General features: G+C 38.0%; 5 protein-coding genes and 1 long non-coding RNA gene across 9 annotated transcripts; 4 read left to right on the top strand and 2 right to left on the bottom strand.

Annotated features, from left to right (window-relative positions):
• Positions 1–113,041: 113,041 nt before the first annotated feature.
• On the bottom strand, positions 113,042–253,914 carry TRDN (triadin). Its single transcript, XM_030447551.1, has 16 exons — positions 253,451–253,914; positions 224,415–224,624; positions 218,200–218,241; positions 211,305–211,442; positions 209,377–209,403; positions 194,775–194,825; positions 180,224–180,283; positions 178,701–178,892; positions 173,891–173,950; positions 157,281–157,352; positions 146,778–146,837; positions 145,890–145,952; positions 128,204–128,239; positions 125,286–125,339; positions 114,441–114,512; positions 113,042–113,163 (listed from the first exon to the last, which is right to left on the bottom strand). The coding sequence occupies exons 1-16, from the start codon at positions 253,470–253,472 to the stop codon at positions 113,042–113,044; spliced, it is 1,281 nt and encodes a 426-aa protein (XP_030303411.1). The 5' UTR covers positions 253,473–253,914.
• A 63,803-nt stretch (positions 253,915–317,717) lies between these two features.
• On the top strand, positions 317,718–848,793 carry NKAIN2 (sodium/potassium transporting ATPase interacting 2). The gene is made up of 7 exons (XM_030447427.1): positions 317,718–317,804; positions 561,682–561,819; positions 605,870–605,950; positions 772,869–773,069; positions 824,837–824,897; positions 842,133–842,214; positions 848,686–848,793. Exons 1-7 carry the CDS (start codon positions 317,751–317,753, stop codon positions 848,693–848,695), a joined length of 627 nt encoding a protein of 208 aa, XP_030303287.1. The 5' UTR covers positions 317,718–317,750; the 3' UTR covers positions 848,696–848,793.
• A 2,881-nt stretch (positions 848,794–851,674) lies between these two features.
• Positions 851,675–857,229, top strand: LOC115598109. The gene is made up of 3 exons (XR_003987389.1): positions 851,675–851,686; positions 854,984–854,985; positions 857,123–857,229. It is a non-coding gene; the product is annotated as an uncharacterized LOC115598109 (long non-coding RNA).
• A 46,396-nt stretch (positions 857,230–903,625) lies between these two features.
• Positions 903,626–959,570, top strand: RNF217 (ring finger protein 217). Its single transcript, XM_030447550.1, has 6 exons — positions 903,626–904,294; positions 934,118–934,351; positions 941,934–942,098; positions 949,952–950,153; positions 956,668–956,739; positions 959,008–959,570. Exons 1-6 carry the CDS (start codon positions 903,626–903,628, stop codon positions 959,079–959,081), a joined length of 1,416 nt encoding a protein of 471 aa, XP_030303410.1. The 3' UTR covers positions 959,082–959,570.
• A 50,527-nt stretch (positions 959,571–1,010,097) lies between these two features.
• TPD52L1 (TPD52 like 1) lies at positions 1,010,098–1,045,386 on the top strand. 4 transcript variants are annotated; one of them, XM_008497325.1, is made up of 7 exons: positions 1,010,098–1,010,207; positions 1,016,784–1,016,932; positions 1,028,833–1,028,934; positions 1,035,371–1,035,385; positions 1,037,556–1,037,594; positions 1,041,008–1,041,068; positions 1,045,255–1,045,386. In XM_008497325.1, the coding sequence occupies exons 1-7, from the start codon at positions 1,010,160–1,010,162 to the stop codon at positions 1,045,384–1,045,386; spliced, it is 546 nt and encodes a 181-aa protein (XP_008495547.1). In that variant the 5' UTR covers positions 1,010,098–1,010,159. The 4 variants fall into 4 exon arrangements, with proteins under 4 accessions (XP_008495547.1, XP_008495549.1, XP_030303723.1 ...); XM_008497327.2 differs by lacking the exon at positions 1,035,371–1,035,385; XM_030447863.1 differs by lacking the exons at positions 1,035,371–1,035,385; positions 1,037,556–1,037,594.
• A 4,262-nt stretch (positions 1,045,387–1,049,648) lies between these two features.
• Positions 1,049,649–1,059,069, bottom strand: HDDC2 (HD domain containing 2). Its single transcript, XM_030447602.1, has 6 exons — positions 1,058,641–1,059,069; positions 1,057,983–1,058,104; positions 1,056,964–1,057,066; positions 1,054,727–1,054,795; positions 1,051,006–1,051,144; positions 1,049,649–1,049,799 (listed from the first exon to the last, which is right to left on the bottom strand). The coding sequence occupies exons 1-6, from the start codon at positions 1,058,698–1,058,700 to the stop codon at positions 1,049,705–1,049,707; spliced, it is 588 nt and encodes a 195-aa protein (XP_030303462.1). The 5' UTR covers positions 1,058,701–1,059,069; the 3' UTR covers positions 1,049,649–1,049,704.
• Positions 1,059,070–1,113,610: the final 54,541 nt, after the last annotated feature.

The following is a 1,113,610-nucleotide window of genomic DNA, read 5'->3' as shown; positions in this document are numbered from 1 at the left end:
GAGGGAGCAAGCTGGGTAGGTAGGATCCCACATCCTGTATTGCTTTGTAACCTTGAATGATCCCACGTCAAGAGTGCATTTGGCACATTAGCTTGGACATACCCTTCAACCTGCATTTCAGCTTTCAGTTGTGTGGGAATTTTTGTCTATCAGCTTTTGGGATCTTAATCTGTTCCCTTTATATAAGTCTGTTGCCACAAAATGACGTTGACCCCTGTCAGTTTGCAGGCTGATTTTGTTGTTAAAAAACAATGACTTGTGGTCTGCTGGGCAGTGGTGAAGTTGAAACATAGGTCACAAGCTCCCATTACTTTCTGCAGTGTTTTGTGCATGTAAATGGCTTTACTTGGTAACAGATATGTCAAACTTCCATGATATGAGTTTAAAAAGAGAGGAAAAAAAAAGAGAGAGACATTTCTGTAGTGAGTTTAAAATCTGAGATGATGGTGTTGCTGTAGAATCCAAATGGAGGGGAAGCATTGCACACAGACAAAATAGAGAAGTCTCCAAGGAAAATTGCTGATGCTTCCTGTTGACACATATATTTGTTAAAACACGTCTGGAGTATTTTGTCTGTGGGCACCCTGGTCAGCCAGCTCTGTTGTTTCTGAATCAGTTACTTACAGCAATCCTCTCTAATATAAGTGTGACAAAGCTTCTTTCTGCTGTTAGCAGTGAGTTTACTTCCAAAGCATTGGCATATCTACAAATTTGCAGTAGACAAATGGCAGGGGTTGATTAGGATTTGTATTTGATGTGGAAATGCTGCTGTGATTCCTTAAAGAGGCTGTCACATCATTGGCAGCACACAGCAGTGCCTACAGGCAAGTGTCACATCAGGTCCCTTGCTTAATAAAAATTGGAGGGGAGAAAAAAGCAAGGGATAAGATAATAGAAGATAATAAAACACAATAGTTAAAATTAAAAACAGGAGCAAACCTGCAGGGGGGAAGCCATACGAATGGCCAAAGTTATGTGAGTTAACGTGTATGAACACTTCTCAAAAGTGAATCAATAGCCTGTCTTGTGTCCTCCAACACCTTTATAAGCAGAATTCCCATTTTTCACATGGTCTGCCTTGCATGGCCATGGTAGGTTTTCCTAAATCTTTGGAAAACCCTCGAGTTACTATGTGAAATTGTAGGCACAGTAGCTGAGCTTGTGAACATGGTTTAATAGATCAGTGCATGACGCCAGATCATCAACTGGAGATGGGCCCTGGTCTGACTCTGACCTAGCTACCCAAAGGAATATATGAAATGCTCATGTCCTGCCTGGCTGAAAAAGTCATGCAGGGAGAGAAGGAAAGGAGCTGCATACCATAAGGAAAGGTAGGAGGCCTATGGAAGAAACAAGATCAGGGAGTTAGAGTGAACTGATCAATCATTTTAATGTAACGCTGAAGGAGGCTTTCATTTGCTCTGTAATATGAGAGGACTTATAAACCCCACCACATATGTGTCATCAGAAAGGAGGCAGAACATCTTTCTCTCTTTTGAACACAAACTTTGTTTCAGTATAAAGAAATCTGAAGTATATGCTAAGCCTGAGCTGCCTCTGCTGATGCTGTTTCCACAGTGGCTCTTGGGTTTTTGGCTATCATGTACTATGCAGGAGCTGGAAAGCTGACGTTCACCAACCTGACCATAGGAAGAGAAGGAAGGGGTGTATTCTGCAAGTCCCTGCTGCAGAAATAATTTGGCAGGAGAATTCAGCACTTGCTCAGATGAAATTCTGTCCTGCTCTGACATCAGTATCAGTGACTGCTCTGTGTAGGTGGCCATGAGTGTAAGTGCTGTGGGAATCTCCTGGGCACACCTTGGTGTCTTGTGCTAATTCTTCAGCCTTTGAGCTGTAGCTGGTGGTCTTTGTCCTCTGTATTTAAACAGTCTGCTGATGTTAATCATAGCCATTAGTCAGAGTGGAGATGATTTAAAGGAAAATGACAACTTTAAGCATTATACTTAATGTCTAAAAATAATAAATTGTTGGTTGTTGCAAGTAATGCCTAAGATTATGATAATTTTAAGTGTTTCAGGGTTTGGTTGCATTGTATTCTTCATGGGACTTACTGTATAATCACTTCCCCTTATATACAATTTTCCCTGAGGTTTATGTGTATCTTTCACACATCAGTGACAAAAGAAATTAAATGGTAGAAAATGTGATTCTAAAGGTACTGATTATATTCAAAGGGCCACATATGTATAGAGTATCTGCCACTAAAAAAAAAAATCGTTTTGCAGTTAACAAGTGTTCAACTTGGCAATAATGTTTCTTTAAAATTATTTTATTCTCTAGCTCTTTCACCCTGTGGACTGTTTTGTGAAATGTGTCATACAAACTTCTCCCAGGTCTGCATCCTTTCTTCTCCTGCCCCCTTGCACTTAACTGCATCCTGTCTTCTGTACATGCTTTATGCTGTGAATAACATGAGAAAACTAAAAAAAAATCAGCACCCTGATAATCTGCAGACAAGAGCTTGAGGACCACTTTTCAAAGTATTTCCCATATACAAACCTCCAGTAACAGGGTGAAATGGAAGATGAGAACAGCAGCTGACCTCATCATAGAGGAATAAAAAAAAAAAGGCTCTGGCTAGAAGTCCACACAGGTGTACACAGACAGACATCTGAGACAGCTCTTGTGGTTTAAGGTGTTACTTTCCCCTTCCTGTTAGTTATCACTTGTCAGTTAGAGACTGCAGCAATGTTTAAGCAGCAGCAGATTATGGAAGTACTCCTGTCCCAATGAGGGTTGTGCACAACTCATGCTAACTGTTGATTCTGCACTCATGCAAATGTAAAAACACTCACATATTCTATTACAACTCCGTTATGAGAATAATGATTAACAACTACTCATGGTGACATCAAAAATTGCTAGATTGGCTAGCCTTAAGGCTCTTGTGATCTATAGTTCTTGCATAACAGTAACCACCAAATAAATTTATTTCACATGCAACCATCTACTATGGAGCCTTATGAAAAATTCTATAGCACCATATCAAAAAATTTAAAAATTAAACTACAGGAGTAATTTGCAAACAGTGCTTGTATCCTCAGGATAAAATTTGTTTGTTTCTCAGTTTAGTACTGTTAGGACTCAGGGGGTCTGAGATTTGTAAAGCCAGGACAAGTCTATCAATCATGTTCTCTCTGTGTGCAGGTTCAATAACTATTCTCTTTTCACAACTTGTTGTCAGTTTGAAATTTATTACTAGACCTAGTAAAATGGTTACTTTTGGTCTGTTGCATTCCAACCTAAAATCTGAAGATTAAGCAACTCTGTGAAACATATCACTCTTTATATTGTATATTTATATATCATCAGTTCTCTGTGATCAATGGGCTGCTTTGGAGAGTATGACTACTTTAAAACATTGTTGGTTACTGAAGAAGAATGACATTCTGTTAAATAAAATATGACCAAATGAAAATTAAAATACATATATATTTTTGTGTTTGTACATGGGAGTGTTTGTCTGGCTTGCTTGTGCTAAAATATGTGTGGAGGACATATTCTAATTGAATGAATTCTACTTGATTTTTATCAAGGTTTTGAAAGAAAAATAACAAATAACTGAGTGGCATATCAGCATGTAAGTTTTGTTCTGGTAACACAGCACATCTCCTTCTGCACAAAAGTAAGTTTTAGAGAGCTAACATATTCCACATTTACTATACTGTTGCGAGCTGTCATTTCTGGGAAGTCTGCAGGTAGTGAATGTCCTGACAGATGAAGATCATGCAGACATGCAGCACAAGAAAAGCTCATGTTCCCCTCAGAGATCTTTCCTACTCTTCTCCCTCTTATTCTGTACTGTGTTTCCTGCCATAATTGAACATTCATTGACTGTTCTTTCGATGCCATGTCAGGAAGAAGTGTACTAGCTCCTCACAGAACTGCTGCTTTCTCCAGGGAAATGTTGCTTTTCTCAGGAGACAGTGACCAGACTAGGACATAACAGGTTATGGGATGTGGAAGCAGTGCCCTCAGAATGACCATGTTTCATTGTAGATTTTATTTTTCCTGAGAGGGAGAGACCAAGTAAGTGATACTCATGTATTTATGTGCTTCTCCAATATCCTTTCTATAGTATTCCTTACTTTAGAGAAAAAGACACTTACTCATATTTTCCACAATTTAGGTTTACACAGATAAAAAACTCAAATAGGCTGCAGAAACTTTCAGTTTCACACATAATCTCAGTGGTATATTCAGGTACATTCCTTATGCCAGTTCTGCAAGGTTAACTTCCCAAGAAGTACTCATTTCCCAGTTGCCATGTTGAAAAAGTAACAGTGGTTTCTCATCTATGTTGGGAAGTGGTACTTCATCTCCTAGGCTCTGCATTGTTGTACACAGTGTATAAGACATTGCTGCACAGAGGTTCATGTCATCATTACTGCTATTAACAGGACTGATGCCAATACAGGTCTCTGCTCTCTTTGGAACCTCTCATTCACATCCCTCTTGCTGAGCAGAATTAAAATCCCTGTAAGCCAGTGTGGTTTGCTGTAATACCTCACTACAGGGCTTTGACAACACATACACTACAACACAATACACAACAATACAGCCACTACACATTTGTATGTTGCTAGGCTGCTTTCCCTGGAAACCCTGTGATCCCTGTGTGTGTGCATGTATGTGTACGGGCCTGCTTCTCTCCCATCACCTGCCATTTTTGAGTCCTTTTACCAATGTCACGTTATCTTTAGGAAAAAGACAGAGGCCTCAAAGCTTGCCTCTGTGTTGAGATGTGACATCATGGTGTGATGTACACAAGTTGCCCGGCCAGGAGCCAGCAGGAGCATCCTGCATCTTGTGTGGATCTCCAGCACCTTCATTTCCCACCAGAGGAGACCTGACCATGGGCTGGAGAACCAGCCTTGTGTTCTACCTGAGGCAGACCTACACTAGAACTACACCCAGAGTGTAGACATGTAGTACCATAAAAGTAGGTACGTGGGCAGAGGAGAACAGTGTTTTTTGCTCCCTGACAGCCAGCAGAGCAAGCACCTTCTCTCAGGCACTGGTGTTTCTGTCAGGGCACAAGGTCATAAATGACCTCCAGATGAAAGGAGAGTCAGTGTAACCCTCACTGGTGTGGAGGCATGGTCAGCACAGTGTGCAGTAGTATGGGAGACTTCAGGGAATTAATTGCCTATCATGCTGCCACAACCTTGGTGCAGCCTACGCTAGCAGTGTAATGGTGTGGGATGCAGGTATGGGTAGTGAACTTGGGGGCAGTAATATTAATTGCAATAGTACCGTGGCTACACAGCCCTGTGTCTATTTAGCATAATATACCCATAGTAACTAGTTATTCACCAAGCTCAAAGCAGAAAATAGTCTTTTATCTTATTACCTGAATGCATCTTGACAGATGGATCTTTTCATTCACATTAACTGAGTATTGGGGAAAAATAGTGCTTAGCCTTTTAGACATGAAAGGGTGGCTGGCTGGTCAAAAGCCCACTCATACCTGAACCCTGACTAACAGTGTTCCTTCCCCTCTAGACAGATTTCCAGGATGTCAAGCAATTTTTCTTCCCTTCATCCATCATCTTAAATGTTGAAAAATCTAGAGATTAGCAGCTGAGAAAGTGCATATGTAGAAAAAATATGTCACACTGATCAAAATCAAGATTTTTTGTCTTTACGCTATTGTTCCCTATTCAGAAATGCAACTTTTTAACCTTTATGTGGGAAATTTAACACCTTGCCTCTTCCCAAATTTACAAAAAAAGAAAAAAAAATTGAAAAAGAATTAATGAAATTGTTTAGATTTATCTTCAGTGGTAGTAATGCTAGAGGAAATAGTTATTCATATTATATGATAGCAATATTTTTCATTTTAGTCTCTGGAAATAAATATTTTTTTATAGTGTGCATGTAATTTCTTCCTCACAAAGCAATGAAGTGAAAGTCAGGCTGATCTTAATGAATCCAGTCCCTAAAATCACAGCATAAAGGCAAATCCCAATGAAGAAGCTGCCAAAATTATGATCTCAATGAGAAAAAAATTTAATGATTTTTCTTATAGTTTATTGTAGAAGCTGAAAATTTATAAAATTTAATTATGAATAATGAACCTCTGAATTAGTTTCTAAATTAACACAGTGGTGGAAAACGAAAACATATTCAAAAGCTTTACAATCCTTTCTCTTTTTTAAATCAGCACAAAATTTTACAGTTCAGATCAAGCTTCCAAAAACCAATAAGAAAATACTCTGAAATCTAAAAGAGCACATAATAGAATTGAGTTTCAACTGTGCATCACACTATCAACAGAATTCTTTTTGTTATTAAGGTTTTACATTATTATTATTATTACTATTATTAGATCCTATTAATGCTCATATAACAAGGATAAAGCATCTTATTTGCAGAAACAAACAAAAATCAGAAAAGAAAGAACCAGCATGCCACAGTTTATACAAAGCTTTCATGATTTAATTCCTCACATTTATGACTTTAGTCTTTAAAAAACCAGTAGCCATGGACCTCAGCTCATGTGGTGCATCAAGGTGATGCACCCCTGTACAAGTGTGCCAAACTGTAATAGCTTCTTACATTATTATAGTGTCATTAAAAACACCTGACATATGGTGTGGTATTTAAAAAGTTGTTGACTAAGCTTGATCATAAAATAAAGGTGCAGCACTGCAGAAAGTGAAAAAGCCCTTGAAATGGTACCTATCATGCACAGTCTTCTGTGGGACTGTGGTGTGCAGTCCCTTTAGGGTATGATGGTCTTCAAGATACAGAATTAAAGAAAGGGAAGAATGAATATATCTGCAATACATGTAAATCAGATGAATTAATGAGAGGCCATGCTATGGACTGGTGAATTTAGCCTACTGTTAATTTCTCACTATGAGAAGACTGCCTCATTACAAGGCTTAGTGAAATGCAGGGGTGACTGCAGTGCAGTGTGGATTAATTAAAATTCAGCCATTAACTGAGGCTGACCTCAAGTCATAATTCCTGTGATTTAACATCCTCTGCCACTTGTTATTTTTGAGGAGGATCTTACAGAGGTATTCAGGGAAAGTGGGGACATCCCTTCCTTAAGTTCTCTCCTGTTCATTGTCTTTAAATTTCCCTGGTCTTGTCCCTGCATTATGAAAGGAAACAGAATGATCTACTATATAGGAATTTCTTTAATGTAAATTTGTTTCCAGTTCCTTGTCTTCTAATTTTCCTCTTTTTTTTTTGATGCTGAGGTGGTTTTTTTATTAGGGATTTTCTGGGCAAGGGGTAGATGAGACTTTTTTCCTTTCAAAGATAATTCTTCAAATAATGTTTTCATAACCCTGCAGCTGAACACAATTTACTTTTTACCTTTTGTCCTTCTCCTGCTCTGCCCCCCCCCCCCCCCCCCCAGTTTATTATTTAAAAATTAGCTGTTTATAATTATTAAATATAAGCATTTCAGAAATGCATAATGATGCCAATTTTCTGCCTAGTTTCCCTTTTCTAGAAACACCTTATCAGTGCAATATAAAGCCCAAGATGACAGCAATTTACGCCTCTGCAGAGACAATAAAATGCAAATAAAGTGGTTTAGCATGAGTATTTTCTCTGGAAATAATTAGTTTAAACAGCTCATTATTTTCCTTCTGCAAAAAAAAAAATGTACTAATAAGATGAGTACTGTTTTGGGGGAGTAGATATATATTTTTTTTAGCTCAAATAAGAATGGATCTATAAAAAAATCCTTCTCAGGCAAAACTGTGTATTTGCTGGATGCCACTTAATTAAGAGATGCCTCCAGCATTTTACCACTGCTTGTTTGCAGAGTGACATTTGTGGGTTTCAGATAGAAGAGAGCTTGACCCACAGGCTGGTCACTAAATCACAAGAGGCTGTTGAGGAGGGATATGGCACAGCTTTTGGTTGAGATACACAAAACTCTTCTTTATAAATTGTATATTTAGATGGGTTTCAGTTGCTGTGGGATTTTTGCCACATAGCCTCACTAAACACAACCATGCACCAAAGGGAAAACTCTCGGTGCCATCAGAGAAATAATTTTGGGAAGGCAGAGAATAAAACTTTCAGGTTTTCTGAGACGAAAGAGTTTCCCAAAGGGACTTTTTATTTTGTGAGGAAAACTACCAGAGGCTTGTAACATTACTGGTATTGATTTTAGTGTTCCGGTTTCCACTCTTTATTTTCAAGAGCATTTTGAATAAAATTATTTGTCTTTGATTTTCCTTCTCAAAATGGACTGACTTTAAAATTGATTTTATAACAGTTTATAGCATAAATTAAAATTAAAATTGATTTTATAATAGTTTGTAACATATAGCTAAAACAGTTTAAGTAATTTCATTTTTTTAAAAAAATCTAAATCACTATTCTGATTGTTAAAGTGTTATTATGAGTCTGAATTAGTAACATAATATTTTTTTAAGGAAGTCTCAGGTCACGATTTGCTCTCTCATGTTTGGTTCAGTGTCAGCATAAATTCACATGCCAAACTACACCTAAGAGGAATTGTTAGACTGAAGTCACTCTGTTGCTTGACTTCTGTGAAAATAACATAGACAGAAAATGTGTATCCATTCCTTTCACCAATTCACTCCTATAATGTTAAAGAGAATAAGAGGACACTAGAAGTCACTTAGTTGCTGATTTACTGAACTAGAAAAATAATCAGATAATTAACTCCCACCTTAAAATGTAGGACTAGTCTTCTGAAAAGTTTAGTTTATGCTTGCACCTGGTCTATAAATTTAAGAAACTCGCCCCTCAGCTTTATTACCTCCCTGGCATCCACAGGTAGTGAGTTCCATAATTCCAAAGTACAGATGATTAATGCCACCCTGTTTGGATTGCCTTCTGTAGCCCATCATCAGAAATTGCCTACACCTGTGAGATGAGGCTGGGAGGGAACTGTTTAAAGCTGTAAATTTTTTCCATCAGGAAGCTTTGCTTTCCCCATTCCCTGAATGAGAATGGTCAATATTTGTCCAAGAAACTCATAATAAAGATTTTAGATATAGCAAAGTTGAAATTATGAAACATTTCAATCTCATCTAAATTTACAAATTTACAAGGTAAATTTTAAAAAGCATTTAAATACATTTATTTTTATTTAATTTTTTCTTTTGATGGTATGATAGTTAAAACAATAAAAATATTTCAGCTTCAACTTGGCAATTTTATTTTGTTAAAAATGTTGGAATTTTTTTGTGTTTCATCAGTTCTCAAGTTCCTATCTTCATCCACACTCACCTGAGGATAGCAAAGAGATCATCTTCTGGGGTGTATATTAAATAAACAGGTAAGTGGCTTTGCATCTTTCCTTTCAAAACCCTACAATGATAAGATATCTTATGTCAGAAATACTTTATAATGTATAGACCATGTGTGAAAACACTTTTCTTGACAGGCAAGGAACTCATGTATATCAAGGAAACAAAAATAATCACACCAGAGAGAATGGGAGTGGATAAGAGAAAGAAAAAGCAGAGATGCAGACCTGACAGTAATGGCAAGGAATTAAAGCATTAGGATAAATACTGTTGTATTCAAAGTGCTCTTCCAGCATGTAGGGGTTCCCTTTTCTTTCTTATCAGCTCTCAGCTGAAGACCAATTTTACTTTAGCAGAAAGCAAACCATGTTATTATGTATTTATAAAAAAACACCTATCCCCTCTGCAGTATTGTTGACTGCCATTAGCAGCCAATGTAGAAAGAAGAGTTCTAAGCTCACTTGAGAGAGACACTAAAACTGAAAATTAGAGATAACACAGATGATGTAACAGTATCTGCACATGGCAAGTAAATATGCTAGGACAGTTCAACCCTGCAAATAGCTAGTGGGGCTGTTTTGAGGCATGATGAAAGCCTACAAACTCATGAGTGGCTTAGAGAAACCAAATAGCTTTCTTTTGCTTCCCACAAGAGCAAAAAGTCACCACACAAGATCAGACTACACATTCAGGACTCACAAGAGGAGATGACTCTTCATGTAACCTCTGACTGAAATATTTACATCATTGTCACAGGGCATTGTAGATACTGAAAGTATATGTATATATGACTTCCAAAAACATTTTCATAAAGAATTATTTCTCTAGGGTCATTAATGCAAAAAGAATAGGGCCACTAGCTCAGGGAGATCTTGAGATCCAAGTATTCTGACAGCTTCCCCAGGGACCGTCAATTCCTACTTGCAGAGTGCTCATATCCTTCCCGGGCATCAGCTGCAGGCCACTGTCACACAGGACTAGGTGGGCTCAGCATAGCTTTTCCTTCTTTCACTAAAATATTTCACGTGCTACAGATTTATGTAGAAGCCAATACTGCAAAGGATCTGAGATTTGCTTGTTACAAGAGCTACTGTATTTCATGATTCTTCAAAGGCTGTTATGATCCAGGGACATATGTGGGGCTATAGGGACAGATGTAGGGAATTAATCTTACTCACCTTTAGAAATATATATCTTACATCACCTAGATTCCTGGTCTGATCAGTGAAGAAGAAAATTCATGGTTAGGGTCATCTCACCGAGGAGATGAGCTGTGAGCTTATGGAACCTATCACTTTCCATAATAGGAGAGATGTAACAAACTCCCATGTAGACACCTACAGCACATTTATAAAAATTTAGACACGTGAATCCCACTGTGCCTGGATCTAGGTAATAGTCTAGGAAAACTGAACATTTTTTCTCTGGTTTTGAAATCAAGATATTCAATAAGCAGGGACATTGCCCTTGACTGGTGTCCCCATAGAAGACAATGTGAGGGATAAGGAGAGGAAGTAAGTAGAGAGCTGTATAGTGGTTCTGCTTCCTCCCTTGTGGAGTAATTGCATAAGATGGATGAATTTTGGCATTTTTTACAAAGAGAAGTTGGGATATTTTCTAAAACAGGCACAAGGTACAGCTATGCAATACTCACATGAAGGAGGATGTACAATCAAACCAGCTCACAATCATTATTTGAATCAAACTGGGTGGGATTCATTTGACTGTCAGCTACATATGAGCTGTCTCTATACACTATAGTCAATAAAGGGTCCCTTCTAAGGTATTACTCATCATATTGTAAAGCAGAAATCTTAGGGGAAACTGCAGGAATGACTTCCAAGGGAGGCAAAATAGGAGCCTGAAGCAGCATACATGCTGCTCATAGGCAGTACAAAGGAGAGGAGAAAGTTTCACAGACAAATCATTAAAGAGCAGGAGGAAGGCCTTTTATAACTTTCATTTGTCATGAAAAGTTAGGTCTCCTAAGGAAAATGTTTGCTTAATAAAAGACATACAATTAGGGCCTTCATTTTCAGAGAGGCACAGTTGCACTCACGTTTGCCTCTCTCCTTCACACCAGACATGTTGGCTGACGCTCTAAGTACTGAAATGTGCTTAGGCTACTCTTTCCAGAGGCAAGGCAAAAGGAATAAGTTGCTTTATGGTGTAAAAACCTTTGATCTTTATTATGGTAGATATTCAAGTGCTCAGAAGCGTGAGGACTGTTAGCTCAAGCTTCCAGAAAAAATTGATCTGTATGTTGATGGATTAATAAAAGTCTGCAGTGGATTGTAACAAGAAGTGCTTTTTACTATATTCAGCATGTACTGAGCATTAAGCTAACTTTTGGGATGGAGTTTTTCTTCTCAACAAAAAAAAAAACAACCCAGCAAAAAAATCATAGGGTCCTGTGCCAGATCTAAGGACTCATTGCCTATAGATATGGAGATCAGTTCTGCAGTTAACCAGATCTGTTCCTTAAAGAACCATTTAAACAGTGGTGAAGGCTCAGAGCCTTCCTCCTGCAGGCTAAGGACAATGGGTCCCTTTTTACTATGGGGCTATCACAACCCAGAGAACCAAAGCTATTTTAAGTAGTGCAGTTGGAACCTTTTATTAAAACACATTCTTAAGTTCTGAACGAGTCATTATTTTTCATGAAGTGCTGGAAATCTTGCAGGAAATCTTGGGATTATGGTTACTATAATTTGGTTGGGTGACATAAGTAACTCCGTCCTTTACTCTGAGCAATGACTTTATGAGTTTGTGCACTGGCTGAACATTGACTCATATGCAGAGAGGTAACAAAGTCACAGCTCTCATTGCTGGCCCACCATTCTGCAGAGGAAGGATTATTATTTGCTGCTTGCACCCGTAAGCAGAAAATTATTTTGGTATTCACTTATTCTGTAATTTAAGAGAACAACTATCATTCTACATTCAGGCTTTAGAAAGAGCAAAAGGGAAGTGAGAAAAGAGATGACAGCAAAACATTTAAAGTATTACAATACCTATCTCAGTGTGTGAGTTGGAGCTTTATCTACTGCTGGAACCTGCTGTCTTTTAACATATCTGCAAGCACATGTGCACCCTTTGCCATGGGGTGCTGAAGGCAAGCAGAGCCATTGCTAGCTCTGCAGTCCAACACAGGAACCCACAGGAACCTGGAGGTGGACCAAGGTGTGTCTGTGGCTCTCCTTCAGAAAAGATAGCCAGCACATCCAGAGCCAGAGTCCGTGTATTGCTGGCATATCTTCCTTTGGCTATGTGGAAAGACTGGGAGTAACATCCAAAGATTTGAGAGCCTGAAATCCAAGTGTGGCCAGACAGTATATATTTCATTAGGAATCAGGACCTTCTGAGGTCTGAGTTTATTTCAGAATGGCAGCTTCCTCCTCTTAGTAACTTAAAAACCTCTTCTCTATGTCTTTACATGAACCATCCTGAGCTTGTAATGCACCAAACACCTGTTATCCTCCTGTACATTGGTATACTGCCTTCTGGCTCCAGCCATACAACTGTGTGTACTTCTGAGTACATGTTGTACCTTTATCTCCTGTCACATTTCTGTGAAGGAGTAGATGGTAACAATGATTGCTACACAGGTTTGAACAACATTTTCCTTATTTGTTATGAGAATTTTGTAGTAGGGCTGCCTAAGGCTAATGAAAAAAAAATAAATGGTGTCAGTAGTGGTTAAAAGGTAATTTAAAGAATTCGCAGCAGGAAAAGAAAATGCTGTACACAAAGTAGTTTATAAATTTCAGACCTTTTTCTTAAATAGAAGCAGGTGGTAGCTTCCCTATTGTGAATCCAATGTTTTTTTATTGGAAATCAATCATTCCTTCCATAGGAAGCTGTCAGAAACTGTTAATCATAGCAATCTGTTGCACCTCAGTGATGGATTTTGCAGCAGTCTGATCTCCTCGACTTCTATTTACCAATGATTTAGGATGGCTGGCATCTCTAAAAGACATTAATTAGCTGTACTCCTACTGTGCTTACATTCTTGCATAAAGATGTTGTATATTAATCAGTTTTCCTCTGGGATTGCAGGGAGCAAAGTTGATATGTTTAGGAGCGAGCTTGATTTCATGCTAGAGGGCTGAATACATTATTTGTAAATAAAAATGAAACTGTGAATATAAGGGGAGGAAGAATTTATAATAACAGAAGAGCTTCAGATAATGTGGTTTCAGACTGGAGCTTGAGGCTCTCCTTTGAGAGAGTCTGCATGATGTTCTCCATCCTCCATACCATTAAAGACATTCTTTTCAGCCCATGGCCTCCTGTGCTGTCTCTCCAAAGAAGGACTTAGGAGAAGAATGGTCTATGGATTGAGTCTCCAGCTTGAATGGCATGGAGCTCCTCGAAGAACTGGGAGGCCATACAGGACAACTCAAAACACTTGTTTTAAAAAACCAATAGGCATTCTGTGTCACAATACATCTTTGGTTTTTACTGTGATCATACCCTGCATGCAGTCTTTTTCCTTGGATGTGAAGGCAGGGCCTCCTTCCAGCTGTGCAGAGAAGGTCCATCTCTTCTGTCTGTTTTAAGAGGAGAAAAAGCCTGAGTGTGTGCTCAGTATAGAGGGGTGTGTCTGTCTGCTCTCAGATACAGGCTGTTAAGGAGTCAGATCTTTTTCTGATATGGGGATGACTTGAAATCTTCCTGTTAGACACAGATATCTAAGGATGATATTAGTACTGACCACGTTTGTACCATTAGTACTTGACCATATTTGTCAAAATATGATATTATAATATTAATATATTTATTAAGATTCTTTTAAACAATATGCTATCAGGCAGAAAGCAGGTATGCTTTTGGTTGAGTACATAAAAAGAAATCTTCAGGACAGGGTCTGAACCTCAGGTGTATGGGAGAATTAAGTTTATATTTTAATTTAGTGTGAGAAAGGGACATGTTTCCTATTAGTAAAGTAATAAGGCTAATTTGTCTTTTGATGTATAAGCAGTCTAAAATAGTTATTTAGGAAGTTTTAACATAAAAAACTCATATGTCATTCCTGTGTTTTCTAAGAAGCTTGTAAGATTAACCTTAAGCAAGGTTGTGACTCCAGTAACTTTAAAGAGTAGATGTATATTTAATAACTTATATTCTTATTAAACAATAATTTATGTATGCTTATTTCAGCTATGTAATGTGAAGAAAATACGTTGAGGGAAAGGAGCTTTCTAGCATAAATCTGTAACATGTCATTTATCTTGTTTATAATACTCAAAGAGAAACCTTTTGGTTATAACTTTTTCATTGCTAGAGAGCTTGTTTGAAGATTTATAATAAACTTGTACTTTAATCTATTAATATGTAAACAAAAATATTTCTTTCAAGAATGTCAACAATGTGGTGTGTTTGAAAAAAAATTATCTTACTGAAAAGGTCTATATTTAACAGATTTATGTCTATCCAAAAGTCTAGAAACATGCAGTCATACATCAGACCCTGTTGGTGAGGTAGATGCTTGCATGTAGGGTGATCAGAACAAAGAATCTTTTTCTAGTTGCCATGTAATTGGCAAGTCAAGTTCTGGACAGAAGACAGGGTGTTTGTGGCCTCACTGTACAGCCAGGGAAGGGTTAGGAGGCTGAGTCCATCTCCTGGGGAGGGCTATTAAATAATTTTTTCACTTCACCTACTCAGGATCCACAGTCTGTCTGCTGACAGGAATGATCTGCACCCTTCTTTCAAAAAACTAAGAAGGTCCTAGTCCTTGTAAACACACACACAATAGGTTTCCCAGCCTCCTCTTTGTGTAACAAGGTATTTGCAACAACAGCTCCTAACAAGGAGGAGGCTAATGTCTGGCCTGAGGGGACGCACATTTCCCATCTCTGTTTTGTGCACTAGATCATGATAGGAGGTGAGGGTCACAGGGGCACCCACTGACCTGGGGTTAGGGCACTGAGCTGCAGAGATACCCAACACGAAGGAGCAGGGGCAGAAGGAAAAGGGGCTGAAAACATGGTAATGCTGTGCTTCCCACTGGTTATGGCACTCCCCTGCTCATGGTACAACTCATAGGTGTTATCTGATGGATGTGGCACAAAGGCAAACCAGAAATGGACACTATGAGCATTATGCAGTGAGCAAGTGTTGTTTGTGTGTGAAGGTAGTAGCGACAATTTTTGGAAGTTTCTCCACTAGTATTCAGGCTCTTGCCTCACTAGTGCCACATAAAGAAGTAAACTCTCCTTCCCTGCCTCTGGTCCACTAAACGTATATACAATGACTTGAGTTGTCCCCTTTCCCCCCATTATGACCCTGGAAGCTCATGTTCAGCTGCTTATCCTGTGGGGTTCTCACTGAGCCCCTGTTCCATATGCAGTAATTAATTTCAAAAGGATGGTCCAGATGCTTTGGTCTAGAGATATTTGGCATTTAAAAAGATCATTTGTTTGCATAGAACCAGACTGACAAGTTGAACATCTTCATTATCATTATCTGATATTCTGGCAATCTACATGCCAGCCACACATTTTACCAGAAGTGATATTGTGTATTATTCGAGAGCATTAGTAAAACATTACTGAATTAATCCCTGTAAAGGGATCATCCTATTAGAATATTCATTGCTTCAGTATGACTTTCCATTGACAGTGGCATTTGGGTATCTGTCAATTAGAGATTTCTTAATCCATTTGTTTTTTCTACTGGTTTATAAGAGACTAACTTCATAATAAGCCACATGTGGTTCTAAATGAAAAGGTAAAAGTTACCAGTTACTTTTGTCAAACAAGTTAGAAATCTCATAAAAGAAAACTACAGATACAGTCATCTTGGGGACTTGAGTTGAAGAATATGATTCAAAACATCTCCTGAAAAGTACTTAAATATTTATTTAGGGCTAATTACACTGATGAAATAAGGAACTGGGAGTCTGAACTGTAACCCCAGTACAGCCTAATTGCAGATATGTTCCTCAAAGGTGAATTAATATCAAGGGCCAGTGTAAAGGAATGAAGATTCCTCTCTGGCTGGCACTTTCATCCTTGAATAGCTTACTTCTCAAATTATTTATAACAAGTTGTGAGAGAGGTCTTATTTCACTGTTCTATTGGACAAAAGGAGGTGGGGAGTGCATGTCCTCTGCTCCAAACTCATTTTTTTTAAAAGCACTGTCTCTTCCTTCTAAAAGAAAGGCAGTTTCAGGTGAAGACACCTTGCCTAATGGGAAGAGCTGCAATGCAGGAGAAAGTGCAAGATCTTTCCTCTTCTCCTTCCATCTCTGTCTCTCTGTGATTAGTTTAGATGTCTCCCAGCTCAAGCCTTATGCAACCCATTTTAAGATACCTGAAAGGATATCTGACAAGACTGTTTTCTGCTAATATGCATGCTCTCTGTCTCTTTCTAAGCCTGGTAGGTCTCCATGGGTCAAGATGCCATTTTATCATGGCACTCTGCTAGAGTCAACCTACTTTTCAGAGAGAGCAATATTCTGTTGTGTTTTGCCCTCCTGTCCTAGTGCCAGAAATGAAAATAATAAACCTCAGAGTCTTGAGCTGAAAGCTGCTTTCAGAACATCCACGCTTTTGCCACTCAGATTATTGCCTTCTATTGGTAATAGAAGGAAAAATCTTCCTTAGAAGTATAATATGAAATAATTCAAAAAATTATCATATTAAACTTTTTTTGTCTGACTTCAATAGGTACTTGAAAACTGGAAAGAGTAGTTGCACCGATCTTGTAAACAATAATAGGTCAGACACATCTAGGATGTTCCATACTAATAGTAAAATTATACAAAATAACAGCATGCGAGGAAAATGTACATGTAGACTTTTAGGAACCATAATATTCTGGCTTTCCAGATCTACCCAGACATCTATATCTTAATTTTAAAATGCTGTAATTTCCTTATATATAGAATCAGGCAGTTTTATGAGCTTTAGGGTAATTTAACTGTGCAGGTGTTGAAAGATTTAGAGTTACTGTCATCAGCCATTCCTTCAGGTAATCATTGTTACTAGAGAAGATAGGAAGAAATGGATTTAAATGTAATGATCTTGACAAATTGAAGAAATGGTCTGAAAATAATGGGTTTCAGTTCAATAAGAAAAAGAACACTTAGACGAAAATAACAGCAGCACGCTAGACCAGAAAAAGGAAACTAGGTACAAGTTCCCAAGAAAAGGATCAAGAATTGTATTATAAATATAAATATAGCCATATGGGGTAAGGTCAAAGACCAGCATCTGTTTCTGATCATGAACAACTTTTCCTGCTTAGGAAAAGACTACAAGAAACTGGAAAAGCAGGATGCCACATCTTCTGCTGCACCCTTTTATCTTCTGGCACTCTGGATTAGAAGTTTACTGAGGCAGAGTTACATCTCCAACACCTCATTTTAGAATACCCTAGTGGGTGTCCCATGATTTATTAAAAAAAAAATCTCTGAACCTATTTATATTTGTGCTATCCAAATAATCCTGTGGCAAGAGGTTCCACAATTTAGTTGTGTACCACATAAAACTTTATTATTTGTCATGAAAAATAATATTTCATTGTACCCTATTTACGTTTTCTGTGACACTTTTTTCTAAATTTAAAGAATAATTTTACAAAGGTTCACTGTACCTTTCTAAATTATATGAAGGCTCAGATTTTATGTAACTTGTAGTTTTGCTAAATTGAAATCTTAGCAAGGTTGTAATCTTTGAAAGAACCTTTTTGCTAAGTTCTGCTATTTGTAATCCGTTGCTTTGAAAGTACCATCATTTCTAATTCTGCTCATTGTAAACTGACATGCTTTGTAATCTTACTCATTTCAAGTAAAACTGTGTTTTGTACAAACCTCCTGGGTAGCTTAGAGTACCACACAGAGACCTTACCAAATGTGTTATTAAAAGAGATTACTTGAGGAGAATTGTGCCCAGCCACACATAGGATCCTCTCTGAAGGAGTTTAGAAAGCAAGAGGGTCCAGTCCAAATCTCCCTGGGTTGACCCCTTATCTGGGGAACTCTACCCATGTCCACTCTGTTGGACATAACTCTGGACCCACTCTGTGGGATGTGATATTTGGTTCGGGCCCCCACGTCTGGCGAGCTGTGCTCACTTTGTGAGACGTGACAGGGGGTCACATCTTATGGGTTGTGACACACAGCAACTCAGAATATTAAGTATGTTTATGTGCAGATGCCTGATTTCTGATGACTCATATGACATTTATGCACATAAATTTGGTATCCACAAATATCTGTGGTTGTCTGTAAGAGCAAGTTTGGTCCTCAGTGAATTAAATGCCACTCAAGTTAAAAATATGGATTCATGCTACACAGACACAATGTATATATATTTCTATGAATCTCAGGACTAAGAGAAAAGTCAGACATTACCCTCTGCATGTTGGTGCTATCAGGCTTAAATATTTTTGTTGAATTCTTTTCAAAAGTTCAATAGATTGCTGTAGAATGGAGTCTGTAAACTCATTCATGATAACACCAACCTTGACCTGGTGGGATCTTGTATAGTTTTCAGAAAAGGCTGAACTGGGGAAAAAGTTCAGCCTTAAAGGAAAGCTTATAGGTAGTGTTTCTGTGTATGTTATTTGTAGATGAATGTGATTTCTCTTTGTTCAGTTTTATAACTATGAAGTACTAATTATAGAGCCTTCACCCAAAATGTTGAAGCTAAGCAGAAAACTAAGAAAATAATTTTCAAAATGAGGTGTGCCCAATTAGGTGTGAGTTAGCTGAGCACTTGATTGTACACCCAATTGGCACGTTAAATTTGTCATGGTTTCATATTCAGTTGGGGTGACTGGGCATGAAAATGAACCAGTAGTTATTTAAGATATGATTTTCATAATTAATTGGCATATTTGCATGCATAATTACTTTCTTCGTAACTGAAACTCAGATTTTTACCACCTTAAGGTTTGTCAAGAGCATGAGCTTCGGTCTTTTCCTTGAATTAGTGCAGTGGCGTTTTGGGAGCGAGGGGACCACAAGCATGGCTCCTGTAAGAAGCTGCTGGAAGCTCCCAGGGTTTTAATCTCTGCCCCACCTCTGCCCAAGACAGAGCAGATATGGGAAGCTGGATGTATGTCTGAGAGTAACATAGTAATATATTCAAGAAAAGGGAAATGAAACTGCAAAAATATAAAAAAGGAGACCTGCAGAGCAGAGGAGAGGAGGAGGTGAGAAAGCAATGCCAGAGAAAAGACACCATGGTCAGTGAAGGAGGGGGAAAGGTGCCTGCCCAGAGATTTCCCTGCAGCCCATGGTGAGATGGTAACTGTGCCCCTGCAGCCATGGAGCAGCACAGTGGAGCAGTCCCTGAAGGAGTAAATGTGGATTGGTAGCCCCTGAAGTGTCACAGGTGGGCAGATATGAAGCCTGTGCAGGATCATGGAGAGTGTCAGATGTGGATCTGCAGCCACATAGGACCCCGTGCCAGAGGAGGTGACTCCTCCCGCAGCAGCTGTGGCTCTGTGTACAGCCCAGGCGGGAGCAGTCTGTGCCTGAGGGACTGCACCTGTGGGAGGGACTCATGAACATGAGGAGCAGCAGAAACAGTGTGTGGAGAACTGACCCTGAACATCCCCCTCCCCTGTCCTGTGCCACGAGGTGAGGCGAGGCGAGAGGCGAGGGGAGAGGGGAGGCGAGGCGAGAGGTAAGAGGCAAGGGGTGAAGCAAGAGGTGAGGTGAGGTGAGGTGAGGTGAGGTGAGGTGAGGTGAGGTGAGGTGAGGTGAGGTGAGAGGCAAGGCGAGAGGTGAGAGGCATGAGGCGAGGGGCAAGGCAAGGCGAGGTGAGGAGAGGTGAGGTGAGGTGAGGTGAGGTGAGAGGCAAGGCGAGAGGTGAGAGGCATGAGGCGAGGGGCAAGGCAAGGCGAGGTGAGGAGAGGTGAGGTGAGACGAGAAACGAGGCGAAGTGAGGAGCAAGGCGAGAGGCAAGGTGAGAGGCAAGGTGAGAGGCGAGAGGCAAGACGAGAGGTGAGATGAGAGGCGAGAGGCGAGGTGAGAGGCGAGAGGTGAGGTGAGAGGCGAGATGTAAGAAGAGAGGCGAGAGGAGAGAGGCGAAGTGAGGGGCGAGGCGAGGGGTGAGGCGAGAGGCGAGATGTGAGAGGAGAGGCGAGAGGAGAGAGGCAAAGTGAGGGGCAAGGCGAGAGGTGAGGCAAGGTGAGGGGCAAGGCGAGGCAAAAGGTGAGGCAAGGAGAGGTGAGGCGAGAGGTGAGGTGAGAGGCGAGGAGAGAGGCGAAGAGAGAGGCGAGAGGCAAAGTGAGGGGTGACGTGAGAGGTGAGAGGCAAGGCAAGAGGCAAGGTGAGAGGCGAGAGGCGAGGCGAGGCAAGAGGTGAAGTGAGAGGCGAGGCGAGAAGCGAGGTGAGAGGTGAGGCAAGGCAAGGCGAGAAGAGGCCATCTAGAAAAGATGTCCTATGGGGAAATACTGAAAAAACTGGACCTGGGTAAGATACAGAAAAGGAAATGGTTAGGATAAAGTAAGAGATTTCAGTTGTGTGGAAGTCTGCTTCAAAGAGTGAGAGGATAAACTATTTTGCAAATCTCTGGTAGATAAAGAAATGGTTGTAGTCTTAGTTTTTGGCAAGAAAAGATCATTAGATGTTAGAAAACTCTTCCTACTTATACAGGAAAGTGACAGCGCTAGTAAAAAATATAGCTTTTGCTCTGCATCAGCAGACATATGTGGAGGTTGTAAAATCTTAATTGCTAGAGATATTAAAAACAGTTTAACCATATGTCTTTTATGAACGACACAAGGATAATTGATCCTACCAGAGTTGGGTTAACTGATATTCTCAGGGCTGCTCCCACCTGTTCTTTATATAATTATTTTATTTTATGTTTGTATTTTAAATTATGTACTTTTAATAATTGCACAGGCTTTTACAAAACCCAAATTGAAAAATTTTAATAACCCAGCAGAATATAGTTCCACAGCTACCTACAGTTCCCTTTCTTCCTCTGAGCTCTTCATATGGTGCCTATTTCCATAAAAACCGGTTCCTTTGAGGCTTAATGTACTTATCCCTTTGGAGGGACACTGAGGAGAGGCTGAAGGTAATTTTAGTGTCCAAGAGAGAAACAATCATGAAGACTTTATTAGTTTGAAAGTTGGCTAATTCAAGCAGTCATGGCTGTTGGGTTTATGCTCAAGGTTTCTCAAGAACAAAATGAATCTGACTTTCAGTCTGTTTTTCATCATTTCTTACCCTGCACTCACACTCCCAGTATTTCTGGAAGGTAACTGTTGAAATGGTGCAAAACTCCCAGACTCATATGCTGTGCTTTTGAATTGATGCCCTTTTGACTCTTTGATCCAGAGACCTGAAAGCTGGTCAGGTACTGAGGCAGGAACGCAAACAGTTGCCCATACGGGCAGAGTATTCCATCTTTACTAAATTTTTTATCCATAAAAGGCATGTATGGTCTCAAGCAAAAAGCTTAAAGGACATCAAAACCTCATTTTCTAACAAAATAGATATGATGGATTTTAAATCAAGATTACTTGGTTTAATTATTTTTTTATAATTTTGGTTATTTTTATAAAGATTTAATAAAGACAGTAATGATACATAGTCAAATTTTATAGACCTGAAAACATCTGGCAATACACACTAGAGAGCATAACTTTCCAGCGGGAATCAAGAGACCATTATCACCTTCTTCATTCTTTCCCCAGCAGAAGTGACTGGGATAGGTGGGTTCTGCTGTTGCACTGCTTAGATATTGTCTGTGTCTGCTCCTGATTAGCTTAGGTGGGATGGAATAGTGGGAGGAATGTAAAGCACAATGGTATCACAAATTATGAATCATTCACATGACCCTGAATTGAAGCTAGAGGCCAGTCTTATTTAGAGAAAAGTGAGAAATCCTCCAGAACTTGGGGGGCTTATTGACCAAGCCACTATTTCATGGAAGAGGAACAAGAGTTTCTCAGGTTCCCTTCAATGGAATTGTTCAAGGCCAGGCTGGATGGGGCTTTGACCAGCCTGGCCTCTTGGAAATTATTCCTGCCCATGGCAGGGGGGTTGGAACTAGATGATCCTTAACATCCCTTCCAGCCCAAACCATTCTATGATTCTATGATTTTGTGACATATGCCACAAGGACTTCTATTAAAGACCCAGTCTTAAAAGTCAGGAAGTCCCTTACTTTTAAGAATAATAATATATATCGACTGTATTTGCCGTCTTGTAGGTATAATTCTGAATTCTGATAAATAAGTCTCTGCTTTATCTTACGGCAAAGCCTGTGTACTACTGGGGAGTGAAATGAATCTGAGTGAAAGCAGCAGACTGAGGGGTGTCAGCTCTAACAGAGGCAGTCAGTGAGCAGGGATTGAGGTGTGCAGGAAGCTTGGAGGCATCCACCTCCTGCAGACTTACTCAGTGGGGTTGGCACCCAGGGGCTGGGGTGGCAGGCATGGCAGGGAGTGTTGAGGGAAGGTTATGTTAGCAACAGGAGGTTTTTCTAGAAGTCACAGAAGAGCTCTGTCTGCAGGTAACAGGCAGTAGTAGATACCTGTCAAGCTGGGATCTCACCTGGGCTTCCAGAGCCTCAGCTTACTGGCTGCTGCACTGCATGGAACATACTGTGAGGAGCTACTTCTGAGAAGGACAGGATTCAGTGAAAACTAATGGTGCTATCACAGAATCAGAGAATGTCATAGGCTAGAACAGACCTCTATGATCATCCAGTCCAACCTTTGACCAACACCATAATCTAACTACTAAACCATGTCCTTAAGGACCAGGTCCAAATGCCTTCTAAATGCCTCCAGGGATGGTGACTCCACCACTGTCAAATGCAGAAGTTTGCCTTCCTAAAGGCTGTTGTACAGTCAGATCAAGCAGGCCTTAGAGGCACTGCTGGTCTCCAAGAGATTGCTGTGCAGCAGTGCCTGGCACAAGCTGGGTTCCTCTACCCACAGCTCAACTGGGGCTGCAGCTTCCTTTGTGAGAGGGGAAGGGAGGACAAACACATTTGCCATTTATATTGATTATAAATAAAAAAGATCACTGATCTTTATAATTTCAGAATCAAAGTTATAGCCATAATATCCCAGCTGCTTTTTAAAACTCTAAGGATCTTTGCACTATTAAATAATCAGGCATACATTCGAACAAGCAGTTTCTTTTACATATGAAATAAAACATACTGATGCTGAAAACTCAGTTGCATAATGTCTGTGAGAGAGCCCATTTTATCTGGTGTGTGTGAATGCTGCTGTAAGACCCATTTACAGCTGTCAGGATTTTTCCTTATGGGCTAAAGTAATTACATTTAAATGATAGCTTTGCTTTCAAAGTACTGCACAAGGACAAATATTCAGACCTCAGAGCATTCACAGTGAAATGGTGTTGCAGCAAATGCATTTCAGTTCCACTTGCAGCAGTCTTGATTATTTAAGGACTATCTACCAGAGAACATTTTTTTGTGTCTTGATTAATATGAATTACTGCCCAAAAATGACTCTTGGAGACTGGAGGACAGATAACATGATCACTGATGTCTCAGTGTAGATAAAAATCATACAATTTTAAAGGTAATAAAGTTTTTGGAAACCTGGCTCATGGCTTTGGAACTGCTGGAATAGTCAGGCCCCCAAAATGTGCTTTATAGTAAGTAACTCTACAATCTAGTGTCTTGCAAGCACTTTCACCAGCTGCTTTAAATAAGGGTCTTTCATTGCCAGGAACATAACTCCATTCTTTAATTTTAACTTCAACAATGAGGAGCTGTTCTGATAAAGTAATACATTTTTATCTGGAACTAAAAATAAGACTGATTCCAAGTCACATAAAATAAATTATTTCAGAACTGATAAAAAGATGTCCTGCAGGTCTGATTAAGAATTTAATCACTGGAGAGCTGCATGTGCTGTTATCAAGAGCTGTTTTGGAAAAATATTCATACATGTTTACACCACCTGCTCTCAGGAAAGGACAAAACAAATCAATGCTGGTTCTTCTTTGAATTACTTTGTCTTGTCAGTGGATAGAGAGGTCTTACAAAATAAATTTAGATTACTTTTTCATTGCATGGCGATCATAAGATCCAAAGGTCACCTTTGGAATCTCATGATGTGACTGTAGTTCATTAAGTGTAATCAGTTTTAAAATATTTCATGTGTATCATTTTGGTTTGATAACTAAACATACAATATACTGTATTAGCCTGAAGCACATACATGAAATACCCATTTCCAGCATGAGCTAAATAAACATTTTTAAAATTATGACTTTAAAGACTTAGCAATAATACTTGGAAAAGTACTTGAAGGTAATATTGCTGCAGGACACTGATTCAAATACCTTTTAAATTTCCCTGCCATGTTTTAATATGACAGGGAAGAAACCTCAAAGACAGTAAAGCACTAGGAGTTTATGACTTTGTTGTGTTAATCTAACCTAATTCAGTTAGAAGACCAGGTCTAGAAATCATCGCCCTAAGACTTAAAATTGGAGCATTTTTATACATTTGCTAGTGATCTATTGTTCTTTTCTAGTTGCTGGTATAAAATAGGAAATGGGCATGAAACAGACCTATTACTAAAGGCCAGCCTACAAATCATGTTTGAAGACTAAGTGTACTAGTTCTCAATGCTGTACTTTATTTTACAGTTCCAAAGCAGTAAATGATTGTGGCTTTAACTTCTGTACACTTGTCCCTGATCTTATGTTGACTTTATACTCTCGGTAGGTTTTGGTTGTCCTCAGGTCAGAAAAAGTTAACATTCTTATTCATATCAAAGTTGAGTTTTACTGTGATCACATTGTGTCTTATCCTTTTGCCCTGGAGATGCAGAATGAGTTCTTTTAAGAAGTATTTGATATTGAAGCTTTGAATTTCATAGACTATTGCATGGCAAGTTGGAGTGTGATATAAAATTGCTGCATGTTCATCAAAAGCAGCTGCGAGAAAGAAATTTCTCTTTCCTCTGGAAATTATGTCTACCCCCTTTGATATTTGAACATTACATTTGAATTAAAAATTTATTTGCTAAAGGAGCATGTGGATAAATATTGTATAGTCTACTTATTCAAATAAGCATGCTCTTTAATGGTTTTTATCTTTTCTTCATAGTTACTTATTCCCACCACGGTCATATCTTGTGATAGAAGAATACTGTTGTACACCACACCTTAGAAGTTTGGTGATATGGAAAGAGAAGGTCAGCTGTTTCTTTGAATTGCCTACTTTTAGTCTTAAAGCAGTTGAAAACATATTTTTCCTCAGGGGGAAATACTCACACTGCTCAAGAAGGCTGTGCTGGCTCCATTTGGTGTTTCCATCCCTGAGGGGGCATAGCCCTGAGTATCCCAGTCTGACCTCAGTGCTGAGCCTGATGCAACAGAGGCCAGACAAGGGACCTCCTGATCCCCCATCCTGCCTGAGCTGACCTGTGACTTACTTACTGCAGTATTTCCACATTTTCTATGATTTCTAACCCCACCCCTCTAGGTAAAGATGAATTTAGGAACAAGACCATATTTGTGCTGCCAGAATTGTATGTATTAAGTAAGAAAAATCAATCTGAAACATGTAGAGAAAATAAATCCAGTAGTTCTGTGACTGTCCTCTATGCATGATAAGTAGAATATCTGTGCTGTCTGGAATGGTCAAATAAAGATCTTGTTATTGAAGGACAGACAGGATCTGTTTCTCTGCATCAAAAGATAGTCACTGCCACGAGGAAAAATTCACTCATGGTTTTTTAACTCCAAATATTTCTTTGGTAATCAGATGACATTTGGGTACTTCACTCAGGCGGACATGCCTGTGCGAGGTTGTCTATGTAGACAGCAGCACACAGACTTTTCCAGTGGACTGTGAAGAAACTGATTCTGAAAAGGTGATGGAAGTCTTTGCTTTGTGTATTCAGATGCTTTCTTGTCTCTAAATGCTAGGCCTTTCTATGACTTCTCCTTTCCACTGTGGGCTACTACTCATGCAGCCACCTGGTAAGTCTTTACCAGCAGTGACTTTGCCTTAAATTTCAAGAAATAGGCCTTTCTCATATGGGGGAAAAAAAAAGAAAAAAAGAAAAAGAAAAAGAAGAAAAAAAAAAAGGCATTAGGTTGCTAGCAATTGCTGAACTCTACCTCATCTAGATTTGACCAACTATGTGAGCTATAGGAAATATACCACTAACATCAGTTTCCTCAGCCATTGAACTGCAGCAAAAATACACCATACTCAGAAAAAGCTCATTCATATAGAAAACCTTCAATTACAGTTTATACCAGAATCACTTTTGTTCCAGCACTATCACTAATGGAAGTGGTGTCATGGACAAGGACAAAGGGAAGGGGTATGCCTGAGCTAATCAATGCAGACTTGCTCAGCAGGCAACGGAGAAAACTACATCTGTTCTCTTTTAGACTCTTGTTTTATAAATTATACCCGTTCTCTTTGACAATGCAGACAAGTTCTCCATTGATGAGAAAGGGATCCTGCTGTGACTTTCAGCAAAGATATCCATTTAGTCAGGTGACTCCCTTCTTCCAGCCTCTTAATGTGGCAGGTTTGTAGGTGGCTCTGCAAACTCAAATTCACTAGCAAAGACCACAAGTTCTCTTTAAACCCTGTTACTTCAGGTCAGGAAGATGTTCTTTGAAATATGTTAGCATGCCCTGCCAACAGTGAATTTCTCCACTATAGAAAAGCTTGTGTGGATTAAGAAAGTTTCTTTTGTGAAGAGCTAAAGAAATTCCTGGCATTTTATTCATCCTTTTGTAAGGAAATGGGTCAAATAAAAATCATATACTCGACAAATACCTGTTTTTTGAGGGATATCTTGCACATATTGTTCTTTGTGTGCAGTACTTTACATAAGAACTGACAGGGGGAAGTGAAATGACAGGCATGGCTAACTTGGACTCAATGCAGAATTGTTAAAAGCAACAATGCTCTCTTCGATCTTATTTCTTTCTGCAGCTATAAAATTATGAGCAATTCTTAACAATTTTTGATGTGGGCCTTCTGATTGTTCTTCAATACATCAGTGTATCAAATAGGAATTGTACAACTATGTGAAACTTTTAAAGAACATGATTCATTATAGAAGAAGATCATTATATAGATATGTTTTGTTTATTTTTAAAATCATGGTAATATAAGACTGCTGTCAGATCAAAACACTCGCTCATATCTTGTAGTCTACCTCTTCCCTTAGCTAGTATCTGATAGCTTAAAAAAAAAACAAGGAAAAGATCCTATAGTGAAGCTGGACTATTGGGCAGTACTCTGGATCTGAGTTAGGTAAGTTTTAGATAAGTTTTCTGTCTGGCCTGTATTTCAGGGCATGTTTCTATAGCTAAGATTTTGTTATCTGTTACTTCAGATGCATCATTGCAATAGTAATACATTTAAACCTTTTCTTAAAATAACCATGTAATATTTGATGTAATGTAAGGGGCTTATAAAAATATCTACAAATCAGTACGAACATATAAAAAATTTAATTAAGCACTAATGGGGCAGACCAGAAGTGTAGAGAAATACCAAAATGGAAAACAATTATTATTATATTACTCCTTTCTTTCAAGAACATCCCATCATTTTTATCTTTGGGTCTTTACTGCTTGGTCAGGGCCTTTTGTGTACAGCTAACACCACAGTGGTTTGCTGAATAGAAATAACAGGTATCTGCTGAAGGGCACAGGAAAGCACTTATGCTGCTGACCTTCTGTCAGGAACATAAATGCATACTCAAAGGCAAAGAGGAATTGGGTATTATATCAGGGTTTCTTTTGTAATGTTTTCAGTTTACTTTACATTTTCAATCAGTATTGTGTCCGTGCAAAAAAATTTGGTGTGCAGATGGAAGGCATCACTTGAACAGACCTGTTTCTGTAGAAACTGTAGCTAACATACTGTGAATGGATAGCTGATTAATCAGTGAGCTTGCTGGAAGCCTGTGTTTAGTCCAGTTTCCAAATCTCCCATAGACTTGCACGACCTTGAGTAAATCACCCTTGCTAAATCCTTGAAGGAACATCTGTCATTTTATACATTTCACAATCCCTGTGCAATTAGTAGAAAGCCATATAGCCCAGTTTTGTGTGATGTTCTTGATGATTTACTGTAGTAGGAACTGTCCCTGCATTGCTTAGTTTTCTGTATTCTTAGTCTCATTGTTCTAACCTAGAATTTCTCTCACTGATTACATGACAGTGAAAACATACAAGGAAAAATAATCTTTTTTTTTTAATTCTTCTTTATTGCTATAAGGAAGATTGGTTTTAGTGTTTGAATATGCTATCAAGAAGAAGCTGTTCTGGACAACGTCTACAGCACAAATATTGCCTTTTTATTGCAGGGAGAGAGGAATACTGGGTGAGGCTGACTGGGGAATAATTACCTCCCACCGCAGTTGGAGCCAGGGGACACTTCCAAGGACAGACTATGACTAATCCAGCTGAGAGGATGACAGAGCAGTGCTGAGCATCTGCACTTTGGGGACTCTGGATATGAATGTTTTGGCATGTCCTAAATGCAACAGGATAAATATTGCACAGGCTAACAGTGGGTGCCAAAGAATAATTGTCCCTTCCATCTCATCCACTGTTCACTTGCTGCCATCCCTCCTTGTGGGTCAGTTATCATTCTGTGCAGTTCAGTGTTTGTGCATTACACTCCCAGAAGGATGGCACTACCAGGAGACAGTACATTCAGTTTCCCTGAAGCAGGAATTTTGAAAACATATACACGCAGGTCATTAAATTGAGTTCTATTAATCATATTCCTTTGACTCCTGCTGGTATTTACCTCGTTTTCTCTGGAGCCACATAGGTATTGCAGTCATGATTAATATTATCGATTAAATCAATTAATGTTATTGATCACGTTTTCAGTGCTATTCCTACTATATATTTAATTCAACAAGAGTTCTGACCTCAAGAATAACTCAAATTTAAGAGCAACAGCCTATTCGTTCTAAATGAAAACTAAAGATTTGCTGTAAACAAGTAATTTCAACACTATATGTACATTTTTTTCCTTATATTTCTATTCCTTCATAATGGAGAAAGAATTTTTTTAGAGAGTGCAATGAATTTTTTTTCCTTTGTGAAGGAAAGAACTCTAAATCATGTTAGGAGAGGGAAGCAGAGCATGTGAAGGAACCTGAAGGAAGAGAGAAAAAGAGGCAGCCATTAAGTAATTAGAATAACCTCTCTTTGGCCTTTTTCAGCTGACTGAGATTAATTTTGATAGCATGCTGTTTGTTTTCTTGCAGGTTTATGCACAATGTAGAAGCCTTTCTCAAGGGCTGAAAAACAAATGGAAGCATGCATCTCAGTAAAATTCTCTGACAGGATATTAAAATAATACATCTTTCAGTAACTTGGAATATGGAGAATAGTTGTCCCAGTAGTCATAACCTGAATATTACAGAAATGGAGAAACTGTCTTATACATAACTTCTCTCTGAACTGCAGCTGCAAAGACAGCTTGGGGAGAAAATGAGGAAGAAAGCTTCTTTCATTTTACTTAAAAACGGATTTACTGAAGAGAAAAATATCTATTCTAAATTAGAATAAAGAATAAAAATCTAAGGCTTTGCAAAATAGAAGTCCAAAATTTCTTTGATACCAATAAAATGTTTTACACTAATTAAAAAAAAATCAGAGATCTTAAAAATTGATTATAATTAAATTTTCTATATTTAGCCTAATAGAAAAAAAAGCTATTTCAGAGTAGAAAAATGTACATTTTTTGTTAGAAAAGATCAAAACTCTTAATTTTGATAATTTTGAAAGTTGAAAACCCCAGGTATTTTTTTCTAATATTTTAAACCATTGTACAGATACCTAATTGAAAAATACTCTAATAAACCTACATGTTTTGTAGCAGCTGTAGGAAGTACTTATTTTGCTCAGAGCCTCCATCTTAATTTCTCTAGTCTGAATAGTTGGCTTGAGGAGAACTTCAGAAGGACACAATGCATTTTCCATTTCCAAGGTGTATGGGGGTTTCCTTTGTCTTCTCTGAACGTTGGTTTGATGTGAGAGTGGTCTAGCAGGTGACCTTCAGCTGTAGCCATCCAAAACATCCAACCCAGCCATAGAAAGTGCATCTTTTATTGAGATGAGGATGGGTTTGGGGCCAACTGGTGATGGGAAACAGATGGCAAGACATTACTACTTTTGACTCAGAAGAGGCAAGTAGGAATGAAGTTCATTTTCTGCTGATATTAAAAAAATCAGAAAGCTACCGTGGAGGAAGGGATCTAGTTTCCCTCCTTGTCCTTCACTGTGATTTAATTATATAGTTGGGCTCATTTCTTTAAGTCATGAGTTTAGTAGCTATTACTTTCAGCTCAGACTTGAACTGTAATAATTCAATGAACTGGAGTGTACTAAAGGGTATACTTTACAACCATCTGGATATTGAATGTGTATCAGAAACAGTTTCTGCTCATTACAAGCAAATCTTTCTGGAGTGCACACACCAATATTTCTGTGTTTTTACCATCTACAAAGGATGGGGCTAAATAGGATTCTGCTTAATTTGTTGGCCTGGGACCAGCTTTGCTAAAACATCTCCTCTCTCCTCAGGCCAATCTGTTAATGTTGTGGTTGGAAGGAGACACATTCATTCCACCCCTTGCCTCTGAATAGATCAATTGCCCAGAGAGGACAGTGAAGCCAGCAGCCTGCCTGGAAGGGTCCTGCCTTTCAGGGACAAGCAGGGTGATGGACAGGTTAAATGAAGCACAGTGTCTCTTCCATGCTGAATTGCTACCTGGTGCACTCTCACACTTCTCTCCAAACTCCTGAAGGATACAGGAGTTACAGCCTCAGAAGTCTCGAGATAATGTCAGGTCAAAAAGCTTGCCCAAGTACTTTGTCTAAGCATTGGGAGTGTCAGAATGCACATAAAACTGTGAAGGAAAGTCACAGTCACAATTGTAATTATTGTCCTGATATCATGGGGATAACAATGCTTTAAAATCCTTTCCACAAACATATCAAGCTTCACCTTAAAACTAGTTAGGATTTTTTTTCACTTCTTCAAGCATGACTTGTGTAGGAAAGGCTGTTTCAGGTACATCCTAACAATGTTTAAGGTTACAGACAGTGCCTTCTTTCCATTTTATTTACTTATGGACTGGACAGTTGTTAAGCAGTTTCCTCCTCAAGATTTCAGTGTTTTCAGAAGTTTTAATGTTTAACTCTGAAAGACATTTTGTTCATTGCTGCTTCTTTACACCTTTTACAATGCTACCCTCTTCATTGAGAAAATATCCGTTTCACCACAAAATGGTTTGGGTCAAACTTGTGTATTTTGCTTAGGTAAAACATTTCTGCTTGAGTTGATTGGGATGGGATTTCCATGAGAAGTTCTAATTTTGGGTCCAAAAGATTATAAAATATCTAGAGTTTTGTGCCTCCTTTGTGACCTCACACATTAACTGAGAAAAGTTAACAAAATTTTATAGTATTTTTAAACTCTGCATCTCTTCTGACACTGTATCACCTGAAAATGTTACACACTCTGGTTTTATAATGAAGATCCAGTGATGGACTAACTGCAGAGTCTTCAACAAACACAGAGCACAAACTGATCTTTACAAAAAACTACAATAAAAAGCCAAGTTTAATGCCTACAACAAATTCCCCTCAATTATTTTTTAGCATTTCAGCTCAAAAGAGACCAGAGACTAACAATGTCATTAAAATGTCAGAAAGGTTTCAAATAGCACAGTTTCAGAAAATAAGGTTTCCATATTGTCAAATCACTGATAAGCCTGAAGGAAGTTGTAAGGACTTGTGTGATCTCTTTTTTTTTGTTAGAAATAGTGAAGCAAGAACTCAGCTTAAACTGTAAAAAGTATTCTTCATCCTTGTGATTAGGTACAAAACAAAATCAGGTATAACAACCAATATGTATAAAGACATAAACTAAACAGCCTTTCTTCTATTGTCCTTATGCTTTGCAGTGAAGTACTCTGACATAAGGACCACAATAGAGAGATCTGTCCCTCAAGTGATTTTTTGCCCTGGGCCTGATGCACTAGGGAGTGAAAATGTGGATTTTTAGATAAATGTGAGCAAACAGGATTCTTGGAATTTTACCTTTGACCCTTTGCCCGGAAGGACCTTAGGAGTATGTTCTCCGTACAATTTTCACCCAGCAGAACCAAGAACTGGAGGTTCTCCTTTAGAGCCCCGTGAATCCCATATAGCCCGTATGCCAATGCTGACATTCACTCTCACTCTTCATCCTCTTTCATGTTTTGGGCTGGAGAAGGAATCACTGATCATGAAGAGAGTGAACTGGTCACTTGGCTGAAATCAAGCATCGTTCTCTTTTGCACTCTTGTGCCTTCTTTTTTCTTTCAGAATACTGCTACTGACATTCACTATGCTTCTCTTGAGCTAACGATACCTCATTCCCCATCTAAATACCAAGTAGAGTTATATGCAGTATATATGCTGTCCTGAGCCACAGCATTAGAGGTAATGGGTGATTTCACTTGCTTTAGCCACTGGTGTGAATGAAGTTACAAAAAAAAAACAAAAAACAAAACAACCAACAAAAAAACACTCCACAAGAAGCTAAGGAGCTGGAAGTTGTGAGTTGATAGTCTGATGCCAGGAAGAAGCAGCACAGTCGCAGGAAGCAGAATGTTGAATGATTTATAGAGAATTTATAAGCTTTCATTATGAGGTTTTTTTTTCAGGTAATGTTATATGTATAATGCAATTTTTGAGAGAATAAAAGAGAGTAAGAACCTTAATAAAATCCTGGAAGGATCTCACTGGATTAAATTTGCTTGGTTTTTTACTTCTCTTGTTGAATTTTTTATTTTTCAACAGAGACAAAAAAGACACCGTGACCCCAGTTTTCACCTTTGAAAGGCTCTTCACAAATAACTACTTTGAAGACCAGTGCAGCACATAGGTGAGATGCCCTAGGTATGGTTAATTATTTAAGTTAGCTTTCACCTTATTTTCTCAGTGGACTTAGCATTTTTAATGGGCACATTGAAGGAACATTGTGAAAAATGTAGTGTCTTTTTTTTCTCTGAGTAAGGTACAGTTTTCCCTCATTTTGAAAATATTTTCTCTAGTTTCAGATAATGGAAAAGGACAGGTTCATATCTTAGAGAAATCAGATTGGATATTGATTTCACTATAGCTAATGGCTGAATAATATATGTTAGGAAAGATGTTCTAAAAATCGACTAAGGGGAAATTGACTTGAAAGATGAGACCAGGGTGAAAGAAATGCTTTTCTAGCAATTTATTTCAATGATCAAATTGACCTGCCCCTCAGAACTGAAACTCTAATCACACAGATTTGGGTTGCTTTCCAGCAAACAATAGCTAAGTTTTAAAAGAGCAGGTGATGTATTCTGGGACAAGCATTATTTACTGTTATAATTTTAAATCTAAAGCAAAGATGTACACCAGGCAGGTTACTTAATATTTGAGATAAACAACATAGGCTGATATTAGGAGAAACAATGCCTCCAGAATATGAATCCAGAAGCTGAAGCCTTTTCTTTCCTATAGGGTGGAGAGTATTACAAAAGCAAAACCCCCAAAACAAATTAATTGTAATTTGCTCTGTCATCTTCAGGGAGATGCATCATTATTTTTACTTTCTTCCATTTTTTAGTATGTTCCCATAGCTGCATCATGTGGATTTGAATACTGTAGCCCTAGTTCTTTTGTATTTAATGATGTTCTTTGGTAATTAAATTAACTTTGCTGAAAGAACTTTCTCCAGAGCCATCATTTCTCTAAATGTCCTCCTCAGCCTGCGACACTGATTTCAAGTGGGTTACAAAAGTGAACCTTTTCCCACATGGAAGACATTTGTAGTTGCTTTTTAGGTTCCATGAAAGTCCTTACTACTAGTGTAGGAAAACTTGTAAGAAAAAAATTCAAGTCTCCTTAACACCAAAGAGATGAGGCATAAAATCAAGTGTCTTTTCTGTTTGGGCTGCCGATTTAAATATATCACATGTTGAGACAATGACATGATCCTAGGAAAATGTTAGCATTCAATGACTCATATGTAGAACCTGAAATTGAAATTAACTCTAATATTTTATAACTTGCTAAGCAGCAATAATATGGTGCCTCTACAGCAGCAGGAAATTTGAGAAATCCTATAAGGCAGCCTGCTGCATAAAAATTTCTCTATTGTATATGAAATAGTACATGCTATATAAGACCTTTTTACAAATTAGCAATGATATAGTACTGATAGGAATCATTTCACTTCATAAAAACTTTAAAAAGTAGAATTCTGAATTCACAGATTTTATGCTTTAGCCCTGCTTTGTGAGATTTATCTTGGGGACAGTTAGAAAATTCCATTTGATCCCTTTTGGACTGCAAAAAGGTTTTTTGGCTTCAGGAAATATAGATAGCTGGGACTCCCATTCCGAGTGAAATAGCTGGAAAATTAATTAAAGAAGAAACTGAAGATCTAGATGAGTTTAACTGGTAGGGAAAAGCCAACCAAAATATGAAAAAAGAGAATCATAGTCTTTTAATATGTAAGAATCTATTTAGAAAAATCATCTATAATTCTAACATCAGTTACAAAAATTGTCCTTTAAATTAATTATTTTTCAATATATTTCATATGGGTTATTGAATTGCTCTTGAGAAAGGATTGCTATAGTAGTTGTGGGTTGTTGTTTTTTTAATCCAAAGAAACTATCTTGTTATTTACCTAGCATTACATTGCAGTTGTTGACAAAATATTCTAATCCAAAGAGAACTGTGCAGAGAAAATAGACAATGTGCAAGCAATGAAATGACAGTCATATTTTATGTTAGCAATAATTTAAAGTTTGGTACAGACACCACTGAATCACAGGACTGCAATTTTAATAGACAGAACTTAGCTGTGAGAAAGTCTTCCATGAAACAGTGTTGTGTGAGCACGTTTTTGATAACAGTTTCTTAAGGAAATAATCGGATCAGACTTTATGTCTGTACGTGCCTGTTTTCTTTATTCGATTGTGAATTGTTAGACAAATTTGGCTGAGAAGTTAGAACTTAAATTGACTTTCTTCCAGCAGCTGTCACATGAAGTGGTGCCTCATTAGAGGAGAGGTGCCCGAATTGATGCTTCTTTTTGTGGAAAATCACATGGAAGTGGAAACAGTGGAAACTCATGCAAATGGTGGTGGATAACAGCACATATTTAATAGGTGGTGTCTTGACCTGCCTCTTACTTTGCTGAATAAATGAACAGTGACCCATGCATCCAGGTGACAAGGGGAGAGCAATGACACTGTTGGAGTAGGCCATGAGAGTTTGTCAGGACAATCTGAGAGAGGGTAAGTTACAAGAGTGTGGAAGGGAACTACCAGCATGAAGTGACATGGGTGATTAATTAATTCAACTGCCCTAGAACAAGTCTTGTTTTCATGTCTTTTATTTACTTTTTCCCTGTGAAATTATTAATGCTACTCTCCTTTAGGATCTCTAACAAAAATCTTTACATTTCTCTTCCTTGATTACTCATATGTGCAATGCTATTGGTTTTCTTTCGATATCTTGGAAATGAACACATTTTTTTTTTTAATGATTTTGTTATTAATCTTCTGAGAAACATGAGTCCAGGTAAGTCTAATTAAAATAATTAGACAGTTGTGTAACATCAGTTTTGGCAAGGATGTGTCATGAAAATTTTATTTGGAGAGAATTTATTCAGTTAATGTGTTGCTGGACTAGTGATGTGTGATGATAAAAGTGTTCTGGAAAGAATCTTGGCAACAGTGGAGTGTGATAAAACTTTCATGTTTGGAGAAATAATGTGCTGCCTGCTAGATTTAAGAATATAGAAATGTACCATCAGTACTAGAATGAGTGAATAAATTGCACAGGGTATACTAGACATCAAATGTTAATTTGAAACAGGAAGTTCCCAAACACATGCAAATCACACACTGATGAATCATTACTAATACTTTTTGAAAGGACTGGCTTAGGTTTGCCTAGCACTTTTTTGACTGTGATCCTTCATTTGTCTAGTTCTGTCTTCTAAATAAAAACTCGGGTACACAGTATGAACAGGAAGCATGTGTGTTTCAGACACTTTTTTTGCAGTTGATCATTCCTTGGGGATAATTCAGGAACTTAATGTAGGTAGCTAAGTTAGCTAAGTAGACTGCTCGGGCTACCTCTCTAGTCTGTGGAGAGTGATGAACACTTCTAGAAGGTGATCCAGAGCAGTCAGAACCAGCATCTATCTTACCTGGCTATATTAACAGTTAATATATTAATGGAGTGGATATACCCCAATCTGAATACATGACTTAAAGGCTTCCTGCTAGAAGCTTGGGATTTGGCCATGCATAAAAGATTTGTAAATAATATTAGTACATGTGAGAGTCTTACTAGTGATAATCAGCATAATTATAACATAGTTACATGCCATGAGGACTTTCTTTTTGTGGTGCAACTGGCTGGTTTTGGTTTAGACTTAATCACTTTCTGAGAAACAGGATTTTAAAAAGAAAAGAGATAAAGAAAAAAAAGAAAAAAGTCAGCGAAGGCAGGAAAAGGAAGGGGAGAATGGGACGTGGTCCTGGGCAACCAACTTGGTGTGGCTCTGATTGAGAACGGGTGGTGAATCAGATGACTTCCAGAGGTGCCCTCCAACCTTAACCATTCTGTGACCTTGTGAATAATCACTTTTTACTTGTTTAACTTGTATTTTAGCTTATGCTGAAATACGTCTCCTGCACAAAAACCCCATGCGTAAGCTCATGTTACCACAGGAAACAAAGGAAAAACCTGAATTATATGCATGATTAGTTGAGCTTGTCAGAAATAAATTATATTTCATTAATGTAATTTTTACATAATTTTTTTTTTCTGGAAGTATTTCAACAAAAGTTTATAACTTTTTTCTGTGTTTTCAGTGGGGAAGACAAGAATGTAAACCATCCTATCCACTATGTTAGAAAAGAAATGCTTCCTCTCCTAAGGGCAAGAAAGAGAAGGGGAATGAAAATGTAAGAAGGAAAGTAAAGCATTTCTTCAATTCTTAAAACACCTGAAGGACTGTGGGAATATGTTGAACACTAGAATCATACCATATGCTGATGACACATAGGTGAAAACCAGAAATCCCCTCTACCATTTTAGACTTCACAGATATTATTAAAAAATAAAAAAGGAAGCCATAGAATGCAAGATTTCTATTGCTGCTGGAAGAATGATGGAACCCCTTGAAGAACTCTGAATTCTCTGATATATTAAATACTGCTTTTCCAATCAGCAGTATCTTTGTATGTGGTGTAAGTGTGTTCTTGGAGACATATTTCATTGTTTTTTTTTAATGATTGAATTGATTTTTGTGATTGAATTGGCTGATTTTCAAACTCTACTATTAATCCAATAATATTAACTATGAATTCAGTGTTATTTAACCTGGGAAATTCAGTCTTAGGTGTACAGTCACGTTATGAAGGTGCTCTTGTCAGTGATGGGTGGAAGTCAGAGGTGTCTGCGTATGCCACTGAGCTGATGCAGAACAGGAATTGTTTGATGTTGCAAAGTTCTGCTGTTGGCTCACCAGAGCCAGTTTTTCATTTACTGAAAGAATAGAGGCAATCTTACTGCACAGGGAGATTGAAACTCTAGAAACTACTGATGAATGGGCCAAGGATGGCCAGAAGTGGAACTGGCTTCTGTAATGTGGGATTCTTTTCTTCTGGAAGTGAACTAGGAAAATAATTATTCTCACAGCTGGCTGAGCTGTCATGTGGAAATAATGATCAGGCAGAAGCAGCCAGGTCTGGCTTGAAATCAGCTTTCAGTATTGAGCCTTGGTGTCCCACTCACTGCCTCGCCCCTGACCTCTACAGGTGTTTGGCTATAAAATTTAGTTCAATGAACAACAAGATGTTCTCTGAGCACTATAGTGTGGAAAATGAATAGTTACATTTTCAACAGTTGCTTGATGACAGGTTATTTTTTGCAGGAGATGAATTGTTTTAATGGGTGATTCTGTTCTGCTGTGTTCTTAAGCCTCATATCTCATCACTCCAACCAGTATGTTTATTCTCACAGACATAAACTAGGTAAGCTGAAGTACAGATGTCAATTGTAGTCAATCATTTTATGAATTATTACCTTTTGTGACTGATATTACTGAATCTGTTAGTTCTTGGGGTCCTCCATTTTAGTAGAGGGTTGTACCTTTCCACTGGAATACAGCTATGTGCTAGCTATCTGTTTGATGGCAGTATTTCAGCCCTCCCTGAATGCTTCTATGCCTGACAAGCAATGAGGCTGCTGTAGCCCAACTTAATGACCTTATTAGAACTTTCCTGCTGGAGCACAACCAAATTTTTGCAAAGAAGATGCTGTCTCTATGTCAAGACCTCCTACAAGAGAACCAGATGTTTCATTGAGAATTATTCCAACACACAACCTATTCTTAAGTTTTACTGATAAGGAACAGTAACAAAATAGGTGATTTTTAATGAAGGGCTAAGCAGCATTGCACATCCAGCACCACTCACTGTACTGGAATTTAAACAATCCTCAGTACTTTAACCATACATACTAAAAAACTAATGTAAAGTTCCCCAAAGGTTTATTAAAAAGCCACTACCAAAGAGTTCTGCATTTTTCTTCAGAACTCAGATGCCAGTGTTCAAGCAAACACCTGAACAAGACAACTCTCACAGGAAATCTGTATTTTAGATTGTTTATGTAAGCATCAGTGGAATGTAACACATGGATTTCCTGGCAAATTTCTGTAGATAAAGAAAAATTTATTAGCAGAAGATGTACTAGTTTGGTAGCATTTTTGCTTTAATTCTTACTTCAATAAAATAGTGCATATAAACACATTCCCTTTTCAACATTACTTCACTGTTCAATGACAACTGCCATGGCTTAATGCTGGGCCAGCAACTAACCGAGTGACAGATGCTGTCTTTAATCCCCCTCCCTGATAAAGAAAGGAGAGAGAATAAGGGAGAGAGACGTATGGGCTGGAAACTACACAGTTTTAATGAAACAGTAATGATAAAAAAGGAAAAAAAAAAAATCTATCTAAGACAATACCATGTTCCTTCCTTCTGCCCCTCAGTAATGCTCACGTCACCACCAAGGCTCTGGAAAAGTCCCAGGCTGGGCTCCAAGGGTAAGAAGCAATGGAGAGCTGGAGGCAGGAACACAGATTCAGGAGGGTAGAGAACATGACCACAGGATCATGAGCACAAATGGATGAAATACTGCCAGGATGCCAGCCATGGATGAAGAAGGAGAAGAAGGAAGAGGATTGAGCCTGATGATCCCTCAAATTTATACGGAGAGTGACATGTATGGGATAGAATATTCTTGTTTGGTTAATTTTGCTCATCTATCTTTTCCTGTCCCCCCCAAAGGAAGCTTGAAGGTGTGACCCCTTTACTCCCTTTCTCTTTCTGGTGTGTAAGACGTTTCTCAGAACTGAGCAGTGGCCTTGGTTCTGCACACCATTCTTTAGCAGTAACTATAAACATCAAACATTATCAATCCTAGAAACAAACACTGACCAAGAAACTTACTGCTAATTTCAGCTGTTTGGAAGAGACTCATCTGAAATCAAAATTACAAGAAAATTAGTTATATCCTGACCTGAACCAGGACAACAAAGTAGACCTGAGGTCTTCATGTTGAAAAAAAAAATTGATTTGGGATATAAAAGAAGAATATGATATCAGGAGTGTGATAAAAGGCATAATAGGAAATTGCTGTGAACTGTCTCCTAATACTCAAATGGAGACCAATTAGATGAAGCCAGCAAGTGACAGGTGGAAACAAACTAAAGTCTATGATTCTTCACACAGTATGTCTAATAGCAGTGGAGCCCATTCACTCCAAAATATTTTGGATGCTGATGTTTTACAGAGTTTAAAAACTGCTTAAACTCACAAAAGAAGAATTTGTTTAAGGTTACTAACTAGTAAGACAACAGCACAAAGGCAGAAGTATTAAGGCTGTGGCTGTGGATTGCAAGAAAATGTATCAGATAATAAGATTGAACTGTTTTGTATTCTGTCATGAGTGACTGCCAGAAGCAAGCAATGGAACAAATGTTTCATGGAGTTTTGTGAAAGGCTGGGGCAGGAGCTGTGGGAAGAGAAACAGTTTTACTTGTGTGATATGAAACTCTGCACATCTCTTCCAACAGCTTAGATAGAAGCTATTTCATTGTTTTATGGGGTATTAGAGATTTTTTTTCTCTTTAACAAAATAGAATTGTTACATAATATTTGTTCCAATGGGAAAAAATGAGTTAAACATCTGAAGATGCCTTTGGACATATTAAAGGAGAAGAAAAGAGCAAAATTAATTAATTTTTGCATGAGCAGCTGGTTTTCTGTCAAGCACAGTGATGAGATATGGGGCTTGCTGTTTTCCTTTTTTGTACCTGTGAGAGTATAATAGAAATTATTGCCCATTGAAATTGGACAAGGGAATAGAACACAGTACACTTTTTGCGTAATACCACACATTTTTAATTTTTAAATTAGACTAGCTTGGCTGTCAGTTTTGCTTTTGTCAGCTTTCAGCTTAAGACAAGTATTTACACAGTAATAAACATCAGTCTTATGATAGGTAAAGACCGGATGATGTTTTTTCTGAATTGCCATTATCATAGCATATAAATATTAACATATATTATTAGGATGTTAATGTTCACATTGTGTTCCAAGTCATAAGCAAATATATGGCAAATGATAATTCTAAATAATGACAATTGACAGAGCATCTAGTCTAGAAGAGTTCAAGAACACTGACTTGGTTCTTTGTTTGGCATGAGCAGGAGGTAACTACCCTGGCTCTGACAAATCCATGAAGCAAATGACTCTCAGTCTTCCCACACATGATGAGTTTCATCTTCATAAATACTTCTGAGACTGTGTCTGGTGGGTGAATTAATTACCTGTCTGTGAGGTGACAGCAGTTTGGTCCCTGGGAAGAGTCTAGGTTTTCAATGTATCATAGAAGAAAACCTTCACTGCCTGGTAATTATTCAGCACACTATCATCACTTTTACAAAAGCACTGGGATCACACTGTAAAGAGGCAGTCTCTATTTCCCTAGAAGAATTAACAGTCACTGTGGTTTGGAGTGATGTTTATCCATCAGCAGAAGTTAATACAGAGAGCTGAGTGTATCTGGAGTCTCTCCAGACACAGAGAGAGAAGAGAAAATGATTATTTTTTTAGAGGGTCAGCAGCTTCAGCTGCATAGCTGCAGATTTATGCAGGCAATGGCCAATTGATTTGAGCAGGGAAAAATATCCATCAAAGCTATTATCAAAAAATAATTAAACAAAAGCAGACACAGCCTGCTTGCAGTATGCCGGGAAATGGATTGAATTCCCTGTTCATAAAGCTGATCCTGAGGACTGTGCATCCAAATACTTGCAAAATTGAATTGCTGCTGTCCCAGGAAAGAAAATGCTCAAGGGTACCAAAATTTTAATTCTACAGTAGTGACCTTATGGTTTCTTTACTTCCATAACTTCCAGATGTCACAGGGGCTCAATGTCCCTCAAGTCTGGAGAAAGCTCTCATCTGCTTTTCCTCTCTTCCTGCTTCTCATTTCTTCCTGAGGTGGACAACTCCTTGTAGGTCTGATCTCTCCTCTCAGCTGGAGAGGGAAGGAATGGAAGAAGGTCTTCCTCAGCAAGGAAAAATCACACTAGCTCAGTTGCCCTCAACCTCTGCCTCTCATATGTGTGATTTTCCACTCAATAGTTTGTCTCCCAGTTTTTTTCTCATAAATCTAAAATTGGTTTCATAAAGCGGCCACTAGTTGGATACTTTGTGCCTAAGCTACAAACCCCAAATGGATTTAGCTAACCCCAAATGGATTTTAAACAGTTATGTTTTATTACAGCCAGATATTACAATTTTTTATAAATTGTAATATCTATGAATTATATATAATATAATATTTATTAAAAAAATATAAAAACTGAAGTCCACAGGATGAAATGTACCTGCTTATTTTGGCTTTAAATCTTATGAGTTTACAAATATGTGTTGAGAGAGTGCTTACCTCTCCTTAGGAGTACAAGTGTCTTGTTGGAACCACACATTCAGATACATTTCATCTTGTCAGTCCCTGTATATTATTTTTGCAGTGCCTTTGAAAACTATGTGCTCTTGCAGACATGATGTAGGTCCACTTAATTTACTTTTGAAGTGATTGGTATCTGAGCCATCAACAGGTAAGAAGTAATCCACAGCATTTAAAGCATTCATTGCTGATGTCTCAGAAAACATGATCTATGTCATGCAATGCTGGATTTAGTTGTCAATTGCTATTTTTTAAAAATAATAATTAAAAAATGTATGAAAGCAGTGGACATCTTCCCTACTATTACTCAGTGATCTTAGGAAAAGTATTAAGTGGCCTCCCAGTTTAATTTAAATAATTTTTTTCACTTAAAATTTTACTTAAGACCTTCATATGGCAATAATAAATACCAAACCAAACCAACCAACCACAGCAACAAAAAAAACCCCCAAACCCCACAAGATAAGAGAATAGATAGACTTAAGAAAGGAATACAAAACTTGCTTATATTGCTAGTTCTATTTGAAGCCTAAAATACTCATCTCATCTTAGTCAGTGTCTTTTACAGAACATTAACGTTGTTCAAACAACAAGAACAGATATTAGGGAATGATTTTTAAATTCTGCAAATATGAGCATATCTAAACAAAAGCAGAGAATGGTACATTCATGGAAGCAAAATACTGACAATAATTGATTGTGAGAGAACCCCCTCATAGTAAGAGCCTCAGCATGAAGGGTTAAAGCTGACAAATGGGGTCATACTCAAACCTTATTTACTACTCTATTGCTGCAGTACTTTTCAGATAATTTATGTTGCCAACTCAGTGGCAGAAACCCTTTTTATTGCAGTGACCCAATAACTACTGTCCATGATATAGCTGCCCACAAGCAGATGCATCTGTAAAATACCTCTATGAAAAATGTTAATTGGTGTCCTGTACCTGGATTAATTATAGATAAATAGGTTATATATCTATATAGTTATAGATATATATAGTTATATATAGATATAGATATATAGATACCTATATATATCTATAATTATCTATATATAACTATATATATCTATATAGATATAGATATATATAGGTATCTATATATCTATATCTATATATAACTATATATCTATCTATATCTATATCTATATATCTATATCTATATCTATATCTAGATATATCTATCTATATATCTATCTATATCTATATATCTATATCTATATCTATATCTATATCTATATATAGATATATCTATCTATCTATATATCTATATCTATATATAACTATATCTATATCTATATCTATATCTATATATAACTATACATATCTATATAGATATAGATATAGATATATAACCATATAATTTGGTTATATGGACCTTTCATTCTCACTAATTGTAAACCACTGAAACTATAGGACAACAGTAGTGTTGTAAACTGAAACACTTGGCTATTCTTTCCTAAATCATTAGGTTTCAGGTGAATTAGAGGCATCCTGTTGGTTTTATTTCCTGGAAGCTGAAGCACCCTGATGTTTCATATTAATGGCATTTAACATCTAATTACCTTACTGTCATTGATACTAATTCTCCAAGTTCTTTCTCTGGTTTTATTTTGAAAATTACTATGTGAAAAAATGCCCTAGTACTTGCTTCAATTTTCTCTTCTACTATTTGGGGAAGCTTCCAAAATTATTAGCTAAATCCTCAATCAGTTAAAGAAGTGGATTCAGGGATAAAATAAAGTGTCCTTAAATTCAACAGAATTCTATTAGCTTTTATTGCTTGTGCCCAGTGATGATAAGTTAAGTTGGCAAGGCTTTCATGGAAAAAGCACTCTGGACAATTAACTGAAAAGGAAGATTTACATGATTAAAATGGCTAGGGTCTTAAAATATTCTTAGAAACTCAGATATTTTGATTAGTTTTTATCTACTATTTTTAACCTTTTTCCCGATTTTTTGGTGACTTTTAAAAGAACAGCTAATGTTCCTTGACTCACTGCTCCAATTTTCTTGTTCTAGTTTACTAACTCTGTATCAGAGAATATTGTCATTGCACATGAAATATCAGTTGTAGGTGTGCAAGTGTAGTAGAGTATGATAGCAGAACATTTTAATGGCTCCTGCACTCTGAAAAGTCACCAAGTAGTAGTGATTTCTGCAGATTTTCTCAAGCCAGACTTACAACCACTCATATCAAGGTCAAGGAGAGAACAAAGAGACTTAGTTGTGTTGAGAAAGGGTGATCACATTGCTTTGACAGGAAGATGCAATATTTAGAGGCATAACAGAAGGTTCTCATCAAGCTGTCTTTATGTTGCCTTTTCGTCCTTGAAATGCTACAGCTAAGCTCTAATTCAAAAGCATGGTACTCAGGACTCCTTTGCATTGTTCTTCTGAAAGAAAAAAACCACAGAAGTGGGTTGCACAATAAATGCGCATTTGTATCATTGTCATTCAGATGGAAAGTGTATTGGACTATTAATGTGATTATCTTTATTTTCCTATTTCTTTGACAGGTCCCAAACTGAGAAGATGTTAATTTTGTAATTCCCATTCACAGAAAAAAAATAAGCATCTGATTAAAGTGTTCCTGTTAAAAATTTTCATTTTGGAGATAAAACAGAATCTTTTCTCCTGTACATTATAAAAGTGTGATCTGTAAAGTGCATTTTTTGCAATACCAAAAGGAAGCATCACTGAGTGAATGAATTTGCTGGGATTTTGGACCAGGCAAAATAAAATGGTGTTGTAAATATTCTACTCATTTCTATCACAACGAAAGATAAGACTGGAAACTGAAAAAAACTTCTGAGAAATATTTACAGCAACAGCTAATACAGTTCTTGAGATGGAAGTACTGCAGAACATAATTTAGAGAATACCAAGCAACAAATATGCACAGAAATCCATAAGCCAAAAGAAAAAAAAAACCCAGAAAATATCACATTATTTAATTTTTTAATTGAAAGGCTAAGATTTCTGCATTGAGACTCCATATAAGGAGGCTTTACCCACAGGTTAATAATTTGGCTCCTTAACTGTTTGGCTAATTGGGCATTTCTGGAGAGCTTCACCCAGGATAAATGCATGGCATGGAATCTAGATACCAGTGACCTTTTCAGGTGTATAAATTATACATTGTTCGCATTTTCATATGTCTTTGTTTTTCTTTGTTCTGGGGAACTGAAAGGTGGCAGAAACATAACTTTTCTAAGCTGAATCTTTAGCTAATTATTCTTCTTTCATCAACACTCCCTATCTTGGAGACCTCATTTGATGCTTCTTACTATTTTGTCATTTTGCCAGACACCCAAACCTTCACTTTCTTTCTTCCATTACTATATGTCTTTTCAGCAAGTTTACTGATGACAAAAAGTTGGGAGGACTGGCTGACACCCCAGAAGGCTGTGCTTCCATTCAGAGGGACCTAGACAGGCTGGAGAGTAGGGCATGGAGAAATTTAATTAATTACAAAAAGGGCAAGTGTAGAATCTTATGTTTATGCTTGCACCTGACCTTTGACAATTGGACTTTTCTCCTGGATCCAAACCAAAATAAATTTTAATGTTACACTGGACCGTGACACTCAAGTAAAAAGCATCTTAAGCAACTACTATCCTAGAGGGAGTACAACTTTCCCTCATATCTCACTATACTGTGTGGATTATACAGTGGGATGCTGGCGTAGAAGTAAAGCATTAAGTAAGACAGGGAAGGGAATACTCTTTCAGCTGCTCTCCTGGGTGCCTATGTCCTGGCTGACAAAGTCATCCCTCTGCAGCCATGCTTGCTGCACTTCTTTTATTATGTTGGAATAAATTAAAGAGTCATAGAGCTTTTCTGCAGGGAACTTGGCATCTAAACTGGACTTCAGTAAGTAGCAAATGGCTATGTATAAAAAAACTTGCAGTGTAGTTCTAGAGTTGGGGATTAACAGGATAAATATTTGTGGCAATATACAAGTTATGTATATTCTGTCTTGTTCTAAGTAGACACCCCAAATGCGAGATAATTAGAAATTCCTTGACATTTAGTAGGAGGTGTATGGGAGCTGTGTTACATCCAGGTGTTATGGGTTAGCCTTAGCTAACAGCAAAACTCCCCACCCAGCCACTCTCCCACTTGCCCCCTCTAGGGGAGAAAGTAGGAAAACGAAAGCTCATGGGTTGAGGCAAAGATAGGTAGGTTGATTACTAATCACTGCTGTGAACAAAGCAAACTCAGGGGAAATTAACTCATAAAATTGTAATTGCTCATTTGACTAGTAGGAAACAGAAAAACAAACAACAAAACCATACCTTTCCTAGTCCCTTTCTCAAATTCATCTTCACTCCTTCACTCCAGACTCCAGCAGTTATGACTGGTACATGGTGGTTCCTCTCCACTGTTCTCTCCTGACACTTTTTGCCTGCTCCAGGATGGGTCCTCTACAGGCTGCAGGACCATCTCTGCCCAGCTGTGGACCACCACCTCTTCAATCAGCTCTTCTGACCTTGCTGCTCCCTCTGCTGCTTCCCACTCTTTTTATTCCCTCCTTCTCTTTTTCCTGTCACATTACCTGTTCTTCCTTACACACACTGTCCCTGAGAAACTGCCACTTTGTTTGCAGGATTCAGCTGTGCCCTGGAGTTGGCTGGTTGGACCTGGCTGGAACCAGCTGTGTCCAGCACAGGGCAGCCCTGACTTCTCCTCACAGAGGCCACCCTGCAATCCTCTGCCTGAAACCTCAGTGCCTGCATCCAGTACACAGGTAACCATCAAAATATCTTATGCAGACTTGTCAACTTTTCTCAAGAAATTTTTCCTGTGCCTGGAGCAATAGGGATGAGCCATTGAGACAGGATCTCCCTAACTGGCAAGTTTTAAATTAGACAAAATTGGACTCCAGCTCTGACGTGAGTAGAAGTGTGAAACACTGAATGAGGACTGAGGTCTGTGAACAGGGTCTGGGGACTGTGCTAGGGAGAGCAGGCAGCTCTGGGAGGGGGGACTTACTTTTGGCTGAGCAGTGCAAAATTGACCTCGTTAGGTTTGCTCAAATATGGGTTTTCAGAGGTGCTGGAAATTTACCATTCCTGTTGACTTCAGTAGGGTTTCAGCATGTCAGAGAAAGGTGCATATTTTTGAGAAAAAGCCAAATGACAAGCCTCCCATGTGGGGAGGTTCACCAACCTCCATGGGGCAGAGGACTCCTGAACCCCAATGCAGAGCTGTGCAGGTGCAGCTGTGCAGTCTTCAGGCAATAGTCTGGTTTCTGCACCACCTCACCTGTTTTAGACTTTGCTGATATAGGCAAGCCATAGTTTCCTATGGAAAATCTCAACATTTCTACTTCCACAGTTTCTTGGCTGTCATTTTCCCAGTTGTCTAGGCTATAAATTAATCAATTGGATATTACATGTTGGTCTGCATTGGTTATGAAGTTGCCTTTAAACAACCACTTTGAACATATGTGATTTTGATACAGACAAAGTCCTACTGTGAATGGCTGCAGCAATCATTTAACTTTTCATATGCCAGTGTAAAAACACTAAGACAAGTATTGCTAAACGCTCATGAGGAGCAGCTGCAATGCCTAATGATTGATATTTTCAGTCTATTTGTAAGAAATGCTGTGTCTTTATATGCAGATGGTTTGTATATACTTAGAAGAAATTTTATATACATATACACCTTTGTCCTCCACAGGAAAATGTATCACAACCACTGGTACAAGGTTTATATTCTTTATTTTCCAAAATTGATAACAATCAGCATAGGATTTTGCAATATTTTAGATTAATTTGAGTAAAACCATGCAACTCAAGTAATTTTTTTAAAGTTTCTAGGTGAATTTAAAAGGAATAAATTCTTGCTACTTTGCGAGTGGACCTGTTTCTCCTGTTCTTTGAGTCAGTGATGGAGATTTAGAAGCAACAACAAATCTCTGGGTTTATATCAGTTATTTGGGGTTATTAATTGTTTATAATTCCAAAGTTCAAGATATCTAATTGAAACATGATGTAAATGAGATCTGGAACATTTCTTGTCAGTTCCCAACTCAAATCTCAAGAAAGGATTAAGACTAACTATCATTAAAATAAATAGATTGAGAAAAGATCCTAAAGAAAGTAACAGCCTATGGTATATTAAAATTTTGTCCTGATTATGAGAATTAGATAAAGTATTGAACTAAATTAACTGATTTTCAGAAAGATAATTTCATTTTAAGACAGCTGTCACAGTAAAAACCTAGGGCGATAACAACCATAGTAATATATACAAAATCACAAATTGGGAAGGGAAAAAGTCACTGGGAATATAAAAAGGACCACTGAAAAACAGCTAAATATTGTCATTATACCATGAAATATTCTCTGTTGTCAGCTCTGTCCCCAGAGCAGATTTCGCAGGTGACTGTGGAGACATTCACCATCAGTGTTTTAACTGCAGCGTGCTCCTATATGGGAAGAGTTACCCCTGTATCAGAACCCGTTTCTGCCTCTTTCCAAAACCCCCTGTCTAGACTGCTTGTTGCAATGACTCTTGGTGAGGCACAGGACCTGTGCAATATGAGAGCACATTAAGACTAAGGATCCAGTTCTCATAAGGCCATGACCTGTAATGGGACAGAACCAACCTGACCCAGCAGCTTAACAGCAAAGCTTTCTGAATTGTACTAGCATGCCAAAGACTCAGTTGTCCAAAACTCAAGTGAGTAAATTATTTGGGTAAGGTGAGTCGGCAGGGAGAGGGGATGGGGAAGGGGCTGATGTTATCTTGAATTATGTTAGAAATTAAAAAAGCAGTGTATAGTTACTGGTGTGATCGTGCTCCACAAGTAGCCGGGTTACACAAAAACCACCAGGTTGCTTCACCAGCTACCTATGCAAATAAGATCACCACTGCACATTTCACAGATTAAATTCAAAAATATAGTAAGGAAATGCAAACAAATAGCAGCTTGCAAAAATGCATAATTATTTACATTGCCAGACATAGAGACAACTGAGAGGTCAGATTTCAGTTACATGCCTTCACATGGATCAAATACCCTCCCATTTCTTTCTTAAGGCAACAAAAGCATTATTTCTACAGAAATGCACAAAAGAAGGTTGAGGGTTGGTTTACCTACTTCCAGTACTCATCAAAAAGTTACAAAGAGTAGTGTGCTTTGAGGAAGTTCTTTCATTTCATCTAGTAAAATCATTTACCTAGATTGTTTAATTTTGTTTTGTTTTATTTTGTTTTGTTTAGTTCATGGGTCTGAGGTTGTATTCATATTGGCATGTTTGGAAATTTGTTGCTGCTTTGGTTTTTTGAGTGTTACCCCATATCATAACCTTTCATCTGACATGCTAAAAGCAAGTGGTTGGCTAGTATATTCTCTGTTTACATGTTCTTCTCTGCAAGTCAATTTGATTTACCCAGAGAAGAAAAGTCAAACTACCAAGCTTCTTTCATTTGTATCTTGGGACCTTTATGTTGGTAAAACATTGGTTTTCATCACCTTTGCTCTGCTGTTTCACTTCCTGTGCTCACTTTGGGCTTTAGAGAGTGAGGAGTTTGCCCCACCAGCAGGCAGGGCAATCTGATGGTGTTTTTACTGCTTCAGTGAAACAGAAATATTCATAATTTACATGACTTGCAGAGACAACTTACTGATAGTATATTGAGGTGCTCCAGGTACGTGCCAGCTTCAGGATACACTGGTCAATGAGAAATAAAAATAGCACCAGTCACAGCGAATTTTCATGACTTAGTGAGGCTTTTTCTTGTCAGCAATTTGATTGAACATTAAGAAGAAATGATTTAGGGTTGTAGGTAGTCTTGTAATATTGCTGATATAAGAGTAACATTCAACCTTTCACTCCTCAGATAATATTAAATGGAAAACAGACTCACTTCAATGCTGAGCAGGTAGGCAAAGAAAAACAAGAGCAAAAAATGCAGGAAAACACACACATGCTCTCACTCACACAGTCAGGTCAATGTTTTGTTAGCATTGCAGCCTTTCTATGAGAAATGGAGCACTTTTACATTTCTGCCTTTGTCAAACACAGTTCATTACTGTTTGTTTTGCCTCTGCCCCATGGAAACCTTTTCCAGGTGCATGTGTCCAGGTGGATTGCATTCCTGCAATGGCAAGTACCACTGTAACCACTGTGGACCTCAGCAGAAAAACTAAAGTGCAAAATGTGAGAGATCACAGGACTCAGTCTCCCTACTGCCCTGGTTTCCTTGTCTTTCTCTTGGAAGTCTTCGGGTGAGTCGTTTCTTCTTTGTTTGAAGGAGGACTAGTGGGAAATTGCAGCTCAAATCCATTAGGTCCATTTAGGAAGACACATTGAAAATAGCGGACAGAAGCTAGGAAAACAAAGAAGAGGTGGTTAATGGTTGTGACTTCCGAATGGGATTATGAGTGCATTCCATGTTCTTTGAGAAAATATCTGTATAATTTAATTCCCATTAAGTGAATTATAAGAACACAAATCTCAAGTGTGATCACAAACCAGGTTCCACATATCGACAGGATTTTAACTAAAAGGCTCAATGATATACCTTTGTAGCACAAGATGACATACTGATAATTTCATGTGTAAATCCATTATTCCTACCAGTGTTATAATCCTACTTTTCCCAAAGTATCTGTGTATTGGAAAAGCTGAATGGAAACACCTGAAATTCAAACAAATACTTTCTGATTGTATATTTCACTGCCACTTTCAGATACATTGAGAAAGTTCAGAAGAACTCACATCTAACAGTGATAATGAAATATTTTAATAGGCTTCAAATGAATAATCTTTTATTCTGAATAAAGGAATCATAAATTGCAGTACCTTTTCACAGTCTTACAGGGAGGTTTTCTCTCTTTTGATTTTTGAGCACTAACCAGTGTAGTCACACTTCTTTCCATTGTGTTTGAAAAGCTTTCAAGCACATACACTTTAGTACAGATGAAATTGATCTTATTAGTTCCAAAAGCTGATTTTTTGAGCTCTGAGATTACAGTCAGTTATGAGTTTGGGAAAATGATTGGAGAAGGAACGTTGACTTCTGAAACAAGTTAGTTTTCATGCAGTTAATTTTCTGGTGACTTTTTCGTTCCACTGTTGTTCATGCAATATTAAAAATCCTAGCTGTTCCCTGTGACAGCTTTAAATTGAGATCGACTCCAGGGCTCCTTCTGTTTTAAACTGAGGTGTGGGCTTTATTTATTGACAGCCAAGTCACAGTAAATGATGAAACAGAGAGCAGTGTGTCAGAAATACCAGTATATTCAATCCAGTTATATTAGCCTCTCTGGTCTTCTTGCCCGACTCATGCAAAGGTTAAGACTTTGTAATCTAAAAGGCACACTGGAAAAATGGGGCTGGAAATCAAATCCATCTGCAAATGACTTGCTGCTTTTCCCCTAAATCTAAGAGTGGAAACTATTTTTTCCCCCCAAATTTTCAGTAGTTCTGGTGTTCCTCTGACAGTGAAAGCTGAGATTTCGTCAGAAAATAGAGACACAATGCTTAATGGATTTATCCTGAAATCAAGGCAATGATTACACAGGAGTAAATTAAGTAAACATACTTGCTAAAATGTTGAACTGTTTTATAATACATTTAATATACATTGTACAGGATGTGATATCTGGTGTTTACTATTATCACAGTACAAAATCTAGCATACAAGGTGTTATGCCTCCAAATGTAGGGACAGAAAGAGGGCATTTTCAGGTTTTGGAAGATACTCAAACTGTTAAAAACAGGCCTTTTTTTCCCCCATCCTGTCTTTGTAAATTTCTTCATATTAATAATTTTAGTAAAAATATACTCATTTGTAAAAGAAAATTTCATCTGCATGCTCTGCTGGGATGATTTTTTATATTTTACATTTTTAAGCAATTTTTTAAGATCTTTGAAGTAGATATTTTGCAAAAGTCTTGTTGTATTCTATTATTTAATTTATTTTACTCATATTTCCTGGTAAGTGTCTGACATATTGTCTTTATAGCTGATGAGATTCACACTTTTTGAAAACTGAATGATCTATAGCATAATCTATATTGTTAAATAAAACAAAACACCTAGTAAGTGTATGCAGGAGTAGATGGTTTCAGAATAAGCTTTACGCTATGTGATTTTTCACTATTTCCCTTTCATGCTGCTGTTCTAAGGCTGCTTTATTTAACACAACTCAGCTGCAAAACATGCTGATAAGAACTTCATTAAAAATATCTTTTTTTTCAGTTATCATTCAAAAAGTAATCTTTATTTACTAAAGTTTTTTTGAGCGGATGTGTGTAGTATTATGTGTACACATTTATGTTCCTCAATGACAACTTTTCTACTGGCAGCAGGAGCACTTCTTGAAGACAGTAATAACTTGGGAAAGAGACAGGGCTTGAACAATGCTACTCACAAACCCTGATAGACCCAAATTCACCCTGCTTAACATCAGACACTGTAGGCACTGCCTTCTGGATTTAGCTCTAGTGAGATGATGCTATGCTGGGAGGCAATTCAGATATCAAAGGGATGAGTAACCCCTTGCATAAGTTCCTCTCTCATTGACCATAGATCTTTTGCAAATAACACTGTTACTTAAGAGTTTATGATTAGAAGGATGGAATCTGTGCCTATGTGCTACTTGCAATGAAAAATGAAGCTAAATTAGAATGACTTCCTCACCCTGAACTTGCATAGTTATAGGAAGAAGGAAAAAACATAAAGAAGGTGTAGGAGTTCAATAGTCTGGCTTCTTCAAAACATTTCAGCGTCTGCTGCCATGTGTGGTGTCATGGGTTAAGAATTGCATCACTTGATTATTATGTGTACACTGCACTAATGATAATGTGGAAACATGAACTCAGTCCAGTATCAGAATGCCTGTTTTTCAACTGAAAAATACTGAAAACCAAAATCCATGTTGGTAAAAAAATAAGACAGTTAGTCTAAGCAATGTCCCCATTAGAAGAGAAGGAATCTGACATTGGAGGAATGACTTCTCTAAAGCTCAAAAGGCATTTGGAGAAATTGCCATATATCTGGAGCAAAGATAACTAATCCATGACTCAGCAAACTGTTGAAGAATTACAGTTTCTATGGAACTTTTTTCTATTTGATACGACATGGAAATACATAATATTTACATTTTTCTTGCAGTGTGATTTAAGAAGCTGTGCTAGTCAAGCTAAAGGGCAAAACCAATTTAGCAACGAGAAGCATTAAGATCCTAGTTATTGATATTTTACTAATGGCAAAATAATCCAGAGACTTATATTGAGACATATACACATTTTTTTTCTCGTTTGAGTTGGCACAAATTTAGTATATATTTATAAATGCTTGGAGACACATAGTTTAATTTCAGTGAAGAGTTTTGACCCAGTTAAGGCGAAGGCAATGAAGTTGTTGTCCAACAGGCATAAGTAATATCACTAATTGGATTCATTTTGCAAAGTTACACAAATGAGTTTCTCATTACTGGATCTAAACTATCATGCTAAAAAGTAATAGTTTTTTATCCATAGACTTTTTTTCTATAGACTGTGATTCTCATATATTGTTTAGTTGGACTAATTTATCTCTATATTTATAGTAAATATAGGTGTGTCTCTAATATTTTGTTAGGCAAATAATTTTCAGACTTAGCAGGGGAACTAATTAACAAATTGAAAAAAAAAAAATTCCAATTACATTGCTTGTTGTCGACTTCTGCTCATTCTCCAACTCACTTTTTCACCGAAGATCCCTCTTTATTTTGAGAATCTCTCCCCTGGCTCTTTATTTTTCCCTTAGTCCCTTGTTCTAGATTTCTGTTTTGAGCTAGGACACGAACTCTTGTCTCCTCAACATTATTGTTTCAGATTCTTTGGTCTAGTTGCCCTGAAAGGGTCAGCTTCAGTAGGAGGAGTTTATGCAGCTTAAGTTCTAGAAAAAACTGCTGACAGAATAACAGAGATATGCAGACAGGGTGTCAAGGAGAGCAGAAAATATACTATCTGCAGTTCATCATCTGTCTATAGATGAGAGGTATCTGTCCTGCATTTATGAAGTTCTTGCCTTATCTTTTGAATATTATGCATTATTTTTAAAGTACTTCAGTGCTTTTTGTTTTATGAAAGAGGGCAAGTATAGCTGTGCTTAATGAAATTGACAAAACTCACAACTTCATAATAAAGAAAAAGATCATATGTTCAAAACCATGGGGAAAAGGGGAAAAATATCTCATTCTCTTTCAAAATAATAATCCACAGAAAAAGTCTTACACATTGGACTACTGACAAGACTGTTTCTTCAGCAGTGGGGAAACATCCTTAATGGTCTCTCAGATGGCTCTCATATAAAACATAATATTAAACAGAACTTTCGGGTTTTGCAGATTTGGAAACAGTCTTTCCGTAGGAAAATATATTACATGAACACAGATTGTGCAAAGCACCAAAACAACATTACAGTAATAAGCCAATCACCATGTTCTAACACAGACATAAAATGAATTAATCCACTGGAGTTGCTGTGATTTTCCTGTGCTGATTGCTATGTGCCATTGAGTATCTTTTGCTGATAGGATGATGAAATGTTTCCTCTTTATGCTAGAAAACACTTGAGAAACTGTATAACTCTCTATCACTGCAGAACCAGAAGCTAAATTCAGCTGAGAAATGTTAGGGATTTTTTTTGTTTTGTTTTGTTTTTTCATAAAATTGTTAGCATACTATGTTCATATGAACATTGTTCCAATTCTGTTTAGTGATAATTTTAGTCTTCCCAGAGGTACAGTGTCTTTGAATAGACATTACATACAGTTCTCAGGTACAAGAAAATCTTAGACATCTAATAATAATAATGTATAAGAATAGATACATGAAGTAAATAAGTCTGTTTATGATGTGTGTATATTTGTGGAACTTAGCATGGCTATTTCAATGTCTCTTGACCTTGAAAATAATACATGCATTTCTCTAATTTAACAAAGACATCTATATGAGTATAAATCCCAATATTTTTCATTTTTCTTGATCTTCAAACATAGTCTCTCTATTTCTGCCACATCTGTGGGCTTAGATAACAGTGCAGTACAAACATCAACCGTTTCAACTATCTGTGTAACAAATGCAACACAAAAAAATATTTCCTGAGTTTTCAGTCATGGAGACAGTTACAATGTAATTGCAGTAAACATAATCAACTTTTCATTAATTTAGATTTTCATACTCTGTTGTAAGCTTTGAAATAAACCAAGGCTTATACAAAAGTGTATGTTTGTTCATATAAAAAACATTGAAGATAACCCTCAAAGACTCCACAAAGTTAAATTGTACACTCCTCGAATTTTACTCCAAGAGTTGAAAATCTGATTGTCTGCTTATGGTTACATATGTTATAAAGTAGAAGAACAACCCAAGAGTTCCAAGAATTCAGTTTTTTGTGTGGGGATCAGTTTTAGTCTGGGTACAAGTGTCAATTTTTGGCATAGGACACAGGCAAGAAGGAGAAAGATTTTTAAGTAACTTGCAGCTCTCCGGGGGATTGAAATGCAGTGTTTACTGAACATATCACCATTGCTTTCTGAAAGATACTGTACTGGTTAAGATTCTGTTTAAATGTGGGGCATTCTAAAATTGAAGATGTGTACAGATTTTTAAATTGCTTTTTTGTCTTTATCTGATTGCTTTTTAATACCAGGAAAAGGCTGAATAACTCTGATCAAAATCTAAGAATATGTGAATCTACTCCATTCAGCTTTTGAAAGATGAAAGAAGATCTATTATTTAAATTTTTTGTTTAGCTCAGGATGTATAAACCCTTTTCTAGTTCCATTTATCATCAAAAAGTATTAGCATTCAGTACACTGGGGAAAATGCACTGGCTTCATCTGCAAATAACACAGGAAAAAGAAAGAGTTTCAAATGAAATGAATGTGACCTAGGATTTGGTCTCAACCTTTAAATTCCCAGTTTTAGCAAATACCAAAGAAAAACATCCACAAGGAGAAATCACTTTGAAGTTCTTTGGGAAGCCTTTCATCCATTCTCTGAAAACTAGCTTACTCTTTTTAGTGTACAAAGGATATATTGAAAATACTTACACAATAAGTAGGTGCTGCTTGCAAAGATAGTTAAAAAGAACTGTTTGCACAGAGCTGCTTATGGCCTGGGAAATATCCAGTCAAGAATAACTGCACAATGCACAATTATGCAATATTTACAATTAAAATAACCAGTTACAAAAATTACTGTTAACAAAAGCCACAGTAACAATTTTTAAATGATGTAAACTTTACAGGCCTGTGATGTGCATGAGGAGGTCCATTGGAAGACGATTTTTAATACATTCCTGGTTTGCACTGTTTGGAATTTTGCTCCATAATTCTTCTTCTCTTATGGCAAAATCTTTGGTTTAAGTTAATGGTTATTTATTATGATTAGCACTGCTTAAGCTAGATGAATTGTATATTAATAAAAATGCTAGCACAGATATTACTTTCTATATCTGTCCATAAACAGCAACATAATTAGAAGGAATCAGACTATCTATCTGACTTTAAAACTCTGTATTCTTGACTTTAATAAGAAAGGTGGGAAAAAAGGTAGGTGATGGTAGCTGGCCTTGCACAACAGAGTCTTTTGAACATTGTGTACAATTATTTTCATGCATGCTAAAATCTGGTTCCTTGATCCTAGCATTTTATTTCCATTTTCTTTTCTTTGATGTCAGATTTCTCTGTACTTATTTTATACTTAGCTACTGTTTTTATTAATGTGTGACAAAATAAATTTAGAATGTTTCTCCATATGTGGTTTTGTTATGGAACAAATTTCTATGAGGAGCATATGTTTGTTTTAAATAATGCACTACCAAATTAATTACAGACCACTGGTTTATAAAGTAATTAGCTAAATATATGCTTAACAGTTCAGGAAGGTGGTAAAGCAATACCATTTGAGCAAATTGTTCTCCACATGAAGAATATGGATTTGATTTACCTGCTTGCCTTATGTCTTATTGCTTAGACTTGAATGACAAATGTGGAAAGATTACAAAAGTGATGTCTGAAAAAAATAACCCCACAAACAAAAAGGAAACTTTTGAAAAGGAAAAAGTAGTTCCTTCACAATAAAGGAAAATAAAGTACCTGATGTCAGATTGTGATGTCGTGGAGCTTCTTTTACTGGAGGGACTCCTAAAGAGTAAAACCGAGATGTTAAATTAATCCTTAGTTACAGGTGAAAATATTTATACAAATTTCATTAAGAAACATACCAGTTTATTGGACTCTCTATGAACCAGATACATTTTTCAAATATGACTTTCCTAGTAAATTACTTAAACATAGGAATTTTATGTCTAGTAAAACCATAGAAGCATATTCCTTCCAGGTACTAATTTAGCAAACTTGCTAATTGTTATCTTTTGAGCTTTCAGGACTTCAGTGTAGAAAGTATATACTCAAGTCACTATATTTAACTAATGTAGAGAAGACATTTGTGTCTTACACCACTAAATTAATAAGTTAGTGCAACTTATTATCATTAATTATCTTCAGGGATATAGAAGAAACTATTTCTCTGTGTGCATATAACTTTAAAGGAGACAATCAAGGCAGTGCTGTATTTACCAAGTGTTTTTACACATTTAATGTGTAAAAAGCACTTATAATTATCTGTGTAGCTATTCTACGGTGTGAAGCTGGTGATCTAATGCAGCACACAAGCAGCTGACATGAACTTGACACCACCTCACTTGGGAACAACGGGAGACAAAGTGGGGACTACTAAACCCTTTTCTGTGGATACAGTGCTGGAGGAGACTGCAGACAGACTGATGGATGCTGTGCCAGCCAGGGAGGGTCACAGACAGGGCACCACTGCAGCCACATTGCATGCACTGATGTAGCCCTTGATTCTCATGTGCAAAGGAGTATAATTACTGTGAATTTCTGCACCATTTCATCATTTGGCTCACTTGCTCATATTTAGAAAGACTAACAAAGCTCCTTTTTCTAGTCCAGTGAAAAAACCCCAAAACAACAAACAAACTAATGTTTGCATTTTGATTGCTGTTTTCAGAGATTTTAATCCTTTTTTACCTTTGCTTTTTTCATTTTTCAGGTGTTTCTTCTCGATTGTTTTTTCTAGCAAGGAAAAAATAACACGGTTCAAGGTTGGTTAACCGACTGAATTCTGAAAAGTTCATGACTGAGAGTTTTCAAATGAAATTATTTGAACATGAACACAGATCTTTTAGGGTTGATTCAAATAGCAATAAGTGCAAAAGTGTAATGTTATACTTTTTGTATTGTGATCTTTTACATATGCATGCAAACACAGACTAGACTCCTACCTTCTTTTTCCTTAGATGGTTTTGGCTTTTTCGTAGCTAGAAAAATTTGCAAGGAAACAACATTAAGTGAAAGGCATCAGAAATATGGGGCTCTTACCATAAGTACATTCCACAACACTGATCACCCTAGTAATTTCCCTGGAATAATAACTGTAGTGAATGTGTCTCATGACATAAATGCCATTATCTAATATCACAACAGTGGCTGCTTCCCTTAGTGGGTAGAGCAGCTCTGGGATTTCTGAACAGTCATTGGAAACTGGTTATTACTTGTTCCAGAGAATTTTGGGAACTTTTCACAAAGACTTTAGGCATTAGAATTCTGTAATTCCCTAACTACTGCCAGAATTCCCTAATGACTTGTGGATAAATTGCATCAAGGAAGGATCCCTTTGCCTATTGTATGTATCTTAACCTCTTTTCTGGAGCAACCTCAATCATCTGAGACTAATAAACAAAAAAACCCCCACCTAGGATATGGAGCTAGATGGACCTTAAACCCACCAAATGTGACCATTATGAAGTTTTGCAGCAGTAGATTCTGGTTTATTTTATTGATTTTTCTCTTAATTGTACATTCACCTAGAACATGTACTTTTTTTTCTATTTGGCATCTTTTTTCCCTAGCCTCCAAAATGCAGACATTTGGTCTGTGACTTTCTACAAGGCATTCTAAGATTGAGTAAGGTGTTTTGCTTCAGGCGTCTGAGCCCATTTCAGTATTCCCTGTTGACTACAGCAGAAAACTGGCAGGCTGCCTTTGAATTGTTCATTTTCACTTCATAGTGTCCAACCAGTTGTAATAACACTTTTGTTCAAAGTCTTCTGATGCATGCGTTATCTGATTAACACTTGGTTGCTCAGTGCTGATTGCCCATGTCTAGCTCACAAAAATATTTTGCAGAAGATGAACAATGAAAATAACATAATCAAATGATCAGAACAGTCTTTGGTAGAGCACTGCATTGCTGTAGTGCTGTCAGTTTACCAATGCTTCTTTGCATTAGCATTGTTCATTGTTGGTGAACAATATGTATTAATCAACAATGGTATATTCTTGGATTCTTTCCATAAGACATACCAGAGAAATGTGATATTTACCTGCTGTTGAGATTTCATATGCTGGCTCTCCAGAAAAAATAATCAGAAATGAAGAGGAACAGGGAAGGAAAAGAATATGAGGTTCAGTACCTTGTTTTTTCAAGGAAACTAAGCAATTAAATAGATCACTTTCATCTGCAGCTTTTCTGCAGGATATTAGTTTGCAGAGAGATGTGCCTCAACAATAGGCATATACAGAGATTTTAACTGAAAGCTGAATCCTACTCTTTGAAGTACTCTAATCCATCATGCAATGGTTTTGCAAATGCAAACACTGTGCCAGAGCTTTCTGGCAAGCAAATATTTAAACAGAGTTCTTTTAAATGTACATTCAAGGTTATAGCTGACAATGCTCTTTTCCAAAAAAAGTGTTAAATTTAATTGTTATTTCTCTTTTCTTGTCATCCACACATCCCAACAAAAGACTGACATTGACCTTGAATAGCTGGTGCTCACTCCTGTATGACTGTTTCTTCCACATTATCAGATTGTCATGTCTTTTACAAGGAAAAGCTCTTGAGAGCTGAAAAAATTTTGACTACATCTTTGCACAAGCACCTAGCACAAAAGAAGTGTATATTCCCATCCTATCATAATATGCATAACAATTAATGAAAATTGATCAGTGCAATGGGACAGAAATTCCCTTGTGTAAGCCGTCATTACTCTTTTTAAATCAAAGGAATTAATTAAATTGTGATTTGGAATCCAGGCAGTTTTTACACATCAGTACTTCATTAGTCCCAGTTGTATTTAGGAATCCAGTTTTAAGGAAAGAATAACCCCACCAGACAGGTAAAGCCTTTATTCTTTGAACCTAGAACTGGATTAAAAAAAACAATGTTCACAAAACACTACAAGGTCTCCTTTGATTGAATTATCTCTGTATTTGCACCATTACAAGTTTTGGCTTAGACGAACCTGAGCCTACGGCCCACACCAAGGTTCAAATGTTCCAGTCAAGGCTTTTTCAACAGGAAGACTGAGAAATTAAGCATAGCTTTCACTAACACAACCCAGGAAACTTCCATTCATGTCTTGGTTCATAAGGAGCCTGATAAAAGTCAGTACCCAATACTTAGGCATTACAGATGTTCAGCAAAGTCTTGTTTTATTGCTGTTTAACACTAGCATGCTTCAGTCCTTTAATGTTTACATTTCTGCTTATGAACATGCTCATAGTTGCTGAAAGCTGATACATTACTGCATTGTGGTACAGGGCTTAATACATATTCTACATTTCACAAGAAAAATAAAAAGGTTTGTTTGAGGCACCAAATCTAGGAAAAGGGTTCACACCCTTGCTCCTTTACTGAAGAGTTCTTCCTCATGATGGCAAACCAAGGTTTGGTATTGCTTCCTGCATGAATTAAAAAAACCACCAATTTTCATAAAATCATAGAATCAGAGAATGGTTTGGGTTGGAAGGGACCTTTAAGATCATCAAGATTCGACCCCCCCTGCATGGGCAGGGACACCTCCCACTAGACCACATTACACAAGACTCATCCAACCTGGTCTTGAACATATCCAGGGAGGGGGCACCAACAACCTCCCCAGGCAATCTATTCCAGTATCTTACTACCCTCCTGGTAGTAGTTTTTTCTAAATTACATTTATTCCCTAATATCTAGCCTAAAGCTACCCTCTTTCAGTTAAAAACCCTTTCCCTTTGTCCTGTCACTACCCTCTCTGGTGAAAAGCCCAACCCCAGCTTTCCTGTAGGTCCCCTTCATGTCTTGGAAGGCCACTATAAGGCCTTCTCTTCTCCAGGTTGAGCAGCCTCACCTCTCTCAGACTGTCTTTGAGGTTTACAGAGTTTTGTACTCTGTTCAAGCAAATATGCCACAATTTTAGTCTGTAGTCAGTATGCAATTCTGAGTTCTATTACATGAAAATTTGATATAGGATCAAATATTCCCAAAGGCCCTCCTGTGTGCCAACACAAAAATTGTGAACAATAAGATAGCTTAATAATTGCTTTTGTAATTGCATGATAATCCACTTAGCAGGTGACTATAAAAATGTCTTTGCTGTTAATCTGGGGACTTTTCAAACTCAACCTTATATTTCTGTAATTTGTCATTCATTAATGGTACAATCTCTCTACCAATTTAAACCCCGTTTACTGTTACAATAAGACTGCACAGGGTGCAATGTGGAAATTTGGCTCAGGAAAAGTGTATGGATTAATTTTACATTGCTACTGAACTCTAAAATCAGTGAGGATTTTGTGTCCATGGCTAAATTTAACTCTGAATTACTTGATAGCTATGTTCATGCTAAGGCAATCATATTGTACACCTGGCTGAAAAATATATGAAGCAAAGCTATATAGACCTCAAATAAAGGCATCAGTGATCAAACCAAGTGTTCTACTTTCAGTGGAAAAAGGCAATTTAAAGAAGATAGCGCTGATGCTTAAAATTTTGAATTACATATATTCAAGGATGGTTAGCTCAAAATAGGCAGTGGCAGTGTAAACAGAATTACTTTTTGTATTTCTTTTCCTTTTTTTAAAGGCACTGTTAACCTTTAAAGTGATTCTGAACACCAGGATATAAGCTTAAGAATGTGGTACAAATATCCCTCTGCAAAGGTCAAGAAAAAATATCATGGCTCTTCCTTAAATTCACAATATGCCAGCATAATATATCTCCTGACAAAAAAACATTGTAGACTGATTTTGAGTTAAAATTATCCTTATTGTAGAAAATATGAGGAATTAGTCACTTAAGTCTCTGATAATTCTCTTAATAGAAGAGATATAATTCTCATAATAGAAGAGACATAAAATGTCAGTGAATAGATCCACTTGAAATAGACCCACTACAATTCAGTATTACAGGGGGTCCTGCAAATGTGGTGGCACACTTCAGATGCTTTATGTTCCCCCTTTCCCTTTTGAGCTGAGGTTCAGAATATCAAATTTTCTTCTGAGAGGTATTTAAAAACAAGTATTCATCTTGTCCAAGTTTAGACATCTAACATAGGAGATTATTTTAGGAAGATGAAATGAGTCAGTTTGCCTTGTCTTGTTGTCTGCTTGTGAACCAAAGCAGAAAGAAGTCTGTGTCTCAGAGAACTTGGCCTTGGTTTTAGGTACTCTGTAGATTAGTTGGCATCAGAATAACACACAGTTTGGTTGCAATGTGCCAAGCTCAGTACAAAAGGTAAAAGACAGGTTCTTTGTTAAAGAGTCTACAGCTAATTCATCTGTGAAGGCCTATATTTCAAAATCTTCAAAATTCAAGAAATGTAGTGTAAACACTGTCCTGATTGTTGTTTGATCATGATTTGCAGTATGTAACAAGCAGTGATTTGCCACAATATACATGGATCCAAGTCTTTATCTATTCAGAAATCTTATTGACCTTAACATTCTTAAGACTCTTCTAAAATGGAAGCATTCCTTTCTCTTCTTTAATTAAATTTAGTTCTTAATTAAAGAAGGGAAAAAACCCGCATGTTGAAACAAGACAAATAATGTGTTTAGTGAATTAATGAAATAAGTAATTTCCAAACGGTGAGAGTAGTAAAGAAAAAGTTGTCTAATTCAGTTATGCTACATGCCATTTTGTTATTTTTAATAAACAACATATTTGCATAAAGATAAATCATGTAGCTACACTCATCTAAAATTACCAGAGCATTAATGATGCCACTAGCATAATTTATTTTGTTTTATGTATGCTATTGTACTTTAAAAAGTAAAAATTGCAAACAGAGTTTGAGCATTGCAACTTCAAAATATTAGTTTATAAGTGTATTTAGTTTTGGTGTCTTCAGCCTCTACTAAGCAGACTGAATACAAGAGTATCTGCAATATAAGCAAGAAAATAGTATTATCGGACATAATAGCAAAAATGCAAACTGAGACAACATGCATCTGAAAAGAAGGATTGTATTGCATACAAAACAAGATATGACACGTACTTGAAGCATTTTTCAGTTTGACTGAAAAGTAAAAAGAGGAAAGAAAAATTAGAAGGACAGTCAGGTACTGCCTAATAGTATTGTGGAGGAGAATGTTTGTTCTGTGTGTTTACTGAATATCAAAACACTGTTTTTAGTAATCTCACAGAATGAATGAATGCTAGAGGTTGGAAGGTCTAGCTTCACCTAGAGTAGGTTGCACATGGTGGCGTCCAGGTGGGTTTTGAATGTTTCCAGAGGTGGAGGCTCCACAACCTCCCTGGGCAGCCTGTGCCAGTGCTCTGTTGTCCATACAATAAAGATTTCCCTTATGTTTAGGTTGAACCTCTTCTAATCCAGTTTGTGACCACTGTTCATCATTCTGTCACTGGACAAATGGTAATTGTGTATAACAGTAGTAGATGTATAACATCATCTACACATGATAATTGCTATTTTAGAGTTAGAGTTTCCCAGAGAAACATGGAGAAGACTTGTTTTAAAACCCATGGTGATTGTTTCACAGTGAAACTAAGCAGTGCTGCTTCCTATACCTGCAGTAATTTTACTGTGTGTTTTACAAGTGAGGTTGCATAGAACCTACATAGAGACATTTTTCATAGATGATGAATAGTACCAGGTCATGCTCCCAGTAGATATCTTATGATATCATTTGTATATCATACCATAAAGTATGATAGCTGCTATGAGGGAAAATTAAACTCTGCTGGTCCTGAGATGTTGACTCATACAGAAAGGCTGTGAAGTCCAAATAATTGGCAGATACCCACAAATAATTAGCAAAATGAAGCCATTTAAAGAGAGTACTTTAAGAAATCGGTTCAAATAATTTTCTGGAATAATATCCTTGACATTGATTGATTACAGAGGCTGATATTTGACCACTATAAATCTTCAGAAAATGACAACTGGCACTGCAGATATGTATTGTGCTACCTTAGCTATGGTATGACATGTCAAGGCCATTATATACAGCAAAATAGATAACAGGGCCGTGATTTTGACATTGCCATCTGCAATTGTATTCTGCAGATTCTTTGAATGACAGTTTCAAAAATAATGAATAAAATGCAGGAATGTTTACCTGATTTTGTGTGTGGAACTTCTTTTTCATGTTTGACTGCTTCATGCTCTAGAGAAAAGAAACATAATAATAAAATCGTCATAATATTTTTCAGTTATGCTTTGTGTGCCTTTATTTTTTAACTAAGAAGGGTTGCATAAATATTTTTCAGGAACACAAATTCCTTTTATCGAGCTTCATGCTGTTATTTTGGATAAAAGCCACATGGCTAGTAACAGATTATCCACTGAAGGATCTGCCTCAAAATAGCAGGTTCACAAGTACTGCACATAGCTGCACACATATAGCTGCTATTAATGTTGTTAAAATTATGCATGTGTCAAGGAAGAAGTCACTTAATGGGGGCTCCCCTTGGTTTATGAAGTGTAATTTGTATCCGTTCTCTATTCTTGTTAATTGAAAAGAGACTACAAAAAAAACTCAGCAACCATTTACTTGACCTTGATGTTGTTGAGTCAGACATACTTGAGCTGAATTCCCAAAGTCTCGAACACATCCTTTTCCATATGAATAAATTATATCTTGCTGTGGAAAAATTGGAGAACTAGCACAGGCAGTGCTTTTTTTTTTTTTTTTTTCCCTGCTCTCCCCTTTCTGTTTTTTTAATTATTACTGGAAAAAAATGTTAAGGTGATGGAAATAGAGAAAATGAAGAAGCTTTGATTTAAAAACAAGGTCTTGCACTACTTAATTTAAACAAGAGCCACACCTGCTTAAAAGGAATTGAAAAAACCCACACCACAGATTTCATTGCATACTAGCAACTATGCCAAATGAATGCAAATAGGGGCTACAATACATTTTAGTACATCATGGACAGCTCTGTTGGCCTTGTTTCCTACAGCTAAAAATCTGTGCATCAGTTTCTTTTTGAGCAACAAGGACAAAAAGGTGGGCTATAAAGTGGAAAATGTTGAAACTGGGAATAGACCGTGAAAAAAGAGCGCTATACCTTGGCCCTTCTGCTACTCAGTTGAATAAAATTAATAAGCAGGAGGACCTATCCAACCCAACTAATTGTTAACAGTGATTATTACTCCTGGGTTTGGAGGTTTCTTTTGAGCCTTGTGATACGGGAAGCATAGAATGAGTTCTGTACTGAAGCAATTGGTTATGCCAAATAGACTTTTAAATAGCAAGGACAAGACAATGTTACATCAGTGAGCATAAAGACACTATAATTCTAAGCAAAACTAGAAATTGCTAAGGGACATTTTCCATATGGTAAAGTCAAAAAAGCCACACAAATCCATCTATTTTACAGGAATTTTTTTGATCAAGGTAGGTACCACGTACTTGCCGGCTTTGCCTGGACTACAGAAGACAAAAGAAGGTAAATTGCAATATTAAGATATATACATTAAAAAAGATTCTACACCTTTTTTTCTTTTTCTTTTTTCTTTTAAATATTCATTCTGACTGGCATTCAGTTCTCTGTTGTTCTTAACCTTCCCCCACTCATACCTTCAGGCCCATAAATTGCAGATAAGCTCTAAAATGTTTTGACTTTTGCAATTCTCACTATCTATCAGCTACTGCTGAAATAAATAATGCAGTATTTAGCACAGTAACATCTTTATGTTTTCTAGGACCTCTTCTCCTGTGTAACAGTGTAAATCAGAAGTAGCTCTAGACCAGTAAACAGATGACTGGAAATTTTAGGTGGTATTCAACTGTTCTGTAACATCAGGAACACATTGGTCTACACTTTCAGTCAGGTGAGCACTAGTCATCTCCAGAGGATAATTCATATCTATATAAAATGTTTTTTAAAGAAAGTTAAGTTAGCAAGCCTGAAATGCTCCATTTTTAGTGTGTTTCTCACAAGCAGGAAAAAGGCAGCAAGAACATGATTCTAACAAAATTTACAAAAAGCAGTCAATCAATGATATTTTTGAAACTTTTGTTTCCAACCAAAGCCTTCTGATTTTGCTTACAAACTAAGAGTGAAACTTCTCTGTGGATTAAAAAAATAACATGATTTAGGCATGAAAATCCTGCAAATTCAAAGATTAAACTTCTTCCTTCTCCAGCCTTGTTTGCCTATCAATAATTGCTAACTTATTAAATGTTCACGTTTGAAATATACTGAAGTATTTTGCAGTAATTTCTCTAATTCAGTTATCAGAACCATAGTTTATGTGGTTTTGAACAAGTTACAGCAGTTTATTAACAGATAGAAACTGTAATTTTAGCGGGCAAAAAGAGTGCTGTAAAACATCACTTCATTGTAAAAGGACAGATTATCATGAGAGATCCTGATACAAAGCAATATAAACCCACAAATGATGCAAGGGTTCAAAATCAGAGACATAACCACACTATTCTGTGCAACATCTATTCTGCTGATGCAGAGAAGACATGAAATAAAAATAGAAATTAGGAGGTAACCAGCACCATGCAGCTTAAAAACGATCAATATTCTATTTTATTGAAAATATTAATCCTCATAATTACCATCATTATGATAGCAAATGAAAATCTTTTGTTGGCAACATTGTCCAAGATTTGGCAATCTTTCATTTTATATTTGGATCAAGGCTACTCCAAGTAGAAATTAAGAGGCTGAGTTGTAGCAAAATCCTCTAGAACAGGATTTAAAACAGAAAAGTTTTGGCAGTAGAATGCCAATGATGACAAGAATGTTCTAATTCCTTGGGTGACCCTCCATGGCTTCTATAATAGTCAATAGTACTTGACTTTTTTAGTCAACATTATTATTACAAATCCAACAAGGTCTAAATCATAGAAAAGTGTAGTGAAATGAGGCAACCAGGTGCCACTAATTGCCAGGGAGTGAGCATGAGCTTGTGTTAAGCCCACCTGTGCCTGACTAGGGCGGGCCCCCACTGTGCATGAGCAGGACCAGGGGGCCCGCCCTAATCAGGCACAGGTGGGCTTAACACAAGCTCATGCCCACTCCCTGGCAGTTAGTGGCTCCTGGTTGCCTCATTTCACTACAGAAAAGACCCAAAGACTTAGAGATTGATTTTCCATGAGAAAGCCAGTTTAAGAACCATCCAAATTCCTCATCCAGCTGGTGATTCATCCTTCTGCATCACTCTGTACTTGGGCACTTGACTCTGTGTTGTAAATTCAGTCAGTTAAAAGGTCTGAGTTTGAAAGAAATAAACATCAATGCTTTACAAGGATGTTTGGGATCATTTCAGAGATCTTATTTAGGACTACACCCCATTTCATCAGCCCAGCTCTGGCAGAGAGGCTGAACAAAGCCCAAGAGCTGAAATGTCATGACTAGGCTTTGCATTTGAAAGACTGTTGTTAGGCTGGTATCTGCAATTGCCACTGTGCTGGATTTGGTCTAAGAAAATTTTATCAGTTACACACTTCAAATCACTAAAAAATTATTACAATGCAAACAGACTACATTAGATGAGTACTGAATAATGTTTAACACCCCCTCCCAGTGACCCATAAATCAGAAAAGAAGGATTTGTTCTTACCTGACTTTTCAGTGGGAGCAGCCTTCTTTTGCTTAATTTTCTCCTCTGTATTGTGAAATCAATGTTAAGTTCACACTGTGTTAGCATAGGTGCATATAACTGGAAAAATATTTCTATACATGACATTATTTATGTGATTCATGCTGACAAAATAGATTTATGTCTTTAGCATCACTATCCTATTGTATTCACTCTAAAACAGCATGTATGCATTATGAGTTCTGACTGCCAGGTGAGGTCATGCTCCATGGGAACTGTAAATTAATGGGCCTAATCTCTTAGCCACCTGAAAACAAGCACATACCTGGTACTGTCTTTTGGGCAGGGAAAATGTATTCTAATAATAAAACTATTATAACTCTGTGAACATCACTTTCCCAAGTCTTTAAGTTCAACAGTTTTATGTTATGCAGTGCTGAAAACTTCTGCTCAGATACTGCCTAACCACAAATATGTATGTATGTATCCATATCTGTCTATACTCTGAAGATGAAAAAGATGTGGAAGCCCTCAATTACATGCTAACACAGGGGGGCACATCCACATGGGACAGTGCCAGTCTGAATGCCAGTTCATACCACTTCCTTCTGGACGAGCTCACCTAGACCCAGTTAGATGTCTGTCAAAAAACCTTAGAGAAGCCCTGAGCTTCTGCTAACCTCATGAGAAAAGCTGCCTGAGTTCACATGCTCTTGAGCTGCCTGGGTCTTAGCTCAGAACAGTTCTCCGATGGCATGAACCTATGTCAACATCAGCCACCAGACCTGAGATGCTTCTCCTCCAGTCTTCAAGGAGAGACAAAAACAGGACACACTTTCTGATCCAGTAGGATTTGTCTTAACTACCCAAAGGCCCAGTCAGGTGGGAACTGGGATATTTTCTTCCTGAGCCTTTCACAACTTCTGTTTTCTCTCTTTCCATATGTGAATTCTAACCTCTCTCCTAGACCCTTCCTTTCAACATTGACATAGATCATTACTTTTCTTTTAAAATATGTTTAAGACACATTTAGAATATATTTCCCCTCCCTCTTGTTGATGAAAGCTGCTTGCAGCCACATGCCTCTGTCCTTTTCCTTTTACTTCAGACCTCTGCGAGGCATCAGAAAAAAGCTGACAATGGCTGGTTGGAGGTCAGATTGTGCAGGGATGTTTTTTCCTCTGAAGCCATTCAACTCACCTGAGTACTGGTTGGCTAGAAACCCTCCCAACTACTCTGTCTGTGCATGCACAAAGTTGCTTGGCTCTGGAATATAAGCAAAATTGCCAGCTTGCTAGTCAAATGTGGTCTTAAACAAGAAAGTGGAGGGAGGTGCTGGGAAGGGGATGAGTGCCTCAAACCACCTGTGATTTATCAGATCCCTGGTTTAACCATCACTGTATCTATGCACCCTCAAACAGTCAGTGTCAAGAACTGCTGTTTTTTTTCCTGGGGGCTCTTTCTCTGGAACTAAATGTCCAAGTTTGGATGCTAAAGCTGCACTCTGACTAAATCTGCAGGTAGTACAGTATTTAGAAGAGCAGACTGTTGAGTGGTCTCAATATAAGTGACATTTCCTTTGAATTTAGCATAACTTAGAAAGTTTTTTTTTCCCTCAGGGCAGAGAGCAGATTTATCTTCTCTGTGCTGATTTCATTTTAACTTAGCTCTCAGAGATTCCCAGAGGTATACACTTGCATAAGAGGCCTAGAAAGACATTTATCATATGTCAATAGGTGGAGAAACAGCCTCACTGCTGTACAGTCCCTATTTCTTATTCATAACACAACAGAATCCAGCAAAGCTAAAGTACGGACATGAAACATACAGCAATTGTGGCATGGGTTTTGTTTGGTTGCTTTGAGGCTTTTGGTTTTTATTTATTTATTTTTATTTATTTTTTTTACAAAAGGAAATCAGTACTAATGGGGGAAACTACAGGGAGGGTTAAAGCTCCATGGTTACTGATCTGTTCTATTCTCTACAAATATATAGCCCTGCATTGCTATACTTTTAAGTTGTTATCTAGTAGGTGGCAATTTAATTTCTTTTCACTTGTATTAGGTTTAGGGATTTTTTTCTCCCTTACTTGGCTATTGTTACTGTAACCTTCTTATGAAAGCAGTGAATTAAAAACTCCTATCCCCCTTTTGTGGCTCTCTGTAAAGCTAGAAATGACTTTATAGCACAACCAGCAGCTCGAAGATGCAATTTGTGGAAATGAAGTATCATCTTTCTCCTCTTAGATGAGCTTTAGTGTATAAAAGTGAATTTCACTAATTTAGATTGGGGTGTTATGTTTTCTATGTACTAGTACACAAAAAAATGCAACATGCTGACTCTAAACATAGGCCCTGTACCATCCACCTGATTACTGACAAGTAAAGCTCAAAAGGATAGGAGCTTTTCTTTCTTTGGATATTGTTCCTGCTTTTTGAACACTAAAGAGGATATTTTTGCTTTTTCAGATCCTAATGAGAATTTATGCAATGTTTGCTCTGTAACACTAGAAGTCAATCAAATAAGCCTGAAAGTGGATGGCATGTCTTATGCTTATAAAAGCGTGTGAGGAATTTTATTTCCAAACTTAATTCATTCCTGAAATCAGAGTGCCTTAAATGAACCTGTAGACTTGCATTCATTTGGGAATAAATACAAGAAGTCTTTGCAATTCCTTCACCTTCCTATGCCACCTAACCATGCATCAACTACTGGTCTGATGATTCCACTGGAGAACACCCTGACTTGGTGCCTGGCAGCCCTCCAGGAGGTGACTGAATGGCTTTTTTTCTCTGACTTTCTAGACATTGGTTTTAATCAGAGGGAAAACTGAAGGAGCAGATTATAAAAACTGAGAGAGCACACTCTCTATCAGGGAACACACTTCAAGACATCAGGAAGCTTCACAAATTTCTGTTTACCAGAAGCCAGTAGGAAGAAAAGCAGAGAAAAACCATGATGAGGATGATGCATAGCTTTTTGGCAAGAATAGAAGAAATATTTCCATGACCTCGTAAAGCTACAAAATATTTTTTTGTGATTATTTCATAAACATTTTGGATTTGTTCTGATTTTGAATAATCTCCAAGTTTAAAGTTCTGAAATCTTTCATCAGGCGGAATTTCTTTTCTCTGTAAAGCTCTAGTTTTGAAGCACTACAAGAATTAATATTATATTTTTCCCTGATGGACCTAATTTAAATTGAAAAAAATAAAACTGAAAACATTTCTCCATGTATTGCAGGCAGTTTCAGAAGAATTACAACAGGAATTAATTCCCTTGCTTTACTTGCAGAACACTCTTTAACTTAAATTTTTCCTTACAGGATCAATAAATACTCCGAAATAATAAAATAAATAAATACTCCGAAATTCTCAAGTCTCTCTGTCATATGATACTTCTAGGTTGCTGGTGGGAAGCATAGGGATAATAGTTTGAATCTGCTGTGAATCACTGGGAAAAAAGAGGCCACTGCTTTGTACAGAATGAGGCTTTTAAAATCCAGCCTGCTAACTCAACAGCACTCATTGGCACACAGCAGGAAGAAGCACAAAATTACCACCAGTGCTTGCAGGTTAATACTTCCAGTCATCAAATGAAACTCAAAACAGCCACTGCTCTCCAAAGCAACCACTAATCACTTGAGAAGAGAGCTTTATGTTAAAGGAAATTTAGGAAGTGTTTGTTTGTTTGTTTGTTTTTTTCTTGTTTTGGTTTGGCTTGGTTAAGTTTCTTGCTTGGTTTTTTGTTTTAAAGCATTTAAATTTCAAGGGCTTTGTTCTGGAATATGCAGTACTATACCAGAGTAACTTCCTAGTTAGTACAGTTTGTGACAATGGTTTGTGACATGATTCTCTTGATGTTTTCAAATGCCTCACCCAGGAAATTATTTTTTTGGTTGAGATTTTGGCTGATTGTTCGTTTTTCAGGAAGGGTGAGTGGTCATGCCACCCAGTGTTTGACCACCACTGACTCCTCTCAGGATTCACAGAGCTGGGTAGCGTGGCTTCCTTCCTAGGATGTTGCTGCCTTGGCTGAGCCCACCCATACCCACCTACTGCCTGAAGCACTCTGCTAGCTATTATTACACAAAAGGTGGTCAATGAGAGGAAAAAGAAAAGAAACAAAAAACTTAACCTCTGTTTCTTGAAGGCTAGAGAGACAAACATTGCTTTCTTCTCCTGTTGACTCAAAGCTAGCAATACAACTGAACTAATTGAGCTACTCAAGGCTTGTAGAAAACCTCAAAATGGAAATATTTGCAAGTAGAATATTGTTTTGTAAGAACAAATGAATAAAACAGTAGATGCAGAGGAGATACTGTTTTCTTTAGGAAAAAATAAAATCCAGTGAAACTCAGGAAAAAAAGCATTATTGTGGAACACTTTTTAAGTGGTTTAGCCAAACACCTATTCATGAGCACTTCATTTTTATGTGAAGTTCAACAGCAGCACTGCTAGCAAAGGTCAATGGGATGCTAATAAAGGCTTTTCAGTGCCCACTGTGTATGGCAAGACCATTCAAGAGTGATGTAAATGGACCAATAGATGAATTTTCTATGAGGTTATCATCTTAGTCTTGTTTCTTTATTACCAGACCCAACTGCAGATCCTGAGGTACTTCCTCTTCAAAAGTATGATGAGGCACAAAGCCCTGGTTTGAAAGGAGGACCCCTGTCCTGCTCACCCCAGCCAGTTGTTGCTGGTTATTTCTTACAGGTTACCTGAGAGCATAGCTAGTCCAAGATTTAGTTTTTTTATTTATATTGTTTCACTTCTGTTCTTCTGAGACTCAGAAACTGGAGTTTGCTTTGGTGCAAGCTATCATCTACCCAGTGAGTCCTTATTTTTTAGTACAAGACTTCATGTGACAACTGGTTTACAGAAAAGGCTGCGATGGTACAGCTCCCAATATGCCTATTTGATGTGCTGAAATGCAGCAGAAAACTCCATTGGCAGACTCTGGAAAATGGGTTTTGCTAATACTTTATAAGCCATGCTGCAAAAATGAAAGTCACCGAAACTATGAAAAACAGTGAAAGCTGAATCCTTTTATCTAAATTTCATCCTCATTTTTGTCCCTCTGCCAAACTCTGAAAAAGCCAGTGACACAAAGCAAAAACCAATGCCTGGCTCAACAAAGTCTCTGAGTTTTGTAAATCGCATAAATCCTTGTGGAATGGAGCCTGGAGTAACTGGGAATTAAATTACCAAACCAACCTGGCTTAGTCTGGGAGGCAACTTTTTCATTTTTAACACGTTCATGCTCTGCAAATAAGAAGAACCCTACATTAGAAAGCTTATTCATTTTTAGAAGATTTTAAACATAAAAGATTCTCATTATATTTTTAAAAGTTTATTTTGCATTACATAGGCACTCTAGATTTGAGAAGAACTTTTTATAAGCTCCTTCCTTGAGAAAAGATATTTAAATAATTTTCCCCTAAAAAATTCCAAATAATATATTTCAGTTCATAATGTTGTTTAAGAAATCACAATACTCCATTCTATGTTTTTCAGAAATATCATAGAATTTCTAAAATTGTGAAATGTTTCTATTACTAAATCTGATTGCTATCACCTATCTCCTATGTAGAAAATTCTACAAGTATTTTATTACAATGGATGTGGACGTGTGTTTCATATAGAGCATTAAATTAAATTAAAGTTCAGTATACTGCAAAAATTAAAAAGAGCTTTCCATATTTCTCTGTTAACTTGTATTGTGAAGCAGTAACAATAAGTATTTTATTGTATTAAAATATTAGCTCTATGCTATTTTATGCAATTTAAAACCAGCATGGTATCTAAAAAACAACATGGTGAGACTGGAAAAAGCAAGCTGTGGCATTCCAGAGGAATGCTAAAAATATGTTTCGTTCTGATTTATAGCAGCTATGTCTAAATAATGTAGCAGTTGAGGGCTGCAGCATACCAAAAGACAAATCTCTCTATTACCTGGATCCTGGCCCTTCCTTATCTCTGTCTTCCTTGTTTTTATCCAGCGAGCCATAGAGGGAGAGGGCACAGGTGGGTCTTACCTCAGCCTGAAATGGAAAACTGTTTCCACACTGGGACTTGTGAAACACACCTGGTCCTGCATTGCAGGGTCATTGAAAACCACTTTGGTAAGTCAAAATTGCCTGTGAACTTGTGTTAATGGATCGCATCTTAAGCTGCTAAAACTTTGGCAATGTGAATACCCTCTTCCTAAAAGCTGAAGTAAAAATATGCTTTACCAGGTTGATACTTACTGTGTTCGTGAGGTTTCTCTGAGGTAGCTAGAAGCAAACAAAAGAAGAGGCGTATTTTAATATTTTTGTGACTGTAATGAAAGATTGAATGCATTACTTAGTGACATTGGTATACAAGTAAAAAAAAAAAAAAACAAACCTTCAGTGAAATCTCTATTAAAATGTGCAACAGTTACAATTGTCTTACTTATGCTGTCCACCCCAAACACTTGACTGAGATACTTAGGTTAGGAACAGAGATATCCTAAATTTGTCATTTAGCCAATATTCGATACAAACACCTTTGGAAGGCTCTCTTTTTCCTCAGTGGGTTGAGGCCCCCTCACTAAATGGTATCTATATATCAAACCTAGAGCAACTACTTTGCTAAGTGAGATGCTTGATTCAGTGTCTGCCACCAGGGAAAGCTCAGGCCATGAGGTTGTTCAACACTGGACAAAGGCAGACAAATAATTTGAGGTGGAGTGAGGAAGTGACATCCAGGGTAGTCTAAATTGGGCCTTGTAAGAGTCCCTGACAACTGCACATGCTCTGGTGAGGTCAGTAAATTTCAAATGGATTCAGTGGTATTCTGTGGAGTAGAAAAACATGCTTGAAAATATTGTAGTTAAGCCACATCTAAACAAAAGGACTTTGTATTTCAGTGCTGCAGCTCCAAAATATTTTGTGTCGTTTAATTTTCCTTTTTTTTTTTTTTTTTTAATTTAGTTTGGTTTTTTTTATTTCTATAGAGCAAACCAGAAAAGGTAAAATTAAAAACTGAGCTAATACTTTCCATGGACCTTAAAAGAACATTTCTCAGGCAAAGCAAGAGCTCAGGGAGCTGTACCCAGTGCCATTATTAATGGTCAAGAACTACCAAGGTTAAGGTCACCAGAGGGATTTTTCTTCTTGAGTTTCCAGCTGTCGTTTTCAAGAGAATAAAGGCACTACCACCTGAGTGTAGCATTCCACTTCGTGGGAGTGTGATCCCACAGAGAGATGCAGCAGTGCAGGGGATGAGCTGCCTTTGTCAGCCCAGCACTACAAGCAATAGCTCTGCCCATCTGAGCTCCTGGGCTGTGACTCACTGAGCACCCAAGTTCCCACTCAGGGCAAAAAGTAACTACTGTGCAAGGAGGGTTTTGTTTTGACTGGTTTTCCTGAAGTAAAAAACAGCTCATCTTTTATTACCAGTCTCTATTTAATCCAAGCTGTTGCAGTGCATTTCACGATACAGCAACTGGGCATGGTATGCAGGACAAAGCAGAAATAATGGAACATTTTTGTGGGTAATAGAGACTAAAAATACAAATTAAGTGTAAACATGTGCTCCTAAGTGAGGAATAAGAAGTAAGAGCAGAAAGATAGGTATCCTATGACAAAGCCACAATTGTTATCTGGATGTTCATACGAAAAGTTCAATTTACGCTCAATTTGTACATTTGCTCTCAATTGCTTTGCTTAAACACCCCAAAACCCAAAAAAAGTTTTCCCTAAACATCATAAACTTCCCAAAATTGTAGTGTAATCCATGAAATATGTCTGAAATTTGTAGGGAAAATTAATTTTTTTATTATGTCAAAAGACAGTGATATGTTTACCATATATGAATTTCAGTTTCTATAAAGAAATTAATGGCAAACATTTTTAAAAATTCAGAAATTTAAGGGCTGGTATAATGCTTTACATAACTATCCCAGCATATTTTGTGAAGTAGCATTTTCAGTAGCCACCAATGGGCTATATATGACTCTTTACTGACGCTGCTTAATGCATTTTGCATGCAAACTTTTGTTACAATATCTTTATCTAAGATTTTTAAATCACTTAAGCCAAACCAAACCAGTTATGCCTTAACTTTCTACTGAAGCCAGTCCAGTTATTTCCATTTTTCTGCTGGTGAATATGAATCATGGAAAATGTTTAGAGCAATAGGAATGCAGCCCAGGTCTAGTTGCTCCATCTTAGAAAGGTGTCTGCCCTTGACTGTATTTTCTGTGATGGTATTAATTAGGCAAATCCGCATAGTGTCAGCATACACTGACAAGCAAAAAGCCAAAAAATGAAATCTCCAGACTCTTATTTTCATTTTTACAGTACCACAATTGTCTATAAAACAGATACACTGATTTTTAGTGTACTTAGTGAGAATGGGAATAAGATAAAATCTAAATGTCAATGACCTATTCAGACTTTCCAGAATATTTGACAATACCTAATATGGTGTTTAACCTAAAGGGTGAGAAATAGAAGGCTGTGTTCTGCTTCTCTCATTCATTTCATGCAGTGTCTTGCACTGAAAGTAGAGCATCTATATTCAAATTTTGTGTTTAAATACTATTTATTTCTACAAATGCCTAAATAATCTGTAAAGCTCCAAGCTACAAAATGTACCAATGTTGAAAACCTTCACAATTTCAAAAACTGACTGGACATGCTACAGAAAAAATCTACCAAGTGCTCTTAAATATGGAGACACAGTTTCTGTCTTAGGAGCTGAGGTGAGCTGAGATGAGAGGTCACAAGGTAATTTCTTTGTGGTTTTATTTCTGTACTATTCTTCAGACATTTGCTGGTAAGGCCATTGGTAGAGAGAATGTGTGGGCTTAGATGATCTCTTGGTTTCACTTCAAACATCTGATGTTATTAACTAGCAGGAATACCTGTTGGGTAAATAGATGCTTGTTCTTCATAATGTTAGAAAATTCAGTCATAAGTAAGTATTTTATCTTAATTTGTTCAAGACTTAAACTAGATTGAAATAGTAAAAGGGTCAGATACAGATCTAATGAAAACAGATGTGTCTCTGTCAAAATACTTGAAGCTGCATAAGATCTGAACCAAGCTGCATAGATTAATGAAATTATCTAATTTCATTCTCAGAAGAAGTGATTTTAAAATTTATGTTGTGTCATTCTAAATTAATCTTGGTAACCAGGCTTCATAGTTATCTCGCTGCTTTTCACATTCACTTCAAATTTTCTTTGACTCTTGCCTGTTATTCTGAATGACAGAAGGGTATTAATTATATACGGCATATTTTTGTAGACTAGCTCCTCATATGGGTTCAGAAAAGAAATTGTCTGTGTTATTGAACCATAAACTGGTGAGGCTAAAAGCAGAATCTGCTTTTTGATTATAACATGTCTATTTTCCATCTGGATAACAGTTGTTTGCTGCTCAGACAGCAAGTATATTTGTGAGTGTGCACGCTCTGTTAGAAAAGAATATGTTGTAAAGGAAATGGAAACAGCATTAGAACTATTTGTTTTAGTGGATAATAACAAAATAAAAAAAGATGATGTAGCTGAGAGAATTATTTCTTATTGGATAGTTACACATGTATTAAAAATAAACAAGTTACTCTCCATTAGGGTAAGTAAGAGCCTGATTCTTCTCTCTTTAAAGAGAGTACAAAGACTATTTAATAGAATTTGGATGGGGCATTAGATGAACACACTTTTGGTGTTCATTTGTAAAAACATTATAGGTCAAAAGAGGAATCAATACCAACAGGAGTCTTAAAAAGGAATTATCAAGATTTGCACCTTAACCTTCCAGTTTATAAACCATGTCAAAGGATATATATTTGTTTTTCTTACACAACTTAACTAAATCCATTCATCCTGAAAATGCACACTGGGCAAGCTCACAAATGGGCTCTTAGACAAACTAATGGACATTCTTCCTTCAAAATTGAGTGGGAATACTGTAGTCTGCAAGAATTTAAGATACCCCATCATTCTGTCTAGTCATCAATGCACTGTTAATTGCATTAACTGGATAAACCACTTGTATTCTAGTCAAGGTTTTTTCAGGTGATGGAGCAACAGTGTTACCAAAAAGTCATTTTGGGTCATTTCAGGATATCTCAGGTAACAATAACTGCAGAAAAAATAGATTATCAGGATTTATCAATCTGTTGAAAAGCAGCTCTGTGCTTTTGTGAAGTTATTGTCTGTACTCTTTATCATTCAAAGGAGAAGTCAAATGTTCCCACAAGTTTTCTAGATCAGCAAACCTGATCCTCCATATCTGCTTATTTCCTCCTAAAGCCTTGCTGGCTGGCTGAGCTGATGGCAGACTGTGCAGAAAAAAACATTCTAATGAACATACATCTAAAAAAAAATAATTACTCTTCACAAAACATAATCTGCAATAAAACACCTATAAAGAGATGGGTTGTGCTTGCCCTGAGCCCTGCTCTCCATCACAGAAGTGCCTTGACAGTGCATGGGAAATAGCTACCCTATGGATGTGTGACAGTAAAGAAGGCAAATACACTGTGCTGATGTATGGTTATTTTAACATGCATGCTGTGCAAGGCTTACAGAAGCTCTTAATTCCCTACAAGGTCCATTTTATGTTTCTGCTTTACTTTAAAAATATCCAAGATATTACACCTTTTCCAAGATATATGTCCAGGTTTCTACATATAAAAGTAAACTATCCCACAGTAACACGACAAGTACAAAATACCAAGTAATTTTTTTTTAATGCTATCTGGAAGCTTTGGAGGGAAGCAGAGAACTTGAACTTCCAGCCAGTGCTCTTGCTTGTATTTATTAGCAGGGAGTTTTTGTCTGGGCCTGTGCAGTACCACAGACTTGTACAACTGTTTCAGCATGACTCTTGTGATTGATGATGACAATAAAGTAAATGGTTAAGACAAAGCTCCTAAAATGCGATGGTTTGCCATTATAATTAATAATTAAACACTGATATTAGAGCCAGTAGTGTATTCACTTGGAACAGACTGATCTTTCTACTGCCCTTTTCCAGAAGAAAAAAATCTGTCTGTCTGCTCTCTGAGTTCCTTCTGTTTTATTACTGTTAACAGAGCAGCCTGGTCAAATGTATCTGGCTTCATCCAGTTAGCACATTTGTGTCCTTGCTGTTTGATTTGCCTTATACCTTGGGGCTGCACAGTGAAGAGTGAGCTGACTCTTGGCTTTGGGGGATTTTGTTGCTGTTGTCTAGAACAACTTGTTATTTTTAACCGACAGTTCAAAAGTACTTTATATAACTGGGAAAAACAAAACAGAGTTCAAAAAGAGCAGGGAAGGGAGCAACTTTAGCATAGGGTAAAAGGTAGAAGTAGCAAAGAAGTACAGACATTTCCAACATTTTAAAATTATTTTTAATGAGAGGAATTGCTTCAACTTGATTCTGAGGTGCATGCCTGTAGGGAGCATCAGTAATGACGTTTCCCAGTTTGTCAGTTAAACAACAGAAATGCACTGGGATATGTAAGTCTTGTTGAAACAGCAATCTGGTATGGTAGCACTGGAAGTTAATGTCCTTCAAGTACTATAAGTCTTAAAATTCCAGGAGGACAATTCTTCCATCGACGGAGCTGGAAAGAATAAAATTTCAGTCAAGTGTAGATGAGGTGCATGTGCTGTATTAATGCAATTCATCTTAAGGCACGTGTTGCGAAAGGCCTGAAGAGCATCCTCTCAATATCATCCTCAGCTTCTGACGTTTTCATGTGCTCTTCCCTGAAATTATGGGATGGGAACATACAGATGAGGGAGAATATGCTTAACAAGCTTTTACTTTTAGTAATATCAGTTTTACATTTGCTAGGCAAAATATAGGTAAGCTCAGGCCATGCTTTATCGCAGCACAGATTATTGATTTATAATGGGTAACTGAATGAAATCCAGCAGATTGAAGTATGTAGGATATTAGTGATATTTTTTCTGCATGTTGGCTTTGGTTTATGCAAAAATAGTCTTGTTTGTTCATTATTCTATACAAACAATGAGGGCCAAAAGAACAGCTTTTTGCAGATGCTAATATTCATTAACATTTGAACCTTCAGTTTATTTACTAATACCTATTCTCTGTGAAAGGTGCCAAATTAACTCCCTTGGTCAAAATTACATGCAAATACTTTGAACATGAAATTCTTTGTTGAGCTCCTTCTTACTTATGATTGGATTTGTTATAAAATTATTGAGGTTGAATATGTATTTATATGTGTTATTAAATAAATGTAAAATGATCATCATTAAGATGAAAATAAGATCATCTAATGAAAACATAGAAAAGATGAATTTTGGAGCAGAGACTAGAAGTGGGGAACAATAAAAAATAACTAGCTATTAAAAAGATGGACTTTTCCTAGTGTTTTAGCAAACTAATACAGTGATTAAATCAGAGCACTAATGACTGTCTTCTAGAGGAAGAACATCCTGAACCATCTTTCCTCATGAAATTCTGCTGGTGACTGTCTTTGCTTTAATTAAAGCCTTGTAACAGTTGCTGAAAATTATGTCTGCACAGATAAAAAAGGAAATTAAATTTACCACTAGAAGAACTGTTAATTCTAGAACTGCATCTGAGTACAATACCTCTGCAGATGCTTATTTCTTTCCATTAACTCTTACGTGAGACTAGGGTGATTAGCTTCACTGTGTGTGACTAAATTTAGGCATTTAATTTTATATGAGTTAAAGTTTCTTGATTATTAAGTTCATCTAAAGAGCTTAAAAGATCTTTATCAATTCATTGAAAAGTCTTGATCCCACCGCACTCACCTTTCCACATTCACTGAACCATAATCAGTGGGTTCTCTGAATGGTGTTTTCTGGTTCTGTTTAATCCTAACTGAACTATCTGCAACATGGAAAGTGCATGAACCTGGTGCCTTGAGATCTGGCCATCACTTACTTAACAGAGATTTTACAGAGCTTTAAGTCTGCTGCAAACTGGACATTATTTATACTGACCAAGACAGCTGAGATGCAGTAAACACAGGTCAAGCAAATTTCAGCTAACTGATGAATACTTTTCAAAACATTTTCTATATTTAATGTAAATTATTCATCCATCAGAATCCCTTGAAAATTATGGTTTTTTGTTGCTTTAGCATGGGAAGTCAAAGTTCACCTATGTAGCCAGTGACCTATCAAATAAAAAATATCATTTTGTAGGAGTCAATTTACATTGAAGAATGCCATGTCTGTGGTTTATGAGTCCCATAACTTGTTCTTTGGTAAACTGCTCTTTTTCGTTCTTTCAGAACGACATTCAGAACGTTCTCATTCAGACAATTTTAACTACTGTCTCAAAGGTCCTTTGGGCTCCATCTTGTGGTTAATTCAAGGACAACCTATTGACAGAGTTTCTTGGCTCCAACTGCAGTCAAAATAGCACTGCTATTTTAAACAGCGTAGTAGCATGGGGCTGTTTATTATTTTCTCACACTGAGACAATTTCTGACAATATTTGAAGAAAATACTTTTAAAAGCATTTAATTTTTTTCCTTCTCTGTTTAGGAATATACGTTCTGTTAGGGAGATGTGTATTACACTTGGCAATTATAGAATTAGGCAATATACTTTTTTCTCCTTTGAAGTATTTTAGAAAACAACCTAACGAAGGTGTGGTTCATATTGCACCAGTGGCATTTGCACCTGAGCAGAAATCCCATGCTGCTGTGACCATCTGCTTTATGAATAAGAAGGCTGCCTTCCAGTTTTTCTGGTCAACTCCAAAGCTAAGCTGTTCTGAAATGCACTACTGCCCACTTCTTTTTTCAGTCTGGAAAACATCTTGATTGTTATATGCACAGAAAAGGGACACTGCTGTGCCTTTGCCAGTTTGTACCACACTCTGTATGCAGAGCAACAGTTTCCAAGTGATGGATATGGTATTATTACCAGGAATAATTGAAAGAAATTCTCCTTTACTGGATTGGCAAAAATATATAGTTTAGAGCTGGGATGGGAAAATGGGAGCCTCACCCATTTCCCACATGTTTGATATTAGCTGCATTCAGACTCTATGCAGTTTTTTACACCATGACGTATTTATTGGGAAAAGATCAAAATGTGATACTCCAGACACTCCTGTCAAATTATTTTTCTTGAAACTTGTCAGATTAATATGTTTTTTTGGCTTTCTAAGAGCAAGATGACAGAGCAATAACACTGAAAATCAGAATGGGAGTGATGTTATTGACAGCTAACTAGCTTCTGCTAGCTTGGAAGCCCTCATTAACATCTAACTGTAGACAGTCTAAATAGGAAATGAGATGCCCAGAAGACCACTACCCTGAATTGGATGTGTACTCTGACATGCTCTCAGGGGTAAGACAGAGCTCTCGCTGTCTCCTTCATTAGCTGTAGGGAGCCCTGAGAAACCAGCTTTCTGGCAACAAAGGTTAATGCTTTGCACTAAAAAATCATATGGTTCTAAGACATGTGCATGTGGTTGTGTAACCCACAGGGATTACGAGATGGTTAAATCCTGTTTGTGTTCACTAGAATCGCAGGAGTAACAAATCTTCAGGAGAGCTTTCCAAAGACTGACTGGGGGGGAGAACTTACTAATCTTGTTAATGTTGCTTGCTTGACATCCCAATATCAGCCCATGCACTCTTTAGTCAGAAACGAATAAGGTATGAGAGCTACAGGCTGAAATGAGAAATCTCATTTTATGCAAAACAAGGAAACCTTGAAATTGGCTTTAATCAGTCATCTCACATAAAGAACTCTTAATGAGTTAAGAGTTCTCACATAATTAACTCTCACATAATTAACTCTTTCTAATTATGAGACAATTATCAAAATATAAAGATACTATTTTGGTTTAATATATTAACATTTCTTTCCCTTGAAAAAGGCACTTGCAACTGAAAAAAATGCTAGAATACTTTGTTATTTTGTTTACTATTTCTGGAGGTGGGCTGAAGCTTATGGGCTTTATCTCACATGCTATATATCTGAGTCTGTTGTAATTCACTTGAACTGCTGGTTGCAGTGCTTAAATTATAAGCAAGAGTTAAAACTTCTTGTTTGCTGGTAGCCAGGTTTGTCCTTGGAAGTGAATCCCTCATGCAAAGGGCTGCTCCCTATTGCCCTTTAGAAAATGACAAGTGTTCACATGTTTCTATGACTGCTCTTGTATCTCACACACATCGAAAGAAGGCATAACATAATGCTGGAAGCTGAAGCTGACTTTTTTCTAGGACTTCAGCCACAAAATCTTAGAATTCTAACCTTTCAAACAGATGTGGTTAATGCGAAAATTGCATGCATAAATTGTGCCTAATGACTCTACTCTGATCACTCACATTTGGAGAATTCAGTGAAATATGTAAGCTTTCTCTATCTTAACTTTGTTTTTTTCTGTCTCTTTCAAACACCTTCATGTCTGATTCATGCTAAGCATGGCATGTACTGCTGATAGACAGTGTCATTCTGTCTTCTTCTCTTTTTATGATGGCTTGTCTCTCCATATTGCTCATTATTCTTGTTTTTCTTCATGAGGGGTATATATTTGAATGAGACAGCATAATTGGAGAAAGCTTCATATATAGCACAGTGCCTGTGTACTGCATGATTCACATGAGAAATGGTAAAGTGGTATTTGAACTGTGCATGTAATGACCACAATATATTTTAGCCAGTCACTTTACAGCCCTGCCTGGCTATTTCTATTATTTTTGCAGGTGCACAATAAATCCTGTGTCCTTAAGAAAACCAGTAAATGTTTCCCCTTTTCAATGCCAGTCAGATGAATGCACATGCAGCTGGAGCAATTTTTTATGGTAACAGAATAAGTAGAAATAAACAAAACCTGATCATATTAGGAGTTAGCTAGCAACATGCAGTACTTGCCATATGAGGCCTGCAGACAGTGTGAAAATAGATGAGAAAGCTAAAGCATGGTATGTTTGGTTTTTTTGGAAGAAGCCTTGTTACTTCTCTTCAGTTGTCCAGTTTAGTGCATATCTACAAAGGGTGGGAACATTTTTGAACCATTTTTTCTTAGTTATTGGAAAAATTCATTGCATTTCACTAGAATCACTACCTTTGCTGACGATTTTGGTTGTGATCTCAGAAAACTAGAGGGAGGCTTAGCCCCCCCCCAAAAAAAATGATACCAGAAAAATTATCAAATCTGACTTTCAGTTTGCACCTCCATGTTTCTATGGAGTAGGCTGGTGATGACCAACCTACAGGAATCATGTACATCCTACCCTGAGCCAGGCTCTTCAAAGTGTCCTATCTATACTTGCTGGTAAAATCATTTCACTAAATTAAGAAATCAGAGAAAATTATTTTTTAGCAGAAAATATAAAAATAAGAAAAAGAAATTGAAAAACTGATCCAGCTTCAAAGAAGTTAGTTAAAAATACATTTTAATCAGCTGTTTTTTTAAAGATTATGATTAAAGAGGAAAAAACATCCTAAGCCATGAGAAACATACCAGGGACAAACAAATTCCCTCAGTATTCTTCTGTAAATGAATGGACCCATAACCTCTGGTAAGGCTGACAGAAATAGCACCCTTAGCAATTACCTCAGTTCTTTCTTTCCATTAAGGATATAACAGTCCATGTGATGAATTCAAGGCTTTGAGCACAGCAGGCATTTTGATATCTGAAAACCAATGATTCTAAATGTAGCTGCCAGTTTTCTGATTCTCCTCATTTTGTGTTACCTTCCATGCCTCAGTTGTTGCAAATTAATCTTTGGACAAAATATCCTGCTTGATACCTATTAAGCACGGTTGTTTTTGATAACAAAAATGAATTTTATTATCCTGTTAAACACGAGGTGAAATGTTGCCTCCATTGGAGTGAATGGGTATTTTGCCACTAACATCAACATAGCCAAGATTCCACTCATGAGCTATTAAAACAGTTGAGACTATCATTTTTCTTTCCAGTTCAGATAACATATAGGCATAATAGGAAAAACTACATTAGCAGACTGAAAATGTCTTCATGTATAGACAGCAAAAGTTGTCTCCTTTGTTGGTTCACACTGTATGTGAATCACAGACTTTCCAACCTTTTTGAAATTACAAAAGCCACCTGAAAACTATTCCCTCCCAGTAAACTTCAGAAATAAAGAGCCAAATTTTGCCCAATCTACTCAGTACTAAATCCCAAATAATCGTCTGAAATGTATGGAAAATCTTTGGAAATGTTCCCAGTTTAGTGGGCAAGATATGGCTCATAAACCAAATAATCAATGGAGATTAATAGATTAAAGAAAAATATCATCTCACTGCTAATATACTTTTTCAGTTGAAATAAAATAAACACATTAGAAAAACTCAACTTTACAAATCTTATTCTGAAAGACAGCACTATAAGTAGATATTTAGGGTCTGATAAATACACTGTATTTATTTTAGACATATTAATAGATGGTTTAGCTTCTGATTCAGGGCAAATTCTTCTACTAATCTGTTAAAATATCAAAGAACAACTCCAGCAAAGCTCACAGTCATGCTACCTAAATGTCTGAAAAGAAGAAATCAGGTGTCCCTCGGAAAACGCCTTCTGCAAAGAACAAACAGCCAGGTCAGCATGCACAGTGCACGGCAAGTTTTGTTCTCTTTGGCAAATCCTAACATGGTAACAAAAGGCTTTCATTTTCTCTCTAATCAGAATGATGAAGTGTCTGATCCTGGGCTGTGTTGGCCTGTGGTAAAAAGGAGCTAACAATGCTGGAAATGACAACTGTATTGTCATGGTAGAAGCAGATAAAGCCGGGTAGTGGTAGCACATGGAGTGGTGTTTGTCATCACATGTGCATTGCTGAGGGACAGAAATGTTTCTTGCAGTGCTCACAGCCTGAAAGACACTTCAGTCAAGGGAAAATAATTGATTTACCTTTCTTCTCCCCCTCCTTTTTCACCACAGCTGAAATGGAAACAAAAAATACATGTTTTCACAACTCAAGTTAACAACATACAATATATGTAAAAATAATTCAAACACCTATATATGAACACTTTTTATAAAGATATCAAACTATATGTGTATTATGCAATATGGGAATATATTTTTCTTTTCAGATGAAGAAACTGTTATCAGAAAGATAAAATACTTCCTAACAAGCTCTGATACTGATGAGAGCAAATTCCAGCTTTCTTGGTTCTCACACCTAAGTCACAAAGTCACTGTTCCTCCTGACACTCGCAGATAGAGGCACAGAGTTAGTATCTCAAAACCAACAATGAAGAAGGAGGTTAGACAGGAACAGGAAGGGATCAAAAGGTAAGGAAAGTGTAGAGGAAGGTTATGAGGCATCATCTGTTTAGGAGAAAATATATGTACATTTTTTTTTCTTTTTTTTTTTTTTTTTTTTTTTTTTTTTTTTTTTCCTTTTTTTGTTTATTTTTGATTTTGTTTTTGTTTTGCTATTAACGCGTTTAGTGGTAGACAAATGCATGAAATCAGAAGTAAAAAAAAAACAAACTGAAGTCATGTTTGGGTTTCTAAGACTCTGCCTAACACAAGGTATGAGAAGATATCATCATACAATAATCCCAGAGCATGAGTTTTGTGGGAAGGAAGACTGGAAAGAGACTGGAAGGGAACTGCTGCTTTAAAATTTAAACTCGGTTTTAAGAACCTGGAGTTGGTTCCCCAGAGCAAGCTGTGCTGTGTGACCAGCATCCAGACTCTGGAGACAGAATAAAAGTCCCCCAAGAGCTCAGCCTGGGATTCCAATAATCCCAGTAGTAAGACTATGCCTTAGGCTAGCAGTTGCAGGGAAAAGAAGAGAGAGGAATTAAAATTCAGAGCTCTTACTCCCTAGAAAAGAGCTTCCAGGATGAACATCTGTGATGTGGCACTGGAACTGGAAACAAGGAGAAGCAGAGCTCTACCCTTCCTTTGTAGAAAATGTCCTGGTGCAGGACAGAAACCAAGAGGTCGTGAGACCTTGGGTGGGTGTAGGTACAGTCTCAGATGTTTGCATTGTGAGGGTGGATGAGGATCTCAGTGCTCTTAAAATGAAAAGTCATTTTGTTTTATACTACAAGTACCTTTGGATAAAATGGATCAAAAAAGGAAAATGTTAAGCCTGAAATTACCAAAACACTATCATGGCCTGCAGCACAAAAAAATTTCTGATTTCAACAGTTTTTCAAAGTTTCTATCACTTTTGTTTAAGAATTAAATAAATTTTTAGTATCTTAAGGATGTGCCCAGCATTGGAAAAAAAAAAGTTTCATGCCTAGAATTAGTGAAAAGTAAGCACGAGGTTTCCAAGATCTGGCCATGTATAATCACTTTGTTTTCCTAGGTATCATGCACATCAAAACTGAGATGTGCCTTTCACCAAATTTTAATTACAGAAATTTTACTATATTTTCTCCAGAATCTTCTATAGAAGCCTCAGTGGCTTTTGAAAGGCACACTTACTTGCCAATCAAAGTGTATTGGAGGGACTCTCAAATCAGGAGAAACCCCAAATATCCATAGCCTGGCCAGGGGTTGTAAGGGTTTACAACATGCAGTGCACCTCTGGGCTTCTCCTGACTTCTGTCCTGCCATTTTATGAGATGTAGCTCCTGCTTCTGGTGCCAAGAGCAAGGTCCTTCTGTGTCTGCCACTACACTTCAGACTACCTAATTTCTATTACTATGCTGTTATATCCTGTTCTAACATCTGTTTGGGTTTTCACCTTGGCCATAGTTTTTCTGATGGAATGCACTGTAAATACTCAACAAATCTGAAGAGACAGAGGAGACCTCATTCTGACTACTGTTGCCAATAGCATTACTCTGATAACTCCTGCTACTCAGATTCAGAATGACAAGGAATAAATGAGAAAGAGCACAAACACCATCATTTACATTGCTCTTTCAGAAGCTGAGAAATGCATTTGTATCTGAAATGCAGCAAAAAGATTAATAGATTAGCCAAAAAATTGGGTGTGCAGCTGATGAAAAGCTAGATTACCTACTGAGAATGACTGTGAGCTATGTTTTGTAGCTGGGCAGGGAAGGACATGAAATAAAGTAGAATGATGTTCTAGAAAATGTGGTGTTGAGATGAAGTATAAGAGGTGCTCTTCCTTCTGTTCTTTTTTTCCCTGATTATTTGGAAATAAATTTTTAAGCCAATCTTTTTTGCACTGTGTTGATAAGGGGTACCATCTAGTTCTTGAATTAGGTATTTTTACCTACACACCTGTTTGAAGAGGACTATATTAACAGCCTTAAATCATAATAACTCCAGTTAGCCACCTGTTTTCTTTTCCTACACCTATAAAAATTGAATAATAACTTTTCAGTTAATATAGATTTCAGAGAAAATTAAGTCAGATTGACCACTCCTCCATAATACAGACCTGGGCACCATCATATTTTACCATAAAATCACAGAACGTTAGGGGTTGGGAGGGATCTTGAAAGATCATTGAGTCCAACCCCCCTGCCAGATCACCTACAGGAGATCATGTAGGAACATGTCCAGGTGGGTTTTGAATGTCTCCAGGAAAGGAGACTCCACAACCTCCCTGAGCAGCCAGTGCTACTGCTTTGTCACCCTCACAGTAGAAGAAATTCTCCTTGTGTTTATATAGAACCTCCTATGCTCAAGCTTATGTCCATTGCCTCTAGTCCTATCATCGGGCATAGCTGAGAAGAGACTGGCACCATCCTCCTGGCTCTATCTCTTTACATATTTATAAACATTGATGAGGTCACCCCTCATTCTCCTCTTCTCCAAGCTGAAGAGACCCAGCTCCCTCAGCTTTTCCTCATAGGGGGGATGTTCCACTCCCTTCATCATCTTGGTTTCTCTGCACTAAACTCTCTCAAGCAGTTCCCGGTCCTTCTGGAACTGAGAGGCCCAGAACTGGGCACAATATTCCTGATATGGCCTCATCAGGGCAGAGTAGAGAGGGAGGAGAAACTCTCTCAACCTACTGACCACCCCCCTTCTAATGCACCCCAGGATGCCATTGGCCTTCTTGGCCACAAGGACACATTGCTGGCTCATGATCATCCTTCCATCCACCAGCACCCCCAGGTCCCTTTCCCCTTCACTGCTCTTCAAGAACTCAGTCCCCAACCTACATTGGTACCTGGGGTTGCTCTTTTCCAGATGCAAGATTCTACACTTGCCCTTGTTGTAATTCGTTAAATTTCTCCCTGCCCAACTCTCCAGCCTGTTTAGGTCCCTCTGAATGGTAGTGCAGCCTTCTGTCAGACTGAAAAAATATTTATGAATAAGATCCATGGCACTTTTTGAACTTGCTCAAAAATTTTATAGTGGGGTGGAAAAAGTACAGAAAAGTGTGTCAACAGAGTAAATATTTTAATAGGGGAAAAAGTTCAGGCTCAGGATGGTTGCATTGTTCCTAACATATCAGAAACCTTAAACTAGAATACCAGTAGACCTATTACTCATGAATGGTGATTCTCAGGGGCTTTTTTCTGTGCTGTTCAGAAAACGGGAACATTCCTGAAATCTTGAAAATGTCTTGAAAACTTAAGAAACTTGAAAACACTATTTCCTACTCAAAAATAGTACAAGACATGTAGATTCATGATCCAGGAATAGGCAAGAACAGCTATTCAGTCTGAATACTAAGAAAGAAATTGTCTTTTACAAATTCTCCTCTTATTTTCTTACAAGAAGCAGTTGGTTTCCATCCTGAGACATGAAATGTTACTTCCTGTCTAAATTTACAATAATTATTTATGAAAAGTTGGTCTATGAAAACTTCATTTCCATATTGAAATTCAGTTTTTTTGTGGTGCTTTTGAAGAGCCCTTGACTGAGGTATATGATTTCCTGTCTTGTCATGATTACATTCATTAATGTCAAAAGTAATCTGAATATTTTCTATTTCTCTTTCTACGTGACTCATATTGCACTTTCCTTGCCCATTCCAGTACTACATTATAGTGTAAGAGTTCCATACACAACACTTCAGACGATGCAGCTTTGTTTTACACAGTTGCCTTAGAATACCACATGCATTTATCCTAATGCATCTGCATTTGGATGAGACATTAACTAACTTATTGACTTCTCTGCAGTAATACTTAGGTCCTTTCCTGAGTTTACATAGATAATTAGAGGTAAACTATTCTTTAATGGGTATTTATATATTGCATCCTATTTATTTGCACTAAATTTTCCTTGTCTTGATGCTGTCCTTTCATCTGGTGAATTCAGTGTTTCGCAGCCCCTTCTGATCCTGAATTCTTTAACATTATGTCATCTGAAAATCATTGTATTGCTGTTTCTATATTTTCCTGCTAAATTATGTATACAATATGAGTCCAGACATGGAATTACAAGCAAGTATTCTGCAAATGAGCTGTAAGATGAAAATTAGTAAGTTACTCTCAATTTAGTTTCTGCAGTAATTCCTTCATTGGATTTTTCCAAAGGCATATTCAAACTGACCCATAAAGGCTGTGCTTATTAGTTCATTCAGGTGTTTAAAACTCTTATTATTGACACAATTTCCTTCTGCAGAAATCATGCAGACTGCATTTCTGTTGCATGATTTTCCAGGTATTTGGGGATTTTATGATTTTAATTATTATTTCGCTCATTTCTGACCTTTCCAAATCTATAAATAATGCTGGAGTAATTTATATCTAACCATTACACTTTGAGACAGTCACTGATCTAGCTGAAGTTAATGGTTTTTAACTAAGTTCTTACATTTACTTTGGTTGTAGTTGTGGAAGTTACGGTAAAACAAGACCAAATACAGATTCATCCCCTGGGTCAGGCACTCTGATAGCTGCTCACATGTGCTGAAGTGAAAACCACCTCATGTAGGCAGCTACAGGAGAGCAGCTGGGATTCACTGAGCTGGTAGTGTCTTTTCCCATCTCACCATAAATTGTCCATCTGTTCATAGCTTGAGAAGGTATTACAGTTTTAAAATATTTGAGAACTGTATAAAATGATCTGTGCCTTGCAGGCAAATATAAAAAATAGTTATTTTATCTCTCTTTTCCAGTTTTTCTGAGTTCAGAATTTCTCTTACACATATCAAGGGAAATTGTAAAAATTTTAAAAAACCACAATTAAAAGAACCAGTATTGTGAGCAACAGAGCCTTTGAACTTGTTGAGAATTGTTCTCATTCAGTAGCAAGAAGCACCTTCCCTTCTCTGGTCCAGGTTTTAATGAACAGGTTTGAAGAAATAGCTCCTTATCCAATTATCTTCATGTATTTTATTGTTAACAGGCAAGGAAGAGTTAGAAGTTGAACTCCCCTGCATAACCTGACTGTCCCTTTTGTCCTAATTTCTCAGACATAGCTGTCTGACCTACTAAGAAAAATTTAATTAACTAGAATACCCCCCTCAAAAAATTGCAATGTTTTTCTCTTTATTAGTAGCGATGCTTTAATGAGAGTATACAAGCACGTTGTCTATAATTAAAGCAACACAAGTGTGCAAGTTCTGCTTCAGACTATCAAGATTCAGACTATATTGATTATCAGTCTCCTTGTACAGTCACAAGGTTGAGGAAGCAAGAAAGTGTCACATTCATGAGCGAGTCCCCTTGTAGTGTCTGGTCCAGGCTCTCACCAACAGCTAAGGAGTGGGAAGTTCTGACTACAAGCAGAAGCTGGACTTCTTCCATCCCTGTCTTAGTCCCTAAACCTGGTACCCAACATGTATGAGGAATCACTCAAGGACTCTCCCAAAGATAGGCATAAATATGTTTGAAAACATCACAAAAAGCCAAGGAGATGGGCAGTGCTGCACAGGGATCTGATCTATCTGCTGCATCAAAGAGCTCAAATCTCTCTCTTCCAACATCACCTTTTTAAATAAAATTTAAATCCCCAAAAGCATTTTATCTCCTTCCCTTTATAAAATGCTGTTAATTCATATAATGTATGCTATTTCTAGTTTTTCCTCTTATATTCTAAAGAATAGTGAAGATTTATTAAAGAGAAATGCTGACTCACAATGGGAATTTTGTATCTCCCACTACAACTCAATATTGGTATCAATACAGCTGTCATTATCTTAGTGTATGATTTTAAAGCTCTGATGTTTTATGGAAGTATTTCTTACTGAAAATGTTCATCAATAAAGTTCTGTAATGGATGGACCATTTGAACAGGCTGATACTGTAATTTTTATACACCTTATAAGTCTACCTTACATTTAGGTTCTCTATTAGTCATGATTTTCTGTTGCAATTCTATATCCAGTTTGTTTTAAATGGACTTTCACATTTCAAAAATGTATTTATCTTAACAAAGTCATTACATTCTGGCCACTTCTGTTCTGCATTTTACACTGGATTTGAGAGATCTCTGTAATGTGTCAAGTGCTGCTCAAAACACTGATGCATCTTAGGGCTTTTTTTTGGTGCCTGAAGAAGCTCCTTGTGTACTCTCAGCTGGCTAAAAAATAAAAGTGACCTCCTGTTTGCACTTATTTACAGGACAATGGCCACAAAAATTCTGGAAGTTTTCCCTACAGATGCTTTTCTCAAACTGTCTGCCTGATTGATATATGTTATTTATTGCTGTTATGAAAGAGGTTCAGTGAGGCACAGCATCCCACATGGATGCTTGAAGCCACTTTGCACATTGGGGTTATGCTCTTCTGACAAAATGTCAATGTCTTGTCATATATATTCAGTGTCACTGAGTTAGTTGTATTTGTTTTTGGAAGTGCTGCATTCATATGAATCCCAGCAGCTAAGAAATGGCTTATGAAGATCTGTAACATGCAACAGAAAAGGCTGAAGCTACTTTAAGAACCTGCAGCCACTGAGGTAAACTGCCTTCAAAGTGAGCTTATATAATATTTGCTGTGTCATGAACTGCAGTGGCTGAAGGATGGAATCCTGTTATAGACACTCAGGTGGCATCACTCTACACATGTATATAACCTGAGATCTTCCCACTCAAGAGACACTTAGCTGCTGCAGTCTTACTCCATAGGCCTTGAAGGATCTGTAATCCTTTGCAGATGTAATTCAGATATACAAGACTTAAAAAGAAGGCAGTTGGTCTGATCATGTTTCTGACAGGCTATAATAAAAGCATTTTAAGTTCTTATAGAGTCAGCTAGAGTAAAAGAGAAATGTTCTCACTGCTGTGAGAGATCAGATGCTCTCAGAGAGATTTGCAAGGCACCACGTACATCTACAGGTGTCATGCATGGATGCATGCAAGCCACTAGGAAAAACTGATGCCTCTACCATCTTCCCATCTCACTTGGGAAGACAGAAAAGGCTGTTTGGAGTCGGCAGTGTCAGTTCCCACTGTTCCTGCAAATATCCTACTGTTACTATAAAACCCAATCAATACTGGTTCAGACTTCATCCAGGCCATTGTTCATTATCAGAATGATCCCAATTATCTCTATTGTGACCTTTGTGCTGCAGAGGAGTTAAACTCAGAGTATTTTGCACTGAGCATTCTGGTCTTAGTTCTTGGGTCTGGATAAGCAGGAAACTATAAGACTGGAAGATGAGATAGCAACACATAATCTTTCATGCCTCTCACAGTGTTCTAATCTAGAGATAAAGAAATTAGCCCATAGGAAAAGTTCCATGTGATATAAAAACTGGTTAAGAAGATACTTCATATTTTCTACTGCTGTAGTATCACGAACATCTTGCATATGTCCTACCAACTACTATAGGAAAAAGAATTTTATATATATATATGTATATATATATACACATATATATATATAAAAGATAAACATCATAAACCACTTTGTGTGCAAAGTCAAAATTTACAGTTTTTAATTAAACGTGTCCTTTCTTGAAGTAATTCAGTTTGGGAACTTGAAAAGAGCTGTTATTCACTGGTAATTCCACTGGTTGATCAAACTGAGTTAATTGAGTCTTTTAAAAATACTTATTTTTCTGCATAGTTCAGTGGGTGTCTGACATTTCACTGAACCTAATTTATTAGCAGTGCAGCTAAAAAACTCTCACAGGCTTCTTTATAATATTTGATCTTTTAAAATAAATAATATTTTACTTTTATTATCACTTAAATTTAAATAAACCAGTCTTCAAATGAGAAATTTATGGAAAGATGAAAACTAAAATTAGATAGGAAACTCAGTGAGAAGCTCAATAGTAAAATACTTAAGTACCTAATCAGTGTTCAGCTCCTCAATAGCCCACCTACCTATATTTCACAGACACGTTTGCAAGAACCTAGAAGGAAGTCCATAGGAAGGCCTTGCTTGCCTGAAGCTCAAATTACAAAAGGCAAGTTGTATTAAGCCAATAATGAATTGACAAAAGCCATCCTGCATCTAAATATTCGCCATTGAATAGAATAAAATACAAGAAATGGTACAACAGTGCATCACTATTTTTCTAATGTTCTTGACCTTGGAATAACAGTCCAGACCATTTAAGCTCTAGCTCCTTTACTAGCACTTTACTTTGCTTCATAGTGATATAACTGCAAAGTGGTAGCTTCTTTCTGCTATTCTGCTATACACTAGCTATACACTATGATAAATAGTTGCATTTAAAAACTTCAAATGTTGTCTTTCCTAACTTTGTCAGAGAAAATATTGCCTCATTATTCCTACTGATCCTTAAGGAAAATTTCAAGAAAGGGATTAATATAATCCAGTTATCTGAAATAGTTTTCAAAACTGACTATATGTTTTTTAAGATTGACCTCTGTATTCCCATGGCTACAATGACTTACTTTATAGCAATTTATTACATATTCTTAACCATGTTAAATTATTTACACATTTAATTTGAGGGATCACTTTTTAATGAGCAAGTGGTATTTAATCTGTATGCAAATAGTGTCTAAGTAAAACTGGGTTTTGTTTGAATTTAGTAGATATGAACAAATAAACAAACCTGAAATAAATTGCTTAATTAAAATTGCAGTTATGTGACCATCTAAAATGCCTGGTATAAAAGAGGTCATGTGCTATAAATTGTGATTGACCTTTATTTGATGGCTGGTGGATATTTCAGTGTATGAAGAGAGTGAAGTACAATCAAAGAATATGTTATAGAAGAAAAGTAAAATATTACCTGAAAAAACAGTTAATGAGACAAAATCAAGAAAGGAGATAACAAGTCCTCATTATTTTGTGGTCTATAAAGCACTACTGCTACAACTTACTTCTATCTCTCATTTATTGCTCAGATAAAAAGCAGCAAAGGACGCCAGTCAAGGTTATTTATGGATGGCTAAGTAAAGAAAGGAGGATTTCTTTTGGGAATACTAGCACAACTGATTTATCTTCTCTATGGAATCTCATGCTAAGGCTCAGCTCAACTTGAGATTGTTACCTTTTTCCTTAGTTGTAGCTAAAGCCTTCACTTCTTTTCCTTTTGAAGTGTCTGGAAAACATATCAAATGCAAAAATGGAAGGAGACAGTTAGTAATGTAAGAATACACTGTATTCATCAGCACTATAACAAATGTGCATAACACCAGATCAAGCAAAATGTGCCAAAGAGATAAGTGTTAAGATTTAGATTTTCTGTTTACTTCAACAAAAGGCACAACTTCATCCTTTGCAGCCTGTCATTTCAGTCTGCCATGTGAATTCAGTAAGAGCTCTGTTACTAATTCATTCAGAATAGACCTTCATTCCTGCTGCAGTTTTGGCTGTGCAGGCAGTATTTAAGAACACCAGAATAAGGGTTATGCTTTTATTATTTCTGAATTGTCCGACACTGCTCCTTTCAACATACCAGATTTATTAAGTAAGAAGAAGATAGGCTTAGTTCCTTTTCATCAAAAGCCCTTAATTCAAAATATATCAAAGTTGCTCTGAGGTAACAGCAGACCCTTTCATGAAGATGACTCATTATTTTCCAAGCACATTATGATAAGACATTACCCTTTTCCTTTAAGGATGCTGGAAGCTTCACATCTTTTCTTTTACCAGTCTCTAGAAAGAAACATATGACATCATAAGTAAGGTTAGAGAAATAAGATGATTTCTTGGAAAGAAAGCAAGTCAAACAATTTGATGTGTAGAGAGAAAAAAAAAAAAGCAATAATTAAATGTATTTAATACCATGGAAATAAAGAAGAGGATAAAACAACAAGGTCATTCATTCATCGTTTTAGACCTAGCTATCCAAAACAATAAACCTTCAATAGTTCCTTCACATTTTGAGGAAACTGTTAAGCTGCATCTCAAGTAGCCAGTGAAGAAAAATAACTTACAAAGAGGAAAGCAGTTCTACAGAACAGTTGGCATCAATGGATTTTTCTTTTGTTGAACTCAAATAAAAAATAATAAATATTGATAAAATAAACTATTGGTCTTTAAAGCCTTAAGCTCGTGGTAAGTGGGAGTTTTCTTTATGCTGGTGTGACAAAAGGGTCAGTTACTCATTCAGGACTCCACTAGTCTTTTAACATCAAAGAGGCCATATTGGTATTGCCTGTAAACAGGATTCCACTTTCTGCATATACATGCAGCCTTTCAAAACTGTGGAATCATGGTAAAAGAAGAGCAGTGCTCATCCTTCAAAGGTACATTCATGTGGTTTATGTCACAATGAACAGTGCAAGAACATAATTATATCTTTATTTTTTCTGCTGCATAAAAGTATTAAAGAAGATGGGAAAAAACACTGAAATTCTACTTCTCACTTTCTTGTACCTGTCACAGCAGAAGCCAAGAACAAAAGAAAATCTGAAAGCTGACTAAACACAAAAGAAAACTCTGATCTTGTTGTGGTGCATGTGGACTGACAACAGTGACAAAGAAGAAAATACTGAGCCCCAAGTGGTGGCTCATTCCCTAGGGTTTTTGCGAGGAACAATACACTCCTCAAACCAGCACATCAATTTGCTGTATGTCTATTCAGTACTCTGCACCATGCAAGGTGTGATCTGAACTGCACCAATGTCTCTAGCACCAAAGAAATGGGACTTCATCACAGTTTGGACCAAAAATGTACCTTTTTAGCTCAGGAACCATGCACAGTTCTACTAGTCTTTGCTGCTTCCCTGAATTTTTGAGCCATTTCAGTACTTTCCAGAAGTTAACAATGTCCAGGAATCTTATGATTCTTGGTATTAGTGTTCAAGACATATCACATTGCAACAAACAGGGTTTTCAACAGACAAATAGATAATATCAAACTGTGACCTCTGTGTGCATGGCTAGCAGACCAACCTCCTCTAGCTGAAAAGATAAATATGTATGGGTCTGTGTTGCCAACAAATTGGGAAAAAACCCTGATTGATATCAATCACACTCAAACACTTGGATCTGTCAGTAGCCTCAGCCAGTGTCAAGCTTTCTGCAATAATGTCCCCACTATGGGCTTTAGACAAGTTAGTTTTGATAGACCAGGATCCAAAAGTGGTATAAAATACATTTTAGTATCTCTTCCAGGATGCAAATTCAAATAAATGCATTTAAAAGAAGCCCAGATAGTTACTAGGGATCCCCTTACTGAGGATCTATACAGAACAAATCTTAAAATGAATGCTATGGATAAAATCATTTAAGCATGAAGCAGATTTGGTTTGGCTTTCCATCCTCATATGTTGTGTAGGTATTCTGATATTCAGTTCTAAATTTCTTGATTCCTTCCCTTACCGTTTTCTTTTGACCCCTCTGGATTCTTGGGATTTTTTCCTTTCAAGGGATCTGTAGGGAGATAATTAAGTTTTTGAGACTTAGAAGATAAGACTGCCCCTCTACATTTAAAAGAAAATACAACAAACAACTAAAAATTAAGAATAAAACTATGAACACAAATCAATGCAACCTTGATTTGTGTTCACATTCTTTCTAATAACCAACTTATAATTTTTAAGGTGCAATAATACTAGTAGCAAATACTAATGCCACTAAAGTATTTATTGCAGTTCATTCTGTCTTCAGAGACCTCCCAGAAGGGAGAAACCAACAAGAAGGGGTAATGCAGGTCATAACACAGGATTAGAAATTCTCAGGGCCTTATCCAAAATTTACTGAAGGCAGAAAGGATTATTCTGTTTTGTCTGATGGACTGAAGATGAATTTTTTGCCTCAGTCCTTCAGGGAGCATGCATTCACTGTCAGCAAGCACAGAGGTATGCATTATGTTGCATAAACAGCTACTATTTGATATTTTTTTCCAAGCACTAGCCTCCTGACATCTGAAGTCTATGTATCAGAGAATATTAGGAATTAACAGGTTCTTCCAAAGTGCAAAAGTAATTTCACAGGCTTATGAGTGTCACTTGATATTTTGCAGCTTGCAGGATGTTGAGTGGACCCAGTTGTAATCTATGTGACAGGATATATTTCCTAATCATCTAGAAAAAAACGTGTCATTTATTCCAAATGAGAGTTGACCAAATCTGCAGTAAAACATAATAAGCTAGAAGATCCTTCTCATAATAGGTTGAACTTTGATCATCCTGGCTACTGAGGTATCAGGAAGAGATCCGACTAATCCATCTAGTCTTGGGTTACAGAGAGTTTACTTCCAGAGTGGCTGGAGCCATTGAGAAAATCACACCATTAAGGAATAGTCATCGAAGTTAAGAGCCTGGCCTTCCCAGCAGCAGATGGATTCCTTCAGGGGGCTGAGAGAAACCTTCTGGTGAGAAGACTGAGCCTCGATGCTAACAATATAGTAAGCATTCAGACAACAGCTACTCAACTCGATAATTTTACTCTATGTACACATTTGTGATTTCCAAGATCAGCAGCCACAGTTAATACCACTGGCATAAACCATTCCTTTCCACTTGGGGGTTTGGCGGCATGTCATCCATGTAGCAAATTTTTCTGAGATTTCCTACAATTTTTAGATCTTAATTGAAATTCAGCACTTTTTACTCTTACAACTTTTGGATGCAGCTCTCAGTGCAGGAGTTCCATGATGCACTGATATCCACACCTTCTGAGCCAAGGTTACTGAGCCAACGTTACTGAAACCACAATTTCTGCTTCTCTTCCAGGGATCAAGTTTTCATATTCGGGGTTGAAATTCAATGCAGACTTTTCAAACTTCCTGTCATGACTTTTAGCACTTTTCTGCTGGTCCCAAAGTGGAAAAAAATAAAGTTGGTTTAAAGCCAAAATTCACCATGCTGTTTTTCTCCTATCTTACTCCAGTGGTGAAGTGGGTCAGGTCAGGAAAATGGTATAGCAGCATGCAGCAGAAGCAGTATAAAGATTCAGTTCTCATGCAAATAACTCAGCATAGTGTAATTCTAGTGAATTTCTTAGAAAAATTCAGAGAGGATTATATATGATCTAGCACGAGCTTTTAGTGTCATTACTAGAGACTGAATGAATGAGCTTTTATGCTGTTTAGCTGGGTAAGATAATCTACCGAAAACACATGGCAATTTATACCTTAGATTTTCATTGGCCTCACATTATTTGAATATGCTTATATTAACAGAAAATCAGCTTTCAGATTCATTATTGTAAGTGGGATCAGAAAAAAGCTAAAAAACTAGTTATAAATGTGGAAGGAGACTTAAGATATCATTTATCACAAGACAATGGTAAATATATTCTTCCTAATTACTACCAATAAAATTGGACTAATAAAAGACTTCAATAAAATTGAAGTAATTTTATTCACCTCATAAAAATAGCTAAGGTAATATTGTGAGAATGTGATCTGTAGTCTATACTAGTGACTGCAAACTCAAGGATTTATTTTTCCTGTCTCTGCTTTAAATAAAACCAGTATGCATCAGTCTATGAATAGCCTGTTTTTGGTAAGGTTTTCGGTCTGGAAATCATCCTCATTCATAAACCCAACCTTTCCTTTAAATGGAATGAGGTATGAGGATACCTCAGGCAAACATTAATCATCACAACTATTTAACACTTTTATTTAGTTTATCATGAGTAATAAGAAACTCCTAAGATACATAATTATCATGTGTATGCAGGCTTAAAAATCCTTACTTTCCTGTGTTCTTCAATATATGTTTATTTGACAGAAACATCCACTTATAGAAACAGATTGTAAGACTCGAGTTGCAATGAGTTCAAAGAACGTCCCAATAATTCGGTCAACCTTTATAGAGACCCACTGAAAAGGCTTAGGAGGATAATCAGTGGCATGCAAGTAAGCCTTTACTTAACTTATGAGCTCCATTTTGGGCAAACACAGAGGCTGAAATGGGGGATTTGTAGTGCTAAATATATGTTTATGTATCAGAGGAAGGCAGAATGCAACAGGGAAAAGCACATAGCCCAGAAAAGCACCAAGATTTCTAAGGGTTTCTCCCACACAGCTTTAGAATTTCTTTGTGTAGAGTCTTTGCTACCAATATATTTTGTATTTAGCCCTACTGACAGCTCACTAGTCAGAATCCATGTATTTTTTTTAGACAGAGATACTGAACTGTGCAAGTTGGATGCCTATTAGAAGAAACACTGATGTCTCCATCAGCAAGTGCTCTCAGGAGCTGAGGAGCCAGGACTGATTTGGCTCAAGAGCCTACTGTGCCAGCTGTATTAAGTATCAAGTAGTAGGTCAAGATTTTATTAATTAATTGATCAATAAATTAATTTTATTAATTATCAAGATTTTGCTGTTAGAAGGAGTAATTCATAGGACATATATGACTGCATTACATGGGGTAAATAGAGAGGTGTGAAGCTCTGGTTGACAACACTTTTTGACTAATATCTTGGAATTTTTACAGAGTTTTTTTGGTCTTGATTTCCTAAAATATAGGAAATATAACATGAACATTCAGCAAAGAACATGCTACAGGAGCTTGTTTGGGGCCTTTCCATTGGTTCTAAAGAAACTCTTACTGAAGAAGAAAAATGCTTTGTCTCTCTTCTGTAGTTCTTTTTTGCCCCCCACCCCAGTAATCCTTTGATAGGAGCAGCAGGCTGAGCATACCTGCTCCAAGAAGAGGAGGAGGGGACAGAGCTGTCACTCAAGTGCCTCTTCTAATATTTCAACACAACTACATCAGGGAGCAACAGATTATAGGCAGTCTGTGGAGAGGGCTGCAGAAGCCCACAGGAGTTTGGATACACAGTGCTGGTTCAGAAAACTGAGTTCATGTACATGGGATGTGTGTGCATTGGGAGTGTATACACATACATGAACCACGGGATTTGCAGATTGTTATGATTTATTTTGTGTATAAAGAAATGATTAATTAGTAAATGCCTAATTTAACAAGTGAGTGAATTAACACAGCTTCCAGGATTTTGAAAATATGTCTAGCAATAAGATTACTCCTCCTTTAGTTTAGATTGGTCTTCATCTTTCCAAAGGGCTTGAACCAAACTCTTCATTCAGTTCTGTTTGAAATAGCATAGAGTGACTATAATTTAGAATAAATATTAATATCTTTACATGGTAGATTTTTTTATCCTGAAGAACCTAAAGGACATTTCAAATTACACTAATCCATAAATCACTTCTCCTTACAAATACAGGTATCACTCAAGAGGAAGAAGCCAACTATATGGTTAAGAGGCACCCAGCAAAATAATGGATGACATGAAATTCAGAAGAGCTAACCATGTGCTCTGTCAAAATTAAAAAAAAAAAATATATATATATATATATATATAAAATGGGGGCTGTTTGGTAAAAGAATAAAGAATAAAAAATAAAAGAAAGATTCAGAGACATTTTCATGTTGCAGGTGGTGGACTGGATGAAGCTGTGGGATTTTAACTATAACTTTTACAGTGTTTGGAAAGTACATTACTTAATTACATGGTCATAAACTTTATTCCTATTATAGCCATAGACTTACTCAAGCATTCGTTTCAGAGTTTGTTAACTGGCTCCTATTAAACACTGTGTTGTTCAAAAGAACAAGCTCTTAAGAAAGCTCTTAGCTATTACTCACAGTGGTTTGGTGAGTTATTTAATAATTTTTTAGGCTTCTGAACATTAATTGGCTTATTATATTTTATTTCTGTCCTCCTTTCCCACTTTTTTATACTATAAATTTTGTAGAATATTTTAACTAATTCTTACTAATGGGAAAGATTTATAATGATTATTTAAACATTAATATCTTTATTTATAATGACTATTTAAACATTAATATCTTTATTTTACTTTGTGAAGCTTTCAATAAGTTTTATATTCTATTGTATACTCTTACCTTTATCTTTTGAAGATGTAGGATTCTTTCCTTCCTTTTCTTTAGCATGTCCTGTAAAAATAATGTATTAATCTTCAAGCTAGAGTGGTAAGAGGTTAACATCTAATGCCTGTGGAATAATGATTGATCGAATAATTGGAAGTTTCTAGCTGAGTGATGATACCAGCTACATGTCTACTACAAAACAGTTTTGACATGCTCACAAAGTGAAACCATGAACTTTTCTTAATTGTGATGAAAGAAAAGAGATCACTTAAAACTTATTTCACTTTGCAGCTCATAACAAAAAAAGTTAACAAGTGGATCTAAATTCTGCGTTGGACTTTGAAGTTGTCATACAGATGCTTCATGTTAGCAAGGCTCTATTTGCACTTTGATCCAGTTAATGCTAATTAAGTTTTATCATAAATTTACTGAATAGTAGTAGCCTTATGAATTCCTAAATAACTATACCATAAAAGCAAAATAGACAATGCATTGCAAGATTATTTTCTTGACATACACAGATATTAGTATTTTATACAATTTGGTCATGCCATGTTACCTTTATCTTTTGTAGCAGCTGGAGATTTAGATTCTTTCTCTTTTCCTGGATCTGTAAAAGTATTTACAATGATTAGGTGGCAGTCAGAGGCTATAACTAAGTGAAGCCATGAAATTTATTCATTAGGGAATAAAGCATCTAGATCATATACTGTAAAAGTATATTGAAAGAAATATATAAAAATGGAGTGATCGAAAGATTTGTATGAAATTACCTGTTTCTGTACAGAGAGTTCTGTCCACAAAATGTGTTTTATTGATTTAACTATGAAACCTATAAAATTTGTGAACTTCAGCTTCATAAGACATAAGGATAGCTTTTCAACTTGATTTGCCAGAAAGAACACTTTTTGACTCATTAGAACTGGCTGTGGCCTCCTTCCCCATCTGGGAATGTCCATTCTTGCTGAGCAGGATTTCATTTTGTCAAAGAAGGATGTACAGTATTGGAATGAAAGTTCTTTGGCTTAAACAGACTAGAATTTCTCAGTGTATCCATTATTATTATTATCAGCTTTGTTGTATCAGTTGTAGTCTGTCTAATCAACTATAATCATAGAATCATAGCATCATAAAATCTTAGAATCATAGAATGGTTGGGGTTGAAAGGGATGTTAGGGATCATCCAGTTCCAACCCCCTGCCATGGGCAGGGACCCCTTCCATTAGACCAGGTTGATCAAAGCCTCATCTAACCTGGCCTTGAACACTTCCAAGGAGAGGGCAGCCACAGCTTCCCTGGGCAACCTGTTCCAGAATTTCTTCCTCCCATCTAAGCTAAATCTCCCCTCCTCCAGTTTTAAAGCATTCCCCCTTGTCCTCTCACCACACAGCCATGTGAGAAGCTCTACCCCAGAATTCTTGTAGGCCCCCTTCAGATACTGTGTGGTTACTATAAGATCTGCAATTCTTATTAACAACAGGAGATTTAATACTTTTTTTTTCATTAAAGGTCTGATATTACTTTATCAGGTATAAGGAGAAGCAATATGCAAAATTATAGCTTACTTCCTTGTTTTGTCTTCGGTTTATCTGCGGAAAGAGAAAAGAAAGGAAGCAAAAGTGAAAAGAGAAAAGAAAAAGGAAATATTAGAATACATGTTCACGTAGGAAATTATTTTTAATACAATCAACTAATGAAAATATATTTAAATATATGTTGTCCCTAAGTGCTCAGGTATATCTGGAAAGTTATTTCCACCCCATTGTTGCTCTATAGTGTATGTCAAAAAAGTTTATGCTTGCCACCGAGTACCTTGCAGATGTGCAACAAGAACATTAAAAAAATGAGTCTCATATTACATGCTTTAGCTGGTGGCAATTAACTCCTTTCTTAGTACTATTGGATAATACAAGAAAAAATCTTTGCCCTTTAGTAACTTCTTTTAAGTATTCTTAATTGCCTTAAAAACAATCATTAACTTGCTAGCAACCATCTGACACTTGGTCACATCACTTTTCAAATGACTAAGGCAAAAAGTTAAAGCCCTGCCTTTTTCTAGACACTTCTGGCAGTTCTCTGCCTTCTTGCTCTCCCTTTAACAGTTAAAAATGTCATAGACAACTTTGTTCTGCTGCAAATCAAAGATCATTGCACTGGAATATTGCTCTAACCTTTTAGCCCATTTCCAGACCCTAGGGATTTGAAGTCAAAGTACTTTCATTTGATCATGAAAAATTTTAGGTTTGAAACAACATAGGTGTGTCCTGATTGATAAACAAATAGAATCTCCAACACTCCAGATTTTTCCTGCAAGTCTCCATACATTTACTGTTTTTCTTAAACTGCAAATCCTGATTTTCACTAAGTCTGAATCCCTGTAGCTTTTGACATGTATCCTGTCATGCAATAGCTAGAAGAGCAAATAAGTTCACTTCTCAGTCTAAAAGGCTCAGAAATCCCTTTCAGTTTGAAAGCTATTTCCTTGTTCATTCATAGTTTCCTGATTAACTGAGTCCTCACCTTTCCTCAGATCTTCCAGACACATGAAAACAGTGAATTAAGGCACAGATTTCTCTTGACTTATAACTCTGCCAACTTATATTTACTCTTCCATGAGAAATACAAGTACATGCTAATAATTAAAAAATTCTCAAGTTTTTTTGGCTCATTGTCTTTGAATGATCAGAGAGTTGGCAGTAGCTCCATACATGTAGAGTGCAGAAATGAGAAGCAGAGGCAACTATCTGAAAATGTTCTATGTTCACTCTTATACAGGAGAGAAACTGAATTGCTGTCAGTGGTTGGAAGTAGCTGCAGAAATACTTGGGATAGACATGACATGTTGTTTTTATTCCTTTGACTTGCAGAATCTAGATGGCTGCTGGCATGGGGAGATAGTGCTTCTGGTGCTAACTGCTGTCATGGGAAATGGTTTGTTCTCTTTTTGAGCTCCCTGGGTATCACAAATGATGCTTTAGAAATCTCTGCTCAATGCCAGCCGTGCTTAACTATGGTTTGTACTGCTCTGTCTGTGCTCTTCACTTTGCAGATGAAATCCCATCTAATGGTGGCACATTGTAGAAGGGACAAATCTTGCAGCAAACACCACCTCATTGCTGCATGATAGCCAGACAGAGAGGAAGCAAAGCAGATGGCTGGAGATGTAGTTGTATGGCAATGGAAAATTGTGTGGAGATACCCAGATTAACAGTAACTGAAATCTAGGCCGAGGCCCACCTAATTATAACATTTTCCATGACAACTAACAAGCAGCTGACAGATGCTTCAGGGTGCCTACTCTGACTTGAGTAGTGCTGGATAAAGATAAATCTGAGGAACTGGAGAAAAGAAAGGGATGGCAGCTCAGCTGACTAGAGCTACATTAATACATTCATATTGTACCTTATTCCACAGGTTACTGGCAAGCTTGGAAAAATCCAGTATTGCTGAGACTGAAAACACCAAACTGATCATCAGGGGTCTAGTTACCAGTATGACCATGAATAAATTACCTTGGTAGACAGTTAAAAAAGTTTAGAATTTGTAGCTTATGAGGGAAAACAGATCTGATAGTTTTTGTGTCCTAAAACCAGTGTTTTATTCTCTTTCTCCTTACCATACAAACCTAAAAAATGGTATGGATTGCCTTTAACTAGCGTATTAGAAGCAGGTATGCTGTATATAGTGCTGAAACAATAACAAATATAAGTGTACATATTGGGAAAAGGTACATCTTTGTCTAGATAGCTTAAGGCTCTAATGCTTTTCTTTTTGTGTTCACCATCATCATTCAGAGGCTTGAGTTTTGTTTTAGTTTGGGTGTAGTCTCTTGGTGTTGCAGCTCTGGTTGACTTGAGAAATTGAATGTATGTATGACCTGCAGAACTATGTGCCATCTCCACATGCAGTTCTTGTATCTTTTCCTCATTCCCATTCATGCCTCATCCATACTAATCCTAAGATTTTTGCTAAAACAGCTACAAGTTGGGCTCTCAAAACCTTTTGAGTTTCTCTGCAGTGGACCTTCATGGTTCTGGTGTAAGAAAGGCAGTTCATCTGACTTTAGGGGACCTCTGCCCCTTTACTTCATTGCAAGTCACTTTATGAGACTGAATAGTGGACTGGTCCCTGCCCAGGCTACAGGGAGCCTCTCGCTGGATCTGTGGGACACAGAATCCCAGCACAGGATCTTTTAGCTGAAGCTGGCAGTCTGTTCACCTGAAGCTTTTTGTGGAGATTTACAGTTTTGTGGAAGTGGGACAAAGCTGGTTTCCTGGTGGAAATTCCCAATGGCTCTGATAAACACAGCAGAGCTCTGGCAAATGCAAGCAGAGCAATGGATTTAAAGGTTACTGTCATCCAGAATTCAGAGGTTTTTGTTTCTGAGACATCATCTTTTAAGAGAGATAATACTAACATGCTGTTTTCTTTTTACCTTGTTCTGCTGCCTTCCTTGCTTTTTCTTCCTTCTTTTCAGGTATTACTGCAAAATAAAGACATGGTTTAAGTAAGATTTCTGGTCAGAAGAGTTGCTCCAACAGACAAAGCTTTTCTTAAATGCATTCAGATTACTGTGAGGCAAATGATTTCAGAGATTTGCAATCATGAGGTAGTTTTTTCTACCTGATATATAACTATGTATTAAATATTTTTTTACCTATCTTAAAACAGAAAAAGCAAACAGAGATTTTTTTTTTCTTTTAGAAAATAAATAGCAGCATTGCCTTTTTTATCAAGGTGAACAGGCTAAACTTCAGTGAACAGAGGAGAGATCAAAGCATGTTCTCTACCTTGCCCAGATATGTAAGGGTTCCCCAAAGGAGTGTGGTTTCTCTTTGCACCAGCAGAAACCTCCATTCTTCATCCATACATTCTTACTTTTAACTGTGTGGTTGGCATCACTGAGGACAGTAGGCCACAGTCAGGCTGTATTTTACAGGTACTTAACTTGGTCTTTGTGAATATCATGATTTCCACGTGCAAGGGAAAAGTGAATGAGACCACTTGTGCAGCAGGGCAGCTGGACCTGCACTGATGCCAAGGGAAGCAGTGGTAACAGCTCAGGTCAGGGTGTCTGGACATATCCAAGTGTTTATTTGCAAGTTTTAGCTTGCACAGTTCATAAATTTATTTTCACAACTTGAAAGACAAGGAACAGAGATTATTTGCTCATGGCTCCACATTAATGATTAAAAAATCTGAGATGAGGAAGTTCAGGATGGAATCCCTTTTGACTTTGCTCTCTTAGGTCACTTACAGAAATAGGAGTATCTTTTATAGTACCTGACAATTTATGTGTCATGTTTGGTAATGTACAAGATTTCTTGCAGATCACTGAATGTTTTTAGGACAACATATCCCATCAAATTGAATTATTTTGGGTTAAGCCTTGCAAATATGTAAACATATTTGTTTAGATGTAAACGGCACTGCCAAAAATCTCCTTTTGTAAAATCAAGCTTTTTAAGCCACAATTTATGCCTACAATGTTGTGTAAGAAGCATTGCTTTATTTTAAAAAGGTATCATCTGACTGTGTTTGAGACAAAAAATGTGGCGTTAAAGAAATAATCTTCACTGTCATTGTCTTGTTTAAAAGTGCAAAGAAAAACAACCAGCATACATGGAAGGATATAAGTGGATGGTGAAACTTAATTTACACCAAAAGACTGGTAAGTATAGAAGTATCTTTGCAGCTACAGAGTTATCAGCACATAACATCCCCACAGAATGTTATTTCAACCTGTCAAGAACAGACGTTTTCAACACAATGTTTTATTACAGAAATTCACAGCTGCAAATTAGGAGCTTGGCTTTTAGAGCCAGGGTGAATACTGAGGTTAATGTTCTGTTATCTTTATGTATGTTGAAAAATTCACAGAATTCAAAGGACCTACGAAGTCCCTTCAGGGGTGCTTGCTGCTCTTGGGGTGATATCCTGGTGATCCTGCTGGGACCAGGCTTGCAGGCAGCAGGGCAGCCTTTTAAAATCTGATGGCTCAAAGAGACCAGGTCATTTAGTAAGCTATGGACTGTCTGCAATGTCTGCAAGTGGACAGGAGGCCAAAAGAGGGATCTCTTGCTCCCAGCAGGAAACTTTTCCTGAGATTCAGTGAAATGCCAGGTATGGACAGATGAACTGCTTCCCATTGAGTGGGATGGACTAACTAACATACACCAACCACTTGCTCTTCTTTATGCCAGGATGCTGTGAGTGAGCAGGTGCTTGTGAGTAAGCTTCATAAAACCAAAGAAATATTGCACCTATATACTTCAGTTATCTCAGGTAACTTATTTTATTAAAAATATTCTTCAGTTTCCCCAAAATTAAATCTAGGATGAAAGAATGACTGCCTGGATCCAGACAAAGGAACTGAGGGCTCCATTTCTATCCAAAACCCTTAATTTGTGTTGGTATTAGTGGACACGGAGAAAGCCAAAAAGGAACAAATTCCCATAGATCTATTTTAGATCTCTGCTATTAACAACCATATTACTTAGTCCCAGGTAAGTAGAGCTACTTAAATCAGCTATAAACTACACACCTACATGCCTAGTTGAATCTGGGCATTGAGCCCTGCCACTCAGCAAACCAGTATAGCAGTGCTTCTAAAAATCTTGTTGAAGTGCTGAACATCTTGAAGAATAGATTTATTTTAATATAGAAAAAAAGGGTATGAAAGGAGCACCAGAAACCTGTTCCCATTAGCATTCCAAAAATCTATTTTTGACACCTAAAGCTGCAGAGCACCTATGATAAGAGTAAAATTAATTATTGAGAACTGTCATTTTCTCCAAAGTATATTTACTTTTTTTGGAGCTGCACCTAATAAGTTTTCATTTGTTCAATTTCTGAAAACTAGGATACTGATGGAATAAAAATTGAAAATATTTCTTGAATACTGAGCTGCAAACTAGAAGAGCAATACAGCCTGCTGAGAACATCAGGTACTTCGAGTCATCAAATTCATGTGGTGGGGATAGGCCATGAGTGCAATTATGATGGAAGAACCATCCATCACTGAAAAACACTGAGGCTGCCATCTAAAAAGAGCAACTAGTACTGTTAATGGTAATCTGTCAGTCAGTGTGTTCAGTAACACTGCAATCTTTCTGTGCATGAGTTTTGGTGAAGATTTTGCTGAGGCAGGTCAGAGCTTTAGTAACATTTGGGAACTGCCAAGTGGCATCCTATGGACTTGGCATAGTATTAGCTGGAAGGATAAAACAGGAGATTTTATCATTCCTTTTGCTTTTTGAGAAGGGAGATGTGAGCTGCTTTGGTAATGCTGAGAGGTCTTTTTCTATCAAAATAATAGGTGCCACTTCAACAGTCTGTATGAACAGAAATCCTGAACACATAGTGTCAGTATTTGGAATACCATTCAAATAAAAATTTGTTTTATTTCTATTAGAATAGGGACATATTTTCCATGTAGCTCAAAATTTCATCTCTTCAACTGAGCATTTTCAAAGTTTTTCAACACTTCTGACTGGTAGACTAAAAGATGATCTCTTTGTATGGAATGTTTCCACTGCAGAAGAAGTGATCTTTAACCATATGACTTAAGCAGCACGGATCTTTTATAATGTAATAGAATTGCCTACTCAGCAGAAAAACAACACATGTTAAAAAAAAAAACAACAAACAAAAGCTAATCCCCTTCCCCTGAAAAACAAATGAAAACCACTGAAATAATAAAGATGAATGCACAAAAAAGTAGGCATAGAAATTTGTCAGAGATCCGTATTTTCACAGGAAGTGATAGTAGAAAAAAATAGTTGAAGTAAGTGGAGCCTGGACTCCCATTTATGTTTTGTAATTTTTTCAGCAAAGTTCCTATATAGTGGACATAATGTAGATAAAATGGATGATTTCTAAGGTAATTGTTTCTGTGATTCCATTATAAGCTCTTCGGAATAAAATGTGAGAGCGCTCAGCAGTCACTGTTTTGTGCTGAAAGTGGCCAGGAGAGAAATTCATCAGTCAAATATTTCTGAAGTCTCAATAGTTGTCAGCCGAAATCAAATTTGACTGAAAAGATGTATCCCGAAAGAGCCAGGTTGCATAACTAGCATCCACATCAGCAGTTTGCATTCCAAAATGTCACTGATTTTACAGCTATTTTGAGCTGTCTACTCAGTGTGAAGCAAAAATAGAAGAAATCACTCTGACTGGAAGCAATAAACACTTCACTCATTGAACTCTGAGGTCAGAGGTAGGAGATCCTCATCATCACATCACTGATATCAACAAATAATGTACCTAAGAAGTATTAAGTATAATTTAGGAACTGCTATTTACATGAAGAAATCAAACAATTTCCTGCCATACCTGGGATATAGAACCTTTAGTGAGAAAATGCAACAAAATTTCATATGACTGTGGTAGTTCATCAAAAGTACAAGCTAGTGAAGTGGCTCAGACCTTCAATGCCAGCAGATTAATTTTTTTAATTATTAAAAGCAAAGAGAACTTAATCAAAAGCAAAAGCCTCAGCCACCTACTAAATATTGGAAATCATGTAACACCCAAAGATCTGCTAAATAAATAAGTAAGGGAAATAGGTAACTAAAGACCAGCAATAAAAAAGAAATACATTGAAAAGTAATGGTTTTGTTCAGATTTAGTAAAAGGCAGAGCTATTAAAGTCTACCAGAATTTGTCCATCATTGTAAAATATTACATTTAAAAAAAAAATAGCAGCATTCCTTCATGATTCTTACCAAGACACAAAAGGAACTACTATAACATTTTAATATAAATATATTTTTCTGATGCAGTACAGGCTATGTTTCCATTTCAAAATTAACAACATAAAGTTAATTTTGGATTGGTTGTTAAAAAGTACTTTTTCAGAAATTAACAATTACTCAGAACTGACATCAGCTATTGCTGTTTAATGGGGAATGGTGACTAAACAAATTTGTTATTTATTTAAATTCTGGAAAATAATTTTGGGTTCAATAAAAAATTGTTGGTAACACTAAGATGGCTGAGACCAACACTTTCAGTTGTGAGACTGCTCTTTTAACAACAGAAATAACAGAATGATTCCTGTTTTATATCATAGAAATCTACAATTTCTGTTTGTCCTTAATGAACTACAAACTTCCTATAATTTTTTTTCAAGTGCCCCTTAATTCTTTAACACATAAGGGCTTGCTTCCATCCTGCGAAATGCTGGAGACACAATGAAGACCTATTACATATCCAAAATTGTTGCTTTTTATCTAAGTAAATATGAAATTTGGTATTCACTTAAAAAAGATTTGAGGTTAATCACAACAATAAAGCATAGAGGTAAAAAGCTCTGTTTTTTCAACCCTCCTTCTAATTCTGCTTGTAACCTTTACAAGTGACCTACAGAAAATTACTTTTAATAAAAGAGTAAATTTAATCAGCATGATTAAGAATTTCAAAGGTGTATGACATTTCCCAGTAGAGGCCAAAGAAAACCTCAAATATGCAGAAAGAGACTTAATTCTACAAGAAACAACTGCTGAACTTCTTTCCAGAGTCTGATGGACAAAAGCTTGGCAGATATGGGTTCACAGATGTTGAGATGTTGACTTGATGGGCATAATTAAGCATTGCAGAAGAAATATCAATGTATCAAAAAGATTTGCTTAGTGGCTTCAAGCAATAGAGGAAAGCTGTATTCAGTCATCCATAGCAAAAAGGCTGCTTTTACTTTCAGCTGTAGCTGTCTAAAATCTGCTAAAAATGCAAAAGCTCAACTCAACATACTTTCTCCACCCCCCTTTAGTTTCTGTGTTTTGTCTGGTGGGATTATAGAGAACAAGTGCCTAAATTACTCTGGTTTCTGTTTTGCTCAATACAATTAGCTGCAGAGCAATGACAGCATTACGAATTTAGCCCATAAACCAAGGAACTTTAAAACATCCAATAAAGGGAATAACATCTCAGCTTTGATTTCCTTACATTAATCTACACAGGTGCAATTCTGCCATTCTTCCTCTTGCTCCAGAAGAGCACTAGGCTGCCTTGCAATTCATCCTGACAGCCTGTGCCAGAATTCACATGTGAATGAGGCTTCAGAGATTAACTCTAAAATAAGGTTCTTGATAGATAGCAGGATGTTAAAACCAAGAAATTCTCATTTCCCTGCCTTTGATTTGTAGTGAAAATCTTGGAGACCACAATCCACGAGTCTGGGCAGTTGATACATGCAGTCATTTGGTTTGAAAGGGAATGTTTATAAAGCCAGGTGAGTGAACAACCACTGGGAGTGAGTTACAGTTTGTAACTTACCATTCCATTTTCCATTTGTGTCTAGGATACAACTGACATCTCTCAAGATCTTGAATGCAACTAGCAGACAGTGTCTTGCATTGTATACATGAAAAAACTGACACTGACACAAACAACGAAATATTTGCTTTGCTCAAACTTAAGCCCTTGCGTTTTCTCACCAGTCCCAGATCCCTACACCTTCTGGAAAGGAGCAACTTTGGAGCAACACCACTGCTCCCACATCTCCCATCAGCAGTTCTTGTGTGAAAGGAAGGCAAAACCTCGTTCACTGAATCTCCCTGTTACTTCATCTTTCTGTCTTTCTCAAAAAACTTTGAGATAGTGTCACAGACAGAATTCAATATATCTGGAGAATTACCATTAGTCTAGGGACAGCATGAGGGAAACACCTGTTCTCTAGAAGTGCTTTGAGGTGCTGCATGGACAAAGCCAATATAATTTGGAGATCCATTTTGTTTTACCCACCACTTGTTTTAAGTCACACCTATTCAGTTTTGTCACAAGAAGCTTTTTCTTTAACGGTCAAGTTAACAGAAGGATTTTTCCCTTTCAGTTGTAAAAACAAACAAAATGACCCACCTTTTGACTTCGGAGCTTCCAAAGATGCTATAAAATGACAAGAAAAACATTTTACAAGTATAGAAAGAAATTAAGACCTTTTATCTTCTTCAACATGCTACCTATCTATGCAGATCAGGCACTCATGTTTTTTTATGCACAGAAACACTGACACACACATGTGTTATGAGTTTGGACAGTATCATGGCAAATAACCAATCAACCTGCAGATTAAAAGCAATGGAGAACCAGGACAATAGGTAAATTAGGTATGAAACGTCAATATGTCCTCTATTTTCAAGTAAAGAGGATGAGGGAAGGACTGAAACCGGGTTTAAGAACAGGCATATATCAAGCATAGTCAGAGGGCATGCAATGGCAGTTTTCTTTTGACAATTCAGTACTGGGGCAAAATGAAGGATTTTTTTTTTTTTTTGTTTATCAAAACTAAAAGCACAGAATTCTTCTAGTATCGATACAGAGCAAAATACAATTTCAAAAGTTTTCTTTTCTGTTTAATTTGTTTATTATTCTTCATAATTACAGTAACTAAATCAAAGTTACTTGAGCATTTCTCCTTTATTATTCACACCTTCAGTCTGAAGCACTAGGACAAGTTTTTGTGCTGTAGAAGCAGATAAATTAATTTTTTTATAAACTGTCAGCTGTAGGTATTTTTTGCTCAGAATTTATATCTGAGAAAATAAGAGTCATCTGATGAATGAGTCACCAAGCAAGACTATAAAAGGAGATGAAAATCTTAATGTTCTCTCAAATCTGGATAAACTGGGGAAGCACATTCCAGTAAGAAATATGAAGGGCACCTGGTAACAACAATAAAACACAGGGACATATGTGCTTGGAATAAAAAAAACCAAAACCCTACATTTTCCCTCCTCTCCACACTCTGAAGCTTGTATTTTGTGTTTTGTCCTCCATCCATTTACTGTAATCTCCAAGCAGACCCCTTTCCTCCTTGAAAAGATAAACCTTTTAAAAGCTGAAATAAAAAATTCTCACCCTTGTTCTTAGCAATATTTGATCAGATCTCAGTTCCAGAAGACCAAATTGCTACATGCCACAGCCATTCATTTTGCTCAAGTATCTTTGATTAAACCAGCAAATCTTTATCTTAGACTTCATCTTTTTGTCTCTTAACTTAATCCTGTCTCAACCTAAAATCAAACCATATAAATGGGGCTCTAAAACCTACAGTCTTTTACAGGTCTTACCATGTACTTTTACTTCTTTCTTTGCTGATTTAGCTGTAAAAACAAAGAGAAATTAAATATTGCCTTCTGACATTAATTAATTTAAAACATTACGAAGGTTGAAAAGTAAGGTAAATAAGGGAGAATATTCACCAGTTTCCATATTTTTTTCTTTCTTGTGTGGCTCTGAAAAAGAAAAAAATCAAGTACAGTTTTCTTCTCTTGCATTATTTTGTTTAATTGCCCTGGACAACTATTTTTATGTCATTAATGACTGTGGGAGGTGGCATAAAATCATTTCACATGAGAAAAAGATAAAGAAACAACTACATAGAATTTTACATGAAGTATTTCTGATGAAATCTGATTTGGTAGGAAATTTTACCTGATTCTTGGTCTGACATTTTGGTTGATTTAACTGAGATGTTCCATCATATGAGCCATAAACTCCAGGAAAGTTCAGACCTAGATCTTTCCTTTTTGCTGCAGGTTATCCTTGCTTTATTTTGATGTCTTTTTTTATTATTATTATTATTTGTTTTGTTACTAATGAGCAGTTAGTAGCACACATTAAAGGATATTGCCAACTGTAGACACACTAGGGATTTGCTATTATGTTTGTAATTCTTTTATCTTTAAACATCTTTTTATGTATATGACATTATAAAAATTTATTTTATTCAGGAAAAGTTTGCTGATAATATATAATTTTTGTACTATGCACAGAACTGAGACCTGATTTTTTTGACATTTCACCATCTGGATAAGCTCTGACACTTTGAATAAATGGCCTTTCTTTTTTTGTGAGAATCAGCAAAGTTACATATAACATGCCCATAATACTATATAAATGTGGGGTTTATTTCATTACTAGTGCCATACCCCTGGAGCAGATGGGAGACACAGGAGAACCTAAACCTGCCTCTGCAGCATTAAGAAACACACTTCCCTAAATTCAAACAGTGCTGAGCAGAGCTGGCACTCTCACAGTGGTGCACTTTCATCTTTACTACCAGGATGGGTAGTCACAAACTGTGACCCTCTGCCATATGCCAAGAGGGAATTATTGATAACCCATCCTAATTTGCATATATAACCATGCACACAGGTGCTATCCCCTAATTCAGAGAAAGCTTTTGTGTTCAAGAAGTGTTTAGATTAAAAATAAGAATTGCATATGGAATCACATGGATTCAGAAAAAGTTTTAAAGAACTGGCATTTCGATTGGATTTACTGTCCTGTGGTATGCACCACATGATAAATAATCAGTATTCTGTTTATACTCAGAAACTGCATAGAAACTTTTTTCTGTCATTGTTTAATTTTTGACAAAGGTATTTGAATGAAACTAGTTTTATATTAATTAAAGCCTACTGTTATCATATTGCATGCAGTGTTTGGAGTACTTAAATCCTTAGAGAGTAGAAAGCGTGAACTTACAATCATATAATCCTGGTTTTATAGGCTATATACCTGTCATTTCCTTTCTCAGATCTTCATATTAAGTTGGTTAATTAAAACTAAAAAAGACAGGCTGGTAAAGCTCTCCAAGATACCCTCTTATTAAGAATATTATGAACATAAGAAGCTAGTTATAAAAAAGGTCCCTTTAGTCCCTTCTGTTGAAGATGAAAGTCACATTATTAGACCTGAGATAATGCACATGAGAAAGTTTTGTGTCAAATTGAACTTTTTAATTCTCCTGATCCCAAGAAGTACTTGTTCTGCTATATCTGATTTTCTACTAACTGGATCAATGTAGGAAAACATGCTGCTACCATGCACTTTGATTTGTGAAGATAATGTACAGAACAAATATATTTCTTTCTGCAGTAAGAATACACCAAGGAAACCCCTTACATATACCTACTCCTCTAGGAGTACCTGTTCCTCTATAAATTTACCTCTTTTGTAGGGTAACACACAGGGTTTTTTGTGAATTTTTGTGAAGAAAAGGAAAGCAGAAGACAGCTTTTTGTATCAATATCCTTGTTCCTGAAATCTACTACTCTGCTGGGAAATATTTGGGAAAAACATTGTGCAATGAAAAGGGAAAAAAAAAGGCCTGAAAGATGCTCAAGTGCTTTCAGTCTAATCTATTGGTTCTGAAAGCAATGGCATCAAAACTGAGGATCAAAACTTCTCACAATCCCTGAATAAGGTAGAATCTACCAAAGATTTAAAGATTTACTGCAGAGCACTATGCTTTTGTTCAAGCATTTCTTACTGAATGGTTATACTTAAGCTGTTTTGCTTAAAAAAAGAAAAAAAAAAAAAAAAAAAAAAGGGAGGCAGGAAACAGAGGTTCATAGAGATACTGTCACTAATCCAGACATTTTCCTTTATTATTTGCCCTATCCTCCTTTTCATATAGCACATTTCTTGGATATATGACCGAAGCTGGCAGTAGGATAGACATCATCAAACTGACAGAAGTCAGATTTTGGGTGAATGTGGTCAGTGTGATTGTCTGTGTTGATACTGAAGTAAGTATGAGGAAGAGGATGAACTGGTCATGCCTTGGTAAACCCCTCTTTGTCTTTTAAAGGAGTCATTGGGCTCTGCCTTTTCCCCAGGAGGTATATATAACCAATAAAGCCCACCCTGAAGTTGGATAACTGTAACAGTACATGGTCTTCTGTATTATGTGGACATATTTCATTACATATTGCTAGAAAACTTCATTCAAGATTCAAGTCTAGTAAATGTTTTCTTAGATCTCTGATGCTTTTTTAAAGCTGATGGGATCTAACTGCCCATATTTGAATTGGCATAAAGTCTATCTTCTCTTTTTTTTTTTTTTAAACATCAAGTTGCACTAACACAGTGGGAAAGCAAACACTTTCTTTCCAAAAGACTCCAGTATAATTATTCCGAGACATAGATACATATGTTTATATATATATATATATACACACATATAAAGACAAATTTTCTTGTCAGGAAACATACAGGTACTTTTTCCTCACCAGAGTCTGAAATACTCTCTTATTTTCTGCAAAAGTTGTGATAATAAAGAAAAAAGGAACCATCATAAAAAGGAAATTGAAAAGATGCAGATTTCTCATGTCTCTCATACCAGCCTAGCAAAGCACCTCTCTTCTAGATGAAAAACATTCCTCAAGGACTCAAATCATAGGCAAAGCAGTTTCTCAAGTCAACACTCTTGAAGCACATACTTATGCAAATTTAGAGTACATTTGATCAGTCCTAGGAAAAAACCCAAACTTTCATCACTTTTGCCATGTGAAAAGCGGAAGGTGTGGGTCTCATGGTTCCCATCAGAAGGCACTGAACCAATTCACTGTGGATATAGTCATACCCCACAGATGCCTAATTAACCACTGAAATATAAATAATTTTTTATTTAGAATCCTTAAAGAGAAAATTAGGTTAATCCTACAGTTCTGACTAGGGAACTGCCTGTGTTCAAAATGAGTGTACCACCTGTGAACATCATTCCCTGAAATCCTTGGATGTTATTAACAGAGCCCTTGTGAAAAGATCAGTTCTTAATGCCTGTTTTAGCAGTAGTTTGTTTAAGAATAAATTAACTTCATTAGCCTCAGGATTTCTGGCACCATGACTCAGGTCTTATAGGGGTCATCTGGAAAAAAAGGAAAAAAAAAATGATCCTGAAAAATATTGTGATTCTTTAATGCAGAGAGCCAGTGTTTCCCAGTAGATCTTTAGCTGTGACTGTGAAACAATATTTAAACTATATTTCTTTTAAATTAGATTCTGAGGAGTACTTCCAGTCTTTTGAGGACTAAGATGAATAAGCTACTCAGATGCAGAGTATTTCTAGTCAATGTCCAAGGACACTACAAGAAAAATCCTGTGTTGACTCACAACTTTTTGAAGCAGAACCTCTAGGGAGTTATGTCTTGGAGTTATTGATCCAAGTGGGACTTCTCAAAGGAGGGAAACAAGCAACATGACAAATCATTGAGCATGAGATCAGGTGCGGCCGTTGTGTGCATGCAAGGTTAAGGTAATTAAGTTTTCTTAATAGCCTCTTATTGTGAGGAAAAATGAGTCATATAATTTTTTAGGTGAGTTATGATATGAGCACACCCACTGAGGGTGGTCATATCTTGGATGGTATTCAGCCATTCCTACTTGCTCCTCATGTTCATAATTCACATCACTTCAAGGGAAGGACTTTTGCTTCAAGCTCTGTAACCCATTGAAAGTATGAGCCTGGAACAGACATTTTGGAAGAGAACAGAAACTCTGAAGACATACTACTGCTAGGATTTTCTTGTCACTTGACAAACATGATGTGCAGACTAACAAGACAGCAGCCCCTAAAAATTAATGCAGTGAGATCCTAAAGGAATAAACTGAATTTGAAGTAATTAACTTAATACAGGAGCTCTAACTGTAGCTCCTGGCTTAGAGCTTCGTACAGATGTTAGTCCAAAGGATTATGGTAGGATGAGGCAGTGAGCAAAAACTTTGGTGCATTTTCTCTCACAGCACAAGTGAATGGGTGAACATGCTATTGAATATTTTGAAAGGCTTCCTTGAGTGCATTAAACAGGACAAATAGCTTCTCCAGGGGGTATTTGCAGAGGCAACATCAAGAAGGATATTGTCAGAAGGCACCAAGAAAAGTGTGCAGGTCAGAGAGTCCACAAAACGCTGGGATACCGTGCTGTATGAAATGCATGATGCTGTATGCATGAAATAAATCCAGCAACCACTGTTTCTGAAATATAGAAAATGCCAAATTTGGGCACTCTATGAAGCTGTTAAAGAAAAAAACCAAATCAGATTGTATGTGACACTGCAGACTGAAGTGGTATTGTAAATGGGTAAGGACGTGCTTCATATGTATGATACTGGACTGCAACACCAGCACCTTAATACAGAAACTTTCAAATCTGTAGTTGATTTAGACCTCTATGATGATGTGATAAAATCATTAGTGTTTAAGAAACATCAGTGAAGTATATTGTTTTCACTTGCCATATTCAAAACCATCAAAATTTGTAATATATACATATATATAGTATATATACTATATATATATATATATGTATATAATCATATATAGATAAAAAATTCTAGTTCACACCACCGGTCCCCTAAAAATCAAGTCTTACTTCATTATAGTCTCAATGATCAATATGAGGCCCATTTCTTCCCTTTCTAGCAAAGCAAAAGTGGTATTCACTTGCAGAAGACCAGGAAGGTAATCAAGTTCATAGTATATGTGATAGTCTGGATTCAAGAAAGTTTACACATTTACATGCTTTGCTGACTCAAGACAGAGTTGAAGATATTTTTAATGCTTTGCTGAAATTGTACCCAATTCTTGCCAAAAGTGCACTTAAATCATGAAGCAACTTGAGGGCTATGAAAGATTGCCACCCTCACAACAAAGCACTTGAAAATGTATTTTCCGTAAAAAGCAGACACTAACATAATCCTTTTGGCTCTGATTTGTATTTAAACAGCATTTAATTTTGACCCTCTTTTATTATTCTTATAGGTACTTTCATGTATCAGATAATTTTCTTTTTGTAGTTTACTTGCTCCCCCTGCCTTGCTCTTAAAGTAATGCCATTTTTCTGCTAGTAATACAACAGTACGTTGCTGCATTGCATAAACTAGACTGCAGCATTTAATAATACCTGGAAATAACAAAAGAAACAAGGTTCTATTTTTAGTGCAAGAGTCTTCGCTATGACATGAAAAGATGTACAAGAAATTATTTTAACTCTGTATGATCCTGAAACAGAGGATACTCTAAGAAACATAAAAATACAACAGCAGTATGCCAGGCTGTGAGAGTGAGCATTTCAACATCCTAGCAAAGGTAGTTAAAAAAATCCTGAATTCTAGGCCATTTATACAAAAAGGTTTTAAAAATTTGTGAATAAAACCTGGATTTCATTTTAGAAAGCTTAGTGTAAAATAAGCTATTTCATGCTCCATTTAAATAAATCCACTATTTAAAGCATTCGAGGTTGTAAAGCCTTCTAATGTTGGAAAATTCTTCCCCTTTGAGGGCATATATTTTGACATGTCAGAAACTGATTTTTTCTTTCCCATTCAGAGTAAGATAATGATCCAGAGTACATAAATCTGTAGATGACTTAAGACCTCCTGGTCTGCAATAGTTTGTCCCACTTGAGCTGGGATGAAAATGTCAGTGGGTTGGAATGACTTGGGGAAATTGTCTCCATCCACATAATAGATTCCTGGAGATACTAAAAAGCAGCTAAGTGATGGACAGCTGCAATAGCAGCAAGATTTTAACTGCTGAGGGTATAGTGCATTCCTGGCAGACCAGGAGTGGAGTCAGCTGGGAGGCTTCCCTTAGCCTAATGGAAGCTCTCTGGGACAAACACGTGAGGATCAAGACCCAATTTCTCCTCTTGCTCTACAGGTTGCTAAAGACTGAGATCAGATACTTTCCACCCGCCCTGAAAAGACAGCCAAGCCTTTATCTCTGCCTTTGAAACCAGAAAGAAACTGAGTAAGTCAGAGAAGATAGGGTATTTAACTACCCAAAGAGTTCAGGTGAGAGAGAGGAAGAATTATGCTAACCTTAACCAAAAGGAAAGCCTCTGTGATCCAAAAGGACCATAGAATGATCCTGAACTTATACCAAAGGATCCTGAGCAACAGGATTAATGCAGGTAAGGTTTCATTATTTTGTGAACCCCTGCTTATTCATATGGTACCTGAAAGAAGATTTATTTTGTCCAGCAATAAATGGCAAAGCCTATCCTTTTGCATGCAATCAGTACCTCTTTCAATGGTCCCTGAAGAGTTAAACCATAGAATCAGAAAGTGGCTGTGCTTACATATAACAAATGGAGAAGGTACTAGAAAGCTGTGCAGTGTATGCCAGCTATAAGAAGACTTTGCTGAGTAACACCTGTACCATAGACACACATGCAGAGGGGCAAACCAGAGAAATTCACTGCTTATAAAAAGAAATTTTAGGGCACGTGGAGGCAGTCAGACGTAAGAACCTGAAGAGAGTGCAGGATGGGAATTTCTATGAAGGACATGTTCACTTATGGTGAGAGAGAAAGAGGAATGCTTTTCCTCTCCTTTCTTCTTTCCAAATGCACATACATGGAGGTGTGCAACAGAGAATTTACTCTGGGTTTGATGTATCTTCTCTTGGGTGATATATCTGCACAAGATTAGAATATGTAGGTGGACAGATGATGAAGGGGATGTGGTGGTTTGAATAAAATACATCCTTGACTTGAGAGTTTCCTTACTGAGAAATTAGAAACAAAATCCATGATAATTTTGCCTCTTCTATTGTGTTGGTAAAGAATTCAATACACAGTCTGAATTTTATTATTCTGTTGTAATGTGCATATTTTCAGCACTCTTTCTACATAGTTCTGTCCTATATGGGATCATTTAAAGACAACCAAAGGGCTCAGTTCCTTAACTTAATTTTCCTTAATTTTCTCACCTTTAAAGCATACCTGGTGTCCTGAGTTTGTAAGTTTCAGTTAAGCTATTCTACTTAAAAAGAAAAAAATAAATTATATCATATGGCAAGTACAAAGAATCTCCCCTACTGCCATTTCAGTTGCTGTTCACCTTGAACCAAGAATTAAAATAGCTTGTCTGTTAAGTGAGTATTTCCCATCACCAATTGAACTGTTATTCCTGCATCAGGCAGTGATCTGAACCTCTTAAACCAGTCCCTAAAACCTGAAAAAGTTTTTTCACTATAGTCCATGTTCCCTCATTTTCTACTTCTAACCATCAATAGAAAAATCAGAGGTTAATAAAATAGTAGGAATTCCAGCACAACTGGCAGAGTCAGTTTGAGAATACATCTGACACTGGAACACCTAAAACTGGCTATTTATCTGTTATACCTATTTTATTCTTTCTGGGTTCAAACTAAATTTCACTGGTTTTCAAAGGGGAAATGATGCTCAAAAAAGAGTTTCTATTATGAACCCAAGGAGCGTAATGAATAAGATTTTTTTCTTTTTCATGTATGTGGAGAGGAAGATGGAAAAAATTAGGAATTAAAAATCAATAATTAGGAAGTTAAGTAACAGTACGACACATGTTAAATACACTGTAAAATTAAATTAAAATTGCAATACTGTTCCAGGGAAATCCTAAACTGCAATTAGGATTTAATTTTAACAAGGTTGCAAAGAATTAGATCTGATATTTAGATTAGTCATATCATCAGGGGAAAGGGCTACCACTGCAGGAGCGTTGCCTATAATATGAGGCTATCCCATGAGAGGGGCTCAAAGCTGAGCTCCTGCCTTCCCTCACCCTACTTCACAAGGTGTGCAGGGTTCAGTGACACTGAGGCTCTTGCTGTCTGCTGGGGAACCCAGGCACCCTTCTGATAATTTGTCTGCCAATGTTGCCTCTGTGGTTTGAGCCTTTGCTCCCTTTCCCTGCCTGGCTCTGCCACGCACTTGGTTTCCTCCCAGTGCCAAAACAGACCCAGCAAGCTTACCAAGCTGAGGTGTGATGTGTCTGTGGTTGGTTCCCATCCCAGACCGAACAGAGGTCAACAGGTGCTTGGCACCTACATCCTTGAGAAACCCTCTGAGAATACGCTGGGCCTGGCACACATGGGGTGCCTGAGGAAACCCTGTGAAAGAAAACTGTGCCCATCCTCGGGGAAAAATGATAGAGAACTAATTTATAAGGCAGGTCACTCTCAGACCTGTCCTGCTGGCACAACTGAAGAGGTGATGCACTGTGGTGGAAGAAGAGGAAACGGTGGCTGGGTTTGAGGTGGGGACATCAAAGACAATGTAATTGAAGAAGTGAGTATTGAAATACATTCAACTCTGATTTCTCCCTTCAGGACAGTACCATTTGTATAAATATAAATGAAACTATTCTGTTTTAAAGCCCAATGATACGCTTTCCAGGCCAGATTCATCTGGATGCTAGAGAGGTTTTTTTCCAGTGGGAGAAAACACTACACTAAATAATATCCACTTTGAAAATCAAGAAAAAGATTGAAGCTGATTTCCTAGAGCAGCCATCAGTTTCTTGATAGACTTCCAAATTTCACACTCAGTTTCTTTGCTTTCTCCAAAAAAAAAAAAAAAAAAAAATATATATATATATATGGACCTAAAAATAGTACACAGTGTGTTAATCAGGGTTTTCTTCACCAGTGACATTAGGACCATGAACATATGTGATGTAGAAGCAGTGGAAGATGACCAGCTGTGCCCTCAGTCTGTTCACTCTGTCAATAGGTCTAAATCTTCAGCTTTTGGCATTCTGGGGTACAGGTTGCGATGTAATGATGTAATAAGATATATGGAAGAAAATGAAATACTAAATTGGATAATGTATTTAATTTACTGCACTAATAGGCAGAACTCTAGTTCTCATGTTGCCAAACAAGCATATTTAATATTTTGCTATGGTGAATTATTCTGGGGGTAAATTAATTTTCAGAGAACGGTGCCATTTGGGGAGGGGAAACAAAAATGTAGGAGTCAAAGCCTATTGCTCTTTATCACTTTTAAGACATGCTAGTTATTTAGAAATGTGTGAGAACAAACTAATTTTATTTTTTCACCATAATCAATGCCAATTTCCCCCCTTCTCTTTATCTTGAGCAGATTACTGTCACCACCATTCTTGCCAACAAGCAGATTCATTGGAATAATTTTCAAAAACTAACACAAATATTGGATGCAAGCAGGTGGAATGAATTAATTATAAGCATATGGTTCTAACATAACGATTTCTGCAGTGTACTGTTGAGACCTCTAAAGGTCTAGCTATCCAACACACTTTGAATCATTTCAGTAATACTGGCTCCACAAACATTTATATCCCTGTAACTGGTAATTTCTTAAAGCAGCTCTCTTGCCAGGCTGAGCACACACACATATTTCTAAGACAGTTTTTAGCGCTAAGTCGTGGCAATGGTGTGGTTGACTCTGTGCTGGTGCAATTGAACATAGCTTCAAATACATACAGCAGTCAAGGACTGGGAGCACTGGTGGAGAAATCCTGCCTCTTAGGCCAGCTTCACGCAGCACAGCTGCACCATATGCCCCAGGATAGCCTACAGAGACTGCAGTTACAGGCTACACGTTTTGTGGTAGAGGGAACCAAAGATGTTCCTGGCTTGTACTGATCCTTGACCAACACCCGGTCTCCCCTGTTGATGTAAATTATTATTCCTGCATTCAGTGGAATCTCTGAGATGAAAGACCACTGGAAAGGTCTGGATTAGAGATAGGCATCCAGAAAACATTCCTAAAGAGGAAGATGCTTGTGTGTCCATACAGCCACACACAGTGGGATCAGCTGGAATGGGAAAGCAGCAGAGGCAGTGGGCTGACCACCCCTGCAATGCCAGCACCAGGCACGTGGACTGCCTTACTGGAGAGTAGAATAATATTACACTTCCATATTGATTGCAATTTCAGATGGGAGTTAATGAGGTTTTTTTTAGTTTATCTAAATTTTTTTTTAAAAAATTAAATGTTATAAACCTAAAAATATCTTGAATATTTTGTTTGTTATTCATTATATAGATATAATATCTCGCCTACTGTGAGATAACCACTTTGAAAAATCAGAATCCCTTCTCGAAGGACTCAAATACATTTTAACATGCAAATGAATTTTTGTAAGTACTGCTTTTTAAATCATCTGTCTTTACATTCAGATTCAACTTGTGATCTCAAGCCCCGTAGAATAGCCCAATATGGCACATCATAGATGCTATGAGAGGGAAAAAAACCAACCATAAAGTTAGAGATCGATACAAAATGCTTTTGTTCTTAACCTGTGTGCAAAATCTTTGCTATAATTTCGACCAAATAGTAAAAAAATCCCGAAACAACAGACCAACAAACAGAACAGTGGCTTTGTTTGTAATCCAGCAGATGGTGCTATGATGCAATATACTGGTTCAAGGAAACATTACACTGCAAGCGAACATTTTACTCCTTTACCTGGTGCTGCTGCTCTTTTGGTGTCTGATTTGGCTGTAGGAGGTTTTGCTGGGTCTTAAAAAAGAAAACAAACAAAAATTAAACTAATTACTATAGAGTATTGTATCAAAAAACCCCAAACAAACAAGAACAAAAACCAACCAAACAAACAAAAAAACACCCTCAGAAACCTGAAGAAAATCTTCCAGTGATGTACAGGATTTCTTCAATGAAGAGTTAGACAGAGATTACCCTGTCTGAGGGTAAGAGAGCTGAGCTGCCTTCCATATATTCAAATGCATCAACACAGCTGAAGGCTTAGTAGTTTCTTATTGGAAGGCAATGTATCATTTCTCAGAGCTCTTTCTGTCTAGTATTTCAATATCCATTGGCAGAAAAAGGTTTGTAGGGGATCAGGCTGCAGCTGTGGGCTGGGAGCCCCCACTTTGGATGATGTAGCTGTGATAGCAGAAGGTCCTAGGGCAGCCTCTTGAGTTGTCCCACAACTGTGCAAGGTGCCATGCTTTGCTCTAACCTAAATATCTCCCTGCTGCAAAAAGGTAAAATCAGGCAACTTCTGCAAAGCACATTCACAAGCTCTGTACCAGCAATCTCTTCCCATCCTGAAGAATGGAGGAGTATTAGAACAACTTCATGTTGGATCCTGCACTTGAGAGAGCAACTGCTGGGTTCTCCTAGCAGAGAGAGCAGGCCCCTCAGGCTGCTTAATTCTTGTTTTTGTGATTAAACATCTGCACTATTCTCTTTGCTGAAGCACAACATTTCCTTGCAAAATGAAGGTCAAAATCATGAGGGGTATTTCTCCAAGCAGACTTGGAGAAACTCAGCCCTGGATGGAAGAACCAAACTAGCTTATCACGTTTATTTACTCTCTTCTAGTGTTTAGTTAATCATTTTTATCCTCAGGAACTACTAAGCCAGATTGTACTTAAACTATGATAATTTAACAAATATCCATAAATTCCTCCAAGTTTCATAATGGATTTTTATATCAAATAGAAGATCCTCTAGCTTAAAATTCACATTTCCGCACTGTGAGAGGAAATAATTAATCATTTTAATCATGTTCTGAATTACAGAATGCCAAAAAAATGCTAGTTAATCCTTCACATCTGTCACAGTGTTATTACAAAGAAAAAATATGGCTATATCAGGAATGTAATTTTGAGTTCTTCCCCTCCAGTCTTTTGAGAAGTTCATAAAAGATGCATCAAATTGTCTTGTCAAGCAGAATGAAAACAAAATATAGTTTGCATGTGTGGGATTGTTTGGTTTCCATCCATCTAAAAATCTGCAGCAGATAATTATATTCTAACTTAATTATTATCACAGCATTGTAATTACTTGGGGCGATCACCCCTCCTTCACGGAAATATGCAGAAGACCTTGAGGAAGAGTTTATTTAGTATTAATTTCCTGAGTCCCTGTTGTAGAAGCAGCAGAAGATACAACATGCATATTCTACAAGTGGCAAGATGGACTTAATAGAAAGCTATAGAACTCCTGCATTTATTCCCTTTATTCCCTAGCACTTGCTAGCCAGCAATATTTTTTTTTTGCTTTTTTTTCATAACTGAAAAAAAAATTAAGCTATAATGCTTTTTTCTACCAAGGTTTTATTATTATTTGCAATGTTTAGTTTCTGAGCAACTAAAATTATTTCTATTAAGGAAAAAAATTAAAATTAAGGATATTTTCGCCAAAAAGCTTCTGTAAATTAGTCATTTGTTTAAATTTTCAGTAACATTGAAACAAGAGTGCCAAATGTTTTAAACATGCTTTTGGAAGCATATGCTTTTTAGCTCATCATTCACATATCATTTCAGTGCTAATGGCTCTGCATCTTTATATGAACACATTTCAGTTGAAAATTTCACCCTGCAAATTTCACTCATGTGATGGAGCTGGGAATTTTTGCCACGACAGCTGCTGGTGAGTTCCTTTGTGAGAGTAATCATGTGCCCAAACCAATACATTCCTTAAGATGTGCTTGTAAGAGGCAGCTATTTCCCAGCAGAACATTACTTGTAGAGTTAGTCCACTGAATTTTTTGTTCCATGTTTCCTCAAAATTTGAGTAGGAAACCAATGCATAACCTTTTCTTTATTACTGAAAGAAACCTTTAACTAAATTCCTGTGAAACTGAGAATGGTGGGGGATTCTTCTGCCTTATAGGTCTGGAAAGATTGTATATGGAGATGGGATTCTTAATCTCAATGCATTCTTAATAATGAATTTAAGGGTTCAAAGCCCCATAGCTTTCCTAATGCTTATATAAAGATCATACTTTCAGAACAGAGCTATGAGCAGGTCTTGCTGGTGAAACTGCCCTCTTTTCCTTACTGTGTTGAGGCACTGATGCTTGCAGATTTGTAGAAAAAGAAGTGGTAAGAATTCCTTTGCTAAAAATACAATATTCTCAGAGCATTTTGCTGTTATTTATGCAGAAGGGCTCAGCCCTCAGCTTTCTTCGGCTTTAGAAATCTATTTCTGAATCTGAGGTAACCAATTAGACAAGGTTCTTGTATTCAATTTGTGGCAATAAATTTGATGATCCTCAGTCTTCTCAGCCTATTTACCAAAAGAGCTTCCAGAGAGAGCATGTTCATCAGAGAACTCATGTAACATTTCCTTCCCCAAGAAACCTTTGTTTTTGAAGACAGTGATACAAAAGAGAAGGCAAAACTGTCAGTCACAAAGGGGAGCTTAGAATTAGAATCAGGAAAAGAATGGATTTAGAAAGTAGGAGCCAGCAGAAGTCAAAACATGTAATTTTTCAACTATAAATTATGTAGCCACTCCTTCGTATTTTCAAGTAAGTATTTTCAATAAGTATTATTTTGGGTTAATGAAACATGCTGTTTAAAAGTTGTTGACATATAAAAGTAATCATAACCTATGGCACAGTAATTTCTTACTTTTGAGTTCTTTGGACACAGCAGCTTCTTTTTTATCTGCAAGATAAAAAACATGCATTAAAACATAGGAAACGTATAGGCAGAAAGAAAACTGCAGTGTGTGCTTTAGAAGTGAAATAAACATATTTGCTACAAAGCATATTTGCATGATGATGTCAATCAGTTCACCTCTGTTTCATGGTACAGTTTCTCTAAGTGTAAATGCAGCAAAACCTGTGTGAAAATGAACATTTTTTGTGAATTTTGAAATTGTAATACGCAGAAGTCAGTGTGTGATTTAGTTACTGTGGTTGACACTGACTAGCTGAGCCATTATTGTTCTATTAATATATGGTGTGCCTAGAATGTAGGAAGGATAATGTTTATGTTCATAACACCGACGACAGTTAAATTAATAGTGGTCTTAAACACTACTACGAGAAATACTTCAGGACAGACTCTGCAAAAAGTAGCTTACAAAACCAAGACTATCCCTCTACTCGTAATAATAAAAAGTTGCTTCAGTTTCTTTCGCTCTTTAAATCACTGTGAAGAAATTGATATGAGATAAGCTAAAGCAAATGACTGCCAAGCAGTCTAATAAAAATTCTTGAAAAATTCAGGGAAAAGTGCATTTCTGTTTGGGTGATATGTTGCTCTGAACTGTTTCTAGGTTAATCTTCTGCTTCCCCTAACTCTCTGTGAAAAGTATGTTTTGCAGGCATTACTTCAAAGCATGATAATTACTACATTTAGATGAAATTAATCATGAGGCAGCTTTCAGCCATGTTATCTAGCTAAGGAGCCTATTGAAGCCTTGAAGAAGTGCCTCTTAGTTGCCAGATATGGAAATTTAAAAAGGTATATATAGCAGCAATATGAATCATTTATTAAAATAAAATTCTATTGCTGGAGGTTATAAAAAGATAAATAAATTGGCAGCATCATTTACAACAACTGACTGGTTAAAGCCCTCAAGTTCTTTCTTTCTTTTTTCATATAAGGCATCATTTATTAGGACGACATATTTTAATATATTTTAGAGTAACAATTTATGTTAAAAAAATCAACATGTTTTTCCAGTATCTGAAACACAAAACATGTCAAGTCTGAGTAAACATCTGGACAACTTCTCCAGTATGAAAATCTTATGTTATGAGGGTTTTTTTAGAATTTTTTTTTTTAAGCCATACTGTTTGAGCCCTGAGCTATAGAGGTTCTTTTGAAGGTATGGAGCCTTAACATCTAGACATGTCACACTTGAATGAAATAAATTACCTAAGTTTATCTCACAGAGGGAAGGAAAAATATATTGGGTCTTCTGATGTCCCTCAATTGAGTTATCTGTTAAACGGCAAAAATAGCAAGTAACTAAACAACTTAAAGGAAAATAATATAGAAATAATTGAATAATGAGTTGTATTAGTGTAATGAAAGTCAACGAGCATTTTGCTTCAATTTGCTTTGGTTTTTTTTTATATGTCTAGGGTATGACTTTTAACTATGTGAGTGTGGGGGTTTCGTAGTCAAGGTTTTGTAGTCATTATGTCTTTTTCTTAAATATAGCAGCAGCAAGGTGTCTGGCCTCAATAGGTCTGGGGTTTTTTTGGTTATATAAGAAGAGGAACGTACAGAAGAAATTAGCTTTTTTTTTCAAACACTTGTGTTAGGCAACATATACTCTTAACACATCTTTGCTGATCAGCCTAGGCTGTATAATCTCCAGGTTTAGGCCATTTTCTCTTTAAAACTTTATATCTGAAGTCTGGTACCCAGAAAGGCAATTGTATGACATGTGAATGGCACCCACACTTCCTGTAAGCCACTTTACTTCAATAACACCCATATAATACATGAACATCAGTCTGGGCACCCTAGCAGCCTTGACCATATTCCAAAGCACTGTGACTGTCCTTGGTATTTGTGATAGAATAAGTTGATATCCAGCAGTAAGAAATGTGTTTTATTTTCAAGCCCATTTCAACAACAATGTAAAGAAATATAGAAATAAAACCTCTAATGGACTTACTATAGAAGACTGGATTTCAAAATCTGATGCTTCTGGTAATTACATGACCAATCTGCAGCAGTCAGTTTTTCAGAGGTTGCTGAGGAAATTTTTGATATTCAGGTCTTCTTAAAGAGCTTATGCAGATCACCCAAATACTGAGCAATCCAAATTTTTTGGATAACTCTCAAAACCCTAGGCATAGGCTTTCTCAGAAGCATCTGTAACGGGCTTTAAAAAGCTAGGAAATAAATCATCCTCTGTGAAGGAGTCTGAACTAGCCTTTTCTTTTTACAGTTATTCTCAGGAGATATTTGAAGACATTTGCATTCTGCTCAAAAAGCAAGCATGGCTGTACAAGCTCCACCCTCTTCCAGGGTCAGTGAAGATGTTCTTCTTTTACTGGCTCTTGAAAAAGATTGCAGTACAGTAAAACTTTTTCCTTAATATTTTGTGAAAAAACACCAAATATTTGAACTAAAATGGTCTGACTTTGTTCTTATCTGTTCTTATCTTATAATTTCTGAATTCAAACTAGGAACTGAACATCTGGCAGCCAACACAGATGTATCTCAGTGAAACAGCAAAGCAGTACTTTATTCTTTCACCTCTTTTTAGCACATAGCTCGATCTTTTCTTCAGGCCTCAATCAGCATTCCTTTGAAGTAAATTAGCAGTACACAGTAGCTGCAAATGACATCTAAACTACTCATAGGGCAAGGAAAAAACTCCCTCTAAGCTTATATAGGGCCATTCATGCCAGTGTGTCCCTAGGAGGTTAGTAATGAGCCATTAGACAAGGATACCCCAGTGCTCTAGTACAGAGTGTGGTTGTTTTGAGTTTAAACAAACTTCCAAAATAAATTTCAAAATGGATTATTTCAACCACTTTTATAAAGTGAATACTATATCTGGGGTTCACAAAACTTCTGAACCTTTTTTTTTTTTTTTTTTTTTAAGCAATAGATTTATAATAACTGTGCACTCTACATTTCAGAGCAGTAGTTCTATACAACCTATGATTATATATATAAAAAGAAGTCCTCGGAAATAAATTGTAGTCTCTTGAAAGAATTCTCTGTCCTTTTTATTCCTTGAAACCTCTCACTCAAATACATATAAGCATATAGAAAAACCTTTTTTTCAGATATCGATAGCTTTGCCAACAGTGCACGACTTAAAAGAGCTGCCTAAAACACTTTAGCTATTGGAAGCAGTATTTTATATGTTGTATTTAAACCAATATTGCTCTTTGGAAACTTACCAAACACCATGACAGCAATATCAAATGAATAAACAGAAACTGAAGCTTCAGTTGACAACCACAGTGTCCAAACAGTACGGTATCTAATATCCTAATCAAACATTGTACAGCCTTTGCTAAGTTAAAGATACTAAGGATGCCAAGATTCCTCTGCACTGGCTGGTCTGGACTAATCACCAAGAATCAAGGGGATTACTTGATGGCTCTGAATGCCATGATTCAATGAATCAAAAACTTAAGAGAAATTTAATATATACAGTACTTATTAAAGGAGGAATTGTCACACTAAGCCTCAGTTAACATTGACCATTTTCCTTCTCTGTCTTATAGCTCATGATTGCTTGGTAGAATGGATTTAATCACACCCCACTGATTGGGTAATGATTTACAAAGACCCACAGAAAATAAGTTGCATGATGAAAATGCCCCACACAGCATGACCATAGCTCTACAACTCACTCAAATAGGACTCTTTCTACTGTGACTTACAGATATGTTGTCTCATTGCCCAACTCTTACCATTTATTTTGATGTAGGTATTAAAGGTATTACATTTGGTTTGTTATTAAAAGTAGAAGGAGAAAAGGAGAAGAGGCAGAAATATTATTTTCCAGTATCCTGAAGTAAAAATTGTGCTGGTTCCCCAGGAAAAAAAAAAAAAAAAGAAAAAAAGAAAAAAAAGAAAAAAACCCACAAAACCCAAACCCAAACCAAATCCAACAAACAAACAAAAAAGGGGTTCAGCCTGTTAGTGTTGACCAAAGCACAACTGAGAGCACACTTTGGGAGCTTGGTTCTGGTTTTGCAAATGCAACACAACAGAACAGCTTTTAAGACAATACACATTACAAGTACAGCAGCTCCTGTTCCCTTTACTGCCCTAAGCAAGAGTTCACATGAGTGGAAATAAAAATGATAGCAGGTGGCATCTGGTGGTTGAGAATTTCCATCATGTGAATGAAAAACATAATTAAAGCCGCCTAGAGACAAGTCTCAGTACAGTCTGCTCCCAAGCTAGCAGATGTACCAGAATTTAAAAACAATTTATTAAGTAGCAAGATTTGAAGCTAATGTGATTTACAGTCATAAAAGAGCAGATAGGTGATCAATTTGAAAAATTACCAGAGATTGAACATATACTAATTAAACAAGCATTTTCAAACCTCCTAATAAAAATACTGGGGCTTAGCATCTCTTAAAAAATATTTCCACAAAATAACATGGAAAGTAACTAATATTCTCACATTCAGAAAAATGCTCAATTCTAAACTGTCTTTAAGGATTTGTTAGTCAGTTGCTTTTGTATTTATACTACTTTGGTAATTGTATGGCATGAATTATCATCTTAATTATCAGAACAACATCTCAAAACTTTTGAGAGTAATTTTTATTTTTATTTCAGTCACTTCTGAAATGTCACATGCCCACATATAGGGACATTTGATCAGAATGCCTACACTTTTATTCTAATATATCTATTTTACAATTAAGGTTTTTAAAACTTTATATTACAGGAAATTAAAACAATATTGTTTTGTCTTCTCAGTGGGCCTAAAATCTAGGAAGCCTCTCTCAAAACTAGTCACAGAAATGTAAGATCCAATTTTTAACATACTTTTCCAAAACTCTAAAATTTGGCAGTGGCATAGAAAGAACTGTTCAAAAATGCCAACATTTCTCTCACATGGAAAATTCTGTGTTTGGACCAACACTCAATTTTGTTCTGTCTTAATCACTGAGCATGATATTGCCATATGCTCTGTGACAACTACTGACAAAAACTCCTCTTGCCTTTCCAAAATATCATTTCTTGGTGATAAGGAAAGCATCTCACTGTACCAGTGAGACTGAAGATGTGCATGAGGAAGAGCAAGGTCCTGCACCACTGCTGCTTCAGAGCTCTTCTCTGACCCACTTGGTGACAGCAGCCAACTCCCCTGCCAGAGTCTAACTAGCTTTCTTGGAGAAAATCTTGAGAATAACAGAGAAATTTATTGTCAGTGGCCAGTAAGCCTTCAACTGCAGATGGGAGAGTTTGCATTTCAAACTCTCTGGGCTCCATGACACAAAATGAGGGGAAACTGCAGATAATGTTTCTGTTGCTGGATAAAAATGGGAGGAAGTGGAGCATTTGAAAGATAAAATAAGATTTCCTCAAGTAGCACCAGACTGGACTATAAGGAAAATTGTGGGATACAAAGAGGTTTGGTGAGTCCAGGACTGTGAAAAATGAGCTAACTGACTAACTAGCTAACATTTTTCTGTTGTTTATTACAATAGAAAATTGCTTGATAGTTCTCTAAAATTTTGACAGATCATTTTCCACTGAAGCAAGAAAAATTTTCAGGCCTAGCCTTCTGCTCTTCCCTTACCATCATCTCTACTTTTTCTCCATTCAGAATAGCAGGTTTTTTGATAATTTCTTAATTTCTTTGGTGTCTCCAAGTCCCTTCTGCTCAACAGCCCTTGCATGTCTTTCTTCCCTATTGCGCTGTCTCCTCCCACCACCATATCCTTCACCTTTGAAAGCATCTCTGTCTTCTGCTCAGCCACCAAATGCCTGCAAGCCCCAGGGCATCCTCAGAGACAGTTAGTAGCCCAGTCCACAGAGCTTTCTAGAAAGTTATGTGGTAATGTGCATAGCTGGAATACTAAATGCTACCTCAAATGCATTTTCCAAGATAATTTTAAAAGTTCACTCTACAGAATGAAAAACAGAAAACAAAACCCAAACCTTTCCCCCTCAAAAAAAAAAAAAACAAAACAAAAACCCAACAAAAACCCAACAATACACAAACAAAAAAACCCAACCCAACCAACCAAAAAAACACAAAAAACACAAGTAGAGGTTAATGTGAGTAAAGAAGTGATTCAGATGTGCTTGTCGTAAGAAACAGCCTGCACTTTAGGAATGGCAAACTTCAACTGTACCAGTGATTCATGTTTCCACTAATTGCTCTTTTTCCTCTATTTTGTAATCGCTGAAGTGGATTTAGTCTCCCCCACTGCAGAGCAGGTGGAAACATGTTCCTTTGCCTTCTACAGTAATCAGAAATGGTTTAAAATAGCAAAACTGGAACACGATGTGAGATCAGTCATCTACACACAGGAAGCTCTAAATTCAATTAATTACACAAGCTGCAGTCATTGAGGGAAAAGGTAGTGCCTTTTTGTGTAAGAAATGTAGGTAATGACATTGATTCATAAAATTTAAGACTCAGATCTTTTTCTGGAATAAGCTGTCATTTCAATCAGTGTAAATATTGTAACTGCTGAAAACTTCCTCCAGCACTTTTTTACCTTTTCATGAAAGAGCATGGGAGATATATCTCTCTACAGTTTTCTCAGGAAAGCTCAGAGCCAATAATTCTTGAGTCATTCACAAAAGGATATTTTCTTTTTTACAGTTAGAATAGACCTTGATAACTGTATATGTGCTATGTGTCCTTGTGATATCTCTTTCTGTACTTCCTAAATATTTAAATCTCTTTCTTCCTTTTGCATAGATGGATGTAGATATGGTATCTGTAGACATTATGACTATGATGAAAGTAATTTTTGTTCTTCTGAACACAGAAGCAGTCAGCATTCTCACTTTATGAAAAGGGAGCTCTTGAAGTATGTAATGTCCATCTGTTCATCTGTATAGGCTCTAAATACGCTTTTGTAACTGAAGCAAAATCTATGAGAACACAACTCCATGCAGAATCAAGCTAAAAATCAATATAATATGATGCTAGAGCACTTATAAGTGCAGCTATGGATGGTCCTTCTGTTTAACAGTATCTTCCCATTCTATTACCCTAATCCTTCCGTAACACTTTATCTGACTTAGTCTCTCAGAGTTACATACGGAAAAGCCACAAAATTGGCTCCGCTTCTTGAAAAACAGATCAAGAGAACAAGCATGGCCATTGGGAACATTTACTAAAAGGTTACACAATTGTAACTAAGAGTAAAGAATGTCCCATTTTAAGTCAAGAATACCTCTGTAAGCCTTTACAGGGGAAAGGCATCGAAAAGACTGAATGATACTTTGAAACAAGTTACATGAAAGCCTTCACCTTTTTGTGTTCAGTAAAAGCTCTTTAAGCTTCATTTCAAGGTCAACAAAAAGAAAAGCTAGTCTTTAAGTGCAAAGCTAAATGAAAAAAAAAAAAATCAGCTTGGTCCAAATATATGAAGATTCCTGAGTTTATTTAGCTGTGGGTCAAGCCTTCAACTTGTCAGCTGAATGACAGAAGAAAATATGTAGTGCTGCATTGGCACATCATTGAAACCTGCCTGATGTGTTGGTGCATGGATGTTTCACATATTATAATTGTCCTAAATATCAGGCCTGCTTACTCAGATGTGCATCTTATTTTGAGGGCACAGAACTGTTTTCCTTCATTAAAAAGATTAACTTTCTGTTGTTTGAGTCATAGGCCTATTCTAATCCTGTTATTTCTGGATGTGACTGGAAAAATAAACATTACATTAATCCCCAGACCAATATAAAGAGGGTTGATGCAATAAATGCATTCTTTAATTAAAGCTATGCCACCCAGCTGCTTGCACAGCATGTGTATTTCATTCTAAATATCTGGAAATCCAAAGGCAAACTGATTATTTGGTTACCTGTGTGGTCTTTAGATTTAATATGTATCACCTTCAAGATCCATTATTTCTATGACTGCTTTTCCACAACAGTTTCTTTAGAAGACTGACAATGCACCATCAGAAGAGATTGGCTGTCAGACACTAAAATGACTCTTCTGCTTTGCTGAAGGAGGATTCTCTTCCCAGCTCATGAAAACGTGAATTTGTAGCACAAGCCAAAGCCTCCTCCTTTTTCTCTGTATTTATTAAAGGCTTGATATTTTTTTATTATTTCTCAAATAGATCTTACTGCTATTATTCACCATTTGCCTTTCTTGCATCACTTGCTGCCAGAAACAAACCAACACAAAGAAACAGCTCTGGGCTGACCAGTACTCAGCATAGCCTTGAAAGCTCTCAACTCACGATACTTAGTAGAGGATACACTGAAAGGTGCTTAAAGCTTCTTCATCTGCTGTTAACATTTCATCAACAGAGCAGACACCACAGTAAGCAAATATTCACCACCACCTATTCTAGAGGTTTTCTTTGAAATCTGGGTGTCAATCACTGCTGACGACAGAATAGAATTCAAAGTCCACTGGGTACTTTGAAACTTGCAATGAAGGACAGACTTGAGCTGCCTCTTGTTTCAGGAGCAGACTCCCTTAACAGCCAGTCACATGGAGACCATGAAAATTGCTTTTGTGCTGTGTTTGCATCCCTGCTCTGCTGGATGTTTTTCCTTATCCCTCACTGTGAACCCAGGATTTATTCTCCTGTTTCTACCTGTTTGGGGAGATGCAATCTGATTTTTTTCTAAACAGCTATATCTATCTCTGGCTGATTTCTGGGAATATCAATGAGAAAAGCAGTTTTCCACAGAAAGATGAATATTTAGAGGATGACTACAAGTCAAGTGTTCTGCATAAAAAGGCTTATAAAAATAATATAGAAAGGAATTTCAGTTCTTCCAAAGAACCTGCAAGACAGTTGTCTTTAGCTGTATTTCCTGAACTGACTTCCCATTGAGTTGTCTTTTAACTTATCATGTGTGTCTTTGAGGATATTACCTCCACAATGTTCAAGGCTAGAACACACCACCAGGTTATCTAGTCTGACACTTTGATGTCAGACTCCTATATTTCAATTAGCCATCTTTTCAGCTGATGTGTATCTTCCATTAGGTAAACAATAATCTTCTGCAGACATCAAGGAAAGCAATATCAACCCAACGCTGTGGTAGTTTATCACACTTAGTGTTAAGAACATGTACCTCATTTTCAGCCTGAAGTCAGTTAGCTTTAGCTCCCAGTGATTCATTCTTGTTGAACTCTTCCTACTAGATTAAAGACAGCCACAGTAGCCAGAATATTTTCTTTTCCTATGAAGGTAATTAGTATCTACAGTAACAAGGTTACCTCTTTCCAAATACTTCATTTCTCTCTGTGAAGAATATCCTTAATTTGTAAATAACTAGAGTGATATTTTTTCTGTTCTTTCTCCAATTAGGACACCTAATGGACATGCAAGTTCCAGACTCTCCTGTGCATTGTACACAGGTGATGTGTGGCTTATGATCTGTGTTCCACATTGCAAGGTTTTATGTTCCGTGTTGCTCCCAGTGTGTGAACCTCAACTTGCCATTTCTCTTATCAGTTTTAAAGCTACTTTCTGAATGTAAATTTAAGTGGCAATATAACACATGAGACAGTAGAGAATTGGGCCCTGAGGTTAGAAAGACTATATTTGGGTGTCACAAGAGAATGTAACTCTGAGTAATGGGATAAAATTAAGCAAGGGAAAATTTAGGCAGACTGGAATGAAGCACTTCTTAACTGTGAGATCTATTAGGTTGTAGAATAATCTTCTGTGGGAATTGACGGAGGCCTAGTTACTACAGACATTTAAAACTAAACTGGATAAAGCACTTAAAGATATTCTATAAGGAATTATTCTGCATTGCCAGAGGGAAGAATTAGATGACCTAGTAGGTCATTTCCATCTCCCCTTTCTGTGAAAGAAGAGTGAATATCATCACCTGCTGGTAACTGTGTAGGAATCCTAATCCAGCCTTCCTGTAAGTCAGTAAATACAAGTGGTACAGAGGACTGGGTGCATAGCTGGTCTGAAAGCAGAAGCCTCTGCAAATTCAAAAATCTCAGGAACAGCAGGTGAGTTAGGAGAGGAGGAGGAGGAGAGGAGAAAATCACGATGGAGCTGACCCACATGATAGTGTCATGAGCAAGTTATTAGTCAGAAATGAATCACCCTGCAGTAAAGGAGATGAAACTTGAAGCTCCAGTCAGCCAGCTGGGAAAACTAGATGTTTTTTTTATAAGCTTGGTGTATGGGCATTGATTCATATAATGGTGTTACCAACTGAAGTCATAGTTAGGATGAGACCAGAGTCTTTGCTAAAAGTTGTGCAAACACATAGCAAGCCAAGCCATGGCCCCTGCAGAAAAGTAAAAGGGGATAAAGAGTCTAGCAGAAAAAGCTGTCAAGATAATGTTGGTAAGTAGTATCTTAGAAAAGGATCACACAGTTAGAACTACAGGTCTATAACTTCATCTTCCTTTTTTTGTATATCTATTATTTAACAGAATTTGTTTCTATATTTGCTCTCAAGTCATAACACACCATGCTCCCTTGGTTACTGATTTTATACAACCATTCTGTCTGCATGAGGAATATCTAAGCAACTCATTGCTTATTATTTCTGTTACTTAATTTTACATTTATCTCTGCTCTTAATCTCTCTAAACCCTAGCTGGGATGGAGTTAATTTTCTTCATGGCAGCCTGGATGGTGCTGTGTTTGTGGTTCAAGCATTGTTAACATACTAATGTCTTGGATATTGTTGAGCAGGGGTTGCAAATCATCCAGGTTTCCTCTTTCTCCCACTCTGTCCGTCCCACTAAGCTGTGAAGAGGTTAGGAGGGGACACAGCTGGGACAGCTGACCCAAATTCTCCAAAGAGATACTCCCTACTATATAATATGCTCAACAATTAAAAACTGAGAATAGAGGAAGAATAAGGGGAAGGGTGGCTGTTGCTCAGGTTGGCTGGGTGTTGGTCTGCTTGTGGGAAGTGGTGAAAAATTATCATTGCATTGCTTGCTTTTTTTTTTCTCTTTTCCTTCCCTTATTAAATACACTCCACAAATTTTCTCACTTTTGCTCTTCCTATACTCTCCCTCAGCCCACAGGTGGGTGGGGAGTCAGCAAGTGGCTGTGTAGGTATTTAACTGCTGGACAGGATCAACAGACTTTAATGTCTTTTTTGTATTAAAAAAACCCTAAAACCAAAGAAATATTCATACAGAAATCTACTTTTAAAACTCTTGCCTTCTAGGTATTATAGAATATAGTATTCTAATATATTAATAATATAGAATATATTATACATTATACATTTCATTATCATAGAATCATAGAATTGGCTGGGTTGGAAGGGAACTTAGAGATCATCAACTCCAACCCTTGATCCACTACTGCTGCAGTTACCAGACCATGGCACTGAGTGCCACATCCAGGCTCTTTTGAAATATCTCCAGGGATGGAAAATCCACTACTTCCCTGGGCAGCCCATTCCAACGCCTGATCACCCTCTCAGTAAAGAAATTCTTTCTAATGTCCAACCTAAACCTCCCCCAGTACAACTTGAGACTGTGTCCTCTTGTCTTGCTGAGAGTTGCCTGGGAGAAGAGACCAACCCCCCCCCTGGCTACACCCTCCTTTCAGGGAGTTGTAGAGAGTGATGAGGTCTCCTCTGAGCCGCCTCTTCTTCAGGCTGAACAGCCCCAGCTCCCTCAGCCTCTCCTCATAGGATCTGTGCTCGAGTCCCTTCACCAGCCTGGTTGCCCTCCTTTGGACCTGTTCCAGGACCTTAACATCCTTCCTAAACTGAGGGGAAAGGCCTGCACAATCAAAATTCAAAATAATATGTATACATGCACCCCAGTTCCTTCCCACTGCGGTTTTTACCTTTCTCTCAAACTTTGTGTAGTAAGTCACAAGAAAAATTGTGAATAAGTGTATTTTGTTTTCTCTGTGTGACCAACCAGTTTCAAAGTACCTTGGTCTCACTTGGTCTGGCCTCACAACTCCATCTTGCCTTTGTAAGCAGCCGAAATTGAGACAGCCTCTACACCTCACTAGCCCTTGCTGATCTGACATCTAGGATCTTGTGAGAGCAGCCACTAGCCTCCCATTTGGTGACATCTGTCTTGTGTCATCTGTCACATTAGGGAACACGAGACACAGGGCAGTGCCCAAGATGGGCTGCTGAAAGCTGTCAGTATGTCAGTTATTTTCTAGCTGGAAATATACTCCTGGGAGAGGACAGAGAAGAGTGAAGAGTTGCAAACGCTGCTCCTGGGAGTCAACAGAGATGTCTTCTTATGAATGTTTACAAGCACAATCCATTTGCTTATCAGAAAAAATCTGAGATCAATGTTTAAACCCCCGAAGAAAGTGTTGAATGCATTGCAGATGGATCCATCCAAATGTTTTCAGGCAGTGTCATGTGCATCTACTCCTCTAGATCAGTGGATATTCCAAGCACGTTTTTTTTTTTCCTAAGTATAAATGTATATCATCAGGTATATTTTAATAATTTTTATTTTTCTGCTAGTGCTAAAAGTATCATCCTTCCAAATTTTTCATCTGAGAATGGTGTCACATTTGGATCACACTGTAACATCTGTCTAGCCGTGAAAGCAACAGAATGGATAAGGAGTGTGGGGAAATTATTAAGTTTGTAATTTCATCAGAAAACTCTTTAAATAGCCACATTTGAAAGCAAACAACCCACCCCACCCCCCCTTCGCCTCAACCCCAGGCCTCCACAATGAAAAAGAAATATAATTGGCCACCAGGTGTCAGTAGTTGTTCTCGTATTGTAGTGGAAGCACTAGCACCAAAACTGCAAGAGTAACGTTGAGCCCGGGAAGTCACAAAATTAAATTAATTTTTTGTTGTTGTTCAGATCAGGAACTCAAAACTAGCAGAGGAATTTTTCTTCTGTTTATATGGAGCACAATAAAAAGGAACTGTTGATGTACAAAATAGTCTTTTCCCTCCATCTCCTATTAAATATTTTTTGCATATTACAAAGATTGGTCTTTAAAGCAAAGAGAGTAGAGTGATGAAAAATGCAGCTGTGGTCCCCCTGTACTCAGCACTGGCTGTATCTTGAGTACTGTGTTCAGCTCTCTCTATACCTCTCACTACAAGAAAGACATTGAAGTGCTGGAGTATGTCAAAAAAAAGGGTGATGAAGCTCTTGAAAAGTCTGGAGAACAAAGCTTATGAGGAATGTTTGAGGGAACTGGGGTTTTTTAGCCTGGAGGAAAGGAGGCTGAGGAAGATATAATTGCTCTCTACAAACAGATGAAAGGAGGCTGTAACAAAGTGGGTGGTGGTCTCTTCTCCCACGTAACAAGCAATAGAACAAGAGGAAATGGATTGAAGTTGTGCCAGGGAAGGTTTAGATTGGATATTAGGAAAAATATCTTCACCAAAAGCTTTGTCAGGGACTGGAACAGGCTGCCCAAGGAAGTGGTTGAGTCACGGTTCCTGTAGGTATTTAAAAGACCTGTGGATGTGGTGCTCTGGAGCATGGTTTAGTGGAACTTGACAGTGTTATGGTCTTAAAGGTCCTTTCCAATTTAAATGATTCTATTATTGTATGGTAGATACATCCACAACACCAGATGTGCAACCACTACCACCTGATTTAGGTAGGAGCTGCAATGGTCCTTCGTAAGCTCTTGAATGCTCTGTTCAGAGCATTCATGTACAAACACAGCAAAATACAGTTTTTTGACTTTTTAGTGAAATATACAGCAAAAATTCAGATCATGCTCCCTCGTCTGGTGTGAGTGGATAGGCACACCAATCCCCTGACTTGTTTTATCTCTGCTAAGCAGAGATGCTCAGGGATGCTCCTGGGTTAGATACCCTTAAAATGTTTGCAACTGAGGATCAGAGCCTAGGGGTTCTTGAACACTTGTCCAGCTAATCAGGCCTTAAGTTTTTAAGTAAAAATATTTTCTTCCTAAACACCATTTGCATTCATTGGTTTTCCTTTTTTTTTGTGAGTGAAATAATGAAAGGGTCTAAAATCTTGGGATCATCAATCCAGCTAGCATTGGTTTGGCATTCAGAATATACATACTATAAGCCCCATGGAAAGCTGTCGTAGGTGACATTTCTATACCTGAATTTCCCAATGTGGAAAGTGGAGAAAAAAAAATCACTGACTATAATTCTAAAGTCGTTGTAAGATTTAATATCAAAAAACGCTGCAAAAACCTGGGTGTTTTTATTACCATTATTATTTGAAATTATGCAGCTGTAACAGGAAGGCAAGATCATCAATGGCAAATGAGCAGAGTTTGAGTTAGGAAATGGTGTAATGATCAAGGATGACATTTTCATTGCTTTATAAGCTCATTTATTACCTGTGTTATTTGTTGTGAGAACAAAAAAAAAAGTATAGTAAGAAAGGAGTTTGCAGCAGTCAAACTTAAAGACAAAGCTGCATGCCAAACATTATAAATCTTTAGGAAAGCTCATACATGAGGGATCAGAGAAGCTCTGGTATGTTGAGATTCTGAGAAAGGGAATAGCAGGTAACACTCCTCAAGCAAACTCTGAGTACTTGAAAACACCACTCTCTTCATACTTATTTGGATGTCGAGCTGGGCACCAAAGCTTTAACAGAGAGGGTCCCTTCTCTCAGTCAGATGGCAGGCTCCAAGCCTAGGAGTCCCAGCCACCATGAATTTGAGAAAGCAGGGCAAAGGCTTGTTTCTGCCAAGGCTAAGCAGTCCCTTTATGGAAATGAGGAAATGCAGCTCCTTCTTTATCCACAGTAGTGCTAGATAGATTTTTGTAAAATGTTTTGAAGTGTGACTGTATAAGACCCTTGTGTCAGTCAATTATGTTTGTTTAAGCAAGACCTCTAAGTTGGTAACAATGTAATTATCTATTTTTCAGGACAATTAGCACAATGTTTTTGTACAAGCCGAAGGTCAGAAGATTAATGTGGCTTTATCTACAATGCATTTTTAAAAGCTAATTAAGAATCATTCAGTTCACTGTATTAAAGACGGAGAACATTTCACATTAGTTGACTCTTGCTCCTCTGCAACAGCAGAAGGAGAGTGGGGGAGACAGAGGAACTGAGAAAGAGAGGAGTAGAGAAAGAGTGAGCTGGCATACAAATAAATAAATACATCACAGGGATGCAGTTAACAAAGAGCAGTAAAAAAACTTTCTTCTGGTAAGACTAGAGATAAAATTGTCTCCTGGACAAAAGGGCTAATCTAAAATATTAATCAGCAAAATATATTCACTATTTGCAATCACAAGCATGCCTTGTTAGAGGAAGACAGAGGGAGAGGAATATAGGGAAGTGCCACTCAGAGCATTATTTTAGAGATGTTTTTATCACCTAGTGCTTGTGGAGCATCTCCTCCTCTCTCTGTTGCCCTTGACAGACTGTATACACCATCATTTCTCTAGATGGGAGGAAAGCCTGGTTTTTCCCACAGAGCCAAAACCTGTCAGAGCTGAGCCTTCAGTGAGGAGGCACAATGAGGGAGAGGAGCAAAAAGTGGGAGGGGGGTACCAGGCAGTCAGCTTCTGGGAAAAGGAGTTTCCTGCTAGCACAAGGATGGGAGCAGGTGGCCATGAGGAGGCAGCACGCCCCACAGGCACGTCAGCTTCAGAGTTCTCAAGGATGGGGTAAACAAAATGAGACAAAAGCAGAGGCATCCAGAAGAAATGCAGGGATTTGAAAGCCAGGGCAAGGAGTTTATTTTTAATGCAGTGGTCTCTGCCTAGCCTTCTAATGGGAAAATGTAAGAATGTTGGAAGCTATTCCTATACTCTTGCTTTTGGATGCTTATCTAAGATGCTGATTCAAGCACCCTGAGGTTCATTTGCTTTGTCTGCCCAAATGAGGTACATCCCATCAGTTACTGAGTTGCCTCATTTCAAACCTGAGCTATGCACTACAATTTTGTTGATCAAGCATGGCAATTATTTAAGACTTAAAACCTTTTAGGGATAACAATAGGTGTTGTCAACATAAGCTAGAAAGTACACATGCATTCAAAGAGCAAGTGAATGAGGAATAACAGCAACATGTGTGGTGAGAATATACTATGGATTTCCATCCTCTTGCACAAAGACTGGTAAACTCTTCAAAATGCAGCAACCTACAGAGCTAATAAAAAGGACAGAAATGTGCGGATATCTCCGTTTTTCTAATTTGTGTCTTTCTGGCATTGGTGGGATGACTCACTGGATCTAGCAACAGCTTGTGAAGATGAACATATTAATAACTTTATGCTGCAGATCTGCCATAAAATGTAATCTTTTACTATTCTGTATTCTCAAGTGAAATACAAGCTTAGAATCAGAATAAAATTAGGAAAGATATTTGAATTGTCAGCTTATTTTCTTTTTAAATCTGTGCTCATACGTTTAAATATGCAACTTGGAAATGAGTATTTCCTTTCATCCTCATCCCTTCCCTAGTGTGCCACTCTCTCCTATACAAGACTTAAGCTTATTTAAATACTGGGCTACAAGGATAGTAGTACTCCAAGGCTGTCTGTGTCATCCTGTGTATTTCTATAAAGTATCTGACATAAATTAACCTTTTTCTTTCCATCCATAAACACTTCAGTAGGAAAGCTTATAAAGGACCATGTATGATTCAATGACTAAGAAGCCATTTGTGTATTGAAATTTGCATATGTAATCCACAATATTAGTAAACCATGACACATATATTCTTTCGTCTTTTGATAAAATTCATCAGATATGAATAATTAGATAACAGAGAGCAAGGGTTGTTTTAAGGACATAGTAACTATAGCCTGTGTCTTTCAATTGTATCTTAAACATTTCTCCATGGTTTTAGGCATTACTCTAGTCTACAGAAAGGTACATCTGAGTGACGTACTTGATGACTAGTGGATAGAAAGCTTCTGACAAAGCAGAAGGCAGAACAAGTGCTCCTATGTATTAAGATTATTACTAAACTGTTAGGCTGATCCTTTTGTTTCTCCTTAATTTTAATGGAACTTGATTTTAATGAGACAGTTTCTCTGACTGTGTGATATGTGTGCATTTGTGCATAAAACCTACTTGCAGATTTACTGAAATGATGGCAAAGAAAAGTTACAACAATTTTAGTGTAGAAAAGACCCAAATGTAATTTTCTAATCTTACTGGAAAAAAATCTTTTTATGTTAAATAGTGTGAAACACATTAGATCAAGTTCAGGACATTCACTAACATTAACTTTAAAAAAAAATAAAAATCTGGGAATAGCTAAAGCTTCAGAAAGATAACTATTCATTTTCTACCACATTAAGTGGTTTGATATGTTGATTTGTCTATTTATTACTTAAAGTGATCAGAATTTAATGCATAATTTGGACAAAATTCTATGCACTCCATTCGGTCTTTTCATCCCAGGCATCCTTTGAAATGACTTATGCTCGCAATTTAGTCTATTAATGAGAGCAGTGTTTCCAGTGTTTCTGTAAAAACCCCAGCCTCACAGAACTGAAAATTGCTATTTTATATATGTATGCACATATATATCATGCATAAAATACTCTATATAAAGCATACAATGTTAACACATTATCTAAATAAACACATGCATTGATCTCTCTCTCTCTCTCTGTCTCTCTCTCTCCAGCTTGGACTCTTAAGTGATAATGAATTACATACACCCCTGTCTCAAATGCTTGAAACCTGGAAGTGTTTACACTAAATACTCAGATATATACTGCAGAGAAAGACAGACTTCAATTTCTTACCTGACTTTTTAACTTCAGGGACAGCTGTCTTCTCATGAACTTTCTCCTTTTTCACTTCGTTTCCTAAAATTTAATTAAAGAAAGTAATTTCACATTCTGAAAATAGGAATCATACACTCAAATATGCAGTCAGCCAAGTCCTGTTGGGCATATGTTGAAAATAATTTTGACTTATTTGTGACTTTAGTTCAGATATTCCCTTATAGCACTTGCACGCAACGTGCCCCAGAGCAATCAACTGAGAAAGAAATTAATCAGTATGCATCAACTGGGGATGATTTTGACCCTTAATAATTCACTAAAGGCTAGGCAAAAATCATCAGTGCATGACTGCTGTACCTTTTAGCTTAAGCTCCAGTAGCAATGAAATAATAAATAATGAATTGCACAAATATTTTCCCACAAAAGCAAAGCCTCAGTGGATTTCAGATGTTTCTTGGGAATGAATGATCCTGAATGCTATTCAGATGGATATCAAGGTTTTGCACTTTGGTCATGACAATTTTTGGTTATAATTCTATAAAAACAACCTTGAAGAAAAAACCCACTTACAAAAGTGGCATACCATGAAGATGGTGCTATAAGTTTTGTGTATGGCAGTATCACCATGTCCTGCTATGGACAATATAGAGAGACTGTCTAACAAGTCCACAGATGGCCACAAACAGGACTGTTTGTCAGGAAAAGGGTGTAGAAAATGTCAGACACTGAACACATCTGGCATCAGATACTGAAAAAGTGGTTACATACAAATAGTGACTAAGCAGCTAAATAAAGGATGATACAGAGCCAGCAGCATAGAATTAACCCAACAAAAAGGGATGGAACTTTACCCAGGAGTGGGAGTAAAGTTTAATGAGGCCAAAAGGAAACATTTCTGAACCATACCTTTTGTCTTAGTTTCAGTCTTGGTCCTCTTTACATCAGTCTTTTTCTTCCCTTTTCCATCTACAAAAGGAAATAGAAGCTCATCTGACTATTTTTCGTTTTATATATATATATATATTTGATATGGGAGTCTTTGCTAACATTAATAGGTTCTAGAATTCATAAACTGGTCATTTATTTAGGACTTTACTACCAATAGCTCAGGAATATAGCATAATGCTCAAAGAGTGGATGGGTAGCTAAGGATAGAACTGGAACTAGAATGTACACCATATAATTACTCAAGAATTAATTCAAGAGATTCTGCCCATTAACCTGGTAGAGGTTTATTGTGGTGATTCAGGAGCTGTGTACGTGTTCTGCTTGTTTTATAAAATCTGACTGAATGTCAGCAAAAATTGCAAGTGGTACTTGGGAGTAAGTGCAGAATACCACAAGAAGCCTACAGATACATCTTTATAACACTTTTTATGAATTGGACCTTTGAAACTCTCATTACAGGACTTATTCATGGAGAATAGCAGTTAAAGTATCATCTGTAAAAGGACATGATTCACCCTTTTAAAAGCATTTGCATCTATTCTGTCAATTAATTGGACAACAGTAAAAAGAAGAATAATATTTTTTCTTTTTTTTTATTAAAAGCTATGGCAATTTACTTATTTCATGAAAGTTATTAACTAGAAAATTGAGAGTTCAGCAGAGGAAATGAGGAAGCATTAATTCTTATTTTTCCTTTGGGAAATGAACCTTCATTTTGATGGGTAAGAATACAAGAGTACAAGAATAGCTAATCTAAAAGCTTTTTTAAAGTACTTATCCATAAAAAAACCAAATTTGTTACCTTCAGTTTGTACTGCATGGTTTTAGGTGTTGATGTAGTCAGTGGAACTATATTTTCCTTTTTTTGTGTGTATTGTTATAGTGCAATGAATGCAGATAAAACCCCAAGTTTTATTACCATACAAAATGGCAGAAATATAGGACCACAAGCCTTTAAACAAGAGTTTTTTCTTTACTTGAAAATATTTAAGGTATAGGAGGTCCAAGAAGCAAAAATATTGATATCCCTTGCATGAATTAACATGAAGATAAAAAAGATGAATCTTTTTAGTTCTCTAGCTACCACAACAAAACTTTCCTCTACATGAAAATATATATAAAAGAGAGAATTAAAAAAAAAATTAAATATTTCACAGCATGTTTCTTAAACCAAAATGAAAACACATGTAAGTTTGATAGATAAAATTGCTATTATCATAGAGGATATGAATTCTACAGTCTGTTCCTGATGGTTTCATAAAGTTATCTTGCCTGTGGTGGAGGCAATGTGTTTATTGGTATTCAGGGTCTCCCCAAAAATCATACTTCTAATGATTTTTTGACAATAATATTTAATATTAAATATCTTATTGATGTGTTCCAGTTCTTTCTATTTTTTTAAAACTAATTTCTTCAATGCATTTCCCTTGTCCTTGTCTCAACAAAATGAAGCAGAAAATCCTTGCATATGTTTTATGGGATGTTTTTCCCTGTGTTTTGTGAGCTTAATTCTCCCTATTGTACTGGACTTTTAACTACAAATTCCATTGTGTTATGAGCATACTTTAGGATACTCAGGTTCCTTATGAACATTTAGAGAGAGCATCTGAGTAGTGCTCATCCTCCACACGCTTGTTTGGAGCTTCATTTTTTTGTCTATTTTAATATTCTTATCACTGTCTATTAATCCATCTCAGGACAATGTTATTGTCTCTCTGTGGAGTTTCTCTCCACACTTTGACACTCTCTCACTTTAACAGTGTTCTGGAGGCTCATCCCAGGAAACATGACTGCAGCCTCAAAATAAAAGACTCTTTATTCTCAGATTACACAGAAGCTGTTCCACATCTCCACTTTCCCGTGCAAGTCGTGACTTTCCACACATAACAGACAACTCTTTAAATTTCAAAAATGTAGTTTTAGTGTTTTCTTAATCTCCCTGATTTAACCAAAACTGTTAAACAGATCCAGTCTATCAGTCACTGTCAGAAAAAAACTTCCTACTAACTTTCTTCCTTCCACTATCCTTTACTCCTAGCAACTGAAGACTGGAGGGCTGGTGGTATTTCTGTGATTTCCACTTTCTCCTGAGTGTGTCACAGTTCTGTTGGAGCTGTTAGCAGATCTACTCTTCCAGTTAGTTTAATTTTTTTTTTCCTTATACTTCTGGTGCTAGGTGGTGCACAGGAATAACTTGTACACCAAAAGTCCTTGCAACCACCAAGCTTCTCTTCAATCAGCTGAGACAAGGAACTTTAGGAAGTGGAGCCATGTATGGAGGATGTATAGGAGGCAGTAGGAATTTTTACTGCAAGTCACCTAAAGCACAAGGAGACACATTCTTGACTAAAGAGTTTTCATTCCTAAATCATTCCACAAATTAACACCACTGAAATATTTTTCTTCCATCAGGCTCTCATTCAGAGTGTCCAGGCAGCCTAGAGACATCTCTATTTGTTAAGCATTTTCTAGAGGATGATGATATAGAGGTATAAAAGGACTATGGCCCCTATTTCCTATTAGCATTGTCCAGTGCAAGATACCGAGATTTTTTTATGATTTAGGGTTGACTACAGCATGGAATTCAAGTGAAGTTGAGTATTGAAAAATATATTGTTGTTGTTACTGCTTTTTGATATTGTAATTCATGCTATTTTTTCACCAGGAGTGCTAGTCCTGAACCAAATCTTTGCATTCAGGGTGTAAGAGATGCATACAATAAAAAAGATGCATACATTGTACCTTCAAAAGCCAGCAAACTTGGAGTTTAGTTTTTTTCTGTAGACTATATGCAGGAGTGTACCTCTCTGTAGTACAAAGATGAAACCAGTGAGCAGGAAAAGTGTGAATTAAAGCAGTGATGTGCTACTGATTGTGAAATTCAGGTAAAAAATTTCTCCTGGGTGAAAAATAGGAAGCAACATCGTGTACTTGAGAGGTGACTGGAGCAAAGAGAACAGCCCTAAAGCAAAGAAACATCTGAGACAGAATTACTTAGTAAGAGTTGAGAGACTGAAGAAACCGGTGGAAATCCAAGTAAGATTCAACAGAGACCAAGCAAGCTGTGTTTTGATCTGAATTGCCTTTACCAGATTTGACAACATCTTTCTGTTATTCTCATGGGGCATCAACTAATTCTTGAATAACACGGGGAGGGGAGATAACAGAAACATGCTAACAATGCAGCACTTGAAAACAGATCTGGTAAGACCAGCTTGCTGTTGTGCCAGCACTGAGTGGGAGCTAAATTTAGGGATGCATGAGAGTTACTGGGAATAATGTCATGGGAATCCTGTTCAGGAACTGGAGGAGAGAGTGCTCTAAGAATTTTTTCTCTGTGTTGCTCCAGGTGCTCCATGTGCTGAAGGTGACACTGACTCTGGAAGGACTTGTTAGCTCATCCCACCTGAGAACCTGAGGTAAGGAGGGCAGCAAAATCAAGCCACCAGTACTTCTTGTGGAGAGAACTAACACTAACTAGTGGGGCTGAATGCCAGAACTTTGGAGATGTTTTGGTTCAGAATATTCTCTTTAAGTCTTCTAGAGTCCAGATACTATACAAGGCTTATAAGCATTTATATAAAACCCTGTTGTGAGGAATTATCTGGAGAAAAACTCTTAGGGACTTTGGATATTGCCTGGCTTTGTGAAATGCAACAACTTTCCATGTCTAGCAATTCTGGTCCTGGAAGAAATGAGGAACAAGAGATAAATGTATAATAACTTAGAAACCAAACAGAACTAAACAGACTTTAATTTAGATTTTTCTGTGAAATTTTAATTCAGACTGAATGAAATAACTTTATTCCAGTTAGAACTTTGTGCCATACTTCTGCAAGTACCTCCATACACCTTAAGCTGTCATCAGCATCATTTTAAAAGGCTTTTTAAAAAAAACCAACACCACAACACAGGTTATATGTTTAGATTTATATTTCCCTATTAATTTTGAAGGGATTACTTTATTCTTCCTTTGTTTTAATTAGTGACTAAAATCCTTTCCCACTGAACATAATGGGAATTTTGCTGTTAATTTCAGTGGGACCTGGATATCCTATTAAATATGAAAACAACTCATTACCTTTTAATTTTTGTTATATTTTCCCCCCTTTGCATATTGCCTATACTTGAGCTTGACAGTGACTGGTAAGTTGCACTTTTGATTCTAGACAACTTCTCACATATTCACACAATAAAGCCCCTTTAGGGTTAGAAACACTTTGGAGGAAATAAAAGAATGCAAGGAAATATTCTTGCTTCATTTAGGATGTCATAGGAACTCCCACTTTTAAAAATTCACCTCAGCTTCCTCTTTAAGAAAAATCCCTTTCTGAGATAAAAGTTTCCTTGATACACTTATTTTCTCTTTAAGAATCCTATCTTGTCTCAGCCAAACTGAGAAGTCAAGATCAAAGTAGCCCTAAATAGATTTAATCCAAAGTTTTTAGAATTGCTTCTTTTCACATATAAAGACACATAGGTGTCCACACACACATTAATGGACTCTCTCTAACTTCCAGGTGGGTGCTTAGGCCAAAATTAAGTAAATTTTTTGCAAACCTCAGTTTAAACTGCACCATTTCATTTCAGCTGAGAAATGCACTACAATTTCTTCTCATAGTGAGCAAGTGAAGGACTAATGGGACACACTGGTCCTGAAGTCCTCGGCAATCTCTCCACTTCACTGTTTTCAAATCCCAATCTGAAACACTATTTGGCAGCTTTGAAGATTGCTTATGGAGATATTTTTGAAGTCTGCAGAAAGTGTGGAATGGTAATATCATGCTTCAAATTGCTACTGCTTTCATGTGACCCACATAAGGTTCCTCATTTCTTCCTGGGGTGATTATAGGCTTCTTTTTCATGGCTCTGTTGAATTAAGCACCAAAACTGTTTGTTAATAGCATGGGGCCATATGTTGCTCCAAATAAATAGCTCAGTGGGGAGCAAAGGAGGACAAATACTGGAGTAATGAAGCCAGAATATCCATGCCAAGGGAAAAAAGAGAGGGCATGCCAACTTCCACGATAAGACTGGCAATATCCATTAGTCAGTGGTCAATGGCTCATATTATACAAGTATGATTCTGACAAAGAATTAAATTCCCAGGGGAACACTGACTTCTTATGGTATGACCTTCTCTAGCAGGAGCCAAACCAACACAGCTAAGGGAACAGTGTTAGACTTCCCCCTCCTTGTGACTGGCATTTCAGCTGGGCATCAGGAATCAAGAGCAGCACCAATTCTGTTACCAGTACTGGGAAAGGCTTTGATAATACTTTTTATGGGTGTCCTGGTTTTGAGCAAGAATGTCTGAGATTTAGGAAAACAGGATGACCAGGCTATGCAGGACCTCTTCTAAAAAGTTTCCCATTTTTTTCCAAAGAAACATGGAATTTCTGCCTTAAAAAAGGTAGAGAATCTTAATCCAAGTAAGTATTTTTCATTCGCAGGTGCTACATATGCAAAAGAATGTTGCTTACTGGTCTGAGTTAAAAAAAAAAAAAAAAGTTAAAAAAGGTTAAAATAATGTTAATATTCAGAGTTCTTTAGTTTTGTTCTGCTGGGTTGATTTACTGAATATTTATGTCAAACGCTTAATCTAATCTTGCAGTTTGGATTAGTAGTATTAATAATGAGAAACCATAGTAATATGTCTATTCAAAATACACATATCCTCGTACATAGTTTTTGTACATTCTAGTAAGTTTTTTCCCTATGTCTGGTAACTTTTTTCTGTCTTATGCTAGGACAGTACAGAAGAGCCTCATGTCATTATGTAAAATGTCAAGGGCTTCCTGAAACAGAAGAAGATTTAGGTTTTTTCATTGTAGATAAATCATTGGAGTTTACTGCTCAAATGCCTAATCCAAGTCATTAAATAAATCACTTTGAAACCTTGTGCATATTATTTCAAAGGTTTTACTGTCCTCAGTACAGACTCACGGAGAGGTAGGGACCATATTTCTCAAAAGAACTTGGTTTTACGCTGTATATACAGTATTCTGCTAAAGATACCTGAACTGTTTCTTCTTAGTTTAAAACTAAACACATTGAATTATGACATTCTTGACAGAAACATGTGTCGTGCTTCTTTTTATTTTTCATTTGATTAAAATTTATCATAAGCTAGTTTTTCATCCACAAATCACGTCAGTATTATTAAAATGTTCTAAATTGTGAAAAAATATATCAAAATTCTTAATTTTTGAAAGGTTTATATTGTATCTTGAATAACTGTCTTTCACTAGATGAATTTTTTTAAGAGTAATTGATTTTATAGTGCGAAAGAAAAAAAATTTTATAGAACAATCTGTATACAGAAAAGAAGAAGGCCATTGACAGACTGCACAGAGGCAGATTGATTTGTACAAGATTTACACACTTTTATACATCAAGGGAGCTTTGTCAAAATTTGTATTGACTTTAGTAATTTATATACTTGTGGTTATATCCCCTAATGTTATATTCATGAACTGAGGTACAGACTAGAAATTCTTCTTAAGATAGTCAGCTACTGTACCTTGTATACACCAAAAAAGACAGATGCAATTTTTATTTCAATGTCAATTTAGCCTCCTCAAGAGGCTCGGAGGAAGTTAAAGGTATTTCACAGCAACTCTCTCCTGCATTCTGCAGAATCTGTAATCAGAAGTTTCAAACAATGACAGAAGAAAAATATATTTTTCCTCAATGAACCTCCAAAGACTTTACAGAGATTTTAAATTTGTCTTTTTTTTACCTTGTTTAATTTCACAAATGCAAGCAGGATGGCAAAGAACAGCCAGTATACTTCATTCAACAGAAGGGAATATTTCAGAGCCCATTTTGATCCATCAGCAGATCAGAATGGCAAAGTTGATGACTTTTCCTTGAGGAATTCTCTCCCAATAAAAGATACAAACATAGATTTCTAGGATCATATAACATGGAAAAATCATACATAGATAAAATACTGTGCAAAGTTATTTTGCAATATAATGCTTTTCAAAGTAGTATAAAGCATAGGGGTTTTTTGGATTGGTTTTTTTTTGAGATCATATGTAATATGCATTAAGATGCCTTCCACCGAGACTAGGATTTTGATACAAGGTTCTCACAAAGGTGCTGTGATCTTAAGAGAAAGAAAAGATATGCTATTCTATAGCAATTTATTTGAAGCCTCAATAACATCTAACTAAGCCTCTGAGCTTAGTTTTGACATTTCTTGTTTAATTGCAGCATCTTCTTGAGAGATTATCCTGCCATGTCAGAGGGCGTAACATGAGAGGACTATTAGAAAGAAGAGTCCTTCTCAGGTGCATGGGGAAAGAAAGGAAGCTAAAAGCTGTGTGAGCTGAGCAAAAAAAAAAAGTCATGACCTGAGAGAGAGATTCACAGAGAATCAATGTACACTGCAGAGGAGTTTTAGGATGTCAGTGGATAAAAAAATAGAAGAAATCTAAAGTTCAAAGAGTTGGAGAAGACTACAGTCAAGGAAGAAGCATATTAAAATCAAAGTTCAGATAGCCATGGAGAACAGATCTGTTCAAATTATGGCCAGCACCAGTGTCCTCCCTGGCAGCATCAGAATGTCAGCCAAGTTGAGAGCACTGCTACCAAGTCCTTGTTAAAACTCCAGAAAAAGAAAAGATAAAGCATGAGTTATTTTACTTCACAGTTTGCCAAACAATGTTTCCAAGCTTGTAGAAGTTATCAAGTTCCAAGTTTCCAAGAAGTTTCCAAGTAGAAGTTATCATCTTTTGTTTCACAAACCTCCTTTCCCTCTGTTATTGATTGTAACAGAAGCTTTTGATTTAGTTTGTTGGGGGGTTTTGTTATTCTTTTCTGTTGGTGAAATTTGAGTAAAACATCTCAAGAAAGCAGTGATTTTTGGAAAGAGTTAAACCATGACATAGGAAACCAATGATCACATCTTTTCCATTCTGTCCAGATGAGTTTAAAGCATTTTTTTTTCTGACCAGGAGATATCTGAAGAGTTCAATTCACATGCACACACTTCAATCCCATTTAATTCATACTGCTAGAATATAGGGTAGAAATTTGGATTGTCTTACATAATCACCCCTTTTCTAGAAGGTTTATTGTAAAGGTGAGGAAAGAGAAACTGGCAATAAGAAGAGAAAGGTTGAGCTTTTAATATGTTGTTTTTTCTAAGACCTCAAGAATTCAGCAGAGCATAGTTTTAACTTGGCACTGGATACTTATCCATTTTTTTTTTTTTTAATTTTAAATAATCTAGAAATGTCAGAGATACCTGACACATATATTGCCATGTTTTTCACTTGTCAGAAATAAAGGGTGGTCCAATAGTGCCAATACCTCAGTCTAGAAAAAGTAAAATCTTTTTGCCTTTACCAGCTGTGTAATTCTGTATCTAATGTAATAGCACTGAATTGGAAAGCCTAGAGTTTAAATAGATTGGTTTAATAAATTTTCTCTGTGACAACCTTTCTGCTACTTCCTACAATTTCACCATTTTTTTTCACAGTTGGTTGCTTCTGTCAAAGGCTGGGCCACTCCTTTCGTTTTGCAATTAACAAATGATTGTGCTAATTCCCTATTCCAAAAGCTATAGTATACTACATGAACTATATATACAATAAAAAAAATATTTTACTTCAGCCTGTCCCTACAGCTGATCAGTGATGTTTACTGATGTACCAGTCACAAAGGTATCCAAGCATTAAGAAGTCACAGACCAATGTCTCTGCAACTATTTCAGAGATTTAAATTTCTCAATCTATTTCTCTTTTTCTCTTCTGATACTGTGCCAAACATTCCTATAAATTACTTATTTTTCCACAGGGCTGAAATAAAGCTTCAGGGCTTAGGGTTTCTAAAGGTACTGTGGTGTATTTTCTTATATATGGGAACCACACAGTTGTGCAATGTAACAGCTTTCATAGCAGCATTTTGCAAGAAATTCATCCTTCTTCATTTCCTCCAGAGCTCTTGCCCAAACAGTATTGTATACTAGTGATTGGCCTTGAGCCTTAAAGGTTATTTACTTGTATGATTGTGAGCAGATAATCTGTCCCCCAGTTTTTTTGCCAAATGGGTGTCTAATTAACATTGGCAATTACCTCAACTGCATGCATAAATGAGCCAATGAAATACCAAATGTGTAGCTGGTCACAAATAGTCATTTCCATGTGCAATTGGAGTAATTGCATGCTCCTCAAGATTTGGAAAATCAAGAACTTAATTTGATGCTAGTTCATGTTGTATAACAGTTATATTTAAAGATTATCACTCAGCAAATGCAGCAGCCTTTTTCTATTTGTATTTTTTCCATTATGGTTAATCAGTGGATAACAGTGTTTAACATTGCAGGGACCGCTTTGCTGATAAGCAGGGTTCAAACACTTCCCCAAAATAAGCAGGACTGCAAATCTATTTATACACTGTATTGTGTCACAATAACCACAGTTTTACATACTTTAAACAGCATGTTTATAAAGAAATATTCTCTACTTGAGGTACAGTTTTTCAGGAAAGAGGAAATAAATCCTTTTAATATTTTTTATCCAAATGTTCTTATTCACAATAATAACATTACAGGAATATCTAAATAATTTAACTCTCTGTTTTATTCATAGGTGCTGCCAAAATCTCTCATTTTGTGTTTCTGAATGCAGGGAAATCTTAAACCTCTTGTTATTTTTTCTGCTTCCATCCCATCTGTTTTCTTCCTAGATTGCAATTACTTTCTGAATAACACAGAACTAAGACCTATATGAAAGAGATTAGCCAGTACATTGGTGTGACTGAATGACTGAAGTACTGAAGTATAGTATAGTATTCTGCTATATAACTGCATGAAAAGACTCACATATTTTGTACTACTAAAGTGCATGTTGTAGAGATCAAGACTGTATATTACAGTAGTAGTTTTAAGTGATCAGATATAGTCCATTTTAAAATTAAAAAAGTGTATTTCAACCATTTCACTGATATGATTGGATTGTAAACAATATAATTCAATTGTGTTTTAATCTCCTGAAGTTAAGATCTGCCTTTGTATTTCTCTTCCAGTGGTTCTAACCATAAGAATAGAGCTGATAAATGGAGAGCCAAAAAATATTATGTTCCTTATTGCAGATAATATACAGAAACATTACGGAATAACAGCAGCTGAAAAAGTAATCCAAAGCATATTAAGAGGATAATGTTGATTATGTTCACAGTTAGATGGCAACTTACAGCTGGACATCATCCAAAGCATTTTACAGATTGGACCTCAATCCTGTAATCTGTTTCACTCAGGAAATCCCCTAAACCATCTGTGGCACTACAATAAGGAATATGTAGGTCTTGTCATGCAAATATGATTGTACCATCCGTGTCCCAGGCCTAATAGTTTTGCTAGTTTTGTAATATATTATTAACAAAAATGCATTAAAACAGAGTCAAGTTAATGAATAAAAGCCAGAAAAGGAAGAAAACACTCAGACTTACCTTCAATAGCTCCTGGTTTCTTTCCTTGACTATGTTCAAGAAGGAGACGAGGTGGCACAAAATCCTTATGTCCTGAATGAGTGTACAGGTTAAAGAACAAAAGTTATGTTCATTAGTAGGCTGAGCAGATTCACTAAGAGCCTGAGTTTCCTTTTTAAACATTGCTCATGTTTAAAATATTCTGTGCATAAAAGCTATAAACTCTCAGATATTGTAGAAAAGAAATATATTTAAGAAAAAATATTCTTTTTAAGAGCTAAGTTTTAAATCAGTGAAGTCCAAGTGAACTAAGCATATGCTGAAATGCTTACAGTTCTACTTTTCTTCACTGGACTTAAAAAGTCTAAAGAATAACACTGTGATAATAAGGTTACATATTCATGATGCCTCTCCTAAAGTAAAAGCTTATTTTATTCTGTCAAACAAATGATCTTCAGTTGTTCCCCCAAGTCCACTTATTACGGACTTCTGGAAACACTAATAAAATATATTATGTTTCTCATCCTTAGTGATTATTCTTAATTATAAACTAGGTCATGCACTGTAAAAGCTGATGAGGTTCTTATTCCAGCTGCTGACTGAAAACCCCCTGTTCTTTGAGTGTTGAACTATACGCTCTCATAGTATTGAACAGGGACTTCCTGTAGCCTCTCAGCCCATGTGCAGACACCGTGCTTTATCCGAAATATTCTTCACTTCTCCAAAAATTCACATACAATTCCATTGCACTCATATTAACTATGCATGTTTTCTTGTTTGTAATCACCTCTTTGTAGTATCTTTTGGGTTTTTTTGTCTGACATTTATGCTCGCTAGCTATCACGTCATTGCCATTTGGAAAGCACAATTTGCATGTGAAATAAAATTACTTAGTTAAAAATAATACAAATATACTTCTATGTAGCAGCCTACATTCATTACACCAGAGTCAACATGCAAGCAGGCTGTTATCTCAGCTCCATGTCAGAAACTCAAAGTCATGCCTCATGCTTGGTGATAGACACAGAAGAGAAATTCTTGACGAACCTTTGAAACTGCAGTATTGTACTTACCCCTCTTATTTTACAAAGGTATGTATACTCATGGGGAATGTGCAAGAGAAATACCATCTTGAGGAAAGCAGTGAGATTTGAACACCCTGGTTTTAATGTTATTGCATCTCAACAGTATTGTTGCCAGCAAATAATTTGCAAGTATATAGTTTAGCTCATCCTGTAATTTGTATAAAGGATCACACAGGGAGCTGCTCAAACTTGACTTTTCTGTCTAAGCCACTGAAAAAATGTCAACACATTGAAAAAATCATTGCACTGAAGGTACTGTGGAACAAATGGTAAAAAACTTAGGGTTCACATGTATTTCCTATTTTGGCAATAATCACAACTGAATTTTTACAATTCCCATCACAGAATGACTGCGGCTTTGATTGAATGGTGGACAAACTTCAGGAATCCAGGTGTTTAGCCATGATTTTCCAAAAAAATTATGTCTTTTAAAAAATCACCTTGAAATTAAAATTAGGAGCTAATGAGTTGCTGGATACCACTTGTTTCCAGCCAGAACAGAGTTACACTCATTACCTCAGTTAACATATGGAATCTTCATTAACATAATTCCCAACTCAGAATGAAAACAAAAGCAAAATAAATATGGTTGGGTACATAATCTTATTTTTCCTCCTAGTTTTTATTGAAGTCCTAACTAGACCTAAGTTAAGTGCTTATGCTTTTCTTTATTTTTAACTAAACCAGATCACCTATCAGTCCAATTTTACAATTTGGATGAATTTCTTTGTGTGAAAGATGATGAAGGGCAGTGGCACAGAATGTTGAGTCAGTCAGTAATGAAGAAGGAGAGTCAATATTTTGGACTGCAGTGTGGTATCTACTCTGTGAAGCAATGATGTAACACCTCTAGGTCAAAGTATAGGCTGGCTCCATTATCTTCCTCTCCTTTGCTGTAGTAGCAGTTTTCTAATGATTACACCAGTGTAAGTTAGGATAACTCAATAATAACTTAATACCAGTGCGATACCACTTACAGCTAATGACTTGTCAAGTTCTATTTTACAGTTTTACAAGTTTTAAGCAAATCATTTCTTTCATGAAAATTGACCACATGATCTAATATGAGAGCATTTTAAGCACCAAAAGATTAAGCTTCACAGATCAAAACCTTTCCCTTAGGCCAGAATGTTCGTTCTAAGCAGGTTCCCATCCACATTGATAAAAAGCTTCTTTAATGTTTCCATGTGGTATTAAATGTCCGACTTTTCACTTTGATGGGAATGCAAAGCACGTTAGCTAAATAAATATTTTATCAATTCTTTTGATTAAATATATTAAAGGGGATGCCCTAAGTGAAATTTCTTTTCTCTCCCTCTTTCTTTCTTTGTACGTTATAAAGAACAAATGATTTTCTGCAGTACAGAGAACTCAAATAAAAACAAGGAATTGCCCTCAGCAGATCTGACCATTAGGATTAATGGTGTCTACTATCTTGAATCCAGCAGTGGCCAGTTGGACACATACCCATGATGTAAATGAGATGAAGGCAGGGTATTTTAATGGTCCCAGTGAACAATCAGATTAGTCCACGGATCATGAGAAGTCATTACCCAGATTATGACTGTTATTACTGGAGCCACAGAAGAGTACTGGAATTTAGAGTATGCCTATTTATTTGCTTCTCATTTCAATTGTAGACTTTATTTTTCTACTATAAGATGAAATGTTTCATTTGATTTCATTTTTTCATTAAGATTTCACTGCTCCAAAAGACATAATTGCTACCACAAAAATATGCATATATTTCTATGTCTAATCTGCCCATGCAGTTGTGCTACCTATGCCTCCTTCATACTTGTCCTATCTGAAAATAAACTGAAGCCAATGGGATTCAAAATAACAAATTGTTTTAACTTTAAGATAATGGGAACATGTGCACCAGGAAAAAAACAGTGTCATGTTCAGACATGAGTAGATTCCTCCACTGCCAGAAAGGAAATAAATATTCTGCAGAGATGAGTAGAAGCTTTAAGACACAAGATGGTGACATGAATACTTCATTGAAAATAGGCTACAGCCCTCAAGCTCTGTGATATTTCTGTCATTGTTGTTTATTAAATCACTTGAGGTGACATGACAAAATATATTCTGACTTGGTTTATGAATATTTTAGATTATATATTACATGATAAGGAATACAAGACCAATTTTAATTACCATACTGCTCTCAATCTAGGCAGTGTCTTTCTACATGTATCAAAAGTGTCATGTCCAAGAATTGAGGATAAATTGATTTCTTATGATAACAGCAAATCATGTTGGTTTTCTTTCTTCCCTGATCTGCCCAGTTCAATTTTTCTTCAGTGACCTTAATGGACATGGAGAAAGTCTCAAAGTCAAAAGATGGAATGCAATAAAAGAAAGCACTTCTCAAATATTATTATTCTAAAACAACTAAAGGCATTCTAGAATGTTCCAGTTGTATGTGGGGATAAATAATGCTATCAGAGAAAGTTCCAATGACTGCACTTCCTTGTGTCCATACACTTGTTATCTGAACCAAGAGAATCCTGCAAGCCAAGAGCACCAACACTTTGTTACAATGTCACTCATATTTTGGGCAGAAAAATGTCTTTATCAGTTAAATCTCATTTTGGTCATATGTGACATCCTTTCCTAATGATGGTAGAAATAACTGAAATAAAGAAAGTGGGCTTTTTGCTGAGTCTTTTATTTATGAAAATTAAAGTCAAATCAAATGTTTCATGAAGCCTGGAGCAAGACATGGATCAGCATAGTGAGGTAAGGCTAGTAAATGTTTTTAGAGGACTGAAATCATAATGGAGTCCCAGGCTTCCAGGGTTGACATGCAATTTGTTTGAAGTTAAAGATGAGCCTCTCCCTTGTTATTAGTTGTTACTATTCAGATATTAGAAGCCTGTCAATACTCTGAGGGTTTCTCTTTTAAGTAGATGTGCATGAAAAACTGAGGAAACTGTTTTGCACTAAGAAAAATCAGCTGAAGATCAAGAGATGAAGTTGTCAGCTGTTCTGAGCAATGAAAATGCTCATGCTGGGGAAGGAATGAATTGGCCCAAACAGGCAGTCTTTCTAAAGAACACACCATAATGTTCTGGATTTATGGACGCTAGTAAATTAAATGGTACCTGTGAATGTTGAATGTCTCAAACCTGCTCTTCATCTACAGTGTGGGGATTTTCTCTTTCCAGTCCCTGCCTTTGGCTTCCATAACATAGAAGCTGTGACCAGAGTCCTTGCCAGTGAAGGGTGAGGCAAAGTAGTCATTGAGTATCTTGGCCTTCTCAACATCTTGGGTGACCAGCTCTCCTGTTTTCTTCTGCAGTGGACACATTTTCCCTAGTCTTCCTCTTATCATTGATGTACCTATGTATGAATGTACCTGTGATGTACCTATTAAGAGCAACTTTTCTTGTTACTCTTAAGCTCCCTTGCCAGATCCAATTCTCTCTGTGCTGTTGATTTCCCGACCTGATCTCTTCTTTCTCTGACTACTTCTCTGTACTTCTCCCAGGGTGTCTGTCCTTACTTCCATGCTCTGTAACTTTGTTTTAACCCCTAAGTGTGTCCAGGAGTTCCTTGCACATCCACACTGGCCTCCTGGCACTCTTGCCTTCCTTCCTCTTCATTGGGACATGCAGGTCCTGGGAAAAACATGCAGGAAGTGATCCTTGAAAATGGACCTGCTTTTCTTTGCTCCTTTCCCATCTAGGGTTTTCTCCAATTCTACCCTACCAAGCAGATCTTTAAAGAGGCAAAAGTCTGCCCTTTTAAAATAAAGTGCCATCAGCTTACTTCATACTTTTCTCACTCCCTTAAGGATCTTGAATTCTACAATATCAGTAATCTAAATGCTCTTTTGAATGGAAAAGGGGGAAGAATTAAATTTGTCTTTTCAAGGCACCAAGTAAAAAGTTGCAACAAGTTGATAAGCTTCTGTTTTAGTACATAAAGATTTGAGTTAATCCTTTCTTTTTGATTAATTGTTCTTATATATATTTGTATATAATTATATCTATATAATACATGTGTGCACACATGAGAATGCATTTATACACGCATGGCCATGTACCCACAGATACAAATAGCTATTTATGCAGTGATGTTTTCGAACAGAAAATATTTTTTCTATTTCTGCCTGATTTGGTCACTGAACAGATGTGAGATCTCATTGGTGCAGATTCCTGAAGGTTGTGTGAACATCACTCAGCCACCAAACCCAATTAAAGTCACAGCTGGGAATTTGTTTGATACTTTTCTCTTTTCCTGTGACTTTGCGTCTCACACATTGCAAGTGTGCATAGCAAGTGTACAAATTAGGCAGCCAGGAGAGCCATGGGTAGAGTTATAAGTGGTTTGGTTGGGTCTTTTTCTGTTTAACCTATTGGACCCAACCATAACAATGTATGTTAGCTGCATGACAGTGTTGCACAGGTAAAAAAAAAAATTTACAACAATATAGTTAATGAGAATTCTTTTTCAGAGATTTTTACCATATTGAAGCTCCAAAATCCCTCTTTATCTCAATCCTTATCTTGAAGGGTGGCCTAATTTTTCAGTTCAGAAGACTGAAATCATTAAGAAGTTAAAGTTTTAATAATTTTCTAATTGCAAATTAAGTAAGAAGTCACATAGCCTTTCCTGATAGTAAAAGAAAATTGAATTTAAAAAAAGAAAGGGAAACTGAATTGTCTCCACTTCCTCACATTATTTATCATGTTTATATAACAAGTAAAAATAATCCCACATATTATGTCTAGAAATCTTGAAAAGACTGATCTCAGAGAATTAAGTCAAGAACAATGAAAATGGTGGTTTATTGTGTGGAAATTATGGATTATCGTTATTCCTACATATTTGTATGCAAAAAAGACAGTAAGAGCAGATTATAAAATGAAAAGACAGTCTTCCTCTCTGTCCCCAGATTACCTTTAATAAATTGGTGAATAAATATAGATATATACACATTATGAAGTATCCACAGGAAAAATAATTAGAACAAAGAAAAGAAAATAATGCAATTAAATACTTGCTGTTAACAATTAAACAGACTGGAGAGGCCTGATAAGCTGTTAAGATGAAAGGCAATAGACACTTACTATGTCATGGGAACACTGCTCAGTTATTTATGAATTATTTGTGTTTGGTTTATCTGCACATTTCATCATTTGAACTGTCATTGGTCCACAACTCAGAAACAGTTGGTACTTAAGTTAGAAAAGCTATTTAGACATTACTTCAAGAATGCCAAAACTTCATGTTGCCTTGAAAAAAGCTTGGAAATTCCTGGTTTTGAAAAATGAAAATAGCATAGGATTGTTAAATCTCTTGTATATTCTCTTAACATTAGAGATATTTGTAAATAATTACTGTGTTTCATATAGGAATAATTGGAAGTCGAACTGAACTCAAATATGTGTTGACCACAAGCCAGTAAGTTTTTCAAATCTCTGAATTGTTTTGCCAAACTGAGAGAAACAAAAAGTTAATGGCTGTGTTACCTGTCTTGTCTATACTTGGTAACCATGTATGAGTGTGAGTCTATAACTATTTTTCTAAAGTTAGAACTTCAATAATCCAATTTAAAGTTAGAGGGAAAAGAACTGAAAGATTTTATTTGATGGAATATCAGGAATAGCACCCAAATAGCTCCTCCCAAATAGATGAATAGTTCCCCTTCATCACTCCCACTGAAATAAATGAGAGCTAAGTATTAGGTAAGACATTAAGTACCTGATATATCTTTGAAGTTTAGTCAGTGAACTTCTTCTTCTGAAAAAAAACTTTGGGAATTATGAAGCTAAAATTTACACCTTTTAAAATATATGTTAGGTTTGATACCGTACTCCTCAGCAGCTGTGGTTTCTACATCAAGACAGAATACATGGCCTGAATTGTTTTGGGCTAAGACAATTTCAACTAGAGCTGCTAGTTTTGTGTAAAGGGTAGGTAGAACTAAGACTAATAATGAAACCAAAAAACATATCTATAGCATCAGAGATAATGATTACTTTAAAGCAGCTGTATGTTGGTAACTTCTGATTCTTTTTCCTCTTTCTGTCTAGCAGGGAAGATCCTCTTATAAATATGTTATTTTTAGGACAAAGAATTCTGGGTTTCACTATGGTGAGTTCTGACCCTTGTGCTCAACGCCTCCTTTATGACTTTTTGGAAACTGACTGCCTTTCTCTTCCACCTGTAAATGGATATAACAGAAATTTTCTAAAAAAAAAATAAAAATAAACAATGTTTCAAGCATAGAGCAACTAAAAAATACAAAGCTTTAATTCTGTGAAAGCTATAGCTGTAAAGTTGGGGGCTTTGTTATAAAATTATTCAAATTTCTATTCTTTCATGCATTTGCACAGGGGATACCATCCCTATTTAGTCAAGAAAATACTTCCTTCTACATTTCAACTTTCCCCCCTGTCTCACTCCCAAAATGCTCTAGTAGTGCTATTATTGCTGCTCATACTTTTAAGAGTGACACTGCTGATTTCTTGTTTGAACCAACATCTGCTCCTGATAATACTGCTTGAAATTGTAAAGAAAGATTGTAATTTGAAGTCTTCATTTGAGCAAAATCCTTGCTTAAACATTTTCAGCATATGTCTTGAATGTATGTAGGCCCTTTCTCAATCAGGCATTTAAAACTTAACTTTTAGACAGTTAAATCTTGGGAAATCACCCAAAGGATCCATTTATGGTCAATGGGGAGAAACTGGTACCTTCAATTCATCTTTTCTATCTTAGGCATCTTTTTTCCATTTGTTTGTTTAGGATGAAATTGCCCTCTGGAGGCCTCCATTTCATACCACTAGTTATAAAGACAACTAAAGGTTAAATTTTAGCAATTAGCTTTAGGGTATCTAAGTGAGGTGCAATGAATTGCAAACATCCCCTTTTGCAGTTCCACATAAAGATGACACTGCATGCCATCAAAATATTCTGGGACTAAAATCAAGAGCAGTGCATGATTTTTCACACTGAAACTGCTGCCTAGTAACACAGTGCTCCCCAAGCCCCAGCCAATCATCCCAATGAATATCACATAGAGAGAAAGGATTTTGTAAACTAAAAATAAAAGAAAACAGCATTGTTTAGGATTAATGTGTGTGGGCATTGGATGCCTTTTGAACTGTGTGTGCTATCTACCCTGCGAGATAACATTGAGCATATTGAAGGACAAAGTGAAAAAAAAGCAAGGAAAGTAAAGTACCAGAGGGAAAAAAATTGTTTCCCGATCAGGAAAATACAAATGAATCTTGACTCATTCTAGGTATATGTTGGCAAATTGCACATCTTTTTTGACAAAGCAGATCCATGTAGAAAGAAAGTGGACAGCAAAAGAAAGGAGGGCCTGACCAGAGATTGGTGAAAATATTGGGCCTGCCACAGCTGCCTGTCACAGTGGCTGCAGAGAAGATGCAGAGCGAATTAGACTTAAGCAGGGCAGGGAAAGCTGCCTGGGCCACAGCTGATCACTCCTCTCCTCTCTGCATTGCATGTTCTCATAGCAGAAGAGCTGAGGAATTGTTGCTAAGCTGGAAATGCTTTGTGAGGGAATGTATCTGGTCAAAGCATTTGTAGACCTTTCAATACTTTTTTTATCTGTGTGATATAGTGATTCGGTGCTGTTTCTGTTGTTAAAACTGAGCTCCATAATTCCCCAGCAGAGGCAACAGAGAAGATTTGGATGAGGACAGGAACTTTTCTCAGTCCCACAATGGAGCTATAGGCTTTGCCTTGTTAATGAAAAATTCTGAAGCTCTTCAGTATACATTTTTCCTTCTTCCTTATTCAGTGTCAGAAGGTGTTTAAAGAAACATTTGCACAGATCTCAGCTATTTTCCTTCCTGTTACAGTTGAGAGAGGCTCTTTGTGAGTGGTTAACTTCCCCTAAAACAGCTTCAGGAATATATTCTAAAGGTTAAGGATTCATTAGCTCACTTATATTTTTAGAAATATATGTTTTAGAGATATATAACCTGGGCTTATACAGCTGACTGAAGAAGAAGATTCTAGGTTGTCATGTCTTGTCAAAGACAGATGTTCACTTGCAACTCATGTAAGGTTCCTAGTTTGCTGAAATGGTTGACATTTAAGATATAGCTGTCTGCTTTGGCTGGCTTAAGAAACTCCATGATGACCTTTATGGTTTCTCAGGCTTCATGTAAAGACATTAAGCAGCTGGTTAAGGTCTGAGACTTTTAGCTTGATAAGTATTTAATATATAAATTCTGTAGTTTTCAGGAAATGACAGAACCAAGAGGTCCAAATACATGGATCCATGTAGATAACCCTAAACTCTATTTGACCGTACCATTTTCTTACAGGGTATTGCTAAACAGATGTTCCAATCTGTGAAACATCTTTACTGGAAGGATAATTTACCATGGCAAGTTTTGAACCCTCACAGCTGAAGTTTAGCAGAGCTATATGTAGCTGAGTTCAATGATAGTATTTACCAACACTACTTATTATATTATCTCAGTTCTATCAATAATTCTATTCCTCTAAATTAATTCAATGTGTGTTCCAAATGGAAATACTGGCAGCAAAATCTGCAATATACATAGTAATTGTCTGGGTTAATTTTCAGTATGCTGATTTTAAAAAGCTAGTAAGTATTGGCTTGAAAAAGAAACCTCTTTCTTTTGGAATCTGTGTTTTTCCCCATACCTGAAATCATCCAAGCTCTAAAAAAGAAGCATATGCCTTTATAGGCTGACATTTAGAACTTAAGGTTTTTAGGTTTCTGAATTGTTTCCTTGCCAACCATGGCTCAAAAATATGGATAAAACTTTTAGACTTAAATAATATTCTACAAATATTTTTTCATATTGAGTTCACTTCTAACAAATCTATCAAGTACTGAATACATTTTTCAACTTACTTGAAATATCATCAGTAATTTTTGTAATAATTCTAAATGAAAATAAATTATGACAGTCTCTGAATGCAATAGCTATTTTACAGGTTCAGTATTTGAAATAATTTTTACTTTTTAAAATGAAATGCAAAATTTTTGATTTTTTTTTTTTTTGCTTTTAGCTTTTGCCTTCGCTTTCTAGAAAGCTTACTTTTCAAAGATAACGTGGTTGAGGCTTTTGATGATGCTCCCTAACACAACTAGCTTTTTTCAGACATTGCTAATGAATCATTTGAGATGAACCCTGATTTTGAAACTTGATTACTGACCTATATGATGTGCTTAAAATACAAAATAGTAGTAATAAAATATGATACAAGGGTGAGAACATGAGGACACCTTTTTTTTTTTTTTTTTTAAGTCTAGACTCTCTGCCTTCACAGATTGATTGATTTATTTCCAGTAAAATCAAGGATTTAGACTCATTCACAACAGGAAAACTTTTGGCTATCTTTTGTATCACAGAAGTCTAGTTCTTCAGAGTGGCTTGCAGTGAACCATCAAAGAAAGAGATTAGTTCCTCTCTGCAGAAGCAGAATACCACTCATTTCCTGGTTAGCTGCTTCTCAGACAGTGAAAGCTGAAAAATTTTTGGCAGCACTACAAAAAAGTGCCACAGGAGCACTGAGAGATGCAGCTTTTTTGTGCCAGCATCTGTGTCTAATTCACAGTGGGATGATATAAACAGGGAATAATGAAAAGCAGTTTTGCCTCCATGGGATCATGTCAGGATTGTGTGATGATCACGTCACCATTAAGAGGCCAGTGCAGTACCAGAGTTTGACCAAAGAAATGCAGCTTTTGGGGTAAAAGAGGTGTCATAGCCAAGAACTTCATTAAAATTACATCAGTGGATGTCTCCTCAAAGTATTACATAACTGAACAGAAATGAAAAGAAGCAATGTTTGGACTCCAAATGACAGCTAAAAGTATTGCAAGAAATGCACATTAATAAATAAGTTAGAATTTTTTCAATAATTAAAACTTAATTTCCAGTTTCTCATACATGTATTTAAAACTACTCTTAAGTACATCTTTCCTTCCAGACAATTTGAAAACTGTTCAGCATTCTCCCAGGAGATTACTAGAGGAATAAATGTTTCTGTCATTCAATCATCTCATTTTATGTCATAAGCAGAAATAAATGTGTTGACAAGTGTTTCATCATATGAATGACTTTTTAATAAACTTATGGACAATTAACTTGTCAACTCTCAAGATGAATCCACAGGAGCCTCTGCAAATTTTGGGGTACAGCACTGCTCTCAGAGGGAGACAATATGTTATCTCTTAAGTACCTTTCCTTTTTAAAAAGTAAAACTGTAAAAGTTGCACAGCTACCAAACTCTCCCTTTATAATTTCACTAAAAATAATATCTGATTTTCTTGTTTTCCACTGTAGGGAGGAGAGCTATTGAATATGTGGCATTAGAAAGCATCTCTCCATAGGAAAAAAAAAATAAAATAATATTCTCCAGCATTCTCTCTCAAATGTGAAGACCTGTAACTTCCACAGATTTTCATGATAATTTCTCTAAAAGATAAGCAAATAACATTTGACTTTCTTATTTATTATGACTGATTTTTTTGTTGCACTGCATGAGTTATATTCCTGGAGAAACTACTCTGGTGTCAAAGCTGTCCCCATGCAAATGTCATGTAACAAGGTGAAAAGTTGCACTCTGTCATGTGAATATCCACAGCACATTCTAGTTTTGAATCAAGTAGGAGTGACACTTAAAAATAGTTCAAGAGCCTAAAGTGTTTTGCTATCTGAACAGCATAGTGCAAGTATCTAACTCCAGTGTTTCAGCCCACACACAGCAAATACAGGCCTTTTTACTTTCAAAATTAGACACTTAATGGTCTCAGGTTTTTTACAGTAATATATTTCATCATCTTGCAATATTCATGTACTTTTATAATAGTATCTCCATAAATCTTTTTGGATATTAAATGGTAAGTATCATAATGACAATGCCTTGGAATTGTCTTACCACATTCTATTAAAAACTCATCCCTGATTATGACTGAATGCTTATTGACAGTGGAAGAGACCAGCCTTGGAAGAACATTGTAGACATGAAGAACATTCAGTCTGCCACTTCTTTCTGGTATCAAGCAGACTGTAGGGTTTTCTATGGACTCTCGAAACAGCTTGCCTGAATTTCTTAACTGTATAGGTTTGTCAATTTTTCTTTTTTTTTCTCATGAGCAGATGTACAAAGGGTGAGGCTTTGATGATTTTTTAATAAGAAAGTGGAATGATTTACCCTATAGGATACACTCTTCCCATGTAAATATGCCAGAAATCCTGATTAATTTCTCCAAGACAAATATTTTTTCAACACTGTAAGATGATATACATCACTTTGGATTTTAGACCCTGGCACGGAAATATGCAATAAACATATTCTCGGTGAACTGATGAAAGGAAATGGTATGGCCACATTCCTTTGCAGTCTAGCAATTATTGGAAAGAGTCACATTGTGGTAAAAGCTTCATTGCAAAGATTTCAGATAAGTTAGATTGTCAACAGTATCACACTGTGCTCCCACTGTCTTTGTTGTCAATCAGGTAACATTCAAGATCATCCATTGGTGAGTCTAGTGAGTACTGTGAGATGCAAGTTTCTTAACAAAAACTAGAACACAGTAAATATATGCAAGTAAAAAAAAAAACCACAAATTTCCAAGTCACTAAAACAAAAACAAAACCTGACCATAAATATACAGTACACCTGTGGGAAACAAGAGTGCCACATTACAAACAAATACCAGAGAGATGCTTATCACTCTTATTTCAGCCGTATGCAGCATGCACAACCACATGCTGGGGTGAGCATGCAAAAAGACAGATAGACAATAATCCACTTCAGGTAGCTGCAAAATAAAAAAAAAGCATTTCATTGGAACAGTTCCTTGATCTGCCAGAGTAGTTCAGGAAATATAAACATACAGCAAGCTGGCAAACATTGCAGGAAAAGTAGGGGACAAGTGGCAAAACAGGAATATGGGGCATAAAATAGAGCAGATCCTGTTAACTTACACAGCGAGTGTTACATGCTAGAGGAGTGACAAACTAATGTCCTTGAAATCCATCCCCATGGGTAAGGATTTCAAACTCTCTAAGGGCAAAAGAATAGTCATGAAAGTCAGTGTAAGGTTTCTCCTAAAATAGAACATTTTCTCCTACCAATATAAATATAACGTATAAAACATTAATATGAACACTGGAAATATTACTCAGAACAAAATTCAGGAATATCAACTCAATAATTAAATAAATCAACAAATACATGGAACTAGGTAAAAATAAAAGCAGGAGAGCTTCTGTATCAGAAAGTCTATCTTGGACCTCAGAAAGAACAGTGCCAGTAGAAGAACAGAGGTGCCAGTCCAAACCAATGTGTCTCAGCATCTCTTAAAAAAACCCAAATCAAACAAAAACAAACAAACACCCCGAAAACAAACAAAAACCCTTTTATCTTCAGGTTTTAAAGTTTTAGAAGTAAAACTTGGAAAAGTAGCTCTGTAAGAAAAGCATATTAATTCTTCATTTATAGGCAGCCAAAAGGAGTACCGAGAAATTTGGTCAGGGCAATTTGGTCAGTACTGCTGAAACAGTACTGCCAGTACTTGTCTGAGAAACTGTAGTCCAGGGATAAATAAGATCAGAAAATCTATCCTTTGGAGGAAAGGTAGTTCAGCAGTCTCAAGCTCTGTACCTCATCAGAGAAAACCAGTAAAAGATTTTTTTTTTTACTGCCTCCAGGAGGGCTCAAGAGGGATATCTATAAATATCTCAGTAGAATCCATGGCAGGTCACTGTTCCAGTCATGACATTCATGAGACAGACATGTGGTTTAGGAAAACCCATTTAAGTTCATGGCTAAAACTACACTGATAATTATTGTAAAGGGCTGAGAACCTCAAATACTTTTCTTCTATTTGAAGTGAAACAGAAATCTCAGAACTTAAATAATGTCAATATAATTATTGTGATTTAAAGGAGCATCTGCATGAAACTAGTCCGCATCAGGGAGAAATGCTGGCCAGAGGAACAAGAAAACCATCTAATGCTTCATGAAGCAGTTTAGCAAGAATTCTCTCTTCTATGATTCAAATGAATTCACTTGGCGCAGTTTACATACATTTCTTCCATTTTTTTTAAAGCTAAGACTGCAGTAACATGAGAAAACATTGCATAAATGAGCAATATTTCAGCCTCATTTCTTAAAATCAGCACAAGACCAGTAGCTGACCATCAAAAGATTGAAGGCAACTGTCAAAATTTATGAATTGATATATTTAAAAATGTGTACCTAAATAATTAAACCCAAGGACCTGAGTTCTAGTTGTTTGATCACTATAAAATGCCATCTTACATGGTCTACTTTGCTATAAGTTCTGTAGCAAGACGAACCTCTTTTAGGTAACGGCACTCCAAGGTCCAAACAGGTGTTCCAGCAGAGACTCACAAATACTGCTCTGAGCCTATAGCCCTCAGGACTGGTTAGCCTGGCTCAGTGCTACTGCTCCAGATTCCACTGACCTCTCTGCTGGCTTGCTCAAGACTGAGCTGAGCCTGTGCTTCAAGCCTCACCTTTTATTGGCCCCCTAATCCTGCTCATGCGCAGTGGGGGCCTGCCCTAATCAGGCACAGGTGGGCTTAACACAAGGTCATGCCCACTGCCTGGTAATTAGTGGCACCTGGTTGCCTCATTCCACTACAAGGTTCTTGCATGAAAAATATAAACCTGAACTACTCTCATGTTGCCAGTAATGAATATGAGATGTCAGTGCTACAAATATTACAAAAATACTGTAAAAAACACCTAAATGACATTGTTACTGCTAACATATATTGTGCCTAAGTAATCTAATGAGTGACACTCTGCTCTTATAAACTCAAAAAGGCAGAAGTTTATATTTTGTGTAAACAATCCTACAGAAAACCAATATACTGTGAAGGAATTTCCTATGGCAAAAAAATGTGTTTTTTCTTCTTCACAAATGGCAACGTCGGGACAGGAAATGATTCCTATTTTGAAAGTACTGCACCATCAGTGTGACTGTAATTAAATTCCTTAGATGAATTGCACTCAGATCTCTTTGTTTAGATAATGTGATTTACCATAAAATATATAAACCAGATATACCATAAAATATGTAAAGGATCAAATAATACAGATTTTGAAGCTAACTGGATATTAGGGCTATTAAAGGAACTTAGAGCTCTGGTGCTTTCCCTACATTTATCTCTTCAAGAAAATGAATTACACTAACATTCCAGTTCACAAATGCCAGTGTGAAATGAGCAGGTTGCCTGAGAAAGGCAGCAATGAACACCAACCAGGCAGTGTTTGGTGGAACTCTCTTCAAAGACTTTAATAAAGAGCACAGAGCTGGGCATACCTGACATTTACCTTGTTTCTCAGAGTCTGGATATTTCATCATTTCCTTTCATATCCTGAGGGTTGACTAAAGCTTGTTTTGAAGGCAATGCTTTGTTTTACCTCCCACAAAAAATGTATCAGGATCCATCACAAAAATCATTCACAGCATTTAACTTCAGATGTTGATAAATGACTCAGCAGGTCAAAAGGCAACTGTCTTACAGATGGAGCCATTGATGGACTTTTTGGGGACCCTAAGTCAAGGGGGTGTCCCTTTTCTTTTCACCTACAAATCAGATGATTTAAGCTGCTTTGTGAATTGTGTCCTCAAGCTGGCACCAGAATTCCAATCTTGTTCATTCTTCTTCTCAAGCATGTGTCCTCCCCCATTTTTAGTCTCTGTCAGCTATCTCCATCTCAGATTGGACCTGAGAATGTCAAGAGAGGACCTAAGCCACAAGGCAGAGATAGGAGAACATATCCACCTTAGAGAGGTACCAGTGGAGAGCTTCTTGACCAAAAAACTCACTACACGAAGCTTGTATGGCTAAGTAAGACTCAAATATTCTATCCTTGACTCTTTTCACAAATATCGTTGCTTAACACGCCTAAGATTTCAACCTCTCCATAAGATGTCCTGTTGCACTGGATTTCAGAAGAGCATCCATTAAATATGGTCACTATAGGTGCACTTAATATTGTGACATGATGGTCACTTGTCATCAATTGGTCAAACTTTGTTTTTTTTTTTTTTGGCTAAGTATGAAATAAATGTGTTAGAACAAACAACCAATGAGAAAAATAAATGAGAAAATAAAGCACAGAGGGATGGATCAGCTAAGGTAGCAACAAGGCAGTTCTATTTTTGAAGCATTTTGGGGTTATGGTTTGCTATTTGAGGGGGAAAAACCCAATAAGCTATTAACAATAAGCTCCTTCCTCTTGCATCTCAGCCCAAAAAAAGCACAGAAACCTTCAGCAATTTCTACAGCCTTCCATTGACTCTACTTTTAATATAATCTGAATTTTAATTCATGCATTGCAGATAGAAAATTAAAAGCTTTAATAATAAAGCCATTAGCTCATATGCTTTATTAAAATTATTTGCACACTCTATGTTGCACTTGTGAGACCTTTCAACAATACAAAACACACTTTTAATACATAAAGGAGCAAAAACTCTTGGGAAAACAGAAGAATATTAGAACAGAGTTCAACGATGTAGGAAAGTACCTGGATAAAAATCCCCTTGCGCAAACATGTCAATCACATAGCGACAGAATGCATATTGATCTAACAGAGCAGAAAGGGAAAAAAAGTAAAGAAGAAAGTAAATTTTAAATGTTCTTGGTATTTAACAGTGAAGATAAAACCTGTCAGTGCAAAGACACATTTCAGGGATAGCCTTACTTATATTTTGAGGGTTTTTCCCGGCTTTCAAATAATTCACATGTTCAGAAAGACAATTTTTTGGCCAGATCTAATTCAAGACTCCTGGCCAAGAATATCTGAGCTACCAGTGCCCCAGAGCTACCAGATCTTCCTCAGGACTGGCAGGGCCCAGCACATGCCCCAGATCAGCACTGCACAGCCTTGGTTTTGCTGCAGGACCCTCTGCACGTGTACTGTGCAAACTACTGCCTGGCCACAGGTCCCAAAGACTTTTCCTTGTCCTTGAGGATCCGATTCAAACAGTAGCAACCAGATGATACAAGAAAGTTGAATTAATTTTTGAATCACAATACTTTTTAATATTATTTTTAAAGTATAATCAATATGTACATTGAGTGAATGGGAATATAAGGAGAACTCTGTGTACTTACACTCTTGTAGCAATGAGATTTAACACAGAATTTTATTGTTTTACCACAAAACTATTTTCCAAACACTGATCTTTACAACTATATATATATATAAATGTGTATATATTGAATCTGGCTATGTATATATTGAATCTGGATATATATATTAAAATTATGCTATTCAAAATTACGGCTTCTGTTTCTAAATGAAACACTGATTTCAGAAATGTTGATTATCTGTTGATTTCTCCTATACATAAACAGAGCTGAAGAGCTTAACAAAATTTTCTAACATAAAGAATTGTGAAGAAAAGTTACCAGTTGTGACTGCGTGCAAAATAATTGCAATATTATTCCTGGACTCTCCAGGTGAACAGAAAAAAAACACATTGCACCACTACACTCTAAGGGACATTAGCTTTGAAAGTTAATGTTGAAGACTAAACTGTATGTCTGGTTAGCTAAGTTAGCTCCCAAATGTGCTTGAGTTGATAATTTTCATCCATCTGTCCTTAACTGTTCTAGCACAATTCGTGTTCTACAGAAGTAACATTTTCTCCTCTCTCCACCTCCTGTTCTTTCCTACTCACCAACAAAACCACTTACTCTTTGCCAACCTCAAAACAAAATTATGCAGACTGAAATGCTTTCAATTTTTAAAATGGTGTAAATGTTTTATATAAATGCAAAATGGGGGGCACTAGTACATAACACTCACAGTATTTACCTTTTTACATAGTTCTCTGAGCATCGGTACTAATTGATGCTGAGGCATTTAGTGATTGCCCTTGGGGGAAGGATTGCAACTTTCAAGTCCCAGTTTCCCATGCATTTATAGAAATTAGGAAAGTGTTTGCAAGACCATCTAATATCTAATTGTTTCTATTGGTCACTAGGAGTCTATGCTCTGTTACTGAGATGGAGTGGGCAATACTAGTCACTATTGTAGAATCTGGGGCAGGCATTTCAGGATGGACATGATTCTGTGGCTACAAACAGTTGCTTTTAAAACCTTTAATGACTATTCATAATAGTTTCTACTTTTCTATTTAGGAATTCAAATTTATCATTCTGGCTGGCTCCAGTTTTGGATTCCATCCTTAGAGAATCTGAAGAATTTGGCTGCAGTACCTGCCCTAAATCTACGTGCTAATTTTCTGAAAAAAAGCAGCAGCACACGTGTGAGAAAAGAAGTATGCACAAATGTACACTCTCATCTAAAGCCACTGAAGTCATCAAAGTGTTTGCACTAACATCAAGACACTTGAAAACAGGACCTCAGTGAGTCATTCTGTATTAATAATCCAAGTGGACCAATGCCAAATCTTTGCCCCAGAAAGCAGACAGCAGGGCACAGCTCTTGCCCACAAAGCTGAGTTCTCCTTATCAATACTTTGCCCAAAAAAGCTGCTTTCATTCCTGCTGCTCATTGGGAATAACCCCTGAATAGTTTTGGAGGATTGTATGGAAGACTTCTATATGGCATGGGACAAAACTGTGTCAGGGAACACGTATAGACAGTTGCAGGACAGAGCACAATACCCTGATGGTTCTGTTTTTGTTATGATATAGATATAGCCTGAGGGCCCCATGGCTCACACCATTTCACTGATATTAAAATAATCCATTTTACAAACACAGAAATATAGACCAGGAATAAAATAAATTGAGTGTCTGAGCTGGTTTAGTTTCTGTTTAGTTTCGTTTGTGGGGTTGTATTTTTTTGGTTTCTTTTTTTTGATTATTTTTTGAAATATAAATTGAATAAATATTAAAAAAAACAACCCAAAACTTTATTCTTTGTTTCACATGAGAAGAAAGATTTTATACTAATCTTCTCATAGTATCTTTTAGTAACTCAACCCCTGAAAACTGGGATTAATAAAAAAAAATTATGGCAGAATGTTTAATTCTGAATTACAAAAATAGAATTCCTACTGTATATGAAATAATAAGGTGCACAGTAATATCTAGTAGAAGCTCATGGGATTTAATCCATCAGCAAAGACTGAAACCTAAGGAATTTTAAGTGAATACAATTTTCCAAACACCTCTTCATGGCTAAAAATTCATGTTAATTTAAAATCTCCTGCTTAAAAGAAAATTTCACTCTCCCTAATTGTCACCTTATAACTCTGTAACAGTGGCACAGATTTTCAGTTGAGTACTAATAAATCTTGTCAAAGTTTGTGACTAGATTCTTGTTGATTAAAACAGTCACAGATATTTTGTAATTGGATCTCATATGATTTAGCCTAGAAGACAACCTATCTTTTTAAATGTTAATTTGAGTAAGGAATGATGCAGCAGCAGGGACATCATAACAACCCTTCTGTGATTACAGTTATATTTTTTACATTCTTACAGAAATGCTGGCAGAATTAATCCCCTGAGCAAGAAAAAGTAAGGACTGAAGGATCAGGAAATTTCGGCAAAACCATATTGACTTCAAAATTATATTCATCTTGGGTCACAGTGGGACTGAAATACAGAACTGAATTTTCTGTGATCATGCAGCTGGGAAGGATGAAAGTAGAAAAGGCAGGTTTTACTGAGTATGTGTAGCCCTGTGTCCAGAGATAAGAGCAGTTTTAGAAACTCTTTCCTTCCTTCCTCCATTCTAGAGGCTCATTCCCACTTTCACCTGCCACAGTTTAGTGCACAACCTCTGGGATCACGTTATAAAACAGACTTACAAAGTAGTCTGTAAATGTTTGATATTAAGATGGGTCATTTTACTGATATTTATCTGATAAAGGAAGGGAGAAAAAAAACAAACCACAGCGAAACAAATAAAAACCCCACCACTCTCTACTGCTCTCTGTAATCTTTGACCTCTACTTACTTAAAATATTTTGCTGTCAGAGAGTAAAGTGCCTCATCTGCACACCATTGCTTTTTTGAGAGCCTTATCCTGACAGTATGGAATGGATCACACTGTGCACTGAAGCTCTGTCACAGCAAATAGAAACTGAGAGAGATTTGCACCTCCCCAGAGGAGATCAGCAATTTGCTGAATTTTCCACTTGGTCACTGCAATCAGCATGAAAGATGCTACCTTGATTTTATGCCTCATGAGTGGAGCTCACGAGCAGAGCTCAAAGGCTCCACTCTTTCAAGCAAAACCCAAAATAATCTAGAAATGAAATAAATGTTAAAAAACACTGATCCATCACGCTGTGCATGTCAAAAAGGAGGTTATGTCTCAAAATCTCTCAGTTTTCTAGAAAAGTTTTAGGCAAGTCTTAATAGGTCTAAAGCTGATGGCTCTGAAATTCAGTGAAAATCTACCCAGCCACATATCCAGGAGAGGCTGCTTTGATCTTCAGGCATAATGATTTATCTTTGGTTACCAGATGAAAGGATCAGATTAGGTGTGCCATGCAATGCTGAGATGCTTCTACTAATGTCAGAATAATCCTCTGCCTGCAGTGTGGCACTTCATACAGAGAGGCAAGTTCTGCCACCTTCACTCATACAAAATTGTACCTAACACCATGGAATAGCCATGGGGAAATCATTGAACCAGTCAGTGGACATTGGAAGTGGAACAATCAACGCTGGCTCTGACAAAGAGGAGCATGCATTTAACATCTCCTATTTGCGTTGATGTATGTTGATTCTTTGCTTTATCATTTAATTTTTTTCCTTTCAGCAAGGTAATATTACTTTCCTTTAAAGGAGAAGCTTTGGAAGCTGTTCACATCAAATTAGGTCAGACAGGCATGTCATTAAATCATACAATACATTGACACAGAAAATGACACATATAATCTGATGTAATAAAAATTATTAAATTCCCTTTACTCTGCTGCTAATTTCCTTATTGTTGCTGAGTACATATGCAGATATACAGAGAAAACATGATTCTCAAGAAATCACTGGACAGTCTGCATTCCCCCAAATAATTTTACTAGCAAGGCACTGCATAATACACTAATGAGCAAATTCATGAAGACTCCAGCCTATAAAAAGAGAAATTGGTCCTTGTTAAAGAAGGATTTCAACTAAAATGAATATTTAGCCATGACAGAGTTAGAACATTCTGTTTATCTAGTTTAATTTTATTTTATTCTCAATAGTCTCCTCCTAGCAGTCTGAGATTAATCTGGAATTTACTTTTACTGCATTTTTATTTTCATGGGTGGACTTCTGTCCTTGCCAGCTTTAACTTCATTCTCTCTGCTTCTTCCCTAGTACCTTTTTAAGGTCTTCATCTGTTTCCTCCTGGTTTTGTTTACCTTTCTTTTCCGATTTAGTTATAGTCTGAAGAGCTTTCTCCTCCTTAACTTTCGTTTTGGCCTTTATTAGCCCAACTTCTGTTGTTTTAGTCTCTGCTTGCTTGGCCTTCTCAGTCTTTGCTTCTTCTTTTCCATCCTTCACTTCCTTTTTAGCTTTTGCTTCCACTTTCGTGCTCTTTACTTTCTTCTCCTCTGCAGGAAATACAGAATAAACTCTCAGTGAAATTCTTTCCCTCGGTACCTTTTTTTAAATCTTGTGCTATTATTGATGATTTTTTCTTCATGATTAACACCTTGCTGGGGTCTGATGAAAGGTATAATAACCCCAAGCCAGACACACAGACAGAAACATGAGATGCAAACACTTCTTGTCTTCAGACATGTACCAAATCTTTCATTGATACTGTAGTAGGCTATGGTGAACAATATTCAGATTTTCTAAACATGCTATACTAGCTTTTATGATATACACTATGGTGAAAAATGTTGATCATGAAGCAAACAAATATGGAAGGTACTCTCAGACTAAATCTGAGGGCTAAACTCTGCTGTAAGCTGTAAAAATAGTAGATTTAAAGTGTGGCTATTGGTAAGGGTCACTTTTGTGCACTGATTCTATGTGCCTGCCCAAGAAGTTTTGGTTTCAGTCTCTCTCTACATCAGTTCCACAAGCTGAAAGACTGGTGTCAAGCAGGCCAATTCATAATTGGATCAGTGCATCAGTGAGAAGGTTTCCAAGGAGAATTACTGAATTGCAGATACCAGTGGCTGAAGGTACACAGAGGTTGGTGAGACCAGGGCTACTTCCTCTGCTCATATGTATCAGCAGACTTCTCTTACCTGAGACATGGGTGCTGGCAATATGTGTGTTTCTCATCTGCTTTAGTGGAAAATCCAACAGCAGTTCAAAATGCTGTTGAATATGGTTTAAACAAATCTGTTTACTGTAATTTTGACACTTTTGGTTTGGGGTTTTTTCATAGCTCTGAAGGTCTCCATCTTTGAGGAAAAACTTGAATGCTACAAAATCCATGTCTCCTGTAAGGCCCTGTACTTCTTTTTCTGATAAGCCACTGGGCTGACTTCACTGATTTTATCAATAAAAAAACCTCAATAGTTCTACCTATTCTAAACCAGAATATGGATATTTATATAAGTGCAATTGTAATTTACAAACAAAGCCATATGACAAAATATTTCTGGGTAATGAATAAAGAATTTCCTTAATTAGTTGCAGTGGAAATGTATATATATGTCAGACCACCTAAAGGCAGGCCTCCGTTTTTTAGGGAAAGGTGGTTCATAAATTTAATTCTCATTTTTAAACCAGTTTTCAAACAGACCACGCACAGAAAAATACCCTGTGTGTTCTCGAGACATTTAATTCAAATTATATTTGAATTTCATTGAAGGATCATGTAGCTGATTTTTCATATGCATTATGTTTTCTTCTCTAATACAATAAAGTTTATGAAATTTAATGTAAATTCTGGTATGAAAATGTAGTGTAAATAAATAAATACCTTTGGGAGAAGGCTTCTTTTCAGTTTTGTCATGTTTTTCAGGTTTGTCTTTTTGGATTACTAGAAAGAAGTACAATTGTACGTTAGGGAAAAAAAAAACAAAACCTCACAAAGAACAAGAAAATATTGCTAAAACACAACAACATCCAAATAAGTTTTACATTTTTTCATGATGCCTGCTTCTTTTTCCCAGGTTCATATACTGGGTTAAAAAGCTTCAAATTATCTGTAGGGACTCAGCAAGCTTAAGAAGATAAGGCAGTCACCCCGGTCTGAAGCTTTGAAGGGAATGTTTATCCTGCATGTTTCAGATGACTCAAACTCGCTCTCCTCAAGCTCCAAGCTCCAGAGCTGGTTTGCTCTTCTTGTGCTCCGGCCAAGGAGCAGCTGTGTGGCTTCATTTGTCTTACAGAAAGAGGATTTCTTAGCTTGGGCTCACAGTCACACAGACATAGCCACAAGGCTGGTGCTCACTTCAGAGCCCAGCTCGACTTGAGTTCATGTCTGTGCAGGATACACTATGTAAACACAGACTCTGCTTCGTCCCAGAAAAGCTGTCAAAATTTTATGCAGAGACTTCTATCTTTCCTCTCTTGGTTGCCATCCAGACACAGTGCCGTGACAAAACAGCCTTGAGAATTAATTACGCTTCTTTCAAGTGATAACTACATAATAGCAACATCCTCTCTAACTGAATTACAGTCTGAAATTGCTGCCTATATGAGCCATGATTGATATTTAGACTTGTTCTTCCTTTTTTTTTCATATAGCTGTTTCAAAGATGATGTGTTTAAACAGCATTTATATCACTGAGGCTTTCTGGAGCCTCTAACAGGAGCTGAAAAAAATACCCCTAAGTCTTTTCATTGAATGTAGAGAAAAATCTATTTGTAAGGGTCACTTTTATGCACTGATTCTATGTGCCTGCCCAAGAAGTTTTGATTTCAGTTTCTCTCTACACCACTTCCACAAGCTGAAAGACTGGTGTCAGGCAGGCCAGTTCATAATTGGATCAGTGAGAAGGTTTCCAAGCAGAACTACTGAATTGCAGATACCAGTGGCTGAGGGAAGTCAGCACCTGAAATTTCAGTAAACCTGCCCCCTGACATTGGCCTGGACCAATCATCCTCACTTTCTAGGGTCTGCAAGTGCTTGCAATGGCCTCCTAGAACTGCTGGCAGCTGATGCAGTTTCTTGCAGGATTTAGGCAAAAGGGAGGTGAGCCTCACAACTGATATCTCAGCAAGCTGCTGGCAGAAATGTACCTTAAGGAGCAGCAAAGGCAACGAGTGCCTTAGTGCACCCTGTCCTGCCATGGCATGGCCTGGGAACTACTCAAGAGAGGGCAGCATGTCTATATGTCAGCCTGCAGGAGAAAATCTCCCCAGCTACAAGGTGGCCAAATTATTCATAAAAGTTTCCAGCCAGTGACTGAAGTCATGGCTGCCGATAAACACATTAAAGCTCTTAGTGATTATTTGGTTAGCTGACAGAAGATAAATGGGTAAACAGCCTGGCTGCTCATTAGGAATATCTCAGTGACTGTTGGAAGTTATTTGCTTTTCAAATATACACACCATGAGCATTTACTTTCTCTGAATTTCTTCATTGTAATTTCACTTTATAAAAAAAAGCCTCCATTTTCAAGTTATACATTCCAAGAAAAAATGACCAAATATCCCTTTTAAAGAGCAGCAGAACAATGACTATCTATCTAAGACTTTAAGGCTTTATGTCTACATTCCACTTTTTCATTTTCTTTACTCCCAGTTTTTGCTTTCACATTTCTCCTTAGAGTACAGTTGAATCCAATAAACACTGGTTTGTGTATATATTTCTATGAACAGATCCAAACTAAACCTATTTGACTTGTGCCTCATCATCATCAAGTTGATCTGAATGCAATAACAGACTAATTTTAAGCTACATCGCATAGTATTTTTTAAAGAGTTAATTAAGTAAAAGTGGGAAGAGATAAAAATTGAAACCTAACATCATTATATAAATATCTGGTTTCCAAAAAGGAAAAAAACTAGCAATGCTAAGCAATAATAAATATCAGGGCAAGAAAACTGGATGTTTAAATCCCCCTGTCCAAGTCTCTGCTAAAGATGGAATTATCAGTCAAAATAATACTGAAATAACTTTTCATCTATGATATTGCTTCAGAATATATTATACCATGATGAATAGATATGTAAATTTAAACCAAAGCCACTTCTGTCATGGAAGACAATAGAAATCATTTACTGAAATGACAATGTTATTGCAAAAAAGATAAAGGCAATTTTATATTTATATGTTGGAAGACTCAGACAGAGTTCTTGCATTAGGTCTGCACTAGATAGAGAACTGATACACAAGAGGAGGGCTTCTTTGCAGACAAATTTACTCAATCCCATGTGGAGGATAAGACATCAAGGAATGCAAATATAATACTCATAGGATTGTTCCTTTAGATGCAGAAGAATGATTCATAATTAACCCCATGCATCAAAACAAGAAAATTGAGCAAGAAATATGTGTTGAGTAAGACTTCATTCAGTGGCCAATGAAGTCCTACTCAAGAAACAGTGGTAACACCCAAAAATGCTAGAGGAGTCTAAAAGATTTTTATACTTTAAATATTCATCTCCACACTCTGTCAAACTATCTAAGCACTAAAAATCTGCAGTTGTACAGTATCTAATAATAATCTGCATTACCTTTAGCAGGTGCTTTCTTTTCACGTTTTTCTGACTTTTCAGGTTTCTCTTTGTGAATATCTGGAAATAATTAACAAGATAGTAGGTATTTAAAAAAAGAGAAATGTTGCATTCAAAAGAGAAAATGGAGAAAAAATAATCAAAAAACACAAGTAGGCACCATAGCTCTCCAGGCAAAGAACCAGAAAGGTCAATTCAGCTGTTGCTGTTTGCTGCTGATGCCAAAACAAATATGAACTTTTGAAAACTTGCCTACCATCCCTGAGGTCTCTGCCATCAGCTGGGGGAGGAATGGCCTTTCTAGCAGAACTGTAATCCCATGAAAGAAGGTAGCCAAGAAGAGTCATGTTTATTTCTGTTGTTTATGCTTTATTTTGTTTTGTTTACATTGCTATTAGCTTATTTTGGTTTATTATTGAGCTATCTTGTTTATTACTTTGATTAATTTTTGAAGGATTTTCTGAACTTCACATAACAAACAACAGTCTTTCCAACTATGAATGATTAAACACTATAATTAATTACAAATCTAATCACAATGGCATTATAACTAATGCTTTTTGGGGCTTTTTGTTTGCTTTTAATTTCCACTTCACAAATTGAAATAAAGTACACTTCAGAGACTAGATTTCTGGATCTGGTTTCATAACAGACCTGAGCTGGGCCATAGTCACTGAGTGGTCTGGAATATTCTTCTTTGTGGGTTCTGATTTGCTAATTTTTGTGTTTTATGTTCATACAGCAACTTCTCCAGACATGTAGAACTGATACTTGTATGTGGTCATAGCTTCTTAGGTACCCTGCAGGCACCAGGCTTCTGAAAACACCCAGCTGCCTGTTTGACTCCAGAATGTGAATGTACATTTAGAACTTAAAAATGCATGCATGAGCATTGTTATGTACTCTCCAGCTTTATGTTGGTGTTTCAAAAGAATTGTGGAAGATATAGCAGTAGATACCTACTTATTGCAGGTAGCTACTGTAAAGAATTAGTCCTGCCTTATTCAATGCATGTGCAACAGCCCTACATATTGTATAAAAAAAATGTATTTGAAACGTTTTTTTCCACATGGTCTGCCTCATTACTTCTGTTTACAGGCTATCAGGTGATTTTCCTGGATGATCATATTCTCTTAGCAACCATACTTGCTGTGAGTGTTGGAAATACTCAGAGATCACTGGGATCCAGAGCATAAAATATCTCACTTCCTTAAACATCCAACAAGCATGCAAAAGGAATATAAAATGCTACTCAGTCTATATGTCTGCAAAACTTTATATAAACCCATGACTTTTGTCAATAGATTTTTATAGTATTTTTTCTCCCCCCCTAAAAAAAAGGGGATTCATAAATAGAAATTTAGGAGACAGTTAGTTCTAGGGTACTTCAAAATGCTCTGCTGTTAAATAATTACCTGCATGCCTTTCCTTTTTTTCAGGCTTTTCTTGACTTTCCAGTTTTTCCTTCTGAGACACTAGGAAGGAAGAAATACGTTCATATGTGTTAAAGGAGATAGAGAGGGAAAAAAAAAAAAAAAAAAAAGAGCTAAACACACCAAGAACCGTGGAAAAGCCTAAGAATCAAAAATACTTCTTCTAAAGTATTTAGAAGACAAAAGGAGACAAAACAGCATTTTCACTAGGAGTAACACCATTGCTTGCAAGTGTCTATCCATTCCTGAGGCAAGATTTTCAGAAAACTGTCAGGGACTAAGGCACAGTAGATGCTGCTGCCTGCACTAGAAGGAGGACATCACCTGGGCAACCCCATCACCCTGGAATCAGGTAGAGACCTGTGAAAACCCTGGGATCAGTCCTGCAGCATAAGAGTATCACATGCACAAATGACACATCTGTCACTTGCCAGCTGGCTTGAAATGGATAACCAGTAATGGATGTGGATAACTAGCAATGGACACAGATAGCTAATAATGGACACTGGCTGGGATCAGTCCCTGGCAATGACAGTCTCAGAGCCATAATTAGATGTCCACTGTGCACAAAATAAAAACTAATACAGTGGAAAATGTATTATGCTATTGACATATTCACATAACATTTTCTCCTCTCTTTTCTAAGATTTGGCACATAAGTTTTCCAAACAGTGGGAAATAAGCATGTAGAGTTTAGAGCACTTCCAAAAAATCAGCTTTAAAGCTGCTAGCTAGCTTTAACTCAAACTCCTGTGGAGATCTCACCCCAGTTTAGTAAATTTCCCTTTTTTTCAAACATAAGAAAATAAAGAAGTTATTTTATTGTACTGTGATTTCCTTATCCAAGTGTAAGCATAAGAAAGGTTGAGAATATTCAAGCTCTCACATTTTTAGCAATATAGTGATGAAATACATGAGAATGAGTTCCTGACATAGCTGACCGAGTCTATTCTAAGCAACTGAGACACATCTAATTATTCTCTCTGTCATTAGATAACTTTCCTAAACTTCATAACAGAAGTTGATTAGAAATCAGAACAAGTTATTTACTCTCTCTGTTATCTAAACCTTAAAAAAGGAAGGGATTTAAGGTAGAAAATCAGCAGCTAAAATGCAGGGATGCAGTGAAACTTCGGAGTCTCCCAGACACACTACAATGAAGGACAGGTAACCATACCTGTATAGTTTTAAATATAATGTGCATTTTGAAAGTGCTGTTTCTTATTACTGAATACAGAGAATCTCTATACTCAACAGTGTTTTAGTTGCAACTGTAGCAATAGTTCACTAAGCAAACCTAAGTAATGCATTCACTTTCAGATAAAATCCAGTTAGGTAGATAGAGTTTTAGTAGGTGTAATTGTTACTTCAGGCAGTATAAAAATTCTTCTTCTTCTTTGCCTCTATGAGCTTGGCTGGGATAATTTTTCCTGTTCTAAGAAACTTCAAAAAGCATTAAATATTGTTCTCTTGTGATTGAATTGAAGAATTTCCCTAGTTTTCCACAAAATAATAGGAGAAGTCTTAATGAGACATTGATGTTTTTAATATGGAACAGTATAGTCTTTGCTCTGTCATTTTTCAAAATCTCAGAATAAAATTTCTCTTGCTACCACCATTTCATTTTCAAGTAATAAATATTAATCCTGTCAGAAGCCTGAACTTATGTGCCTGCCATTAATCTCTAGAGTTAGTCTTGCTAACTCCTTGTATTTTGAATTATTTATATAAAATGGAAAAGCTCCAATCAGAGACCAGTAGAAAGGCCCAGTCAAGCTCGGGTTTCAGGAAGGTACACATTTACTTGTGTTGTGAGACTCATGTTCTTGGTCTGCAGTTAATGACTCACGCCTGGATAGAGAGTCATCTCTTCTTTGAGTGATTTATTATGAACATAGGACTATTTGTTCTTCCAGAAGGAGTCTTTTCCTCCAGCCTGAGACTTCATTAGTTGTATTTTTAGGTAAAGGACATGTTCTCAGAAGGCTTAAGGTGTTTTGACAAGTAAGACTGTTCCAAGAAAATTCCATTTTGCCAAAAAGTCCCTCACAAGAGGCAAACTAGATGGTTGTTCATGGAGCTCAAGGGTAACTCATGAGCCATGGGAGAAGAGGCATCCTGATACTGACTCCTACAACCAGTAGATCTGTAATTTGCTGTTGGGATGAACCACCAGCAAATTAGTAAACCCTCTCTAACATGCTCTCCCAAACATCTCTGACATGGATCTGGGGAAAATTTTTTTCAGACGCACACATCGGAAGCAGAATGTCTCCAGGGATTGTGCCCTCTACGTTATAATCTGCTCATTATGTTTTGATCAGAAGTATCCCCAAATATTATACAACAAATACTATGCAGCAAATATTATGCTTGTATTTAGTAAAGAAGAATTAAAAAAAAAGGCACCTATTATGCTCTGGGCATCTTTTACATAAGTTATGCATAGTAACTTATGTTTTTATATATAGTATTTTAAATATCTTTTTACATACAGTAAAAAATTATTCATTAGTATCTGAATATAATTTTAGCCTTTTTGAACAGTTATAAATTCAAAGTGCTTCATCCTCATTTTCCTTCCAGATAGCTTTCATAACACCTTCTCCAGCCTTAAACATAATTGGGATTAACAAGAAGGGTCTCAGAGTTAATTGATTAGATTGTTTTGAATCACTGGTAGAAAGACACAGAACATCAAATACTGATACATACCCCTTTCAGGTTCCTTCTTCTCAACTTTTTCTTGTTTTTCAGGTTTGTCTTTATGAATTACTAGAAATAATAATAAAAAAAAACACAATACAATAGGTCTGTAATGAAGAGGTATTATGTAGACTTATTTCACAAAAGTGGTCAAGGGAAAATATTTTTTAAATCATATAATGGATTTTATTTCTGAGTCTCAGGCATTAGATGATGTCTAGACCTTCTCAATGTCAATATTTAATTCCAAGTCCAAGAGGAATATTTTTCCTTGAATAAGCTTTCAGATGTTAGACCATATTCCTGCAGAATAAGTCATTATTCAGTAACCTCAACCTAATCTGTGAGATCTCTTTTTATCCTATTACACAAGCACCTTAACTCTAAGATTTCTGAGAGAGGAAATTATTTTCAGCCCTTGACAGCATTGGTTTCTATTATTAACAAAACCCATCTTCCATATTGCTTTCCATGCTCTTTTTTCTTTATTTTTAGCCATTACTTCAGCCACAGGATGGATTAACAAGAAAACGCCTCTTTTAATCAGAGTGTAACTTCAGGAAGAGCAGCTGTTCAGAACATAACCAATTACACAGCTTGCTAAAAGCAGGCAAACATGAGTCCTTACAGAATCTATTGCCCACCCAAATTTCAGATTATGTTTTTGGACTTGGCTATATTCCACATCCTAATGATTTAGATAGACAAAAATGTTCCTTCTACTAGTTAAAGACTGGTGTTTTGTAAATTCAGGGAAAAAAATATTTTCTTTTCAATACACAAGTTTCTGTCAATAGTTAAACCACAGAAAATACAAGTCTGATTAGAAGACAACTGTAAGCTTTATACACAAGCACAGTAATGTGCATACATCATCTTTACAGTCAATGTCATTTCACAAAGGCGTAAGCGATTTTTTGTTGGTTAAATATTTTCTCATTAAAAAAAAGTCAATGTCTTTAAGAAAAAATAATTCCAAACACTCAGTAATTTCATGATGGCTTGCCTCATTTGCATTATCCAAATACATTTCCAGTCATGGCAGGTAAATTATTTTTGATTACAATTAGCAGTGCAATGCAAAGTGACTGAAGGGAGATTTTTCACATCTGTAAACAATGTGGACAGAAACCAAGCTGCAAAGCACTCAGCAGTACCAGCAAGATATTACTGAATGAATTATAGATAGTAAGTCATTCAATTACTTTAGGACATCTAGAAACATTCCAAGTAAAAGCAGGTTCCCCCTATACTGTATAGAATTTAGACTGAATATTTTTTGCAGAAACTCTTAGCATGCTCTAACACCTCACATTTGTGTAAGATGGGGGATAGTTTTGTACAAAAACTTTGAGCCAGTGTGTTATCAGGGGCAGTAATACAGTTTTGCAAACAATAGCTCTGTGATGATCAATGGCAGGGAGCATGAGCTTCTCCACATCAGGCAAAAGGCCTTGTAGTCTGTACACCAAAAAATATAGCTGAGCTATGCAAAACAGACTGGCAATCAGAAAGCTCGTTTTCAGATAAAGAATATATTACCTGTGTAAGGAAGACTTTTGTTTTGTTTTTTAATATTCTAATTTCTTCATACCATTTTCCTATTAAATGGTTTGGAAAAAAAAGAAACCAACAGTAAAATGGGCCTTGAATGATACTAACTGAATAGAGTGTCAGCAGACCTAAAAGTGGACAGAAAATTCTAATTTTAGATTCCTTCGCGTGATACAATTGTATAAAGTGCTAAAAGAAAGGAAATATTAATATTTGTTTGGACTCCAAGCTAGAAACTTGGAAAAGGGATCAGATGGCTCCTTCTTGAGAAATAAAAGTAACCTGGTGTATCTGGGCAGCGAGCCTGGAATGCGGATAAGCGGAGACCAGGCTGGCATAAGCAGAAGCTATTTTTCTCTTTCCAGTGATAGGCTGAAGGTGATCTCTGGTTAGTCCAAGAACCCTATCCTGTGTGTTGATATCCCCAAAGCCCCAGAACTTGCTAATCTCAGATTGTAATGTCTACCATTACCACTTATGGACACTGTCAGAGCCATGGCTTTTGGGCAGAACCTTTTTTGGGCAGGGCAGGTGCTGTCAAAAATGAAAGGGTTCATGTTTCAGGGTTGTGATGACTGGCCATTTTTGACTCTTCTGTCACAGCTCATCAGGGACACCAAAGTCCATGAAAGCTTTTGATCCGACAGGTTTAAATCTAATTTTGCTTTTGCATATTAACTCTTCCCTCATACCACCGCCTCCCTCAAAATATTTTCATGTTCAGCTTCTTATGTAGTCCTCAAAGCTCTGTCATAGAAAATACTTCGCTGTCTACAGATCTTTTCTGGATTTAGTCACTTGGATCTATTTCTTTGTAAAGAGCTTAATACATGCTGCTTTTCAAGCTCATAGTTGCAAGTATTACATTTTAGAAATAAACCAGGCTGGCCGAGATACTATGTGTCTGTGAAACTAACAAGAGTTAATTTTTTTTTTCTTTTCTTCTTTTTATATGAAAAACAAAGAAAAAGCACAATATATTTTTAAGGCTGTAAAGTCAAACACTCTTCAGCTGGAAAACACTGAAACTAAAACTTCTCATTCAACTTTAATTCAGCCATTTCATTTGCTTTATGACACACATTGTAATTAAAAGATCACATCCTTCCTTTTTTAATAAGATTCTTCATTCATCCAGAAAAAAATGAGGATAACAACTTAGTTTCATGACAATTGTATAAGGTAGAATTTTGTCACAACTTAAAGAAATTTCTTGGATTTCCTCACAAATACTAAAAAAAGAATAAACTCAGAATGACCTTTTATTAACATTGAAAAGAATGAAACACCCCAACCTAATTTTCACTAACCTAGATTCTGGAAATTGCTGAAACATTTTTATATGACTTTGACTGAAAATTCAGCCTGAGGCAAAGGGATAAGCAAGAAAATTTTTATTCAATGACTTCAGTGTGGTAAATTTATAAGTATTGGAAAAAAGGATCTTATAATGGGAATTTTTTTGGTAATTTTATAATGTATTCCAAACTCAATAAGAATATTTCTGTCTCCTTCATATAAAATTGAAACAAAAAAGCATATCACATATGTGAGAGATTTTTCCAAATTTCAGTCATGTAATAGTATATTTGATTTGCATCAAGTGGAAGTTATAGCAAAGGAGGATATAATTTCATTTTTACATTATTAAAATGTTTGGGGTAGAGACATTCCCCATCATAAAAATGCAAGTGCAAAAGAATAAATGCACTAATTCCATACCTAAGGGAAGTAAAAATGGTTTCCAGCTGTGTCAGTCCGATGTCTGCTGCCTGCTCAGTATAAAACAAGGTTATGAGTGCAATAAGCATAAAGCAGGGATTGCTTGCTCCAGCTAACTGACTAAGTGGTTGTCTACAGAGCAACACTCAGGAAAGTTAAGATTAATGAACTAATACAATCAAGTTAGACTGCATTAGTCAGAGAGCATTAAATCTTTGTGTAGATGCTTTTATTCAGGAACAAAGTAACCTTAGGTGGCTATAACTTAATTCTTCTTGAAGGAACACTGAAAATAAAATGCAGAGTTCAGTCTGGAGAGAGGCACAGGCACACACTTAGATTATTGCTTAGAACCTAATAATCAAAGGAAATTCTATCAATTAATGAACTATGGAGGCACCTGCCCTCATTACAAACCAGTTCAGTTACCTATGAAGAGGCAAAAAGTTTATCTTCTGAGCTTGGCCAGGTCTTCCCCAACTGGCATCAGACATGGACACAGGGCACACTGTCATGCCTTATCCTGTGCTGGATTTAGCCCTTCAGCACCCAACATAAGTGAGTATTTAAGAGCAAGAGTGTTTCATGAGTTACTTGTGTGTACAACTTAAATTGGATTTGATTGCATCAGTCACAGTGTTACATCCATCTGAACTGATTTAGATTTGACAGCTACTGGTGGTAACCAAACTGCCCACAGCATTGGCTTCACCTGAGGCTGCTGTAAGCACATCCAGCTAAATAAATACATGACAGGCTGTGCCTGAGCCACTGCAGCTACTTTGCTATCCCTATCATGTTACTTTCTTTAAAGTTAACTTAGGTATATCTGTAGCTATTTCTCCAGAAATCAGGGTAGAGAGCTCCAGTGTCAAACGTAAACATGCCATTTAACTTGCTAATTTTGTCAATAAATTTGGGTCTCTAGTATACTCTGGATTTGTATGGTCCAGCTCTGTTATCCTGCTTATTTATCTCTTGCAATTGTCTTAACTTTCTGCTGCAGTAAATTAAATTATGGGGATACATATTAATATATGTCTTTATAATCTCATAATTTATCCATATGCTAAAACACAGATTCACTCCATGGTGTTTAATATTTTCATTATAATTATGGCCCTATTAAAAAAGATGATAGGGGTAGAAAGGACAGATATGTGCTATGCATAGTAAATGAAACAGTTTTGAAGGGCTTGGATTTGATTTGTCAAATCAGTCTGGAATCAGAGATTCTTCCTGCAAAAAAAAAGGAGGCTAGTGCTAATTAAGAGGCACACAAGTATTTGTCCTAAAAGTACTGTGGTTTAATTTATGTCTCTCAGAGGCAGCATTGCGTTTAATCTTCACATTGCCTTCTTCCATCCCTCATTCCAACAGCAATGTGTTGTGGAAGTGTATTTGGGAGAAGGCACATGTAGATCTATTGCTTCTCAGAGCCTGTCTTAGTAAGAGATCTCCCAGAAATGCAGATCAAATAATTTCATTTGTAATATCAGTTTTCCATAAAAATCAGAAACTATCACTTAATCAGGATTATAATTGGACTTTCCATTAGAGAGAATTTATACACTTATGTATACTTTTAACTCAGTTCATTTTATTATTACTCTTGTTTACAAAGTAAGTGATCTATGTTTCATGCAATCATAGAAACATTTGGGTCGGAAGGGACCTTAAAGATCATCTTGTTCCAAGCTCCCGCACGTTGGAAACCAAACTCCCAGTTGAACAGGTTGCTCCAAGTCCCATCCAACCTGGCCTTGAACTCTTGCAGGGATGGGGCAGCCACAACTTCCCTGGGCAGCCTGCTCTAGGGTCTCACCAATGTCACACTAAAGAATTTCTTCCTAATGTCTATTATTAATCCTAATATTAATAATTTGAAACTATTCCCCTTTGTCCTGTCACTACATGTTCTGGTGCAAGGTCCCTCCCCAGCTTTCCTGTAGGCCCCTTCAGGTACTAGAAGACTGCTATAAGGTCTCCCCAGAGCCTCTGCTTCACCAGGCTGAACAACTTCAAACCTCTGAGCTTGTCTTCACAGGAGAGGTGCTCCAGCTCTCTGATCACCTTTGTGCCCCTCCTCTAGACTCACTCCAACAGCTCCATGCCCTTCTTACAGTGGGAACTCCAGAACTGGACACAGTACTCCAGGTGGGGTCTCACAGAAGTGGGGTACAGGGGGATTCAGTGATAATATTAAGAATTATGACTCCAAGTTCTCAAAGAGCCTTCAGCAGTAGCTCAGAATCTTGCAGAGTCTGTGTGTGTCACAAAATAGCAGACTCACAGGACAACTGGCTCTGACTGTGCAAGCCCCATCTCTCATCCTCTCCCCTCCAGGCAACAGCTGGACTCACTCAGCCCCACAGTGAACTCACACCAGATTATTGATGTCTTTCCTGGACTAGGAGGCCCAGAACTGGAAATATGTGGATCTGGTCTCATGAGAGATGAGTACAGGGACATAATTAACCCTTTAGCTCCACTGAATTGCTGAGCTCCTATTAATAGAGTCTGGGGTGCTATTGGCCCTCATGAAAGTAGTAATACAACAAATACCAAATCAGAAAGACCCTATATTGTAGTGAGCATGTGCTTATGTATACATGTAATCATAAAATAATTTCATTTCTGTGCTCGTAAGCATGAGGAAATGCTTTGTTGAATCACTTCTCAGAGATTTCTTGTTTCAGCATTAAATTGACTGAGCTGAACTGCTGAAATGGGCTTAATTACTAGTAGTTTATAAGAAAAAATATTAAAAGCAAATTGTAGGACATGAATTTCCTTGGCTCTTAGGAATCTTATAATTTCAGCCCTTCCAAGTGGGATTTTAATTCATTGTATCTCTTCCTCATATTTCAGAATAATCTTTTCAAAATGAGGCGTATGGATGAATTCCCTTGTAAAACTTGTGACTTGGATTCAGTGGGTTCTAGTGTTCAAAAATATACTTTAAATTACTTTTAAAGCTCTAGGGTTCTTACATTTTTGGGTGAAGAACTGATATTTGCCTGGGGTGCTAGCTGCTATTAAAACCATTCATTTTACTTCTTGATTTTTTCTATTAAAACCAACAAAAGACTGTATTTGCACGTGCTTTCTGGAAGGATTTTAGAAGGTAACAGTTAAAAAGATTCATGCCTTTATCATGCTCTAGCTTGGGGCTAGAATGCTTTCTCATGATCGTTCCTCTTATGTCCATGATGTATTATGGGGACTGAAGATGCAAATGAAAAAATAGAAAACAAATATTTATCCTTTGATTCTGTAAGTGATTGTATTTAATTATACAATACATTATCAGCCATATGCATAAAGGGACTTAACTAATGACACCTGAATGCTTTTCTCCTAGAAACTGATAACTTAGTAATAATTTCTGCAACATCAGTGTCACTCTGTGAAGCAATGTACTTCTGCATAGGCAAAACAGTACACAAAAGGCTGTTTTGGTCAAGGCTACACCTGCATTTGAGCTATTAGAATAGCTGTTTGAAAAGACCTTAACTGGGATCTAATGATCTAAGCTAATGATCTGAGTTCATTATTGCCTGGCTAGCCCACTGATAACCTTAAAATATTCATTTTCATACAACATGATTTACTAAGCAGTTGGGAAGCAATTCTGTGTACTCCAGGTGGCCCTGAGTAGTACAGAACTGGAAAGCTAAAGTGGACATATAAATTACTTTAAAATCATACACAGAATACATACAGAAATGAACTTAATTATGTGAGGGAGGGTGCACATGTATACACAATACTTCTAATAAACTTTCTTCTTGATTTTTTCTGCCATTATTAAGCAAAGTACTGGTGAATCAAAGAGATGCTCAACAAGTTTTATGTAGCCTAAACTTTACAGACATTTTCTTAGGCAAATCATCTGCACATATCCCAGGAAATTTCTGTCTTTACATGACCTCTGAAAACCCGTCCAAATCAGTTCCTTTGTGGATTTTTGGAAAATGCCAATTAGAAAAGATTAAAAAGTCTAAAAAAGAGTAGGTTCTTAATACTAAGGCTTTTCTTATCTCCAATACGCACCTGGATCATGGTTAACTATGACTTCCTAACTTGGATGGCACCTACTGGCCTATAACTTTGCTTTCTTCCCTGCCCAACACCCATCATGCTTTTTGCACCATAGGAATTTCATCAGAACTATATTTTCTTGCACCTTTGCCACAAAAAACCCACAAATACCCTGGGTAAATTTGAGCTGGAGAATCTTATTGTGAATGTGAATTTACAATATAGCCACACAAACATAAAATGACACTATTTTTAAGGCTTAGGTATACATGAATTTTTGATCATTTACCATCTGCACCAACTGATTTTGACTACTTCTGTGGTACAACAGTGCTCAGTTATGTTGATATATACAGATATGTAGTTAGATAGAAAAAATAAAGTTACCCTTTGACGGTGCTCGTTTTTCATGTTTATCCGGTTTCTCTTTATGAATTTCTGAAAAAAAAAGCAGCATAGAGTTATCAATACAGAATTATAATTATTTAAATAATTTTAACATTCAAAAATGTCGGAAGCATTCTCATAATTAAAAAATGACTAAGTGCTTCAAATACTACAGCAGAGCCATGGTTTTCTGATCTGCATGTTCGGAATTATATACAATAAAGTTCAATTTTTACCTATATATGCAGAGAATATACACGGACAGAAATTGTAACACTGAGTTTAATAATTTTTCTCCTTTTAATACAGCCACTTTTAAAGTCAAGAATAGGTTTTGCTGATCTTTAACAGCTATTACATGACATTTGTCATGAATCAGAGAAAAAATGCTTTTACTAATTTTTTTTTCTGTATGTATCTTGAATTGCTCACCGGGATATATTACGTTTCCCAAATTACTTACGGAAGGAAAAAATGCTCTTTTCAGTGCATTTTCTAAATTTTTTAAAGCTCAAATGCTCAACTGGTAGCTCCAACACACAATAAGAGGAAGACTCAATGCTGTACACATATTGCAGAGATAAAAGTTCCCAGGTTAGGAATCATTGTCTCAGAAAATAATTCATTTTAATCATGATGTATACCAGCACACTAAGAACTGCACTGTTAGAAGAGGAAGTGGTACAGTATTTTCCTCCCCTTGCTATGCCATCTTTTTTGAACAGAATTCCTTAACTGTGACATGGATATTAAATTATTGCTATATACCTCTATAAATAATTTTTTCGTACTGTCCTTATTGTCAAGAAAATGCTGAATTTGAGAAAAAGGAAACAAGTTAAATCAAGCTTGCATAGCACTGTTTGCATACAGGGGTAGTATGTTAAGGACCATTTATTATAGGTGCACTATGAAGTCCTGCAGACTATACAGTGTCTGGTTTATGGTACTGTACTTATATTTTCTTCAGCAGGAAACTGGTATTAATTACTGGATCAAATTCATCTTTGACAAAAGCACTCACCAGACTATATAAGTCTATTTTTTCGATTTTGGGTTATTTGGATATATTTGGGTTAGATTCTTTATGTGCGATCTAAATAACAAGAACACTACCCTCAAAAATAATCCAAAAGGGAAAAAGTTATGCACATCACATCTGAACTTAATGGAGCTACTTTAATGCCTAGTGAAGACAGCTGATGTTAGTTTTTGTTCTGTAAGTTAACCAAAAATATTTTCCAGACAGCAGCACTGAGAATCTCGCCTAACTTTCTGCTACAATTAGGATACCACATATCACAAAAACCCTTACACAAATTCCTTGAAGTGAAATACATCTTCATAACACGTAAATTTGTGTACATATGGTTTATATATTGCAAAATGTGCCATCATTATGATATCATCCCAAGCTCCCCTTTACAGTCTGAATAATCATAAAGGATTGCAGCCTGGAACACATAAATTCTGATACATTAGAACCTAAATTTTCCCAGCATGAATAAATCTAGGCTCAATTTATGCTGATCTTGATCAGTTTACAAGACAAAAAATAGTGACTCTTTGCTAAGTCTAAAATGTATTAAATTATTAGAGATTTTCTTTCTGCTTTTAGATTTTTGATGCTCTGCCTCATCCTTTATGACAAATAGCTTTAATTTTCTAGTAATCACATCATATCTTATTGCTGATTTGACAAAGAGGCTGTAATATCACAGAAGACTTATATGGCCAGTTTAAAGTATGTAATTTATCTCTATCAGTGTGACACATTGTTGATAAATCCTAAATATTATGAATTCATGTATAGAAAAATGACAGAATCAAGCAGCAGCAAGGATAATCTTTGTCACCACGGCAACCATCCTGATTCTTTATGAGATGACAACATGGTTTATTAAATTATTGTAAAGGAATATGTGGTTTAAAAGATGTATTTCATTGCTTGTTTTCTTCAGTTATCAAGCAGACATGAAAAATTATCTTTTTCTTCTATTTCCTTGGCTTTGAACGGGTAAATATTTTACTTCCTTAAATATGGATACTGCTTGACACTGACTTCTTCAGACCTCATGTCCTGTGCACACACATAGAATATGCAGGGTTATTGTTTTAGCTACAAGAGAGGAAGCTAGTAGTATTCTCACTGAATATTTTGAGATGCTGTACTGTTAGCAGGCCGATGTATCTGAAAAAGATGCCCTCATCATCAGCTGAGAATCAATATTGCAGGTGGCTTTACTGACAATCACTGCTGAATATACAGTTTGGGAGTTAGCTTCCCCTACCCCCAACCAGATAATTTTCTTTAACAACAGTTCACAATGTCTAACGATAGCCTGGCACTGGACATGTACTACAAAGTCCCAGTACTGGAAAACTGAAGTAGAAGAAATAAAAAATGTGCACTCCCCTGAATCCCTGTGAGGTAGTGGTGCAACATGGTGCAACATGATTTCCATCAGAGAATACAGCCCCTGATGGCAAAGCATGAGGAGATTCTGCTGGTTCCTGACACAGAGTTCCCTCCATAGAGCTTGCATCTTCATCTGCTCTCATGTTTCTGGGACTGACTTTTGTTATCTCCTTGTTCAATGTAGTAAAATGTGTATCACTATTCTAAGCATTTTTAATTGTACTGTGATAGCACCTATGGGCCTCAGCCCCCATGAATTGCTTTAGGTACCACAGAGTTATAACATGATGTAATATCCATTTGCTGTAACACAGGGGTTCAAACTTTGAGAATGCTACACTTTTTCTCTTAGTGGGAAAGCACAGCCTTACATCATTCCTCTTTTGAGGATGAACTGGTGGGTAGCAATATGGCACTGTTAAAACAGCTCCTAGACCTCACCCTCTGCTGAGTTTCCATCTTGCAGATGAAATATGCAAGACATGGTGACGTGGACAGTGAAACCAAATGCACTCTCAGCAAACTTGCTCACAGCAACAAACTGACAAAGTCAAAACACTAGAGGTAAGGGATGCCATCCAGAGGGACCTTGACAGTCTTGAGAAGTGGACTTGTATAAACTTCATGAAGTTCAACAAGGCCAAATGCAACATTCAGCGCCTGTGTCAAGGCAATACCCTGCACAAATAGAGCTTGAGAGCAGAAAGGATTGTGAACAACCCTGAGGAGAAGGACTTCTGGATGATGGTGGACCTGAAGCTCAACATGAGCCATCTCTGTGCACTTGAAGCTCAGAAATCCAACAGGTTCCTGGGCTGCATCAAATGAAGCATTGACAGTCAGTCAAGGGAGATGATTCTCCCCCTCTGCTCCACTCTTGTGAGGCCCCAGTTGGAGTACTGTGTCCAGTTCTGGAGTCCCAAACATAAGAAGGACACAGTGCTCCTAGATTGTGTCCAGAAAAGACACTAAAATGATCAAAGGTCTGGAGCACCTCCCCTACAAAGACAGGCTGAGGGAGCTGGAGTGGTTCAGCCTGGAGAAGAGGAGGCTCTGAAGTGACCTTATAGCAACCTTCCAACATCTGAAGGGGGGCCACAACAAAGCTGGGTAGGGCTTTTCACATAAGTGCGTAGTGAGAAGACAAGGGGAAACGGTTTCAAACTTGAAAAGGGGTGACTTAGGAAGAAAAAGGAAGAAATTCTTTAATTTGAGCATGGTGGGACACTGGAACAGGGTTCCCAAGGAAGTTGTGGTTGGAAGTGTTCAAGGCCAGGTTGAATGGGGCCTTGAGCAACCTGGTCTAGTGGAAGATGTCCCTGTCCATGCATGGGGGTTGAAACTAGATGATATTTAGGGTCTCTTCCAGCCCCAGCCATTCTATGATTCTATAAAATATACCTTAAAAAAATGCAAACAACCAACTGAATAAAAAATGCCAATTATATGAGAGGCAAGGTAAAAAAACCCAGGGATTACTGTGTTCATCTGAAACACAAGAATGCATAGCTGAAGTAACCCGATGTAGCAAGACGAACCTCTCTTAAGGCACGGCACTCTGAGGTCCAACCAGGTGTTCCAGCAGAGACTCACAAATAGTGCTCTGAGCCTATAGCCCTCAGGACTGGTTAGCCTGGCTCAGAGCTACTGCTCCAGATTCAACTGACCTCTCTGCTGCCTTGCTCAGGACTGAGCTGAGCCTGTGCTTCAAGCCTCACCTTTTATTGGCTCCCTAATCCTGCTCATGCGCAGTTGGGGCCCACCCTAATCAGGCACAGGTGGGCTTAACACAAGGTCATGGCCACTGCCTGGTAATTAGTGGCACCTGGTTGCCTCATTTCACTACAGCCCAGGAAGTAAGAACTGGAAATTTAGCTCTGATCCCTGAGATGAAATATATCCCCCTCATATTTAGAGCAATCCTACTGAAGTGAGGATGAAAAATCAGTTTAACATATCTACCATTTTAAAGATATAATTGAATAGATAGAATTTCACTTGAAATGATAATGCACTCTTTTTCTAAGCAAATGTTACCAGGTGGTCATCTTTTTCAGAATCCCTTACCAGTAATGCTACGATATACAGTTTCAGTGTTTTAACATTTTTTCTTTTATAAATATCTAAGTGTGAAAAATGAAAAGTTCCATTACGCATCCTGGCAAAACAGAGGTTAATAATTTACTTTTGAACAGTCAAAACCTTTACAGCTATTACCAGCAATTTAATGGGGCTATATCCTTGTTAGTTTATCAAGACTAATTGGGAGCGGGCAGCTGATTATCCTGAAGAGTTGGTGGAAATAGATACTGAGGGCAAGGCAAGAGCGAGAGGTGTTAGGAGCTTTAGAAGATGAGAAGGATGTCATTTCTAATGTGTTTCTAGACATTGTCTGTTTAAGAATTGTAGTCAACTCTCCTGCTGCTGGTATCCTCAGGAGAAATTTGCAGTTGTGCAGCTGATGTCTATTTTTAATCTCGATAGTACCAGCTGGTGAGGGATGGAAGTTACCCTTGTGGGTCTAGGAGGAGAATAAAGAACTTTGTGCATTGGAGCAACTTCCAGCTAACCAGAAGTACATCAAGTAGATGTACTCTAGAGGAAAAAGAAAAAAAACAAACAAACCCAACAAATTTAGCAAGAAGAAAAAAAACGTGAGAAAAAAACCAAAACAAGCCACCAGGAAATTAAATTGGGAAATTAAATTCTTGTATTATGTCTCTGTCTAGGAACCAAAGACAGTGTAACATAAGGTTTTAAGTACCAAGGTTCAGTGTTGGAAAGTCTGAATGACACATATAACTGATTTAGGTGACTTCCCTTCTAGTTTGATAGTCGTGCAGTCATATCTCCAGTTATTTTTTAGGTCCTGCCCTGTTTTGTGGATTCACAGCAACTTCAGGCTGCTGTGCAGAACAACTTTTCCTGAAGTCTTGGAGATATGACAAGAGATGAATTGCCTCTTACCAGTGGAAATGCTGAATGTTTTGTGTGCTCCATCACTGTGTGAGATACCAGGACACATTGTCTCTTATGTATGGTTTCAAAATTGTTTATCCATATCTTTGGAAATCACAGCTACAATTTAGATTAAGAATGAAGGTTCCCTATTTTATGATTTTTTTCTTTTTTTTTTCCTTTCAGATTTTTATTTTTCATATTTTTCATCTCTGTAAGACTGCTTTTGGCAGAGATCACAGAAGACCAGTTCTCAATCTTTTCTGTGAAAACTCTCTTCTCTGGTGTATATTTATACAAAACATGTTCTAAACTGTACACATTGCTGCTGCAGGAATTTAACATAGCCTTCCAGATACGTGTTAAAACTACTCTATAATGCTGGAGCAAGACAAAAATAAATACATTAGACTTTAGTTCAAGAGACAGCCCAGTTTTTCTACACTACTGTAGTTTCACTGGCCTATAAGAGTTGCTGGCCTGCCAGCAACTTCATCTTCTTGTTGAGGGGTGATTGCAGGATGACTGTTTATCTTATTTTTATTTTTTACAAGATTATACAATGGAGAAGCTACATTGCAAGGAAGGCATTTTCAGGAAGGCAAGTAATTTTCATAAGAAAGATTTTATTGTAAGCCATTCTTTTGTAATCTACAATTTTCTAAACTGAACTTATTCCACTCCTCTTTTTCTCATTATGTTAAAAAAAATTAAACGTATATACATTTTCCCATATTTCTATGTTTGAAATACCATTCCTTTAGCTATAGAATCAAATAGCTTCGTATACTTATTTAAATAGTTTTATTACAAAATCAACTATCAATGTTGTTGACCTTGCCCTTTTGTTTTTGTATGTTTGGATACTTTTATATATCTACCAGATCTTCTTAAAATCTAATTCTTCAAATTTTTCAATATGAAATTGTCTTTCAGCAAATTAGGAAAATATTTTTCATGCAAAACTTAGATGAGAGGGAAAATGAGGTAAAAGTCCCCAAGGCTGAAGAATTAGCTGCAAACATGGGAGCCCTTTCATATTTCCCTTAAGGTTTGTTTCTTTGAGATAAATTCAGAATTTTTACTACATACTCCACTAAAAGAAAATGGCTGTGCTTAATTTCAGCTTGAAAGCCTCAGTTTACCAGGCAAACGGAAGCTGACATAGTGTGGTACAATTTATTTCTTTTCTTTCTAAAGATTTTTTTGGGTTTCCACATGCAGCAGAAAAACATCTTATCAGCAAGGTATTTACAGGGAAGAGGATGCTTGGAATTATCTTTGAGTAACTAAACTCTAAGTAAGTTTTCATTCTGGAAAACCGTATGCTGGCTATTTATATGGACAAATTGTTATGACTGGACTTTTAGAAGAATTAAAAGTGGAAGATACTTAAAGATCTTAAACTCTAACATTTTTTAAGATAAAAGTAATTTTAATTCCAAATATATAAGTATGTTAAGACTTGTTTTTCATTCAGTTCTGTAGCTGAGTTCTGAAATGTAAAAGGAAACCTAATTAAACTTTGATTAAGGAAGCAAAAAAAGTAACCACAAAATGAATCCACCTAGATGAATCATAGAGAGCGCCATGTGATCAAAACTATGTCTTTCTTTTCTTTATGTGGAAAGTAAAATTTTCCTATCATGTTTTTCTTTATGGATGCTAGCCTGCACGGATTTTATTGGACCATTTTTAAAAGCTGTTTTTCACAGTCAGTTTTATCAGTCTGCATTTAATTGAATGTAATTTTATGTAGACAAAATGCAGACAAAAATTGTAGAACTCCAAGTACGGCAAAATGATGTATGCAGTAATACATAACATCTCTAATCTTGATTAACATCAAATAAATCTTTTCCCATGTAAATCTATTCAATAGGTTTTGTTGGGGGCTTTTTTGTGAAAGGAGGAAAAAAACAGAATAAAGAAATCACAAGACTAACCACAGCTCCTCTGCTCAGCTTTTAAAAATGTCAACTCTGCAGAGCCCACATACTGTATTAGTTTGCAAATATATATTCCTAAAAATTGAATCACTTCTAGATCCAACTGATATTTTTTTTTAGGGGCTTGGCTTGCATAAGAGAGATGCTGATTCTGTGAGTCATGAGCATGGGACTCATTTTATCCTCTCCTTGGCACAAGAGTAGGTGTGAGAGGTTTAGAGTTCTCTCAGAGACATGCAGTCCCCCCAAGTGTGGGTGCTGTGGGTTTGAGTTTTGGATGACCCTCTCACCAGTTCAATTCAGGCGTTTGCTGTGTCCCAGGCACAGTGGGCTCCTAGCCAGGGGGCATCCTCCTAATGCTCCTCTCTTCTCTTTGAGTGTGAACCTCCCCAGTGCTCCACCACTGGGGCAGATATGAAAAATTTCACTGAGATAATATAAATAGTGTCTCTTCAGGTTTTCCTTGAGCTCAGAGGATAGCTTAAACAGCTGCAGACCTCTGTGGTGCTACACTTCTGTCCAAGATTCCTACTAGCCTTGTGGTTCAAATTTCCCTGTGTATCTTTTAAAAAATGATAGCTGGCAAATTCAGATTAAAATGTTTCAAATTAAGTACAAATCCAGTCACTATTCTTCTGTAGGCAAAAAGAACTATAATTGAACATCTCTATTCCCTAGCAGTATGTAGTTTTGTTTCATCTGGATGATATTTATATTATAAAATGCTATTTTATACTGGATAAGTTATTACTGTATTGATCACAGTAAGTAAAACCAAGATCAGATTAATAACAGAAATGAATGCCACAGAAATGCAGACTGCAAAAAATACATATCTGGAAAAGCAGCTTAACATCTATGAATTAAATCAATCAACAATTTTAATCTTTTAACACAGGGTGTACTTTACACAAAACTATGCAAAAGGCTTTGTGGTAAAGTGTAGCCTAGGGAGACAGTGTAAGTCTTTTAGAGAGATCTATAATAGCAACTCATGCAGAAAAGTGAACATTACTGCATGGTAGCATAAAAGAAACTGAATTCAGAAGACACTCCCAGTACCAATAGACATATGCTTTAAGGATGAAGGAATGGCATAATTGATTTCTAAGAAACACATATAGCAGCCACACTGGCAACTCAGTTTCCATTTTGCATCTATGGTACTCTGAGTTTATTTTCTCCAGTCCACTTGCTATTATTTTGGTTGGAAATTGTTTTCTGAGCATGAATATTACCTTTGGAAAACCTGTTGTCCTTTATTTTTCCAGACTTGTTACTGTAAAACAAAACAACTTTTAAATTATAAAAGATTATTTTTTTGTTGTGTTCTAACTTCAGTATTCTGGACAGAAATGTAGTTGCTATGTTAGCCAACAATCTTAATTTTTCCAGAGATTGTCATGTTAAAACCTTCAGTAATAGCATATTACTATTTATATATAATTTGTATTTTAAACTTTAGAAAAACCTTTTGGTAAATAATTTTAAATTTAAGAACTTCAACTGGCACCTGATGGCATTTTGAACACACTAAGGTACTCTGCTATTCTCCATCTCCCTTATACAGGTGCACTTCTCCCATCCTGTGCCATTTCTACCAGTGCTGTGCTAGATATGTGTGGTTTCTAAAAGTGCACTTGCCAGCTATATTTATTCACCTGAATCCTGCCCAGTGCCTTTCCACTGTGGGAAAAGGTGGTTATTTGATGTTACTAAGTTAAAAGTGAAAAAGAAATGAACTTTCTAATGTATACCAGAATTCTTTAAGACACAAGATGTCTGAATGGGACTAATTACTAACCATGTGGGAACTGGGCAAAGAAAAATGTCATGTTCAAAATCATTTTATGACACCCAACTTGTTCAAACGGTTTACTGCCATGATGGATTTGCTCACTAACTTTAAAACATATGCTGTCTGTAGCCTTGGGAAATGGAAAATGGCAGATGGATTACAGCCATGTACAAACTGTGTCCCTGTTGAGTTCAGTAACACCACGGTTCATGGAGTCTCTGACTGAGGCAAATGTGTGGAGTACAGAGAACTGTTTTGGAAAATTATAGCCATGTTTTAAACAATTCTTATACCCTTCCTGAGGCATTTGCATTGGTCACTCCTGGGCCATCTGTCTGGGTCTGTCCCATCCTTTGTATGAGCTGGACTTTTGCTGTGACCATATATCATCATTCTTATGTACTTAAGGGATAAAAACAATCTGACACATTATAAATGGCAGGACTAAAACCTTGAATATTTTTCAGTATGATTTTCCCTACTCTGTTTGAATATCCACTGCAGTTCTTCTTAAGCTTATACAGTCCATAATATTGAAACTGTTTTACTGTTTTCAAATCCAAATTAGAAATTTCCCTAAGTCTTCTCTAAACAGTTTATTCCTCCCTCTCCCCTTCCCCAGGCACAGCTGTCATAGATGTTTGCTTTATCACCCTCAAAAGGAGATGAAGGAAGTTTTTCAGTGTAAGAGCAGAAGCACTTTGTATGTTGTTAGCACATATTAATACCCAGATCTGAACAATGAAATTGTTTGCACTGAATAAATTCTAATTGTGTTAACTTTGGGGGGGTTAATGGGAATGAGTGTCTGGAGTCAGGTCTGGAGAAACTGAATCTTGGCCAGAGCTGCTGAGGGTAAGTCACTGTAACCAGCTGTACCCTTAGAAGTTGCCAAGTTTTTTAAGAGCATGGCATGTATGTCTGCAGCATATTAATAACCAGCCTTATTCTCAGGCAACCATATTTGCATTTGAACTGAAGATAGAAGGATAAGGTGGTTTGCTGAAAAGTGTGTTTGTAATCAACAAAATTCCTTGCAAGCTGTAATAGAGATTTCTCTTTTTTGTGGCTTCTTCTTTTTAATATGATTTTTTAACTGCATTTTCCTTAAAAAATATTTACGGACACAGAAGGATAATAGGATTATTTTGTATAACTATTTTATACATCTTTCCACCTCATACAAAAGTTAACCCACAGAAATTTAAAGATCCATCTCTATTTTAAGGAAATAAATCTTCTTTTGATTGTTAGTATAAAATAGCCTTATGCCCATAAAAACCTATTTGGTAATACAGAGGTGGTAAAAGTGGCATGATAATACTCTATTCCTTATTCTGCTTTCATTGGATTTACTGAAACAAAAATTACTTGCATAGTGACTTACACACGTGTGTGTGAAAGAGTTCAATAGAGAGCAAAAAAACCAGGTAGACTAAAGTGACAAAGAGATTTAATCTGAGCCCAAATATTAAATTAAGGAAGGATATTTTATAAAAATAATTTACTAAGCTCCAAAGTAAAATATATGTATGTATATATTTACATATAAATACTTCTGACTTTCAAATCATTCTCAAAGCTTTCTAACAGCTTATTCATGTACCAGATTTAGGTTTCCCAGACAGAATGCATCATCTGTTTTGAAGTAGAAGATGCTACTTTAACGAGCAAAACCCACTTCTTACATGTACACAGCTTGTCAAGTGTACCCTGGCTAACTAAAATGAGGTATCCATTTTTGTACCCATATGTAAATGGGAATGAAGTTCCAGACAGTTTAATCATGAGAATTTTGGCCATGGATAACAATGCTGAAATGTCTACATTTCCTTATATTTTAGAGATCATTATGTCCAGTTTTTTATGCCAGGTTTCTCAGCTTTTCTTTCTCGAAACTCACAAATGATGTCATTAACTTCCAGCAAAAAAAAAGTACATCTCTTTTTCTATAGCAATAATTTCTCCTAAAAAGGACTAAAATATGAAAAAATACAGCTGTAAAATAATTGCATTTGTCTCTAAAGGTTAAACTAAACCTGAAAAAATGAACAAGATTGTCAGTCATAACTATTGTTCTAGAAATAAATTAAGCCAAAATCACATTAAGCCTGGAAGAATCTGGCTTCTCAATATCTTTTGTGAAAATGCTCTGTAGTTTTAGCATGCTGAGAATATGTATTATTAAAGACTGCAAAGTCCTCTACAGAATAATCTTTCACTAAATTCACCGAAGAACACTTTTTTTTTTTTTTTCTGGACATTATAAAATCTTCATTCTTTTCTAATTATTAAAGATAAATAATAGTGATAAGACTTGGACTGGCAAAAATAATTGCAATAAAAAAGGTACTCAAGAAGCATTTTCATCCTTTGTAAGGGTTTCTGAAACTGATATTAGTCTTGTTGCATATTCAAATGAATTGTCTGTATTGTACTTTTATTATCTTTGCTTTCAATTTACATCTCTAGGAAGGTGATCTTTGCTTTCTTTGGGTTTGTAATTTACATTACACCTTTCTCTGTTTCCTTCATCACTTCACAATATCCTTTCTACTCCCCTTGAATTTTTTTCAATATGAAACTGTATTCTGGTACTAGCAATTTTTTTTTTTTTTTAGCTACTGGATTTCATTATAAAGTAAATGTTGTGATAAAATGTTTACATTCATAAAATCTACTAGTCAACAAAACAGAAGATTGAAGACTTGTTCACACACCAAAAATAGGTTCATGAACACCACAGTAACTGTGGGTCAGGCCTAACCCAAATACTTAAAAATCTGACTCAGCAGCAGCAATGCATATATTTAGGGTGAAACTTGAGAGAGGTTTCCTGTAAACATGTTCAAAAAGTAAATCTTCACCTTCTGGAGATGGTAGTAGTGCACTGCACAATTTCACTGAGAGTGTGGATCTTCCAACACCACAAGCATAAGAAGAGCCCCTAAAGAAGGATACAATGCTATGTATAATGAATCCGTGTAGAGTGGAAGGTACCTTCATGCAGAAATTGTCCTTTAAATGAAAACAAAGAATATCCTATAACCTAAAAATCTGGTTACGATTTTTTGATGTAATTGCCAACATTTTGATATCCCAAAGGTCTCCAGCTTTGTATATCTTGTCCTTCTTTGAGTTCAGCCCTAACAGAAGTCACACGGATCATGGATGCAATGCTGTTTTGTTTTAGAAAACTTTTCCTCTGGAATTGTTATTTCTGAACCATAGACACAACAGCACTCATTAGTTAGCAAAAGCTTCTCAAAGAGATGTGCAGCTTGTGCTCAGAGGAACAGATTGTGCTGTCTGTGAGTGTTACCTGCACGACCTCATCTGAGCCCTTGCCTCACCTCCCAGGGCTTTGCCTTCTGTGCTCATGAGCCGTAGCCTAGGCTGTGAATTTCAGTATTCAGTTAATTTCAGAAAAAAAGCTGTTGACTCTAGACTTTATCACAGAGCTCCCCAAAAAAGTAAGCTTACTCCTGGACAATTTGGCTCCTTAAACAATTTTAAAAGAAGTCTCTGAAGAGAGACAGCAATAGCTCTGAGGAGCTCAGAGCCACCTCCCACTAAGCTGGCATGCCCAATGCTCTGCTCTGGCCTTTTTAAAGGACTGGTGGCTTCAGGTCACACATATTGTATTTCTGTAGGCCAGAAAAATAGGTGACAAAATCAAGTATCCTAGCTGTCAGGATGAAACGGAGACTTCCAGTCATCTGGAGATGCTAACAAGCTATTTGAGGATCTTGCTATATAAAAGCTTACAACTATACTCAGAAAGGGTCTTTATCAATCCTAGTCAAGAAACAGCTTGTTTTGAGGATGGGACTCTTTGTCATTTAAAAGACAAAGAGAAAGATCTTAAGCACACACCCAGGAAGTGGAAAACTGTACACAAAAACTTCTTTAAAGCTCAGAAAGATGAAGCATGTTTGAAATTGGTCCTTTCACATCTGTGTGTATGATTTATCTTGTGAGATACCTGGTCTGGAGGAATTACTGCCTGCTTGTCCATTTCCTTCACCCCAAAGACAGAACACTTTCTCAAACAGTTTTTTCCAGGGCAGGGTTTTGTTCTTTTAATACCGAGAAAAATATTTCAAGCTGGCTGTTGGATACTCATCTCCTTGAATGAAGGACTTTTAGGTCCAATCAATTATCTCATCCCTTCCAGTTGACTAATTTAAGCAGCTTCCACTTTATTTTGAAGGCTTCTCTGAATTTTATTACTATAACCTGGAGTTCCAATGAAAGTGCAAGGCATGAGTATGTCACTGATTTCCAAAGAAGAAGGCATTTCAATGATGAGCATGATGTTGTCCATAATGTTTTAATGGATCAAGCTTTCCCAGCAGTGAAGTATGTCCACCGTATTCCCAGCGTGGTCAGTTATGCCAGCCCATGGTGGACAGGTACCTTTAACCCATATACCTGCTGTCCCAGCCAGCAATGTGCTACACCTTCAGATTCTTTTCACCCACTGTAAACCTAACAACGCATTTCTCTCTTTGGGAGAAGAGAAAAGACAGCGCTAAGCTCTTTTGAGATTCTTGCCAATGGACTAAAGAGATGGAATGTTTTCCTACAATGTCTGTGAATTTTCTTCAGTCCTAACATGAAAGATCATCCATAGAAAGATGAACAGTCCTGATCTTGAAGCCTATTCATTCCTTGGATGTCCTATTGAGACTGAAAAAATGTGTCATTAAATAGAAGCCTTATCCAGTTCCAATAAACTTCAGAGGAAACTGGACTGTAAACTCATCACCAACAGGGGTGATAGATTCTTCAATATGAGCATTTACCTATTGAGAATTTGATGGGTAGTAAATTCAGATCACACAGGGTTGGTTACACTTCTTGTTATTATCAAGCTGTGCTCAATTTGCACACTCTAGTTTTAGGAAGTTTTACATCCTATCACCAATACCTCAAGACATCTAATACATTTTCATTTTGATTTAATAGAAGTTAAACTTAAATTTTATGTTTCAGCGTAACAATTTCCATGTCTGAAAAGATTTATATATCCTACTTGCTTTACTTGTCTGCTCCAAAAATCTGATAGCTAAGTAATTTTTTTTCAGAAGATTCAGAAATACTCTTTATTTTAGGGTACTGCGTTGGCACAAGGTAAAATGCTTTTACAACACTTCACCATTATTTTTCACTAAATATTCTGTCTATGCTATTCTTTCTAATTATCTTTTAAATCCAGACATACATGTAACTCATACTGGCTTTACTGGGAGCCCCAGATAAAGGGCAAAGGCACAGATAATATTATTTATTTAATGCTAATAATTTTTAATGAACATTTTTCAGATACTCTGCATAATAATGAAACAGTCGAGAATTCTCACAGCAAACAGTACAGCAAGAAGTATTACTTGGGTTATAGACAAATACACTAGTTAATTCCTAAAATGGTTGCAAAGTGTTTGCTCCCTATAGTAAGGCAACCTTTTGACCAACCTTTTGTCAGGGAAGAGTCCACTTCACCTAAACCAAGAGAAAAGAACAAATATCAGAGAAGAGATACAGTGGTAATAATAACAGCAGCAACAAGAATGTGTCTTGCCACACTGGCATATATCAATTAAAAAAAAAAAGAAAATCTGTTCTTTACATGTTAAATGACAAGCACTCTATTCTGAGATTTTGGATTTTTCATAACATATCTCTCTTACCATAGAGGATTTCCTGGGTCTGGGTAGATAAATTCGTTGTGCAGTAGTAACCAAGGAAACGTCCAAATCTGTGTTTGTGGTTCTGAATGTTAACTTGTGACTACAATTTAAAATTTCCTAGACTTTATGCATGTTGCAGTGTCTTAAGTAAAAGCCTAGTGCTTCCATTTTAGCTCCAAATAATAAAAGTCATATTTAGGCTAACAAGACTGTAAACCTAGCAACACTTCCTGTGAAATCCGAGGCAAAAAATACTCAGCTTCAGTGGAACTAGGAACATTTGATTGCTGCTATATGTCATTCCACCTCCACATGGGATGAGGAATTTAAAGGATTGATCCTGGACAGCTGTTGTGAGTGTGTAGGCTCAGCTGCACTGGCTGCAGCACCCACGAGGGCAGGGAGTTCACATGCAAGCACTTTTTATCATGTAATGCAGCAAGTTGCCTATTGCCTTTTCACACTCCTGGTAGGTATTGATGAAATTCCACTTGGAATTTATACTTGGGTGTAAGGCTGCGACTGAGATTTTCAAAAACTTCTTAGTGAGTATTCAGATCTTGAATTTTTATATGTCAAGTATTTTATGACCTTTCCTACTTGCCTTAACATTTAACCACTTGAGTATTTGAAAGTTTGCAGGTACTTTTGGAGCTATGAAATGGGAAAATGAACACTTCAAATTTTAGCAAACTCTCCATATTTCACTGTATTTCATGTTCTGTTTCTCAGCCATATAAGAGATTTGCTTTCTACTAGTTGTAAACCATCTCAGAATAGGATGCCCTGTTCACAGACCCGCATGTAGCAATCTATCTAGTAGTATTCATATATGGTGCTAATATAAAAAAGCTCATGCACACTATTAAAAGGCAGAGATTTGATAGTATCTCAAGCTTATGAACAAACAGGTGGAAGTCCATTTCATTAAATGTTGCTTTTTAGTTATATTCTGGTATAGCCAATAGAATGTAAAATAAACTACTATGAAATTAAGATTTCACTCCTACACTCTGCTTGTCAAAATGACCAATACGATGTGGCATGATGATCCACTACTGCTCTGCTCGAACCAGGGAACTATTCTCTTTATAATGGAAGGATAGTTACTTCCAAACTTGAAATGTTAGCAATATTCTTTCATTTGTCAGATTGTGTCAGGTGAGGGATGTTGCTATAATGGCAGAACCATAATTTCTAGTAAACAGAATTATTTGTAGTATGCCATCTAGAATCCCCTTTGTTCAGTCAAAGCACTGTTTTTTCCTTTTTTTTTTCCCCCCAATATATTTTCCTGTCATTAACATATCAAATATAAAAGTTTTAAGTTTCTTGGTCTATCTTGTATACTTATTTGGATTCTTGTTGCTTAAAAGAAAATAGCTATTACCATTCTCTGAAGCAATATCCTCATGCATATTTTAGTTGTGGCTTTGAAGTCTTGTATAAATTAGCACTCTTTACTTCAAGATGTACTAATGCTAATATTTAATTCTGACAGCTTTTCTGTAATGGTACATTAAACAAAAGATGAAAGCTAACAAAGAGACCAATTTACTGATTGGAATAGCCAGTAGATGCTTTATTAGCAATAACATTCACTTTTCATTTTGCTTGATCTTCTTGTCTGTGAGGTTAAAAGCTGAGTAAGCCAACATAATGCATGTAAAACAGGAGTTAGAGCAGTTACAGAAGTCTCCACGTTACAAATACCTTCATCACTGTCATCATCGTCACTCCATATGATGTCAGACAGAAAAGAAAGAAAGCCATAAAGCCAATCAGTGGTTTCTTCCAGTGTTTCATGAATGATTCTCAGGGGTTCTGTGCTGAGCTTGTTAACAGACCTTCCTAAGTGTAGAGTTCAGAAAACAGAAGCGATTTGAAAAAAAAGATACTCTTTCAGTGATAAAAATTAGTCTTCATTTTCTTCAGGACTAATCAGACTACCTTCTTTAACAAAGAATGTGAATGTTAATTGTCATTATTCAAGGTTTTGAGGACAGCTCTCCTTCCTGTGCAAGACTGGTAAAAACTGAATCTTACTGTACTTGCTCTTTGCAGAGTGATTAAGGACACAGTGGATAATTTGGTTTGATACTGCACTCCAAGTTCTGGCTATTCTGCACCTTGGTTAGATAAAGGATAAATATAGATTTGATTCTACCTAATCTCCATCATTTTAGATAACTTCTCCCTTTCAGACCATTTTTTCTTTTTCTGGACCAGGTCCTCTGCCTGTTGGTGCCAGTTCAGGATTCATTGCCATCTGTCCACTCCTCGGAGCACATCTCTCCTTGAACCCCCTCCTTTATACAAATCCTGGCTGAGGAAATTGCTGATCCCTGGTTTTACCTGGTTTAGTGACAAACATAAGGTATAATAACCACTGAATCCATGTAAAGAAGAAAACTCCACTTATTTGGGCGAAAATAAACCTGACTCCAGAATGAAGGGGAACGCTAAGCCCAAATTGTGTTGCAGACAGCTACTTTCAAACACGTACCCCTGGTTCCTTTCTTACAAGTTTGCTAGAGTTTCTTTCACATATTCTTGGGCACATCTGCTTACTTAAGTAGTTCTTATTTTACTGCTCTGGTAGAATTAGGCTGGCAAGAAGGAAGCTGTGCGATTTAATGTCCTTCCTTGGACCTTAAATGGAAGTGAGATCCCTGATCCCCACTGTAAACACAGTCAGGGAGAGCAGCCATCAGTGGGTAATACAGTTATACCCTTCATGGCTTTTCCTGTTGTAGTTTCACCAGATTTCTCCCTAGCCGACCTTGACAGAGTATTTCTTCTCATCTTTCTGTCCAGAAAACTTCTATTTTCTTGAAATCTCCACCAGACTCCTTAGGAAAAGGGACAACTCTCATTCAGTCTATGTTACTGTTCACTGTATTTGAAAAGGCAGACTGTAATGATTACCCTCCTTGATTGGAGGTTTTCCCCAAATGCAGACAATTGAAGGTATATAAAAAATAAATATGTTTTGGGTTGTTGGCCTAACCTCATTCCTAAGAGTTTCAATACAAGTATACACATTGAATTTAGCTATATTAAGATAGGAATCATATCTCTGTTTACCACTATCTGTCTGTATGCAAATATTTAAGTCAGAAGTTAAACATAAGTCTCTTCAGAACTACTTCTGATTGCAGCGTTGGGACTCACAAGCCAAGTCTTAGCACTAACCAATAGTCTTACATGGACTTGCAGTTTACAAACACAGGCAAAGTGCAGATGTGAAGCAACTTCTTTGGTGGCAGCAGTATGAACATTTATTTTCTGAAAGTACTGTAATGAAATATACAAGTATGTACTTAATTGAAATAGAAATGTAGCACTAAATAAATTATTTTCTTTCTAATGAAACAATCTGAAACAGAAAAGACCAGCCTGACTTTCTATTATTTTACATCTGCTCATAAATAATGTAGACCAAAGAACTATTTTAGTTAACTTTTCTTTGAAGACTGTAATTTATAGATATGTGCTACCAAACAGTCAGGGACATCATAGAAATTAATCACGTGGCACAATGAAATTATATAATTGCAAAGAAATATGCATCATCTCTTCACTTAGTGTATTATTGTGTGCTCTGTTGTTTTCAAAAAGATTGAGTAGTATAACAGGGAATATTAAGTTTGCTTATCATAAGGCATTTATATATTTGCATTGGCCTCATGCACTGAGATGTAGATAGCTTGGGTTTTTTAACTGATTTGCCACAAATGTTCTCATATGTTTATTAGGAGAATGAATGCCTATATTTAGGCTAATAAAGAGTAAATCTGCAACCCATTCCCTGATGTCATTTACACTTTATTCCAAGCTGACTAATAGAATAGACATGGCCAGAGGGATTCTACCATAACTGAGGTTTTGATTCACAAGCAGGGATGGTTTAACTTTGGACAGATGCCTTGATTTCCAGTCTGGCTGTCCAGTCCACCTACCCTTTACCCACTGGTTGCTTAGGGATGGTTCAGTTGGCTTTACAGCCACAGGTTTTCACAGCTGTGGAGACTACAGCTGTAAACTAAGTAATAATTGGTGACTTTATTTTTCTTTTTCTTTTTTTTTTTTTCCCTCTTTTTTTTTTTTTTTTTTTTTTTTTAATATGCTGGTCTATCAACCAGCAATTCAAGAACTGCTTCACAGGTAGCAGAGCTGTCCCCCCAGGCAGGCAAGGGAAATGCTCAGAGAAGAGCAAGATCAAGTGCAAAGGAAATTATTCCAACCACCCCAAGGCAAGCCATCTTTGCTGATGAATCAGAGCCCTCAATGTCATATCCTGGTCTTTAATTCACAACATCTCAACAGTAGACTATGAAAACGGATTAGAAATTGTAACTCTCCAGAGGCAAAATCTTCCAGTCACACCTAAACCAACAGGCCCAAGTTGCAAATCCTGTTTAACATTAAAAGCTTAGAAAAAAACAGTTTGGGTCCGTGTAGAGGACACTTTAGTGGTATTATCAAAATTAAATTTTGCATACAAAGAGATATCATGAGATACAATGCAGATGACATGGGCCTGGAAAGTTGTCTCCTTGTGCATACCTGTGATCAACTTCTCTTGTATTTCCTACGTTTTAAAAAAGTAGTGCTAACTAATGATTTTTCCTAAAATGCTTAAGAACACCACACTAGGTAACAGAAGCAAAACAAATCCACAATCAAATACATAAGAAATCAAATTTCAAAAACAGGGACAGGCAAAGAAGGGGAAGCAGGAAAAAATCAAATTTCACAACAAGTGAAATCAAATCCACAATTTCGGCTCTCCCCACAACTTTAACAACAACAGGTTCTTCTCCGAGTAGAACAAAACACACAAAACCCAAAGGAAATAAAGAAATTTAGGGGGGAAAAAATAGAGAGAAAGGTGTCATTTCCCTCTCACACACATGCAAAGAAAGATAATAATTTCCAGAGGATTTGCATATTCTTGCTTCAGAACTGAAGTTGGGAGAATGCAGATTTCCATAACAAAGTTTGAGCTTATTATTTTATTTTTTTTTTTCATAATTTAAGAGTACAATATGATGACTAATTTTTAAACCAGTCATGTATTCAACATATTCAGACTGGATTAGCTGTCCTCTGTCTTACACAGTATATTTTAAAACCAATCTTATAATGTAGATCTCTTGATAGCATATATAATATACTATGTAATATGTAATTTGTAACTAATATATAACTATAAAATATAATTAATATATAATGTCATATATATTGCTCCGGGAATAGGAGAGGTAGGATCTTGATTTAAACTGTAAAGAGCCTTTATGAGTGCAGAGTATTTCTCAGATTGATACAGATTGTGAAGTTTTACCTTATGTTGAACTTGTAAATAAAGACTGAGCCAATTGCTCTTAGATAACATAGTAGAAACAAAATATTTTTCAAAGCAGGTAGAAGGAAAGAGGTGAAGGGAAGTGAATGGTTACTCAGCAGGTTAAGCTAATGGATGAAACATGCAATTAATATTGAAGAATTTTGTTGACAGTATGTAATTTCATTTAATCACAGCTTAAATTCAGATTATCCTAGCTAGTCAAATGTAACTGAAAGACAGGAGCTGAATCCCTGGTGGTTTTTAGACTCCCCAGAAGGCAATACAGAAAGACATACTGTGACTATTGAAAGGCAAGTTTCTCACTTTCCTTTGACATCTTTTTTAGGGTTCTATGAATTAATTACCAAACATGCCCATCCCTTCCCGTAGACTAAGAAGGAAAGGAAGCCTGAAAATTTAGCGTGAACATGACACCTTATTTTCATACAGTTGAAGTATGTGAAATGGATCGTATTAGTGGTGTTTTTTCATATTTAAATCCTTCTTACCATTATCCACTTTGGCTAAGCACTTAGATTTGTAGCTTTAAATTCATAATTAATTCAGGTAGTTAAGACTATTCAGCTTGATAAATGACTTGCATTCCAAAACAGCACTGGTACCACCAGCAATGGTTTGCTGTTTTTTTATTACTTGGCACAGCATAGGAGATGTTTTTCAGTTCAATAAAATAAATTTTAGTTCTACTGTACTCATGCTTTTTTTCTTTTTTTAGAGTGAGACCTTCAGAATTTCAATTCCACAACTTTCTGCCAAGTGCTGAAATCACAGTCAAATTGAAGAACTTTATGTACTACCTTTTTTTGAAGAAACATAACAACATAATTGCAGGAAAAATCAACTAAATTTAGTTGGAGAATGTCTGTTACCTACTGAAGATATCTTCAAGACAGTTTGGAATCTTGCTTGGATTTCCTTTACTAAACATATGCTAATTTGGTTGAAATATTTCTTTAGAAAACAATCTTAGGTGTGTTTTAGGTATTAAATACTTTTGAAAACTTCATATGTCTACCTCGCTTTCATGATTGTTATATTAAAATTAAACTACTACAATTCTATGTAGCTCTCTGGGATCATTGATTCAGAAATAGAAATTTGATTCAAAATGTGAAAACAAGAATTATGGCCAATTAATTTCTTCAGTTTTGAACTCTGCTTAGCTCACAATTTTGACTCCAATTCATTCAAAAATAGAAAGCAGACTTTCAAAGGTAATTATTAACTCTCATTTAGCACACTTCTTTGTAATCCACTACTGGCAGATTTCCAAATTCCTTCAATCAGAATTAGGAACATTCTTTGGACAGATAATTTTCATAAAAAAATTAAGAAGTCACTTCAACTTCATTAAAACTGTGGCATTTTGTGAAGAGAAGAAACTTTCTTTTTTCATGAGGACTGATAACAGGTGCTTTAACAGTGGCTTTTGGAAATAAGTATTGATTAATGTCAAGGTATGATTTGTTGTATCTCCTCAAGAAAATCTGGTTATGTTTCATGGTCTGTGTTGTTAATTCCTGTGAAGCACAAAACAGAAAGTGTCTAATTGATTCATCTCTGCTAATCACTTCAGTCATTATTCCAATCTTAATAACTGACAGGGTGTAGTCTCCTATCAATCTTTTTGGTTTGTCAAATAGTTAAATTTATACTCTGAGTTCAATCTATTTTAAACTACTGTGGGTTATTTTTTTTTTCTCTGTTTGGTTTGTTGTTTGAGGTTTGGTTTCTTTTTTTTTTTTTTTTTTTTTTGGGGGGGGGCTTTTTTTGGGGGGGGTTGTTTTTTTTTTTATTAATTGCTGCAAATTACTTAATAACTGTTGAATTTTCATATATTACATATTTGGACTCCAGTGAATTGGAAGCAATTAAATTAAAAATTATGATAATTATCTGGTGTAAAGATTGATCTATGAGATATAATGTAATTCATTGATACTGACAAGTTGATTAAGACAGATAATTTCTGTCATGTTTGATAAAATACATAAATATAAAATAGGCTTTTGATAAAAGCCTAACACAAGCTTGTGATAATAAAACATATCCTTGTTTTAATAAAATAGCATCTTATAAATCTAGAGATACTTGTATTTTAATATGAAAGTTTGTAAATTTTTAGGATTTGTTATTCATATCAGTAATTTGTTTCTACTCTTCAGTCTTCTGAAGAGTAGTATCAAACACATCAAACTCAATGCACACATAAAGTCTTCCATTAATAATATTCCAGTTTATCAGCATAGGTGTCTTTATCTCTGTATCTTGCTTTTTCATACACTAACATTTTTTCTTAAGCTTACAGCACTAAGCCTCAGAACAAACTCTGGTGGGTACCAATGAATTAGAAACATAAAAATAACAATTTAGTTTTGAATGATAAATGTATTGAATTATATATATTAAAAAAATAATAAAGAAAACTTAGTATTATCACTGGAAATTTCCATTTTACAGGTATGCACATTTTAAATATGAAGACTATAATCTGTAATATAAATCCTCTTTTTTATCAGCCTTAGATAACTATGCTAAGGTCAAACCCATAGAGAAAACCTCACCTTAAAGTGGACGAAGCCCTTTTTACCCAAAATGAGAACCAAGAATCTGTAACTAGAATCTACTTACTAACATTAGGAAGAAATTCACAAAGTGCTACAAAGTATAAACTAATTTGAGGGTCTTTTGATACAGCCATAGACGTGGAAAAGAATGTAGGTTTAGGGTGGGCTTTATCTGTAATTTACATGATTTGATTTGACATCAGCTGAAAGACTTTGAGTTTGATGGATCAGACCTTAATTAGGCAGCGTTTTGCTGAGCAGCCAAACTTTTTTACCTAAGATAATTTGAAGCTTTATTTTTTTCTCATTCTAAGGATTCAGTTTTCTGACTAAGGACAGAGATCTTCAGGCTAAAACAGCAACGTAAAAGAATTTTATGACATTTTAAAAAGGCATTTACAAGGTTATAATGACTATCCCTCAGCTAGCTACTACTTCCTAGGAATCCCCTGACTGAGAATGCCTCTTAGCTGACAAACCAATTTCAAGCATGATGTGCAAAGGAGGGAGAAGGCAATTGCCATGAACCTTGCAGTCCAAGCCAGCCAAGTTGGGGTTAGCAGAGAAGCGGTGCTGCCGTGTCCTGGCACTCTGCTGGTGCTCATGCTTTGTGATCGCAGACCCCAGGCACACACAGGGATTAAGAGCACTGCAGGCAGAGCATCTTTACCAGGTGGTAAACAGGGATCATCACAATGTTGTGAATAGGTGGCTATAGAGGATGGCAACAGGATGAACCCCAGAGAAGCCAATAAAAAAAAAAAAAAAAAAAAAAAGGAAGAAAGACTGTTAGAGCAGAAATTAACATCCTAGGTGTCTCTGGCCTAAAGGAAGCAGTTAAGGAGCTAAGTGAGGAGTTATTTCATATCTGTGGTGCTGCTGCTATGAAGCAGAAATTGCATTTCATTAAAGACAAAAACAATACACTGCAAGTGTGAGATAATACTATATGACTCAGAGCAATGAAAAAAATGTGGTTAAATAAGGCACGGGTATTTTCACAAGTTACAAACATCTTCTATTACTGAAAAGAATATATTACATGTAGTTGATTTTAATTGAATTATTTTTATTTCTTCAGTAGCAAATAACCAAATAATTACATCACGGCAACTGTTATTTAAATTAATTATTGATTTCCTTTGCATGCTTAAAATTAGAAATTTTATTGATATCATAATGGGATAGAAATTTGGGTTGTGTCCCATGAGGCACTTTTAAGCATGCAAGACATTTCTCTTCTTAGACCCCTCCTTATACCCAGCTTCTGAAATTTCACATTTTCACTTTCATGACCTCATGAAGTTTAATCTAACACAATTTATCATCTTGTATATGCTAGACCTTTTGGGATGAATGTAACACTTGTATCACTGAAGTACTTCATGGACTGTCATTCTTCTCAATATAAACGGATTTTCTAGGAGTTTATACTGCAGAGTGAAACACAGGAAATAAGATGTCACCTGGGCAGAACTTCTTTGAAATGGAATTGGGTTTAAATCTCTGTAGCTGTTTTAACATTACTGAAGAGAATGAAAAAAAAAAAATTGTAGGGTTTGGGTATATTAGTAGAATTACCATATAATTCAATTAAGTATTTCTTCAACCACTTTAAAATGTCTAAGCTGTTTATTCATGCTCTGGATTGACACATGTAAGTAAGTAAAAATTGTCTTTCAAAAGACTATAGCACTGTTCTGATAAGTTCCAAGGTGAGTAGAGTGAGACCCAACACCTTTTTTTACTTCTCAATCATTTTTGTGGGGAAGATTTATCTTGCGTTTTGCATGTGTGGAAAAGCTTTTACCAATTATTTGAATTTGGTGAAGCTATTAAAAGTTGCTTTCACCAAGAAAAAAAATGGTCTGTTCCATTAAGCTTGCTGGTGCTTTAAAATAAACCTTTTTTCTGAATAAGGTTAAAGGTGTTATCACTTTCAATACTGGGGAATATACTGTCATAACACACAAGATATACTTTTCTTTTTGAAGTCCTTAAAAGTTTCCAGTTAACTCAAGCCAAATTGACTGATTACAGCGTGATGACAATCCAGGAGAAAAAAAATGATGTGTACGTATTTAATAACGGTAATCTCAAAAAAAAAACCAAAACAACCCAAACAAAAAAACCAAAACAAACAAAAAAAACCCAAACCAAAATAAAACCAAAAAAACAAAAGTCCTGGTAACGATGATACAAACTCTCTGCACCTAACAGCTTTTGCACCTTACAGTTTTTACATGCAGGAGACTGAGGGAAGCAATACATGTCTTTTTTCTCCAGAAATACAGATGTTCATGTGAATACATGGCTCCTAATTTTCATTTTTTTAATTTTCCTCTACTGGAGAATATTACTGGAGGATATTAATATGTATATCATCCTGACTAACCAGGGTCAGCAAAAAGCTTTCTGTCACTACATGACAGCAAAGACCATAAGATAAGGAAGGTAAACAGTAAACAGTGACTTCAGGCCGTGTTAATCAGAAGCTGATGCCATAGGCCGCACAAAAATTTTTCCAGATGTTCTGACATTAAATTAAAAAGGGGGGGAAAGGGTTAAAACAGAGCATCTGACTGGACCCTTCTGCTCCATTAAGAGGTGGGAGCTCCATGCCTCTCTGTTCTGTTAGCTCCCCATTCCTGTCCTTGACAGACATTACCTCCACAAAAATCCTCCTTTGCTGCAGGTCTCTAAAAAAACCTTTTACGGTTGAGCAAAACTGAATTATCCACCACAAGGCTACTCTTTTTCCACTTATGAGAGCAGCCATAGTAAAATGGCAGGCTCACTGTGCTCTGTGTGTATTCTGTATTTTCACTTAAGATTATTTTGTGAACAGTCTTTGGATTTCATAGATTTGGTGAGGTTTCATTAGGTTTGATTGAGTCTGGCCTTTAGGTGACTCACTAAATCTCAATTAATTTACTCTGAATATTGAACACTCCAGATCTGAAATTAGGGTAGTGTTAATTAGCTGTACTTGGTCACAGGGGTGGGAAGGAATTCTAAATTCATTATTAGCACATTAACAAATGTGAGTTCTTGGGCAATCAATCCTTAGGACTGAAATAATCTTGAATTATTTAGTTACATTTACCCATTAAAATACATAATCCAGTTATGTGTACAAGAAATGCATGAAAAGCATTAATGAATTATGAAGCCGATTAACGATTAACAAGGTGTGTCTTCTAACACAAAGTATGGCAGTAATAACAAACTGTTGCAAAGCACACATAAAACTAAAATGAATTTTTTTCTACGTTTCTGAGAATCCTGAGAACATATACAAGGTAGTATGGTCTTCTTTTTGCATATTTATACATGGTACATTCTGAATGAGTTTCATAGTTTCTTATCTCAGGCTTTTGTAATGCATGTCACCTTCATACCGCATTACAAATATTTTTTTCAGTCATGCTTATAGTTGTACAATACAGTATGATAGGAATGTAAGCCTACATTTCTTTCCTCAGTGGAATGAATAAAACACACTAAGGAAAAACACTGCAAAATTTAATTTCCAGCTTCTGGGTATGAGTCAATCTTTCAGCACTGATCCAATTCTAGTCTTTGGCTGTACTTAAAACCCACTGCCAAAGGTGAATTGCAGATCCCACCTCTGTTCTAAACTCTGAACAAGCTGACACATAACCACCATGGAGGCACGGCCTTACACAAGCAACCTGTAACACAGGGCCCCCCTGCAATATTTTTTATCATAACCAGTACCTCCTGAACACTACACATTTTACTACTGAATTTACAGTAATCATGTTCTGGGTGTGTAAAATTGCACAAAATATATCTTTTTATGAATGGAGTTTAAATTAATGTAATCTAGCTACAGCTACAGAAAACTTGTTATCCTCCCTTAGCTTCCCTCAGTTCTAAAAGCTTTTTTTCAAATACTGAATAGGGAGGGTGCCCCCGTTTATTGTAGTTCTGAAACTAAACACCTCATTTTCATATAGTTATTTCTGGGACAAATTTTATCTTATAGAAATTGTCAACATTCTCAAACTTGATCCTTTATTTCCTAAAGAATATGAAACCATAGTTATCAAGAAGCAGAATCTATGTGTTGGCCCTCTAATCACAGAGGGATTCAGAGTGGAAATATGAAGTTTATAGTGATAAATTTTATGCTGATAAAAAGAATACATAAGAGCTAAAACACATATACTGATACTTCATGTCTTTTTGGAATTATTTGTTTTCAAGATAATTAGTTGTTGAATAAGAAAACAATGCTTGTGTTAAATCTAAAATACTTCCTTTTCTGCTGAGCTGGTGTGTTTCTACTAAGCTCCATGAGTCTCTGAGTATCTAGGCAACTCATAACAAATAAAGCTTCCTTTACTGCCCAAAGGCTAGCAGCTCTGTAGTGCAACCAGAAGGGACTAATCTCTGTATGTTCCTCAGCCACGCAGTTCCCAGCTTGATTTCCTATGTCATCCCAGTCCTGTTTTCTGCTGCAGGCAGTCCTGCCAGTGCCTCTGCTGCAGATCCCATCATTTCTGGCACAGAAACATAGTGGGAGTGTCTGGTGGGAGCTCAGAGTTCAGAGCCAGCCCCTGCATGGAGGTGTTTGGCATTTGACCCAGGTCTCCCAGAGCTCTCCCAGCTCAGGTCCTTGTTACCCATAATTGTGGCAAAGGGCTGGCACTGCAGATGTGAGCAGGGTGTGTTTAGGTCGTCCCACTGGGAACTCCTGCACAAAAATTATTAACTACATGAATGAGTAAACTTCCGATTTCAGATTTCAGATGGCATTACCTCCACTGGAGGCCAAGAGTCAAACTGTCAGAGGGTAAAAATCATTCTGCTATCAATACCATAAGGTAGGTGATCCTAAGTGAAATTTTCAGCTTTTTTCATGGAATTTTTATAAAACAGGTCTAACCTGGAAAAATCAGACTGAGTAGGAATTCAGGGGTTAAAATCCAAGGGTCATGATAAGAGCTATGTAGCCATTGCTATACTTAGTAAGAGTCTATTAAATCTTTGTTGGAAGGAGCAATTCCTTCTTTTAACATTCCACCCTTGAGACTCAGTTTAGATATTGGCTTAATTAATGGCTTAGGAACAAAACTGTCTTTTTGGAAGGAAAAGAAATCAACTCATGAATTCAAAATACTGGAGTATCTTCTCTCAGAGATCTCCACAAAATACAAACTCACCCTGCTGTTTCAATTTTACTATTTTATTTATACAGCCTGGTCTGAAAATGTCAGTTTCCATCAATGCCTGTGGGACTTGAGATCATTTAACCAATACAACATGAACATCAGATTTCCATCTGCTTAGAAAGTTTCCTTCAGCTTCCAGTATGAATACAGATTCTCATTTCTTAGCATCACTCTGAGCATGTGTGAGCTGACAGCCAGTTCAGGAGTTGCTTAATTTAAGAGTTTATTCTGAGTTATACTCTGGATCTTGACTACTCATTGAGAACATATTAAGAACATATTAAGAAAATCAAAAGCAGAATATGGTGGTTTTTCTCTCTTGGTTTAATATTATGTTGTAGCAGAGAGTATGTGGTGTTAAAATCTGATGCCTGTTTTGAGAGGATGAGTCAAAAGTATTTTATGTTTTGCTGAGACTCAAGTGACTTCCTTCTCAAAATAAAGACAGATAAGTAAAAAAAAAAAATGGAGATTTGTGATATGTTTTCTCCACATTTCAAGCTCCTTTGTCATCCATTGATCTGGAACTGGTCAGTTTCTTTCAAGATCTATTTGTGTCTCAGAAACTTTTTGATTAAGTCAGGAGGTCAATATTGATATTTAGCAGAACAAAAAAACTATGGATTTATCAGTAAACTAATAAAGTCCAGAAAAGTAACTTTGAAACCTCCAGTCAATTTGTTTTGAATTAAAAGACTGCAGTCTTAATTTAAGTTCCTAGTTAATTATTGTGACAGATGTGATCACTTCAGAGATGGAGTCTTATTTAAGAAAGAAAAGGACCCTAATACTTTTTTTCTGTTTCACATGCACATTTCCCACTAGATACTGGATATTTACCTCACAAAAGTTTTACAGTTGAAGTGGCTTGCTGAAAGCTAAGCACCCAACACAAATATAAGTGGTTAATTTATTTGATCTTTTGTTATATATCATTGCTAGCTACAGGATAGAAAAATCAAGAAGCAGTGAGATAAGATCCATTTCCCATTGCTTTCTTCATGTTCCTCAACCAAAATCACATTCCCAGTACCACCCACTTCTTTTTCATCCTTGACCTCAGTAACCTGTGTGTACCCCAAAACCTGAGCTTGTTCATTGTTTACCAAATCTTGAACTAGGCTAGAATTACTGCCTTATTGAAGACAGGGGTGAGACTTAGTCAATATTAAGGTGTTTATGGTTTTTGAAGAGGAACTTAGTATGTTTAGAAATTCTCTCTTGCATTTTTCTTGTCATTGAACTGTATGAGCAAGTGTCAGAATACTCAAGGCAACTATTAAAGTTACAAATGTTTAAATTAAACTTATTAAATTTAAATTAAACTTAATATATTTAATAACATATAAGCTAATTAATTTTGTTTTCTATAAATAATTTTATATAGAAACCAGAAATCTAACTATACATGCTCATACACTTATTGTGTTACTGTCAACAGACACATTTTCCAGGAGTAGAATGGGCTGCAGAATGGAGAGATTTAAATCATAAAGATGTATGAAGTGCAAATTAATATATTCTGACATTTCTCATAACATCTCCTCTCTCTTGATAAACTCAGCAGAGACACTGTGCTGTCTCCAAGAAGAGTAGAGACATGTATATTTACATAATACCCACTCCTTAATAAATTTTAAAATGTTGCTATACAAGACATCAAACAGAATATGCTGAATTTTACCTGCAAGGTTTTTGTAATCCACCAAGTCAAACACTACAATAGCTACTGCTGACCAGGTAACAATCAGAGCAACAACCAGTATCCATGCTGCTGGTGAGCTGAACGTTGTCACAAGGTCTTCTGTAAGTGATTTCTTGCCCACTTTCATGGATGATGAGGGAACGGATCCGTTCTTACCATCTATTATTGTCGTAGTTGTAGACATATGTCCTAGGCAAATAGTCAAGGAAGAGGAAATAGAATTTTAGCACCTTGGAACATAAAAACCAAGTATATAAGTGTTGTTCTGAAATCAGTCTGTAATCAGAATATGCAAAATAAATTAAAATGTTGCATTATTAAATACAATTAGCTTTCTAGGAGTTGCTCCGGAACAGTGGCCACTTTTAGTAGGTTTATTTGGGAGCAAACATGGTGAAATAGCCACAATCCGCCTTTGCGATTATAATGACATTTTTTAGTCTGCCATGATTAGCTACAGACATAGGGAAGTGATTGATGAAAGCATAAAATATTATTACTCTCCAAAGGACTGTCTTGTTACGGGCTGTAGGCCAGATTCTCAGGTGATATGATTAAGTGTACCACCAATGCCTGGAATGGAGCTAATGTGTCTATGCCACTCAAAGTTTGGCTAAAATTCTACTGTCAAGGACACATATCAGTGGCAATGAGAATGTATATACTCCATTTCATCAAAGAGAAACACAAATTATTTACATGTTCAGTATCCAAAAATTTGCAAAGAGGTTTGTAGCTAATTTTAAAATACCTTTGTTTGTAGTATTTTTCACTTAATGAAATAATCTCCCAATAAACAAGACTTATAGTGACAAAGCATATTTAATTGCAGAAAGCAGAGGTTTAGTATCAGAAAGCTGGTAGAAGGGTGAGCGTGTATCTTAGCTAAAAAAAAGCCTGACACATTAACCATTTGGTGGTAATGACACATGACCACATTTGAAAGTTCTCAAATTACTCTGCTTCATGGAAGACAGTGGTGATCTACACAATCTTGAATGGTATTTTTCAATATATGCAATAATAACAATATTCATAACTCCACAGTCAAAACCAGCAGAAGAGCGTAGTACCCCCCCCCCCTTTGTTTAGTATACAATATCTGCTCGTATGCTACTGTTAAAATATTCAAAGATGTGTTATATATAAATATATATATATATATATATATTTCCTGGTCTGGTTGATCTATCGTATACAAATATGTCATTAGAAGGCTTCTAATCCTTATGTAATGAATATTGGTTTTGTTCTTTTTTCTGTAGAAAGTGAGAAGCATGTTCTGAAGTGATACTGAAATGACCTTTATATATTTCACACACATAAATTTCTTTTGTTTGTTATGTGTGCACTTGCCTTAGCTCTACCTTTCCAGCTTGCTTCTGCACAAGCATCCTTGCAATCATCACTCCCTTCCTTCAGGTCCCAGAAAGTGGCTCTGCTACACAACAATATTGCATAAGCAGAGCAATACTGGCATATGACAAGCTTTTGTTACTTATTTTAAATTTAGTCTTATGTATAGAATGTTTATTCTGTTTATGAATAATGTCTATCTACTAGCACGGGATTCATACACTTAAAAAAATTTTGTAAACCCATCACTGCTTCCATTTATCCAAAAATAAATTTTAAACCAAGTATTTCACAGTAGGAGGAAAAATCTACTAAGGAAAAACTAGCAATAGAGACCATATTTCTAAAGCAAAATTCAAAATCAATAGCATTTTGTTATCCTACTGCACACAAAATGTAAGTTATCTGTGCATGCAACAAGTCATAAATGACACATTATGCATTTTTTCCCTAGGGGATATCAGTCAGAGTATATGTGCAAGAGAGAATGGAAAAGTATTATCTTGACAAATCTGATTAGCACCAGAGCATATCTCCAAGGAGATACTAATGATAGATATTTGCACAATTGTAAGTAATTAAAACTTCATATGTGTATATATAGATACAGACTTAAAATAATAATTCAGAGGATCATTCCTCTAGGTTTGTTCTATGTAAAAATAGTTAGTTCCTATTAAGCAGATCTAACTTTTTTCAGATTCAGATTGCTATATGCCTTCTTTGAAGAAAATAGTTTCCCAGAATTTATCAATCTGAACAATGCTTCTGAGCCAAAGCTCAGTATGCTATAATGTTATCTGTTGCATGCTTCTGGCTGCTGATGTAGGCACCTCAAATTTCCCCCTAAAAACTCAGGATGTTATACAATAAAATCACCATCTCTGCATTCATTGAAGTGGGAACGTACAGATATTGGCTCAAATTTGACTGGAAGGTTAAGAAAAATGTTGTTATATTGCTAGAGTTTCACAATGCAGGTGGTTGCCTTATGATTCAGGTGCCTAAGAAAGGTCTCCAGTGTTGCTATGGATACTTTACGATACCAGAGACATCTGCATAGGATTGGCAGGCGTCATCTACAGGACAGTAACTTCTGAACAGCCTGGAAGAACACAAACAAGATATCCTAAAACACTGAAAAGAGAAATTTGATTTTTATGTCCCTAGATACTAATATGAAGAAAATTGACGAGAGCAGTGGCTCTGAGGACTCCTGAGGTAGATGTTGTTTGCTACTCTAGAATCGCATGTGGGGGGGGATTGCAAATAGATGACATCAAAATTTGATAACACCAAGATTGTTGCCTACAACCATTTTGTTATTCTAGTACTTGTGGTGTTAACCTGATGCTTTTCTCTGCCTGTTCCTTGCTTTTCAGTGCCCAGGTGCTGTGCACATTTTGTCCAGCTCCTACCAGTGCTAACCCCCTCCCCAAACCTGCAGTCTTGCCATTTACACCTCTAGATCAGTAGAGAAAGAGAGAACCTGTACATGGGCAATGTTTCCCAGTTCATCCAGCAGCATTTCTCCATTTTCTTAAAAAAGTTAAAGTTAAGCTGCACTCCATCCCAAGAGGTCAGTGGGGTTTTGGGTGCTCAGGGAGGAATGTGAAAGACAGGAATTTCTATTGCTTTGAAATCACCTGACAGGGACTACTGAGTTTTACTTCTACAGATGACAGAGGTCTTACAGCAACAGGTTAGCATCAGATTCCTGAACATCTCCTGACATCCCTTCCATCCATATAATACACATTTTCTTTCCCAAGACAAATAATACACTTTTTCTCTCCCAAGATAAATTGCATTGTCTGTACTACCGGCCAACCAGGATCGAAGTCAGCTTATTTTAGATGGACACTGCAGTGGGCCAGGAGATTCATGAGCAGATCAGTTGTCTCCACTTTGGGAAAAGCAACATCCATCACAGGAGTGGAGGGTGCAGCTGAAGGCTGTTACAATTTCAGCCATGCAATTTTAATCCACCAACACATGCCTAAGAGCCTCCTGGCACTTCAGGTTGTGATTGCTATTGATTTTCAATGAGGATAACCTTAAAAAGTTATACATATATTTCTATAAAAAAGATTATTCCAAGGATATATACCTCTGAATTCACATCACAATTTCTCATGCACACAGAAGTGCTCCATCAGGTCACAAATGTCACCCTTACATCAACAGATTGATTTGCTAAATTCCTAACAGCTAAAACTCTGAAATACGTGATATTTCTCTAGTTTCAGAGTTGTCACTTAGGATACAACCTGAAGACCCATAAGGTCTTGTAAGTATAAATAAATCTTGACAATTGGTGACAACTTTGAGGAGAACTCTGTGTGACTTTCAGAGTCCTGAGTGAGCTTTTAGTTCTGGCAACTTAGCTAAAATATGGTTTATATTTGTAAGTTGAACTCTGCTTAAGGCATACTGAGCATAGGAGTCCATGGTTAAGGGTGGACACTTGATTTTTACAGCTCAGCAGCTATACCTTCCACTATCACAGGGAAAAAAAAAAGCTAAAAAAAAATCACAAACCAAACCATGAAATATCTATATTCCATTCAGACTCATTCAAATGTAAAATAGTAATTTTCTGTATTTATATTATTTCAGAGTTAATTTATGTAGAAGTCATCTTTCTGCCAATAGCTCAAATAATAACAATAAAGGAAAATATTTCATGTGCATGTACTTTTAAGGCTGGGCATATTAAAAGCAGAGGGCTAGTCATACTACTAAAGGAAAATGAGGTTGTTCCCTTTTAAATAATAATATTGTTGCTAAGGTAATTCAGTTGGGATGTGAGAAGCCTCAGTGCAGTCTGCTCTAAATGAGAGAGCTGTTAGATTTTGCCTTGCCTGTTCCACTCCCCTGATGAGCACTCCAATAAACAGGCTATGGAGTATTCTGGATTCAGGTCACTAATGGCTCCTGTTCGACCTATTCCACTTCACTTGGAATATTTAAATATTAATTAAGGGATCAGAAAAGAGAAAGAACTACTGTATAAATCCACACTGTATATTAAGCACTGGCTCAAGCCTTGGGCTTTAACCTGGCGACCTTCTCAATCTACCACTGTTGCATTCAGGCAGGCAGGAGTCTCAGTTTACAGTAAGGAGGGTACCACAGGGAGAAGAAGACAAGGGATTAGAACCCTTCAGTGAAGGACTGGCCAATGAATATATGATAATCTGCTGCATTTTTATAGGCCTGGCATGTCACATTTAGTGAGTCCACAGCTCTCTCAGTGATCACTCTTTCCCCATGCAGGGAAAATGCTTTCTACCACAAGACTATACCTGTGCCTGTTGTTCAGATGGTGTTTATGCCTGACTTTGGCATCCTCCTCTTGTTGTCTCCCTGCTATGGTTTCTACACCCTTGGCTAACATAAGTTGAAAGAAAAAGACAGAATTTATGCTGTGGTTAATAGCAGCTTGCAATGAAATATCAACAGCTATATTCTTTTCTAAAGTATTCTTAATGACTTTTATCCAAAATACCTTTACCTCATCATAAGCATGTAGCAAATTTCCCAGCACTTCCACAGGCACAAGGACCAGTGGGTTTTGCCTCCTTCATGCTTTTTTAATGGAACAAAATGCTGAGCAGGGAGAAAAGAGACCCTTAGAACCTGAAGCAAAGAGCCTCCACCATTTTACCCAACCAGCACCAAAGGTTGAGATTCAAAAATTGGATGATGAGTAAGAGATTGCAGAACAGCTCAGAGAAGAGCAAGAGGAGTCCAGCTGGGCAAAACCTTTCACTTTCCTCTTAATGCTGCTAAATGATGAGGTTACAGTGCATTTAAAAACACTTCCTATGGAGGATCTGTATTCCTTGTAACCTTCAACAGGTTAGGAAACCAGGCTGATCCAACATAAATCATGTTGGTAATATAAAGTCAAGAATCTTCCTAACATTGATAGGGAAGCAGATGGAAAGACAATTTAATTAGGCAAAGTCATCTTATCTTTGAAAGCTCCTCTCACCATAATCTGCAACAAATTCTGTGATTAGGGCAGTGATCTACGATTCAGAGCAGAAATGGATGTGGGGAAGTTAGTGTAGGTGTTCTGAGTATGAAGGAAGTTCTACAAGCTGTTTAACAGAAAAGATAATTTATTTAGAGTTGCAGCATAAATCTCCTTTTGAGATGGCTGACAATCAGCTAATTATTTTCTTTTTCATCATACTACATCCTCCTACACACAAGTGAAGGAATGCAAGAGAAATCATAAAAGGGAATAATATATAAAAGAAGTTCCACAGCTGATACCAGAACTTATATTCTTCTAAATTCATTGTACAGGGTGTTGAAGTATTGCTCTACAGCTTATATAAACAAAGTGCAGAATGAAAAACCTCTTAACGTATATATTGACAAACTTTACAAAATAAAAAGGTGGTCTTTCTGCAGACCAAAAGCTTAGAAAGCTGTGACTGGAACTGCCTGTGAGGAACATTTGCAAATCTATTGGTGACTGATAGTTATAAAAATGTAATATTCTTTATGAAATGTTAAAAAAAGAGTTTGAAATTATGCTGCAACCAATTCTACATAACAATAGAAGTAGAATAGAGATTATGGACTATGGAGAAGATGGTGCATGAAAATTAACTGAATGATTGAATTCAGAAAAGGCAATTATAGTTATATATGGCTGTGTGTACTTTTTAATTTCCTTTTCAGTTATTATAACTGTATTGGTCTTATATTTGATCAATAGAGAACATCTGATAATTTAAAGAAGTAAATTGTATTAATCTTTTCTATTCATGTTCCAAGAAATTATGTATAGCAATCTTTTGATCTCTTTGATTTCAATAAGAAGTTTGTAGAATAAAAGACACAGCCTATGAAGCCATTTTGTTATCTAATTCAAAGAAAATGTGTACTTCATACAATATTCAGTAACTAACACTAATAGAAGCACTGCTATTACTATATACTATGAGGTGAATACTCTCTTCTGAATGCTGAATTGTAAAGTGTAACATATATTATGGATTTTTTGAAATAGTGATTTTTTAGGGTACAGTACGCTACAATGTGCTATCTGTTTAAAAAAATGCCCAACCAAGCAAGCATACAGAGAAACACCCCCAAAATAACAAAAAGACATAAAACTGCCACCCAAAACCACAACAAAGTAAAGAATCTCTGATGAAAAGAGTTTAAGTAATACCAATTAGAAAAACTCCATAACTCCATGAACAGAAACTTACATTCCTATGATTTAAGGCCAGATGATGATAGGAACTGGAAATGAAAGGAAAAGGGACTTTTGAATACAAAGATATAATCTCTGCCTCAGGAATTTCCTTTATTTTATATGCCTAAATATAAGTATTCTGATTGGGCAGGGCTTAAGCATTTTATGCTTCAGTTTATACTTTTTCCTCAGCCAGTGACTGCGATGAAGACAAGATAATATGCCAGTGGAACCAACCATCTAACATGTAGGTTGTTCTCATGTACTTGCTGACCTTATTTTCATCAAATAATACAAAGAAAGTATAAAAATCAAAGAAAAAGCCATTTTAAAAAAATATTTTTTCAGTTATTTCTTTTCCATTGATCTTTATTTGCAATGCTAGATTTATGGAAACATGATAGTGTCACTTTAAGAACCTGCTGCTTATATTCTGCTTGCAGTCATATTTCTTCCATTGTGATATTACAAACATTTTCATTTCAAACTATTGTGAGGATTATGATGATTCTAAAAGGGAGAGAGCAATAAGAGAAAAGGAACTTCTAAGAAACGGATCTATCATATTTGTGCAAATGCCCTATATAATAAAAAGACAATATAAAATACGGGAGGATTTTTTTGCGGTGGAACAATTTTTCAAAACTTGCTGTGAACTGCTAGTGACTCTAAACAAAAGAAATATGGAAAACTTAGAAACTAAGATCCAATGTTTTTAAAGAAGTTTCTTACTCTTTTGCTCTTATATAATGCATCATATACATTTTATAAATAACTTTTTTGAAATAATTAATCACCTAAGAACAGCAGTTCTTCATCATAATGTGAGAATACCAAATAAAAATACTTTCATATATCAAATTTGCCATCTAACTACAATTATTTGAATGCATGTATATGATTTTGTTTCTTCTGAGGACAGCAGCCAACATTAAAGACTTTTTTGTTCATAAAAAAAAGGGGTTGGTTGTATCTCATGTAACATCAACAAGTTGGCATATGTGGCTAACTCCTTGCCATGCAGATTCAAACGATGGATTTGAACAATTGCTCTACAGTAAGGCATAAGAATCCCCTAAGGGCAACCTGGACTTCATGCCTACAAGAGCCTTGGTCATCGAGAGGGAAGAGCCAAGTAATAACAAGGATGGCTTGTCTAGAAAAACTCAGACTATGAGTTTTGGAAAGGGAAGTCTTCTACAGCCAGGAAATTCAATTTTCTCCAAGTGTAACTGAGAATAAAAGGTCTTCTGAAGATTTTGAAAAGGTGTAAGTATATATAACTGACAAAATGTGCCTTTACTCCAGGCAAATTTCCCTTACAGAGAAAAGGGGGAATAAAAATCTTACCAAACCCCTCCTCCACTCCATCCTCACCCACCCACCCTGAAAAAAACCCAACACCCTTGATGGTTGCAAACCTAATAGACAACATCTGTATTTTGGGTAATTGGATGGATTGGATCCTGCTGAAGAAATACTTGGACTAGCAATTATTTGTTCTGGAATAGGACAAGGTATGAACTGTAGCATTAGATAAATTACATGTAAATAAGAGGAATTCTAGTTATATGTATAGATGTCTTGAAGCAATCCGAGAACTTCAAGGAGAGGAAGTAGAAAACAGTTTCCGTCAGACCCTCATTGCATTGTATTTTAAAATAGGATCAGCAGTAAAATGTTAACTCCCTCTCAGCTGACATACTTCTAACCTTTGAATTCAGAGATGTCTGCAGAATTTAGGAGCCCACATCCAATGGAAAATTGCCACTAGACGAGTTCTAAATCACTTGGAGAGCTGAACTCCAGTGAATTGGAGTTGAATTTCTATCTTTCCTTGCATGCTTGAACTTTATAGTCCAGTAGAGCATCAGTCAATATTTCAAATTAGGAGGAAAATTTGTCTCATATACCTTTGCAAGGAAGTGTAAAAAATGCTTTCACTTCATTCCCGAATTGCTTATAAAGAAGATTATGCCAATACAACCTTTTATCTTCTGTCTCTGTGTGGTTTTTTTCCTGTGTGCATATGTATTTCAAAGAGATTTTACATTAGTGTGATTATTCTAGTATGGACACAGAGAGGATTAGTTTTTAGTTAATTGTTTAAAGATCTTCTGTGTCATTGAGCCTGCTAAATATATGACAAATTGTTTTGTGAACCTCTGTGCAATAATTCATACCTGAAATTACTTTAGAAAGAAAAGTAAGGAAAGCCCTGAGGACCAGATTTAAAAGATAGCAGGTCATATTGGGAAATTTTGTAGATCATTTTACTCACAGCTATATCACTTTCTGTAGCAATTTCTTGACAATTTAGCAGACTACAGGGGTTAACAATAATCAAAACATAATAAATGACTTCTGTACAATCAAGAGTACAGGAAATATAGCTGATAAGAACAAGAAAATGCCATTTGCTGCAGTTTAAACCAGCAGCCAAGCATCACAAAGGGACATTGAACAGCTCCCTTTCCAAAAAAGCAGTAGACTTTGCTTCTTCATGATTTTGAAATTGGATTTTTTTTTTTCTTTGAACTGACTCTCCAGTTTGATGTGTTTTTACATTTTCTTGTGGAAATGTTGAGATTTGTTCAAAAATCAAATGCTTCATTTCCAGCTTCTCAGTACATAAATAAATAACTGAATTCTGAAGGGGCTAACTTCTCAAGAGGAATTTAGGAATATAGTCAGATCATGTAGAAAGAAAATCAGAGAGACAAAAGCACAACATGAACTGAATCTTGCTACTTCTGTGAAGGACAATAAGAAATGCTTCTACAGATATATCAATAGCAAAAGAAGAGGCAAGGAAAACATTCATTCTGTACTGGACATGGGTGGGAATATAGTTATCAAAGATGAGGAAAAGGCTGAGGTATTTAACACCTTCTTTACCTCAGTTTTCAACAGAAAGACAGGTTATCCTGTTGACAGCAGGCTTCTGGAGCCTATAGAAGGTGATAAAAATCTAAACAGCCCCCCTGTAATATTGAAGGACACAGTCAGTGACCTCTTGAGCTGCTTGGACCCCCACAAGTCTATGGGACCGTATGGGATCCACCCAAGAGTGATGAGGGAGCTGGCAGAAGAGCTCGCCAAGCCTCTCTCTATCATCTACCAACAGTCCTGGCTCACGGGGGACATCCCAGACGATTGGAAGTTGGCGAATGTCACACCAATCCACAAAAAGGGACAGAAGGAGGACCCAGGAAACTACAGGCCCGTCAGCCTGACCTCAGTGCCTGGCAGGGTTATGGAACAGATCATCCTCAGTGCAATCACACAGCACCTGCAGGATGGGCAAGGGATCAGACTCAGCCAGCACGGGTTTAGGAAGGGCAGGTCCTGCCTGACCAACCTGATCTCCTTTTATGATCAGGTGACCCGTCTGGTGGATGAGGGGAAGGCTGTGGATGTGGTTTACCTGGATTTCAGCAAAGCCTTTGACACCGTCCCCCATAGCATTCTCCTGAAAAAGCTGTCAGCCCGTGGCTTGGACAGGAGCACTCTGTGCTGGGTTAGGAACTGGCTGGAGGGCCGGGCCCAGAGAGTGGTGGTGAACGGGGCTGCATCCAGTTGGCGGCCGGTCACTAGTGGTGTCCCCCAGGGATCAGTATTGGGCCCAGTTCTGTTTAATATCTTTATCGATGACTTAGACGAAGGGATTGAGTCCATCATCAGCAAATTCGCAGATGACACCAAGCTGGGAGGAAGTGTGGACCAACTCGAAGGCAGGAGGGCTCTTCAGAGGGACCTGGACAGACTAGAAAGCTGGGCCGATTCCAACGGGATGAGGTTCAACAAGGCCAAGTGCCGGGTCCTGCACTTTGGCCACAACAACCCCATGCAGCGCTACAGGCTGGGGACAGAGTGGCTGGAGAGCAGCCAGGCGGAAAGGGACCTGGGAGTCTGCATCAACAAGAAACTGAACATGAGCCAGCAGTGTGCCCAGGTGGCCAAGAAGGCCAATGGCATCCTGGCCTGTATCAAAAACAGCGTCACCAGCAGGTCCAAGGAAGTGATTCTGCCCCTGTACTCAGCACTGGTTAGGCCACACCTCGAGTACTGTGTCCAGTTCTGGGCCCCTCAGTTTAAGAAGGATGTAGAGGTCCTGGAACAGGTCCAAAGGAGGGCAACCAGGCTGGTGAAGGGACTCGAGCACAGGCCCTATGAGGAGAGGCTGAGAGAGCTGGGGCTGTTCAGCCTGAAGAAGAGGAGGCTCAGGGGAGACCTCATTGCTGTCTACAACTACCTGAAAGGAGGCTGTAGCAAGGTGGGAACTGGACTCTTTTCACAGACGACCTTCAACAAGACAAGAGGACACAGTCTTAAGTTGTGCCAGGGGAGGTTTAGGTTAGATATTAGAAAGAATTTCTTCACGGAGAGGGTGATTAGGCTATGGAATGGACTGCCCGGTGAGGTGGTAGATTCTCCGTCCCTGGAGACATTTAAAAAAAGACTGGATGTGGCACTCAGTGCCATGGTTTAGCAACTGCTCCAGTGGGTCAAGGATTGGACTAGATGATCTCTGAGGTCCCTTCCAACCCGGCTAATTCTGTGATTCTGTGATTCTGAACACTCAATCCTAAATTATCAGCACCTTGCAAAATCCATTCTTTATTTAGTTCTCCACCTGAAGTTTTTATTGCTACATATTCCCCTCTTTGGAAACAAATTGATGTTCTAAAACAGTAAAAAGAAGTTTTACTTTCCTGTTCATCTTAGAGATATGACATTTCAGAAAGAGATGCCAAAGAGATATTTAGACGTACTTGTGAACTGATATAAGCTGAGAGGTACATCTTATCTTTTAAAATGTCAAAATGAAGGTTGGAGGAAAATGGTTGCCATTTATCTTTAATAGCATGAAAACTTCTGAAGCAAGACCACTGTATGCATTCTCCTTGTCATTTGTTTTTGGGAAACTCTACACATCCCTGAAACCTTCCGAGGGGATTAGAGGAAAGTATTTACTTTTTTTTGTTCGTTTTCCTTTTTTTGGTTTTGTTACAGAAAGAAAATAAATCTGTTCTAATCCCAAAAATAATTATAGTAATAATAAATATTGAAAGTCATGAGGGACAAATAGTAGGTTACAAATACCTCTATCTTCACTGAGGATAAGTGTACCAGTACAGAAAAAACTGTGAAGACAATTCCAGATCTGTGCTTCCTCTGGTGGAACTATTATTATCTCTCAAATAACTGTACCTAAAATGATTAGTAAGATGATTTGCTTGATTTCATTAATTTCAAGCTAACCTGAAAGTGGAGGGAGGACCAATTTTATACGTCTTAATGGACTGATATCTACAAATTCTGAACAGGAATCTAGTTCTAGCAGTAATTCAATATACTCTCCACAGCTTATTGTGTCTCACATCATAAGCCTGCCAAGTCTTCCATATGGGGCTATCAAGTCCTTACTACCCCAATAACCCAATATGAAGATGACTGCATGTATAGTTTGAACGTATATAGGCATGTCATATTGAAGAGACTTGGTTCCAGCTGTTTTACCAGATCCAGAAGAAAAAGGCATTTTTTTGACAAATGAGGACACAGAACATGACACACCTATACTAGGTGTGACACAGTATATATATTATATTTAAAAGACTTTGCTAAAAATGGAGAGACAAAATTCCTCATCTGAAAAAAGAGGAAAACTAAAAGTTGTGCTTGTGGCAAGTCGGTCACCTATGTCACTGACACATCTCTTTTGTAAATTACAGTTTACTATAAAACTGTATTAAAGGTTGTACTGTCTGGGAAAGAGAAAACTGAAAGAGATCTACTGAAGAAAACTGTAATGTAGCTTTCCAAATAGTGCAACTAATTTAATGACCGTAGTTAACTATAATCAACAGGAACAGATTAATTAAGGTCTATCTTTTGTCAGGGAGTTAGGTTCTAATAAATAGTAAAGTGCTCCATCCACACACGTACAGAGTAGCCAGAAGCAAGTCCACTACACAGGCACCTAAAATACTACAGAAACAAGGTCTTCTGAGGTTTGCTTTGAAACTTACAGGGCTATGAAAATGCTTTATGATATGCTATTTGTATTCAGTGTGTGTTCCCATAAGAAAAGAATTTTAGAGAGCAGTGGCAGTCATGATAGAAATGGTTCCTCTGAAGGTTTTTGTTCGTTTTTCTTCCTATATTCTTTTTTTTTTTTTTTTTTGACCTGAAAGAATCCTTTGGAAAATATTCCTTCAGTTTTAGGGCATGAAAAGGCTCTTGAACTGACACTAAGGAACAGAATTCAGTGTTTAGGTAAAATTTATGGGTGTTGTTTTTTCATTTTCTTTTTGCAACACTGATTCAAAAAATGTTGATATGAAATTGATGTTTAACCTTGATAGACTAAATTAATATTATCATTTATCTCTGCTCTTTATTTGGAAATAGGTGTGATCTCTATGGACAACTGAGACACATAGGATACACTGTCACAGTGGGAACAGTATCTTTTTTAAGGATACATACTGAAAATACATCTGCCATCTAAAATACGTTCTGAGATTCTCAGGATCTGTCAAATCTTTACACTATTTTACATAGGTTTCTTTAGTAGAAGCTCACATCAGATATATCTTGAAAGAAAATTTCAAATGAGTATTAAGTAATCTGGAAAAATGGGATGTTTTTTGAGACTACTGAGACATTCTAAGTAAGAAAATCTTTGAGCAAGTAGGCAAAAGTCACTGAGCCCCCCCTTACTCACAGTTGTTCCTGAACCAGCAGCTAGCATCACTTACTCATGACTTAATCCATTTTATTCAAGATCATACCCTGGCCAACGTTCGGAATATGTGAAAAATTTGCCAGGTCAAGTTTTATCAGAAGACTGCTACATAGTGTTCATGTTCAGTCACAGTCTTAGTTATCTTGTTTTCTTCTCTCTTTTATTACCTGTGCAGATATTTTTATGGCACCTCATCTACATACTGAAAAGATGGAAAAGCAAGAAGATTTAGGATTCCTTGAGGGTTAGCTTAGGAAAAACCAAAATCACTTCAGTAATCATATCCATTCTCTGCATCCTTTCTCCTTCAATCCCAAATCAATCAACACCTGCCAGAATAAGCTAATGCTCTGATTTTTGAAATCGTTAATGATACTTGATTTTTCTCCACAAGTAAATGAACTACAAGTTAGACTACTAATGACTCTGTCTTGTACCCACACTTAAGGCTGGAAGACTTATAATATCACTAATTTTCACACTACCACATTCTGAACAAAGAAACCCAGAAGAATTGCTCAACAGCACAATTAATAACCTACAGACTTCTTTAGGGACTCTTGCTTCTATAACCTGGAAACCAGCCCCCAAAGCCTGCTCATCTATTATAAGGGACTGGAGATCGACCTAGACTTTAAAACTTCCTATCACACCTCTTCAGATCTCTGCAGAACAGAGGCCATAAAATAATAAAGGCCTTAGCCAACTACACAGATATTTTTACAATGTGAAGTTCATAGACTCTCTCAATTCCTGTCTCTTAATTAAAACATTAGGCACTGAGACAAAATAAAGTTACACCTTATGTGGTCATGGAAGACTAATTAACATCTAAACAGGCTTCATCAGAGCAGTCCTCAAATCTCAATGATACATCTTAGAACAGAGGAAAATCTTTCCACTTTTTAATCACATTTAGCCAAAAAAAGCGTTTATAATGTTGATGTGCAGTTTAAAGATTTCATTCTGAGGTGAAAAAAGCTTACATTTCAGGACAGTTCCTCTATGTTGTTGTTGCTAACTAGAACACAAAGTGAGTTACATCAGGGAAAATATTTTGACCTGGCTGGAATGATTGTGTCCTTATTTCCTCCATGGATTCTAAATCAAAGAATCTTCAGTATCTGCTGTAAACAGACACAAAGTCATCACAAAAACATTCAGCTCTCGCTCATAAGCTGTAACACCTTCCCACATTCTCTGTAATCACAGATCAATGCAGTATGAGCTCACTATTCCTTGCCCACAGTAACAGCTGGTGCCTCAAAATCTTCCACCTAACTCAAGTGCCCTGTATGCATTCCAGACACTTGCAGAAACTCTGTCATGTTCCTGGAATCTTGCTCAAACCTTAATTAATTAAATCATAGGAACATAGAATAATTTGGGTTAGAAGGGGCCCTAAAGATCATCTAGTTCCAACCCCCCAACCATGGGCAGGGACAGCTCCCAGTAGACCAGGCTGCTTGAAGCCCCATCTAGATTGGCCTTGAACACTTCCAGGGTTGGGACAGCCACAACTTCTATGCACAGCCTGTTCCGGGGTCTCACCACGCACTCAGTGAAGAATTTCTTCCTAATATCTCATCTAAACCTACCATCTTCCAGTTTAAAGCTATTACTCCCTGACCTATCCCTATAAATCCTTGCAAAAAATGCCTCCTCAGCTTTTCTGTAGGCCTTTCAGGTACTGGAAGGCTGCTATAAGGTCTTCCCAGAGCTTTCTCTTGTCCAGTTTGAACAACTCCAACACTCTTTTTTGGTTTTCACCCCCTAACTATCATGGTGATAGGAAAAGAGAAGAACAAAATTGCCTGTGCCTGAAGTCCCATCATGATGGCTGAAAAGAATATTAATGTGCAGCCATCCTGATTTCTTCCCACTCTTTTTCATCCAACAGAAAATCCCTTTTTTTCCCCACACTAATTAAAACAGATATAGCAGCTGAAAGGGCACTTTTTAGCCTGATATTGCTTTCCAAACTTCATGTGCTGTATTCACAAGTCTCCTAGTGGTGCTCAAACATGTCCACATGAACATGTTTCTCAATTTACTAAACCTCCACGTAGTCTTAAGTCATATTCAAATCGTATAGATCTTCAAATGTGGATTTATTTGCCCCTAGTCTTCTAACATTTATCTTCCCTTCAGTTCACACTCTGAGATAAGGCCATACTGTTTACATTCAAAAGAAAGGAAGCTATGAAACAATTAAGTGATGAGTGAAAGCTACACTGGAAGTCTGGCAGAAGGCAGAGCTGAATCCAGTCTCCTGCTTCTAGCTCCTGGCTTATTGGTACTCTACACTGTGTAATGTTTATGTTAAATATATTACAGGCTTAATCTGAGTGTAGTTGTTTGATGTCTTTGCCCATCTTTTCAAGGCATTTGTACACATTCAGCATGTGTATAAAGTTTCTTGAAACCTTTCAATTTTGGATTTTAAGAATACCAAAGCCACTGCTACTTCCCTGCCTAAGAAAGATTTCAAGCACTTCTCTGAAGTTTCTTTAATATTAATACAGCAGTCTCAACTAATAAATTTGGCAGTATAACAAAAGGAGATATAGATGTCCTCTGCAGATTTAGAAGTGAATAGTCCTTTCTAAATTTTTAAGAAATCTTTTGTGAAATACTTAGTTATTCTGTATACGTTTTTGCAAGACTTTGCTGGCTGTTATATTTTGGTCGAAGCCTATTCATCATCTAAATGTTTTTTATTAATTTTCTTTTCCGTTACATCAATAGAGTTCAGCTTTTGCTGTAATTCGATAAGTGCTTATAAATAAAAAATACATACTTTCTCATTTATTGAAAATGGACATTTACATTACAGTCAATATTTCAGCCTGACATCTTACATTGACTCTATTCTTATGGTCACGTAACTGATAATCTTTCACTCACTAACACAATTCATCCCCCTAAGAGTACAAGATATTTAGAATGCTATTAAAAATATTATGGTTGAAGATAAGAATAGACTCAAAGTGTATCTAAAATAATTGTGGGACTGATAATGAAAAACAATCACAGTATGAAATAGAAATAAGCTGTGAGACATTGTACTACACTTGCTTTTTATTTAAGGTACCACTTTATTTAAAACTTAGGTCAGATGTCATATAGGAAGTGTAAAAAAAATTCTACAGAACAATTTTCTTAAAGAACTCTTACCCAAACACTGCACAGCATCCCGAGCACTCCCCAGGATCTGCATGGGGAGTCTACTTTTGACAGGTAAGTGGGGAAAAACTTAAGTGTCTTAGGGTTCTTTCACCACTGAGAACTGTGACAAAAGGTTTCCATCACCTAGCAAGACAAATAAGACTTAAACAAGGCATCAGTCCTATTTATAGCTGAGCCTGTTTCCAAGTCCAGATCAACAGTTCATTCCTGCTCCTCCTGCTGAGCAGGACAGGAGTGGTTTTGTTAGCTTTTAAGGGACATTCATAAGGTACCTGTTGTGGGAGACAGCTAGAACTATTCCAGAAACACTCTTCTACAACCTGACAGAATCCTTGAGTATTCATCTCTCAAAGGGTGCTCTTCCCTAGCAAACCTCTATACAAAGTCTTGAAAAACTATTAAACAGGGGCTTTTTAAAGTCACCATTCTTAAGATCAAGTGCTGAAAATATTGATAACAAGTCTGCAAGCACAAGAAGGTGTAAGATCTACTTGACATTGATAAATATTGTATTATGTGCAGTGTAGTTCTGGTCCAGGTGATACTTCATTTCACATCACCATTAGCCAGGAGCTATTTTTCTGCAGAAAGAATACTGATTAAAAAAAGAGTTCTAGTGCTGAAGAACTTGCAGCCTCATTTAGTTGAAGTCTGGGCTGTAACTTTTATACTGAATAAATTCAGATAATACCTTTAGAAGATCACAAGCCATGAAAACAGTATTTTTACAAGAGATCCACATGAAACACTAGTTATAAAATCAGTGAAGAGCAAAATAAGTTATTATTTCCTTATCTTGCCACTTCATTGCCCTAGCATCTAAGCAAGTTGGAAACATAAAGCAAATGCTTCTGCAACCTAAATTAATTCATCAACCCTCTAACTGATAATTAAGGACTAAAACTTTCACATAGAACAAGTGCACTTTTTCAGATGAGACAATACTGCAGTTCTAGTTTTACTCAAGACTATTGAAATTATTGTCTCTAATCACTGTGAGAATAAAAGGTAATATTTCTGTATTTAAGGTAGAAAGAAAGCTTTAGTCACCCAGTTAAAAAAAAAAGAAAGGCATTAAAGAAGAAGATTGAAAGCAAGCATAGATATTAAGTCCTGTAGCTGAAAAGAGAATGTTTTCCAAGACCAAATTTGGAAATTTAGCAAACTTTATGTAGGCAATTTTCATTAAAAACCTTTTGGAGCCTTGAGTTTTTGAAGACTTATTCACTTAGACAAAATGAAATAACTCTCAATAAAAACTGAAAGATAACAAGAAACAACCCTTATCAATAGTAATAGCAACAATAGTGATTTCAAAGACTGACATATTCACTGAGTCCATAAATTTAAAAAAGTTTGCAGTAAAAACAGAAAGCAGAATTAAAAATAGGACTAAGACAGAATGATATCTTCAAGAATATGAGTGTAAAGAACATATTCTGCAAAAGCATGAACAAGCTAGCTGAAATAATGAATCCGTTTAAAGGTTGTTTTCACTTGTAAATTCCTTAGGAAGACCTTAAAAATTTTCTTTTAGTGAGGAAACCACTGAGAAACCTATTATAAACCACTGAGATAACTATTATAATAAAAATCCTTTCAAAAGTATTCTAAAGTTTCTGAAGTTTACAACGTGATTCCAGAATTTAGGTCAGGATGCTGTTCTTCAGGAAGTGTACTAAGCCTCAAGAGTTTAATACCTCTATTTTTCTGTCTGGAGAATACTCAGACTATTCTGTTTTAAAGTGCATTGAGGTTGTGTCTCATGTTTAATTTATATTTACTTATATAAAGCACACTCAAAAAGAGAACATACATGCCTTTGGTATTACACTCAAACATGAGAAATGAGAGGAGAAAGAGAACATGGTGTACAACCAGGACTTCACTGGATTTTGTAAACAATATTGTTTTAGCACACTATGCACCTTTTTATTTGTTATGCTACCTACTCTTGTGCACAAACCAAAAATATCACAACCTGTTCATCATGTTTCTGGGAAAATGAGGGAAAAATAGACAGAAGTGGAATTTGATGAAAATGAGATTGCTGGGCTGGAAAACAGACACATAATAGCATTATAAAGTGCTTTCTGTTGCTAGTTAAATAATTTCACCTGGAAAACAGCTGCGTCCTCCAGTGGGATACAGTTGACACTGGAATAGCTCCAATGCAACCAGTGAACATTTATTTTCAAGAGAAGATGCAATCCATATCTGTCTACATGGGCATTTTCAGGGAAAGAAGGAACATCTGGAAGTTATAATTGTGTTCACATTTGAGAAATGCCAAGAAAAAGTAAGCAGCTTGATGGAAGAATAAAGAGGAAAGTGCCTGAGTCTGCAGATACAGGGAATTGAGGTTACAACTTGATGATGTTTGTAAATAAACTTTAAGATGTGTTTAACATCTCTCACAGGGGCTCAGAAACATAGACAGAAGAATGGCAGTGGATTAGTTGAAATTTTACATGATGTTTGAAATATCTAGGGAAAGATCACATTATGAAAGAAATCTTGGGCCTTAGGCCTGCAAAGATACATGCCTGGTTTTAAAATTAGGCATCTAAATTCCAGGGTCAGAAATCTTATTGTTAAAAACTCATGAAAAACAAACATTTATTTAAAGACTAATTTCTACTACGGTGAAAAAATCTTTTGAACATGAAGAATATTGAAACTTGAGAATAGTCTCAAAATCACAGTAAGTATGAGAAGCAAGAAGTACTTTTGCTGACTGTCCTGCTTTAAGTAACAGTGATTTTAACACCAGAACAAAGAGTTTAATAGACAGGATGACATAGGGGAGGACCAAAGATGGGGAAAGGCAGGAATGAAATTTGTTTGGAGAGCTGTTTTCCAATGGGGAGCACAGGCTCAGCTGCTTTCCTCCCTGCACCTGGGTTATGTTGGACCACTACAGCCATCCTGCCTTGGGAGGAGAGGTAGTGAGGAAGTTCATAGGTCCTGAAGCCCAGCAGATCTGGGTATCTCCAGCAGAGTGGAGACTGGAGTATTTCTATTTTTCTTGTTTGAGTTGCTCATGTGAAAAAAAAAAAAAACAGTCAGCAAAAAGAAAATATAGCACATTATTTATATACCTAAATAGCATGCATAGGGACTAAAAATATTGTTAAGAATTTCTATGTCAACTTTTGGAGAGTTTTATAATTTTCTTTGCTAGAAAATTCAAGTTTAAAATTATTACCAAGAGGACTTTATTATTTAAAATACTAAGGATATCAAAGAACCTTTAAAAGTTAAAATTACTGCTGTTAGATTCTAGTGTTTCTTGCTACGTGATTAGTCCAACATAGTCCTGACCTTTAGGCAATACCACAAGTAAAGAAATAAATAAAAGATAGAGCAGCACTTTATAGTTCTGGCAGCCTCTGGAGAAGTGGTATTATTTCTGGTTTTCTATGCTTAGCATGACACACAGAAGATTGGATAGCAACCGTGTTGTAAAACTAGCTTAGTTGTTTGTATCTCTTTTGTGAACCTGCCTTAAGCACTTCACAGCATGAGGTTCATTAGCCTATAGTGGGCAACAAATGAAATGATGGCAAATATATTCTTAAAAGAAACTTCCTGCTAATTAGTTTTTAAGATAAAAACCTTGGGCAAAATTACACTTTACCACCCCACCCCACTTACTAATATCTGCGTACGCACATTTAATGAATATTTAAATTTAATTTTAACTTGAATTTAAATGTGTGCTGAAGCCCCATAAATATTTGTAGCTAACCTTGCAAAGCAAAAAGGCTTTCCTGAAACTACATTCTCCCATGTTTGTAGCTTTTTTCTCCATACTTTCCAAATTTACTAAGTTCCATTTTATCCAGAAAAACAGGCACCTAGAGAAGTTTTCCTTATGATTTTTCTTTACATGCACTCTGTATAAATCACTAAAAGAAAGTAACAGATCACAGGAAACATCTCATTCAATAGCAACTCGAAGGCAAAATATAATGAAGTTGCATTACAAAATCTATGGGATTTCTAGCTTGTGATAAATGAAGAGGGGAGGCATGGAGGTTGCCTCTGGGCAGAGAGCCCTGCTCCACTTGTTTCTGAAAGGGGAAGGAAAAGAGAGAGTAGGTTCAGAAAGAAGAAGTTTGGCAGTTACTGATCTGGAAATTTGTCACTTCAGCTGGTTTCCTAACAGCAGAATCAAACATTACATTCTCCTGAGCATTTCAAGTGGCTTTTACGTAATCAATAAAAAATTACAATGTCTAGAACAAGAGATGCATTTTAGGATAAATGTACCTCACATGGATTAATTCTGCTTGGGTGTCTAATAACAAAGCTATTCTTGCTCTGAAAAAAAAATGCTTGCATTTAGTTTTGCATTGGTGTACCTCCTACTGAACTGATAATTTTATCAAATATATTTACAGATTAAAACCAAATCAAACACTTTTTTGAGCTTTTTTTTTTTTTACCACCTTGAATGCTCACAGTTCAGTCTCTAGTACCAACATAGCGTCTTCATTGACTTTACAGGTTGTGACAAAAATTAAGAGTGGAGTATGTGGTGAATGTGCTCCAAGTTATAGTCAGGCCAAGGATGAAGTCAGCCATCCAGTCACATAGCATCCCAGGCAGACAGGATTCACATTCAACCTCTGTCATGGACTTTTTGCTATAATTAGTATTTTAGTAATACTCCTGGTAAAAAAAAACTAAGCCATTAGTAAATATTTAAGGTAGTTAGTTTAGATTTGGATAAGTGAAATGCTCATATTTATTACCCTATCCAAAATGGCAATGTAGCAAAATCTCTATGAAGACAAGGGTTTGAAGTTTTCCCTTCAGAAAAGCAATAGAAATTATACAGAAATAATATTATTACAGTTTAAATATTTGGATTATAAAACTATGATATGTATATAGCCTGAAATGTATCTTATACCTGTGATACTGCCTCTTTGGGATATTAAATTATATCCTGCATCATATATGCTCATGTAGTAGGAGTAGACCTGAAGCCAAAATGAAGATCCTGTTATAGGAAGAAAAGGTCAAAGCAAAATGAGGATCTTAACATTTGGATGGATGAATTAAATTATGTCTCTAAAAACAGTAAAAGAGTTACCGGAAAACTATATTTATGGTAATTATGTCAACTGTGAATAACCTCTTAGAGAAGACTGAAAGAAGATTTAGCCTTCCTGACATGCATAGAGAACCACAACTTAAGTCTACATAATGGAATATAGAAAAAAAATTGAGCTGATTTACATACCAAAGGAGGCTACAAAGGCTTAGATTCATTGTGTCTTTGACAATTTGACTCCAGGCAAAGGTACAGAGATACTTTTGAAGTTGTGAGAACATAAGCATGTACAGGGAGTAGGAGATCTTTAGTCATTACATATTTGTAAAAGATTCTTTAAAATTATCTTTGAAGATAGAAAGAGAAGACTTCTCTAGTGAGAAAGTTTTTCTGAATCTGGCATTTTATATTTTCCTTTCTTATGGTAAAAGCCTTCACATGGCACTAAGCAGAACTTTTAGGACAGAAATAAATTCGTACACTGCTGTAGGACTGATTCTGAAAAAAGCCCAAATCATCCACAGACCTCAAGTGAGGCTTATTCAGAACTTAGAGCTACAGCTTTTCCATTCTGATTTCTTAGGGCAAAAACCAGCACTGACCATGGCATGAGCTCATGAGATGGTTTGGGATGAAAAACAAAAAAATCAGTATCTTCCACATTTTTTTTGTTTAGCCTTCTGTACATTACGTGATCTGTTTTGTTAGCTGAACTCTTTCCCTCAAAATCTAATGAGCCTGAAGAATAATGTGCCTGCTTACCGGATGCTCTATCATTTTCTTTTGACTATGTTTTGCATTTAGAAATGGGAACAGAGTTACATCTCCTGAGTGTTACCTGCAGTATTATCTACCAGGTTTCGGAAGAGGGAAGAGGAGAAGAGAAAGATGAAAAGTATTACAGAGCAAAAATGTATCAGAGGCTGTGAAGGACAGAATGAGGGACAGGACAAATTGTGTTGGCAGTCTCATCCAGTAGCTCTGTTGCTACCTATTGGTGTTGCTACCTCTACCCTTAGTCAAATATTTGGTAGCCATGTACTTGCTTCTTAATTCCTGCAATACACTTACTTAAATAAATTAACTGTGCTGTAGGCATATATAAGGAGTAAACTAGAAGATAAATCTTGCTGGTCCATTTTGAGCCTGTACTACTTAAATACATTCCTACTCAGGAATACAAAGTCTGAATGACCATGCTTCAGCATTCAAATATAATTGTTGGTTTTTAAATTAGATAACGAAGATTTTTTTTTTAATTTAGAAATACAGCTTTAAAAATTAAATATAGAGTTAATAAAACCTGTGCTAAGGACTCCATGTTTACATTCCCATAAGTTTTACATGACTCACCATAGAAATCTCTGTCATTAAACCAAAAAGAAATGATCAAGCCATTATAGATTTGAAGAAAATTAAAGAAACCAATGAGCTGCTGGAAATAACTGGCTAAGCAGATGGAGATAAATAAAGCTGGCCTTTTTTCAAGAGTACATCTTGTTTGCAAATGCAAATAATATATTCTTAATTTCAATTAATTTTACTATTTGAACTAATATATTAATTTATTTTATGTATAGAAGTAACTAGAATTTGTTTTAATAAAGTAAAAAATATGTTTCCTTCCTCTAACCTTTGAATAAACATCAACTGAAAGGAATGAGCTTTATCAGCTATATACCCTTGTAGGATGCAGTGGCCCAAAACTAAATTACAGATAGCATTGTGGTGGTTTAATAAATCATTGAGCTTATCAAAACAGTTTCTCTTTAAAATTGTCTTTTTTGTATATATCCAGTACATTTATAATACGCAAATAAACACTTTTTAAATGCTGGGTTTGTACCATTTTTAGTGAATTTCAATTTCCATCCTAATGAAGCTTGACAGAAATCACACATAAAAATGGAATCATTATCTAGTAAAAAAGCAATGCATCATTTAACATTTTCTATAATTTAAAAAAAAAAAACAACAACCTAAACATGGAAGGACTAAGAATCTGGATAAATGGCTCCTTAACTATATAATTGTTTAATAGACAGATATCTAGTTTATCATTCTAAGACTAAAAGGCACAAATTTACCAAGAAACGCTGCATTCAGTCACTATACTAGTAATCAGCCATCAGGAATCAGTGTTTTCCATTCTTTTGGGAAAATAAATGATAGAAGACACATGCAAAAAATACTAAAATTGCTGTTTTGAAATCCAGGCTCTTTTTGCTGATTTAAGTAATTATTAAAATTGATGATGAAAAAGGTTTTTCAATCATTTTGAGTCAATCAATCCACCCTCTACTACTTTAAATATGGTTATGGATGGTAAAATGAGCATTTTGCACTATTTCAGTCTCCTTAATCAGAGCACAAAGAAGGGAATATCAGCATCAGAAAGAAAATGAATTAATCTCAAATTTTGTAAGCAGCTGACCTACCTCAAAGAGGGCAGCTCTGGTTTCTCTGTCTTCAGTTTGTCCAAACTGAAGCCAGACCTACATTATGAAACATATTTTTAACTATACTGGGTCCTGCTTTCCATAGCAGAGCAGTAAAGCAGCATGAATTCACCTCTTATTCAGTAGTTACACTGTAGGCAATAGGTAAAAATACTCAAAATATCTGTATACATCTTTTTTTCAAGGATTATGTACCTGAAGTTGTAGACTGGGACTTGAGAATCTAGGTAGTTGAACAGATTCAATTTTTAAACCTGTCGGAAGTGATCACCCCCATAACTTGAAAAAGCCACTATGCTTTTAAATGTATTTCTCATTATAGAAATAACTTGGAAATATTTTCCAAATACTCCTGGGCTCAAATTTCTTTTTTAAAAAAATTGAATAAATGCTCAGGCCTACAGTCCAGCTGTTTACACAAATGTGAAGATGAATTAATGGATTTTTAGCCCATCATGGTCTAGCAACACAACACACAAGCTTAAATCTTTGGTGGGTTTTAAATTTTTCTGCAGTCAGTAGGTGGTTGACTTTCTAAGGAACTATGTAAGTTAACAATATGTTAGAGTTTCTCTATATCAACTGAACTTGTAAAGATGCTGTAGCAGCTTTGAGTAACACTACACAGACATTCTGAAACCTAGAACTCCAGCTAACAAAGTCCTCTTTCTTGCTTGGCTCAATAGTCTAGGTGAAAGAAGCAGGATGAAGCCAAACTAACCAGCTCAGTTGACCAAGTCCACAGGCACAGAGGAATCCAAGTTTTCAGGAACTTCACTGAGAATTTGGACCCCAAAGACTTACTAGTTTACAGGCAATTCTGTTTTTTTCTGACTTTTCTTCTCTCCCATTAATTATGCTTTATACTGTACCTGGAATTTGTAAAGAAAAACAGACTGATTCCTTCAAAAAATCATTGCCAAAATTGTATTTTCCTAAACCACTGCAAAAGGCATACTATCTGCTTCCTTGTCAACAATGAAAGCCAGAAAAAGAAAACAACTTTTTATTTTGCAAATTCCCTTGTTGCAAATAAATTTTACAGAAACTTCCTAACTCAGTGCTTAAACAGCAATTTAACTGAGGGCTAGGAAACACCTCACATGCTTTTAGCCATCAAAATGTATCACCTAATCTAATTTATTCATCTAGGCCCCTTTTTCAGTCAACACAACTAGCACCTCTAGCAGCAATTCATGAATTACCATGAGAAGCAGCTATCTCCCTCTTGCCTGTAGTGTGACTTTGCAAAAGTTTTCACCAACTGGAGGCTGCTGTTAGCTTCTGGCCATCAAATCTGCTAAGCCATTATGATTTTACCCTCTGGCTGTTGTGGGTTATTTCTCATACACCATCAGTTTCACATATATTAATCTTCAAGTACATAGATCCTGTTAAATCTACCTTTTGAAATGGCTTACATCTTAAAAACCTCTTGTAGTTATCAAATAGCCTGAGAAAAGGACTGAAATCCAGAAGCTAATTTTGATTTTATCACTGACAAGCTGTGTGTGGCCTTGGGGCTTAGCCTGTCTCCTTGCAGCCTGCTCCAAGACAGAGGAAATGTGTAGTTGCACAGCTTTCAGCAGCAAAATGAGGACCAAACTATGACTCATTGTCTCATTTCTCTTTGACTCCCGCTTCTCTCTTGCTCCATGGGGGAAATAAGTTGTGGCAGACAAACAGCTGGAATAGAAAACTTGTCTTTCTCCTCTCCTCACTTCCTCAGCTTAGATCAGTGCACTCTCCAGTGTATTGCAGCAGGCAGAGCTGAATATCTGTTCATTCTTCCCAGCATGGGATCACAAAGTGCCAGGGGACAGCCACCAACCCTGCATGGTGACCGGCAGTAGCTTGGACTAGAAAGGACCAACTACAGGGCTGCTGCTGGAGCTATTGTGCAAATGCAGATTAAGCTGTACATTGGTAGAAGTAATTTCTCAGAGGTGCCAAGATTTTTTGTTTTCCTGTTTCAGTGGGGGCATCTCTAATTACATCTGCAACTGAGTCCACTCCAGTGCCCATGTTCAAAACCACAGTAGAGTAGCACAGTTAGATCCCCACGACGTTCTAAGCAAGCACTTCAGTGGATCACAGCAAGGTCCCTGATTATTACAGAATACTCAATTACAGCTGAAATGTTAAAGTAATAGTAGTAGTAGCAGTAAGAGTAATAATAATACAATAATAAAATGAGAATTATTATGATTAATAATAATAATAATATGTTGACTGTTGCAAAGACAGAGTACCTAGCATCTGTACTGAGATATTTTATTATACAGTTTTAAGGACTTCCACATATTAATAGTATAGTTCTGTGGTTGCAGCTACATGTAATATGAGGATGTTGAAGATAATCCTTTGGAATCTTCTCCAAAATATTTGCCAGCAGTAGATCTAGGTTCTGCCAACTTTCTAAGGACATTAATAAACTTCTGTCTTCAGAGTTCTGCTTTTGTCTTTCAGTGAATATGCTTCACGAATATTTCCACAATTAATGATTTGTAGCTTTGGAAACTAATAGGCAGTGTATGCAGGTAGCAATGAAAGCAGACAGGACAGGGTCACTGCTTGGTCATTACACTTTTAAGCTGCTCAGTCTCATTGTTATTCTTGTGATGTTGACTTGAAAGAGCACTCCATTGGCCCTCTGCTTCTATCTCTGCATATATCCACATATTGACATAGGATGTCATAAAAAGATACCTTGGGATGTGATACCAACAGTATCACTCTGGACCACCTCTGTAAACCAGCAGCTACACTGGCCATGGCAGTGTTGAAACCTGCATTGTTGTAGTGCCATGGTCTCTGATGTGTCAGAGTGGTACCCCAAAAGGCAAGGACCTCAGCAAGCTAGCTGATTTATGGCTGACAATGTAAAATAGAGTTAAGAATGCCCACCACAAGGAGAGACTTCTCTAATCCTTATAACATCACAAAGACCCCAGCAAATCATGGGCTGAGATGTAGTATGAAACAAAATAAAATCAAAAAGGAATTGTGTGAAGCAAGAGGTACTTCATTTTTTTTTTTTTAATTTGTACAAAATATTTTGTTGAAGCTTAGATTTGAACTTTCAGACTGTCTTGTGACTGTCAGCAGTAACCCCAGAGGAAAAAACCTTTCACTAAACCATTAGCCCCAGGCAAAATTCTTAGTTTTCTGTCATAAGTAAAATTTTCCTCTCATGGATCCAAAGTTCAGCTGATCAACATAAGTCCACTCCAGATATAAGAAAACAAAACTAAACTAAAATAAATGAAACTAAACTAATTATTTGGCTTATATACAAGTCATGCTGAAGGACAGGTTACTGTGGAGCTGATGGCCCTTATCACCCCAAGTCTGTTACTTTGCACAGAAAGAAACAGAGAAGACATATACACAATATTACAGCCAAGGAACACCTGTAAAAACAATATACAGTGCTATGCAAACAATTCAGACTCTTAGCTTTACTTCTATTTTATTTCGAGAGGTTTTATTATCTTTCCCTAAAAAGCTAAGTGACTAAAACGTTACTTCCAAACTGACTGAAAAGCTCCTATGTTTGGTACTAATTTTGGATTAAAACTGTTGCTAATTTGGATTTTGGTTTTGCTTGGAGAACTTTGCAAGAAGTACTTCCACACTGCCTCTCTGACACTGACATTATTAACGTAAGCATTTTGGAAGACAATAATTTCAGAGATTTCCCTGGTAGCAGCTACAAAAGGACCAATGTTTCCAACAAGCCTGGTTAGCACTATCCAAATAAACTAGTGCTAGCATATGGGTTAGAGCTGTCAGGCTGAGCCACCTGTTTTGGCAGTACTTGTTGCCAGAAGTGAATTATAGATCCATGCCAACTGGTGATTAAAAAATCATACACACATCGTCTCCTTGCCTTGGTTAACCAGACATCAGGAAAGGACTGCACAATTTGAAATAGTCCTAAAATCAGTCCTTTAGAAGACAATGGGCTCACTCTAATAGTGCTTAATGCAGATCCTCTTACAAATATTAACTGTGAAAAATGAAAGATGAAAAGTACAACTTTCATACACTGAAATGTCAAATAGCCTTGACAAGCATGATAAAAATAATTTTCAGGAGACTGTTCAAAGGGTTTTTTCTTTGTAGTGTCATCATTAAATTCAGATACACAGTGGAGTAATCTATACTATAAAAAAAAAAGGCTGGAATGAAATTCAACTAAAATATTCAGTATTAAAGAAGGTTGCATTTTAAATATATCCCATGTCTCAGTGGGGTTGATAAAAAAACTTTATGAACCTAAAATATTATTTGAATATGAATGGTCAGGAAATATTAAAGTACATGAAATATTCATATTTTAGAATATATATTTATTGTGTAATACAATTGCTTTGCTTTTCATTCTTGCAGGCCTAGCTTTGACATACTTATTTCAGCACAGATTTTACTGACTCCTTTAGAATTTTACCTCAAAAAGGGCTGCAGAGTTGATAGATTTTAACCTACAGTAACTTCATGTACTGTTCAGAATACCTTATGCCCCTGATGGAAAAATCAGGGCCAACAAGCTAAGCTATTCTGACTCTGGCAAATCTCCAGCTAGGAAGGCTCTACCCGTACAAAGCTGTACCTGAGCAAAGGTTGAGGGTGGGACCACATGACATTCAAATGTTCCCCATCTTTTAAAACACTATAACATAGCCAGCTAAAGCAGTGTTGTTCTACAAATGAGACTAAGTCTATTTTTAGAGGTGTACTTAGATCTAGCTTAAGTAACTGGTATAAAATCAGGCAACAGGAGTTAGATAAAGAAGGAAATAAAAATGAAAAAAATGGAAAGCAATTCAACAAACAAAATGAAATTATCCTGAAGTGAAGGTGTTATTTGGTAAGAGCAATAAATCATATTGACATACTAGCTCAATTACACTGTCGAAGTATATATAATTTTTAGTTAATTATATTTGAAAATAGTTACCATACCTTCTGTTGTAACCTCGGCCATGATGATGATGGTAAGAGATACTCTGTCAAAAGGTCAAGATCTACTGTGGCAGCTTAGATAATACTTCTGGGTGTCTGGCTCTCCCAGGAGCTGCAGAATGAGGAGGGAGGTCCTCTGCTTTTCCTAATTCTGCTTCGTCTTCTTTTGTGGCCCTCAAACTTTCCGTTTCCTCACCAGTCTCACGCTCTCCCAGAGCAACCTAAGGCCTTCCAGAGGCAACACTTCAAGCTCAGTCTAAAGTATCACCTTCTAACAAAAATAGCCATGCCTTACAGTCAATCTTCAGCATGTTTTTTTGAATACCCTGAGAATCATGCACACTACATATAAAAAGTAAAAAGGCCCAGCTCTAAACAGGACAGGAATGCATGGAAAGGCAGCAAAAAGCAGAAGTGGGAAAGAACTGTTTAATGTTCCTGCAGCCTTGAGAGCATAATGGCTGTTCTTTGGAGGGTATGTCAGGAAACATAAAATATAGAGTTCAAAGTAACCTTATCCATCCTGGCTCAACTTTATTCTTAGCACACTCAGTGGTTAGCACATTCTTCCTGGCCTTATTTGGTTCAGGGAGGGTCCTGTGAAGCTTACCACTGACTAAGGGGGAGGGTAAATTAGGTGATTTTCTCCACTTGGATTCTTTGACGCAGTTCAGAGCCAATTAATACACCACCTGAAGCCCATGAAACTGGTAACTTCTTCAGTTTGTACTTTTTTTGGTAATCCTCTGATTTGCTGCAGTTATCACACTGAAGTGAATGAAGTGAATCTACAGTTCACCCAAGGATTACTGAGCACTGAAAAATTTAAATAGTAACAGCTGATATAGTAAATAGTGGATAGTTCTAGTCTAAATGAATGAGGTAATGCAAAAGGTAATACAAAAAAATATAAAGCAGATCAGATTTTGTGTAGGTGTGGTTGATGAAAACAACAAAACAACTCAAAAAATCTGTGATTTTAAACAAGATTATACAAACCTGAGAATAAGCAGATACCAAAGAATTTAGAGGAAGAAAAATATTAACAATTTAAACAAGAAAAATGATTTAAAAGCTTTAGCAATCTTTTCATTGCATTGGTTGTAATTTCACGGTTTAGAATTATGTGGGCAAAAAATGAAATCAGTAAAAAGGTGGCCTTAGGTCAGCACACATCTACATTAATGTCATCATCACATCATCACATGAAATCAGAAACCATTTTAAACAGTTCATAGCAGGAAACCTGTAGTCATCTTGGCCTGGCATTTGCAAGTCTCATCTTCCCCTCAGGAGATATATGCACCTGGATCTGTGGCAAAGTATAAGGAAATTAATCCATTTATCTATCACGCAAGATGGAGAAGCAAACTGCTACTGAACAGTTTACAGTCAATTTTTCCCTCCCCTTAACTATAACACAACTCAAAACTGCTGCAAGCCTGAAAATGTTAGCTTTTTCTAGTCAAAGAAATAAAAAAATATACAGTACTGCTCTATATGCTTTCTTCAACTCTGCTAACAAGATCTTTTGCACTGACAAGTTTTGGTTATTTGATACTCGTTAGTCAATGCTTTTCTGATAATCCTCCTAGCTCCCCTAATTACTTCTTTAGCCTGTCCTTCAGAAGGTTCTCCTCACTAAGGCATTAAACAAAAATTTTTATTCCTTAAAAAAATCTCTTTCAAAAATACCAAAATATTCTGTGGAATCACACTCACATTAAGAAAAAATTATCTCCAGAATAGTTTGATGATTAGAAAAGATGGATGTGTGATACTAAGGCAAAGTCTTTGTCCTTCCAAATGACTTCTTTCTCTTCTGCTGGAGCAGTTGCATTTAACATGAACAGTTAAATATTTTGAGTCATCTGCATTTTGACAGCTATGTTCCTTGCTTGAGATGTGAGAGATCATCTCAGCTGAATACCCATAGCACAGAGCTAATCACTGTTGCAAAGTCAGAATTGCTTTCACATGTATTATTATTCAAAAAGTAATAAAATAATGAAGGTTCAGTTAGGATATATAAGAAGTGAAAACTGGAGAAAATATTCTTGTCTGAATTTTGTCTTGTATCATACACAAAGACTTATCTGTTTGTAAAATTCTATGTGTACTGTTGCCTGTACCTCACTGTTTCCATCTCATCTCCTACCACCTGCCCTCTCGCCTTCATTTCTTGCTTCCTTTGCTGCTATATATGTTCACTCTCAATCATGGGCTGCTATTCTGAAAACAAAATATAAGAGCAGAAGAACTGAGATAATCCAACTGGAAATCAATTTTCCACAACATCAGCCCACTGTCCAAGAAGGAGACTGTTGGGTAGTCTCTGCATCCCTTGTATATGAAAAACATTCCTTCTGGGAAGTATGTTAAAACTGTCATATGCACAAATATCTTGCAACAAGTATAGCTCTAGAGAAATCTACACAGTTGTTGCTATGTTTAAGGGAGGTGAAGTCTAGGGAGCTGGGTGTCATAAATATCAGAGATAACCACAGCTTTTGCAAAAATAAACACTACTAAAGTAAGTCAAGTTCTGTCTCTGTGTATGTGCATGTACACTTATTTTGAAAAAACAAAAAAATATCTTTTGGCTTTTTGTTTATTTTGGATTTGGGGTTTTTTTGTTTGGTTGGTTTTGGGTTTTGGGGGGTTTTTTTTGGTTTTTTTAGGAGACTAAGAAAGGGAAATTTTCAAAATTTCATGTAGGGCTAGTTAGAAGTTTTGTTAAAATTGGAAGTTTGGCTCAAGTTGAGAAGTTTCTTCTATAGTAATCTGTGAAATTCACATCATGCAGAAAGCCAGCACAAGTCTACACAGCCTTTCATCCAACAAAGTAAACACTAACTCTCTGACTTACCTTATCTATTGGACCTGACCCAGAATGGGCTTTGGAGGCAGCCTTCTCTGGCTAATCTGATGGGAAATACTCATCTGTAAAATGTTCTTTCTTTCTCCTTGTTCATATTTCAAGCAATAACAAAACTGAAAAAGATTAAAACTTCTTTAGCTCTTTTAAGCAATATCCAAATCTGAACATACACATTTTCTCCTCATTTTCTACCCATCGTGTCTCAGGCACAATGTGAAAATCCTCTTGGCCCAAGTTAGCAATGGGTGCTTCCTTCCACTCACAGGGATTACATGGTAAATGAACTGTCCTGGCATCAGATCTCACATTCAGTGGTGATGGAGCACCTGATGCCTGGAGCAGCAGGCTGGCTCTCACACCAGATTACTGAGATATGCAAGTCTGTGTTAAAGAAAATAAAGTGAAGGTTCTCTGTTCTCTATAGCTGTTTGGATAGGGAAAAAGGGAGAAGGAAGTACTACATAATGCTACAGACACTTATGTGTAGCCATGTGCCTTGATCTCAGATAATACGTATTTCAGTGAGAATCCTAGCTGATTAATCAAAGAAAAGCAATTATTTCAATATTTTGCTTTAGGAAAATATCTAAGGTTTCCTATTTTACAGGCTCCAATATGAACTGTTTTTAGATTAAAAGTTTTGCTGTTCACGTAATCAAAGCAGAAGTAAACAAATACTTTATCAGCTGATTTCAGGCTTGCCTTGATGATATTATAAAAAGGGAATAGAGAAAGACAACACACCATGTTGAATTACTAGGTTATAAGAGGAGAGACTTTCATACTTATACAAGAAAGCATTTGAGCATCTGAGTAAAACTGTCAAACAAGAAAATGCAGAACAATATTTGATCTTGCCTGCTAACACTACTGAGGAATTCTGAGAGTTCAGTGCTACAAAATCAAATTAATCAAGAGAAAAGGTCTTTCTATCTCAGTTCATGCTCACAAGCACGGCAGAGTCAAGGACAAGAAACTTAACTGATATATCTGATGAATTCTGGGAGTAAATTGTTATCAGAAACAGTCAGTAATCCACTGATAAGAACTAAAGATAGGTTGGAAGTAGAATGCTAGGGAGATGGTGGATGGTACTGAATCCAGTGAATTGTAGACACATGCAGAAGCAACTATAAGATTAGAGTGATGTCTGTTCTGAGCTTTGATATGCATATGAAGAAAAACACTGAAAATATTTGAGGCACCAGCTGGTTCCCACTGGAACAGACATTCCTACTCCTTTTTTTAATTTTGATTTTTGTTGAGGAATTCTGTTACTTGTAGATGAGATTTTCATTCAGACCCAGTGGTAGTACCCTGTGTTTTTCAATATGAACGGGAGCACACATTTCTATTCTGATGCCCTTGAATTCCTAACCAGTTAGAGAAGTAATTGTGATCTTCTATTGACCATCACACAACTCTGAAGTAATTTTTTTCCATTTATGATTGATATTTCCACAATAACAATTGAAAGATTTTTTGAATCTACATGTCCAAAGTCTACTTATTTTGAATATCCTGAAGTACACCCAAAGTGTGTAACTATACAAGATGTAGATACTATAGTGGATGCAGGCTAGAGCTTGGTATTTGTTTAAACTCTTTCATAAATCAGTTTGCATCATTTGTCAATTAGACTTGCATACATAGTGGCTTTAAACAATTTCTTCTTTAGTATGTAAGAGAGAGTAGAACTCCATAGTAGATCTCTCCTACGTTTAACATGAAGAACTGGCAGACTGCTAAGAAGCTCTGTCTCTGTATGCAGACTGGTTTGAATGAAAACCAGCCTCTGCCTGAGGACAGCTAACAAGGACACTGGGATCACACCATCTTGGCACTCTGAGCTCATTAAGGGGCACGTGATAGGTTAGATTTCACAAAAAGAAATTACTCCAAAGCTATATGATAGAAATTCAACAGTTGCAGAAGAAAATACTTTAGATACAGACTATTCCACTTTACCATAATAGGACTTCCAATTGGACATCATACTCCAAACTGCTGATGTAACCTCAGTCTGGGTGTGTGACTGGATAATGAACCATTTCTAACACCCATTCAAGCATCCGCTGGTTAGAAAACTATTTTCAGGAAATAAGGTTGATTATATCCTACTTGGCTGCCTGGCAAGCTGAATGAGTAGATAGTCAATGGAGGGAAATCAGGCTAAAGAAATTCCCTTGTTTAAGAGAGGGGAATTTTTTTCCATGTTCTTTGCTTACCAAGTACTACTATGGCTGGGTTCAGAGATGGCTACTATTGCAGTATGTCAAGGTGGACTTCATTTAGATGAGCTTTACCAGTTTCATATTACACATTTTTTCTTTTCAGTTGATCTACTTTATTCTTGACATTCTTAAGGTGTATTCTTTTATAAGCACCCTTGTGGTTTTACTTTGACATCTAGGAAATTTCTCTGAAGCTGACTCACAGATAAAATAAATGATAGTGAAAAAGGGATATTTGGAACTGGCCATTTTTCAAGAAGCCATTGCAAAAAGTCCGCTCTAATTGTCCTCTTTTTCAAAATAAGCTGCATCGACAGTTGGTGGTGTATAGAACATGAAGAACAGCCAACCAATTAGTAGACATGGGCGCTGACTGACATAACATGAATTACACAATGTCAAAAATAATGATGGAGAACTGTCCTAATTCCCTAATGAACTTGATGTGCAGACTGGTTCAAAAATGTTCTTTCAAAGCAAGATGACTTCACTTCTGATGTTTTTTTCCTTGAGAATAGGAATTCTCTTTTAAAAAATAACTGCTTTTCCAAGATTTCATTTTAAACCAAGTTTCCATGCTAAAAGAACAAGACTCAGAAATATATCACACAAATACATATAGTGAATGAACTAAATCACTCCTGAACTAAACTTCTGATCTTCAACTTCCAGACCCAGCTCCAAATTTCCACATTTCAAGTTTTTCTTCAGACCTTACTGTTAAAAAAAAGTTCAATAGAAATCAACATGGATTTTTTTTTTCAGATATGGTCAGAGTTGAGCACACTGACAAAAACAGATTAAAAGGGACATATCTGGATAAAAGTCTGATGTTTAAAAGACAAATATATGTTCTCATGCCAAGAATTTGGGGAAAAAATATGGCTTAAAACTCAAATACTCAAGTATCTTCATTAATGTGCATCTTTTTGGGGATTTTCCAAACTACCTTGTCAGCCTGATCTTTAAACTGAAGGGGAAATTTCACCTTCTTGTCCATCTAGCAGCTTATTCTTCTACTTCATATATTACATTATGTACCATGTGTTCTCAGACAGTCAGTCTTGACTGGAGGCCCAGCTGGATTTTGGCTCTTTCCTAGCTTTTCTGAGACCAGACACTGAGAGGATCTAGACACAGTGAAATAAAAGCCACTTCCAAACTAAGCACCATTTGCTTGGAAAGACAACAGCAGTGAGGAAGCATGACTGAAACATAGGAAGTTAGGCATACCAGGTTTTTTTGCAATTTCAAACAGGGTTTTTTGTTCTGGACACCCCTGCTTGTGTGATAGAGTTGCATCTCTAAGAGTGGTCCCACAGGCAATGTGTGTCTCCTGTGGGGTTGTTGTTTTTTAACAGCAGGTTTTTCTGTTATGCTCAGGTTCCTGTTTGCTCTGGGACACTAGGACCTGGTTGAGTTATGTATTTCCACAGATGGGAAAGAGATGAGCTCCTGGCAGTGGATAAATCACTCTTTGACTCCTGAAATGCAAAAGTCTGCAACTGGAAATAACCCTTTGTGTTATCCACTCAGCATTACACAAACATATGATACAAAATAATTAAGAAAATCTGGCATCTGTTATTTGTCTCAAGTATAGAGAGAATGAGATACAGAAGAAACAAGAAAATATATAAAGCAGACAAAATATTTTGTCAGTTATCAGCTATAACAAAGAAATTACATGGCAGAAACCAGCTTTATAAAAAATGTTTCTTTCAACAACAGCTATAATTTTTCTTTGTGTTTCTTCTCACTTTCCCCCTCATTCCACATACAGTCATAGGCAGATCAAAGAATTGCAGATAAAGAACTAAATTTACTATTAGTAGTATAACTAATTAAAAAGCAAATATAAACAGGGAGCTTTTTTCAATAGGCAGTTAAGCATTTTTAGAGAGTGCAAGTGGAAGATATGAATTAGTAAATCCAACCTTGTCCATGCTGACAGCTGCAACTGCAATGGGAAAAGTATGTCTAAAAAATAATCTTTTAAAGGCAGAAATAAGTCTGAGCAATAATACTTTTGCCACTCACCATAGAAGATATATACTAATTTTCCTTGTCACCATTTGTCACTGTCATTCACATTAGACTCCTGCCCAAGCTCCAACATATGTCCAAAGTGAACTTCTTAATGCAAACTACAAAGAATATTTGTCCGCAAAGCTTTTACTGAAAAGAATTGCTATGTCTTCCTTTCTGCTCCCCCTGTCTCTCTGAAAGAGCAGAACACAGAACAAGTGCAGAAGAATTCACTGTTCCTTAAGGGACAGTTAAACCATTTCTTTTTCCAAAGTCACAGTTTAAATGGAAATAAAAGTATTACCCCGGAGACACAGAGCAGAAGATCCTCAGGCTGAGTCCCCAGAGGTCAGAAAGCAAGGCAAGGACACTGGGGACTTTTGGAAGCTCCCAGCTGCATTCCCAGGGCCTGATGAAACTCTGCAGCCCTGGAGCCACGGGCACAAAGTGCAGCTGCCAAGGAGCTGTTGGCACTTGTCCCCTGTGGGGTGAAGGGTCCCTGCAGCCAGACTCAGTAGTGCAGTACGTCAAGAGGTTGTGCCACTGTAAAACAATCCAGGCTGTGACAGAAGTATTTTCTGTGTCAGGGGTCTTTGGCTTGCAGTATAAAGGTTTGTGTCTGAGATCAGTTTTGTGGGCCTTGGAAATCATTATGGCTGTACTTGTATATTTTAAATTCATAGACACTTTCCAAAGGGGGTGCTTGGCTATGAGATCCCTTTAAAGTTTTCCTCTCCCAAACTACGTGAAGAGCTCAGAATTTTGCTCAAATTCATGCCTGGCAAAAGGTTTTGTGAAGCAAATGTAACCTGGATATTTGGATTCCACTTCACTTGACAATGCTGCTTTATGATGAGCAAGGAAAAGCCATGTTTCTTATTATTTAGGTGACAGAAGATTGAGAGAGGAGGGTTATTTTCCTGTTTGAGAAAGGGAAGGTATATAAGGCTTTACTTATCTCTGTGGAAAGCAGATATAACAACACTCCCATTCCTCAGATTTCAGACTAACTATAAAAATGTTATCTGTTATAAGAATATGAAAAATAAGAAAGAAAACATGACAGCTGGGTAAAGCAACCCACTGGTTCAGCTGCAATAATAACAAAGGCCAGAGAGATTGAAACTGCACAAACACAGGACTGGAAATACAACCAACCAGAACATTTGCTTTTCTCACATCACCAAATCTGAGCTAATATTCATGATCGTGTTTATGTCCCATATCCTGCAAAGAGGTGCCTAACAGAAATTTGGGCACTGCACAGTCTTGGAGGATGTTATGCACAGAAGCAGAAGATTGCAAACAGTGAGCTTATAGTTCCAGTCCCTCTCCTTTGCTTACCTGACTTGACAGATCTGCTCTGAAAATTACACCCTCCTGCTTCCTTTACAGCATTACAGGTCCTTCTTACCCCACCCTCCCCATCAGTACATTTCTTAGATAAAAAACAATTCTTTGTCACAGTAGTGCCTTGACAGCGACCAGCAAATGCTACTGGCAGACTAAATCCTAATCATCTTTTTCAGCCACTCAGTAACTACCAGTTCTGCCACTCCATACTAACACAAGTGGTCTGTGAAATAAATTTCATCCTGTTCTTTTCCTCCTAAAAGACTGCCTTCAACACATATTAGGAAGAAAACAAAGCTCTTTTCCCTTGCCTGGCCATGCAAGATCTATCAGTCCTTTAATTGGAGTCAAAAGGAGTGGAGAAGCAGGCACTTAAAGGTGGTCATTCTGAAGTAAATTTATGCCTTGAACAGTCTGGAGGTTTTTTTGAGAGGTTAATTTAAACACACCTGTCACTCTTAAGCACAAGGCAGTTGGGGGATATTAATATTCTCTTGAATTATTTAAAAGATATGACTAATGCTTCATGTACCATAAGATGGTTATCTGCAAAAATAACAGCTGTGTCAGTCATCACTGGGCAGTTAGGATTTTGTCTCTAGAATTTACCAGTATTTCTCATTCCTGAGTGATTCTGCCAGGTTACCAGCTCTGCTTTATCTTCAGATATAAAACCCAGCCTCTAGATTCACATTGTTGCTTTTGATGAGGGGTGAATCAGACAAAGGTATTCTTCTTGCTGAGCAGAATCTCAGATAAAAAGATCAGAAATATTGCAGATAAATTATTTTTTTTTTTAACCACCGAAGGTTGCTAGTCTGGTGTGATATAAATCTACTTTCAAAAAAGTAGAAATGGATCCTACAAAAATTTTGTTTGAGGCATGAAGAGCTGTAGTATCTAATACAATAACTCATGGAACTGCACTGAATACAATCTACTAACTAAAAAAAGTTCTCAAGGCTTATGCTAAAAAATCCTTCCTGTGGCAGTGGTAATGTGGCCAGGTATGTATAAAACACAGTCTTCAGTTGCACACCAGCAATGAATCATCACTGAGAGGAAATCTGAAGGGACATTAAAAGTATGAAAAGCAAATTTTATTTCCTTTATTTATGGCACAGTGTACCTGTCTCCAATGATACGCGTCTTCTAAATGGAAAATCACCTGCACAGCAAACCATGCACCCCTTTAAAAGTGTATCTGCCTTCGTGGTTCATCAGACAGAAGTCATATGTGACTACAAAATTTTCTAGTTCAAGCAGGGGACCAGATGTACAGGTATATGTAGCCCCAGCTTGAACGGGAGCAGTATGGCTCCTGGGTCCAGGTGTGCTTAAAAGCACAGGGGCTGCTGCTACGGCAGAGCTGGAGGATGCAGAGGATACAGAGCTGGCCACCTCACTTTCTAGATTTGTGCCAGAGGAGGCACCTGAAGTAAATATACCTTTTGGACAATCAAAGATATAGATGTGTCAATTTACAAACAGAAAGTTCTGATCTTGGTTCAAATGTTGTGGTCTTGAGAACTGTTTTTTAACCATAGTTTTAGGTAAGAGAGCAATTTTTGTCCACAGCTCTAAAGAAATGCTTCATTTGAGAGCATCTCAGATGAGATCCTTTTTACATTTCCACTGGGTTGGTTTCAGTTGTGCCACAGGCACCTAAAATGAAGCAATAAATTGTGAAATCTAAATTATCATTTTACAACTTTTGCAAGAATTTGGAACCCAATGTAAAAAGTTTACACATGTAATCACCTGTCTGTTGCTCAACTCCAAAATAAGACAGGGAGTATTCGTCTGTCACTATTAAAATGAAATATAACAGAACTATCAAAATGTAAGCTCACCATGAGAATTTTAAGTACTTTGACACATTAAAAAAAAAAAACAAACACAACACTTAGGAGATTTTTTTCAGGTGATTAACATTGATTAATTCACCACTAAAAAGATTATTTGCATAATTTTTAAGATACATAATTAACACAGTGATTTGTATAAACACTTTAGTCTTGAAAGAGCTTTTAAGGGTTGTCCTTTCAAGTCAAGCTACTGTTTTTACATTCTCAACCAGCAGAGTAAAATTAAATATATATGCTTTGCTCTTTATACTGCTCATATGTTACAAAGAGAATAAAAGTCCATATTTTGAGGCTGCTCAGAAGGAGCCTCTAACCCTGGAAACACCGTGCCTGAGCTTTCTGACAGCCACACAATATAGTGTCATTAAGGTGGAGGAAATCCAATGGCAATAGTAATTTTCCTGGTTCTTACAGCAGATGACTGCTGCTCACATCTAATCACTGCTGAAAGAAAGCCCAGCATTTTATACCTGTTAAATTGAGACTCAGAGAACCAGACTTGTTTGTATGAGAAAGTATGTTTAGAAAGCATGAATGCCAAAATGCAACACCAAAAGGATGTATATACTAGTATATGGGAGTTAAAGATGGCACACTTAATTTTATCCTAGCCTTTCTGACTTGAAGAAAAGATAAAGAAAATGCAGAATTTGAATTTTTCTATTCACCCATCCCTTTTGAGATAATTCTGCATTAGAGCCCCTGTGATCCTAATAGGCCAAGACAAAATGGAGACAGAAAAAACACACCTACTTTGCATATTGAATCTTTGGCTTATGTGAAGCTCATACAAAAATTTTCCAGAGAACAATCACAGGAATACCCTAGGAAACTCTGTAGTAAATCTACCCATGATTTCGGCATGGCATAGAAACAAATTGTCTGGTCATATCCACCAAGGACATACTAAAAAAAATGGCAGAAAAAAGGATATTTGATATGAGCAGACTGGTGGTTTTCTGTTGCTGCTAGAAAATTCCGTAGTAAAAATGCCAGTTCATTGGTAAGATTATATCAATATACCCCTGCTATTTCACACATATATATCTAGTCTGTATTTTTTTTCTTGGCAAATTTAAAACCTTCACCAGATTTTGGAGGGACAGAAAGTCTGCTATCATTACACTTGATGACTTGTCAACAAAGGGTTTGCCTTTTAATTGCAAGAAGAGTTACACACATACTTGATTGGAAAGATTTCCTTTAAAAGGTATTTATAAAATGACAGCCACTTTTCTCTTCCATTTCCCCCTGGAAAACCCAGCATTCATAAATTTGATCTTTTGTCTTCTAGATTTTCAAACACCTCCTGAATCTTTATAATGTTAGATTGATTCTGTCACTGAGTTTGAGAGGACGTTAGTCTCTTTTTTGATATCCCTATTTCAGAGTTCTATCTAAAAATCTTTATTAAAAATCCCCTCAACTAATAATTTATTCCTTTAGCTTTAGAAATCATCTGACACAAAAAGGCTATTTCTCCAGTATTTCGCATGCAGCTACTCCTGTCCACCTATGGCAATTTAAGCATGCAGCAAGGATGTATATACCAGAAGAGGCTGGCATCCATTCTGCCTGGTCCTGCTTCATCTGGTCTCAGTGGGTTTTGCCCAGTACTGGCAGCAATTGGTACCTGTGAAGACAATCAGACTGCTGACGTTTTGAGCCTCATAGCTCCAGTGAAAGTTCCCCACTACCTGAACAAATCCATTCCTTAGCTGTGTGGAAATGAGGTGGATTTCCATACACACAGGCTGATCAGTAGCAATGGATTCTTTTGCCTTGCAAGGGCCATCAGAAATAAGCTTTTACAAGTATACTTGGCATGACTGCTTAGGCAAAAGATGCTCAGCACAACACAAAATATCTCCAAGTACATCAATAGTTACACTCAGCTAATTTTTCCTTGGTGGCAGAAAAAATTAATTTCATACACTACATTCAGCCTCTATAAGCAAACTCCTGCTACGGTTACCATATATTTGCAACACTAGCTGCAGTCCTTATCTCCCTGAGTCTCAAAGTATTGTTTCTGACGACACAGACCCTCTGTCACCTGGGGCAAGTTTTTTGTTTTTTGTTTTTTTGTTACTTGGCTACACTGTATCAGGGAATAAAAACAGCTTCTCTCTGGGTGACCAAAGCATCAGGAAGGGAGCTGGTAGCTCCACTGCTTCAGAGTTCTCATAAAGAAACCACAATTACTTTAGTGACTGCTAAATTTCCAGTAATAGTTGGAGATGGAAGGCTGAATATAAGCAACAACCAAAATCAGAGGCCACAAAATACCATTTCCCCCACTTTCCAGTTTGTTTCATTTTGAAAAAGAAAATTATGGGGCTAGCAATGCCATCCATCCTTTGAGACCTTCACTATGTTCTTGCACATAGCTGTTTTGACAGCTTTCTGATTTATGAGACAGTTGTATCAGTGCTTCTACTCTTCCCATTTAAGAAATTCAATGCATTCCTCAATACTCCCTGTCAAATCTCCTTAAGGATTAAAACTCAGAATGCAAGGCATGGACTCTATAGAAAGTTTAAATTTGAACCTAAAGTGGAGACCAAAAACTAAATAAAAGAGAAAGTAAAAAAAAAAATAAATAAAAAATACATAAGAAGGAAAAATTTATCATTCTGAACCAAGTGTCAGAGTACTGATGGTCAGTGGTGGTCATTGGGAAAAAATACCATGGAAAAGTTTTTTTTATAACACCACTGGCTGGCTGGCTACACAAAGCTATGGTGATCTTTCATTGCAAAGACTTTTTAGTCTAGTAAGAAAATGTATACCACTATAGGACCAAAGGGACCTATAAACCTACTCCTCTAACTGAAATGTACCATTTTAACTTTAATGTGGATGTAGTGCTATTAATGTGTCCATGTCAGACTTCAGTGCAGTCTAACACCTGCTTAGAGAAAGGAAAAAATCTTTCATGAGAATTGTCATAAACTGAAATATTCTTTTCAAAAACAGTCCTGTGGCTTTGTCCTTTGTTTAAGCTTTCTCTCAGGACTCCAGGTTCTCACGTGCAGTTTACACCTTGCTCAAGTTATCCTTATGAATCAGCATATTGAAGGTGATAAGGTTCCTTTTTTAATTTTTATTCATTATGCTAGTAGTTATCCAATTGCTAAAATCACTGAAGATTTCAATTTCACATTCATTTTTTTTGCACCAAGATAGAATGAAGTCATGAATCAATTTACTCCTGATGTATTTTTTCCTAAAGTATGTAAGCTGTCTCTCTCTCTGCTTTAAATATGAACAGACTACTTGGTTGAAATTGCCTTGGGATATCTGAGAACAGAACATAAATAATTTTATTAATTTTCACTGACTAAAAACTATCCACCATCCACATTATTCTTTGGTGGTTAGAAACTGACTGAACTTATAGATAATATATCATCTTATTTTTTCATTGCAACTATTAGTGCAACTAAAAAGGAACTAAAATTTACATGGAGTGAAAATTAAAGTGTGAAGGCAAACAAATAATTTTTTGCAGTCTCCTGTCAGGTCACTGTTAAGTACTTCAAACCTTAACACCCCAAAGGAATTTAGGGTTTTGTTACCTTTGTGTCACTCCAAATCTAAATCCAAGTCAGTGCTTATTATTTCAGTGAAAAGGTGGTTTTCATCACCCTGTAACAGAGCCCCCTGACTTCTCAGAGAACATGAGAGAAATCAACAGACACCAGAAGCTCCCATCCCCGGCAAACAAGAAAATGGAAAAAACATATGTTTGCAAAATCAAATGTAACTTTAAGATGCATTCATTGGAGCAATCTCCAGGGCTAAAATGTTATTTTAGGGCTGAATTTCTAAACTTGCCTATGGAAAAGGCAGGTGTAAGAAAAGTAGGCTGAGAAATTCGAGCAAGGAGGTATTGCAAGGTATTAGGCTTGTGTTAAACACTGTCCTCCTTATACATGCCCACATTTTTTTGAAGTCTGGTATTCCTGCATTGGGAGGCCAGTTTTTGTAATCATTCACTAGTGAAAGAAAACATATTTGTGATCTTATTTAAATGGATTTCCAGAAACTGTGAATCCCAACTGTTTCGCCCTAGAAAAGGGTGATTTGGCTGAACAACTGCTGGATAATTAATTTTAAATGGCACACACGATTTGTCCTAAATAGGACTGTCCTAAACAGCTCTTTACCCTAATAGGAGTTAATTACAGATCAAGAGGAATAGACTTTCTCTGGCCTCATTAAAGTTTAGAGTTGTAGAGCATATTGTCAAGCTGTACTCCACAACTGGACTTCCATGAGTTTTAAGAAAGACTTCACTAGAAATCATTTATTTTAATGTATCATGACTGGCATCATAATTTCTAATCATTAGAGAAAGTAAAGCAGCAGCACCATCCCATGAACTTCATGGTATTTATTGTTGGAAAAAGCCTCAAGAGAGGAGCAAGTGAATACAATTTCTTAAAAGTTATTAAGGTCAGATTATAGTGAAGTGCAATTTTAGAAAACAGTGGGAGATATCAACAGGAAATTTTATAACAGGGAGCAATGGGAATTAATTTTGGAGGTAAGCTGCTCTATTCTCCATCTGCACTGTGATTAGAGAAAATTAAAAGATTTTACTACAGGCACCCTATGCACATATATGCAGTGAACAGTGGCTAGGAAAGATGAGTTAGAACTTGTTAGGACTGATAAAGTGTAGGGTTTACAGGCCTGAAATACAGTAAAAGGGTCGAAATGTCATTTTTAAATTCAAGTCTTTCGCATACTGAATTAGACTTTTTTCCATTGGGAATTCTTTGTGATTTTTTAGTTTTTCTAGTAACAAAAGATAACAGCTGGAGTAATAAGCAATTACTTTCTCATGTGTTAGTGACAACCAGATGTTCAGTTCTAGGCAGCTAGAAGAAAGAAAAGCAATGGCAGACATGAAAAAAACCCACCTCCTTAGAACTTTGAACACTCCTATTTCTCTTGTTCTGCATGAGTGTCACTATTCCATATAGAGAGTTTTCTGATATATTACTTAGGTAGCAAAGAATAGGAAATGCCTTATGTCACAGTCACTAAAAAATCAGAAGTGTATTTGAGACTAGCAACTTTGCTGTGAGTGCTTTTTGAGTACATAGGCACAACAGATATAAATAAAAATTTTTTTTCTATCTTTTCCCTCCAAATATTAAATGATACCAAAACTCAATTCTTTCACTATTTCCTGTACAGATAATATTCTATCTATGATTTTTCTTTAACAACTATAGCTTCAGGTCTATAAGAGCTTTTTCCTTATATCCCCAAAGGAACAGAACTGGTCTTAAAAAAAGGTAAAACATGAAAGGAGATGAATATTTTGCTATGAATGAGAAAAATAGCTCTACTAGGTCTTTTCAGTGCTCCAAACTCTGAGACTATTTCAGTACTAAACATTTCTTCCATGTTAGATCAAAGTTGTACATATTTTCCATTTGCTGCTCAAGACTATAATATTGAAGATACGTTAGCCTTAGGTAAGTGACAGTATTTATTCACTCTACACTAACAGATTGTATCACTCACTATTTCTTCTCCCTGCCAACTCATTTCACAGCATGATGGTACAAAGAGTTTGTTGGTGGAGATGGAGTTTCGCCAAAGTGGTCATTACTGGCCACCAGCATCTGCTCACTGTCCTGCACACAAGGCAGACAAAACAAGGCAGGGATTTCCAAGTCCCTGTCACAGATACAAAGCACAGTTTGCAACTAAGCCCTTCACAAAAGGTCAGCCTGTATTAGACATTAAAAGATGCTTGGTGAATGGGAGATCTAGGGGGACACAGACATAGTTCATTTTATTTCTTTGTTTTAAGCCAAGGGTGAGACAAAGTGTAATTTGGAGTGGTAATCATCAAGTAAGAGGGTCAGTACTATGGAACCATGGTAAGTAGCTTGGTACTTAGTGGTCCTTGTCAGCCCCATAACAGAAGGAACTGACCTAATTTAAAAATCAGTGTCCCCACACTTCCTGGTTAGAACAAGGATTAGGATCCAAGGAGTGCTACAGGAGCCTGAGAAGCTCCTCAGATCTCTCCCTAGATCTCTCTATGTGACTGTATTATGCACTATAAAAGAACAGCACTAACATATATGTCGTGAAAATCTTCCCTAAGACTATTACAAATAGTAGGGAATTAATGACCGAAGAAGACTGAAATTCTTTATAGAGATGCATGGCAATTCTATTTCCAGTTACATTCTGATTTAGGGGATTGATAATGGGTAATAATAAGCTCCTGAATGCCCTTAAACACTTCCAGAAGTTAGCCAAAATTTTTGCCTGCCCACCTCCAGTGATCCCCACTGAGTAGTGGGATGGCCTAGATCAGTCTCATGCTTCCAATACTCTACCTGCCTCTGTCCCCAGCATACCTCAAGACTGCTGTAAAGTTTGTAAAATAACCCCAGCTTCTTCTTTTTACTTAGTTTCTGAGTCATAAGAATTGTCCTCAGCCTGGACTTGTAATTTTCATAGCCCATATACATCACTACCCTCAGTCTTGACCTTGAAATTGTAAAATAAACTGGGAGTAAGCTCATGCCGAATAACCAAGATTTAGTTTTGACTTTTGCTGTCTCATGTTTTTCTTGCTTTTATATGTTTTTAATGAATACAAAGGAAATAATATTCACAGACTGAAATATGCTGCTTTGCCATCATTAATTATGTTAGATTAACAGTCTCATGTTATTTCTTATGTATTCATATGTTAATCATTCTCATGATCAATTAAGATCAATTGATCTCATGATCAATTAAAGAAAATCAAACCAAGTGATATGCAAGGTAATATAGATATAAACCTCAAAAAGTATAGAAAGACATCTCAATAAGAATGTAAAATAAAATGAAAAAATATACCTAGGAACCTTCCTTATACTCAAATATCAAAGAAAAAAATAATTAATCAATGACACAAAACAGGGAGTTTGATTATCCCATGATAATAACTCCCGCAGGCCTTCCCAGCAGTTTTCAATCCAAGATATAAATAACATCACAGTAGATACTAACTGCTGAGTTTCACATTTATTTTCCATGTTATCACTGTGCAGATCTTAAGGGATGCATTCCTGACTATGTCCCTCATACCCTTCTGCAAAATGAGTAGATTTTCAGGTGGGAATCTGAACAATAGGTTTTAGAGAGAAAAATATTCAGATATTTTTTTAACAAAACTTGAAACTGAAGGAGTTGCTATTATGGAAAATCTCATACCTTCTTTCATATGTAAAGTGTAAAAATGAATTTTTACCTCCAAGTCATATTTATGAGAAGACCAGAACTCTAATTATAATAATCATATTTCCATACGTATTTATATTTTATACTCAGGTTACAAAAGAACAGTGTCACACCTGGAAAGAATAGAGATGAAAAATGTGCTAAACAGTAACTCACCAGGCTGTTGGGAATTCTTAAGAAAAATTAGTGAATTTTCAATCACTTTACAAAAAAATTTAGGAGGAGGAAGAGGTTTATAATAGCTGGAAGGAATATGAAACATTTGCCATTACATAAGCAGATTTCAGGGAGGATTTTGTGTACAAACTGTGTTTTAGCAGTTTTCATCACTGTATACTTTCACTCTCCAAGTCAGTGCTGTCAATATAAATAGCAAGGTAAATACATGAATACCTGCTGGGAATGCATCATGACAAACTGGAACTCCTTAGAGGCACATCTAACCATGTGTGATCAAACTAATCCTAATAATTATACAGTCTCAGTAGCTTTCAGAGACAATGTTTCACAGGGGCCAGGGGTCCTGTTACCAATCTTCAACTTGCATCCCATGCATGGAGATATGAGAGGTATCCCCATTTACTTGAAGTTTCTTCTTTCTGCAAAGATATCAGAAGCGACTACTTCATCCTACCCTAAAATAACAACTTGGTACCAGAACAGAAGCCCAGCCAGAAAAAATGCTCCCATATAGCTGTATATAGCTTATGGAGACACTTTTGCTACCCTCAGCCAACATGTAACACTGAACTTTCATGATTAACAAAAAATAAAGTGTAGAAAATATGCAAACATTGACCATAATTTGCATTTCTTACAGGTTGTTTTTCATTGGTTTTTCTCAAAGTTCTGTATCACGAGATAGCATCCCTGACTGCCATTTCCAAACATGAGAAAAAAAAAAAAAGTTACTACTTACTAAACAACAAAATTTTGAGTACAAACCAAGTGTCTTAAGTCTCAAGTGATCACACTGTTTCTAGTTATTTCTTTGATCACCTTTATATTTGTCTAAAAACATTCAACAGAAGTACTGAATCCTCTGTGGTTCAGATTGTCCAGTAAGAACTAGGTGAACTTGATATTTCATTGCAGTGCTGAGCTTCCCCTAGGATCAAATCCATTTACAAATTGTTTCCATTTTTGTTTTTCCTCAAAATACATGCTTATTTTCCTTTGTAAGTTTCAAAGAAAAACAAGTCAAAAATTACTCAGAAAATAAATTTAAATAATCACAGGAGGAACATAATTTCCTGTTGCAAAGACACCCACTTACCCTCCATTCTTTTTCTATTCTTATAACATGCCAGATGTTAATTTGGCTCACAACCCCTTGCATACAGCCCTATTGCAACTTTAATCAAGTGATTAAGAGAGCTGTTATTTCATTAGTGCATCCTTTCACTGATCATTGTGACACATTAGTCATAGATAAAATGGGTACCAGAGGCTTCCTTCAGAAACTGCTCATTGTGGTTTCAACTGCAACAACACTTTTGTTGCCTTTCAAGTGGCAAAAATGTTATTCTTCTAAACAATCTTGTCTAGTAACTGTTCCATCTCTGTATAAAAGGTCTTTCATTCTAGAGCAATAATCATTACTTTTTTTTCATATTGAAAGAAAGACAAAAGATAAAGCAATGCAAATAGGTATTTTTTGCTGCTTGCAAAGACCTCCTGACATGAGGGGAAGACTTTTTAATAATAATCAGACAGATACTTCATCACTTACTCGTGGTAAAATTGACTTAACTACTTAAAAAGCCCAATGCTACAGTTTTCAATTTCCTGCATTTGCTGGCCTGTGCATGCAAATCACTCAGGGGAATGGAAATGAGGGGATGAGTATTTTTTGTAATGGATTCTTATAAGAAATGGACTCCACAGTGTAATCAAAAATTTGGGGGACAAAAGCAATACTATTAATAGTCAGAATTAAGGCATTTGTATAACCAACCACCCATTTTTGAGATATGTGTGAAAAATATCAAAAGGTTCCACACAGATAACACAAAGACAAAAAAATCTCTTCCTTGCCCAGGGTGGACACTCAGCTTCTCCACTGCCTTTGTCTACAGAAATCATATTCAGCATGACAGTGAATGGGTCATTGAAGAATTCCTTCATATTAATCTTTAAAAGATGTGTTTGAGGAAGAGTTACAGTAGCTGAAAATAATAGCTTTTTTCTTTCTGTATGATCAGCTACATATCTCAGAGACCAATGGAAAAAGTAACCAAGGTTTTTTGTCCAAAACTGGAATATATTCTAAGGAATATGTCAGGTTGCTTTACCAGAGAAAAAAGCCTTTTAATTTTGAGCCAGAAGGAGGGCCTAATTGAGCAGGCCAGTCTTTCTCCTCGGTTTCAACAAGAATTTGTAAGATAAACAGATTTGTAAATAGTCATTCATTGCACCAAGAAAAGATGGCTTTCAGAATTGCTATTAAAGAAGCATTTGACATCCTATTATTACAGTCTAATTGCTGCACACATTCAGAATGCCATAAAATTGTGAAAGGGTATGCTGTTACTTTTTCCTGGCAAGTGTATTGTGATGTAAAATGTTAGGAAGCATAGGGTATGAAAGAGCTATAGTGAAATTCAATTACTGCAGCATACGTATAGGCTTCGAGAAAAATGTAACAGGAACATGCAGCTCTGAGTTACTGACAGATAATCAAAGTACTAGCTGTTTTTCACAAGTGTTGTAAGAAGGGATTTGCTATTCATATTAGTTTATTGGTTTTTTGGGGTTTTTTTTCTAAGGTAGAATACATACTACATGTTTAAAGACTGTACAAACAACAAAATAAAAGCCAGAAGAATGAAATGCATTAAGAAAAAAGTACATTCACCCTCCTATAAGCCATCTTGCCTCCAAAACTGAATGCACAATAGCCCTGCATTTTATTATAGGTTTCATCATTAGATTCAGATCCAGATCTAGAGCTGTGATTAGGTCCTGAAAATCTTAGGCTGAAACTGAAAGATGTACTTCAGCTGCAAATATACAGCAATTATCACAAAATGAAGTTCATTCCACATTTTAGCTAATCACCATGGAAACCTATATTCATTGGCTCCTAATTGGAAATGTTCCAGACCTGGAAAACATTGTAGGCTTAAGACTGCATAATTTCTTATTTAAGCAATTGTACTTTTCTTCTGTGTTTGTGACAGTATGTCATGGCAATTTTGGCAATAACCCTAGAGAAAATACATTTTTCTGAGAAGCCTGCCTTTGCAAGTATTTCTTGATGTCTGGTGGGACTTCTGCCTGTGTAAGATAGCTTCATGAAGCCACTTCTACTGTTAGTGACATACCCAGACACAAGTATTGTAGAAGGCTGCTATTCCAGCAACTGCAAGTTAAAAATTAATATTTGAGTATTGTTAAAACAAAAAAAGCTTTAAAAAGCCTTAGTATAAACTTGTACTGAGCTTTTCTAATAGATTTAAAGCTAAATTTTAAAAATTTAGTGTCATGTTTACTATTTTAAATGCAATTTTTATAAAAATGTTTGAATTGACTTAAATAGAGATAGCAGATATATCTCCATTCATTCCTGATCCTGTTTTCCAGATTTGGAAGCTTTCTAATAATTAAAAGTGATGAATACACATGTCTTTCATTAATATTACTAGTATCCATGCAGACCTCTAAAAATCAGATTACTCAGTTCATTTATTTTCCATCTTCCCTGTAGATTTACTCTCATGAATATTTTGAACAGAAACATAAATCACCATCATATATCCATATTTTCATGTATGTGTGTTGCAAGACAAACCTCTCTTAGGACACGGCGCTCTGAGGTCCAACAGGTGTTCCAGCAGAAGAGCACAAACAGTGCTCTGAGTCTGTTGCCCTCAGGACTGGTTAGCCTGGCTCAGTGCTACTGCTCCAAATTCAAATGACCTCTCTGCTGCCTTGCTCAGGACTGAGCTGAGCCTCTGCTTCAAGCCTCACCTTTTATTGGCCCCCTAATCCTGCTCATGTGCAGTTGGGGCCCTGCCCTAATCAGGCACAGGTGGGCTTAACACAAGCTCATGCCCGCTGCCTGGTAATTAGTGGCACCTGGTTGCCTCATTACCTCATTTCACTACATATGTGTGTATGTATGACCTCAGTGACATCATTTTCATTGAAGATAGCTGTAAATTCCAGTTGCAGGGATCATTTCAGAAAGGAGACTCTTAATGACAAGTTCCTAGATTATTGCTTTCTCTTTTGAACTATGCAATTACAAATTTTCCTGTGTTTCAAAAAAAGAAGGGTTCAGACATTTCTATTTGGGCATGAATTTCTATTTTAGCTTGCTTCCAAATCTGGGAAACGGGATTAGGAGTGAATTAATGGAAATCTGTCTGAAATCTTTTTCATTCCCAGAAATACACATGTAACATCTCGCACATTTCTTCTCCATTCCATCTGTACTCTTTCTGGCTGAGATAGAGTTAACTTTTGCAGCTGCTGGGGAGCTAAGTTTTGGGCAGTGCTGATAACACAGGGACAGATGTTTTAGCTGTTCCTTAGTAGCACTTGCACAGTCAAGGCCTTTTCTGCTTCTCACACTGCCCTGACAGTCAGTGGGCTGGAGGTGCACAAGAAGCTTGGAACACAGCCAGGGACAGCTGACCCCAGGTGACCAAAGGGATATTCCACACCATATGTCATGCTTGGCATATAAAAATAGGGGAAGAAGAAGGAAGGGAAGATGTTGAAAGCAATAGCATTTGTCTTCCCAAGTAACCATTACATGTGCTGGAGCCCTGCTGCCCTGGGGATTGCTGAACACCTGCCGGACCATAGGAAGCAGTGGATGAATTCCTTGGTTTGCTTTGCTTATGTGTGGCTTTTGTTTCACCTGTTAAACTTCCTTTTTCTCAACACATTAGTTTTCTCACTTTTACCACTCTGAATCCCATAGGGCAGGAGTGAGCAAGCTGCTGGTTTGGACTGAGCTGCGTACCGGGGTTAACCCACAAAAATAATGAATATTGTATCTTTCTCTTTGAGAGAAAACTGAAGGCATTAGGAAAACTCATACAAAAACATTTATAATGTAACACAGGGCACCATTAGAAAGGAAGGAGTTGGCACAGGCTGGAAAAAAAACAACCCTGTGTAAAATAACTTTTAATTTAGAGTCATGTGGTTAGATCAAACTCAAGAGTATTGCTCCATCACATCATGGGTGTTAGAACTATTTGTTTTAAATCAGTTCATCTGCAACCACGCTGTAAGGTTACAATGTAAATGCTTCCCAAACTGTATCAAAATCACTCTAGGGATGTGTTTCTTTTATCCATTGCTATCTTCAAGAAGTAAAAATGAATCTTTGTTAAGCAGTTACAAAAAGGGCACAAAATACTTCAAATTACTCGAAATTGCTCTGGCTTCTTTTTGCTTTCTGTGACTAGAAAGATTTAGCATTCTTGTTCCCCTTCCTCCCTGAAATTCACACAAAATCCACAAAGAGCAACAGAATATCTGGATACTTACACACTTATATGCATATATATGGTTTTCATTAAAGAGAACATTTACAGTAAATTCTATGGAATCTCTTATAACCTTAGGTGCCATTAGTCAGTACAAATTGATAGCATTAATTTCTTGGCATAGCATTTATTCATACAATTTTTTCTCACTGGAGTGCTATTTCTTTTTAATTTCTGTTTTCTGCTAGAAAATTAATTAAATGATGAAGTGAAAGAATGTATTTCTCATAGTTAAAAAACTAAACTCAAATGTGATTTTATAGAAAAGCCGTGAAACTCAGGTTGAGTATGTAGATTTGAGTTTCAGATATGTCTTCAAGTAATTAAACTAAGAAATACACTATTCTTTTTTAATTTCTATAGGACTAATGTTTGATCTTGCATGTTAACAGGGCAGTGTATGACAAAGCAATTGGTTTTTTTTTTTTCTGTGTCAAATCTGCTTTCTGACTTCAACATCCCCTAACAGTGGGGAGCATGGAGAAGCAGTGAATCTTGTTCAGCATCTAGTGTAAGCTTTTTTTGATCAGCTAAAATGAAAGTGTGGAAGCATATGAAAATATACCTCTACTTCAATTTCTCAGCTCTTGGTTTGGACTTAGTGTTTGGCTCTCAGTCCATACACCTTTCATGTCACCTTCTGTATTTCACCGTCCTAAGCTGCTGAGTGTGTACTCCTGTCTTTACTGTGCCAACTGCTTCTCACAAGGAGTCTCAGTACTATCAGGTTATTTGCAGCACGTATCTATTTTTTGCTTTTTTTTTACAGTGGAAATAGACTTAAGTTCATGCTAAGTCTTCGGTGGTTTGGCCTATCGATGTTGCTGCTGCCTCAGCTTAGCTAGAACCAAGTGTAGGGTTTCTGACAAGAAGCTCAACTTTTTCAGAAAAAAAAAAAAATTCTGCCAAAAGCTGCTCTCATCTCTTCTCCTTTCCCCAAATGACTGCAGCCTCCTGTTGTCACTCTTGCAAAAGAAGCTTCTCCCCCTTTTTTTTTACCAAGCTCTCATCTTTCCCCTAACCCTTCCTCTTTCCCAAAGAATAATCACCAAGTAATTCTACCTCCATTTCCTCTGATCATTCTGTGGGTGTGAGATAGCAAAGGAAGGGAGGATGCATTTTCATTTCAGGACAGAGGAGTGGTGTGTTTATACACCAGGGCAGCATTGTTGTGTCAAAAGCTAATGTTCTTTTTCCAAAAGGTGACCAATGTGAAACCTCTTGCACCACACTGCTCTAGCTTGTTTGCCAAATGTGAGTTTTCACTAGGGTTTTGCTACTTCAGTATCTTGAAGACGTGAAAAATATTTCTTGCTAATTTGCTCTTTCAGGGAAGCAACTTTCTTCTGGCTGTTAAAAACTTACAGGAATGTTTTACATATCTGTTACACTGACTTTAAAACTCGCCAGGCTTTAGGAACCATTCTTAGTGAATGACCCAGTAGACTGATTTATCAGGCATTTTAAAAACTTTCAATTTTTGTTGAAGCACTGCTTTGAGTTCCAAGCCTTGATACATCTGAGAGCTAAAGTCTGGATACTAACAGTTCCTCCTGCTACATCTCCTGAGAACCTTACAAATAACCAACCTACAGATGACTGTATGGATCCATTTAATTAATTTTCTCTGTCTCTGAGAAGTGTTCTTTCATGGAAATGGTTGGCAAACTTTGAAGTTTTGTGTTATGCTAGCACTTAAGAGCATTTAGAGTGTGTTCATAGCTTTTACTGAGACATTCTCCCCAAGTCTTTTATTGGCCTCAGAAGAGCCACTTTACTCCTTCAAATGCTTATGTGATGAATGAATGCGTGTTTACTGCTAGTTACATTACAAAATGAGATTTTTTTAAAGTTCATGCTTTAAAATCTTGTTCTCTAAAATCAGTTTCCATAAATGGAACTCCAGAAACATTGATGGTGGGAAATTAGAGCATAAATATGATTTTTCTCTTCATGATTACATTTCTGCTTACTGGATTTCTCTGCTAGGATAGCAAAGGGAAGGCAGGGATGGCAAAGTAGGATATGGGAAATGAGAGGGGTTCTTCCACAGAAAACAAATGCAAGAAATGAAAATTTTAGTTCATTAAATCAAAACAATCAAACCGACAAAAATTTAGTTCAGGTAAAAAATTAATTACATTTTTGAAAAATAAAAAATATATATTGTATAAAAATAAAATTAATAAGTATTTATCATTGTGTTAATTGTGAACATTAGGGTAATGTTTATATTGAAGAGAAGCAAATAAAAAAAATTTATAAAAAATGATTTATAAAAATTATTTATAAAAAATGGTTGTAGTTTGCAACTCTTTCCCATAGTGCATTCTATGAAATGGTTCCATGCTTTCCAGAATGTATCCTTCTTTCTTCATTCATCAGGTAGTTAATCTTTCTGAGCATATAAGAGTTTGATTTATGTTAGGTACATGCATTCAAATACTGAAACTTTTCTAAAATAATCTTTCTACTTTCTGAAAATCAGTTCTGGAGTTAAAAAGTTGACGTGTGAACAAGATACGTGTGCATCTAGCTAAGCTAAAACCTTTCTCTTACAGTGGAAAAAGACATGAAAACAGGGTGATTTGAAAACCTTAAAATACCCATTTTATAATGTTCAGTTATATCTGGCATGTTATTAAAGTAATTTAATGGTATTCTCTTTCTAAAAAGACAGTTTAGGAGCTAGGATAGTACAATGACAGGTGCTAATAGAAAACCTAGAAAAATACAGTAGTGCTGCATTAATTCAGATGGAATAGGTTGGCCAGGCTTTACAAACTTGTTCTCATAATGTTGTTACTTTATAATACCATGAACAACCAAGTAAAGTTCAGAATTTGAGTACCATGATAATAAACTCTATTCAAAATGTTTTTAACTTTTATTAAAGATACAGAAAATGAAAAATAACCGTTAAACTTTATGACATACAAAGAACTAAACAAGGCTAATTTTAAACAGCATTTTCTTCTATTACTGTCTGCTTTTGCTCTAAAGCTTTTAGAAATAGATTTCTTATACCACAGCTTTTAGATGGTAATAGCTGTCCATTTGTGATAGAGATAAAAAAATAAAAGCGGTTTAGATAGATGCTGCTGTTGCAGTCTCTGTCCTTCAGAACAGAAGAAGATAAATACAGACAAAAAGAAGTTAAAAAAAGCAGGAAAAAAAAAAAAAAAGTAGATTCTGCTTTTGAGTTTATGGATTATGGACTAGAGTTCAACAACTTTTTTCTGTGATGAAGGCCATGCTCTTCTTTTGGCTAACCTGAAGAGGGCACATTCTTCCTTTGGGAATGCATGACATTGCATGATGCAAAATCTGGATTAGGGCTTTCTTCTTGTTTTTTGCGAGGTGTTGGAGGATGGTTAAATTTCTTTGCCCATAATGAAAAAAGGATCATGCAGTCCAGACAGAGGCCATGCAGATCTAACACTTCAGAAAAATGACGTGAGCCTTCCAAAAGATGAGGGTTCCTCAAAATCATTAGCATACTTGATTGCAGAGAAAGCTGAGAGGATGCCTTACCCAATCCATGATGTCTGGTCACCTCACTAGAGACATGTCCTTAGCTGTGCTGCCTGAAGAGGTTTCTTTTGACAGCCAGGAGAAGGTTAAGTATTTGCTCACCAGAGAGTCTCTGTGTGGGGTCAGGGAAAACTGCTACTAGAAATGGTTTATTTCAGAACAGTTCTTTAGCACCACCTACGAGATGAAGCTGTGGCTGGGATAACCAGACTCTTTTTTAAATAGGAGACCAAAAGAGAAAAAAGCAAACAAAAAAAAAAGACCCCTACACATAACACAGAAAAACAGGAAGGAGATAAAAAGATGTGAAGGGAAGGGTGGTGTTATTAGGACTTGAGCTCATACTGTGAAACTGGCATTTGCATTTAGTTTTCTCCATCTGGCAGGGTATGTTCAGGGCATTTCTCACAACTGGTTGTGAAAGTTTTGGGTGTTACAATGGAACCCCAATAATCTTGGCTGCAGGACTCTGGGGTGGATCTCAGTTCTTTTTGTAAGGTAACTGGTTATGACAGTGGGAACATCCTATCCTCAGCTTTTTTTATACATCAAGTAAAGTGCATCAATTTTTGATATCACTGTCTTGTCTGTCAGACATGATCTTAGCACAGTCCTCTGAGGGCAATTTTGTGATTTTTTTTTTTTTTTTTTTTTTTTTTTTTTTTTTTTTAAGAAAAGAAGAGCTTGGCACAGTCAGTATAATTCTGGCTTAATTTCTGTACAAGATGAATTCAGAAAATCACAGAATTTGCAAAGTAAACCAATTGCCATAATTACATAATTGAAAAACCAAAACCATTAATTGAAGAACCTGTGTTTGAAGATAATGCCTTTAATTATAATGAGGTGAAATATTTCTGACAAAAGTGAATACTTCCAATGACAGTAATTCACATTAAGTTCCATGGCTGTAACCTATTATTCTTCACAGTCTCAAACATGCAAGAAAGCTATATCAGAAGTTGCATAATACTGACCTTTTTATCCTTGAGACTGTTGTGAATGTCTGTCATTAGGGCAGCTACAGCTAGCCAGTCATTTAATATCAATCAAAGCCTGTAAGGCATTTTACAAATTAGTCCCTATTGATATATAATGATATATGAATTAAAAGCAAGGGTTGGAGCCATTTGTCATTCTAACAGCTAAGGTTCCAATTAGGCTATTTAGTTACTTTTATTGTATATGCCATGTGTATGCCATGCATTATTTATTGCTCAATGTATTTTAATTGAGTAACACATTGGTGTTATTCATCTTGAAGGAGCTGACGTTAAATCAGAAATCTTTGTGTTTTTGTAATCTGCTTCATGCATGAAGGCAGGAAAAAAAAAAAGCATTTCTTATTTTATTCTTAACATATTTGCTTCACAAATTTCCTACTTTATTTGCTTCATATTTCTTCACAAAAAGACAGACTTGAGTTATAACCAAAACCTCTCTGAAAATATTTTGGGTCAAAATTTGGCCATAGCAAAAGTTAATAGAGCATTCTTGGACAAAAAAAAATACAGAGATGTCTATCTCAGCAATGTAGACTACCTTAAATCCGATGATGATAGCAGTTGCTCTCACATTTTACCAGTGACACTGAGATGAGAAACTAATCCATATTATTCAATCAGTTCCCTGGGGTTACTTTTGCATACCTGTAGTGAACCTAGCCAGGGCTATATTCTTTTGCAGGTGTGTTGGTGTACCCCAAAGTGCATGGTCAGGGTGATCCCTGGAAGATGTGAAAGCAGAAAAGAAGGCAGAATGACAGCCTTGCAACTGTGCTTGCATCATTTCCCTATTCCCTAGATGGACATCACCCAAAGCATAAAGAATCAATGGAACAGCTGGCTGATAAGCTGCAAGAATTGAAAACTGATGATGTGTTGGGAGCTGCTTTTCTCTAGTTAGAGATGGAAACTACTATTTTAACTACTTTGCATTGCTCTAGAATTTAAATGGTGAAATATTTTGTTTATCCCGATTTCTTAAATGTAGCTCATCTATAATACTTAGTATCAGAACCATAATCCTCCTGATATTATTCTTGAGTTATCAGCATTGCACATGCTGATTTTTGCATATGAGTTCTTAAGTAGCGTAGGCATTGATTTGCCATTTGTTTGGCCTATAGTATCCAGAGAATATGATAGTTCCCGTAAATGACTCTTGGATGATTCTGAAATTTAAAGTGATATAACAGCACAAGGAATGAGATGCTTTTTGAAGAACAAGTATAAAGAAAAAAATTAAAAATAAAAGTAAATAAAAGTAAATGATGAATTTCACATAATGATATCAGGTAGTTACACAAATCTGCTGTAATATGAAATAATCAATCACAACTAAAAGAGTGGAATTGTTAGAAACTCTTCTAGATTCCCACTCCAAAGCTTCTTGACAGACACTGTTCTGAATTTTCAATAACAGTGGAGGGATTTAGATGCTGAAGTCCCACTCAAAGTACTTTAGAAAGTCCTCTCTAGGAGAACAGCCTGGAAGGGATTTTGGGCAAGGAGTAATTAGGAGTTAGTGTTTACCTGAAAGCTGAACAGATGCAGAATAACATCATAGGTAGAGCAACTTTAACTCTCCAAAGTATAGGCCCACCATGTCATCTCTCTTCACTTAATGATTTGTTTATCCTCATTCACTACTGCACTTTCCCCTGCATATACTCCACCTACAGAAGGTCACCCAGATTCAACTTTTAATTATTAAAAAAACTCCTTTTAATGAGAGTAAAGATAATTTCTGACCTAATAGTGATTGGTTTAATGTATCATTCTGCTACCTCTTCTTGACATGAGGATGAGTATTACTTGACTGCAGTGGAGCACAGGTGCTGCAGGTTACAGACTGACCAGATAATGTAGAAATAAAGGCAGGTAAGAGGCAATTACAGGGATTTTTTAAAGACAGGGGAGACTGCAGAGAAATAAGCAGGACAGAAAGAGATGAAAGAATCACTACAATACAAACTCTTTTGAGGAAGGTGTTTTAAAAGGTTAACAGGTATGATCTACCTTCTTGCTAGACAATTCTGCACTGCTACCAAAATAAGGGCAATATTCCTGAAACAAATTATAGAAGATTTTTATTTTCCAGATATAAATTAAGAGTAAATTTAATTAAAATCATGAGTCTGAGAAGGGAGTTGATCATTCTCTCACAGGGTTAACACAAGAAAGAAATAAAGGCAATTTACAGCAAAGGACAGAAATGGCATAAAAGAAATCAGTAGTGAGAACTTAATTCAGGCTGGACCCCATATAGAAAGCAGGGGTCCAAAAGGCTCAACATTTGGCCCTGAAAAAATAATCCATTTTATGCTAGAACATAAGAAATTTATGAGGGCAGTTGCATAGTGATTTGTAAGTGGGGAAAAAAACCCCAAACAAACAAAAAACAAATTCAGACCCCTCCTGTCAATTGGCCAGTTGGCCTGCTCTTTATCATTACGTGCTTAAATTTTAAGGGCAATAGAATTATATCTTTGGACACAGCAAACAATAACCTGAATCAAATAAAGCTAACATGGTAGAAATAATGGCAAAACAACATTGAGGTTTAAAGAGAGCTGTTTAAGGAAAAGATTAAATTATATTAATATCTCCCATAGAAATTTCAGCAAACCCGACAGCATCAGTTCATAATCAGTGAGACGAGGCTATGTACACATTTATTAGACAGAAGTGACCCAAACGAGTAATTTCTGTGAGTGGGGAAATTATAGAAAAGAAGGAAAATAGCTTTTTGGAAACATAGAACTTGGAGGTTGCTCAAGACAAACATTTTCTGTTTGTTTTTGTTTTTTTTTCTAAGCAAAATAGTAGAACTAAAATCCTTGCTCTGCAAGCAGCAAATTATCCCAGATGTGGGCCAAGCTTTAGATTTACATAGAAATATGGTTGCAATATAAATTATTATAGCCAAGTAACAAGTACTGCTATCTTCTTCAGAAACAAATGTTTCAGTGTGCCTTTCCTATTTATTCCAATGCTCTGGTATTTGTGTAGAAGCCAGAGACTATTATCTTGTGACAATATTCTGTTTATTCATATTATCCCTTAATGAAATTTATGTATACTGTATCACAGACACTTGTTAAAGTAATTGTTTTCATAAAGCAGGGATATCATAGATATAAACATTCCAGTCATCTTGATATGATTCAGAGATCTTTGCTAACAACTTACTGGACTAAAAGTCTGGATTGGGCTAGCCCTCTGTGATAAAACTTACCAATTATTGGGCTAAATTATTATCCAAGTTCTCTAATAGTCTTACAAACTAAAAACTATAGAAAGAAGTATTGATAAAAAGAATAAAAAACCTAAAAGAAGTATCCTGCAACTGTGAGGTCTGGGGATACTGTATCCAGACCCAAATATCTAGGCAATGTTTTAATGCAGACAGAGTGAATTAAGCAAATGAGTGAGAGCACTGCCCCACCCAGTCCCCCCTGCTGCCTCAGGACGTGACATAACAGAGAGTCTGGAACAGTTTCATCTCTGGGGTCAAGAACCTGCACCTTCACAATGGGCATTTGACTCAAATATATCAATAGCTTTGAAATTTTTAGCACCACTGTCTTACCCAATTAAGACTAATAATAGTTGCACATTTTCTCCAAGTTATACTATCAGGTGATATCCTTGTAAGGAGAAAAAAAAGCCCAAAACCATACTTTCCTCACACATAGGTATTGCTGCTTTAGTGATGCTGAAGACATAGAATTTCCTTTTCAACTCAACTTCCTTAACATAGCCAAATGTATATTGCTGAAATTTAAGATTTTTCTGATTGGTTCAACAGGCTTTATAATGCAGGAAAAAGCCCCAAGGAATTACTAATGAATTGTGAAATTGGCTCCCAACCCAGGAAGAGATTGGTTGCTATAGCTGCTGCTTGTGAAAGCAGCTGGCTTCTTCAGCATCTGATTATTGTAATGTATTAAGCGACAATCTCCAAGTATTGGGATAAAAAAATAAAATAAAATTAAAGTATATAGTTAAAATAAAACTTGCACAGGCACAATTACAGAAAAATATCTATTTGAACATTCCATGTCTCTTTATTCCTCTTTCTGTAATGTTTCAGTTACAAGACTCAGCGGGACATACTTTATAGAATTTGATGGACAAATTGTCTCAATCAGTTTTTAAATTATATCCTCCTTCTGATAAATTCAGTTTGATGCTATGACATTTACTTTCACTTGTAAAGAGAGGAAGGATAATTCATTCATATCTCTTTCCCTCAACAGTTTTTTTACTGTGAAACTGGAAATAAAAAAGAAAATTAGGGATTATGTGGATTCAGGGTTACTATATCCTTATTTTGAAACAAATTACAAATTGCTATCATCAGCCTGTATTATGAATAACGTTTGCATAGCATTCTAAAACAGTGAGGTCAAGTGTCCTTTTGGTCATTTTATGGATCAAAGAATCACAAATATAGAGTAAGCATATCAAAACAAACTTGCATAATTCATTTAGACAAAGCTGTTTGTCCTCTTTTTTTCCATGTCTGTGAACCAAAAAACAGAAAGTGTTTTGTTTCTTTGGTGCACAAGCCGTTACTTATGCCTGTGTGATGTCAGTGTGCTATACTGTAACAAGAATTTTCATCATCGGCTACAACAACTTTCAGAGGGAATTAGTTGTTCTCAAGGCTTAAGCTGCAACTGGAGAAGTTCCAAATCACTAGCTGAATTTACATCCCATTCTGTCTGGAGACACATTTTATAATTTGCAGAGATTGTCCTGTGCCTTTTGAAGTCAATAGGAATTTTGTAGTTGACTTCAGTGTGACTCCCTGTAGTTTTTAAGGGATAACTGAAAGTCAGAGAATCACAGAATAGCCCAGGTTGGAAAGGATCTCAAAAGACCATCTGGTCTTACTTTCAATGGGAAAGGAAGTGGGAGCCTGGATGAGAGCTATTCCATTCTTTTGTTAGCTTGCTTAGCTACTACTCATTGTCTATTATGTTATATTTTATTTTATTTTAAAATTAAAAGTTCCACAACATCTAGAAAATACCTGTGGTCTTGCAGCAGGTGGATGGTTATGGACATAAATTTTCTCTCACAGAAATATCTTTTATGCACATGTACTTCTGAGTCTTATTTCTTACATTTGAAATGCAATATAGCAGCCAGTGAATGTATTCAGGAGCTCTTTTGTATGACAGGGGGTGAAATCCTGCTTCCCTTAATCATCAGCTAGAGCCTTTCAAGAATAAAGGACCTGACTACTAATTCTGCTTTGAAATGGAGAACTTGGAAGGCAGAAGATTTCACCACTTAAAAGAACAAGGTATACTGATACCAGTCATCTTAGAATTCAGATGGCTCCCTTGTTGTAAAGGTTGTGCTAAATATCGAAATAGTTTTGAGCTAAGGAAGAAAACCTACAAAATAGGCAGAAAACCCTGGTCTAGAAAATGTTAGGATTTTTGCTTGTGGGATATTCTTACATATCTGTAATTAAAGAAATGCTTTATTAGGGCCAAATTCTACCACTTTACAGGAATTCTTATTAGACCAAAACCTCATGATTTAGGAGAACAGTAGAACAATAGCTGCCAGATTTGAATGATTTGTACTGTGAGTCAGAAAGAACAAAAAAAGGGATATTATTCCTTTTTTTTCTGCAGCCACTCTCATGCTTTCTCTCCCAGCTTGAAAAGCATTAACTCAAGAAGCAGACAGAGAAGAGGAAAGTAAGCATTCATCTAAAACAAGTTTAATGAATTTTTTTGGCCTAAAAGTCATTTTTGGCAACATACGTTTTCCCTTCTACACCTGGAATTCAGCAGGTCATAGCTGTCTGCCAAAGCAGATGCATAATCTAGGTTGTTGCCTCACAACTGCTTTTGTGAGTGCTGTTAAAAGAAACACTTTCTAGATAAATACTGTGAGAATCTTAAAATTAGAGAGCCAATGAAAATGATAGGAATTCACTTGTCCAAGTCAGATCAGAGGAAATAGCTGGTTGCACAATTTAGATATGGTGATATTTTTCCTCATTTCTAAAAAATGCATATTATTATTTTCTCCCTAGCTACCCATAAAAAAGGTCTTACTGATAGTTCTTACTCAGAGGATGCTGTATCGATGAAATGAAGCATTTTTATGATACCCTAGTAATATGGATGCAATCATCATGTTATCTTCATTATGGGAAGAATTAAAGCACCAAAAATCATCAAGTACAGTGCTGGGATATTTATACCCTCCTTTTTGTTACTTGCTTCTCCGATTGTTCTGTTATCCCCTCTTTCTCTCTCTCTCTCTACACACACATAGCACATACACATGCACACATGTACCTATTTGTTGTGGTTTAGGCTCAGCCGGTACCAACCTGGCCTCCCCTCGCACATCCCCCACCCCCGCTGTGGGACAGGCAGAAAATCCACCCAAAGGCTCCTTCATCGAGACAGGGACAGGGAGGTTTTCACTCAGTTACCATCATGGACAAAGACAGACAGACTCAACTTGGGAAGGAAAAACATATTGATTTAATCTGTCAGGAGAAAGAAAAATCACGGCCAGACCTTAATGCCTTCCCCCAATCCCTCCCTTCTCCCCGGTCCCGGATCCCTTCCCTGCCGCCTCCCCCTCAGGGCACAGGAAGGGGCAGGGGGGGATCAGGGTCAGTTCCCCACACGGTGTTTCTGCCACTCCTTCGTCCTCAGGGGGAGGACTCCTCACTTTTTTCCCCCGCTCCAACGCGGGGTTCCTCTCCTGGGAGAGTCCTTCAGGAACCCCTGGGACATGAGTCCCTCCCACAGGTGCAGCCCCTCAGGCACAGACTGCTCCCGCCTGGGCTGCACACAGAGTCACAGCCTCCTGCCCCTCCATGGTCTCCTGTGGCTGCAGCTCCATGGCTGACACACTGTGATCCTTCACAGGCTGCAAACCAACATCTGCCCCACTGTGGTCCTTCAGGGACTGCTCCACCATGTTCCTCCATGTGTTGCAGGGAGACAGCTGCCACCTCACCACAGGCTGTGGAGAAATCTTCTTGGCACCTTTAAGCCCTCCTAACTCACTGATGTCAGTGTCTTTTCTCTGGCATTACTCTCACCTCCTCCTATCCTCTGCTCTGCATGTTTGGGGTGGCTTTTTGGTTTGGGTTTTTTTTTCAGTTTCGTTTTTGCTTCCTTGAATAGGTTACTTGCAGAGACACATAGAGCTTATATTTGCTTGGCCTTGGCCAGAAGCAGGGCCAGATTGGAGCTGGGGGAGCTTCCAGCTGCTGCACATGAAGTGGCTCCCTCACTTTCAAAACACCACTGCACTAATCCAAGACACTATTCAAGGAAGTAATCAGCAATGCCTTTCTATGTTTGACCTGGGTGGGAAAAGGTGTTTTGTGCAGGGGACTTAGAAGCTGCTATTTACTCTGCTGCTTTCCTTAAAAGCATTCCTACTAATATTCCTGGTAAAACCATTAAACTCATAGGTTTCAGTCATGCTCTGTTGTTGGAACAGTCATCTGCTATATATGACTAAAATATTTCCATTTGGTTCTTCACCTCTGGAGATCATCTTGCTCAGAGTATAGGCAGCTTACAGCTTGTTCAGGGCAAGACTTCACAGACTTTGGGAAACCTACTCCTGTGTCTGAGTGGACTCATTCTGGTGTTGTTCTTTCTATCATATGTTCAGAATTTCCCCTTTTGTAACTTGTCTCTATTGTGTCTTGTCCTTTCATTGGTGACTTGTAAGAATAAATAGTATGGCTCCTTTTTTTTCTACACACCCTCATTAGGTGGTTGAGGATGGCAGTAAGATCCTTGGAACCCAGTTCTCTGAGCCTCCTATCCTGCATCACATGGGCCAGCCTTTAATCGACATGGTGGTACTCAGCTGAATTCACTACAATTAGTCTATGTCTTTTTTTGAATGGCTTGTTGGAAAACCCAGCATGATATAAAACCTCTGTTCCAGCTTATGGGATAGCTCTATAATTAGTGATATTTTAGGTCCAAAAGCAGTGTGCTCTCTGAATAGCACAGAGACTAGGCAGATATACCTTCATACCACCAAAACCATATAAAGACAGCAATATAAAGACAGGTAGTTCTAACCAGCTCCATATTTGTCTGGGAGTATCTGCAAAAAATTTATGTTCTTAGTTTCCTAATTAGATTTGGTTTCATGTGGAGTGGCCAAGTTTTTATTTGCCATCTATTTTCACACTTCTAAGAAAATGGCTGCAGAAGCTGCATGGGGAGTCACGCCAAAATTCACCCATTTTCCATTGGGTCAATTCAGGTGCATCTATACCACAGATGTTGCATCTGATCTCTTCACTGTCCAGTAGTCATTTTCTGTAGATATATGGATTCATATATCTGCATATTTACCACATACCTATCCCATTGTTTAAAGGATTACAATTAAACTAGAGAAAAAATAATACAACACAAAACACTGAATCTGTGGCCATTCATAGTAAAATAAGCAAGACATTTAAATGTGAATTAAACATCATCTCTGTTACCAGCTGATGTAAGGAAGACCTTGGCATGTACTTTTTCAGGTTTTTCATTCTAAAATATTAATTCTGTGTAGACAGTGTGTGGAATGGCACAGACCCTTTAGTCTAAAAGACACAGTATTCACTAAAAGCTTCCCTGATTAATAACTTTTTCTGACATCTATTGTGGAAAAGAGTCAATCTATTTTAATGGAATATCCTCTCAAATTAGTTAAATGTACATATTCCTACATCATGAATAAAATAACTAGAAAAAGAAGACAAAGGAGGAGAGGAGAGAGGAGAGGAAGAAAATGTAACAAAATTCTAGATACCAAATAAAAAACTTTTTTAGCTCTAATTGATTATCATCAAGTTTATCAGGGAATAAATCAGAAACTCTTGAGCAAGGTATTCAGTAAGCCTTAACTATATATAATGGAGCTTGCCAGCCAATTTCATGGCTGCATTCATCAAGCTCCTTTCTCAGGCAATATTCCAGTGAATGTATTGCAATTACCATTGCCTTAAGACCAAAAAACCCCAAAACACTATAACGAACCACAATGGGCATTGCTTTATGTTTTTATATTCCTGCCAGGAACGTAGATGTGTTCCTTTAGTACTCCCTAACACATGTATCCCTGAAGCAACAGCCACATGAGGTCACTGTTGTTCATACATGAGTCATAAGCTTGAATCACAGTATTTTCAGTTGACTGAAGCCAAAATGTGTTACTTGAAAATAACCATTTTGAGTTTATATATTAATAAAAATATGCAAAAATATTTTATTAACATGGCATATATTAAAGGCAGACATTAATTGCATAATTACAGAATATAAACTAATCATTTCTGTGCATTTGAAAAGCAGTTAGAAATTAGACATAGTGGCTGAAAAGAAGCAAGTGTATTATCTATTATAATTTACTGAAACTTTCTCTACAGTTGTTACTCTCCTCTCTACCTGTTTATAGAACATTTCATAGGGTGTGCTGGTGTGAAACACCAGAAGAGTTTAGAAATAGAATTGGAAATTTGTAGTTGTTTAGTTGCTTATCTTTCAGGAGAGAGATTTCTTTCTTTTGTTTACATGTAAAGTTCAGTGTCTTCTATCGTCAGAGGTAAGAGATTGTAATAATATGGCATTAGAGAAGCAAGTGAAGTTCCCAGCTACTGGAAAAGGGGAAACCTAACCTCCATTCTTAGAAAGGGAAAAAGGAAGACCTGGGGAACTAATCTAATGGCCACCTTTATGGTTGACAAGATCATGGAGATCATAGAGCAGATCCTGGAAACTATGCTTTGCCAGACGGAAATTAAGGAGGTGATTAGTAATAGCCAATTAGCAAAGCCAATAGTAGACAAATTTATTGTCCTTCTCTGACTGGGTTACAGCACTGACGGATAAAGCAAGAGCAAGAGATATCATCCACGTGGACTCTTACAAAATATATAACACTGTCCCACATGACATCCTTGTCTCTAAGTTGGAGAGACATGGATTTGACAGATGTACCTCTTGGTGGATAAGGAATTGACTGGATGATTGCACTTTAAGTGTTGTGGTCAATGGCTCAATGTCCACATGGAGATCAATGACAAGTGGCATTCCACTGGGGGTCAGTACAGGGACCAGAACTGTTTAACATTTTTGTTGGAGATGTAGATGGTGAGATTAAGAACACCCTCAGCAATGTTGCTTATGACGGCAAGTTGTGAGGTGTGGTTGAGTTGCTGGAAGGAAGGAAGGCCATCAAGAGCAACCTGGATTGGTGGGCCCATGCCAGCCTCAGGAAGTTCAACACAGCCAAGTGCAAGTTCCAGGGCAATCCCAAGCAGAATTACATGCTGAGCAGAGACTGGATTGAGAACAGCCCTGAGAAGAAGCACTTGGGGGTGTTGGCTGGTGAAAACTCACCATGAGCTGGCAGTGTGTGCCTGCAGCCCAGAAAGCCAACTGCATCCTGGGCAGCATCAAAAGAAGTGTGGCCAGCAGGTCAAGGAAGGTGATTCCCTCCTTTGCTCTGCTCTCTTGAGACCCTACCTGGAGTACCATGTCCAGTTCCTAGAGCCCCAAACACAGGAAGGACATGGAGCTGTTGGAGCAAGTCCAGAGGAGGGCCATGAAGATGGAGGGCTGAAGCAGTTCTCCTATGAACAGAGGCTGAGAGAGTTTGGGTTGTTCAGCCTGAAGAAGGAAAGTGTAGTGAAATGAGGCAATCATGTGTTCTTGCCAAGGTGCACAAACAGTGCTCCAATCTTGCTGCCTTTAGACTTGACTAGCCTTGCTTGGTACTTCTGCTCCAGACTCAGCTAACCTCCTCCTCCACATGCACTCGGAAGCTCACCTTTTATTGGTCACACAATACTGCTCATGCGCAGCTGGGGTAAGCCCTAATTGGGCACAGGTGGGCTTAACACAAGCTCATGCCTCCCACCTTGTAATTAGCAACACCTGATTGCCTCATTTCACTACAGGAAAGGCTCTGGGAAGTTCTTATAGCAGCCTTCCAGTAGCTGAAGGGGCTACCAGAAAGCTGGGGAAGGACTTGGGGCATGTGGTGATAGGACAAAGGTTACATTCTAAACTGAAATGGTGGGGGTGGGGGGTGGATTTATATTAGATATTAGGAAGAACTTCTTTAGTGTGAGGGTGGTGAGACACTGGTACAAGTTGCCCAGGGAGGTTGGGGATGCCCCTCCCTGGAAGTGTTCAGGACCAGGTTGCATGAGACTTTGAGCAACCTGGTCTTGAGGGATGTGTGCCCACCCCATGCAGGAGGGCGGAACTGGATGGTCTTTAAAAGGTCTCTTCCAGTCAAAACCATTCTATGATTCTATGAATTAGAGAATGATATTACAGCACACCTGTTTACTGAATCGTGGTGTGAAGCCCTCCTGACTGTAAATTTGCTTTTTGTCACTTCTAATAATAATATATTTTATCTGTTTTACTGATATGTAAATGTTTCTCTGACTGATTCATGCAATCATAAAATTATACCAATGTACATTATCATAGCATCTTCTTTTAAAAGATTACATAGTATATATGATGTATTCAGTGTTATGAGATTTCAGAGAAAATATATTTCTTTTTTTACTAAATTTTTCTTGTTAAAGAGTGAGGTATCATATTGAACAATCCTATATACTCATGAAATAAAAAACCTTATCACCATCAAAACCAGCAAGAGAACAGGACTGAAATAGCAATCAAAAATGTCAGCTGAATTTTTAGAACTGCCTAATTAAACTCTTACTCCCTGAACTGAATCAAATACACATTCATACACTGAGATTCTTTCAGGAAGGCATCTAAATGCTGTTGTATTTATCAGAATGCTTTTAGATGCAAAAGCATGATTTTTTCTACTAATATAATAAAAAACAACTCTAAAAGTTGATCAATTTTTGCAACATCATTTATCAAATTACCATGCATATTAAATTGAACATTTGAGCATAAGAAAATCATCTCTATGTAATCTAAAAAAAGACAGTTTTAATATGACATTGACATAGTAAAAAAAAAATCCTCTACGCAAGAGCTCTTGCATTTTTTTTTCTTCATCATTAGGTAGGTGAGTAAATAAAATTCCTCATATTATGTAAATATTTCATTATTTTTTATTCCCATATGGCATTTAAGGGAGCATGGTAAAAACTTAAAAATTTGAAGTTATTCATCTTTGGCAAAAGATGAGCATAATAACGAACCTTAAAGGACAGAACCTGTATAAAAAATGGAATTAAAAATTGGTAAATCCAGGACATCATCCCCAATTTACATTTACAGTATATTGGCCTGAAGCTGAAAAAATAAAATGTTCTCACAATTAAATAACCATTAGTTTAAATTCTACTCTAGACCTGACTGCACATAATGCAACCTTCATGTTTATAGAAACAAAACATAGTATAATTACAAAATGTAATTAACTGTACTAATTAAGCTATAAAATAACAATAACTCATTAAGTATCTCACTACGGTTTGTTGCTTAACAGAATTTATGCCTGTAAAGGAAGGCTAAAACAACTCGATGTGCAAGTGAGTGCAAGAGTTCATCCTGATGCAGAAGTCAAATAGATTTAGAAAATCTATTAGAATAGTTGGTGAAAAATTAGAAGTGCAGATGATTGTGCAACAGCAGATAAAAGTTTTTGTGTGCAAGGCTGCAACAGATCCACCAGTAGCTGGTGGCCCTCCTGTGAACTGAAAGGCTAAGACAAGGTTCACCTCAAGATTTTTGGGTTGGGTCCACAAAACAGCAGTTCACCCAGCACAGTCCTGAAAAAGGAGCCAAAACATTACCCAGAAAGATGTTGTTTGATGAAGAAGCAATAATAAATACATTATTATACAATATTAAAATTACTTGATAGTGCCATCATGAAGGGAGGGAGAAGCCTGCTGCATCCCCAGACTCAGATCACTACTTTATTTTCAAATAGATCTTGGTTTATTGTACTAACAATTGTTCTAACATATCTGACCTTCAACATACTAGATGACAACTGTTGTATGAAATAAATATATAAGAGGTATTTTCAGGAACAAACTGTATGACAAGCAATTTCAACCTAATGTTGCTTAGGTTCTTATCAAGTAGTGAGTTCCTTCTTTCCTTTGCAATTTTTTCTGATAAATTATTTCTGCCTAAGGAAGCAAGTAACTTAACATCCCTCCTGCTACCTTGCCTTTAGTCTCTCTAATAAAATCCTTTACTGAAAGAACTGATCACAAGTAAAAAGCATAGGTTTTGAGTGGAATCCCTTTAAGATACTGGCAACACATCACTGGATTCCCCAGGAATTCCACACCAGGAATTCCCTAGCTAGTATCCCACCTAAAAGATCAACAACATAGAAGACTTTTTTTGATCACTGAGTGTTATTGTCCAATGTGTCACTCCAGTAGATAGTGGAGGGGCAGGCAGAGGGGTCTTATATTAATTTCTTTCAAGTGCATATTAATTTACTCTTCACCTTTTCTTTGAGTAAGAACCCCTCTCCCTTGCCTTGGTAACCTATTTCATTCAGTGTGTCTGCAGTGAAGAACATATTTTTGTGTGACTCATATGCTGGTGATAATCTGAGCTATTTTACTGTCTGAAGTAGCATAGCTTTCATCTCATAGGTAAGTTTACCACTCTGCTTAAAGCTTTCAAAGAATTTGTGGCCAGGCTATCTCAGGGGCAGGTGACACACAGTCAGAAAATACATTGGGGAAATTTTAGATCAGTGAGGTTCAAACATCATTTAGAACAAGCAAGCAAAAAAAGAGTCTTTCTTCACAGCCCTGTGACCTCAAGTGTAGCTTTTTTATTGCATTTCTATAGCGTGTAACTTATAAGGATCAAATTTGTAGTATCTGTAGTATTTGTAGTATTTGCCTTTCTTTTTCCCCAACAAATTCATCATCCATCCTTAGAGGTGTAGAGATTCCTGCTGTCATATGCAAATCAGGACTTAAAATCATTCAGAAGTCTAACAGGGTGTAATAAGACTGATACCATAATGAATATCATAATTAAACTTGTGTATCATATTAATATGAAGTAAAACAGTTTGTTCCAACTGTTGCACAGACTTTTGGAACACGTAACTCTCTGTACAAAAGTGTTTTTTCCACAGTATGGAAGTAAAGGTTCAGAGTTACAAAAGGCACTCTCTCTTTAATCACTGGAAAGTTTGACACTATTCCTTGTATATACCTTCCCTTTAACTGAAGGTGTTTTTTAATCACCACCTTATCAAGACACTTGGGACATATAAATAGGCAATTCATTTCATCAAGGCATTTTGTAAGCCATTTCTTCCTTGGGAAATGTGTGTGTGAATGTGAGCACATTTTTGTGTGTGTGTAAACAAGCTCACATTAATTCAGATTGGTAGAGACCTTGGGAGGTCATCTTGACAGCTGCCCTGCTGAAGACAGATATTCACTGTTGGGAGTTTTTGGAAGAAAACGGACATGTGAGCACTCCTGACTAATTAGCTTCAGCCAGAGTGAGGTAAGGGCCTTGAGGCCCAGCTGCAAGGTTATTAAAAGATCAGCTATGTGCAAAAGATAAGGGAGTTGGCAGCAGAAAAGAAGAATAACAGGATGGGAAAGCATCACATAGACAGCACATAAACAGTTGTATTTAACCAGTTCTGAGCCCCTGAGAAGAAGAAAGTTACAGCAGATAAAAAAGGTGCAAAGAGGATGCCTGCGATCAACAAAGCAGGACAAGGATGATAAGCAGCACCCTATCACAACATGACAGTAAGTGTGTGGACAGCTACACGCAGCCAATCAACATGAGCCATGAAGACTCCAAGACCACATAAATGTAATGCTTTGCTTAATAACATCGAGCATTGTTGCTAACTCATACTGAGTAGTCTCTTTGCTCCGCAAGCCCGCCTCTGCAATTCACTAATTAGGCCATAAGCGGCAAATTATTTATTTGTATTAGCATCAGGACAGCAACACAAAAGACACACGTTCATGATAAAATAGCCTAGTAACTTGCAATTATTTACATTAGGCAGTACGATACCGTTTTTCTGTTATCTTTCTAACACATACACATTTATCTTTATATGCTTATATACAAATATATATTCAACACCTATAAAAACATACACATATGTTGGAAAGACATATCAAAGGGTGTGTAAGTATACATATGTAGCAGAAACTAGATTTGTAAAAAGGAGCATGCTTACGTGAAATATTCTAAAATAATATTCTTTTCCTTCTGAATTAAAAGCAATACCAGTGATCCTACCAAGAGACCTAAAAGAGGTCAGAAGATAAGACCACTTGTCTTTTATTTAGACCAATCTTTTTAAACAGACATACTATAAAATGGAGCCTGGATACAGGATGTGACATTTTGAGAGCACATCTGTTGCCCTTGAGTGCATTCCAAATGAGTTTAAAAAGTCATTGCTAACCTGGGTGACAATTAAGACCCTACTAATGAGGCTGTAAAAATTGGGGTCCTTAGAGATTTCTGATTAGTGATGTCTATTACTCTTTGGTCATTGTATGGGGAGAACTGTCTCTGAGTGAAACTTTGAATGTTTCAAATAGGTTTTCCAGAGCCCAGCTTTGCAAATATAAACAAATGTAGTTAATCATGCAGATATCAGCAAAACATGAAACATTATGGCTTTGTGTTCATGCAGAAAGAAAATGTGTCTGATGTAGATGTTCAGCTTAATAGAACCAATATTTGGCATATTCAAATATCAAACTACAAACAAATGTGCTGTCACTCTGAAAGCTTTCACATGGTTGCAATTTTCAAATTAGCAAATCGAAAGTTATCTAAAAGGCAACATATTGTTGTACTGTAATGGGCCATTATGGCATAACTTATTTAGTTATCTGCTCCAGCTTAAATTCAGTTTCTCCAGATTTTAGACTCAGAAACCCCACAGGGCTTTATGATTTGCCTTCTGAAAAGCCTACTCCTTTCTCAAGAAGTAGACATTTTCTTCCAGACTGTACTACAGGTGCATGAACTCTACAGATAATATTTCTGGGTAAATGTGACCTGTATAGGCATTTTTTAACCTGTACTTACTATCTCTATTACAAGAATAATGTAATGCAAAGACTTCCTTGTCATACTATACCCTGGCAAACAGTAAAGTAACAAGACTGACCTGAGCCTATTCAGAGGGAAACTACCTGATCTCAGCATGTAGGGAGCAGTGAAGCCAGATTGCAGCCAATTGACCTGAAAGGAAAATATCCAAGCTCCTGTATTGGTTTCATTGATGTTCTACAGACAGAAATGCATTTAAATTCACGATACTTTGCCTGTGGTTACTTTCTCTCCTGACATTTTTATTTGATGACATTTGATTTTTATTATATGACAAAGTGTCATATAATAAATGACTGAAGTGTGGACCAACTCGAAGGCAGGAGGGCTCTGCAGAGGGACCTGGACAGACTAGAAAGCTGGGCCGATTCCAACGGGATGAGGTTCAACAAGGCCAAGTGCCGGGTCCTGCACTTTGGCCACAACAACCCCATGCAGCGCTACAGGCTGGGGACAGAGTGGCTGGAGAGCAGCCAGGCGGAAAGGGACCTGGGAGTCTGCATCGACAAGAAACTGAACATGAGCCAGCAGTGTGCCCAGGTGGCCAAGAAGGCCAATGGCATCCTGGCCTGTATCAGAAACAGCATCACCAGCAGGTCCAGGGAGGTGATTCTTCCCCTGTACTCAGCGCTGGTTAGGCCACACCTCGAGTACTGTGTCCAGTTCTGGGCCCCCCAGTTTAAGAAGGATGTAGAGGTCCTGGAACAGGTCCAAAGGAGGGCAACCAGGCTGGTGAAGGGACTCGAGCACAGGCCCTATTGAAGAAGAGGAGGCTCAGGGGAGACCTCATTGCTGTCTACAACTACCTGAAAGGAGGCTGTAGCAAGGTGGGAACTGGACTCTTTTCACAGACGACCTTCAACAAGACAAGAGGACACAGTCTTAAGTTGTGCCAGGGGAGGTTTAGGTTGGATATTAGAAAGAATTTCTTCACGGAGAGGGTGATTAGGCTATGGAATGGACTGCCCGGTGAGGTGGTAGATTCTCCGTCCCTGGAGACATTTAAAAAAAGACTGGATGTGGCACTCAGTGCCATGGTCTAGCAACTGCTCTAGTGGGTCAAGGGTTGGACTAGATGATCTCTGAGGTCCCTTCCAACCCGGCTAATTCTATGATTCTATGATTCTATGATTCTTTTTCCCATATACATAACCCCAGTGCATTAATGCTATTTCCTCAGATTCAGCATCTTTCCCTGACCCATCCTCTAACTGACCACAGTGTAGATATCTATAGATGAAACAGTCTCTCTAAATAAACTGGCTTTATAGTCAATGGAAAGCTGGCCTGTAAAGTCAGCACAGTCTACTTGAGGAGCAAATGCATCTGCAGATTCTTCTCATTATAATTACCAGGACTCTGTTGACTACAGAGATAAGATTCCACATGATGGTTTTTCAAATTTTTTTTTTTTTTTTTTGTCAGATGACTCCAGAATTACTTCAATTTGTATAAAAATAACCCATTGATCAGTGTAGTTACATCTGGAAAAACAAACCAAAACAAAACAACTAAACACTGAAAACATCTCATTCCTTTGACTTTCATTTCTTTAAAGCATAGTGTCTTTCATTCTTACAAGTCAAATTGATTTTCTGAAATAATTTTGATCTTCAATTACAAAATCAGAGTACATACTGACTGATGAGGTAAAGTTCTCATCCATGAAACTCAGAGATACCACAGCTGGAATATTAGATTCAGGTCTAATTTATGATTTCTCTTTTCTCTAAAAGCATCTAAAACATTCAGTTTCAGAGTTTTGCACACTGCAGTCAGGTGAATGATTTGCATCGATGTCCGTAGTTACTGGATTAGATTCCAGACATTTAGGTTCTTTAAAAATTTTGAGTTAAATATGACATTTATACTGGTCAGATTCCCAGTGCTGCTGAAGGATCTTATTATCCTTATGTATGCATGCATGCTGTATATGACTGACTTTCTCTTGACGACTTTTTTTTCAAAGATGTCTAAAAACTTTGCAAGGTTCATCTCAGAGCTCCCTTCAATTTTTATTTTCTTTTTTGGTATCTTCCTAATATAGATGCCCTGAACTGGTAACAGTACTTCAAGTGTAGCCAGTGCATGAATAATACACTTTCTTTTAAATGTCAAGCAAATACTTCTTTGCCTTTGTAGATGCAATATTAAAATTGCATACCTGCTTTGCTGCATACTGACACTATTCCTTCTTTGAAGAAAATGAAAATCAGGCCACTACTGTCTATGGATTATATTGTTTTATACTGTTCTCTGAATGAATTGTATATGTTCTCAGTGGCATCTGCAAAATGTAATGCATTGTCTTCCATATCATGGATATGTCACTTATTCTACTTCTTCTGGATGTGCCATTTATTCTACTTCTTCTGATCTTTTACTTTAGAAAGAAAAAAAGACTGACTTACCACTGATGCAATCATCTTGCTAACTTTAGCTATTGACAATACAGATAAACCTCTTCAACTGACAGTTAGATTTTTCTCTGATAAGATCCTTACATGATTTTATTTATCTTTCTTTGTTTTAGAAATAATTATATCATATTTATTAAGAAAAAGTGCACTATGATTACATTCCAGCTATCCAAATTATTTAGGTAGGGTTTGTGGTCTCTAATGTAAAATTGCAACCAGAATAAAAAAGCATTGTCTTCAGGATACAGTTTACAGTTGGAGATTTAGACCTCCCCACTCTCAAGACTGTGAATGTAATAATAGGATAAAATACATCAACAGTATTTGAAGCAAGAACTGGAGGCTGGAAGTATTTTGTCACCCAGATAAGGACTTCTGTCTATAGTTTGTTACAGCTGTTTTCCCCCTTTCTACCATCTCTTTTCAGAATTTTTACCACAAACACGGGAAACATCTTGCTAGTACTGGTGATTAGGACAGTTTCCTTGACAACAGAGTAGTATGTAGCTGTTTCTCCAGATTAGTCACAAGATCTAGTAGCTACAAGCTACAGTATGATCTACGTGATTAACTGGGGAAAAAAATTATTTATCCATACTGTGTATACGAGACATTCAATCATATTGCCCTTGTTGACTCCCACTTTATAGGACAACTATGGCCTATTATACCTTTCTAAATGAAATTCATAAAAGATTAATTTCAAAAGAATATTTTTTACTCTCTGTTTCCATCTTCGTGTACATGCCAACTGAAGACTTCAGAGAAGTGTCTATTCGCAAGATTTCAGATAATCCACTCTTTTTAGTATTTTCTTCTGATTTTTATTCAAATAAAAGATTTTAAAAGCTATTAATTAAAACTATATTACATGATCTATACCCAGAGCACATCTATCAGACCATTTACCTAGGCTTTCTGAAGCTATCAGTTCTCTCAGTACTCTTGGAGGGAAGGCAATCAAAACTCTTCATTAGGAGCCCAGGTTGTTTCCCCTGGTTACCAACATTCTGACAAAACAGACCCATAAAATAATAGTAAAGTAAGACTTTCCAGTATCCTGTCTCACTTACACTTGCAACTCCCTAAAACCTCCTCAGAGGCATGACAATGATTTCTCTGGGGTAAATCTCTGCTGCCTTCTGCTGCACCACATGCTGAGCCCTTAGGACTGCAATGTGCTGGCTGACAGTGCTTGGAGTGCATCAGAGATCCCATCTGGAAAGTGCACTCAAATTTTTTTCCAAGGGAAACTGGAGCCTTTCCACAAGTGTGGGGAGGAGCAGAAAAGTCTGGGGTGAATGCCCTTCTCTTGCCCCACCAGGATAACTTGATGCATCTATGTTTGGGCTTTGCTTCCCTAAAGTCAGGACATCATAATGCAGCACTCGTGGCTTCCAACTCATCAGTCATTGCTTTTTGTAAATGAAAACCCTTAAGCTTTTCAACATTTCAAGGTTTACCTGAGTACTGAAATCCTGGAGGAAGCCCCAGAGGCATCCCTTATTATGTTGGGACTCTGTATTGTATCATGCTGGGTCTGCTACTGTTTTCCTGTCCTACATTAAATCTTTTTATCTCACCCAACTGTAAGTAATTTATCACACAAAATGCACAGTTATTCACTATGCCAACAAACAGAATGCAAATATTTCCCAGGCTGGCACACAGAGCATGTGTCACATCTTGTGACCAAATAACAGCAGCACACTACATATAAACAATAGTTAAAATAAATTCCTTGACAATATATCAGTCATCAGATCAATCAGCAGTTACCACTTTTCTCTCACAACATTCTAATACAAAATTGCTTAATAATCACCAGCTTTTTTTTTTTTTTTTTTTTTTTTAGGAATAAGTAGCACTTAAAAGACTTTTATTTTAAGATTAAAGATTTATTTAAGATTAAATGTACTGTTTTGTTATCATGCCTTTTCCTCAAGGAAGCATTTGAGGATCTTGTTAAAAGAGCATTTGGCCTATTTGAACAGGAGCATGTTTCACTAATACATCTCTCAATGACACACTGCTGAGGGGTGTTTACAGAAGTAAGCAGAAGAAGTTTTCACTGCCTTTTTGTTCTGTGCCTCTGACCCAATATGTCAGAAGATTAAAATCCCATCTCAGAACTGCTGTTTTGGGGAAAAACAAGGAACCAGGTTTACTATGAGGTAATTTTCTCAGGTGTTGTAAACCTTCACATTGCTTATATTAAGGCATGAATAGAAGGAACACTCTTCTAGATAATGATTATAGACATTTATATGGCAGGTCAGATGGAAAAATTATTCTGTTTCATTGAGAGATAATGATTACTACTTATGACAAAATTTTATAGTCCCGCATTATTTACAAAGCTTTGGGCAGATATTGAAATAGTTATTACCAAGGGGAGGATTCTCCTTTCATTCTGTCTCTCTTCTTCCACATAAAACAACATATTGCAAATGTAAACACAGTTTGAGCTGAATATATACAGTATTTTTAACACTCTTTCTGGCATCTTGCTGGCAGCTGACTAGCTGTGATACAAAAAAAAAATGTTTTTGTGACAATTGTTTTATGTGCTTTTTTCTTTTTAGTGAAACTTTCTTCTGATATATGTGCTGTCAGAATGCACATGCACAACATATTTATGGTCTGCTGACTATCCATATTTTATATATATCAGCTTGATATAGGACAATGAATGCAGTCAATCTGAAATGTCTATGTACCCCAGCTCAGCAAACTGAAGAAATCCAGGTAGATTTTTAATGCTTACCAACCATAACCCTTCTCTGTTTGTATTACCTTTTCTGTATCTGTTTACTCCATTTGTATGGATAAGAATAATTAAAAAAAAGAAGCTTGCACAGGTTATTATTATAGGCATCCTATATCCTAAGATCATCAATATGGACAACAGCTGAGATCCCCCCTTTTAAGCCCTTATGTCTCATCAATATCCCCAGAAGACAGTGTGCTTCTCTGAGACCCACTTTTTATGCATTTTGCGGTGCAGCCTCAGAATCCATAAGTGGTACAGCCTAACAGCAAATGTTACCCTATGCCACCAAAAAAGTCACTTTTCCCCTCTACTAGTTGTTCATCTGAGCTAATGGAAAGCCTATGAACCAAGGAGAAGCAGGTGCCAGCTTCTGCCTCTCTGCAGCTCTGGACACTTTAGCTCAGGAACCAGAGCCGTGCCCACCGCCAGGGCAGAGCCTCTTGCACTTCTCAACCAGGAGGGCATATCTGTTCATCAGAGCAGTTAAAAATCGGTGCTGCTTAAAAATCACGTGAGCCTACAAGAAAGGAATAATCATGACAGTAAAGGGGTGAGCTCCATTTACATCTGTAAGACCTAAAAAGATGGTCTTACTCCTTTGCAGAAACTCTGCGGGGGAGAGGATTATTGCTGTGGAGCTGATGTGTCTGTAAGCTGATTGCACGGTGTCTGTGGTGGAGGTGCAGAGGTATGAGGAAGAGAAGGATAGCCCAATGTCTCATGGACTTATGCTTCTCATTAGGTAAGAATTCTTACAGCAGTCCCACTATGATGTCTGAGATGGCTGCTGCAACATGTAAAAAGATCACATTGAAAGAATCACCCAAAATAAGCACAAAGAGGAGAGATAAAGCAGGCAAATTTGGAGAAAAAATTAATTCAACTCTACAAGCTGGTGTTAAAAAAAAATAAATAAAAAGCAACACACCATATTCCTTTCTTTCTGATGATTTGCGTTATCCCGGTCAGCTCTATCCACTCCTAGAATCTGCTCTGATGAAATTAAAGTTGTTTCAGTAACAGTTTGCAAAGGGTATGAAGAACAAGATTGTTTATTACTATGTTATATCTTTATTCCTCTGCATATTTGCAGGAGATGTTGTTTACTATAAGTAGAAAAATGAAGGCTTACAGCCCAGGTATTAATTTTTGATATTTGGTTGTTTATTTTGGGGGGTTTTGGTTGTTGCTTTTTTTCACTTACATTCCATTTCCCATCTCATTTTTAGATAATTAGAAAGAAAGCTACAAATAGAATCAAGTTGAAAATTCCCTTATAACAGGGAACTTCAGCTATGTCAAAATCTACATGACGTATCTTCATTTCTTGATTATTTTTTCAAGATTTTTTTTTTTATCAGACTGATATAATAGGAAAACTGCATAATCAGGAAGAATTTCCAGTGTCTTTGAGTCTTCTTCTGTTTTACCCTATAGCCACAAGTTGAATGTAGAGCTGCAGCAATTTTTCTCCCCGGTGTTGTTCAAACAATGATCAGAATGCTATAACTAATATTTTGGGAGTCGAGAACAACAAATAAATGACAAAGAAAGCCCCAGGACTAGAAAAAAAGATCACCTTGAGATTTTCCTGCAGCAATTATCTTCAAATAAACCACAGAGGTCTTAAGAAAGTTTGGTGTATGGAAAGGGTTTTAGTCTGTGAAGAAGGAACCTCAGTGAAGAAGCAACACCTACAGGAAGTGAGAGCAAAAAGAGAATGAGTCAATATATGTGAAAAGAACTATCTCAGGGAGTAAAAGAGCTGAAGAAAAAGGGATAAAAAGCAGAATAATAAGAAAATGCAATTGGACAATACAGCTTTACCATGGATAATTTTTTTCTGTGAAATCTTCCTAACAAGTGGTGAAAGATTACTTCTGGTTGGTCAAGAGTTCTTAGACAAAATAATCCTAAGAAACTGAAGTGCTAAGGCTTGAACAACAGGCCCAAGCCAGAGCTGACCTATCCTGTTCTTATTTACTAATAACCTTTGTACCAGTGGGTATTGTGCTGGATTATAACAATACTTATGTTCATGCCAGCAACTAACCACCCAAAATATCATTTCTGCTGAGTTGAAGTTTGGAGAAAGTATTTTAGGGAACCCTACCAACTGCACCCTGGGCTCTGGCCAAGCCTTAGCCTTGGTTAGTTGGTGGGTAAGCCAGATATTTCTGCATAGCAAAATATGCAAGTCATTCTGACCTGCTGATTTCTTTGCAAGCATAGGAGGCTGGACCCTCTTGCATTGACTTTGGATCCCACACCTACGGGTGGGTGCACTATGTAGGATTTTCCCACTTGCCAAGAAAGGGTCTCCAAATCCTCGCTGCCACTGCTATCCACATGTTTGTGGATAATGGTAACATTTGCAAGTGGTGATGTGTCTTTCTTAATCACTATCCTTTCTCTCCATGATTTGATGCATTACCCTGTATTTCCTTTATTTGCCTGCTTTAAATGCATTGTTTTGTACTTTTCTTACTGCATGTGCTCTCTTTTATTTTGTTGTATTATTTGGTTATACTGTTTTATAACAGTAAAACACATCTACTCTTTCCACTCTTGTGTCCAGGTTTAATTGATATCCTCAACTGGCAAAACAGAAACAGACTGAGGGGGAAGATTAATTTTGAAATTTTACTGAATATAGTGGTAGAAATAGTACCTAACTCAGGCTCAGAAATAAATGATCTTTTATTTTATTCGCTATCATCTGTTCACTATCATCACCACACTGTTTCTTGAGAGTCAGTCAAAAAGAGAAGGTTTTTCTTATTATTTCTAGAAAACTGTAGGAAAATGCTGGCAAAATCATATTTGCTAAGAAGTCTTCGAGACAAAGTTAGTCTGTCTTGGTTTGTGGTGGTTCTAGCACAGATACACGGGACAGTAATATTCAGTAGCTGGCAGGTGGGATGGATGGGGAACACATGGGAGATACATGTGTCTTGTTAGGTGAGGGCATGAGGAATTGGAATGTACATCAAGAACTTAAATACTGAACAAGAAACAGTAAGCATGATTTCCTATAAATATAAGTAGATTTAGGCAATTTGCATCCACAAGGAGAATGCTGTTTCCAGAGGATGGCTCGCTCTCTATAGAATAATGTAAAGAAATATCCTAGACCATCAGAAAAAGGCACAGGGAGGAGGCTGCAACAACAAATCTTGAAGAAAAATTACAAAATGTAGTAAGAACTACAATAAAGCCCCAGATCTGGTAGCTTCAGGAACTGAATAACCTTTCTCATTCAAATCTAACCTCAAGGCAGAACACTGGAAAAACTGGAAACAAGAAAAATTGGAAAAAGTATTAATTGCAAGAAAATTGGGAAAGCTGCCACAGCTTAAGATAAAAATTGAATGAAAACCCTTTGAAATACTCAGTGAATTTAAGAGCAACTGGAAAATAACTGTAATAAATCTTAACAGGATACACAATATAGGAGCTCAACCAACACAGTTCTTCAGCATTCTAGCATTTTAAATGTTGATTTTTTAAATGCCCAAATGTATGAAACATTTTATTACATAGTTAAGGGTCCAATCTCTGTCCTGAAAAGTTCAATATAGATTTAAAGCACGGCTTAGAACAGAAGTATTTCATAAAAAGAACTAGAGTCAGTAATAATAAATACATTGTTTATGTGGTTTCTTGTTAAGCTTATGTGTGTCTCAATGGTTGTTGAAATCCATGTCTCATGTTGGAAAAAGCACATCAGTATAATTTTAAGGAAAGGTTTAAAGGAGAATCTAAAGGGATGAGTGTGAGAGAAAAAAATCGACCTTAAATTTCTAAAAATAACCAGAGACTGTTACTTCTAAATAATCAGCTTGGTGGAAACTTCAGGACCCCATCAGTATAAAGAAAAAGGAATCATAATTAAAGATCAAAGCTTAATCTATCTTCATGCCCCTCTGGTAGGTTGGTGAGAGCAGGGAAGAGGTTTACTTCACAGTTTTTATGATGAGTTGATAGCTTTTTTACAGCTTTGTTATGTCTGCCTTCCATCCAAAGATCTAATTACTGTCCTGAGGAATTTTTTTACCTAAATTTTCCTTATTTCACTCTGACAGAAAAAGAAAAAAAAATCTGAAAAAAACTAACTGTCTGAGGATTATTTTAATAACTAAACTGATATACATTTCATGGTTAATATTTTTCCAACATGCATCTTTTTTTTTTTTTTTCATATGATAACATCTTGATACTATCATCTCCACATACTAAATCTACCTCAAATCTCTGTATAGTTGAAACTGTAGAGTTGAACTATATAGTTGAAAAAAATGAGTATGACCATTGAAAAAAAAGCTGAAAAAAATAACCATTCATGAAAGATAAATAAAAGACCTTCTTCAAGTAATGCATGTAAACCGCAGCATAATTTTCTGCTATCTGAATGCTGAGACACAAAATGTGACACTGTGATTTGCTATTTTTTTAAGACAGTGAGCAAAACCCTTTCCATACTTTCTGTGAACTGAACTAATCACACAGCTGGGAGCTGTTCCTGTGCTCTTTATACCAGCTTTCCAGGCACAGTGGAGGAGCATCAGAAGAGAGACCACATTTCCTATATATTCCCCATGACACAGTGCCAAGGACTCCTGCCTAAGAGACAGGAGGACCTGCAAACTTAGATGGCAACCCTAACATTGCTTTCCCCCAGCACATAAGAGCTCTCTCATCACTGCAGAAGGGAAGGCATGGTCTTTGCCTCTGTGACTCTGACCAGGGACCTTCAGCAGCCAACCCTGCCACTGTTGATTTGGGAACTGGGACAAGGATTACTCATGCTTCCACCTTCAGGGTTGCTGTCCTGCTCTCCTGTCGACTTTGCCACCCTCTCAGCCTGCCACAGAGAAAGCTGGATCTCTTCACAGCTCAGATTTACATCCTGATTCCTCATGGAGTTGTACAGCATCTCTGTGGATGTGGCCACTCGTGGGGAAGGCCTTGGTGAGACAGGAAAGCAGAAACTCATTCAGGTGGTCTCACTACTAGCAGAAACATCATGGGGAATTATATCCTGAAGGTTGTTTAATGGATGCAAATCATGGCAGGAGATGCATGATTCTGGAGAAATTCCTGACTATCTTCGGCAGCACTTTGCTCTTGCCATGGGGATTTTGCTTTCAGCCTCTTAACATGCATTGTGTTGGGAACATCAAACTTCCTCTGCACATTTTACTAGGAAGCAAGGCACCAGGGTCCTTTTGCAAATGTTGCTTGAAGATGCTAAACCAATGACAAAAGGGGAGGGCAGAGCAGGGAGGGGAACAAAACAGTCTAGCACAAAATCAAGACACTTAGAACAAAATTAACCAAAGGTCCAAGGGATGTGAAGACAAAAAAAAAAATGTCTGTAATTGCCTAAACTGAAAGGCTAGGAGTCCAGTTAGTAAAAAAGAATTGGAATGGCACATTTATGTGCATGAATTTGTCTTCATTGGCATCACTATGACTTGATCAGGTGATCTGCATGCATGACTGGAATGTTGAAGTCACCAGTTGCAATCTACTTAGGAAAGATGAAGTGGTGAGAAAGAGTGGAAAATGACACTTCGTGTCAAAAATGGCACTGTCTTTCCAAGTGCTGACAGTGTAGAAGCAATCAATATTAAAGGTTTATGGGTGAATATTTATCTGACAAATTGCAAAGTACCAGTTGGGATTTGCTGCACATTACCATATTTCAGCAGGAAGCCAGGTGGTTAACTGAATACCTGTCTATAATGCAGGAGGAATCAGTGGCTCAGTTATAAGAGGGACTTCAGCCTGAATGACATGTGCTGAGAAACTTCTGATGCCAGTGCTAAAACTTTTCTAGAATTTCAGAAAGTTAGAGGTGAAAACTTCTAAATACCATTATTATATTTATGCAAATTCCTACATTTGTTGATTGCACAGAGAACAAAGTCCAGCCAGCACTGCTTATATATTGCCTTCAATAGGTTGATTTAGGAGAGCTGATAGCAATTAAGAAGTAAATTAAATGGAGAGAGAAAAAAGAGGACCACAATACATTGAAGTAGGAACAGGAGGAAAAAAGATAAAGGAAACAAATCTGAAGAAATGCACTATCTTTTTGTAGTGAATCTCAACAGACTCAAGTAAATCAAGATAAATCAATTACAAAAGTGAAAAAGCAGTAAGACTTGCCACAGCTCTTTAGGTCAATAGGAAGAGAGACTATTTGGGCTTTTTTAAAGGATATTAAAAGCAAATAAAAAAGAAGTACAATATTGGCTTTGTACTAGCAGGTGGGAATCACAGAATAAAGAATAATAATGCAGACAAGACAGGTGTGCTCACTGCATAGCTCTGTTCTGTGTTTAGGAAGGGAAAAAGTAGAAATTTTATCATAAGATAATGCTGAAGTACTTTCCATTCCAGTGGTCACTGCAGAGAATTAAAAGGAATATCCTAACAGCACACATTTCCAAATAAAAGGTCCAGATGATTTTCATTGAGGAATTTTAGAAAAATCTGGCAAAGAAATTATCTGAACCATTAATGCTGATTTTCAGTAAGAGTTGGAGCTCCAGGAAAGCCCCAGAGAAAAGGAGGAAAGCTAGTTTTGTGCCAGTATTTTAAAGGGACAAATGAAATGACCTGGACAATTATATAACTGTCAGTCTAACATTGATCCAAAGCAAAATGATGAAGCAGCTGATATAAGACTTGATTAATAAAGAATTAAAGGAGGATAACATAATTAATGCTGATCAACCTGAGTTTATGGAAAACAGATCTTGTCAAGCTAACTTGATGGCTTTTATTGATGAGATTACAAGTTTGGATGATGATGGTAATTGTGTGGGTTTAAAAAAAAACCTGGGAGCTTAGACTTTGGGAGCTCATTTTGATGAGCACTTGATTAAGAAAAGCTGAATAAAGAAAAGTGAACATAAAGCATATTAAGTTAGTCCAGCTAACTTATAGGTCTCAAATTGTAAACGGAAACAACCTCTGCATATGTCAGTAACACCTTGTACTATCTACCAGTTTCATTATTTCTATGTAAAAGGAAAGAAGATATTGCTGTGAATGTGGTTTGAAGATGAAAACTAGATTTATTGACATGTAAAGAGTACTGTCAAGTTTCTATGAAATTTGCTGAACACAAAGAAACACATCTATCTGTGCAGAGCAGAATGAAAAGTCCCATAACCAAGAACAGACCAGGTAATTTAGGGGCAACCTGTCTCAAGAAACAGAACCTCAGAAGGAGCCCTACAGTTCTTGGGAGAGGCACAAAAGGGACCGAAGCTCTCATCAGGAGGATGCAAGCAAAAATGCTAGAAGGCTTTTTGCATTTGTTAATGGCACATTCCCTGTTACATATTCCATACTTTAGTGGCTTCTGCTGACCCCCATTTCTAGAAAATACAGAGCAGCTAGAGAGGATTTTGAGACATGCTATAAGAATGATTAAAGGATTGGAAAACCTACCTGGTAGTATATGACACAGGAAATCAAGGTCTTTAGCTTATCAGAAGGAAGATTATATATTGAAATGGTACAAGTCTAGACAGGCTTATAGAGAGAAGAAAACTTTTAACTTCTTTTTAATTCCAGAAGGGAATCCTTCAGTGTTGCAGAAGAAGCTGAGCAATAGTCATTTTGTGAAAAATGTGCTTTAGACTAGAATTAAAATGCAAGTTTTTTATATTATGCCCTCCACTGAATTCCTAGAATATATTTGTTAATGCTTTGTGCATTCCTCATTTTTAGAAAACTTTAACTCATGACTGGATCAGCATTGCCCCAGAGTTTAGTTCAGTCAGAAATCTATCCAAGCAAGACTTGTGACCTCTTGCAGGAGGACCCCATTTCACCCAGAAAGCCATCAAAATGTTATAAACAAACATAATTAGGGTTATTCTTCTCTCTGATCTGCTGAATGAGTTACAAGTCCACTCATGGTCTCAAGAAAACAGAAAGATTTTCCAGAATCAGAGTCTAGAAGGGACCATTAGATCTGCTCTATTTCTTTTACATTTTCCTCTTAGATTTCACCCTTCACAGAGCCCATTAATCTGCTCATGTGACTAAGCAAAACTGTGTTAGACACGGGCTGCCCTCTGTACCTTGCAGTCTCTGCACCAGCTTCATCTGTTCCCCAGCAGCTGGGGGAAGCCTGGAGGGCAGAGCTGGGCAGGCTGGGGCAGCAGGCAGGGCAGGGGAACCTGCCCACTGGCTGGAAATGTGAGCATCCACAGGCAGCAGGGAGAACATCCACCTGCAGTCTCAGGTGCTGTGTCTACACATGAACACAGTGCCCTCTTTCGATGGGTAGCAGTTTATGTAGAATATTATGGTTCAGCTGTGGCTGAGAGCTACTACATCCCTTCCAACTGCACAGAAGGGACGAGATGTTTCTCCGAAGGCAATAAAAAGGTTCCTTCTATTTTTCTATTTGTCCATCAAGTTTCCACTCTGAAGGAGAGCCTTTTTTTTTCCTTTTCCCATTGGGCTTTTCCATTTCTAAGACTGTTATCACACTTGTGCCAGAGATTCATCACAGAAGCAAATATCCTTGGGTTTTTCAAATGTCAGGATTTTAATTTCCCTGGTAATCAAAATATTTACTGAAAATAGAGCCTGCTTATTACAGAATCAAAATACACTAAAATATTTTGTTAAATAGATTATATTAAGTAAAAACTTAAGATATGGAGATCAGATTTGTCAGTGGATTCTGGAAAAGGTAACTTTCAATTACTATTAATAGAACGCTTAAAAAATATTTTGTTGATGTAAATGCATCCATGATTCCATGACAATGAAGCAAATAGGAAAAAAAAATGGTCACAAAGAATAATTTGACCTCCACATTGGCCAATTTTAAAAATAAAAGGAAATTCCAATGCTAAGAAAATGATTTCTCCCTTGTGTTACCTTGCTCTAGGCAAAATGAGAACACATTTATTTTCCAGATGAGGCATATGAGAAGTAGAATGTTTAAGCAACTTGCTAAAGGTTACACAAGTTTATAGGAGACATAACAAAAATCCACTATGTGAACGTCCAAAGTACCTAATATATGAAGTGTTTCAAATCTCTGTGCTCGAATCTACTGAAATGTAGGATCAATAATATTCATTTACCTATACAATGCTTCAACATCCACAAGTGAGAAAGTATTGACTTAAAAAAAAAAAAAAAAGTAGTGATAGAATTATTAGTCTTTTTTATTCTTTTTGTTGTTTGTTTTTTTTTACTTTTTTACAGAAAGGCTAATAAAGGGATGGAAAATTATGGTGTTAGTTAAGAAAAGCGTTTTACAAATTATGTCCACAGAGAGCACTGGTAAGCCTCCACGATGCAAATTTGTTAACCCTGTGTGAAGCAACACAACGCAGCAAGGCAGCTCTCCTCCCCTTTGATCCCTCCTCTTTCCCATTCACCCACAGAGAGTGAAGCAATATTGAATTTTTGCTGTCTCTCCCACCTGGCTGGACAACAAACTCAGCAGTGAGGATGCAGTGACAGCACTTGGCTACTGTTGTTCTGTGCCCCTGGTTTTTGCTACTTGTGGTGTGCTGGAGTTGGTGGCCCAGGAAGGTCAAAGATGTCCCTGGGCACTGCTCTAATGTAAGCCCTGTGTTACACCCTGGAGCAGGAGGTCAGCTGAGCACTTGTCTTGAGCACTTCTATGATAGATGAAGTATTCAGCCTCATGTATCATTTACTATTATTTCTACTGGCATTCATAATGGCAGGTATGTGATGGATACGTTGTCTGCAAAGTCAGTGTATGACAGAGTGCCAGGGACTCATCATTCTCTTCTTCAATCTAACAGCTTGCTGTGCTTCCCTATCTTATTCCCTTCACATTTTGAACACTAGCTTGTCAGCACACAGAAAGTTGGAATGCTACTATTGCTACTTCACCTTCACTTACTCACTAACAACAATAAAATGCCTTGGAAAATTCTCTACCTAGTTAGCATTGAAAGGTAGAGATAAAATATAACATTATTTACAAAATGTAGACACTCAGAATTACTCAAGAAACCAAATACCATAACATAATGTATTATCCTTATATTTAATTTAAGGTGTTATTGAATAAGGAAAGTAAATCTTTCTTCTCTTCACATAAGTTCCAGTGACCCAATGTTTCTGTGCAGAGGTGAAAGGGAGTCTGGTTTTCACCCCAGTAGCCGGAGTGCATGATGTGGCCTCAAATCTTCAACACATGTTAGTAGGAATTATGGTGTTTTCCAAATAGGAGCCAGCACTTTTTTTTTCTTTGTGGGAACTGGGATACGGCATTAGGCTTTCAATTTCTGTCCATTAATGAAATGGTACTCATTCTAGCTTGCCCACTGGCTTACTGTTGTCTAATGAATTTTTCCAAGTCTTATATTCATTCCAGAAATGGGTAACACTGGTCTTCTCATTCAGTTAAAATAAAGACTTGCTTAGAAAATGTACACATTTAAACCCACCTTAAAGTTTCAAATATCATTATTTCCAGTAGAAATTGCTTCTTAGTTAAATGGCTTTCAGGCATCAGACTATTACATGACAGACGATTTTGTCACTATGCAAAATGCGAAACCTGTAATCAACTTGTTATGGCATTTCACAAAAGTATGTGACAGTAAAATAAGTAAACTGTCATTTGGGCAATCAAGTCTTGAAATCCTGCAATAAGAAAGAAAAAGTACCTGACAATCTTCATGGTGAGGATGAGATTCAAAAAATAATTTAATACTGCCACGGACCTACAGGTTTGAATAGAAGTCTTACTGCAGTGTGCTTAAGCCTGCAATAATTTTGTATTATGTTTTAATCATGTATTTTCCCCACTAATTGATTTTTTCCCCAGATAATATATACATCTGTCACACAGCAAGGCCTGCTCTGTTAACAACGTGTTGGTTACATTGAGACAATATTTTCTCTTTACGATTGACGATAACATTATCAATTACTAAGCACTCTCAGTCTGGTTTGATGTTAGGACAGATACAGTAGGCAGGAGCCCTTGCTGATTTACCTGTGCCTGTGACAGTCTGGGTAGACAGGGTGCTGATGGTGGGCAAGGGCAAGCTCCTATATGGCTGGCATCTTAGGATAAAGCATCACCACACTTGCACTGGGCTGGCTTTTACAGAGTTCACATAAAATCTCTATGAAAAGAAAGGGATACGCAAGCTAGCGTTCATGAGCGGGTTGTGGCCCTTCATGCCAGTTCACTTGGCCAGTGCCTTGTTCTGAGAAATTCTAGTTCTTCCCTTTGGCTGCAGTTTTGATGCAGCGGGCTGGCAGCTTCAGCACTCTCTGGGCTCCCCTCTCCCAAAGGGTGTCCCCAAGGCTCAGGGAAGAAACAGGCTCGGGACAGGCTTACAAGCAATTAGTGAGTCCTGTCAAACCCCAGGGAAGGCACTGTGGGGTCACAGGCTTATGCCATTATGCCATTGAAAGGCTTGTTCTGCACCACTCCCAGAAGAGTAGATACCATGGGCATGAGAGGCAATAGCAATGAGCTCTCATAACTCAGACTGTAAAATGCATCTGTAGCCTCCTGTTTCCAGTCCTTAGGGATGTTCACCAATTTTCGAATGCATCTCTTCCCTAAGATGAGTTATGGAAATAAGAATAAAATGACACTTGATTATGAGAAGAGTGAAGGGAAACAGAGAAACCTATTACCTTTTTGATTTGTGGCCTCTTTACAGTTACAAACCAACTGGTGAAACCACTGAGATCTGCAAGTTAATATTGTACATGGAATAACCTTCAGCGAAGAGCGCTGCACAGGCTGGCTCCACAGAAAATTGGTTTTGTTTTGACAAAGTTATGAATGTTTGGAAATTACTCACCGAGCACACACAAAAAGCCTTTTGTTAAGTCTAACTGGGAACCTACAAAACAATATTACTGTATGTACACAGCTATCTCTCCACACATTGAAGCTGCAGGGCCCCAAGAACAGGCTTAGGCTGTCCTGGGAAAGGCCCTGAGCATTTGACCTAATGAGGGCTGAATCCTGGGGCTCACCCTGAGTGCTCAGGGAGCAGTCTAACAAGGATTCAGGGGTAGTGCTCTAGTTTTCCTTTCTCCTCTTGCTCTACGTAATCATACCATGATTTTTTTTCCCATCCCGATATATAATCTGTAGCTTCTCTAATTGGAGAGAGCAAGAAAAAGCAAGCCTGCAGCAAGCCTAACTAGTGAATATGTTTGCTAGAGGTAGGAGTCTTCTTTGACACCTCGACGATGGGTTATGACTGGCGAGTATCACAGAAAATCTAAATGTCATTATTGTCAGCAAGATCTGACAAAGATGGATGAATATCTTTCTTTTTACATCTCAGCTTTAGGGAAGGTTCATGCTTGGAAAGGTAGAATGACTGGAACAGCAGCAGAAGAAAACAGCAACACAAGCAGCACCAGAGATAAAACAAGTGCCAGAGAACAGAACAGGTTCACACAACTGACTTTATCTCCACCTCTGAGGCATTATTCTGTGCCTAGAAGGGATCTTACCAAGCAGCTCTAGCCAAAAGCAGAGGCAGGAAAAAATGCAGTCCACAGCCATATAGCATCTGATATCATGAAACAAAGCAAAAAAGGCTACCCAGCTCCTTCTGAGAAACAGCACAGACAACCTGGAGATGCCAAAAGGAAGGAGGGGTTTGACAGATAAGGGTGACATGGAGAAAGATAGTTTGTGTAGAAAGGGGGGGAACTGATGGCAAAGACTGGGGGGAACTGAAGAACAATGGCTGAGACACTTTTCTTACCAAAAAGCAAAGCTACAGGAGAAGGTGCTGAAAAAAAACAAACAAAAAAGCAAGCAAACAAACAAAAGGGTTAGGAAGTTCTGTGAAGATACAGGAGTCCATGGGAGTCATCGTTTTGGACTCTCTCGCTATTGCCTGAATTTTCCTTAGGAAACTGCCCACTGGAATTAACAACCAGATCAGTTATGGACGCTTAGAGAGCATTAGACTCTTAAGTGTCTAAATTAGTATAAGTTGCCCTGTCTTCTGTTAGCTTCTCAGCTCCCAGACCCAGAGTCAGTGTTACCACTTGCTGTGGGTAAATAAAAAGGGTTTCCCATTGTTTTTTCTGACCACCCTGACTCCTCAGTCATGCAGGGTTCACTGTAGTAGAAAAGATAATTACACAAAGGCTAACATGCCTGGGATGAAAGAAGAAATTTTATAGCAGCTGCAGAGGCTACTGCTACATCTTGTCTAGTTCAAATCTCAAGTTTAAACAACCATAATGCCAGCTAATACCTGGAAACCAGTGTGTCACTTCTGTAAAATGCATGAATGGCATGTTAAAGAACTCAAGAAAGACTGCAAGAGTCCAGAGGTACCTGAGCTATTCTCTGACACTTGCTGAACATCTCTGCTCTCTCTCCATAGCTTTATTTGTTCACAGATACAGCTCTCCCTAGCTGTTGCCTCCTTAGATGCTAAAGGGAACACATTCCTTGTACTTGATACTCTGCCTGACCAGTGACATGGCAGGTCAATAGTGTTTCTGATAGCACAGAAGCTGACAATAAAAAAGGACATCCTCATGGAGTAGAGGACAACCAGTGTCACCTTTGAGTGTGTTTTACTTCCCTGTGGAGTGCTTATTATTTTATAGGGCATGTTAGGAATCATAACTCTTCATCTGTTAGGCTGCCAACTATTTTGACAAACTCACCTGGAAAGTGAGAACAACTACATGGGAATTCTAAGCTTTCAGAGACTTTCCTGTTTCGCGGAATGCTTGTTCTGCAATCAAACATCCACATGTGCAACCTAGTGGTGTTCCTCCAGCTCATAATTGTTGATGCCACTGCTAAAACTACCTACACTAATGGGCAGCTCAGCAAAAATCTGACCTGATCTGAATGCAATGTCAAGACTGCTGCTGATGACACAGCAAATAAAAGCCTTTGGAGGCTGATTAACACACACCAGAACGTGACAAGTCATTTCCCACCAACTTTATGTTCTGGATTATTTTAATAGCAAGAGAAAGGCTGGAGCATGCCACTAAGTACAACCATTTGTCGTGGTGATGGTCAGCAGAACCAGTTGCCTGAAATCAATTAATATTTTTTCTGTATTTGCCTCATCTTGTCCTTTTTTTCCTGCCCTCACCCTCCAGCTCCCGGCCTCTCCTCTGGATCCCTCCCAGCCCTCCAAGTCGGTCTCTCTGGACCTGCCCCCGCCCCTGCTCTATGCTCCGGTGAGAGGGAGCCCGGTGACAAGGGCAGAGTGAATGCCGACGTATCTCTCGAGGTCTTCAGGAGCTCTCCCCGGTGCCGGCCGGGGCGGCGGCAGCGGCGTAGGACGCAGAGTCGGCTGGGGCGGCTTCCCCCCTGCAAGGCCTCCCGCAGCCCGGCAGGCGGCAGCAGCGCGCCCTTCCGCGGGGCTGGAGCTGCGCTGGCCCCGCGGAAGGGCCGCGCTGTGCCCCGCTGCGGGCGGTGCCGTGCTCAGCGCCCCTGCCTCCCACTTCCCCGCCAGGAGGGGGCCGCGCCTGGGCGGCAGCGGAGCTGTTGTGGGTCTCGGCTGGCCCGGCACCGGTGGCGTGCTGTGGGGGAGACCCCGGAAGGAAGGGTGGGCGCATAGAGTCGTCCCGCCGAGACAAAGGCGCCCGGGAGGGTGAAGCCGCCCTCACCGCGCCCTCGTAGACAAAGCGGCAGCCGCCCGTCCCCGCCGCTGCGCTGCGCCGCCCCTCCGCGCCCTCCCGCGGGGGAGACCCGCCGGGTGAGGGTTTCCCACTGCAGGGGCTGCCTAAACCCTACCGGGAGATAGAGGAGGAAGGAGGTTGGGAGAGCGCCTGTGCCGTGAAGGCAGAGGGGAATCCGCTCTCCCAGCTTGAACTGAGCTCAGCACCGCCGCCCGCTTCGCCTCGCCTCCCCGTCCCTCCCTTCTCTCCTCCTCCCCCCCCCTCCCGCCTCCCCCCCTCCCCTCCCGCCGCAGACGGCTACGAGCCCGGATGGTTTGCGAGCGGAGTTGAGGGGGCAAACTTTGAAGCCCAGATGCCTCTAGGGCTGCGCGGCAGAGCACGGCTGCTCCTGCAGGCACCTGCCGCCGCCCTCCCCCGGCGCTGCTGCCCTCCGCGGGGGCGGCCGGCACCGCTGCCGGCGGCCGCCGAGGCGGCGGGCGCTGCGGCCGCGGCTAGGGCGGGCGGGCGGGCGGCGGGCGCGCCCCCATGCGGGTCCCGGGCCGGGGCGCGCCGGCGGCGGCGGCAGGCGGGAGCCGGGCGGCGGCCGGGCGGTTCTCCTTTCCCGCCGCCTGAGCGGGCGCGGCGCGGGACAGCGGCGCGGGGTGTCGGGAGCCATGGGCTATTGCAGCGGCCGGTGCACGCTGGTGGCGGTGTGCGGCGCGCAGCTGGTGAGTGGCGGCGCGGACGGACGGCGGAGGAGGGATGCGGGGTGGGTGGGAGGAAGGGGGGGTGGGGGGGAGAGAGGGAGGGGGTGGCGGGGCGGCTTCCCCCGAGGGGGAGCCCCGGGAAGGCGGGGGTGGTGTTGCGGAGGAAGGGCCTCGCCCGCGCTTTGGACGAGGAGAGGGTCGCGGGGGTCGGGATGGGGAAATGCGTGTCATGGCAGGGGGGGAAATGCAGGCTGCGTTACAGGTAGTTTCGCGGAAGCTTTGGCTGGGAGGCTGCGGTGGGCGCACAGCGGAGTTGAATAAAGTCGGGCAGTTCTCCCAAGCCTTGGCTCAACTTGGTGCCTGGTTTCCTCTGGCAGGCCGGTATTCGGCTGCGAAAGCAGGGACGCGGCCGTGTTAGGGGTGATGCTTAGGCTGTGAACAGTTTGCCATACAGGTGTGTGTGTGTGTGTGTGTATGAAGTTGTTATGCTTGAGCTTTTCTGCAGCTCTGTGGTTCTTTCTTTCCCCTTTCAGTCTTCCCGGCCAGCGTATGTTAACATTTATATTGCTGTGTTGCTGCAGAGTTAAAACAATTATGTATTTATGCTTACCTTTAGAGGAGACTTGAGGCAGGACTTCCAAGCTCATCTACCAGCGAAACTAGACTGACTTTAAAAAGTCGACACTGAGATACAATAACAAAGAGACTGCCTAAAAATAGATCTGCTTAGCAAGATGGTTAGTTAGACTGTGCAATTGTATTATGGTATTTTAAAAGAGACTGGGCTTAAAGTTAAGAAAGTAAAGAAATGTCTCTTCCTGTAATACATACAAGGATTATTTTGTTGTTATTTAATCAGATACATGATGCATAGAATTCCTGTGGTTTTGGATGCAGAGATGTCCAACTAGAGACCTGTCAATGTAACATGCTCCATTTCTTATTTTCATTAGACCAAGTGTTTGTGTGCTGGCAGAACAGGTGCTGGAAGCACCTTTGTCAAGCAGTTAACCGTATAGCCGGAAGAAAGTAATTCACATTACTCCATCGTTTTTCCTCTTACTGAATAGTTCTGCTGAGAAAGTGTAAGTCCGTATCAATAGCAACCAGCATTGTCACCAATTCTTCTCCTGCAGACAGGTACTAAGGGTACTACAGAAGAAAAAACGCACTAGTTCTCACGGACCAAAATCACTATAACAGTAAATAGAAAGAGGACAATGTTTTAGCAGATCAGGAATTCAAAATGCCTGTGCTTTTTCTATTGGTTGTAATCAACCCTTATTCCTTCTCTATGCTGGAAAAACATTTTATTTGTATGTGCTGTTCTCAACATAAGTTATCTGATTCCTTGTAGATAGATGGATCTTATCAGATGTGATTTATTCATAAACATTCTCTAAAAAAAAAAAAAAAAAGAATCTTGAGTAGAAGTAGTGTATCTTAAGTGGTATGGTAGGAATGTAACCTTTTCCTGCAATTTGGAAACATAAAATTAATCACTGAAGTTCTTCTGATCCATTTCAATTCCACAGACAGACTTTTTTCTTTTTTTTTCCTTTTTTTTTTCTGCAAATGAAAAAAAAATGTTTCAGTTGTACCTGCAATGGATAGATAAGAGTGATTTTTTTTTTCTTTTTTCCTACAAAAATGCATTCAAGAAAAAGGAGATTGTGATGACTATGGAATGTGCTAGGAGGTTAAGTTGTTATTTTGGAAGTCTGAAGGAAAACATATTTGCTAACTCATGGTGACAAAAATACATGCAAAACTCATAGTAAAAACAGCAACAGAAAACCAGAAATGCTACATAGGAATGTATCATCAGGTATGTTGATGGAGAATGGTAGCATTACTGTAGTAAGCTTTCTGAAAGTGATTTTAAACGATAGGGTCAAATATATATGTATTTTTAAAAACTAAATATTGTACTCTGGAGTAGTTTAAGTGAACTTTTAATGTATTTTTATAAAATGAAAACTTTTAGTGTTTTAGTGAAAGAAATTTTTAGTGTGCAAGAGGGAAGTGCAGCAGCAGCAGCACAAATCTCCGAATCATAATTGGTCTGTGTAGTGACATTTAGATAGGTTCAAAGCAGAATAATAATTTACATGAGAAAAAGTAGTTGGGAATGGAAAAGAAGATGCAGTTTATTAAAATTGCTTGTCATTTTCCTTCATTTGCCATATGCTATCAGATAGGAACAGGTCAAGAGTTTTAAGTCAAGGAGACTTGACTCTCCTAAGCAGGCCTATGGGTGGTTGATCAGTTGTAGCTGCTTTTTTTTTTTTTTTTTTTTAAGTAAAGGCTACTTAAAGGAGCAAATGCTTTCAAGATTCATCTTAGAATTAGCAGCAAAGTTAATGCAAATCAAAACCAAAGGATGAACAAGTTATATGGCCTGAGGAGATGGGTGTAGGTAGCATTTCTATGAAGATAACCATACTTTAAAAGAATTGCATGAAACCTTTACTACTGATACCTGGTTTTCAGTTTTAAGATAGTCAGGTATGAAGTAAAAAGTATACTTTTGAGGAGATTTATTCCATTTTTTAATTGAAAATACTATCTTCCACCTCTGCAGAGCTAGGGTTTAATGATCTAAGTGGACTTTGTAGACATTGTGTAATAAATAATGTTGAGTCATACTGCAATTTAATAGAGAGGTTTTTGTGTATTGTACATATATAGATGACGTGGGTGAATGGGCAAAAAAAGGTGTTTTTTTTCAAATACTGCTGCAGCCACATCAATTTGATTGACCCTACACAAGCAGAATTATTTTCACAAATACATTTTAAATGCTTACAGCTAAGGCATCATACTGTACCATCAGATTACCAGAAAACTGAAGGAATGTTTCTTCTCTCAAGGGCGTACTGATCATTGCTCCCAAGCTTATTAACATACATATACCTTCCTGTTGTGCTCTCATTTGCACTACCAACAACAACCTTTGACAGCTCATTTTCCTCTGCATTTGTAGCCAATGAAAAGAATTAACAGCAATTAAGAGCTAATTTTGCTGGCATAGCGTGCAAAAGGCATTGCCTTCAGTATACATAACTAATGATCTCAAAATATCTTGGTTTTGTTTGGTTTGTGCCTTTTTAAAATTTTGGTCTCTCTTGTCCCTTTGCCCTTCTGAAGAGAACCCTGGGGACAGAGGCTCTGTTTTTGTTGTATGTCAACCATCCTGGTCCCATTAAAAGGAGTCTTTGCCATTGCATTTTGTCCTTTAAACCTCTTTATTTTTGGGTGGCTCCTTTTCTATTAATAGCTTACATCAGTAGCACTAATATCTTGTTGCTTAGACTTTTTAATAGCAAGTGCAGCAAAGGTGAAACCACCAGGATTATTGTGTGGTTAGGGAATATTCAAGAGCCCTGTGGAAACTAGTTTTAATTTTCTACATGTTCTCTGTTGCTTCTTGGGAAAACTTGGAGCAGTAGCAACACAGTAAAAAGCATTGCTTTTGACTTGGAACTTTTAACTTAGAACATCCCTTCTCAATTGCAGTGATGAGAAAGGACAACATTTCATAAAGAAACTTGAAGTCTCCAGAAATCGTTGCCTTATTGTTTCTATCCATCAAGCAAAGATCGCTATAATCCCAAGGCTAATTAGATGATAGATAATTCAACATTTGTTCTGCCTTCTCCCAGTTTCCAGCTGAATTTATTTATATAATTCTTCTTGTAACTTTTGCTTCTTCTTGTTTTTTTTTTTTTTTAACTGAACTGTAATACATTTCAGATACTGTAGCTAAGTATTAAAACTGATATAAAATTTGTAAACAAGCTTCATAAATGTCAAGGCTTAGCTGGTGATTCTGAGGTATTCAGTCTGATTGTCTAAAGAAGCATATACTCTAGTGGGTACAGGATACCCAGTTTCTGAAAAAACATGCCTTTCACAGGCATCAGTGTACAACATTTACTGTGTTTCCTTTTCTTCACTTAGTGCATCAGTGTTTGGGGCATAAGTACACCAACAGAAAACTTGGTTGTATTTCTCTGCGACCTCTTCTATTACAATGCTGGCTGAATCCACTGATCATGAGTGTCATTGTGGCTAAGCAGAATCAGAAAGTCACCTGGATTTGGTTGGTTTTGCTAAGGTAGACCCAGTGTTTATCTTTGCTTTGAGCTAATGGAAATCTCAAACCACCAGGTATGGAAATGTCCTTGTTTATATTTTTCCAGAGACAAATGTTGTGAATGGAGAGAAAATTAAAGTACTTTTTTAAAAAAAGAAAACCGGTGTCAGCTGTGGTAATTTGTGTACTTATCTATGATACCAACGTCCATAAGCACATATTGAATTACCTTCTTGCACGTGAAGGCACATATTTGATCTATGGCTACTAAAGTGGTGGAACCACTCAAAGCCAGGAAATGAATTATGTACAAACTGGGAAGTAGTATCTACCATACATCTTCTGTGACTTCTTCTGATGTTTATATTGCACATATGATTTAAGACTGAAGAGTGTTCTGTTTTATACTCTTCGTATTCTCACATGCATTACAAAACAGTTGTGCCTCTAACAGAGCTTGGTTCTTAGAGAAAAAGTCTATCTTAGTGAGGAGTCTTTTAAAGTTTTGGTTACTAATAAGTGAACAGCAAACCTTCTTATGCTTCTTCAAATGCTTTGGGAATGGTGATCATGTCATGTTCTCGTCTGTACCACAAATCTATCTAAAAGGTGTAGCACTTGATACCATGAATAAAGTGGTTTGGGCTAAACCTCATGTTTTAAGAGTTAGCAGGCTGACTTCTGGACCTTCAGGTAGTGTGGTTTCCCAGATTAGAGCTGAGGTCCCTCTGAGACCAAAGCAAAAGTATTAGCTGCTCTGCAGTTTAATGTACAAAAAATTATATTTTTGTTAGTATAGGCTCTTACACCATGCCTATCATCAGGGTACTGTCCAACCCTACACCAAACCACATAACTAGTGTATGAAGCACATTGATTTTTTTCATTCATGCTGTAGGGAAGTGGTAGTGAAATTTTTGGTGTTTGCTTTTAGTTTCTGGATTTTGGGGAGGGCTGCTTTTTCTTTTCATGTGTGCCTTTTAATCGTGTTTCATTGTCATTGTTGCCAATGATTTTCAGTAGCAGCTTTAGGAGAGAAGTGTCAGCAGTGGAAAATTCTGATGACATGTACATGTTCCTACATTTTCTGCTAGCCAAAGGGGAATGAAAGAAGTGGGTTTTCCATGTGGAATGGAAAGTGATGTTGCTACTTCTCTTACCCTGTGGATCTGTAGGTTTACCAATCAAAAAGAGAGTAAAAAGAACTGGTTTCTGTGTTTCCCAGAGTACTTAAATACTGCCTTTGAAATTGTTATTACCTTAACAATTAGGTGCCTTCCTTAATATTCTGCTTTTTGCTTTGTTTCAATTTTGATAGGAAAGAAAGTAAAAGCCTAAGTTTCATTATAACAAAGAACATTGAGGTCTAGCAATGAAAAGGAAACAGTTCTGTGAATAGCAGACTTTCAGCAGATGTATTATAAGAGGGCTGGAGCACCTCCGCTATGAAGACAGGCTAAAGAAGTTGGGGTTGTTCAGCCTAGAGAAGAGGAGGCTCCAAGGCGACCTTATAGCAACCTTCCAATATCTGAAGGGGACCTACAAGAAACCTGGGGTAGGGCTTGTTACATGGCTGTGTACTGAGAGGACAAGAGGAAATTTGAAGAGGGGAGATTTAGCTTATAATCAGGAAGAAATTCTTTCCTGTGAGGGTGATGAGACACTGGAACAAGTTGCCCAAGGAAGTTTTGGGTGCCCCCTCCCTGTAAGTGTTCAAGGCCAAGTTGGATGAGACCTTGAGCAACCTGGTCTAGTGGAAGGTGTCCCTGCCCATGTAGGGGGTTTGGAACTGGATGATCCTTAAAGTCCCTTCCAACCCAAACCATTCTATGATTCTATGATTCTGTATTACTAAGGAGTAGATTTTGAGATGTTGCTGGGACTATATAAAACAGGGACATGATCATGAATTCAGAGAGCTAACATCTTATTTTTCTGTGAAAGAAATACATGACAACCTTTTCAGGTTTAAGTGAGACCTTGGTGGAAAAATAAGCACACTTTTTCTACTGTTTTTGCAATAAAATACTGAGGACTCATAGACAAAACTTTTTTTTTTTTTTTTTCCCTAATAACTTGGTCAAAAATAGTGGTGCATAGAAAAAATGGATTGTGAGAGGTAATGGTTCATTATGTCATTTAATTTTCATGGCTTGACATTCACTATGAATTTTACAGTATTATTTTTCATAGAAGTGTGAATAATAATTGTGAATAACCAATCATCACACATTTCAAGTAAAGCAGAGCATGTTGGTTTAAGTTACAGAGGTAAAATAAGTCAGACCAGCTGAATAGGAAGCTTAATTTACTGCTTTTTGAAGCTGAACTTCTTTAGTTTTCGGTGAGCAGACTCAACATTCTGATACTGTGATTATGGGTAGGAGGGAAAGGTTTAAGTAGATTGAGAGAAGAGGAGTTGAATAAACTACCTGAATATAGGAACCTAGAATATCTAGTAAAGTCACTCCTCTTGTATAGCCGTGAGGCAAATCTTTAGACAGTAGGCATTAATTTCATGTTGACAGAAATTTGAGCTAACATCTTGAATGATGAGCAGCAGGATAGGTTTGTTTTTCTGGTTTTTCTTTACAAAAACACTGAGTAAGCATTTTTAAAAGACAGTAAAAATGAGAAATCTCTTTTTTTTGGTACTGAACAGGAAGGAACAGGCCCTATTCCAAAGTGATTCAAAGCACAAGCGATGTTTTGAGTTAGGAGCGACTACTCTCCCATCCTGAGTGGTAGGAATGTACAATGCAAGAGTAGCATGTAAGCTCTGTCAACATGTCAAGTACTTGTTCAAGGAGAGAATCTAAATCCATTTGGGTTCTTCTCAGTGTCCTGGTACATCCAATGACAGGGCTCTCAACATCTAGCTTCAGTTAGAATAAAGTTCTGAGCAACTTCCCTGGGCTTAGGGACTGGTGAGGTTCAACCCCTGTCTGCTGTGGAGGCTGATGTCAGTGCCCAGGGAGCTCCCTGCCTGTGCCCATGTGTTCCAAAATGCCTTTTTGGTCCCACAGTTCCACTGAACTCAAGGAATTATCAAAGGTGTACAATGCTGAAAGTGACACCCCTGTCCAATGACATTTTGTAAGAAAAGATGTATGAGAAATCTTGAATCTCCACGGGATTAATTTACGGTTCTGAATTTAAGTGTCATTTAGCCAAGAATAACAATAGTGAGAATTATCATATTTGGGCAGGGGCAAGAGTATTGATGCTCTGAATCAATCAGAATAATCTCTCTAGTCTCCTCTGGAGTCAGAAGAGGGAGTCCTTCAGGAGCAGGTCAGAGTGCCAAAGAGTTCTTACCCTAAACCACCCTTTAGAGTCGTGTCTTAAGTCAAGAGCCCTTCAGCCTAAGTAGGCTTTTTGGGAATGGTGGGGAGAAATAAAATCACAGACCCATTGTATGCTGTTTTTCCATCCACAATACTTACTATTTCCCTCCCTTTTGCATTTTTACTAGTCATTTTACTAAGGAGTTTTTGACTTTAAGGGCAATTGCAATCTAAAGTTTGAGAAATGCTGTCTTGGAAAGGTATTTGTGTCTTTGTTGACTGTAGAAAGGAACTAAAAAGCCTGGTTTCACCAGAGCATGTCAGCTTTTGTGCATACACCCCTTAACAGCCCCTAGTAAAACTAATGCTAAAATCAAATTAATAAAACCAATTTGTGTTCACTTTGGTTTATGAGTGATTTTTCTCTGTCTTCCAAAGAAGTGAGGGAGACCATGGTAAATGAGGTACAATGAGTACACTAAAAACATGATAAAGCATCAAATAGTTGATTGCCCTCCATTGGAATCTTAATTTTTTATTTTTTTTTTTTTTTTGTTTGATAAGTTGAAAGAGAGCGGCTGTTGAGTACTACCTGATTTGTGAATTAGAATGGACACAGTAGTTGAAATGACATTTTCTTGCTCTTGTTATTTTATCCTCTCTCCCCAGATGTATATATATATCAGCTGGATGGCATCTGAGAATTGTTTCAATATTTTATCATTTTATAACCCTCTGCTAGAAATGACATTTAGAAGAAAAATTACTGATTTCTGTGTTCACTGAAAAGTAAACATGCATAGATAATACTTCTATTCACCACAGATCATACTTATGCATTTTTAATAAAAACTTGATTTTAATTCATACATAACTTATGAGAAATGATTATCAGTTTAGGGCTCTACTGATTCCCTTTTAAATGTTTACATATATCTGGATACCTTTAAAATGTCTTTCATTTGAGCTTCTGATCTACCTTTTATACACAAACTTGCTTCTCCGCTGCCTGCGTAATGATGTGATATATATATAAGAAATGCTGATTATTGTACTGATTGCCAAAATCAGTAAAAGTACCATTTATATGACATAAATGAATCTCAGATTTTTCTATGCTGTTTGCAGTAATAGCTTTTTAACACCGCGGCTTGTTTTTTGTGGGTTTTGTTGGGTTGTTTTTTGTTGGGGTTTTTTTTGTGTGTTTGTTTTGTGGTTTTTTTTTTATTTTGTTTTTTCTGATTTTTTTTCTCAGTTGGGAGGTTAGGCTGCATCTCTTGTGGCAGCTCACAGGTTACATGTAGCTGTCAAGTTTCCAGTTATGTGAATGAGAATTTGGAAAAATCTGTTGTACCCTGTATTCATACCATAACAAACTGAGGTTTGGTTTACTCAGCCTTCTTTACTTATGAAGGAATTCTCATTAGAGTTTTGTACAGAAGGCAGCATAGGAGATTGATTCTGTTATTTCTGAGGCATGTCAAAATGGTGATGCCCGTCATGTTTATAGGTCACATCACCTTTCAGAAGGCAAAAATTCAGCACCATTTGCAGATGGTGAGAGAGAGATCCAGGCTGTCTCATTTAGACATGTAAAGAATAGGCTTTGAACCACCTTCTGGAGGTGGCGACCTCTTTCCATTGACTATATGGGGGTCTTTGAGCTGCTGCCCAGTTGGGAATGAAATTCCAGGCTCTCTTCCACAGGCACCTTGGCTTACTTCATTAGATAGTTAGGCTTGCTCATCTTTGATGGTATCTTTCTGTTCAGCCTAAAGAAGAAGAGGCTCAGGGGAGACCTCATCGCTGTCTACAACTACCTGAAAGGAGGTTGTAACCGGGTGGATGTTGGTCTCTTTTGCCAGATGACTTTCAATAAGACAAGAGGGCATGGTCTTAAGTTGTGCCAGGGGAAGTTTAGGTTAGATATTAGAAAGAATTTCTTTACAGAGAGGGTGATCAGACATTGGAATGGGCTACCCAGGGAAGTAGTGGATTCTCCGTCCCAGGAGATATTTAAAAAGAGACTGGATGTGGCACTCAGTGCCATGGTCTAGCAACCGCAACGGTGGTTCAAGGGTTGGACTCGATGATCTCTGAGGTCCCTTCCAACCCAGCCAATTCTATGATTCTATGATTCCATGATTCTTTGTACTAAAGAAGAATAAATACACTGTGAAGCTCTTATTTTGTAGGCAAAATAAACGAGTGATGCATAAGATTTCTTCTGAATGAATGGAAGTCAGTCCAAGGGATGCCCCTGTTCACCTTGAATAACATTTACTGTCTTTGAGTGATCCTAAACTAGTGATTGAAATTGTTCTGCAGGAAGATGGTATTAAGAAACAGAGGGTCTTGAATCTAGGATACTGACTAATATCTGTGTAAGGAAGCTTAACGGACTTAGGAAATGATGTAATTCCTTTCCAGGTGACTCACACCATGGGTCAATTTACTAATTAAAAATCCCTTTAAACTTTTTCATAGATGGAATACTAATTGGTCCTCAACAAGTACGTTCTTCTTGTTTTGAGGAAAAGAAAATGCTACAACATCTCTTCAGAACAATGCTGGGATGGATCTTTGAAAAGCCATTCTTCAATAATGAAAGAAAATGTGAAGTTTGCAGACTTCTGCTATGGCCAACATTGACCCAGCATTTTTCATTATTCTCTGGTCACAATCTCTGTGGCAGGCTGTTCTATTACAGAGCACAGAAACAAAAGCAGAAAAAAGCCTGCTGTGTGTCATTGCTGCCTTCACAAAGCCACAGATATGTTAAACTCAAGATACTGTTCATTGTGAGCTTGAGCCACCAGTGACAAAGGTACTGTGAGTACCACTGCATATCAGGCAGTCATGTGTCATTACATCATTGTTCGAATTGGAAGAACAAATGACAGTAAAAAAAAAATATCCTGAAAAAACCCTGAAAATGTTAGCAGCTAAGGGCATAGAAAAAAATAATAGGCTTGTCTGGAAAAAAAGAATGGAAAATATGGATGTTATTTTGGTCATTAGCTATAAAGTTCATATTACCTTTTTTCTTTCTATCTTTCCCTTTAATAATTTATTTTTAAATTTTTGTCCGTGCACATCTAAGCCCTTGAGACTAGTTAGCTTTTATTTCCTTTGACACTGGTAGCAGTCACAGACAGTGACAGCAGCTGGTAACAAGCCAGATGATGGCACTGGTAGTGTTAACATAAGATACGGGCTTCAGTGTATCCTCAAAACAGAGTTCATTGTCTTAGATTTTATCAGACTGGTTTTCCTGAGCATGGAGCTGGCAGTAAATTTGGCACTTGCAGAGGAAAAAACACAGCAGAATGAAGCTAGTGATGACTGTTTCTGGTCCTGGCAACCTCTCAGAATATTTAGAGGTGCTGCTGTCTGATACAATATTTTTTGTTATTATTATTATTATATTTTTTATTTTATTTTTTGTGAATGAAAACCATCACTCAGGGGTAAGGTCGTAGTGGCAGCTACAGAAGAAAGTTGTTGGCCCCAACTGCTGGAAGAGGTGGTGTCAGTTCTGCATTGTGATAAACTTTGCTTTTTCAAATGCATACTAAAAGTTATTTGTGGACATTGATAAAGTGGTATCTGTTGTATTATATCACGGATAGGCATAAGGACAATAACAAAAGGCATCTGGTTTAGTAAGCTCTATTTGCTGAAGAAATGTGCTGTTGTTTGCGAATTGAAACTAAAAAAAAAACCAAAAACATGGGGGGGAGAATGTTGTTTTTTCCTCTGTTTCCTGGCATTTGCAATCATTCTCTCTTTGCAGTGTGCTTATAAAGACAATTATGTGGGTCCCATGTCAGTTTTATATTTTTCATGACCAGTGTCTTATTAGAGGACAGCTGTTCCTCTCTGCCCAGCACATATATGTAACTACCACTGACAATAATAGAAGTTATGAGTGTAACCCTCTGCTTTGCACCAACGAGGGATGCTGGAGCTCTTATGTTTTTAGTTAATTAATTCATGTGTAAAGCCAAGAATGAAGCGATGATGGATCTGGGACTATTTATATGCTTGTTCAGAGTGCAGTGCCTGTAAAGAGGCTTTGAACTTCCAGCAATTATTAGTTGGCCCTGGTGACATGTGAGTAAGAAAGGCATTGTTTGAATACACATCTGAGTCTCAGAGCATGCTGAGTGCCTTTGCTAGAAAGCCAGATATTCAGGTACCTACCAGCCTAGAGCAGCCACAAGCGAGATTGGTGTACAGAGAATATTTCCAGGTGTGAGGTCTTTATGGTAGCTCCTCAGTCTCTCTTTAATTCCATCAACATTAAAAAGGGGGTGACCTGCAGATTTCTCCAAAGTTCCTCAGATGCTGTAATGGTGCTCTGGATGCTGTTATTTCTGCTGAGAAGTTAACCAATTTGGAACAAAGAATGTAGAAGTGGCACAGTGCTGTCACAAGGCTGTTAAGAGCTAGTGTGAACTCAGCCAGAGAAAACTATTTGCAATGAACAACAAGGTTTGTTTGCCATGCCAAACCCAAGAACGTATTTTCATGAACTACCCCTTGGCATGTAGGCTATTGTAATGAGTTGCACGTGTACATCCTTAAGCACTTGCTTCTCTCAGCTCAGATTTGCATAGTGGGTAGCTCAGACTGGCTTAGGGAGTGTAAACTTATGAGTAAATTATAAGTTCTGTGGTACTTTTTTGTACTTTGTGGTGACTAATTGAATTTCTGGGTGAGCACCAGCCCCGACTGTTTTTGGAAGGTGAAAAGCATTAGTCTTAAAACTGCAGCATCTGTTCCAGACAGTCCCCTTACTAATTTAAGAGCAGGCAGTTATACAGAACTACAGTGATGAATAGATTGAACAGTTAATCTTTGAAATCTCGTTTTATGATTATACCATTTAAAAGTAGCTGGCTTTTGACACACTGCTAGTATGTTTTTAAAACCTGGATTTATACTAAGTTCCCTGTTACTTTTCAGTTTGTGATCTCTGGAGAATGACCGTGCTGAAGTTCCTAATTGCTCTGGTGTTTGGTGCAAGTATGGACACATTCAATAAAGATGACTTGGGGAGATGAGGGCACTTATTTGCCCTCACAGCTGGACTGGTCAGGTGATTGAGAAAGAAACGTGAAATAGCATTGCAGTCAGTGTTAAACTTCGGGGGAAGAAAAGGAAAAGAGTCGTTTTAAAAAATGTTTTTAATTGTGTGAGGTATTTTAAATCTCTGAAAGTGAAAAATGGTGATACCAAAAAGTGCCAGAGCAGTACTTGACAGCAGACCTCTCTGAGGCTGTTTGGAAGGAATATCTGTCATAACTGGCATCTGTAGGACATGCAAACCTTGAATTTCAGCCTCTGCAGATTTCATAAAAACTTGGTTTTAATCTCTGCACCTCAGGCCTACCTGCACAATTTAGGACAAGATTTTTTCTGCTCTCTTAGTGTCTCCCTGTGTTGGTAGCACACAGGAGTGGCTGGGATCTTGGGAGACTGATGAGCACATGCTCCGTGTCCTCCCTATAAGCTGTGAATGGTGGCATCCAGGGGGCTGAGCTATGCTGGCATCAATCTTAACCCAGTGCAGCAATGACTGCTAAGTTGGCCTCATTCTTGCATTGTTAAACGATTTCACAATGAATTGCATCAGTTGCAGTTGCTTACCCACATTATCCAGCAAGAAGGCAAAAGGGAAGGTTTTTGATTGTGCAGAGACAGAAGACTCTGACACCAGGTTGTCTTTAGTCATCTTTAGCAGAGCATTGTAGCTTAGAGTTTTTGTCCCATTTATTTTGAAGATACGAAATTTGAAGTGTGTGAGGGTGCTGAGGCATGCTTGCTGAGGGAAGGGATTGGTAATCTTCCAGCAGGATTTTCATGTTGAGCATCAACTTGCATTTGTGAAGAACCTGTCTTGAAGAATTATGTGGTCCCGGACAATTCTGTCGTCTTAATTGTGCAGATCTTTGCCACAGCAACATGGGTTTGTGCTATGTCTGATGTACAGTTCAACCTAGACCCAAATGATCAGTGTGCCATGGTGGGTGAAACTGCACTGCCACTAAAAGTATCATGCTCTACATCGCATCTCTCCTAGAACTCATATAAGGTCAGTGTGCTAACACAGCCACCTGAGCCCCTCTAGAACATAAAATTTGATAGAGATGAAATGTGCTTAGTGAATATTTTTGAAAGGTCAAAAAGTAAAGATGATTTATTTACTTCAATTGGAATTCAGCAGGTCTTAGAATAAGGTGAGGGGCAAAGAAAATAAATCTCTAGTCAATCAATAATTGTCTCAGCAGGAGCTGATGGTGAGCTGAAAAGTAGTTTTACAAATTTACATAAATATTTCTGATTGGCACTTCTTTTTGTTACATTGCTTTGCCTAGATTGTTGTTCCGTACTTTGTCTCCATATAAGTGTTTCAGGAATGTTAGATCACCCTGTTTTCTGTCTTTCAATTAGAAATAGGTTAGAAAATTCTTTCTTTCAGTTAGTATTCCAACAGTGAAAGAAAACAAATGCTTGCTTGGATACTATTATTTTACCAAGAAGAATGTTTTATGCTTCTGTGGTTTTACTGGGTGCCTCACAGTGTGAGTAGTGGCTACAATAAGGATGTTAGCCTTGGGAAGGGAAAGCACTTTCCATAGGCATTTAGTAATCACTTCTGGAGGATATAAGTCTATGAAGTTCTTCTAACAAGAGGAATTCTTCTAACGAGGAGGAATTCCCACCAGGTGCCTCAGGGCCAAAGCTGCATATTAAGACGATGGAGGCAGGCAGGTGCCTCTAGAGGGGGGGAGTTCTCTGCTCTCTATTAAAATGTTGAAAACTTCGCTTTGGTGCTATTAGTCATACTCTGGAAAAAACTCTGTCTCTACTGACTTGATAGAGAATACTGGGTCCTAAATTAGTTGCTTAGACATGCACATCTAGTGTTGTGCTAAGAGTGGAGTAGGTTAAAATATGGACAAAACTACTTCTTTTCTCTTCTCTTCTCTTCTCTTCTCTTCTCTTCTCTTCTCTTCTCTTCTCTTCTCTTCTCTTCTCTTCTCTTCTCTTCTCTTCTCTTCTCTTCTCTTCTCTTCTCTTCTCTTCTCTTCTCTTCTCTTCTCTTCTCTTCTCTTCTCTTCTCTTCTCTTCTCTTCTCTTCTCTCTTCTTCTCTTCTCTTCTCTTCTCTTCTCTTCTCTTCTCTTCTCTTCTCTTCTCTTCTCTTCTCTTCTCTTCTCTTCTTTCTGTTTTGTTTCTCTTTTACTCCCTCTATATTAGCTTTCAATGCCTTCATCTTTGTAGTCAGCTGTGCAATAGCACAGGCAAACTCTACTCATTAGCCATCCCGTGGTTTGCCTGGGCCAGCTGGAAGACCCTAGGCTCTTTTGGTGGCATACTGACAAAGGATATGGAGAATAAAAGAGTCCTTGGCAGGGGCTGTTATCATTTAGGCTGGCATATCTGTGGCATGATGGACTGTGCAGCTTCTGAAGGCTGCATCTAAAGCAAAGTCGGGTTGAAAAGTAGATATACATCTGTCCCCTGCACCCTCCACACATACATGCATGTGCGCAAGCACACACTGCCAAAATCAGATTTGTGAAATTTTAGCATCTCCTTATGGATCTGCACAATATATCAGAACAAACAAACAAATAAACAAAAGAAGCAAAAACAAACAAACAAGCCAATTTTCTCAGACTTGCTTTTGTAAAAAGGTGGATATAATAGTAAACAGGAAAGTTGTAAAATAGAATTAATAAAATTAATTCCTATATGACTATTCACCCTCATAATGACTTCAGTCTCTGCTTTTCAAGAGTTGAGAGGCATCAATGGAGTATCTGAGAGCAGTTTTCTTTCATCTCCTCTTTTTGCCACTGTTCATATCTTTTCACTTCTCAGGTTCTCCTTGTATTACTTCCTTGAAATGTCTTGGTAGTAAGAAAAGATAGATGGAGATACTGCTTGGTTGATATTTGTTGTACCAGCTTGCCTTTTGCTGCTGCTATGAGGAATGTTGCTTATACAGCTATAAACTAAGCTAGATAAGCAGCAAGAATTGACTACTAAGTAGCTACTAATAAAAATGAAGTATTTCTATATGGAATCACTCTTTCTTCTTCTATATGTCCTTGAGGCTTCATGAATCTTCTTGCACGCAGTTAATCGGTGATCTGCTTGGTGACAAGGCAATGTCTGGCCAAACAAATCCACCTACATTTCACTGAACTATCATCTTTGTTCCCATAGGGAACTAGGGCTAAGCATGTGAAGGAGTATCAGTTCTGTTGCAGCAAAACAGGTGAAAAAGAGGCAGAGAGGTTCCTCAGAAATACTGTGCATTTTGGGGAAATGCATCTTTAGTGAAAGAAAATCCACTGATAATAAATGAATGGAATGACAGTCAGTGAATACAGGAAGTGTGCTTAGGAAAATAAAAACTGATCTCTGATGTAGTGACAGAGCCACTATGCCATGTGGACATTAAGTAGAGAGGAGAAGGGATAGAAGGAAGGAAAAGGAGAGAAAATACATCACCGATGGGACTGGTTTCCAGTTTTGTGAATTTAATGTCATGATTTTAATTTAATGTCATGGAGGTTTCTTTCCACTCTTTTTGCACTGCTCTGGAATCCAAAAGTTCAAAATTAATAACAATTTTTTTCTGGGATTCATGGTTCAGATGAGATAAAGGGGCTGAAGGAATCATGTCAGTTTAAAACAGTCGTTCAACACAGGTACACATATACAGGAAATGTATGTGTGTTTATCTACAAGGAAAAAATTGTTATGTTTCAGTGATGTGTAAAGGTGTCACATTTGACATCAAATATATATTTAAAGCAGTAACGTATCAGGTACTGCAGGTGTACTGCGTTGAGTACAGGATGGCACTCAATATATCACAGAATTGGGGCCTTTCAATGAAAATTTCCCATAGCTCTACAATTTGAGTTGGAAAACTGGGCTTCCCGGGGAAAGGATTAGTAGATGAAGCTTAGGCACAGGCAGAGTCTTAATATGTTGAATAAAGGGTACATATAAGCAATAGATTACATATCCATTTTCAGCTCAGTGTTGCAACAAAGGAGACAGCAGCTTAAGCAAATATGCCTGAATGAAGTCATAGCTCTGTGTGTGCTCTGAGTTTTTAAATAGAATCCTGGTGAATTGAATAGAGTCATCTTCTCCTACGCTGCATGGGTGGTACCGAAGACTTTAGGAGAATGGATGATAAATTGGATACTAATGGAAGTATATTAGAAAGGGATATGAATTTATCTTGATGCATGTGTCACAGGTGAATTTGTCTTTAGCAGACCTAGGACTTGAGTAAATGATAAATGTTTCATATTTGTGGCAATGAATTAAATGGAAAAGGTCATTCATTCTGCCACTTCCTACTATTATTATCAATGTTAGACTGCTAATTTGGGAAAAAAAGGAAGGAGAGCAGAAGAAAAGAACAAGTAACCTGGGTAATGAGTGGAGATGGTAAGACCCAGGACCCTGCTGGGAACACAGAAATATAGAAATCCTCTTCAGAGCTGGTAAAGCTCTGAAATGAAGAACATCCACTTCCAGATCTTTCTGATGCAGTTGTTTTGTCTGTTCTTTAGAGGCATTTGAGAAACACCCCAGGGAATGGGGAGGTCTGTAGAGACAACAGGGATGGAGAAGCACCTAGGGATGTCTTTGTTATTCCCATAACCAGTATTGCTGACCATCAGAACTGGTTTTTCCTTTGGTGGAGAAATATCCTACTTTTCATTTGTCACCCAGGGCTTACATACCTCAGAGAGAAATCAACTGAGCCATTTGGAGTGGTGTGGGTGGAAAAAACCCCATACATGTAGATTATGTGCCCCAGCAGCAATCACACACACTTGAAGTTCATCTTGTAAAAAAACCTTAAGAATATGTTCAACCCAGTAATATAAAAGTTTTAACATAATGTTTAGTTTATATTTAATATATTTAGAAAGTCTACTAAAATTCAAGCTTCAGCTCAGATTTTACACTACCTCAAACATCATAAATTGAGGACTCTGTAATGTCAGTAAGACAGGTCTTTATTCATAAATTGTATAAAAGTTGATTTCTAAAGCAAAATTGCACCCACACTAACAAGATACATGATGAAGGAAAGAATGCATTTCACTTGGGCAACTGCAGTATTTTTAAGACTACCCACAGTAAGAAACCTTTTGGCTAAGGCAAGGTGGTAGTTTGTGGGTTTCTCCTACTTCTGAAACCTGTTCTTTGTTTTGTTTTGTTTTGTTTTGTTTTTCAAGCAGTATATGCTTTCTAGTGACTGAATTCATAAGAATTTGTGTTATTTTGATTTTGTGAGGGGCTAATTCTTGCTGCTGTGGGCTTTTAACTTTGCTTTTCCCTAACCTGATTTCACTGTTCCTTTAAAAATTCTGATTTTGTTTCCTTGAGTTTATCAATCACCACAGAAAAATTCAGCTCAAAACTGAAGTATTTGCTAAATTCCCCTGAAGCTTTAGTGACATGACATTGATATGTCTAGGTTAAAAGGTTAGTTTGCTCTTCTATACTTACTCATATTCAGCTAACATTATCTCCTAGTCAGGCCTGAAGACTGCATACTTTTGCTGCTTTAGATACTTAGTAAACTAAGAAATAGTCAATATAGTGAAAGCTCTTTAGTTCCATGGACTTGCCTTAGATTCTAACATAGGTTAATTACATGATTTCTTTTCACTGAATAGGGTAAGAAGGCAGAAATAGGCAGGGCAGAAAGAAATAATCCTGGCATCATGCTGAGGATGGGTTTCACTCATCTCCCTTCCTACCTGAATTGAAGTGTCTACCCACTGACAATGTTAGACACCTGTGTGGGGTTAGGATCTACACTTACAACGTGTGCTGCAGTCAGACTGTGTGATTGGGTTTTGGTACTGAGGGGTGGCTTGGTCCTTTCTGGCATGCTATGTCTGGAGGCATGGTGGTATCTGTAGTGCTGCCTATTTTTGGCTTAGTAAGTGACTTATTGGTTTGAGCTCACAAGAAAAAAAAAATATACGTTTCTTTCCCTCTTGGGCAGAGTGGGGCTGAAATCTCTATTTCCCGGATGTCTTGAGATAGTTACCCTTGCTGGCAGCCCAGCTGCAATGGGCATATGTATTCATCACTCCATTCTAGTCCACAAATATGGCAGAGAAAGGAAAAAGAGACCTGAGCTCCATATATGTAGAACACAAGGGTTCTCAAAAGAAATGTACCTGGACTCAGCTTCTTGGACCACTCAACTTGTTTTTTGTGATAGAGTTATAAGATACATAAACTGTATGAAGAGGAATTTGTTTAGTGTGGTATTGAGTCGAGTAGAAACAGTATCAGTCACTTGTAAGGAGTTATGACATCAAGCAGTAGGAACTGGATCTTAACCCCTAAACCTTAATGCTTTCCCTTTCAGGAGTGATCTTAATTTCTTCTTTAGTAAAGTGGTTCAAAGATTAGTTACATTAATCATTGCTGTTAATAGAAAAAGTAGATTCAGGCCCCAGGAAAAATCCCTCTTTATGAAACAAAATCTCTTTTTAAAAAAATTAAATAAAGACTTGAGAGATTCTATATAAAAACTACTTTTATTACAACACCAAGTTGCTTTGTCAGGAAAAGCAGGATTAAGGTAAAAGGATCAAACATAACTTTTTTTCTTTTTTTTTTTTTTTTTGTACTCTTAGATATGGTGGTTTCTATCCTCATCAGTAGTTATCTTAAAAGGCTTTACAAAGGGAAATTCCTCAAGTTTGCTTTCTTCTGCTAAGTAACTGGTCATGGTCTGATTTTATTCCGGAGCCTTTAAAGCTGGTTTCAAAAATAATAAAAAATGAAAATACTTGGAGTGTGCCTGAGAGAAATACTGAATTAGTCTAAATCTGGGCAACCCAGTAATGGTTATCACTCTTTTTGTTCATTCTCTTAGCTCTGTGCCCTGTTCTCAGAGCATCACTATGTATATGTTCAGGCTGAGTTTGAGGGTCCCTTTCAGTAGTGGGATGCCATGCCTGGGGGCCGAGGGCAGTGCGCAGGGCTCTGGGATGCTTCACCAGTTTGTGTCCTTTTGCCTTTGAGTATGTCTTTATGTCTCTTTTATCTGAGTAGCTCTTTGCAGCAATTTCCAGAACAGCTGAAGATACTTTGATGTTTGAATTGAGATTATTTCTTCTTGGAGTCATCTTTCGTGGGTGTTCTTTTCAATGTGTCTGTGCTATGGTTTGCACAGAATGGACGTTTTGGCTGACCACTCTCCTGTGTTTTACATCCTCACTATCCTACAGGCAGAAGAGAGAAGTTTTTTTCATATACTGTCCTTCTCTCCAGCTGTGTTGTTTTTTGAAAGATTTTTTGTTGTCTGGGGAAAAAAGAAGGATGTTATAGTTTGTTTGCTGCATATCTATCTGATTACTGTTGCTATGAACTTACTGCCATCTGCCAGACAAGAAAAAAAAATATCACCACCACTATGACGAAAAAAAAAGACCCTCACCTCACATTTAAAATATATTTCTTTATGATCTGCATTATTCGTAAGTACAGATCTGGTACTGTCAGGAGGATGGTGCATTTTCTGGGCTTATCAAAGGTCAGTGATGTTTCTCCATGTTCCTGGTGTCTTTCAGCTGAAGCAAGTGTGATGGAACACACCAATTCTGAGTTTGTGAAAGCAAGACTCAAGTTTTTTGAAAAGCTGCCCCTGTTTTCAGTCACCCAAATCTGTTAGAATTTAAAATATAGAATGGACATCCAAATGTCTTTTTGGCAGCTCTGAAAGTCTTAACTTATGGGAGCTCTGTTGCAATTGCCAGTCCAGTGAACCCTGGGTATCAGCCAAATGATTCAAGTAAATCACTGAGAGCTACCATTATGGCTTTTCACTGGCAAAAACATTGCAGTAATCTTTTCTATCTTGCCTCAGATTTCACCCAGACTTCCAGTCATAAAAAGTAACATTAGTTCATTGGAAATGTGCTGCTTGCTGTAATTCCTGGAATCTTCTCTGTTGTCTTTTCTTTATCTATCTTATTTTATTTCTTGTATAAAATGCATAAAAATTAATCAGATTATGATGCTGCACATTCATAAAACTTACACTATTCCTTATATTTAGTAATGCAAAGCTAAGTCAGGGATCTCTTACACTTTTGATTACTTTTGAACCTAATGCCTTCTAGTTCTTACCTCCCCATTGGTCTCCTATATTTGCAATTGTGAATATTGTAAATATTTTTAAGAAAGAAATATAACAGAAATTATTTTTGTGACTAGTTTTTCATTTCTCCATTTTGTCTTCCATAATATCTCCCAGAAAGTCTTTAAAGCATATGTATCTAACCGACTTCCTCTTCTGTAGAAAGTGATTAAATGTTAAATGTAATTTATAGAAACAGATGGGCAATTATCCTCATGATATCAGATGCTACCTCAGTATGTTTAAAATATATCCTTATATGAATATATACAAGTTATTCTCTCTTTAAGGAACAATGATAAGCAATATTATGTGGTGGCTTGACCCTGGCTGGATGCTGGGTGCCTACCAAAGCTGCTCTATCATTCCCCTCCTCAGCTGGGCAGGAGAGAGAAAATACAGCAAAAGGCCATGGACCAAAATAAGGATAGGAAGCAATCACTCTCCATTTACCATCACGAGTAAAACAGATTCAACTTGGGAAAAAAAAAAAAAAAAAAAAAAAAAAAGGGTTTATTACCAATCAAATCAGAGTAGGAGAATGAGAAACAAAACAAAGTCTTAAAACCATTTTACTCCTACTCCTGCCCTCTTTCTGGACTCATCTTTATTCCCAGATTTGCTACCTTCCCTTGTGCAGCAGTGCAGTGGGACTGGGAATGATGGTTGTAGTCAGTTTATCACCTTGTCTCTGCAGATCCTTCCTTCTCAGGGGGATGCCTCCTCACATGTTTTCCCTGCTGCAGCATGAGTTCCCCACCACAGAAAACAGCCCTTCATGAACTTTGAAAAAGTGAGTCTTTCCCATGGGCTGCAGTTCATCACAAACTGCTCCAGTGTGTGTCCTTTCCCCAGGGTGCAGTCCTTCAGGAACAGACTGCCCCAACCTGGGCCCCCCATCAGATCACAAGTCATACCAGGAAACCTGCTCCAGCATAATCTCCTTGTTCCTTTGGTGTACAGGTCCTGCCAGAAGCCTGCTCCACATTGGCTTCCCACAGGGTTTACAGCCCCCTTCAGGCATCCACCTACTCCAGCATGGGATCCTCCTTGGGTTGCAAGTGGATATCTGCTCCACTGTGGATTTCTGTGGGCTGCAGGAGTACATCCTGCCTCACCATGGTCATCTCCAGGGGCTGCAGAAGAATCTCTGCGTGGCACTTGGATTATCTTCTGCCCCTCCTTCTTCACTGACCTTGGTGTTTGCAGAATTGCTGCATTTACATATTCACATTCTGATTCTTGTTGTGCATTTTCCCCCCTTCTTAAATATGTTATCACAGAGGCACTATCACCATCACTGTTGGGCTCAGCCTTGGCCAGCATCAAAACCATCATTGACTTGACTGACTTTGGCTCTACCAGACATCTATCACTGGCACAAGACCACTGAGTTTGTAAATAACCTCATGTTATGACAAAAAATGTAGACAGAGATTACCAATAGGTCTGGGAAAAAAAAAACAAAACAACCAAACAAAAAAAGTAGTTGTGGTAAAAAAAGACATGGAATATATTCAGTATCGGGGGGCATCTGTCCTCTAAATTTGTATAGCAGTACTGAAGTTAGACTATAGCTGTGTTCTAGTCACCATATAAAATATCAGATAACATAGATCTCATTCTGACAAAGCTGTCGGAGCAATTATCATAGAATGGAACTTTGAACAAAATATTAAAGGTTACAAACTTTCCTAGTCTCCTAGAGGAATATAAATGTAGGCTGGAAGTGGTTATCACTGGTGCCATCTCTTTAGGTGTCCATTAAAAATCTCTGAAAACTCTCTGAAAACTGTAATTCTGAAAACTCTTTCAAGAACTGGTTGGAAAGGAAAAGGATCCTCTTGTTTTGACATTTATGTTGTCTCATCTTTTGCAGCCTAGAATATGAAAGATTCATGACAAACAATAAAGTACTAAAGGTCTCCTTTTTTTTATATTTGAAAATTTTCATAAGGACCACAGTTTGCTGCCAATGATAATGCTTGCTGAGTGGAAAGTTCAGATCCTAGTGGGATTGAAAACAGGCCTTGAGAAGGTGGGTAAAGTAAATGTTTAGTGATCAAGTCATCATCTTTTCATTTTAGAAATGTGTTGAAGGGCCCCAGCTTCTTATCACTTAGGTTCTGTGCTAGTGTAGAATGGCTGTGTTTTACTGACATCTATGCAATTTTTTTTACTGACTTGAGAAGTTTGACCTCTTGGGGCCAATCCAGAAAACTACAGATTTCTGTTGCGCACAAAGTCTCTGGCCCTTGTTACATGTGTGTCCTCATCCAGTGCATTCTACCCTCATACTCTTTCAGAAGGCTCAACTAACACAAAGCAATATTTTGAAGGCCACAGTGGCTTCTTTCATTTCACACAAATAGGAAAGCTGAAGTTGCAGCATTGTCACCAATTAAGCAGTAATATGTGGCTTGTATGATGTCAGCTTCAAATATGTGCTATGATGTCAGCTTCAAATTCAGCTCAGCTGATTTCAAAATGCAAAACTTTCCTCTGAGAAGTCTTTTCTCCAGTGTTTCTATAGTTTTCATTTCTCAGGCAACTTCATACATAAATATTGTGAGAATGATGAAAGTGACTCACCCATGTTCTCCCATTCAAAAACAACTATTTGAAAAATGGCTCATCATTAAGCTATACATTAAATTTGGTCTAATGTAAAAAAAAACTTTATGATAAATGTTTTAACAGGCATGTTTAATAAAGAACAACATGAATCAAACCAGTAGCTGTACTTGTAGTAAAACTCAGTCCAGATAAACAGCTTTATTTTGAGCTGTGTTCAGTCCATGCTTTTTAAAGAATCTCTTTGAAGATGGTGTTCAGGTTTTAATTAAACATAAAAATACTATTGGTAGAACAAATTGTATTATGTACTTTATTTTGCTTCATCTAATACCAAGTATGTTTAGCTTCAAATATTTTCAGTTTTTCCTTGACTATTTTTCATTTATTCCTTGACTTATCCTTGAAAATGTAGCACAGACTGTGAAAGTTCAAGCTGATTAATACTGTATTCTTTTCAATTACCACTATACTTTAAATACTACTTAGATATTCTTACAAAATGATTATGTACTCTGCTTAAAATATTTACTTTTTTCAGTGGTTGGAGTGGTATTCAGGAAAAATTTACATATAAATTACATTTCTGGCTTGAAAATGTCCGAACACACAGGACAAAAGGAGAAAAAAGCGATTCTCCAGGTTTGCTTTTCTATCAAGGGTGATTTCAAATTTGCCATTGGCAAGCACTCAATCTTGAAAAAAAAAATATTTGGCTTTGTAGCTGAGAAGTGGATGCTTATTCTACAAACTGGCTGAGTTTTTGAAGATAGAATCGCTGTAGAATTTTGTGAACATAGAAATGTCTTTTTGTTTTTTTTGACAATAGTTTTAGCTGAATTCTGATTATTTATATGGTGTGAAATCAGTCACATCCCAATAAATGGTTTTTCACCCTCCTGTCTATACTTTGGGGAATCTTAGTTCTTTATCTAGAGAAAGAAGAAGTAGGATATCAGGCCAAATTCCTATGGAGATTTACTACCCTGGACAAGTGTGTAGTTTAGTTCTCCTTCCTTCTTTTGTGGCTCTTTATGTTGTGCAGCTCCTCACACTTCACTGCATGACTGTCGGTGAGGATTTTGGTACTGTTGGCTTGCAATAAAGTCTAATGCAGGGTTCCACTGTTGTGGTTTAATTCCCCTAAAGATGCTAAGTTGGTTTTTTTTTGTTTATTTGATTTTTTTGGTTTGTTTTTGTTTGGTTTGTTTGGTTTGTTTTCCCCTAGCAAGGCTGTGACTTGAAAAAGTCATCAGAATCTTTCTACTACACAGGGACAGCAGAATAACAGACTATGGAAACAACAATCCAGAATTTTGTCTGATTATTTCTGCTCTTAGGGTTTTTTTTTAAGCAGAGTTAAAAAAAAAACAACAAATACTTACCTTTAGTCGTTACCATTTTTAAAAATAGGCACAAAGAGCTGTGTGATCGTATGATTAAAGACAATATAATAATGCATAACTTAACGCTGTATGATAAGGTCAGAAGATTAAATCTGCAGAGGCTGCCTCTTGACATTCTTCTAAAATCTGCATGCACCTTTTCTCCAAATACTATTAATTTTTTTCCAGTTTTTCTTATTCAGAAGCACACGCTACTCATATGCATACACTAAACTCTGCTCTTCAAATCCTATTAGATGCCAGCTAAGTCTGCAGAGTCACTGAGAGGTGTGTTAGGCTGCTTGTCCTCTCTTATGTCAGTCATTAGCAGTGTCTAGTGCCTGCTCAGTGCTTTGTGAATGGGTTTCAGAGCTGTTTGCTGACAGCAGAGGAGCACTGAGACATGGAAGATGTACAGTTCCATTGACTCCAGGTCATGTAGAGGTTTCCATGTAAAGTCAAAGGAAGCTTCCTGCCAAAGCTGGAACTTGACTCTAGAGTTTTAAGTCTACCATTATCTGCTATCAGCAAGCAGTTAAGAAGTCTACTAAAATGTCTCATCTCCAGAAATAATTGCTTAAAATAGCAGGATCTTGCCATGATTATGTGCTGTATTCTTCCAGCTGTCATATGATCTGCTGTAACTAACCTAATAACTTCTCTTATCAACCTGGGGGTTGACTAAAAACTTGGGATGGAAAAGAAAGCTTCCAACTCCAGAGTAGACTTTCTTATTAATTATGGTTCCCGTTTCTTGAGCCTTCAGCATCTTCACGAACTGGAGTGATGCTTAGAGTGTTGCCAACACTCTGGAGGACATCTGAATTTCAAAACCAGCATCTCCAGTTACTTTGTGAGACCTACAATATCCAGACCATGTCTCCTGCCTCATACTGCACCAAATGTCTCCATCTCTGTGCCGCACAGGGTGTCATTTTCCCCTTCCCACTTCTGTACTAGGTTTGTCCACGTCCCATCTGTTGTATCCTTGCAACCCACCTACTCTTTACTCACTTACTTTCCTAATTTGTCCCTCTTAAAATAAAAAGGCAACGAGCTCTGCTCCAGTATATGGTTCAATATTAGAAGTGATAAACTATGATGTCTGTCTCTCCCATAAACTATGATGTCTTTCTCTCCCAGCATCAGATTACTTTACCTGAACCCCATAATCTGGTCCCTGTTTCACGCCTCTGTGTATCTGTTCTTCTTTCCCTGCTTTTTCCATTCCTCCTATCACGATCCTTCCTGTTTTCCCAAGCCTCTTTCTTTATTCTAGCCTTCCCTCCCTCATTTTTCAGCTTACAACCCATTTCCTTCTGTGTTTCTTGTTCTGCATTGTGGGAGTCAGGCTGCCTCTTCCTTCATTTGGAATCATTTGGCATGACTGAGAGCAAGTAAAAACAACATTTTATTCCATTGACTCAGGAAAAAAAAAAAAAAAAAAAAAAGAGTAGATTGAAGTCAGGTGGTGCTCTCATCTGTCAGCCCCTCCTGGATATTGCTTTTCCACCTCAGAGGCATGTTTGGAGCAATTCCTGAACTTCAGTGTATTTCAGCACGCCAGGTGGGCTGTATGTTGTGAAGATCCGGATACTGTTTCAAGTGAGGTCTGACATCCTCACTAGGTTGCCAGCTAATGGAAGGAAGACAGTCGTGGCTAGTGGAGCAGAAACCATTTCAGGAGTCCAGCCTTTCATCATAAATCAACACTCTTAGAATGAAAAACACGTAATGTCTAACCTGATAATGTTACAGCAAATGAAGGTTTCATGGGTGAGAGAAATGGGGATTTGGAAGCAAGAGGAGTAATTTCTGATGTGCACACGTAGTCTCTGGCATGTGATTTTCTTCAATATGAGACGTGTTTCTTCAAAATACAAAATAAGTGTGTGAACTTAAGCTGTGAAAATTTGAATTGCACGATTAGCGTGGACGAAAAATTAATAGCTGGCATGTATTTTCACTTGACTTTAAAAACTGTTTGGCAGCCTTCCAGTCCTACATTTTGAAATGAGATTCCTTTACTGCTTTCCACATAAGTCAAATGTAAAACTGGAAAAAGCTTGTAATGTATTCTGGTAGTTTCTTAACTGATTATCCTCACAGTATGATTAGTAAAATCACAACGTGATTTTTACACCATACAGTCTCGGATAACAGTTTTTGAAAGAATGCTTCATTCTGACTCAAATGGAAAACACCTCTGTGGGACTTCCTATACACCTTATCAGAGAACTTTGCATGATTTCTTCTGTCGGTTCTTGACTGAAAAAAACACTGGTTGCACTAAAAAAAAATGGGAAGAACATTGGATTTTGTAAAATACTGGCAGCCAGGCCAACATGCTCTCTTAATGGACTGGACTGACAGGCATGGCACGTATTTGTTATTCTCCCTGGCAGTTTCTGAGTTGGAGGGGAAGAGCTTTAATGCTGCTGAATACAAGGGAAGTCACAGTGGATGTGTCCATGGTGGTGGTGGTGAGGCCTATGCTCTGGACTCCCCAAGTGCTTGGCTTTTCAGAGATACAGAGAGGATCAAGGCTGAGTGATGAAGCAGTTACCTGGTCCCTGGGGATGCACTTTTCAGCAGAGCTCTGACATTGCGTGGGAACCCACTTGGCAGTGTAGTAGCCACATAAATGTAGCTGAGTCTCACTGTTGAAGTGATTGATCTGGATTCTGGGCAAAGAAGATCCCAAGTCCCAAATTTCATCAGCAGACACGACACCTGAAGTCACAGTCCTTCATGAGTCATGCAAGGGTTTAAGCAGAGATGGAATTACAGAGCGATGGCCATAGGCAATAGTACAGCTGTCATGCTATCTGAATATCATTAATTCATTAATCATGAAGATGGTTGTAATGTGACTGTCCCTGATCTGTGGACATGTATGTTGCCAGCAAGATTGTCAGGATTGCACTTTGACTCTCCATGGAAGTAGTCACTATTTACTGTATAATTAATTGGTTAGTCAAATGGCTGAATAAAACAAGGCTTGGCATTACATTTGATGCTGGTTTTCTGGCAGCCCCTAAGGGCATTGCTCTCCTTCTTAGTGTTCCCAGTATAATTAAATATCATTCATCCTTTGAAGGACTTCCCAGGCAGGAAGGAAAGAAAAGAGAACAGTGGGAGCAGAGAGTCTATGGGGGGAAATAAAGCAGAATGAGAGACCTCAGCATGTGGAAAAGGGAGAAGTAGGGACAGGATAGGGGCAGCATTTGGCATAGGGAGAGGTGGTTAACATAGGTCCTTCAGTTGTAGCTGAGAGCATCTGAGAATCTCAAGTGATTCAGAAACACAAGGAAGTTATGGCATCAGCTGATGAAATGTAATGTACTCTGCATATTTAAAAACACTTACCACTTATCCCTTCAGCTCTTCAGCTTTCCAGTGCTTTTTTTTTTGTTTTGTTTTGTTTTGTTTTTTTTGTTTTGTTTTTTTTTGTAGATGTACTTGTAAGCACTAGGAAAGTGTTTTTAGAAGGCTGCAGAAATGTCCACTGGTTTCAGATAGCTTGGTTTTGCATGTATAACCTGAAATACACACTGACATTAATTTCAAAGGGTTTTGTAGCTACAGCTCTGTTTACTGTACTTTTGGATACAACATTTTCGGGGTTTAAACCACAAGTTTACTTTGGATTAAATACATGAAATTGTCTCCCTGCAAAACACTGACCTGAAGTGATTTTCCAGTGCTAATATGACATTAGGAAATGCATTAAGAAAAAAACCTACTAGGTCTGGGTGCAATCTATGTATTTTTTTTCATCTCTGAAGAAATGAAAAAATAATTATTGTACTACAAGAAGAGCATATGATGCTAATTTGCAACAGCAGAAGTTTGTTCCAGTGGATTTTACAAATTCTGGTTCTGGGACTGTAGTTTATAGAAGTTAAAAAGCATTTTGTAGTTTATGAAGTAAGCTAAGAACTACAGCTTTGCAGTTTTCATTGAGAATCGTTGATGATAAAGAGGGCAGAAATTTAATCTTAACTGAAGGCCTATGACTAAATCAATTTTTTCCCCCTCTCAGCAGGCATAAAAGGGAAGGCAATGGGTGGCACAGGATGTGCTGAATTAAAAAGTTAAAAATACAGAAGTGAGTGTAAAAGGGGCCTTAGGGTAACAATCAGAAGGCATTCAAAGAACAAGCCTGCTGATGAGTTTTCTATCTAACTGGTAGGTACTTTTTAGACAAATAGATTAGATAAGGGATCAAATCCTAGAGCTCAATGATTTAAATTAGCTGAGTTTCTAGCCCAGGGGGATTGCCATTCCTCTGGGGTCTGTTTTGCTACTGTTCTCCAAATACTACCTCTCATCAATTACACTGAATATTAATGGCAGCACATGACAGTCCCGCCAAGGATTTGGTAATAATTTTATGGTACCTTGCCTTTTCTGCAGCTTTGCTGTAGCCAGCCTTCACGTATCTGTTTAAAGTCCCCTTTTTTTTTTTTTTTTTTGCTGCAAGCCTAAGTGCTCAGAGCTAAATTGGGGCTGACTGCTGCTGCTAAGGGCGGGAGGGCCACGGAGCAGAACGTTGCTGCTTTTGACCTGAAAACTTGCCGAGCCCAATCTCTGCGGGCAGCTGCAGCGGCAGGTCTGCGGAGCCCCGAGCCCAGCAGTGCCGCAGCTCCAGCGCATCCGTCTCGGTGCATTGCTGTGAGCTGGAGCAAGGAGGCTGAGGGGCCCTTTGCTGGATCCTACTTTTCTTTCTTAGTTACTTTCGTTTCAGCGCTCGGACAGAGCATCAGCTAAAGGTTTTACAACGTATTTGCAATGCCGTGTGGATCTATCAGATGTGCAGAATAAAATAGATATGCAGTGAGTCTGTTAGGAAAAAAAAAAAAAAAATCGGTGAGTTACAGGTAGAGAAACACTGTTATTAGGCTGTCAGCTCTTTGTAGCACTTTCAGATACATGGTGCTTCAAACTTCAGCCAAGTGACCTAGAAAGGCTATGCTTTATCTAGATGTCAGCTCGCTTCTTGGCAGTAAAGCATCCTAAGTCCATGGTTGGTGGCTGCTTGCTGACCTTGGATGGTCCTGCCCTGCTGCAAACAGATTTTTGCTCTTAGCCCACCTCTGCTAATATACAGTAGGAGCTGTTACAGCTCACCCGCACAGGGAAGGAGTTGTTTCACTGAGGCAATTATTAAGTCAGCCTGCTTCATATCTTTCCATACTACTGTCAAGGCTGTTGCTGGTTTACCAGCAGGTAGGCTGGGGCTGCAGTCTGCTGTGCTGACCAGGGTTATGGCTGCCTGATTCACTGAAGTGTCTTGACTGTCTGTACGCTTCTGCTGTCTTCCATACATACCATATGCTCTTTGGCTCACATACTATCGTATTACATGTTTGCGTTGTGCCAAGTGCTGAGTTCTGACTTGGATCTTACACGCTACAAGAATGCCACTATTGCTGTGGTCGTCCTTATATAGGAGCTGTTGTAATTGTCTCTCTGTTTGAGATTTCATTTCCAAAGCCACACTTAATACTTTGAAATTAGGCTAATTGGAATGTGAATATCACCAGTTTCTACCACGTACAATCACTAATCTTGAAGCACCACGAGCATTAAAAAGAGGAGGAAAGTGTTGAAGCTGTCTTTGGTAGGGTATAGGTTCTCCTAGCTCACCGCTTGTGTTGATTTCTAAGCATTACAGCAAATCTTAGATCCTTGACAAAATCAGACATGGAGGAAAAATCCAGCAGAAGTCTATACTTTCCACAACAATAAGATATTACCCCTCAAAATGCCTTGAGGATGCAGGAAGAGGAGACTGCTTTACCCTCAGACTACTATGTGGTGCTTTCAGGATCTCTGTTGAGACCCACATCTCTCTCACATGCATTCCCTCCTGCCCCCCAAAATATGATTGTGTTCAAAGACACAGCAGTGCTCTGGCACACTATTTTCTACTGACCTGCTTTGAGGAGTAAGCACAGCTTTATGTTGAGCACTCCAGAGCCCCCCTGGAAGGATTGTAATGCAATTAATTAACTAAAAGGAATATTATAATGAGTAAAGAACAAGGTGTTGAATTTTCTTTACACGTGCATCTTCTAACTTCATGTATGCAATCTGAGTATTCATTTGATGTAGTTTTTCTATGTATCTCATTTTCCAGGTTTCTTCACCTTCCTCCAGAAAATTCATAATTAAGAAACATAATGAGGCACACATGTTCATCAGTACTATTGAAAGGTCTCATAATTAATGGCAGGAGAAGGATGTTACTGTAAGTGTAGATCGATCACTAGTGGTAGATGGGGCATACAAATTGCCAGTTTTTTTAAGATGCAGTATCAGTGGTATAGAATGAACTGGAATTCTCTCTGATGATTTTCAGTGGAGTACATGGTAGCACTTGCAGCTAAGAGCACCAGCTGGTGAAACTCACTTTGCTCTGTGAAGAAAGAATGTAATCAATAGTGTAATGCAAACATATAGATGTATAGATGCATACAAACATACATACCTGTGGACACATATGGAGCTTGGAAGTTACAGCATCAAAGGCAAACCAAAAGGCACAGAATAAATTTTGACAGGAATCCATTGCTTACTACTCTCGTTGGTTAAGCAGAACCTGGCTCATGGTTTCTGATCTGACTGGTTAGTGATACTTTAGTGACAGATTGCCTATTTCAGGCCTTCAACTTGAGGTCTTTGATCTGCTTATGATATTTTTCCCTCTCTCCATCCCCCCTTATCCGTCTGAATGTCAGTGAGGCTGTAGTATTTTTCTTTTAAATTTGACATTTGACTATTTTTGCATTGACAGTTTGTTTTTGTGCTACAAGAATGGATGTTCTTGCCCCCTTTTTAACTTCTTTGATTTTTAATTACCTCCCCTGACTAGCATAGCCATCTTGTTCCTAGCAGATTGGTTCCTTATCTGCCAAGAAAAAGGCAATCATGATTATACAGAATTTCTTTGTACAAACGGGATTAACCTTACATGAAGCTCAAACTTTCTATTTTATAAAAGATTTACTTCCACAGCCTTTTGCTTCCTTCCCTCCTTTTCCTGACTTCCAAATCTTTCTTTGTGGGACAGAGAGGCATGCTGAAAAAAAAAATTATAATGAAAAAATATCCTGTTCTTCATTGCCCTTTTAAGTTAACTCTGTTGTCTCTGAATGACTGAGGCAAACAGTACTTATATTAAAATCTGTAGCCCTGTGGCTTCTGATGATTTAAGAAATCTGTTCCAATGCACAGGGTTGGGAAACCATCTCCTGGGCATCAACATCTTGCAGATTTGTTTATTGCTTTCTTACACTGGCAATTTAAACAAGGATCAGATGGCTTCCTTAGAAAGCTGGTGATCTCTTTAATAATACATTTATAGCCTTTGGGCTGGCTGTATAGTTCCATAAAAATATCTGTTCTACTCAGCTGTTCACAGTTTCAGGGACATTCCATGAAATTTCTAAACCGAGAAGCTGATACACTTTGAGCAGTACTTGCTGATCTGTTCTTTTCTGGTTTGGGTTGATTTGATTGGGTTGTTGTGTGGGGTGTTTTTTTACCTGGAAGATTTTAGCTGTGTGAAATGTCACTTGGTTTATTTCCTTCTGGTAAATCGACTGGAAAGTTTTCTGATTTTCAGTCTCTTTTTTGCTTTAATATTTTCTTCCTTTTCTTCCTTAATCTTGTGTGTTAGTGTTTGATTTTATTGTATTTTTCAGACTCATATCTTCTTTGCTTGTCCTTTCAAATTCATTTAAAAATGTTCTTCTACATTGTCTTTTCTGGATAGTTACTTAAATGCATTTTTCAGTAGAAGTTTATATTTTCTTACCTGAAGCTAGGTAGCATGGTATGGATTTTTTGGTTTTGCTTTTCAATTTTTCTGGGTCAGGCCTGATTGCTGACTTCTGTGTCTAACCACTGTTTGTGGTTATATTCCTATCACTGGAATAAAATAAATAGCAAACTCAAATCCTTGAGCCTGCTTACAAAGAAGCAGTTTTGTTGTCCTCTGTCCTTACAGAGGACTACAGACAGAAACTGATATTATGATTTTCTCTTTTTAGTAGTGACAGGCAAAGAGGCACTTAAATAGAGGATTACGTTCAGGGTAGATCAATTTCCTGGTTGTTTTATAACAATACTAAGGGAAAGAGTGGGGAAGACCAGTCCCACTCTAACCTACTCTAATGACTATCTTTTAAACACCATTATTGGAAAGAACATAAAATGCAGGGAGGAAGCTGATCAGAAGAGCAGCAAATTCTGGTGACTGATGTTGTTAGGAAGCTCCTCAGTTTTTGGAGAGCTTCCTCATGAAGTACAATTACCAAAGGCAGAGGATTTTTCTTGTAATGTGAGCCTAGGGGATTAGGAAGTTGCTCTGCTGCTCAATGTTTCACTGATTGTGTGTTTCACTTCTCTCTTGATTGTACATCCCTTCAGTGCTGTGGCACAGGAATGTGAGACTCCCTAGATTTGTGGTCCACAGGGAGTTGGGAGCCACTCAGATATCCCCTGGCCCAAGCCTCTCAGTATCACCTGACCACCTCTAAGCCCAGCTGCAAAAAATCCTGGCTTGTCAGCAGGTGCAATTCATACCTCATAAAGGAGCCAAGACATGACAAGGGTGATAAAGATTCATTTTACAAACTATTTCATTTGCCTCCTTGAGGTGTAAAGTCTGAGTCTTCTGTCTTCCCTGTATAACTATTTTGATACAAGTGTGAAGGCAGATGCCTTGGTTGCCCCTTTTTTAAACCTGTCATAGCTACTGCCATGCAACCCCATCACATTCCCTTAATTGTATCTTCACTATGGCTTTTCCATCAGGCCAACCAATTGCCAGAAGTGGACCAGGTTAGCACCTTAGTTAGCTGTCCTTAATTAAAATAAAATCCTCAAACCTTGAGTGATTTGGAGCATTAAGAACAATTGAGCCAGAAAAGTTAATTACCAAGAAGGGCATGCTTATAGTAAGATGGAAGACTGATTGTATGTGGGTGCTGCTTTGGGGTTTTTTTCCTCCTTAATGGAGGTGAGGAAAAGGTTAAGATGTAGTCTGGGAGCAGATAGGATAAAAGAGGAAAAGGGATAAGAGTGAACTGTGTTGCTGACATTTTAACATCAAGGTCTATGAAAAAGGTAACTCTGACAAGTTATGAAATGGTAGCTTAATATGTGATTGATGTATTAATTAAAATATTATATATATTTATGTTTTGACCCATAATATAGTTGGAATGTGAAAATGAGAAGTTTGGGGCTTTCTCAGGGTTAGGTTTTCCATTTGAAGAATTTTGGTTTAGAAAACAACTATAAAGTGTAGTTGTAATTTCAAGTATATTCTTATGCTAGTTTCTAGTCAACTTATTTGTAAATTCCACAGTAAATGGCTGTCAATTGGCACTCTGTATCAAGCTCTTATATTTTAATTTTAGTGAGGCTTTTGTTGTATTTGGACTTTATCTTGTAATTGTGGCCATTCATAATTCATGCTTTGATAATGTGTGAGGATATCCCACTAATAGGAATGTTCTTCAATTAAACTTGGATGGATAGATGGATGGTGTTTTCTTGTTTCTCTGTTTGATAACCCATAGGATATGCATGAAAAGCAAATGAGTTTCTCTGAAATACAGCTAAACCTAATTTAACTAATGTAGTTACTAGCTGCTCCTAACATCTGTGAAAATAATTTTACTCCAGGCTACAATAATGTCAGCTTGCTTTTTGGGACTAATTGTGAACACGCAATACTCTTCATATATTACACAGAATAAGAAAGCAAGAACAAGGTATAAAAGGTTAGTTGGCTTGATATCCTGAAGTCACTTGCTTCAGTTTTGCTTTGTTACTTTCTCTGTTCTTATATTTACAGTTTACTAAATAATCTGTTTTTCCTTTGGCTTGGTGTTCTGGAGAGAAAAAAGAAACATACTTTTACGTGAGAGGAATAATTTTCTTTTGAAGAGGAAATCAACTCTGCTAAAATGAATAACTGAAAAGCCAATTTTCTGAAAAGACCAAAGTCTCTTGCAAGCAGCCCACAGGAATTTTAGTTCAATTTAGTGTGAAGAGCATAAGCACTTGAAACTGAACTAGAGCAATGGTCTGTCTGTAGGTGTGTGCACACTTGTCAAGCAGTATCTCTGAGTCTTCACTGGTTTTGGATCCAGCTCACGGGAATGGGAACAGACTGTGATGGCCAGCTATATAGCATGATTCTTCAGCTAGTGAGTGTGTAAATTTGTGTTCATTTTATGTAAGTCATCTAGACATGTGATTGTAACTGGTGGTGGAAGAGAGTCTGTGGAATTCGTTGTTTAATAAATGAATTGATGAAGAGCTCTGCCTTATTGATAGTCAGACCACTTTCTGAAATAACTGTAGTAAATCAAAGTATAAAACCTTTCCCGTGTGTTACTTCTAGCCTCCCAGTGATGAAGTGTTGGATTTTGTGTGGTTCTGATTTGAAAAACAATTATCTGAAAATGACATAGCCAGGTTCCATTTTATATCATTTTTTTGCCTTATGTAACTGCACAATTTGTAAGCAGTATTAGTACTACTTTTCTATACTTTTTTAATCAGCCAGCAGCATACTTGACATTGAGGACTGAGATCCTCACCACGGACTGTTAATAGTGCTAAAAGGTTTTCAAGATTAATCATGCCTCTGGTTCCTTCAGAATTGTGTGTTTTTAACAGATCCAAAAATAAGCAGTTCTGTCAACTCAGGAATGAATAGCTCCAATTTGTGCTGTCTGTGTTAGCTCAGGAGGTTTCGTAGGACTCAAGTGCAGTTTTCATTTTCTTCTCAGTTGATTATGTGTTGCTTTAGTGCATGTGGAATGTAATCTAAAGATGCACCCTGGTTCTGCAGAACTATTTCTTTAAAATTTCCCTATGAAATGTTGTGGCCTGCCTCATGGCAATTTGTTTGCCTGGAACTGGAATAGGCTAGTTACAGCTTATTCCTACCTGTGAAAAGGCATCAAGTGGCATGAAGCTGCTTCTAGAGTCAGTATCCTGGAGCAGTGTAGTAAAGAGATAGCAGAAAATGGTAAAATGATGCAAAAGACAGAAGAAAGACAAACATCTTTCCAGAATTCATGGGGCTGAACTGCAGACTGCAGAGTCCATTTGGTTGCTAGAGAAAACAGTCATGATGCTGTGCACTTCAGGAAATGGACATGTTAAGTAAGAAGAACTTTCCCACAAACAATCAGGTATTTGGGTGCCAACCTAATACTGGTTTCACTAAGAGTTAAATAACACATCTGGCACACAGTGTCTTTGCTGTCTTGTGTGCTAGTATTATCTGCGTATCTATATGGTAGGAAGTGCTGGGCAAATAAAGATACACTGAAAGCGAATATTCACATTCATTATAAAAATGACCTTTGGAAAATACATCTTTTAAAAAGAATTTCTGTCAAGGTAATATGATCTGCTACACCCATGCCAGAAACCAAATTAAACAGAACTCCTGGTTAAATTGCATTTTAATACCAATGTCATCTTATTCCTCCTTCTCCTGTGTATTTATTGAGCAGTGATGTACAGATGACAGTACTACTCAATGGCAGATAATTTTGTTGTTAAACATCAGTGACCTGACTAGAATTCTGCACTTCCCATCAATCTTTGTTATTAGGTCACTATAGATCATCCATGGTTGTTACAGTGTTTCTGTTATTTAGTGGCACCTGGTAGATATGGCACAGTACCTGCTATGACTGTAGCAGTGCATTAAACTTCACAGCTGTCTGACAGCTTAGCTCTCTCAACACCTGGAATGCAAATGCTACCAGTCAGCATCTTAAATAAATGTGAAGCTATCCTAAGTAGGTATTAATTTGAATGCCATTGCATTAATTGGTCTGCATAGACTTATGGCAAAATTATTAAAGGCTATTGTAATGTTGCAGAGGAGCAGTAGGTTGAGAACACTGCTTGTAACTGTGACCGTGAATGTATTCCTAAGTAATTACAAAAAAAGAGAGATAGTTCTGGAAGTTCAGGTACAAGTATACTGTGATTCCTCAAAGCATCAGAATTATTGTAATGCCAAATGACCCATAATTTGACAGTTGCTGGGAGAGAAAAATGAGGGAATTTTTTTTTTTTTTTATTCACATGAAAATGAAGCTGGATTAGTCAATAGAATGCATTCTCTCCACTCTTTGTGGTAGTTTTTGCAAGTTAAAAGCAAATCTTTGATCCCAAACCACAGTTGGTCTTCTTGTAGCATTTCCCTGATGTATTTTTTAGGGTTGGATTCCTAGAAGTATTCACTTGAGCTACTAAAAATGCTTTTGTTGTTATTTTGAGAGTAGGAACAATATGCAGTTTAATTACAATGCCAAATATGAAGAAGGAAACTGAAATGATACTTTAAATTATTCTTAACACTGAACATTCTGTCACTTTTACAGTCTGCAGTGTACAGGCATGTATAAGAAGCATTTTGTGTGATGGAGCTCATTTGCAAATGGTTCTTTGAAGGCATGTGAGTCATGGCAGTCACCTCGAAATGGATGGTCTTCCCTGTGTGGCTTTCACAAATGAAAAATATATGGTTGGTCCCATCCTGAATGGATGCTGTTCTTTTTTTTTTTTCTTGCTGCAAGGTTCAGTCGTGGACCACTGTGTCAAGCTAATACAAATTCAGCTTATGGGCACGTTTCAACTATACAATACATGGTCTTAAATCTTCAGATTTAAACTTCTATATAAGGTAGGGGTTAAGCAGGTTGTTTTTGTAGCCGAAGTCTGTGACTGAGCAGAGCACAGCAGCTGCAGTTCTGGGCAGAGGAATGTACTTCACAGCCTGGGAAGCAAGTCCAAGGCATAAAATCTCTAATGATAGAGAACTGGGGTTCCCTGTTGATTTAGCATCGAGCTATTTAATTCTTCACCAAACTTGGGCCTAAAGGCTCAGTATTTCACACACACCTGAATTCTGGAATGGTAAATGCAGCTGTTCACCTTACCTTTCTTGGTTGCTTCTGGTAGAGACTTTCAGAATGACCAAATGACCCTTTTCTGTCTTTTTAATTTCAATGTATTTTATTTAAAATATTAGGTTTAAGTGCCTGAAATATTCAGCTGGTATCTCATTTTGTCATCACTGCATATAAATACAGCCTGTAACTATGATATTTTCAGTGTATATATTCTGTAGCTGGTATTCCTTAGGGGCTATAAAGGAACTGTAATCATGTAAAAAATGTAATTAAGAAATTTTTTTAGAAAAATACATGTACTTTTTTTTTACATTGCCCATAATGGCTCCAGTGTGTAAACATGTAATTATGGAGTTTTCTTAAATGCTTACTATTTACTCAATAGGCTGTGAGGGCTACAGAAGGAGCTCTTTATTGCTTTTCAGATCATTGAACTTATAGACTCCATAATAGCTCCTTTGAAGCCAACATGCACTATGTTAATGTGGGTGCTGCATGGAGACCACATGCTCACCTCCTATTTTAAACAGAGAATAGGAAAATTATCTTCTCCTAATAGAAAAAGCAGTTGTTCCACTCTATGGGAGACTTCAAATGTTGTTTTGAACAACAGAAACCTTTAGTGATTTAGGAATATAAGGTTTGAGGTTTTGTTATGTATTTTGTGACATTTATTTTTAGGCTGTATGACCCAGATCAACATTTTTGCAGCTAAAGAGTGATGGTAAATATAGGGCTTCATAAAAGAAGCTGTTGACATGATATAACATTTGGGACAGTAACAAACCAATTTTAATCCTTAGGAGTCTGATTCTGTTAGGCTTTCAAGTATGGGATATGGGAGAGTTGCCAAACTCAGGATCAAGCTGGGCAGGAATGATATTGATATTACATTTCTTCTGCCTGTGGTTACTGTTCATAGTCAACAGTGAATCATAAGAATAGATTTCATAGAATCATAAAATCATCAAATCATAGAATGGTTTGGTTGGAAGGGACCTTAAAGTTCATTTTGTTCCAAGCCCTAGTGGAAGGGCAGGCACATCTTCCACTAGACCAGGATGCTCCAAGCTCTATAGAACCTGACATTGAACACTTCTCTGGACAACCTGTTCCAGTATCTCACCATCCTCACGCTTAATTTCCTCCTGTTCAGCTTCCCAGTTTCAGTCCTGACTCCTGACCCAATTGGTCACTGAGGTGCCTGCTAACAGATCTCTGACCCTTTGGAGTCATCTCTATAATAAGTCTCAGTAAGTCTCTTTTTCAGACAAGGATGAATAGGGAGACGATAAGAGCAATTTTCTGCATTATCAGGGGAGAGAAGTGCCATGGAGATACAAAGCAGCAGAGCATCAAGGAGAAGAATCATGTTTCAAGCACTTGCCAAACTGGAGGATAAATCTAACTGGCAGTCTGTGGCAGGAAAGAAAAGCATCCCACGGGTGCTATGGAGACAAGGGTGGGAGGAATGAAATGCCTTGTTACTTCCTCAAAAACCATGGTATGGCTGTTTGTGTATTCTAAGAGCTGGTAGCAAATGTAAGTTTAAAGAAGCTATTTTAGAAGTAAAAAGGGGAGAAAGTGCACAGTATTGTGAAGGCCTCAGTAGTGTTCCTGAGCAATGTGGGAACAGAAGATCAAAGCTTCCATTTTCATAATTTAATTTAACTTCTCTGATATGTAATTATCCACATCTAGATGCCTGAGAAATTATGTCTGAAGAGTAAAAGTGATACAAATTCTGAGTCTGATAGAACCAATGAGGTAAAAAGCAGCATGATGACTGTAATGACAGAGAAGGTGGTATTGTTATTTAATCTTCATAAGATCTTGTGTCTACCAAGTCAAAGCAAAATCAAACTCCGTTTCAAAACAATACTTTTCGCAAGGAAAAAGAGAGGTAATTTTAATAAGTATATTGTAAAAACCTTAATTTCCTGTAAGAGTTTAAATTAAAAACTTGCTTACAAATGAGGAATGGATGAATATGGAGGATAACTGTACCTGAGTATCAATGCTAACATTCAAGTTAGAGAATTTAATTAAGGTCGGAGTTCTTAACTGCAGAAATCTCAAGATAATTGAGACGAGTGTATTGTGAATGAAGTGTTTGCTGTTATGTCAACATCCGTGTAAAAAAAATAGATAAAGCACTATGAATTATGAATAACACTGTCAACTTTTATGTATGTTTTAAATTTTGTTTTTATGATGTAGTGTTGCTTCATTAGCTGACTAATTTGTTGGTGTTCTACTGTATACAAAAGGGCCATTAGATACACCAACATAAAAACATTTCCTACCAGTCATTCACAGAAGAGTTTATTAAAAGGCAACATTGTGAGTATCTGATTGGTTCCTAATCCATTTTGTAGTTTGTTACTGGTTGTACTAATTGGCATTGACTTGGTAGAGATGAATAATGTTCTCAGTCCTTGAACTGGCTTTTCCAGCATACAGTTTGCACTATTTTTACCTTTCATTGAAATAATTGTGCTGAAAAAACAGGCCCTTACAGTCTAGGTCTTGGAATTGCTCTCTTTTAAAATATGTATCACAATGGTATATGCAAATAAGAATATAAAGGAAAGTAATAAAATAAGGCAATTCCTCCTTTATTCAGCTTGTTTTTCTCCCCTTGAACTGAAAATTGCTAAGATTAAAAGTTAGAGTAAAAACAATTACATTATAATTATCAAACTTTTAAATCTGTATCTCATAGAGACAGGTGGGTAGATGATTTGATGCCCTTCAAAAGGAAGTATGTCTGCCTTCTGAAGAGCCCTGTTGCAAAGATTTTGTGGAGAGAGGACCAAGAAAAGCCAGTCTCCCTTTCCCTAGGAAGTGGCATGTAAATGGACCTATGTATTTAAAGATGACCCATCAAAATAAAGCTGCTTACAGCTGAAATGGAGGAGGAAAAAGTGAATTGTTCTGCAGAAGCATCTGTCCAGTTCAGACTTGTGTCCTCGGCTGAGATGAGTTGTCCACAGGATAAAGCTATTTGCCTCCACTCAACACTGGCAGCATATAGTTTCTGATTTAGATCAGAACTTATTTTTAGAGGTCTGAAGTCAGGTAATACAAACTACACTATGACTATTATCTATGAAAGCCCTTGTGCATCACCTTCAGTATATTTTTCATTTTTCACTTTTCATTTTGCATGTATGCTCAGGTATCTCCATAATCTTGTCTAGAGCAACTTTTAGGAAAGAATACCATTACCATGTACAAGGCAAAAAAAAAAGAAAATTACTGTGTTCAGTATAAAGCCTACCGTGTCAATGTAAGCAACATTTCAAAAGGCCTCATACTAGAGCAGGCATCAGTAGAAAGCATATGGAAAGCCCTTCATCCTAGCAACTATCTTTTTGCTAATCTGTTGTTTATTCTCACATTGTTTCTTCCTTCAGCTACATGGATAAAATCATATTCTGTTCCCCATCTCCCAACTCTATTAATCCCCTTTTGTTTTGTAAGAAGCTCCAACAAATGAGATAGAATTGTATTTTCAGTATCACTTAAATCAATCAGTGCTGAGAACTGCTGTTTGGGGATTTCCTATTAAAAAATACAACAAAAAATAACATCTACAGGAAGATCACATTCAAAGTCCTCCGACTGTGTCTCGTTTCAAAATACTCTTGTTTGTTGAATATTTAAGCACTAAAACCTTTTCTGAATTCTTCAGCTATTAAGTTTTATGCTGCTGAAGAATCTACGTGGGGCAGATAAGGGAACTGGGGTGGTTTAGCCTGGACAAAAGGAGAAACTATCTACACTATCACTATCTACAGCCACCTGAAAAGAGGCTGCAGCATTGTGGGTCTTGGTCTCTTCTCCTAGGTGACAAGTCATAGGACAAAAAGAAATGGCCTCAAGTTGTGCCCGGGGGAGGTTTAGTCAGATATGAGGAAAAATTTCTTTATTGAAAGGGCTGTCAGATACTGGAACAGGTTGCCCAGGGAAGTGAGTGAGTCACTATTCCTGGAGGTATTTAGAGGATGTGTAGATGTGGTGCTTAGGGACATGGTTAAGTGGGACTTGTCAATTAACTGTTGGTCTTCGTGATCGGAAGGATCCTTTCCAACCTAAATGATTCTATGAGTTTATTAATGAGTATTTTTTTTTTTTTTTTTTGTAGGAGAAAGCTTCTCTTAGCTGTAAAATTAATATCTCATCCTCTTGGTGTAGACCTTTGCAGTGCTCTTCATAATAAGAAGTGTCATGGGGAAAGTACATCCATCAGGAAATGCTGATGACCTGGAAGGTGCCAGACCATTGGAGAGCAACCAGAGGAGCGCTGTGGCTGGAGCTCTCCTCAGAAGGGTGCTCATCCAAGGGCACAGAGGATCCTAGGAAAACACTGAAGGTGTATGGGTACAGCTGTGCGTGTTGGGAGTGATTCTGACAGACGGATGTGGTGGAGAGAAGGGCTGTTGTTAATCACGCCAAATGGTCAGTGCTGTGTAAACTCGGTGCATTTATGGAGATTCCTTCTTCCTGTTCATGCGCCCTCCTGCTTCCGTCTTGTTTTCTTTTGTTCTTTTTCTTTCATTCTTTCCCCTCCTAGGAGGCAGAAGTGGAGGATGAATTTGAGGAAGTAGTTGGGGAAGGTCAGTCAGTTCACAGTGAGGTGAGATTCAGCATCTCAGTGGAGTTCCTACATTTTATTCAGATAAGTTTTGGAGAACTTTTCTTTCCTGGGCTATGCTCAAATATTCACTGTGATGATTCTGTTTCCCTTTCTGCCTTATTCCTGAATTTGTGGACTTCCTTTTGGCGTTTATTCTTATTTTACTTTAAGCACTACTGAGCACTGCTTTATTCTTTCTCTGATCCATCCTTGCCTTTCCAGGACTACTGATTTTGAAAAACTGTGGCACACTTCTGAGTTTCAGCTGTACATAGGATGTGTTTTTCTCTGTAAATGCCTTACGAGCTTGCGATTTGCCACAGGTTGTCAAGAAGCTAATTATATCAGGTCATGGTTTCCTTCTGGGATATAATTCTCATTGGTGTGTACTGACATTTTTATGAACTTAGTGAAACCTAAGAAAAGGAAATCTGAACCTGTTCACACAATGTTGGGTTTAAACCCAGTCCCCAGAAAATAACAAAATATTATAATCAGCCTCTCCAGGTGCCTTAAGAATCTTGAGGTAAAGGATGTACAGTACATATTGGTTAAAAAAATAAGACAGAGAATTGGACTGTTGGAAGACATTTTGGAACTGCCATTTATGGTATTAATGGGTCCCATGATCAGCTTCAAAACTAACAATGCAGTTTGCTGCACTGTGAAAAAAAATGATTATGAAATTGTAGAAAGTTATTCCTTTGTCTGAGTATTAGACTAGGGAGAGATTTGCAACATTTTTATTTTTAATTTTTATAAACCAGACTGTCTGAATGAACATAATCCATACTGGTGGTTATGTGTCTCAGATTATTTAAAGGTAGATTGGTAGCTATTGTGTTCTTACAGCACTTTTGTCACTCAGAGTTTAATTTAGTAGCCCAGATCCTCTGGGATATTTAATTCTTATAACAGAAAGGTCTAGAATACAGTATCATTCAAGCTAGGTAGTGACTTTTGTGCAATGTGCCCAGCAGCACTGACTAGGCAAGAAGTTGTGGGTTTGGGTGTATTAGCAATAAATTGGCACAGACAGTTTCTGCCAGAATGTTTTTTCAGAAACCATAGTTCTTTGTCAGCACAATCAATGGGTAGAATTTTGAAAATGAATCACATACAATCCCTGACACTTTCTTATCCAGAAATGTTATCCTGGGATAGCTGCTGGTGTAGCACCTCCATAGGACATGAAACTCAGGTCTCTGCTATGCTTATTTTAAAACTTGGTCTCCCAGATCTGTAGAACTGTTCAGATCTCAAGACTATTTGCTGATCAGTATTGTTGCCTTCATTTATTGCAGGATCTCCTTTTAGTTCCAATGCTGAATGTTGAAAGATTTTTAAACTTTGATATTCTTGTGGGAGTAAAGCTCTGCTTCTCTCCCCAGTTCTGTATTTGACAGCTGGTGTACAGCAGAGTGGTCCCAAAGCTTCTCATGCAATGAGCCAGTTGAAGAACCAGTACAAATTTCAGCAGTCCTTCCCTTCTCCTGTGCCACCTGGAACCTGAGGTATCACAGGATCTCTGCCGATGCTGTTGTTAATGCTCTTGAAGAGACATACAGTGCATTAACTGTGTTTTGAGACTATATGAAACTGGAAGGAGTTGCAAACACTGCCGAGGGAAAAAAATATATTTATGTATATAAAAACAAAACCAAAACATGGTATTGGCATTGTTAAATTTGATAGGGGAACAGCAATTTTATTGTCACATCCTTGCTTAGGAATGTGACAGTTCAGTTCTCATGTGTGGAGTATCGGGGCATGGAAATATTTGTCATGGCTGCTTAATTTTTTGGTATATATTAACAAGCTTGTCACAAAAATCTGAAGCTTGGGGTGGAGAGGAGTTCAGAATAGTGAACTTTTGACATTAAACCTTGCGCAGTATTGCCAAGTGGCACACGGAACCCCATCTCCAGGTTTTGGCACCTGAGAAATTTGTAAACCTGATGCAGCATCAGTGTTTTTCTTGCTTTTGTTTTGTTCTGTTTTTTTAATTTTTATTCGAAGAAGGATTTTAAGTTTGTGAAAATAAGATAGAAAAGTATATGGGCTTGATCTTTCCCTTGCGATACATAGAAGTGGAACCATTACAGTTAATGAGCCACATAAATTTACATCTAATGTGTATTCTACTCTGCATTTTCTTAACAAAATTCCTGTCATTAGTTGGAATGAGTTTCGTCTTTACACTGTTTCAGGTAGGAATTGGGTAACTCATACACTCTGTAGTGATTCTGTGCATGACTTGATTTCACCTCCATTGGAGGACAGAACACAGATAGCTAGATGACCTGAAGAGGAGCATATAGAAACATTATTCCTTAAGTTGGGTTCTTAGTTCCCAGGTTGGGAGAGCTGCAGATTATCATATGTGTGAGACAGCTAGAGAAGGAGTGGGGTGGCTCCTGAGAGAAACAGATGGTTGATCATGCCAGAATGTATTTCTTCAAGACCCTTAATTCAGTTTCATCTCTTCTATTTTCTCTGTCTTTGCTCCAAAACGTCTACAGTAGAATCTGTGAAGAAGTCTACAGATTTTGCCTTTTATTTCTTTTCTTAAAATTTAATTTATTAATATTAATGTCACAGTAATAATGAATCTCAGGAATCTAAAATAAAAACAAAGCATCATATGATTCCAGTGGAAGATGAAAAATTTGATTTTCTTTTTCAGTTTTAAAGTTTGTATTCCTTTCACTTGGTAGATACGTGATCCTTTAAGTGTTTCACAACTTGACAATAAAAAGATTTACCTACAGATATGGGAGAAATACCAGCAAAAATCCCAACACTTTAACTCCTTCCATCACATAAAACTTAACAGAAAGTTTCAATTAACCTGGCCCGGGTTTTTCTTTAGTAGGCTGCAATTGATCCACCTATCCAAATGACATTACCGTGCCCACTGTCTGGAACAAACACCTGCTTTTAGGAAGGTTATTGTACTAGTCATTATGTGTTTTCTGTTGAAAGAAAAGTATGACATTTAAAAATCTTTTAATCTTAAAAGCTGCCAGTAGTCATAGAAGGGTTTCACCCTCTTTCTCAACTCTCTGTCTCCGTAATTAAGACTTGAGTTTAAAAACCAAATGAGCGGCTTTGGCATTTGTGTCATATCACTGGAGGACTAAGGTAAAATAATTTTCTCTTTCCAAAAAATCATATCTCAGTCTCCTTGTTTGAGTAGACAGCAAAGTGCTGGTTCTACTACTTGAACTGGGAGCTGGGTGAAATTCTTGAGCCATGTAAAATCATGTTTGGTGATTGCTGAGTTTAACGCTGCTGTGGGAATTACAGCACAACTCTGGGCATGAAGGTCAGGCAGGCACTGCTGCAACAGACTCTGGGTCAGCAGACAAAGGGACCTGTAAGAAAAAGATCTCTCTGGGACAAATGTGGACGTTTGAAGAAAGTGTGTAATCCTGTGTCCAAGGAGCTGAAAACTATTATAGAAGCCATAGCTGGGAGGAAGCCTGTACCCTAATACTGACTTTGAGTATTCTAGGAGGAAGTGATGCTCATTTAAAAGAGATGTAGGAGCAAACACTTTTAAACTGCTGTGTTAGTCAGAGCTGAAGTGAGCTAGCTAGGTAGCATATATATAATGCAAGAAGTTTAATAAAAATCTCATAATAATTTCTGTAACTTGGCAAGAGAATTTTTCCCAGGTGGAAAGATTATCCACCAGTTGTGATTTAAAACAAAACCAAACAAAATTATTATTATTGCTATTATTACTATTATGAATAATAATAATAATCAATCAAAAAACAACAACAATAATAATAATAATAATAATAACAAAATGCAAGAAATGTCCAGGAACTGTGCAACATATGAAGAAGTTATATGGGGTATACTTAGAACAGAACTAAGTAAGAAAGGGCATGCTTTTCTAGCTCACACTCCAGAAATTTTTGTCTATTGTGGATAAACCTTATCTAGTATTTGTGCATCACTCTAAGCGTGGGAGACCAAATGCCATTTTTTAAATTATTACAGCGACAATGAGACATTGAATAAAAAACAAGCTATGAAGGCATTTCCAGTAGAAAAATGCAACCATGAAACTTCTCACCTTATGAAGATAAGAAAGGTGGATTTGACAAATAGAGTGAGTTGCTTCTCATTCTCAAAAGTTTGTTTCTTACGTGAAGAGCTTGTACCCCACTGCATTTGTGGAGTGAATTTATACCACCAAGGGATCAAAAAAGGGTCAAATGCATGAGCCATACAGAGAACACTAAATGAGCAATGTTATTGATTAAGACTACATTTCCTTTTCTCTTCACATAGTTGAAGTAATTACTTGGAATAGATTTTTTTGGGAGCACAGTAAATTAAATATAATCCCCCTACACCTTAATAACATAAAACACTTTCAACACAAGTAATAAAATATAAATAGAAACCTCATCTTTTTAATGTCTCTCATCTTACTATCTAAGCACAGCAGTGAAGTGAGAGATGAGCTCGTGGTAAACACGGAAAGGTTCAGAGGATATTGTATGCATATGCCAAAGAAAGCATATTCTTTAGGATTTGAGATTTATATATTTGAAGACATGCTGTTGAACCAGGTGGAAAAGATCCAATACACCTTTGCCATGCTGCAAACTCTACTGTGTAGGCATTTTACTGAGAATTTTGTTACATAAAAAAACAGAGTTCCCAGTTTGTATTTCAGGAAGTGCTGACAAAATGGATGTGAAGTATGAAGCAAATAACGAACCTGCATGTATTTTTTTCTAGTTTTGGAGTAAAGCTTGTTTTTAAAGTAGCATGGTCTTTTGGGGTTTTTTTTGTTTGTTTGTTTGTTTTTTCTTCAATTCTTCTGTCAATTATATTAATAGAGGGTCTCAATTATGTTTCTTGGTTAATTACTTCTTCAGAATGGGCAAGTGGTGAGCATAAAACATCTTTGTGCTTAATCCAGAGATGTGATTTTGCAATTTATTTTTTATTTCAGTGACAGAGCAATAGGTGTCTCTTAAAATCTACTGTGATAAGCACTTTCTGCGACCTTTTAATGATTGTCCCTTCTCTTAACTTTTGGCAATCTTTTTCAGCAATGATCTAAACAGAACTAGCACGTATAACTTGGTTAAACTGGAACCTCCCAGGGCTGTCTGTGAGTTCATATTTTCTCTGCAAAATGCTGTACTTGAATCCCTACAGATACTTTGGCTTTCATCCTGCTGAAGTGAAGCAGATAGGAACCATATATTCCAGCTCTCAGAGCAAAACAGGAGAATATCTTTGTAGTTCCATGCAGACACCTGAAATGATCTCACAGTTTTCTAATACTTACAAAAGAATGTAACTATTTTTTTGGCCAACATTACACTGAAAGTAGATAAATACAGATTTAGAAGTGGAGGTTATTCCACAGCAGTAAATGTGTAACATTATAAATCACAAATGTGTATCAAAGCTGCATTTTTGCTGTGTCTTGTTTGACTCTATTCATAGCAGTCAGTGCCTCTTCCTTTTCTTCCCCATATAGAAGCACAGTAACTTTGCTTAGATTTGTGCACAGAAATCAATTTTTGCTGTTAATGTTCTCTGCACATCTACTTCCACCTGTTTGTGAATATGTGAATTTGAGGGTTTGACTCATAAAATTTTGCTCATAATATACATTAGCAATCCATTAGCCTTAATAATTTTAGTCCAAAATGAGTTTCCATTAGCACTCTCATGGAAACTAAAATGGAAAAATGATTTGCTCATGAAAGGCAGAAAAGGAGAATTTCAGAGAGATGAGTGCTTTCCTGATCTGTGTATCTTTCTGATCAGCCAGCTGGAAAACAGGACTAAAATAAGCATGGCCATTGAAAAAATCAGAATCACAGACTACTCATGCTGTTTCCTACAGGACTTTGTAGAGGCTTCATTCTTTGATTCCAGAATGATTTCTTATAGGGCTGTGGATATTCATGACATGAAAGATGTGATATGGTAACAAGTCAGCCACTCTAACTCTTTAGCAGCATAGTTATTCTTTCACAGTCTGTCACCAGGGGCATTAGGATGGTTGAAGGTGAATCAAGAATTTCCTTTAGGACAAGGATATATCTGTCCTTCAAAAGGCTTGGAATTTTTATTTTTTTTTTTTTTTGGAATGTTATAATAAATATTCTGAAATGTTTTGTATCCTGATATATGATCTTTTCTTTTGTCTTTTTTCATGTTCTTTTTCCTAATTAAGCATCCATTGTCAGAACTCATCAGTGTATTTAGCTGATGTGCTTGTTTTTCTCTGCAAGGAATAGTCAATGCATTTGTAATAGTGCTTAAGTTTGCATCAGGGGGGAGCTTTTGAAGTGAATCTTCTGTTCATTCCCAACTTCATGGCTGTGGTTCAGAATGAAACTGGATACCATTTGGATCAAACTAAACTCACATTGCCAGGAACAAACTTCATGTGCTCTTGTTATGGAAGCAAATTCAGGCATCGGGATGGGATTAAATCTAGTTGAAAGTAAAAATCTCTCAAATGTGTGGGTATCACTACATTCTGTTGTAAGTGGAGGCATTTAGAACTGATTCCAGTCACACTACACCTAATGATGTTTTTTGTAGAAAGATTGTTCTTACAGATTATACCTCTGGCAGCGGAATTTAAATTTCTGAATATCCTAAATTAGTATATGTAAAATGTTATTTTACTTTTTTTTCTGTCTCATAATTATTTTCAGTTATTTCTCTGTACTCTAACTTTTGTTACCTTTTCCTGTGCATATTATAACTCTGTGGCATTATAGATATATTATTTTTAAGGAGTCAAATTGCAGGGCTGTATCATGATTATAGAATCATAGAATAATTTGGGTTGGCAAGGACCACTAAAAGTAATTTAGTCCAACCCCTCTGCTGTAAGCAATCCTCAGCTAGACCAGGTTGCTCAGAGCCTCATCAAGTTGAGTATCTCCAGGGATGAGGCCTCAGCTACCTCCCTGGGCAACCTGTTCTATTTTTCCACTACCCTCATGGTAAGGATTTTTTTCCTAACATCCAATCTAAATCCACTATTGTCTAATTTAAAACCATTGCCCCTCATCCTATCACTACAAGCCCTTGGAAACAGTCCATCTCCAACCTTCCTGTGAGCCCCATAGGATATAGAGGCAGCCTCTTTAAGTCATTGTAAACCTTTTTTCTCATTTGTCTTTCATTAATATTCTTAACATCTGTACTGTAAGCAAGTACTCAAGAAAATGGTGTTCTAACTCAGGCTGTGCCATGGACCTTCTGCATGACTTTGGACATATATGGCTGTTTCTGAGAAAAAGTAATAAATTTTTGCCCAAATTTCTTAAGTTTGAGATATATAAATTAAAATGCAGACAAAAGCTTGATGTCTTAAGAACTAGTGATTTTAAGCCACCATGTAGAATGTACTATTCTCTTAAAATGTGAGAGGACAATGTTTTATAGTATCCTGAGCAAATGCACAATGCTAAAAATAATCAGGAAATGTAGGAAACTTACTACATTGTAGTAAGTTGTATTTTTGTAGTACGTTGTAGTATATTAGTAGTATATTTGTAGAGTAACAAGGCAACCAGGTGCCTCTGATTGCCAAGCAGTGGGTGTGAGCTCGTGTCAAGTCCACCTGTGCCTGGTTAGGGCAGGCCCCCTTCTGAGCATGAGCAGGACCAGGGGGCCAATAAAAGGTGAGGCTCACAGCCATAGGGCAGCTCACTCTTGGGCTAGGCACCAGAGAGGTCAGTGGCTCTTTGAGCCACAGGACCGATCTAGGCTAGTTCCACTCTGTGAGCCATAGACTTAGAGCACTGCTCGCAAGTCTCTATTACGACACCTGGTTAAGACCTTGAGGCGCCGATCCCTAAGAAAGGTTCGTCTCGCAACATATATTATGTATTTATGTAGTATGTTGTATTTATGTCACGCCTCTAGTTTTTCTTTTTTTTGTTTATTCTCTTCAGTGAAGATGGATTCAAGATCTTCATGTAGAGGGCAGTTTTGATAAGGCTTCAGAGAATAATATCAGACATTAGTATCATACTGTCCAGGAAAGGATTGCTATTGTGCTGAAGGGAATGGAAATTGAATTCTTTTTGGTCAATAGGCTTTCCTTTTCTCTATTAGTGCCAAGGAAGAGAAAGAAGTAGGTAGAAATTGTACAAATATGATAGAAACATCACTTATGTATTTCCTACAGCTCGTTTTGGGCAGGATTTTTTTTTTTGGTGATGTTATTCTTGTGTGGTTTTTTGGTGTGTTTTTTTGAAAAATACATGTTTGTCTAATTAATGACACAAGTTAGTGACACAGGTTAACATAAATCCTTTCATGTATCTCTGTGGTAAAGGTGGAGCTGATGGAAAATGTTATATAGCAGGCAATACTGAAATAAAGCAGCTGACAGTGGCAAAAACAAAAGCAGACTTTTTTCCCATGCGAAATTACTGGTACTGAAATAACATTTCAACAATAAAACATGAAAGTGATGCACTGTGGGAGATCATTAAAAAGTATCCTGTCACTTGAATCAGAACATGTATTGTAATGCAGATTATATTGATTTGCTGCAAGTTTTGGATTGAAACTGGATTTTCCCCCAAGTGAGCACAGGTACTAAATCTCTTTGAATTATAGTAGCAAGCAGCAGGGTAGTTGGTACAACATCTCTCTTACCAAAATTTGAGATCAGGAGGTTATTAGCAGGAGGTTTTCAGACTTATTTCTGAAAGCTCAATAAATTATTAAACAACTGTATTCTTACTATTTGCAGTAGTACCGGTGGATATATATATATATATATATATATATTTTAAAGAGCAGTGCTGTGCTTTGCCTTTATTTTTGTTGTAAGATAGAATATTATTAATGTTGTTATTGACAAATATTAAGAGGCATTATCTCAGATACCCTTTCCCAAGATCTCAATTCAAATCTTCTACATTGTGGTTCTCTGCGAATACTAAGTCTGTAAGAACACTGCTTGTTGTTGCTCTTTGAAAATATCCTAACTTTATCAGTTTTACCTTTGGTCAATGCTGTATCTCACATCCACAAAGGATGTGAGCAGGAATGAGGAATGCCTTGACAGACAGGTATGTCAAGATTATAGGTGAGGATGCTGGAATTGCCCTCTCAAATGTTCCATTGTGACATTTGAAAGTATTGGATGTGGTAGCAAACTTCTGGTTAGTCTTTATCATGCCAAACAAAGGCTTCCTTTCATTTAGGTGCTGTGATCTGTCCTTCATTTTCTGCCAGCTGAAGCCCATGGCAATACAGCCTGTCCCAGTTTCTATGAGAAGTCACAAGAAGTTCTGTAGGAACGTGCACAGTGGCCAATGTCCTGCTTAGGGTAGCTGAGGGACAAATGACTGAGTACATCTTCCTCTGCTGGGGGAGGACAGTAGCAAGAATCCCTATTCAGTTACATAAAGGTTTTATTGGGTTGCTCTACAAGAATGAAGCAACCCAATGCTCGCAACAACAAGCCAGGACGCAACAGTGTGCCAGGAGTAACCTACAGCCAGAGTAGAGGGTATAGTACAGTGTGGGTCTGTTTACAGCCCCTAAAGGGTGGTATCTCTCAAGGACTGAATTTGGGCCAGGGGAGGTGATTACAGAGAGAATGAATCTAGGGCTGTATTTGGCATCACTTTTGTAGCTTCTGACAAGGAGAGATTAGTTGTTGAGGAGAATCACAGGAATCACAGCTTCAGGCAGAGCAGCCTGGGGACTCCCACCATCTTTTGCTGCTGAGGACACAGTCTCAGCCTCTGTCAGAGTGCTGGAGTACAAAGTATTGGTGATTCAACACTCGTCTCATCTCCTCATCTTTTTCCTCTGTTGCTGAAATTGCATATCTGAGAACTGGGGCTAGGGAGTGGAATAAGATCAGAATTGCTCAGTAGCTGGTGGTGATACCTTTGAGGATCACACCACTGGTACTAAAAACTATAGTAGATTTTCATCACTTTTCAAAGAAACTGCATTCAGTCTCTGCTTTACCTTGATGTATCATATCAGATCTGTCAGATTCTGTTTCACATTAGATCTGGCTTTGAAAATACTATTTCACCATTTCTATACCTGAAAGATATTACAACCAAAGTGAAGGAATGAGTTGTGATTTTATTTTTTAACTTGATATAGTACTCTGGAGCAAGCTGTTTCTGCATTCTGATATTCTTGCTGTTACTGAATTTCTGCCTTATAGAAGGCCTTTCAGGATGTGTGTCCCTATTGCAGTAGAGATGTGACATGAGCAACTGCTTTCCTTCCTTAGCATCACTCAGCATTTTCACCTTCCCTCTCAAGGAGCCTTCGTTAACTGCAAGGAACAGTTCTTTCTCAGACCTCTGTTTCATCTTGGGCATTTTTGCTGTGCCTGTTGTGATGGTAAAAAGTTTTAGAGGTGGGATTTTTCTTGTGGCATTGTCTTAATTGGATTTTAGACTGAGACTGCTATCTTACGTCAAATAAACTAATGAGTATGGAACATGGTGCAGGCAGCTCAAAACATACTACAACGTTAAGTAAACAATTTCTGTCAGTTCCTGCAAAATTATACCTTTTATAGTATTGGAAGAATTTCTTATACTAAAAACATTGCTGAGCTTTACCCCCCTCTCATGCCAGCAATTCAACCAAATGTATTTTAATTTGTACGACCATGATCATTTTGCATAACTTGTGGATTTTGAAAGCAAAGAAGGGGAGATGTCTGACCAAGCACAAGTATGAAATCTTTTTACCATTGTTAAATTACTGGTATTTCAATACAGATTACTGAACATTGATTAAAAGGAAGGTCAAAAGGATTACAAGAGCAAAATCTAAGCTGCAGACCTTAAGGTAATAGGCTTGTTCTTAAGATTTCTGTGGCTGTAATGACAGCTATGAGGTGACACCTTTACAGAGCTTTTTGTCTGAAAAGCTTTTCCTCTTCGATTATGCATTTTCCTGCAAACACAAAGAAGAGATAATACCAGTTGAAAAAGAGCATTCTTGATTTTCACTTGTGTTTTCATGTGCAATATACCCTGTCCCTATTTGTTTCACATTGTTTTTATTTTCTCTGATGTTCAAAATCTGCTGGACAATTATTCTAGCTATAATCTGGTTTTCAGTAGATCAGTGTCTTTACCAAATGTTAGATTTTCTGCACACTATGGGATCATGCCAAAAGTAATCGTTGCCTTTTTCACAGTTTCAATCCTGGATTTCAATTAATTGCTGATATGGTTTTTATTACTGTCTTTTAGAAGGTTTAGTAACACAGTTGTATCGTGCTGTAGCCCTTTTGGAGTAGAGCTAAATTAATGGCAGATTCATGGATGAGAGCTACCTGGCAAGAGAGCTAACTGGCAAGAGAAACCACAGAATTTATCAGTCTGAATTACTGTTTAGGAAGGATTGTTCAATGTGGAGTTCATGCATGGCAGACTTAGGCAGAGAGACAGAACAAATGGTATTAGGGGTTTTTGTTCAGTGTTTCTTTCATGTTTAAAAAGGCTAGCTTGATCTGCACATAAATTCATTTCTGTAATCAATTAATTTTTTTGTTTCAAGCTCTCACCCTAGATAGTGTGGAACTGCGCTCAGTGTTAGATTCAGGTTTTCCTAGAAGATATCCCTATTTGCCTCCTTTTCAGACATCTAAACTGAGATTCTTTTCATCCATTAAATGCTACAACAAGCTAATCATCTCACAATAAGGGACTCATTCATTCCTTTAACCCAAGAGAGAAAGAGCTCTGTCAAGCAAGGGCAAATACCTCACATCGTTACAATAAAATGAAGCACACTTCAGAGGTACCTATTTTTCTCCATTGACTATATTAGATCCTAGACTAGAGCACAACCAGTCTTAACTAAAAATACTTAACATAGACAGAATGACTGCATTCTTGATCCTATCTTCCAGCTTCATACCTTGTTGCTAAAGCTTCTCAAGACAGCTGAACCATGCAACCAGATTGCAGGAATGTTTATTAAAATACACTAAGAGTTCAACCAGGATTTCAAAAGCACTTTCTTTGCTGGTTGTTAGGCTTGTCCTCCACTTGGGCTCTTCTTTAAAGATGTGTGATTAAGTTCTGGTGTGTGGAAGGAGTCTTTAACAAATTATGTTCTTGAATCATAAGAGCTTCGCCATATTACTGTAAGAATATATCACTAAAGTGAGAGAACTGAAAGGAAGTGGTAAAGGGAACCCTGAATGCTTAACATGAGTTGGCTGTTGGGTCAGTTGTTTTGATTCAAAGAGACGTAGGGAGCCCTCTTGGGCTGGAAGCCCACACAATAAAAAGGAAAGACAAGAAAAGTCAGTGTATTCCCAATGGCATATCTCCTTTATTAATGACCCTTCAATAAAGATTCTGAAAGAAAGTTTGTCTGTAGTGCTTTTTATTATTTCAAAGTGTTATCTGGCAAAACGCTTCGAGCAAAGAATACAATTTATCAGCTAATGGTAGAGGTACTAATGCTGCTTTCTAAAGATGAAGTCTGTATTGAGGAGGAAATTAAATATCTTGATATACATTGTATATATTTTTTAGAAGGTAGAGGTATGAGAAGTATGAAAGCCACAGTACCTTTCCTTTCCTAATGTATTCTGACAGTTAAAATTGCTAGACCCAAAGAAATCCAGGCTTTCTTATTTGCTCACTGACTAAGATCAAAATATTCTTTTACTCAGGATTCACAAAAGAATCTGAATATCGATAAATGGGTAGTGCATTTTCACAGTTGCTTTCTATAAATAAACAAGCCAAGTAAGATTAAAATATGGTAATAGCAGCACCGAAGTTTTACCATGTCATTTTTCTGCATTCCATATCTTTCCTGGTTGTAACTTTACACCACATCTCCTAGTTATATAAACAATGAAATCTTTGTTTCATTATGTTTTGAGAAGTCATCACTGTGTTTGCTGTTCCACCTATATCTTAAGATTGCTGTTCTGCATTAACCAAAGGAAGTTTTTCCACTTCTTTCACACTGGAGTTAGTTCTTTGCTTTTTTCCATGTTGAATACCAACTGGGAGAATGACATCACCTTCAATTTCAAAAAAAGTTAATCACCATTCCCACCCCTCAGAAGAAAGCAAAAAAACAAACCCCAAAAACACAACAACAAAAAAAAAAAACAGAAGAAACCAAATCCCAAAACAATAGTTGAGCAAAACCATAGGAAGCCATAGTGTTTTACAACATCTTTATATTTTAATTTCTGGATTGCTTGTCAAAGGACTGGCACGTTCTACAGGGGATTTCAGTAGACAGCTGCCACAACAAAAAAATTCACTCAACAGCCAAAGAATCAATCCTGTTAGTTCATTTTTATTTAAAAAGGGTTGATATAGAAGTTCCCAGTGCAATCTGAGGGGATTATATGACTTCCCTTGCTTTTACCTACTGTACAAATACTTTGCAATTAATCTTCCATGTCTTGCCAATGTTGTAGTGTTGGGGTCAGTTGCAAGGTCAATCAAAACTGAGAGTTCAACAGAAAAGAAAACCCCAAACTTTCTTTATAGCAAAACAATCCAGCATAAGCATACTGGCAAGCTCTGCATGACATTTGATGAAGCTTCAAGCAATGCTGAAATATTTCTTGTTTGATGAGTGGAAGCAGTGTCCGTGCTGCTGTGCTTCATCGTCTCAGTTCCTACGAGAGTTTTGCAGCACAACCCGAATCATAAAAGGAATTTTAATGCTTCATGATAAATTTGAAGTTAAATAAATATTTATTTACTTTACAGGACACATGAAGGAGCTTTGTAAGTGGATATCATTTATCCCAAAGGGCTCAATATGTACAGCAATTTCAGGAAAGCAAGCGAAAGGAGAATATTAGAGGAAAAAGGCTGAAGACAATGTCAGCCTTCCTCTAATATTTCCTACTCTTTGTTAAAAGCTCTCCATTTCTTTCTTTTTTAAACCTCTTTACCACATTCCAGTGATATCTTCATAATCATATCTGTGTAATATCTACCAGTACTTATTTATTAATTCCCTTGCTTTACCTATAGATTTTGCTTTTAATTATTGCAGTACAGACAGTAAAGGTTTCCCAGTTTTGGGAGAGGACTTCAGGCGTGACAGAATTTGTACTCTGTCTTTGAAATGTCTTTTTTATGAAATGCATCACCCATAAAAGAGCTTAAGAGTATAGCAACTGGTTTATTCAGAGGGAATATAACTGGTTCGTAGGCTCTCTTCTGTGTCATTCAAAAAGCAGCTGCCCAACTAAATAAAAATACATGATAAAGCAAACTCATCTTTTAAACTGATTTTAATCTAGCTGCATCCAGCCATAAATGGTCCCCATTGATGCCATGGCAAATAGTGTGAATGCAATTAGTTGGCAATTCAGCGTGCCTTCCAGAAAACGGGCGCCAAACCTTTTCTGGAAATAACTGGCATAACAACAGGGTTTTAGTTTTTTTCGAGAAGTACCATAAAATCACCAGGTTTTATGATCACTTCAGATCCATATTCTGACAATTTATATGCTCTTTCTGAAAATAATACAAAAGCTATAGGGTGTGGAGCAATGGATGCTGGTTTTAAAGGGAAATATATAATGAAGCATATAGATACTCTTCTGAAAACAACTATACATCATATTTTTATTTTTCAGCAGTCAAAGTGCTCTTCAGAACTGTAATAATTTGTTCCACATTGTCTTAAATGTCCAGTTACCATGATTTGGACATAATCTTTTGTTTGTATTTCTAATTTTGTAGTATTTTGTGATCAAAAGGAACAGTATATTATAATTACTTACCAAAAAACAAAACCACAAGTGGTACTTAGTCCATTAGTGTGCTGCATATCCAAATGTAAGTGATTCTGGAACACCCTCTGGTTAAAAGGAAAGTCTTCACTAACCTTCTGTGCTTATCAGTATCTCATACTGGTATTGCTGGTTTAAACATCTTCAGCCATATGCAGTCCCTGCCCTCAGACACTGTGCAACCCTTGAGTAGTTGTTTCCTCTGAATCACCTATAGTTTATTTGTTGCATGTGTTGCTCGATAAGGACAGAAAAAACTTTCTAACATACAGTAACAAAACTAGGATTTAAAGACCAAAAGCTACAAGTGAGAAGAGCACTGAGGTTAGTAAGGAGTGACTGCCTCTGGTTTGCTTCCTTCTGTTTTCCCACCAAACCACTACCTTCCTTGCTGCAGTGCAAATAGCCTTGTCATTGCTGATGACATGATAAGCAAGGGCTTTTAATTTCCAAGCCAGTGCATCTTGATTTAGATTGTTGAATGACTATTATTACCCTTGTTTTCTTTTTTTGTACCTGAGTCAGTGGGAATTATATTTAAGCATGAAGGCAAAACTGTCATTCACCTGTTCTCAGTGGGAGATAAACTTCTCCCAAGCTCTTAATGGGGGGTCAAAGGAATATTTTTTTTTTCCTTTGGAGTTTTTCTTTTACTGCAATTGTCTCAGGTACTGAGGCTAATGAGACAGCTCCACCAGAAATGAGTGAAAATGGGACATCCAGTTCTTCTCAGTGTATGCCCAGTTTTACAGCTGGTTCCCTGGTTCCCATCAGTTTCTAACAGCCCAGCATGAAGCTGCAGCTGATTCCCCTGGTAGGTAAGAGCCTGATACATTCTGGGCTTGTACAAAAGCTTGAGTTCTGGTTACCTCACTGCTTTTGTGCTGGATTGAGATACCTGCCTTGCTGTCCAGTGTGTTTTTTGGAGAAGTCTGGCCCTTGAAGTAACCCTGCTGTGTATGTTTTTTTGCCTTGCTTTTTGGTGTACTTGTAAGTCTGCTGAGTTACTGAGCCTACCACTACTGCAAACTATGTCTTTCCTGCTCCAGTCAGGGAAAAATGCCTCTGGATTATTGCTTAATCTCAGTTGACTTGCTCTGCAGCATTTGACTCTCTGCTGCAACAAGGTTCGAAATTTTTACTGGAAAATTCTTGAGGGTTTTTTCATCAATAAGCTTTTGCTGCAGAGTGAATTTATTTCTCTTTCCCAGCACCTAAGATTTCTTCAGCCCCTGGTTTGTAATGCTTTAAAATAAAGTTGAATAAACTAAAGGCAGTTTAGTCTATGTATTTTCCATATTTACCATTAATTCCACTTGTAGTTGTATTTGTAAGGGACGTGTATCCTTACCTATGTAAGGGTAAGACTTCCTTTAGTTCCCTAAATTTTTCTTTATGAAGGAGAAGTGAATGACCTTTATTAATGTGGTAGTTTTACACATTTTTCCTTTTCAAGAAGTTCTGTTGAAAGTAGAGTTACAGGTGTAATGTATTACTGTGACTAGGCATAATGAAATATCACTTTAAGAAAAAAATTATTTTCAGTTGTCACCTAATGATCCCTATCTTTAGTTTAAGTACTCCCCATGGAATAACATGAGATTGTTTTTGCCTGAAGGCTATTTCTATTGAATATATGAAAAATACCTATGGTTTATATAAGCTAGCTTCTCTGTTACTGATTTGTACCTATAGGACTTTGAGCACTTACGTACTTATTAAATGTATTGATTCATTTGACAACCTCTGGAAGTTGCATATAATTAAAAGAATTTGAATGTCTATGTTTACTGGAATAACTTTTTTAAGTTGTCCAGTTTTCCAGTTGTCTAGTTTTAAAAATAACACTGAAAGAATACAGTGTTCATGCTAGAAAAAAATCTGATTATGAATCTAATGAGGATTATGTTGTTAAGTGCTTCTGTCTTCTAAAAGGCAAGAAATGGAGAGCCACAATATGACATCTTAGCACCAATGGGTGAGTGTAATCAACAGCTTCAATTCTCTGCATTTTGAACTGGTGTTGAAAACAATGAGATGCTTGGTATGTTCTGTGCAATGCAGCGTCCTTGGGTGAAAAATGAAAGCATGGAAATGAAAGATATTTGAGTCTAAAAGCATAAATTTCCACTTGGTCAGCAAAACTGCAGTGCAAAATTGACCACAGTGACTACATATAAAGTGTATTTAAGGGCTCAAGAGCCAAATCTTATTGCATTTTTTTCTTTCTTTTTAGATGGGAATAAAATGCCCTTGCTAATTCATTTCATAGAGTCATAGAATCATAGAATGTCTGGTTGGATCATCTGGTCCAGCCCTTCTAATATTATTGTTTATATTACATGTCTCAGCACCCCCTGGAGCTGAGACTTAAAACTTTCCAAAGTGGGAATCATTTCGGTGTTTCATGGGTTTTTTATTTTGGCTGGTGTCGGGGTTTTGGATTGTAGGGATTGTTTTATTTCAGTTGGTTTTGTTTTGTTTTTCCCTGTAGCAATAAGTAATAGATTAAAGAAAGTACTAATAATTTTGTGAAGCAGAGCCCCTTCCCTGTCTTGTGTAGCACTTAATGCCTGTTTAGTAACATATTTTGTGTTACCTGCATGGACTAAGAATGTGAGGAAAGAAGATACAAAATAAGATATGATTTACATAAGAACTGTTCCTGTTCTGCTAAATTTGTAGTTTAGCACAGATGTGTTTACACAGATGAAAAGCTTCACTTTCTGAAGACAAGTGAGAGGACTGGAATGTTGATTTTATGGGAGTAACTGCTCTAGCTGAAGACAAATGTATTTGATTTTTAGTACATTCTAGCAGTGAGTGTTTATTTTAGATTTATTTGACACATTAAAAAGCACCCATCCAGGATTGGAAATGCCTTTGACATTTATTGAAAATAGAATTGTACTCTAAGCAATTGTTGATTCTGTCCATAATTATACAGCATAGGACTCAGCAAAGCATGTATATAACTTTAAGTACACACTTAAATGCTCTGATGGATTGGGCATCTCTGCTACTACATGGCAGTGGGGAAGAATGAAATGGAAATGTTGTGTTCTTTTCTATATCTGAGTAACTCTATCAGGGCAGAGAAACCAGAAACTGGACAAATGTTACTATGCAGATGTGGAACCAGCAGAGCTAGATTTTATTTCACTCACTTTCAGAACACTGCCAGAGGAATGTGAAGGGGCACGTGGCAGGAACTTGTCAGCCTGAGACACATCCTCTGGCTGTTACAACATCTGGGAACAATGAGACCTAACATGATCTGTGAAAGCTAAGAAGCTTCTACCAGTCAGGAAGTTGCAAAGAATATCCTTACCCTTGTCTTAAGCATAATTCAAACAAATGCAGTGCTACTTTATTCAAAGTTAAGAAAATGTAGATAACTTCAAGGGTTTTTTGTGTGCACTCCACTTAAATTGTTGAATACTTGAGACCAGTTTTATTTATTCCACAGCCTGTGTTCAAGTAGTCTAACTCAGATGAATGGCCCATTCAAAGAAATAAAAAAAAAAACTTTAAAAAATGAAAAAGTGTGGGACAGAATTGCCAGTATGATTCTCTGTAGATATTGCATATTCTCAGTTACTTATATACTTTTTTCCACCATTTTATGCCTTTATTATTTGGCTTTCTATAAAACAATAGTACACTAAAGACAAAGCTGTCTGAAACTGGGACAATAAGTCAACCTTTTTACTCTTCATTCTTGGTTTGACACCATTCTTGGTTTGAAATAAAATAGTTCTATAATATCACCTCATTTTTGTATACTTTTGCATGGCTATAGACAGATTATTTTCCCTATCCTCTAAATGTTATTTTAAATCAAAAATTGAATTTTTCAATCTAAGAAATAAGAATCAAAATATTAGCTTTCTTACTGCAGTTTTGGATGTTGAAAGCTGGCTTTAAAAAGCTGGCCTTTTCTTTGAAAGAAAATATTTTATAAAAATACTATACAGCACCCTAGCTGGATTTACAAACTTCAGTGTTCTGATATGAATTTGTCCTACCTGCATCCGAAGTGACACCTTAGCCTGACTTTATTGGAAAACTCAGCCTTGGTTATTAGCAAAATACTTTCATTTGTTAAAAAGATTAGGAGAACAGGTGAAAACTCAAGCAGAGAATCTGAGATGCATTGGAGGAAATACTGGGTACCAATGAACAAATGTAGAAAAGAAATTGGAGGGATAACAATTCTTGTGCTAGAAATTTTATATTATGAAGCTATATCTCACAAGTTATAGCTTCAATAGTATTGATAATAATAAATGGAGACAGTTGAATTCCAGTATGTCAAAGTCACTCCCCTCCCCAAATAAAATATAGACAAAAAAGGAGAAGAAAAAACGTAGTTTTGTAAATACCTTGAAATGTTGAGGAGACTCCATTATTCATTTAATGAAATAAGCTATTGCCTGCTCATCCACTAAAACATAAAACAGAAAAAATAGTTCAGTTGTTACACAGGATAAGGACTTGATAGTATGGTAGGAACTGAAACAATTTGAGAAGCTGCCTTAGAAGTCTCATTCTTGTGTCAATGCTTATTGCCACATGGGGTAGATTAATACAAAACTTTCTTAGCAGTGTTTCTGATTGCTGTATTTTACTCTTTTCTTTCATCAGTTTGTTTTTTGTTCTTCTAGTGGTGTGATGTACTCTTGTAAATCTATATAATTTTTCTCTTGGCATTATCTGCTGTAGCTGGAAGTTCTTATGGATGGGAAATACACGTTTTCATGAAGTCTTATTGTGTAGTGTTTACATGGAGATGTATGCTAATTGCCCTCCTGCAAACATAGCTTTTTAGATGTTAAAATAGTCTATATAAAACAGGCAGATGCAAATATTCCAGAGAGGTACCTATGTCAAAAGAGGAGAGTGGAATTATATATACTGTAAGAGAGCAGGGATGGCCAGAACTTTCATGGAGATCTGGCCACATCTATTCCTTCAAATGGGTGACCCCAAAACACTCCAAGTGAGTAGCTCTTGAAACAGAAAACTCAAGGCTTGTTGATCAAGATGGCTTAAAATTAAGTTTGACAGCATATCTCTCTTAACCCTCCCAGTCTACTGTGTTTGTTGAGTGGATCCTGTCCTGCTGTTTCCCTTCCAGAAACTTTCATCTGCTTTCTGAGCTGCAAGGAATTCTTCATTGTTCTGAACCTCTACAAAAGTTTGGCTTTAAGGTTTGGTTTTGAGCCTGTTCCCTGCTTGTCTTCAGAGTCTCTTAATCTCTGCTTTAGCTGGAGGCTCCTAGTTTGCTGTGTTTCTCCATCATTTTGTGTGCTCCATCTTGCAATCAAACACATCCACCCCAGGACAAGCATCCACTCCCATCTAGGAGGCTCCACAGCCATTCTCAGCAGAGCATATGTGGTAGACATGCTGCAACTGGCAAAATGCATAAGCCAGAGTGGATGCCTTTCACCAGCCTCCCATCAGCCAAGTGAGGGATAGGTTAACATGGCAACACTGCAGGAGAAGTAGCTTTGCTGTGAATTTCAGGAGCCTGGTGTCACCAGGAGTCAGAATTCTTTGGAAAAGAACTGCTAGTGAATTTACAGCCTGCTGTTGTGCCCAGCCTTCAGGAAAAGGTGGAGAGTCAGAGATAATAACAAGAAATTAATAACACAGACCTAGAGGTCTGTTTCCTTTCATAATATATTAATATAGTATCAATTGTTAGTGTTAAAGGGTTTTGGCTGTCATTCCCCACAGATTTATCGGGTGTGGGAGGCCAACCCTCCTGTTCCAAGTAATGGTGAATGATGAGTGACTGTTTCCAGGTAAATTCTTCCTCCTTCTGATGGCAAAAAAAGGACCAGGATGATGTGTAGTGTCTGTCACTTGGTGATATGATTTCATTAAACAAACAGAATGGTTCACCTATCTTTTAAAATGTAGCATATCATAAAATAGCTGAATAGTATAAAAAAGAAAATGTTTCTTTGCTTGATTGCTGATTATCTAGCTCATTTGCACTGACAAAGGCTTAGGAAGAAAAAAAACAACCCTGAAAAAGAGTAGAGCTAACCATCACAGAATAAAGTATAGCATGATGAAAAATAAATTTTGAGTGAACAAATTTACAATTGACCAAAGAATAGCTGCCATCTGTCCTTCAAATAAATGAGAATGCAGCTGCTCAATGATGTTATATTAGACTAATGTACCAAGGACTACAAGGCTAAGTGATGACATCTGAGTCATTTGGCATGTATGAAATAGGCATTGAAATAAATCACTGTCCTGGAGCAAATATCTCTTTGAAAACAAATTATCTTGGCTCAGCATTTATTCTTGATCAGTTCCTTGTCCCCACTTCTGTTCTGTAGTTGCATACCAATTGTGTAGCCACAGACTCTAAAAAGACAAGTGTTTATGTGCCCCACACAGGCTGTGTAGATTAAGCAGAGGCACATGATCCACTAAAGAGCAAAGGGACTTAGTGACTTAGTCGAAACCCATATGAAAGAGAATGGGTCACTTTTAGCCATTTGACAGATCTGGCTTTGTAAGTAGGTCACAATGTTGGAACAATAACATATTACAGTGAACTTAATTACACGCAACAGCAAGATTGTAAGAAAAGGCTTTTAACTGTTGCTTCTGTATCTGCATTGAGTTCTATAAGCAGAGAAAAGCAGAAGACTGATTTCCTTTCTTTCATCCAGAACTTTTTAATTTGGATGTGTATACTGCAGATATCATTTTATAATACGTAGTCTTAATGGTTAAGTGGAGAGAGTACTGCTAAGTGTATGCCTGTATGGTTGGTCGTGCTGTTACCTTGCTTTCCAAAAAGCCAATGAAAAGTATTTGAGAGAAAGAAGATGTCACAGAGAGAACCTGACCTGGACTTCACTCAGATTCACTCAAACCTTATAGAAAAGATAAAATCTCTGCTTTGAAAGATGTTGCTTTAAAATGCAAAGCTTTCTCCCACATTGATGTCACCGGTGAAGAGCTTATTTCACAGAGGGTTCAGCTTTTAATTGTAGGGCACTATATCAAATTCCAGAAGATAAATGAACATGGAACAATTTGTACTGGCTCTGTCAATAACTAATCTGACATCAGCATTTTAGCTCTTGGACATGGGGAACTCTGAGATCCAGAGAACATGGCAAAAGGGCCTTTTCTTTGTGTTTAATTCAAATGTTAAATTTCTATCAGCTCAAGCACTGTGTTGTTTAAAAAAGCTGATCTTTGCTTCTTTTCCAGAACGTTCACACATGCTGTTTTACTGAGACCTTTACAAGCTGCTGTTGGCTAGCTGTACACTCCTGAGGCTGTTTTATTATTGTTCACCCTTTCTGCAGAAAACAAAATACAGCAACTTATGCCATGACATTTTGTGACATTTCCAGATATGAACATCTGGGAAGTTTAGTGTGACAGCGACAGCAGAGCTGACAATAATTTTCCAGTGCCGTGTACAGCCTGGGCATCTGCAGTCATTGCAGTTTCATTTCATTTTCCTCTCCCTCCCTCCTTCTCCCACCCAAATGCTTAATGCAGCCCTTCTCTATTTTGGCCTTGAAGATAGAATGATATCCCACATTTATTTCAAAGCTGTGCATGGAGCATTGTACATCAAGTGCATCAGAAAGCAGTTCAGAGGAAAAAGGGAAGTGTGTTCCAGCTAGCAAGGGGAAGCGCAGCTGCACAAGTTGGTCTAATTGCCGACATTGGGTGGATTTGATCAGATGTCTACTCTGCATAAAATGGAAGTTAAACAGCTAAACATTAATTACTTCTATTATTGCAGTTATATACTGAGATGAAAGGGAAAAAACCCGCCAACTCGCACATCTTGGATATTAAGCCAAAGGGAGAGAAAAAAACCCGAAAAAAAAGTGCTAAACAGTTGCTTCATTTAAAATGCAAAATTTCTGGAAAGGTGCACTGGAGGAAGGTGACACTTTTATAAAAGACTCAAATGGGAACACTAATGTGATTAGTCAATAAAGTAATATAAAACAAATAAAAGTATGTTGAATTTTTTTGAGTAACTTTTTCAGGATAATCTGAAATTAAAATTATATTGATAAACATTGGTATGGTTGATTGTAGGGAATTGTAGGTAGCAAAAGACAGGGCTGTGTGCCATCTATGTATGTTTGTGCTGGATTTCAGTGCTGCCTCTAGCAGCCTGTCTAAAGGAGGAATTTTTGATGTGAAAATATGGTTGACTGTAACCTAATGATGTGAGGAGTAAACACTTAGTCAACACGTTGCTATGTCAACTTCATTTTCAGCTAACTATTTATTTGGCTTTTCTGGTCTCTCACACATTTACAGAAATTGGGTTTTGTAAGGAGCAGTTTCTTTGCTGCTTTGAGAGCCAATACTGAGTGGTGTTGTTGCAAAGAAATATTGCATAACATAGCTACTGTCATACAGCTTTTGCAGCCACAAGGCTGTGGGAAAACCTTAAAAAACTATTGTAGCAACCAAGCCTTAAAAGTACATTGTGACTTTTAAGGATGATTTTAGTCAAATGCCTCAAATAAACACGTCCACAACTTAAAAAATATTGAAATGCAAGACTCAGTATCCACCTTAATTTTTATGTTTTGAAAACCACTAATTCAGCACAAATTAACAGCAAAATAGTTTATAAGAAAATATTTTGGTTTAGATTTACTGGAGTCCAACACTGTCCCATATATTTAGCTGTGTGAAAAAATACCACTGATCTTACAGCTATTTCTCCTGCAATGAATAGCCTTAAAATATTTATAGTGTTGCTTAAAACAAACAAACAAAGCCAACCAACCAACAAACAAACAAAACAAAACCAACAAATGAACAGAAAAAGATTCTAAGATGAAAAAGAAAAGTTGGGTACAAGAGGAAAGAAGTAATGTTTGTTGGGTGAGCATTTTCTTGTGAAAATCTAGCTGATAAACTCAATTATTAGAATACTCTCTGAAGGTAAATGCTAAAACTGTATCTAAGACTGTAACTTGTCAACTGAAAACAGAACAGGCAGGTTGGACCCATACAGTAATTCTTCATTCAGACCAGGGATACTGTTGCTCCCAGAGGACAGGCAGAGATTGGGGCTGTTTCCATGTAGCATTCTGGGGAGTGTTTTCCTGGCCACAAGGCAGGAATGACTTCCAACATCTAGGTGATTTACTACCTTCCCTTAGAAATATATATAATAAAAGATTATATGTATGAGAGACTGTCCCACTCAAGTTTTCAGGCTGTCATTGTGCAGTGGCCGTTTCATCTTGAGACAGTCTTCATTGGAATGAGGTAATTTCCTTACCTGGCTGAATATATTAAAACAAAGGAGATTATAATTACCTTAACTGGAAAGTCACCTGGTGAATCAGACTCCACAAAAGGCTTCTCTTTTACCGCCTCCCCCTTTCCATCCTCCTCCTGCCCCAGCTTACTCTTCATTTGAAAGTCTTACACATCTTTCTTTTCCTTTTCAAGACCTTTGTCTTTTTTTGCTTTGCCCTTTTTATCTTGCTGAAAGCCTGAGCAAATTGATGGAGCAAAGCCCAAGTACAATGTCAACAGCCTACAGAGAGGTTTCCTTAGAAGACAGCAGGCAGCAGACTTGTATTTTCTGCTTCACAGTATGGGGATGTAGCAAATATGATCAGCTGTTCTGTGGAGAGTTTTGGCACAGTGAAACCATTTTATGCAATGATGCTCTGGCCTTGCCCCAAACTTTCTTCCTCCCAAGCTCCCTTATGCAGTGTACGGGAAGCTCAGTTGGTCGGGGGGATGCTGTGTTCCCCCTTGCTCCAGCCCCTGTGGATCTTCTTTACAGTTTGAGCCACCTGTGGAGAAGAAATATTCATTCTCATGTTTTCTGTTGCTTTTGGCCCTTGCTCATTGGTATCAGCAAATACAAGGCTCTTTGTATCCCTTTCCCTGACTGGTGGCTGGTTCACAATGTTGCATCATGTGAAACACCTACCCTGCCTTATGGGTTTGGCTAAATAGTGACCCCCCCATTGACCTTGGCCTTTGCTGCCTACTGTTGTGGCAAGAACAGCAAATTCAGTTCTGTTCACCGCACCTTTGCTTCTTCCAATATTAAGTATTTTTCCTGATTTTTTCACCTTTTTAAACTTGCAAATACTTGACAACGTATCTAGAGAATTTATTGCTCTTACAGCATGTTTTTTCTTATCTGTGTGCATGGCTGGAATCTGTTCATAGTGGAGTTTTTGTAAGGTAAACTCTGAATTAGTTATTAAATTGTTTCTCATGTTTTTGAGTGATTGTTGCTACACAAACCTGGCTGACTTCCATGTGAGATCTCTGTTGTAGTCTAGCTGAGGACTAGTTTACACATGTACATTGTTGAAAGTTTACAAGGTCCTACTAAATGATTCTTGAGTCTTCTATGGTCTCTGGATACTAACATAGCAATGTGTGGGTATTCTGGTCACCCATAGGTGACCAGGCTGTAATGCCAGTGGCACAGGCACTGTCTGAAATCATTTTAGTTGTCATGTAAGAAATAGCCATCTTAGGAAGTAACAGTGTGGACAGAATGCCAGAATTGAATCTGCAAGTAAAAAATTGAATTAAGAAATACCCCAAACATTCTGGTGATGGGATCCCAGATAATGTATCCTTGTGGAAATTTATGGAGTCAAACACAATATAAAGTGATATTAGAGTATATTTAAGCATCTTGTGGAGCCTGAAATTGAGAAGGTTGTGACACTTCTGCTACATCTTCAGCATGCTAGGCATAGAATTTTACTGTATCCCTTTAGCTAGTTTGTTCTTCCTCACTTGAAAAAGAGATTCTCATACAGTTTTTGATAGACATTGGTTTCCCCCACCAAAAAACCCAAAAACCAAACAAACCACAAACCACCAACTCCCCCCCCCCCACAAAACAGTACCAAAAGTAGGAATTGCATCACATTTGTTTATAAAACTACATAGAATGCAATATTAAACTTGTCTTATTAAGTAACTTGGAACTTGGCAAAAAGGTGATATTGAAGAACAGAGGCATATTGCAAAAATCAAGGAAATTAAAAAAAAAATATCAACTTTGTAGTTTTTGAGAATATAGCACAAGTGACACATGTCAGCTTTTGTCTGTATGCATGTTCTGTTAATCCATTGATCAGGGGTTTGAGCTGTTTCATTGAGCCTCTGCCTAGGACTGAACACACACTCTTACATTCTTTGATTTTCCCTCTGACACAATGCTGGCTTTCACCCTGAAGCTCAGTATTATTTTATGCCATGTGTTAATTTCTTGCATGAATGCCTTATTTACCTTCATTTAGAGTATGCTGCAGGTGGAAACAGAACAGTACTTACTGGCAATATTTTTGATGGTGAAAACCTGAAGGACAGCTCAGGGTCTTGCATAGCTCCAGGTTATCACCACTGTGAAAGCTATTAGGAGGTGTGATTTGTCATTAAGGAGGACTGGTTTCTTAAATCCTGGTGCCTCATAGAACTAACCATGAGTATGAAGTCTTGCAGTATCTTCAAAGCAAGAAGACATAACAATTTTTTGGGCTACAACCAAAAGCCACTCAAGTCAATGGAAGTCTTCCCTGGAATTTCAGCCAGTGTTTGATCAGGCCTTCAGAAAAGAAAAAAATTGGTTTCATTTGAAAGTGTGTAGTAAGAACAGCTGAACTCTTAGGCTAAATTTACAGATTTATGTAATAATTGGGTGAGGTTCTGTTGCTAAATTGTTATTGGGTATCAGTAGCTGTTCTAGGTGCTTTTTCTCCCTTGTACAGTGCTGCCTGCAAATTGTTATGGTTTGTGAGTATGATAGAAGTTATATCCGTGTGATCTATATAAGTTTTTCTGTAATTCAGGTGCACTGATTTTAGTAGTTATAGTGTGTCCTTAATAAGAGTAGCTAGATAGGTAAATGCATTAAGATATTTTCACCCAGTGCAACAAGCTTTGTATATTTGTTCTGTACTCTATCATATGGAGGGATCATTCCTTTTCATAGTTTTGCATTTGCTACTTGAGTAGGTTTTGGTTTTCAAAGAGGTCATTTAGACTCTTGCTCTGCAAAATGACCTTCCAATCACATTGGAGTTTTTGTACTTCTTGCTCTGCAATCATTTGTTCCTCTCTTAGTGATCCTCCAAAGAGTGAAGCTGTTATTTCCAAAGTAGTAGGGTACACATTTTTTTCAGTAAGTTTTAATGGCTAAATATATGGCTAAATTACTTAGGCTGACTGGGCAATGCATATTTAATTTTTATATTTTTTTCTATTCCTTCTACACCATTCTCTCAAAGGCTAAAAAAATAATTTTTCAGTTTTTAAATATGTATTCAGCAACAGAGAGGTTTTAATGCTTGTGTCTGTGTGTTTATATGTTTGCGGTATTGGATGATTATCAGAAATACTTGCATGTGTATGAGTGCATGTATACATATTATATATATCATATATGTATATATAGAAGCATAAACCACAATGGTGATAGACAATAAATGTAGTTAGATGAAAAACACTCAGCTTTGAGATTCTATGTCATATGGTTCTCTTTGCATGTTCTTCTAGGAGTGCAGAAATATGTTTTTCATTTGCATTCATACTTTTTGGGTGAATTCATGGGCTGCATGAATTGCAGCTACAATAACCTTTGCATTTCAAGAGTGAAAGCCCAGCAGAAGTAAAACCACAAGGAAATACCTTTGAAATCACGAATATACAATAATAGTACACTAACAAATTAAGCAGTATAGAAGTTTCTGTTGTAAGATACCACAGGAGTCAAAAGTTTGGCACAGTCTGTGTGAATACTAAAGCTTCAGGGCATAAACTAACATTTAAATTCAGATTTAAGAAGCAGCTTCACTTATCGAAAGGTTATTCCATAATTGCCTATTTCATGGTTTCTTGCCCTTTCCTCTGAAGCATCTGATGTTGGTCACTGTCAGAAAGAGCATATTGGACCAGATGAATTGGTCTAAATTGCTATGACAATGGCTGTATTTGTTATTGTGAGGGAATTGTAATTTCTGCTGGTGTCTTATCAATAAGAGCACTTCTAACATGCTGGCTTTAGAGTGAGAAACAATCTGTGGTAGCACATTTTGATGTTTTTGGAACCCATAACTTTGAAATGCAAAACTATCAATCCAACAGCCTGTTTTTATTTGGAGGGAAATTAATTACTGCATTGTACCTTTTCTAAAAGAAAAACATCTAGTGTTCTGCTAAAGCTAATGAAAGTTCAGAATTAGCAAATAATGTACAGTAGAGGATGAGGACTTTTCAGATAATCAACTTATGACTTTTTCATGAAAACAAAACTGAATCTTCTCCTAAATTTCAGACCTTTATCACAATGATTTCTGGTCTATAAGCTGGACTTCTAGGTAATATGGTAATACTAACAGTAAACTGTGTTAACAACACTGGTAAATATATTTTTTGCTGTTGTTCACATTTTTCCTAGTTTCATTAGTAGAAGCAAAACTGATAGTGCTTTTAAAGTAGTGAGTGGTGCATCAGAGAGAAGAAGGCTTTGGCAACTTTTTGGGTATTCATTAAGAACATTTTTTACTAGGTGTCCCAAGTACACTGAATGGAGGATTCATGCTTTCTAGGTTTAAACATTGACTCTTTTCCCCAAATAAAGCAGTCCTGCTATGATTTTCTTTCCGGTTCAAGGATTTATTGCATTTTAGCCTAAGTACTTTTCTAAAAAGGATATCAAAAGCTAAAAAGATAAGATTCAATATACTTTTAGTAATTGTTGGCCATGCTGTATACTTCTGTGCTTCTGTGCAGAAAAATGCTTCCATTAATGAGGCCTCACTGAAACCTGCAAAAATGCTTGGCAAGGACTTTGAATTGTCATTGCAGCTTCAAAGTCAGCAGGCAAAATATACATATACATATTTGTGAGGACAGAACAGACTGATGCAAACTCCTGCTGAGAGGGAGCCAAGATGATCATATCTGCTTGGTCATAAAAGTTATTCACTGGCAAGCTTGCAGTTTAGAATGTCAAATTATTAGGTCTTTCGGGCATGTTATGATTTTCTTAATTATAATAAGTTTACAGATTTTGTTGATGAGGTCACCACAGGAGCACAGAGAAGAATTTAAATGCCTAATTGCTGAGGGACAGTTAGCAGCAAGAGCACCTTTAGAAACAGCTCTAGATGCTGTAGTTATTGCAGTACAGTCAATGGAAATATGTGTGGTAATGAGCCGCTCTCTTCTTGGCTCTGGAGTTCTAAGGTCCCAGGAGCAGTGTAGTTACCAGAGGAGGATCTTCTGTTTGGATGATGGGAATTAGTTCTGCATGAAAAAGGGCAATGCCCTTCACACTTTGGAGGATTCCTTTGCTGCATTTTTTTTTTTAATGTGTGTATGACTGCAGAAAAAGAAAATTTTTGATAACCAGTCCATGTACAGGGTAAGAAAAGAGAAATTTTTCTTTGAGGTGACAGAAGACCCTAGTGCCTGCTCAAGGTATTGTGAAATACTTTGTTTCATATGGATTTTATCAAGTAACAATCTTTCTAACAAGACAGTTTTGAGCTGCCATTTTGCCATACTTATGAATTATCATCACTTTTCCTTGCTTTGTAAACTGCCTTTCCTCATTTTTTATATTGAACTGCCAGGTCAGAGAACTTTGTATGTTGCCTCATACCTGTCTACAGCTGTTTTATCTTTCCCTCAGAATCCACTTTTGCCACATTCTGTTTCCAGAGGAATGGAATCTTCTCTGTGTTTTACAGCACAGGAAGAAGTTCCTTATAATTTAGAAGGCAGAATATCTGTTCACATTATTTCATCCCACAGAGGAGAGCTTGAGAGTCCTCCACACCTTCATTACCCTGTTAATAACCACAAAGATCTCCAGCACTTCATTATGTTCTCAGATAACAGTCAGAACTTGACAACACCTACAGATCAACTTCTTTATTTTTTATTTTTTTGTTGTCTAGCAGGTGTCTTAACTGTGTCTATGCTAGGTAACAACACCACCTGAAAGTATTGTAGAGACACAATTTGTACATCTGTCGAACAGTTCTGCCCTTACTGACTTCTGATATAATGATTCTGGCAAAGTAAACAAAAAGAAATTGATTTTACTGAGTAAGGCAATGATGACCTGTGTGTTTAAGAAATATAATCCCTCATTACATCCCCTCTTTATATAATTTACTTAAGAATTTACTGGCCAGGTAAGGATGGATCTGGACTCCAAGTAGCCCAGCATGCTGTTTCCAGTACCTTCCCAGAACATATCTTGGGAACAATACAGTTACATGTGAAACATGTAATGATACCTGCACAGCATATTCTCAGCCTCCACCAGTTAGTAGTTGGAAGTGGCATATTTATAATTAATATACCTATAAAGATTTCTTGAACTGATCCAGGCTTTTCTGGAACTCCTGGAACTCCTGTCATTCATCCTGGTTTTCTTAACTGTGCCTTGAGTTGTTGCTAAAAATGCTATCAATCTTCTGTATGAATCTCAGTTGCCTGTGTAATTTCACTAGTCATCATCTGATTATGGAGGCCCTAATTTCATTATTCCAATGTTCCACTCTTTTTTACATAAAGCAAATTAAACACCTCCAGAGTTTCCATAAGGACTATTCATTCCTTATCAAAAGAAAGACTTTTTTTGTTTGTTTTGTGTTTTTTTTAATCCAAAGATTATATAAACTGTTCCCAGAGATTGATAAGCTATGTTATTAAGGTAACTGCGTTAGAATCTCTGGGTAGTACATAGTTCCATCAAATTAGATGTAGACTAGCTTTTTCTTCCTCACTGGCACATTTATTTATAGTTGCATGGACTAATAATTAATTCCACAATATGTGCATGTTTTGTAAGAGTAGTATTTTGCAGGCTATTTTTAGGGTAGCTCCAAATCCCCACAGTGTTTAGAACAAGTCACTATATTTAAATCACTAAGCAAGCATTGGAAAAAGAGTAAGAAAGAAAAACTACTTGTTTGTACAGTAGAAGTTCTTAGACCTTTGTTTGTGCCTTTGTAATCATGCACACTTCTCTGCAGCTGGCTCCCCTTTCCCTATAGTACAAAATATGATGAAGAATGTGTTCTGCAATAAAGACCTGAATGTAGCTTCACCTCTCCCCTTCCTGACATAGAGATCACACTGCAACCTCCACCAGGTACTGCAGCACATTTCCTTACTCTCATTTTGAAGCCTGAGAATGCTAGCTTAGAGGTATATCATCCTTGGGATGAAGAGCAAACATGTCAAGAAACTGTATTCATCTTTTCTGTTAATCAGTAGTCTGTTTTTATTCTTAGCTCTGGGCATTTGTGTGGTGCTTACCAACTCAGTTAGTTTTGTTATTCTTTTGAATACGTTTACACTTGGCTTGACTTTGAGGAAAGTGTGATTGTTTTCTCAGCCTTGTGAAGCATTTATAGCTTCACATACGGAGGAGTAAGCATGATCAACAATATGCAAATTAACTGCTTGTTTTACCCCAAAGAAACTATATTTAGATGAAATATAATTCCAAGTATTCTAATTTTGCTTAGCGCTTGCCTCCACTAGTTAAATGGTATAATCTTCAGTACTCATCAGAAGCTCTGGGCAAAGAATAAACATCCTATGGCTTATCAATCAGTGGCTGCCAAGACTTTGCAAAGAAAAAGCAGTTTGGATCAGTTAATGTATGCATATCTGGAGAATTCCAGCCCTCTGAACATAACAGATTGTACTGCTTGAACAGGTGAGCAAAATATATGCCTACCATATTAGAAGAAACATGAAACTGCACCATCTAGATTTTTAGAAAATTCTTACATCTTTTCATTTTCATTAGGCTCTGTAGAACATATGTATGAAGAATGGCTATAAAGTACCCCTGTGCAAATATAGAGCTGTGCCTGGCTAGATCCTGTTGTCAAAATTACTTTCCCATCCTTAACAGCCAAGTTAAAATGTCTCTTCAAAGCCTGTTGATACATGAAGCTAACTTGTCAAGCCATTTTCAGCAGCAAGTGCCATGTGTGTCCAAATGTTAGTGCTTTGGGGTTGCCTTCAGCCTCATAGAAAAGAAATATCTGGTTTCTTCACATCCAAACAGAGTTTCCTTAACAACTTTGCCACCATCATGTATAACCATGGAAGTATCGAAATGATAATGTGTGAAACAACTCTGTCGAGTGTCAGCACAGTGTGGCAGAGCAGCTAAACTGCTCATCCTTACAAGTACCAATGTCAGCTGAGGTTAGCACTCTTAAGTGGATTGCACCTTTAACTGAAGGTATTGTACCTATACTAAGAGGTGCTGTTAACTGCTTCTACACCACTTGATGGGCAAGGCAAGTGCTCCACATAGGAGATAACTTTCTGCTTGATCATGTATTTGAGAGAGATGCTCAACTGGTCAGATTTAGATAGTATCCTTTATCTTCACCTCACCAAACTGACAAAAAGTAGTAAAGTTTCAAGAGAGTATTTGATCCCATAGACCAAATCCAACGCATTGAACACCTGAACTGCTTAAAAAACATTTGTTAAAATATCCTTCTAAAAAATGGCCATTTCAGGATTGTTCTTCCATATAAAATGTTTTAGAAAGTGAGCTTGGTGATTATAGAAGCCATTGTCAAAGAGTAAGGAACTCTAACTTGTGTCAGTATGCTATGCAGAACTTATGAAAATCATTGTTTCCTTTGTATTAAATACAAATAAATCATTACAAAATACTATTCAATAAACAGAGTAAAAGCTATTACTAATTCTCAACTGACAGGGGATTTGATATATGCAAATTTAATCACAATTCACAAGAAAAATTCCATGAAAAAACAGTCAGACACTTCAAAAAAATTAATGAAAAGTTATGCCTCCATAAATCTTCATGTAGCTGGTTCATTTCATCATTTTCTTATATTATTCTGTTGCATTTCAGAACTTATAGTCATACCAGAAAAAGCAAACCAAAGAGATCATTGGAGACTGAAAACTCCTCTAAGTTTGGACACAGCCAGGAACTCCATCCCCTGAGAACAGGACAGCTTGCTCCAAGATTTTCCTTAGGAGGGAAGGGTGAGCTCAGTATCACATCGAGCAGCTGTTATTCTGGAACTGAACATCCAAGACAAGTGGGATAAAATATCTGCTTCTACAGGGATGTAAAGACAAGATCAATTGGAACAGAGTCAGAAATGTATAAGCTTTCAAGAGAGGTTCATATTTCAAAAAGAAAGAGGGAAAAGGGCTGTGTGGAGGGCTATAGCCTTGTTGAAAAGCTTCTGTGGGGCAATGCAGTTCTGCTAAATGCATGGGTCTGATGGCCTAAGAAAGCAAGATGTGTGCACACCTCTGCTCTCAGTTGCTTTAGACTATCAGCTATCACTTTCAGCAATTGAAAATGCACACTGGCAATTGTAAATCCTTATGTGACATTCTAGTAGGGAAAGACAAAGCTGTGAAAACAGTGCTGTAAATGCACTAGCTTGTCTTCAGTGTACCATTTTCAGCAACCAAAAGAAATCTTTAACACAGTGCATAAAACTCTCCTACCATATTTTGCTTTTATTCCTGGTTCATTAAACACTTTCTTGAGATAATCAAACTTGTGGGAAAATGGCCTTAGAACAAATGTGGAAAAATAAAAACACAATTTCTTCTGTATTCTTCTGTATCTTCAGCACTGTGGGACTTTTGGAGTAGTATGATGTTTCCATAGCATATCTTACATCTTTGTCACAGTTACCAGACAGTATCACTCAGGCCTCTTCTTGCTCGCTCCACCCCCCACTGTGGGACAGGGAGGAGAAAATCCCCCTAAGAGCTCCTTAATCGAGACAAAGATAGGGAGGTTTTTGTTCCTCGGTTACCATAATGAGCACAAACCAGACTCAACTTGGGAAGCAAAGAAACCTGATTTAATCTACAAGGAGAAAGAGAAAACATGGCTGGATCTTAATACCTTCTAACCCCTCCTTTCTTCTGGGTCTGAATTGCTTCACTGCTGCCTCCCCCTCAGTGGCACAGAGGGATCGAGGAGTGGGAGTTTAGGGTCAGTTCACCACACTTTTTGCCACTCTTTCGTCCTCAGGGGGAGGACTCCTCACATTCTGCCCCTGCTCTAGTGTGGGGTCCCTCTCCCAGGAGAGTCCTTCAGGAACCCCTGGGACATGAGTCCCTCCCACAGGTGCAGCCCCTCAGGCACAGACTGCTCCCGCCTGAGCTGCACACAGAGTCACCTCTATTTTGGGAGCAGTCACCTCCTCTGGCACGGGGTCCTACATGGCTGCAGATCCACATCTGACCCTCTCTGAGATCCTGCACAGGCTGCAGCTTCACGTCTGCCCACCCGTAACACTTCAGGGGCTACCGACCCACACTTATCCTGCCATGATCCTTAAGGACTGCTCCACCGTGCTCCTCCATGGGTTGCAGTGGCACAGCTGCCATCTCACCATGGGCTGTGGGGAAATTTCTGCTTGGAAACCTCTTCCTCCTTCTTTACTGATTTTGGTGTCTTTGCTCTGGCATTGCTCTTTCACTTACTTCGTCCTCTACTCTGCACATCTGGGATTTTTTATATATATATTTTCAGTTTTGTCTTCCCTCTCTTGAATATGTTGCTCACAGAGGCACATCCAGCTTCCCACATCTGTTCAGCTTTGGCCAGAGGAGGGGCCAGAAACAGAACCAGGGGAGCCTCCAACTGCTTCTCATAGGAACCACTCCTGTGTTCCCCTTGCTTCCAAAACACCACAGCACTAACCTGAGGCAATGTTCAGAAGTGGTAGTTCATCCATGTAAAGTATTACAGACAGGACAGCGATGAGAGGAAGCTGTAGAAACCAGTAGTTGTATGTAGGCAGGTACTAAGGTTGGGCCTCAGTTTAATGCAAAAACATGTTCAATATTTGCTGCGACCAACTTCACATTGTGCAAACAAATGGGCATTCATACTTGGATGGGTACCCAGAAGATATCTCTGCTGTCACAGGACAAAAGGCCACAATTTTTAGTAGCCCAGCAGCAACACTATTCTGGACTAGAACTTCTAGTGCATTGCCAGGCCTCTGTTATACTGAGCTTAGGACCCCCTGAGTAAGTTACACTTGAAGGCCCAACAGCAGCTAAGGAATAGGGAGCTGGTAGACCTCTCAGCTCAAATTTTCATGAAGAGTAAAGGAGTGAAGACAAATATTTTAAGCACTTCTAAGACATTCCTAGCTTGGAAAGTTCCCCTTTGGAAATTGAAGACTGTAAATTTGCTAGAATTACAGGAACAACTAAGGTAAATGGTACCATTGAGAAAACACAGACTCTGTGGGTGCTAGGACTTTTTGTACACTGCAGAAGATGTGGCTGGATGGCATTCATAAGGAGCAGAAACCAGAAATGATGGAGGATTGGTGAGAAGCACAAATTCCTTTTCTGCAAAAGTGACTTGTGCACTGGTTGCTGTGGTATCGGGAGATTAAGGAGCCAGATGTCCAGAGAAAGACATTCTTCTTTGAGTCAGTAAGTCTATAAATATGAATTGTAACCATATGGCTCTTCACTTTGTCTGTATAGCAGGAAGGACATCTGATTATGACAGGTGAAGAAAATAAGCAATTCAAAAGGTTTTTCTCCTGCTTAGATTTAAAATTCATTGTCCTTGATTAGTTCAGGTGTGTCTTATCTCCATAAGTAATCTCCGTAAGTAATTTGTGATAGCAGGTGAAAGTGTTAATTGACCCTTGTTCAGTGCCAGCAGAGGTTGTAACAGAGGTACTGTGTTGCTGCCGTGTGGTAGACAAACTCCTTGTTGCTTGGGTTATTTTGTACAGCTGTTAGCACAGGTGTTTTGAGTGTCTCCTAATAGATTATTATTGAAAAAAAAATAAAGAGAGAGAGAGACAAAAAAAAAAATAGTTTGTTTTCCTGAGCTTGGAGGAGAAACACCCAACCAAAACAAAACCAAAACTATTGTGGACTAGTATTCAAGTGCTCTTTATTCTTCAGTTCATCCCCTGAGAAACTAGAGTGGTTGCCAGTCTGAATAGAAGCAGTACCTAAAAGCTGTGGTACACTTCTAGATGGATGTGACTGAAAGCTGCAGCAGACTCAGGTTAGTGACTTTTTAGATGAGAGTGGGAATGGTGAGATTCTGTGTTTATGTAAGGCTGGCTTTGCAATAGTGTTAATGTCTTCACATTATAAAGGATGTCTTGGTGGCCAAAGGCACAAAATGTTGCAGCTGTTTATTAATTTCTCTTCAGGGCGAATGGTTTGTATGGGGGGTGGGTGGGGGTTAAGTTAAATTAAATTCTGTTTTGAGCTATTCTTCTACCCCTCTTCTACAGCTATCTCTTATTATCTCAGGTCTGTTACTCAGAATGTGTGGGAAGATGGCTGGAGTAAGATTGCTTTTTCTATCTATCTAGTGGGAGGTTTACCACTGGATGTGGCAATTTTATGAGTCTTTTCTGTGGTAGAAGCTTGATACATGAGAGCAAAGAGAAGCTTATTGAATTCAAGGTAAACAAAGGATTATGGATCTCGGTAGCTGCTGTTTTTCTGTGCCACAGGGAGAGTGTTGAAATAAATGCTATGCTAAGGTGAGAAAACAAGGATGTGAATTAAGATGATGAATAACAACTGCAAATGAGGTTCTAGCTTCAGCTTGTCTTGGAACTTGCTATTTTGTAAGTACTAGTCACAGTTTACAGGCAATGCAGTTGGATTATTCTGATGGCCTGAGGCACAGAGGTATAGCAACCCATAGCCTCCTTTGTTTTGGGAAGTCCTAAAACGGGTAATGTAGCCTCCTTAGAGTTTTGAGTGCAAGAACTTTGATTCTCAGTATGGTGGAAACAGGAAAATATGGCAATAAATATCAACGAAGTATTATGTCCTTATGTTCACAAATAAATGTCTCTGCCATTAGTTATAAAATTATCAGCAATCCATGCAGACATCCAAGTTAGAAAATGCAGTGTTTATAGATGTGTCTATGTATACATAGCGTAACTGTGGACTGATTGCTTATAAAGACTTGAAACCTGTCACCCTTGAAGCCCAAGGAAGAACCACTGGAGATAACCACTTTTACATGAAGGCTTCTATGTGGTTTTTAACACAGATCTGACACGTTTGGAGGAAAAGGTTTGATTTCAAATAATTTGTTGCATATTTAAAATAACACATCTGTGAATTAAGTAGTCAACTTTTTTTGGAAGCTGTGTGATATTATGGTCAGAGTTTACCCTCTAGGAGAACTCTATTTAGGCTTTGGATAAGCACAGGCCAGGTGTATCTGGTGACCTAAACAACTTCTGCATATAGAAAAAAAATCCAAATATTTCACCATTTTAACATCTGTTGTTTTGGATATGCTTTAATAATGTTATGTTTTGTTGATGTTTCTGCTATAAAAACTTTTTCTTTTCATGTGAATTTGTAAATATCCTCTTCATGATCTTTGTTTGCCGTGCAAGTGAACTGAGGAATTTTGTTCTATGTTGTTATTTGGTTATATCTTCAAGGCTGTCTGAATCATGGTTTCAGGTTTAAGTGGCAGGGAAGAGGAGAAACTTATATAGTTGGACCTAAGATTCCACTTGGGAGCAAGAAGAAATCAATATAGAATTTCAGCTAGGGAATTCTAGTCCATGAAAGATGTGACCATGATGCAAGGTGATAAGTTTTTTCATTTTTCAAGGAATTGCCAAAGGCTATTGTAATAAAACCACTTCTCTTAATAAGGAGTCACTGGATGTAATTCTTTGGCCAGTGTTCTACAGTGGGTAACTAGTTAATCACACTTAAAGCCTGCAAAGCCAAAGACATGATTACTTTCTTAAATTCAAGCTAGTGAAAATATTCTTGCTGAGGATTTAAGTCAGCACTTGTATACAGACTGATAGCTTTTACACTGAGCAGAGGAATGGGAGCACTTCATTTTGCATTCTTGAGTAACTGAGCTGACCCTCATTACTGGTTTGCATTACTGGTGGTCTAGAAGGTGATTTACATAAGTTTTTGGTGGAAAACTAGGTTGAGTAAAAACAAGGTATGTTGGAGGGTGTGTGTGTGTGAAGAAATGTTTCTGATCAGAGTTTTCAAAACAATAGAATTTTTTTCCTCTGGCAGCAGAAAAGGTCAATAGAAAATTGTTGATCCTGTGTACATAGTCTCAGCATTATAACTCTCCATCAGGAAAAGTAAGTAACTGCTCTCTGAAGAGCAAGATAGTGTTGGGGAGGGGGGAAGCAGTTAGCCACTAAGGAAATGTAAGCAAGTGTGGTTGGAAAAATGGTCTCTGTTAAGAATTTTGCTCTTTTTATTTTGCTTACTTTTGTGAAATAAAGGGAAGTCTGCAGAAGAGAAATTTAGTGTGATCTATGGTAAAGTGGTGAGTGCTGTACTTTGAGAGCTTATTTGTGTACACTAGAACTCAAAGGGGAAATGCTAAAAAAATCCAAATAAGGTAGCTCCTTTGCTAGTCAGTCACTCTGATAGCTCAGCTGAAATCAACTAGTGTAAATCAGTCTCCTGTGTTTACTTGTCAGATTAGAAGATGACTGCCTTTTTGTTTTACTTGAAATACAATTGAAATGTTGAAATTTTTTTGAGAATGTTCTGGTTACAGCTGCATAACATTTTGCATGGCTCTGGAGTCAGTGTCCCATTTACAAGATGTATTTTACTTAAGCATTTAAGATTAAAAGGCTATATTTTGGGGAAGGAAATTACTATAGTGCCATTTAAATCTGCAAGGTTGTTTACAATATAAAAGAAAAATCTTTGGGGTGTTTTGTACTACTGGAAATCAAAGCTTCAGAAGGCTTTATAGCAATACATGTTCTGAGATAAAGTGTATTTTTTATAGCGAAATCCCCAAGGTGGGAGATGACTAACTCTACAGATTAATATTGGAGTTAAAGAACTATAAGAGGCAGGAAGAGCAAAGTGCTTGCAAAATGAGGATGATTACACACACAATCATAGCTCTGTTGTGGTCTTTAATCAGCCTTAGGATACATACACATACACTTTACAGTGTTATTCAGCCCATAATCATATATATTAGTATTTATAATCGGACAATAATGAAGTATTTATTGTAACTGAGTGGCAGTCATCTCAGTGGTGACTCCATTCAAATGAAGGGAAGAGAATCTACCCTTCAGAACTGGACCAAGCTTGATAGCAGTACAGGTGGTTTCCCTAATGCTTTGGATGTTGTGCCTGTTTTTCATCTGATTGCTTGATCATGCTCTTTACTCTGATTATTGTACTTTTCCATAATGTTAGTGATTGCACACATGAAAACAAAAAGGGGTTACATTCTCACTGCTTTTTACCCTTTGCTTCCTGAGTAGGACCACCTGAAATTTTGACTGTGGTCAATGTTTGGATGCAGGCTGGGCTGATGGGCCTTCAGGTGGCTGAAATGAGGAAACCAGTATGCTTTTTTGGGGACTGAGAGGGCATGCCAGAAATACCAATGACTTGGTGCTCAGACATGTTTAGGAAGCCAAACCCTAGCTGATATGACTGCAAGTACTTAAGCCCTTATGGAAGTCTGGTATTTGTGATTTGAGACATGTTTTTTTTCCTCTCACAACTGTTGTATGTAATATAGAAACTAAAGCATCTTTCTTGGACGATGGAGAAATCCACAGAATGGGAGCCTCCCCCATAACAATGGGGTGAATTGAATGGATATAGCACTGGGGAGGTGTCAGGCAGCAGGAGAAGAGAGCAGGAAAGGGAAGCTGCTTGCTTGATGTGAACTGTGTCTGTTGGAGTTCTCCACATTGTTTTGCTCCAAACTCCCTCCTGCAGTTAGTTGCTAAGGGAGAGGGACCAAACAGCAAATTAGTGGTCAGAATGAAAAACTTAGTCCAGTTTAAATTGATTCATTTAAATCAATGAAATTGCAAAAAATCCCCAGAAAATTCTAAAGCTTTTAGTGCTGCTGTATTTTGCAAATTAGCTCTATCCTGTCTCTGCAGTTTATACTTTACCTGCCTTGTTGGGGTGAGATGAGAAGAACATGCAATCAAGATGATAAACAGGAACAGGAGTATTTGTAAGACTTAAGGTTTTAGAGAACTAGAAGTGTTTTCAGCCATAGTCTTTGCATTTGCTTGGCCTGTTTCCACTTGCCAAGCAATTCTGTGCTGTTCTTGCTCCTTCTTGGGGACATGCTTGCAGAAGAATGCCTGAATGAGAGACCTTTCAATCCAACTCTGCCAAAACCTGACTCTTTATCATTAGGACAGAAATGATATACTGCAGGAGCCTAGATTAGATACTGAAAGATCCAGAGTTCAGATTCATTCCTTATCTTCTTAGACACAGATTAGTTGGACTCTGTGCTAATAGGTCTGGACTTCATGAGAAGACTTCAAGAAGTTGAGGGAATTCTAAAATACCATGGGAAAGGTGTGTAGAATAGAGCTAGCACACCATCAAATCAGCCGGGATCTTGACCCTAATACAAGATGGGATCCTGAAACTTTTTTTTGTATAATGTGATTCAAAAGCTTGTAGTTGCTAGTTAAGAATGTGATTCTTGGTCTGAAACAAGAAAACCACGCCCTGCATTTGGATGACAATTGTCAAATTGAATGCTGATACTTAAAGTTACCTATTGGACGTAGAATTTTTTTAATTGTATTTTTAAAATAAAACCCAGAATAACTGACCATCTTCTGGGTCTGTCAGCCTTGACCTAGGTGATAGTACTGCCACTGAGACAAAGGAAATTCAGTAGCAGGAAAGTAACTGAGAAGCCAAGAAGAGATTGGTTGTGCTTTGTTTTTACCCAGCCAGGCTTATTGTGACTTCCAGTCCATGAAGGTTATCCTTGTCATACATTGATCTATTATGTTTTTAAATGCTCTGCAGGAGCCTTAGAAATTTTTTGTTCTGATTCCTACTTGGTAGTTAAGACACAAAGCTTGCTTTGTGTCTTGGTGGTATTACAGTATAGTGAGCCCATTGCCTGGCCATGCAGGAATTCTTTGTTACAATTTGGAGGAAGTTATTGCCAGTAGTGGGCGACAACTGGGGTAGATAAAACCATTTGCTAGAACTATGGAAAAACTTTCAAGTTTCCTCAAAAGCCCTAGCATCTGCTTTAATTTTTCATATTTGCTGCCTTTAAGACTCTTGCTGGCTGAGAAAAAGAGAGTATTGTCTCTCATCAACAGTGGGACTGTTTGCCAGCCCTTTGACTCAATAGAAGAATTCTGAGCCTTTGCAAGATTTGCAGTGGAGCAGATGGACAGCACACAGGAGGCCAAAATGACACAAAGGGAGCCCTTAGTTTGTAGAGCACATTTTAGATCTGTCTTGTAGATTATCAGCTTTGTGTTCTCTCCAAACAAGGGTGGTTCAGAGAAAAGAGTACAGGAATAAGAGTAAAAGAACACAAAATGTGGGTCAAGACTCTGAAACTGCTTCCCTAGTTCTTCAGGCTGGATAGTGAATGCAAAAATTGAAAGACTGATACACAAGAAGCTTTGCTATCCTTTCTTACTTGGTACATGCCTTACACCTAACAAACGTGCAGAGAGCTTTTGAATCATTTCCACCAAAAAAATATGGAGTTACATCATTGTGACCTAGCAGAAGATGGAGGTTTCCTTTCTAGTACAGCTTCACTTAGGATTTTATGAGCAGAAAGAACTTAACGCACTGGCAACACAGAATTTGGATCAGACTTCACAGAGTGACCCTGAGAAAGTGGTTAATGCAGGAGGATAGCCTTTCGTCTCCAGAACTAGGAAGAGAAAAGAAATTGAAGTCACAGGGAAGGAAAAGAAAAAAATAATAATTAAGAAACACACTGAGGCTTAAGAACTCATCTACTCTTCATCCTCAAAGGCTTCTTTCTTTGTTGGAAGCTGGGGCATTGGTACTTGACCCACAGGACTTTAAAGAAACTCAGGTCAGATTGTTCCCAAAGGATTTCTTTGATACTGTGGTCAAATAGTAAAAAATTTCAAAGCTGCAGATGGAAAAGAGGTGTGTGTGGGAGGGGGGGGAGGAAGTAAGAGAGAAATTCTAATAGTAAAAAGGAGTCTGATTCTTTCCCCTTAAGACATGATTTGTAGGTAGATTCAGAGGTCCTTGAAGTAAAGCTCTGAAATGTCAACAGTGTGCTACTAAAAACAATACCCAGCTATCCACTGATTTTACAGGAGTGTTGCTCTTCTAATGTTATGTATTAAAATGTAAATTAAAAATGAAGGCTTAATTGATGCTGTATTAAACATCTCCCAAGCTGTAACTTCCCCCCAGCCCCCTTGCTATTCTTCTGGGAGTAAGACATCAGCAGTGGCCTTGACAGTGAAGTATTAACCCTGCCCTCAGTCACGAAGTTCCTTTTTCTCTAGAAAGCTAAAGTCCATAGGAAAATGTATCTCTTAAATAAAACAAAATGTACAGTACCAAAATTCAAGTATATCTAAAATGTAATCATCTTTCTTTCAGCCCAACCATGCAGTGAATGATTACAAATATACCAGGCATATATTAACCTCAAGAGGAGAGACCCTGGGAAATACGAACACATTTTTTCCCCCCTTTCTGTTTCACAGAGAGGCTCCCCAGGTGGAGAAACTGCCACGCTTTTGGTTAGCATGGAGTGTCCTTGTCACTCAGCAAAAGGCAGGCATGCCTGAAATAGGATAAGATGACCTATGCAGAAATTTGATAGTTTTCAAAAACTTAGAAGATATGTAGTCAGTGAAATAATTGCCTTCAATGAGGGCTGCTGTTTTACCTGTCATGTTTCAAAACTTCAGGGCTACTTATGTATTTCTGAAAAGTATAGTTTGTATTTACCTAACAGGAAATACTTATGCCAGAAAAATACTGAGAATAAGTTTCAGGAGGCTTCCCTGGACACAGCTGCTATTCTGGTGTGAGTCACAACAAGGATCTCAGGGAGGTGTTGGTATCCCACAGCATTCAAGATATCATTTGGGAGCAATGCAGTGGTGGAGACAGGCATACTGGCAATCCGTAATCAACCAAATTATCTTTTGTATGTAGCAGATATGGAAATAATTTGGATATGGAATAATTACTGAAAGAAATGCTATGTTGAATAGTGGAAGAAGGCTGGAAAATTAAATTCTCTTCCATAGGACTCTTAACAGTGGTAAAAAAAAGTGCTTATGGAGTTAAGGCAAAAAGTAACTGCGGTGAGAAAAGGGCTAAAACAGGGAATTTTGTTGTTTTGGAGACTGTCACTAATCTAGTGTGTGTACATATAGCTGGTATTTAGTTGGCATTGGGATACGGTAGGCACATGAGCGCTATTCACTTCTCCTTCCAATCTTCCAATCAATTAACCAGAGGTTTGTTGTTTGGCTTTTTGTTTGTTTGACTTTTTTTTTTGTTTTTTGGGGGGTGGGTGGGTTGTGACTTTATTAAACAGATTTGCTAATGGAACAAAAGACTTCCTTGTTTCAAGGGGAAAAAAGGCAAAATATTCTATTAAGATTATATTCAATTATAAAACCTCCCTTAGTGATTTTAGTGTCATAGACAGTTTAAGGAGCTGGGTTATTCACTGCTACAACTCTTCAAAGGACATCAGCATTGAGATGACTGCAACCATCATTTTTCTATTTGTACTGTTGAAAAGTATTTTGCCACCCAGGTCAATAATTCTGAGCAGGAGTTGCTTTACCTGAGGCAAGAAAAAGTCCCGTTTTCTTCCTGTGTGTGTTCCCCCAGTTGTTTATGGCTGGGTTGTGATGATGTTGCACTAAGTTATTACATGGTCATGATATTGGCAGGAGGAAATGAAGCTACTTCCTTAGCCTTCCTCTAGGCTTGCAGTTTAGTAAGGAAACTTGCAGCTGATGTAGATAGTTGGGTTTATGAGGTTTTAATATTTAAAACCTTTCATCTACTTTTCTTAACCCTCCATGAGCTGAGATTTTTACGTATGCAGTAATTTACTACTTCTAGATTATTCCAAACTGAGCAGAACTCATTACAATTCTCAAATGAAAAAATCCTCACTTTAAGGAACACTCAATATGTAATAATACGATTTTTTGCAATGCGGTTTTTGCCATATCACTAATGTTTTAATCTTCTCTAAGTTTTTAGGGGTTTTCTTCAGTTTTTAGGAATTACTTTCTATCAAAACCAAGAAGGTCTGTTATAATTAATCTGTAGTATGCATACTTCTGCTCACAAAAGCTTGTAATTTGAATCTCTTGATTATTGCCTCATATAACTCGGTAAATGAAATATATCTATTTTCCTTTAATTACAAGTTCATGAGTCTCTTGCTGATTTGCCTCTTATCATAACTGTTTGACCACAGTGGAACAGAAGAGAGATGAAAAATGAGAACCTAATACAGGAATTGAATTTGAGATTAGAATTTGGCACTGATCTGCAAATTTACATTTATGATGTTTAGGCACCAGATTAAGGTGCAGTTAAGCAGCAATGTTCCTGATGTATTCGTGTAGTGAAAATGAGAGGTGGATGATGCCAACTTAGGTAGAAACAGTCCTGCTGCCTCACCTTGGCACGTATAAATATGTAGTGAGGAATAATCTCCTGTTATGCTGATGTTCTTGTAGAAGCTGAAAGAATGCTTGCAGGCAGAACTCTGCTTTGAAGAATAAAAATGTTTATATATCTGAAGTAATAAAATGAAAAATATTGGTATAATACTTTCATTGTACTCTGTTTAAGATCAGAGTTTCACATAATGGCCTGACTGTAGTTGTGTATTTAAAACCTTATTAAACTCAAGATGTGGTGGTACTGTCTTTGTATTAACTTTAGTTTATGGATATCCTCATTTTGGTTATTGCTTCTGTTGTGAGTTCAGATGAAGATTCAGATAAAGAACTAGTCATTGTGTCCCCTGAATTACCATGGGATTTTTAAATAACTTATGAAAAAGTGTTATGAGCAAGCCTGTAAATGGGATCTATAAAAGCAAGGTGCCAGCTTACAGACCATGACCTTTTTCTCATTCTCTATCTCGGCTGGTTAGGCATAGCTTACACCTAAATGAAAAGCAAAGTTTTTGGACTAGGGGAAACCTTAGTTGTATGCATTCTGGGACCTGAGAAAATAGTTCAAGACAAACTTCACTTGGGAAACAGATGTCATTATTGCTAAAGCTTCTTAATAGGTATACTTAGAGTAGTGTCTTATAGTCTTTTTGGTTTGAAAAGATCTTTTAAGATAATCAAGTCCAACTGTCAACCTGGCAGTACCAAGTTCATCACTAAACCATGTCCCTAAAACCACATCTACATGTGTTTTAAATATCTCTGGGGTGGTGACTCAACCACTTCCCTGGGCATTCTGTTCCAGTATCTGAGAAGCCTTTCAGTAAGGACATTTTTCCTAATACCCAATGCAGACCTCCCCTGGCACAACTTGAGACCCGAGGAAAATTTTATGGCAATGTCTCTTGAAATTTCCTTACCAGATCTCATTCTACATCACACATAAAAGCACCCATATTGTTTCCCAGAAGACTCAGGATTAATCTCCACTAATTCTAGTGGAGACTTGCCTGCAACAGCTAATTTGTTTAAAATTTGGGCAGTGAAATTAATTGAAATGCAATTTGTTGTATTTTAGATACCTACTTTAGGATTAAGTAAATTATTCCCAAGTAGTACCTATTTCTTTCCCAGACTTCAAAACAAAACAGAAAACCCCAAAACCTAAGGTGGGTACCTTAAGCATAGTCAGCTACAATGACTACAAAATAAGTTTCTTAAACTAACATATTTCTGAGATTGAAGTCTGTTATGTTCTTTACTGATGAAGAGAAAAAGATAGGTGTTCCAAAGCTTGTTTTGAGGATACAAACTTTCAATATGGACACTATAAGAACAGGCATTCCAGGTCCACCATGGCTTGAATTGAAAATTTGTGCCCCCAGGTACTTGCAATGTAAGACAACAATCCTATAAATGCATATCTGTCTTGGTATTTTATATTGTTGGGATTAAATGGATGTTTTACTTTGATCGGTCAGCAGAACATCTCTTAAGAGTTAACTTTCCCAATTTGTTTGAGCTAAATGTCCATAAATGTTATGTTTCCATTTACAGAATGTACAGTTTTATTCTCTGCCTCTTTCATTCTGAGAAATGTGCAGTAAAAGCATCTTTTCTGGCCTCCTGATATTGTGGCCACATGTTTCTTGAGCAGGTGTTTGTATTCTGGAAATAATAGTTAAATTGATTATCAAATTGCTGCTTCTTCACAGAATATTTGGTACAAGTGTGTTACTGTAGCAGGAAATGAGTCAACATTTACAAAGATTCTGAAATACTGTTTCAACATATTATATCAGATCCTCGGGCATGATAATATTGCATTACTTGGCACTTACAGCCTTTGGGTCTGGGCCAAAGCCTGATACTGGTCTGGACAACACAGTTTACATCCTAGAAGTTATAGGAAACAAAGTGATTGCATGGTTTAGAATTCATTCTAAAAGCATTTGTGAAAGGTCAGTGAAGGGCCACAGCAATTAAAATAGCCTTTTTGGTTTAATAGTTGTAGTGGAGGTTGTGTGAACTGTGATTTCATTACCAGTTTGATTTTTTGCTTATAAGGTTCTGTAAAATTTTGTTGTTCATTCATGCTGCATTTTTCAAGTCATCTTTCTTGCCTAATAGTGGTTCTGGTGCTGTTTTATTGTGGACCTTCAGGAACAACAGCAGTTCTGCCATTTCTAAGTGTATGAAAGCTAGGGAAAAGCCTATCCCCTTCAGTCACCTTTTGGATCTGTGCTTAAAGTGCTTTGCTAGCCAGCAAGGTGGGAGGGCAGAAAGCTGAAATAGCCTTTACTGGGCAAAAGCAGATTTCAGTGTTCTGGTTCAAATTAGTTTTACTTTGAACAAATGGGGAGGAGACTGCAAAAATACACACATGCAGTTTTTGTGTATTTTAAATAACCATTTTAATGTGATTTTTATCACAGAATGCCCTCAAATAGCTGTGGATATTAACTGAGAACTTTGCAATGGACAAGCTGTCAGTTTTGTATCCCAAAGAGCATACTCAAATACTTGAGCAATAGCTGTTTGCTTACAGCATTTCTGCAGTTCTTATTTTGCCAGTGCCAAATAGATCACTACATTATCAATAGGGAGCTGTTTCACTTTACCCCCGAATGTAATGGCACAACTAAAATTATACAAGAGGGAAACTAATATGCATTATATCGTATCTAATTTTAATGTGACTTTGCATGTATGTAGCTCTGTCTGAGCAAGAAAATGAGCTTTATTAAAATTTTTTTAGGCTTCAAGTGCATCTATTTGTTAGCCTTTTTTTTTTCCCCTGGAAAAATATTGAAGCCTTTCAGTGGTCACACAGTATCTCTAAATCTTCCTGAGTGATTATCTAAAACTGATGGCAACAATGTTGTAGAAATTCACTTCATATCAGTGATATGAATTTAGTCCCTATGGTAATGATCTTAATCTTTTAGCTTTTTGGTATCAAGGGAATTGTAGTGGAAATGTTAGTCACTTCTTGGAACAAATATAGTTTTATTAGAAGAAACACACCAATATTCTGAAACATGGTGGGGTTTTGTATTTAGTGCAGTGCATTGATAAATTGTTTTTCTTTATGTACATAATCATGTTACTAAAAAATTATATTAAAATGATATTAAAAATCAGTCCTATACAGGCACAGTTAGTGAACTGTCCAGAGTTCCTGGTTTGTGATCATTGGTCTGCTTTGGTGATATTTTTTAAAAATGGAGATGTGAAAACCAATTAAGTGAAAGAAGTGTTTTTTATTGTTTGTCCTGGCTTGGCCTTGGGTTTCTGATAGCACCTGTGACAGTTACACTTGTTAAAAAAAATGCAATAGCTTTCTATCACATCAATCTGTATTCAATTAAATAATCAAATGCCTTTGTTATATATCAGCTTTATGTATTTTTTTCTATAACTTCTTTTTTTTTTAATTTTAAGGGTAGGAGACAGCACAGGGAATGGGTGTATAACTGGCCCAAAATATTCTGTGGAAATAGATGTGTTGTAAGGCAACTTCCATCATTGCTGACCTACAATTGAATACCCATTGTCTCTCATTAACTTCAAGAGGAAAATGAGACATTTCCAAATGCCACCAGAAATAAAGAATATGAATTGGTTGATACAGTATTTTGAAGAAGGGAGTGCAAAGCTGTTAACGAGCTCTAGTGGGTGCCTTCTCTAAGAAAGACAAGTTGCTTTAACCAGAAAGGTCATGCATGTCAGATAGCATTATTATTTCCTGTGTTAGCTTGATTCTGCCTCAGTCTGGGGGAATTAAGATTTCAATGAACATTACGAATAGTTAAGACACATGTCTGGGCATGTGAATGCTTCTGCATTCAACTCTGCTGAAATTTCACTTTTGATTTATTGGCATTGCTGTTAAATACTGCTTAAATACAACCAGTTTATATGTGTCACTGAAGCCCCAGGAGCTGTGCGAGTGTTAAATTTGTAGCACAGAAAATAGCTCAGGGATCAGTGAAACACAGCTAGTTCCAGCTTGGGTTTGAATGCTAAGAGCACCTTCATCATCCCCAAGGTTCAAGTGGTGTAGTCATTCCTTAGATATGCTGGAAAGAAAATGGACAGGCTGTGATTCAGTTAGACTGAGACTCGATTCGTTTGGGAATTATCTGCAGGTAACAATTTTTTGCTGGTGGTCAGGCCCTCCTAGGCATTTTCTACTTACTATCTTCTGGTCCATCTTTATTTGATATAAAGCAACAGTTTCTGCAAATACATTATCTTCTTGCCACATTATCCAGCCCTCCATCAAAGTTTTCAGAGGAGTGCTGACTGAGAACTTGGTGAGCAAGTTTTCCTTTTCAAAAGATCCTGGTTATCAGGATTAATTTCATCCTTCTGGGTGTCAGCTAGTTGTTCGGTTTTGTTACTTTTTTTACTATCTGGTCGGTCTGATTTCTGTCATCCATTTCATGCACTAGAATTAAATTCCTCTGATTCAAGTGATTGTTGCTCCAGCCAGTGACTTCTTGGGCAACCTGAATGTTTTTCTCAAACTTATGTCAAATTTTCTTCCTTCTGTTATGGATCAATGTAACATTGTTTCCTTACTCCTGAGCATCCTGACCAGCCACAGTATTCCTGAAAGCAGTGTCAAGTTATTTTTGTTAACTAGTCCTAACAAGGAAATGATCAAATTGAAGATGTTTTCTAATTAGTAATTCCCATAGAATCTCTCGAATAACAAAAAAACTGTATGTTGGATAATCCAAAATAATAATACTTACCATTTTTGTTATACTTGGCAGTTTTATTTCCTGTGATCATATTTTTTTATAGATATGTATGGCATAAATGGGTATATTCAGCCACCAGGAGCTGATAAAACTCATTTTATTTCCAAACCCTGAAATGGAAAATGAGTGAAATGGCACAGGGGAGGGAGGGAGGGACGGACTAAAACTCTCTATTCATTGAACCTGAAAGTGTTTTTGCATCCTGATGTGTATTTCACCAGTGCTGGTCAGACTATCTTCCTGAAAAAATTCTGCCAGAGCAGCAAGGAATTTGTGAGGTTCCACAGGAATCCTTGTCCTAGCAGAAATGGTGGTATTGTTGTCTTGGTGCTTTTTGACTTGCTGTGGTGCTAGACTGGATAGAAAGTCCTTTATTGTGGTTTGAGTGGGAAGGAGGATAGTTACCTTGTAATAGATACAACAGGCACAATTCACTAGGAGAGAAACAGACGGGAAAATATGGTTAGCTCATTATTGCTATTAATGCTACTACAACCCTTTTACTGGACTGAGGTTATGTGACTACAGGAAAGACTGAGAGTGTAAGGTGGGAAATGACTGCTTTCAGAAGCTACATGGCAGACTTGCCAAGTAAATTCTTCTCATTGCCTGGGAAAGACTGTGTGCTGGCTTTTTTATTGTTGTTTTTTTTCTTCCTTTATTTTTTTCCTTCTATCCTTATGTTGGTGATATTTTCTCCACTTTGATTCAATTGAGTGAAAACTGGAGGCTTCCTTTGATTTAATTTTATTTTTTTTAATCTTATGCTCTATTTTGCTCTCCTACCCAATCTCTTCCTTCAAATGCAGTAAGCGGTGAGCATTTTAAGCTCAGCTCTTGGAGCCCAGGTTACAGAATCCAGTTTGATAGTACAGAAAATGAGACGGATGTCCAGATACCTGAAAAAAATCTAGTTCAGAACAGGCTCAATGCAATCGTATAGGAGGAGCATATGTGTGCACATCAAGCACTTAAAAGAGATCATACAAAATGATATGGCCTTTACCTGTGGAAGCTATTGTGCCTAAGTGAGGTGTGCATCTAAAAATCACTGACCTTGCATTCGGCATCCTTTTTAAATAGAAAAGCAATGGTCAGCATTTCTTGGCTTAGCTTCTGCCTATGCACAGGCTGTGGAGAATACTTTTCAAAGACAGCACTGCTCAGCAGGGTAAGGATGGGCTGGGCAGGAGTACAGCATCTTTCCCCTCAAGAGTTATAATATCATACAGGTATGATCTCTCTTCCACTTATTTAAGGTGTTGTTAAATCCTGGAATCATAGCATGATTTAGGCTGGAAGGGAGCCCTAAAGATCATCTAGTTCTTAAACTCCTGCCATGTTTAGAGGACACCTTCCACTAGACCAGGTTGCCCATCCAACCTGGTCTTGAACTCTTCCAGGGATGAAGCATCTACAGCTTCTCTGGGCAACCTGTTCCAGTGTCTCACTATCCTCACACTAAAGTATTTCTTCCTAATTTCTAATATCCAATCTAAAGCCATTCAGTTTAAAACCATTCCCCTTTGCCCTGTCACTACACATCCTTGTAAAAAGTCCTTCCTCACCTTTCCTGTAGGCCCCTTTCAGGCACTGGAAGGCTGGGATAAGGCCTCCCTGGAGCCTTCCTCTCTCCAGGCTGAACAATACCAACTCTCTCAGCCTGTCTTCATTGGAGAGGTGCTCCAGTCAAAATAAGTTTGGATACACAGCCAAGATTGTTGTCCTTTATTCAAAAAGTTTCTTCTTATCTGAGCAGTTTGCAAATCTCATGAAGATCTAAATTCTCTGTACAAACAACTTTTCATCCATTTTCATCTTCTTCAAGAAGGATGAGGAAGTACCTGGGCATCTACTAATTACAGAATGATTAAGATAGACTTCTCAGTTAAAAAAGAACACTGAGCATTACTTTTTTAAGCCAAAATAGATAAAAGAAACTGACAATATTATTAATTATGAGCCAACAGAGAACAGGAGCAGCAACAACATAAGAATAGGGCTGGCACAAAATGTCACAACTGTGTCAAAGACACTAAAAATATGCATTTTTGGGTGGCCAAGAGGCAACACCATCTTTGAATGTGCTACTATCTCAACACAAGGGCAACTGTAGGATCTGACAACTCTGATTATATTGAAATGCCAACAGTGTATTAGCATCTGTCAGCTCATGCCTGTTTGGGATGTGATACAAAGCTCTTCACCAAAGGAAAGCTAGAAAATGTCTATATTAACACTGACCAAGTCTATCCCTCCCTAATTAATTTTTCATTCTCAAGGGAGAACAAGGAAAGCCATACTAGGCACATGGCTATAGGCTAACCTTTTGGAAGGTGAAACTCTAAAATGCACTTGGCAGAGCAAAAATTTGAAGCTTCCTGGTATAAAGGCTCTAGATCATGGAGTAAAATCGTAAAACTCCTCCTCATGATGTTTTATGCATGAGTGGCCTGGCTTAAATGCTTAGTAAAGATGATGGAAGGTTAGATGTAATAATGCCCCTTTTTTTTTTTTTTTCTTTACCTATGCTGTATTTTATAAGAGCCTGATGATTAAACTAGGCCACTCTATTCAGTAGCATTTAAAATATAGTCTGATTCTCACCTTTGCAAGGGAGATGCCAAAATGTCACTTAAATTTCTGTAGCTGTGTATTATGGTGAGAAAGAGAGAAGAACAAAAGCAGCAATTTGCAAGTTGCCTGAGAACTTCCCTCGGGGCACCTGAGGTGCTACAAGTCAGATTAGACTTGTCCCAGAAATCAGACCCCTGAACCTGGTATTTGTGCTAACACCTACTTAGTTTTTTACCTATATAAAACAAGTGATTAGGAATGTGATTTATTTAAAATGTAAGTGTCCCCTCAAGTCCTCTGTCCACAATGCAGCTTTTAATAACATATAGGTGCTTATTCCAATGGATTATGGTCCCCTTTTTGAACTTAAATAGTGCTTTTCTAGAGTTCCCCTCATGTTTTTAATTGTCTGCTCTGTATGAGTTGTTCTTCATAATGGAAAACAATAATGATAGTTCTATAAGCAAAAGCCCTACCAGTCTCTATGATCACTCAAGCAGTTTTCAAGTATACTAAATTATATTTGCATCCCTCTTGTTCCTCCTCCTATCCCCTCAGACTTGTCCGGGGCATCCTTGGGACAAATCTAGTACCAAGGTTCCTGCTAGGGACCCGAGTATGGGGAGCATTTAGTGTTTCGCTTGCCCTCTAGTGGCATTTCAGTGCTTGGGGATGCCTGGGGGGTTGCACTTCTGGCATCCCTCAGTCGTGGGTGTGTTTAGTTAATGATGATGCTAACCCAAAAGGTTTTGTTACAGAACATCTTTGTTCTACGTTGCGTTTGATTGAAATATAGGAGGTAAAGGATATAGTACAAATGCAAAGAGCTTTCTGGTCTTGCATGTGTCCACGAAAATGCTCTGGCAGCAAGGGGAACTGTTCTTCCAAATAAATTACTCTGTTTACAGGAATGCTCAACACATTAGAAGCAGAAAGTTGCAATTGAAAGTGCTATTGTCTTATTCTTGTGTTGCTAGAAGACTTCTTTAATTTTATATCACTGACAGATTTTTTTAATTGACATTTTCACTTCAGTAATTTATGTAGAATAAAGTTAATTACAATTCATTAGTTGCTTTTAATGTAAAGACATAATGAAATGCTAATTTACTTGCATCTCAGAAAATTCCCTTAGCTTAGTCACAAAAGAAATAAATATTACTTGATTTCCCTTTAACATAGTATCCTTTTACTCTAAATTGTTTGATAGCTAAAACTGTCTTCTGCCACCCACACTTCAAACTTTCTGTCTGCAGTGAGATGGTTGCACGCCGTTTTCTAGAACAATGATCAAAATGATTGAAGAAATGATTGAATTTAGATTGTGGTCAAGTAGCTGAATACCTTTCACTGCTCTCATGCAACAAAGTCAGCTGCAGAATAGTGTCAATAGTGTCTTCTGGCACTGGATACCTTTTACTACTGCTATGTATATTGTTATCCCTCAATTACTTTTCTGATATGTGATGTCCACTGTGCAAGTCTAAAGTTTGGGGGTTTTTTCAAGTTCAGTTAGATGTGCCAAACCTCCCTGTAAAACCAGCTATATCAAGCTGGTTTCAGGATATCAAGTTTATCCTGTTTTCTGCTCTGACCAGCATGTATGGTGGTCTGTGCATGTGTAAGACACATTCTTAAGGATCTTTTTTCAAATAAAACAAAAGGGTCAATTTCAAGATGTTTTCTGCCCATTCTCTTTCTGCAAGTTCTTTTGCTTTTACAGTTAACCATGAGATTAGATGATTGAAGTTTTTGGAACCATGCCTGCAATAAAAAATTAGTTTTTCTTTTTCTGATACAGTGATTTTAGACATAAAATGGACACAAACATTTGCAGTCTTGATTTTAAGTTGACAGAGTATTGTTAACATACAATTGTTAACATATGTTGACACTTTAACATTGTCTATGTTTATTAAGCATTAGCATAAAGTAAAAAGAATCGGATGCTTTTGTGTTAATTTATTACAGACAAAACATCAAATCTGCAAAATCCTCCTTGAAACACTGCATGCTGAAGTAAATTAATTAATTTGGCTTTAGTAGATGTTTTCTGAAAGCACAAGTGAAGGGCAGAATATACATAAACAGGAAACTCAGTCTTTGAGCAAGAGACTAGAAGTGCAGGTGAGGGTTCCTGTGCTTTTAAAAATATGTCAATGACAACAGGTAGGCCAAAACCAACATTGGTCCATTACTTTATGATCATGGACACCTCATAAATAGGGATATAGACAAAGCAGAGCCGTTTAGTGCTTTCTTCACATCTGTCTTCAACTGATGATGGGCTTGAGCAACCCCAGAGCCATGGACTGGTGCCCCATGACTGTGCAAATTATAATCTCCCAATCAGACATGAATTTGTGTGGGACTTGCTGCTCCAGTTGGATCTTTATAAATTAATGGAGCCTGATGGGATGCATCCATGGGTACTTCAAGAGCTGGTGGAGGTCATAGAAAAACCCCTCAATTTTTTGTCAATGCTTCTGGCATTGAAGTGATACCAGTTGACTAAAAACTGGCTAATGTCCCAGTCTTCAAAAAGGGCAGCAGGGATGACCCTAGTAACTACTAGCTTGGTAAGTCTCATCTCAGTGCCTGGTAAAATTATGGAGAAGATTATACTGACAGCTATTGAAAAGCACCTTAACACCAGCACAGTCATTGGTCCCAGCCAATATGGGTTTGTTAGAGGAAGGTGCTGTTTGACTAACTTAATTTCTCTCTATGACAAGGTAACCCACCTAGTTGATCAAGGGAGGCCAGTTGATGTAATATTTCTGAGTTTCAGAAAGGTCTTTTGATCCTGTCTCTCACAGTATCCTTCTAAATAAAATGTCCAGCATGCAGCTGGAATAATGGAATGGGTGACCAATTGGCTGATGGGTCAAACTCAAAGGGTCACATGAAGCTTAGGTGCCTGTCCTGCTGTGCTCTGCACTGCTGCAGCCCCATTATGAGTACTGTGTGCAGGTTTGGGTGCTACAGTACAGAAAGGACATAGAGCTACTTGAGAGTGTCCAGAGGAAGGCTATGAGGTTGTGAAGAATTTAGAGGGAAAGCCTTATGAGGAACAGCTAAAGGCACTTGGTCTGTTCAGCCTGGAGGAGACTGAAGGGAGACCTCATGGCAGCTCACTGCTTCCTCACTAGGAAAGGAGAAGCAGGCACTGACCTCTTCTCTCAGGTGACCAGCAATAGAACCCAAAGGAATGGTAGGAATATGTGCTGGGGGAAGTTTAGGTTACATGGAAGGAAAAAGTTTCACCCAAAGCGCAGTTGAGCAGTGGAACAGGCTCCTCGGGGAAGTAGTTAGGGCACCAAGCCTGCCTGAGTTCAAGAAGCCTTTGGATGGTGCTCTCTTGGGGTGCCCTACAGAGGGACAGGAATTGGACTTGGTGATCGTGTTGGGTCCCTTCCAACTTGGCAGATTGTGTGATTCTATGGGTAAGAATGGAATCAATTCTGTTTTATTCTTATTGATTCAAACCTTACTTGTGGCCACTAAACCTTTTACTTTAGGACAGATGCTATGATCGTGTCTGTTTAGAATTAATTTCCCACTCTTTTTGGAATGAGAACGTGTATCTCATTAAAAAGTTTACACATTTTCAGGTGTTCCTTTTGTCTCTAACAGCTAGCATGCTTGACTGTTTTTGTGTGTATTTCTCTATACAGTTTGGGAAATACACAGTTTGTATGCAGTCACTCTACACCTCTAAGCCAGGAGTTCATGGGATGGGTTGCTCTGTGCCACTTGGCCTTTGTGTCCAGGAACAAGTGGTGTGTTACATTTACTCACATAAATAAAGGCAAAAAGAATCTACTCATATTTTCTGTGATATTAATTAGTAGCTTATTGGCTTGATAATGGTAATGATGAAAACAAAACTTGTTGGTCTTTTCTCAGGGAAAAAAGTACCACTGAGGTGTGTTTGATTCCTCTGCAACGGAGAAAGGGAACTGTATCTTCATATCGTTTCAGAAGAAATACATTTGTTTTCTTCAGGAAGTAATGGGGGAGGTGTAGTAGAATAGAAATCTCTTTTGTGACTAATGTATTTTTATTGATGCCCTTGAAACACAAGACATAATGAAAATTCTAGAGTTTTGGATGTTGGGTAGCTAACATACAAACTAGGGACTCCTTTACATAACTGAATAACAAAATGTCCACTCTCTGGTTTGATTTTTATTACTAAGATGAGAAAGAACAGCACATTATCTAAGTTTACCTATCAAAGGATTGTTGTACCTTTTTCTAAGCCACCAGTAACAGGCTACTGGGCTCTCTTGAACCTTGACATCTCCATACTTTCCACCCTCTGCCTTACCATGAAGCTGTAAAGTGGTAGAGGTCCTTTAGTTAAAACTTTTTGGTTGCTTTATAAAAGTGAAGTAGATAAGTTTTTGTGATGAGGAGGATTTAATGCTTACCTTGTGTAAGGCCTGAATTGTTCCCTAATGAATATACATGTAAACCAGTGCTTAATGCTTTCTTACCTGTGAAATCAAGTGTTCCCACAAACCCAGCTTCTCCTGTGGTTTGGGGAACTAATGTGGAAACTCAATGCATTTGCATAATTTTTTTTTGTTTTACAAGGCTGATGTAGACTTGATTTGTAAATAAAAATTGATTTACATATTATATTGTTAAATTGAAAATAACAGAAAAGGTAAGTGCAGAAAAATGCTTTATGGTATTGTGTATCTTGAAACTATTTTGCCAGAATGATATAGTACTCCCATATGTCCCCATTTTTCAAATACCTTGCCTTTTGTTGAATAGGGTATAATGCTGAGTAAAACTCAATACTTAGAAGGGCAGAGAGACTGGAATGTAGGACCTGAAGATCCAACTAAAGTGACTTAAAATGTTGTGGGGTGTTTTTTTTTTTTTTTTTTTTTTTTTTTTTTTTTTTTTTTTTTTTGGCCATTCCTTTTATCATCTGAGGAATACCAGAGTTAACCTTTTTTCAGCTTAGTTGACGTGAGATGCCTCTTGGAAAGTTTTATTGGCTTTCCCTTTAAGCTGAAAGAACGTTGGAGCCAAAAATTAAGGATGAACCCCATCTGTCAAAAGGAGGAGGCTTCTGCTTAAACTTAAGTAGATTTATTAGTAGACAGGGGACTGATACTCATCGGTTCTTCAGAACTGATGAGAACATTAATTCAATTGCTTAGACATTCGCCATTCAAGACTAAAAGTAGTTTTAACTATGTGCACAGGAAGGATGTACAGTTTAAAGGTAGCTTCAAGTACATGGCTCTCTAACACTTATTATGTTCTCCTACATTCACACGTGCTTCCAGCTAAAGTACATATGTATTTGTTTACTTCATAGGCATAGCTGGGATAGCAATAACAATGCATCAAGGTTAAGAGTAGGTGTTGCAGTCTTTACTGAAGACCTCCATTAAACTTGATGGCCACCCCAAGGCACCCCTGCTTAATTGCTCTGGTTGCACCATTGTTAGCATCTCCCTGGCTGGATAAGCAGTAGAATATCTGCATGAGCTGTAGCTGCATTTATTTACAGTGTTGAAAGGTTCCTGAACAGTCATGTCATTGGAAAAATACATCTTCTACTTGTTTTAAAAGCTGCTTCTTGTTAATAGGCAGGTTTATGGAAAAGCATATGCTTAGTAATAATTGTGTATAGCTGAATCCCTAACATGATTTACTAGCAAATAGTTTCCACAAAATTTTGCATATAAACCTCTGTTACCAAGGACTTTCAAGCTGGCATGACAGTTATTCATATTGATGTATAACTTGTGTGGGGTTTTATGTGGTACAAATATCAGTGTACTACATTCTTCTGCTTAGAGTTGACCTGCTTAATTCCAGCAGTGGACATATCAACAGACTCATGTGATACTAAGGGTATATGTGTCTGTTTATAGTAAATCAATTCCAATCAGAAAGCAGGAGAAGCGCAGATCATGTTGAAAAGAGAAAGGTGAAGTTATACTAAGTCTAACCAAAAATCTGCCTGGACTAAATATCACAGCCATAAAAATCTATAGAGGATTCCAGAAGTCAATGATGTTCTTTCAAGGGAGAGCCTTGGAATGGGGGAGTGGGAGAGCATGGAGAGATGGCTTGGAATCAAGAAATGGTTTATGAAGAAGGTCAAACTATGCTTAGTTGTCAAAACTCATCATTTCATCCTGCCATGCAAAGTCCTAATAGAGTTTGTACTCGTGGGGATAACAATTGCACTGTTTCTTTTGAAACAACATAAAGCATCAAATCCAGTCAAAGTGAGCCTGACAGGATGCATATGACTGCTATACAGATTATGCATAAAACACAACTGGAAGATAATCTGTTGTGATCCAAAGATCAGGAAAGATTGTGCTGGAGACTCTCAGAGGGCTGGTCACAAAGAGTAAATTTAGCCTCCCTAGATTGCCTCTTTGACTGATGCAAATAGGGGAAAGAGTTTAGAAAGATTGGTTTCATTAGGTAAAAGGTGGCCTTCTGTGATTAATGTATCTCGTCAGTGTTCTGGGAAACCTCTATCAGGTCACACAGTGAAACCAAGACAGATGATACTGCTACTTGGTCAACAAAACTCTCAATGGATTTTCTGGAGGGCCTCTGGCTGACAGTGGGTAACAAACACCGTTCCTTCAGAAACAGTTATTTCTGCATGGTGCCTCAGAGTTGCCTTTATCTTTTTAGCTAAAATATTTCAAGCAAACCATGGAAGGAAATACAGCATATGGCAAGCCCTATGGGGATTCTCTTGATCCTTTAGGTAAAAACTAGTCTTCATGATTTCCTGCCAATTTCTGCTGCATGGCACCCAATTTCATTATAAGTCTAAAATCTGTCTCTGAATGGGTTTATTTTTATAGCTTTATTCACACTGTATTCTGAATATGATGATGTAAAGGCAGACAAGTAAAACTCTGTTTTCATGAGTATTCTCCACAAGTATTAAAAAATGCTCTACAGCGTTCCTTCTAATATTTTTTTCGTTTAAGTGGGAAATAGGCTTAATTTGCCATTGTGTATTTACATTACATCTTAAAATAAAATCTGTATAGTTGGATGGGTTTCTTGTGTAAGTTTTACTGCTGAAGACTGAGCGTTCAGTCACTTTTAAGACTTGAAAGCATTTCAGTTTCTGAGATGTAAATAACGTTAGTATTTTCACACCCATTATTTAAATAGGCTTAACAACCACACCATCAAAACTGCAGCTACTATTCCATTTAAAATTGAAGCTCCAGGTAAAATGAGATTTTATTTTCAATTGTCCCATAAATTAGCTTTTATCAATCATCTCATTCTGTGTCTACAGGGACATCTGTACTGTTTGTTTCCCTCAAAAAATAAAACATGGAATCCAAGGTTTTTTATGTTAAAAACATAACAGGACCTGACAGATATTCTTACCTCACAATAGTTATTAAAGTAAGCCAAAGGAGAGAGGTGAAGATGATGATGGGTCTTGTGACAATGATTTTTAAATTTTTTCATTTTTTTTTTTTTTAGTGTAACATAACAAAGCAAGATTTCAAAGTGGAAAACTAGCATTTAATTAATGGGAAGCTGGAAAGATCATAGCAATTGCTAGTTGATAGTCTGAGTCATTAACAGTTAAACAGAACTAAAATGTGCAGTATGTAGAAATCCAGTTTGGAATGCATGAAAAAATCTGGAGCACTCAGTCTGAAGGCACACAAAGCAAACCAATAACCTTTTTCTAATGGTAGTGTAATTCATTAGCAAAATAATACTATTCCTGCATTTTCTTTATGCTTATTTAGGCAGTATCAGCATACTAGTTTGGTTTTTTATCCTTTTAGCCATGGTCGAGTAGAGTTTGAAGTGCAATTCAATATGCTTTAAAAAGCACAACAATTCTCTATAGCTATACTCCTCTGCAAATTAACAACAAATGCTTCCCAGAAAACAACAGAATCAATGCTGGCATTTATTTTCCTCTCCACAAGTCAAGAAGTTCAGCAATATACATCCTGAGAAATCAAGTAGGAATATATATTGGGAGAAAATAGCAGAATAAACAGTTTCTAAGAGGCGTTAAGGAGACGCCTACAAAAAAAGGCCTAATTGAGATGGCAACGTAAGTGTCCTCAGAACACTGTAACTGCAACAGCTTTTGAGGGCCAGATAGTATGTCCAGACTTTAGCAAGCCATTAGCTGAAAGGACAAACACATGCATTTTTAATGTGTCTCATTTGGATCCTTCACAGCCTGCCCAGCGTTTCTGCTTCCTTGAAAATAGTTTGTGAAGCTATGATGGCATTTTGTTTAAGTACATCATTTCTGCTTGGAGAGAAGCTTCTGAAGAGATCAAGAACATTGTTCAGACCTTTTTAAGAGGTTGCAGGTAATGGAAAGAGTCTAAAGTGGGAATTTCAAAAGGTATGCAGATAACTCTGCATGAGTCTTGCCTTGAAAAGAAAAGTCTTTCATGACTTGGTTTGAAGCTGTGCATTTATTTTGCTGAGTGCCTTTTTCATCGACAGTGTTATTGTAGTATTATACTTTGTATTGGTGGGATGGGGGGGAGAAAGTAGCACAAGCCTCTTTTTTAACATCTCTGAATATCGTTAGAAGTGAGAAAAATAGCAAACTCCAAATATATTCGTAGTATTTGATGAAATACTGACCCAGCTGAAGTAAGTAGAAGTTATTAAAGTGGTATCAGGATTTGACTTTTAATTATCAGTGCTTACAGTATGTTCACACAACACTCTCCCAGTACAGCTTAGTAATTTCTTGCTGCCTCCAAAGTCTTCACTCAGTTATATCAGGGAGAGAAGAGCTCCCTAAAGCTGCTGATATCTGGTGATCTCTTTAATAGAGGAGAACCAATGTTGCCAAGGATTTCTCTTACACTGTCAGGTCAGATTTTAAAAAGGGATCAAAACCTGGTGTGATAATCATGTTAATATGTGGTGCTAAAATGGAGCTGAATATTTCTGAGAATCTTGGCCTGGGTCTGAATTGCAAACTGTCTCGTGAACTGTATGGGTGAGAAAACTACCAAGTGAGATCTGTATGATCTTTGGAAAATAATGAGATGAACATTCAGTAAGAAGGAAGAATTCTGTAAGAGTGTTTGTACTGTGCAATTAGAGTTTTTACTTCATTTGGAAAAAGATTACTTTCATGTTAAGAACACTGAAACATTCTTCACAAGTGAGAATATTATGTATAGAATTCAGTTCAATAATCTTATTTTTATGAAGGCAAGAGACTCGCAGTCCTACATTAATAAAGAAAAAAGGAATATCTTAAATATTTTGCAGGAAACTATTTTTTATGCTGGAACTTTTTGAAAAGGAGAGAGAGGAGAATGTTTGCTTTATTTAGAGAAAAGGAATTCAAAGTTGTCTGAAAGACAAAACGTAAAATTGCTTTTGATGTATTCCAATAACAGGTTTCTACGTGTAGGTACCTGTGCCTTCACCCAAATGACTTGAGTGGTTACTCAGGTGATAAATGAAAAGGAGAACATAAAATATTCCAGGCTAAGGAAGGTTAAAATATTAATGACTCATGAGTTTCAACATCATGAGAACTCTAAAATTATTAAGATATTTTATTCAGGTTCTGTTAAGAAGATTTAAAGAGAAAGTCACTTTCTTGCTAGCTTTTGGTGCTCTCAGGCTAACTAGAGGCATATGCAAATAAATAAAAGCTTTATAAAGCAACATCATACTCAAACCAGTAAAGAATCTTTGCTTAAGTTCTTTTTCCAGCCAAGATCTTCCATTTTGGAGACATGACTAATTCTGGAGACATCCAAAATATAAAGTGTATTAGGATACAATGAGTTGGACATCTGGTGTTGAAACTTTTGTTATTATTTTGGGTTTTGTTTTTTCAAGAGGCACAGTAATTGAGGGAACAGAGGAATAGCATTAAGGATCTCTGGAAAGACTTGACAGCCTGTAGAGATTTAGACTGAAAATGAATTCATAAGCCCACTGCAGATGAGAAGGTGCATTCAGTTTGATTATAAATAGGCTGTAGTTAGCTTCGAAACGCATCTATTTTATTCTGGGCTTCTAGCAATGTCCTACAGATATACAGGTCCAGTGAGAGCTCTAAAGTTTTTTCTAAAGAAAAAAATGACAGTGCTTTTTATTTGGAGTCTTCTGACAGCTGTGGAAGAAAAAGGAAGCCATACATTGTTGCTGGTTTATTTTTTACGAACAGTGAAGGAGCAGCTAAAAATCTTTCTGTTCTTAGGAAATGTGTCCTTGTTTTGAGAGAAACACGCTGTGTGTGACTGGAAATGTTTATGGTTCTTGAACCCTTTTGTTCATGGTGTCCTTTTTGGTGTTCAGATTCAGTGATGCTACATGTGCTCCAGAAGAAGCCAGGTACTGTTCCCTTCTTACAGTCTAGGGGAGATAGGATGGCAAGACTTTTGCTTTTGCCAGCACAGCAGATGTACACCCACAAGCTGATATTCACCTGAATACCCTGTTCAGTACAGAGGTTTTCATGATGCCAGCAGTGAAGGCAGTGCTATGTATACTGTGTAAAGTAACTTTGTCTTTTAGGGGGTGACTAGGATGGCTTGGATCCAAGGTTAGCAGGGTTCCTGTTTGACTGGAGCATCTGCAGAGTAGACTGTGTAGCTCTGTGCTTGGCAGAGCAGAAACAGTGTACCATCTTTTAAAGGGTATATAACACCAAACATGTTATTCTTTGTATATTAACAAATAATTATTTGTAGAGCTCCCCTGGCTGCCACTTGAAGCAGAACTAGAGTAGATATTTTAAGTATATACTTTAAGTACATATTTTATTGATTGAATATACAGCATGATCTTCTAACACCCATCTTGAGCATATGGGAACTTCTGAAATCAGCTGGTCACTTTTAGCTTTTTAGAATTTGAAGAAACAGGCCATCTGTCTCCCATCACCAAACATGAGAAAGTTTAATACATGTGTTTTGCTGCTAAACAAAATCAGAGAAGAGCCTTTTAAGTTCTCCAGGTAATTTGATGTTGCATCAGGAGACAAATGGCTATAATAAACTAGCAGAAAGCTGAGAGTCTTCAGCTTGCATCAGGAGCACATTTTAATTATCACCACTTTTGGAATCTGTCTAGCTATAAACTATTCCTAGAGGGGGTTGAAGGGTGAAAGGTAATGCAGTTACAGCCTTTACATGGAATGCAGAGGCCGTCAGCATCCTGCTTCGCACCATTTATTTTCTGTATCAGAGCTTTGATGGCTTTCCCAAACAGCCATATACGAGTGATTGTACACTCTGCATTTTGTCTTTGCACAGGTAAAAGATGAACACAGTGTAGTTGCAGATAGCTTGCTAATGCAACAGAGAAAGCATCAGTTTGCATAAAGCTGGCAACCAGCTGAGGTCCTTCAGCTGCTGGAGGGAGCAGGAGGCAGTAGGTGAGCTGGTGGATGCCTAAGTTGACCCTGCCTGACAAACTTTGGTTCTTGTGAGCTTTCTGCAATGCTGATGTAGTTGCTTAGGCATAAAGTAAAAACAGTTACATCTTTAATCTGTAAAAAGGAGATTAGTGCTGTTTCTCCTAAGGATTTGCATGTGTAACTGAGGCCAGGAAAGCGGTTCACCCTGTGGTGAGACCCTTTTTTATCACTTTTATGCTGCTACTGGTTTTCCACTGTAAAATAACTAGCTGCTTGATTTGCTGCACATAACTTAAAATTTACAGTTTTGATAGCACTTTTTGATGGAATCTTCCTTAATAGTGTTGTATTCATGCTAGCTTTTGAGATTAAAAGCACTTCTATTATGTTCTAAGAGCCCAGTTAAGAGCTTGTTTCAGCAGCTTTCAGTTGGAGCCCTACTTGCTAAAACTTGTAGAATTCAACTTGCCAGTGAAGACTGCTAGAGATGGCTGTATTTTTCATGGCAAGTGACCACCCTTTCTCTTCTTTTGAGCTGGAACTGTTCATCTCAGTACTAGAAATTGAACCAGGCCCTTCAAAAGCCAGTGCTGCATATGATGGTCATGTTACAAGTTATAAGGCATTTTAGGTCACTTGACACTGTCCATATAGTATGGAATATTTAAGTAAAGCCAGGATTAATCAGAGAGAATTCCTTATGATCCCTGCTATGCATCCCTAATCAGCAACAAGGAACTGCCATCATGTTGGTGGCTGCTACTCCAGCAGAAATGTTTGTATTGGTCCCACAGTTTGATCTAAACCCAAGAGCTGGTTTGTTTGTTGCTTTTCTTCATACTAACTTTTGCAGATAGTGTCTGAAAGATGTGGTAGCAATTAAATCCAGTATTGTAAGTGGAAAGGAATTTTTAAGTATTGTTTTGCTTTAGGCTCTATTATAGATTACTTGGTGTTCATACATGTTTTTTGTTTGTCCAAAACAAACTGCAAAATTTGCAGTTCTCTGGATCATAAAATCTCACATCACTATATGAATCCAATTACAAGACTCATTAGAAGCGAACAAATATGAAACATTAAAAATCTAATACTGAAGAAAACATAGCAATAATCTCTGCTTTTTCTCTCTTGCTGTGTTCTAAGCATTTTTCTTATGGGTTCTCAAGCTTCCAGGCACCATTTTCTTCCAAGAAGCTGGATCTCAATTCTCTCTTGGTGTTTATCAGTGTCTGTTCTGGTGCTTGCTCTCTGCTAGCCTCATTCATAACAAATACCAGTGCTATGGTTTGTTTGGGCTTTTTTTTTTTGTTTTGTTTTGTTGTGTTTTTTTTGGTTTTTTTTTTTTAAGGCAGCTATACAATCATTGTAGTTGATGAAATGCTTTGGGGGAAATATTAATTATTTCACACTAAAGCAAGAATATTGTATTTAGTTTTCTTAATATAAAACACTGAAAACAAAACCATGCTATTATTGTAAAATTTTCTGCCAGTCTGTATGCAAGGTCCTACTATCTCAAGAGCATGCTTGTGATTATTTTCAAAAATTAATAATAATTTTCTGTTACGTACTTTTTTAGTGTGAATGTTCTAATTCCATTTTGCGCATATACATAATAGCTTCCCTTGTTGAGTTTGCTTTGTTGGAAATTAGACCAAAAAAATGGGAGTTTTATATGTCTATTGAGTACATTTGGTCATTAGGGTAGAATCAGATTAGAGCATAATGATACCACTATTATAGCCACATTTCAAAGTGCAAGTATACTTCATCTTTTTGACCCCTTTGTTCTACTGCTGGAAGTAGATGTTAGCTGTTGAATGAGCTTCAATTATGTCACATGCAAAGTTTTTTAATCAAGGGCCTAAGAATCTTATGCCATTGTACAAAAATAATAACTCTGCAGGGAGACTGAGGCTTTAAGGTTGTTTGGTTTTTTTTTTTCTAGCTTTTTGCAATAATTAATTGCAGTGGGCATCAAAGAGTTTCTGCTTTGCAGTTTGCAAGGAGCTCTCAGCTGCTACTCAAAGCCAGTACAGAAACCATATAGCTACATAGCAATAGCTAATGTGTAATAATGACGTATTTTCTTTGTCAAAATATGTTTGCTTAGCTTTAGAAGACCTCCCCTTCTACTAGGGAAAAAAGTCTATTTCTAGGGACCTTTATTTGGTAGCATGCTGTATAAGATATTTTGAAATGAAACAGGTGTCCAGAGTGAGAGACAGAGTTAAAAATTCTGGTGCTGAGACTTCTTATTAGGATCTTGGGGCTCATACTCATGAATCTTAGACACTTCCCATATCATCTAAATACTGGATGATGCAAAATCCAATTCCCCTGGATACTTATATTTATGTTCTCAGCATGTGGCTTATAGCCAATATTTTGCACTTTGCATAATTTCCTTCCTCCTGCATGCCTTTCCTTTTTCCTTGTACAAATGAGGACAATAATTTATTTGACTCAGTCTAGTGCTGTGGTTTAACTTTCCTAACAAACAATCTTTCATCAGATGTGTAGAGGAACTTTAGGAAGGAGACAGTAAGACAAGCCAAAACCAAAACTGTAAGCATGGAGTAATTTTTTTTTAAGATGCTACACAAAAAATGTAATTCAATTTTAAGGTTGGCTTACACATACCGTGACTCTGCTTATAATCTGTCACGTATCTGTCTGTCTTTCTGTATATGTATGTTTCTTAAGGTAGACACTATACCAAATTTTATTTCAGTAGTGTCAATTTTCAAAACACCTATATTTAAATATACCTATGCTTAAAATGGAAAAACATATATTTGAAGAAGTTTTTATTTTCTCCCTCTGCTCACAAGAAGATGTCTCCACCCAGTCCAGCCTTCAATGAAGTAACTGAAATAAGTGAAGCTCACATACATTTTTCTCTTGGGTTCTAAATCCTGTTCTCCCTTTGTTTAGGATGGCAAGCTGAGATATAGAGGTAGTTTAGGCTGTTGGTCAACAAGAAAAAATATGCATTTACCCTGCAATGAATTTTGCATGGTAACGTTGCATGATTTGACTGAGTTATCATCCATTGGGTGGTCCAGGCACCATCAACAGCCTTGGATACAAGGGCTTTAATCTGGTTCTTTCCCTCTACTCCTTTCTACTTGGTGATGCAGAACACTGCTTTTTCTTTTCTTTGCCTTGCACAAACTGTAACATCTTCAGCAGGAAGATGAAGCCCTCCTGAAGTACCTGATGGTAGCAACTTTTAAGTTCTTATCTACTCATGAGTGTAGTTATCCTTAAATGTGGAAGTTCCTTAAAGTGAGATTTCTGTAGCTTTTCCATTTTAAACTCTTTAATTTTTGTTTTCTCTGCCTTTCTCGCATAACCTGTTGCAATTGGTATTGTTACAACAGCTAGCTCAGAAGGTGTCTTCCCTTTTATGAGTTAGTGAAGATTCCAGGAGTGAAAATACAAAGCAAGCAAGGGAAGTTATCTTGTAGTGTTCATGTATGAGGAAAAAAGCTGGGAGGTCCAATAGGTTCACTAGCTCTAGTATGGGAGGATAATTTTATTGGCTCTTGTATTAATACCCAGTTAAAATGACTGCAGTTTTAAAAAAAGTTTTGATATTTTAAAACTATAATATTTATTATAATATTATATTAATGCAACTAAAATAAACATTACTATATCATAATTATCTGAGGCTATAGCAGGAATGCCTGACTAAAACATTAAGAATGTGTTTAAGATTATACTGTAGCATTTTAAGTAACAGACACAAAGGAAAAAATGAGGAACAGTACCTCTAAAGTATAATTATAAAATTATGTAGCTAGGTAGTTATTCTGAACAGGTTCTCAGAAAATAAACTTGGCAGTTTACAGAACTTGTCTGTAAAATTTGAGCTCCATAATCATGTTTTGCATGGGACACATTTTACTTCAGAATGACTGAAATATTCTGAAGATTGTTTGTCAACTTCAATAAAATGGAGATTTTGGCCCAAGGGGGAGGCACGTAAGAAGTTCAGTCTGAGGTATCTCAAGCACTTACTGCTAAACCAAAGAAATCCTGAGCAGAAGTATGACAAAAAGCCTCTAGAATAGGTTTTCATCTGCCCCCCTGGTAGCTGCTATTGAGTCTTCATTTCCAGAAGATAGTCTGTGCCCCTCACTCATTTGTGAAGTGCCCCATACAGCATTAATCTCATTTGTACTCTGCCACAGACTTCAGTATGCTCACCTGTGGACTTGTTTGAGCATAAGCACTAAATTAGGATACTTACTGGGTTAAAATGGGGTTTGGGGCCCAGGTTACTCTCTCAACCTACATGTCATTGCAATTAACCCAGACCTATGGATGCTGCTGCCAGAAAGAGCCCAGCTGGAGTTTCCTAAATGTCTCAGCCCAAAAAGGCTTATAGTTAGGAGGATCTGATTTATGTTGGGAACCAAACTTTGTCTGGAGTCACTACAAAAGAGTAATGCGAAACCCTCCATCCCACGCTGTGTCTTCTGTGAAGTTAAGAAGAGTAAAACATTTTAAAGCTGTCCTCAGACACTCTCATTTGCCTTGCTAAGCTTTTATTGGCAAGTATCTGCTGGCTGATAACTGTAGTTTTGCAGGCTGAGTTCAGGGTACCATAGTAGACTGAACAGCACCTTGCATATATGATATATTACCTTGATACCATTCAGCCTTCTCATGAATTAAAGTGTTTTACTGGTTAATTTCATAGGTCGTTAAAAGACTTGTGTTTTCCTCCAACAGCTGAGTGGCAAATGAAGATACCACCTGGTTGCAGAGGCTGTTACTTAGTAATTCTAGCCTAACTGGCCATGCCTCTAGTAAGCAGTAAAGTCATTAACTGTGACAGCACCATTATTAATAATGACTCATTCATCTCATATCCATATTCCTTGACTTGAGCTGCTTTTTCTTATATATATTATTTAACACTATTTAAAAAGTTCTGATGCTCTCTTCAAACAATTATGTATTCAAAATTTAGGCAAAAAATAAAACTGAATTATTCACTTATTTCCAAAAGGCATTCTTATGCAAGGCTTGATTTACCTTGATTAACATAGCAATTTACCACACATGTCAAGAAGTATTGCTCTTATTTTTAGCCCAAAATAGATTTAGATACCCTAGAATTTCCCACTTTATTCCATCAACATTTCTTGTTCAGACTTCAAATGCTATTTAATTCTTGCAGGTACAGTTCATTTTAAATAGGATTTGAATTGGTTGACAGCCAGATGAATATGAGCCGACAGTGTGCCCAGGTGGCCAAGAAGGCCGGTGGCATCCTGGCCTGTATCAGAAATAGTGTGGCCAGCAGGAATAGGGAAGTGATTGTCCCTCTGTACTCATCACTGGTGAGGCTGCAACTTAGATACACTGTTCAGTTCTGGGCTTCTCAGTAGAAGGACATTGATGTGCTGGAGTGGGTCAAGAGAAGGGCAATGAAGTGAAGTGTCTGGAGAACAAGACTTAGGAAGAGAGGCTGAGGGAACCAGGGCTATTTAGCCTGGAGTAAAAAAGGCTGGGGGGAGACCTTATTGCTCTCAACAGCTACCTGAAAGGAGTCTGTAGTTTGGTGGGTTCTGGTCTTTTCTCCCTAGTAACAAGTGGTAGAATTAGAGGAAATGGCCTCAAGTTGTGCCAGGGAAGAGTTAGTTGGATATTAGGAAAAAGTTCTTCACTGAAAGGGTTGTCAGGCACTGAAACAGTCTGCCCAGGGAAGTGATTGACTCACCATCCCAAAGTGTATTTAAAAGATGTGTAGATGTTGTTCTTTGGGACATGGTTTAGTGGTGGACTCGGCAGTGCTGGATTAACAGTTGTTCTTGATTGTGTGAAGCAGAGACCCTTTAACTGGGTTAAGGCTGGATACAGAAGTGTGCGTTTAGCTTCTGTAGTTAAGATTGAACCATTCTTTATAAAATAGTCGATTCATCTTGGCAAAATAACCAAGTGCTTGTGGTAGTAGAAAGACCACAGTGTTTTGTTGAGATCTGAAAGAGAAGCCAGAAGGAATCTAGCATCCAATCAGGATATCATGAGAGAAAAATAAAAATTATCCTCTATAACTTATTGCTTAGGAAAGAAAATAAGATGAATTGAGACCTTTTGGAGATGGTAGTCATTCTCTTCATGACTGCACACGCATAGACACAATGGTAACAGTTGTATAATACTGGAAAATTATTGGTAATCCACTGTTTCTTAGATATTCTTGTACTAGTTATTGTTCCTTCCTCCTACTGCATATCATGAGCTGTTTTTTTTTCAGGTTAGGCATGAAGTTACGTTTTGAAAGTATCCAGAAACAGTGCTGCTACTAATTGGCATATTCAAAATCTAGGTAGAATCGGAAATTTTGTTTGTGTTTGTCTTTGTGGTCTGCTTTTAAATATAAAGATTTTATGGCAGGCTATGAAACATCTTTTCATTGCACCTTTTCATAGGCTACAAGCATCTCACGCAATTTCCAGTAGCTTCAGAATGTGTTGCGTCAGGCTCACAGCCTGATGTAAATTTGGAAAAATATCTATAAAAGCAGTCAAACACATCGTTGTGTGCTTTATAAAAAGAATGAATTCTCTTGTTAAAGCCTCTCAGGTTATTTTGTTGTGGCTTTTATTTTTGTTATTGTTATTTTTTACTTTAGCATTAAACAGGCTTTAGCATATGTTTATTTTAGTAAATAAGTAAAAAAAAAAAAATCCCTCCCAGAATTGTCCCTTTGTCCCATTTTTACTATATACTGTGCTACTCCTGCTTTAATTGATCTGATTTTATGACTAAATTGAATGTTAAATAAGTCAGATTTATATGCTGCCATCCTGATTTAATAAACTTCATCTCATAGTTCATTGGCAATACAGAAAACTTAAGTCTTTTCCTCGGGTTATTCTGTCTTTTCACATGCTCCTAAAATTCTCCATCTGCACCTAGGAGGTTTTCTTCTAGAGCTCAGACTGAGCTACCTGCCTATGAGATTAAGTACATTTCCTTAGACTCAAAATCAGTTTCTGGTAGACCATAGCCAGACCTCATTTCTTAGATTTTTTTTTTTTAGCTTAATTTTTCCTAATATTTCTCCATATCACAATTTTTCTCATTAACTTCTCTCATAGTCCCACACCACCAGAGGTGCTTTGACACTTAATTTCCACTTGGGCTGTGTATTCTGGTTCAGTGATGCAGGCTGACTCCCATTCATCACTAGCCCAGCATTATGCCTTCTTGAATAAATCCCCTGCTTTCCTAATGTACCAAATTACTGACACTGGTTTTTGGATGCCTCTTCACATTTCATAGGCTGATCAGTGACTCTTGAAACCTCTCCTTAGCTTTTACAGAGCAGCAGACTTACAACCTATCTTTTTTATACAGGCAAACTGGACTGAAAATGAGAAACCCCAGGTACCTAAACAGGATTATTAGAGGAATAAGCAATATGATATGATGGGATGGGGCTTTTCACTAGAGAGGGTAGTGATGGGACAAGGGATAATGGTTTTAAACTGAAAGAGGGTAGATTTAGGCTAGACATTAGGAAAAAAATCTTCACCATGACAGTAGGAAGATACTGGAGGTATTGTGTAACCTGGTCTACTGGGAGTTGTCCCTGCCTATGCAGGGGGTTGGGTTTTAATGATCTCTAAGGTCTCTTCCAACTCTTACCCATCCTATGATATCTAAGACATTAGCAGATGCTGGGTGAGTAGGATATGTGGTTGATGGTGTATATACTGCTGGAGAACACACAGAATACTTGAAGGTACTAGGTGGCTGCTTTTAGATTCCCAAGTCGCTACCCATTATTAAAGCTCTGAAAGAAATAGTTGTTGCAGTTAAAAAAAAAAAAGGTCCAAATTATGCACTATATTTTAATTTTTTCCCCCACTGATTTTATTGGTCCTAGTTTCAATGGCTTTTCTAATTGCAGTCTGTAAAGTTGCCAAAATGTGTATCATCTATATGTGGTCAGGTCTTCAGAAAATAAATATTTTAATACATATGGCAAAAGGGAAGTGTTTAAGGCATAGAGTGTCCGCAAAGAATCCATTTTTTCAAGCAAACCTGAAAGAAAAAACTTTCAGGAACAGTAACTGCCTTTGAACATGCTGCAGGTTTGCACTGAAGGGGGGGAAAATTGGCTACTGAAATACACATACACATGTGTGCATAGACGTTAAGCTTTAGTCTTTTTTTCTTTCTTTTTTTTTTTTTCTTTCTTCTTTTTTCTTTTTTTCCCTTCTTTGTTTCATTCAGCCTGAAGAGTGAAATAGCATTGAGACACTAATAGAGAATTTCATTTCTGGTTTTTGTACTGCTGAACTGTTTTAATTTCCTGATGGTACCAGAATATAGAAACTTGGAAATTTCAGGTTTAATTTTCTTTAAATTATGAAAGCTTTTGGGTTTTTTTTCTTTTTTCTTTTCCTTTTTCTTTAGAAACCAAGCTTTTGGAGAATGCCTTTTTTTTTTTTTTTTTTTCCTTGCAGAAGATCCTCATCTTGGAGAGGAGTGGCAGTGGAATGAATATCCACTTGTATTACTGTTGGAAATAAAGTAAGGCTGAAGTATAATTTTCTTTCAGTGAAGTAATGAAAATGAGAAGGGATGCTTAAAAGGTGCTAATGAAGGACTCTGTTATGAAAAAGCTGCAGAATTCAAAGAGCACCCAGGAAATTGGCACTTATATTGTGGCAACACACATTTGTTCCTATTGGGTAAAAACTTTTTCATGAGCTGAAGACATCATTATATCAGCTGTTACATAGCTGACTCTGACACACAGCTGCATTGGAAATTGGGTTTGAGTATGCAGGAAATAAGCATCACTGTGGCAAATATCTCCTCTTTAAACAGCCTAGTTAGAAAGGGGAAGGGCAGAAACTGATGCATCTCAAGGGTTCAAGAACAATAAGTAGAAAAAATTGAAGTGCATGCTGCATGATTCTTTTCTTTCTCAAGGTTTTGCTTAGAAGCACTGTCTACCTTTACATGTTGTTTCATCTGAACTGTTTAATGGAGAGATTACACACAATAACCAGTGAAGCCTAATGCTGCTTTTAATAAGTACAATGTCAGTGAAGTGACATTCCTTTCCTAGAGAAGTCCCAGTAGCAATGTCAATTAGCTGATACCTCTACATGAAGTGTTTTCAGATCCTAGCTTGAAATAAAGCTGCACTCAAAAGAATGGAGCAAATACTAACTCTAGGTGTGTTCAAGGCATAGTCACCACGAGAAAAGAACTCCTTCAGTGTTTTACTTTGGTTCCAGGCAAAGGGATGTGAAGAGATTTGGCTACTTTAAGGAATAAGATGTGGCCTTGCACTTGTCCCATTTATGAAATAGACAAAGATCTGTTTGCTGGTGGCTCTGTCATTAGTGACAAGCACCAACCTACAAAAGGATGAAACATCTAAATTATTAACTACCTGATCAGCAACTCAGCTGGGATTTGGTTGGGTCATGAATGTGGCAGGTTGTCAGGGAAACAGGAATAACTTAATCAGCTGCCTAGGTCTGTTGAAAGATGAAGCCATTTTACATCTTTTTGGTGACCAACAGCTCAGGTGGGCTTGGAAATGGTTGCTGAAATGGAAAACACAGTAATACTTCTGTTTCTGTAAGGACAATTTATACAATTTAGGTCTTAATTAAGAGTTCTGATGTATGGGTTTCTGTTCTGATTCATGAGAAACTCCTTGGGTTTCTGTCAATCTCCCCTTCCCTCACCTTTTACATACCCTAACCATGTAATTATACCACATACCAAGACCTCCTGATATCTTGGCAATTTGAAAGCAAGGAAGTAGTGCCCTGAAGCTCACTTTAGCCAAAATTCTAAGTGGTCCAGGTGCCACCATTTCATTTTAGTATTTTATTTGAGGGTGGCTCCCTTACCAACCATATTCCCTTCAAGACCAGCAATATAGGGTCTTGCAGTGACTGGAGGCACTTTCCCTTCATTCTGAATAATGAAACAACCACCTAGATAGGCAAGTTGATGATTGTAGGCATGAAAAAAAAGCTTTGTTCAACTTGGAGGTAAAAGTAAAATTCAGTCTATGGTTTGGAGAGATGGAAAACTGTTCTGTCTGGCAGGAGGACCTTCCAGACTGCATTGCCTGCAGTTAGGCATTAATAATTTGTGAAGTTGAGTCTATGGTGTGAAACTCAAAATTCTCTGTGACAAGCTTGTTAGAATTGATACCTAGTCCATAGGGCTTCCCTGTTGTCCTGAACATTTGTTGTCTGCAGAACCCTGTGATGGGAGGGGGAAAAGCAAATATTTTTTTCTCTGATAAAATAACTGGTCCCTCTTCATCTGTTACCTGGCTCTTTGCATGTCTGCTAACACTGGTCAGCAAAAAATAGGCAAAGAGTTTTCAGTCTTTGAATCACCTTTGTGAGGGTACCTGGTTACTCTAGACAGGATCATTCACCTACTCTCAGCTTAGAGCGTAGACAGTATATGACCATTAGTGACTATAATCCGTGTTCATCTGATGTTCATAGAATAGTCATGACTGGAAAAGACCTAAGATCACTGAGTCCAACTGTCAACCTAGAAAAAAAGCACCACCACACCCCTTTAACATACAAGTTCAATAATTTATTATTCAGCAACTGCTCTCTTGATGGTTTTGTGGTAAAAAGCAGTCATGCCACTGACCATTTCCTGAGATATAAGTGTCATTGGTCTAGATTTCCTCAGAGAATCTGCAAGAAAAAAGCTGTTGGAAAACCTGGAATCAAAAGGCATGCCATAATCTTTGACCAGCAAAATATCAAAGGTAAGGCTTTAAAGTATTAGCTGTCTTCAGGATTTCAGGTGAAATCGTGGTACTGTCACACAGCAGTCCTGTTGTATTTGCAGACAGGTTTTCCTGAATTGTCAATTGTAGTTAGAATAACTAAAAAGTAACACTATAATTTCTGTTTTGGGTTTTTTTTTGTGAAGTACTGTACCAATCTGATATTCTCATTGTGAATCAATGAAAATATGTGGGGATAGTGCTGATCTTTAACATTCAGATGTGCGATAGAGAAAACTATAGGTTACTACTGTTTTGACTATTCCAAGGCACTGTTTTGTTCTTTCTTTTCCCCAACTCTTTACAAGTTCCCATTCCTTTCCAATGCTTGAAATAGCATATCTTGCCATCAGCAAAGTTCTTCAGTATTCGTAGGTCTGAATGCTGCCTTAACAACAGAGAACAACTCATTTCATTTAACTCAGCTACTTGTCTAGACCCACTTTATACTTAGTGGAGAGAAACAAGCACTTTTAGGGAGCTTTTTGCTCTGTCTGACAGCATAACTACCCCCCTTTCATGTGAGTTCACTGGCTTCATGGAAATGGATATTTCCTTTTATTGGCAACAAGTGGAGCCTGGACAGTCAGCTCAGATTTCTGGAATGTTTAAATCTGTATCTGGGCATGTGGAATACACTGAATTGACAGAGGTTAGGCAAAATTATAGCTTGTATTCAGATATGAAAATAAGCCATTTATCTACCAGACTTTCTCAAACACTTATCTAAGTGTTTCCCTGCTGGTTAGGAAGCATGAATAAAAAATTATTATATGACAGAATTTTCCATTGGTATGTATTGACATATACATCATGGGACCTATTTCCAGCTGTTTATTTTGCATTAAACTACAAATAAAATTACACTGTGCACATTCAGAAGAGTGCCTATCAGACTATCAAAATTTTCTCCTCGATAAGAAAATGTACCTAATATCTTGCTTTTAATGTAGAAACAACTTTCCTTTACTTGAGCTAGCAAGATAGAAAAATTCTCTGACTCCTCTTGTTTATATTTTTGTTTCATTCTTTTACAAGCAAACCTTTTACAAGTCTAACGTTAAAATAAACCCTTTCCATTGCCTGTTAGTGAAATGGGGAAACAAAACTATACCCCGTAGTAGTCAGCATCAAATACATTTATTATCTGTTTCAAAGTAGTAAGGTTTTGCCTGCTAATGAAAGAATTAAAAAGATTGGCTTCTGAAGGGGCCAATTCTGAAACAGGTTTCTTCCTTTTTTTTTTTTTCCCCTCCTTTCTTGTATTTTCTGCTATCCAACCATAGTTCAGAAACAAGCATTTTGTTCTTTTGAAAAAAATTCATCTGATGCACTATCAAAGTGCATTCAAATTACTAAAGTCTCATTCTTGCCCTGGAATATGGTATTCAAATGAGAACACTGATCTGCTGGCATTTCACTGATAGCTTGAAAATTTGAGCTAAGAAACTGCAGATGAAATAACTCATAGATAATCATCTACAGGCAGAAATTGTTTTCCCTTCTTATCATGTATTAAAATATTATTTTGTAGGTTGGTTGTTTTTTGCACTTACTACCTAGTTAAAAGTTTCATCTTATTCTCTGTAGTCATCACTTAAAATGGGGCCACTGACACTTTGCCAGTGGAAGAGCTGCTTTAATGTCAAGTGCAGTTCTAGAAAGACACAAAAGCCTGGCAGGCAGTAATGACTCGGAAGAATCCAAGTGTATTTGTGAATTTTACTAAAAAGTGTTATGGTAAATGACAATCAGATTATCTAAGAGATTTGGATTTATTTTTTTTTTCTTTTATTGTTAATTGTGCTATCACTGAAATACAGGATGAGTACCTCATGCCAGCCCCTAACTCTCACTGAATGTTGTAAGGGTCTATGGGAGTCTGTGGACTCAAGAGAAAAGGAGTTGGGCTATGTAGGTGAAAACAATGAAGTCATCAATTTCTTAGCTTGTTTTAAAATCTCCATGATCATGTACCCCCCTCAGGTTTTCTTTGCCATGCTCAGCAACTGACATACTATTGCTTGCTGCTATAATACCCCCTATATCATATAATACAATATCATCTGATACTTCAGCTTGTCTCCAGTAGCATCTGAATGGTAAAATGCTTTTGTTTTATGTAAATTTTGAACTTGCATGACTTCATTGTCCTTCCTGTTTAGTTTCTAATAGCAAAATATATTAGTAAAGAGGGCAGGTCAAGAAAAAGAGCAGGTTAATTAGGAGAAAAATGCATAAGTCGGTAGCTAATAAGAATTAGAATTTTACAAAAGCAGATAAACACCTACCAAGGACTGGGAACTTCAGAGGTACCTAGTCAACTTTATGTCATTAATATAGTCACCTGTAAAGCAGCCAAGTATTAATGATATTGTGGTTTTTACTCGTGTCTCTGAGCAAGTCTCTCTGAAGGTCCTGGTGTTTTCAGTTGATTGGCATATGATATTTCCTACCTATTTTTGACAAAGTGGCTTTGTGCCCAAATGAGGGTGGGTAGTGTCACTTAATTAAAAGGTTTTGGTTGTGTCAAGTGGTACCATCTACTCAAGAGTAATTAAAAACAAAATTATCATTAAATAAAGAAAACCTTTAAATTATTAAAGATTTTTAAAAACACGTTATTAGCCCTAGATGCATGATGCCTCTGGAAGTATTTTCACATTTGTTTCTGTCTAGACATTTGCTGCAAAACAAAGAAGAAAAAACTATGTAGCGCAAATTGATGATTTGAGGTCTTGCAAGGTCGGCATTTAAAGCCTGAGATGTTACTAGCACAAGGAGGCTTTGTGCAAAGCAAAGAATTCTGAATTTTGGATGATGAAAATAAAGACATTTCACAGATGACAATGGATAACAAAAGAAAAGTGTTTTCTATTCAAACAGCTAATAAATGATTACTACTGTTTACAGTCCACCAAACCTTCTTAGAACAGTCAGTGTCACCTTTCCATTCTGAAAAAGCAAACGGGTCAATTAGCTCACAGCTCAAAAGCTGAGTCACGAGCATCTAGAAAATTTCAAAGGAAAACAATGATGTCTGGCAAATATTTGGATTAGAAGGGACTATTGGTGTCTTGATCTGTGTGTGATTACTGCAGAAAAGTCTCCCAAGAGCTTTTCTTGTGTGTGTAAAGCTGTAGAAAATACTTTTATTTCTATTTCATATTGCCAAGGCAAAATAGAGAGACATTATAACAGTTTTATGAGTTATAATTTTCATATTTATAGATTAAACTCAATAATTAGGTATTTATATCATCTATGGTAATTAATTTTGTCTGCCTAGCACTGTAAAATATTCACACTTGACATGTTTAACATATTTTTCTTATGACTAATTAGCAAAGTGACAATATTAACTTATTTCAGTTTTATGCGGGGAAGTGGCATTATGGTAAAATGGCCATTAGTCATTAACATGTGTAGTCAAGAAGACTGTTTCTTCACTTTATAATACTATCAAATTACATATTACATTATATTAATAACATGTTGCACTGGTATTTTTGCAGCTCTTTTTGTTCAGGTAGTAGATATCCCAGTTTGCAGTCAATATTCTACCTGATCCTTGGCACTCACTGAATGACTTCTGTTCTTACTGGAACTAATTAGGAGAGCTGAAGAGATCAGGATCTCTGCCATCATTTGTTCTGTTCAAGGATAACTAAGTGAATTAAATGCTGCTCTGCTTTTTGATACAGACCCCTACAAAAGTGACTCTCATTTAATTTGATGGCTTTTTTGCTGTTTTGGTTGGGTTTTTTTCTCACCTTCTTATATAGAAAATACTATGGTGTATTTGTTGAAGCCTTTGAGAAAGATTTTTTTTTATTTTTTTTTTTAACTTCCAGTGAGACAAGGGGTTGTTTTCTGGTGCTTCATGTGCTCTTTTCTAAAATTTCTTTTTTGAGTTTTAAGAGAGCTCAGCAACAGTAATCCAATGACTAGTTCTATCTGCTTCTAAATTCAAATATTTTGTTGTGGGCTTTTTTTTTTGGTTTGTCTTTGATTTTTCCCTCTAGGTTGTAACATTTATATGTGCATACTGCTCTTTTAGAAAAAGCTTCTCTTGTCCTTTAATTTGGCCCCAGTGCATACAGATGTCTTCAGCATTTGAGAGGGACAGTCTCAGGATATGTGTGACCACCCTTGTGGGATTATGACATTCCTCCATATCTGGCTGTATCATCTTCTCCGGATGACCCTTGAGGAAGCTTCTTGTATTGGTAATTAGTAGAATAATGACAGAGTGCAGTCAAAATAATATAATTGTTCTCCTGTGACATACAAAATAATACTCTTTTAGAGTTTAGGAAAAAGACTTTTCTGGACATATATGTATCAAATGGCATGATACTGGCCTGTGGACCTTCTCTGTTCCAAAGAAAAGAGTTCATGATGGTGGTTGGTAGCGGTGAGATATGGACTCATGGGAAATATACCACAGTGCTAAATGGCTTATTGCAGGCTTGTCAGATTAAATAATGCTAGCAACAAATCCATTCTTTGGGTTCTGTCTGTTTGAACACTTACGAAATGACTCAATTTCCACTTCTTATCATACATGTTTGCCCTTGTCTGAACAATCACTGCAAACCTCAGGCACAAGATCTTGATTCTTTACTGATAGAAAACAGGGATGGTAACCTAGTAACCTTCGTCTCATTCAGAGGCTTAAAAATGAGGCTAAGTGGTTCTTTCATGGTGGTAGTGATTATAGTGTTCAGCTTATTCTTTTTAAATTACATTTAACTCCCTTTTGAAAAATATCAGAATTGATATAATGCAGTTTTCAAAATGACCAGCATCAAGGTTACTACAGCTAAATCCCTCTCCTTTTGGCCTGCTCCTCCCCCTCCCAATACTGAAGTAGTATATAAAATTAACGTGTTAGCATTGACACGAAAATACAGCATTTGCCTATGCTTTCTCTGTCCATTTCATTGCAAATGTGATAAAAGACAAAATCCAGCCAGGGAGTGCTCTGCCTTCTATAGGTATCTATATACAGACACAGGAAACATGGAATAATATTGTTACTACTTCATCAGATATTTTACTTGTACAAGTAAAATCCTTTTATGGTTTTCTTGGAACTCTTTTGCAGAGCTTGGAGACTTAGCCAAATCTCATTCAAGGCAACAGAATGACTTTAATGGATTTCAGTAGCTACACAATCTTTCATCAGTATTACATTTTGGAAGCAGCATCTGGCTTTTACTGCTAATGAATTATTTTTATTTTTTTTAAAAAAAGGCTTAAACTACAAATTTTTGCTGTTTGTTGCCTACGAGAAATGTTCTGACAAACGTGGAGTCCTACAATAAGGCAAAGCTTTTACAATACATAATTAGAAAAAATAATTTTAACATGCCTTTCAGAGAAAACAGCTGCTTCTAGGGAAAGATATTAGAATCTTCCAATAATGACCTGCACCCACTCATTTTGCTGTGTCATTTTGGAAGAGCTGCTGAAACACATGAAGAGCATGGGAATAGAAAAAGTAATTTGAATGCTTGGGCTTGGGAATGTTTTCTGCTTTCCTCTTTAGATGTAGGCATAAGACATCAGATATTCTTTTTGAAAATTAAATGGCTTTTATTTGCATTACTAAATGACTGAGCATTGCATAGTATAGTACAAACAAAAAGATTAATCTGTAAAGGTATAGCAACTCAGTATTTTTTCTTTGGAGTTGAAACTTGTTTTATTTGAGTGAAGACCTACAAGTAGAGTTCATCAGTTACTTTACTTCCTAACAGATAAATAGAAGAATCACTTCATAAATTTAAGGATGTAATTTTTTCTTTAAAGCACATTTAGCCAATCATGCATTTTCTATCTTATTTAGAAGTGATAAAAATTTGCCTCTCCTCTCCCCTCTGCCCTGATGTGTTAGTTACATTGGAAATGTTACTTTTGTAGTGTAAAAAGTGCAAAATGGTTAATAGATTTTTATAGCAGTATAATTCTAAAAATGATTAGAGAATTCTAAGGAAACTTTATAGCATGGTCAAAATAATAATTCCAGTTTCTTTCATAGAATGGTTTGTGTTGGAAAGGACCTTAAAGATAATCTACTTCCAAGTCCCATGCATGGGCATGGATACCTTCCAGTAGACTAGGTTGCTTGAAGCCCCATCCAGCCAAGAAACGTTCTTGGAAACATCTCTGCTTATAGGTAAATAATTTGCTTTTTTAGGCATGAATGAATAGTAGAAGCTTCTATGCGAGTGAATAGAATTAAAGTATTTACTAATGAATTTGAAGACTGGGAGCCAAAATAATTCATCTACTGTTGGTCATCAGGTGATTTTTCGTGATTTACTGATAAAGAAGATAACCATATGTATAAAGTGGTAAGAATGGTAAGACCAATAACCCAATTTTCGTTGTGAAACTAATGTCATAAAAACTAGCAGAGCATAAGTGCATGAATGCTAGAATAGTCAGTTTAACGCAGTGTGATGTTTCATTTATAGAGAATACAAACACTTAAGAATTTACTTGCCCCTTCTCTCCTGCTAGAGCAAGACTGAAATCTCAGTGAGACAATATTTTGGTTAAATAATCAAATACTGAACTATGGTAATGTGAATTGCTACAAGATGGGGCTAGCGTTGTACTAGTAATTTTATGAGATAATTCTATGAGATGAGTAAATCTCTCTTCTCTGTATTATGCAAGGCTAGTAAGTTTTCCATAACTTTAGATTTTACTGATCTTGTTCCTATCTTGCCTAATTGCTTGATTACAGCCCAGCCAATAGTAAAGGAAAATGATAGCTATCTCTGTTCTCTATACTGGAATAATTTCCTATTTTCCTAATTACTTAACTGTCTTCATTTCTAAAGGGCAGTTCACCTTGGACTTTTATGACCTAATGGTTTTTTTTATGGGTCAAATTAACATTTCTTGTCATGTAGCTTGTTTGCTGAAAAAGCAAAAGATCTTTTAGGATAAATAAGGTCAAGTGTCCATCTAACCTACTTTATGGGCAGAAGTCACTTATCCTCAGGCACATGCAGCTCTTAAAACCTTGTTTCCCTTTGTGTTACTGTGTGTTAAAGCAAACGTGGCTTTACTATCTCAGTTTACAGATCTAGGTGCCATGTAGACATTTATATTTAAAGATTGAAAACCTTATATAGCCTCTCCCATTTGAGGTTCAACGGTGTAGTCAGCAGGTGCCTATGGATTCTTACAAAGAACACAGATACCAGTTCTTCATATAGAGTATGTTCAGAATGATGTGCATTGAGAAACTGTAGTGGAGTGAAAAGGCAGAGGGACTGTAGATGTCTAATAAGCCATTTTTGCATGTTAGCAATTCATAGAGAAAACATTTGGGGTCACTTTCTCAGAGAGCTTTTGTTCTCAGGGTGCTCATTAGGTGTTCTCTCAGGTGTTCTCTTGGCTCATTATATTCGTGAGAGATGCTCCACCCGGCAGTCAGAGCTGGGTGATGGCACTGCTGCCACTCTGGCAAAGCACATTTGTAGTCCTCTTGCATTCACCTGAGGGTGCCTGCCTTCTTCACATGTTGTACCCTTACAGCTTGGCCCTGTGTGGGGTGAAGGAAAGATCAGAAAGATCCCCCTGCTCGTGACATTTTAATCTATTAAATACAAAATACAGAGTGCGGAGGCAGCTTTCTCCTCTTTCTGTTTAGATTGGGCTGTCTAAAATAGCCAAATAATAACTGCATATCATTAATCATTAATAGGCTAGTAGCAAAACACAGGATCACCTTAATACTTTTGGACGTTGATGAGTGCACACTGCCATTTTAAATAATGGCATAAAAGGCATCATTACTACCCAGTATGGATTTACCATAGTAAATGAATTTGAGTTACTGTATATATTTTGCACTCCATACCCTGTTATCAATAACAGTCCTTAGGCCTCACAAAGGGCAACACAAGCAGGAAAAGAATAATTGCCATTCTGCATGGAGCTAGTTTATTGATGAGGTGGACAGAAGTAATATTTTTAGCCTGCTGGGTGTCCATCTGTAAGCAGTTTCCTGGAGCTGCCACTTCTCCTTTCTCTGGAAACTGCTATGGCTTTGTCTGCCCAAGGAAAATAATGAGATCCATCTATCAAACAGAGAACAAACAATAAACTCTATACATTCCAATTAATTTGTTTCTCACCTCTGTTTACCAGTGTGCATGCAGTTAACTATCCATCATATTATATGCATGTAAAGAAGTACATTTTTCAAAAGGTTGAATCTATTAACCCTTTTGCTAGCAAAATAGATTTGCATGCCCTCCAGCTAAACAGAAGACTTGGAAAAAAATCAATCCTTTTGAAGTGCCAGAACCAAACAACATAGTGTGCTGTAAAATCATACCATCCAATTTTAAGTCTGTATCCTCTATTGTGTTAATAACAAATAGTCCATAAAATTTTTTTCATAGGAAAAAACCCCAACAACAACAAAAAATAAAACAACACAAAACCCCCACACAACATAGTGCCTTTGGGTCTGGCACAGGTATACTATGTCAATATTAAATATAGAGACCTCAGAAAATGCATTGAGCTGGTACTTGAAGCTGGAGTGGCTTCTCACCACAGTACAATAATTTACTTCGTTGTCCTTGCTGTACTTTGTTTTTTATGTGGTTTTTGACTGGCCTTGCACAAAGATTTTCACAGAATGTGGGTATGGCCATACCAGATGCTGACCAAGCTATATTTTTGGTATGGTAATGTGAAAACTTGGGATTTTTTGTTTTGCTTTTGGAGTTTTTTTTGTGTTTGTCTGGGTTTTGGGTTTGTTTTTTTTTCCCCAAATAATGATCTGTTGTGGGGTTTTGAGTTTTTTTTGTCTACAGTCTTTCCATTTGCATAACTAAGAAGCACTTGAATCCAGGTATTATTCAGCTACTGAAACAGGTTTGTATAGTTTTCATGTGTAAGAATACATGAGTTCAGTTTTTCAGGACACAGATGGTGAATGAAAAAAACCTAAGAAGCCAACTAGACAAACATTAAAAATCTGGCTCCATACCACCACAAACAGACAAAAAAAACCCAACCAAAACCCCAGGAAATTAGCTCCTAGGAATCAACTTGTTCCTAATATTTCATTAGCTCTTCATGCATAAAAAGGTTGAACACTGAAGAAGATTCAAAATAATATAGTTAGCCTTCTTGGAGTGTGTTTGGGAAAATGTCTAATGCTAAAAAAGAATTGATGCTCTAGATCTTGGGATTCTGGCTGGTGAACTATGAGTAATGTTCTATGAATGGCTCAAGCACTGTTTCATTGCCATAAGCCCCTCTGAAACATAGTAAAATTCCAATGGGAAGGAGCTTACTTGCTTTTTAAAAAAGAGAAGAATCTCTGCTAGAAAGGAAAAAGTTGAAAGGCTTCAGAACTTAAGTATGACAGAGGGAAAACAAGATGAGTGACAAAAGCAATAAAATGTCTATGTATTTCTCTTGAAAACAAATTTTTAAGTTAAATACTTGGTAGATGGCATTTTATGCAGATGAATCAATGTGTTCCCAATTATAGTTTTACATCCAATATCCAACATGCAGTCAGCATTTTAACTAGTATTTTTAACTAGTATTTTTAACTATTAAGCAGCTCTAGCCTCACCCCCAAATATGTTATAGAGAGGTCTGTACAGTTTGAGTAAGTGTGAATTAGAGAGGCAAACATATAACCTGGGAAGACTTCCAAATTCATCTTTCTTAAGCATGGATGTGTTCAGCATTTGTTGCACAGGTCAGGATGATTGTTTGTGCCACAAGCCATCATCAGCATGATGCTAATTCAAAATAAGTCTAGGCTCAATAACGGGTCATGTGTTGATCATTGGTCCTGGTGTCAACCATTGGAACTGGTAAGTCTTAAAGGAAGAAATTTCTGATCTGGTGCTCCCCTTTTATTTCTCTCTTGATATTGGGCAGCCACATACTCGGTATAAGTTGTCACAGCTCCATTCAATGTAATGCTTAGCTAATGATCTACGTAAAAAACAACACTGCACATTTATTAGTCATGAACTTCTCATTAAACATCTGACTTATGAGAAGTTCTCCAGGACTTTCCTGCATTTTTGGCTTTTGTCATTCCATCTGGTTGTGTGAGTGTGGCTGTAACTTCTTTACTTTATTGCTTGTGCATTGTTCATCACCACTACTCTCCTTTTCTTGAAGCAGCAACAACTCCATTTATAAAAGTGCTACACAGCCCTGGATCCAAGTGTAGTTCATGTACTCTGAATTTCAACACAATTCCTTCAAAAGCCATCCATATGAAGTGCTTTCCAGTAGGATCATTCTCTTGTTTCAGTAGAGCTGGAACTCTTGACATACGCATACTACTTCACTATGATATCTCCCATACTTTACAATGTACCTGTGCCACAGGGGATTTTTAACATTCACTGCTGTTGTTGCAGTAATATCTCCCTGGATAAAGGTCACTAATTACACAAAGTGTATGATCACCCTGGATTGGCAAAAGGCTATTGAACTTAACAAGGCTGCTTTGAAATGGTGAATTTTCAAGCAATAGGGGGTTCAAATGGTACAGTCCTTAAGTTTCAGTATCAAACAGGGGGATAGATTTTACAGAATTCACTGTTATAAATTTCCTTAAAGTGGAAGTTCTCATAAAATGCAGACTAAAAGTAAATGTTGATAACACTTTCTTGGGGAACACTATATGGGAATACAGCTGAAAATCTTTTTTCAAAAGAAAAGGATTTTAAGATCTGATTTTCAGATGAAATAACTCTGAAGAACTGTACTGAAGTCTAGAGAAGATACAGAAATTTATATTTTCTCATACAACGGCCTGTGTTTTTTAAAGGCTGAGACCATGACAAGGTGAAATAAGGAAAATTTAGCTTAAGGTAGTTCCATAAGATCAGTCTCATATGGTCAGACTCCTTAAAGCCAAAGTGTTTAACAATCTGATTCTGTTGCTATTTATAGTTCAGTCCATAGGCCATCAAGTAATGACAAGCAGTTTTTCCTGAGTTACTCTAAACTGTTTGCCAAGATGTTAAAGGGTGTTTGGCACTTAATGAAATTTTACTTCTGATATTTTATATATCAGCTACTTGAATGGCTGACTAAACTTTCATGAACTTACTGTCGAGATGCAAGATTGGTAACACTAGGTTGTTGTCATAATGAAAAGAGTATTTAGTGTCTAGTACTTTTTGTTGGTTTGGGGGGTCTTTTTATTGGTTTTTGGTTTTTTTTTTGTTTATTTGTTGTTGGGTGTTTGTTTTTTTTTAATTCAAGATAATTCAAATTGTGCAAAATAGGGCAGAGATGCTGCACTTCTCTCTAGAAACAACATGTGAAAATCACAGTATTTTTGTGAGGATTGTCTGAGGGGAGAAATGCATTAGTCTGAGTAATGTAGGTTTATTTTTCCAAAATTATTATGGTAAAGGCTTTGCAGAGATTTTTAATATGTGTCATGTACTTTCCAAAAAGAAGACTTAATGTGATAGACTTGGAATAGTTTGAAGTCTTCAGATACTTTAATATTATGTAGTAGAGCTTTTTCAAGTGCTTCCGATATTTCATAATTTAATAATGTGACTGATAAACTACTGCAAGTAAATGTGTAAAAGGAAGCTTTCCAAGCAGAACACAGATCCTTCAAGCTTTTCAAGAGATAAGCCACCTGGCCTCAGTCCACTGAAGCAATTAAGTACACATGTGGCTTTAAACACCTAGCAGTCCCATCATCTCACTTTTTAGGTATCAAATGACTTGCATCAGGGAGACTACAGGGATGCTTAAGCTTATTAACATGCTCGAGTAGTTCCTAGATTCTGATAGGCTTAAGGAACTAAACCCCAAAAAGAGCTTTTTTTTAAGGAAAGAATTTTGCACTGTGGGAGGGAGATGCGACCATGTCTTGGATCATTTTGCCTCCAGAATGAAGTACAATTTTTTGTGGATGCTACAGCAAGACGTTCTGTGGAAAAAACAGAAAACATTAAAAAGTTATTGCACCTTTATTTGTTATTGCACCTTTATTTGTTATTGCAGTCTTTATTTTAGTTTGATCTTTGTAGTTGTTCAAAAGGATAACTTAAAAATGTGGCATGAATGATCCTTATGCAGTATCTATCTACTGTTGCATGATGAAAAAGTTTCTAAACTAGAAAATTAGATGGGGTGTCCAGTGTGTGATGGGCTGAATTGTCAAGAGAGCAAGCCTTTGAATACTAAAAATGTAAAAAAGAGCACACTTTATTAAGTGTCTGTTTGTGATAATATGGTATATTAAATAAAAATTAAGGTAATGCTATCTTGAGTTAGCATTCTTTTAAATTTTGTTTCTTGGAAATAGAAAACATTAATCTGTTGGAGAAATTGCTTTCACTGAGGGAAAAAATAGATTATGCTATGGAAATGGAATCTGATTCTGATCTCTTTACTGATGCTAGTTGCAATGTTTCACTTAATGTGAAACATTCTTTAAGTTTCACTTCAGAGATGATGGACAGCTATGGCTCACATCATATTCCTTGGGAAACAGAGGAAATTGAGCAAAGAACAAAATAATGAGATGAAAAATTTTGGTCAGTGGAGAAAAGTTTTCTGCATGTTGTAAGAAGATGTGGGTCTGAAGAAAGTATGACTTAGGTCAGGAGTTCAGGCATCAGATAAGATGACACAAGGCAGGCAGTGCAAGATGGAAGAAAATCATTAAATACATATGAGGAAGTGCCATGTCTTTATACTCTTTAATAGTATTTTGACTTTGCATGTCAGTTAATACAAAGGTTTCTAGGAAATAAAATCCAAAGTAGGCAGTACCTGTAAAGATAAAAAAAATTACTTTAGGCCTCTTATCCTGGTACAATGTATATGATTTAATACCATTACTGGCTATGGTTTTTTAAGTGTTGGTACAAGCCTGCATAAGTATACTTCTGTTTTTGCATCTTTAATCTTTTTCCAAAGTGAGAAATTAATAATGTGTATGTGTTCACACACACAAAAGGAACTGCATAGACATGATAGAAACACCAAAATTCATACTTTGCTAACACAATTTAGCCATGCAGACAAGTCTTTTGTAGTAGATGCTAAAATGACATGGTGAGATAGTCTTTGTAGCTGTAATTTCATCACTGTGTGTTAGCCATAGCAGAGGTTACTTTCCAGTCAGTAAAAACTGATTCCTATCTGGTAGTGCATCCTAAGGAAAAGTCACAAAAGAAATGATGACCTTTAGCAGACAAATGGAAACGAAGAGGGTATAAGTGCATATACAAAATAACATTTATTTCTTCAAGGATTTTAAAAGCAGGAAGGCAAAGAGAAGTACTTGCAAACAGTTCTTCACTGTCCTTGCTTTTCCAGTTGCTCATTATATTTTGGAGTAGCCAAGTCATTGACCTGGCTCAGTCTTCACTATAGAGGGTGATGGAGGCACACATGGTTGTCAAGTAGTAGAAGTGAAGTACAGACATTGAAGTGTTAAAAAGAGATGTAAACCAGTTCAGATTAAGGCTGTAACATCAATGTGTTGATTGATGTATACATCAATGTGTTAAAGGAATTGGTATATGTAAATAAGATATCATAGTCTTATGTCTTGTTTAAATGATCAGAAGATGCCACATGCTGCACATATCTTTTTTTTAGAAGAGAAATATATTAACAGCTAATGTAGGAGTTAGGCTATTTTAAATTTTATGTTAGCATTTCTGTAAATAAATTAAAAAATGATGATTTTAATAAGAGTTCCTTGCTAAAGAAATTATGATATATAAAATATTCAGAACAAAGGCACAATCTTTTATTAAAGATTAAATACACTTATCCAAGGTTCACTAAAAAAAATTGTAAATTATGATCAATCCTTACTGCAGTAATTTCTTTTGAGGAGAGCAAGAGTAAAACATTATCTGTTCGTAAAGTTACTGACTAAAATGCATAAATTCCTGTGGGGGAAATCAGGTGAAGTTTCTGCATCTGTTGTCCATAGATATAAATATTACTTGGTTTACATGCATAATATTTTTGTTCTTGAAAGTATTTAGAAGCCCATTTTTTCCTGTGGAGGCATTGAGCTTGCCTGTTTGGTTAACAGAAGCCAATGCCCCAGCTATTCCCACCAGGACCTGGGCTCCTGCTGTTTACCTCCTAAGGTAATTAGAATTTCTCATGTTTACATCTGAGACCACAGACACATAAATGAATTTATCCTTGCAACATCCCTGTTGAGATCTGGTGATCTAGACCTGAACTTACCCTGAGATCATTGTACATGTTTATTTGGAGGAGTCCCTGGGAGACTAATCCTCTCCTCCTATGTAGAAAAACCATACTGCTTCTCTTGCCTGTTAGGTTTTATGCATGAGAAACAGAGCAAATTTTACCCATAGGGTTTGCTTTTTTACTTTTTAGAAAATAAGATGAAAACATGTTACTGAGCATATTTTAAAGCCAACCTCTTATCCTTTTTCTGAGGTATAATTTTCCTCTGCAAAGCACGTGATAATAAAAATTTCACTTTGAAAGAATGCTATAGATGGGAAATGGTGCCAATAACTCCAGTGTTGTGTTACAGGGTTTTGAAAAATGAGATACTTGAAGCAATTAACAAACATCAGATTTCCATTCTAGATGCTGAAAGTGACTTGATACTGCAAATGAATAATGCTTCATTCCAGCTGTTCTGGGAGCAGATTTTCATGCATCATAGCCATACTGAACATAGCTGTACTTTTTATTTGCACACCCCTTCAAAATACCATTTTGATTAGTGGGTTTTAATCTGTTAGAGAGGTAGAGTTCTAAACAATGGTCTCTATTGTAACAGAGAAGACTAAATCTATGATATATGGTAATAGTTGTAGTGATTTTTTTTGAAGCAAAAAGTCTTTTGACAAAATTAATATTAATATTCTATTTAGCAATAATATTCCAAGTTGCATTTTTCTCTCTGCTTCATGGAATAGATACCTTTTATGTGTATAGTCTGCAGTAGTAATTGTAATGGGAGCTAAAGTTTATTGTCTTCCAATTCTTTGGCATAGTGTGCTTTCACTCATTTAAATGTTGGGGATTTTATATCAGTTCTGAACTCTACTAAAGTAGAAAAGAAAATCCTCTGGAAAATATTTTTCATGGTGAAGACTGTCTGGCTTTGCCAGTATACTGAAGAAGCTGGTGTTAGTAAGCATGTAACCATTGTAGCAAATGTATAAAAGCAAATCATGGGAAGCTCTTGGCATTGTCTGAGACATCTCAGATTTTAGAGCTAATCTTGTGGGAACCTTTTTCAGTTAATTGCTAGTCACACCCTAGCAATAAAGTCATTGTAATTCTTTGTGTTGTTTTCTGTTGATTATATGGTACTTTATCTATAAAAAAAAAAACCTGTATTCCTATTTAAAGTAGTGTTATCAATCTGGAGATGGGAATTAAAGGTCTTCCAAAGAGTTTTTCCCCATGTACTTTTTATTCATGTTAATTGCATAAAAGAGCTTTTGTCTGGATGTGCTTCTGGGGATTTAATCATTCATGTACTTGCTCAGAAGCAGCAGTCTCTCACTCTATTATGTGTTATCCAAGTGACATTAAGTAATTTCTATGTTAACTTTTCCATTTACTTTCAGTAGTTTTATGAATAGCCCTAGTGTTGATTCTCCCCCACCTTCTGCTTTTCTTTTTTCTTTATGCACAGAGGTTATTCTGAGACTGCCTTCTAACACTTTGTGTTGCTCCAGTAGTAGAACTAGGGCTTCCCTTATCACCCAAGGTAAAGTTTTTATGTTGTTTATGTGTTTCTGCTCAGTGATATATGCAATGAGCAGAGAATTGCAAACTAAGATATCTTCATCCATTTACACTTTATAATAGGCTTTGATTCTTCATTGCACCATTCCCTACAGCATCTATTGCATCACTGCCAGTGGGGAAGCTGTACCATTCCAAATGGAAGAAGCTTTTCAATTGTGAAAAGTAATAGCGAGGAAGAAAAAAAAAAAAAAGCAAAAAAAGCAAAAAAAAAAAAAAAAAAAGCTCAATTAGTCAATCATTCTATCCCTGGGAAGCATAATTTCTTAATTCATTTTACTTGCAACATTTTCAGTCTCTGATGGAAACTATATAGCATATCTAAGCTGTCTGTTAAGTACTTAAGTGTTCAACAGTAGGACATGCACATGCATAGATGCACCTGTATCTGTGTGTGTATATATATATATATGTACAGATATATATATCTGTATGATTGTACATCCAGAGAACTTAATGCTCCCTCACAGTAACTAAAGGCCCCCCCTTACTACTTGCCCACAGTGGACTCAGTGAATAATCAATTTTCTTATTTGCAGCAATCTTTTACATGTTTTAATCTGTTGTTGTATCTCCATTGACATGTTATGAACTGGTGAGCCCCTCTTCTTTGTATTGTTTTATTACACAGATAGCACCAGAATATAGCAGAGTTTTAGGTTTCAGGTTCTGTGTTTATCTTTTTTAGTTATTTTGTCTTTTTACATATAAAAGCCCTGCATTGGTTCCCCAAAGACAGCTTCCCCCCCTACACCCACTCATCTCTTTTTGTCTGCATTTGTTTCTGTTACCAGCAATTACTCAGTGCAGCTTTAGGGACTATTTTTAATTAACTAATGCTTCATCAAGGGTGAAGGCCCTCAAACATTGTACTTTTGTAGACAGACATCAAAATGGAGACTTGTGATTTAATTTCTGTGCAATAATGCAGCTTTGCTAGGAAACAAAGTGATTAGGTGTTGATTATATAATCTCAGATACATCTTCACATTCTAAATTATTTTAGTACTGTTTCTCTAAAAGCAGTGCTACATTATAATTTAGTATAAAACAATGACAAGCTAATTGTATAATTTTACTTTAAGTGACATTATGTGGGTTAATCTGATCAAAGTTTTGGTTTGTTTTTTTTAAAATGAGATTTTGTGATTCGGCTATTGTATTTATATTTGGAAAACTTAAAATCTTAGCTAAGAGAGTGAGTATACCTTTCTTGGCATTTATTGTATTGACATACAGTATGGTGTATATTCTTTCATTTACATATTGAGTTGGATGTTTAGTGTGTTTGAAGTGAGAGGAGCAAAACCCATTTGCTCCTTTCTGCAAAAGTTAGTCACAGAATTATATGCAGAGACTTTGTCCCCAGCATTGTCTTCAGCTGGTGCAGCGGTGAGGATGCAAAAGACACTTTCTGGACATGGGGTTTTTGAGCACATTCACAGCCCCGTTTCCTTTTCAGGTCCCTGGTGCCCCTGGGCTGTACTGGCTCCCCCCTGTCTGGCTCTGGGCAAAGGGAGTGGGTATCCATGAGGCTGGGGAAGACCCTCTGCAAGGTTTAAGAAGAGAGCACACCCATCTTACTGCTGCGTTTGTACACCTCAACACCCACCTCTCCCAAGTGACATCCTTTCACTACATGAGGAATTATTCTTCAGAGGCTTGTCTTTCTTCTGCTAATCAGCAGAACTGACTTTATACTCTTCTCTTTTTGCTTTTATCATCATCCACGTGGCTTATTTTCTTCTAGTATCAAACTCTCTCTAGCTTTAGTTCATCTCTCATGCAGATAAGTCAAAAGCTGCAATTATATAGAGTGTGAGGAGGTGGGAGGGAGTACATTAATCTATAAATCATTTAAAATTTACTATTAATAAAAAGGTGGTGTGTGGAGAGTTCTGGCATCCATCCACTCAGCTTAGCCAGAAAACAACAGACCTGTTTAGTCAGAAGTAGTGCCAACTATTCCTGTCTCCCACAGAAGCCTCATTCTGCAGGGACCACCTGAACAATGAGAGGTCTGCGTTTCCCTGACCCTCCACAGTTAGTGGCTTTGCTGCTGGAAAAGTCAATATCCCTTCTAGTTCTAATGCTGAGGATTTTTACACTGGTAGGAGACTGGATTGTGATTGTTGGCTTGTTTTGTTTAGATCAGAGAACTGTTTCAGCTTTGCTTCCAGAGTGGTAGTCTGAGGATTGGTGGCCAAGAGGCAGACATTGCAATATTCTGAAGAGGGTATTACAGTTGCTAGTGGTCATTCAGTTGGAACTGGGGGGAGGAAAAAAAAACTAAAAATCAGCACATGTCTGGCTTCATGACATTAAATTATGGAAGACTGGATGAGCAATTTTCTAAGATAAGAAGCAACATGTAAAGAACACGTGTGGAAGGAATAATAATTGAGTACTACCAAGGATTATCTTGGAATACATACCAAGCAGCACAGAGATAGTCATGGCTACAAAAAGCAGCTACTAGTGCCTGGTGGAAAAAAAGTTAAAAGGAGGCAAGTATCCTGTAACCCAGAGAAGAATGTTAAGATGACAGTTCAAAATGTATCCCCTGTGTAAGACACATAGGTGGATAGCTGCTACCTATCTAGGCTTCACCCAAACCCTGAAAAATGATGGAGGAAATTCAGCATAAATGTTCATCAGTGCTGGCATGTGTGGTATGCTTGTTGTCTAGATAATTCTGTGGGTTTGTGCAAAAGATCAATGATCAATGATTCATATGATACATTCATAGAAAAAGTCAGGAACACCAGGTGTTGTGGTACCCTGCAATAACCCATGCCTCACCAGCAGCTCCCTTAGACTGGATCCTGGTTCTGGCACCAGCTGGGGGTAGGGAGTTGTCTGCCAGCCCCACATCCCTGCATGAACAAATGCTGAGCAGTCAGATCAGAGCCTTTAATGCAAAATGCACGGCAGCAGCTCTGGCATTACTCATGCTGGTGATTGCTGTGACACTCTTGTTCCTCCTTCCTACTTCTAAGTCTCTGCTGAACAAGAACAGGTTTAAACCACTGTATTTGCTTTGAGGCAGTCTCTTCAGTGGCACAATGCCCAAATCCAGGCTGCCAATACCTACACAATTTTTAAAGGAGTTTTTTAGTTTCTCGAAATTCAACCTTATTTTAAATGAGTCTTTTCTGTCCCAGCCTTTCATGTGGGTGATGGTGAGGGATGGCCGGGACCATGCTACGCAGTGAGTAGAGATAAATTTTAAATTATCTGGTTTTGCTACATTTCACCTCTGAAGACCTTTTGAAATTAATATAGGGACAGATGCCAACTTTCAAATTCAGCTGAGTTCACTACAGACAATGCTACCCAATTGCAGGTTGATGCTGGACTTTTACCACCCTTTGAGCTCTGCAGTTTCAAATTAGCTGAGCTGGTTCAGCTGTGCCTGCTGGTGAAGTAAATGAGGTGTGCTGGGGAGTTTTCTCCCTGCAGAGTTCTGAGCAGTGGTAAGGACCTCTAGACAGAAGATAAACACACATGAATCCTTCTTTAGCTCCTGTCCACATGCACTTATGGTCTCCCACTCAAATGTGTCACTCTATAAACAGGGAACTCTCTTTGTTGCATTGCTGAAGGGTGATATACAATTACTCCATATGGTTCTGAAACAGGCTCTTTTTTATACCAGATAGAATGCATGTGGAAAAGCAGTGTAAAATGTGGATTGTGAACAGGGGATGCTGAGACTTACTGTTACTGCTCTCACTGAATCAGTTCTATGAAAACTAATTTCTGTGGTACATTCATTACAAGAACCTGCTTTGCAGTTGCACTTTAATAACTCTGTCTCTTTCTATCAACAAGAGCAAAATTTTTAAAGAATAATGCTCTGTAACATGGAGCACCTAATTCTGTGAGAGCTTTAAGCCCAGAAACCTGATGCAGAAAGGGAGTTTTGCAGCTTAAATAGTGCACCACACTTTTGTAAATGGGTCCCCATGGTGTTATAGTAGGAAATAAATGGACAGCAGGGATTTTGCATGAGGTTTAAGTACTGCAGCCTGTAACGCAGTATTTTTAGAATGCTTTTAACCTCAGTGAGAGCACTTGCATGCCTTAAGTGCAGCATACTCTTAACTATTATTCTAGTGTATAAGGATAGTATTCTTAGCATCTAGTAATTTCAAATATTGGATTAGTGCTTAGTTGTACAAATCTTTTTGTTTCATTTGAGTATTTTGAGTTCCAGATTAATTCTTTTATCTTTTATCTTCTTTTATCTTTTATGATATGCACAGGAAGTCTTTTAAAACCTGTGGTTTTGGAGTTGTGCATTTATTTTAATATTGTGAATGCTGAGGTACAAAAGTACTCGTTTGGAAATGAGTAAATTAATGATGGGAGAGTCAGAATATTTTATTTTCTTAATTAAAGTGAGAGTTTATGGTGCAAATGTGTAGTTAGAAAACAACTAATTCTCAGTTGAATTTCCATAGAGAAATGTCCACTGAAGGGAATATTTAAATATGCTGTTGCAGTATCTTTTTTTGTAAATTGACCTAAATTGCTATCACTGGTCATCTTATAAATGCTGTTTGAGAGCTGGTGTAAAAGTACTAGTATTGCTTTTTTCTTCCTGTTAGACAGTAATCTTTGAATAGAACTAAATACCAGCTATAGTTCCCATCAGAGGCATGGGAAGAGGCTAGTCTTTGATGCACACAAGGGGCTTAAGAAGGAACTGTGCTACTTTTTCACTTTAATTAGTTTATCTAGAACTGGAAGTAATTTGTCCCAACACACAGTGGGTCTTAGGATTATTTAATGATGCTCACTGGCAGAAACCTCAGTAGCACCTTGAATTCAGATTTGGGCTCCCCACTGCAAGAAAAACATTAAGATTGTTTAGTCTGGAGAAAAGGGGGCTGAGGGGAGACCTTATTTCCCCCCTCAGCAATAGGAGATTCTAGCAAGGTGGGGGTCAGTCTCTGCCTAAGTAACAAATAGTGTCACAAGAGGAAATGGAGTCACCACTGTGCCAGGGAAGGTTTAGATTAGGTATTAGAAGAAACTTCTTCACTGAAAGGGTTATTAAACATTGGAACAGGCTGCCCAGAGTGGTGGTTGAATCACCATCCCTAGAGGTATTTAAAAGACATGTAGATGTGGTGCTTAGGAATATGGTTTAGCACTGGACTTGGTAGAACTAGGTTAATGGTTGGACTTAACAATCTTAAAGGTCTTTTACAGCCTAAGCAGTTCTGTGAGCAAAGCTGGAACAATCCTTTACATTGCAAAGAAATGGACTCTCTATGGTTTTATCTATTTTAAAAGATGAGAAATGTAAATATGAAAATTGTGCTTTTTAATTAATTTTACTGAAACCATTAGTTGTACAGAAGTGTGATGGTAGAAATTATTAATTGTAATAATAGAAAGCTTATTACAAGGTTTTAAGTAATTTTATTCAGAGCAAAAAGCTAATTGACAGCCATCAGTGGAAGCCTCAAATTTAAATTATTTGACCATAAATTCTGAAGAAAAATTCAATATGTATATACAAATCAAATTTCTTACTCTAGGGAGTAATAAAGAGAATGTCCTATAAATGTTGCCCATTAACTCTAGTTTCCTACCTGTTTTAAATTCAGCTTCCACAAGCTAACCATAAATAAGGGCAAATAGTGAATTTTCCCCATCCAAAACTATTCCAAGTTTTAAAAGAAATTATTAGAAATAAAATGCATTTTTAAAAGCTCTCTTTTTATTTATGCCAGTCAAATGATGCTCTAAAAGTTTTGCTACATCAGTACTTCAACTTACATTTTGCCTTTGTGTGCAGTTGAATTTAATCTACTCTAGAGTGTTACCCATGTTGTTCTTTACTTAATGTTACTGGTAAAGACCAGTTTAATCTAACAATTAAAAATTCTTAAGGGATATGTGATATTTCTCTGTTCCACTGCTTCAGTTCTACATCTGGTGGTCCTTCCCCCTTGCTTGACCTGGAACTTATTGTGTGCGGATCATAACTTTACAGAAAATCATAAACTTGAGTTTTCCAAAGCATTACTATTCCTTCTAATTAGACTGGAACACAAACTGGGACAGAATGATGAGAGTTGGAAGTACTAAAATGATAAAAGCAAGACTACTTCCTTTCAGGAGCTCACAGTGTCTCAAAATGGGATGTGTAATGTCATCTTTAACAGAATAAGTGCTGGAACTACATGATACAGTCTTCTAGATCTTTGCAGTCTTCTTCTGCATTTGATTTGATAAGAATACATAAACCAATATGTAAATAGACTTTACCAAGGTCTGTAGGGGCAGGACAAGGGACAACTATTTTAAACTGTAGGAGGATAAATTGAGATCAGACATAAGGAAGAAATTTTTTATGGTAAGGGTGGTGAGACACAGGAATGGGTTTCACAGAAAAGTTGTGGACACAGCATCAAAGGAAGTGTTCATGGCCAGGCTAAATGGGGCTTTTAGCAACCTGGTCTACTGGAAGATGTCCCTGCCCATTGCACAGGGAGTTTGGATCTAGATGATCTTTGAAGGTCCCTTTCAACAGAAGCCATTTTATGATTCTATGAAATTCTGAAATTTTAGTTTCCTTAAGCTCCTGTTGCTGTTTGTCCTGTGAGCTGCTGTGTTTTAGTTGCATGTAAATAGCATTTGAAAAAGCATCATCTTTGAGTTTTGTGACATATTCCAGGGGAAGGTAAGCTCTGCATGTTACCCCTTCTCATGGAAGGGTTTCATGAGACACTGATCTGGGATTAGGTCACACAGAGCTCAGCATGTCAGATGGCTGGTTACAACCAGAAGGAAAAAGTCTTTCTTTCCACTTCTGACTGAGCTGTCCTACCCCATGGACTGTTCTGGTCCCAGAGTAAAAGCAGTAGAAATCTACTAGAAGAAATGTGGTAAATTTTGAAGGTGGATTAGTAGATAGCATTCAAGCAGTTTATTAAAGAGGAAAATAAAAGTCTCAGTAAATGACAATTTGTTGATTTATAAGGTAGAGAGTGGGGACAAAAAGGCAGGTGGAAACAAGGCTCAGTGACTTTCCATCATAGGGGACCATTAGCTTCACTGCAGGAGATGCTCCAGCTGAAGAGATGGTTCAGTGCTCTTGCATCTCCAAAGTAGCACTTTGCTAGGCACTGTGCTCACTATTCAGGAGGTAAATAGAGACTTAAAAATCCAAGTAATAATAAAGAAGCCATGCAAGTTAAACCTTTTCTATGTGTTTACCATTTTGAGGCAATCAGAATGATTTTTTTGTCATTGTTTGCAGGTACCCAGACACTTTAGTGTCCCTGTCCTTACCTCATTTGCCCTGTCTTAACAATGCCACATGTGTAGATCTTGTTCCTCATGCAGTAAAGAGAAACATTGCCTCAGACTATTACATTTTCTGAATATCTCAGAAGCTTTAGTAAAAAAGTTTAGAAATTTAGTAAAACAGTGGGGAAAAAAGTGGGAATATTTGTGTGCTCATTTTCCATCTTTGTTAACTCTTTCTCTTATTTTTTTCCTTTTGAAAATTTATGATTATTATCTATTGTTTCAAGCTCACCTGTGCAGCCAAGTTTGGTATGGGTTGTGCTATCCCATCGTTTCCCTCTTCCCTTCCCCTTCTCATAAGAGTGACTATTCAAGTGAATCCTTTCCCTTGCCCCACATAGGGAGAGAACGCAGCACAAAAACTTTTGAAATTTTGGAACTGACATATTGACAACAGAGGGCCTTAAAGTCAAGATGATGCTCAGAAACGAAAATAGAGTTTGCAATGTTGTTTTATTTATGTGTGCATGTACATGTGTGTGCATAAAATGTTAAAAACACACACCAACACCATACCTGTGAACTTAAGACTGCTACTGTGTAATGCTACAACAGGACATGGGCAACAGCTTTAATTAAAACCTCCAAATCACTATTGCTTACTTTATGGTCTTGCTTTTCAACTAGGTCAAAGAAAAGCTCATTAACAAGAAGTCTGCTTTTTTACGGGAGCTCTCAAGCACCAGCTCTGGAATTCAGAGACTGGAATAACTTATTTTTGGCTTATTATTCTCATTATTTAAGACTGGAATAACTTATTCTTGATGAATTGACTTAGTGTAGCTCAGGTATTTGAATTGGGATATTTGTCGTAGTCTTGCTTTATCACTCTAAGATATATCCTTGAGCACATTTTTCAATTAAAAAAGACTCTTGGGCCAAGTTGCTAAATTTTAGTGTAAATTTTGACTCTGAAATTAAGAACCTGAAAATAAATAGCTGGGGGAGATTATAACTGCCTGACAGTACCTTATCTAGATAGCTGAAAACAGCATCACTACAATAAAGGGAGATAGCAGTGTCTCCCATTGATTGTTGTTTGAATGTAAAGCAATTTACTGGAATACAATTAGCATTCACAATCATGTTACAGAGGGGAATATTTTTATGCTGGCTTTGAATTGAAAACCTATACATTTTCTTGCCATGAGTCAAGTCTAAGAAAGCTTTTTTAGTTTTTTTTTTTTTTTTTTTTTTTTTTAAGGTTTCAGAACTATAATTTGTGGAATGCTGAAAGGAAGCAAACCTAGAATTTTTATGTTTAAAATATGATGAGGGAAAAATTGTACAGTGGGTCTACTGCAGGAGGAGATGACTTGGATTTAAATTTGTAACACTATGCATGGCTGGGAAATTAATTTTCCAGCTTTTTATGGAAAGAAATAGTTTTCTTGAAAAAAAAAATCTAGTTATGAATATCATAGCAACCTAAAAATAATTTTATAAATGTATGAATAAAGAAGCTTGAAGTGCATAGACTAAGTAAGCAAGGCAGTATGTTTAAACATTAAGATCTGTGTATGATAATAGGCTAAAAATACTGCAAGAAGTAATAAGGGGTACCTTTTTACAAGCATCCACATCCCCAACAAGGAAGGTTTATGGTTGGTATGTACTTGGTAAGACACGCTGTCCTGTCTGCCCTTTAAATAGGTGTAAATTTATTTATACCCCAATTATGATTATTTTGGCATCATACAGAACTTACATAGAGTTTTTAGGAAAAAAAACAGCAATATTTTTACATACAGTGGACATGTATGTGAATGACTGTTACTGTACAGATCTCATCTGGTGTGCAAAGGCTGTCAATGAAAAATGTGTGAATGTTGTAGTGAGGTGTCAGCAGCCCTCTGATGATGACACATTAATCCAATAGCAAAAGAAATCTCTATGGTGCTTTTTAATGGCTTCTGTATGTTATGGAACAAGTGCTGCTCTCCTAATGCAAAGACTACCACAGAGAATTATTTCCATAGAGAACTAGCTGTGAATGCTTGTTGTTTTCAAAATACAGTTATTTTTAACACTCTCCATTGGTGCCAGCTATAATGGTATATAGTGTACCTTAACCACTTCAGGAGAAGCTTCTCTTTTATGTCTTTGACCTTAGAGGTCTTACAAAGTCCCATTCTCTATTGCACCTTGTATGCCTCAATTGCTGTGAGGTCTAGAAAGAATTGCTACTGAATTCCTGGATGCTATATTAATCTTCCCATTGGGATGTTATCTTTTGAGCTTTCAAAGGATATTATATTTTTTTTTGTAATGAAATCCTTATAAAAATCATAACAGATAGGAATAGGAAGAATTGGGTTTCTGGGTTTATAATACAGTGCTACATACTATCATTTGTCTTTTTTTTCCCACTGAAAACTTACCTTTAATGGTAACAATGGCTTTTTAGTAGTAATCTTTTTACCTGAGGTTTGCATTAATCTTTTAGCTGAGTTAAGAGCTGTCTGTGTGTCCCATCACTGCCTTGCTTTGGAAGAAGTATACTCTCCCCATTTATCCCCATTCTCTGCTGTCATTAAGCTGTTCACTTATGTCTTCCATCTTGAGGAGAGGCTAGAGGCTTTGGGAAACATCTTGGCTTAGTAACAAGCGAATTTTATTTAGGAAAAATCACTAGGATAGCAATGCAGCTTCTGCTTTCTTCAGAACTCTTTGCTGCAGGTTGCATTTTCCTTTAACATTAATCATCAGCAGATGACTTCATGTTTTCCACACTCTCTTTGAGAAAAAGGCTAGATACTTTTGTCACATTGACCCAGGCTCAAATGTTCTGTCAATTACTGTGAGGACCTACTTCAACCAGTGTGAAGTGCAAGATGCAAGGAGCATGGTAAACTTGTGACTGTGAACAGAACTTCTCTAAAAGTTAAAAAAAAAAAAAAAAAAGGTGTGTTCCAAATTATAATTATTGTGAACACATTTCTTGAAGGGAGATTTGTATTCTTTTATATAAAACTTTTCAAGTTAGCCTCTTTATACATTTCCTCTTCTGTATTACTCTCCTCTCTAGACCATAATTTGTATTGCTGTTCCCTTAGTTTCCTCGGCAAACAGTCCTAATGCTAAATGCAGATAGTTTGTCCTGAAAAATAAGTGCTTTAAGTCTCAACTGTCATTCCATATTTGTAAGGCTGGTGTGGCACTTTCAAATACAGTAATAAAAATTCCATCTTATCTACTGTTCTTCTGGAACACACACGTGTCCTGGGCTTTACTGGAGTTTGGCATTTTGTCCAGAAAGTGCTGAGACTAAGAGGTGTGTGTAATATTTGTAATTGTGTGCTGGGTGGTGCCTACCCAGTGTTCTGACTGCAGAAGAGGTTATGCTGTTGTTTTTTTCTGTTTTATGAGCAGTGACATTTGTGGCTGAGGGAGGGGCTGGCTCAGCAGCCATCACCTGGCACGGAGGCAGGAGTGTGCCAGGCAACTGTTTAACTCATTCTGCTCCTGTGTGATCAGTGACTTCTGCTGCCTGATAACTTGTCACTTAACAAGACCCAGTGCACAGCAGGGGATGGAAACGCTGTTTGTTGTGTTATTGATTCCCTGATTAGTATTGCCTTGTCGATGTAGGCAACAGCTCCTGGCTCTTGAAGGAATAGGACTTGAGGCTTCACGCAGAGCCTTCTCACAGGGGCAAAGGTTGGTTTCTTGCCCTGTGCGAGCTTGCTGCCATTGTGGGAGGCTCTGCCTGCCTTGAAGGAAGGCAGGGTCAGAGGAAGCCCAGTATAAGTAGAAATCCAGAGCCATTGTTGTGTATGAAGGGAAGAACATAGAGATCCTACGGGAGGCAATTGCTCCTTCCCACTAGAAATAAGTGGGAAAAAGGAGCTCTTTCAGGGTACAATTTGGATGACTCCAGGAGCTCATAAAATATCTTTCCACTTCCATGTGAAGGAGGTATCCTAATTTACAAGGCTTAGTGACACTTTACCTCCAACTGCCCCATTGCTCTTCAAGCATTTTGTTCAAGGATCCTTTTGATACTTATTTTTTTTAATTTATTTTATCTTTTTAAGGCCTTTCACCAGAGGTAAAAGGTGATAGTTGTCAAGCAGAAAATTTGTGATGCCCTTGTTAAAAGGCTAGTCTGTGCCGAGCTTATGCAAACTCATGGCAGTGCTTTGACTTAATTTTGATTCCAGTTTTAAAATAATTGGAATTTACTTGGGTCAAAGAATGGATTTTGGAGAGCTTACCTCTCTACCAGTTATTGTATGCTGTCCAAGCCAGGGAAGGCTTTTGTACAAGTACAGTACCTGCATGGAAGGTAGATCAGAGTTATGTGGAAGCAGGGGACTTTCATTCAAGCGAAGTGATGAGTGACAAAGATCTACCAATGAGTCTGGGTGTTTTGATAACAGGTTGCAGCAACCACAGTTGGCTTTGCTTAAATACAGAACCAAACCACTTAACTAATGAAGTTAGTTAATGAGTTTGAAGATCAACACTGCTTACCTTTCTGGTTAAAAGAACAAATTGTATATATACTTTTCACCAGTGAAGGGGATTAGGCAGAAGGAGGAGTCGTTATTGGTTAGAGCTACTTAGAAATGGTAAAGTTGAAAATATCTAAACTTGCTTTTAATGTGGCTTCTGAAAAAAAAAAGAGGTAGCTCAGCCTCTCTAAAAATGTGTCATTATCACCATAAAAAAATGAGACTGATTTACTTAAAAGAAAACCACAGCCAACAATTGCACAGACTGACATTATCCATCAGTAGTACAGAGCAAATATCCGCTCAACTCATCAAATCAAATACAGGATTTGAAAAAATTACAACTAAGGAAGAGATCATAGAAGCCTCAATCACAGTATTTTGTCCAGAATTAACTCTTGAGGTTCACAAAGCTCCGTCTGCTAAAAGTGATGCATATTGTGAGGTCTTATTTGCATCTTTTTCCTGATAATGAACTTTACAGGCAGCTATGAGGAACAGAACAAGAGCCAAAAAGAACCACCTCAGAATTTCTTAGTTAAAAATTCCGAAATTAAATCAGTAAATGCAGTCTGGCTTGGAAGTATGTTCTCGCCTCATGTGTATTCCTTTATTTCAATCAACTATGTTTTGTTTGGTGCTGTTAAGATTTCAAAAATATACAGTATTAATACATGGAGGCAAAATAATTTTAGCAGTTTGGTGTTAGCATGTTTGAAAGATACAAAGCAGAAGATGAGGAACAAAGTAGAGGCAGGAAAATGGTGTCCTTTGAAACCACTGTGTGCTGAACTCATATCTGTAATGGAAGCAGCGGGAGTTTTTCTCAAGGGGAAAAATGTCTCAAAATGTAATTTCTTTTGTGAATGAGATAAATGAACTAAGGGCCCCAGTTGATTAAATTAGGTCGTAAATGCAGAACATATTAAAGTTAGTTGTCCAAGTACATAAAAGGAGTACATCTGGGAAGAAGAGTCTGGCCAGGGAGATGCTTATGAAGCCCTTTCAGAATAAGGGGAAAAGATGTGGTTGTCATGCTGTGGAACAAAGACCTCCAAAATACTCCTCTGGAAGGGAATTCCAAAGCATCTGGCTCTGAAGGTCAGGTTCAGTGCCTTGCAAAGAAAATTACTGGCTAGAGGGACAAAACTGAGATTGCATTTAATTTATAGGAAGTAATTTGTACGTGGCTGATGAATAAGAAGTAAAGGTCTCAAGTGATTGATAAAATGTTATTTTCTTGAGGATTTTTTGAGAATTCTTATTAGAATACGTATTCTTCATAGAGGATGGACTGAATCACAATCACAGAATTATTGAGGCTGGAAAAGACCTCTGAAATCAAGTCCAGCCTATGACCTACCACTACCACATCATGGCACTAAGTTAAAGACAATGACACCGCAACCATTTCTGTTGTACACAGTCCACGTGAAGGGAAGGCAGATGCTCAGCTATTCAAAACTGCCTTAAGAAACAAGGAATTTAGAAGTGGCCCTGCAGAAACTGCTTCTCCTAATGTGCTTTGTGTTCCCCAAATTCATGTCTCCATTACATTGTTTTATGTGCTGTTTACAGAGCCTGTTGCAGTCTCAACAAGAGCCAAATGAGCTGCTCACTAGGTACAGTCTTCCCCTATTGTAGTTTGTCTTCTGTGCCTCCCTCAACAGGAAGAAGATGAGCTTAGGAAGGTAAACCAAGAATGTCTGACTGTGTGTCAGGAAGCTAACTTCAGCTAAAAAGTATTATTAACTTAATTTAGGAAGGCTGAAGTTTTTTGTCTCTAAGTTCTGGCTGTAACTGACAAATGTGACTCCTACCTCCACAATTCTTCATGCCTTATAACCATAACAACCTGCTAACCTATGTTTTCACTTCTGCAAGGCTGAAAGTTACAGCACACTGGTGGGCAAAATAATTACCTGACAGCAACTTCGGGAGTAAAAGGAAATCTAATACTGCATTTATTCATTATTCTTGTCTTGATATGAGGGAAATTATATATGACAGAGAAATGAATAACTGGTCTTTTAATGTTGTGTAACCTCCTTGGGCATACCATAAAGTGCTAAGATATCTTGCCTAATAGCTTTTGCTACTAACCATCAGCAGTAAAAAAGCTGCTCCATGGATGTTAAAGCTGCCATCAAGCCTATCACACAAGAAAACAGCTGAATAATACCAAAAAGAACAGAAACATGTTGTAAAAATGTTACACTATAAATTACAGATCACAATAGATAATTGTAGATATTTGTCTAGATAATCTAGAGAACACTTGAAACTAGTAGAAAGTCCTCACAAAACAGGAAGGGGAAGGAACCATGTTTGAGGAAAAAATTACCTATGTTTCTGTGACATTGAGTCATGAAATTAGCTGTTACTGACTAAAAGGTAACAAATGGAATCAAGTCCTTGAAAATAAGTTACATGTCTAGTAATCATCTCGGTTGCAAAGAGAAGACCAGGGGCTTGTTCACAGGTAAAGTAAAACAGCCAGCTATTTAATCCAGAACTCCTAAGAAACTGAGGGAAAGAACAAATCAATATACTTTCTAGGGAAAAATAACACTCAAGCAGTAGTTAAGCTTTTTTTTGGTTGTTTTGGTTTTTTGTTTTGTTTTGTTTTTTTGTTTTTTGTTTTTTAATTTCAGAAAGGATATTTGAATGGGAGCATCAAGCTTCCTTATTTTTTGTCCTCTTGAATATAATAATCTTCCATGGACAAAGAGAAAAAACAAACAAACAAAAAAACCCCCATAAAACCATAGCAAGTTAGTGAAGAGAGTGACCTAGAACATAGAAGGGACTTCTGGCAAGTAAAATATGAGGCAATCTATAGCACAGTGACTGGACTGAGAGACACAAGATTTCATCTGCCTCTGGGAAATGAAACTGCAAGAGGCAGATTACAGAAGTTTGTGAAACAGAAACTATGATGGGGCAAATGGAGGAGGTCTGACTAGTGAAACAAAAACAAACCACCAAAGTTCTGGTGGTCGTATGTATTCTGTAGTTAATATATGGGGGGATTAAACTGTTCAAGACAGATTATAGTTTTAAAAGGTGGAATTATAATTGCCATAATTCTTAATATGTACAAAAATGAAAAGATGCCCACACATTCATAGTGTCATTGGCAGACTTTATAAAGGCCAAAAGAGAAGGATGCATCCAAACTGTCATCTCTTAAAGGACTGTAGAACTTGTGGAGATCTCATAATGGATTTGTGATATGGAGGCAGCAGGACAGCAGAATGCTGGGGACTGTATTTAGCCTTCGTATATTAAGTGCACCTATCTCTGAAGGGGATGTAGAAAGAGACTCAAGGTGTGGTTCAAGAATATCAGAATTTGTTTAGGAAATTAGTTGCAGTGAGGCTTCTTTGGATTCTTGCCTTTCGATATTAAAGCAATGAAAACTTAGTAGTAACCACCTCTTCTCTGAAAAAAGCTGTGTTTGCTAGATTTTTATAATTAAATATCCATAAACATGGAAAGATAGATATAATAATAAGCAAAGGCTCTTGAAAGGGATGTAGCTTCAGAAATCTTAAGAGTTAGGATTGTTAAAAATTAAGGATGACTGAGATCATCTTTGTAATACTGTTTTGATCATAATTCCCAGGGTAAATGTTCCTTGTAAGAATAAAGAGATGACCTTTTTCCTTGTTCCAACGTAATCATTGTCATATTAGAACTTCAAAACATAGTTAATCCTCAGTTTATGTTGTGTTTGGGTTCTGGGTTGCTTTTTTTAAGTATCAAAAGCTCTTGACAACTTCAAAAGTTTTAGGGTTTAATTTTTTATAACTGTTACTGCTTTTGTAATCCAATTTGAACTGTATTTCATATCTTAATGACTCAAAAAACAGATGCCGTACTTGTTCTTAATATGAGCAGTGTGCAACAGGAATATATACATATCACTTTTCCTGTTTTAGTAAGATTAATTGCTGTGTGACAAGGAAAGAAGTAACTTTAAAGTCTGGGAACTTGTGCTTTTGCTGAGCTAAAGAAAATTATTCATATCTTGCTTACAAACTAGTCAATTCATTCAATATAATATATTTCTGCAAGACTGTAGCACTATAAGAGCAGAGCACTTAAGTTGTGGGGTTTGGTTTTGTGTGCTGGTGTTTTGTTTTGTGGTTTTTGGTTTTTGCTTTTGTTTTGTTTTATGTTGTTTATTATTAACAATAAATAATCTTCCAGCATTCCTAGGAGAAAGTGGGTGGTGTTTTGATTTTGTGTACTCTCTTGAAGAAAATTTTTAAAGTATGGAAGCTTTTCTGGATACAAAAAGTGATATGTAACTGTTTAGAGATTTGAAATGGTAAAACATCTTTCATGGGAATGGATGAGTAAGGGGTTGATCAGACAAGTAGGAGATAAATATTATAGATGTGGTTGATTTATACTGCATGCCCCCATATCCTGAAGCACCTACGACCTTGATAGTGCCTGTTCTTGTGATTTTGCATTATATTATGTGAGAATATCTACATCTTTCACTGAAAATGTCTTCTTTTCTAAGAGTAATATGGACTTTAATAAACATTCAGTCTGTCAGTGTACAGGAAAAAGCTCTTAAGGGCTCTAATTTTATTTTTTCCTTTTGGAAAAATAGTAGGAAGTGATAATATTTTTCAGCAAGCTGCTTTGTATTAAACATCAAATTCAGTAGTTCCCATGGGTGCTATTAGATATACTATCATGATGGTTGCTTTACTATTTGAAAGAGTAGTTGGAAAAGCTACAGAGTGTATCTAATAATATGAATGTTCCTATTTGTGTGAGCTTGTGCACATCCATCCCCATGCATGAGCATTTTTCATGTCTGTTCATTCTTTGATCATACTGTTTTCATGGGTAGTTTAAGCTTTGTCTGGAAATCACAAAAGAGGAAAAAAAAAGTAAAACTGAAGCAAATGTTTATCTAATGGAGCAAGCAATGATTTTTACGTGATAAGTCATTAGTCTTTTTGGTAAACTGATTGACAGAGGAAATGAAAGTGATGCCCTACATTTGCAGCATTTCCCCTGCCTCTAATGCATTACAGCACTCTGCCTTGCATTGGGTCATGATGGTTTGTAGAGCAGCCTTTGCAAACTGTGTTCTTTGTGAAGTTGTTTGTCATGACTTTATTGCTTTCTGTATCTTAGTCTGTCTAATTAACAACTATGTAGCCCCACCTGCCTGTTAATTCAATTAAAAAAAAAAATCCCAGTCACTAGGCAAACAGCTCATGATACAGCCTCCATTCACAGGTTTATTGTAGGAAGTGCTTTATCTTGGGGTTTTTTTTGACATTCATAATTATGCTATGGAATCAGGAAGAGTGTCCTACCAGTGATAATTTTGCTTCTGAGTATTTAAACTTGTAAAAAATTCTATACTTAAAATCCATGAAAATATTTTTCCTAAGGACTGTGTGCAGATACTTTCTGACATGGACAGAGATTAAATGTTTGCTATGAGAACTTTCCTTGAAGAAGAGAAATAACTGAGAAGAAAATAGAGGTGTAAACAATAGCTCCATAGGCCTGGACTAAGGACAGTTTTCCTTCTGGATTTCTTCTGTGTATGCAATTTTTGTGGTTATGTGCTTTAATGAGTACATTCCAACCAACAGTGTGTGATATGTATCCTAAGGACTGTATCACAACTAAGCATGAATTTTGAGAGAATGATAGGGTATTAATCTGTTTACATCTGCAAGATGAGTGTCTAAGTATTCTGAATATTTTACAGTGGCAACATGATCTTGTTGCCTTTTTCAAAGTCGTGCATATATTCTTTAAATATATTACCCATGTACGTTCATAGGCACAGTCACAACTATTCGTCTGCTATGTGATGCAGGGTTTCTGAAAAATCAGTGATTTTGCATCATATTGGGATTGCAGTAGCAGGGGCTTTATCATGAGGCATACAGACAGGGGACAAACAAAATCTCTGTGCTGGTAATTCCTATTCTACCATATGTATTCTGTGCTGTACATCCTAGGCTCTCAGATGTTTTATTAGCACAGCAACTGTCTGATATGATTAGTAGGACTGGTGAGTTGAATTTGAAGCTATTAACATTTTATGATTGGAGCAAGTCCAGAGGAAGGCCATGAAAATGACCAGAGGGCTGGAGCACCTCCCTTATGAAGACAGTCTGAGAGAGTTCAGGTTGTTCAGCCTGAGGAAAAGAAGGCTCCAGGGAGACCGTATGGTAGCCTTCTGGTACCTGAAGGGGCCTACAGAAAAACTGGGGAGGAACTTTTTACAAAGATAGGAGAAGAGGTAATGGCTTCACACTGCAAGAGGGTAGACACGAGGAAGAAATTTGTTAGTGTGAAGATGGCTGGATGCTGGCACAGGATGCTGGCACTCCCTGGACATGCTCAAGGCCAGGTTGGATGGGGCTTTGAGCAACCTGGTCTCATGGGAGGTGTCCCTGCCCATGCAGGGGAGTTAGAAATAGATGATCTTTTAAGGTCCTTTCCAACCCAAACCATTCGAAGATTTGACAATTTAGGAGACTTTTGGTTTTCTAAAGACAGGGCTACTTTTGAGGTATCTCTGGTTGGTTGAGACATCTTTAGCAGTCCCCAGCAGCCTGCCAGCAGTTCTTTCCCTGGAGCAGCAACTACACTGCTGTCATCCATTATAAAGGGGGAAGGTTTTTGTGCTGATTGAAGGCCTGTTTTTTGCAAAGAAAATACAGTAAAAGTCTGATAACTGTTTGTCTCTCTTCTGCAAATGATGTTTTAGATTTCCACTGAGTAAATTGCAACCTTTTTTGATACATTGTTTTCCCCCCTTTTTACCCAAGGCTTAACCTTTTGAATTTAAATAATAATAATAAAAATTGTAGAACCAATTTGCTAGTGTCAGAAAAAAAATCCTACATTCACTACAAACCACCTGCAATTGGGTAAATTAAAATGTGTTTCTAGTAGTAGGTATTCTAATAAAACAGTAATTTTATTATAGTTAAATTACTATTCTGAGTATCTCAGTGTTGTGTTCTCTTTCAAGTTAACACTTTGACAGACATTAATGCTTTAGTATTAGCCTATAGTTATATTTTCTATAGGTAATAATCATAGAATCATAAAATAGTTTGTATTCGAAGGAACCTTAAAAATCATCTACTTCCAAATCCCCTGCATGGACATGGACACCTTCCACTAGATCAGGTTACTCAAAGCCCCATCCAACCTGGCCTTGAACACTAATAACTATAGATTTATATCTGGCTTCTCTGGGGCTTCAGAAATTAGGTTGGAAGAAGGCATTACTGTGTTTTAACAAGCTTCAGTGAAAAATCCATGCTCCTTGCTTCTGTTTTGACAAGGAAAAAACCCACAATCTAAAGAACTACAAACCTATACTTAATCTTCACATTATCCTTGAAGATTACAGTAAATGGGTAGTTTTCAGATGGCCTGCACAATTTTTCTCAGGTGTCCTACATCCTTTCTAAGTACTGCATGTGCACTCCCTGATTTATATGCAGAGCTGGTCCCTGCCTGTGATAATTGTACTTGGGTTTTGTTTTTTCATAGCGCAAAGGTACGATCCTAGCAAAGAAACTGAGATACAGTGAAATCTGCAAACAACCGGCAGTTCTGTGATCAGTTTGCACTTCTCAGTAGCTAGTTTTACAATTACACTACTACTTTTCTAACTTATTTAAATTATATTTCCCAGCTTACTTTAGGGAACTTTAGTGGGTCTGTGCCACGAAAGCTTTTGTACCTGTTCCAGAAATGGCACTGCACTAATATGATTTTATGGACCCTCCAAGTGGATAAAGAAAATACAATTGTGTGACTACAGCAACTAAATTTCAGCTGTGAAGATATTTTGAGAAAAGGGAGAAAAAGCTTCTGTCACCCAAAGCATCCAAATGGCCTAAAATGGTAGCATACATAACTGCCAGAGTATGAAAAGCACAATATACTAGAACCTTCAAAGAATGGACATCTGAACAGATGAGGAGAAAGAGTAAATGTCACAGAAATAGGATAGATAATGGCTTTTTGCTGCCACATAAAGGCCAAGGCCACAAGGTGAAGAAGAAGGCATTTCAAAACAGGCAGCATTGATCCTGTGATAACAGTCCCATTACTATGATTTCATTTCTCTGACACTGCCTGATTGATATGTATGTAATAATTTCATTTCCCAATTGCTAGTGCAATAGAAGACTATTTCCTTAGTGTATGCACAATACCCTTTTCCTTGCACAGCCAGAAGTTCCACTCCTCTCTCTACCAATACTATCATAGCAGGACATAGCCTGATGACAGAATACATCTGTATTTTGTTTTGAGGCAACCGTGTGTAATTATGGTGGTTTTATTACCTACTTTTGTGCATAATCTAGATCCTTCCTGAAGATTCATAATCTGTCAATTGCACTGTTAATAAATTAGGGATGTGCAACTAGCAGTCTAATAAGTCATATATACTGAAATTGCTAAAAAATATAAAGCAGTCAGTTTGTCAAAGCCAAATTAAAAAAAAAAAAAAAAAAAAGGACCAATTTTCTAATGTAGGAAGTTTGTTAAAATCAGAAAACTCACACCAATGTATGTGGATTCTACTTACTCCAGATTTAGCCCTAAAATTTTTGTGATTGTGTGATATTTTCTTTTTATATTTTATCTTAAGTCAAAAATAAGTATCTTCTTTCTAAGAAACATAATTGTTAATACTTAAGGTAATTAAGCATCTAACAAAGATTATAACAGAAAATGTGTGTACGTGTTTGTTTCTTATTGGAGTGATAACAACTGTACAGCTGTGATTCTTTAAGGAAGTGGGGAAATTACTGTAAGGAATATATATGCCATTAGAGCAGCTGATAATAGTTGGAGGAGGGAGACAGACAAGATTTCTGGCACACAAACCCTTTTTCCTACATTTTCTGTCCTTCAGGAGGGCAGTTCAGAGACTACAAAATATGCCATATATCTTTGATGAAGTATTTTAATTTATTTTTTAAATTTATTTCTCTAACTTGTACAAATCTATTTTGAGTTTTGAAGAAGTTCAAAGTATAGAAGTCCTTTTTCTTACAAGAATTTATTTCATAATTAACTTTATCCATATGACTAGGAAAAAACCAAAAAGGCACTTGTGCAACTATTCTGTAGCTCCTAAGGTAATGGTGGTATTTCTTTAATGTGTTCCCACAGACAGTCTAGCTGGTACCTTCTCCTTGTGTGTTTGAACCTTAATGAAAATCAACATGCACTGCTACCGGACTAGAATAGAGATCTAACTGGCTTTCAGCCTCATTTGTGTAACTCAAGTATTATTCTGACCCCTCTCTTAATCCTAGTGAAGTCACTACCCAAGTGACTGCCAAGTAGCTTGATAGTTACAAAAGCAGAATAATTAAATAATATGAGCTAATTTATAGATGCTGTATGTGTACCTAATTTTTCCACATTTCTATTATAGATAAAGACATTGGGCAATTAGACCTTTGTATTTTTTTCTTTTTGTTCTCTGTGCAGTGGGGAAATTCTTAACTGCTGCATCTAGGGCATTGTCAAGATTAGTTTGTGTTCAGTGTTATAAAGAGTATTATTGCTATTAACTAAGCATGAGATGATTGAAGTTATGTAGCAGACCTGTTCACTACAACATTTACAGAGGGAATTCACTGTGAACATATATGTTCACTTAGGGTTAGTTCTTATTTGTTCTGGTCAAGCTAATCAATGAATAGAAAATTTTCCTTTTTGCTGTGTTTGAGATTTTGTTGACACTTCCACACAAGAAAGTTGAAGTTAAAAGATTCTGGATTTGGATGCCTATTTCTGATGAGTGTTTGGCATCTCAGGGACTATCTACATCTCAGTTTGTTATTGGAATTCCTATAACATGGAAAACAAGAAAAGATTATTAGAAATAAAACTCTCTCTGTTCAGGAAATTCTTATACCCTGGTTTCCATTTCATATCAGACCTCACTTTCCATTGGCTTTTTGCACTTCCTTGCTAATAACTGAAATGGAACTCCATTTTTTTTTAAAACAAATGCCAGTCTCAGCTCAAAAATAAATACAACATCTTCAAGATATTCTGCATTTTTCTTTGAAGGACTGGGTAGCCTCTCTTTAATATATTCACCTGGATATAAAATACCAACCAAACTCTGAATTCAAGCATCTTGAGATGTAACCTGATACAGGTCATCCTCTTGCTTTATTTGGGCCTCTTCTCCACTCCTCTACGTTTTCACAGCTTATTAGAAAGAAAGTTTCAGTAGATTATCTTCCTGACAACCTCTGTTCCTTGAATAAATCTCCTCCATCATTAGAGTCTCCATTATGAGGGGATATATCCAGGTCTCCCAACCCAAGAGCAACAAGGCATATGGTCTTTTTTTCCACAGGTTGTTCTCACTGCCCTCAATTCTTCCAACTATTATCTTTTCCCTGTTTCTTTGTCCAGTGCCATAATTCTACTCAAGATTGTGGATGATCAAAGAAGCATTGCTCCTGGTTAGTTATCACCTCTTCCACAGGGGTAATGTGAGTGAGAGGTGACAAATCTCCAATTTATCAGTTGGAAAATAGTTTTTCTCTGTAACAGAAATTTTACTCAAAAGCTGATTAAGATTAACTACATGGTTACTTAGTATTAAAGACACTAAGAAGAAAATTAAATTAAAAAAAAACAACCAACCAAAAAAAACCCAAACCCCTAAGCATTTTTTTTTTTTCTGTCATTTGCCTAGTTGGTGCAGTAACACCTCTGGAGTTCAATTCAGTAACAATCTCAAAGCTAAGTCACTAAGGGTGGTGCAATGAGAGGGAGGAATCTGAAATACTTTAGCTGCAACTACAACAGAAATTAATTTAGAAGACATGTGGCATCCTTTTTTTTTCTAATTTACATCTTTCCAAAGGGGTTTTCAATCTTTTATTTAGTCAAACATTAACTTAAACCCATGTTCTTAATTTTTCATCTGGTGCAATCCTGAATTTATCCTTTTTCTAGTTCAGATTTTTATATAGGTTCTGCAGCTTGTTTCCCAAGACCACCATGTCCTAAAATGCTATTTTCTTTATTGTTGCCATGACATCTCAGGAGCTGGAATTAAGTCTTTTTGCAGAAGTAACTCAAGCACATTTTGTAAAAGGGGCTTTTTACAGTTAAGATCAGTGTACAATGTGTTGAATTGCATATACCTCTTCAAAACCATTGTTCCTATTTAGCAGAAATAACAACTAACATTACAGTTATTTGCAACATTCTCTTAGGACAATCACTGAATTCCCAGATACTGTTGTAGAGTATATTCCTATCATCATTTGCAGAGAAACAGAAATGGCCTGCCTGTTTTGAAGTCTGCATAAAAAATGTGATTATTTTCACTAATATTTCACTAAAATTTTCACTATATTTTCACTACAATGAACATCTCAATCTGGATATCAGTTTCTTACCCTAAAGCAGGTTCTGCAGGCTTAAAGTTAATGAAATGTGAAAATCAATGTTGTATCACAGGCTCTGAATGTGATGACATACCTGTTGAAACTTCATATATTCAGAAAAAAAAATACGTGGAAGGAAGTGAAGCTTTTAACTTATCAGAAAATTATTTTAGTTGGAATCACAGAATGTTAGAAGTTGGTAGGGATCTCTGGAGATCGTCTATTCCAACCCCCCTGACAGAGCAGATTCACCTAGAGTAGGTTGCACAGGAAGTCTTCCCAGTGGGTTTTGAATGTCTTCAGAGATGAAGATTCCACCACCTCTCTGAGCAATGTGTTCTAATGCTCTGCTACCCTCAAAGTAAAGAAGTTCCTCCTCATGTTTAGCTAGAACTCATGGTCAAGTTTGTTCCAGTTACCTCCTGTTCTGTTCTGTCACTGGGCACCTCAAAAAAAAAAAAAAAAAAAAAAAGCCTCATCCTCCTGACACCCACCCTTTAAGTATTTGTAAGCATTGATAAGATTCCCTTTCAGTCTTTCCTTTCCAGACTAAAAGGGCTCAGGTCCTTCAGCCTATTCTCATACTGGACTTGTCCTAGTCCCCTAATTATCTTAATGGCTCTGTGCTGGGCTCTCTCCAGTTGTCCTTCATGAACTGGGGAACCCAGAATTGAATACGGTATTCCAGATGGGGCCTCACCAGGGCAGAGTAGATAGGAAGGATAACTTTCCTCAACCTGCCTGCCACACTCTTCTAGATGCACCCCAGAATGCCATTTGCCTTCTTGGCCACAAGGGCACATTGCTGGCATATGGTTATCCTGCTGTCCACCAGGACTCTCAGGTCTTTTTCTACAGATCTGCTTTCAGGTCAGCCCCTTGACCTTCTCTAGCTCATGGGATTGTTCCTCCTGAGATGCAGTGTCCTACACTTGCCCTTGTTGAACTTCCTGCAGTTTCTCTCTGCCCAATTCTCTAGCCTGTCCAGGTCACACTGGATGATGACACAGCCCTCTGATGTGTCAGCCAGCCCTCATAGTTTTGTTTCATCAGCAAACTATGCCTTCGTCCTGGTCACTAATGAATTTCTTGAACAGGACTGGTCTCAGTACTGACCTCTGAACCTTTATGATCATCAGGTCCAACCATTAACCCAGCACTGCAAAGTCGACCACTAAACCATATTGCTAAGCATCACATCTACATGTATTTTAAATGCTTCCAGGTAGAGTGGCTCCACCACTTCTCTGGGCAGCCTGTTCCAGTGCCTGACAACTTTTTCAGCAGAATAATTTTTTCTGATATCCTGTTTAAATCTCCCCAGACACAACTTGAGGCCATTTTCTCTCATTGTCAGGGTGTGTTCTTCATAGCCTTACCAAAGGCAGTTAAAAATACATGAAGTAAAAGGTAAAACATTTTGTGAGGAATACCGTATCAAACATATTTCTGTGTTAATATTTTTCAGGTTATTTTCTGCCTCGTTTTTAAGACAAATGTTGGGTTTTAGAAGATGACAAGCAAAATAGATATTCTGCAGAGCACAGTTGCCTGTATAGCAAAGAATGAAAAATACGTTCCCTAGACGGCTATTACTTGAGATAACTCTCCTATTATGAGATTTAAATTTTCCCCTGACCCTGAGCTTTTATGTTGCTCAAATCCATAATAAATTGAATCGGGGAAAAGTCACCAAATTCATGGTATCTCATTAGTAGAGCTGTTGCCACTTCTAGGCCATTGTTTTACAGGGAAAAAAGGAGGGGGGGGAGCGATTATTTTCTTATGGCTGAAGGGTTTCAGTGAACTGGTAATGCCTAATTCATTTCACTTGTTTATGGCAGTGTCTGAGGACAAAGAGGTCACAGGCAAGCTAGAAGCACAAATCACTCTCAAGGCTGTTGTAGCAGGGAATCTGTGCTTAGATGTTTAGGGTGAAAATCACTGGAGTAAAGCCTGTATCTCCTGGAGCTCACTGTGTTTTGGTTTTATTTTTAGTAGTTTCTTAGAAAGATGTATAGTGTTGTACTTTTTTAGTGTTAAACAATAACATGAAGAATAAGCTAATTTAAGTAAAGGAGTAAATCTGTCAACAGAACAAGAAATTCCACCCCACCCCCCAGCAATCATAGCACTTTATTCATCCAGGTTGTATTAAACTATTTTCTATTTTTATTCTTATGTGTCATACAGGACCGCAGTTAGGATATGATTGAGGTTCTCATTTCCGTGGATACACTTCTTATTATAATGTGGCCTGTTGCACTGGTTAAGTGTTTAGGGGGACAGGTATTTTTTTGACAGTAGGCTTTTAAGTTAGTATGTTTGGGTTGTGCTAAGTTGGTGCATATGTAAATCCAAATAAGTAATGAAGCATTCATGCATTCTTCTTTATAATCTGTATTTAAGATCTTCTTTACTTCATGAAGTCAGGTTGCTGGCTGCTATTATAGTTAGTTGAATATTCATGACATTTAATATGGCTTATATCTGATTATCGTGAAAGAAGTGCTGTTCCCATAAATAAATATTCAAACCAGCAAATGAACGGCAGTAAAACTATTATGCATACTGGTGTTATCCAAAGAGTAATAAAGCAGGCACTTCAGTGAAGGATAAACTTGAAATAAAACTACTTTTTTTACATTACACTTACAATAGGGAAGGAATATGTCATATGGAGGTGAATATGACTTGACCAATTAAAAGGGTATTGGAGAAAAGTAGTCTAGAATCACATAAATAGAAATAACACAGATATTGCCTGGAAACTCAAGCTTGCTTTTTCTTTTTTTCTTTTTTTTTTTTTTTTTTCTTTTTTTTTTTTTTTTTAATTGTATTTGCCATGGTCTCTCTTATGCTTCAATCTGTATCATAGTTTATATTAAAAAAAAATCATGAATTTTGCCTACCTTAATACGCCTTCAATGCAAATATTCACTACTGAGTGGGAGATGATCTCTGGAGGTATAAATTGAAAGCAGATTAATTTTTCAAAGTGTAGTTACAGATAAAATTAAAAGAGAGCTAAATACATGCTTCTCACATTTGAAAGTAGTATAGCAAGCCATTTAGGAGCAAGAGTTTGTAGAAGATTTTTCAAAACTTAAAAAAGAAAAAGCTGAGGAAAGCAATTACATTCTTGTGGGTATTCTGACTGCTTAGGGTTCTGGTAGTACACTGCAAATTCAGATTAGAATAGTTCCCATAAATGCTTTCAAATCCACCAAAGTTGAACTAATTAGAATTGCAATTTCTTTTCATAATCCTTTCAGCGATAACCATGCACATCACACTTAACAGATACAATTTCTCCCTTAAAAGGGGTGTTTGGAAAAAAATTGCAGTTTGGCTTTTGCTTCCAGTGAATTAAACAGAGTGATATTTCTGCTATAATGACTGAAACTAAGCAGCTACACCACCTGTGGAGGGTTTGGTTGTTGGTTTGGTAGGGCTTTTTAGCTTGTTTGTTTTGTGGAGGGAGGGGTGTACTTGTTTTCTTTTGTTCCCTCTCCTTTAGATCTTGTAAATGATATTAGCAGCAGGGATGCCCATGGCTGAATTCTCACCCTCCAAAAGTTTCCTGAGGAGGAGAAACTTCATTGTTATTTGTACGGATTTTGTAATGTCATCCACCTTAGCAGTCCATTGCACCTTTCTCTTCAAGTTACCACCAATTGCAAAGGGGAAATTAGAGAGGCTGGGGTCAGGTACCCACCAAACAGTTGGCTTGGCAGCTCCTGGCTGTGCTCGACTCAGGGAGATGCTGACTGTGAGGTGATCCCAAAGGGTACCCACGGTGTTCTTCCAATACCCCTTTTACTCTGGGAAGAAAAGTTCTCCTTCTTGGCTTGGGAAGTTAGAGGAGTCCTGCCCTCCCCATCTCATTTGTCCCAGTGCTCTGTGAGGATCAAGCAGACACTTTTACTGGGGCAGTTAAAGCATCATCCCTGGTGCAAGCAGTAACTTCAGAGCTGCAATCTCGCCTATTCTGCACCTGTGCTAACAGCTGGATTGCTCCAGACCACAGCATTGCAAATCAAACAGTTTAAACATGCCCAAGTTATGCTATGGGTTAGAGTGCATATAGATGAGTAAGACACACCAGGGACAGAGCAGAAAGACTCAGCATGGTTTACTGATAATTAGGATGAGGAGAATGAGTGAACAGCATACTAATTACAGGAGCTTGAGATACCAGCCTTAGTATCCCTTTGCAGTGATTGGCAACAACCAGTTCAGAGCTCTCAGTGGACAGCCTGAGCAATATCCATGGATGCAAAACCAAATTTGATGAGTTAGTTTTTGGAAAATACTATTGCTAGCCAGATCTGTCCTAAATGTTTTGTTTCCTTGAGTATTCTTTACTGTTAGATTAAGGGAATTTACCTTGTATAAGCACTATTGCCAAATATAATAATCAGAAAAAGAGGTACTAATACAGTAAGAACCTATTTTAAATAACTAGTAATTTCTTCCTCCTCAAAGTACTAAAATGACTTATTTTTTTTTTAAGATGGGAGAGAAATCACTCCTGGGAGACAATGATTTTCTATACAAATTTGAGGAAGGCTTTATGAGAGAGTATTTTGCAACAAAAGAAGTGATCACTAAACCTCTGATGTCAATAAAAGGATCAGTTTCTGAGTTTGTATCTTTTACCTTAATGCTGCTGCCTGCATTGTATCAACTTCTTTAGTCTATTTTATGCAGTTAGCTCTGGGATTATGATAGTTTGCTATGCCTTTTAGAGATTATTCCTACCCTTTTATCTCCCATTCGATACTGAAATGTCAGCTGACTCATCTAATTAGCCCTATTTCCAATGTGCACTGTTTTCTAGATGATCATCAAACAAGTATCTGCTTCCCCCACCTCCCCATACAGCCCTTCAGATTTATATAAGATTTTTGTATTTTAGTATAGTTTACCTTCATTTTATGATGGAAGACACAATACAAAATTGGGAACTAATACGAAAAATAATTGGTTTTAGCTTTTATACTTTGTTTTGTTTTGCTAGGGCTGAAGTCTCAGAATTTGGTTTCTTCACAGCAATTCAGCAAACAGGCCTATATTGAACCTTGGGTCTTGCCTGAGAACCTTACGGAGAGGATTCACACATGTACCTTTTACCAAGTGCTCCAACCTAGTTCTCTAGGCAGCAACTTACTGTCAAGAAGACCAGACCTTCCACTGGATATTTCAATTCACATATTTTAGATGTCAGGTTTTTTTATTGAATAAATTCTCCCATGGAAGTCTGTGTTGCTTTTGCTTGGCCACAGAGATCTACGCCTCTCTAGGAGAGCTAATTTAAGAACTATCTGCTATTGTTTTCAGTATCTTCTTTACTGATGAATATGACTTTTAGCCTAAAATAATGACATGGAGGCAAGAGCAGCTTATTAGTGGAGATGTTTTAGGAGTCAGGCTTCTCTAATTGATGTCTCATAATAAACCAATTGTTTGACAAGGGTAAAAATGTTGCATAGGGTGGCAGGGATGGGTGTCATTGCTGGCACAGTGACCGCAGGAATTTCAGGGAGGCATCCAATACCCCATCCTTCCCCACAGACTGTGTCTTTCACACTTACATTTATTTTTATTAAGAGTGGACATCTTACTGTTCTGTCAGCCATGGCACTTAAATATCACTACTGCTGTCACATCAGTTCCTTTTTAACACTGAGCTGTCTTGTCTCTTCTATTTGTGAAAAGAGGCTCTCTTTTTTCATCACAACTTTTCTGTTTCCTGCTTGTTTCCTTTCCTTTTTGAACATCTGTGATGTTTCTTGTTGCTTGATTTTTGTTTGGTTTTTTCTTTTTTTTATTGCATTTGCATGTAATTTCCATTAATATTAAATGATGAATGTGGAAAAGAAAAAGTTGGAATATCTTCCTTCTCTTACTTAAGCTTATTGGTTTTTTCCACTTGATTCTGTGGTTCTTTATAAGCTATTATTTTCTTTGTGATCTTTAAAGCTGAATGCAGCTTTCTAATAGACTATGTTGCCTTCTCTTAGTACTTTAATTGGTATTATACCTCCTTGACCTAGAAGAACAAGGACATTTTTTCTAAAGCAAGCAGATTATATACTTCAGGTTATGTAGCAACATGGCGCTTATGAGCAAATCCTTTAAAGAAGTTCTGTAGAAAGCGCTTTTAAAATTACAATATACTGAATTAATAACATCTACATTTTTAGTAAGCTTATGCTGCTTTTAACAATGCAAATCTATTCCATCATTAAAGTCAATGTAGTACAATTTTCTGTACTTAAGTTTAAATCTCAAACATATAAAATAATTTCCAAAATATCGTAATAAGGGTAAATATTATCAATATTATTTTCACTATTTAAAATCCAACTGTGGGTACATTAAGAAAGTGAGATGCAAAAGTTTTTTAAAAAATCGCGTAAAAATAGGGACAAAGATAAATCAAGCTACAGAATACAGTTTCTAGAAATTATCAAGGAGAAGCTTTCTTGTTGTGCAATTGGAAGTGGAAATACATGCAGACCTCTGCTTCTTATTTAAAGTCTTCAGCTACGTTTATAGAACAGAAGCAATACTGGTTAATCTCAAAACTTTGATGTGACTGAATGCCAGAATTATGCAGCAGTGTTAGAGTTCAAACCATCTCTTAAACTCTGTGGGGACTGGGGTGGTAATTAAAGTCCTCTTCCATCCCCCCGAGGTCTAACCATTAATTCCTTCCTTTCCAGAGGGGGCTAAAATTCTCCTTCATGCTGCTCATTTCCACAGATCAGCAGAGCTGCTGGTTTCTGTAACTGGGGACTGGATGTAGGAAAACAAGGGCTTTGGTGACTGGAATAAATTGGCTGCCAGCATGGGACTGTATTTGAAGCACAAATCTAGACAAAGCTCACCTTCCCTCTGCCCAGCAGAGAGTCATTTGCAACGCTCTGTATCACTAGCACAGGCATGGAAGGCGATGTCAGCCTCACCTTTTTTAATTAGGTGCTGAAGGCTAAAAATATTCTCCTTGTATGAGATAGAAAGACAAGATAAGGTTCACACGCTGACTCCCACATGCTGCAGGACTCGTAAGGCTGCGTTCGCTGAATGGCAATTGAGTTGAAGCAGGGAAAACGTAGCTTCCATGGAAGTTTCAGAAGGGAAAGCTGGAAAGAGCATTTTACTTGCCTACAGAAAACTACACCTCCCACACACTGAGCTTTAATAGTGGCAGCGTGACCCAGCCCAAAACCTACAGGGCATGCCACGGGGTCATACGGTTTTCTTGAGCTGTCTCCAACTGCAAACCATTGAGTGAGCTGAATAACATCACAAAGGAAAGAGACCTGTAGCTCCGGTAGTAAAGACATTCTGTCACCTTTTGAAACTGTATCTTCCTGTAGCAGTTCAGAGACACTTTAAGGTGGCAAATGGTATATGTATTTTGGCAGAAATTAAACTTTCTAAAGGAGTAGAGAAGAAAAAAACACAGAACAACAGCAACAGAAAACACCAAAAAACCCAACTAAAAAACAAAAAGCCCAACCAAACCAACAAAAAAAACCCCAAAACCCACAATTAAAAATACCAAAATAATCGTGTCATGAGAAGTGGCAAGAAGCTATTAGCACTTTTTATTCTCTCTGAGTTTTTTCTAGTTTAAAACTATCTCAGCCTACCCTGTATTGAGAAACATTACCATGCCTAGACTTGAAGTTGCCTTATTTGCATTCTGCTCAGAGAGGACCCAAATCAAAGTCGTGGGCAATATACTGGACAGAGCAAAATACTATTTTTTAAAAAAGGTCCCCTTCTCCTCACATTTATTGATTCCTGTAGGAGACGTAAGTACAGCTATGAAAAATTGAATATTCTGATGGTGATCTTTTCCCTTTCCTGACATTAGCTGCCTCGTTACATCAGTGTAGCTAGTCTGTCAAAAGGGTGCTAAAGTATGTGATCTTTCAGGTCATCTTTCCAGTAAAGTGAGCTTTGCAGGGTTCTTTATTGTAATTTCTTGTATTTGCACAGAAACATCAGTGTTTGACCAGAGTTGGCCTATTGGGCAATAGTTTGCTCTGCTTATCTGAGACCCATATTATATTACATACTCACGAGGAATAAAGCCTAAGAATAGATTCTGGTTTTGATAAATCTCTCCCATGCAGGGCACCATATAACCCAATCAAAATCCACCACATGCTTCCCCTCCAAGGATGAAATCACTGAGTAATCAAGCAAATCAGACTCCAGTTATCTTCATTTGGTGTTACCTCCCAAGATCAAGTCTAACGATCCAGTGTCTTTATGTTGCCTTTTTTCATGGGGATAGCTCGATCCCTGATTTATTTTCTACTTTTATACTAGGAAAAGAAAAATCTCTTGAGAGGAATATGTGGTTCAAGTATGGGAGGAAAAAAGTTGTATTAAACTGGATTTATGCTGATTTTGATCCTGTTGTTTGGTTTAGTTTTAAAGATTGTTTTGGGGTCTTTGGGGGGAAAGGGGTGATAGTGTCCTGAGTTGTGTGTATTGGCATGGGAAGACCCACTCAAAATTTACAGATGAGCAGGAATGAAAAGTAAATGTAATTGGATGCCAAAGGTTTCAGAGTAAAGAAAAATTCCTCTCTAAATGTTCATCTTTGTTCTATTTATGACAATTGCTGTTTCTATTTTTGTAACTATCTTTAGTGAAGAAGAATCTCTATCTTTTCCATGTACTAAACTAAGCAGATTAGGTTTTTCCCACATCATTTTAAGTGCAGCCTGTAAGGTACTTGAATCTACCGATGTTGACAAGTTTGAAAGACATTTCAATTTCTTTTACCAGTATTGACAGTTTCACTCATTCATAAAAGGAATATTGCCCCCCCCCCTTTTTTTTTTTTTTTTTTTTCTAATTACCTTTAACAAAGGTGAATGAATTGAATACTATACGAAAATACTCAATCTGAATGAGCTCTCCTGACAAAAAGATGGCATTGGAAAGCTTTGTACCTTCAGCTGATTTTGTAAAGTCAATGATGCTTATGCATATGTACAATAGTAGGATCAAGCCCTTCAAAGTGCCTGTACAAGGTCTTCTGATTGTTTATAACTTACAGCATTCTTTAGAATCATAACCAGTTGCACAGTCAACAGTTTTTGCTACATCACCTATATTTCCTTGTGTCATGGTGTCCTTCATCCACAATAATCAAATAAATTTCTTTCTGGTAATTTACATGCTTATTCTTCTTCTATTCAGCCCTTCTTTGATGAAGTGATTTTTTTACAGCCAAAATAACAATGTGTTTAAAATTTTAAGATAAATACGTAGTCATGAGGAAGATAAAAGCATTTTTCTCAAAAAAAAAAAAGTTTTATTCAGAGATTTCTTTCTATGCAGATTAATAAAAGCACATAGGACTTAAAATTAGTCCTTCCAGAATAAAATAAACCTTAGTTTCAATCATCTAAAAAGTGGAAGCAATGTCATAAAAGGGGTTGAAGTGATTAAAAAGGCACAATGAGGATGCACAATACCACCTCATTTATTCAATGCAGGGATAGCAATACAAAAGGTGATGGAAGGATTTAGAGAAGGTTTTTTTCAAGATCAAGGGTAGATTTTCCAGTAAATTGAGGTACATGGATGATAAAAAATTCATTACTTCATAAGATGACAAAGGAAAGATTGTGGTTAATGAAAGGGGTGCATGTAATAGGAAAATTGTATAGATTTCAAGTTAATACCCAAGGCAAAGCAGTTAAAACAAAAAAGGAGCCATAATGTTCTGATGGAGAGGGAGGGTGTTTTATTTAGGTTGAAAGGTTGGTATATAGGCTCAGTTATTGCCCGTGACAGTAAAGAAAGCCCTGGCGGGTTTATCAAAGAGTGTTCAACTTTGATAGAAAGCCCTATCTTTTGGAGGAAAATTGCAACACCACCAGGTTTTAAGAAATGTAATAGTATTTTTTAAAAGACACTTGAATCTAGGCCTTACAGAGGCTTGGTTAGAGTTTTACGGCTGCTGAAGGAGCTTAGTGGCTGGGTTAGCATCTTAAGGTGAACTGTGTGACAAAATCTTATCAACTAGAAATCAAGTCAGCAAATTGGGATTTGTAATGAAATGAGAGACAATCATTTAAGGATGCCTGGATGAAGGAGAGTACAAGTGCAAATGAAGAGAAGTGAATGAAATTGATCACCCGTCACTCAGAAAGATTAGTGCTAATTAAACCACTGTGGTGAGATCTGACTTATCACAGCACCAAATATCAGAGCAGTTACAGTTAGTGACAAAAATAGTGGTTAACAAAAGCGATATTTACCTTTAGGAAATAATTGGCATAAATTGTGTCATGTTTCTTTTGCTAGTTGGTGGAGCCCTGCATGCCTGATATAGCCCATCATGCCAAGGTCTATAAGCTGTGTCTACAGTAGTGACTGGTGCAGCATGAAGAAAGAAGGACACTATTTTGATTAGACATGTTCTCTTACTGTTCTAGGAATACATCTTTGCATTCTGTGTTTTCTTGCAATTAATTTGATAGTAGTTCTTAGGTGCATAAGGTAAATCTATATCTAAAAGGTGACACAAAGGAGATTTCTCTACAGCCATCCTGGATGACAGTCCCTTTTTCATATACTGTTACTAATAGAAATTCATGCATATGTAGTGAGTACACATCTTGAGGACCTCTGAGATGTTTTCCTATTGAGAAAATCACCCTGTGTCCACATAGCATGTGGGACACTCTACCATACCATATTATTTCAACCTTAATTCCATCTGAGGAAAAACCATTTCGAATGCATTTCAGGATGCAGTTGAATTGATACCACCTGACTCAAACACTGATACAACACCTATCACTCTGCAAGTGAACAGGAGGGTTTTAGTGCACTGAGTGGCTTCTGTAAATGTACCCTTTTTTCCAGTCCTGCCGAAGAGATAAGTAAGAGCCCCTTTGGTTAATTTCTGGTGTTAGAAAGTATTGTGACTGCCTACAGAATGGAAGTTTTGTTATTCTGGCAGAGCAATTTCCAGTTTTACATGGTTTATCTGCAATATGCTATATTCTGTTTTTTCTCCATCTTACCTTAGAAGTCTATTCAGTGAAGCATCAACACAAGACGGAGGGCAGTTTGGTCTGGGTAAGGTAAACCACATTGTATCTACAGAGATAGGTGGATAAGGAGTTAGTTCTCTTTGGCAAGCACAATATTTAGATTGGTCTATTTATGAATGGTACCTTGAACATATAAGCATTTTAAGTCATCACTCCCATCTATGGCACGACAGTTTTTTTTTTTAAAAAGCAGTACAATACTATCAAAGATCTAAGTATCCTCATTCATTCCGTGGATGAAATCTTTTGAAACGTGTGTTTATGGTGCCTGTTCCACACAAACCTTTCCAAGGGTCTGATTCACATTTTGAAAGAAGCTTCAGTTAGAAGGAGAATCTCCTAGGAATTACATTCAATCTGGGGAGCAAGTTCATTTGTGTCAGGTTTATTTTTCCCCAGGGTGTCTATCCACTATCAGTGATTTGTTTAATGAATGCATTTTAGCTATGTCTCCAAATCTCACAGGATTAGAGTTCTTAAATACTTTAATGTCATTAGCTACCACGGGAAATTTCAGTGTAATTCTGAATAAGGCAGTTGTATCAAGGTGCTCAGTGTTCTTTTCAGTCATGTATATTTTTCCTGAATTTAAGATTTAAAGGGAGTTCTGCTTATTCTATGAGCGTATTAGAAGTTTGATGGCTCTCTCCTCAACACACAGTAACCTTTCTTAAGACAGAAGGTAGTATAAAATGGTTGCAATTTCTCCAAATGGATTATTTTTAATTAATGTGTTCATCCTATCAGAGTATTTGTTTTGTTTTACTGTATGTACTGTTTGGGATTTTTTCTCGATCTAATCTTTAATGGTTTTTAGTGGAGATTCTCTGTTTCATATGTAGGCCTTCGTATTATTTTTCTTGAACATTAAAGCATAAAGCTCCCCGTAATGTTTCCTGCTGCTGGTTCCTGTGTTTGGCAGTATGCAGAATCAGGAGATGATTCTTTTTCTTGAAGCATTCCAGTCAGTAACTGATGGAGCCTATGAAGGGAGTGTCTTTGAGGAGTCACACTTAAGTAGGATCCACACCAAGGAGATGTCTCTGACAGGGAGATACTTACACTAACCTCTATCCAGGTTAAAACTTTTGATCATCTTCCCAGAGCCATTATTTTCATATTCTGCTGCGTTTGAAGATGTTAGTAGTATTTATTCAAATAATTGGAATAAGAGGTAGAAAACATCTGTAGTTGCAAGAAGCAGGAATAATGTTTCTGTGCTAAATCTTTAGCCACAGCGGTGACATTCTTTACTTTAGGGGCTGTACTTGTGCAGGGGACGATTATGTTCATTTCTCAGGTGCCCTGATGGGAATCATTGGGGTTCTGTCCTTTTTTTTTTAACTGATTAAAAAAAATTGTGGAGAATGTGGATTTCTCTCCTTGACCTCTAAATACCAGGTAAGTTTATATGGGAAGCTGTGCTTTGACTCAAGATAGCAGATATCCTAGTGGGATAATTTTTAATGGTCTTTTCTGTATCATGGTGCAAATCCTTTAGAGCTGTAAAAATGAGAAATTCCACTTCTAAATTAAATGTTTATGTTGTGGGAAGTATATTTAATATTCTATGCTAGCACTGGGAAGAGTTCCTCTACAGGTGTGCAGGTGAATACTTTCTTTTCCACCTGATTCTACCTGTGACGAAGCACTTGAACTGAATACTAGTGCTGAGTGATGCTCTAATTCAGGAAGCTCTTTTTTACACTAGTGTGCAGCTGTGATTTAGACATACCTAATTACAGAATTATCAGAGTTGGAAGGGACCAAGTCTCCCTCTAAAGCAGAATCACCTAGAGCACAATACACAGGAATTAATTATAACTACTCTCGTGTATGTATACAACAGTTCTGTCTTTGTTTTTCACACAAATTTATTTTAGAACAGGTTTTCTTGATAGACCAGCCTCTTTTGGTAAAGAGGATCATACAGCTGATGAAAATAGAGAAAACCACAATGTGTTGAGGCAATTCATGGGAGAATGTAGATTAGGGAAGAAAAAAGAAATCAAAGAAACCAAAAATGTTAGCTAAATGCAAGTCCTTCAACAGCACTGGGAGGATGCCTGTGAACATAGTGCTTCACCATATTATTCTTTTTTCATTTAAATATATTCGTCTGTGTAACTCCATTTATTACATATATAGCAAATGTAGGATCACTTTTTCAGAGATAAAGTGGGGTTAATTTCCATTTTTTTTGCCCACACTACATTGATCTGCTTTACTAATCCATCTGATTTTTATCATCCTTATTCTTAAATTTTTAATCTGTGACGGAGATTATATAAATCATTAGTAGATCATATGATTGTCTCCCTTTCCTTTACTTCTGCTTCTATTATCACTTTTGTGTGCACTTGGGTCACAGCAGTCCCATACAAACCTAGAGGCTTTGGGAAGAGTGGCTGGAAAGTTGCCAGGCAGAAAAGAACCTGGGTGTGCTGGTTGATATCCACCTGAATATGAGCTAGCAGCGTCCCTGCTTCTATCAGAAATAGTGTGGCCAGCAAAACTAAGCAGGCAATTGTCACTCTATACATGGCACTGATGAGGCTGCACCTTGAGTACCCTGTTCAGTTCTGGGCCCCTCACTACAAGAAAGACATTGAAATGCTGGAGCCTTTCAAGAGAAGGGCAGCCAAACTAGTGAAGGGTCTGGAGAACAAACCTTCTGAGGAGTGTCTGAAGGAACTGGAATTATTTAGTTTGGAGATGAGTAGGCTGAGGGGGGATCTCATCACTCTCTACAACTCTCTCAGGGGGGTTGGACTGAGATGGGGGCCTGTCTCTTCTCCCAGGTAACAAGGGACAGAAGAAGAGGAAGTGGCCTGAATTTGCACCAGAGGAACTTTAAGCAGGATATTAGAAAGCACTTCCTCAATAGAAGTGAGGAAACACTGGAACAGGCTACCTAGGGAAGTGATTGAATCATCATCTCTGGAAGTACTGATGACCTTAAAGGTCTTTTCCAACCAGAATGACTCTTTGATGCTATGATCAAATTTTCTCCTGTGGTGCTCCAATTCTCTGCTGAATTTTATTCTGCTTGAGTAGAAATACTGCCTGTTGTAATTTTTACCAAAGTTGAGGTTCTGGGAGGAGGAGGATAAAATAAGAATGTAAGAATGTAATAAGAATGTAATACTAGATACTCTCAGTCCTTTCTTTCCCCTCTTGGTGTCTATATACTGGTGAAAAGGATGTTGGAGAAGGCAACTACCTTCTACCATCTGGGGAGCTCTTCTAATGGTGCATAGTCTAATATGAGGTAGTTTCTTAAAGTAATAAGCATTTTTATTGTAATAAGGCAAAAGCAAGTAAAGAGTGCAGAGAGAAGTCTGGTTTTAGCTGTCTGGATTCTAATTTTAAAATCTTAGATGCAGACTGATATGTTATTTGAAACTGATCATGTTGTTGATAATGAAAATCATTCAGCATCTGGCAAAGTCGATCCACTTGTATGCACTTAATGTTTCATTTATGGATTCATTTGTTTTATTTAATTAGCTGGGCTCTTGTACTCATTCCCTTGAAACACTGCAATGTAATGTTTATGGAAGTGCATGTGACCTTGGAGATATGCTTCTGGCCATTGCCTTGTCTTCTGAGAATACTATATCCATATGGTGCTCTTCAAAACGGAAAGTGTTTATGCTGCCTTGATGCTAAATTAGTTGTCATTCCATTTGAATAAAAGGTGAACAGTTTGAGGCAAAATCTAATTATCTATTGCTGCTTATATTCTTTGTGCAAATTGAACATTTAAATTTTTTAATAACAATGCAGAAGATCAAAGTACACCTCTGTCAGTTTTGCTTATTATTGCCATCTATGCTGGTGTCAAACTCTAGTACTGACAGACTGACTGACAGCATAGCTAGAGAACTAATTACTTGAAGTAGTTTTCATTAAAGCTATTAATAAAGTGTCACCATTATCACATGTAAAAATCTGAAAAGAGTGCTGTATTGGAGCACTGTTTCTGTTGAAAACTTTGTTTCTATTGAAGAATTTACACAACTTGCCTGTGACTACTTACAAACTTGTAATAATTTTTTAATTCAAAATAATACATTAAGAAGGTGGGTAATTTACATTTGACAAAGGAAAGTTTTCCTCTTTTCACCGAAAACCATTTCATTTCAAAATACACTTTTGAAAAATGGTCAGCATTATTCACAAAAATATACCTCTAATCTAATTAAAGTGTTCAGTTTCTAGCTAAGCAGTCGTGTTTCATTTGATCTGAACTGGTTGCCTGAACAAGCACAACAGCTTCAAATTGATACTAAAAAAAAATATTCTCCTGGTTTGAAGCCCACTAATCAAACAAGTATCACAAGAACATATTAGTATTTCAAAGGCTAAAGATGTTCTTTGAAGAACTGTTGATATTTCAATCACAGAGTCATAATACCAGGTTGGAAGGGACCTCAAAGCTCATCTGGTCCAACCTTTCTAGGTAGGAACACACTTTATATGAGATGGCCTGGCACCCTGTCAAGCTGAGTCTTGAAAGTGTTCAGTGTTAAGGAATTCCCCACTTCATTGAGGAGATTGTTCCAGGGTCTGATTGTTCTCATAACATAAAAATTTTCTGATGTACCCTTATCTTTTCCATATTACAGTAGAGTGGGATAATACCTGATGGCAATGCTCTTCTTGATGCAGCACAGCATCCTGTTGGCCACCTTTGCCACTGCAGCACACTGTTCCCTCATATTGAGCTTGCTGTTCACCAGGACCCCTTACTGTCTTTGCACAGAGCTGGTCTCCAGCCTGGTAGATCCTAGCCTGTGCTGCACTCCTGGGTTATGTTTTCCCAGGTGCAAGAGCTTACATTTCATGTTCATGACCTGACCCATTAAAGGGGGAATTGCACAGAGCAATTTCCAGTGATTTATATCAATTAAAGCACTTAAGGGATTGAAGATCAAAATACAGAAAATTAGTGGGCCTTAGAGAGAGGCAGAAGAAAACAAAGGTATTTCCAGTCCAAACTTCCTTCAAGTATGCCTGAAAGAATACTGTCCTCAATATGCCTTTGGAATTTGGGCCTTGGAGACAGCCACTGACATGATAAACATTGAAATTTTGTTCTGTCCTCAAATCTGGAGGTGAAAGACCCTAATCATGTAATGTATACATTGACTGGATAACTGCAAGAGCTGAAATCACATGCCCTGTATTTTGCTTATCTGGTTGACTTCAAGTTTCTGGAGTGCTTGATGCCACAAGTGAATCACGCATTATATGGATTGAAACAAAAATTTTGCAGATCTTGAGGATCCTTCCTGGTGATACTGGTACTCTTAAATGTTTGGAAGAAGCAAAAGAACAGAGTGAAGTTCAATGCACTTTCAGATTCAAACAAATATTTGTGGAAATATTTTTTCTTCTTGACTTATTTCCAGCCAGAAGAATAATATCTTAATTGGCACTTGAAAGGATTAATTCAAAATAAATCAAGGACAGATTTCTAAGCTATGTGGGTCCATTTGTGGGTCACAGAGCTTAAAAACGCTAAATTCCTAGATTGAATTTTCAGGAGGATTTCCCATGGTGACACTGATGACCATAGTTTTCAGAGGTCAGCAGCTGACATGATGATTTTCCCTTGAAAATCTTCTCTTGACTGTGGGAGCTGGAAAATTCGGGTGCCAATGTAGTCCATGAAGGATGCACCTGCTTAAGTTTCCAAGTAGGATTCATTTTGAGAGATTTATACTTCTATAGCTTTTTAACTAGAATGTGCCCAAAGAAGATTTCTTGAGTGTGTTGTGTTCACAGCTGGTTTCATCAACAGCTACATTAGTGATAAGTAGACTTGATATCCTGTTTGGGTGTGCTTTTGCATTAGTACAACGTGTTTCTTGAGGGGAGTATGGCTAGACCTCTCAATTCTCAAGTAGCTAACAGAATATTCAAGCTGAGCATATTTTATGTGAATGTCAAATAATCAGCTGCCAAGTAATGGCACTTCTGAGATTCCTCAAGCTTGTACTGCATAAATAAGTTTCCAGGTAAAAACAGAATTTTCTTGGTAGCGTTAGATAAATACTATCTTCCTTGAGCTCCTGAAAGACACATCTTTTACATGTAAAATATGTGATTGGATTCATTTTTAACATCTCCAATGCAACCTTGTAATTTAAATGGATTTTTTAATGTGTATTAATTTTAATGAATGACTGGGAGGTTTATTGGAGGGAGGGAGGCAAAGTAGTGTCTCTGAAGCCTCACTGACTAATCAAATTGCTATAAATAACCTTTGGTAGTCTAAGTCTCTACCCCTAGATGATTTCTGTCATCATTATCCAAGGTGTTAGAGAACTGACACCTGCAGAGGTTTCCTTTCAGCTGTGGGGAATGGTCCTGAACATAAATCCTGCCCCCATGTGAAATACTTTCAGTGGAGGTTGTAAGTAGTATGTAGTATAACTCATCTAAACCAGCATATACTGGCATTTTTACTCATACCTAGGTATTGGTCATGGAAGGAAGACTGGGGAAAACAGTGTGCACCCTTGCTCCAAGGTCTGATTTGTTCTTGTTCTGTACATCAAAAATAGGGACATTTTCTTACAGCTCTCACAGAAATTTCAAAGGAATTGCAACAAACGGTGGGGCAACACAAAAGTGAATCAGAGGTCTGTGGACTGGGAGACTACTTTGTTCAACTAAATGTTTCTGAGAATGGCTATCAGTCCCTCTGCATCAACTCAAAACTCTTTTTCTTTTTAACAGATCAGTACTATAAACATGTATGTTTTTTTCAGCAAGAAAATAGATAAAAGTTAATGCAATCTGTATAGTTTCCAGTTTGAAAGTGTAAGTTTGATACCAACAAGTTGATTCAGTTCACAAAATAATGACAAAAAAAAGTTGGCAACTCCAGTTTCTACATTTTTTTTTAATCTTGGATCATTCTGACAGACTGCAGTCTGGTTCTGTTTAGAGTATTCATTTTTTTAATTGTATTCACTTAGTGTAAGTCACACTGTGACTTACATCTATTTTTTGTTATATATATATTCATGCTTTCTTGAAAATGAAACTAAGCAGATTAAATATGTGTGCCTGTATATGTCCATGTGTGTGCATTCACATTTCTGTATAAATACAAAAAAATTGGGAAGTTTGTAGGGGTCATAGCAGGTTCAAGTAAGTATAATTAGTATGACTTTAAGGTCATCTTTGGAATTTTATTATGTTAGGCTCAGAATCATATAGCTCACTCTCTTTTCCTTGCTTTTTTGTTTGTAGTCTCAGAAATTGAGTGTGCAACAGAACAGGAATCACCTATGTCCACTGCTGTAACCAATTTCAAATTAGAAGTATTTTGTATTGGTTAACAAACATGAGCTGACTGGCAGCAACAGGGCCTGTGAAGGTTTGAATGCAGTTTAGATGCCGTCTTGATATAAACTGAGGGTTTAGTGGTCCAGACCTAAAATCTAAAAAGTGTCTTTGTACTCACAATGTTGTACCTGAAACTTTGGAATGCACAGGTCCCTCTGGTCAATATGGAAACTACATTTCTAGTAAAGGTTTCAAGAGTAAGTTTTCCCTGGTATACCTAGTTAAATACCTTCCTTCCCATCTTGCTTTGTTGTACACTGGGCTACCCATCAAATTCACTGTATTTCAGCACTGCCAAATGTGTACAATTTGATAAGCATGTTGTAGCAAATCTTCAGGACAGAAAGCAATGTATGAACATCAAGGTATTTACCGATTTTAAAGCATCCTCCAGAGCCATAAATCCAACACCAGTTGCTAACACTAAATTAACTTTTTAATGCTATAGGACCCCTCAATACATACAGCAATGCCCACATCCTTTCTCATGGGGAGGCTGAATGTTGATGTGTTTAGAAGGTGAAGCTTCAGTAGTTTAAGTCCCTTATTCACACTGGCTTTAGAATCACATTAATAGGCCATACCAGGTCTCAGTTCAGCAGTTCTATCGTCCTGCCTTCTCTTACAAGCAGTATGGACCAAATTTGCTCATGAACACAGTCACCACTCACATAAATCAGCAGGAGCGGGAAGTATCCAGGCAAGGGCAGAATAAGACTCCAAAGTTATTACTGGTAAAGTCAGCATAGGATAGTGCATCATTTCTGACTATTACTACATTATGTCTATACTTCATAGGAAAGTTATGACTTCTTTTTTTCAAATTAGTTGTAGTTGCCTGAAAAATTGGAAAAATGGCAGAAAGCCACATTGTTTCTTTTCAGGCTGGTGATGTATTACACACCTTGTGTCTTATCTCTGTTGGTGTTCCATCGTGAATTACTTTTTTTTGTCAGACTATTTCCTTCAGCTTTCTGCTGCCTAAATTTGTCTTACTACCCTCATGTCCTTTTCTTGGAAGAAGCAATCAATAGAAAGTGCTTTTAGCAGTGGCACAGCACTGTGGTTTACTGCAGTATGGGTGCTGGATGGCGTCAACACTGCTGACCTTCTGTATTTTGAGATTTTGGTTTAGCAGCAAATATCAGCATGGTGTTCCTTTAATATGTACCTTCATGGTGCCTGGGCATGTCTGGGGCTGGGCTTTGTTAATAAATATTTGCTTTAGATTCTGAAAGAAGACCTAAGACAGAATCTTATTTTCCATTTTTTACATACTTCTCAATTATTTGCTCACTTATGAATCATGTCTATTAACAATATACTGCTGACAAAGCAGAACAGAATAATATCAAGTATGAAAATGTGGTCTATCTTCATTAGATTTTTACTGTTATTGACAGGGTGATTGTTCCTAATTTTAGACCTGTAGATACACTTCAATATGTTAAAATGTTTTTGGATAAGGTCCATTTTCGATTCAAGACAGTACGTGTGAGATTTAAACTCTCAACATCTAAGCCCCAGAGAGAATTTAGTATGAATTCATAAATACTTACAAGTCATCGTCAATGACTTGGCAATGGCCCTGGGATTCATACCCCTAAAGAAGTTCAGTTTGGCAGAGAAGAACGGGATCCACAGGCCCATCCCTCTGAGGTTTCTGTCTCAGGTGGAAGATCTCAGCTCTGGGCTTTCTTCAGCTCTCCTTACCTTGAATCCATAGTCCAGTAGCCCCAGAATTCTGTGGCCAAGAATTTGTGAGCAGCAAGGGAGCAGCATGGGTCTAATCAGGCACTGGGAAGCTGGGACTGGAGGAAGTAAAGGATGGAGCAAGAGGGAGCCTGGCTTCAGCAGTCTGCCAAGGAACTGGCATTTCCCAGGTGTAATTTTTGCATAGCATTCGGGTTGAATGAGAAGGAAAACTATCTAGTCTGCACCTTATTAGTTTCTTCTCCACAGCTCCATGCTGTGAGATAAAGCCTTGCAAGTTCTAGAGCTCTCATGTTCAATCTTTTTTCCTACTAAAGTGACTTAGGATTTATGTCCGCAAAAGCAAACAGAAAAGAACTTCAGAGAGGTTCCATGGTAAAAGTCTATTTCTGGAACAAAACAAATGATAATAATAGAAATAAAAATGGTTAACTGAAGCCATCTATTAAATATCTTTGAGAATTAGTGTAAAGTCATTTGGGAGAGTTATGTATTTTTAAAAAAATTCTAGTATACTTTTTGCCTTTTTACTTCTTGCCAAGTGAAGATAGCTTGGCTTCAGAAACTTTAGTAAGTGCATTTTGTACTTACTGTAGGAATACAAAGAATCTGAAGGCATAAGAAAAAAGCTACCCTAATGAAATGTCTAATATAGATAAACAAAGTAAGTGCTATATTGTATTTTGCCTGCTTATTTATTGTTCACAGAGACAAATAAAGATCATCTTTTTCTAATGGCATTATACCTTCGGTATCAAAATGTTATATATTATAAAAAAAATGTTTCTGTGAGAAAATTTTAATTATAATAATTCATTATGTTTTCATTTTAGCACCAGTCCATTTGCTTTCCATACTGAAATTGTCAGTAATTTATTCATTACTTCTTTTAAGAAATGTAGATTGGGAATTATTGCTCTTCTCACCATTGGAATTGCAAGGCAGGAATTCCTTGAGAAGCTTCAAGGGATTTCATTAATGAGATCAACTTCTCACATTAGAATAAAACAGCCTTAGCTGCTGATTTTGCTCATTCTCATGTATATGTGAAGGAGCAACATTTAAAATCACATGGAGATTTTTGAGCTAAGATAAACAACTGGTCAGGCCACATAAGGATATGCAATTCTTGATCTGGTTTGTTTAGGATTCATTTTCAGACTTGTGATTCTGACTTTCTTAACCCTAGAAGCTGGGATAATAAAAAAAACCCACATCTGAGTTCAAAGTCCGAGTAAGAAAAGAAAAAAGTTCTCCACCTGTATGAATGTTATGGGTAAGAGTATACAGCATGTCTACCCATGTCAATGTAATGTATGTTCAGAAACACAGAACATATGATTCTTCCCAAAATACCTCTTCCATCACAATGAGGTAACACTTTAGACCAGACTTCAAAGAAAATTTTAGAAAGTAAACACTTGGGAACTAACAACATTTCTATATAGTGTTCATTGTTACTAAGCAAAACCTGACGGCCTGGCAGGTTGACATGGGTGGAAAGCTCAGGGACATATCTTCTTTACAGTTTTCTACTTCTCATACCATGAACTCTGGGTTCATCAGAGCAGGAACACTGTGATTCATGTCTCTAAATATTCTCAGCAATCTTCCAGACAGTATGCATCAGGATGCATTTTTAGTAAGGAATAATGGAAGTACCAGACTAAAGTTAGAAGCCTTTTTTGAAATAATTATTTCAGATTAGGGAGATCAAGACTGCATCTGTGTTTTCAGGAGAGGGAATGGTAGTTGGACCATGGCTGAGATCTGGAAGTGAAGGTCCCACAGAAGAATTCTGGGACTCAAAAGAAAGAGATTAAGAAGGACTAAATGAATCACCTTCCATCTAAGCCCCTTTATGTTAGCAATTATTGGTGAAATATTGAGAAAATGTGCATTTTTCTCACAGAGAATGATAAAAGATGGTGGTCTCCTGGTTTACTTGGTTCCAGCAGGACATTCCGTCACTATTCTATACTATTTATCCATGCTTAACCACTTTGACTTCTGCCTCATATGGACTACTTGAGTTTATAAACTTAATATGTTGTCATTGGAGATGAAAGCAATTACTTTAAATAGTACCAAAAAAAAGTTCACATCTCTAACACATTCTGGAAATGTAAGTCCCTTTTTTGTGAATTTAATTTAACAATTGATGCTTTTTGACAGTCTGTTCTGTGCATTAGATTTTGTATAGACAAATGTAGGTAACCAGCTTTTTAAACTTAATTTACTGTTATTTTTTACCTAGTTACTACTCTGCAGTAAAGTAAAATTATATAGAATTGCGGAATCATAGAATGGCTGGAGTTGGAAAAGACATTAAAGATCATCTAGTTCCTAGATGGTTCCATCCAACCTGGCACTGAACATTTTCAGGGAGGGGGCAGACAGAATTTCCTTGAGGAACCTGTTCCACTGTCTCAGCACCCTCAAATTAAATATGTTTCAGAAACCTCTTGTTCAACACACTGCAAATTTTGCAGAAAAAATTACTTTGGTCCTAGATATAATTTACCATTGCAATAATAATTCAGTTTCAAAAGGATTAATTTAGACTTCTGATAAACTCAGTTGTAGCCTTTTTTAGGGGACTGACTGTTACTGGCATGTTTTAGTAGAGGTGATAAGAAGCTTATGTCCTATTTCTTTTCTAATGACTAAGTTCCTTGCAAGCAGTAGAACTGCTTTTTCATGAATAATGTCTTATGGCTAAAGTTGAATTTTGTTATATCATAAGTTTAAGGTGAGATGCAGTGGATCTGAAGCATAGGGTTTTAATCTCGGCAGTAGAAATTAATAAATGTATGTAGAGAGATATTTATTGTGATATGCTTTATTCCCTAAATATTTCTATAGCTTCTTTCCATTTATGAATGCTTTTCACAACAGGATTACCTGCTCATCTTTGCTATTGACAAGATGTATTTCTGATCTTCTGAGGAAATCCTTAATATTGTAACAATTTCTTGAACAGTATCAGGCCTATACGATACTAATAAATTATAGATCTAGCTACAAAATTGTTTGAGCTTCCAGACTTTAATATTTGGGAGGTATGCTCAAATTCAAATATACAACTAAATAATTTTTACATGATCAGTTTTTACTGTGTTGTATGTATTACAGAAAGGAATTACCATTAGAGCCTGGCATTTAGCATTATAAGATGCAATGACTACTTATTTGCTAAACAAGCCTTATTTAGATTTCAATTTTACATCTTAGGGCCTCCCTGAAAGAAAGTCTTATTAGAACTTAAAGCAAGCCATATAAAAAACAGTACTTTCCAAGTGAAAGGAGACAGAACACAGGGCACTCAGAAGATTAGAAGGAAGAATCTGGGACAAAAAGTGAAAATGGAAACGAATCATAGAATCATACAATGTCCAGGTTGGAAGACATTTCTAAGAGCAAGACAGTGGCACAGATTGCCCAAAGAAGCTGTGGATCTCCCCTCTCTGGAAATGTTTAAGGCCAGGTTGGATGGAGCAACCTGATCTAGTGGGAGGTGTCCCTGCCCTTGCAGAGGGTGTTGGAACCAGATGATCTTTAAGGTCCCTTTCAACCCAAACCATTCTATGATTCTATAAGACAGGGAGCAAATGAGGAAATGAGGAGCATAGAACTTTCAGGACTGGGCTAATTCTGGCAAGGGATGAGTTAAAGTGGTTTGGATTGTTAATTTGGGGGCAGTGATTGAAAGTTATCTGGGAACAGGAGGGGAAAATAGAGAAAACAGGAGCGATGAAGTGGGAAATATTCAACATGGGTCAGAGAAAATTAAATGAGCTTAAATTAGTTGTTTTAGATAGTAAAAATTAGACTTATATGATAAAAGCCTTTTCAGTAGGAAAAGAATGCCCTCTACAGAACACTCAGTCTGCTTCTTCTGTTAAGTTGACTGCTTCAAGTCTCTTCCTCAGTATATTAAGTGGTATAGATAGCCTAGCATTCAATGTCTGAAGGAGCATGCTAAAGCTTGCTGAGTAAAGAAACTTGAAACTTTTTAGGTCCAGTGTAGTGGAAAAGCAGGACGTAGAAAAATAGGCAAAGATTAGAAAGAAGTAGCAGTCGGAGAAGAATAGATGGGAAGAGAGGAAAGCTCAGGCCTGGGAAGATCAGGCAGAAGAGTCTGTCCCCCAGAAGGTTCTTGAACAAAGCCATTCTTTTGCTAGCTGAATGTCACGGTTTAACACTGGCCCGGCAATTAAACCGAGTAACAGACACTCCCTATTAATCTCTCTCTCCTCCTTGATAAAGAAAGGAGAGAGAGAAAAAGGGAGAGACACTTATGGGTTGGAAACTAAACTGCACAACTTTAATGAAACAGTAATGATAAATAGAAAGAATTACTAAATATATACAAATATACAGGAAAATGGATACCACATTCCTCCCCCCTTTTCCCCAATAACTCTCACGTCACCACAGAGGCTGCAGGGCAGCCCTGGGAAAGTCCAGGCTGGACTCCTGGAGTCAGCAGCAGTCGGGAACTGGAGGCAGGAACACAGATATGGGCTGGCACGGATCAGGACCACAGGCAGATGAACAGACAGAATCCTTCCAGGATGCCAGGTGAAGGAAGGGAAGCAGGAAAGGCAGGAAGGGCAGGCAGCTGGAAGCTGGAAGCAGGAAATCATGGCTTGGCCCTCGTGATCCCTCAAATTTATACTGAGTATGACATGTATGGGATGGAATACTCTGTTTGGTCAATTCTGGCATCTCTCTTGTCCGTTCTTCCCCAAAGGAGGGCTGCAGGTGGGACCTCTTTACTCCTTCTGGAGGGTAAAAGTTTTCCTCAGAGCTGAGCAGTGTCCTTGGCTCTGCACACCAGTCTCTAGCAGTAACTATAAACATCAAGTGTTATCAGTCCTAGAAGCAGACACTGTCTGAGAAACTTGCTGTTAATTTCAGCAAGTGCAACTACTTACAAGAGACTTAGCTAAAAGCAAAAGTACAAGACAGAAAATCACCTTTCTCCTGGCCCAAACCAGGACACTGAAATATTTCTAAAATCTTCCAGCAGATTCTAGACTGATGGTGGTGATCCAACAGCCACCTGCCCACTATTGCTGCTACTTACTCTGTTACCTCAAGTAGAAAAACTATGTGGTGGATCTAAAAGTTCTCAAGTAGCTGATGCTGGAACAGTGATGTAAGACATTAAATAATAAGGACTGATTTTTCTCTCTGCTTTTCAAATCAAACTAGGCAGTGAAGAAATAATTTGCAGAAAGAGCTTAAAATGATGCTACTGAGGAGATGGAAGCAGAGTTTAAGATTTGGAAAAGACATTGCTCTGGATGCTTCTGCAACTTCATCTCCTTCTCCTTCTAACATAATTGGAATGTTTTTCTTGTTTACACTTCAGAGAGGAGGATGAGCCTACTCTGGGGATCCATCAATACTGAGTCATGAATGGAAGATCTTTTTTTTAAACTTACTTCTGACTTGCTTGTTGCAAAAATTGGAAAGCATACTCTTTAAGTAGGCAAAGGACTACAAAAGGGAAGGGAACTTTTCAGTATAGAAGTAGATGCCACTTGTCTTGAGAAATTTTATTCCAAACCTGCCACTGAATTCAAGTTGATCTTAATCCTGACAGGTAATTAAGCAGACTTTTCCTGTGTAGGATTGTATATTCCTCATTTAAGATTCTTAATTTAAGATTCTCATTTACAGGCGTAGGGTGTGTCCTCTTTCTTGAAAAATGAGTTTCAGTGGATGAATTGGTGCTTATGCACAGAACCTTGAAAATCAGGTCTTAAATGTCTCATCCTGATCTTCAGGAAATAACCAATGCCTTGACCTTAATCTCTCTGTGCTACGGTTATAGTTACCAGAGGCATAAAGGCTGCTGTGAAAATCATATGAAGTGTGGAATAAAGCAACAGCAAAGCAGCTCTGAGTAAATAAATAACTCTGAGAGGAAATTAATAACTGTCTTTAGAGCAGGATATGAATATTATGCTGTAGGTAGTGCATAGAGCCACATGTTGAACACCAAAGAAAAGAATATTGAATTATTACTTAATTAAACAGGGACTGTCCATCAGGAGCCATGAATAAGGTGGAGATTTTGTATGAAAAACCAGCATGCAGTCAAAGACACAATCATACTGAATATGCAAAAGGAACTATGTAAAAGTTGCGTAATCAGCCTCTGGAATTGCCTCACATTGGAGTACTCGACCTACAACGATTGTAATGTCCTTTCTTGTTTCATAAAAACTCATGTGCTCATAAATTTGTGTATATTTCTGTGCAAATGTTTATTACACACATTCTAATTGGGTGATTACGTTCTGTTTCCATAAGAAAGCAGATTTTTCCTATTGAAGCTGTAGTTTTAGTAGACCCTAGGGGCCTAATCCATTCTTGAATTTTACTGTTTAAGGGTGATTATAGTGTGATTTTTTTTCACCACAAGTGTTAATACTGTTGTATATTATTTGGGGATAGTGCTCAAAATGGTTTGTACTACATTTCTTAGTGAAATAAGCTGGTTTTCTCAGGACTGTTAAGGTCCTGTCCTGAAACTGTGTATACCAGAAGACTTCTGGAAGTTTCTAGCTTTTAGCTTATTCTTATACCTTGGCCCCCACTCCTCCACCCAGCTTGTACAGGCTAAAAAAAAGTGACCTGTGAGATGTCAAGGTAAACCTAAATTCCGTACTATGGCTATGTTTGTCTGTGAATTCATCCCGAAAACTGAACTGCATGAAGTACAGGATGACTTTAGAAGCTACACTAACAGCTCACAAAGGATTTAGATACAGGTTGATTTGCAGAACAGCAGCTGTCTTCAGTTTGAAAAAGTGTCAAAGGAAACAAAGTTGTTCTTCTGCCTGTGTTCATCTTTGGTAAATTAGTCAGCCTTGTATTTTTCCATGAGCAATAGGGATAGGAAGAGGTTTGTGCAGGTGATACAGAAGAAGATGTGGGCACCACTGTTACACAAAGTAATTCAAAACTGGAAAAAAGAAATCTTTAATTTGCTGCTGCTGAAGGAGGACTTATCTGGGGAAAGGAGCCATCCTGTCCTTAGTTGAAAACATCTCAGTCCCATCTTTGGCCAATGAATCATAACTGCCCATTATTGCAGAGCTTGCTAGGAATGCATGTGGGCTTTTCACCAAAGTCAGTGAGACGTTGGCAATCAGTGTTTCCATACATCTTTATTCCCATTATAAGAGGACTCCCAACCATTGCATCTCATTAAAAAGTGTAATAGCAACATGATGCTTTCATTTTTAGAAAATGAAAAAATCCCTTCTTGTGATTGTAGTCGCCTCTTGATACAAGATCTGAAAAACTGGAAAGTTAGGCTGTCTAAAATAGTAACAAGCTGAATTTTCTGTTTTGCAGAGTATTCTGCAATGTCTAAATTGCCAAGCTTCAAAGATAGAAAATTGAAGTGAAAATTACAATTAAAATTTTTTTAAACGTAATTAACATTTAAAAATTACATTTTTGTTTTAGCATAATAATGTGCTTCTGAAACAAGATTATTCTAAAATTAAAAATAAGTTTTCCGTTTCCAAAAAGAAATTTGATGAAAACATCAATATTGACAACATTCTTTCCTGTGTAGTTTTTCCAAAATTGAAGATACTTTCCAAATGAAAATTGCTCTGTCAAAAATGTTCTAATTTTTTGCAGTTATACCACACTTTTATGTAAGCCATAAGAATAAATATATATCTTTGATATGGAAATTCATTTTTAACTAGGGATAGGAAATCTCTTTCTGAACACACAGTGCTTTCATTGAAAGTAATTCAAGTTTAGCAGTTGTGCATGTTGACATAGTTGAACACAGTTTTCTCAGTCCTATCAAACTGTATGACGAGATTATATGATAAAATATGTCAACTCCTTTTTTAGTGAGAAATATTCCATTTTCTTATAAAATGATGGGACTATAATGAAGCATAAATACACAGAAAGGATAATATTTTATATTATTTTTAGTTAGAATTCATTCTGATTTTTTAATAAATAAAATAAAAGTCATTAAAATTCTGGATACTCAGAAGTAGAAGCATCATTCCTTGTTTCATTGTCACAAGACAGGGAGAATCTGAAAATAGTAGACTCCATCTAGAATTGAAGTCTTGAGTTTGTTTGAAAGCACGTCCTCTGGGACTTCTTCATTCCCCAGATCTCTTCCTTGGCTTTTTAGGTACACTGTAGGATAAGTGAGAACTTTTGGGATGGCTCTCAGAATCTTGCATCTTATCTCCTTTTCTGCCTGCTACCATGTAAGGACTGCAAGCTCATGATACTCAGATGATTATCTAAAGCTTCCAGGTGGAGCTGGCAAACATGGGTTTTCCTGTAAATTGACACAAATTCAATAGTCTTCATGAAACAAAGTTTTAGTGAACCAGTACTCTCTTACAGAAGGACATAAATCATAGAACCTCCGGGGACATTTTCTATGTCACAGCTCTTTTGGCAAAGCTGTCTGCTGAAGCCCTGTGTTATAGTAGGAAAGCTACAAGTAGCCAAATATCTCAGTGCCCCAACTCCATTTCCTTGGCTTGGTCGGCTGTGCCTGGGTAGAAAAACCAGCACCATTTTCAGGACGCATAACACTGATAACCAGTGGTGACTGGAGAAGACCTATGGAGAGACATGGCAGTGCTGAATGACTGGTTGAAGTGAAAGGGCTCATTGGAAGGAGCAACTTGAGCTTTACCATACACGTTTCTGGGTTCTAACTGAGAAGCCCTGATATTGTCAAGGATTGTTCAATGACTGCAGCAGGAACTGGAAAAGCAAACAGGGTGTTGGGATTTTTAAAGAGATGGGAGAAATAGTGCCATGTGACACAGAAGTCAATTAAAACCACTCATCTGGATTCATTCAATTCTGGTCAAAAAATGATTCAGAAAACAGAGTAGGCATATTAAGGCAGGCTGAGTAGAAAACTTTCATACTCAACAAATCATTTTAATTTAGAAAGGATTAAAGAGATGAAATGATAAAAAATGTGTAAAAATATTCACAAGGGGAAGATAAAGCACAGTCTCAGAATTAACTTTTGTTATTGTATAAGAGAAATGGAAAGCTAAGAAAAAGTAACTAACAAAACCCAAACTTGTAAAATACAAATTTTGTTAGCACACATTATGTGTGAATCTCATTTCCACTGGCAGGATAGAATTGAGGCTAAGATCTTAATACAGTTTTATTTAATGATTTAGACATTTGCATACTTCTTTCAGCTTCCCAGTTCATCAAATTAAGATTTTGTAAACAGTATACCTTGCAGGCTTAAAAGTTAAGAAGAAACATCCCCAACAGACAGTTTATTCCATTAAAATTCATTACTTTCCCCAAGGCATCTTGTCATCTTTGTTGTTCGGGACAGGCTACTGGAATGAACCAGTGTTACAAGTTGTTAATAAAGGTCCACTGTCCTTTCTTAGATATAATGTTTTAATGACATTAGGACTGGCTATGCTGAAGATCTTTTCAGATGTGGTGACTTCAGCTTCGAGAAATATGCAGTCATTCCCAGACATTCTTGCCATGCCTCCCATCAAAGAAGACTTTCTGCTCTAGCTCATTCTCTGTATATCCATGATAGAGAGAACAGAGAATACAGTCAAGAAGCAATACAGAAACCAAGAAAAAAGTTTATCAGAAATATGAAATATGACTCAATATACAGTACAATGGCTTAACTGTATAGTCCTTCCCATTCATGAAACTTCTCCAACTCAAAATTAGTTCTGAATTATAACAGAGGCTTTTAAATGTTTCCCAAATGAAAAAGTAGTTTTAAAAAGTTTTTGTTTTAGCAATTCTTTTTCTCGGGAAAATAATATTATTCACCTGGAACATCAAGGCAACCAAAACATTCAAAAACATCATCAAGCATTTAGATCCTTATGATTAATTAGCCAATCTATTAATGAGATACTAAAGAGCATTCATAAATATTTTAAGTGTGCTTAATTAGTAGTTGTTATGATCCCCTGGTTTTGGCTTTTATTTGTTGTTGTTTGCCATTTCAGGCTGTGAAATCCAAGATTTACAAGTTTGCAGCACTGTGCACATTGAATTCTGCCATTGCTCAGCTGGACAGCTACACAAGAGCTTAAGCTGCTGTTAATCCACAGCAATAACCTCTCCTCTTACACATCCTTACTCAGAGGAATAAGGCCTATACCTTTCTCATGCTTTGGTACTAGATATAGTAAAATAAAATGTGGAATGAAACCCTACCTTCCTGAAATCACCTGAATGATTTTTTTAATATTGAAAAGGGTTTTTTGATCACTTCAGTAGTATCAAGATCAGAACAGAAGTAATCTATTTGATTGTTGTCTCTAGCAATAGCCAACCGTAAAACAATACAAAGTCAGAATCATCCTGTCCTGATGTTTTTCCAGAGTAATAGTACTGAGTCTGAGGTGTTATTTTCATACTTACTCGCTCTGATAGTTGTTACTCCTTTAACTCATCCAGTATCCCAATATAGTCATTTAAATTTTTATTCTTCACATACTTCTGTAGATAGATTCCCACATGTAAACAACTCCCTTGGCTTGCTACCTGCTAGGTTTCACTTGATACCTCCTAGTTGTTTTATAAGAAAAAACAGTGAATGTCATAATGCTTTAAATTATAGTACACCATAAAGCAAATTAAACATCTGACTCTTATGGTTCTCTAGTAGGAACAGACCCGTGGGTAGTTCTAAAATAAAAGTTAAAAGTTCTTCCACTGAGTTTTAAACGGAAATTTTCCCTGCAATAAATAGTTTTTCCTACTATTGATGGTACGATAGAGCCCTGTAAATTCTTTTTATTTAAAAACAAAATGTCTTAAAATCTCCAAAGTACTTGTTTTAATTATTATGAAGGGCTTTTTTTTTTCAGAAGGAATGATGAAATGGAAAGTATGTTTATTGAATTCCATTCAGCATGGGCAGGAATTATGCTGCACCCAGGCTCTTAGCACTTGTTACTGGTTTGCTGCAGAAGAAAACATACTGGTAGCTCCTCTGAAAACATCCCTGTTCTTGCTGATCGCTTGCCTGGAAGCCTCTAATTTTCTTTAAGTTTTACAAAAGCCAAAGAAGTAGATAGTTCTCTCTTTAAGGTTTCACACAGCTGTCTAAGAAAATATATTTATTTGGGTCATTGCCTTCAGTTGATACTTTTCACTAGCACAAACAGGTCAACAACTGCTGCACCACAGCAAAGGGAAGTACAATGGAGAAGGGCAAGAACAGGTCTAGGACAAAGTTAAAAAGGAGAAAGTTCTCCATTTTGTGAGAAATAGCTAGAGGTGCCATGCCATAATATTATGGCAGACCAATATTAACTGAGTGCAGAATAAGTACAAGCAGAATTCAGAAAATCATGTGGATTTTAGGACTTCAGTGTTGTCTTTCAAAATTCAGTGGGAGTCCTTCCACCGACTTTAGCAAAAATTAAATGAAGCTAATCTTTAGCAAAGGGTTTAAGTAAAGGCCTGACTTTCAGGCACATGAGTAATTGACTTCAGAGGGACCTAATGCATGTGTAAGTACCTTAGTGCACTGAGACTGTATTGAATGATAGGCTGTCTGTTAGGACTAACTAGGATGTGAAGACCATAAAACCTAATGGAAAGGCAATATGAAGGTAGCAGACTTTATTCTCATTAAATTTTATGCTAAACATGCTGCATTTGATCTCTTAATTTCCACAGTAGACAATCTTCCTTAAAACTCTACAGTCTTTTACTCAAATATGATGTGAAATGGCTAATTTTATTTCAGCAGAATTAAGTGTGTTCTTTAAGGTCCAAAAGGAAGTGGGTTTCAAAACATAGCCACAAATAATACAGAGCCAAATCCTTACCACACTGATCAGGTAAATGCTGGGGTTTATGCTGGCACTGGAAAGAAATGTCAGCAAAATTTTCTTTTTTTTAAGTTAGTTCAGGGGGTAGGGTGTTGTTTATAGCCTGTTTATGCTGTCTGCACTTATTTCTTTTGTAACAAAACAGTGGGATACAGTATCTGTAATTACTCAAATAGGCACATTTGTACTTGTAATTCATTCTTTCACATGCAAAACTATTATTAAAAAAAAAAATAAAGGGAAGAAGGAAGCTCTTTATGGCTTTAAATTAAAAATACCAGTTAATATGATAGAGTAATTTATAACTGTCAAAAAAATTAAAGGTCTTTCTTTTGATTTTGTTCATCTAAAATTGATTTAAAAGTACCAGCCAAACAGTGGAAACTAAACTGAAGACAATAAGAGTGGTTCTATTATTCTGTTCTTTTTTGTTAAGAATTTTTTAAACTTGAAATATTTATGCTAGTTGATTTAAAATGTTTGGACAAGAGGCATTTCTTTTACCCTGTTCAACTGTTACTGGCCAGAGCTTTTAGACATTTCATCATAGCTGGAAAGCCCTCAGCTAGCAGAAGGCAACAATTTTTATTCCATCTCTTTTCTGTCTGTCAGGGTATGATGGTCTATTAGTTTGTGCTTGCACCTGATCCTGTGTTACAGCAATTTCAGGCCTGCCCTAAAATATATAACATCACACCATTTGTTAAAGATATTGAAATGCTAGAAGCAGAATATTTTCTAGTTTTACAACAATATAATTTTATGCAGTGACAGCAGCACAAAAGTTGAAGAACACAGCAGCAATGAAAGTCTTCCCCATAAATACGTTTGTAAGAAATAGATGCTGAGTAAATAGGGGTTCATCTATCATTTATTCAATCTAAAGCAAAAGTCTATATTGATCTTAGCTCTCATAGGCAATTATGAATTGTCGGTGATTCAGTTTTCATGAATTATTTTACAAAAAGCATGGAATTAACATGTTTATCATTTTATCCTGTTTAATACCAGTTTTATATTGTTTCCTAGCCATCTGGGCATCCAAATACACATTATAACAATCATTTGGTATGAGCTTCTCTACTTGTGCTAACTATGAGTTATAAAAGATAATGGCATGGAAGTGAAAATATACAGCTCACATGGGTAGGACAAGTAATGGCTTTGGCTAGCCATGCCATTCTTTGTATGCTGATGCTCCGTGTTTAGAAGACAAATAAAGTCTCAAAATCTTGTACTTTCTAAAGAACCTGATGTATTATTTGTGAGGGTTTGCTTTTGCTTGGTTTTGTACATGCTGCATGACCAAATATCCAAGAGCAAAACAAAGATAACACCTTTTTCTCTTGAGCATTTTTTGTTTATAGACGAATAAAAAATTAAGAAATCAGGAAATATTTGATAGGTAAAATCCAGTAATATCTGTCCTGATTCAATTTGACATTGAACATACTTTTCCTCTTGAGGAATTTTACTGTAATTCAAATATATAAAAAAGGGACTGACCTGTTTCTTTCTTGCATAACTGTTTTTGTCTAGTTAGGTGGTGTTTCATCATTACAGCAGTGCCATTTATTTATGTATATAGATACTCCATAAAGAAGATTCATTTGTATAGTAAGGGCTTTATTAAGACTGCTAAAGACCTCTTGAAGAATTTTTATTATTTAAATAATTTCAGGCTTTTGAATTGTAGGATTCTAATTTCCAGAGCTATGACTAAAAAAGAAAAAGCAGTTAGATTTTTTGTGTGTCTCTATGTTCTGGTAGATTGATGCAGGATTATTAAATAGCTTGGTAAATTCAAAGAATCACAGAAATGAAGGGGTTGGAAGGGAACTCTAAAGGTGATCGAGTCCAACCCCCCTGCCAGAGCAGGGTCACCTAAAGGAGGTCATGTGGAAATAAGTCCAGGTGGGGATTTGAATATCTCCAGAGAAGGAGACTCCACAGACTCCCCAGGCAGCCTGTGCCGGTGCTCTGCCACCCTCACAGTAAAAATTATTTTCCTCCTGTCTATATGGAACCCCCTATGCTCAAGCTTATATCCGATGCTTATTGTCCTATTGTGTATAATTGAGAAGAGCCTGGCACCATCCTTCTGGTACTCCCCATTTACATATTTATAAACATTAATGAGGTTGCCCCTCATACTATACTTCTCCAAAAGTCACTCCATCATTTTTCTAGGCATGGGGGTGAGGCTGACTGGTCTGTAATTGCCTGGATCTTCCTTCTTGCCCCTTTTGAAGAGTAGAGTGACACTGACATTTCTCCAGTCCTCAGGAACCTCTCTTGTTTGCCATGTCTTTCAAAAGTGATGGACAGTAGTAGGGTGATAATGTCATCCAGCTCGCTCAACACTCTTGGGTGCATCCCAGCAGGGCTCACGGACTTGTGTACATTTAATTTGTATAACTGATCTCTAACCCAGTCTTCATTGACCAGCAGCGAGTCTTCCTTCCTCCAGGCTTTCTCTCTTACATCCAGGGTCTTGAGTTCACGAGGGCTGGTCCTAAGAGTAAAGACTGAAACAAAGAAGGCATTCAGCAACTCTGCCTTCTCTGCATCCTCTGTTATTAGGGCTCCTTCCCCATTCAGCAGTGGGCCCACATTTCCCCTATTCTATGCGAAGTGCTCTAGGTGGCCCTGCTCTGGCAGGGGGGGTTGGACTAGATGATCTTTTGAGGTCCCTTCCAACCCCAAGGATTCTATGATTCTATGATTCTATGATACTACTGATATATTTGAAGAAGCTCTTCTTTTTTCTTTTACATCCTCTGCTAGTTTGAATTCTAAGAGGGCTTTGGCCTTTCTTGTTGCCTTCCTACATGCTCTGACAACTTCCCTATAGTTCTTCCCAGTGACCAGTCCCTTCTTCCATGAGTTGTGAATTTCTTTCTTCCACAAGACAATTTTCGAACAACTATCAAGGTGACTGAAGTCACCTATGAGCACTAAAGAGTGTGCTATAGTGGCTACTTCCAGTTGACTATAGAAGGCTTATCAGCATCTTTTTATTGGGTTGGTGGTCTATAGTAGACACCCACAACAATTTCACCCCTGTTTGCATGACCCTTAATTCTTATACGCAAGCTTTCAACCCCTTCTATCTCTCCCACTGGATGGAACTCAGTACATTGCAGCTGCTCTTGCACATAAAGAGAAGGAACACTGCCTCACCTTGTTAGTCTGCCCTTCCTAAATAGTGCATGGCATCCTAAATAGCCATCCATGACACCATTCCAGTCACAGGAACTGTCCCACCACGTTTCAGTGGTTGCAAGTACACCATAGCCATGCAGCCTATACAGATCTCCAACTTCTCCTGCTTACTCCCCATACTCGATGCATTGGTACGTAAGCATTTCAGAGAGGGACTCAGGCAATTTGTTTCACTTTTGGTATTTGATCACTCCCAGACACTTTATTGGCTACTAACCTATTAGTGAGCCCTGTGGTTTTGCTGTCCCAATGTATATCACCATTTCTCACCTTGAGTGGGACAGCAGACTGAAGGCCATCCTTAGGTTCATCTCTAGTGAGCCTGGTTTTATCCTCTTCCCCCTTCAAGCCTAGTTTAACTCAGCAGCTGAATTCAGTAAGAAATCCTTAACTGTCTGAAACATATCAAAGTTACTGCCAACAATAATGAAGTAGACTCATGAACATTAATTAACTACTGAAAGTTTTCATTTTTAGTTAAATAGTTTCTCTGAATCTTTTGAAATCCTTCTGTGGTCAGTTGTGTAAGTTTTTTTTGATCGATCAGTGTGCTGAAAGAGAAATAAATATCAGTAATTGATTGGTTTTGTACCAGTTAAATAATTACTTTAAACTGTTCCTGAGATACTAATATCTTTTAAGGGGTTACATATAAGTACCAGTCACTTTTCAAAGCAAAAGCAGCAAAAGGTAACCACTCATTAGGTTGGATATAATAGCTGAAATTGGTGACAACCAAAAATGGCTTATTTTGAAATCTGTGACTCTGCAGACATCTTCAGTATTACAGTTTTATAGCATATTTTATAGCTAATGACTGGTAAAGAGAGCATATAACATGTCACTGACATTTAAGGCATTCATTAGATCATGATAAACGGTTTTTACCTGGTAGGTATGGAAAAATCACTGTTTTTCAAAATCTTTTTGTCATATGAAGTCTTCATTTTGTTAAGTAGTAATCCAGAGAGGACCTTAACATGGATTTGGTATTAAAAAAATATATTTTTTTTTTTAATTTTAAAAACCAATTACAGATATCCTGGTGAAAAAAACAACCAACCAACCAATCAAACAAACAAAAACTATAATAGTTAAAAGAATAAAAGTACCAGCAGACACAAAATGTGTAGACCCTGACCTGTAATACTCTGGATGCAGGGACTGTCCTCTCAGCATATGCCACAGGCCACTGTCCAAACAGTGAAAGCAAGATAGGCAGACCCTGGTCTAGGTATAGTATAATTGTGTTTAGTTATGCCTTAGTGAATATGGACTTAATGAATATCTCAGGGAAATTATCATAAAGGTCAATGTCGAGAAAGAAAAAGACACCTTCTCCTCTTAAGATTCTACAGAGATCATCATAGTCTTTGGCAGAAATTTGTTTTACAGGTGGGTGTTCTAAAGGGGAGACTTTCTTGAAATATCTCCCCAAAAAACCCTATCCTCTCCATTAGTTTTTTGGATTCTACAAATATTCTTCATCTCCTATCACCTTGTTAGACTATAATTTCCTAAGTACAGACTACAAAAATTAAAATGCATCTTTTGCTCTGTGCATAGGTAGAAATGTCTCCACCACTTTTTAGTTATAGACCTAGAACTGCCTGGTCACCTTCTTTCATACAGAGAAGGATATGACATACCCTGTTCTGGTATTCAGTATTGTCAGTCATCCCTAAAAATGTTTCCTACAGTAAATCAGATCCCTAGTCCTGCCTCTCTTCAGGCTTTCTTCCACAGTTAAAATGGTTTCTAACTGGTGAAAGATCTTCTTGGCTTCTGTGGTTTGCATTGCAGAAAATGTTGCTTGTGGAGTCCCCTGGTTTAATAGTTCAGGTATGGTTTACAAAAGCACCTGTGCTGTTTCCTATTACAGACTGAAAAAGAAAACATATTTGGCTATCTCCCTGTAAATATAATAAGTAATTCATATATATAATCCATGAGCTGGAAATGCTGGCTTTAGTCCTGCGAATACAGATGTCTTTTCAGACGCATGCCTTTTGTTTGTCATGCTTCAGTGAGTGCATTCCTGTTGCAAAATATTACTTCAACTTAGGACAGTAAAAAAGACTCAGCACTGTCTAATTTTATATCCAGTATAAATGAATTATTTTGAGCATTATCTTCTGATTCTATCACCTGTCCCACTTACATTGAGTTACAAGACTAGGGCAGGGAACAAGCCATTTGCAGCCTCCCTGTCTTTGCCACTTGTTACAAAGGGATTTACTTGTTCTCTTCTAAATCACTTCTTCAACATAGGGTTGAAAATATTTTGTTTCACTTTGAATTTTGAAAGATAGATCCTTGTGCATATTCCATGTTGCTTGATGGCTTTGTAAAATACAGAATTGCCATGGTACTGCTCCTCCTTCTCCCTGTATTAAGGAAAATCCTTGCCACAGGAGCAATGGGGTGAACCCCTGCAATTCTGCAATAGAAACCTCTTCCAGGTCCTGATTAGAATGTTTCAAGGAAAAGAAAGAGTGATAATAGGGCTGGAGGTATAATGGTTAGTCCTCTGTGGTTTTTGTGGGGCTGCTGATAGTGAGTAGTGTAAGCCCTACCTGAAAAAAATTCCTCTCCTCTTCCCAGGTTTTTACATGGGTTAACCACAGCTTTATGCCTAACCCTCAGCTCCAGAGGACTGTGAAGTTTTACAGGCAGACCTGCTTTTATTCCCTCTGCAGTGCTGAACATTTTGCTTTAATTAGGGAACAGAAGCTTAACTCAAAAGAGCAAAACACTTTTGTTAACACATTTTTTATATGTTTTGCCAGTATTAGATCAAAACTCACATTCTTGGTGGTGCAGGAGGATCCCATTGTACCGGGTAGCTTATCAACATGACATGAAAATACTGGCCTTGCTCGAAGAGGTTGTAAGAGAAGAGATGGCAGGTTGGTACAGACAGATGGGGAAGGGGGTTGAAACAATGAGGCAGAGCTGCTCAGCTGAAGAGGCAGCATTAGTGGCCTGCAAGGGACTTAATCACTGTCAGGCAGCTCAAAGTTTCAAGGAGGGATTTGAAGGAGGTTAAAGAGAAGTCTCTGCAGATGTTTACAGACAACTTTGAAGACTGTATGTTTGAAAATGCAGCTAGTAGCAACCCAAGTGTCATGATTTGATCGGGGGCAGAAACCGTGACAAATGAAATATGTATATAGATATATATATAGGAAACTAATAGTCTATATAGTGCCTTGAAAGCTGAATGAAGGCAAGCCATTTAAAGTTTATGGGCTGCATAGGGGTGGTGTGATCAATGCAATGCCCTGGGAAAGTGATCTTTGCAAAAAGTGGTAGATACTTGGAGGATGCAGTTGGCTTTAAGATTGCAGTGCCTTTCTGAATAGCTCTTTATTGTCATGAAAAGGGTCTCTGCTAAATCGTGTGTGAAATGTAGAAAAAAATCTGCATACAATTTTATTTTTAAAAGTATTGTTAAAATATTCTTTTTTTTTTTTTTCATTCTTAATTCTGTCAGTTTTTGTCCTACTTTTATCTTCAGGTCTAATAGAGAGACATTTTTCATTTTTAAAATTTATCATAAAATATTGTTTTGCTCTGTCAAAGGTTATAGTGCGATGGTGTCTCAAATTTACATTGCATGCAGAATTGCCATTAATATTGTATAGATTCCTTCTGCTGTCAAGTATTTTTGGATACTATACATTAAGGCAAAGGATTATAATAGCTAATTTTCATATGGTTCTCTAGTTTAAGCTTTATGCACATACTGAATTTTGGGTGACCTAGAAGTTGTGTAAAGCAATGTAAAGCACTTGTATATCAACTATTTATTTTTATCTCATTGTTTGTTTATCATGAGAACTCTTATTCTACCCCAAAAGTAGAAGTGGTTCATAATTTTTAGTCTTAATTCACCACTGTATGGGATTTGTATTAGACAAAACTGTCAGTGTAAAACTGTAAATTTATTACAAGACTACTTTTTAAGCATGAAATATATTTAAGAAAATTCAGCAAGGATCCACAAATGTATTTTTTTATAACTAAGGGATTTTGTAAATTATATGAAAAAATTGAAGGTGTGTAGGCCTGAGTACTATTTATCATATGTAGCCCACACTCTGCAAATACCTATGCAAAAATATTCACTAATGTTGCAAGTTGGCCTCACAGCTCTACAGTAAGAAAATAATCACTGCTTTCTTTTCCTTGTTTTTAAAACATCCATATTAGGTCCAAATTATTCTTCTGTGCTGAATATTGAATTGCTGGAAAAGCTCTTTGAAATAGTGGTGTCACTCTCTCTGCTTTTGGGTTGGTTTTGATTGTTTTTTTTGGTTTTTTTTGCTATCTGTGAAGATGATTTTCCATCTTCTAAGCACTGCACATGTGTAGAGCTGATGTAGTGGGAATAAGGAATGCCACATCTGATTCATTAGTTGCAATTACTTATCATTATTCATTATTTATTTTGATTTATAATGGATAAAAAGAACCTACCCAGGGCCATTTTAGCATGAATGATAAATGGAGCCTCATAAAACGATTAAACTGGCAACTACTGCTTGTCTCTTAACTGGACAATAATTAATGTAAGATTGAGAAAATTCCAACCAATGCTTCCCTCAGTCTTTTTTATGAAACCCTAATTACAAAATCTAGCCAGTCTTCCCCAAAGCTAGGAAATCTCCAGAAAATTTTCTGCAAATAATAAAGAAACAAATTAAGACCTGGTATAAAATCAGGCACTCTGCTCATCACAGTCAACAAAACTTGTTCTTTGGTCTCAGCAGTCGATTTGGTTGAAGTCTGACAGGGACTAAAACCTGCAATGGAAATATTTAAGTGGAAATCACTTTTGTTGTAGTAAAGGTGTCTGTCAGAAGATCTAGAACCTCTTTTGCAGGCTGGAAATGGTGTTTAATGATAGGTGTGTAGTATTGCTACTTTTTGAATGACTAAAATTCCCTAAGCAAAAAATAAGGGCATAAGCTGTCTGATGGGGGATGTCAGTACATTGTTAAATGCAAAATTATTTTATACCTATTCATTACATGTTTCCTAAAGAAGTTATCTAAAATATGACACTCTCTATAAGTATATTAGTATTTTTCAACAATCTTATATAAGAATTATAGTGGAAAGGGGTTGCATGCCTGTAGTTCACATACTTTTGCTGATTCTGTAGCTGTTGAACATTCAGGTGATTTCAGTATCTAGCTGCCTAGTAACACTTCTAACTTTGCTGTCCTGTGTCAAATGAAACCTTGGTGCCTAAGAAATCCTTGCAAATATAAATATAAGCAAAAATAATTGGGCTTGTGGTCACAAAGAAAGCAATTCTAGGTATCTTCAATTCAAAGATAAAAAATTTAATTTAGCTATCGTTATGCATGTATTCTTTCTCTCTTAGGAGCTAGAAGAATATCTTGAAAAGGGCTTCCTGCCTCTCCTGTGCCATTCATTTCCTTATGATATGCTGGAAAGAAATTAGCTATTGTTGGTTGCCATGATTTGCCAGCACAGCAGTTCTCTGTATTGTGACTCTCAGTAAATGTATATGTGAAGCAGGATTTATGCTTGGCAGACAGTGTCTAATAAAGTCGGGCCTCAGTATATTGCAAAATTGTAAGAGCTGGAGTTTTTCATGTCTGTGTCTTGAAGATAAATGAAATTTAGTGACCAGTCACATGTGGGACATTCCTTTAGTAAGATGAAGTCAGTATAGTTTTAAGTAACAGGAGGATAGCTATTTTGGGTCAGCAAATCTTGGAATGGACAACACATGCCCTGGTGCTTCCCTGAGTCTTTCTGTTGTGCAATGTAGCCTTTCAGTAAGCACAGTGGAGGCACCCCGCAACTTGTGGGTATTCCATGGGTCCTTCTTCTCTTTCAGTCATACAAAAAAAAAAAAAAAAAGTCTTGCTAATTGGAATCGTTTGTCAGTGTATACACACCACCTGTACAAGAAGCTATTGAAAGGAGTCTTCTCAGCCATGTAGGAAGGTGGCATGTCTTAAGCATGCTCCTGAGTATATGTAAGTATAGTACTTGTTGTTCTATCAGCTGTAGAGCTAATGAGAGTGCCTGGTTTCCTACAGACTTTTGTCCTTTAATCTCTCAGATCTGTCTTCCATAGCAATAACATCTGTTCCTTCCTGGGTTTGTCGCTGACACCCCTGCAGATAAAGCATTTTGTCATTAGTCTGCAACTAGATATGTGCAGATTGCCTGGCCCAGCTGCCTTCAGATGGGATGTGTAGCTGTTATCTTCTGCCTGCCTTCCTCTCAGGAAAATATATCTCAGGATGTAGCTGTATCTGCAGTTATCTGTTAACCTCCTCTTTTTCTTGTCTCAGTTTTATAATATCTTTTAGGAGCTAAAATTCTCTTTGAGCATTATACCCTTTTTGCTGCATCTACCTGAAACTGGCCCACTGGCTCAAAACCTATTTGAGGAATAACAGGGAAAGACTTCTGCTTAAGCCTTCTGTTCTGAAACATTTTAAAACTAAACATATTTTGCAAAATTCTGACTTTGTGTATATATCTCAAATATCATAAGCTTATATGATAAAATGTGATAATATTTAAACCTATATTTGATACCTGGAGAACTATCTGTAATCAGTACATTCACAAATATGTGTTGGATCCACTGTATACTATTAAGTCTTCAGTCTTCACCATATTAATTCTATAAGTCAATCCATGAAACTCCCTTTCCCAACAGGAGGAGCACAATATTTGAATAACTTTTAAGCACTGCCTTGCTTAAATGCTATTACTATTATTTAGTGACCAACATGCAGGATTTAGATCAACATGTACAATTTTGGGATGTGCAAAGTGTTTAGGTAAAAGTAAGCACAAGTGTGGTGACTTGTGTCCTGGAATCATTTTAGAATAGATATTCACACCTCTGCTTTTTCATAGTTTCTTGAAATGTTTTCATGCTTTCTGTGTTCCAGGACTCCCCTGAGCAAAGGCTGATGTTGTAAACTTCTCAGTCACAGATTTTCCTGTACAAAAAATATAAACTTGGAGACCTGGTAGATTTCTGTAACACATCCCTAAAAACACAGACTGTAGAGAAGGTAAAGAATACACTAATGCAGATGAGAATAACTGGCTTTATTTAATGATAAACATAGCTTTTCCTTCTGAATTAAGAGTTAAATTATGCATAGACAACATAACAGATTACTCCCCTCTGTGCCCTGACACTTCATCTCCTAATGGATAGATAGGTGGAACTTCAAAAATAAATTATTGCCATTAAAAAATAAAAAAGTAAAAAAATCAAGTATAAGAACTTGATTACCACTGCAAGGCTTGTTCTAATATTAAGTCTGCAGTGTGTGATGCATATTAATGCCTGGTTTGTGTGTTAAAGGGCAAGATGGATGGCTCTGCTACCATGAGCTTACTAATTACCCAGCGCCAAAGATAGCCTTGTCATGAGAAAATAGTTTCAGTAGAGCTAGGAAGCAACTGCTTTTGCCACTTAGACCACAAAATGAATGTAAAAGCAGGGTGAATGCCACTGGAACAAAAGGAAAATAGCTCACAGACCACTGTTGGGTGCCAAACCCACTTTTTTTCTATTTTGTGTCAAGAGTTTGGGCACTGTACCACTACTAGATTTACAGGTTTTTTACTAGTAGCCCTGAACTGAATGGACAATGAAAAAATGAAGCAGAAAGGAAGAGCTGAAGCAAACAGTGCTGCCAAGGTCCATTAGTTTTATTCCATATAATCAATTTTCTGCTATCCTTACAACATCTTATTTAATGCTCCCAATATGTGCAATAATTTTGCCCGGGCCTTCTCTTAAAATGTGTATATTTATATGCAACAGCAAAAATAAGTTAGGGACTAGTTAGAAAAATAAATGGTTTATGATCAGTTGTGGTAATTCCATTTTTATTTTATCTAAGTTCTTGTTTTATTTTATTAGAAGAACCTTGGCTGAACATCAGACAGATGTGGTAGTTTTCCCAGACAGTCTCATTTTCCTTACTGGGGCTAATAGTGCATTTGTCTGTGAACACCTGTTTTTAATAAATAATTGAAGCTGCTGATCTTATGCTTTTCAGAAGTGTCACACTAAGATAACTGATATTGGAAGTGTACCATGAAGCAAGCTTTACAATTTAAGAAGTCAGTTGTTATAATAACTTTTAATAGGAACCATAGCAGTTAAAGAAAATTAGCTATCTGTTGTCTGTGGCAGTAATTCGGCAGTGTTGGCATTCCCTGTATTATGACTCTCAGTACATGAAACTGTATTTCCAACCGTTTCTATTCCAGCCAGCTGATAAGGCTAAGTAATTGAAAACAAAATAATAAAATACATTTCTACTTCTGGGAAATATAAATAATTATTATGTTCTGAACATCACAAAGTATTAGAAAGAATAATATTTTAATCCTGTGAGGATGCAGATTGTAATGATAATTCCTAGAATAACTTGTTTTTCTTTTAAGGAGTATGGAGCCCTCAAGCAAAGAAATGAGAAATGTTTACAATTTTTTTTTTTTCCCCATGAAAGACAAAGCAAGACTTTTTAGCCCACAAGTATCATTCAGATATTAACAACATAATGTCTGAGCCATACAGTCAGAAGCTCACAGCTCCTTACAGAGCAGCAGTTACACCACATGAAGCTCTGCTCATGTTAGGGGGGATCTCCACTGTCAATAGGGATGCATTTCCAGGCAACCCCTTCCAGCCTAGTGGAGTTTACTTGGCAGAATTTGTGCGTGATTTTCAGTGAACACTTAAAAATAATCTTTAGGGTATGTGTAATATTGTGAACTTAATAAGAAAAAGATAAATATCTTTAGGCCCAAAATGCTAATTAGATGGGATAAATTATGTGGGGCAAATTTTTGGCAGTTGGAAAATTACTCTATAACCCTGCACACAGTAGTAAGGAGAGACATACGAGAGACATACAGCCTTCCTAAGAACTCTCTTCCTTTGCTGACATGACTAAATATTACAATCTTTATAATATAAAGTGTTTCTCAGTGCTTCTTGTATTGGTACTTACTGTTTTACACTGCCCTGGCTCTGTACAGCTGGTATAAGAGGTTAGTAAAGCCGAGCGTCCCAGCCAAAGAGTCTCTGTATGTGTCGTTCCTCTATCTTGACTTCCAGCCAAGGTTGAATCAACATGAATATCAGCCATGCATTTCCAAAGACAGAATACTTGAGCTCATGATGTAAAGACAACACAATGTAGTCTACTTAGATACCCAGTTTTTCTACAATTAGGGCAGTTTTTCTACAATTAGTCTCAGAGCATACAGCTGCATCTTAGTCTACATAGACTCATGGAGAATTTAGGCTTGACCTTGTCCTTGTTACTACTCATTACCTTTTAAAATACATGTTCTCTTCAAAAGAAATAAGATTTGAATGGTCATAGCAATTAAAGGCAACCAGTAATGAAAAATTGTAAACAATATTTACCGGGGTAGCATGAACACTCTGTTATTAGATTTGGCTAAAGTTTATAATTGTTATGCTATTTCTAGATAGCTAAACTATAAAGTGATAAACACAGAAGTGTTGCAGGTGCAGGTTGCACAACATCTAAATCTTGATTAATTCCTGAGAGCCACCTGAAGAAGGGAGAAAAGTAATCACATAAGAGCCCTATGAGTTTAAGAAAGGCTTCCACTCCTGGAAGACACACTGTTCATGCAGTTCAGGTAACAAGAAGATGCAGTCCAGTCCTTAAAGTCAAATATTTAGCTCACGATAACAAGTCCAGAGGGACATAACTCCTTGATCTTTTTTTGCACAACCTTCTACTGTGGATTCTACTTTTTTTACACAACCTTCTAACAGGCTGTGCATTATAGTCACCCTTACTAGTTTGCTACTGCCACTTCTGACCTCCTTCACTGGCAGCAAGAAGCCTTCCCATACAAGAAATAGCAACCTGGGCTCCTGATTATAATTTCAAGAAAGATTGAACTCATCATTTTATGTCTTAACCCCAGTTCTGAGTGAGCACATGCTCCTCCATCCTCCTTAGGCCACAGTTAAGTGAGAATCCCAGAAGTCATGATGGATACCTTCTCGAAGGCGGCGAATCTCTTCCTGTGTCCAGGGAATTAGAACAGGCATTACTGTGGTTCCAGGTCAAGCCCACCAACAGGACCATATTCTGCTCCGTTCTGGTTTAGACAAAGAAATAGCACCACAGCAGCAGCAGGAGCCAGCTCAATGCCAAACACTTTGCAAGGATTATGTTTCCTCCTGCTCCTTCTGGTCTTCTAGCTCTTGCCTGCTCCCTGCCTGGCTGCCCACCCTCTAGCTGAAAGGGGAAGGGTGGAAAGCTCATTCACCTAGAGTTAGAAAGCAGATGATATTGGTGTGGACTGAGATGAATCTGAGGTACTTAAGCAACAATTTAGATAGGCGGATCCAGTTTAATAAATGAGCATGGAATGATGGCTTCTCTCCCACACCTGGAAATGCATCTACCTGAACGGGTTTACATCTGCTGCCCACGCTCTCCCTTCTTTGTCAATGATAAGGAACTCTGGAGTTCTTAGCAGATGGTCTAATAACTTGATGAACTGCTAAGTTAATAGTCACCTGCTTTTTCTTATAATCCTAAAGATTTATCCTAAAGATTTTTTTATAAAACTTCACCAAAGTTTTATATAATGCTTTGTTTTAGCAACAAAATAAGCATTTTGGCAAACTCAGATTAGGTTAGTACAATCTATTATAAGTAGAAGGACTGGCTTATAGATAATAATCAGGAATTTTTAGTAGCTGTATGACATGATAAACAGTTTTACTGCAGGACTCTAAGAGAAAAATAAAATAATGATGATATTAAGGAAAATAGAAAGTACAATAGGGGATATTTTAATGTAGGGAAACATTTTACATAATTTTTAAATTATCTGTGTTTATGAAACAGCCTTTAGGTAACAAAACACATTTAGTAAATACTGTAAATCTTACATAGACTTTCACATACATCCCTTCACATTAATGCATGCCAGATAATGGTTGCAAATGGTTTTGGTCCTTCTTTCCTTATACAGTGGCAAGGATTGCGTACTAGAAAATTAAATATGTGACTCCATTAATAATACTAGTAAACAAAATCAACCTCAAATGGCAAGGTTTTTAAAGGAATTTGGATACTCTTTCCTTTCAGTGTGGGCTGGTCAAAGCTGTTGGTAGCTTAGAACTGCCCAGTTTCTTTGAAATGGGTAAAGGGGCAGAGCATAAAAAGAATTTTTTTTACTGTGATGGTGGTGAGACATGGGAACAGGTTGCCCAGAGAAGCTGCGGCTGCCCCCTCACTGGAGGTGTTAAGGCCGGGTTGGATGGGGCTTTGAGCAACCTGGTCTGGTGAGAGGTGTCCCTGCCCATGGCAGGGGGATTGGAATTAGATGATCTTTAAGATCACTACCAGTGCAAGAAATACTATGAGTTTTTAATATTGGCAGTGCACTTTCATTATTTTGTTGAAAAAGGACAGCAAATACCAGTTTTGGCCTACTTATTAATTTTTATTTTTGCAGTAATTATAAGCCATTTTTCTAGAAATCTGAAAGTTATGTCCCCTCTGTATATGTCTGATGATTACAATTGAAAGGAAAATTTGTAAGGGAGCTGACAATTCTGTGAGTATATTTGAGTATTTTAGGTGAAGTTGCATGCCTACTGAATGACATTGGACTGCAAATCCCTTTTTTGCCTCCTGATTCTGTGACATCTTAAGAAGAAATACACATGAATGACTCCTGTTAAATTAAGTGGGAAATGTTTTCAAATTGTATTAAATTCCTTTCCTTTAAGTTTGTATAAGAGCTTCATACTTCAAGCAACATGTACAGAACATTTCCATGTAACACAGAGGTCAGATTTCTTAGTACACAGCTGTGAGTAAAAGTGCTTACTAAATGTGGTGAAAATGGTAATCGAAGAACTGTAGAGATTAGCACAAAACAGAACAGAGGCACCTGACAGAAATGAGCACCCTACTTAGAAATGACAGTATGAGAAAAAGCCACCATCTTGGATTCTTATTCATAGATTAGTTAGATAGTTACAGTAAATATTTTTCATATATGTCAAACCAAAATGCTGTGGAGTTTATTTTTAGAATATTCATGGTTTATTTAGAATTAAGACCTATAATTTCCAGCAGCTGTCGTTCTCAGTATAAGGATGCCAGTGCTTGTGCCCAAGTGGCAGCCTCATTAACAAAAGCTCTGCTCATTTGCATATCAGCATAAATGTACTATAAATCATCTTTTGCTGTAGTCTAGATAACATTTTTAAAAGACTGTTGCTATCTTGGGCGGGGGAGAAAATTCTTAAAGAATGCTCTATTGGGATGTGTAACCATGGGAACTAGAAAGCTGACTTGTTATAATTTGTTGTAATTTAAAAAATTTAATACTGATTTACTTTTTACTTCACAAATTATAATGGAATATCTAATAAGGAATCCCTACTAAAAAGTGTGTTTTTACCCAGTGTTGAAATTCTTTAAAACAGTATCTTGGGAAAATAATGGGGTTTGTCTGTAATATTTAAATTAGCTTTTGTTCTCAGTTGAGAGTCAGGAGATTTTATCGTTATGATAATACCTATAATGTTCAGTTGAGTAGGTCTTGGTCCTTCCTAGTCAATATCTAGGAAATATTTGTGTGGGGATCACTCTAATGAGAATTCTAGCTGTGTGTTCTTTCATTTTCTCCTTCCACCACTGACAGTGCTATATCCTTCCATGCTGTTGTTGTATTTCCACTTTGGGCAGTTGTTTTGGGCAGTGAAAGTCTACATCCGACACATCTAGAAAGGGTAAAAATGAAAAGCTAGCACTCGGAGTAGCCCTACCTCCCCAGGTGCTGTTGAAAGAGCTGGGTGAGAGGGATTCCTGAAAATCAAGTTTTTTTGGAAGCAAGGAAAGAAAGGGAACTGTAATGTTAAGTCAACTCTTTCCACGATGAAGAGAGAGTTGTTCTCTTTAATTACATTTTAGAACTGGAGAACCTTGAAGCCAAGGAATAGTAACCTTCATAGTTTGGAATTTAAATAAAATAGCTAATTAGCCCCTAAGAGAAAAAGAGCCCCATGAAGTTGAGCTTTTGGCTTTGTTTTATGTTTCCATAACCTCTGAGGATTACAAAGGTTTTGTTTTGGAAGTAAAAGACTGTTTTGTTGGGAACTCTAACTCGAAGGGATTCCTGCATGAGCTGTTAGAACCTGTAGTGTCTTTGTGCAGACATTGACCAAGTGCAGATTTCTAAGAATTAAGGCCCAGATACTGAAAGAAAATTACTTCTGTCAAATGCCTGGGTTCCCAGTGCTTGCTGAACAAAACATATTCTCCATAAAACTTTCAATTACAGTGATTGCCTTGTTTGAGTAAAGACATTTTTATATTTTGCTCATACTTCCAAGGCAAGGATGACATTTACTGTTAGTCTTGAGGGAAAGACAGATTGTAGTCTCTTCTTATGCTATCCCCGTCTCTGACATTCTTTGCATGATCTCTCTTCTATTGCAGTTGTGAAACACCAGCCTGTTTCAGCATCTGAAGTACACAGGTGTTTCAGACAGCATATACTCACCCCTTAAGCCCAATATTTGCAAATTTAATGGGAAAAGCTTTTGAATACACTGAGCTTAAAAAAAAAAAAAAAAAAAAAAGATTAATTTCAAATCTCTATTTGTCACGTCCACATCAGTAACTGATGGCAGTTTCAGAACCCACCATTAACTTAGAATATCAAAAATGAAGTTGAGAGTTTCCAATATCAATCAAAATTTCAGCATGGGAATAGATTAAATAATTTCTGTTTGAAGGCTATTCATTTAAAGAAACACCCAAAAGGCGAGCTGTCTTTATAGACTTTATATGCTTTGAAGCATCATTCTTTCTATCAAGAGTGAATATATGAAATAAAGTCAGGAAGGTCCATTTCTGTATAATACATCTAGGTTTTATGAGAGAGTCATAATGGAAGAATACAAAGTGATGCAATTAGTGCAAATCAGTCAGCCTGAAGCTAGAAGAACTAAAAATATCTTTCTACCCATATTTCTACTTTTCAAAATTTAGCACTTTCTCCAAGAGAATTTCATTTGTGATCTCCTTAAAAATGAACTTTGGAGTGTAGTCCATCCTTGTATATGACATTTTGTCAATAAATATCATTAAAAATCTGCATGACTTTGAGAGAAAAATGTCAGTAGGATTTCTCCTGTGGATGCATGTCTGCCATTCTGCTGAGTTCCAGGTCTTCTTGGAGTTCTTTGAATTCCTGTTATATTACATTCTTTTTAGGGTGAAGCCTTTCTTCTATGGTAATTATAATCTTGAGACAGCTCAAAATATTGAACTAGTTTAAAAATAACAATCTCTTAATAAAGAGAGACCTGAGTCAAAGGGTAGTATGTCATTATGTAATTAAAAGGTACATAAAAAATTCATATGCACACGACATAAGACTTCAAAAGTTGAAATTTAACTTTTGAATCTCTGGTTTTTGATGAAGGAAAATTAATTTTACAGTGGAATCGTACATGGAACTTAAAAGGGAAAAAATATCTATCGCATTTTTAGATAAAATAATATAAATGTAGCTCCAGATTTGGGGTTTTGTTTTAGTGTAATTTTTTTTTAAACCATCAAAGTTTATTTTTTATGCTATTATTATTTCCTTTTTGGTTGCATTAAAATGTGAATTTAATGTGAAAATGTTCTAATTTAAAGTCAGATTGCCCTCCTTTTCTGTATTATAATAAAGTCTCTGTCTCCAGAAAAAAAGCTCTTCCCAGAAGAAAGTGTTTCCATTATTGTATTTCAAGGATGAGTCTGGCTCATACAAACACATTGTTTGAAACAACAGAGAAGCATCATAAACTAATGAAAGTACGGATTTTTCTACAACTAGAGAGGAAAAATATTTTCTATAGAAATATTCAATTTTTATTTTTTTTTTCTGCTGCTCTTAGCTGGAATATGTCTTGGTCCTGGCAATATTGTACTTGGTAGAAAATGTGCTTGGATAACCTGTACTGGGTTTTATTATTACTAGTTTCATGAATGAGAATCAGTTTAAAGTTCTGTCAATCAATTGTCACTTTCTCAAAGTCTGGAAGAGTACATCCTGTTTCAAAAAGCTAATAGTCTCTCTACAGATCTTTGCTGCTATGAGTTTGGACCAGCCCACCCCCAACCCTCCACATCTTTCTTTCTCTCCCTTCCTTCCTCCCTCTATCATAATTTTCACGTGCCAACACCCACTCAAAATCTATGGTAAGTTATCAGTAAGGTAAAGCCAATTCAGGTGAGAAATATGTGAATAGTAAGAAAGAAAGGTTTGCTGGCACCACTTTTTTTTTTTTTTTTTTTTTTACTTTTTTTTTTTTTTTTTTTTTTTGTAGATGTGCAGAAAGTTATATGGGAAAGGTCAGACAGGGTGGGGAATGTGAACTCAATGTAAAGAGGCCTGGTGGAAGGAGCTAGAAATAGAGATCAGGAGGACAGAGGAAGAAGGTGTCAAGCATAATGTAAAAAAACCCAGCAGCAACAGAACTGGGTGATGTGTATGTTCAGCAAGCCTACAGCTGACTATATAGAGGACACTAGTTGAATTGAGGGAAGGGCTGCCATACAGAGGAACCTTAACATATTAGAGGAAGAGATTAAAGAATATAATTTACATTCAACAGAAATAAATAGAAAGACTTGCTTCGAAAATGGAATAATCCAAGCAGCACAAGAGACTGGGGACGGATTAGATAGGAGCAGCTCTCCATAGAAGGAGCTGGAGGTGCTTTTGGACACAAAATTAAGCAGAGTGACTCTGTGGGTAACACCATATTAGCAGCTCTGTCTAATAGTCGATGCTAGCAAGAGGAGATCCAGAGAGTCAAAAAGGAAAGATATTTTGAAAAAAAATGCTGATGAAATTACATCTAGACTACAATAAAAACCTTAACAAGTTTGAGACAGTTGAGAGGAGGATCACTAAATCTGTTAGGTGACCGCAGCACAGGACACACAGAAAAGGCTGAAGGAGCTGTGCTTAGCCTGAAAAGAAGAGATGGGGAAGGGAAATATAACTCTTTACTCCCAAATGCAGATTACAGAATCTTTGTTACTGTGACAAAACAGTTGCTGGTTGCAACAATGGAAATTATGATTAATTATGAGAAAAACAAGTCTTCCTTAGAATAGTTTAACAGTGAAGCAAGCACTCAGGGAAGCTAGGGAATTTCCACCTTTGGAGGTTTTCAAAACTCATCTAGAGATTGCTCTGTACAACCTGATCTAACTTTGAAGCTATCCCTGCCTTGGGCCAGAATTTGAAGCAGATGACCCCTTCAGAGAGTTCTGTTACAAATTACTTTATCCTGTGGTTCTATGATTCTGTCTTTCCACACAAAAAGTTTTGTTTGCTTTAAAGTTTATACATTTTAATTGAAAGCTGCAATTCTGTATATATGTAAGAATTCCACATCTTAGTCAATTCAGGGATGCAGACCTTAGTCTGTGGAGCTTTGAATTTTTGACCTGCTACTAAAGAAGTAATTGGAAAACCTGCTTATGAAAAGCTGAAACATTTCTGCATTTCTATGATGCTATGTTTTAGTACTCCTTGCCGGGGCTGTTTAGCAGGTCACAATGACTGTATAATACATGTTTTTTGGTCTGCTATTTGGCTTTAGTTGTAAATCTTGATTCTGACACTTTACAGTTTCAGCTGCACAGCTGGCACTGCCTTTCAGGCAGCCTATTTGAAAAATGTTGATGTACTGAAAATTTCCAAAAAAAGGTACTAAATGATGTCTCTACTTTATAAATGGCCACATAAAAATATTTCTAGAAATTAACTTTTACTAAATAAAGTATAAATGCTTATTGTCAGGTTGCAGTAGAATACACACATTACTGGCATTGACAACTAGTCAAGCTGACATTAGTGAGTCAGTGCACACTATGGACTAATTTTTAAATTTGTGACTGCAATAAAAGGTTGTTTTGTTGTTTTGTTTTGGGTTTTTTTAATTGCTAAATTGCTGTCCATTTAGAACTGTACAAGTATTTCATTCACATTCTTAGTATGTACCCTGTATGTACCCTTTACCAAACCAAGCATTACCAGATTTGGGGGAAGGTCATTAGTAGCCAGGAGTATATATTCTTCAGGGAAATGAATATGATTCTTCCAGGGGAGAAAAAAAAAGAAGTTTTGTGTAATGTTGTAGATTAGTTTCTAGAGGACTGCTCTATAATAATTGTGTTGTGTTTTGCTTCTGGTAAAATTTTACTGCTCCATGCTCCATTCTTGTCCTAACTTGGTTGAAAAGTTTTCCCTGTTCTTCAGTGGTCTGTTGTCCTAAAATGATGCTAATCAGATGGTTTAATTATTCCTGGTCTAGAAGATCCATGGCATGATACCATATACTATGAGACATTCAATAATGCAGCAACTTCATACCCTCAGTTAGAATTCTGCTTGCATATAGATTCCCTGAATTGTCATATCCTCAAATCACATCTCCTCTGTTACGTAAATGAAGTGTAAAAATGGTTTACAGTTCCTGCAAGATGCACTGCTCATAAAATTACTGAATAGAATGAATGGATTAGGAACATTCATGCTGTTACTTTCAGTGGATTAAATCTCCATGCTTTTCATTTCAATTTAATCAGCACTTTGTACTGCAAGATGAAAAACCAACCCTGCTCACTAAGCCTCAGTAGTAAGAATCATTATCATGCCAAAGGACTTTTGTTGTCATGAACAAACTGCTGAAATTTTAGAGATGCCAAATTGCAGTTCCTAAGCATGTACTATTTCTGCTATTTCAAAAGTGAGCAGACTCTTATTAAAAGATTTAATCAAAAAGTTAGGAGTTAAAAAAGTTTCACAAATAATCTAAGCCATGTTATTCATTTTGTCTAAATTGTAGTACACACTCTGTATAAGAGACCTTCATATAAAGAGACCTTCATATAAAACCAAGCATGATAATAATTTTTGCTGAAGGTGGCTGAATGAAATAATGTTGGTTTTTTTCAAAATGCTTATGTTAATAAAGAAAGAGGTTTTGGCCTATGGAATGCACAAAAATCTCATACGACTTTTTTAACCTACAACACTTAGGCAAGTAAGGCATATTTTTCATAAAAGTAGAAAAAACACAAATATGAAGCCACAATTGAGGCCCTAGTGTGGCATTAACTCTGACATGCTACACAAAGAGCCTCTCATAACTGTTATATCTTCAACATATTGTAACTTTTCAATTGTAATGTAGACTTACAAACTGCAGGCAGTCTTTTGAAAAACATCTACCTGCTAGTTCTTCCTAACAGAACTATAACATTGACTTGTCTAACAACCATAAAAAACTTCAATTATTTCTGAAGGGCTCACAGGTGTGCCACATCCATATCAAAACCAGAAGAATATTCGAGATGATTCTAAACAAGTATTGTGTATCTAATACTAGTTGTATCAAAGTTTAGCAGATGCTTTCAGGGTACTGATTGCTTTCTCAGACTAATTTTTATAAAAAAGGGCTGAGGGCTTTTAGAGATCTTAAGCCAAGGTATGTTTATGGCACCTAAACTATTCTGGAAATACTATGAGAGTTGGCATAATTTCTGCTTCACCTGTGTGCTGTATCTCCCTTTACACCCTTCTCTTCTAGAACTAAAAGCCTCTGTTGTCAAACACCTTGAGATGCAATCCCTGTTTAAACACCCAAAGAGCTGAAGTTTCTGCCATACTTAAGCTACAAAATGGAACAGAGCATGGAAAATCTATACGTTTCTTTTCGCCATGTATAATAATTTCAAATTACCTTGTGTAAAGGTAATTTGCAAAAATTTACGAAACATGCTACAACTCTAATTCAGCTGTCCTAGCTGCCCTCTCCAGGAGAGTTCTTCCCCCTTGCTCTCTGAAGTAAAATGTTGCTTTTAAAAAGGATTAAAGTTACTATAACAGCTTGTGTAGGGCAAAAACTGAAAAAGTAGCAGTCTGTAAAGCTGAACTATTTTATGTATAATCTCAGAAAAGTTCTATGTCTGTTCACAATCTAAATACTAGAATTGTAAATGTCAGTCAAACTAAGAGCTACTGTAATCTCATAATAGTGATGTTACTCCTAGCTAGGTAAGAAGTGTTCACAAATAGTCCAACTAGAAACTCCATGCACTTCACACATTTGCTGTATGAGGCACTGGATGAGACTGCTGGGTGTCTGGAGGTCACATTCAACAAAGTTGAGAACAGGTCTCTAAATTCTCAGTTCAGATTGGGTATTGGTTGGCTTGTGAGACACAAACTAGCTAGACCTAATGTGGTGCCATGGTGATCATCATAGTGAGCTTATCCTCCACAAACTTATGCATGTGTGTATAAACAGCTGCCAAGATAGATAAGAAGACAACACATTCTTCTGATTTACAGCTCTGTGTGCTTTTCCTGGGCTACATGGAATTTATTTCTTGAAAAAATGTAGCTAAAGGATACTAATTTTGTCTTGACTCACTAGACAACAGACGGTGGGATTTGATACTTCTGATCCTTAAAAGCCTCAATACACATTTTCTTCCTAATCAGTAAGAGTTTTTGTTGTATGAAGCACGATTTAGCTATTGAGATTTTTGTCTTAATCTGTGTTTGATGTGCTTTTCTGTTAAACATTTCCATTTTGGATGGGAAACATGGAACATAAATGGGAAGACCTCATATCTGTTTTTTCTGTCTTCCTAGGCTGTAGCAATGATTACTTTTTTTTCTCCCTTTAAGTTTTATTTTATTCAAATTGTATTTCCTCTAATATTCATCACCTACTGCATCTCAAAGGTTACAGATATAACAAATATTACAGTGTGGTTTCCTATATACTTGATTTTATTTTGTCTTTCAGATTTTGTCATATTTCAGTACAAGTGCTGTTAAAGTCATGACAGATGAGATCCCTTAAATTCCCAAATCTATGGAAGGTCAAAATTGCCCTGGAATTCCTCATAACCCCATCATAAATCATAGTGTCATCTTCACTGAATTGTGTTAAGTTAGAAAGTCAGTCCTGTTTTCCCTGATTTTAGCAGCTGTAGCTGAGTGCAGGGTGAGCCTTGACCCTATTTAGTGCCTCTTCCCAGAGGCTCGCATGGTTTTAGGTCTAGCTTTAGACAAGGTGATCTCCAGAGGCCCCTTCCAACTCTGATAATTCGGTGATCTGCCAGCATAAAAATGTAAATTGTTTCTCTCTAACCTATTTCTATAAAAATCTAACGATACAGTGGGTGCTGTATCCTTTCAGTCCAGTTCAGCTCTACGCAGCATCTAACATCCTATCCCAGCCTGAATGGTTGTAGCTTTTGGAGCTTTCTCTTTCTATGTGCACATTAAAGGTTCCCTTGGATTTGTGGTAAGCATTACAGCAGGTCAAGCAATGCTTAACTGTCTCACTTCTGCACCACTTCTTCAGTCACTGGGTAGGTCTGATGGTTCTTTGCCAAAACACCGAAGCATCTATGTTATTTGATAACAAAAGCACTGGGATATCACCCGAAAGTCATTAGAAGTGGTGAAAGGTCCTGTTTTCTTCAAGCTTGAATAGTTCCCTAATAGGACAAGCCATTTTGGAGCCATGGTGCTGATGAGGCAGGGGAAGAAGCTGAACTGTTGCAGATTAGTCAGGGCAGCTTATGATCTTTATGCTTCAAAGCATGTATGCAGTTGCCAAGCCAACAAAAGAGGTCAATTCTTTTTTTTACTAAGGGACAAGATGCCAGAAACAAATAGCCAGTAAAATTACAGTATAAGTATGGAAAGTTGGTACCACAAGAAGTTTCTCAAAATCTCTATGCATTAAAAATGTTGCAAATACTTTATGGTGTAAGATAATGTAAATCTGTAAAAAAAAAAAAAATCTTAAAAGTACTCTCTTTTGATACTAATCTTTATGAATAGAGCTTGATTAGTTTTTGCAGTAATCCTTTCATTTTCAATGCTATGTAGTTGAGTGATTATTTATTCTAATAAACAGATGAATATCAGAACAAGTGACCCCAAGCATATATCATTTATAGACCTATTTATAGCTCTTGTTTTTGAAACTCTTGTTTTTGAAAGCTGACAATACTTACTTCTTGACACAGGACCAGTCCATACTGCTTGTAGCTTAATGGACAACTTATTTAAATTGTTTATCCAAAAAAACTTTCCAGATAATAAAGAAATACCATGAAATATATTAAATTGAAATAATTGCTTTGCTTTAAAGTGTTATGCATGACACACAACAGAATTAGTCACCTTGCATTCATCCGGAGCCCTTCCATTGCTTTGCTGCTACAGTTCCTTGTTTGGCAAGAACTGAGCAACCCACCTGCTGCTTCCGTACTGCTGAACTCACCAAATGGGCTGTGCACAACCCCAGCAGATGGGCCTGTTCTCTTCTGAAAATACTTGTTGTTTTATGGGCCATTTTATAGCTTGTGTTTGTTCAGTTTGTAGCTTAATAGATACATTACTAAATAGACTATCCAGGTAGTTCAGTTCTTTGCTTCAGAAAGATGAAAGGTGCCATGAAAAATAACTAATTAAAAAGAAGATGAGACCAAATGCCTTGGTTTCATTGAGGCCGTGGGAGATTTATACCTGCTGATGTATACCTTTTTTCCTACAGCAACCCCAATTAAGGAATGCTATATATTATTTTAAAAATAAAGAACTCTAGCTTATAGTCTATTAAAATATGTGATCTTGTAATAACTTACAGTCCTGAGCTGCAGACAGACCCTTTCCTGTATGTACTGACTTTCATTCTGCCAGCCTCTATCTGAAGACTCTCTGATATGTGGATTAAGCTCTCTGTCAAAAAAAAATTTAATAATTTATAACAGCAATTAAATGCTATTTAAAAACACTATCTGTAAGACCAGTTGAGAATGGGCTTTTAACTGTAGTCAGCTTGCTTGCTTCTGTGGTCAAATATAAGTGTACTTTGCAAGGAAAGCATAACAATACTAGGGAATTCTGTAAAGTAAATTTAAAGCAAGGAGATTTGGAAGATAGTAACAGCTAAGAATAAATCAGGAATGTAAGAGAAAAGCATGCAGGCACCAGCTTTATAGAATCTCACCTCAGATACACCAAGCAAACAACAACGTTATTCAAATCTGCATGCATCTCTGTCACTCAATATTTATAAGTATTTAAAGCAGTCTTCTGCTTGAAAACAGACCAAAACTATGTGAATATGTTCCTGCACATTCCAAACAGTATTGTTTAAATAATGTCTCAGATGATACAGCAAGAATGGATTAGACATCTCTTAATTAAAACACACTTTGAGTGAAATTATGTTTTGACTCTGGGTTTTGTGATAGCAGGGCTGTGGGCCAGGATAGAGGTTTGGGGACTTAGTAGTTCTGACAGCTCTTTAGGAGCTACAGTAAGCTCTGATTCATTCTGTTTTGCTCATAGGGATGTACTTCCTTCACTTGATGTTAAAAAAAAATAGTACTATAATTGGCAACATCAATTGTCTGGGAACTGGGAGGGATTTTAAATATATCTCTTTAGGCTAAGAGGATACTCAATGTTTATTAAGTTTTAACAAAAATAAACTTAGAGAAGCTCTTATTCTAACTTTGTGTAATATTCATCTGGGGTTTTTTATGTACTTATTTTTGAGTGTTCAAAAAGAATTCAAGGTATGAGCTGTAAGCTCACAGGCTTGGCTGCTATCAAGTATTCTGCTTTTGTGGGAAAGTTACAGTCACTGGGGTGAAGACTCTCCATGTTACTGTAAGACCTCCTTATATAATGTTTGAGCCTTTACACATATGTCTGTTGATTTTAAAAGGTAATTCTGTTCACATTTAACCACTAGACTCAACCAGTCTGATGTCTTAACGTAGGAAGTACAACAATGCAAAACCAGGAAAAAAATCTGTTGGTCTTTCAGAAAAGCTCCATCAATACTTATTGGCTAAGTAAAACAGCATTTATCGTAAAACAGGTGCTCCTTGCTGTGCTGTGTGGCTGCAGCAGAAGTAGGAGAGAGGAGCTGGCATCCTTTTCCTGTCTCCCAACTGTCAAATCCTCCTACATCCTTGTGTTTTCACCACCACTTTCCATCACACAGTCACCCATTCCTCGGCCTCTGCAGCATATATCCTGCTGTGTATTATGGAGTTTTCTTGGCTTACTAAGTCTTTTCATGTTTGAAGCAGAAGTACCAGCTTTTCTACCTTCCTAGAACAATTTTGACAGCTGTAAAATTCTATCGACTGCAAGAATACAAAATAGAATCTAACCTGAATCAGTGACAATCCCTGTGTGCATACAGAGAGAAAAAAACGTGCCTGTTTAAATACCAAGATCTGTGGTAAAATGATGTGAAGGGACAGTATGAAGCAAAAAAGTCAAACAGTATAGAGTAAAAAGCTTTTCAACCTTTAATCCTATGAATGTATCTCTGTATTTCAGTTGTCACATAGCAATATATTTCAGTGTAGTGATGTAACTCAAGAATCCTGCGACTGAGTCAGAAAATCAATACCTGATCTTTCATTTCTTTGTTTCTTCCTTTTATGCTCCAAAGAAAAATAAATAAATGAGGAAATTTGAAGAAAAAACTTTTAAATCTGAGGAGGCTACACAATTTATTATTAGATTTTTTTTTACTCTCTCATGATGTATATATTTTTGTATGTCTTCTAAACTTAGAGCTGTATCTAGGAAAAAGTTGAATGAAGTACATCTCCTTATATCATCTATGAAAAATAATAAATGATTGTGAGACTATACATATGTAGAGGGTTTTTAGGTTTTTTTTGACAAGTTGAAAAATTGGGGTACAATTTTCTTCTTATCTCAACGCTTGCAACCATTTCAAAAACATTGAAACTCTGTATTTAGGTAAGAGGGTAGTAAAGTTAGTAAGTTGAAATGTCAGAAATTGTTAAATCACTTGATTGCCTTGTACACCCATGTGAACAGGGATGCTTACATTATGCTCATCATCCCTGTATAGCCAATAAGTGGTAAAGAGTCCATCTTCTTATAATAGCTTATTGACTAAATTGCAGCATCCCCATAATAGAAGGGGCAGAAATGACCCAAAGGCAGAGAAGTTGACAGAATGACAGAAAATCTTCCCTTTGTTTCCTTAGGCCTAGAAAATTACCTGTGCCCCTCCACATGGTCAGTGTTAGTTTAAGAACTTTATTTTCTCTGAATTTGAGCCAAGCATAATTTGAGAAGGTTATAAATGGTGGTAAATACCAATCTTCCAGACAAGGTACCCAATTTTGAAACAATAGCTTCAGTAAAACTTTGGGTTAGCTAAATGCACCATGCAAACTAAGTTTTTTAATTACTGCATATTTAATGTGATAGCTGTGTAATCACTTTTTCCAACAATTTCCTAGTGAGATTTGACCTCTAAATCTTTGATCATAGCAGTAAATGCTATGAAACTTTAAACTCATCATGTTTCATCAGGGTATAGTATTTTTCTGTTGTTTAACCTGCAAATTGCACACTCTAAACACCCATGTTGTTTACAAAAATGCTATGAACAACCATTCTCAGAGAGAAGATTTACATTTGTACCCAAAAGTCTTTTTTGCTGGCAGATTATCTACAGAAGATTTCACTGTTTATTATTTTGTGAGGGGTTCCAAATTCAGCTCTTCTGTTGTGGAGTTGTGTTTTTGCTGCCAATCATTCTGACACTTGTTATATGCTACAAAATACCACTCTGCAGATCACTTATGAGGTCTTCTCCTGTGAGAAGTGTCTCTAGTATTTGCTATTTGCAATCTATTATTAGCATGCTATGTCCCAGGATAATTTTATGTGATATAAATTTATATAAAAGTGAAAGATTGGACACAGTCTTTTCCCTGGAAAAATACTTACTAGTTATACCACTGAAAAAACATACCAGCAATAAACAGATTTGGAAAGGTTCTTCTGTGAGCTCTGCTTTTACCTGTGGTACAGAGATTTACTGTGCAGGTGCTTAGTATTAAATCATGATAAATAATTTTTTTTTCTAGCTTTACTGTTTTTTGGTTTGTTTTTTTTTTCCTTTAATGTTTTGTAGAAGACCCAGTCATAGCTTAGGGCTCTCCACGAGAGCCATAAAATGATGCTCCATGCCCTTAAATTCTGACTGCGTGTAAGAAAACCCTTGCACCAGAAATGAAAGATGAGGCAAGGCTGGTGGGCATGTTAGGCAGTGTGTTAACAACTTAACTGTTTTCAAATTTGATAAGGGTTTCAGAACAAATAAAAAACTAAGGAAAGGACATGATGGGAAAAAAACAAAGCATTTTTGCATGTGTTTACAAGGAAATCTTCCAAAACCTGAAAAGCAAAATAGGAGAAAAGAAACAGATGTTTTTAAACATAGTAAATGGAAGGAGGCTTGAATTATGAGTTTTCATGAATCAGTCTTTGCAGCTGATGAGAGAGAAGTGGTCTTGATATTTGAGGCTGGTATTTGAGCCAATAGTGAAGGAGACAACGAGTGGGATGAAGTGAAATGAATGCCTCTAAGCAACTCCCTGGAAGCAAAGATCCTTATAGCAGTGTTATGAACAGAGATAACAGAGCAGGATCACATGCAACCAGGTCAGAAGAAAAGGATAATACTGTAACTGAGTCTTCAGATGACACAGACTATTACAATTTTTCTATGCATATGCAGGTGGAAAGGCAAAAAATATGTAAGATATTATGCAGTGTGCAAGGTTAAAGCTAAGTACACACTTAGGTATTGGCAGGATACTCTCAGATTTAATATCTTAAATAATGATTTCAGAGAACTAAATGACATGTTAATTAATTCATAGATAATGAAAGTTGACAGGAGTTGCAAACATACATGGGAGAGAGAAGGTACTCAAAGACTGTAAAAGCTGGTTAGTGAGAAAATATGTAAATGCAAAAATATATAAATGCAGGATTGTTTAGAAGATGCTAGTGTATTAAAAGACAGGTCTTCAATCATTAAAAATAAATATTATTAGGTATGTGACATAAGCGTGGAAAAGATTCAAAAGGTCTAATTTGAGAGTTTGTTACAGATTGCCAGGGTTAGGTTATAAAAAGTTTGGTGTAATACTGATAGTATTACAGGAATAAGTGTCCTTTGGGAAATATGAAGTTTCTTGATTAAAGAACAACTTCTATAGTTAATAATAGCTTTTACATATTTTTGTACCACATAATCAATCTACCAACAAAGGAGTGTTTGATGCTGTACATTGACAAGTCCTTGTACAAGACCCATTGCTTAAAAATCAATCTTGTATTTTGTACATAAAATTAATCAATATGGAAATTATGTAAAGAATACATAAAATCCATACAAAGTTCTTAATTTTAGAAGAGAAAATAGGAATAACTATTTAGAATATCTAGAAACTAAGTGGACCGAATGGTTCCAGAATTTAAATATTATGAGTTCAAAAGGTACTTGAGCTAAAGGAAATACTTAATAAGGAACATTTCAACTTGACAACAGGTAATTAAAAAGGTATTTTTATTCTTTTTTAAGGAATTGAGTGTAAACAGATAACTTTTAAAAAAAACTATTTTAAAAAATATGAAATCTACATATTAGAATTCATCACACACTAGGGATGTGAGAATTGTAAAATATCAAGCCAACCTACAGGATACAGAAAGTAATCAAAATAGGAAGTCTTTGGCCATGCAAAATTGTGAATAGAAAGGGAAGGAAAAAAGTTCATTAATGTAAGGACAGAAAGATGTTAAAAATGGCTTATTTGCCCTCAACTCTAAATGAAAATCTTATTAAAACTTTCTGAAAAGGCTATGGTATGGAATATGGAGAATATTAGGAAAATGAGAATATGGAAATGTGACTTTCTCCTTCACAGTAGGAAAAAAATTCTTCAAAATATATAAGGGATTCAGATGGGGGTGAATAGATATTCATCATTTCAGAATTTTGAAAGAACCATATTTGAAACCATAGGTTTATTCAATCAGCCTTTCCCTAGTCAGTGTTTCCCAGCTGATGCTGTATACTCAAAAAAAAATAGTAGAGCCTGCATTTAAAATTTAGAGGGACACATTATGTGATTTGGGATAGTGGATTCATCCGGCCTTAATATCATGCAGTGTCAGAACAAATTTCAATTGAAATTATAATGAAAGCAGTTATAAATGGGACAAAACACATGTTTTTAACTGTAATTTTTCTTTGATAAATAATTTTCTAGGCAAATGAAATTCAGTCAAGTTCATCTATTTGGACTTCAGTTAAATATTTGATATGGTGCCAAAGAGTAAATTAAAAATAGGATTACTACAAGAATTTTAATGTGCTGCAAGGAAATTAATAAAGGGGAGAAAACCGTGTGTGGTATTGAAGTGGATAAGATACACTGCAGGGGGAGGGGATTCTTGTGGGAGATTTTTAATATTAACTTGCAAATTTCTCGTTTAATATTTTCTTTAATGACATGGTCCAAAAGATAGGAGGATGTAGGGTTTTTTTGTCTATGGTACATGTTCAGAAGGATTTTTTCGACCCAAGGAAAAACTGAAATAGGAAAAGGAGAGAATAAAAAACAAAACTAAAGACCAAGAAGAGGGACATGGAATTAAATTCTTAAGTGTAGTAGATAGTCATAGATTTAGTGACTTATGAATTTGACCTATAAACTGATAGGTAATAGGTGAACAGAAAAAAGTTGGATGTGTTAAATGACTAAATCACCGAAATCATTCAGACATGAAGAAAGCAAACTCAGTTGAAGAGTTGCCTTTGAAATGAAAAAAATGCTAATTTAGTTGTATAAGTAAGTATTAAGGCATTCTTTGAAAAGCTTTGTAAAACTGAGGTTGCTAAGTCTAAGAAAAAAAAAAGATTCACAGCGTAACTGATGAATAAAAGCATCCCAAAAGAGTCAAGCAAGGGAAAAACCTAATGTATTTAAAGATACCAAGAAGTTGAATGAAAAATTAAAGCTGAGAGCAGATATGATTGTTTCCTATAAATCCACCAGAAGAATAATATCAGGAAGGAAGAAAATTTCAAAGCTGGAAACCGTTATACCAAGAGAATTAATTGGATATAAACTATTAGTTAATTATCTTAAGCTGGAAATTAAAAGATTTCTAACCATGATAGCTTTGTGTTTAAAGCTTTCCATCAGAACCAGAAAAATAAGAAACTGACTGCTTTATATAGTACTTATTTACTTCTCAAAATAAGTTACATGAAGTAGCACTAAAATAAAGTCAGTGAGTGATTAATTATTTTTCAATGTTCCTTTCATAACTAAAGGGAAACATGATAAAAGTATCTGAAAGATATTTCATTTTTCCTTTCCATTATTGTTTTCAAAGTGGTACACAGTGCTAACATTACTATTAGAGTACTGGAATATTATATCAAAAAGAATAAAATTCTTCTCTTCCTTTTGGCTCTGAAATAGCTCTTAAAGAAAAGTGATGGTAGCTTCATCTCTTAGGTCTTTAAAAAATACGGAAGAAAAATACTGTAGAGAGCAAACTGACAGGGAAAGGAAGAAAGAGGCTTAATAAGCAATTTTTCCTCCTCCCCGCTTCCTGGAGTGCCAGCCCTTCCACTGTTCTTTGCTCTGGTGTGGCATCTCCCAGACTGTGCACAGTGCTGCTGCCCTTCTGAAGGCAGAGATTAGCGGAGTAGCTAGCGCAAATGTTCAGCAGCTATTTTCAGATTTAAGTAATTTTCTATTTCACTTTTTTCTTTTAATTACAACAACTGCTCACCCGTAAATTGTGCATACTCTTTAATTGTTAATGGGAGATTTAATTTTCTGGTTGAATATTCTGTTGAATATTCATTGTGATCGAATGTTTGACTCAAATAGCGGTTTCTGGAAACTAATTGCATATATCCAAGAACTATTGAAAAAAATATATAGAACTACAGAAGTCTTGTCTTTTCTCTCTTTTTTCACTATGAAGCTTTAAAAATGGACAAACTTTTCTGTGAAAAGTGAGCACATTCAGTTTGCTGTGAGAAACTTTACTGGCAAATAACTGTGTAGCGTCTTCTAATACTTCTCTGAATGTAATCAGTATTGCTGTGGGTGTAGAGCACAAAAATCCCCAGACTGTCACATCAGAAATATCTGCTTTTACACTCACAAAGAAAGCAGCATTTATACAACAAAATATTCTGTGACTAACAACTTCTGGGGTCCTTGCCTTTTAGGTAAAGCTAAAGTTTCACAAGTTCCAACCTGCAAGCAGACCATTCAACAGTCTTGGATCCTTCTAAACTTAATTGTGTTTCATGTGAAACCAAGTAGTCCATAGGTGCATTTTGGCTGTCAGAAACATTTCTACTGGAGAGAGCAATTCTGCACTGGAATGGAAGAGGAAATAAATTGTAACTTAATAAAAATTCTTATCTTCAGCCCCTTTTCCTGAAGTCATACAAAATCTTTATCCCATTTTACAATAGAATCATAGAATCATAGAATTGGCTGGGTTGGAAGGGACCTCAGAGATCATCGAGTCCAACCCTTGAACCACCATTGCAGTTGCTAGACCATGGCACTGAGTGCCACATCCAGTCTCTTTTTAAATATCTCCAGGGACGGAGAATCCACTACTTCCCTGGGCTACTTGAATAGGTTAATCAAGCTAACAATTTACACTAGGATGATTGAATTCTCACTTTGAAGATCCAACTTTGAAAGAGAAAATTATGAACTTATGAACTTTTGAAAATTATGAAATGATGAACTTTTGTTAACACTGGTGGGAGGAAGAAGAAAATGTCCCTTCCTGCACCCAGCACTGAACCACTGAAATTGCCCACTTTAATTCTCCAGATGACTTGGTGAATTACTAGTCTGGCACAAAGCCAAATCAAAACTTAACTCCTTCTTCTGCTGTACCTCTTAGAAAGGCAGTACTCCTTGTACTCCTTCCTATCTTGGAGAGTGTGTTCCAGCTTTAAGAAAGTGCTTATTCTGGCCCTGTGTTTAAAGGCTATATTTTTCTTTAGAGGTGTGTAATATCACAATGCTAATTTTAATGTTCTTTACAGAACACTGAGGTGTTCATGGAGGTCAACAGGAAATATTAGACTTGCTATTATTTAATGGCACCATTTTCAGTAAGACTGAGTTGCTAGGCAAAGTATTGTTAGGTGTACTATAAATTTAACAATATCATATTATTACATGTGTAAATGGCCTAGAAATGCTCCATTTTATAAGTACATCTTGTTAGTTGACACACAATTACGTTAATGTAATAGAATTGGAGAGTAATTTAAATGTAATTATCATTTTAGAGCTTAAAAGATAAATCGTACAGAGCATGGAACATGTTCACGTAGACAATGTTGTAAATACCATTTTACCTTTGAAATTAATTTTTTCAGGTGGAATAGAATAAGAGCAACTTGTAAATCAAAATAGAATTTCTTTGCTCGGTACTTCAGCTCCCAGTCTAGACTTGCACAATTAGGATAATCATAAAACCAATACATAACTGAGATTCAGAATAATCACATGTGTATCATGGCTTCAGTTTTTGTGTTTCACTCATGCATAACCTAATAATAAATAATAATAATTTTATCTGCATTAGAACTTACATTAAATTTCTTAAGAACCTTACTTCAGTGTCTATTGGTGCTATGTATATTCATGTATTTAGTCTTTATAGAGATAACTTGATTGATGGCTTCACTGCAATCAATACTGTGGTAATGAAAATTTTGAAAAGAGGAAACAATAATAACTGTGTACTGTGTAATGATTTTCTAGGTCCATATTGTTTGAACTTCCTATTCGAATGTGGATTTTAAAAATGAATTGAATTATTATAATATATATTTATTTTTATATATTTTGTGTTTTGTATTTAAAATGCCCCTCTTCCATTTTAGAATATCTGAATAGCCTGGGGTTTTTTCACATGCATTTTTATTGTATATCGTGTGGATATATTCAAGGTGCTGTAATCCTTACAAATTTTGGGTTTTGTTTGATGAATGAGTGCTTAAATTTTCAACCTTAGCACCATATGTTTATTAGTTCTTTTATCACAGAAATAGACAGTTAACTGTGGTCAGTCTTCAAGGTGTAGTAGAACATCTCTGTTTATGGCAGGGGGTTTGGAACTGTGTGATCTTTAAGGACCCTACCGAACAAAAGCATTCTGTATTCTGTCTCAGTTGTCAATCTAGTCAAAAGTTGACTAGCATCTCCAGCTGCCAGAATGGCCACCTAAATTCTTTACAAATTAGGCCAGTGCCTCTGAATACCTTCAGTGTTGGTAGGGATGCATTAGCCATCCTAATATATCTTCTCTGGTTTGGTCGTGCATCTGACTTGGCAAGATGCAGAAGGCAGCACACGTTGCTGAAGTTAATTCTCTGCCTTTTGGGCATGATATTTTTGAACCCAGTAAGAAAAGTTAGTCACCTCGTGGCTACCCTCCTGATGTTGCTACCTTCTCTTGCCATACAGCTTCAGAGAGTTTTATGTTCAGGATACCACTAAACCGTCCTGCTTTGTGTAGTGCACTTTTGGAAAGCACAAAAGACTCTGCACTATTTGGAATGAATGCTGGTGTTTTCTGGATCAGTGCTTAACCATTAGCCTGTTAAACAAGTTATAAGCTCGAAATCTGAATTTAATCAGACTTCATGTCTACTTGCCTGTTTCTGGATCATAATGGAGGCTTTGGGAGGTGATGCTGTCTCTTCTGTCTTCTGAGGAACTTTTGAGCATGCACAGATGAGTAAACAGGGTAAGACCACCTGGTTACTTTAACCTTCAGAATTAGTCTACTAGAAAGCAGATTTGTTGAAACTCAGTCTGGGGACCAAAACTGGCTTCTGGCAAGAAAAATTCCAACCTTTGTTGCCAAGGCAAAACCTTTTCCCTGGAGACTCTCTGAATGCTCAAGTTTTACTTTCTCCCATTAAACCCAGACAGTGAAATACTGCAAGGGTCCACCTGACAGTTTTGAGAAAGCTGTACTGGATCCCACAGTATTCAGACTACTGACTATAAACACAGTGAAAAATACCAAACTTTATTGTTCTGAAATCCTTAGAATACTAAGCAAAGTCTTCCAAATTCAGAAAAAAAAATTGTTCACAATTTTGGGAAGTTTTATTGTGGCAATGATTTCAAAAATCGAGAAACTGGGCAAAACTCCCAGCCTGATGCTAAGGCTAACCTACTCTATTTTGTTTTAAAAAGTCATATGCAAGACATCTTGTTTGGCAAATGGAAACTTCATCTTGCATGTGACATTCTTCTACACATTTTTAAGCAGCAAGGATCTCTGGCTGTCAGAATGGTCTATAGTCATAAATGCTTTTCACTAAGGGCACTGGCATTCTTCCAGCCATCTGTTCTAGAATATATTCCATCCAGTGTGACTTTTTAAAATTGGTATGTTTTCTGCAACTTTGCTTATGTTTGAGTGAATATTTGATTTGAAAACTGTCCATCACTAAGTATTGGCCTAGCAACACAAACTAACATTCTCCTCAGGAAAGCCTTGTCTGATTCAGGTTTTACCCTAGAGCAGATGTGAAAATAAAGTTTAGTGATGAACAGAATCAGAATTGTATTTGGAATGTATTGTTGTGAAGGAGTAAGACGAGGGAAACTGCAAGACAAGCAATCTAAAATCAATTTAATAATCCCAGTGGCTTAGTACATGCTCATTCAAATGACAGAGCATCTTTTAAGGGATATAAATTATCACTGTACATGAAATTTTGCATTTTGTCTGAGGAGAAAACCTTGTCTTCATCTGCTAAGTATAGCTTTCTGAAGCATAAAGCTGTCTCCATAAAGTGCCCTTGAAAAGTCACTCAGAAAAATTTGCCATTATAACCACAGAACATAAAGAAAAAAAGAAAAAGAAAAACAAAGAAAAAGAACTCAGTGTCAGCTGAGGCAAATGAGTTTGGAACAAGAGTAGTTTCTATAGAATATCAGGGGAGAAGAAATGAAACTGAAGTGATACAGCTTGGCAAGGGCCTGTCCCTCCAGGAGTTTGAACAAGAACTATTTGCAACTGGATGACATCTTTAAAATGCCTGCTGATATTGTTTACTATTTCTTAATGCTTTATCATCCTCTCTCATGTAGAAGTTACAGTCTCAAAAACAGAATAAACCTTGCCTATAAGATGCTTGCAGTTCTTTGATTGAACTATAAATAGCTTATATGTATACAGTATAATGTGATCGTATTGGATATGATCAATACTACCTAAAACTCATTAACCTATACTTCATACATACATTTCCTGTGTTTCTTAGTTGCTTGCATTAATTTTCCTAGCACACTGTTTCCCCTAAAATAACACTGTAAGTTTTGCAAAGTGATGGCTAGGCAAAGAGAAAAGACACTGAATTTATGTCATCATAGAGGGCAAGTCTTCAAGACTACAAGGGAATTTAATAGCTATCCATTTTTTTCTGATGTCCTTGATGGTCATATTACATATACACCCCTTGGTGCATATTTGACTCAGAACACCCTCAGCATAATCTCATTTTTTCCTCAGGTCACTTCTGGGATCCCTGGGAAAGGGGATATACAGAGTGCATATGAAGACTGAGGGCTGTCATTAATATCTGGACAAAGTGCTGGATGATCAGAAGGTCATCAAGGACAAGGAGTAAGGCTGTTGTGGTAGTGGTGTTTTAAGGATAGTGGTTTAGATGACCTGCTCATCACTACAGTTGATCAGAATTAATGTCTACAAATTAATCCTTTTGCTCCAGGTCAGAGAAGTCATATTGAAAATCCTGGGGTTCACTGGGTCAGCTGTGAGTCATAAAGAAAGCTGGGCTGTGTCAATGCAGCAATGGACTCAAGGATGGATCAATTTATCTTCTGCTCTTGCAAAAGCAGTGGGTTAAGCTTGCTTTAGAAAACTCCCGGGTAGGGATATTTTGTTTACCATTTTTCAAACCCATGCAAAAAAGTGAAGTAGGTCTTATGGATCAGGAGACTCTTTCTGAGTGCTTGGCTGAGGGCTTTTACAAAAGATCCATTTACCCAAAAGTACAATTACTTATTTGAATTTAGACTATTAAAAAGCTGATTTTTTTTACTTTATACAAAGCGTATACCAGAAATGAAAACTTACATCATCCCTTTTTCTCTTGTTTTGTTTTCCTGAGTCCTATATCTGTTATCACAAGAGGAATTTAGAATTGAAAACTGATATTGCAAGGTGTCATTCCAAACCTTTAATCCTTTTTTTCACTCTGAGGTATTTTTTTCATTAGTGAAGAGGAAAAAATAATTTGTAAATCTGCTCTCTTCACAAGAACAAGACAACAGGGTTTCTTCTGTTCCCTTTTCAGATGTTAGGTTAATTTCATCTCTCCATTTTCAGAAAGAGCTGAGACAATACCTTCTGCAGTATGAGGATTACAATTATTCTTTTCTTGCCGTTTTGCAAGTTGTTATAGTGATCTGTATAGAGAGAAATAAACTATAAAACCTATTCAGAAAATCTTTTTTTCCAAAGAAGCCATTTCAAATCCAGAAATTTCAGCCTGTAAAGAAAAGCACCATAAAATTATCTCATTATTATGCCACACATTTCTTTTTATCTCAGCTTTCATCAGTTTGTGAGCTTGTTTTTCTGTTTTGTTTTGTATCAGTATTGTTTTCAATCTCTTCTTGTCTTTTCTCCTCAAAGACTAATACTCAGCCACAGTTTGACCTTTTGCTAAAGAACTCTGTAGTCTATAAATCCTTTTCTCTCCCTCCTACTTTCTCCAGTGATAGCTCTCTGAGAAATGTATTGCTTCCTTCCCAAGCTGTGAGGACAAATCCAGTGAGGGACTAAGACATACAGAAGCTGCTCTGGGCATTTTAACTGGAATGTGCTTCACCCTATTGACAGTTTCTTGGTTTGGCATGTGGGAATGATCATCGATTTATCTGTGTTCTGCCTCTGGCAGTGTCTTATAGCCCACAATGTCAAAAAGGAGATCATACATATGGCACATAGCAATTGGGTTATTCTGAGTGAAGTAGGTTGAATTGAATCTTTCAACTAGATTGTGAATATTTTTTCAGTTCTTTTCTTAACTGGCACATCTTTGACTGTGGCATGCCTGAGAGTCCCTTGGCTGGAGTGCCTTTATCTGAAACAGCAAACATGAAGAGCTGGCCCTGTGTGGTGACATAGGGTGTTCTGGAGAAAGCCAGATAGGAGGTATAGGGTGAGATTCAAACAGAGCCTTTCCTCCATAGAGGGTGCAGGGATTAGAGCATACTTGTCAGAGTCATTCACCATCACAGCATTGCTATGAAAAGCACTTTTAGCCAATTAGGTTGGAAAGATCATCAGTACCTAGTATAATGTTGAAATTCATTGCAGATTGGAGATATTAAAGAAAGGGTAGGTCCAATTCCCTCTTTCTTTGGGATATGTTTAAACATACAAGGCTTTATCTGTAATAAAATCTCTGACCAGAAAGAAAATGCTTTCAGCTTATAGCACGTTTCATGATTTCAGACAGCTGCACTTAAAAATATATCCAAAACCAGACTAATAATTTGTGAGCATTGCACAGAGTAATCACATACAGATTTTTCTGATTGCAAATTGAAGGTTGTTTTATGTTTACATACAAGTTAGATTTTGATTTTGGCTTTTATTTGGTTATTTAATCTTGTCATTTGGGACCTTTAAAAGATAACAAGGCATCATGTTTTCAAATATTGGTGCCAAAGGTCTTTTTTTAGCTGAAGATTTTTTGGGGGGGTGGGGCAGAGAGAGATGGGCTTAGGACTTGACTAATTAAAAGTGATTTGTTTTCATGATGTGGATGAAGTGTTTTTGCCAGATGCCTAAGATACCTCTGAGATTCAGGCAGAATTTTGTCACATCATCCAGGAAATCCTTATCAAAACACAGCTTGGATCTCTTGTGGTGCTGAGTGTATGGTTTGATAAGTGAGTCCTATTTTCTTGTCCTCACACCAGTCCTTTGTAGCAGAGGGCATTTATTAAGGAAACAGATGGGGAAACATCAGTTATCTTTTGTGCCTTCTGTTTTCTATAAAGGCCAGTAAGACAAGGCAAGCTCAACCAAAATAATTGAAGGCTTTGTAGAATAAGTCAGGTAAGTCAGAGGAGAATAGACTCACTGCAGCTTTGGTAGCAGTATAGTTCCTGATAAAACAAAGTGTTTTCCTTGTAGGTTAGTAAAACAGATCAAAATTTGAAAAGATGGAGAACTTAATTTTTCAAAGAAATTTTATTCAAGAGAGAACTTTTTCCTGATACATGCCGCTGTGCTAAGCATACATGTAACTGCTATAAACCAATTCTGAATAAAGGATATTTAAAATGGAGGGCCTCATAGATGGTGAACAACCAATTGCAGGTTTTATGGACTTCCACAGAAATGGTCAATAATTATAAAAATTATAAGGAAGTTTAATCAGAATCGTTATCGTTGAGAAATACATTTTTCATAAAATAAATAGCTTATATAGCATTGACTCAGGTCTCACGTGCTTATGTTTTTCATAGTTTTGTGGTATGTTGACCTTGGCTGGCTGCCTAATGTTCACCCTGCTGTTCTCACTCCCCTTTCTCAACAGGACAGGAGCAGAAAATAAGATAGAGCCTAAGATAGAAGTAGGGAGATCACTCACCAGTTACTGTCCAGATGAAAAAAGACTCAACTTGGGGAAAAACAAACCTAATTTGTTGGCAGTTAAAATGGATTTGGACAGTGAGAAACAAAAATTAAACACTTCCCCTCTTTCACTCCGTTCCCCAGACATGGCTTCATTCCCAACTCCTCTGTCTCCCCATCCCAAATGGCACAGGGGGATGGGGAATGGGCCTTGGGGTCAGGCCATGACAGCTCCTCTCCACCACTCCTCCCTCATGCTGTTGCCCTGCTCCAGCCAGGCATCTCCAGGGATTGCAAGGCAATCTCTGATCAGGCACCCCCAGCTCCTCGTCCTCCTCCCCTCCTTCCAGTCTTTCGCTCCTAGGGCTCACAGGGCTTTTTTTTTTTTTTTTTTTTTTTTTTTTTTTTTTTTTTATGCTTTTTTTCCCCTCACTCATTGCTCCTGGGCAATGTTTTGCCCTTCATTACAAAGGCTTTTCCTGAGGTGCCAACATTTTGCCTGCAGCGGCTGTAGTGAAATGAGGCAACCAGGTGCCACTAATTGCCAGGGAGTGGGCATGAGCTTGTGTTAAGCCCACCTGTGCCTGATTAGGGTGGGCCCCCAATGCACATGAGCAGGATTAGGGGGCCAATAAAAGGTGAGGCTTTTTGAGTCTCAAACCCCTGCCCTCAGCATTGCTCAGGTTTGTCTGTATAACTGCGTGCTAGCGGGCTGCGCCACTCAAGCCTCACCCTGATGGTGATGAGCTCCAGTGGAGCAATGAAGGTAGTGCGGTGCTGAGAGAAGCAGTTAAAGCCAAGCATGCTGAGGTTGTCAGTTCCAGCGTGAGCTGAGCTTGAGAGTTTGAGCCTTACCTTTTATTGGCCCACTAATTCTGCTCATGCGCAGTTAGGGCCAGCCTTAATCAGGCACAGGTGGGCTTGACACAAGCTCATGCCCACTACCTGGCAATTAGTGGCACCTGGTTGCCTCATTTCACTACAAGTGGCTCAGCTGTGCTCTGCAATGGGTCAGTTGGACCTGGCTGGAACCGGCTGCATCCGGCACAGAGCTGTCCCGGCCACTCTTCACAAAGGTCGCCCTGCAGTTCCCCACCAGCACCTGTAGAGGTAAAATGTGAGTTAATTGACAATATTTGAATGAAAACAATATGATTTAGAGATTATTTCTTTCATCTGTGCTTTGTTCATGGCTTCTAGTAACTATGAGGTTTTATTCTTGTTCACTAATGATGAGTGATAATGATAAAAATCCTTCTGAGAAAAATGTCAAGGGCAGTGAAAAGTGCAGTCAAGTACGTCTTCTCTCTGTTTTTTGGGGTTTTTTTGGAGACAGTTTTGGCTCTGTACATGCATACAATTACAGTAGTTCAATTGCATTTAGTAACCAAAGGGTGCCCTAGCAGGAACTGCACAATCACACAGGCTTCTGTTAGGCAACAGCACATAAAAGAGGATTTAGAAGGAGAACGTGGAGTTCCTCAGCTGTACACAGTGCTACCAGTGAAGGACAGAGGGAGGAGTGCAGTGACATGGAGAAACTGCACAAATCAAGGAACAATGAAAATGAAAAATGTCACATTACCATACACCATAATACTGTAACTCTTTCCATTTTACAATTCCTTAATGTCATCTCAAGTGTTTGTGAAAAAAAAAATCATATTTTTCTTCATTGTGTATATATTTGTTCATAATGACTCTGTTGAGATATCTGATTTTGTTGTCCCTCAGCAAATAGAATCATAGAAAGTGAGGGGTTGGAAGGGACCTTGAAAGATCACTGAGTCCAACCCCCCAGCCAGAGCAGGGTCACCTACAACACAGGTCACGCAGGAACACATCCAGGTGGGCTTTGAATGTCTCCAGGGAAGGAGACTCCACACCCTCCCTGGGCAGCCTATGCCAGTGCCCCATCACACTCACAGTAAAAAATTTCTTCCTTATATTTATATGGAACTTCCTATGCTCCAGTTTATAACCATTGCCCCTTGTCCTATTGTTGGTCACCCCTGAGAAAAGCTTGACTCTGTCCTCCTGGCACTCACCCCTTATGTATTTATAGACATTGATGAGGTTGCCCCTCAGTCTCCTCCAAGCTGAAGAGCCCCAGCTCCCTCAGCCTTTCCTCATAAGGAAGATGTTCCACTCCCTTCATTTTCGTTGCTCTGTGCTGGACTCTGAAGCAGTTTCCTGTCCTGGAACTGAGGGTCCCTGAACTGGACACAATATTCCAGAAACAGCCTCACCAGGGCAGAGTAGAGGGGGAGGAGAACTTCTATTGACATAAAATATTACTAAGTTGCCTGCTACAGTAGTTATAATACCTACATAAAAGTAGAATTGTTTTTCACAGTGTCTACATTAATGAACCAAATGCTTAAAAAACCACAGAGATAAGCAGCTCAAATTGATACGTCCTTATAATACGTGTGTATGAGTACCCTTTTTTGCAGGCAGTGTTAACCTAGTTCAGATATGTTTGCTGGCTTGAAATAACATGAAAAGAAGGTCGATTCCCTATCTTAATACTTTCTGTGTCTAAATTGCTGTCTTTTTTTCATCATTACCTGTTTTCCATTGTTATCAATCGCTTTCTGAGGCAATTGTAGTTTCCTAGCTACAGCTTATCTATAGTCTTCCAAAACCAACTGCCTACTGATTCCGTTCTCTATTGTCTCTAGTAATATTACTCTGTGGATTCACAACAAGAAGAAAGAGCTGTAATTGTGGTTTGGAGGTGTCTTTAAAATAATTTTTTTTTCTTCTCTGAGAAGTTATATTTTGTGTAGCATTATGTAATTCTGGAAGATCAAGAAGCCTAGAAGTTGTAGCTACATGCATCTCAAGGAAACTGCACAAAATCCTAGCTGGATGGTACAGGGAGGGCACTCCCTTATCCAACATGTTTTCCACCATCACTGGCATAAAACCAAATGGCTCATTCATGTTCTGTGACTCATAGATAGCAAATAGATTGCTAGTTTAGGTATGGAAAGCTTCAAGATGTGTAGGAATACTGAAAAGGCTAAGTAGCAACAGTGTCTTGTGTGCCTTGCCCAACACTCATTCTTTCAGTTTCCTCTGCTGTTTTCAAAACAGAACTCGAGTTTCTTATGCTTAGCGTAAGCTAATGCATCATTACCTAAAATTACAGCACTTTACCACTAGTGCCAGCTTCACTTTCCATTTTATAACTCAGTGAGGGGTAACTTTTTTACTCTCCACCATTGGCCTGGAGACTATTTTTAACCAAAAATACTACTGTTTTAACTGCTCTTAATGGACTCATTTTCAATAAGATTCTCTTATGTCTAAAGCACAAAAGCCAAAAGCCTGTGGCAATATTTTTCTGGTTTATTTTTCATCCTGTGAAAAAAAAACTTTTTTTTTTTATTTTTTCTTACATCATTGCAGCTGAATGCCTCTATTGCTAGTACTAGGAAAAATAATAAAACTTTTTCCTTTACTTACTTATGTCATCCTTGATTTTAAAGCCTTTTTCATATCCTCCTACAGCAATTTTGCTGACTTCAAGAGTCCTAATTGTTTTACCCTGTCCTCAATTGAAATCTTTCATTGTTCTGATCATTGCTGTTGTATTTTCTACTTTATCAGTTTTATTGCATCTACTACTGCAGGTGTGGTGCAAATCTGTTTCATTGCTCACTGTTTTTGTTTATCATAAGGCTCACATTATATGCTAAATATCTGCATCTGGAATAATTCTATAATTTTCTGAGTATCAATAGTTAATTTAGAACCACTTACTGGGTGTGTTAAATATTCTTTCCCAGTGTGGTAGATAATTTTACATTTAACAGGGATTTATTTAATCTACCATTATGATGCCTAGTCATTCAGTGTTTTGATATCCTTTGCAACAAATTGCTGTCAATTTTAGTATTTTCTACACAGTGAATTTGTATAGTCCAAAAACTTCATAATTTCCACACAAAAGCCTTTCCTAGCAGCATGATTCCTTTACGTGTTCAGTATTGCTGAAACTTCATGAAAGAACAGGTTTAGTGCAAAAATTCAGTCACTGATTCTTAACATTGTTCAGCAAAAGTGGTGTTGATTCTCCCACAACAAATTATACTCATTGAAATCTTTTCCCAATCTTACCTAGTTGTAATCTGCCATAGGGAAGGAGAATAAACTTGTTTCTTTTTTGTGCTCCACACACTGACTGTTGATAGGACATCAGATGGTGTCACCACTGGTTCCTGACCTCCTTTTACAAGGATGGAAGAGAAAGTCTGGTGTACAACTAATATTTACCTTTAAAGACTTCATCTTACAGATTAAACATAACATCTTACAGATACTCAAAATATTTGGAAACATTTAAATAAGACAGGAACTTAATAAATAGGGAAAATCCATGAAATCTACAGTTCCAAGAGATTGCATCCTGAAATCAGCATCCTAGATGGGCTAGCCTGAGATTAAAAGACTTTGTCTGAACCCCATGGAGAATCTGTGGCAGACCTGCAACAGCATGTACTTGAACTGTTTATTAATGAACTATATGCTCTATCAATTAATTTAGTAATAATTATAACATTTTAGATTAAATAGATGTAGTTTGTCTCACTTGGGTACCTGCTCTCCTTCTGGAGGTGTTCATAGGCCAAGTCTTTAGTTGAGTATATCAACAATTTTGTAAACTTGAAATGTAGAGAGAAGTTAGGGTCCTAAGGTAGGTAGATTGGACCTTGCCTCTAAATAGACCTTGCTGTCTAAATAGAAATTATGACCAGGATGGACCAGTGTCTTCTTTCCCAGGAAAGTAGTGTCACTACATGGGGAAGGTTTGTTTACTCAGGTATAAGGGTTTTTGGCATGATTTTCTTTGTATGGTGAGATAAGTGAAGGGAAAATGTGGTGACTCCTATTTTTTCTTCATGTTTTCCCAGATGTGCACAAGCCTTATCTATTGTTTTCTTTTCTCCAATGTAAAACTACCTGTCAATTGCAGGGCATTTTGAATGGACATTGATCCTTGATTTCCTTAGCTGCAGTAACAGAGCAGCAGGGGTCAAAGAGGTCGACTTGACTCTGCTTCAGTTATTTTTTACCACTCAGAAATAAGGCAGTTTTCATTAACATTAGTTCCTTCTCCACCTACCTATACTATTTGCCAAGGAGGTCAATTGCCTGCATCTTCATTATAAATGGAGTTCTAATCACCATGTCATGGGGCTAGAGGTAAACCACAGGGTAAAACCATTACTCCAGTCAGAAAAGTGCCATGCAACACAAAGCAAGAACCAGCAGGTGCAGAATTGATTGCATGAAGTTGTGATCTTATTTTAACAAATGCAGCACACACAATATTATCAGATTAGCTTTTCTGGAGTTAAAAATATTCTAGAGAGGTCATCTGTACCACTAGGAAACACACAGACTTTTGGTATTATGTAAATGTTTTGGGTTTTTTTCTCATTGATTCATTAATAATATACTTTGCAGAAGACATAGTAGTTTCCCTCAAATAACTGTATTAAAAGCTACTGTCTATCAAAGGTTAGAAAGTCAGGAGACCTGCATCACTTAAAACACTAATATGATTATAGGAAAAAACCTACGGTTTGTTTTTTTACAATCTTGCATAAGATAGTAAGATATGAAATTAAATTGAATGCTGTTAGCCTTCTTTTCTTTGCCTAATCCACACTGAATTGGTCAGAAACACAACCATCTCTTTTTTGACAGGTCATGATTGAATAGATGATTTGGTTTTGTATAATTTACTAATAACCCAAAGCATTTAAAATGGCTAGATTTAAGCAGCTAACCTAAATTTGGTTCTTTTTTTGTTTGGGTTTGGTTTTTGTGGGTTTTTGTTGGTGGTGGTGGTGGTGGGTTGGTTTGGTTTTTGGTTTGGTTTTTGGTTTTTTTTTTTTGCTATTCACTGTAGAAGAATCTGGCTCAGGCAATTTAATTTGACTTTCAGAGTCTATCACAAGGCTTATGATTACTTCTTACAACAAAATATTCAGTGCAACAAATTAGTAGATGCTGCTCTGTTGGTTGGGCTGCATTCCAATTCCTGCCTTAGCGATGCTGGCTGACTTCACCACTGCCAGCACTGTAATTATTGCTGAGTTTTCTAGACCTCATCAAACCAGCAAGGTGTTCACTCCCTTTGAACAGCTGGGACCATGAGGTATAGAAGAGTGGAAGGAAATTGCTGCAGCTCTGTGCTATCCAACCAGCAAGTGCCACTTGAGTTGGCAGCTACTGGCAGGGGTAGGGCTCTATGCTGGAGGAGATCTTGCATCACTTCTGGATTATAGCTTTTGCTGCTTCCAAGGAGAATTGATGGGGGCACTGAATTAAAGAAAACAAAATTGGAAGGTAGGGAAAACAAAGATTTCAAGGAACACCTAGAAGGGGGAGAGGTGATTTGCAACAATGAAGCAATTATTGTTTCACTATATGTGACTGGTTCTTTTATGAATCAAAAAGCCTCCAGGAACACTGTAATGTCAGCTATGCAAGTTTGTTAGGCAGCCCTCTCCAGCCTTCATTACATAATTAAGGTACCAGCTAGTATCAGAAAACTGATGTCATTCTTGTTCCAGTACACAGACATATAGTACTTTTTATCAGTATTTTACCATATGAAGTCCAGAAGAGAAGTAACAAAATCTTATTTTAGGTGTTTAACTGTATTATCATCACCAGAATACCTGCTGAGAGACTACTACTGTGCTTGACTGCATATTTTTGGATAAACAAATAGGTTTAATCCAGGACACTTATCACTCCACTTTACGCAAAATAAGCACACAGTAAATGTCAAAGTTTAATCAAATTAATTCATGCAAATTATCTCCATGCAAATCAAAGAAACATAATTGCAGCAAATGTTTATAAAAATAAAAAGACCCATTTCATCCCTCTTCTTTTATTTGTGTTTCTTTTCCTTTTTCTCCATTTTGTTTGATCATTTTAATCTTGATCGAATTGCATTTTGTTTTCTGGACAATCTACTCTCGTAGAAGTGTAATATTTTGACATCACTCTTGTCCTCATCACTGGAATACAGTGGCACCTTTTAGCATTTCACTATAGAATATATCAAACACTGATCATATGTGTTTGGTCTTTTTGCAGAGCTTTGCATCTTTCTGTTGGGGAAACAGTTCAGAAATATACAGGTTGTGAGCAATCCTGACTTACTTCAATTTAGGCCACATTGGGTTAATGGTTATTGAGGCCTAGTTAGAGGTTTTCTAAAAATGAGCTACTGGGAAAGAGATAACTTAATTGGCAACAGAAGAGGAAAATAATTATGTGAGAAGAAGGTTCCATGAGAATGGTATGTGTAATTGGAATACAAAGCCACCTGCATGATAAGATGGTGTAAACAAGACTTCTCTATATAAGTAAGTGCAAGTTGTTAATAAGTTATTTCATACAGTCATATTGATGTGAACATGGAATCCTTAAGCCTCTACAGACTGTTTTCCCACATCTTTCCTTCTCTTTATCCATCACATTTTTACCTTTTCAATCTTATCAAACTGTGAGTAGAGGTCTGTGATTCACTGTCTATTAAGACAGAACTTCATTATAAAACCATTTATTTGTTACCTTATAGGTTGACAAGGCTTGGCTGCAAACAGGGAATATTTTAGAAGCAATGTGCTTGTGGAGTTACTTGTATGCATACATGAATTGGTATAGTAAAAAGAGATCAGCAAAGAGTATTAGTATGTTTATCGTTGCAGATTAGTTTTATATTCATTACATTTGTATCAGGGGTAGTGAAAGGGAATGGGCAGTCTGCCTTTTAATTTCATTATAGCTTTAATGTTGGAAAAGGCAAGAATATGTGACTATAATCCATACTTGTTTATTACAGAGGCTGTTCTTTCTAAGGGCTTCTATTTCTTTAAAACAGAAAGCTTACAGTCCCAATAATCTTGACATACTGCTTCATAAAACTGGAAAAAATGTCCTATTTTACTTAAAATGTTTAATGGGATCCTTTTGAGAGCAGTGTCTGACTGAATCATCCTAGCTATCCACAGGACTTGGAATGGGGACCCCTACCCCAGCTGCCTAATGACCTAAGGTTTTCCTGTAATGACTATGACAGCATAGAGTGTTTAATTTCCTTTTTTTTTCTTTTCTTCATGTTTGAAAGCAGATTGAAGACAAATGGTGAAGTATCAAAAAGTGCTGAAAATTGGCTGGTTCTAATCAACTGTTCTTGAGTTGAATAAACGGTCTTGAGCTAGCCTATGAGAATACTTCATTTTCTTTACCAAAAAAAAAAAAAAAAAAAAAAAAAAAAAGCTGTCACCCTTGAGATGCAAATTTTTGTTTGTCAAATTGGGTTGTATCTTCCCCATCAGTGGTTGAACTTAAAGGTGCTGGATGTGGGTCCCTGGGCTTCTGGAAGATGAATTCTCGGACACTGTACTTGACCCTAGGACCCCAGTGCAGAGAGGAGATGATGATTCTTAAGGTTGTCATATTGCAGAAAAGATGCATTGATGCCTTCAGGACTAGTTAGAGTTAGGAAGAAACTAGTTGTGTCTTTGTGAATGAAAGCAAGACTTGTTTTATTGTCAAATATTTTCATAAAGGCAAGAACAATTTGTAAGTATTAGAATACTTTGAAAGTACATCTAATACATCTTTCAAAGTATTAGATGAAGCTAATCTTTCTGAATGCTCTCTGAAAGTGTGGATTTTTGCCTTCAAGCTCTAGTGCAGGCAAATTCAGCTTGTGGAATTATATAATAATATTGAGCTTAAATCAAAAGTGGTTTTATGTTCAAAACGGGCTCGAGGCTTCTCAGCAGTATCAGTAATATTTTATTTTGTCACCTTAAAGATGTGATGTGGGAGCCAGGGCTTTGATGCTCTTCCTAGAAGAAGAATTTGAAGGAGAGAGTGAGGAGTAGGGCAAGGGCACAGAGGTGGAAGGGAACTCCTGAAAGATCAGTCTTGATCTCACCATTGTCAGTGGCAGAAGATGAGGTGAGCATATTGGCAGTGTTTAAATCTATTCCCACCAGTGTTCACTAACCCATCTGTCATGATCTCTCCTGTCCTAGTGTCAGCTGAGATAAAGCTAATTTTCCTCTTAGTAGCTAGAATAGCATTGTGTTTTGGATTTGGTATGGGATTTGATACGAGAAGAATGTTGATAATATACTGATGCTTTTTGTTGTTGCTAAAAAATGAAGGATTTCTCAACTTCCCATGCTTTAGTAACGTGCTGGTGCACAAGAGGATGAGAGGGAGCACAGTCAGAGCAACAAATCTAAATAGACCAATGAGATATTCCATATCATGCAACATCACATTCAGTACATAGATGAGAGTTGGCTGGGAAGTTTGTCCTCTCTCTCTCTTCCAAGATTGTAGTTTCGGGCTTTCTCTCCAGGATCATTATCCAGGGGTGCGGATGGGCACTGGTCAGCGGGTGGTGAGCAGTTGCACTATGCAGTACTTGTTTCATATTCTATTAGTACTATTATTGTTACTGTTGTTATTGTATTTCAATTAAGTTGTTTTTATCTCAACCCAGTAGTCTTTCTACCTTTACCTTTCCAATTCTCTCCCCCAGTCCCCAGAGGGGGCAGAGGAGAGTGAGTGAGCAGCTGGGTAGTATTTAGCTGCCGGCCAGGTTAGACCACAACTCCTCCTTTGTAGGGGAGTATTGCCTTCAGTAAATGGAGGTTCCTCGTATCTCCTTGATGCTGTCTTAAGACTGACCCAAAAAACTGTCACAGTTTTTTAAGCAGGGCTCTCTAGCTGGGGCAGGTAGCATAAAGCAGCAGCACACAAAGAAATGTCAGCTGTGTCTGCCCTGAGCTCTGTAGTGTCAGGAGCACTGTGGCAAGAGGCATCTCACATGTCCACCCCTATGATTCAGGCCTCAACTCAACAGTTCTGTAAATCTGGCCTTCTAAAAGTAAAAGTTACATCTAAGCAAGTATAATAAACTATTCTGACACATTTTATCTTTGTTAATAAAGATTACATTTTTGTGAGTGAAGCTCATCTGATTTTTAATATCCCTAAAAAACATATGGGCAGCTTTTATCAAATTATTAATATGCTCCCAGCTGGGACCTGACAGTTGGATATTTTGTGTTCTAACATTATCTTGGCTTCAAGGTAAAAATGAACCTCACAACTTGACCCAAGTTATCAGTTTGAGTCTGAGCCACTTCTCTGCGCATTCAGCCCTGACCTTCCTGGTTTTGGTGGAGTGCAAATATGTCTTATTAGGATAATGCACCTATTGTGAGTATAAATGTTCAACATTAGGAAATAAAATACTTTATAGGGATTAAAACTCTTAGCATTTCTAAGAGCTTCATCCTGTAGCTGAAATATTAACTTTGTGAGATTTAGTGTCACCGGTAGGACAGTTTGCATGAGATAAATTTTTCAAATTTTATTTCAGGCATGCAAAAGGGTATGGTTCTGATACATATACTGCACAATTCTCATTATAATTTGTTTGTTTTAAGCTACTAGCAAAGGTGGATTTGGTCTTTTACAGTAAAGCCTCTCTATAGACATATGAGAAACAACTGTCTCTACAGCTTTGTATGTAGATAAAATACTGCCATAAATTCAACTATTTGCTCCAGGTTTCAAAATCTTACATTTATTATTTAAATAGGTTTTTGTCATAATTCTACCAATATAGTTCCTATCAGGCTATTCTAAAAATAGTTTTGGGGAGCGGTATCAAATAATACAGAATAACTCATTGTAAAAATTTCTTCCCTGTCATTTACCTCTTTCATAGATATTGGTGAAGAAAGCATTTTCAAGAACAGAACTTGTTGATTAAGCATTTTGGCAGAAATTTTGTCTTTTTTTTGGTTTTTTTTGTTTTTTGTTTTGCCTGCTCACACAGAGGGTGATTCTTTCAAGGAAGTACTTGGAAGACAGGGTTTTGATTTTTTTATTGTTTGAATCACTGGGTCTCTGTGTAAATACAGTGGAGTCTAAATGTTTATAAATCATGAATATAATACCCTGAAGATATGTTCAGTGTGCAGTAAATTTTTATTTAAACCGGCTGTCATCTTCATCAGTTCAGTTTTAAGTAGAATCTTGCTTATTTTCATGTCATGACTAATAATAACTAAAGTGCTGTTAACTGTTCTGCTTCTCATTGCCACATAACAGAAAACTTATTGTATGAAGGTTATATTTACCATTTCTTATTATTACTATGTTCAGTTAGAGAAGGAAGCAGCAGCTGAGATTTAGAATACACTCTGTACCCATGGAGAGCCCTGGTGTCCTCAGTAGGTCACAGCAAAAATCCACTTGTACACAATATGATGCAGGAATGTGGTCCCACACAGGATTTTTAAAAACCATGATTACCTTCTTATCAAGTGCAGTGAAGGCCTATTCCTCCCCTCAGCAGCATCAGTTGGATTAAGGACAGGAGCTTAGTATTATATATGTGAATCCTTTAAGAAACCAATGGACAACTGGAAACTAATTCCTTCTTGATTTTAACTGGAATTACCTGTGCTTTTGTAGGTTTTTATTAGATGTGCTGAAATACGCCATTGTGTCTGCAGCTCTTCAGAGAACTTCCTTATAATTTTACCTTTCTTCTAACAAAAGAAGAAAAATTCAAATCTTATTTTCTTTCCCTCCTGTCTTGCAGTAAAGAACTTGACTCATGCACACTTGCAGATGTGTAGGTGTATTTTGTAAGGATTTGACTTTCAAAATATTATTCTGTTTTTCTGCGGAGTGACTGTGGAGAATTCATTGAGCAACTGTGTCCTCTATCTCTGGATACTATCTGAAATGTTGATGAAAAATTAAATTAACCTCTCTAAGGAATGGCACAAATATATGCGTTCTGCCTCAAAAATGATGGAAGTGCTGGAGGAGGGTTATCTGGGGATGTTGTAAGTTGTGAAGGTAGGCTTTAGCATTAGAATTTTTCATAAGCCCAAATTATTTGCATTTGTTGGGCTCTTTATAGATTTCTGTGCTACAGACCCAAGAACTAAAAGTAATGAAAAAACTTTATGTCTGACTTAAAAGCACAAGGAAATTATTTGAAGCTGAGGGCATCTGACTCAACACAATTGAGCTGAGGGGACTTAATCAGTTTCTGATTAGAGCTCAGTTTTGGTAGCTCATTCATGATATAGACCACGGCTGCTTAATTTTCCTTCACTGTGATTAAGTGAGTAGTCTCTTCTTTCTTTGGCGTGAACTGAGATCCTATTACCATGCCCCAGCTGGTGAGTCCAGCAGTTGAGTGTGACCCTGTCACAGGCCCCAGGTTACTGGGTGCTGTAGCGGGGAGAGCCTTTCTTGCTCCTGAGGCTCGACGAGCTGCTGGCCTCTCCATTGCCTCGCACAAGAGTGAGCTTCTCTCTGTGGGTGTGTGTCCCACCTTTATTGGCCCCCTGGTAATAGGGTGCCTGCCCTAACCAGGCACAGGTGGACTCACACCCACTCTTTGGCAACTCGAGGCACCTGGTTTATCTTGTTTCTCTACAGGGTGCCTCTGTGCCCTGGGTGCTGCCCAAGGGCCCTGGCCCTACATATGAACTGGTTTGTGTGTGCCCATGTGAGCTTTAATTTATATCAATGAAAAGTTTTGATTCTGTACCATTATGGAATCGTCGTGGTTGAGTTTGTTCTCAAGGAGCTTTCAGAAGAAAGGTACTTTGTCATTTTCCATTTTGGAGTGTGTGTTATAAATCATCTTTTGACTGGTTTCTCCTTTGTGGTTCCTGTCTGAAATTTTAGTCCAATCATATACTTTAAGAAACATCTCAAAATGGTTTTCTTTATCCTCTGGAAATTCAATTCTTAGATCCCTTAAGGTCAGTAACAATGTTAACCTATTAACAACCAGTCTGTGACAAGAATCTGGAAAAAATTTCATCTATTCCAACTTGTCAGTATACAGGCTGGTTTTATTTTGGTTTTTTTTTTTTTTTTAAGAGTTAGCAGAAGTCTGGAAAAACAATGCATCAGTAAAAGTGGTTAACAGTAATTACACTTACCTAATCTATAACTTACTCAGTGATCACAGAAGATTAACTACAAGAGCTTACTTATTTGGAAGCCTAAGAAAATGATGCTGTGCATCTTTATTTTTTAACATTAGGAACTAATTCTCCATAACCCTACATTTTGGGTTGCCTGCTTTATTAAAATGAAGCTTAGTTAATACATAGGGTTTTTTTCCTTACCATAGTGTACTTCTTCATTTTAAACCCTTGTTTCCACAAGAAGAAATAAAACAGACTATTATTCATTCCTAGACTTTAAAGATTAATATTTCTTTTTCTGTCCTTCCCTTTCTCCCTGTAATATCCTTGAAAAATCATTAAGCATTTGAAGGCAGTGGATATGATTTGGAGGAAGAAGTGCAGTCTTTTAACTGCAAACTTTAAGTTTTTTATAAAGGACAAGGAATTTTTCAAAATCTAGTGTATATTTTTTCTTGCTATGTTAGGAAATTCCTTATGAATCTGGTATCTCTGGAAGAGAAGGAAGCTTTGTAATAGTGGGTTTAATAGATTTTGTCATTACTTTTTCCTGCTTTTCACTTTTCCCCTTTTAGAAACACAGACACAACGAGATTTTTAATTTTAGGGTTTGGTTTTTTTAAGTCTATATTGGTTTCCTGTTCGGTTGGGGGTTGGTTTTATTTTTTTCTCCATATCTCTTCAGTAAGTGGGAATAAAGATCTGTCTATTTCTGTCCTATTTTTCCATTCGGTAAATCTGTGATGCACCTTGCTTCAGTAGTCTGATCTTCTAAGGAACAGCAGCTTCATTTCTGCAGCATTTTATCTCCACACAGCCAACCAGAACACTGCCATTTCAGATATCCAGCAGTCCCCACACACACAGCTGATTTCTTTGGAGTGACAGGAGAAAGTCTAATAGCAATAATATCAAGTCTGCCTCTGGCAAAAGTGAGGGGCAGGGACAGGGGCAGTGTTGACTTCTCACCTTATTCTGCACAGCTGAGATTTATCTACTGCCTCCTGTGCTGTGTCTTCTAGTAGGTCCCCCCACTGGAAGTTTAAACGTGGTCACAACATCTGAGGAGGTGATTGCTTGGCACTGAAGAAATTACTAGACTTCCAAAAAGAAAATAAAAATGTAAGACATTGGCATGTGGGAAGCAAAGATTTGCCCAGAACAGCCATTTGTCCAATCAGAGTCCCATAAACAAGTTTTGGTGGAACTACTGCATTCCTCAGAAAACAATAAAAAACAAAAACTCAAAACAAAATGTGCTTGATACATGATAGGTCAGTTTCCTTTAACCTAAAGGTGCAGAAGGAATTTATACTTCTTTATGTAATTAGCTACAGTGCTGCAATTTTCCTCTGTAATTGGGAATTTCCTCTGTACTTTGCCTCATCTCTTGTATTTTTTTGCTTTCTGAATCCCTGCTGTTGCTATAGTAGAAGCTTTAGTCTACTGCAGTCTAGACCCTTTTTGCTGATGCTTTGCTGTTTTCACTTACTCTTTGTTCATATGATGAAAATAACATCTCTATTCTCAGACTCAGCAATTTCCCTTTGTTACCTTTTTAGCAGCACTTAAGGTATAGCAGGTCTTTTGCTTATATTCCTAATAGACTTCAAACAGACCTATGTAATGCTGCTTTATACCACATATTGGTCTTTTCTTACGTAGATGACTTGGGATTCTAAGAAATATTTCTTAATGATGAAAGCACAGGGAACCTGAGATTTCGTGAAGTTCACAGTACAGCTTGGCTTTCTTTTTCTTTTTTCATCCCACTTCATCAATAGAATATTATGCCTTGGTTTTATGAGAATTCTTTTATGATGTTGCTTTGCTAGGGAGAGTTGAAGGAGAGCACAAAGATCACTGAGATGACGTAGGACCAAGATCTCTTTCTGTCAGTAAATCTGTAAATAAAATGCTAGGCACAATACCAAGACTGTCTATAAACTGGATGCATTGTGAGAAAGGAATCTTAGTTGCAGAGAAGAATTCAGTGGTGGACATGAAACCAGAATTTCCAATTTCAAAATTATGAGAAACTTCCTCAAGGTTATGGATGCACAATACTGATGAAAGTGTAAGATGTCTTTTTAAATGCAGGTTTTCTTACTTAATTTCACAAAAAAAAAAAAGTGTTGGTGTGGTAGTGGATAGAGTATAAAATTGAAAAACTCTCACACAGGTATATATCAGGAAACAGTGAAAAATAGTTGCTTATTTAGTACTTAACGTCAAAAATTGTTATTTTGAAATGAGTGGAGCCTGTGGCAGGTGCACCTAATTCAAATAATCCACAGCATAATATAAACTGAATAAATAGTCACTTGTCATTTAATGAAACCTGATGAAGAAAAAGCCTTCTTTTTCTTTCTTCCGTGTGTGTACTGTTGGTGATGTTTTTCTTGTCGTTACTTTTATTTTATTTTTATTTTATTGTTTATGTTTTTATGAAACCTGTCTATGCACCATTCCACTTAGTGGAATTGTTGGAATGGTGCCACTCCTTACACTTTGTCTCCATTCATTTCACGATTACATTCCATTCTAATACATCACTATATCCTTTATCAAAACATGCCATTCTGCCTGAGGATTGGGGTGTAGTGCTCTATTTTGAGATAATGTCTGAACACCAGTTAAGGACACCTGCTATACAAATTCTGAAATTATTTCTACCAATACTGTTAGAAGTGCAGTTTCTCTACTTTCTGTTCTATTTGCTTGAGGTGGTATTGCTTGAAAATAGTCATCAACAGCCCAAGATTGTTCTTCATTCGCTGTTTAAAATTAAGTGTCTGGAGTCTGGGTGAGAGCTAATACTTCAGCTGATGCTTGTGACACCGAGGGGGAGGTAAACTAGACTGTCAGCAGAACCTGGTCAAAGATTTGCATGCATTTGGATGCAAGTAAAGACCCACAAGGACCACAACAAAGATAAGGAGAGACTTTTCACAGGGGCATGTATTGATAGGACAAGGATTGATTTAAAACTAGAGGAGAGCAGATTAGATTAGACATTAGGAAGGAATTCTTTAGTGTGAGGGTGATGAGACACTGGAACAGGTTGCCCAGGGAAGCTGTGGATGCCCCATCCCTGGAAGTGTTCCAGGCCAGGTTTGATGGGGCTTGGAGCCATCTCATCTAGTGGGAGGTGTCCCTGCCCATGGCAGTGGGCTTGGAACTACAAGATCTTTAATGTCCCTTCCAAACCCAAACCATTCTATTCTGATTCTGTCAGATAGATGGGGATAGAGGAAAGAGGAAAAAAATAATCAAAACGTAAGGAAGCAATAGAAGTAAGGAGGCAGACATAGGCTGGAGGATGGTGCTTGTGAAAAGGTGCAAAGTAGCTTAGGTGTCCTAAGCCTGCCACTTACTTTCAGCATCAGAACATTATAGCATTTGCTGATTTTTACAACAAAATTGTTTGTGCTGCTTCTGCTGCGAACATACCAACCTAGTGCACAGTTTAGTATCTCAGTAGAATTGCCTACATTAATAATTTAGCTAACTGAATATAACTCAGTAAACTGCCAGTGAGAAATGCAGCTTTCATTAAAACAAGAAAGTAAAACATTGCAAATCATTTAATTTTACTGTTGACTGAAGTATTGTTTTGAACTCAGAGCAATTATCTTGGGGATGGGAAGGGGAAATGCCCTAATAGATATTTTATAGTGTATTCTAATCTATTTGTTCTTTTGCTTTTTAATCATAGGTTTCTGTGCTCGAGAGGCAGATATTTGACTTCCTTGGTTATCAGTGGGCACCCATACTGGCAAATTTTATACACATTATTATAGTCATACTTGGCTTATTTGGAACCATCCAGTATAGACCTCGTTACATTACAGGAGTGAGTATTTAATTTTATTCACTTATTTTGGTGTGTATGTAAAAAAAATTTCCAAAATCTATTGCTTATAAATCAATTAGAAATGTTATTGTGGTTTAAATTTCTTCTGTAGTATTTTGCCTTTACTTATTATCCTTTTGAGTCTCTTGCTCTTAAGAGGTAACAATGTACAGAAGCTGAAAATCAATGTGATTACAAACTACATGACAAAATGCACTTTCAAGATGTGAAATCAGTTTAAAGAATTACAGGATCTTCAAAATTACAGGGATTTAGCCCTAGAATAAACAGTAGCCGTAGCTTTCTGAGATACAGTGGAACTCCCCAATAGATCCATGATTTATTTTACTCATTACTGTTATTACCATCATTGCTGGAATCCCTATCTGTTACGCATATCCCTCCTAGAAACTGTAGTCTGATTGAAAATGAAGTATCAGAATATGGTAAGAAATGCAGGTTTGATGGTTACAGACTGAGGACTTCAGAATAAAATTAAGCATTTGGACCCTTTTATTTTTAATCCATTTTTCTTTTCTTATTCAGCTACCCCTCATACACAGACTTACTATTGCTCTACTCTCTGGCACAGTATTTATGAAATCCACCTTTAATACTCTGGGTTGGGGTTCTCCCCCATTTTTAGTTCTATAGAGACAAATTAATAAATGTGACAGCCACCACTCAGAACACTTTTTGTTAGAAACAAATTTGCAGAACAAGATTTTTATCAAAACTGACTGCTAATTCAGGTAAAGTTTGTATACTGTTCAGGTACAAACAGCAGTCAAAAATATTTGCTCACAGGTGACCATTTTTTCGGGTGAAATGAAAAGAACTCCATTGAACTGGCACCCACTTCTACTAAGCCAGTGTCATCTCATACTGTCCACTCATATAACAGCAGTCAGGAGACTGAAAGGTTTTGCTTGTACTCGTGTGTTGCCATCCATACTGCAGAAGTGTGGTTCTAATAGTAACATATTAATCATAGTCATAGAATTTTCAGGGTTGGAAGGGACCTTTAAGATCATCTGCTTCTAAGCCCCCTGCCATGGGCAGGGACACCTCCCACTAGATCAGGTTGCTCAGAGCCCTCTCCAGCCTGGCCTTATAAACTTCCAGGGATGGGGCTTCCACTACCTCTCTGGGCAACCTGTTCCAGTGTCTCACCACCCTCATGGTAAAGAACTTCTTCCCAACATTTAATCTAAATCCTCCCTCCTCTAGTTTGAATCCATTCCCCCTAGTCCTATCATCCTAAAAAGTCCTAACATCATCCTGACATCCTCAAAAGTCCCTTACCAGCTTTCTTGTAAGCACTTTTCAGATACCAGAAAGCTACAGTAAGGTGCCATCAGAGCCTCCTCCTCTCCAGACTGAACAACCCCAACTCTCTCAGTCTGTCTTCATAGGAGAGGTGCTCCAGCCCTCTGATCATCCTTGTAGGCCTTCTCTGGACATGCTCCAGCATGTCCATGTCCCTCCTGTAAAAGGCACTGAAGAATTGGACACGGAACTCCAGTTGGAGTCTCACAAGAGCAGAGCAGAAGGGGAGAATCACCTCCCTGGACCTGCTGGCCACGCTTCTCTTGATGCAGCCCAGGATCTGGTTGGCTTTCTGGGATGCAAGTGTACACTGATGGCTCATGTTGAACTTCTCATCGGCCAGCAACCACAAGTTCTTTTCCTCAAGGCTGCTCTCAAGCCAGTCACTACCCAGACTATATCAGTTCTTGGGATTGCCCCAATCCAGGTACAGGACCTTGCACTTGGTCTTATTGAACTCCATGAGATTGGCATGAGGCCAACTCTCCAGCCTCTCAAGGTCCCTCTGGATGGCATCCCTTCCCTCCAGCGTGCCAGCCACACCACACAGCTTGGGGTCATCAGTGAACTTGCTGAGGGTGAACTTGATGCCACCATCTATGTTGCCAACAAAGATGTTAAACAGGATTGGTCCCAGCACTGATCCTTCAGGGACTCCACTTGTCACTGGCCTCCACTCAGACACAGACCCACTGACAGCCACGCTTTGGGTGCAGCCTTCAAGCCAGTTCTTAATCCACTGAGTGGATCCATCCATCAAATCCATGTTTTACTAGCTTGGAGACCAGGATGTCATGCGGGACTGTGACAAAGCCTTCGCTTAGGTCCAGGTAAATGATGTTGGTTGCTGTTCCTTGTCTTGATGTGACATTTTCATAGAAGACCACGAGATTTGTCTTTTGCTGCCTTTTAGATGTCCTTTCTTCCTTGTAGAGTTCCTTTTTGTGTGATAATGTGTCCAGGAGCTCCTTGTTCATCCAGGCAGGTCTCCTAGCATTTTTTTCTGCTCTTTTCTACTCTTTGTAAGTATACTTTGCTCCTGGACATGGAAAAGGTGATCCTTGAATACCAGCCAACTGCCCTGGGCCTTCCTTCCCTCTAGGGCTTTGTCCCACAGTACTTTGGCCTGGACTTCTATGCCTGAAGTGATCAAAGTCTGCAAGCCTAAATCCAGGGTTGTAAGCTTGGAAATATCTGTGTCTGTGTTTCTATCTCTGTGATTTCCTATATGCAGAAAATGTGCATCCACAGGTATGATGTCTTTATGTATGGAGACAATTAAAAATATTCTAAAACTTGTATTATCAACATGGAAAAATATATTGAAAACCTTAAATATTTAGACTGTTTCCATCAAGACACAAATCTGGGAGTCACATGAATGTGAACTGTAGTTTTCTTTATGCTTTGACTGGTAGAAAAGAAAATTCAAGCAAGTGTCAGTTAAATAGAAAGAGTAAAATGTTTCATCCCAAAACTAGTCCAGTGTGTAAAGAGGCCATAAATATAAAATGGTAAGCTGACCTAAACAAAAGGTTAGTTTTAAATGGCCTGTTCAAGAGAAATACAGAAAATTACCTGGTACGATGATGAATGCATTGTGTATGGGGAGGAACAATAGCTTTATAAATAGATACCATTCACATAAGTTTCTGGATAATACTATTTGTTTCATATTATCCTACTAATTTTCCCACATACCTTTTCTTAGAGCTCACTCTCACTGTGTACCCCATCTGGTTCTGTCTGTTTGCCTCTCTGAATCCTCCCTGAATTGCTTAGAACCAACCTAAGATCAAATCTGTTGTCTTGCCTAGATTTTTAGTAAACACCTGAATCTACCATCTATCACAGACTGCTTAGATAAGGAAATAATTGTGACATTTTCATCATTTAGTTGGATCAACAGGGGAGGGTTGTGATTTTCTAATTTCTGCTGCTGCTCTCTCTGGAGAGTATCTAAAGTCAAGATGAGGGAAATGGTGTTGGTCTCTGGAGGAGGACTTGCAGGAATTACATCCTTTTCTCCAATTCTGCTTGGCCCAGAATAAGCTCTTTGTTGAAGCTATCAGGAGTATAGTTATGAGTTCCAAGGCAAGAGGAAAGAGGACAAGCTTTAAGCCTGCAAGGGTGTAGCTATAAATTTTCAGGTGAGTAGATATAAACACCCGGACTTCAATAGATTCTGCAAGGGTCAATCTTTCTTGAGTGGACCTTATAGGACCCTTAATCCATAGTCACATTACTACTGAAAGCAAAGCTTGCTTCAACAACACTGCAATAAATTTCCTTTCTACTGTGCATGCTTTGTGAAGGATAACACAAAAATGTTTTCCAGAGGTTGTGAATTACAGGTTGAAAAAGCAGTGAGGTTTTAAGGTGAGATTTAAAGAAATGATTCAGCGTCTTGGGGAGAAGAGAAGATAAGTTTTAGACAGATGAGACACCACAAGTGGAAATGTCTTCTTGATCACAAGAGTCACAGGGAAATTTGGAAGTGGGTGAGCAGAATAGGTGGTGGTGGGGTTTCAAACATTGGAAAATAGTTCAAACTACATGTGGTGCAGAAGTTGTGGTGGACAAAGAGGACAGGTAGTTGAAATATTACCAGGGAAGTTAATCTTAATGGTTTGGCAAGAACAAATTCATTTTTTGCTTGTAAACCTAAACCATTAACCAACAAATGAGCAATTGATGTAGGAGGTTAAACATCTGTTCTAGGGGTGGGAATGAGTGTATATGTGAGAGTGTATTATCTTTACAAAAGATAATAATTAAACAAGCTCTTTTTTGTGTAAAACCAATAAGGATAAAAGGACTGCTTAACAGCACTATACTGAAACAGAGGATAAGGATTTCAGTAGCAACAAAGGTTAGCCAGAGTAATTGGGGTTGGACTAGATGATCTTTCGAGGTCCCTTCCAACCCCTAGGATTCTATGATTCTATAATAACTGAGATGTAAATGTGTTTTCTAGCACTGCTATCATAGGTTCCAACAATACACTTGCCTGAGAAATAATACCAGTGCAAATTATTAAGGATTTTGGAAAGAAACAATGCTGGTTAAGCAGGAGGCTCAGTTATTCACTGTTTCTTCTATAGAGGGATCCCAGTAGTGCTGATATGCTTGGCACATATTCCTCACTCTGCTGTGGGTTATTAGTTCCCTGACTGGTCTAGTTACCTGCAATGGCTTAACTGCATCAGTAGACAAGGGAAGAACTATGGATGCAATCAATCTAGACTTCAGTAAGGCCTTTGATATGGTCCTGCACAGCATTCTGGCTTCTAAATTGAAGAGAAGAAGATAAAATACTATCTGGTAGAATTTGTCCATGATATAAACAGAGACAAACCTTTAAATGAATTATGAAATATAAGAATTTGAAAATAACCACATTTAGTAGGTTGATTCCACTGTAATTTCCACTGCTTAGTTGTACCTTCCAGATCTGATATATTTACTTCTTCTAGAATTAGACTGAATAAAGGGAGAGGTTCTGTATAATTCTATATATTATATTGAACAATTTTATAGCCAACGCAAGAGTGATAAAAGAGTGAAAAAGCATTCGCACTCAGGAAAAAATTCTCCTACCTTGACCATAAAGTGAAGATCTAATGTCAATAAGAGAGAAAATTTTTAAACCAGAAGGAATCTCTTATTTTAAATCTGTGCTGGTAGGAGATTGTACAAATTGTTTTCTTATAAAGACCTATTTCACAATTTAAGCTGACTTTGGTTGTGCTTGAAGGAAAATTCTGCAGTGGACACCAACACTAGTAACATTTTTCCAGGGAAAAATTTAATCTGTTCTAGTATTTCCTCCTCTTAAACATAATGCTAGCACCTCCTAATAATAGTGAATGTAGTAGGGATTTATATACATCACAATATACTGTCAGAAGAGAACAAGGATCTCCTTTTGACACAAAGAATATTTGCAACCTTTATGAGCAAAAAGGAATCTTACACAGGATAATACCTCTTCACATTAAGTCTGAGAGAAAAGGATAGATTATTACTGGTACATTACTTAACATGTAATTGCTGATATATATTAAAAAAAGAGAAAGAGGCAATTACCATATGTCTGAGCTTCTTGCAGCATCATCAGTCTGGGAAACCATTAGGCCCTAGAGTGTATAGCTGAGTTATCTATGTCTTTTTTTCACCTAGACATTATCAGTGGCTTCAACACCCATAGTGGGATCTACTTAATGCCTTAGTTGACATATAGCCCTGAGTCTACCACATCTGTTTTGGAGTATTTCAGTTGCATATTACAATTTAGTGTCTTCCATCTTCTGCAAATTGTTCAAAGTAGTACATGAAAGTGTGCAGCAGTTTATCAGCACACTATCAAAAAACATAAACTGTGTCATAGGAAACCGTAAAGCCAAAACCAGCAGGGAATCAGCTGTGATCCATGATCTCTGAGCTACTTTTTGGAATTTTGATGAATTTTAAAATCTTGTAAGAGAACCAGTTTTCAGTTCTATTTCCTAATGAAACAGATATTTATATAAAAATAAAACAATAAAGAAACAACCAAACAACAGGATTCTTATACTTAACATCATTTAATAACTGAGTTCTCTTGAGATTAATTTACTTTATTCACCTAACATGATTTTCTTTTTCAGACATTTGGTTTTTTTAAGACAAGAAAGTGTGTGTACTCAACTTCAGTACAGGAAGTAAATTTCTTTAAAAATAATATTTTACTTCTACTTTCTTTATAATTATTGAGAAAAAAATACATATAAACCCATTTCATAAAGAGAAGGATGAAATGGAATGGAATGTTTGTTATTCATTCTGGTCAGCCTGCAACACACAAAGTTCTTGACATCTTCTACCTGAGACTGCACTCTCTAAAGGGGTTTCTGAGGAAGTACTTTTGTCTCCAGTCTGTCACAGAACTTTCCCTACTACATCTAAATATGACAATTTATGGCGTAGCAACTAAAACGTAGACATTTATTTATAAAAGGAGGCACACAGTCACACAAACTACTTCTGTGTGCTTAACTTTTCAGAGAAAATTATAATTTCAGGACATAAATAACAATCTTCTGCTTAATCATTTTGAGCTAGTGCCCAATAATACTATAAGTGCAATTAATAAATAAAGACCTGAAACATTTTAGCATCAAATTTCTCTGTTGGCTGTCACAGAAGACTGTGAATCAAGATACTGATTCTGTTTCAAAATGTGCCATTGGCAAGATGCTTTGTTTGCTAACATGTCGTTCAAGCACACATAATCATGTTCCTCAGTTTGTTCCTCGATTCAGTAGTTTGCCTTGGAAAATAATGAATGTGAATGTTTATTCTATAGTTTGTTCTATGCATTTTCAACATATTCAGTTACTGAATTCAATATTGCTAATATACAGCACAGTTTTCTGGTAATTTTACCTATAAACTAAGCAACATAATACTTAGCTATAAAAATTAAAAGATATAGTATCTACTTATCTTTTAGAGAAGATCAGCCTCCTAAACCTGCATTTCTGGTACAAATGTTTTGGGAAAAAAATATGTGATTATGAAAATACCAACAAAAGAATTATTTTAATGGTGGTTTTTTTTAGTATATTCTGTCACTATACATGGTAAATTTTTTGCTGAATGTGAACAAGAAAGCAGGCTGAACAAGGTTGAAGTAAATTCACTTAAAATTGGAAATGGTACTTGCAGGAAACATTTTAATCATCTATGCTGTTCTCAGTGAAAAATTTCCAGGATTTCTTGGTTTCAGTCAGGTTAATATATTGTGACACAAATTGATGTGTAGTTTAGTATTTACAGACCAGATCAAAACCAGGAAATGTGTGACCAGAGATGCTGTATTTCCATGCTAATAGAAAAATCTGTGTAGGAAGTTTAAGTGATGGCTAAAAGGTCTGAGGTAATGCAAACATATATATATCCACCAGAAAAGTTAAAACAGAACAAAAAAGAGAGATGTCTCGATGACGAGTAATAAAACAGAGTGCTGAAAAAATATAATTTTCCTCAAATAATACAATTCCAAAAATTAAGCACTATCTAGTGAGTGTGTGCCTCAAACAGAGAAGACAGAATAGCTAATTTATTTGTGAAGTGCATGTGTGTAAAGATGTTCTTACATTGGGAAGGGAATCCAGTAGTTTCAAGTCACTGTAGTATAAGCACACTACCATTGCATTTTCAATCAGAACCATCAAAAAGATTCAGAAATACAAAATTATAGAATATCAAGGAGGTGACTGCCTCCCACAAAGTGGTCATTGTGGAAAGCTCTGTCTATACCTAAGTAGAACAAATGCACAGTCAGGCCAAACTTGAACAAAATATGCTGATTCATTTTATTCTTGGGAATGTTAATTAATAATTAGATACACAGAAAAATTGTCTTCAGTTGGAAGTAATTCAGATGAATTAAAAAATAATTATATCTGAATTATCAAATAATAGTGACTACAATATTAGCAATCACAGGAAATATCAAGAAACAAACACTTAGTACTAATCTGCATGTTGGTGAAAAATGGGTAATAATAACTTGATGATCCTCAGAGACTCCTAAATTTAAAAAGAGACAAAGCAAAAGAGAAATGGCATGCTCACATGGCTACTTAGAGATTGTTAATTAAAATAAAGATCTTTATGAGAGTTTCTGTCTGATAAATTATAATGCAGTATAAAATTGTACAGAAATTCATAAGAGTTTTGAAGAACAAAGTGCATGACCAAGAGTATGATGACAAGCAAAAAAAGTACAGAAAAAACCCAGAAAATTTAAGAGAGCACTAGTAAACCTTAAAAATGGGTATTGCAGAACAATATTTGAGACATTTCAGCAAAGTTCCAAATCATAACATTCATTAGGACTCTCACAGTGCTAAAGAATCCATTTTGACCCAGAATTAACCTCAAGTTTCATTCATGGTTTCATATTCATCATGCTAGATAAATCCAAGCTAAATGAAGCACTGTTATTTTATGGTATAGCAATTACTGCATAGGGGCACTTTCATGAAGTGCTTTCCGTGCCATGAATAGCAACATGAATTCTCTTTGGCACTTTCTGTGATAAGCATACAACATCATTAACATTCTTTTCATGATAGAGTTTATACTAAATCATTTTGTTGAGGAATGCTTGCTGTTTGTCATATCTCTCCTTCCTAAAAAGATCCTTTGTCCTGGTCACTTTTTCAGTAATGCTTTTTCAGATCTCCTCAGTATTTTCTGAAATATCTCCAAGTTCAGAAACACCCAGAGCAAGAGCATGTTATTACAACCTTTTCTCTCAAAAATGCTTATAAAAGATAACAATTTGGATGTCACAGAAGTATAGAGTTTGATTCTTTTTATAGTCTGTCCTTTCACTACTGGATGCTGCCTCCATAGGAATGATCTTTGTAAACTTTCTAACTGCTATTTTATTGGAGAGATTTGCTCACTTCTGGCAGATGCTGTGAAAAATCGGTAGGGATTTAAGTAGAAAACTGCCCTTTGGTCTTTAAACAACATTTGCTGAAAGGGATTTCAATTCACAGGGAGGTATGCTGTTTAATAGAGTGCTTTTGCTGCTGTTGTGTTAAAAGATTAGTTTTCAGTATTTGTGGATTTAAATGTGCTTTCATTTATATTTAGAAGGACAGGCTCAGCAGTTTACTTTTGAAACTGAATCTAGCCTACTTTATGGTAAGGATGGGATTGCAAAAGGAGTAGAAGCTAATGAATAGCTAACTGGTCTGTGTCATAGCTGTAAGGGTTTGACTAATCCAAATTTTGAGTCTAACACTTCAACAAAGAAAATCTTAAGTAATCCAGTGGTCTACAAGTCATCCTTTTTTAATGCTTACTGGTTAGTTTATTGATGGAGTATTAAATATAATTTTAAAAATTACGGTCTTCTCTTTTACATGATAATCAGTCCAGCTCATCTTAGCTTTGATTGCACTGGGATTTGGATGTTCACTTCTCCTTTTAGAAATATTTTTATAACTTGCAAGAGATCTCAGCAGATCTCAAACTCTCCAGCCCTTGAGATTCAGCTGACCATTGGGCAAATATATTTGAGAATCACTTCCAGTAGATTGCATCTGTCTTCATTGTATGGAAGTAGTGCAAAGAAGATAGCTTACAGTACATTTCTTTGGCATTTTCCACAGTTTTAGGCTCTTCATTTTGGGATTTTCATACCATTTAGAATAACGACCACATAAAATAAAAAATTTTCATAGAAACTCTCTGAGTAAAGTTTCACTACTTTCATCTCCTCTCCTCACTGTAACATATTTAGGTGTGAGGCACTGAGGTACAAAGGGATTAATCTAAGGGAAATTATGAAAAGAAAATTTCTTCTGTGTTCAGAAAACCCGACCCAACTTCATAAGAAAGAATAAAATATTCTTTCAAGATTAAAGAGTAACCAGACATTTAGTCTGCCAGCCCTAGAGAAGCAATGGGGGGAAAAAAAAACTAAAGAACACCTCAAGTCAAAAAAACAGTCAAGACATAAAGAGGAAACAATCCCAGTTATGAGATCCTAAGCCTTTGATTCCTCTGAGTTTTGTACAGATAGTTACTTTTTCAGTGTCAGAAAACATTTCTATAGAAAAAATGTACCAGTCTCGGGTACAGCCTCTGGAGTTTCATTGTTGATAATTGAGTGAGAAGCTGTTGAACTCCAGGATTTCAACAATTTACTATTTAAAAAATTTACTATTAAAAAAATAGCAAATATTTTGAAAAGACAATAAAATTTCTTCACTCATTTGAACATTAAACCTAATATATTCGTAGAGCCACTGAATCTTGAATATTAATTTGGGTTGTTTTCAGAAAATATGGTAAAAGACACTCTGGACAGAGTTGACTCCACTATCAGTTCTGCTTGGAGTTTTGTTTTCTCTAAGATTATGGTGAATTTTCATTAATTTTCAAGGTGTTTTTAGAGTTTTCCATTATATAAATACTTTTAAAGATACTTATCTAATACCATTTGTTTGGGGATTTTTTTTAATTATATATATGTTGAGTACTAGTATGTGAAAGATTATAATTTGCATCATATAATTTCCCCCGGGTTTCAGGGAAAATTTACACAGAATCTGTTCACTTCATGAAGCTGTCTGATATTTTTAATTTAAATCTGTAATTATTAGTTTCTCAGCAACTTTAACTGTTGGAAGATTCAGCTAACTTCATCCTTTCCTATGTCTTTATCCACTCTCAAAGAATTGTTTTCACATTTAAAAAGTAGCCATTCCCAAATGTCTCTCCTTCACCCATTACACAGAAAAGGGAGATGTTTTTCCAGAAAGTCTCCACTGAGGAACACAGTCTTATGTAGAACTGATAGTAATATACAATGAATATTTTCTTTTCATGCAAACCAGAGAGCTCAATAGCAGGATTCCTGGAAAGGTACCAAAACATTAAATTAGTCTACATTTCATGTTCTCTTTCTTTGAAATAGATCCTCTGGCTTGCCACTGTATCAATGAGTGGATTTTATTCTGCAGATACCCAGTGTTTGGTTTCTTTTGTGTGTGTGTGTGTGTGTGCGTGTGTGTGTTTGTGTGTAGGTGGGTGTTTGGTTTTTTTGTTTTGGTTTGGTTTTGTTTCTTTGCTTTTTAGATTTTTTTTTCAGAACAAGCACCCCTTTCTGTTAAAATACTGTTTAACTGGCACTTTGTAGTTGAAATACTATGAAAAGCATAGCGATTGCACAACTTCACTGATCCTGTCTTTAACATATACTCAGAGGAAGAGATCAGAGATAAAATCCATTGGTTTTTCTACTACTATCTAAGCCGCTGTTGAAACTATTAAAATTCTCTTGAACACCCAATAGGTCTGGCCAGCTAGAGATAATTAAGACTCAAGCAAGGATAAGGTAATGTTTCTGCTGCTCTGAGATGACCTCTGTAGTTCAGTGCCAAATATTTCTCTTCATGTAGAGTGTTCAGATTTCTTTGAATTTCCCACAGTTGCTCCTATAGCTTTTAATATAGATTTCCACATGGTTATCTTATTATTTTTTCTAGCTAGCACGTATCTATTACTGCTGACATTTGCTTGTCTAAAATGTTATAGCTCTATCTCTTTGTCTTATACCTGTTTATAGCATACATTGATGGAGAAATTGTCTACCCTGGAGCTTTTAATATCTCTGTCCTTGTCACGCTACTGAAGTAGAGAAGTTCTTCCCTCTGGGGCTTCATAAAGTGGGAACTGAAACACTGATAGACTGAGGCGTGTTCTTAGTGCCAGAGGAAAGGCTCTGACAGATCCAACATGTGGAATTTGCTTTTCTCAAGCTACAAGCCAGTGCTTGTACCCACTGCATCCCGCTAATATAGAGATCACCCCAAATTCTCTGTGAACTCTGCAGATAAAGATTGGGATCACAGCTGCAGAGTGCAGAGTGGAAGATTTCTCTAAAATAATAATAATAATAATAATAATAATAATAAATAGTCTTTGGATAGTATCTCTTTCACCAAGGGAATAGTCTGCTGATGCCTCATGCTATCTTTGAGATAGCTGGTTTTTCAGACTCAGTGGCTGTTACAATGGCAGCTGGAGCCCATAGTTGCACTCTTTCTGAGATGACATTAATATATTTTAATTAACAGCTTATACTACAACGAGAAGAGCATTAGAAAAGCAGAAAACATTGCCTCTAGTCCAGACTACCTATCCAAGTCTCATATTCTTCTGCTCTGCTCCCTTTCCTTCCAACAGGGTGAGAGTTTGTTCTGGAGCCTAACAGCAGCTCTATTACTGATCCTCTTTCTATTCCAGCTCCTTCTATATATCTGTCTGTATCTTCCTCTATTCTTTTCAGCTTGATTCATCCACTAATATCTACATGCATATTTCAAATGGCATTGTACTGCATGTAGCTAAAATGAAGGTGTCCATTTAATGTTAAGTCTGAATAACAGTCTACATCAATACATTGCACTGAAACACAGTTCTTTTGACCAACTGATTAAGATTTAGGAAGTCTCAGTCATTCAAATGAAGATGACTTTAGTCATAGTTGGTTTATATCTGCACAGGATGACCTCCTAATACCTGGAATCTATTCTTATCTATTTTTCCCAAGCATCTTTTGCAGGTACTGTGACAGATTCTCTTACTTTATGAGTCTCATTGTCATCCTGAGGTTATGCTTCAAGGAAGATGCATTGTGAATCACACAGAGCTATACTATGCTATTAATTTACAAATCACCATTTCCAGTTTTGACAGAAGTTGAAGATTATTTTATTCAGTCTTATTCCAAAAGCAGCTTTTTTTTTCCTTCTGAACAAGACTCTACATAAAAATCTTTCTTCAAGTCTCCTTGTCACAAATCTCCATTTTACAATTTCAGAGATGCTTCTCATTTCATATCTATACTTATCTTTTTCAATTTTTAATGCTTCGTCTCCTGAAGCTCCACAAGGAAAAGGACCCAGTACTTTTGGCAAGCTTTGGTTGTTAACCATGAGTGCTATTACCAATGAAGATACGTTTTTTGAATGACACTGAAAGGCAAAGTAAACAATGAGTAAAGGTGTAAAATGCAAATATATTCCAAAATTTCCATTTCTCCCTATTTCTATAATTTAGATGTCAAGGACACTGTTTACTTGCAGAGTTCTTTATAGGTGTATATGTATTCAGGGGTATAGATGTTACCACATGCATTCATGTTGGATAAACTTAATTAATAATAAATAAAGATCACAATGAAGCAGCATTTTGTATTCTGTGAACCCAGCAAGTGTGACTTGAATTATAGGTGCCTCTAAGGACAGAATTTTGCATATCAGTGTAACTTTCACTTCTAAACAAGCGTAGTAAAGTAGCATTGCAGTTTTACAAATCAACACTATGATTCCCTCTATACCAGCTTGAGCTGCCAATGGTGCTTCTACTCAGTTTGATTCCTACGTGTGGTTTTGTAGCTACTTCAAATCATACTCACCGTTAGAATATTTATTTATTTATCTATCTATTATTTTAATGAAAATCTGCAGCTGTTTTCATTGATTTCAGTATCAATTTTGGTTTTCATGCTGCTTTCTTCAGGCAGTAAGACACTTAAAATTTCTGTGGTACTTCTGCTCTGAGAGCAGTGAGTGGTTTTGCTTTTGTTTATTTTATGGGTCAAAAATATTGACATTTAGCTGAAGTGGGTTTACTGCCTAACCAGAAAAATATGGCACTACTTAGAAATAGCCACAGAGGTTTCCCAGTTAATTAAAACATCAGCTTTGAGAAGAGCCTAGGTGTTAGTCCTGTTTAAAAAGTTTTTGATAAAGGATAGCATTCTGTTTCTAATGCATAAACAAGCCTATTTATGGCAGCTAGATTTTAATTCTTAAATTATTTGATTCAGTGATATATCTGAAAATGAAAGAATTAATTTTAATGTCACATCATTTCTTTTAGCTGTTTGATAGTAAGCAGCTTGGCATTTCTAGACTAAGTCTAAAGTAATGCATCTGCCTGAAGAGCAAGTTCCTGTTTTAAATTATATGTTGAAACAAGTGCGTCACTGGTTTTACATACGAATTTAGTTTTACCTACTCACTGCTTCTACCTCTGTGAAATAAGAAGCAATTGTCTGTCTTTAATCTTGTTGAAATTCCTATTCATAGCTTCTGAATGTGTTTGGCAATATTATCTGTACACATTCCTCTGTGACCTGCCCTAGGTGATCCTGCTTTGGCATGGGGGTTGGACTTGATCTCCAGAGGTCACTTCCTCCCTACTAGTCTATGATTCTATGAATGGAACAAAGATTCTGGGTTCTACATTGCTTACCCTGCTCATTAAGCCAATTATGAATTTTATCTTGGTAGGCTGTATTCTGTTAAAAATGTAGATCCAATTTCTATATTGAGAGACTTGCCCTTGTAAGAACTTTAAGCACTAGCAATATTTCTGCTTTTGTCTGCATGTCTTACATTGACTGATAATGATTTGCACCCATAAAGCTGTGATTGTTAAATTCACATAAAATATAGACACAGTGTAAATAAGCAGCCTTTTGTTATATGTGCCTTTTTTTATGAAATGTCACTGTTTCTGTATCAGAAGCCTTTGAGATTGCTTTATTGACACTCAGTTTTTACCATTCAATAATTGAATTCTAGCATAACTGATGCTAAAAATATTCAATTTTATTTAGCACTGGAAAAAGTCTAAAAATGGACACTGGTCAACAGTCGACATTTCAGCTCAGCTACAGATAAGAGCACAGATAAACACATTATTTTTCAGAGACCTCAAACTGATACTAGGTTTCTTCAAGGTACTGCACAGGAGTTAGATTACCACAGAAATTTAGGAAGCAGTGACTCAGTTTAATAGGTGCACTCTCCAATCAAAGTGCAACAGGGTATAATGTGAAACAAAATGGAAACAATCCAGTCCACTCTGAACTTACGGAAAATCACAGAGTAAAAAAAAAAAAAAAAAAGAAGCCACATATTGTTGACTAAAAAGTTTCAAAAGAGCTATGAAAAGGCATGCACTGCATACAACTGCAAATGAACAATTCCCCTCTGGAGAATTTACTCATAAAAATTCAGTAGACATTCTACTGGTTAAAAAAAATTGCCAATTTTTTTTTGTCTCAAGTCTGATGTGGAAAAAAAATGTAAGCTGGAGGTTATTACAAGTGAAACAACATGACTGCAATGTCTGAGACACAGCCACTGACATCCTTCTCTGACTTGACGATAAAGTCCTTGTGCTAGAAGACATAAAAGCTAGAAAAATGGCCATTAAATGAAGTAGAGAAATCCTAATCATTGTATGCTGTTATTTGGACTACACTGCCCTTTAAAGCAAAGCATGTGCTTGTGTAGTAGGAGGATTCCTGGACAGAACATGTTGCTGATATTACTGGGAGTCTGTAGGAGCTACTGTGGTAAAATGAAGACAGGGTAATATTGCATAAGTTCTCGCATGACAGTGAATAGAGATTTTAAATATTAAATATAATGTTGCTTTCCCCTAAGAACCATCTTCATTCCACTGGTTGGAGAGAAGATGGGACACTCAGTTTTATCCCTTCCTTCCTTCTGGGAAACAGAGGTGCCAAGTAAGTGCTGGCAACACTGACATTAGTGAGGAGTTTTGTTTTTGTTTTGTTGTTTGTTTTTTTTTTTGGTCTTCAGAGGAGTTGGGTTTTTCTCTCTGTCAACACAGTGATCTTGAGCTCCAGCTGGTGCTTACACCAATATTCTGCTGGTGCCAAGTATCCACATTCTCCTGGCCATTACTCAGGGTCTGTAAAGGCCTCGTGGCAATCCAATTATTGCTCTGCATTTTCAGGCAGGTTACCCAGAATCATTTAAAGCACATAGACTTTCAGAAAAGAAGCACACTTTAAAAACAACAAAAACTTGCAATTAATTTATTCAAAGAGAACTGTGACTTGTGAAAAAGTCATAAGGGCGGGATATTACTTCAGTTCTCTGAATTGTTTGCTGAACCTGCTTAATAAATAGACCAGCCAGACAAAGGAGTCTGAAAAACTAGAAATGCCCTTTCTTTAAAATTACTTATTTTCAAAGGTTACCCATTCAAAAATCATTCTCAACTTTTTTTTTTTTTTTTTTTAATATTCAGTGGTTATGGCTCTATTCAAACAGGTCAGTTAGTTAAAATACTCAGTGTTGTGGGTGTTTCACTATTCCTGCTTCATCTGGATACAAAGAGATGGATATTCCATACCAGATTTTATCATCCACAAAAAGGAACAGTTAAAACATTGCAGTAATGTAAGCACCAACCACCAACTGAAAAATGGTTGTGAATATTCCAGTAACTGTGGAATCAGTGAACTGTACATAAGTTTTAAATACTATTCAAATGATCTTTCAGAAAAAGAAGCTAAGCTCCTGTAAAATATTTTCACTCTAAGAAAATTAGAGTGCTAAAAAAAATTAGTAAGCTGACAGATTTTCAACAGGTTTCATATTTAAGCAGTAATTTTTTATGTAGAACAGAGAAAAGAATAAAATCATAAAGTTCAGTTTTTAAAAGTCTGCAATTTATCTTATTTACTGTTAAGTATACAAATATTTTCCTAAATTATTTAATGTTATAAACAGCTCTTTATCTTTTTTGTTAGAAGTCTTTTCATACTTGTGCATCATGATTTCAAAATAGGAACTGGTCCTAAAAAAAAAGGAGACTTACAGAAATGTTAGAGTAAAATTTTCTTGTCTTCAAAGCAAACAGAATATGAACTTAATCACACTGTATTATTCTTTGTCTTGTCTGTCTGCAGAAAACCTTCATTTAGTAGTTTTAAACCTTGGTGAACACTCTCTCCTCGCATTCATATGATCTTTTGTTTCCTAACATATGTTGTGTCTGGGCAATAATTGGATACTCTGACATTTCTGGGCTCCTGAGCTTACCTGTGGTGCAAATTACCTGCTCTCTTCCTCTTCTCTAAAACACAGTCTGCACAATTCTGCCACTTCTGGACTCATACTCTTGTTAGCATAACTGTAATAATTATCCCTCCAAGGTGTGACTGTCAGTTTTTTATGTGCCTTCAGTTTTTCTAAGTTCCTTTTATTCCTCTTATGTCTTTGTCTTACTTTCCTAATGCATCTACCAGGCAAAACAAGTTCCTAGGATAAAGGAAAGCCATTTTTCAGTATCTTCCCACATACTCTCTTGTTATATTTTGGAAGTTAAATTTTCATTGCTATATCTACAAACAAAACAAGATCAAAATTTATTTATTTATTAATTTTTTTTTGTTAGTTTGTCTGTTTCCTCGGCACACTTTCTAGCGTTGGATTATCCCCTGCTTATTTGCTTCCAACCCTGTTTAGGCAGGATAGTGTGCATGTTGAACTTGAGTGATTCCAGTTCCACATTGGAATATAGTATTTCACATGTTACAAACAAACCACTAGACTACCTAAGTTTCACATACAAGTATTTCTCAGACTGTTTAAACTATGCTGATGGGATGGGGTGCAAAATCTTGGCTATATGAGAGACCTGGAATGCTCCAGTCATTGACACCCAAGGAGTTAAGGATATGTTAAAGAGCAGTATGTTGGAATGACATTATCTTTTTTAATGAGTTGCCTACAAGTGCATATTTGCCTTTCTTTGAATGAAAAGAATATTTCAGTATGTTACTTTTCTTGCTCAACACTAACTCAGATGTTCACTCTCAATTTTAATATCTTGAAACCATAATTGTTTTGCCCAATAAGTTTGACAATTTGTTTTCAATACCAGTAATGGATATTTTTACAGAAAATGGCAATTATTCACCTCTGTGATTAGCATTTGCTGTGAAATCCAGGTAGAGCTAGGAATGCTTCAGGCTGCAGTTGACTTTACCAAGTCAGCCATTACTTTATGTCATAGTAAAAGCGAAGTAGCTCACATTCACTAGCATTTTCCAATTGCTTTGCTGCTATTGCTAGAAGGATAATTTTATTACAATTTACATTTGGCATGAAAATATATTTGTTTCAGCAATTATTATTTTCTACTAAAATTTTACAAATCTAGATATGTGATTAGGGTGGTAGGTTAAAGTAGAATACCTCAATATATTAATGGCTGATCATTTCAGATACAAGGGAATAAGTTTTAAGGTAGTATAGGTCCAGAACTGCTCCTAGCCATCCTTTGCTGGTGCTGTATTGTAAGACCACCATCTGTTCTCAGTGATTTCTGTAGGCTTGTTAACTTTTTAACTGTTTTGTATTTATTTTCTCCAATACACTTTGAAAACAAATCTAAAATGTCACATCTATTTTTCCGCAATGGAGAGGTTTTTTCCTGGCAGCTTTGTTAAGTATGCTGTGGGGGATTTTTCGCTGGGTTTGATTTTTTTCGTTGAGGTCTTAGACTAGGTAACTATAACATTTAATGCTTCCCACTTCATTTATATCTATCAAAGTAGTCACAGTCAGACTCTGCTATTACTTGAATGGAAGAACAGTTTGCATTTCTTTACAGTGTAACCTTTATCATGAGGGAGTACAAAAATCAGATAAATGTAAGCCCTCTCCCTGTAGGGGTTGACTCTCAATGAATAATCTATCATCTGTCTCTCCATCTATTTTATGTAAACTTTTTGAAGCTCCATGGTGTGTGCTGAGCTCTGAATGTCAATGACAGCTGTGTGAAGCCAGCCAGGAATATTCATGAATATGGTAGTGTGTAGTTTTCTTTTTCTTTTTTCTGATATTTGAAACTACTTCTGCTCACTTATTAGGAAGGATTTATACTTATGAACATTTACTTGAGAATTTAAATATGAAAAGCAAAGGAATTTTTAGGCATTCCTGTTTTAGTAGAATACTAGTTGTAGATATCAGTCTTCAGAGGTCCAGTACCAATCAGGATTATTTAAGATTAGCAGTCTAGTATACGTAAGGCATGCTATTTTCTTGGCCAACACATGATGATAATGCAGTACTGTCATTGTATCTCTGTTTGAATTTCTCTGGGCAATATGAGCAAAAATTTCCTTAAAATTGGGTGAACTCAGAAGGTCCTTCAATCTTCAATGCAGCTTAGATGTAAGGCGTGTCATGTTGTCACCTCTTTTTTAAAATTTTGTTGCTTTTTTTTGTTTTGTTATGAATGTCTTTAATTGCTGTATTCTTAGGGCCCAAAGACCAATAAAAATTTGAAAGCAAAATTAAATTATACATTTTATGTATGCTTAATACCAGTTTAGCAGGTGGGTGCAACTTTAAACAGTTACAGGATTGATTCACAGTCAAAACTTCCTTTGAACCTCCAAATTCTTCAAGGTCAATCATTTGGAAGTTTCCTACAGCTCAATAGATATGTGTTAAAGGTTTTTATTTTATTGGGGAGAAAGAGATGAGGGAAGACTATAGAAGACAACTACAAAAGAAAACAGCCTATATAAGGAACATGGGCATGTAGAATGCAATGTACATGTAGCATCATGATACAATAAGGACAGAATAGTACAGAATTATACAGACATTATGGTTGGAAGAGACCTCAGGATCTCTAGTCCAACTAGATCTCTAGTCAACACTGACTTTGTATCAGGTTGCTTCAGCTGGGTCTTGAAACACTGAAATCAGGTTTCACATTGCTTATTTTTGATCCTTCATACCAAAAGCAAAAACTTTTCAAACTGTTCTAGGTGGCTGAGATTTGCACGAATTTTTGCTACCTCCATAGCTTTAATGACAGGATTGTAGCAGGACAGGTGAAGATCTGAAAAATACAGCCATGCTGAATCTGTCTTTGAAACTAGACTGCACTGGTTTCAGTTATACTTCTAATTGCATCCACTAAGAGCAAGAAAACCATATGACAAGGGGGTACTTAGAAAGTCATGGAATAAAAGGAATATGCTATAAAAAAGTGAAAAGTGATTTCCAGCCCTCTAAGGCTTTCCTGCTGAAAAACTTTTGGGAGGAGTAGCGTTTTAGGAGATGGGAGAATATTGTTAACAGTTCAACTATCTGAAGTTTTCCTGAGCTAAAGATGAAATATTTATATCTGCCAGAGGGAGAAATGCTATTAATCCATTCCTCATTAAAGGCTTCTAGTTGTGTGCATGCTGTGTCTGTCACCAGTGAAAATAGAAAGCTTTTAATATACATAGTGGATAAGAGATGCAATTGAAATTCTCTTTCTTTCCTTTTGCTAATCCAGGGAATAAACTGTATCTTGAAAAATAAATAGCTGCAATTTTGTTACTTTTTTTTAAATGCTTCTCCAGTTGCAAGTTTTATCCCAACATTTATTTAATTCTACATGCCTTTCCAGTATAAACACTTGTCCAAAAAATTGTCTCAGCTTTTATCAGATGAGAAGAAGTTTTATGTAACTAAATTATAAATTACCTCAGTGTCAATAAAAATTACAGCTCACAAAGTGCAAGGCAGAAGTGAATATGCATTGCTGATTTCTTATTAAACATTTAAGGACCATTTTGAAAACAAAAATGCATTCAAAATACCACTATTTTATTACTTTGTACAATCTTTAGCAAGTATCACAAATATTGTGAGAAGTTATTCAAAAAGGTTAAGGGTAAAAAAAAAAGTTTATGTTAACACAAGATCGAATTAGAAGGTTTTCATTTCACTTATTTATATGATGAAAGTATTTGAACTACCTATTCTTTGATTTTCTGTGAATAAGGTGCTGGGTGGAGTCATGTGAGCTTGCTGAAGTGAAAAAAAGTTATTCAGAAAACTAAGGAAGCAAACCTACATACATGTGCATGTTTTAACTTTTTCCTTATTAGTAAAACACTGAACTCAGCAGGGCTACTTAAGCATAAAAATAAGTATGAACACATTTGGGGAATTGTGGCTATAAATTCTGATCCACAATATGATTGAAAATTGGATTTCCACTGGAATTTGATGCAGACCTAAAACACGACAGCAAAGCCAACTTCATGTTTTAAATTAAATCAAACTAAAATGTGAATCTATGGTGTGCAAGGACATTTGCCTACTGGGTTTTCTAACCCCTATAAATAAAATTATGACTTTAAGATCTGTAAATTTAAGATCTGTAGAGTATGTGCACTTGCAACAGGAATTTTGAAGACATCTTACCAAAAACATATACCTGGTTAACCTTGCAAAAACACTTTGGAAAATATTTATTCAACCTATCAAATGAATTTACATTACTCCCTATGTCTTCAACTCCTGCTAGTGTACTCATAAATGACCTTCAGAAGCATGAAGCTTCAAGGCTGAGAGACAAAAAAAACCATTCCTGCAATCACATACATTTGAATATTTGTTGAAGTTGAATGCAAATCCTACGTTCAGGTATAACATTCTTAGTTCACTGTAGTGATTATTTAGGTAAGTAAAGCAGCCACACAAACTTATAATTTCATATCATTTATTAAAAAACCTCAGCAACAGAAATATGTGCTATGTTCACCAAAACTAAACAGAAGACTAATAGCTAGTAGCTAATGCATCAAGGAGTTTTCATGTATGATGTTGGAGACAAATTTCTGAGTAATCATGTATTTACATAAATATCTTTTGATTAATTGTAAAGTAAAAATGTCCAGTTCACAAAATTTTATTTCTATACAATTACAACTTTGCAAATGCATTTATGAGCATTATTACCTGCTTATGCAAGCAATAAATTATGCATTCTCCAGAAAATTGCAGATTAATTTCACACCTTTTAGTTTAACTAAGTTTTCTTGGCAGAATGCTAGGATTTGAATTATCACCCAGTAAAATGCATGGTCTGAAAGGCTGCTGCTGTTAATATCATTATTAATCACTTTTGTTACAGTACTTTTTAAGAGCCAACCAAAAATCATGTACAAATACAGCAGGGGTGGGATAAGATAGTAACTTGGAGAGAAAAGTTAAAAGGAGAGAAGAACATAGCAATCACAGTGACAAAGGCAAGGGTAAAGATGAACTGAGGAAACACTTGAGTTTTATGGTAAGGACATAAAGAGGCCACACACCAGGCTCCCATTTTGAAAGAGATCCCCATTTAGAGGGCAGCCCCTGATGGCCATGCACTAAGTCAGACTGAACTTTTGCAGTGGTTTCCTGGGAGTCTCAAACTCCTTGGAGGGGCTGGAGAGACATTGCTGGAATAGAAGAGAAAAGAATAGCTTTGCAGAGACACAGCACAGGCAAGTCCAGCAATAACTGCAGAAAAGTCTTAGTCTGATGCTCCCCCTCTGGCTTTTTCCTGTGATATTTAACACAGAAAAGTCCCTCTGAAGTTTTACCTGATTTGCCTGGGAACTGGCACCACCATGGCTCTGTTTGTCTGGTGTCTGCCACTTGAATGCTGCCGGTAAACAATTATTATGGAAGATTTTATTAACTTATTTTAAGAACTTGCAGATAAGTTTTTTCAGCTTTGTCTCCTTTTCTAACAAGATGACACTGTTAGATGGCACTAGTAGGTACTGTACAAGTTATTTAACATCTAGCCTGTATCAGATACAGAATGTCATAAAAAAGATCACATGGTTATCACAGGCCAGCAGACGTGAGGGTTTAAAATCCTTGTCTGGATTATCACCCTGGTTAAAATACATAGGAAGTGATTGCTTTCAGTGAAACTTCATTGAATTTACCAGCTAAGAATTTGGTGTTTAGGGATGAAAGAAGTACTGATAGGATGCTTTTTTTTCTCCATGGTAAATGATAAGAAATAACAACACAACATCAACAGCATACCTGTTAGAGTAATTGTATTAAAGACTGAATAATAGAGACTATTTTGTCAACACCCTCATCCCTTTCAAAAATCTCATGATATTGCAGAAGCAATACTTAGATGAGGTCTTGCTTTTTGTTTTTATTACATGGATTAAATTCTCATTAGAAGAGGCAACTTGATAGCATTAGAAAATGGCCATGTTTTTTATCCAGTAAACAGACACACACATACTGTAGTTGACAACTGTGTTAGCATCTGCATTACCTGCATTACTTCATCCTAGGCCAATAGGTGAAAGAGTTTAGTTCCGATATTAATGTATGTAAATTTTCCATGACAAAATATTTCAATCTTTGGCTTATCTGCCACATCTAAGCTAACCGAAATAGCTATTTTTAAAGCACTCACTTCTCTAATTTCTGTGTGCCTTAAAAATACTTTAAATTATTGGCATTTTGAAACTGAGAAAATTAGGTTAGATTTTATTTTAAAAATATATAGATATAAAGGTAACATCTTTCTTCTAACATAATCTGAAGTACTAGGAAGCTTTTTCCACCTCTTAGTTTTTGGTGTTCTTTTTTCATTAGCATATTGCTTTTATAGAGAAGATTCCATAACATCATTACAAGCATTGTTAAGGGAATTCAGTTTTGATGGGTACTATCTGTATCACTACATTTAATAAAACCAAACCCCAAAGTTCATTCTTCAACCAGATTACATTTTTCAATACATTTTTTTTAGCCAGGTATCTCATGATTAAGGTGGACTTAATTCCACCGACTCCAGCAGACTTTGCTTGAAATTTATCTTAAAAGTTTATATGAATTTTCAAGTGAGGATTAAATTAATAATGATAGATTAGTTTATGATGTCAAGGAACTGTAGAAGAATTCTGCCTGTGCAATATATATATTACCTTAGGACACACCCAGGATTCCTTTGTTTATTGGTAATTGAAGTTAAAATGACTAAACTTGCCAATTCATTTCACAGAACTGAAATCTTTAAGAACTCCTTGATTTGTCCTCCTGAAATCTTCATAGCTTTAGATCTGGATTTAGAATCCAGTGTGAAATTCGTGAGTGTGCTGAGTGTATTCAGTGGCAGCTTAAGATTTTTCCACTTTACCTACCACATAGCAAATGGAGTGTCAAATTTTACACTGCGTGGAGCTTGCTAAAGGGGAAACACAAAGGATGTGCAGGACTAAGGTATGGCATGCAGAGAGAGAGTGTAAACATTGGTAAACAGATCCTGAGACAACTTCAGTATGGACCATTAAGAAATGAGAACTTTGCATGGAAGTCACACTAAACTGGGGGTTTGTGTCTCTAATTTTTAGCCCTTGAAACCAATGAACTCTGAGTCACATTTACAATTGTTAATATGTTTGGGTGGCAAAGGGGAAAGACTAGGGGCTAAGAAATTAAACAAGTGGCTGCTTTTGTGGGTGGTGACAAACAGCAATGTTTCTGTCTGTAGATACAGTCGTCATAGATACAGAGAGAGATGGTTTGGGAGCCAGTTATATGTTCACAGAAAGTCAGCCAATATGTGACAATACTGCTGAAAGTGAAAGGAAAAGGATAAATGTGTGGGGGAAAACCCGGTATGGTGGAGTTGAGGTTCTACATCTATCCAGCTTTATGTTCAGGAGTAAATATAGGGATATTATTGCATTTCTGATTCTCAAGGATTCATCGACTCATTATTTTGCTTAGGGCTGTATACTCGAGGAACAGAACATGAGCTAACACTAGAGCAACAAGTTTTGATGTTGGAATAAATAAAAACATACTCATTCTCTTCAAAAATTCTTTCAGACCTTTGCTGGATTTAGAAAAGTTTTTAAAAATTTCTTCCAGGAAGTATGATCAGATGATGCTAAGGTTGTTTGGGTTTTTTGGTTGGTTGGTTGCTTTTGTGTTTGGTTGGTCTGTTTGGTTTTGGTTTGTTTTGATTTTTTTCTTTATGTAATCTGCTGGAAAATATGGCAATATTTTTTCTAATTCTTATACTTGCAAGTGAGTCAATAAAACTGTTGAAGCTTCCCAGACACTTGGCCCCACAAATCAACAGGATTTTAAAGATAAGACTATAGATTTCTTAGTAAGAAAATTGCAAGAGAGAAAAAAACCCAAAACCCCCAAAAAACAAAACCAAGAAAAAAAATGTTGTTACTATCCCAGGGATAATTTCTCCCAGGGAGAAATGAAGACTCCTTACCTGATCTTTCTTAAAGCAACAGCACAATGCAGGAAATCTCATACTACTGGGAAATCTCTAAATATGCCAGAAGAAACTGACAATTGTTAAGCTATTCTTAAAATGTAGCAATGCTACAAAAAAAGCTAAAAAAATATTTCAGCAGTATGTCTGACAACTGAATCAAAAAAATTAAAGACGTGAGATCAGTTTTAAAGTTAGTCTTTGATAGAAATTATGTTAGGCTGTTATTTACATTTTACTGTCTGTTCAGGTAATTTTTGCCTATTTGCTCTGTATATTTTCACAGTTAAATGCATCTTACCTAAAATAAAAATATTTTTATAGATAATCATTGAACTGGAACTTCACAGTGATACAAATAATTTTTTTTTTCATCATATTGACTGGAAAGGAGGATAACATAGTTATGAAGTCTAATTTATATTGGTGGGCTATTAGCAGGAATGTAAATGTAGTTAGATATATTTTCCCCTTCCAAATATTTCCATTAAGAACAAAAATGAACCCTAGTTTGAACAGCATATCTAAAATCCTTCTTTATTGTTCTTGGAAAGGCAGAACTCTCTACTTTGCTCCTTTTATTTTTGCAATACCAGATGCACATTTAGAATTTATTAACATTTATTAATATTTTCTGGCTAGAAAACACTGATCACAGCTTAAAATGTCATCATAGGAGGTCTCTAAGAGTAAAAGACCATCCCTTCTCTGGAGACATCTAAATTTGTTTGGCAGCTCTCCCACTTGAAGATAATATATAACAAGCAGGAATGAAAATGTACTTTTTTCACTGGGATCAAATCTCCAGCATATTTGTGTTCTTCGTTATTTTTCTATTTGAAATACATTTTTTTCTTTGTTTTCCTTAGACTTATAAGTCCTGATTTTAAGTCTTCAGAATTACATGGGTGAAGACTTGTCTCTCGATAAATTTCCTTCCTGGAATAAGAATGATTGTACCCAGATAAAGGGTAGCTAACTCATAACAAGTCTATTTTAAATAAATACTTAGATAACTGATCATTTGCATACATTTTTCACAGCTCATATACAGCTCAAGAATCAGAAAGAAGTGTTATTTACAGCACATAATAGATTCCTTTTAGTCATCTATTGCTGAAAGGGTTAGAGCAGGTCTACTCTTCATTGTTTTAGAAAATTTTACCTCTTTCTGAACAATCTTCTTCTTGATAAACACTATTTAGAAGTACAATGGATGTCATAGTGATTTCCAAATCAAGACAGGTTTTCATAGAACATTATGAACATTAGTTCAGAACATAGAACATGAATAAAAGGTTGTGTTAGTTACACCTTTGTGCCCCAGACATTCTATACTTTACATATTCTATTTAGGATCCATTTTGACTTGCTTTCTTACATGTAGAGAGAAAAAGAAGCAAACTAATCATACCAAAGGTTATCAATTTGCCAGACAGCACAATGTTTCTTTCCCTTGACTTCCTTTCCTTATTGCTATATGGAATTTATAAGGTTTGGAATAGGTTTGGTATCAAAAGGCATATGAGAAGGAGCTGCAGACTTGCCACTCCAAGCAGATATTCTCACCTACTCTGTCAGCAGCATTTATACGTGCTGGCTATAGTTCCTTTTGAGGAAGGATTCTGAACAGTGCAATTCATGCCAGGTTAAGGTATTCAGGCATCTGACATGTTTCTTAAGACAAAGATTCAGGACTTTCCTGTAACTAGGTAGATGTCGCATTATCTTTCTTTCATCGATAAAGATTTTGCACTGACGGCTTTTTAAGGCTTAATTTCTGCAGGTTTTTATGTAGTGGTCTTTCAGTTTCTGCAATGAAATGAAGTCTTAAGACAGAAATCCCTACTGAATCTGAACGATTGTACAAACTAGCCTCTGCCTTCTTTCCAGTGAAAATTAGGAGATCACATTGCCAATCTGCACTTGAGACCCTCTGTAAGACTTGCCACTTATTAGATTGAGTGTCCTGCAAGAATACCCATGTGACAGCTAAAAAATGATCTGCTTCATTGTTTCCTAATACACCTTCAGAAGGCAAAAGCATCAGGATGTGGAAGAACAGCTCTGGGGTAAATAGGCAACATGATATGGATCTGTCAGTTGCACAGCAACCTCTTATGATGCTTCATCTGCTTGCTGCAGCATTTTTTCCAATATGAGTGCCATGTCATCATAGCAATAGATTTTTACATAAACTGGGACTGGAAAAGATTGCCACACAGTTAATTAATTCAAAGACACTGCAAGATGTTGGGACAGGGCAGAGGACCAGGGTGCACTGTCCTTTTCTTCCTATCCATTCACTCCCAAGTCTCAGGCTGGGTGAGACAAGCAAGTGCTCATTAATGGGAAAGGGCAGAGATTAGTAAGGATTCCCCACTTACTAGGTCTGCCTTCTGCTACCCAGTCCAATTTACACAATGAGCATTTGTAGTGGAATAAAGCAACCAGATGCCTCTAATTACCGAGGAGTGGGTGTGAGCTGGTATCAAGTCCACCTGTGCCTAGTGAGGGCAGGCCCCCTATTGAGCATGCGCAGGACCAGGGGGCCAATAAAAGGTGAGGCTCACAGCCACAGACTAGCTCACTCTTGGGCTAGTCAAGAGAGAGGCCAGTAGCTCTTTGAGCCACAGAGCGATCAAGGCTAATTCCACTACGTGAGTGATAGACTGAGAGCATGGCTCACAAGTTAGACCTCGAAGCGCTGATCCCTAAAGAAAGGTTCGTCTCGCAACAAGCATTTATTTACATAAGTCTTGAGATGACTCCATGTGGATGCTGCTAAGCCAAGACTTTCCAATTCCTTTGAACCATTTTTTTTCTGGTGTGGGAATGTTTGTTTTGTAGTTTTATAGCTAAATCTATGTGACAAGTCTATGGGTGTTCTAGATTTCCATCTTTACAATTTAATGACAGGCTGATTTGCAGTTACTTCCGTTGCTTTTCTATAGAAGTGTGGTTCTGCAGCTAAGAGATTGCAAACATAAGCTAATTGTTCCTTTATCTTCCTTGCAATTTCATTACTGTTCTGGGAGAGATTCCAACTGCCATGGAAGTTTTCTTAATCCTCCAACTCTAATTTCTTGCTGACCACTACTGACCTGATAATGCTACTCTGACATTCCTTTTTTTGGTTTTCTTTTCCCCCAAAGGAGCTTTATATTTATCTTTCTAGATTGTGTTCCCAAGTGCTTATGCAAGGCACAGATCCTGCCTACTTTTTAGAAATCTCTTTTTTTTTGTTAGTAAAAATGCGTTTTTAATGCCTTAAAGATGTGACCATATTCTCCAATGAGCTTTTTTGGCTTAAGTATTGAAACATTTTCTTTTCAGTTAACATTTCACTCACTTCTGTTTTGAGACCTTTTCTCTCTCATTGTATTGTTAATATTCCTATCTTTCTTACCTGCCTTGCTTTGGAAATTCTGCTGGTTGCTCTCTATACTACTACTCTGATGGCATACCTGTAATGAAGGAATGAGGGCAAAAGAATTTCTAACACTGGGAAGAGATGACCAGCAAAAACCAGCAAAATTTGGGTAGTTCACTGAAATTTCTTCTAGATGAAAGGACAGTAGAGCTTTCCAACATAACTATTTCTTTTGAAGTTACAGGAAAGAATAAAATCATATCTGCTCAGTATTACTGAAGTTCCAGCAACATGTTAATTTGACATGTGAAGTTCTAAATCACGAAAAAGAAATTATGGATCTCATTAATGTTTTACATAACAATAGTCAGTCAATTCAAGAGTGAGTGTTTACACATAGAGTTGTCTAGCACTTTCCATTACAGGACCTTGATTTTTTACCACTTTTATGAGTGAGCTACAGTTAATCCCTTCAAGCTTAAGTTTTGCCTATTTCTTATTAAAGAAAATTAAATCAGCCTTTCTGATCATGTAGATCAGTGGAAGTAGAAACAAACAAAGAAAAAAAAATTTTTTTTATCCATTGCAATAATGAGTTATAGTAACTCTTTTTTGCAAAGTCAATGTGACATTTGACATGGAAAGAAAGAGGGGAGAGGTGCCACAAGGCATCATTTCAGGTTGTCATTTTTCCCTGTTGCAAATTCATCTAGCTTTGTTTGAATGGGCAGTGATTTCAAATTAGGGTATGGCAGTAAACTCTAGGCAAGAGAGCCAGTGTGCAGCCATCCATCTCAAAACTGAGAGACAGTGCTGAGGGAGCAGGCTCTGCTCCTGCCGAACAGACGGACGAACCCTGGGGGCTGTGTGGGCCCTCGTTCTGCCCATGCCTCTCCTGGCTCGGGCAACTGGCTCCTGAGTGGCATGGAGAACAAAAGGGACCATCCTTTCTTTGCACCAGCCATGTGGAGGAGTGGAAAGAAGCCATTATTGACTGCAGGGAAGGGAGAAGGGCAGAACACAGAAGCCTCTAGCCCATATAGGGCTGGTGGAGCATTGCCTGCAGTGATTTTGTTGCTTTGGTTGGCACAGGACTGTTCTGAGAGGCTGAGCCTCTAATGGCTCACCTGTAGATAAACATCTATGTGTAATAGTGTTTTAGTGTTTCTTATTGTTTTCAATGTTTCCTTTAAAGAAGATAGAAGTATTTATATGTATGTATTAACAGAAGACTTATCTGGGAGATAAAAAGAGCATTATCCTCCTGCTATCATCAGCTCAGGTGGAGGACGCTGCTCATCTCATTTTATTAACTGTGGCTCATAACACCCACAATGCACAGGATAAGCACAGTTGTGAAGATACCTACAACACACAGTTTTATGTGCACTGTAACAAAAGTCTATTAAAGCTGCAAATGCAGCACCTGGGACTTAAAAAGTTCCGGAAATGAAGCTGCCTCTGTGACCTTTGTTTAGCCACCTGTGTTTTTAAATTATGCTACAGTCTTTAATTGCATGATCAAAGTGAGCATCTCTTTCTATGTGCACAAGGTGGGTTTCTCTCACTGGTAATGAATAATGTGGTTGCCTTCAGTGTCCCAGACTCATTTGCAGCAGAAATTTCTCGTCTCTAACATGAGACTAATAGCTATTACCCTGCCCAGCCAGGGTCTTAGCTGCAGTAAGTAAGCTAGGCTAAGAAAATCCAACAACTGAATGCGGATGATATTCAGTAAATAAAGCTCGAGGCTGGACTGAGTGGTGAAGGTAAAAAAGAAATATTGAACAGCAACATTTAATATACTTCTGCTGTGACACATTAAGAAGAATTGAATGTTGATTTAAGTTAACATGGGTAACTTCTCCTTCTCACTTTTCTTAATTTTCCAGTAGTTGCCTTAAATTTCCTTTGGATGCTTGGAATCATCTTTTTTTTTTTTTTTTTTTTCCCTTCATGAAATACATTATTGTGCTTGGACAGGAAATTATTTTTGAAACATCCAAGCAATTAGGCCAGCAGCATATTATAATTTAATTCAAGCATGAAATATAGTCATGAACTTTAGCTTGCATAGTTACAATTTTTTTAAAAAGTCACAGTGTTATCCTGTTGATCTAACAGCAATTAAAAATTAGTATTTTCCTACTGGGTGTTTTAGTACTTATTTCCACATACCAGAAGGAGTATACACTTGACCTGGTACTCTGAATGGAACTGGAGAGCAGGAAAACCTGTTCAATTTTCCCTTATATCTTACAGAATTTGGAATAATTCAGTCTGCTCTCTTTAAGAAACTGTTGCTTTTCCAAGAAAAGTTATCAGTCCCTCATGCTGTTGTCTCCTGTCATAAAATTGTCATCACAGTTCTTCTGATGTGGCAATGCTGGAGGCACTGGCAAAGCTTCTTGGCTTGATGGTGCCCAGATTTTGCACAGCAAGCTATGGTGTTGCAATGAAGGTCACATGGCTCTTCTGCCACAGTTCGGGAGATACCACACCTTTCATTACTAATGTCATCAAATGCCATCTTGACATTTGGATATATTCTCTCCCCATTTAAGTAGCAGCTGCTTATTCCCTCACTTTTGACCTTTCTTACCTGCTTGTAATTTGTTGAACTATCATCCTTTCAACAGCCTGTCATGGTTTTTTGTTTGTTTTGGTTTGGGTTTTTTTTCTGAAAAGTACTGGGAAAGGGTGTGTGTAACATTATCAAAATAATGGGTATGTTTTTCTGTCTGACCCACGTCGAGAAAGATCTGTAAAAATCAAAAAGGAAAAACTGGGAGGAAACCCTGAAAATCATCTCATGTAACAGCCTTCTCAAAGCAAATCAAAGCTGTGTGACCTCATGTTTCAAGGCAGGTTTTGGGGCCTCTGTGTTTGGACTGTTGGGATGTTTGACTGCATTTGCTATATCTCCCTAATGTTTTTATATCAGAAATTATTATATGAATGGTTGTAATGATGATATGTGATGAATCATAAGCATCTTCACAGAACTATCAGAGTTGGAAGGGACCTCTAGGGATCATCTAGCCCAACTCTCCCTCTAAAGCAGGATCACCTAGAGCACATAACTGTAGTGAAATGAGGCAACCAGGTGCCACTAATTACCAGGCAGTGGGCATGAGCTTGTGTTAAGCCCACCTGTGCCTGATTAGGGAGGGCCCCCACTGCGCATGAGCAGGATTAGGGGGCCAATAAAAGGTGAGGCTTGAAGCACAGGCTCAGCTCAGTCCTGAGCAAACCAGCAGAGAGGTCAGTTGGGTCTGGAGCAGTAGCACTGAGCCAGGTTAACCAGTCCTGAGGGCAACAGACTCAGAGCACTATTTGTGCCCTTCTGCTGGAACACCTGTTGGACCTCAGAGTGCCATGCCCTAAGAGAGGTTCGTCTTGCAACACATAACATAGGCAGGTTTTGAAGATGTCCAAGGAAGGGGACTCCACAACTTTCCCGTGCACTGTTCCTGTGCCTTGACACCCTCAAAGTCTTTTCTTATGTTTTAATGGAACTTACTGTGTTCCATCTTGTGCCTGTTGCCTCTTGTGATGCCATTGGGAACTACTAAGAGCCTGGCTCCATCTTCCTTGCACCCACCCTTTCATAAAATCATAGAATCATAAAATGTCAGGTTGGAAGGGACCTCGAGGATCATCCAGTCCAACCCTTTTCGTATTTTTTTTTTTATATGATAAGACTTACAGCTTTCCAAAGTGTGAGAATCCACTACTTCCTCTGAGAGACCATGCCAATGTCTGACTGTCCTCAGAGTGAAAAATTTTCCTCCTATGTTAAAAAAAAATCTCTCCAGGAGCTACTTGTGCCCATTGCTCTGGTCTTGTCCATATGACTCCTTGTAAATAGGGAGTCTCAAGTACCTTGTAGACATTAACAAGGTCTCCCCTCAGCCTTCTCTTCTCCAGGCTAAAGAGTCCCAGCTCTCTCAGCCTTTTTTCATAAAAGAGATACTCTAACCCACCAATCATTTTTGTTGCCTTCTGCTGGACTCTCTCCAGGATTTCCCTGTCTTTCTTGAACTGGGGAGCTCATATCTGGATTCAGTATTTCAGATATGACCACACCAAGGCAGAGTAGAGGGGGGAGAATGATGTCCCTCAACCTACTGACCACAATCATCTTGATGCAATCCAGGATTCCTTGTATCTTGTACCTTGCTAGTCAGTTTAGTTCCTTCATCATGTAATTCACAATAATTATTTGATAGACTTGTTTAATTTAAAGGCTAAATAATCTCATTAGATTCCAATTTTCTGAGTTAGGACTGCTACAAAAAGAATGTGTCATCTAGCCTTAGCTTGAAATATTGTCTATGCTCAACAGCAGTTGTTTTCAGGGGATAAATCTAAACAGAACTGCAGCTATATTTTAATTTGGCTTTCTAGGCTATTCACAGATTTTAATGATGGATTTACAAGAACTCTAGAATGCTATAGTCCAAAAGTGGTTTTTTTTTCTAAATCATTTTCAACAAGTTCCCAGCCTTTGGGCCTTTCATTAATCATCAGTTTGTTGTAGAAAAGAATCTTCTGAACTTGTAAATGTTTCTTGCCAGAACTATTCTAACTAGCTGCTTTCACCTCATCCATACTTTGTACAACTTTTTGTTGTTCTTGTTTCATCACAGACAATAAGTATTGTTTCCAGAAAGCATTAAATTACTCTTCAGAATGTGACTATATCAGACTCCTGTTCTTATTGCAGAAAAAATGTTTTTCTGTGTGCAACTACTCTGTGATTAAAGATTCACATTTCAAATAGCTATGACTTCTTTTTTATGCTGACCCAATTTTATTCTATTGCTCTTGTTAGTTCTGATATAGTTAAGATCTCCATGGAAGTTTGTAACCCAGACTCCTGCCATGAGGGGAAAAACATTTTGTAAATAATATGTTTCCTACGCAAAATATTGACTAGATGTCTGACAGATACTGAAAAAAGGGAAGTTTGTTGAATTTCTGTGGAAATCTCGGTTTGAATTACTCTCAGTGTGATCCAGTTCCTGAATTTGCATACCTTTCTTTGTCTCAAAATGTTTAAAATGAGGTAAGGCTGTATTTATGCAGACTTTTTCCTTTGAAATAATGTCATATGGCGCACAATACTGAAACTATACTCTTAGCCTGCCTTACTTTCTGAATTTTACCTCATAATGACATTTTTCATCAGCATCTTATCTATAGATCCTTCTTTCTTTCCCTTTGACTAACAGTACCGTATCTTTCTTTGTAAAAGAGATCTATAAAGAAAAGAAAATTCACAAAGATGTAGTCTATTAGCATCTCAGTGCTAGCATTTCTTCCTACAAAAGAAATGTAATTTTCAGGTTTTCAGAGGCTACCCATATAAAACCTCTATTTGGCACTTCTGTGTGCTTAAACTGTCCAACTAGCTGATAAGCAGGCACCATGCCACTGAAGCAGATGGGCATAGCTGTAGAGAGCCAAAAGACAATGTATGTGCATCAAGTGTGGATGTTGGTGGCAGGCTTCCCAGTCAATGATGTCTTAACGATTAAATGTCCTGAGTTTTTTGCATCTGTAGTTGCGGAGATGCCAAACTTACTCCTGGGTGGTCTTGTAAAATCTCTTCCATTTTATTTTTAAATTATAAAGAGCTTCTTGTGAACGCTTGGCCTGGAAGGTACTTGAGACAATGAGGTTAACAGTAAGGACAATGAGGCTAAAGGAGATAGTAACCATAACCTTTCCTAGTTCAAACCAGGCACATGCTTCCACTCAAAACTGAGAATCAAAGTGGATTTCCAAAGGAAAGAGACTGAAAACATTATTTGAGAAATGCAGTGGAGGGAAGCAGCAGGTATTTTCAGAGAAAGAAAATCAAATACACTCGGAGAAATTCAATTACTGCAATTTTACCAAAAGGAAGAATTTGGAGGTTATATCATGAATGAAAGATACTCAAAGGCATGTGTAAGAAACACTATGCTAGTCTTTGACTGTATCACAGTTAGAGAAATGGTATTTTGCCAGTCTATCTATATTAAGAGGGCTGGACCACAGAATTACATGATTACTTTACCAGTTGAATCTCAGAACTGGAAGAACTTATTGCATGCAATATTCCTAGCTAATTTGGTGTTGGTTTTTGTTTTTTTTAGTGCAAGTAGAAAGTCAGTTTCCCTAGGATTACAGGAGCACAGAATAAAATACGTGTCAATATCAGTATCACCCACTACAGCGTGTCCCAAAGTGCCTCATCTACACCTTTTAAATACCTCCAGGGATAGTAACTCCACCACCTCCTTGGGAAGTCCATCTCAATGCCCAGAGTAAAGAATTTCTTCCTCCTATCTAGTCTAAACCTCCCCTGGTGCAACTTCAGGCACTTTCCTCTAGTCCTATGACTATTCAATATAGAGAAGAGACCAGCACCCACCTCCCTGCAGCCTCCTTTCAGGTAGCTGTAGAGAGCAACAAGGTCTCCCCTCAGCCTCCTCCAAACTAAACATTCCCAAATCCCTCAACCTCTCCTCACAGGTTTGTTCTCCAGACCCTTCACCAGCTTGGTTGCCCTTCTCTGAACTCACTCCAGCAGCTCAATGTCTTTCTTGTAGCGAGGGGCCCAGAACTGAACACAGGACTAGAGGTGCAGCCTCACCAGAGCTGAGTACAGGGGTAAAATCCCTTCTTCTGGCCACACTCTTCCTGATACAAGCCACGCTGCTGTTGGCCTTCTTGGCCACCTGGACACACTGCTGGCTCATATTCAGCCAGGTATCAACCAGCATCCCCAGGTCCTTTTCTGTTGGCAGCTTTCCAGCCACTCCTCCCCAAGTCTATAACGTTGCATGAGGTTATTGCTACCAAAGTGCAGGACCTGGCACTTGGATATGCAGAATAATACAGAGCCAAACATGCACACAGAGCCAGGTATAAACCATTCTTGGGAAGGCTTTAATTCATCCAATAAACAAGCAAAGCATAATGTGTTCTGGTGATATCCAAGAAGCAGAATAAAAGCCTCTTAATTAATCAAAAAGATCTTATTGTAAATTGCTTCTTTTTAGCAAGAATCCTTATGTATTCACTGAGTGAGATGGTTTCCCTTTATAAATAGTTTCAGTTGGCACTCAAACACTGAGGCATCAATAAAAGGATCTAGATAAATGTCAGTAGAGTTCTGTTCCTAGCAACAGTATCTATTGATTTTATTTTTTGCATTCTGTTAAAAATGGACACTGAAAGAATTCAGTGTCCTGATTTGTATTTTTAATAGGGAATTTAAATGGGCACAGCTGCTAAAAACTCCATTAAAATATGCTGTTCAATGGCTGAATGATAATCAAGATTTTTCTTTTTGGATGCTTCTGAAAAGGCCAGGGACACCACAGAAACCATCAATACATGTGTATCTCCACCAATATGCTGATATCTGAAGCAAATTATGGAAATATGGCTTCTCACCTTTCCATTGAGAAGTCCTTCTTGTTAGATTACACAAAAAAGTAATATTTCTAATGTTTGATTTGTTGGGGTTTTTTTTTTGTCTGGACAAAACCACTTTGCTTTTCTGGCTGCACATTATCCTGTTCAAGCAGGACAGAGAGACAATGTTCCCACTCAGGCTTGGTCACTCAGTAAAATAGTTAGAATCCTCCTAGGGCTGCCTGAGGTTGAAAGGGACCTTGAGAAGTGGTCCTGAGCTGCTGAGGCTGTTTTACACTAGGTAAAATGCAAGCACAGGGCAGGGTGAGCATGGCACAGAGTCCACATGGAGAACAAGAAGGAGTGGACAATCGGTGAGTTTTGTTGGACCTCTTGCAAGAACTGGTGCTATCCATGGAGCCTCTTGGTTGGTGGGGTTGTGTTTTCCAAACTGGGAGCCAGGGAGGGAGCAACACTACTTCTGGCAAAGGGGGTATTTGCATATTTTGGAAAAAAAAAATAAATTATACAAATACTTTTTGAATTTTTTTCAAATGTTTGTTAACAAACAACTGATGCAGACCTGTATGTATCAAATTGTTCTTCTACCTATCACTTTCATGCTAAATGTGTGGAACTTTTTTGCAGTTGGTTCATTCATATTAAGAGGCACTCTCAGGTGAATCCTTGAATAATGCAGAAGCAGTTTGTAGTACCCAGTGACCTTGTTCATGTCGTTGGCCAAGTGTTCTGTGGTGCTACAAGTTACATTGAAATTTTACAGTAATGATTCCTGCATATAAAAGTAAAATATCCCTAACTTAAATAACATTTAAACAAATAAATAATTAAAGTAAGTAAAATAAAGAATATCCATAGAAGACAGGTTAAATTCTTGTCAATTAAGTTTCTACTCTGACCACTATGTACCACCTCTGAGGAAATCCAGGGCTTGAAGTGCTTAATGTCTTAAGGGTGGTCTAGAAGGCAGGCTTTGAAAAAATTATTTGAAAATATTTCTAGTCCTATCTTCCTTCCTTCCTTCCTTCCTTCCTTCCTGCCCCCCTCTCTCTCTCTCTCTTTCTCTGTATGCCAACTATAATGTGAATTTAGCAGCTGAGCAGAACTGCTCAAAAGTAATGCCACTTCCAAGCCATAATTTCAAGTTTTTAAAGTTTTGGATAGTATTGATTTCTAGTGCTAGTAGCTCTTGAGGTAGATCCTGGTAGTTACATGTTGGAATTGAAGTAGAGGGGTAGAAAATCATTAAAACAGCACTATTTTAAGGTTCAGTGTTTCTTGAGCAATTCAAGTTATGCCCTGAAAAATAGACATATTACTAGATTTCCAATATAAAGAAAGGATTTTGAGCTCTATTTAAGTGCAGAGTATCTGTTTATAATTTTACAATTACTTACACATAGTTAGTCATTTCTATTTTGAGAGACTTTATAGTATCTTCCACAAACAAAAGAAAGAACGCTGGAAAAGCTAGGAAAATAACATATGAGGAAAAACATCATACCATCTGTGAGTATAATGCCTGTATATGTATGTGTCTGCAGTTGGGTGGATATGTACTGTGTTATAGTAAATTGGGTATTCAGATATTTGAAGTTGCTTCCTGCTGCTAAATGTTTCACAACAAAGATGTGATCAAAAGAAATATAGGAACTGAATGATGACTGAAGCCAAACCAATTAAATCTCTACTGCTTAGTCAAAAAGATAAAATAAATGTGTCCTGTTAGAATTTCTGCCTTACATTGTTTTCTTTACTGGGCAAAATGCACTTTTGTTAAAAAGGTCATGAGCTATAACATGTGGACGCAGAAGAAACCTTAAAAAAAGCAAAACAAAACAAAAAACATTAAAAAACCCTATATAAAATGAAGAAAAGAATTTGAGATCACAAAATGACAAAGAAAAAAGTTTATCTGATCCCCATTTCCCCATTTGTAAGAATGAAAGAAGTATTGTCCTTTTTTTTTTCAAGTAAGTTTTTACAGAGTACTTTCATTTGGAGATTTAGAATATTTGTAACACTTCAGTGAAACACAGTAGACTGACTGAACAATACTAAAATGTAAGTTATGTATATCTGTGGGCTTTTGGCCTTTGACCCTTAAATTCATAACATGGTTTGGGTTGGAAGGGACCTTAAAGATCTTCTAGATCCAACCCCCCTGCTATGGGTAGGGACACCCCCCACTGGATCAGGTTTCTCAAAGCCACATCCAACCTGGCCTTGAACACTTCCAGGGAGGGGGCAGCCACAACTTCCCGTGGCAGCCTTGGTATCCCTGCCCATGGTAGGGGGATTAGAACTAGATGACCTTTAAGATCCCTTCTGTTATCACCTGGATAGGACACCCAGGGAGATCAGATCACCTTGCTTTCTAAACTCATTCTCAGAGAGGAGCCTAGGTGTGGCTGAATCCAACCTTATAATGTCAGATCTGGCCCTCCCAGGGACAATGATTTAAATTTTATGGTCTCAGTAAGTGGTTGACCATTCACTCACCCCTTGATTGGATTAAGGTGAAGTGACATTCCAGGTCTGTATTTGAACATAAGATTTAGTTAGAACTACAAAAAGAATAGCTTATAAAAGTGAGTACTTCGATTATTACATATGGTCAGACTGCATGATGATAAAGGATGATTATTTTGATCACAAAAGTGATCAGTTCATGTGTGTTCAAGCTGCACAACCTGGGAAAAAATGTGGGAAGCGTTGTGTTACTTAATGATTTTAGGAAAGAGAAAAAGAAAGCAAGTGCACAGAAGAAGAAAAATGGGAGAAGTAGATAACAGATAATCACGAGTTCTGGATCAGCCAGTTGGGCTGCAGTAAAATTCTAACACACAAGGAAATTAAATTAAAACAGAAGAAATCAAAAGAAAAAAGAAGCCAAATGAGTCCTACCCAAGTTATGACTCCCTGACTAAGAGTAGGTTGATGAGTCACTGCACATGACAGCAGTGTCCTGAGCTCAGGACTGCCACTTCATCCATTTGTAACATGACCAGAGTGTGTCTCAGCTTTCTTCTTGGCTTTTATCCCTATGAATCCTTCCCACAAGCAGGTCCAAAGGAGGGCAACCAGGCTGGTGAAGGGACTCGAGCACAAACCCTATGAGGAGAGGCTGAGGGAGCTGGGGCTGTTCAGCCTGGAGAAGAGGAGGCTCAGAGGAGACCTCATCACTCTCTCCAACTCCCTGAAAGGAGGGTGTAGCCAGGAGGGGCTTGGTCTCTTTTCCCAGATGACTTTCAACAAGACAAGAGGGCATGGTCTTAAGTTGTGTCAGGGGAGGTTTAGGTTGGACATTAGAAAGAATTTCTTTACAGAGAGGGTGATCAAGCATTGGAATGGGCTGCCCAGGGAAGTAGTGGATTCTCCGTCCCTGGAGATATTTAAAAAGAGACTGGATGTGGCACTCAGTGCCATGGTCTAGCAACTGCAACGGTGGTAAAAGGGTTGGACTCGATGATCTCTGAGGTCCCTTCCAACCCAGCCAACTCTATGATTCTATGATTCTATGATATTTCTCTATAAAATCAAGGCTCAAGGAGCTTGAAAGTTTATACAAAGCTGCTAGTTGTATAGGAGCTACTTGCTCTATATCTGCAAGGACTGCTAAGGACCAAAATAAAAAACAATCCAGCAATAGTTTTCTGTTTGGTAGTGACCAGTTCTGATGCTCTTGACAGTTCAGCAGCATTCAGCTAGTTTTGGGAAAGGAGATTAATTGTTAAATGTAATGTAAAGGAAGTAAAAGATCAGAGAGGTGTTTTTACCTGAGGGAGCAAAAAGGAGGAGCACATTTACATTTGTGACTGATGAAATGCTGAAGAGCCAAGGTTAAAAAATTCCCTGAGAGATACAAGCAGACAATGTAGACTATCACTACAATCTGAGACAGAAAAGTCCAACAGCTCAAAAATGGATTGTACAATATCAATTCAGATTAATTCAGAAACAGAAACTTACAAGGATGGACAGTGCTCTAACAATATAGCCATGATTGAATAAAATTTAAACCAACCAACCAACCAAACAAAAACTGCAAGAAAAGATGAGTCCGGGCAATATGAAGAATTCAGCCAAGCAAAATTAATTCAAGCTGCATGCTGTGACAACCAACAAGCAATGAAAAAAAAAATCCAAAGGATTATGTTATTCTGCAAGAGCGTCTCAGTTCATTCAAGAAAGTGAATTAACATTTTTGGAGTTAAACTGGCTGCACAAAGCTCTCTGCTGCCAAGAGCTTTATTATTTGTTGTCAAGGCTACTGGCTTGGGCCCTGAGCTCTCTCCCATTGAGACCTGGAGGTAACTATTGGGCTGGGAAGACTTTCATCCTGATCATTAAAAGCAGAACACGGTTGCTCTTTGTGTTAGGTTGCTGAGAGCAGCAGTTCTGCTTAAAACAGAGGTGATAGGACAAGGGGATATGGTTTTAACAGCTGGTTCTCACACATTCAATAACTGAATATCCTTTGGGGTTTCATGATCCTGCCCTGCACTGAAGGCTTCTCTGTGAGGTGTGGCTTCTACTTTCTTGTAGGGCAGAACTCACCAGCACACTGTGCTGCCCAGACCCTTATCAGCTCTCAGGGGAAAATTCCAGGCAAAGTTAAAGGGAAGGAAACAGCAAAATGCACAGAGCAGATTAGATTAGAGAACAGTGCCAGCTAAAATGACCACACTGTAGGTGGCCATTGCTGCCACTTCAGATGGACTTCTCTCAGGGGAGTCTAGGTGAGGTGTTTTACTGGTATCAGGAAGGTGGTAATGAGAGGCAGAACTTTTGCTGTTTGATGCTGAAAAAGTATGACCAGGCAACACCACAGAAGGTTATGGAGACTAACCCAGGGGCTTTACTGTTCAGGAACAGCTGCCTCCACCAAATAATTGTTTCTGTTTCAAAGGGGCTTTTCAAAGGTAAGCAGACTTTAGCTGAAACTTCAAAGATTAGCTGAAAGGTATCAATAAATTTAGATTGTATGTTCATGTCAAGTATTCTGAATGCCACTTGCTACTAAATTTTATGGGAAAATATAAGTTTGAAAATTTTATTTCTAAGTGATGTACCTTCATAGACAGAGGAAATTAGGGAAAACAACTTTAGAAGCAAAGATAATTATCATTGTGAACAGTTGGCACTGTCCTATTGGAAATAGGTGCTCCTTTCTAGACATGCTGGATTCAAGGTTATCTTTAAACAGGTTAAGTAGTTAATAGTACAAATTACTACTTAAATGTAGTAATTATTATTTTAGAAATGCTTCCAGTTCCTTTACCCAGAGTAAACCATTGAAGAGTTTGAACAATAATATTTTCATTCTGAAACTAATCTGAAACTAAAGTTGTGTACATATGTGGCAAATCACTAATCACAATAACAAATCAATTACTTTAAAATGCGCAACCTACTATCTAATAGGTCTGGAAACTTTGTAACCCTCGGTCAAATATGACTGTAGTTGGCTCACATCTTCAAAAAGAATTTGAGAGCAACATAAATGCCATGTAAATTCCAGTGGAAAAAAAATTAAATACTCAGGGTTGCTCATACTTATACTCAAAATGTAGGTGACATGTTTCTCCTTCAGAAAAAGTGACAGTAAGATATGTGACCTCTAGTGAGCAGATTTATACCAAAGGCAGTAGTGAGCTTCCTGAACCTTTTTGGCTCTTGTGCCCTTGTGATTATTTTTCTATTGGGCTGTGGAGTTATGTGTAGCAATTTGATTTCTTTCACTTTCAGTTTCCCTGCTAATAAAGTGGACCTAATGCAACTCAGCCAACTTTAAAAGAAGTGTGAGGAGGCGTGTATGGATTCTTAGTACTGTTAGAAATATTTTAATATTTCAGTAACCCATTCCTGAAGACAAAAGACATCCTATAATAATTTGTGATGATTCATAGGCTATTTTCAAACCTATAAATACACTGTATCAAGAAATTGTGGAGTAGGCAATTCTTTGCATAATGTTTTGCAGAAGGATATAAAGTCATGTTTACTTGAAGAATGGAAATCATGTTCTACCAAATAAGAGCTGTATTTATATAATTTATTTTTCAAAGAAAAGGAAAGCAAAACAAACAAAACTTTTACTCACTGACTACAGCTTTGCAAAATAGTAATTATTTAAATCTTTAGTCTTAACCTTCCAGTTATGCCACTTTCCAGTGTGGATTTCCGTATAAATAATAAGCTGTGTTGCCATTGCAATGCCTCCTCTCAGTTTCTCCTGCTTTGTCAAGTGTGTGCTCTTGCCTTTTTGATATGTGACTTCTGTAGCATTGTGATGGCTTCTCTCAGAAAATACAGCTGTCTTGAACTCCCACATATGAGGGAAAAAAAACATAGCTATAGCCCTTTGAAGAACTCTTATAAAATGTTTCTAATTAGATACATATAATAAAGAGTACCAGAGGGATTTGTTCATTGTCACAGACCTTCAGTGATGAATTTCCACAACAATTTGCTGAAGCACATAGACAACAAGAGGCATTTATATCTGCATGTGATCCAGAGATAAGAGATGTGCTGGATCTGAAGTATCTGAAATAAGAAGCAGTGGGAAGCAAAAGCATCCTAGTGTTGCAAGATAATTATACTCGGTGTTTATCCACTGAATCCAGGCAGCAAACACTTAATATAACAGCTCAAAGGAAGAAGTTTAAAACACACTTTAAAAAGACATTTTTAAAGGTTATCTGTAGTCCAATAACAGCAGATGCTTCTTAAAAGTCAGATAAATTTAACATTTTTTTGGTGATAGGCTGGACGATGGAAAAGGGAAGTTTCACTTCTTCCTGTAAGCATAAGGCTCTCTGCCAGAGCAAGCAGCTTCAAAGTGTCTTGGAATGTTTTGCTTGATATGTTTGCTGTGCAGAGGGATCATTTGAATAGCTGCTGTTACAAGCAATGTGACAAGTTGTGCCATGAAAAACTGATCTGATGAGACCTGGTTTCCAGTGGCTCTCTCCCACATTTTTTCCCCTTCATGTTGACTGATAAAAGATGATGGTGTAAGTCTTTCTCTGTAATAGGACTTAATAGAGTCTCTCTTCCCATTTGTAGGCCTACTTTCATTTTTTAGGCCTATTTTCCTGAAACTTTAGTGATAAAATATCTTTGAATCTTCTAGTCTTTTGTCCAGTTCAGTTAAAATTATTTAGGTGCGCAGAAGTTATTTCAAGGGAACAGACATTGCACATGGATGTTACTGCTTTGGAAAGCCAGTCTAAATGCAGTGTTTACATTTTTCAATATAAAAAATCCAATTGTCTTCATGTGTTAGAAGGAACATTTGTATTAACTCCACCAGATTATATGTATACTTGTATATAACACTAATGTATTAAAATAGTTGTAAAAATATGTTAAGTTTAGTGAATCTAAGTGTTTCCTTCTTTTGTTCTAGAGGTTATGTGAAACCAGATGTACCAGGAGTGAGCTGGCATATAATGAAATGCTCAGTATATTTAATGTCTCAGCTCAGTTTAAGAAAAAAAAAAAAAAATCCCATTCATCTCAATTAAGTCTCTATGTTTCAAAGTTTTATGAACAACCTGTGCTCAAAAAATATGTGTGCATCAGAGAGCCCATGAAATCTCCATCCCTGGAGAAATTCAGATCGCAACTGCATGAATCCCTGCACAACTTGCAACTGGATGAATCCCTGCACAACTTGATCTGTGCTCGTCATACTTGGAGCAGAGATTGGACCAGGTAGCCTCCAGAGGCTTCCTTCTGGCCCAAATAAATCTATGGTCTGTGACCAGACCAGAAAGAGATATTCTCTAAAGTTTATGTAATCTGTATGCTTTAAATTGCCTAAAATTACTGCTGTGTAAAACAATTCAAACCTTTAAAACTATGTTAGCTTCTATTCTGTTTTGAATAGCTATGAATTATGCCTTTTAATATTACAAAATATATTTATAGTGGCAGCTGCCATGACGAAATCCCTCCATATTTTATCAAAATACTGCAACATACATATATAGGTTTATTTTCTTGGGGTTTACATGTAGGTTTATTTTCTTGAGACTAATTCTTAAGTGTTACAGAATATAGTGCCTGATTCAATTAGACTTTGTTATTTAGTAAATTATATTCTAGTAACCATTTGAATAAAAAACTGTACTTCTTAGATATAATTGACATTGCATACCTCTCTTGACACTGCAATATCCACAAATTCAATAATAAGAGTTCCAGACCAGTCTTAAATTCAGTTTTCAGATCTATCCACATACTCACTAGGTCACTCTAGATTATGTCTTTAAAAGGGAAGAATTTATTCTTGATTCTCTCTTATGTGTAATAATTTTATTCATATGCACCATATTTATAGTCTGGTTTTGTCTTGGACTGAACTAATGGTCTAATGAACATAACTCAACTGACAGTGAAATTATTAATGCCTTGTTTCTCTCTTCCTCCTTGCAGTATGCTGTCTGGCTGGTCCTTTGGGTTACATGGAACATATTTGTTATCTGCTTCTACTTGGAGGCTGGGGACCTTTCAAAGGTAATTTACCATTGGATACATTTAAAGCCATCAGAACTGTGTTAAGATGCCTCTGTCAAGAGTTGTGTTCTGTTTTACTCATCCCCTTAGTACTATTAGAGTGAGGGCAGTATGATGGAAACTTGGAGTATTTGGGATGTATGGAAACATTTAATCTAGACAGTAATGAGCATATACCTTCTGATGCCCACAACAATAATGGTATAAGTGTTTTAAAAGAAAATTACCTCTTTTTGCCCCCTCAGCAAAGATGCAATGCAAATTTCACCTCTCTGAGAGACATTAATCAGTGATTATCATCTCCAGGGTAAACAGGTATTTTTTGTACCATTTAGCTTGCTGTTACCTAGCTAGATTCCTTTCAAAGGTCTTATAATCCAGCATAATAGTTGTAAAACAAGATGTGTTTCATTGAATTAAAATGTAAACTGAGGTGCCAAAATAGATTACCAGTTGACTACAGGAGTGTCTTTTAACTTTGTACTTCTGGTCAGAATGTTATGACTGAACACTTACACACAGAAGAAATCCATAGAAGAAATATATTTTCCTAAGAATGACATATTTATAGCATTTCATTAACACTGTAAATGATAACATATATAGTGGCAGTTTGTAACAGGTTCAAAGCAACACCTCAAACCAAAACTATTACTTTCTAAGGTATTACAAGAAGACTGGAAATTTTTGGAATGAAAGATCAGCCATGGAAACAAATTATTTTGGTAAAGTAATAAGCTTCAAATGCTGTGTATGCTGAGTTATGCTCACAGTGGTTTGAACTGACCATCAAGGAGATTCCCATGTGTGAAAGAGATTACCTTCTCTTCTTGATTCAGATATTTAATTGCTGTTCCTGATTAAAGGGAGTTTAGCCCAGATGTAAATTACAGATGTAATTCTCTGGTCCTTTGTGAGTTGCTGGTATGTTATGATGCAGAAAGTTAAACACAATTATAGGAAGAATAATGAGGCAAAGATACCTGTATTTTCTCTCAAATCACTGCCAAAGTACAAAAAATACTAGAGACTGAGGTATTTCATCCCCATGTATTCTGTTTCTTCAAAAGGTGTAGACTTCAAAAGGTTCAGATTTTAATTTCCTGAGGGTGTAAAGTAATTTTGTGCAGGTAAAACATTACACTTTCTGGGTTTTATACTTTCAGACAGGCCCAATTTCATTAAAAGCTTGGCAAAAGCATAGTAAATAAAAGACCTTGCATATATTATCTTTTATTTAGTTTAAATGCTTTCTCTATTGATAAGTGAATGAATGTATATAACAAACTCTGCACCTGCTGTACAATTAGACTCAACCCAATATACCCTATTTCCATCTGCTTGTTTCAGCCACCCACATTCCTAAACTTGCAAATGTCAAGATGCTTTTTTTTTTTCTGGGCAAGTGAAAGAGGGTGGGGAGGGAGGAACAAAGTAGAAGCAGATGTTTGAACGCTGTGTTTTAAAGAATATAAAACCAGTTTAAGAACAATAGTAAGTGCTAGTTGGAATAAAAATTGGGCAAAACAGTATTTAAACTTGGAACTCATTTTTTTGAAGTGTAGATCTGTATCCTTTAGAGTGTCTCCCAACCAACCCTATGGTTCAGGATTATTTTTGGATTATTTTAATTTTTTTATTTGATCTTTAGAGGTATTAATTGATCAAGTGATAAGATCTGCCTTGAAATAACCAGTAGAATGTATTCCTTCCACTTCATCTGGTTTTCAGATCAACAGCATTAGTAAAGAGAGGGAGAAAAGGAAATGTTCTTTGAAAACAGATTTCAGAAAGAGGGCCATATTGACCCATTATCTACAAAAGGTCTACTTGACACATAGAACATCATTCTCTTCTTCCTTTCAACTGTTTATGGTACATCAGAACTTCCTCACATAATCAAATGTTCTTCAGGATCTAGGGCCTAGAAATATCTGTCTGGTGGAAATATATCCTATTCTTTGGGTGGATAAAACTTATCCTCCTGTTCTAGATCTTTCAGAGTCTCCAAGTGTGTTACAAATGTAGGTATCTTGTGAAACGGAGCGTTTTATATTTTATGTCTCTCTGTCATATTCATATATCTTGCACTGAATCTTTATGTTTTATATTTTCCTCTGGGAATAACTATAACTTCAAATCCGTAATGATACTCCTGTGTATTTTTTTTCTGTTTGAAATGGCACGTAGAACCTTGAAAAAAATCTCTTGGTCTGAATTGGTTCTAAATAGAGAATAAAAAATAACCTTTAGGTAAGTACCAGAGGGATGCCTCTAAGGTTGTAAATGGTGAGAGAGGATCCTGCACAGCATGGCTTTAGGAATTGATAGGTTGAAATTAGAGCCTAATAATAGTTCAGCTGGGTATAGTTTATTTTTATATCTATAGTTTATAGCTTTATACCAAATAAAAAATAATAAAAAAAAAGGGTTTGGTTTTTTAAGTTCTGAGAACAGCTTTTATTCTATGTGTGTGTACATCAAGTTTTGCATCACCTACTGATTCAGTTGAGAGGACATTACAATTGTTAAAATACCGTATTACAAAAGGCTTGCTAGCTTCATCCTTTTTCATTTTATTTATGGGGGTGGAGATCATGACATTTTTACAACTTTTCCTTATTACTCTGAAACAGGCCTGCAAAGTCTCAGAGATGTTTAGAACAATGAGGTAATCATTTCTGAAGAGACTGTGGAGGCTCAAAGACTATAAGTGAACAGGCATGCAAATCTGCACTATGTACCATTACAGTCATGTATAACTTCTTGAAAATGGCATCACACAATGAGTATTTTCTGTCTTGGAGGCACAGTTGTCTTCGCTGAAACTCTTTTACAGAAAACTGGAGTATTTATGACAAAGGTTTCTAAGAAGGAGGAAGTGCAATCACTTGTTCTTAACCTTGATTGTTACCTGGATCTGTGCCTAGAAAAAACTACTTTTCAGACTAACTTTTCAGTATTACTCTTCAATTATATTTAATTAGTCTCTGTGTTGTTTGGCTTGCTGGCAAATGCCATACACAGTATAAATAGGACTTTAAGTTTACAGGAGTGAATTCAACCCTATTTGTGTGACTGGATACAAGGGCTCTCCTCTCAGTGCTGCCTGGCTGCTCTCCAGTATCTCTTAGCTGGAGTTCCTGGAGTACTATGTGAATGTGACCAAAACCACACTTTTAAAAACCTTAACCGTCGAAATTGACTTAGTTTCTAGTTATTCATTGTTCTTACCATCTTCCTTTTTTGCACATAATAGCATACAAATCTTACATTTGTTATAATAAATCAAAAGGTTGTACTTTTGACACAAAAAATTAGGTGTTTAAAAGTCAAACATGCCAGTATCAAGAAGTTCCAGAATCAAGGTTGCTTGAATAAGCATAATTTATCTCTTTCTGTACCTTTGTTTTTATATAGCTTTTAATAACATAATCACAACTGTGCTTTTTCTTTTACATCTTTATTTAATCTCTGTACAGCGTGACCTATTTTAGAGATGAATGAGATTTGGGAATTGAGTAAATCTGCCATACTGAAATTTACTTCACGTATTGCAGCAGTGAGAAAAAAGCTTGATAAAGGGGAAAGGAAAAAAAATATCTTTTTCTTGCCATGTGTGGCCATTACATATTTTGTTTTCTTATTGGCCATTATGTAATTAATTTCCATACTTCATATAAGTAAATTCTATACTTCAGCTCTGCTTTGCAAATATGTAGAATAACAGTAATAAAATTTATGTACAGAACCTAAGAGAAGTTGTGCTAGTATGTCCATAGCTCACCATCTGTAGTTCAAGAGCAACTCCTCATGATTTTAGCACTGCAAATCTGAGTTGCAAACCACTGCTGGTTTAAAAAAACAAACAAAAAAACCAACCAAACAAAAAAAGTTGCTATTTGCATTCAGGTGAGGTTAATTCCTTTCCTATTTTGTCCTGGGCTGCAGCACGAGGAACATGAAAGAACAAGAAAGATTAAAAGAAAACTTACTTAAAATCAAAATTATTAAATAGGATACAAAGAATTGAATGAATTTTAGCGATTAAAATGTAAACTGAAAAAAAAAAGAAAAAGCAAACGTAATCAGGTTCTTCTCTGCCAGAAGTTTAAAGGGAACTCAAATGTTCCTGGGCACATTTTCTCCTACCCACCCCAAGTATCTGCAAATATGAGATAACTTAGACCCACAAAATCACAGACTAATTCATGTTGGAAGATATGTCTCAAGGTCACTTAATCCAGTTTCCTGCTCAGAGCAGTACCAACTTCAAAGTTAGATCAGGTTGCTCCGAGTTTTTGCCAGTCAAGTTTTAAAGGTCTCCAAGGATAAAAATTTCACAACCACTCTGGCTCCTACCCATTCTTAGTGTGAAAAACTTTGTCCTTATATAAAGTTGAAATTTCCATTGAAATTGAAATCTGTGACATTGTCCCTTGTCCTTTCAATGTGTACCTCTTTAGGTACACAGCCTAAAAAGCCTTTAGGCTTTTAACTGAAGTTGAGTACTTCAGCTTTCTTTTTGTCCTTTCTGCAGCTGAATTCCTAGTTTCAAGCATACACAGTTTGTTGCCCCTTACCAAAAAAAAAAAAAAGAGGTAATTGTCATGTAATAGATAATCTGTTCATTTTCCACGATTTTCTATGCTTTATTATTGAAAAAATTAATGTTATCTATACATATATATGTGTATGTATAGCTATATAGTACTTTAAAGAACATGAAGAAAGATTAAGGTTATCCTTGTTATCTGGAAGAAGAAATAACACATTCAAAAATATTTAAAACCATTTAATTCAAAGACACTTAAATTTATATCAATATTTGTTATCTGATACTGTATTCAGGGAAATATTGAAAACATTGCATATAATCCTTGCAGTCAAATAAACTACTAAAAAGTTCAACTTTTCCCCCTAAGGATGAATCAGGAAGGTTAACCAAAACTTGGTGAAGGCTCTTCAGTAACTGATAGGGAGCAAGAAGAAGGCAATATAATGGCATTGCTGGGGAATACCCCTGGAGAGAGAGATGACTCTGGGAGTGCAGAGGAACTGCTGGTGAAATTATGGTTTAGGGAGAGAGTTTGCTGTTGTTTTATTACCTACAAGTACTACCCACTCTGCAGCTGAACTATAGGTTTGACTTTTTTCCACGTACTGAAAGCAGAGTAATTAGCACAAATGTAAGAAATCACGTAAGTGGAATTCCCCAGCTGCCTATGTACACTGTGATTAAAATTATTGTTTTCATATTTGTAATCATGGTTCATACTACTAAGAACCATGAGATGATATGATTGATATGATGATATGATATGATTGATATGATATAATACACACTTTGAGTACTGTGTCCAGTTCTGGGCACCTTCAGTTCAGGAAGGAGATTGAAGTGCTGGAGCAGGTCCGGAGAAGAGCAAGGAGGCTGTGAAGGGATCCAGCATAAGTCCTTTGAGGAAGAGCTGAGGGAGCTGGGGGTGTTCAGCCTGGAGAAGAGGAGGCTCAGGGGAGACCTCATCACTCTCTGCAACTCCCTGAAATGAGTGTGTAGCCAGGGGGGGTCAGTCTACTCTCCCAAGTAGCCACCAGTAAGACAAGAGGGCATGGACTTAAGCTCTGCCAGGGGAGGTTTAGGTTGGATATTAGGAAGAAATTCTTTACAGAGAGAGGGTGATCAGGCATTGGAATGGGCTGTCCAGGGAGGTGGTGGATTCTCCATCCCTGGAGGTTTTTAAGAAGAGGCTGATGTGGCACTGAGTGCCATGGTCTGGTACCACTGATCCACAGTGGTAGTGGATCACGGGTTGGACTTGATGATCTCAGAGATCCTTTCCAATCCATGATTCTGTGATTCTGTGATATGACATGACATGACATGACATGATACTCGTAGTCATGGTTCATGGTAAAGTAAGACCAGATATGGATGGTCCATCCTCCTGCCCCCAGCCAGGCTCAGCAGCCAACAAAGACAATTGGAGAGCATCTGATGCAAAAGGTCTTAAAGAGGAAACGACCAGTTTAGAAATCCAGCCACAGCTGACATCCATGCAATAGCAACTTTTAGCTACTGATAATTCCACCTTTCTCTTTGTGACCTAAGATGCTAATCCAGGATTAGCCAGGTATAGCTGACTTTTAATGGCTGAAGTGCAGTCCATCCCTTTCCCACTGGATGACACTAATGGGAAGAGGAAGAGGCAGCTATGGTCACAACACTTACTGCCAACAGACATATTAACATCAGGCCTGCAGTGGTGGTGGGAATAAATGGAAGGGGTGGAAGGAACTATGGAGCCCATATTTACTCCTACCAATCTCATTTCTCTCCACCATCTATTCCAGCAAAATTGTAAGGAACATTAGAAATAGGCATGTGCTTGTATATCTCCACTTGAATATCCCGACATCACCAAGCACACATAGAATCATAGAATCATAGAATCATAGAATCATAGAATCATAGAATCATAGAATAGGCTGGGTTGGAAGGGACCTCATAGATCATCGAGTCCAACCCTTGATCAACTACCACCATAGTCACTAGACTATGGCACTGAGTGCCATATCGAGTCGCTTTTTAAATGTCTCCAGGGACGAAGAGTTCACCACCTCCCCAGGCAGCCCGTTCCAATGTCTGATCACCCTTTCCGTGAAAAAATTCTTTCTAATATCCAATCTGAACTTCCCCCGGCACAATTTAAGACCATGCCCTCTTGTCTTACTGAGAGTTGCCTGGGAAAAGAGACCAACCCCCCCTGGCTCCATCCTCCTTTCAGGTAGTTGTAGACAGCGATGAGGTCTCCCCTGAGCCCCCTCTTCTTCAGGCTGAACAGCCCCAGCTCCCTCAGCCTCTCCTCATAGGATCTGTGTTCGAGTCCCTTCACCAGCTTGGTTGCCCTCCTTTGGACCTGTTCGAGGACCTCAATATCCTTCTTGAACTGAGGGGCCCAGAACTGAACACAGTACTCAAGGTGTGGCCTTACCAGGGCTGAGTATAGGGGCAGAAACACCTCCTTTGACCTGCTGGTGACGCTGTTTCTGATACAGGCCAGGATGCCATTGGCCTTCTTGGCCACCTGGGCACACTGTTGGCTCAATATACATACACCTATATATACATACATACATACACCTCAATATACATACACCTATGCATCTGACTTTCATGCGCCACTGCTTGGTTTGATACCTAGTTGCTCTGAAATGCAGCTTATATCCATATGCAAATTAACTGAAATAATGCAAATTACTTCAGGCTTTGATTTTCATAGCTTGTCACTCATAATGCTTAAACATGCTGGCTATGAGTGCTGAACATTTTATGCATCTAATGTACTCTGATTTTAAAGGGACAGTTTGATATCTAGATGAAGCTGGTGAAGGTGGGAAACAAAAGAAATGGTTCATTCATCTTCCTTGTAACTCATTTGGAACAAAGCAATGAACTTGGCAACAAGGCTGAACTTAGACCAGTCACATATTTATTCTATGTTACATCACGTCTATTAGTATAATGATTATACTGCTTTGATTTCCCATTTACAAATTATTTTTGTAAGGTGGTGGTTGTTAACAGTTAAATGCCAGTGTTGCACATACTCTAATAAAACAACCTGCAGCATGTTTAATTTTGAACATATTACCTTCCTTGGATGTTGTTTTAACAGATGTCCTGTTAAGATAACAGAGAAATTAAATTAGTTTTCAACTCAAAGCATCTGGTTAACTTTGTAGGTAAATGCCTTTGAGCGGTAAATCTGACCAGGGTTTTCAGATAAATAGCTATCAGAATGTTTAAAGTAAATGACTATTTTTTTCACTTCTGTTACTCAGGGCAGATTTGACATGCTTGATCATATATCTAACAGATGAAAATAGAAAATAGTGCTGGCAACCAGCAGTGTTAGGTTATTCTGAGGGTGGTTTCATGGGTAGACAATATTAAGCATGCTTATGGTTTCAGATAATTTAATTTTGCAGAATTTTTTAAACCTCAAGATGTTTACCAGCTAGAAGATAACTTATTATAAAATTGAAACTGTTTAATACTGTAGACATAGCATATGGTGGAAAACATTTAGATAAAAGTGGAATTTTTCATTTCCTTAACAGTGAAGCAAATGGTGATAGGAAATCACTAAAAATATGGGAAGATCTCACATACGGTTGCATAGATTTTGCCTATTGTACAAAGTTTATCTTTTAAAATTCTGGCATATATATAATTTTGCATTCATGAATAAACATAAATCTGCGTATTAATATACATCTTCCCCATAATCTAATAATAATGCACTGATTACAGAAACACATGAAAATTCATGAGTAGAGTGACAGATCAGATGATAATTCCATATGATAATTTACATATGTGTGTACATATTGTATAAATAACATATATATGTGTTCATAATATTAAGTACCTCATTAATACTGTTAGGATCAGTAAGCTCATATTTTGCCATGTACTTTGCAACTGTGTATTCTGCAGTTACGTGAAGGTTTTATTATATATTTAAAGGCAGTACCATGGATATTTCTGCAATCTTTCAAATGCTACATTGCTAAAACCCCCAAATATATATTTATGAGACTACTTTTTAATATTTATTAATTATATTGCAGTACCATCTAGTGGCCCCAATTTGATATCAGGGTGCCATTATATTGTGAGCCCTAGACACACATAATATAAACAGAGCTTGTCCTAGATGGTGCATGTTCTTAGTATGTAATAAAACAGAACAAGAAGTGGGAAGCAATAAATAGGAGACTGACAGGAGAATGCAAACCAGCCTTACATCTTCAAAATTCTTCATGAAGTCTGGGTTTTGTTACCTTTCTCAACAAGTTTCCCCATGTTTCTCATCGCTATGAGAAGGGATAAACAAGTGATACTAAACCCCACTTTTGGTTGGATAGCATTTCCTCATCTTCCTCTGCAAGGAAATAGATTTTGAATGTTATAGAGCACCATTGCTGGCATTTCACTGGTTGTTTAAGGCACTGGGGAGAAAACTATTGGTGGTGTTTGTAATGAAAAATATGAAGGTGAATTTATTTCCAGTTAAGCAGATGTTCAGAAGACCACAACTACAGAATATACTTTTGCTATTACACCTCTTCTGGGAGCTGTCTATGCCTCCCATTGACATGACCTTCCCTATAGTAAAAATCAAGCTCTTGAGTCTGCTGTGGATGAGGGCTGAATGGTTATTTACCATGTTTAAAGCTAGGGAGTCAGCAAGAGTACCTGCCTATCATTTGTGAAAGTATTAAAACCCTAATGTGTTCTGCTTTTTAAATCTGAGTTAAATTACACTACTGGTGTCAGCTTTTTGTTTGTTTTTTTTTGGGGGGGGTTGATTTTTTTTCAATATATATGCAATACCTTAATACTTTGTACTTAGCAACTTGTTTTTCCAGATGTAGGTGCAATGGCTAGAATATACTTTCTCCACATTTACTTTTTGTCTAAATATAAGGAAATATTTGGCCTTCTAATTATAATCTATCAAATAAACTCCATTTTATGAACCAGGGATATATCAGTGATTTCAAGGCAATACCAAGCCCATGCATTTTCCAAGGAGCTTTTTATTGGGATACCAGAAGGAAAACATTCTCATCCTTTGGTCACTGAAAATTATGCCAATGTTGACCTAGTAGAAAATAAGAAAATTGTATTGCATTCAGCATCTTTTCACATATGAATAAGCATTTACTGAACCTGGGAAAGCAATGTGAGGTGTGAAGTACTCTCCTCTTCTGATACTGTCTTATACTTTTATATGTCTGATACTCTTCTGATATTGTCCCCATCCCACAGAACAGTGTGAGCGCAGCCAACAAGCAATGCAATGTCATTTTTACCATACTCCTTATTCATCATTGCAGTGGTAGCAGCAAGGTCACAGACCATAAGGCCATGCACTGAAAATGGCTGTGGTGGCTTATCATCTCTCATAGTGTTTCAGCATCTTACAAAATCACAGAAATGACAGAAAGTTAGGGGTTGGATGGGACCTCAAAAGATCATCGAGTCCAACCCCCCCTGCCAGAGCAGGGTCACCTACAGCACAGGTCACACAGGAACACATCCAGGTGGGCTTTGAATGTCTCCAGAGGAGACTCCACAGCCTCCCCAGGCAGTCTGTGCCAGTGCCCTGCCATCCTCACAGTAAAAAAACTTCTCCTTGTTTATGTGGAATCACCTATGCTCAAGCTTATATCCTTTGCTTCTTGTCCTATCATTGGGTGTAACTGAGAAGAGCCATCCTCTTGGCTCTCTCCCCTTACATATTTATAAACATTAATGAGGTCACCCCTCAGTCTCCTCCAAGCTGAAGAGCCCCAGCTCCCTCAGCCTTTCCTCACAAGGGAGATGTTCCACTCCCTTCATCATCTTGGTCACTCAAGCAGTTCCCTGTCCTTCTGGAGCTGAGAGGCCCAGAACTGGACACAATATTCTAGATGTGGCCTCACCAGGGCAGAGCAGAGGGGGAGAAGAAGCTCTCTCAACCTACTAGTCAATCTCCTTTTAATGCACCCCAGGGTTCCATTGACCTTCTTGGCCACAAGGACACATTGCTGGCTCATGCTCATCCTTCCATCCACCAGCACCTCCAGGTCCCTTTCTCCTTCATAATGCTCTTACCCATCTACTGGAAGCTCCCAATCCCCTAGCCCTGCCAGTACACTGAAGCACTTGAACATTCATGATATTTTCTTCCTTTCTCATTGCAATGAAAGGAATGTTTCCAAAACTGCTGCCGAAAGACAGCAAACTGTTGTATATGGATAAGTGAATTAACTAATGTCCACTTTGATAACAGTAGGATTTGATGATGAGTTTTATTAATAGTACATAATAAATCAGAAAAATTATTCTCTGGCAAAACCTCATTGACTTTAGTGATGTCAAATTGCAGTTTACAGACTACTTTGGTTTATTTTGTTGATTCTATAAGCTCAGAATGAAAGACTAGCTATGATCAGTATTTTTTCTCCTTTTCTAATAACCACTAAACTCAGTTATTATTTTTCCCAAGAGTATGAGTTCACTCTAGTGTTGATGCTTTCAAAACTTTTGCTGCTTTTTCAATTACATTAATGTTAAGGGGCATATATCTATTCAGGAGTAGACTGCTGTGCTGTGGCGTTATGGCTCACTCATCACACTAGCACAAAAACCTGTTTGGGTAGAAACTGGATTCTGTGTTTTGAGAGCAGGATTTGGTTGATAAAGGGACCTTATAAATTCAACAAAAGAGTGGTTTACTGTTGGGTTTCATTCTAAAAGCCTGTTCTTCAGCAGGCCACAGTGTAACTCTGGCTATTTTTCTTCCACCCTACAATAGCTAGCTAATTCAGCAATAATGAGGTGATCAATTATATGGTGTGGCTGAGTACCTCGCCATTATCTTTAAAATGCCTATGACCACTTTTATAGAAAAGTGCTGTTCTCAGTCTTGGAGGAGAGTAACATCAGAGCACTCAAAACTATGTAAAAAAAAAATTTTAAAAATTGTTCCATCTCTACAGGTAACTGAGACATGCCTCAATACCCCAGTTAAAAAAAAATGTTGGATTTGTCAGACTTTTGACTGCATCTTAAAATTGAAAGACTCCCTCTCTACATCTATAACTTCCAGTTAGGTGCACATAGCAATCTCTGTCTTCTTTCTTTTTTTGTCAATTTTATATTTGTCATTACTCTCTTTTCCTCCTTCAACTTATTAAAGCTGAATTTTGTTTTTTTTAACTTTGTTTTGCTCACTGGTGGCCAGTTCTTCTGATACTTAGCACATTCAAATGTATTTATCTGTTGTTTATTTTAATTTGTTTTGGTCTCATCAGATGTTTTCTTGTGTTATGAGTGCCCTGGTTGTACAAAAATATCCCATCTTTGTTCAGTTACTTTGTCTTGAATGGTTCCTATCCAACTTGCCAAATGCTATCAGTGCCTTTGTGAATGGTTCAAAGTATTTCAGTCTCATAAGCAGTTTCATCTCAGCACAAGGTTGTAAAATATAGCATAATTTCTGAAGAATCAGAAAGCTTTTGAGCTTCTAACTGTGCATCCTTCATTATTGACAATCAATGATGGGGTTCAAAGCATTTGATGTTTCCTAAAACTACGATGTCTGCCTGTTCTGTTTGCCTTCCTGAATTCTGTGGATTTAACTGTTAATAAAGGAAAAAGTTATGAGCTCAGACAGCTGTTTGGCAGAAGAAGTTACAGGAGTACCTAGTAACAACAGAATATGATTCTATGTAATTAGTTTTTTTCTCTTCATTAGCATATACAACCTGCTACAGGAATGAGAATATAATGATAATTGCCAGGCTCTTGGGTTTTCACACTTTGAAATAGTGTAAAGTGGGAATCTGAAGTAATTGGGGTTTTTTTCAAGAAATGTCTCTCTCAGCATAGTGAAAGCAGGAGCTTGTAACAGACTATGGAAACTTAATTTTGATTTTATCTCTCAGGCAAAACACCTCCAGGAGGTAATAGTACTTATCCTAATTCAGTTCTCAGAGTGAAAAAGAGTGTAGCAATCTTTAACTTATCATTAAATGATGTTTTTCTGAACCACAGTATGTAGTATAGGTGATAGATTCTGCAGAGGAGAGTTACTTCTACCTGAAAAATCAATGAAAACTAAAGTTTACTGAGAGAGTTTACATGGGAAACTTGGTTAGTTTCTTTACCCATTCTGTTTAGCTTTAAGCTATGTGTCCATCTATTTTTCACAAGCATAAAAATGTGGCTGTTAAAACTATATATAAACAGTATATATAAACAACTTTTCCACACTGATACTATTGTGTAATGTGTCAGGCAGTACTCCCGGGTTTCTTATTATAGAGAATCATGCTTTCAAAGTTAATACATACTAAGTCCCATCTCTTCCATGTCTCATAAAGTGTAAAATACAAGCACACATGACAAATTACCTATATATACCTATACGTACAGTGTTATCTCACATATAATTGTGGTCTTCAATAACCCAGACTCTAAAAATTCTTTTCAAATAATAGAAAAAATCTTCTGTTTATTTGAGATGGTGTGTTATAGGCAGGAAAATGTGGACTCACAAACCAGCAAACTACTCTGTGTCCAGAGGCTGATGTCCAGAACATACTGCTGTGTGCTGCCATTCTCCTATGCCTATGTGGCATGTCCCTTCCCATGTATAAGTCTTCAGACTCTCTTACACCTCCTTTTTACCCTTCCCTGGGTTTCCTAGTCACCTGCCTGATGCAGGTTGTGATAGGTGGAAACCCTCTTTGGATAACTGTGCTTCTCTGCCTAGAATGCCAGCACAGCTCAGAGTAGACACCTGACTTCTAGACAGCTAAAGTTAAATGAGCTGAGTCCAACCCTAAATGATTATCACCTGTTTAATCTGTGATAGTTAAGCACAACAGGTTGCCTTCCTTATACACCGAGCTCCTAATATACTTAAAAATCTTGTACCATGGAGCCTAGATTGCATTTAAGATGGAATTTGAATAGTTAGTTTGTAATTTCTGAAAATGGGGTTCTAGCAAACCTCCTCATGCCTGTTTGAAAATCCTGCATTTGTCTATTTGTCTTCAAGAAAAGGAGAAAGAATGGCAAGGTAAAGTTTTCATTATAAACATACTGAAAACATACTGCTTCATGTTTTCAGCTGGAGTTGCATAGTTATTTGATTCTCCTCCACCACTGATTATCATTTTGTGTCAGAGTATGCCAGTGATGCTGCATGTGAAATAAATTCGCCTACAATGACCATGAATCAGTGGGTGTCAGTTTTGAAAACCTTATACAAAATGTCATACCAACATGCAAATGAGTAATAAGCATTTGCATTTTCAGTTCAGAGCATGAAAGAGTTGGATTTAGAAAACTGAGGTCCTTAAAAAGGCAAATGAAATAAGTACACTTTCCACCACAGAATAACGTTAAGAATTTGTGACTCTATGTAGACTGGTACTATATGAGACATTCAGAACAAGACAGATTGAGACTGTATGAGAAATTAACAGAATCACAGAATTGTCATGGTTGGAAAAGACTACTGAGATTACTGAGTCCAACTGGCCACCAAGGAAAAAAAAAACCAAAAACTAACTAACAAAAAAACAAATCACCATTATGACCACTAAAGTTTGTCCTGAAGTACCGTGTCCCCCTCCTTACTTCACTAAGGATTAAGAACCTTATTTTTTCACGGATGATAAGACCAAGATGGCTGCTGACCACTATATCTTCCACCAGTCCCTTTGTTTGTAATCAGAAGGTCTAGTGAGGCACCTCCTCTGGTAGGTAGAAACCTCCTAGCTTGTCTTATCTCAGCAGTATCATATTTCCAGCAGACATCCAGTAGGTTGAAGTCCTGACCAAAGTAAGGGCTAGCAATCTTGAGACTTCTTCCAGCTGTTTGTAAAATGCTTCATCTGTTTCCTCATCCTCGTTGAGTGGTCTATAACAGGCACCCAACAGGATATCTGCCTTTTTCTCCTTCCCTCTTATCCTTACCTATAAACACTTAACCTTATCATCACTATCATTGAGCTCTATACAACTGAAACACTCCCTCACTCATAGGGCCACCCAGCTGCCAAGAATCCTTCTCTCCCTTGGTGATAGTTCTACACTGTCTTGCCAGCAGGCCCCGTGGCATGTAAATATCCCCATGGTTAAAGAAACTGCTGGCTCCAACCTCTAAGCCATGAGTTGATCAGCTGTGCTTACCTGTTCCTTTCAGCATTTCCTGCCACTGAAGGAATTGACTAAAACACCATCTGTGCTCCTGATCCCTCAACCATTCATCCTAGTGCCCTGAAGTTCCTTTTGAATGACTTAGGACTTCTCTTGGCAATCTCATCACTGCCTTCCTGAAAGATCAAAAGGGGATAATAAACAGAGGGCTATACTAGGGAAGGAGATTTTAAACCAGCTTTGCAATTGGTACATGGTAATTTATATCTACTATACACTTCCTTAGTTTTCATGTGAGTGACGTCACATAGCCCAGTGTCAGAAGCCAAAATAAAGTCAAGTGTGTTGTATATACTGCACTCCCTCCTCAAATCTGCTCCAGCCAACTCACCTGTCATAGTTTAAGAATGAAAGTTATTTTAGTATGAACTCCTCTGGGAAGCTCAGATAAGTATTTTTTATATCTGACACTTTAATAAGAATGCAGGGATTGAGGATTAGCAGTTTTCTATAGAATTTTAGGATTAAAGAAATAGTACTCTAAAAGTGAAAAAAAAACCCTCTGTCTTTTCTCTATGTTTGCTCCTTCAGCTTTTTAATTAGTTCTTATTTTTTGGTTTGGTTTGGTTTTTATGCAGAAGCTTCAGGTGAAAACATGTCCCTATTGAAGCCAATGCATGGTGTTTTATTTGGTTTATTATTATTATTATATTGATTAAAATCAGGTTAGGAGCTAACAGACTCTTCAAGGGCTTCTCAGAGTGTCACGTCTTAGCCCTAAAAGCATGATGTAGTCTAAAACAATTTCATAATAAAACAGGAGATTGCTGTCTTCTTGATGTGGAAATCATGTTATGGAGCATGCACCAGGTAATCGTTTGGTGTCAAAATTGACATTGTGTAAGGCATGAATAGATAATTTCCATCTTCACCAAAATGTTGAATTAGATTTAGTGAAACAGACATGCTGACAATTTTCATCACAAAACGCAGATAAACATATGAGTAATAATATGAGGGGTTTCGGCCTTTATATTTCTGTGAACTTGTAATATAAAAGATGTGCAAAAGTTAGAGCATCTGAATTTCTATATGTAGAAGTAAACATTTATTTATCTATTAAATATCATCTGCTTACTTAATGAGCCAGTCATTTAACTGCAGAAAAGGAGAACTGTAGTTCAAATCTCTGGACCAAACCTTGAGAGATTTAAGTCAATCTTTAGGGTCACCCAGATTTCCTGTAAATCAGAGCTTCTGCCTCAACTTCTGATCTCAGTTCTTGCTCATCACTGTAAAACAAAGCCGAGTGTGGCTGCCTGCATAAAACGGACAGGAACCACAGTGAGTTTAAATGCAATATTCAAGAGGCTTGCAATGTAGGCACTTTACTCGGATGGTTCACCATGTGTAGTCCTGTTCATACTGTGCCATTACTCGAATCCTTGTTTGTAAAATGAGTTCCATTAAGTATTTTCATGTATGTATTTTTCCATTTCTCAGTAAAATCTCAGCCTGTTGCAAACAAGAAAGCTAGTCATCAATATATTTAACCTTTCTTCTGCTAACTTTGGCCATGACTAAGGTTATCATACTCATATATTCAAATTTTTAAAAGAATTTTATGGGGAAAATTTATCATATTAGAAACCATTAATTTCACTTCCTAATGACCAACCGTCAATTTGGTCCAAAAATCTTTTTACTGATTTGGTGAGTATAATTGGATTAGATAAGTCTTTCTGGTGTTTTGACTTTCCCAGCTTCAGGGCATTTGATTTCTGTAAGAAGCTGGTGTGAGTAATCTGAAAGATAAGGAAAACAAAAGCAAGATTAGCCACTTTTACTTCATGTTTCTGGATCACTTGGGGAAAGAAAAAGAAGTGCTATCATGAAAAACAGTGATATCCTGAAAAATCACTGTTAAATAAGTAAAGCATTTTAGGGTTCCTGAAAGCTGCATGTCCACCTAAAAAAAAAATATTTGGATTTAACTCACTAATTCACAATAGTTAGTGAAAAATCACTGGGAGGATATTTATGGCAGAATCCTTATAATGATTTCTTTGATTTCTTTTCACTCGGTTATGGGAAAACAAATGCAGAAAGCAGACCTCGAGACCAGGTCAACAATTCAATATATTAACCAAATGTTGTAACTGTACCTTCTTTAATGAGTTATCCTTGGGTTTGATGTTGTAGAAGCCCTATGAATAATATTTTTCTGGAACCAGTATACTCACCCACTTAATAAAAGATAAATACTATTCATGTTACAGTCTGCATCCTATGTCCTTACATATATGTTTCATTTGTTGCAGCATGGAGAAAGTTTCTTGTAGAAAATCAGTTACAGCTGCTTTAAGGTTATTCATAGATCTCTTAAACTATATTTACTTTGAGTAGTATGCAGGCTAAACATTCATACAATATTTTAGGTTCCTAGAACAAACATTCTGGATTCAATAATTAAGATTAATGCATGTAAATTCATACTGATGGATTGAAATTTTGCTTGTCATAATTTGAGGTGTCCTATTTTGCTACAGAAAAAGTGATTGTCCCTGGCAAAAATGATAGGAATTCACTTTGAGTAGAGAAATTCAAACAGTCATTCCTACAGCATGAAATGAAGTACAGCTGACTTTTTTTAATAAGAATCTCAGGGGCAAAAAAAAAGTCTGATTTGTGTTTATGCATCACTTTGCTTTCCAAGCTGACAAAATAAATTTAAACAATGGGTATAGGAACTACATTATCTATTGCTGAACCATGGAGGTAACTGAAAACAGAGGTAGGATCATCTGGTTTGGGGTCAGAGAAGGAGAAAAGAGAGATAACCAACACAAAAAAGAAAAGTTCAGTTACACAGAATTTGATAAAGTCCTTTTGGTCATCTTAACTTAACACAGGGGAGGCCAACACTTCTCTGCTTAAAAATATGATGGGACCTTTAGCAATCACAAACACTTAAGCATCAGGCATTTCATCAGAGCTGTCAGTAAAGGCTCATCTATCAAAAAAACAATTATGTTTCAGCCCAGTATGGCCCCCACCTACAGCTACCACTACAGGTGACCTGAGGGTTTTCTGTGGGAGGACAATGTACAGAGAGTAATGTCATTGCCAGTGGTGCAAATGCAATTGGATAGGAAATAATGGATTTTACTATAATGCTCTATCAGTTCTTTTTAAAAGTTAAGTATTACTTGATAATATATAGGCACATAGGAAAGAAGAGATAGAAAGCAATTATAATATTCAGAAGGGAAGAACTGGAACACAGATCCTACCAGTATTTGTGCTTAAACCTTTGCTCCAGCAGAATACTCAGTGTCGGTCAAGGAAAAGTGATTAATCTTTATTATTAATCTTTACAAAGGGCTTTAAGATAGTCAATGTTAAGAAGCTAGAGAGAACTGCAGACCAATTTTGTAGTCTTTGTATTTGACAATGTAGAACCGTTAGGAAAATTTGGCTCTGATGATAAATATACAGTGATAAACTCTAAGTTAGCTGCTATCACTTAAGAAGAAGATCATGTGATGAGTTCTCTGAAAGCATCAGTTCACCACTGCAAAATCAATGTTAAGACCTGCTAGGAAAGGAGCAGATCATCAGGCAAAGACCTGATCAGGCAGATCGTATTGCTGTCAAAAAACATGGTGAAGCCCAATATTAACTCCCATATTGAATTCTGTTAATTTATATCAAAAGTAATGGATTAAACTGTTCAAGGAGCAGGGAAGGTAGGAATGCTTGTATGGAGTTGAATGACTACCACAGTTTCTTGAAGTGAAGAATTTTACTCGTGTCTGTTTTGCACTTACACTGTCAAGGTTGTAGTTTCAGTTTAAGCTATGGGTTTTGCTGCTTTATTGTTTTCAGGAAATATGACATGTTTGGATTTGTTGCTCGTAAATATTACCTATTTAAAAACAGCAGTGAAAAAAAATTCACAATAAAAAAAACTGAGGGTCAAAGACAACTCTCCAAAATTATTTAGAAATTTCCTTGTAATTTATTTGTTTTGCTTTTGTAGCTGGCAGATCACTCTGCCTCCCTTCCTGCCCTCTTCTCTTCTGCTCCAGTAGAGCAGAGAGGAAGACACCGGTGATAATCCTCTTGGACTGAAATACTTTACACTTGTTTGGTAGGTGATAAATGCTGCATTCTGAAGGGATTAGCAGAATGAAACTTCCCTAAAAGACTGCCAGTTTCTGCATGCACACTAAACAATTCAGAGCCCTGTTGGATCAAAAGTAATATCGATACCTTTTCTATGGGAAAAGCTAATACAGGAACAATAGCCATGTGAAGTTAACCACAAAACATTATTTGAGTAAATTATATTATTTTGCTGCAGATACTGTAATGTGATACTTGTAATTTCTGTGGGGTTTGGGTTTTATTGGTTTTTTGTTGATGTTTTGGGTTTGGGGTTCATTTCCCATTAGTTTACACTAGTTAGTGAACTTCAGTTTTAAATCTGAACCGAGTTACTAACGTTTATTATGTCTTCTCAGGAAAGAAAGGCAATTTTAGGCAACCTAATGTTCTAACCCAAAGAAAGCATTTGTAATGATCAGCTTTGCAATCACCATAAAATCTTAATAAACATATATCTGAATAAGTGCAATGGATATAATATTGCAAGTGAAGCATTTCTACCGAATGGATTCTAATGATTTTTTTAAAACTTTCAAATTCTTTAAGACAAGTCCTTGAATAGACATACTAAATTTTCAAGAAAGGCAACTGAAAGAGCATTTTACATTTCCTCCACATTCAGATTTGGTTTTTACCTTAGTGAAAATAATGTAATAAGTAGAGCATGCTTAAAATGAGAATTCAAGTGGATTATTACAAGCTGGTTTAACTCCCTTCTAGGTATGTCAAATTTACGTTTTTTGAAAAGTCTGTTGCTTGAAATTTCTTCCCTCTACAAAGAATAGCAAGGCAAATAGCCTATTTTAATATTGAATCCAAACAGTACAAGATATAAAGGACCATATGGAAAGAGCAAAGTTAAATTATTTTCTGGTTTCTTACTGTTTAAAAACAGAATGTAATCAAAGCTTACATGGCAAATGCTAATTTATGGACATTTTATATTTTACTTCACTTTTTTCAATTCTGTCACATAGAGTTGTAGTCAATAGTATGGGGTCTAGTTAGAAGTCTTGTTTCTAGTGGAGTCCCTCAAGCATTAATACTAGGCCCAGTACTATATTGATGACCTTGATGAGGGAATCGAGTGTACTATCAGCAAGTTTGCTGGTGACACAAAACTGGGAGGGGTGGTTGACACCCCAGAAGGCTGTGCTGTCATTCAGAGGGACCAAGACAGACTGGAGAGTTGGGCAAGGAGGCTTTTAATGAACTACAAGGGAAAGTGTAAAGTCTTGCATCTGGGAAAGAACAACCCCAGGTACCAGTATAGGTTGGGGACTGAGCTGTTGGAAAGCAGCACAACGGAATGGGACCTGGGGGTGCTGGTGGATGGAAGGATGAGCATGAGCCAGCAGTGTGTCCTTGTGACCAAGAAGGTCAATGGCATCCTGGGGTGCATTAGAAGGAGAGTGGCTAGTAGGTTGAGAGAGGTTCTCTTCCCTGTCTTCTCTGCCCTGGTGAGGCCACATCTGGAATATTGTGTCCAGTTCTGCGCCCCTCAGTTCAAGGACAGGGAACCAAGAGTCCATTGCAGAGCCACCAAGATGCTGAAGGGAGTGGAACATCTCCCTTGTGAGGAAAGGCTGAGGGAGCTGGGTCTCTTCAGCCTGGAGGAGAGGAGAATGAGGGGCAACCTCATCAATGTTTATAAATATGTAAGGGGCGAGTGCCAGGAGGACAGAGTCAAACTTTTCTCAGGCGTGACCAACAATAGGACAAGGGGCAGTGGTTATAAACTGGAGCATAGGAAGTTCCATATAAATATAAGGAAGAATTTTTTCACTGTGAGGCTGACAGGGAGCTGGCACAGGCTGCCCAGGGAGGGTGTGGAGTCTCCTTCTCTGGAGACATTCAAAGTCCATCTGGATGTGTTCCTATGTGACCTGTGCTGTAGGTGACCCTGCTCTGGCAGGGGGGTTGGACTCAGTGATCTTTCAAGGTCCCTTCCAACCCCTCACTTTCTATGATTCTGTGATACTATCCACAGTCATGTCCTAATGCCCAGGCAGAAGGCTGAAGTGGAACACCAGGAAAAGAGAACTAATTAATCCATCTAATACTAGATATTTGTACCAGCATATGGTATCATATGGTTGACTTAAAATTGTGAGATTTATCCTAGAGCTGACTGCCCCATCTGTGATAGACTTACAGCTACCCAAGATGGAAGGACTGCTTGTATTCTTTGTCCCTGAGACTGAATGCATTCTTTTTAAAAAGCCATGCTTTGGGCACAAGTATGCTTACTTTGAAGCATCAATACAAGATGATACCCAGTGAACTGATGCCAAGAGATTGAGGTGTGCTTGTTCCCACTTGATATGTACTTGTCTTTGTAGTCATTAAGCAGGCTATTGCTGTAACTGTTCTCAGTATTGACAGTGGGGAGGAATCTGCATAGTTATCTTTTATTTCCCTTTTAAAATGTGGCTTATGACTTCCCTTCAAAGCACAGGATTACAGACTAAGGAAATGTAGCCACATCACATGAACCTGGTGATATGTGGTGTACTGGAGAAGAAAAAGGAATGATAGGCCAGAGTCATAAGAGAACATTCAGCCTCAATGTGGAATGATCACTGGGAATATTGATACACCTCCCTTTGAACACTGAGATTCCTTCCTTTCATTAGTCCCTTTTGCAGGTTTTGCTTCTAATGATTTACTGTTTATAAAGTACTCAGATTGTACATACTGCAGGCTGTTTTAGGTGAAGTTGTTTTTTGTTAATAATTTCATTGAAATGTTATAAAAAAGAACTAGTGAAAGCAAATTTGGAAACATCAAATGTAAAAGTGTTTTCTGTCTTCAGTGCCTTGACATGAATTGTACAGCTTAAATGGTAGGAAATGTATTTAAAATAAATATGAAGCTAAGAGAGAAAAATCCTAATAAGTCACACTACTGCATTTTTCTGAAGAAAATGTCATTTTTACTATTTGGAAAAAGCTCCCAGTGATGACTAATTAGATCTTGAATTTAATGAATAATTTATTGTAATTTTTTTCAAGCCATCATATATTAAAAAGCCACAAAACCTGCATTTACAGTGTTTGGCTTAGAATAAGTTATTTCATAGCTTTGTTCCGGCTTTCCAATATGAAATGCACTTATGATGGCAGAAGATAAAATGATGTCTCTTTGGCTGATTTAGGCTATAACATTTAAATGCTGCCGTATCTAGAATAACTGTTTTCATCTTAGTGGTAATTGTTAGTAATTTGTTGTACTACTAGGAATCTAGACACATGAAAAATGGAATAAAATATTCCTGTAATAATGCTGCAACACTAAAAATGTCCAAATATTATCAGAAAACTGAACTGATGGTTAACACAGAATTTTTTCCTTTTCGTAGAATGTAAGTTTTCGCCCTTCAGACAAAAATAATTCTTGTGGCAATAAAAATGCATAGTATTGGAAAGTCCATTGAATATATTTCCATGTAGATGAAATAGTCTGTGAATTTTTACTTTCAGATTTATGGTCCTTAAACTGTAATAAAAATTTTAACATAAGTTGGTATCTCATAGCCGAAGATTCATCGTAAACACCAACCTTAAAAGCTGGAAAATTCTCATTGGAATTAGGCAAAGTTTTCTTAAACAAGTCCTCTAATAAAAAGGTTTATATTTCATCTCTTAGACACATTTCTAAGTAGTTCATCTAATGGATAAAGGATTTTTTTTCCTTTTTCTTTTTTTTTTCTTTTTTTTTTTTTTTTTTTTTTGAGTCTGACTGTATAAAATTCTCTAGAGACTGCATAGGGACTGTGTCTGTGTGTAAGAATGCTGAGATGTATAACATACACCAGCACAAGTAGTATGCATCTAGCAGGCTCAAGATAATAAAAAACTGATCTAAAAATGATTCTATACATAAAAGAATGAACAGAAAAACATTTTCCCTCATCAGATCTGGTATTTTGAGACGGTCTTGTTTTATTGACAAAGTCAGTGTGTGTTCCCTTTTATTGCCTTGTTACAGTGGTGTTAAATATATAAACAGCTAGACAAGTTTTAAGTCTTCCCCTTGCCTAGTCATTAGTATTATTTTGTGTGTTACACTTTTAAGCTTATTTGAAGGTTATTGGGCACCATTCTTGAAACAAATTTGCTGACATCTCAGAGCTACAAAAGACACAAATTATCTTACCAGATCTTTACCTGTAGTAGTATATAGTAGTGGTATAATAAAAGAAGACGTTGTTTGCCTCCTAATACTGTACTAAACTTCATGGGGGCATTATTCTTTCATCTGGAAACCATTTAGAAAAAATAAAATTTGATCTGTGTACTTAAAGTCTTTTGTAATGCAAGGATCATGTCTTAAGAGTTCTGGTTGTAGTAGGTGTGTAGGTATCTATTGCAGCAAACTGTTTTGCTGAAGTACTCTGCCATCTTCCTTTTACCTGGAGGATCAGAGCAGTGTAGTTCTCACCACAATATTTGGTACAGCTTTTTCTTCTGAGGATGGAAAGTGTGAATATGAAATGTGGTCATTAAACAAAACTTTTATAAAAAGGTTTTAATATACTTCAAAGGTTTCAGAAATTACTTTGAATTGAGAAAATTCTCAGTAACTATAGTGGCAAGTGAAAAGGAAGGAGGGTAAGGAAAAAGGGAATTGTAAGTTGTACAAGAGGTGTTGGATGCTGCACAATAAGAGATGAAAACATATTTTAAAGTAAGAATAATGTAGTTTTTTATCATTACTCTAAGGAGAACATATTTAAGTAACCTAGTTTAAAAATAATGTCTCTTGTCTTACCAGAACTATGATATCCATGAATTTTCAACACTTTTTAATGGGAAAATATTTTCATTCAGTGCAACTTTGCATCATCAGACACATCCTCTGCCTGAAAATGTCATTAAAATGGTAACTCCTGCTGGGGGAGAAAATAGACCCATATTTTTCTGGGGGATAGTAGAAAGGTCAAAGGTATTTCTTGAAATGTTATGACAGTTTCTTCTTTATACTTGGCTATGTACTCTGCTGTTTAAAACTTAGATGCTTGAGATCTGAGATGTAAGTAATCCGTTTTAAGACTGTGAGTGCCCATTGTGATCCTCTAGTTTGATCTTTTGAATAAGACAGTCCTTTGAATTTCACTGAGTAATTTTGTGAATTCTGATGGATTTGCTTCTTAGCTTATAGAAAGAAACTCATTCTAGTCTAAAAGATTTAAAGTGATGGGAAATCCATCATTCTAGAGAAGTTGTTCTACTTAGTAAGTATCTCTGGTGTTAAAAAAGTTCTCCTGTCTGATCTGAATTTATTTACCTTCTACTTCCAGCCTGTACATCTTGGTATACCTTTTTTTGATAAATTTAGCATCTTTCATTATTATAAATTTTCGGTTCAAATATATATCATCTTCCTTATTGCTCTACACATACTGTAGCATTGCCAATTTTAGATTGTATTATAATCTTATATTCTGTTATTTTTTATTTCTGATTCAACATTGTTAAGAACAGGGTAAACAAAAACTCCAGTCCTAATGCTCACATCCTACATATACATTCAGGGATTGCTTCTATTCTCTTTTTCATTTTACTCTGTAAATCTACGAATTCTGTTCTTGAATTACTCTGACTTCTGTTCCCAATTAATAAACGTTTTCTGAGATTTACCAGTGAATTACAATTTTTCAAATTACTAGTATTTGGTACAAGGAATTTTGTTGAATGTTAATTTTTAAGCTGGGTGTTATGCAGACAAATGCCTTACAGAAGTTATATTATATCAACACGCTTTCCTCTGTGAACTGAATTTGTCACCTCATCAGGAGTTTTGACAAGATCTATTTTCCATAAAACTGTGCTGATTGTGCTATCAACCTTTAATCCTTTAATTCTTGTATCAGCTTTTCTCTAACTTTGGCCAGAGGGAAGTTCAGATAAACAGATTATAATTGTTTGGGTCATCATGTTGACTCTTTACAAAATATGCTAGAGAAGATAACTGCAGGATTTTTTCCTTCGCATTTTGTTTTCCAAACATACCCTTAGACCTCCACACAGAATGGAAAGTACAATTTTGTGTGGTTGTCATTGAAAAAGCTACAGATTTGTAGGCCAGGGACTGTCCCACACAGGGCAGAGTACCTACAGTGAACATGGAGAGGCTGAATATTGCTTATTTTTAGCATGACATAGAGTGCATACTTATGATTCTACTGGAAAGGTGTCAGCCTCCTTAAACTCTGCTCTGCTGAGTCACCCTGTATCTCAAATAATTTGTTTTAGTGGTATGTCTTTAAAGCCTCAGTTCAGTAAATTTCAGTATTATTCTTCCAGTCCTGCCTGTTATAGCAACACATCACAACAGAATATATGCCCCACAGAGATCATGAAGATGAATAAAAATCCCCACATGAATGCAATGCTTTCACTGATGAAGAATCAGACAGACATAAATGCATCTAGAAAAGGCACCATAAGATATTATTGAACCTAAGTCTTTAATTCTCGGTCTCCTGATCCTTAGGATCCTTAGGCACTTATAATGTCTGGGCCAGGTTCTCAGCCAGGGTAAAGCAATGTCAACAAACAGCGCTCTGCTGAGTGTCATGATGCCACTATGATTTCTACAGCATCTGAGCAGTCTACTTCATCCTCAAATGAAACTGATACAGTATTGTGCTTCTACACCTGCAGTGTACCGACAAGAGTTGCACTGCATTACCAAAACATTTGATAATGCACAAGTCCTATGAGGAGGGGCTGAGGAAGCTGGGGGTGTTCAGTCTGGAGAAGAGGAGGCTCAGAGGAGACCTCATCACTCTCTACAGCTCCCTGAAAGGAGGTTGTAGCCAGGTGGGGGTTGGTCTCTTCTCCCAGGCAGCCATCAGCAAGACAAGAGGGCAAGTTGTGCCAGGAGAGGTTTAGGTTGGACATTAGAAAGAATTTCTTTACGGAGAGGGTGATCAGGCATTGGAATGGGCTGCCCAGGGAAGTAGTGGATTCTCCGTCCCTGGAGATATTTAAAAAGAGACTGGATGTGGCACTCAGTGCCATGGTCTGGTAACTGCAGCGGTAGTGGATCAAGGGTTGGACTTGATCTCTGAGGTCCCTTCCAACCCAGCCAATTCTATGATTCTATTCTATGATTCTATTCTATGATTCTATGATATCTTTAAATTTAACTGTATTTTAAGTATTTGGAGTGTTTCCAATTATTTCAGATTAATAAATCAAAAGCCCTGTGTTGTCATGTGGAAGAATAAGAAAAGTGGCACTATTAGGAAAAAAATATATCAGTAAAAATACCTAACGTTTACACACATGCTGTTGCCCATTATGTGGTGTAGTTAGGAAACAAAGCTTAATTTCTCCACTTTATAAGCCCAGCCTTCTCTTGTGAATAAACGAGGTTAGCACATATAAAGAGAATAGCTATGATTTGGAATTTTATTTTCGCAGTTAATCAGATGTACATTTTGTTGCCATCTTGATAGCAGAAAATAATTGGAGGACAAAGTGTTCTTGAAATGTGCCAGTAAAAATATTATAGTGGAAGTGTTTTTATTTTGAAGTTGCACTTGACTGAAAATGAACAAAACTGTATATACAGGGACTGAAATTAAAACACAATAACCCTGGTTTCTGTGTGGAAGATGAAAAGTATAAACAAAACCGATTTGATTTTCCATATTTATAAACAGTGTATTAAAATGTATAAGAGGCATAAATAATTTGGGAGAAGGTAAAATGTGATCGGCATATTTTGCTATAATTGAGGATTCATAGTAGAGGTCACCGTGAGCAACTGCTAGTCCATATTCATGCACATATACACATACAAAGCTTAATCAAGTTATTTTCACAGATTAAAATATTGCCAATTAAATATTTTTTATTGGAATTATATGAAAGAATGCAGAATAGCTGTCACAGTTTAGGCCCAGCCGGTACCAACTGGGTCTCCATTTGCTCACCCCCAACCCCAATGTGGGACAGGGAGGAGAAAATCCACCCAAAGGCTCCATAAGGGAGACAGGAACAGGGAGGTTTGCATTCCCCAATTACAGTAATAGGCAAAAATCAGACGGGTTCAACTTCGGAAGAATAAAAACCTAATTTAATCTTCAAGAAGAAAAGAGGAAACATGGCCACATCTTAATACCTTCTCCCTCAATCCCTCCCATTCTCCCCGGTCCCGGATCCCTTCACTGCCGCCTCCCCCTCAGGGCACAGGGAGGGCCAGGGGGGGGTTTAGGATCAGTTCCCCACACGGTGTTTCTGCCGCTCCTTCCTACTCAGGGAGAGGACTCCTCACATTCTTCCCCCGCTCCAATGCGGGGTCCCCCTCACGGGAGAGTCCTTCAGGAGCCCCTTGGACATGAGTCCCTCCCACAAGTGCAGTCCCTCAGGCACAGACTGCTCCCGACTGGGCTGCACACAGAGTCACGGCTGCTGCGGGAGGAGTCACCTCCTGTGACACGGGGTCCTACACGGCTGCAGATCCACATCTGACCCTCTCCATAATCCTGCACAGGCTGGAGCTTCATGTCTGCCTATCTGTGACACTTCAGGGGCTACAAATTCAAATTTGCAGCATCATGGTCCTTCAAGGACGTCTCTACTGTGGTCCTTCAGGGACTGTGCTGCTCTATGGGCTGCAGGGGCACAGCTGCCATCTCACCATGGGCTGCGGGGAAATCTTCACTCGGGCACCTTCCACCCTCCTTCTTCACTGACCTTGGTGTCTTTGTTCTGGCATTGCTCTCTCACTTCATCCTCTACTCCACACTGCGGGTCCTTTTCTTATTTTTTTGCAATTTCATTTTCCCTTTCTTGAATATGTTACTGGCAGAGGCACATCCAGCTTCCCATATCTGCTCGGCCTTGGGCAGAGGCGGGGCAGGAATTGGAACCGGGGGAGCTCCCCACAGTTTCTTACAGGAACCACCCCTGTGGCCACCCCCCCACAAAACACCACTGCACTAACCCAAGGCAATTAGCTTGCATATTTGTAGTTCACAGTAATCTGCAAAGAATTTATGAATCATCATCTCTGGTCCAGAACTCTCCCAAGGAAATTTTTTCTTATGAAATTTCTAATATTTATTGCTATTAGGAACTGAACAGGTCAATTGTATTAGATGTTTCTGTAAGTTTGCTAAAATCAGGAAAGAAAAAAATACTACAGCTACTCCCACCTGCTCTGAAAGCAATGTATTTATATTTTATTCCATGTCCTGGGAAAGGTCATATATTGGGCTTTTCAAAACGTAATTGAAATTGGTTTACAACGTCCTTGAAACAGATATCAGGTGGTTTCTTTTTAAGTAAAGCAAATAAATGCTTTAATAATAATAAATAATAATTTACTTTTATTATATCATATATAATTGATATGTTAATATCTAAATGTAACAATATATTATTATATGTTATTATTTCTAATAATAGAAATAAGTAATTTAGTAATATTTTTTTACCTGTCATACATTTTTATATAAGTAGTTCTCTGGTCTCAGCTTTAATTTATCTGTGATCCATGAAAAAAATATGTATTATCTGTCACCTGGCCCGAAGTAACTTGAAGATGAATAGGGACTTTTAAGTTTAAAGCATAATGTTTCCCCAAGATGTAGAAATTTGGGATTATCAGCTAAAGAATCCATTTCAATTTTCTGAATCTGATACACAATTTTTCTGTAGCTTATTCATTATGACACTCAATAATACATCTGATGGAGGAATTTACTTTCTAAATTATAAAATATCTACAAGTCCTTGAATTCCAACTTTTAAAAATAAGTGTGTCTTATAGTCAATTATTAGAGAGTTTCCCATTAATTCAGACTTTTAGCTGAAAACTAGGTGCCAGTGTCTCTGTCTATAGGTTATTTTTGCCTTTCATTCAGAATTAGTCTGCACCTCATAGTACTTATTTGTGGCCGGAGGCTGTTGTAAATCCTTAGTTGCAGACCTCAGTGTGTTGTCTGACTTGGTGTAAGTATGCTTTGCATTTCAAATGGGTGCTTTCATGTTTTGAAACATAACTATTTAACTTGGAAAGCCAAACACAGTCTCACCCAGGGTAGAGGGAAGAGAATAAAAGCACACAGAAAACAAAAGTAAAAGGCAAATTACAAATAGCTGGGGAAAATCAGGGCATCAACAGGCAGTTTTTTCACTGGTACCAAGGTACGGAATTTTTTTTCCTTACTATTATTCCTTTCCATATTTTTAAATGTTGGGGGGATAAGTTTATACATGTTGGAACAACTTTTGTAGTATTTTGCTATATTTTTACATCATAGACTTAATTATATTTCATTCTGGGGAGATGGGAAGGGAAAGTACAAGGAAGGCAACAGAAAGTGAAACATCCTCGGTGCTCATTTTGAGTGAGATGTGTTGCTGAGCTCTGATATCCAATTTCTGAAGACAGTTTATAGGAGTGAAGACTTGTTTCTCTTACTGGGTCTTGTGTAGAACAGAGAGAAGGAATTCAGCTGCCTTTAATTTCATTTTTCATGTTCAACAGCAAGCAAGGGCAAAGAGAAGGAACAGCTGCGCCAGGACAGGGTTCCTTTTTCACAAGGTGATTCCTTATTTTGCCGCTTTTGAGAGGCAGCTGCTCAAATATGAAATTCCATGATGTAGAAATGCAACTTAGTGACTAGAAAATGTTTTGGTTCCAGTTAATTTTGGAACCAAGGAAAGTAGTTCATCTTTCCAATTTTTCCTTTGATTTTAATACAATGACAAACCTGTTTAATTCTAATCTCTTTTTCTGTGAGAGCCATGAATACTGATATTTTTAGCAAACAAGGGAAAGTGGAAGGCATTTAGAATGAACTTCTTGAGGAACCTTCACAGGCCTCAGCAACTCTTTCTACAAAAATAGTACATCTTTTGCTTTGCTCTTTCTTAATATAAAACAAAGCATTTGAGGAAATGCACATACAGCAATACTTTCCAAACATAACAACAATAACACTGCCAAAATGTGATACTCTGCTGCACATTTTTCTCTCATTTCCATATTCCTACAGACAAGCTTTTTGGGGAAACACGAGGTAGCAGGTAGTTACTTAGAATGTACTCAACATAAGAATCAAAGGTATGAAAAGCTAAAAAATATGTTTAATTTTTTTCTCCATGAAAAATTATTTCTATTATATATATACATGTGCTTTTTCTATGCTTCCCTTTCAGTCTGTTTCACACTATGCTGCAATCAAATGGTCTATTAAACCTTGAATACAGGTTGCATTGTAATTAACATTTATCTTAAAAATTTTCAGTTCCATATTAATTTAATTGTGTCACCAGAAAAAAAACCAAACATGGTGAATTCTATCATATTTGAAGGGAAGCTATTGAATTTAAAAGACTAGCATTCGGGCATTTGGAAAGGGCTGTCCAAAGTATTGCCCTTTTGTGAAGGTAATATTATGCAGAATGTGAACAGATGATCATACTCCACTTTTATATCAGTCCCATTGCCACTTTAAGTACATGGTTATGAGCTAAAGTAGTAAAGTACTTCTGTTTGCAACATAACTTATTTGTTTCACATTATAAAGTCTCTGTATAGAGTAAGAGCGGTGTTTTCCTACAGGCTGCCTTTATAATTATGAATCTTCCTTCAGAACAGTCACCCCTTTGATAAAAAATATTATGGTTGGTGCTTAATCTCAATAAGGACACTTTATTCTTTTTTTTTTCCTTTCTGACGAACTTTCATTTACAAGAAATATAATAATTATGAATTAAAACTGATTCTGTATTAGAAACAAATGCATGCTATAAATACTCTGCCAAGAGGTCACATTAATAGATTAGAAACACTTGTGCAGACTGCACCCTGCTAAGGCAGTCCAGTTTCCTTTGCAACTGGCTTGCCACAGGCACAATATTAACAGGACAGGAAGACAAATCAGGCATTCCAGCTCCCTGGCTATTCTTTGATCTGATGGAAGCTGTTCCCTTTATCTAAATCACATAACTTAAGAGTGTCTAATAATCCAGTTACACTGCATCTTAAAAGTCTAACCTATCTTTCTATAGAGAACACCAACAGTAGTAGCAATAGTCTAAACTAGTTTGCAAGAACTGTCCCAAAACACTTCACGTAAGCTTGTGTGCTTACATTGCTCATAAAATATTCATTGCTCTAAAATATTCTTTACTATGGTATGTATCAAATCCTCCAAGGCAGCTCAGCAGTTTGCCACACAAGCAAAATTTAGGGTTTATACCCCAAAATGCTATTTTGTGTTCTCACATTGCGAGAAGTTCCCCAGATATTTCTTATCTGGAAGTCTCATCTGCACTGGTTATGTCTCCCCTGGAAGCTGGCACTCTGAGCTATCAAATGGTTTCTCAGTATTATGCTGAGACATTGGTCTGCTACTGAGCAGAGGGAAGAGTGCCAAATACTGAATCACCAGTGCTACTTTCCTTAGCACCTGGGATTTTCTTTGGAGAGCTCCCAATCAATTACTATGCAGGCCAGAATCTGCTTACCTTATGAGATCTGACAGGATCATAACCTGAAGAGGCACAGATGGTAAGGCATTCCCATCATCACCAGCATCTACAGGCAAATGAACTATTTTCTGTGTCAGATCTGCTTCCAAGGAGACTTAATATTTGATGGGTGTAATTATGTTAAGCGAGGCTGAATCCAGGACTAGATATGGAACTATATTTGCAGAGCAGAGGCAGAATGTCTCAGATATGGATACACGACATTCTTAATATCAAAAAATGTATAGACACAGGCAAAGGAATTCCAAAGGAAGTTGTATGAGAACTCTGTAACTAATTATTTTGTTGGCCATCAGCTACATGAAAAAAACCCAAGTGAAACAGTCCAATCAGAGGAAAAAATAAAAACACTTTGATTGCAGGATGATTTCAGTACCTTTCAGAAAAACTTAAAAGAGAACTTTGCATATATATATATGTATATATGAATTCAAAATCCATGGACCTGAAAGAGTTAAAGATTCAAAGATTCATGGGAGAGAAGCAGGTCTCATTATCAAGAGAAAAAAAAAAAAAAAAAAAAGTTAACCAAAATTTCTCCTCAGAGAGCTGAAATAACTGTAGAGCCCATGGAAGTGGTTCATGCGAGGGGTTCATGTCAGGGAGATGGAGTTAGGCTTTTCTCAGTGGTGACCAGTGATAGGACAAGGGGTAATGGGTGTAAATTGGAGCACAGGAGGTTCAAGTTGAATATTCGAAAAAATTTTTTTACTGTAAGGGTGACAGAGCCCTGGAACAGGCTGCCCAGGGGGGTCGTGGAGTCTCCTTCACTGGAGACATTCAAAACCCGCTTGGACACGTTCCTATGCGAAGTGCTCTAGGTGGCCCTGCTCTGGCAGGGGGGGTTGGACTAGATGATCTTTCGAGGTCCCTTCCAACCCCAAGGATTCTATGATTCTATGATCTCAGAAAGCAGAGATGAGAACAGAGACACATTACAATAATGCCTGATCACAGAGGCATCTAAGTCATTCCCACTTTAATTCTGATTCAGTTAATACCCTATAATTTTTAAAATTGCAATAGCTTCTAAGCATGGACTTACAAGGAGATAGTGCTACTAAATATACTCAACATTTCCACAGGTGAGGCGGAGAGACTTGTGTTTCAAATTTAGTGCTGACAAAAGATGTTATCTGTCTGAGTGATGGGAGTATCTAAATCAGGCCAACAGGATTGAAACCTCTTACAGTAATTTTAAATTTTCTAATCCATATTCTCAAAGACAGAAGAAGAGGCAAAAAAAGAAAAAATCTCTTCAAGTTTGAAGTTTAAAGAAACTCTGGTAGGAAATCATGGAATCAGTTGTTTTAATGTGTATCCTCATTTGGTGTACTACAAAGATAGTTTTCTTTAGAAAACTTTAGATATCTAAACTTTAGATATCTTTGCTTTTGCAGCAAAGATAATATGCAACAAACTAGAGGACTTAACACGGCTGAAGAAATAAAATATGCAACAGGTAAAACATCACTGTTCACAGTATGTATACATAAAGTCAAGGGCTTGTGCCATCTGCTTCTTCTGTTTTTGAATTCCAGACGTTTTGAATCCCATCTTCTCTGACAGTGGTTACTTTGCAGGCTGTTTTTTTTCAAAAATCACTCTGGATTTTCCTTTTTTTTAAAAGATCTATTGATTTTTTTACAGAAAATATTTCTCAGTTTTTCTTTCCTTCCATATCAAGCTGCCTTTCTTATTTAGTTGAATTGCAGTACTTAGGCTCAGAAATTTTGTAGTCCTTTTCAGTGATCACAAGTTGTGACCCTCATGGAGCACCTACAATTCATCTATACAGCAACAAAGATGAGTCTGCCTTGATATAATTTAACTGCCTCCTTTTTCTGGTAGCTTTATTGTCCTTCAGGGCTATCATTTCAGCAGCAATGAAACTGTGCTAATAATATACATATTTCTATCTGAAATGTAGATGAAAGGAAAATCAGTCTGATTAATATGCTAAGAAATGCTATTCTTCTGACTCACTTTATGATAGGAGCAGACAAGTGTCTGAAGAAAGGCACTATTTGTTTCTCTTGTGTATTCTCCATAAATAAAGAGAAGAATATCAGCTACCCAAAGGAAGAAAATCCTCCCTTAAAATGCTTAAACTGTCAGTATACTATTGTGTGATAGCCAGCATCTCAATCCTCTCTGCAATTAGGATACTATTTTGCTTTACAAAACTGCTTCAATTAGCATCTTTAAACATTGCCTTTTCAAAGTATGCTGTTTAGCTCAAATTTATCAGCATTTTCATTGTGCAAAATTCCATCTTAATAATACACAAAGGTCAAGCTATTAGCAAGACGTACACAAGCTCCCAAAGACTGTGCCTGAAGCACAGTGGAAAATTCATGACACTTAAGTGACTTGGCTATAATTCCTTTTCATCTCAACAGCCCTTAAAACTCTCCACATGAAAACAGCAATAACCTTCTGAGAGTTCAGGGCAGTGTGTTTTCTGGACATTTGCTCACTTAACAATTTTCTGTAACCTAAGGGTAATGCACAATGTCAGCATATTTGAAAAAAAGTTAAGGGAAGACACAGACTTCAAAAAATGTAACATATTTTTTTATAAGTACCTCACAATAATTTAAAAAAAATAGACAGCTATGTAGATGAACTAAATTTGTGTACGTGTAGTATTTTCTGTGAATAGCCTGGAATTTTATGAACAAAAGAGAAAATCTATTTCAGTTTGTATTGAAAAAGGACATACTACTTCTTGCAAATATTTTTTCAGCTGCCTTTCTGAAACTGTTTCTTCCTATAGCTCTGAAATCTGCATGAGACTGTGAACTTCATACATTAATTTATCTAGGCGGAGAAATTCTATCAGGATTATTTTAATGATTTGTGTTTCAATAGTAGGATCTGAAATCAAATCATTTGACCAAAAGTACTCCCTTTTTTAAATTTTTACAAAACTCTCCTGCAAATGCTACCACCAAGGATCCAAATGCATTTGTTTTTAATCCTCACTTTGTTTAGGTTTGTGTCATGGATGTAAGTTGCCTTCTCAATGCTTTTTTCATTGGATTTAATAAGAATTTTTTTTTTTAAACTTCATGAAGTGTTGTTTATAGCCTTAATCTTGATCTCCCAGGGATCTTCATATTTTATTGTTAGTTTACACTTAATTCAAATTTGTCTCAGATTTTTTTCTGCTTACTGTGTGCAGATTCTTCTAGCTTACTGGTCCATCAGGTGTGCAAAATTAAATGTCATTACTAGAGTTAATGGGGCAAGCAAGCATCCATTGTCTAATGGTACTTGCACCCTAATATAAAAGCAGATGGAATAACATTTAATGGAGTATAATATGGAAAGGTGGGTGAGGTTTCTGCTGTTCAGTATTAAGAATGACAGTAGTCAGTGCTAAAGGAGTAGAAAACAAGCAGCTGATTTCAGTATTCAGCCATTTAAAATACTTAAGTAAGACACACGCTCATTACCTGCTCTGTTACAAGGATCAGATTCAAACACCTTTTACTTGCAACTTTATGGTAGCAACATGTCTTCTAAGGGAAGCAGACTGCAGTCTTGTCACATGAAGATTTTGTTTTTGAAGAATCACTTCTAAGCTAGGCTTAGGTATTCATTACATTATGGCCTAAATGTTAATGTCTATATGGTTTCCATTCTGATCTTTGTTATCCACTGTGCTGGCTTGATCTTATTATTTGTTATAGCATGTTTTCTACTGTGAAATTTTGCCATGGTCAGTGTGGCTGATAAAGCAGGAAAATCCATGTGGCTCATTTCCATAATGCTGCATCTTGCCAAAATGAATGCAGTGAATAGGGAAGGCTTAAGACTGCACTACTTTATTATGTCATCTTCCTGCAGAAATGATGACCACCTCTCCTGTCCCCTAAATAGGAAGGTTTACAATCTTGGCTACCTATCCCCAGGGATGAAGAAAATAAAATTTTATGTAATTATTTCAAAAGCTAAAAATAATCAGTTGGAAAAATTAATTCACCCTAGAATAGGATAAAAGCAACCAAAATCTAGTCATTTCAGCCCAGTTCATCCTTTGTGCTCCACTTCCAGGGGCCCAAGGAGACATGTTTCAGTTCAATGTAATCAAACAAAAAACCTGATTCCTAATTATGATTTGTATTCCTAGACAGTGGTCATCAAATCCCTAAGTGTCCATGAAGTTAAAATGAGTAAAGTCAGAAGTGTAAGTTATTTTATTTTACATGCTTACATAAGTTTCTAAATGTCTCTCCTCTCTTGCTCCTTGTAGACTGTGGGCCTTGCTTGATTTTTTTTTTTATTTTTTTAATTGAGGTGGTTATTTGCTTAAGGATAGCAAGTTCTTCAGTGCTGGAATTAATGAATAATATTTACATAGTGTGCATCAGCTCATAGAGTGTTTGGAAAGAAGATGAATTAGTAACAACTGGCTGTTATGTACTAACAAAATAGCTTTGACATATAATTCTGATTGTTGGTGACTGTAACTCATTTTTCTAAATAAAAAATTCATAAAACTGTTTCAAGATTAGAGCAGCACTCTACATAAACACTTTTAGTACACCCACTCTATTTTTCTACTTTGCACATTATTAAGAATGGAAACAAAGGAGAGGAGAGAGTTTCTTCTCCACTGCAACACTATTGTGTAGCAAAGAATTTAATAATTTTTTTGGCCATGGAATATATTAGAAGACCAAAAAGTCAAAATAAGAAATTAACTTGCCAAGAACTGAAAGCAAATCAGAAGTTCACCGGAGTATAAGTTTAGCTTATTTGCCCAGTAGAACATTTGCCTAGAACTTACCCTGCTCAGAATTCCCTCTCTGTCACCATGCTGGTGTGGGTTTGTGTAGATGTGTATGCACAAGTCTGGCTAGTGAAAGTCAAACTGCAATTTTTATGGGAGTGTTAAACCTTGCGAGATGTATTGCCCTCCAACAACAAGATCGACTGTGGGTCTTATTTCTACCACCAGCCTCTATAACTTCATATAAAATTCTAGAATTCTGATAAACTGTCATGGGGAAAAAATGATAAAGTGATTTATACTCAATTTCACTGGAAGGGAGAAATGCAGAGGCTGTCAGTCTGGGTCTTCAAAACAAATGAGTTACAGTTCATGAGGCAGCTCAATAAGGCTATCATTTCCCATCAGCTCCTATCACTGACAGCAACAGATTTACTGGATGGAAAAAGGGAAAATGGCTGAGTTTTGGTGCCAGGTGAGTCGACACTATTACTCCATCAACCAGACTTCTGTAGACAAGAGGCTACCATGAATATTTGATAGAAGCTTCTTCCCAGAAGTGCCTGTAGAAAGCAGGAAAGCTGTTCTTTCATTTGTATGAAAAAAGCTCTCCATCTCTCTGGTTGGATCCTGTTGAAAATGCCCATTTGTAAACCACTAAGGTTTCTCTGATTTATTTTGTGTGTGCACATTTGTTTCACTCAGCAGTATGTTTTGTGCCACATGGCTTATTTATAGCCCTCACAGAATGAAACAAAAGAATTCTAAATCTGATGGGATTTCATATACAATACATTTGTCATTCTCTGTCTCACAAAATGGCAATATGAATACAGCCTCAGAGCCACCTCTGCATGCCCAGAGGAAAGAGGTCTTTGATCTGCCACAATTACAAATCATTAGAAATATATATGTTCCACTTCCAGGCAGAAAAAGATTCAGGTCAAAGCTGAAAACTTACTCCCTGTATATTCATGTTAAAATAGATCAACATAAATGACTTCTTTTTTAATCCAGCTTTCTGTTGTGGAAAACTTTCATGGCAGTTGCTGGTGTCTGTATAAAGAGCTGCTATGTATGCTACCTGCATTTTTTTAGGATGTTTGCACTGCAGGATTTCGTAACAGAAATCCAGATTTGCCTCGCTGACACGCAGATGCTAAAACACTTAGCTTTTTTTTAATCTTTATGATCAGTAAGGGATTTAGTCCCAGCAATAAACATTCTCTTAGGCTGGACTGTTGTGCTAAAAGGGTGGGGTAATACCTGCAGGAGCTATTGCCTGTGTGCTTTTTAAGACAGATATATACTTCCAAAGGACCATTTTAATATGACAGTTAAAAACAAGGCTGTGGTGCTCTCACCCACAACGATATACTTTATTCTGTGTGCAAGTCTTAAGTTTTGAGGCAAACAACACTATACCTGAATCAGACAACAGAGCTATCTCTGTCCCATAATACCTGCAGAAATAAGATATTCTCTAAGCCTTCACTTGTGTCCATGGCTCAGACAAAATACTTTTAAAATATCTGTTCAGCTACAAAAGTTCTTCCATCATCCACCCACTAAAAAAAAAAGAGTTGGAAAGTTTAAAAAAAAAAAAAAGAATTCAAATTATTAGCAAATATGGCTGCCATTAAAAAAATGTAAAAATCAAAACAACAAAACAAATAAAAAAAACAACCAAATAAAAATCACCAACATGAAATAACTCATGTAGTTTCTCAGAATCCTCTAGGCCACTTATTTTGGAAGGATCTTATGTATTCTGATCTATAAATCATTCCTTGCAGATCTGCAGTTCTTTTCCTAGATAATAAATAAATACATAAATAAAAGCATTATATACCTAGAACAACCATAGACTGGCTTCATTTGTAATTGTGTTCCTGAGTTGCCACAATTATGGAAAAGTACGACTGACAGATGTATTTCAAATGTTAAAGTGATGGCTTCTTACCTGAAACCAGTGCTGCTTTGGGTTTTTTTGCCTAGAAAAGAAATATTTTTCTAAAATATTCTTTGAGGGGTTTTTTTACTACTTGCTTGAGCCTTTCCCATAACTGCTAATAGGTACTTTTTTTTTTTTTTTTAATACCATTCTGCTTTCATTTGCCTTAATGATTAAAAGCTATGTACCAGCTCTATCTTTAATCCCTCTCTCTTAAGCTTTGAGAATCTCAGTTAATAAACTTTCTAAAACAGAGAAAAAAAATTCAAAGTCAGATCAGATTAGCAGGTTTGTCATTTCATGGACCATTATTTTTCATCTAGGAATGATAAATACAAAGAAGTATTTTCTGATTTATATTTCTCTCTCCTGAAGCTAGAGATGTAGACTGATGAAAAACAGGAGTGTTTCATGAGTGGGTCAGACTGTGAAAACAGAGTAAGGAAGGTGCAGGATGACTGGAGTCATAGTCCTCATGTTGTCATTTTTGTCATCTGTCATGTTATACTCTCAGAATACATAGCAAAATACACACTGAGGTAGCCTGGGAAATCCTAACGTATTGCCAAGTGATTTTCCACTCCTGTTTTTCTTGATTTATCTAAATAGTGAGAGTTGTGGTGTGGCAGAACCTCAGAATGCTCTATGAAGGGAGCTGGAACTCAGAGAAACCCCTGCATCACTTGACGTTTTGTCTTCTTTATGTTCAGATAGCTGACCATAAAGAACAAACTAAGATACCAGTGCTCCATGATTCTTATAAATGCAACAGTTCCCCACTCTCCACAGTAACCAAAGCATTGAGTATGAACTGGAAGAATTTAATAATTTTCAGATTGTCAGATGTTTTTTCACAAACTGGAATGTATCACTGTGAGCTAACATCAAGCACAAGAAATTGAAGGAAAAAGGAGAAGGGGATGAAAAAAGAAGATGAAAATGCAGGAGGAGAGGGTAGAAGGGGGGGAAAGAGAAGAGGGAAGAGTAATGGGAAATGGAAAAACAATACTTTACGTGGCAGAAGGTTTCTTAATTAGCAGATAGTTCTGGGAGAATCTTGCATTTTCATGCCCTAAAATTCTACCTTGAGTTGGGGTTATTGGTCAGGAGTGTTCTCTTTGAGTGTCACTCAAATTTTAAATTGACTTTTGTTTCCTGTAGCCTCAGCTGTGGAGCATGGGCTGCAAATCATAAACTTATGATTTATTTTCCAGTTTGATGTGGCTTAAATTTCTCATTTGACATGATCTTTTCTAAATTTTTCTTGTTTTCTACTTCCCTGATGAGATGTCCACCTTGACTGGGAGTGCTAGCAAAGTATTTTTCTTCTACTTTCCCCTCCCATCTTGCCTAACTATTACTGTCATACAAAGAAATTAGAAATACCTATCCTTTCTGAAACATTCTTCAAAAACTTCTGATGACACTCGGTATACCTTCAATTTGTCACGTTTCCTAAATGAACTCTGTCCTTTCTGGGATTTTCTTTTCAAACAAAGACCTCCAATGCAAGACAAAACGAATTTTCAGTTTTAGTCTATGGTTCACATTAGAAATCTATTTGTGTCACAAAACCACTATGAAATCTGGCAGAAGAAACAGAAGAAAACCAGAACTGAGATGATCTGATCAGATGAATGTATAGCTGATGAGTATCACATGGACAGCTTCCACATTGCCTGCCTGTTTTCCTGTAATTTCTGGCACTGGTTCTTTTATTTCTCTGAACATCCTGTTGCATAAGAGTCTTTTTCTCTCCCTTTGATTTTACTCTCCTGAGGAAATAACACACAAATGTGTGGGGTTTTAACCAAAGTCTGTGAGAACCAAAGAATATGGAGTCAGTGCAACAATACCCTGTCTTCTGTACTTGCAGCAGTCCTGTACAGATAATGAAGTTATCTTCAGGAAGAAGAAAGATTTTTGTGAATCCCTCATTTACAGTTTTGCAGGTGAATATGTGCATGATCACATGACATTTTCTCCATTTTATTTTCTAGTAAAATATGAATTCTTAAAGGTAGAGAGACTGTGAAGAAAAGATGAGAACTAACTAGAAGGTATTGTGGTCACAGCAATTAATGGATTAAATATATAAATTGTGCTTTAAAGCTAGGCTTGTAAGCTTAGCTGCTGTGCCATTTTCAAACTAGATAGATGCATTCACATACATACGGATGGGCAAATCTGTCTCTTTGCAAAACTGCTTCACTCTCCTTTTCTCACATAGGTTAACATGGATGCTAGTTTTTACAGGATGAGGGGGTATGTATTGCTCAGTGCCCATATAATTTACTTTCGAGTAGTTGAATCACCCCTCAGTTTTCTTTATTATGTGCTCCATTTTCTTATAGCAATTCAGGGTGTCAGCTTTTCTATTTCCTGAAGTGAAATCATAATGGATGATGTATAAAGAACAAAAGATGAACTTTTCCATGTTCCAGCTAAGTAGATAACCATAGTAGGCATTAATATTCTGAATTTTCCAATTTCTTTTGAAGAATGAGAATAGAATCAACAGTGTGAAAAGACTTAGGTGTTAATAAAGTTAATTTAGGAAATCCTTTGAAATCTTGAATTTTAACTGTCTAATGATGCTCTATTTAATCTGATAATTCAGATTCCTTTTAATCCATAAAAAAAAAAATAATTAAACAGCGACTAACAACTGTCAGACATTAAAAACAAAGACATGCTTTTTTGTAAGACATGCTGACTTTTGTAAGAGAATTTTCATCCTTATGGCAGAAAATCCCAAAGAAAGGATATTTTTTGTTCAGTCTTTTCTTCATCACTAGGTAAAAAAAAAAAACATAAGGAAATTACACAGGACTATATTTAGTTATATAACATAAAATTCTCTGAAGTCTAGCTATATGTATATGACACTCCTCAGACCAAGGGGTCTGAGAATGAAATAATAATTTCCAGAGGGACGAAATACTTTAGTCTGACTTCAGGAAAATGTGGCATAAATCCATGATTTATCTCAGTGCCTTTGGAATCTGAATCTGAATCATCCTGGTTTTTAGAACTGAAGGACCTCAACTCACAGAGTCACAGAATCATGGAGTCACAGAATGGGTGATGTTGATAATGTTGATAGGGACCTTTGGAAATTACCTAGTCCAACCCCCTTGCTCAAGCAGGATCAGCTATAACAGGAGGTCCAGGACTATGTCCAGTTGACTTTTGAGTATCTTCAGGAATGGAAAGTTTTAAGCCTCTCTGGACAACATGCAGAGAAGAAAGCTGCACATGAATCCTGTTATCTGAAATGTGATCAGGTTATAAATGTCCTTAGTCTGTCATTGCTCTGTAATTCAGAAATTAGAAACATTAATAGTAAATTTAAGGAAACTGTGATAAAGTCTGTTTGTACCTGACTGATTCTAAACCACCTGTTGTAAGTTCCTATTCCTTAATTCTTATTTCAAACTGCAAACTCAAAAGCATATCCTGAGTTTAAGAGAATTTGGAATTTCTTTCCAAATTAGGTCACAGAAAAAGGCATCTGAATCAATAAATGGTACTATCCATATAAGAAGAGGAAAATCAGAATCTTATCATGTACTGCTTCAGACTTTTATGAGCTGAAACCTGAAGCTGAATTTTGGTTAACTAAAAATATCTTTTGGAGTATAACAAAAACCAGCTGTCAGCACAAATATATGAATCTTCAATACACTCATCTCTCAACGGCTATCATATTCTTCACTCAATGAACACATAGACAAGCCAGTTGAAATTGTGTTATCCCTCAATATAAACTTGATTTCTTTTTGTAGTAGCGTTATTGGATTTTGCATACTCCCTATACATATGTATATTCATAGAAATAAGATCCAGTTATGTTCAAAAGTAGAACACTTACAGTTAGAGCTTTCTACAAATTATAAGATATGTGTTCTTTTATGCTGATATATCTTTTATATTCATGCATTTGGAAACATAAAGATGTTGGGAAACAAAGATGTCTATACTTTTTGACATATTGTTGCTGCTTGAAAGTCATTGAATACTTTGGATGAAAATTTTGAAGACGGTGTCTCTAAAACTTGGCTTACATATTTCAGTGCTGGTGACATATTTTTAGAGCTACTGAGTACAACTGGTTGTTGTGCTATCATTTTGTGCTATCATTTTTATATCTATAGAAAAATTTGACTTAATCTGTTTACCAAAACTCACAGAGGACTTCTAAAAATTACTTTTAGAAGCACTGCTTTTGGTTGAAAATTTGGAGAAATATCCAAGTAAAATATTTATGGGTACATTGAGTGAATATATTTGCCTAATGGAAATTGCTTTTCTAATTAAGGGACTTGGGGGATTTTCTTTACCATGTCTGTAGTTGGTCAGTTCAACAGCAATGAATGATCTCTCTTGGCTAGATTTTTCTCTCATATGGAAGGAAGTATACAAGTAATATCAACATTATGACTGTGCATTTTATATGTGGATGATTTCAAAATTCATGCGTACTTCAGGATGCCGTCTGCTACGGCGGCTGGCTGAAGGTGAGAAAAGAAGGATGTAATGGAAAACTGCAAAAGCATTCCCTATCCCTCTGTCTTTCTTAGCACAGATTCAGAACAGTTATATTCCAATGAAAACTAACAATGCAGCAGAAAGTCTAGTTAGCCATACTTATAGAACTAATGTTTTACACTGTGCCGAAATTAATTTTGTGTGTAAATATGAATTCTGTAATGATTGTATAGTAGCTGGAACTCTGGCATGTCACATCTTTAGCCATTTAAGTTTCACCTGAGGTTTTAACCATGAGTGTTTTAAGGTTACTTATTACCTGTTAGGACCGTAGTCCCCCCTTATATCTAATAAAGAAAACATAATTTACCACAATTGGGCAAAATCAGGAGTAAAGTAGCAGAACCACCTTCCTCAATCTGCTGGCCGTGCTTCTTTTGATGCAGCCCAGGATGCAATTGGCCTCCTGGGCTGCAAGCTTGCACTGTTGGCTCATGTCCATCTTTTCATCCACCAACACCCCTAAGTTCTTTCCTGCAGGGCTGCTTTCTAGAACCTCGTCCTCAAGCACTGATAGTGCTGACTGTTCCGACCCAATGTTCAGGCTGGACTAATCTAAAGGGCAGTCTACATATATGTCTACAAATAATTAACTTCATATTGCTTGAAACATAGGAACTAATCTTTTCTGGAAATATCTGTGTGAACTGACTTCCTGGTATACAGGACTTGCTTACTGAATTTGATATTAAAGATACCAGTGGATAGTGATAACATTGTAGAACAGTAGAATCTGCCACCCTTTCCTCTTAGGGAATGCTTAAGCAGGAGCAGTGTTTTATCTCAGGATAAGTTTTATGTTCAAGTTATAGAATTTTTATATTTTCTTTCAAATACAAACAGTGACCAGAAAAGAACTGAAGTTTTTGTATTAGTGAGAATTTTTGTTCATAAAGGAAGCATTGAGAAATTATAATTTATTCCTAGGGTTTAAAAACAGTATTTACTTTCAGACGTTCTCCCTAACAATCCATTTCCATAACACCAACATCACCTCTTTCAACTTTAGGAAGTGTACACTCATTCAACATCAGAAACATACACTTGATTCTTAAGAAAAGTAAAAATAGTTGCAGATGTTTGTTTAGGTTAGATATTAGAAAGAATTTCTTTATGGAGAGGGTGATCAGACATTGGAATGGGCTGCCCTGGGAAGTAGTGGATTCTCCATCCCTGGAGATATTTAAAAAAAGACTGGATGTGGCACTCAGTGCCATGGTCTGGTAACCGCAGCGGTAGTAGATCAAGGGTTGGACTTGGTGATCGCAGAGGTCCCTTCCAACCCAGCCAATTCTGTGATTCTATGTGGAGAATGTAACCATTCTTTTTTGTGAGAGTAAAATACTATAAATCAGAATTTATTGTTCTGTAAACTGATGGAATGAGAAGGGAATAATCTGCCTCACACATGAATACAAAGTAGTACAGTATCTGAAGACATTTATGTAATGAAGAATCAATATTTTACTCTTTCATTTGACATATGAGATCTGTATCTTGAAATGTGCTGGTTTTGACCTATAAGCAATGGAGAATTTAAGCAGTCTCTCCAGTGCAGTAACAACACAATACATTTATATAGCATCTTCCCTAAAAGAGTCACAAGGGGCCTTTGATCTTTCAGTATGTCAAGCATACTGGCTCTGATTAATTCCTGTTGTGGTGAAAGGAAAAATGAATGTTGTTTACGTCTCCTAGACAATAGTCAGTCAATTCTTCAAAAATGTACAATGCAGTAGGTATAAATTTGATTCAAATCTAGGATTCAGTCTGGGAGTGAAAGAATTCGGGAATGAGTATCTGACATTGTTTGCCTGCTCTTCTTCAGATGAGCAAATAAAACTTAGGCATCAGTATTATTCAGTTCTGAATATGCCTGTTGTTTTTTTAAAGAAATACTTCTCATCCTTTTTTCCTTATAGAAAAATTAATTTGTAGTGAAATGAGGCAACCAGGTGCCACTAATTACCAGGGAGTGGTCATGAGCTTGTGTTAAGCCCACCTGTGCCTGATTAGGGCAGGGCCCCCACTGCACATGAGCAGGATTAGGGGGCCAATAAAAGGTGAGGCTTGAAGCACAGGCTCAGCTCAGTCCTGAGCAAGCCAGCAGAGAGGTCAGTGGAATCTGGAGCAGTAGCACTGAGCCAGGCTGACCAGTCCTGAGGGCAACAGACTCAGAGCACTGTTTGTGCCCTTCTGCTGGAACACCTGTTGGACCTTGCAGCGCTCTGCCCTAAGAGAGGTTTGTCTTGCAACATTAATTGCATTCATTTTAGCGTGCTGGTCTGTCTTGTAACATAATAGTGATGTTATGTGTAAATTCTGTTTTCCAAATTGGTAATGCTTTTTTCTGTTGCTCTTTAGATGGTTTGTTTTTTTAACAAAACATTATTTTCTGTGGGTTTGGACCTATGTTTCTCCTTATGCATAGTTTAACTTTCACAATAGATGTCTGTCACCCATGGATGCCTACCCAGGTATCATAGTAATATGAATTAAACTGAAATTTTTGTAACAGTCCCCAGAAAGGAGAATCTTCACAGAAAGTAACAAAGAAGCAACTAAATCACTGGGGTTTTCCTATATACTGATAAGAACGTTTTTAAAACCCCAGTTAAGAAACTACCTCGATAGGGTTTCAAACATGTATATTATCATATATAAACATTGTTTTGCAGGGTTGATTTGAGCAGCACTGCATGGATTAACTAACTGAATGAACTGGTTTTAGCTGCATCAGATTTCAGGTGAAACTCCAATTAGCTGAGTGAAGTTTAGCTAAACCTTTTTTCCAGGACATTTCCTTGTAGAAAGAGAGAAGAAATCAACCAAAAATACTCTAAATCCTAAGAAAATATAGGCAATTCTTCAGTGGCATTTGGTCATGATGAAATAAACTTTCCAACTGAATTGTTGAATTTTGGCAGTGTAAATTGATTCACTCTGCCTGTTAAGTAATGCTAAAGTAACATAAAAGTATAAAAAATTGTTTTCTCTCAAAATTCATGTTTGGGAACCCCCAAATTAAGAAAAGCATATTATGATAATTTGCCTCCAGAGTAATATTTCTTCTATCTAGCAGACAAAATTTTTTTTTTTTTAATTTGTTGTTTTTAAAATTTGTCATAGGCATAGCCATTGAAGTTCATAAATATTAATTCAAGGATCCATAAAATTTAAATTAAGTATTCACAAAATTAGATGGGCATGCCAAGTTATTTTTCATTTTATACACTGTATGTGAATATGTAAGTAGATATGCTAATTTGTAAATTAAAATATGACACAGGTAGATGTTTTAATAAGCAGTCTGAGTAGGAAGCAGAACTCTTCTGGTTGCCAGTCTGAAGCTTTCAGTAGCAAAAACTTGTGATATTTACAAGTCCATGACAATACTAATACAAAATAATTAGATAATTGAAATTAACGGGTGTATTTTTTCTCTCATTAAAAAATCTTGATATATCTTTCTAGAGCAGCTGTTTGGCTGTTAAAATTGACCAAGGAGCTTTTTCTTATTGAAGAATGTTTATACTGTTGCTAATAGTTTGAAAGTTCTTTCAGATGTTTCATCTCAGTGTTAACTCTAGCACTGTTATTTCCTTAGGAAATCTAAATTATTTGCTTTATGACTTTTTTAAAGGGAAAGCATGTAAGGCAAGTAAAGCAGTTAACATTAAATGAATAGTAATTTTTTAGACTAAGTGACTTTAAAAAACATCTATATAAAAATTGACTCTTCCCTAATACCAGCATTCATAGCAGTGTAATTCTATGATATTTGGAAAAAATTTTATAAAATCACATCTGAAGCCTCTGCACCATAAATCCCTGACATAGAGAAGAAAACCCATGTAACTTCACCAGGAGTCTCTCCTGGTGTTCTGGTACTGAGCTGCACTTGCACGAGGCAAGGGATGGGGAAGCGTAGGATGTGGGATCGATCAGTGCCTAAATACAAAGAGCATCTAAGCCCAGTGAATTAGGGAATAGAGAGGATGACAGACTGTCAGGTTACTGACAGTTTTCTTGTTGCTCCTACCCCATGGGAGAGCAGCTGCCCAGCCTGGAGCTTACAAATGTGCTGTGCATTCTTCTGCAGTTTCCAAGTTTCACAGCAGCGTGTCAGAGGCTGCTGCACTAGAGCAGATCAGTCTGTGAGCTCCCAACTGCTGAAAGCTGGAAGAATGCACCAAGCAAAAAAAGACTCCATACATGCATGCATTTATTCTCTTCTGAAGCTTCCAAAACTGGTCTATGTGACAAAAATAGACACCAGATGCTCTTACAGTTGAGTGTTGTATGGATGGAGATGGTTTGTTTTTATTCTCTGGGACTTGAAAGCTCAAAGCAATACTGCATATCGTACCACCAAAATGCTTTTCAAGTCTTTTTTAAGGCAGAGGCGTTGCAGTAGCACAGTCTTCATGTCATATTGGTGTGACTTGTGTCAGGTTGTATTTAATGACAGACTGTTAGAGGAACTTCAGAGCACACATGGTTTAACCACTGACATTTGGCCACAGATGCCACTAGCAAATAGCTAGAGTATTAATGGGGAATTAAATCTCTTACCAGTAAAAGATGGAGAAAGTGTTTTCTTTTATGCTTTCCTGCCCTGTCTGAATTACTTCCCTTTTATAACAGCTGCATTTCTGCCAACTGCCTTATCTTTGCAGCCAGGAACTATAAAAGCAAAGTGTCCTTGCCATTTGGAAAAGATGTTGACAGGAGGTAGATGCAATGATCCCCTGCATGCTTATGGCACCAATTCGTTCCCTGTAGCATTACATATGAATAAGTGACTAGCTGCCAAATGCCATTCTCTGCAATAGAGACATTTAGACAGTACTGGAGAGTCAAGTCTGGATCCCTAAAGCAAGAAAACTACATAAGAATGAGCTTGTTTAGTGTTAAAACTGTTAATTACTAAACAAAGTAAGTGGGCTGAAATAAGGGATGTTCACACAGATAATTTTCTCTGATATGTATAGTGCATAGGAATGATGTAAGTAAAAACATTATATGCAGAAGTAAGTTAGCCAGTGAATTTAATGAGAATACAATTTCTTTTCTGAGGCTTAGAGGACAGCATGGATTGATCTTTAGTCCTGAAACAGACTGTAATATCAGACTGTATCCCTTGTCCTAATACGTAGTGATCTGGGGTGTCATACTTTACAATGTAGACTTGGTAAGTACCATTTACAAAGTGAAGATAGAAGCACACAATGTGTTTTCCCAATGCTAAATTTGGGCATGTGATGTGTATGTAACTGAAATGCTTGGCATGCCAAGCAGTTGGTAAAATAGAGCTCTGCAGGGATCAGTTTAGTGAATATACAAGAATAACTGATCTAAGCAACCAAAGGTTCCTGCAGGGTACAGGTAGTGAAAAAGCACATGATTTCTTCAAGTCATTGTACATTAAAAATTGTAGTTTGCCTTTAATCTGTTTTGCATGGATGAGAGTAATGCAAAGGATAACATTTTAAAAGTTATGTAATGTAGGTACAATTTCCTACAAGCCTTAAAAATGTTTTTTTTCTAGGAATTATTTCACAGCAAATGCCAAACAGTGCCTACTGGCTACTAGGCAATTAAAATGTCACTGCAGAGGCAGCTAAGAAAAACAAGATTATGGCACCCTTAGACCCCTCAAAGTGAAGTGATGGTTGTCCAGAGGAAGCGAGTTTACTCTCCTTACAGGAATTAGTGTAGCTTCTCTTTCTAGATAGAGTGTCACGAGGTGTCAGAGCTCAGACTCCTCCCTGTTCTGTCTTTCTGTGTAGCCTGTGTTGCCTCTTAAATGACTGTAGCTTTTCAGTGAGGAAACACATCCATAGAACTTAGGTTTTAGAAATAAAAATGGCAAACATTTCACACTGTGTAGAGGTGTGATATGTTACAAGTAATCTTGGAAGAAATAGAGTAGTGGGCAGAGTGCAGTTGGAGTGTTCAAAGCTGCATGTATAATTCACACTTGGTGGGTGCTATAAAAAAAAAATCAACACATGAACTCAGAAGGCAGATGGAATTTATCATGTATCAGCTGTTTGTCACCTGAATATCAGCAGTATGTATAGATGTATCTCTATAGTTTAATCTTATTTTATATTTCTTTTTATCTATTTTATATTAATCGCCATACATAAAACTAGAAGTGTTTAGTCTAAAATACAACTAGGATATTATGAGGCTTTAGCTGGAGACAACTCGCATAGTGTCAAAACAAAATGCATCCCTTCTGGATATCATATATTCTCCTGTATCATATCAGTGATATAGATATGATATCATGTGATATGATATAGATATCATATCTCCTATGTCATATCAGTGCTTCATTTTGGATAGCTCATTTTGTTGAAATATATAGTATTACTTAACCTGTAATGCAGTATGGCAAGACAACAAAACTCAATTATATAACAATCATTACAACACCCTAAATAAATGTATTATGCTTCATTTCCATAGATAGGCGAAATGCTGATATCTGACAAATAGACCATTATGGTTTTGCCATTTTTCTGAAGCCTGCAGGGTTATCCTAAAAGACGAATGTTTCCAATATGTGTATATTCTTGCTATGCTGAAAAAAAAAATTTAAAAAGGCCTTTGGGACTTTCATATGATATTGAAAAATGACCTATTAAAGGTGAACAGTAGGAATTTGAATTACAATATAGAATTTTCAGTTTTCTGAGAAGGACCTTCATACTACTTTAAATTGTAAACACCTGAAAATCTGATGTAAATTGATGTTATATTTACTGTCTAGCAGTCACTTTAATATGCTTGCCTTGAAGCCTCAAAAGAAAAATCCTGTGTATTAATACTATGAGTTCAGAAAAGCAGAGAAAAATAACCATTGAGGCTTATAAATATGAAGCCTGCAGAGTATAAGAAAAAGAAATTTATAGAGACAACCTTGAACAATTCATACAGCAACATACAGCCTAGCTTCATTCTGAACTGTTAAGCCAGAAATGTGAGAAAATGAAGTGACTGAAGCCTGTCAGGAAAGAAAAACAGCTAGTGGAGTGATGATATGAAACCACAGACAGCAGCATTGAATCCACTATCCTCACTGCATTGATTAAAGTCTCTTAGTATTCAGGTGAATTTAAAACTTTATGGAAACCACGGTGGCGATGAGCACAATAAAAAGTTATTTGCAACATAGTAGGACTTTGAAGTAAGGAGCTGATATCTTTTTTTTCTTTGTTTGTTTGTTTCAACTGAGTTTTATTAGACATCTCATGGAAAGAAATAGATATTGTATATTTTTCTTCCCATAAATACCTTGGATTATAGTTATAATTGGTTGACCCTGCCTGTATGCCAAGTGTCCACAAAAGCAACTCTCTTCCTCAGCTGGACTAGGGAAAAAATGCAACAAAAGGCTGTGCATCAATATATGAACAGGGAGAGATTACTCACCAATTACGGTCACGTGCAAACCAGACTCAATTTGAGCCAAATATTAATTTTTACCAATCAAATTAGAGTAGGATAATGAGAAATAAAACCAAATGTTAAAAACAACTTCCCTCATCCCATCCTTCTTCCTGAGCTCAACTTCACTGCTGATTTTCAGGAGCACAGGTAAATGGGTTTGTGATCAGTTCATCACACATTGCCACTGCCACTCCTTACTCCTCAAGACTCATCACGCTCTTCCCTGCTCCAATGTGGGGTCCCTTTCATAGGAGACAGTCCTCCACAATGGGTCCTCCCCATGGGCTACAGTTCTTCAGGAACTGCTCCAGCATGGGTTCCTTCCGTGGAGTGCAGATGGATATTTCCTTCACCATGGACCTCCTTGGGCTGCTAGGGGGCAGCCTGTCTCACCATGGTCTTCACCATGGTCTGCAGGGGAATCTCTGCTCTGGTGTCCAGAGCATCTCTTCCCTCTCCTTCACTGCCCTTGGTGTCTGAAGAGTGGTTTCTCTTACATTTTCTCACTCCTCTCCCTGACTGCTGCTCTGCAGGTATTTTCCCCTGTTTTTAAATATTTTATCAGAGAGGCACTATCACTGTTGGGCTCAGTCTTGGCCAGCAGTGTGTCCACCCTGGAGTCATCTGGCTCTACCAGGCATGGGGGAAGCTTCTAGCAGCTTCTCACAGAAGGCATCCCCATAGGACCCCTGCTACCAAAGCCTCACTATGCAAACCCAGTAGAATAGTACCCGTTTGCAATCGGATTCAGTAAAATCTACAATAAAGTTAAACTTTCCAAATACAGCACTACATCTTTGCTACAGATTACATCTTGAGTACTTTCAGTTTGCCCCAAACAGTGCATTACATTGAATCTTATTTGAAGATTAAGCTGAACCTTGCAGATACCACCAGGTGTTAACACTGCCTGCTCTCTCCTGATTCGAACTGATCTCAACATCTCATGCCAGTTGTGACAGAAAACAGTAAAGACATTTTCTTCACAGGAAAGATTTCAGAATTTGTTCAGTAGCTGAAACTTAAGCATGTTCATTTTTTTGTGAGAAGAAAGTAATTTTTATTAAACCTTCATCTTTTGAGCATTTCAGAGCTTGATCGAAGTTAGAGACTTCACCCCCAGGATACTCCCATGGCCCAGATGACTGCCAGGGTGGAGGCATTTAAATAGAGATTTTTTTTCCTGACTCAAAACTAAGCTTGATCTCCCACACTGCAGTCACACCTCCTACATAGACTGCTACTTGATGCTATAAGTAGGTCTTCCCAACAATTTGTGTAGGAAATACTCCATTTTTAATAGAACAGGAAAGTTATTTGAAAAGTTAAGTTTGATATGGTCTGCCTTCATTTCTTGCCATAAAACCCCCTTATTTTAATACCTTTATTAAATATTTTACTCATGTCAGAACCTGTCAACCTGAGGTAAATGGCATATGCCCAGAGACTAAAAGAGTTAAACTAAAGAGTTATAACTAAAAGTTATCCAATATTAGAGGCTTGTCAGGAGATTAACATTGGTTTAAATGAGATTAAGCAAAATGCTATAATAAATCTTTCTACTGCCTTATATGAAATAAATCCTTTAGTTTACAACATACCACAAAGAAGGACCTAGGTATACTGTCAGGAACACACCAGAGCAAACCTCTGCTCTGTCACTCATGTATGCATAATAGCAGAAATCAGATAAAGAGCGTTCACTGAAGATTAAGGGAGAAATTATTATTTCTTCCACCAGTTCTTAAATTAAGTTGGCATTATTTTAAATCCATGAAGTTAAATGAATTCAGATTCCTTTTTGTCTCAGTCAGTTATAAAATAGAATATTTTCTTCCTTATCCCTCAAAAACCCATGAAAATTAACTAAAAAAACCTGATTTATGTAAAACTGCTTTGAAAAATGAGTTAGAGTAGTATTTTACAAAGCATCCTCAGCCTGACAAAATCAACAAAACCAAAATAAACTGTTATGTTGCTGTCCCGCTTCTGCTGAAAAGCTTTCAAAAATAAGTTGAGAAATTAGTGATTTTACAAGACAACCATCTTTTAGAAGATGAAAATCAGCTTTTTATATATACTTGATCCTCTCTTAGTACTTTTTTAGCACCTGAAACTTTCAGGAGATATTTGTTGAACAGTTAGAACATGAAGATAGTCTTTTGAGTGTGAAGTTATAAAAGTCAATAATTGTTCAGGGCTCTAGGTACAAGAAGGTTTTTTTCAAATAGCACCAGCTAATAGTACTATGTAATTTCAGTAACCTCACACTCTTCATAGAATAAAATTGTCAGTAACCCCACATTCTATGATGTCAGTTTATCTGATTAAATATGATTATGTTGAACTTATTAAGTTGTTATCAAGGAAGTTCTCCATGGTGTTTTCTAGGTTGTTGACAAATTTTTCTCTTTTACTGTTTTAAATTGTATTACTCCAGCTGACTATCCATCCTTACACAAATCTTTTTAAGTATAGCTGAAAAACATCAGCCCCACCAAGGCAAATTCATATATCAGGCATAAAGCCAAAGCAAACTAGCTGTTGCATATTCCTAGTTTAAAACTTGTGCACCTAAATGTAATAATAAAATTCTTAGTTAAAAACAAAATACTGATAAAAGCTATCCCTTCAGAGCAGTTTCCCTTACCTTCAAGAAGAAAAACAGACAAAAAGCAAGCTTGATCAGGCACTCGTGTCCTCTGCTTTCCCTTCTCATGAGCTGACCTATCCTTGTCAATTTAAGAAATTCATTACCGCAATGAGTTATTCACATGGTAGTATAAACTAAATTGCTAACCTTCTCAGTCAGCTAAAATGTCAAGCATGTATTTTGGTGGTGCTGTGTATTTTGCAACAACTCCCAATTAACCTTAGGGTGAAAATCAGAATGTTGGTACATAACCCTAACTATTTAACATCCCACTGCCTACAAGACAGCTTTTCAGTCTCTGCATGACCATGTGGTCTATGTTTAGTTATCCATCCCATAGGTAGTGGGGTTAGGAGACATGTGATATTCACAGTGCTGGGCTCATCTGTCTGGAATTGATCCTTGCTGAAAAAGTATAAGGGTGACTACTTTTAGAACATGCAATAAGCTATCTTCAAGTTTTCTGCTTTGCAGTCATTTCCATTTCAGCTCCTGACAATGTATTTTTCAGTTCTTTGATCCTTCCAAGGATTTAATTCATTTTCTTCAAGAAATGACACCATAAAGTATTCCCTAGTACAGAGAAAAATGCCACTGTAATTTTAAATTGTGAATCCTATAAGGATCCTAGATAATGGAATGGGATCTTTATAAATGTGTGTGTAATAAATAAAATTAATAATCACAATTAAAACTCATCAGGATCTGTGCTGCTGTGTAAATTTAGGAGGAAAATTCTCTATGCCTGCTAAGCAAGGAGAAAGAGCAAAGAGTCAGAGAGAATAAAGTTAGTGGGGAAAAACTGCATAGTCTTTCACAGGAATGTGAATATTTGATCTGATCTGAAGCAGTTACTCCTGGACTTTAAAAGTAATGCTTATTATTAGTAAGCCCACCCCAATCACCATCACAAACCTCCTATCAGTATGTTTGACACCTCATGATAGCTTAAGTGGGAGACAATTGAGAAGTGAGAGCATTCTTTACTTTCTAAATTTGAGCTTATCACCTTATTACAAATTTGGAAGGATATATTTTACTGGTAATAGCTTTTTTTTTTTTTTTTGGTGTGCTTAAAATCTCACTGTAGAGTGTTTGTTGTTTTGACCAACATACTTGTTCAAAGGCACACAAAGTCACTAGAATTTATGTAGGCCTGGATATTAGACAGCAAGCCAAAAATAAGTCCTACCACAATCCTCTGGCTCAATGCATCATATCATTTTATATGATCAAAGCATTTTATCTGTTAAGAATTTTTTTTTTTAGCAAACACCCTTAGTTTCTTTTTTAAAAATTAAGTATTAACTGTGGAGTTTATTTTTTGAATGTCGATAATAAGGATGTCGATAATAAATGCTTTGCTATGACTATTATAAAAAGGCATTTATAGCCATTCTGCCTTGAATCAGATTCTGCACAGCCATACTCTTTGTATATGCATGAATATATATGAATTTATATACATGAATATATTTTGTATCTAAATATGTATAATAAGAAGATAATTATGAGGGGGAACAGTTTCCCTGTCAATAAAATGTATTAAAGACTGAGGATTCCACTTTGAAAACTAGGTATAAAGTCAGCTAAGATGCTAAAACACCCTCAAACAGAGGCATTTTTAATAAAAGCAGTTGCAGGTGAAATCCTAAATCCTTCATAAAAGTAGTTGCTATTATTATGTGACAGAACAGTGAAAAGCAGATGGGCCTTATTTGCAATAATGTAGCTGGGCTGAAGGTATTTTTCCACCTCTCTTCTTGCATTAATAATGCCAGGTGGTGTTGGAGATAATTTTAACCAGATTATGATGAGCTGTAGTTCAGATTCAAAGCCTTTTTTCTTCCAGCTTCTCATGCGTGGTATATGACTGAACATACTTTTAAATGCAATTCTTCAAAAACATCATTTGAAGATTTTGTGTACATGAGAGCTGACGAGGTGCTTGCCTTTTCTAAAAAGAATTCTTTGAAAAACTTTAAAAGGACATATTTCAAAAAAAGGTTCCTCTGACTTTCATGTCAAGATCCCTATTTTGATATGAAAATGCCTTTAAATGGAATTTCTAAGTAGCAGATTCCCCTTTTTTTGAAAAAAAAAAAAAAAAAAAAAGAAAAAAAGTAAAAAATGAGGTGAAGAACAAAAAAAGAATCCCGTGCTTACTTTACACTTTGCAGCAAGGCTAATGAAGTAATGTATTAATTGTAAACTGTTTTCAAGGTAGTGTTACTTCTTTCTAAGAAGGAAATGAGTGGATACATTTCTGTGGTACTTAGCTCAGTGAGTCACCTTCAAAGCTCGCTTAGCCCTTGAAGAAAATTTCGTTTTCTTAACTTACATTCTTTGAGTTTCACCTCCTGTGCTATGTGTATTTATGCACAGGAATGGATGCAGATTTGTGTAACTGACTGCCTAAGTTCAACATTTCTATAGTTGTTTAATTGTAGGTAATGCAAAGCTAAATTAAAGTAGTGCATAAACTATAGTTTATAACTTAAGTAGAGGCAGAAATTATTTGTGAAAGTGTTGACATCCACAATAGCCCTATACAGGTGAGTGAAGATACATACTGACAAAATGTTAAGTAGAGAACTTGTGCTTTCTGTCATTTGTTTGTGATGAAAAGTTTCACCTTATGAAAAGCAAAGTCTGTTCTCAAACACATGAAACTGGAGATACAAATAATACAAAAATATGCATTGTGTCCAGCAACAGAATTATTTTTACTAACATCTGAATAAATATTTGCTAATAAATATTTGTTAACTGTTCTGCCCAGCTGATTCCTTACTCATACTTGCAGCAAGCTTACAATATGTTTAAATATGCAGTCTAAGCAAGAACAGGTTGCATGAGTAGTGAGTTGTCTTCATCTGGGCTAGGGTCATACACAACCAGGATTTTAAAGAATCCTCAGAGTCCCATTAATGTTTGCCCTTCTCAATGTGAGCTCCCTGAGACCACTAGAAAAGGATTCAGAGGCCAAAGACATTTTTACCAAGCCAATTCCCTTTCATAAAGAATATGTGCATAAAGCTCAGTTTTCTTTAAACATCATGAAGCATTTGAGGATTGTTCCAATATTTTTTGACTTGTTAAGTCTCACTCACATGCACAATGCAGTTGTTAGAAATGGGCTTCGTTAGTTACTCCTCAAACTAGCAATATACTTAACAATACCAGCAGATATCTGCTGCTAAAATCAATAAGCTTGCCAGGCTACATGTTAGCTTAAAATCTAGCCTTGAATCTGTGATACTGTTATCTTGGTTCACCAAATATAATAAACCTAAATAATTTAACTAAAACAGTAAATGAAGTAGTGCAGCTACTTATATTGCAGTTTAAATGAGGCATTTTTCCATTTAGCATAAATTGGAACCTGTTTAAGCTAAACTGAAATAAACCACTTTTAAACTGAGTTATACAACCACAATGGAGATCAACTAATTCACTTTATAAAAAACATAAGTTAATAAAACACAATTCTCTTGCGTGAACAGAACTTTTTTCTTCCTGTACAAAAGTGATAAAAGGCTGTTAAATAAGGTTTCCTTGCCTTAATAGGAAAGTGTAAAAGGAGTCATATCTGACACATGCTAATCAGATCACATTTGTACTTTGCTGATATATGCTCAGATAGAAAGTAAAGGTATGAAACAAACATTTGGCTTGCTTAGACCACAACAGAAAATGTAAACAATAAAAAAATGTATGAGAAATAAAATAATAAAGAAATTAATTGCAACTTTCTAAAAACCTAATGCTTTTATCATTAGGGAGAGGTAAGAACAAAATTAATAAAATATCTTGGTTCAGGGGCTGGACTCTTTTCTGTGATAAAGATAGCAGAACCATGATGATTTTTTAAATTGTCTAATGATCTACCTTATCCAAATACACTACTAAAATGTGTTTTCTTTTGTAAACAAACCTGAATTCATACCAGCAGAGTTTTTAAGAAAAACATTTAAGATAAAGAGTTATCAGTTGTCAAGCATATGCTTCAGTTCTATCAAAGTTTAAGTAAGAAGAGACTTAGGAACTTCTTTCAGCTGAGACTCTGCACCATTGTTATCTTGTACTATCTAAGTACAGGTTCTCTGTGTTATGATGGAGTATAACTGAGAAGAGAAATTATTTTTTCTTCAGCATAGCAGAATACCTTGGATAAAAATTCATTATAGCAGCCTGTGGATCAGAGGGGGATAGAGTAGTGTAGGTCTGCTGAAAAAGAACACCTATTTTGTCAATACCATGGATAATACCAATTGTATGGTTGTATTGGCATTGCAAGATTGTATTTGGGAAATCGTATTGGAGATCACATTAATCAGGCTTTGATACTTTTTCTACATCGGACTTCACTGAACTCTAGCAAAGAGCAGCCACATTTGTGCTCGGCTGCTCAGCAGTCACATGTGTCAAGTAAAGCAAGGTGGAACTCCTCAGTGTGACATCAGAAAATGTAAAAGGAGCAAAAGACTATTTTAAAAAAATCCCAAACTCTTCTGAAGCCATGGAGTGATTCAGGTACCTGTTATTCATGACTTAGATTTAACTCCATTTGAGCAGCCCTGCCCTTAATATGGTCTTGCTGAGCTCTCTTGATCTTCGGGTGGTAAAGCACATTGCTTGCACAAGCCAGGCATGGAGAAGAAAGTGATGGACACCTTGTAACCGAGACAAGAGTCTCTCCTTTAGGAGGGGAGCCTGCCCGTGAGGAGGCATGGAGCTGGGGATTTCACCGGGGCAATTAAAGGGCAGGCTGTGGCTGTATATTGTGATTGTCCTATAAGACTCTAAAAAAAATAGGGCAGAAAAAATCTGAGGTCATAGGTAAGATTGCAAAGACATTTTGGTTGATAAGTCATGATGAAAATTGAAAACAGGCAAAGATCCCCCAAGTAGCTACTCTGTTTCCACAGCAGAAGGTTAGCATGGATTGTCCAACTCTTTTTACAGTGTGCATTTCATTCAGGATAAAATGTTGCTAGAATTCAGTTATTTAAAAATAAATAAGCAGCAGCTTGAATATAGATAAAGGTACCAAACTCAATTAGGAACAATTTTATTTTTTTTTTCCAAATCTGAAAGCAGGCATTATTCTCCTTTGATAGCAAAACACAGCTGGGTAGTGCTGAGATACTGATACATTCTGCATTCAGCAGATTGTAGGGAAAACAGACATTCCTATTTTGGATACAATTCAAACTTTTGACAGTGTCTTCCAGCTACTGAGGTCATTTACATTACTTTTTTTACAATGCAAACACATGTTCATACCTTGTTATATGCCAATTGACTATAAGTGAGTATTTGCATATTATTGCTCCATAGCTTATTGAGAGGCATTTAATTTCAGAATTTAAAATATTCAGTGACCAGGTGTTTAGCTGCCAAATGCATATTATCATGTCTGTTTCTTATGAGGAAAAAAATCCAACCAATCCAGTAAGACATTCTCAGTACTCAACCACTGGAGTGAGTAAACTTCAGAGAGCTAAATTCTCTTCTCATTTAAAAGAGCACAAATGTGCAATTATTCCTCTGAAGGAAAAAATGCAACAAAAATTTAGAATATGGACTCTAATGTATCCGTGTATTAGTGATATTTATGTTAAAACACAGTGCATGGAGTCATTAGTCATGGGAGGAATAAGGAAAACAAAGGAAAAAACACTTTAAGCTTTTTGTCCTTTATTGGTTTTATCTTTTTCCAGTTATTCACATTTCATATCTATACCACTTCATTTTCAGTGGTTTGGGGGGATTTAGGGAGCATTTTAGAGGAGGTTAGTTTAGGTTTTTTAGTTGTTGACTGACTGTAAGACTCTAACGTGGCTAAATGAAAATAGCTTGATTTTCAAAGTGATAAAGCATCTACTGCTGTCCTTGATTTACTAGCTTTCATTGTTTGACCATAGAATGACTATCAATATCAGTGTAATGAGATCATATAAAAAGACAGATGCAGCCCTGGGTTATGTCAGGTAAGGTATTTCCATTAGAAATGAGGAGGTATTGAAAGCTTTTTTCAAAGGCGTGGCTGAATCTTCATGCAAAAGACAGGGTATAGTCCCAGTGTTTGCATTGAAGAACCAGGTATTCAAAAGCAACAGATATAAACAGAAACTACTGAGATGATCAGAGGCTTGGAGAGCTTGCAAGGACTAAAACAATTCAACTTAGTTTAACATAGAAAAAAATATAAGTCTGAGGGCAAAAGGAGGGTGTTCTTTTCCCAATACCTCTTCTCTCCTCTATAAATTAGTGTATCAGAGACTTCATGGCTGTTCCATACTACCAGCCATCCTTGTCACTTTATATTGTGAATAGCGTTGTAACCTCATGTCTGAGATAAGTGACCTGGAATGTGTACACAGTATTTGAGATTTCTATGCATTATATATTTATATAGCAGCATAATTATGCTTTCCATTTTGTCCTCTTTTGTTTAGCGTTCTATTTTGCTTATTAGAAAATAATACAGATTTTCTGTTTGTCTTTTTATTGTTATTGATGTTTTCAGATCTGTAACCATTCCAAAATCTCTTCCCTGACTAGTAATATCTAATTCAGAATCCATTGATGAATATGTAGAACCAGGGACTGTTTTCTTCCTTGTGCGCTTTAATTTTCACAGTTGGCATTGAATTTCATTTGCATATTATTTACCCAGAGAGTTAATTGATCCTGGTCCTCGTATGCAGGATACATCTATATTACTAGACCTAAAAGTATTCCTTCAGGGAATGGATCACTGGCTCAAGTCCATATCATTGCATTTTTTAGGTTTATTTTTGTCTTGTGTCACCCAGTCGTTGCCTAGAAAAGTGACAAGGATTGTTTGGGAAAGAGGACTGTCAAGAGGCTTTTTTAATGCAGGTGTAGGATAGGAAATATTTAGTAAGAAAGTTTAGCAACGTGTGTACAACCTACACAGTTTTATCTGTCCTCTGGGCTAAAGACCAAGCCCTGATAATTTTTATTTACCACTATACAGATTGTCATATCAAATTGGACTTGAAGAGATGCAAAAAATTAATTTTACATGTGAAACTCTTCACGGGTAGTTGTGTAGCCTAGTCTTAACTGTCCAATGTTTTTACAGTCATTTGTATGGAACTTCTAGATCATGACTCCTTAGCTTAGCTTTTCACTTAAAAGATTCTTTATGATTTGAAGGAAAATCTACTTAAACCTGCTGCTGTTGTCCCATTGTAATACAATGGTAATAGACCAGTTGCTCATCAACAATTAACTTGTTCCCCCTTTTAGGTTGTCAAAAATCTTCTTCTTCTGAGCTGCTTCCTCAGATTTTCATGACTGCAGCTCTTTATCTCTGCTCTGCTATGGGAGTCTCTGCCATCCCACAACATTTTGGGGGATCTGATGTCCCGAACAACTGTTTGAAATGCTCCATTGGAGTCATTGCCAGTGGTAGGATGAGAAAAAGATTGCCTTGGATATCTTATGGGAGATAATGCTCTTTTGCCTCTTAATATGGTATTTGCTACTTCTACAGATGTGAGAAAAAAAACTTTTATCTGTTGGCCTCCTGGTCCTGAGAACTTCAGCAAAAGAAGCATCTGTTTTCTTTGCTTCCTTTAAATCACCCAGGTGTTTAGAAGAGAAGCATCTTGGTAAATTCTGGTTGTCAAAACAGCTGTTAGGTGTAGTTAACATACAAGTTGATGCTTCCTCTAGTTCTGTCTACCTGACCTTCCTGAGTTATCTGTAACTCTTGGCATTAGGTATTCCAGTCAGTGTCCTGCTGATTCTCAGTTATCATTCATTTGACCATATAATAGGATTTCCATTTCACCTGCATGTTTCCTGTACTTCAGACATCATCCTACAGATACCCAGCAGTGAATTTCTCTCTGTCTAAGGCCATGATGAATGGTGTAAGTCTTGCCACCACCACAACCAACACCATCACTTCTGCCTTCAGGCTGTTTTGCCAGCCACCAGTGTTTATACTTACTGTAGGCTTTTGCCACTGGCAACCAACCTTGGCTTTCATGAAAAACTGAAAAGTGATGTGATGTTCTCAAAGAGAAGATATTCTTCCTATTTTTTGTGATGACCTCACTCTCTCCCCTTAACAGTGCATTGACCTATATCCCAGCATCAGAACAGCCAAAGTATTCCTGTTCAATTCACACCACTGCACAATTAAGTATTCATCTCCATGTTTCACTTGTTCCCCACTGCCTGTGTCTTCTTATTCTTTCATAGCAAGTAACGATAAACCAAAAATCTCAGAAAAATAATGCAGTCTGTGATGTGTATTAATGGGTCAGATCTTCAGGTCCCCATCTTTTAATCTTGGTATGGGTGTCTGTAAGTCATAATAGAGAAACAAATGTAAATTATATGAAGTCAAGTAAATGCAAAAGACTGATAGGAAGGCTACCTAGCCCTCCCTTCTCCTGTACGAGAAAGACTGTGGGAAACTGATGTAATTCCCCTAACCTGAAACTTCTTCTTCAGGGATGTACTATTAACAAAAGCCTTTCAGAAGACGTACTATTAACAAAAGCCTTTCAGAAGATGTGCAAAGGCAAAGTATTTTTATCCACTGTATTTCTTTCTTCTGGTTGTATTATAGTTGATTCCCACCAATCATCCAAGATTTCTGGTGGCAAGACTATAATTTATTTTAAGCAGTCTGGACTGTCTTAATCAGATGCTTGCACTTCATTAGAGTGTATAGGCATGTCTTTATTCACAGAATTTGAAAGAGAATGATTGATGAATGGGGTTTCTTAATCAGAGGTAATGATTAAAAGTTCAACTTTTAATATAAGCCCAGGCTTTGGACTAATTTCTTTTACTATTTTAACTTAAAGCACTGCAGTCATGAATGTTTTATCAGACAAGTTAAGAGAGTCTTCAAACTAGTGAACTATTGTGTTAGGTCAGATGAGAGTTAGAAGTTTGAAGGCTCTCTCATTGAAGTGCTGAGGACTGTTTTATGTTCCTTTTGCATCACAATGCCTTATTTTAGGACCATTTTTCCATCAAATAAAAAGAACATTTTAGTGTGTAAGATTTTCTTTCCTGAAGAAAATCTTTCCTTTTCTTTTTGAATCATTGAATTAGAGAGGACAGTGTGTGCTCACAGAAGGAATGAGTTCTTTGTAAAATAATCAGCCCCTCTGTGAATTGGTAGACTAATAACTACAACTACTAATGCTCTCCTGTATCTTCCAAATATGAGTAGATACTTTGTTATAATGAAAGTAATATTTCTGCATTGTCTTAATCTTTCTTTTCATGTGGTGTTTCAGTCCTTGGAAATATATTATGTTCAAATATTTATCTGCTGGTAAGCATTGGTCTGGTTTGGTATACATTTATTGAAGGTAGCAATGCCATTTGTTTCTTATTCATTAATTTACATCTGGGTTTTTTAATTGTCAGTATTGCATTTAGAACTTTAAGGGTTCTATGATTTTGTGTGTACCTGCAGTGCCAAAACCCATGATTTTGATACATTTTTTTAATTATTATTTTAAAACAACTCTTAAGGGATGAAAACTTATGCTGCTTTTAAGAGCAAAACAAATCTAAAACAGTCAGGTAATAAAGAAAAACAGATTTTAAGGTGAATTTGATAAAAGATCCCTAAGAAAGGCTATAAAGCCATTGAGCTCTAAGCTACTATAACTTAAGCATTAAGAATTATTATTTTCACCATCTTTCCTTGGTTTCCTGTAGAACACAATTAGTGTTGTTAATTTTACTATTCTTATTTTCTTCGGTTTTCAAATGCAAAATATGCAACCTAAAAATAGATGTTGCTGGAATAATCTCTATCCTGCTTTACATATATGTAGAAATTTGTGACGTGTATACTATGACACACTTCACACAGAGAGAGCAGCTATGTCCACTGGCCAAAGGCAGTTCCTTGGAATTCCCTTGTTTCTGCCTCTTCTATGACAGAACATTCAAGATACTCTTGCTAAAAGGTGACACTTCATGAGAAAGCTTAAAGTCCTTTACATACTTTCACTAAAAGATTCATCTCACCTTTTAAACTTAAAAATTCCTTAGCCCCAGCAGTCATTAGCCTCAAAAGGGAAAAGGAGATACCCTTCTTTTAAATTAGAACTATCAGGATGCAGTATTGAGACTGTCAAAACCATGATTATCTCCCTGCTAAGCCTTTAAGTAATATTGATTAAAATGATAACTGTTTCCCTCCCTTTGAAGCTTATAAATATGTCAGCAGGTATGCCTAGACCTCACTATAGCATCTGCTAATTCATTTGTCTTGTTGTGCTATTATTTATGTCTACTTAATTGTTCAAATAAAGAGCATGCCCAATTTAGGTTATGTTTTATTTTTATTGTATTAACTCCAGCCTTGGTCCCTGGTTCTCTTTTTCTTGATTAGTGCCATTACAGACATTTCATTTATGAGTACTATCAGCAGTTATGAAATGGCAATAAAAATGATTGAGGGCCTAGAAGGGACTGATTCATGAGGAAAAGGAGAAGAGCCAGATATAGAGAGCCTGTCTAAATAGTGATTCATGAATGACATGCTAAATATCTCTTGTTTTAAGAGTGTAAATGAGAGCTCAGTGTAGTTCAAAGAGAAGAAACCAGGAGTGACTGAATGGAAGTAAGTAAAGGAAGCATTTGGGCATATTTTTATTTATGACCATATTTTTCTTACAATAAAACTGTATGCAATAAGGAACAAACTCCCAGGGGTGCTTAAAGCAGTGCTACAACTTGACTGGATCAAACACACCATCAAAATGCTTTAAAAAGCCACTCTTCTTTGAATCAGTAATAGCTGTAAGAGTTGCTTTTGTGTACCTATCTCAAAGTGCTCTGCAGCCAGTACTTAACACCTCATGACACCTTTTGTGTGAGGTGAGGAAAGTGTTATCGAGCAATATCAGTCTAGACACAGATGTTTACAATTTTTGACACAAATCACTCACATCTTTTCACCTAAATGCCTTAGTTTGAAAAACAAAATTGGGAAGAAAGAAATGCTTTGCTTAGCAGCCTAGTTACAGTTCTCAGAAAACTCCCTGGTCCCATCTTCTCCTTAATTTATAGATATTTTGCACTACATCTGTTATCTCCTGGAGGAAGGCCCAGTCACCCAAGTATACAACTTAAGGCTATGGATACTGGAACAGGCTGCCTGGGGAGATGGCTGAATCATCATCCCTGGAGGTGTTCAAAAGGCTTACAGATGTGGAGCTTGGGAACAGAGTTAAAACACTGGACATGGTAGAGTTAACTAAATGATTGGTACAATTAGGTTATTGTTGGATTTAGTGTTCTTGAAGGTCTTTTCCAACCAGGATGATTCTGTGAAGTTTTTGAGGTGCATTCTTCCTATCTTCAACTAGTTAAGCTATCCTGCTTCCTAGAAAATTCTTCTGCATGAAATACAGAAAGGCACTGAAAATGATTTTGTAGCATGACAACACTGGAAGCTGGTCAAGGAAGTAGAACAGAATGTGTCAAGAATCTCTGAGGAGGGGCAGTAACTTCCCAAACCTGGCAAGTTTCCTGACACTACATTCTGCTAGTATCACATGGATATTCTGAGATCATATAAAAGCAGCCTAGGAAACTAAAATGTTTCATTCATCCCCAGCAACATGTTATTTTCTTTTTTTACATATAATATTGCATTCACTTTGATCTGCATTTTTTCTTTCAATTTTTCAGTTCAACTTCCAAACAAAACAAACAAAAAAATATTTCTGACTGACAGCTCCCAAACTTGTGTAAAAATGCTGCCCTTCTTTTATTAGTCCCAAACATCCTTCTACCTTCAAAGCTGAATGACCTAGAAACATTGTATAGTGCTACGATTAGTGAGAGAAAGGCAACTAGCAAATAGTTCAAAAGAATACTAGGAGACAAGCTGGAGAGTGGAACACGGAATACTGGGAAGTTGGTCCCTCTTTTTGTAAGATCCAGCATGCTCTCCTTTTTGCAATGAGAAATTAGAATGACAAGTAGTAGTGACTGTTTTCCCTACTCTGTATGTATATATACATATATATATCTACACACACGTGTATATATATATACAGGTAACTTTATGTGTGTATTAGTACATCCTGTTGGGTTGGTAATTTTCAAAAAAGGTATTTCTATTCCAGCCCTTTCATAAGCCCTTCTCAGAAAGAAAATGGTATAGGACGCTGTCTCTGTAAGAGGACAAGGAACAGAATTACAGCATCACAAAATGACTTAGGCTGACAGGACCTCTGAAGGTCAACTGATCCACCCACATCCACCCCTCCTGAAGCAGGACCATCTACAGCCAGTTGCCCACAACAGCTTTAGCATATTTCCAGGGATGGAGTGAAAATGTGAGTCCTGCTGTTCAGTGTTTCAGTTTGTGCCTATGGTTCTGAAAGAACTCTGAAAGAACTTGGCTCTACCCACTTTTCACCCTCCAGGTATTTATATGCGTTAATAAGAAGCCCCTGTGATCTTCTTTTCCTTTGGATGGAAAGTCTCAGCTCTCTCAGCCTCTCCTCACAAAAGAGATGCTTCGGTCCCTTAATCATCTTTATGGACGTTCACTAGACTCTCTCCATGTTTATGTCTGCCTTGAACTGGGAAGCCTAGAACTGGACCCAGCACTACAGTGCAGAGCAGATGCAGCCCCACCATGCAGAGCAGAAAGGAGAGATCACCTCCCTCAGCCTGTTGGCACTGCTTTTCCTGCTGCAGCCCAAGAAGTCATTACTTGTCTTTACTCTAAGGCGGTACTGCTGGCTCATATTCAGCTTCATGTCCACCTTCTCTGCAAAGATGCCCTTCTCTGCAAAGATGCCTTCCAGGTGTTATCTTTCAGCATATACTGTTGCCTGGAGTTATTCTACCCCAGGGGCAGACTTTCACACTTACTTTGTTGAACCTTGAAGAGGTAAAGATGTTCCATCTTTAAAGAAAAGATATTTTTTTCCTATCAACCCCTTCTACAGACATCATCTTTTGCAATTTACACACTAACTTTGGTCCTACACCATAAACAAGGAAGTTCTCTTTTCACAACTGGCCTGCTAGCATACGGTCATTCAAGTCTTGCCATGCATCCTTGCTATTTGGACTGGACAAGACCCAGTCAAGATCTATGAGTTAGACAGGAATCGCAGGTTTGATCTGGCTACCAGTATCTTCAGGGAAAGCTGATAGATCTGAAGATGTTTTGTTTCTTAGCATGTAATTACTATTAGGTTTCACTGTGGCTGCTAATTTCCTGTCTTGCAGAAAAGATTCCCCATTAGTTTTTGTATTTTTCTTTGTCCACTTCCTGCTTCTAGCAAGGACTAGAACAATTGTTATTACCATAATAAATTATCTCTAATAGTATCAATGAAACAACTTCGAGGAGAAGAATGTTTTGGGATTTTTTTATCATCCAATAATGAATTCTAAAAGCTATTTTGGACTTGCATTGGTTTATGTACCAGTGTTAATTATAGAAGCAAATAATATATTAATATTTTCTTTCTAGAGTACAGCAGTAGGTGTAGAGGTTGTACCATATATCATTTATGTTCATAGATAAGTGTGACTAATGTGTTGTACATCAAAAAAACTTCGTGCTGAAGTACTGTGCATGAGTCACAGAAGCCATAGTATTATATTTGGAATAATAATCAGACAAGAAATAGCAGAGTCACAAAACTTAACGAGGTCATTTAGTAAAAAAGTGTATTACCAGGTTGTGTCAAGCTACAGGTCAATATTATATGTGCTTGATTCTTTTTCTATATTTTTTTTAAGTTCTTTTAAACAACCATGTGCAATGAAGCTATAAATTCCCATAGCATTAGTTCTTAACCTTATCAAGGAAATATGCAGTGTCTGTAGCTTTGTTTCATAATCATATTGCCTCCATATTATAAGGATTATCGTGGTAAAAATAAACGTGTGCCTTACAGATGAGCAATACTCATTGTATCAATGTAGGTGACAGATGTAACCTGCAAAAAAATAAAAATGCTTCAAAGATGGCCAAGTCCAGGTACTCAAATACAAGATTTGTTTTTTAGGAAGGCCAGGAATCAGGAAAGGTTCATTCCTTCTTCCTTCTGATTGAAAGAGAAGTAATGATGGGTTAAAGAGCACAGGAAGTGCTTTCATGGATTATCCCCACCGTTAGTCTCATCCAGTTTCTGAGCTACTCCTGTAAAAAGTGAATAGAGATTCTAGCAACATAAGTAAAAGAGTAGGTTACAAATATAACTCCTGTTTTTTGGGGGCCTAGGGTGTATTTTTTTTTCATTCTGCAGCAGCATAAGTTCTGAAGAAAGAGTCTTTTGAATTAGTTGCTTCTCATATTTTTTTTTCTCATATTTTTTCTCTCTTTTTTTTTTTTAATTTTTACAAAAAGAAACATGAAAAAGTGGTGAGCTGCCATGAAATTAATAATTTTTTTTACTATAATCTGCAGTGACGTTCTTTTAGCTTGACTTCTACCTATCCCTAATATGCAGGAAAAGTAAATACTGCAAAATCCTGGTATTTCAAACTATTAGTGATATTTCATATGGAGAGGCGATGTAGATTTACTCAGGAACATTCTTGCTGAACCACAAGTAATCACCTATAAAAGAAAAGGCTTTCTAAATGTTAATGCCATCGTTCCTTTATACATTTCATAGGCCTGAGGACTGTCTGGCTATAGGACACCAGGTATGATTATTTAAGAGATAGTCTTTTGACATAGAAAGATAGAGGTATTTAAGCACAGGGTTTGAAATAATAATGGGGAATCTTTTTTTACTTTGCTGTGTTTGGATGTGGGTTTATTTGTTTGTTTGTTTGTTTTTCTGAGATCTCTTTCATTCATTAATACTTTAACCATAATCACAGTCAACCCAAATTATTCTCTTAATATCTCAGTTGCAAATTATATTCTTTGCTAGCTGCAGGCCTGGGGCTAGCTGCTACTCCTGAGTTAGTTGAAATAGTTAGCTATTACCTAACACTGCAGAGCTGGACCAATTACTTTAAAAACAAACAAGCAAAGTAAGCAAAACAAAACTAAAAATAAAAAAACACAAAAAAAGAAAAAGCAAAAAAAAAAAAAAAGTTCAAACAAAAAAACTCCAACCCACAGGAAAAAGGGTGAAGAGATTTTTTTTTCTAGAATAGTTTTCTGTTAAGGCCATTAATTAAGGAGTCACTTTCATGATGTGAGGAGCTGGCAGATCTGCAGGGACACTGTCCATAGAATGCAAGAGATCTTGATCTCCAGACATGAGAAATGTAGTAAGGAAAAGAGGAAACCAGTGTGGCTGAGCCGTGACCTGCTGCTCAAGCTAAAAACCAAGAGGAAACTGCACAGACAGTTCAAGCAGGGACAGTTATCTTGGGAAGAGGATAGAGATGCTGCATGGTTGTGTAGGGATGAGGTCAGGAAGGCCAGGGCACAGTTGGAGCTGAACTTGGCAAGGGATGTGAAAAATAACAAGAAGGGATTCTACAGGTACATCACTGAAAAAAGGAAGGTTAAAGGAAAAACACATTCCCTGAAGAGCAAGTCTGGTGAGTTAGTAACAACAGATGAGAAGGCTGAGGTTCAACAACAATTTTTTCCTCAGTCTTCACTGCCAGCCCCTCTCCCAGCACGTCCTAAGTTAAAAAACCACAATGGGGGACCAGGATGGTAGAGTCCCTTCCACTGAATGTGAAGCTCAGGTTTGCAACCACCTGAGAAACCTGAATGTCTATGGGACCTGATGAGGTGCATCCCAGAGTCTTGAGAGAATTGGTGGATGTAGTTGTCCAACCACTGTCCATGATATTTGAAAAGTCATGGCAATCAGGTGTCATCCCTGGTGACTGGAAGAAGGGACATATACCCATTTTTAAAAAGGTTAATAAGGAGGACCCTATGAACTACAAGCCTGTCAGCCTTACCTCTGTGCCTGGGAAGATCATGGAGCAGATTCTCCTAGAAGGTCTGGTAAGGCACATGGGGTCAGGAAGGTGATCCAGGACAGCCAGCATGGCTTCACTAGGGACAAATCCTGCCCAGGGAAACTAATGGCCTCTCTGATAGGGTAAAATTATGAGTGGACAAAGGACAACATGTTGATGTGATCTATCTGGACTTCTGCAAGGATTTTGACAAGTGCCCCCACAATATCCTACTTGCCAAGTTGGAGAGATAGGGATTTGATGTATGGACTGTTCAGTGGATAAGGAACTGGTTGGGTGGTCACATCCAGAGGTTCATGGTCAACAGCTCAAACTCTAGATGGACACCATTGACAAGTGGTGTTCCTCAGAGGTCTGTACTGTGACCTGTGCTTTTAAATATTTTTATCAACAATATAGAGATTGGGATTGAGTGCACCATCAGCAAATTTGCAGGCGATAGCAAGCTGAGTGGTGCTGTTGATAAACCAGAAGGATGTAATGTCATTCAGAAAGACCTGGACAAATTGGAGAGGTGGGTCAGGTGAACATCACAAGGTTCAACAACATCAAGTGCAGGGTCCTGCACCTGGGTCAGAACAATCTGCACTATCAGTACAATCTTGAGGATGAGATTTTAGAAAGCAGCCCTGCTGAAAAGGACTTGGGTGTGCTGGTGAATGAAAAGATGGACATGACCTAACAGTGTGCACTTACAGCCCAGAAGGGAAATCACATCCTGGGCTGCATCAAAAGAGGCCTGGCCAGCAGATCAAGAGAGGTGATTCTGTCACTTTACCCTGCTTTGGTAAGAACTCACCTGGAGTTCTGTGTCCAGCCCTGGAGCCCTCATCAATACAAGGGCGAGGGCCTGATTGAGCAGGTCTAGAGGATGGACATGAAAATGATCTGAGAGCTGGAACATCTCTCCTACAAAGACAGTCTGAGGGAAATGGGGTTGTTCAGCCTGGAGAAAAGAAGGCTCGAAGGAGACCTAATATTGACCTTCCAGTATCTCTGTGTGGCCTACAGGAAGGCTGGAGATGGAATGCTTGCAAGGGCCTGTATTGACAGGACAAGAAGCAGAGAGAAGATTAGATTTAGTCTGGGTGCTAGGGAAAGGTTTTTTACTATGAGGATAGTGGAAAAATGGAACAGGTTGCCCAGGGAGGTAGTTGAGCCCCCATCCCTGGAGATATTCAAAATGAGGCTTGACGAGACTCTGAGCAACCTGATCTAGTTCAGGATGTCCCTGCTTCCTGCAGGGGGGTTGGACTACATCACCTTAGAAGTCCCTTTCAATCCAAATTATTCCAAGATTTTATGATTGTATTATTCTATGATTCTGTGATGTGGTGTTTGCTATCCTTGACGTTGGACATTCAAAACCAAGAGGTTATTTTGAAAAACTTTGTTTAGGATGCTCTGCACTTTGCACAGTATACCATATACAGAGAATCTGATTTTGCAATGAAGCAAAAAATGAAATGCATGAGCATTAAGCAAAGCATTTTGCCCATTCTTATCTTACTGAAGAAGAGGCCTTTGGACTGATGCCAACATGTTTGGTAATTATTGTGATGGTAAAAAACCCTGATGCTGTCAAAGACTCTCAACTTCTGTATAATACTGGTGTGGTTTTATGCCCACAGAGATAACAACTGGGTTGCTAGGAAACTTTCTTGAATGTAACAAAGAGTAATGTAGTCATCTCATCCGTGGAAATGTTGCATGAGTGAAAAGCTGTTTTACTCAAGGAGCTACCTATCCTAAAATGCTTTTATTTTTGGTTTGCAATGGGTGGACAGATGCACCTGTCTCTTCACAGAAATATTTTAATGTATTGTGACTTCCCTGAGACTTTATGGATCATTTTATCACCAGAAATACGAAAGTGTTCAAACTGCAAGTATCAGTGAAAGAATCAGGGGATCCTACTTGTCTTGCCTGAGTCTATCTCTAGCAAAATAATTCTACAGATCTAACACAAAGTAAGCAGAAAGGGGGTAGAGTTACTCTTTGGTTTTTTCCTTTAAGAAAGAGAGCCTTAGTTCTTATTCTCCTTGCCTTATCCCTGAAGACTAGACTGTCTTTCTATGGTGTTTGGTGCTGTATCTTCCCCTTCGCAATCTTTCCCCATTGGCAAAAGAAGAGGCAGTTTCACAAAGGTTCTGGTTCTCTCCCCTCTCTGAAATACAGTAATCCCCGAGAACATTTGACAGCTCTGGTGGCTGAAGCCTCACCTAAATGATGAGGTCTCTTAGATGCTAAGCCCATGTCAGTACTACCCTTACACAGGGTTTAGAAAAGGTTTCTGTTCAAGGATGAACCTATATGAAGGCAATGAAGACATTGGTATAACTCTCTTCTTACTCTCAGGATGTTTCCCACCAGGCCATAGTTTCCTCTGATTCATTCATGTCACCTGCAGCTTTAGGCAGATACAGTCAAGGTGATAATCTCACTTTGTAAATTTTTTGTAAAAATAATCTATAGAAACATTGGGTGCCTTAGTTGAATGCTATTGGTTTTATTCTTTTTGAATGGTATTAAAATTTTTGTGAGCTTTCTCTTCTCAGGGTAACCATGGCAGCATAATTATCTTACTTACTATTTCCATCTTTCTCCTGTTATCAGTATTTTTTCTAGGGGGTCGTAAGTATATATAAAAATAAAACCATGCTTTAAAATGACATTATGATGATTTGCTGACATTTCTACCCTCCCAGTTTTATAATCACTAAGAGCAGATTTGCTTTTGGCAATGGGAGTATAACAGCTATCACTTGCACTATTCAGGCTCCTTATCATTGTCAGGATCATAGAATAGCTTAAAAATTATTTCTAATGCTCTTCAGTGGAACAATTTATTTCTATTTCTTGTGGTCAAAATAATAATGATGTAAGGTTAAAATAACAAGTCAAAGAGAAAATGTAACTGGATCTTATTGATTTCACCCAATTTACCAGTCAAAATCTGAAGTCATAGGCATCCAGAATATAGAATATGGGTTCTGAGTGTGCTGGGGAATATAATTTTTTAGTTTTTAGTATCCCTGCAAAAGGGAATTTATTTCTCTAAACTTCAATCACAAGTACTTTCTTTATCAAACTCATTTTCCTAAGACTGCAAATGCCTCTGTGGAACTCAAATCACAAACATCTCTCTGTGTTTTGGGGTATATGCTGGCAGTAAAACTATTTTTTGGTCAGGCATAGCTCCTTATAGAAAAATTATTTGTATAGCCAACAAAATAATCTGAAACAGAGTGGTAGGGGAGAAGCACCCCAGTCTGCAGGCAACCCAAAGGAGTTAAATATAAAATATATAGAGATAGTAATCTATATAAAAAAACTTCAGAAATTAAAACCATGAAAGTAATGAGAACATCATTTTTTATTGTTACGAAAGCAATTGCAGAACTAAGATCTTGTTAAGAAAATTAATGTGGCTAGACTATAAATGAAGACTATAAATGAAGAATCTGAAAATAGGAGAAAGGGTAGAGACTTGTGAAATATTGAGGGATTCTGGTGAAATCAGAAAGCTTGTCTGAAAGCTAAGCAGTCTACATTGCATCACCTGACAGTATATAATGTAGGCTACAAATTATTCAGATTTGTCAGCGTAAGAATGTAACTGTTCTAAATGTAAAAACAGCAATTGATATTGGAAATGTGATTATTGTTCACTGATGATCATAAAATTTAATTTGTGAATTTTTCCAAATATACATCGGTTTGAAAGGAGAAAGAAGTGTTTCTTGTTTTGAAGAGATCTGAACTTAGAAATGCTGGTCCTATAAGAGACTGAAAGATTTTTCTGTTGGACACAAAAGACTCAGAAAATTGCTTCCTTCAGATATTTCAAGATCAGATGTGTCACTGACTGAAATATTATCTGGTGATGAGCAGAAAATTGTTAAGTCTGATGATCCTGCAGAAGAGACATTTTATTTCAGCTTCTTCATTGAAACATAGTCACAATGTTAATTGATGTTTCTTCTTCAGAGCTTTCAGCAACATTTTAACATCTGTTATATTCAGGAATGGTCTTATTCATTTCCAGCACCCAAAACACTGAAGAGATCAATCTGTGCTGTATGACATAAAAACAACTTAAAGGCAAAAATTTCAACTTATCCAACAGTTAAAGTTTTCTTTTATAGGAATAAAATTTCCTTCAACTGAACAACATCAGCATTAAGAATAGTGAATGGAAGACTCACATTTAAAGCACATATTGAGCAACAGAAGCACAAACTGTGACTTAGTGCTTCACAGTAAAATTCCCTCCACCATTTTGAAGCACAAACTCTGCACTCTGCAGTGAAAAATTCAAGAGGAGTGTAAAGAGTAGGGAGCATGAGACTACAACCTTTTGATCAACACATTCATTTGATGAGAAAAGTATATAATTTTCATTCTGTTTGTGCATTTCATTTTTCAAAATCACTGGCTAAAATATTGAATAACTTCTCTTAGAGAACAGATCGAAATCCAGATCTCTTCTCTCCTGATGAGCATCTTCTCACTATATCTCCTAAAGCCCTGTGGATCAAAATTTTTCCCTGCAGTGATGCAACTTCAGAAAAATAGCATGAATGCATCTGTAGCCTGAATAGCAGTGTAACATGTTGGGTTTTTTTCTGGAAATGCAACTTTCATGTTCAAGACCTGACAGAAGGGGTTGGGTAATAAACAGAAAGGAATTACTTAACATAGGAATGAGTGTGAGATTGTTATAAAGCAGTTTTTCTATAAAGCTGGCCAAATATTTCTTTAGCCTGTTCACTGTGTGAGATTTTTAGGTTACAGTTCTAGTACTTATGCCAAATTTAATTGGGGATCAACATACTTAAAATTTAAATGCTCCACCACCCAGCTTGCAGTCACGTAAGTTTTTCATTAGACCCACCATTACTTAACTCAATAACTACAGTAATGCCAGGTGGTTAATCAGGCATGGTGTCTGGTCTAAAAAACACATTGATATCCATACAGTTAAATGTTCTCACTACTAAAATATCTCATGCAGAACCTTGTGTCCAGTTTGCTAAGGAAGAGGTTTATAAATCCAGGGGTTGTAAGACATGCTCAGTGGCACTACCACTCCAGTAAGCCACCAGTGCAGCCCAGCAGGAGAGTTTTTGAGAGTAAAACTGCTGGTGCTGAGGACCTAACTTGCACACTGTGGAGGGCTCATGGTCAGATTGAATTTAATATTTGCAACAATTGGGTAGTCATCAAGAGCTTCCTAGAGTATATCTGGGTTTTTTTACCCAAAAAGGGTGCCCATGCATGATTTCTGGGACTGTTCTGCAGTGCGAACCAAGGCACAGCAAGTGAGGAGATCTGAAGTCCTGTCCCAAACTGAACCACAAATTTATCCTCACTCTTATGATGTGAAAAGCCTGGAAAATTGGAGGATTTCAAATAAAAATCTAAAGGAATTTTTGGATCTTGAGCCGTTTGCATGAAACCATGTGGCCTTAGAAATACTCTGAGCACCCAGGTTATCCCAGCAGGCCAGGCACCTCTGACATGGGCCTGTGAGAGGAGCACCCATCTCTGCAGCAGCAGGTGCTCACCAGGCAGTGCAACTTAGTCTGGATCAGCATCTACATTAGGGAAACCCCACCATCCCCTTGGCATGGCCTTTAGTTCAATATTAAGGCACCAGGATTTAGGAACATTTTGTATATAAGTGTCATGTGTGCTGTGCTACTAACCTGTCAGTATTATGAATGGACACACAACACATGGAGCATACAATGGAGATGGAGCAAATCTTTTAATCTGAAAGTAGACACACGTAGTCTTGTCATTTTAATCACTCCTTAGGCCCTATTACCTGTATCTCCATAGACTGCAGCAGAGAATTATAGGCCCAGGTAATGAGAATGTATATACTTATCACACAAGCACACAGCTCTGAGAGACACAAAGTTAGATGTTGATGTTGTGCTAGGTTTGTTTCTTGAAATCAGAACCTGGCCATGCTATAGTTCCCAGAGAGCTTTATAAGGATCATCAAAGTACTCTTGTTTAAGTCATTCACATTAGGATTATTCAGATTAAGAAGAACCTGTATAAATGTGGAGCGTTTATGAAGGGGTAGATTTTGAAAGGGCAAATAACTTCAGCAAGAGAATGTCAGCATCTCAAAGTAGACTTAAAAAGCTGGTTTCCCTTCCTGGTGAAACTAAATTACTTAATGCTGTGCTGTGTGAGGTTTTCATTTACAACATGAATTTTTTTGTTTTATTTTGGAATAAATATGCTTATGGACTAAATTTTGGATTTTCAGTTCTACAGGATTTTAGTAAGATAGTAAGTTTTAGAAGGTATCTATTTGCAGGGAAATCTTGCAGCCCATGAAAAATTCTCCCTCTGTTTGACTGTTTCATGTGCTGATGGACAGATTGCTCCTGTTCACATGCAACAGACAGAAACAGTGCCTCACATCTGAGGGGCTGGGTTCATCTTGCTATACTTAAATCACTTCTATTATATTTATAGCTTTTGTTTTATACTGTCCACTTTCTTTTACATCACTCATCTTGGAAACTGGAGGACGAGATCACCCTTTTTTATAGTGGCAAGAGTCCCTCTGCAAGAAGCAAATTAAAATTTTAGAGTTATAGATATGAAAGGGAGGAAAGGCTGGAAGATGGTAAGCAGGGACATCTGTGTTTTAAGAATGAGCTTAACTGTGAGAGAACTGAATTTCAACATGATATATTGGAAGGCTAACTGCAGAATTAAGGTGTTTCTTAAAATGTAGCTGACAGAGAACTGTAACATTTGAAAAGAAAACTTGTTTCAGAAACAGAAAGAGGAAATGCTTTGGGCGAGATGAAAGAGATAATGCTGAAAGTTTCTTGGAAGGGAGGTAGATGAGTCAAAATACAGATGGTGGTATCTTAAGAGGAGAAAATCAAATCCACAACAACCTTACATCTTTTAACATTTATAAAGACTGGGCCACATACAAATGGAAGAGCAGAGAAAGAAGGGCATTAGTTGTGTGTGTGTGTGCCTTAAATAGAGGGGTTCTTTTAATGCTAAAAGTACATTTCTTCTCCAAGTTTGTCTGTTATTTCATTTTTGTTGACAAAAAACAAATTATTTTTGTGCAAGCTGAACCATATTTGCACGTTTTGTTGATGCTATTTGGCCACTGGTTGGAGAAGTACTTTAGAATTTATTTTCGCTACTGAAATCCACATATAAGATATACTACTTTAATTTTATTATTTCTGTGACCAAAAAATAGATGGGAAAATGTCAATGAAAGAAATAGTTTCTTTTTCAGAGACTAATTTCTTCAAAGCATCATTTTTGCACTTTGCATATATAATAAGAATGACTAATACCTTTCCTTGCTTTCAAACACTTCATCTGTGCTTGACATGGAGAAAATGTCATTCATTACATGGCTGCTAACAGTTTCTGTTCATTGACCCCAATTATACAAATTGTCACAGCTCAGGCTTAAGAAAGCACTTAGGCACACACTTGAGGTCCATTAATGGGGCTTGTTGAATGGGGAAAGGCAGACACAGACTTGAGTGCCTCTCTTAATAGGACTCATCTTAGGTACTGGCCCTGCCAGTGTTATCATCTTGTGGTATAAGAGTAATCTCATTGATTCCAGCAGGGCAACTCACACAAATAAGAGGTGAAAATTACTCACATACCTGAATATCAGAAGAATTAGAAGCTTAAGACCTGTCTGTGTAGTTATCTGCAGGTAAATGCAAGCTGGCCTCATCCCCAGTGTAAACTGGCCATACAAATGTTAGCTCAAATCCTATGACTATTGTGATAAGCCTGGGAGGATACTGTTAGAGTAATTAATGAGCAGCCACTGGGTCTGCTATTTGGGGATATCATACACCATTGCACACCAGAGCTGGGCATCACGGGTTCAGTTCAGAGTTGGCAAAGGGGTTGTCTCTGCATTAGGATTTGTCCTCTGCATTAAGAACCTATATCTCAGTCACAGTCTATGAAGAAAACAGAGTGGCTGATATAATAATTCACAATTGAATAGTTCACGTGGAGTGTCAGAGGTAGGACACTGGAAACATCTCCCCAGCTCTCACACTGGGCGTTCCTCATGAACAACTCGCTGACATTAGGGGAGAGGGCCAAATGGGTGCTTTCTCATGAAAAGGAGAAAAGGTGATGTTTGCCGAGGGAAAAAACAGAAAACTGAAGTAATTTTAGTGAAAAATAATTTTTTTTCACTGCAATAAACAAGCATTTCAAAGAAGGGAAGTTAAGAGTAGCATCTGTGGTTTAATAAGAAAAACTGTGCACAAAGCACAGTTTTCTAATTGGCAAGGAACTTTTAGGGAGCTGATAGCTCTAATTCTGCACCAAGCCATAAGCCAAATTTACAGTTCATCATTCACGTTATTTTGATTATTCTATATTCTTACTGCTGAAGTGGTTTTTACTTTCACAGGACAGTCCATTGAATTTAATTCAAACATCCAGCTCCTATAGTTCTTGACAGACTCACCCATCCTTCTAAATGGGATTATGTAAAACAGCTTTTCTGTGTTTTATGTCACTATGAAAGAAATGCACTGATACTTTAGGTGCAGAACTTGTTGCTGAAAAATAATCTACCAACAAGGAAACAAACTTATATATTGCCTTTGGCCACCCATCATATTTAATTGTTTTCCTAAACTGTATTACTTCCCAGGCACAAGATGGAACAGATAATACAGCATTGTGATTTTTCAGGGGGAAAAAAGAGATTTTCATGAAAATGCCACATTTAATAAGAAAGCTCAATAGTATTCAGTCCTGGATTTTCCTACTGAGATATTAATGTCTTGCATTTCTTTCTGTAATCCAGTAACTAAAATGGAAAAATATTGAGAAAGAGAGTTAAAAATACTTGGCTGTGCAAAGCATATAAGGTCACTGGAATTGTTAGTGGCACTGATCTAAGAGCACTTGCTCCCTGAAGATTTTTTTGCACTATTTTTCAAGGCAGCTGGAAGGGAGTTCCTCATCTGCCTAAAGGCTAAGAATGATAGTGCACTTTTACTGTGAGGCAGAAGCTGTATCAGATGGAGTCCAAAAAAATTTTGAAACAATTTGGAGTGTACTATCCCCAAACAATTTGGAGTGTACTATCTCCACCTTGTATACAGGGACAAAAAATGCAACTGCCCTTCAAAGCCACAGACTAGAACTGGGGAAGACCTGATTGTCAAATATTGAAACAAGCAGGTTTTGCATTCACCAGTTCTTTTCTGCTTTAAGATCATCTATTAGACCTGAAGAACCCTATTTAGAGACCCTGCTGACTACAGATCCATTCTGTGGAGTTATGTGTTTAATGTAACAAGCATGAACGGACCCATTCGCTTTGATGAGATTGTCCTGGGCATTACATTAAGAATGAGTGCTTTTAGACCACAGGAGTTGAAGTCCATTATTGTCATATATAGTTGTGATCAATACAGATATTTTAATTAGAGACTAATTTGAGCTAAGAGAGCCTCTGCTGAGGAGGCATTTGGAAGACACTGTCTCCTTTTTACTACATGCCACTCACTTGAGGGGGGAAGAACAAGTTTTATCTACACTGTTTTATGTGTTATTCACTAGGGAACTACTTCATAAAAAACAAATAAATATTTTTAAAAAAGTAAAATTGCAAGATAGATAAGCTACTCTGAAACAATTTTTAAAATTATATTCAGTATTTTATTTCACTTCCTCTTTTTTTAAAAAACAGGAAAAAATTGAATTCATTAGATTGGTGTTGCAGGATGGCATGGCATCCATGTTGATACTGTATTACATCTCCACTCATATTTCAAAGATCTTTATCCTTTGGATAACCACACATTGGGGTTTATCTAAAATGTACGTAAGTAGAAACAGCATGAAGGACCAAATCACAAAATAACTCAGTTTGGAAGAGACATCTGGAGGTTACCTAGTACAACCCTCCTGTTCAAATCAGGATCAGCTATAGCTATAGCAGGTTTCCCAGGCCCCTGTCTAACACAGCTTTAGAATATCTCCAGGGATGGATACTCTGCAACCTCTGTGGACAACATGTACCAGTGCTTGGCCACACTCAGTGAGAAAGTGTGTCCTGATGTTTAAAGAGAACATTTCATTTTGTGCCCATTGCTTAGAGTTCTGTCACTGGATACCACTGAAAAGACTCTGGCTCCATTCTCTATACCCTCCCTTCAGGTATTTATTTATCCACATTATTAAGATCCCCTGGAGCCTTCTCTTCCCCAGGAGGACCAGCCCCACGTCTCTCAATCTCTCCTAAAATGACAGATACTCCAGACCCTTTATAATCTTTGTGCCCTTCACTGGACTCTCTCCAGTAGGTCCATGTCTACCTTGTGCAAGGGATCCAGGACTGGGACCCAGCACTCCAGATGTGGCCCCACCAGTGCAGAGCAGATGGGAAGCACCCATCTCACCTCCCTCAGCCTGCTGGCAGCTCTCTCTCTAATGCAGCCCAGGATTCCATGAGCCTTCTTTGCCATGAGACCCCACTGCTGGCTCATGCCAGGACATCAGGTCCTTTTCTACAAAGATACCTTCCAGATGGTCATCCTTCAGGCTCTGCGGGTGCCTGGGGCTTTTCCTTCCTAGATGCAGGACTTTTTATTTCCCCTTGTTGAGCTTCATCTGTTTCCTCTTCATCCCTTTTCTTAATAAACAAAATATTATTGTACTCCAATTACAGCACTTAAGGTAATTATAAGCCCTCAGGTAGCAGTGAACCCTTTCTGTGAAGTAACAACTGATGTTGATTATTCAGATCCCAGTTCTTAGAGCTACCAAAATATTTTGAATTTTTAAAGTACAGTACACTGTTATGGATGTCTCCTGTTATCTGATTTAGAAATCATACAAGCAGAGAAAATCTGCTTCTTTTTTTTATTTATTTAACTGTCTTTTGTATCAAATGCAACAAATAAAGTGATTTGCCTGTAGCAGTGAAAAACAGGGATCAAACTGGCATTCCTGTAACAATGACAAGCAGAGCAGTCATTGAAGCAGAAAGGCTCCCTGGCCCTTATTGAATTGATTGTACCTAAGTAGCACTGTCACCCTCCTGAGGATTTCAGATTCTAGTGCAAGTGATTCAGCTGTGGTGGCTTAATCAACCCCCTCTTCACATCAGTCTAGTTTTATAAGCTTCAATAAATATATTTCAAAAACAGATGTAAGATTCCTCATCTTGTTATTCCCAACATACTAGAGACCATGGTAAACACCCAAACATCTTGTTGATGTTGGACATGAGCAGAATGCTTGAAACTGGGGGGAAGAAACACCAACTGAGAGAAGGAAAGAGGTTTGGAGGAAGAGGCAGGACATGAATCTGTGTGCTCTGGGCTAGAACTCTTCTTGTAATCCTACCCCTTTTGCAAATAGCTCTTTTAAATAAACAATTCAGACTTACAAAGCACAAGTCCTCTGATGTAATTAGACAGTTCACAATGCAGGAAACAAAGTAGAAAGGAACTGCCTACTGGCACTTACAGCAAGGAAGAGGGTATGATTAATAGGAAAAGAAAGCAATATCTTGAAACAGAACAGCAAGAAGCATGGAAGACTCAAACTACCTGTAAACCTTGTTTCCAGGAAAACAGAGCAACCTTGCATAAACAGGAAAGTGGTGATGTCAAGAATTAAATCTGTGTTTGTCACCAGTTTGGGGGACAAAGATTAACAAAATAAGAATATGAAGTTCATTACTACCCCTTTTAAAGGACAGATTAGAAGTTAGTGTGATAGTGTCTAGATGTAACTTTCTAACTAACAAATAGCTGGTAAAAACTTGAGTTGGTTGGTAAACACTCTCTCACAGGAGAGAATAGATGGGATATGACCTGTCTTTTAGGGAAAATTGATCTGCATCTGACATGGGGTGCTCAGTCTAAATGTAAATCACTCTGGACTCCCCCTGTAGTGAACAGAAATAAACAAAACTTCTTTTCAGACAAGTCCATCGAAAACTTGTGTCTACACACACCAGATTATTTTTCTCTACTTTTCTGATGGAAATCTTCAGTTAGTCCATACTTAAGTGTGAAACTAAAAAGCTGGGTGAAATAGATTTCATCAACAAAGGCTAGAGTGATACCATTCTAATTTGTTTGTTTGTTTACTTTGGAAATAAAATCGGTCTCAACAAATTATGTATCCTTACAGCTGCCAAAAGACTGTACCTGGGAAATTTCTAACATATTTGTCAAATCTTCTAGAGCTTGCCAGGCTTTGTCAAATAACTTTTTTAGTTTTTCAAGCACCACCACAACCCTAAATAATTTCTACCAATTTTCATTACCTTTAACATAAAAAAGACATATCATGGGAACAACATTCTGTAAGGATTATTGAACACATACAATGCACTGTGCTTCAAGATTATTTCAGAATTAATGATAATATATTTGCCACTTCTTATCTGCCTCCCAAGGCACCTGTTTCTGTCTGATGGGACAAAAGGCATTTTTGGTCTCACCAATTGCAACCTGTCTATCTAATGTTGCTCCTTAGTTTTCTCCTCTTAGTAAGGCTAAACAGCATCATTCACTTCAGAAGAGTACAAAGTTGGCTTTCAAGACTTAGCAGAGTCAAGACCAGCTATGAGATTTGTAACACCAAGTTCCAGGAGGCACTATTTCTAAGAAAGAAATTTAGTTATTGAAGTGACTTCGAAACAAGGATGACTGAGCTACTCAGGATAAAAGTTAAAAAATGACAGTTTCTGCTGAAAAACAAGAGTGCCTTACTAAGTTTCTAAAGCTTGAGCAGCAGGACAGAAACATTATACAGGCATGCAAAGTCCAGTACAGATGTCATTAAAATCAGCATGATTAGAAGAAAAACATCGACTCCTTATCCAGTGGTCAAAAGAAAGTGACAAATAATACTAGCTGTACCTACAAGACTTCTTGTATTCTGATTATCCTGGCAGGCCTGGGTGAGTTCAGCCTGAACAGCTTTGCTCCTTCTCAGGCACAGTCTCAAAGTTGTCCAGGGATGGCCAGGCTTTTAGTGCACACTACAGTTTGTTCAGAATAAAAGATGAAATAGATCACAGAGCAGGAAGCAGCTTACAGTCATGCCTTGCTTTCCTAACACTGCCTTAAGCACTGCACCTATAAGAACCAATTTTCTTTAGTTTGGGATTTTTTTGATTTTTTTTTTCCTGTTTGAATGTCCCCTGTCCTTCCAAAGCAATATGTAATATAGTTATCTCTATTACAGTTATAAATAAATTATAGGAACAGATATCATCCATACCTTAACAAATACGGTATATAGCACTCTAATGATCTTGATGAAGCTCATAAGGAAGCAAATATCAAATCTGTAAAGAAAAGACCATACTGAAATTTACACAAATGTCAAGGAAGCAATGAGAGACTTAAATAAAGTGAGATTTTCCACTGCATCTAAGCGATTTTTCAGCCCATGTACAAGATCTTATTGTGACTTCAGTGATCATGTTCACACCTGCCTGTCTATCCAGGGAAAAGTAATTTTTATATGTGAACAAACAAGGTTAGCTGTGGAGCTTCAAGAGGGAGGAGAATGCCATATAAACAGAAGGGATATTGGAAAAGCTCAGCTGTCTCACAGTGTCTGCTTGGAATGAACACAATGGGCAAAGATTTTTCTCCTGCCAAAGAGTAATGCACAATGTCCATCAGATGCAGTAAAAAGAAACTGTTTAGGCAGTATTGGGCACCCTTTCACAGCAAATGAACTGAGATGGAGGAATCCTGTTTGATTCTGCCACAATTCAGATGAAACAACAATGAAAGGCGTAAGATTAAGCCCCAAGGGCTTCTGCTCACTTGACAACATCACACAGTGAAAGGTGAAACTGGGGAAAATTGGGACTAGGCTGTCCTCAGTGACAATAACACAGCAGACAAGGAAAGTCATATTTTTCTGATCAGTATAGCTGACGTGTAGTCTTAATAATTAAAGTAAAAAAAACTTGCATAATTGTGTATGTAGTTCCAGCAAATTTTTTAAGGAATTTTAGAGAAGAACACATTTTCAGCAGCAAAGAGAAGCAGAAGGCAGGGAAAAGGGTTGAACGAAGTGCCTGGAAACAATCTGCACATTGTAAACAGCTGTAATTACAATTGTTGTATCCCTGTTGACAGGTTTTGCTGTATGAAACTTTAGTCTTAGGCATTCTCATACAATTCAAGCAACAGATATTGAGATAAAGCTGAACACCAGGTCTTCTGTCATCTCCTTGCTTTCCCATAGACAAGCTGTTCCTGTCCAAACTGTCTGCTGGTGCAGGCTGAATGAGGGATTAGCAAGAACAGGGCTGCTTCAGTATGAGAGGTTGAGTTGGGGGGACGAGGGTGATCACAGCACAGGCAGTACTCTCAAGGACCTGGGTGGGTACAGTCCCACAGCTTGGAGCAGGCCTGGATGGTGGCAGTGACACAAGGGCTTGCTGACAGTCTTAGACAACAAGAAGCAAGGGGTCAGGTCCAGGGTCCATCTGGGTGAACATCAGAACCTGGTCAGAGTCAGGGCTGGAGATAAATTTATCAAGTTCATAACCCAGCAAGCCCAAAGCTTAGATATGGGATGCTCTGTTCCTGGTGTTGATTCAGACTCTTGCAGCTTTGCAGCAGGACTCTGTTCATTGCTCCAGAAATCTTTAATTCAATGCTAGTAGTGCTCCATTTTCTAAACTTAAAAGAGGAAACACTTAGGATTCAAACTAGTGGCAGACAGTCCTACCATGCTTTACTGGTTTTCTTCAATGGATAAGAATACATTATTTAGGAAAAAAGTGGTCAATAATTTATCACAAGTCATATGGTATTAAAAGACCAGCGTTGCAATAGTGTACCACAAAGTTTTGTTTTTCTGGGCCTAACATAGAAAAAAAAGTTTGTATTATTAACTAAGAACTGTTCTACAACTGGACAGATCAGATTCTTATTATACAGTGTAACAATATCAGTCACTTAGGGTAAAAAGTCCTAGATGTATTCTATAGTTTGTAATGTTAAAACCAGGGTGTTTCTCTTCTGAGAGTGAGAAAAAAGAGAGACCGTAAATCCTTTGACAACAGTGAAAAAGCACAGATTTTATAGTTTACATAGTTTAGGGTTGGTACAGATTAGTGAAGTGAAGTGAAGTGAAGTGAAGTGAAGTGAAGTGAAGTGAAGTGAAGTGAAGTGAAGTGAAGTGAAGTGAAAATCAAAGAGGTTTTACTTCATAAACGCATTCATTTGTATAATCAGAAAATGCAGCCAAAGAGAGCTCTTTGGGGTTTGTGGAGCTTATGTCGAGTCAGTGGATGTCTCTGATTTTCCAGAAGTGGTAAGCATTGTGGAATGGGGTGGTAAAGTTACAATTCCTGGAACAAGCTCATAGGAAGCTGAGTATTATGCAAAGATGGATGCAAGATTTGGCCCTACAGAGCTCCACATTTATCACATAAAAAGTTATTTCTGTCTTTTTGTATAGCAGCTCTGAAAGTGGCCCTTCACATTTGGCTGTAGAAATATTCAGACTCAAAATAAGCATTTTTTTCATGCTTTATGCTGGAGCAGAATGCTTTCACTGCACAGTTTACACAGAAGTTGATAATATCTTAATAAATCTCTTTCTTGTTTCTAAAGAACACTGAATTGTACATGAAGTGTGGATTAAACACTCTGTTGGAAACTAAGATCACCTAGCAGCTATTTCATACTTAAAAAGAAAGATTCTCTGCCTGGACCAAATTCTTTCCAACAGGAATTACCACTGTTTGTAGAAATTACTCTGGATGAAATAGTAATAGTACTAATACATACTAATAGTAACAATAGACTCTGCTAATGCGTTTTAGCACTGGACCACACAAAGGCAGCACAGAGGGATTTAAACAAGGGAATAAAAAATGAGATGAAACACCAGACTGGCCACTTGTTAAACTACTATTTGCCTTCTTATCAGACTGAGATCACCTACCCTCCTTTCACCACTAGACATATTTACTTTCTTTCTCTTACCTTTCCTTCCAGTTGAAATAAGAATTATGTACTTAGAAGCAGAAACCAGTGTGTGCTGCAGCACTAGGAAAAACATTTATGATGTTGTTAAAACATTTATACAGCTGGACTCAGTGAGATGCAGCATCTCCTTTTAAGTTAACAAGCCTCTGTCAACTGACAGATAGGAAAAATAAAAGACACCTTTAAACCCCCTCAGACAATTTTTGCGGTAATCTTATGAACCGTGTAATTCACAACATCATTTTAAACACTGCAGTGCCACATCCCAAATACACACCAGAATATGCAAGTAAGTGCATGCAGAATACACATACACTATTCTTAAGTCCCTGCACTTCAGAAGATTTTGGTTTAGTTCTAACTCTGGGAAGACAAACATTTCCAAGAGAACAAGAAAATAAATTGATCATTGTCAAGGTGAAACCAAAGTCACTCATTTATTTCTCTGTAAATACATTCTATCTGGTAAGATCAGAGAAAGCATTTTCCTCATATTAGGAGACAGAGCTGAATTGCTTTTATGTGTCTTAGACAAAGCTATTATGCCAGGAGTAAATTAAAGGTTAATATACAGTATTTATTCCAGTCAGCGATACTGTTATTTTTGCACTGACAATAACATCTGAAATTACTGATTTGAAATCACTAGTTTAGAAAGCAGAAAAAATTCTCTATGCATGACTACAAAACCTTGGTATTGAATAATATTGTTGGCATATTGCAGCACACACAAACTGGCTGCTCACGTAAAAACCTAGAAAACACGAGCAGTGGAGTCTAGCAAGCCGCAGGGTGAATTAAACCCCCACATGGTGTGTTCCTGGCTGTCAGGCAGGTGGATGCACACACATCTTATGGTTTGGGAAATTTAATTTTCTGTGTGAGCAGTTGGGAGAAGTCTGCCTTGCCATCCAGACCCTAGACTAGCCACTGCCCTGCCCTGGTACAACCACAGGCAACATTCATGCCCCTTCCCTCTCTTCCTTCCCATAATGCAGAGCCTGAACATCCCAGTCTGTCAGACCACTCCTGCAAGCCCCTGGAAACACCTCATCCCCCAGGGCAGTTTCCTAACAGCCTCTTAAGATTAGCTTTTCATTTTTAACTCCACCGTGCAGTTCTGGCAATGGGATCTGAATGGTGTTAGTGCCCACAGATTTGTTTGCACGACATGTTCACCTTCTTGGAAGGGACAATACAGAAAGCCAAAGGTGAGTATTCTTGCAGGCTTTCTTCTCTTTAGTTTTGGAAAATGCTTACTGTTTTAGATTCTAAAATGTTGTAGAAATGTTTAAACAAAAAAAAATAATTTTAGCCCCTTCCTGATGTTAATAAAGTAACTACATCTATTTTTCACAAGTCGTAAGGGTAACAAATAGGTGGACAACTAAGAAAATGATGCTGCTGATGCTTTACTACAAACAATGGCACAATAAAATGTCAGTTTTATTTAAAAGCCATAAAGGGCTATTTGTGGGCTCACTGCCCTGAAGCAGACCTGCCAGTTCCATGTCTAATTTGGACAGGAGCTGGAATTTAATTAGGACTGAAACTAAATTATAAGCAAACAAATAAAATTCCCAGCAACTGGAAAAATGGGTTTTGGCTAGCTCAACTGATAAATAATGACAGGGTCAAGTCAGCTCTATGGTTTAATCTGGATTGCTTGGTGAAGCAGGCTTATTTGAAAAAAGCAGACAGTACCAAATCCAAGGTCATGAAAGTAGGGGAAAAAAAAGGTGTGGGTTATTCCTGTGAGATGAGAGAATATCTTGCATTACATTGGTGCTGGAAAGAATTTGTTGACACAATAGACTAAGGAAAGTCTCTGTTAGACACTGTACCTCTGAAGATAAACATGATGTATGAATATAGAATATTGCATTTGTAAGTGACTGTTAGTCTCCTGAATGAAGTTTTGCTGTTACATTTTTAAAAGGATAATGAATAAGAGAGAAATATAGGAAACTCATTCTATTCCATTTGTTCACTGAAAATAAAAGAAATCTGGAGAATGGCCAGAGAAATTCTAGCATATATATATATATATGTTTTAAATCTAGGAGGAAACAAAGTTGCAGTAAAAACTAATGGTTGAAAATTCTAGGTAGATGAATTCAAAGTGCTTATTTATAAAACAGAAGTAATTAATCTTCCCTAAAGAAGTGGAGGAGCCCTCATCACTCAAAGTATTTAAGCCCAGATTGTATACTATCTTGAATTCTGTAAAAAATGCCACTGGACAGTATCTTTGCACTTGGTGGAACTGTCTGAAATTACCTATCCTGTTCTGCAGAAATGAAATATCACATGAACACTCCCCTCTGTCTTTAAAAAACTACATTTCTGGTAATCTTGAGCTGTTTCTCCAAGGAGCTCAATACTCTGCAGCTTCCTGAAATCCTGGTGGTGTTAATTGTCTCCTACTTCTACTTATATTCTGTGGGCTACCGAATTAAATAGTAACCAAATTCCACAGGAGAAGCCTTGATTGTATGCACATGTATAGGGAGGATTTTTTTATGGATCTATTTGACAAATGAGGTTATACAGCTGTTTTGAAATCTTACCTAAACCCTGAATCATTGTTCACTCTGCATATTGAGGTCTGGTCTGCAGCTATCTTCATTCAGACAGGATATAATTACATTTACATATGCAAAAGAAATAATCTCCAGTAACCTAGGTTTTGGAAGCAAGGTCATTGTATGAAACTGATTGCTTTTATCCAAGTATTCTTAGGAAGAAAGAAAAAAAAAAAAAGGGGGGAAGGACACATTTATCTGGGCTTTGATAGCTTTTCACTGCTATATTTAGAAACAGGGATCACAAAGTTTGAGTGTGTTTTATGTGGTCAGTTGCAGAGTCTTCTAATTCCTTCTGCTATCTTTCAGGATGCTTTTCATGAATGGAAGCATCACTCATCACAACTAATAGTGCCACAATTATGCTTTTCAACAACAGTCAGCAACGTAAATTACACACAGCCCTTGGTGAATAAAACTCTTTTTTAGACTCTAATCTGAGGCAAAATTTGGTGTACAAATGGGTTTTTTGACTGGTTTTACCATGACTTTGGGAGCTGCAAGGAAAACAACACACAAAACTGTTTTTTAAGTATTCTGCAGATTAGCAAGTTTTTTTTTTATTTTTATTGATAAAATAGTTATCAGGCTTGCTTTGATATTCTTGAGCACAGAGACCCTTGACTTTGCATCCTTAACAAAGAGACTGAGCACAGCAGTTGTCTAGGGCTTGTGACATTTTAGCTCGTATTCATTTGATAAAAGTATCAGACTTCAAAAATTTACTTCTTCATAAATGTTAGTAAATTGTTTAATATTAATGAAATGTTAGAGTTTCCCTATTATCTTTATAAAGCTGTACCATCTTGTCATGCTGTCCTTAATGCATTAGATTTTCAGAACTGAAAGCCACCCACACATTGAACAGTCTGGCTCACAGCAAGGTGTTCAACTTGACATTTTGAAGAGCATGGATATTTCTAGTCCCTCTTTTTTTTAGCTTAATGCATCATAATTATGCATTTTAAAACATTTTTTTCTGATCTATTACTCTCATTCCAAGCAGTATTGCTCTTGAGTCTCATGTAGCACATATTTCATGACAAGTATAATTGATAGTTTTTTAAAACTATACTCCCTTGTGTATACTTTGTTGTATTCACTGTTATTTTTTTCATAATTTGATATAGGTAAATTTGGGGAAAAAATACCCCTCAATTTCTCTTTTATCTCTTGTTCTATAGATATAGCAGGAACAGAAGTATCTGTCTGTCCTGTAAAAATTAGTGTCCTACATACTCAACTCTTTGCAAATGCACCATATACTGTAAGATATGCACACTATGTGCTAATGAACAATGCAGGCCTGGGCTACCTGTGTAACTTAAGCTGTGAAAAATTCTGATTTTTTTCTCTTCGTGGACTGCGTAGGGCTTCTGTCTTACTAATTTTAGGAACCTGAGTTAGTCTACAACAGCAAGGAAAACTAAATGACTGTTTCATTTGAATAGGAGGTTCACAAAATAACACAATATTTGCCTGTGTTCTGTGATTATATCTGTTGATTTACTTCAGTCACACTCATAGTGGTTTTATTCACAAACATTTGTACAAGGAAGACTTTATTGATCAGAATAGTCAAGGAAAAGGAACTAATGAATAGTAGAAAGAATAAACAGAGTATACACATGTAGTAGAAAGAATCATGGCTCTTTAATAAGTGTCTTTTTAGCCTTTATCACAAGAGGCATCAAAAACTGTGGATATTCATGTATAATTCATTAACAAACAAGGCATTTTTCCTGTTTATAATACATAGGTCATCCATTCTTGGAGCAGAAATATCATCTGGTTTTGGTGATTAATCAAAGTGCACAGAGTAAATAGAATATAATCATACTGACCAGTTATGAATAAATTCTGAAGTAGGTTAAAAACTGCATACAAACTACTACAAATAAACTAATACAAAGATTTAATTAACAGCTTGCTCAGGGATAATTTGCAGAATGTATTAATCAAAAAAGTTGCTCTGCATATTTAGTAAAGAAAATAAATGCTGTAGTGCAGTACTTGGACAAGCAAAATATGATCATGTTCATCTTACCCTTATGCAGCTGATAAACTTGAGATTTTTATTGACACTTTAAAAGGGAGGTTGGGTAGTTCCACTATTTAAAGCAAAATGTTAGACATCAAAAAACAATGTATGAAGTGCAGAACCCAAAAAAGATGGAATATAAATACATAACAAGTTGTTTCATGGGCAGAGTAACTCGTAAGACCTGTTTCCTCATGAATTTTTCTCTTTTGAAGTCATTATTTCTGTGGCTGCCTTTTGCCCAACTAACTTATTTTTCCACAGTACTCTCCTTTTGCCCATCAACAAGTTCCTTGAATAACTCTCAGGTCTTCCCCGTGTCATGCCTATGCTCACTTCTCATCAGTGATAACATGTCAGTTTGCCAACAAAAAAACCCAAAATGAAGAAACACAATAATTATCACCCTGTTTGCTACCTACCAGGCTGGGCAAGAACTGCAGGATTGTGATGAGTTGCAACCCATGTTTGTGCTGGTCACTTGGTCCAGGTACAGCTGCTGCCCAATGAGCCACCAAGACAGCCCACATTAAAAATTCTAAACACATTTTAAGCTTTCCCTGAGTGGATATAGTAACAGATTGTCTCTCCTCTCGCTTGTTTCCTCTCTTCACGAAATTTGTATGATTTTAGTATCTATATGTTTCTGTCAGATTGGGTTAAAATATGCCAGAAGGCTCAGAAATTACATAGAAGGAAAGGGGACACACACACACAGAGAAAAGTAACAGAGAGGCGGTAGGAAGCTCTGGTTTTTTACTTAGTAAACTTATCTAAGGAAGTTCCTGTAATAGTTGAGTAGAGAGCTTTAAATCTTTATTTTGTGACTATTAATACACAAGATATGGGATTCAGGACACACACACAGTTTATGTGAAATGAAAGCTATAATTCAAATAAGAGTTTTCCAAAACCAAATGATGTTGTGTAGGTTTCAGCAGACATGTGGTTAGTATGTAGTATGAAAATCGTGCAGAAATGTTAGTAGTACTAAACTAAGAAATTCTCATTTAATCTTCGAACTTGTGGGAAGTCAAAGTGGCACATTTAACTTTGGTGGTTTTTCACTGCTTGGCAGCCAGAAAGCCCAGGAGAGACATGAGTAGCCCTTGTTATTGAGAGCAAACATGGACACAGTAGATTTGTCAGGTTCTCCATCTCCCTGCTGAGGCATCCTTTGGTGCAGTCAGAGAGGTCCCTGCCTGTCTCTCCATTATAAATGTCAGGGCATTTCCTGAAGGAGAAGAAAAATACTGGTGCCAGAAACACCCCAGTATATTCTGTCACTGGAAGTGGAAGTAAACCTTTATGCTTCTTATAAGAAATCACCTTCTGGCTGATGGAAATGCCTACTAGTGTTCACATATAACATGCAGTGAACAGAGGGAGTTTTGTTCATCTGTGTGAATGCTTCTGAATTTTCTTTCTGTTAGAACAACAAAAACATAAAACAGAATAAGCTCCTCTTCTGTTCTCCCACAATACCCAAGAACACCACCTCTTATGAATTATAAGTCAGGCAGGTGCTTTTTTATTAATGACATTAGATACTTTTTTATGTGTAAGTGTAGTGCCCAGGAGTATCAGTCATCAACCAAGAGTTTCTCTACTAAGTGCTGTACAAACACAGGAAAAAAAATAGTCCCATGTTTAAGTTGCTGTTTAAGAAAAAAAACAACCCAAAAGAGTAGAAAACATAAGATAAGATGAATGCTAGAAGTGGGTAGGTGTAACTTCATTTAGGCACCTTTAACTCTGCAGCTCTGTGCTTCCACATTTTTCCTGTATTTCACTTCTTTGGTTAACTGGTTGCTTTTGTCTAGTTTCTCTAATATTTGTGGGTTCAAGAATACCGTATTCTAGTTTTGACTTTTTAACAGACACTTATTCACAATCAGACTCAATTTTAATAAAAAGCTGGAAGGCTGAGGTTGTCCAAAAATAGTATTACCTTGTGTTTTGTAACTTGTAATTCTTATCCACTCCCAGCTAAGTACCATTTTCTCCTCAGGCAGCGATCCTTAATATGTTCCATGCAAAAATACTACATACTTGCTAGAGAAAAGCATATCTAGGAATTAACTTCCTGCATGCAGGATTTAGTATAAACCCTCTTTACATTCTCACACTGTTTCTTGAAAATACAGAAACCCATTAACTTCAGTGTGGTTTTGTTGTACCACCTTTGGTCCTGCAAGGGCCAGACTAAATAAAGGTGCTACTTATTCACCCCAAATTTAGATGTCCTTATTTGTGGCTTTTAAATTAGTTTATCTCTGAAGTACAAGGTCTTAATAATTCTTTGTGTGTTCCAGTTTTTCCACAGAGCTGGATGCAATATGGGTCTCATACTGTGTATTCTGGTGTTGGTTCTGAGTGCAAGCAGTTAAATTTGGTGATAACAAAATGCATTTCTCTTCGGTGGCATTTTAGAGAGCTCCGTAACCTGCTGTGTATTCTAATGAAACCTGTATCACTACCAATTAGACACCTGCAGAAGAAGTGGGCTATGCAAATACCTTGCCCCCCAAATGCTATTTGCCTCTCTCATTAAGCTTTCAGACTAAATTATATCACAGTTAATGGCTGAAGACTTTCCCCTCAAATTTCAGTGTTGCATAGAATTTAGCCAGATGTCTCCCACTGGGTTTAAGAAGTTGTGTGACTGAAAGTCTTCGAAAATGAAATCACATTACTTCCCTAACCTAAACCTATACCTGACCTCCTTCCTTTCCTTGAACACATACACAAGCACAAATGCACTCCCTCCATCCCTTCATCTCTCCCTTCTCCCTCCCTCCACCACGGTGACAAAGTATTCTGCTTGACAAACTGTAAATTAATGTTATGCTTTTCATCTATGGAGGTCCTTGAGTTCAAATGTGACTAGATGTATTTCATATTTGCTGTAAACAAATACTTATTGGTTATATAGAGAAAGTAGAGAATAAATACCACGTATGTTGCTTATGAGGGTATATTTCCATCAAGGGTTTCCAATAAACCATGAGAGAAAAGCAAACATCATTTATAAAGTTATCACAAGTCCCAAGATAGAACTATGTCTTGGTAATTCACTCTTCCCAGCTTCTTCCATAAGAATCTCAAGACCTGTACTAAGCCCTGCCTGGGATACAGCCCTTGTCCTGATCTCACAAATATTGCATTAACCTTTTATCTGCTCCCAGCTCCTGCTGTTGCTGCCCCATATTCCAATCTTTCTGGCTTTGGCTCTGGTTACTTTCATCTTCTCCAGGGTGCTCTCTGCTGAATGCCTTGGCATGAGTTGTAGGCATTACCCCATATCTTATAATTACACATGGAAGCATATTTCTGGAAGCAAGCTGTGCATTCCTAAGTCAAAAGTGGATTATGAGATGCCTAAACAGTTTGTGCTTACAAATTATTATAAATACATGATCATCCCTGAAAATGTGGACAGCACTGATTTGGTAGTAGGCTTTAGATTACGCCTTTGCAATTTTGTCGATATTGTTTTAAGCATCTTTTGAAGAAAAATGTCTTGAGAACAGCTAAACAGACACTTAAAATCTGAGTTGCAAAGGTAGAAGTAGGGTAGTAAACAAGTATTTTGCTGAACCTTGACCTACTATCACTTAAACAAGACCCTCTTCACACGTCAATAACTGTAGCATGTCACAGGAAAGATATAAGTGCTCTGCAGAAAGAAAATGTGTGTCTTTCCAAGCTGACTATCCCAGCCTCCTAAATGATGAATACTTCATTTTATGTATCAAAGACTGAGCATGCCTGTGATTTAAGATTAAGTTCTTATTTGAATTTTTGGTTTTTATTCTCACTATGGTCTTAGTAAAAAAAATTTCCAGTTCTAGTAGCTTTGAAAAAAGGTCAGGCAGAGGTGTTACTCTGATAGAAACATCAGCAGTGTAGTCTTTCTATCTATCTCAAAAATAGTAAGAAATTTGCACAGTAATGTTAACTACAAATATTGCCTTTAGCACAATTCACTGTACCTGGATATAAAGTAAGCATTTACAATGTGAGCTTATATTTATCACAGAGACCCTTTCCCAAGGGGCAAACACTGTGAAAAGGGATGTCAAGTGACTATTTAGTGAGTAAGGCCTTCATTTATTCTCTGGATGGGTTTTTTGGTATTCCTTTTGTTAGCTTGCAGTAACACCTGTCTAGGTGACAGAAAACATTTGAGTTCTCTTTATTTGTTATTGCTCCTAAAACCTCAGAGAATAAAAAAGTGCAATTATGCTGAGTCTTAAGAAACTGAAAGCTTTAGGTACTGCAAGAAACCCCAGTGCTAACCAGCTAACTTGGATTATTTTCCTGACAGCCTGTAAGTTTATCCTGAATCGCAAGCAGCAGCTGTTATCTGTCTCATAAGGAAATAAGAATTGTTCTTGATTATAATAGATTTCTATTTTTAATTCAATATTGAAGAAGATATATTCCTTTTATGCTTGTTTTTTGTGTAGTTTGGATAAGCACTGAGAGGAGGTAAGGACGTTAGTCTGTGTTGACTACTTTTTCTGTCACAATTGTGGTCAAAAATCCAAGGCAGTGAAGGAAAACATTTAAACTCTGCTGAATCATGGCAACAGCTTCAGCATCTTTCAGCTCTCAATGTAAGGTGGCTCAGGTTCCTTAAATATGCCATAAGTGGCTTATTATTTTGGTAATATTTGGTGTTTTGCTTGAATTCCTGTTTCTGGAGTCAAGACTCATCAAGCAGATATCCTTCCATCATATGAATACCCAAGTAAAGGATCTCAAAAAATATTAATAATGGTTTAATCACAACCCTGACAACCCTAAGAAACACACCTGTACTCAAAAAAGTTCAGAAAGCAACAAAACCAAAAAAACTTCTCTTTCAAAAGAATGTCCTAATGTTTTTAAACAAAATCTCAGCATTCTGACACTGGTTCAAGTCTTTTGTATGTTTGAGGCTAAAAGCCAACCCAGATGTAAGGGGAGAAAGCTGGGATGGTCCCTTTCTCTCACAATTATTCTATGTATTTCTTAAGCCAATATGTGTTTCTGCCTGAGAATGTCTTGAGCGCATCAGTAGTAAAAGGGAAACAATTCCCATTCCATGTAGAGTAATGTGCTGTATTGTAGCCATATATAAGATAGAGATGATCTTTCTGCTACATGAAAAAGTGAGCAATTTTTTATTATATTTTTTTTTTCCTCCCTAATAAGTCTTTCCAAACTTCTCCCTAAAATACTCAGTCATACACAGGCTTTACACAGGGTCCTTTTGGGGGTCTTTCACTGGTCATTGAAGATACTGGCGTCTTCCAAAGGTTAATCATTTCATCTGCCTTGGAAGCCTCTCCATCACCCTGTGTAGGCCAGCTGGCTAAGAAGGAAGCTTAGATGATGGACTGAAATCTGTCTTTTGGATGACTAAAATTAGGGAGGCTACACCCCAGTTTTGCTGGTAGCATTGCATAATGATTGCATATTAAGAAGCATTTGGTGCTGTTCCTGTGCAGACAGTAATACTTTATCAGTTTTGTGTTTTATGAACCAGCTGAAGGATTTTTTTTGACAATAGGCTATTGAACTGGAAGAATCACAATCAATAACTATTATAGCTACTCAGTGACTAGATTATTATAAAAATAAATTAGGAACTACCCTGCTTGCAAATAACCATTATTTCACATGATGGGTAGAAAAAATTGTATACATGTCATGGCATATTGTTCATTTGCAAACACAGAGAGACCTTTTCTAATGTTATAAATTTCAGTTATTGATCACAGACCATGATAAAGTGGTTGCTTTTGGAGTGCTCTTTTTCTTAGCCCTCTCCTTTAAATTAAGAATCTATTTTATATTACCACAACCCAATATAAAAGCTACGTGCCTGTATCTGTACAAGCAAGTTACTTCTGTTCCACCATAACTGGCTTGGCATCCCTCCTTATTAAAGGATTTCCTTATTAAAGAAAAAAAATAAATCTCTTTTAATCTTTCTCCATTTTTTTTAATCTTTTTTGCATTCAGGGAGAGCACACATACTATTTTCTATTGTGGCTTATGCTACAGGCAATTCTGACATTTGCATTTGTATATCATGTGCATTTTGAAATAAGAGATAGCTTTTCTCTTTGTTGAAAGCAGATTTTTGTACTGATATTGCTCTGTGTTTGTTGTTTTGTTTTGCTTTGCTTTGTTGCCTGTGGATGATCTCACAATCTGCTGTGAAGAATTTTTATGTTAAAGAAAGGAAAAAACAAGTATAAATCTCCCAGAGAGAAAGTAGTTGGTGCAAAGCAAAATTGTCACACAGCAGCAGCAATCTCTGATAGAGATTCAAGACTTTTGATCCACAACAATAAAAATACACTGAGGAAGCCATAGATTTCCTATAGGGGAATTTGCCCTTTCCAAGCAAACCCTGCACATTGTGTTGACTGAGGAATGACAAGGTCTGAAAACACAACTGCTCATCCTTAAACAAATCAGATAGAGGTTATGATGGAGACATACACAGAATTCAGTACAGACAGGTTTCCATGAGATTCACAGCTCTGGTCTCCTTTGTAAACAGCAATAATCAAAAGCATCTGGCTGCTTGTGTGTATGCATTTGCCTTACCTGGGACTAGGCAAATGCCAGCTCACAGGTAATCACACACAAACAGCTGCCAGAATTAGAAGTAAGAGGATAGAGGCAAAGGGATGAGGATGGGGAAACTGGAGAAAGTATAGGGGCTGACACTGGTACAAAGGAGAGAGAAGTTAGGAAAATGGTTTTGAGAACAAAAGAATCCCTTTGCTGTTATTTTCATGAGGTCATTTTAAATGCAAAACTGTCTGAAAATTCAATACCTACAATGTAAATGTTCAGAAGCCAGATCTATACCAATAATTTCTACTCAGGTCTTGTCACTAAATGACAAGATGAGTTGAAGACTGAACCTGAGCACAGCATACCAGCTGCCTTAGCACAGTTACTGTGATACAGCAGGGCAGGAAACTCATTAAATGACCACAAGGTTTATGATAAAAAGGGTCAAAAATATTAGGCCGCCCAATTCCATATATTTTGATAATGGACCTTAAAAGTTAAAATTATACGTATTCAGTACAGAAGGGTACTGAGGACAAAAATGAGGTGTGGGGCAGCACAGTGCCTATCCTGTATCAGCCTGCATGGCTTGAACCCTTCATCCTGTGTCTTGCACAGGAGTACAGTGCTGGCAGAGTGTCCAGCACTGACCACTTTCAGTGTACCACAGTCCCTGTAACATGCTGAAAGGAGACCCTTTAATTTCCATTCCCTCATAGTGGGTCTTGTTGTAATTTCATGACCCTTGAAATTACAAGTCCCACACACTATGCAGCATGGTATCTCAAAATCTGATCTGGAAATGTTGTTGGAAATCTCCTCTTCTCCAACCCTTTCCACATCCAGTGATGGAGGAGCTTTGCCAATGCCAGCATGCTCTTGACCTTCTTGAGTGAATAAGACAAACCTTGAGCCTTGAAAATGCACTAGAATTTCAGTACCACTTTTCAGCTTGGTCACCTCTAGCCAGATGTGTGCATAGCTATTCCAGCAGTTCCTGAACTCCTAGTAGGAAAACAATGGAGAAAAGAGAAATTATTCTGACTCCAGAAGCAAATGTTCCCCAGTACAACTTTAATGTATGCTGTCCCACTTTATGGCATGTTGTCACTCTTACACTAGTCACTTTTTGGTGACACAGGAGAGATTTTCTTTTGACTTCCAAATAAGCATGCATTTCTTTTCTCTCAGTCCTCTGTGACCAGATAGGTTGGTTCAGTTATGTGTTTGGGTTTGGTTTTTGTTTTTTTTTTCCAGTTAGAGAAGTGTCAAGGAGAGAGTTTATGAAGCACTAGATTCATTATTTCCTTCAACAGACATTTGCAGGAACCTTTGAAGTACCAGTAGGATGAGCCTGAGGCACTAAGAAAACCACATCTTTGCCATGGTCTCAGTGATCATTCAAGGGCAAGCCAGGGAAGCTACATTATCAGAGTGCTGAGAAAGCACTCTGAGAGAGAGAGAGAGAGAGCCTACTGCAGTGGTTAAATCACAGCCAAATGTATTAATTGTGACACTTATGTATGCTGTAAAATATGCAACATGGTTCATTTAGTACTATCTTAATATTGCTTTTGATATATGATTTTTGAGTCAACTTTCATAATTTAACACTATGTTAGGTCTAGGTTTTTTACATTAAAAAGTTAAGAACTTATATAGTATTTGCTTGAATATAATTTATTATTTGACTCAGTAGAATAAATGCAACTTTTGAACTTTTTTAGGTTTGCTTATTATATAATTATTCTTTTTTAATTAAATTGAATATAAAAATCAGAAAAAAATTCCATTTTTCTAACCTGCAGAATATTGCAGATAATATCTATCAGTCTACAGATTTCCTCCTGACAGTTTTGTGAAAATACAGATTCTGGAGAAGGAATTTATTCCCTGTACTGACCTACTCCCTGGCCTTTTATCAAGTTTTAAAAGTAATTTTCCCAAAATATTTCTTCCTTCCTCTTTTGTCCGATAAATTCCATAAAATAAATTTGTGGGTACTGGTAAAAAAGATCCATGAGGAAGTAAACAAAACAACAAAAAAATCATCCTCTTTTCTGTGTTCTAACAAATGTACACAAGGAGTGAAGCAGTGTAATTAGAAAAAATAAGGATACTCTCAAAAGTGCTGTTCTCTAGTGCACAAAAATATTTAGTATCTTGTTTCTCAATAGTGCTTTGAGGTTTTCAGCATATGTGACTAAATGACATGTGTGTGTGCCCAAATGAAGAAGTGAAACAGGTGAACCTGAGACCTTTTTAATGAAAATCTGTGGTTTAAGGTGTAGCAACATACATGCCAGATGCTAGTGACTAGATGTGTCAAATCACCACCTTCCCAGCTCATTCTGACCAATATTCTTACCTTTGAAAGAATCCAAACCAAACTGAAACCCACCAGAAGATGGTGAGAATTTTGCTTCCTTTATATGTAACACATACAGATACATCAGCAGAAAGTGAATGTCTTCACAGTTTCCTGTGCTTATTCATCCATTTTCCCCCACACCCTACAAGAGAGGGGAGGTTAGGGAATGATTCCTGCTACCTACCTGCATCTTCCTCTGTGGAGCATCGCATCCTTAGAGAATTTATCTTCCCATTTGCTGTGAGATAAGAAAGTACTATCTCCTGTTTAGCAACTGACAAGTGAAAGAAAGACAAGGGGGACGGTGTGTGTGTCCCCAGTTATTTATGTATTTTTATCAAATCTTGGGAATCTGCCCAGACCTTTCACATCTTGGCCCGGTGCTCCTATAAACTTGAGTCTGGACGTGAAATCCAGGTATCTTTTGCTTGCTTATGTCTTACCTCTTTTTACTTCAGTAAAGGAGAATATACTTTAAGAAAACATAAACCTATAGGAGAACTTTTTCCACTGAAAGAATATTATAGAGACTGTCAGAGTGAGAGCCTGGATGCCAGTGCAAACATTTTGGATGTATTACAAGACAGTAAATAAAAACACATCAAAAATTATGTTGGATAACGCTTCTTTTGTAAATGTAATATACTGCAATAAAAGAATTAAAACAAGTCTTCTTTTATCTGATGAGATAGTATCCTTGGGAATCCTGTGAAAACTTCTTTGAATTTCCCTGAAAAGCAGATCTTGACAATTGAATAAATGGGTTACAGCTCTGCAATAGTGATTTATAGCAGCAAAATCCAGTATATCAGCAATCATTACACCACATGTCATTTGTTATGTTATCTGTATTCTACTGTGCTCAGGACAAACAGCTAAATCAGTCCTACTTCTTGTATTTACAAAGTAACCCGATAGCGAGTCAATATGGCACTTTTCTGTAAAGGATAAGGACAAACTGTGCTGAACATGTTTCTCCCACCTCCTTTTCTCTCTCTGATCATTATTCCATTCTTTCTTTACCTTTGGTAAATGCCAGGAAAACATTATTTTCTCTGCTCTGCTCCAATCTGTGGCCACCAGGTACATCCTGGCCTGCTCATCATAGCAGCTGTGAGTCAGGTGATGCTGGAGCACCTCTCTCTGTGTTCTTGGGGATGATGCATGTCCCTCCTGACCTTCTCCAGACACTGAATGTGGCTGTGGGATGTTTGCTAATGAACAGAATTGCACCATCCATTGCTGTTTGGTTCCCATCCTTGCACCCCCTTAGGGTGAGGGAGGAGCAGCAAGCAAAGGTACTGGTCCTCTACCTCAGTCTGACTCACAGTGCAATACAGACACCACTCCTCTGTTTTGTTTCCTTTTCTTTTTCTTTTCAGAATGAGTCAGATGCATTTTTTTTCAGAAATATTCCAAAAGTGCAGAAATTTTAAATGCACGTAATACAAATAAAATTATCAAAGTATACGTGATAGGAATAAATAAAGGAAAATTCAACCTGGATAAATTTCAAACTGGATGAAAAGTTGTCTGTAAATAGCTACTGAAATACCACTTCGAGGTTTTACACCTGAATTAAAAAAAAAAAATAATCTTTTGGGCCTAAAATGTTTATAAGGGCTTTTACATTTCAGTTGTTAAAAAAAACCAAAAAACCCTACCATCCAAACAAACAAAAGAAAACAAAAAAGTAAAAGTATGCCATTATCATGATTGCACTTAATTTTAAATTTGTTGAGACAAATACTCTTTTTTCTTCTCTGTATTGTTTCTAGTACATTTTTACACCACCATCATCCAGCATTTGGCATTCTCAGGTGCCCTGTGCCAGAAACACAATTTTTATTTTTCACTCCATAATAGGAGGCAAGATAATGACTTAATATGTTATGTAGACTATCCTACTCAGTCCTTGTCTCTAGTAAGTAAAGCACTGTCATTCTGGAACTATTTTAATTGGCCCTTAGGAAAGCAATGGAAAGCATTTCTTTATGAAGGCTTTCAAAAGGAGAAAGTCCAGTAGAGGATGGCCAGACTGCTCTGTCCTTCCTGATGAACAGCAAAGCCTTGGCATGCTCCTTGTGGAACGACCTGGAAGGGGCTGGTGGCACAAAGCAAGTGCACCTTTACCTGCTCTGGTCAAATCATCCCCTCTCAAAATAGATGGGATCGTCTGCTACAAGGTGCAGATTAGTTTAGCCACGCCAGGTGTGGCTACAACAAAGTTTCCATCTGGGTTAGGGAGGGTCTTGTTTGAAACTCCTGCCCATCCTACAGTTTACTTTTCTTTTCTGTCCGCACTACCTATGTTGGCTCCGGGTTGTTTTCACACAAAACTGCACTGGGCTCAGGGCACCGAAGTCACACATCGATGTCAGCCCAGAAGTCATGAGAGGTGAAGCACCCTCTCATTTGCATTAGGCAGGGAGTGTCCTGGTCCATCCTCCTGCTGCCATCCTGGTCCTGATCCAGCTGGTCCTGCCTTGGTTTTATCCCTGGAGCCCACGCAGACCATTGCATTGCAGGCTGTAGTGCTCCCCTGGCAGTCTGGATGCTCAACCCTTATTCCCACAGCCTCTTGAGAAATAAAGAGCTGGCTTGGGCTCCTCCTCAAAGCAGTGGGCCTCCTTTTGCTGGGTAGCATGGTGCAAAGAGAGACAAAGAAAAGAGGGCAGAAATAAGTGTCTGCCTTTTCCCAGACTCTTCTTGTCACTTCTGGTCAGAGATGTACAGACAAAAGCAAAACAGCAGCTCTGCTGAGTTGTTTTCCACTCTCCAGGGAAAACTAGGAGGTTAACAATAAAAAGGAAGCATTTTTTTTGCCTTTCTAGTAGGACCAGAGCCTCAGCTGGATTAGGTGATATAGGAATATACTTTTCCTCACTTTCTGCAGGCATGTGCAGATTAAAACAGGCAGAGCTATGACTCCTGTGAAAGAAAATACAAAATGGAAACGAACCACAGTATTAACAAATAAAAACTGTGTTGTAGTTGTGCCAGATACAGTCAGAGAAATAAACAAGATGTTATTTAGTTATGGCTTCCTTATTTTCTGATGATAGGTTTGCTCTCTTCTCTGCAATTTGCAGCTCTCTGTAGGGCTGAGAGTTGTGCGACTCCATGGGAGCAGATCCTGGGACTCCTCTGTAGGCAGGATTTGTAGTGACAGGATTTGAGCGTATCGGGCAGATGCTTTATTCACTAAGGATAAAATGCCATTTTCTGCAAAGTTGATTATTAAATGATGAGGGAGGTAGCTTGTGTTTTGGGGTGCCAATGAAAGATCAATTCCGTTTGGCACATGAGATATAAGAACATCGGAATTTTGATAATTGTGGAGGGAAAAAGATGATCATGTTAAATTGCATGTCCCCAAATCTTCCAAAGCAAGAAGCACAATTACATTAGAGAACTATGCAAACTCAGTCAGATTTCTTGGATTTTTATTCAGTCGTGTGCTGTCCAACCCTGTCCAATGGACATTTCATACTTCAAAGCCAGAGCCTAGGCTTTAGGCATTATCATAAAGTGATTTATTTGGGAAAATAGTAATGGAAGAATAGCATTTTCAGACTGTCTACATGAAAATTCCCCCATACATCTCTTTGGGCTTGATTCAAGATCCATAAAAACCTATTTTAGTGTTCAGACCTTATGTGAAGAGCCCTAACTATCAGAAGGAACAAAGCAGAAGGAACTGATAAAATGAAAATAAAAAGAAAGGATCAATTCACTGATGTAATACCAAGTCTATATTTCATATAAAATTGCAGGAAGTTTCTTTGTGACTGATAGCGACCCCTTAGCAGATTTTGATTTTTTAAGTTTTAAGGCCAGGTTGGATGGGGCCTTGAGCAACCTGATCTAGTGGGAGGTGTCTCTGCACATGCAAGGGAGTTGGAACTAGATGATCATCAAGGTCCCTTCCAACCCCAGACATTCTATGAATCTATGATTCTGTGATTCTATTATTTGATTAAAAACTGTGCAATATATGGACTAACAGCTTTCCTAGGGGAAAAAAAAAAAAAAAAAGTGTATGGTCTTTGTATTTACTGCACACAAGAGAGATAATGTAAGCAGTCTTCCTGTCACCTCTGTTTGTCTGTCTACAGGGAAAAACACACCAATATCATCCACAATATGAAATAATTATCATTTAAGCATGACTTGGATGAAAGTTCATTTTATTGATGAGAGGTGCCTTCTCCTCCTACTGTTGCACTGAGAGAAGCCATAATTTATTTTTTTTCTTGCTTGGATTAGAAGAAGATGCTCAGTAGATGTAAAAAAAAAAACACAGATCACAAGACATAGGACTCCCTCCTCCCCTCTGCCTACCTCCTTTTGCTTCCCCAGGACATGGAATAATGGCCTTAGTAGTAAGAAATCAGTGCATCTTTCTTTTCTTCCTGTGACACCAAAAGGACCTGACCAGTGTAGCACCCTTTTAAGCTGCTATAGTGATATCCTATTTATAGTTTCCAGCTATGAAGAAAAATCAGAAGTTCAGGAGCTCGAGCCAATGCAGGAGAGGGCTGAGCAGCACCCAAGATGAAACAGAGGCTTTTTCACTGGAGTGGGTTCTGTTAGCAGTCACTCAACAGCAAGGTCTTTAGATACCTCTTTGTGCTCAAACATGATTCCTGAGCCTGCTGTTGAATAGCATTAATAAGAGAGAAGACAATAGAAGTTATTAAAACAGATATATTAGATTTATGTAGCAGACAAAAGGTACTAAATTCTCCTAGCTGAGTAAAGATCCTTTTTTAAAAAAATCGTGGTATATATGGAATATAAGATGCTGAGCCAACAATTACATTAAATCTATATAAATTATGGAGTTCTGTAAAAATAAAATGTTTAAGCAGGTAGTTCTATTAATATTAATACTGATAACTATCTGCAGAAATCTTGTCTTTTTCAACAGGACAAAAATATTTCTTCATTTAGAAAGCATTTGGACGTCAAATAGTGTACTACTGTGATTCTGACTTTCAGTTAGGAAGAAAAGGATGGTATTCTGTATGTAATTATAATATACATTTTCAAATAATATAGAAAGATATTTTTAAGAGAGTTTTAAATAGAAAGGAAGATCTTTAGTTATCCTTCAAAAAGTCAGAAAAATTCTGGCATATGAAGTCTATTTGTTTGTGCACAAGTCATCTGTAACACTTTGAGATTTAAAAATCTCTAACTGAGTTGAGGTAATTAATTTTTATCAAACAGGACCAAGTTTATGCAGAGGAAGTAGCTGAAGGACTCTTGGATACATTTCTTTAAAAATTATGAATTCTGCATCCAACAGCTTAAAAAGCTGTGTGGGGTTTGATAATCACTTGAGAGTATTCACAGTATAGACCTCTGGTCAAATAGTAGAAAGGCTCCTCTGATCAAATGCTAACATTTCATTAAGATTTTCTAGAAGTTTTACGTTGTATTAGTTTTGAATCCTTCCCAGTTAAGCCTGAAGGAAGGATCTGTTTTCAGACACTGTGAAAGGAAGAACATTCTTTTTTTTGCCCCAGTATCATATAGAACAATTGGTCTGCAATTTGAAAATTGTGGATCTGCACTCAAATTGGAAGGAACTCCTGGATCTTCACCAAACTTACTATGACTCTTATAATTTAACAAATGTTTGTATATGATGAATCTGTATATGATGAATGAATCTATAGCAAAGCAGTTGTACTGGGAAGGTGTACATCCCTCCCTTACCCTGCTTCTTGGCTCAGTGTCCCACACTGAGCACTATTGTTCTGCAGATCAATTGTCAGTTCAGGTAGCTAAGACCAGTTTGAATCTGTCTGCATACACTGCAGCTACACCTCTGATGGACCTCTGGAGAACCTAGAAGTCCATCTTAGTAACACTGCAGTGTTTTGAAGCCAGTAGCAAATCTCCATCTGATTTCCATGTGGAGAGACTCCTGTCCAGGTTACTTCTGTCTTGGTGTTATGTTTGTCTTCTGCCCTGATTACAGCTTCTATTTCATACTGTAAAAAAATTATGCTTGCTGGTCAATTGCTGTGGGGAGGTCTAGAGGTGCACTCCTCAATCTGATCAGTGGTGGATGTCAGCTTTTTCCCTGGGAGCAGAGAAGGAAGCAGAAGGAGCAGATCTTGCCACAGACATGCTGAGCCCTGCCTGATGCTCTAAACAAGAGGTGGAGCTCCCTGTCCAGGCCAGGTGATGCAGGGTGCCACAGGACTTCTTGCTGTGTGTATGTACCCACTCAGGTGGGCATTAACACCTATGATGCCATGTATATTCTTCACCTAGTGGAAAACTACCATTTAACTCCCCATTCCCCTAGCTATAAGATCTCTTCAGTGCTCCTGCACAGGTGAGAGATTTGTAGCATTATTTCAAGGGGTTTTGCTGCATTTGTTAATTGTGAGGGTTTTTTATGTCTTCAAATAATAGTTTTCTAGTTTTAGTATGACAAGAAAAAAAATTGTTGTTCTCTATTGTATGTTAACTTGGAGATATCCATAAACAAAGGGCTGGAAATTACTCCCTGCTGGGTGATGGAAACATGGTGACATCCAGAAATTCTAGCTGACTCCTGGAAAAAGTTGGAAAAAGAAGCCTGTAGGCACAATGCTCATGACAAAATATTCTGGTAAGGCTTATAGGCACATTGAATACCTTCTGGAAAGTCTGAAGGGATTGAGCTGAAAAGGAGCAAGCAGAAGGGGAAAACCAGAATGTGCTCTTTATGTTTGTCTCTTACAGCTGACAGGAAAGATATTTAGAGACTATTTTTTGAAGAGGTTTATTAATTTCTGATTATTTTATCACAAGTCCTTGCCACTAATATGTGTTTTGATATCTCTTCCTTCTCTTAAGCTGTCCAGCTTGTTCCAAAGTCAGCAGTACATCTTCTTCTGTTTTCCTCATGCTTATAGACAGTGTGCAATCATTAATAAAGTCTATAGCTGGTATTTTATGCTCTTCCACACCCAAAAGCACTGAGAAACTATTATATAACCACACATATCTTCTGGCTCTTCACAAAAAGAAAATCAGAAGTAGGCAGAAACAGGAAAAGTACTGAGACTGTTGTTAAGAATTATATTTATCCCATTAGGATTTAGGGCACTATTTCTTTTATAACTTGCATTTTGTTAAAAGCTTTGATAGGAGTAAAATATACTGTAAATTAGTTGCAATGTTCGTTTATCCCAAAGGAAATTTTCAAGGCCAACTCTAATCTGAGGTATCTAAACAGAAGAAAAATGCTGAAATTGCAATCCATATTTGCAATTGCATAATTGCAATCCGTATTTGAAGCATTCTTAAGACTACCTGTAAGGTGCCTGTTTTATTTCACACCAGGGAGACTGTTTACAATCTCTGAAGAAATGGTGTGCCTTCTCCAGGGAGACTGATCTGTAGAAGCCAATGGGGTTCTGCATTCCAGATGTTGGATTTCCAGGGGTCCATTTATGAGAGGGCTGATCCCATCCTTTGAGGATGGATGGAATGTTCTACTTCAAGCATTCTGTAAACCAGTCACTTAAAGCATTTAAATCTATCTGAAGCTCTCAAGTGTAGGTTGTTACTGACATTGGAACATGCAGGGAGAAAATTTGTTTCCTTTCTATATAATTGTCTTTCCAAAGCTCCAAGGAAGACTTCTGGAAATGTTAAATATGAAGTACAAGCTTCAGAGGAAAAAAAACAAACATGGTAGCTTGCCTCCCATGAAGACCACTTTCAGATTAACAACTGTGTTGAACTGTACCTCCTGCTGAGCAAACACATGCCAAAGCCTCACTTTGTTCACTCAACATTACTTTGGAGCTGTTTGGTTTTTTTAAGTTTTCTTTCACTCCACAGTTTGAGCAAGGTACATGAAAACCAACCACATCTTGCTATCAAATGTCTCCACAGTTTCATTTTCTGTTGTAACAAAGGGAATCATTTCTGATGTGCTTTAATATATACTGCTGCATCTGCTCAGAAAATGAGGTAGTCTTATGAAATTTTACAGGAAAAATATACTCAATTATCTCACCTCTACTAGGGAATATACCAGGGTGAATAGCTGTAAAGTGTATGTAATGCTATTTTAAAAGAGAAAAACAGTGTGTGGTCCTGAAGATTTACATTTAAATAATATTTCAAGAAACCTTAAAGGTGCTGTTTACACAGAAGGATATAAAATTTTAGCTCATTAAATATGCAGAATGTTTTGCATTGCAGAAAGGATGTGGATTGTTCCTTCGATTTCCAAGCAAATGAAACCTGCTGTCAGAAAGCATATTGTAGAAGGATACAGTGGGATCTGTGGAAACCAATTTAAACAATTTATGGCTGTGCTTAAAAGCAGGGTGAATTGGATTTCAGATAAATTCTCAGTGACAGAGTAGGAAGACTTCTCATCTCTTGTAGGCAGGGGTTGTTTCCTCTTTTTCTGATCATAGATTAAGGGCTGTACTTTTACCCTTCATGCAAAGAGCTTCAACCATGAGTTAAAAGAGCAGGAGCAGGAGATCCTACACAGATCCTACAAAAATGTAATGCAGTGAGACAGCCTCCATGACTTAGCAGCAACTGGATATGTCTTGGCATGTACACATCAGATGTTGATCAAATAAGGTCTGTAGCTTGCAGTCCAGCCCACTCATCCCTCACCTCCTTCAGTGTAAATGCAGCCAACCCAGTCAGTGACCCCATGCTATCCTATTTTCCTTTCTCATTTCAGTTCATAGCCACATATAAATAGCTTTTTGGGCCTTTGAAGGGGACAGAATGTCCATCTTCAAGATTAACTCCTTCCAGTCAATTTACCTCATTGTATGGTTTTCCTTAATCCCTATACTATGAAAAAGAGGAGAGTGAGCCCTGCCTATCCAGTGCCTTGTGGTGCAGTTAGTAAACTACAAGGTAAATGAAGCTTTCAAACAGCAACTTTCCACTTTCCCATGCTCTAATGAACAGCCAGGGACACATCTTCACATATAACTTTTTATGGTATTCACTGTGCTTTAAAAGATATACTGAGGAACTTTGCAAACACCAGGTCATCATCTAGCTAAGAATTCATCTGTTGGGAAAAATGTGTATGATGAAGATGAAGCCACAAAGTAACTGCTGGCATTTAATTGAAAAGCATCTCAAGTAAGTGTATTTGTGATGTAAACCAAAACAAAACAATTTTGAAGATAACCAAATGTCTAAGGTAATATAATTTTATTGAACAGGTATAATTCATTGGTAATAATGCCCTTATGTCTTCAGGTTAGAGTATTCTAAACCTCTTTACAGACTGAATGCACCATATTCTCTCTCTTCATAAAAAGAGGCAAAAAGTTCTAGATGGTACTCTTAAAAATTAAATGACTCAGAAAAGTCTTTTTATGATTCTTTCTCAAAAAGTCTGCAAATCTTTATATTGCCATCATACCCTCCCAGTCAATGTATTGTTAAATTACTGAAGATATTGGATTCTGTTTGTACAACAACCAGTTATATTTTCAGCCATCTTATCTGTGGGAAGCAATCACAGAAACTCCAATTTCTAACCATGAAGTCTATTTTTCCAAAACTGGCAGCTGTCTCCCAAAAAGTTCCAATCAGAATCTTTCATTAAATTCCTTCAAGCCTCCTCTGGATGAATCTGTCATGCAATTAGGTTACTGACGTGTTGCTGTGACAAATAGGTTGCTGTTTGCTTCTGATGTAGGTATGATTTTAATGCTTCTAAGTATTTTATGTATTTAAATAATGTCTTCTGGGACCTGTACCCACTCTATTTTTTGTTTTCAATGAAATACTTGTAGCATCTTTCTTTGTGAATCCAAAGAGGTACTATAATGTGTCATATTTTTCCCCAGAGTGAATTTTATTTTGAACAACACCTATTGCATAATGAAATAGTCTCTAGATTAAAGGGAATTTTTTTTTTTTACTGTTTTTCTGGCCTGAGAGAGTTCACCAATAATTCTCAGTCCATTACTAATAATGTACAACTGATTAAATAGGCAGTGAAATCTTTCTGTTGCTAAAATAAATGTTCTCATTTTTCCAAAACATCTAAATAGTAATGTTTTCTGTGCAGCCTTCATTTAGTTCTACTAAATTTTATTCTGCTACTTATTTTATGATTTACTATTTTTCCTCAAGATATATGCCTTGTTCACTTCACAATGAAATGGATCTGCAGCTAAATCACACCTAAGCAATAAAACAGACTTTTGTCTGAAGGGCCTCCTTTGCTGATGTTAGAATATTAAGACAGGAGGCTGCAAGAGAGGGAGAAACCAAGACAGCTATTGCTGCCCTGGAGGTTCTACAGTCTTTACTGCCTAGGTTTCTGAGTGATGCTACTGCTCACTTTCTAACCTAACTTTTGCCTAATCATTTGGGGGGGAAGGGGAGGACTGTTCGGTTTGGTTTGGTTGGGTTGTATTTTGGTTTTTTGTTTGGGTTTTTTTGGATTGATAAAGTTTGCACAATTAAAATTTACCTTAAAAATTTAATAGCTGGAAGGTCAAATTTATCATTATTATTTGAGTAATTCTGTAGTTAAATTCAGCACCTGGTTCTTACTGCTTTAAGCTATATTGAAAGATTACTAACCAAGCAACTCATGATCTCTTTTAAACTGAATGATGGAACTGTTTTATTGTGCATGTTCAATGCCAAAAAATTATAGAATACACTCCTAATTTCTCACTGATGCAGTTTTCCAATTTCTTCTTGCTTTATTTTTGCCTGGCTTTCCCTGCACCAATATGAAATAATTCAGGTCAAAGAGACTTAATTGTTAAAATTATTTCTTTGCATCCTAATAGTAGGAGCTTTTATAAAATGAACTTCAAAACCTAGTGCACTGCTGCTTTTCATTACCTTGTTAAATGAATAAATTGTGAGTCCATTTTTCTAATGACATAAATGTGAGGATTTCTTTCAAATTTCGTAAAACATCCAGAGGCAAAGACATAAAATGGCCCCTTAAAAAAGCTTAAAAATACTTCCTCTGGGTATGCAACTCCTCAGCTCTTCTGCGCAAGGAGTAACTACTCCTATGTTTCATTCATGCAAATGCAAGATGCAATTCAGAATCCATCCCTAAACAAGGCAACTGATTTGTGAATAAATTTGGGTTGAGTAGTGAGGAAGATTGTTGTCTGAGGGTAATTCTAGTTTTATTGTGCTCTTTCCTTTTAGTGGCTTTACATCTACATCTACATCAACTTCAGCAAATTGGTTTGGTGTTAATAAGGCATAATTACTTCGACTTTATAAACACTGACTAATTTTTTTTTCCTAAATTTCTAGGTAGAAATACTAGCACTTAGGAATAGTCTACATTCACACTCTTCATTTAGGCAGTTAAAGGTTGGGTTTTCCCAAAGCATTTAATTGGTTTAGGAATTCAACTCCTACTATATTTAAATTAAGAGCTGTGGACAGCATATGGTGGCACAAATATTTTAGAGCTCTTGATCCATTGGAAGTCAAATGCATCAGAAGATTTCTATGGCCTAAAACCACTTTGTAAATATGCAGGTTACACAAACAGTAAGCAATAAAGAGCTAGAAATAAGAAACATAAAATAATAGACATTAAAATGACAAAGCTTACCCAGGTTGGCCTATATTCAAAATTCCTCCCACTGGTCTTTCCTAAGTATGGATGTATCCTACTTTATTTTTATGGTCTCATCTTTCTATTGCAAGTAAGTATTTAACTCTCCAAAATATGAGCTTAAGTTAAAAGAGTAAATAGCGAAATTTAGGACAAATGGGTTGTTGAGTTTTTTCATTCAAAAACTCAGCTTCTTTGTAAACATGTCTTTAACACTGAAGGTTCATCATAACAATGTTTACAAATGTGAACAATGTCTTCAGCACACTTTATGTTATTAAAGTAATGCTACTTTCATGAGATAATTGTAGTATATATTAGAAAAAGATTTTTTTTTCATCTATAAAAAGGTGGAGGTTTTATGTATTAAGGATATTGTCTTTGTGAGGCATACTATGGAAAAGTAGTAGAAATCACACTAACTAGCAAATATAACTGCTTGTTCAAATATTAATATACTTCCCATACAGTCATTATAACTAAAAGTTTAAAAATTGCTTTTGAGCATTTCAAATTCATCAATAGTTCATGCAAACACAGAACAAGTTGTGACACATCTAATAAAGATGAAAGGGATGAAAATCCTTGTGAATTTTTAATATGGATAATAAAGGGCATTAATACAGTTTAATTATGCTGATGAATAATTAAAATTACTTTTAAAACTATGTTTTATTTTTAGTTGAAATAACTTTATATGGTACTCTCAGAGGAATTATATACATGGCATTACATTTCCAGCCACTCTACAAGGGGAAATAAAAGTTGCTATATTGATTATCTGAGTAAATATGGCCACTTAAAACATTGTTAGGAAATTTCAGCCAAGATGTGTCTTTTTAAAATATCCTTTTAAATCAAAATTTTAGATAAATATTAAATAACGATGAAAAAAAACTAAAAGGTTTGTTTTGAGGTTAGATGGCTGATTGTGCTGCCACTTTTAAGGCAAATCTGTTTCCATACACATCCAAATACCAAGGAATAATGTGGCTGGCTTTGCTGGGCAAGCATTTGGTTTTCAGTCAGCTCAGGTACAGCTGAGTTCAAGGAAAGGTGGGTATTTGATTTAAATCCAGAGGCTTAAACCAAAGTTCAGTGGTAAGTTTCTAACTTTACTTCACTGAATAATCACATCTTTAATCCCACAGCAATAAAGCAATATTTCATAGGAGCATTAACTACTTAGCCCTTCATGGCAAGATCTGTACCAAGCACCCAGGTTGAAATATGTCTTTTTCACCTTCGCTGCATTTTCACACTAGGAATTGTGGACTCCCCTTTCACTCTTTCCTCATCTCTGTCAGCATTTCCTAGCTGGGCCCTGCTGGCACTCATCTCAAGTCATAGTATCACAGAATATCTTGAGTTGGAAGGGATCACTGACTCCAGCTCCCCGCTCTTCTACCAGGACTATCTAAAACTTAACCGTGTGAGTCAGAGCATTGTTCAGACACTTATTGATCTGGCAGGCTTGGTGTTCTGGCCACTTCACTGAGGTGCTTTTTTCAGTGACTGAACACCCTATCCATGAAAAAAACCATCTCCTGAATCTGTGAAAAAAAAAACATGTCCAGTGAAAAAAACATGTCCTGTCTGAACTTCTGGTGATGCAGCTTCATTTCATTTCCTTTCCTTCTGTCCTACCACTCATCATCAGAGAAAGATCCCCCCTTCCAACACTGTTTCCCTTGAGAAAGATGTTGAATGTTGTCCCTCCTCAGCCTTCTCTTCTCCAAGCTGAACAAACCAAGTGGCTTCAGCCACTCCTTGCAAGTCTTGCCCTTGAGACATTTCACTATTTTGCTCACCCTCCTCTGGACACTGTCTGGGAGTCCAATGTCCTTCTCATATGAGGTGCCCAAACCTGCAGACAGTACCTGTGTGTACAAGGGCAGAGAGGGACAATCACCTCCCTCGACCGCCTGTCTGTGCTGTGCCTGATGCACCCCAGGACACAGTTGCCCCATTTGGCTACCAGGGCACATTGCTGACTCCTATTCAACTTACCATCCACCTAACCCCCCAAATCTCTTTCTATGGAGCTGCAGTCCAGCCTCTTGTCACCCAGTTTGTGTGTATAACATGGACAGCTTATTATCATTAGCTAGTTAACTGGTTTGAGCTTACCAGGTAGCTGGGTTTCTCTCCTTCTGGTGCTAAGGAAAACAATTATAACTACTTGAATCAGCAAGTGCAGCAAGCTTTTACAGGGAAATATTTTGTATTTTGATTTCATTTTGAAGGAGACAGGTGTATTGACTGCAGTACTGCCACCTGATGACAGTTTCGGTATATCTAAGTGCCTCCAAAGGTATTTTGTGTCCAAACCTTAAGTGAGGCTGATCTCTGCATCTTCAACCTGAAATTTTCCTTGGAAATCTGGCATGGGTGTTTCTTAACATCTCTGGAGGCCTTTAGTCTTCTTCAAAGTACTCTCCTGAACTTAGCAGACCAAAGCCCCAGACTTACCAGTTGTGTCCTGTCCTGTACATTTAGGGGTCACACATGTTTACTGAGAGATGACTGTCTTGAACTATCCCCATCCTCCTGTTTGACTGATCCCTACAGAGAAATATATAAAATGCAACACAGAAAATATTACACCAATAAAGAAACCAACATATATATTAATAAAACATTGAAATCCCTGCATGATTGTCACAATCTCTGTATAGTTAGCTTTTGAAATATTTATTAACTGCATAATACCTTGTGGAGTTGTCTATATTCTTACATTAAAAATAAAAATAATTTAAAAAAAATCTATGTCCAAATCAGTGGATGCTGACAGGAATTCTGTGCTTTTGGTAGGAGCCCGACTGCATCTTTGCAATAGCTCACAACACCTGCTTTCCAGAGATAGAATGGGACTGGTGCACTTCTTGCCCCTGAGGAAACCTCTGTGGCCTCCCAGTAGAGTAAAACTGAGATTTTTTTTTTTTTTGCCAGTCTGCTTGCAGATGAGGGTAATTGAATGGGTCATAAAGATGAGAGAGAGGGAAAATCGCTCACTGGCCAATATCTTACAAGTCATGAAAAACTTAAAGGGAAAAAATGCAGCAACACAGTTGCCTGGAGAATAACAGCTTCACAGACATCTAAAAACTCCCCTCTCTTGTGTAAATATTGAAGGGAATTATTTAGTCATGTATTAGAGTAACGTAAGCCACTACAGCTGTGGTAAAAAATTTAGTATCAAGGTTTAGAGATTTTATTTCACAAAATATTTATCAGTTAAAAAAAGTGCTGCACAGAAATGAAGAGGAAAAACATACAAAAATGTACCTAGGAAGCATACAAGAAGAGGAGAAGAGGAGCAATAGCTGTTCTTGCTTTTAGAAAATGGAAATATTTCATGCAGAAATGCTAAAGCAAAATGTGACAGAGTACACCCACTTCGGTGAAAGTGGATTGTGCCATTTCAGACTCTCAGCTGTCTCCCTTTGCAGCAGATGACCTCCAGAGGCCCATTCCAACATCAGCCATCTACAAAAGGACATGTCCTCTTGCACAAGGAGACCTCTTGCCAGCCAGAAGGACACCAAGGTGCCCCATGGGCCAGACTGCCAGCTGAGTTGACCTCAAGGACATGGCTCAGAAACTCTTCATAAAATAAAGTGCATGTACATGGCATAGTCATCAGCTTCTGGCTTGTAACAATTTTGAGTTGAGAGAGAGCCCAGGACTGCACAAGTATTAAGCATGCAGGGTTGCAGCCTCTCACCCAGCTTCACCTCAGTGCCTTCTGCACTTACCCCTTCTCTTTTTTTTGAATCAGATCCTCCACATCTGAAGGTCTTCTTTAACTCCTGTGAATAGTTAGAGTCTTCTGTAACCATTTGAGTCATTCATGTTGTTGTATTGTATGCCTTTAGTCAGAGCTTTGAAACGGCTCTGAAGTTTTTGGTAGGGATAGGATACTTTTAATGTAGGCAAGCAATAGTGACACCAGCCAGCACAGAATACCCTGATTTTGCAGTAAGGCACAGGTCTTCTGGTGTTTCTTCAGATGTCTCTCCTAGACCCCAGCTGACTGCCGCTTATGGAAGTCCTCAGGTACTTGCCATGTCTTTGCATTTTTCCATTCATTTCTACATTTCCCTTTTAAGTCTAAGTAAACTTGTCCTTCAGGTCAATATCCCACAGTAATTACCTCCACACTTGAATTACAGTTTGTGTTGCATCTGCTTGAGATTTAACTAGCATTTTTTTTCAGAAAATGTTTCCAGAAAAATAATCCAGGCATACATGCAAAGAAAGCTACAAGAAAAGGAGTTTATATCTGTTGATGTATTTCCTTTCCTTGCTACTTGGATGACCTTCATGGCTTCAAGCCAACAACTGTCTTCTTTGATATCATATGCTTCCAACTTTCTACTGATACAAAACTGAGGTTAAAACAAAGAAACTTGGTTTCTTATTATTTCATTGCCTGGACCCATGAAGAGAACTTTTAAGTACATATATAAATGTAATTATATTCAGTGCTTTAAAGACTAAGTTGTATTTAAAAACTGAGTGAAGGCTCGTGTCTAAACATCTTGATTTTTTGTATTGCTTCATCTATACATGACCTTTATCTATGATTCAAAAAAACCTTACGATTTTCCCACTGTCCTCTGTATTTAATTAAAAAAATTCTCTGTTTAAATGAATTTGCTGATAACATAACTACAGTCATCAAAAAAGGGAATCTCCATCTAAGGTATATTTGGGGGCTGCTCCTAGACTTGCACACCTTTTGAACAGTTTAGCTGGATGACACTGATATGACTGCTATGGGAAAAAATTAAATGACAGATGTATAGAAAATGGCACAGCCAAAGAAATAAGAGAGCAATGTCCATAAGAGTTACACAAAGTCAGGAATTAAATTCAGTTTTTGTTCTCTGTTAATACTATTCAGCATTACCACACCTTAAAGAAGAATGCATTTCTCACTGAACTGAAAAATAATTCATTTTCTAAGAAGCTATAAAGAATAGTATAAAAATACCTCTGTTGACATAGAAAACTAATATCTCCTTTCTTCTTCTGTTTTGTTTTGTGGTTTTGAGCCTGTCTGTAAGAAGTTTATATCAGCCAACAGACAAAACAAAACATTACTTGGGTTATTCTCAATCATTTAGTGTATTGCAAAGGTCCTGATTTGAAGGAGTTTGAATTTCTTTACTTCCTTATGCTGGATATTTGGTAAACTGTGGATGTCTAGAACTCTGGGAGACACATCTCTAAAAACTAAAAACTCACAGGGAACAGGTAGGAGATTTTTTCAGAGCATTCAGGCAAGTCAGTGATTAGACTTACCTCAGCAAAAATCCATGCTTCTGAAAACAATTAGCTACTAGATTTGAAACATCTAAAAATAAACACCCACTGCAAAATATAAAAAGTTTGCCTTTCTCTTCTCAAGATTGCTAAAGCTATGTTAAAATTGCTTACCCAACCCAGGGTCTGAGCCCCAGGCTCTCACCTGCCAGGTCAGCTGTCAGGGATAATTTATGTCTGGAGCTTCATTCTCAGCTTGGTCTTACTGTTCAAGCAGTACAACCCAGGGCCAATTCCACTCAGCAACCCGGTTGCTGTTAAGGGGCAGTGATTGGGTTCAGATGTTCACAAGGATTTTATGGAGCACAGGCACAGCTCTTGTGAAAGGGAGCTTTGTCTTAAAAAAATAAAAAAGGAGTTCAAGGGGAAGGCTTAGCTGTTTAACTCACAACTGGGTGCTGCTCGGTCAGATGGGAACTTTGTGGTAGGATCAATGTATTCTCTTCATTATTCCAATCTCTTCATGGTAGTAGGCTGAAATTTTACTTTCATTGTGTTCCTAATACATTCTGCTGTTCAGTCTACCTGTTTAATTAATATTTGTGAAATAGCATCCTATTTGGTTTTGAAATCTGATTTATTTTTTGTGCAATGGATTTCTGTATCCACAATTTGACATCCTGGGATCTAAGGGATTTCCCAGCTTTTCTTTAAGGTGGATAGTTTAAAGGACAGTGAGAACAGTCTAACGACGTCCCTTAAATTCAGGGTCTAACATATTCAAATTAGGTAAGTTTTTAAGCTACAGCTCATCCACTTATGCTAACTCTAAAGGTAACACACACTTAAGAAAACAAACCTAGGGTTTAATTTCCACCCTAAACAGTCTAAAATATGCAAAGAGAGGTAAAGTTTCAGCCTTCCCACCAGGAGAAAAAAAAATCAAGCATATTCAGTGTGCCATTGCTGGAAAGTTCTTGTTGAATGTGAGGGTCTTGAGAGGACAAAGCACTCTGAATAGTACCTTATGCAATGTGGTGAATAATGTCAGAGTTACACTCCCTTAGAGCATTTTTGAAGAGTTCTACTGTGGGTTCTGGTGAAAGTGAAGTATTGCATCACTGACATATGATAGCATAGCTCTGACCAGTATGGTTATGATTCAAAGCCTTCATAACATTCTCTTACATGTCTAAGATTAAATGACACACTCAATCTCTTTTCTGTTTATTAATTAAATATAGGCAGGAAGAACTTAAAAACTAACTTTTGGACAAATGCTGTCAAAAGATTTGAACATAAACAGAGACAGAAGACATGAAAGAGAAATGCTGAGCAGATACATTTGCCAGCAGTGTGTCTTTTTATTGGTATATAGAAGATACACAGCACATGAGATCTGAAAGTGAGAGAGGTGTAGGATTCAGGAACACTAATACTAAAAACTCTGAAGAAAAATGGAGAGAAGTTCTCAGCCAAAAATATACAGAGCCAGGATGAGCTGTAACTAGAAATTAGCCTAAGTGGAAATCATAGATATTCTGACCTTTTGGAGGCAGCTTGTTTCTTCTTAATAAAATATTAAATCTCTGTCCAAGTATTTCTAATGACCAGGAAGAAAAAAATTCTGAATTCTGAACCTCCTTTGAATCTGTGAGGCTTTAAATTTTGATTGCAGTTCCAAACTTAATACTGTCAAATATTTATACTTAGACTTTCCTCAAACTTCTTAGATTCAATCTAGGGCAGTTGCATGTGTTTGTGTGGGTAGCTGGGTATGTGTTTTAAATAAGTAACTAAAACCTCCAAGGGAGGGAGTGCATCCTACAGTAAAATATCTTAACCTGGAACACTTGTCACTCTTTAGTACTGTTACCTGCTACTTTAGTCATGAATATTCCTTTTCATGAAAATTAAAATCTGCATTTAAAGATTGTTATTTCTTGAACACAGTTGTTTCCCTTTACGTTCATGCTTTCTCCTTTATTAAAAAAGCTTCAACCTAAGAGAAATGAGATAGAATATTCTGCTTTTGTACTTTACTGAAGATAGAAAAGTTTACAGAGAATTTGGGCCTTTATCATATGAAATGGAAAGATGCTCTCAGGATTAAAGCAGTAAAATAAAAAGAAATATTTGCTTCTTTTCCACTACCTTCATCTGTTTAGTGGTTCTTCTGAGTCATACAGCCTTAGTCAAAAGTAATATCAGGGTCCTTTTTATTATTTTTTTTTCTTTTGAGGAGTCTGTAATCACTTCTCAAATACTGCACTCTCTAATCCTTTCCTGAGACAGGCACACCTTCTCCTCTGTAGTTCCTTAGAGTATTGAGTCCTGCTTCCTCTCCTTATATATATTATTTATGTGACTACACAGGAAAGCTGAGAGGAATAAATAGGCAGATCCTCCATTGCACACCATTCAGCAGAAAGGTTAGGATGTACAGCACCATAAAAAGGGCACTATAACTTTCCAGACTCATTGGGCTCTTTGGAACATTTTATCTCCTTCTGGTCAAGATGCCTGGATTCAACCAACATATCTGAATATCAGCTGTGACAACAAATACCTGTAAGACTCGTATACTGCAGTAAATGAACCCAAGCAAGAGCAGTGATTCTGAGCACAAAAGATTTTCCTTTACTACTTTTAAATAAGAAAAAAAAGTCGAGTAAAGAATATGCAAATGTAAACTGTCTTTCAAGTAAGATATTTTGTGCAGGTTATTCATATCTCACACCTTCCCTAGGCAGAATTTTCTTTCTGTTTAGCCACCATCTAGAAAGAGGAGGGGAATAGCTATTTGGGGAGTTCTGCTTACACCTGTTCACCAGGTGATGGGATTAGTAAGAACAGTAAACTTCTGTGAATGTAGGCCAGCAGCAAGTTCCCTATATTCTGCAGAGAAAGGGGAGAGTATGAATATAATCTCTTCCCTAGGATGTTCTTGGAGTGGAAGAGCACCATAACATCTCCTGGAACAGGCATTCCTGCATGCTTAAAAAGCTGCTTAAGGAATGCATTCAATCATAGCAGTCGCCCCAAAACCTCCTTGATCTACTCTATCTCCAGCCAACTGCAAATCAGGACTACAGCCCAATGGGACATGCAGCAGGCAGGAAGAAATGTGTACTGGGATAAATGCCAGCCTAAAGGTGCAGTACATTGGTGTGTGCAACTGCAGCCTCTCTGAGGCAGGGCACTGAGTGGCTATTACCTGAAAAAAGCACCTTAAAAACGTAAAAATCAGTGAAAATGTAAAATTGAAATGAAGTCATAATTACATATGAAGTATAAAGTTCTAAATGGTGTTCCTAAAAGGAGTTATGCACATGCAAGTCTGCTGTAGGACCCATAGTTCTTCATAGGTGTTCATGTTCTCTTTCACTATGTTTTCATTCTTAGCTATTACCAATAAGAGAACAATGCAATAGTGACATTTTATGAAGGAGAAAGCTTTATTTACCACAGATGAATGTTTAAAACCAGAAAGTTAGAAGATAGATGAGGAAACTTCTCCTATGAGCATCTCCCTTAAACATTTTCTCATCTTTAATGATTGTTTTCTATATTCATAGTCTCTCTCAGAGATCTTTATGCCATTTAATTCAAGACCACTCTGCTAGACTGCTGTTTGCTGATAAGACTTTACTACTATTCATATCCTTAGTGTTGTAGTATTATCCTATCAATCTCTATCAACGTGAAGGCTGCATTTTTCTTATGTGTTTTAGGAATACGCATCAAATCCAATAGACACAAATACTACATGAATTTACCTTGGCTTAAAAAAAAAAAATAAACACTGGAAAACTTGTTTTATTTTCAATTATAGTTTTTGCCATTGTAAGCTTCACATGTTTTGGTTTTTTTATTACTGTTTGAGAAATTAGACAAGATGAAACTGTAGAATATCATTTTGCACTGGCAGCTAAAAAGAGCTGCATAGTTTATTTTTAGCTAGCGTTTTGTTCTGTAGTCTGAATTTCCTTCTGAATATGTTCACAAAGTAAAACTGAGGAATAGAAATTTTTGTTTTTACTACTCACACTTAAAAATAATTTTTTTCTTGGTTACTGAAAGCAGACAACCAAGACAGAGAAAAAACTAAACTGTGATCTGTTTTACTGCTGGGTTTTTTATTTGACTTTTGCTGCTTGCAATGTTTTTTCTTCTGCATAGTCAGTTATTCAGATGACATTTTCTGCTACTAGTTTGCTATTAATTTTGTTGTAAATTCTAGCTGGATGTAGGAGAAAGGTTTGCTAACCAGGGCAAGTAGCTCAGAGGATTTAACAGGGCATCCCAGGTCATTGGTATGTGCTGCATTCTGATCACTGCAATTGCAATTTGCCTGACCTGAAAAAAGCTTTCCTACCTGCTTGCATTTTCTGATCTTTATGCTGGATGAGAAAAACTTTTGATCCTCAATTCTACTTGTAAAGAGAAAAATCTGCATGAGAGGAGAAAAGGCAGAGAAAGGACAAAGAAAAAGTGGAGCATGTTGCTTCTCAGTTACTGCACGCTGCAGGATTCATCTTCCCTAGTGTCTCCATCTGACCTGATTATCTAGATAAAGATAAGCATTTTAAGTCAATGTAGGAAAAGGCACCTCTGTATTGTGATTTCTCTGCCCTGCGTTATAGAGCAGGGACCTATACACATATGAGAACAAAATGCATTTACCTCTACAAGGGACTGTTCCCTTTGATTGTAAATGTATTCCAAATATCTTGCTTGGCTTGGCTAGTCCAAAAATTATTACATTTTAAACGTGTAAAAACAGTTAAGATAAATCCCACCCTAAGTGCCTAGAAAAGGGTTAGATGAAAGCAAGCTTCCTCCTTACTTCAGCCCCAGTAACTCTTTTGAGTAAATAAAGCCTGCCTTGGGTGGGCTTCACATGGTGGCAATGCATAACTCTGTGTTTAAGTCAGTCAGCTTTTTCACCTTGACAGTCACTGGAAATATATTTAATAGAGCTAACAGGCTTCAGGATACAAGTCATTTCATCTACAAGTAATCATCTAATAGAGGTCATATAAATGACAGGTTACAGTGAATATTTTCCTCCAGCTGTAAAACAGGAGTCCATACCATATCAGTGAAGGAAGAGCCTAGCATCAGGGTGGAAGCACCAGGCTTGTGAATACCTGCCTCCCAGAACACAGTCCACAGCTTTAGTTACAGACCAAAGCTATGCCCTACGGTCAAGCAAAGTTATTTATTCTGATGTCTTCTCTTGTCTTCACCCTCATTTACTCATTTAAGCTAAGTTATACTCTCTTATAATTAAATGGGCTAAAAGCATGCTCACAGACCCTTGGAGCCACTCAGCTGACAGGAGGCAGCTTGTTAAGTCACCACAATTCAATTGTGTTTGATCATCCTGCTACAACCTGAAAGTTTGGCTTTCCTCTACTGTGGGTTTAAATCACAAGTAACTTCCTTGAAGACATCAGATTTATTTCACAAAATAAAACCAATATGAGAAGAGAATCAGGGCCTCAGGCCACCAAGCTTAAACAGCAGTAATAAAGAGAACAGGAATTTATGGATGACATGAGCAAAGATGGTCATAAAACCAATTGTAGCAGCTTGAAATATCTATAATTAAGAAAGTGGATTGCAGAAATGGGAGATTGTAATGCAGATAACCACACAAAAAAAACCATAAAGAGTGACTTTTACTAGAAATCCAACTGTTGAACAACAGTGTACTGTTCTTCACTTAATCAGAGGCATGGGCCTATGCACCCTGCACAGTGGAAACGTACAGCTTAGACAAATCACTTTAGTGAATATGAAACCTTCAGATAACTAAAGTGAGTGTTTTATATCACATTGCAGGTATCTCAGGCATGAATGCAACTTCATTATTCATTTAAATACATTAAAGCCCAAAAGCAAAACCAACACACCATACTGTTCAGTATTACAAAATAATTATTCTATTCAGTCAGTTTAAACAAAAAAATTCCAGAATGGTTGGAAGCCTGCAAGTGACATTTATAACAATTGCAAGTAGTAGTTAGCATAATGTAGTAGAAGAAAAGATTGAGTCTTTTTGGGTCTTTTTTTTTCCCACATATATCACTTTTAAATTTATATTTGGTTTATGATTTTCATGTAATATCTTGCATATTCTTTTATCTCCCCTGAAAAGTTCTAATTAGCAATTCACACTGCCTCTGGTTGACCTGTCACTAGAATTCCTCATAATATGTTTTAACATGCCCGAAGTCTGGTCCAGAGTGCTTTTATGCCAGAATATGTATTTTGTTTGTTTCAGTTTCAGACATCCTTGTAAGCACAGATTTCTCTACCTGTTATGTTGGTATAATGGTGCTCACAGATGTTGAATGCCCCTTCTAAATGTCCCTGTAGATAAAGAAGCATCTCTATGGTTGCTGGATTTTTTTTTTTAAATCTTGACAAGTGATCTCTCATGGGTTTGTGCCATTTATGGAACATGTCAGTAAAAAGCAAGGCAAGCAACACCAAAGAGATACTTCACAATGATTCATGCCTGAAGAAGAAAAGCATCAGGGAACAGAACTTAGATACTTGGTTTGAAAGGTTTTTGTTATCTCAGTGGAGATGAAGAATTAGACTGACTAATACCAATGCAGATCAGTTCAGACTCAAGTTCCCGAAACCAGAAATGATGCTCTAAGCTGGATTCACTGTGTTATTACATCAACACATGATGCTGACTATGACTGCTCCTGTTAGCAGTGAGGCAGTATGAGTGGATATTTTACATAATTGACCAATCAGCTGTTATAAAGTCAGACCAATGAATGAAAAGCACTCACTGATGAAAGGCCAGAACAACATGATAGGGAGTGGTCAGTCTCTTCCTTTAAGCCACATAATTAGTGGGTGAGGAGTTAGGAGATGTATTTACTTAGGCATACAATGGACTTAAGAAATGGAGAAGAAAGTCTTCATGGAAAGAGCTCCAAAGCCAAGTTTCTGGGCAGATTCAGTCATACTGGAAATAGTCCTGGAAATGCCTTGCCAAGTCTGGGGAACGGTGAGGGCATGGTCTCAAGTTGTGCCAGGGGAGGTTTAGGTTGGACATTAGAAAGAATTTCTTTACCAAGAGAGTCATCAAGCATTGGAATGGGCTGCCCAGGGATTCTCCATCCCTGGAGATATTTAATGGATAGTGGATGTGGCACTCAGTGCCATGATCTAGTAGCCGCAGCAATAGTGGATCAAGGGTTGGACTTGATGATCTCTGAGGTCCCTTCCAACCCAGCCAATTCTATGATTCTATGAACACCGAGTTAATGCTTCATGCCTTACAATACACCTCAGCTTATAGCTACCTGCTCTGTGGGTAAAATCCAGACCTCATCCATCTCATCTGCAGTTTCTAGGGCTTTTATGCAACCAATGTCAGATTGTCATAAAGTGATAGGATTTGTCCTGGGGAAACACTATGTTGCTTATGCTGAAACACAGACTGCTCCGGGGCTGCTTGCATAAAAAAATGTAAGCACAAGCTAAAGTAGCTGTCATGACTGCCTTTTACATATCTCCATTAACTTTTCCATAGTGTACTTTCATCATCTAAGTTGATCTCCAGCTCTGAGTGTTCCTTTAGAAATTTCAGCCATGCTCTGATGACTGTAGAAGAATTGCAGGCTGACCAGACTTCTAAATTAGATGCTTCAGTCTGATTCACTAGTGATGGGCAGTAAGATTCTCCACCACCTTGCTGTCTGATTCCCAGCACCACAGGGCACTGCAATACTTCCTAGTTCATTCCAGCATCAGAAAAAAACCCAAAAAAACCCCAAAACCAACTATTCCTATCATTAGGAATAGTAACAAACATGAATATTAGCTATTGCATACATATACAAAGTGTTTGGTGGGGGTTTTTTTAAGCCTCATATTTGAGGGGGGTGGATGTTTTTTTGGGGGGGTGGAGGTTTATTATTTTTCCACTGTTTCCTTCTAGACCCTCAAAGAAGCATACCAGACTTCTGGTTTCAAGATAGCAGGAGGATGATGTGGGCAGCCCTGAAGTATCATGTAGTAGTACTTTTATTTCTCCCATACTCACTGAGATTTCTGCATGCAGTTCTGCTCATCCAAGCAATACCTGTTTAGTTTGTAGTGTCCATCCATATTCTGTACACAGGAATTGTCAGAGGAAAAGACAACATGCCAATCATCATAGAATCATAGAATGCCTTAGGTCGAAAGGGACCTCAGAGATCATCTACTCCAACTTCCAATACATGTTGGAAAGATCAATAAGAAGATGTTTTTAGAAAACTTTATCCTTAAATAGATTAGTATGAGCCTATGTATTATTTAAAGTAATTATTTTTTAAAGATATTCTGAAATCTTAGTGAATTCTTACTTCTCATGCTGCTAAATCAGGAGGTCTGAGTTGTTCTGACACCCCTGTTTCAGTTTTCTGTACAGTTTTACTTTAATGCTGGATCTGGCCCAGCTCCCCAAGAAGTGAGAAGGAATCCAGTCACTAGTAGAGACTGAACAGTTCTCATGCTGAAAAAAGCAGCCATTATCATAGCTGTTATTGTGGCATAGCCTATACTTTAAACATGCAATTTTCTATCATGTGATGCCAACTTAAGCCATTCAAAGCTCTACAACATCTCTGAAGTTACAAGTGAATTAATTTTACAAATTTGTATCAATGTAAAATATGGTACTTCACAGATTAGGTTATTCCAGCTATTTAAGGATAGGCTTGTCCATATCTTCATATTTGTTTTTGTGGGATGGAAAGTTCCAGAGATCTTTTCTAACAGTGCTTAAACAAACAAAAAAGATAATTAATCCACTGTCTGACTTTCTGACTTTTTTTTCATCTTGTGGCCTGTGCTAGGAAGAGTGAGGTACTGTGCAGCTTTTAATTACCCTTTGGTTGTCAGTTTTAGCCACAGAAATAACTCAGACTTTCTTTCTTTGCCTTTTTGTTTTCAAATTAATTTTAAAATGTAAGAAGAGAAAAAAAAAAAAAAAAAAAAAAGAAAAAAAAGAGTAATGACTGAAATTTTTTCGCCGTGGATTTCAGGATGGTATTCTTTAAAATTGTTTTTTATCAGCTTAATAATCATGTCTGGGGACTTGTTTCTCTCCTCCTTTCATACTCCTGACAGAGGAAAATTATAGAAATTACTATCAGTTCAGATTTTACTGCAGGCTGAGATTGTTCATCCAGAGCACAGCTTCAACTTACTACAACTTCTGAGTCTGAGCAAGCTGAGTTTTATTTTAGACATTTTGGACTGTAAATCTCTCACATCTCACTGAACCTTATCAAAATTAGTGTTGATGTCTGTAGTACTCAGAAAATGAAGGAAAGGTCAATACCATCAATTCAGCTTCAACTGAGGTCATGCCAACATCCACGACAGATCTGGAAATAAGATATGAGAACTCATCTCCTCAAAGCATGACTCATTTCTTGGTTATTATAGAAAGATGTATTTAGTCATCAAGGTCTGCTGCTGCCAAAGAACAAAGCTGGTTCTGTTCTCCATCAGCACACATCTCTATGCCTGTCTGGTCACAAAGCAGGTGTTGTTTATTCAGGGGTCTGATAGGTCTTACTGAATACAAAAGCATTATGCATTTTATCAATATTGTCATGTTCAGAGCCATGTAGCACTCTATACAATAAAATTAGGGAGGAGGATGCAATGCCTCACTGACACAATCTGAAATCTGATAAACATCCAGATAGTGATAAGGTGAAAAGAAGTTAGTAAGTCAACTTTTGCTTTTGGTATAATGCCTTCTTTTCCTTTGTATCTTTCTCACTTTTAGTAAAAGCTTCTGGCCAAACTTGCTGACCCCAGAAGTTCTGAGCCAGAGCATACAAAGCCCATCTTCCTAGAGAATAATCTGTACCAGGGTCCCTTCCACAGAATGATGAGCCCGAAAGCTGTGGGAAGGAAGAAAACCTCTGAAGGACACTTCAAATTCTAGGAATCAAGAGTCCTCAAAAATGTCACTCTTCTCTGTTTCAAAGTGGCTGGTGGTTACCTGTTGTACCTCTAGTCAGGTAACCTGGTGCAGTATCCCTTTATTCCATGTGTCTGTATACATTTAAAGGAAAATATTTTCTTTTTTGTCTGAAATTATAGAACAGACTCAAATACTTAATAGCAAGGATATATAATTTCATATAACAATGCAATGTGTAAAAGTATCGAATCTTCTGTGAGTTCTAGTCCATAGTGAATTAATTATAATTAAAACCATGAAGTATAAGATAGTATTTCCTACCAGTAAAATCAAAATTTATCAGAACAAGACAACTCTAGTAGTTTAATATATTTGGATTGTGTTTAAAGAAGAAAATAAGGCATTAGAAGTCTGGAGAGCAAGGGAAGATATACATGTATATGTATATATAATGATATTGGTGTACAAGCAGCATGTACTGAGGAAACGCCACTGATTATTTGATAGGTCTTGTATCACTTCCCAGCTGTCTTTGAAAGGCTCCTCCTAAATGTCCTTTTCACTGTTTGTGGTTTCTGATCATTTTGAAAACCTGAGGACAAGGCAGCAGAGAGGACAGTTGGCCAAATGAAAAATCTGATACACTCAGCTGGATATCCTCCCACCTGAGTTGGAATTCAAGCTATTCAGGCAATTAGTCAGAGCCTGCTCTCAAGTGAAGGAGCTCTAGCCCCACATTAGGCATTAATAAATAAGTCAAGGTTTAATACCCTGGGTATTGGGCTGGCAATTAAATGAATGAGAGATGCTGCCTATTACCCCCTTTCCCTTCCCAGAAAGGGAAAGGAAAGAATAAGGAAGAGAGACTTGGGAGTTGGAAAATAACTTAGACAGCTTTAATGAAACAATAATGTTGGGAAAAAAAAATAATGAAATATGTACAAATACGTATAAAACCACTATCATGCTCTCCACCAATAACTTTCAGTTACCACTGAGGCTGCAGGGCAGATCCTGGGAAAATCCCAGACTGGGCTCCCGGATGCAGCAGCAGACAGGAACTGGATTTAGGAATGCATGGGATGGGATCAAAGGCAGACAGACAGGCAGCCATGGAAGAGAGATTAACCCTCCTCATCCCTTATATTTATATTGAGTTTATGTGTATGGGATGGAAACTTCATTTGGTCAATTTTGGTCAACTGTCTGGTCTGCTCTATCCCAAAGAAGGGTCCTTCATTTCATTTTTGGTGCATAGCAGAAATAGGCAGTGACCTTGTTTTCTATTAGAATAAGTGTAAGCAAGAGCCTCTCTGCATACCATTCTCCAGCAATAACTATAAGCACCAAGCTTTATCTGTACTAGAAGCAGACACTGACTGAAAAACATGCTGGTAATTTCAGAAAGTGCTGTTACTAAGAAGAGACTTCACTGAAAAGTAAAATAACTAAAAAGAAAATTCATTTTATCCTGGCTCAAAGCAGGACACACCGGATCCTTGATCTGAACCTGATCACTTGTGGCAAAGAAATTATAAATAAGTTCCTGCTAATACAGGTGGCAAAGAAAGAATGGAACTTGTTCCCTTGTAACATCTGCCCGTGGGTTTTTCAAGATGAGTAAATAATGTCTTAAATCCATATCATCTCCTCTTTTGTTGCAGTCTAATGCTATGGAAGTCTGGCATTACTTTGAATAGGAGCCACCAGCTGCAGCTGTCTCACACTGAGTCCTCTGAAGTGATGCTTAGCAGGCTGAGGTAGTCATCTGGGTAGGTGGGATGATTCATCCACTGCAGGTGGCAGTCACTCCTCAGTCCTGCCAAAGGAGCATAAACAGCTAGTTTAGTCTAGAAAATTAGCAATTAGTCAGCCAAAGATAGGTGAGATGAATCTTACCATCTGCATATAAAATTATGCCTATCTAGGAGAATAAAGCTATTCTTAGTCATGAAGAGCCTTAAGATGATACTTGCCAGCTGGTATCTTTCACTGCAGTAAGTGCAAGAGTATTCCAAAGGATGAGTTGAAGCTGAACCAGGAGAGATTTAGACAGGATTTTAGACATCATTTCTTTGCTGGGAGGGTGGTCGACTGAAACAAGCTTCCCAGAGAGGTGGTTGATGCCCCAAGTCAGTCAGTGTTTAAGAATCATTTGGACAATGACAGAATTGTTCTGTTTGGAAAAGACCTTTAAGATCATAGAGTACAACCATGCCCTTAGCAGCATGCTTTAGCTTTTAGGGAGCCCTGAGTTGGTCAGGCAGTTGGACTAGATAAGGTCCTTTTCCACTGTAATATACTATACTATTCATAATGTAACTTTATATAATTATTAGAATAAAATGTACAAAATAATATAATGGAATACAATAAAATATTATATGATTATATGCTATAGTAATATAATGATATTTGCAGCCATTAATTTTTTGTAGAGTTGGCATTTTGCTGCTGAAGGACAGCAAGAAAAGCTCAGGGTTTTGTCAGTTTTTACCATCTTTAAATGGGATTATCAGTGATCATCCTTGAAACATGTATAAATTAGTCCCTTATCAGTCAAAACCTTTCAAACAAGCTGTTCCTATTCTTCCAGCCTGAGGGAAAATTCTTCACCTGGGAGCCTAGACAAGGTTTTAAAATCCCTAACTTTTATTTCTTTTGACCAGTAATCTTAAAACAAGGATATACAATACTGATTTTGCAGCTCAAATTTGTAGATAATCTCCCTGCAGAAATAAAAAAATAAATAAAAAAAATAAAATAAAAACCTAAAATAATAAAAATTTAAAAAATTAAAAAATAATAAAAAAGGGGGGGGAAACTGCTCTGAGCACTGCAGTGCTCTGGAATTTTCCCTCAGACCTGACCCACACACCTTTGGGTAACAGCTGGCATAATTAAGTTAACCTGTATTCCTTTATTGTGTTGTCTGTCATACTGTATGGTCATCATCATCTGGCATCATCTGTAGGAAACAGGAAAGCTCTGTCCTTAATTACAGTGTGTGTTATTTGTCCTGGGAGTGCAGGTGTATATCTCCCAGGTTATCATGTAGTTTTAAATTTCAAGCAGACCTTTCTCAAGTGATCTCAAATGAAAAAAAATACTGATTTTGGAATCACACCGAAAATCAAATCCCCAAAGATTTTCAGTCTTTTTCATGACACTCTTTCCTCACCTGCTTTCCAGTGGTAAAAAGGAAGTGAGAACAACAAAACAAAAGACACAGTCCATTCTGTAATTTGTTCTGTAGACCCAATGTTGCTTTTAAGCAGGTTTTAAACAACAGCATGGTTGAATGAAATGAAAAATAACTGAGGATAAAAAAAAATATATTTTTCATCTTGCAATTTCTTTTTTTAAGAATTCCTATTGGCTTCTTGCTGCTTTGATAATTTCGCAAAGTGGTAAGACCTGGTGATGGTGATAATTATAGATGAAGGGGTACATACTCTATTAGCAGTACAGTCTGATGTTCTCTCTGTTGGTACTTGATATATTTTTCTCTATTCTTCACCAAGAATCTGTTCATATGATTTTTTCTGCACGTGCTTAAAAGTCTGGCATGCATGCGTGCAGGTAAGACAAACAGAGCCTTTTATTTATTTCATTATCATTTAGATTGCATAAATCACATGTGTTTCAGTATCTACATTGCTATCACTCCAAGATTAGCATGGAAAAGAGCTGATTTTAGAACAAAGAGAAGCATTGCTAATAATTTCCAGAAAGTTATAGGTTCTGCTGGGATACTGGGCAGCAGCTAAAGAAAAGTAAGGTAAGGTATTACAGGTCTCCTGTTAAAAAGGATTTTGCCTTTTATTTGTTGTGAGCATCATGTATTGCAAAGTTTCTGTGAATACTGGAACTGTCTGTGTGGGAAAGGATAAGAATAAGCAGAGGAGTGGAGCTGTACTGTTTGCTTAAAGAAACCTATTGTCTTTCTACATTGTTTTGTGAAGCTACATAGCACTAATTAGCTTCCACTGAGATATACTTAAAAATAATCTTAGTATTGCTCTACGCAATTTAATGCAATTCAGGGTGTTTTGGTTTAGAGTGTTTTGCTACTGCTTTCTGCACTTCAAAGCTGTGGAAAAATATTAAGAGCAGGAGTAATCAAATGTCTTTATATGTTAAGCAGCTTTATATGTAATATCATTTCCATCAGCTTATTAAAGTAAAATAGCACCTGTATTAGTTACCAGATAGAGATACAGGTAAAATCTACTTTCAAAGATCAGCTTGGTCCTTTGTAAGTTATGAAGGCCAGTAAATCTAGATCTGATGTTAGAAAAAGTGAGCTTGGAGATGGAGATTCTATCAGTCTGTAACTGTATTGGCGGTCTTTGTTTCTATTACTTGCATCACAGACTCCTTCGTGTAGCCCTGCAGAAATCTGTTCTGAAATGAGCCTCAAGGACCATGAAGAAATTGATAATTTATATAAAATAATGTTCTTTTTCTAGTTTATTGTGTTTGTGCAACCACTGGAAAAACATTTCCTTTCTTGACCAAAATACTGTTTTGGTCTTATGAAACTAAGAGAAATATTTTATTTTTTCCAAGTAGATAGAATTCTTTTTAAATACTTTGCCATTAAATAATGTTCTGTGTACCTTTTGGCTTCTAATTTTTTTCTTCCAAACTATATTAATTGTACCTTCTTTTTCTGTACAATGATACAACTTGATGTCAGGATTTATAAAAACTGATTCACTTCAAGATTTCTGATATATGGAAGTCCTTAAAGAAAACCCTAACAAGAAACTCTGTAAGTTCAGGCTTCTGTCTCACTTTCCACTGCAGAGCATTAGACTACAAGTCAGGATGAGATTTGCTGGAGTCCCCTGAACTTAACATTTTATAATATTATTATATTATAATATTATAATAGCATTATAATATTATAATATTATTTTATAATACAGTATTTTTTAACACAATTTAAACTTAAGGAATTCTAGGTCCTCATGTATGGTCATTACATCTTCTCCTTTTCTGTGAGAATCACCACTGGCTTTCTGCAGCAGTTACAGATGGTGGAGAAAGCTGCCAGAGTTCCTTAAAGAGTTTGACATTTTAGCAACATTACTCACAAAGGAGCATTGTTTTGCTTATGCAGCCAACCCTCTTTTCTCCAGCATTACAATTCCTTTTGATCTTTAGGTGAAACATTTGCACATTTGTAAACAAAAATCTAGTAATGTATTAATTTTTACTCTCATAACTCCGATGCTATCATGAGATAGGGTATTGTGACTCTTAAAGGTCATTTCTCTTAAGCAGTAAGATGACTAACAAGACAATTATAAATCTTGCTGAAGGGAAGACTTCTGGATTCAGTTGATAATTATGCCTAAAATTCATTGTTTTTATTCTGAAAGAATGGTAAACTCAGTGGAATCCATTGGGATTTCAGGAGCTGTACTAAGATCATTAAAATAAATGCTTAACACTGTTACCTAGAATTTTTATTTTTTTTAATTGTAATCAGGATATTCCTAGTGCAGTGATTTTGTTTCAATTTTTTTATAATAATTTAATTACTCTTAATGATGCACTTTTGTAGTAAAATGTATTCTAATGGTTAGACACATTTCAATATGTAAAATTATACTTCAATGTATAAAATTATATTTAAAAATTTATACAATATACAATGTATTCTATATAATGTATATTGTATAATATACAGTTATAAAAGTATATAAATTTTTACCTATATTCAAGGGAGGGCTGAGAGTTTGAACACAATAAGGAAAAAAACTGTGTTTAGCTGTTTCTTGGACTAGAGCTTTAATGGCAGCATAGGTGAAGAATAATGGGAGTTGCAGAGCAGAATATTTCTCCCCTACTGCAAACTGACTGGGAAAATAAAAGGAAGAAAATTAAAGAACCTCAGAGGTTTTGATGCTAAACCTCAGAAACAACACAGGAGATGAACTTGAAAGACTGGGCTTTTAGAATTATTTTCCAAATTATAAAAAATAACCTTTTTGCTCTAAAGGTAATTTTAAAATCAAATGAATGACCTTTTTATGTATAGTCAATAGTCCCTGAATATGTAAATTGTGCTTACTTATCAATATAAAGGAATAAGTATCAAGCTAGAAATTTTATCATTGACAAAAATATCCCCATGTACTGGCAAAAAGCAAAGATGAAAATTTATTTTTCTGAATAAAACCTCATAGTATTTTTTCCCCTCACTGTGAATGGATAATTTGTACTGAAGGACAAACAAACAATTAGATTTGATATATAAAAGTATAATACTTACACTAAAAATTATACCAGTGTGAAAGATAGTAAAATGTACTAAAATAAAAAAACCCTTCTTTTGAAGCCTTAAACATCAACTCAGGAAACTTGCCATATTGATTGTTTGATACAGAAGACTACAGCAAAAGCTATAAAGCATGAAAACTTTCTTGAGGGATAACATGCAGTTGTCAATAGAATGAGTTTAAAGCCCTTACCTCCCCTGAAAAATGTTTCCTTTTGAAAGGAATTCATGCAATTTGATCCATTTGTCTGACTGATCAAGGTAGAGCTCTCTTTTAACATATGAAGAAGAAAAAAAAAGAAAACTGCTACAGAGAATTGGACATGGTTACAAAAGTGGGTGGAAATGTGCTTCGTGATTTTTATTAAAAATGTTGAAATAGCAAACCAAAAAACAGAATTTGAGATAACTTTACGTTGTCCCCAAGTGCTGAAATAAATGCAAATGTGAGAGACAGCTTTGACATAGCACTGAAATGCATGTCCCTGGTTATTTTACAGTCTAAACTTTGCATTCAGAATCTTGGCTGTTGTCCAAAGGCAATTTCCTTAGATAATCAAGGAAAAACTTTGCCTTTGCCAAGACAACTATGTAATGTACCTTCTGCATATGGACTGACAAATGCCTTGAAAAGAGCACTAGGTTTGTTCTGTTCTCCTGACATAGCAGAAAAGTTCAGAGGTTCTCTGATTAAAATATGTTTGACCTTGGATTATTAAATAGGAAAAAAAATAGAGGATATAAAAAGTTTTATTTTGATAGTCTTTCTGTTCTTCAGCCTGTCACCCAATAAAGCAGAACATTTAAGTCTTACTATCAGTTATAACAATTCTGTCAAGCGTGACTTTTTAAACCTGTCAAGCAGTCATTCCATTTCCATTGCAAAACATCTAACTTCAAGCTTCCTTGCCTTTTTCCCCAAACAAAGATTTCAGAAAAATACAGAGTAAAATCTCACTTTATAAAAACCTTTTTACAAACTCTTACTCAAAGGCAAATCCTGAAAGATGCTCCAATTAGCATTTCTGATCAGAAGCTCAGATGTGTCTGCACTCAGGCCAAAGCAATTTCTATAAAGAATACTTCAGTTTGGAACTGCAGGAAACAAGTAATATTGGAGCTCATTGGTTACTACCTGTCTAGAGTTAGAGTGCTATGCTATTTCTTTATCAAACTGTCAGCATTTGATTAAAAGTTCTCTTCTTTAGTTGTAGCACAAGTTGTGCAATTAAAGTGTTGTCTTTTTGTATTGCCTTCTCAGCAAGAAATTCTAACATAAAATCTGTGTTATTAAAAAGCCAACGAAAGTGACTTTCTCTGGCACTGGATAGTGTTAGAAATTTATATATGAAGCTGCCTAATACATTCCACTAAGAAATCCAGTTTTCAGCAGCTTATGACTTTGCCTGAGGTCAACTTTTCATGCTGAAATTTTCCATACTTGCTCTCAGCTTCAGGCTTTTCTTTGGGGGAGATGAGTGTTAAATTTCAGCAAAGGCTCAGGTACTGCAACGAATGAGAGTAGATGGTAGCTTTACCACAATGAATTCCTAGGTATTTGTCTGATGAATTCTGAACTATTTCTACTTTAGAATAGCATTTTATCAAGAGAAGTGAATACTGTTCTTGGAGATACACATCCCTTCTCCATTTGACCGACAGACTTGGTCAAATAAGCAGTCTTAAAATTTCCTGTTGCACTTGTTCAGTGGGTGCTGCCAGCATTTGCCAGAGATCCTCTGTGGGTGATCCACTCACCTTGCTTGTGATCTGGTGTCACTGCAGGCCAAGTGTACTGGGCCCATCAGAGCCCTCCCAGAAGCAGAGCAAATGTCCCAGAAACAAAGCAGATCCTTCTTAGGTGGCTGGGGGCAACAGGGAGTTGTAAGCCAGAAATCCTGTTGGCATGCTAGTCAAGCTTTTCCAGGAATAAAAGATAACACATCCATACCTTCAATTGTAGTAATGATTTTATAGGAGCTCCTTTTGACTACTCTATTATAGGCAGACAGCAAACGTTGTTTCTGTATCTTACAAAAAAAGGAGAAAAAAAAACACTTATACAACCTTTTTGTTCCCAGCTGAAGTACAACAGTTATGGTCCTAGAAAAGAAGGACAAACAGCTCTCTCAAAAATCCTGCTCACCTTCACACATCCTTCAAGATCTTGCCTTTGAGGACTTGACAAAGTATAGATGTACATGGAAAGGCACACTAGGCTTTAGCTGAGCTATTTCTGATTTGTGGCCAGCTTCACATATAAGGTAGAATGATGCACTCTATTCCTCATGCCAGTTGAATACAAATACATGCAGAAAAAAAGTTTAACACAATAGAGCTTTTCTATTTTACCAGTATGAGAAGTGTTTTCATTGTCTTTTACAAATATGAGACATGAAATGAACCTGCTCTGTTTTTTTGTGAATGCCACTGTGAGCCCTCAGCTCAATTCATGGTCGTATTTGCAAAGGCCACAGAAGAGGACAAGTAGTGACTAATGACTCATATTTGAATCAGCAAGGTACCTTCCTTTCTGAAATTTCTCCCTGTATTTCCTTCTATAAGCACATATTTTGAGAAGCAAAAAGTCTCCGGAAACTTCAGTCCTTCAATTAGAGACTTGAACTTGCCCTTGAAACAAGTTCACACAATCTTGTGATTTTCCAGAATGTTTTTGCTCTTCTTTAAAAAACATACTGTATGTGGGCAAAAGCAATATTAACAGTGGTGGGGGTTTTTAAAAGCATAATAAAATCTTCTAAAAAGCTCAGTAACATATTCCATTTTGAGCATGCTCTGGTCTAAATTACTGCAAATCTTCCCAAGTTTTTCATAAAACCATCATCCCCAGAGGAACGAGCAAAATATCAGAAATAACATGTAAAAATTCAAGTGTGCTTTATAAAGTATGTGCCTGCAATTTCAGAACTGCTGACAGTGAGTCAGAGCAGGGAGGCAGCTTTCTGCATCCTCTGTAAAACTGGGCAGAGCCTTCTGCTTTCTCCTGCTTGGCCACAAGGTTTTTAAGGGCTAGTTTTAACAGTTACCCTGGGTAATGAGTGGAGCAGGCTTTTCAGTGTCCCACAGAGCAGCACCCAGCAGAAAAGGTTGCAGATCATCTCAAAAAGTATCAAAGGGATATTTTCCCTTGTAAAAAAGGGGGACAGTATATTGTAAATGCCAAGTTCAAAGCAGTTTTACAGCTGCAGTCAGGCATCCTAAGACCAGTAAATACACAGTACATCATAGAATAAGCAGTTAAAAATATTTATATACAAAAACAGAGAACAAAAACTTACTTTGCGGCCAGGCTTTTTCCATCAAAAGAACAGGAAAAGGGAAAAAAACCTGTGTATCACAGATAGAAGTCATGTTGTTTCAGTCACTACTGGGTAACAGCCAGAGATTACAATGATGAAATCAGTATAAAGCTCTGTATTGAATGAAACTGTATTGCTTAGCGACAGTGAGAGGCTGAATTTGTAACAGCAGTTCTGGAGGCTTAGACTGAGCACAGAGCAAGGTGGAACAAAATGATCATAAAAAGCATCTGCAGCCATGTTTCAGCTCTATAGCTGGTATCAGTGGCAAGTTGCTTTGCTCTTTTTGGGGATGAACACACAGAGTTTGTCTAAATCATGATTCTTTAAATCTTTATGAAGCGGATGAAAGCATCAACCTATAAATGGAGGACTTAGTGAAATCACAGAAGAGCAAAGCTCCTGATCTTAGAAAATGAAACATCTTTTTCCTCTTTGTACTGAAATGCAAGACACAGACAAACTTCACAATGTTATAGAACACCATACAGAGAGCAGAAAAGCACTCTTAAAATACCAGGACATTCTAACCAAGTCTCTGGGGCTATTATGAAATTATTTTATAGTGCTTTGTAGATTTTAATTCACAGTTAATGTCTGAATTTGCATACAGTGGTTAACTCTTTTGAATTCCCTTTACAGCATCTTATTATTCTCTAATCCTTTACTTTTCTAAGAAATTAGAAAGTCTTTGGTAAACTGTTGCATCTGAGAGTTGCCTTTGCAGATATCTAAGCTTTGCAGGCTGGCACATATTTCCTAGCCACATACAGAAACAAGCACCTCCAAAATGAAAAAAATAAATAAATACTGAACCGTGTGTCTAGAATATGTTCCTACTGGGTTTCAAATCAATTCTGTGTAAGACAGTATTAAAGCTTTTTTGACAAATCCATGTTATTCACTAAGCTAAGCACACAATGCCATTGAAATTTATGTGGTTCATTCTTCAATTTCTCCATGGGGCAAAGCCATCTGGGGCAAAGAATATAACTGTATTATATCTGGAGAACAGGCACAAATGAACTATGGAGCGAATGGAGTAATGAGTTGCTGAGATGACAAGGTCCACTTCATTATTTTTGGTGTCACTGAAGACATCCTGATAACATCACTCCTGGACTTCTCTGAGATCAAATGTTAAAATGGCATATTTTATTTCTGTGTGTAGATAGAAGAAAGGAGCCCCAGGAATGTAACTCATTATGGAACTCACTATACAAGTGAGGTGTACAAATATGGAACAGATTTTAATTCTGAACATTTTGAAGTATAGAAAGATTTTTAAAATTCAAGGAATTCTATCCCCATAATAAAAAAAGTTAACATTATTGTAAAGAGCTGGCCCAAATAATTTTTAAAAGCTGAAGCTGTTAAAAGTGTTTTATAATTTTGCAGTGCAACATGATTTTAGAGAGTTCTGAGCTTATGAATAACTGTTACGCATCTTGATGTAAGCCATTTATTAGTGTATCTTATTCATACATTGATGTACTTCACAAGGGCCTCCTACTATAAGACAGACATTGAGGTGCTGGAGTGAGTCCAGAAAAGGGCAATGAAGCTGCTGAAGAGTCTGGAGAACAAGTCCTGTTCTCCAGGAGGAGTTCTTCCTGTGAGGAAGAACTGAGGGAAATGGGGTTGTTTATCCTGAAAAAAAAAGGAGGCAGAGGGGAGACCTTCTCACTCTCTACAACTACCTGAAAGGAGGTTGTAGTGAGGTGAAGGCTGGTCTCTTTTCCCTAGTAACAAGTGATACGACAAGAGGAAATGGCCTCAAGTTGTGCCAGGGGAGGTTTAGATTGCATATTAGAAGAAACTTCTTCACTGAAGGAGTTATCAAACACTGGAATAGGCTCCCCAAGGGAGATGGTTGAATCACCATTCCTGGAGGTGTTTAAAAGACAGCCAGATGTGGTGTGTGGAGGAATGATTTAGCACTGCACTCAGCAGCCAGGTTAATGGTTGGAATTGATGATCTTAAAGGTCTTTTCCAACCAAACCTATGTTACTCTACAGTTCTAGATAGATTCATGGCACCTGGGATCTGGAAATTATTGCTCCTTTTTAAGATCTAAAAGAATCGTGGAACTTTTTGATTCCAAGTTGCTTTTTGATAAACTCAAAGAACTTATTAAATTGATTTTAAAATAATTGCTTTCTAAAAGCTTTGTCTGCAAAGTAAAAGAAAATTAAATTTTTTGCCTTTTCCTTGGAAGTAATTGAGAGTGTGAGGCAAGTTTTAAAATTATAAAAGCTGGAGGACAATTTCTGTTTATGCCATAATTAGTGAGCTCTACCAGGCAGATCAACAGCCAAAATGCAGCAAAAATTATGTGTATTTTGGCTGATGAAAATGTATGATGTAATTCCATGTGTTTAAAGCACACTAAAGCACATAGCATTGATTGTTTTCTTGCTGGTAGGAAGAAGTCTGTTCTTCTTTGGTTGATAAAGACCAGGTTAGGGATCAGTTAAGCAATCTGGACACCCATAAATGTACAGGTCCTGATGGGCTGCACCCGTGTGTGCTGAGGGAGCTGGTGGAAGTGATTGCTAGGCCACTCTCCATCATCTCTTTTTGTCACGGGGAACAGGAGAGGTGCCTGAGGACTGGAGGAAAGCAAATGTCACTCCAGTCTTCAAAAAGGGAAAGAAGGAGGACCCTGGTAATTCTAGACCAGTCAGCCTCACCTTCATCCCTGGAAAGGTGATGGAACAACTTATCCTCAGTGCTGTCTCTTGGCATACCAAGGACAAGAGGGTCATTAGGAGTACTCAACATGGTTTTACTTAGGAGAAGTCATGTTTAATCAACCTGACATCCTTTTATGAAGACATAAGCATGTGGATAGATGATGGTAGTGCCATGGATGTTGTTTATCTAGATTTCAATAAAGCATCTGACACCATCTTCCTCACAGCTAAACTAAGTAAATGTGGTCTGGATGGCCAGGTAGTGAGGTGGATAGTGAACTGGGTAAAGGAAATAAGTCAGAGTTGTGGTCAATGGGAAAGAGTCTAGTTGGAGACCTGTATCTAGTGGAGTCCCCTGTGCAACACCAATGTCAACTTGTTTGTGCATGCTTTCTCCCTACCATTAAGTAATGATTGATAAGCTTTAGAAAATTTTCCATAGTGCTCACAGCCTTAATTTCATTCTTATTCTAGACCTAATGTTAAATATCTGCAAAACTCTCATAAGTAAGGAGAGATGCTGCTTAAGCTATGCGATAGTGCTACTTCCTTTTTCACAGAAGGATGATATGGGTTTTATTTAGTTATTTCATTATTACAGGCTTTTCTCCTTTTATCCCTATACTAGGCATATAATTAAGCCTGATATAATAGCAAAGTTTTGTTCCTTATTAAAGTATTGTCATTGAATGACTTATGTAGTTGGGATAAAATTACAGAGATATCTCCAGTAAAAAAGTTAATAATATGACTCAGTAACTGTTTTGTTTTTTTCAAGAAGTGGTATGATAGAAGAGCAATAAATTTGTTATATTAAGGATAAGCCAATAAAGTATATTAATGAGCACAGTAATTTATCCCTGTTTTTATTGTGCCTGTGCCAAAATGCTGTTCAATGTCATAGTGAGGAGGATAAGGTTGGTTTTACCATGACCCCTAGTAGAAACTGGGTGCTGAGGACCCTCAATTTAGAAGGAGGGTTTAGAATTTAGAACCTTAAACATCTTACCAAATAGGCCGGAAAGACTCACTTCCTTCTCTGAATGCACTCAACCATATTGAAAAGGAAAAAAAAGAAAAAGAAAAAGAAAAAGAAAAAGAAAAAGAAAAAGAATAAGAATAAGAATAAGAATAAGAATAAGAATAAGAATAAGAAAAAGAAAACGAGCAAGAGAAAAGCAAAACTTAAAAAATGAGAACTACGGGAATGCTGGATCACATAAACATAATTGCTACATCACACTTCAGCTACAAATGTGCCATGAAGCATTTTATTGCTCCTCGCATCCTAGTTCTGCCTGTGAGGTTTGTGCAGAAAGCACCATTCCAGCAGGTTTTGTCACACAACTGCGCTTTTGTGCCGGCAATTTGCGAACGCTGTCACCTTACAGAATGCAGCAACATTAATCTTGGGAGGAGCACTTTAACATTCCCCAAGTGATCACAGTCATTGGAGCACCTGCATCTGGTCTCTGCCTGCTGCTACTGCTAAACCCTCGTCTCACAAAGCTGATCTGCCTTTTCAGCTTAGATTTGGTCTGAGAAAGGGAGAATTTCTCATTAGTGAGGTGACTCCATTACAAGGGTACTGGCTCTGACAAATCAAAAGCCCCAAACTGACCAGCACACAATTCTAAATCTTTAAAATATAATCTTTAAAATATCAATCTTACTGTGGGCTTTCAAAATGCTCTCACACACCTTATTTTATAGGGGTCTGTTGGCATTTGCAGGCCCCTTAGCAGTGGCTCTTTTACTGAACAGAAAGGAATGTTGTTAGCTCCAGCTGACCTACTGCATATTTCCATGAGCTGCAAAGCCTTTATTCCTATCCATATCCTGGCTACATACAACCTTCGTAAACACTTTTAAAATCTATCCCTCAAAGAGGGGTCTAGGACCCATTAAAACTGGATCTTATATTTCCTGTCATGTAGAGATGAAGAGCATGCCTCTAATTTCTAATCATACTTTCTATTCTTGAGGCAGGGTTGCCAGATGGTTTTATTTGGTAGGTAGAAAGGTAATTAGAATGGTAAGAAACATTCAGAAAAAGCTGAACAGTCATCTCTTAGTAAATATACTTCTAAAGCATGAAACAGTGAGAGCATATGCTTTACCTGTGATATACAACTTATGACACATCTAGCTGCCATAGTTCAAAAATCTGGACTCTATGGTGATGTTCTAGGCTGAGTTGGGACCAGCAAGGTGATTGCATGGTAATAGAATAGAAATAAGCAAACATTGTGCCAATGCAAGGAAAAATTTCCTGGACTGGACATCCAGCATTAATTTGACAATTAACCATGGCTTTCTGTAAACTCTAGAAAAGGGAAAAATCTGCCATGATTCCAAGAATCCAATACTACATTTGGATTTCTACAACAAAAGAAAGAAAATCTGCAGAACAGATAAACATAGCAGAGCAAAACCAAGTTTCTGGCCCATCACAGAAGACCCAGCTTTGTAAGTCTAGAACTTGTCTCTTAGATTCCATGGTTACAGCACTGTAGCCTGGGAAAAATGGGAAAGCTGACAGAATATATATGTCATTTAATTTTTTATTTCCTCTACATTTGTCACCAAAATTCATATAATTCTAAAAAGAAAGTAGAGTTTTTTAGCAGATGCAAACTTAGAAGCAGATGTCTGGCAATACATATGTATGCCAAAACAAGAAGTGTAAGGTCTATTTCCATCCAAAAAAATCCACGTCTTTGTAAGGAGTGTTCTAATAATACATGATAGATTAAAAAACAAAAGGACTCAAACTTGGAATTCCTTTTTAGCATCATTTATGGAGTTTTTTCACAGCTTCAAATGAAGACTTCATTGGTGTTATCTACATCATTTTTAGGCTGCTGTGGTGGTATGCAATTGAAAAAACTGCGAGCCACATGGAGGTTACATTTATGGTTTATACCTTGATGGGGTTTTTTAGTTTGTCTTGTAAATATTGCTAGCAATTGATCTGGAATGGTACAACATTGATTATTGTTTTCAGTTCCTCCATAGGAAGGGGTTTTTACCCTCCAAACCAAGTTAAAACAAAATTCATTCTGGTATTCAGTACTGCCGATGGAACAGAATTGCTCATCAGGAAGAAAAGTAGAGATTTGCTTAGGGTGGTGATGCTGCCACCATAGGAGGATGTCTTTAGAAGCTCTGAGCATCTATCCCCTTGCAGTATTTGCTGTGGTTTACTTGGAGGAAGATGAATTTGGGGGCTAGAAGCCTGTGGGCTGATAACTAACTCTCGTAGCCAGAGACTGTTAATATATTATATTAATACATAAATTGAGATGTCATCTATTACTTTATAAGCAACATGAGGTATAAAATAATCTTCATGTAGCAAACTTTACTTTTTCTGAACTGTAAGTGAAGCAGTACTGAAGAAACATCCTACTGTGTACTGTGCAGAAGAGTTAACCCGATTATATATACTTGCAATGGTATATGTTTTTCAAGCCATTTTACAGTTTGAAATGCAATGTGGTTCTCTAACATGGATCTACATGTGATAACTGACTATGGTAGGCTGTGTTTTGGGTTTGTTTTTTCTTTAAGAAAGGCTTTTCTCTAGAAAAATATTTTGTCAGAAAATGTTGTAATAAATCCACACATTATATTCCCCTTTGGAGCAGTTAATGCATGTAGCTACAGCAGACATACTGAAAGGGCAGTTTAGTTTCCCTGATGACTATCTGGCCATTACTAACAATAATGTAGAAATGGGCAATATTAAATACTTACAGACTCATCAACATCCTCAGAGGTTCCTGCACTTCCTCTGCCGAATGTGCTGTTTTAAAAGCACTTCATTTACAGCACCATAAAAGGTGATAGAAACTGCATAAAGAATTTAATTCCCAACCCAATCAAGCTCATGAAAAGAAATGCTTCTAATTGCCTAAAATCATCTACTCCCTGATCACTTGTCTTAATTGTTAGTATATGAAATAGAAAAATGCTTCTCTTTTTTTGTCTTCTGAAGGGAACTTCTAGACTATTGTTAACTAAAGAAAATTCTAATATTCTATCTTCATTATCAAAATAAGAGGCAGTTTGGCCTAATGGTTCAAAAACAAAACTGGAAAAGAATAACTCTTCAATTTTAATTTGGGAAAATCAAGTCACTTTCCTGTCTCAGTTTCTCCACCTGTAATAATTTTACTACTGACACTATATACCTCATGCTAGTAATTAATTCTAAAGCGCTTTGAAACTATAAGGCGTCAAATGGTGTTATTAAATCAGTAAACAAAATAATTAAACTGTCTTAACAGAATTACAAAGAATAATTAGCAATTAAATAGGATGCTATTATCTGTGCAGTGGGATGATGATAGCAAACCTAACAGAATGCAGAACCCATCTCAATACAGAAGAAATAAGCAACAGTGAAAACTTATGTAAGTTTCAGTTCATTAAAATGCACTGCAATGACTTTAAGTACATTTTGTCTCAAATTAAATGATTGTATTTAAGACTTAGAAAATAATTTGCCCTTCTGCTTACAAATGAATTTTGTTGTTCAGCTTTAAGCACACATGATCAAACAGAAAACTCCTTCCTGAAAGTATCAATGAAATAAAAGCCTCCAGCAATTTCATCAGTGTCAGTCATAGTTAGCTACAATATATAGGTATTACCAGATCTGTAACATAATCCTGAGTCTGTGTGTGTTCTTAAAACAAATTATTCCCTTTAGCTACATGTGTTTAGATCTCAATGGAAGTCACTGGGAATTGTATCTGGCATCTCTGGGCAAAATATGACGTGTTTTAGAAATATGTGCTTTTACAGTTAAGTAAGCAGGTTGAGTGTTAAACACCTGATCATTGCAATGGTTGTATTGACAGAAGGGAAAAATAAACCAAAAAACCCGATATGACCTGCAACTCTGAAAAAAAGAAGCCAGCAACTATCTCAGTTTATCATTCTCTTATTAACAGACTAATTCTCTTTGGAGAAACTTTGTGTGATTTTCTGCATGGGTTTGGTGGCCTCTATGAATCATCCTACTGAAGGTAGTAGTAAAGCATACCAGGTTTATTTATAGGATCAGATTATACCTAGGGTGTCCAGTCTGAGAGTAAAACCCATCAAATGCTTAAATCAGCAAGCTGGGATCTGGGAGGCTGGTTCAGATCCATGCTTTGCCACAAACTTTATCAGTCAATGTTTCTTAGATCCAGCTTTTTCAATGCATTTACATGCCCTTCAATGTAGATGTAAGCATCCAAGTTCCATAGAAACCCTGTCCAGTTCTCTTTGCAATTCTCACTTCCCCACAAAGGAAAACACGTAAGAATATTATTCTACAGAGACAGGAAACTGTGAACATAAATACAGTATCTTGATTTATTCAGACACTGCTACCTAAAACAGGTGAAGTTGCAGAATCACTTGCTTTTTCTCTGCAGTAAATGTGAAAGTACCACTATTTCTGTGCTCTCCCAAGCAACAGACACACCAAGAAGCTGCAGTGTCAGTAAAGGAATGCAAATACTGCATAGTTTGCATATAGAGTCACGCTGCAGAAAATTCCAATGAGCTGCTTTATACAGGCACCAATCTGCTGAATTCTCACCCAAAGATGAGGAAGGTGGAGGAGGCATTCAATTTGTAATGTGTTTTCTCTCTTAGAAGCTTTTCCGTATTGTTCTGTCATCACTAAACATGTAAAAACAAACAAATAACAGGAGAAAAGGTTTATTCCTTTGGATACAGCTGAGAGTGGAAGCAATACAACTGGACATCTCTAGGGCACATTTCCAGATAGGGCAGTTTCAAAAATATTGAAAAGGAAATCATTTGGTGAATGGACTGGAACACCAACATGAGATAAAAATATTGTATAACCCGAAACGTTGTCATCTCTCAAAATAGAGTGTTACAATCTATCTTAGTTGCCTATCACAGGTGAAGGCCCATTAAAAAATTGCATAATTTCACAAAAACACTTGTGTGACCCGCTGTCATAAGTCTCATTTTCACAACTGATGTAAATACCCTACAGTCTTTCTCTCAGAAGCTCTCAGAAGTGTGTTTGATCATTTAATTAAACAACCCAGGGAATCTCAGGAAAGATTTAGAGAACATTTCTATTTTAGCAAAAATGAGCAATTACCTAAAAATACTGAGAAACAAAAAAGAAATGCCAGACATGTGAAAGGATGTGATCAGAGATCCATCTTGGGAAAGCCATGCAGTGATGAGTGAGGTGACACATGGGAAAGGCAAGAACTAGGAGCAGGAATAGACTGTTGGAACCAACCAAAGAAACCTTGTAATGACCAGTGAATGTACTGGATATGCTACATCTTAGGGGCCAAGCCAACCCTCTTGGAAACTGCCTGTCACTATTGGTTGACAGATGCTGCAAGTTGTCTGATAACAGATCAGAGCACTCAAGACAAACTTATTTTCTTTACAAATTCAAAGACAGATATGAGCCAGGGCTGCACGTTTTTATTACTTGACCTAGAGGCTGCTTGAGAATGATGGGCTTTGCTTAACAATCCTTTTCAGCCATGATTATACTGCATGGGTCTCAGCTGCCCAAATATGACCATCATCCGTCTGCTGAAGTTTACTGTACCCTCATCAAGTATTTCACCTGTTTCAGCTTAAGAGAGATATGTTTAAAGAGTATTACCAGATGGTCTGTGGTAAACTGATATCAGCAGAATTGGTTTTGAGTAAATGACAAAATTTGTTAACCTCTAGTATACTGTGGAAATAAGGAGGTCTTCAGCCAGCCCAGATCCAGTGTGGGGAAAAAAAAAAAAAAAAGCTGTATCTGAAGCCTACCTTGCTCTTCTTTGTTTTGTTGCTAGACTTGACATCATTGACTCAATTCATTTGACTATGTTCAAGATATTTTTGAATGTTTTCAGGTACGTGTAGATGAGCATTCTTAATTTGCAAAGTTTTAAGGCAAATAGAAATAAAATTCTTTCTAAAGCTGCTCTCTTGAAAGGTGGGCCCTGAAAAGCATTAGGATAAAGTGCATTACAGCTTCAAGAAGCACAGTAACATCAAGAAACATTAATGGTATATGAATGAATGATCAAATGTACTGACTAAAAGCATAAAGAAGTCATAGTAATACACACCAGCTGAGATCACTTCCACTATATTATCTTGTCTAGAAAGTTCACACCCTGTGAAATAAAAAAGGATGAGCAGAAATAACAAAAAATAATTTTTTCCCATGCTTGAGTCACCTCCTGGTTTTCTGGATACTGCTCCACAATAAGGGAATATTCTTTTCTATTTCTGTTGTGAGTTAGATTATCCCTGATTAATTTCACATTTTCTACAGAATTGTGCCTGAAGAAAGACATATTACATGAAGTTCTGAACAGAATACTGATGTGGTATTAACAGCTTTTACAAAAAAAACTTAGGGGTTTAGATGACAGAGTAAGCTAGGTCAAGTCACAGCAAACTAAGCCTTTTAGCATTGTGTATGTTCAAGTCAAATGTATTAGTTTGTAATGAAAAAACTGGCTCAAAAGCTTAGAGGGCAAAAATAAATGAGCACATCCTCTTGAAGCCAGAAAGATCTAGCTTAAATCCCATAAAAGAACACTAGAAAAAAATCTGCCAGAGGGATCAAAAATTGCTTAAAAATAGTAGTAACAATGTCAAAGCACTTTATGAACTTGATGTACCAGAGGAGGCAAGTTTGGAATCAATACCTTTAAACAAATTTTAAAAAAAATAAGCTGGCCTATGTAAAAATGTGCAAGAACTTTTCTACAACAATATCTATAGTACGGTTTTTAGCTATATAGCTGGCAAATGACCAAGAAAGTCTAGAAAAATGTTTATGTAAGTTTTTATAGTAAACATGTAAGACTATAACCTAAATCTATTGGAAAATTCTTGGGAAGTTGAAGTGTCGCATATTTGGAAACTCCAGAATTAATTTTTTTACACAGCTGCAGTTAATTTCTTACTGTCCTTAAACAGCACCATATAATTGTCATGCAATGCTTTCATCCTCCTGTTTTCTGCAAAGCCCTGTCTCACACTTGTGTACACACAGGTGCAGTGTTAACTTAGTGCTCATCTGTCCTTTTTTTTTTCCTTTTTGTTCAGTAGGTGTCTTGTGATGTAATTTTATGCTATTCAAAATCCGCTGCTTCTTCCTCAGTGGATGGCTATCAATAAGGGAGGAGATTGGAAGAGAAATGGCAAGATATCAGATCTTTTGTTTTCTCCTTAGCAAGCATATTGGCTTTAATTCAAGCTGTTTCAGCCCCTCTTTGTAGAAGGAAAAGGCATGGCAGAGGGAAGGAAGTAAAAAAATGAAATATGACCCTAAAGTATAATTTTAATTGCAAGGAAAATGTGCGATGGCATTTTACCTAGTCAGAACCACCACCACAGCTTTATTTTCTTTAGGTTAAATACTGACAGAGATACAGTCATAGCAACATGGATCTTACTTAGAGCCTCTAAGCAAATGGCTGAATTATTTTTTACACCTTCCTAAACAATATTATTATATAAAATTTGTTAAGTCAAAGGTAACCAAGGCGCATGCATCTAAGCTTCAAACTCACACTTAATTTCAGTGTCATAAGATAAATTCTTCCTCTTTGGGTGGTTCAGTTAATGTGAACCCTCACATAAAGCCCACACTGAAGTAAGTCATATGTCAGTTTGTAAGATGATTATCATGACTACAAGACAGATGGGATTCAAAAAGAGATTATAAAACTAAAAGATTCATTAGACCAAACGCAGTTTGGTTATCTTAGAATAACTCAGGCTCTGGATTGCAGAATTAGAATTCACTTATTTTAGAATATGCCATTTCCTGACTAAAGAGGCATCTACAAGATGTACTCAAGATTTCTGAAAATAAATATTGCTTGTGCAGTATTGTGCTGCTGGTGCTGAAAGGAGAGGTGAATGGTAAAGATTCTGCTCCTAATTTATCAGAAGTGTCGAAGCAAATATTAGACACCAGTGTTATTTTTTCTTGTCCATAGTCCTCTTATATAGAGGTGGCTGGTCCTACTATTCTTTGTTTTCCATGTTCATATCACTTGTACAACATATGTATCAATCTGATCTATTACGTTCCTCTTCTTGGTAAGACTGCAATGTCACTTTACCAGACCCGTAGTTTTCCAGGCCAATGTATATTCCTATAAGCAAATGTTACTGTGGTGAATGAAGCAGAAAGAGAAGTTCTGTTTTGAAAAACATTTTGCGTTAAACCAGACAGTTTTCTTCCTACTAATTCAATTGTGATAACTTGAACAGCATATTAACATCAGTTTGCTGCTAGTTATTTTCAATAAGCTTTATACTCTTTCTGCACACCAATATAAGGAATTGGATAATTATCCTTATATTGATAGATTAACTGGAAATAGATTTCTAACTCAGATATCAGATAAATACAGACAGCTCTGACTATGATTTGCTGACAATATGGTAGGTAACACATTAAAAGATTAGCCCTTTTACATTCCATACTGTTTGTCCTGTTCCATAATTTTTAGAAATCTTGATACAGAGAATAAAAATGCTTCAAATATGCTCTTGATCAAAAGACATGTTCATTTTTTAGTTCAAATGGATATATACTTGCCTTTTCTTTTTATGGGCAGATTAAGACCAGTGCATAGATGATTTAGCCATAGTGTTCACTGGTGAATAGCTTCAATGGGGCTTTAAAGGAAAGTACCTAATTCATACAAGTCTTGATAAATCCATCTCTTTTGCACTCAGAAATTCATAAGCAAGTGAAAACAGGACTTCTTAAATGTTTGTCCCAATAAACAGTATGTATAAACATGCAACAGAGCAGTAGTGCCTGTTACTTTTACAAATGACTACAGAAGGGACATCATACACTCAAAGATATACAAAATACCCTATATTACTGAATGTGTATATTTAGTCTCATACTCAGGTAAGTGTTGTCATGTACATATATTTTGGTTTAGTTTCAGGAAATCAGAAAAAAGTATGCATTTAGAAGGTCAAGAAGGAGATGCATGGAGCTTGATTCAAGTACATTTCCATTAATGTGAACTTTTCCCCTCATATCAATAGCGTTTGGATAAGGTTCTCTTCCAGCTTCAGGAATATTAAGAAAACCAGTAAATAACCCAAATTATCTTGTAGATATTTGAAGTTCATACATTTAGATTATGGCAATCATTTATGCCAGGGGAAAGTTGTTTTCTTACAAGATACATTATTACACATTTCTTTCACTCTTGTGAAAATCGGGAGGGTCTGCAGGTGCCTTCTAGCTCTACCTGCTCCTCTCCATTGACTGTGGCTCAACCAGGTAGGTAGCTTTGACTAGATACGTAACTTTTAGATTAAAGTTAAGTGACTTTAATCCTGCCCTAACTTTTACTACTATAGATTTTAGGGCAGTTTATTGCTATGTGCATTTGCTATGCACATCAGTAACCTAGTACATCAATCCTATCTGGTAAAAGGTGTAATTAAGATCTAAGAGAAATCCCAACAAGAGGCTGCAGTTTGTTCCCTGATGTAGATTATTGTAGCTAGAGGCTGATATGATTGACATATGACAGGGATCATCATCCACTGATTTCACTCATTGCAGTTCTGAGAGTTTCTTCTAAAGATATTTACTCTTCATGGCCTAGAGACAGATCCAGGTGGACCTTCAGTTGTGAAGATGGCAGCTTAAAGAACTGATGCTTAAAGAATTTTCTAGCAATGGGCAGAAGCCACCTTATATCCTGTTTCTGCAAGGAATAGTTGTGGTGTGAATGATTAAACAATGTGCAGGGCTTCATAAAGAAATGAAGCTACAGCTCCATAAATTATATCCAGCAAGTATCTCCTCACTAATAAGTTTCCATCTTGTCTGTTGAAGGAGTTTACAATCTTCCATTTGGATTCTATCAAAGATTTAGCTCTATCTCGTTACAGATTATTTCTACATTTAGTCAGACTGCTCTGTACCAGAGGAATAATATACCTCTAAGAAAGTAATAACTGGATTTTAATAGGAAATGTAAAGTGTGATTGTTCACTTTGATTCATCATTCAGTGTCAGTATCAGAAACGCCGTTTCATGGAACTAGATCCAGAGATCCAGAGAAAGTGTTTCTCACTATCAAGAAAGCACTGCCACTAATTATTGATTTAGAGTTGCAATATTGAACAGAACACAGTCCTTGCACATACTACAGGAAACATAAAATTTGATCTGTTTTTTATCAGGAAGACATATTGTATCTTAGTCCAATGATTAATATCTAGTTTGAAGCTATGAATAGGATCCTTAACTCCTCACATTTCAAATATGAACTCTGTGTAGGGATCAAGATCCACTGGATCTAATACATCCACAGACATGTTACATGAATGTTGGCTGATAATTACAACTAGTAGCATAGGATGTTAAGTAGAGACAGAAATTATTCAGGATAAAGATCATAACAGGTATGATGGTAGCTAAGAAGTGGTATAATACTGAGTAGCAAAGTAGAACTTAAGAGAAATGAAAAGCATCACCTGCAAATGAAAACTAGGAAAACTTCTTTCAGGTTCATACAAAGAAAGAAAATAGAAAGAACAACTTACACACATAGTTTCCAGTTTCACAAGCCATAGACTAAATTAATTATAGATAGATTCACCTTTGAAAAATTTAGATTACATCAAGGGCCAACTTTATTTGCAAGCAGGTTTAAATGTCAACATTCAAAACCAAGTGATACCATATTTTAATTTTCTGCTAAAACATGAACCAACAAATTCTATACTAATACAAGCAGTTTCCTTTGTGTTACTGTATTGTAACAAATAATTTGAAGTTTATGTTGAGCATTAAGAGAAGCTAAACTTCAGGAAATTCCACTGGCTTCAGATTCAGGTGGGGAAATTAGTTTCTGGAACCTATTTTATCCCTATTCTGATCATTTAATAAAAACACCTTATCAAATTTACTGCACTTAATTTTTTAATGTTCCAAATAAAATTGGTCCTCTTCCTCTCTCTGAATGCTCAAATACTTGTTTAAAGCAATATTTTTCTACCTCCTATTAATATCTTAGATAATTTTTTTCTGTATCTTGAGATTTTTTAGTAATCAAATATTCATTACTTCCTCTTTTTCTTCATGGCAATTTAAATTTTGTGTTCAAGCTAATGCTATAAAAAAAACCCAAGTGCATTAAATTTTCACGTTGTCTCCTCTTACTCTGTAGTTTTCAATTTACAAACAAAATCCTCTTTACAGAATTAGACAAAAGATAGCTGCTTGCAAAATTAATTGCTCTTTTTCATTTATATGTTTATTCTTTTTGGATACTTAAATCAACTTTGTCATGCCAAATGTGAATTTTACAGAAAGCTTTCATATAACTCTAATAGAGCGTCTATCTAATTTTTTCCTGTTTTGGGGTAGGATATCATATGCATGTCAGAGCAGTTGATGGTTAGTTCCAATGAGAAAGTTTGGAAGTTTTTAAGTTTTAGTCCAGTGAAATAGATCCATGGCAAAATGCTGGCAGAAGGCTAGGAACTGGCTACAGCACTGCCACAGTTCCTGGAGGTCACAGTCACCCATCAATCAATCATTTACCTTACTAACACAGAAATGTTTTCCAATATCCCAGACACCTGGGAACCTTGATTCAGAGCCCTCAGATTTCTTAAGCTACAAGGGTTCATTTCTGGTTAATGTCAAGTTTCCAAAAAGTTCAAGAAATTTTTGATTCATACATGTGTGTCAAAGCAAATCTTTTTACTTTTCAAGCAGGATTTCAGTATTCTTCTAAAGGAAATTCCACATTATATATTGTTATGCATGAGAGAATTTCCAACTTATTGAATAGTTGTTCTAACATCAGGTGTTCCTAGTTGAAGTGCTTTCTTGGCACACCTTGCTGCAGAAAACATGCAGTTGGTTTGAAGATTAATTGCATATACACACACATGTATATACACAATTATTTTTTTCATCTGATTCATATGTATCCCAGGATATCCATACTTCTGATTTTATTTTTAAAGTGTATGGAGTTGCATTGAATACAGGTATTTACCTTTTAGATTTGCATCTAGATTTGCTCCAAAAACAACAGACTTGGAAACAAAGGACATTTAAAGGCATATTTCACATCACACTGAAGGAGACTTCTACACCTGGTGAGATAACTCATGCTCACAGTGCCTTTTTAGCTCCACTGACTCTGTAGATGACCAACTTAGAAACAGATAACCAAAGCTAGATAGATGCATTCCAGCCACTTCATGTCAAGTTCCACACACTGGACTAAGCTGGAATCATTCTATCAAAAGTTAGGAATTTAAGAAAGAAGAAAAATTTATAGTCATTTGCTTAAAGTTACTTCTGTAAAAAAGGCTGCCTTTTCCCACATTAAAATTGCTCGTATCTATTCAGAAACTCCAGGGGAAAGTGTGATATCTAAATTCAGTTATGTTTATGCTTTACGTGGGTACTTCCAATTATAATAAATACATCAAATCTCAGTGGAATGACTTGTGTGATAAGTGTTACATATTTATAAATATTATGAATTCCCAGAACAATGCTTTCAGTCATTAGAAGCACAGATTCACATGGCTAGATCATTCACTGTGTCAATTAGTCCATGTCCCCAGCCTAAATCTGTATGAAAACGTGACAGAAGTTTGTCTATATTGTTCTTAAATGCCAGTAACAATAGAGCCCACAGACTCCCCAGTCCCTTTCAGTGATTTCTTCTCCTATGGCTTCAGACTCTACTTCCCCCAAGATCTAATTTATATCCTCTTTGCAATGCTGCCTGGTTCCTGGGTCAACAATGGATGTTTCTCAAATTGTAGGCAGGGAAACAAGTTACCCAGTTCTTTTCAACAGCCAGTTACACTCTCAGTTTTATTTCTTCCAAGATAGGAAACCTCAGTTCCCTCTACATTTCTTCACAGATCTTGTTTTCAGCCATGGCCTCATTCTAATTGCTCCTTTCTAGTTGGTCTGCAGTTTTTCCTGAAGTCTTTTGAGTTGAAGCCTTGCCAACACCAAGCTAACATGAACTGTAGCAGTGCTACAGTACAGACTGCCCTCCTGTTTTTACACCCTAGAAGAGTGACTCCTTTTCTGCAGCAACCCAACAGTGTTGAATTCTATTCAAGTTGTGACCTGTGATAACCCTCTACTCCCTTGTGAGAGAGCCATGTCCAGGCTGTGGTTATTCCTACTCTGCTTGCACATTTGGTTATTGCAACCCAAGTGTCCTACTTCCCACCTGTCCTTGCTGAACAGCACTTTTCCAGGACTGATCTTGGGTTTATTAAGATTAATTTGGATGTTCCTCCTGTCCTCAAATGTATTTGCAGTCTCTTAGTGCACACTTAGTCTTTATTCAATCATTCGTTTAATTAATCAAGATACAGTAGTACTGGACCCACAACACATCACAGCATAGCACCACTTGATATTTCTACAGATCATGATCATGAACTATTGAAATTTCTATCTGGATGTAGTTTTCCCTTTTGCAGAATGCCTTATAAATAAATGGAAAGAGATGTAATATATCTTGGTTTTAACAACATTAAACTTTATCTCATATGGCATTCTCTTCACTATGCTAAGGAATCACAGTATAATTACCAAAATCAGCAGGAACACCATATGCAGAATGAAAAAAGATATCTGTGTAGCATCGATATGGAATTATCTATTAATGGTTCAATGTACATTTTGAAACTCTTTATCTGAATGTCTGGGCTCAGTGTAACAAACAATATTACATACTGTGAGAGTAATGGAATCACAGAATCAGAGAATGGTTTTGGTTTGAAGAGACCTTAAAGATCACCTAGTTCCAACCCCCTTCCCATGGGCAGGGACACCTCCCACCAGACCAGGTTGCCCCAAGCCCCATTCAACTTGGCCCTGAACACTTCCAGGGAGTGGGGAGCCACAACCTTTCTAGGCCACCAATTCCAGTGTCACACCACCCCCACACTAAAGAATTTCTTCCTAATATCCTAAATATTCCCTCTTTGAGTTTGAAAAGCTGCCCCTCGTCCTGCCACTACACCTCCTTGTAAAAAGTCCCCCCTCCTTGTAAAAAGCTTCCCTGCAGACCCCTTCAGCTACTGGAAGGGCTCCTTGGACCCTTCTCTTCTGCAGGCTCAACAGTCCCAACTCTCTCCACCTGTCTTTATAGCAGAGGTGCTCCAGCCCTCTGGTCATCCTGCGGCCCTCCTCTGGACAATTAGTTTAATGGAATGTCCAATTAATTAAATGAAATTTAATTAATGGAGTCCCATTAATTTAATAGAATTATTTGCAGTACAAAAAATGCTATACATTCTTAAGTTATCTAGGATTAAGCTTCAAGACTTCACACATTATATGGCTGAAAAATATTTAAGGGTAACGTTGAGTAACTTTCATAGGATGCTGTGCATCCAGGTCAGGTGTTAAAATAAATTGCGTATAATTAATACTATATGTTAGTGCTGAGGTGCACTACAGCAGAACCAAGGATTGTCATTTCCTTACCTATGAGTACTACATTGAGAAATCTTCATTTTCATGCCTCTTTCATTCATTTTTGAGATTAGTTTTGGTTTTTGTTTTTTTTTCCATAAGGAGATGTATGCCTTAAATGTAATAATACTTTACGGATCACTGTTTAAAATTAAATTAAAGAATTTCTTTTCCGATGGACATGCGTAGGGATGATACTTTCTTAGGGCAACTTCATTTCCCATCAAAGTTAGGATTGTACTAATGCACATTAAAGAAAACTGCTCTGGTACTAGGGATTCAGGGAAACTTTAATATTTCCAATGCTTTCATTCAAGAAAGAAAAAAAAATGAGTGATGTAGTTCTGAAAGCTATGTGTCTTGTAAACAAAAGATCCTCTTCTAAGTATTTTATGATAGTTTTACTTCAAAGAAAGAGACAGAGTGAAATTTCATAGTGAAATGATTATATAGATACTGTTTAAAAATGAATTATTTATTGAAGTTTATATATTTTTCCTATGGGCACATATACATGTCTTTGAAAACATTTTTACCCAGTCTGTATATATTAAGCCAGATATACTGTGTTTATTTGTTGACCAAACAAACCCAAAAAACTATACTTCTTTAAATTCTGTATATTCTTACGCACCAGGAAATCGAAGAGGAGCTCTCTGTATTATTCTTCCTTCCCTCTGTGACTGTTCTATTGTGTACAGCAGCTTTCCAATTCAAAGTAATAACAGCATCGATCTTCTAACATCTTGACAGTGAAGTTCCTCTAATTCTGCATTAACACTAAAAACAAACAAAAAATTTAGTATAAGCAGCCCCGTGAGACGCTTCAACCAGATTTCTGCATTTCCCTGGGCTAAATCAGCTCCTGAAAACTCAATTTAAGAAACTGACACTGCCACTACAGTTAGAATGGTAAATCTACTCCTTGTCAGTTTCTTAAATAAAGTTTTCAGTCACCAATTCAGTCTACAGAGATAGAGCTCTCTTCTAGTTACTCCTCTGAAGCTATGCTCATTAAAGACCATTGCTTCTAGTGTTTCATCTTAATCCTGTCTGGAAACAGGAGAGTCTTTGGATTCAGAGCTGGATACAGTAGAGATTTTCTCAAGTGAAATTTTAGCAAGACAGCATGAAATGATTGTAAAATATGCAAACCTTAAGTACTGTGATGATACAATTCAAATAGAACATACACAAGAGACAGAAAATATTTTAAAATAGATTTCCTAAAATTCTGAGAACTTTCATTGCTCCCCCTCCTCATTGTTTTTTATATTTCATTGGCGAAATAGAGATGAGCCCTAATTGTATCTGCATCATTAAAAATCTCTACAAAATCTCTGGGACTGATATTTATACCACTCCAAAGCAACTTTTTCCTCCCTTATGTCATTGAAATAGACACGTCCAGATTGCATCAAGGCAGAAAGCACAGAGGTTAGAAAATGTATTCTTGATTCCTGGAAATATGTTTTCCCTGCAGAATAGTCAGATTTGAGCTGCCGTACTCTTCCTACTACCATGCTACCCAGTATGTTATAGTAGGATTTTGTGGGATGCTCTATTCTAGTCTGTACTTGGGGTTTTTTTGTTTGATTGGTTGGCTGGGTTTTGTTTGTTTTGTTTTGCAGAATTGCAACAAGACTTCTGTCTTCAAGGAAAGACAGTTTGAATCACAAAATTATTTAGGTTGGAAGGTCACCTTGTGCAACTCCCTTCTCAAAGAAGGGTCAATTAAATGAATTTGTTCAGGTACTTTTTTGGTCAAATTTTTAGTATCTACAAGCATGGAGTTTTTACCTCATCTCTGGGCACCTGTTCTTGTATTTGGCCATTCTCATGGCTAAAATTTTTTTTTTTAAGATAATCCTTCCATCTAGTCAGCGTTCACTGTATTCCAACTTATGTTTATTGTCTCTTGTCTTCTGCTGTGGACCTCTCGGAGGAGCCTGATGCTTCCTTCCATAGCCTCTCAATTTGGGAATTACAGGCAGCATTAGGAAACCCACAAGCCTCCTGCTGCTCACAATGAACTGGCCCTGCTCCCTCAGCCTGGACCCAGCCCTCTCCAGGTCTGCTGAGCAGAGACGAATGTTCACCTCCCTCAACCTGCTGGTGACACTCCCCATAATGCAGCTCAGAATCTTGGTGGCCCCCAGAACCCCCAAATCCGTTCTTGCAGAGGATCATAGAATCAATCATAGAATTGGCTGGGTTGGAATGGACCTCAGAGATCATCAAGTCCAACCCTTGATCCACTACCACTGCGGTTACCAGACCATGGCACTGAGTGCCACATCCAGTTTCTTTTTAAATATCTCCAGGGATGGAGAATCCACTACTTCCCTGGGCAGCCCATTCCAATGTCTGATCACCCTCTCCGTAAAGAAATTCTTTCTAATGTCCAACCTAAACCTCCCCTGGCACAACTTAAGACCATGCCCTCGTCTTGTTGAAAATTGTCTGGGACAAGAGACCAACCCCCCCTGGCTACACCCTCCTTTCAGGGAGTTGTAGAGAGTGATGAGGTCTCCTCTGAGCCTCCTCTTCTCCAGGCTGAACAGTCCCAGCTCCCTCAGCCTCTCCTCATAGGATCTGTGCTCGAGTCCCTTCACCAGCCTGGTTGCCCTCCTTTGAACCTGCTTGAGGACCTCGATATCCTTCCTGAACTGAGGGGCCCAGAACTGGACACAGAACTCAAGGTGTGGCCTCACCAGCGCTGAGTACAGGAGCAGAATCCCTTCCCTGGACCTGCTGGCCACGCTGTTCCTGATACAGGCCAGGATGCCATTGGCCTTCTTGGCCACCTGGGCACACTGTTTGCTCATGTTCAGCTTCCTGTCAATCCAAACTCCCAGGTCCCTGTCTGCCTGGCTGCTCTCCAGCCACTCTGTCCCCAGCCGGCAGCTCCCCATGGGGTTGTTGTGGTCAAAGTGCAGGACCCGGCACTTGGCCCTGTTGAACCTCATCCCGTTGGAATCAGCCCAACACTCCAGGCTGTCCAGGTCCCTCTGCAGAGCCCAATGCTGCTCCCCTGTCAGTCAGTGCTCAGCCACAGAGGCTGTGCCATTCTCAGTGGGAAGTCAGCAAACCACCAGTGGGGTTTGTGTGAGAACAGAACCAGAGACACCCCCTATTCAAACTGTCTTGGAACCAGCCAGCATCAATTTGGACTGCAAGGCAAATCCCCTTCTGCCCAACCCTGTGAGATGGAGCAAAGCATCCAAACATGAGGTCTTCACTGACAGCGGAGCTGACACCTGATATGAGCTGTCACTCACCTATCAGTAACACATAGCTGATCTAGGAATTAAGTTTTAAGGGTGCCTGCTAGATACCAGATCCTACTCTTTAATTAATGAATGTGTTATCTTTTACAAAAAATATATCGCATATCTGCACTTTAATACCTGAAGCAAAAAGCAGGGACAAAGACTTTTTAAAAGCAAATAGGAATCAGTCTGTATTATTTTTCTTTATATTAATTTCAATTTAACTGCTAAAAAGATTAACAAGACTACACAAGAAAACCCAATACCATTTGTTAAATCTTTAAATAACAAGGTTTATTTGCTAACCATCGTGTCTTCCACAATTTACCAGATGAAAATATTTGTATCTGTGAGGAAAGGGAATTAAATTACAGAAAACAAAATCTGATATAAAAAATTTTAGGAAGAAATTGTGTGATTTCTGGAAAATTACTTGTTACTACTTAGCCATGCCATCAGTTCAAAACCATAACACTGCTCAATGAATCTCCATAATAATTGTTGTGGACTTTTGTGCATCTTATGTTTATTATACAGGCTTGTATTTATTGTTCTATGGATTGGTGCCAACTATAAAATGAGCAAAATAATGGATCTTTTCTATTGAGGTGATTTTGCCATCTTAAATTAAGTATTATTTTATTAAATATAGGAACACATTCCTATATATGGGGGTAGTCCTCTATGTTTTAGCATCTTTGCAGGTTGCATAGTCAACACATGAGAAAAAATGTAAGAACAGACTGTTTATCTGTCTATTAATATATGGATTAATATCTTAACTGGCTGAAATCACTACAGTTTCTTTCAAAGTACGACCTACTTTCTATTCACACTGGCTAAAAATCTAGTGCAGCTTCACAGTATTATTCCATAGGGTGTGCTTCTGAAAACGTAATAAAATCCATAAATTTACCCAAAGTTAATCACTGAATCTTTTTCAATGGCTTTTAATTGTTCTTAGGAGGTTGCAGTTTACTAAAGTATGGGCATTGCCACCTCTTAGAAATAGCTCACAAAAGAAAGGACACAGGCTTGAAATGTTTGCTATCAACTTGTTTGATGTTGTAGTTTGTTTAATAATGCAGTTAATTAAGTTTCTTTTAATCTGTTTCTCTGAGACCTGCATTGTCAGGATAGAATTTTGTGAATAGATTATTTTTCTTTATCAAGGAGATTTGAACCTGTATCGCCTACACTGGGTATGTCAGAGTGTTAACAACTACCATTCCATTCCAATTTGCAAATGTTCCTTAAATACCTTAATGTCAAGTTTTGAAAAGTGTAGTATTTTCTTCTTAAAATGCTGAAACACTTTTTTTTCCTTCATTTTGTCACATTCATTTAATTTTGAAATCTCAGATTAGCTAAAAGTGGAATTCCTGAGCAGTCTCAATATTCAAAATTATTACTGAGGCATAATGTAGAAAAAAAGATAAATATCAGATCTGGAACAGGAGAAACAGTGCCTCTTGTTCCTTAGAAAAAAAATTGAAACAATTCTCAAATGTGTGAAACAGTAATACAAACATCTATAATCCACTGTGTTCAAGGTAAGTTAGATCTACTATTTCTGTAGTTAGATGACAGTAGTGGATAATCAAATTAGCTGCAATAAAACTAATCTGTGGTGCATGCTGTGTGACAAAATATCACATCACAAAAAGAGAGAGCAATTTCACCTACTGTTAAATTAATTACTTCAGGTAAAGTGAAAAAAAGTTTGATTTATCAAATCTGAATATAGCCTTAGGTGTTCTAATAACTGTCATTACTGCAAGGACATGAGTAAACTTTTTATGAACTAAAGTTTATCAGAGTCATCTAACATGGTCTTGTGACAAATATCCTTTTCTTTTTGAAAGAATTAATAGAACATTTTTAGCCAGGAATTAAAAGTGTTTTTCAAAGTTCATGGTGTATCTGTAGGTCAGACAAATGGAACTCTTGCCACAAATGGAACACTGAAATCTCTGACACAGTGTCTGCTATGTTATCTGATGGAGTTGCAGCTACATAATCTCTTGAAATATGTAAAACTCATCTTCCAGGTCAAGATGTGTCAAACTAATGATCAGAAACACCTTTGCTATTCCAAGGATGTCACTTCATCCTCCAGAGGTCTGCTGCCTCTCTATAGGCAGGCAACATGCTGAGCATGTATTGGTGTGGTATCACTGATGTTAATTTTTGGTTTACTCTCCCAAATTTGCAAACTGCATGAACGCTGTACAGCTTAAGATCTGAATCTAATTCTGTGGATTCTAGCACCTCTCAGTCTGGTCAATAGCAGCCTGTTTTGTAGTGGAAGAGGCTGAAGTAGCCGATGCAGAGCCAGTCATCCTGCACTGTGCCCTGAGCAGGGCTGTATGGAGCTGACCCACATTTCCACTCCTGTCTCTGCTTCCTCACCATCAGTCCATGGCTCAACACCTTCTCTAGGTTTTCTAAGCAGATATTCAGAGTCCCTTAGTAATAGCACTCTTTCACCTGGGCCCTTTCTGTTGACTCAGATCTTTTAAATCAGGCTGTTTTATTTTGTACTGAGAATGCAAGAGTCTGGTGAGGACCAGCCATGCACCTTAAATTGATGTCTTAGCTCATTGAAATCCCCTCACAGAAATAAGACCTTCCAAAAATATTCACCTGGGCTAGATTTGAGTCAAACTGAGTAAGATGACTCCACATGCTTTTTAGTAATTTCCCAACACATTTAGGCTTCTTTTTAATTATAATGAAATCTTACTGCATAGAAAATCACTGCTGGCTAGAAATGCTTAGACTGTAGAGCACTATGTACAACACACACCTCAGCTTGGTGTTTTATGAACACCTTTCTGCATGACAATGATCTCATATTCCCTAACACCATTTCTGGAATAATAACGTTGCCTCTGTGGTCTGAGAATTGTCTTCAAGTCTACTTATTCTTTCCTGCACACACTGCAGGTGGTACATTTTCCTATATTTGACAGCAGAGGCTGATCAAAGAAAGAAACAAAAATTTTTTTCATTGTAGATATGAACTCCACCCCAGGGTCCTCAACAAACTGAGAAGTTTAAAGAAAAAAAAAAAAAATCCACAAGAAAACCAAAAACCCAATAGACAAGATAATTGTTTACATTTTAAAAGAGAATAAAATGTAATACAAAACAGAAAATTAAGGTTTGTCACTGTACACTAGCTTTTTATTTTATAGCACCTAACATTATGTAATAAACACTAAGGGACACTGAACAAACCACATCAGCTGGAATTTCTTTCTGCAGGTACCCTGTAAGCCTACTGATGTTTAAGTACTGCACCATACACTTGTGCATCCTTCCTTATTAAAAGCTGAAATTTTGCCTTGAACAGAGATGATTAAGCACAGTTTTCTTGAGGTGGATCAGCAACTCAGTAAGCCTTTTATTCTAGAAAAGGGAAGCATTTTAAGGATATTAATTTAATCCTGGTATTTTATTCAAGGCCAGGACCTTTCTGCTTGCAGCCTGCAGAACTGTTTTCCCAGTTCACTGAAAGCTCTGCATAGTCTTTTGGATATTATCCAAATATAAGATGTCCTTGTACTTACAAGGGTTTTATTTAGAATTAAGAGGTTATTTATATTTGTGTGTGCAAATTCTAGGCACTATTGATCCATATTTTTTCCTGGGTAAAGCAAGACAAGAGACATACCTCCTTTACCATTTAAAAAGAAAGGGGAAAAAAAAATATTCCCTAGAGGCTAAATAACTTAAACTCCTTATTATGCCTTACTCATGGTAATGTTTTATCTAGTAGTCATATATCAGGAAAGTGGTGAAATCATGTTTTCAGCTCTAAATTAATAACTAGGATTTGGGAACCATTCAGAACATCCACGTCTCCTCAGTAAGAGATCCAAAGCTACACTGGATTTGCTACAACCATAAAATTCTTTACCAGTTTTCATTCATGAAACACAGCTTTGCTGTGGGCAAAAGACCACGTACAACCACCCTGTCTCCAGCTCTGGACCCCTGCACTAAATCAGGCTGTTCAGTTTCACTCAGAAGCAGAAATTTCTCTCTAAGATATCTGCAGGATCATCACCTTCTGGTAGACCAGTAAATATTTAAAATGTCTCCTCAGATTTAATCCAAACATTAGAATGCTCTGCCTTTTGGAATGAAATATACTACGTTTTGTTAGTTTAATCCCATGCCCATCAGTAGGCATACCAATGTACACCCACATACAGAAAGTCTGGGAGCAAACTGTCTTCCTCAGAGAAAGACAATTTGTCAAAAAAGAAACTTTTCAAAACTTAACTCATTTCATTCAACAAATTTTTGCAGTTCCAGATTACTCCACGGTGAGAAATAAAAAAGGTTCCACAGAGTTAGCTACTGCTCTGGGATGTGAAATGTCTCTGGGCTGCTCCATATTTTAGTGTATTTTATCTTTGCACAATCTTAAATCCTCTAGAGACTAATTTTAAAAAAGATTTACAAAAATCATAGTGCTCGGGATCTTCAATAAATATTAAAATAATAAATAAATATTAAAATAAAAATTAAAGAATCTTAGCCCAGAACATTCTTGGTCTAAAAATATATCTTTTTAAGATATTTTTAACTGAAGAAATATGTGAATAGAAAGTTTTTGAGCAAAGGTGTTAATGAAAAATATTGATGATGATGAATTGATAAAATCAATATTCTGGAGTTAAATAGGTATCTTTGTGTGTGATTGTGTTGAAACCAAGCAGGAAAATGCTAAGCTTGTTGTCAACATATATATTCCAATGCTAGAAAAATATGAAGATTTTAATTAAGATAATATTGATTGTAGCTCTAAAAATTTCATAAGATGATTGATAGGAATCACATCACAGAATAGTGAAAATTTTAATCTCTGCATAGTAGCACTTTCTGAGGACTATTTCATAGTGTTTTATTAATACAATACCAATTTCATTTTAGAAAAGAAAATCAGGACACTTGAGTCATTTCTTACTTTCATGTTGGTATCTTTATAAGTAATTCATTGAAATCTTCAGAAGTACATGAGAAATCACTTAAGATAGATTTGGAACATTTTTAAGAGAATACTGAGAAATGCTAACAGTATGACAATTTCTGCTGGTTTTCAGAAATAAACTTTAGAATTGAATATGTTGAGTGGATTCAGGCTGATTAAATACTGCCTGATTAATGACCTACATATAAATAAAAATTCTGTATCTGATTTTGAATCAGACTGTCACAAAATTGTTTTATAAGACTAAGATTCTAGGCTATTGAAGAAAAAAACCCAAAAACTAAGTGAGCCACACACTGAAAAAGTTCAGATACATCAGTATTAAAAAGATCAGTATCCTTAAATAGCCATGATGCCTGCACAATTATACAATAATTATTCCCTGTAAAACAACTGTGGGTTAAAACACAAAAGGAAAAATAAAACAAAAACAAGAAAAAAAACCAAATAAACCCAACAACAAACAAACACAGCTACTAAGATTTATTTTGACCCTCTAGTGAAGGAAGTTTTTTCTTTAGACAGGAAAATGTCTGCTTGCATGAGAAAATGGTGCTACCTGCTGGGAGCTAGTTTTAGTGGAAAAGTGAGATAGCAGAAGGAAATAAAAAAATGCCTGTAGAGGCCTCTGTGCATCCAAGGCATCCAGAACTACAAATGCTTTCAGACCCTGATCTTTTATCACTGAAACCTTGTGTGATCATTCAGCCTCCAAGCAGCCGGTTGTTGCTACTTTGAGTTTGAAAAATGAAACATGATTACATGGTGGTATTTGAGAAAACTTGTATGGAAGCTTGGCAAGTTTGCACAGATTTCATCAGTTCCTAATTAGAAAAAATGGAAGAAAAATATTTCCCATGACACAGCAAGCCACAACCACTGAAGTCAGGAGAATTTAATTTCCCTGAGTCTGCGAGATCTCCTGGACTTTCAAAGAGACTCATCCTGAATCAGTGCTGCCTCTTTTTTCTGTTGGCACCGCCTTTGGAATTAGCTTCTCTAAGCTGCACTTAATAGTAAAAAAATAAACACAGAGCTAACTACACATTTTGAGCACTGCTACCCTCCTGCTGCTTCTTAAGGCAAAGATTGTATTTATTTCTGTCTGCTCTTACAAAGCTTTCTGCTGTCGCGTTCTGTCATCAGCTGTCCTCAGCCAGAAAATGTCATGTACGATGCTGTTAACCCCAGGAGAAGTTGTTACCTTATTAAACACAGGCACAAAACCATCAGAACTCAACATTCTTTACAAACTAAACTGAAATAAAGTTAGAGACTTGATTTGAAGATGCAAACAAGGTAAAGAGAACAGAGAAGGGCCACAAAGATGATCAAAGAGCTGGACAGGGCTGCCCTATGAGCCACAGGATGAGAGAACTGTGTTTGTTTAGCCTGGAGAAAAGGTTTAGGGGACAACTTACTGCCATGTTCCAGTAGTTAAAGTACTGTTGCAGTACTCCACCAGGAAGGTGGAGACTCCCTTTTCACAAGAAGTCATACGGAAGAGATGAGGGGTAATGGCTGCAAGTTACTTGTGACAAGATCCCAACTGGACATCAGGAGAAAATTTTTCACTATGAATACAGTCCGACATTACAATGATCTTCCCAAGAAAGTGCTGGATTCCCCCAAACTGGACATTTTGAAGACTCAGCTTGACAAGGTGCTGGTTTATCTCATCTAAAGTGTGTTCCTACCTAGAAAGGTTGGCACAGATGATCCTTGAGGTCTCTTCCAACCTGGCATTCTTTGATTCTATGTCTCAATTTCTAATCTCTGAGATCTGAGTCTCTGAGACCTCCAGACTTCTATTTTTTGTCTAATCCAGTAGTACTTCTCCTGACCACTGCAAATGCCAGTACAGCTTAAGAATGTTAGCAAGATATTGTACTAAATATTTTCCACTGCATTTTTCCTCCTTGATGAATAGCAAAATCTGCTTTAATGAACCAGTTTTCATTAACAGGCTTTACAAATACCAGCAGGATTTACAAAAGCAGGACAGCAATCATCAATAAAGCTCATACAGATGTATTTCTGTGTCCATGAAGGAAGCAGCTGTTTGTTGAATTTAGGATAATGAAATGTTCTGTGACATGCAGACTGTGAACAACACTATATCGGTATACCCAATGTGTATCAACAGTTCTTGTTAGTTTTCATAGCTTCAAGGCTTATCAGACCATTTCTCTGCATTTCCCTGAACAACATTTGAGCCACAGATGCTGGAAAGAAAACAGACGGCAAATACACTGGAGAGTACAACAAATCCCCAGCTTCCAGTGTAGACTTTGTCTATGCCCACTAAACCTGTATTCAAACAGTGCATAAAATAAATAGCAAGTGAAATTTGTCCAAAAATAGCTCCAAATGTTTTCAGTATAAAAGATGTTAATGACAGATACAACCTTACCTCCTTGACTTACACAGTTTTACAAGGAGATTCAAGTCCTTATCAGTTTCCCCACTATGAAGTAAAACTTTTTCATGAGCTGGGGGACCTTCACTACTGCACAAGAGGAACCTCTTTGCTTATATAGTCGCATACAGAGGGACATGGTTTGGAGGTCATAAGCAATTTCAAAGCCCATAACAATTTATGCCTAAAAGACCTTATAGTGCAGCAGCTGAGACTTTGTAGTGAATAAGCTCCTTCAGCAGTAAGTCTTATCTCACATATTTTGAGGCTAGGAATTTACAGAGTTTAACTTAGGTGTTTGCTTGTGAAAATCTTGCCTTCATTATTATTCATATTGCAGTCAAGTTTGACCTGAGCCATGATGTCTAATCTTACCAGAACTAGATTTCAGCTCCACTTTTTTTTTTTTTTTTCTTACTGAAGGTGGCCCTGCTTGTTAATATTCCTTGAAAACCTTCTTACCTCCATTATTCAAATTCTGTAAAGTGTGAAGTCAGGGCTTTCTAGTAGGATTTCTTTGGTTTTGCTAATATCAGAAATAAATGAATATAAAATAAAATATAAAATTTTTGTGATAGGTATCAGAACTACTTATGAGCAGAGGAAACAACACAGCGTTGTGTTATGTAGTGATTACTAGAAGATAGAAATAGAATATAGACCTGATAAAATTTGTGATTTTTTTATTGGTAAGCACTAAAGACTATTCCAGAACAAAAACTAAATACTACTGAGTCCTAATAACAGTATTCAAACTCACTGCCAAAAGATACTTGAGTTCAGGGGAATTACTTCAGAAAAACATCTGGAGATAAATTTGGGGGTAGAAGAAAGCTGGCCATTTTATTTACCTATTAATTATAAATATTTTAATGTGATTATATTTCCTCTGCAACTTGGAAACTTACTTGTGCTTTAAATGCATAAAGTTTTGGACTACTGCATCCTTTGTAAGCAAACATCCCTGCTTCTAATGAGGTGATGTTCTAATCAGACAGCCCAGTTTTGATCTTTGTGTTTAGCTTTGTCTGATCCAATTTAATTCATCTGGCATGACAAATATTCAGTTTCCATAAGACAACTTATCTCTTTCTTTTTCAAGGTATACCTTTAACATTCTTTGTGTGAACTTTGTAAAATATTTTAGTACATCACAATTCTTCTCGAAGCATTGCAGACAATAAAATAGAGCCAGACAATGAGTCCTATACCTCCATGCTGCATCTCTGATAGAAGACTAGAGATTAAGAATTTTCCATGGTAACTAGAATTGCTTAAAGATCTTCTGACAACAACATGATGGATTAAGATTTTATTAGTTCAGGAATAAATTTATTACCTTAAGCAAAGTTAGTCCAAAAATACCCATTCTTGAACTTCTTACGCCAGATGAGAATGCCATTGTGCTACTTGAGGGGCTGTAACTGCACTGACTCTAGAAATTTAAAATAGTCTTCTGGCTTGGATGTAAAATTGCCCTTTCTCAAGAAACATCTGTAGCTTTGGTGGGAAGAGTCCAGAGAAAGAAAAGGTTTGTTTGAGGTGAAGACTTACAGCTGTAGGTTGATATTTCTATTTTGGGGAAATCTGTATAGTTTATACTGAAGTTTCCTGACTAAAGTAATGAGAAGCATCATAAATTTCTTCATACAATTTATTGTATGCTGGATTGGGCCGTTATGAGAATGTAGCACAAGTATTCATCACAAAAATATTAATGGTCCTTCCTGTCACCCCCACAGATGGGTGTGCTTATCCAGGTTAATAATTACAGTTTTTTGAAATGTACAAAAGTTCTGCACTTTTTTGACCAAGAACTGCAACTTAAAGAAAACAAATTCAGCTATACTGCAGTGTCAAATGTAATCATGGATACACTGATGTGTCAGTCATTACATTATCCAAAACCTTTCTGGATGGAGTTACCTTTGCATGAGTTACCTTTGGAGTTACCTTTGCAAAATGGGAAAATAAGTAGGATTGAACAACTGACTGTTTCTGAAGGGGCAAGAATGTGGGCACATAATATCTTAAATGGAATTATATTATATTGTATTTATTCCTTTTGGCACAGTAAACCCTATTAAATAGATACACTGCAAAATCTTTATGAGAATCTTAATTATTAATGTCATCAACAGGCTGAAAAATGTAGGTTAGGCGTTGGGAGAGTTTGGCTTGCAAAGGCAGGATTTAAAAGAAAATTTTTTTGCATGAATGAGCACATGTGCACAGAGACTAGATAGTCACACTTCACAATGAGGTTACACTTATAAATAGTTTATAAAGGGTTGGTAAACACTGTAGTCTCTTACAGAATCCACAAAGCCCATACTTTTATTATAACTGTGCATAACACCCTCAAATAACGTGAAACCAAGTATAATTTGTGAAAATTATATTTTTAGTATTGTTTATGGTAAATATTAATCATTTATGAACTGTTTATAAATGCAATCTTAATAGAAAGCATGACTGAGTCCATTGCACCAGCTGCATGGGAGTTAAAGGCTGCCAGCCCCTTCACCCCTCCTTTTTAATAAGCTAGCAGTGTTTAGAGAAGGCAATAGTCACTAGATTTTCTTTACAGATTTTCCTTACTTTCCTATAACAGGAAGTTATAAATTTGAAAAAGGTGTTCCAAAGAAGCTATATTTGTAAGCAGATGTACAGAATCCTTTTTTGACATCTTGATTGATATTCCAGCAGAGTTCCTACATGTTTGCTTCACAGGGTTCATGAGACAAAACTCATCGCAAGCGACCCACACATAAAGACTACTAAGCTTTGCTTCCCAAGTACTCTTGTATAGTTTGGAAGATCAGGTCACCAAAATATGAGCCATATTTCCAGGATCTGAGCAGAGAAGGGTTGCTGTGTAAAAGTGCACATCCATCAGTCCCTGTGATTTCCTCAGAAAAAAAGGGCAATGTAAGAGAAATGACTGCCATAATGTCTAGGAACAGATCTGGCTTGCAGGATTATTCTTCTGATCCAGAGTAATTCTGCCTGCCAAGGTATAGCTACCTGTGCTTGCTGCAGGCAAGCTTCACTAACTTTCATGTGACAGTGTGGTTTTATCACTGCTCTTTGCTTCTTATCCGTCCTAAGAAATCTCTTGATACTGGAGTACTACCCCAGTGCATTAATTCTTCACCTATTCTTTTGCAGGAAACAGATCTCATTCTGACCTTTAATATCTCAATGCATCGTTCTTGGTGGATGGAGAATGGGCCAGGTTGCACCGTGACCTCAGTAACCCCAGCCCCAGACTGGGCACCAGAGGATCATCGTTATATCACTGTCTCGGGGTGTCTTCTTGAATATCAGTACATAGAAGTGGCTCACAGTTCTCTTCAGATCTTCCTTGCAGTAAGTGTTTACAGATAGCTTCACCTTTTCTAAATTTCTTGTAGAATGTCATTACAAAAAATGTGGATTATTGTGGCATTCATTTACAAACCCTGGCTTTTATTGTTTGTTTTGCTATGAAACTGTTGTTTTGCAGCTACTTCAAGATACCTGTACATTAAAGCTCCAATATACATGTTTATTGCTGCCAACATGACATACACTGGTAATAATAATAACAACAACAATAATAATGCCTGCATCTTCTTATTACACCACAACTTGTATGCTATAGTGTACTTTGAATGTAACTTGCTGTAAGTGATTTGCAGCACAGTCAGTTATCCAACGGGAGGTCACACGTTATTGCTGACACAACACACAAAAACTGATCTCCTGACCTCTATTTTGATGATCTATTTATTGGTCCTCAAATATGTGGCCCTCAACTACCCAAAAAGTGAGTAGTTTTTTTCTCTTGTCTGTTCCCCAGCCTAGCTGTAAGTACAAGTACCCAGTGAGTTTGGGACAATCTCCCTCTCTGTCAATGCATCTCTGCATGGACTGTGTAAAATTGGTGGCTGATTTACCTGAGAGCCCAACTGCTTCCCATCAGTGGAGCCATCTCAGGTCTCCTTTGTGCTCCTCAGCTGAGCAAAGGGATCCTGACCAAGTAGGTAGCAAGGCAGGCACTAGACAGCCCTGGTAGACAAAAGCAGCCCTTTCTCCAGGATAGTTCAGACACCAGCATTTGGACAAGATACAGCTGGTGCAAAAGAGAGAGAGAGAGAAGTGCAAACAAAATCAAAGTAGATAAATAAATGATATTAAAATAGTTTTACATTTTTATTTACAAGCAATTGCTATCACTGAAGCTTAACTTATAGAATCATATAATCGTTTAGGTTGGAAAAGACCCTTAAGATCATCAAGTCCAACTTTAAAGAAAACAGTCCCAAGTCCCACTAAACCATATCTCTAAGCACCACATCTACTCATCCTTTAAATACCTTCAGGGATGGTGACTCAACCACTTTCTTGGACAGCTTGTTCTAGTGCCTGACAACCTTTCAGTAAAGGTTTTGCAAGTCTAAAGGTGGGCTGTGGAATATTTCAGGGACTGCAGACAGTCAGAAGATGCAGAATGCTCACGGCCTCCAAAAGACCTTGGCACCTCAGAGCAACATGGCCTAGAAGCAAACAGCACCACTTTGTGAAGCATACTAATGCTGCTGCTAATTTTATGTAAGCCAACACAGACTTTAGTTTTTTAAGAATGAAATTTTTGAAAAGTTTCTTTTCTCCTACTGCTTTAACAAAGCAGCAATTAAAGCAACTGGAATGATACCAAAGGTCAGGAGATTCCCTAGTATGCAGAGTGGGGATGTTCCTCAAGTAATACCAGCCTTAGAAACATGGATGTGATGATACACAGACATTTTGCCAGCTTCTTCTGAGGACTGGATTTTGCTCAGGATAAACAACTCAACAAAATTGCTATTGTAGCTCACAATACAATAGTTATTGAAGAAGTAACAGAAAATTCAGTTTGGTGGTCTCTATGCTTTGAAAAATTTTTTTAGCTTTAGAAGTTTAGAAAATCTTCAAATTGGGAAAAAATTGAGAATTAGTATGTGCAAGAAAATGCTCTAAAAAACCAAGGATTGTCCCAATTTGAGTATTTAGCATTTATGTATGCGAAGAAGATCTGGAATAACCCACAGGGATAACAGGAGCTGCAAAGAAGCCACAACTACTTCTTTGTACATAGGGCACTTAGTGCATTAGGTGATGGTGGTGGGAGACTCCAGCCTCTGTGGAGACTATCAGTACATAAATTACAGTATTGTAGATAAGAAAAATTACCATATAATTCACGCTATATGTGTCTTGTAGCACATTACTTCTTATTCAGCCACTATCTGATTTTTTTTCATGTATGTGGAAACCTATTCTGAAAAACTTCCACTGATTTTTCACTCACTTATTGTGGTAGTTGACTATCTAAAGTGGTACAACAGAAAAACCTCACCATGCTTGTCAGCTTTTACTTGTTCCTCATACCAATACCTCCTATTCGGTTCTGGACTTGGCTACATTTCCCAACTTATGTCTTACCATCTTCTTTCAGCATATTAAAAGGGGAAAGGGGTTCAGAGTGAAGAAGTGAAAATGTAAGGGAGGGGAATATATTCCATTATTAAGTGCAGATTTGCAGCCTGCACAGCTTGAAAACAAACAAACATTTTTAGGGCATCATCTGCAGCACACAGATGTATGGAACTCAAAAGAACTGCTAAGGGTGTGATTTGTTCTGCTTTGTTTGAAACCCTGGGATCTCAGAAATCATGGGGAAGGTATTCTTATGGAACAAGTCTCTCCGTCCCGTCTCCCCCCCCACACACTCAATTCTTCCTGTAGAGGTGAGAATCTGTAAAGGTGAGATCTTAGCTTCATTGCACTTAGAGAGCAGCAGTTTTTTATTTAATGCTGTGTTTATATACGGAGAAAAAAATGCATAGTTTTGGACACAGCTAATTCATTTGTTTTGCTGCATAAAGCTACCCTCAGTGAAGCTTGTGCTCACATACTAGGTGAAATTCTCCACTTGATTCTTCTCTCCCAGGTAAGTCCCCTTTACATAGCTATGACATTTTGAGCACCTGGACCATCTAATGTGCTCTACAGGGACCAGAATTCTGCATGTCCTTGGTGCTTACATATTACCAAAATGAGCTGCTCTGGTGATGGCATGTCTTGGACACCTATATGCTTTGTACATTAAAGCATCCTCATGTGCTTAATGGTTATTCATTCTTGCTGCTTACATCAGAGAAGCTATTTCATTTGCAGGACTACTGGGTTATCAAGGATAGATAAATTTAAATTACTGATCTCCAGAGAGAATTGTTCCAGGTAGAGAATGAGATCAGTGGTACTAATGAAGATTTGATTTACTACTGGTTTGTGAAATATTATACAGAAAATGTTCTGTATAATACTTACAGAGTGGAGGCTGAATGGAAGTTTCCACCCACCCCTAAACAGCAGGAGGTATAGATGCCAATTCTCCATGGGGTGGTCAGTGCCTGGGAGGGACATAATGCAGGGTATACAGTGCTGTTAACCATAGCATGCAATGTCAATGCTTAAAGTGGTTTTTAGCTATATGTATAAATAGTATATGCACCCCTGCTTTTGGTCACACAGCTGAAAAAGGATCACAAGCTTGCAATTTTACAGGCTCCCACACCCATCAGTGTCCAATTCTAGCTATGGATCCTATGTACAGTTTTCTTTATTTGCACTCTATTGGATTATATTCTTATAATAGAAGGCAAAAATCTTTTCAGTTCAGGCCCTGAGCTGTGGTTCAAGTCAGTATGTTCTGCCTACAGATGTACCCCAATGTCATCGGGAAAGTCATTTCATCCCTCTGTACACGTTCCCAATTGCTGCACAGAGGAAAGGATGCCTAGATCTTTCATGTTCCTTTTATAAAACACTGTACCATTTGCATAGATCAGGATCTTTTGGATTGCTCAAAAAGCACCTAAATGTGGATAGCATACAGTACAGTAAGGCCTTTGTGTAGCACCAGGATAGTGTAATAATAGCAATTTGATTTCATAAAGAAATGGAGGTCAGATTCTCTACATTTTCCTTCTGTCTGTGTTTTACTCTCTGATTATGCATGACCTGCCCCCACTCCCACAAGGCTGTTCTTGCAAAAGTCGACAAATTAAAATACATTTAGATCAAAACTCTGAAACTATGCAAATAAAAGATCAGCCTTGGAGATAAGTGAGATAGAATTACATATCTATTTGCTAGCATGGGATTGAAAGTATTTATTATGCTTGTCTTTTAGTCCTCACTTACACACTCACAAGTCTATTGATTTTAGTGGAACTAAGTGCCCGAGTTATGGGAATAAGACTAATGTGAAGGCATCACCTTAGCCAGTTTGGTATTTAGTTATATGGCACTCAAAAAGATGAACTGTGTAGTATCATTCCAGTAAGATGAGTGGGGAAAAAAGCAGTTCTTAACATATTGTAGCTGCATTATTGATGGTAACTTACATACCAAATAAATAAAACCATAAGTAAACTCTTAGGTAAAAGTATTGACCATTTTAATAGTTATCCTGTCCACTGACTTTTATGTGCTATATGTTAGCTGTAATTCCTTTTTGTTCCTTCCTGTATTTGTACTTGAGTATATGGTTCATGCAAACATTACAATTATTATTTCATGCTTTAAAATTTGTAATAAGTAATTATCCATCTATATGAGTTACAGTAAATGTACACTGTTGGGGATTCTGCAAAGTCTGTGTCATGCATAATACCTTTCAAGTTGTCAGATTGATTTAAAACACCATGAAGCATAACTACGCTATTAAGATGTAATAATACAGCTATGCAGCTAGGACAACAGCTTCAAAATCTCTGCTCTGTTGCAGACTTAGAATATGACCTTTTGCAAGGTGCTTAATTCATGCCAATTATTGTCTGTGCTAAACAAACAATGGTTCTTAAATATTTCAGAAAGATATTGCCAGGATAATTCCATTAAACACTGTAAGGTAATCATATATTACAGAAAAGTAGGGCATGTATGTATTTAAGCACTTAGAACAGTAAAATAGCACTCATGTTCCCTGCTTCTCTTAAGGATTAATAATAATTAGAATAGCTTACTCTTAAAATCCTTAATGTTAGCATAGCACAGGTGACATTAAATAGTCTCATGCCCTTGTGGAGAGATGGGAGTAGTGAGTAATCATGGACTCGCATAGGAATTTCTTAACTGGACTATCTTATTTGTGCTTTAGACACACATGCTCAAATATGTTTCTAACAGTAGATAATTCAAAAGCCCCCAACAGTGTTGAGGACAGTGTGATTGCAAAGCAAAGCAGCAGCTGCTGTCCAAAAGAACTAACCTTCAAAGTACAAAACAAGCCAGCCAACCCACAGAGACAGAAGAGGGGAAAGACAGGAAAATAGAGATGGAATAATAGTTTGCAGTTTCAGTGCAACTCCTGTTTGGCTCTTGTCAGCTTTTCTTGTAAGCATGATATAAAAGACCTAAAAAGAATTATGAACCAAAATAATGAATAAACTTTAGGTATCTGGTGGAAAATTCTGCTAGAAAGCAGCAAAAGAGGAAATTGTGTGAAAGTTTGAAATCAATTAAGTAGCTGATATCAAGCTGCTGGCCCATCAGTGGTGTACTCTCATACTGAGAGGAGGGGAGAAGCCACAGAGAGCCTTGCAGGTGAATGGGTTTGTTGAATTTCACTGGAATAAACTAAGGAGACAAAATAGAGTGTTAAAGCAAGCAGGAGAAAATCATGTCTACAGCAACCTTCCAGATGGGCTCAGTCTAGACTCAGGCATTGGTCAGGAGCAACAAGATGATGTGGCACCCATAGAGGCAGAATGCTCTTGTGAAGCTGAGACTCAGTGAGTGAGAGATTGGGAAAGCATCATAAGGGCAGCAGAGGTATTCTGCATTTATAGCAGGAAAGGGAAGACTAGCAGTTCCTCCAGAGATCCTAGGGAATGACAGGGCTGGACTAGAAGAAGTGAGCAGTGGATGTAATCATGTAGGTCTATCAGCAGGAGAGACTGCATGTTAAGAGGAGGGGCAAAAGAGCAAAGGCAGGAGAGATGAGGGACTCACAGGAATGCATGAAAAATAAAGGCTGCCTAAGGGTGTCATCAGGAATGAGGCAAAGAGCAAAATGGTGTTTCTGTGAGTCCCAGAATATGCATGACTGGAATAAGAAAAAAAAACAAACCGTAAGTTGTCTGTAGATAGTCTGGGTTGGAACCCAGGTCCTGTTCAGAACTGCAGAGCTACAAAGAATTATGGCCAGAAACAATCTAAGCAGAGGTCTTCACTGAGATTAGATAGGTGACAGTCATATTTCAGGACGTGTCAGTGCTTTATTTAGTCTTTGGGTTCTGCTAACAACTCAGGATATTCCATTCTAGTCCTTGTAATACATACAATGGAATATGCTAAACAAACAAACAAACAAACAAACAAAAACAAAAAAAAAAGAAAAGAAGATCAGATCTACTTGCTGCTAATGTGAAAAAACAAATCTTTTAAAAAAACATCTAACCCCCAGATGTAGCTGTAAACTAACACGGGATTCTTAATTTTCTAGTCCTCACTTCCTTTGTGTCGACCAAGAGTGGCATATAGTACATTTATTTGCAGTAATAAGCCTGATACCATTTTCCTTTCCAGCCAACACAAAAGTCTTAAGCTGTGCAGAAAGCACAGCTTGCACATAAAAGCCCTCACTCAGATTTAACCTTGCTAATTTTGTTTCCCCACCTCCCTTTTGCCAGCAGCATCCAACTCATCCTCACACTCTCCCTCATCCACACACATACCTTGCAGATCAGCTGCCTTCTCCTGTGCTTGGATAGTGGTGAGAATATTTTTGTGTGAGAAACTGGACAAGAGTTCCTGTAATCAAGTTTTGACTCTTTGAACCTAGTGGGTAAAAAAATAAGGTTCTTTACTTAAGGTGGAGTTCCTTTCTAGGGCTACACAATGATTGAAAGAAAATAGATCCTTAATGATTGGCACTTGAGAAAACTTGTTTTTTCACTGCAGGACTGGGCGAAATCCACACAGTGTAAGAGGCTATGAATCATTGTAAAGCACTAATTCAATAACACTGTTGTGCCGTGTTAGCAGAAGAGTGACATCAGGTTCGGGCACTTTTGACATTGCCTCAGAGCAGAGTATATTGCTGTTTCTCTGTCTGACAATAATGTGAGACCATATGTCATTAGTGCTTTGAAGTATTACGCTAAGAAGAGATTTCTTTATGCCTATATGTGTTATCTGGTATTGCTTTTATAAAATCTTGCAATCTTACCTGCATTTCTTCACTATTCCTTACAGAAAACTGAATCGTGCTCGTCAAAGCATAAGCGTTTTTTTTTTTAACGAGGAGGGAGTTTTTTTCAGTAGAATTATACTCATTCATTTCCCTAATGAACTGGACTCATATAAAGCTAAATTATAAAACAGTTGTCTGAAAACAAGTTTGCTCCAGCTCAGTGGGATGACATCAGTCGTTAAATAGAGTTACCTGACCAGTGCACGCAGGATTGTCTCTGAGAGGTTTATTTCCCTGGTGGAATGAAAGGCAACAGCACCTGCATGAGCTAAGGCTGGAAGAAGCAGTTTGCACTAGCAAAGGCAACGAGTGAACAGGATATTTATTTTTTTTTTGGGGGGGGTGGCAGATCAGAACTTTGGTAACTAGGAGCTGAATGTTGTATTCATTACTTTGAGCCTGAAGGCAGTTTCCGGAGAACGTATTTGGACCATCTCATACCTATTCCTTCACACAAGGGACTCTGATTCTTGCTGACCCTGTACGGTAGATAGTTATACAACACAGCAATGAGATTATGGTTCCTCAGACTCACTGCCTCATGGCTGTACTGGGGCTATGTGATGCTGGTGGTGCTGTGTTGACTGGGGATGCTGGTCTACTGACTTGCTTCCTCCCACAGCTAGGATTTAAATTTTTCCTCAGTTCCAGTACTAGGACAGTCCACAAGAGCTGCATGTGAACACTTTCTAGCCATATGCAGGTCAGAAGCCCTGCATTGTGGTCTTTTTTTCCTAGATTTGGTGGGCCTCTGCAGGTTTTTTTATGTTTTTAAGAGATTCTGGACAAACAGCCTAGTCTAATTGATTTCTTCTTTCTACAAAAGAATTTTTATGGTAGATAAACCAAATTACACAGGATTTAGACGTAAGAATAATATTACTAAGAATAGGAATAAGAATAAATAGCACAAGCTTCTGCAATCATAAGTATTCCATTGCAATATATAATTAAACAAAAAGGGATCTCTCTTCATATTGAAAACTCATTGTCAAATGCCAGGTTCACCAATCATAAACATGTGAATACTGCTCCATAGAAATATAAAAGTATAATCCATAGTGCAGATGTACCTCAGTATCACCATGCTCAGAATTCTTACTGAAATTACAGTACTGCTTTGTCCTGCTGTATATGAATGTGAAAGATATTATTTTGCTGTGTTGCTCCACAACACATATAGAACCTACATTTCTGGGAGCAAGAAGCCTTAGCTCAAGAGGTAAGGCAATTTTTTCCCTGAATATAAGAAAGGGAGCGATAAACACACCCGCAACTTGCTTGCTGGGTTATGAAGAATAATGTATTTTCCAAAGAAATGCAGAAAAGACCTCTACTTGCTGGGGTTTGAGTAAGGCTTTCAAAATTATGTTGAAACTTGTATAGTGTACTTTCTGTAGTGTACTTCATGTTTCAGTGTTGTTAGCTGCTGGCACAGCTTCCAGGGCAAAAGATGAACTGAGCACAAATGTGTAACATCATCTATGGACACAGAGAATTACCTGTTTTGCAGCTCTAGTCATGACAATTCTGGTCAGAATACCACAGTTCAGAACATCTAGCCTGTTAAACTCAACAAAGACAAACAATGTGAGCAACTGCAACTGAACATGTATTGACAGTATTGCTCATTTATAGAGCCCTCAAAATTCCAGAATAAAAGATTTTTGTAGACCTAACTACCTCACTAAGATACTAACTGTGCCTAAGGAAAATGGAAATCCAGGAAGCATAAAGGTACACTTTATCTTTAGAGTGTGTAAATAAAAATAATGTTACATTATGAATTCTGTTACTCTTTCCCCCGTTTTCTAGCACAGACAGCATAAAAAGGCTTTTGCCTTCCTGCAAAAAGGTACCTAGCTTTCTGTGGTGACTGTATACCTAAAGATCCTTGTAATGAGTGTCCGAGGCAGGCCAAGAAAATGGGGTCAGAAATCTGCTCATTATTTTTGATGAGTGAAGTTCCTCATGCAATCTCAGAAGTAGAGCTCACTGGAAATTTTCAGATGAAACACAATTCTTTTGCAAAATGCATGAGCTCTGAAATACTTTGCCTTAACTGTTTCAATGGAAAAGCTATTTTTTTTGTGTTTATCTAGCATGCAAAACAATGTGTGCTATAGAGCAAGATCCTTTGTAAGATCTTCATGTCAGAAGGATTTTTATCCCTCTGACTTCTACCATGCTGTAGTTCCAAGAGTGGAGTCTGAGATAACTTTTTGTCATAAATTTGGTGCACATTCCACCTGAGGCCCAGATTTTAAATGACAGGTAATATTCATTAGTGAAATAACATCATTGTTAAGTCCAAGTGAAGAAAATTACTCGCCCTTGAAATCAGAGGTAATCTGTTCCTTGCATGTATTCTCAGTAGACATCAGCCAATTCTAACCAATTCCTTAATAGATATCTTCACATCAGGTTGAACAGGTAGAGAGCACATTCAAGAACTGTTGATGTGTTTGGGGGGCTTTCAGAGTGTGCTCCCTAGCAGCACAATTCACCTAAATTGCATGACTATTGAGATACTAGGTTTTTGGTACCTAATAGCTTGAAACTGAATTGTATAAAGTGATTCATATTTCAAAACCAGTAACACAGATTTTTTTTTCCCCAGCAAGCAGCATTCTTTTAATTCTGCTAACTTAAACTCCATTCTTATCTGAACAAAGTAAAAGAAACACCTATTCCTTAATGTATTCAAGTTAATAATGAAATGTTCAGACTTTTTCTCTGCTTTATTTTATTTTTCGATATCTGGGGTTTCTGCAAGTGGATGGGTCATATGCTCACAGACTGTAAAATCACAGGAGCATTTGTCTACTGGTAACTATTGTTGCCATAGATGGGAATTCAGCATTGACATGACAGAATTTATTTTTCCTTATATGTTATACAATGATCAAGTAGTGACATCTGGAATCTACCCCAGAGGTTCAAGTCAATAAAATATTCATAGCTGCCATTTCCAGCAAGGAATCTGTGACAAGAGCACAGCAGAGGAATCTCCGACATTTTTGCACTTTCTGTTCTTCCTAATTATTTAACCAATTCCTCTTGTGCATCCTCTTCTCTTAAAGACTAGGGAAAATAAGTCTGGGAATGACACACAATCACCTGTCTCAAATTTAGGTAAACTGCAGTTCAAAGAGCCCCACTTTCCACCAGTGCTCTGTTGGGAAGTGGCTTCTATCAATGATCCAGGTCCTCTGGTCCTTGTGAATCTGGATGATTCACAAGAAAAACCAGACACAGAAATCTAGGCAGAGCCAGGCAGTCTCACCTGAATCACTACCATTTTACCAAGAGATTACCAAGGCCTTCCTTAGTAATTAAATTCAGTCTATTCAGGCACAACAAGCAGGGAGAGTAGGTGAAAGAGGATTGTCAAGCTTCAGATAGTCCCATTCTTCCCATTCCTCTCATTCAGTGACTAATGCATCAGAAGGAATGAGGTTTAATGATTTTCCAAAGATCAGCTACTTTATAAAAGCAAATACCACACTTTTTATCAGTGAAAGGCCTCCCAGTCCAACATCAGCAGCAGAGGGAATTTTTATTTTAAAGCAAATTACACCCAGTTTCAGTAAATTATCATAGACTGATTACTTGACTTTTATCCAGTCAATGTTATGACTCCCTAGTGAATTGGTTTATTGTCAGTATGTCTGCTTCAAAACATGTCTTCCCTAGAAAGCACTCCTTCATTCAGCTTCTGCTGCTGGAAGCAGGCAACAGCTTGAAGCTAGCAGCTGCTCTTGAACAAAGCAGGTAGAGATGCAGAAAGGCTGCTGAATCCATAACAATAAGCACATCATGACATAATTACAGGAAATCTCCAGAGTAGTCTGTAGACACAAAATGCCATATGTTTTGGGTAGAGGAAGTGTGCATTAGTAAAATCATACTATAATATAAGCATTTTCCATAGTAGTCCTGCTACCACAGAATTGGGTTTGTTATCTGAAAAATCATCATTGACGGAGCAGAGGATAATGTTTGAATGGTCAGCCATTTAAACTAAGTGGATATAATTAATATCCCGGAGGACAAAGAGCAGGTGATAGAAAGGTTTGGAGGAATTTTCCTCTGGTAATCATGCATAATCGAAGAGCTGGTAGATCTATTTAACCTTTCTTTGATATGGTCTTCTTTCACCACTGCATGTAATAGCTGTTCTGTTTCCTAAATGTCTTCGTTTGACTTTGAGCAGGTTAATAGGATTTACTGCTTCTGCAGCCTGCCTGTGCAAAACAGATTGTCAATACAGACGATGCTTTGTGGTCTGTCAAGGAATAATAGACTGCTTTCTCCATCCCTGCTTTTAGGAAGTGATTTAGTTTCTTGAAGGCTTAGATACAAATAGGAAAAGGCGGGTGGGGAGGGAGGTGTTTTTTCTGTGTGAATCTAGCGTGAGTTGGAACTGCTAAATAGCCACTTGGCATTTGCTGTTTCAGCTGGTGATGCTTGCCTCATTTTCAGGTAGCAGCCTCCTGATTCTCTGCTCAAGACACTTGCAGATATTTACGGTGGCTAGATAACAACTGTACAAAATATGTAACCCAGATACATTTCAAAGATTGCAGTGGTCTCTTGCAAACATTTTCTCTTACAAACTGCATGAATTGATCTTGTCTTCAAAAGCCTTTATCTCCTAAATAATTGTTTTGTGCTCTGTCTGAACCTGCATTTTAGGTTTCAGTGGTTTTGCATTTGCTTCTAAAATCTGTGTGTCATAAGAATAGGATTCTTCCCCCGGCTGTTAGCTCTTTCTTGACATGATTATTGCTTCCTGCTGCAATGATGAGAATATAATGATATAGCAAATTTTACAGGAAAGTAAGCTGCATGAACTAAACAAATTGACATTTTCTAAAGTATGCTTTCAAAATGCTGTCTGTGCATTTACACCTTCATGAGTTGTGAAGCTCTAACTCACTGAAAGTGTTTAGTGTCATTAAAAATTATGATACTAGTTATATGTAAAACACAGGTAAGCAATATGTGCTGCATTTTGACTCTCTTTTTTTAATCTTAGCAATAATGCTGCTAATGGAAGGTTCACTGTGATTGTAAGAGCCTTAAGCTTAGCACCTATCCTATGATTTTTCAATATGAGGGATAAACAATATCCCACCACAATACATTGTTAACTCTATCCTGGCATGTTCCTTGTGTGGAGATGTTCAGCTTCCTTGAACTTGGTGATTCCTTTTTACTAAAACAATCTAGAAGAACATGGGAAAGAAAAAGGAATAAGTTTTTGTTTTCCAACTGTGCAATTGCTGGTAAACTGAAAAAAACATAACAACCAAAGCCAACAGATCTTTTTAGAAAGTCATAGGAAGGTGTTTTCCTTTTGCACACTTACTGAGAATCACCTCGGATGGGGTAGGATATGTATAATCTCATCTTGGATACTACCAAGAGTTGATGTACCTCCAGAATAACAGAATTAATCCCTCCTCTGTATTTGGAAGGAACAGCCCCAGATGACAGTCACCATCAGGAGACTGAAGTAGTAATGGCACTTGAGCATTGTTTAATCTGGGGAGTTGGATCTGAGGCTGCCTCTGAACTTTGGGCTGAACTTTGCAAAGGTGCCTTCTTCAGCTTGAGCACACTTGAGAGCAACAGGCTCTGTTTGATCCACAGCTCCTCAGAGAGCTCAACTCAGCACAGGAATCTTTGAATGAGTCTCAAGGGGAATTTTGGAGAGGGTATCAAAAGCATTTAGACAATTAACCACCTCATAGAGTGATTCAGCAGCACTTCTGACTTAGCTCATGCAGCTGCAAAGATCATTCAGGAGCTTTCCTCTTAACTTCCGGTGTTTAAACAAAACTGCACTGAAATTAAAAAGTAGCACTTTTCCAGAAAACTGTTCCAAGTTTTTTTGGTCTCAAACTCCCACCTGGAAAAGTACAAGCTTTTAAAAATACAGTAGGTTCTAGAAGGATATAATTGCTGATCAGAACCTCTAATACATAATAGCTTAATGTCTTGTGACCTCAAAATACTGAGACAAAAGCTGAGCTGCTCTGAGATTACAGAATCTTAATTCCCTATTTGTGCACATGAACACAGAGGTTAATTCATCATCCCACCTGAAAATCTAACTCTTTTTCTAATTTTTTTTGTAATACCTTAGGGAGGTGTAAATGAACCTACTGCTGTTTTCCACTAGCAGCAATTACCTCTAAAAATCCATTCTTCCAATAATTTTCAAATTGGGGTTTTAAGATTCTCTGTGATTACATATGAAGAAGTTTTTAATACAAATCCTAGACTCTAGAAATTTTATACACATAATTTAACAAATCAAAGACTGACATTCATATTGAAATTTTTTTCAAAGAATGTCCAAAACACTTCAGTTTCACACGAAAAAGACCTATCAACTCAAAATGGTGAACATCTTAATAGTTAAGCCATTCAAACTTCATCTCTATGGCTTGCCTACTCAAATATGAAAACATTACCTTAGTTCAGTTAGCATTTTTTATTCTAAATTAAAAATTACTAGTAGTGTTCTTTGTTGCAGTTGTTATTGCTTGACTGTTGGTACTGTTGTTGTAATTCAATTTGATCATGTCTAATTATTGTCTCTCAAATTCATCACTTAAAATATCAAATACCACTCAGGGTGAAATCAGACACCAAGTAACACATACTGCCAGATTACTTTTTTTCTTTTTTTTTTTTTTTTGGGGGGGGGGGGGGGGGGGGGGGGGGGTGTACTGCCATTGAATACTATAAATTTAGTTTGTTTACCAAAGCTAGCTTAGTGTTCCAGGTATGTAACACAGCATTCAGTGAATATTATTGAGGTCTACATGACTTACTGGTATTACTGATTTTTTTTTTTTCTGTTTTTTGTTTTTTGTTTTTTTTTTACTCTCATTTAACATGAATGGCTATTGTCAAAATTGCAACCTGCTAACATAAATTTGGACATCATTCAACCAGCCTGCTCACATAAAGGCACTTTGGCTATGCTTCATGCAATATGGGGCCTTTGTTTGCTTTCCTTCTTGACAAATGACTGCACTGAAGCTGCAGAGACAGACAGACCACCGTGGAAGAGCACGCAGCAATTTGGAGCATGCATGGGGCTGATTTTTCCTCAGCACCATCTCCAAATAATCCACCTGTGACTGAAGCAGGTGACTGGAAGTGGAGCGGACGCACACAGGCAGATGGATTAAGACAGTGGTAATTGTGCTTTCACTTGATTACAATATTAGGAGGCTCCAGGTGACTTCTGTTTTTTACAGTGTCACTCATCTTGACAAGGCCCGGCAGGTTTGGAAACAGAGCAGAGATGCAGCCTGCTTTTCACACGAACCTGTTTCCAGCATGAGCACTTAAGAGAGTTCTTCTACTGAAAAGCAATTAGCTTCTGCAGTCTAGGGTGCCATTTAGAATATCCAGGCTCGTGTGTTTCATCATAAAATTGACCTTTTTAATTTTTTATGTCTGAGATTCCACGCTCGAGAGTAAGCATTAAAAAAATACAACCCTAGAGAAAATACTGAAGGCACATGTAGAATTTATTAGAGGATGCCTGGCCCTGAAGTGCTGCAGATAGCAAGTCCACCTGAATATAAGCGGTATGAACTATGCAGTACTGTGTGCTTAATTTTTAAATAATTGGTGTCATTAGGTAGCATAATGATACTGATTACATAAAATCATAAGAAAGCAACACGTGCTACATTTACAGACTCACATTTTTTCCTGCAATAATTGCTTTCCTGTACAAATGGTATCTGCTTGTTGATACCTTTAAACAACTGTGTACTAATGCTCCTAATGTTTCAAAGTTTAATTTGCTTTTTTAGTAACACTGTATCTTAGGAGTATAACATTGACAAAATTTTGATGTAATGGAGACTTTCAAAAGGCATTGACAGGTTGGGAAAAAAAAAAACAAACAAAAAACCAACCTCTCCTGTCCAGACAACTTGAATAAAAATAGTGTCATCAATAGGAACATCTTACCTCAATCTCTGGGTACTATCAAGTTTCTATGGAGACGCTAGGGAGTTTCAATAGTGCAAGAGTACGCAAGATTTCAAGTACAAATAGATGTTAAGCATTAGGAAATTATGACAGAAACTGACATAGTTTTAGACCTGTCCTCTGGTACTTTAACATTTAGTAGCAAGATTTACTTGCACCTCAACTCCTGAGAAAGAAAGAGGACATGACAGAAACTTTAGCTCTGCTTGGCAATGGTTTGAGGTCAGCTAAGAGTCTTGATGCTGACATGTATTCCTATTATGATTATTATTCCTAATATTATTCTTATTATGATCGAGTATTCCATATCCCTATAAAATGATCCTCTGCTATTGCAGGGTGAAGACAGAGTGCCAAGAAGAGCAAATTTAGAAGTAAGCAAGAATATGCATTTATGCAACAAAGATACTTGTATGTGTGTGTGTGTGTGTGTGTGTATAATGATTTTATAAAGTATAACTTGGCTGACTACCTCACAGTAGTACCTTAGAAATTAATTACTATCTCACTGCTTCTTAGAAATTAATGAATCAGGATCCACTGAAGCCTGTATAAAGGGATCTCCAGATGTTTTACTGTAGAACATAAATGTAAAGGAATTGTTAAGGTTAATAGCTTGTTTCATTCATCATTTGGCTATATTCAGCTTCAGTCCCAGACTGTGCTGTCCAGATACTAAGTTGTGAAAAATCAGCAGACTTTGTTATATAAATATTATGCAAGACATCAGAATTATTAAGTGGCCCATTAACATCAAAACCCTATCTCTGAGACTGTCAATGGAGGCTGTTTCAGAAGAAACCATAAAATAGCTCAGTTCTCATAATGAATTAATGGGGTAATATTTAATTTGATCTGAATTATGACGCATGAGAAACTGCTTTTTTTGAGAATGGGCTATCTTTTAAGAAAGTCACAAATTGCATTTTTCATGACAGGAAAAAAATATACACAAAAGAAAAAAAAAAAAAAACCAACAAAAAACATCTATCCTGTATCATTTAGTCTCTTGAATGTCCTGTCCTCAAGTCTGAAACTTTTCCATGCAGCACACTAGGTCACTTTTCTTTCTTCCTCTGCTCACTGTGGATGCTCTAGCTCATTAAATTGTGTCGGTCTCTTTCTCTTTTTATCATTTCCCATGAGTTTAGTTTAGCACTTCTAAAACTGGCTTATACTTGCAACTTTATTTCTATTGCCTTTCTCTTGTCTTCCTTGTTCTTCCTGCCAGATGGTGCTGTTTTTCTTGCACCCTCTTTTTTTTGATGTTTGCTGAATCACCCTGAAGCCTTCAGTTTTGCCTTAGAGCTTTTTGAAACATTTGCATTTATGTAAATTACTCTGACTACGATCACCCTTACCTTTTATTAGTTGTGTGACTTATACTTTGTTTTCTAACTATTCCTCTGCTCCCTCATAGCAACTCCTCTCTATTCCAAAATCTTATTTAAAACTCTGTTGCCTTATTGTCATGGCAAATCCTTCTGGTTTTACCCCATGGTGTATTTACTGTGTGCGTCTTGTGGTTTCTTTTGACATTAAGTCCTTTCGGGCACAGGATGTCATTTTACCTATGTTTATAAGTTATGACATAAAATTATTGCCCTCTGTAAAGCAACAGGGAGGACACAATTATTTGACTGATAAATTAATTTGAAAGCTTACAATGATTAATGAATGTCTCATAACAACTAGGACACCTACTAATCATTTTTGGGGTACCAAAAAACCTAACAGTTGTTAATTATAGCATCCAGAGCCTGCTTAGGGCTCAGGGAAACTTCTACTGTCATTGCAGTGGCAATGAGTCTCTGAAAGTTACTTCACCATCGTTTCCCTGCCTTTGCAATACTGCTGCAATAAGAAATTTTGTGTTTTGGATTTTGCTTGCTAATGAGTTATTTAACTCCCATAGGCCTCCTTGTGAGGAGAAGGAGCACAGGTAAAGATGGAGGACTGAAGCATCAAGCAGAAGAAAGCACTGTACTTAAAAAACTAATTTTCCTCTAAGTATGGTAGATTGCAGCTCCCTCAAGCAAAGTCCTTGCTTTCAGAAAACCAATCTCTGGCAGATTGCAGAGGTTATTCCCCTTTGGTTTTCCAGCATCAGACAGGAGATGGGAATGGAGGACCCTCTCTCAGGGGGCTGGCAGCTTCACAAAAAACAGATGGCACCTGACAGGCTATTTCCAGGAGATGGAGTCTCTGAAGCAGGAAGCAGGGATGCCTGAATGACTATAGGGAAAGCTACTGCTTTTATACTGGGTGAATCAAGGACTCCTTTGACAGGAGGCAGCATCCTTTCACACACTATCAACTGTCTTTTTTGTTCTCTGACAGTCTTATCAGTCAAAGGTTGTATTAAGAAATGTGAAATATTGGGCTGGAGTTGTGTTTGACCTGGACAGCACAAGCTGTCTCTACTTGGTTTTGATAAGGACTATTTGTTTTGCTTTGTTAATTTGTGCCCCTTCCTTAGTCTCCAGCCTCCATCACATAAAAGGCCCACCCTCTCAGATATTATCTCCTCAACCTGTGCCATCATTTAAGTTTCACCCACAAGGGACTCAAAGCATCTGACATTTTATTATTTCTAACAAACCCTTTAAAAGTATAAAGAAATTACTTTCTGAAAATCCTTGAAATTTAAACATCTACAGGTCTGCTCATGACAACCTTTGCAATTCTAATCTCTCATCTTGAAAATGTAATTGAGTGTTTGCAGAAGCTGCACGCTACATCTGTCAGAAAAGAGAGGTCCCCAAGGAGTCAGCTTTGTGTTTCACAGGCATACAAGCAGGTATTCCTCTCCACCAGCTGCAGGAAAGCATCCCAGCTTTTCAGCAATTGATGAGGATAAGCTTCAGAAAACAGAAGGCTGGATAGAAAGGGCCAATATGTGTGTCCTGATCTGAACTGTTACCAGTAGAAGTACGGAGGTGATGGTCCCCATGTATTCAGCACTGGTGAGGCCACACTTTGAGTATATGTGTCTAGTTTGGGCACCTCAATGTAAGAGAGATATTGAGGTACTGGAGTGAGTGCAGAGGGCAATGAAGCTGGTGAAGGGCCCAGAGAATAAATTTTAGGAAGAACGATGGAAGGAGCTGGGACTGTTTAGTTTGAGGAAGAGGAGGCTGAGGGGGGACTTCCTGGCTTTCTATAACTACCTTAAAGAAAGGACATTGTAGAAAGGTTGGTGCTGGTGTCTTCTCACAGGTAATTAGTGGTAGAACAAGAGGGAATGGCTTCAAGCTGCAACAGGGTAGGGTTAGGACATTAGGAAAAATAATTTCACAGAAAAAGTGGTCAGACAATGGAATAGGTTGCCCAAGGGGGTAGGGGAAAACTTTGCAGAGTAGGAATGATGGTTGGACTCTATGATCCCAAGGGTCTTTTCCAACCTGAAAGATTCTATGATACTATGACCTAATCAGCCAAACAAAGGTGCTAAATTTGTAGTTACTGGAAAAAGACAAATATAGATGCTCATTCTACTTAAACCAGGGATGTACTAGAAATGCAGATTTAGGTTTGAGCCATGACTTTCATGCAAGACAATGTGCATGTGCTCTTTCTCACAGCAGGAAAGGATCTGGGTACTGAGATAGAGATCTTTTATACAAGGCATATGTGAAAATCCACATCAGAACTAGGGCTCATCCCAAGCAATAGACTTGGAGTGGATGGTTCCCACCCTTGAAAAAGGAAAATGGTAGTAAAAATTCACCAACACAGGGGGCAGGAATAAGGCCTGAACCCAAGTGGTGGATGTTATAGCAAAGGATAAAGAGTCATGAATCCATGCAGTGACTCTGCAGCTTTAAGTCATCTCCTGTCTTCCTGCTTCTGGGTTGTGGCAGGGTCTTATGTGATCTCCCTTTAATCACTGCTGATGCTCTGAGAGCCTCTGAGAGGTGGCCTATGGCTACTGTACTTGCAACTCCGTGCAAGTATTTACCCGTGCTCTCATTTACCACTAGTGGATCCTTAGAAAGTGACTTTGTCATTGCATTTTGCAGAGCTATTCCTGGGACCTTTCCTCACCTTTGATTGGATCTTTGAAGCCATTTATTATGGCCAGACATCCGTATATCTTGCATGGATATTCAGTGAGTTTTCAAGCTGATTGCTGTCTTCCAGGAAGGACACTGCAACCTAACACAGTTAACACAGTTATCGCTTGTTGCAGTATTAGGAATGGATTTCTAATATCTTTTGCCATCATAAACATATATTTCAATGAATTTCAAATATGTAGGAAATAAAATCTAATGTAATGTAAGCTCTATGTAAAGTTGGATGTTTGATGCACACCAATGTATTTGTAGCTGCATACCAGTTCACATAACAATGATGTGCATATGTTCATTGACTTTTAATTAATGGAGTCCTCACCATTTCCTCTTTAGACCTTTATCATCCCTTTCTTTTAATGCACTTCATTCATCACTTTTAAAAATTAGACCAATTTAGTAATATAATTTGAATCCATATTGAATTTGCTAGCTGCTCTCAGACTTACAAGTTAATCAAATGGCATAGTTTTAAACACATTTTCAGCACTTGAGAAAAACTATGTCAGTGACCACCAGCCCATTTAAAACAGGCAACTAATATCTCATTCTCAGCCAGGTTCTGTAATGATTAAATTTTCTCTCCTCACAAATAATAGACTAGACTTTTTCCTTTCCCTGATAAAAATTAATTGCATAAGGCTATGCCGAAGGATGAATAAAGCATAATTCTAGTTAAAAATGGAAAATGACAAATAAATGAAAAATGCTACGTGAGGTGGAAGTGAGATGTGTAATTGAGCAGTACTAGAACCATATGCCAAATGCTTTCAGAGGAAGAGTCAGGAAAGGAAAAATCCCAGCAGTAGCTCTGTGGAAACACCAGAGTGACTTCTTTTCTTTCTCACCAAAGTGCTGTGGAATCACACGAGACACCTTGCCTGGTGTAGCATTTGACAAGTTACTGCCTCTGTGTGTGCTGTCACCGAGACAATCGTTTTTTCCACATTCTCTCTTTCTCTAGACCTAAAAAAGCTATTTAAATTAAGCTACCAGAAAGTAGTTCAAGTAATTTAGACTGGATAGATATGGATCTGCTATGAGAACACTAGTCAATATATCAGAAAGTTGGTTTGTTTCAAGGCTTGATATATTTGAACTGTTTCTTCCATCAGATTTGTGTGGATTTGCGTCAGACATGATTTGAAATGTCTGGCAAATAAATTCAGTGTTTCACGGAAATATAAATGGAAAATAAGGATTTCAAAATTTATTCAATACCATTATGTATGTCTTCAGAACCAGTTCATTTTCCTGCCCCCCGATGTATAACTTTACCCAGCAAAAGCATAGATGGTGATGCTGTTATGTTTAAAACCACAAAATTTGATATCTGCTCATGAAAATGTTTTAAGCTATAGCAACTGAAAACTAGTTCGTGAATTTTTTTTACATCTCTCTTAGAAACCTTTTCTTGTGTGGCTGTATTGATTCTCAGTGCAGAGATATGCTTTCTTTTTAATATTATATCTCTGCTTTTTCCTGCGTTTGTTGGCTTGTGGGAACAGAATTTGAGCAAATGATTCAGTGCAATCCTTTGTTCTTCCTCTCAATAGGATCAAATTGTTTATAGAGCATAAAATACACAACTTTTCATAGAAGCAGAAAATCTTACAAACAACATGTTTTGGCTTCATGACATATTTACTATTAACTCTCTGATCTCCTTTCTTAAATGTTTTTCAGGGCAGCCCATAAAGCCACCCCAGCTGGTAACATATTGGCAGAATGGCTTTAATGGAGAAGACAGGCAGTAGACCTAGATGGCAGGAAAAGAAAATTAGAATGGAAAAGGAGAAGCCTCTTGCTGTTCTGATTTTTTTTCCTTGTTTTTTTTTTTTCCCTTGCCATTAGCATCACCCAAATCTTTTCTTGCCACTTCCTCTTCTTTTTAGTCCTATTGTCAATTTAGCAGAACTAAACAACACAAGAGCTGCCTAACACATGCAAACTTTCACTCCATTTATGTGAGAAAATGGTCATCTTTTCATAAGCTTCAGAGCTGTAAGACCACCTGACTCTTAAAGAATAGATTTTTTTCAGGGTTAAACAATTGTTGGTCAAGACTCCCTCCTCCATGCATGCAGTTAAGTTCAGCAGGTACCTCACCTAACCTGAGCTGTGAACTCAAAAATTGTGCTGTTGCTGATTCTGCAGAAATGGAAATTAGTGGAGCATCACTGCACAAATACATTTCAAGTATTGGGAAACACCCTAGAATAGTTCCAAATCATTGCACTATTTATTTGTTTCTGTATATTTCAATCCTAAATAGAATATACAATTATATTAAATAGAATTAAGAGTACTGTGATTCTTTGTTGCTCGTTTTTTCCATTAAGTAATTAAAATGGGGGTGGGTGGGGAAATTACACTTAAAGTCCCTTTTTTTATTCAGTAGCTATTTTAAAGTCTTTCAGGATAACCAGTGTTCTGGGCACTATTGCTACTGTGTAGCCCATAACAGAAAGAGGCAAACTGGCAAGTTGAGCTAGTTATATTTTTCTAGCTTCTTTTCAGTCCTAACTTTGGATTTGCAGTAAAGATCCTTGATATACCATACTAATTCTATCTTCAAATAGCAAGACAAAAAAAGTCTTAGAGCATTCATTGTTGTAAAAAGAACCATTCAATTTTCTGTGGGTATCAAAGTAAGTGAAATAGTACTTAGAGCTTCAATTAACAACATTTGGCTAAAGGCAAAAGAAAAATTAACAAAGATCTAGAATATACTACTCACACTGGTTTTTTTCCTGATAGAATTATATTTTGAAAAGTAAGTCCAACTGGACTCTAATTCACCAAAACCTGAGCTCATTTCCAAACTGAAGCTTGAAGATTTATTGCATTTCCACCCTCTATTCTGCTTCCCAGGCACTATCTGCTTTCAGCAATTAATACAAATGTTATGGGGTTTGATTTGCTTCACGGCAGCATGTGAACTCAATTTCTTTTCATTTGTAGCTTTGAAATAGCATAAGCCTCTTTGTGACAGACCTTCACATTGCACTGATACTGCTTGCTGAGCCATGGGCTCACACCACCAGTTAGCTACGCAAGCAGCATCCCTCTTGTTTCAGTCTAGATATGCCCACTTTGCCCCGTGTCAAGGCAGGAAGCTAGGCAGACAAATGTTGTAACTGGCTTGGAAATGGGTCTTTCAGCCATCTGACTACTGACATGCATAGTTTTTGGTGGATTAGGATGGAAATGGAAGCAGCCCCACGGCTAAGAATATTCCATGACTACTCCAGGGATTAGAGCTTCATTTATTTTTATTGGGTAGAATGGTGTTCTTGCAAGGACCCTGATATGTCACACATCTCGGGTTGTTCCCACATTCATTTGCTCCACATCCTCACCTGCAGACTAGCAAATGTGTCCAAATAAATCAAGTTTTTTAACTATTAGCTCAGACAAACTCTCCATGGGTCTCAATCACCAGTCATTAATGCTGCAACTGCTCTTGGACATAGCTGGTGTCTTTGACTGGGGCTGGAGGAGACATCAGCATCATATTTGAGCTGGTATTAGTAAATTCTGTAGAGGCACTTTTCAAACTTGTTTGCTTTTCAGAATTTCTTCTCCAGAAGAGAAGTGTTTATCAGACACAGAGAGGAAAACCAACTGAATGAATGTAGTTGAGAGTACAGTCAACACATATACACAGATGTGTGCAGAACTCCTAGGAGGTCTAGAACCAGCCTCTTCACAGACACAGCTGAAAATAGGCTGGAGAACCTGGCCACCAATGTAGCTACCAACAGCTCTCAGGGATGCAGCACCTTTACCCCTTTCTCTGAGGTGTTACACTCATCCCTTCAATGTTCTTATGCATCCTAAGGCAATGTTAGTTTTACTTGTTCTGTGTTACAGTCTGAAAAAATGGTAGCTGAAATGCAGCATCCTTTCTCCTTGACCATTGTGCAATTGAAAAGAAACTTTATAATTAAAAACACTGGAAACAGAGAAAGATGATGGAAAGAGTTATGCTTATTCCAAAGACAATTTTTTTCAGAGGTAACCACTTTTTATAGCCTTATTCACAGCCTGCTAGGGGAAAAATAAAACAAACCTCTTTTTAACCTAATTTCCTCTGAAGAATGGAAAGGCAAGAAAGACATGAATGAAGAAAACCAAGGTTAAAAAAAAAATACAGTAATTATGTGATTTGTGAAGAAAACTACACATTCTCAAAAATTAAACAAAGATGTTTTATCTTCATTCATCTCTACCATTAACAAATATAGGTCCAGTGGTGGGAAAGACATCAGAAAAATAAACTTTATCAAAACTCACTAACTCAAATACCCTGAAGAGTTATCAAAGATGTAGGTTATTCTCACATCGAACGTCTCCTTAGATTGATTTACACTAAACTATCTGAGTTACAAGCATCCTTCTTGTACCCTCCTCTGACTGCCCGCGCTGATACCACCGGAGCATTAACAGGTTCAAACCTTATGGTCAGGATTTTTGTGCTCACCTCAGCGAGTGTCATTTACAAGATTTGCCTCTATACAGAAGGACTGTGGAGCCTTTTCGACCATACCACATACAAGCCCTTCTAGTTAGAAACTTTGCAACCTGGTTTGCTTTTTGAGTACAAACCTGCATACTCAAACAACGTAAGCACCGCTATAAACACGGGTGGGAGGTGAAGAGCCAGAGAAATAGCATAGTCCATTCAAAAGCCAGAACTGAAAAGTGAGTTACAAGATACTTAAGATAGTAAGCTCCTAAAAGAACAAGTACTGAGTTGTACAGGCAGTACAGACAGTTGTTACTAGGTGCGATTTCTATGTAAGGAATGTAAATGTCCTCTTTTGGGGACTGCAAGATGGACCTCAGCCCCATCTAAAGTTTGAGTATAACTGGCTCGGCAAGATCTACCAAGAACAAACTCATGATTGTCTCAGCTCTGCACATATTTCAGAATATCCAGGCTGCTAGAAAGAAGAGTCTTAATGTCCAAAGAAGTGTGAGTTGGAGCCCTGCTGTGAAATTTTTTATATCGTTGGTTGGAGCTGACATTTATAACAGCAGTAAAGCAATTGTTGGAGCTTAATAGCATGATGCATTCTCACTTGCTGCTGTGTACACGTATCAGCCAAGATTGTCTCTGCTATCAGCCAGTATCATCCCATCTAGGTTAGCAGTCAAGAGACAATGATGTGTCATCTTGTCATAGTTAAAAATAAATCTGCGAAACTTAGAGTATCATGTTTGTCAAGTATACTTAATTGAGTTTAAGCAGTTCAGCCACTGATCAAATCATTGTAGTATCATTGTGATATAATAGGCAACAACACACGACAGCACAAATTATGGAGAGTCTTAAGTGATAGGTAAATAATTTGCATTACAAGAATGGAAGTGCATCAGGGGATGCTGGGAGTGCTATAATAAACTCTGCATGCCGTTCTCTGACAGTATTGGCTTGCATTTTTGATCTTGTTCACAGTTCCTTTTACATACTGATGAAATATACATGAAATTACAAGTTCCAAATAAGCCAATGTTTCATTCTTTTAAAATATGAATTCATACTCATGTTTTTTCTGTGTGATGCCCATTTTCAATTTACCAGAGGTCTTTTAATGCATATCATTTCTGTTTTTCCTGTTTAATGAGACATATACCACAGACTGGCATGCTGAGCTGGCAACTTTTTTCATGTTTTATTCAGCTTAAAAAAAAAAAAACTAGTCTGTTTCTTTGCACCTTGCTTTTGTGTTGCCACTGTTGGCTAATTCTGCACAGAGCTGACTGGAATAATAAGATTTGTCACATTCAGCAGTACAGGGGATTCTTCCTAGATTGCATCTGCTCTGAAAGGCACTTGCAAGATCAGAAAGTTAGGAAGTAAAAAAGAGTCCTAAAAATTATAATGAAATCCATATGAGTCCAAAGAATGCCAGGCACTCCTCTGGTGGGAGGAAATAGTTACTAAGGGAATTTTATTATTAGCTTATGCAGTTTGTGGTAAGTTGCTATTCATTTATTTCAAGTCAAAGTCATTCATTCTTTGGCAATTTATTCCAGTTCATACAGGGAGATGTCTGGTGTAGGTCATTGGTACCTGCAGATGTAGTTTCATGACTTGGATATTTAAATCATAAAAAAAAGCTACAGAGACTTTTTCTGATGTTCTGATAAACCATGGCCATTGGAAGAGCAGGGTGGAAAAACTGCCTTTTGTGCTTTTTCCTTACTAGATTAAAAATATTTTTCTAACTATGGGAAATTAAGTCTCAGAAAAATTCTACTACTTTAGGATGATTGTCTTTTGGAGTACAGGTAGCTAATATGGGAAATTCCCCTACTGCCAATGCCTGACCTGAGTTCAAATGGTGGCTATTGAACTCTGTAAATCTGCAAGCTTTCAGTGATATTATGTAAAAAAAAAAAAAAAAAACCAAACCAAAACCTATGGCACATCAGAGGGTTACTGACCTTCCAACTCAATGAACAACTAAATCATTTGGACATTCCTTAAGAACCTTCATTTCAAGCTCTTGTTATTACCTCTTCAGCTCCAAAAAATTCAGTTTCTTTAATTTACACTTAGTTTCCCAAGTACAAAAGAGAAATTTTATTTTCTGGTGTAAGAAAAAAATTTTTAGGAGCACACAGACACCATAGGTCATGCTTCTCTCTACTTCTCTAGCTGGGCTCAGACTAAAGAGGTAAGGTTTCTTTTCTCTTTGAACAAGCTATCCTCCTGGAAGTGCTGTATTTTTCTGTTTCTAAACTATCAAACAGGGAAGCAGAATAAGTGGCATAAAAAGAAAAGGATTTTTCTTAAGTTTAATCTTGAGTGTGCATATAGTCTCCTGATGACGGAAAAGCACGAGGAATATTTATCTGGTCATCTGCCTCATGACATCATAGTTTAGATTTTTCAGTGTTCCTCTAGGAGTCTTTTCTGACTTGAATAAATTCTTTAGCATAGAAATGCAACAGCTTTGTGATATTTTCCTTATTGTTCCTCTATCATTTGGAATTCTCATTTGATCTTCATTAACTCACAAGGAAAGTTACCTGCAAACTGTAAAATATTTTTATGCAATTTGATTGGTATCACTGATTTTATCCTAGTTCTTGTGCTTTTAAATGCAGGAGGTTTATCAATATGAAAGTATTCCTTCTCTCGGTTCTTCTGATGGGCTTTCAGTTGTGGTTTGTCTCAACTATTCACGTACAGTCTGCTAATACAGCACTCAGAAAATCACTGTTAAGATTCACTCTTTTCAGTGTTGGAATGGCACAGTCTCAGAGTTATATGAAGATGATTCATGTTGATAAATTATTGTTTTTATCATTCCAAGAAAAAAGGTCTAAGCCACTCTAGATTATCCCTCAATAGAAGTTTAAAAAGGAAATAATCTGTGGTAATGGACTGTGAACAGCTGTTGAACAAGGAAGCATTTCTTGTAATCATACCAGAACTTAAACAGGCGGCTTATGATGAAGGAGAACAGGACAAAACATCCCAAATACCAAGTACAGAAAGACACAGATTGCCTTCATAAAATCTGGTGCTCACAAGGATGCTTAACTACTCACTCATGTACTGTAATTCATCATTTTAGACAACACTGTAGGATGTTATCAAAACTTGCTACAAATTTCTATGCACTTTCATTTTCTAACATCAGACTTCATTTGTATCTTCATACTTAGTTGTTTAACATTTTCTGTTGTTATCAGGTAAGGCTGGAATCAGTAAAATGGCATAGCCAATGTGTAACTACTGATGTAATAAAAAAATTGGATGATTATTTGGAAAAATGTAGGAAAAAAATATACAAGTGCAAATCAGAAGAAAAATTCTTTATTCTTTCGTAAAAGCACTAGGATTTTAAATTCTCTCTGATATAAAAATAGAGTAGGGAAGAACCATGTTGCTGTTTGCAGAGAGATTATTCTGTCTCAGAATAAGAAATATCAGATACAAATTTAAACTGCCACAGTGCTGAAAAACAACTTCGTAGTCAAATGTTTTCCCAGACCTTGAATAAAAATTTTGCCAAATCAAAAAGAAGTATAAATACTATTTTATTTTCAAACACATTTATTTTCACTGGTATTTTTAATTTGCTGTTGGTTTGGGGGTTTGTTTGTTTGGGTTTTTTTTTCTGGAAATCAATGCAAGGTGCTGTAGAATTTATAAAATCAAAGATCTGTCCCATGATACTCACAGTGTACAAAAAGTAAACCAAGAGAGGACGGGTCAAGATTGTGTTTGCTGAAGCACATTCAGAATTTCACAGTATCTGATTTTCAGGTTCCCTTCAAAGAAAAGAGAAAGGAAAGAAAAATACCTTTCATTCATGTATTTATTTATTAATATACTAAAAATACTCTCTAGAAAATACCATGTATTTTGATTTGTAAAATAATTAGCTAACAAAAATTGGCAAGCTCCACACAGGCTAGCTAGTATTTGCAATTTATTTGAATCTGCATTCTTTAGCAAATAAAACATGAGAATAAAAATGGTGCTGAGCTCTACCACAACATAGTTAACATTTTTGCTAGTGCTATTGGAACAACTACACCATCTGTTGATGGAAAGTCAAAAGATCATTTTAGTGCTTAAGTACCTGAAATCATTTCACTGAAATAATAAACTTAGCATAAAGCTGAAGTATTACTGATCTCTCCTGGGTTTGCACAAGTGAGATGGGAACAGAGTCATGGGGATGGAAGAGCATTAAGACCAACAGTCAGGTTTGTGCTTTCCCTTTAATCTCAGAACAGCCTCTGTTTAAATGTGATCTATTGAAGAGCATAAAGTTGAAGTATTTTCTATTAAGCATCCAAAAGATAGTAAAGTTCAATCGCGTTCAGCACTATTCAAGGCTAAAATAAGTCTTTTACTTACTTTCCAGTAAAGGACAACTGTCTCTTGCAATTATACTAGATTTTCAACACATTCAAGAAATGTTGAGGACCAGAACATTGATTTGAACCTAAACCAATTTATAACTGCTGAAGCGTGTGGGGATGATTGCAGGCTTGCTCATCTACAGTTTAATTGGCACCAGTTCCCTATCACTGGGGGAAAGCAAAAGGAAAGAAGAATTGCATGTTCTCAAACTATGTATTACAGAATATTTTTAATCAGGAAACAGATTCAAATACTGATATTTTGTGACATACTCAAATCCTGAACAGAGCATTGCAGTGAAGGTAATGCTATACATAGCTTACTGTTCTGGGGAGCAGTGTACATTAAGGCATTTCAGTAATTCTATAAAAACCCCTAAACCAATTGATTTTCTTTTTGCCTAATAGAGTAGATTTGTAGTTGCCATCAGCGAGTCTGATAAACTACAACAATCAGTGACTCAATGAATTATTATGCAATTTATTCTATGGAATAATTTTGAAGTACGAATATTATTTCTGCACTCACCAACAAACAAAAAAGAAAAAGAAACATGGATTTCTGTTATTGCTGGTCTAATGTTACTGCTGTTTTCATAGGACCAGTTCTGGCAGCTAGAGCTACAAAAAGACTAATAATCTAAAGAGGGCTTTCGGCAGGGTAGGGCTATTCATGTTTGATTAGTGAAATCTGGACTGTGTGAAAGCAAAATCCCTTTACAGACAGGGTAGAGAAGGCTCAGAGGTGATTCAGAGCATCAGCCAGATACTCATTGTCAGCAAGAATGATTAACTATTTGCTGCCTTTGCTCAGCTGGTGCCTTGCCCTGTGACTGCCCAGAGGATGCATTTGCCTGACCTTTCACCAGTAGACTTCCCTTAACATCTAAAATTTTGATTTTGCTCAGAAGTATCAGTCTTGCTGACACTGAGCAATTAGGTTACTCTATTTAGTCTATGCTCCCCTGGCCTCTGATTTTACAGTTAACTGCAGGTGATGCCTGGATGGTAAAACATGGTTCTGATCATCTGCTGACTCCAAAGTGCCCACCCCATGGCACTTCAGAGTCATGCAGCTATGGAATAAATGTAAGGGCTGAAAACCAATACTGCAAAAAAGAAAATTGTGATGTGTTTGGTTCTGAGTTCACAATTCCAATGCTTAATAAAGACAGAGGCAAGAAGGCTGCAATGAGACTGTTGGAAGTCAGGCTAGAAACACAAGGTTTGAACCCAGACTCAGCTGGAGTCCAGAACTGACCCTGCACTGGGATGCTTTCAGAACAAGGGCCCAAGACTCTTCCCTCTCCCATCTGCTTTGAAAATGAATTTTTCAGAAATGAACACTAGAAAGGAAAATTGGGAATGCATTTTTCCATGTCTAGTTTTACTGTGGCAGCAGATCTTTGGTTTAAATTGCAATGAGGAAGAAACAGAAGCAGCAAAGTATTTCTGTGCTGAGGAGCAGAGAGTTACTGGCATGGATCAACTGAACTAATCAAAGAATTGCTACCAGGGGAGGTTTCTAAGATGCTTTTCCACTCCTCCAGCAAAACATCTGTCAGGAATAATATATATAGAGCTGATTCTGCCTTACGGTTGGAAGAGACAGTAGATGTGCTTCCCACTCTTTTTTTCACATGATCCCTAATGTTCTTAAAAAATGGATTATAAGCCTGAGAGATGGAAATTGGGGAGCAATTCTGCACATACACACTTGTGTGAATGAGAGGAAAGAAATTTATGTATCAGAACAAAACTCTCATACCACCACATAAGAGGGAACAGAGTACAATGGGTCACCAGCCTTTTTTGTAGACTGGCCCCATGTTCCTACTATTGTTTCACAAAGAGCTTTCTCCAGCCTCCTACTGTCCGGGCTATGCCTTCCACACCATTTTTAGACACAAAAGGGAAGGAGTCACCTTCCAGTCACCAGGCATTGGGGCCTGCACAGTGAAGGACACATAATCATTGTGTATCTTTCCCTGCCTGGCTTCTGCCTTCCATTAACTCATCATTAATGAGGGGCTAGGGTGGGGGATTGCACACCAAGGGTGACAAAGACAACTGAGGAGATCCATAGGACAGATACAGGAAAAGGCCACCTGCAAGACAGATTGTATACCATGGCTGTACTCATTCTTTGATTACAATCTTATTTGAGTTGAAGAGACAGAAGTAGCACTGAAAGGCTAAGGAAGACAAGGGCAAAAGATTAAGATGAATGGAGTATACTCTTCTTTGCAGCACTGGCTCTTGCTTCCAATACTCACCTTTGACCTGCAGTACTGCCTTACATTAAAGAAAATATAAAGAAAAGCATTGGCATTCACAAAAAGGGCAGACCTGCTACTACCAGCTCTCCATACTTCTGTGTTGTGAAGCCTCAGAACAGTTAACACACCTGGTCTAAAAGAAAATCTTGCCTTTCTGCTGAAGACAATGTGCAGTAAGGAGCAAAAGTGTTCAGGGCTTCTGAGGGAAAATGAGATGAGTATTTATGTTGGAACTAAGGGAGTGGAGAGCAATTCTCACTTTTCAAAGGAATATGTTGCTACTCACCCGGATCTGCAGAGGGCAGCCTGCCTGTCCTCACAGGGAGTCGGTAGCTCTCATAGATAGTAAGAGAGGTACTGAAACTCCCTACAATTGCAATTGCACTGAATTAATCTAATGCAAACCCTACATGAACTAGAGCATGCAGTGCAAAGCCCAGGGTCCCGGGCTCTCAGTGCATGCCACAGCCACCAGCTCCAGTCCTGAAACCCCCAAAGCACTACCAGCTAACAGTGAGAAAGGCACCATGGCATCTTTGTCTTTTCCCTCCTCACAGCTAATAAAATGTCACCTGAGCTAGAAGAGATATGGAGAATGACTTCAAGATTATGTTCAGGCCTAAATTAGTCATTATTATGTTTGGGTTAATTTCTGAAGGGAAAAATTTTGTCTTCCTCAGTATTCAAAATTATGAGCTTGAAAAGAAAGTGCTTCTTGCTATAATACCTTTGGGGGAGGTTCTTGGTAAAAGCTTTTGGGAGTACCAGTGTGGGACATGGGTCCTTTGCTAAAGAGATGATGGTGTTGCAGTGTAATGCTGGAAATGGCATTTAGACAAGTGGAATTAGAATATACCATCTTCTCTTAAGAGACATCAAGGCTTTCTTCACACATACACACAAAAACTGCAACATGGCCCATTTATTTTAAAGCACTTCTGCAGTTTAACACTCATTCCAACTCCAGTGGGGCAATGTTAAGTAAAAGTGTGTTGGTTTCAAATGTACTACACAGGAAATATGTGCTAGCAATTTATGTATATAACTCCTCTATACTGCTTCAAACACTTCATCCCCAAGGGCTCTTATTCACTAAACTGTTTGTTTGGGTTTTGTGCAGCACAGACATTCAAAAAACCCCAACCTGCTATCATCTTTACCAAGTAGGGTGGCCAGATGCTCAGAAACACCAGCAAAGACTGAGGTTAAACATCTCCCTCAGGGGCTCCTCTTCTGAAAACATTTTACAACTGTGGGTTATTCTGAAGAGAATTGAACCACCTTTTTCCTGTTGCCTTCCTGCAGCATCACACAGAACACAGGGAAATGGAGGCAGAGTGAAAGAAAGATAAAGAAAGGACAGTTCTTTACATTTCAAAACCACCCTACTATTATTATAAAAGACTAGAGTCTGAAACAGAAGACGGAGAATTACAGTTTAACATGAAATATTATAATGTAAGCTGCCTCTTAGGCTTAATGCTTAATTTAGTTATGAGGTTTAGCTTAATCAGGCTCAGCCTAAGTTGAAAGAGTTTCAGCTATGGTGAGATGTGAGATAGCTTTCCTTTCTTTATTAAATATTTACAAAGTTTTTTTATTAAAAAAGAAGGTTGTTTCTTTTTTTTTTTTTTTTTTTTTTTACTTCTGTGCTTTGGGGGTTCTTCCAAGAACATATTTGCAGTCATAATTAAGAAATGTGTTAAACCTTCTGTCAATTAGCCTAATTGATGTAAAAACCTGATTGAGTCCTGAGAGAAATTAATTTCCCCAGCTGAACCTTATCAAAGAAGAGTTTAGCACAAAATGAGGAAGAAACCAAAACATGCAAGACTGCCAGAAAAACACTTGTGATACCCTGAGACAGGGTGAAAAGAAAAATTTGTGTGCAGAATGCTGTGTCGGTGTTTTAAAAAAGAAGTCAAGTGGTTTTGAAATGTAAAGCCTTTAAAAGAGTAGAAATAAGGAAGAGATGCTGTGAGATAAAACCTTTATCAGGAAATATTATCAGGATGTAGAAAAAATGGGGACTGTAAAAAGGCAGTTGTTAACAGGTCAGAAAAGCAACTTGCTTTTTTTGTTCCCCCCCACCCCCTTTTTTTTTAAAGTCTATTATAGAACACATCTCATATTGAGTGCATAGGGGGTAAAGAAAGAGCCCACAGTCATCTGAGGCTTTTGGCTGAACTTCATGTAAACTGGTAAAATCCACTCATAATGGTGAAAAGCTCAAACCTGATTGAGAAGGAGCTGCTGCAACCTCAGGTGTGCACATATGGTAGGGTGAACTCTTAGCTGAATAATAGGCTCAACTGCTAAAGGATTTCTAAAATATTTCAAGTTTCCTCTTATTCCCCTTATTTTCCTTCAGGTCTGAAGAATTAAATATTGGTTGAGATTGGTAGTAATGAGTTCCAATGCTGCTGATAAGGAAGTTGGGTTTTTTTCACTTTAAATTACATGGAAATTCAGTCTGAGTCAGTATTAAGAGTTTGTGTTCTTAAATTTTGCTTAAGAGTATGAGGACACAGTCACCTCCTGGTAAACCATTTCATCTCCCTTTCTCTCCCACTCCTCGCTTCAAAAGGGAGGTCGTAAATCACCTGCTACTCTGCTACAGCCTTGTTATATACTCCTTGGCTTACGTGGAGGGAGAAAAGAACTATGTATTTTTGTTGGTTTGAAGATATATGTGGGATTTATCAGTTCTGACAAAGAGCTCAGGTAGTGCTACATGTAGACCAGCCTCTAACGTGCAGGTTTTACTGTAGTTATTCTAGATCTCAAAAATGGTTCAAGAAATTGCTGTATTATTTTGTATGTTCTGATTTCTGGTAGCGCACTCTTTGACTGCCATAATGGATGTGTCTCATCCATTTACATTTTTCTCATACTGAGGACAGAAAGGTTAAGAAGACAGAGCAGGAAACGTTCTTTTTGATGCTAGCGTCTACACTGAGCTTTCCTTGACCCTCTTAACTAGTTACTAAATTAAAACTGGGACAGAAAGCTTAGATGAGATTAATGCTTAATCTTGGCATGCCATCATATCAGAGCCTTGAAAGAGTGATAATTAGATGCTGTCAGGCTGTGTTTCCCATTATATCTTTTTTGCCATGGTTAGTCTGAAGAGGATAATGCATTCCCTGTGTGTAGAAACTCAAGAGTTGTAAGCAGGAAGAATGGAGCAACAAGTTCAGCTTGTCATTGCACCAAAATTTCTCCTCCCTCTCTCAAATACATGCACATATGCATGTGCACAGACACACAGAGACACACAGAGACACATGTCCTTTGCAGAGAAATATTTTAAAACAGCAAGTAGCTAGCAAGTACTTTCAACATTTTTAGATTATCTATTGAATCTATTGATTGAATCTATTGAATATATTGAATCTATTTAGATTATCTATTGAAAGGTGGCAGGGGGGAAGATGGGAAGGGACGTCTGAAAGAAAGTTTTAGAAGCCGTGGAAAATGAAGTGGAGGAAATATGATAAGGAGCACCATCTATTTTATGCACCATACAAATGAATTAAGAGCTCACAGAGTAAGGTGAATGCAAATGCTGGAGACCTAGGTATAAACCAAGAGAAGGGGAACATTCCCACACAGAGGCGAGGAAGATCTTAAATCCGGTCAGTGGAAAAATGTGAAGGGGAGCTTTGCTCTTTGTCTGAGTGGTCCCAGTTGTAAAGCAATTACTTGCACTAATTTATATTAATATTTATCTCAGCAAGGCAGTCTGTGGAAATAAGTATTTCTGTAAGCATGGAGATATGCAGCATAATAATAATAATGACTATAATTATTATTATTATCACACTAACAATGTGTTTCAAGTATGTTGCCAATCCTTTGAATCATAGATGTTGAAAGGCTTAAAAAGTGAGCGTACTCAAAGAGTATATATGTGTTCAGAACAAAAAAGGGCCAGAGAGAAAGTTGAAGCACTGGATACCTAAAAGATTACCTTGCTTATTTTTCAGCTTGTGCTTATCCTCTTTTTTGAATAGTCCCACAAGCATTTTCTATTACAGTACCTGCACAAATTTCTGGAGACAGCTCCTTTCAGAGACCTCTCCCAAAAGGCAAGACGGCTAAGACAGCACCATATTTAGCTCCTGCAAGTTTACAGATTCCCACTGTTAACCCCAGATGTTCTGAACCCTCAAGCACCTCCTTGGATGTCAGGCATCCAAGAAACATGACACAATCCTCAGTTTTACATCCAGGAGTAGCTGCAGTTACAAGAAAAAAATCAAGGGAATATCGCAATGTAGACATCAATATCAAACAAGAATACTTTCTGCTGTGCTTCTTCTGCCTTGCCACCTTCACTATAATTAAAACTAGGATGAGTATGATATGACACAGCCCTTTTACGGTACAACAGGCACATATTAGAAGCCAAAACCTCGCTCTGTTGGGCTGTGACACAGCCCTCATTGTTTCAGACACTTTGACCTGAAAAAACACCAAAGATGGTATTGCCTCAAAGGTGTAAGTCCCAGAGAGCAGGACTCACAGGAGTCTCAGTTCAGTGCCAGGCAGCCTGCACACAGCTCCTGTGCTCTTACTGAAGCTGCACCAAAGTGGTGCAGGCAATAGCCAGTCTACACAATTTGTCCTTCAAGCCAAAGACTGGCCCTTGGCCCTTCCCTGTTTAGCAACACAGCCATAGCCAGAGTATCTTTCCCTACCTCATTAATTACCCAGGTCCCAGGAATGTACTCTTTTTTATGAAGATAAAATATTTCCAGTTCTTTAGGCAGTGCAGTGCCTCTACCTCATTAGTGTGGCCCTATTCCATGAGGCACTTGATTTATGTCACAGTACAACTTCCTTTCATTGCTAGCTCTACAGTTCACTTCTTTTAATACGTTTCATGAAGGCTCCTGGCTGAGGGAGGGATCCATCAGTGGTGTGCTGTCCCAGTGCGCTCTCGTAGCCTTCAGTTTCTGCACCTGATCACTTCAGCAGAGCAAATGTCTGGCACTCTGGTTATATGGCCATCAGTAGAGAAGAGCTGTGTTTGCCTCAGGCAACCTCCTGCCAGTGGTACATTGCTTATTTTGAAACTTTGTCCCTCTGTACATTTCATACTAATTCACATTCCTCTGGAGAACAGAGAAGTCAGGTATGTTATGCTCCATAAAAAAATGAAAAATTAAAAAGAAAGGAAGAAGTGAAAGAGGGAGTCAAGATGAAGTGTTCCCTTGCTCTCTTTTCTTTACTCCCAGGAGGTCTTTACTTTCTTTAAATCCCCCGCATTTTATTTCAGGGATATATTTTATGGTATGATTTTCTTCCTTTATGGAGATTTTGATCCAGTTCCTGACATAAGGGTTGAAGATTTTGAGGTATGTCTTCTTTCCACTTATTCCCATATTAAATATTAAACCAAGGTCTGGAATAAGCTGGTTACTCCTTTCCTAGGATTCTTTGCATTTAATTCAGCACTTAGACAAACAGCAATGCAAATTACATATTAGGTGTAGTAGTAATGGTGTAATATGCTCCATGCCACTCGTTACTAATGTGAAGATTGAAGTTAATTCACTCAAGGAAATAGAAGAAATCATAAGACAGTTGAAGGTAATTTTACTGTGCCATGCCTAAGTGAGCTAGCTACTAATTGCAAATACTTTACTATCACTACAAGTTTCTCTGATATTTTTTCACTAAAGCAAAGTGCTCATTTCCCCCCATTTCTGGAATTAATTTCTTTCACAGATTCTACTGTACACTAAAATTGTTGCATAACAGTATTGTATGTGCTGTATTAGAACCATAAACAATAAAGTTAGAAGCAAATCCTTTTATTGTCTAGCTTGACCTCCTACAAAACACAAGACATAGAGATTCCCTGAATTAATTCCAGCCTGGACTAAAATTAAAAGTACATTTCATCTTGATCTTAAAATGTACTATGATAGAAAGACCACTAGAATAGCTAATATTTACCTTCAGTTTTCTTCCTTGTCTAAATTTCCTGGATTCTGGTCCAGATGCTTACAACACATTTATCTGAAAAACTACAGTATTCCGGTATTAGCAACATTTTGCTTCCCGTTTTCATAATTTGGGATGAAATTAAATCTCCTTTCCTTAGGTAACCTGCTGAATCTCCTCCCTGCTCTGTGAGCTAATTATATTCCTAGACTTCTGATAATTTTCAAGATTCTTCTCTGAACCTTCTCCATTTTTTTTCAAAATCATTTTTGATGTGTGGACATAGAAAACTATTTTGAAAACCAGTATGAGTGGCACCACTGTCAGATAGAGACCAAATGTAACATTCTCATTTGGAATGAGTTCTTCCTATTTAAATAAACCACAGCACACACTACCTGTTTGAATGCCATTTTAAACTGGAAATCCACACTGAGCTACTTATGCACCATGAACCACAGGTCTGGAGTCACTACTCCACAGGCACCCAGTCTTTGAGCCAGGATTTTCTGCTTCTCTGTGTTCAAACTTGCTTGTACTTGGAATAAGAGGTCCAGATTGCTCTGAAGGAATATCAGTCCTCTAGTCTTTGCATGTTCTAAATTCAGTTGATTTTTACGTAGGCATATACAAACTCTAGACCTCCTTCTTTGTTCTGCTAGAGTAGGATTAACTCCAAATCACCAGGCCTCAGTTATCTATAAGTTATTATCTAACCAATGACCAATGGGACCCATGAAACCAGTGGGGCATCTTTCCCAGCCACATTAAAACCAGACATTTCTACAGACATTCTTCCTAACCTAATTTAGGATAATTTAGATGATTTAGATAATTTAGGTAATTAAGATGCCTAAAATAGGTGAGATTTGTTCACTCTAGAGGTGCCTGTGACTCACCAGTGAGACTGTGCGAAAAAAAAAAGCTAAACAGCCTTTTTTTTTTTTTCTCCTTCTCTGTGGGGAAAAATGGAAGTTATAATTGTTGTCCATTATATTTGTGACTCTGGAGGTGAAACTTTCAGAACCCATTGGAACAATGCTGAGCAAGTGAAACCTGAGGGCAAAACTTAGGTCTGACATTTCTATCACGTTCAGTTGCCTGAGTAACGAAGCAGCAACAAGCAAGAATATTTGGCTCTTTAAAGAAACATCAACACATTAGTATTCCATTAATACCTCACTAAGCACAGGGCTTGCATTAATATTACCTTCCTGGTTTTGGAAAAGTGTATAATTCAGGACAAAGATGATGTACCTGGAAAGTATTTCATAGTTAGTATTCATTACTACAGTCAAACAACTGGTTATGTTTTTAGCTCTGAATACTATTGCTAATTCAGCATTACAGTATACTTAAGACTAGATTACATTTTTCCACGTTTGATACAGTGGGTGACTGAGGGGGGAGGGAAATAGTGCTGATGGAAATAGCACAAAAATTCAATATATAGATGAGTAATAAAGACTGTATGACCAAGATTTTTTTGCTGCTTAGCGGGAAATAAAGTAGTTGACCTACAGAAGACAAAAGATTTTATACCAAAATAGAAAACCTCCCCTGTGATAACATCTGTCAAAAGCAATATTGGTGTGAAGAAGCCATAGATAATGAAAACATACAAAAGGGTGCATGAGAAAGATGCAAATTAAGACCCTAAACTGACTGAAAAAATATTATTATCAGGGAAGAACCTCAGCAGACAAAGACTGCCTGCCTGAGGACACAAGGACAATGAAGACAACTGCATCATTTAGTGGGCTCAATAAAACCTGAAGATCAAGTGTATCAATCTAAGAATTAAATAAATAAATAAAGCATCATCATCAGGACTTTCATATTTGGTGCAGAAATGTAAATAAAGGAATTTGGAAGGATGTCTCCAAAAGAACTCAGAAGACTGTTCAAATAACTCTGCCAGTTTCAAATCAGATCAGTGGTGACTCATTATGACTCATGCGTTGAAGTTGCATGAATTGGCTTGACTGAATGATAAGAATGAGGAACAAAAGGATCCCAAAGCAGGATGTTCTGCTAGATGCTGTCCTCCAGATAAAATAGGTATCTTCTTGAATCATTCAATTAAGATCTCTCTGAATACGAGCAAGTCTTCACATCTGTTTACTGCCCAGCAGCTTAATGTCTTCCTTCATGGCTAGATTGCTGGATGCTGAAGACCAAAGTGAAATTCAGAGGCAAGCTCCTGCTAATCAGGCACATATTGAGCACAAAGTCTAACACCTTGTCATGGAATTATGCCTTTGGTGGCAATTTTGCTGACTTTTCATGAGAAAATTGCGAGCAGCCATGCTTCCTGGGAATGTAAACAATCACTTACCTCTACATATTCCCTGATTTCACTGCAGAGGAACAGCAAGCACCTGAAAATGTGAACAAAGGACTGTGAAAGCTGTGAGAGAAAGACCGCACAGGCCGCAGAATGAGCTCTGCCCTTCACACACACAGTTATCTCCTCCTTCCTGACACCCTGGTTCCCACAGAAAAAAAAAATAAAAATCTTGGCACACATGCTAAGCAAGAGCCATGCTTGTCCCAACCAAGTCCCCAGTCATTCAAGTGAAGGGACCAAGACCATCAAACTATGGCAGTTTAGTCAAACTGGTCATTTAGACACAAACTGTAGCATTTTAGAAAATGTGATTTTTATGCCCTAAAAAATTTTGCACTTGAAGTTTGTTAGCATTTTCAACTTTAATTTAACCCATTTCCGCATTATTAATGTATCTGGTCTATTCTTTGGGAAACTGAGACACATTTATTGGACCCTGTATACATGGCGGTTTGTAGACATCCAAGCAAAGGCTCTATTTTATTTAGATAGCACATTTATATGTCAAGTCTTGCAAATTGTACTTTTTATCTCTAATAACGCTGCCTATCTAGTCCCTGTTCAGTAAATGTTTTGGTGCTCTTTCCTTTGTCTTGGCATAAAATGTTGGGTTTTTTCAGTATCTGTTTCCCTCCATTTTCTATAACTCAAGATTTATCCTGCAATGTCTCTAGCCTTCCACTGGACGTGCATACCTAATGTTTTACACTTTGCAATGTTTCCATGTTCATACTGCAGAACTGTGTTGCTACAGATTGATGATTTATTGCCCACTAACACTGTGCTATACATCTTTCAAGAACAATGCATCTTCTTGAGCATCTAAAATACAGTGTTAGTGCTTTTCTGCACTAAACATGAGTGAAAAAGCAAACAAATCTATGAGCGTAGCTCATCTGTTACAAGAACCTTCAAGACATAGTTTATTTCCAATCTCAGATCAAACAATATATTAATGCATATCTCCAGAATTACAATAACCTTCCCAGTGATGTGCTATGCCATTTGAGAAATACAGCACAATAGGGATGGAATTATTTAAAGAAGATGCTGTTTTTTCTCCACAGTGAAGTGTTGCAGGATCTATTCACCTGATTAACTAAGATCATCCAGAAATGTTTTGATTTGACATTTCTTTCAGTTTGTCTATCTGGACAAAACACAACTATAACTTTGCACTCACCTCTGTCAAATAGAATAAAACAGATGCCTACACTGGTATGATGCTTACAAAAGATAAAATTTTGTCAAAACTCGCAATTCCCACTTTAAAAACCTCCACTTAAAGGTCATCAATGAGCTATTAAGTCTCGTGATCAAGTTAAAAATTAGTCTTTTACAGGTTTAATTCATGTATAATATATGCCCACTATGCCCATTTTTTTTTCTTTTAAATAGGTGTAAGTGTGAAAGAATTTGCTAAACTTTCTGCCTAAATCACAGAGCAGAACTTGGTAAAAAGGGCCATACATGGCCTACAGGAGTAATCACTTTTCACAGTGATTTGTAACAGCAGGACTTGCCTATTTTTCCTTCAATTATCATTTCTGGTACCTTGTCACTTCTGCAAGGCAGAAATCCAAAGCTGCTGGTAAGAGCTGTTCACTAGCTCAAAGCATGGTTTTTCCACAGTGTTATCAGCTGTTTCACAGAATCATCACAGTTGGAAAAGACTTCTAAGATCACCAAGTCTAACCATCAACCCAGACAGGATCCCTGTAACTCATATACCTTTTTCATCAACTTTAAAAGGTATCAGTAGAATTTTGCCCACTTACAGACAAGAAATCAGGGAAAAATTCTCATTAACGATGAAGTGGTTTGGGTTTACACAATGTTTAGAGCTGTTATGCAGCTGCACAGCTCTTCTGTCTTCAAAGATGGCTCCGCAATTTGGACCCCACTACACAGAGTCATATTGCACTCTTATGTCTCAACAATAAAATTATTCTCCCTTTCCTTTATGCTGCCAAGGCAATAGAGCCAGATGAAAAGGTCATACTTCTCATTTTTGGCACTGAAACAGCAATGTAGAACCAAACATCTATGGATCGTTTCTTCTCTGACCCTCAGTAGGAGATATATATATCTATCTCTTTCATTTTCAAAGACTTGGTGCATCTGTTCAAGGCAGTAACACCAAATCTTTGTCTACCAAAGATTCTGTCAGAGCTGAGTCCAAGAATAAAAAAAAAAATACACTCTAAGCAGTTTGAATTAAAAATTAATACAAACAATATTTAAAGCATTAAAATGTCAAGGTTTAATGCTGAGCTGGCAATTAATTGAACAATAGAAGCTTTCTATTAATCCCCCTCTCCTCCCTGATAAAAAAAAGGAGAAAAACTTAGGGGTTGGAAACTCAACTAAACAGCTTTAATAAAGCAGGAATGATAAAAAAGGAAAAAATATTAAATATATAAAAAATATACAGAAAAAAAATACCATGTTCCTCCCCCTTCTCCCCTCAATAACTCTCACGTCACCACTGAGGCTGCAGGGCAGCCCTGGGAAAGTCCAGGCTGGACTCCTGGAGTCGGCAGCAGTCGGGAGCTGGAGGCAGGAACACACAGATATGGGCTGGCACGGATCAGGACCACAGGCAGATGAATCCTCCCACGATGCCCAAGCAAGTAGCAAGTAGCAATGGGCAAAGAAGGGAAAAAGGGAAGGGTGAAGGTGAAGGGACTTGACCCACGTGGTCCTTCAAATTTATACCAAGTGATGTATGTGACACATATGGGATGGAATAGTGTTTGGTCAATTTTGTTACCTGTCTTGTCCACTGCTCCCTAAAGGAGCTTTACAGGAGTCACCCCTATACTCCCTTTCTCTTTCCAAAGCACAAGATGTACCTCAGAACCGAGCAGTGGCCTTGGTTCTGTATACCATTTTCTAGCAGTAACTATATACATCAAGCATCATCAGTCCTAGAAGCAGACACTGACTGACAAACTGTTGGGGAAACAGTTCAGAAATATACAGGTTGTGAGCAATCCTGACTTACTTCAATTTAGGCCACATTGGGTTAATGGTTATTGAGGCCTAGTTAGAGGTTTTCTAAAAAAGAGCTAATGGGAAAGAGATAACTTAATTGGCAACAGAAGAGGAAAATAATTATGTGAGAAGAGTGGGTTCCATGGGAATGGAATATGTAATTGGAATACAAAGCCACCTGCATGATATGATGGTGTAAACAAGGCTTCACTATATAAGTGAGTGCAAGTTGTTAATAAACGATTTCATACAATCATATTGATGTGCACATGGAATCCTTAAGCCTCCGCAGACTGTTTTCCCCCAGAAAAACTTGCTGTTAATTTCAGCAGGTACAGCTACTTAGAAGAGACAAAATTACAAGACAGAAAATTAATTCTATCCTGGCACAAACGAGGACATAAAACATTGTCATTCTTCTCAGAGTACTCTAATAGAATAGTAACAATGTAGAATACAGAGCTATAGCACTTTTCATGCTTTCCATCCAAAATCTCAAACCAAAAGTCAAATGATGACTGTAATCTTACAGTGGCTTGGTGACACTGGCACTCATGTCCTTTTTACAGATTTTGTAAGAAAAAAAGTAATGCCATTGTATTGTTTCGAAGCTCATGTTAGGGAGCACTATGGCTCTGCATCACCAAAGTGGCAGCTTCTGGAGGCAAGATGAAAGGCAGAGCATTTTCAGGAACAAAGAAGGAAACACAGCTGCAATACCAGCATGGTGGGTACCATGTGTGCTGCTGCCAGAGCAGCAGGAATAGGGCTACAGCCTCTTCTCTCATTTCAGGCCAGTGTGGAGCCTGGATGGAGACTGTCGCTCCCTGCTGGTCGTCAAGCTTCCCCTCACCTCTCCTTCAGGGAACAAGGCATTCCCCTCTGCCCTGAGTGACTAAGATGTCAAAGTACCTGATGTGACTTTGTACCAGAGCAGCTTCTGCATCAGCATGTTAAATAGCCGGTTACTGAGATCTAGGGAAGAGATGAGCGCTGGCTACTGAGAGCCCCATCGAGTTCCAAGCTGGTGATCATCGCTTCAGAGGATAGCAAGAGTCATGCCTGGTTCAGATGAAACATTTAGTTTAAATGGGCATCTGATGTCTGTTGATGGCAAAGGTCTAATTTAGACTTCCTTGATCACCGTGGCTGGCAGACTCCCAGGTAGTGCATTATATTAACAAGGTTCATAAACTGTCAGATATAACTCATCCACTTAACTCTCTGCAATGAGGCACAGACTCTGAGGACACGGCCTTTCCGAGAACATTCTCTCTTTATAAGTTGTCATTCCCCCCAAATGCCTCCTGTGATACGATGTTACTGGAACCTTCAGCTGAGAGGATCAAGGTTTTTTTGATTACGCATAGTGCAGAATTTATTCATGTGTCCACCCCAGGCAAGTGACTGACACCTTTGCCTTCAAGCTATTCTCATTTAGGCCAAGGAGATCACTATTTTTCATGCTGAATGAAAAAGTGAGTGATCCCCTACCCTTCAGCAGAAGGGCTGTAAGAGGAAAGGTGCCTTTGGCCTTGGAATTCAAACTATCTTTCTGCTTGGAGGCTCTAGAGGGTAATCTCTCTTCATACCAGCCTAGGCTGCACAGTGTGATACTCGTTTAAACTCTCCGGTGGTTCTCCTTTTGCAGGAAAGGTTTCACAAAGCACTTTGGCATTTGCTTTTTGAAGCCTGCTTAGCTGATTTTCTGAATGGAAAATGCAGCACTGAAACATACCTTTTATTATAGATTACAATGGTGGGAAAGGCCTGCAGCAGGGTAATGCTGAGAGGAAAAATAGCCTTGCAACATGAGCTGAGTTCAGTTGCTTTAAACATTTGATGCCACAGGAAGAGGTTTCATTGACCTTGAAACCTCCCCTGACACTTGATGCTGTTATATTGTGCATCCAGAGCAAAATGTTTGTGCTAAGAAATGCTAGATTGTATTGCTAGATGTATTGATCCTAGGAAGATGCAGTGATGTGGAGCACCCCATGCAGATTGCTTTGTATTTTCACTGATATACCTATCTTTTCTTACTTGAGAACATAAGGCTTGAGAGAGTTACTTAGCTTAGTCTGTTCTTCCTCATCTTCCTTACATGCTTTGCCATAGATACTATCTTCTCAGATATCCCACCATCCCATCTAGTGCACAGACACAGAGCAGAGGCAATGATTCCTCCCCAGTGTAGTCACCTTTCCTGGCAGCTCTGTCTATTCCTCCACTGTCAGTCCACAATTCCCACTGGGCTTGTGAATTATTACAGTATTTTCATAATCACTCAATGTTCTGGTTCTCTTCATCTGGACCACACCCTCTAGAGCTTTTCCCATGAATGCCTTATTCACTTTTCTTTTTGGAAGTTAAAGGAATGAACCTGAGTGTTCAGGTTGCTGAAGAGCTGCTTCAGCTGAGCTGTGCACTTCACATGCTGTCCATAGCCTGCCTTGCCAAAACCACCATCACCAACCATCATAAGAGCCCTTTGATCAGGGCATTATTAGGATATTAACCCACAACCACCCTGAAAACAGAGTAGTGCCAAAGCTGTCATGTACCATGAAGCTTCCTGCCCCTGGGATCACCATCAGAGCCTTCAAAAAAAGAGTAATTCATTACAGGGAAAATAAATAGCATCACAAGGAAGGAGTCAGTTACTGGAAAGTCCCTCACACCTCTGATGAAATGTTCTGGCTATTGTAATTTATGTGACAGTATTGCTCTAAATTAATCTAACATGGAATGATGAGAAGAGCTTCCTGTGCTCCGTTTCTCAACTTTTACTTTACAAAGTTTTCATGATCCTGAGAAGCTGACAGACACAACAACATATTACTCAGTTTCTCATCCTCTACTCATCTTTGAATGCTTCCATTTCCCACTTCTAAAGGCCTGGTGTTCACACTCACATCATCGAGGTTCGCTTGCCATATGGGTGCCTCATCATGGAGGGATGAACAGAACAGAAGCACTCACATGTTTGTTAATCAGGAATTCAGAGTTCTCTCATACCATCAAAATATTTCTCTGTGTACAATCTGCACAAACTTCAAACATGCATTTATTTTTTTCCTACTGGCCCTCAAAAAAGTGAGTAGCATTCTTAACCAACTGGTTCATCTAATGCAGTTCAATTTAAAATGCTAGGCATTCCTTTGGCGAGCTGTGAGAAGTCTGTGGCATCGTTAGATCTGTAGCACAAAGAACCAATTTTTCTTATCCTAATCCTATGGCTGTCTAGAAAAGGTGACACACAGTTAGACACAATGATAAGAAAAGCTACTGCTGCCAAAGGCAGTCAGATACCAGAGCCAGATGATTAAACCATTCCAAAGCATACTCAGAAGGCAAGAGAGGAAAAAGGTCCAAAGTTTTTTCCCACAAGTTTTCTTGCTTAAAACTTACAAAGCAACATCCACATACTGACATATAGTTTTGCTTTGATAATCCATTCCTGTTATTAACAGAATGACCAGGGTGTTACGTATTTTATCATCTTTTAGGTTTCTTTTTAGTTAAACTTCATTCTTTGTTTTGTTGTTTTGCTGTTGGTGAGTGTATAGAGGCAGCTGGCCTTGTTCTAAAAATAAATGGGATGATCTTCCACAATCTGCACAGCTCTAATGGCTGAATCCCATTGATGTGAACAGCAGTTGCTGTACACTTTTGACCTTGTAAACCCAGAACTCTAGCAGTGACAAGTTGGGCTTCAGAGCTATGCTATGAGAGGAAACAGAGCAACAGACTTTTCCATTTTCAGGGCTTCCCATAGTCTCAGTATGGATGGAATTAAAAAATGATAACCAAATATATCCTTTACTCATAATCAAGTGAGAATATGTAGAGACAATTCTACAGAAGTAGAAAAAATAAAGTTAAATCTCTAATTCTTAACAGAGGTTTTTTCAGCACCAATGTCTTCAGCCTGCACTTGAGCTGCACTCAGTATCTGCTGAACACAGCTGGTGGAGAATTCCTCCCCTGTCTTCCCATCTCTATCATTACTTTAAGTTGTGATCTGAGGATCAACAGGTCAGCCTGCTGTGGCCTCTCCTCTGCCCCTTGAGAGTTGCCTGCTTCATCTCCTGAGGGAATCCAGCAGAATTCCAGATGGGGCATTTCACCAGTGGGAGCAGGAACATCAAGTTCAGCACTGAGCCTGAATCTACAAGGTGCTCTGCAGTTTGGTTAACACAAAGCTTGGCAATAAGAGGTCCCTAGCTCTAACTTGTACAAGCTGGTAACCTCTGTATTTTGGGTTTTATTTGATATCTGAAGCAAGAAAAAGGATATCCGACACTTGAGCTGCAAGATGAAATAATGGGAAAGTGCCAAATATAATGTGGTTATCAAAAGCATAAATCACACTGAAATACCCGGGAATAGTGAAGATTTTTAGAAAGTTTTAGGTCAGATTTGCAGAAGGCCCTTGCTAAACTTTCAGGAAATTTGGGTCAGGCTAAGTGTCTGTAATACAGCTTCAAAACAGGTAAGTAGCTCCTGCTTGCTACCATTGTTAAAGGTTTGCACAGCTCTTATCTGACAAGCCACAGTGCTGTGATTTTCAGTGCCCCTGTGGTCTCTCCAATTCATCAGGTGAAAAAGCTTGCCAGGGAAAATGCTAAGGGAACAGCTACCCTGAAAAAGACAGAACTGCTCTCCAGCGCCCAGCAGCATTTCAAACAAAAGCATTCTAGCTGGTCTTCACCATCATCTTCAAATGTTTATACAAAAAGGAAATCTCCAGAAAACTGAATAGTCCACTGAGAAATAAAGACAGACTTTATGCTAAGCGCCTTCCAGACAGCTGATATTAAAAAGATTATAATGCCCTTATTGAAATAAATGCAATTTTTATCACATTCCTATTTTCCAATGTGTCTAGATTTATCTATATTTTTGATTCATGGTTTTGCTGTGCCTGCTGGGAAAAAAAAATAAAATCAAAAGCCTCTGAGGCAGCTTTCAGTGTAAAGACAGGAAAAAAAAATTGAGAACTACATAGGCTAAGAAATTATGGGCTTGTTTCAGTTTGACTTTAAATTTCATAATTGCCTGCTAGATGTTACTGTATAATTATCACATAATTTTTTTTTTTTTTTTACAAATAAAGCTCATTGGCCATACTAATAAATTATTCTTTGCAGAGAACATATAGGTTTTTAATTCTACACTATAATGGCTGCCTACTTTCCCCATCAGGAATCTAGCTTGATATCAATATTTTTCTAATGCTTCTTTTATGATGAAAGAGAGTTAAACTTAGAGGAATGGCAGAGTTCTCATAATGTTAAATGCAAACACAACAGAAGAGTACCTCAACTGAGTAATTTCCAAGGAAGACAGCTTGAGTATTATGTCAAATTCTAGCAATGTTGTCCATTCACCACTGCAGCACAGCTGCAAGCAGTGAAATCTTTCTTAAAACTGTGTTTTACAATTTCATAACCCCCAAGACACTGACTTAATTCTGCAGATATTGAGGGAAAAGTCTCTGTCGCACTGTTTCTGCTAAATAATTAGTATGAATTTTCTAGGAATCGATACACTGGAAGCTTTCTAGACAGGAATTCTCTAGTTCTTCTGTTCCTCTTAAAGTATATATATACCTCCAGCCTCCAAAAATACATTTTAAAGGAAGACTGTTCCTTAAATGCACATCATTTCACAGGCTTTAAGTCCCCTGTAAGCTTAAGAAATACGATTAAATTGCACACGAGTAGACATGCAACATCACAACTTTGTAATATAAAGTTCCCAGGGCCAAAAGTAACCTCCATATAATTCTGCATTACTTTGGCTTGAACTAGCCCATTTTTTTTGCCAAGGTCTTAAAACAACAGTTTTTGTAGAATCCTGTACAAAATTAAAAATGAAACACACAAGCCTCAGCTGTTTCAGAAGATCCTGTAACTTTTTTTCATAGAAAAACAATGGCTTCATGAGTTTTTTAAGTGTAAGTCCATTTCTTCTGTCAAAACACAATTATAAAATAAAACACTCATTCAGTGAACCCAAGACTGTGTACTATTTCTATAACATTAAATCATTCATCTTGAGTTTTCTTATCACCTTATCCCACTCAGATCTTGGCCACTTTTAGTATTTGTTTCTTCCTCGTTACCATTCTTTTGCTTCAGGTGTGCAGCTTAATAAAGATAACTCCTAATAATTATCTAGATAGATGCTGCTTTAAAAGAGAGAAAGGTGGGGGCCCTGACCAGGGCTGAGAGGTTTTCACGTAATATCTCCTTACCCAAATATAGTGCTACTTGCAGTGTATGAAAACATTCATTTTCATAAAAGAAGGGAGACAAAATAGAAAGATAGAATTTTGATCAATACCAGTTCTGATTAAATTTGATCAGAGCACTTGACATTTTGAGCAAGTCTAGAAGTACACTCAGAAAACTCAAGATCTGTTAGAAGTTTCTAGCAGGGTAACAGGACACTACTGACTTGGGTAGGGAATATCCTGTCAACTCAATTTACCTCATGATACATTAACTTAATTCTGTAATTAATCTCATTGCCAAAACTTCAGTAGTACTGGTGTATTGCTGATTTATTTTAGGCTTCCGCTGAACTTCATTTTTTCCTGGCAGAAGGAATGATGTTTTGATAAAACATCGTAAAAACTTGATAAAGGTGTTTATAGAAAAAGGTGTATAGAAAAAAAAAAAACCTAAAAGTTTGAGAATTCTATACAATACTGGTCATTAGACTCCATCAAAGTAACAGCCAGGGAGCTGGTGCAGGAATGGGCAATGTGTCACCCTTAGAAGAGCAAAGTTCCTTTATGCTCTCATATGGACATATCAGGCAAAGTTATAAAGAGCAGATTTTTTTAAGCTTCAGAAAATGAGGTTCATAAAATTATGCATGCAATAATCACTCTATGTATAAATGAGCCAGAGTGTGGTTAATGGCTCCTACTCCTCTGGAGGCCCATACTACAGCATTAATATGTGAATGGGACAGATGTAGACACCTAACCTGGATGAATGTGGGATCCAGATCTGATCTTTTGTTGATTGCAGATTTTTTTTTTTTTACTGCTACATGGTTTATAAAAGATCAGTGATTTCAAATTTTTTAAAAATCAGTTTACATGATAGCTTTCCTAGTTTTAAACTGATTTTCTAGGACAGTCAGGCTCTTTATCTCTGAAGACTCATACCCCTCCTAAGCCAGAAATCTTCCTGAGATACTGCATCAGGAGGACTCTGCTCTGTGTAAGGCTAATGCTGCACTAGGCACTGCTGTGTTCCAGAGCTTCCCAGAAACAAATTAAGTGATGTGACTAATCTCTATCATTTGGATTTGTCTTTCTTTTATCTTCTTCTCCAGGGGGAAGAATGTGTACAGCAGAGTGTTTTCCTTGGAATTTATTTTGTTGATTTTGTGCTGTATGTAGGTAAACAGTGTGTTTTCCTTAGAGAAATGAAGTCAAAGATATGACCCTTGCACCATAACAAAGGTGGTAAATTTTGTGAAAACCCTTCATTCCTGTGGAAGTTCATTAACATTTTTAGATGACTGGCCCCCAAGAAAAACCTGCTACATACATAAATGAGCTGTACCCTTCCTACAGGAAACCTGAGTCCACCAAGAAAGACACCTGTTCCTGGTCTCCAGCCCAGAGGTCTCTGCAGTCACCAGGGGCTCAGTCCCTTGAGCATCCTTAAAACAAAAACTACCACTTTCCTTTTTGAATCCCAGATCTCACTGAATGCCTTCTGTGGCTGTTGCAGTTCAAAGATAAATCTTGAATGGCTATCACTGGATCAGAACTCAAACTGCTTGGTTAAAAAAGAGAAAAAACAATAGGCTAATGTGATGCTCAGAGTAAACCAAAATTACAATGTGTACCAAGCAAAGGGTTAGAAAAATGTGGGAGAAGGGGAGGTTTATTTTGTGAACTCAGATAATGTTATGGGATAATAACTTCCATTTGTATTTAGAACAGAACAGTTCCTAGCTTTTAGACCCTCTCTTAATCAGCAGGCTCATCTGATGAAACGCTGCAGGATTTACTTATGTATCAAAGGAGTTCCCTAGACACTTAAGAGATGCAAGTGAATACAATTAAAAGATCAGCTGTAGGTATAGTTTGTGAAACTGCTGTGCTTTGTGAGAGAAGTTTAATTACTCGTATGCAAACTTGTAGCATTTTAACAGATAGTAAAGCACTGAACTTTATTGCAAGAAGAGCTTTACCAGCATGTTCTCCTGCTAAAGATGCAGCTATTCAGCTATCTTGGATCTGATGGTCTGTAAAAAGAACAGAAAAACTATTAAGCCAAGGTTCATATCCAAGAATGGAATAATTTATGAACAACCATTCTGGGCCTTATTCCTTGCTGAATTAAACCTCATGTAATGTCATTGAAGTCAATGGGGTTATGCTGGGCATAAGTCAGTGGAGCAAATTGGCCCTCTGTCTGGAAGCCAAGAAACCAAAGTGATCCAAGAACACAGATGAAATTCCAATATAACTGAATGTCACTGTTCTTGGTACAGTGTATTCTTTGTGTCCAGTGGTGAATATTTCATCCTTCCCAGGTGTAAAATCTTCCTAGCAGCACTATGAGGCAGATTTATAATAAATTACAACATTAATTATTTAGTTCTGTTGTAATGCAGATCCTAAACTCCCAACAGGAAAGCAAGCGGTTCACAGACAACATCTATGGCTGCGGCATGATCTCCAAATCAAGTCTTGGTCTTATTAGAAAAGTCTTGGGGTTGGCCTTTGTCCTTTAGCCATCTCTCACCATTGAGAAGACCTGTGTTAGAGCTGGAGTAAATTAAGCACAGTCACAGCCTTAGGCATGAGGCCACTAGGAAAGAGAAGATCTGTTTACAACCATGGCTTCAGGTACTATTTAGGGTTCTAAGACCAGAACACTTCAGAGATCCTAAGTATGCCTTGGATTCATGAAAAAAAAAATCCATTTGCTCTAACCAGCACTCATATTAATGCACGGTCTTCTCTCAGAAACCACCCTTTAACTTCCAACCCACTGACTGCTTTGTCTCAATTTTAGAGCATCATCTCCCTCAGCTCCAGGAGATTATGGGTTTTGCACACAGAGAGCTGAGTCCTGGCTGGGGCCTTCAGGCATTTCCATTATCACTATAAGGAACCAATGCCCCAAGTCCACAGTTGGGTTTGCAGCTTATGATAAGATCTCTATCAAGGTGACAGAATAACACTTTTCAACAGCACAGCTCACTTTTCACTAAAGAGATCAATCAACCTGAATTCTTTTGACATCTTAAACATGCAAACTTCAGTGATGAGCTAAAGGATGATAAACGGGTTGCTGAAAATCAGTAAAGTCCCCAGACCTACATGTAAGGGAAAGTGTGTATAACACAAGACATGGTGTATGCTACAGCTCTAGTATTTGTTCTGTTACTTCTCATGTTATTTCTCAGTGATGATAGAACTTTGTGGAGGAACTAGCAAAGGACTCCTGTGGTACTTGTGCTGTGACAAGTGTGGTATTTCCTGTATATTCCCTTTTTTTTTTCTTTTTTTACTTTTTTAAGTGATAAGTGTAGGATAAGCAATTTGCCATGATACTTGAGAACCACTCCAATTTTAATTTTCTTTAAATCCCATTACTTCTGTTCACAGTTCATTTCTGGGCATGGTCTGAAGAGAGGGATGAAGGGAACAAGATATCAATTTGCCAGCTGCAGCATGAGATGTTGATGTAAACACGTTCAAACCTACTACAAAGTGCTAGATATGTCTCGAGGCTTAGAGGTTATTGCAGATACAGGAACAAGTCCCACTGATCCACAGCCCTAATTTCAAGTGATAAAATATCACTATAAAACCAGTTTACAAGTACATGGCATTCATCTTCACTTTGTTGGCAAGGTTCTGCTGAATGTTAACAGAGTTCTGCTAGCCAGTCAGGTTTTGGTGGGTAACAAATCTGATTTTGACAGAAATATTTTCAAGGGCTAAAAGTCCCAAGTCCAACCACTCATTTGGTTTTCAATAACTAAAAAGAAGCCAATTCACTAACAATTCTAGAAGCTTTATTAAAGCCTGTGCTTTTCAAGAATGCTGTAAAGTTACCCTATTTCCAATTATAATTACCAAGCTGTTATGCAAAAGTTCCACTACTTCATCAAGGAGTGTCCAGTGAATGTTGTTAGCTCTCTTTACTCTTGCTTTTCTATAAGCAATTCTGGGTTTTCTACCATATTTGTTTTACATCTAACACTACTACATTTTGTTTCAGCTGGCGGGGTTCATCTATGCCTGTTATGTTGTGAAATGTATTACTGAAGAAGAAGACAGCTGTAAGTACTAAAGCTTTACTACATACATAATTAACATGCTTTATTGTTGTTGTTTTTTTTAAGTCAAGATTGCCCTTTCACTATGCTGGCTCTTGCTGACTTCAGCCTAAATACCTTATTGTACTTGTGGCCAGGACATGATTTCTGTCCACCCTTCATCTAAAACTTGGAAATGCCTGAAGGACAAAGGACTCATGAAATGCAATTTAAAAAATTTGTTTTTTTGTTTTCCTTTCTTCTGAAAGGATCACTGCAGTATTTTTCCCCTCACTGCTAAGCTTAAGACATAAAATAAAAAAGAAAAAATCCCAATAGGCAAATACAAGCCTTTTTTTTTCCTTATTATAGATTGTTATTAGCTATCTTCACAGTAAGTGGTTACTGAAGGTATAGCTTTTCTGTTACTCTCTTGTAAAAGTACTTCTGGCAAAAACATAGCTTTAGATCACTGCAGGGCCTTCATTTATGAGAAGTTAAACTGTGGAGTTCCTTTTTGTTCCTGATGCTCCCAGGGTACAATTACAAGGAGCAAAATTATTTCATATAGATGTATGGTTTTCTTCTGCTTATTTATTCAATACAAGCCTGTTGAGCAGAATTTTCTCTTATTACATGCTATAGAACCAAGCCATTCCATTTTTTCTCTACTCTGACTTTGATTTTTTTTTTTTTTTTTTAAAAGGACTACCACAGCATTTCAGTACAGCTTGGGATTCATACTAAAGCACTTCAGAAACAAGTATCACAACTGCATGTAATTTTGATAAAATATACACGAATCCTAGAGAGACTTCTGCAACAGGAAACTAAAGGGGTTTTATTTGATTAAGAGCACTGCTAGCACTGTAAGGCTCCTTAGTGCATTCTCCTGCATGGAAACTAGCTGCAACCCTGTAACTTATTGGCAATACAGTGCCACTGTGAGCTGTCAAGGGGAGATTCAGTTCCAAAAATCAAACCACACTTCCAAGGTCTTTCAAACTACACTCATTTCAGTTATCTTTGTGTTTCTGGGGAGGCAAGGGAGGCATAAGAGTAAAAAGAGTGTTAAGCAGTGGTATGTCAAAAATAGGCCTTGTCTTCTTAGGGAAAGAACCAGTCATATGTGCTTTCTCCCACTCTCCCATTAAGTGCATTCTCTCTCCACAGAGCAGGAAGAGAGTGAATATTTTTCCCCCTATGAAATCCCTTTTAATATCATTCTGTCCATCTTCTAAGGGCTTAAATCTTTTCCTCACTCTTCTGTAATGCTTTAAGGCATGATACAAGTAAGAAGCAAGGAAGGAAGGGACTTGTGACTTGGGTCACTAGGCAAAGGCAGAAGTCAGAGCACGTTTAAGAGGTATCTCCTCTGGTCTGTAAAACATCATCCCTAGCAGCAAAGCACCACAGCCAATATAGCAGTTATCTGCTCACTGTGGCAGGAGCTCCCTATTGCTCAGAAGCCACAGACTGTCATGCTTCTTCAAACTTTTTGTTGCTCTCATCTTGCCTATTATGAGGCTTTTAGTGCTTTCTTAGTACACCTCAGCCAGGCTTCCTCTTCCAGACAAAGAGCCATCTTATCTACCCCTGAGCATCTCCCTGGGATACTAGAGTCAACCCTCACCCAGCACACCTCAGACACCTCAGCTTCACCTCTGCTGAGGTCTGGAAGCATGGCTGGAAGAGAAAAAGAGAAAAAAGGAACTTCTAGGAACTTCTGTGGCTGAGTCATCCCAATGCTGTCAATGTTCAGATCAGACCTGGCCCCTTAAGGTATCATAAAATTAAAGCAGCTTTAATTTCTACTGTAAGGGTGCATTTAGCAGAGAGTAAAGAATGATTCTAGTTCTCTCTCTGCTCAGACATCCACTGTGATGTGTTCTGACTGATCACTGTGACATTCAGGGGGGACTACAGTTTCTACAGGCACCCCTAACGCAGGTTTTGTTTTAGATTTTATTTCTATCAAGATAAAGTTTCTTGCCTTTTCCCTCCCTTTTGCCAGTTCATCCATCTATCATGCTCCTCTGAAAAACGTATTCCTTACAGATGCCATGAGAAATGCTCCAGAGGAAGATACCTAAGCATATCTTTTTTCACTAAGTTCACAGATGGGTTCATGTCGTGCAGATGACTGAGTGCAAAGGAGAAAAGCTTACAGGAAAAATAGAATGTCCCAGAACCATTACTAGACTTTCCTGCATATGACTCTTTGATCTTGAGGTTGGTTTTCTTCCCCTAAGTCACCTTCTCCACTTTTCTTTGTTCCTCACTGCATGCTGCTATGGAGCAAGCTCTGTGGCTCTGCAGGATGAACCCAACCCTCCTATCCACAGCACACTCCCTCACCTAAACTTGAACTTCTGAGCATAGCAGAAAAAAAACTTTACTCTGCTGGCCACTAAACCCACCCTGGTATCCATGCCTGGGTAAGGAGTTTTGGCAGCTGATGCTCCCTCTGGTAAAACAGGTGACTACAAAGCAACTCACATCACTGGCCTGCCTTCCCAGCTTCTAAAGTGGTCCATGAAGAGCAGAGGGACACTTCTTACCCACCTCTGTATCCATAGAGATCACAAGAGAAATCTAGATCTCTTGTTTTCAGAATCACTCATTCCCATAAAAATGGGATGCCTTACAGTGGGTCACAACAAGAAGGCATTTAGCCACAAGTCCTGTCTGATGTGACAGAGCCAACAGAAAAAGCCTTTTGCTTTCCATGATGGATGTTCCATACACTCAACTCTGTTTCTGTTTTACTAATGGACTATTGAGCAAGAGGAGTCCAGAAGAGGAGCAAAAAGGGCAGAAGCATTGAGCCTGGCAAGAGTGTGAATCAAGGCATGAGACTAGAGAAAAAAATCACACAACATCCAAAGGCCAGACATGGGTATATTCCAGATCTTAACCTGAAGAACACATTTACACTGCTCTGGAGCAGAGAAGGTGCCTCATCTTCTGCTGGCAGGGCCTCAGTTGTAGAAACGCAATCAAGTTGCTCTTAAGCTACTTCAGCTGAATCAGCTTTGCTCTCAGAGTAATTGGAAAAAGCTGAAAGAATTACTGCTTCTCTCATTCTTTATGCAGATTTTAGTAAGAGAACAAATGAGCGAGGGTAGTATTAGGCAAACATTTCACTAAGATTAACCCGCTCTAACCTCACTAAAGGATTAGGAATGGAACAATACAGTGATCAAATCAGGATCATAATTATGGCCGAATCAGCAAGTTCAGAGGTTTTAATTACTCACACATGAAATAAATCCAGCTCCAGGCCTCCTAAATCAAAGCACAAGTCTACACTACCTTCCACAAGAACAATCTGCACTGAGTTAATTCTGCACACCAAGGATTAATGAAGTTGCCTTCTCTCCAGAGCCAAACCACAGCACCCATCTCCAAAGGGCAGGCAAGGGTGGCTTCTCTTGCCAGGGGTTGGTTGCTCCCAAAGGTCATTTCTGCCATCCCTGTGGCTGCAGAGGGAGGAAGAACTCTGAGGCTTGGAGCACCGAAGGTCTCCATTTGAGGCAGGACAGGTGCCCAAGCAGGGCTGCTGCCAGCTCAAAGCTCTCCTTTTTGCTGTTGCCACCGGTAAGCCTAAGCCACCATTTACCTCATTAGCATTATCAGCTGCAGCAATTAAAAATAAACCATGAAAATGTCAGCAATGATCATTACTTGGAGGCATTCAAGGGTTGTAAACTTATTGGAGCTCCTAATTTTTTTCCAGAATCATTTTAGGGCTGCATTTTTCAAATGCTGCTCATTATTCTTAATAACAATGAAATGTTAATTTAATTTTTATTTTCTCACTAGCAATTTGGCTCCCTGCTATAAGATCTTACTTCCTTAATAAAAGAAAATTCAATGTATAGTTAACATTTTCAAAAATAGATATATTTGTGGAAAACCCCAGAATGTAAGCAAGAAAGCCGTGTCCTCCTGGGGCTTTTTTTCTGTAAGCAGCTAAAAAAGAAACTTGGGCTACTGAACATGGAATTCTGCAGTTGCAGGCTCTGTTGAGGGAATGGGGACTAGCTTGTTTCTAGAGAGACAGATTTGGGTGGGAAGAAACCTCAGCTTTGAAAAAAACATCAATTCAGTCTGTCCCAGACATTGAAGTCCTAATCCAGAAGACTCCCTTGCAGACCCAAATATAGAGAAGCCAAAGCAATGAGTAAACATGCCCTGTCACACTGTTCCCTGACTATCACAAGGTACAACCTTTTTAAAACTTCACACTAGCAATGATCTAACTTGCACATACACCTTCTTCCTTTATCTTGGCATTGGTTCCATATAAAGTGCAAAGCAAAAGTAATTGAAACTTGAGTTAAACAGTTTTTTGCTGCATATTACCTTAAGCCCAGCTCTTGGGAATGTCTGACACTGAAATAAAACTCTATACAACCCCCAGAAAAGATTGAATTCAAGACTGTATTTGAATTACTGAAAATGTTCACAAAGACAATACCCCAGAGATAAGGGATATCTGCTGGTGAGCAACACAACTTGGCAAGTATGTGCTATTAAACTCAGTGCTGAACAAGGATCCGCTCTGGGATCTTGGGACAGACCTGATAAGTACAAAGGTGACAAAGATTTTCTTTCAAAAGTCATAAATTCATTAGTTGTGAGATGTGAAATTTTGATAATGGGATAGGTAGAAAAAGAAAAGACCACTTTTTAGCTGTGTTACAGGCTGCCTTCTACCTCTGGGCATGTTATTTAACCTCTCCATACTTCTGTTTCCCATATTTGAAATGGAAAATAAACACCGGGACAGACTTGCAGGCGTGTTGCTTCGTAACTTTGAGCTTCTGGGATGAAAGGCACTACTGATGTGCCAAATATGCTCAGGTATACTTTTATTTTTGTGCCAAATGCTTTTCACAACCTGCTTAGACAGACACGACAGGGAAATAACACATCAGGATCCATTCCTACCTAAAAATCTCCAATAGGCAAAGAGAAAGCAGTAGCAATTGTTCAGCTATTAATTATGCTTTATTTCCCTTCCCATTTTCTAGTGAACATGGCTTTAATTCTGAGAATCAGGACAGGAGAAAGATAGGAAGAAAGCAGACCTTAAGCTGAGGGAGATGGCTGAAGATTACTGCTACCATTATTCTGCAACAAAGCTGGGCTTGAATGCATTTCTGAAGGTTGTTGTCCTGGGCAGTCTGGCAGGTCTCTTCCAACACAGCTGTACCAACACAGCATGATGTGTTACCCAGCTGTGAAACAACACAAGACAGGGGGCAGCAGGAGCTATTAGGGCTATTCAGCCCAGTATCTAGTATCCAGCATCTGATGCTTACTTCCATATCTATTTGATTCTTCATTCTGTATCATATAAGAACACAGCAAGTTTGTGACTCCCAAACAATCCTGACAGTAATTCACAGCTCAGGGACATTTCCATATCCAGAAGTAGTCTCATCATATTTCATTGCCCACAACAATTATTTCTTCCTCTGTAGTACCTCTCTTTGAGCTAAGAACATTTTTATCAAACACAGCCTCCCAAGAGTGAGTTTCAGCACCTACCTTTTCTTAGTTTTGCACCTTACTATTTCTGTAACGCGTCCCACATTTTCTCTGGAAAACAATCACTCCATCTTCAGCTTTTCCATGCTGCCATAGGTTTTATGGACCATCAACTGCCTCCCTCAGCCTATGCTGGGAATTCCTATATGGGAATATTACAGAGCTTGTGATCATTTTTTGGTAGGTGGCAAGGGCTTCTCTGCATCTTCAAACCCTTCACATCAAAATAACAAGTAGTTTCAGTCATAAAGGAATAGAAGCATTATGAGAAGAAATGTATTTGCATTTTTGGAGTTCTCACTGGTGCCACAAAAAGTCAAGGAAAATATTCATATCCCATACCTACAGACACATGTAATTAAGCCTGCAGTTTAAACTAGCAACAAGATTTCCACCACTGTTAAGGAGGGCAGGGATGTAACTCCAAAGAGCATTTTTGCACTATCTTTGGTAGGCACCCCCCACAACAGGGTGAATCACTGATGTAACTGGTTAGATAATGCTAAGTACTGCTAAGGCAGAGAGAACACAGGACCAAACAAGCATAGGAACAAATACAACATAATATTTAAAACCCAACTGCTCTCCAGCTGTTGAACAGGTCATTCATGAATGAGAATTCAATGAACAAGCTACAAAAGCTGAAGCTACAAGCTTGTTTTTGCTCAGCTTCACTCTCCAATTTACAGCCTGCAGCTAAATTAGAAGCTTTTTCCATTTAGTGCAATGACTGCTATGTGAACTAAGTAAACCAAAGGGAGGGAAATGGGATGCTTTCAGCTGTCAGGATGCTGATGAAAACTTGGATGGAGAGAAGCCTTTGAAATCCCATGGTATTGCCTCCTCTTTGTCATCCTAAAAAGAGCTGGATTGAGGAGCCACGGTGCCAACAGGAGCCTTTAGGAAACTCCCCGAGATGCATGCACAGCATCAACCTCCTGCACACACCAATAGCTGGTTCCTGTGTCATTACTTCCACTCATGTCCTGTCTTGGAGGGGACCTTCCACAGTGCAGAAGGCTGGTATTGAGCATCTCATTCTCACTGGTGCAGAGCACAGGCACTTTGCATCCCACAAGGTGTGGCCGCTGCTTCGAAAGCACAGCCTGATCTGCAGTTTGAGGCTGAAAGACTGTGGCAGGAGGATATGACAACTGAAACTCTAAAACCAGCTGCATTTGAGATGCAAATGAACCCGAGCAGTCCAGGGTGTCACAGGGTGTCACTGTGTAAGGCAGACCTTACACAACCTGGTCTGTGTTCATTTGGCACTGCACTGCTAAGACAGAAACCAACTTAAAGCTCAGAGGAGGTGCAGTTTATTTAAATAATAGCAAGTAATTAGTCTGAAGACAAAAATCAGTGATGGCATTTCATAATTACAATTAATTTAAAGGTTAATTTCCTTTGGTGCTAAAATCTTATTTAAAACATTTACCAGGAAAGGAAATTAGGATGTTACTATCTAGATGTATATAATCCTTCTGGGAATCCATGCCTATTATCGCTAGAAAATTAGGTTAGACTCTAAGTGGGAATTTCAATTCATTTTAGTGTATAATAGATGGTGGTCAGGGCCTTGAGTCAGAAGGGTTGCTTAGGGTGGACTGTACGATTTGCATTTTCTTTGTTTGTGCGATTAATTGCAAACGTTTCCAACAAAAGAGCTGGGTTTATACATGAACAAGTTTGACATGAAAAGAAAATTGGTTATGGATTGCTGACTTCGTAACTAATGAAGTTGATGTTCAAAGAATCCCTAGGAGACAGAGCTGTGGTATGAGAAATGTATAAATAGAATCACACAGGAGAAAATGGTGGTGTCGCTGGCTTCATCTGCAATAATTTCTCTTCTCCCTCACTGTCTTCTCTGCCACTCCCCTTGCATCTATCACCACCTCTTGTGGGGACTGTCAGCCTCAAGTTTAAAAAATGTCTAAATAACGAAATGTAGAGCTTGAAGGAAGTAACATTTCCATTCCAGCAGCTAATCACAACAGGATACTGCTTTAAAAAAATCAATGCATTTTAACAGCTTGCAGGATACACTTACCTCACATCATTATTTTCAACTATTCACTACCTCTTTCTTCCTTTCAAGATAGACAAGTTGCAGAAGTACTGGAAAATATCTACACATGTGCAAAGGGAATGAAGTCTTAGTATCTCTTATTAAGAACGATACCCTTCATACCAATGTATTTTGAAAATATTACTTGTCACAGATTGTTTCAGAAAAGGAATACAAAGACGACCTTATCATGAAAAAATGCCACATCTTCATGTCAAACCAGTAGCAGAAATATGGTAGTAACTCATGACAGTTCTGACAAAAATCACAGATGACTTGAAAAGATGCTCAGATTATTGTTGCAGCTGGTAACATTTGACACAAAAATAAAGAAAACTTATTCAAAATCAGGGAGGAAAAAAAAAAAAGCAAAATCTGAGACTCTCCACAAGCTGAAATTTGCATGGAAAATGGACCATCATGTATTGGTTTCATGCTGGGGAAAGAGTTAATTTTCATGCAAGTCATTCATTGCTACTTTGTGCTGAATGCAGAGGGCCAGTTTTGGAGACTGGTCCTCCAGGACTGTACAGGGAGAACCTTCTCCTTCACCCTGACAGAGGGGAGGGCAGCATGGCCCCACTGAGCACAGGCAAAGGAGCAGACAGAAGTCACTGTGAGAAGCTGCAGGCTCCCTTCCCCACCCCTTTCTCAGCTTCTGAGGGCAGCTGGCTGCTTCTGCAAGGGTTCTGCAGCCAAAACAAGGAGGTGTCACAGAGCAGGTCCTAGACACCCAAGTTCAGTCTGGACTGAAGGAGAGCAACATCTGAGAGAAGCAGTGATGTACTGCGGTGGGCAGACCTGACTCATTAACCATTCCCAGTGGCCCTGAAAAGGACACCTACCCAGAGGTGTCTTCCCTGCTGAGACAGCCCACGTGAGCTCCTCGCAGTTTCCTACATGCCTGGGACATAGCTTTGCAGTTAATTATTTCTACCAGCACGCCTTCAGTTAAAGCTTTCCTGACTTTTTCCTTTTAAATATCTAGATAGGTCTTCATTAGCATTGGATTGTTAACTTTCATAGATTTGGGCTATAATTCTCCACTTTGTTGCACCTATTAATGATTCTTATTCTAATTTATTAGCATGGTGGTCACACTTGACGGGCATTGCCCCAGGCATTTTCTTTTTCATCCTATTTTCTTTCTTCCTCTTTATTGCTTGCCCCTAGCAATGATCTGGCTAGAATATTTTTTTTCTTACAAATTAGACAGCTTCTATGATAATTCAGTCTACTTCACATTTGTTTTGATGCTTAGGATGGTTTGTCAGTCAAAAACTATTTCAGGGCTATATTTCTTGCTCAGTACTCAACTGGGAAAATTTGAAAGCAAATGGCTATTAACTAGTAGTCCATCTCTGCTCAGTTTAAAAAATAAAATATTCATTCTTCTGACTTATTTATATGCAATATTAATAATTTTACCCTAGTTGAGTTGAGTTCTTTTACAGACTCTTTACTGAGCACTGGACAAGCCTTGAAGGACTCGAGCAGCAGCCTACCTGACTGCAACCCTATTTACAGGTCTATAAGCTGTATGGGTCAGATGCTGTATTTATCAGATAGAAGAAGAAGCACTGACCATCTCAGGCCAGTATTTCTTATTTCTGCAGGCATGCTCCAGCCATTTGCTCCTGGCCTCCAGCTCTTGTTCTTGCCTGCCCTCTCCCTGGTCCCCGTTTCTGCCTTCAGCTGTGAAAGCCTCATTTGTATCTCCCAAGATCCAGGCCCCGTTTGTTTTTTCCTGGCTGCTTTCACCCTGGCTTCTTTCTGCTCAGTCAAGACTTTGGTTTCCACATCCCCAACACAGTTCCACCTGCTACATGTCCCTGCCTTGCTGAGGTATTGCAGGCATAGTCCCTGTTGCCTCCTGCTTGCAGGCTCTGCTGTTGGCCAGACCACTTCTCCAAATGGGATTCTGAGATGCATTTCAGCTTCTCTAATTTTTGGACTTCCAGCATCATCCTGGTGTTTTCTGCTGGGTATGACCATAAGCTGAACTCACCTTGAATGCAGTATCTGCAGCCATGCTTGGTCATAACTTGTGGGAGCATCAGGCCAAGATCTACGTTAGAACCTCTGTAAGGGTGGTGACCCCAAGTGGTGCTTCATCAAATTTCCCGAGTCCTACATCTTACCTCAGAAGAGCTGAATAAAGAATTAGCCAGAAGATCAGCAGCAGAGACAGAAGATGCTGCTGCAAGCCCTTAACGAACAAGAAACATGATGAGAGGGAAAAACCCCTGAGAAGAGAAAAAAAGATACTGATTTTTACTATCATAAAAGAAAACAGCATGGAAGTAGTGGCAGTGGGGCAGAATCTGAGCTGAAAAACTCCACCAAAATTTGGATAGATGTTTCTCCCTTTGATGCACCTGCGGTTCTGGTAGGGCTCAGAAATGCCATGAGGTTACAGCTTAAAAATCTGAGGGTTTAGTTTTGTCTTGCAACTGGGTGAGCTAAGGACATTCACAGGCACCTACTGGCCATTTGGCAGAAATATAGGTCATCACATAAAAACAAGACCAAGTGTTAAAATCATTCTGCCATTTCTGGAACCTCCTATACGGTCAAGAAAGACACAGCCTCACCTATTGACAAATGCCCTCCTTCCCCCTGCTTTGATGGAGCTTGATTCTGTGCCATTTTACAAGTCTAGATAGCTGTACACTCAGTACAAAGACCAATAATGTTTGATTATCCTTGTAAAGAAACCTTATTGAGGTTGTATTCAAGCAAACGTCCTCCTGTGTGCTATATTGTGGAGCAGCAGCCAGGCCGTGATCACATCATGAAAATGCAGGAGCACTTAAATGTTGGGAAGAGTCAAACAGAAAGGCAGGTAGGAGGATACTGGCAAAGCTTCAGGGGCAAGAGTGTCCCCATAAGGCCTTCTATATTTTTTTCCCCAAATATAATTTCCAAAGTTTTAAAAACCAAGTCTAATTTTACTATCTTTTTTCTGACTTGGGACAGTTTTTAGGTAACAGCATTTTGTTGCACAGCTCACTCTTGCCTCAAATACTCACTTCTGCCCCATCAGTGCATCCAGTGATGTTATTACTTGTAGTTTGTTTGCCATCTCTCTCCCACCTAACACAGGCAATGTAGTGTCATGCTGTGGCACTGAAGCTTCATCACCTCTGATGCCTCAGCCCAGGCAGCCAAGTCTTTTGCCTCTGAGCCAGAGTTCCAAGTTTAAGGCCTCACATGTAAAATACATTACATATGCACCACATGGTCTTTCTGCTACATGACACAAGAAGTATGGTCAGTCATGACATACATGAGCAAGGTGCATCCATGTGCTGAGGTACCCATGCTTCCCTGGACATCAGTGCTTTTTAAATTTAAACATGTTTGTCACAGGTAATTTTAAGTTCTTAGCGTTATTTTAAACAACCACAGGTCCTCAAAGGAAAGCAATAGATCTCCAACAAAAAGACCCCCAAATAACAACCAAAGATCCCTGAAACAGCAAGCCCCAAAACGACAGGCTCTGAAACTATAACAGGCCCACAAAAAGACAGACCCTCAAACAAACAACAACTGCAGACCAGACCCCAAAGACACAACCTGATAAATTACGACTACAGGCCCCCCAAAAAACAGACCCCAAAACAGTGACCAAAAGCCCATAGGTCTGCAAAAGAACCAAAATGGACCAGCAACAGGATCCCCGGAAAAACAGATTCCCACCACGGTACACACAAAATCCCACCTTCTAAAAACTTACACCCAACCCCTGATAAAAACCCACACAAAACACCCGGAAACACCACACAACACCCCCCCTAGCAAATAAACATACAACACCACCACACCACCACGCACACCCACAGCTCTCCCAAAGACAACACCAAAACCCAGCCACCAACAAACTCACAGAGGCCCCGTTCCAGCAACAAAGTCACACACAAACCCCCCAGCAGAAACCCAAACACAACTTGCCTCCCACAGGAAAAAAAAACAACAAACAAGTAACCTCCAACCCTCAAGAAAACAGAACAAAACACAACCACCCCCCTCAGTGAAGGAAATAGAAAATAACAAGAAAAAAACAAACAAACCACATGTAGTGAAATGAGGCAACCAGGTGTCACTAATTGCCAGGCAGTGGGCATGAGTTTGTGTCAAGCCCACCTGTGCCTGATTAAGGCTGGCCCTAACCGCGCATGAGCAGGATTAGGGGGCCAATAAAAGGTGAGGCTCAAACTCTCAAGCTCAGCTCACACTGGAACTCACAACCTTGGCATGCTTGGCTTTAACTGCTTCTTTCAGCACCGCACTACTTTCATTGCTCCACTGGAGCTCATCGCCGTCAGGGTGAGGCTTCTGAGTCTCAAACCCGCGGCCTTGGCATTGCTAACTTATACAGCAAACCCAAGGGTGAGGTTTGAGTGGCGCAGCCGGCTAGCACAGACAAACCCGAGCAATGCTAAGGCCGTGGGTTCAAGACTCAGAAGCCTCACCCTGACAGCGATGAGCTCTAGTGGAGCAATGAAGGTAGTGCAGTGCTGAAAGAAGCTGTTAAAGCCAAGCATGCCGAGGCTGTGAGTTCCAGCGTGAGCTGAGCTTGAGAGTTTGAGCCTTACCTTTTATTGGCCCCCTAATCCTGCTCATGCGCAGTGGGGGCCTGCCCTAATCAGGCACAGGTGGGCTTAACACAAGCTCATGCCCACTACTAGTGGCACCTGGTTGCCTCATTTCACTACAACCACACAAATCTCAAAGCCAAAAATAAACACAAGCCTCCCCCGAAGTCAAAAACAATCACAAAGCCCCCAGGCACCCCCCAACACAATAACCCAGTTCAGACTCACCAGCCCCAGGTCCTCTCTCCAGCATCTGCCCCAGGGTCTGTTCACACCTGGTTTATATCTCCCGCCGGTGGTGATGGCCACGCCCACTTCGGTACTGGTTGAAACCCGCCCACAATCTGCCCATCTCAGAACCACCCTGCAGCTTTTCGGGATGGAAACGGACCACGAGGAAGCGCAATTGTGAAGTGACACGCTAACTCCAAAAAAGAAACCCACGAAGACCTCAAAGCCTTAACCAAGCACAACCCACCCTCCTCTCAGGAATAAAAATAAAATAAAAATAAAGCCCCAATGAAGGCAAAAACAGACATCCCCCCAGGCCAACAAACTCCAACCCCACTAAGCCAAACAAGAAACAACCGCTCCCCAAGCCAAACAAGATACACATAAGCCCCCCCCAAAGCCAAAACCAAACAACATCTCCAAAGCACAAAACCAAACATAAACACCACCCCTTCCCAAGTCTAAGCAAAACACAAACAGCCCTGGAAGATTGAGAAAACTGGTTGCGAAGATATTCTCAAAAAGAGAGAAAGTGTTCAGAAATTTTGCAAGAATACAGGTCAAACTGGTAGCATGGAGGCAGGTTTTAGCTTTTAGAACTGTAAGGAAGGGAGACTGATGTGGAATCTGTAGAAAAGGCTTTAAAATATTTAAAAGATTTAACTTCTACTTGATGCAAGATAGAAGATGAAATCAGTAGCAGGATGCAGAGAGGAGTAACCTAGCCAAACAGATGAGTTTTGCAGCTTTTGTTTCAACTACACACACGTTGAGTTCAAAGGAGAGGAACAATTCTGGTGGCTGATACCGAGAGCCCTAGGTAAATGTTACAGCTGTGTCAACAGACTGAAAAGTATTCTTCAATATGCAAAAATAATCTTTGGAAATTAAATCCAACATGATCCAAACCATAATCAACATCTAACATATCCTCAAGTAGCAGGCAAATCTGAGGATATGAGTGCCATCATTCCTTATGAGAGGTAGTGAGGAAGGCTAGGGAGAAGCAGCTAAAAGTTCTAGTTTTAGCCATGTTGAACTGGAATTGATGCTTCATTAGCCATGGGTAAATATCACAGAGAGAAGCTGAATTGGGCAAGCAGAATTTTTACAGGACAAAATAACTCTTTGGGCCAGATCCTAATCTAACGTAAATTATCATTGCTTCAGTTAAGTTACTGAAGCTGTAAATATATATATTAGCTACGAGCCTGATTTATTATGCTTCTGTATTTATATCTCACAGGGAAAATTTTCTATGAGAACAGTGTCTTGTCTTCTGGTTTCTATTCAGTATCTTTTCTTTTGCTTTCTATAGGAAGATGTTCTTTCCTCTGTGTCTATCTGTTGAAATCATCAGCTTATTTTTTCTTACTCCTACTTTTCTGGAGTCCCTTCTCCCATTTGTACATCTATGCTAATCGAGTCTTTGGACTAGATGACCTCTAGAGGTCCCTTCAAACCCATATTATTCTATGATTCTAAGATGGACCTAAAATAGCATGGTCAAAAACCTGTTTGATGGATGAGGTGAAGGATAGGAGCCCCTGTAGCAATTGGGCTAATGAGCCTTTTTTCATTCAACTTCTGTTACCACTGCCAGGAATGTATCGTCTTTGGATACTTTTAGTGACCTTTCAGGCACAGCCAGGATAAAATGCCCACAGAAAGGGCAGACTTTTGCACGCTTTAAGAAAATAGCTCAGGGTCTGCAGGGAGCTTTTAGCACAGTTTGGACACCACAGGCATTGCAGAGCTGAAAAACTGCCACCATCAAGAAAACTTGCTACAGAGAAATTACTGAAATCCTTTTGAAATCCTCCAGTTCACTTCCTTTTACTTAGCTTTACCTGCCTTGCAAAGTTTGTTCTTGTGCTTAAGAAGCCATTGTATGCCTACAACAAGGTCACAGTATTACTCTTCCCCCTATCATCATTTGGGAACTCCAACACAGAAACAAGCTTGCCTTGTTGTCACTTGACTGTCTGGCTTGTTCACGCAGTGTTTACCCTGTGCAGCAAGGCAAAGACACAGTGCTTGCAGAGATACTCAGTGTGCATCTTTCTCTCAAGCCCACACAAACTCAATTTACTCAAATCTTTCTCTTAACACATTGATTTAGCTTTCTGAAAGCAACCCTAAAATCACCTTAAGGACCTTTTGCCCCATGACTGCAAAACAGAGTGTCTGTGCCTGCAGTCCTCTAATAATAATTTACTGGTTGGTTGAATGGTCTTGGGAAGTACAGAAGAAAAGCAAAGCCAGGCAAATACATATAAGAAACATCCATGAAATGACATGGGTTGACACCAGTGAGTCACTCAGTCCAAGACAGGTATTTTCTGACTTGTGTTGTCAGAGATCAAGAGTGCAAAATAAGAGGAAGACTGGGTAAAAGAACAATAAACCATAGCTACAGCAAAGATACATCTGCTCATTTTGCTGCATTCTTTGTGGCTGAATAAGAGGACTTTTAGTTCCTTCCGAACTAGCACTTCAGTTAAAAATATTTCTACATTGAATTCTTCATTCTGAGCCTATAAACTTAGTATGCTTCAAAAGACTAATGACACTGTAATGAGGTTATTCTGATCATTATAGACAGTGCATATGTTGGAAGCAACAAATGGCATCTATCTTGATTTTAGCAAGGTATTGACCCTATGAAATATTTGTAAGCAGGCCAGGAAAACACTCTCCAGAAGCTGTCATCATAGGTTGTGTGCACAGTTGTTTAAAATTCTATTTGACATTTAGTTATCAACCAGCTGGGATGACATTTCAGATGGGATCCCACTGGGTCCTTTGCTTGGGAAATAATTCCCTTCATCATTTTTGTTAACAGTAAGAGGAGATGATAGAGGAGAGAACATTTGTAAAAATTTCAGATGAAACCAGAGTGGGAAGGGTATCAGCACTTGTGAAGATAGGATTAAAAATCATGGTGATCTTGGGAAGGGGTTTCAAATTAAGAAGATGAAATTTAATATGGACAAGTGCAAAAGAACTCCTGTGAGGAAAAATCAATCAAGTGTCTTCAGATAAAATATGGACTACTTGGCTAGACTACAGCTTGTGTCAAAACATAAAAATAAAATTCTGGTTATTCAGTGTTTGTATTCAGTGTTCAGCTATTGAAAAAAAGAAGGAAGAAACCCACTATGTTATTCCAATTAATCTACAGAAGACCTACATGCCAGTTGTTCTAGTTAATCCTGATTTGTGCACCCCACTGCAAAAAAAACTCATCAGCAGACAGAAAAGGACCTTTGAGCCTGGAAATTTAGAGTCTTGGAAAATATGGGTCATAAGAATAATTTGTAAGAACTAGGTACACCTAAATCTGGTAAAAGATGGATAGCATGAAAATACTTTTTGAAAATGCTAAGAAGTAGCTATGAAAGAAAAAAGTGGTTCATTTGTCTTAATATCCATAAGAAGAAAGGACCAAAACCTAGAAAAGCAGTTAATTTGTAGGAAATAATATTTAAATGAGATATTAGGAAGTTGGACAGAGGGAAAGGCAATATAGAGAGACTGTGGAACCTCCTTCATTAGAGATGTCCAGAATTAATTTAGTGAAACATAATTCTGGGATTGCAGTATGTGTAAGGCTGCTGGAGATCAGAGAATCAGCAGGTGCTGTTCTTGCTTGTTCCTGCTGTTCTGCAGCAGGTGACTCCAATCACTATGAATGTTCTCAAATCAAGGGCTGTAAATTTCTTTTTGTGATTTTTATGTGAATATTACTGCATTTTAGATCCACAAAAAGCTATTCTTTAACAAAGAACATTTTTTAATTTATTTTTGCTTTTTATGTACCCTAGAGATAGTCTTTCAGTAGCAGTGCCCAGACCTGTGAAAAAATGAAGAATGTGTTTCCATAACTCAACATTTTGGCCCTTTACTATCAAAATAAAGTTAGATTCACTCTGCTGTGTCAGACACAATAATGCAGGGATGAAAGGTGCCCACAAATAAACCCCAAATCCAACAGTTGGGTCTCCTGGTGCAAAGGAAGCAAAGGGTGCTCTTTTACCTGTGTCAAGAAAGTGGTATTTCACAGAAACAGGGGTCTCAGGCTCAGATGAGATGCAGTTATTCTGGAAATTGTTTAAAATAAACATGAGAAAGACTATTTGGAACTGGCAATGGCATGAATGAATACATAACTCACACCCTACAACATTCCTGAAGGCCTCCAGCGCCTTGAGAGATAGTGGTTTCCTTAGATCCATGAAGCCTCATCTCTGAAGTTCAGATAAATTGTTCCAACTCTCTGTTCCTGCATTTCAACCCAAATGTCAAGCAGGGAATCAGAGAAACTTCTGTCTCTCAGACAGAGTCAGATCAGTGTGCTCTCTCCCCTACATCACTGAAGTGTGACAGTATGACAGCGAGCCAGACACAGTAATCACAGTCAGAAGCAACACACTCATGCCTATAAATAAATGGTTTTCAGCATTTGTATCTGAATAGAATGTTGCTTTGTACTTCCTTGAGGTAGTCTACTTTTAAAAAAAGGATGTGTGGCTATTTCTGGTAGACCAATGGCTGTTATAAATAATGTGTTTTCTTTCTGTGATTTAAAAATTAATTTGATTTTCAGAATTAAAAAAGGGTTTTTGCCTTTCTCTACTTTTTTTACCCTCTTTTCTGCATCTCCACAATTAGCTGGTCTAATTTTTACAGATTATTAGGGGGGCCATAAAAAATAATTTGTGTGCTGGGTTGTTCTTGAATGATATGCCTACCACTACTAAAAAGATGTTGCTAATGAAAGCAATTTTCCCCTTCCAGTTGATTTCATAGGTGGATTTGACTCTTACGGCTATCAAGGTCCACAGAAGACATCACATTTACAGCTACAGCCCATGTATATGTAAGTACTTAACTTCTGAGACATTTTGCAGAGTGGCAGGCTGACATTAAAGGATCATGATGCTGAAAGATGGCTTGATTTAAAAATTCAGAATACCAGAAGCCTTTTTTGAGAGACTGCATTCATGCTACACGTAACCACGAACATTGTTCTTCTGCTGAATTATATTGATTTCTTAAGGCAGATACATGTGTCACTGTTTTTTAAATAACACCTCACTTCCATCTGATTTTCCCCCATTCTCACTCAAGCAGTTTCCACTCAAAGGCAATGAAAATTCAGTTTAATAAAAAAATAGTCAAATCTGACAAAACTTGGTTGGAAAACTACCTTTTTTTATTAAATGTTACCAGAAGATCAGCAGCTTGCAAATTTATTTGATGTATTTATCACCTCTGTTCACTGAGGCACCTCTGTACCTCATTTCCAGTCTCCACATTGAAAGAAAAACAAAAAACAAAAAACAAAAAACAAAAAACAAAAAACAAAAAAACAAACCCAACCCAAATGTAACAACATATGGTTTGTGAAACCAGTTTGAATAAAAGACAGCATTCTAACCAGTGCTTAGGTAGAATAGTAACTCCACTCACTGCCTCATATATTTGGGGATTAAATAGGTAATCAAATCTTACCACATACACAGAACTGGAGTACATTCATACCAGACCCAACACCCAACCATGAAATAATAATGTTACCATCTGGACCACCCAGTCCAGAAATAATCATCTCCAAATATTTCTTGCAACTCTGAATGGTCCTGACTGCCCAGAGAAATCTCACCTCCCTGCTTCAGCCTTTTGAAATATTTGAATTTACCATCACTGGCCTACATAATAAAACTGCAGAACCAAATGACTCACTAAGGGGCAACATTTACCTTTTCCCTTTGTTTCTCTTCTGAACATTTCTTTCGGGGGAAAGAAATGAATACAGGCAAACAATATCCATCCCAATATACACGTCTATTCACCACTGAATGCAATTTTATTTCTTCTGATTTGTGGAAGCAAGTCTGCTAATAGATTAGTGGATTTTTGCATGTAACTGGCATTTACTTCTTCATCAGTAGTACAGTAAATTCTGTGGTAGTTCTTAGCATTGGGCCCTTTGGGAGTTTTGTTAGGAGCTTTTTAATAAGCTCAAATTACAATAGTGCATATCTCCAACACCATCTTAACTTCATCTTCCCATCTGTCTGTGCTCAAGTAAAGATTTTTCACCCACAATGGTAGCATAGTGCTGTGCATTAAGACAATGTTTTTTCCTTCCTAGCACATGTGGCTCATAGGTACTTAAAACAATTCTAATCCTATTTCTTTCTCAGTATACTATACCTTGTCATCAACATATGGAGGCCTCTAGCTGAGATATTATCCCATTTTCTTTATGCTTTCAGTGTTTCTTCCAGAACAGCAGACTGCATTTACTGAGCACCTTTATATAGACAGAAAAGAAAACTGGACCTGTGGAAAACCAGAACACACCATTTTTAGACTTGTAGCTGAGACAAAGTCATATATGATTAATCCATGTAAACTGTATCCTGCCTTACTTAAATCCTGCATTCTCACTGGAGTGTAGGTGATTTTGCTATCTTGACTGAGAGACAGAAATCAGTATGTGAGCTGACATTATGTCCAATCAAACCACAAAAGTGTTGCCATGTCTCAGCAGCAGTCAAAGAAAGACACTTCACATTTCCCTCTGACTGTATAAAATTTGACAAGGTTCTCTAGAATTGCCACACTCTATCCTTAAGAGGCTTTTACAGCATTTAGTAGTACCTTTCTATTATTTACAGCTGAGGCACACCAGGAACTCTTGCATATGTATTCACACTGCAGTTGCTCTGTAAGTGTAGGCAGACCATCAGGTAGCATAGTAACAAATTTGAATGTCAAATTAATCAAGCTGTGATTTGATCTGCTTGTAGCACTATTTACAGCAATATTAAGTACTGGAAATCAAAACACACTGATATGATAGACAACAGCAGGCCATACTCAATGTTTCAAAGCTTTATTTGTTGGGAGGAAGGGTTTGGTTCCCTAGTGATCCTGTTCACCAAAGAACACCAGTGTTAACCTCCATAGTATTCTAGGAAAAAATAATTATAGTAGTTTACATTATTCTCTGGCCAGTGCCACATATACTTCACCATGTTCAGCATCTTTAGGTGACAAATGAAGATAAGAACCACTTATCACAGAAGGGCAAAGGATAGGATAGGATAGGATAGGATAGGATAGGATAGGATAGGATAGGATAGGATAGGACAGACCTTCAGCCTTATGTAATCCACTGCCATACTCTCACCACTAAGGTATAATCATGTCCATCCAGGATACAGCTATGCCCATACATCTCCATATAGCTGTATTCATATAACTATTTCCACAACTTTATCAGCTTCTACAAAATGTCTCTGAATCCACAGGCAGTGGAGGATACAATGATCATCGTGCTATCTAATTCCTGCAGCAGATCAAGAAAATATAAAGGTAGCTAGTTGCCATTAGATATGGGTTTATGAAAGAAATAGGAGATAGTTTCCTTTAAATCATCTGGTCACTAAGTATTTTTAAAGGCACAATAGCACCTCTTTTTGTTATCTGGTGTAGTAGAACATATAGGCATGCTAGGCTTGACACAAAAGTGGAGGAGCACATACAACCTCATCTTTGAAGAGTTTACCAAAACACTGTCATCTTCTAATGACAGTGCAGATTCTGAAAAAAATGCAGATTTCAACATGTATTTCACCAATAAGTACAGAGAAAGCCTCATTTCTTTATGAAATTGACTCATATACAGAAATAATACAAATCCTAAAGACTTTAGAATTGTGTGGTAACTTTCAGTCATCATCCACATACTTCTGGCTGACATGATTAATAGATTGTGATAACCAAATTCCATCAACATGAACTTCTATTTCAGTTCAAGCCAGACAGATTTACATCCAAATGATTTAAATCAATGTTAACTGTCTTATACATGCACAGTTTAATTATTATCCTGAAGCAATGCTGGGTTTAGTAATTGCTAACTGTTAAGACACACTGTTTTGTAACCAGTTTCCTCCTGTGTGCTAACCCTAGCACTTCATTTTATTAATTTGGAAGTTGTACTGAACCTCCACAAACTTACATGTGCAGTTAAATAATTATACTGATTTATTCAGGCTCCCCATGTTGACATTTTTATTTTGTCAGGACTTCTTTAACTGAAAATTTACTACTTTTTATTTGTGATATCAATCAAGCTATATCTATAAGAACATTTGAAGTCATCTTAAACACACACACATTACATTTATATGGAACTTCACTGGTTGTGCAAAACTGCATAAATAAACAGAATACTTGACAAATGAAGAATCTTGATTTTTGAAAAGGAAGTGTTATCTGTAGCTGGTGTACCGAGCTGACTGTTTTTGGCTAGTTTCCCTACAGAGTTTTGAATTATTAGATTCAGGCTCATTTTGTATCTTTTCTCTATATTTTATGCTTTTAATTCCAACCTCAACTCTCCTTTTGATCTCTCTTTCACATTATATCTGTTTATTTTTAAAAGACAAAGCCCAATCAATTTAAAATTAGTTTCTAAAGAAATCATGGGTGTTTGGGGGGACACTTCTTATCATGACATTTATCTACCTGTTATAAATTGCTTTTTTTGTTATTTAAGTGCCAATAATGTGCTTTGTGCTGTACAAGCCAAGAAGCCTAGACAGTCTCTTCAAAATGAATGCACTTTTTAAACAGAATGGGACAGAACTGGTGCTCATGCACCTCCTTGCTGTGTGACAACATATGATGTCCTCCAAAACAGCTTCCTGGCATTCTGTGTGAGCAATGCCAGTGCTCATTTCCAGACCATGGGATAAGAACACAATAAGATGGTGGAAATCAATTGTCAAAAGAAAATTCAGCTCTTGGGAGGTGACAGAGGAAGGTGATTAAATACTCCATGGCATTGATTCTGCTGCACATGAAAAAACACAGTTATGGTTGTGGAACAAGATTTCACTGCATGATCACTGCTCTAAAAACAGGAAGAACAAAGGAGGAGACAGAGATTCTTCTTTATATTTTTCCACAGTAGACTTGTTTGCTCAAAAAAATAAGTGAAGCAAAGAAAAAGCACACATGTCTAATGCTGATGCCTAATGCACTGGAGAAATTGCTCAAAAAGCAGTTCAGCCCTGAAGTGAAGTTTACTTGCATTCTGTGAAGTCTAAGAAATATTGAATTGAATATATATTTACACATACTTTTTATATATATATATATATTTGTATAAATGTATATATATATATGCATAGAGGCAGCATGCACACCTGTATGCACACAGACTCCTTTCTATGTGTGTATCTATGTATATTCGGCCAGTTGTGTATATTGCTACACAGGACTTTTTGTAGGCACTGCCTTTCACTAGAAGACACAATAGTTTCTGGCTAATGGAATCCTACATTTCACCAACTGTTAGAAGCATTTTAACTCAATAACTCAGGGACAGCGAAGTGGTGGAGAGGTTAATGCATTGTCCTTATTCTTGGTCCTATTTTTCTCTCTGCTGCATTTACATGTGTATTATGCCAGTCATGGTCTCCTAGTCCGAGACCCTTAAGTATCTGCCTAGCTAATTGAACATATGGAAGGTACCTACTTTACTATGCACTTGAAGTATAAATGAAATATAAATGTGTCACAGTTCTGGCCCAGCTGGTACCATCCAGGCCTCTGCTTGCTCACCTCCCCCTTGGCCCCCTCACTGTGGGACAAGGAGGAGAAATATACCTAAAGATTCATTAATACAGACAGGGAGGTTTGCATTCCCTGATTACAGTAACAGGCAAAAACCAGACAGGTTCATCTTGGGGATAAATAACTAATCTACAGGAAGAAAGAGAAAACATGGTCAGATCTCTATACCTTCCCCCCCACACACCCCTTCATTCCTCTTGGGACCGGATCCCTTCACTGCCGCCTCCCCCTCAGGGCACAGGGAGGGCCAGGGGGATTCAGGGTCAGTTCCCCACACGGTGTTTCTGCCGCTCCTTCCTCCTCAGGGGGAGGGCTCCTCACATCCTTCCCCCGCTCCAACGCGGGGTTCCCCTCACGGGAGAGTCCTTCAGGAACCCCTGGGACATGAGTCCCTCCCACAGGTGCAGTCCCTCAGGCACAGACTGCTCCCGCCTGGGCTGCACAGAGTCACCGGTGCTGCGGGAGCAGTCACCTCCTCTTTCTGGCACGGGGTCCTACACGGCTGCAGATTCACATCTGACCCTCTCCATGATCCTGCACAGGCTGCTGCTTCATGTCTGCCCATCTGTGACACTTCAGGGGCTACAAATCCACATTTACAGCATCGTGGTCCTTCAAGGACTGCTCTACAGTGCTTCTTCAGGGACGGCTCTGCCGTGCTGCTCCATGGGCTGCAGGGGCACAGCTGCCATCTCACCATGGGCTGCGGGGAAATCTCCACTCGGGCACCTTTCCCCCTCCTTCTTCACTGACCTTGGTGTCTTTGTTCTGGCATTGCTGTCTCACTTCAGACTCTGCTCTGCAGATCCTTTTTTTTTTTTTTTTTTTTTTGATTTTTTGCAATTCTGTTTCACCTTTTCTTGAATGTACTACTCAGTCGCATCCAGCTTCCCATATCTGCTCAGCCTTAGGCAGAGATGGCAAAGGGATTGGAACCAGGGGAGCTCCCAACCACTCCTTACAGCTCCCTGTGGCCACCCCTCAACTTCCAAAACACCACTGCACTAACCCAAGACAAAATGAAACACAAGCAAGACACATACACAAAGAATATAACCACCGTGACACTCAGCAGGTTCATGCAGTACAAATCTGCATGAAATGTTGTCCATAAAGACATTATGAGCAATATTTCATTTGAAAAACCTACCAGCTAAGCCTTGCCTAGCAACTAAAAATGTCTTGTCTGTTTTAGACTGAAATCTGGAGTTACAAAACATGGGTTTGGGATGCCACCATTCAGGTTTGCAGGGCTGTGGTACTCAGAAGCACACTCTGCTTTGTGAGTGAGCCTCAGGTGCCTTTCGCTAGTAGCTGTAATTCAGCTCTTCTGTCCTCATACTGTGTCATTTCTTGCTTTTACAAAGATAGCTACATCTCTGATGGATTATTTTAGGTCAGATCATCTTCGACTTGACCCATGGCTATACAGTTAGGACAATAATTAAAAATCACTCCTGCCTAGAATGTTTTAGAACACTTATGATGACTTCTCTGACAATGTTCCAGAGAGAGGCAAGCAATAATCTGAGTAAACAGTTCAACTTTCTGTTATCTTCATCCCATGTGTAGCTGAACTGTTACTTGCTGGTGGCTTACACTTGCTTGCAAAAGGGCACTAGAGCATCAGGGCAGTGATCAGATACCTGCATGGTAAATTATAACTATTGTTCATTTTCCATCTTTCTTCCAGGTCAAAATAAACATGGGGACTACACAACAATGGTCCGGAGGACCTGTGAAAGAAACTGTTTCAGGATGGCCTCCTGGATCTTCAAAGAGAGAAAAAAAGTCCAGTTTTTGTGCTAAAAAAGAAAGTATAAAACCTGTGTGAACAGTGAGAAAAAAACAATGGACATCTTCAGTCCCTCTTTCTAACAGGTACTAAGAGAGATGCCTCGGACCCTCGCCTTGGATCTCCTGCTTCCCAGCACCCGAGGGTCAGAGCAGAGGCATTGGTGCCATCTTCTGACTCTTCCCTGCCCCGGCCACTGCCAGAAGGGCCCATCTGGATTAAGACATGAACCCAGCCCATTTGGTGCTTTCGGAGCCCCCTCCACACTCCTGGCTGCGTTTTGTCTCCTTAGTCAACACAACACTAAAAATACCAGGATAACCTTGCAGCAGAAGTCAATAGCCAGCACATTGTTTGCCCTGAAGGCTGTACAGTTCATACTTGCCTTAACCCAACTGCATTGCACATCAGAGAAACTCCGTGCAAGCTTTCTGAAGTAAAGTCCTTTAGGCTCAACATGCTGCTGTTAATTCTGAACGATTTCTTAGTCAGTGGTTTCCTTCTGTTTGTTTTTGTTTTGTTTTCATGTCAGGGAATAAGGCTCTGTTGCTCCACAGCTCCAGAGCGATCAAGTAGAAAACTGCCAGCTGTCTGAGAAGTGCTTTACTTTTGAGGCTCCACACACAGTGGTCAAGAAACAAACAGTTTATAATGGTTAAAAAAAAAAAAAAAAAAAAAAAAAAGACCTTTTGGGGGTCGGGGTGGGGAAAGGGATAACATAAACTAATCATTGAAGCTACTGGAAATACGCAGCAGAAACAGTGCTCCTTAATCCCAGTGTTTATATTTATCGCACTTGTAGGTGCTTTTATAGTTATCTCTGTCTTTTACTAACTAAAGAGACATCTGCAGATTTCTATCAAGAAAGGCCAACTGGATATGTACTAGCTACGTTTACTCTTTTGTATCTAATTTCAACTGAAAATTCTCTGTAAGTGAGCTTTTTTTTCTAATTGCACCATAAGGGATCCATATATTTTATTTTTTTGTTTCAGCTGGGGAGGGCAGGGAGGGACTAGTTGAGTTGAAGAAATATTGAAGACCTTTTTGTGGTATATTTGGGGGATCTATTGAGTGTTAGAATGTGTATTTTATCTTCCTGTATTATTGTGGCTGAAAAAAACCCTGTGCTGTTACGTAGTTGGCAACAAGATGCCTTGGGAATTTTGCTAGTAGGTCATTGTGTATACAAAATACTCTGAACTCCTAGGAACATATGTTTTTTTCTAATCTGATCTGTATTTTCAAGCACTTAGTGGCTTTCATTAGGAAAAAAACAATAATTTGCTCAGGCTTTTCAGAAACTTGGATTGTCATTGTTTCTTTGCTCAGACTTTACATAAGCAAATGCTCACACCTTGCATACCTGAGGTGATCATGCAGCTTCTGAGGGAAAGAGGGAAGGTCAGTTCTTGGAAAGGCTCACATTGCTCCTGAGCATCTTCCTTTCCTTTGCTGGCCAAACCCTTGCACCCACAAGGCTCCCGAGCTCCCAAGGCTTGTGCACTCACACCACTCATCCATCCCTGTACAAACCAGTGCCCTTTGCTGTGTCTGCATGGATGTACAGTGTCACAAGCAAGTACTCTGGACAATGACAGAGGAACAGGCATTCGCCAGAGAAAACAAGATATGGGACACCTTCAGGAACTAAACGTACATTTGCTGACTGAGATATTTATATATATATATATGTAAGTGTGTGTGTATGTCTATGTGTATAAAATACACAGGAACAACTATTGGCAGGGACTGCATAATCCAGGAAGCATGTGATGCATGGGGCCAAGGCCTCCAGCCCTAGATCCTGCTAGGTAGGGATTTCCTGTGTAAATTAGGGTGAATTAGGCATGTCCCCAGGGCCTGATCCCCTAAAGCATTCCTAGCTGATTTGGATCTCAAATTTAAGTTTTCAGGTTTGTATACCTGAACTTCTGTGTTGATTATGGACAGAGCTGCTTTTCACTCTCTGGAATATCATGCAGCCTTCAAATGCCAGGTTGAAATTTCCCATAACTTGAGAAATGTCCAAAGTTTCTACTTTTATGTAGTGCTAAATATAGCAGCTGAATAGTATTAAACACAATGTATAGATTTAACTGGAATGAAAATGTCTTAACAGGGTATTTTAGCTTTCCCTGGATTACAGTTAATCAAAGTCATATTTCTATAAAACCATTTTTTAATGAGAAAAGAAGCTGGTTTAGGCACCTAAGCAGTGATCCAATTTTCAGAAGATAATTTTTCATACCCTTCAGTGGTTTCCCACTCAACGATGGCTACCGATAGTTAGCAGTTTTAGAAGATAGAAATTTAATGAAGTGTCTACATGTAGTTTTTAGGCCTACTTCAATTTAGAAAATTTTGGCCTTAATTTCTCTGTGTCTTAGTCTTCCCACCTATAAAACGGGAATAAAATGTGCCTCGCAGGCTTTTTGTGAGGTCTGACTTGTTAACGTTTGTAAAGTGCTTAGGAAATAGGAAGCACATCTAACTAGTATGGATTACAATATGTACGCATATTAATATATTACATATAGAGTAGATAAACAGTCACATACACACAGCATACATATATATATATGTACATACATACTTAGAGGAAGCTGGTATTCGTAACCTTGCTTAAGTTGCAGTTAGAGCACCACCATTGAAAAGAAATTAGGACTGTTGACTTCTAAACTAAATTATTAGTAGACAGATCTCTTCTGGAAGCAGTTTAGAGCACAGTAATGTGAGAATATCTGGGTGACATTTTTGATTTGTACAGCTGTATCCTCAAAATCCAGTAAAGAATGTTATTTTTCTAGGCTGGGCTTTTGTTATAAACTTAAATATTCAGAAGGCAAGAGATACAATCCAAATGTGTCTTTTTTCTTTTATTTTCTTTTTGGCATTTGTTAATTCTGAATGTATTTTTAACAGAAGTGATTTTTTTGACTTACTAGTGTAATTTGCATTTAAAAAAAAATAAATGGAAAAAATATAGGTTTCCAAGCTATTCATGGCCCCCTGCTGCTATTCACAACTTGCCAGAAACTTAGAATTACTGTTCTCAAGTGAGCAACAATGCAGGATAAAGAATTCTATTACATTTACATGATGACCACCCTGATCTGTACAGTGCATGGATGTGACAGCACTGAATAGAAATTGCCAGGTCACGACACCATTTTAACTCTGTCATATGTAGCAGGTATTTTCATTATCACTGACACTAAAAGGTTTCTTCTACAAGGCAGACTGCAATAAACTTGTCACTTAGAAATGGTGGGGGGTTTTTTGCCTACTCATCAGGAATTTTAAGCTGATGATAGGTTTAGAGTTTCCGACAGTGTTGAGTATTGCAAAAGTAATCCTTGTTAAGAGGGAACTATGTAACGTGGATATTTCCACTGCATTAATATTCTTTTTTATGCTGCCAATTGTCCCTGCACTGAAACGATGAAATCTTTTCTTAGCAACATCTTTATAGAGCTCACATACGTTGACAGCTTGCCTGAGGTCATTGAACAAAGGCAATGCAGAACAGTACACATTTCGAGATACTTGGTTATACTCTCCTAAAACTAGTCCTTAGAAGGAGAGTTCATTATTTATGGCATTGGGATTTTTTGTGCCTTAATTATAGTTCAAGTGATACTTTTCAGTCAGGTAAGGAGAAGTGGTTTGTGCTCCACTTGTTTAATTTAAGTACTGGTTGCAATACTCAGCTGCCATACAGCATTTGGACAAAGGCTACTGCAGTATGTATTGATCCCTGGATGTCTCCAAATAGAAGTGGCTATTATCTCAGTGTCTGAAGGTTCTGATCACTTGCACTCTCACCTTCCATTTGAGCTCACGGACAGCAGGCTGAGCAAAACTCCATATAGCATGAATTCTTCGTTTGTAATATATTTACTTCCAGCCCTCTGTTTCCCTTTACATTGCAGTAACCCAGTGGATGAGTGTTTTTCTCACAGAGGGGAAGTCCCATAAATAGACTGTATCAATTGCTTTCTGTCTTGCTCCTGATGAGTCTCTTCACTATAGCTGGGATTACATTGATAGACGTTTTCAGTTTGTTTCATAGTTAATCTGAATCTGGTTTCTGCTCAGTGCATGTGGATTGGCAACAGACACCAAAGGTGAAGAACTGATGCATAGAAGTACTGCAGACAGCACTGTGTCCACTCCTTCTTGGAGAAAGATTTATACAGTTGTTATGCTAAGCAGTCCACTACAAACTATGTGAAGTGTTAAATGTAATTACCATGCATAAAAAACCTGTTTTTTAGACTGCAGTTATTCATTCATATATAGAAGTGACACAACACAGAATGAGTTGGTGAAAGATTCCTACAGTCACTAATATGCTTCATCCCTAGCCATGGGCTGGAAAAAGCATCTCTGTTTGGTCTAGAGTCCTGACAAGTCCTTCTATTCAGACCTTCACCAAGAGGGACAATTGCAGCCAGTTGGAGTTGTGACCTTTGCATAGCTGAATGAGATAGAAAGAAAAAGGTTGTACCAGATGTGGATTTTTATGCAACATCATCCGTGCATTTGTTATGCATTTCTCCACATGTTCAAAAGAAAGGTCTTTTTAAATTTGCTCTTCCTTTATCTCTCAGAAACCATCTGAGAGTGACCTTTGTTAATGTCTTCCCAATCCTGCAGAGAATATATAATTGTAGAATGGTTTGGGTTGGAGGAGACATTCGATACCATCTAGTTCCAACCTTGCTGTCATGGGTAGGAACACTTTCCACTAGACCATGTTGCTAGAAGCCCCATCCACCCTGGCCTTGAACACTTCCACAGATGGGGCATATGAAACTCCATGGCGGGGGGGGTGGAACTAGATGAGCTTTAAAGCTCCATAGAGATGTATTATATTGTAGTCTACATTTTAAAGGTATCTAAAGCAGTGGCTGTGGAAGAAGAACAGGATCGAAGGGACTGCAAATTGATGCCATCATAAAAGGTTGATGGATTGATTCAATTAATCAGTAAGTCATTCCTTAGAGTTCTGCAGGGATTTATTTACCAAACACTTACATTGTTTATTTTGTTCTCTGGAGGGTATGTGTTCTGTCATTTTTCTTCATTATTCTTCTTGTTTCATTCCCCAGCTTCTAACAAATATTTTCATGCCAACATGTAGCATGTTAGGCATGTAAATTGCCCACATTTAGTGATTTAAAGCAATACGCTCCAAGCTTCCAGTATCTGAGCAATTCTGTACATTTCCCTCAGGTCCTGAGAAATACTACCCATCCATAATTAATACAAAGATGTGTTTTCCATTTAATCTTTGCCTTCACTGTCTGCTTAATGTGACAGGGAGGTAAGATCTTGTCTAGCATAACTTATGAGCACCTGATTAAACTTTAGAAAGAAAGTTAATATGAAAAACATTTTGAACACTGTTGATACTAAATAAAATAACTGCTCCATCCTTGGTTTTGCCTTACATTCTGTAATTCGAATCCAGAAAAACAATACAAGAATGTTTTATGAATGTCAGCAGTTTCATTATGTTTTCCATTGGACTAGATAAATTTTCCATTTTAATATTGTCATAGCATATGCTTCAAAATCAATACATAGAAATGGCCAAATTAAATCAGATCACAAATTACAAAATGGCAGATTATGAGCATGAAAGAGGTTTGTGAAGGACAAAGAACTGAAACAGAAAGACAACATGTTTTGCAAATGCTGGGTCTCTTTTGAACAAATATTTTTATTTCAAGCTGTCAGGAACATTCAACCTCTAAATAAAAATAATTTTAAAAAATTTAATCATGTGTTCATTGCATATATATATCCAGCATGGGTGTGATTTTAAGGCATATTCAGCACTGGCCAAAACCTGACCCCACTTTTAGGTGGCTAGGAACAACATGGCAGTCTGCACTGTGTGATGGCCTTCCCCTGTGGATTTAGAAAATTCCACCCTGACAAATAAACTAGAGGACATCAAAAGGGTGGAAGGAAAAAAAAAAAAAAAAAGAAAAAAAAGGAAGAAAGTACAAAAATTTAAAGACATTAGCAGCGTGAAATCATGGTACAAATCTGATTCTAAACAAAAAAGTTGTGGTGCAAAGGTAATGATGGGGACACTGCCAAAACCAAGGATGTCAGAGGGAACCAGTCCAGCATGAAGGAGGGGCTGAGCCCTGTACCACATATCCCAGCTGACTTAAAGGAGTTTCAGTGCCTGGACTGCTTGAATGGTGATTCTGTGCTTCTCCTTGTGTCTGCAAGGATGATCTGGGATCAAGAAAGGCAGCACATCATCATATAGTAGCTGGTGGTAACACACAGGCAATTATTTCAGAGAGCTGTGTAATACATGTCCAGCACCCTTTGCCTCTGTCTTCACATTTTCATCTGTTCACCAGTTTTGTTCTCTTGGGATTGTTCCTAGCTGTGGAAATAGTTGCTAGAACTCTTGTAACTAGCTTTGGTTTTTTTAATAATGATTTTTTTTAATAATGTTTTTATCAACAGTCAAAATAAAAACTATTTCCTTTATCTTACCACCTAAAAGAAAATGCGATAAACCTGCTGTAGGTGGCACTGCTCGAACAGAGGGATTGGATTAAATGATCACCAGAGGTACCTTCCAGCCTCAGCCATTCTCTGATTCTGTGATTCACCTCTCATTTAAGCTACCCTTTTCCCCATTAGAAATATTCATAGCATCTCAAGAGGATAAAATAATTTTTTCTTCTTGAACTGAGGCAGTCTTGGCATTAGCCTTTGTAATGAAAATAAGGGTCTCGTCTATTAAAAAAAAAAAAAAAAAAAAAAGCTTTCAGGAAAAACACCAGTTCATAAAATGTATTGTTTATTATTTTCCTTTCTTTGAGCCTTCTGCAGTTGGCCACCTGGATGAAATCCCAGCTTCATTAAGGACAGTAAGAATTTTGCTGTTTGTTGGGTTTTTTTTTTCCAGTGAGAATTGAGGATATCACTCATTGACATTAGGATGTATGAATATTTGCTTTGTTTGAAAAACAAAACCCCATAGCAATTACCTCCAATAATTTTTAAATGCTCTATAATATTTCTGATTTTTTTCCCCTTTCATGCTCAGCACTTGTGAAATGGTGATATAAAAATTTTATCTATCCTCATTTGTGCTGACCTACATAACTTGCTCATTTCTACATTTTTTGCCACTAAAATCTTCCTACAATTCCCACTCTTCTGTGTATTTCATTTCATGTGAATGAATATTACCCCAGGGGATTAACACCCTGGGAGATCTTCCACAAAACATGAGTATTACGTAGGAATTAGAAGATATTTGCATAGCTATTTAGCCAATATGATAGTGGGAATCTGCTACATGATCTCTTTTCCCTTTATAAATAAATGTTAAATATTACTTGTAACCTGCAATTCTCTGTATATTTCACATCCTTCTAGCTTTTTGCTAAATTGCACAGAGCTCTTCAGAACTTGATAAGTTTTCCACTGAACAAACTAATTCAGATGCGGGGAAATTTTTGCATATAAACCAAAAGATAAAACAACAAATGCCTCAAAGCCCTCAACAGATGGACTAATAATATCCAGTGCTTCTGGAAATCCAATAGTTTTGCCAAAAACATCACTTAGTCTGGAGTTTCTCCTTGCAAAAAACGCCACTTGTCAACTCCTTCATAGCCTGTAATGTAGTTCCTGACAAAGCTCTGTCCAAACAAGGTCCCTGCCCTGATAGTTACTGTCATGTCAAACCTCATATTCTGCTCTATGAAAGGAAGTACATGAGAAACTAACACTGCTTCTTCAGGCCTGTTCCCTTGAGCTTGTCTTCCTTGGGTCTGGGTGCTTGAGATTGTTGCTCCACAACAGCCTCAGTTCTCATGGGTACATTGGGTAATTAAACTGGTTGGCACTGGTGAGTGCCAATTAAAATTAAGCAGGGGTTCTGTATCCTCAGTGACACAGCATCCAGTGTGCCAGTGGTGCTGTGCCACCTGATCAGGGACAGCCCTAGGCAAACATGAAGCAGACAAATCCTTCAAGCAGGGTCAGCCAGGAAAGGCAGAAAGATCACAGAATCACAGAATATCTTCAGTTGGAAGGGACCCATGAGGATCATCAAGTCCACCTCCCTCGTCCTTGCAGGACCGTAACAGTATATAACTTTACATAACTGTAAAAGATTTTCATTCTGCTTTTAAATAATATGAATTTTTTAGTTATGACAATAAATAGAAACAATGCAGGATAAAGAAACTGTGCAGAGCAAGTAGATACACAAACTGTTGCACAGTGAATGTGCTGAATATCTGATGAACCAAGGTTCCCGATTTCAGCTAGTAGAACTGAGTTGGAACAAGTCTTTTGCTTCACTGATTTATTTATTTATTGCTAAGTAAGGTGATGCACCTTTATCAGGATGATTCAAAATTGTGATTTGTCTATGAACTGTTCTGATTTTGGCCTTATCAGCAAATGGGCGTACACTTAAAATAACACCTCCTTCTTAACTACTCATTTTCTTTTCAAATACTCCTTTGTAGTACAATGAAATACTAGATGTTGAAATTCCCTTTGCTGTCTCTGTAATTGGCTGTTCCAATGCTTTCCAAAGATAAAAGCATAACGACCTTCCCTGCTCTCTACTTCTGCCAGACCCCTAAACAACCTTCACCCTGCACTGGTTCCATCACCAGAGCTGACAAGCAGTACCATCCCAGAGGCCAAATCCTCCTGGCACCAGCAGGAAAAGCAAGCCTGGATGTGCAGGATTCTTTTCTCAAGTCTCTGTTTCAACTCAGATCATGCCTTTCTTGTAAGAAAAGCAGTCAGACTTCTGTCTGGCTCCAACTTTTACATTTGAGGTGACAAATCCCTGCTGCGCTTCAGTCCTCAGAGACTTTGCGCTTACTAAACAGTTAGTTCAATCAAAGGAAGGAATTCTGGCAAGTAGGGACAGCAAAGCAGAGCTTTTGTATTAGAAAAGCTATAGCTCAGAAATATAAAGAAAAATATAAAGAAATATAAAGAAAAATAAACTTTAGGTGAAAAAACTTAAGTCACTGATCTTAAATAGACTACAGCCTTTTTATGGATGTGAAGACAACTCAAGCCGCATGCATAATTATTTAGTGTTTTCTGGCTTTCATTGATGTTTATTGATGTACTTATTTGCTTTAATTATTTATTATTTTATAATTCTCCATTTCAGGAAGTACTTTTTAAATTTAGAAAAATAAAAGGAAATTGCAGAAAAAAATGGCATTAAAATGTTGTAAGACACCAGGGGACTGACATGTTAACTATTAGGATGAATCTCTCAGGCCATCCCAAAGCTCAGTCTGACTGGCCCATTACACTTGAAAAACCCGAACTTGCCAGTCTTGGAAGCCATCCAAAGTATGGCCAGAAGTTCTGTTTAATTCAGGTTGGTAAATGCCATTTATCGGGGTTGACTGGTCATCCCCCTAGACCATCTCCCAGCCCCATTGTCTTTGCTCTTTTAAGGCCTCCAGGCTTGTGAAATGGAAGTTCATAATTCAGCTTTTGTCCCTTTTCTGCACTTCATTCTTCTTTGTAGTGTTGGTGTCTGAACCTGGAGAGAAAGACCAGATTCCTAGAAGGACCTGCTGGCCTATAAAGCTACCTGGGAAAATATAGATTGGGAAGGGTTTCTCAAGATGAGCCTTCTCAAATATTATGGGGTTGTAGAGTTGTAAAGAATTGGACTCAGCAGCCCAAGCTGTCCCTTCAGACACTTTATTTCTGTGATGTCCATCAGGGGAGCTAACCTCAAACCAGAAGCCCACTTTCCCTGAGAGTCAGAGGATCTTAAACTCCTCTTGGGTATTTTGCTTCTTAGGTCTTTTTGAAAGACCCACTAATGCTTATTTTCATTTCCCAATTCCTTTGAAATGGAACAGAAGGACCATTGAAAACCAGTGCTCTGTGATTAGACCCCGTGGATAGCCTAAATAAATGCAGTCGTTTGATTCATCCCTTGAGTTTCAGGGCTCCACATGTATTGCACTCTGATAATTTCCTCAGATTTTTCACAGCTTGTATAGACAGAGAAATAGAAACTTCATCCACATCTGTGCAGATATTTTTATTTTGCCACTGGTGACTTATTTGAGCTCCCAATATAACAGATGCATGTCAGTAATAACAAAAATAGCTGATCTGCAACAACCCACGCATCGCAACATTTTGTTGTTTTGTTACCCTCTAACTCCATCACTTCAGAATCCCTTTCTCTCCCATCTGTCCTAAGCAAGTAGTAGAGGCTTTTTGCTAGAAAATGTATTTTTTATTGTACCTCTCTGGAGGACAGCATAACTCTGCCTCAAGAAAAATGCTATTAGCCATTTCCCTTGCATCAGAAGGAAAACTGCTACTAATTATAACCAAGATCCTGTCAGTTACCTGAATTCACTGGTAATTCTTGTAAGATTCTGAAGAAAGTGAGCAAACACATTAACAGGAATGTGCCAGCAGCAACTCATTGTAATTCTTTTCCCAGCTTCCTAAAATGTACAGAGGGCTTACAGTAACCGTGGATTTGTTCTGCAGCCCACAAAATACCTGGGGCTGGCATGGGCAGCCTGATCCAAGCTAGCAGCTGTCTTGAAAAAGGCACATCCATAGCAGGGGAGCAGTGCAATAGCTGGATATTTTTTGATGTATCTGGAGCGTACAGGAGATTCGGAGAACAGAAGGAAGAATCTGCCACTCAGGATACTTTACCTGAGGAGCTAAGTAGGAAAAAAAACATTAATAAAAGAGGGTGTGCATTAAAGTGTTGCATAGGCCTTCCTTGGCAGCTTCAGTATTGTTGGTTATACCATATCCTCTGTAGGATCCAAAAGAACAGAAATCTTTCTGCTGAGACACTTAGGTACAGAGAGAGCTTCTGTAGAGCCAGGTCTTCACCAGGGACCATTCCTGAAAGCCTGGGCACATGTGTGAAACAGAAAGGACTGCATGGTGTAAAATAATAATAATCTTTGTTATTGGGACCCTGCAATATCATTGTGGAAGGGTAAATGGGCCTTCACAGTGGAGAGTGTAAAAAGCACACCTGTCTGAAGGCTCCTGCATTTGCTGAAAGAACATAAAGTGGTACAAGTGAAAACAAGAACCTGGCCCAGTCCTGAGCAGGAGGGCAGATTAAATATCCTCCTTCTTTAAAGATTTTTACTTTTATTCATAAATAATGACACGTCACTAGCTGATTTGTTTTTTCTTTCTCAAATACACAGCAGTACTTATTTGTAGAGGGTTTGAAAGAGGAGATTTCCATGCAACTGTGGAACCTCACTGTCAGGAGCTCTCTTAGCCTGGCCCGGGTTTGATACAATTCACATCCCTCTGCAGGGGACAAGAGGACTGGAGGATTAAAACAAAGATTAAAAGACAGTGAGGAATGCAGTACATTCAGTAAAGGTTTAATGAGAGAATCCCATGGAAACCATAAGTTTGGGTTTTTGTGTGCAGCTATGTTCAGAAATGCCAGTAGTACTTGTGTGTTTTGCTGTGGGTGGCAGCTCTCACAGTGCTGCAGATGAGCAGCAGTGCCACATATAATGTGGGGTTTTGGAGAGTCCCAGTGAAGAACTGGGGAGTTTGAGACACTTGGGAAATTGTTACAGAGCAATTTGACAAAGTGTTCCTTTACACATCCATGATGGGTTTGCATGTCTGAGTCACACCAGTGAGTCAAGCTGTCAGTAATGTTAGGTGTTGGCGTCAGACTGAAAGGTTTCAGGGCTTCTCTTCATCTCCTAATGCTTGGTCCCTGCCTTTGGCTATTGGCAAGAGATATTCCTAGCCACCAGCTTGGCATCCCATGTTACCTGTTCTTGCTGGTTAGTACAGAAGTCAGCTGGATCTCACCAGCATCTTGCAGTGACCTTTCTGAACCTAAAGAGTAAAATCTTTAATATTTTAATATACCCTGAAGTAGCTCCTGAAATGAAAGAAAATACATGTTCAAAGGAGAAATATTTACTCTATAAAAGAATGAAGAAAAGTCAGGGAATTATTTATTATCTGTGGAAGTGAGTACAAAGAAATGAAGTGACAGTATACCTTAGAAACGCTTCATGTGCTCACCGAGTCTTGGGCTGTGTTGTCTGATTTGCTCATCTGGCAAAGCTGACATGACAGTACAACACTCGTCAGAATTAGGGCCTAATTCCTTAGACAGATCACCTCTCTTGGGTATTGTCTTTCCAGATAAGAACCTAAGCTGATATAAAAAAATCTGCTGCTGTATCTTCTTATTTGCAAAGCATTCCTTGGACTGGAAATGAGCCCCCACCTTCACCCCATCACTCGTAATTTTGGTACTTAATAGAAAAGTGTGATACCAGCTCTGAAGTTTCTTGCTATTGAAGTGCTGTCTGTCACAATGTAAATATCTAACATGCAAAGGAATGTCAGAAATGCCATGAGAAACAACCATGAGCAACCTGGTATTGGTGACCCTGCTCAGTCAGGGGTTGAACTAGCCCTCCTCCAGAGTGGAGGTTCTCAGACATTCTGATCCAATGAAAGGTGTCTTCTTACTGCAGAGCAGCAGGAATGCTTGGCATCCAGTAAGGAGAGATTTTCAGGTAAGACTGGCATGGCTTTTCTTACAAACTTGCTGCTTATATGCTTTTCTCTTATATAAGTTTAGCCATACAATATTGTAAAATATGCTGTGCCAGAACCACTGCTTATAGAAGACTTAGAACACAGCTCAGTACCTGCCTTGAATGCACAAATGCTGATAGCAAACAATTTAAGCTTTAAGGTACTCAGGTATTTGGAATAGATAATACCCCAAATCCTGTCTGTGAGATTTGGAGGACCTTACAAAGGGAGCTGCTAGATCCAGAGCTCCTGTGTAGGATGAATTCCTTAGACCCCTTGAGGACATGTCTGGTACTGTCCCACTTCTTTCTGAAGAAGGGTACCAGAAGGTCATCAACAGCTAAACAAGGAGGCTGGTAGAAAGGAGGTATATGCATGGTAAAGGAAGATGCTTGAAGAACAAAGGAGCTTTAGAGTAGGTGGTGAACCAAGTGAGTATATTTTTATATTAAGAGAGAGCCTGGTCAGGTATTACATGCCCAAATAGTGAGCTGCCTCGATGCTTAACCAGATGCAGGTGGACACAACTTTTGTTTCTGTTGACGCAGCAGTGAAATTCTCCCCTTCCTTGGGTAACACAGTCGAGGCATGGGACATTGCTTTTAGAAGCTTGCTGTGTAGAATGTCACACGTTGTGAGAGAATGCATCTCTGGAATATCTAAGTAAAAGCTCTGTATGGATGTTTTCACAAAGATGAAGCTCAAAGAACCCACAAGGTCTGAAGAAGTGTTAGGCTGCTAGGAATTAATGCAGTTAAGCATGGAGGGGAGGCACTTCAGCATATTCTGATGTAGTCCCCCTGACTTTTAAGTTTGGATTTTCTCCCACGTATGGAATCATAGAATTGGTTTGGTTGGAAAAGTGTCAGCACTGACAAAGTATTTCCTCTGCTTTGTTACTATCTCCCTTGCTGATGGTGACCACAATTTATTGGCCTTTTGGGCTAACACTGCACACTGAGCTGATGATTTCAGAGAACTGATGACAGTGATTACTCTGAACTGTCTCAAGATACGTTCTGTGCATGCGTATGTATGGCTACTAGGTCAGTCATGGAGTGTGTAAGTTGTGAGCTGTCTTGCCTCTCTTCTCCCAGAGGCTGGTGGCCTGCTGGGAATCACCTTTCAGATGTCATCGGGCTTGTGTGGTCACCACCTGCCACGCTCATACTGATACACACAGCTCCTAAACTTCTGCAATTTCACCCTGAGAGGAACCCCTTCTTTGGCTTGCTAACACTCAGCCCAGAGTATTCAGCTGTCTCAGTGGAATGGCTCTGGCCCTTATGATCCTCTTTTGGAAGGGATTTTGTATACTGGCATTTTCATAATTTCTACTAATGTATTTCTACTCTTTTTCCCTCTGTTCACTCAGCTGTTTTATTTCACCCTGATGTGAAGTTTTGGAAAGGGAAAGACACTCTCTTCACAGGGGTTACAGCTTTGAACTATCAGCTTGCTAGAGGCTGTAAAGTGAAACATTTGACTCCCAAGATGCATTTTAGCAGCCTAATGAACAAAGAAGTAACACTCTTGACCACTTCCAACAGCATCAGGATTCGCTTGCTGATTCGTGTGCAGCGCAGTGCCTCTGGGACCATGGGCAGTGCTGGCAGCTGGCTCTGCCTCTCCTCATCTCTGTGTGCCTGCATGTAAATGAAACATCAGTGCTTTGAAATTTTTCAGCTGTGCCCCGTGATTCTGTGTGTGAAGTGGTTATTGACTCTTTAGCTGGTGAATGTCGTCTTTGTTTCACCCAGTCAAGAGGTCAGTGAGGCATTCTCTACCAGGGCTACTTCAGAAATACTTTTGTAATAAAAATCTAGCATCAGGTGAAGGACATCCTTTAGAACCATTGCTTCTGGGCTCTCTAATGTACATCATCTATTAGTATAAAAGCCTCTGCTTTTGCCTCTAGTAGTTTCCATAACAGATGTATCTATTAATTAGCTTATTCAAATGTTTCAGATGTTGTGATACACATTTTATTGTCATATGAAAGAAAATACAACAAATCATCAGCTTGTCCAAACAGTGTCTAGTCTTACACACACATCTGGGACCAGTGAAGTGTGTTTGATCATCAGACTTCCTGTAACATCATTGTCAGATCCATAAATCTTTTCAGATGCCTGGAAGGATTTTTCTTCAGTGTCACTGCTTTCTTTCCTTTCATTTCCCAGGTTAACTTGGGAGTTTTATACTCCAGAAGTCCTGATAGACCAACGGAGAACGGAATCCTGACCTATTCTTTCAAAAGATTCATCACATTGATGCTCTCTCTTTTTCCTTAGAATTTCTACTTCTTTTGTTTTGCAGGCACCAGTACATATTGCTACAGGAATTTCACTTCTGGCCTTCTATTTCACTTTGAAGTCATGCCTTTGTAGGTTTATGATCATGTGCAAAGTATAGATGGTGCAGAAGCTCAAGATTTGTCATGAATATCCTCTAAGGTTTGTGTTCTGTTTCAGCTATACTGCACAGTATGTAAGGACATCCAATGGCAGTGGTAAATTCTTTTCTATTTGAGAATAATTTTCTTGTGATTGCCTTATAGTCTCATTCCTCATGCACCTGAAGCGTCTTCTGCAAAATACTGCTTTGTCCACTATTTATGGCACATCTACCCTTTCAGTGTTGTGACCTTAATTTCTAGGAACATACTCTGAAACACATCCAGTGACTTTGTTGATGCCATTTATTGTTGTCATTTATTGTGGCTTGAAAATGACACAGCTCGTGTTTTCTCAAAGTTTTCATCAAATTAAAAAAAAATAAAAATCATGTTGCTTTTTATTTTGGGCTTCATAGCAGGGAACTGTATTAATCTGTACTAGTTAAACCATCATGATTAATATGGATTCTGATTTTTCCACCACAAAGTCAGAGACTTGAAAATGCTTTATTGTTTTCACTTTACTTGAACAGGTACAGAACTATTTTTTCCCAAGGTCTCATTAGAGTAACTCACACAACACCGATTTTTATTTTGTTATGACTCAGTTTTAGATGGCACTCCATCTTATGAGTAGTGCTATTTGGTTTTGGTTGGGTGTCTCTATATACTAGATTGTCAACAGCAAGGACTCCAACTCCATCTAATATTTCACTGTACCCTTCCTGGACTTGTGCAGATACTATATGAATGTATGAGAAGAAGACATGGTCTGGAAAAGCCATCTCCTAGACTTAAAAGTGAATGAACTTTGACTCCTTCTTTGTCCAGAAGCAGGCTGTAACTGCTGAAGAGGGCCTGTAAGTGGTGTCCTAGGGTGTTTAGACTGCAGCTGAGATGTGGAGAGGAAGAAAAGACAAGTGAGATGCTTTCCCCAAGGGTCGTGTCCTGTATGATCACACAGTCCAGCCAAGAAGGGAGAAGAATGAAGGCAGCACAGTAGCTCAGACTCAGCAGAGACAGTCTCCTTAGTTTTGATATTTGATTTTGATATCTACAGAAGGCCCATGCTCACTTATCTCATACTAGTGTTGGTAATCTCAACTGCTGAAGTTTCCCCTTTTCCAATTATGCTAAGCCATATGTTGCTGTCACTAATGGTAGATAACAGAATAATAGAATCATAATGGTTGGAAAGGACCTTCAAGATCATCTAGTCCAACCTTTAGTCCTACACCACCTTAACCACTACTTCCCAAAGCACCACATCTAACTGGTTTTTTAATAACCCCAGGGATGTTGACTCCACCACCTCCCTGGGCAACCTCTTCCAATGCTTCACCACTCTTTCAGTGAAGAAATTTTTCCTAATATCTAATCTGAACCTCCCCTGCAGCAACTTGAACCCATTATACTTGTCCTATCACAAGTCACTGGGGAGAAGAGACCAAAACCTGCCTCACTACAGCCTCGTCTCAGGCAGTTGTAGAGGGCAATAAGGTCTCACTTCAACCTCTCTCACTTCAACTTCTTCTCCAGGCTGAACAGCCCCAGCTCCTTCAACCTCTCATCAGAAGACCTGTTCTCTAGACCCCTAATCAACCTGGCTGCCCCTCTCTGCACCCTCTCCAGCACCTCAATGTCCTCCTTATACTGTTGTGCCCAAAACTGCACACAGTATTTAAGGTGTAGCCTCATCAGTCATTACAGAACATGTGGTGGTCACACTGCATTAGGAAGAAACTGAATCCTTGGAGTCTAGGAGGCATCAGGTATCCTTTAAACACACCAAGAAAAGCTTCTGCAGTCCCTTCTGCTGGAAGATGAGTTCATAGGCATCCCACTGATTAAGATTGTTCTCACACTTCCTGACCCTAAGATAAATGTTCTTAGGCTCTGCTGTCATAGCTATCACACAGGTGTCAAAATTTGTCCACATCCATTTAAGCCTGCATTTCCTCTAAATGCCTTCATGGCACTAGCAGCCTTGCTGACACAAGCTATATGAATGTTGAGGCCTGGATTCCACATTCCGTGTGGTTCTGCCTATTCTGGCAGACCAGTTCATGTAACTTAACCACATGATGTAAGTTCATTTCCATGGAATGAACAGCAGCAAAGGTGAAAGTGGCTGCTCTGTTGCTAAATCCCCCACCCCTGCTCTGCAAGGAGCTAGACTGCATTTTTCTCTGTATCTGTGCTGTGCATAAGGCTTTGCTCTCATGTACTTCATGAGTTATCCTTATCTGACAACCCTGGCACAGCTTTTTCTCCTCCTTTGCCTCTTCCACCTTCCAGAAGGATGAGATTGGGTTGGCAGATGTCCTGAAATTCTAAATAAATGGTTACTATCCACATGTGGGGTGGCTTTGCCTCCTCCTTAGAACAAGTCCAACATAACCAAAGTGCATTAAAACCACTGGGCACATGGTGTCTGATTGATCTGCACGTGCACTGCAGATCTGGGCAACCAGTGCACACACAGCCACTGCACAGCACAGGCACAACGTGTCAGATTCTTGCAGCTGTTACACTGCATTTCTACACTTCTTGTATGAGGATGTTTGATCAGAAGAATGCAAAGCCTCTAGCCAACAGCAAATGTATCTGGTCTTGGAACATCATCTCTTTGGCAAGAAGTTGGGCTCAGAGCATTTTTCTTTGAATGATGGGATCTGGCAGAGAGTACATGATTCCTGTGGTTGTGCCACATGCTTTCCTTAAACTGCTTTTCATACCTTGGTGTCGCCTTCATTTTTAAATTTTTTTTTGTTTGTTTATATATGTAGTTTCTGACTATTAGGCTTGCCATAGTATGTATTTCATAAATTATTTTTATGACCCAGTAAGTCATCTTTGGCTCCTTTCCTGTCTATCCGTGTTCATATATTCAGTGTGTCCTCCCCTGACACAAATTGCTCTATTTTCTGTAAGAGATGGTTCAACTGACTACTGCAGCTGTTACATCTTTTTCCTCATATACATATTTTCCCATTTAAATTCATATGATGCCTGAAGGCCACTTCTTTTGCATATGTCTTTGGCTCTAGCTCTTAAATTGTTCCAAGAAGTCTCTTTGGAAGACAACATCTTCAGGTTATTTCCTTTCTCTTTATTATAGAAAATACCACCTTCCCTGTATCTGATTAATTGGTCTCCTTTCAGTTCTGCTCTGTCATCAACACTTGTCATGATGAACTCTTACTAGACTTTTCTCTCATCAGCGCCTTTATACTTTCTTGCATCCTAACCCTTGAGTTTTCTATGGACATCTCCAAACTGGGCATCAAGTAATTTCAAGTAATTTCTTCTATCAAACCCTGCCTAAAATACTTTTCTCTTAATCCTAAAGGTCTAGTCATGATTAGTTAATTAGATTCTTAGTAAGGAAAAAAAGCAAACTGTCTCCTGACTTATCTAGGTGTTACCTTATGTTATTGTTATTCTCCAATTTTTCTTTCTTCTTCTTGGCACTGCCTTTCACTTGTGCCAATTTTAGTCTCTGCACTCATTCAAAACATTTCTGTAAGGAAACATTATGCTTTGTATTGGTGGAATTATAGAAAACCCAAAATAACCTACCTGTGTGCACATGACATTTGCAAAAGGCTGCAACATAGTGAAATGAAGATGTAATTTAAGCAGCATTATGCAAAGTCAGATCTCTTTGAACAGGGCTTTTGGTTTCTGGCAATTCGCAGTTCTTAAATTTGGTCGCAGAACAGCTCAAACTTTATCTCACAAGCAGTCATCCTCAGTAAACTTATCTCAGCTACATTGACACCCTACCACTAGTTCAAACAGCAGCTCAGGAGCAGCCTTTGTTTCAGAGAGCTGTAGGAAGCAAATTCTCAAAGTAAATTATCAGGAAACATGAAAGTGTGAGCCAAGCAACTTGACTCTGGAGTATGCTGGTTGCTGTTAGGATGATTTAATGGCAGGAAAACAGCTCAGATTTCCCTGTAATACAGTCTGTACAACTGATTACCAGGTTGTCATCTCTAATGAAGTTGAAAACATGCTGATGGTTCAGTAATGTTTTCTTTTCAGCTGTACAAATGCTGTGGCAACAGATTACAGATGGATTGTAAGTACTTAACAAGAGCATTATGAAGAGAAAAGAATAATTGAGATGAGAGATGACAACAGAGAAAAACATAGAAATAAATTAATTTAATGAAAATGAAACAGTTTCCATTACTCTAAAATTCAGAACTACAATGGCAGAAAAATTAGTCCACAACATATTCCTTACTGCCTTACATACCAATTTTTAAGCTTTCTTTCCGCTTACTATTTTGTTATTTGGTTTTTTGTAGGTTTTTGTTTTGTTGTTTGGTTTTTTGTTGGCTTTTGTTTTGTTTTGTGTTTTGTTTTTTTCATCCAGAAAAAAAGTCAACAAATGAACTTCCGAAAACTGTAGCTGTTAAATAGAATGACACACTGATCATTTTGAAATAATGCTGCCATTAATCTCAGCTCCTGCATAATCCATAGTACAGTAATTTTGTTAAGGTGTCATGTGCTCTGTCTTGAGGTCAAAAATGCTCATGGGTACAAGCAAAAAATTCATCTCTGATTTTCAGAGAAATTTAAAAGCAAAATTTAGTTAAAACCATTTCTAATTTCATTGAGGTATTTTAATTTCAAAAGGCTAAATAAAGTAGTTCAGTGTAGGATGCAAAGTAAGAACAGCACCTTCATAAACGGATTTTGAAAACATTGCAGAAGTTGAGTAAATGTGGTGCAGGGGAAAGAGAGTTAATTAATAAAAGTATCATAGATGACCTGCCTATCAAGAGTACAATTCAACCTTCATTTGATGCTGTCCAATATCCAGCCAAGTATACAGATCTTTTAAAAGGCTGACAGAGTCTTATCCTGAGCATAGAAAAGAATATAGACCCACAGTCTCTATTCTAGCTCCTGGTATAATATGTGTAGTATATTTCATCTACAGGAAGGCTTAGGCTACCTACACCAATTTCTCCACATGTTTTTCTGGTCCCTTGATAATGCCACTGGGCACTAAGCAGGTACAACACCTTCTCTCAGACCTTCCTATACTGCCTCTACCATTGTTGATCTGAGGTGAGGATAGAAAACACTCTTGGGAACTGCTGAACAGTTCAACAAAGAGAATATGGCGTGTTTGCCCCATGCAGAAGATATCTTTCACTCAAGTAGATAAAAAATAATGACCTGCAAAAAATTAGTGGATGCCCCTCTTGTCTAAGCTGCTTTAAATAGCTGTCATGTTATTCATGAGCAGTTTCTATAAGGACACAAAAAAAATCAGAGCAGCTGTTCAGGCATGTATGCCTCACCTAAGCAGGTTTAATCAGGTTCTACATCAACAGTACCATAGCAAATGCAGCAGAATCCTCTGTTCATTTCTGGGCATTTACAGTGCAATAAACAATTAATCAACTTGTTGTTTATGAAGTAAGTATGTTTCAAAATGTCCTAGATGTCTATCAAGGTCCTTGAAATGGAATGCAAACCATATACACTTAAATAAATAAATAAATAAATAAATAAAAATTACAACAGGTAAACATCCAAGGTAGCACAAAATGCTTTGTATGATCAAGAGAATGTTCAGTCCGGAACTGGAACACAAATGCAGGGAGAATACAACAAAGAAAATACTTGATTAATGCTCTTTGTATAAAAGTTAGCAGAAGTTGCTATGCTGAATTTCCCGTTTTCAGCTTTAAGTGTGATAATCATGAATTTTCATCTACCAGTGTTTTGTAGCTCTTTGGAGAGCCACAAAAATTATCAGAGTGCTGGAGCACCTTCCTTGTGAAAATAGGCAGAGGAAGTAGGGGTTGTTCATCCAGGAGAAGAGGAGGCTCCATGGTGACTTTATAGCAGCTTTCCAGTACCTGAAGGGACCTACAAGAAATCTGGGGTAGGGCTTTTTGCACGAGTGTGTAGTAAGAGGACAAGGGGAAATGGTTTAAAACTGGAAGAGGGAGAATCTAGGTTAGACATTAGGAAAAAATTCTTTCCTGTGAGGGTGGTGAGACCCTGGAAGAGGTTGCCCAGGGAAGTTGTGGCTGTCCCCTATCTGGAAATGTTCAGGGCCAGGTTGCGTGAGGCCTTGAGCAGCCTGGTCTGGTGGGAGTTGTCCCTGCCTATGACAGGGGGGTTGGAACTGGATGTTCTTTAAAGTTCCTTCCAACCCAAACCATTCTATGATTCTATGAAGTATAATTACAGCAGAAACCTAAATATTCTCCTTCCATCCAACCAAACTAGCAGATAAATTATCATGCAAGGAGAGTTTAAAGCTCTGCTACGCTGCTATTTGCCATGAATCATACACAGTCTTACTATCTGACACCCTGTAAACAACTATTTTAAAAACAACATCAGCAGTAAATACATTTAATTCCCAGAAGACCCACAGCAATTGCTTTGCTTACTGTCAAGAAGTTTGATTTGCAAAAGAAATGGTGCTTATCTCTAAGTCTATTTAGCAGGAGACCATTTCAAGACTTGTTCAGCCGTTCAATATCGGATCATTCAGCCTCTCCGGATATCGTGGGAGGGAGAAAAGGGCTTTCGTGGGCTTTTCTGAATTACCCACCTACACAGCAAGCACAGGTGAATCCAGGACACCCTGGCTCCGAGCCACCTCTTCTCTTCTGGCTAGAGGGAAGATGTTTTGGGCCTGAGTTGAGAGGCAAGTTCAAGCTTAGGCTGCTGGGTGTGCTGTGCAATGCCGTGCTTGCAACATTTGCAGGTTGCAAAATAACTGAAAAGTTTGTTCTGCTGGGAGTAATCCAAGAGCCTGCTGACAAATGCACCATGTTCAGGTATTTTGAAATTAGTATCTTCTAACACTCTATTCCCATAATTCATTTTGAGCAATGGATCCTTTGTTATTTTCTACAAGGTTATTCTACACAAGATTATTCTAGAGTTTAATACAGCCTTTGGAGAACTCTACGTTTGCAGAGCTCTGGCATAAATCAGTTGGAAGAAGCAATAAGATTATGTTGCAGTTCACCTTAAGTAATGTCAATCAGTCAGGTCTCTGACCAAGAGACCTTGGTCATATTCCTTGGATCTTCATGATAATCAGAATTTTTAGGGCATTGTGCAGGCATCCATAAGCAAACTCTGTAGTTGTAATCAACTGGTACTTTAGGTAATTTGGTTCCTTTCTACCTGCAGAATCATCTCAGACATGTGCTTACTTCATTTCTGCAGTCTGTGGTCATCTTTAGCCTTCTTACCTCAAAAAAAAAGTTATAGAAATTCTGCAAACTGTTCATGTGAAAGCTTATGAATTTCTTTGTAATAAACTGGCCAGAGGAGGACAGATCAGGTGAGTTCTATAAAGGTGGGGTTTGAGTGGGAGACAGTTCTACACAAGCAGTTGAGTAGAGGTGGAAAGAAATTGAGATAGTGGCTAGTATCACCCTCAGTTTGGTATCTGCAGTAACTAAAATGAAAAAAAAAAACAAAACCCAAGAAACCCCAAAACAAAACAAAAAAACAAACAACAAAAATGCACCCTGAAAAAGATGCCTGTGACAATTTCCATTATTTTTATGAAATTTGGGGTTGGACTGTTACTACTGTTTGCATTTTTTTCCTTTATCTTCCTGTTTGTTTGCATTTACTGCCAGCATCTGCATGTCTCAGTAGTCTGTATACATTCAATGTAACCCATTACTGTGTGGAAGAACTCCCCTGATACTTCAACTTGCAGAGCAGATTAGTTCATACTGCATAGCAACCTTGTGTTTTAACCCTAAAGATTCTTTGCTCCAGTCCCAAGTTCCAGCCAAGAGATAAGTATAACCTTTGCTCCCTACCTTAATTTATTTACTAAGTTATTAAGTTATATCAGTCCTCAGAATCACCATGAGTCTTTGGCTTTGAATGTCACCCTTTGTTTATGGTGCTGCAGTCAGCTTTCAATCTGCATGACAAGTTTTCCTTTCTAACTCAATCTGAATAAATTTTGAGATTATAATTTTGTGCTACACTGTAATTAAAGACAGGAGTGCAATCCAAACATAGAGCATCTACAGCTTTTCTTTCAGTCATGAATGCTGCAATTCTATTTTTAAAAGCAGTTAAAGACTGTAGCAAAGTGTATTCCTCAGAAGTAAGGTATCTTTTTGCTTGTAGTTTTTTTATACAGGAAGAAGAAAGACCAAGCAATTATTAGCAAAACAAGGCATCACTTGATGCCTATTTTATCTCCATCATTCATGATAGCACCAGTGTCATCAGTGTTAAATCATAATGCAGGAACAGTCCCTAGCATGAACTGTAGATGGAAGAAGGTGGGAGAAAGAAGTTACCTCTTAGCACAGCACTGCTGGCATTTAGACAGACCAAAATGCCTTGCTTTATTAAAATGCTAGGCAAAATAAAGAAATGGGAAACTTACACCTTCCACTGAGTTCTTCATTATTTGCTTCCAAATTCTTCTGCACTCAGCATCATGCCTGTGATCTGACATTTAGGCAAGTTCCAACTCCCCGACTTGCCTCAGAGGGTGAAGTGACACCAGAAGTGATGCCATTAACACCAGAAGCTATCTATAGTGTATATGTTAATCTAGTTTGGGGGCAAAGTAAAATTAAATTTGCCTTAATCCTTTTTATACGCAAAACAAACCTGAATGGATTAAATATCTTTGGATCAGTAACAGAGTGCTGCACATGCTGTCTGCTGAGACTGGCACGGGGTCTGTGAACAGAGCCAGGGGGCTAAGGAGACTCAGCAGTGCTTTGTGCTTTGTGTATGGGACACAGACAGCCCATCCTGCTACCACTGGTCTTGTTGTATCTTCTTTTGGGTTTTTGATATACTTTATCTTAATCCCATCAAGAAATCTTAATCCTGGTCCATAAATGGTTTTTACAAGATCTAAAGGTACCTTATCAGGTCTCCCCTTGCTTTTCTCTAACAATCACAGTTCTAGAGTGAATGAGACATGCTGCAGAGGGATTAACTACTTCAACCTGACGGAAAAAAGCTGTAGAGTTACAGGTGAGATTTTAATACCTCTCTCTTTTAAGAAGGCTAGTGACAGCATGTGTGCTCACTCTCTTGATTGCATGGGATAGATTCAATTTATTCATAGTATCAGCTATTCACAGTGTACCTCCACTATCACATTTTACTTTCCCTCTTTCCTTCACAAGGTATTTTCCATTAAACTGGAAAATGTAGATTGTCAGCAGCCTCAAAGTGTTGCTTTCAGCTCAGAATAATGCTAAGGATCTTGAACTGAAATTGTGGATACAAGCACAGTTCAAGCAAATCAAGACTGGGTCACAGTTTTCTCAGAGAAAACTGCCGCTGCAGATGGTGCTTACAACCTTAATTAAAGAGTCTTCATGCCTACAATTACTGAGTTTCTTTTCAGAAATGGCTGCTTCTTGTTATATCTTTTGTCCTTTATAACTAAAAAAAAAAAATTGAAAGAGTTGCAGAATCTGTGAAAACATGATCTTAAACCATGTATTGTACAGATAGTTTACTTACTGATCAAAAAATGTCCTGAACAGATGTAGTTCTTCCTAACTGCCTAGTGCCATCTATTGATGAAACACAAAAGTTGAAGGTATTTGTTGCAAAATGTGTGCATGCAACGACCTTCAGCTCGGCAGCACAGGAGGTGGGAAGAGGCTGCAGAGCCTCCACAGCACTTCTGCTGGGGTTCCTCTTCCCGGGCGTGGAAGATCTTCCAGGAGCTGCAAGAGGTAGGAGCTGTCCTTCTGATCCCCACATGCCTTCATACAGGCTCAGTATCCACCCAGTTCCTCATAGCATTTCTCTCTTATGCTCAGTGTCATTAGGGAATCGAGGTGTTGGTACTCTCTCAGGATCCATGTCAGATGGCAGAGGCTTTTCCCACTTCCCACAGGAGAGAACTGCAGCATCTGGCTGTATTTCATTCTGTATTTCATTCCTCACCAAGCATCCTCATAGCCAGGAAAGAAACATTACAGGTGGGAATCAGTTCTAGATTAGGAAATCTGCTTATACCTTTGCACGTGAGCTATCTATTGGTAGAATTCAACGGGTCTGGATTTTTGCTGAAAGCTTCATGCAAAGGCTCAAGTAAAGCACCCAGGAGTGCCCCACTGGCTTTCAGCTGCACTTCCAGAAGGACACAGGTTTCTGCAGCTGGTGTGCACATCTGCCAAACCATGCTAGCACCTCGAGTGACTCCTGTGCTCAGAAGACTGAGTCAGGGCACCAGACAATACTATCTGTGGAGGTTTTTGGGTGATTCATTGCCCCAGATGAGACACCTGTATTTGCTCTGTTGAATGACACTCTGAATTGCTCTTACAACAGTGGAAGTACAAACATCCAACTTGTATAGACATTTGAATTTAGATGCTTTTATCTGGACCCAAACCTGAGCTCATGTGCCTAAATACCATCCAGCCACTCCATACATACACTCATTTGTTCAACACCTCCATTTAAGTCTTTATTTACACCTCAGTGCAATTGCTGCTCTGGTAAGAGACAATGAATACCTTGACTAAATTACTAACGCTTCCCATCAGAAAGGTTTTAATTACCTATTAACGAGGGAGGAAAAAAAGATCTGGAAAGAGAAACTTAAAGGTTGTGTGATTTCTGGAGTACATTTGTAAAAGAACTTTATAAGCTATTCAATTCACAGCTTTTGTGTCTCAGTCATGTGGCAGGACCTATTTACTGTTGCTGGAGCTTGTCACTGACTGCAGAAGACCCCAGACAGTGGTGGCTTTATCTAAGTGAAGACATCAAAGGACTGGACTAGACTTTAAGTGATAAATTCCAGCAAAGAGACAATTTTGCCATTACCTAAGGCAGCATCCAGTGACTCAGAGCTTTGGGAAGAGCAAGTTGTAAACTAGGAGTGAATGTGAATGACTGTATTGCTTTAAGGGCTGTGATTTTGTACAATAAAATAGTATGGTTTATATAATAAATATAATAAGTATCCTTTTCAGAAACAAAAGTTATGGCTCCTGGAGTGTTGCAGGTTTGACAAATAGAATCATAGAATCATAGAAAGTCAGGGGTTGGAAGAGACCTTGAAAAATCATCTAGTCCAACCCCTCCTTGACAGAGCAGGGTCACCCGTAGCAGGTCACACAGGAACACATCCAGGTGGGCTTTGAATGTTTCCGGGGAAGGAGACTCCACACCCTCCCTGGGCAGCCTCTTACAGTGCCCTGTCACCCTCAAAGTTAAAAAATTCTTCCTTATATTTATACAGAACCACCTATGCTCCGCTTTATAAATAAGTTAAAGCTCTCAGGTAACCACTGGGGCACAGGAAGCAGTCCAGGGTATGATCTGAGAGCAGTTCATGTCTCCTGTGAGAGAAAGGTATTGAGCTGGGAATGTATTCTGAGTGACCAAGAAATACCAGAACAGTTTAACCACACCACTCCAGTACCTGTACCCACAGAAGAAATCAGGGCAGAGGCAGAGAAAGCCAGCCAAGGGCACAGACTCATATGAAATTCTTTCTGCAATATCCACACTGAACGTCCACAGAATGGAATGAACTCTTCCAGTCCCTCACTAACCCAAACTGTTGAATAAGTATCATACTCCTTAAAACTGCTGAAATTTTTTGTCTGCTAGAACATGCTGTTTCTGAACCTTTCCACTCACATAGTTAGGCACTTTCTGCTAATCGAAAAGCTTAATCTATTACTGTCTAGCTTATTCCCACTCAATCTGATTTTGCGCAATGACAAAATTCAACAGATACTTCTTTTCTGAGCTTTTAACTCTGCTTCTGTCTTTGAATCACATTAGAGACTCAGCAGGTATGAGAGTCCCATTGAGTTAGACACCCCACCGGGACCATACACAGCAAAAACATCTCCAGGTTTTCATGATGTGCCACATACAACATTATATATTTCCAGATCAGGGTCAAAACGAGCAGTTTCCAAGGCAGAATTGTTGCCTCTGTTTAATGAGGCTTTCATTCCAGGAAAATAAGAGGAGGAAACACTTCCTCTCACTGTTTCAATAGAGTAGCTACTTCTGTATAATGATCAGAGTAGGGTAAAATATTGCTAGCAATTCAGAAGAACAAAGTAATAAAAGGGCTTGAGTAGCTTGGAGGGAAGAGAATGCACTGAACTTTAAAAGATACTTAATGCATCCATAAATACGCTAATATTATATACAGCTCATGTAGACTCTCGTAAGAAGCACTCAGAAGAGAGTAATGAATCATAGAAAATAAAAACTAAGAACAAACATTTGTTCTTCTTTCCCCCTGTCCCTCCAAATCTCAGGAAAAAACAGGATGGCGTTCTAAAATTCTACCCTCCGCAAAAACCCTGTGATACTTAAATAAAAAATGAAAATGTCTTTAAAATATATTCCTAATGCTACATTTCATTTCTTGAAAATTTCTTTCTCTGCATTTTTTTCTCCTTTGATGAATACCATGATAGCCCTAATGTATAAAGAATAGAGCTATTGTTTTCTTTATATACATGAATTACTAGTCCAATTAGTCAGAAACATTTAAACAGTACAATCATTTTTTCATTTACAATGACATTTGTCCCAAGCAGTGATTTTTAAAAGCATTCATTTAACATCTCCGGTCCCCCTAAATCCAGGGCTCTCACTAACACTGAAATGTTCACCCTAACTTTTTCTCCTTTGATCATAGCATAGAAAAGAAGAAGAAAATATTGAGGCAGGAGGGAGGGGAAAAAAAAAAAAAAAAAAAAAAAAAGGAAGAAATATGATAGGGACTGATGTTAACAGAGGAATCCCCAGGTTCCCATTTTTCCTCTGAGTGCTCTCTGTTCATGTCACTCATGCCTATATGTTTCACAGTGTGAAGTCAGTCAGCAGCCCTTGGAGCCAAGCAGGGAAACCTTGGGGTTATCCCAACTATTCAACTACAACACTGCTCTCTTTATCTTCTGACTCCTATGAAGCACTTGTGTTTTTCCTGGGAAGCAGAGCAGCTTCAACAGGAGGGATTTAGGTTGTTCTCACTGGCAGGACCTGGGCAGATGTTTCTGTAGGGGGGGCTGTATTGCTTCAGGCAGAAGAGGGCACGCTTGTGCCCCAGAGCACCCTTTTAGCACTGAATAAATGAGGGTATTACCTCTTAATTTGATTTTTTAAGTAAAAGGGGGTTAACCAGTGTAATTCCTCTGCAACCTCACTGGAGATCACCTATCAGATTAGCTTCACCAGAGCAAGAATATGGAGGACCACCAACCTTGGGAGTTTCCTGAGGATGATGGACGTGACAGAAAATTTTTTAAAAAATCAGTTTCAGAAAGTTCAGGAGTCTTGTTTTTGCTTAAAAATTACTGATTTAAACCCCATTCTCTGAAATAGTTTTGACTCCAAATACTAACCAGAACATCTCTGAGTTGCAGTCAGATTTCTCAGGGTACACTGTAGTGAAATGAGGCAACCAGGTGCCACTAATTACCAGGCAGTGGGCATGAGCTTGTGTCAAGCCCACCTGTGCCTGATTAGGGTGGGCCCCCGCTGTGCATGAGCAGGATTAGGGGGCCAACAAAAGGTGAGTCCTGAAGCACAGGCTCAGCTCAGTCCTGAGCATGCCTGCAGAGAGGTTAGTTGCTTCTTTCAGCAGTAGACAATAGAAGAGAGGGCTGGGGCTCAGAAGGAAGCAGTGGGAGGACCTTCAGTCCAGCAGCCTCATGTCTGGGTGTCCTACAGCTGAGTCTGGGGACATTTTTGCTGTGTCTGTGAGCAGCTGAAGAGACAAATTCTCAGTGTCAGGTAGTGGAATCGTGGCAGGAGCTCCCAGGTCCCAGCAGTCTCTTCTTGGCTGTAGCATCAAATGAGCTGTCTTAGCACTGACCATGGTTTATCCTTGTTGGCACTTAGAGACATGCATGGGGTCAAGAGCAGCTGTAATAAACCAGTTACCAACAACAGGCAGTAAATCACAACCTTTTCATGGCCACAACAAGGTTTTTCTCTACCTTGGTGCTTTTTTAAACTGCAATGTCTCTTTCAACTTTTCATATTGATCCACTCCACTAATGATGGAGTCACTGTTGGGGTGGTCTGCACCCAGGCTCAATATGGGTTAAGACTTCCCCTGTTCAAAGCATGAAAATCTGTTCTTCACAGTCACATGTGATGCTGCAGCCCCAGGCAAATGTCACTGCCCTGCTCCAGCATTGGAAAACAAGAAGGGAAATCACAATGGCACATGCAGACCTATAGTTGTAAATCTTGTATTGTTAGGAAAAGAAGTATTTAGGAGTGCTACTGGCACCTCTATTCTAAACTGTGATACAATCAGGACTAAAATTCCTTGGGGAATACATGCTGAAAGTCTTAATCTGCAATAGTGTTTCTAGCATTACTGGTGAAGATAAATGTTTTCATGTCCCTTTTTACCCATCAGAGTTACTACTTTCCAAAGGTAGCTTCTATTTTAACAACTGTATTCTATAGGAATAATATTTTGCACAATGGAAATTCAGAAAGCCAAGACTATTTGAACTGCAAAATGTATAAAATAATGTATGAGAGATAATCTGGTTTTATGCTGGAATAGGTATGTCTATAAAGCATGATATTCTGCAGAAAATTTGCAGTAAGACATGCCAGTATACATGATCAAAAGGTATAAAGCGCACCTTCTCTGGAAGTAGGTGAGCACATGGGCATCTTTGTTGGTTTCTGAAGCTAGATAAGCAGAGCTGGTAGTATTGGTGTAGCTAAATGTACCCAAATCTTCCTCTCAGAGATAGCCTATTTTAGCTGCCTAAGGCATTAAAAACCTCCATGTTTAAATTTTCCACTCAGAAAAAAACTTTTTAATGCTTTGAAAGAATGAAGTCAGATGACAATGTGTTCATTGGTGTTAAAAATTATTATACAACTCCTTATTGAGACACTACAGTAATAATGAGGTCTCAGGGGTCAATAATTGGTAGGAAGAACTCCTCTGAGTTTGGTTAAATTAGAAAATTGTCACAATCCCATAAGAACAGCAAAGACTGTTGAGTTTTTTGTCAAATGATGTGAACATTTGTCACGGTTTAACACTGGCCCAGCAATTAAACCAAATGACAGATGCTCTCTATTAATCCCCCTCCCTTACAGCTGACAAGAGTCATCTCCATAGGCTGGTGGTTGTAGCCTTTTCCCCAAAGAAAATTACCTTTATCCAGGACAACATTTCACCTGCAGCAGTTATGTCATATCTCCTTGTGGCTTTTCCTTACTTACCAGATTTGATATGCCATGTCCTCTTCAGAATGAAAAGTCTTCTTCCATTTTGGGCTACTGTATCTTCTCTGCATTTTCTCTACAGTCCTGACAGGGGCTTATGGGATGTAATAAAGAAAAGACACTGTCTCACCTTTATTTTCCATCTTTGTTCCTCTGCTTTTTTTTGTCCCTGCATAGTTCTGTGTAAGTGACAGACCTCTGAGGGAAAGTGAAGGGTAGGGGTACCCCCCCCCAAATCTGCTGCATCACTGAAACAGGGTGTAGTGAATGAGGCTGGCACTTGCAAGAAGGGATAGGGTGGTCTCATGGGAAAGAAAATTGAAAATCACCCCCATTCTGCCAGCTTCAGAGCTGGAAGATGGATTCTGTACTACCCTCTGTCACAGATTTTATGTGATCCTGGCCAGGGCATTTAAACCCAGTTGTTCTTCTGGTTTTAACCAGCTTTCTCTTCTGGCTAGCCATCATGAGACAAGCAGGGCTAGGCTTAAGAAAAAAATAAATACTAAACTCAGACACTTTCTTCTTTCAACCACACATCACTTCATCCAGTGGTACTGTTTGCCATTCTCTTTTTTGATCTTTCTGTCAACAAGATGGGATTTTCTGTGAGAATCCTGGGTTTAACTTTATCATAAGGAGTGTATATAACAATGGGTTAGAAGTCTGTCAGTCTGGGCTGAGTCTTTTTTAGGTCGAGTAATACTGAACAGTGCTAAGTAATGCTAATGCTACAAAGCTAAAAGTTAAGGTAGTGCTGTTCAACCAGGCAGTTACAGTTATTACCTAACATTACATATATAATGTTAAAGATATTACCTAATTCTAGCAGTGTTTTGCAAGCTGGGGCAGCTCCGAACTGGAGGCAGATGATGGCTTCATCTCTGACGTGTGTACTTGTGTGTCACACCTGGGAGCATCACATGAAAGAGGGAGAATAAATAATGCAGCATTTCAGGATGAATTTGGTGTATGAAGGAAGCTTCATCCAGGGAACAAAAGGCTCCTCTGGTTGTTGGCTGGCCAGTGTTGTGCTACCTCTTGCACTGCCTGGGTGACAATACTGACTGAGCTGTGTGTGACAGGGAGCAGCCTCTCCAGCAGAGGCACTTTTTGAGGCAGAGCCATCGGGACAATAAATCCAACCATAAAATCAGCTCCAGCTCTTACCCAAGGAATGGAAGCTTCATCATTAAACCCCTGCTTTAATCTCCGATTCTAGCAGGCAAGTTCTGATTGATCTTGGAGTGACAATGAAGAATGAAATCCTGCTCTCAACTACTTTAATGCCTCCACCAGAGCCAAGATATGCAGCAATTCACCAGCAAACTTTCAAAGGTGTTTAGAAGTCTCGGGCTGAGTGCTGGCATTTAGTGGGGAGACAAATAAACATAAACAGTTTCTAATAAACTCCCCCTGAAAATTAGATACTTAGCCTGCTCATGAATTTCTGAATAACCCAGCAGGTGCTGACCTGTATCTTCGCAAGTTTTTGAAAAGATGAAGCTCCTTCTGTCTCTTTTTTTTTTTTTTTTTTTTGGCTGCTCACTTTTACAGTGCTCCCTTAGCACACTGAGGTGTAATGACTATAAATTCACTACGAGTACGAACTTCTCAACTCTGTAATAATGAGCAAAATTTTAAGTCCCTATGTAACTATGCAAGAAACAAAGGTGCTAGAGCTGCCCGAATTGCACTTGCACTGATGATAAATGCACAGGAGAGGGGGCTGTAGGACCGGGTCGATTGTCACAAATGGCTCCTTAGCAAAGCTGAACACGAGACGAGGATGGCTTACAGGATGATAGAAATAATGAGACAATATATTGAATTTTAATGTAATCCATTTTAAAAAAGTGTTTCTAAACAGTTTTTTGCTATGTGTAACCAAGACTTATGGATTTTTACATCAATGAAGGCTTTTAATCTTACCTGTCTATTACAGCTGCAGAAATGCACCTCATGAAGATCCTTGTCTGTTTTGTGTGACACTAACATTTTCTAGGATTATGAGATCCGTGTGACTTAAGTGTTGGTGAGGGGAGAAGACAAGAGAAGAAAAAAGAAAAGAAAAAAGGAGTGAAGAAAGGAAAGGAGAGGGGAGAGGAGAGGAGAGGAGAGGAGAGGAGAGGAGAGGAGGAGAGGAGAGGAGAGGAGAGGAGAGGAGAGGAGAGGAGAGGAGAGGAGAGGAGAGGAGAGGAGAGGAGAGGAGAGGAGAGGAGAGGAGAGGAAGAGGAGAGGAGAGGAGAGGAGAGGAGAGGAGAGGAGAGGAGAGGAGAGGAGAGGAGAGGAGAGGAGAGGAGGAGAGGAGAGGAGAGGAGAGGAGAGGAGAGGAGAGGAGAGGAGAGGAGAGGAGAGGAGAGGAGAGGAGAGAGGAGAGGAGAGGAAAGGAAAGGAAAGGAAAGGAAAGGAAAGGAAAGGAAAGGAAAGGAAAGGAAAGGAAAGGAAAGGAAAGGAAAGGAAAGGAAAGGAAAGGAAAGGAAAGGAAAGGAAAGGAAAGGAAAGGAAAGGAAAGGAAAGGAAAGGAAAGGAAAGGAAAGGAAAGGAAAGGAAAGGAAAGGAAAGGAAAGGAAAGGAAAGGAAAGGAAAGGAAAGGAAAGGAAAGGAAAGGAAAGGAAAGGAAAGGAAAGGAAAGGAAAGGAAAGGAAGAAGCCTATCCTACCTTAATGTGTCTGTTCTTGTTTCTTTGTTGTATGCACAAGACCTGGTACAGGTTACTTATCTTTGAATTTCTAAAAACTTAATTTTCAAATAGTGAAGCAATAATGATTGCATGGTCTTTGTAACTTCTGTAAGATTATTCCTGACCTTATTACAGTACACCATACACTGTACAAGGAGATATCTTTCTTAAAAAGTATTCTAAAAACTAAATCTAGAAGATGGCTTCATCAGTTTTAAACATAAGAACCCACTATAAATGCTTCCCCAAATATTAAAGAACTAATACTAGAAAGCTCCCAGCAACATTATAGAAAGCTCTCAGCCACATTAACCTGAGGACTTAGAGTCTGTGTATTTTGCAGTGCTCAGCTTGGAGTCTTTCATACATCTTGGAATCACATTTCAGATGGCTCTGATAGCATTAGCAGACTTAAGCCACATCTTACCTACTGTCTTTTGCTGATATTTATGAGGTGTTTGGAATCAGACAAAACGTCTTTACAATCAGAAAAGATAGAAATATAAATGTTTACTTCTGTAGAAAACTGAAGCGATGGACCTGCATTTTTGTGGGTTTTACCACTTTATCTTCCATTGCAATGAGAAGCTCGTGCTCTTGATTGAAGGGCTTTGCCAACAATAAATTTGTGGAAGTGTTTTGGATTTTATTCTACTTCAGAGTTAGTATCTGGGGACATTTTGCACTTTTTTTTCTAGACGCCAATAGCAACTTACATCTCTTCTTTATCTGACCATCATATTATTCAATGTGCCCATACTTATAACTCACAATGCATAATTGTGAGGTCATCTGAATGATGGATATTTAGCATCAGTGAAATTCTGCACATAGAAAGGTAGTCCTGGACCTGCTTTAGAGACTGGCAGAGAAGAAGAAATGTGACTTCCCATATCCTAACCATGACTTGCCTTCCTGACACAAGGTACTTTCTCCTTTGCTTGGCAGAAAGCCAGCATGGGACCAGATGCCTTCTTTTTAGTTGACCAATGTTAGATGAAATGAGACCTTGGGTCAGGGCTAAATTAAAATTTGATTCAACTCAAAAATTCCCTAGATATTTTTTTGTAACCTAGGTAAATTTTGGCTCTTATTTTCCTCCTGAGCCCTATTATGAGACAAATTGTGTCTCTAAAGATTTGACTAAAGCAGATGCCATGGTCATCTTCATTTAAAAATATAGTGGGAGGAGGAACTGTACCCAGCTTTTACTTAGCAGGTGACTTATTAGATAGCTCACTCAAGATGTGGGGGATCCACATCAAAGTGATTCAGTGGGAAACAGAGATGCAGGCAGCCAAAGCTGCCATCCCTGGCAGCATGATGGCTGTGAGCACAGCTCTGTGAAGTTGCAGTGAGGCCAAGTGATCATACAGTATGATCAAGACAGTCAGACACACCACAGGACAGCCAAAAATACAGATCTTTTATTAATATTTGGCCTTGGGCATAACTGAGGACATTGGAGCTGTTGCAAGCTGTGACTTGCCTTTTTACATCAGGGTGAGTAAATACCTTAATTCCTCCGTGCCTGTATCTCCCAGTTTGCAAAATGGTTTTGCAAATGTGGGACCATCCTGGTGGCACTGATACTGCATGAAAGAATAGATTTCAAACCACTGAGGACAAGACAAGCTGTGGGTCCTTTGCCCACCTTTTACATCATCTCCCCATCTCCCAAGACAGCCAGCAGTGCAGAGGAAGCCTGCAGACTGGTCAGGCCAAGGGGCTGCCCTCAGCCCAAGCTGCCCAGTCTCTGACTCAAGGGAAGTCTCAATAATCTCTCTATAACTGGCAACTGAACATACCAATATTTTTTGCCAGCAGTTTCTTAGCTTAGGTTTCCTATTCTTTATTTTTACAAGGTCTCTGTTGCCAAGACCCAAGATAAACTATACACAGATATTTGCAGAAAAAAATAAATAGCCTTGCAGCATCTAAAAACAATGCTGAAATCTCTTGCATGCAATCTCCTGGGACCTCACCTAACAGACACAAGGAAGTTAAGTGAAGCATAATTTCCTGTATAAGGGTAGCAGAAAACAAGCAAGTTTCCAGGCACAAAAGCCCTTCTTCCCATCTCAGGAAAACCTCTTGATTCAGAGAAGAAAGGCCTGTGTGTCCCTCTATCAGAGCCCAGAGGAAGACCTGCGTGACCAAGGACAAAATGCCTTCTCTCCAGCACTGCCCAATGGGTTTTGCTGCTGTATCAGTCAACCTAACAAAAGATACTATTTCTTTTTCAAAAATTACTGCATCTATACCCTCAGACTACCACAATTACACCAATGTTGACCATTGTATAAAAAAAAAAAATCCTAAATCATCTCAATATCAAGGAACAATTTGTCTTCTGCCTTGGCTGCCTTTTGTGCTTCAGTGACTGTAACCCTGTCCCCTGTTGCCCATGTCTCCATCCAATGGATGCTAAGGGAGCATCACAAGAAATGAAGTTTCTGTTTGGAAACACCTTCTTTCAGTTGTTTTCCTCCCCCATCCAAACAGAAGCTGCTGAAAAATTTAAAGGTCTGTTTTACTTTCAGCATTTTTACATAATTCTTGCATTAAGGAGGGGAGGAAAGAAGGCAATCAGGAAGACAGGAAGCAACAGCTAGCATTATGCTACCCATGTTCAAGGTTTATTTTGTGTAATGCTTACTGTAGAACAGTCCATCTAGCCCATTGTGCTCTTTCCAAAAGTAATCATAAAAGATTGCTCAGCAAAGAGTAAGAATAGGACAAATAGGTGCAATGCATACTCCTAATGCTCTCCTACCCATCAATTATTTCCAGCTTGGAGACTTTCAGGGCTAGATATAGCTTTTATGCATTTAGCATCTCTTCTATGTACTGCTCCAATGCCCCTTTTAAAATCTACCTCCTTTGGTTGAGAAGTTAGATCCATGTCTCACAGGGGAAGGAACTGCCTCCTTAACTTACATATACATACACTGAATTTCATCTCCCATTTTGCCACCAGGTTGCTCAGCCTTGTGAAGTCTTCCTGCACCCCACAATAAACCTTACTACCTTAAACAAATTATGGTCATCCACAGTCTGTCTTTGCCACTGACTGAACTATGGTTGTCTATGACTTCGTTGAGCAGTACAAATCTCTGGGTAGGTATAGACTACATTGGTAAAGTCCTCTTGTCTTCAAGGACTGCTACTTCCAATTCTGTTCCCTGCTCTTGAACAAAATTTTAACCTTTTCTCTCACATGGTAACTACCTAGTTGCTGTGTTTTAGATGTTTGGTCTGCTACTAAACCAGAATATGTATGGGAGTCAAAGTAAAAGATGGAAAAGATCATACAAGCAGGTATGTAAGCACAGGAGAAATGAGATGACAAGGTTGATATGATCTCCTAGGCTGGCTGTCCCAGTGCTTTCACAGTTAACATTTACAGCTTCTGAGGCACCTGGACACCTGCAGTCAGAAAAAGGGCATTCTAGCTTGATTATTATAAAAAAAAACAACATTGGGGGTACCTAGTCCTCCACCTTCTGAGGTGTTTTGCACGACCCTTAAGGGGTGACAGAAGCCTGACCAGCCTAGGTCTGCACTCCAGCACTGCTGGTGCTCTCACACTTGCTGAGCCACTGAGCATCTCTTTATTCTCTGTATGACAGCAGAGGGTCCCACTTCCCTGCCATGTGCAGGAGAACAGTTCTGCAGAGATGTCTTGCACCAGAGCTGAGCCACCACGCTCTTCTCCCCAGGGATGGTCTCTGGCACAGTCAGAAGGTGCCTTCCCTGCACTGTCCAAGCAGGGAACTGTCTGGGCAGTGTGGTTGCTGCCCTGCTCCTTGCCTCAGATGTACAGCATCTGCCCTCTCTTCCCCATCCTGAGCTCTTCTCCATTACCGGTGACTGTCAGCTGACAAAATCTCCCTGGCAGCCAGCTTCAGTGGAAAAGCTCAAGACAACAATATCATACCTCACTGGCTGGCATCCCACAAAGTGTGTGCTTCTGACGACAATTTTGTTCCAGGGCAGCTCCTTGTTTTCCTGTTCCTCCATCTCCAATCCAAAAGAAACTAAAAGTCATCGGAGCGTATTCTAGCCAGCTGGCAACCTTAAGCAGACAGCAGCCCTGCATGGAGCCCAGATGCATGAATACTCAGACAGAGGCAGCTATAACAATCCATAGGTTTTATTTGGATATAAAATGTTGTGTTGATCCTATGATTCTGCCTCAATCCACTGCCACCAGTGTAAGTGACACCTACAATCGAATGCTGTTTTCACTCTCACCATCCTTCTCTTCCTCCCCTGGCTTTGGCAAGGGTCTTAGTCATGGAAAAAAGTCCTCTTCTTCTGAGCATGACCATTACACTGGCACTGTGTGACCTACTTTAGGTGATCCTGCTCTGGAAGAGCGGTTGGACTTGATGATCTCTCGGGATCCCTTCCAACCCCTAATATTCCATGATTCTGTGTGATTCTCTGATTTATGGAAGTGAGGCTGTCCTCTCAGGCAACCAGTCTTGTGTTGGAGAGCAAGCACATACAGAGGTTATGTGAAGAATACAGGGCATGTGGGGGAGCGTGCTTTGGATCACACACACTGTTGAAACCTGCTCTGGCAAGAAGCCTTAAGGATGGCATCCCTCAAAACGCTCAATATGACTGAGGATTTAAAGCACTGGCTGGATCAGAGGAGAAAACAGGGTGGGCCCAGAAGGCTCTACAGGACAGGTGACAGGTCCCAGTTATCTCAGGGGACCCCCACAGTGCTGCTGGAGGCAGCTGAGGGAGAGCAATGCCTGGGCAGAGCTCCCCCACATTTCATGGGGGCTGATCGGGAGGGCTGGAGTGAAGGAGCACAGCTTTCTTTGCAATAGAAGGAGCTTTCTTCAGAGGGCCAAACCCAGAAACATGTTAAGCCTAAAACTTGCCTCTATTTTTTGTTAAATGACCCCCTTCAGGCTGTACTGGAGTTGCTCAGCAAACAGGCTTTTGTCAAAACTATCTGTCAGGACTTCTGCACCACCTTGGGGCATGGAGCCTACAGAGAAGCTCCACTCTGCAGCGTTGGGGATGTATTCTTCACCTCAGCCTTTGAGGAAGAAAAGAACTAAATAATCTTGAGAACTGAATAACAACAAGGTTTGGCTCTTGCTAGAAACTGCACAGCAATGGTCTCCTGGCTACCCCAAGGAGAGAACTCCTGCTCCAAGCCCCAGTCATACCACCTTTACCCTGCGTCTAAACCCAAGGGAGGTCTTCACAGTCATAGTCCTGGCACTGGTCAGCTCTTGCTGGGTATACTTTTCAGAGTGGTACCAGGTGAGGTCCTCTGGGATGTAAGAGAGGGATGCCACAGGGCTCTGGTTCTTGGGCTTCAAGGGAATAGCTAGGTTCGAAAAGCAAGCACTAACCACATGGAAATACAGGTAGGTCTTAAAGAAAACTCAGGAAGAGCAAACTCTCCAAGACCCCGAATTTCTTTTACAAGTGCCAAGGAAAGGCACCAGAAGAGGTCAAGCAAAGCCAGTTCTGTAGGTGGCATGTTCAGTTACAGACTGACCTCTGAGCAGAAAAGTGTTTCTGTGTGATAAAAGGACATTTGTGAACCAGGCTGACAGGAATATCTAGTAGCCACAGCAACACTGTGAGTCCAGCTGGGCATGTAATGCAGAATAATGAGCACAGGACAGACCAGGATACTTGTGCCTGGACAGACATGAGACATTATGATATTTAACAATATTCATTAAGCAATTTAGATTTATTGAGAGATACTACATTCAAAGAATTGACAAAACTTTGAATTACAGAGCTATTTTCTTTTAATTTCTAAATAAAATAGCAGCACTGCTTGGCAAAATTATTTTGGGGAATGTACACAGTGTCAGATTGATCCCTGTATGACTTTTTAAACTTAAATATGGCGTAACTATTAGCTCTTGGAGTCTTTCAGTAAGTTAACTACAGCTATGGTTCTTTTCAAGGTTTAAGCAATAAAAAAATTAAAAGTTTGTTATCTTTCTTCTGTTCCAAATTAAAAAACATTCAGTTAGGATGTTTCTACCTGGTAGAAAAAAAAATATAAATTAAACTATGTTCTGTTCTTCAAGTGATGTAGTGATCATAAAAAAAAAAAAAGACAAACTGGTTGTTTGGTAAATAAAAACTTACATAAACTTGCCTACTTGATAGGGAGCAATAAATAAATAATTTCTTCGCTGCTCCACATTGAAGTAGATAAAATCCATTTTCTCGTGTTTCCCCTTGGCTACCTCATGGCTCTCAACCTTGGGCTTGTCAGATACATAGTCAGATATTTTCACTATAGACTCATTTATTCTTTGTATTCTGTAGCAAGCATCACACCACACATTAATGTATGTTCTACTGATGAACTTTACAAGGAATAGAAAAGCAGGGAGAAAACTCTTATTACTTACCATTAAGTCTCTTCCAAATAATTTGGCAGAAGTGTTCCACATTTTCTGTCACTAAATAAACAGAGAGAAGTCAAACATTTTGAAGTTTCAGTCACTAGGGACCCCCAGTGACGTTAATGCTCCTGGAATGTCATTTGACCGGTTACACTGAAGAGGTTGTTTTCTTTGTTCCTGAACTGAGCTTCTCCCTTATATAAAACAGTAAACAGTAATCATCATTACAATTCCTCATAAAACCTTCTAGAATGTAATATGAAGTTTTTACTCTCTTGTGTGCTTTTCAGGACATTTAGATGAATGTACAAAATGGAAAATTTCCCTACAAGGCAGAAAACACACCAGAGCCAAGAGGATGTTGAGGACAAATGACTGAAAACCATCTACCAGTCCCTAACCAAGACTTCTTCGTAAAAGGCACTTAGAGCAGAAAAATAGTAATGGAAATCATCATCCTTTGGTCCAAACCTGTAGAAAAGCAAGGGGGAAAGAACTTTAATTTTATCTGCAGCAGGAAAACCAAGGTGCAGTACTTGTTGCCTGTGCTGCCTGAACAGTGATTAAGAAACTGATGTGCCAGGGAGGCTCCAGACCTTCTTCCATACAAGTGCACAATACCCCCTGTGGTGCCTGTAGCTGTCTCCCCCACCTCGGAGTTAAATGAGGCAGCAGAGCTTTACCCTGCTCCCTGTGGAAAACCTGGTTCTCTCTGCTGCCAGTCAGTACCTGAGAGGCTGTGAATGACCTGGAGGCTGATCCTGCAAAGCAGGAACATGGGAAAGTACTCAGTCAAGAAAACATTCAAGGAACTGTACAGCTGAAGAAAACTTTAAAGTTTCATTGAAAGCAAAAGGGCTTTTGAAACCCCATTAGCTTTGATGAGAATTAAATATGTGATTAAAAGAAAGTGCATAATTCTGTGAATAAGAATTCTTTACTGACCCTTAAATCTACAGCTGTCTCACCGACATTATCTAAAGTGGAACCAGAAATTGTTTCTGGTAGTCCAAGGCTGAACTACTTGAAAATCAAACTTTATGACGAGCAAGGGACAATGATTCATGTTAGAGATCTACAGTTCCCACTCTTCCTGTCAGCAAAATTGAACATAAATCTTCCCCTTGCACACACAAAATCTTTTTATTATTCCCATTTCTATTACTTTCTTTGTAGTTATCATTTGTTTTTAAAAAGTAGGTAGAAGTTACCTAATAACTGTGTTTGCCAAGATCAAGACTTCATAAAACTCTCTTAAAAATTGATGGCCTCATAAAGTTGCAGTCAAACGTGTAGAAAATGTGTTTCTCATAGCTTAACTGAGCAAATCTGTAAAAGAAAAACCTATGTAGCTTTAAAACATCAGCAGCATATGCTGACAGCTCTCATCCCACTGCATGTAGGTGTTGCAGCCCATCCACCAGAGCAGGCAGCTGAGGGCTGTGTGTGGGGCAGGTGGCCACATGGGCAATGCCCAGAGGTGGGCAGCCACAGAACCCAGGTCCAACTGGTGTGTGGAGAACATCTCAAATCACAGACCAAATAATCAAGATCCTGTGAACCTGTATTTACAAGCAGTGTTAGTCAGCCTTTTCATAGTGCTGGCCTCTTATTCAAGTCAAGTCTTTGCATGATGTTCACTATTCCCTACGTATTTGTTGAAAGTAAATTGTGAGGGGGAAAAAAAACCTGATCTTATCATCTTTGACAGCTTGGCAGTTCATAATTATGCTGGGGTTTTTTTCCTTTAAAATTGGAAGGCAAAACTAGAACGGAAGCTCTTGCCTTTTTTAATTGTCTCATTTCTAAGCTTCATATACCTTCTGAGATAGTTCTGTTAATGAAACAAAAAAATTGCAGCAGGAAAGTTTGAATTTGTTGAGTGTTTCAGGAAAATAAGAAAAATCTCCAGAATGTTTATACATTTAATATTTATTGCCTTTCCCTTTGCAATCTTACTCCTTCTACCTATTTTCAAATTCCACTGTGAGGAAGAGGGGGGAAAAGAGCTGTACTATAGAATGGGAAGCCATTAGTATTTTTGTTATTTTTAAGGCGAAAAATTGCTTTTTCTCCTGAAATGTTTACCATATTCTACAGGCTTATGTTCTACAGGGTTTGTACTATGGAACTCAGACTTGGTTGTTCCCCAACAGTATCTATCTTTCTGGTAGTTCTAATGTTAAGATGTCAGGTTTTCAGCTCAAACTCCTAGTCAGATCAAAAACACTTTTGGCATTCCAGTATTACTGGAAAGTAGAAGAACACTTAAAAAGTAAGCAATTTGAGATTGTCCCATCTCCTTGGCTAGTATCACAAGTCTTTGACCATTAGCTCTTGTGTTCCTAAATTCCTGCCACACTGGAAATGCCAGACTAGGAAAATTGGCTCTCACACTCTGTATCCTGAAACTGGCAAAAGGCAGAACACAGCATCATCATTTGATCATTTGGTCTTGATACATTTTATTCAATCACTAGAGGCCTGCTGTGTTCCTTTTATGTCATTCTGAAATACTGCACAAGTAGGAGACACAGACCAAAACATATATGTAGAATTATAGGTTTAAAATAAATCATAAAATCTATCTGTTTAGATAAACTGCTCTCTCAAGGAGGAGATATTTTGTCCATTGCACAGAAGTAGAAATTGTTCTGAGGCATGTAGTAGGATCTAGACCTAAATATTCCCAGATCTTAAAGCTCTTAATGTACAGCATTGTGGATGAGACCAAATGCTACAGTTGAAAAGTGCTCCTGTATTTAACCTTGTGGTCTCTGATCCCGTTCAGATCTAAACACACATGACCTGACAGGCAGCTGAAGGAGCAAGTAGCCCTTGAAGAAGAGTATTGCCTGCTTGAACCTGCAGAATGACGCTCACAGGCGTTGTGTTTTCTTCACAACCACTCTGAGGCTTTTACTATCATGAGAATTTAATAGACTTGCTTTCTCACATAGGTTCCATGTTGATTGTACAGGGGGTCCTACATTTGCTAAAGTTTCCTTTCGAGTCAACTGATGCATTTTGCTGATAACTGATTACAGATCTGAGAGCCAGCAGGGAAGGGACATCAGCCTTGTAGGTAATGAGTTGGTGTGTGAAGGAAAGATCTCACACCAAGTTTTCATATATTGTTTGTGACATAATCCAGAAAATACTAACCAGAGTACTACATATGTACTAAATGCATTTAAAAACAAACATTAAACCCTTCTATGTTTAGTTTCCTCTAGGCTACAGCCAAAGATATTTGAATGCTTTAGGATTTTAAATTATAATACCCTTCTGGCTTCAGTGGATGTTTCCCCCCACCCCCATCCCCCCAGGCTCAGAAGAAAACAAATTAAAGCACTTACAGTGATTCCTTACTTTGGTGCAGAGCTTAAAGGTGATCAGTGAAGGGGGAAAAAAAAAAAAAAAAAAAGTACTACAAGAGAATCCACAAAGCAAAACTCTATAGCCGACAGCATAATCACTTAAGAAAAAGGCAAGATATCAGGAAGGAGAATAATGGCCTGGAAACATCCACTTTCCCAAACAGAGAAAGAAAATCGTGAAACAAAGAGATCTGTACTGATAAATTCACAGCAGTGGCGGTTCAGGAAGCAAACCTGCAGAAGAGAGGAGGCAGGACTTCCAGAAAAGAGGGGCACAACAGGCAACCTACTTGTTTTCCTTCTGAATTCTCTGCAACAGGATTTCCTTGTCACATCATGTGGAGCCGTGTAAATATGCCCCCTTTGGCTACGTGACAGGAATCATTTCCTCTACCGTGCTTGCAGGGAAGGAAAGTAAAAAAGAGAGGTCAGGATCTTGGGGATTTGTATTAGCAGATAGCACTTAGTCAGGAAAAGGATAAAGATTACAGGGGAAGTGGTGCTATTGGTCTGTAATTCGTTTCTGCCACATGCACTTTTTATATTAATCATAAGAAATACATGGAAAATTAAGCTTTACTATTTTGCACTTTCAATTTTTTATTGGTGCTTAATGCAACGTCTAAAAATTTAAAAATGTACCTAAAACAAGCTCACAACCTGAAATTTGAAACACCTATAACAACCTGTAAATTTGAAAGTAAATTTTTTCTACCTGAGTTTTCAATGTTTCTGTGCATATCTCCACTCCAAAAACATGGCAAAACAGGCATTTTAAATCGAAGATGGTTTACTGGCATATTATTAGTTGTTTTGTCTCTGCTTCACACATTTAAATGCTGTCCAGTAGCTCAGATTAGACAGTCTAGTCTCAGCATTACTTTACATTGTACCACACAACCGGGGGTATTTTAAATGGTATGACTGTGTGCCCAGGTCATCTTTTCACTTTCTGCCTTGAAAGTTCAAGGCATCTATTTTCAGCAGGCTAAGAAGCATGCATGTTGCCTAAATGAAAGCACGGCAACAGCTGCGCTGGAATCCTTTAAGTGCTGCTGTAACCCCATTCACATCGACGCAGTTTGCTGGTTCAAAGGCTTAAGCTTCCTAAATAGGAAAGACTGCTCCCACATAAAAGCACCCAGCGTATCTGCATCCACACTGGGAACTGCATCAGTAAAACTCTCAGGAAAGAAAAAGAAAGAAAAAAGAAAAAAAAAAAAAGAAAGTAGGAAAAGAAAGAAAGGAAAAAAAGAAAGTAGGAAAAGATAGGGAAAAAAAAAGAAAAAGGAAAAAAAGAAAAAAGAAAAGGAAAAAAAGGGAAAAAAAGAAAAAAGGAAAAAGAAAAAAGCAGAAAAGGAAAAAAGAAAAAAACCCAAAACAACAACAACAACAACAACAAAGGCAATTAAAAAAAAGAAAAGGTGCATTTTTTTTGCGTGGTGCCCCACAGCAGCACCATGCCTAAACACAGAGGCAATACAGGCAACTGCTCCTATCAGGTCTGGTCAGTGTGCAAAATTTTGCAGGTTACAAATGGATTAATGAAAACCAACAGCAGCAAGGACTGGTCTTGTGGATTTGCACCTTATTTCTCACTCATGTAATGTGTACGAAGTACACTTAATGCCTGTTTGATGGAAAGATAACTTATAGAAGAGCATTCATCCTTGGAGGCTTTGAGCACTACAAAATTCCTACATACTAGACATGATTGTTGAAACATACTGGTTAATTTTTTGTTATTATATTAATACATTCTATTGCAACAAAACTAACTCACTCAAGTTAAACTTCATTGCACAACTGCTCTATCCTTATTATTAGGGTACAGCTAGTACTCACCAGCTGTTAGTCACTGTCTTTCTTTCCACCTTGCTGAAAATAAATTACTGGGCAGTGGCAGGACTTGCCCCCACTGAACTCTACTGGAAACAGACCCACCTCATGATCCATTCCTACTAATAGTTATTTATTGAATTCAGTTACTGGTTTTTCATCCATTTTACATGTTTACTTCTTCTGTTACAATGTGATGTGTTTTAAAACAGCAATATCATGCAGCACTAAGGTAAATGCCACATCTATTTATAAATTCATGCATACTTAGTCAACTTGAAACACTTTAGACCAATTTCTTGTCCCATTGGTGTGTTTAATAAAACTGGGAAAACCCTGTCTATAGGTACATGATGTTAGCATACACTGCTAACTGATTTATTTAAATAAACATGTCTTGGTTTGGATATAGGTTCATTGGCCTTGACTCAGGTTGTACCACTTTACCTTCACTAGCTCTGATTTGCATCAGATTAATTTAACTGACTTAAAATCATGCTGTTAGGGTTGTGTTCAGATCCATTCTTAGCTTACAGAAATTTACTATACACCTTACAGTTATCTTCTGAAAGAATCACAGATAAATGTTTTCAATGGAAAACAAACAAATGCACTCAAATGTACTCAACAAATGCACTTCATTGGTATTGGCAGCAAAAAGAAAACCTACACCTGTACTACATATGAATTACTTAATGAGTAGTCTTCCAATATAAGAACTTTTCAGATGTGAAAAGTTTACAGATGATAAAAATTAAAAACACAAATCTGATGGCAATTCCAAGGTTGTATGGTGATCTCCCACAGCTGCTCCCTTGTCTTTGTTTTTATATTCTCTCCTAGGAGCAGATCAAATCACTCCAAGAAGCTGGTGAAGTCACACTAAATCAAGCATAAGTAGTCAGATACCTCTAGATCTAAATATGAGTCACTCTTCTTAATGCAATTATCTTTACTATTTCCTGCGAAGTCTGCCACTGCTCCTGTAGAAGTCAAACTTCTGACTTGGCACTGAAGAATATGTTGATGAGAATTTTCTATATTATTCTAATTCAGGTTTGTCTGAGGTTTAAAGTTACACCAGTGCTTTTTACCCTGGTGCTCAGAAGCTACATCAGCTGGAGCTAGGCTTGGTTCCTGTCCTCATGAACAGAAATTCATGTCGTAAGAACCCATCACAGCTGTGGGCTTCTTAGCAGACAGGCACATGTCTGGCTCCTCAGGGAGGCTCCTGCGACAGCCTGACACTTTTGAGATCTTTTTTTTTTTTTTTTTTTTTTTTTTTTTTTTTTTTTTTTTTTAATTCTGCTGATAAGCATACCAGATCCACAAAACAAACTGCAGGGCTTTTGCTGCAACCTTGCCTTGCCAGCAGTCTCAGATTCCTCCCTGATAACCTAAAGATTTTGTTTTCTGTCCAGACAGTACCTTCAAATGTTACATTTTTTCCTGCCAGTTATGCTTCCCTAGGATAAGAGGATTACTGATGCCCTTCCATTACTCCAGGGATTCTTTCAACATATCTTTTTCTTCTTATGACTCCATGCAGGACCTGAGTTGCAAACCAAGCAACTAACCTTATCATTAGGCCAAGAAGTACTAATGCAGCTTCTAAAATGGCTACTGAAAAGCAACTTTTGTAGGGAGAACATAAATCATTTTTTGCCTGTATTTATCAAGTTCCTAGATGAAGTTTTCTTTGAAAATAGCTTTCTATTGCAGACTGTAGAGTGCCCTAGTTGGCTTGCACTTTTTAATATTATCAGTTTTGGCCTGCTTTAGAACAAGACATCTCAGATAAGACAGTATAGGAAAATACTTTTAGGAACAGTGTTCTCAAGGTTGCCAAGTACCACATGCAAAAAAAACACTTGATGTTTTGTACAAACTTAATGTTTGGCTGTTTTCAGTAAATTCCTAAAGCGAAATGCATGCCATTTCCCAACACTTTTATCAGCAAATGCAATGAAATCTTTAAGAATCAACCTCTAGCTTAACTATGGGGAAGCAGAGAATGCCCCATGCAAACAAACAATGCATAGCAGAAACAGTGAAATTACCTTTCAAGGAAATCATTTAACTGATTCCCTGTTAATGGCTGTGTCTTAGCAGCCCTCAGAAAAGATGTGCCACCTGGCACTGTGTACCTGTTGCATCACTTATTGGATACGTATTGCAGCAAGTAAACTCTTAAGTTTTGGTCAAGGCAATTTACTGCCTGTTTGCACTTCCAGTGCTTCTCAATTCCCATTGCAGTGCACCATAGTCAAATGTAGAGAGACATTGTCAACCAGGTGCCTTGAGTTGCCAAAGAGTGGGTGTGAGCCCACCTGTGCCTGATTAGGACAGGCCCCTATTAGGCATGAGCAAGACCAGGGGGCCAATAAAGGTGGGACACACACCCACAGAAGGCACCTCAGCTCACTCTGGTGTGAGGCATGGAGAGGCCAGCAGCTCGTCGAGCCTCTGGAGCAAGAAAGGCTCTTCCCGCTACACTTCTACCCTGGAAGCGCTGTGTGGTGGCTGGAGTCCTGGAAGAGACCAGCAGCTCGTCGAGCTTCAGGAGCAAGAATGGCTCCTCCCGCTACAGTCAAACTATCTATAGAATAATCAATATACCACTACTTTAATTTTGCAGAATCATAATTCAACCTCCTTTTTCCATTCAACTGTGAAGAATATTTGAGCATGGCACCTCTACAGTGAAGCTAGCCTTGCTGGCTGGAAAACACACAAAGTTAACTTATTAGGGTCAAAAACATAAAATAAACATTTATTTTCACCCATAATGGCATGAAACTAGCAGAATGTTATTGAGTGTAAGCAGACATTAATTCCTGTGGCAGTAAGAAAAAAAGGTTTTGGAGGGGTATTGAGGTTTTTTGTTCCTGATAGTGAATTAGATTTTATACTGGCTTTTTTTTCCTAGGTAGACTTGTCACACATGTCCTACCAAATATTTGCTTTGGTACACTAGATAAAATCCCACTGGAAATGGGGGCACACTACTTTGGCAAGGGAAAATGTTTAGATTCCTGCCTCCTTACACAAAGGGAGTGTGAGGCTGATAGGGAGTCCTTTCTCTTATGTTATGGCAATACAACCCTCACAGCTCAGACACACTGATCAGTAATGATCTCAGCCCAGCAGAAAAACTCTCACAAGTATGATGTTCACCAGTCAGATGAACATAGTAAAAACAGAGAGATGTATCCAGACAACCCTAATTTTACCTTTAGCTATAAAATGTGCCATTTATTAGCTAACTTACCATGACACACTGGATTTTGTCTGGCTCATGGCAATACCTTGAGTCCTCGCCCGAGACCAGGAGATCCATCAGGCCACGCAGTGCCACAGCTGCAAACACTCCTTGTCACACATGGCTTACAGTCTAAATAATTGAGGCAGGCAAAGTGTAAAAGGGGAAATAGAGATACAGGAGTATCTCGTCCAAGGTCACACAGCTGGTCAGTCACAGAGCTGAGATTAGCAAGAGGGCCCCTGCCCCTCCACTCTCGTGCCTTCACCCTGAGACTGTGCTGCCCATCCCTGCTCCGGTGGTGAAGGCAGCTCTGTGAGTGCAGCTCCTTGAGGAAGTGATAAGTCCCAGTGGAGTCACAAAGAGTGTAATGGAAGCCTCTGCTGATAACAGTGGGTTATGTTGAATTACAGAGACGAGCATAAGGAAGACTTCAAAATAATACTGAAATACGGCTTTAAGAAGGAGCATAATTTAAAAACAGGTAATTTGAATAGCTATGTGTTCCTACTGATCAGGTTAATTACTTAATTTGATTATTTTCTGAAATCCTTTAAAATTATTAACATTGTGGGGGAAAAAACGAGAACAGTACAAGATGATAAAAGCATCATTTGATAATCCAGGAATACGGGTAGACAATTGTTTCAACAAATGTTCAACTGCTTCTCAGGCCTGAAGCTGAGAAGAAAAAGATAGCAATTTGCACATCAGAGAATTACTCACAATATTTTGGAAAATGCAGCTGCTAAGTCTTACAAAGCATTCTACTTATGTGTCATTCTGTACAGTTAATTAAAACAATAATAGCTATAAAATATATTTACCCTTCAGCAGAATTTACTCTCACTGTGCTGTCGTCAGGTAATCCTGTGGCCAGCTAATACTATAAAAATAACTTCAAAGGCATATTAATGAAAATAATGCAGTAATGAAGGTTTCCTTCTTTGTGAGAGTCTAAAAAATGCTGATGGAGTCTGGAACAGTCTCATGCCTGTGCTGCAGCTGATGGTGGTAAATAACTTCATCTTCCTCAGAATGACTGCACTGCATTCAGGCTGTGCATTGAGGCATTTAATTCCAGATAAATGCTGATACATTACTCAGATATTTTCTGCTGTTGAGGAGAAATTTGGTAACTGTAGGATACATGGAGTGATTCAGGTGTGGCTCAGGGACTAACAGTAAATATATCCACCTCGGGATACAATCTGTGGTCATGAGATTCCCCGTTCAGTTTCTCAGTTTACAACTGAAGAACTTAAAAATATATTTTGCTGTTCTATGAGTAGTTTGATGTTTAGGAGCCTTGCTTTACTCAAAGTCATTTTTTGTGTTTGCTGAAGATGAAAGTGATTCACATGTGTTTACCCCAGGTGGCATGAGAGATGTTAATTTGGTAATCAAATCTAGAAAAAACAAAAGATTTGGGTGAGGAGAAGGAAGGTTTTTTTCTATCAGTTTAAGGTGCTGGTGAGTCTAGACTGCAATGGGAAATTGCATTTAGCAAGATCAGGAACAGAAACGTGGTTGTTAGCCCACCTACAAAGCTTTAGCCTAAATATAGAACTTTATGGTATTTTCAGGAAAAGAAAGATGTGATAGGAAAAAAGAGAAAGATACAAAAAGAAAAAAAAAAAAAGGGATGCATGCAGAGAACTAATTAAAATGCAGTGTCACAGGCATAAAGGAGGGTTTTGAATAAATGTGTACAGATTACATTGCTCCACAACAAGAGAAGTGTCAAGGAGGATGCATCCAGGTTCTAGCTGTACTTTTAAAGTTGACTTGAGACCTTGATGAGATCTGTTTAGAAAGATTAGTGCATTTCAGAAAAGCTTTTTCTCTCCCTAGCCCAGATGCTAGGGAGTAAGCACATAGATGGACCAAAAGGTTTGATTCCTTCAAACAATGCTTTCTTTTCTTCACACAGGTGGATGTATCTATCTTGCCATTCCAGTGATGTGCAAATGACTTTCTTCTTCCCAGGCTTTCTAATGAACACATAGGCAAAAGCCATTTATAGGAATTTGGGAAGATACTTTGAAGATACATAGTTATATTTTGAAGGTTGTTTCCATAGAGCTATGTAAAAATAACAACGCAGATTGTTTTCAAAATAAATACTGTAACAATTAAACCAGGCACACACTCATTCTTCCTGATTTAATTAGGATGGTCAGAAGAAATCATTCTAGTGCGGGCCTTTTTCTAACCTACACTTTCTGTAGAACATAGATGACTCTTTCACTTCACAAGATGAACAGTAGTCCAAGGAGACAAATGTATTTTCCTTCTAGCTGCAGAAACACTCTGCATAACTACTAAAAGCAAGTACTGTCAAGGATATTTGCTTTTCTCTATTGTAATTTGCATGATTGGATATTTTTTCTAGGAGAGCTATATGACTACATCTTCTTAACCACCAAATAAGATGTGCCCATGTAATCCAACTAACTCAGAACTGCAGATGAAGGAGAAACTTTAAAAGTTGTGTTCTCAATGGGTGGTCCCAGAAAACTTGTCATTTCTGTTACGCCATCACCACAAGGTTTTGCCACAGAAAGGTTATAGGGTGGTTTTTTTTTTTTTTTTTTTTGTTTTGGTTTGGTTTGGTTTTTTTTGTTTTTTTTTTTTTGTTTTTTTTTTTTGTGAAAACTGTAAAGCTACATAGCCAGTTTATAACTTCTGGAAGCAGGACCATGTCCAAAGTGCAAATTGCATATATGGGATGAGTTCCAGAGAATGTAAGACAATATGTGTGGAGCTTACAGAATAGTAAGAACTGCAAGTATTGAGGGGCAAACATGAGAACCTGAATTTTTATTTCACTTTCAAAATAAACATTTGGTTAAAAGCATTTAATAAAATACTCAGAACACATGTGCAGTGGTAAGCAAAACAGAAAACAAAAATTCTAAATACTTTGAAAAAAACCCACTTAATACCATGGTAAAAAACAATTCCCCTACCCCCAGAAAAGTTCTACATTCAATGACCCAGTAGCATGCTGCCAGTTACTTACTGCTATACATAGCAAAATAAATCCTCACATTTCCTCAGAGGCCATCAGCATCAGCCCAGAGGAATGAATGTTAATTACTCATCCTAAAATTTAATTATTTTCGGTAAAAGTAATTATCATGAAATCTGAAGAACCACAGCCTTGGGAAATTGTGTCCTCCTTTTATAAATGCATATACACACACACTGATATATATATATATATATATATATATGTATGCATACATATCTGGTACAGACAGCACAGCCTGATTTAGCTTTGCTGTATTACTAAAAGTATCCAATCAGCTTTTAAATACACCATGGAACTTCTTCCGTGATTGTGTCATAGTGAATTCTGTGTTTTGCATACATGCTGCATAGCCTTGTACTGTCTTTTGCTGAAGTTTTGTGTAAGGTTGTACTCTGATTAAAAGAAAGAAAGGAAGGGAGGAAGGGGAAATGGGAACAAGGGGACTTTAAGGAAGGTTGGAAATTGGGCAATATTTTGTAAAATTTTTTAAAATTGGGAAAAAAAAATTCATTGATGCAATAGCCACCACAACTTCTTTGTTCAGTGTGGATAAAAAACAAACCAACAAACAAACCAACAAAAAACAACCTTAAATTCAAACATTACCAGAACTGTGGCAATTGATTACATTTATTGCTTGAAAATGCAGCTTCCTGCCCTGGATTTCAACTGTGGAATTTAAAAATCAGGCATGAGTTAAAGAACCACCTGTAAACACACCTATTCAATCAAAACTCTCTAATAATATTAACAAAGAAGACAAAATTACAAACTGTTGTATTCCCAAAGGTAAGCAAATCCAGGCTCTGGTGGACAGTAGTGGATAAGACAGCAGACAGTGGACAAAGCTTTCCAAAACTAGAGATCCCTCACAGACAATGAATGCCTTGACAGCTGCTTCCTCATACTTCATTTGCAGAGCTCAAATGTGTGAACCTCTGTGGAGTTTGACTTAGAAGAGTAGCACAGGGAGAAAAGGAATCTTTCAAGCAACCAGATTCGGTTCCACGCAGCTGTGCTAAAACATGATGTAGTTCACGTAAAGCAAACAGTCTGGTGAGATCTCTGTAGTATAACTTATTTGAGCCTATTATCTTATGCAAATCCAGTAGTGCTTTTTTTTTTTTTTTTTTTTTTAATCTTCCATGAGGTTTTATTTAAAATCTAGACATGCTCTATAGTTTAAAATTTGTGGATCTCAAATTGCTTCCTAAAACAAAGAACAGATTAGGAACAGAGTCATTCTGGATGCAAATCTGACTCATGATTTCTCAAACCCTGGGCAACAGCCAGCCCCAGAGACACCATGTAGGCTGTCAGTCAGCAGCGGAGCAAGCTGTTTGGGAACCACAAATCCAGCCCTGTATGGGCTCCTGCTTCCTGCCTACCAGCAGTACACTAAGCAACAGAACCAGCATCCCTTGCTGGCTGCTTGTTCTCTCACCAGCTCTCTTGTGGAATAAGCAAGTGCCATGCAACATGGCATCCTATTTTGTCAGATTGTTGAAGGCCTATGGGGGCTTCTCGTGGTCGTTTTTTGAAAATTCCTCTTCCCTGAGGTGGTTCTAACATGTAACTATGTGAAGGCATGGTGAGAAAGGCAATCAGCACGTATTAGAAGGTCATGTTCTATTTACCTCAGTCTACTATATAATTTCATACTTTTAAAATACTACTACTATATAATTTCATACATTTTTAACACACAGAATATACACAGAAAACGGCAAGGACTTGTTGCGAAGCATATGTATGTCAAGGACCCATGTGGCAGGGAGTGGGGGGGGGGGGGCCCTGTGGACTGCCAGGCAGAACCTCACCTGCCAGGGCTGGTCCCACCATTCCAGCCAGAAGCCAGGCAAGATGGGGGACACCATGGGCAGCTGGGGGGTGGCACAGCTGCCCACTCTTCATAGTCAGGTCCAGCAGGATTCATGACTAGGCACAGGTCACCGAACTTATCCTCAGGTCATAGGTGGGTAGGGCATGGGCAATTCTGTAAAACTTGTTTTTCCCCAGAGCTTCCTGTCAGCAGAGCATGATTAGCATTGCTGTGTCCCAAATTCCCCAGGAGCATTTTTCCCCTGCTGTGCTTTAGCACACACATTTCTGAATTAAGTTAGAGGCTGAGCAATATTTCTTGTTCTTGCAATGACGTCTTCCCAGTTTCTGTCTTTAAGCTCCTGCTTCTTGGATGTCAGGGTTGTAGGAAATTCTGATATTCATTCACTCATTATAAGTTTTACACTTTGCATTTTAAAAGTAAGCTTTGGGAACATAAACTCCAGTAGCTCAAGTAGGAAAAGCTAAATAAATGTATTGTTTAAAAGAAATAATTCCTCCAGATGATTTTCCTGCAGGGGTAACTACAGACTGACATTGCAAAAACTCATTCACACTGAGTTTCAGGTCAGCTTGGGTCTGGAATAAATACAGCATTTTCAAGCAGAAAAGACCCAAGGCCAGCAGATGTTGCCAGTTACCACAAAGAGCCTGGAGTGCCTCTATGTCCAGCCTTCAGAAAGACAGGGCAGGTGCCCCGTGTGGCTTTTTGGGAGGCTGAGCTCCTCTCCAAAGCAAAGCACACACATGCCTCAGAGGAGTACAGGCCCCTCACAGCTGGGCTGAACCCATCCCGTGTCCTTGACACCTGGTGCTCTGGGACAGATGGAGAGCTGCTGAGCTCAAGCATGGAGCCAAAAAAGTACACGGAGTTCCTCTGGGTCCTACCAGGCCTGTGTGAGCCTGAGCTAATGAGCTCAGTGGGGCTGAGGTGACAGCACAGAGATCTCTGGTGTCCCCCACCTTCCTGTGCCCCATTTACGAGCCATCGCCTCCTCCTTCTCTGACTCGTTAGCCCAACCCCGTGCCACCTCAGCAGAGCAACCGATTAACTTCTAATTAACTCTCTAGACAAATTTCCTGATGGAAATTGCACGGTTCCTGTTACTCAGTTGCTACAGGACCAGCTCTATGACATCTGCTCTACCTGATGATGTCACTGATGATGTCAGGGTCTGGAGATACTGTTTTCAGAACCCAACATGCAGGCAGGCGTTCCTCCCAGTCACCTTCACTGCGAGTAGCCGAACAACCGGGTGCCATTTTTGACCTATGTGTATCCACCTGTTTTTAAATAGTTTAAATTAAATTTTTGTGAATACCACTGTATTGCCGGGTTTTACCGAGTAGCTCTTACAGCAGTACCACTTCTACTCCCTCCGTTTCCTTTGGGGATCGTTCTTTGATTGCGACTCGCAGTTTTTTCAGAAAACGCCTCCCTGGGAGCACAAAGGTGTCATAAAATTTAACACCTGGGCGTTCGCTCCCCACCCCCCGCCCTCTTTCCTTATGATTTCGAGCAGGAGACGACCTCAGGGGGGAGAGGCGACAAACGCTGTCTCCGCAGAAGGAGACGGGCTCGGCCTCGGGGCGGGGGGGACAGAGCCCGCGGCCGCGGGGAGATGCGCGCGGCCAAGAGGCGTCGGCGCAGGTCCGGGCAGGCGGTGTTTACGGTTGAATGAGGGGCGAGGCGAAGGGGGCAGCGTCAGAGCGGGGCGGAGGCAGCGGGCGGGCAGGGGCGGGGCGGAGGCCGCCGCGGACAGGGGGCGGTGACGCGCGGGCCGGGGCGGCTGCGAGGTGCGGCCGGGCGCGCTGCCCCGCGGCACCAGCCCGCGTCCTCCCCGGCATGGGGGTCGGGCTCCGGGCGAGACCCCGCGGGCGGCGCTGACCTGAGCGGCACCCGCCGCTCCCTCCCTTTCTCCCTTCCTCCCTCCCTCCCTCGCAGCCCCGCCGGGAGGAGGCCGTGCGGCGGCGGCCGGCGCCCGCGGGCGGGCGGGCGGGCAGGCGGTGCGGGGCTCGGCTCGGCGGGCCGCGGCGCGCGGGGCTCGGGACCCGGAAGCAGAAGCGGGGCCGGGAGGCGGCTGGATGGGAAGGAGCGGCGGCGGGCGGCGATGGGGGAACAACAGAGCTCGTTGAGCGCCCCGCCGGCCGCCGCTGCCGCCGCCGCGTCGCTGAGTCCGGCCGGGGGCCCGCCGGAGCCCGGCGCGGACGAGCCGCCTCCGCTGCGAGAGTCGTCCCCAGTCTGTGGGGTGACCGGACCGGGGCGAAAGGGAGAGCCACCGCTCGCCGCCGGTCCCGAGGGGCGAGGGGGAGAAGAGGAGGAAGCGGAGGCGGCTGCCGGGCCGGAGCAGCTACCGGTCTCGGAAGAGCCGGCGGCCCTGGCAGAGGAGGGGCCGGGAACGGAGGGGGGCAACGGGCGCCGCCGTCCCCACCGGAGGCACGTGTACTGCACCGTCTACTGCGTGGAGAACGACCGGCCGGCGGCAGGCCCCGCTTCTTCCCGCGGCGGCCCAGGCAGCGCCGGCGACCCCATCGTGGGGCACTCACCGGCGCGGCGCGGTGTGGCGACAGGCGGCGACCCGCTGTCGGCGGGCGGCAGCATCGAGGTGGTGGACCTGTACCTGCTGCCCGAGCCCTTCTCCGGGCTGATCGCGGGCGAGTTCGGGCCGGTGCTGGTGCTGAGCTGCCGTGTGTGCCTGGAGGAGAAACCCATCAAGCCCCTGTCCTGCTGCAAGAAGGCGGTGTGCGAGGAGTGCCTCAAGCGGTACCTCAGCTCCCAGGTACGGCCCGGGGGGTGGGGGAACTGTTAAACGGCGCCGGTGGCTGTGAGGCGTGAGCATCGCTGCGGGCCCGGCTCCGCGGGCTTGTGCGCCGGGAGAGTTGGGCTCGGGTGGGGTGGGGTGGCGTAGGAAACCTTTCCCATCCCGTACGGAACGCGTTTGGCAGCCGCCTGCGTGTGAGCTGCTCGCTTAATGACCGTTTGTTCCCGGAGTGTTTGTCCCCGTCTAGTTAGGCAGCACGTCGGGTTGGTGGTCGCTTTTATGTTTTCAGGTTCTTGGCATCTCTTAAAGGATTTTACTCTTCGAATTCTCGAGCTCTCGTCTCTTGCGCTGCTGTCATCAGTTGCCTTTAAAGACGAACGCAAAGAACAGGGTGGGGGGTTTTAGCCCTTCTGCTGCCGCTTCTGCCCTGCCGGTGTCCGGCCGGCCCGCGGTGCGGCCGCTCGGCCTCTTCCTCCGAGGGTACCTAGGCGCTGCTCTGCAGGATTATCATAGTGGAGGTGTGGCTGTAGGTGAAGAAACACAGAACAGAAAGCAAGAGCAGCTTTGGTGAATAAGACCACTAAAACACAACTTTTCCTTCCTGGGCAGATAGCTGCTCGTCCTAGGTAGATAGCAATTCGCCTACAGGGTGTTTACATCTTCATCACTGTTTCGTCAGACAAAACTACCGTTTCAAACCGAAATCAGGGGCTTGAAAGTAAAGCTTTTGTCTTCGTTAAGTGTTTTTAGTCGCTAGTGTAGCATCACGAAACACTTGTGCATTGTTTCTGCTGCCAGTGTAGGCATGCCCTAAACCCAGAGAGCAACCGGAGAAGTATGGATGTGTGGGGAAAAAAAACCCCAAATAAACTCTTTGCTTACCACGTTTATGTTTTTATTCAACAGAAAATTTTGGGACATGTGCAGTGGAGACGTGCTGGTTTGGTGGTATAATGAACTTATACAGTAGTCGGGGCTGGGAAGTGTGGGGGGGAGCAGTCTGTGCTTCTGCTGGGATGCCTGTGTAGGGACGGGATAGAGAACTACTGCTACCCCCATGTGCTATAAATAGTTGTCAGGCTGTTCAGATCAGGGAACATTTCACTGCCTGGAAGTTGCATGTGCTGGCTGAAGTAAAGCACGTGCTCATCTCTGGGCACTGGTGGCCTACATAGCATTAACCAGTGCTGGTAGCATTTGTTCTGGCAAATAGCAAGTGTACTATCATTTTTGTGGACCATTTCATTATATTTGGATAACGTAAGGGCTTAATGTGGGAACTGATGGATGGGAGAAACTGATTTGTGTTTTATCACTGATGCTCGGGGACACTTCATGAGCCCAGGACAGTTTGATTTGTAGTCAAGTGGTGGACTGGAAACTGTGACATTTTAGAGTATATTGCCAGTGCACGTTTGTGCCAGTTTTGTATTTGTCAGTGAGATTGTGTGTCAAGAGTACTGTCTTGCTTTGAAGCTGGAAACTACAAAGTACTCTGATGCCAGGGTGGTCTTCTCCAGCTTATTTCTGTAGCTGCCTGCAGCTTACAGTGAGAGAATAGAAGTTATGTGTTATGTGATCCTGGAGCTAAAGAACTCTTCAGCCTTGTTTAGGCTGGACTCTTGGAGGGTGATCCAGCAGGTTGGTGGCTGGAACAGCTCTCTGGGCTGGGAACTGAGTATATGCCCCATGAAGTGGGCTTAACCTTTGCTAGCTGTTGAATTTGTATGCAGGGATGCCCTCTTCAAGGAAGCCACTACTACTGCTGAGCATTCTGCAAAGTTTATCCATCCAGCTCTTAAAAGGTCTGCTTGGCAGATAGTCACATGGGTACTCATGTCCATAAAAGATGGGGCAGAATACAGATGCAGAGGAGGGATTATCTGCAGTAGAGATAAGGATCTTGAGGAGGGAGATACACAGAGCATGTTTGTGAGCACGTTGTTACAGATGCTGTTATGACCAGGCAGAATTTTAATTTCTTGATAAATTTGTTCAGGGAAAAAGGAAACAAAATATGCTCAAATAACAGTCCAATGTGTTCTTCCCCCATCTTTAAAAGAACAAGAAAGTGATATTTCTTGGAGAAGAACAAGAAGTGATATATCTTTATGCTGTGGAAAGACTCTGTGACTCATCCTGAGGAGAGTGAAAAGGCTTCTCCATACCAGTTACATTAAAGGAGTTTCTGGAAAGGATGAGTGATAGGGCAGCATAGGATAGAAATGTTGCCTTTCGTATTTGAGACTTAAAACTTTGTGTAGCAAAGAAAGAAAAAATATAAGGAGTAAATATTGAAAAGCAGTTTCTCTTTGAAAATGTTAAGATTTTCAGTTTGGATACAGTCAGCTTGATTTAGGAATGTACCTCAAATTGAAATAAACAAGAACATCTGAAAAACACAACCCCAAACAACAATATGCATTGTTTATATCTGGTTTCCTTGTTGCAGAAGTGACAATCTGTGCCCTTTGAGAGGACAGTGGCTGACTCTTGAGTCTCTGGAGAAGGGGTCTTTCATGCTGAAAATGTGGAGTATATTGGCAGAAATATAACACTTAAAATAATTCATAATCGGAAGGGATTGTTGGGGGCAGGGAGGGGCTGCATCTAAGTGTGTTTTCCATTAAAGAAAGCTGGATTCATGATGATGGTTTAATTGTGATTTCTGAAATGATACCTAATGGAGTAGCAAAGTAAAAACTTTTGTCAGTGCATTCTGCCACCTTCTATGCAAACATATAACAGCATCAAAACTTGTGCCTTGAGATCACAAAATCAACTGAAGTGTGTTGAAAAAGATGATACAGATGAAAAAACTCCTACTGCAGAGTTCCCTTGTGGAAAGTGAGGGTAATTGATTATGGAATGTCACATTGGAAGACCCTCAGGGGTCGAATTCAGTCTCTTATCACCAGCACCTTGATGTATGATCCCTTTCAAAGATTTAATAGCTGGTGCAGTTTAGCAGGCAAGCTTGGAGCACTCAGGCTCATCTGAAACCTGACTTTTGGTAAATTGCGTAACTTTACCTCTGCCTCAATTTAGCCATTCTTTCCCACAGACCCCTCAGGGCTTTTTAGGGTCTGACTACAACCAGTTTATCTACTATTCACTAAAAAATTTCTATAACTTTATTCTCTTGGACCCAGAGAAGCTGAGGGAGGAGTTAGGTATGGGTGATGGGTTAGCATGAAAGAGATTGTAGCTCTTACACCTCAGGAGCTGGTGTGAGTTCCAAAGAGTCAGGTCTGGACAAGTCCCATCTCCAGGAATTGTTGTTTGCTTAATCATGAATGTAAAGCAGATGAGGCTGAAGGGAGTTAATGTTTGAAATGTCAGTGCTCTCAGAGGCCACCTCCATGGACTCTCAGGTGTGTGCTGGGTGAAGTCATGGTTAGAAGAGTGTAAGAAGTTTCTCATTCAACTAGGAGCTGTGGGCTTCTGCACTTTGCATCTAGCATGCAAACTGAGGACAAGGGGGAAGAACCAGGGTGCTTAGTTGCACAGATGTAATATTGCATTCATACCTACTTCACTCCTCATCTTCCTCTCTATTCAACATCTCACCAAACTGGGGTTATTCCAGAAGCTATGAACACAAATGGGTTTGCTAAATGAGTGATTCGCTTCCTAACCTCCGGTGGCTGCTTGCGTGTCTGAGGTGGAGAAAGTATTTGTGCTTGGCTTTTTTGCTTTTTGTCCATTTGTGTGTCATGGGGGAGGGGTGAAGGCAGGTTAGTTCAGAAATCTTCTTTAAAAATAAACAAATAGGTATGGGAAGTGCCTTGACTTCTGAAGATAAGGAGAAACCTGAAGTGTAACTAGGTTCTTGATATTTAACTTATGCTTGACTAGTAAAGAAGCTAATGTTTATATGTGTGTTCTTATCTCCTTAATGTGTAAACCTGACAAGTGCTTTTCAGAGCATTGATCATACTCCTCACGTTTTAGCATGTATTGCCAAAATAATATTTAGTTTCTTAACATAGATCAAATATGATATGTTCTCTAATAAATATTTGAAGCTGTGTGTGTGTATATATACACACACATATATATAAAATTGTGTTTATACTTGTTTCACTTTTCTGTAAAGTAGCTGTAAAAGTATTATAGAAACCTCAGCAATTTGGCAGTATGCTTTTTCTACATGCAAAATAATGAACCTGATAATCCAGTTTTGATCCTGCACTCATTAGTGATATTTTATTTTGTAAATCTTGTTATTCTCTTGGAACAGTCATTCTTGCATTACAGGACTTTGAGTTAATTTAAACAACATACTGTATTCTTGATCAGATATTATGGTTCTTTAATTATAGGAACTCTAATGAGATTAGTGGCCATGAGTAAATCGGAAGGGATTGTTGGGGGCAGGGAGGGGCTGCATCCAACAGTGTTTTGTGCAAAGATGGTTTGGGTACAACTGAATTCCTGCTCTCCTCTCCTGAAGTTTCTACATAAAGTGTAGAGACTGTCTTTCCTCTGCCTGGGACCTGTTACCAGTCTCATTTTCTCCATGACCTGACATCTTGGTTTTGACCTCTTTTCTGGGCATGATCCCTTTCTGAAAGACCTGGGGAAAAAAAACCCAAACCTGCAGACTGTTATAGTCAGGACTTTTGTGGGGAATGTGATTGTAAAGCCACAGAGCAAAGAGGAAAATTTAGGAGCAGGCTATATCACTTAAAACTAGTATTGACTTGGAGCTAGAGGGACTTGACACCTGCCTCTTCACGCGTCTGATTGTATCATGTAAATGATACACCTTGAAAGCTGTAGTCTGGTTGCTGAGGAAAACCAGCCAGCAGAAATGTAGGCACCAGGTGCTGAATCATCTGATGGGTAATGAGCTGCTTGTGCCCTGAGTCAGACCAGAGCTCTGAAGGGCCGCTGTCCTTCCGTGTGGGAGAAGCTCTGTGTTTCCAAGGGTTATTAATTAAAAAACATGCTCTGGTGCTAGACAGCAAGTTGCTAGGATGGCTGCAGACTGGCTACCATGAGAGAATATGGCATATATTCTAGATTAGAAACTTTATAAACCAAACCAGCCACTTCAGCTGCTGTATAGTGTCTGTTTTCCTGAGTAGGAGGAGAAAGAGGAAGCTGTACCTGGTCCATCAGCTGTGAGCAGCACCTGAACTTGTTCACTCTCATTTTCAGCATAGGGCTTCTGAAATTATGTCCTGTTCTCCTGATGTGTTAGAGGCAGTGCCAGAATGCTGCTGCCCAAGGTTTGCTGTCACTGTTCAGGATGACGCTCAAAAACTTTTTAGATTGTAAACCTTAGTCTTTAAAGTTGATTAGACATGTAGCTGGCCTTCAGTCTGCCTTGAACACTTGATGGATCGAAATGGTTTGTTCTTCTTGCAGCTAGGATTTCCATTAAAACTTTGATCTGTAGGAATTGGGTATGTTTGGAATGGAAAATATGGTGTCACCCACAGGAGTTACAGGAAAGGCTTTGGGGAAAGCCTGAATTCCTTGGGTGAGGGTAAATGGTGTAATGAAATGGAGGTTGGTAACATGGGGTGAGGGTAATTGGCAAGTTCTACAGTGGTGCAATTACTTTGCTGATGTTGACAGTGAAATTGATTTTGAAGGGTGAAGGCTTCCAATGGCTGCGGAACTGCAGTGAAAGATGAAAGAGAACTGGTTTTGGTTTAGTTTGGGTTGAAATTAAATTTAGAAAATGCAGAATTTCTATGAAGCAGAAGCCTTGCTTGTCAGACCTCTCCCATAGCCAAGGTGTTGGCACTGGGGACCACAGGCAGGCTGAGCCACAGCGAGATTCTTTCCTGTGCCTTCTCTCCCACTGCTCCCACCAGCTGTTCCCAGGAACTGCCAAGCACAGGTGTGGACTCAGTCCAGGCATTTTAAAGTGAAAGGAGTTGAAAAATGAACAGTTGTGTTTTAATTGCCAAAAAAAAAAAGAGAAATGGAGGAGTTAAATGGGTGTTAGAGAAGCCTTCATCTCACCTCTGCTCCCTTCCTGTGGGTCACCACCCAGAACAACTGTTCTTGAACTGCTCTGGGGTCTCCTGGCCCTTTGTTCTTCTCTTCTTGTACAAATATGGTGTCTGTGTTGGGTTTGCATGGCAAAGTTTTGGTAGCAGGGGATCTAGAGAGGTGACTTTTGTGAAAAGCTTCTAGAAGCTTCCCCCATGTGCTGCAGAGCAGAGCCAGTGCCGGTCAGCTCCAAGTCCCACCTGTGGCTGGCTGAGGCTCAACCCATCAGCAGCAGTGATAGTGCCTCTGTGATAACATATTTAAGAACAGGGAAAAATCCAGCACAACTGCAGCCAGAGAGAGCAGTGAGAATACGTGAGAGAAACAACTTCAGACATGAAGGTTAGTGAAGGAGGAGGGGGAGGGGATGCTCCAGGCACCGGAGCAGATGCCCTTGCAGCCTGTGCTGCAGACCTTTGTGAGGCAGGCTGTCCCTCTGCAGCCCATGGAGGTCATGGTGGAGCCTGTGGAGAACACCACACTGGAGCTGTTGATGAAGAACTGTAGCCCTGTGGGAAGGATTCACATTGGAGAAGTTTGTGGAGGATTGTCTCCAATGGAAGGGACCCCACCCTGGAGCAAGGGAAGGCTGTGAGGAGTCTTCTCCCTGAGGAGGGAGGAGTGGCAGAAATGAGTGATGAAGTGACCCTAAACTCCCACTCCCTGTCCCTCTGTGCTGCTGAGGGAGAGGAGGTAGAGGAGATTGGGAGCAAAGTTACGCCTGTGATGAAGAGGTGTTGGGGGAGGTATTTTAAGATTTTGGTTTTATTTCTCATTGCCCTACTGTGATTTGATTGGTAATAAATTAAACTCAGTTTCCCCAAGTCAATTCTGTTTTGCCTGTGACGATAACTGGTGAATGATTTCTCTCTGTCCTTATTTTGACCTATGAGCCTTTTGTGACTTTTTGTCTCTCCTCTGTCCAGCTGAGGATGGAAGTGATAAAGTGGCTTTGGAGGGCGCCTGGTGTCCAGCCAGGGTCAACCCACCATGCTGGCTAAACCAGCCAGGTTAGAAGAAAGTGTATATCTCGCATGGCCAGGATGTGATTATATTGTCAAAATTATTGAGTTGTGAGGTATTTGACTTCCTCAAAATAATTGAAACTAGTAGAGAAGACCATTACTTACCAACCCAGTTATGCTGGTTTATCTTTCAGTATGGTTTAGTTCTTAGCACTTACATTTCTCTTCTTATGTTTTTTAATGCTTTTTTGGTTTGCCTTTTTTAATATAATACATAAAGGGTCATCTATAGGATTTTATTAACCAAGTACCCATGATTTCTTCTAGTATAAAAAAAGTAACAAATTTGTCTACTAGTGAAGAACATATTTTAACTTTGAGTTCATTTTTAAGTACTTGAAAACATTTTTGGTAAGGCAAATTAATTTTAGTTATAAGTTAGTGTGAACATAAAAATAAAAACATTCTTGTTGATTAACCAGTTCTTAGAGACATTTTTCTGCCATGGCACACATACATTTATTGTACATGTAAATAATCTTTGTGAGAGTAGTTTCCTAATGTAAGTGAAATAGGAAAAAATCAGCATGGAAAGGAGATTCAGTACTTTACTTGTAGGTATCAGTCTAGAAAGCCATAAGTTTATAAGCCAGATCTGGAACTGAAACAACTTAATGTCTACATTTACCATAGTAGCCACTTCACTGCTTCAGTTTAAGTCTTGCATAAATTTTCATTGACAAACTTTTTGGGACATAGAGTTGCTTCTGTTTATTTACTTAATTTTGAGAAAGGCTGCTCATTTCCTAGATGAATTTCATGAAAAGATAACATTTCTGAAGCTATGCCAGTTATCCCTATGATCTTGCTGGTAGATTGTAGTGCAATTACCAAACTGCAAATGCCTATTTTGTAAGGAGTATCAGATTGAAATAATAAGGAAAGTACCTCTCCTGTTAACTTTTTTCCCCACTGGTGTTTTTATCAAGTACAGTACAAACTATACTGTAGTGGAAAATAGAAAGGGCGAAGTTTAATTTTCTCAGGCCACATCATGTTGGTGCTATTGTGTATTGTTTTCTACCACTGACATGATATGAATGGCAGCAAAGGCATGTACCTTTCTAGCTTAATTGGTTTGGCTCCCTGATCTTGCAGGAATGGGGCTGTATCAACTTGGGGATACAGGGTGGGGATCTGAATGGCTCTGTCCCTTTAGTTTTTAGGATAGGGAAGTTCCATCCAATCTGTTTCAGCTGTGATGTGACTATGGGGTTGCTCACACAATATGAGGAAGGAATGTGTGATGATTGCCAGGATTGGAAGGGCTTGGTGATGATGTTTGCCCCAGAAGTTGGGGGTGCTTAGGGTAAGCTTTTGTAAAACAAGGGTATCATGAAGACTGGTGGCCTTCATAAATAAGATGGATCTTTGGCCTCTGTTTAAACCTTCAGCTGAACACTGGCCAGTTGTTCTGGTAAATGGTAGCCAGAAAGTTAAATGGGATAAGGTCTATTTCTGTTTTCTTATTGCATGGGGGCAGGCAGGAAATAAATCTAGTCTTAAAAAGGAAAAAAAAAATACCCACAACAACAAAGTACTGTTTTTTAGCACAGCTTAAAGCACAGAACTTCCAGGAAAGTAGTGGGTTAGTGCTATGCTGAACTACTGGAAGAGTTCTCTACCCTGCAGGTAGCAAAGAGGGGTGGAGTAGAGAGGTGCAACTTGCCATCTCTGACACGGTTACAGAGGTACTCTGAGAAATGCTGCTTTCCTCAACCAACAAAAAGATGTGCTTTGCTCTTGTCAGTACTGTTGCTCCTGTATGAGGAGAAAGAAATGATGAGGAAGGGCTTCTGAAGGGATATAGCTATTATAATAGTGCTTGCTGTGTGAGTGTGCCCTGGGCAGAGGGCACCTTGTGCTTTTTCCATTCCAGCACACTTGTGCAGTGCCAGGTATAATTTGTCTGCTTAAAAGTACTGCTTTAGAGGCCTTACGGAAGCAAGTATGCAAACTGCCGGCTGGTTTTTCAAGTGCACGTGCAGCTCAGTCATGCAGTAGCTTGGAAACTCTGCTTAGTTAACTTTATGGTATTAGCATGCAGTTTAAAAAAGGCAAAGAACGTGCAGATTTCCATCCAAATTTGTTTGGAATGGATGGATCTCCAAAAGAACAATGGTGTCCCATAGTGTCTGGGTTCCAAATGCTGCATACCAACTACAAAATGTAGATGTTACTACTCCAAGTAGAATTGCAGTGGTGACAGTGTGTTCTGTTGTGGTGAACTAATCCTACTCGATCAGATTAAGGCAGCAAATCAATTATAAAACTCGAGTTCCATTTAAATGTTGCTGTTAGATACTTAGTGGTATTGACATACACATGACCATATAGACCTCAAAATGACCAAAGTGAAATACAGCAGTAAAATCTGGGTATTTCAAAGTACGGGGGTACTGGAAATTAAACAATATCAGAAATTTTCACCTCTTTGTCTAATGGAAAGTAGGTCCAGCCTTGCTTCTGTTGTATTTGTCACCAACATTTAAAGAGTAGTTTTCAGACTTCTGAAGATGCCCATTCTTTCAAGGCATGATTTGAATTTGTAACTTTATTTAAAATTATTAGCGTCTTCCCAGTCTTTAAGAAATCTTCCTTTCAGTGAGTTGTGACTGCTATTGATGGACTTTGTTCAGTACTTCTGCCTTAGTGAAGTAGGTATTTAATGTGAAGGCTTGATTTGTCTTTTTTTGTGGTTTGAGTTTTGGTTATTGTTCAGCAAATCCTACCCAAAGTATTACAGAGTGTAATGTTTCCTGAGGACTTGACCCAAGCCAAGACAGGTAGTAAGACAAGGCCAAACCATCACTTCTGGGAAATTAAGAGTCTAAGCTGAGTTCTTGATCTCATTCTTTTTCTTTCTAGATCAAGAAAAGCAGACCTTGTTTAAAGCTGAAGGTCATTTTAGCTAGCAGTGCTGCTCAGCCCAACCTTAAACTAGTTCTCTAATGTTTCTGCATCATCTGATCCACTAGGAATGGAAGGAAGGTTTGGTTTAAAAATAACTTTTCATAACCATATTTTTACTTTGTTTTTCTTGTTTGGTTGCTTTTTTTGTTTGTTTGTTTTGTTTTATCCAGTCCCTAATTGCCTCATCACAGCATGCAAAAGTTTATTCCATCACAAGGCACTACTGAATAAAATGTCCAGGGTTAAGCAGGACCTTTTATTCTGGCAGCCATGACAGTCTGTCAGAATGGAACAATTGAGAAGGCAGTGCAAGAGAAGGGGACAGTGCATGTTCAGGATGGTACATGTAGTTTTTCATTGGAGCTTGATGAAATCAAACTTGCAATTTGGTCCTGTTGCTGCATCATTTCCTCTTTCACAATACAGAAATTGTAGCTTATTCCACATATGGAAATCATGGCTTGTCCAGCACCCGAGGGTGCATCTGCTCCTACAGCTCCTGAACAGGTATGGTGCCATGGTGCATCTGTATCCTTTCTCTGAGCTGCTCACAGCACTGAGGTTCTCAGTCCAGCCCAGGCTGATACCCACCAAGTCCTGTCTGTTACTGCCTGTGGCATCATTAAATATGAAACTCTCAACTAAATGCAATTTTAAAGCAACCCCAAGTGCTTTATAATGTAGAGCAAATTATTCTTAAGGAACTTGCACAAGTGAAACTTTTCATGTCACTATTCTTCAAGATGAGGAACCTCTTTTTTGATCTTGATTGTTCCAATAGCTTTTGCTTGCTGCAGCCAAGCAGTGCCAAGAATGATTATTTTCTTAAAAGAAATTCTTCCTACATAGAAGAGCTCTCAAGTTCCTTGTTGCTTCTTTACCTATTTGAATAACAAGTGAAAAGATGCAGAGCTCAAAATGATAGAAAAGTTTTTGAGTTTTATTGTTTAGGTTGTGGAGGTTTTTTGGGGGAGGGAGTTTGGTTATTTTGGGTTGTTTTCCCATCAAATACACAAATGACCTGAAGACTGTTACTAAACATGATGTTAATTAAAAATGCACCACAGAAAAAGGTATGGTGCTGTCATAGAAGAACTGGTATACATCATCAGGACATCTTTGTCTTTTAGGTTCTTTTTGTGCTTGGTCACACGTTTTCTTGGTACAAGTACAAAAAATAAAATTACTTTGAAGATGACAACCAAAATTGATTCATTACTATTCCTTTATGTTGTTTTCCACTCTAATTGACTTTTTATGTTTTTGTAGGTGTACTGCTTTTGACCCATAAAACTTAAGTCCATTTTTACAATGAATATAGATAATTTCTTTTTAAGTTTTATGAAACCCACATTTTTAGCATGTGTGTTGGCTTGAATGGCTGTAACTATGGCTTTCACAAGCCTGAGGCTCATATCTTAGTGAGAAGCATAAAGATGTGTGTTTAGAGGGAAGGAAACAAGGAGAGGACCCACTCTTCTTTCTTCAATAATGAACTGGCACCAGGTGGTGAGATTTCTGATGCTAATTCACCATTGAGCTTCTCTATTGAGTTTTTTGATGTAAGAGAATTGTGTTTTATCAGTCCTAATGGTGAACAGAAAGAACAAAGAAGATATTTCATTATGCTTGAGTAGGAGCCCACCTAACCTTTGGAGTGTTAGTAGAAGGCATCAAATCTTGGTTAATGATGGCAGATGATACAAGAGGCTAATAATGATTGAACCACTAAAAAGGTGATTGCAGTTTGAGGTTGTAGTAGAGATAGGAGAGCAATGAGGCCATTGGATGTTGTGAGGCTTTATTTGAAGTCTTGGGCACTAAGGTTTAAGAAGAATGGCAAGAACTGGGAAGGACTGCAAGGAGAACAGTTCTATCACACAGATGCTGAGCTGTTCATTTTAGCATAAGAAGAACTGAGGGGGAAAATGACTGCTCTCTCTAAATGAAAAAAGAGGTAAGCACAACACAAACTATAAAAATTACAATGGAATAAGTTAGGCTAGAAATTAGCATGAACCTGTGTATTTGGGATAGAAAAGAGTGACCTGGGAGAGCCCTTCCAGTCTCTTGAGTTTGGGAATAAGGGTGCACCATGGATTCTCATAACCAAGACCTTTGTTATCAAAAAGGACTTGCTGTGTAGGTACCATTGTGTGCTGAATTAGGCCCAGCTGGATGGTAAGGCAGCCTGCACATCTTCGAATGTGCTGTTATGGAGACTAATGAGAAAATAGTAGAAGGGTTTTATTGTTTGTTGTTAACTTCTTTGCTGTCTTCAATAGTTAAAAAAAAAAAAAAAAAAAGAACTTTGTAAGACCTAATCAACATGGGTACCTGCAAGCAGTGCAATTCAAACCATGCTTCATGTTTGGCATTTTTTGGTCTGTTAGAAATCAGAAGTCAAATGTCTTGCACAAGTTTTAGGAGAAATGGCTTTTAAATAAATTTCAGAATTGTGTTTTTGGTTAGACTTATTTGACTGAATTGAGCAATTGAGCAATTTCCAGGTGGTCCCCTCCTCCACTGGCGCAGGAAAGACTGCATTACTGTTGCCTGAGCTGACCTGGGCTATAGAGATGATGCCTTTATAAAATCACTCTCCAAAGGAGTTTGTGCAGGCTGTTGCTGAAAGAAACTTAGAAGAGAAACATCAATTAGCAAAGACCAATGATGTTTTTATTTTGCACCGATTGCTTTCACTGGAAAACAGGGAACAGACAGATGGGTAAGGCACCCAAGGAAAGCTACGTAACACGGAACAGTCTCTGAAATAAGCTGGTTTGGGTGTGGAGTTTGTTTTGAAATTCTTTTTATTTTCCCAAACTACAGTTACAAGCTGGGCGAATGTGCAGTAAATTACTGTGAGGTGCTAGATGGCTGTGGAGCTGCTTGTTTTTCTGTTAGTCTTTGGTTTAGCTTTATGCTTTACAGGCTGCATTGCCATCACTCTTCATTTATCTCCTGATGTCTCATTCTGAACTTTCTTCCAGTTTTTATATCAATATCTGACAAGTTTTCTGGTAAGATTTTAGCATCCTTGAAGTATTCACATTGGCTACCAGGCAGTCTTTTAGTAGCTTATGTTGTTTGCAAGGTGATTTATTGGGGATTTGAGTGAAATCCATCCTGTCTCTGTGCTTCTCTTGGTGTACATTGGGAGGGCTTTGCTGCTGAGATGCAACAGATGTCTGTATTCATCACAAAACATACCTGTAAGCTGCCTGAGTGATGTTATTGAAGCTCTTGTTCTCTTCATAGTTGCTATATACAGAAGCTAGGCAAATCTTGCACAGAGACTGGTTTGCCAAGTCTTATGTCTTTAATGTCCTGCGTGTGTTTGTACCTTTGAAGACTGTAGCATTAAAAAATACTTTTTAAGTTAGGTTTATACCAGACTAAGCTGGTGTAAAATCCTAAAGGGTTTTAGTGTCATGTAGGGTGTCTCAGTTCACTAGTGAAGTCTGTCTGGGAAGAAGAATAAAATGGAAACACTAATTGATTTAATTTTTAGCTCCAAAAATCAGTATTGGGCACTAATCTGATCATGACAAGCATTCTTCTGGATTTGAACAAACCTTAATCAAACACATATACCAATACATGCTGATACCAACAGGCATTGAAACATTAAAATATTTCCGAAAGGTCTAAATTTATGGTTTTTTAATGGAGTACTTCATAGACATAAGCCATGGATGAAAAACTGATGAGAATATTATCAGGCATATATCAAATAATAGTGTATCTTGTGTAGTGGCCTATGGAGGCACTTGAAAAAATGCACAAGTAGTGTCCAAGGAAATTAAGTAAATGGCTGGGTGGTACGTATTTCGAATGGGGTATAAAGCCTTTTGTTTATGGCAGGAAGTTGAGCTTCTTGAAAAGGTGTCTCTTCATCTAGTATATGTTGTAAAGAACCTGGAAAGTGACCTCTATTCTCACCAGCTTCCAACTTCTGCTCTCTTTTTTTCTTTTTCCTGGATGAGCTTCCTTTCCACTGTCAGGAACTTTTGAAAAATTGTGTATCCTTTCCATAGCGACCCTTTTGCTTTTACGGTATTTGCAGTTGTGCTCTGAAAAGGTAGAGTTTTATACAACTTGAAACTAACTTGGTGACATTATAGGTTATTCATCTATGCCACTAAAGTGAAAGTTTTGTACCGAAAGAAATCTCAAGTCTGTTGTATGCTGTGTGACTTGGGGGAAGGGCTGGTTATTCAACTGTGGACTCCTCTTATCGCTGTAATGTTATTGGAATGCTTGTCTTGATTTTCTCCTTGGCAATATATATTGATCAGGAGAGGCAGACCTACTTGCAGGAGGGTCTTTGTAATCACATCAGGTCTTTTTGTCTGTCTAAATGGTTTGTAGCAAATTTCTCCAAGAGTCTGCACTGCTGTTGTCACTGTAGTGTTAAACTAGGACTTCAGGCAAAGCTGAATCTTCATGACACATCACTTACAGGCTAGCTTAAGGAGCTCTTAACCATTCCTTGCTATGCCTGTACACCCTTGGAGTGCAGGCTGAACTATGTTCACGGCAGTGAAATGGCAGCTTTTTTTTCTTTCCCCACTTACTGCAGTGTCATGGGAAGCACTATTAGTTGTGGCTTGGAGAAGTTGGCATTTGTCTCTTTTTTGGACTAGTCTGTGTTACTCATCTGTGATTCCAGCACGCTGATTGTGAAGATCAGGCTTGATATCCTTGCTCTTGTAGTGTACAGATATTTCTGGTGGCAAAGTAGAGCAGTTGTGAAATTCAGAGGTGTAAATCAAAAAAGGTTCTCTTACTGTTGCGTTGATCATTACAAAACATTTTTTGATCATTTTGATCATGACAAAACACCCTCCCTCCAGCAAGTAGCAGAAGAATTAGTGATTTTTTTGTTCTCCCTTTTCTTACCTGTTTCTTAAGTTCTAGAAGTTCTTTCTTTTCTTAAATTCTTTTTTTACATCCCTCCTTCTCTTTAAACATAATTTGGTTGGGAGTGGGAGGGCACTGGAAAAGGACTTCTAGCTTCTTTCTGAAGCAGTAGAGTTCCTGTTCAGTGTTTTGCAGGTGACATCCTTATGTGTTATGGCATAGGGAACAGGTTTGCTCAATTACAGCTTTAATGTTAAACCTGCATACTGTGTTGGATGTAATAAGTGGTGTTTTGATTCCATATAGGTGTTTAGGTGCTCATGCAGGAAATGACTAATATGGCTGGGCAGGTAGGGCTGCACTAATGAGACCAGAAAGAAAATGCTCTTTATTTTAAAAAGAGCAGCTGTCACTACTCCAGTTTGCAAGATCACTACATGGCAGATTTAGCATACTATTGCTTTGACCACTTATTCATATCTTGGAAATTATATTGAAGATGTTAGCTACATAAATCATGTCTTGTTTTTTACATCAGATATGTGTGAATTGGGCTAATACTTTATGTTGTAAACTCAAGCAAACAATAGATTTCTCCTAGGTTTGTTTTTTTGTTTTTTAAAATGGAAAAATACAGAATTAGGATAGCTGATCAGTCTTAGCTACCCTTGACCACAGTAGAAAAAACACTGGAAACATGCCTCCTTTTAACATCAGTTTATACTACCTTAAAAATCAGTTTTGCTTCAACTTTGAGGGGGGAAAAGATGGTGCATTTTGGTATGGTTTCATCTGATAAGGGCTGTAAACTTTTAAAACTCTAAAAAATGCTTTTTTGCTTAAAAACTTTAGATTTTGGGAAACAGTACCCAATTGCTGAAATTTCCTTGATTCTGTAAATACTATATCAAATGACACTAACTACTGTAACACTACAAACATCTATGATGATAATTAAACCTTCATGCTGAAGTTAAATAACAGATGATTCTATGAAAGAGGAAATATATAAATTTTGCATAGCTTCCTTACATATTTTCTTTCAGAATTTAATCTTTGGACTCTGGCTACTAATTTCCTTCTGAATTTGCACACCTGAGGAAATTGTAATTCTCTTGAATACTGACAGAATTGTGATATTCACTTCATTGTGGCAACGAAATAAAATAGTCCTAGTCTCTACCCATGGCCTTTTCTCTCCACTTCCTCTCACCCATCTTACCTTTCTGCTTAGATATCATTAGCAGTTTGTGCTGGTTTGCCAGGTTTACTTTGCTGTACTGGACTCAAATTTATGGCTCAATGGGTTTTAGTTTCCAAGCATCTTTATAATTCTATTGCACAGTAATCAATCCTGCATGTATACCTGACCCACACAGGACATGAATCTACCACCTTCCATCATAAGATATTTATCTGCTGTCATAGCTAAAGAGGAAAGTCATTGAAGTCTCATGTGAATTCAGTAAGTTCTTTTCTTCATGAGTAAAAGATTCTTCCATGTATCACAGTTGCAATTTATTGTCTGCTGTTCCAATCAAGCAATTCTAGCCAGATTCCTAGATTTTTCTTGCTTTCTTCCAAGTATGCGGCTGATCAGCATAAGATAACTGCCTAGTACTGCTGGTGGTTATTCCTTAAATTCCAAACCACTTGAGTCTTTGGGGAAAATACTGGAAAGAGCTGGTTTTGATACCTCAGAGAACTTCAGAGAAACCCACTTTGTTCCTGCCAGTATAATAAAACCCATAAAATATCAAAATTAAGGCTATTTCATAGAAAATCTTTAGTGTTTCAGAGACTGAATGAGAAGCTCAGCATTGCAGGGTGTATGTCTTCATGTTTACGAATGCTATAACCTGGTAAACAAATGATACATGATGAAAAACTGCAGATAAACAGGTATATTTTTCATTAGGTTGCTTAAGCTACTGGTAATTCTGACAGCATCAAGCTGTCATGGTCTTGTGGAGCTTGAGCAAAATTCCCTTTTTGTCTGGCGTGGCTATTTTAGACCCCTGTAATATGCTGTAGTGGATCCCGAAGCAGTGTGGCACTTCTCTGGTGTGTGTTCCTTTCCTGCTGTCAGGAGTGAGTGAACTGGGGGTAGCAAGAACAACAGGATGGAATTGGCAGAGGGATGGAATGGATCAGGAAGCCTCGATTCTGGATGTAATGCCACTGTGGGAGCTGCAGGCAGCCTATGGCAATCCTGTAGTGCTTCTGATGTGGAGGATGAAGGGTAACCAGTGCTGGCTTGGCAAGGAGTTACAACAGTGTGGTGTGAGGAGGGCTGGCACAGAGAGCAGGGGAGGGGAGAAGCAGGGTGTCTGCTCTTCTGAGGATGAGATCTCTCCTGGCAAATCTCTCTCTAGCAGCTGATCAGCATAAGATAACTAGTGCTGTTAGTGGTTATTCCTTAAATTCAGGCGTAGGGTTTTTTTCCCCTCTATACATGATGATCAACATCCAGCTTGCTGACCAAGTGTGTAGAAGCTGATGCTCCCCTGAAACTGGTTTTGAGAAGGATTATTACAGGTTTTGTTAGCCTAGCTGTGAGGTGAGAGTGTTACAAGCGTTAAGGTAGGAGAACTGTGTAATTTCTTTCTCCTGGTAGTATTACAGCCTTCCAGTGTGATCCTAGCCAAGTCCCCAGGCTTCTTTCTCACAGATGACCACTTACTGCAGTGACTCAATTTGTGAACTCACCTTTGGCATGTAGTTCACTGGTAGCTATGCTTTGAGGTAAATCATTTAAGCATTGAACAAACACTTTATTTTCTTGTCTCTGTGTCACAGAAGCTGTTGATCTTCTCTTTTTGGTCTCACAAAATCTGGAGTTGGAGAGATGTGTGGTTTTGTGAATAAGCCCTCTCATACATTCTCTGTAATGGTTGCTTTCTCTTCTTGGGCAAGTACAGTTCCTACTTCTCAACCTCTCTCCCACTGAGGACTATAAGTACTCTTTAGCAATAATTACTGAAACTAGAGTTTCCTTAACTAGTATTTAATTCAGTTACTACAGGAGTCTGTGATTTCAGAAGTGAAGATGGATCTGGTTGACTTGATACCTCCTTCACCTCACTTCACCTGCCCACCCCATGGTCCCCAAGCTGCAGACCTTGAACCTGGTTCAAAAGCTCTGGTATCTATTGGTAGGAACAGAGCAGCTTCTCTAAACGTTCTGTGTGGCAACCAAGTTCTGGAGCCCTGCACTAGTTTAATGCTGGCTGAAATAATGTTTCAAGGTGTCTGACAACCTGTTCATTGATTTATAAGCCCTCATAATCAGTAATCCCTGGTTATTTTTTGTAGGAGCAGGCTTTAGACAAGTTTGAAGTAATTTTGTTTGTAAATAGATGGGTAGTATCTAGAGAATTTTTTTCTCCAATTGTAGGCGTTTTTCCCCCACAATAACTGTTTCTAGAGTTGAGGTCTCTGAAGGTGGTGTCTTAACTCCTGGAACAGAACAGTAAAATGTATTTAGTAAAAATCTTTGCAGTGTGTGTGAAGATAATGAGGTATCCTCTTTGTAGTATATCTTCTATAATAATTGTTTTTATAGTCAACTGCTTCACAATGCTTTGTAGCACGTGTGACATTTTGTTCAGAAATTGCTGAGGATACCTATTAACTTAGTTGCTTCATTACAAAGTAATGCCTTTTCTTCATCTTAAAAAGCCTAGTTCTTTCATAACTGTTCTTATTAGTACAGCGTCACAAATAAGACTCTTGTATTCCCCAGAGAGACAGCTGAGAGCAGAAGTAGTGCTAAGAAAGAAGCAGTAAGAGCGCAGACTGTCTGAAGGGCTGCAGAGTGGGTGTTGGGGCAGATGGATGGTTCAGTTCTGAAGTTGGGTGAAGGATTTCCAGCCGTGCTGGTTAAGCATTTTACATACTTATAAAGAACGGTAAAATATACATCAGTGCTCATAAAGCTTATAATCACCTAGCTATGCCAAAATACAGGTTGCTTTCTGAAGAACAGTAATTTTAGGACGTGTGTGGAAAACAATGATGCATAGGCTTGTGTGGATTTGGGGCAGCCCTCAAACTGTGGTATTACAGTGGGCATTAGGTGTTCTTACTGAGGGGAGCTTCTGAGCATAATTCAGGCTTGTACCTTCCTAAAGGTAAGCAAAGTTAACATGAACAGTACCTGGTATGTGATCTGAAGGTGTAGATTGACATGACAGGGAAGATGAGTGGTGGCCAGCTACCTTCACCAAAAGTCTCTCTCCTTGGCCATGCGTTTCCCACTTTGCACTTGAGTTGTGAGTCAGTAATCGTGTCACAGGGAGAATTAACTCAGCTGCCTGATGAGTTGTAAAACTAATTTTAAAACACTTCAGTTTCCTATGTTAGCCAGCTGAAGCTTCTCTCCTTGCAGCCTTTCAAGGCTCTCTTTACACAGACACAGAGAAGGGAAAGCTATGTGGACTTCTTCCATTATGTTTTAGCCTTTAGGATGGGTGGAGGAAGATAGCAGCAGTTTGGGCTGACTGTGACCTACTGGAATGATTGAAGGGGTCTGAGATCTGGGGAGAGATATCTGGACTAGCTGAGAAGTGAGAGGTCTGCCTGAACCTGCACCCCAAACCTAGATAGGTGTTTGATCATGTAACTAGAGATCTTGAGTTAAACTCACAGCAATAAAAGATAAGCCTGGCATAGCGTCCAGAAAGAAATCATCTTTTGGGTAGTGGTGTGTGTAGAAACCATCTTTTGTCTTTATTGCATTCTAATCTCTCTAACCAGCCAAAAGGGATAGTTGCAGCGAACTGAATTCAGTGATGACCAAGCTATTTCTACCTTTCTCTTAATATTCAGTCACTGGCGGGAACTGTTGCTATCCTCAAAGGAGCAAAAGTGATAAAACATGATGAGGCAGGGGAGGGAAGCCTTAATTTTACCTTGTGTTTTTTTCTTCTACATGAAAGGATTTCCACATTCTTATCTGATCACAACAGTGTTTTTGCAGTAATCACATCTCTTCCTCATGGTTAACTGACATGTTAGACAGGAGTCTAACCTGGGTTATTCTGGATTTGTTCTGCATCTGTTCTTCACTTGTGCCTCACAAAAAAGCAGGCTCTTTGATCACTGCCTGAAACAGGTTCATAAAATCCATGCCAATGTTTTGAATTAGTAAAGGATTTATAGTAAAGGTCATATTATGTTGTTATACTTTTTTTAGACCTGGATTTACATGTCTAAGCAGCAGGTGAATAAGCAATAGTGTTTAGGGTTTTTTTTGGTTTTTGTTTTTAAAGAGAATTTGTAACAAATGGGAAAGAGTAATTTCTTCTCTTGTGCCAAACCTGATGTGAAAATGAGTATTTTAACAGCCTAATCAGCTGATAGAACTGCCTTTTGGGATTTAAATGAGGTTGCTTCCTGAAAAAGCACTGAGCAGAATATATTGTTCTGAATGAAGTTATGGTGTGTTTTTCCTGGTATAAGTATCTGTTGTACCTGCTTCTCTTGTTTTGCTGTTTCTAATGAGTTTTTTGATGTTGTAGAGATTTTATCTGCTTATGACAAAGTCTACAGCAATCAATAAACACACTCTGTTAATCCATGTGAAGGAATGGATCTCTGTTAATCTAGGAATTGTCTTCTAGCTTCAATTGGAACCCAATTCTTACAGACTTTCAGACTGACCTGGCACTGGTAACAACCCCCAAGCTACAGCCAGAATTTGATCTGCAGGGGAATGAACTCTCATAGCTCAGCTGCTAAATATGCTGGTCAGTAATCACTGCCTGCTAGACCAGTGCAGCTCTCCACTGGATTAGATAGTTCTGGGGCAGAATTGTTCTTTCAACTTGTGTAAGAGGATTTGTGTTCTGTGCTGTAGTTTTTTGTTGAGGTATCTTAGGTAACATGTTAACTGTTTGTTGCTTCTACCAGGGTGACACTTGTGCTTTTCTTTCACTTTTGCTTCTCCAAGTATGGATCAGAGCCACCACTTAAACTTTTGCCTCCGGCTGTTTCCTGGAGAAGGTTGTGCTGCTTACACATCTTGATGTTGTACATTTGCTCCCTTTTGTGGCTGTGTCTGTCATTGCATTAAGTGTGTATTAAAATGTGGTTTAAATTTAAAAGGCATTATGAAAAATAATGTCATAAAGTCATGTGAAATTGGAGCTTTAACACATTGCCTGGGGTTTGTCCAAACGATAGTAAGGGTTGAGAAGCTTGGAAATCCTTTCTACAAATCCTTTCCCAGGAAGTATTTATCCTTAAAAATGTGCCAGCATGCACACTAGTCCTCTTACTACTTAAGATAGGTAAAAGTATAGTAAAGAGAGGTACTAGTATGCTGATGCAGGTTTCTTTTCCAGGACGTAGAGCAAAGGTACTTAGAATTTGAATCTTATCTATTTTGTGAGAACTTCAGTGCATGAACAGCTTTCTTTAAGCTACTTTGTTTTTAGAGGAAGTCAAATGATACTTTAACCTCATATATTCCACCTGAAATCTTAGAAATGAGGTATGTTACTATCATTCCTGAAAATCATCTGCCAGTTAAAAAGTACTTCTCAGTCTTTATTCTGCTTTTGCTTGCAGCTGTGTAACTGCTGTTCCTATATGAAGTTACTTGAGTAAAGAGGACACAACTTGGTTTCATGCCTGATACTCAAGAATCAAAACATTAACTATTAATATATGCACAAGAACTCATGACCTCAGACCCAGCAAAGACATGGAAACTAGATAGTTGTTAGCTTACTTAAGAAAAGCAGGGCAGTTTAAGAATGACTGTAATAAAATGCTTGCCCTTTTTCCTGGGGACTGGGCAATGCAGGGTACAAGTGTTCAAGAGAATAACTGAAAGATGCATGTTTAAAGATCTCTCTATTTTTAAGTGAATCACCCATATCCATGGCAACTCTGTTAGGTTTTGTTAGGTGTCTTTTGGGATGGCCTAGTGAGACAGGTGGGAGCATACCACTCCTGCCTCATTCGCTCAATAGTGAGAGCTTTACTCTATGCTAAATGTTGCTTTCAGTTGGGAAAATATTTAACACTTTAAAAAATTTCTGCAGGTACAACAGTAAAACATAACAGGAGCCATTGCTGGTGAAACCAAAGCTTCAGTTAACTATTGCTAATGATATCTGATGAGCTAATCTGTATTACAGGCTCAGTAACAGATTATTGAGTATGTTTTACAAATGTATGGTATTTTGGACCCTGTTTTATTTGAAATAGAATGCTGGGTAGGAAATGCAAAGTCAAAAGCCTTTCCCAGCTGTTGTGTCTGTCCAGGACTCAGCCTACAAAACAGAATTCATCTCCTTTTTCAGCATAAATAATAGGGTAAATTGTTGGTGTTCTTGATGGATTTTGCTTGGCTTCACCTGAAGACTAAAGTGATGATTGTCAATGAAGATGGAGATCATGTGTTTTCAGTCTTTTGTAATGCTGTTATGGATGCTTACCTTTTGTCTGTTCTTAAAAAAGCATGGAAATAATTTTGTTGCCTTACTAACTTTTGTTAATAGTTAACAGTATTATTCCATTGGAATTGATTGGAATCTGGGTTAATCCAGGCCAAACCCAGTGGAGGTCAGAGTTTGACTATTCTGGACTTTCTGTTAGATACAAGATGAGGAAACAGCTACATTGTTTTTTAAGCATTGCTCCTGTAGGACACCAGCATATAGATAAAAATTAGCTGCTCAAGTAACTGAACACACTTCGGTTTCATCTTCTTAATTGGAAAGGGAGAATAGGATTTTATTGAGGTTTTTTGTTGATTTTTCCTTCTTTATTGTTTTCTGAGGTGTAAGTATTTAAATTAATTGCAGTCAACACTCACCTCCTGACTTCCCTGCTTTTGGGAGGTCAGGCCCCTGCATTCTGAAAGCCAAGGGGTGCTGCTCCATGGCAGCAGGAAGGTGTCTGCCTCGACCTGTTGACTCCTTTCCTTCCTAAAGTGTCACCTGGGTCTCTCAGAGTTTGTTTTCCTTACCAGAGCACTCAGGCAGGCAGAATAGACCCAGGTTGGGCTTGGCTGGTGATGATTTCAAACACAAATGACAGTTTCTACAAGTTTTATGCTGAGAGAGAACAGGCTATTCTCCTCTGAATTTAAGCGTGCTGTTTAAAGAGTTAATAATTTGATTTTTATCTTAGTTATTTTACAAGTATGAGCTGTGGGAGTTGGTTTCTATTGGTTCTGTGCTGTTTGGCTATGATGTTTTTATTCTGATAATGGAAGCCTGGCAAGCCATTACCTTACAATGATATTGATGCTTTTTTATTTGTATTTCCTAAAGTGAACAACCCCCTGTGAGCAGGGCTCACACCTGAGATGTCCAGGTTATTCAAGGGTTTCATGGTATACAGATGGCCTCCTAGAACTTGCTTCCCTTCTGTAATCCCTTCCCACACCTGCTCACTTTTAGTGTGGTCTTTTGATCCTCCTCCTAGGCAGAAACAACTGCTCTCAGGGCTTGGATATATTTGCCTCTCTTTTCCACCCAAAAATGGGCAGATCCATGGCTGAGTCTGCTGTCCTCAAAGTTTTCATAAGCATCTTTGGGTCTTTCAGTAACAGTGAATCAGTCTTCTAAGGAATAGAGAAATTACCATACCCATACTTAGCTAGCATTGTTAATATGCACACCTGGACAAAGTAAGAAAGCTTTCATGCATTCCCTGCTTTCCTTTAATGAATGCTGAAAGACCTGTGGGTTTGAGTCAGATTCCTCTAAGTTTGGCAGTTTCTGCCATGCTTCCTCAGGGGTTACCTTCTGCTGCTGGGATTTCCCCCTCCTCCTTCCCCCCACGCACGGTCCCAGGAGGAGAGATTAAAGATTGCTTTATCTTGCATGCTCCAAGGCTCCCAAAGGTTGTGAAAGCTTTCTGCCAGCAGGCCTGTCAGTCTGACTCTGGCATTCCTCTTTGGCACAGTGCTTCCAGCTGAGCAAGCAGCCCTCTGGGTGTACCAGCCCTGCTTTTGTCCTGCTGTGGGACTAACTTGTCTCTGCTGTGGGTTTCAGCACCCATGAACATTCAAAAAAATAGAGTAGAAAGAGTATAAACTCTATACTTGTTGACTAGATTTGATCAGTATTGGCAGCCAGAAACATGAAATACTACAGTGTAGTTTTTCTAAATGCATTACTGAGGCAAAATTTTCTTTTTTTTTTTTTTTTTTTTTTTTTTATTAACTTGGTGCTAGAAGAAGTAACAGGAGATGAAAGGGTAGAGGAGAAGCTCGTACAGGTTAGTAATTGCTTACATAATGTGACACAGAATTTTAGTGTTAATTTTGTTTTGTATGAACAATCTTTTATAAATTCTATTTCTATATGAAGAAAAAAAAGCTAAATGTTCCAATTTGACATCAAGTCCACATGAACAGAGTGCCTTGTTTTGTGGAAAGAGAAAAAGGAGCTTGGTTTCGTGCCAGTGTGTTGGCAAATGACAAAGCAAATGAAAAGACCTTTAAGAAAAAGGTTTTGGTTGAGGCTAGATGTACTCAGAAGAACGTCTTGTTAGTTTATCCTCACAGCTCCTTAGGTAAATCTTATATGTGACTGTGAATGAGAAAGAAGAGTTAGAGTGGGAAACACATCACAGTGTGGGGTTTTGCCTGAGGATGTGGAAGCTAGTTTTGCCAGTTGAAGTTTTACTTGGTTTCTGGGACTGAAGCTGCTCTGGTCAGTGCCCGTGGAGCTGGTGCTGGCTCTGGCCCTTACTGATGCATGGCTGTACCATCCCACAGTGCCCCGGGGGATGTGGGCTTGAATTAAGTGCAGTCCCTTAAGCTGTCCTCAGAGGTGGTGGAAACTAGATGAGGCTTGAGAATTTATATTGATGCAGCATTTAAACATGCATTGTTAAGCTTTCCGAAGATGTGCTTTGGGTGCAGAAAGGTCAAACCTTTGTACTGGTGGTGGTTGGATTGCAGTTAGGTACCTTGTGATTTCCTCCCAGCTTCTTGCCTTTGAGTGCCTTTCCTCCTGAAGGATGAGATACTGACATGTTCTTCAAAGGCCCTGAGACTTTACTACTTGTGGTGCCTTTTCTTTAGTATTGACAGTATGATAGTTAATGCAAATCTCAATGTGAGTAGAAGAGATGGTGTCTGCTTATGCTTGCGATGTTTGGGCTCAAGCAGCTTTCTCTTCATGGAACTCAGAGCAGAAACAGCTGCACCATTGTTGTGGTTTCATCCAGATATATGGTACTGGTCCTCAAGATATGTGAAGGAGGATGTTCCTGATGGACCCTTCCAGGGTTGGTTTATGTGAGCCTGTGAAACAATAGCAATCTGATTTTTATTTTTATTTTTTAGTGGAAGTTTCTGTACTCTTATTAATAAAAAATGGCCATTTTAAGTACAACTTTTAAATGGATGTCTGTGCTGGGAAAAGTTAAGTTTCTTGGGCTGTTTTTAGTCCTTGAAATGGGGAAAAGTGGGAGGTTTGTTTTGCTTTTTTTCTCCTAGACATCTTAAAGATGCTGTTGACATTTACTGCCTTCAATAACCTTCCTCATTTTCCGTTGACTATGAAGAAAGACTGGACATTCTAGTTGTTTTGGTGGTCACTCAGGTATTGCCTGACATAGCAGAAAATACAGCTTTTTTTTGTTGTTTTATTTTAGCTAATTAAAATGGCAGAGCACAGGAGATCATCACGATTTTGAACTCTTTCTCAATTATTTTGAGGTCAGCAGCATACACCCTGCTAAGACAAGTGAAGTCCTTCCCTCCAGAGGAAGCAAGTGTTGGCTCTCAATTAGAGTGAGGTTACAGGTGGTGATTGGCAGAGCAGATGCTGTGGTGACTTAATGAGAAAGGCATTCAGAAAGTAAATTTTTGCAAGTCTGCTGCATTGAAAAAATAATAAGGGGAAATAAAAGTGAGATGTAGCCTGTGGAGTATTGAATATTGGGCAAGAACCTGTGTGACAGTGTCCAGTGGAGACAGTGGCACATAAGAAGCCCAGTTTGTTTTCCTATTTGGTGAAGAAATAGCTTGAGTAGCCTCTAATTTAATTACTGTGAGTTCTAACAGTTCACTCATGCTTATCTTGCAGCACTGAGGATTTGTCACATTTGAAAGTAAGGAGGGAGTATGGATGGACTGAAAAAGAGGATTTGTTTCACAGAATTTGCTTTTGGTAAAAGGACTTGGATGGAGAATTCCAGGACATTGCTTACACAAATCAGATGCAGGAGATCTGGGCTGCTGAAGTTAGTTTTCAAACCACATATGCAGTCACAGAACTACTACCTTAAAGGCAGATGCAAAATCCATATTAAAAGTTTGCTCAGTCTTTGGTTTGCACCTTTTTGTTTCATGTCTACTTGGATTTCATTTGGTTTAGCACCTGTCACTGTGGGGTCCTGAGTTATGGTGAAGCCCTCAAGTATTTAGCACATTTTAAAGTTTTTATTTAAAGAAAACAAATTCAGATTTCACAGGTAGAAATTTAATTTCTCTGCAGAAGTACAGCTAAGACATGGTCCTGTTCACTTTCCTTTCAGAATTAATAGGTGAGAAGTAAGAATAATTTACTGGTTTACTTAACATATGCATCTCTAATCAAAGAATAAAGTTTAAATTAGAAAATGAGAATTTTTATGCGTCTACCTTAAGGTAGAATGACCTCTCATATAAGGAATATAGCTGTAATACAGCCACCTAGGTACAGCCTTGACAGGTTATGTTGCATCCAGCCAGGCTAATGACAGGTGTAAATTGGTGCTTCCAGTCTAGTTGGAACTTTTCTTTGTGTGTAGCTAACAAAGATTTCCTTGAAAAGAAAGCTCAGGGAGTAGAAATTCTGGCTTAAAGCAGCATACCATCTGTTTCTATTTTTTGTTGCTGGTATCACTGCATTTTGGGTCATTAAGTGGATCAGTGCAGAGTCTGGGTCCCATCTGCCCCCTCCACACACTCTCCAAAAAAAATCTTTTCAAGTAAAATGTCGGGATTTGAGGGAAGGGCATATGCTGCTCTCGTGTTACCTTTCTGTAGGATGAAAGTCACCAGAGCATCTTTCTCCTTATGAACTCTAAGCAGAGCTAGCCCCTCCTAAGGTGCTTTACAGAAGTGGTACCCTTGCAGCAGCTGAGTGCAAGAATTGGGTGCTGTCTGACATTTAACACTGTACTGCAGCTCAGCTGCTTTTTGACATATCTGAGTCGTTCCTCATGCTGTGAAAGTACATTGTGCTGTTGTGTGTACCTCGAGTTCTTAATACACAGTGGTATTTTGAAATTCAAAGACTTCTTAAAACCTGATTGTTTGATGTTGTGATAGCTGATATTAAAGGATGAGACTCTTAAAAATTGTCTTTAGAATATAAAGGAAAATAATAAAACTAGTTATTTCTACCCATGTTACACGAGATTTTTTTTCCCTTTTTCTTTCCTATTCCAAAGCTCCTTCTGGGTCTGCAGCAGCAGGTAGCCTAACTGGCTACCTCTAAAGCTGTACTTGCATCAATTGCTGATGCTAGTGCACAAACAAAGATGGACTGTTTTGGTGAGACAAGGCCCCATTGAAATCACTGCTAATAAGCAAACCAGCTCTGTTCACTCTGTCCCATTGAAAACACAGGAAAAGAATCAATCTTTGCCAAACTTGAAAGGCTGAAACTATTAGAGGATACAAATTATGTAGTTCTGTGGGTGTAAAACATATTTTTCAAAATAAGCAATGAAACCACACCTAGTCTTACCACATATATTAATCATATTCTGTGTGGGCTTGAAATATAGAAAGTTTTCAGCTTTGCATTCCTTTGTTTTATTGATGCAGGTTTGTTCTAACGAGCATTTAATATAAGCAGTGCTTCTTAAGTAGTAGTTTAGTTGCCAGATGCAGTGTGCTCCTCACTGTGAAACATACTCTATTGTATCTTAGATTATTCTTAGCAAGAGGGCTTGCCTCTCTTAGTCTTACCCTAATGATTAAAAAACCAACCATCCTCAAAGCCCTGAAGTAGTTAATAATATTAATTTGGGTATTTTGTTTTAAATTGTTGTACCTATGCTTCTCTAAATAAAAGCTGATATTAATCGTTTTAGTAGTGCAATAGATTTTTATATTTTTGTGACAAATTGTTTTCCTTGTTAAGCATGTTTGAGTTGTCTAGTGTTGGATTGATTGTCATCTGCTTTTTAAGGAGAGCTCCATGATGTACTGGGTGATCTGAGAAAAGTGTCTCTAGTGATGTTATGTGCTTGAGTTCAATTTTTATGTGCTGCTACAGATGAATTAGTGTCCTATAGATATAAAATGTGGAAATTTTCCAGAATGTATTTTGTGGGGTTTGGGGCTTATTTAAATTTTTTCAATACCTTTGAGTACATACCCCTTCTGTACTTACAGTGGTCCATGTAAAATCCAAACTGCTTGAGCTAGCATGGTTTGCATATGACGGAGTTATACTTGCCTTTTGGAGCTGGAAATTAACTTTGTTTAAGATCTTTGTTAAGAAGGGGTGTTTTTCTAGGGAAGCTGCTTCTTCTCTGTACAGCAGGCAGATCTGCCTGCTTCTGACTATATTAGTCAGTCTGACAATTAGTCAGTAAATTAGAGCCCGTATGCTGAGACATCAATGACAGGGTTGTGTTGGGTTTTGTTTTTTTTTCTTTTTCCCCCTTTTTTCTTAGTTTAAATACTGCATTAATGGAAGCACTGGTGGGTCTTTTGGTAACACTGCATCAGTGAGATCTGCAACCAAATCTGAGGTGTTCCTATAATATTTAGTGTGTTGTTTGTCAGATTCCTGTAGTGGAGCAGGTTAAAGAAAACAGTCTAGAGAAATCAAACTTGCCAGCCTTGAAGCCACAAAGAGATGCTGGTTACACCATTAAACCCTTTTTCCTCAGTGTGGAGATACTAAGGAAGGATTGGACTAATCGTCAGCTCCACTTATGCAGTCAACACTCATTCATTCAAGATTACTTGAGGTAGACACAAACATGCTCAAGCTGGGTCTGTGCAGACTCTTGAGATCCAGCAGGGTTTATAAACTCAGGCTCACTGCCAAGGCAGTGCAACTCTGCTGCTCCCAGACCAAGTAGGATCTGCTGTTTTGGAATGGAATTGAAGCTATTAAAGTCTGCCAGGCATGAAGGGTGTGGAGTTGGGTCCAGTGCTGTTCTCAGAATCAGGATCTCTGGAAATGTATTGTGAATATCTGACCACATGGATCAGCTTGGGACCATTAGGGCTCATTAGATCAACAGTAGTTTCAGACCTGCTAGGCTTGGGCTTGCTTCTGTGCATGCTTTTGTTTTCATTGTTTTCTTAGGTGCTTGTTCTTTAAGGTGTTTGTGGTGGTTTGTGTGTTTTGTTGGTGGTTTTTGTTTGGGCTTTTTTGTTTTGTTTTTTTTTTAAAACCCAACTCCTGAGTTCTGGGAAAATTTATTAGTTTTTTCAGTGCCAGGCTCACTTGACGTTTTCTGGGTATGCCATGTGGCATATAAAGAGCTGTTTGGATGCAAGCTGCAGAGGCACTGAGTTTGCTGATCAGGAACCAGCTCACAGCTAGTGCTGAGTCAGAGCTGCTAGACTGTGATTCTAAATTACTTTTAATTTCTCTGTGCTGTGATTCCCAGAAAATTCTGCAGTGCAACAGTATAAGAAAGTTTCCACTGCCTGGTTTCTCACAGCCAGCATGAACTGTGATAGTGGACTGCTGACCATTGCCCACAAAGCACAGAACGCTGGATGGGTGCTGCTAGTTAGGACTTGCCTTCCTACTTACAGAGTACATGGGCATGGTACTTACACTGAGACTATACATTTAAGAACTGCAGTTGTCATAAAGGTAATTAGCTTTTCTGTTTAGATTTGAAAATACTCTCTTTAAAAAACGCAGTGTGCTTAGACTAAGTCAAAACAATTTTAAGGTGATATGCTTCATAGTCTGTGGATTATTGTTACAGTACTCAAAATTAGATTTCCTCACAAAAATCGTAAATGCTTGCTTTCCTTTTTCAAGCAAAAGGTGATACGGTTCTTCTGGGTTTTATTCACACGCAGGTGCAGCTGGGACAAGTGGATATAAAATGCCCGATAACCGAGTGCAGCGAACACCTGGATGAAACAACTGTCCTCTGTAACCTGCCCCATGACGACATCATCAAGTATAAATATTTCTTGGAACTCAGCCGCATTGACTCCAGCACCAAGCCATGCCCTCAGTGCAAGCACTTTACAACCTTCCAGAGGAGAGGCCACATTCCTACCCCTGCCAAATTGGAGAACAAATACAAAGTGAGCATGCTTGCCAGAGCCACGGGTTAGACAGTGACACAGAAGTTGGACAGCATTTGGTGTGCTTAATAAATGAGCTTGCTTGCATCACTAAGATATATGCAAGTTGTTAGGAGGAATATGAATTTGTAGTACATTAGTGATTATTTGATTTCTGTTAGTTCAAACAGTTGAACTTCAGTCCTTATTTCTTTGGCAGGTGGCATAATTTTGTCCTGACTCACAGTTTAAAGTGTTTTGTCTCTAACATGCAAATAATAGTCATAATCAGAAGACTGGGAAAAGAAACTTATCACTGTCACTGATTATTTTAGATACACAACTCCAGCAAAGATAAGTTTTCCTTGAAGCTTAAAGCAAATGAATTCTGGGCATTTACAGTACTGGGTTATTGGCTTACTCCTTCCTTAGAACTAGGGGTTTTGTCTGTTCTGCTGCTTGATTTTGATTTCTTCAGTCCCTTACCAGAGGTTTGACATTACTGTGGTCTCAGCAGTCACAATACAGGAAACTCGAGAAACAGGAATGTTGTAGAAGTTTGGGTTTTTTTTCCTTTTAGAAGAAGACTAGCTTTTGTTGTGATTTCATTCAATGATAAAAAGCAAGAGATGACAGATAAATGAAACTTCTTGCTCCTGAAGGTCCATCTTCATTCCAGAAAACAAAGGTTCAGTCTGCAGCATCATGCTCTGTGCTATTTTTCCATCCGGTTATTAGATTTGTTGTAGTTAATTTCATGATTGAGCTGGCTTTTCCTGGACAAACCAGTTCTCCTCAGTAGGAGTTTAGATGACTGTTTAGATAGCCCTAATTACACAGTATGAGATTCAGCCTGGTATGGAGATTAAAAGGTAGAAGGTTCAGTGGAGTTGAAACCTTGGTAAAGCTATCCCTTGAGTTATGATTCTTACATGTATCTGTGCAGTGCACGAATTACATGACACAATGTCTTTTGAACCCAACATTTTCAGATTGTTGGCATTTTGCATGGAACTGGAGAAACTAAAAACTACAGGTAAATTCTTTCTGCCCACAACCATTCTCCTTCACCCATCCGTATAGCATTCCCTCAGGTGTAGACAGGATATGCAGTCCAGGATACGTTAGGTGTTGTAATGCTTCTTCAGCAACTTCTCTTGAAGCACCAGAGGCTGTTCCTGACCTCAGTGATGTGGGTTGCAGGGCGTGAAGCTGTTGTATCATGGAATGCCAATTCTGAAAATGTTCCTCAAAGCACAGAATGGGTCATTCTGCCCACTTCTCTTACGAGTGAAAATGCTATAGTTAAAATGTTCTCACCTCTTCCCACCGAATCGTAATCATGGGAGGCTGCGTGATGCATGAAATAACGCAACCCAGCAGCAGTTCCCTTGTCCTGTGGTGATGCATTACGTGCAGCTCTGATCTGCAGTTTGCATCTCCTCCTAGGAACAGACTGTCAAAATGTGTCCTTTGAGCTATGGCCAGGTGTTTGGAAGAATGTCTAGTTGATGCTAGTCAGAAATATGATTAGCAAATCGCTAGCAAACAGCACAGACAATCATAGTCCTGGGCTTCAACCTGCTCCTGAAACTCATTATTTTCTGGCACAGTTCTAGTGACTTGTTTGAAGCTTAGCACAAGGAAGGCTTTTCCATCAAGGGTAAAATTTAAAAGGAAGACTATGTATAAGATATTGTATGTGAGTAATGCCACACACACACCTATCTGTGGAACATTATTATCTCGGTTTTGTGAAATTCTCAAGTGAGCGTTTGTATGGTAACTTGTCCGTGCCTTTAATTTTAAGGTCTTGGGATGTACAGACTTGTTTTCTCCTACATGTAGCATAGGAGACATCTCACTGGAGGCTGGGAGAGCCATATGTTCACATGCAAACATAAACAGCAGTTGCACCAAAGGAATTTGAACCAGCACTGGAAGGAAGTGCTGCCCTCAGAACTGAGCCGCACGTGGTCAAAGTCTACGCACGAGTCTGCTGGTAGGATCACTGCACACAAGGGCTCAGTGCCAGTACCCTGGCTCTTCTGTACACTACAACAGGAAAACACTGTAAAAACCAAGAGTACATTTGAACAGGTGCTTTTGAAAAATTCTTAATGGAATTCCTCAGACTTGATATGTGACTTAAAATTATAAGTAAGCTTAACAGCTAAATTTAAAGCAGAAGCAAAGTTATTAATTTCCTGTTATTAATATCTGTTTTATGTCAGATAAGTTGATCTAAGCTTAGCAGTTCAGGTTGCTGCTGATGTTTTTAGTTTTTGAGACTGAAACCTCATGCTAAGTCTAGAGTAGCTAGTACATGTATATTGAGAGAGGGAGGAAAAGGATATCCAAACCTTTTTTCTCCCATTGGTGTTACTCAGGACAGCACAGTACAGCAGTGGGACTATTTAATTACCTATATAAAATATTTGTATCATAAATGGATCCAGCTTTAAAAATGCTGCTGCCCCCCTTCTCTTATGACCTAAATTGGGAATGAATTACTTCTTTGTAGACAAAGATCCTAATAAACCTTCAGTCCAAGCTGGCATTCCAGATTTGCAAAGGAAATTGGCAGAAATTGAAAAATTGGTAGTTAAGTTCCAGTGTGTGGAAGAGATAAAGAATTTCACAAGAATAAGTGTATTGGAGTGTTCTGTGAGGAGCTTTTTTGATGTGCTTTTTTTTCTTTTCTCCTCTAAGCCCTGGATTTCACCTGTTTTTCTAATGTCAGTTCTTTGTCCTGCCACCTGCTATGAAGAAGCAATTCTTGATTCTCTATTTTTTGTCTTTTCATCCTGTAAGGTTCATAATGTGGTTTTCTTGCTCACTTCTGTCAAGCTACAGATCGCATAAAGTAAGAGCTTAAGTGCTAGGCTCTGGAAACATAAATGTTTGGGATTTGCTTGCGGGTTTTTTGTTTGTTTGTTTGTTTTTCTAACATACATGTTATGTAAACTGTCTTTTGCTTTGACTAAAGAGTTTCTGAAACTCGGTGCTCTAGAACTAGTAGGAATCTGTACTTGCACAAATGCTATAGTAGAGTGGATCTGTGTCATTTTGTATCAGGTTCCCCCGTTTCAGATCAAATTTTAACCTTGGGTAGCAGGTATCTTCAGCACATCATTTCCACCTGGTCTGAGACCAAACTGCTGAGGACATGGTGATTTTGCCGTGCTCTCCCTCTTTGCTCTCAGTGTTTAATTCCTGCCAGCTTGCTTTTGCTTGTGTTGATGTTTTGGTGTCACATGGGGAGCTGGATCAAAGATCAGTTCCGATGGGATACAAGATTTGTTTGTTTTGTTGTTGCTTATTTTCAGATAGTACCAGAGACAGGATGAGTTGGTGACGAGGAGGCAGCTGTTTTGGCAGGAGCCCATATTTATTTTGGAATAAAGTGACACTGTCGCTGTAGCTACAAATTGTAATTCATGTAATCAGTCAGTTGCACAAATAATTCAGCCAGCCTGTTATATGGCCAGCATTCAGCTAAGCAGAGAAAATCCCACTAAGCTTCTTGAAGCTTCAGGCTCTCAGTATTTTTAATGTGCAGCAGTTTTGCTGTAATCATCTCACATTGAGCAGTGTTTTTTGTTGCTGTTACCTGCCAATTTTGAAGGCTCTTTTCCTGGGAGGTGAGGAAAATGATAGAATACTTTGCAGTAAAGAGCATAGCTAAGAAAATGGAAAATGTTAGCCTCCAAGGTCAGTGTTTCAGAAAGCTGAGAACCAAAAGAGTTAGTGTGAGAAGTTGTGTAATCTTTTCTATTTTGAGGGAAACTGACCTCCAGAAGTTTGTGTCTATATCCATCTTCTCAATTCTGATCAACTGAAAGGGAAGTAATAATATAAATGGAAAAATGTTTGTGTGAGAAAAAAACATACTTGAAAAAAACCCTATATTAATGTTTGGGTTTTTTTTTTTCCCCAGGTATAATTTGTCTTCTTTGGTGAACCATAATACATTTGCGACTTCAAATTATATATAGATGGCATTTCTATGTCCTCATTATGACAATTTCATGCATTAATACTGATGGATAAAGCAAATTGGGCTTGACTTTTTTTTTTTCTTTTAGAAAACCAGAGAGAGAGACTGGAACAAGAATCTGAAAGAAAGACTGCTGTAATTGCCCTGTTTTCCTGTTTCTTAACCACACTGGTGTCACACGGATGCCAAGTTTGAATAGGTTTAGGGTTTTGGTTCACGGCCACTAATTCTAAGAAAAATAAAGTTCCTAAGGACTTAAAAGAACATACTTCTCTTTGCTTGCTTAGTATATGTTCATACAGCATTGAACACAACAGATAAGACAAGTGGCCCATTCAAATTGTAAAAACTTTATACCAGTTCAGATTAACTTCAGTTAGTCAGGGCCATTCATGCTAACAAATGTTATTCTCAGTTCACATATTTAATAGCCTCATCCTCTGCTTCAGTACTTCCTAAGTAACATACTCAGAAACCTCTAGTGTCTGTGTGTTAAATATGTATCTTGGTGGCTGCTATATTTCTTGCAATTTCATATAGGCTACAATGGAGCCTGCAATGAATTTATCAGATGTTCACCAAAAATGCCAACAGACAAACCAACAACAAAAAAAAACCCCACCACAAAACCAAAATCAAAGCCACAAAGCTAATGTTTTAATTATGTCTGTTTAAGAAAAAAGCTTTAACTTAGAACTTTCCAGATCTCTTGGTGCAGTTTTGTATTTTTTAACATCCATCTCAAATGACTGAATACTTCAGCTGATAAAAGCTTTCAGTTTGCAGGACATCTAATTGTGCCTGGAAGCTTCATCTTTGGCTGAGGCATAACGAATACTGAGCAATACAAAGCAATTCCTGCTATAATCTGCCTTCCCAGCAGTAGATTACTGTGACATTCATTATTGAAAAAAGTAAATTAAAAGCTTGAGGTGGGGAGGAAGAAGAAAAAAAGTTGCAGAGATAATACTGGGCAGGATAGTTAGTGGTAATCTAATCTGTTTTGTGTGTATTGGTTTCAAAGGGATTGTGGAAATGTAGATCAGTGCTCTTGTGTCAGTATGGTTAGCAGCAATAAATATCCTATACTTCAGGTTCTTCAGAATAGGAATTTTTCTTATTGAGCTGTTGTTATTAGAGTTCATCTGGGAAGCAGAGATCCAGGATAGTGTGTTTCCTTTACTTTGGCATCTGAGCCAGCCTGCCAGAAAATCAGAGAAAGGACAACAGTTATGGTGGGGGTTTTTTGTTTGTTTTATACTTTTATCTTGGCCATGGGCATTACTGTGTTCTCATGCAAAAAGTTACAATGTTTGTAAATCACAACTTGCAGCTTTATTGGGGTGTTTCCCTCCATTCAAGTTTGATATGTTGTTCTTTCCTGTTTTGTTTTTCTTTGCTGCTTACCTGTGTCTTCAGCAATGGTTTTGGTGTTGTTTCTTTTGTTTTTTTTTTTTCTGGAAGCCTGTGTTAAGTGCAGTTTTGTTCTGTTTGAGGTTTCTCACTGTGTGCCTTTGCAAAAATGCCTCTTTGTAGCTATAGAAAATACTAGGTCATAAATGCACAGAATACACAATATCTGTCTGAGTCTGCTTAGAGGCTACTGACATAAATGCTAATGTGTTGTAATAAGAAAAAAATCTTTCAAATTGTTGACGCTGCTTCTCTTCTTTGAACTTTAGCCGTATGCCCAGGCAAAAGATTCTGAAATGGGGAAAATGCTATTTTAGGCATTGTGAGAATTTTTAATTCTTTTGACCATTAACTCCCATTCTTGCACTTGCTGATCTGTAGAATTGATTGGCATAAAGAGGTAAGCTGAGGTGATGTATTAAGTAACACATCATAGAGTCCACCATTTAAGGTAAAATATTTCTTAAATATTGCATCATGGGGGCTACATAATTTCATATAAATGCTATGACTGTTGCACACTGTTACTGTATAAAAAACCATTTGCTCTCTACAGGTGGAGGTAAAGACAAGCACTGAAAAATAGGTCAGCTAGGGTCATAAAAATGCTCAGCTTGAGACATTATGTTAATGGGGTTTTTAACGTGGAACATTAGAGGCAAAAAAGTAAATGCTGTGTCTGTGTGTAGAAATTGGGAATAAGCATTAAAGGTAGCAGAAGGCTTCATTTCTGAGTCATACATCAGAGATCAGATCAACTTTGTATCAGCATGCTGGTAGTGACGGATGTAGGAATTGCACATATAAATAGTAATTTTGGCTGCCCCCCAGCAAAATACTTAAGGGAGATCAGAGGACCTGCTTTGGACTCCCAACTGGAGCCAAGGCAGCACACCACCAGTTGGTGTGCTTGAGCAGAAGGCAAAGCAACTGCTAGGAGCAAGGACTTGGGAAATACATTCTGGGGGCTCCACATGTGCCTAGACCCTAGGATATAGTTTCCTGAACAGGGCACACACCGTGCATGGCCAGCACAGACACATCTGTGGTTGAGTGGTGAACACAGATAGAACCAAGGAGTCTTTTTTGACTGGTTGAATTCCTCAGTTCCATCAGTTGGTACAAAGCCAGGGCAGTGCCAGGCATGGGCTGCAATTGGAGCTGATGGACGAGGCTTGGCAGTTGCTTGAGAGATAGATGTGCCTTCTCATCTTTCAGGCTGGGACATTTTGCTGCCAAGCACTGCAGAATTGAAGATGTCTCAGGACCCTAGATTTGCCTGTGTCTAATGTGGCTTCTAGTTCTTGCTTTTCGTAGTCACAACCCAGGTAGGAGGGCTGTCTTTCATCAGATAAGCACCTGCAATGTGCCTCTGTTTATTACTTCTGCTAACATAGCAAGACTGTGGTCTTTTTCAAAAAAAAAAATAGCCAGGCTCTGCAGGAAGACATGATTGCAATAGTATCTGTTTGATGCAGTCATCTAAAACCCAGGGAACAGGAAGAATAGATCTTTCCTCAGTTTGAGCAGCTTGGCTTGCTTTTTTTTTTACTGTTAGGTGTAGCCAGTGGTAAGTAGGTTGTTTGGCATGGTCTCTGCTCACCTGTATGCAATCAAGGAAAAAGGAGGTGCCTAACTTCTAGGTCGTAGTTGTGGCATGTAGTTGAAATTCTTGCTCTTGGCTGCTTTTTTCCAGGACTTTTTCTAATACTTGGTTCATAAACCCAATCTGTGTTCTCTTGAGCCATTTCAGAAGACCAGGTATGCCCTGATGGTAGCCAGGCAGCAAGGTTTATAACCAGAAGACCGAGATCCAAACCAACAAAAACTGTCTGCTAATTTTTAGGTGATCTCAGGCATGTATTGGAGGCAACTGAATAAACTTTCCTGGGTTTTGCTTTTTGACATTTGAGCCACACAGTGAATTGGGGAAGCATTTATTACCATTAAATCAAGCTACATGTGCTTTGTTAAACTCGGGCTTCAGCAGTAAGTTCTGCATTTTCTTTCTTCTAAAAAGGAAAAAGAGCAAGTTAGCTTCCAAAGTTTACTGTGCTTTTAAAACAGACATTTCAAAAAAGATTAGACATTTCCTAGGTATTTACTGTCTTAAGAACAGTGGTTTTATGGGCTTTCCAGTTAGGTTGGCGCCCAGCTTGCAAAATGTGTGGTGTTTTCTCATTTATACAGATCCAGTGTCCCTCTTGCCAATTTGTCTGGTGTTTCAAGTGCCACTCTCCCTGGCATGAAGGCGTTAACTGCAAAGAATACAAGAAGGGAGACAAGCTGTTGCGTCACTGGGCCAACGAAATCGAACACGGGCAGAGGAATGCCCAGAAGTGCCCAAAATGCAAGGTGAGCTGCTCTCCCTTGGCTTGCAGGTGGAGGGTTCAAGCCATGTAAATACGTATTTAAATTAAATATTTGTAGCTTCTGTTCCACACTGAGAAAGGGAATTAATGCTTGCTCTGCAGATTCTTGTCAATGACCTGTTGAGAAAAACGGGCCAGATGCTTTACTTGCTGGTTCCTTCGCTGATTCTGCAGACTCTGCACATCAAAGAAGCTTTAGGGAAATCCTAAGAGGAGTCTTTAATGTATGCCTGTAATGAATGTGTGTTGCAGTACAAATTTTTCCTAAAACAAAACTTCAGAGTTTGAAAGAAATATAAACCTTCAGAGAAATATGGTGCACTTTGTCAGGTTTTCCAAAGAGCTTATGTGAATTGAGTTTCTGAGTAAGGCAGAAAATGCTCTATCAAGAAGGTAACTAAAAACCTTTAAGATCTGGCAAAAACAGAGGGGTTTTTAGGATTAGATGTCAGTTCTTCAGAAGTCTTTCTCATCAAGTAGTTTAAATTTATTTAAACAGACAAACGGAGTCCCATGCCCTAAAGACATCATTAATCTCTTCCAGGGTAGGAAATCATTTCCCCTTATCAAGTAAGGTGCAACAGCCCCACACACATCTGCCCTGGCTGCCCTTAGTGAAGCTGGCTGCTGTGTTTGTTCACTACTTTTTTTTTCACAGCACTTACTCTCTCCACCTACTGACAGAGAAGTAAATCCAAACAGTGAGAGAATCATGGTGGTGGGAGTCTGTCCTTTTGTTAAAAGGGACTGCCTAACCTTAACCTGTCTGTTGATCTATGCCTACTTCATGGACAGGACAAAGTAAGAAAACTGGAATATTTGGTAACAAATAGAGATTAAGAATTTTATTTCTAGAAGTCCAAAGTGTACTTCAGTCATGCTTTGAGCCCTACCCTGTGCAAGTAAGAGAGTGTTTCTCCATTTACTAAGTATCTAGGTTTTGGGGAAAATACACCTGTGATGCTCTAGATTGAAACTGAAAGTTTTCAAAACTCTAACCAAAACTCTGAAATCATCAGTCAGTTGTTTCCCCATCTGCCTGTGCATAAGTGACATTTGAACAGAGCTTTAACAGCTTGCTGTTTTGTAAGAGGTATTAGGTTTGAGCTAGTTCTAAAAATGTTCACACTTTCTGGGTGGGAAGTTTTACATGAAAATCCTTTAGAAATTTATTTCCTTTTGGATTGGGAAGAGTTTCTTTGACTTGTGTCCAGACTCAGATTTTATGACAATGCAAATGATGTAACTATTGAAATATGTTGTTTAAAAAAAAAAAAGAAAAAAGAAAATGCACTAAACCAAAAAGTATGAATGTGGAGAAAGGAGGAAGTTCCTTTCTCTCTGGAGCTTTCCGGAGAGAAAGGAACTAAAACTGTTAACCCTAGCGAGTTTATCCTTAAGTTTTTAAAAACACGTTTTCAGTGTCTTCAAAATAGAAGGCTGAGTACTTGAAATTTACACAAGGTTGTCATTAGGAAGTCACTAATTTTGAAGCCTGAAGTTGCATGAGTTTGGATATTAATTCCAAAATGACTATGTTTCTTTTCACAGTCAAAAGAAAACAGTTCTCCTCCATGGTGGGGGGCAGTATGAAAAACTATGAAATTAGTGCAGAAAAAGAATCTATGTTAAGTCTTTTCTGATAATGTGGTAATATAAGTGAACAGTGAGGAGGGAGTTCAACCTTTTCATAAACCCCTCACTCTTGATACTTTTCTGCAGAGGTGAAAAAAGTTCTTGTTGCCTACAACTTACAAAATGCTTATATCAATACATTGTTTTAAAATGAAATATATAATCAGCAGGTAACCAAAAGAACCACTTAGCCAGCAGTTAGTGGTACTTAATCCATTGTTGAATAGTTATAAAAAACATCTTTTGCAGCATTCTTCATCACAGCACTACTGGGTGTCTGTTCCAGGGGAATAAACATACCAACAGTTGACAATTTAGGGTCATGGGGATTACAGCTAGGGCTTTCTCTGCCTCTCTCTAGCTATCTTCCCCAAAACTCCGTACAAAATAACATTGACTCAAATGACAATCATATTTCAAAATAAAACAGAGTGACAGAGAAAGTGGAGTTGGTGACTCACTATTTGAATTATCCTTGTTCTGGATGCACATAGGCAGTATTTCAGGTGACAACATACTTTTGTTTTGATGTGTACATGTGCTTTATTGAAGAACCTCTCATATTTTGGCTGAAAATTTGAAGCAGCCAAAATTGACAAACAGACTGAAGAAGAGTTTTGATCCTTATGCTTAAACTGAAGCTAGTGGAAATTTAAGGTAGAAAATTCACTCAAGGTAGAGTTTCTTTACTGAAATATCTTATGAAATTACTGGTGACTTTCTAAATGTGATACTGATTACAATATAAACTGTGACAATACTTTACAGATGTCTTCTGGAGATAATTATATATACACACAGGCACATACATACTCAGACAGTCTCTAAGTAGCTGTATCACAGAAGTAAAACATGCAATTATTATCTTGTCTGGGCATGCAGATGAGAAAACAGGAGCACTCTTATGGTGTGTGTGGATATAGGCAGATCCTTAGGCAAGTATTCACAAGTTTTTCATTGGTTTTGGTAAGTGATTTGAAAGAACATAATCCTTTCTAATGTGAATACTAGCGGGAGCTTATATAAGCTTAAACTCAGTTCTTTCCTATAGATGTGTACAGATTTAGTGCACCCTATATAAGAAATTGCTTATATTTACCTGGACTTACTATGTTAATGCTTATGAAGCAAACAAAAAATGTGATACACTGTCAGAATTCATAATTGTAAATCAATTTTGGGACTGTATTTTAGTACAAAAATATTTAAAAAGGCTACATTAAAACCCCCATATCTTAAATTATTTTTTCCATATTTTACTTTTGAATAGAGCCTTTTCCAAATTTATCACACACTATTTTGAGAAAGTCAGCATAGACCATTTTTCTCAACATGACTTGTCCAAAAAGTGCAGATCTTTTTCTAGATTGAAATGGTTAGTGAGTGCAAATTTGCTCCATAATATTGGGTGCCTTTCCATAAAATCTACAAGGTTACTTGTCCTTACTAACTAATGTTTTAGGATTTTATTTCATACAAGTTCTTGTAATAACATGATTGGAGCAAAGTACCATTTTCCCACGAGTGTTTTTACAAACAAAGCAAACCAAGGAAGTACTTCATGTTGGTTGTTATCTTACCAGATTTCAAAAACACCACTGAGCAAACACCAGGCAGCAGACATAGCTTAGAAAACTTTAAACAGCAGCAAAAATTAAGTAAGCAAGGATGTCAATGAAAATCAAGGAATGTATTCTTATCTATATACTTCTGTTCTGATAAATAAGAGTTTTACCAGATAACTTGGGGCATTGCTTTTGAAGGTGCTATGCGAATTATTTCTCATCTGGAGGGAGGAGCGTCCTTGCTGGTGTATGAAGATGTAAAGTTTTCTTGAGAAAGAGTGGAGGAGAAAATGTCACTCTCATCCTCACTTCTTTTGGAAGCAATTTCCTTGGTAGATTTCTGTGAGAGGGCATGTAAGGCACAGAGGAGGTAAAGTTGAGGGTCTGAAATAGCCACAGCGCCACTTCAGTTCTTTCTTTAAGATTGTGAGCTCTGTGTGCTTGGCTGTTGATGTTTCATTTTCACCGTCTTGTTCTGCAAACCACTATTGGCTTTCTGCCCTGTGGAAAAGGACCTGGGGGTGCTGGTTGGCTCCCAGCTGGATATGAGCTAGTAGTGTGCCCAGATGGCCAGGAAAGCCAGCAGCATCCTGGCCTGCATCAGAAGTGGTGTGGCCTGCAGGAGTAAGAAGTAAGAAGTTCTTTAGTTGACACTGGTGAGGCTGCATCTTGAGTACTGTGTTCAGTTCTGGGCCCCTCACTGCAAAAGGGACATCCTTGATGGAGTTCAGAGAAGGGCAACTGGTCTGGTGAAGGATAAAGAGAAGTCCTCCAATGAGAGGTTGAGGGAACTGGGATTGTTAAGTTTGGAGGAGGCTGAAAGGAGACTATTGCTCCCTACAGCTACCTAAAAGGAGGTTGTACTGTGGTGGATGTTGGCCTTCCCAGTAAATAGCAATAACAAGATTAGAGGAAATGGCCTAAAGTTGCACCTGGGGATGTTAAGACTAGATATTAGGAATTATTTTTTTACTGAAAGATTAGTCAGGTGCTGGGATGGGCTGCCCAGGGTGGTTGTGGACTTAAAAACTGTGTAAATGAGGCACTTGAGGACATGCTTTAGTGGGATGGTGGTTTTTTTCTGGGCTGACGGTTAGACTTGGTGACCGTCTTAGAGATCTTTTCCAACCTTGACAGTTCTGTGATTATGAATGACTAAATTTTTCACTGTAAGGTGAGGTTATGTCTTTGGGTTTGAGCAGGTTCTGGATGCAGGATGAAGCCACTACCACTGACAAAATTCCTGAAAACAGGAACTGGGCTTGCAGTCATCATACTCTCACCTTGCCTCCTCCACCAGCACCATGCTGCTAGGGAGCCTGCAGTTGGAAGGCACCAAACCCTTTATGGCTAAAACCCCTTACAGCTAACTATAGCAACCTGCACTCCTGGCCCTGTGTATTCCCTCAGCTGTCTGCTGCATGCTGCAGGATTGCCAATGAAAAAGGAACACTTGTGTGATATCTGACCCATCAGTGATTGCTTTCCCACCCTATAGATTTGTAATCCATCTCTGTCAGTGGATTATCCAGAGGGGAGGGAGGCATGTCTATGTGAACCAAAGCTGAAGTTGATCTGGTGAAATGTCATGTCTTGGGCTTGAAAGCAGCCAAGTTCATCTGGCATTGTCAGTCTGCATGCACATGATGGGAATTCCACATACAAAGTTTGGACGGTTTTATACTTAATTTTTTTAAAATGAAGGCTCTCCTCATTTAAAAAGGGAAAGTTTTTGTGCAACAAAAATATAGGCAAGTACAACCAGTTGTTCCAAATTAGCAGCTTTTGAAGAGGGTTATATATGTGCAGGTAAGTATTCACTAGTTTTTTCACTTTGCTTTTTGAAGAAGCAAAGGTAAAGTGCATGTGATTGCACTATGTGTCTGTAAGAAAATAAATTCCATATCAACTTCTTTATGCTTTAAGAGGGCAGAATGTCTAGAGGATTTGGAACAGAAACAAGCAGAATTAGGAGTTGTGCCTGGTTAACTGGAGCTAGGATGGTTCTAGGAAAGCATAGACAGGTGGGCAGTGTCCAAGAGATGGGAATTTTCTCAAAGGTGTTAGGACTAGAATGTACAAAGCTATTGGCAGCAACTCCTTGAAGTTATTACTACTAAAATGAATTAATTGGTTTTGAAATGTGAAGTAATTTGTATTAGTGTGTTCATTTAGTTTTTATAGGCTCCAGGCTTCTGAAGATTTTCCATTAGGATTGCTGGTAAACTAATAGGTTGGGTTGGTAAATTGGATAAGATTAGAAGATGAGGAGAGTTCAACAGTGTTGATTTAAAAAAAACAACCAAACCCAGTTCCATTTTTCTTATAAGATTTAATTCTCTCATTTACATTTTTAAGCTGTAGATCTGTCCCTGAATCAGCAGATGAGGAAAGCTATCTCTACAATTAGAAAATTTATGTAGTTGTCTGAATTTCAGTCCCCAAAGAAACTAACTGGAATTCAGTTTTAAAATTAATTTGTTACAATACACTAAGGCACTATGTGCAAACTCCACAATTCAGAATTGAAATGTTCAATTTCAGTTGAAGTTAATTATTTCAGAATTAAATGAAATGAAGTATGGCTCCATGACTAGGCTCATAAGTTTTCCATAGAAAATCTGGAAAATAAAAGCAAAATTCGAACTGACAATCTCTTTGAAGAAAATAGTGGGTAACTTAAAAAGCTGTGCTTAAGTTGATATAATATTGGGTAGATCTTTTTCCTTTCCACTTTGCTTGCAGGAAGTGCTTAAACACAAAGGTTTTGGAGAGAAGTAGCTTATAAAGATCATCAGCAATAGTATTCTTTCAGGTGCTTCTGGAAAACAGGGCTTCTGTGATTCAGGTAAAGGAATGACACACATCAACCAAACAGCAGGCTTCCTCAGGGAAGAGGGGCATAAATAACTGCTTGGTCAGTCTATTTTGCATCCCTTCTATAGGATCATTACAAATCTGCTTACCGACTAGAGACCAATGTTTTATAACCCAATCCTCTTTCTTTTGTGTTGAGCTTCCCTTCTTGTGCTTAAAAGAAACATTTGGAAATGTAGAAATATAAATTCTGTGAGTTCTGTTGTTTGCACGAGGATGTTGGCAGGTGTACTTGGAGCTACTTTTTAACTACATCTGCCTGAGAATCTTTTACTAGAATTAGTGTTTTTTACTTGTATAAAGTGCCAGTTTCAGAAGCTGCTCCCAGTGAGTGCAAACACACTTGACCCTCTCAAGTGTGTCAGATACTCCAGGAGCTGCAAACATCTCTTGAGGTGTGGGAGTCTTCAGTTGTCCCTGAGCTTCCAGCATCTCAGGTAGTTCCAGTGCCACTGAGTGCTGATGTCTTGTCTTCACCTGTACCTTCCTGCAAAATAAGTACATGTAGATCTGCGTACGAATTTCAGGAGGCATTCATTCATTGTAAGTTTCAACAAGTAAAATTCTAATTCCATGTAAAGGAGAACGGTGAAGTGTGGGACAAATTGCTTAAAGAGTCTGTGACATACCCATAGTAGGAAATTTTTTAAGTCTAGTAGGACAAGGCCTGGAGCAATCTGATCTGACTTTGAAGTTAGCCAGTCTTGGAGTTAGGGGTTAAAATAGATGACCTCTGAGGGTCACTTTCAACCTCAATTATTAGGTAACTCTATCTGCTGTTCCATTGTGAAGCATGGTCTGGGAGTGGGGAGGATGGGAGGAGGTCTTAAGCAATTTTGTAAGCTAGGAAAAGTGTGTGTTTACACCCCTGTTAGCTATAATTTTAGTTGGCAAGATCTAAAAGTTGTTGTGTAGTCGTAGTTGATTTAGTGAAATGCTCAGCCCCAGCACTACCCTCTCCTAAGACTTGCAGATCTATAAACTAAAACTGAAGCCTTACAAAATCTGTGTGAGGTAGGTAAATATACTAGTTTTGCAGAAGAATACATGGAGATATACAAATAGTTATTTCATGTGAGTGAGCAGCAGAAGGGTGTATGTAGAACCTAGGAAGCCCAGCTTTTGATGCTGGGCTGTGGATAGTATGGAAATCTTTTATATGGTTTGTGAAATCTTTCTTTTATAAAAAAAACCCACATACTTTTCAAATCATTCCCTGCAACTGCAAAATCTTCCTGACGTTTACTCCAAAACATCTTATCAATTCATGATGGGAATGGGAATGGGGCCACAGATGGCACAGAAGGGAAACCCATCCAGGGAAGGGTCAGGCAGAGTTCATAACTATATTTACTGTGCTGCCTTTTTTTTTTTTTTTAATAAAGTTTGGTGATAATATGTCTAAATAATAAAAACAATAATAAAAACAAATTTTTAGTGAGGGCAGGGATTACTCAGGTTCTCATCTGATACGAAGAGAGTTTAAACACAGAAGGAGAATTATGCAGGAAAGATTTCTTCAGTGGAAATCTGGAAACAACTATAACTTGCGTTTGATTCTTTAAAACACACCTTAGCAAACCATTATTGTCTTAGGACAGCTGCAGTATATATTAATGCAAGTGCTGAGTTAAGCAGAGGTTACTTGTGGTGTCTTTTCATCCAATGCATTGATTGCACAAGTGAGTGCTTGCTTTCCTTTTCTTAGGGAGGGGGAAAAAATATAATCTGTTGTTTTTTTTTTCTTCCACTGGCACAGATCCACATCCAGAGAACAGAAGGGTGTGACCACATGACCTGTTCACAGTGTAACACTAATTTTTGTTACCGTTGTGGGGAGAGATACCGCCAGCTCCGGTTCTTTGGAGATCACACCTCAAACCTCAGTATCTTTGGATGCAAATACCGCTACCTCCCTGAGAGACCACATTTAAGGAGACTGGTGCGAGGCTCTGTCTGTGGTGAGTGGATTAATGCTCCATGTGGAGAGCTGCATAATGAGGTCTTTAGGTGTGGAGAGGTCAATAATAGTTACTTTAAACCAATGCCTTTTATCTATCAGCTAGGCAGCCTATTGCTTAGGTAAATAAAAGGTATATTACTAAATATATGTTATATTTATATAAGTATATAGCATTCACACTTTCTTTTTTGATGGACTGTGTATGAATAAGTATTGTATCTTATTCTGATACCTTCCATTTCCGGTCCTTTTTCTTTAGGTTAGCAAAGTGGAAAAATACTGTCAATATGTATGTTGCTAGCTGTGATTGTTACACTAAAAGCATATGGGAGAGGTGGATTCAGGCAGGAACCTTTATAACACTAACTTTTGTGTCAAGGAATCATTTGAATAAAGAATTGTTTTGACTTAAACCTGAACTGGTTTTGAAAAACCAAACCACTCAGGTTTGTCCATTTCAATAGAAGGACACTTATCTTTTAAATTTTGGCTTTGTTTTAGATAAAATCTAGCTTAAAATACAATCTTGTGTGTTAACTTCTCTCACAAGGATATAATGACAAAAGCTGATTAATTTAAAAAAAAAAGGCATTCCTAACTTGCTTTTGAACCCAGCTCAACATACAGAAATCACACACAGTGGTAGTGAGTTTACAGTGAGTAAAGCTATCTATAACATTATAGGAAATGTTAGGTTCTGAAAACTGGATACTTATTAAGGAAAATAGGATGTTTTGTACTTGGAATTAAGGCGTAGGAATTGTAGCTGACTTGGAATTCTAGGATGAGGAAATGCTTTGATCCTATCAGTTGGAGATGCTGAACATAGAGGTAAAGTTAAGAGCCTGAATGTCTGGAAGTAGAAGTCAGCAGACCTGCAGTGAAAGCGGTACTCCTGAGCCAAATGTGTTCCAGTAAAAAAACTAAATTATTTCCATTTTCAACTAAAACAAGAGTTGGCACACAACCCCATAGGCCTGGTAGTAAAAATTGTTGACTGGTCTGCAAAATTGTGGCAGGCTTACAAACCCAAAATGCTTATTCAACAGACAACACTAAGTCCTCCCAAGTTCACTGCTTATGTCTCGAGAACTTGAAAGGCTTTAGAACAGACTTCAAGAGAAGTGAGTTGAAGATAACAAAACAAATAGGAAAATTAATGAAAATGCAAAGCAACTCGATGTGGTTACTCTGATACATTTTGTAGAGAAAATTCCAGCATGAGAGGATCTAGTCTAGATTAAAGACTCCTGTCACTAGAGCAGATATTTAAGCTTTGTTAAATATAAGTTTAAAATTCAAGGGCAGTTTCAAAGCACTTAATACAGTTTCAGAAGAGCTTTCAGTATCCCTCACCAACTTCTGCAGTTCTGAAATTATTTGTGGTTTTTGCTTCCACAAAATCTCTGACAGGGGCTCTAAGATTTCACTTTACGTTGTGTGGAGAAAGTATGTTTATCCTTGCATTGTGTGTTCATGTGATTTGGTGAGATTTTTAATAGATTGCTTCGTTGGTTACTACTTTTATCAGAACGTGAGTAAATAATAGTATCTTGCTTACCTTCTCATGTCTTTAATAGACCCTCCATCAGATTCTCCTTTGTCATGATCTTTATTTTTTTGTTGCTTTTGAACTACAGCTTCCTAGTCTTAATTATTAAAGATCAAGTTGAAAATCCAGAAATGTCTAATTCCCATTAGAGCTCATGCTGAGGATCAGTGAGCAGTTCTATCCCAGCAGGTAGAACTGTAAATGCAAATATATCAAGGCTTTGCCAGGCAAAAGCTGAGCATTATCATCAGTAGGTTTTACTGTCCTAGCCTGGATTTTGTTTTTGTTCTGAGAGTCATCAGAAGATATTTGAAAGAGGAGATACTATCAGAGATATAGGCCATTTGAAGCATAGTCTCTAAATTTTAGTAACATGTAGCAAGAAACAAAGGTTGAATTTCCTGTAGTAAAATGATTCTGTTGCTCATCTAAGTAGTCAAGGTAATGTCCTCTTAGTCTGAACTGTTAGTGGAAGACGTGATACCTTGCTGGATACATTTTCTTCTGTGTATTTTACTCTCTTGCCACGGAGAGGAAATACTCGCTTCAGCAAATGTATGTTTGTAGCTTTTGTAGTGAAGGTTCTTTGGCTTGTTTCTACCAAATCTGAGTGGGTGGGGTGTGTAGAAAGGAAAGAACACCTCATGGCAGGCTGGCATGCTATCATGGTTTCTGTTAAGAAGCAAATGTGTGCCTGCAATCACAAACGCTACTTCAATAAAAGTAAGGAAAAAGCATTTATGAAAACATAGAAATTTCAGTATACTTTTCTTCATAAACCAATGATTCTGTAAAGGTAACATAAATCACAGAGAGAAGGAAAAAACCTGGGAGCAGAAATGGCCTCTGAATGTGATAATATTTGTTTTCCCCTCTTCAGCTGGCATATTTTGTTGAGAAATTTTACCCTGTGGCCAGTACAGTAAGATGAAATCGATTTTATTCTTCAGTCCCAGTGAACTTAGAGATTCCATTATCATTGTGATTATTTGGTTGTTATGGCAGGATTTTGGTTATAACTGGAGTTAATCATGAATTCAACGGAAAAGAAAAACATTCAGCTCTCTTAAACATACTTACCATGCCACTTAAGTGTCATTTTAATTTGATTGAGTGCACTGTATTAAAAACCTGCTATTACTTCATGGATATGTAACAGGATATAACACGTGAGCACCTGGTTCAGGGCAACCCCCAGTATCAATACAGGCCAGGGGATGAAGAGACCAAGAGAAGCCTTGCAGAGAAGGACTTGGGAATGCTGGTGGGTAAAAAGCTGGCCATAAGGTGATAATGTGTTTGCAGCCCAGAAAGCCATCCATATCCTGTCTGGAGTCTTGTGTCCAGAACTGGAGGCCCCAGCATAAGAAAAGGGCATGGAGCTGTTGAAGCAATCCAGAGGAGGGCCACCAAGATGATCAGATGGCTGGAGCACCTCTTCTTTGAAGACAGGCTGAAAGTGTTGGGGTTATTCAGCCTGGAGAGGAGAAGGCTTTGGGGAGACCTTATAGCAGCTTTTAGTACTTAAAGGGGGCTTATAAGAAAGATGGGGACAGATTTTGAGCAAGACCTGCAGCAACAGGACAAGGGGGAATGGTTTTCAACTAGGAAGAGGGTAGATATAGAATAGGTATGAAGAAGAATTTTTTTCACTGTGAGGGTGGTGAGACAATGGAGCAGGTTGCTCAGACAGGGGGTAAATGTCCCATCCCTGGAAACAGTTGTGGTCAGCTTAGATGGGGCTCTGAGCAACTTTGGTTGAAGATGTCCCTGCTTATTGCAGAGAGGTTGAATTAGATGGTCTTTAAAGGTTCCTTCCTAATCAATCTATTGTATGATTCTATATAATGCAATTAAAACAAATGAAGTTTTTTGCATGGTAAGCAGCATTTCAAATAGGACTATGAAAGCACTGTGCCTTCGGATCAGACCGAGGTGTGTTCCTGTTCCAAGACAGAGTGCAAGATTCTTTATGTGTGCATGGCTTTGAGCACTACAGAGGGAAGCATGCATTTCTAGGATCCAATCTTCATTAGCAACTTTATAATTCAAGTCAGTCTGATTTGTAAGAAATTACCTATACTGTTGGTAGGACTCTACCAAAACAGATGCAAACTTGTGATAGAATTTGTCCACAGGGATATGACTTAGTGGCTCTGTTGTTTGCACATATGATGACGATACTTGGACTTGAAAGACAAAACTTTATATTTTTCATATGCTTGTGATTAAATTTGTTTTCTGAAACTAGTATATTTTTACATGGTGAAGAATTACTGAAGGATTTATAGGGTTTTATATATATTATCCTAAAAACCACAGCTTAACTCAGAGTTAAGTGCATGTGAAAAAATATTACTTTATGTTACCATAAAAGTTTCCTTAATTTGCAGAAAAACATTATTCTCTATCTCATCAGTAATGTGACCCCTCTGAGACACCTGCAAATCCAATTATTACATTGTGACAGATATCTAAATCATCATACTGAATAACTCCATAGAGAAATTGCTTGCCATTAATTTGAGCAGAACTGTAAAAGGTTTCCCTTTTCAGCTTGTTCTATTTACAACAGTTTCTTCTTAAATTATCCCTAAAAACTAGACTTGAGCATTAATAAACTGGGTGTCATAACCTATTGCTGAGTTCCCCAGCCTGGAGTAATGACCTAGGAATTTACTCAGCCCCGAGGCAAGTTTTACATTTGTTTTTTCTGCTAGCAGTCTTGGAGCTAGTGTGTACAAGACAGTGAGTCTTAGGAAAATTTAATGCACGCAATAAATGTCCTCAGTCTCAGCAGCATTTCTTGGTGATGATTCTATTCTATTTATGATTAAGAGCTTCATAATCCTTCCCACTGCAACAAATGATGTGTGTCAAATTGGATATGAAGTTATGTTTAGTTCAGGTATGTAAAATGGAGCTGTTTCATACAATGCTGATAAAAATGATTAGAGAAAAAGATATGTATCTGCTGCTTTGCTGTGATTGTTGCCATTTGTATGCTCACTGGATTCTAGCTTGTTAAAGTCTTTTTCACTTCTTGTTAACTTGTTCCTTAATTTCAGTTTACAGAGGTAAAGAGAGAAGATTTAGATGGGGTTAGATATATAAAGAGAAAAGGTATTTTTGGTTTAGTTTTAAAGCTTAGCCTTTAGAAAGAATGCATTGGTAACCAAAGCAAGACCCTGTCCCATGATGAGGAAACATCATTTTATTTTGTAAGGTCTTGGAACTGCATATAATATTCAAGCTTCGTATTCACAGGCAGAAGAAAAAAGACACTCGTTCATGCTTTATTTCAGCTCTGAGTTCGTTTGTCAAACGCAAGTAAACAAGTTTTTAAACTGAATTAGCATAGGAACTGTTCTTTGTGTCTGCAAAAAATTTCTGCAGTCAAAAACTAGCTTAGCCCTTTATGCAAACTGTTTCTGTGTATTTAGCCACCAGGTCAATGGTTCAAGTTTTTAATAATTGTTGTACCAGTAGTCATAATTCTGTAACATTCTAATTACACAATTACTAATATTCTTTAATACAATTTTTTAAATTACCTTTACTTTGAAATTGTTAAAGGCTGTGGTAATGTTTTTTAAATGTTTTAATTGCTCACTTTTTTGGTTTTCTTGAGGTTTTCCATCACTGCATTTCTTATCTGTCCACACTTGAATAATTTATTTTATAGTCTCTATGAAGAATGCAGGGCAGTAAAATCCTAGGAAGGTCTACCAATAGAATGCCTAGCAACTAGAGTAACATGAACAATATTTGACAATTTTTTTCTTCTAGGAATTAAAGTTTCCCAACCATAACACTCCTATGAAACTTAAAAGCTATCAAAACAGAGCATGAAAAGAACCAATTCATTTAGCTGCTGTAAATATTTCCAAAATATCTCATTTTTCCTTCAGAGTGACCAAATTAGTGGCTCAGGTTATGGAGCAGTTTACATCATTATTGAATGAAGTAATCCATTTACTGAAATCTGATAGGAGTGATTTGAGGGAGGGAAGAGGAGGGAGGTGACAAACTTGCTTTTCCTCCCTTCTAGAGGTGACCTTTGAAGGACATGCTTAACTTAAGAGAACTGCTTGATTTCAAATCCCTGATCAAGCTGGTAGTGCATCAGTAAAATTCCTGCCCTGATGTGTTTTCTAACAGCTGAGACAAGTGACATCTTTCATGCAGACACTTGGCCAAGGCAGCGAGGGAGATTGTGCCATTGAGTTGAAGGCATGCAACTCGAAGATAACTTGGATTCAAAGTTGTTTTGTACTCCAGGTGTTTCAGAAGAAGCCCTGCTTTCCTTCCACATGCCTCTATGATAAAGAATATGAACCTGTTTTTTTGTATCAGTTTTGTACTCCAGTTGTTGTGCTGCACAACCTCATTGCCTTATTCCTGAAAGAGCAGAAACATATCCTTTTGTATAGACTTGGCTGTGGTTTGATATAGACCTAAACTACAACCATATACAAGGGTTTCATTCACTATAGCCTTTTTAAGTGTGCAGAAATGTATTTAGAGGTGATGGTCTCATCACGCTGAGCTAACCTGAACTCTCCAAGATGCTGGTTTGCTTGGCATCTTTCCAGGATGGTTGCTGTACAGTAGGATTCCAGAGAAGCCAAATGATAGTTGCTTTTATAGCTATCACATTCCTATTGATGCTTGAGAGGTTTCATAATGGAAAGAGAAGTAAATGCAGGCTAACTCTTAATGTACAAAATAGTTGTGCTCAGAGCTGTGGTGAGTGAAGAGGGCAAAGAAAAAAATGCCCAAGAAGCTGACCTAGTGATGATAGCTCCTAGCTGGATTTGTAGGATGAATTTACAACTAGGAATTTTGGTGAAGAACTGAAAAACAAGTTTTTGGGAATCTGCTAAAATGTTTATGGGTGGCTGCAAAGGAAAAGAATAAAATTCCTTGTTTGAATTGTGTAATGAATTTTGCATTTCAGCTGGAAAACTACTCATTACACCCCTAATACTGGTTCTGGGACTGGCACTGGGAGCCATAGCTGTTGTAATAGGTAAGAGTTATATATATGAATAAGTCTGATTTTATTCAGTGACTTTCTGTATGACATTTTAGTATTCCCAGCTTGAAGAGATGGACACAAATTTCACAGATACTGTTTTAATATAAGGCACACACCTGTTTCCTGAAAGACTTGTCTTGAAAAGAATTTGTCCCAAGTACAAGTTTCATAGAAATTCCTTTAGTATAAAGCCAGTAACTTTTTTTCCATTAAAAAATATTTGTTGTTGAAAAGACTTGTCAAAGTACAAATATCAGACACTTTTTTAGTTTATGCACACAATTTTTTTTCAAAAAAAACCTCTTGTCTTCAGAATATTGTTTTCCTTACTTGCATTTTATACCTATTAACTTCCTTTTTTTTTTCACTGTTATGTGGTTCTTAAGGCTTTTCTGAACCAAAATCTGTAGTATAGTTAAACTAGTAAAAAGGCCAGAGTAGAGAAGATTGGATTATTGGCATATTACATATCAGGATTGGATATTAGATATTATATTAGATATTAGGATTGGATTATTGGGATATCCTAAGATTTTTGGGATATTTGGCATAATCCCAAGAGAGTTCCATTTTGAAGATACAACAAGAAAAACAGCAATGCATCAAACTGGGATGAGTCAATCTCAAAATCTGAGTCAGTGCACAGGTTGCAGAATCAGGTTCCATCACAAAAAGGGTACCCTGAACTCATTTAATACAATATCAAAGCTCTGTTAACAGGGTTGTTATTCATGTTCTTTTCATTATTTTAGCAAATCTGTTTATTGCCTGGCTTAACTGGATTCTCCTGCAGAAAGGAAATAAGCCATAACAATAAACATACAGTTTTGCTCCTGTGAGTGCATATCTGCTATTTATGTTGCCAGTTGGGGATCACACTGCTTCACATATCTTCACCAAACTAATTACTCCATTGAAAATTTACAGTGTATACCTAGCTGTGAGACATGTTGGAATGTGGCTCCTTTATTTTGGTATAATAAAGCCATGGTATTTACATTGATAAGATTGAACATAACCAGTAAGTGTATAACCAAAGTACAGTTACAGCTTTCCTAGACTACATCTGGCCAAATAAGGAATATTGTTACAAATCTCTATATTAGGCTAAGGATACATATCTTTTCCTGTATCAGTATTCTGAGTTGGATTCACTGAAGACAGGTATATACACACATTTATATATACCTGTGCTGGTATCTTTAATATTTTTTGGCATTTTTTAATGCAAAAATATAGGCAATAAAGACTCATGAATGCCATTAAAGCTTATTTAGCTCAGCAATCTGGTATAATCTATGCTGGAAAAAAAGCTACTCTTGCTTATATTAAAAATTTCAAGGGCTTTGCATTCCTATTACAACAATGATAGCAATAGTGCCACTGCTGTGTCCCATGCAAGGTATGTCCAGAAAACATAAGATCAAGAAGAGCAGTATCAGCCATTCAAAAAATATTTATAATTTGGGTTTTGAGGTAATTACCACAATATTTATTGCCAGCACAACTATTAATTTCAGTGTCATGGCTGAAAAACATTTTACACTATTTACAAGGCAGTTATTGATCTAAGCTAGAACCCTGGTGGCTGTAGTAGTCTTTTGTTATATGTTGTTACTGTAGTGGTGTCTGAAAAGGCAATCTTTCACCATTTCAGTCAGCTGGTGGCAAGAGGAAGGGGAAGATTCTTGATTGGGTTTGAAAGAGTACTCCTTACAACAAACTATTTGTCACTTGAATAAATATGTTATATTAACTTATTTTTCCTTTTGCAGCTTCCTTTCTCTCGAAATAGTTTTCTTTCCAGGCAAAGAGAAACATTTGGTATTACTTGACAATAGATGAGGACGTTTGTAAAAATAAGTAATATTTTAAAAACCCAAACCCTCAAATTGTAACGTGGTGCCTCTGTTGCATTTGAAACTGGTCAAATAGTAGTTTAGTTACTTAAGTCTTGGATTCAGATCCAAGGATTGTCAACGTGCTTTTAAAAGTTCTAAGTTTGTGTATTACAGAAAACAGCATGGTTCAGGAATTAATTGGGAGTGATGTTGGCAGGGATTTGTTGTGAAGTAAATAGAAAGTGTAGCTTAACTTGTTACTGAAGAGAGTATTGCAGGCTAGTATTTTTTTTTTCTGATTGTCCAAACTTTCATGAGATGTGAAGAGCTGCATCTGAATATGTGCACTAAAAGAATGCAGACAAAAAGGATTGCATTTAATGACTGGTTTTCTTATTTTCTTTTTTTTTTTTGGCAGGTTTATTTGTGTTTCCTGTCTATTGCCTTTGTAAAAAGCAGAGGAAAAGGTCACGGACAGGTATGCCCTGGTAAGGATGGACCTTACTCACCTGAACTGAGCTGGTCCTGCAAGGGCTATACGTGCTTTGTGCAACAGAGCAATACAGTGCTGGTAACAGCATCAAAGCCACCGCCCTGGAAGAAGAATGGGGGGGATCTCTTGTCATCTTCCCTCAGCCGAAAACACTACTGCAGACCAGAAAGCTGCTTTGCTCTGGTGCATTCTGAACAAGACAGGCCCCCTGACTGCTGCTTTTTAAATGTTTTGGGTTTTGATTTTTTTTTTTAATTATTACTTTGGAGGGTTTTTTGAGTCTAAGTTTCTGAACTAGACAATCAAAGTCTGTATTGTAGCCACAACTCTACTACCGATTTGGCCTGTGAAGAAAGCATTTAACTGCTAACATGTGCTCCGTTTCACTTCAGTGTCAGCCTTTAAGTGGGAAATGCTTAGGAGTGTTGGGACTCTTACTGTATACTGAGCATACTACTTTTGGTATTAAAAACTACTTCTGTAAATAACTGCCATCACACAGCATTCTGTTCAGCATACCAAAACCCCATCACATGCCAGAGCACGACAGCTGGTTATCTCCTGAGTCCTCCTGCTAGTGGGCAAGAGTGTAAATTGCCACCGCCAAACTCGAGTGCCTCAGAGGGAAACAACTGTAATATTGGAAGCTCTGGGATACTTTCACATATGCTGATTGGTTTCACTTCAGTATTTAATTTCTGATAGCCTATTAATATTGTTTGGGGGGGTGACAGATCTGTTAGATGAGTTCAGTGTTCTGAAGCTCTCCTAATACAGAAAAAAATTCGAAGGGTTTAGATAACAAAAAGTGTCAGTGGCCTCTTCTGTCCCAAGATATCCCTGAAGTGTGTTTGCAGGGAAGCTGGAAACCTGCCCATCTGTTTCTGCCTCCGCATGTAATGCACATGCTGCACACTGGTTGTGTGCAGACTGACTTGATGAGATTTTACAACCTAGATGGCATATTTTATTTGGTTGGTTGGTTGGTTGAAGTAGGCTTCATAAGTCTCATATTATCCACTGATGTCTCCTGAGGAAAATCTGTGAATTTTGGGTAGGGGGAGGGGTTATGAATTCTCATTTAGAAGTTAATTTAATTCTTATTCTCTGCTTCCAGTGTATTCTTTTCCTGGCGCATTACAGATCTGAAGAAAATAGCTATCCTTGCTCTTTTTTCCTAACTTCAGAGTTACCACTGTTCGCTACCAGACCTCTTTATCAGCGCATCGCCACCAGAGCAATGTAAAGTCAGTGTTAGGAAAGAGCTACTAAGAATTTTCTCACTTTTAGCTATAATCCAAATTTATCATAAAAACACAAAATAAAATAGAGTAGGGAAAACTTATGTAAGCAGAACACTGAAACAATAAAGAAAGGAACTGAACAAGAGAACTATTGACTTCATACTTAAAAATACAAGCTGATCTTAAAGATTGGATTTGTACTGTGAAGGTACTTTTTTTTTTTTTTTCAGTGTGTGTGTTTGAAGATACATGTATATGTGTGTGTGTGCATGGGGGGAAGCAGGGAGATGGGCAATGTCCTAGAGTCTACAGACTTCAAAATTTAGACCTGCAAATAGCATCTCATTTGAGAGGTTGTACTTTGCACCACTTTCTTTGAAAATTGTTATTAAATCTTGATCCGGTTGTGATTTTTAAGTAAATAGTATTCTACTCCACCAATGTAATCCTGTTGTAAGATACTCACTTTGACTTCAAAGACTCAGTGGAAGAAACTGATTAATTTTGTTTACCTGGAAACAGAAATATCAGCTTACCATAGTTGGCTAGTATGCTTGTTTTCAGACAGCTCCTAGATTTGTTTTCTAGGGTATTTTTTCTTGTTGCAACAGTGTATACAAGCACACCATATGAGTCAACAAGTATTTAATTATTTCCATCTGAATTTAAGGGTATGTTGATCCTGTAGTCCTAAGAGCAGAAACAGTACCTCTGTAAGATTTGCAAATTAAGTGGGGAAGCAATGACATTTAGACATAAAGTTCAAAGCCTATTGTATGTGTAAATGCACCTGTTAATTAGATTTCTTCTTTCTGTGACACATCAGTTTTCTATTTGTGTTCTGAGGTTGGAAGCTGCCTTAAAATCAGTCTTGTTTTTGAGTGTGTTTTCTGAGGCTATACATATCAGTTGTCTTTGGCTCACTCAGGGATTTTTATTCCTTTCTTTAAATGTCAAATAATGAAGATATTTTTGTATTATTTAGAAAAACCTTCAGACCTCAGAAAGTGAGATATATATATATATATATTTAGAGAGAGAGAGAGAGAGAGAGAAATTTGGGTTTGCAATACAGTCTGTAATATGGTGTCAAACTAATTCCACTTGAGAATGTTTTAGTACTTGAGATTATCTATAATTACCTATACAGTGGATTAATTTACCTTCTTTTCCTGGTTCTTTATAAATATGTAAAGATAATCTTAATCTTTGTAGCTGTTTTCACTCTGCCATGTTTGCAATTTTCAGTTTCTCTTGGGAGTTCAATAAGACCTGAAATTAAGATGATAAAATAAAAGCAGAGAAGTAAAGATCATAGATCTGCACTTACTTATATGCAGAAAGCATGTCATTGTGCATAGAGGAAAGAAACACTCATCTCAACTCCTACATTATCATTTTATCTAGGCCATTTTGATTTTATTGGAACAGATTAAATCAAAGAAGTGGTTCTTCATTTTCTACACATGGCAAAATGAGGCATCCTAAACCTTGCGAGGATGATTGAGTCTAAACTTGCTTTATCATAAAAAAAATAAATGGAATGATAATAATACTTCTGTTCTTCAGTAGAACAGGAAAAAATTTAAAGGGACAGGCAGAGTAGGGATGTAGAAGTCTTTTTTCCATCCATCAATATTCTGACTTTGATAGTACGTAAATACAGTTTGTCATAAATATGACATAACCAACTGAAATATGAGAAGTTCAGAACTTCAGTAAATTGTTAATTTAAAATTTTTTTAGTTTTCTTATCACAGTAAATCTTACATTATCAAAGTGATGTCATTTATTTTACAAGCATTAATTTATCTGGTGGAAAAAATAGAATGAGCTTTTCTGTAAGGAAATTCAAGAATGTTTTTTATTTTGTAAACTTGTTTGGTTTTTTTGTAGCTGTTATCTAAAGAAACCCTCAGATGGTTCTGCTCCATTTTTATTAGTAGAAGACTTTATCAGGCAGCTGAATTAACCTGCTAAGGTAGATTTCATGCTACTGTATGCCTCAGGATTGCTTTCGCTACATTTAACATTTAGGATTATTTATCCTTGTGAGAAGTTGTTGCTCACAAGTATCCCTTATTCAGAGCAGGAAATTCTCAAATCCATTTTATTCTAGCATTCTAGCTTGCTTGGAAATGGGTTTTGTCAGCCCTTCTTGAAGGTGTGCAGTCAGGGCTGTGTGTGACCCTTCTTGCTGGTGACAGAGAGCATGCTGGATGTGCCAGTCTGGAGGGGGCTGCTTTCCCTTTCTCCACTTTCTTGACTAAGGCTAATTAGTTGAATTTCATTATTTAGGTCAAGTTTCAGGCCTGTCTCAACCATGTCAGTAGCAGGATGAATCTGACTGCTGCGGTATCTTGGAGCATAGTTAGGTCTGTTTGGAGACCCTATCCAGGAGCTTGCAACTGGAAAATAATTGTGCTTTTCCCTGTGTCAATCTGTTAGCCAGGGAGAGTAAGAAACTGAGTACTAATACAGATGAGAAGCAGAAGTGCAGTTCTGAATAGCCTTGTGCTATAGCTGACCCATCAGTTTTAATTCATTACAGAAAAGTCTGTTAGTCATCAGTTCTCACCACATCTATAATAAACAGCATATTCATGTCTTTCAGATGTCACTAATTTACAGTGCAGTTTGAGTGGTTGATTTTCTTCCTTTGGGGCAGTGCAAATGTGTAAGGAAGGGAGGATTTTATTTGGTTTTGATACTAATAATTCTCACTTCATATCTCTTTCTGGTATGTTAGGAGTTTCTTAATTGACATCTATTTATTGGTTCAAGTTTGATCAACATGAGGTTTTTCTTTATTAAAATAATAATTTGCAGGGACTGTTTTCAATTAACTAGAAAGCAATTTGGGTCACTATCAGGTATTCTTTTTAGCCAAGAGCTTTCTGCTCTTCCAAAGACTGCCATAGCTTGTAACTGCATAGATACTTAATGTCCTGTAAGCAGGGCATAAATTCTGTCAGAGGAAACAAATACTCCAGTGATGAAAAGGTTTCTGTTGCTGGATAGATCTGGGAAACTGCTTCATATTAAATAGCCAAATTAGAATTTATTTGTAGTGTTTTGTTTCTTGGGCAAACCTCTCATCCTTCACAATTTTTGGTGTGAGAATTGTCTAGGTCCAGTTTGTGGATAAGAACCATGGATTACTGTTACTTTTGTAATCCACTAGAGCTCTGACTCTGCCGATGGAAAGAATCCTACCTGAGGAAGCTCTTAGATCGTATCTTTGTTGCTTTTAATTCTACAGCATTATAGTTGCAACAGGACCTGCTCCATTCCTGTCGTGAATCATGGTTCTTTTAAACCAGAAAGGTCATACTCATTTTTTGCTGGCACAGAATTTGGCCCCAAATAATTTGATAAAAATGTCTGGGAAGCCTGTTGACAGCCACTGTGCAGCAGCTTGAAAATCTGGTTCACATTTGAAGTGCAAAGTACCATGGAACTAGTCCGCTAAATTGCAGAGTCATACTAATCCTGTTTAATAAGTGCAAGAGAGGGGAGTAGGGAAGACTTTCTGAAGGACATTGTTACTAAAGCAAATTGGCAAGGGAAGGAATACTGGCTTTTAATATACTACACACTTTCTGGATGCTTTGACTCAACAATAAAATCAGAAACTGCATCCATAGGCAGCGTTAAATACCAAATCTTAACATTCTGTTTGCTTTAGTGTAATGGATTGGAATTACAGTTGTTCAGTGTTCTCAGACTTCACACAAACTTTAAAGAGGGCACACTTAAAAAGTTACTGGTATGTGTGCTGGCTTGTCTTGTTAAAAGCTGAGCTTTGAATCAACTGCAAGACTAGCAGTGTGTTCACTTAAGTACTGCTTAAAACATAACCTCAACTTTTTTGGAATATAAATAAAACTAACAAATGCACCCCATGCAGTTACATGAGACTGTAGCTTCCTGGCTGATTACTCCATATCATTCTCTGCATAAGAACTCAGGATCTCTGCTTTCTCTCTCTGCTGAGGAATGCCTGACTGAAATGCCACAAGGCAGGGAGATGGAAACTAAATTTTAGAGTTCATGCTCTGATTTCATAGGTAAAATGTGTAATAAGCTTTAATTACTTACTCCCTAGTAAAAACTAAATACATAAATTTTGAACCATCATTTCGTTTATTTCTAAATATGTGTTAAAAAAGAGAGTAGTTATAAAACAATTAAAATTACATATTGTGCAAAATAATTTTTTGAGTTTATTTGGGTTATCAACATTTAAAAACTTGATTGAAAGTGTTTTGAATGGATCAAAATCAGAAGAGGAGACTGTTTAAAATATGTTTGATACTTTTAGCATAAAGATGGATTTTGCACATACCTGCTTAAATATGTTTGAGTGCTAACCCCATTCAGTGTTCATCTGGTTGAAAACTTGTCAGACTGAAAACCAGTATTGTTGAAATTTTAACCTACTTTCACTGAGGATGTTGTTACTGATACAGTGCCACATTTACCTCATTTTTAGAAGGAAAATCTACCTACAGAATCCAAACAAGCTCTTCAGGTATTTTAAACCTATCCTGTAGAAGTTCTGATGCAGTCAAGAAACGTTTTCATGCCTTATGCAAGCTCTGTGTAAGCAGATGGATTCAGTCTTTAGTCATGGATTGTATTTTTGCATAAAAAAATTCATTCAATAGTTTTAATACCATTTTATAGTCTGCTGTTTCATGTCTAGAAATTTCAAGACGGGTAGATTTACGTTTCATTATGTTTACCGTATCATAATATTGTTTACTGTATTTCCATTTGTTACACACTTTATTTCCAATGCTCTCTTTCTTTTCAAATTTTGTAATTTGAAACTGACTTGTGAAAATATCTGAAGATGAAATTTGGCCTGGAAGATGTGATCTCATAAGAAGTTATGCCAGTAATGCTTTGCTGAGCTATTTGAGCAAAAGATAATTTGTTGTATTTAAATTATTTAAAAGCAAAATGTAGAAATAGTATTTTCTTCTGGGCTTTTCATTTTGCATTTTCAAAAATTTAAACACTGTAGGGTTTGTTACATAACTAGCCACATGAGTCCATATAATTTTTAAGGTATTTGTTAGTTCTTTTGACTAATAGGTGCTGAGAAAAGGAAAATGTGATCTTTCTTAGGAGGTTATCCAAGCTGAACAACTTCTTCATTCCATGACAATTCAATGAGAAATCTTCCTCTGCTCCCATCTCTTATTTTACATATTATAAGGTGAAGAATTTCTAAAAAAAAATTATTAATTTGAATGCCAGGAGTGAGAGTAGTGAGATGATAGATCGCCCTCTTTTTAGTTCACAGCCTTGTGGCACAACTAGAGTGCTGGCCAAAATACTGCAGTTTCATTGAGAAAGCTACTTCTGACACCACATTTGGGCTATATACAAACTGGATATTAATTATATCTTTCTGTAATATTTGATGAGTAGGAAGCTTTGAAAACTGGAGGTAGGCAATGAACATATTAATTTCAGTATTCAGTGTGTTTTGTAGAGTGAGGAATTATAAATGCTTTAAGTGCCTTATTGCTTGAAACGTAAGAAAGGTGTTTGCTCCCCTCCATAAAGCAATATGGGAATTCCTGCTTGGACTTCTACAGCCAGACGTGTTAAGCTAAATAACCAACACTGGTTTATTCAGAAAGGTGAAAAATGTTAGTGAAGTAGTCTTTTAATGGATTATAAAAGTAATCTGGCATGCCTATTGTAATTTTGATGATCAGTATCTCATGTCTGAGTTAACTTGCCATTCACACGTGCTTATACACCCCCATCATCTCCCTCCAGATTTTGGCAGAAGTGCATCTTACACATGTTGTCAAATTAAGTTGAGTCTTCCAGTATACCCCAGCTAGGATTTTTCAACCACTTCAAGACATGCCACTTTTTTGAGGTGAGAATTCAGCTGAAATTAAATTAGGCCACAGCTTGTGGTGTGTGTACCTTCAAACTCCAGGGCTCAGACTGGCCCTGTTGAATGAACTGGTGAAGATGGAAGTGCTGAGGAGCATGGCACATGGGGGGACTTAAAGCAGTTTAGCAGCATTTCAGTGGTATCCAGCTAACATACCCTGCCCAAGAAAGATTGTAGTTATTTTGGGGTGGGTATCTTGATAGAATAAACCATCAAACAAGCTTGGCAAAGCAGCTGTGATATCTCTGGCTAGCCCCTCGTTATGTGGTCAGAGTTATGATCTGAAAAAGTAGTATTTGTTTTACTATCTTCAGATAGCTTCTAAATGGATATTATAGAGTTTAATTCTTCTTCTGGCATTACTTCCTTTCCCAGAAGACAATGGAACTCCCGTGATCTAGGTTTTCTGAAGGGATGTTTTTTCTTACTAACATTGCTTCAAGTTTTGTTCAGCTATTGGGGTTTAGGTGCCAAGAATAAGCTACTTTTCTGAAATTATCTTGAATTACATTAATATTTTTTTTTAGAAAATTTATTTTTAAAATACTGATGTTATAAAAAGTAATTAACAGAAGGAAATAAGGGGAGGCAGAGATGAAAAATTCTGCTTAGTAGATCTAGTCATGTTCATAAAAATGAACGCTTTACTGTGTTCATTTTCCTCCAAAAGAATTTGCAAAGAAGGGGAGGAAAAGAGGGAGAAATAAAGATGTGGAAAGTATCTCTTCGAACCTTTACTTACCTTGAATTTCCTGAGTTCTGAGAACTTTTTTTTTTTTTTTTTTTTTTTTTCCCTGGTATTTTTCACTGGTAATATAGCTGTCAATTGCAGTATTGTTTCTTCTTGGACCATCACACGTGAGTGTTTAATCAGAATTCAGTTTGCAGGTCTTGCAGATAGGGAATATTATTTAGAGTCATACTGCAGTAAACTTGTAAGTGAGTTATCACTCTTTAGAGATAATTCAATACCTTCTGTTTCAGTATTGTCCCCATTTTTTAGGCATTAACTAAGTCACTGGATAACCTATTGAATAGCAGGCTCCATGGATCAAAATGTTTCTTCGATCTTATGAGTTACTGTTTATTTGAAGAAGTTATTTCCTTAAATGAAATTCTCCTCTCTTACAAGCAGCAGGCACACAACCAAAATGCTGATAAGGTTTTGCTCTTATCTTTCTCTTGCATTTAGCTGATAAGCATATTTTTTGTTGCATTGTGTTGCAACAATGGTCTTCATGCTGTAATGACTTGACAAAAATGTTTGGTAGTTTGGGGCAATATTTTGCAAATAATCCATCTTCCATGTTGGCATTTTAAATGTATACCTGTAATCACTGTTGAGTGTGTTACCTTTGTGGTTGCTTTAGTTCTTGTCAGTGTTTTGTAAGGATTATTTTTTGCTATCTTCTGAGAGTGCCTTTTAATTTAGGAGGTCTAGAGACGGCTCACTGAAGTCTTCTGTTCAATCTACCATAGTAATGTCTGATTTTTAAACTTGTCCTGATGAATGTATAACTGAAATCCTGTTCTTTGGAAAAGCTATAGTAGACACAGTTTGTATATGCACATGTACATGCATGGATACAAGGGAAGATGTTCTGCCAATGTTTGTCCTGCTGGACGGGACCTTTTGAAAGTAAGTGAATTTTTTAACAGTTTTGTGTTCAAAATGTTACCTCACTAGTATTCAGTAGTAGGTATGTCTCTTTACTGCTTCACTTTGCTAAAAACAATCACAATTATGGTAGGCAGTTTAATTTAAAAGACTCTGCAATGAATCTATGTCCATGTAGAGAGTGAAGTTCGTAAGGCAAAACTTTCTGGACTTTGTTTCCTTTTGCATTCCTTTCAGTTACACTGATATCCCAAGCCCCTGTTACTAACAGACTGAAGAAGTGGTTCCCCGTGATTAAATGGAAGAATGTGAAGTAGCGTTTGAATGCATTACACCTGTCTTAGAATCAATATTCAGAAATACGGGGGAGGGCATGGGGGTAGTGGATTTACTGACTTGTGGGAAGACATACATTGTAGAGTTGGTTCACTTGCACACCAAGGGGTTTTACAATGTCATCTAGTAACGTCTACCTAATAAAGTTTTGGAAAAGAAAAATAAAATTTGCCTGGATGTTTAACTCTTTTTATTTGAACAATTGTATACGTGAATGATTGTTTACTGGTGCCAGGGATTCTTGCTTAAATCTGTAATATCTTTCGATATTGATCCTTTGAAAACTCTACCAAATGATTTAAACTTCAAAACCTGTGTGTTAACAGGTGCTGTAGGACATTCACTTAAGTCTTTAACTATTTTAGTGCTGAAAATGAAACCAGAGGTAAAACCACAGTTTACTGTAATGGATATTTTTATGTAAAATAATCTTAGCCGTGCGGTGTCATCTCTGGACTACTGCTTTTGTTTTTAAAAGCATCTTAATATGCAACACAAAATTTTACTGTCTCATGAAATGTTAAAATATTAGCTTAAAATAATGCGTTGCAAAATGAGGAGAAAATGTGCTGGAATCAAATTTTCCCATTCCCTTGTAGGACTACCTCCATCTCTTTCAAAGACAGTTTTTAGAGAAAGCAGTCTGTAGCTGTAAACTTGAGGTCTGTTAACCATAAATTGAACCAGGTGGCTCCTTCTCTGGAAAGAAACTGTTTCCAGGCTCCACACTTTGTGAACTGACAATAAAGATGGAATGTTTTGTCTGATGTGTTGGGGAATTCTAAGCACTATGGCTTATTATGAAACTGCCCTTGTGTGTTCATGCACAGGCAGACAAGGTAGCATGCTCACCTGTTTCTGTAGGAAGTAAACCTGAAAAACAATTCACTGCTGTGAAATACAGGGCAAAAATCTTGAGGCCGGTGCTGGTGCCTCTGGCCAAGGAGAAGCCTTTCAGCCCTCTCCCCATCCCCCTCCAAAACAGTCAAGATTTGCAACCAAATGTCAAGGGCATCATACCAGAGGTTCCTTATCTGCAGGAATTCTAGCATGCGGTCTGCAGCAGTGGAAGGACAGTGAGGAGGCCAAAGAAATCGATATCCCTTAAGCTGAAACTGAAGTGCTGACTTCTCCCTTGTAATGTCTTAACCGTTTGACAAAAGACAGTGAAGTAAATTTTGATTACAAACTTGGTATTTGCCTAAGTAAATACAACTAAAGTGTTCCACAGAGATTGCAGATATGTAATCATAATTTTTAGATACTTCCTTTCGGGTGCTTTTGCAGGTACTTCGAATAATGATTATAGGAAATAAAGATAGGTAGTTTCCCTAAATCATTTAGCCATTTGTGTCTCTGTATAGGAAAGCACATTTAACCATTAATTATTAACAGTTAAAAAAATTTGAGTTATATTCTGTGTTTGTTTAGTCATTGGGCTTCAGCAGTAAAATGTGGCACCGGTGTGTTGGAATGTGATGTATGTGAAATACTGATAAATGGAAATAGGACTAGACATACCAGCCACATGGGTAAAGCTGCCATGGTTTGGAAAAGTTGGCATGGCTTCTATGAAGGAGTTTTGTCAGCCATGAAGTTGATTTAGCAGGTCAGCAACTTGTCTTGCTTACATAATCTATTTGAATTTCTAGAAATCATTGTTGGAATGCCGCACAATAGCCTCAAATTAAACTAAGTAGACACAGACAAAAAGAAATAGGATCTCTCATGGACAACATGGCCATCAGGAAGTCAGAAAATACAGAACAGTTGAAATCAGTATCTGTTGCAGTGAAAGGAGGATGCAAATTGAAGCCTGCAGAGATCTGTGCTTGGAATTTGCTCTTTAGTGTATTTGCAAAAGATGTGAAAAGAGAAAGTTAAGCAATGGAGTAACAAACGGATGATGATTGAGAGCTCTGCAGGACGGTAAAGATGAGAGCTATTAATAATGATCAAATTAATGGGTTTTGGGAAGCAAATCAGAGGAACACTCTTCAGCTCTAGGAATGATATGGCTGCTATAAAATGGTTATTGTGTTTGTAACTAAGGTCTGTATATGAAGTGATGCAGAAAAGACAAAACAGTAACCAAATACTCCTTTTTTTGAAGCTAATGAACCAGGGAGGATTACATGAGGCTAGCAAGAGCTGTAAAAAACCAAAACAAAATAACTCAAAAAACAAAAGAACAACAACAAAAAAGAGAATCTTTATGCAAAACGCTAGTGAAATCTCCTGCTGAAGGAGATTGTAGATGCAGAGGGCTGAAGTGGAAACTGGAGCAGTTTACAAGAGAGAAAACTGGGAAGTCATTAAAAGTGTAGACTAAACATGTAGATAGGAAGTCCTCTGGATAAAACTCTTTGGAGGCTTGGATAGTAATAGATGGTGGTAACAGTTTGTTGTATCTCACATCCGACCCCAGATAATCTGGCTTTGCTTGCTGTCAGAGATTTTCTTTTTTAGGAGTCCACATGAATCGGTCAGTAAAGCCTGAAGCCTTTCTGAGGCTGGGTTTTAGCAATGATACACAATGATACACATACAACAGCATTGCTCTGTCCAATGACTAAAGAATCATTTCAGTGTCCACATGTGACACCCAAGGCACTGTGGCTTCACCTGCAAGGGCAGGAACCTGGCTGAGGTGGTAGAGGACAGCACAGAGCTGAGTCCTGTTAGCAGACAGTCCATTGGGGAAGGTCTGCTGCCTGCACATGCCCCAGGGGACAACCAGCACTGCTATGGGGGTCCAGGTGAGGTGGCCCAAACAGGTGGAGAGCATCATTAAATTGTCCCTCAGTCTGGTGGGGCCAGGTGGCTGCCTCAGGAGTTCCTGATCCCATGAGGAAAACTTAGTCCATCCTGAAGGTGAGCAACATTGTTTCTGTCTCCCTGGTGTGGAGAATAAGGTATGGTCCTTGGCCAATGCTCACCCATGGCCTACAGGTGCAGAGGATCTGCCTGGGCTAATGGCTTCTTGCCTGGAGCCTGTGCATGATGAAGTGATGGTCCTCAGCCACCCTGTGCTTGCCACTTCCTTCTAAAAACCCCACAATATTAAGTCTCTTCTTTTAACTGAAATCAGATAAAAGTAACAGCAGGCACAAACCTTCAGTGCATCATAACAAAATATTTTGCAAAGCAAATTTGGCTGGCAGGGAAGATGGGGTATCTGCACCTGGCCTCTGTGCTGGAAGGCTCCTGGCTTCTCACAGCCCTCCCTAAACATTCTTGATGTTAATTTTTTTTTTTTTCCAAACACTGTATATTTTAACCTTTAGTTTGACTGTGTGTTTATTACTTATTAAAAGTACTTTCAAATGCATGGCTTCATCTTCATTTCATCTGACATTTATGAGGTGATGGACAAGTCCAGGCTAATAATAAACTGGCTAATGGCAAACCTTTGCCAAGACAAGCAAACATTAATCCAACAGAGATTTCCAATAACACCTTCAGTGTTTTGGACCTTCAGTTTCTGCTGTTGCCTTTTTCTCAAATTCTTTACAAAACAGGCACTTTAGATCACTGCTTCTCTTATGCTGGATGACAGGAAACAAATAATCTCCATTTAACTTATATATTTATCTCAACTTATAACTCCCTGTAATCTTGAATTAGCTATTTTACTGTTTCAGGCCCGAGAAATGAGCATAGTGTTGTTACCTTCCTGTTGCTGTAAAAGGAGACAAGCTAGAGAAAGGCTGACTTTCCCTCTCACACAAATGGGCATTCAAGGACTAGAGAAAATTGTCCAAATTGTACTTAATAAAAAACAACCTACACGGGGACCCTTTGTCAGCCTGACCAGAGAATAAGGAGCAGCTGTCTCTGACAAAGCTATTGGTTCAGCTGGCAGCCCAGCAGATCAGGAGTGCTCAAAAAAAGGTGGCTGAATGTGAGCTTTGGTTGTGGTGAAAGCTCAGGCTGTCCTCAGCTGCTGTTTTCCCCTCTGCTTGAGGGGGTAAGTGTGGGGTAAGTGCACAGGAACACAACAGGACCCAGCACCCTGAACTCGATGTGCAGGTGTAGGGTGCCTGCTCCCCCTGAGGGGCAGATCCAGTCAAGTCAAGCAGAGCTCTGCACATCTTCTTGCTGCTGGAGAAAGGTATGGGACACCCCCCCCCCAGTCACTATGCATAAAGGTAACTTATTACCAAGTATTGCATTTTGAACTGTCATCTTTTCAGCATGCTGTGTAGACACAAAAAGTAAGAGCATTCTTCAGAACAGTTGCTATGAAGAGTTAACAAATATTTCCTAAGCTATGATACAAGTATTTTAGAAACACACACTTACATGATGCAGTTTATGGTGCATATGCATGATTGTATTACTATGTAACAATGAAACTCCAACATTTTTTTTAATATATGTATGAAATGTGTAACATGTTATAACATATAAATATATTTCTGTCACATATATTTATGTCATATATATTCCTAGATAGATAGATAGAGAACAACAGCAAACCAATAGCATTAATCATTCCTCGCTGGTTGTCATGATACAGAACAAAAGAATTGCAGTGATATAATTTTAACTGCTACTGCTTTTCTTCCCCATTTATGTTTCTAGGGTGTGCTTTGATTATTATTTTACTGATTTTCTTCTCTTGATGCCTTTCTTTAGCACTGAATCTACATTCCAGGGTGGAAATGTATTTCTTCGCTTCAGTAATTAGCTTTTAATATAATTATTACTCACTACCTTTAAAATAAGAACAAGGAACTGGGAGGTGCTTGTGGATGTGAATGTGTGCAAACTGAAAAGTGAATTGAGAACCAAGAGAAGACTTCACAGTTTTAAAGAGATTGTCAACACAGGATTAGCAAGAAAGGAATATTACTGTTGTGAAAGCACATATGATGACAATTTTATGTCATTTTTTGATTTGTGGCTGATTATCCTGAAAACTTTAGCATAACTCACTTATGAAAAACAGTTTGGACATTGTTCAACTGTGCTTTTTAATGCATACAATTTATAAAATTAGCTGTTCTTTGAACAGAAAGATTAACAAAGTCTGGTCTCTTGTGGATTTATTTTCTGTGCCTTTCCACCATAACCTGTCTTCACGTAGTGCAACCTATATGAGCACACTTCTTGCCATTAAATAGGCCTGGTTTTGCCTTGTGTTCCCTAAATTCTCACTCAGTATCTCCTGCCCTCAGCAAGAAGCAGCATATGCTCTTACGTTGTTCTGAAGTATGTAGGTGCCAATTGATCACTTGCTAGAGCTGCACTGGTTGACAAATGGATTTTCAGGAGCTGATGTGCTGGCTGGCCTGCAATAGAAACCTGGTGCTTCACTCTTTCTCATTCTTGAAGCACTCCTGCTTTGGTTGCTCTTGCTCAGGTATTGTTTTTCAGAGGAAAAAACTTGACATCTTCAATTGTTACTCCAGACCTCAGTGCAATGTGGTGTTACATGCCTTGTTTGTTGAGAATCCTAGGATAAGTGCTGTTTTCCCCATGTGTATATATAAGGTTCTCCCTTTAACTTCAGTGTGAAATTTCTATTTTTGAACATTAATATTAAAGCACAACAAAGGTAAGTAGATAATTTTGAAAGTGCACCAGCTATACGTTGAATACCACTTCTAGCAGGGGGTATGAAAAATTACATATTTCAAGGAGAAAAGATACATAGACAAACACAGAATACATTCTGGAGCTGGGAATTAAATTTTTAAGGTACCAATAGTTTTGACCTAATCTTCCCTGGCTGTGGAGGCTATTTCTTCAAGCATGGAGTCTGAATATGTCAAAAATCTCCATGAAAAACTTCCTGGAGCTGTAATTTTCCAATTCCTTTGTGGTACGACAGTGTCACTAGCCAAATGATTGCTAGAGAAGGATATCAAAGAAAAACTACTAACAAAAATAAATTTCTTTCTATTTTTTATTAAATGAAAACAGATTTTCTTTAGATTTAAGTTTTAAAAGATGTGACATTTGTGTAAGAAATGACAAATTTCTTAACAACTTACAGGCATCACTGTTGTGCCGACTGAAAAAAAGCCACGGGCCTTCAAACATAAATAATTTCTGAAGTGATGCGCAAATGCTTCAAAATCTCCAGATAAGTTTTTCCCAGTGATTTGAATTTATTTATTTTAAATAATGGCATTGATTAGGTTTGTTCTGTACATAGCCTAAAATATTTCAGAGTTGTGTTGTTTTGTGTTTGGTTTTTTTAATAGTAACCAGCTGTTTTAAAAGGATGCTGTCAAATTCTAAGAACCTAAAAAATAGTTTCAAGTTAATGCTCATCATCTATGCTTAACTGTGTATTTTAGCATTCAGTTTATCATTTTATTCAGGTCACAAGAAAGGACTTCTGGGGGTTGGACTTGATGATCTCTGAGGTCCCTTCCAACCCAGCCAATTCTATGATTCTGTGAATAAGGCTTTGATCTGCAAAGATACCTAAGCAGTTGGACTACCTGTTGTGCTGTGTATCTGTGTAAAGGTAAACATCTGTGTACAGATATTGTGTACGTGTAAAAAATATGCACATAAAGACTATACAAAAGTGATGTCAAATGCTTTAAGGGGCTTTCCTTCACCACATTTCCCTCAGAGTACTCCTGTTGTCATAAACTCAAATGTTACAAATAATCTTTTATGTATTTTTCAAATTTCTAACAATTATTTTCCTACTATCTTAACAGTTTCCCCCTGAGATTTTCTGGTGTTGGGGAAAGCAGCAGTTTGCATTTCAGTCACCTGCCCATGCTCAGGTAAGGCCTTGCTTTAATTAGAAGAACCAGCTAGAGGTAGTAACAAGGGACTTAAGAAACTCAGGACAGGGCAATTGACCAGCATAGCTAAACCAGGGCAGTTATACTCTTATGGCTGTGGTGCCGTAAGGGCTTCTTATAGCCATTTTGTTACTTTGTCTTGGAAAAACACCTTGCATTTGCTTTTTTGGAATATCAGTCCAGAAACAAGGGCTCACCCATATGTTCCTTTCTCACCTGGTGACAGTGGAATTACTAGGTAATATAACTGCACATGTAATTTTGGCCAAGTAGGAAAGTATACACAGAATTTTAGTTCAGCAGGAACCATGAAGTTCACCAAAGTCTGTCTCCTTACCTAGATGGAGGCTTAAAATCAGTAAGGTAAAGAGTTCACTTCCAAAAGCCTCAAGATAGTTCAATATAACTATAAATAGAAAAAGCTTTCTTACTTAGCGTGATTATGTTGGCAAAGCTGTGAAGTCTTAGGAGACAAAGTACTTCATTTTGCTAAATTTCTCATGCTCATGTTGCTTATTCTATCAGCAGCCCACCATGTCAGAAAAAGGAAATGATCAAGTGGGTTAAGGGACGTGACACTGGATTTATTGTGTGTTACTGCTTTACATCATGTTTAAGTAATACTGTGTGACACACTGCTTTGTAACCAGGCAATTAGTGAATTTGTACAGGAGTTAAACAAAGTTAAAAATGACCCAGTAGAAGAACAGCACATCAAGCATATTCATCATTATAAATCAAATCAAGAGATTTTTGTGAGATGTTTTGCATGTAATGAAAAGGAAAAAATGCAGCCATTTCACTGAATAAGAATATTGTGCTCATTGCTCATGAACAGAAAACTAAATTGGAGTAGACATAAACACTGGAGTACTTTTCAGAAATGCATTGAAGTGCAATAGGGTCACTATATGACTGACTTCAGTGGATTTGATTGATATGAGCTATTTTAAAAAAGGTGCCACATAATCAAGAGCTTAGCATCAATCTTATCTGTTTGAAGAATGCTACCCAAACTCTTATTTTAAAGAGGAAGGAACTGCTTGAAAATGGGAGCATAAAAGCATATACCTTTGAAAGATTTTTGCAAAATAGTGGGCTATAATTATGTTTTCAAAATGGATTTTTGCCAGATACATACTCTGCATTTTATTGTGCTTGAGTTCAAAGGGAGCTGAAGTTAGAATTACCTCCCTTTTATGTGTGCAACTGCACAAGGAAGATGTATTCACCCATCACATGATTCTACTGACTCCACAGAGATTTTTATCAGAGGCAACATACCATGTCATGCATGGTTTGAGGATCATGTCACTGCCTCAGCACGGAGGTTCCAGCCCTGTGCAGACTTGACCGAGTCAGCTACAAACAGAAATTTTTTGCCTGCTTCATTTCTGGTCACTGAACCAGTTTCTAAGCCAGAGAGCTACAACATAAATACTGTCTCAAGAAATCTCAGATGTTAATTGATAAAGTTTGATATAGTGTATACTAACAGAAGCTGCTTGACTTGTAAGTCATGGTGATGCATAATCAAATGTGTTCAAGTGGTTCAAAGTCAAAGTGAGTCCTACTTCTACTCACTTTGAAGAATCAGGATCTTTCTTAACTAATTCAAAATGTTCCCCTTCCACCTATCCTCTGACTTCTTATGTGGCCCTAGAACTAAAATGCAGATGTTTTTTCCAGAAGAAAAATTCCTTGCTTGTCATTTTCTCCACCCACAGTAGGAAGTTAACTCATCAGAAAAACTTCCAGCCTGCTTCTTGACATTGTGGACATATATGTTTAGCCAAAATCTTGGACTGAGAAATTTTTATTTGCTTTGATGGTTAAGCAAAACAGTAAAATAGTGAAAACAAAATAAAGAAATTGTGAATTTCCTATATGCATATTACTTTTCCCTCTAGTTTTTTTAATATATATGCACTATTACATTTTGCAGTATTCGATATTATATTAAAGTATATGTTACTATATTATATATGTATGTATATAATTTGTCTCTTGTTAATTATGGAACTCTTTTTCAGTCCTTTTCATCTGATTGCACTAAGCTCATACAGAGTTACGTTCATTCTCACATGTGTTTAAGAAGCAGTACTAGCAACTATGCTGTACTGAATGTTATGTGGCGTGTATGCTAACAAATCCTTCCCACTACAGGTGACCTAAGATTAGGACATCCCTATTTATTAGCTGAGGATTGAAATTTACACATCAGAGCCTACTGGAAGCACTAGCCTGAGCTGAGGATCCCATCCCATCCCATCTAAGAAGGTGGGTGCTAAAAGGGAGAACGGAGTATTAAAGCAGTAATGTCTGAGGTCTTCCCCACAACAGGCAGCAGCATTTTAAAAAAACCAAACCAAACCAAAAAAAAAAACAGAGTAGCAAAGCCTCAGAAACTGAGCTTTTCATTACTACGTGCTGTTTTCAGCACAGCAGATGAAAAACTGGAGCTACCTGAGCAGCTGGAAGCAAGAACTGTTTTCCAGGAAAAACCTGCCTTGAGAAGTGCTTTGTGAAGTTGGAGTTGGGGAGGCAGCCACACCATTTTGCAGTTTGATTCTGATTGTGCTCTGACAGGCTGGTAGCTTCAAGTTCAATGTGGCCAAGTGCCTGGTCCTGCACTTTGGCCACAACAACCCCATGGGGAGCTCCAGGCTGGGCACAGAGTGGCTGAGAGCAGCCAGGCCGAGACCTGGGAGTCTGGATTGACAGGAAGCTGAACATGAGCCAGCAGTGTGCCCAGGTAGCCAAGAAGGCCAATGGCATCCTGGCCTGGATCAGGAACAGCGTGGCCAGCAGGTCCAAGGAAGTGATTCTGACCCTGTACTCAGCGCTGGTGAGGCCACACCTCGAGTACTGTGTCCAGTTCTGGGCCCCTCAGTTCAGGAAGGAGATTGAGGTGCTGGAGTGGGCCCGAAGGAGGGCAACCAGGCTGGTGAAGGGACTCGAGTGCAGACCCTATGAGGAGAGGCTGAGGGAGCTGGGGGTGTTCAGCCTGGAGAAGAGGAGGCTCAGGGGAGACCTCATCACTCTCTACAACTCCCTGAAAGGAGGGTGTAGCCGGGGGGGGTCCGTCTCTTCTCCCAGGCAGCTACCAGTAAGACCAGAGGGCATCCATGGAATTAAGCTCTGCTAGGGGAGGTTCTGGTTAGATATTAGGAAAAAATTCTTTACAGAGAGTCTGATAAGGCATTGGAATGGGCTGCCCACTGCCCAGGGAGGTGGTGGATTCTCCGTCCCAGGAGGTTTTTAAGAAGAGACTGATGTAGCACTCAGTGCCATGGTCTGGTAACCGCAGCGGTGGTGGATTAAGGGTTGGACTTGATGATCTCAGAGGTCCTTTCCAACCCATGATTCTGTGATTCTAAATTCTTGGGTTGGGGCAATGGCAGGTATCAGGCACAGTCTAGTGTGATTTACTTATTCTTTTGTGAAGCATTTTACAAACAGAAAAATAGCAGATAGACACTCCATAGCAGTAGTGAGACTGTTGTGCCAATGGATGTTTTGCAAATACTCCAAAACCTGTGTAATCTCTTGGCATTTTTGAACATTATACTGATACCAATACCCGACCCTGACCACAAGGTAATGAGGAGTAAATAAGATTACAAACACATGGCTGAGACACTTCTGCTTTAGCACAGACGTCAGAAACCATGCAAATCCCTTTGACAAATTGCATTTAGTCGCAAGATGTCTTTCACAGGTCTAGTAGGTGATTTCCCATGCCACCTTAGCCCACTCCTCAGTATAACTCTATTGCAGTTGGACATGGAGCACATGGGAGACCTGTAGATGCCTCTCTGACCTTATCTACAGAGTGTAAGCACCAAGTGGGTGGGCATCTGGGATGGGAAGGGCAGAGGAATCACTTTAAAGATCTTCATAGCTGAAGTTACTGCAGGCTACCAGTAATGCCTGATCTTCAAATACACATGTTATCACATTATAATTATATGTTTCCCATGAAAAATGAAATACGATTCAAACTTTAACTTGAACTGTATTTCAAATAGTGACCTGAAGTGTTTTTAGCTTTGGTTAAGTGCGTAAAACATTTGGCGCCATCAAGTGGTCAAACTTTTGTGTACTGCTTATCCCTGGCAGCGTCGATAGTAAAAAGGACTATTATATATTTGTGTATTAGAAATGTGCCTAAATAAATCTTTTAATACTTTTTACTTAGCTTATTTGAAAAAGCTCCCGAGGTTTTCTCTGGGAAAGTACCATATTTGAAAGCTTGTGTTTCCAGTTAGCCTAACTTGGATCAATCATTAATTTAGCTTGAGTGTACAACAGTAATCAATGCTGGTATTTTTCAGTCTAAAGTACTAAAGCTGAGTTTATTTACAGCCAACCAAAATGGAAATACTGTTCATTTTAGGATAAAAGCTGTTATAGGCTTGTCTGTTATTCTTCTTTCTTTGTGATGCCTTAAAATGGTAGCAGAACCAGCAACCTGCATTGTTGCTAGGCTTGCTTAAATTTCTTTGCTGGCCATTGAATGGGCCTGAATGTGGCCAGCCACTGGTGAAGGTAGTTTGCAAAAGACAGGACTGTAGGAAGCCAAGATGACTAGAAATAAAATACAGGATTTAAAGCAGGACAATTAATCTGTCTCTAAAAGAATAGCTATAAAGAAAAGTCCTTTGCTAGACCAAACTCAGTTCTGCAATCTGAAGAGTTTTTAAATTAGGCAGTAATCATGCATCTTTTCAATTAGTACCAGCCTTGGTACAGATAATACTTAATATATGCATAACTTGATTAAAGAAATAATTGACCTACCTGTAGGGTAACATTATTTGTGATTATCCTGGTTGATTGTTACATAAATGTTTATTTTGTCACTGCGTGCTTATCAAATAAGGAAAAAAAAAGAGACCTTTTTGTCCTATGAAAAAACCCAAACAACCCAAACCCAAACAACCATCTTGCTCCCATTTTTACTGCTTTGTGTCAGGATAGAACTAATTTTCTTTCTTTTAATTTTACTTTCAGCTAAGTCTCTTCTAAGTAGCTGCACTTGGTGAAATTAACAGCAAATTTCCCAGTCACTGTCTGCTTCTAGGTCTGATAATGTTCGATGTTTATAGTTAGGGTTGGAGAATGTTGTGCAGAACCAAGGCCACTGCTCAGTTCTGAGAAACACCTTGTGCTCCAGAAAGGGGAGTAAAGGGGGCACACCTGCAACATTCCTTTAGGGAGGAGCAGAGCTCAGATGTGACCACAATTGACCAAAGGAAGTATACCATCCTATATGCATCATACTCAGTATGAATTTGAGGGGTCGTGAGGGTCAAGCTCTCTGTGTCCATGTCTGGCATCCTGGGAGGATTCCATCCATTCATCTGCTTCTGGTCCCAACCTGTGCCAGCCTGAGCCCAAGTGTTCCTGCCTCCTGTCTGCCCTGACTCCAGGAGTCCAGCCTGGACTTTCCCAGGGCTGCCCTGCAGCCTCGGTGGTGACGTGAGAATTACTGGAGGGAAAAGGGAGAGGAACATGATACTAGTTTTCTGTATATTTGTATATATTTTATTATTTTTCCTTTACACCATAACTGTTTCATGGAAGCTGTGTAGTTTGGTTTCCAGTCCATAAATATCTTTCCCTTATTCTCTCTCCTTTCTCTATCAAGGAGAGAGATGACTAGAGAGCATCTGTCATTCATTTAATAGATGGCCCAGCATCAAACCCTGCCACCATTTAAATAACTTTCTTGTCACTTAAAAACTTATTCTAATAAGACTTCAGTGATCAGAGAATCTTTATGTTACAATTAAATGTTATTTTCCCACTACCAATAAATAACTCAAAGCATTTATTTGGACTGACTCTTCACGTAATCTGAGGAAAAATATCTGATGCAGAAAACAGTTCTCCATTTTGCTGTGGATGTAGGAGATGGAGAATTCAACATATGATATAATAAAATTACCACTGCTACAGTTTAAATTCCTGTATTTAAATCTAATGTTCACTCACATAAGCAAAATATTCTAGTTACAGATGAACACTTAATTCTCTGCTGTTTGTTTGAAATCAGTGCTAACTGAATCTAGGATCCTGATAGTGAGAAGTGAAGAGCATTTCACATTCTAGGAAGCTCCTTGAAAGTCGTGTTTCGAGGCAAGAGCATCAGCACTTATGGGGGGGAGAAGGGAGTTTTCCACAAGTTTTTTTGTCAGCAAGAGAGAAGATCTGGGGAATGGCAGCAGAGCTCACTGCAGGCAGTGGTGTCCCAGCTCCACCCAAACACCCCTCCAGCTCTGGAGGTGGGCCATGTGTCCCCCATCCCTTAAGCCTGGATCTCTGGCTGGGGCTCTGTGCAGAGCTACCTTGTGTCCCTCTGAGCTGGGCTGCACCAAAATGGCTTTTCCTGCCTGCCTCAGAGACCTCTTGTAGGGGTACTCTGAGTAATGGAGGTGTTTCACTTCAAAGCCTTTGAGGGGAATCTGCTCTATCAATGACACATCCTTCAGGCTGGTCCTCGTGTCATCTCGACTCTCCCCGAATTTAAAATCTGCAGCACCAAAGGAGCAGGCTGGGATGTCTCTTTATCAGAGGAATAAAACCATGGCTTCACAAGTGGACCTTGCTGTAAGGAAAACACTAAATTATGCAGGCAAGTCAAAAAGGAATATGTAGGCTGTGATTTGACTGAAATTTAGGTGAAAAATGAGGAGCCAGTAGAGACTTGCTGTTTCTAGTGACTCATTATTAAGCAAAAGATGAAATCAGAACACACATCGGTTTTTCAATAAGCAAGTTGCCTTTTTCCCAGAGTACTGGAATCTTAAATTAATGGCATGTTTTACAGGTAAGCTGTCAGTTAACAAAAACCTGAATACTCACGTTAATGTTATTTTGCCTCCTCGTAGGTATAGTATCATTACTGAGCTAAAGCAACATGCAGAACAGCAAGTAGCCATAGAAGAGAGGTTCTGAAATTGCAAACGGCTAAACCCAACATGGGAGAGGAACTCTTTTCAAAAGTAGTGATAGTGCAACCTGATGTTGTATCAGGTAATTTGGTTTATGGCAGTTGGGATTCGGGGGATTTTAATTCTATGTTCAGTAATCAGTTGTGTTCTCAGGAAGATTGCTAGCTTGGCATTTGGTTCCGTGGATGCATTCTGCTCATTATGATGGATTGCTGGCAGTTGTTCCTTAATCCTGAAAATTATTGCACTTTCTGGGCTTATCAGCAGAAAGGCAAAGATGTAAACCCACTTTTTTTCTCCTTCCAGAGGTGAGTTCTTTCAGGTCAGGCTTGACAACACCACACAGAGAGAGACCTCACAATGTGTTTTTTTTTTTATTTAGCAAATCAATATAAGGGCAAACTTGATTAAGAAGTGGTGGCTTTGCTTTGATAACTTAGTTTTTAAAATAACTTGAGATTTTTTTCAGTTTTTTTTGGAGAGGAGAAATTATGAAACATTATTCTGATGTTTGCTGTTTCTATAATTGATTCTGAAAAAATATCCTTCCTATTGTAAGCCCCTTTTAAGGAAAACTTTTTTTTTTCCATTTTTTAGAAGAATCAGTCTCAAGTGTTTTGCATAAATTGGAAAAATCTTTCAGTGAAACGTGATTCCTATCTTTGTATCATGAAGATAAAGGAATGCATAGGTAAGGACATACACCACAGTTTATATGTTTGAGGTTTTTTTCCTCTGCTTGTTATAGTTATTTGTTAAACAATTATGCTTTAGTTAAGGTGTGCCCGATAATAAAGAGGCAGGAATGTTGCCAAGTTTGTTCAGTCACTTCTAGTCAGGTGGTAGTATGCACTTCTGCGTCAGTCTGGAGATGAAGGACTGAAAATGCAGAAATGAGCATTGCATCCAGCAGTACAGCAAACATTAAATGTGTTTGGCCTTCCATCAGAGCCAAGATCGCTTCAGAGAAAGAACTCCTTTAAGAGGATGAATTAAATCCTTCTCAGTAATCACTTGTGTACCAGCTTCCCAGTACTATAGATGAATGCTTTCTAATCCAACATAGTCTAAGCAGTCCTAGTCAAGAATTCCACTTCTTAGTGACATAGGAAAAATAAATGTTATACATGCTTTTAGGATAGCACCTTGCCTTTTGGATAATAAGAAAACACTAGTAATTGCATCAGCTATGTGGAGTTAAAATTAAATTGCATTGGATCTGCTATGACTACTTTATGTGTATCAGAGATTGTTTCTGACCCATTAAAATTTTAATTATGATAATACAGATTCACCAAGTTGACTTTATAGAATAATAGAATCATAGAATAATTTGGGTTGGAAGGGACTTTTAAAGGTCCAACCCCTCTGCAGTAAGCAGGGACACCCTCAACTAGATCAGGTTGCTCAGAGCCCTGTCAAGCCTCACTTGGAATATCTACAGGGATGAGGCCTCAACTACCTCCACAGGCAACCTGTTCCATTCTCCCACTACCCTCATGGTAAAGAACTTTTTCCTAACATCCAGTCTAAATCTACTCTAATTTAAAACCATTGCCCCTCATCCTATCACTACACCGATTTTCTTCATAAAGCATCATTTTACAGTATTGTACAGTAGGATTGTCACACAACTAGATAAATGGACAGAGAGGTGGAGTGAAAAGTGGCTGAACTGCCGGGCTCAAGGAGCTGTGATCACCAGCACAAAGCCCAGTTACAGGAGTGCACTGGGCTGCAGGAGTCTGAGCACTGCCAGCAGGCAGAGGGAGGGGATCCTTCCCCTCTAAGCAGCAGTGCTGGATCCAGTTCTGGGCAAACATGGACATAATGGTAGGAGTCCAGCAATGGACCATAAAGTGATGGAAAGTTTGTTGTTTGAGGAAAGGCTGAGAAGGCTGGGACTGTTTAGCCTGGAGGCTCAGGAAAGTTCTTATCACAGCTTATAAGTACCTAATGCTTTCAGTACTGCTGGAACAGCCTCTGGGGTTTGTGTGGTGCCCTGGGACACAGGCAACACTGACTACAGAAATGGAAAACTGGAACAAAATGTCAGCAAAGAACATCTGTGTCAAGACAACACAGAGGAGGTCCAAATGGATTCCAAAAACAGACCATGTGAACCAGAAGAATAAGCTTACGGGGCTGTGATTCAGAAATTACACTTCTAAGTTTCACAAAAGGCTGTTGGTGAGGGGACCTGCCCCTGTTCATGGTTGTGAAGGAACCAACAGATGACTGTGAGTCTGTTAGAGGGTGCATCCTAGTATGCTGTGTGTTTTCTCATCTTTGCATCAATATCCTTGTACAAATTTTTTTCTGCATGAGTTAAAGTCCAGTGTTTCATTTTTGATGCGTGTAGTAGCAATGTGCCAGTAGACATGTCTATGCCATCACTTCTGCCAAAAGGTGTTTATTATGCTCTTCTAAAGGTGTGAAACTCCTGAAGATAAATCCACATTTTGAAGTTGGTAAAAGGTTAATTGCTGGTCTGAACGAAAGCCAGCAATCTGTCTGGCAATCTGACTTGCAAACCAGGACCCTTACAGCTTACACCAGGTGTCAAGAATGTTCTTTAAAGAAAGGAGGTGATTGTAGCAGAGGTGGATCCACAGTGGCAGGCAGACTTAATGAAAATGCAACAGTTCTCTAAACACAACATGGTGATAGGTATGTCCTCACAGTAACTTGTCTACAGAGGTTTAGCTTACATCTTGGTTGCACGGAGCAGGATTCAGCTGCCTGATAACAGGCTCTGTCCTGTCACTTCAGGTATCACAATGAGTCTTACTTGGCCTGGAGCTGCTGCTCTAGAGCAATGCTGCCTTGGGGCTCTGCTACACCTCTCTGCTCCATTGAGGCATCTCAGGCCCACCAGGAACTCCCAAGGGATGCTGAATATTTGTAGGTAACTGAATGCTCTCTGTACAGACTAAATCAAGTGCTAAACGTTAAAAGTCTAGTACTATTTTAGATATCCCAGGTCACCCTGCCTGTCCCAGGATGCCATTTCACAGTTCTCCTACAGATCCTGTGTCATGCATGCTCATGTGGATATCTCAGATCTTCTGGGACACCTAAAATGGTTCTACATATGTTTGTCTAGGCATTTTAATTGCCTTCCTACATTTAGACATCTAAGATTAGTCATATTCCATCTGGTGCTGGTGCTGAAAGATACCAAGAGGGATTCAACTCTAAGCTCCTGTGGTTGCAGTTTATCTAAACCACTCTAGAGCTCTGTGTCAGGATGGCATGAACCCACACCTACAAATGCAGATTTTTTTTTTTTTTGTACTCTGGCCCAAGATATGACCCTTTATTTGGACAAATAGTGTATTTCATCCTACAAGTTATATGAATTAATGCTGAATATGCTTACAGTATACGTGCCTATGAGAAAGTCCTTAACACATAATGACAACAGAATTGTCCTGTAAGAAATAAAATCTCAACACTTCAGCAACAACATGGCAATACCTCATAGGAAGGAAAGACTGATTTATTTTAAAATAACCTGGTTTCAATCTGTTACACAGGATGTGTGTAAGCAGTTTGCTGAGAATTCAGGCACTAAGGCACCACATCCAGGCAGCCTGTCCAGGACTGCTTGCAAAATGTGGAGGATGAGGATTTGGAGCTCCTCCTCACTTCCTGGACTCTCCTTTGGAGCATGCTGATTTGGAAGGTGTCTTATTACACCCTTCAGGAAAAGACTGGAATTTATCTCTCTGTCTTGTCCAGCCTCTGTGAGTCCTCAGGATTATAGTAGTTGTCTTTCAGATCTGTCACTTGTAGCTGTCAGCAACACATCATTTTAATAGCTTTTCTCCTGCTGGTATTTGCTCTTATGCTTTCAATTTGTTCTCCATTCATGTCAGTATATATATATATATATATATATATATATATAATAAAATTTTCCACAGCCCTGGAAGATTCCTGAGCTTCTGTTTTCTAGGGAAATGGCCCAAGATTACAAATGAAGATCAGAATTCACTTTCTTGCATCCACTTCATCTATACATTCTGGTCTGATCAGACCTGCATATCTTATTGGTTTCTGGTGAACAATCTGATGTGCCTTCCCACTTGCTTAGCTTCCCTTTTTCACATTAAATTATCATCTTTCATACAGACAAACTGGGAAAAAGTTTGAGAGGGAGGGGAAGAGATGCTTTCCATTAATAGGACAGTCAGAAATTTGTTGAGTAATGGAAATAAGTATTTATTTCATGTCTCAATAACATTCTAAATACTGCTCTGAGTTGTTGTGATACAGTATCCTAATACTGTCACTGACTGTCACATATTTATCACAGCCTACCAGAGTGGTTAATTAGAACTTTATTGGTTATAATAGAGATGTCATTTTGCATCCAATAAAGATCTTGGTCCAGATACTCTATGCAGCATTTACAGTTGGGAACAGCTGCTAAATGTCTCCTGACATTGGGAGCATAGTGGTCAGTAGCCAGATAGCCAATATGAAATCCAGTCCCACAGATACCTGTTATAAAAAAAGTCAGGATGTTTAAAGGAAAATTGAGCTGCAGAAGAATCGGTCAGGCATTTTTAATTCGTATTAATAATAAAGAAAAAAATCTTCTGAATATGGTTCCATCACAGAGCATGTTTCATGCAGAGCTTTGAAACATAACTTCAAAAACCACACAAGATTCGTATCTTCATTCTTACATTCTGTTAGTTACAGCTGGAGAAAAAAACATTTCACGGTAGGAAAAATAGGAAATAATTCAAATATTTTGTCATCAGAACATGATGATAATATGTTCATGTAAGATTTCAAAATCAAATTAAATCACTAAAAAGCAACTTCTTCAGGCCTTTTTATAGGTTAGAATTACTGTCTTCTGCAGCAGGCCTGGTATGATATCCAGTTCCAGGTACTACAGCTCACATAAATGTAAAACAAATTCATACTTAGAATGCATTCCCAATGATTTTATATGTCCCTAACACATTTCATGTATCCACCCAGCCTGTAAGCCTTAATATCTGCTAGACCAGTAAGAAAACTGTTTAGCAGAATTATGATCTCATAATAGAATCTTATGAATCAGGTACTTGTGTAAAGGAAAATATTGTCCCAAGGTAGACACACGAATGTGAGAAAATTAACAAAATGTTCCTTATTTCCACTGTGTCTTCATCCCCAGTCCTGTCTTCTGCTACATGGTATTTCCTTGCTTAATGAAAAAGGAGAGAGGTTTCATTTTGATATGAGGAATTTTTTAACAACGAGAATAATTAATGACTAGAACAACTTCCCCCGCAACATGGGGACCTTACTGCTGATCACTGAAAGCTTTCAAGATGTGATTGGACAGGTTGCTAAATAATCCCACCCCACAAAAAGTTGGATGAGATGATATTTTGAGGTTTCTTCCAACCTGGCCTTTCCTATGGTTCTATGAGTCTATGAATTAGTACTTAGTTACTGTGGTGGGTGGGCACTGACATAAACACCCCTTAGGAATAATTAGGGACTTATGGAAGGGGACATTGTTGGAGACACTCCACTGTTGGAGTATTAAAAAAAAGAAAGTGTAGATGTGACACCTCAGGGCATGCTTTAGTGGGCATTGTCTTTTTTTCTGGGTTGATGGTTGGGTTCAATCATCTTAGAGGTCTTTTCCAACTGTGATGATTCTGTGATTTCTGGTGTGGAAAAAATAACTAATATATATCAGTGTAAAGAATATGTTCAATACAGCATCTAAAATTTGGTAAGTTTTTCTGTTGTTCAGTACTTTGAACAGCATTCACCTCTGCAAAAATTTCAAATTATGCTTGTACATGAACAGTGGTGTTAATATTGTTATAGCCTTGTAAGCAAATTGGGTGCTCAGTTTTCCTTATGCTTTATAGAAACTGCTTAGGCTGCCCAAAAACTTTAAGCATATATTTGCAGAAAAGTACATGTCCTAATTATACTCACACTTTCACATGATGAAATTTCTCAGCTGCCTCATACATTTGTGGCTGGGCTAGGGTTTGAGTTTTTTTCATGTAAAAGTTGATGGCATTTCTGAGCTCAAATCTTGTCATGATAGGATGTCTCTTAATTTCAAATTATATGCATACAGAAATTAATTCTTCTGACAACCTCTGTTCTGCTTTTGTAAGTGATAAATTCGAGCCTAAGGAGATGTCAAATCATGGTGAAGAGAGGCTTGCCTAGAAAAAATAATGGCAATTAATGTTTTACATTAATTCTTATTCAAAACCACCAGCATGTGCGTATTAAAGCACAACTTCATTAGATCTACAAAAATTAAAACTGTCTTGGCCTTATTTTTCTAATTTGTTAGAAAAGCAAAGTTGAGAAATACTTAAAGTTCACACTTTGCCATGGTCTAAAATATTTTAAGGAAAAGAACTTATTTTCTACCTGTAAATGTTCTCTTTTTTTTCCTTTAATTTTACCACATAATAATTTTCTTTTGTATTTGGTTTTCTTCAACTAAAGTACTACCTGTTTGTATTGCTTCATGAACAGATGTCCCATCCTTCCTTCATCTGCCTTTAGTCCTCAACAGCCCTCAAGAAGTTATGTGCCCTCAGTGTGTCCTGAGGAAGGTATTCACCAGTATCATATCCACAAACTAGATACTGTTGTCTGACTGACAAACACCTGGGTGATCAGCCACGGTGAATGCAGCATGGCTAAAACAAGTATTCTGAGCCCTTCCACAAGTGCAGTTAGCATGGACTGGTAAGGAACTGTGTAAGTTACACTGGCATGAACAAAACCTAGAGTAAAACTGCACTGTGAGCTATGTATCGTCACCCCAGCTTCTAGTGAATAATGGGACAAAGGATATAATGGGGAAAAAAATATTTTTACTTAAACTTCAAAATTTACCTGATGGCTTAGCTGCTGCCAGTATTCTTTTGAATTTATTCCCATGCTTCTACCACGGGAGCTATGACTTTTAACCCAACAGTACTCAAGTAAGGCTAATAATTGTTTCCTGCAGGCACCTGACTGCTTCACCCATTGCCAATACACCAGCTACACTTGTTTGCCTCTTGCTACTGGCACCCTGGGGGCTCCCAGCTTTACAGATTCACAGAACTGTCATGGCTGGAAAAGACCTCTAAGATAAAAGAATCCGACTGTCACCCCAGAGAAAAAACACCATGCCTGCTACAGCATGTCCTGAAGTGGCCACGTTTTTCCAATACCTCCAAGGATGGTGACTCCACCACTTCCCTGGGCAGCCTGTTCCGGTCCCTAACAACTCTTTCAATAAAGAAATTCTTCCTAATATCTAGCCTAAACCTCCCTTGCTTCAACTTTTGGCCATTTCCTTTAGTCCTTCCCTGGGGAGAAGCCCCAGGTGTCTTCCCTTGGCAGAGGCAGGTGCAGGGGAGGTTGCTAAGAACCATCTGCCTGAGGAACCCCCGTGCTGGCGGGGGCCAGGTGTGGAGCGGAGGTGTCAGCCCAGGCAAAGGGGGCAGAGGCATCAGAGGGCTGCAGGAGAGGGCTGGTGACACGAGGTTTGTCCCCAGGCCACTCTGGTCTTCTGCGAGGAGGTAACATCTTGCTTATCTGCTTTTGAACCTCGAGCCAAAAGCTTTGCTTTGTACTCTTTCTTGCCTTTGAGCCAATATTTAAGATTACATTTTCATATTAAAAGAAGCTGAGGGAGCTGGGAGTGCTCAGACTGGAGAAGAGGAGGCTCAGAGGAGACCTCATCACTCTCTACAACTCCCTGAAAGGAAGGTGTAGGCAGGGGGGGTCGGTCTCTTCTCCCAGGCAGCTATCAGTAAGACTGATGAAGTAAGGGTATGGACTTAAGCTCTGCCAGGGGAGGTTTAGGTTAGATATTAGGAAAAAATTCTTTAGAGAGGGTGATCAAACACTGGAATGGGCTGCCCAGGGAGGTGGTGGATTCTCTGTCCCTGGAGGTTTTTAAGAAGAGAATGAATGTGGCACTCAGTGCCATGGTCTGGTAACTACAGTGGTAGTGGACCAAGGGTTGGACTTGATCTCAGAGGCCCTTTCCAACTCGTATGATTCTGTGACTATGAAACAGGAGACTGCACAGTCAGTCAGCGGCCAGGGGAAAGGCACTAAGAGGAGCTCACATGCTTCTCTCCTCTCTGTCCGGCACGGTGCTCTTGCTGCCACCACGGCAGATGCGACCTTACTCAAGGGGCATTCCGGCACCTCAAGGCTCAGCCTGCCCCCGGGAGGCAGCAGAGAAAGCCCGTTTCCCGTAGTCGCTCAGGCTCCTCCCTGCCCCGCGATACGCTCTTCTTCGCGGTCATTCCATCTCCCGCACAGAGCTCATTGCCGCGGGGGTCCCCGGTTCCCCCCACCCGGGGTCGTACCCGGCCCCGCCGCTGAGGAGAGGGCCCCGGGGCGGGGGCGGCCTCAGGTGAGCGGCTCCGGCGCTTCCCGCGCCTGCCCGGCAGGTGGCGCCTCCCGCCCCGCCCGGCGCTCAGCGGGGAGAGCAGCGGCGGTGCCAGCGGAGCCCGGCCCGGTCCTGCCCAGCCCAGCCCGGTACCGGCTTCTCAGCGCCGGTAGAGTCGTGGGTCTGCTCGGGTCGGCGGACGGCAGAGCCATCCCCGCCATGGAGCCGCAGGCACAGGGTGAGTCTCGCCGGGACCCCCCGTTTCTTCCTTCTCCTCCGCCCGGGGCTGCCGCCGTTCCCCCCGCCCCTGGGAAGTGCCCGGAGCCGGACAGTGCCCCGCAGCCGGGAGAGCCTGGAGGAGAGGCGCGGCCCGGGACAACGCCCGCCTTGCCGAGGAGAAGAGCGCGGTTTGAGGTAGCTGTGTGGGGCTGCCCAGCATCCCGCTTGGCGGTACCGGCCTCGGGCTCCGCCGGGGAGCGAGGCATGGCCCGGCCCGGCACGGCTTGGCCGGGGGAGCGTCCTCGCCGTGCGCTCTGTCCTCCATCCCCTCCACCCCTGGGCTCCCTTCGGCTTTCCTCATTTCACTATAAGGCTGGGGTGGCAACCTCCGTTCTTTCCTTCTGCTGGTCTTAAACGTTTCGCGGTCCAGTAGCAAAGGTTAGAGAGAACTTGGCGTTCTCGGTGAGGGTTTGGGGTTCTTGCGGGTTGTTCGGAGTAGTTTTGTGTGGGGTGTCCTGCCTGCCTGCGGCTGGCCGCCCCGGAACACCGCCCGGTCCGTCTCAGTCCCTGTCTCCCGGCGGGGATGAGGCAAGGACGGTGCCAGCAGCCGCCCCAATCGCATCCTTGATCCTGGGATGCTGCGGTGCCGGAGAGGTGGCTCCAGCAGCAGGGACCATACGGCAGGACGTCCTGCGGGGTTCTCTGCCCAGATCAGCTTAAAATTGGATGTGCTAAAGCATTTCTGCAGTTCTGCAAACACGGCTTTCATTGATTTGGGGATAGCGTTTTCCATTGCGACAGTTTTGATTAGTTTAGCTGTTCATACCTCTCTGGGTAAAATAAGTGGCCTCCAGCGAATAGAAGAAACTTTTCATGGGAGGTTTAGATTGTGTTTGCGCCAACCTAAGGTATCTAACATACGTGGATCTTGCTTCACTTTTATGGCATTGCTTGTATTTTCTGGAAACCTTAAGATTTTGCTACACGTCTGTTAAGTCAACAGTACTAAGCAGGTGGTACAAATATTCAAATATTTATCTAAAAAGCAGAATGTTTAGAAACCATTTAATGTCATCTATAAAATAAGGAGATGATGTAAGCGGGAGACATATGCTTGTTGAAATTAACTGACAAAAACCATTCCAGAACAGTTTAAAAACTGTCTTAAACAAATGAACACAAAGGAAGCAAATCTGAATTGCAAATACAGTTGTATGTAAAGGTAAACACTAGGAATTTGAGGTCATGATGCTTCTGAAGGAGAAAGCCTTCCTGGCAAAATCACAGTGTACGTCCAGTCCTAATGGATACATGGCTGAAACTGGGAAAATAAAATAGATCTGTGGCTCAGTTCCCAGGTTTTTAAAGTCAGTATTAAGATTCTGGCATAAACCAGTTATTTAATTTTCCAAATACACCTGTACAAGTACTATACTGAGAACTTCTGTTCTTTAAGCTGGAACTTAGTGTGGTAAAGGATTTGATCATTTTATATTCAGCAGAACTTATGGAAAACAGTGTCTGATTCTAATTAGCCAGGTAGTGGTGTATGTGCATGTGAATTTTTTACCTTCCCTGACAAGTAAGATGAGTAAATTTGGTACACATTAAAAATTCAAGCCAATAAATGTATTTTGCTAATGTATGTTTACATCAGCAACTTCATTACTGCCATGGGCCTTTAATAAACTGTTCTTCTGAATGAATATGTATTGACTAGTGAGACATTTTAAGAGCATTTTGTATTGCTTAATTTTGGTTAATTAGAGGCTCAAAACCATGAAGTCACGTTTTTCGTCTATTTCTTACCTGTGTGGTTTATGTCTGCAGTTTCTCAGAACAGTCTCCCATTACTTAAAAAGTATCCTTCTTTGATACATAATACAGCCAAGATTTTTGTGGTAGGTATTTGCCTGCTGGCAAACCTTTGTTCCAAAATGCCCCTCTTTCCTTCTACATATAATTCAGTGCATGCTACTGTGGTTAGGGAGCCTTGCTGGCAAAAATAATTTAACCTGTATGTGTCTAATGCAGTTGAATTCAGTTAAGTATATATAAGCACTGGCCAGAAATCTGAACTTTTCATTCCCACTATGTAATTTGCGGAATATAGTTATAGGAGGTTACTAACAAAGCAGTAGCAATTTGGTTGGGAAAAAACCACCACGCTTCAAATATATGCTTAAGCAGCAGGAAAAAATGTGTGTACATTTTAATGAGTTTATGGATTGCCTCTAAGGAACCTTCAGGTGCCCACAGAGAAATGAATCCTGAATGGTTTGTTCCAGTGTGCTCTGCTGGGGAGTTGTGTTCCAATTGAAAAGGCAAAGTAAAAGCAAAATTGGAAAGGCAAAGTAAAAGCTGTAAAATCACTGTTAAATTTCTCATGTTTAATACTTTAAAAATTCTATTTGAAAGGACTTTTCTGTGTTAATTGTGGTTTTTTTATGCCATTTTATATTGTCCTGAAGGGAGGTTATACATGAGGAGATCAATTTCATGTTCAAGAAATACAAACATGCAGATTTCTTAAGAGAGTGAATTTTTTTTTGGTCAGCATTTTTACAGAGCAGCACAAATCAACTTGGGGGTTGGACTAGATGACATTTAGAGGTCCCTTACAACCCTAAGTACTCTATGATTCTGACCTTATAGATCTTAATGCAGCTGTTGACCAGAAAAGTATCATTATGTATAACTGTACCAAGGTACTGCATAGAGGTCACAGTGAACATGAGGAGTTTCTGTGTGGTTCAAGGCACAACATGACATCTGTCCATGCCCCAAAGCCTCTGAAAGTCACATGCTCCGATATTTATCTTAAAGCACTAAAGAGATTTCATGGACTGAAACAGAATTACCATTACACTTCTTTGTACTGATAACTTGCCAACTTCTTGCACTTACAGCCTCTGAAGCGGTTTTTGAGGCATCTCTGTCTTTCATACAGATTCTTCCAAGTTCCACATCCTCTGCTACTTGTGCGCTGTAGCCATAATTGCTTGCTGTGGCTATGCATGCACCTGTAAAGTTTTGTGGTGAGAGCTGTGGTTACTTTTGCTGTCAGACCCCTCCTTGAGGTCTGTGTCCCCCAAGCCTGCATCACTGCACCACTTTCCTCTGCTGTCTGCAGCTCTCATGCTCCTCCATCTGTGAGCCTCAGTCCAGTCACATCTGACTTGTGAGGATGAAGAGCAACCTGGGCGTGTGCCATCTGACTGGAGCTTATGATCACAAGCAAATCATTAGAAGCCACAGCATTAGTGCAGTGGCCCTCTCCCTGCCCCAGTGGCATCTGTCATCCCACAGTCATGGGTGGTCTGAGGAACCCCATGTTGGGAGGCAGTGGTGAGGAGCTCTTGTGTTACCTGTGATATGGTGTGGTGGACTTGCCAAAGCAGGGCATAGGCAGCTTGGTCAGTGTTCTCCCTCATTCCCCTCACTGGCTCCTCGTGTGGTTACTAACCCAGGAATCTGGACAGAGAGTTAGTCTCACAGTGGGAAGGTAAGGAACACAGGGAGGTTTTACTTCACAGCAGCAGCAGTGCTGTGGCCATCACACTAAAGCACAGTCTTGCTGGGAAGGGCAGGATCTTCCCAGGCCTCATTTCTGGGGTCAGTGGCTTTACCACAGAGCACTGATGGATGTGCTCTCTGTTCACCTTTTCCCTGAGAGAAAAGTAAAACTAACTAGTGGCTTGGGGGTGATTTAGTGTAATTGCTCTATGAGAGGAAAATCCTCTGGTTGGGTAAGTCCATCAGCACACGGGTTGGTCAGTCTCCATATATCTGAGAAAACGGGAAGGTTGAGGCAAGGGGAACCTTGGTTTTCTTGCCCAGCAGCAGCTGCTAGTTTCTTCCATTGCAAGAACTGTGTTTACATTCCTTACCTGTGCTTGCAAGGGATGTGCCTGGCTACATGTGCTTCTGAGGCTTCAGGATTAACCCTCAGCTACCCAGGGCATTGTGCTGTCTCCCTTTGGCCCTCTGGAGCTCATCATGGCCCCACTGTGGAAAGGAGGAGAGGGAACTTTATGAAAGGTCAGGAGGATACCGAGGTAATTGAACCACCCATCAATAACCTGCATCTTTGACTGCATGATAGAAGTCTCAGCTGATGTGTTAGTAAGATCACAGGAAAATTAAGTCAAGTGAAAATGGTAGTTTTGTAATTTATAATAGGATTCTTAAATATTTTGCAAGAGTGCCCAGATAATTGCTTTCATCCTTTTTATGCTAAAAAGAGGGGAAATAAATGCATGAAATGTGTTATTGTATATATCACATTTTAAGCAAATCAATATCTAAAATCAAATGCTTCACTCTTACCCTTTTAAACCTGTAGTGCTTTCAGTGCTTTATGACACTTGTCAAAAGGTGAAATTCTGTTTGCTGAAGCTGAGAGAATTTGAGTGGTTTCATGCTATGCATGAGAACTGAGAATAGAACAGCAGTGGGTTTTGGAAAAGGGATGTATGAGATACACCTCTTCTGAAATCTGGGGCCAGTCTTATGACACATTGTAGCTTTGCCAGTTTTACAACCATGAAGATACAAAATGCAGAACATGCAAAATCCAACATATCAAACTCTAAACCCAGTTTTTAAATTCTTGTTCTATTCTTTCTCTTGTTTCTTCTATGGGAGGGAGTGTTGATATGCCTGAGGTTAGGAAGACTCTACAGCAGGACCTTGACAGGTTGTATTGATGGGCTGAGGTCAGTTGTTTGAGGTTTAACAAGGCCAGGTTCTGGGTTCTGCACTTGGGTCACAATAATCTCATGTGATACTACAGGCATGTGGAAGAGTGGCTGGAAAGCTGCCTGGTGGAAAAGGACCTGGGGGTGCTGGTAGGCAGCCAGCTGAACGTGGCCAGCAGTGTGCCCAGGTGGCCAAGAAGGCCAGCAGCATCTTTCTGGCTGGCATCAGAAATAGTGTAGCCAGCACAACCATAGTCTGAATCTGCTCTCCATCAGTTTCCTAAGTGCACCCAGGCTCTGATGTGCCTCACTGACTTGTGCAGTACAGTAATAGAAATGCATGGAGCTTTTCAGGTGCTTTGCTTAGGCCTTGTGCTGCTTGATGGTCAGCTCTGTGTTCTGCCAACACAAGCTTGGCAGAAGATTGCAGAAGACTTGACATAAATTCTGCTTGGCTATATTTAGAAATCCAGATAATGTTTAATATGTTGTTTTAGCATAATCCTGGAATTTGCATTTAGAAACACTAGTCAGCCTCTGTTTCAGCAAGTGTTTTAAGGGTAAGATTAGATCTTTCTTACCAATAAGAAAATACCTCTTGGGGTAATATAATATATATATGAAATCTGAGCAGGCTAGTTGTATACGATTTTATTTGTATCCCATAGATGCAATGCCAAATTTTAGAGGCTTAGTCTTCTGTAGTCTTATTGCTGCTTTCTAAGCTGGGCATTTTGGATCCTGCTTTCTCAAAAATGGTGAGAGGGGACTGACAAATCTGGATTTCCATATTAGATGTCATCCCGACCTTCTCCAAAACCTTGGGCATGTTAGTTGATTTGGTTGATTCTCTGGGACAGAGGTAATGCTGCTTAGCCATCTTTGAGATCCTTGGATCAAAATCATGTAATCATAGATATCTAGGCTATCACCATTCCACTTCTACATCTGTGGCTTAGGGGGAATGTTGCAGGTGGGTAACTGTAAAGACACAGTCATTTAACAAACATTTGTATTGCACTTCAGCACTAAATCTGCTTTCTCTTCTTCTGCTCTCACTCTCAGGAGTGAGCTGTTTCTCAGTCCTTCTCTCCTTTGTAAAAACAAGTAGAATGTCAGTAATGAGGATCTTACTGCAAGTATTCTTCTCTGAATATAAAAAAATGCAAGAATGTGACATGCTTGAAGTGATACTGCCTCAAGTACTATCTTGCCATGATGATAAAAGTCCTATATTGAATTCTTAATTTTCCTTTTCCTGCTTGGCTCACTTTACCTTTTGTGTACTTGTAGGACTTAAAAAAAAAAAAAAAGGGGGGGGAGGGGGCTTCTAAAAGGCTGTTCTTGTTAATGACTTCTGTGCAAGATTTCTTGAACTTCAGTATCTGTGCCACACTTTAAAGTCGTATTTACTAATTGCCTAATAATTAAAGTTACTAATTTAAAAATTTTTAGTTAAGTATGGAAAGAGAGATTAAAAACTGTATGTGGTATGGATTTAAAATGCTGTATGATTTTCATTCTGTAAATATTTATAAATGATTTATAAAGAGAGCTGATGCTTTCCATGTTTGCTTCTTCACTAGAGATGGGATCTTCTGTGTTCATCAGTTTGTTCAGGGGTTCTCTTTTCTCCAGTCTCCTCACCAGGAAATTGCCTTGCCACCTGGATGGAACTGTGGTGTTGCTGGTTTGTGGTTACTAAAAGGTTGTTCATAACCATCTTAAAGTTTTAAAATATTTTTGCATAATTCCCTTGAAATGATTGTTTTCACTGTGCATTAGGTGGATTTAGTAATAAATTGTCAGACTGATGTTGACTTACACATTTTAGATGATTATCTAATTCCTCTTTCTATGTTTCCCACTTCAGTTAAAATGCTCTTAACTCAGATGAATAGATCTCAACTGGGTCACTCTAGAAGATGCTGATAGATTTAGAATGATTTGGTGCAAGTGTGTTTAGTTAGAATATATTCTGGAGGCCTCAAATGTTCTTTCTTTTTTATGTTCTTTCTTTGCTGGGTTGGTACATGCTAAATTTTTATTACTGAGTGACCAGAGATGTATTTAAATACGATCAGATTTTCCTTAGCGACAAGCAGAATACATGTACAATACAGAGTTAGAGGGGCAATTATGCCAGGAACAGATTATCTTCTGCTGAAAGTATTTTAATAGGCAGATGGCAACTATTAACTGATTATTGTGGGAGGAAGGAATCAAAGTCATAATCAGGGAGAATGGTGTTTGCCACATAATTAAACTATCTAACCAGTGGTGTACACTGTTATGTGTGTATTAGAATACTGAAGAACCAATGAAAAAATGTGGTCTTACAAGGTTAAATCCTTCAATCATGTTGTGGGTCAGATGGTGCAGAAGCTTTGATAGCAAAGAAAAGATGATGGTGAAGAAGGAGCAATTACTTGAACAGCCTGACTGATTTGGGAAAAAAAGGCAGCTGAATAGTGTAATTCATATAAAATGAATAATAATGTGGTTTTGAAGCTTTAAATAAGGTCTTTGCAGGGTTAAATTGAACCATAGGATAATTTGGGTTGGAAGGGACCTCTAAGGGTCACCTAGTCCAACCCCCTTGCAGTAAGCAGGGACACCCTCAACTAGATCAGGTTGCTCAGAGCCCTGTCAAGCCTCAGCTTGAATATCTCCAGGGATGAGGCCTCCACTACCTCCCCAGGCAACCTGTTCCATTTTTCCACTACCTTCATGGTAAAGCTTTTTTTCCTACATCCAGTCTAAATCTACTCTAATTTAAAACCATTGCCCTATCACTGCAGGCCCTTGCAATCAGTCCATCTCCAGCCTCCCTGTAGGATCCTTTTAGGAACTGCAAGGTCTCTATTAGGTCTCCCCAGAGCCTTCTCTTCTTCAGCCTGAACAACCCCAGCTCCCCCAGCCTGTCTTTCCAGGAGAGGTGTTCTAGCCCCCTGATAATTTTCGTGGCCCTCCTCTGGACCCACTCATGAGATCCATCCTTCCTGTACTGGGGTCTCCAGAGCTGGATGCAGTACTCTAGATATGATAATAAAAATATAACGGGTATCGTCAGCAAAATGGAAGTCAAACACTACAGGTAGTTTGAAAAAAAAATGTCTCCTGTGTGGCTTTAAGTTTCTGCAAAAAAACAGAGAAGCATAGATAGATAGATATTGAACACGAAGAATACAGATGAGTACATAATGACAATAGTTTGTACCTATTCAGGAGAAGTTTGAAATAGAAACTAGATTTAGATTTAGATCTATAACTAAAAGACTGCTCATTTGTGTCCAGGTCTGCACAGAGGTACTGAGCATGAATATGTCCAGAATACTGGCAGCAGTATTCTAGCCATGGTTGCATGTTGCACATGGCAATGAGAGACTGGGGAAAAGTAAGAAAGAATAAAGTTTTAAGAACAAGCCTTCAACATAATTCAACTTAATAGGGATGAAGAGGTGAATGAAAGTCCTTAGCAAAGATGCACGCATTGGAATACTGGTTTGTTTTGGAAAAGTACATTGTGTTATGTCCATCTTCAGAAAAGTCTTCTAATGTAAGGTAGTAGAAGACCAAAGAGAGCACAAGGACTGTCTTGTGTCATTCTAGACTTTATCTTAAAGAATTTAAGTTACAATAGGCATGATAAAAGAATGTATGGAGTAGGGCACAGGGTTTGAATGTTGTTCTTGCCACTGAGTGTGATCAAATGCAACCTTGAGGGGTTGTGCTTAGTAACCTCTGTCCTTCTCTCACCAGTTCCTTCTCTGGACATATTACCTCTGTCCAGAACAACTGTCTTTGGTCCAGGGTTTATCTTCCCTATTGGTGTTGAAGGGAATAAAAAAAAAACATGCTGGCTGTGATAGTTGCCATTTTGGCTGGTATTTGAGGGTAAATTAGGGATCTCAAAGATTGGGACTGTACGGTGTATCAGGGATTGACAGTTTCTGTCTCCTGGTCTGACAGCCTCCACTCCTGCAGTGTGGTCATCTGTGTAACTCAGGCTTACTGCATGCCTCCTGGCTTCAAATCCTATCCAGCAGAAGGAAAGGTCAAGAAACCTGTTTCTATGGGAACTTCACAGATATCCAGGGCCCTAAGCCCCAGATGTCTCCACCCACAGCCTGGCTGGGAGAACATACTTCCTTGTAATGGCATGCTACAAAACAGAGTGGGCAAAGCCATGAAATTAATGATGCCAAAAACTCTAAAGGCCTTGACAGGGAACTTAACAATAATGGCATATAATAAATAGCTCATTTCACAGTTCAGGGTGCTGACAGGAAAAAAAAAAAAAAAAAGAGAGAAAAAAGCAAGTGAATCTTTTAGGTTACATGGTTCTAGCTAGATAGTGGTATTCTGTTTGGAAATTCCCTGTGTCTAGGGAACTGGTGTCACACTCACTCCAAATTCATGGTTTATCAGAACCATCCACCACAGTAATGACTGCTTAGCTGTAAGTTTTTGTTTTCTTAAGTAAGAATTTGCAAGAAGCAAGGTGGCACATGTTAGAGCAGCTTTTCAATATATTTGGAGTCTTTGTTTTACCAAATAAAACTAAGATCCTGTTCAATGGAATGCAAGTTTATTATCTCTGAAAAAATGGCATGTTTTCAAATAATATGAATATTAACGAGTTTTATTTTTATTGGATTTAAATGAGAATGCAATTATTTTGCAGGTACATGCATCCAAGAATAGGTCAATTTGTTCAGGGAAGCTTGGAGGAAGTCTACCCTGTCAGATAACTCACCCCCTTAGGAAGGTAGAAAATGCACTGGTGCAAGGTAGCAAACCTGAATTACAGAGAGGTCAAGGGGTATTGCAGACTGTAGCAGGTGATGCTTAAAAAATTGAACAGGGGAAGGACACAAGACAGGCTTGCTCCAAGGAGCGTGTTGATTCACTGCCTCTTCTTGGTGGCTGTGAGCTCTTACCTAGTCTAAAACTTAAGGAAAACTTTGGGGATGGCAATTGTGCCTTTATCACCACTTAGTGTGTGATTTATTGTTGTTAATTTATAATTATGATGCTGCATACAAAGCATAGTCACAGATAATGGACCATTTGTGTCAAGCAGTATGCAAAAAGACAGTCCTGATCCTTAAAAAATGTAATTTTTACTCTCCCAATGTGAGAGATTGAGCTGATACAGGGGAGGATAATTTGTCCCTTCTCTCTCAGCACTTCTAAATGTGTATTTTAGTATATATAAAAATTCTGACACATTTAATCTGTATTAAAACAATGGGAATAATGAATTTGAGCCTGAAGAGAATAAAAGTTGTGTTGTGTACCCAGCTATAATTATTTCCTGTGTTCTCCCTGGTAACTTTACAGGATCAAAAGTGACACATCTGCCTTAAATTGCTGAGACAGCTGGATTGGGGGTGTGGGGGAAAGCAAACAGCCCGCTGGCTGCAGCAGGATTTTGCTCCCTTTTTAAATTAGACTTATAAAGATTTGTTAGTTACGTGTTTTGTGATCTGAAGGTTCAAAAAAAAAATATAGCTACTTGAAGAATCCATTTCTTAATTTCTTAATTTAAAAATAGTTTTATCACTTCTTGCAGCACACATACTTTGCTGGAAGTTAATTGAGGAGGCTTGTGAGTTTAATTACACTGCAGTTAGATTGTTATCCAATCTTCTGTTATCTTTTGCACCTGGCTTTAGAAAAATACAATAAACTGATCCTTTCTTGGGAAAAAAAAGGTTATTAAATCCTGCTATTAAGTTTCTGTGATTTTGATTCAGTGAAGCAGCTGTGTGAGCTTAATTACACAATCGATGAGATTGCAGTCACTTTTGCCAGCTGAGGATGGGATTCAAGGTGCCTGTCTATTCTGAGATTAGAAAAATGTACCTTCATGTATTTTTAGAGTGAAAGGGTGGGTTTAAGAAATGTGACTGACAACTTCCACCTCTGACTGCCAGCATTTCCCTGTCATAGCTCTTATCTTCCCCTACATTGCTTTTTCTCTGATCTGATTATACATGCTTTTATTCTTTCATTTATTTTATACAGTGAGTTGCAGCTTCTAGGGTTGCACCTTATCTGTAGAGAACAAATCTCTTTTGTGACTCAGTGTCATCCACTTTCTCATTCCCTATTATTCCATTGTGACTTCATCTTTTTTCTTGTCTTTTATTCTGTTCTGCCTCAAGACAGAAAAAGAGATGATAACCCATCCACTTCTAGCATCATTTTCTTACCCTTGACCTCACAGAAAGTTGTTCAGAATGATCAATAGGATGCATAGTAAGTGGTACAATTACTTTCGGTATTGACATAATGGAAAGCAGCATCTGCTGTCTTTAAACTGTTACATTTCACAACAATTGCTTTGTATTTCCATAGCTACAGCTTCAAAGTAATGTTGCTCTTGTCTTTCCCAGGCAGGCAGGATTATTATTTCATGCAAAGAGAGCTAAGCTATTGAATAGAATGCATAAGGCCATGCCTTGCATTTCTGGCCATTGCATGGAATTATTTTGTTTGTTAGATCAGTTGTTGAATTGAAGCTTGGTACCTACTTTTAGTAAGTGATGTGTATTTTTTACCATGATTGCTATTCTCACTTTTAACCATTGGTCCTATGTCTTTGGGGTGAGTATGAAGCTCCTTAGCAATGTATAAAGCTTCTCTATGCACTGGTCACTCTCTGTGGAGTCTGTTTCCTGCCAGTTATTTCTGTGTGGATTTTCTCTCTTCACTGGCACAGACTGGCAGCTGTGTCAATGGCTTCTTGAGGAAAATTAAGTGAGATCTTCAGTGTATGATTAATTTCTTTTTATTTTACTAAAATAAAGAGGATAATTAGCTACACTACAACTGGCTGCTTATTCAGTAGCTTCCAATAAAAATGTTCCTTGGTTTGGAAACCTGCCAATCTATCTCATAGCTATGGATGGATTTCTTATTAATGTCTGGTGTTGCAGGGGTTAAGAGATGGAATGGAAAGCCTTTGCAAGCTCTGTCATGAGCTGCTCCAGCATGACTGAGGACACCTATTCTGAGATGGTAGGCTGCATCCTAGAGCTCTTGAACACTCAAAACCTGTACTCCCCCCATCTCCTTGACACGACCCTCAGCCCAAAGAACAGTGGAGAGAGGAAATTAAGACACTTGCCCATCCATATCTCTCTGCCAGGGGGCATACTGGGAGAAAAGGAAGATTGGGCCCCTGTAGGCATAGGAAATAGAATCTACACATTTTTTTATGTTTACATTTTGGATCTACATTACCCGTGCATCTCAAATTCTTCCACCTTTGAACCAAGGTGAACGCAACTCCTGGGTTTTTTTCTAGTCACAGCACCAATATCAACATTCCTTCTATTCTAAGTCCTCTGTACAGGACTATCTGTAAGGTGATATCTGTAAGGTGATAGCTAGGCTCAAGCAGTTCAGACTTGTCCACAGTTAACACAGAAGGGAAGATCTTCCTTCTCACAGTTTATTTTCTAGGTGTTTTAAATGAAAACATATTTTCCTATTTAGATTATATAACAACTTCTGAGTGGAAAAACTCCTTGCAATTTTTAATAATTTTTCTGATCAATTTAGTTATGTTACTGTACATAATTTTAGTCTCCTTTTATTTTCCCTGATCTCTATATCTGGCATTGAGACTACATTATAAAGATGATCAAAGACATTAATGCAGTGTCTGAATAGTTCATTTGTTCTACTTACCATTTCATCCCTTTGAAGACTTAATTGCAATTTAAATTTGTAAATGAGTGTTTTCCAGTTTTAAATAAGAAACAGTTCTTCTGCTATGCTGTTAACTACACCATAACTGTGGCAAAAGAATCGTAAATACTAAAAGTGTTCTAGAATTAGAAGATATTTTCTCAGTTTTTGATATGAATCTTAGATGATAGGGTGGGCTTGCTATTTTTAAGTGGTTCAGAAACAAACTACTATAGAGCAGGAAAGGGGCTTCAGTTACTGTTAGAATAAAGGGTCATCTATGTATGTCCCTGAAATGAGTGTCAGAGAATGTGCACAAGTAAAGAAATGGTGTTCTTGCCTTTAATTTTTCTGAAAGTATTTTTAATTCAACAGACATCATGGCCAGTAGTGTGTTTGGTGTTGTTTTGGTTTGATTTTGAACAAGGTTAACATAGAAAAATGAGTCTGATACATAATACTCCGGAACATGAACCTCAGGTGAACATGAAGAAAATACATGAAAAGCACTAAATACACCTTCAATTCAGTTAATCTTCAGATACCTGAATAAGTCCAAAATTTTTTCTTGGATTTTATAATTATATTCTTTGGCCATTTTAATTTTGTGGAATAGTTACATATCCTGTAGCATCTAAGGCTAATTTAATTGTCATCCCTGCAATTCTAGTAGGAAACATACAGGTACTTATCAGTGCTGAAAGTATTTCTTGCATTAAATGAGATTTAACAGCAGACTGTAGAACCAAGGTTACTAGTCTCAGCCACAGCTACCATAACTTTGGGAGAAAACTCAAAAATGCTCGTGAAGGGTTTCAGCTTCTTGTAAGGTTGTTGTATTATCTTGTCATGTGAATCTTCCAGAAGATGACATTAAATGTGTTCCCCCAGCTATCCACCCCCTACATTCTCTGTATAAATATCCTTATACTAGGAATTGTTCACTCAGTTGTTTGGAGTTGGATCTTTCTGTAGGATTGGCTGTTCCTAATTAACGATAGTCCTATACTTTGCATATTTCCTGCATATTTTATCTAATTATGTGTGACAGTAAAATCAAATCCAAACAGCTCTTTTCACTGATGTATGCCTACCATATGCTTTCCCATACTTCTTATGGAGTCTTTTTTTGTTTTCTTTTGAAGTACAGTATGTCCAGACAATTACTAGTCTGCGTGTTTGTGGAGGATAAATGAGTTAATATATGAATATATTCTTAGTGTCATTTATTGTAGGACTGTAAGGTTGTATGAGGCCATAGGGACCTTCAGATCTTGTCCTGAGCAATCTCAGGTCACAAGAAGAGTGGCTGTCAGGCAGAGTTAAAGAGGAAGGTGGACTGGGTCTTATATGTCTCCCTGGGCTGGGTCCTGTGATGGGACACTCCAGAGCTAAGTCTTGATTGCGTTTGATTGCAAATGGAAGAAGTGGAGAGAAGGGAACAGGCAATGAGGACTCCTCAGCTGACCATGTGGTATGAGGGATGAGGAGTTAATGGAAAGGGTTCTAAGATGTCTTCTGTTCCGATGATACTTCTTGTGTGGTTTTTCTATGGAAGAAAATTGCTGGACACCAGGCATAGCAAGAGAACCAAGTTTGGCTTAATCAGGACAAGAGAGTGAAGGAAAAGAAAACAGATTGTAGGAAATGGTGGCATATGAGGCTGTCTCCTCACATCCTATCTGTTAGTGACCTGCTTGAATGAAACTGGGAAAACCTCTAATTTAGTAGCATAGGTGGAAGTCAATGCCTAAAATACTGTGCTCTTAGTAAAGGACATAAGAGCTAAAGGACATCCCCAATGCAATAGGTGGTTGTGATGGCTGGTAGTCTGTTGGATGAAGATCCTAATTCATTCTGGGTTGCTTGCAACACCTATGCTACAAGAGCATGGGCTGTTCCACAGAGCAGAAGCTATTCGCCCACCAAGCAACTAAATTGCTCTTCAAAACGGGTGGAAAGTTAATTCCTGATGACAGAGATGAATACTGGTATAATTCTGAAATTGTATCAGCTGTGCATCTGAACAATTTTAATAACCATCATAATGCCATTTTTTTCCAGTTTTGACCACAGCTAGAACAAGGTGTGATTTTCAGTGTTTCTGGGGAAGGGGAGCAGGGAATGCAGGTTGAATGTGACTCCTCTATGCAAAAACACATGCATACTAGTCAGGAAAAGGAGGAGCTTTGGGAAGCTCAGACCCATTCTTTTTTCTTTTTTTTTTTCTTCCTTCTATTACCAGAGAACCATCAAGATTTTGATTTAATTTTGAAAACATCACAGCTGCTTGTACAGCTCCCTTCCAAAAGAGACCAAACTTCCATGGCTCATAACTAATACCTGTTCATCTTTAGATGTTGTCAGCTTACATAGCTGGACAGGAGAGGAATATGCTTACCCAGGATTTTGAGACTATATGAGAGAGCAGTACTTACAGATAGACTTACATGACATTACTTAAATTGCACAGCAAGAGTGTGAGAGGACAGTACCTAAAGAGAGAAAGCAGGAACTGCAAGGAATGTTCTGCTGTATTTGCAGTGTAGCACAGTGCAGAGACCCACAGGCCCTGAGCAATTTGGTCTACATTTTAGCCAAAGCATATGTCCTAGCTCAGGGCTCTGTGTTGTGTTATGTTGTGTCGTGTTGTGTTGTGTCGTGTTGTGTCATGTTATGTTACATTTGTTATCAGTATTCCTGGGCTGATAAGCTGTGCAACCCTGGCATGACTGCCCAGCAGAGAAGGAGAATAGTAACCTGAGCTGGTGGATGCTGACCTATATTGTGCTTCAGTTCAAATATAATAATGGCCCAATTGTAGCCACTCTGCTTATTGTTGCTGCTTTATCAGTGCCATTGACTGTACAGAATTTGACTTTGGTTTAGCAGGATTAAAGCATCATTACATGTATCTCTGAGGGGTATCGCGTATCTTGCAATTCAAGAATTACTGTGAGTCTCAGTGCAGTGAAGTCCATTAAACTGGGGTTAAATCAAGGGTAGGAATCCTGAACGAGTAGGTTCCTTTGATGTCTTTGCTTTTGTAAGCATGCAGGTGAAACTGTTGTAGTTCCCTGCACATAAAGACAGTTGGTAATTTGGCAGTAATGATTCTCACTGGGCATATATTTGTCACTTCATACAGAAAGCTAATTTAGCCATTGGGAAATGTTTCACTTTGAAATTTTATGCTCCCTATACTTTGTCAGAAGGAGCCTTGAGTGAGAGTTAGTAAGTAATAAAAATTTTCCCTAATCCTGTAAATGAGGTGAAAGAAAAATTTAAATTAGTTTTACAACTCCCCAGTGCTTTCAGCAAGTTATTGGGAAAACAGAGACTTCAAATGTTATCTGGCCAGATTTGCAATTTCCCACCAATCTTATTTTAATAAGCAGCTAGTGATAATTTGAATACTATTGTTTTAAATAGCCTAAGTTTAAAGGAAAAAAGATGGGGTTTTCATTGAATGGAAACCAAGGTGCACTGTAAAAACTACTGGATGCAGATGCTGCAGGAAAGGTTTGCCTTAGAAATCTGATCAAATACCATTCTGTATTCTAGTGCATGTGAGAAGATGCAGATTATTTCTATAACAATAAATACATTATGACTCTGTGTAGATAGATAGTTATCAGCACAGATATATACTATGTAGATATATTTTTAATTTCAGGTTATTTGGAAACCTGTTAGCTTCCTTTTATTGCCAAAGGAAGAAGGGTGAAACTAACAATAAGAGCTGTTACTCAGCTGCAGGAACTGTAGGTATAAATTGAATGTCTGTACATGCATACAGATGGATGTCTGCATTGCTAAAGTGCCAATTTATTTTTTCTTAGGTGAAGTAGATAATGTACATGGTGAAGTATAAAAATGCAGTGTTATCTTCTGGCTTTTAGATGCTTGAATCTGGCACTCGTCTAAATAACACAGAAAAATACTTAGTTTCTAGGACTCAGCTCTAACAATTTAGCTGCATCAACTCATCCTTGTGTATGTTTTCATCAGGTGTTAGATCAAGTGCATTTAACAAAATATGTAGCTAGATTAAACACTAAATAATATCCTACGCTTGTTCCTTAATTCTTAAAGAATCTCCTGTGGTTAATTCAGGATATTTCAGCTGTTCCACTAAGCTCTCTATTTTATGCTTCTGTACTTGGTGCATTGATAGCCAGTTTCTGAAAGATGTATTTCCTAAGCTACCTAGGTGAAAGAGCCCTACTGGGAAGTTTGAGAGAAGGCTGTGCTTCCTGCACAGAGTAGAAAGGGGAAGAATATTTTGGAGTCAGCAATACTAGCAGTAGGATCTATTTTGCTACTGAAATCATTACCAATTCGTACCTATATGGGGATGAAGGGGAATTTTGCTGCAGGTTTCTGTTCTCCTTGGAGACTGAAAAACTAGTAAGTTACCTAATGAGCAGGAAAGGTTTTCTCAAAAAAATATCAGTGGTTGGATGACTTCCCTGAATCAAGCAGCTAATGCAGTTCCTCCTGAGACTGAGAACTCTTCCTGGGTAAGGTGCTGTAGGAGCCTCACAGAAGGTGTACTTTGGAAGAATGGATGCTCTGGTGCTCAGAATTCCAAACTTCAACATTTTTTCCTGTTGTTTTCAGAGGTATTACTGACCTTTCATCCCTATTTGGTTTCTCTGATGTCATATAAAGTTGAGCTCATCTAGCAATCCCTCTGTCTGTGAAATCACTTTAATTCCTTTCTGTGTAGAGAAATAAAGACAGACTGAGAGAACAGAAAGGGAAGAGTGTGAGAGAGTAGGTAGCGTGTGATAGCACTCATGAAGAAGATTCAGAACTGAGGCTGCTGAAAGAAGATTGTGGCCCAGAGTGTTCTGGACAGGTGCTCAGACTGGACCTGTTAGGTGACCAAAGTGAAGTCTTTGTGCAGGGACAGTGACCATTAGGGAGAACTCTGGTAGTGGCTTGAGCAAGAATACAGATACTGAAGGATCAGACTGGATTGTAGAGGACTTGGACGAAAAGCAAGAGATAAGAACTGGGACTGGCACTGCATGAGATTGCAAAGGATCATGCAGAAGACTGCTGTTAGCAGAAAATCTGCTATTTTAGAAAGCATTATGATTTCAAATCAATCTGGAAGTTTGAATTTAAACATTGGGTTAAATCTTCGGTGATCTTGCCCCACGTTGGCTTCCATCTAACCTTTTTCCAGTGATTTTGGCCTCGTTACCTAGCCAGTCCCAAAGTAACGCTGTTCCTTGAGCACAGATCTGCCTTCTTTTTAGCTCAGGTATCAGTTTCTCCAAGATGACCTTATCTTACATCTACCCCAAGACTTTCCTTAAAAGTTTTCAGCCTTGACTCAGTTGCCTCTGAAATTCTCACTAGCATTTCCAAAAGCTGCCCTCATACTGCTGCTTTCATCCACGAAGAAAGAGACTGCTCCCAAGACCATGGGGACTAAGTTTAGCCTGATTCCCATAGCAACACTATTATTCCTGAAATAAATACCAAACAACAATTGTGTTTAGAGATGGAGGGGTCTTAATAAAGGAGATTTGGGAATATTCTCCTCTGTGCTTTTCTTTTGTTGTGATTTTGGCTATCTAGGTTTTCCTGGCAAGCTGCGTTTTGGGTAATAGCTAAAGTATCAATTACTTACATATGCTTTCAAGTTTTTAAAAAGGTTTGTGCTTAAGGGCGGTGCTCTATTCTTGCATATGATGCCAGGCAGGAGTTCAGCACCTGCATTGCTGCTCTTTATTTTCCCACTCAGGGGAGGTTGTAATTAACAAAGCTAAGTTCACCACAATGTGCTCTGCAGTGAAGCTGATGATATGAATCAAGTCAGTTCTGTGCTATTAAATAGGAGGAAATTCAGGTACACTGGGGGACTTCAGGTGAAAGAAATAACAGCTGGAGGGAGTTTTGCTTTATGTATTAATATATAAAGTACTCAGTTTCATGTTGTTGAATACTCCGGACTTACTGCTTCTAAACTCTATTCCCTACTGCCAAAACTTTGAAAAATTAAATTCTAATTTTTATGTAATAGAGTATACAGGCCTCTGTGGACCTGGGAAATAAACTGTTCTCTTCTGCATTAAGTCGTGTACATATGTCAGGAGTCAGCTGAGATGGCTGATTACCCCACTAAAGAATTAAAATAACAGGAAAAAATTGCTGCCCTAGATCTAGCCTGGAGGAGAATTTTCTTCCACAACAGAAACAGACCAAGAACTTTAAAACAAGTTTAAAAGGAGTGAGTATGTTTTCTGTTATCTCATGTTTTGCATTGTCTTCTTTGCAGACAATGAAGAATGAGAGGCTATTGATGGCTGGAGCCCCAGCAATCATCCCTGTACTGAATGATTGGGAGACAGGATATATTTTGTTTCCATATATATATATATATGTATATATATATCCTATTGGGCAGGCCCAGGTCTTGCAAACATTCATGCCTGTGCTTATCTTGGTTATTATGCATACTGATCCTGGTCTTGGATATGCAGAAGAAGAAAGAAACTAGAGGTCCAGTATAATTGTTCACCCTTCACAGGTTTAGATTGAGCAATCAAGATTTGCTTCTCTCTGACATTTAGAAAATTAAAACAAGTGGGTATGGCATTTGCTCCTGCAATCTGTGTACATCTGGAAGGTTCTTAAATTGCTGGAGTCACAGATACTTTTAAAGTAACGTTGGCTCAGTAATATACTTCCTGAATTGCTCAGTATACTGTTGGCACTATTCACATCAGTGATCCACATTAACAAGCTTTCTTATTTTAAATAAAATATTTCTTTCTTTTTTTTTTTCCTTCCCATCCCCCATCCCTTTTTCTTCTGTACTGTTAGAAGCAAGGAGATGCCTTATCAGGGACTTGTGGTGTCCAAGGTGATTGCTTTCTGGGGTTATGTTTTCACATACTAAGTGTCTCTGTGCAAATGTTACCATTTGATACTTCCAATAGCTTTCCAGAGGCAAAGAGGAGCAGAATCCAAATGACCTTCAGCAGGAAAAGGTTGTTTTGTTTTGGTTTTCCCTTTTTTTTTTTTTTTTCCCTGGTGGGAAATGTTATGTTATTCTTAGATTTTAGTGGAGATCAATATCATAGCTGAAATAATTGTTGTCTTCACCTTTTAACTCTTTAAGGCCTGTTGGAAACCCAGCCTTTGCAAGAAGTGGATGAAGATGTGGTCACCGATGTTGATTTCACCAATATGATTTCTGAAGAAGAAAAAGAAGAGTTAAAGATTGAGCTAGCCAAGGTAAAGAATTTGAATTTCTCCGGGTATTATATTTTCTACTTCCTTGAACTGGAAGATAGTAATCATAGGATAAAGTACACCTCATAAAGGTATGTGTTTCCTTTTTAGTGAAATTATTCTAGGCTACAAGAATATAAAGCATTTTTTTAAGATTAGCTATCTTCTACTTGATGTTTGTAGAGAGAAAGTTAAATATACCTTACCATTTCAGTCAAGACGTGTCTTTTTTTATGTCTTTCTTTATAAGGAATGGAAGTTGTTCTTATTAGATCTATGGTATTGTTACAGTGGTTGTGACATCTGATGGAAATATTCGTAGTGTGGTGCTCAGAGGAAGAGATGATGATGGTGGTTTCAGAAAAGAGTGATGATGATCACAGTAATTTCATGACATTTTTGTTACCTGTGGCAGTGATGTGTTTGGTGATGGTTATTTCTTTGGTTTGCTTTTATTGATTGCTTAATTAAAGAACTATAGGAGGTGTCCTGACACCATGAAGAAGTTTAAAAATAATAGTTAATAACGAGGACCTGGCAGAAAATAGTGTGAACCATGTGGTCTTTCTATTACAAAGCTTAAAAATTTTTTAGATTCAGTCTATAATGGGAGAGTGGATTAAGTTTGAATTCATGCTGTTGATTACTGCAGAAATAGCAGTTAAATTCATAGTGCTATGATTTCTGTTGTCTTTTTTCTTAGCTGAAATAATGATTTTTTAAGACAGTATGTTGAAAACTTCACATAGCAAGAATAAAATAACAACCCATTTGAATAGTAAGAAACTCAAAATCTGGGACTGTGAGGATATACCCTCAAAGTGTAGGGAAAATGCATTTGTTCATAATCATTCCATAGTGCTCTGTGAAGTATTTGCTACTACTACACACAGAATGGGTGTATCCAGAGGATGGTTCTTTTGCAGAGATTGATTCTTGACTTTCATACAACAGAAATACTTAAATTGATATTGAGTTATGATAGTAAATAATCTAAGAAATCGTGTTCTTCATGACTTTCAGGCCATTTCTTTACCTTAAGTGCTGCTATTCCAACAAACCAAGAACTTCAGTGTTTAGTGTTTTATCAAGCCTTGTGTTAATTTTTACTTCTTTGATGATCCAGTCACATCTATAAATAATAAGAAAGAAGCTGAAACTTTACATATTCAGTTCAGTTCTTAGCAATGAGATAGGAATTGGGATATTCATTATCCACTTTTCATCAGGACCTGAGGCAATGGGCACACACTGAAACACAGAAGGTTCCTTCTGAACATCAGGAAATATCTCTTTACTGTGAGTGTGACTGAGCACTGGTGCAGGTTGCCTGGAGAGGTTGTGGAGTCTCCATCCTTGGATATATTAAAAAGCTGTCTGAACACAGTTCTAGGCAGCTGCCTCTGTGTGGCCTTGCTTAGGCAGGGGAGCTGGACCAGATTTCCTCTAGAGGTTCCTTCCAGCCTCAGGCATTCTGTGGTTCTCTTTTATTTTCTGGTGAAAGGGTCTTAAAAGGCAGATGGAAACAAGAAAGGGAAAAAAATAATAATAAAAAAAGAACTTCATACAACCATCTGAGAATAATATGGCTCTCAGGAGATTTAAACTCAAGAGTTTCTGGGCATCCTTCATGCTCACTTATTCCTGTGGGAGCAGAGAGTTCTCAGTGACTCATGGTAGAAATGCTTTAATTCATGTACCAACAAACAAACGAGCTATTGCCTTTCAAATATGGTCTTGACTGACCTAGAAATTACTTTCTGAATTGCTTTCAGCAGTTTGCTGGCATACAGCGTTTGCTTAAAAACAAAATAAAACTGATAATTATGCTAAGAAAGGTTTGAAAATTTTGAATTTGGAGGCAACAAAGTCTAAACTTAAATAAGGCATATGATTCTTACAAAAGACTGTAGAAATAATGTAAGAACTTGACTCCTCTCGACCTCTGTGGGAGATGGCTAAGGTTTCCCTTGGAAAGACCTTATTAATCTTTACTTTCAAGCCCCTTTGCTCCACCAGTGGTAGCTTTGTTTTCTTTTGTGTGCCTATGTGTTAAGTAGTACCTGTTTGAGCCTGTAGGAACAGCCACCTTTTTTGTTACTGTTCTGAAACGTTCAAATCTTCCTTTGTGCTGCAGTCACTTTAGAGCTGATATAACGGGGAACTGTTGTGATATATTGTGCATATATTTAAACAGAAAACATGTTCCTTCACTGTGATGTATATCTACTGTATATATTCTGTCTTCTTCCTCTTCTCCCTTCCCATTAGAAGGGGAACTAGCACTACGGTTTTTGTGACAAGGTTCTTGTATACATTTTTCCTATTCCCCTGCTAGTAGTCTTTTTGTACTTGAAGCTTCTCAGAATATGGACAAACTCTGTTCTTGTACTTGTATTCTGAACTGTCATAGCAGGGCTCTGACTCTGATCAAGCCTTAGAATTTCTACAGTGAAAATAAAATTAACAACTTTTACAGAAACTTCTAACAGTCATTTGATTTAACACAGGTCAGTCTGACACTTTGGAATAATAGCAGAAAACTGTAGCCTGAAATCTTTATGTGAGGCTAGAAGCCTGTTAGCAGAACAGATTGGGTTTTTTTCTCCTTCCTCCCTTGGTGCAGGGAGCATGGTGCAATGACTCCTGAGTCATGACAGGGGATGAGGTTCTGAGCTCTCTTACTCACTGCTGTCAGTTGTCTTTACATTACAGTCATCAAAGTAGTCATTTACCCCTTGCTGTGTTCCCCCTCCCATATCTTCTTAAAGCAGCTGTCTGGTTTGTTCCACAAGCTTCCTAGCTGCTACAGAGCTTCTGAGTTTACCTATGTGTGTTACTGCATGTTTATTCCCAGTTTGAGGAAAGATGTGAGAACTGTGTCCTGCAAACTTGTGACTAATTTTATTTATGAGTGTCCCTGATGTCTCCAAGTGCTGTTCACCCAAGGAAAAACTCATAGATCAACAGATACTCTGGCTGGAGGTATAAAATTTGAGCTATATGAGTAAAGAGCCTGTTATTCTTCATGATATTTTATTCCATTCAATTAAAACTACTTTCTTTAAAAGGCTACCATTATAAAGTGCTCACATTTCTTTATGAATATTTTATGCATTTTAGTATGCATGTTAAAATACTCAACAATTTGGAAAAGGGGTAACAATTCAATAACAATCACCAGTTCACTAAATACAACAGCTAATCAAAACATAGGGGTTCTGTGGATTGGTTTAATTGAGAGGTGTTTTTTTTTTTTGTATGTTTGCTCTAACTTTCTTTGTGTCTTTCGACATAAACAGATTATGTGTAAGAATGGCATAGAGAAGACAGTCCTGTGGGTACTTTTTTGAAAGCCAGTGAACTGAAAGAGATTATTTGCTTCCTCCTTTACTTGCCCTTTAATATTTTGATCTCTTACTGCCTTTATCTTTAAAACAAGCATAATGAATATCCAATTTACTATTCAAGTTACCCTTCCACGTGTACATCATTATTATTTCAACCAGTAACTGAATCTTTCCACTTCCACATTTTACATACTATTATGTGTGTCTCAGAATACAGATAATATCATCTGACATAGTTTTTTTATTCATATTAGTTTTCCACAGAGCTCTATTTTACTGAATAATTTTTTTGTTTGTCTATTTTGTTGGGGTTTTTTTATGAGCTATTTTGTGAGTTTCTACTGGAAAAACCAGAAAAGGCTGTCTCTTGGAGAATTACTAGGGTTTTTTTTTTTTCAGCTATGCCACCTCCTTAAAATGATGTTCAGTGCCCTAAAACACACTTTGCCTTAAAAGAATAAATAATAATTAAAACATGGCAGAACAAAGGAAAATGATCTTAATTTTTTGTGCTGGACTTCTGTCCCCCTTTCATGTGCCAGTTAGCTGCAGATTTCAGCAAGAGTTACCTGTAGCTGTGGGGTTTTTCCTGGAGTCTCACCCCTGTGTGGTTTACATGTTACTCATGTCAGCAAATCATGGTTATCATAATGTCTTAGGTGCTCAACATCTCTCCTTGTTTTTTGCACATCCTGCACAGTAACAGAGGCAGGAAAAAGCAGCTATTAACTCTGATTCCTAAGCCTACAAAACAGGAGAAGGGAATGTTATCCCAATATGATGCATCTCCATTCTTCTGATTGTATTACACTTGGGAAGGAAATGTGAAGGCTAGAAGCTAGAAGCTTGTATTTCTGTTGACTTAAGCCCCAGTTTCATAATGGAATTTGAATTTATAACAGTGAATTAAAAAAAAAATGCTTTAACAGGTGATGCCTGACTTCCGTGGGAGTTAGAGATGTAACCTGCTTAAATGCTTTTTAAGATCCCACAACAAGTCCCTTGTCTTTTCTTCCTACTTCAGTCTTTAATCACTGGTTTTGGAGCACTTGAGGGAGACTTTGCAACTTCTATTATTTTAAAATTATGAAACTTGTGGAGGATTTTCTCAAATCAAAACCAGACTCTGATCCTAAAGAAAAAAAATGTATTATTTTTAATATAGATTACACAGAAAAAAGTGTTCATAGTTACAACATTGAGCACATGCTTAATGATTGCTTAGGCCTTTACAGCTTTAGGTCTCTAATCAGTGGAACAAATCAAATCATTTTAATAGAATCCCTCAAATGTTTACCTATCCATATACCTACTGATCAACCTAGTGCTGGCCCATATGGAGAGTATTAATGTTTAAGTGCTGTAAGCATACTAGTATTGGTTTAAGTTAATCTCTTTAGCAGTGTTATTTCGCAGGCTTGTGCACTAGGGGGTTTGTTGTGGGTGTGAAACAACTCAAGGGATCTCTAAACTGCTGCATGGGGAATGCTGACATTCGTGGTTTCTTTTTTCTATAAGCATTTAGCTGGTTACCTTCTCTGAAGAGAAACTCATGCTGTCTCTTGACAATATTTCAGTTGCAGGTTAGGAATATAATGGAGCACAGAAAAAAAAAAAAGGGGGACGAAATAAAGCAATTTTGGGTTGCTAAGTATTTTACCAGCAAAGCATCGGCATCACAGGCATTGGTCAATACTGGTGTCTGTTTCACAGAGGTGATAATTTTGCTCTGTGTTCCTAGACTTTCTGCTTAATTCCTGAGCTGCTTGAATAATTTAGATAGCAGGTAGTGACGAAAGAGAATTTGATAGCTGGGGGATTCGAGGATAAAACTTTTCCAAGAAGATGAGCTTGAAGTCATTTTTACAGGGAAGCAGAATACATTAATGTATCAAATAAGAATCATGCTGGTATTGACATCCTAAATATAACCTGGGAGGTCAGCAACTGATTCAGCTGGTGCTTTGCCTCATTCCCTGCAGCCTATGGAGTTAAATCACAGGGAGACTGTGTTTCCAGGGAACTTAACATATGGTAATCAGATACATTACCATATGTTACCCTATTAGCATATGGAGGAAGGAACACAGTTGGTAAGGGACATTTCTAAACCTGAAGTGAAAGGCAGCTGCTCTGATGTCTCTTGCCCTTGTTATCTCCAGTACCTCTGAGTCCTGCCTGTGTAATGGGCTTGTGAGGCTTCTGGATGAAGAGTTCAAACCTGTTCCTGCAGGAATGCTGCCCAAAGGGAAGGATCCTGAGCCAGTGGCAGGCTGACTGATCAGTCCCTCCTCTCAGTCAAGTCTTCTGGTCCTTGCCTTTCTGAAATACTGGTTTGGTTTAAATGTTTCAAATAATGTCCACTGCAGTTTGGGCTGAATGGCATCTTCACAACTTGAATTCATATGGTTGAGTTAATGACTAGGAGCTTTGAAAAATCTAACCTGCTGTGTCTTCTGAATGAATCTACATGCTTGGGTAGGACCTGTTCTCTTATGTTAACAGTCAATTTGGTATATATTTTTATTTTACTATTTTGAAATACGTAAGGCCTAAATATATAGATAAAACCCATGACAAGGATGTAACTCTATGATACTCTCAAGTCATATGTCATCATGTGTGTTTTTTTAACTTGCTCCTAGTAACTTGCCTCTATTTTTTTAATGAGTGGAGGACTAAAAAGCTGCAAGTACGAGTTAAAACCCTGTGTATTCAGAGAGATACCTATCTAAGTAGTCCAGTCTTCTCTTGTTCTGCTAATTCCCATTTTACAAGTGAACAGAAAGCTGTTGTTCGAGACTCTTAATGCTTCAAGGCAGATCATGGTCAAGTTGCTCAATAGTCACTTCTTTATTGGAGAATTCTCTCTCTTGTCAGATGCATGTGTATGGTGGCACACGTAGGTGACAAGGTTTTGCACATAGGTGACACATAGGTTTTAAGTCTCAGCTCAACAGGGTACTGAGACATTGTATAAACAGTATTAGAAGGGTTGGGGCAGATGATCCTTGAGGTCCTAACATTCTATGATTATGTGATTTATTCTATTACAAAGTTTGAGACATTAATTTAATGTGGTGCTACCTCTGTTCTGGACATGCCTTTGTCATCTGATCAAGCATTTGACATTCATCTCTCTCTCCAGTCACCTACAAAAAATGTAGTTTATGTGAGAGTCATTTACTCTCTTCACTAACTCCTTTCTTCTCCTTCTTTCTTCTCTCAGCTAGAGGATGAAATTTCAACTTTGCGACAAGTGCTAGCAGCCAAAGAAAAGCACCTGGTTGAAATTAAACAAAAGCTTGGCATAAGTCTGATGAATGAACTGAAGCAGAACTTTAGCAAAAGCTGGCATGATATGCAGACAACTTCTGCGTGAGTACAGACCTTGCACAAATTCATTCTTAAATATTGTGTAGCATGTGGGGAGCGTTGTCTTGATGAGCCCTGGTATGAAATTTAGCAGTTGAAATACCTGCCAAGTGGGGTAGATGACAGGGACAAATAAATTGAGCTTCTTAGAGCAAGGAGACCTGAAACAAAACCCTTCCTCAGCAACAACATGCTTAGCTACTCAGTCACACCTTGCTCTTACAGAATCACAGCTCTCCTGGCACTGAGGTTAGGTCATCTTCCTGTACCACAGCACATTGCTAGAGTCCTTGCTGAGCAGAGAAAGGACATTTTTTAACCTCAAGGTATTATATTTTTCAACTTCCAAGAGAGACAATGTAAAATAACAATAAAACCTATCAAAACATTAAAAAAATAAAATACCATTGTTATCTGAATTATGAATAATATTGGCAGGAAAAGTTGATGTGTGACTCTGTTTAATTCCTGGTTTTGGTTGTCCAAAAGGAACAAACAGAAAAATTGTTGGAGTAACTGTACCATCTTTGAGGCTATTAAAAGCCCTACATCTATCAATTATTTTTTTTTGTTATTTTCCAGCAGCATGTTCTTAGGCAAGTCCTGGCACTTCTCACAGCCTTGTTTTACAGCTGTACTGAATGGGTAACAAGAGCTCAGTGAAACTCACCTTGTGTTGTGTGTTGGCAGCTTTGAGTTCTGAGGATGAAAGTTAACGTGTAAATGTGAAGAACTGTTACTCCACAGCTGCTGTTGAAATGGTTTTAACTGGAGTTTTTTCAAGTATTTTGTTTGACACAGACCAATTGTCCTATGGAAGTCTGTAGTCTTACGTCAGTTGCTTTCCAGGCGGGTGCTTTCTGAAAACTCACCTGCTCTTGGTTGAGGAAGCAGAGGAGGGAGGTTATTTGGGATACAGCTTGCAGCCAAGAACTCCTGATACAAGCCTTTTGTCTGACATAAAGAAGAAGTTAAAAACATACACACAGACATAGTGAAAAGACCTATCCTGAATATGCCACAAAAAATGTCCAAACTCAGGACAGGGAGTGTTACTTGTAAGCTTCAAACACTTTTTGCTCTGTATCTCTGATGGAGCATCACTGAGAGAGATGGTGAAAAAACCATTGAATTCTAAAAGTCTAGGAAGGCCACAATAATTATCAAGGGGTTGGTCTTAGCTTCCTACTGATCTTCATACTTACACGTACAAAAGTATCTAAAACTTTTTTGGGCTGAATAGCAACACTGGTAGAAAGAACTGTCCACCTTTCATCAGGTGCTGTCTGAAAAGTTATTTGATTTTTTTTTTTTCAGCTGACAACTGAATTTGATGCTCTTAGAGAAAAGCCAGAGTGTGCTGCTCCATGACAGAGATGAGCTGGGAGTCAGCAGAAAGGCAGGCAGGGCAGTGGCATCAGCCACGAAGTCCTACAGCACCTGAACAAAGAGACCAAAGCATGTGCAGTGACAGTAAACAGGGTTAAGCCAAGAATTCAGACCTTCAGGAGAGTCTGTAGTGATAAGGCAGGCCTAAGGTCAAAAGATGAAGTCAAATCTTTGGGTCAAGGTCAGTGAGGTACCTGCCCAGGTACAGGCACCACAGTAATGTATCTCAGGCAAGGGCCAAGAGCTTTATTTGCAGTCTAAGCTTTAGTGCAGCTCCCAGGCAAAGGCAGGAGGAGCCTATCAAGGCTTCTCCCAACTCTTTCTGTCACAGCACTGTCACCAAGGTCTTATCCAGTGTCAGAGCTGGCCATGAGACCAGGCAGCCAAATGCAGGGGAGCAGGGAGAAAGAGTTTGCAGTGCCTCTTGGTGCACTCAAAGCCCTGACAGAGGATCTGAAAGAATATGCAAAAAATGTACATTTTTACATTAAAACAATAATTCTTTCTGGTTTAATGAGAAGTCAAATAAGATATAAGCCCCTTAATAGGAAATGTAGTTCGCATGTCTCCTGTTTCTAACTTTTGGACATTTTCTTAGCTAGGTCCTGTTTCTCATTAGATATTACTAAGAGGGACCCACATGTTGGCTCAGTGAGGATGTGTGGCATGTGAAAAGAAAGGACAGTCTGGAGCCACTGAGGTTTAGAAGCCAGGAGGAGCACAGAACACCCGAACTAGAGTCACTGGCAGACACTAGCAAAATTTTTAAACAAAAACCATTTTTACTTGAAATTTGGTTGCAAATTTAAAGGCACCTTTTCATTTTCCCTTCATGACGCTGGCAGTTTCCACAAAGATAGAGAGACTTAGGAGACTTCATCAGTGTGGTAGTTGCTACTTCTTATTTAGGATGAGTTTCTAAATCAATAAGCTGCCCACGAGTAATTGTATGGAACTGAGCAGCAGGGGTCTGTTTGTGCCCTCAAAAATCAATCATAATGGCCACCACCTAACTACTTTATAATTCTGACTGACAGTCATGGCAGTGTGCTGGTGCCAGGAGAAATCATGGTAATCCAGCATTCTTCAGAACGGTTATGTTAAGTAAATGGAAGTGATTCATTGTTGCTGCACTAAAATAGCAATGGGATAGCATTACTCACCAAGATTCTCTGATTTAGCAAGGGTGAAAAGTGTGTTTTAAGAAATAGGAGTTAAAAATGTTTGCATGTTTGTACTTTGGGCTTCTAAATCCACAAATGATAATTTTAAAAAAAGATGATTTTAAGGAGGAAATTTTTGCTTTCAGTCAGTCTTACTGGGTCTTAAAGCTGCTGTTCGTTTCTGGCAGTTAAAGCCACTTTTTTTAACAAAGAGCTTTTCAAAGCCACAAAGAAATATTAATCACCAAATTCTTGTCCTCTTATGTTAACAATCTTTTTAAGCTCTCCATTTAGGGATGCAGTCTTAGGATTGAAGGGGACTTAGAGGCAGAGGGGTGAAGTTTCTCTCAGAAACAGTTCTGTATAGTATGTCTGGACAATTAGTTAAGCCTCATGATCTAACTCATAAGATGGATGCCACCTGGAATGACTGAACGTAAAATTGAGATTGTCTGATTTTAAGCATTTACATTTTAAATGGTTGGCCTTGAGAGCTTAGGAGATAGCCTGACTATGCTTTGTAGTGAAATGAGGCAACCAGGTGCCACTAATTGCCAGGTAGTGGGTGTGAGCTTGTGTTAAGCCCACTACCTGGCAATTAGTGGCACCCGGTTGCCTCATTTCACTACAATGCTTGATATGTACATGTCAGAAAATGTCATTGTTATGATAAAAAAGGAAAAAAAATTCAAGCTTTCTTGCTTTTCATACTGAGGAAAGCTAAAGCTGGAGGTCAGTGAGCTGATGTCCTCCAGAGATCAAAGATGATGTCAGGATCAACAACAGTTCTGTACGAAGTCTGTTTCCTTGTCATTAATTCATGCTTTACAATATGCAAAACCAATTCTAGCTACCTCTAGCAATACATTACTTTTGCAGCAATAATGTACAGCTTTTATTTGGCATCAGAATAGCTTTTTTAAATCAACTTTGGTTTTCTCTAATGAAAATCTGTAATATTGTTTGCATTTTTTCAGCTTTCTATGAAGCAGACGTGGAAGTCATTCACTTATGATGACCAGAATCATAAGGCATATTTCAAGGTCCTTGTTACATTTCCTCTGTAATTTTCAGTGCACTGGTTTTAGTATAATCTGTTAAAGAAGGCAGGGGCCTCAACTATAGAGGATATCAGTAACTAGAAAGCAAATGATTGTCTAAAGCTTAATTTGCTTTCATGGTGGTAAGGCATTCAACTGGAATGAACTTCCCCCACACATCTTTTTAAATATCAGGTTTCCAGTGAATAGAGGTGGGTGGACATTCAGTGAGATTCTAGCAAGGCAGGGGTTTTAATTTATATTTTAAGCATAGAAAATTCATTCATATTTAGATGCTAGAAGCAGGGTAATGTTGGCAGATTTTGAGGATATGTATTTAGCTTAAGGAATCATTAAAAACATCTTTCCAGGGATATTTACAAAGGCCATAATCGAGCTTTTCTAATGAACATTTGTTACAAAGGAAATGTTTTATGTAACCTGAATGCGTTGTGTTCGCTCACTTAAAGCTGTTTGATTGTTCCACAAAGCTTCCACAGCTCTGGGCTTCCTTACTTCAGATCTTCACTGCATAGTGCACTAAGGTGAGGAGATGGCTTCTGTAAGATTGACCTTAATTTTACAGAATCACAAGACAACTTAGGTTAGCAGCAATATCAGGAGACTGTCTAGTCCAACCTCCCTCTCAGGGCAGGGTCAGATAGAGCAGGGTGCTCAGGACTGTGTCCAGTCAGGTTTTGAATGTCTCCAAGGATGGAGACTCTACAGACTCTCTGGGCAACCTGTTCCAGTGTTAAATTACCCTTAGTCCCAAAAAACCCTTTTCTTTTGTTTAAATATTTTTTAAATTCAGTTTTTGCCCCTTGTGTCTTTCACTAGATAGCACTGAATAGAGTCTGCCTCCATCATTTCCACTCCCTTCCATCAGGTTACTTAAACACATTGAAGAGATTCCCCTATGAGCCTTGTCTTCTCCAGGATGAGCAGTCCTGGCTTTTTCAGCCTTTCCTCATATAAGAGATGCTCATTCATACCTTATGAAGGATTGTATTCTTCAATGTAGTTACAGAATTGCACTGCATTATATATGGAGGAGCTTACAAGGGTTAATTTATCCTCCTTACCAATCCCTCATGAAGCACTAAGAACAGATCTGCAAGAAAGACCTTGCCTTTTGCTAAGCTGGTATGTTGTAATCATGCTCAGCTTTGTCTGTCCCTCAGCTTTTAAACTGATGCTCTTCTGTATGTTTCTGGGAAAAATTAATAGGGTGTTATAGTGTTGTCCTCTCATGAGATATTTCAATACCATAGAGTTTCTAAAGAGGAGTTGCATCTGTAAAATTACTCACAAATCACTTAGTCCAGCCCAATAGTTCCCAGAAGCTCCTTTGTGATTCTTTCTTGAAATGTTACCAACTGTTAGAAGGCATAAGTCTCCTCTGTTTTCAATGGATAACCTTTCAACCTATGAATGAAATAGTAATAAAACTACTGAAATAGTAATATAACTACAGAGATAGCTTCTGGGAAGATGAAAATGGTTGGGTTTGCTACTAGCTCTCTCCCAAAACAGTACTCTTACAGTGGCAGTTCTGCCATGGTTGATAAATTTTTAGAAGAGCTAAAAACTTAGATAGCCCATTGTTTCCTTGAGGGCTGTAGTAATGAAATGAAGTTAAGTGTCCACAAAGCTTTATACTTACTAATTTCAGCCCAGGGATTGGGAAGCCTTTCATGCAATGAAAAGTGGACCCATGCAAGATTGATATCTGGGACATGACTCTCACAAAGCTGTGTTTTCAAAATGAATTTTAATTTTTTTCTCTCACAGCCAAAATTTTTCACTTGTTGTAGGAACAGAATTCATGGTCAGAATCAAAAGAATTCTAAATGCTATCTCAAAAGGAATGTCTCCTAGACAGTGCTTGGGACTTTCTGAGGTGGTAAATGTCTTTTGAAGCTTTTTTTAGGAAGGTTTCAATATTTGTCTGCTCTTACATGTAATATTTATCTGAGATTTAAGACGAGCATTCAGCATGGGCTTGGCCATTTCCTTCAGAGAAATAAAAAGGATCCCTTTCTTGACTACGGGTTAAAAACTCTGTGAACAAGCTTAGTTCCACTGATAGGGAACCTAGGAGCAATTGTGTGGGTTTCTACAAATAGTGGAAACATTGTTTTGTAGTTCAAATTTCTGCCAGGTAATAATAAAATAGGAAATAATAGTTTCACTACATGTGCTTTAGGCTTAAAATCTACTGTACGTGCAGTCTTCATTACTATAACTAGAATTCTCTCAGGAAGTCCAATATAATTTGTGATCAACAGTGGTCCTACTGTGACTTCTAGGATCTCAGATTACCATGTTCCCACACTCCTACTTATTATGAATGGTATTAAAAGAAATATGGGTGTTTCTGTTCATTACAATGTGTGCAATCACCTTTTGAGATTTCTTCTGTAAATTTAAAAGTAAATGTTGCTATTGTGTAAGTGAAGAAATAGGCATGTTGGCTTAGCAAGGAGTTCCACTGATTTTGTGTCCTTTGAGTCGGACAAGGAATGTCCATACCTTCTTCAAAAACAGATTTTTGCCTCTTTTCCATCTGTAGCCCTGACCTTGAACTTGGAAGGGTGGTGTAATGGAAAACAAGGCTGGAGAAAGGACTTTGAGAAGTTACCTTAGTGTATTTGTGTATTCTGTTTCCTAAAACATACCTGTTTATGACAGAAGCTTCTGCTAATGGGAATTCCCATAGATTATAAAAATTCCTATTTATTACAGATATCTGTATGTATGTGTATCTAACGGTAATGAGGGGAGGCATGAATGTAAATAACAATCTCTAAATGACCAGATTTTAAAATATCCAGGCAAAGAGAACAGGTAAAAGGAAAAGGAAGAGGGAAGGGAGGCTGGGATATGTTTCATCTGTGTAGTTTTTTTCATCCACTGTACACTACAGAGCCCACAGACAGTGTTACTGGCATAGTTTAAGGTTTGATGAACTATGAAGTTGCATCCTGGAATACCTCATCTGTGCTTAAACCAACATATTGTGGCATTTGTACATGGAGATTTTGAATATTCCAATGCAGGGCACTATAGAATATTAGTCACCTTCATCTGGAACCTTTCCTGACCCATGTCTCTCTCCAGCCTGCTGAACACTCATCTTGATATGCTTGAGCACTGATTTCTGGCTGCAGGCAGGTGCCCTGTGATCTGCAGAGGTTTGGTTCCCTCAGCTCTGCCCTTCCTCTCTCTGTGGCTGAGGAACTACCTGGGGTGTACTTCCTTTGACCGATTGAGGCAGATGTACCCATCCAAGTGCCAGCACAGTTTCAATTAATTTTTAACATAATTGGCAAAGGGAAGAATGTCTAAAAATGTCATTCTGTCATTTGGTTTTGAAGTTGGAATGAATTTCAGGTGAGCACTTAAAAAAAAACCCCAAACAACCCCAAAACAGTTTAAGAGTTCATTTGTGGGCAAAATGGCAGTATGAATTCTCTTGGAGAACGTTTTATGTACATGTTAAGTGCCATTTATGTATACATTTATTTCATTCGAGCTTTGACAGAATTTACTTAACAATAGGCCCTGTTTTTCACAGCAAATCTATAGGAAAATAGTTTTATAGCTGAGAGTTTCTCAGAGATCCAGATGCTTTACATTGATCTCAGAAATGTCATTCTTAAGCTGACTAATGGTTTGAAGACTAAAAAGAAACAAGCATGGCTTGTGCTACCAGGCTCTGCTCTACTGTATGCTTTTGTTGTCAATTGTTTGCATTTTGTTGAATTTTATGTAAGCCTTATCACAGTGGAGGGTGTCTCAAATGGATTAATTTTGCCAGCAAGCATGGATGGAGAGGCACAATGCTGAATAAAGATGTACTAATTGGCAGATGTACTAATTTTACAGAAGCTAAATTTAAATTCTTTATAATTTACTGTAGTAGATCAAACGCGCAGCTTGCTGTGCAAAATATGAATATTAAATTTGTAGCATACTTTTGTCAAAAGCCAATGTATTGCACCTGTGAAGGAAGGTTAGATTTAACTCTGCTGTGTGAAGGGCATGTCTGTATTGAGTTGAGAAGAGATCAAATAGCATGCAGTATGATTATCCTGTCTTAGCCTGCAGATGATGTTGGGCATTCAAGCATCCTGCTCTCTGACCTCTCTATATGTCTGCTGCCTGGCTATACTCCATATGAATCCCTATTTATTTCCTTTGGACATTGTATTTTATGAAACACTATCTTCTTCCATTTGTTCTCATCAGATAGTGAGTAAAAATCAGATAGTGAGTTCTGGCTGTCGTATGATAGCCCAATTTAAATGCAGTATTTGAAGCTATCAGGTATAAATGCAGTCAAAACATACTTTGCCTAATTAATATGTTACAGTACTGGATATGTGACTTTCCTTTAAGACTCCTTTTTAATATATTTGGCATACTATCAAACTATAACTGCAATATCAACATATTTTGTGATAAGCTCTTGTAATCAGTTTTATAAACTATCGCTTGTGTTGAAGAAATACCCTATTTAAAAAAAAAAAACAAACAACAAATTATAATCAGATGATGATGCATGACAGTCTTAGGTGAATATGATATTAAAAGGTAATGCTCAAAATTACATGAGTTTAATTTACAAGTTTACAATTGTGACAGCAACTCACATGCCACATCTCTTTAATCCTTCTTGTTATGTAATACATTATAAGTATGTTAAAAGTGCTAAGTGAAAAGCATGAAATATGGTCCTTGTCAGCCACTACCAGCAAGTCATCTGTGCCATAAAACCAGAGAAGGCATTCCTGCTCTGTGTACCTAGCAGCTTGGTTCTACTTTGACCTAAGCTATTGGGCATCTGTTATAATGCTGGTGAACTCAGGGAGGTTATGGTGACTCTGTATTAGTGTAAGAACAGTATAGAGCCTAACGATGTATTTGAGTGAAAAATTAATGTTGTGTGTTGGATGAGGTATTTCTTGAATGTCTGTGCCCTAAATTCTTTGAGTTTGTTTTTGCTGGAGCATTTCTGGCATAAGGTTCAGGGTCACTGACTATTTTTCAGCTGAAGGAATTCATGTTAGTAGGTCTTCACTGGAATAGCCAACTTTTTCTACTCTTTGATGTTTCTGAACATTCTGAAAGGTGTTCAGTGCACTAAAAAAACCTACACACAGATATGTGTTACATGAGGATATGAAAACTCCTGGCTCAAATTATTAATGCTGCATATAATTGAGAAGATTCCCAGAGGTCACAGAGAGTATGTTGAAGAGATCATGGGTACTGGAGGGTTTGTCAGGATATTAAGTGAACTCTGTAAATATGACATTTCCATGATGATAAGAATATCTGAAGCACAATACTGTGCTATCAGTAAAAAGCATAGCTGACTACAGCAAGGCAATGTGTGGTGTGAAAGGATAATTTATTTATGAAGAAGGCATAGAGATATGCATAATAGTGGAGAGGCAGGGGTGGGGGGCATGCTTGATTTTTAAGCTGTCAGTGAGATCTACTAAGATGCACATTACTGTTTCTTGTCTCTGCTGACAGGCACTGCGGGTTGCACTGCATTTTTACCTTTGTGGGGTTTTGTTTTGTTTTTTTTCCCTTAAAGCTTTTCTTCATTATTGCTGGAGAGAGAGAGGGGGTTCTTGTCAAAGATCATTTTTGCCGAAGTTTGTGCTGAAAAAAGACCAGTTGTGTAACAGTCTTAGCTGGATTTATGCTGTTATGTAATGTCAAAAGCATTAGGAACATAAATGCAGTCTCCATGTCTTCCTTTCTAGCAGAAATACTGGGGAGGATGGATGTGGGGTTTATGGGATTTACAGAGAAAACAAAGTATTAGTTGGAACGCTAAAGTCAGTCATTTCTGCCAGTTCCCAGAAGGTGTGTTCTGACCAATATAATGTTAGGAAATATATAGAGGATTCAAATCTTTCTCAATTAAACTTGAATCTTGCTTCTGTATGGCATATTTAGGACAAGTCTCTTAGCAGTTTACACAATGTGAAGAACCCGCAGCAGAAAGGTAAGACATGGAGATGTTTTTTCATTAACCTAAATATGCCCATGGATAAAAGGTGTTTTTGTATGAAAAATTAGTTCAGAAGGTTATCTGCAGAGTATTCCACTATGTACTGCATACAGTCAGCCTGTACATAAGTAGATACTGCTACCAAGGACCTTTCACATCTGAAAGTCAAGTCTTGGACTTCATTTTTTCATCAGCAAAATTCCACATGTTCTGATTGGTTTAGGAAACTTCCCAGGTAGGAGAATGTCTAAAGATTTGTATGCAGTAATGTAGATATTTTAAGAAAAATAAATATATATATTTCTTAATATGCATATATATATATATAAACTCACAGGCTTTAGAATATTTGATTTTTTTTTCATAGGCAACACTTATAAAAATGCTATATGCTCAGAGCATATAGCATAGATGCTTAGTGAAGTATCATAAATATCTCTGTAGTTTACATGAGAGTATGTCCACTGAAAGCAAGAGAATGACAGAGCTATTAAACCAGCTAAGCTACAGAATGAGGCCTTGGTCGAATAATAGCATTACAGTCTTGTTATGTGCAGGATCAGACAGCGGCGCTGAGGAGAAAGGAGACACAGTGAAAACAATCAGTGCTCGTTGTATTCTGCCAGAAGAAAAAAATCAGGCATAACCTATGCTCTTGCCTTTCTAATTATAATGTGTGCTCCTTCTGTCCCTGTTGAAATGTTGTAGCCCTTCTTGTCACTAAACACTGTGAGTGTGGTTGATTCAGCTTATCTACCTCTACTTTTCTAGAGATTGGTTACTCTGATCTAAGTTGCTCCCTGCAGATTGCCTTCTTAGTCTGTGAAAACAGAGGAGCCATTTCACTTGACAATTTTAAATCTTCTTGAGTACTAATCTGTAAGGTATTTTGAGGTTTAGGAACATAAAAGCAAAATATTAGTGTTGGGGAAAATAATTTGCTGATAGAATGTTGTCTGAAAGAACAGAGCATCACTTGGCATCTATCTTCACACCAGTGGCTTTTAAAACAGAGTCCTCAAGAGGACTTTGGGCAATAGATACTGCTAAAGCTGAAAGGACCTGACATAAAATGTGATGTGCCATATTGCAAATTTCTCTTATTTCTCCTCCTGCCTCCACAAAGTTAGACTGCTTTCGTTTACCTGAAAGTAAAAGAAATACTCTGTTTCAGGAATTAGGCAGTGGGGGGTTTTAAATTAATCTCCAGTGTTTTTTGGTACACATTTTCAATCTTACAGAATTTGTTCAAAAGAGAATTAGAAGCAGTGGAATTGTATTAATTAATTTTTTCAATAATTTCCTCATTTCTTGTCTGCTAGTGTGCACCACAGGATACAGTTGTGATTATAATGTGCTCTCCTTTATGTTACTAGGTCAGTACTTCTAATTCTGAACTTATCTGCATCACTGGGAGTATCAGATAATTTGGTCATAAGGAAGCCTCTGACATGTTCAGAGTTAGTTTACTCAGCAAAAAAACATCTGTCCAGAAAAGCTTATTGATTACTCTGATTAATCTCTGTTTAGCTGTTCTGAAGACTCTGTGTGGGTCAGAGCATATCTTCTGGATCTGTAAATTAAGATGGTTCCGTATTTGCATGTTTATTGTATACATGAAAAGAGCATCTTCTGAAAGTACTATAATTTCCATTGTCTGTCTTGATTTTTTCATCTTTCTTTCTCTATGTCTCTCAAAACATTCTTCCTTAAAATAAATTTTAAAAAGAAAAAATTGTAGCATGTGGAAACAGATTTGATTAACTCTGTCTAATTTGAAATACCAATAATTAATTTTGAAGTGCATCTTTTTAAGGTATCTGTGTATGTATGGAAGAGCATAGCTATGCATGTACTAATTATTTTCTGTTCTTTCAACAGCAGCTTTGCTACAAAAAGTAGTAAAAAAAAATTAGCAAATATCTGTTGTGGGAATGCTTATTTGGTGTAAATGTACAGAAATTGTATCAAACAGACATTCAACAAATCACTACATCCCACTTGAATAGCTTACACCGACCACTCAGGGGGTCTTGTCTGACAGGAGGAGAAATGCAGTGAAGAACCCCTCTGGAGACTCTTTTGCTGACAGGAGGCAGTGGTACAGAATTGGGCATCTTTGTAATCTGTTGTGTTATGGTTACTACGTTTCTTAACCTTTCAGTTTATGGGACTTTAGGATGTGGAAATCGAGGGGAAAAAAGAATCAGGTGCTGGGTACTGTAGCCTCTCTTTTTTAATACTTAAACCTATTTCTGTTCTGTTTCTTGTCTATAGTTACAAGAAGACACACGAGACCCTGAGCCACGCCGGACAGAAAGCTACAGCTGCTATCAGCAACGTAGGAACTGCTATCAGCAAGAAGTTTGGAGATATGAGGTATAGGGATCTGCAGCTTTTCTGGTCTTATTCTGAGGGCAAAAAGTATAAGTCATCCGTTAGCTCTTCTTTTCCTTCTGAATTAGTGTTTTAAAGGTTCAAAATAGCTTGTAGTCAGATTATTTTACAAGACTTATAGTTTCAGCCAAAAAGAATGGGTAACAACATATCAAGATAGAGTTCCTATTTGAGTCCTGTTTGTTGTGGGGTGTTTTTTTGTTTGTTTTTTGTTTCTTAAGTACAATTTTGAAATCCTTTTGAAATAACTTTGCAAGCTGAATGAATTGTTCTAGTAAAATGGAAGAAAAAGTTGCTAACCCGATTTTATTTATACGTGGATCTGGAGACCAGCATAATCTGAAGAAAACAGGCCTGCCCTGGAGCTGCTTAGCTTCAAGTTAGACAAAGGTGTAAAGATAAATCAAAAAAACATTTCAGGCTGTTTTTATCAGCTTTTAAAAATATACAAGGCAAAGTTTTGTTCTGCAGCTGTATTTATAAAAGAAGATACAATGAAAGTATCAGGAGTTGAGGTCAGGAGAAGAAATGCACTTAAGCACAACGTAAATACCAGGCTTTATATGATGGTGTATCTTTTAGAATGTTGATCTTAAAGTTCTTTAGAATGACAGCATAAATAAAGAAATAGGATCCTGTAAAACAGCACTTAAGTTTTCATCTTGATGGCAAGATTACAGAATTTCTCAGGTGTTTTAGGGACCTGATTTTTTGTGATGCGATGGATTCTACAACATATTGAGCTGCAGAATTAGGGTGCCATTTATTAAAGACATTGGTATGTACTCACTTTTTTGTGACTTTTATAATGTATCAGGTAACCATGTTCTACAAATGCTGTGATTCCATATTACAGTATTTCAAATATATATGCATATTTGGATTGCAGATGGCTAAAGCATAGTTTCTGACAGCTAAAACTTATTTTTTCACCTTTTAAAATTTTTACTCTGAATCTTAAAAAAATCTTTAGAATCCTTCCTTCATACTTACCTTTTACATCCAGCTTAGTAAACCGTCTACAGAAGTAATACTGTTTTTCTAGTTAAAACTAAAAAAGGAAATTCTTCATCACTATATGATATGCTTTACAATGGCTTTTTCCACATTGCAGTTTAAAATTAAAATCTAGTCAGTGACTTGCAACCAGGGTATGGATGTAAACTAAGAATTTTTTGACTCCATGAAGTTAAACATCTATCAGTAGTATATGTCTAGAAAAGGATTTAAGAATAACAAGGTATGCAGTTATGTTGTCCTAGTGCCTTTTTTTTAGCATTCAGCAATCTGAGAGCTGGAAACTTTCTAAAACAGAGATTTGAAATTTAAAATGAAAGTCTTTTAAGGGTTTTTCTTAATGAATTTATTTTAAAAAAATATTTTAACTTGTATGAGCTATTGACATTCATAACACCTCGCCTCCCCAGATGAAGAGGTATGTGGTAAAGAAGTTTATTTGTTCATTCAGTCACTCCCTATTGGAGTCCCCCTGGTCTTTGATGCCCTTTGGCTCTTCTCATATGAGAAACAGTGAGTGTAGTTTACCTGCTGTCCTTCACATCAGTCATTATTTGCTCTAGTTTTATCATATTCCCTTCAGTTCCTCTCTTTCCCAGGCTGAGGTTGCACTTGCCTGAGCTGATTTCACAAGCCTTTTTTCCAGCCTTTGTTTATTCTTTCTGCTTTCCCTGCATTCATAGCTGTATTGCATATTTTTGAGAAATGCATGAGGAGATTTGCGTGCTGTATGTGGCACAGACATTCCTGTCTCATTTTCTTTTCAACAATTTTAACACTTTCTCCACTAAGACAAGCCCACAAGCCCACTGCTCAGTGATCAAGTCCTGTTGCTGCTTTCATCCCTTGGATCCTGCAGCAGTGACCAAAGAGTTGGTGTGCAAATACCTTGAACACTGCCCCTTCATCAGAAGGGAAGGATGACTCTAAAAATCCCTTACTTCTCAGGTCCTGTTGCTTGCCCTTTGCAAAGGGTGTGAGATTAACTGCAAAGACAGAAATATCTTTCCTGTAATAAAGAGAGGTTTTCCTTCCGTATTGCCCTGAATTAATGACTGCTACCAAATTCTTTTGTCCTGCCTGGCAGTACCAACCCCCACCCCCATGGGGTGATCATGCTTCTGAGGAGCACTTAGGAAGCAGATGGGTGGAATTTATCCCTTTAGCCCCTTAGCCAAGGGCTCAAAGCAGAGGCTTTTGCAGAGGTCCATCAGCATTTTGATTAATCAAGCAGCTTGTTCCTAGTAGCTTTCTTTAACCTGTCTAGGAATTTTTCAGGAAAATATAAACTACCAGGATTGTCATTTTTGTGGCCACTTACTGTGTTCAGGTATCTTCTCAGTTAGGAAAGTTTTCTTGGTGTTTGATGAGACGAAGCAAGCAGTACAGCCAGAGTCCTGTAGTTACATAAAGCATGGCATGACTTGGGCCTTCTGCATCTTCTAAACATCCTAAATCTGAAGTAATGATTGGTAATGATTCCCTCAGCAACAGAGCTGGCCTAAGATCTTGACTCAGCTTTGGGCAGGTACAGTTTTGTGTGGGGTCACACTGTAAATGTTATCACTTAAAAATCCTCCCAGTCCAAAGCCAGCCATATTTAAGGGGGTGTAAGCTTCCAGGAGACATTCTTTGTTTCATTGTTTGCCTACTTTTTTGCTAACCCAAATAATTTCAGTGATCTGGTATGTGGATTATCACACACTCCCCTCCCACAATGCTGATTTAAATACACATCAGATTCTGGCTTAATTCTCTTGTTTAGGCATTAAGACTGATAGTCACCAATGGCATCCAGATGCAAATCCCTCTTCTGCTTTCATTCAGAGCAGATGCTTGAAACTGATTTCTCAAATCCAAATGATCACTGTAATTCCCAGTATGGTCAGCAGTCTGGTGGTTTTTGCCACCTGTCTGTGGTGATGGTGATTTAGAAGGAGCTCGCAAGTCTACCTGACTTGAAATATTGAAGCCTTCCTTCTTTGTAAAACAAAATTGTGTTTTCCAGGTTGCTTGCTATGTTTAGCTGTGCAGAGCACAACATGGAATGCAAATATTTCTGTTCTGAAAATGCAGGGTTGTAATAACCTGAAAGAATCTTTTATTCTCTCTAAAAATACTCACTAAAACATCATATATCAGCAACAGGCTAGATAGACTCAGTGTCACAAACTGTCCAATTCATTTGTCTATAAGTAATCATTAGCATTTTATAGCTTCTAAATTTTGTATTTATTATTAGTGCTTGTAAGGTCTCTATACACTTGTAATGCATGCTATTTCATACTGTCGTAGTATTAGAAACAGCAGAACTGCTTATGAAACCAGTATACACATAATTTTGCTTTGGGGTACAAAGCAGGCACTAGTAATATACTGAAGATAATAGATTCTTCATTAATAGCTCTTGGGATGAATGATATGCCACCACAATTTTTTGTTGCATTCCCCTCCCCAACACACATTATCTCCTTTAACTATTTCTGACATGGAGAAGGAAGGCAAAGGGGAGTTCCAGGTCACTCATGGGTTAGTAGCATGGGCTCAGATCTCTCAAAAGCAGAAGTCAGACTGATGTTTCAACAAGGCTCTTGCCATGTAGAGCACAGATGTGATACAGAGTTAAGGGTATTTATCCACTGCTCCTTTGCACACTGGTAAAGTTTGGATCTTTTCATGCAAAACTGCTGGTCAGCTGTATGCATGGGGTCTAAGAGTTTCAGCCATGCTGATGGCCTTTATAGAAATTAATTTTAATACCAAGTGGGAGACTTTCTGATTTTGTTTAAGAATAAAAATAAAAAAAGGAAATTATTCACACTACTACACATGGCACATATGTTACTACTACACAAGTAAATACATTTAAAAATTAAGCTAACAAAGGCATGCATGCAAATTAGGATGTCAGCAGTTAAACTGCTCATACATCCTTCATTCAACTGTCTTGTATATTTTCTTTATTTACATGATTGCACAAATTCAGTGCCTGGAATGAGCCAGCTCTAAAGATGAAAAAAAAAAGGTAATATAATGCCTCTTTCCTGGCAGAAATTGAAAGGCACATTTGGAAAGAGACAGAAGACTCAAGGGCATGTTTGGGGGATGTGAATGTGCCCCTCAGAGATGATGGGAATCGGCACAGGAGGGACATGAGGTACCAGAGGGATGAAATAAGGCAAAGTTCTTCTGTCTGGAAAGGGGCAAGGGAATTCCAGGAAATTCAAAGCAGATATTGGGGGAATGCATTAATCTGTTATTTTCTTAATGTCCAAAAAAATGTTGTGATGGCAAAACCACAGGAGGGTTTGTCAAGAACAATTATCTTGAACTGATAGTGTCTGTTATAGAGTACTGAGGGCAGGCAGGAGATGTGGTAGAACTTAGATAAAATTGTCCATGCTGTTTTCATCCTGTAAGTGACCTAGAGAAGTACAGTATAGGTGTTACAGCTTTTGCAGGAAGAGGGCATACAGAGCTGAAAATGACATTCAATTTTGAATAGGTGTCAGTAGCTCCTAATGATGCAGGGTGGCATTGTGTACACTTAAAATCCCCACGTGACTCCAGTGGGAAGGAATGCAAGCACTTTAGACAGCAGGATTGGAATTCAAAATGGTTCTAAATTATAAAATAAAAGAATCAGTGTAGAGAAGTTTAAGGTAGATAGAAAAAAAGTGCAAGGCCTGTGCAAGGACACTGCCCTTGAAAGGGTAGGCACATGAACTCTAAGGAATGGGGAGAAAAACTGGAAAAGTAAAAAATCAGCTTCAGAAAATACAGTCAGTGAGAGTCTTTGAATGAGTTGGTTTTTAGGATAGGCAACTGTGGCTAAATAATGAAAGGAAAGGGAGGATGTAGTAAATTAATTTGAAAAATCAGGAAAAGGGCTCAGCTATAAAGCTGGACAGAGGCATGGGTTATTTGTGAAGGCCTTGAAATCTCTCTCGTTGGGGTTTTTAGAAGTAGATTAGGCCAATATTTGTTGGAGACAGGTATTATTAATCTGCTTCAGTGCTGTGGGAGTTGATTGTTGCTGTGCCTTTATTTTTGTGCCTTTTTGGTTTTCTTGTTGTGATGATGCTGGAATTTTTGCACAGCCTTTTGCTGTGCATTTCCAGGATTTTTGTGATCAAGGGATGTTCTGGACACTTAAAACTCTTGCTGAGTCCATTGGGAGTTAATTCCTTGAAATACTGTAGCTTTCATACCCAAAACTCTATGTCTCTTGATATCACCCATAAAGGAAATAGTAATATTGTCTTGCTTCAGAATGTAGTTTCAGAAGCATTTGTATTGCTGATGGGTGAAACAGTTGTTTTCTCTCATTTCTACTGACACTTGCCATTTTTTTTTGTGCTGGTTTTTAGAGCTCTGCAGTAACACAGATTTCCCTACCATATGCCCATACTACCTGTATTATCATAGAGAATGGGGTGGCTGCTACTGGGAGTTAGCAGGTAGTAAAAGGAGGCTGTGTATGGCAATAGTATTACTTAAACTGGTCTAAGCAGAAATGTGAAGGTTTGAGAAGCACCAATATGATGATGATGAGCCCTGTAAATAGTCCTGAAGAAATTAATGATTTTCTTCAGAGAAGGGTATGCATAGTGTGCAGTAAATAATGCATCACACCCCACGTGGAAAGAGGATGTGAAAAATAAGTATTGAAGAGATTTTCATTAGGTGTGCACTCTGTGGCTCACTGCATGAGACAGGTGTTCTCTTGAAGTGATCTGTAATTAAAGACTACATCAATAGCACACAGATGAAGGAGAGGCTGTCTGCCTCATCATTTCTTGATTTTGGAACCCTAATGACATCCTTTGAACACTGTATATTGGTGTGCTTCTCCCAGTTCTGCTGCCTTAATTAAGTTTCTTGTGAGCTGGAAAACAGTGTCAAAGTGTTTCAAGTATTGTTTTCAAGAAGGAAGAATTATTTTAGAAAATATCTTTTCAGTAATTTTTTCCATACCCTTCTCAGCTGAGAGTTGATTAAGAAATCCAGAGGGAAAGAAAAAGACAGTTCCTGCTGATGTACGTGTACAATTCCAGTTCACCTATACTTTCTCTTTAATGAGGTAGGATTTTTTGGGGGGAACCAGTTAGCATTGCTTGACCTAGTGAGGAGAACACAAAGTTTATCAGACAAAACTTCCATTATTTGTTGCACACAGAGTAGGTCGCTGTGTAGTGAAGGAGTGTGTGAAAAATTTTACTTTGGAGGAATTACAACTGATACACGTTTTAGTGGGAATCCTAGCATCAGGATTTGAATGCAAATGATTGTCTTTCTCTCCTCAGGAAGTCTGACATGCTACAGATGTAGATGTATATTTTTATTACATGTTCATAATACTTTTAACTCTTGCTTTTCTTTCCTCATGCATCCATCACAGATCTCATTCAATTAGGTAAGACACGTTACTGTCCTTTAATATTGCCTCTGCATTTGACAGGATCTGTTTTATGGAATGTGATTCAGTAACCTCTTTCCTTTCAGCGTCATTGTATATGGTAAAAACATAAACTACTAAAACTTATAATGCTTCATTTTTACAGCATAGTGATCATAATGAGGAGAGGACAGGAGTAAGTGTTTTCCTTGTTCCCAAATAGAGAAATCTCAAGTTCAGATACTGACCACACTCTAAAGATGTTGTTCTTGGGAAAACCTATTTATACATAATCCCATTCTCTCAACCATCTTTTTCTGCCACAGGTTGGAACATAAACAGTAAGCATTCAGTAACAATTAGATTCAGTCTGCAGAGTTTTGTGGAGATTGTAAAAAGAATTTAATTCCTTGTCAGTAAAGGAAAAGTCTATTAGTCATGAAGAATACATGGTGGCTCTTCAAGAGTTTTGAGTCCTGGGAAAATTTCCTATAGGCCAAGTTCTTAACATGATCAGATGGGTTCTTTATATCTAGAGCTTGAATTTATTTTTGCAACTTGCATCCTTACTTCTCTAAAGAAATTAAATGATTAACTCAGAGAAATGAGCACTTAGTATTCAGACTGTTTGTCACATGCCATCTCTCAGCTGTGCAAATTTAATTTGGCACGATGTAATCTTACTTAGACATTCATATTTGGAATGTTTTGCTATTAGAAGAGGAGCAGCCTATGCTGAACTACTTCCAAATTCTTATTTTGGCTTATTTATCATATGTTACAAGACTAAAATGGAAAGGATGCTTGTTTAATTTAATGATTGTTAAAGGTCTGCTGCACTTGTGAAATGTTTGGGCTAATCTTTTATAAGTCTTAAAAATTATGTGAAAAAATGGACACAAAGCATTTGCATTGTCTGCTGTCAGTTCTTGTCTGAGCTTAGCAGAAGCCTTAAAATATACCCAACAGCAAACACTTCATGTAACATCTCTCTGCACCACCTGCTTGCCAAATAGCTCTTCCTCCCCGTCCCTGCCCTTCTGCCCCTCTACCCCCATTTCTGAATCCCTAATCTGCAGAAAAAAAATAATCTTTTCTGTGTATATGGATACAGTGCTGCTCTGAATTTGTATAGTTTAGAACAAACACATATGCTCTTTATGTGAGAGCTTTCATTTTTTAATACTATAATCATGCTTTGTGCGATTGCAGCCAAATGTTGGTGTTCCCTTTAAAGCTCTCACTGTTCTTAATCAGACCAGGCTACAGCTGTCAGTCAGCTCTGAAAGTAGCCATGCATGAATTTTGGAAACAATACATACTCTGAAATTGCACAATTTAATTCTAGTGTTCAGATATGTACTTATAGACAGCTCTTACACCTCAGACATAGATCCATATTCAGAACAGTCTTGATGCTTCCCAGAATAGTAGGGCTGCCCATCCTAATAGTGCATTAGAGTGAGTGGCTGTCTGCAGGGCTAAAGGTCTGCAAGACAACTTGGGGATCTTTGAGTGATTCAGAGGCTCCACCTTCTGCTTGCCAACCTCCTACTGCTCCTGCTGCTGGGAAGCCTGAGGAGGGAGGTGTGTCAAGGAGAGCTGGAGGAAGGCTGTGGGAAACAGCTTGCTACCCTTGGTTATGTGGAAGTGAAAAGGAGGAGTTGGAACATCCTAGAGAGATGGGGACAGCAACAGAGAGCTGCCTCTCTGTTTGAAGGCAAGTAGCATGTTGTGCAGAACCCTACAGAAACTGGGGGCTGGCACTGGCTGTTTGGGACAGTATGGCTGCCACGTGCAAAGCTCTGCTGATGGTCACAAACCTGAGGCATACTGTCCTTGCCCAAGACAGAGCTTACCCTCTGTCACTGTGGAACATGGAGGTAGCTCTGTTCCCCTGACACATGTTGCATGTCTCTGTAAATAGCTGGGGTCTGCATCATTTAAGTGTGTATTTCCAGGAGCTGTTTTGCGTCATTCTTTTGAGCCCAGCTCGCTTGACTTGAGAATGTGGTGTGGCACTGTGGTGGAAGTCAGCTGGAATTCACAAGCGAGTTTAACAAACTGTTGCCACCAGAACAGAAAGAGTAACAGCACTTAACTTGAAAAAATAAAAATGATACATTAGAATCATGCTGCAAACCGGATTTTACACCTTTTTTCCTTATCTTCTGTTTTCATCCCACAGCTACTCTATTCGCCATTCCATAAGCATGCCTGCGATGAGGTAATGTGCTACCCTTATTCTGTTTGCTATGGTGATGTTCAACAGTGTACTGAGGGGGGATTTGCATACTTTTGCATACTGATCCTGCAGTTTTTAGTTGGATGAATAGTCCCACTTCAATCAATTAAGGATGTTCATGTAGATAAGGGCTGCAGGATAGGCCATCTGTGTTGTTTGTTTTTTTCCCTTTTAATTGTATTAACTGTTTAATCTCTTGTACAAGCCTTTCAGCAAATGAAGCAGTTCTGAGATGCATTTGGGTAGTTGATTGTTACCAGGTTTTATTATTGACTCTGAAATTCAGTTGTTTTGCTGTCTCCAGAACATCATCCAAAGCCCATTAGCATCAGAGATGTTTTCCAACCCAGCAGGCTTTGGCTCATGCTCCTATGGAGGGATTTTATGAGTGCTTTCATATTTTAATGGCTATAATCATGCTTTACTTGACTGCAGCCAAATATTGATGTCTATACAAGTAGAGCTTTGACTGTTCTCAATAAAATTAGGATTCAGCTTTCTTTTTACCCCTCAGCCTCTAAATACATTAATATCCCCACTCCCTGTCAAACATGCAGGGAAAGCAAATCTCCTAACTGAAGCATAGAATTATGGAATGGTTTGTGTTGGAAAGGACCTTAAAAATCATCTAGTTAGGTATAGGAGGTCCAAACCTCCCACAAGACCAGGTTGCTCCAAGTCTTATCCAACCTGGCCTTGAACAAGTACTTCCAGGGAGAGAGCATTGACAGCTTCTCTGGGCAACTGGTTCTAGTGTCCCACCACCCTCATAGTGAAGAATTTTTTCCTAATGTCTAACCTAAGTCTACCTTCTTCAAGTTTAAAGCCATTACCCCTTATCCTATTGCTAAATGTCCCTGTACCAAGTCCTCCTCAGCTTTCTTGCTAATCCACTCACTTCAGCGGGTAGATAGTATGAGACAAGCATTCACCAGTGTCATCTGTGGGCAAAATGTAAGTCACAAAACTCAGTTTCTCTCACCTTTTGATCCTTTTTGCCCTATGATAAGTTTGTCACCTATTTAACAGAAACCAAAAGTAAACCTGCCGTATTGTTCCATTTAGCTTCCATTTGCCCTTTCCTTAAATTAGGGTCAGACTAACTTAGCCTCATGTGGGATATGGTATCAATGTATTTGCAGAAATAGAGCAGATAGAGGCCATCATCATGCTCCAGGTAAGTTCCCAGAATGTACAAAGAAGATGAACTGGAACACTAAAGTTATAGCAGCCAGGGACTTCATTGCTTTGCAAAATGAAGTGCAGGCTCTTGCAAGTGTTTGCCTGTCCATGTGGCTGACACGGAGGTACAGGCATTTGCCAGGATAAAGTGTTTCTGCCTCAGTGTTTCACTGTGAGGGTACCCTCTGACCTGGTTAAAGATGACATCTATGTTTCATTTAACGTAGGAACAAATGGATCTAGTGGTTTTAGTCCATCCTGTTGACCATTGTCACGGTTTAACACTGACCCGGCAATTAAACCGAATAACAGACGCTCTCTTTAATCTCTCTCTCCCCTCGATGAAGAAAGGAGAGAGAATAAGGGAGAGAGACTTATGAGTTGGAAACTAAACTACACAACTTTAATGAAACAGTAATGGTAAATAGGGAAAAAATTACTAAATATATACAAATATACAGGAAAATGGAAACCACATTCCTCCCTCCTTTCCCCCAATAACTCTCACGTCACCACCGAGGCTGCAGGGCAGCCCTGGGAAAGTCCAGGCTGGACTCCTGGAGTCGGCAGCAGTCGGGAACTGGAGGCAGGAACACACAGATAGGGGCTGGCACGGATCAGGACCACAGGCAGACGAACGGACAGGATCCTTCTAGGATGCCGGGTGAAGGAGGGGAAGCAGGAAATCAGGAAAAGATCTGGCTCGGCCCTCATGATGCCTCAAATTTATACTGAGTCTGACGTATATGGGATGGAATACTCTGTTTGGTCAATTCTGGCATCTATCTTGTCTGTTCCTCCCTAAAGGAGGGCTCTGGTGGGACCTCTGTATCCTCCTGGACGGTAAAATGTTTTCCTCAGAGCTGAGGAAAGCAGTGTCCTTGGCCCTGCATACCAGTCTCTAGCAGTAACTATAAACATCAAGTGTTATCAGTCCTAGAAGCACATACACTGTCTGAGAAACTTGCTGTTAATTTCAGCAAATGCAACTACTTACAAGGGACTTAGCTAAAAGCAAAAGTACAGAAACAGAAAACCACCTTTATCCTGGCCCAAACCAGGACAACCATGTTGTTGGGAGGTACCCTGTGCTTTCCATGACAGTAGTTTCTGTAATCTATTTCTGCCTGTACCACAACAGAAAGTTGAAAAAAGAACCTGAAGAACTACAATTATGTAGCTGCTTCATTATACTGTACTGGGCTTAGGGAGATCCTGTCACCTCTCTGTTTCGTATGGTAGAGGAAGTACAAGAGGAAACCTGCCATACAACAGCTTCTGAGCTGCAGTCTTCACTAATAATGAAGCACAAAGTGTGCTATGATTGAGCTCTCTGTTGTCAAGCAAGGAGCAGAGAAACTGAGTAAGGTCCTCTTTATCATCTAAGCAACTGAGGTGTAACCTGAGTACAGATCTCTGTGGGGATCTTTAAACAGCATATGCATTATACTTATTACATAGCAGATATTAGCTGTGGTCAGTGCATTCCAAAATGTACAGAAGAAATGCAAATAATGGAATGCATTTAAAATGAAAGAGAGGCTGTGTTTCAAGTTTTGAAGAAGAAGGGAAGGAAGGAGAGCAAGTTGTCAGGCAAGCCAGCAGACTGCTTAAAGAAGGAAAATCATAGCTGCTGTCTTTTATTTAAATTCTTTTAAGATACGTTCAGCTCACAGTTTTCCCCCAAACCATGTTATGCTCTGTTCCACAGTGAGTGACGAGCAAAGAGATATCTCAGCTTTGTCAGAGGAGCACCCCTTGAAAAGGTTTCCCTAAATTCTTTGTGTCTGAAAGCAGCAGGAGACACCTGCATCACAAGTCATGGAGCTGGGAGGGTCAGGATTCCTCAAAGGCATTTGGGATTCCTTTGATAGCTTCCTATGTCAGCCTAATCTCCTTCATCCTAGCCTTAGGACATTAAACTGACATCTTTTAAATTATGTGGATAGTGAACTTGCTGAAAAAAAAAAAGTTAATTTCATTACAGCAACAACACAAGTAGATAAAACCATGAAGCAATACAGCCAGCATTCTCTGGCTGTTCTTTTGCAAAACATATTAAATGTATCAGATGGCAGGCAGGCCAGTCACTATTTGATTTAAATTACCAGGCAGGTTCTGCTTTTGCAAATTTGTAGCTAAAAATATATTAAAATATACCCAATTATATTTGCAACTGACTTTTCTTTCCTTCAACTTCCTTTTTCTCCTAGGAATTCACCAACTTTCAAATCGTTTGAAGAGAGGGTTGAGACCACTGTCACAAGCCTTAAGGTAAAGGTTAGAGGTGGAGTGACATGGATGCATGTGTAAAAAGTGTGACAGCTTCGTTGTGTCTTTCATTTGTAAGAGGAACCTATTGAATTTGCAGGAACACTGATGGGAAATGAAGACAATGTCTAGACAAAAAGTCTTTGCTTTTTTACTTAGAAATTACTTCTCGTCTGCTTAAGTCAACAAATAGTCTCTGAAATACCAAAAAACCTTACTAAAAAGATGAGGAATCTTGTAAGGTGTTATTACAGAGCCACGCAGAGCTGCAAACTTGGATTTTGAAAGCAGTATGGCCACGTGAGTTTTGTGATGTGCTCTGCCTGACTCTGCAGCTCTGTGCCTTGCAGTCTCTGAGCTTCCCTCCTTTCCATGCCAGAGATGCTCTCACCCAGTGCCCCTTACTCAGGTGTGATTCACACTGCCTGGGTGGCTGTTAGTACTGTTAGCACATCCTTCTGCAATGCGGGTGTGTTTCCTCTCAACTGCACATATTTTGTCTGGATTTAAAATATCAAAACTATATTGATGTTTTTGTCTGCAGGATGAGAAGAACTTAAGGCAGAATTTCCACTTATCACTATTAATACTACTTGTTAAGGCTCTTCTACAGCAGGACAGAACATGGCAAGTTAGCACAGAGCTAATCTTTGCTGCATGGTAAGGCAAATTCAAGGGGAGAACAAGAGGATTTGTCTCCTAATGGTTCTTTTTAGTCCTTTGAAGTCAAGTGTGCTCCTCAAATGGCATTCTACTTTTCTGCAATAGAGAAATTCCAACACATTCCCAGTACAGTCTGTCAGTGGACAAGGGCCAAATTGATCACTCCTCATTTTAGAGGGAACTGAAAATACCAGATTAATGTCAACAGCTTGGCAACTTGTAAGGCATTGAAAAGACAGGAAAGTGGCCTTCCATTTGTGGCAGAAGAACATTCCTTGTTACAGAAAATGTGAATTATAGCTACAACTGAAGCAGCATTTGCACTGGGAAGGTCTGTCTTTTCCAAGCCTCTGTGAAATCCTACGGGAGATAAAATTTTCCAGCCAATGTCTGAGGAAAGTAAGCAGCAGAGTTTAATTTATGTTTCTAAATAAGCATATCCATCAGAGAATGCAGAGTTGCTTTATCATTTTCACCTTTTGAATGTTCACATTTATTTAGTGACAGGCTGTTCTGACAACTTTAAGTCATTATAGTGTAGGGTAATACCATCCCCATTGCACCTTGCCAGAGTAACAAACATCATTGCAGTGCTAGAGGTGGGAGGCTGCATCTCAGGGAAGAATAGGAGCATCCCAAGGAGCCAGAACAGAACACTGGTATCCAGAGCTCTAGTTCAGTGCCTCTCTACAGCTTCCTATTCATTCTTTTCATCTTAGCTGCAGAGGCTTTTTGTACTTAGCTTCACTGTAGGAGAAATCGTTCATACAGTGGGGTGCATCAGTTTGGAAGGTCTGAATTCCTGTCTGTTGCAGTCAAGCATATCACTTGCTTATCCTTTATGTTCCTTTTACCCATTTAGATAAGGGATGCAGCTCATTGGAACACCTGAGATCTGAAATAGGCTCTTTTTCTTTTCTTCACCACTCAGAAGTTAGAAGGAACTGCACTGGAGAAGTTCAGCACTTTTTGTACCTATATAGTCACTGAACATACTCTGAAAGCTTTCAGTAGTACTTGTAGTTTAGACTTAGGCCAACTTGTGCACGGGACAGCCTAAAGTCTTTTGCCTTTCTTTGAGGGCTAAAGGATAAATTTGATTTCCTTCCTGCATCAGGGAAGGAGTGTCCTATTTCCAGTCCACTCAGTGTGTCAATCAGAAAGAGGAAAAGTCAGTTCAACCTGAATAGCTCTGAAGACTATTTCCTCTAACAGGGATTTGATTGAAGAGCCTGATCTTATTTTGCTGGTTAAGTTAAGCTATTCTTCTACCAGAGAGTATTTGTCATGCCAGCTCTGAGCCTATGATTTTCGGGGTGCTCTTAGGTCAGCCTTAAAGGAAACTTTATTTAAACAGGACAAAACAAGTAGTCTTGAGTCTAAATTAATTTTCCACATCCCACAAAACCTTCATTGTCCCTCCTTCTAGGCAAACCTGCTAACATTTTCTCTTTATGCAGATAGAGAAAGGAAACTGTGGAGTCATGGACCTAGGGACCTGACATAAGCTGTGTACAACTGGGAATGCCTCGGCACTGTTCTTCCTTTTCTCTGCCTCTGTTTGAAGGCTTTCAGTATTAGGAAGACTGGGGTGAGGGGGTAATGATAGACTGTTCCTTAAATTCTAGAATCTTGATGTGGTCTGAAAAAGTAAAGAACTTCCCAGAGAGTTTTCTGCCAAAAGAACAGCGGTAGCATTATCATCTTTCTCTACCCTCCCCTCCCCTCCCCTCCCCCATATTAATTGCAGACCTTTATTGATCCTACAACTTTCTGCTGTCAGCCAAAACTTATCTTCAGATTTAATACATTTAGAAGTCAAAATTCAAATTAGATGTTATTTGCTCTTGAGCTTGGACTTGCAGCTTTCTTAGGACAGTGTGTTAGTTCAGCTTTCCCTGGAAATCAACAGGACCTGGGTGGCCAACTCTTCAACATTCTGAAAACCAGAACACAGGTGAATTAAATATTTGCCAGAGGCATTCAGTAAAGTGGATTACATAATTTTTGATTTCAGATGGAAGAGCACGCAGAAAAGCAAACTGAAAATTAAACTGCATTAATGCTTCTGATTTTTGAGGTCTCCAACCTCAGATGCACCTTATCTGAGTCATTTGAAAAAGTGCAGGAGTAGTCTACTTTCACAGTCACTCTGATCAGTCTGAATCAATGTTCTTTTGAAAATTTTGATTGGATATAAAATTGATGAGTTTTGCCATAAAAACTTAAAAGAAGCTTTACTAGACAGTGACTGCCTTTCCCCTCCACGTTCTGGGCCTACCAACATTTAACAAGAGCTGTATTTTGTATGGCTGTTTGAAAAATCAGTGATGGACCAATACTTTCTTCAAGGCAGCACAGCCATTAGACGGGACACGGATCTTTTGAGGAGCTGTGACTCAAACTGTCAGAGCAAATATCAAGCCTATTGTTATTTTACTGAAATTTCAAGCTAGGCAAGCTCTTGTAGTAGCTGATGAAATGAAGGATTACATAGGATTAACCATTTGGAAACTTAGGACACAAAGTTCATTTAATTAAAATAATCTTCCCAATCATTCAGTGGCTGACAGGCTGGAAAAATGCCTAAGTCCTGCTACAGCTCTTGGATGGAGTAAAACGTTTTGCCCTACTTTCAGGCTTAACTCAACTTCAAGTTGACATACCAGAAAGAGAAACCACAAATAAACATTCCTTACCAAGACAAACTAATCAGAACAGCTTTGTCTCTTCCTCACTTAGTCTTGACCATTTCCAAAGCGCCAGATAAAGTTCTGGCTTTGTTAGGAAAACTCTTTCAGAGATTTAGTCATATTGTGGTTTTTAATACTTACCTATAAAAATTCAGCAAACTGAAGCATTTTGAGAGTAGATCACCTGTGAGGATCTTGCATGTTTCACCAATGGAATTTGATCTCTTTGCTTCCCACTCTCCCCTCCACCTCCAGGAAATTGCTCTGGGTAGTTTTATCTATCAGTATCTAGGTAGCTACAAATACCTAAAGGAAGGCAAGCTGCTGGTTTTGCTTTTTGGTTACTGTATTCCTCCTGCTGTCCAAAATCCCAGTACAATTTATGTATGTTTGAGAGCAGCTATGTTACAACTGTTGGCCATGGGCTACTTTACTCAGCAAATGAACCAGCTCATTCTAATACCCCTCTTTTATCCAGCCTGTGTAGAACTGGGAAAACCATTGCAAGAAGTATGAGCTACTCATGTGAAGAACTGGTTTACTGGTAGGGTCGAGGATCCTGCCTGGGACCTACTTAAGAACTGGTTCCTTTACACAGATGAAATGCCACTGGCAGATTTTATGACTGCAGTCTAGAACTTCAGAAATTGGATTAGGACAAGGGGTTGCTTTATTTCATTGGTTTTATCACGTTTGCTTAAAAAAAAAAAACACACAACCTGACCCCGTATATTCTTTGTCTGCTTTGAACAGTTCCCAGCATGTGAAATGCAAATGACACTTGCTGCAGTGCAAGCTGAGCAACTCACTGTCCTCTTTTTGCCTAATTTCAGACCAAGGTTGGTGGGACAGGCCACACAGGGGGCAGTTTTGAAGATGTTCTCAGCTCTACAGCCCACGCCAGCGCCCAGAGCTCTCTGGCTGGCAGCCGCCTCCCTGAGAGCGAGGAAGAGCTTCAGTGTTAGCCCTCCTGAGCCTCACATGCCTCTCGTCAGAGACTTGCTCAGCCAGTGATTTTTAGACCTCCCTCGCCACCCAACCTGTGCAACACAGTTCTGTCAGCTTTGGAAAATTGCCTCCCAGGCCTTATGCTGGAAAAATGTTGCCTCTCTCTATTTGTATTTTGGATGGGCCATTTTGTCATCTGGTACTTTGTAAACCATAGAAACTATACATGAGTCATTGATTTATAATGCTCTAAATACTATGGTAAGTGACCAGAAGAGTTTTCACATAGCTTCCCTTCAGTAATCTCCCAATCTCTCCTTCTTATTTCTTTTAGTTTTTTGTTTTCCATCTCTTGGTTTCACACTCTCCTCTCAGTGCCACATCAAGACAGATGGACTCAGAGCTGTGCAAAGGTTTTTACTGCCAGCAATATTCCATGTACCAGCTGTCTACCAGCCATACCAGGTGCCCTTAGCTCAGGAGTATCTGTACATAATCTACTTCCTAATGGAATTAAATTGCTTATTGTCACAAAACCTTTTTTCTCCTTTAGCTGGTACAGTCTGGCATTGCCCTCCACCCAGTCAGCAGCATTAAGGACAGGGAGCAACACCCAGTCATTCATATGGAAACTGAACAGATCACAGCTGCTGATATAAGAGGAACATTGTAGCTCAAAAAGCTTCAGTTTAAAAATACATTCCATTGCTTGCTCTCTGGTTTGATAAGCCTTGACAGTGTAAGTTAATTATAGAGGGAAGCGGAGTGAAGGGCACCCTCTAATAATTTTGCCTCCACATCTTCCCCTCAAAAAGAAGGGAAGATATATTTATTTATGAGCCTCAGTCAAGATACAGCCTTAAGTGAAAGAATACAAACCCAACAATTGGCTACAGACATGCTGCAGGTTAGAGAACCCATACCTTCAGTCTGCATTTCAGAGCTGCTCCCATTAACCCCGTTCTCTTACCATGCACAGGACGCGCAGGCGCTTTGCTTTCGGTGTCAAGTTTTGCCGTGCGTCGCTCCAGGATGTAATTCCACCAACTGCATTGTATCTGCTTGGTCACCAAGAGCCCAGTTGTCTCTTGGCTTTGCTTCAGCATGTTTTCTTGCATCCTGTTAACATTTTTTTTCCCAAGAAAAGCGCAGCACCCTTGTGAAGCTATCTTGCTGTCTTGTCAGTCTGCATGCTGCGTACGCCGCTCACCAGACTGAGGTGAAGGCAACTTTATGGATAAAGATGGAAAAAAGTCTGGCTGCTTTTAAAAGGGATGCATTTTTTTTGAGCATCAGACAAAGCTTCTAATCAGTATTAGTGCATTTGACATTACAAACTGCTTAAAATCTTGTGAGGAAACTTGGCTTTAAGTAATTTTTTTCCTGTGTGGCATCTGTTATAGTTTTTAAGAAGTTGGAAGTCCTTTCATAATGTCCTACAGGACATAAAGTAAGTTTGAACATTTATATCAAATGCCTCTTTATTGTGATTTTTAGCATGGAAGCAAATCCATTTAGGGTTTTTTTAAGTACAGTTTTCTTGTGACAGTTTATTAGCTCATTTTACATGGTTTTGTGCATAAATGTGAATTTATTTAAATAGAGAAAATATTAATGGTCAACTTAGTTTGTGCAAATGAAGTTAATATTCTTATTAAAAATAAATTTCTCTCTTACTCTTTTACACTTTGTGATTTCTTTTTAATTCTTTGTATTTACCAGTATTACTGTGCATCTCTAAACCCTGCTCTGTCACTGCATATTATCAAGGTCAGCTGCAAAAACATAATCTGCTATTCCTACAGTTTTTAAAATCTGTTCAGTTCCTTCTGGACCTGGAATTTCCCATGGAAAGCTGAATCTCAAGATCTGAAATTTCTCAGGTTCAAAGGAAAAAAAAATTAATTGTAGTTCAGTAGAAATGAAATGCATGGCAGAAAGCATTTCTGGGTCTAGAAGTACTGACAGCCTTTTAAGCAAGCAGGAACAGCAGCCAAATCAAGGTGAAAACAATGGCTCCAAGCATTGTCACTTCCTCCAGGACGCTGATTTAGCTCTCATTTTATGTGTTATTTATGTATCCGGATGCACATACAAAAAGAAAAATGCTTCTGGGAATGCAGTAAATGACTTTAAACTCCATTCATTAAGAACATAATTTAAAGAGCTTGTGTTGACTCTGGCTGTTAGTGGAGGCAGGATGGCCAGACAAGCTTCTCTTCCACAGTAATCATTCCACGTTATTGTCACTACAGCAGCTGACACTTTTTGTAGGCTCAATGCTGATAGGGAGATCAGGAGAAAGACAGGAGACAATTTCTTTTCACAGGTCATGTCCCCAGGCCATAACACACTTTTCCTACACGTGAACATTCACTTTGCCACTGCATTAGGAAGCCTGAAACCCCCAGGAGGTTTGCTAACCTTGTGATCAACCTGTCATCACGGTGCATGCTTTCTGATCACACACTCCAGTCTCTTTCCAACCAACTCCTTTTTTCTAGAAAAAGGCAGTGCCCAAACTGACACACTATGGCACTGGTGGTGAGTACATGAGTAGAGAGGGATGTAATTTTACATGAAGTACCTGCTAGATGGATTTAAACAAAACCAAACCCCACACAACACAAGCTCAAACCATGCCTGCTTCCCAGGACAATATTTACCTTTCCTGCACCCTTACACTGCTCTCTGGGATTCAGTGCTCTGTCCCCTGGGTCCCCTGCCAAAAGGTGGATATCCATCCATCAGTCTCCTGCTGTGCTGGAGAAACTGACTGCTCTTGCTGTGTTTCTATCAAACATCCCTTAAAGGCCACTTTTCTTGTAGCTCAATAGAAACCATGCTCTGTATGCATCTTGGTGGGATAAAAACACTGAAGAAAGCTCTGCAGGCCCCACTCCATTCCCCTTGCAGTATGATAATCAGCTGCAAATAACCTCTAATCAGTTCCCTACAGCTCAAGGAAGTGCAGCTTGTTCTTCCAGGGCCTCCACGGGGAACAACTGCAGCCCTGCATGAGCAAATCAGGCACCCCATGTCTCACCTGGACCAACGCATTCTGTGGGTTTTGTGCCAGTTGCTAAGACAGGAGCTGCCAGCAGATCTGCCCAGCACTCCCTGCCTCTGCTGAAGGCATCGACAGCAGAACAAAGCACAGGCTTCAGTTCATGACAAGGAATCACTTCCTAGAGTCATGCTGCCTGAAGGTATATGCTCTGCTAAATCACATCCCTTAAAGGGGATGGCAAAAGAATTTAGTTTTATGCTGCCTCATTTGACATGAGGGTGAAGACACAGAAGCCAGCTCTGGGTTTCTACCATCTAATTACTGCAGGTGCAAACTTCCATTATCTGGCAATTGTGACACTACCCTAATCTCCAGCTGCACACACAATGCAACAGTTAAATCATGCAGACCCTAGCCTCATTATAGAATTTACCACCATTACAGCTTTACTTGACAAACATACTGTACTCTTACATTAGCCTTATTGCTTCCACTAAAAACTGTCATTTACAGCAGAATCAGTGCCAGCGTGTAACAGTGTGAACAAGTCTCAGACAGCTTCATGTGGGCTTTTGCGTTAGACTCTGCAAGCTCCAGAAGCCCCTCCCAACTTCAGCTATTCCATTATCAGTTATCTGTCTGTAAAATTGCCAGCCTCGGATGAGAGGGAGCCAGGAACACTGACTTGCCTTACAGAAAAGTTGGTAACATTCCCTGGTACAACACACAAGCTGTGGAAAAATAATATGAAACAATAAATGTGTTGAGACAATGTAATCAGAGAGTTTACCAACTTTATCCACCATCACACTTCTTAGGCTCATGCACCCCAAAGAAACCTCATCTCTAAGCCTGGCTCTATCAAGAGCTTCTAGAGAACTGTGCTCATTGGTCTCACTTTTGAGTAGCACAGTGGAAAGACATTAACCCATTTGATAAAGAAGGCACTTAAATGCATGCATACTTAGAAGTCACAGAACAGTAAGTTCAGTCAGTGTATTTTATGAACAGATCAGATTGCAATCAGCTACTTTTTAAATGTATCTGAATTTCACTAGTAGAGACTCTATTTGTAACTGAGACTGCATCAATCAGAGACTACTTAAAACTGAGAAAACACACCATTCTAAATACTGTGGCCTTGACACAACCTCTTATCAGGGAGGTCATTGATTTTACCTGCTTCTATCTAAGTGGTCCTGGGATTTGTCAAGAGTGAATACACAGAAAAAAAATCTGCTAGAAAAAAACTGTATTACAAAGGAAAAATAATGCAGAGACTGTAAAACAAAGGATTTATTATAGCTACAGCATTTATGAACACCTCAGGAATGTGGATCAGATGTAGCAGCTATTTTTTTATTCCTTTCTGTGTTAATCAGAGATACAAGCTGGAGTATTTCTGGGTGAACAAACTTTCCTGCAAAAGAAAGAGAAAGTTCATTAAAAAGGCTCTCATTTTCCTGTGTGTGACAGGTTGGCAAGTGAAAGGTTACAAGTGATGTTGCTTCAGGCTCAAAATTAAAGGCCAAATTATTCTTTTATGCAAAGGAGAACTCCCACTTTACTCCAACTATGGAATAACTGTAAGAGTAGTTACAGCTATTTTCCCCCCCTAAACCTAAAAAAAAAACCAAAAAAACTTTATGCTCTACTCAGACACTTAAGAGCTGAAAAAATGATTCACTCAACCAGGACAATCCCATACTCTGTATCCTACTGCAGGAAACCACCCCAATTACAGGTGCACGTAGGGTATATGCTTTATTTAGGCTCTATTCAAGACACCAGCTTAGTTTAAGTTACCAAGTTCTAGAAGGAGGGCAAAGATGTAAATTGCAATATGAAGTATTCCTGCTATGCTAATGTTTTTCTTTTTTCCCTTCCTCCCTAATCAAATGACTGAATTTTTCAGAGAGCTTATTATTCCCTGAGGAGTCAACAAAGTATAAATGGGACTTGTAAGGGACTGCATCTAGTGACTGCTGTCCTCTCTCCCAGTTTGGCTGTCCCTTGTTTTTTCCTAGGATTCAGTCACAGTCATCTTCTGGTGTTCAAGCCCCTTGCTAAGTTAATGAAGACTGTTATTTTACCTGTTTTTCCTTTCCACTACCCATTGACTTTGGAAAGGATAAAAGAGACAGAACATAAAGCAGCAAAACTGCACCTAAAGTTTTATTTCTCTGAACTGGTTCTCACGTGTACCTTGGGCAGGTCACACAAGAGCACAGCTCATGTAGGGGTAACACATTTTACTTCACTGGTTGATGAAACACTAACAAAACATAAACAAGGTGCTGACTGCACCAATGAAAGACAGAGATGTTTTTTCAGCCTTCTAATGGTAGGAGGAGATCCTTAAACACACGCAAGCATAAAGTGGGTCCTGTCTCTAGGTGAAAAGTCCCATAAAAGGAACTTGGCATAAATGAAATTCAGGTTCAATACACACAGATAAACATAAGGTATTTTTACCCTGCAGCAAGTTTACCCCAAATATTTAAGGTACCTGGGCAATGAGTAAAATGAGTAGTTCTTGCTTGGTCTAAATGTCTATCAGAAAAGAAGGTACAACAGATATTTCATTTACAGAACAAACAAACAAAAAAAAGTCCAAATGTCATACCAGCAGTTGAATCATAAAAATCTTGCAGTCTGCCAGGTGTGTTTTCCAACTCTTCATACTCAAATGCTTGCAGTATCATCTCACACTGATCCAACTGTTTTACAAACTTGGCTTCTGCAGAACACTGGTTTTCATATTCCTGAACAGATTTGCAGTTAGAAGAAAAAAAAATTGTTGCTCTGAAACAGAGTATTAGAAGCTTTTTATGCATCTAGAATTTTCTTCATTAGTACAAGTCAATACCTGAATATTCACAACAGTTTTGGTTTTCACTCTTTTTAAGACAGCTATTCAGCAAAACAGTTGAAGTAACTACATGTTTAACTTCTATTAGATGTAATAAGACTTAAGAACACAATCCTTTTGTATACTCGAACTTAAAAACACACCAAGTGTTTTGGCTGAATCGGGGATGATATGGAGACAACCCTACAACATACACAGCAATGGGTTCCATTAATGCGTATTTTACATATAAAGATCATTTCAGGCCTGGTTATGGCTAAGAATTACTACAGTGTGTGCCCACAAATTAGCATCACTTATTTTTAAGACCTACTTTACACTCTTCTTCACCCCTGTTTTTACAAATTGTTCTTTACATTTATTCTGTCACTCCTTCATCTCTTTGGTCTAATCTGTCTGAGCTGCTTATGTCTCTGTGTCTCTACCAGGAGACAGGCAGAGGAGTAGTTAAGGAGTTTCCTCCCTTCAGACTTTTAAGTCCTTTAATCCCTCTGCTATCTTTTCCCTCTCTCCAGCCATCACCAGTATATATTATGAGTCATTCACATTTCCAGTCAACTTTAACAATTTAGCTATTGCTTCCTTCCAGTGATGGTTGCAGACAGGTTTGCTGTTTCACTTTCTCTTTTCCAAATCTACTGCACTGTGTTTGGTATCTCATAGCTGGTCTTGTCCTGACTTTCAAAACTAACTGCAGAAAAAGGCTTCTTCATGTGCAGGTCACCATCACCTTGACAGCCCCAGCAGGTCTGACCCCATTCCTCATCACCACCACCAATCACACCAGATGCTTAAGCACACACTGGGCCCATCTGTGTTTTCAGATCCACACAATCAAAAAAAACCCCAGTACTTCTGCAGATAAGAGCTGCACAAGTGCAGGAAGAGTTTTTCCTACCAGAAACCACAGAACATGGCATCTCTTTCTGCATCTTAAGATGACAACTGTAGCTGTCACTCATAGTAGCAAGATCCTGGGCTGTAATTCCAGCACACTGATGCTCAGATAAGTTTTGTCATGGTCATTTCCTTGTCTGACATACTATTAGGAGCTTGTTTGTTGTTATGCTTATTGCTTTACCTTTGAAAGTCAGAAACCAGATTCTGAAAGCCATGATTGATTCATATGCTACTTTATGCAGGTTTAAACAATGGTTTGAATTTGCAATTACATTTTTACATAATTACATCATTATTTTAGTAAGCAATTTAATTTCAACATTTTTACCTTCCTTTCCTCCTTTCACTCTAAACTTTGCCTCATATTTGAATTGCTTAAATAGTACTTACTACATTATTAAAGCTATTTTTTTCTACACTTTTCTTTTGGTCACCAGAAAAAAACCCAGTTCTTGGCAGCATTACAAAGAACTTCAGGAGAAGGAAAACCATGGCTGTTTGCTTGTAAAGGTCTGTCTCACCTCCAGCAATTAATTGGGAGTATCAATCTGTTACTAAACTCTTTGTGCCATATAACCCACGAGTTCTTATTCATACCTCATCTCACATTAACCTCAAGAAACATCAGCTATTGTATGTGCAACTGTGCACAGTGCTAAAATAAACACTCACTGTTTCCTCCCTGCAGGTGTATTAGAGTGCAAAATAACAGTACACTTTGGAACAACAGAAACTCCTCTCTCAAGCACCACAGTCTTGGCTTTTAAAAATAACTCCTGTGCTTTCGCTCTTGAAAATAAAAAAGCAGGACAGAGCTGAAGCGTGCTAACTCATTTACCTTGCTGTTACTTCAAAAGTATCCTGGATTAAGTTATAAAGTGAAAATACATCACAGGCATACAATCCAAAGCAATAGTCCTTGTAAGCCTGAAAGGGAAAGAGGAGCAGAGACAAGGGCAGAACAGGGCAGAGAGGACTTGCTAAGAATGTCAGCGGATCTTGTTCTGTTCAGCTCTGGGCCATAACTTCTCTCAAAAAGAAACTGGAGGGAAATCCCTCTGGCTAGCCCAAGTGATGAAAGGCTTCATATTTTATGCCTTTTTTATTCCCTTCTTTTTAAGAAGCACCTAGCTGTTGAACTTAAAATACAACTAGAGAGCCAACATGTGAATATTAGGTTTTTAGGTTATACTCGCTGCAATGTGGGTTAGACTCATACTGCTGTGGTGGAGGCTGAATGCAAAAAAATTATCCTGAAGGTAGAAACAAAGAACAAATTATCAAAAGTGTGCATATGTTAAACTACTGTTAATGAGAATGATAAAAAGCTAACATGATGAACTAACTCTCTTATACAATCTTACAATCTACAGCTCTTATACAATCATGAGGGAAGGCTGAGACAAAGAAAAACATATATACAAACAACAAAACAACAACAAAAAGAAGACAAAAAGTCTTACAGGACTCTTTTTCCTCAATTATAACTGCTTCCCAAGGGTGAATGAACCAGTGCTCACTAAATAAATGTATACACATGCCAGATCTGGCTATGCCAGTTTACCCCCTTTACTTTGAATTATAACACTGAAAGCTCGTTCCCATTATCAGTTTCACCACACAACTGCAATCAGAAGAAAGCACAAACAAACAGGGTGCTGTAATGAAAGGCAGAAAGTGGCTGCAAGTATCTGAAATTTAAATTCATTCGATGAGGAAAAGTAAGAATATCAGCATAAAATACAGTTTCAGGTCACAGAGTCCGAGAAACATATAAGGCTTTGTTTTCAACAACACATGAACAAGAGATTGTAGCTAATGATTGCCCTAATGTGACTGTATGCCAGAAGAAGATAAAGCACAGCAATTACAAACTTTTAACTCCCCAGAAATAATCTAATCATTCTGAGTTTGCAAGTGTACAAGATCTTATCAATTTAACAGCATGATTTCACATCAAAAGCTTAAATCACCTTTAAATACAGAAGATATTTTCCAGTACAAATGTTTAAGGACCAATCCGTGTTGTTTGTAGAAAAGCACTGTTGTGTGTCAGTACACCCCATTTAAGTTTAAACCAGAAGTTACTACTAAATATTTCAGCCTAATGGGCTGTACAGTAAAGAAATGCAAGCCACATGAATTATTACGTGCATAAAATGTAGAAAATACTTCACAGCATCATCAGATCTCATTATTTTTTCATGTATGTAAGCGATAATGAGCTGCAACCAACCAGATCTGAACAAAGAAGATATCATAGTAAAAAAAAAAGATTTATATCCAAAAGACCTGGATGTAGAAGACAAACACTTAAGCTGAACAAAGCCCTGGGATAGGTTTACCTGGAATTTTGAGAGGCCAAAGGCAGAAGCTGGTTATTTAACCAAAGTTTGGTGTTTCTGTTTGAAAAGGATTTCAAAGTGACCTTGATTCATTAACTTTTATCTCCCAAGCAAATGAATATACCTTGCTTGAGGTCAAAATAAGAGAGGAAAGAGTTTCATAAGTAAACAGGCAAAGGACAATGGGTCACCCTAAATTTTATCAAAGGATTAAAAGAATGCATTCTTACTTCCCAGAGTTCGTAGATTTCTTTTTTGAGGTCCTCTGATAGAAGCTGGGTCAGTTGCTGCATAGCTGCCTGAAAAAAAGAAGATACTATCATTTATCAATTTTTTGAGCAAACAGATTTTTATCATTATCTTTTTTAAGAATTACCTCTTTCGAAGTCTGCAAAAACATATACTACACAGTATATTATTTTAAAGTGCACGTGTAGATAAATCTGCCAGAGAAACAACAGGACCACTCAGAAAAGACTCTTTTCTGGGAGTTGTTTAAGTAAATTGTTAGAGGAATAGCCTAAACATAAGAAAAACAGCCTTAAAGTGAAACAACCCAATTTTTTCAAGAGTTTGAAAAGAAACCCAGAGCATAACAAGTAAGTCAAATACTGGGAAAGTACTGGCACTCAACACCCCTCCCTGCCAGATTTAACTAGCAGAGGCAACATTTGAACTTAATAGGCTACAGGTGCAGTTCATAAAAGCAGCTTCAAAAGGCTAACTCCTACTATTGACAAGAAACTGCTGTCTCCCAGACACTCAACTAGCACATTCCCACATTTCAGGGCTGAGAACAGCTATCATCTGTCAGGCAGGCAACACAACATAAGCCTTAAAAATCTCCAATTTTAAAAACAGAGAGGAAAAAAAAAATCCCATTTAATACTCTGCAGCAATAAAACACAGTGCTCCCAGCCTGAGATACCATTTGCTCAACAACAGAAGTCTTGATACAAGGTTTAACAGAGTATCAAACGGACTGGATAACCAGCCAGCAGAAATTGTTCTGCGTGCTCTTTGTGCTCTCCCTGCTGATCAGTCTCGTATCTGTGCTATTTCTACTGTTTTCCTAGTAACACTAAGGACTGCTTCTGAAATAACCAACATCACAGGCCAACAAAGGTTTTGGGCCATCATTTGTTTCTCCACTTCAAATACAGGGCATAGGTTTCTTAGTATGATTGAACTAAATCAAGTGTTCCTCACCACTGAAGCATCAAGGTCTCATTTCTCCCCACCTCCTTCCCACTCCGGAGCTCAGCAGAGTTCAAGGTTAGCAGGCCAAAGTGACTTAACTGGTAAAAAGAACACAACCCAAACCCCAAATAAAAAAACCCTTTTTTTTTTTTAAATCAAGGTAATTTTCTGCATCCTGAGTATTGGAGAGCCTAAATGTAACTTATTACACAAGCAGAAAACATCAGCTGTAGAGCAAAGGGAAAAAAGGAGAACTCTGCACCAGAAGCAAGGTATCAGCTCAAACCACTTCAGGAAACAGTTACCCTTAATGTCTTTTTATAATGAAGTATTTCAGAGCCAGTCTAAACCTTTAATGCTTGACCCTCTTTCCCAAAAAATCAACAGCAAAGTTCTCACTAAGTGAAACAGTAACAGAAGGAGATGCAAACACTTAAGAAAACTTAGCATCAAACTGTATTTTTCACTGCCTATACATGAATGACAATTCCCTCCAGGCAAAGCTGAAGACTGATCTTGGGTGAAAAAAACATCTTTGAAGGCTTCCAAGAAAGAGTTGTTTTGTTTTGTTTAGTGTAAGGACAAATGAGGAACTACAATGAAAAAAAATACCAAGATTGCAGTCAGTAAAGACTGTATTTTAAGAATGCTGTATAGTTATTTGATCTTTAATTTCCACTTTCTTAGCAAAGAGCTTACTCCTAGAGCTAATCAAACTGTCATGTCCCATCCCACCCCCTTGTCCCCACTTGCCCCAGTTTTAAACAGGTAAGTATAAAAGTCGGAGGGGGGAAATAATCACTGCAGCATTTTTTACACACTTTTTTTAGAGCTAATTGTAATCTCCGAGTTTCTGAGGCATCACGTTGCCCTCTAGCTGTGGCTGGAGGAGTGGCTTACATTTTCCTCAAAAAATGCAACAACCCAAAAATGACAAACCAACAGTTTGGATATGTACAAGGCCAAAAAATAACTCTATAATAAAATAACTCTACACATGCTGCACCCAAAGACTCATGACAAAAGAAGACACCCATGTCTGGTGATATGTGCAAATGGTTTAAATCAAGTCTCTGTCATAATCACAGAATCTGGCACTGCAAGAATGATCCACCATGAACTGTCATCCACCCAGTGCACTTACTACCTGCTCCCCACTTCTTGAGAACGCTGAGCAACGTGACTAATTCAGGCTACCAAAAATCCAGCCAGGAATAAGCTTATTTCAAACGTTCTCCTTCTGTGTGTTCACACTGTATATCCATACCTTTTCCCTCCTGTGTTTTTCTTCTTTTGAGATATTATCTGCAGGAGCAATATCTCCAACAATGCATTCAGCCATATCGTGAACCAAAGCTAATCGTATGCATCTGACAAGAAGCAGAGACAGAATAATTAGTTTTGCAGTGGTTTATGTTATTCATAAAGCTAAGAGACTACATAATTTACCACCTTCATAAATTTTACAAGTTGTTTCAGTTGTGTTTTTATTTTTTAAAAAATTTCACATTTTTCACTCCTCTGGCTAAGGAAAGTAATTTCCACCCACACGATTTTAATTTCCCAATTTCTAGCCACTGCTGCTTTTAAAAGTAGATTTAAGTATAAATACACTTTGTACCAGAGCAGAGCATTCAGAAGTAATGTACTTAGCTTTCATATGCTTGGCTTTTGAAGATGTTGTGATAACCTGCTACATTACACACTTCGTATTATTCCTGAAACAGGTAGAAGGTAATCGATTGGAGCCATGCCAAATTCAGTGCATTATCTCATAGCTCTGCAGCTTTGCCATTCTGCAGCAGGATACTCAAAAAGCCTTCACATCAGTTCCTAAACGGACAAAGCAAGCATGATCCCAAAGTAGACCTGACAATCATTCAACAATGATCCTTTCTCTGCTATATGATTTCTGAGGCTCTGCACTGCTGCTCTGTCAAAATCCATATAGTATTTGGATTTATTTTCCTTCATGTTGCTTCCAAGTGTGTTTTAACTAAGGGTCTTTAGCTAGCTTACAGCTTGAGAGAAAGCCAGCTCAGAGACCCTGCATTTGGGGCTTGCCACAGCACTTGCAGTTAATGAATTAAAGTTTTTTAGCTCCTTCCAGCTTTCCAAGTAAGCAGCACCCTACCCAAAGGATGGCGGGAAAAGAGAGGAATAGATTTCAAACTCCTTCAGTGTATTTTAAAAGCTCTTCCTCAGTGTGAGAGTTGTTTTAACCGTTTTGGTTGCAGCACTCCCACAACACTAACGTGTGGTCATGACAACGAGCAGCAGCCTCACCTGTCCTTGTCAAGGCTTTTGTCTTTGGTCACCAAAGCCATCATCGCCATCCTGTACATATGGTCGGATACGCTCTCTGGGTTCGCCACGTTCCTGTACACCCATCCCGTCCGCGGTACTCTCTGCATGAGGAGAGAGAGAGCGTCACGGGAATGCAAACACCGAAACTTTTAGTTCGGAAGAACCTCCCTCCACAGACGCCGCTAGAATCGTTGTCCTGTCGTGGCCTCCATGCTTCAGTAAGCTTTGGAGCTCACGGGAAACACCTGCCCCAGGGCCCCGGACGGGAAGCTCCGGCACCGCTTCTCACAGCCAAGGCCAGCAGCACCGGCAGAAGCCTCCAGCCGAAGCGCCAAGCCACCCTGCCCATTCCCAGCCGGCGCCGGCCTCCCAGGCGCCGCGACGGGCCGGCAAACCACACCCCGGAGTCTCCGGCTCTCCGCCGGCCGCCACGTTGCAAGGCCCCGGCTCTCCGCCGAGTGCGGTCCGGACCAGGCCGGGCGCCACTCAACTCCCACCCCGGTGCTTTACTGGGGAAAGCCACCTGAGAACCCCGGCCTGCTCCGCGGAAAGGCCGCGGGTCCACCCCCCCCCGCCAGCCGCCGCGGCCTAGAGCGGGCCCGCTGGCCCCCGAGGGAGGCTCTGTCTCGGCGCTCACCTTGAGCTGCCCCAGCAGCCGCAGGAAGGGCAGCACCCCGCCGCCCAGCTCCGCCGCCATCCGCCTCCCCGTCAGACAACACCGGCCCGGATGCCTCCTCCCCCGGGCCGGGGGTGCTGGGCGGTGCGGGGGAAGGGAAGGGAAGGGAGGCAGGGGCCTGACGCCGCTCTCCCCGCCCCGGCAGCCGCGGGCCTGCAGGTGTAGGGAGGAGGGGGAAGGAAGGGGAATGTGGCGGGAGGTGCGAGTGCGGGGTGTGCGGCGGCTCCGCGCTCCTCAGGGTTTGGCTTTGCGGGGAGTGATTAACCCCGAACAGCGCTGTAATGGTAGTGGCTGAAACCGCGATCGCAGCGAGGCAAGGAGCAAAGGGGCTCACGGAGGGGCCGCCCTGTGAGGCCACTCCAGAGAAGGAGGGGTCCCTGGTGTGAAGGGAAGGGAAGGCGGTAGGATAGGCAGGAGTAGCCCGTTCTTGAGTCAAAACTGATCGTATCGGTCACTGGTAGCATGTTTTTAAAAATAATAAAAAATTTTTAAATTGCAACGGTAAATTGTGTAAACTCGTGTAATTATTTAGAGAAGTTAGTACTCTGAGCTGCTGCATTCAAGAGTTTATTATTAGGTTCTTTTAGTGACTCCTAGAGTCTGGCAACAGGCATTTCTCACCACTTTTGCGAGTTGAATAAATAGAACGCTGAAAGGCTGGGGAGGGACTTTTTGCAAGGGTACGGAGCGATAAGACAAGAGGGAACAGTTTCAAACTGGAAGAGGGTAGATTTGCATTAGATATTAGGAAGAAATTCTTTACTGTGAGGGTGGTGACACGCTGGAACAAGTAGTCCAGGGAAGCTGTCACTGCCCCATCCCTGGAAGTGTTCAAGGCCGAGTTGGATGGGGCTTTGAGCAACCTGGTCTAGGGGTAGGTGTCCCTGCCCAAGGCAGGGAGGTTGGAACTAGTTGATCTGCAAAGCCCTTTTCAATGCAAACTGTTGTATCACTCTATAATTTATGAATTACTTTACAATCGATTACTTTTCAAAATCCATTTAATATCTTTTCTATTTTTACATTGCCAACTGAAATAGGGGATAACAGTTTAAATGTGGTAATGAAAAACTGTTTTCAGAAAAGAACATCTGCAGTTTGCCAGACATCAGCAGATGGCAGTCTTTTTAAATTTTTGCTCATGTGCATACATAAACATATTCCTGTATTAATAATAAAGTCCAGACAACATAATGGTGACCATTTTTAGGCTACCCTCCAACAAGAAACAAGAATCCTAGACCAGGAAAGCCATCCGCGTTACATTTCAGCACAGCTTGGTGGGAAAGGACCTCTGGGTGTTGCACAGACCATCCAGAATAAAAATATCCTAGGTTTTTTTTTTTTTTCAGGTTAGCTACCTTCCAAGTAAATAATTTGTTTCATGGTGTTCTCTTTGGTTCTCCTGAGCCACTTCTGTCTTTGTTTTCTTGTTGCATTGCCTGCCGCTACCAAGGAGAGTTTAGCTCTGTCATATTTGTATACAGTTGTAGGCTGCTGTTACATGGCCCCTTGGACTCTTCAACAGGGTAGACAAGCTCAAGCTCCTTCAGCATCTCCATCAGGTGCTGTGATTTAGTGATCTTTGCAGCCTCCACTGGAGATGCGTTGCCTTGATCTGGGGAAGTGCTGAACAGACCCCTGTGTCCAGCCAGTGCCTGACCAACGCTGCACAGAGGGGGCAGTAACTTTTTGTAGTTTATTGGCCAAATTCCTAACGTAGGCTACTGTGTGAGTACTCAACTTGTTATTGCCAAGCCACCAGCTACCACACACAGAGCCTGTCAGTTTTCAGTGCATCTCAGTGCAGTTTTCCAGCTTGTTTATGCCATGTAGCCTCAGTTTCTGAGTGAAAGTGCTGTGGGAAATTATTTCCAAAGCTGTACTAAAGTCTAGATCTATTGTGTTCACTTCTCACTCCTTGTCCATGTAGCCAGCTGTTTCCTCACAGAATGCAATCAGGCTGGCCAAGTGTGATTTGTCTTTCCTAAGTCCATGCCAGCTGTTCTTGATTACCTTCTTCTGCTTTACAGGTCTCGTTCTAATAGAGCTTAATCAGCTTTCTGTATCTTGCAGTCTCTGTGGCTACAAACCGAATTTTTGGTTTTCTGGACACTTTGCCAAATACCTTCTAAACTCAGACATTGATAAAATGACAATAATAATCTGCATTTTAAGTAAGATGCTTTATCTAGTTCAGGAATTCTATTTTAAAAAGCTAGCTGATAACAACAGATACTTTGTCTTTTAACCCTTCCTGGAACTTTTTATTCAATATACATGCTTACTATTCATAGCTCTTTAAATCCAGTATTTTGTTTGATTTTGTAATTCTTTAACAGTCCTTTAAAATGGACAAGTCTTGTCAAGTGAACATGAGGAGAAGGCGTAACTTTCAGTTTTACTGTGTGAGAAAATTATGTATCTAGAGCAAACTCTTCTATGACATTAATGAGGCTGAACTCGCAGACCCCAACCATGGCTGTCCAGTTAGTCTAGAGAACACTTAAAAACAGTATTCCCACATTCACAGGTGAATTTTCCAATTATTATGAATTTTCTGCTTAATAGAACAGAAAGCTGATGGGTAACAGGCAACATCATTTAACATCGTGGTGGGAAACAATTTACTGGGCATCAGGTATAAATGTTTTGACTTATCCTTTTCAGCACAGAACTTCTTTAAAAGGGTACACTAACACATGTACCACCTATATGGGATAAGATGTACATGAGACACACTTGTACTTCATGCAACAGACATCGTTCTTCTGTATTCATATTTATGTATTTTTAATGTATATTTAAATTTCTGTAATGTTTTGTATTATTTGCATGTATGTAATAAAATGTATTTTTTAAATGATTTATGTATTTTTGGTAGTATTTTTATTTATTAGATTCCTCTACATGCAATTTGTCTGCAAAAATAACTGCTTATTTATACTAGTGTTTTACCCACTCTGCCTTGGACAGAGGTTGTATAAGATACATGGACTCTGTAGGCTGGAGGACTGAAACTGTAGAAATTTTAACTCTATTAATATCTGATGTGTTTTCATTCTTAATTAAGTAGCCTGAAAACAGACAAATTTGGGAGGCACAGCTCCTTGCAATTTTAACCATCTTTTTAAAATTAGTTCAGAAACTTTAGCAAGGATTTGCAGTCTTCCTGTAGGCTATTAAGATAGTGTTAGGGCTTAAGTCTCAATCTTTCATCAGTCTCAAAGGGCTTCCCGCTCCCCCCCCCCCACCCTTTACCAGAACAGATGTCAATGCCAAAGGAGAAATACTGAATTCCTGGGTTCGTTATTTCTCAGTAATTATTATAATTATTATTTTGTAGCTGGAGATGGCGCTCTCTGACCACAAATTTCTGCGTTGACTGCATTTGCTGCTACCCAATGGAGGAGTGAGGTTACGCTTCAATTACGTGAAGAAAATAGCACTGGGGAGCAGAGGATGTTTTACACCCTTGGCACAGTAGTACGAAAATGAAAATAATCTCCACAGATTCCAGATGACTGGGGACAGGTCCATTAGCTACTCATCAGGAGGATCTTAATCAGCTTGGAACATAACACCAGTAATAACATGTGGGACTTTGTAAACTCTTACGTGTTTTGCCAGTGTGGGATGCTGCAAACCTCGTGCTGGCTAAATACCTTTAGGCAAAGTAATTAATGGATTTTATTAATTTGTTATGGAAGGGAGGAAGGGAGGAAGGGAGGAAGGAAGATAGGAAGATAGGAAGATAGGAAGATAGGAAGATAGGAAGGAAGATAGGAAGGAAGGAAGATAGGAAGGAAGATAGGAAGGAAGGAAGGAAGGAAGGAAGGAAGGAAGGAAGGAAGGAAGGAAGGAAGGAAGGAAGGAAGGAAGGAAGGAAGGAAGGAAGGAAGGAAGGAAGGAAGGAAGGAAGGAAGGAAGGAAGGAAGGAAGGAAGGAAGGCTCACTCTCCACACTGTGGTATCTTGAGCCAATCTCAGTAACAATGTAGAAGTATCCAGTGAAACTGTCTGTCAGGAGTCCTCAGTGGTAGAGGAAAGAGCAAACCACTGGAGTGGCAAGGTACATGCTTGCCATGTGGCTCTCTCCCCTCTGTGTACACCTGGCAAGTGCTGGGCTGTGTGTCCTTGTGTCCAGGGAGCCCCGGGCTGTCCTACACAAGGTGCCAAAGCACATGTGAGAAAACCACCATGCACTGGTGCCTGTGCTGAGGGCTGGACTCTTCTGCTGAGTCTTACTCTACAGCTTCAGCAGGCAAGGTCATGAAAAGAAGGTTAACATGGATAATGTTCACTGATGGCTGGTTTATTATCTTTAAATGTTGGTCAAATCCAAACCAGAGCTGAGTAAATGACACTTAGTTTTTGATGGCCATTGACATTCATGGGTGTGACACTCATTGGACCAGAGATTTCAGGAGGATCTGGCCTCTGGATTTGTGCAGGAATGAAGGCACCCATGTGCTGTCTGCTGGAGTGATGTCTGTATCCAGACTTTGTAGAGTTTTAGTTCCAAATGTGTACATAGGAACTGATTAACACAGTTAAATGCAGGTGATATATAAAGTTCCTAGGCTCACCTCATATAGCCCTCATTAAGGGAAGCTGCTCCAAAGGCCAGTAGGCACAACCAGTGCTGATGGGCTGTTGGTACCTGTGGAGCTCAGGAGCTCTTACGGTGTTACAGTGTCAGAAAAAAATTCCAAGTCTGACAGGCCGTGTTTGGGGATTGCCCAGCTGCCCCCTTCCTCATGCCAGCTTGAGGCCATCTCAGATGTGATCTGGTGAGCCACCAGTTGTTAGCAGAGTAACTGGGCAGGCTGCTCTCTCCTCTGCCACCCTGCACACCAAGTGTGGGGCTGCCACCCGTGACCCACCTGCAGATGATGCACAGCTGAGAGGGAGGGAGGGAGGCACTACAGAGAAGCACTGCTGCATCTGCCCTTTGCCAGTGATCAGCCCTGCCACATGAGGCAGTGCACCCCATCAGAAAAAGTGAGGAAACAATAAAAAGAGTGAGGAGATTGTTTCAGTCTTTGGTGACACAAGTGCAAACATCAGTGGAAGGTGTTATCTGAAAGGTGAGGAGAAAGTACACTTACAGTAGCCTCCCTATAGTTGGCAATAGCTGACTAAAGTAGTCCCATAGTCCCATACAGTGTTAGGTAACCTGTGGGATCACTACAAAAAATAATTAAAAAAAAAATCCTCTGCTTTTGTCTAACATTTTGAGCTTTCAGTGGTTAACAAGAGATTTTTCTATCAGAACCCTTAGTCTATCTAAACCAACAGAAGGAAGAAAAAGTGGTTGTCCCTTACTTGCATACCAGATCCATGGAGCTGGGAGTAGGACTCCAGAATAGTACATTTAACAAAAAACAAATTAAAACCCAGAACAAAGAAACAAACAAACAAATCAATTTAAGAGCAAATCAATCTTACATGAGCAGAACATTTCTGATGTAAAAAGGCAGCTGAATTAGAGGATTAGGTCACACTGCCTGATTAACATCATTTAATCTTCTGCTACTGAAGAGCCACTGGGTTTCTTAGGGAATGGAAGTGTTCAAACTTTAAATGAAACCACAAGCCTGGCTTAAAAAAAATCTGCTAAACTGAAAACAACCTGTCTTGCTTCAGTAACTGTTGATTTCCCTCTGCTTCTGAGGGATGCATCCAAATCAGAGTTTAGAAATCCCTCACACTTCCATATAACAAAGAAGGGCTGCAAAACTGAATGAGAACGTCTTAGGCACTACCTGGGAGCAGCTTACAGCATGTGAAGCTTGCCTTGCTTTGCCATATCATATTTATTTTATATTTAAAGGTGAAAGAAAGACACTCAAAGATCTGTTTGATGTTTGTTTTCTTTGTAACATGTTGGCTGTTTTTTTGCCTTTTTAACTTTTTTGGGGGTAGGAGGCAACAATAAAAAAAAATGCAGCTCACCCTGGCCCACAAGGCCCACTCAGGATCAGAATGGTATTCACTGATGATATTTGATAAGAGAGCCAGAGAGGAAGGAGTTCTAGTTACATTTGTAATTTTTTTTTTTTTACATGATATTTGTTTTAACTTGAATGACTAATGAACATTTTTGATCAAGAAAACTTTTGTTAAAGCTTTAACTCTTGTTTGGGATCCTCCAAGCAAAATCCTAACAGGTCAGCCTTCATCTTCTGGAATTTTAAAAGGGAAAGCAATAAGGAAGGAACTATTATATGATACAATTAAGCTCTATTGCTGAAAAGAGCAAGAACAGTGATTCCCACATAAAAACCAAGCCATCAAAACCTCTGTCTACCTCTCACACTTTTCTGATTAAAAAGTTTATACTGTTTCCATTTGTTGTACTTAAATGAATTTTCAAAAGAATTGTACAGTCCTCTGCTACTGTCAACACTTAGTAAACAACAAGCAGACAGGAATTAATTTATTTCCTATCTCTAATGACCTAATGATCAGTTTGCTCAAAGGGTTATTTCAGTTTCTATATATGTTAAAAAGCACTATTGTGAAATATGTAAAAACTGTGAATATTCTTCTCAATCCCCCCCCAGTCATGCTTTTAAGCACTCCACTTTCGTATAGCAAGCACCCAGATTTGGATCAGTCTACTGCATTTCCAGCAGCCTGCCAAATACCAGCCAAGTCAGACCCCACTTAGCTTCCAAAATCAGATGTCATTGGGCATGTAACAATGTAAAGAAAAATAAACCCTGAAAAGCACTCTGAATTATAACTTTTTTTTTTTTTCCTGACATGCAAGAAAACAAAATGAAAGTTTTATCACAGCTCTGCTTCCTTTTGAGTGCCCCCACCCAGCCTTATTACTGTGAGCAACGTTTTCTCAAAATAAAGGCACACTGATTTGTTTGTTATTTTAGGCTCTGAGAAGAAGGTCAGACTGGAACACTGACAAATATATGCCTCTGGTCTCATTAAGGACCTATAAATGTACTTATCTCCATCCGTTGCAAAACAGTTCATTGTCTTCCAGGGACAGCTCATGATACCATAGAACTCTGTATATTACTTTATAGCCGTGTGTGCTCAAGCATCCTTGCAGAATCTGAATCCACTTCTCACACAGAGAGACGTGCACGTAATTAGCTGCATGGCATCACACTCCCCCACTGCTCAGCTATTATTTTGCCTGCTGGTGACACAGCTCTGAAGCTTCTGGTCCTTTCTGTCACCCTGCAAGGCAGCTGCAGCTGGGGGACCCGGTTTCTGCTCTGCCAGCCCTGGGGGGGGCTACATCCCTGAGGCTGCAGGGCCCTGCTGCAGGGGTTGCTGATGGCAAGACCCATAGCCACAGCTGTGCTCCCTCACCTCTCATGTGACTTGATGAAGCTCCTGTGTTAATAAAAAAACAAGAAAAATTTTGTTTGCTATTGTTGTCCAGATATTTGAGCTCCTCAGACATCCCTGGACCAAACCCCCCAGCTATTGGCATACTCTTGCTAATCCAAGGGAACCTTTTTGCACGGGCCTCTGCTTTCTAACCTGAGATTGACTTTAATTATCCATTATTTTCTCTTCCTCCCCGTGAGCCTCTCGCTGAATGCATTGTGCCACCCAGCATATTAGTCAATCATCACAGCTTACGGAGTGCTATACTTTACATCTTGGCTTCAGTGTCATTCATGTGCACTGAGTGGAGACAGCAAGCAGTTTTAAGACGCTGGGTAGATTCAAGCATGCTAGGGCCTGTCTGTCCCTGTAGTAAATAGCTTTGCTGACATTTAAGATGCACATGGCTTGATGTTAGGTCAAACAAAAATGTCACACTATAATCACTTTAAAATAACTGTTTCCGGCTCAGTTAGTACTGTATAGTTCCAGAAGAGAAAGCACTTAGAAGCTGAAAGATGGAAAGAGGAACCGTCTGTATAGGATGTTTGCCTAATCCCATCCCTGCCCTTGCCTGTCAGGCTTGGGGGCTTCGTTTGTTTAAAAACAATAAAAATTGTGTGTACAATTTAATGCCACTCTACTCTTCAGCTGGGCAAACTCTAAAGAAAACTCATGAATAAGTTCTGGGGAGAGTCCTTTGACATAGCTGTGAGGGGTCTGGATGGCCCAGGGGGGTAACTCTGCTTTCAGCAGCATTTGGGGCTTAAAGTGTGTCTTGGTGCTGCTGAGATGCCATTGCTGGGAGGAGACACGTAGGTGAAATCCTAAGGAGCTTTGACAGCTGAAAATGTGAGGGGTTTCACATTCCCTGATACCACTCCTTAAACTGGTCTCTACCTCTGAACCATTTCATGGAGGACATGGACCACAGGGAAAGCCATGAGAACTTAGCTTCCTCTCTCAGCCACCTCACTTTGGTGTGACTGTCTTGGTACAGTTTCAACGAGGCTCTGGCACCCTGCCCTGCCCTCCTCAGGCATGAGCATTCCCACTGGGCACAGTGATGGCTTTCCTAGAGGAAAAGCAGGATTCCCTAAGGGCCTGGGTCATAGCACCCTGTGGTGAGGCTGAGATGTGTAAATGGCTTTCCTCTCTACAGCCCAAAGACAGCTGGAGGGAGTACCTGCATCCCAGTACCCTGAGGCATGTCCAAAACAAGTCCTTCTTGTCAGTCCCACTTTCCCCAAACGAGCCATGTGTGAAATACTACACACCTGCCATTACCTGTCTTTTGTCTTTTGCCCCACATGCCCTTCTGGCAGGGGATGGCAGTAATCAGAAGGCAACAGCATTTTCCATTGTGTTCTAGAAGGCAAAGCATGAGAGATCTACAAAGATGCATGATCTTTTGGCAAGGAACAACAGTGTTGGAGGAGCTGTGGAAACCTTTGAGGGAGGAAACCAGCCTCTCTTGACTTCCACTGGAACCTTTTTCTTAATGTCACTTCTGGCTCTGTTATTTCTAACAAGCTGGGAGGCTGAGAAGGTGCTAGAGACGTGACCAGATGCCACCAGGAGAGTCGAGCCCAAGCCTCAAACCCCCCTGCCTGATGCATCAGGGAGGCTGCTGACCCTGGCTTGTGGTTCTTACTTGTAACTCATTTCCTTTCCAGATTAGGTCAGAACTGTGGCACCAACCTGAGCCACAGCTGGGGATTTCCTGCTATGTTGATTTTCCTCAATATTCTGAGGCAATGCATGAGCTCTACTTTTTAAGTCAAAAAGCAAGTTTATTCCTGTAGAGTTATGTTTCTAAGCTTCATTTAGACAGTAAGCAGTAAATCTTCACACATTCCTCATTTCACATCATAGTTGCAGCATGTGGTGGCTACTGTCTAATCGCATCATAATGAACACAATAGATAAGCAAAACTCTTCCACAGTCAAACTTTGGAAGATAAGCCTTTGCCAAGTGCACTTACAAACTATGAAGCACTATGGAGGGAGAGCTAGGAAAAATATTACAGCTTCCAAGAGGTAGGGCAAGATAATCTTTTGTTTACAACTACCCAACATTTCTTAAACCAGAAGTAACTTTTGTTAAACCTTGAATTTGTATCAGCAAATAATTTTTCTTTTAGACACAGTTTTTTTAGGCTCAGACACTGATGTGAAGGCAAGTTGTTGCAGTTCCATGCAGCCTCGGGGGAGCCACTCTGGGGCTGGAGCAGAGTTCATCCTGGTTAGGACTTGTGTAAGGAAAAAATGGAGTGATGGAGCATACACTGTGCACAGCAAATTTATGAAAAATGACAAGCACTTTTCCCAGTTTTAGATGAACTTCCAGTGCAAAGAATGAAATTGGACTGGGAAAGCCAAGAGTGGGTGAGATTTCTTGAGTCAATATAAAATATAGCATGGACCAAAAATCAAATGCTGTGATTTGTGATCTTTTGCAATATAGATCAAACAACCAAGATAACTCTGACTGAGGAAAAGGTCCCACTAGATGGTACAGGCAAGAGATTGCAAATATGAGTTTATACTTTGTATTGTAGAGTTCTTCTCACTTATATATAGAAAAAACAGTGCCAAGTAGATGTGAGCAATGGCAGTTTTGTTATGTTACATGCAAAATCATCATGTATACCATGATGAAACACCAATGATACACAACATTTAGAACTGTAAGCTATCACCCTCTGTTTTGTCTGTTCATCACCAAATAAAAACTTATAGAACTCAGTCAAGGGAAAATTTTCTTTAGTCTTAGAATACTGAAAATGCACTAAGATGTTCAGCACTTACTCAGAAATCAGCACTGTGCAACTGAATCTTATTTAAACCTTGCCTAGGACCATGTCCATACAGATTTTGACTGTCTCCAAGGATGGAGACTCCGTTACCTCTCTGGGCATCTTCATTGACAAATATGATCCTTTTTTGTTACTTACAAAATGAGAGGAACTTCCCATTTACAACTGTTAAAGTAGGAAAAAAAAAAAAAAGACATGCTAGAATAAGAACTAAAAAGATGTTAACATTTCCACTTTTTACTTTGCTGACTTCACGTTCTTTAGTTATATGTAAAAATTTATGCAAGGATTTTCTGAAGTGCTTCTTTACACCCGCACTTTTTATGGTTTCTTTGCAAGTAGATCATAAATCCTCAAATTTTTTTTAAAGCTAAGACCTTCAGCAGTGTGCCATTGAAATTCCCAGAGATTTTTCAGTGTTGCAAATTGTCTTATCTACCTTTAAACTAAGGTTCTGTAGGGAAGAAAAATGTGCAGGTATTTATAAGGGTCTTTTTTTCCTCCCCCCAAAAACCCTTTCATTTGGATTCTTGGTCTTGGATGTATTATATACTTTAATGCAAGGTCAGAATCAATTTACAGGTTGTGCAGGCTTGCTGAAACAGAAGACATGCTTTTTTGTAAAGTATGTTTCTTTCAAAGGCTTTTTAGCCAAGAACATTGGCAGATGTTACCTATGCCTTCCTAGATGCAGCTGTGTTTCTGCCCTATGAGAGTATGCATTTTATTTTTAGTGTTTTTCTAGGAGTAAATTACTGAACATTTTCATAAGCAGAGGAGCAACACCTCTGTCAGAGAGCTCTCTGAGTGTGAAAGTGGCACAGCATGCATACAAAGACTCAAGAAAGCATTTCCAGACCCCTGGTAGTTGCAATATCCCAGTGTGAGGCACCCTGATAAACTGCTGTGCAAGAGTGTTCCATTGCAGGGGACTGACAGGTCAGTACTGTGACATTAGGAAGATGACAGCAGTACTTGAGCAATGATGATTCAGTATGAAAAATATTCATTGCCTTTTTGGCTATTTAGAGTGATTCCAAATAATGCTACAAAAGAATCACAGTATAGAACTGTTGGGTGAGATTTGTAATTGCCTTCGAGAACATTGTTTGCTGACCTTTGCAAAGTAGTTTCTGTGCAAATCAGAATTTGCAATAAAACCTATACCAATAAAATGTCTGTTTATTGCCTTCCTTGTCTATCTTTTTTTGTTTTTAAAAAAATTGTATTTTTTAATAACTTTGATTTGTACAGAGCTCGTCAGTAAGAACCCTGCTGTCTTAAACTTATGATTTTTTTTTTTTTACTATGTGAATGTTTCAATCAAAGTAAATATGTCAGCTTAAAGAGGTGCAGATGGCAGCTGAGCTGGAGAGGACTGGCTGTCTAAATTTACTGGTAGAAAGGCAAGTCTTGTACTTGGCCAACTGAGGTTTGCTTCTGCTATTTTGTTAATGAGCTTTTCCTCAAACTCACTTCATTGCTTAAAGTTTTATACCCACCCTGGTGTGGCTTGTGACTTTTTTTTTACAGTGGGGTGTGAGTAATTAGTTGCTGTTACTTGACTTTCTCTTGTACACATTCTGGTATAAAAAGGAAAGAAATTATATGCATTTGTAAAAAAAGATGAAAGATAAATCCTAACTTTCTGACAAATCTAATTATCCCTGATCTAAGATTAATTGCATTTTTTAGATTTCGGTTTTCTCTTTTCTTCAATTTAATTTCTTTTCAATTTCTTTTTCTTCCCCCCTTTATTTCCCCAATATCCTGTTTCTTCATAATTTAGCTCCTCATAGCTATGTTGTAAGGTAAGTGTTTTAGGTAGATAATATTCTGGAAGGAAAAAGTGTTTTGCTCAAGAAAAGCTGCAAAACCTAGCTTATTGGCAGAGGAAAAAATGTTGGTCTTACCATTCACTAGTCATACGTCAGGAATGTTTTAGCATCCAAACTCGAAAGCTAAACAACTATCAAGTAATAATATTTCAGATAATTGAATTTGAGGTGGTTTTGGTTTTTGGTGGTTTTTTCGGGTTTTTTTTGGTTTTTTTTTGTTTTGGTTTGGTTTGGTTTGTTTGTTTGTTTTGATGTTGGTTTGGTTTGGCTTTTTGGTGGTCATTGAGCAGTAACTAAGGGCTGGTCTTGGATTTTTTAACACAGATTAATCAGGTGTTTCTCCGGTTGTGGCCGATGCCCAAGATACTCAGTGTGTATGTTACATGTTTAGATATAAAGTTACAGGTTCATTTCACGCAACTTTTTTCTTTGGATTTGTGACTTGCCACAAATGAAAAGGAATGATACTCTGCAGTAAGCAGCTGATATAAGACCCCATATTTCATTGCTGTGATGGGCTTGTAGGGTTCTCTGCTTTTTCCCTTGCTGGAATCCTATTGCCGTTCAGGGAGTCCTAAGTCTCAGGGAAACATCTTCTTTGCCTCCTGAGCGCAGCTGTCAGAAGCAGGCTCTACTGTAACAAATAGTTGGTTGGAACTTTTCTCTCCTAATTTTTTCTGGTTTCTGCATGGAAACATTTCAGCAAACTTTTCTGTTGACTTCTTGGCTTATTACTAAAAATAAGTTGATCTTTCATAATGTGCAAAACATGGAAATGAAGTTCTAATGAATGGTTGGTAGCAGGGCTTCCATAGCCTTGTTTGCAGGTGCTTTCTGCTGCACCCAGCAGAGTACAGAAAATGCTACAGACCCTGTCTTTGATGAGCACAGCCCAGATATAAGCTGGACGATACTAACAGTTTATCTTAAACATGGCCAAAAATATTTTAGAAAAATTTGCTTCACAAGAAGCAAAGAAAAACGTGTCACTTTTAAAATGCACTGATTGAAAATCGTATTCATATTCAAGCAGCCTTGTCAAAAACAGCTTATGAAAATAACTATGAAGATCACTTTTTGTTTTGGGAATGATCTTCACTGCTTGAGCTATCAGATATTTAAAAAAAAACCCAAACATTGTTGAGACAGATGGCAGGCCAAAATCTTCAGGATGCTTACAGTCCCACTGGAGCTGGGGAAGTTTAATTTGGTGCTATTCTATTATTATTATCAATGTATTTTTCACAAAAGTAATAAAACATTTAAATTCTTTATCCAAAGTTCTGTCATGTCTTTTTCTTTGCTGATAAGATGCCTCTGTTTAAATTGTCCCTCTTTTTATGTTTAGGGGAGAACAGACACTGGGAGAATGTTCCCCAGTAGTTGTGTGTGAGAACTGGAAAATCTGTTTATCTTCGAATCGACAGTATTTTGAACTCAAGGATTTTTTTTTTTAAATTTCAAATTAAAATAGAAACATTATCTTTTTGAAAGCATACTTTTTTCTTCAATTCCATCTCCATTTTTTCATCCAAAACTCTTTGTTGGATTTGACGTAACTCCTTGCATAGCTTCAAAATGTTTCTGCTTGGATTGACAAATAAACTGCCTAGGTAAAAAGAAATTACTTTAAAATTATCACTTGCATATTAAACATGTATCTGTAGCTTAAACAACAGCAATGACTAAAATTACACTAAATTTATCACCCAGTCCTATGACACAAATCATATTATGTTTTTAAAGAGGAATATATATGTACATGCTCTGTTGTTTTATTTTGAATCACCCATTGCTGCTTCTTGATCACAAATTTTAATTAAAGTGACAGTCTCCCAGGCCCTGCTAGTAATTAATTGCTGTAACTTGGGTGCACCTTTGTGAAGCCCACAGTGTGCCTGCAGATAAACAACTAATTAACACTTTTATACAAGTGAAAAGAATTTCCAATTATTGCTATCTTCCCCCTCCCCCCTATTGTTCACACACATTTTGCTTAGGCATTAGGGATGCTTACCAAAACCAGATAGCCTTGTTTTTCTACCATTCAAAAAGGGTTTAATCCAAGATAGGCTGCTGAGCTGCTGCTGCTCTGCTGGGGAGAGAAGCCTTTCGACAGAATGATATTTTTATATAAAACAAGGGAATCATAAAGAGTGTTTGGGCAAGAACAGACGTAGAATTTTATAATCAGATGTAACACTACCAGGCAGTCTGTACTGGTGTTAAGAGTTTGTAGAAGTATCCCAGGCCATAGATTAGCTCAGAAAACTTAAGGGAAAAAATGTGGCCAGCAGTATCCAGTGTATATGGGCACAAACTAGGAAATCCAGAGGAATCTGTAACATGGTGTATTACAAGCAGCAAAGAGGTGCAAACTAGTCCTGTGACTTGCTTATCTACAGAAAGCTGGGACTGGATCCAGCTACTTTGATCCTCTGAGAAAGGAGGGAATGCAGCATCATGTACAGCTAATTTGGTAGAGTTCACCTAGAGTACAACTCCTGTCCTAACATGGGCGGGACGGTGTGACCCTGCTGCTGCCTGGGGAGAGCTGCCTGGCTGCCCAAAGCAATGGTGCTTCTCTTTGGCAGGCAGAGGAGTGCCTTTCCAGAGAGTGGGATTGTTGTCTTCAGTGTTGCTTTGACAAAAAAACCATAAACTTCTTGCACTTCTTGTGCTCTGAAGGGAGACCCACCTCTAAAGTACAGTCGTCCTCTGTTTCCACCAATGTATTTGGAAATCTTTACAGCACTGCACCAGTGCCAGCACAACTCTGATGCTTTATTTCTCAGAATCCCGTCAAGTATGGAACACATTACCTTACCAGGGAAAATCCTGACTTGGATTATTGCTTTGGCACTTTCTGAGTGGTCGTCTCACACTATATCCTGAAGTGCCTTCTAGGGTAATAAATTAAATTACCCGCAAGGAGTATGACCTCAGTGAGATCCACCTATGGCCAGCAATAGCTCCATGTTACTCTCAGTTACTTAGTGGTGGTACTGGTTAGCTGAAGAAGTGAGAGCCAGGAAGCTTTACTTTCCCCCCCTATGGCTGTTGTTGTGGGATGGCACAAAACCCATCTAAGAAGTCCCTGACAGCTGGCAGAAGGGAAGTTAGGTATCTCCAAGGGCTTGTTCCCCTGCCCCGTGAGGAGGGCATGGTGAGCACATGGCCACCCTTGTGTGCACACCACAGGCATGGTCACACTTGGGGGTTGTCATCTCACCTTCCTACAAGCACAGCCTGAGCTGCTATCACCTTAAGCTCTGTACTGCTCTGACCTTAAACTCTGTGTAAGCTGACAGGGGTGGCTCCCCAGTCTTGCAGCTTGGTGCCCTGTGAGTATGGGGTAAGGTTTGTTCCCGGGGCACGCAGAGATTGGTATGGCCAAGCACACCTAGTGCATTCATACAGCATTAGGCAAACCCAGTTAGGCTGTTTGTTGCCTTTCTGTGGGCCATCCAAGGAGCCTTTATGGGAATGGGAATTAAAAAATTGCCCAGCAATGGAATGCTTCCTTCCAAGGCATCCTTCCTCTGCAAACAGAACTGGAGCTGATGCAGTAGGAGGATTTTGGTCCATGTGAAAGGCAGGCAGAGAGCATGGAAGGGGTGTGTGTGAGCCTGACTGCAGCTGTCAGTCTCAGGACCTCGCACACGTGCAGATGTGCTCTGATGGACATCTCCCTGAATGCTAGCTTTCTTGGTCTTTCTGCTCCTTCTCAACTTCTGACACCTCTCTGACAACCTGCAGGGCTCTTTGGTATCACTTCTTTCATTCAGAGTTCAACCACCTCTCTTAAACCCCTTTACTCTGTCAGCAACCCTCCTCCTCACCCCCCCCCCCAGACAGCAGAAACTCAGTTCTCTCCTAGAGAGCTTTTTTTTTTTTTTTTAACATATGAAAAGTGCCTTCAAACTTTTCCCTCTCCTCCTCTGCTCTGCTCCACACTGCATATTCTGGAAGTCACCTTCAGACCACACTAGAGTGTTACCTCTATTGCCCAGGGCTGGGATCATGTTACAGCTTTCCTCTTCTCACTAAAGATGTGTGCTCTGATTTGAACTTCTCCAAAGTTCAGGGATGTCTGGAATCTGGGGCTTTTGGCTTGGACCCCTCTCAGTGCCTCGTGTCGGCATCTAGGAGTTGACAGAAGTTGTTCGCGGCTGGGCCAGTCAGACCTGCAGGATGCAAGTGACCAAGAATAAAAGAAAAAAAAAATCCTAGTACTCTAGCAAGCAAATTAAAGCTAGCTCTGCAATGAATTGCATGGCTTTTGAAGACGTACCAGCATGTCTTTTTTTCCACCCAACCTACAGGTCATGTGGTCCTCACCTGGCTGCTGGAAATTCCAGCTATCCAGACAATGTCAGGAGGCCAGGGGCACACACCCTGCCCCAATGGGACATGTTTTCATATTCTCCCTTTCCATGCGAGGGACTGGGCTAGGACATACTGGTGGAGAAGGTTCTTGCAGAGAGATAACCCCATTTAGCATGTGGCTGCTTTCCCTTTGCAATGGATCTGGAGAGGCTGGGCTTCAGGAGAGAAGAGGAAATGGGCAGAACAAGCAGTTTTTGCTTAATTTCACCAGAGTAGGGATGGGTAGCTCTGCTTTGCCTCCAGATCAGGATTTGGCATGCACAGGGGATGAGGAAAAAGATGAGACTTGTTTCAAAGCCCTTATCAAAGTGCAGCCTGCTTTTACCTCTTGGCAGTGTGGCATCACACCTCTGGGCAGCGCCTTGTCACATCCGTTGGGGTCACACCTGATGCTATTTGGGGGTCACAAGTGAGGCCTCCCAGGGCTGTGCTCTCCCTGTGCCTCCAGCCCACCCCTCAGGGAGGGGGTCCTGCAGCACCAACATGTCTGTGCAAACCTTGGCAAGCCCACCCAAGTCTCCAAACAGGCAGGGCTGTCATGTTCTCTCCTTCTGCCTGTAGGAACCAAAAGCTTCCTTCCTGCCTTTTCTTCCTGGCAGAAAACAGGCAGGTGAAAGATGGACCAGGGAGGGCAGGGAAAAGCCATGGCCCTGCACCCCCTGCTAGGAGGGAGCTGCTGCAGCCCAGGCTATTTTTAACCTGTTTTTGCTGCACGCTGGCAGCCGCATCCCTGTTACTTTCTTCCTTCTCCGTGTCTCTATGTGTCTTTGCAGCTCCTTCCTGCTACCGTGAGATGTGTGAACTATATATGGCCTGGGAAATCTGCAGCAGGCTGTATTTTTAAACCATCCAGGCCTCCGGTTTGCAGGCGGCTGTGACGCATTTTATCCAGCTTTGCAAGTTTCTCATGGGAATGCAGTGTGCCCGGCGGCAGCCTTTGGTGCTTGGATGTTTATTTTTTGCCCTCCACAACACAGTCCCTGGGGCCCCGGGTTGACATCTCGAGACTTGGGAAGCAGCAGACCTTGTGTGTGTGCAGGGGAGGGCTTGAGCCCAGCTGTCTTCACAGTGAGGATGGATTTCAGCTGCAGGTCTGCGAAAAAGAGGTGACTTTTCCATCTGACCAAGCATTGCCATCAAAGCTGGCAGGCCAGGCAAAGGGAGCACCTCCCTAAATGCCTAAACTCTTGCAAAACCAGTTTCCCAGCTCTAAGTTCCTCTTGGTGCCCTCCATTGGTATTGCTTTGGAGCCTTTGGATGTTAGCACCACCCAATTTTTTTCTGTTTGATACATCACTCAGACCCCCAGGATAAACGGAGGCATCAGGCTAAGTCTTGTGGGTTCTCCTCATGAAGCTTGGTCTTGGTGATGGATGATCTTTGTTTGGTGCCATCCTCTAGCTACGAAAAAGTTCTGGGTGGGTAGGGGAAGACAAGTAGGAGGTCATGCCCAGCCCACTGAGAAGGCTGGGAATAAAACATGACCTTGCTGAGTCCTGCACCATGCCATTCACACCTTGGCCCACCAGAAATAAGGCTGATTAGAAAATAATAATCAGTAATAGTGGTAGCAGTAGTATGCAACCAGGGGACTAGAAAACATAAGATAAGTCAAGGATACTAAAATCAGATGGAAAGTGAGGGGAATAGGTTTACAGTGATGAAACCCTGGTGAATACACATCTGGTGTAGAAAAGATGGAATAAAAATACATGAAGAAATGTTCAGGAAGAAATCTTGTGACTATCTCCACTTGCCCAGCAGACCTTTGTCCTTGCATCTTCTTCCACAGTAAAAATTATGCCTGCAAAAAAGGTACAGCTGAGGACAAAGAGTTTCCTTATGTTTTTGGTTTTTTTTTTCCTCATTGCCACTGTTTAATTTCTGGTTTATATTCAACTGAGTAAAAGCAAAATGCTGGTTAGAGCATTTTCGGGAAAAATTCTGTCCAAAAAACATTCTTTGAGCATTTTCACTGTGAGAAAGAGCAGGAACCACTTGTATTGTCTACTCCATGAACATCCATTTTTCCAATGGTACTATTTTTTTGTTGAAGTTCTTTCAGAAGATAAAATTTTTTAGTCATTCACAACCGAGATTAAAAATTCTCTTATTTAGATTTTCTGTTGTGAGTAAATGATGTGTTCTTCTTTCAGTTTTAGATTCAAATGAAATAACCCGTCTGCAGTGCCTTGTATACGAATTTACTACTGTAGAAGAAGATATTAATTTGAATAAAATATATTTGCAAATATATTTGCTTTCCTATATAAATATGTGCTTTTATGTACCATTGTTTTTTGTACTGTGTTTCCTCAGTAAGAATTCTAACTCTAGCAGTGAGGAAGGTTACTCTAAATCCTTGGGATGCAGTGGATTCTCATAGATTTCACTGGGCTTTGGACCAGGCTCTTCTAAAAGCTAATTTTATTTGAGATGCTTGATTCCAGGTTCATGAAACTAACTGCAATTTGAGAAGATTATCCTTTCAGGCTTTGAGGATTTACACAATTTAAGGAACAATAATCAGTGTTTACGCAGTAATAATTTGACCTCCATACTGCTCTATTGCATTTATTTTAATTGCTAATAAGGCACAATATTTCAGTCTACCAAAATGGAGGAATCATAGATATTAGCAGAAACCACTGGTTTTGGTACCATGACACTAGGCAGTATTATGGCAAAGGCTGGTTTCTCAGGGCTAGTTGGACAACTGTAGAAAAGCCTCTGTCCTAAGGAAACTGTTTTTCATGGATGTGACACTTTGGGAGATGATTTAGTAGTTAGGCTGCTGTAGGATTGGCAGCTGGACTCAATGATCTTTATGATCCTTTCCAACCAGGATGATTCTATGATTCCATTATTAACTCCTTAGATTTATAAATGTGTTGGTAAAACAAACAACGCTGAAGATGTGAGCTTAGCAGAACTAGAAGAAAGCATGGTATTATCAGCAATAGATAAGACAAAGGAGACAGATAAATCCTCATGACTGCGCTGGTGAGAATCACCCCCAGGACTGACTTCAGAGCCCAGTGATACCAGTAAAGATGCATTCTTATTTAGTAAAAAACTTTGGAGATAAAATTATGTCATTGGAAGAATATTGGATTAGGCAAAGCAAGGATTTTATTTTGTTCAATGAGTGCTATTTTTCAATTTTGCTCATGAAAACTGGGTCTTTTTTTTTTTTAACATGGCACCATATCAAAACTTCATTCTAAACATCTTCTTTCTATCAGAGAAGGCCTTAGTTTAAGCACACGCATTATTTTGGGATCAAAATGGTTTTATCATTCCAGAGATACTTTCCCAAGTGTTCCCATGACACACAGTGATCGGTGGACTTTTAATTCTGCAGATGCCAGTTAGAAAACAAGGCTGAAGAGGAAGTTCATTTCTGGGCAGTGAGAACACACCATGGGTGGCCATAGACACCACAAAGCCACCTGAGAAATTAAATAATGAACCCTGACTGAGGAAGCTTTTAAGCATGACATCATTTACACATAAAAACAAAAATAGGTTTATAGGGCACACGGGTGGCTGTGACATCACCAGCAGCCGATCTAGAAGTCCCAGCTACAGCCAACAGACCAATGCCCTTTAATACCGTTCTTTGTAGAAGGGGATCCCACAAACCTACTGCTCTGCTTTGGGTTTCTTCTTTTCTGTTTTTGCTACAGATTGACTGTGACATAATGACTCAGGGCTGAAATGCCTCAGCTTCAGCTGTATGGGGTGTTCTTTGCATCAAAGGCATAGGATATGTGATGGGTGCTTTTCCAAACTCTCTTAGCCCTGAAGAGATGAACTGCTGCTGCAGTTTTAATGGCAACTGGGAACAGACACAAAGGATTTCTAGAGATATGATGTGCCTGAAATATCTTATTGTGGTGGTACTGGTTACTCAGAAGCTGGGATAGGGCTGGGTTTTTTTTCAGAAATTATCCTAAAGAGTTATGAACAGTCAGAAAAACAATTAGCTGGAAAAAAAGTATTGCCTAATACAACAGTTTGAGAACTAATAGCTTACAGTAGTAGCTAAGCAGTAACAGAGCTGCAGCCAGTGGTGGCAGAGAGCATTGCTGTGGTGCTCCTCATTGGGAATAGTGAGAGGAGGGCCCTATGACTGACTTTAAACAAAGAAGGAACCACAGGAAGAATGAGGTGATTTTGCAAAGAGAAGGGCAGCAAGACTCATCAGCCATAGGAATAGCTGCTGGCAAAAAGAGGAGGCATGCAGGAGGCAATGGGATCCTTGGGGTCTGAGCTGCCACATACACAAAGGCAGCTATAGGGTCCTTCTGAGTGTAATCCATCTCTGTTGCTTTAGACTATGCAACTCCTCCTTCACCCCAAAAAACACCCATCACCTCAGGGGGTGGGCCAAATGCTGACCCTAAGCAGTCTTGCTGAAAGCATCTCTGAGCTTTCTTTAATTAAAACTTTAATTCAGGCTCAAGCAAGAGAAAACAAATGTTGTCTAGTTCCAGCATTCAGATCCCTCAATGTAATCCAGATGTCACCACTGGTTCATAAAACTGCTCTCAGGGTGGCAGCCATGGCTTCCCACCACATGCCATGGAAGAGCAGGAATCAGAGATGAACTCAGATGCCTCTTGTTTTCATATTTATGTTTTCAAAATATTTTAAAAATGTTTTCAATGTATTTTCAAAATATGTTTTCTGGCTTTCTATATTCTCACTCTCTTTCTCCGTCCTTTCATTTTTCCCTCTTCTCTCTTCCCTCCCACTTTGAGACTCAGCATGCAGCTCGTTACCAGAGGAGCAAAAAGAAGGGGGAAAAAAAAAAAAGAAAAAAAGTAAAAGAAAGGAGGAAAAAAAAAAGTCTATGTTCCTTTTGTTTGTTTCTAAGGCAACAGGTAAGAGATGCAGAGGTCTGGCATCCTCCCAGCTGAGCACCCGTGGAGTCGAGGCTGCTCGGTGCCCTATGGGGTCTGGTGGGAGGCTGTCAGTCTGTCAGCACTGGTGCTGGGGAAATGGTGTGAAACAAATAAGCCTTGCTTGTGCTCCCGTGTCAGCCCTTTGTGTGAGGCTCCTGCTGTGGCTGCCCGGTCCCTGGCTCCTCTTGCTAGGCGACTGGAGGCAGATGAGCCAAGAGGCAGGTGAAAAACATCTCTCCTGTGGCCTCAGGAGCTGCCAGCCTCAAGGCTGAGACACATTAAAACAACAGGGCTTGAAATAAATTGCTTCCTTCTCCCAGGGATGCATGCACGTCACGCAGGATAGGGGTCAGGATTATCACATCAGGACTGAGAAGGTGCATTTGGCAATTACAGATTTTAATGAAATAGATAAAAGTGAGTGCTTTTCCTTCCATTTCTTTCCTTTGGTCTGTGAACTTCCTTCACCTGCCTCCATCCATTGTAAGTAATCGTCATGGGAGGACTTGAGAAACTGGAGTCATGATCCAGTAATTGGGGCAGAAGGATACTCGGGTCAAAATGAGTTCAAGATGGGCAATGCTGCATTGCACATGTATCTGCCAGGTGTAGACACTGCTGAAAGCCATCCTGGAGACCCTCCAGAACCTTGTAATTCTGTACATGTACATGTAATTAAAAGCATGGGCTAAAGCAGAAAGAGGCTGGTGGAGAGACTGCATGACAGCTGCCCACAGGCAGGCTGGGTCCTGCCCCATCCTCAGCAAGAGAGCAACCTAGACACAAAATCATTGTTGGAGTGGCTGGCCAGTAATGCTTTTCCTGCCTTTCCACCAGATTAGGTCTGGGAAACATTTTCATACAGAGAGGTTTCTTTGAAATAGTATGATGGCAAATACAGGAACATGGCAGAGGATCATGGAAATTCTTATTGCATTTATTTAGTGTTTATTATATATGTAGAATGGTTAATAAGTAATTCTTCAAGCAGTAAAATTAAATTTTGTAAAGTTTCCTTGTCTTAGAGAAGCAATACCTTCTATATCTAAGTTAACACTATGAAGACATACTTTAAAATTCATTTTGGAATGCTCCTAAGCCAACTTACTTAGATCAGACAACATGACTTCATTCAAAGTATGAATCTTAGAATGACTGTAGATATGCAATAACAGTCTATTGCATACAGAGATCTAGAACTTTCATTCCTAGAAATGATAATGTAAAATGCTATGAGTTGGGATTTTTGTAGTTGTTTCTTTTTTTCCTTTGGAAGATAATGCGTCCCAGATCTGTTGTACCTCATCTTTATTTATATCCAGGCCTTTTGTTTCTGTGCATCTTTTATTTTGTAGTGTAGCTTCTTTTGAAAAAAGAATGATAAAAGAGAAAATTGAATCTTTCATACAAAAAGAAGTCCTTAAGTTTGTCAGATATAAAGATCTGTAGCATTTATTTTATTATATGGACCATGACTATACAAAAAACCCAGTTAATTTTCCAGTGCCAAGGTTTCTTGCATTCAAGATGCATTTGTCTCTGTCTTTTGTTTTCTGGCATAAGGTTGTTCTAGGATTTCCCACTTTCAAACAAATCTCCATTGCAGATATGAAACCCTGCCTGCACAAAAAACCCAACCAACCAAACAAAAAAACCCAAACAAAAAACCCCAACACAAACCCCAAGATGATTTTTTTTCTTTACAAATATATGTAAGTATTTCTAGGACAAACATGACAAGCAGTTATAGCATCATAACACTAGGGAAATGTAATTTTTTTACCAGGTGAGAAATAAACAGGAATATGCTCTTTGCCCAAGACAATATTCACCAAAGACACATGGAGAACCTCGTGAAGTGAGCTTAGAGCTCACTCACACACCAGGCAAAGAGGAATCCATATCTACACCATCCTATTCTTGAGAGACTCTAGCGTGATGTGAGCAACACTGAGTTTCTGTTTTCCATGATGGGAGATGATGTGGAAACTGACTATATGATGCCAAACTCAGGGAAGTGTTTAAGTGTGTCCCAGCTCAAGCATCTGAGTAATCACATTACGAGTCCAGTGTTCAATCAGAACATCACAGTGTCTGGCTTAAGAAATCTGGTGTTTGGCCAAATGCATAAATGGCAAATAAGTTCTTCTGACTTACTTAAAGACACCAGGATTTTCTGTCAAAGGATGTATCACTTGTATGTCACATACCCTTTGATTGCCCAAAAAGCCTGCACTGAGACATGCTGATTCAAAATGTGGCTTCTTTTTCACAAACAAGATGATACAGGAGGGCTGCTTATGCATCCACTGTGCTAGCATGGCTGCATTTAGGTCACTGCCTTTACAGTGATTGTAATGGAAAAAGACTATTCCCCAAGGTTTGGGGAGAACAAGTGCTTTCTAGGACAATTCCTCTGCAAAGGCTGTTGCAGTGGAGAATCTGTGGTGTCTTTTCAAACCAAAAGTTTGTGAGTGCAGATGCCTCACAGATACCCCAAAGGGGGTTTATAGCATGTCTGCTACTTTGGCAATGGTGTCAGGACTATCTCTAAGGACCTTCTGGCAATATGCAGCATAAGCACCATTACTGACAGTGCTTCTTGTGGGACTGTGGAGACCCTATGGCCCGTGTGGAGGTCAGCTCTTTAGGGATGCTCCTGCTAAGACTGGGAGTTCTGAGTGAACGTGCCCAGAGGACCAGACTTTTTTTTTTCCTGGACAAGTCCTCAGAGAAGCAGTACGGAGTATCACCCATGAGGGTACAGCCCAAGAAGGTCATTCCACTGAGAACTAAGTGTTTTTTTGAGCAAGACAAGTGGCCTTTGGCAGGAAACTCACTGGCAAGTACACAAACAAGTAGTCTGCTCCCACACTGGCAAGGGGGACATTGTAAGCAGGATGACAGCCCCTTCCTCCTGTGCATCCTGCTTTAGGTTTCATTGGAAGAATTGTAACCTTTTAAGAGGTAAAGTTATTTCCATATCTTGAAAAGTGCAGCATTACCGTATGCTGAGAAAGCAAAGACTTGTAACTATGGGAGGCACAGCAGCAGGATTTGCTTTTTACTCTTCCTCACACTTGTGCCTGCCTGAGCTGAAGGGACCATCTCTGAGAATAAAGCCCACTTCGGTTTCCATCTCTGTTTGTTACTAGAGTTGGGCTTTCTCAAGAGACAGGAGGAAGGCAAAACAACTTCAGCTACAGTTGTACTCATTACAGGGATTTTCAGAAACTTGAATGGCTGTTTCTTTACTTTATAAACTGCATCCCACTGCCAGCTTATAAATTACCAGTATTATTATACCTCTCCTTTCAACACTGACTATACTCTTTGCCTGCTGAAATAAAGATGGAAAAATAGGGGGAGGAACAAACACCATTTTCCAAGGCTGCTTCTCATGTTCTCAGGATTTTGTGCCCAATAGCTTTCTAGTCAGTGAGACATTAAAATGCTGAGCTTTCAAGCCAGTAGACTGCAAAAATGATCTGCTGGTCCTCTCAGCACAGAAAGAAGTCTGTCCAGCTGGACCGTTTCAGTGTATCCTGTCAGGCAGAGAAAGATGTCCACCAATTGTCACCTCCTCCTTTGGCTTCTGAGGCAGCTCCACATAATTCACTGAGTGTGCATAGATGTTGCTGGCAGGCACGGCAGCACAAGCAGCAGGGAGGAAAACAGGCACTACCACAGGAAACGAAGCGTAATGAGAGCACAGCTTAGCACCCTCCCACATATGTGTATGCACACACACTTATACACTCACGTTGAGAAATATGAGAAAGAAGGGAGAAACCGGAGGGCAATGAAGCATAGCGGCTGTCCAGGGAGAAGGGGCTTGACTGTTGTGGCTTCTTTTCAACCACAAGGATTTAATGCAACATTAATCTCTCTGGTGCTCTTGACATTCCTGATCACAGCCTTCTGATTTCTCCCGAGTCGGCATTTCCAGCACAAATGTCTGTTTGCTGTGGGAGAACTGATTCCACTGGAAAAAAAAGACCCTGCGACTCAGCTGGATACTGAATCTCATTCTTTGGTTAATTAAAACAGAGAACTTTTTCCACCCTTGAATTACAGGAATGCAAAAAAAGCTCAGGGATGGCTGAGGTTGGTTGTAATTCACTTGATTTCTGGCATTTAAGGGGAAACATTAAAGTGACCAACTTAAGTATGCTTGAGAAGAGATGTTATCTGAAAAAAATTGAAAGATTTCAGATGGTTTGTTAGCCAGGTGCCTGAGGATCCTTTTCTATTGGTACCAGCAGCAGCAGGCAGCAAGCTCCATGCATGGCCCCAGCCTCATACCTGGTGCTGTGTTTTTATCACATCCTCCCACACACCCAGGGTGGGCATCCACATACCCAGGACTGAATAAAGCCAACACTTAATGAAATTCACCAGCAAACCCTGAGGCTCCTACCCTGCCTTACCACTCAGCTTGTCTCTGCTAGCAGTAAGATTCTGCTCTCAGGGATGTGAAATGGATGCAGTTGCTGCATTTTGCACAAGGCATAAGTGCTTCTCTTTCAGAAGAGGAACTGCTCCACTCTCATGCTTGCAAACAAGCTGACTGTGGCTGCCTCTTTGCAATTGCAAGGGGACATACCCAAAATGTGACCAAAATAATATCTCAGGCTTTTAAATTGTTTTCCAAAGCAATACTGTAAGTCCTGTAAGTTTGTCATCGCCATTGAAATAAACAGAACACTGGCATCTAATTTCAGAGTGGGCAATATGAGGATATGCTGAGCTGACAGAGGAAATGAGGGAGAATTGTCTGCTATGATTCTATCTACCCCAAATGTTTTTATCTGATTACTTTTCAGAAAGCATACCTATAATGCAGCAAGGGTGAGTGTCTGTCTAGCTGCTACTGTGATCCCCTGCTTTGTCCGAGAGCTTGTGGAAGTGATCTTGGAACTAAGGAATTACATCTCTACCAAGGGATATGGTGCTCTTCTAGTCTAACTTTTGCATGTGACATGGTTCCGTGCTCTTAAACAACAACATTTCTGCTGAATGTGAGAACCAATGAGCAAAGTGACACTTCCTGTCATCTCTGAAACATGACTGGTGGCTGTTAACAAAATCCCAATGAAAGGAGCACATTACTGAGAATATGGGTTAACACCAATATACTTCTGCTTGTCTAAGCTGTAACATTCTTCTATGAGTCCAAAATCTTTTGAGTAAGTATGGTCCATCCTTCGAAATGGCTGTCATGCATGGTTGACAGTGGGAGTCTAACTGCTGGAGAATGTGCTGTATTCATGTTAAGTGGAAGCTCTGTACTTGGTAAAATTATCATTAAAAAGAGTCTTGGAAAAATGCCTAAATGGATATTTATTATCTAGAAAACTATTACAATATATTAACTTTGCATTTTAACGTCATTTTTGCATGGCTGCATGAATAGAATTTAAAGCCACATGGGAAAAATTCAAACAAGATAAAAAATAATTACTTTAGAGAATAAATTGGGAGTGTAAAATTATTATTTCTCCTTTCAAGTTGTGGTTTCTCATGGTCTGCTGAAGCAGACTAGTAACCTGAAAGCTGAAAAAATAACATGTGTACTTGAAACGTGCATCTGAACACTTGGGGTAAGCTGGTTTTTGCGCCAAGTTTTTTTTCACCTGTGCTTTATGAAAATTGATTGCCTTTGTGATTTTTATCCTAGCTGAAACAAATGCACATGTTGTTCCTATTTGTATGAATGGCTAATCCATTTTAATATGCTGTTTTGACACATGTACATGACTTTCGCAAGTTAATAGAGGTGACTCACATCTGTCATGCCTTCCCTTTGGTAATTTTCCCTCTATACTGGCTTATATTAAGGTTAACAGGGAAATATATCCTTCAGCCAATGCTAATGATGTGGGATTTTTGAGGTTTGATATGCATCAACTTGGTAGAATACCAGTATTCTGACATACACCCCTTTTGGAATGACCATCTACAAAATCAGCAGTGTATAAAATTCCTTTAGGTGTTTTGTCTCACTTTCTCAGCTTGGCCCCCAAACGTCTGGTGCTGGCACTCCTTGCATGGGGTTTAGGATGAGGACAAACTTTTGGGACAAGGAATGGTAAAGGAGATTTGTGGTGACTATTCAGTATTTCTTCTTGCCATGAGGCAAGGGTCAATCAGGCATAAGGAGTCAGCTAGGAGCATTTCTTTCCTGCCTTATTTGTACATGTCTAAACAATTTATCTGGATATTAACTGTTTTCTGTGAAAATAAACAGATACCTTAGCAGATCTCGTGCAAGCTGGCCCATTAGTCATCAGAACAGTAGAGATTTAAGTTCAACAGAACCGTCGAGTTCTTTAGAGAGAAAACTCAATGGTTTTGTTGAACTTAACCCCCTACTTCCAACCTGTAGTCAAGATGTTCTTAGGAGAAGAGAATAATCTTGCTTTACATGATATTGGAGAAGATCAAAAGAAGAGCAATCAAACTATAAGCTTGGAGGAAAAAAAAAATTAAGGGAAACTGAATATTCTCCTGATCCCTGATTGTTTCCATCTGCACTACACCCTGGCTATCCCATGTGATTGTAACTGATTAACAGGGAGGAGGAAAACAATTTTCAGAAGTATTTTGCTGCACTCATGCAAAAGCACATTCTGATTCACAATTACTTTGTATGCAAAAGCCAGGTCCTTCTTCAGTATTTGTATGAAAAGAGTTATCTAAACAGAGGCTGTGTACAATGCAGCTGCCAAGGTGCTGACCACATGAATATCCTGTGACATAGGTTTGGCAAGAATGACACTAGCTTTGTTATCTTGGCCAAATTCCTGAAAAAGTAACTGAAATTGAACAACCTAATTTTCTCTGAGTTTCAGCAGAGATACTAAGTCTGAGCAGCTGCTGCTTTATGTTTTAGGTAGCTATTCTCATTATACAAGGAGGATATAGAACACTGCTCTTTTGACATCACTTTTACTCTGGGTCTCCAGGAGTAGAAATGACAGCTAATGGTTCAGAGCAATTGCCATCACATGGATCTTCTTACTTCTCCCTAGTGATGCTTAACAGCTGCTCCCTTCTGGTCAGACAAAGGGAAGGGCCCTGTACCCTCAGCAGGTTTCAGTCTGGAATACTTTCTATTGAGTTCAGCATACAATCTGCTTGCAAAGTTGTTGAAAAAATCTAAGGAAAAGTTTCTCCCAGGACATTAAGTGTGCGAAGTATTATGGAGTGTAGTGAAACCCATAAAAATATAATACACACCACCAGATCAGACATCTCCATTTAAATTTTTCCTGGTGCTGTAGCATCCAGTTTTCTAACTGCATGGTGGGTCCTGCAGCAAAGAACAGAAAAAAGAACAGATCAAAAAGAACTAAGTAGCTGTGACTGAGAGAGTGTTATTGTCATGGTAGGAGGCATTAGATGTCCACAAGAGAGATCTGGGATCCTTGAGGCAAAAGTTTTGTTCCAAAAGTACGCCCTACACATGCCTTTGTGTAGGCAAAGACTTCATATGAACAGCACACGCTACTGGCACTCTTAGTTCTTTTGAGAGAGCTGCTGGATAAATGGAACTGAGCATGAACAAGGGAGGCTCTGCGTTGGTCTCTGATTAGAATCAGTTCTTGAGACAATGCTGGTCTCCTGGAGCAGGCATTGGCATGGATTTAGGATTCCTAGGAGATGGAAATGAGTTTTTCTCCCAGGGCTACCCCACCCACTAACTGGAGACTTGAGATCTCCCCCTTAGCTACAAAATTGACTTGATATCAGATTTATTACTCAAGTTTCCTTCATTCAGGCAGTGTGACAGGCAGCAGAATACTGGCCAAACATCAAGCAATGGGTATAGCACCCTGCAGCTAGAAACCAGAAGTCACTAGACAGTCTCTCTCTATAAACAACATACTTCTAAAATATAGTGTCTTGCATTTGCTAATTATCTACACAGATGAGTGTAGAAATTTCATACATACGCACAGTAACCACTACACTACAAAAACAGCTGACCACCCAAATATCCACATCATTACTGTTGGTAATGCTCCTCCTGCTTGCAGGCATTTTCAGCTAAAGCTGCTAGTTTCTTTGGTCTAACTAGGTTGTAGACCTTTTGCTTTCATTATGTGTCATCATCTGCAGTATTTAGCATTATTCAGCATCTTCACATAAGGAAGAGTGAGTAGCTGCTGACAGGTTCACTATTGGTAGTAACATACCATTTTCTCGAGCAGTTAAGCTTCAGTTTATGTCCAGAATGGTCTTGTAATGAATGGGGGGTTTATGTGTAAATAAAACCTACATTAAAAACTCAGTCTGTATGATTTGAAAACCAAGTTACCATTTGATGCAGTGCTACAGCATCGCACAGGACAGCCTGCCTGTGCCTGGCACGAGCAGCTGCTCACAGGAGATCCCTCTGCCCTGGGGGACAAGCACTAACATCAGGACAAGTCACCAATGACTCTGCTACCTCCTCCTCCCAAACACCCCTGAAGGGAAGCACAGTGTTCTTGCCAAGGCTTTCACCCCAACCTCACACCCAAGCCTGAGCAGGCTGATGGAAACCAGCCCATGCCTGAGGTGAGCTCTGCAACTTGGCTGCTGGATGCTGAGGGGATCAGGCACTGGGAAAGCTGGGAGGGCAGTGGAGCAAATTCCATAAACTGGAATTGTGCAGTATTCACTGTTCTGTGTGGTTGAGCTAAGCTTCATGGCAACAGTGAATTTGTTTGAAAGTGATGCCTGAAAGACACAAGTTCATAGAGTCACAGAATTTTCAGTGTTCAAAGGGTCCTGTAAGATTTTCTGTTTCCAAACTTTCCACTTCCAACTGACAAATATTATCATAGAATTTTCAGGATTGGAAGGGACCTGTAAGATCATGTAGTTCCGACCCCCCTGCCATGAGCAGGGACACCTCCCACTAGATCAGATAACTCAGAGCCCTGTCCATCCTGGCCTTAAAAACTTCCAGGGATGGGGCTTCCACCACCTCTCTGGACAACCTGTTCCAATGTCTTACCACCCTCATGGTGAAGGACTTCTTCCTAACATCTAATCTACCATCCTCTAGTTTGAATCCATTCCCTCTTGTCCTGTCACCACCTGACATCCTAAAAAGTCCCTCACCAGCTTTCCTGTAGGCCCCTTCAGATACTGGAAGGCTACAATAAGGTCTCCTTGGAGCCTTCTCTCCAGACTGAACAACCCCAACTCTCTCAGTCTGTCTTCACAGGAGAAGTGCTCCAGCCCTCTGATCATCCTCTTGGCCCTTCTCTGGACACACTCTAGCACGTCCATGTCCCTCCTGTAAAAGGCACTCCAGAACTGGACTCAGTACTCCAGGTGGGTCCCACCAGAGCGGAGTAGAGGGGGAGAACCACCTCTCTGGACCTGCTGGCCACGCTTCTCTTGATGAAGGCCAGGATCTGGTTGGTTCATGTGAACCAAAGTGAAAGAAAACAAGGTGTTCAGTTTTAGCATTAATCACATGTCACAATTTATCATGAAACTTCCCTAAACTCCTCTGACATGAAACGAGATATTAAAAACAACAACAACAACAAAAAGTCTGTCTTTTAACCACAAGTTTTTAAAACTTGGAAATGGCCCTAAACCAGAGTATTTTATAGGCTTGCAATATAAAAAAGTTCTGGCTTAACTGTAGATATTTCTTAATATCAATTCAGTTTGCACTCATTCAAGAGTTTCATTTATATCATCAGGAATTGTCCTAGAAAATATTTTACAAAGGCTGTAATTGCTTTTTTTTTTATTAATTTTGAATTACCCCCACCCCAAAAAATCTGTTAACTTCATCTTTGTTTCAAGTCATGTGTTGTAGCCCTTAATACTTCTCAATGATACTTAAACAGGGATTTAGATGAAAGAGCTTTGTGGAATATGGCTTTTGTTAGAGTTAGTAGACTGGCTGAAATTTCATCATTTAGTTTTAAATCTGGCATTTCTTTGCAGGCTAATACAAAGTACCAATACATACATGCATGCACATGCAAAAAAAAAACAAAACCCAAAACAACAAACCAAAAAACAATGCAGGCAAAAGAACTGTTTTGCAGATTAATTTAAAACTATTTTTGAAAAAAGCAGCCCTGTCAGTTCATAGTTCATGTTCATTTAGGTTCTCACCCATTTTCATTCATATATTTTATTTGCTGTTCAGGTTTATCCACTTTTCCTATTTAATAGAATATTTTCTTCCAAAGACGTTACATGTGCAAAAAAAAAAAAAAAGAAAAAAAAGAAAAAAAAGAAAAAGGAAGACAAAGCTTTCCCAGCTGTGGACAAACAAACACCATTTTTAGTGGGACAAATTCACCTTTTTTGTAGGTGAGCCCATTTGAAGGAAGCCCATTATGGCAGCTTCCAGCTGGTTATAGGGGGCCTCCAGGAAAGATGGTAAGAGACTCCTCATCAGGAAGTGTAGTGATAGGACAAGAGGGAACAGTTTCAAATTGGAAGAGGGTAGATTTAGATTACCTATTAGGAAGACATTCTTTAGTGTGAGGATGGTGGGACATTGGTGCAGTGTAGCGGGAGGAGCCATTCTTGCTCCTGAAGCTCGACGAGCTGCTGGTCTCTTCCAGGACTCCAGCCACCACACAGCGCTTCCAGGGTAGAAGTGTAGCGGGAAGAGCCTTTCTTGCTCCAGAGGCTCAACGAGCTGCTGGCCGCTGCTGGTCTCTCCATGCCTCGCACCAGAGTGAGCTCAGCTCTGTGGGTGTGTGTCCCACCTTTATTGCCCCCCTGGTAATAGGGGGCCTGCCCTAACCAGGCACAGGTGGACTCACACCCACTCTTTGGCAACTCGAGGCACCTGGTTTATCTTGTTTCTCTACAGTGCAGGCTGTCCAGGGAAGTTGTGGATGCCCCATCACTAGAAGTGTTCAAGACTAGGTTGGATGGGGCTTTGATGATCAACCTGGTTTACTGGAAGGTGTCCCTCCCCATGGCAGGAAGGTTCAGACTGGGTGATCTCTAAGGTCCTTTTCAACCCAAAACCTTCTACCATTTTATGAAATTACAATACGCAAAAATGTTATCCAATATACATAGTAATGTTACCTCAGTGTCATAAATTCTAAGTGGCTCATGACCTCCTCGCCCCCCAAAAAACAATAATTTATTTTAAAAATGCAATTTTCCAAAAATCCTAGAAGTTTATAGCATCAATTTATTGTATCAGACGTCTTTGTCGTTTCAGCCATAGTATTTTAACTTCTGGAGGCACATGTTGCATACTCAAATCCTTAGCTTCCCTCTCAAGTCAGAACTTTGAACAAATTATGCTCAAAATGCAGCGGGACAATTTTTTATCTGACATTACTTTATTAGTGTGGTATGCTAAATTTATTGGTGAAACAAATACCACAGTTTTCCAAGATTTAGATACCTTACCAGTATTTTCTTGTAGCTGTGGGAAACCTCAGAAGGCTGATGTGACATACCTGCTGCCTTATTTTCTAAGTTTGAAATTGTGTTCATTTTTAGAGTATCATTACTTATGGTCATTTCAAATGTTGAAGTTCCCATCAAGGATCCCACCAAGTCTTTTCCTCTTAACACTGGACTGGCCCAGTTCCCTCAGCCTTTCCTCAGAAGTCCTGTGCTACATCTCATGACCAGTTTGGTGGCCTTTGCTGGACTGGTTCCAGGATGCTCACATCTCTCTTGTACTGGGGAGCCTGGAACTGGACCCAGCACTCCAGGTGTGCTCTCATCAGTGCTGAACAGAGACAGAGATCACCTTCACTGACCTGCTGGTCACACTGTCTGATAAAGCTCTGTCTGAGGATGATAAATACATACACAACTACAGAAGGCAAAGAATCTATTGTACTTTCTGTTGCACAGGTATAATAACTAATCAAGGGCAAAAAACGGTGGGGGTGAAAAAACAAAAACAAGCCAGGGCAGGATTTCTGCAAATAGAAACAAAAATCTATTTTTCAGAAAAGTGCATTTGGAATACCTCCAGCAGTCACTCCAGGGAAAGAGCAGCAATGTGTTAGAGGGATGCTGTGGCAACACTGAGCAACACACTGATTTTATTCTGATTTGAACATGACAGTATCAGAAGATGGAAGAACAATACTGTAATGAAACTGGGATTGGAATCACCACAGCTGCAAAATTTACAGCAGATCACATAGCAAATAAAGACCAGAATCTTACAGAGCAAGTTCGAAGCAAAAAGATATAGAGCAAACCTGACAAATCAAGAAACAAGCAAAACATTATTTCTACATGCGAACAGGAGACACGCACATTTTTCCTCATGAGTTGTATCTGGAAGTATCTAAATTTCATCTGCTTCTTTCCTGCTTTAAAATAAAATTTACTTGGTTGGCCTGTTCCACTTTTTTATAGGATGTTTGCACTAAACATATGTTCCCAAGAAATTAATATGCCATGAATTAAAATAATATTTCTCATATTTCTAAGACTGTACTTAGAGATACCTTCCAATATTTTTTCTCCATTCATGAAGATAATTCTTCAGGAAGAAGAATTGGAATTTTTAATATGGAGAATTGTGTGAAGAATGTGTCTGTGTGCATTCACACTCACAAACATATTTACCAAGTATTTTAATTTCAATTTAACTATTATTTTCTCTCTTTGCCTCAGAGTAAATAGAAGAAAAGAAGATAACAAATCCTGTCATCTCATTACACAATGATCACTTCCACCACCAGCTCTCATGTTCTCCAAAAGAAGGTGGAGCTTCCAAATCCTATTCAGGCTTATATACCTGCAAATTGCTTAAGAAGGCATGGGAGCTACTTAAATTGCTGGTGGCAGAATCATGATACAAACAGATTACAGAAACCAGGAGCCTTCCTAGGCCTTCCTCACTTTCCATGAGACTTTATGCTTTCAGCAGCTGTCAGTGTCAATTTGCCATTGCAGCAACATGAAAGACTGAGAGAACTCTGTACACATGTCAGTCCTAACAAGCTGTAAGGCCACTGATAGAAACAAGGGCTGAAATTATATAGAAAATTACCCTTCTGTGGACAAAGTTTCTGGAAAGTAGAGTGATTTTCCTGGGGTTACTTGCAAAACCAAAGGTGACCCAGATCCACGGCTACTTGGGCCTGCATGGATGCCTCAGATGCATATTTCTTGCAGGAGAGGCTCCTCAGCTATGGTCTAGAGACTGTCACAGACGTTCTGATTCAACCAGCATGGTTACCCATAACAATTTTATTATACTCTTTCTGCACAGTCTTTTACTTGTTAGTCTTTTCCCCTGGTAGAAGGCTATGTTGAAAATAGTATGTTCTGTGCTCCGCTCCTAAAACAAACAACATGCAGATAAATATGGTGCAAAGCACTTACCACAACTGAAAAATAAACTTCTAACCACAGTGAGGGAGGGGAAAAGAGCTGGGTACTTTGTGGTCCCTGAAGGAAATTAAAATCTGCTTTTTGGTGGAGACATGTTTCAAAAGATGAAACCAACCAAATGGGGAAAAAGTCTCTTTTTCTTGGGTACGCGCGCAGAATATACTAATGGTTGCCATAAGTTAAATGGGAAGTAATATTGATATTATTGTCTGTTTGTTATTAAATAAAATAATTTAAGCTTTGTTCTCTTCTCCAGTGGATTAAAGAAACACATCACTCTGAATCAAATCTGATCAAGTTGTGTTTTAGCATATCATGCCTTGCTACAATACACTTCAGACAGTGGCTGCTGAAAAACGTTTTGTTTAGTGCCTCGTTTATTATTGCTTTTCTAGAGGAAAAATGGTCCTAAAGAGAATTTCTTTTTCTTCAAAATTCCAACGGTCTGCTATACTTTAAAAGAAAACAGATGATAAAGCCTTCTTAAAACATTTGGTGTCTTCTTTAAGAGACTTCACAAGTCACTTGAAAGTGTTTACAAAAGACAGAAGAGAGAAGAAGGGAAGAGAAAGGAAAAGGAGACTTTAAGTTGGTTGGTGTAGTTAGTGAGTTTATTTTTTTAATTAAAATTACTAAGATTTTCTAGACTAGTGTTTGTATAAACATTCAGAAAGATGTTTGTGTTTGTGTGTACTTCAGAAGTCCTCAAAAGGATTATGAGAAGATAATTTATATGTTATTGAACCAGAAATTTTCATGTCTCCACAGACTTTCACATGATTGATGTCCTTTCCTAATGACAATAATAGACTTCTGGCCACTAGTGAGTGGGGCTTGCTTGGGCTGGTGACCTAGAGATGAAATGTTTACTGCCAGTCTCCTGGGCAACCATCTCCCCCTACAGGCACCTTTAAATAAATCTTCCTTATTTCTAAAAGACACTTTGGAAATATGCCATGTGAAGCTACTGAGAATACTTCCAAAAAGTCTCTCTCTCTCTCTTTTTTTTTTTTTTTTTTTTTTTTTTTTAAATCTAGTTTTGTAAGTATTTTGTGTAAGACAGGCAAATTTTTCTTTCCTTAACTTTTAAGTAACTTGCAGATCTTAACATAGTTTTCTTTCTTTTATTTCTCAATGGCTTATGCCATAGCCTGTGGCATGGCACTTTGCCCACAAGCATTCCCATAGTAGACACAGGAATCCCAGCTGTCATCTCTGCTCCAGGCAGGAACCAAAAATGCACTACATGTTCCCAGTGCAGCTTCTTCTTCCCCATTGCTTTCCATATCCCAGGTGCCCATACTTCTGAAAACCCCAAACTGAATTCTAAGAGAAAAAACAACAATGGAAATATAAAACTGGTCCTGATTTAAGCCCCTAAATTATATTTTAAAAGAGTCAGTAGGAGAGCAAATTGCTCCACCCTTAGCCCAACATACACATGCAGTGTTTATGTGTACAAACAGAGAAAATAGAACCTGACACAAAGCTGTGTTCTTGGAGATCAGTTAATGATCTCCATGCTTAATATTCCCAGAAGGCAATGCTTAATTTTCCCATTGGTTTCATTCAAAGACATGCCCATCTGTTTGTGAAACTACCATATAAAAACAATGGTTCCAGTTCTCAATGCCTTACTGAGGCCTTTGTGAAATCAGTTACTGGAATTTTTGTCTGGGTTAGGAATTCAAAACAGAACAATAAATAAGTTATAATTCAAGTTTGAATATGATGAAACACACAATACTGAAAGTTGAGTCTAGGTTTTTATATTATTTTTATAGCTTTCACTGCTGAGACCCCTACCATACTGTTAAATGCTGTGCTACAACACTCACCACGTGTAGTTTCTCTCTTTACATCTCCATGCGTGCAGAGTAAGTTATGTCACTCTATCCTCAGATATTTATGAGTCTGTATCTCCTAAAGACATGGATGAAATACTTAACTAAATGCAGACTCAGATATCTTGTGTTTTGAATTTCAGCTACAATTTTAGTCAGTTTGTGTTCTACTAAGAACAGAATAAGAGTGAAATAGTGAATTCATTTTATATGGGCTCACTGCTTTGTCTTCTCTTTAACATTCTGATCCACAGAGGCCTGAAACAGACCACTGTAACTCAGTGTGTCTGTGGTGACGGTGGCAGCAATGTTTCTTTTGCCATGTGCCCTGAGCTCACCCCTTGGTGGCAGGGATGAGCCCCTTTAGGCCCCTAACTGTGAGTTGCCTCCCATTGCACTTCCCTTGCCAGTTCAGGACCTGTGGTCTTGTTGCATCATTGCATCAGGCTTAGCCACGGCCACATCTCTGTATATTCACAAGTCAAGTTTGTCCGGGCCAATGCAGTTCATCAGCTCGTCATGCACATGACAGCTCTGCTCTTAGAAGGTTTTGACTTGGCTGATGCCTGAAAATCCGAAGAATTTACATGACTTTCATTGCTGACAGTCACCAAAGCAGACTGCATGACCCCAGTCTCTGAGGAAGCCAGTTTCTCCCTTTGAGGATATTTGAAGTAGAGGGAAAGGGAAGAAAAACTTTTACTTTTCCCCCTCTTTTCTGATGAGTTGGATGTGGTCTCCCAGGCAGAGAGAGCTCTGTTATCCTTAGCACCTGGGTAACCTGGAGGTGCTTCCTTGCAGCTGGAGGCAGAAATGGCTTCCCAAAGACAAATGAATTCTGGTTTATCAGCGAAGGTTATCAACGTTGTTGCTGCAATAAGTGTTTGTACCCTATGATGAGTAGGAACTTAGAGGTACCAGGCTGCAATTGAAGGGTTGAAGTAAAAGAATTGTGTAGACCAAACTGTTTTTCCTTTTTTTTTGTCAGTGAGTGGTGACCAGAGAGAGCTGCTGGTAAATAGGATGTGATTCTGATGGTCTGATTTTCCCAGGAAACTCCAGACACATCTCTAGAATGTGAGCAGTGATCTCCACCAGCATCCTTACATGCCAGAAATATATGGACAAAAAAGCTCCTTTCTGCCTGTCAGGGGAGCTATCAGCACTGTAGGGGATCTACTCCATTTTTGGATGCTCCACGTAAGAGGTTACCCGTGCTCTGAAGCAAGTGATTTTTTTAATCTGAACTGAATTTCATGTTTTCATCCAAATCCCATTACTAACAAGAAAAAAGAAGTGTGAGACCCAGAGTGTGCAATCCTGTTGTGAGCAAGCTTCAGAGAAGCCAAACAGCATCTGAGGTAAGGGTCTTCTCTGGAGTTACATAAAGATGCCACAAACAGCTGTTGTGCAGTCTCAGCCTTGCCGTCATTTCAGCAAAAATGTTTCCTCAGGACAGTGTTATTCACAAATGCATATTCCACTACACAGGGACATGAACTCAAATCCAACCTGCTTATTGTTGCTGTGACTCATTTACTAAAATTTTTATGCGTCTTTCTGGTACAAATGGAAACAAAGAATTCAATACCTGCTGTAATGTTATTTTCTCTGGATCTAGTCTCCAGGATGATAAAGCAACCATATCTAATTTTTTTTTAAATTTGATTTTACAACAGATTTCTGACAGACTTTGGTGCAGAGTTGAACTTTCCAATAACAGCACAACAAAGAGTCCATCAATGAATCCCTAGAGCACTTCTGTAACTGATCCAGACAATACCAATCTGGTCAACCTGTGGTTCTACTGAGCATTGTCTGTGCTGGGTGTTCTGAAATAAGTAAATTAATGTGTTGAGGACCTAATACCTTTGATATAAAGAATATTGAAATGTAGATATGTGGAATACATGGAAAAACCCCAAAACCCTAGATAATAATTTTCATCACTACCTGCAAAATGATAATTTCCAGAGTTCAATATTTCTGAGCGAAGTGCAACCTTTGATCAAGGTCCCATTTAGAATGAGAAAAATCTATCAAACTTTAACACAGCATGCCGTGGCAAAAAGCAACAGAATGTGCTGGGATACCATCTTTAAAGAAAATAAACAGATTTTACATTTTAGAGAAGAACCAGGTATTTCATTATAATGTCTATGCACATACTGATCAGATGGGTTGCATAACCTAGAGTTTGCTCCAAACCAAATTTTAAGAGACCGAGGCAATGGCTGTTTGCTGGGGTTGTTAGAAATCACGTACTTGATTGCTCAACAATGCAGTTGTAATTAGAAGAGTAAAGACAACTTTATAGAGTTTATTTAAGAGTTTTATTCTCCCCAGTGGGATGTTAAGAACTGATGAAGCAGAGCTTTGTGGCCTCCCTGAATTCCTTCTCACAGGGGATTCATGTATTCTCTGTCACAGGCTTGGTGTGGGACTGCAGAACCTTTTGAGACATCACAGACCCACCACAGACAGGTGGACCCCAAAGACAGTGATGGAAAGCCGAAAAAAGGTTTATTTTTGAATAAGAGAGTTGGAATGAGTAATGTTTACAAAGGATATTAGAGCTCCTTGTCTCCCTGTTTAGTTGTTTCTAGCTGTGCAGTGAGTAGAGACACATAAGATTTCTCTTTTATATAGGAACTTTTGATATTTTCTGGCAGAAAAACAAAGGATTGAAAAGACAGTAGAAAATAGAAGCTGTGAAATATAAGGTTTTGTTTTAAGCAGGAGACTGGGAAAAACAGCAAGGGAATTTCTGTCCTAGTTGGACAAGTATGGTCAAGGCCTCAACAGTAGCAGATGCTGAATGTAATTGTTAAGCTTTCCAAGATGGACAATGAGAATAGACTTTGCTCTCAACTTGTGTCCCACCATGGCATTTCCATACCAGAACTATAAGGTTCTGGCTGGCTGGCTTGATCTTCTATCCTCATGTATTTTATTCCATGGCTGTGCATATTTTGCATGTAGCCTTTTGTAGGTGGTTGAGGAGAAGAAAATACCAGACCCTTCCAGGGTGAAATAGGGTTTTGTTTGGTATCTACTAGTACACTGTCTCTCTGCATCCAGTAGGCACAGCAAGATTCTGTGGAGCGGCCACAGTGGAAAAGGATTTAAGATCCAGCACTGCAAGAGCCATGGGTTTCCAGAGAGGTGGGAAGGATGTTCAGCAGCTCTGGTAATAGCAGGGTGCTGCTGGATACTTTTATATCTAGAATATTAGAAATACAGAGCTGCTGAGTATCACAAGGGATTATCTGTAACCTCCCTTTACTCAGAGATAGGATGACATCTGCCAAGACAATCTGAATGGGAGTTTTATCTTCCCTCCTTTCAAAAATCTCCAGTGACAAAAACCCACCACCCTTCCCAGGTTGTTTGTGCCACTCTTTCAATATATCTTTAATAGGAGCTGATTTTTCCTATTAAGTAACCTAAATTCACTTTATGTAAATTTAATCTGATTATTTCTTGTGCTAAGACTAGTAGATACAGTCAGCAATAAATTGATCTTTATAACTGTTTGCATATTAGAAAACTGCCATCATGCCCTTGTTCTTTTTTTTTTTTTCTTTTCTATACTAAAGAAACTCACTTCCTCTGAGCCTTCTTATAAGTCAGATTTCCATATCCTCAGCTCTTTCTTCCTTCTATATACTTCACGTACTCCATGACCCCAAGGTCCCTTCAGTTCCCAAGGTGAGAGAAAAAACAGAAAATGAAGGAGGAAATTCTCAGATCCTCCTTTGTTTTGCTGGTGGATGTAAGGACATTGGTGAACTCTTCTTGAGTTGGCCTGTATATCAGTCATATTAATAGTTACAACTAATCTTCATTTGTGGTTCAGGAACAGAATTGTATTGTGAAAATACTTCTGCCTCCAGATGGGACAAGATGGTAGGCTGACAGAGACAGACCTATAGAGTTGCACAAAGTCAATGAATGTTGCATTACTTCTTTATATTTGTATAGTGTCCTATATACCACAACCATAAACATGCTGCCTGAATTTGCAGTAGCTTTGATTTTTTTCAGGTTTTCTCCATCAGTACATGTGACTCAGTAAAGCTTAGTACAATCTATCTGGCAGTTAAGGAGAAAATTGCATGCAGCTTGGACTTTAATTTTCAGAAAGTTCCCATGTCAAAGAGTTAGAAATGTCCACTTAGTTTCAGAGTAACTAAGGAGCACTGTGAAAAAAAAGAAAAACTGTTTCTACATAGAAAAAGCCCAAACAAAGGTTTGTGTCCTTCTGTAGCTCAACAGGCTACTTTTACAGGGGCCTTTTTTTTAATAGAAGAAAAATTCTCTATTGGAAATACTGGAAAAATTCTGTCAATTGTACTCTACCACAGGGAACTAGCTCAAGAAATAACTGTATGGAAAGATCCTCAAGGAATATTTTTCAGAACATCATCAGGCAGTCTAGTACTGATTACATGGCTGTCTCAGTGGGGCATTTTGTGCATTCAAAATAATAACATTCACTGTAAGTGTAGGGATAATAGTGACAGACGTTTTTAAGGCAAATTGTTTACTAGAAACAGCCTGCAAGAAATCACAAAATAGACAAGATTTCCCCTCAGGCATTTGCTGTGGATTGAAAGACACTCAGAAGTTCGGGTTTTTTTACTATTCTTCTCCTTTACTACCCAGGATGAAACTGAGAGACTTTTGGACTTTTTGAGACATCACAGGACACGTCGTCTTCTCATTCAGATCATCACAGTTGTTATACAAGTTACCTTACTGATGGTCATGCTGTCATAGTTCACATTGGTTGACAGCTCTGAAGAGCTCGGTCGACACAGGAGCAGAGGAAATGATACATTTTGGTCTATGAATCTGAAAAAAGTAAGGATAAAAAGGCAGTGGGATGAAAAAGGATAAAGGGAGGGGGACGACAGAAATACTCTGAGCAGAGCATCCTGCAGTAGGAATGCCAAACAGGCCTGTTTCAAAAGCAACATCTTAAAATCCACAGGATTTTTACAGCAATTGACCATGGCTCATGTCCTGAGCACAAAGATACAGGGTATCCTCAAGTGTGAATTACAGGATCTCAGACTCCTTGAATTAACTAACGTTAGCAATAAATCAACAAGGTGAGGGCAGAGTGTATTTTATCAGTTTGCCAGGATTAGTTGTGTTGTCGACTTGCAGTAATTTGGGGTTCAATGCTACAGCTGAAACTAGTTAACAGTTTAGTCATTGCCTTTAGTGATAAGGGAGCAGGAAAAGGATTCTTCCATAATTCTGAACTTGGGCAAAGCCTATGTTAAAGACATTAAACAGGATAGAAGAAGACAGTCTGAAAATCTTAAATTACTGAGTCCTGTTTAAGTGCCTGCACAATTGCTTTTTATTAGATGCACTTTCTGCAAGCTCAGGCATTAATGAGCTATATATATAAAGGCCTTCATTTAGAAGAAGGTCGAGACACTAAAGACATTCAAATGAAGGGTGTATGGTATTGATCCCTGCAGAAGTTTCTCTGGAAAAGCAAAACTTGTGCAGTGTCAGGAGTCATTTCCCACATTTTTTATGTTAGCCTTCCATACATATATCATGATGTTCCTCATAAACTTTATTTATTAGTAGAAAAGTTGCCTCGTGATGTTCCCATAAGAAGGTCAGCATATCTGGTAGGAACTAGTAACCAAAACTGGGCTGCTTTTTTAGCTAGAATCCTGAATGTAAACAATCACTTTTTTATCAGGCATACACATTTGCATGTAAGATAGCAACAGTGGGCTAAAACTGAGTTTCAATACTGGACTCAGGTTTCCTTCTGCACTCATGAAATTTGCTCAATGCAAACACTGGGGTTCAGACTAGTGGGTCATACAATTTTGCTTTAGCCACAGACATACTGCACTTGCTAAGGGTTAATGTAATGTTACAGTGAGCCATTTAACACCACCTGGTTTAAAATAGCATAGGGACTAAGGCTTCGTGCAATTTTAAAATGCAGTTCCTAGCCTTTTCTCTGCAAAGACAGACAATGAAAATATAAATTATTCCCCCAGGGAGTGGATTAAACAAAGAAATGGGAATAGAGTATTGACTACAATGGTAACATTAAAAGATGTCAGTGTTTATAAAAAGGTAAGTTTTCACAACTAGCTTAGCCCAGTCTATGAACAAACCTGTGCCAAAGTCATGTCCCCTCATTCACTACCTCCTGTTACACATCTCCCCACATCTCTTTACTGACAATAGCCATCTTGGGATCACACAACAACTTGGATCACCTAGGTAAGCAAAAGGAAAGTGAGAATAAAAAATATTCCAACCAAATCTCCTCCCTACTTACTGCTGTATAAGGGTGAAGGAAAAGCTGCAGGAGCTTAAAGAATAGATGGAGAAAAATGTTGAGAACTCTGGGCACATAATTTCGGCTGATATAAGTCTAACATACATAGATTGAAGTACACTTTTGTCACTTGAAGCTGATAAATATCAGCCCTTGTTGTCAAATTACATCTGCAGGAAATCTCCAGTAACAACTCTTTTCATCAGAGCCTTTATTTCAAACGCTTCTACACATGGTCATGTGTTCTAAGCTGACTGAGAAAGCAGCATTGGGTTATCTGATGCTGAAATTGATCTATCTATAGAACAGTAACCATGAGTCATCCAGCCTAATATCTAAATTAGTCCCCCAAACCCCCTGTAGTCAGCGACAAGACAGGATAAGCAGTTTCAGGTCTGATTTTAAGACAGGGGAAAGAAATCCCCTTGAGGCCGCCAACCTTCTGCATCAATCTTGACTCCTGTGCAGGTAGCTTTGATATATTTCAGGCCAACACAGGACAAAAAGTCACAAAAGTTGTGCTCTTCTAAATGAGAACTATGTCATAAAAAAAAATAAAAAATAAAAAATAAAAAAAGCAGATTGTTAAAAAGAAGCCAAAAGAAGCTAGAAAGCTGCAGTCAAGAACGTAATGTGGAAAATACTTCAGGACTCAGTGCTAAACTCGTACTATGGATCCCTCACTTGTCATGTATTAGGTAAGGCTTGAGAAAGGTGAAAGGGAAACAGCTGAGATGAAATGGCAAAATAGGGTGCATTATTAGACACAAGGCACTCCTCAAAAAATTAATTGTATCCAGACAAAGAACATATACAGTAATATGCATTCTAGCATATGGGATGTAAAACCATAAGTAAGCCAAAAGAGAGCAAGAAACAAATGCCAAAGAAATCAAAACCAGGATAAAATTCTTTTAACACACCAGGAAACAGCAAAATGCCTTCTAGAGAGTCCATAAGGCTTCGTGATGATCATTCAGAGAAGTTAAATGACATACCAGTTATGTGCTGGTTCCCTTCTTTTTAAAAGGGTATAAGAAAACTGAAAAAGCAATAAAGATGAGCAAAATCATGAAACATGTTTTATATGAGGAACAACTGAGTAATAGGAGGAGTCTCTTCAGGCTGGAAAAGAGGCAGCTTGAGTAAGATATGATAGCTGTCTACAAAATTATGAGTGGCCTGAAGATGTTTAGGAATGAAGAAATCTGTTCATCATTTGTCTTGTGATCCTCCCTTGAAAAGTTGGTTGATCCTTCTTTAATTTCCAAGCAGTTGACAGGGTCACAGGGTGTTGCACTAGTCTCCAGTTCTTCATATCTACTTTCCTCATGTTTTATTGTTAGACTTTTGGAGCTTGTGTCTTTTTTTGTTTGGTTTTTGTTTGGTTTTTGGTTTTTTGGTGGGGGTTTTTTGTTTGTTTTGGGGTTGGTTTTTGGTGGGTTGTTTTTTGTGTGTGTGTGTGGTTTCTTTTCCTCTCTTTTTATACTGTTTTTGCATTTCTCAGAAGAATAATTTTCTGTTTCCAAACTTTCCACTTCCAACTGACAAATATTGTCGTATAATTTTCAGTGTTGGAATGGACCTGTAAGATCATGTAGTTCCAACTCCCCTGCCATGGGCAGGGACACCTCCCACTAGATCAGGTTGCTCAGAGCCCTCTCCAGCCTGGCTTTAAAAACTTCCAGGGATGGGGCTTCCACCACCTCTCTGGATAACCTGTTCCAGTATCTCACCACCCCCATAGTGAAGAGCTCCTTCCTAACTTACAATCTGAAACTACCCTTCTCTAGTCTGAATCCAGTCCCTCAGTCCTATCACTACCTGACATCCTAAAAAGTCCCTCACCAGCTTTCCTGTAGGCCCCTTCAGATACTGGAAGGCTACAATAAGGTCTCCTCGGAGCCTCCACCTCTCCAGACTGAACAACCCCAACTCTCTCAGTCTGTCTTCATAGAAGAGGTGCTCCAGCCCTCTGATCAGGATGATGGCCCTTCTCTGGACACATTCCAGCACGTCCATGTCCCTCCTGTAATAGGGGCTCCAGAACTGGACTCAGTACTCCAGTTGGAGTCTCACAAGAGCAAAGCAGAAGGGGAGAATCACCTCCCTGGACCTGCTGGCCACACTTCTCTTGATGCAGCCCAGGATCTGGTTGGCTTTCTGGGCTGCAAGTGTACACTGATGGCTCATGTTGAGCTTCTCATCCACCAGCACCCCCAAATCCTTTTCCTCAGGGCTGCTCTCAAGCAGTGTTTGGGATTGCCTCAACCCAGATACAGGACCTTGAACTTGGTCTTGTTGAACTCCATGAGATTGGCATGAGGCCACCTCTCCAGCCTGTCAAGATCCCTCTGGGTGCCACCCCTTCCCTCCAGCGTGCCAGCCACACCACACAGCTTGGGGTCATCAGTGAACTTGCTGAGGGTGAACTTGATGCCACCATCTATGTTGCCAACAAAGATGTTAACAGCACTGATCCTTGAGGGACTCCATTTGTCTCTGGCCTCCACTCAGACACAGACCCATTGACAGCCACGCTTTGGGTGCAGCCTTCAAGCCAGTTCTTAATCCACCGAGTGGTCTATCCATCAAATCCATGTTTTACCAGCTTGGAGACCAGGATGTCATGCGGGACTGTGACAAAGCCTTTGTTTAGGTCCAAGTAAATGATATTATCTCATCCCATATAATGTTTAACACATAAACCAGTCCAATGCTGTTGGCTTCCTAGCAGCTAAGCTCTAAGGTTTCTAGTAACAAAGTTCAAGAGGTTTACTTACTTGTTTAAATGAGTTCTCCCTCTGCATGAGGTAGAGGGTTTGTGTGTGTGTACATATGCCTGCATAGCTTTGCAGGAGAATATAAACTTTAGCTTTTACAGCAGAAAGTTTTAAATGCATAATGATGTGAGCAAGCTGGCAAGGTTCTAGATTGTGAGGTCACTCTGTTATATTTTTAAAATATTTTATACACAAAATTCTGTATTTTAAATACATTTTTCACAGACTGTCTGAAGAGAAAGCACTTGGCTACTTGAGAGCAGTGTCAAAGTCAGGACATGCAATTTTTAGGATAGATTTGTCAACAGCTTATAAAATCTACTGTACAGTGGAAAAGCACTGATTAATTCAGTTAACCTTATGCACATATAAAGACTATACTTTACTTTCACTATACTTTAAGGAACATTGCAGGTACTTAATGAAGAACATCACACAACTATAGGGAAAAACAAATGAAAAGGGCTTTTTAAAACACTAGAAAGAATTCCAGCTTGAAATAATAGTTTAGGTTTTTTTCTTTCATTCACTTTTAAGTGCGTGCACGTGTGTGTATTTCATCAGTGCTGGAGGAATTATTTTTGAAGACAGAAGATTGTAGCTCCTCAATAAAATAGAATATACTCTCCAGAAAAAGTAAAAATGTGTTAAGCCTTAAGTCAAAGTGTCCTGTCTTTCGTTCCCTAGCCCTAAATTCCTCCATCTTGCTCAGAATGTCAGAATTTTACCACTGAGGCAATGACAACATAAGGCAACTAGGTAAAGTCAGTAAAAGCCTGTGCACACAGTAAGTTGACATCAGCAGGAGGTGTCACGCTCAAAGTATATGCAAATAATGTGTAAAAGATTGTGCAGACATCTGGTAGAGAGAAAATTTTTACTTACATCCAGTACTGAGACAGACAGTAAGATTGCTGTCTTCAGAGCTATAAAATAGAATGCATATGGTTATGCTGCACATGTGGTTGCTCCAGGAAGATGTCTCTCAAAGACTGCCAGGGCAGGGGAAACACAACCAGGACTGCTTTGGTATTTCCATGTTTAGTGGTTCACAACAGCAGAATTCAGGGCCTGCTACCTATTATAATGGAGGGAGTATGCAAGTCATGGCCCCATCTGGTTTCAAGGCCCATAGCTGTTGTTCTTTTCCATCTAGGGTCAGACAACTAGTCATGAGGCTCCACATAACTAAGAGCAACTATCCCTCAGCAGCAAGGAAAGCAGAAAAGATTTCACTGGGAAGCAGGACTGACTAGAGCACTTGAGAGACACAATTGTAAATAGAAGAAGCAAACCAGAGAACGTTTAACAGGCAAATAGCACCCCAACCCTCTCTGGATTAAACACTACCAATCAAATTTAAATTTAGCTCCTACATGGTCCCAGATGAAAAGGGGGCAGTAGGGGCAAGGAAAGCTTAACTGAGAATATTTGTATTACATGGCAAGGAAAACAAACCTAAAGTCAACAAAGGGCAGCCTGTGAAAACAAATAGTCCTGATGAGACCAGTGCTGCCACCAGAAAGCTCATTGCCAGCCAGAAGCAGAACTCTCTGCTGTTTCTTTGCTGACTGCCTTCAGCCCAGTGCTACCACAGTGCTTCTGCACAGCTGCTGCCTCGCTCCCCATGTAACCCCTGCCAGTACCCACACAATGCACACCCTCAGCATGAAGAGTGTTAGCCCAGGGTGGGATGGGCTATAGTAGAAGGCAGGAGTGGAAAAAAAGCAAGAAACATATGAGGGGTTTTTTTTTTGTCAAATAATAGTAATGTATACATACACACAGTGTAATTGTCTTTATCTGTTCTAAGATAAACCATCAGAGGGAAGATTTGGGTGTAAAATGATGAGAATAAACACTGCCATGCCCACCAGCAAGCACATGGGATCTCAGAAATCATGTGAATTCCAAAACCAATGTCCCATCTGTCATCACCTATTCACTGCGGGGGGAGCCACAGCTGTAGGGCAATGAGATGCTCCATTTCCTCTCAGTGTATGGGAAAACACAGATGTGGATTTGGACAGAGCTGAAATATCTTGTGATCAGCAAGGAACACAAAATACATTATTTAGCCTTGAGAGATAACACATAATTTTCACAAACATGCATTAAGGTACCTGGAAATGAGAAGCTTGATGATATCAGACCCATTTACACAGCAGTTTGAGATTTTGTACTTGTGGGTTTTATAGTGGTCACAAGGGTCTGTTCTGGAGATCAAGTCCACCTTGACATGTAGCATAGTGTTAGGTCTCTGAGGCAATGAAGTCATACCTGCAAGGTTTATAAAGGATATTTAGCATTGTCTTCTTGTTTGCAAATGTTGTTCTATTTTCCCTTCTCTATTCAGACCACCACACCTCTGGAAAAACAGACAAAAACTTAAAAATTCTGGGAAGTTGTAGCAAGCTGAAAGGGAACTCCTGTTGTTGACAACAATCTGAATACTTTTTTGCGTCATCACATCACCTTTCTCCTGCAGTGCTTCACTCCTTTCCTCCACCTATGCCTTGACAACTGGTGTATATATATACACATATGTACAGAAATATATGACCACACACAGTCTGTTTACTTTTCATGAGCTTTGTAGTTTCACCTGCATTAGTGGAAACTGAGGCTAGTACATGCATTGTTGTGGATCTGTAATATGTGACAGAGCTAAACTGTACACGGTTGGAGTAAGTGCTGGTTCAGACATCTCTCTTGTAAAACTGGTGGCAAAGTTACATTCAATTCAACAGAGAAAACCTTGCTCAGAGGCTGACTCTTCATTTCCCTACCTGTAACCTCTTAGGATGCAATGGGAAGATGAAGCTCAAGACAAGACAAAACTCTTGCATTTAAAGCACCTATACTTGAATAACACAGCTTTGAGTTGGCTTCATGTTCTGGTGTCCATATCGTTTATCTGTCCACTTAGATGCATGCTAAGTAGAAGGGATCCATCCATGCCATACACAAATTTAGAAATCAGTTTAAATCAATGTAAATACTCAGTGTAAGGAAAAAAAAACCTAGGACTTGGCTAAAACCTCTTGGAACAAACATTTAAAATGACATAGTAAGTACATAGATCACTCATGTTATGAAAGACATGAGCTACAACAGATTAATTACAGTTCTGTAGGCAAAGCATCCAGTATTTCTGACAATAAATGAGAATGTTTGAGTTTCAAGAATTTGCAATGATATGCATAAATCTATCACTTTAGGGCTTTGATTTCATAAATCTGTAATCTAAATCTGGGTTTTCTTAAGGGTAACTTCCACCCTATAAACTCTACAGTTAAATAAGATTAATTCTGACTCCTTTTTTGTACTTTTGGGTTTCTGGTATTGCCCTTAATGGCAACAGGAGCTACAGCACAACTGCATTTTTTTTTTCAGACAAAATGAGGATATTAAAAATCAGGGACAGGTACCTGTTGTGCTTCATACATTGAGATGGCTTGAATTAAAGAAGAAAGAAAAAAATTAAATCTGAAGTTTTAATTAATTCACTCATTAAAAAATCTGACTCCTTGGAGCCTCAGAGTATTTTCATAGTCTTGCTTCAGGTTCAGACCACCATTTCTGTGAAAGTGAATCTGAGGCTTTTCATCTAAAAAATGTTCAGATAATAAACAGAAAATATTCAGCCAAGAGGGAAGAAAGCTGACAGTTCCCTGTGTCTGTGGGAAAATCACAGACAGTGTTAGACTGGCATATTATTTTCCAGAGGTATTTAAAATAAAGTCTCCTTTGAAATCCCATGAGAAGCACCCTTGTCCTGGTATGCCAAATGGAAAGAATGTCGGCAAAAGTCTGAAAAGGCACATAAGTAGCAAAAACGTCCATAGGTAAAAAACATTAGGTAAATCATTTTTCTCCTTCTCATCTCTACAGTATGATAACAAACTGGTATTTACCATCTAAAAAGGTGCTGTCCCGACTTGGCAAATATTAGGAGAATGGGGAAAGTAAAAGAAAAAAACTACGGGTTGAGGCTACTTCAGGCTCCATTCATGTCCATCCTTGGTTGCTCAACAGAGGCTGTGAGCAAGCCTGCCAGATCATCTCAGTGACAAATGCAGAAAAGCATCTCCAGTTTTTCAGGGCCATAACCAAACTCCTTCTGTCCCACTTTGGTAGCGAGTACCATGCGATGTTGTGTGGACCTTTTGTGGGTTCAGCAATATGGCTTTGTAAGGTGCCCCTGGGGCATCTTTGCATGCCACTCTGCATCCCATTTCCTGTATGGGAATGAAGAATATAAAGGGCAGAAATGGTAGAAATCGTGGCAGGTATTCAGTGCCTCACACTGTTTTACTAATGCTAACAAGCCTTCAGACTGCCTCACTAAGAGAAGTGTTTGAAAGTCTGTGTGGGTTAAGTACACCTCCATGGGATGCCCAGGACCAGCAGAAGGAGAAGAGCTGGTGGGTTTTGGCTGCCTTCTCCATCCTTCTCCCTGCAATGGGCGCAGCTGCCATCTGAAGCTGCCTGACTGCCCTCAGGAGCTGGGTGTTTTCAGCAGCATTTGCTGTATTAAACCCTTGTCACAGGTCAGTTACTCCTCCCAGTTGTACTTCCCCTAAAAATACCCATGTCTTGTGGCTTCTGTAGTCACATAACTTCATGTCTCCGTTACTCCCTCCCCAGAGGAATGAAATATGTCATGCTGCTGGCAGTTAAACCGTATTTAAAGGCATTTTTATTTTCTGAATCATATTCAGCGTGATGCTTGTTTTAATTATATTTTCTGTGGAGTGCTGTAAGATGCATGCATGAAGGCCTGTTCATAAATAAACATGTCTTTAAAAGTCCTTATTTATTTTTCTTGAGTCTGCTGCTGCTCCTTTCCCGAGGTGCACAAACGCTGGAACACACGCTCTCTGAAGCCCAACCACAAAACCCAGACACCACAGGATGTCAAACAGCCTCTTCACACCACCGCTGCGAGGGCTCTCTTGTGCCACCGCACCAGGGGGATGCCTGCCTCAAAGAAAAAAAGTTAAAAAAGTCTGCCCCGGGGATTTCCCAAACTGGGACTGCTTTGCAGAAGGGATGTCAGCTATTGAGTCTTCTGGAGGGGCAGACTCTCCCCAGAATCATAGAATCATAGAATTTGCTGGGTTGGAAGGGACCTCTGAGATCATCAAGTCCAACCCTTGATCCACTACTGCTGCAGTTACCAGACCATGGCACTGAGTGCCACGTCCAGTCTCTTTTTAAATATCTCCAGGGTCGGAGAATCCACTACTTCCCAGGGCAGCCCATTTAAATGCCTGATCACCCTCCCCATAAAGAAATTCTTTCTAATATTTAACCTAAACCTCCCCTGGCACAACTTGAGACCCTGCCCTCTTGTCTTGCTGAGAGTTGCCTGGGAAAAGAGACCAACCCCCACCTGGCTCCAACCTCCTTTCAGGGAGTTGTAGACAGCGATGAGGTCTCCCCTGAGCCTCCTCTTCTCCAGGCTGAACAGCCCCAGCTACTCTTAGGGCAATAATGGGGAAGGGAAAGGGGGAAAGAAAAGAGCCCAGCCAGGGAAGCACAGGCTAAAAACCCTGCAAGCCTGTGAGATGCGGGCACAGGTCCTGCTGGAGGTGCTGTGGCCCAACCATGCTCCATGCCAGGGCTCCGAACCCCTCAGGGTACCCGTGGGACAAAGAGATGTCACCTGCCAGCGGGTCGGGGGGAAGGCAGGGACACTGCGGTCAGCCCGGAGGGGGAAGGAGTCAAGTAGTGATGGCAGTGCATAGGCCTGCCTGTCAAAGGACTTCTTTGAGGCTGATAGAAAAGCAAGTCATTTCGTGTCCCTGGTTAGGTCCTGTGGAAGAAGGGAGGCTGAGAACAGGCCTGTGAACAACCCCAAGTTGGAGGTTGGCCAGGGGAGGCTGCCCCGCCGGCTTTCACAGGACCTCTGGCTGCCACCGGTCACCCACTGGCAGCCCGGAGCACAGCTCAGGCCTCCTGGCCGTGGTGGGCCTCCTCCCCCCTGCCCCGTGCCCTCGGTGCTGTATGTGGAGCCACCCCACGCTCAGCTCTGCCAAACCAGCTGTCTCCTGACAGGAGAAAATAATCTGGGATCAAGGACAGGAAACTGGATCCGCACACCCAGGCGAGATGAGAAACTCATGTTCTGTGGCACTCCCCCACTCCCCTCCCTTCGAGGCTTTCCTCCCCCCACTGCAAAGAAATGAAAATAAAACAAATAAATGAAAAAAAAAGCAGGTACACCCTGCTAAGCTGTGTTTTGTTTTGTTTTTCGTTTTTTTAAAAACTTTACGTGAAAAACAGAAAAAGGAAAGCCTCCAAGTGCTTATTTTTTTGCTTTTTTTTCTGGCATCAGCGCTCTCTCCTGCTCCCACGACAGCTCCCACTCCCTCAAAGCAAACAAACGCCGGTCTCCAAACATCCAGGGGATTTAGGGAGAGGTGTGCCACAGACAGAGACACTGGCGAAGGCCAGGGGTGAGGGCAGCAGCCCTGTGTAGCTGTGAAACCTCATCGACTCCCCTCCTCTTGCTCCTGCTCCTCAGACATCTGTGCTTCAGCACCCCAGCGATCCCTCACAGTGCTGCTGCAGCCTGCGCTGCCTGGAAATGTTTTGAGTGACTGAATGTGTTGCTTAGAAGAAGAAAACGGCCTTTGATACTCGAAAGATACTTTGATACTTTGTTACTCGAAAAAGGGCAATTAAAGAAACCTAATCCACAAGCCTTTTGAGCTGGCTGGATGGCTGGAAAGCAGCTACCACCAGCCTGTCCTGCACAAAGAAATGGCCAAGTACCAGGAATGAGTGGAACCATCTGGTCCCGCTGCCCTCCATCCCCATCACCCCTGGGGGGGTGTTTAATGGGCATGTGCTTGCTGCTCCAGTGCCATTGCCCTAGCAACACCGCCAAAGTGTTTGTCAACATGCAAGCAACATGAATGATGGTGCCTTGTCCGAAGAGGTCTGGATTGCATGTGTGGTTCTTCTTCACAAAAGCCAGTTTCACCACTCGCTTCACAAAGAGCCCAAACGGGAAGCTGGGAGCCGGGAGGGAAACTTTCCTGGGAGTCAGAAGCAGATTTTAATTCTGATTGCATAGGAACCGCCTGGCCTTTTGGAATCAGTGGCATCTAACCTAATAAGTAGTGCCAGTCTAAAGCTGAGGAGAAAGAGCTACAATTTTAATAAGTGTCTGCTATTTTTAGGTAGGAACACATCTGCAGGAGTGCTGGAATCCTGCTATGTGCTGCCACTGGATTGTATCAGCTTTCTGAGGGCCTTTCTGTTTCCTTAAATCTTTACTAAATGAAGTCTAAGGAAGCTGCTTATATCTCCTCATTGTCTCGCTGTCACTAGAGTTAAATGGAAATCTGTTCACTGAAATCCCTTTTTTCATCAGCAATTTTTTTCCCAGATTGGATCAGATGTCAATACTGTCTTTAATGAGAAGGAGCTGGGTCATGCCTGAACAATGCTGTGTTCTCTTAATGAACAACGCAGATTTCCGCAGCTTACTTCTCAACACCTCATGTTTCCCCCCTCCAAAAAATAAAAACAAATAAAAACAAAATAAAAACTCCTTAGTGTTATTGATTATGACACTTTCTTCTTCTCTCCTGCTCTGGCTCATGCCAAAGTGCTTATTTTCTCATGACCACCTCATCTTGATGTACATTTCTGACACTTAAAAGTTCACTTTTTTCATTTAAAAAAAAATGCAGCAAAACTCTTCATATGAAAGTTTCAAATTCAGGAAACCTCTCAATTACTGGTCAGAAAAATGACACAACAGATGAAATTTGCAAGAATGCAAAAATTTGTTTCTTCTGTGAGACATAGCCCAGTCCTTCCTCACCTGGTGAACAAACACAAAGCAGGCAGATGCAGCAGAAGAAAAAATAACTTGTCAGAAATCTGATTGACTCAATGGAAAGATAAAATTCTAGAAGTCCTTATGAAGTTTCAAGCTAATACAGGTGGCACCTAGGTTAAAGAAACCTTGTATCTTAAAATTGTGTAGACACCTGAAATGTCTGCCTTGGAGAATGAGTACAAGTATCTTGCCTCTTAGCAAAGATGGAAAGCCAAGTTCCAGTTGAAATCTAAGACTGATCAGGGTCCAGATATGTGTCTTTCTGTAACCTCAGTCCTTAGAGATGCTCAATAACAAAGTGTTCTTGGAGCAGTTTCAAAACCCTGTGATGAACTGACTGCTTAGTAAGAGCAGTATCATGGGGTTTTGGATTTTGAGTAGGGGTGGGTTTGATTTGTATGAATCGCTTTAAATAGTAATTTAGCAACTAGATTACACAACTGGACTGTGGAGGACCTGAGTTTGGCTTCTTCATTTTAAATCTTCACTTCTTATGAGACTGCCAGACTATGGTTTAGTGTGAGAGAGGCTTTCTCTGCCCCTCCTGTTGGTGCTGTATTCAGAAGGCTGGGGGGAAAATGCAATTGAGGAACTCTGATAGCTGCTGGCTCTTGCTCCAAGGAATATATTTGACACAATGGCTGTTCCAAGGCACAAAGCATGTCTTCCCTCCAGGCTGTTCTAGTTGTAGGTGTGGGTAGGGTTAGCACATTGAGTTTACACTGCTCCCTGCTTTGGGTGCCACAGAGAGGTAAAGCCAAAGAGCAATTCTGCACGGTAGGAAAATGCTGTGTGGGTATAGTGTAAAGTCTGAGATGATACACAGGGATTCTGCATTTCTCTCTGGAGAAGAAAATCTAGGCATTGTGATGGCCAGATTTTTATGTACATAAGACCAGGATACGGCACTATGACCTAAATCCAGGGGCAGATTAACAGGTTCTAGTGAGGATGGGGGAGCCACCAGCATCACCTGGTGAAGTATGTGGCTGAGTTACTTCTACACACAGCCTTCTCCCCACCATGTTCCAGATTCATAGAGTCCTGAATCTCCTACTGAAGTCACTGAGTGCCAGGATGTATGGTTTTAAATACCTCCTTTTCTGAAAAGAGCCCAAAATCTCTGTGTGTCTTTCTCTTAGGATGCCTTCAGAAGTTTCTGGTGACCCTGTAATTTATACTGTAAATTCCCTACAATGGAGCAGAGGGCTGAGCTGAATGCAGAGGGAGAGAGACAGAGAGCAGAGACTGTCAGTAGTATGTCTTGATCATCATCAGAGTGCAACATGAGATACTCCCCAAACTGTCCACACAAACATCTCCTATACAAGAAACAGAGAGCGGCAGCCACAGAGTGAGGAGTGTTTTATGTGGTGTACTTCTGTTTAGAGTATGCTCTTCTGGATGACTTCAGTGTATTTTCACAAGTAAACGAT

Source organism: Calypte anna, chromosome 3 (genome assembly GCF_003957555.1).
Source record: "Calypte anna isolate BGI_N300 chromosome 3, bCalAnn1_v1.p, whole genome shotgun sequence".
In the NCBI taxonomy this organism is placed as follows: Eukaryota; Metazoa; Chordata; class Aves; order Apodiformes; family Trochilidae; genus Calypte; species Calypte anna.
The sequence above is the reverse complement of the archived record's forward strand: the minus strand, read 5'-3'. Positions and strand labels throughout refer to the sequence as shown.

Coding starts and splice junctions, on each gene's coding strand:
- TRDN (XM_030447551.1), bottom strand. CDS start 253,472: ATGGCCGAGGTTACAACAGAAG. Junction 209,404..211,304: donor CGATGATGACAGTGATGAAG/GTATTTGTAACG, acceptor CTCTTGGTTTAG/GTGAAGTGGACTCTTCCCTG. Junction 194,826..209,376: donor GGACTCTTCCCTGACAAAAG/GTTGGTCAAAAG, acceptor TTTTTTTTTCAG/AAATTCATAAAGAGAAACCG.
- NKAIN2 (XM_030447427.1), top strand. CDS start 317,751: ATGGGCTATTGCAGCGGCCGGTGCACGCTGGTGGCGGTGTGCGGCGCG. Junction 317,805..561,681: donor CGGTGTGCGGCGCGCAGCTG/GTGAGTGGCGGC, acceptor TTTTAATCATAG/GTTTCTGTGCTCGAGAGGCA. Junction 773,070..824,836: donor CTCTTCAGATCTTCCTTGCA/GTAAGTGTTTAC, acceptor ATTTTGTTTCAG/CTGGCGGGGTTCATCTATGC.
- RNF217 (XM_030447550.1), top strand. CDS start 903,626: ATGGGGGAACAACAGAGCTCGTTGAGCGCCCCGCCGGCCGCCGCTGCC. Junction 904,295..934,117: donor AGCGGTACCTCAGCTCCCAG/GTACGGCCCGGG, acceptor ATTCACACGCAG/GTGCAGCTGGGACAAGTGGA. Junction 934,352..941,933: donor AATTGGAGAACAAATACAAA/GTGAGCATGCTT, acceptor TCATTTATACAG/ATCCAGTGTCCCTCTTGCCA.
- TPD52L1 (XM_008497325.1), top strand. CDS start 1,010,160: ATGATTTCTGAAGAAGAAAAAGAAGAGTTAAAGATTGAGCTAGCCAAG. Junction 1,010,208..1,016,783: donor TAAAGATTGAGCTAGCCAAG/GTAAAGAATTTG, acceptor TTCTTCTCTCAG/CTAGAGGATGAAATTTCAAC. Junction 1,016,933..1,028,832: donor GATATGCAGACAACTTCTGC/GTGAGTACAGAC, acceptor TCTTGTCTATAG/TTACAAGAAGACACACGAGA.
- HDDC2 (XM_030447602.1), bottom strand. CDS start 1,058,700: ATGGCGGCGGAGCTGGGCGGCGGGGTGCTGCCCTTCCTGCGGCTGCTG. Junction 1,058,105..1,058,640: donor GGCTGCTGGGGCAGCTCAAG/GTGAGCGCCGAG, acceptor CTCCTCATGCAG/AGAGTACCGCGGACGGGATG. Junction 1,049,800..1,051,005: donor TTTTTATGATTCAACTGCTG/GTATGACATTTG, acceptor TTTCTTTTGCAG/GAAAGTTTGTTCACCCAGAA.